Genomic DNA, 1,055,457 nt, shown 5'->3' on the forward strand with positions numbered 1-1,055,457 from the left:
AAAGTGAATGGACCTAGAAGGTGTTATGCTTAGTATAGTAAGTCAGACATAGAAACACAAACACCACATGATTTCACACATTTGTAGTATCTGGACAAACCAAAGAAATGAAAGAACTAAACAAAAATAAACTTTTAGACTATAAGACCAAATAGGGGTCATCAGAGGGAAGGAGGAAGAAGTCAGGTAAAAGGGGTCAACTGTCTAGTGAAGCATAGATTCAAGATTTTTTAAATATATTTGCAATATCTTATTGAAGTGAATTATGTAAAGAGATCTAATGTACTTGTCGAATTTCGAAGAAATATGGAGTAAACACACTATGGTATAAAAATGTTCTGTAAAGTTAAAATTTTTTCAAAGGCATATAATATATGATACACAGATACTAAGAATATACACCAAAGGAAATAAATATAACAGCTTTAGGATGGGGTTAATTCTAGATACGTTAAAAATATTATGTGTAGGTTGATACAATTGTACATATGTACTTAAATGTACTTATACATAAGCAACAATATGAATGATTTAAATAAAAATCTTACCATGTTTAGTTCTGAATATTTTCTTCCTCAAACTGTTTATGTTTTTAATGAATATTTTTATGGACATATATATATCTATATAATTTGTATAGGCAAAACTTAAGAATTATGTCCATAAATTTTAAAATATATGCAAATGAGAAAATTATCCATTTTCCAATTATTATGCATGTAAGAATGGATTCTAAAACAGTCTCTTATGAAGTTTTTAATTTATAAGCCAAAGTAATTTAAACATACATGTCAACATATATTAAATCATAATTTATTGAAGCAAACATTTTTAAGTGGGGCATATAAGTCCATTAGAGAAATAAAGCATTATAAAGAGAAACACAAATTTTAGATGAATATAAAGAAACATTGTGCTAACTAAAATATAATTTTTATTCAAGAAAACCACATTAAAAATCTTGACCTTTAATAAGATAATAAAATTCTTTGAAATTGTCAAACCATGCACAAAGGTTGGAATAAGAAAGTAAAATATGTTTTACTATCATGGTATTTGTTGAAATAACATGGTAAGTTCTATGATAAAATCCCACATACCTATTAGTAGTATAGAAAATTTGATCGCAATGAGCAGAAGAAAGCCTTTAAGACTTCAAAGATTTTGGAAAAGAGTTATTGGATTAGAGAACACAACAGTGCCCCACCAGTCAAAAATATGTTTGATTGGTTATTGGTTTGTTTGCTTATTTGGAAACTCGATGATTGCCTATACAGTTCTCTCTGACTTCATCTTCCATTAACAGTCCCACTCAATCAAATCTACTTTTGGTTTCAAGTACACAGTATGCACGTGTCTATCTCATCACTTTGCATTTGTTATTTCCATTTGAAATACTTCTGGCTCCATATATCTTTTTAACTGACTTTTCTACTTTGGATTTCCACGCACAGAGCAGAGAGTTCCTCTCTGAACAGCTATTAAAAACAGTTGTTCCCATCCACATAATTGGTCACTACATGTGACTTATTCTCAATAATAACACCTATCACTTCATGATAGAAGCACCTAGAGAGCAGGGAAATTTTCTATTCCACTCACTGTTGCACCTCCAGGACCAAGAATAATGTTTGGTACATAATAGATTCTGAGCATTGAATAAGTGAATAAGGTATAGAGAATAGTAAAGGGCATGAATCCTTAATTAGTTTTCAAGTTACTTGGATCCTATCCTTCAGTCTCAAAATAAAATGGATGTTTTCCAAAAACAATTTATATATGTCATATTAATACAATTTACTTGGAATTTATTTTTTTAATGTAATGTTTGCTATTCAATATCTTTTTTTTTTATGCTTTATTTATTTGTTTGCTGGTTTGTTTGTTTTGTTTATACAAGCACTGGGTACAGTCAGAAGCGCGGGAGGGTGAGAGAATTCACCAGAGCCAGAGCGGGGAGCAGAGCAGGCAGAAGGACCTAAGTACACCGCTGAGGGGAGCAGCGGGCTGCAGGAGAGGTCTGCGCGCCGTGTGGGACCCTCCTCCGGTGGCCGGGGAGCAGCCGGGGATCGAACCGGCGCCGCAGAGGCCGCGGGCAGCTTCGCAACCCAGCGCTCAACCGCTGCGCCACCGGGGAGGCCCTTTACTTGGAATTTAAAATTATCTAAGTTCATAGTATAATAAAACCATTTCAAAAGTTTCCTTAACTTGTGTCTAATTTCCAACTACTCTAAAACAATCAAAATCATATTTTGCATTTTATATTTTCATTTATTTCTAAATGTGACCAAATCCTTCTTGTTAAAGTACTTGTTAAATTACTAAATTATGAGACTAAGTTAAGGGTGAGTTTGGACCAGTATTGAAATAAGCAGAGTGTAGACAAGGATCCAAAAATGGACTGTTGAGACAGAAAAATGTTAAACAACCTGATTTGCCTTCACCAAATGCAAAGCTACTCCAAAATGTCTTTTAGAAAATATTATTCTGTGTACTTTGCAAATGAGTAGGGCAAAGGACTTGTTTGGTAAGTACAGCAATGATGAGTTTTCCTCAGTTTATAATGAAAATATATGTAACGATTTTAAGTTTTGAGGGGTTATATAAACACAAATTGTCAGGAGAGAAGGAAAAGGAATCCACAATCTCTAGGCGATATTGGCATTACTGTCCATCTCAACTATTTGGCTAAGAACCAGAGTAACCCAGGCATACAGGAAATACTTGCTGGCTGCTGAATATGGGCTTCAGATTGTCAGTATCTTCTAATCTGTGCTTCCTTACCTGTGGGCATTTTGCTCCTTAATTTTGGCATCTGAAAAGTTTCATAACCCTATGGCAGGAGTTGCTCAACCTTGTACTGCCAGGTCCTTGGGACCCATATCTTTCCCACGAAGTATGTTGTCTGATATCCTAGTTGTCTCTCTCAGATCCTTTCTATTATTTCTAGGTTTCAGATAATGAAGTATCCATCATTGAGACAGGTATTTCCAGCTAATGTTCAGATGATATTATATATAATGTAATTCTGGATTTGGACTAAAAGAGTTGGATTTGCCTTCAAGTAATGCCACTTGTGCATTAGATTAGACATATAAATATAGGACATTAGTTAATTTTCTCTATTTTAGCCTGGGCATTTATAACAGGGTTGGACAAGCATTTTCTGTAAAAGATCAGATAGTAAATATTTTGTAGACTAAACTTCTGTGTCAGCACTACTTAACTCAGGCCTTGGAGGTGCAAAGCAGCTAGAAACTATGTAAATGGCTGGGCATGTCAGTAATTCAATAAAATTTTATTTATAGAAACAAGGGGTTAATCAAATTTAGCCTGAATGTCTTTGCTTGCAGACTTTTGATCTACAAAATGGGAATAATAATGTCAGTCTTAGCTTTCGAAAGATCGATGTACATGGCCAAATGCATGGGAATTGTCTACATCATAGAATATAAATATACTCTTTCATGGTGTTATTATTAATGCTTTTATAAACCTAGAATCCATTCCTGAAGATATTTCAACACCATAACAAATAAATTTTCCTGCTTCTGTGAATAGCCTACTTCTAAAATCGGCTCTATAATATTGAAAAAAAAATCCTGGATTTTTATTTTTTTTAAAGATTTATTTATGCATATAAGAGCTGGGGTACAGGCCAGTGGTGTGGGGGGTGAGAGGATTCATCAGAGACAGAGTGGGGAACAGAACAGGCAGAGTGACTGAAGTACACTGCTGAGAGGAGCAGCAGGTGAGTCAGGAGAGATCTGCTATGCCATGTGGTTTGCTCCCTGGCCAGCCGGGGGTTTGAACTCGTGCTACAGTGGCTACAGACAACTTCATAGGTTGTGTCTTAACCCCTTGCACCACCAGGAAGGCCCAATCCTGGATTTTCAAATCTATCTTTAAATGTAAAATTTTAACACTGCACCTATGAAGAGTATATGGCAAAAATGAATCACCGTGTTATATTTGGCTAGTGACTATCAAAGATAATGTAGGATTAAATTACAAAGGGAAGTAAAATGGATGATATAAAATTAAGGTAATATAATATGACATACTTTTTTTTTTTAACTGTGCTACCTTAAAGAGATACAAGGTTCTGAAACAGATTTCCATCAAGTATACCAAGAGATGATGCTATCCATTTAAATAGAATTTAATTCTTTTTAAATTATAATTGGAATACAAAGCACATGAGATGATCACATTAAAGAGTCATTGAGCTAGACAGGACTTGATGGCAGTTTTGCTGTCTGCTTGGGAATGCTGAGCAGAGACAATGGTACTTCTGCTAGGAAATCTGGGAGAGCACATTTTATGGACATCTCTGAGGAGCAATTAAACTAACTGAATTCAATTAAAAATTGGCTTGAAAGCAAGAGGATATGAACTTAGAGCTATGTCTTAAAAAATGTTAATGCTAGACTTGGAGGCCAGGGGTAGAGCAATTGCACTGATTCTTTCAGAGTCTATCTCGAATAAGATTGTGTTATTGTTATAATAGCAAATCATTTTAATAAGCAAAGCTCTTTAGGAATTACTTCTTGGTCATACTTCAAAAGCTGAACCAAGAAAATCAGTATGAATCTAGCCAAGGTATTTTAAAAATGTATTTATACTACTTGAGTTACTCTCTTCTATCTGATTATAACTTGTTTGATAAATGCTAGATTTGCCTTAATCTTTCTATGTGATATATAACAAAACACATATACTTTTTTAAGTTCATAACTTGAAAATTTTACTTTAATATCATTATTTTTATAATTTTTCTATTTTAGATTTTTAAAATTTTATTTATTTATGCAAGCACTGGGTACAGTCAGAAGCACGGGAGGGTGAGAGAATTCACCAGAGGCAGAGAGGAGAGCAGAGCAGAGCAGGCTGACTGACGAAGTACACTGCTGAGGGGAGCAGAGTGGGGCAGGAGAGGTCTGTGCACCATGTGGGACCCTCACTGGTGGCCGGGGATCGAACCGGGGCTACAGAGGCTGCGGGCAGCTTCGCAGCCCAGTGCTCAACCCCCTGTGCCACCAGGGGAGGCCCTAATTTTTCTATTTTATTGTTCCGTGTATTAACTGGGTCTATACACACAAGCACATGTAAATATATAATACACAAAAGTATAATACACATGTAAATATATGTTAGTATATAGTTATATGATGGCATATACATGTATATATGTGCACACATACATACAAAACTGTAATCTATGTGAAGTCTATTCTAAGAAGATTGTCATTCTTTCATGAACATCTAGATTAGTAGTTAACAAGGATCACAGATTATTTGTTTTTTTCTTAATGTGAAATTCACTACTAAAAATGGTTTGGATATCAAGGAGCATAAAAGGGCATGAATTTATATATATATATATATATATATATAAAAATACATGCTAATGACTATACCTGAATTTGTGGACTTAGTGTACAGGCTTGTTCATAGAATAGATTTTTAAAAGCTATCATTTAATATGATCTATATAAAATAATAAAACAAATAAATTAATATAAATAATGGACAAGTATTGTTATAATTAATTGCTTGATAAATCAAGGCTTTCTACTAATAGTAGCAATAAAATATACTGTTCACTATTGTGTGCCATGTGCTACTTACTGTACAAAACATTTGAATTGCATTTTTTCACTTATACTTCATAATAGCTTTATGAAACAGATACTGTTATCTTCATTTTATATTTGAAGAAATGGTACCCTTTGATAGACTAGAGATAGTAATCAGTATTTAATACTCTTTTCCATTAATCCTCCAACAACTCTATAGGGTGAACTTTATTCTCTTTATTCTCTTTGGGGTTCAGTAGAAGATAAAAAACTGAACAGAGTAAGTGGTAGTACTGCAAATTAAACCCATTAGTCTGATTTCAGAATTCACCCTCTTGGTCCATACAATGTGCAAAATATAATCAGCAGTATCAATATCAGTATTGATACTGATTTCGCTATATAAGATCAAAAATAATTACCTTTGTCACAGGTACCAGAACATTTCTCAGGGATAAAATATCTTTGGAAAAATACATTGGTGAGCTGCTTGAAAGAAATTCTTGAATACAGAATTATAGGAAAATGACTGAAAATAAGATTATGCTTTGATTATTGTTTCTAGAGAGGAGAAAAATAAAGATGAAAGAGGAGAAGATGGAATTTAATGATGGTGTTATAAATTAAAGGGAATTTTAGGAATATGAATATCTAATGTGTAATGACAAATTGTATGTTGGGATATTTGTGATATACTCACAGATGGGAAATTATAAACATTCTTATTAAGATCTCAGGAGACATAGAAGACTCCTAATCACATAAGAGTTCGCTCGCTCGCTCGCTCTCTCGCTCACTCTCTATCATCTATCTATCCATCCATCTATTGGTGAAAGGCTATGGTAACAAAACCTCAGCTAGATTACTTTCAAGATACCAAAACTGACTGGCTCATTCTCATTACTAGAGCTTTTATTCAAATATTTCCTTCCTCTTTATAGGTCTTGAATGTTCTTTCAATCATGTCTGACAACCACATCTTTCATATAAATTTATAACTGAACAGATTGAGAAAAGGTGGGAATGAAATACCTGTGTTAAAAAGAAAGAGTAAATTAAAATATCAAAAATGTCAAACAGGTGCTGTAGGAATTTGATTAAAATTTAGCATTGTTAAACCCTAAAATCTGGTTCCAACACACATGAGAATATACAAAAAAGAATAAAATTTCTTTTGATAAATTACACTAGATCTGATATGCTATTCATGTCTCAACATCACTTTTCTTAACATATGGGGGGGTGTGATAATCTGATTTCAGTATTACTATTGAATTTTAGTGAAATTCCAAAATGTTATGAACTCCAGGTCCAGGGGTGCTGATAAGAGAATTTGCTGTCTAGGTACATAGTAACTGTTTATGGAGTCTCAGAAGTGTAATAAGGATTTCTCTGACAATTTGTACAGTGTTCTGTTCATATGTTTCCTGAGTTCTTTTCTCTTTTTTCATTAAAGTAATTAACAAATTTAACAATGTTTAGAAAATAAGAATATTAGTTGTACCAAATTAACCCTTGCACCTAGTAATTGCTTGGACAGAGTGTTGCAATTTAGTAACACATAAAAAGACCCCAAAATATACATTTGATACATTTGAAAAAACTTCAGTACTTAATAACAGCTAGAATTTAATCTTAAACTTTAATTCATATGAACTAAATATTCAATGATTATTACAATTTGCTTTTTACTATAAGCACATGACAGAAATTTAATTTTCCAATTACTTGAGCTTTATTACAGAAGCACTCAATTAAACTGCCAAAGTCATATTCTCTGAGCATTTTTTGGAAGGTTATAAACAGTTTGACATTAGCTAGAAATGTTCATCTCAGAATAAAACTTTATATTCAAAACCTCTTCTAGCAAACTTTTTAATCACATTGATTGAAAAAAAGACAAAAATAGTTATAGTTAATATACATTATAAATCCATTCTTATGCAACACTTGAAAATTAAAATGATCACTATTTGAAAATTAAAAAATAAAAGTAGGTTTAAAGATTCCAGTACCATTTCTTATGTGTAAGAGAATTTTGATAGTAACAGATATCTTGATAGTTCATTATTTTTCCTATTTTCATATAAATAAAACTAAATTTGAGTTTAAAATGCTACCATTGTTCCTAAATCACTCTTCATTACCCAGGTCTGATTATACAAAATTTTTGAGCATAATTAGTAATATAACTAAAAGCTGGTTTCATATGTCACCAATGGCTAAATGTTATATTCACAAATGAGGACAGATTTGTGCCTAGATATTTACTCTTGAAAAACATAATTCATATCCTGTCATACAGGTATATTTTTGAAAATAATTAAACAAGTGATAATCAGACTCCAAAGTTTATAAGTTACAGTGATAATCAGACTCCAAAGTTTACAACAAAATGTTACCATCTCTAGAAAGCGCTTTAATTCAAACATTTTTCCATATCTGAATTTTATTTTGCTTTTTATGGCAGAAAATGTATATAACCAAATGAATTTAATAATTGCATATTAACAGATGGTAGCATGGAATGGGTGTGTATGTTAGCATGTTTTTATTTATCTGCCAGGTATGTGGAATATTTGGTACAAGTAATCTTTAGTTAAAATAAAAGTAGACAACAACTACAAAGTTAGATGTGTAGTACCTTTTCCTGCTCCCTGCTCACCAGTGTCCTGGATCAACCCATTCCTTTTGTTTTGAAAACAGGAGATGTTTACATTTATTTTTTATGTTATCCTGGTACATAGCTCAGAGTCATGCTTGTAAACAGTGCTAGTAGTTACCGTTTATTGAGACTCTTCTCATTTCATCCACTGTATCGACTTATTTTTAAAAAGATTTATTTTTAATTTATTATTTTTGCATAGAAGAAGTGGGATGCAGGCTGGAGGTGAGGGGGCATGAGAGGATTCACCAGAGACACAGTAGGGAGCAGAACAGGCAAATCTACTGAAATATACAGCTAAGGGGAGCAGTGGGCAAGACAGGAGAGGGCTGCTGTGCCATGTGGGTCACCTCCCTAGCCGGGGATTGAACTCAGGCCTTCACAGTGGGTCTTCATTCATGGTGATAACACTCAGACTTAGCCCCTGGGCCACCAGGAAGGCCCTCCTCCACAGTATTTAGATCTTCTGATGTTATTCCTAATTTTCATGACAGTGATGTGAAGTGGCTAATTAATTAATCGATCAATTAAATTGAGGTAATACTGGGATATCTTCATCAGTATTACCACTGCATTTCACCCACCATCATATCACCCATGGTTCACCATATTCCATTGCACTCTCTCATCCTCTGCTTGGTGCTCTATTAGTTTAGTTACTTTATATTCCTATATGGAATATAGTGACACCATCTGGTATTTATCTTTCTCCTAATTTTATCTTGATTTGTAACAGTACTGAAACTCAGATGTGAAGTGAGTTGCCAGCATCTATACCACATTGGAGGCCAAGTCAGAATTCAAACAAAGCTATACTATTGAACTGATGTGGTTTGACTTTCTTTCTCTGTGGGCTGTAGTGGCAGGATGGGACATTACAGGATTTCTATGATTCAAGCAGACTGGGTAGAGTCCTGGAGCCCTCGGTGGCTTACTCAGGCTTTTATTTAGCTTTTACATTTAGTGCAGCAACCAGGAACATGGGGGCGCTGGGGACCAGGAGGCCGAAAGGCCTCCAAGCCCCAGGCAAGTCTTCACTCTGGACTTTCCTGGAGTTCTTTCTCCACTCTCTCTCCTGCCTCTGCTTCTCTTGAGGACTATATCAATACTGAGCTATGGCCCACAGAAGTAAACAAGTAACTTATAACAATGTAACAAATGCAGGTGCCCCATGAGGCAGGGCAATGGAATGGCAGACAGCAGAAAAGCCGGAAAACCATTTATCCTTCAGGGCCATATCCTTTGAATTATTTTAAATACAGCATATGTATTGTTGGAACAAAGAAACAACACATTTTCTTTAATGGATACACTGATAAAATTTTATTAGTTCTATGAATGAATGGCTCTCTTTTGTTTCCATGAGTTTCATCCACAATCTAATTAATTAATTTCAAAGTGCAGCCATCAAGCTGTTTAATCAATTCTGTCTAGCCACAGATAAGATGGGTCACCAGAATGACTTTATGTCACATGAGGTTGCCCCTCTCAGCAGCTGTAATTCAGATCTTAGTGGAGAAAGATAATGTCTTTATTTTGTCAAGTATGAAAATATGATGCTGTGAATTTTTTTTTTAGAGGCATGTTTTATTTATTTGTTTGTTTGTTTGTTTTGTTTATACATGCACTGGGTACAGTCAGAAGTGCTGGAGGGTGAGAGAATTCACCAGAGCCAGAACGGGGAGCAGAGCAGGCAGAAGGACCTAAGTACACTGCTGAGGGGAGCAGCGGGCGGCAGGAGAGGTCTGCGCGCCATGCGGGACCCTCCTCTGGTGGCCGGGGAGCAGCCGGGGATCGAACCGGCGCCGCAGAGGCTGCAGGCAGCTTCGCAACCCAACGCTCAACCGCTGCGCCACCGGGGAGGCCTGATGCTGTGAAATTTTGTTCAAATAATCTAATGATAGAAATATCTACTTCAGAGAACTGGATAAATAATTATCTTATTTAGAAATGAAAACAAAACTATCAAAATAGAAGTGATTTTGGATATGGGAAAGAACAGAAAAAAACACCTAGTTTCTCATTTCTCCTCAGCCTTTGCCTGGCTGGGTAACACTCAACTGTTGCTCTTTTTTTTTTTTAATATTTTATTTTATATAAGTCTTACATCATTTGTCATTTTTACACTATGTATGCATTTTCATTTTGGTTATATTCCCCATACAATTGCACCCCCCTTATTTTAACCCTAATCCTTCTTCTCCCCCCCACCCCACCCCATAGTGTGTCTCTGGTTTATAGTTGCTTGTTAATTTTGATTTTTACTTTGTATATTAATTAGTCTTTTTCCTTATTTAGGTTTTCTAAATTCCTGCTATGAGTGAGACCATCCAGTATTTTTCTTTTTCTTTCTGACTTATTTCGCCGAGCATGATCCCTTCTAGCTCCATCCATGTTGCTGCAAACTTGTGTTTATCTTTTTTGATTGCTGAGTAATATTCCATGGTGTATATGTACCACAACTTCTTGATCCAGTTGTCTATTTTTGGGCATTTGGGTTGTTTCCATAGCTTAGCTGTTGTAAATAGTGCTGCTATAAACATAGGGGTGCAGGTGCCCTTTGGAATTAATGTTTCTGTGTCAAGCACAGAGATGCAATATTCTTATGAAAGGGGAGGGGGTGTATTTTAATGAAAGGCTCTGTTGAAACTGCTAATGGAGTCAGTCTGAAAAACACTAGTGTTTTTCAACACTATTTCTAGTGTTGTAGTTTATATTCCATATATTAGTGACACTGTCCAGTATTTATCTTTCTCCTGATTTTATCTTTGTAAAAATACTGAAACTCAAATATGAAGTGAGTTGCTTATAGTTATGAAAGTACATAATTCTATTTTATAATTTCATGACAAAGTTTTATACAGAAAAATAGTGGATAAACTAATTGGTTTATCACTGTAAATATATATTCTACATCTGGATTTTTTCCCCAGTTTATAAATTAAAATTTTCAACAAAGTAAAATTTAATCTCATTGTATACTCTGTTGTGCTGGTGACTCTTCAACAAGAATAGCACAAACAATGGAATTTTGAGTAAAATAAAGTTGCTTGTGAAAAGCATGATATTCTTTCATGTTAATGTTTTCAGTTATTTAGAAGATAACACTGGCTCAGTAAAGATACATCATTTTTAGCTTATGGGAAACTGAGAAAGTTTCATATGAATCTGCATTTTCACATATTAATGGAAGATTAAAAGTGAAACTTACTATTTCTGATTCAGTTTGATTCAAGACAGGCACAGAAGGAAAAGATTAATAAATTCATGTTGAATTCCCTTCTCTTTCCTATAAAGAAAATATGAAGAAGAATTTAGAAAATTAATATAGAAATAGCAAGTTGTTTTTCAAGTCAGTATATAATTCCTTTATAGTTAATATTCTAAGAATTAAAAGGTCACTTGAGTGGTATGCCTTCAATATGGGCTGCATCAACTCTACATTGATACTGAGCAGGCTATTTGATATAAAGAAATTATTTCAAATGTTGATACTGAAAGTATTAACCAGGCTAGGTAGTTGTTTAAGGAATAATTTGTGAAAAATTCATTTTAATCAATGTTTCCCTTAATAGAAACTACCAAATTATTGAAAGGCAGTGTTGATATGCAAATGGACAATTTGCCTGAAATTTAATCTCCAAAAGTGAAATCAAAGAGTGACCTATTTAAGGAATTGTCTTCTTGGAACTGTCAAATTCCCCATTGTATTAATTCAGGATATGAGGATATGTACAAAAGACTTTAACAAACAAATTGACTTCCAAAAGATTTTGAAATTTTTAACAAGTCATTTTATCTTGAAGGAAAAATGTTTTTGAATGTATTAAAATAAACCACCAAAAATGGTTCATCTACAACAAATCTTCTATTATAAGAACAAATTACGTGAGATAATTAGCTGCATCAGTAGGAATGAACGGTTACTAAAAAGCAAAAAAGATGTCCACATGCAGAAGGATAAAACAATCAAAAACGTTCAACAGGAACTTCAGACAGGAAGTCTAAAGAGGATCTTTTCTTTATGACAGGGGATATTTAATGATAATAGAAGGCAGAGGGAATGCAGGGTGATTTGGTTGCTAATTTGGTTCCATCTTCTATCCAAAATGAGCTATTTCACTTGACAAAAAGGTCCAACAATGAGTAAAATGATACCCAAGAAATCAAGAAAATATTAGAAGGACCCCAGATAGTTTACTGGATTTAAATGTGCTGGTCTAGAGCAAATGCATCACATTAAACTTAAAGTATGTGTTATTATGAACCTATTTTCAATGTTTTTCAGAAACTTAGGAATGAAGTGGGCACAAGAAAAAGACAATATTAGTAGGTGTATATTGACTTTATTTTTATTTTTGTGTTTTTTTTTTTTTTTTAAGATTTATTTATTTATTTATTTATTTATTTATTTAAGCACTGGGTACAGTCAGAAGCGCGGGAGGGTGAGAGAATTCACCAGAGCCAGAGCGGGGAGCAGAGCAGGCAGAAGGACCGAAGTACACTGCTGAGGGGAGCAGCGGGCGGCAGGAGAGGTCTGCGCGCCATGTGGGACCCTCCTCCGGTGGCCGGGGAGCAGCCGGGGATCGAACCAGCGCTGCAGAGGCTGCGGGCAGCTTCGCAACCCAGCGCTCAACCGCTGCGCCACCAGGGAGGCCCCTTGACTTTATTTTTAAAAGGTAGAAAGAACGAATGTTTAGAAATCATATTGATCCCTGGAAAAATTATGGAATGAGTTTTTGAATAGATGGTTTGTGAATATATAGAAAACAAAATGGTGATACATTGGAACCAGCCTGGCTATACTAAAAAACAATATTGTTAATCTAATGGTTTCTGTAAGGTGTTTTACAAGAAGAATATTGTTGACATAACACATTTGCTTCCTACTACAAGATATTTGGCATAATCTGGCATATTCTTGGAGAGAAGAAATATAAGCATTTTGTAACAACTAAAAATAAATCAATTGGCTAGTTAGGTGCTGTCCCAAAGACTAGCATCATATCATAAGACATCTCCCTGTCCTCTAGAGATGTGCATTCTAATGTTGAGAAGGTTCTAATGATATGTTACCAGACACTATATTTGAACCTGAGCTATTTAACACTGACCACTGACTTGGAAAACACATCAGTTATTCAGATATCTTTGACTGTAGAAGAATAATCACTGTTTTAAGTGATATAATTCATTGAGTAGATGTCATTAAGCAGTATGCTCTGCATATCACACTTTAATATTTCTTCCATTGAAAAATATTATTACATCAAGAAGTAGAGACATTCTTCCTATTCCCTGCCATCATTAATAGGCACATTGAAGTTAAACAAGCCCACTGACTGCTTTGATGAGCAGAACGAAGTCAGAAGCTGTGCTGATTACCAGATATAGGCATTAAAATATTGTTAGATTTCTTTTCTGGAACACTCACTCATGGAAGACAACTGCAATGTTGTAATGAGGACAATGGAGCCTGGTGGAGAGGCCCAGGTGAAAAAGATACATGACTTCAGTCAACAGCTTCTACTGAGCCCCCAGCCAATAGCCAGCACCAAATTCCAACTAATGAGTGAGCCATCTTGAAAGTGAATTCTCCACCTGCCATTTATTACCTGTGTATCCCAGATGCCATCTCTAAGCTCAGAGACAAATCTTCCTATCAGCAATCTTCTTCATAGTGCGTATTTATGAGAAAAATTATTATTATTTTAAGACATCTTGTTCTTGGGATGTTCTCTCATACAGACACACACCTTTTGGATAAAAAATTCAATTATATCAATTAAACCACCAATCAAAATGCTATAACTGAATGTCATTTAAATATGATCTGGCAATATGCAAATTCACTATTAGAGGCTGTTCTCCAGATCCACTCATTTTTTATTTTTAAGATTTATTTATTTATGCGTACAAGAGCTTGGGTGTAGGTCAAAGGTGTGAGAGGGTTCACTGAAGACAGAGTGGGGAGCAGAACAGGTGGATCTACTGAAATACACTGCTAAGGAGAACAGCAGGTGAGACAGGAGAGGTCCACGCCCTCTCATTCTTGCTGACAAATTGCATTGGTTTTACCTCCAACTAGCTTTTGGATAGCTTCTCTCTCCACCAATGCCATCATTGTCACTTACGTAATAGTCTCCTAATTTGTTCTTTACATCTATTTCTTTGTTCCTTAAATTGTTCTTCATATTGAAACAAAAATATACTATCAAGAATGTAAATCTTTGAAGAATGTCATTGAGATTTTCATTGGAATAGTGTTGAATCTGTATATTGCTTTTGGTAGGATGGACATTTTAATAATGTTAATTCTTTCAGTCTATGAGCAGGGGATGCCTTTCCATTTCTTTGTGTCTTCTTCTATTTCTTTTAACAGTGCTTTATAATTTTCTTTGCATAGATCTTTTGCCTCATTTGTTAGGTTTATTCCCAAGTATTTGATTTTTTTTTTTTTGGTTTCAATTATAAAAGCGATGGTTTTCTTGATTTCTTCTTCAGATTGATTGTGTATAGGAAGGCTACTGATTTCTGTGTGTTGATTTTGTATCTTGCTACTTTACTGAACTGGTTGATTATTTCAAGTAGCTTTTCTGTGGAGTTTTTAGGGTTCTCTACATATATTATCATCTGCAAATAGTGATATTTTACTTCTTCTTTCCTTATTTGGATTCCTTGTATGTCTTTCTCTTGTCTTATTGCCCTGGCTAGGACCTCCAGTATTATATTGAAGAGCAGTGGTGAGAGAGGACATCCTTGTCTTGTTCCTGATCTTAAAGGAAAGACCTTGAGCTTTTCACCATTGAAAATAATATTGGCAGTGGGTCAAATCTCAATGACATTCTTCAAAGATATAGAACACAAACTGATGAAATTCATATAGAACCACAAAAAACCATGAATAGCTAAAGCCCTACTAATGAAAACAAAGGAGAAAGGAAGTATCACACTTCCAATCTTCAAGCTATTCTACAAAGCCATAGTAATTAAAACAGTTTGGTATTGGAGCAAAAACAGACACACAGACCAATGGAATCAAATAGAGAGTCCAGAAATAAAACTACACTTATATGGACAACTGATCTTTGACAAAGGAGCAAAGAATATGCAATGAAACATGGACAGTTTGTTCAGTAAATGGTGCTGGGAAAACTGGACTACCATATGCAAAAAAATTAAACTAGACCACTACCTCTCACCATGCACAAAAATCAACTCAAAATGGATAAGAGAATTGGACATAAGACCTGAAACCATAAAATATATAGAAGAAAATGTAGGTACAATACTACAAGATGTACATTGCAATAACATCTTTAAAGACTCATCTTTAAAGCAAAACTAGTCAAGGAAAAGATAAACACCCGGGATTACATCAAACTGAAAAGCTTCTGTACAGCAAAAGAGACATTAACCAAACAGAGAGACACCCCAATGATTGAGAAAAAATCTTTGCACTCCACTCAACTTAAAAAGGACTAATCACAAAGATATGCAAAGAACTCACATGACTCAATGGCTCAACAATAACAAAATAAACAATCCAGTCAAGAAATGGGCAGAAGAAGTTAAAAGACATTTTTCCAAAGAGGAAATGCAAATGGCCAACAGGCATATGATAAAATGTTCAACATCCCTTATCATCAGGGAAATGCAAGTCAAACCACATTGAGATGCCACCTTACACCAGTAAGAATGGCACATATCAAAACAACAAGCAACAACAAATGTTGGCGAGGATGTGGTGAAAAAGGAACTCTCCTACTTGCGGGTGGGAGTGCAAAGTGGTCCAACCACTATGGAAAGCTGTCTGGAGGTTCCTCAGTGTACAAAAAATGGAGCTACCATATGACCCAGCAATTCCACTCCTAGGGATCTACCCAAAGGACACAAAAACACTGATTCAAAAGAACACTTGTACCCCTATGTTTATTGCAGCACTATTTATAATAGGTAAAACCTGGGAACAACACAAATGCCCAAAAATAGATGACTGGATCAAGAAGATGTGATATTATATATATATATATATATATATATATATATATATATGCACAATGGAATATTATTCAGCAATCAAAAAAGATAAACTCGTGCCATTCGCAGCAATGTGGATGGAGCTCTAAGGAATTATGATCAGTGAAATAAGCCAGAAGGAAAAATAAAAATATCGGATGGTTTCACTTATAGCAGGAATATAGGGGAACCAAATAAGACATCAGTGTAAAAAAATAATAACAGTACAAAACACAACAAAGCAAAAACAGACGATTATAAATCAGAGACATCCTGCAGGGGAGGAGGAGGGAAAGGGATCAGAGGGAGGGAGGGAGGAGCACAGGGGACTGAGGTGATGGTGCATGGGTGCATTGGTGAAGGAAACTCTATGGGGTCTACACCTGAGGGGGTGGGGGGAGGCAAATATTGTTTAAAAATGAACAATGTAAAAAATTAATAAAAAGAGAAAAAAAAACCTGAGTGAGTTACTTTCATTTACAATCCTTCAGTTAATATTCCTGTTCATATAAAGAATGACCAATCTCTATGCTAATCTTTATCAAAAACATCATGAATTGCCAATCAGCCTTGTGTTCATTTCCCTCACCTTGACTTTCTTTTTCTACAATGCGTTCTGCTCCCTCCTGCCTTAATATTTTTGCATACTCTGCTCCCTTTGCTTGGAATGATTAGTAATCCCTTACTTTCCTTCAAATGTCTGATCAAATATCATTTCTTCAGGTAAATATTCTCTGTCCCCAAACACAATGTTCTCTGTCCCCAAAAGTAATGTGCTCCCTTCTCCCACTGCACACATACTGTGCCTCTCATAGCACAGTATCTTTCTCCTTTGAGACATTTGATGCATCTGTATTTATATTGAAGTAGTAGCTCGCTGCACATTAGCTACCTCTACCAACAGAGGCATGCATCACAAGGGCAGGGACTATGTCTGTTTCTCAAATAGCCAACAATCTGTCTTATATGGAGTATGTGCTCAGGAATTATGTGTTAATTACATTAATGATTGGTTCATTCTATAAAGTTGGACCATGAAATATTCACATGAGATATTTGTCCTTAGAACTACAGAGTTTGGGCCTCCCCTGTGGCGCAGCGGTTGAGCGCTGGGTTGCGAAGCTGCCCACACCTCTGCAGCGCCAATTCGATCCCCGGCTGCTCCCCGGCCACCGGAGGAGGGTCCCACATGGCGCGCAGACCTCTCCTGCCGCCCGCTGCTCCCCTCAGCAGTGTACTTCGGTCCTTCTGCCTGCTCTGCTCCCCACTCTGGCTCTGGTGAATTCTCTCACCCTCCCGCGCTCTGACTACCCAGTGCTTGTATAAATTAAATAAATAAATAAATAAATCTTTAAAAAAAAAAAAAAGAACTACAGAGTTTGGTTAAGTATATGCTCAGTAGACATTTATTCATTTCAGCTGAACAAATAGTTTTGTTTTATCTACACTGGCAAGTTATAATATGGATTTTTTTTTTAATTGTAGCATTAAAGAACTGTGAAAACTGAGATAAATTCAATTTCAGGCAGCCATGAAGATGAAGAGTGTAGAAACTATGTCAAAAGAGAAATGAAGGAAATAAAGTGTCTGCTCCAGGGAAAAGAGACCTCTAGGTGAGTCTGATACAAATATATATTATATAGCTATTAAAATAGATATTATTCCAATGGGCAGATCTAATATCAAAATATGAAATTTACCATGTTGCAAATTTCAACTGACTCATTCACTAAATATCTGTTCAACACATTCTTTGTTGGCTGCACTAGTAGAACAGTATATAATGATGGATTTATCAGAAAAAAACAGAGAACAATTAAATAATTCAAAATTAGCAAGTAAAATGGACAAATGGTTTCATGGTTTCCTTAAGGAAATAACATGACAGTTTGGGTATTTTTTTTTTTAAAGCCTCTCTGAAGAGAGAATTTTTAAGATGAAAATCAAAGAATAAGAAAAATGCCAGTGGTCCAAACCACAAAAATATGAATAAGAAAGAATAAGAAAAGAATAAGAAAAATGCCAGTGGTCCAAAGAATAAGAAAAATGAAAGTGGTCCAAACCAAAAAGAAGGGAAGCTCATTCCTTGCATAGGAAGATTGTAAGGAAGAGATACATTTGATGTCTTTGAGACAGAAAGAAGGTTAATGTAGTTTGGGTTTCATCAGTAAGAAGTGTGAGTGGGGATAAAGGAAAAACAGGAATCAGATGATACCAGGTTTGGATTTATTACATGTTCCGTGAGAAGTAACTAGTAAGATTTTCAACTTCCTTTTTTTAAAGGACACAGTCTTTGCCTAGAGTGTAATTAAACAGAGGTATATTAACAAAGATTATATGATGCGAGGTAGGAGTCTATTGCAGTAGACTAGGCAAAAAAAAAATGCTTTGGAAAAGATGTCAGTAAAAAGAAAAATAACTACTTAGATTTGAGATATGTACATTTGAAGTATATTGTGGGTTGAATTGTGACTCCTTGTCACCCTGGAATTTCATGTGTTGACTCTCTAACCCTCAGTACCTCAGAATTTGAATGTCTTTGAATATAGAGTCCTTAAGAAGTAATTTGGTTAAAATGGGGTCTAGCATGGATCCTAATCCGGTCTGACTGATGTCTTTATAAGGAAAGATTAGTATATATGGAGACATCAGAGGTAAGCAGGCACAGAGGGCGCACCATGTGAGGTGACAGCTAGAAGCAGCCATCTGCAAGGTAAGAAGAGAAACCTCAGAGGAAATCAACTCTGCAAGTTCCTTGGCATTAGACACGTAGCTTCTAGAACTGTGAGAACATTAATTTCTGTTATTTAAGACACCCAGTCTGTGGTGTTTTGTTATGGGAGCCCTAGCAAACTAATACAAAGTGGAACAAGCAGCAATTACTTGTAAGAGATTGCATGTGGGAGTGACAGATAGGGAGACAGCAAGCTTAATTTCTATGCTTGCAGGTTGCGTAAGTTGGTGGGTAGTATTTCCTTAGATGGAAACATTGAGGAAGGACACATTTCTTTGGAGTAATTCAGAAATCAGGAGTTGGTTTATTGTTTTTGTTGTTGCTGTTTTAAATTTGCAAACACTGCACAAGATCCTACATTTCTTAAATCAGTGCTTTTCTCCATTATCTCTGTTCCTATTATGTACTATTTCAACGTTAGGAGGCCTCCCTAATATAGTCCCTCCTTGAAGTAAAATATGTATACACATATATAGTATTTACATATAAAATGTATTTTATATATGAGGACCTCCCTGGTGGTGCAAGGGGTTAGGATGCAACCTATGAAGCTATCCACAGCCACTGCATCACGAGTTTGATTCTAGGCCAGGGAGCTGCCCACATGGCGCAGCAGACCTCTCCTGTCTCGCCTGCTGCTCCCCTCAGCAGTGTATTTCAGTCAAATCTGCCTGTTCTGTTCCCCACTCTGCCTCTGGTGAATCCGCTCACCCCCCACACCTCTGGCGTGTACCCCAGTTTTTGTATGCATAAATAAATAAATCTTTTAAAAATGAATTTTATGTATGTATATACAAAATTTAAAAACTGTATATACACACCTTTGTTTTCATCTCCACTGCTTCAGAAATATGCTTTTCAAACTTCCTAAGGGAAGGTGCTATCAAGAGATTTTTGTGTTTGTTTTTCTTTGCTTTTCTTTTTTTTAATTCCCTTAAGTATGAGATGACTGATTAATTCTTAGTAGAGATGTTAGACAATTGTAAAAATCTACAATTTACGCTCTCGCTAAAGAAATAGGTGTGTGTGTGTATGTCCTTATGTATTTTCGTATGTATGTTTATGTTTTTATAGTGATATTTGATATTAGGGAATACATTAATTCACCGAGAGAGACAGTAGAGAAATAAGAGAAGCAGATATATCACTTATCTCTAAGGAAGTCAGCATTTCAAAGTCATGTAGAAGAAAAATCAGCAAAAGAGGCTAAAAAGTGGTTAGATCTGGGAGTGTCTGGTAAAATAGAAATCAAGTAGAAATGGTCTTCCTAATGGAGGATATTGCATGCAAAATACTGCTGAGAATTAGAATAAGCATGAGAAAAGACATACATCCATCAACTTGGCAATATGAAGGTCTTTATTGACTTTCATCATGACTTTTTCAGTGGAATGATGAGGGTAGAAACCCGGTTGAGTGAACTGAGAAATGAGAGGAAAGTTTTCATATTGGTAATTCTGTTATAAAATATCTATATGTGGAAGGAAGTGATCCAGGAGAAAAGAAAAGATAATTGGTGTGAAAGAGAACCAATAGAAGTAAAATCCAAAGTACTTGTGGAAAGAATGGATTCTGAGGTACAGGCAGTATTTTCCTAGAGGCAGGAAGAAAGGAGAAAATGAATGAAGGCATAGCAGGTTTACTAACCTTATCATGTAATGTGAGGGAGTTCCCATGTGATGGCAACCATTTTATTAAAACAACTGAATTTTTTTTCCAATTAGAGTTGAAGAGTTCTAACAGAGGCTTTAAATTTAACAATCAAGTACAGCCACAAAATATTTAAAACACGAGTGCACCTGTGTGGTGCATCCACGTGAACTGAGTGTGTAGGGAAGTCACACTGCCTGAAGGGTGTGAATTTCTTCATTAATGTGCTGCCTCCTGTGTTCTGGCTCAGAGTGCAGTTGTATAGTACAATATTCATGGTAACCCAGCCAGAAAACCAAAATCGATAGCTGAAGACTATAAGTAAATTACTATAATGATGGATATGAAATCCATGAAGTATGTATTAGTTATCTGTTGCTACATAATAAATCACCTCCAAATGTAACAAGTAGAAAAGCAAACATGGGGCCTCCCTAGTGGGCAAGGGGTTAAGCACAGCACTACTAAGCTATCCTCAGCCACTGAAGCATGAGGTAGATCCCCAGCCAGCCAGGGAGCAACCCACATGGCGCAGTAGACCTCTCCTGACTCACCTGTTGCTCCGCTCAGCAGTGTGTTTCAGTCAGTCTGCCTGTTCTGTTCCCTGCTCTGCTTCTGGTAAATCTTCTCACACACCCCACCCCCAACTCTGGCTTATATGCATAACTAAATAAATCTTAAAAAAATTAAAAAGAAAAGGAAAATAAATGCAAACATTTGGTGTCATATAGTTTCTGGAGGTCAGGAATCAGGAGTAGTTTTGCTGAATGGTTCTGACTCAAGATCTCTTTTGGGCTACAATTTGATTTTGGTCACGTTGTAGTTATCTCAAGACCTAGTTGGTGGATCTTCTATTTCTAAGTTAACTCACATGGCTATTAATAGGCCTCAGATCTAATTCTAATGAAAAGAATATGGACCTCTCCAAAGGGCTGCCTCATACATACCAAGGCAGCTGACTTACCTTAGAGCAGGTGATCTAAAGAAGAGAAAAAGTTTCCCGTGGCAGAATACACAGTCATTTTATTCCCTAAACTTGGAAGTGACATTCCATTACTACTGCCATATATTATTCATTAAAAACAAGTTTCTAAATCTAGCTTGCACTCAAGGAGAGATGATTACACTAAAATATGAATGATAAGAAGTAGGGATTATTGAGGGTCATGATAAAAGCTGTCCATCACTGAATATAAGAAGGGAGAGACAATGGAAGAAGAAATTGTTGGTATTAATGTACTAAATTTCTGAATTTTATGGAAGACTTGCTTCCATGTGGTTATTAAGCAGGTCAGTTTACAAAAATAATAGATTGTAATTAGAGAAGTGGAACATTAAACTTGATATATTGGAGGTGGTACAGTTATTAGTTCTGACCTCTTTAGTTGAAGACCATAGAAAGACCATAAATTGGTGTAAAAAAATACAGAAATGGATCTGAGATGAAAATGTTTTTGTGCCTATATATGAGGACAGATGTGAAAGATGACTATGCTCATTCTTTCATAATGTGCCTCTATTGTGTCATTATGCCTCAATAAAAAACTCCACTTACTGCAGAAATATACATATATTGATTCTCAACAATTTGAAATTTATATGGTTATAAGACAATGCTGCTTCAATTAGAACTAAATTTAATTTTTAAAAATATTAGCATTAAAGATAATGACATAAATACAGTAACTTTATACAAAAGTGCAGACAAAATCATTGATGGGGAAGAACTTCAGAGTAAATATATATTTAACTGCAAACATGTTTTGAACTTTTAATGTCCATATTTTCCAAGATGCTTCCAAACACACAAATATGATATTATGGTACCTACCCATGGTATTTCCTGAATCTTAAACGAAGTCTTTAGAATGCCCAAACCCCTTTTCACCAAATTTTTTAATGTCATTTTGAAAGAAGTAATGATAAAAATGGTCCTGATGCATGTGGGTTCTTTGGACTAAAAGTAAGTCCAGCTGTGCCTGGCAAGGAGCAGGTCTGCTCTTGAACTAAGCCAAATGAACATCACTCCATTTCTCCCTGTACTCGACTCTATCCTTTTACTTTTTAGTACTTTTGTCATATACTTTCTATTCTGGGATAGCCAAGTAGAAAATGGCCAATTTGTTTTTAGATAGAGTTTGAAAAGAATTAGCTTATTTCTTGAGAAACTTCATTAGCTGGTAATATAGTAAGAAGGGGAGCAGAAGGAGGAGGTAAGGGAGAAGTTATTTCAGTTAGTAATAAATATGCTAATTTTAAGCATATGTTTAGTACCTACAACTTAATCTTATAATACTTTTATTGTTTTATTAACACAGATATAGAATGCATTTGTTGATTATAGTAGATAATAAGATTGCAAAAAATAGTAATATTGATAAGTTTATATCTCTGAAAATATTATAGTAATTCCAATTAATTATGGAATTAGTGCTTTCCAAAAGTCCTCTTTTATATATTGGAGACATTAAATATTGAAACACTAGAGCATGTTGAACAAGGAATAATCTACAAATGTACTAGTGCTTCTTAAAAACCTACCTGAAGAAAGTTAAAAATTAAGACTGAGGGCCTCCCCTGGTGGCGCAGCAGTTGAGTGCTGGGCTGTGAAGCTGCCCGCAGCCTCTGCAGCACCTTTGATCCCCTGCCGCTGGTGAGGGTCCCGCATGGTACACAGATCTCTCCTGCTGTGCCCGCTGCTCCCCTCAGCAGTGTATTTCGTCAGTCTGCCTGTTCTGTTCCCCGCTCTGGCTCTGGTGAATTCTTTCACCCTCCCGCGTTCTGACTATACCCAGTGCTTGTACAAATAAATAAATCTTTAAAAAAAAAAATTAAGAATGAGGTAAAATAGTAATATCAAAAAGAAAGGGAGAAAAAATACTTTGTCAAACTTCATAAACTTAGTCCTATTATTTAAAAATTGTGTAGGTGATACTATATTTTAAGCATACCCATTTAAGATGGGTATTCTCAAGTGGAGAAAGACTAAACTTTGCAAGAAAAAAATGCCAATAGAAGAAAAAGAGAAATAACACAAATCTCATTTCTCATAAAATCTTAATAAAACATAAATAGGAGATATAATAAAAAATTTTCAACATTACATATTTCAGTCAAGTTAAGATACAAGTCCATATTTTAATGTCAACACAGACTTTCAATTAGTACTTTCAAATGTTGACAAGGAAACAATTAAAAAGTAGTTATTTATATGATTTATTTGGTAAATTTGGGGTGAGGCCATTTACCTTTATCAATGAGAAATACAAAGCAGAAGGGTAAAACCATCCTCTCAAACAAATATGTGTCAACTGAAACAAATGTCTCTGTTATAAATATATAAACACACATATATAAAGTGTGTATACATAGACATGTATAAATAATTCACATTAGATATGTGTATATATGTTTATATGCAGACAGACAGGTGCACAGACACACACAGACTTGTGAAATAGGCAATGAAGGCTGATAATTATAATGCAAAATGGTCATTGAAAATTATGTTGAATCATAAAGACAGCCCAATCTCAAAAGGGAGGACTGGACACAGTCTGCTGCCAGTGTGTAAACCACTGCTTTCTTTTTGCCGTTGGGTCAATATGTGAGCAGTGCTGTCCATGTGGAACACAGTGCAGTCCTGACACACGGTGGTTCTTCACTTGTTCGATTTTGGATTGTGCTGTTGTCAGGGTCCAGAGACCAGATTCTCCATATATGGTTCCTTTTGTGATTCTTGATTATGACCCCCTGAGGAAGTCAGACCAGCCTGGGGGTTCTGGAGAATGTGTCTTCTTTGGCATATTTATCATCCACAAATGATCTGCTATAAATATACCTCAGCAGGATCATCATCAAGCCACTCAGTAGCCTGCTATTTATGAAGGTTATGGGAAACAGTGTGAAGGGTGAAGCACTTTATTATGGGTGGCTTTCTCCCTGACCCAGCTGCATTCTACTTGAATATAAATGGCCCAGGGAGTGAGTGTCCCTTTCCATTTAGGATTAAGGCTTTTAAAACTGTTCTTTATGGCTGTTATCCTTATATCACGGTGTCATGACGAACAAATTCTGAGAAACACAAAATCACAATGTTCAAAGATGTGCGAAAACCCCAGACACACAATAGAAGTACATTCAACCCTCCCACTATTTCCTCTTCTTTTTATGTATAAATTATGCAAAGCACTCTCCTTTTTTCTATGTTAAGAAAAAAAATTCTTTGGTCATTTCTGTTATTTTGCCCCCAAAATAAAATGTCTTGCAACTATCATAATTACAGTATCTATGAAGTTGAAATAAATGTCTTTCCTTTGTATTATTGAGTGTTGTTTGTTTTTAAAAGAAAATGTGTTTGCTTAAGAGACAACGTTTTGGATTATGCCCTGGACATAACCTTATTTTCCTTTCACATTCCTTTAAATGAATAAAATAATATTGTAATGAATCAAATATGACACAAAAGCAAAACGCCACCCAGGCTGCTCTTGCAGTCACTGAATTTTCCTTGAACATGGTTAAAGCTTGCTGGATGGGGAATGATTAACTGTTTCCCTTACAGGGTGTTATTCTGAACACTTGTTCTAGATGAGAAAGCCTTGAAGAGGTTCACCTTATTAATATGTATTAAGAAGTAAAGGGCCAATTTTAATATTTCAAACAACTCCAGTGAATAAAAGATCATTGGCACCTTCCTGTTTTCACTATAATCCTCTTTCAAAAATGATGTTCTTGGCTCTCCAGTAGCCCCAGGGGAGAGGAACAAGAGGAAGAAAAAATGCAGAGAGAGTAGGGAGAGAAAATGATGTAAAATTGCTTTATTCAACTTCACCTGCCGCTCAAGCAACTCACCCTTAGGAAGACTCCAACACTTTATATGAATTACCCAGTATGGTCTCCTCCCATCACATCACCACACTATTTTAGTACTTGTTTTGCAAACCACCAACTGCGTTTACAAGTAGAGACATAATCAGTAAGCGAATGACCTTTTGCGGCGTGTTATCAGAAGCTAGTTCATCAAATACTTGTCAGGCAACTATTCAGGAGGGAAAAAAGAAAAAAAAAGTGGGGTGTAGTGAAATGTATCCTTTTTTTCCCCCTGCTGAATCGAAAATATGGTAGCTTCTTCTTCCCCATCCCTTCCTTTCTCCTCACCCAGTCCCCAAATCTGTCACTAGGGAAACTTAAAAAAAGAATCAGACACATTACAAAAACAAAACAACACAAAAGTTTAGACCTCACAACCGGATCCCATTGCCATGCAGCAAGCAATGCAAGATGCCCAACCTCGGTCGCCACACCGCGGTCTTGACAAAGCCTGTATCTAGCCAGAACAAATAAGATGTTAATTGCAGCCTCGCTGAGAAAAACTAGTATTGTTCCACCTCGGAGACACGCAGCAGTTCGGAAGCTGAGAAGTGCCCCCTCCGCTGCGGACGGCGTCCATTCTTGCGAAGCTTTGTGCTGAAATGACAGCTCGTCGGTCACGACGGGTCCGCACTGAAAGAGAAAGATGCTCAGGTCCAGTTTTGGCTTCCCACCCCCTCTGAGTCGTCTTCCCGGCCTCCGCACCCCACCAAGCTTCGCCTCTCTCTGAGTTGCTCTTACAGTTGGCTGCCGCCGGCCCCAGCGGTGGGAACTGAGGATGCAAAGACCTCCCAGACGCAGAAAATACAGCTTTCGGGACGTGCTTGGTTTTGAGTAGCCGTGACGCGCAGGGGCACCGCTGCCGCTGCCCAGGCGCGAGCTCCGCGGAGCGCCCCCTCCTACCCGGCTTTCTCCCGCCCTCCCGCCGGGCCCCCCCCCAGCTCCCCCGCGCCGGACCCCGGGCTTTCTCTCACACACCCCAGCCCGCGCCCGCGGGAGGCACAACTTCGGGAGGCGCAGCGCAGCGGCGGCGTCGCGCGCGTGGGGCCTCGGACCGGCAGCGTGGCGCACCGCACTGGTGCCCGCGCGCGGGGCGCGGGGCGCTGGGCGCGGGGCGCGGGGCTCCGGGCTCCGGGGGACGCGCGCGACCCGAGCACGCGGGAGGCCGGGCGCGCGGGCGCGGGCGCGTGCTCCGGGGGCGCGCACCCCCTTCCTCGCGCGCGACCCGGGGAGAGCCAGCGCCGCGCGCCGGCGCGCACACCGGAGACAGAGCTTTACTATCTCGCTCCCCCTCGCGCCTCCCTCTTCGCTGGGCATTCAAACAGCTTTCCGACATCACCAGCCAAGGATTTTTTCCCCTTCTCCTTAGTCGCCGTCCTCCCCATCAGTACCTGCGGGGGGGAGGAGGAGGAGGGAGCAAAACGGAAAGAGGAAAAAGCATAAGCCTGAGCCTTCCGATCCGGCTACGAATACTCCTGTAATAAACCCACCGCCCCAACAATCTGCCTTAGCAGCCGCTGCCACCGCCAGGCACTTCTCGTCTCAGCGCTTTCTTTGCTTCTTGGCTAATCGGTTCGTTGGGGGGTAGATTTGGTAAAACAAATCCTCGCTCCTAAGCCACTTGCATTTTTTTTTTTTTTTGGTTGGTTGGTTGTTTCCTGAGAGTCTCTCTTCGGGGGGGCTCCCCCCTCACCACCTCCCCCCTTGCTGGAGATTGAATTCAGTTGGATACGGTGTTAGGCTCTGGGGTCCTGGGGGCTTTTTTTTCTCCCACCACCCCCCTCTTTGATTTTTTCCCCCATCTTTTGCTTCTCCTATGTATGCATTTAAAAAAAATAAATCCTGATTTTGGAAGCTGAGCCGGGGAAAATGGGCAACGGTGATTGGGACCGAAGGGGAGTCTCTCCGTCACTGTTGCTGGGACGCGTGCCTGTGCTGGTGTCTTAGAGCAAGAGCCTCCCTGAGCTTTCGGAGTGGAAGGTAAGGAAGGGGGTCCAGGGGTCACCTTCTCTCTGCCAGGGGTCGCCACGGAGGAGCTTTTCGGAGAGGTGTTTGCCGAGGGAGGACAAGGAAAGGAAAAGCTGTTGCTGGCAGATGGAGGGGCTACGAGCAAACCCCACTGTCTGCATTTACTTAAACACCGCAGTTGAAAAGTTAGAGAAGTCTGGTTTTCAAGAGATGTGCTGGGTCGGAAGAAATAGGCAGACCTGGAATATCTGACAGTTGTGTGTGATTGGGGTAATTTTATAAGGGGGGGGGATTTTTAGGTTAAAAGGAAGTTAAGGGGAGGCAGTGGGTCTCCTATTGGGGAAAATTCAGTGGAGTGATGGCGCCGTCTATGTTCGACTAAACTAAAGTGTCACCCAGAAAATCAGTTTTGTGAATAGCTAAACTAAACGCCGGTTTGCTTCTCAGCAGGAGACAGCTAAATAAATAAATAAATAAATAAATAAATAAATGACTGAATACAACATCCTTGAGATCTGGGTGGCCAGCCCTTAGACGCCCCCACCCCATTTTTTTTCTTAAAGAGGGAAATACAGTTTGAACTGGCTCTGCAGTGGGGCGGTGGGGGGGGGGTGGGGGCAGAGTTCAATGATTCATTTTTGATTATTTAGAACAACACTCCGTACACCAAAGCTTAATGACAAAAATTTGAGAGCAGTGTATTGAGGGGCCTCTCTTGAGCGGGTGTGAAAGTGAAATCTGAGATATTTCCTGACTCTTTCAAACCGTTTCTTGATGAGCACGGCAATGCAGACATACACTGTCAAATAAAAGGAAGCAAAAGTACCGGATTTCATTAGGGAAGGAAAGACGACCTCTTTTTGAGTTACTGATTATAAAATGAAGCCCCTTTTCATGGATAGAATTCCTAATTTAGACACTTATTGTCACATTGGCTCTCAACGCCTACACTCTATCCTGAAGAACACTGCGCAGACCTGCATTGCCTGCAAAGTGCTACAGCAAAAAAAGGGGAAATTATTCCCAGAATTTCTTACAACTTTCCCTATTTTTTTAACCTTTGAATGCTCATTGGCTTTATTTTCTCAAGAAGAAAATACATTATTCATTTAGCTGTATGCTTGAAACAGAGAACATTGTTTTGATAGTCCCAGCAGTTGAGATGTTATTTTAAACTGCTGTTACATAGAGCTTTAGAGTTGGGGTGTTTTTGCCCATATCAAGACTTAGAATTGAATTATGATCTGGAAACTGCAGATCTATCTTCAGGGACTTCGGTCACTGGATTTTGTGTGCATGCGTTGGTGTATGTTATGCAATGGGAAGGAATTGGATTTTATTCTTTGGTTCAGAGAAGACCCCAGGCAAAGATATGAAAACTCTTAACTATCTATATGTCTGTATGTCTGTCTCTGTTTACAGAACAGTGGAAGAGACTGCAGCCTAAAGACTTTTAAAATTAACTTGGCATCACTTTTCTCAGCTCAAAGACTAAACAAAAAAAGCAGTGTCATATATTCTAAGAAATAACTTCTTAAAGGTTAAAGCTGAAAAAAATTCAAGTTATTTTTGGATAACAACTTACAGAGGTAAATATAACCAAGGATTACTTTATTATGCAAGACCAGGGCTAAAAGAAAAAAAAAAAATAGGAAAGATTCTAGAAGAGCTTTGGAGCTGTTATTGAAAAGGGAGCAATTTGAAAATTGAAATCTGCTAGGGAAGAAAATGTTAATGTTTTTAATCTACCATATGTAAATCTTAAATTATAGTAGGTTAACTCTAAATAGCATAGTCCTAATTGAAAAAAAAAAAACAATTAAAAGACTGACACCAGCTCAATTACTGTAGATCTGGGATTTTTCACTGATACCGCCTTTGGATACAGATACTAATACAGTGATCTACTTTATGTATCCCAAGAGGGCATGTCACATTAAGATGACTGCCTTAAGTCCTGGTTCTCAATGGTGATGCTGAACAACAAGTCTTCCCTAAGTATCACCCATTTAGGTCTTTAATAGATGATGGTTTTAAAATTCTATTATCCATATGAGTGCTTGTGTTTTTGCACAGGAATTCCCATCAATTCACACAGTGGCCTCTGCAAAGACAGTAGGGGCATCTGGGAGATGATGTTTCATCTATAACAAATTGTCATTTATCCTTTCAAAATAGTAGCTATCATTTATCCTAATTACTTTTCACATTTAAGAGGAAGAAAAGAAATGTGATGACAGCTGTTCCCAGATTATCAGATTAGATTTTGTAGGACGATGTTTAATGCAGGCAGAGGACTGAGAAGAGGTTGTATAGGTTTTAAAAAATATTTCAAAAATTAACATTTATGCTAAGGTATTTAAGGAGAACATATTTTCCTCTTCTTTCAGCAGAGTCAATATGCACTTGGAGGAAATCCTGGTAGATAAACTAGAGCATTTCTATTTATAATCTATTAAAAATTATTTTAAAATTGTGTGTAGAGAATTTGGTCTTTATGAATGACCACGTGAGGGCGCTGTTCACACAGCAACAGATAATTTTCTGGCGTTATAAAATAAAAATTACCTGCCTTTCTTTTAAAAGGGTTTTTTTTCTTTTTTCAACTGAAATCTTGAAAACAGCTGGCTATAATATTGGAAGGAGTTTCTTTTTTCAATGCGCATAGACTCCTACTTGCATTTTACTTTCATTGCCATTTTTACAGGCCAAATGACATAGGATGAAGGCTGTTCGTAACCTGCTGATTTATATATTTTCCACCTATCTCCTGGTTATGTTTGGATTTAATGCTGCCCAAGACTTCTGGTGTTCAACTTTGGTGAAGGGAGTCATTTATGGATCGTATTCTGTAAGTGAAATGTTTCCCAAAAACTTTACAAACTGCACCTGGACACTGGAAAATCCAGATCCAACCAAATATAGCATTTACCTGAAATTTTCCAAAAAGGATCTTAGCTGCTCTAACTTTTCCCTCCTGGCTTATCAGTTTGATCATTTTTCCCATGAAAAAATAAAGGATCTTTTAAGAAAGAACCATTCTATAATGCAACTCTGCGATTCCAAGAATGCTTTCGTTTTTCTACAATATGATAAAAATTTTATTCAAATTCGTCGGGTATTTCCAACCGATTTCCCAGGATTACAGAAAAAAAGGGAAGAAGATCAGAAATCTTTCTTTGAGTTTTTGGTATTGAACAAGGTGAGCCCAAGCCAGTTTGGTTGCCATGTATTATGCACTTGGTTGGAGAGCTGCTTAAAGTCAGAAAATGGGAGAACAGAATCATGTGGGATCATGTATACAAAGTGCACCTGCCCTCAGCATTTGGGAGAGTGGGGGATCGACGACCAGTCACTAGTTTTGTTAAATAATGTGGTGTTACCCCTGAATGAGCAGACTGAAGGCTGCCTGACCCAAGAGCTGCAAACCACCCAGGTCTGCAATCTCACCAGGGAGGCCAAGCGACCACCCAAAGAAGGTAAGTGCTGGGTGCAGAGGGGCCTCTGGATCAAGGGTGGGGTAGGGGAGGGGGGACAGTTTAAAATGTGCTGTTTCCACACAGGAGCCTGATCATGGCTCTTTTCCTCTGTCGTTTTGGATTCGTTATTTGTGATGTTTACTGATAAAAATCTTTTTAGACTAGTTTGAGGTTTCAAGATTTGAGAAAAGGGGCAGTAGAATAGGATAACTCTCAGCAACATCACCAGAAAGGGAGAATGAAATATTCAGGAGAAATAAGATGCAAAAAAATGTGGAGCCAGTTTGCTCTGGAAATTGGTGAGGATGGAGAAGGAACTTTAGTCGCTGCAGTCGCTCAGTAGGACCAGCACTCGCACCTGCCACGTGTAAAATGTCCTTTCAGTTCACTTTCTCATTCCTTTCCTCTTTGTCCCGCTCTCTCATCTACCACCCTTTCACAGGTTTGAACTAGTTGGGGCAACACAACTAAAAGGTGACATGAACTTAACAGTAAGTCTGGTTGGACCTACTGACTTAGTGGCTCAGGAAGACAGGGTGCCCCCTCCCCCACTGCCCTCGGTTATTGTTTAAGCACTTTTGCACAATCAGTCTCACCCGCTCCCTCTTTCGTGGGTCCAGAGCACCCCACTGGAAGTACATGCTCTCATCTCCAGGCAGTGAAGTCTCACACAGGCGGGGACAGGAGGGCGAAATCAAAGCACACACTGATCCTGTAGGACCTGATGCCCCTCTTGTGTGGTCTCCGCTCTAGTGTTCTTGGTCCCCTGTTGATAAACACAAGGAGAGCTGGAGCTTGTCAGAGATGAGTTACATGGAAAAACAATACAACGGAAATGCAGTGGGAGAGAGAAAGTACAGGAATGATTTATAGCTTTCACTCAATCTCCAGTGGGGGAGCTACCAGAGATGTGCGATTGTAGATTATGTTTAATAATGTAAGAAAGCTGGCATATTTTGAGAAAATGACTTTCCTGTTTGGAAGGTTAATGGATGTGTTCATTTCGTTTGAGGACATGGCTGATCCATATTCGTTCTTGCTCCTCAACCCTGCAACCAGAGAGTGTGTTGATTTTTTATGCAGGAAATGTTTTCTGATCCCCACAAAGATCCCTGTCTGTGGAAAGGGACAGCCAAGCTCCAGTCCCTCTTTCCTTCCCCTCCCCCAACAGAAGTTGTCTTTGTGGCCAATGTAAAATTGACACGTTGTTGCAGAATTTTCTTTAAGGGTAGCCAAGGTTTTTTTGGGGGGAGGGGGAGGGGAGAAGGGAAAGGCAGACCAGCCTAACTAGCTAAATGCAGTTTCTCTGCTGAACGCAATTTGGAGAATGGGAATTATGGAAAAGCAATGGTACAAGGGGAACAGATATGTGCTAGAAAATAAATGCAGACTAAGGGCCATGAGAAAGGGGTGCAAACCTGTAATTTCTACAGGTCAGTGTTTCACTAACAGCTGTGACTGAAGAAAACAAAGTGGTTTTAAATTACAGGAGTTCTTTTCTCTAGTAAAAATCCCAGAGAAGCACTTGCAACTGCAGGGATGGTATTTAACACCATTTAAAACTAATTAGTGTCCCCTAGAATAAGAAGCTACAGTACACAGAGAAAATGTGATGTTACAAGCTGGCTAATAAGACAATTAACAACAGAAACTAGTCTTTGTTGGTTTTGTTTTATTGTGGTTTTTCATAAAATTTAGAAAATGTTTCTTCCATGGTTAAAATTCTGTCATCACGTTGACTGCTGATGACAGTGGAAAGTGAATAGTTTTGGAACTCTTTTTTTGGTGAATGGTAACAAGTGACCAAAATTAAGTTGTTGTGTCTACATTGAACATGATTTTCAAAGGTTTTGCTGGGAATGGTTGTGAGATGTGGGTTAAGAGTGCTGGGAGTTAGAGAATTTGTGCTAGATATCCCTGTGTTTTATAAATGACTAAGAAGAAGTGTGGTTTTAGACATTAGATTATAAATCATGTGGGGGAATGTATGTTTCCTGTGGCTAAATAGCTGGAAAATGAGAAAAAGATTTTATTGAAATTAACATGTCCTGGACTTGAATTAGGTAAACTTGATATAATAGGGGGACAATATATGCCATATCAGTAACAGTGCACAGTCTGTATTCTCTGTGTTCTCAATCTGTGCTCTTCAATTGTTTAGGTATTCTGAGTCAGAAAGGTAAGGATAAGTAATTCCTGATGACATAATTGTTGCTCATGCATTTGTAAGTCCTTCTTATAATACATATACTGCACCTCTTGCCTCCTTCAGAGAAGACCTTTGGGGCTTTGTTGCCTTGTAGGAAAAAAATGAAAATCTACAAACTCTCAATTTAGTCAAATTTATGCAAAGTATGTTGTATCTTAAATATTTGCTGAAAATGATACAGAAAATCTTATGAAAGAATTATTTGATATGATTTCAAATAAACTATTACTTAATGACACTAACAGAGCTTGAGGTTAATCATCACATACAGTTGTGCTATTCATATATAATTTTATTCCAAAATGTCTTTATATGGTAACATATAGTCTCAGCTTTTAAAATGAAGTTTTAAAAATTCTACTTGTGGTTTATCTTATTTATTAATTTCTATGTTCTATGGAATAAATAGTTAACTGTCCTGGAAATCATGAAGGGAACAAACACAATATTATACTCCACAGTTTTCTGCTTCCATTTTATTCACTGTAGTAAGTGAATAAATCACTGTAATAAGTACTGACTCAGAAAGCCTTGAGTAGAAATATTTTCCACTTTTATTATATCACAGAAGTGGCATAAATTTGACAAAAGAGACCTCATACTTTGTAGATGCAATTCCAGATTGTTTTCTGTGATGCTGGGGGTAATAGCAGGTATACCAAAGGCTGAATATTTTGAATGAGTTCAGGGCAATGAAAAAATCATATTTAGTTAGTATTTGAAAAAACTGCAGGCGCCCAGGGATTTTAAGACAGGTTTCTACTAAAATATTCTTTAGTAATACATCCAGTACTCAGGAATTTCATAGCCAGAAAACAGCAAGAAGAAAACTATCACTATTTGTAGTGACACCATCAACAACCACAACACGTTATCTTAAATACATTATAAAACCAGATTGTTCAACTGATACTTCATTAAAGTATTCAATTTTAGTATATTTTAGCATATTCTTATTTAAGATCATATTTGACAAATTGAGGATGGCCTGTAAGAATGGAACTTAGTTGCTATTCCCAATTTTTATATGAAACTTTGAAAACCAAGTAAATCAACAAAATGATGTCTTTTACAAATAATGATGCCTTATTTTCGACAGTTATTAAAAAAAAAAAAAACTACCCACATAGAGTTTATATAACTTTCTTTTAAAGAGGAAACTCAAATAACATCACTATTTACCAGGTTTTCAGATGTAAACCTGGAGGGAGAGACTGACATTTTTCTTGTGTTCTCTACTTCATTTTATAGAAGTCTTTTACCAAAGATGATTTTGAGCTACATAACTGAAATATAAAAGGGATATGAGATCTAATTTCTTATTACTTTAATTAAAATCAATAATTAAAACAGTTTGGGTGGAAAAATCCTACACCAGGATATCTAAAATCCCATAATAAACCTTAATGGAATCTTTGTTTCCTACTTACATCAATGGTGCTACTTATGTGAAGGGAAATTGGAATCCCTGTATGGATTCCAGGAAATCTGAACACACACACTCATTTGTCTGAACACACACACTCACTCTGCCTCTCCTAGTCCTTGGTATTCTACCACCCAAAGGAAGTCTGACTATGTGGCTATATAAGATTTACCCCTGCTTGTCCTGCATTTTTAGGCACATATTTGTCACCTAGAGCAATTTGTGATCAGTTTGTATTCTCATTTCTGTCCACCTTTGCAGTTTTTTGTCCTATTACTTTTTTAGCCACCTCTCACCTTCCTCTTTCTTTAGCTTCTTTTGATCTTACTCCCTTTATGAATGACAACAGTGATCCCACACTTTATGATCAAAAGGTAGAAAGATAGCCTGACAGTTTGCCCTGCCCCTTGGCTGGATCCCATGCCTCTTTGCACATGCTGTACTTCTTTCTAGCATTTTCGTACCACAGTGTGTTTTCCACAGATATTTCCATCTCCTTTCACTGAAATTGGAGGTTAAGAGTATGAAGACTGATTCTTCAGACCCTGCCACAATTTAAACAACACTCTAGTAAATACTTGTTGAATAAATGTTTAATTAAGAAAACAAAACAAAAAAATCAATGGGAAAGATAGCAATAAATCAGTTACACTCAAAAGACTAAAAATACATCATTTTGGAAGAGCAGCCACCTTTTACTTTTCAGTGAATATGGCTGCCATTAATATTTCCAGTTCCATTAATGAATTATTTATAACAGATCTGATCTTATAGAATTTGTCTAATAACATTTTAAAAGGATAAGAATGGAGTCATTGAGAAATATTATTTACTTAATATATATATTTTAAGATATGAATGACAAATATCAGTATACATGCTGTCTAGAAGAAAAAGTGATAAGAAAATCTACTAATTATTTCTGTTTAACTGTCTTCATTTCTCTTTACATTTCTCTTTTCTGCCTCTAGCTTTACATCCTCAATAATGACATTTCCCAAATCCTCTCTTCTGCAGTCTGAAGACAGTTATATGCAATCTCTTTCCAAGAAAGAGGAGGATTATTTCCATGTCCAGCGCTGTGCTTTTGTAATTCGTTCTTGGTTATGAGCTATATATATATATAGTCATATTGGAATATTGCTAAAATTGTAAGCTTCACTCAAATAAAATATAATTTTTACTTTTTCTATTTTAGAATTTGGTTAAATAATTAAGGACGTAGCTTATATAATGTAGTGTTTAGTGAAGCAACACTGTAGACAATAAATTGAAATCTAAGAGCATGAAAATTGGTGTGTGTACACATGTGTACCATTAATTGACACATGTGCCAGGATGTGTGTTTAAGAGGATTTTTATGATGGCTATAGACAAATTTATTGCAGGTTACTTTTCTTCCAAGATTGAGAAGGAAATTTTACTAATTTTTTGAGATAGCTCCTTTCATAAAATAGAGTGTCCTTTGGAATCAGTTTGACATATATTACCTGTAACTGTCATCTGGTCCTTGTATCAGAAATCACTGTTCATTCAAAAATAAACTTTCCTTACTTTTTTCAAATACCATTTGGTAGGTTTTAAGATCCTGAATCACACAGAGCTGAGTTTGAATTGGCTTTTCCACAGCATAATTGTGTTATTCTGTACAACTACTTTCTCAGATTAGTTGAGTAGTGCTTATTTTTCAGGGTGCAGAATAATATCATGAAATGATAATGGTAATAACAAGGAAATGACAATGAGGTATGTAAAAAGTAATAAAATTAATGGCTGTGAATATTTTAGTTTCTGTCAGCCCTGTGGAAATTTCCCCTCCATTCATTGAACTAATACATGAGAGAGGCATTCAGTTTTTCAAACTGTCAGTTCATTGAAATGAAAGATCTGTTTTGGGGTAAGACACACTTGGACCCTTAGAATGAGTCATCAGCTACCACCATAGCATCTTTGGTGACTGAGCTTGATTCCTTAATAAATGAGAGTAATTCCTACTGCAGCAGAATGTTGTATTAAACGAGATTGTACATGTAGAGCAGTCCATTGCTCAAGTTTTCCTCGGCTCTCAATTCAGTTTTTGAAACTCTTTTTCTCTTTGCCGTGATAGAGAATTGATGAAAAATAATGAAGTGTTCCCATCTCACAGTTAAAGTTGTTCAGGAATTAGAACATTTAAGGAAAGATCTAAGCCTCCTGAATGTGTGTCTAATTTGTATTAGATAAGGAAAAGTTAGCATCTACCTTTGCTCTTTGTGTTGATGGAGGCATGACTAATGCATCCCATAGATCAAGGGAGTGGCGTATGAGTCATCCTGGGACTGGGAAGCTGTCCTTTAGATATCATTGCTGATAGCCTGCAGAGCCATTGAAATTAAACAGTTTTCAAGTATTTTACTCTTTGCAAGATTAAGTTCATGTTTTGGATCTGCTTGAAAAGGAATTGTCTTGAAATATTAGTGCATATTAAACCATTTGGGAAAAAGTAGTTTTTGAAAATGTTTTCTCTGAATTTTGATCAGTCATTACAGACTAATGAGCTCCAAGATTCCCCCCAAAAGCTTATATATTCATATATTGAAAAGAAAACACAAAATTTTGTTAGAACTCTTTTCAATATTCCAATATTTCCTTAAAACGAAAGTACCATTTAGGAAAGTCCATAAAGATGCTAAATGCTCTGTATTCAAATTTCTGTTCAATTATCATTCACGATTTTTGCTTTCTTGCAGAAAATGACCTAATTACATTGTTTGTTAAAGGTTAATAAGTGATATTTTGTATTTGTCATTTGCACAGAAAATACAATAACTGAAAAATTCATAGTAAATAGGCAAGGATTCAACTGTTTAGCTAACAATTAATTGAGTGATTAGGTGTCTTTGTCTGAAATGTGACATTTTGGCCCGTGTGCATTTTTCCCATAACCAAACCCCTATTACACATTTATTGTGCTTGCAACATATTCTAAAATACTAAGGGATACAGTTTAGTTTCTATCATCTAAGTGAAAAAATTTACCTTCTTATCTAATTCTGGATATTATGTTCTCAAATTATTTCTTCTAGATAAATTTCTTTGGGGATTAAGAATTTGGGAAAATAGAACAAAGATGTGCATGGAAAGGTCATAACACTTAGAATACAATATTTACAACGCAACTTAGGTGCTCTTGGACATAATAAAAAGCAATAAGATGTTTGTGGAAGTAACCAGAGAAGGCTACATTGGTGAAGTTATCATTTAGCAATAATTAGGTTGAGGTGATAGAAATGTCACAGAGATATTTGCTCTCCTGAGTTGGTTATACTGGGTGAGTAGTATACAGTATTCATTTTATGACATTTCTTTTGGTGTTCTCACGAAAGGTAATTAAAAAAATATATTTAAAAAAAATAATTCCACACTTGCATATCTAAATAGTAATAATTGTTCTCTACTAAGTACATTTTAAAAAGAACTTCATCTATGTCATTCCTAAGAAAACAAAGAGAATCAATAAGCCTTTTCTAAATTAAACTAATATAATAAAGCATAACATTGACAAAATGTTTTCCAGTTTATAAAGCTGTGTGACTGTAACTGTTTTATTGAGCCAGTAACTTTATGAGACATTTGCTAATGTTCCATAGGCATGCAACAGTTATGTAGAATACCCTAAAGAATGTGGCCTACCTTTCTTTAAGTGTTTTAATATAGATTGGTTCAAATGAAAATTAGAGAATTTTCAGAGCTATGAATTTTTTTTCACTCTGTTCCTAGAGCTCTAGAATTTGAACCACAAATTTTCAGAGTAATAAGATATTTTAGACATTATCTAGTCAAATCTTGATTAATGAAGCCTCAACCTGCAAGCATGTGATGGAAAAATCACTTCTGCTGGATATAAGTCTTCTTGAAATTTACTTTGGACACTATCTCTATAATGTAAAAGAGGTACAGTCATATAGGACTTTTGGAAGATCAAACTACTTTTAAAACTTACTTGATAGACAACCAGGACAATGACCAGCGTATACTCTGCTCTACTGATAAATACAGACTGATCCTACAAATGAAAGTTTTCATTCTTTTGATTTTTTGTTCTATTTGGAATATATTGTTCAAGCAAATATGAAGTAGATTTCAAAAAAACGATTGATTTTCAGTCTAAGTTCATTAAATTTAAAGAACAATGTGTTTCAAGTTCAGAGACCATCTAAATTTGATTACTAAAATGATTCAGCAAGATCTATCTTGGATTTTCATTTCATTAAAATTTTCTAGGGAGAGCTATGTATCGAAGAAATAGCATGTCTTACATTTTTTAGTTATCTTATGGAACATCGAGAAATATTGCTGTGAGGTGAGGGCAGGTATTTATTATTCCTCTGGGCCTCTTCCTCTATTGAAAGCCCCAGGTTCTGTCAGTTGGGCTTACCCTTGGGATCTCTGACAACCACTGTCTTCTGTCACGCCTCTAGGCCTATAGATAGCAGTGGCTCCCCGCTCTCTCTAACCCTGAGTGCTGTTTTATCTTTCTTGGTTTCTCCAACCATCATCCAGGCCTTACTATCTTCACAAATCACCTTAATTGAGGGCACCCCTTTTCCTTCTTATTAGAGCCCTAATACAGGGTATTTTATTTGGGTGGTGAGGTGATTTCTGATTATTTAGGAAGTTGGTCCAAAACCAATGTTCTAAGTTGTGACTTCCCTTTTTGTTTGCTATAGGTCTTTTTTTTTTTTTTTAAATATTTACTTATTCACGCATACAAGAACAGGGGCATAGACCAGAGGTGCAAGAGGGTAAGAGGATTCACCAGAGACAGAGCAGGGAACAGAATGGACAGACTGACTGAAATACACCGCTGAAGGGAGTAGTGGGCACAACAGGAGAGGTCTGCCATGCCATGTGGGTATCTCCCCGGCTGGGATCAAACCCACCCTGCAGAGGCTGCGGACAGCCTCACAGCGCTGCACTCAACTGCCTGTGCCACCAGGGAGGCCCAGGTCTTATACAGTAATTAATGCTTTTGCAGATTGGCATATAGACCAGCCTAAGCAAACATAGAAATAGATAGATAAATAGAGTTAGTGAAAATTAAAATCAAATTTTTTAAAGCTCTGTGGAAATGTTATTTTTTTTGGTATTTAATGGTATGATAAAGGATAGATTGGACTTTTAGCAGTGAAATTAATGTTTTATATATATAGGTTGATTCTCAATGTAGAACACTTTATTTATTTTTAAAGATTTATTTATTTATGTATACAAGAGCTAGGGTACAGGCCAGAGGCACAGGAGGGTGAGAGGATTCACCAGAGATAAAGTGGGGAGCAGAACAAGCAGACCTACTGATACACTGCTGAGGAGAGCAGCGGGCGATACAGGAGAGGTCTGCCTCGCCATGTGGGACTCTCCCTGGCTGGTTGGGAATCGAACTCGCACTGCAGAGGCTGTGGACAGCTTCACAGCGCTGTGCTCAACCTGTTTGCCACTGGGCAGGCCCTCATGTGACCTTAGAACATTAAACTGTCTTAGATTTCCAAAAGCATTCTTTGTAAATTGATAATTAGAAACAACTAATTTTAAGGCTCCCATATGAAATAAGGTTTCCTGACAGTTTTTTAGTTTTAAATTTCTATTATTACAATAATGCAAAAATAGATTAAAAATAGAATTGCAATTGACAATCCATGTTTCATTTTGCCTGTTGATTTCATTATTCATTTCAAAGCAAAACACACAAACCATTGTTTTCCTTTGTTTCGTTTCAATAAAGGAAGCAGGGGGATTAATTTTGCACTTACAGTTTCATAAAGGAAATTATATAGCTTTAGAGGTTTTTTTTTAATTTCTATGTGTTTGTTGCCTTTCATATGAAAGGGGGGGGGAACCCTTCCTCCCCCAAAGCCAACCTTTCTTTTTTTTTGATTTTTTCTTGAATAGAGCTTTATGATTTTTATGAATAGGTAATACATAGCAAATATTTATTCTATACTGCCTGCTTTTGGAAATATTTCTTTCTGTGTTTGCTACTCATAATAATTGTAACGTGGAAGAGAGGGCACCTTAGGAAGGCAAAATCTATTTACTTTACATAATCTTTCCATATAAATCTGGCAGACTTTCAGAGATCTGCTTTTGCCCTGTAGACTGAGATATTTTAGTTTATTTTGGCTTCCCAGAGAGGTCAGTTCTTTTACAGATATGTCAGCCTGTGGTTAGCTTTCTCTGGCTGGCTGTGGTTTTTTTAACTTAGAGGGCAAACAGTGTATGTGTTTTAATGGTGCCTGAGAAATTAACCAGGTACAGTGGCCTTTTATTTTTCAATTGACTTCACTTTGAAAGATGAGGTAAGTAGCTGTGGATCACCATTGTTCTATTTGCACAGATTAGAACATTTTATTTTTTTTAATTTTATTTGTTTATTTTTTAAAGATTATTTATGCAAGAACCGGGGTACAGGCCAGATGTACAGGAGGGTGAGAGGATTCACCAGAGCCAGAGCGGGGAGCAGAACAGGCAGACTTATGAAATACAATGCTGAGGGGAGCAGTAGGCCGAACAGGAGAGGTCTGCCGCGCCATGTGGGACCCTCGCTGGCCGGCCGGAATCCAACTGGTGCTGCAGAGGCTGCAGAGAGCTTCACAGCACTGCGCTCAACCGCCTGTGACACCAGGGGAGGCCCCGTAGAACATTTTAATGTCTTAGTTTGTAATATCAGGGAAAATCTCTGGTAAGAACACAAGACTTCTTTTTGTTTAGTGATTTCTCTGGAATTTTCTGGTGATCATCTGTTGGTGTTCAATTGGTTTTAAAGGGCATAAGTGAATTCAGGGCATGATAAATATCATGTGTGCTTGCCTCTGGCCTCTGCATCTCATGACTATAGAAACCTCAGAAATGGAACGATGGGAGTTTGAAAGGAGACTAGAAGTTGATTCTTTAAATAGTAAGAACTGATTAAGGTGAAACAGAAAAGTAAATGTAGGATGTGAACTAATACATTTGTTCCTTAGCAGTGGAAGGTTTCTCTAAATAAAAACCAATATATAAATGAGAATTTTAAGAAACAGAGCTCCTTTGCTTGAAATTGTCAGGAGCCTTAGAGTTCTGCCTAATCAATTTCTTTTTCTCTTTTTTTCCTATGTTGGTCCCAGAGGCAACTTTATTTGAAAAAACACTGCAGAACTATTAACCTTAGGACCTCTAGATGAAGCCAAATATGAGAAATTAGTGTCTGAAATATTCTTCTGAGAAACTATACTTTCAGTTTTATGATAAAGAACATATGAGAACTGTCATGTTGTTTTTACTGCATTTTTCATAGAACAAAATTCATAATTGTCTGGAATCCTATGGCCCACTTTCTGCACTCAATTTTTCTCCAACCCAGTTCCTTCCAACCCAACTAAATAATCAAATTTGCCTGAATTCAGCCCCCACCCTTCTCCAAGCCCACTCCCTACACTGTCATACTCTGTAAATGGCATCTGCTGAGTAAATTTTTATGGCATCTGGTGAATGTCCCCTATTCATTCTCTGTAATTTCTTTCTGTGGGCATTGCTGTTTCCTCCCAGACATTAGTATCATTACTTTCTTTGCAAAGACCATAGTGTAATGAAGCCATGTGTTTAGACCAAAGGTGAGATCCTCTTTCTTCTCCACTCTGTGTCCCACTTATTGAATAAGAGACCTGCTCATTCCCCATCTGTAGTGTCTATACCGTGAACACTTCCTTCAGAGTGTCTCTGAAGTCAGATTCTCGTGAGGCTCCATGTGGGAACACGGGATGAACCCAATTCTCAGGCTTCCTTTCTAATCTGGATTCCAAACTTCTACGTTCTCAACAAATATGCTTATTCCAATCATACCCTCTGCTCACATACTAGTTTACCTAGATACATATGGATATTATTTTAGAATTCTTTTAGATCTTTAACTGGTAAATATCCATAAGCCCTAATTAAAAAAATTTTATAAAATTATATTTTTATACTTCAGTGGTATTCATTCTGACTGTTATTAATCCCCAAGTAGTTCAGTTGCAAACTGTCAAACATCTTGGAATCAACTCATTATTAGGGCAATGGAAATTATTTTTAATTGCTTTGATTGCTCATACATAATGGATATCTACAACTGGAGAGTTTAGTAAAACAACAATAAACTTGTTAGCGTTGACATTCCATAGGCATGAGTGGATAAATTGAGGTGCATTAATACTCTTCACTTCACCCTTCTACCAACCTGGGCACATGCAGGAATTGAGTCCCTGACCCCCTTAGGGTGGGTCATGTTGTAGTGTCTGGTCAGTGTAAGCAAAAGTGACTTTCCTCACTTCAGAGCCAGATCATTTCATTTGTGGAGTAAGACCATACAGGTCTCTTTATCTTTGGGAAGGAGAACTGCATTTATTTATTTATTTATACAAGAACTGGGGTACAGGCCAGATGTGCGGGAGGGTGAGAGGATTCACCAGAGACAAAGCTGGGAACAGAACAGGCAGACTGACTAAATACACTGCTGAGGGGAGCAGTGGGAGACACAGGAGAGATCTGCCGCACCATGTGGGACCCTCACCAGCTGGCTGGGATCAAACTGGTGCTGCAGAGGCTGCGGATAGCTTCACAGCGCAGTGCTCAACCCCCTGCACCACCAGAGGAGGCCCGGAAAAAAAGCATTTAAAGAGAAGGGGTTCCTCTGTCCTTGGATGTTTAAAAGGGAGGACTCCCTGCCCCAACAATCCTGCAATCTGTAATGGTGAGGCATGTATAAGGAAAAACTGTTTCTGTTGACAGATACTGAAGCTTCTGTATTAGTCTTTGTTATTGCAGCCTAATCTAGCTATTCTGATAGAATACTACTAAGAAGTAATGGTGACTGGTGGTGATAAAAGATGATCAGGCATCTGGCAATGTGTTCACTAATTCAACTGCAATAATGTGGTGGCCATGTTTTATGATATTGGAGAAAGGGAACTTAGCGCATATTGCACAGTGCTCTGCGATAGCTTAATTGCAGTTGTTGCTAGCAACACTCTGGAACTCATATTAGGTATTATTAATATGTTATTATTTAGCTAAATTTAATACCACATTAGTGTTTTCATTGTATATTTATACGACAAGAAACCATTGTTTCAAAATTTATTCAGAAAGTTATTTTCTACATCAGAAAGGATTTTCTATTTTTTTTTTTTTTTTTTTTTTTATAGAGGCATGCTTTATTTATTTATTTATTTGTTTGTTTGTTTTGTTTATACATGCACTGGGTACAGTCAGAAGCGCGGGAGGGTGAGAGAATTCACCAGAGCCAGAGCGGGGAGCAGAGCAGGCAGAAGGACCGAAGTACACTGCTGAGGGGAGCAGCGGGCGGCAGGAGAGGTCTGCGCGCCATGTGGGACCCTCCTCCAGTGGCCGGGGAGCAGCCGGGGATCGAACCGGCGCCACAGAGGCTGCGGGCAGCTTCGCAACCCAGCGCTCAACCGCTGCGCCACCGGGGAGGCCCGGATTTTCTATTTTTAAAACTACCCAGATTAGAAAGACTATTATGGACTTTTACTGAGCTGGGGATGTCACAGAACCAAATGGAAAGCATTCATTTCATCATGGTAGGTAATGCTGACAGGGAAAGTGTTTTCCTCTTTCCTACCCCTTTGTTCTCCCTTTATTTCTTTTTATTTCCCTCCATTTCCCCCTTCCTCCCATTCTGTGTTCCTCCTTGCTTCCTTGACTTATTTTTTTTCCCAAATACATAGACTGTGATTTATACATGTTGAACTACAGATTCAATATTGCAATAATGTACACAGCATCTTTTATCAATATGAATGTAGGTGCTTTTTGTAAACCAATATTTCCCTGGTAGTTCATGACGCACTTGTAATCACTCAGTAAATACTAGTTCATTAATCTTAACAATTTTCTTGTGAGGTTAATTATGTAGTAGGTGGGCTTTGAGTAGGTGGGCTTCTGTCACATTGAGTAGGTGGTCACATTCTGTCCCTTTGAGTAGGTGGGCTTCTGTCACATTGGTATTCTAACCTCCCCTGAGAGGAGGGAGGGAAAAAAGTAGGCTGCTGTGAACTTTAAAGAAGCCCTTGTGAGTTACACCAGGCAGGGTTGACTAGCACTCCCCACTAGTGCCACCTGGGGGCACAAACTGGTGTATTGTGATCCACTGGGCATTGCCTCTTATTATTTCTCTGACTTTCCAGTTCTCATGGTTTGAATTAGGATATGCTCATTAATTATAAGAGGCACACTTCAGGATTCAAAGAGGCATGTAGAAGCCTTGAGCTATTGAGAAATTAAAACAGAAGTGAAAACAGACACTTTTTGGTTTGTTTTGGTTTATTTTTCTTATGTTTGGTTTTGAAGAAAATTCAAGACGGAATAATTGTCAGGAATGAAGTTCCACGTGTTTATATCTGATTTGTAGAATGCACATGTACATATTCTGTGGCCTTGAGAATATCACACACCTTTTATTCCTGAATTTGTTTGTCAGTGAAGAAATCACAATTTTAGTGTGTATTTATCCAGTTGAGAGTTGAATGAGGTAATTAGTGTAAAATACTTACCATAATTACTGGACTGTGTAGTAGAGGCTCAATAAATGTTAACTTTCATTCATTCTGGAATCCTTTACTCCATTAGTTTTCTTTAATATAACAAATATAATTTTGAGTCATAATAATAAGTAATCAATTTATTTAATTGACCTCAGAGAAATTAAAATATCTCCTGGATTATTTAGTATAAAAATGACCTGAATTTTTAATCTTTGACTTCCTCTAAATAATCATGTTCCTGAGAAAAAGCCTGGGTTAAGCTGCCCTCTCTATTCTCTTTACTTCTCATTTCAAAAATGAACTGCTCTGTTCATAGCATCATCAGTTTTTCCTCTTACAACAAACTAGTCAGTGATACAGATTGTCTGACAAAGGGTTATAGCTGAAATGGTTTTCTCTTGAAGACCTGGATCTACTCTAATCAGAAACAATGTCGATTTTATCTTTGACTCCTGAATAACTGTGTTCTGAGTAACTTTGTGTTCTGGGTATTTTGCTGAAAATATTTATGTCTCTTTTAGCTAGTCCTTTCTTCATAATATTATGATTTACATAGATTCGCTTTTTATGGGTTAAGGAAGTTAGTATCCATATTTCCATTTCTTTCTGAGGATTGGCACACATGTTAAAATAAAGCAAACTATCATTTTCATCTTGGGTGCAATGAATCGCCTTTTCCTTCCCAGCAGAGACAGATCTAGAAAAATACCTTGCTTGCTGCTTGCTTTTTAACATTTATTCCAACGAAATGTAAGAAAATATCAATAAAATATAAATCCATATTATATTTTCAAAAGATCATGCTTTTTTACTTTCAGTTTTATGAAATGTTTTTTTCTGCCACTACCAGTAAGAGAACTAGCAATATGATATTAGATTTTTAACACTCTGTGGTCCTTTGTATTGGCACTAGAATTTGAAGACAACACCACTGCATTGTGGATGAGATTTTGCTCTTACAGTTTGAGTAACTTCAGCGGAATCACATCACCTCTCAGAGAAAGCTTCCAGTCCATCCAGTTTAGAACTAAAAATGGTCATCTGAACCTCAGCAGTGTGTGGCACATAAGGCTGAACTATGCATGCAAGCCATTGAGAAGATGGGAGTGGCACCCAGAAACACTATTTTCATTATTGCCAACATTAACTCATACATTTGATTAATTTTATTGGTTTAGTTCATTGACATGAGTTAATATATATGTGAAATAGTAGATTCATCTTTAAGGAGTACAATTTAGATAAATTTGGCATTTAAGTGGGTAGATCTTCATAATTTCATGGATTGTCAGTCTTGAAAAGACTACAGATTGAAATCTGTCCTCCTCTACCTGTCACATATAGCAATATTTCAGAGGACAAATGTAAACTATCTGCCAGCCTTGCAATTGCTCTGATGAGATTACTCATAAAATTTAGTAGATAAATAAAATGCCTGCAGGTTATGTTCTACTTAAGACAATTTATCAATTTATAAAGAGTTTGGCAAACCTAATAGATGGTAAACACTTTAAAAACACTCAGTTTTGTTTTTTTGAATGAGTATAGCTACTGCACTATATTCACATGTTCACTATATTCTGGTGGTAAAACTATATTCAGATTTTTTAAAACAAACAATGCTTAATTCAGATTATATCAACCTAAGTGTTTATTTTGACTCATTATAGCTGGTTATAACTGGCAAAGCATCAATTAAGCCTAATGTCTTAGAATTTTCTGTTAACCTGATATAAGTGGGGAATGGCTACTCTAATGACCCATTAATAGAAATTTACCATGTATGGTGAATAATTTGAAGAGACTACAAATGGAACCAAATAGATTACCCAACCTATACCATTTTATTTTTGACTTTTTAATTCTTGTCTATTTATGTATTAACTTTATAAACACAATCAAAATGAATAACTTATTTATGTAGGTATGATTTTGGGTTTTCCCATTAAATCTTCATCAAAGCCCAATGAGCTGTCACTGTTATCCCAAAATTCAAGATGAAGAATCTGAGACACAGAGAGGCTAACAATTTGCCCAGTTTCATCCTGAGATGGGGCAGAGCTGAATTTGAGTCTTCTTAATTCTTACTGCCACTCTCTAAAGATAAACACCATCTAGTTTTTTTTTTTTTTAATAACCCAAAAGGTAGTTAGCTGATGCAATCCTTTGTAACTATAAGATGTTTTAAAAGGGTGTTTTCTTTTAAACCTTCAATGTTATGTTTCTTCATATATAATTAGTAGCCTCTAATCTGATAATGCTCCTTCCAACTCTTATGCTTTCCCAAGCTATAGCCTGTTGTATATTCTCACTAATATAGGAGCTTGCTTTTTAAACAAAGTCCATTATTTAAAGACCTCTCCAATCTCATCTCTCCCAGGCAACATCCAAGTGATTAAAACAGGAATATTGATTTGGACATGCTTTGAGACATGTAATGCCTATGAAAGGATTTTCACTCATAAATATACATTTCTGAATTTTCATATTTGAAATTAATGTAAACATATGTTTAGATAGAAGGGTGATCTGCTTTTAATATTTTTCTATAAAATCGTGTATAGCTTTGGTAGCAAAAGTATAAATGGTAAAGGCTGTGGTTTAAATACCTTGAACTTCACTTAGCACCATATTAACACAATGAGGTGCTTAATCTTTTCTGTAATTATGATTGTACAAGATCAAAATAAAATTAGAATTACAATGATCTCTTCTTGTATAAGGTAATCATTTTAAACTGGTAAGATGCCATTTATATGAGGCAAAAATAGTTTTTAGTTAGATTAAGCATCTCTAATACTAATAGGATATTTAAAAAAAGAAACGGGTGAAAAGTTCATTCCCTAGCACAGGGACTATTTTATTTAATCTTTGTCTTTAAATTAATTTTGATAAGTTCTTTTTAAATTCTCAACTTTTGTTTTCCTGGGCACTGAAAATGAATATTATCCTATTTGGAAAGGTGAAGAAACCCTGATATTTTCTGAATAAATATTCTTTGTGGAATTTTCTTAATGTAATAGCGCTTAAATACTAAAAATTAAGCTGATTCCAACTTTTCTTTTTGAATGATAGTGATTCAATGTTTGGGGGGATGTAAGAATTTCTTGAGAGGAAGTAATCAAAACAAAATTAGTTTTCTTCATAAAAATAACAGCTTTTCCATTTATACTAAGTTGGGGAATCTGAAGACTTTATGTAAGTCAATGTCAGTCATAAAACAAAAAGAGGAAAAGATAACTGAAAAAGAATTATGTGAAAAATTCAGGTACATCAGATGATTTAAGATTTTCTTTTTTCACTTGTTTTCTTGAACTTAGTTGAGTTTTTTAAAGATTTATTTATTTATGCATACAAGAACCAGGGTGCAAGCCAGAGGTGCAAGGGGTGAGAGGATTCACCAGAGAGAGTGGGGAGCAGAACAGGCAGACTGACTGAACACACTGCTGAGGGGAGCAGCGGGCGCGGCAGGAGAGGTCTGCTATCCCATGTGGGTTGCTCCTTGGCGTGCTGGGGATGGAACTCGTGCTGCAGTGGTTGGTGATAGCTTGGTAGCACTGTCTTTAACACCCTGCACCACCAGGGAGGTCCCCCCCCCCCTTTTTTTTTAAACGAGTATTTTCATTTTTTTTTTTTTTTAAGATTGATTTATTTATTTATACAAGCACTGCGTACAGTCAGAAGCACGGGAGGGTGAGAGAATTCACCAGAGCCAGAGCAGGGAGCAGAGCAGGCAGAAAGACCGAAGTACACTGCTGAGGGGAGCAGCGAGCAGCAGGAGAGGTCTGCGCGCCATGCGGGACCCTCCTCCGGTGGCCTGGGAGAAGCTGGGGATCGAACCAGCGCTGCAGAGGCTGCGGACAGCTTGGCAACCCAGCGCTCAACCGCTGCGCCACTGGGGAGGCCCGAGGTCCCCTTTGTTGAGTTTTGAATAGTATTTGGTTTCTCCCTTCAGGTGTAGTCCCTGTAGTTTTCCCATCACATAGCACCATGATCCATCATCACAGTGCCTGTGCTCTTCCCTCCCCTGTATTTACCCCTTATCTCTTCCTCCCATGCTGTTTGCCTCAGATCTATGGTTAACTTGGGAGTTTTGTCTTTTTTTCTGGCCCTTTGCTTGGTTTCTCTATATTCTGCATATAAACAAAAAAAATCCAATATTTATCTTTTTCCTTCTGATTCCAATAAGTAAATTTTTAATCTTTGCTCATTGACCTTTATAATACTACATTTGTATAACAAAGAAATAAATTTTAGGTTCTCTCAGCCCCAATATTTTATACTTCATTTTAAAAGGTATTATATTTAATTATTCCAGAATTCTTACATCATGCTAATTTTGTAGCAAGACTTTATATATATGATTAAAAATGTTAGTATTTGCATAATTTAACAGATTAAGAAGAAAAATTTAGAAGAACATTTCAGGGCAATTTACTTGTTTTGAACATCTGGTTAACAGCTGGAGTAATGGAAGTTAACACAGCAGTAATGCTGATCCCCTATGCATACACACACTAGGAAGGATTAACTACTATTAATTCTTGCTTTCTTTTACTTTAGGAATGCACTTAAAAAGGAAAAGAAGATTTGAAAATTCTTAACTATAGAATGCAAACTGAAATTTACATGTAAAATGTGAATAACACTGATTAAAATCAGATTTCAACTTCATTAATATAAATAAAAAAAGAAAGATAAGTCTTGACAGTTGTCACAGTTAAGATAAAATCTTCTTGAAATTCAGATAAGCATATTTTAGGCAACAAACAATATTACAGTAATAGCTGATATCATATTTAGCAGAATCTTAATATTGATTAGTAGATAAGACAGAGCACACATCTTATGAGCTATTTAATGTATTTGTTAGATTGTAAATTTTGTAATGTATAATATAAAGTATATGAATCTTTTTCTGTATTAAGTTTTCTATCTTAATTCTATACAATAGATAACTTCACAAGATTTCCAGTTAAAAATGTTACGGGAGCTTGCATGCTCAGATTCCTGTGTAAAGCAAATAATTTCCCAATTTAATTTTATTTAATATTATTTTTAAAAGATTTATTTATTTATGCATACAAGAACTGGGGTACAGGCCAGAGGTGTGTGGGGTGAGAGGATTCACCAGAGACAGAGTGAGGAACAGAATAGGCAGACTGACTGAAATACACTGCTGAGGGGAGCAGTGGGCACAACAGGAGAGGGCTGCTGCACCATGTGGGCTGCTCCATGGCCTATGGCTGATGGCTTGCAGGGCATCAAAGGCAGGGGATCAAACTCCTGCTGCAGAGGCTTCAGATAGCTTCACAGTGCTGTGCTTAACCCTTTGCACCACCAGGGAGGCCCCTCTAATTTAATTGTAAAAATAAATAATCATAATACTCTCCTAGAAGTTGGTGTAGTGAATTGTCCTTTCAGCTTACTCAAAAACACTCAAATTAGCATCCTTACCTTTTAAAATAAGGTACTACTTATATCCAAACTTCTGGGAATATGTAAAACAGATAATAGAGTGAAAACAAAGATGTTTTTGAAGTTCTTCTAAAGAGAACCATAATGTACTTTTAAAATGGCTCATCTCTAGCTAAAATATTAGTGCCTTAGCAAGATATATTATTTTACACTTTTATAATTATTTAATGTTTAAGCTCTTGTCATTGAATTTTACCATGTGCTGCTTTTCCTTAGCAAAAAAAATTAATTTAGCTCATGCCATGTTATAAGCAATGGTCATAGATGGCATACATATTTTTTTAATGCAATAAGTTGAATAGATGACTGAAAGAAAGTCGTGATTCTTGGTGTTTTCTTTCTTCGCCTAAGATCATTTTGCAAAAATAAAATTAGGTGATATTTGTATATACCTAGCTTACAAAAATGTAATATTATCATATATTTATGGCATCTCAGAGTGATAAATGCTGAGTTCAATGGTTTCTGATACAAAGTCTTTGCCTAGTGCTTCATTATCCAAGAAGTGTGTCTAGACAGTTTATCACATGAACTAGTAATAGATAACAGGTATTTATTGCTATATTATGTTCTTGGCCTTGATGTCTGAACCATGGAGTAGAAATAAGGAATATATTTAAATATGCCCCAATGAGAAGTATATTTAAGATTTTTCATCCTATAGATGATTGAAAGAGAAGCTCTGTATGGCCCATAACCATTATGATTTTGATTGGGCTTAGAAAGATTGGCAAAGATATAATTTGCGTGAAGGAAACAGTTTGAACTGAGTTTATATGAGGGAATGTTTATGGATTATTCTTAAGTGGCATAGAGAATGGAGTGTTAGAGTTATGTGTGCAGATTAGATAGAAGTTCTTTATTTAGGTGAGACACCTTGGATTTTAATCTGAGAGCAAGTAAGGAGCTTTAGAAGAAATTTGATGATGAGCCTGGTGGGAGGTAGATAGGAGTTTATCATGAAGAAGCAGAAGTTGAAAGTTTCAGCTCACAGAATTAAAGTATTTTGGAAAAGATATAGTGAACCAGACTCTTGGAGGGGGCTAAAAGACGGTCTCTGCATTAAATCCAAGAAAATGTGACTAGAACAGTAGTAACTAAGAAACAATGATGAAATCAGTATATCCATTTGAGATATTTAAAATGGTTGAGGTGATCAGTTTTTCAAATGAAGTACCAGATCAGTTTTTCAAATGAAGTACCAGAGGAACAGAAGTATCTGAGTTTTGATGATTGTGGCATTGGTGCTATGAATTTGCAAGGAGGACCTGGTTCAAGTTAATTCAAGTATGGTTGAAAAGTGATGAGTCTGAAGTTTTGGCAGATTATTAAATTGGCAACATCTTGTTAAAAAACAGATTTTTCCTCTCATTGTTCTGCCACTTACTACCTATGGCACTTGCCACATAAAGAATTAACTATATCTAAGGATCTCAGAGTAGTTCTTTTCATGTAATTAATAATTTGGGGGTAAGTAGAAAATTGTTGAATAATATAGTAATTTACAGAGGAATAATTGATTTATGTGATAAAATAATAACAATCTAAGATAGAGAATTGAGGTGAAATCCACAGAAAGGGACAAGATCATTTGGGAGCTCTTAAGAGTTGTCAAGAGGTGAAAAGGAAAAAAATATAGGAACCTGCAGCTTAAATAAAGAATTTTTGTGAGAGTCTAAGAGCTGTGGTCATAGGATCACGTACCATGCATTTTAGAAATTGTATTTTTTCCAGGCATTGTACGATATAATATTTAATGTCAAAATAGTGCTATGCAAGGCAAAATGAGAGCCAAGAATAGTTAAAAATATAAGGCTATTTCTTTCACTATTTTTAAAGGCTTTTATTTAGGGGTCATTGAGTTAAGTTAAGGATAAAGGTTTTATTCTAGTGTCTCAGCATACAGAAATAACAAATGTGTAATTTTTAAATAATGTTAGAATATAAATTTTACCCATTATAGGAAGCTTATACCACAATGTAGCTATATAAAAATATTAATTTTAGCCTGTTAAAAAGTCAATTACATATTGGGCCTTCCTGGTGGTGCAGCGGTTGAGCACTGGGCTGTGAAGCTACCTGTAGCCTCTGCAGCACCGGTTCAATCCTCGGCCGCCAACGAGGGTCCCACATGGTGTGCAGACCTCTCCTGCCGCACCCACTGCTCCCCTCAGCAGTGTATTTTGTCAGTCTGCCTGTTCTGTTCCCCGCTCTGTCTCTGGTGAATTCTCTCACCCTTCTGCACTTCTGACTGTAACCGGTGCTTGAATGAATAAATGAATAAATGAATAAATGAATAAATGAATAAATAAATAACATATAACCGTTAATATCATCATGACAGATTTTAGAAAATAGTGTTTTTGCTTTTCTGTATTGGCTCTTTTACAAGTTAACTATAAGATCATTATTCTAGAACTATTCACTGATAGGGGAAAATGAAAAGAGAAAAAATTAACCTCTGAGATTTGAAGATGGGTGTTATTTATATCATCAAAAAAGTTTCTAGAAGTTTCTTTTCAGATATATTGTATTCTTGCTTGTCAGATAGATAATGCATTTCATTATATCCATTACATCAGCTTTCCACAAGCTAAATGAAATCAAAACTAGAATAGATAAGGAAAAATGAAACTTGTATTTTTAAAGTTATCTGTTAATTGCAATTCATTTTTTCTAATGTTTCATAAATAGAAGAAGACTACTTAGAGTTTAAGAAAAAAATTTTTTTGTGCATCTGAAAATGTTTTTTTTTAATAAATTTTATTTTTATATTCCCCATACAATTGCAATCCCCTTATTTTGACCCCAATCCCTCCCCTAGAAAAAATTTTGATGGCATTTTGTAAACAATAAAATATAATTTGTGACCATTATATAATTACCATTATTCTATCAGTTCTATTTTGAAAAGCTATTACAAGTATTCCTGGTTTGCGGATCAAGATTTTTTCTCAGAGTATTAAAAATATAAGGTATACTAAAATTTGAATATTACATTTTACATATTTGGCTACATGAATCATATTTCAGTCTTTGAAAAAATATTTACATTTGAAGCTCATGCAATCAATTATGTGCCTTCTAAGTTTCCTGTGTTTGTGTAAATCAGCCATTAATATCTGTACGTGTTCTGCCCACAGAAGGCAGTGCATAGTAGGAATTTTGAGTTACTATGAAAGAAACATATGCCTTTAAAAATATATAGGATTTATTTGAACAATAAATTTATTTTAAAAAATTGAAGTTTTTGCTTTCATTTTTTGGAAGTCATCAATGACTTGGAACAGAAATAATTTGAAAATGGCAGAAATTCCACAGATATTGATAAGCAATTTGCCTTGATTTCAATGTGCGCTAAATAACAGTTGAACAGAGTATTTGGCTTTCCACTGTTTCTTCTTCAAATAAGAACTTTATTATTAAATACATGAAGCCCAAAGATGATTCAAATATTCTATACTACAGATTGTGTGATCTTTAGAGTTATATTACCTGTAAATTACAAGTAGCCCAACTAAAACATCTGCAGTGTGGCAATTTCTATGCAATTTAATTTTCACTAAAAGCATGGGAGTCTATAAGAACACCACTCTCAGCAAAATTTGAACTTGGAAATTCTATTCGTAGAATAAAAGGATTATTTTAAAATGGAACAAAATATGTTGTTATATTAGTTATTTTGTTAATGATCAGTGTTCTCATCCTAATTTATTTCCCCTAGTATGCTCTACATTTATAAAATAGATGATTTTAATTTCTTTATATTTTACATATACATCACTACATAAAGCTGATGGATGGACATCATCCTTTAAAGCTACTTTTAGGGGTCTCCCCGGTGGTGCAGCGGTTGAGCGCTGGGTTGCAAAGCTGCCCGCAGCCTCTGCAGCACCGGTTTGATCCCCGGCTGCTCCCTGGCCACTGGAGGAGGGTCCCACATGGCTCGCAGACCTCTCCTGCCGCCTGCTGCTCCCCTCAGCAGTGTACTTCATCAGTCTGCCTGCTCTGCTCCCTGCTCTGGCTCTGGTGAATTCTCTCACCCTCCCGCGCTTCTGACTGTATCCAGTGCTTGTATAAATAAATGAATAAATAATTATTTTAAAAAAAAGCTACTCTTAAAGCAATATGAAAATATTTGTGTTAGCTATTTAGGATAAAATATGTTCTTATCCTAATATTTTCACATTGTGGTGGCCCAAATGAAGAAGCTGAGGATGAGCGGTTCAATCTGATGCTCAAGGACTTACAATGGCAGAATGATTGGCCCTAGAGCAGTCTGTCTGCAGCATTCATGCTCTTTACCATCCCACTTTACTGCCCCCAAATATTTGCTAAAAAAATGACAGGAAAGAGATCGTGTGGTTGCAAGTGAGTAAATTGGAACAGCTTCCATCAGTTTCTAATTTTACAAAAATTCTTACTGTATCTTTTTTGGGGGTAATAATTGGGGGGGGGACTATCTCTCAACTTTTTGTGTTTACATGCTTAGTGAAACTGATTGGACCCTTTAAGTCACAGAATCTTCCCTTTCTACCTTCAGCAGATGACACCGTTAGGGTGTCAACCAAGGAAACTCTATCCTGCCTGATGGGTGAGGAGTGAAGTGCTTCTTTATCAAATCTTCACACTTTACCGTATCTGGTAGGTTCTTGGTAATTTGTCTTTGTGAGGTTATGGTGGTTTCACTTCTCTGCTAAAATGGAAAGTTAGTCTTTCACTTTAGATTTGTTTGGTTGTGCCCATTGGGTTTCAAAAATTGATAAATTCAGGAAAGATGCTGTAGTCTAAAATATTTGCCTCAGAAGAACTTTATATAAATTAAAATTGTAAAGCCTTAGTACAACTTATATATCTCTGGGGGAGAAACATAAAAATAGGAATTGAACAAAACTATGTTGAAGTTCAATGAAGTTGATAAACATGAGCAAAATATTAACCCAAATACCATATGCCATAACAGTAACATAATAATGCTTGGTTGCCATCATCATCATCACCATCATCCTATGATTAGGTTTTATTTTTTTGCTATTATTAAATTATTTTTGTTTAGATTTCACTTTAAACTCTGAATTAATTCAAGTTAATAACTAGATATTTTATTCTGAATGTAATACTAAGTGAATTAATTCCAATAATTTATACTTAATTTTGGATAAGAATAGCAGTTTTTTCATGTAGTGATCTTTGATACTATAATAAGATGCAGTCATGTTGATATACATTAATATCACACAAGCATCAATATGTTAATCCTTATTGGTTGTATTGTCAAGTTTAGTGATGCACACTTGTTTCACGTCTATTTAGCATCAAATAATAGTTATATTCTTAGGCTTAATGTAGTGTTGTTTAATTATTTGTCAATGTTTCCCAGCTAGAATATATTCATGTACCTTACTTAACCCTCACCTTGGATGAAGCTCTTCTGTTCTGTGGGTCTCCTGTTTTGTTTTTTTTTTGTTGTTGTTGTTGTTGTTGTTATTAAATACCTTATAGACAAGTTCTAGAATTATAAACTAGCTAACTAGAGTCTGAAATGCTTTCAGTCAGGCCGTGGGATTGCCATATCTCTTCAGCCTCTACCTCAGTAATAGTTTATGTGCAACTACTTCGTACATTTATGTTAGATCACCACTGAAGGAATTGGAGGTTTTGACTCCTAGACCTGTGTCTCTGAGATTGCTTCCAATTTGAAGGCTTTTGTGTATCCATGTGACTTTCTCTTTAGTGGAGCGTTGAATGAATGAGTAATTTGAATCTGCCTGTCTCTCCTATGTGCTCTTTGGTGGTTCCCTGACCCTCATAGCTTTCCGGGAGGCTTGACTATTTCTACTTTGACAGCAGATACCACAGAATAACATGTTATAGATTTTATAAATGTTCATTATGGTACAGTCTAAAAGTTATTTCAAGAAAAAAATGCATTATTCACTATTTAAAAAGTAGATTTAGATTCTACCTTATGTTCAATTTTGTCATTGACTATTTCCATTTTCTCTTGGAGCTGTTTTTGAACACTGGTGTATGTGAAAACTATAACTTCGTTTGAACCTTATTGACGAATTTGGGTGACTAGTAAAAGGTCATGATAAATGTTCTTGATATAAATGTCATGGTGTAATTATGGAATGAGTTATAAAACTCATAATTTTTCAAAGTAATCAGTTATTGGTTCATAGACTGATAAAATTAATAATTTATGTATTACATATTTAAGCAAAACATATCAGCTACCTGGTAGCTTCACACTTCTACTGAAATTGTATTTGCATGTGTATATGCTAATATACATAAATTTTTCTCAGCTTAAAGTCAGTAGCGATGTGTCTTCTGTTCATTCGAGACAACAGACTCACAGGGCACATTTTAGGAATCCTGGCAATATGAATTTATTTCTGTAGAATGTGAGAAAGTCAGTCAAACAATTTTTAGAATTAATGTGTTCCAGATCAATATTTAAAAGGAATCAATAAGTGCTTCTCTTAGACTACTGTATGTAGCATAAAAATATAAAAAGAACATATAAAAACATATAGAAAGAAATTTGTCAACCTTTATCAAAATTGTTCAGTCAGAATTCTGCCCTCTAGGAGTATAACTGAGTTTTCAGAGAAATATTGCACAATATTCTCATGTAATTTTTAGCACTGGAAAAAATCTGTGTGCCAAATAATGAGGGCATGCAATAATGATTATTCATTTAGAATATACTTATATAATGAAATAGGATAAATATTCAAATTCATGATTTTGAATATATGATGACAGAAAAATTAGCATTATATAATGGTAAGTGGGAAGAAAAGATTAAAAAATTGTGGATATGGGCCTCCCCGGTGGGGCAGCGGTTGAGCGCTGGGTTGCGAAGCTGCCCGCAGCCTCTGCAGCGCTGGTTCGATCCCTGGCTGCTCCCCCGGCCACTAGAGGAGGGTCCCACATGGCGCGCAGACCTCTCCTGCCTCCCGCTGCTCCCCTCAGCAGTGTACTTCGGTCCTTCTGCCTGCTCTGCTCCCTGCTCTGGCGAATTGTCTCACCCTCCTGTGCTTCTGACTGTACCCAGTGATTGTATGTATAAGTAAGTAAATAAATAAATCTTTAAAAAAAATTGTGGATATGTAAAGCAAAGTTTGGATTTAAAATACATATGTATGTAGGTATTTATGCATATGTAAATATATGGTAGCATATCTAATGTTTATAGAGTTACCTCTCATAATAATTTTTTAAAAAATTTATTTATTTATGCATGCAAGAACTGGGGTGTAAGCCAGAGGCGTTGGGGGTGAGAGGATCCACCAGAGAGTGGGGAGCAGAACAGGCAGATCTACTGAAGTACACTGCTGAGGGGAGCAGCAGGAGAGGGTCAGCTCCCTGCCTGGCCTGGGATTATGCTTATGCTGCAGTGGCTGGCTATAGCTGGATAGCACAGTCTTTAACCCCTACACCACCAGGGAGGCCCATTCTTCATATGTTTCAAATGCTTTTTTTTAGTGAGTATAAGAAGCATATAAGAAATTCAATATAGTAATATTAAAACTTTCTAATCCCAGAAGATATTACTGATTGCTGGAATAATAGTATACAATATTATATATATGTGTGTGTGTATAAACATAAGTCTGTGATATATAAAATATAAACATATATAATAAACATTTTACATATAAAACATAAGATATATAAAAATCATAAAAATTGCAATTAATTAGACAAGTTTCAGTTACAAAGAACAGAAATCACTGCAGCTACTTACACACAAGGACTTCGTAGGAATAGATGCCACATGGAGGTGAAGGGCACAGCAGCACTTGCTCTGCTCCTATTTGATGTCGTGACTGGGCCACGAGTCTCCCAGGTGCCCTTATGCACAATGCTGGGCACCTTGGCTCTTGCCCATGTGTTCACAGTCTCTAGTACGTTAGATTGGATTTTTTTTCAAAGCGTGGTGTTTTTAAACCAGCTTTTTAAAAAGAACAATTACAGAAACTGCAAGACTTCTTAAGCCTAGGATTCCAGATTGCATATTTTTATTTCTATCATATGTTATTTGTTAAAATAAATAAAAAGTACAGCCCCAAATCAAGAGGTAGGAAAATAGATGCTTGATGGAGGATCTGCAAAATGTTTTTTGCCATGTTTCAAATTTAACTACACTGTGGGATTTACTAGGCCAATGGGGTACTGAAAAATGCTTGCAATTAGGGCTAGCTTCAGGGAAAATGAGAGACCATGGGAGAGAGGGCCCAGTAATTGTAGCCATCCCAGCTCTGCCAGCCATCCCTGTCACCCCAGTCATGGGCACAGAAATCTGACCTTCTGGCACGAGGCTCAGAAGAGCCACCCTGAAAATCTATAAATCTTGAGAAACTGTAACTCTGTATGGTTTTAACACACTAAATGCTGTGCAGTATAAGCAAGCCAATGATAATCACCTATGCTACAAGTCAAGGAATAAGAAGTTACCAGATGAAACAGTAGCTCAGAATGAGCAGCAATGGCTAGTGCCAGAGACTGAAGCTGCAAGCTAATTCTTAACAACTATTTGTTTCTATCTCTCTCCCTTTCTCTCACTGTGTATCTACTTATATCCTACTGGTTCTGTTTCTCTGGCAAAACCTGACTAATTCATAGAGAGAGGATGGAGAGCAATGAGGGAGTTAACCTGCCAAGGGTAAGAATTTTGCTTGAATCTCCACTTACTGAAGGCTATTTTAATTCCCATAGAAACCCTTGGAGTGAGTTTAATTATTGGCATCTAACAGGAGAAAAATTCGGCCCCAAAGAAGCGAATGTACAGCAGTATACATGTGAAGCTACTCTGAGAACCCAGCCATATCTATCTTCAGACCCTCTGTGATACTCAAATCTAGCTGGCTGTTACCCTGAAGAAGAATTGACTGTGGACCCTTGATTAACAGAGAGGGCAGTGTGCTTCTAGTATAATGGAGACGCTGGGAATAGAAGAGGGCACAGGATAAACCTTTAAATGTTATTGAGAACCTAACATGATTGTCACTTGGGTTTTACTAGCAGTCTTTCTCCTGTCACTGCCAAGAGTTTCAGAGATGACAAAACAATTTCCCCAGTTTAAAGGAAAAGGTAGTAGTATTTCTCCAGACCCTTATATATATTACCCATTAGTGAATTTGGGAAGGTTTTTTTTCTTGCTTTCAAATTTATCGCCCAATTCCCCTGAAGCAGGACCCACATACCACTATTTTATTGAGACTGACCTTGGACAAATGTTTATACACCCTAAATGGAGGGTGTGTATGAACTTTCTTCTTCCTATTTTGCTATTCTGCCTTTAGCAGGAATAATTGCTAAAAAAAAACACCAAAATTATAATAGCCTTGGGAAAGGAAATGTAAATTAATTGGATTCTTTAATAAAGGACAGCCTTCAAAAACAAAAGTCAAAGCTTTTTTCCTAAATATCTCATTATTTAGATCTTCCCTAGAAAGCTTCTCACATGCACTTTTAGAACCATTGAATATGATGACCTTAAGACATCACACTAGAAGCCATTTCTCTCAGGATGTCTGAGTGGTTGGAATCTTAAATAGAGAGAGGATTGATTTTCTTAGATTAATAATGTGCTTTCTTTGATTTTTGTTTGGAATTCTGTCAGAAATATTTTAGGTGAAAATACAATCTTAGGTGCAAAGATAACATGATTATAAAAGCTAAAGAATTTTAGCAGCTATGAGATATTTTAAAACTTGGTAGAAGGGAATATTTTTCACTGCAAATAGATATAAATAAAAACAATGACTATAAATAAACTCCCTTTACCAAGGTATGTATAAATGTTCTTGGTCACAGGGGAAATTCAAATAAGAAAATTATCTTTCTATTTTTAAGAAATATGTCATCTACTAGGGATGACAAAGTAAATATGGAGAAAATACTAAAATAACTAAAATTTAAACATAGCCTGAGAGCTGTGATCACTGTATAGTGCATGGTTTATGTTGTTAAGTGGAAGAATTATTTCAAGTTGAGGTGATATGTGAACTGGACCTTGAGGAGGGATACATGGATTTCAACATGTTTCGATAGGAGGCAGCTGTTCTGGGAGGAAGGGAGGCCTCTGAAGGGAACAGAATTGCAGAGAATAGAAGGGAAAAGAGAACCATATTCGCAGGAGCCCAATGTGGAAACAGTTCCGTTGGGTAATTTCTCCAGTGTTCCAGAAGCAGTTAAGAAAAGAGGCAGTGCTAAAAACCTAGCATCACTAATACCAAATCTTATGTTTTCCCAGAAATGTGTTGGGAGAGTGGAGGAGTATTCTGAGGTCTCATGACATAGTTAGATTTTCCCTGGGATAGAGGGTGTGGATCAGAATAAGATAAAATAGAAAGGTTAGGGCCCTCCCTGGTGGCACAGACAGTTGATCGCAGTTCTGTGAAGCGCTCTGCAGCCTCTGCAGTGCCAGTTTGATCCCCACCGGCCAGGGAGATACAAATATGGTGCAGCAGACTTCTTCTGTTGCGCCCACTGCTCTCCTCAGCAGTGTATTTCAGTCCGTCGGCCTGTTCTGTTCCCCACTCTGTCTTTGGTGAATCCTCTCACCGTCCTCCACATCTGGCCTGTTCCCCGGTTCTTGTATAAATAAATAAATAAATCTTTTAAAAAATAAAATAGAAAGGTTAGTATAAAGTTACAATTTTGGACTCTCAGTAAATGTCCTCATTCTGGCTGATTTTGGAAATATTAAAATATATTACACACCAATTCTAATTTTAATGCAGCTTAGTTGTAAGCAATTTGTATCATCTCTTCCATCTTCCTAAGCCTGATATATTAATATTCCATCTTATAAATTTGCATCTTTCAGGTGTTTGATCAAGAAAAAGAGAAAAATCAAAGAAGTAAATAGCAAATTCAAAAATTATTGCTACAAAATTTGAGTTAAATCAGCTATCTAGAAAAAAAAATAGAGTGAAAACTAAGGGATAAGCAAAGGATTTAAAATGGGAGCTATAAAAGATCAAAAGCCGAGTAAAAGGAAAATTGTAGTACTGGCTTTAAAATGCAAATATAATACCTGTAGCAAAAAAATAAGGTTGATAGAAATGACTGTTAGATTGAAAACAAATTTAGATCAAAGTGAAATAAGAAGATAAAATATGCATTTAATGTGGGGAAATTAAGACAACCCATGGGAAAAGCTAACACCTAGGTGATTAGGAAGAAGCAGCAGGAAAGAACAGATGGAGATGAGGAAAAGATCTGCAGAGATATCACATCTACGGGAGTTTCCTTTGTCTGGCAATAGCTTCTCCATTGTTCCTTCCCTGGAGGTGGGTTTGGAGACCTTTCTAGTGGAAGAGCTTTTAGTGTCCTAGCCCCCCTTCTCTTGGTTTTCCATTTCTCCATAGCTAGGGCGCTTCAGGTAAGATCTTTAAAAACAAAAGTCTATTTAATTGAGGTAGCAGTTTACCACACTATGTAGATATCAGGTGTACAGTGTCTCATCTCAGCAACTATCTATCACACACGGTTACCACCAAATGTCCAGTTACCATCCACCACCAACCCTCTGCCCCAACCCCCTCCCCTCCTTCCCTTCTGGTAACCACCATTCTCTTCTCAGAGTCAGGGCCTCCCTGGTGGCCTAGGAATAAAGTCTCATTGCTGTCACCACTGCAGCCTGAGTTCCATCCCCATCCAGGGCGCAGCAGACCTCTCCTGTCTCACCCGCAGCTCCCCTCAGCAGTGTATTTCAGTATAGCCAACTTTTTCTGCCCCCCATTCTATCTCTGGTGAATCCTCTCACCACCACCCCCCACCTCTGGCCTATACCCCAGTTTTTCTATACAAAAAAATAAATAAAAATGAAAAAAAATCTTTTCTCAGAGATTCAGGGTTTGTTTTCTTTTATTAGTTTGCATTATTTCTTGCTATTCCATGAATGAATGAACTCATAGATAAGGTTTATCAATCACTTTGCTATTTAGAACCTTCTCTTATCATCCAGACCATAAGAAATCAGTGCTGATTGAAGGGCTATTGTTTCTAAAAGTCTAAAAGTCTGGTGCTCTCTGGTGATTTTCTATGTTTTTGTAATTAGATTTATCATAAATTTAGAATTTTTAAAAAACATCACCATTGTTTTTACCATTTCACCATGTTGTTTTCCACTCACTAAGCAAAGCTTCAGTTTCTTTATCTCATTTTAGTAGTTATGTGATAACATACTTTGTATATATATATTCAAAATGGTTTGACATAAATAGCACCCTCCTTTGAGAGAATTAAATTATCTTCTGACTTTTTGTTTGTTTGTTTCCTCAATGAAAGTGTGCCATTTTTATTGATGGTGTTATCTTTCTCTATTGCTAATGTAATAATGAAGCATTAATAAAGTTAATTCATAGTCAAAGAATTGCTGTTTAAGCTCCACCCTATTTGTGAATCTCTTCTAAGTTCTGTTATTTGCACTTATTTTTTTCTCTGCTGCTTCTGTGATCTTCCATTCTCAGACAGACTGTAAAGTCCCCTAGGACACGAAAAATATCTTACTACTTTTATCTTCATAGATCTTGGTACAGTGCTGAGTACACTGTGCTTTTTAATGGCTTTGTGGTTGATGTCTGATACAGTTTCTGTGTGCATCTAGCTTGAGTCATATGCGATTGCTTAGTAACTAAGGATTTCAAATTTAGTAAACCTGCACTTAAATAAATAAAAATAGCTTCCTTGAAATGATCAAGATTTTTTTAAGTTCTGTTAATTCCGATTTCAATTTGCGAGAAAAAATATATCTTTTCATTGGAGCCAACCATTTCAGAACATTGCTCATTCCAATTGCATTGGCTGCTTTATTCTAGAAATCTTAAATAAATCCTACTTAGTGCACATCTCTTTTTTTTTTTTTTTTGGCAGAGTGTCCACAAAAATGGTAAGTCATCCATACATTCATTTTTGGCAAGAATACTTAATTTCTCTTGGCAAGTTTCTGTGTTTCTTTTATTCAAATATTTGTATTTCTTTAAGAGCCTCAAAACAAACCAAAACACTATATGCATTATGTGATAGCTTAACTTTTTTATGCTGTATATAGCTTTCTTTGCTTAAATAGTAAAAGCTTTGCTGTCCTCAGCGTACTTCCAGTGGCTCTGGTTCAATACAAATCTTTGATAACTTAGTTTTTAAAAAAAAAATATTTTCTTAAGTTATTTTCTTCTTTTCACTGCAGACTCTAGTCAGAATTTTTTTTCACTGAATATCACTATTTGCCCTTTTGTGTTTTTCCCCACCTGAATATTTCAAGGGAACATTCAGAATTTATTGATATAAGTAAAATCATCTGAATTTCAATTCCTAATAAAGGGAGCTACAAAAATGATGCATCCAAATTTCTTTCCCTTTTCTTTATTCACTTACATAAAAAAATTAAAAATGTGATGGCATGAAGCATAACCCTGAATAAAACCCAGCATCAGTAACATATGCATCAATAAATCCATCATCGAAAATACCATCTTGTCTCTTGTCATGCTGAATAAAAATAAAGGTTTATTTATCTTTGCTCCCAAATGATTTCTGCCCTTTATTTTCTTCACCAAAATATATCGGTTGTTTACAAATAGGTAGAATCTATAAAACATAGATCAGGGCTGTTTCTACAACATATTTTGCTTGCATCCCAGTCTTTTTTTTTTTTTTAACATTTATTTATTTATTTATTTTTAATGGAGGCATGTTTTATTTATTTATTTGTTTGTTTGTTTGTTTTGTTTACACATGCACTGGGTACAGTCAGAAGCGCGGGAGGGTGAGAGAATTCACCAGAGCCAGAGCGGGGAGCAGAGCAGGCAGAAGGACCGAAGGACACTGCTGAGGGGAGCAGCGGGCGGCAGGAGAGGTCTGCGCGCCATGTGGGACCCTCCTCCAGTGGCCGGGGAGCAGCCGGGGATCTAACCCGCGCCGCAGAGGCCGCGGGCAGCTTCGCAACCCAGCGCTCAACCGCTGCACCACCGGGGAGGTCCGCATCCCAGTCTTTTAAAAAATTAATGTCAAATGCAGTTCTGGATATTTAATTTTTCCAAAAAAAGATCAGAATATTCTAAGGGCCTCCCCGGTGGCGCAGCGGTTGAGCGCAGGACTGCGAAGCTGTCCGCAGCCTCTGCAGCGCCAGTTCGATCCCCGGCCGCCAGGGGAGGGTCCCACATGGCGCGCAGACCCCTCCTGCTGCCCGCTGCTCCCCTCAGCAGTGTACTTCAGTCCTTCTGCCTGCTCTGCTCCCCGCTCTGGCTCTGGTGAATTCTCTCACCCTCCTGTGCTGCTGACTGTGCCCAGTGCTTGTATAAATAAATAAATAAATCTTTAAAAAAAAAAATCAGAATATTTAAAAGAATTATACCAGCATTTCCACAAAGCAATTGCCTGCAGCTTGGAGCATCTGCTCCTTTTAGAGGGCCATAACCTTCTCCATTTCCTCAAAGTACACGCCACCTCCAACCACTATAATCCATATGTAAACATCACTTCCTCACCCCCGTAAGTTTTTGAGTTTGTGATCTCTACTGCAGACTATATAAATGACAGGTATGGGGGATGATAACTGTGATTAAAAGTTTTTGAAAAGATATGAAATTGGTGTATATGTTCAACTTCGTATTATTATTTTAAGGATTCCTACCGGTTGTATTGAACAGCCAATTTTCCATCTATCCTCTTTATGAATTTCTCATATCCATTAAGTTTATTATGCTTTTTAATATGCAAGAGTTTTATTATAGCTTGACAGTCCATTAATTTTAGGATTCAGTTAAGATCTAGAATTTCCAAGTAGAAATAATGCAAATAGTGCTAATAACAATAACATCAAAAGAACATTAAAATAATTTTTAAAAATTTCAAAAAGAATGTTTTTTCAATTTGTCCAGTTGCTTACCTGAAGATGTTTTGGTGTTGCGTACATGAAGCAAGTAATGGCTTTGTTTAACTCCACTTGTCCACCCCAATTCATTGTTTAAATGGACAGAGTGGAGAAAGGGAGGTTTTGAAGTAGGTGCTGAAGGGCAGGCCTGTCTCTACACTGGTAATGGACAGCAGAACTTTAACTCAGCGTATTTCAAATGTGGTAGAGCTGATTAGCCTTGTGGAGAGTTCTTTTAATCCTAAAACTTTTGACACTCTACTCTAAATGGAATAACTGGAGCAGTCCAAAAGGGGTGAGGTATTCTAAATCTGTGGATCAGAAACCAGAAGAAATAATCACAGTTGGTCTTACAGGCTTTTTGCTTGTTTCATTGTTGTCAAAATCTCTGTAGTGAACTATATCATTATTTTGAAACATCAAACTTCCAAAACCTGTTGAGAAGTAAGAATATGTTTTAGTTAATGTTTTCTTTTGATGAGGTCATATTTATGGCCATTTAACCCTTTTCACACTGATATTTGGATGAAGGAAAAAAAATTCTAATCAGAATGATGTGATAGTCCTAGTGGTTGGCACTAAAGGATTCTCAGTTTATTAATGATATTGTCACACTCCTTTGAGCATTGATTCACTTAGTTCATAATGGTTCTAATATTCTTGGTGATCTGATTTTTGAAACTGGAGTTAATAAAAATCTGAAATATTTCATTTACTGTGGCAGATATTTGTTTATATATGAAATATTCTAATCACTCTACCCTTTAGGATTAATGCTATTTCCATTCTTCTGAAGGGAAGCAGAGTCATTCCAGAAGCTACTTCTAAATTACGTGGGTGGATCTGGGCTTATAATCAACAATTGTGACAATTGTCTGTACAAAGAAACTGTATGCTACCACTGTAATGCTGTCTCAGGACTGTGCTCACATTATAATTCTGTTCATTATTGGGTAGGAGAAATGGCGACCTTCCTTAAGAAATATGTACTTGGGGCCTCCACGGTGGTGCAGCAGGTTGAGCTCAGCACTGTGAAGCTGTTCGCAGCCTCTGCAGCATGGGTTCATTTCCCAGCCGGCCAGGGAGATACCCATATGGCACGCTAGACCTCTCCTGCCTCACCCACTGCTCCCCTCAGCAGTGTCTTTGGTCCGTCTGCCTGTTCTGCTTCCCGCTCTGTCTCTGGTGAATCCTCTCACCCTCCCATGCCTCTGGCCTGTACCCCAGTTCTTGTATAAATAAAAAATCTAAAAAAAAATATGTATTTGGTAGGCATATGATATATTTGGTGTACATAATTTTAAGTGGATAAATGTAATTCTAGAGGATGTTTTAGAGAAAATATGCTACATGCAATCTATTGACAGGTATTACTCTCTTTCCTGAACTCATTATGGGACAGGTATGTCCTAACTGCCCCTAGACCATCTTTTACAAGGGTCTATTGAGAATAGTATTTCCAATAATTAGATGCTAAAGAAGTACATCAAGTGTACAATTAATTAATACAATCTATTTTCTTTGAAGTCATTTTATTTTATTTTGTCTACTAAAGAATTGAGAATATTCTTAAAGATTAAATTTATTATATAGGTGAAGATATCAATCATAGTAGTTTGAATATTGAATTTAAATTCAAAAAAATAAATTTGAAACAATAAGTTACTTAATATTTTTATTTGCATTATTTTTTCTTTTAGTAATTGCTAACTGGCAAGACAATTTGCATTAATAATTCAGATCACATCATATGTCAAATGAAGTTTTAAAAGGATTCATGAATTTTAAATAAAGAACAATATAATAAACAATTAAAATTCTTCAAAAAATGAATATGAGCATGTGGTCTTAGTGGCAGTGAGACTTTTGAGCATAAAAAGCAAGGGAAGGGGCCTCCCTGGTGGCACAAGAGGTTAAGATGCAACCTATGAAGCTGTCCGCAGCCTCTGCAGCACAAGTTTGATCCCTCAGCCGGCCCGGGAGCTACCCACATGGCACAGCTGACCTCTCCTGACTCGTCTGCTCCTCCCCTCAGCAGTGTATTTCAGTCAATCTGCCTGTTCTGTTCCCTGCTCTGTCTCTGATTAATCCTCTTATGCCCCACACCTCTTGCCTGTACCCCAGCTCTTATACACATAAATAAATGAATCTTTAAAAACAAAAAGGAAGGGAAGGAAACGTTAACAAATTAGGTGAGTATATTCGACATAGTAAATTAATTAGTTTTGGTTTATATCAGATACCATAAATGACATAAATAAATGATGGCACATAAGAAGTTGACTCAGTGTTATTTAGAAATCAAATAATTAAATATTTTAAAATAAAATGGCCAATATTATTTAAATTAACACTTAGGATACACATTGTTGGAATCATGTAAGTTGGTTTACCTGGATATTTTTAATCAAATTGGTACATAATTCTACTTCTTATGATCTGTTTTACAAGCATAATATGAAACATTAATAAAAGTTGTTATAATGGTAGTATTTTAAGCACATTTCTGTGAATACCAAGTAGCTAGGCATTTGATAATAATTAAATTATGATATAAGGTAATAAAATAGAGCCCTAAACAAAGATGTTTTCAAATAATTTTATTGACAGAGCAAATTTGTTTGCATCATTATAATTCTTAAGTTTTTAAAAGCAAAGTTATGAAAAGATATATGTATTAAACACAACCAACACAGTGACTATTTTAGACTATAGGATTATGAGTGTTTTTTTTCCTTTACATATTTTATTTATTTTTTTTTTCTATAGTGACCATGCATTACTTTATATATAGTAAATGTTTCTATTAAGAATATTTAGTGAGTCACAGGAATCTAGATGAATTTGCTGGCCCGACAGCTGGGGCTGTGTTGATACTGTCAGGCGTTTGGCTTCCATTTGCAGTGAGGAATGGGACCAGTGGAGCGTTATTAGTAGAGGAGAAATATTTTCTGATTTATGTTTATAAGTATCTTCAAACACTTTCCTTTTTTTTTATTTTTTTATTTTATTTTTTTTTAAAGATTTATTTGTATTTATTTATACAAGCACTGGGTACAGTCAGAAGCGCGGGAGGGTGAGAGAATTCACCAGAGCCAGAGCGGGGAGCAGAGCAGGCAGAAGGACCGAAGTACACTGCTGAGGGGAGCAGCCGGCGGCAGGAGAGGTCTGCGCGCCATGTGGGACCCTCGCCTGGTGGCCGGGAATTGAGCTGGTGCTGCAGAGGCTGTGGGCAGCTTCCCAACCCAGCACTCAGCCACTGTGTTACCAGGGAGGCCCTCTTCAAACACTTTTCTGCACAGGTGGCATTCTTCTATCTGTGTAAATGCCTTATACAAAACATAGCAAATGCAATGGCCTGGAAGGTACAGAACTGAGTGGAGGGTGCCTGGCCTAAGTGGATAGAAATGTCCACACTGCTTGAGGGGTGAGAACACTAATAAACTGGGGGTGGGGGAGTGATTTTTAATACTTAGCTCAGAATGAGAACAATTGTTATCAGTTGGGAAAGAGGGCAAGTATTACCTGATCTAACTTGGCAAGAACAGGTGAAAATGGAGATTTTTATATGAATTTTGAATTTTGCAATGTGTGACAACATAGACGTGGAATAAATCAAACTCTGGAGTGTTGTTAGTTTGTGGGTTTTTTCTTGTTCCCTTCCATAGTGCACTGAATGATTTACAGTGTTTCAGTAGTTTCTTGAGTGGTCTTGTGTTTGCCCTCCTGTTTTCTCTATCACTTTGGTCTTAATCTTGGTTTATCTAACTGTCTTTCTAACTTATTGATCTGGTTTGTTCCTGAGTCTGCACAGTACCTGTCCTTGCACTTCTTATGTTTTAATTCCACTGCATTGTTTGTTACAATTCACTCTAAGTCAGTTAAAAAGAAAATGTTCACCTTTTTAAAATAATAAGCTTATTGACTCAGAAGCAGAAAAAAAAAAAGGGTACAAAAGGTGTAATTTTTTTGGCTGTCAACACTCAAGGATTATAGAATGTGGTCATTTCTTAAGATTTAGTTTTGCATTTTGTAATGGGGTCATTGAAATCTGAATTGAGATGTCTGGCCTACTTTTAATTAGGTTCTCCCTTTTAGTACAGCCTTTATTAAGATGGACTTGATTTCCATTGGGAGAAAAATGAGAGCACTATGATATAAACTGCAATTATGAGACATTGTAATGTAATAATATATGGAAAATTTTCCAGAAAAAGTTGAGGATGTGGTTTTGGTGAACTAGTTATGCATAAATAGATCATTTGGGGGTAGAATGGATGTCGTATACCATGTAGTCATATAATTTAAAGCCAGTGTATTAAAGTCACCATAAAATTCCCTCTTTAATAATCAGCCATTAAGAATAGGAGCCTATATTTTACATATTTGAAAAATATAGAAGCATGAAACCAAGGAGAGTTTGAGCTGGATTCCTAAGTTATTTGGGAGGGGGGTGACTCTGTATACAAAAATGGGGATGGAAATATGTAAAAAAAATACAATGATCCACCCTTTTATTCCATTTTATCTCAAATATTGGTATCACTTTCACTATTCTGATAAGGAAAAGTGAAAACTGAATGATTTCAAGCTAAAAACATTCACAAACTTGAGTGTTGAATGTTTCCAACAGAAAGACTGGATTTGCTTTTCTGGGAATCCCATTGATTGGATACAGCCTGCACAGAAAGATTGTTTACAGTCTTATTCTATGCTACTCTTAAATAAGTCCAGGAAACTCTCTAAATAAGAAGTTAGGTCAGAAGAAATGAATATTTTCAGTGAGCAAAAGAAAATTTCAAAAATGCTATAAATTATTAACCTGAGAGAGATAAAAGAATATATTACACCTCTAAAACAAAACGAAAATGGTAAGCAAAATTCACGAACAGGAGAGAGATCTTAGAAAATTGAAAATATTCAAAGCAAAATAAAATTTCAATATATGTGGTTACAATATAAAATTAAAGGAAGTAGAGGAAGTATAGCAAAGAACAATGAGAAGGCAAGAATTAACCACACATAGATTCAATCTATCAGATGCAAATCTGAGTGATAGGAGTTCCAAAAATGGAAAAATATCATGGGTGAAAATATATAAATTAACTAACTTTTAAAATTTTCAAAAATGAAGAGTAAGGGACACAAATATCCAGAATTAGGCTGAATTTCCCAACAGAGTCACTTGTGGGATTTGTGTGGAAAACACGTCATTAACTTCTAAATATTGGGAATAAAGAGCATCTTGAAATTTTCCAGAAAAAAAAATCAGACAGAAAAACTAATAGCACATGAACAGTAAGCTAGAATATCAGTTAAATCCTTCAAAATTTCCAGGTAACATAATTTTTCATTAAAAGTTATATACCCAGCTAAATAATTAATTCGGCATGAAGATTGACTATAGATTTCTTAAGACCAAAATATTAGCCTCCAATATATTTTTTCTCAGGAACCTTCTGGGTGTTATACCATAAAATGAAATGTAAACCATGAAAGGAGAAGCTATGAGTTGCAGAGAACAGGGAACCCAGGACATGAAGGGGTGTCCTACGTGGTGATCTAACCCAAAGTCAGCAAGAAATGATCCAGAGGAAACATTTAGTAGAAAGCGATGGCTTCAAGAAATAGTGAACCCCAGATAGCTGAGTACCCATAAATAACAGTGTATAGAATTTGCACTTAAAATTTTAAGATACAGCTCAAATGTGATTTCTTCAATCCAGAAACTATTAATAATCCCTTATCCCTTTTCCTGAGTATTTTCCAATGCATTTTAGTTGCTTCTGTAACACTGAATGGTTTTAAAGTGCTGCTTTGTGTCCACATCTAACCTACTGGATTGTGAGTATCTAGAAGTTTGAGACTTTATTTGATTCTTCCATGTATCAGCAATACCTCTCAGAGAGATTGTGGTGTGGTAGGTCTTTAAGATTTGGCAGTGTTGCAGAGCAAGTGTTTGGAAAGTCTTTGGCTATTATTTCAACTTCAGAAAATATTTTGCTCTGGAATATTTAAGCAGAGCTCATTTTATAGCCATTGAATGAATTACATTAGCAAACGTTTATATAAACGTTTTGGTGTTGAATCAAAATAGAGAATGTGTAGTAGTTTTCATATGCACCATATGTAGTATATTTGCTATATATATGTAATATGTATATATATTATATCCATGTACATGTAAAATATTCAAAAAATGTAATATGGAAATTAAACGTCTTTGTCCATAGCACTAATAATATAATCTTCTTTTTCTCTGGCTCAAATTTAAAATTTTTTCATGTATTTGAAAAAAATAGAAATGTTGCCTTATGTATATGAACATACTTGATATAATTCATTTATTAATTTGAAAATATATAATTTTTCCCACATGTTGCCTCTACCTGTCTGGACACCTCAATTCTACGTTCAGATGATAGGGTTTGTTTTGTTTTGGTTTTACTTGTTTGTTTGTTTTTTCCCTCTTTTTATTTCATATGAGTAAAGTCATCCAGGATTTGTCTTTCTCCTTATGATTTTTCCGCATAGTATAATCCCTTCCAGTTAGTACCTTCTATGTTGTTGCAAATGGAAAGATTTCATCTTTTTTCTATAGCTAAGTAGTATTACATGTGTATATACCATGGCTTCTTAATCCATTTACCTTTTGTTAGGCACTTACATTGTTTCTGTAACTTGGCAATCATAAATAGTACTGCAGTCAACATAGGGGTGTAAAGATCTCTTCAAATTGGTGTTTTCATATTCTTTGGGTAGATCCTTAGAAGTGGGATCCCTTGATTACATGGTGAATCTATTTTTAAAATTTTGAAAAACCTTCACGCTCTTTTCCATAGGGGCTAGACCAGTCTGCATTCCCTGCAGTGTTGGAAGGTTCCTTTTTCACTGCTTCCTTAACCAACACTTGTTGTTTCTGGTCTCTTTGATGTGGATCATTTTCGCAGGCGAGGTAGTTTCTTACTGTGGTTTTGATTTGTATTTCCCTGATGATAAGTGAGGATAAACATTTTTTTCCTTGTGCCTGCTGGCCACCCATATGTTGTTTTAAAAGCCTTGTTTATTAAGTTGTTTTGCACATTTTAGCGTATGTATGTATGTGTACATTTAATATATAAAACAGCAAATTAAAAGTCACCATGTACCTAAAGTTTTAGAAAGCATGTATATTTTTAAAAAATCACTTTTAAGCTTATGCATATAGTTTTTTCAGATGATGAAGTTATGACCCCCTGAGAATTAGAATCTTTTTAATGCGAGGACATATTATCTGCAGTTCTTCTGCAAGCTACAAATAATTCATGAAAATTGGAGCAGAATAAATAAATAAACTTTGTGTGTGTTAAGTATTGTGTTTATTGGCTGCTCTAGAGAGTAGACAAATCTGGTAATAATTTAAGGTTATATTAGGAATAGGGAAGGATAAGCTTAATGTTGTTCATATATGAAAGAACCCTTATGTACAAGATGGAAATATAATATTTCTGTTCCACAGAAAGATAAACAATTTTAAATGTGTGTGTGTGTGTGTGTGTGTATTTTGATGAAATGAATTTAGAATTTTTCTTTCTACAGATCTTTGAATATAACATTTTCTACCATGTATGTTTGCCCAAAACTTGTGCCTAAACGGCCTAAGTGAGATGTATAACTTCCTGTCAGAGAAAAAATAATGGTGGCCATGTTTGCTTCTATATTGTTACTGGAACTCAGCACATATTTAACCAGCTTTCACTCACTGATTGATGGATAATTAGCAAATGTATATTTTGTATTTATTATAGTCCATTCACTATTAATCCTTTTCAACAGGTTGAATTGGTAATTTGCGTGAGTAAATACATAACTAGCAATTCTGATAAGTTCCATGAGGCGAAAGTAAGTGCTGTCAGAATGCGAATGTATGTGATATGTTACTTTCCATTGTAAATTATCTGATAGTCCCCAAGCTTATTTTTTCCAAAAATGGTAGCATTTGTAAAGTGACTTTTCTGAGGTGCATTTATTCACTCAGGAACACTAAGTTTTAGTATTAAAATGATATAATTTTTCACCATTCCTATTCCTGTCAAATACATTCAGAAAGAGAGAAATATAGTGTTATCTCTATTTAGCCTATGGGGAAATTGAGTCAAGGGGAGATTCAGTAACTTGTCAAAGAAAGTTAAGCTGAAGACTGAAGCTCTTTACATGAAGGCACTATTCATAAGAAGTTGTCAGACTGGGCTTGTAGAAAGAGAACAAACCTAAGAAATCCAACACCAATCCCATCATTTTGCAGATGATAAAATTTAATACAAGGGTCTTGCCTACTGCCACAAAAGTATGGGAACCGAACTAGTAAGTTCGTGACTTGATTCTAATCCTTTTGTTCTCTTTACTCCCAGACCTGATGCCATGATCAAGAGAGTTAACTCTAAATTACATTTAATTTTTTTTTTTTTATATATATTTTTTTTTTATAGAGGCATGTTTTATTTATTTATTTATTTGTTTGTTCATTTGTTTTGTTTATACATGCACTGGGTACAGTCAGAAGCGCGGGAGGGTGAGAGAATTCACCAGAGCCAGAGCGGGGAGCAGAACAGGCAGAAGGACCGAAGTACACTGCTGAGGGGAGCAGCGGGTGGCAGGAGAAGTCTGCGCACCATGTGGGACCCTCCTCTGGTGGCCGGGGAGCAGCCGGGAATCGAACCGGCGCCGCAGAGGCTGCGGGCAGCTTCGCAACCCAGCGCTCTACCGCTGCGCCACCGGGGAGGCCCAATTACATTTAATTTTGAAAGATAATATTTTCTCTTTAAGTGTAAGTATTCCATACTGCAAGAGAGGATGATTTTCCCTCCACCTACCTATGTTAATTATGTTGAATACTTAATATTCACCCAAACTAGAGAAGGGAAAATCCTCAAGTTATCTAGTCTGAGTTGTCATTTTGTTTTTTTTCCTCAGGCAGGAATTTCTGTTGTGTATGAGAGAGAGAAAGAGAGCTGATTTCACCCACTCCAGTTTGGTTCCCGCAGAATGTCAGAATACTCATACTGATGTTTATAGCTCTTGTTAATCAGCTGTTGTTTATGCACTCTGTGCCCCAATATGCAGTCTTGCAAATACATCTTGTGTTTGTGTTCTGATTTCCTATGTAGGGCCAGTCCAAAATTTATGTCTCTAATAACTCTAAATTAAAATTAACACAGGGGTGTTAGAAGGAGGGACTGCCCTGAATATAAGTTTCATATTTTACTTTTAAACTTTATTTTTTCTCCCCAATATTACATATTCATGAAAAGTTAAAAAAAAAAAACAATACTTATTCTTCATCTGACTTTTACATTCCTTCTTTAACATATCTTGTTATCTGTGGGTTAGACACCAGTGCAAGGAAATGCATACTTCCTCTTAAACCAAAATATATATATTTTTTAGATTAGGGATAATCTAGTTGGTGATCTCTACTTGACCATTGTCAAGAAAATAAAACAAAAACAAAAAAAAAAAAAGGAAAGGCAAAAAAAAAAAAAAGAAAACCCATTCAGTTTTGTGGGATTTGGACACTTATTCAATTTGAAGTCCCCTTTAAAGAAATAATATGAAAGTATAAGTATGAAAGTGAATACTTGAGTTACTTCATAAGAAGACACAAATTTTAAAAAAATGATATCACTAACATCATGAAATCCAAAGTAATGTATTAATAATTATAGTAGTTAAGAAACCTCTTTAAAACTTTTTCTTCTAAATTTTTGATTTCATGCTTTTTCATCAACTCTTTATAAGTTATCGGCTTTATATTTTTTTTCTCTAAGGAAAATAGAAAGTTAATTCAATCTTCCCTCTAGCATGTCTTTTATTACTGATAGCCGAGATGAATAAAACATGCAACTTGCACAATGATAGACTTACTGTTTGGAGTACTGCTACAGATTTGTGCTCGAAAAGCCCTGGGGTACTGATCAATTCTGTTTCATACAGTCCCCATCCATAAGAGAGAGGTATGAAAGTATGGTGTGTTTATCAAGTGTACTGCTGTTAGGAGAAAACTTCTGTTTTTTCCAGACATCGATGAGAGCCAAATTCCTCACATAGTTTTATAGGCCTGATAATTGGAACAATTTTCCACTGAATTAACTTCTTGCTCCATAATATTTCAAAATCTTTTTCACCGTCACTACCCACTAACTCTGCTGTGAGACATTGTAGAATATATTTTTCTTGTGATAAAACTTTCATGTCACTATGCCTGAAATAAACATCAGGGGAACCCCAGTAATCCATTCCTACCTTAGGAAGGAAGGACAGTGGTAATAGGCTATTGCATTTGGGGAGGAAGGTGGCTGAATAAAGAGATGCCACCAAGCTCAGCTGACTGGAGCTATTGCTCACATTCACTATAGCTGGGTCTCAGCTTGCCCATGGCCATTGTGCCACTTAGTTGGAAGGGAAAATATGATGAAGATTAAATTGTCTTGGAAAACAGTGGTCCTAACTGATGCTAGACTCCCTCCCAGTGCCTTTGGGGATCCCTGTAAGTGAGGAACCCTTAAATTTTAGCTTCAGTGAGTTCACAGGAAATAAGCTTCTGGCTTCTGAAAGTTTACAATCATATTTGTACCACATTTATCAACACAAGATCAGATTGGTGTGTATTTCTGAAGTTTAACCTTTCCTCTGGTATTATTATTTCGTCTTTTCGTTAATGATTTTCCATTGTTTCAGTGGTTGCTTCTTTTATTCTGGCACACTGTCTATACATTGTTGCCAAAGAAGGCTTGTATCAGGAGTCCAGCAAAGCATAAATGACATGCTGAGAGGGTTTACTTGAGGAAGGTCTAAGGAAAGACTTATTTACAGAGGTCAGCAACTAGCACTGTGGGAAGTTCCAAATATCCCAGATCTGTTAAGGCAAATGGCAGAAAACATAGCATTGGAGGCTAAGAAAGCTCAGACTTCTAGAACAGTGATCAGGAAGAGCAAATGTAATGAGAACCAAGGCATTGAGGCAGGGAGACTGAGAATTACGCAGCACCCTTGGCTCCCACGTCCCTAGATCTCCTGATTGTACCTTTCAACTGACTGGTCCAATAATAAGCACCTACAGTGTCAATTCATTGGGTCCAAAGCAAGCAATGAACATAGTGGGGGGAATCAAACCAAATTTAACTAACACAGGCTGCAAATACCCTGAAAATATGGTAATGATGTGGGTTACTATTTGATTACCTATATACATATTTGTATGAATTTCTAACATAGTGTGAAAGCTCTTTACCACAAATTAAAACTCCATGAAGAAGGAAATGAAACTGGTATGGATTTGTGGTTGGTTGGCTTTGATGATTTGTTGTGTGCTCTGTTTATTGATGACAGGGGCTAAAAGAAACAAAACAGTATTTAAAAAACAAAAGTCCAAAAGTCTCTATGAATTCACACAATCCTGTAATACTTAGGAATTTCTTGCTTAACATATTTGTGAAGGGTATGTATTACTAAAGGTCAATTGTACTTGAAGCAAAGTTCAAAAGGAATTACCTTGCAAATAAAAGTCCAGACTGTTTCCTTGCTCCAATGCCTGCAAGCCTGGAGAGCGTTTTGCTGCCTCTCCTGGGTATGTTCTGGTATACTTGATGGTTGTCCTACAACTCCTTATCAGAGCCAGAGATCATGCTCCTGGAGATCATGCTCCCCTTGGACATCTTGGCACAGTCCTTGTTCATTGTGCTTGCAGTGACAGTTCTGAGTGAATGGCAGTCTTGCCTTCCTTCCCTGTCTGCTTTCGTGGATTGAGCAATCTACAGCAGAGTGAGTGATTAATGTGGGTGCAAATCTAGTCTTTCTGTGCACTGAGCTGCTTGAAGTAACTTGTGGGGCTAACTGCCACTCTGGTGTGTGTGGGAGGTTTGCCCCTAAAGAGATTTGGAAATATTATAATGTGCCTTTGTTACTTTGCATGTTTTTGAGGCCTGGAAGCATAGCTCAACATATATTTAGAGACTATAAGTTTCCTCCTCTCAAAATTTAAATGGTGAAAGGAATAACTCCTTTTTGTGTGACATAATAATAGGCTTGCTGCTATCAGGATGAATGTCTCTGCCCACTTGTGTGCTTTCCATAAACAGGATCAAATTCTTTTGTATTTTAAATGTATGGAAAAACTAAGAAGAGAAGTTTGCATTTCTAGCCCCTGAATAATTCTAATTTTTTAGTTCTTATGGAGTTATGGAGAGATTACAAACTTTTGATTTAGCAAAGCTTGGCTTTGATTCACTTTGCTAGTACAATGAAATTGAGCTTAGCTCAATGCCTAACTTTCTTCATTGATAGGAGATTAGATAATAGCTATGTCTGTTAGGGAATAAGTACGATTATATAGTTTAAACTAATTCTAATTTAGCATATAGTTGGTCCCAATATGTAGCAGTTCTTTTCCTTTATGTTTTCCCTATGCTTTGATATTTTATGTTTATTTTCCTATTTCTTTCATAGAAAATACATGTTGGATTATACTTAATGAAAGGAAGAAATTAATGAAATTATTTATAAAATACCAATAATTGGGGCCTCCCCTGGTGGCGCAGGTGGTTGGGCACTGCACTGTAAAGCTGTCTGCAGCCTCTGCAATGCTGGTTCGATCCCAGCCAACCAGCGAGAGTCCCACATGGCACGGCAGACCTCTCCTGTCTTGCCCACTGCTCCCCTCAGCAGTGTATTTTGTCAGTCTGCCTGTTCTGTTCCCCACTCTGTCTCTGGTGAATCCTCTCACTCTCCCGCATATCTGGCCTGTACCCTGGTTCTTGTATAAATAAAATAAATAAATCCTTAAAAGAATACCAATAATCATTTCACCAAATAACTAGAATAATTTTTCTAGACAACCAGGTACTTGATCCAACCAGGCCACTTCATTTTCTCCTTTTTAGAAACTTGTTTCTTGCCAAGAATACTTTTCACTGATTTTATTTGTTACCACTGCAGACTTTAGAACCAAGTAAGTTGAAATCCATGAAAGTTTAGGTATAATCTTGTGTCCATTTCAGTTCTAGGTGTACCAGTCAAAAGTTTGAATGGCTTTTAACAAAGCTGAATGTATTTTGTAGAGTACATGACATTTTTTCTTAATTACTGCCTGGCTTGTGATGGACATTGTGGTAGCTTTCTCATCATGTTTTTTTTTCTTTTTTTCTTCTCTCTGAAAATAGCTGCTGACTCTGTAAGAGTGCTAAGTCACAGCTGCATGAACATTCCAGAGCCTTGAAGCAAGGACATGGCATTTGGTCGATTGATAGATGAATGTGCAGTGTCTGAGTCTTATCCCTCTTAGGAAATTTTAAAATTGATGTGTCTATGGCTAGCAGCGACTTACACATGCTGTTTTGCAGTTTCTTTATTACAAAGTATCTCAGTTAGTGGACTCCCTAGATAAAACAACTGGTATTTAAATTTCTAAAATATTATGCTACCACCTAAGTGTAACTGATTTTAAATGTGAGGATTCTACAGTTGCCACTCTTATCTAACAATTTTAAGTATGATGTCAGTCATTGGAAATTTACTAATATAATCTTAAGTTTTTTTAATTCATTATTTAACATCATTAAATAAATCTGCAAGTGTATATAAGAAATCACTGCTAATGTTGATGAACGAATAATAATATAATAATAATAAGCACTTATTCAAGTGAGTGTCAATTTCTATTTCTATTCTGCCTCATAGTGAGTACTATTTGAAGCCTTTATTAAAACTACTCTGATTTATAAATATCTAAGTATAGTTAACCTGAATTTAACAAGAGTGCATATCTGGATTGCTTATAAATTTCAAACACATTATCTCTTCCTGACATATACTAAAAAAATTCAATAAAAGAAACTCATCTTAGTTCACAAATTGTTAGCATGATAAGAATTGATCATATAATAGCCATATATGTACACAATGTATACAGCTGTGAACAGAAACACTCATATGATATGCAAAAAACCTTTAATGGATTCATTACAATATTGAGACCATATTATAATTATGCAAGAACAGGCCAAAAAATAATTTTAAATATATTCCCTAGGAAACTTAAAATAAGAAAACATTTTCTTTTTTTCTTTTTTTAATTTTTATTTTTTTTTACTTTTTTTTATAGAGGCATGCTATTTATTTATTTGTTTGTTTGTTTGTTTTGTTTATACATGCACTGGGTACAGTCAGAAGCGCGGGAGGGTGAGAGAATTCACCAGAGCCAGAGCAGGGAACAGATCAGGCAGACAAACGAAATATACTGCTGAGGGGAGCAGCGGGTGCGGCAGGAGAGGTCTATCACACCATGTGGCGGGGATCTTGAACCGGCGCTACAGAGTCTGCAGGCAGCTTCGCAACCCAGCGCTCAACTGCTGCGCCACCGGGGAGGCCCAAGAAAACATTTTCTAACATGTAAAGTAACTATGTAAAATCTCTTGAAATAAGTTTTTAGAGCCCATTAACTTTGATGTTATTTAAAATGCTGTTTACATATGGAATAAGTACTTTGATTATTCCCTAGGAAGTTAATTTGGTGTTCAAAGCAATAGAATCTACTTTCTTATAGATTTAAAATTACAGAGGAATAAAGAATAACAGTACAGTGGGCTAGATACTGAACAGATATACAGCATGCTGCTCAAAGTATGTTTAGTCTATGCTCTTAAATTCCTGTTTTTGTTTCTTTTCTAATTTTAAGAAGTGAGGCAATGCATTTAAATATTCCATATGTTACACCATTTCTGCACCTTGTTAAAAAAAAAAAATCACCACGGTAAAATGTACCAGGGGTTACTTAAACCTTTACTCTAGCTATCCGAAAACCCATAAAATATACATTCACCATCAATGGTCCTTAACTAATGCTAAAATCAAACCTGCAAGGGAAGCCTTAGGGATATTTTGAAGTGGTTGCTTGAGACTAATATCATCTGCTAGAGGTTATTAAATGTTTCATTGCCGTGTTGTTACTAGAATTTTGAAATTGATAGAATTGTGAAACTCAATATCACTGTTTTAAAAAGTTTGCCTTTTGACTCTCATTCCTACTTTGAGACATGGGAAAATGATTTTTCCTACCATAAAGGGGACTGTAAAGAGAAATGAAAGTGGTAGTTACTAGTATAAAGAGAGTTGCTTCCTTAAAAATGTCAACAATGAAATAATGTTTTCAAAAGGCTGTCAGTATCACACACTTAATATACACGGAAAGAAAGAAGTTTATTGTCAGGCTCAGTTTGATAGAATCAACTCAAAGAAATTTGAAAGCTGAAAACATACAGGCATATTCAATTTTGAAGTAACTGTGAATTGAAAGAAGGAAATAATAGTGGGAAAATAACATCAAGTTTTTCCTAATAACCCTGTTATTTTGTGAGGTCAATGGATGAAGGAGTTAATAGATCACATTTTTCTACTACATTGCTATAATTCTAACTGTGGGTATTAGGCTTGTGAAGATTAATTGTACAACAAAGAGAATGAATGAAATGAGTTGTCAGACCTGAAGTCTGAGCATATGTTGAAACATCCCCAAGTGTACTTGTAACTACTGGAGAGAACATTGCATTGCTTTGTATTTTGGAGATGGTATTCTGCACTTAAGAAATTTGAAATTATTGTTAAGATATTGCTAGAACCTTCCATTTTATATTATACAAATCAATTAACTAGAACATGGCATATGACTTTCCCCCGGCTCCTGAGGAAGAATTTTGGAGTTGCTTAAAACTAATTAATGCATGATATCTTATACTCTTAAGTGTTTCTATTCTCTGATTTATGTCAGTTTTACATTTTCATGCATACTTATGCCTATGAATTATCAAAACAATGTTTTTTCCATTCTGAACTTATATCAGCAGGACTGGATGTTCTATACTAATTGACAAATTAGATGCACATTAATCACCAGAAACACATGGCATCTACCCCCAAATTTGGAAGGCACTCAAAAATATCATTTGCAAATTTGGGACTGTTGACAAAATGGGCAGTTTTTCTTTGTACAAGGCATGATGCCAGGGACCTGGTGAATTGACATATTGAACCCTATTTTTTAAGAAAGTATAAAGCATATGAATGTCATTTCCCAGCTCAGGTGTTAAGACCTATAAATCCATCTGGAATTACCATCTATTAAGATGGCAGAAACCTAATTACAGTGAATTTCTACTGAAATACTACCCTTCCTGCTCAGATCTCTGAGATTTATCCACATTTGGGACAATTAGTATTATGGTATTATCATAGAAATAGGCTGGGGAGAGATGTGTCTGGGAGGACTAATCCATCTTGTTTTCAAGCTCACTGTGCACAGATAGATGTCTGCTGAGATGCCATCATTCCAAGTGGCCTTCTCTCTTTCCTATTGGTCACTTCAGAGGAATGCTATATTCTGGTCTGATCAAACTCTTAAGTCTGGTGCCATCTCCCTTCTCATGATTGGCAATCGTTTTATTTCCAGACTACAGTGGGCAAAGGAAATGTACCTTGTACTTTCCAAAATCTCAACAACTCTCTACTACCTGCCATCTCTGCATTCTATTACGTATCTGCTATCTCTTGTACCCCAGCACAGTTCTTATCTTTGGAAAAAATTTTCAATCTCTTAAAATCCCAATCCCCTGAACATGAAGTCATGCTTTAGTTTTCTCTCTGTATCCGGATGGGTTTAGAATTTTAGAAAGCAAAGCAAGGAGTAATCCTTTATTTTCTTCACTCAACTATTTATATCTTCTCTTATAAGGCAGCTAGCACGGTATAGTCTATTATCAATGTTGTTTAATAAAACTTATGATAGTGGAAATACTGTGTATCCATGCTGTCCAATATGGTAGCCAATAACCACATGTGAATTTTGATCACTTAAAATGTGGCTGAGAAACTTAAGTTTTAACTTGACTTTGCTCTGTTTTAATTAAGTTTACATTGCCACCTGTGAGTGTGGCTACTGTAGAGATAACACAAGTAGCTGCTTGAGTGTATAGAAATGATAAAGGGAAGAAATATGAGGTTTTTTTAAAAAGTCCCTGATTGTGAAATATTATACCACCCTCAAATAATATCTGGAAAGTAGTATATGGCATGTCAAATTTTCATTTTACTCATTGCAACTCAGATTGCCTGAAAGAGGTAAAATACCCCAATTATAGTTAACTTTGCTTGTACATTTGCTTTAAAGAAAAAATTAAAAGTGCTGTATTGGTTTTTTTTTTTAATTTTTTTTTTTAATAGAGGCATGTTTTTATTTATTTTTATTTGTTTTTTGTTTATACATGCACTGGGTACAGTCAGAAGCGCGGGAGGGTGAGAGAATTCACCAGAGCCAGAGCGGGGAGCAGAACAGGCAGAAGGACCGAAGTACACTGCAGCGGGGAGCAGCGGGCGGCAGGAGAGGTCTGCGCGCCATGTGGGACCCTCCTCCGGTGGCCGGGGATTGAACCGGCACCGCAGAGGCCGCAGGCAGCTTCGCAACCCAGCGCTCAACCGGGGGAGGGGAGGTGGGGAGGCCTGTCCCATATTGTTTTAACTTAGTACAAGAACTTTCATTCATTCTCCTATAAACTGAATTCATTTGCAAATCTCTTTCATGTGGCGCTTCTTACAAGGAGAATTATTGCCTGTGCTTTTTAGTTAGATCAGTCAGTAGGTGAATAACAAAAAGGTTTCAAGTGACCACAAAGAACACTATGAAGATAGCCTCTGAGGAACTGAGTGTGGAATGTGCCAAACCTTGAGATCAAAATGTTCAACCATGATTTTATGTTAAAAATCTATAACTCCCAGGGTCCTCCCCGGTGATGCAGCGGTTGAGCGCTGGGCTGCCCTCAGCTCTGCAGTGCCGGTTCGATCCCCGGACACCACCGAGGGTCCCACATGGCGCGCAGACCTCTCCTGCTGCGCCCGCTGCTCCCCTCAGCAGTGTACTTTGGTCCTTCTGCCTGTTCTGCTCCCCGCTCTGGCTCTGGTGAATTCTCTCACCCTCCTGCGCTTCTGACTGTACCCAGTGCTTGTATAAATAAATAAAAATAAATAAATCTTAAAAAAAAAAGTAAAAAAATCTGTAACTCTCAATAACTTACTAATCGCTCTGTTTTGTTAGCTTATTTAATATTTTGTTTATTTCATTCAGTTTTTCAATCTTTATCTTCAGCTGACATCATTGAATGTCTTACGAAATGGTTGACATTGAAGCATCATTCTTACCTTTCTGAGTGTTGGTGATGGGTACAGGGGCATTAAAAGAAAATCTTGGTAATATGGAGAATATGTCAATGGTCATTGACAGTGGGGTGAAGATATTCTCAAGATTGGGCACTAAGAAAGCAAACAGAAGAGGTATTTATGTTGTTCAGTGGGTTTGGGGAAGTCCATGGAGGAGATGGTAATTCCATCTGCCTTTGTGACTTCCAGATAAAACAAAACAAGAAAGACACAGGTAAGTGAAATAGGTAATAGCAAGAGCAAAGATATCTCAGACCTGCTGGTTAAGATTTCAAATAATTAGGTCTGGGTACTGTATTATCTGTGCAAATCTAGGTGATTCTGATGCCTCTCTAAGCACTCTTTTTTTTTTTTTTTTAAGATTTATTTTATTTATGCAAGAGCTGGGGTACAGGCCAGAGCGCATGAGGGTGAGCGAATTCACCAGAGAAAGAGAGGGAAGAACAGGCAGATGGACTGAAAACACTGCTGAGGGGAGCAGCGGGTGAGAGAGGAGCGGTCTGCCATGCCATATGGATATCTCCTTGTTCGGTCGGGAATCGAACCCGTGCTGCAGAGACTGCAGACAGCTTCAGAGTGCTATGCTCATCCCGCTGCCCCACCATGGAGGCCCTCCTCTATGCAGTATTTACATCAAAATCTTAACTTTTCCCCAGTAAAAATAACTAAAATGAATATATAGTTTTAAAGGAAAACAATAATTTATGATAAAGCATTTCTTTATACACTATATTATTTGCACCTCAAATCCTGAAAAGTTGAGTCCAATAATATGAATGGATACAAGTACTTTCTTCCCTATTTAATTGCAACTGGGAAAACATGTTCTTTGAATAAGTATTTCACAATTTGCAGATACTTCAGGCTAGTAGATATTATCAGTTGGTTTATCTACTTCTGTAAAATAATGTTATTAAGAGAAAAAAGCCACAAAAATGTTGCAATTCTTTTTTTTTTAAGATATATTTATTTATGCATACAAGAACTGGGGGATAGGCCAGAGGTGCAGGGGATGAGAGGACTCACCAGAGACAGAATGGGAAACAGAACAGGCAGATTGACTGAAATACACTGCTGAGGGTAGCAGTGGGCGGGTCAGGAGTGGTCTGCTGCACCATGTGGGTCACTTCCCTGGCTGGGATTGACCTTGTGGCTGCAGTGGCTGCGGAGAGCATCATAGTTCTGCCACTTAACCCCTTGTACCACCAGGGAGGTCCCTAAATTATGTAATTCTAAAGAATAATTCTAACAAACATATTCCTAGAAATTTTCAGGGTGAATGTTTCAATAACTTTTAAGAAAACATATATGCATGTGTGTGTGTATATATATGTAATTATTGAGATATAGTGATTTATGTTGAAAACTACTGGAAGGGAATGGATTTCATCGTTTGTTTGAAAAGAGTTTTAATATTCAGGGTAAATTTAGGAGAATATGAAAATGCATTATCTGCAGTAGTTGTTAGTAAAAGAGTAAAAAATTGCCTTTTTTTTTTTTTTTTTTCCCCTAATCAGAAGGCTTCTTCCTTAACATCCCATGCATAGGTTGTTTTAAATTAATGAGCATCTCTCATTTGGAGATCCCAACTTGACAGCATGCACATAATCACAAAGGGAATATAAAACCCTAGAATTGAGTTTGAATGACTGAAAATACAAACAATAATGGGAAAGGGATTCGATTGTGTATCACTACCCAGAGCAGTAAAGCTTGATGGCATGCTGGACAGGTCTGCTGTGACCTGCGGTTCTAGGTCACAGTCTTAAGCCCATGATGGTGCCCAGCCTTAAGCTGCATTCTCAGCTCTGGCTGTAATGACAAATTTTAGGAGAAGGGGGTAAAGTTAGTGATTCCAGTACAGGACAGTCTCCAATGCTTGCAAATATGAGGGCATCCTGTTTTAAAAAGGACATTTAGCAGTAAACTTATTGTAATATATACACATGTTGATTTTCAACTGCAAACATATGAAACTTGTGTGAAGTTATCATGCAATGTTACTTCAGTTAAAATACAAGGCAACTTCACTTTTAACCTATGACTCAGATTATTCTTTTATGACTTAGTGGTGACAATGTCCACTAGACGTTATTAGGAAATTTATAAATATACAATAGAAAAAGAAACCAGGAGCTAGATGACATGAAGGGCTAAAAGAAAAAGGGAGTGAGTGAGGTATTATTTCTACTGCAATGAGATCAGGTAAATACAGCTGTAGGGGTGAGGGAGCAGGGAGAAAGCAAGCACCTGAATGTGGGCTTGAATATGCAAATAGGGCAAAATTCCAAATTCAAAGTAGTGGTGCTGCTTCAGATTTTTAAGTAGGCATCTCAAAAATAAACCACCTAATTTTGTATTTCTTTTTTTTTATAATAAATTTTATTTTTATAATCCCCATACAATTGCAACCAAGCAAAGACCACATTTTTTTCTTTGTACATCTATTTTATTTTCAAAACAATTATTTTTTTCTACTTTCTACAGTTAATGTAGGAGGAGATTAAAAAGAAAACCCTTACTCAGTGAGTTGGGTTCAATTTACCATTTTCCTATTATGGGAAAGCACAAAGAGATCTGCTTTAATTTTATCCCCTGTAACTCCTGCTATTAAAATAAATATAAAACTGCATTTGGTGGTATTTCTCTTTTAAAAATGTGGGCTTTTCTCGAAACATTTTAACAGTTGTGGTGTAAGAGGAACAAATAGAAAACCCTTTTACAGTTCAATTGTTAGTTATCATGAAATTGATACTTTGTGACTAAGATAAATAAATTGTAATATTTTTAAGATTCAGTCTGGAAATTCTATAGAGCACAGGAATGGCTTAGAGATCCTAATTGACGTTTTTGATATTATACTGAAGTAAGAGTGAATGTAATACTAGAGCATGAAAAGCATTCTGAAATGATTTGACTTACCAAAGAAACTTACCATTATGAAACTGTCATTTATTTTTGTCAGCAAGAAAATCGCCTTAGAATAGATCTTAAAGTGTTGAAAAGGGTACAATATTAAAACCAAGAAATCAATTCTATTACCTGGATGTTTCACAGCCAATGCCTGCAGTGTAATTTCAAATTAATGCTTAGACCAGGGCTGACACATAAACAGGATTCTCTGCTTATCTCCTCCATCCTTTCCAGCAGCAGCCATCAATTGCCACTCAAGCCTTTTTCCCTCCTGGCCCAAATGAGGAAACACAGTCACACTCCATAGAGGGCTGCAGGCTTGTCACTACCAGTTGTTCAGAACGGGCCCATAAGAAGATGAAGCCACGCATATAAATAAAATCATAGGGGAAAAAAATCCCTTTTGTATTTTCAAGGTTTTATGTGGCTATGATTATAGACTGCCTCATTTCAGATTAATAAAGGGTGTTGATATCATCTGCAAATAATGATAGTTTGACTTCTTCTTAGCTATTTGGATTCCTTGGATGTCTTTCTCTTGTCTTATTGCTCTGGCTAGGACTTCCAGTATTATATTGAGAAATATAGGCGAAACACTACGTGATTTGCACATCAAAGACATCTTTACAGACACATCACCCAAAGCAGTGATAGTGAAGGCAAAGATAAACAGCTGGGACTACATCAAATTAAAGAGCTTCTGCACAGCAAAAGAGACAATAACAAAAACAAAGAGAAACCCCACCAACTGGGAGAACATTTTTGCACCCAACACTAATGATAAAGGACTGATCACAAAAATCTGCAAAGAGCTGATGAGACTCAGCAACAACAAAGAAAATAATCCAGTCAAAAAATGGGCAGAAGAGCTAAAAAGAAACTTCTCTGAAGAGGAAATGCAAATGGCCAACAGGCATATGAAAAAATGTTCAACATCACTTGTCATCAGGGAAATGCAAATCAAAACTACCATGAGATACCATCTCACACCAGTGAGAATGGCACATATTAAAAAAACAGCAACAACAAATGTTGGCGAGGGTGTGGAGAAAAAGGAACTCTTCTGCACTGTTGGTGGGAGTGCAAACTGGTCCAACCACTGTGGAGAGCTGTGTGGAGATTTCTGGACCTACTAAACATAGAGCTTCCATATGATCCAGCAATTCCACTCTTAGGTATTTACCCAAAGGACACAGAAACATCAATTCCAAAGAGCACCTGCACCCCTATGTTTATAGCAGCACTGTTTACAATAGCTAAGCTTTGGAAACAACCCAAATGCCCAAAAATAGATGACTGGATCAAGAAGATGTGGTACATATACACCATGGAATATTACTCAGCATTCAAAAAAGATAAACACATGCAATTTGCAGCAACATGGATGGCGCTGGAAGGGATCATGGTCAGCGAAATAAGCCAAAAAGAAAAAGAAAAATACCGGATGGTCTCACTCATAGCAGGAATCTAGAAAACTTAAATAAGGGACCAGGAAAATGAATAACTATAAGAAAGTGAAAATCAGAATCAACAAAAAACTATGAAACAGAGACACTTTTGGGGGGTGGGGGGCGGGAGGGGAGGTATTGGGATCAGAATGGGGGGGTTGCAATTGTATGGGGAATATAAAAATAAAATTTATTAAATAAAAAAAAGAAAAAAAGGGTGTTGAACTCTTGCCTATATTATCTTGGTGCAGGGCTCTTCATTGACAATTTGGGAAACAACAGGTTAATTTTTCTCCTGCTCCTTGAAAGCTATTTGAATGGGATGTTCATTGTTGCTATTCTGCCATTTAAAAAAAGGAAACAAAGAATTTCCTAGACCAAATGCCACAGATAGATGGCACAGAAAAATCCTCCTTTATCACACTGGTTCATTGTCTCAATCACTTTTTAAAGATAGAAATGGTGTTCAGGGGCCTCCAGGGTGGTGCAAGGGGTTAAGACACAACCTATGAAGCTGTCCACAGCCACTGCAGCACCAGTTCGCTCCCTGGCTGACCAGGGAGCAACCCACATGGCGCAGCAGACCTCTCCTCCTGACTCGCCCGCTGCTCTCCTCAGCAGTGTACTTCGGTCAGCCAGCCTGTTCTGTTCCCCACTCTGTCTCTGGTGAATCCTCTCACCCCCCACACCTCTGGCCTATACCCCAGCTCTTGTATGCATAAATAAATCTTAAAAAAAAAATGGTGTCCATAAATACCTGTCATTTTTAGGTTATGTTAACTTTTTCCAAAAGAAGCAGCAAAATAGACTATGATCTATTGATTCTGATTTGGTGAGACTGATAAATTGCTTTAGAGTCTAAAAACTTTAATTTTAAATTGAATCTTTGTATTCAGTTTCATCGTATTTTTTTTAAAGTCCTTAATGACTTGAGTATGGGTGAGGCAGCCTGCAGGGGTCAGTCCTTCTGCCCCAAGGAGAAGAGCAGGAGCTGGCGAGGAAAGGAGCTGTTCCAGGGCAGGGAGGGGGCACCCCAGGATCCCCAAACCCTGCCTGCTCTAAACAGGTTCCGCCATCTGCCGCATCAAGACAAAACATACTCTAGTATGTAAGACCATCAGTGGAAAGGAACTTTAATACAATTCTCATCTCCTCTCCAATTTCTCCTCCCTACTCAGCTCCACCTTTCCTTTGGGAACCTGGAACGACCCTTTTTCCTGGGAACCACCCAATGACATAAAACAACAAACATGCACCAATGGGTCCCTTTCTTCCAAATGTTGGAACTCTTAATATTTCAGTCCTGTTAATGAGTGTACAAACAAATTTGAAAGACTCTATAATCAGCCAAAATGAAAAAATGAGTATATATCTCATGGTAATATTTTGATCTTTTGGAAACTTTGAATGGTTTCTTTTCCTAATTGAAACTTGTGTGAAGGAAGCACTTGAGTCAAATATAAAGTATGAAGGGTTTGCTTTTATTTTATGGCTATATTTATATGTGGTTGGAATGCAGTTTCTGACTTTCTTACCATTTGAATCACTTTGGCCATTATTTCACATAGTATTTCATATCGATCTATGATTTTTTGAAATATCTTCAAATGGGGATTTTAGCAATATTATTGAAAATATTTTTAGTAGCCATAGGATTTTTAAAATAAAATGTAATAGTTATGATTGCAATTCAATTTTGTTAATTTATTTAAAAAATGCATCAATGGGCCTCTCTGGTGGCGCAGGGGTTGAGCGCTGGGTTGCGAAGCTGCCCGCAGCCTCTGCAGCGCCGGTTCGATCCCCGGCTGCTCCCCGGCCACCGGAGGAGGGTCCCACATGGCGCGCAGACCTCTCCTGCCGCCCGCTGCGCCCCTCGGCAGTGTACTTCGGTCCTTCTGCCTGCTCTGCTCCCCGCTCTGGTGAATTCTCTCGCCCTCCCGTGCTTCTGACTGTACCCAGTGCTTGTATAAATAAATAAATAAATCTTAAAAAAAAAAAAATAAATAAATAAATAAAAAATGCATCAAAAATAATGTGGTTTGATGGCTTGCTCAAAAGAGTAATAGCATCAGTACAAGAAATATTGTAGAATATTCACAGTAAAGTCAAGGTAGTGGGTATACACATATTTACTGTTAAATTATTTAAACTTACTGCATGTTTAAAAAAAACTCATTATAGAATTTTAGAAAAATCAAATTTTACAGCTTCCAAAACTAATTTTTTGATACTCAGAATCAGTGATTTAAAATTCATAATACTTTATTCCTTCTAATTTGGTAAAAGGTAACAAGAAAGCAAGTTTAAATATAATTTAAGCAGTCTCTCCCATAAAGTATGGCAATTCTGCGGCTCTTCAAAGGACTATTCCTGAAATTTTGGGATCATAATAATATAATCATAAATACTAAGTTAGATTTAAAATGTAAAGTATTATTCTTATTATTCACTTTTGTAACTTTTTAAAATAAGTATGGCTGTGAGACTTTTCCTTTTTCTTCCTCCTGCCTTTCCTTTTTCAAAGATTTAAATGATATTTTTTACAAAATGCCCAAAATATTAAATACCTGTAGTCTCATCTCATTCATTAAAACTACTATTTTGTCATTGATATGTTCCATTTACAGGAGGCCTTGAAGCTTATGAATATGTCAATGTGTAAGACCCTCATACATGTTGATATCCTTTTTCATCAATTGCATTTAATAACATTTCACTGTTTTAGATGTAAATTGCCATGAAGCACTGAAGTAATTTTTTTATTGAGAAATACTGGACATACAGCATTATCTAAGTTTAAGGTGCACGACATACATTTGATACATTTATATTGCAACTTGATTACCATTGTGCTGTTACCCAATGCCTCTATGAGGTCACATAATTATCATTTCTTCTAGTTCTTAATATCTAATCACTTAGCTTATTTAATGTTTATAATAGTTTTATTGTATGTAATCATTGCAGTGTCCCCAGGACTTATTTATCTACTAGTTGTAAGTACATAGTCTTAATAACATCTCTCCCAGTCTCCCACACCCCAACCCTTGGTAACCATTCCGTTTTTTTTTTTTCCTTAGATTCCACAACAAAATAATATCATGTGACCTTTTTGCTTTTCTCTCTTTGACTTATCCTCACTTATCATGATGCCCAAAAGGTCCATTTATGTTCATGCATTCATGTTGTTGCAAATGGCAGAATTTACTTAAAGGTACTCCATTTTGTATGTATATACTGCATCTTTAACATTTCATCTATTGAAGAACACTTGGTGAAACCTATTTCAATATCTTGATTAATGTGAATAATACTGCATTAAACATAGGTATGCAGGCAACTCTTTGATATACTGTTTTCATTCCCTTTGGAGGTATATGCCAGTGTGGGATTGCTAGATTCTAAGGTAGTTCCATTTTTAGTTTTTTTAAAAGGAAATTCCATACTGTTCTCCAAGTCTGATTTAATTTAAAGTGTATCTAAGACTTTTAGAAAATATAAGAAAGAGATTCCCTGGAATACTGAAGTTAGCTTGGTATTATTGAACCGCCAGGTTTTGTTAACCTCACATTATGTATCTTTGTGTTTATAAAAGATTTGGGGCATTTAAAGAATAATGTCAACCTGATTATCATTCTCAAGTGAGCTTTCAAGAGTTCATTAAAAGTTAAGAAGAGAACAGCATGCTCTAGGAAGTTGCTATTTTTAACAGCACCACATTTGAATTCACCTAATTTGAAATTTTTCACTGTTTTTAGAAAATATTTCTATCAATAACTTTTTGATTATACCTGCTAAAGTTGAAGTCCACAGTCACATATATCAGTGATCTGATATTTTTACCTCCTGACTGAATTCATTAGAAACAAACCATTTTACTTCAAGAGTAACCTAGATAGGGAAGCTGTGTACAAGTTTTCTCTATACAAAAAAGCAAGCAAATAAACTGACAATTCCAGTGTTTAATTGTGAGTCCACAGAATGTATAATTATACTTTGGTTTGATGAAAGTCTGCTAAATAGCTTTTGTCATTTGAAAATCTCCCTCTTATAAGTGAAAGTTTTTAAAGTGAAAGTTTAAAATTCTATTAAAAATAATGTGCTATAATATAATGTATAATTTTTGTCTCTAATTTAAATGAAAAACTAAACAATCTTTGGAAGTTATAGCATATGGTTAGTAGCCTAACTATATCACAAATGATGTATTTTCAAATGTACTTACAACTTATACATTTATGTAAATTTAATTAAAGAAAAACTGGAAATATTTTAAGATCAAAAATGCATTTAAGAATGATTATCAGACAGGAGTATGTTGCTCTTTTGAAATAGTATTTCTTGAACAGATCAAAGATCCCTTGGTTATTGTTTACTTTTTCTGGAATGTTCTTGTTTTACTTGTTCAGCTACTCTTCACTCTTAGATACCAGCTTAGTAGTCATTTCCGTTAGCTGTTGCTCTGTACCTGAAGACTGATTCAACTGTGTTATTCCCTAACCCCCCCCTTCCTCCCTTAAAAGCAAGACAGAGGAGAGCAAATGGAGACTAGAGGGTCAATGGAGAATAGTCAGCATGTGTTCCAAGTGGCTGATGTCTTTAAACAATTTGTCTATTCCCTCTAAACTTATTTTTTTCATCAATGAAATATGTACAGTAAAACCTAACCAGTAGATACAAGAGTGAACAAAAGAAAAATTTAAATTTATATGTAATTTATATATAAATCAAGTATAGTAATCATGGGCTGAAGAAGTGAAAGATATAGTAATGTGATTAAACCAGAAAAAAATACTTTGGTGGATGTAAAATTTGGCTTTATCCAGCCTTGAGGATGAGAAACTGTTCTATGTGAGGGGACCGCGCAGCTGCACAAACTCACTTGTGCGTGGTAATGAGGTAGGGGGTGTGAGCACCGACTCCCAGCCTATATCCTGACTCAGCCACTTACTCTCAGCTTGTGACCTGGGGCAAGTTGCCTAATAGCTCTACTTTAATCTCCACATCTCTTTAATGGGAATACAATATTGTTTGTTGTAATCTATAGACATTTTACTTTCTAGTAACAGGTTTGCATTAAATTAAAGAGCAAAATACTTCAAAAAGTCCTTATATGTAGGTATGTATTTATGTATGTATGTGTGTGTGTATTCAGAACTATTTCAAATACATTCTTAATTTAAAAAAATACATGCAAAAATCAGTTTATTTTTACTCATGTATTATTAAGAAATAATCTTTATTCTAATATAAAATAAATTCATCACGCTGTTATAATTGCATTAAGTAAGAAATGGGAGAATAAAATTGGGTGAATTCCTTTTAGGACTAACCCCAACATTATAGGGATTGTTACAGATCATAGTTATTCTCACCCTCCTACCCTGCCTCCACCTTGATTAGGACCTCAGGGCCTCAACAGAAATCACCCAAGCGTGGCACTTATACAGGGTAGGACAATAAGATTAAGTCAATTAGCTCTGAAGATCTGAACAAGTAGAATTAGAAAGCCTTAGGGGCAAAGATCTGGCAGGAGAAAGGTGGGCAGAGATGCAAGAAAGTCAAGTCGAAAGATGAAGCGGAGCTCAGAACCCAGAACCCAGGCAATGCGAAGACTGGATAATGACCAAAGAATCAAGGAATATTAGGAAGGTTCGTGGTTCCCTTCCTCCATTAATACAGAGAGAGAGAGTGAGAGAGAGAGAGTGGGAGTGAGGGTGAGAGAGAGAGAGAGAGAGAATGAGAGCCACAAGATGATCAGGCTAGATTTTATTTAGCGTATTTCTGTCCTGTCTTCATGTGATCCCCACCAAGAAAATGACATTCTCCACTGAGATTTCTTGAGGACTCATTTTATAGATAGATACAGTATAGAATTAGCAGAAATTTGGATCATTTCACATTGTTAGATTTTTTTTAAAGATTTATGTATTTATGCATACAAGAACTGGGGTGCAAGCCAGAGGTGTGGGCAGTGAGAGGATTTGCCAAAGACAGAGTGGGGAACAGAGCAGGCGGATTTACTGAAATACACTGCTGAGGGAAACAGCAGGCGAGGCAGGAGAGGTCTGCTGTACCATTTGGGTTACCTCCCTGGCCGGCCAGGAATCAAACTCATGTTGCAGTGGCTGGAAATAGCTTCATAGCGCTGTTTTTAACACCTGTGCCACCAGGGAGGCCCCTCACATTGTTAGATTTTGTAAAAAACAAAATCTAAAGATATTTCTAATTAAAGAGGTCTAGCATTTAAAAGATCCTAACCAGGGACATCTGTGCTGAATATTTTAAAAATATTTTGAATTATTTCAAGAATAGCTAGGTAAGAACAAGATAATGACTTACTCTTAATACATATGAGATTTGAAGCTTCATTTGATTTCATTTTTCAGTATTACCTTACAGAAAATTAAGTGACTATTTCATACTTGCAAATGGTATCTTACGAACTTCTGAAGGTGAGCTTTCTTTTTAGAGCTTAATGTCAATGCATGTTTCAATCGGTACTAATATCATTGGAATCGAAAAAAAATTGTTATACCTCATTTGTTGGCACATACACTGAGGTTTTGATGAAAGGATGTGTATTTCTCATACACTCTCAGTAAGGATTTCTTTAAAATGTAGGTTGTTCTACTTTAAAGCTCAATGCTCTGGACATTTTAAGCCATTTGCTTCATTAACTGCATTCATTCTAAAATACCTTTCAATTTAAAACAGGAGATAATTGTAATACCTTGAAGCAAATGAGATGTTATTGCAATAATTAAATCCAAAATGAGATGCAGATACTTTAGACCTGCTGCGGTTTCAGCTAGTTAATAGCGAATAACATTTCCATTGGTCACACTGGTTTCTTTCTTCTCCAGTTGAGATGGAGCACTGCATACTAATCGTATTCTAATGTGTTTTACAAGAGGTAGAATGTTTTTGAAGCTCTATAGCACTATTTTAAATTAATTTAACTTGGCAAAAATTATAATAATTATATGACATGATGCTTTCAACCCATACAAATATGCCTCAGACTTAAGAAAATAATTTTACATAACAATAAGATTACTGGAATACTAAGTGCATGTTTTTCCACTAATGAATCTACTGGTAGAATCAGGGGCTTTTTATTAGCTCTCTCAAGCTTCAGAAACTTTCAGCCTTTAAAATGTGCCTCAACATTTCTGCTGGCAGCGCGGCACTGAAGCCATGGCGGGCCGTGGGGTGGCTGTGCTGAGAGCAGAAAGTGGCTATTTTCACCAAATAGTCTAACTTTTTTTTGGTAGGGTGGGGGGAGGGAAGAATTATCATTTCCATCAAGGACACAGCTCCTATATTAAAATATTAAATTGGAATACATTATTTGTGTCACACTAAATGCGCAGATGGAGGTTTCCGTTTATAGAAATGACCTAAGTAGCCTATTTCTCTTGAAGAAATACTTCAGGTAGATGGGTTTCTCCTTCAGGTGGATGGGTGAAGATTGTTATGCTCTGGTTTTTAAGAAGCTTGAAAACCACTATGTTCTTTCTGCTCCTCCTTTTAGTTCTTGCCCGTGTCTTTGCTTTTTGTTTTTCTCTTCCTTTTATCGTAAATCTTACCTTAATCATGGTAATAGTGATAAAGATAATGGCTGACCCCTGGTAACCCTTATTGAACACTTCCTGGTTGCTGGACATGGCTAATACTTGAAATGCTTCATTCCCTCAACAAATGTATAAAATGGATGTTCTTATTAGCTATTATTTTATGAGCCTCCCAAAAATACAAGCTCAGAAATGCCTTTGGTGAAGGAACTTGCATGACGTCTATACCTGCTTAGTGGACAACACATTTGTCTGGCTTCAGAGCATAGTGCTCTCTGCTCCTCCCTCACTGTAGGCTGTGGGATGTTGGCAGGTGGGAGCTGGGAGGAGACCAGAGTCAAAGATTTTGGTAGTGTTTTTAAAAAGGTGTGATGAATATAGCCTTTAACTTATTTTTTTTTTCTTTTTTATTATTTGCATACCTTTTACATCATCATTTATAACCTTTAACTTATACTCTTTATTAGAAGAATCAGGGATACCTCAATCCCAGAACCTCCTTTCTTCCCGATTCTCTTTGAATGTTAGTAAATATTCCCTTCCAAGCTAATGCTGTGGTTTTTCCATAGTTGCACTATGCTTGCCTCTGATCTGCTGCAACTTTTATTTCGGGTGGTTCTGTCTTCTGCTCCTGTTCTCACTGCTCACTTTTATATGATTCTGGCATTTCTCAGTGACTAGTGCCATCTGTTATTCGGGTCAACCAGATCCCCCTGGTTGCTGATGTGTTTTTGCTGAGTGCTTAAAGAATCATCTTCCATTTCCTACATCAACACTATTTTTATTAATAACACTTCTAGTTTAAGGCAGACCTTTCTCTCCTTCTGCCACAAGGAACTTGAGGGCAGGGCTTGGGAACGGTTACCAGTGCCCCGTCCTGGGCCCACAGGCAGCATCTCTGTTGCCCTTCCTCAAGATGACTCCTTTCCAGAAACCACTGCATCAAAGACAGCCGACCCCTACCCTAGCTTCAGAGCCTTGGATTCGGGGATAAGTTAGTCAGTGTTTCCCGTCATTTCCTCACCTTAGTCTCGGCTGGTTGGTTTTCCTGGAAAGTGAACTCTCTGAGTTGTGCTTCAATAGCTAAATGCCCTGAGGGCTGGCCTTCTGTGATCATTTTCTTTCTGGAACTCTCTTTCTTCCTCCTTCTCTTCCATTTCTTAAAATAAAATAAAGATTTTTGTGGAGGACAATTAATTATTCTAGTTCCCATTATCACTTTTCATTCCTCAAACTGCTGTGAATTTAGCCCAGATAGTCAATATGTGTCTGTATACTCTTTGTTTTTCTACTCAGGCCAGATTTTTCCCTGCCAGGTCTTTGAATTCACATGGAATGAGGGCAATAGATGCTATCTTTATCTTTCCAGATCCCAGTTCCATGACATAAGACCTCATTTCTTTTTCTCTACCAAGGGAGCGAGCAGCTTGCATTCCTCTCCTTTACACCTTTTGTGACCTTTGTGATATTTCTCAGCCTTGAACTCCTTTGCCCTCCAGGCCACTAGTAAAGAGTTTGCCTGTAATGCCTTTTACAGGTGGTTTTCAAAAATTGCACATAAAGTAATTTCTGTTTTGTCTAAGGTTTTATGGTGAGTTCATAGGAAAACAAGCAAAATTTACAAAGTGAGAAAATGAGAATTATGGAAGTATCACTTCTCTGAAAGCTTAATTCAAAATCAAGTGGGAAGGAGCTAAGGATGCTTTTTATCATTCCCCTTGACTTTCTGCAGGGGTGTTCCCTGATGTCATTTTTGGAGTCAGTGGGTTTTGAGTGTGGGGTCCTTTGGGTTCACTCTGGGAAAGGTTTCACCAGAGTTCCCCTTTGCAAATTTCCCAGGTGAGTTTCTCCACAAGACAGAGACATTAGTTATATTTAAGGAGCAGACTTATTAGAAAAGGGACAGAAAAGTAAAGGACACTAGCATTGCCACAAGTGGGCAGAAAACTGCCCCTTTGTGAGGGCGGTGTTATGTTTTAACCTCTTCTTTTGGTAGGGAGGGGCTTATCTCTGCAAGTGGTTAGATTATTGCAGATTTGGATCACTATATAGAATCAGAAAGGGACCAGCTTTTCCAGGATGGGCCCAATCTCCATATCTTTAGCCTCAGGTCTGTGCTCCACTCCCTACAGCAGTCTGATAGCTTCTTGGGTCTTATGCCTTGTGATAAGACACTGGCACCTAAGGATCTTGAGTTCTACAGCTGGATTAATGGTCATGTTATTTCCCTCTACCCCCACCTCCTTGTGTGAGTCAGGTTCTGGTCTTGTGATATCTCCTTTTGGTTTTCAGTTCTTTCTTCCATCATCCCCATGCCAGATTCTGGTTTTATCTGGACACTCATCCAGGTTAAAAAAGTTGACAAGATCTAGCCCCAGGAAAAATGAGGTTGAGTTGACTGCTGGATTAGCTGTTAGCCCACACCAGGCAGAGAGAGCTTGCAGAGAGAGCTTGCTGGTCCATTTCTCTTAGTCACTCTGACCAAGTCACACTCTTGGCTTTAAATACCACCTAACTTTTGTCTGCACCCTTACTCAGCCTAGGACCCAAAGAAACGTGCTTTTTGCCCAAGGGTAGGTTAAACTTAATTAGATAGAATTTTTGGTGAACTAAGTACTATGAAAATACCTAGTAAGCTAGCATTAGAATGCATAATTTATAGGGGAGCATATTTTGTGGAAAGTCATAGTTTTAAGATTGTATGTTAAAGACTCTGATCTCAACTTGATATGTTATGGAAACCAAGATAACTCTGAGGTAAATATCTTTAAAAGACAAGGAATTAAAGCTCCAAAATAATGACCAAGTCCAACAAATATTTTTAATAAATTTATTGACTTCCAAAGTACACTAAAATTTTTATGAAACAGAAGTTGAGCAGTGACTTAATTTATGTGTGAAACATCATTACTTTGCAACTTATCCTAGTTCAGCAGAGATAAAAATCCTTTCATAAATAAAGAGGCAGCAATTTGGGGTGACTGTGAATGAGAAGGCAAAGGGCATAGCTATATTAGCAATTTTGGTCTTGATCTCCACCACAGGCATTTCAATAGCTACTATTTCAGATTCATTTTAAACTCATATTTTTTTGCATTTTAATAGCTTTGCTTCTAACACTTGAATGCAAATGTGATTTCTTTGCCTCTAGCATATTTTATTCCTACCTTGTCAAAATCACTAGGAGTCCATATACTTTTACTGTAGTAACCTTCACATTTCAAACATCAGGAGGAGATAGAAAGTAGAGGTAAAAATGTGAAAGGGGGGCCTCCCCGGTGGCGCAGCGGTTGAGCGCTGGGTTGCGAAGCTGCCCGCGGCCTCTGCGGCGCCGGTTCGATCCCCGGCTGCTCCCCGTCCACCGGCGAGGGTCCCACATGGTGCGCAGACCTCTCCTGCCGCCCGCTGCTCCCCTTAGCAGTGTACCTCGGTCCTTCTGCCTGCTCTGCTCCCTGCTCTGGCTCTGGTGAATTCTCTCACCCTCCCGCGCTTCTGACTGTACCCAGTGCATGTATAAACAAAAAACAAACAAACAAACCAGCAAAACAAATAAATAAAAGCATGCCTCTATAAAAAAAAAAAAAAAAAAAAAAAAAAAATGTGAAAGGGTATGAAAGACTGAACTTTGGGAAAATAAGGACAGGGGTATAGATGAAGAGGGAGAAATATAGGAGGATGTATTAGAGAAAAGAGACACTGGAGACGGGCAAGAACAGGAAGAAAGCATGAGAGAGCAGTTCAATCAATGATGCTTTGAATATTTAGACCCACTGAATGGATTTTGCCTTCTTTCATTTACTTGATACTAAGCATTTTCCACTCCTACCACTGTTATTTGATACTCACTAAGTAATAATCAGGACCACTTCTGTCTTCCTTAGAAGTAGCTTGCTGGGCCTCCCCGGTGGCGCAGCGGTTGAGCACTGGGTTGCGAAGCTGCCCGCGGCCTCTGCAACGCCGGTTCGATCCCCAGCTGCTCCCCGGCCACCAGAGGAGGGTCCCACATGGCGCGCAGACCTCTCCTGCCGCCCGCTGCTCCCCTCAGCAGTGTACTTCGGTCCTTCTGCCTGCTCTGCTCCCCGCTCTGGCTCTGGTGAATTCTCTCACCCTCCCGTGCTTCTGACTGTACCCAGTGCATGTATAAACAAAACAAACAAACAAATAAATAAATAAAACATGCCTCTATTAATAAAAAAAAAAAAAAATTAAAAAAAAAAAGAAGTAGCTTGCCTCCTTTAATTTTCAGAGTTCAAAGTTTTGATATTTTTAAAATAAAAGCTGTTGGTTATTGATGGTTGTGCTAGTGGATGAAATAGTTTTTAAATATAAATCCATTTTGGAACTTTATGGATTTTGGTCCATTTAATACATATACTTAAAATCCATGTTGACTTTCAAACACTGGCAGAAAAAAAATACATGTATATTTTCATTATTAAGTCTATCTTGTACCAAAATAGCTGAAGGTTATATTTTGAATCAGCAGTTATTTTGTACTTCTCAGCCTTTTCTTTCAGATCAAACTCAGGTTTATGGTCTAATTAGGGATAACATATGGTGTGAGCAACAATAAAAAAATGACAACTTGATGGAAACAAAAGGGCTCACCAGTAAATGGATTAGATGCTTTCCCACAATTTTCAATTTTTGTGAGCATGTTTCAGAGAATGTTATTCTGAATCAAATAATCAGAGCATCCACCATTTGTCTACATGCTCCCACCACAAACTCTCTGTCTCATATCTGGAAATTTATAATTTCCATTTCACTGGTATCCTGGCTGCATGTACTTTTAATGCTTAGATATATTTTATATGATAAAACAAATCATTTCCAGACTGGAGCCATTTTGTTCAGTAGCTCTTGACAGCTGTTCTTTCTGCCTATTAGTTTCAGAGTCTCTCCCTCTCTCCCCCTCGCCCCATCTCCTGTCCATTTTTATGATCTAGTGGAAATATTATACATTTTACCTAAATACTGTCAACTTTCATTTTCCATTATGATTCTTCCACCGCTACCATTCTTGTTAACAAATTACATTCTTTTTACTCCTATATTATGAACTCCCATCTAATATCTTTACTTTTGCCGGAACAGTTCAAGGGGAACAACGAGCAACTCCTCTCTCATCAGTTATTCACATAGCTCTCTCTCTTTTTTATGTTGAAGAGAAATGGGAAAGTGCAGGAATGAAGTGCTTAAGGAGACAAGAGAATAGGATCCATTTCACAAGGGACATATCTATCTTTAAATCCAAGTTAAATTTTTATTTTTTTTGTCTAGCAAAGTTGAAATTAATATATCTGATTGCAGGATGATTTATCTGTTTGTCTCTATTATTTACATACATAGTTATTAAAAATGTTAGGCAGTCATAATATAGGTTAAGTTTATTTTCAAGTGGATTATTATAATTAATTAAAACAATATTTATATTATATATTATACATTTAAAATATGAAAAACCTCTTATGTAGAAGGTACTTTATGAATTAATTTCTAGTAGAAGATCAGTAAATTCTTATTAGCTGATGTTTTAAAACAGTATTTTTTCACTACATACATTGTAAAAACTTTGACTTATGTTCTTATCTATTGTAGGGGCAGGATGGGAAGAAGCAGAATTTCTATGATCAGAACAGCAGGGGTAAAGGAGAGTCCTGGAGCCCTGGGTGCCTTTCTCAGGCTTTTATTGAGCCTTTACATGTAGTGAAGCAACCAGGTACATGGCAGGCAGGGGTGCCAGCAGGCCTCCTAGCCCTGGGCAAGTCTTCCCTCTGGGCTTCCCTAGCCTTCTTAACCCCCTTCTCTCTCCCATGCCTCTCTCTTGGTGACTATCTCAATACTGAGCCAGGGCCTATAGAAGTGAACATCACAACTTATAACAATGCACTAAATGCAAATGCCTCATCAGGTAGGGCAATACCTACCTGGCAATACCTAAGGAGTGCAGAAAAGCCTGAAAATCATTTACCCTACATCTATGCAGCAGTTGTTGAGATTTTCTGTGAAATATTTCAATGTTTTACTGGTTAAAATCTCTATTTGAATTTTGAATTTCAAAAAATAAATCATTAATTGTGTATTATTTTAAAAATCTGTTCAACATTCATCAGTGTAGTCTGTTGATAACCTAGACAGCGTTTTGATTCAAGGGACGGTAACCTATAAGAGAGAACATATCCCCCCAAATAAGCAGTTCTTCAGCTACACAAAGAATTTGTCAAAAGGTAGCTGTATGTGTTAATTTTTTTTTTAAAGATTTATTTAATTATTTATACAAGCACTGGGTACAGTCAGAAGCGCGAGAGAGTGAGAAAATTCACCAGAGTCAGAGCAGGGAGCAGAACAGGCAGAAGGACTGAAGTACACTGCTGAGGGGAGCAGCGGGAGGCAGGAGAGGTCTGCACGCCATGCGGGACCCTCCGGGTGGCAGCCCGGGATCGATCGAACTGGCGCTGCAGAGGCTGAGGGCAGCTTCGCAACCCAGCGCTCAACCGCTGCATCACCGGGGAGGTCCATGTATGTGTTAAATTTTTAATTCTGTTCAAGTCTGATGAGTCTGTTTTCAGTGTTTACAAGTTTTTATCTCCACATGATGGTAGTGCAGTGGCTGATGGGCAGATGTGCACTAACCATACCTGGGTTCATTTTATTTTATTTTAGTGCTGGGCTGCGAGGCTTCCTGTAGCCTATAATAATGGGCCTCCCTGGTGGTACAAGGGGTTAAGCATCACACTTGAAGCAATCCATAGCCTCTGCAGCAAGAGTTCGATCCCCGGCTGACCAGGGAGAAACCCACATGGTGGGGCAGACCTCTCCTGTCTCACTGCTGCTCCCCTCAGCAGTGTATTTCAGTCTATCAGCCTGTTCTGTTCCCCACTCTGTCTCTGGTGGATCCTCTCACCCCCCGCATCTCTGGCCTGTGACCCAGCTCTTGTATGCATAAATAAATAAATCTTTAAAAAGAAATAAAAATAATGATGAAAAATACTAATCAGGTAGGAAAAAACGCTGCTCAATTGAATGGTCTGTGTACCAAAATGCAATTGACATGTTAAAAATTGTTTTGATGGTGTTTCAATTTAAAATGTACCTGTAATCAGGATAAAGGGATAATCCATAGGAATTTAAAAATGCCAGATTTGTGGGAGTAAAATTTTATACCTTCATATATGGTATGGCTTAGAAATAATGAGTCATTTCAAAGAGTCAGGGAAATATAAAAACATTTTTGGGAGTCTTAAAATATCTTATTTTTATAATATAGCTAATGTTTAAAAATGTATAGACTTTGGAATTAGATCTAAATTTCTTTCTCTTTCCTAATTCTTCCAACTTTTGTAGTCTTTGGAATGTAATTTTTCTCAGCTACAAAATAAAGTTAATACAATCCATATCATGTTTAAGGTTGTGAGAGAAATTGAAAAGTTATTGCCTACAAAGTTTATAGCAAAGTGCACAAAGTGGTAGTTATCTTTATCATCATTAGCTTTGCATTAAATAATTGACTTTTATTTTGAGATTCTTTTCTTTCATGGAAAAGGGCAGGTAGTAGCATGAAAGTACAGTCTGATAAGGAAATAATTGGAAAGTAGTTTAATATTAAAAACCATTAGTTTCTGTGCATTAGAATTGCATCCGAAACTTGAATGAATTATGAAGGAGTGTGATAGTTTCTCTAAGCCTCTAGTTGGTAGCTCTGAACATTCTTTAAGCACACATCTCTCTCTTTTTTTCAATCTTGTGTCTATTCCCCTTATACAGGGACTTGAGAAGAAGTACATTTACTGATGTTTATCAAACACCAACTACCTCACACTTTTTTTTTTTTTACTTGTTTTGCACAATATGTTTTCAGTGAGTAATACTAGATTCTTTTATAAGTGAAAAGCTGAGGGATTGGAAAAGGTAATGACTTGCCTACTGCCATGGAACTAGTAAGTGATATGCCTTCCCTGGTACCAAGACTTTTTCACTGCATAACCCACTCTCTCACGAATCTTCCATGCTATTTCAAAAATTACTGTCTCTCCATGTCACTAAACTTATAAAAAGAATTGAAGAAACTTCTGGTAAATGTGTGGGCAGGATGTGTACTTGTTTGAAGCATTATACTTGGTGCTGGTATGTGTGTCTGTGTGTAATATGTTAAATCTCACATCTCACTAGGGTGCTATAAATCAGGCTTTGTATTCCCATTGGTATCCCTTAGGACTCTTTTGGCTGTAATTAACTGAAAATAACTGAGCACAAAATGGTGTAATAAAAAAGGATGGGGTATTACATAGCAATATGTCCAAAGTGAGAAAAGGAATGACTACTGGGCTCATGCTCTGTAGTATCCACTATCATGAAATGTGCGTGCTGGTGTGTGTGTCTGTGGAGGGCTGCTGATAGAGTTTGTGATATAAATGGTTTATGAACGCCAGCTAAGCATGAAGTATTCTGTTTATATAATCCACCAGGATTAGCATTACTAGATTAAGTAAGAAATTGAAGTTCAGCTATGTCAAATTAATTATTTTTAAAGATTTTTTTTAAAAAAAGATTTATTTATTTATTTATTTATACAAGCACTGGGTATAGTCAGAAGTACAGGAGGGTGAGAGAATTCACCAGAGCCAGAGCAGGGAGCAGAACAGCAGAAGGACCGAAGTACACTGCTGAGGGGAGCAGCGGGCGGCAGGAGAGGTCTGCGCGCCATGTGGGACCCTCCTCCAGTGGCCAGGGAGCAGCTGGGGATCGAACCGGCGCCGCAATGGCTGCAGACAGCTTCGCAACCCAGCGCTCAACCGCTGCGCCACCGGGGAGGCCCTATGTCAAATTAATTATTCAGGGTCACGTAAAACAAATTATAATTGGTAATCTGGATATTCAAACTCACTTTTTTTTAACTTTAAAATATGCGCTTTTTTCAGTGACCACACTACTTTTACTATTACTATTAAAATGCCTTGGGAATATCTTCCTCAGCTTATCTATATAGTAGATTTTCACTTATATTATGTGGATCAATATATTTATCTGTTTATAGGGACTATATGTGTAAGTACAGTGACTAGATTTGATTTATTACTATGTGAGTAGATTTGATTTATTACTATCCTACCTCATTCATTGCACTTCTTCATATACCCTTGTTCATGAAAAAAGCTGAAGATATTAAAATCCTCTAAAACTGTGGCACCAGGTTTACTGGTCCTGCCACACAGATTGCATTTTCCATACTTACTTGTGCCTACTAAAGTTGGTTATTGCCTAGTTTTGTTTTCTTGCCCAGACTTGTGGTGGAGCCAACTCCTACCTGCCCACCATTTCTCCCTGACTCTGCATTTGGTGAGATCACATAGGTAATCTGAAACCACCCATAATAGGAGGGTTTAGACCACAGAAATTGACACACACTACAAAGAACTTCCTTCCCCCACCATTGCCCACCCCCCACCTTCTGCTCTCCCAAGAAACTACTTAAATTTTTCAAGTTTCTTGTTGCTTTGAACTCTTTTACTGTGAAGTATGCTGAAATATTTGGGAGATTTCTGAATAGTCTGCATCTAAGCAAAATAATTTACCCTCCTGTTCCCTAGAGATAAGCGCTGACTTTTGGAAGTGATTTACTTTCTCCAAACCTGTAAACTTAAGATTTAAATATTTTCCTTTATTGTAGGATTTATTAATTTTCTCATGTTTTTACTTCCATCAAAAGGCTTGTGATAGAGCTAACTTTCTTCACTTTCTCACTTACCTGCTTATCTTTTCACATAAGGTATTCAGCAGTTTTTAAATTCTATCCAAGAATATTTTGTTTGAAGTGGCTTGATTTTTTCCCCAAAAAATATGACTGTATTTTATAACATATTTATAAATAAATTGCTTCAATATGCCTTGAACAACCCTTCAATAAATGACACTCTTTAGTGGAAAATTTTACTTCTGCCATATTGACAGTTTTAAATGGGAAGTACGCACAACTCTTAAAAAGGCTTACATAGCAATAGATCTGTAAATAATTCACAGAATTTTTTAATAATTCCAAATTTAGAGTCCAGTTTTAAATACTAATATATTGAATTAAAATTATACTCAATGAAAACCATGTCATAAAATGATATATTTTAGAATGCCACATCATAACAGATTCTTGCCTACAAATGTATTAGGAATTCAAAGTGATGCAAAGAGCAGTTTTCTTACAGGAAGTCTTCCTGAGTAGGTAAGATGGAAAAAGAATTTTTTGTGTAGATAAATGCAAGGTAGTGAATTTAGGGAAAAGTGATTCTACTCTTAAATCTCTTGGTTCCCAGAGTTCTTGTACTGAGATAGGGCTGGAAGAACCAGTTTTTTTGTTTTTGTTTTAAAGAATTTAACGAACTTCTATTAGATAATTATTCCCATCACTAGCCATATTTAATTAGAATATAAAAATCACCTAAAATTTTCTAATTCTAAAAATTAATAAAGCCTTAGTATCATTCTGCATGTTATGTAACTTCATTGATATGTCTCAAGAAAGAAATTCCATTGGACAGATGATTTGATTAAGAAAATATTAGGTGAGGGATGTGAGTTAGAAATAACCATAAGGAGTTCAAGCTAATAACTGGAAAAAATAGAGTAAAGTACAACAATTAATCCATGGAATGTATGGTAAACCTATGCTGATTTAGTGAATTGAAGTTAAGTTCCAATGGGGAGAAACTTCCCAAGAGCACTTTAATAATTCTAAGACTGTTCAGACTGCCTTAAATGTTCAATCTGTTTTAAATGTTAAATCTCTTCAACATGTCTTAAATGATGGAAGAAATGTACTTGGAGATGTTTTAACTAAAACAAGTATGTTGGTGGTTCTTAAATGTGCCTCAGAATCTGAAATGAGAATTTCTAACCCTACCACCAATCTACTGAATTAGAATTTTTGATCATTAGGGCCCACAAATCTAAATTTGAACAAACACCAGAAATGATACAGCTGAGCCATGAACCTTTAGTGAAATTCTGCTTTCTGTTGCTGTTGGGAAAGAACATCCTAGTATGTTTTTTAGAAAGCATAATTGTTTTCTACTAATAAATGTTCTGGCACTTTTGTCAGCTCCACATACAATTTCAGAAGTGTAGATTAAACTCTCTAATATTTAATTTGTTAATATTTAATCTTAATGTCAATAAAATATTAAATATTTTTATTCATTTACCTTTTGTGAAACCATTCTTTTCTTTCTTTTCATATGTGTTTTATACAGCCAGGTTTACATCATCACTGGGGTTATCTTTAGAGTTAATACAGTTTTGCAACATACTCACTTCTTAAGAAATTCTGTCAGATTCAGAACTTTCTTAATTTTTTTTTTTATTAAGGTCACATTGGTTTACAGCTCTATATATGATTCAGAAATATAAGACCCAGCCTCTTCAGATGTATGTTTTCGAATTGATGTATGATATTATTCCAAACCACAAATGTTCATTTAAATAATGTAAGATTTAAAAAAATCGATCCTGGGTTGTATGTTTATAGGTGTCACAAAATGTCATCGCTGTTTAAAAGGTGAAGTTAAACTGCCTTGCCTTGAATAATGAATAAAATTTTGTTAAATTCATTTCCCTCTTTCTTTAACTCTATTAGGTGACTTCTGTATTCCAAATGATCATTTTTTGAGATCATTTCAGACTGATATACATTCCCATATAGAACATTATTTTGAAAAATAACTGATCATAGAAACTGTACCCTAATATGAGAAACTATAGCAAAGGCTCAAATATAAATCAACTCTTTCATTCCTTAGGGATAATTTTAGGGAGTAACCACATCTTGTCTATATTTTATTATTATATATGGTGATGGTCATTTAGAAATGAGACCAAGAGAACAATTTAGAAGAATAAAGGGAAAAAAAAATCTTAGAAATTCCAAGGAGGAAAGTGTGTGCAGGAAAAGACCCATAAGGCACAGTGATCGCTGAAGCTTTCAAGGGCCTCATTTGGTGGCATTTGTTTGGTGTGAATTTTTGTTTGTAGGCACAGTTGTACTCAAATAATAGTTTGCAGATATTAAGCATTCTGTCATGTAACTAACCTTTGTTGTTCTGGTTTTATGCTCAGCTCAAACTTTTGATAATTTGGCTTCCTGTGCCATTTGCTTGAAAGAGATCATAGGAGGATGTGATTCTTGAAAACATGCTGTGCCACACAAAGTCAGTCCTCGGACTGGCTAGATCCCATGTGCCTCCGTGACTCCCTGTCTGTTTTTCTCATGTTGAACAGCTCTCCTTTAACTGGAATCTTCTATTTTCAGATATTAATGCTGTCAGTGAAGTTGCGTCCGGGGTATGTCAGTCTGGGAGGCACTGGCCTCTGTAAGATGACATTTTATGACTTCTGTCTTATCTCTAGGTCATGTTTTGACAATATAACTCACAGAGGGAATTCTTATTTCCCACTAGAGATCTGTAAACCCTGAAGAGAAATGGTTTTATTTATTTTTTAAAGATTTATTTATTTATTTATTTATTTATTTATTTATTTATTTATTTATGCAAGCACTGGGTACAGTCAGAAGCATGGGAGGGTGAGAGAATTCACCAGAGTCAGAGCAGGGAGCAGAGCAGGCAGAAGGACCGAACTACACTGCTGAGGGGAGCAGCAGGCGGCAGGAGAGGTCTGCGTGCCATGTGGGACCCTCCGGTGGCTGGGGAGCAGCCAGGGATCGAACCGGCGCCGCAGAGGATGAGAGCAGCTTCACAACCCAGCGCTCAACCGCTGCGCCACCGGGGAGGCCCTGAGAAATGGTTTTAAATTGTGTTCTGCCTCACATAAAAAGTTGTGCTACTTATCCACATGTGAGGAAATTGAACACGGTTGGTTTTGTAAGTTTCTCCAGGAGTGGGGAGAGTTATCATCTTCCATCAGTACTCATAGATTGGATATTCCTTGGGACTAAGGCATATGTAATTGTGGGGATTACTGGGGTGGAGTATATCATCATCTTATATACTAGCAATTACTAATTTTGAAGGAAATGTCTATTAAATGTCTATTATGTACCTCTGAGGTACTATGTTTTAACTATATGTAAAGATAATATAAGCCAGATTGCTCACTATCTGATCTAAAGGAATAATTCTCAACTAGAGGTTATTTTGTCCCCCCTTCTCTAGAACAAATGTGGCAATGTTTGGAAACTTGTCTGGATGTCATACCTGGGGAAAGTTACTGACATCAAGTGTCATCTGGTACCATTTAGTGATATTGCTAAGCATTCCGCAATGTACAAGACAGCCCCCATACGTCAGCAAAATATGCAGCCCAGTAAGTAGTGCTAAGGTTCAGAAACCTTGATCTAGATGTTAAAATCAATGTAAATAAAAATTTTATATGGCGTAATAGAAGCTCTGTGAGAAGTATACATGAAGCATTAAGAGAATAGCCTCAGTGGAAATGTTTTTATTCAGTTAATATATGCTCCCTATTTTGTACTGATGTAGGGAATGTTGAAACTGCAGTACTTTCTTTCAACAATCCTATAGATGTCATATTATCACATTAAGAAATCTGACTTCCATACACTGATTCTTTTTAGTCTTCATTGCACAGATTCTGAATTCTTGAGTAGAAACAGATTTTTAACTACGTCATCAGGAATATGAAATTAAATTAGAGGTTCAATGGACTTTTATTGACTTTTGGGAATGGTCAGAACACAGGTCAGCTACAGGTCAGCTCTCTAAATCTCAATAGTTTATTGTCTTAATGCAGGAAGTATCTAATTTAATAGAGTGTTACTTCATTAAAAACAAGCTTTTCTACTTCCTGAATACTAACCTCTTTTAAATAATGATAAACCCCTCCTATAAGATCTCCCACAAATATTTTTATTGGATATAAGCAAAAATGAATAAATAATGATAAAAATTTAATTGGAACTTTTACATGCCCAAATAAGAGAGTTATTGTCTTTGGATGTCCTTTCATTTTCTAGATTTATGCTCTTGACACATCAGGCTAGCACATAAAATAAGGACACATAAACACATGTTTCATGATGAGTTCTTAGCAATACCTTTTCCAGTCCCATCTATTCCTTTACCCTTGTCATTGGGAAAAAATATTCAAGACTTATTTATTTACTTTATCAAGAAAAAGCTTAATCAATTTGTTAGGTACCATGAATATAAAGCAAGAGCAAGTTGTGTTCTTTATACTTGAAAGAACTATAAAAGTTATAGCAAAGCTATGCATACAGTCACCATAGCTACCAGAATTTCTAATACTGTCTTAGTGTTTAATAATCTAGAGTTTTCATAAATATATTTATATTTTCATCAACCCTTGTTATATGCCACTGGGAGTCAGAAAATTGTGCTGAGCATCACCTTGGGAAATATTGGAAGGCCACCGATCAGGGAGGGATTGGGATAGTCTCTGTAGAGGGGATGTAAATTCAAGGGCATTGTAATATGAATCACAAGTTTTATAAAGACTAAATCTCTCTCTCTCTGCTGGTTTGTTGTAAGATCAGTGGGAGATGCAATGGTATCCAATCTAGAATTTGAGGGATATTAGAGGATATATTGAAAATGTTAGCATTTATCAATACACGATTTAGATTTATAATATTTTAAAGATTGTGGGAATGACATGATCACATTTTTGTTTTATAAAGATAATTCAGAATTTTGCTTTTAAGAATTTTGATTCATTATTCAGTTTTTGGATTAAGGGAAAACCTAGAATGATAGAAATGAGCCAGATGGTGATATTACTCTAAGAAAGGGTTGTTTTCAACCATGTATTTATCATAAATTGAAGGAATTTATGACCACTTAGATGTCAGAAGAAAACACAAGAGCTTGAGAATGATGCCTTGGGTTTTGCTTGGGTGGCATGGAAAATGCAAACCTATGCACTGTTTTGAGAATTCAGGTGGTTTTTAGATATCTGTGTAGCATTTAAGTAACAGATAAAACAGAAGTGATCTCAGGAGAGAGATTAGAGTGGAGATTAGGATTTAAAAATCATCAGCAACTATAGATGGTAATTATGACTCTGACAGGGGATGAGTGCACTAACACAAAACACAGAGTGAAAAAGGTACAAGGTTGACAGAAATTTAAGGGGAAAGCTAAAGAAATGGAGACAAGTGTCTTAAACTAATTAAAGAAATATAGATTCTTAGAGGATGTTGTAAGATTAATAAAGATGGTAGTTGAGAAGACTGCAGGATGAGCAACAATGACCAATTTTGCAGAAGGTCTATGAAACAGGCTTATGGATTTGGAAGCTAGAAAGCTATTAATAATAGTGACTATCAAATTTTCCATAACATTTGTGGATATAGTCTATATTGTGGGGTTAGGGTAAATGTTGGATGGTTGTTGTTTATTTTAAATTAGATTAGGGGCCTCCCTGGTGGCGTAAAGGGTTGAGATGCAGCATTATGAAACTATCCACAGCCACTGCAGCACGAGTTCGATCCCTGGCCAAAGAGGTGACCCACATGACACAGCAAACCTCTCCTGTCTGGCCCGCTGCTCCTCTCAGCAGTGTATTTCAGTACATCTGCCTGTTCTGCTCCCCAATCTGTCTCTGGTGAATCCTCTTACCCCCCATCTTTGGCCTGCACCCCAGCTCTTGTATGCATAAATAAATAACTCTTTAAAGATAAATTAGATTAATCTGGTGAGGTTTATCAAATATTACATGCTGAAAAGTTTTTCTTTTGCTGAATTTTTTTGTTTTCAGTATTTTCTTTTTATTTCTTCTTTTTTTTTTTTTTTTTGGTCATCCAAAAGCATGCACATCCCCATAGAAATAGAAGAGGGACCCAGATAAGGACTTTTTAGATTCTCTTATCACCTACTCAATTTAGAGAGAAGAAAATTAGAATAAAAAAAGGTTAAATGTCTTGCCCATTATGTGCACACAGTCAGTTGCAAAACCAAATCTGGGATTGAATTCCTGATTCCTGGTCTGGTACATTATCCATTACTCTGTGAACAGAAAGATAGAGGTCATTTCTATGCAGAGAAAAACAAATGAGCTGTGTCATTGCAGAAATGTTCTGCATGGTTTGCTGCCATCTGTCTTAAAGCTCAATCTGGACTCCCAGGAATTGAGACTGCTGAGCTGCATTTAGATGGACCATGTGGACAAAGCATGGAAAATCTTTTATTTCCAGGGTTTGGTTGTTTCCATATATGGAATATGAGTGATGCAATATATTTATGAAAAAATTAAGCTAGAGATGTAGTATTTATAAGGGTTGATTTTCTGTGTTATAAAATTCTGAACCTCTATGTCTTCTAGTTAGACCTACTGAATTTTATGCATGTTAACATGTTGTTGGAGTAAAAGAATAAATGTTGCTTTCAGAGGGATAAAGCTGTGAAGCAGGCAAAGCTCTGGGATGAAAGTCAGGTTGCTTGGTTTCTGACTCCAAATCTGATTTTTGGTGTCTTTTGACACTTGATACTCTGGGCCTCAGTTATCTTATTGGACTAAGGCAGGGTTTGAAACTAGAAGTCTTTTGATGTTCCTTGAAACCCACATAGATTTTGGCATTTCATTGTCTTCATCCAGAAACACCTTTCCCAGGACACTTTAAGTTCGCTTATCATAGATCTACACCATGACCTCTGTAAGCAGTTGGGCTTATGAGCCCTGATGTCTAGTTCCCTTGTAGCTTGACCATTCAATGAATCCACAGTAAAAGCACTCAGAGTAATATGTTTGTGATGCCAAATTCTGACAGTATTCATTTTCTGTATTGAATTTGTCAAAGCGTAAGCCCTGAATCTGTGTCTATGCAACAACAACAACAAAACAAATAGAAACCCAGAATGTCTACTGGACTTATTATTTGTTGCCTCTAACAACACAGTTGCAAACTCCAGGAAAACTAATTTCAGACTAGAAATTAAGAATCCTATAAGTTAAAGAAACATATTGTTGAATGTAATTAAGGCAATAAAAGTTTATCAAAAGAATTGCACCAAGACGTGATCAATAAGACGTCCTTCCAGGCTGGTTATTTTTAAACAGCTTTTCCAAATTACTTCAATACTATTCTGTGAAGTTTGGAGAAAAAGTAGAAGATGGTTACCCAGAAATGAAGTGGTACATTGTAATTTAACTCCTTTTTTTTCTAAAGTCACTTTTTAGACTAAGACATGTTGATCATTGTAAGGAGTCAATACATTTCTCTATTTTATTTTATTGGATTTTTTCCATTTAGTTTTAAAGGATTCATAAAATTTGTTTCACACACCAAACAGTGGGGCTTTGTTTCTTACAGGCAGTCCTTGGAAATTCAAATATTGCATGAAAAGCTAAGAAATAGCTGCTCGGAATTATTTTTGTGAATTTACTTGAGCACTGGATCCAACCAATTGTCAGCAAGTCTTTCTGGGTGATAAAAAGGTTGTCATCTCAATCAGATGACATAAAGCTATTCTCCAGAGTCCAGCTGAACTCCTTTACCAAAGAGGACTGTTGAACTTTTAATAGTTTCCCAAAATGAAATAATCAGGCATTTATTTGTCAGAAGCTTAATATAAATTTCTTCTGTTTGATTTTATCTGGGCACTTTTATTGAATTTTGCCTCATTTGATTTTTCTGACTCTTCTATAAGAATGACTTTTTGCTTGTATGTTTCACTCAAACTGACATTTTGATGGTCTAACACATTAATGAAATTCCTAAAAGATAGGCTGTGTTCTTTGAAATATAAAATATTGACAGAGTACACTGAAGGGACATTTTAAAGTGCATTTTGATTTCCTTTGCAGCTTGATAACATATTTGCTGCTGTTTGGTAGCTCCCTAAGCCATACTTTCCACGACATGTCCAGATGATATTTGACAGTGTTTCAGTACATCTTCCTGAATCTAGATTTTGTGTATGCAAATTGAGTTCTTGGCAGTCTGTGAGCACCACAAAACACTCATCTCCCAATCTAGTGATAGGGGAGCAAAAAATACTTTCTGAAACCTTTAAAGAGTCTTTTCCAATTACTGAGTCTTCCAGATCACACAAAGGGTCTAATTTGTTTCACAAAAGAATTCATTTTGCAGCACATCCACACATGTAGACATACAAACAATTCAGTCCCACTGTGTGCCAGCCACTCTTCTAAATTATATATTAAATACATTTAATGTGTTCTAAATATCATCCTTGTAATATAGGGACTATGATTAGCCCTGTTTTACAGATGAGGAAATTGAGTCACAGGGACACACAGGCAGAAAGGAAGGGCAGAGCCAAGGCTCAACAAGACTGGTTGGCTCCAGAGCCCCTAAAGTATCCAGTAAACTGTGTCATGTGACTCTGAGTTAAATGGGCAAAATGTGGTTTAGAAGTGTACTTCCCAGCCAGACAATGTAATTTTCAGAAGGGCTTAGTCAAGCCAAAATTCTGCAATGTGATTTTTTTTTTCCATTAAGAGACATACATAAACGTTTTCTCTTTCCACTAGTGAGTAACAACAAACTAAGCTAAGTCACTTTGAGGGAGGCTAGGAATTTATGGAGTATGTAAGTAGAGTAGTACAGACATTAAACTCTAAGTAAATTAAGAATATCTTTGCCTTGTAATCAGGTTTTGAAAAAAGCAGCATTGACAGTCTGGAGTTAGTCCTACCAGGGGAGTTGTGTCCCTCTGCCCGGTTGCTGTGCCCTGGACCATGCTCTTGGATGGCAGAGCCGCTGTGAACGCTGCCCTGGTTAGGTTTATTGGCCTGGGTGATACTAAATCTAGAATCAGCACTAAGAGCATCTTTGGGCAAATATCAGGAAAATGTGTCCCTTTGGAAATTGTAATTTGGATTTAAAATTCTTTCTAAATGCTCAGTTTGCCATATAAATCAATCTGGATGTCAACAGACTCTGTTATTTATTATAAGGCTTATTTATTCTAATATATTTAGTAACTTTGATTATACTAAGGAAATGATATGCCATCTGGTCAACTTGAATTCGGAGTACTCTGGCTAGTGCTGGAGAGCAGGATGGACACTGGGTAAAAGACCACAGCAAGAGGGTTCCTATAGACCAAATTCTGGAGGGATTTCCTTGGCTCCAGTAGATCCAAAGCCTGAATTTTTTATAGGGTTCTTGTGCTCTAGGACAGGCAGTTAAGGGCATTCAGCCAAGCTGAGGTCACATAAGAATCCCTGAGAATCTCTTTCCCATGCTAACTACTTTCAGAATCAGGGCCAAAGTTTCAATTATTGTTGTGTGGTTGTTGCAATTACTGTTGCTATTATGGTGGCACTTTGCAGAACAGTTAACATCAGTGCTGTGCTGAGGGAAGCATAGGCAGTAATGGCTTTTCTCCTTGCTTTATTGATTCTCCATTTACAAATACACATTTTTTTTCTATATTCTTACAGCACGAATCCTACTTCTAGAAGCCAAAAAATCTATTGTGCCAAGTTATAAACTGGTAAAGCACTCTTCTCAGCTCTGGGAATACAAAGATGAATAAGAAACCGCCTTTGCTTTAGAGAAGTTTACAGTCTAGTAGCAAAAGGATGCTTGAAAAATAGGGCAAATGGTATTTGTAAATTAGGCTGTATTTAGCTGTTTGTTTGCTTGTTTGTCTATGATTAAATAGTGAATATTGGAAAATAGTGAGAGTATCTTATTCATCTTTATATGTCCAGTGTCTAGCACAGTGCCTGGCTAGAAATTTTTCCAATTTGGATTCCAAAATGGTATCAAGTGAATAAATAAATTATTGTATTTAATTCAGTGTACAATAAATTAATATTTAAAGTTTTAGTAGATTTTTGGTCATTAGCAGCCATGTGACCTCACACAAGTCATTTCAGTTGTCTAAACTTCTAGAATCATCTATCATAAGTGGTTGATGAACCCTCATGAGAGAGAATAAAATTCATCCCATAAAATGAGTAACATTTCATTCATGTATAAATGTTTGCAACAAACTATAGAATCCAAACACCTTAATGTCTCTTTCCTTCACAAATTTGCATTTTAAGACAGAATTATGACACACATTCAGCAAACACCCAATATAGATGATGACTCAGACACTGTGGAGCCGGAAGAAAAGATTAGAAAATCTGAGCACATAAATATTGAAATGATCCACAGGAAAGAAATTCATATGCCATTGACTCTTAGCTGTTGAAGAATTGTGCATGATAGAGTCCTCTTTCATCCTTCCCAGTTTACTTTTTGCTTTTGGTTATTGTTGGCCTCACCCTTTTAATAGGTGAACAGGAAAAAAGGAGGTCGAGCTCCAGAGTCCATTCCATAATTTTCAACAATTCAATTACAAAGAGAAAGACTAGTGCAAGATGCTAAAGCAGAAGGTTTGGATGAGACTTTTAAATTATGTGTAACTTTCATGTATGCGTAGGTCTCCTTGTTTTCAGTTAGTCATAAATCTAATGTTAGCTTTTATTCCAGATGTAAATATACAGATTGAGACTGTGCACTGCTCTCTAGAACTGCTATGTGCTTTGATATGAATCACAGGCCTTCAAGGTTATATTCAGAAAGGAAGGGGAAAATCTTAATTATTCAGACAGGCAAGAAAATTTTCTTTAGGAACCCAGGAATTAATGACTTTTCTGGACTACATCCAAGCAAGGAGTCAAATATGTTGTTTCAGCAAGTTTAAGAAACTGTAAGACAAAAATACAAAAGATATGTAAGTACCTTATTGCAACTCTACTGGAGAGGAAGAGACTTGAGAATAGTGATAGTAAAGCAATATCTAAATAAATGGTTGGTTGATGATATCGAATCTAATTTTCCTTTTCTCTCAAAAGAGTGTTTTCCAAAAGCTGTCTTAATCCCGATGTTGCTGATTTACTACAGGTCAATTGTATATTATAATCTTTTAAAAGAAACTTGACTGTACTAGGATTTGATTTAAATTATTTCTTTGTGAATGCTTTACAAGGAATATACATTAGCTTTTATTAAATAACAAAAACTATAATAAAGTTATACTTCAGTGTCTAATGTAAGCTGCATCTCAAGATTTCAAGATGAATACAAACCAGTCACATAAATAGAACTATTGAAACAAAAAAGCCTAAAATTTCTAAATATAGCATAATATAATCTGTAGTTTGAGACTTTTATTAAAAATTTTCAAGTTTAGAACATAAATCTTTTAGAAATTATACTTTTCTGGTAAATATGTTTTGTACTTTCTAATAATATATCACTAATGTTCAAAAAATTTTATGTATCTTTTGGACTATCCAGGTTTTAGTCACAAGTATGTTTTATAACATACACCGACATATACCTAAGCCAAATTATTTTTTAGGATAATAATCATATAATATAGAAGCTATATTTAATTTCAAGGACGAAAATAAATGAGATGTAATAAGGTATTACAAGTTTTTAGACAAGTGGATTACATCATTATTGGGACAATGTTTTTTCCCTTCTAGTGTGATACCTCCAGAAAGGAATTGATTCTATCTTATTCACTGCTGTTCATACTATGTCTATATATAGATAGTATGTGATTAAAAATGTTAATTGATGAATGAGTAACCAAGAATCTATCTAGAATCAAATTCTATAATTAAGATTACTAAAATATAAAATATAGATTTTTGAAATCTGAGACATGTTTGACATGAAAAATAGGTCTACTTGTTTCTGAAGCTTGTTCAGTGCTCAGAATATCTAACATAATTTTACTTTTCTATGGTGGAGGATGAAATTATTTGATAGCATCTGAGAAGAGTTAAATTGCATTACAACTGTAAGCTACTTGCTAAATGCATAAACAGTAGAGGAAAATAGTGTTTCAAATTAGTGATGGAAAATGCATATATTCAGGGCTTCCCCTGGTGGCGCAGCGGTTGAATGCTGGGCTGCTGGGAGGCTGCAGAGGCTGCCCGAAGCCTCTGCAGAGCCGGTTTGTTCCCTGGCTGCCAGCGAGAATCCCACACACACACACACAAAAAGCATATATTCATTTATTGAGCAAATATTTGAAAAGTGATAAGAAGGTAGTTGTGTTAAACCAATATGACTATGTCCATATTAAAATAGATTGGAATTTAAATATTTGTCTAATTAAATTTATTACAAATTTTGGAATTATTTAGCATGCTCAGTCTTGATATTGTAAAGAATGAGGAGAAATAAATTATATCTTCAAGTTTATTCTATGGAAAATCTTCTAATCTGGATACTAGTAGTTTTCCTATCACCATATCTTGCATAAAGTAGTTAATAAATGGAAACTTAAAGCTTTAGATTGATTTAATTTATGGAGAAAAGAACTACAGATTGAATAAACTCATACTAAGATCAAGCTTCTAATACCTTTTTTAAAATTTCTGTCTTAAAATGATGAATGCTTTAATTTGGGGGAAAGATTTTGAATGATAAGGTTTATAGTTTTCATAATAAAACAACCAACAAATTCTCTTCCCTAGAAAATATTTATAATTGTTGGGCTTTGAATTTTGCATTATGGCTATAGAATTATGTGACTTTATAAAACTTGTAAATGTTCAATGATGAAGTGGACCTGTTTAAATTTGAAATCATCATCATCATAATAGTGATAATGATTACAGAAATCATTCTTGTGCTTTTTTATCAGTATAACAGTTAAGTTGAGGATTAATCATTTAAGAAATTTACAATATAAATAAAAGTGAATGTCCCCATGAAAACAAAAGTTCATTAAACTTACGAACTTTATTTGCACTGAATTGCTGGTATCAATTGACAGCAAGGTTTGTTTTCCCACAACATGAGTGGCTGTACCAATTGGACTCAACTATATGCAGTTACATAACTGTTGTTTGTAAATAGAGAGATTTAATTGAGTTCTGAAGTGAAGACCTCTGGATGAATAAGTAACAGAAACATTCTGGGTCAGGGAAGTCTTGAAAAGACCTCAAAACAAGACTAAAATGCTTTTTGAAGATTTATACCCTTATAACCAAAAGAGATATGAAATTTAAATTGTGTGAAAATTAAAGGCTGGATAGCAAATAAATAAATTTAGTTGTTCAATTAATATAGCATCCTAGTTATCTACATTCCTAAAGGAAATCGGCAATTTTAAAATATTACTATATTTCCTTTTTTAATACATAAAGGTAGTGCCAACACCCAGAGGTACTGAGAAAATTTGTTATATTTTATGTCAGTCTTTCTCTTTTTTTAACATGCTCGAGTAAGTCATTTAACATTTTATTATCCACATTTTTCAATAAGAATGTCACCCTTAGTAAGATATAATAAGAATTATTCTATACAATGGAAACATTGCATATGGTTGTGATACACTCTAGTCTATGAGCAAACCTTAATTTACTAAACTTTAAAAAAATTGTCAGTCTTTCTTTTAAAACATTAGTATCACATGGCAATGAGTATCTTCAAGTTTAAATCTGTATATGAGCCTCAAATTATAATTGCCCACAGTTTGAATTACCGCATTAGGAGTTATGAATCAAGACTAAAAGCTGCATTAAATTATGTTCCCTCATCAGAAACCAACTCCCTGCATCCTTCATAACTCTATTTTGTAATTTGATATTCAGGTGGGAAAACTTGGTATCACTATTGTTTTGCATTTATTTCATTGCAGAAATGTAACTTTTTTCACTTTTAAAAGTCATTTTTACATTTTTTTTCAGTGAGATATTTGTTACTTGTCTCTAAGTCATCATTTAAAATATAAGGACATTGTTTCTTTTTTCTCCAATTTTATTTATAAGTTGTTTGCGTCTCATTTGAAATATATATCAGAATATAATTTGGGGGTCCACTTTCACATCTCCATATGTGCACTCGCATCATTTACCCTCCACCAAAACTCTTGTGACAACGAAGAACATTATTTCTTAATAAGCCTTTTTTTCCTTAGAGTTAGAATTAGGGTTTGAATTCAGATATTTAAGCTCAAATATGCAAATTCATGCCACTTGCCCCATGTACAGTTTGAACATTATTTTTTTTACTGTTTTTTTTTGAAAATACCTTCAAATTTTATTTTTTATAAATTATTTTATTTTATATAATTCTTAATCATTTTTCATTTTTGCATAATGGATGCATTTTCATTTTGGTTATATTCCCCATACAATTCCATCCTGCTTATTCTGACCCTAATCTGGATGGTCTCACTCAGCAGGAATTTAGAAAACCTAAGTAAGGGACCAGGAAAAAGACTAATTGCAATAAAGTAAAAATCTAAATCAACAAGCAACTATAGACCAGAGACACACTACAGTGGGGGGGCGGGGAGAGAAGAGGGGTTAGGGTCAGTTTGAACATTATTATCAAGTACTAGACTGGACGCAAGCAGGGGAGGGCTTGCACATCCGTGTCATGAAACTGAGGCCGATGAAAGTAGGCGCCTGAAATAAGAGGGCCTGCAATAAGATTATCTCTTCCTTTGATGGTTTAGCAATCAAGTTCTCCATGGTCAGAAATCAGGCCAGCTTCCTACAAAAGGCTGCTTCAAACTAAAGTCAAAATATGTAAAACTAGAAGTTTACAACTATTAATATTTAATGGATACCCCTGTGGGCCAGGCACTACTTTAGTGGCTAAGGATACAAAAGTACACAGAGTAGACAAGATGAATCTGCCCGGAAGGAGTTCATATTTTTAGTGGGTGAGGGCTACAATGAGTGCATTCATCAATTAAAGATATAATCTTTCAGGTGGTATCATTGCATTGGAGATAAATAAAAGGGACACAATTATTGGGGAGAATGGAGTTAATATGTAATAGAGTGGTCAGGAAGGTGAGAGGTGAGTAAAGATCTGAAAGAAAAAAAGAGAGCCGTGCTGATTTGGGGGCAAATGACTCCCATCAGAAAAAATGACGAATGCAGATACATAAGACAGGGGCTTTGCTGGTGATTTGGCGTAAAAGCAGGAAGGTCATTGTGGCTTAATTGAATTGAATAAGGAAGGGAATAGCAAATGAGTTGTAAAGAGAAGACCTGAACTTATACCATCTTGCAGGTCGTTGTGAAGGCATGAACTGCTTCTCTGAGTGACTTGGGGAATAATTAGAGGATTTCATATGGATATATGCATTTTGTATGGACCACTCTGGCATGTTGGCTGAGAACAGTGGGAAGCAAGAGACTAATCATAAAGGAGACCAGTGAGAAGTCTATTCCCATAACCCAGGAAAGAAAATAATGGTGACTTGACTGAAGGTGATAAATGGTGCTGGAGAGCAGGATGTGGATATGGTGAAATACTGTTATACTTTGGCTTTATTTATTTTTTAAAGGTTTGTTTGTTTATTTATTTATTTATACAAGCACCTGGTACAGTCAGAATCATGGGAGGATGAGAGAATTCATCAGAGCCAGAGGGGAGAGCAGAACAGGCAGACTGATGAAGTACACTGCTGAGGGGAGCAGCGGACGGCAGGAGAGGTCTGCACACCATGTGGGGCCCTCACCAGGTGGCCGGGGATCGAACTGGTGCTGCAGAGGCTGCGGGCAGCTTTGTAACCCAGTGCTCAACCGGTGCGCCACCGGTGAGGCCCCTGCCTTTATTGTGAGGGGTTAGCCAATAGAATTTCTTCAATGATAAGGTATGGAATATGAAAGTAAGAGCTACAAATAAGGATAATCCTCAAGTTTCTTGCCTGAGCAATGGTGAGAATGGAATTTTCTGATTGAGGAAGATCATGGGAAAAGCAAATTTAACAAGAGGATTACTAATTTGGTTTCTTAAAGATCTGGGAAGTTTATTTTACACTCAAATATAGCTCATGAGATAAACTAGTATGGAGTTTGAGAGTCCCAAGAAGAGAGTAAGTATAGAAGTTGTCAGTATATATTTAAAATTTGGGAATTGTAGTATCTTACCCAAAAAATGATGTAGAGAGGGCATCTGAAGACTATGACCTTAGTTTCTCTAGGTTTTATAATTTGAGGTTTGAAGAGGATACAGAAAAGGAGACTGAGATGGAGTAGTCTAATAAGAATACTAAGAGTGTGGATCAAGAAGATGTGGTATATATACACAATGGAATATTACTCAGCAATCAAAAAGATAAACACATGCAGTTTGCAGCAACATGGATGGAACTAGAAGGGATCATGCTCAGCGAAATAAGTCAGAAAGAAAAAGAAAAATACCGGATGGTCTCTCTCATAGCAGGAATTTAGAAAACCTAAATAGGAGACCAGGAAAAAGACTAATCAATACAAAGTAAAAATCAAAATCAGCAAGCAACTATAAACCAGAGACACACTACGGGGGTGGGGGGGGGGTGGAAGGTCAGGGAAAGGAAGGACTAGAGTCAAAATAAGGGGGGGTGCAATTTTATGGGAAATATAACCAAAATGAAAATGCATACATTGTGCAAAGATGAAAAAAGATGTAAGAATTATATAAAATCAAATATTTAAATAAAAAAAAGAGTGTGGTATCCTGTACATGAGGTCAAGTAAGGGCACTGGATATGAGCAAATGATGCAAATATGGCTGGTGAAGTTAAATGAGGACACATTATTGTTTGCTGACTTAACTCATGGTGGCCATTGATGACCTTACTAAGGCTTCAATACACTTTTAAAAGGCCGATGACTAAATGGCCTGATGGGTTAGGTTTAAGAGGGAATAGGAATAAAGTGATTGAAGCAATAAGTAAAGATAGAGTTCTGGGAACTTTGTTGGAAAGGGGAGCAGACAAATGAGTTCCATATAGCAAGGGTATTCTTGGTCACAGGGGAATTTTGTTTTGGTGTTTGTGAAAGAAAGTTCAGTGTGCTTTGATAGCCTTCTAATAATTATAGAGAGGAAAATTTAGGACATAACGAATCAAGAGGATAAAAACTTTTAAGAAACCCCCAAAGCCCTTAAGAAGGTGACAGGGAAACAGATCCTGATGCTCTGCTGGAGAGCATCTCTTCAGACAGAGCATGAAGGGAGGTGAAGGGAGCCAGAGAATGTAAGTCCACATACAGTTTGGTGGTCGATATGCAGGGGAAAATTGGAAGCATTTCTGCTTTTTTGTATTTTTTGAGTATAAACTCAGTAGAGAGTGAAGATGAGAGGTCTGGAAAATGAGATCTGGAATAGTTGAACAGGACAGTAAATGTTCATTCCTAAATAACTTAAGTGTTAAATACAATTTACATAATGCTTACATATTCAAATTGTCTGTAAATTATTAAATGGCATCAAGGCATCCTGGGTACTTCCCTGTAGAATTTAAGCTATCAGTAGTCATTTTGTTTCATATCACTTGTTTTGAACTAATTTTCTTTGCTTTTGTTCAACTTCTTTACTGTTGGTCCTTATAGTTTGTAGCTTAGTAAGGGAGATGCTTATTTAGAATTTTCTGGTAAACTCTGTTCACCAATATAGCTACAACCATAGGAGGTGAATACCAATTACTCAGAGGCAGTAGATTTACAGAAAGCTTTCTGGAACTTCTGTTTTGTCAGTTGTATACTTGGTTAGACCCAAATAATGTATTCTGTTTCTATTGCTGTCTGCTAATCAATAAAGAATCCACTTCAATACAAATCTCGGGGTATATTATACTGAGTGTAAGTCTGCATTACATATAATCATACATGGTATTATAAATTTTGACAGACTTCTGAGAGTTCTGGTTGCATTAATCCATAAAGTCATAAGTGGAAAAGAAATATCAACTGTAATGCAAAAACATTCTTATGGGTAACTAGAATAACATCAAAGAAAAACAACATTATCCTCAGGTGGAAATGTAGCAGAAGGGTAGGTTGAGTCAGATGCCTTAAAAAAAAAACAACATTCATTTTGATGACTGAAATTGAATCATTCATTTGGTAGGAACTGTGACATATGGGCCAAAATGTCAATGTTCTTGTACCTGTACTTTTATTTAAGAAAATATGCATGCAACGGTTACAGAAGTTACATCTCACAATATTATGTGTTAGTATGAAAATAATGAGCAACACTTGGAAGTAAGAGTTACAAGAGTCAGTGATTTTTTTTTAAAACATCAACTTGATTATAAATTTAAAAAATAATCAGGCTAATTGTCAGTGAAGTATTTCACTGAGAACTGTTGCTTCAGAACTGACTTTTGAAGAAATCATAGACAATAAATTTCTTGCCATGTCCAGTTTTATCACAAATCATTGCTAAAGAGTAGCTTCTTCATGTATAATAATTTCAAATTCAGCATACATTGTAGATTATCCAAGTTCTAATCAAGCACACTATTTATACAGTTTATACAGTGTCAACATAAATATCTGAATGAAAATCCATGTCTTTCCACTGACAGGTGATACACATTTAAAAATTAACCTGACAGTTTTCCTACTTTCTGTGTGACTTGACAATGACAAAGGAAAAAAGAAAAATACTTAAACTATCTCTGCCTTCCATTTTAAGAACTGAGGTTCATTCTTGACAAATGAGTGGGTGTAGTTAAAAAAAGGACAGTGGAAAAAGTATAGTTATTTAATGGGTAAAGAATTTTAGACTTACAAGGTGAAAGAATTCTACAGGTTTCACAGCAATATAGATGTACTTAACATCACGGAACTGTATATTTAAAAACAGTCAAGTAGTAAAATTGATGTTTGTTTCTTAACTACAATAACAATTTTTACAAATCAATAAGCATCCTCCCTTCTACAGGATACTTGTGCAGCGCACACATACATGTCATTTATTTATTTATATATATCTTATGTCTTATATCTATATATCTGTATCCATATATCTATATTTTTAATTTAGAACATATCTATAAATATGATATGTAATGTAGATAGATAGTGATACACATTAGTTCCTAGAGATAACAGTCTACAACTGTCCAGTTACTGTTTTCCCCCAATGAGATCTTACTTATTTTGTGCTGCAGTTGGCTTTTGCACTTTGCAGTGGTATACAGCTCTCCTTTTATGTCAGTTTATTACAATTTGTAATGGTGATATTGATGACAATTTTATAGTTATTGACAGCATAGATTTTGCTAGTCTGTGTTTTCTTATTCTATTGATGGATATATTCATTGTACAAACTCTACAATGAAAAACTATTCAATTTTTCTTAAAGATGAATTGTTATGCATGGAATTAACAATCACAGATAGACATACTTACATTTTTTTTGCAATTAAAAATTAGGACTGCATATTAGCTTCCATAAAACTTGAGAATGTCTTTTTCTGCCAACACTGGATAATATCAGCTGATATACTTTATACAAAAACTTAACAGTGTTTGCTAACAGAATTCTTAATGTGTAACGCTGTTGTTTAAATTTACCTTTCTTTGATTCCCAGTGAAATAAAAGTACTTTCCTATCTTCATCAGTGGTTTATATTTTTCTAGAAACCTCACGTTTTTATCCTTAGCTAAGTCTTTCCCTTTATTATGATTAATGCTGCTTTCTTATTGATTTACAAGAACCCTTTCTATAACTTTGCTTAGAAAAAATCTCGCTATAGAAATAATTATAGTATTTATATAATCAAATCAAGCGGAATTTGGCAATAATGTGTATGTTACTATATAAATTCTATTTCTCATGTCTTAATAAAGCTCATCCCATAGTGCCTTGTAACATGAATATTTTCTCATTAGCCCTTTAACACTTTATGAAACTGTTGTCCTTGTTCTCTCCTACTTTCCAGGACAGCATTTTATTTCTAGTAAAGCGTAAGTCTTGTAAGTTGTGACCTTGTTAAGGCAGTACATGTAGCAACGCAGGATCACAGAGGGTTGAGATGGGCATGACAGGGAACAGTGAGCCCTTCAGGAACTAGGAACGAAGTTGTCTTGAGTGAATGAAATGATTCAATCACATGTAATGCATAAATGCATATATATGTATACATATATATATATATATACACATAATGTATGAAAAATATGCTTTAGAAATAAAAAAAAAGTCGGAGTGAAGATTTTAACTGGACCAGAAAAATAGGCTTATGTCTCTTTGCATTGCTTCTCAGAGAGAAATGTAATCATCTGTACATCCTTGGTGAGCAGCAAAAGTAGTGAAATCACTCACAGGGTAATGTATTGTATAACATTCATGTTTGTGGCATAGTTTGTGATATGGTCTAATAGATTAGGAACCCTCTTGCAATCTGAACTTTGATGACATGCTTTTTAGTCCATTATGCTTTTTTATCCATCTGGGCCTATTGAGAGCATTCTCAAGAAAAAGAAGGAATCTGTAGAACTGTCCCTGAAACTAAAAATACCTTTCCCATATACTTTAGCATAATTTATCTAAGTACTTTAAGTAGAATATTTCAGCCAATTGCATTTGCAAATTTGGCACTAATCATAAGAGTAGGGAAGAAAGTTGATATGAAATTGTGAAATGGGAAAACCTCTGAGTAGTTTAGGAGAGATTATGAAATACTGAAAGTGTCAAAATTATCTAGTTGAGCATTTTCTTGGCAGGGAATGCCCACAGCCTTCATATTAGCATTTGGCAAAAATTGTCATTAGCAGTATTAGTATTTTATTGGCAATATTGCATCTAAATTAAACTTCTATTGTAATGTTGAATAGAAATGGTTAACTACATCATGATTAAGTTTTATGTCCCTGTGAATCTGTCCAATACCACTGACTGTCAGGAAGAAGTGTTGTTAAATTTCATAAATCACTGTGGTTTAATTATTATGATTGCCTATTCTAACATTTTTGCAGCAATAATCATGCAGTTGCAGGAAACACAAAAAAAGGATTCTGGCATTCTAAATCAAGGTTTGTGACTGCTGATGAATAAATCAGAATAGTAATACTTAGAGGTTGAGTCTCTATATCTGGTCTAGTAGCATTTTCTCACATCTGTAAGAATATTGGTAGACATATATGATCCCACAAACACCAGACCCCGAATCACAGTCTGAATCAATGAAAAATTAAATTGTTCATAATAATTAAGGAATTAAACTTTTCAGTGTATTTTTATTCTTGGATCATTGGTAACCCATGTGCAACATCTCTGTGCTAACCAGAATGTTTGTTTACTGCATATCCACTTTCTCACCATACTGGATAATTAAAGAAATTACATTAAATACTAGCATATCTGTAAAACTGGGATTTTTTAAGTCAGCAATTAACATTGCTACCATAAACATTGGTATTCACATATTTTGTGAATTAAAATGTAAGAATTAAAATGATTGCTCTAATATCTAGTAGCCTCTTTAAGATGTACTAAATGAAGGGTCTTTCTTCAAACACTGAGTTTCCTTATGATCACCGAATTGTTATAAAAGCTTTTATATTTCTTCACTATATAATGTGGAGTGTATGCTTTTAATCTTTGTGACTAAGAGTTAGGAAGAATTTGTGGAAAAATGGCCATCAAAGTAGGGTGTGTATATTATCAAGCCCACCAATAAATGAATCCACAAATTTGAATAAATTAGTCCTTATTTTTCAGTGTTAACAAATTTACTTCTCTGTATATTTGCTTGAAAGTGACATACTAGATAAACTTTGGTGAATTTTTAATTTTATATTTGCTTGCAATTTTGTTGAAAACATTTTTTTCTTTCTGTAGCTAATGACAGTTTCTTTATTCTGCAAAGATTCCTGCTTATCTCTACCTTACTTTTACCAACCCCTTTTACTGTATCTTTTGAAACCTACCTTTGACCAATGGAGGGAGCGGGGATGGAGGTGCTGGTTGTCAAAAGTAATGTCCATTCATTGCTAGAAAATCTATTTCAAGTGTAAAGAGAATATAAATGGCAAAGAACATATTGCAGTTATTTTATTTTTTAAGATTTATTTATTTATGCATATAAGAGCTGGGGTGCAGGCCAGAGATGCCAGGAGTGAGAGGATTGACCAGAGACAGAGTGGGGAGCAGAACAGGCAGATGTACTGAAATACACTGCTGAGGGGAGCAGTGGTGAGACAGGAGAGGTCTGCTGCACCATATTTGACAGGAGAGGTCCGCTACCCTACCCTGTGCCAGGGTAGCCCCCTGGCTGGGAATTGAACTCATGCTGCAGTGGCTGCAGATTGCTCTTCAGAATGCTGCATCTTAACCCCTTGCACCACCAGGGAGGCCCTGAAGTTATTTTAATTGTTAAGTTTATGTAATTATTTGAGCACTAATTTTACGTGTGACACCACTATAAATCCTCTATGTATATAACCAATTCCCTGAAGATTTGGTATAGTGATATGAATAATTGGATACTAATTACATATTTCCCTTAATTTTGTATTTATTCAATTCATTCTTTATTAATTTAATTCATCTGATTATTCATTACACCTAAGTTTATACCTAATACTGTAGAAACTATAAAGATATTTATAATAGATTCTAACTTTTATTTTATTATTATTTTTTAAGATTTATTTATACATACATACAAGAGCCAGGGTACAGGCCAGATGTGCGGAAGGGTGAGAGTATTCACCAGAGACAGAGTGGGGAACAGAACAGGCAGACTGACTGAAATTCACTGCTGAGGGGAGCAGCGGGCGAGACAGGAGAGGTCTGCTGCGCCATGTGGGATTCTTGGCTGCCGGCCGGGATCGAACCCGTGCTGCAGAGGCTGCGGACAGCTTCACAGCGCTGCGCTCAACTGACTGCACCACCAGGGGAGGCCCTAGATTCTAACTTTTTAGGAACTTGCAATTTGAGTAAAATTTCATATATGCGAATTTTTGTTAATTTGTAATCAATATATAAGCGAGTTGGAAGACAAAGCATGTAAGTATTGCAAGATACCAAATTGGGATAAGGACTTTTAGTTGTGAAAGAATGTTTTAGTTGTGAAAGAATGTTACTCAAATGTAAAGGTTAAGATTAATAAGACTCAGAAATATAAAGGATAAAGAAAAAGGAGTAACTGGTACACAAAGTTGAATCCAGTGGATGGATAGTCTAAATTATCAAATTGAGTTGTTGGGGCTATATTCAAGAGATAACATTTAAGTTCCTGCTCTATAGCGTGCAAGTGTATATATGACATTTAATTGCTTTTAATTGATAAAAATCACATCATAACATATAAATCTGGTGACAGACCTATGAAATGTTTTAGTGGTAGAAGAAACTGGAAAGCAAATTAACCCCAAAGATCCCAGGGTTTGGCCCATGAAGGATGGAATTAGCTTTGAAAATCTGAAGCTACAAATGGAGAATGAAGGAGTTTTGTTCACAGATGAGTTAGGACACATGAATCAGATACCTGTGAAAAATGTTCTTGATACAAGCCTGAATAGATTACAACAGGTCATCAGCATTTTCATCAAAACCAGGCACAGTTACTATGGAAAAGGCACTATCCTAGGTGACAAGGATAGACTATCATATAATACACTATCCATGATTTACAGGTAGAAAATAATTTGTACACAAAAATACCCATGGCGATGTCAGGCTTCACCTGCCAAATAATTGTCAATTTTTGGCTTGCAATTCAACATAGTAGATTGATTAGAAAGCCCTTTGGACAAAATTGAACTTGAATTGGGCCTTTCAGGAAGAGTAGGAGCAAAAATGGGAAAGGAGATGGGGAGAAATTATCTGAGCTCTTGGTGTCTGTAGGTGGATAACATTATAAGAGTTATGCAGGGGAGTGGAAGAATGTCAGACTGGCAAGGTAGGCAAAGTAACCTGCAACTTCTGTTGCTTGCAAGGGATGCCCATGCAAAGTTTAAAATATAAAGGTGATGTAAAAAACAGTTGTTTTTTTTTTTTTGAGGAGTAGCAATTGAAATTACATTATTTGACTGAAGGTAGAAGCTGAAGGCGAACAGAGCAGTTATGGCATAAACAAAATAGTCTAGGTGATAACCTCAATGCAGAGGGGAGAGTAATGGGAATTCAAGGAAAAGGACAGAATAAGAGACACTGTGAAAAAAAATCTCAGTTACTGTCTGGAAGTAGGAGAGTGAATGTACAGAAAAATCATTTTCTTAACCTGGTGCATTTTAAAAATGATATATCATTGTCAAAAATAAAGCAGTTTTTTGTTGTTTGGAGGGGCTGGTATATCCCTAGGACAACATGACAAATTTGGTTTGAGGTCTTGGAAGGGTACCAAGCAGAAATGTTTGCTAGACTATAGGAGATGCAATTTTTAAAAGCACAAGGTCATTTTAAAATGGGATTTAGAAATTAAATCACTTTAAATAGAAGGGCCTTGAGGTCCAGAGAGGCTATATTATTTATTTGAGGTACCAGCAGAAAATATGAAGTGAATATAAATCCAGAATAAGTGTGAACCCTGTAAAAGAACAGGTCCCTCAGGAAAGAGCTCATGTCACTTTGTGTTTTGGATCACTCGTAGTTGGGAAACAAGATTAACTTTTCTGTGGAAGTCAGAGATTAAAACTAAGGATCAAAAATGAACAAATTGCTTTCTAGTATGATGCATATTTAATCCTCATGTTAAACATGAGTCAGTCACAATAGAAAATGTTACCCTTGTGTTGGATTAGAAAAATCAGATTTTTGTTAGTCTCTGAACATTTTCCTTTCCTATTAGCTCTGTGGTTCGAAATGAGAAGTCTTAAAGACCAAAGAGTGCGGAACTATAGTTTAGGTAAGAGAAGTTATTAAGGGTGTTAAGAACTGAGAGGGTGAACAGGAGGTCTTCTCTCCTGCTCACTCTCTTAGCATTGATGTGCATCTCTACTGTAGCACTCCCAGCTTCCTACGTATGCTGGTGTGCTCTGACAGCTTCCACTGCATTTTGTTTTTATTCTCTTCTTAGCCTTTATCATAGCTCCTGATAGGTGGTCAGTAAATGTTCATTGAATGCTCACTCTCTGCAAAGTATTCACTAAAGGACTGGGGAATAAGAAGTGAGTAAAATGGAAAACATGGCTCCTGCAGTCAAATAACTCATAAACTAAATCTAGATGAAGCCATTTTGTCGTAATGAGAGTGTTTGCATGTGTAATGTTATGTGTTGGGTGGAGAGAATAAGGAAGCAGAGGGATATTTGAGAAACTACCAGTTGAGAAGTTCAAATATGAATGTGGATGTTCTCACTAAGGACATGGGACAGAGGACTGAGAACTGAGCCTTGAACAGTATTCTTGAATGGAAGGGATGTGGGCTTGGGGAGGAAGACATGAAATGCAGTCATGAGTAAGAACAACCAGCCAAATGTATGAAGAATTGAAGATGTTGGAGGAAAACTAGACCAGTAGAATATAACAGTGCCAACTGAAAGAAAATCCTTAAAATGTGGGATATGTGCATGTTTGGATGTGTATTTCTGACTATGTGTGCTTGTGGTTGAACAAATCTGTAAACATGCTTGTGTTTGACACAAAGGAATGGGAGCAGAAGCCAGCATGAAGGAATCAATGAGAGAACTGAGTCCTGGAATGGCTACATGGATGAGTAACAAGGGCAGGTACATTTTGGGGGTAGAGGAAGAGCTTTCCTCCGGTATATTTGTTGATATAATTATATGTGAAGTTACAAAGGAAGGGACCAGACAAGAAGGCAGCAAATATCTTTCCATTGATGAGGTTTAGTGAAAGGTCACATCTGAAGAAATCAGTGTGAGGTGTGGTGTCTGGGCGATTTTGATCGAACAGACTAGGATGAGGTGTCGTTTGATATTAGAGAGAAGGATAAGCGGTCGCAGTGTTGCTGTTTCAAGTGGGGTGAAGCTCAACAAGTGAGCTCTGGATAGATAGGTAGCTCTGGATTTTTCTTTGAGAATTAGGAAGGATGACCACCTGCTGAGGGTAAGCTTGCTGTAGACCTGAATGAAAGAAAGGTCTGTTGAGAACCACTCTGGGGGAGGTGATAAGTGAAAGATGAATGAAGATGATTGGAGTTGGAAGGGAGAAGAGATCAACCCAGGGACTGCTGGACTTTCATTACTTGAAGGAGGAAGGAAAGAAACCACAAGGGGGAAAAAAAAGATTCAGACTCTTTATGATAGAGGAGAAAAACCAAAACAAAACAGGGGTTGGCTACCTTGGTTTTCAGGTAGCAGAAAGGTCTCAGACACAGGAAATATTTTTCTGAGGTATTTACTCAGGCCATTTGCTTTGTAACATTGCACAAAAGGCAGCATATTTTCTGATATTTTGTTGTTTTGTGGCAATCTTTTATGGTAGACATGGTTCATTTGTTTAATTTTCCACTAACAGAATTCTTTTAAAAATAAGCACCTTTGGGCCTCCCTGGTGGCGCAGCAGTTGAGCGCTGGGTTGCGAAGCTGCCCGCAGCTTCTGCCGCGCTGGTTCGATCCCCAGCTGCTCCCCGGCCACTGGAGGAGGGTCCTACATGGCGCGCAGACCTCTCCTGCCGCCCGCTGCTCCCCTCAGCAGTGTACTTCGGTCCTTCTGCTTGCTCTGCTCCCCGCTCTGGCTCTGGTGAATTCTCTCACCCTCCCGAGCTTCTGACTGTACCCAGTGCTTGTATAAATATATAAAAATAAGGGATCAAGGGCCTCCCCGGTGGCGCAGCGGTTGAGCGCTGGGTTGCGAAGCTGCCCGCAGCTTCTGCGGCGCTGGTTCGATCCCCGGCTGCTCCCCGGCCACCAGAGGAGGGTCCCACATGGTGCGCAGACCTCTCCTGCCGCCTGCTGCTACCCTCAGCAGTGTACTTCGCTCCTTCTGCCTGCTCTGCTCCCTGCTCTGGCTCTGGTGAATTCTCTCACCCTCCCGCGCTTCTGACTGTACCCAGTGCTTGCATAAATAAGTAAAAATAAATCTTAAAAAAAAAAAATTAAAAAAAAATAAGGGATCATGCTCAGCGAAATAAGCCAGAAAGAAAAAGAAAAATACTGGATGGTCTCACTCATAGCAGGAATCTAGAAAACTTAAGTAAGGGACCAGGAAAATGAATAACTACAAGAAAGTGAAAATCAAAATAAACCAAAAAACTATGATCCAGAGACACTTTTGGGGGGTGGGGGGCGGGAGGGAGGGATTGGGGTCAGAATGGGGCGGTTGCAATTGTATGGGAAATATAAAAATAAAATTTATTATTTAAAAAAATAAACCGTAAAAAAAAAAATAAGCAACTTTAAGGAGGATAATTCTTACATAGATTAAAAGCAAACTCTGTCTTTTCCCAGGCTCTGGTAGAAAAAGCTTTTAGAAAACATTGATATATGTGTTCTCTAAGTCTAGTGTTTGAATTAATGGACGTGTTGGCATGTTTCCGCTTCCTTCACCTGCTGGCTTACTCAGCTCTGGGAAATCTCTTCAGGTCAAATTAAAGGCAGAGGACAGGGGACCGGTGCCCTGGGAGATAGCTGCATATAACTTCCATTGAAATGCCACTGACAAAAAAAATCACCTCGGTATAATTTAAAGCATTTGGTTAAGGAGAGAGTTACTTTATAATTAAATAACACTGCTTCCTTCCTATCTACCCCATGGGTAGGAGAGTTCCGAACTAAAACAATTTAATAAGATAATATTTCAAACACATACTCTACTTCCTTTTCATACACGGAGCATTTAAAGCCAGGGGGATAGTATGTGCAGAGGCAAGGCTTGTGCAAGAATGCTAGGCTTGTGCAAGGAAGCCCATGTGGAAATAAAAACACAGAGTAGCAAATAAAATAAAAGCATAGGCTCCTTGTTTTTGAAATCTGTTTGATAAAATGGTGGTGGATTCTTTTCCTGTAGTGCAGATGCTGGCTCTACTGCAGGTGTTGAATACTGCCGTATTCAGTATCCAAACTATCACTCAGGGCAAATGCAGGCTTCCTGTGCTCCACTGAGACCAGATGTGTAGCAGGGTTGTTTTGTTTATCTCTTGGCCTCTAATGTTGGAGGAAGTTGCCGTGAGGAACAGAAACTTCTTAATTCCCAAACCCTTGTTATTCTAATCATTGCAGATATACTGCTACTGCATGGAACACATCTTTGCATTCAGGGAGTGATTAAAATTGTTTGGGTATATTGTTTCTCACAGTGTGATAATGGACATTTAATCACATAACATGTGCCTTCCATTTATAAAATATGCAATGTTCAGCCAGGTTCAAGGCATTGTTACCAGCTCCATATCTCATGTCCATGGCACCTCCATTTCCCAAAAAATAGAAGAGACATAATCTCTTCTGGCTCTTCGCATACCTCCACACTCTTCTCAATACTGCTGATACCTTCTCCAAGAAGTTAGCATTTCTTGAAGATTATTTCAGATTTCTTACAATGTGCATATAAATCTCTGTACAGTTGCTCCTTCCTTTATTTCTATTCTTTATCAAAAGAAGTGTGCAAGCCCTTTCAGAGACTAACCACTTTTTATTAGGACCCTGTCCTGTACTTAAGATCCTGTTTTTCCACCTGCTCACATGTTAAGAGCATTCTCTTTTCTTAATTTCTCATTTACTTTGTTTTGCCAACCATTTAAAACCTCACTCAACCTTATATGGGTGTCTCCATCTCCATATACTTTGAATAAAAGATTCCTTTCCTTTTTGCATGCTGTGCTTTCTAGTTAAGCAGAACCTCTGAAGTCAGTCCCTGAATCTTGGCACTTCCCTTTAATGCAGCCTGTGGACTAATTATTAGTCTAAGATTCATTCTCTGCCTGACCATTGATTTGAAAATTGAATGTCTTTAGTCTGTGAATTTGTGGCTTTGGCCAATTTATCAATTAGTCTTTTTAATCTTACAGTTTCATTTCTCCAGAAATGTCATTTCTCCAGATGATCATAAAATTTTCTTATCATTTTCAACTCTTATTCCTCAAGCCCTAAAGAAGCTTGAGTCTTTTCTGTTGCAATCAATAAAGTAGGGAGGAAATAACTTTGTTTTAATCTTGTTTTCTGCCCTCATCTTTCTTCCTAAGAACTACCAAGGCTTAACATGGTTACTGCGAGGGACACTGTTCCCTAACATCACCGCTGACCAAAATCAATACCAAATGATTTTGGTATTTGTTTACAGTATTTTTATGACTCATTGCTTGATTCTACTGGATGTTTGATCTACTGAGGACACCACTGGATTTGGAGAATGTGCCCTTTCCTGCTGCTAATGGGCAGCACCGTGGTCGGAATCTAAATGTGTGGGAGCTTTGAGACAGAACTACCTCCCAATTCTGGCCTCTCGTAGTAGGTGTCCTTAGGGGACTATTTAATTTTTCCATGACTCACTTATTCATTTGTGGGAGATTAAATGTCTCGGTGATTTGCATCAAGAATAGAGGTCATGGGCCTCCCCTGTGGCGCAGCGGTTGAGCGCTAGGTTGCGAAGCTGCCCGCAGCCTATGCAGTGCCAGTTCGATCCCCAGTTGCTCCCCGGCCACCGGAGGAGGGTCCCACATGGCATGCAGACCTCTCCTGCCGCCTGCTGCTCCCCTCAGCAGTGTACTTCGGTCCTTCTGCCTGTTCTGCTCCCCGCTCTGGCTCTGGTGAATTCTCTCACCCTCTCGCGCTTCTGACTGTACCCAGTGCTTGTATAAATAATAAATAAATAAATCTTAAAAAAAAAAGACTCCATTAAAAAAAAAGAATAGAGGTCATGAATATTAATTCTTGACAAGATGTTGCTACACCTGAAGACCTCAATAAGTAGCTACTCCTATGCTGGTTGCTAACATCGCTCACTCCACTATTGCCATTACCAGCACCATCACCATCACTACCATCTTCCCATCATCATTACCATTCCATCACCATCATCACCATAATCTGTATCTTCACCATTATTATTGTCATCACTTTAATTATTATAGCATCAAGTTTCTCTTTAGTCATCTTTAGTCATGTTTGCACTGTATTATTTCTCACTTGAATTCATCTGCATTCATTAACAGTAACACAAGGGCCTCCCAGGTGGTCTAGAGGTTAGGTATATCAGGTGGTGTCACTTCTACAGCCTGAGTTAGATCCCTGGCAAGGAAGCTCATCCACGTGATGCAGCAGACCTCTCCTGCCTTGCCTGCTCTTCTCATTAGCAGTGTATTTTAGTAAATCCGCCTGTTCTGTGCCCACAGGTCTCTGGTGAATCCTCTCATCCCCCACACCTGTGGCCTACACTCCAGTTCTTCCATGCAAAAATAAAAGAAAAAAAATAGTAACACAATGGTAGCAAACATAGTATTGCAGAATACAGTTCGTTGTGATACTAACTTTATAAATAGCTTATAGTTGTAAACCATTTCCTTGTAATATGCCATTTACATCATCTTTGAATCTGTCTTCTAATACATTCTCTCATACCTCTTGTGTTTAAGATATGACTTGCTTTCAATTTTCTGCACCTTAGATTTCTTGTCCTATAGCTAAAGTTTTTATTTCCCCATGCTTCCCTACACATGTTATTCCAGCTGAGTTATTAATCTCCTTCTGAAAACACTTCTTACAACTTTCAGTTGGAAATGAATGATTAAGTATTGCAGCCATCATCTTTTTTCAGAACTTTCTACAGCTTTAAGATAGATGTGTCACTTTGCTTTGTAGTAGACACTTTTGTCTATTTGCCCACCCTTCTCATAATCCTGAAAGTTGCTTAGGTAACTACAGTGTTTCATGAATGTTTTAATTATAAGTAGCATTGTATTTCAAATGGGTGATTTCTGAAACTGACAGTTTTACATATGACCTGCCTACAAACACACATATTTTCAAAGGGATTTAAATATAGCAGGTGCCCACATATGAAATTCTGGACTGTGACCTTTTGGTCTTGAAAAGCTGAAAGATCATCCCTCTGGAAGAGACTAGCCCTGATGAAAGCAAGCGATCTTCCTTGACAATTTCTTTACCTGTTGAGAATATAGTAGATAATGGAGTTACAGAAAATTGGGTAATTCAATATATTCTTTTAATGATTATGAGCCTATTTAATATACATTGAGTACACAGTTATTCACAGCCAATAAAAAGTGTGTTTTTCCATGTATTTGTGGTAAACAGAGAAGATATCAATGAAAAATACATATGTATTTTTCAATTAATTTACTATGATGCATGAGTATAAAAGATTTAAATATTGCTGTGGACATTTTTCTTTTAGTCCTTTTATTTAGTTCTTGAAAGAATATTTACATAGCCTACCTAACAAAACATGTATTTCTCATTGCTGTATATCTTGGCAAATCCTTTTTTTTAGCTATTTGTGTATTAATTTCAATCCTGACCTCCCTTTGCTTTTAATATGGGTATGACATGTGAAATACTTGGCCATTGCTTCCCTTGTTTCAGAACTCATTTTACATTGTGACATGACCTAATTTTATATAAAATGGTGCTTGTGAAATCTAATATCATCAATTTTATTTTGTTCAAACTATTTCCAAAATTATTTGCTTAATGTGTATAGTCCTTAAACTCAAATATGACTTAGACATTGAACAGTTTTTAGTAAAAATTTCATGTATTAATATTTCTTATACATTCTCTCAATATGTAAAATAGAACTTTTCTTTCCAAAAAATTCAAGGAAACTAGGTCAATTAAAAGCTGAAAATGAGGGCTATAGTTAAAGAAAATGATTTTAATAGCACAAATTATTTCACTACATTATTATATATTACAAAAATTAGCCCAAGAAAATCAAATAAATTTTGTTCACTAAATACAATAATACCTTAATTGTTTGAAAGTATTTCTTTAACTTGAGTTTGGATATGATACTAAACCTTAGGTTTCATTCTAGTCAGTGTATCCTTAACTTGGAAAATTATATTTTATTATATAATTTGCTAGTGAGGTCTATACTTCCCTTTGAATTTTGGTTAAAAACAGAAGATAGAGACAGAAGCAATCATTGCAGTATATCTGAGTATCATGATTTATATGATACTTAGTATTTTTATAATAAAAGCCATATATTAGTTATAAAGGATGCTAGCTTCTTATGCATCAAATTTGAACAGAAAAATTGGTATTTGAGTTATTTCTAAGAATGACAGTCTCACACACACACACACACACACACACACACACAATCTCAAGGACTTTCTCCCCTAGGATTACTTGTCATATGCTTCAGTAATGGAGATTAAATTCCTAGTAGTTAGCTGGATAGATCTTTTCTTAACAGAGAAGTTAAAATTCATTAAAAACTAATTAGAAATGTATAGGAGGTTAATTTTCCATGTTAAGCCTTATTAAATTGAGATAAGTAATTCATAACGTATCAAAGGATTGCTTTGAACAGAAATAAATAAAAGGACACTACCAAGTATTGTTTCTGAAAAAAATAATAGGAGCTATAAATGCAAGTCAAGGCAAAAATTCAAGTCCAGCTCATCTTGATTTTTGTCAGAAGGAAAACAGCAAACATAATGTCCACACAACTCTATTAAACAGTGGCTGCTGGCATAGAATCTGTGAAGTAGCAGCTGTCCATGCAGGTGGAGCGCATCCCTTTTAGTATTCTAGCTAGAAAAAAAATCATGCCATTTGCCAGGATAAATTTTCCCTCAGCAGAACGTAACTGGGTATGAATTCTAGCTGGATTCAATGTCCAATTACTGAGACTACCGCAGGACACCATAATAGCAGCATGTCCAGTTCTCTGAATAAATTTGTCAGCTGTATTCAACATGCAATTTAGATACATTGCTTCTAGTGGAAACCAAAGGAAAATATTCAGATACTATAATTTTTCCCTTTTTCCAAAGTTGTAATTTCTAATATACAGAATCTTTTTAAATCTTATCTCTGGCCAAGTAGCTTGGGTAATTTCCATCTGGAAAATTAAAGTCAATGATGTTGATAGCTTTTCCTGCTACCTCCCACAGAGGGGTCCCTCTCCTCTTGTTTGTCCTGAGGGACAGGCCATCTTCCTACAGCAGTGAGATCCCTGCAGCCCCCCTTCAGCTGACCTCTCTGGTCAAGGCAGGGGGCGCCTACCCTTCAGGCTTCAGGTGAGAGGCAGCAGGGAGAGAAGGACAGTAAATATCCTTAATAATCTTAAACAAGCATGCTTAGATTTACATATTTGTAACTTAAACCTCCTTATTTGTTTTCTTGTTTCGAATCTGCGCAGGTTTTCAGTTAGTAGCTTCTGTGAGCAATCTTGCCCAATTAGTCCCATGGTGTTGGCTCCTTTGGCCTGAAATCAGGCTTGTGTATCAGCTGGTATTTCTTATAGAGACCAGGGTAGCACAAGGTGTGCTTTAGAGGGCGGGCAGTGCCCTTCAGTACCTGTGCAGCTTTTGCTTCAGTACGTATACAATGTGTTGTACTGTTAGGATTCACACTGTGTGGGAGTCAGCCATTTATTTTGTTTTATGATACAGATTATAGTTGATGTTAAATTGGACTGTTTCCTCATTGCCCTTTTCTTTAGGTTCAGCTTTTTTTTGTGTGTGTGTGTGGGAGGTCATACATGATTTTCCTCAGATAAAGTCTGTGTTTCTAAACATGAAAATGCTGATGTACCTTACTGGCAGATTTACTTCTCATCATTAAACTGGCCTGCTACAAAAATGGTAATTGAAAAATGGAAAGTGAAGGGCCTCCCTGGTGGCTCAAGGGTTAAGATGCAACCTATGAAACTATCCACAGCCACTGCAGCATGACTTCAATTCCAGTCCAGCCAGGGAGCAACCCCCATGGCCCAGCAGATCTCTACTGCCCGCTGCTCCCCTCAGCAGTGTACTTCGGTCAGTCTGCCTGTTCTGTTCCCCACTCTGTCTCTGGTTAATCCTCTTACCCCCCGCATCTCTGACCTGTACTCCAGCTCTTGTGTACATAAATAAATCTTTGAAAAAAAAGAAAAATGGAAAGTATAGAACTGAGGCAACTAGAGATGGGGCATGAAGGGGTGAGAGCAGGTAAGGAGGGGGATAGTGGACTGTGGTGGAGAATATGGGTGTCTTGGTTGGGGGTGTGGTGAAGTGACATGCATCTGAATGGGTATGATCCTATACCTCTGAATGATAGTGTTATAAAACAGTGTTACCTCAATTAAAAAAAAAAAGAAAACTGTGAAACATTTTTATGAGATCAATTAGATAACGCTTATATCAGGTGTGTGGTTACCTGGGAGGTATGCTATATCAACACTATATCATCTAATATTTTTATAGAAGATTGGTAGATTTGATTTTTATCATTCATATAATGATTGAAGTTATTATACCACATTTAAAGTTTGATGTAGGGCCTCCCTGGTGGTGCAAGGGGTTAAGCACCACACTATAAAGCAATCCGCAGCCTCTGCAGCATGAGTTCCATCCCCAGCCAGCTAGGGAGATACCCACATGGTGCAGCAGACCTGTCTGCTCTCCCCTGTCTCACCCACTGCTCCCCTCAGCAGTGTATTTCAGTAAATCTGCCTGTTCTGCTCCCCACTCTGTCTCTGGTGAGTCCTCTCACCCCCAAAATCTCTGGTCTGTACCCCAGCTCTTGTATGCATCAATAAATCAATCCTTAAAAAAATAAAGTTTAATGTAAAATGTCCCCTTTATGTGTGTGTGTATATATATATATATATATATATATATATATATATATATACAGTTATTTAAATATTTCCAAACTCGTCATTTCCTAAATGATAAATTGAATAAGGCACAAATATCACTGTTTTCCAAACTCCTTTATAGGTTTACTGCAGTATTTTGTGATTGCATTCTTCCCTTTTCTCCTCCTCCTTGTCATCTTCTCCTTCAGTCCCTTCTCCACGTCTTTTTTCTGCATCCTTCTTTATTTCTTGCTTTTCCCGTCCACTTTTTAAGAGCTTGTAAAAATAATCCTGGAGTTTAAATGGTAGAGCCAAATGGTGAGAAGTAACATGTTTTGTTAAAAGTTAGTAACAAATGAGTAACAATTACTTATCTACTAAGTACTAAGCCTTACTGTGAACTCTCAGTAATTAAACTAGTTTCACACAAATAAAGCTTCAAAATAAGGGAAAATAAATCCACCCCTTCACAAACCCAAGGATGAATATAAATATAGTGAGTGATTAATGTTACCATAAAAATAATGCATCAAAGATTCATTCAATAAATAGGGCTGGTAAATTATTTATATAAAAACTGAAAAAAAAGGTGAAAGTAAAGATCACATTCCCATCTCTCTCCTAAATAGGAACCAATGAAATAAATCATAAACATATTTGCATAAATTTTAAATGTTGTATTATACTTAAAGTTAAATAATATTATCATATAATAATTGATAAATGGAACCCAAAAAAGAATTAAGTTCATAGTTATAGGTAATAAGAATCATAGTAAAATAATAAATGTCATTGAAATCAAGTTGTGTCGGGAACTTTGCTCAGTGTTACTCGTGCTCACATAACAATATACTACATCTAATCCTCGGTGAATAACATGTTATAATCTGTATACTCTTTTTAAAAAGATTTTATTTATTTATACAAGTATACAAGCACTGGGGTACAGGCAATAGGTGCGGGAGGCTGAGAGAATTCACCAGAAACAGAGTGGGGAGCAGAACAGACAGAAGGACTAAATACACTGCTGAGGGGAACAGGGGGTGAGACAGGAGAGGTCTGCCGCGCCATGTGGGTTGCTCCCTGGACGGCCGGGGATCAAACCGGAGCTGCAGAGGCTGCGGACAACGCCACAGCGCTGCGCTCAAGCCCCGCTGTGCAACCTGGGAGGCCCTATAATCTGTATACTCTTCAGAAGAGGAACATGGATTTAAATATCAAGTGACACACTAAACTCAAAGTTATAAATCTTAACCTGAGTTCTTACATCAATCAAAACACTTACACCACGGGTTAGGTTGTTTCACTTTATTATTACTATGACAGTGAGATGAGCTATATGATAGATACACATACACTTATGTTTATTTAAGATAAATCTATGTTAAATGTTTAACCATTCAAAAGAGTATAGTGCTCTTATTTACATCATTTGATTTCTCACATGGGTAGATATTTGTTTTGTTTTTTGTTATTTACTAATCAATCAATATGAACATTTTCACATGCCTATATCTACACATATTGAAAGATTTCTTCCTTCTAATAAAATTATTAGATAATAGGGGTTGCACATTTTTCCTAGATATTATTACAAGTGATTGCTGGTATCACGTCTTGTTTCTGACCTTAACAGGGTTGCTTAACCATTAAGAATAATCTCACTTTAACAAGGAACCTAGCACATTGTTGGTGGGAATATAAACTGCCTCAGTCTCTATGGAGAACAGTATGGAGAGTGGAGATATTTTTCACTCTTAGGAATTTGTCTGAAGAATATAAAAATACTATTTCAGATTTTACTTTTCTCACTGACTGTTCTCAGCTAGGCATGTTATAAAAGGGAATAGTGATCTGTTTTAGTATCTTATAAAAAAAAGGAAAACTAGTTTGAAAAGATATATACCTTTCTATGGTCATTACAACACTTTCACAACAACTGAGATGTGGAAATAACCTAAGTGGCTGCCAACAAATGGTTGAATAAAGAAGATAAGATATATATATATATATATATATATATATATATATATATATATATATATATATATATATACACACACACATAATGGAATACAACTCAGCTACTTAAGAAAAAGATAAAATCTTGTTATTTGCTACAACATGGAGAGAACTGGAGGGGATTATGCCATGCGAAGTCAGAAGGAGAAAGACAGATAATAGATGATTTCATTCATGTGACATATAGAGAAACATAACAAAGAAACTGACAAAACCAAACCAAAATACTCAGGTTCTGATTTCAGAACTAAGGTTACCAGAGTTGGCGAGGAAGTTGGGAGCACAGGTGGAGGGGTTCCACTGGATGGTGGTGGCAGGTTATTGGTAATTCGGTGTGTGGTAAACCTGTTCTCTTGAAACATAATCAGTGTTGTAAATCAATGTTATCTCAATTAAAAAAAAAAGAATAATCTCAATCTCAACTGATTTGTTTTTGTAGAGCAGTATTTTTCTTTAATTGAGGATGTTTCTATTTTTTAAAAAAATATTTCTAGTTATGAATAGGCACTGGACTCAAATATTTGGGCACAACTGTTCTCTGATATGAATGTTATAATCAGTATTTCATGTCCTTCAAAAAGTTCTCTTGCAAAACATCTTATTTTATTGAATAAAATCTGCAGCAAGTAAAAGATTTTATGTTTGAGTTTCTGAGAAAATCAAGATTTCATTTGAAAACAAGGAAGAATATGGGAACTCATCTGTAACATCATAAGATGCCAAATAGAGTTGGCTATTATTTATAACTAGGAAGAAATTAAATCAGTATAAATGACTTTTGTCATTGACATATAAGTAAATTGAGGATCAAAAGATGATAAAGATGGAGTCATTTAAAGAATGGCCATTAAATTTATGTTCCATTCTTTGCTTTAATAACAGTATCCATGTAAAAAAAAAAAGATGGTCTCCAAATACTTCCTGATGATATTTTGATTAGAATTGAATTTATTGATTAATTTAGGTCAATTGACATCTTTAAATATTTTACCCTGTTATATAGTTTCATTTTTTTATATTGTTTATGTTCTTCAAAAAATTATAATTCTATTTGCAAAAGGTTTCACATTTTGGTAAAGTTTATTCCATTAGATTTTATAAAATTTTACTCCTCAACATTTCTCTACTAAGGTTTCTATTTGATTACTGCAGGTTTAGTGGAATGTTATTAAATTTAGTGTGTTGACCTTTTATCCAGCAAATTTCTTTAAATTTTTTGTTATTTGTTTTATATTGAGGTAATGTTGGCTCACATTATTGTTGGTATTTTGGAAAAAGAGGATCGCCTCTTCAAGTTTAGTGACCATAGTGCACCAGCCACCAAATCAACCATTGTCCACCACCAAAGTCCATTGCACGCCCTTCCTTCTTTGCTCTTACCCTTCCAATCCTTCCCCTTTGGATGCTTCAGGTCTGGAGTCAGAACTCAATGGTTAGTTTTTTTAGCTGGTCTTTATCTGACTCCTTGTTTGGTTTCTCTGTGTTGCACATGTAAGTGACACCATCCAGTATGTGTCTTTCTCCTTTGACTTTAAACTCTCTTATGAATTCTAAGAGTTTGACTGTAGAGTCTCTGGATTCACATGATTGTGAATGTGCATTTTCTTCAAAATGTGTTACTTTTGACTCTGCTTTATGACTCTTAGACCCTATTTTCACTTTTATTATTTACTTTTGCCATGGTTGGAACTCTAGTATAGCAGAATTCAGAATAACAGGAGCAATTGCAGGTATCTGTGCATAGATTCTGTGGAATCCATAGTTATGCCAATTACAATTGTTATGGAATCCAAAGTTATGGAATCCAAAGTTATGCCAATTACAAATGATATTTACTCTAATTTTTTTCTGTTCTGGCTTGAAGGAAAAAAAGTTAATAGATTAAGGTACTTTCCTCCTAATCTTTTATAATGCTTTTATTCATGAGTAAGCTTTATGTTTATCAATAATGCTAATCTGCATCTATTAAGATGGATAATATTTCTCTGTCCTATGTGATGAAATTACATTGAGAGCTTTTTTTTAATGTGACCCACCATTGAAAAACCTTTCCATTCTATGTTATATAAATATCTCAATATACAACTAGAGCAGAAGGTTGAGTTAATTATGCTCCATAGTTCACAGTATGTTATCATAATTGATCACTGCAAGTGTCTTGTCTTAGTTAATTCATCTTTATTTATAAGTTTGATAGGCTTATATTTTTCCTTGCTAATTATGCCTTGGATGGTCCTAAGATCAAGATAATTCTAGTTTCATAAAACTTGTAACATTTTCTATACTGTGGAAATATGTGTGTAACATAATGATTGTCTATTTGTTAAAATTACAGAAAAATAACCCTGTAAAGTCCCTGGACTAGGCAATTTTTTTATGACTTGTTCAATTTTGGTCATTTATGTATTTCTGTATATTTTTCAAGTTTAGGGGAAAATGCCTCATAGGCTTTGAAATAGATCTATTTTGATAATAACACATTTAATTGATTAATATTTTATAATATCTTAATTAAATTTTAATTGAAGTAATATTTGGATACCCCCATCAGGAATTGTCATATAGTATACCCATCACCAGATCACTCATCTTTCAGGTAACATTTAAAACCACAAATTTAGATGTAGTTATAGCTGTTTTATAATTTTTATATAATGTGAACTTTTATTTTTTTGGTTTTCAGTTGTGCCTGATAATTTTCAGGTTATTTAAAAAGAAAACAGGAAATTATTTTTATTGACCATATCAATATTTTTTATTTCTTTCTATTAAATTTATATACTTTTTATCTTAGTTGTTTCTTTTACCTACATTTCTTAGATTTCATTTTCCTTCTTATTTTATTGAAACCTCAAATGATCTATTTTCAATTTTTCATGTTTTCTATTGAAGGAATTTTTGTCTAAATATTTCTCTGGAGACACTATACCATTTCCTATGTAGCATGAACTTTTTAAATGACTATATACATATTGACTGTTTTACTAACCTGTGCCAATTCATACTTATGACTGTGTAGGGAAGTGTACATTTTTTTTTTGGTATTACATCATTTCTAGACCTGAAATTATAGATTTTGTAAGTATTTTTTTTAAGATTTATTTATTTATGCATACAAGAGCTGGGTTACAGGCCAGAGATGTGGGGGGTGAGAGGATTCACCAGAGACAAAGTGGGGAACAGACCAGGCAGATTGACCAAAGTACACTCCTGAGGGGAGCAGCAGGTGGGTCAGGAGAGGTCTGCTGTGCTATGTGGGTTGCTCCCTGGCTGGCCAGGGATCGAACTCATGCTGCAGAGGCTGCTGATTGCTTCATAGCGCGGTGCTTACCCCCTTGCACCACCAGGGAGGCCCAAGTAATTTGTTTTTTAATAGACAAAATAATGTGTTCTATTTGGTTTCTTATGATTGTCAAGACTTCTTATACAATGCATTTTTTGTCCATAATTTTATATTTATTGATATCTGTTTTCTTTATTTTTTAATAAACCATTTCCCTTACAGACTATTGTTCATAAGTGCATGAAATGACCCCAGTTAGTAGTCACTTAATTTTTTTTCTTCTTGTTCTACTGCTCTTTAGATACTTCCATCACTTAAACTGTAGCTAAAAGGATATAGCCACAGGGCCTCCCCGGTGGCACAGCAGTTGAGTGCTGGGTTGCAAAACTGCCCGCAGCCTCTGCAGTGCCTGTTCGATCCCCGGCTGCTCCCCGGCCACCCAAGGAGGGTCCCACATGGCGCGTAGACCTCTCCTGCTGCCCGCTGTTCCCCTCAGCAGTGTACTTCGGTCCTTCTGCCTGCTCTGCTCCCTGCTCTGGCTCTGGTGAATTCTCTCACCCTCCCGCGCTTCTGACTGTACCCAGTGCTTGTATAAATAAAAATAAATAAATAAATCTTTAAAAAAAAAAAGGGAAATTAAAAAAAAAAAAGGATATAGCCACAGAAAATTTATCTTTATAGAAAAAAAGTTGTAGCTTATTCATGCTGAAAATTTATAATATCTGTTAATGATAAATACACAAATAACTAGTAAGAGACACTCATTGAAATCGATTAAGAAACAATAATCCATTTATAATTATAATCCATGGCTTCCACTATATCCCAATAGACTCAGCATGCTGTTCTTTGAGTTTCTGAGAAACATGTTGACTACACCTGGTCATATTTTCTAATTCCTGGGGAAGTAAATTCTCTATTATTCATATTCCCCATAACTGTACGCTGTTTTTAAGATAGAAGCTCATTTTAAAAAGCTTTACATTTTTAGCTCTTAATTGTATGTCTCTGGAGCCATAAATTGTTTGCTTTAGTATCTACATACATATCACTGATCTAGAAATAATGAGAGTATGTGGGCCCATCTTTTAAAATTTCATGAAATAGAATGATCCTACAGTACTGACTTAGTTGCAGTATAATCGGAAAGTTGCAATTTATTTTTTTAAAAATTTTATTTTTGTTTGTTTATGCATATAAGAACCGGGGTATAGGACAGAGGTGCAGCAGGGGTGGGGGTGAGAGGATTCACCAGAGAGAGTGGGGAGCAGAATAGGCAGATTTACTGAAATACACTGCTGAGGGGAGCAGTGGGTGAGACAGGAGAAATCTGCTGAGCCATGTGGATTAGCTCCCTGGCTTGGAATTGAACTCATGCAGCAGTGGCTGGTGATAGCTTGATAGCACTGAGACTTTAATCCCTGCACCACCAGGGAGGCCAGGAAAGTTGCAATTTAAAACATTTCAGAGGTATTGTACACAGTTTCTCCCTTTAAAATAATGGAGTATTGTTAACACTTCCTGAAAAAAGTAGGGTTCTTTATTTTTTTTTTTGTTTGTTTTTATAGAGGCATGCTTTATTTATTTATTTATTTGTTTGTTTGTTTTGTTTATACATGCACTGGGTACAGTCAGAAGCGCGGGAGGGTGAGAGAATTCACCAGAGCCAGAGCGGGGAGCAGAGCAGGCAGAAGGACCGAAGTACACTGCTGAGGGGAGCAGCGGGCGGCAGGAGAGGTCTGCGCGCCATGTGGGACCCTCCTCCAGTGGCCGGGGAGCAGCCGGGGATCGAACCGGCGCCACAGAGGCTGCGGGCAGCTTCGCAACCCAGTGCTTAACCGCTGCGCCACCGGGGAGGCCCAAAAGTAGGGTTCTTTAAATTAAAAATAATTATAATTTTTAGTATATTATCTATTAAAAATCATGGCTATTGCATTTTATATATCAATGCATTCTACATGTTGAAAAAGTGAGAGTGTATTGGCAAATACAGCAGTTCCGACAGGAAGCATGGGCCATTGACCAAGAGATACTCTATTAAAATATTTACCTGTATATTTTAAATTGTCTTCCTCACACTAAAATTCTTATTCTAGAGATATAGCTGAATTTATTATAAAATATTTATAATTATTTTTGAGTTACTTTATGTAAAAATTCTTTAGGTTAAAGAAGATAAAGTAGTAGGATGTGTACTCCATGTCAAAACTTAAAGAACAGTCATCTAATTCAACTGCAAAGAAAGAGTGCCTGTTTATTGGCCATATTCTCATTGAAAGCCTTTGCATATAAAAAAGTAAATTCATTTAAAATGTAGCATAAATAAACGTATAGAAGATTTTTCAGTATATTAAGTACCCTAGAATAAAAGTTTATAATATATTTGAATTATACTGATATAAATTTTGTTCTCATATAGTTTTTGCAAATAGTAAATATGCAATATTGAGTTTCTATAAATTTTGTGAAAACAAATGGGAAAATATCACACTATTTTTTTTTTTTTTGCTATAATTAGAAAATGAGGTTCTGAGAAAAGTTTGAAATTGTTTATATTCAAAAGTTTTAAAAGAAACATAGCATTTAATCAGTTAAGGTCTTATTTTTAAAAGCTTTCTCTTACTCAAGATTGGAGAAGCTGTAGATTCACCTTGGAGAGAATGTCCTGAATTTTTTATGAATTCCTATTGAAATTAACCAAAGCTCAATCATTAAAAACATGGTATGGCACATCTTCATGACTTCAATATTTTGAATTATTCCTGCTCTCTTCATTTTCAGCTGACAACTACAGTCTTTATTACCCTAATAGAATGAGAAAAAGAAATCTGCATACTTTGTTTTCAGCTGTTTTATATACAAACCTCAGTAATTGGATTCTGAGACTTCATTCTCATTTTTATCCCAGGGCTCTTATTGATTACTTGACCAGTAATATAGGCACTCTGGAAGGAATACATTAACTGAACAGCAACACTGTCTGATAAGTGATTGCCAAAATCACTGATATTGTAATTTTGGTAATACACACCTCTGCTTGAGTTATAAGGTTGGGAATATGTGGATCCTCTTCTCATCACTGTAAGCATTATCTCTTGTCTTTTGCCTCTCTTTAGCATCCGCAATCTAATGTGAGCCAAAAATAAAGAAACTAAAGCTTTGGATAGAACACTTAGAAAATTCTTAGGTTTTTTTTTTTTTTTTTTTTTTTACATTGCTGAGGGGAGCAGTGGGTGCGGCAGGAGAGGTCTGCACGCCATGTGGGACCCTCGCCTGTGGCCGGGGATCTAACTGGCGCTGCAGAGGCTGCGGGCAGCCCCACACTCAACCTTTGCGCCACCGGGGAGGCCCAAACTCTTAGTACTTTTAACTTGATTCATGACTGCTAATACCATACCCACCAACAATATAGAAGAAATAACTAATTTTCTTGTCAAAACACAATTTGTTACTCAATTGGTTATTTGCAAGGAGGACTTATGCTGTGTTTTACCTGTTGTTTAGACATACTTTCTTTGTGCTTTTAAAGGAATGTATAGGGTTTTTATCCTTACAGTTTGGGGAAAATAATTCAGCATTATTCTTTCTTTAGATCTCATGTTACTATACTATGAAAGTACTTATCACATGCCTGTTAATTCCAGATAAGAGTAAAGTTCCAAGAAATTAGTGGTGGAGCTAGCACTGGAATGTATGTCGGGATCCCTGAGAATGAACTTGGGGTAGGGGCTTCATGGGGACAGCAAGGTCTTTCCTGCAATCAGACAAACCGGATGTAAGATTTCATAGTCTTGATTCATTGCTTTGTGACATTGAGAATTCACTCCTTCATTTAGCAAAAACTCATGTAAGAATTACTTGTTAGACACTAAAAAATGTTAGTTCTTCCTCATGAACTCCAAATTATCATTGCCATCTATTTAAAGAGAAAACATGGACAATCTGGGGTCAGTAAATGCAGTTTCTTTCTCTTAGTCCATGAATGATGAGTAAAGGTTTATTGATATTGATTAAGTGAAAAGCACAGCCATTAGTGGTTGGGTCATGGTAAATTACCTTACTATTTATTTTAAACTTTTGCAACATAAACTTTTGCATTGATTATGGAAATATTCTGATTTCCAATGTCAGGTTTTAGTAACTTCAAAAAACAAAATACTAGAAATTAGATTTTTTTAAAGGAATTGAAAAGTGAGTAATAAGAAAAATCAAATACCTTAGTGTGTATATAATTCAATTCAGTTCACCATTTATTGAAAATTAATGATATGTCAGAGACCATTCTAGGGAGTTAAAGGGGTATAACCATGACATATACCTGTGTTCATATATGTTTTACATTCTAATTGAAGAGATTTGAGTGCATTGATGATTAAAATAAGAAATTTAAATGTGGCTGAATTTATTTTAAAGCCCAATACAGTAACAGTCCTGTGCATCTATTCATCTACTAAGTATTATTTGAGTATTTACTCTGAGCATAGGTTCTGAGAATAGGCTGATGAATGAAACAAAGTTTCGTTGCTCAGTCAGTTTAAACTCTAACAAATAGAGAAAACAATACACAAGTAAGTTAATATCATTTAGTTTCAGGTGCTATGTAGAAAAAAACATAGCAGCATAAAGAGATTGAGAATGGCCTGTGTGGTTGTGCCAGGCAGGGTGATATTGGAAAGGAAGCGCTTCTCTGGCCATATCCACGCCTCTCTAGCAAGTGGAGAGACAGGATGCGATATTGAAAAAAGAAGTAGAACTTGAGGGATAAGAGGTTGTTTCCCAGGCTCAGATGATGGGGCTGCATAGGCTTTTGAGTGCTTGATAGAGGAATGTGGCCTTTTGAAGGAGCGGGAGCCATTAGCAGCTCTGTTTATAGCTTGGTTCTATTTATAAGTAGAGGGCAAATGTGAGGAGAGTTTTACTTTGGAATGGAATATTGCTCCACTGGCACTTTGTGGAAGAATTGAAGTAGTGCTGAACTTGACTCAGGTAAATCAGCTAGGAAGAGATAGCAACTCTACAGGCAAATGAAGAGTGGGATTGTGGTGGGATGAGTCTTGCAGAAGCAAGACTGAAAAGGTGTATAGCCTAATGTGTGTTTCAGGTGATGCAGGAAGTGGGAAGGGAAGGTGGCAGGATAATGATACTCATGAAAGCATGAGCCTGCTTATGTGAAGAGGTGTTGGAGCCCATGAGGAACAGAAGATGGACAGACTAGTTGGTTCTGGACTTGGGAGAGGAATTTCAGACAGACTTTTGAGGTAAGGGTGGGCTCTTTCTTTAAAATGTCTGGAAATCTTATGCAACAATGGGTAGGAATTTGGAAGAAAGTGTGACAGTCAGGATGTAGATTTTGGAGTGAAATTGTTGAGAATAAAAGGCATATCTGGGACAAGTGATTAAAAAAAAAAACTGCCAGCAATGAATTTCCATATCAATAATGAATTCTAAGAGATCTGTTATTCTGTCACATACTCCAGTGGGAAAAGTCAAGACATTTGAAAGAGAAAAAGACTAAGGCAACTTAGTAGTGTAGGCAAAAATAGTACTGTACAAGTTAGTAGTAATACTGACAGATACTACATAAGTAACTCTTTTTATATTTATTTTTAAAAACTTCTGCATGCATTGTCTCATTTTTCCCCTCAAGAATCTGTGAGTTTCATATTACCGTTATTCCCACTTAACGGAAGAAAGTTGAGGTTTAAAAAACTAAATCATTTACTCAAGGTTGCACAATGTGTATGTGGCAATTACAATTGAAGTCCTGATCCTCTGCTTGCTGTTTCACAAAAGGATAGATTCCATCTTCTACCCTGTGTCAGGCTTACGGAGTTGTTATCCTCCTAAATACCCAAACTCTCTGAATTTAGACACATCAGCGAACCTCATACCAACTTGTTGTAGTGCTACTCTTTATAAAGTTGAGAGGATCCAATATGTTTACATAATTGGTCATTCATATTCACTAAAACATTCATTTATGCATTCACTCATACAGCAAACCTTCTTTAAACATCTACTATGTTGGGTACTTTGCTGACTCTAAAGATTCAAAGGTGAATGACATGAATAAATTTTTTCATTTGCTTAGTGTTCAGTGAAATCAAGTTATAGACAAGTCAACAAGAAATTATAAATATCATGATAAATTATGTTATAGGATAAATTATGTTATGTGATAAATTATGTTATAAATATCATGATAAATTATGTTACTCTTATGTCTGTGAGCACACAGGAACAACATGTAGTCTAAATTTGGACTGGTCACCGATGTGATGTCTAAACTGAAACTAGAACTGGGATGAATTGGGTTCATATAAATGGCAGTAAGGCATGAAGTTCTAGGTGTGAGAGAGAGAGAAAAAAAGACTGATGGAAATCCTAAAGAAGTGTTCATTATTGCAGGAACATAATGGGTACGGTAGGGGTGTCCACATATAAACTAACAGAGGTAAAATGGGGAAGACTATGCAAGACCTTCACATCTAAATTATACATAAAATTGTAAACAAATATGCAATTCTATTTACATAATTACATTAAAGGGTTGTCTTAGAAGAAAACAGTGATCTCTGATATTTCAGGATCCTATCAATTTTTTAAGTTTATAAATCATATTCTTCACTTTATTTTTTTCTCTAAAAGTATATGCGTGAACTAAGATGTTCCTGAATAAGTGAGGCATCCCTGGGATTCCTTATATTATAGTCTGTAAAGTTACTGGTTCTAAGAAGATAAAAATGGTAGCATAGAGAGCAGAATAAGAATGGGATTCAATAATTCTAATAATCTATTTCTGTGTAATTCCGCCTCTGTTGGGGCAGAATAATGCTGAATCTTCCACTCTGCCTTTTTTTCCCCTGATGTTTTGATTGAACTTTATTTATTATTGGTCTTCTCAGAAATATATTATTTTGAACTCTAATAACCACAAAGTGAAACTAGATTAGCTTTCCCCCAAGTTTGCTTTTGTAGTTCTACACCTTCTCAGATACCTTATTTTATTTTTATTGAGGTGACATTGGTTTACAACATTGTATATGATTTAGAACTATACAGGAGAAAGATTATGGTTATTGGGCATGCATCCTTTTTATGTTTATTGCTATTTTCTTTTTCAGTGGTATTCAGTGACACTTTTTTTTATGGAACACTTCTGAAGATGTGAAAAACAATAGGAGGTCTAGGATTCTATCCCTGTTGGCACCCCAAACATATTATTTTGAAACATTCATTTTTACCAAAGTAGAAGTTAAAACACTAACATTTTTATCAACAGCTCTAATTTTCATAGTAGTAAATACATTTCCTTCAAATAAGAAATGATAAAATGGTTCAGGATTCAACAGTAATATTCCATCCACTATGTGTATCTCGCTCTATAAATATATCTTTAACCTGTAAGGTTTGGGAGGAGTTCTGGAGGTAAGCACTCTTTTAGGCAGGAGAGTGACTAGGACAGGAGGCAGTTAGGTATGGGGAATGGTGAAGGATATAGGAACCATTTCTTATGAGGATTAAATGACATAAATTTCTTAAGACCTTACTTCCATATCCCTCACAAGCTATCTGCTCTGAAAAAAAGGTGTTACTTTTCTTTCCTCTATCTACTTCAAATCCAGTTTACACTTTCAGTGGCTTCTCTCATGGGTGGGGTTGGGATGAAAAACAGAATTTAAATGAAATTGAAGGAGGATACAGGCAGAAGTTAGTGCCCACCTGCATTTCTTTGACATGAGCGAACACTGCACCCTGCCTGAGATCCAGGACGTAACTGTTTGATGGTCCCAGGAGCTGTTTCTGAGCCGTAGGCCACTGGAGATGACCAACAAGAGTAAACACCAGACAGTGAATTATTTCATGGAGGAGAGTAAGATCAAGGCAGGGACATTCATCTGTGCAAATGATCTCAAGACAAATGTTGGTCAGAAAAGTTTTTGATACCCTAGTCATTAAGAGGGGTCCTAAGTTTCATACTTATCCCAGTGCCCAAGATGAAGCGAGGTAATATTCGTAAAGCACACAGAAGAGTGGCTGGCATGCAGCAGGAACTATATAACTGTTTGAAATAAAACAAAAATAAATACTCTAACACCTCTGTGAGATTTCACAAATACTTGGTGAAAATAGCCAGTCTCCATTTTGGCCTTTCATCCCCTGCATGAACCGTTCACACACTTCTCTACCTCAGCCACCCCCAACTATAGCCTAATCGTGAGAGGCTTCCTGTCTTCTGTTCCTAATGCATTTTGAATCTAGACAGAATGACTTCCAAAAGAATTTTTTTCTTTTCATTCTTTCCTTTTAAAGTAATTCCTAGATGATGAAAACATGAATAGTTTATTTTTATAATATTTATTAAATTATACAGTGGAGTTTTGTTGCTTTAGTGTCATGATAATATGAATGAGCAGGTCGACTTAGAATTGTGCTATATCACTTCAGCAGGCATGAGCAGGGCTGAATATTTTCCTCACCTGTTTTATGCTTTAGTGTATAGAAATGCAGATTCAGTTATGATCCAGAGATTCAGACAAACATACTCTCTGTTAAGTGATAGCTTCTGTTTATCCTACTTCCCCCATTTATTGACCATTTCATTGCTTAATAATGCCTCGATCTAAATTAATTACAAAAATATGGAAGAAAGGAACCAAGACTTGCCACTTTATTCTTAGTCAGAAACACTAATATGAGCCTTAGCGCAAAAAATCACCGTATTAAAAAAAAAATGCTTGCAAAATTAAGTCAACCATGCTCTACTTAACCCTCCTATAGACAACTAAGGAGGGATTACATCTGATAATCTTGAAAAGTAGGATATAGTTTTACCTGCCCAGAGTGCCTAACATAGTTTCAGAACCTGAAAATTTGACATGTATGAAATAGTTGACCTCACTGGTTTCCTTTCAAGTCCCTTGACTTTATAATTTAAATGCATAATTCCACATGCATTTATTCAGAAATATGTGCACCCAGACTACTTTCTGCTAAATGCAGACTCCCACTCTTAAATATTGGAGAAAGAAGCCTGTTAACTGACATTTGCAATTTCAGGATGGCACCGTGTGGGAGAGAGAACTGCCAATCATTTCTGCCAACATCGTTCTCAGGGGGAGTCTAAATGAAGCTAGCTTGGTCCAATTAAAAGAAGCAATTATAAGTAATGGAAAGTAAACAAATCTAAGAAAAATGATATTGTCTGTTATAGTGGGTACTCACAATGAAAAGCTGTAGTCTATTTAGTGTCACCTTTGTTTCCAAAACTATTAATCTACCTTTATTTTCTTGAAAAATTTTATATGCAATAATCAAAAAGAATTCATTAACCTTCGTTTCATAACTAAGTAAAACTCACAGAAGTGGAAAAATTAAAAAGCTCTTTACAGAGCTTTAATTAGGTCATATTTCTACATGGCCTTTGGGTTAGGAAAAATATATAAAATATTATACTGTGACCCATTTAGCTGCTTGATTATAAAAAATATTGCAAAATGGCCTAATAGACCTACATTTTTTCTACTAGTGTTGAATCTATAATATGTGAAATCTGCTTTTGTGCTCTAATAAAATCCAAGTTGTAAAATGTGGACTTTGATAAGCTTCATTTTTATGCCTTCCTCTGTATGCAGGGGAAATTGAACCATGCACTGTAATTGCATGAAAATGTATGTTCTTATCTCGGAAATCATAGGGGTAGAGTACTTTTACCATTGCCAACAAGCTTTGTGTTAAAATAATTGACCTCAGTTCGGGTACACAATGATGCAATTAACAAATATCTGTAGACATCAACATTTTACTTTCATTTCCTATAGAGAAAAATATGCCTGACCCAAAGATCTGAGAGGAATGTAGGAATATTTTTTTCCAAATCATTTTCCTTCTCTGAATTTCTGTATACTTAGGTAATGCAAGATGAGTTTATTTTAGAGAGACAAAATGAAAACTCATATTACTGACAGGTGATAACTGAGTTGATCAGTAATAAGAGGCGTAGAAGAAAGGCAGAATGTCTTTAGAAACATGAAAAATTGTGGCAAATGTCTAAAAATAAAACGCAAACATCATTAATAAAGGCAAATTGCTAATGGAACCAAAGAGAAAAGGGAGAAATTAATTGATCTCTGTGGGAACCAAGAACACTACAAAAGATAAGCATGATATGCTAACATACATCTATGGAGAAGGTTTTGAACCATCCCTCAAAGGTTTTAAAGCTGATTCCCAAAAGAGAGGAGATGGAACTCTAGAGGACTCAGGCACAAAAATGTGCACGGTCTACTTCAAAAATATTAAATTGAAAGTGAAACTAAATTTTTGATTTAGCTACTGTCTGGAACATGTTGAAAATGCTTTCTTGATAAGCAAGGTAAAACAAAACCATCTTGAACTATTAAGCCAGCTCATCCTTACAGCAATGAACCAACAGAGTCTGTTGATGCTAGTGCCACATTAAATTTCAGTAGGTAAAGGGCACAAGTGTTGAGTCTATCCATTTTGTCTATGCAACTGGCCCTTTACCCTGTCACGGACATCACATCAGGCATCCTGAAGTAGATGCTATTTCATTAGCATCACTTACTGCCAGCAAAAGACATGGTCTTGGAGCAGAGCCAAACTACTGGCATGAGAAATGCATTAGAGATTGTGACTGTATTTCCCTAGGGGATGGGTGAGAGCTATCTAGTCTAGTACTTGGTGAAGGCTGCTATGAGAGACAGATGGATAATCTTCATGTGCACCATGTTGTTGGGCAAAGCAAATTTTTTTAAAAATCCCTTTGTTACCACAAAAATACAATTCCATGCCAGTTGTTCACACACACACACACACACACACACACACACACACACACAGGTTCTAAGTTAATGCTCCCATATACATGTTGGCATGCCTGTTTTCCATATGAAAAAGTTAAGCCAATTTTGAACTATGAAGCAGAAGGGTACTTAGAATACTAATCAAATACAAATTGTAACATAACCACAAACTTGAAAACTTTTCATGTTTTTTTTAAGTTCATTTTCAACTCTTATAGTGATACATAGCAGAAGCTTAAGGTAGTCATCAAAATATTTTTATTCAGGCATTTCCACTTGTTTGCTTTTTTTATTTTGCAGGATGCTTGAGATGAGTTTGTACAAAATACCTACACTTAATTCTTTTAGCTAGACCAACCTGCATATTTGTCAGTTTTCCCATCCCAGAGAAGACCAGGATTATATAGAACTATATTCAAAGTATTACCCACCTCCCCCTTTTTTCCCCCATCCTGATACGGGACTGCCATCTGGTGGAACAGGGAAGGCACTTCTGGTTTGCACTTCACCATAATTGTATGATCCATTTTTTTTCCCCTCAGGTTTCAAAATTATCAGTATAACAAAAGGGAACCCTGTGTCTGATTTCAAGTGAAGATGAGTCTATAGTGAAGAAAATAGACACCAATACTGGTTCTAGCGGCTGCTCGTCACTGGGAGCTGCACTGATTATGATAGCTGATGAATTACAAGAAGAGATCATACACTCAATTTTATTAGTCAAGATTATTTCAAATTATATATACACACACAACATACATGCATTATATATGCACACCTTAACTGTATTTAATACTTGTAGATGTGAATGTATTAGTAAGGTAAAGAAAATCATAATGCCAATAAAGTTGTCTTATAAGGTAGAACAGATAATACACAGGCTCCCATTTTGCCCTTATCTCTCCTCCCAACAAACACATAACCCCACCGCATCAGGGTCTCTGACAGAGGTACACATTGTCCATGTGATCCTGGCTGGAAATATGGGGCCTGTAAAGATCTGGAAGACTCAATTCTTGCTCTGCCACAGTCCTGTACCCTCAGGGGTAGTGTCACCATTGCAGAAGACTTACACTGACAAACCATGAAGTGCTGTTGGTGGGATATCTTTCAGTGTTCAATGTGCCTAACCTTGACTTAGAACCAGTATCAATCATCAATAGGAAGAAAGCAGGGTCAGTGCCTAGGTATTTTTGAATAATAATTTTTTTGAAGATTTATTTTTGCATACAATAGATAGAGTACAGGCCAGAGGTGAGAGTATTCACCAGAGCCAGAGTGGGGAACAGAACAGGTGGATCTTCTAAAATACACTGCTGAGAGGAGCAGCAGGTGAGAAAAGAGAGGTCTGCTGCACCATGTGGATCAGCTCCCTGGCAGGGGATCGAACTTGTGCTGTAGTGGCTGCGGATAGCTTCATAGTGCTGTGACTTAATCCCTTATGCCACCAGGGAGGCCCCCTATTTTTGAATAATATGTTTGCCTGTGTTTCTAGTTTTCAGGAAGAGCTTCACATGTGCCACACATTCTGCCAACTTCATCTAAGTTAATAATAGATATTAGACAGGAATTTTTATATGAAACACAGAGAAACTAAGAGCTTTCTCATTCAATCACCATTCATTTATGCTATAATGGGTCCCTGCTGACAACTTTTTAGATATGCTGGAGGGAGAGGCAGTCTACTGAATTCTTATTCTTTCTACTGTTTGTTCAGCTTGGGCCTGTGGGACAGAAGTAATACTTTGGAAGGTGATAATGCCCCAGAATGGACACTTTCCTGTGCTGCAGAGCAGTTTCCCTACAATTATGTTTGTTTCTTTGAAAGTAATGTCTTTGAGTTGCCGAATCCCACTGTATGAAAGAAAAGTAAGCATGAGTATTTTTCATGTGGAAGAAAGTCAAAATGATTGCATGGAATTACAAGGTTATATTTGCATATATTGCAATTAATATTGCATTACTGAAGCAATAATGGGATTGAAGCATCAACCTGAGTAACTGCAGGGGGTATATAGAATCAGTGTGGAATCCTAAGGTATCAGGTAGGTCCATTCCCAAATATTTGCATAATTAAGAATGGAATTGTGTTATGTTTCAGATATTTCTTCCCTTTTAAGTCCTCAGATAAGCCATATGTATGAACCAAGAGGTAAATATCATGGGGAAATGATCGGAGTCTCATGTTTGACAGTTACATGGCCTGTTTGTCATTTTTAGAAGTAAACTTTGGAGAATTTGGTGACTAGTTGTCCTTAGATGTTCACAGAGATGACTAAACCTCAAGGAGAGAAGTTTAAATTACTTGAAACCTTTGGCCAAATGAAGGATGAATCAGAAAAAAAGATAGAACAGTTCCCAAATGGTGAAAAAAAAAAAATCAGGAGGAAAATGCAACACCATATCCAGTGCATAATGGCTGGAGAATACATGTTTGCAGAATGATTTAAAAATGATTAATTATCTTAGTTTTGTAGCAAGGTAAGAACTGTATTTCTAATTGCACAGAATCCTTTTTAAAGCAGCAAAATTGCACTTCAATTTTTGATGGATTTCTATCTTGTATATTATACATCCCCTTGACATATGAAACACAGTTTTTTTTTAAAAAAACACCTTTTTATTTTGAAATATATTTGGATTCACAAGAAGTTACAAAATTACTTCAGAATTCCTAGCTTCTCCCAATGATAACATCTTACATAATCAGATTACATTATTGAAACAAGGAAACTGACATTGTGCAAATACTAACTCAGACCTTACTTGGATTTCACATTTATGCAGCTATTAAAAATGTTATTTAACCTGCCTTAATTATTGTCTAGATTAATTATTTTATTGTGTTTAAGATTGCTGCTTTGAAATTTGTCTTAATTCAGGATTCTAACACTTACTTGAAAATTGGATTTTTTAAACAAAGGCTTGCTATCTGCACTATTGTTTTGCCTCTTTCTTTATTTGTCATTTTTCAAATAAGTGGATAATATAACTTGCCATTGCATACATTCTTGAGAAGTTTAACGCGATAGTTCATCTGCAAAATTAAGACTTGGAGGAAAGTCTAAAGTGGCTGTCTTCCAAGCAGCTCCTTGTCTTTAGTGAAATCATAATTTTCACTGTTTCTATCAGTATCTTCTGACTTATGAGCTCATAAAATTTCTGCTGTGCCAAAACTCAGTTATCTTTTAGGCTTTGTCCTCCTCTTTGTTCAACTGCGTAAGTTGCAAGCGTGGTGTCATTGGAGGACATCAGTATCGCAAGGAGCGTTGCCGCTATAGATCAGTGAAGCCAAGTTATTCCTTTGCAATGAAAATATTAAGAGAAAAAATATTTGTGCAGAAGTTTATATTTTCAAGATACTTTCCGAATTCTTTTTTTTATCCCACACAGTAACCCCATGAAATAGGCAGAGCAAGTATTTTTTATCTCCACTTAGCTTCATGGCTCCCTAAGATCAATGGTCAGATCCATTTTTTGGAGAAAACACAGTTTAGCCCGGAGACATTTTTTTGTCAAATAAATCAGTGGGGAAAATGTAATATGGAAAATCTAATATAATAGATCAGAATTAGATAGACGAGCTTAAGAACAAATGGGAGAAGGTGAGATAAAACTAATGTTAAAAACCAGTAGAAGCAGTTTCCATGTACAGTGCTGAAGGGAACAAAGGAAGACATGGAATTAGTGGATCCCAGGAAGCCAACATATTTTGCTAGGCCACTGCCATGCACTGACCAAGCCTGGCAGGAAACCTAATGGCGAGGGATTCAAGGAAATATAGCCTCAAACCACAGGTATTCCAAAGAGAAAAAAGGAAGTGTGGGGAATAATCTGATAGTATGTCCACTATTGCTGTACCAGGCATATTCATTTTAATAGAAATATTATGCAATGTTATATTGATGAGCATAAAGGATAGAGATAAGATGGAAATATCTCTATTGTGAAGAAATTTTTAGTTTTATAAGGGCAGGCAATCATGTCAACAACAGCCACTATCACTGTTAACGGCTACTAATGCTTACATTTACTACCAGCTAATGTTTATTGAATACCACTTATATGCCAGGAACTATATGAATTATTTAAATATAGCTTCTCATTTAAATCTTTGAGTACAATTTGTCATTACCTCCTTTTGTAGGTAGTAAAATATCACAAAACTTGATAGCTAAGTTTCTGATAGAGGCTGACTATGGAAATCCATGCTCCTAACTCTACACTAAATTTCCTCAGTATTATAAGGTGTGTTGAAAGTTCTGTGATTACTTCTAAGTCCAGAATATAGTTAGTATAGGTACAAAAGGCCAGTTTATCACAGACGCTTCAGAGAAGACAATACCGGAAGCATGCTGGATTAGAGCGTTTGTCTAGGTGAACCTAAAGGCAAGGGTGGTCAGAGCAGAGCTGTGGTATTGGCACTGCTTAACATTTTCTAAGAAGTGTTAAACGTGGCTGCCGGCAATTACTACAGAACTGTTGGAGCCTGTTGTAATGAGGAGGAATTTTGACACATAAAAAGGCAAAGTAGAGAGAAACTATGTCAGGAATCATATTGCATTCAGGAGACACTTCATGCATGTGAAAGTGGGGCACTGTTGATAATTGTGTCCTGTGGAGAGTTCTGACTAGTTCTGTTTTGATATACTACCTTGCCGAAGCTTACCTTGGCATTATAAAATGTTTGCATAGCACAAGTGTTCAGGGCACTGGGTGAATGTCAGAGGATACCCTGAAAAAACAGACTTGAGTTTCAATCTTGAAAGTCCCATCTAGTCATTTACCATTCTTTCTCAACTTTTCAAATACTAAAACTCAACTCGATGTTCTTGCTAAGAGGGTGGGGGTATTTGAGAGATTTCAGTAGGATCTGAAATACTTGATTGGAATCTCTAATAAATAATTTGGTTCAAAAGTAAAGCAATGGTATCTAAATATAGATATTTATAACTATATATATAGAGAGAGAGAAATTTAACATAAATTTTTCACATATATATTCATATATAATTCTTAAGTCATCTTGTGAGTTTAGTAGTATTTACTACAATTTGAAGATACGGGAAGTGGACAGCAGAAAGGTGAAACTTTTACGGTAGACCTACTGAATAGCAGAGTAAAACCATCAACTAGACTTTTTATTCAATGCTTTGTAATTTTTGCATATTTTCATGATCATCTTGATATGTATATCTTCATGATTATCTTGATATGCATCAAATTATCTCTCATTATTCTATCTTAATTATGTCATACATTTATTTAAAGAAACTAAATATATAATTCACAAGGTTTTTATATATATTTTGTTTGTACTTCATTTCTACATACACATGAGACTTTGAGAGAGATTTTTTTTTCTACTTGCAATTGTTTACATCTCAGAAATTTCATCTCTCAAGTATATCAATTTCTTCAGTAAATAGAAAGCTATTTCATACTGTTATGTGTGCTTTAAACTTTGCTTCACCTGGTTTCTATTATATTTCAAGTTGCTCTAGAGGAAGAAATGCATTCTTTTGATCTGCTCACTAACCATTGAAAAATTATTTTCCTACTTTCTTTGATTTTACTTTCTTGTAGGCATCATTAAAGTTATACATCATGTGTGTTAAAATGGAGGTAGCATAACATCAATGAAACAGAATTCTTAGTATTGAAATAGTGCATGTCTTTTTTTGGTAGTACTTTCTTCACAGAATTCAATAGCTTCCATTTTATTTATTTAAGTGTTAAAATTATCTAGATTACTGGCATATTTTGTGATTAAATCAGTTTTGGTGAAAGCATAAAAGTAGAAAAGTGACTGAATTTAATTTTGATGGATAATTACATGAGGAAGAGATGAAAGACCCTAGGATTTTCGTAGAGCTTTATCACCACTGGTTAGTTAGTAAAATAATTTGGTACTAATGAACTTATATTGGAATTGATTTTTCAATTTTGTTTTGGATAAAACAAAATAGCTTAGATCCTTAAGTGAGAACATATCTCTACCATCTGGGTTTCCTTCAAAGTATCTTCTAAGTTGTAAATACTCTTAATTTAGAGTTAAGTATTTTTTTTTTTTTTTAAGATTTATTTATTTGTACAAGCACTGGGTACTGTCAGAGGTGCGGGGGGGGTTGGGGGGATGGTGAGAGAATTCACCAGAGCCAGAGCAGAGAGTAGAACAGGCAGAAGGACCGAAGTACACTGCTGAGGGGAGCAGTGGGCGGCAGGAGAGGTCTGCGCGCCATGTGGGACCCTCGCCCAGTGGCCGGGGATCGAGCCGGTGCTGCAGAGGCTTCGCAACCCAGCGTCAACCGCTGCGCCATCGGGAAGGCCCGGGAGTTATGTATTAAACTTGCCAGTATTATGATTCTAAAGTGAATATTCACTTAATGTCTTTCCACACAGTGTCCCCATGCCTGCATATTCACAGAGTGACTTTGACTGTGCAGGTGAAGTTTAGAAATTATTTATTTTAAAAACAGTAAAAAAAAAAAAAAAAAAGTCTCCCCAGTGGCGCAGTTGTTGAGCTCTGAGTTGCGAAGCTGCCCGCAGCCTCTGCAGCGCCGGTTCGGTTCGATCCCCGGCCACTGGGCGAGGGTCCCACATGGTGCTCAGACCTCTCCTGCTGCCTGCTGCTCCCCTCAGCAGTGTACCTCGGTCCTGCTCCCCGCTCTGGCTCTGGTGAATTCTCTCACCCTCCTGTACTTCTGACTGTACCCAGTGCTTGTATAAATAAATAAATAAATCTTAAAAAAAAATAAAAACAGTAAAAAAAAATTGCGTGCATATATGAAATATACAAAGTATGATGGCTATAAAAATAAGAAGAAAATTAGTAGATGATTCTTACTCCTTTAGTTGCTGTTTTTTTCAATGGAAATTGACTAGGAAAATCCAGTTTCCTGCTGTGATAAATTGAACATAGGATAGAGTTCAAACAAACCCTGTAGTTTCTCTTGAGTTGGAGGACTTGAACTTCATTTGTAGCCATGTGATTAGCTAGCTGGCTACTTTTTGTTTTACTTAATATTTTTTTTTAATTTTATTGATGTAACATTGATTTACAACACTGAATAGGTTATAGGAGTACAGATTTACACTTCTTTAAATGTATGCTACCATGCTAACCTCACCACCAAATTATTCATCATTACTCTGAATGAGGAAACTACTTCTTTTTTTACAAACATAAAATTGATTGTCTTTTCCTAGTCTAAAATGGTTTTCTTGAAGATAAAATATTGCTGACAAGACATTTTGATAATCAGGTAAAGGTATTATTCCAATTACTTGTTAGAAATGATATTTACTTCTTAATCAGGCCGATTAGAAGTCATTTAAATGTGACAATTTTTAGATCTATATCCTTTAATCAAAGTCAAAGGTGTTATATTATTTGTAGACAAATCTAAGTTATGATTTGGAAGGACAGATTATAGGAATGGAATCAGAGTCCTAAGTTAGGTTGGACCAGTGGTCAAACAGAAAAAAAATGTTAGTATAGCCTGTAGGAAAAAAAAAATCCATTAAGAAAGAATTTGATAAAAAGGTCAATATACTTTCCTCCTTTTATTGTCTCAAGGCCCTAGAAGCTTGACTAGAAATTTATGTAACGTATGTGGGGTATTTCTGAATCACATCTCTCTAAAGATCATTCCATTCAAAAAAGTGTAAAGGGAAGTGTATTTGCGATCGCGACTGCCTTAGTTACACTCAGTCATCAGTCATGATGCCTGAATTCAGTGTATTTGTTGTGACTCTGTGCGCCTCACAGAGGAAGCATGAACAGGAGCGGCACCTTCTGGTTGACTGAAGATCAGTGGATGCGGCCAGCACCACGCCTGTCCTGTGAGCCAGGACTCCAGGGCTTGATTCGGGGTCCTGAGTGAGAAGTTACAGCAGAGGTTCCTTCTCTCATTTAAGTGGTAAAATTGTGAGTGAGGCTTTGATGTTTTTCTCTGTGCTCTGAGAGGCGACCATTGCCCTGGAGTTCTGAAGCCCTCCATCTTCTCTCCGACCTGAATTTGTTCACATCTGTATTTGTGCTGTCTTGGCAGCTTTGCTGGCGCTGCACAATCAACATTTCCACTCACTGTCAAGAACCCTGCTGCTTAAAACCCCTTTTGGCAGAAACAGTTTACTATTTGGAATCTGTACTGTAAATATATCTTGTTTGGGGCAGAAACAAGGACACTCTGATGATGCTTATTTTTCAGCAATGGTAAACACCCCGCCCATACTCCCACACCTCACCCTTGCAATAGCCTAAATGCATCAAAGTTGAAGCACTGCTCACTCCTTGCTCTACTTTTATGCCTCCCTGTCATTTGGAGGAGAAGCTGGATTGCAAATGGTCTATGTAAACATTAGCAAGAACATCAGTGTGGGGAGGAGTGAAGTATAAGGAAACAAAATTCTCACCAGATATGACATTCTAGTCCTCTCCTAAGCTCTCTTGGTTATGCTTATCCTTGGGCTATGCTTAACCTCCTGTTTGAGGTTTAGTTTCATCCTTTCCCTCCTTTTGGATCCAGGGTCTCCCAAAACACTGCCTGGACTGTAATATTTCAATACAAAATTAGTGCATTGAATGCTCTTTTACATTGATAAGTAGAATAGTTAGTACCCCAGAAAGACTTGCTTGCATTCAGATACTTGAGCAAATGTGTGGCATCACCCCATGCACAATGTGTATTATCTACATGAGTGAGAAGACTCAGCAAGGTAGCCCTTGACCAAATGCAACTGTTTATCTCCAGAAAGCACATTTTGGGCCATGCTTGATAGCCGTGTTTTCCCACTTGTTTGTTTTCCCCCTTCATCAAGCCTTTGGAATTATTTCTGGTATTTTCCCTTTTTCTTGAAAATATTTGACTTTATGATTCAATTTTGAATCCTTAATAGACCTAAAAGAAGGACCCATGGCACATAATTATAAGTAAGGAGCAAGAACTTGCACAATAGATTTTCCAGGTTGCCTGTGAAACTTAGGATCATACTGTTGAAGTCATTTCACCCTTGTGGGTTGATAGCTGTGTTTTGATCCTTAAAATGCACTGCTTATTTGCTTACAATTCCAATGATTCACAGGTTATACATCTTGTCTATATACTCAATGTTTTATCAGGTATAACATGTCGATATTTTTTGAATTCTTTGTGTATGTATTTATATTTCATATATATATATCACTTATATCCATATATTATTACTTTAACTATATGGTCCAATGTGAATCACTTTCTTAGTTCTATGTATGAATTTGTTCTTACGGCATTCATAATTTTCTTCAAGGTTATACTCTGTCTTTTGAAATTTTAATTAGATAAAATTATCACACTACTTGTAAATTAGTTTATATTCGTTGTTATCTTATTCATCATTGAAGTATCCTCCATATTTTAAATTCTCGAAACTACATACAGTTAGTATGTTATTTACTGCTCTTACATTCACGAAGAGTGAGCTTTCCACTGCTGCTTTCTCAAGATGCATGTAAAACTGTCTCATTAGAACTCTAAGTGTTAAAAATTGCCTGTGCAGTTTGGGACTTATATGTGAAAAGCAGTATTTCAGCTCAAATATCCTGCTTCTTGCTTTGTACAATATAAGCAAACCAACATTGGGGCTTCTAGACAGATAAATTGCTAATGTATATTAGCAAATTTTATGTGTCCTTTAAATTTGGAAATGATTCAAGTTATAGTCAGAGCAAATATGTGAATCAAAACATAATCCCCAAAGAGAGAGCCATATGTTAACTAAGCTTAATGTTTGTGCCTGTGTGTATGTGTATTTCTTCTCATCTATAAATATAGATCAATAAAATATAATAATTGTTAAAACTACCGAATCAGTTTGAAATGCAAGTTAATTTGTTTTACTCCTGTGGCAAAATGAGATGCAACTTGGGGAAGGAATTTATGTTGTGGTAGTGGTGCAGCATATTGAACTCATATGCTGGACCACTTTATGTGCTCATCTAGTTAATATTCACAGCAGCCCTATAAAGTAAGTACCATTATTATTCCCATTTTATATACAAAGTGATACCTCAAGAAATTAAGTAGTTTACTTGAGATGTAGCAATTAACACATCTGCAATTGGTGGACTCTTTTAGTAGCCCTCTTGCCTTTGTAGCTCAGAAGGCAATGAGAGCCACAGAGATGAACAATACGCCTATTAAGAATACAGTTCAGTAAGAGGCTGACACAGGGATTGGAAGCTCTTTCCTGACCATTAATCCTCTCTGCAGGGTCTGTGTGCAGAAAAGATCACAAAGTTATTGGAGTTCTGTCACTTAAATCCAGCTTGATCTCAGTCAGTATATGACTGTTAACTATGCTTAGATAATTTAAATGTTTTAATACCAGGCACTGTTGGAATCCTCAGATGGTATAGTATTACATTTCTTCCTACATTCACATGGATCATTCAAAATGTCCTTGATTAATTTCCTGGGAAATTTCCATGAAAAATTAAAAAATTCTGTTATTCTTAGCCATAATTATTTTTGCCAATTTTGATATTATATAAAATATTGACTAAATTCATAGGCTCACAGGTGGAACCAAGTGATAAAACTGTTTTGTTATTATTTCTGTGACAATGAAACTAGACACCCGTGTAGTACTTAGAACTCTAAACCCCCTTAGTCAGGTGTGTTCAGTGATATTAGCTGTTAACTGGTTTTTCATGCATATATCTTTGTAAACTTATTACTTCAAATTTTTTTTGTAAGTTTTGTCAAAGTCAGTAGCATTTCAAAGGAAGGCAGATACAAATAGGAAGTGAAAATTATCTTCAATAAATTGCTGGTAAGTGAAATTATTCACAGGAAAAGCTGTATCTCAAAATAAAATATATAGCATAAAAAGACACAGAAGTCCAAGACAAGTGAGATATTGTCTTTTAAAATAAGAATAGATAAGACATTCAAGAAGCTGGAAGATGCTCTGAAAAATACAAGAGCAATTATAAATTTTGTAAAATAATCAAATGCAAGGATACAGTGATAAGAATGCAAATTATGAGGTGCTTTTAGCTAGGTAGAGGTCAAATAAATGTTTTCTTCAAATCAAAACATCAAATTTTTTCTCAGTCAAGTTTTAATTTTTTAAGATTGAATATTTATGGGGAATCTAAAAGCTAAAATTGTCAGTAGTCCTTGTATAAAGGTTAAGCTAAGTAGTAAGTAAACAGGAAATATTAATGAGTAAGCTTGAAGTTGTCCATGAATACCTTGAATTAAAATGCAAAGCATTTTGAGGTCAAAGTTTGTAACTTTCACACTTCCAACATATTCCAAACACTGAATTTCCTAGAGCAATATTTTTCTTTTTCATTCTTTCTTTTTAAACCTGTCTGTGAACTTGATTGACTTATACACTTTATACTTAATAGTGTTAATAGCTTTGTGTAAGGTCATGAAATCATAGACTCAGAATTTCAGGTTCTGTCCTCATGAGCCTCTTCTGTTTTTGCTGCCAAGTCAGGGATAAAGCCTGTGCTTAAGAAGCACTGATGTGATAGGAGAATAAAGAAGTCTTAAGCCAGGTAGATTTGCGTTCAAAGCTTTCTCTGCTACTTGGTCATGTTCCATAAACCCTTTGAATCTCACCACACCTTACTTGTAATAATAATGATTTTATTTCATGGGAATTGGGTGGATTAAATGGAAAAAATATCTACATATAAATAATATATGTCTTATAACCACTCAGTATCTAGGTAGAATTCCATATTAGTCCAAAATATTTCTTTCTGTATTTTACCACTTTATCAGAATATTTTTCTTTATACTCTATTTACTGGAATCTACCTAGATGGAATTTTCTTCCAATTTTTTTTTGCTGTATTATATTCACATATTACAAATCTCTTCTGCTCCATTCTTTCCTAATATTCTGTGGTGGCAAGTATTCTTATGCTGTTTGCCATTCTTTGGAGGTATTTAATATTTTATGACAGAGTAGCTGTAGTCGTTCTGCCACCAGTCTTTCCAAGTGATTTCTGAGTATTTCCTATTTATCTGAAAGCTTCATTTAAGCACATTCTGTGTGCAGATCTTCTGGGAATATGTTTTCCTTATCTTTGAGGTTCACTAGATAGGTCTCTGTTGTCTTGGTGACAATCCTGCTATTATGACCCAAATTCAGAGACCTGTGAAATGAAATGTTTGCTTCTATAACTTTTGATACAATCAGTCCAGGGAATATCTTTTCCCATTCATGACAACCTGGGCACAATTCTTTTTGGAAATGAAATAAAATAGAATGGGTTTGTCAGACCTTAGGGTGAAATTTCTTAGGTGCCTATATATAGGTGGACAGAATAGGAGCATAAAATATAGACTTTAAGACTTGTATCTGTGTGATGTATCCCCCCTTGCAAAATCAAGAGAAAGTTCTCTCACAAGTTGTGATAAAAACTATTTGAAAAATATTTCCAGTATCATGAGAAGCATTTCATTTTCTAAGGCATTGAAGGGGGCGCCTCTGATGACTAGAATGTCCACTTCTTCTTATGTCAAGGCCTGACTAGCTTATTTCACTTGCAGATGTTGGGATTTTTCTTTAATAATGTTTCCTTTTGCTTCTGTTGTTCACTAGACATTAAACAAGGAAATTAAAGCCATTTAATAGTATTTGTTGTATTAGTAAATCATTGAAAAGTATTGTAGTTTGAACTGGTTCTAACCAGTCACCAATGAATGTACCTATGTGCCTTTTCTATTCTTAACATACTTTCCTTCCTCCTACTTGTACTTTCTCATTGTGACATTCCCATTGTTCTGATTTCTAGTTCGAAGCAATTTTCTACAAGATGCATTTGAAAATTGAAGAACATTTCCCTCTTATCCCCTCCTCAGTGACAGACTTATTTTGCAAGGCAAGAGATGGAAGGTTCAAATAAACTCTAAAATAAACTCATGAAAATGAATGGCTATTGAAAAACAATGAACCTATACATAACACAAGATTACGGAAGCATCCTTTAATTCATTTCGGCAAATATTCATATATTCCAAGTCTTCTGTGATTCAAGGGTCTTCTAGCTCTTTATCTGGAGAACTATAGGGTGAATAAAACGTTGCCCACACCCTTAAAAGGTTCTCAGGGAGACAAATATTTTTAAGGGAGACAAATATTTCAGTTAATAAATCGGAACACCAGAGTACAGCAGTAGAAACACATTTAAACCTACTAAACATAGAGCTTCCATATGATCCAGCAATTCCACTCCTAGGTATTTACCCAAAGGACACAGAAACATCAATTCCAAAGAACACCTGCACCCCTATGTTTATAGCAGCACTATTTACAATAGCTAAACTTTGGAAACAGCCCAAATGCCCAAAAATAGGTGACTGGATCAAGAAGATGTGGTACATATATACCATGGAATATTACTCAGCATTCAAAAAAGATAAACACATGCAATTTGCAGCAACATGGATGGCGCTGGAAGGGATCATGCTCAGCGAAATAAGCCAAAAAGAAAAAGAAAAATACCGGATGGTCTCACTCATAGCAGGAATCTAGAAAACTTAAATAAGGGATCAGGAAAATGAATAACTATAAGAAAGTGAAAATCAAAATCAACAAAAAACTATGAACCAGAGACACTTTTTGGGGGGTGGGGGCCGGGAGGGGAGGGATTGGGGTCAGAATGCGGCATGTGCAGTTGTATGGGGGAATATAAAAATAAAATTTATTATTTAAAAAAAATACAAAGATAATACTGAATAGAGAGAGTGACTCAGTCTAGAGAGTAAGGAAAAGTTTCCTGGAGAAAGGAGACTCAAAATTATATTTTAAAAACTCTGCAAAAGTGTTTTGTAGGAAGAGCAAGTTAGTGAGACAGTTTATTCACAATAGAAAGAAAGAAAAGTACAAAGAATTCTCATGTGTTGCTTAGGAATATTAAACCCTTCAGCCTTATGGAAACTTCAAGTATGAAAGAACGATGGGAAGAGCTAAGGTAGAAGGCACTGGCAAGGCTGTGGGTAAAAAATCTTAGATACCAATCTGACTGCTTGGACTCTACTCTGTGCTGTTAGCAAAGAGAGGAGGATTTAAGACAAGAAAGATAATTGAACAGAATTACATAATAGAAAGAATAAATACTTTTTCCATTTAAAGAATATATTGGTGGGTAAAGGGAGGAAGGACTATACAGACTTAGATAAGGCAGACTAGGAATAATACAACAATTTGTTATAAAAATCTGCTTTTTATTACAAAAAAACAATAATAAAATATTGAAACAAAAACACATACACTCACAAGATTGAACCAACAATTGAGAAGGGAGATGAAAGTTATGCAGGAGGGAAATCCCTAGAAACTAGAAGTTCACTGGACTTAACCAGTGAGGAAGACAGAGCCCAAGATTACGTCCAGGCTTCATGCCCTGGAGAAAGAATGAGGATTTCTACCTACCAAGTCAGGTAATAAAGAACAAGGAGTTTTTTGGGGCAAAGAGGAATAGTCATTCAATAATTTAACAAATATTGCTAAGTATATACTCTATGCTAACAATGCTCTAAGTGCTATATATACCAAAAAAAAATAAAAAAACCAAAAACGTACATTTCTTGTTCTTGAGTAGTTTACTTCCTATAGAGAAAAAAAAATGAAAAAAGAATATGTGACTCCAGTTGCTGGTAAGAGCTATAGAACAAGCTAAAGTAAATAAGCAAGTAGAGTGAGGCTGTCAGCTCAGAATGTTATTATATGTATGATGGTTATAAAAAAGATCTCTCTGAGTAGGTAGTATGGGAGAAATGAATGAAACAGACACCCACATGGAGGAGTTCTGGAAGAAGTTTTAAGTGGAGTTACCAGTAATTACAAACACTGTGACATGGCAATAATTTTGGCACAGAATAGAGAGATCCAAAGTAGGGGATGGGATTAGAAAATGGATTTTAGAAACAGGTGGAGACTTTGCAAAATGAGAACAGCTTTGATTTTATACCATTTGAAATGGAAATCCTGGAGAGTTTTGCCTATCAGAGCGACAAGATCTAACCTATGTCATTAAAAGATCACACAGGATCTTGAGCTTAGAGAGTCGTAAGAGGTAATCACAGATGCAGAGAGATTTGTTAGGATCTTACTTCATCACTTTAAGAGGGATATCATAGTCTCTTGGACTGAAGAGATGGTGAGGAAATGAGAAGTGTTTATGTTTAGTATGTATTATGATATATGGGTATATAAAGAGATTAATTTCAATATAAGGAAAAAATACTAGATTTTTGGTGTGGGCCATTGAGATGTGATGGAATCAAAATATTGGGGAAAATATGGAGGAGGGAAAAATATATCATTTTTGCATATAGTAAGATTGCTATGCCTTTTGGATATTCCTGAGGTGATATTGGGGGCCCGATGGGCTGTCTTCCTCTGGAGTTATGAGAGCGTTCAGACTGAACGTCTAAACTCAGAAAGCAATAGCATATATGTGAATGAGATCACCCAGATTGGAGGAGAGCCATAGATGGCAAAGGGGCAGAGGAGGCATTGAGCCTGGAGCCACGCAGCAGGGTCAGGATAAGGAGTGCGCTAGCAAAGGATAGTCAGAGACAGGGAGAGATTTGGGGAAATTTTATCTGTGAATTTCATTTATAAAAATATAACTAGAGAGGGAGTGGATCAGCTGTCAATTGCTACTGATAGGTCAGATAAGTTAAGCATTGAGTTATTACAGAGTTTTAAAAATTAATAGAATTCTGCACTTCAATGAACTAACACAAAAATCAGGAACTTCTACCAGTGTTCATAAAATCATTGTACAAAAAGGAGAACATCTTTACTTAATATGGTACAAACAATTGTCACAGGAGCACAGAGAGCTGTGTCTGCAATGGCGGGAGGGGCACAAGAAAGAACAAGCAGCCCAACTTTAGAACGAGATGTGCCTGTGACTAAGCAGACCTGATTATACTTTATAAATTGTTTAAAATAAAAACTTTCTTCTGTCACCGAAGTGAAAAGGATTCTGTGCTGCTGTTGAGCTCACGACCAAATTTAATTTCAGCTTAATGCAGCTTCATTGCATTATGTGTATAGGCTTTAATTAATATACATAATGTGAATTTCACTATTTTACTTGCTTATTGCCCATGTGTATAATGGAAAGATTTAGTTTTCCCCTCTGCCTTGTGCTATTTCTGGATGTTTACAAAAGATGGGTTCATCGAATGTTCTTAACAGAAGCATTTCTCTCCCCTGCTCAGTATCATGCTCTATTAGAGGCTATAGGCATCATTCAGCTTCAGTTTAGGATTACAGCCATTGAGACTTCAAACTCAGCAGGAAGACTGTCTATCCTGTCTTCTCCATTTTTTTATTTGCTTGGTATGTCTTAACCCCCATGCTCAGGCACCAGCAGCAATGCTGACCCTTTCCTTCTTAAGCCATAGAAGGAAACTCACTTGGAAGGCAGGTCTGCCTTGCTCCAGGTTGTCCTCCTAGTCTGAAAACTTGTCCAGATGTGTCTGAATCATGCCAGGGACGCAGACTAAGATTAAACTGAACTGTTTGCCACATAAATTATGAAATTTGTAATAGATAGAAAGCACAAATGAATTAGACAAAAAATAGAAGAAGAATATTTTTGGCCCTTGAGCAAGGAAAAGAAATAGTTATTTTTCACTTGAAAGATATTGAAATTTAGTATATTAATTGTTATATCTAAGGGCATGAAGCTCAATTTAGTAAAATGCACACTTGTACCCAAGTTTTCAAATTTCAGGCTATTTCCCTTTCCAATAAAAGACACAAAACACACACACACACATACACACATACACACACACACCATAGTGACTGAATTTTGAATACAGTCTAATTCCTTCCATTGAGTAGGTGGATTAATTTCACTGTACTCTTGGAAAGAAGAGCACTGTTTGAGATGGGTAGCAAACAAGATAATATGTAGATTTATCAAATTGCAGATGCAGAAAGAAAACTACAATGCTTGGCTAATTTCTTTTTATGACTTAGGCTTGAAATTGTATTCACTTGTAATCTAGAAGAAATAATTTTGACTCCATCTACTTAGAGGATAGAGAACTCAATAAATGTTGACAAGGAATATAAAATCTTAATATTTAATTTCTGATTGTTCATGACTCTTGAGATATCATGAATTAAATATCATGAATTAAAAATATTCATAGTGATGTGTGTTTACAGAAATGACTAGTCAGTTGAAATGGGAATCTAATCAAGTTAATCATTGAATCAGATTAACCAGTTACATCAACATCCTTGTGTGGCTAAATGTATATCAAAGTTTTTCAGAACTTATTTCTGTTAAGTGGCTGGGAATTATATTTTCCAGGTAGATGGTTAAATGAATACAATCTCTCCCAATCCAATCTGGGTTCCCTTTTCCTACCAGAGTTATCTTTTTAAAACCCTGACTTACTTCTATACAGAATATAAAGAAACCAAACAAAAGGTTATATAAAGCCAAACTAAGAACTAACCCTAGAAAGCCGGCTACAGAACTGAGGCTACCAGAGGTGGAGGGACAGGAGGGAAGGAGCGCAAAAGACTGTGGTGGTGGATAATGGGTGGTTCAGTGGGAGGTGCAGTGTGGTAACAGTACAGAAAGGGGAATATCCTATACCTCGAAAACACAATGTTGTAAAACAATATTACCTCAAATAACAAGTCATTAGATAGACCCCTCTGATTAATGCATTCCCCTTGTTAAAGAATGAATTTAAAACTTCTTTGTATAGCAATCAAATTTTCTCCATCTACTTCAACTCATCTTTTCTTATCACTGGCCCCTTTCTTCATTGTTTCTCTAGTCATACTATTTTTCCCTTTTAAATATTTTGCTATAGGGCCTCCCTGGTGGCACAAGGGGTTAAGTCTCAGCACTATCAAGCTATCACCAGCCACTGCAGCATGAGTTTGATCCCCAGCCGGCCAGGGAGCTACCCACTGGCACAGCAGACCTCTCCTGTCTTGCCCACTGCTCCCCTCGGCAGTGTGTTACAATAGATCCACCTGTTCTGCTCCCCACTCTGTCTCTGGTGAATCCTCTCAAACATCCCCTGCATATCTGACCCACACCCCAATATTCTACTATACATTTTTTGTTGAATGACTGCCCCCAAATTCTTTTGCTTCCATCCATCACATTTTCTCACCTTTGGGTCTTTCTTTATGTTCATCTCTATTGTTGGAATGGCCTTCCAATCTTTCTTTATTTGTTGCAGGCCTTTGATTTCTTCAAAGGTGCACATCAGCTATCAACTTATCTTAAAAACCCAGTAACTACTTAATGACTACATTACAATGCATAATCTCTATATTCACAGACCTTCCAGGCTGCTTAGTGGTTCCTTTTCCTATATAAAGTAGCCAGTTCAGGGCCTCCCCAGTGGCACAGCATGTTGAGCACAGCACTATGAAGCTGTCTGCAGCCTCTGCAGCGCTGGTTTGATTTCCGGCCAACAAGGGAGCTACCCACATGGCGCAGCAGACCTCTCCTGCCTCTCCCGCTGCTCCCCTCAGCAGTGCTTTCGGTCTGTCTGCCTGTTCAGCTCCCTGCTCTGTCTCTGGTGAATCCTCTCACCCACCCCCGTGCCTCTGGCCTGTACCCCAGCTACTGTATAAGTAAAAAATAAATCTTTAAAAAAAATAAAGTGACCAATTCAAATCTCACTACATTTTTCAACTTTCAAGTCCTACTACTATTACCACTAATCTAAGTGACTCACTGAAAAACCAGTTGTTGGCTGTGAACTCTGCCAAATCACATCCCTCAACCTTCAAATATTTCCATGTCTCCCTCCAGTTTCCCTCTCTTCGAAACAAACAGAAATAATTCACCTTTCAAATTTTCAGCCTATTATCTTAGTTGCATTCCGTTCCCCATCTGGGAATTGTGATATCTCTCACCTACCTTTGATACTTTCTTTTTTAGTGTTTCCTTCAGTTGTTAATCTTAAACAGCTATGTTTTCCATTATCTCTGTCAGTTCCTCTAACTACTATCACATTGCTCATTGCTTGCTTTTTTGATTGATAAACAAATCTGTGGAAATGCTAGTTGATACTCATGACCTTCTGTTTCTTTTTCCAATTCCATTAGCTCAGGTATGAACTTTCATAGCAATACTGGAATGGTTATAAAGTCCAAATCAATGTTTTTTTCATCTTCATTCTTATTGTCGTCATTTTTTTTTGCCAGCATCCAATACCATTGGATACCTGTTGTTTTTTTTTTTTTTATTTGTGAAATACTACCCACTTTGATTTCAAGAACCTGGATCTTCCAGTATCCTCTCCTGCTTTTCAGACATATTTCTTGTCTGTTAGAAACTCAAGATTTATTTGGAAGGCAGCTCTGATAATTCATACCCTTCCTGAAATTTCATCAGTGGCTTCTCATTACATACATAATAAAATTTATACCCTTTCATAGTCTTAATACAATCTAATTTTCACACAACATTTTTAGTAGCCACATCAGTAGGCTTTCAAAATATCATGCACATTTATACCTTTAGGTCTTGGATCATGCTGTTACTCTCTGTCTAGAATGCTCTTTCACACTTTTCAACTTGAGAAAGTCATGCTTATTTTGCAGTTTATCTCCCAAATGTCACCCCTACTTGCCACCTGCTTTCCATGATTATTACAAGGAAAATTAGTAACTGCATCTGTGTTGCCTTTATATGTATATTACAATTTTTCAGTAATAGTACAGATCATACAATGAAAGTATTGTTAAAATGTTCAATTTTTTCCATTATACTATTTCCACAAATAGGTTGAGGTGCCTATTAATCCATACATTCCCATTACTTACACAGTATCACTAAGTATTGATTTATTTGATCATCATGTGACTCTATCAAAAATCTTTGGTAAGGGAAATTCTGTAGTATTCCTTCATATCACATATTATTAATTTCTATTAAAGACATTAGTAAATTAAATTGAATAGGAACACTTTTCTAAAATTTGAAAGGCAAATTTGCAGTAATTAGGGGAAAGGTGTTTTACTAAAATGAAGTGAAAAAATTTAGGTCCATATTTTAAAGTATAATTTCTCAATATTTGTTTTGTATTTCATGTTATTCAAATTTTATTAATGCTAATTGTAACTCTAGTTTATCTTTCATGTTTTCTCATCTCTGACTTTTCTTTATCACTATTAATTATGTGGACCATGGCTGTAAAAAATGCCATCTTAAAATGAGTCTGCTCTGAATGCACAGTCTAAAAATAGTGTGAACATTTTTATTAGTTTTTTATCTCCTCAAATTATTGATCACTCATTTCTTAGTTTGCTTTTACATTACTGACTGTATTGAACTCCATCCTTCTAGTGAATGTGATTAAATGGTTAAGAGAGGACAATATAGGCAAATTCCATCCTATTTGTTTTAACTCATGAAAGAACCTCCCATCTCTCAAAAGATATTCTGTAATTCTTATTCACTAAAGACCTTGAAACCAGAGAGGAAAGTTATGATTTTCTGTAGCCATAGAACTATGAGAAAAGGTGTTTAAAGCTGGCATTGCCAAGCACATTATACCTTTGAATCAGCAAGGACCACACCTCTCATGTGACCACATACACTATGTGCTGGAACCCAGCACAGTGACTGTGCATTATAAATTTTTGTAAATGAATGACTAATGACCATCATAATTATTTTCCACATTTAAATTCATTACATTATATGGCCTGTGTAGTGTTAGGATTACGATAGTTTTTGCAAATTTAGTGTTTATGATTCAATAGAATTAAAGTATTAAAATTAAGATGGATTATTTTTTAACTCCCAGAGATTTGCCTTTTTCTTTTAAATTTGTACATCTCATGCATTTCCTTTAAGCATAATATAAATAAAACAAGCATAATTTAAATAATGTATATATGATTATAGTATTAGTTTTTAATCTGAACACTCTGGTTCATATAGTCATAGCCTACATTGTTTTTTATAGTCAATAAGGAGCTTACCCATTTACCAGATGTTGAGAAGTAAATACTGAGTGTGTGAACTCCAGGATAGTTTTTTTCACGTTTGTACATTATGGCTGTTAATGTACACATCTAAGGCTTAAACTTTTTTTTTTTCCCCAAACAACTTTACAACAGTATTAGCATTAATTTTTTTTAATGACTTTATTGGTGAGGGAGTACAGTGGACTCTGGTGGAGTGCTTTGGTGGAGGGTAAGGTGTGGCAACATATATCTGAAGAGGTCTGAGCCTATTCCCCTAACTTATATGCAGTGTAGATCAATGTTCCCTCAATTAAACAAAAAACAGCCCTTTTAATTCTAGAGCTTAGTAGATCATCAGCATTGATTTCTGTTTTCCACTTTTGTAACACTAAGTTGGAATGTTAACATATATACAGTTTTGTGTTCTGCATATTGTCAAAAAAAATTTGTCATGTTGTTAAAATCATTTAAATTGTTACTTTAATGGTTGCATAATAATCTAGAGATTTGATATTCTAAAATTTACATAATATTGTCATTATTATTCACTTTAAAAACACTTGTGTTTATTGTAGAAATATAAATTGCAAGCAGTCTGAATTAATAAAAACTTACAATTTTACTTTCCAGAGACAATTACTGTTAATACATATTGTGTATTTAAAATATCAAGCTATTTTATATAAAGTCATTCCCTATTATTGAACTTTTAGAATATATTTCACTTGCTATAATTTTATCATTAGTTTATTAGTTACTTAGAATAAGTTTCTAAAATTGTGCTGAAGGTATGTATATTTTTATGACTTTGATACCTAGGCCCTGGACAACTGATAATATTGTAGCAGCAATGTAACTTAATCTTCTTGACCATCTAAAAGTAATCTTTAACATGAATTGCTGAACAGGAATATCTCAAATGAAATATAACCTTAGTTATAGATAGTTGTTATTGAATGCTGAATCTTTTTTTTTTTTGCATCTCATTGAAATAGATATTACTTTGTATCAGAGTGATGTGTAAAATACTTTCTGCTTGTCATTTGATAATAAATTTCAAAATAAAAACAGAGATAGTCGGGTAAAGATACACGGGTAGTAGCACCCAATGATAAATAGCTTGTAGACAGAATTATTTTAGGGTAAGAATTAAAAAAAAAATCTTTACCTTTATTTTTACTAAGTCAGGGCCCAGAAACCTATGAAACATTTGAAAAAACAGAATTTTTGTTCTAAGAGACACTGTGCCACTCTATAATAGGAACCACTGAGAACAGCTGTATTGATTAAAATTATCAATAATAGTTCAAAGAATTTCATGACTGAAAGTTACGGAAAAAATTAAAAATTTGCAAATTGCGATTGCTTCTCTTGACTTTAATACCTGGCCACAGTAACTGTTGTTTCTTTAAGAAAGCTCGAAAATTGGTTCAATGAGAATATTTAAGGTCAGATGGATCTAATTTCCTTTTTATCTCTGGAAATACAAAGCCAAATAAAATTAAATCACTCTCTCTGGATTCCAATATGGAAGTTTCTGACCTGGCATTTAGTGGTGTCAAAAGGACAATTAAAGGGAGAAGAGCTTGTTTTGGTTATATCATCCATCACCTTGTCAGCTGGATACAAAGTAGAGCTTTGGCTTCTATTTCAGATAATGTCATTGCAGCAGTTCTCAGTCCCACAAGTTTGTTGCCTATACACTCTATTAAGAGAAAAATGCCTCACTTTTCAGGACCTTTCTATGTTACCCCTCATTCTATATTGCACTTGAGACTCTTTCACATCTAATCGATTTTCAGTACTATGCAGATTGTATATTTTCCCCTCTGATCTGTCATTTTGGCGATGTGACTAGCATAGGAATGGATAAAATGAAAATATCAAGGCAGACTTTTGATAAAATAATTGCTATTTTATAATATCTCTTAGAATGCATCAACATGAGATATTATACAGGATAACTAATATAAAGTTTGTCTAATTTTGATAATGGATATTGTCAAGAAAAAATGAGGAGGAAGGGGAGAAGGGAGTGCCGGGAGGAGAAGAAGAAATAGTGAACGCTTAATGGATAAAAAAGGTTCTTGCATAGGCAGCTGTCATCAGCAAATTAGCTAAAACAGAATTTTCCAAGTGTGATCAGGGGAGTCCTCGCGAAAGAGCAACACTGTGCTCTTGTTAAAAGCAGAGCTTTCTGCATGCTACTCCACCTCTATGAAATCCAATTCACTTGGAATGGGGCTAAAGCATCTGTATTTTTTATGAGCACCAAAGATGAGTCTTGTGCCCACTGAAGTTTGATATCTATTGAATTAAAGTGTAAAGTTAATTGAAAAATCCTAACCCATGGCCTGCATAAAAACAATTTTCTTCACACAAAAATCTATTCATGTATTATGACTTATCCTCAAGCATTAAAAAAAGTACAAAACACAGAATACTCAAAGAAACTTAACTTTTAAAATGTTCATATTGGAAAACAGGAACTGGTGAGGATTTATTCATCCTATTCTGCCCACTTTTTAAAGATGTGACTTTTAATTGTGAGCAGGAGATTTTTAGGGTAGAATGACTTTATACTTACAAGTAATTGTTTCCTCCAGATAGCCAGAATGATAAGTGTGTATAGTGTTTACATAACACAGTAATTAAGCTATATGGGTATAGGGTCTTTCTGAATTACTGAAGCATACAAATTATTTTAAGAATTTGGATAACAAATACCGTCCACATACCAATATATTTAGCATAAATCTATCGATGTTGGAACATATTTTGGCCGGGCAAATATTATAAATAAATTCTAAATATTATAAATAAATTCTATTGATCATGGTTAATGGTGATTTTCCTTAAATTTAAAAAACGTAATAAGGCTTTAGGGCATGTTTTACTTAAGACTTGTGAGACATAAACCTGTTTCTCTACATAATTTCAGTAACTTTCCCATCTAAGAAAAAAATTGGCATAGAAAAGCAAGAAATGAATTCAGAGTCCCAAAGGTCAAATGCTAATATTGCATTTCCTTCATTTAAAAAAAATATTACTACTATCAGTGTTGAAACTATTGATTATCAATGAAAAAACGTATTTCCATGGACCACTTTTTGACATGTACATTTTAATCTGCGTTAAAAACATATTAATCCCTGCCTCTTTTCCTTCCAATGTTTGAAGTTGAATAGCAACACAAGGATATTATGCAAATCAAGACAATTCTTTCCTAAGCTCTGAAATTTAATGTCAAAAAATACATATTTTAGCATTCATTATTTAGTGAAAAGTTCATTTTTATTTTTTCTGCAAAAATGCTCTAAGCTTTGAAATAAAAGAAGCTTGTATGTCCCTGGTTATACCGTATGTTTTAGAAATTTTAACTTCTTCCTGGGTGTTTGAGCAGGTTAATATTTGATTTTAGGGGGATTGCACTGATTTCATTTGTATTATTTTGTTGTTTTTCTTATGTTCTTATGCTATCTTATGTATGAACAGAAATGAAAAATCATGCAAAGGATGAGTGATCAATAACCACCTCAGACTTGGTCAATGACTTAGTCTGTGTTAGGAGACCATGATTAATGTAAAAAGTACAAGTCGTGTCAGAAACTATATGAAATAATGGATAAGGTTTCTGTACATGATGTCTTCTGAAACCATCATTACCACCACCTTCAGCTCCAGACCACAGAGAATCACTGTCCTTGGCACCACCAGTAGTGAATATGACCTGCAGCTGTGGCTTGGCATGAAGTAGGTGCTTATCAAAAACAGCGAATTTAGTGAAAAGAGATTATTTTCAATTGTGGTCAATAAAGGAATAATTTTAACAGTAAAATTAGAATTATTTGGCCAGTATTTTTATGGGATGTGAGATTTAAACAGGTGTAGAGAGAACAACATGAGTAAAAGTATAAGTTTACAATGTGTAAATGTTTTGAGAGACACTGAGTAGATTAGTAGATAAGTCTGACTATGGCAGAGACCTCAGATGAGTACATGTGGCTGGGACCCAATTATAAAAAGCTTAAACTCCAGGCTAGGAGATAGTGAAATTTATCCTGTGGGCAACAGAAAACTTTCAGATAATAGAAATATTTACATTATTAAATATGCATGAGGATAGTTTACTGTAATTCTTATTACCTTTTTAACATTTTTTAAAGCATAGTACTTTGTGTGTATATATATATTTCAGAGAGTTTAAATGCTATTTTATTTTAGGCAATTCTATTAATTTTCAGTGATAATTGATTTTCAAGTACTTCAATAATACTTTGTAAATATTGGTAACACGTCAGAGTTATTTATCCTTTGTACCTTTGTCTAATGTGATCTATTCCGTTGAAAATTACTATAAAAGTCAATAGCTGTGTAACATATAAAATCTTTTTCTCTTCACAAAGCCATTTGTTAAGTGTTTAATTGAGACTATTGCTCCCATTAGGCAATGTACAAAGATTGCCACATGGGAGGTCTTTAAAAATGGAATTCAGGGAATCTACATGCTCTGAGCATCTTCAATATGGCACCCAACATTTGTTACCACGGAGCTAGATTGTTCTTGGTGGTGTCAGCTAAATATATCAATTTTTTTGGAAGCCAGTTACAAACTGCTTTCAAAATAACAGATCCTGGATAATATGACTTATAGTGGGTAGGTAGATATACATTAACTTGGAGTGTGCAAGATGTTTAAGAGAATGTGACCTGTAGTGAATAATGGAATGCTTTGTTTCACATCTGTTAGCCAATCCTTCAGGGTCCTTTACTCAACTGCTTTGAATATTCTAATCAGGGTTTAAGTTAGAAATTAAATTTCAGTTCTCAATTGCTTCCTTTATGTACTCCCTAACTAAATCCAGAACCTCAAAAGATGAGCCTTACTGAGTTTTGAATCTTAATATAAGTTAATTATAGCTTTGGCATAATTAACGAACAGGTTTAATTTGTCAAGTAAACTGAAATTGTCTAACATACATAAAACAGCAGCATTTTGTGTAGTTTTATTGAGTTAGCAGATACTTCTTATAAACCTTTCCAAAGGTAGTATTTTATCTTAATGTCATTTTTGTTAATCCAGAACTATTTTTAGTACTGAATATCCACCTTTCAAGATAGCCATGTATTACTGATTTTACATCAAGAATACTTGTGTGTATAGTGTGTACTTAATATAATTGTTCTATGAAAATTCTTACTGAAATATGAAACTCATCCAAAGAAAAATCATTGCCTTAAACATATTTTGTATATACAGTTGCACAAAATAGACACATGTTAAAGATACATGGCCAAAATATTTCACAAAATTTTAATATTTGCATTGTTTGATATATTTCCTAAAAGAAAGTAGTAATTTGATTGGTATATGTTATGCTATATTTGACATATATTTGAAAAGTCATAATAATGTAAATGTTTATCATATGAATACTTGTTACATTTCTTCATCAAACTCTTAAAAATATGTTTCTATGTTGTATTTTAGAGCAATAGTAAGCTTTTCAACTGCAGCATTTGTCCTTATCAGAATAAAGAACTTCCAAAATCTTATGCAGTTTCTCTGAAATAATAATGGGCCAATATGTCATAATTTTAGACTATAAAAATACTTAGGAACAAAATATTTTAAAAAAAGAATGTGGTAACAGGAGACAATGCCTTTTGACATTACAATTTAGCTAATAAGTTTAAGACACCTTTAAAATAGGATCTATTCATTGTATTTCAGCTTCCTTTTATATTTGTTGGAGCATATGCACTTTTGGTTTTTAAACTGGTTATGATAAAACTGTATGTCTTGAAAGAAAATCTTCATTAGTGTAGGCTGATACAGGAAAGGTGTCTTCCAACTTCATTTCTTCTGTTTTCAGCTTCGAGATTCCAATGAAATCAAACAAAGATCCATTCCTGGAAAAAGAATGGGATCAACTGAAAGATTAAATAAAATTCAATACAGTGAACAAGAGCTGTTACTTGAAAGTACAAAAATTAGTTGGTTTTATATGAGAAGAAAGCCATCCAGTCTCATTGATTTTACATTAATAAACTGAGTTAAACTTCCTTTGTATAATTTAAGTACTCTTTAACATATTGGGATGTATCAAATCTGATATAAACCTAGAAATATTTGGTTTGGAGCAAGTAGTCAATGTTTATTAGAATAAAATTTCTGATTATTTATTATTATGAAAATGATTAAGAATATCTACTGAGTTATGACACTGTTAAATGGGGAGTTATTAGAAAACATAACAGAGTATTAATATCTAATTATATAAAATTGATTTGTAATTAGCTCTACAGGAGTGCGAAAATAATTCCTGCAGTATTAATGACAACCAGATTAAAGAGGAAAGTTTTTTTTTCCCCCTTGCTCTAATTAGTTTGGTTTGCAAATTCTTATTTATGAAACAAATATATTATTTATTTTCCTGCAAGTGCTTATAACTCCAAGCTACCTTTTCTACTGCAGGAAAGGTTCAGTTGTTTTCTTACTTTGCTTCAAGGATATTAATGTAATCACACAAAGGTTACAACTAATGAGAAAAAGAAAAGAAATAAGAAAACAGATCCAACTTTAAACAAATGTGTGAAATATTCATAAACATTTGTATTTGGTACAGACTTTATCCCTTTAATCATGTGTCCCAATCCCCTGCTGAGGAGGGAGCACCCAGGGTCCTTACTACATCAGCATCATCCCACCCAACCTTCACTCCTCAACTGTGGCGTGGGCTTTTTCTTCTCATGATTCTGTTGTCCCATCAAAACTCAACTCTATCACATAATCTTACATTATGTCTTTTTATATTTCCTGTTGATAAGTCGTTAATTTGATATAAGTCTACCAATTTGGGAAATATGTTGAGAAAATTTCATAATGCAAACAGACTGTCAAGATAATGTCAAGATACACCCTGGCTTTAAGCTTTGCCATCAGTATATTTTATAATATATTCTTGTCTGCGATACATTTCTTCCCTGCTGGACTGAAATTGCTGAACATGAAACACCTGCCATATTCACCACTATATTCCTCAGGGTCCAACCCAAGAGCTGCACCAATTGCTTGGCTCATGTCGGCTTTTTATAAATATAAGATAATCAATTAGTATGGGAAAAAACTCAGTGTTTAGTTTAGTTTTATATAATGCCAATAATTAAGGATTTATTTAACCAATTCAAAGGTAATTAATAGTGACCAGGTGCTTAAAATTCTTCTTATTTGTTCTCGTATATATAAAAATTGTGGTTTTGTATTTCACATTTCTTCCATTTAAGGCATTAGTTTTATTTACCTAGTTCCCCACTGCCACCTTACACATAGATCTGGATACCCTTTACCAACTAGTATTTCCAGTGTAGTATAAAAAGCTGTTAATGTTGTATGCTCCTAGGGTGCTAAAAGTACTGGTATGTTGAAGGATTACTAATACTGTACCAAAAATATCTAGTGTAATACCCAACAACACTCATGCACTTTTGGAGAATAAATCTAAGAATCCTTAAAATGGTTGCAAGTTTTAGTAAAAACTTTTTGTAACATCTGGCATGGTGTGTATCATCCTTGACAAGCCCTCAAAAACTTGTAGTAATATCATTTTTTTATATTTGTTTCCAAGCAAATGCATTTGTGAATAGCAAGGATGTGAGCAGAAAGAGTTGTTAGGGGCTTCCCCACTGGTGGTGCAAGGGGTTAAGATGCAACCCATGAAGCTATCCGTAGCCATTGCAGCACGAGTTTGATCCCTGGCCAGGGAGGTGACCCACATGGCGCAGCAGCTCTCCTGCCTCGCCTGCTGCTCCCCTCAGCAGTGTATTTCGGTCAGTCTGCCTGTTCTGTTCCCCACTCTGTCGCTGGTGAATCCTCTCACCCTCCCGCACCGCTAGCCTATACCCAGTTCTTGTATGCATAAATAAATAAATCTTAAAAAAAAATGTTAGCATATAATATTGGAAAGTTGTATGATTGAACTTTGAGAAAAAAACTAATTAATCTTCACCATTTATGTTACCATCTCCCTGTTCATTAATGTGAAATACCTGTTGTCCTTGTAGTTTAAATGTTCATTGTCATGATTTGTATTTTTGGCAGGAGGTCAAAGGGGTAACTGAATTACCACCCGCCCCTTTTTTTTAAGCAGAGAAATAAGCTCAGGGAATAGGATGGCTTTTTGTTTTAGTAACTGGGACCGATTCCTTCTCTTTTGATGCTTACAGATAAAGGCTTTAGAGGAAGAAGAACGCAGGTCACATTCATGGTTCTCAGGCCCTCAGCCTTTCCCACAACACAGTTACAGTATGAGTGGAAACAAGCACAGATTTGGAAGTTAGATGCAGTTCATTCACTTACACCTTAATATCACTATATCATCATGTAAAATTGGGAAATCAGTGCCCGCTTCCATCAGTGACAAGTGAAGGATCTTAGAAGTGGTGAGTGTCTGTTGAGAAGTCATAGCATACAGCAGATTTTCCAGTCCTTCCTTCCATCTCTTTGCTTTCCCAACTTATTGTGATGTGTGAAAATACTACTAGAGTAATGAAACATCTTGGGCCTCCCTGGTGGTGCAGCAGGTTGAATGCAATGCTGTGAAGCTGTCTGCAGCCTCTGCAGTGGGGGTTCAATTCCTGGCGGGCTAGGGAGCTACCCACATGGCGTGGCAGACCTCTCCTGTCTAGCCTGCTGCTCCCCTCAGCAGTGCTTTTGGTCTGTCTGCCTGTTCTGCTCCCCATTCTGTCTCTAGTGATTTCTCTCACCCTCCCGCGCCTCTGGCCTCCACCCCAGCTCTTGTATAAATAAATAAAATCTTAAAAAAAAAAAAAAACCCGAAACATCTTGGTTTGATGGGAAATGAAAAGGGAGAAATTTGGTTTGGAGACAGCGATGTAAGTAGTATGAAATCTTTATGGGAAAGGAGGGGGAAAAAGGTTCAAATCCTGGCTTTGTCCCCCTAGCTACATAAACTTGGGCTCTCAAACATTTTTGAACCTCATTTCCCTCCCCAAAGATACAGGTTTTATTATTTATCACTTGCAGGCTTAATTATCTACCATCCCAGAATGAACCATCAGGTTTTCTTATCCTCAGCAGAGAGACCCAAAGAAATGTTATTATATTTTGCCAATATAAAAATTTGAAATACAGAAAATTTGAGGATGAGAAAATCTCTCCATTTTTTAATCTTTCAGACTTTCTCTGTCTCAAAGTCTTAAAGAAAACCAACTCTCTGAGGAAAGATAAATTTCAAAGAAATCTGCAGTGTTTCCATAAAAGATTGATAAGTACATGTTTCAGTATATAAAACATTTGATTTAAAAGGAACAATGCACATGGCAGATGCTGCTTTATCTTGAAATTTCACAGCTGTCATCTGTTGTAGCAGTGATGGTTGAATGGGTGGAATATTGTTTTCTCCACTAAAGAAATTATTCAGCCTTCATTATATAAAAACTTATTTCATTTTTTTTTCAGTTTTACATCTGAAAGCAATGGAACACACCTATCTTTATTTGTAACTACCTTCTTATTGTCAGTTAGAAGTGCTTCCTGTGACATTCATGTACCCATTTATAATTTGTCTTTCATACCATCAGTAATACTCATTCCAATTGCAACAACCCCTCTAACTGCCTGGCCATTTCCCCCTCTCTCTCCTCCTCAGTGTCTTTGCATTCTTTGGTACTTTCTATGACTCTGCTTCCCTGAACATCTCTACGCTGTTTTGCATTTCCCCTCCATCCCATGCCTCTTCTGTTAGCCGGCCTTTTTTTTTTTTTTTTCCTGTCTGCAATTGGAGTGTATCCTCAAATGATTGTGCTCTACTTAACTCTCCTTGGTGCATTCATTCACTTCCATAAATTGAGTTTAGTTAGTATTTCTGGGTCTGTAATTCCCAAATCCCTGAATGTAGTGCTGACAGCTTGCATAGATACTGTAGCTGCTTCTGGGTAGTTCTACTTAGGATACCAGTAGGCCCCGAAAAGTCTCAGTCCCAAAGCAAAACTCACTGTTTCCCCATAGAAATTTAATTCTCCTCGCTTTCTTATCCAGTTAATAGATATCAGGCTTTGAAATTACAAAGCCAAACATTACGTATTCCCTTTTGCTTCTTATTTGCTTTGCTTTGTGGAATTTTCCTCCATGACTTTTTCCAAAGGCACTACTTTTCCCCGCACTGTCACCGTCCAGCTTTCATTACTTTTTGTCTGAGTTATGTAATGGTCTGTGATTGATTCCACATCATCACTTTTCCTATCAATCCATCCTACATCTCTGCCGGAGTAGAGTTATTTAATATTCACATTGATTATATAATTTTCCCTTAAAGTAGCTCCCTTTGCCTCTGTATCAGACTAGCAGGCATGACCCTGCACAGAAAACCTGATCTACCTCATGTTATTCATTCATGTTAATTTAATATGACACAATTCTATTGTTTTCTCTCTTTATAATATTTTCTCTTTTTATAATCTTTCTTCCTACCATCATTGCTTGTAAAAATAATCCCCTTCCTTCCTTCCTTCCTTCCTTCCTTCCTTCCTCCCTTCCATCTTCCTTCTGTCTTTTCCTCCTTCCCTGCCTTTCATCATGTTCCTCTTCCTCTTATCCATCTCCTCTCTATTTTTATTTATCTACCTGCCCTTTTATTTTCTCACTTGTCTACTTATTTGGCATTTTTTTGAGTATTTACTGTATGCCTGGCATAATTTTAGATGTTATAATTTTATTTTTATTTTATTTTTTTTTAAAGATTTTTTTTTTTTTAATAGAGGCATGTTTTTCTTTATTTATTTGTTTGCTTGTTTGTTTGTTTTGTTTATACATGCACTGGGTACAGTCAGAAGCGCGGGAGGGTGAGAGAATTCACCAGAGCCAGAGCGGGGAGCAGAGCAGGCAGAAGGACCGAAGTACACTGCTGAGGGGAGCAGCGGGCGGCAGGAGAGGTCTGCGCGCCATGTGGGACCCTCCACCGGTGGCCGGGGAGCAGCTGGGGATTGAAGCAGCACTACAGAGGCTGCGGGCAGCTTCGCAACCCAGCGCTCCACCGCTGCGCCACCGGGGAGGCCCGATGTTATAATTTTAAATGTTAACAATAATAGAACAGAACAAAGAGCATACCCTGTTGCCTTTCATGGTCTGGACAAAGAGACACGGCTCTCAGCTCTCAACTAGTCACATGCATTGGACTGAGGAGAAATACAGAAAAGAGTAGGGAGCCTCCCGTTAGAGGTGTGGCTTATTCAAGCCTGCCTTCAAATACCACCACCTTCCAGAACTTCTTTCCAATCACTCAGCCAGGATGCCAATTTTATTCCCCAATAAGAATGCAAACAGTGAACACAAGCATGTTTGGCTATTTTATTTTATTTTATTTTAAATACAAATGTTAGACTTAGCGCCTCAGTCTTTTTTTTTTTTTTAAGATTTTATTTATGCATACAAGAGCTGGGGTACAGGCCAGAGATGCAGGGTGTTAGAGGATTCACCAGAGACAGAGTGGGGAACAGAACAGGCAGATCTACTGAAATACACTGCTGAGGGGAGCAGCGGGCGAGACAGGAGAGGTCTGCTGTGCCATGTGGGTTTCTCCCTGGCCAGCAGGGGATGGAACTCGTGCTGCAGAGGATGCGGATTGTTTCATAGTGTGGTGCTTACCCCTAGCACCATCTTGGAGGCCCATGTTTGGCTATTTTAAATGTAATTGCTATATCCCAAGTATCTTAAGAACAGTTCATAGTGAATGCTCAGTAAATAATAATCAAATGAATCAAATTTTTAGCTGGTGTTGGGGCTCTTAAATTACTGAACCTCATGCTAAGTTTATTTGTGTATTTGTTTTATCCTCTTTTCAGTCTGTAAGCACCAAAAAGTCAGGGATGACATCTTATCTTTCTGACTTTTCCCTTTACCCCAGTATATACTACTATCAAATATTTCTTGGATTAAATAAGCAATATTCATGTAGAGTTATCTTAATATACTTATTACTTAGGTATAAAACTCAAATGCTGTTGTCATGTATGGATCATTTCATTTTGCCATTTGATAATATATTTTTCAATAGTATGATTTTATAACTTCAACTATTTATTATTTGTTTCTTTTTTAAAAATATATATTTATTTATGCATAAAAGAGCTGGGGTATAGGCCAGAGGTACAGGGTGGGGGTGAGAGAATTCACCAGAGACAGAATGGGGAGCAGAACAGGTGGATCTACTGAAATACACTGCTGAGGGGAGCAACGGGCAAGTCAGGAGAGGTCTGCTGCAGCATATGGGTTAGTTCCCTGGTCGGGGATCAAACTTGTGCTGCAGTGGCTGCTGAAGCTTCATAGTGCTGAGTTTTGAACCCTTGTGCCAGCAGGGAGATCCATATTATTTGTTTCTATACAATTATTAATTGTTGAGTGAAATGGACCAATTATATGATTTGCCCCTTATTTTATGAAATCTTTATAAAATTTGACATGGTACCATATAATTGAAATGGCTTAGAAAAGAATTGGTAATTTTAATAAACTGAACTGATAGCAAAGATATACTGTTTTAATAAAACTTTGTTGCATTAGTACAGTTATTTATAAATTTCTGACATGCATTTTATTAAGAAATAAAGAATTTAGTTCCATGACGCAAGTGAATATTTAAAAAGCTATGGGTGATGTTATTTAAAATATCACTTTTAGAAAATAAAGAGAAGAGAGACTGATTTCAACTACGTTCCTAAATATATTAGCACAACTTAATAGACAACTTTTTATGTAACCAATTCCATCATCACCAAAATGATGAATAACAAATTTAAGGAGACATAAAAAAAGGAAATTAGGGGAAATTGAAATAATTATTATAATTTGATGCTTACAATTCTGTAATTTATCATAACACAATAATCAAAAGCAGCGTCATGAGATCTCTTTGATATTAGAGAATGGGCTTCTCTTTGACTATTTCCTTCTTTTCTCATATTTTGTTCCTTTTGAAATACCTATTTAATATAGTTGAGCTGCATTGTCATAATAAGAGTTGCTTAAAAGCTTTCTTCAAATAGAGTTATTGTGTCCTCTGAAAGCCAATATTCCTTTTGCTTGGCAGTTTTTCTTAATAAATTTCAAAAGCTGCCATTCAAGGTCCATCTGATGTGTATTTCAGCTACCAGATCTCCTAACAAAGGAATATATCATCATGCAGATAAAATGTTTTTTTCTTGCATGAAGTTTCGGTTTTAGGTCCTTGGACAATATCTTTAGAAACTTCATAATGATCTTGAGAAATAGAAGTTGTCATCCAATTATTTTTGAGGCACTTAATTTTAGACTCTGTATTAAATATCTCTCTGGTCATTAAAGTTAGTGACAATTTGAAGAGACTGTACTGCCACTAAGTTAAGGATCTTTGGAAGCATAATTTTCCTTTGAATCCTTAAAAAAAAAAAAAGATATTTGTTTCCAAGCTAAACAATAACCATTCCACATTCCACTTCTAGGAATATAATTGAAAGAAATAAACAAAGCACAAACCTTTTTAAGAACAAATATAATTGTAGCTGTCAAATTATTCACAGCAACAAAAGAGCTCTTCAACAGGTGCAGAGAAAGGCAGGTTTTGTTCATCTGCACTGTGGAGCATTATGTAGTCACTAAAAAGGGCTTGGTAAAGACACTATTAATCTTGATTGAAAGGTTAATATATACACTTCTATAGTCAGTGTGATCATGATTCTGAAAAATTGTACACAGGGAAAAATGGACCAAGTCAATTATAGATATTTTTGATATTTTTAGAATTTTTTACATTTTGAATGAATTGTGTCTAGATGACAGAAAATATGAGTTTGTTTTCAAAGCATTATAGAAATTCTATGATTTTATTTAAGCAGTGGAAATGTTTATTAAGGTGATAAAGAAGAAAATATGTTGTCTTTTATGTTTTTGTTTTGTTTTATAAGGCCTTCATGATAAATAAAGATAAGCATGTTTATTCTTCTGCCATGGATATTACTTCCCGTTGTTCATGGGAAGATTTTTCTCATGTTTTGGTTAATAATCAAGTCAGTGACTAGCAATCAATGCAAAACTATTCATGTTTGATGTGCTCTGTTGAATGATTTGAGTAGACTTTTGTAAAGATACTTGGAATATGGGATCTTATTACAGAACAGGAAATGAAATTTAGTTGCTTTTCTTTTTTTTCAAAAAGTAATCATTACTTCTTACATAACCATCTATTAAGTTTAAAGTTCCTTCAGTGAGTTTATGTAGTGGTAAATTTTTTCAGGTTTTGTATAAAAATGTCATAGTAATTCCCTCACTCTTGTGTATATATATATATATATATATATATATATATATATATATATATATAAAATTTATTTATGATTTATTTATTTGTTTGTTTTGTTTATACATGTACTGGGTACAGTCAGAAGCGTGGGAGGGTGAGAGAATTCACCAGAGCCAGAGCGGAGAGCAGAGCAGGCAGAAGGACCAAAGTACACTGCTGAGGGGAGCAGTGGGCAGCAGGAGAGATCTGCACGCCATGTGGGACCCTCCTCCGGTGGCTGGGGAGCAGCCGGGGATCGAACCAGTACCGAGAGGCCGCGGGCGGCTTCTCAACCCAGCGCTCAACCGCTGTGCCACGGGGGAGGCCCACTCTTGTATATTTTAAGTATTAAATGTTAAGTTATTTTCTCTGAGAATTGAAGGTATTACTATATTATTATTTATTTTGTTTCTATCTTATCTAATAGTTATTCCTTTATAATAATGCTTTCTTTGACAGTGTTTTTGTACTTTTCTTATTTCCCTGGTGTGCTAAAAGTTTTATTTTCATGTGCTAGTCATAGGATACTTTATATTCAGCTACTTGTTGTCAGTTGTGCTTCCTACATCTGAGGTTTCATGTCTTTCATCAAGTCTGAAATAATTGTAACCATTTTCACTTTGGCTCTGTCCCATCTTGCGCTGTATCACTTTTCTCCCAGTCAAACTTAGACATGGGTGGAACTTATCCTTTTCTGCATGTCTCCTAATCTCTCATCTTTCTTTTTCTTTATTCTTCTATGAAGAATTTTGAGTAATGTTCTGGGATTTATCTTCTGGGTTACTACTCTTCATAGCATGTCTAACATTATTTATAACATATTTTGCACCTTTATTCTCTTATGTTTTTATTGAAGGAGGATTGCAATAAAACAGTATTTCAGGTGTTCGTCATTGAAAATTAACTCCTGTATAAACTGCATTAAGTTTACCACCAAAAGGTCAGTTTTCCTTTTATACGATTGACCTCTTTTTTTTCCTGGTTTGCCACCCTCTGCTCCCTCTTCCCTTCTGGTAACTATTAATTTGTCTTATAAATTAAACATTTATGTCTGTTTTATTTAGTTCATCTCATTGATTTCTCTATATATCACATATGAGTGAAACCATAGGGTGTTTGTCTTTGTCTGTCTTCACTGTTCATGGTATCCTCTAGGTCCATTCATGTTGTTACAAATGGCAGGGTTTTATCTTTTTTTTTTTAATTGCTAGGTATTCCATTGTGTATATATACCATATCCTCTTTGCCCATTTATCAGTCAGTGATCACTCAGGTGGTTTCTAGTTTTCCCTGTTGTAAATAATGCTGCAATAAACATGGGGCTGCATATATCTCTCTGAATTAGTGTTTTTGTATTTTATAGGTAAATACCCAGAAGTGGAATAACTGAGCACATGAAATTTGTGTTTTCAATGTTTTTTGATACTGCTTTCCTTAATGGCTTCACCAAATTGCATTCCTATCAACACTGTGTAAAGATTCCCTTTACTCTACTTCTTCTCTGATACTTATTTCTTATCATAATGTTTTACTGTATTCAATTGAATTTTCCAAATAATAAGAGATGATAAACATCTTTCCTGTACCTTTTGGCCATCTGTATATCTTCTTTGGAGAAATGTCTGTTCAGGCCCTCTGCCCTTTGCTTAATTGGGTATATATGGTCTTTTTTAACTGTTGAATTCTGAGTTCTTTTTACATTATTGATATTAACACCTTGTAAATTTATGATATGCAAATAAGTTTTCCCATTCAGTAGGATCTTTTTCTTTTTTTTTTTGGTTTGATGCAAGTTTCACTATATAAAACCTTTTTTGTTTGATGTAGGCCCAGTTGTTTATTTCTGCATTTGTTTCCCATGCTGTTCACATCAAGTCCCCAAACACGACTCTAAGACTGCTATCAAGGAACATGTGCCTATGTTTTCTTCTATTATTTCATAATTTTAGGTCTTATATGCAAAGTCTTTAATCCATTTTCAATTAATTTGTTTGTATTATGTTAAGATAGTTGTCTTACTTCATTCCTTTGCATGTGGCTATCCTGTTTTCTCAACATCATTTATTGAAGGAACTTTCCTTATTCCATTATAAGCTCATGGCTTCTTTGTTCTAAATCAGTTGTCAATATATTTGAAATTTTATTTCTGGGTTGTTGTTTCTGTTTCATTGATCTGCATAACTGTTTTTATTCCAATACAAGCTGTTTTAATTACATAATTTTACAGTATAGTTTGAAGTTGGGGAATGTAATAACTCCATTATTTTTTCTATTTTCTCAGTAATGCTTTCATTATTTGGGGCCTTTTTTAGATCCAAATAAATTTCATGTCTTTTTGTCCCATTTTTTTGTGGAATGCTCATTGATTACATCAAATATGCATAAGATCATATCAGTAAACTTCTAGAAAAATACATTTGACAAGATTCAACATCCTTTGTTGATAAAACCCTCAGTTAAATGAATAAGGAAGAACATAATAAAGGTGATATATGACAAACCCACAACCAACAATATCCAATGACAAAAAATTAAAACCTTTTCCTTTAATATCAGGAGATCAAAAGAAGGCTTTCACACACAGATATAAAATGATTATATAGACCCATATAGTTAAGCAGGCACTGCCAAAATCATCATGAAAATTATTTCTAGTGTTTTTTTTTTTACTTAACAATTCTTATCTTTTTGATATCTATTGCTTTTACATATTTTCATTCATTATTTATGTTTTAGTCATAATTGTGGTTATATGTGATATGCATCCTATTAGCTCTATAAACTGAATCTCTTGTGGTCTAATTTTATGGTTTAATTTTTGTTTTGCTTTTGTTTAATTATGCTCGTGGTGAATTTTCTTCTTGTGTGTTTTGTAAATGTGCACTGTACAAGCATATTTTTCTACATTTTCTTCTGACAATTCTGTATGATTTATTGTGGATAGAACTTAAACAAGGATTTGCATTACCTTTTCCTAAGTGTAGTATAGGGGAGAGAGGAAATTTCCTTTTACTCCTTTGAGTTCTCAAACAAATTGACATCAGGTGATTAGTAGGAGAAAAGAACAAATTCAATACATCCACAAGGAGAATCTACATGAATGTAGATTCTGAAATCACAGGGACAAAATGAGATATGTGTGTGCTTGCATGTGTGTGTGTGTTTGTGTGTGTATGTGTGTGTGTGTTCTTGTTGAACTAAGGAATGGGATAGAGGCCTGGGCTTTGAGGAGAGAGAGGATTACTTCTATGATGGAGACTAAATGGTCTATAATTAAATGTTTGCTCTGCTATATAGTCAGGTTTCTCTCCAGTGTGAAGGTATTTCCAGTTAAAAAGTACTAATTCTGGATAATACCACAATTTTCAATGCTCAAGGTGGGTAAGGGAATGGTAAACCTTTCTTGTGTGCCTGTAGGGTCTTGATTGACCTCACCTCAAAATATCCCCATGCCAAAGTGTCATGTTTTGGGGAGACCTGTTCTTTTCATCTTAGAGTGACCTATCCTTCAGTAGTTCACAAGGTGGTCAGAAATGGCCATGTATTATCATGAATGTAATACATCATCTTTGTTAGTGCAGCATAGAAGACCCTGCTAACTGTAGCTCATTCTCTTTAGTCTGTTCTCAGTGGCTTTTCAGTTCCTGAAAGTCTCATGCTCCTGCTCACCACAAAACATGTGTGACATTGTGACATGGTGTCACAATACCTCCAAAGACACCCTCTCTGAGGTTCTCTTCAGACCTTCTTAACACCTAACACAGATATTACCTTTCATTTAATTGTGTGATTATCGATAGTATTTTGGGCAATCAAGATATCAGTTGCATAACTGAGAGATGCAGGCTAGAGCTTTTTTCTTCATGTGTCCATCACATGGCAGATGTTTACAAGAGAGAAATGCAGATGAAAAGTTTTGAGTTCCACAGAACTATCAATAAATGGGCTACTACTACCCTATGATTTTGAATTTTTTTGTTCATTAAATGTGCAGCTTCAAGGTCTGTATTATCCCTTTTGTTGATATCCCAAAAGATCCCACACTGCAGGTAGAACAGACAAGGTTTTATAAATGTACCATTCAAATAAATGTTATAAGGTCATTATAACATTTCCATGTCAAAGTAAATTTCAGTTCTAACAGTTTCTGGCGCAAGATGAGTGAATAATTTTCTGATACAAAGTCAAGGAAATGAAGGAATTAAGGTGGAGTGAGGTGTTTTATAAGATTACTTAGATCTTTCTGCATTATAGAATTAATATGATATTTTAGACAGAATTTGTCTTTTTCAAAGAGATATTCATCTTGGAATGTTGAATATTGTGATGTATAGTGAGCCAGGTTTTGTTTTTTGACCTATGTTGACATAAACTGAAGAGCATCAATATTCCAAATCATCATGCTTTGTAGTGGTTTTTTATTGGAAAAGAAGTAATAGGCTATGAGGAGGAGAAAATATTAATTATTCAGCATGCTTTTAATAGAACTGTTTTAATACTCAGTGTCCTATTTTGGATGAATATAAAGCAGGAGACATTTTTATTGACAAACACTTTTAGCAATTTCAGGTACTTCTCTTTCTTGGGATCTGCTTTAGAATTGAAGTGTAATCAAAAGAGCACACTTAAAAGTCAAATCATTCAGGTTAATTGTTAATAATTTCCCCACATTCATATTTAAATGACTACCACATAACAAAAGTACTATTTTGCACATTGATTAAAATAGAAACCAATGTTCTGAATGAAATTTACTATTATTAGAAAGTGAAATGAAATCATCTCCCATGGGACAGAACATAATGATAAGAATGTGTATTTGAAATAGATAACTACATATGTTGTTCAGTCATACTGAGTTTATAAAATTATCAGTGAGTAGAATTATACCTTGCTTATGGGGAATAATAAATAGCTAAAATGTTAGCTGCCATAGCGGATGTAATAGGAGATGTCTAAATGTTCATCTTCACATAGGATAGAGGTGGATACAGCTCATTTTAAGTCTTGATTTCTTGGGAAACATAAATATTTCCACAAGCAGAGCAGTTAACAGTCTCATTAGCAAGCATTTTTGACATATTCAGGTCTATGTTGATATTAGAACTAGGAATACCTTGCCCAAGACTGTCACATGGACAATAAAATTCTACATAAAGGGGAAAAGAAGAAGAATTCAAAATTAGCAAAGGTTCATATTCAGAATTAGAATTTATAAAGCAACTCAACATTTTCTGTAATGTAGATCTCTCAATTCTATAAAAATTCATATCTAATAATAATGTATAGAACTTGGAATTTCTGTCTTAGTTCTATCATCTATAAGCTGTTTTCTATAAGCTGTAAGAGATTTAGCAATAATGCCTTTCAGTTTAAATGAAAACAATTGGTATGTTAAAATTTTCAAAAGGATGTGAATTTCTTCTCTATTTTTTTTCCTGAATCATTCACAATTTTTGTATTTAGTGGCCAGAAATTATAGATTTAGAAATACCATAGAACTGGAAATGTCAGGAATTCACTTCCCAGTAGAAAAGGAATATAGAGAAGGGGCACACTGAGCCATTTATGGAGACACATTAGGAACAATGGTGATGAAGTTGATATGAGTAAAAGAGAGCAAAGATGTCAAAGATGACCACAAGCCTTCTTTCTCATTTAGAAAGTGGACAAATGGTGAATGTTAAGTGGAAAAGAGAATAGAAATGATTTGTTAAAATGATTTTGAACATATTGAGTTGGAGCTTTTCCAGATTTTTGTGACCTACTTAAGTAGAAGGTCATTCAGCATGTGAGAATGTAAACATAGAACTAGAGAGAAGACTGTGTGTGTTTTGCATTATTTTTTTATTGTGGTAATACTGATGACAACACTGTATATTCTTTTTTTTTTTTTCATGTTCTTTGTTATTTATTTATTTATTTACTTACTTACTTATACAAGCGCTGGGTACAGTCAGAAGCGCGGGAGGGTGACAGAATTCCCCAGAGCCAGAGCGGGGAGCAGAACAGGCAGAAGGACCGAAGTACACTGCTGAGGGGAGCAGCGGGCAGCAGGAGAGGCCTGCGCGCCATGCGGGACCCTCCTCCGGTGGCCGGGGATCAGCCGGGGATCGAACCGGCGCCGCAGAGGCTGCGGGCAGCCTCGCAGCCCAGCGCTCAACCGCTGCGCCACCAGGGGAGGCCCAACACTGTATATTCTTTGGAGGTATAAATTCACACCTTTTTAGATGTATTTTACCACACCACACCCACCACCTCTCTACCATAATCCACTGGGACCCTTTCTCCATCTCTCTCAGTGTCCTCCATTTCCCTCCATTTCCTCACTTCCCTCAGTATCCTCAATTCTCAATTCTATTAGGGTTTCTCTTGGCTTAGTTTTACCTTTGTTTTGTTTAGTTCCTTTGTTTTGTTTCCTTATATACCCTATGTGATTAAAACCATCTGATATCTGTCCTTTTTCTTCTGATTCATTTCATTTAACACATTCTCCTCCAGTTCCATCCACATTGTTGCAATTGGCAAGATTTCCTCTAGTTTTGATACTTGTGTAATATTCCATTATGTATGTATACCACATCTTCTTAATCCACGAATCTTCCCATGGTTACATAGATTGATTCCCTAATTTGGCTTTTCAAAAAGTGCTGTAATGAACATTTGGGTACATATATCCCTTTTAATTCTTGTTTTGGCATTTTTTGCGGGTAGATACATAGGAGTGGAATTGCTGGGTCTTATGGTAAATCTATTTTTAATATTTTGAGAAACTTGCATACTGTTTTTTCATAGGGGATGCAACAGTCTGTATTCCCACCAACAATATATGAAGGTTCCTTTTTCTCCACAGCCTTCCCAACATATGTTGTTTCTTTTATTTTTCATATGGGCCATTCTCAGGTGAGGTGGTATCTCCTTCTGAGTTTTGATTTGCATTTCCCTCATGATAGGTCATGATGAACATTTTTTCATGTGCCTCTTCACTCCCTGTATATATTCTTTGGACAAGTGTCTATTTAGTTCTTCTGCCATTTTTTTTATTGTTTTCTTTTTGTTGGGGTACAAATGTCCTTATAGATTTTGAATATTAACCCCCTTTTATAGATAGGATGTGTAAATATTCTCTCCCATTCTGTACAATATCTTTTTATTTTAATAATGGTTTCTTTCTTGCACTGTCCAAACACTTTTTAGTTTGATATAATTCCATTTTTTTTTTTGCTTCCCTTCCCCTTTAGTTCTAGTTGCCAAAGAAATCATTGAAGCCAAAGTCTCAGATGCCTTTTGCCAATGTTTTCTTCTATGAATTTTATGGTATAAGCTCTTACATACAAGTCTTTCATTCATTTTGAGGTAGTTTGTGTGTATGGTGTGATATAGCAGTCTGGTTTTGATTTTTGATTTTGTTCATTTTATATATGGCTGTGCATTTTTACTGACACCATTTGTTGAAGAGACTTTAATTTCTCTGTCATATACTCTTAACTGCTTTCTCATAGATTAGCTTCCTAAATTTGGGTTTATTTCTGGGCTCTCAATTCTGTGCTATTGGTCTGTGTGTCTATTTCAATGTCACTGTTTTGATTACTATAGATTTGTAGTATAGTTCAAATTCTGGAATGTGATACCTCCATTCTTTTGTCTTTTTTTTTTTTTTTTGCTATTGTAGGTATTTTGTGTATTTATGTAAATTTCAGCAATATTTGTTCTACTTATTTGATTAATACCTTTGAAACTATAGTGTTTACATTAAATCTGTATATTGCTTAAAAAACAGTGGGGGTTTATTTATTAATTTACTCAAAACTGTAATTTTATTGTCTATAGTATTTACGGATATCGCTTGTTAAGGTTTCTTAGTCATTGAATTTGGAAAGTATTAATAGGTTAGTGAATGAAATCTTAATATAAAGTAGTCAACATCAGGACCAAGTTAAGGTAGTGTGAATTACTACAACACAATGCTGATAAACAACAACTTAAGAACAATTACTTAAATTTCATGGTCTCCTTAATATGGGCCAATATTATTTTAATCCCGGAAAACTATGATACAATGAAAATAATAATAGCCTTATGCTTTCCATTTTGTGTATGTGTGCTTATATACATATATGCTTACATGTATATCTACATGTATATAATTTACCTTAAAATATAAATGTAATATTGCTTAAGATAGTTTCATCGTTTCCTTCTGTTACTTGTTGAACTGAATTCAAATTATAGAACAAAGAAACTTCAAACACAACTACTTTGTGTGAAGGACCAGATCTTGAAGATTGTATCCAAGTTGAAATCGTTCTGCTGAATACTTCACCATATTTCCAGTCTTTTATATTCTGAGTTAACTTTGTTGAATTTATTCATGGATATTCCATCTGTTCAGTGCAGAGAACCTGGAACAATATATTTATGGGTGGTCTCTGACTCCAATATGATGAGTCACTAAGGCAAAAAAGTACTAAAAGCCTTCTGAATTCAGCAGGGTATATGAAATACTGTTTATAAAGTTCAAAATTTTGTTTTGAAAATCTGGGTTGAACCCCAACTCTTTAAATTTTAGCCAAGTCAAACTGAAAATTACTGTTTACTCAAAATGAAAATATATGTGTTGAGACAGACAACACCTGGAGCTGTTAAAAACTATTTAACTTACCAGTATAATTTCAAGCATTAAAACATTTTACACACCTAATTAGAAAAGGATTTTAGAAGAAAGTTCAAAAATACTCGTTATGTCAGAGCACTTTAAACTCTGACCTTATACAGTGGAACTTCAAGATAAGACACTTGCTTTTAGGTTCGCTAAAATTAGAAGACATTAAACACTTTCCATGTGTCCACTTTCTGCTTTCTGATAGGGTGGCCCTGGCATGCTATACAAAGAGGGTACGACAGTTTGTGTATTCTGGACCAAAAAAATTTCCCTTACTCATGTTGAATTTCTATCACTGGAACTTTTGAAGTGCTTGATCTTCTATGATTTGAAGTGTCTGGTCTTTCTGTGAAGTTTATATTTAGACAAAATATATGCAGATGATATATTAGTTTCCTTGCTTTCTCATTTTATAGGTAGGAAGTATGTGTTATGTTTCTTTTTCAATTATCTTAGAAATAATAAGTATGCTAAATGTAAATGAAAATAATCTAGATGAGTTACTAAAGAACCAAATAACATCCCAAACCCACATAAACATGAGGTATGATCCTATTATCTTTTTTTCTATATCATTTTCACCCTAGCTTTTACAACTTCTGCTTTTTTTTTATTTCCATTGTGAACACTTACATGCATTTTTAGAGTTCTTGTTTTATCAAGAGGTCACAACATCTATAGTTTCTTAGATTTCATGAGGCTATTTATTATAGTTTTATTCTGCCCTACAGTATAATTTTGGTGCTATAGATTCCTGATGTGCCTTTAGTTTTTCATGTCCTTTTATTTTTTCCTGTGGCCTTTTTTTTTATTTTATGTTTGGATTTTGGCTAGATTCAGTTATGTTCCTGAACAATACTCATCTTTTAGTGGAGGTTATTGCTTTTCCCGAGTCCAGCAATTTTGTAAATACAAATGGGAAAATCAGGCAGTGGAGCATTAGCTGGTCAGTGGTGGGACTGGGTTTGTCTAGCAGTTCCTGTGCAGTGATACTGCTTCTGGATACCAAGGGTCTTATCTTGAGGTTCCACTGTATAAGGTCAGAGTTTAAAGTGCTCTGACAAACGAGTATTTTTGAACTTTCTTCTAAAATCCTTTTCTAATTAGGTGTGTAAAATGTTTTAATGCTTGAAATTATATTGATAAGTTAAATAAGAGATTTCACTTAAGAGATCCAGGTGTTGTCTGTCTCACACATATATTTTCATTTTGAGTAAATAGTAATTTTCAGTTTGACTTGGTCCCCCAGGCTAACAGTAAGTCATTGCATGTTACCTATCCTGAACTTCACACTGCACTTTTTTTTTTTTTGACACATTAAAAGCACAGCTACAGCAATGACTTTTGTTCTGTATGTCACAAGCCAAAAGTCGAGATTGCACTGGAGAGAGACACTATAATGGTACGTCTTCTCACTGGATTCTACTGTCCTTGCTGCCCTTTAATGAGAGTTCAGGAATCTTCATTTCTGCCCACCCAACTCTATCTTCTCAGGAGACACTGGCTTGGCACTGAAGATCTTATGCTGCCTGAAAACTTCAGTGCAGAGCTCATGATTTACTTCTTTCTTGGACCTTTTTCATGGCCCCTCGCTGCCCATCACCCTAAATTGTAGCTCAGGATGGTGATCATCTTCTGGTTTCAGCCAAGATGTGTTTTCTTTACTGTATTTTTTCTTGTTAATTAGTTTCAGAAGGAAGAATCAGGAGAGATAGCCTTATTTCAATATGCACAACTGGAAGTTTCAGATTATATTACAAAATGATCAGTATCCTTTGAAATTCTGGTAAGCTGCTTGCTGCAGCTACTAATGGATATTGAAGCTGCTGTGGCAAATGATTTTTCCCAGTTTGTTGTAAAGGAAAATAATGCAAAATTTCTCACCTAATCTTCATGTACCTTATCTTAAGAGTAAAATTTCTTTGAGAGAGGATGTATAGAACGAGGGTAGAAAGAAGTTATATGTGAAAATGGTGTGCATGACCTCAAAGTTTATTTTCATTTGATTGTGAATTCAGGATATTAAAAATCCACTCTTGATAAATAAATTTCCTTTTGAGAATCTTAATTTAGGGAAATTGAAAAACTCTTTAGGCTTTTCTCCCCCTGCAACTCTTATTCATCAATCTAACCACTGCCACTCCCCTCCAGCTCTTTCATACTCAAAGCCTTTGATAGGAAGAAATATATTAATTCATATAATCACACCCACAAAAAAGCAGAAACTGGATGAAAAACAAAAATTAAAGATTTTTTTTCTATAACTAACCTGCTGGCTATTAGGCTCAGGTATAGGAATCAGCAGTTTTAATTCACTAGGTTGGTCCTTTTGATACTTGCTACACCATGAGATGTGTGAGAATATAAGAATAAAGATGCTTATAATTCAAACTATGAAGATAAGAAAAAGGCATAAAAGTCAGTATTAATGCAATTTATATTAAAATTAACTGTTATATAATAAATTCACTTTTGATTTAGAGCAGGTATAAATATAAGTGTTATTCATACATCTACAGTTAACCTTATAATATGACAAAAATAATGTATAATTCACATAGTATATGGTATATAAATGTAAGAATTTTTGTGTTTTTGTGTATGATATGACCTTTAAAAAAGGAGTTATCAATAAAAAATCCGATTGCTCTTTTTGAAGGCTTGAAATAGAAACTGAATTGTATCATTCAGGGTTAGTTTATGACCCTCGCCTAAAAAATAGATATTGGTTTAAAGATAGCCTTTCCAAGTTGGGATTATAGTCTTTCTCATTTGAAAAATTGGTTTTGTGACCTGGGGGTCTATTGCATGGCTGCTGAAGGCCGGGCTCCCCTCGGACTGGATTTATGGTGTAGACTTGTTATGTGCGTGGACTCCATTCATCTCTTCAAGGAGAAGGCGATGCTGCTATCCAAGAATTTAACTTGCCTTAAAATCTATTTGTAGAGGCAACTACTAAAATGTATCTCAAGTGAAGCTGTGAGAGAACCCATCAAAGTTCAATTCAAAGGCTAGTTTGATAGTCATTGCCTTGAGTCTGCATCTTGAATTTTTAATACCTAAGTTTCCACTGTCATAGGAAACAACAATCTGAGGGAAAAAAGAACTATTCAGAAAGAAAAAAGAATTATAAGGAAGTACCAACCTAGTAAATGACAGGGGAAAAAATGCCAGGAACTCTACTGCCTCTGAGGATGCCAGCGGGTAGATGCTAGCAGTCAGAAGGGCTTTACAGACCTGTGTGCATTCCGAGGGCTCATTGCCCAGAGTCTCCACAAAACAGAGGAATTGACATTGGCTCCATCCAAGATAATCTTTTGTCAGGATAGACTAGGATACCCGGAACTGCCCAGTCAGCCAGCTCTAACCATTCTCCCCTTGAAACTCATCTGTTCCCCATCACACTTGGAGAGACTTGACTCCTGGGGCAAATGCAGCAGATTGCCCCTCTTTCTCTTTTCCATGTCAACACATTAATTTTTTAAAAGATTTATTTATTTATGCATACAAGAGCTGGGGTACAGGCCAGAGATGTGGTGGGTGAGAGGATTCACCAGAGACAGAGTGGGGAACAGAACAGGCAGACTGACTGAAATACACTGCTGAGGGCAGCAGCAAGCAAGACAGGAGAAGTCTGCTTTGCCATGTGGGTTTCTCTCTGGCCGGCCGGGGATTGAACTTGTGCTACAGAGGCTGCGGACAGATTCATAGTGTGGTGCTTAATCCCTTGTGCCACCAGGGAGGCCCAACACAGTATTTTTTTTAAAGATTTATTTATTTATGCATGCAAGAACTGGGGTACAGGCCAGAGGTGCGGGGGGGTGAGAGGATTCACCAGAGACAGAGTGGGGAACAGAACAGGCAGATTGACTGAAATAAGCTGCTGAGGGGAGCAATGGGCGAGTCAGGAGAGGTCTGCTGTGCCAAGGGGGTAGCTCCCTGGCCAGCCTTCGAACTTGTGCTGCAATGGTTGTAGATAGCTTAATAGGTTGCGTCTTAACCCCTTGCTCCACCAGGAGGCCCTGCAACACACTATTAAAGGAAACAAACTATAACAACACAGTTTGTGCCTGAACTGAACAGGATTTACTTCATTTCTCCTTTTCTCTTCTCATTCTCTTCATTTCTCCTTCTCCAGTACTACCAATTCTGATTGGATATAGCAGTAAGTAATAATATGGTCCTTTTATTTAGTAATTTGTTTTATCAGTAAAAGTTAAATTATTGTAGCAAAGCCAGATGAGCTCGCATAGAGAAATGGGTTAAAGTAGGACTCAGGGTAGTGACTTTACTTACTTATATACTGATTTGAATTATATAAGTGAATATCTATACTATGTAACGTCCAATTGCTGATTGAAGTAATTTAAAAGTTTTTTCTGGATATTATTTCATGTGTATTTGTGTTTATTTTTTATGCCTGGTTTATCCCAAAATTTGCTTAAGTGGTTTACAGGGGCATATAAAATAGGAACAGCTAATTAAAATAAAATTGAGTCAAGGCAAAGACTAGAATAAAAGTGGGACAAATTTGGTTCTGAATTCCTAAATGCCAACACAAAATAAAGGGAAACTAAAATGGAATTATGATCCAAAGTGTCCCACAACCCTATCCTTGCTATGGCCAGTCGAGAACAGAGTGGTACGAGTTAGAATGTGGTCTTCATTTTTGCTGCTACAGAAAAGCAAGTACCCTTCTTTCATTAAGTCTTACATATTTCAACACTTTCTAACTTCTCACTAAAGTCAGCTAAAGTTATTCATCTTGCTGGTCTTTTACTTTAATGTAGTAGCATATTCTAGTGACAGCTTATTTAAACCCATGGACTTCAAAATGCACAGTTTCTTGTATGATGACCTGATTGTCTAGAATGTTAAAAGGCAGTACCTTTCTAAAAGTCAAGTTTATCATTTTTCTGTGGACAGCTCTTTCTGTACTGTTTGCTGTGTCATTTTTTTAAGTACCCAGGAATGAACTAACTTTAGAGAAAATTCCAATCTTCTACTGGTGGTATAGATAGTCTGTATTCATAGTCTTATAATCCTTATAATTCATAGTCTTATAATCCCCACTGGCCACTGTAAAAGCACAAGAAATCAAAAGGACTAACTAAATATAAATATCATATCCAAAAGGAACTGGTAAGGGATTGATTATGTTTGAAAAAGAAAAGAAGAAAGAAAAAAATGAAAGTGATGTTAACAAAGTGAAGATTTAAAAGAATCATGCAACTGAGAAGTTAAGTCCAAAAAATTAACATAAAAGTTTTCCAAAATCTATGAGAACTAATTCAGGAACAGCTAAAATTTATTAGCAATATTGTAAAAATTTATTAAAAAGTCATTAAATAGGGGCCTCCCTGGTGGCGCAGCAGGTTGAGCACCGCGCTATGAAGCTGTCTGCAGCCTGTGCAGCGCAGGTTCGATTCCCGGCTGGCCGGGGAAAAACCTACATGGCCCGGCAGACCTCTTCTGTCTTGCCGCTGCTCCCCTCAGCAGTTTCTTTGGTCCATCTGCCTGTTGTGCTCCCCACTCTGTCTCTGATGAATTCTCTCACCCTCCTGCGCCTCTGACTGTATCCCAGTTCTTGCATAAATAAATAAATCTTAAAAAAGTCATTAAATAAAAATTCTTGAAATTTATAAATTTTAAAATGTTAGAACATTTAAAACAGAAAAGCTGTACATAGTGACTATTATAAAAATTAAAAAGAAATGAAGAGTGAAAGCATATATCTTACATATCAAATGCCCAATGTTCATTTTATCTTATACTTTGCTAAATACTATGTAAAATCTATTTTATTATTCACATTAACAACTGTAACAAAGATTTTTATATAATAAGGAGAGAAAAATGTGTTTTCACTTTTTAAGAAATACTAAGAAGACGGAAAGTCAAGTTTTAAATATCTTTATTTAAAATTAGCTTTTCCTATAAAAACAGCAATGGGAGTAAAAAGTCATATAAACTACAAAATGACTATTGTTTTAGATGGATCTAAGAAACTAGCTGACAAGTATTCCATTTATATTTTTAAAGGGCCTTTTTCTACAAGACTCAGCATTTTTTCACTATGTTATTCAACGTAATTACACAAACAAATGTTCAGAATTTTCTATGTGGTTTACTAAACCACAATTTCAAAATCAGCAGAAAAAAATTGTAATTCTGACAGGAATAAATAATATAAGCAGTGTTTTTGTCAAATTTACTATTCCCTCTATTAACATTCCTATCAAAATTTAATAAAAGTTAATAATCATTTCATATATACTAACATTAAAAGCTTTTCCTGAAGTGATGTTAGCATCTTGTTCATTGATTTTTGAACATTGAAGCTCAAGGACTAACCTAATATTTGCTAAATCTTCCCAATAAAGAAAAAAGCCATACCTGAAATATGTTGGCGAAAACCAGGATATTGCTTTTTAGGTTGATTAATTTAAAACTTATTAATGTTCATCAAACTAAGGATGACTGAAATGTATAAATTGTTTATCTGCAAGATTTTAAAAAAATGATACATGCTTTTATATTTAGATGAGAAATTGTTATTGAGTTATGATAAAGGACTATTGAAAAACATCAAAATCCTTAAATCATTCCCAATGAAAAATATTTCATAATGTTATATTAATATCATTTTTTAATCCATGTTTGGGATTTTTGTTAGAGAGCTTAAGGAATGAATAGAATGCAGAGACTGAATTACATATTTAAGTCCATTAAAACTTAAATTTTTTGGAAGATTGAAAATTAAAAAAGAAAAGGATTCACTCAAAATTAAAATGATCTCATTTTTAGAAAATAAAATATCAAATAATAAATAGCTAAAGCTCTATATACATGTTATACAAATTATTCAAATCAAGTGTGAATAAACTTCAGTTAAGATTCAACTACAGAAAATTAAAATACTAAGCAATTCAGTAAAGTGGCAGGATACAAAATCAACACGCAGAAGTCAGTAGCCTTCCTATACACAAACAATAAATCTGAAGAAGAAGAAATAAAAAAAAACATCCCTTTTATTATCGAAACAAAAAAATTCAAATATTTGGGAATAAATCTAACAAAAGAGGTAAAGGACCTATACAAAGAAAACTATAAAACACTGTTAAAAGAAATAGAAGAAGACACAAAGAAATGGAAAGACATCCCCTGCTCATGGATTAGAAGAATAAACATTATTAAAATGGCCATCCTACCAAAAGCAATATACAGATTCGATGCTATTCCAATCAAAATTTCAATGTCATTCTTCAAAGAAATAGAACAATTATTGATGAAATTCATATGGAATCACAAAAAACCCGAATAGCCAAAACTCTACTGAAAAAAAAAAAAAAAGAAGGAAATGGAGGCATCACACTCCCAGACTTCAAACTATACTACAAAGCCATAATCATCAAAACTGCATGGTATTGGAACAAGAACAGACATACAGACCAATGGAATCAAATAGAAAATCCAGAAATAAACCCACAGATTTATGGTCAACTAATCTTTGACAAAGGAGCAACGACTATGCAATGGAGCAAAGAAAGTTTGTTCAATAAATGGTGCTGGGAAAACTGGGTTGCTACATGCAAAAGAATGAAGCTTGACCACTACCTCACACCATACACAAAAATCAACTCAAAATGGATTAAAGAACTAGACATAAGACCTGAAACCATAAAATACATAGAAGGAAATATAGGCGAAACACTACATGATTTGCATATCAAAGACATCTTTACAGACACATCACCCAAAGCAGTGATAGTGAAGGCAAAGATAAACAGCTGGGACTACATCAAATTAAAGAGCTTCTGCACAGCAAAAGAGACAATAACAAAAACAAAGAGAAACCCCACCAACTGGGAGAACATTTTTGCACACAACACTAATGATAAAGGACTGATCACAAAAATCTGCAAAGAGCTGATGAGACTCAGCAACAACAAAGAAAATAATCCAGTCAAAGAATGGGCAGAAGAGCTAAAAAGAAACTTCTCTGAAGAGGAAATGCAAATGGCCAACAGGCATATGAAAAAATGTTCAACATCACTTGTCATCAGGGAAATGCAAATCAAAACTACCATGAGATACCATCTTACACCAGTGAGAATGGCACATATTAAAAAAACTAGCAACAGCAAATGTTGGCGAGGTTGTGGAGAAAAAGGAACTCTCCTGCACTGTTGGTGGGAGTGCAAACTGGTCCAACCACTATGGAGAGCTGTGTGGAGATTTCTGGACCTACTAAACATAGAGCTTCCATATGATCCAGCAATTCCACTCCTAGGTATTTACCCAAAGGACACAGAAACATCAATTCCAAAGAGCACCTGCACCCCTATGTTTATAGCAGCACTATTTACAATAGCTAAGCTTTGGAAACAGCCCAAATGCCCAAAAATAGATGACTGGATCAAGAAGATGTGGTACATATATACCATGGAATATTACTCAGCATTCAAAAAAGATAAACACATGCAATTTGCAGCAACATGGATGGCGCTGGAAGGGATCATGCTCAGTGAAATAAGCCAAAAAGAAAAAGAAAAATACCAGATGGTCTCACTCATAGCAGGAATCTAGAAAATTTAAATAAGGGACCAGGAAAATGAATAACTATAAGAAAGTGAAAATCAAAATCAACAAAAAACTATGAACCAGAGACACTTTTTGGGGGTGGGGGGCGGGAGGGGAGGGATTGGGGTCAGAATGGGGGGTTTGCAATTGTATGGGGGAATATAAAAATAAAATTTATTATTTAAAAAAAATCCTAAGCATTTTTTACACATTTATTCCCAATTTTTTTTTTTAATAGAGTTTTTTTTTTTTTAAGATTTATTTATTTTTATTTATACAAGCACTGGGTACAGTCAGAAGCACGGGAGGGTGAGAGAATTGAGCAGAGCAGGCAGAAGGACCGAAGTACACTGCTGAGGGGAGCAGCGGGCGGCAGGAGAGGTCTGCGCACCATGTGGGACCCTCCTCTGGTGGCTGGGGAGCAGCTGGGGATCGAACCGGCACCGCAGAGGCTGCGGGCAGCTTAGCAACCCAGTGCTCAACCGCTGCGCCACCGGGGAGGCCCCATTTATTCCCAATTTTTAAAGAAAAATGTGTCATTTGGGGGGCAAATTTTACATGCTTAAAAAATTCAAGATGTACTTATTAAAGTTGAAAAATCAAATTCCCCCTCTCTAAAATTATCCTTTTTTAGCATTAGCTGAACACCATGCCATACACCTCTCAATGACAACACCCATATCCAAATATTGTCACAAATTTTTTTCTTATAATGAGGGCTCTAAACATCTACTCTCTCTCTAACTTTCAAATATGCAATACAATGTTATGAACTATAGTCACCATGCTGTAGGTTACATACCTAAAATTATATTATAATCTCTGGCAACCATCCATCTGCCTCCTAAGTATGGATGTATTTTTAAATATAAAAATAAACTTTATTTCCTTTTGATTTCATAGAAGTAAAAGAAACTGTGGAATTAAAGACTTTTTTTTTTCATTTCAAATATATAAAAAGTATTTTAAGCTTTTGATTTTTACTCTATTTACACTTATTAAAAGATGGCTATATTACCACTCTCATATCTCATAATTTTAATAAAACATTTCTTACTGATGTTTTAAATAGTCATATTTTACTCTATAACCTCTGATGAAGTGTATTTATAAATAGTTCTGTATGCAACTGGATTCAGTATGCCTCACCAGTCCTTTTTTTTTAATAAAGATTTTTATTTATTTATTTATTTATTTATACAAGCACTGGGTACATTCAGAAGTGCGGTTGGGTGAGAGAATTCACCAGAGCCAGAGCGGGGAGCAGAACAGGCAGAAGGACCAAAAACACTGCTGAGGGGAGCAGCGGGCTGCAGGAGAGGTCTGCACGCCATGTGGGACCCTCGCCTGGCAGCTGGGATGGAACCAGCACTGCAGAGGCTGTGGGCAGCTTTGCAAGCCTGCGCTCAACCACTGTGCCACCGGGGAGGCCCTCATTTATCTCTAATTTGAATGTATCAATTAATGGTCTAGATTTTTTGTTTTGTTTTGTTTTCTCAAGAGAGCTCCTAAAAAAAAAAAAAAAAGAGATCTCCTAGTTGTTGCATTAATTTGATTTGTCCTTGTTTGAGAATAACTGCCTATTGCCTTTATACATAAACAATATCTTGACTGGTTATACCATACTGGGGTTATACTTTAAGTATCCTAAAATATTGTAGACATGACTTGTTACCTATGGCATTGAATGTTGAAAATATTTGCTGCCAGCCTGTTTTCCTTTCCATGATAGGGACTCAATGGCTGGAGAACTCCCAGAGTCAATAGATTGAGTAGGCCATGTCTTGACATTGACTATTCAGTATGAAAATTTTTGAAATACAGTGTCTTCTTTAATGTTGGACTCAGTTCTGTATTTGGGGGAATCATCCTATATTATACTTTTGAAATGCATCTTCTCTTATATTTGTTGGTTCTCTATTTCACAGACACATATTATGGATCCCTTTGTTTTTTTTCCATATTTGCTTTTTTTACTGTAATCATTTTAATCCTTTACCTTAAAAAAAATCAGCCATTGTTATATAAACTTCAGTGTTTCCTCAATTTCATTTTCTTGATTACTAATTCAATTTTATTTATGATAGTTCTAAATTATATATTATCATTTAATGGTAGAAATTTGATCCCCAATTTGTGTCACTAAGCTTGCAATAGCTATTTTAATCTCATGTAGTTGGTTCATCTCATTTTTTCCCCCTATTTTCACAATTTTATTTTTTTTCTTGGTATGATTCATTCATTTATTTTTTTAATTAATTTATATCTATTTTATATAATTCTTCCTTTTTGTGTTATGTATGCTTTCTCCTCTCAGGTGTAGTCCTCATAGAGTTCCCAACACCAATTCACCTGTGCCCCATCACTACAGTCTCTTGTGCTCTTCCCTCCCTTTATTTGATCTCCCTCCCCTCCCCTCCCCTGCAGAATATCTCTGATTCATGGTTACCTGTTTGTTTGTTTATTTATTTATTTATTTATTATTTTCCTCTCATTTTTTGCAGAATTCAAATTCTCAATGTTATTTAACCTCATGAAAGAATTGTGAGAAATTCCATTCTGTTCTCTGAGTTATTTTCCTTCCACATTAGATCGTCTTTCTTTTTTTCTTTGCTTATATTGGCTGCTCTAAAGAAGCGTTCCATCTGCTCTGATAAAGTACCAGTGACAAGTTTATTCTTTTCCCACTACATATGAAATCAATTTTTTTTCAAAGCTGTATTTTAAGGTCTGTGCATTGATTTTCTATTGATTTTTTCCTATGAACTGAGGGTATGGCAGAAGGAATGGAAAGGGAAGTTAAGCCACCATGGTATATAGTCTTTGTTAGATTTTTCTCTCCATATAAAAATTTCTCAAGTGTCCATTTCTGGATGCACTCCATCTAATTTTGTGGCTGTGCTAACCCTTGTCTTTGGATCAACCCTTTATTTCCCATCTCTAGAATCTTCTCTTCTACTCCTTTTTACTAATATGGATGCCTATTCAGTTTACTTCTACTTTCAGCTCTGATCATTTGGTGTTCGTGAGGATTGTCAAGACTTTATGAGTCAGCAGTATAGTTGATAGAGGCAGAACTAGGTGCCAGCAAGTACTGCTCTAAGCAAGTCCATGCCAGTAAACAAGTACCTGGTCTTCTCTCTCTCTCTGTGTCTCTCCTCTCTCTGTCTCTCTCTGTCTCTGTCTGTCTCTGTCTCTCTCTTGCCTCCCTCACTCCCTCCCTCCTTCATATTTATCTTCTCTCTTTCCGGCCTGCTTTTTTTTTTATTATTATTTATTTATTTATTTATTTTTAAAATAAATTTTATTTTTATATTCCCCATACAATTGCAATCCCCTTATTTTGACCCCAATCCCTCCCCTCCCCACCCTCCACCCCCCATAGAGTGTCTCTTGTTCATAGTTGTTTGTTGATTTTGATATTTTCTTTCTTATAGTTATTCTTTTTTCTGGTCCCTTATTTAAGTTTTCTAGATCCCTGCTATGAGTGAGACCATCCGGTATTTTTCTTTTTCTTTCTGGCTTATTTCGCTGAGCCTGATCCCTTCCAGCGCCATCCATGTTGCTGCAAATTGCATATGTTTATCTTTTTTGGATGCTGAGTAATATTCCATGGCCAACATTTGTTGTTGCTAGTTTTTTTAATATGTGCCATTCTTACTGGTATAAGATGGTATCTCATGGTAGTTTTGATTTTTGGCCTGCTAGTTTTTGAAGGTTATTATATTAGGTTAACCTATTTCCATGTCTGTATACTCGATACTTTTTTTTCTATCACCATTTCACTAGGTATCAATGGAGAAAATTCTAATACTATGAAATTATTTCAACTATCTTAACCCAGAAGTCACTGTTTAATCTTTAAATTTCTGTATAATCATTACTGAATGATTTTCCAAACATAGGATTTTTAGTGATTGTTATGCTTTTGAGACAATTATGCTGCAAGACCTGCACAATTTGAAATTACCTTGATTTTAAAAAAAGTCCTTCATTACTTCATTAGTGGTAGAAAACTTATATTGTATTGGAACAGTCTTTAAATATATCCTTGGATTCCCCCCCACCCTGATTAAAATGACTTTGGAGAGTTTCAACATAATAAGTAGAGTTTATTAAACACATGAATTTCATTGAGACATTTTATCCTCTTTCTGATATTTTTCTCATACATAAAATCAATCAATTTACATTGTACAATGAGCCAAGTTTTCTTTTCTTATATGAATAATTTATTTCAACATTGATTAGGATATTCTACTGTAGCAAGGTTTTGTCCTTGCGCTTTAAACCAGTACTTATTCCACATCCTAAATGAATTGACATTTATATTTCCATTTAATATTTAAATACTAGACATTAAAAATAATATATCAACTCTAGGTACTTACAGATGTGATTTAATCATGAGTGGTCAGATCCATCTGTTATTTTCTGATAACCTTGAACTCTATTAAAAAATCATACTTGTACTCTTTCTTTTACATTTAATTAGTAAGGGTTCTGAAAATAAAGCTTTATTGTAAGGGGTTCAGAAGCCTTTGGACAGTTAAATTAGTATACATTGAATATGTTGTTAATCTAATACAGAAAAATTAAAGAAATAGGGTAATGAATGTGATAAAAATGCCCAAATTATATAACTGGTAGAAAATTGTAGTAGTATATATAAAATAATTTGTTTACCTTTAAAGACTATAGATAAATACTTTAGTTATTAAAAAGTTCGTAAAGGCCATCTAGAATTGTTTTATTTCTATGGTAAATTCATTTTGACTTTATTAAATATTTTGATATTAAAAAATATACCTTTTAGAATTTATATTGAAACCATATATGACATCTTTTTAAAGTGTCCTGAAAAAATGCTATATAAGCATAATTTACTGTTTTTTACATAATACATATTTTTTTCCCTTTAAATAAAACTGTAGCTTTCAGAGCTGCACACAATAACAATGCAGGCTGTCAAAAACTGAGAACTAATTTAGCTGGAAATGAATTAATGCCATCCTCATCTCACATTAATTTTGTTAGAATTGTGTCTCTAGTAGAAAATGTTGGCTCGGAATATGGAATAATGAGTTACTTCTTTAGGCTCAATGAAGTAAAATGCCAGGAATGGAAACCATGTCACCTTTGTGACTGGAATAATTGAAAGATGATCCTGTACATTGCTCAGCAGCAAAAATATCCTACATAGAGATATAATCAATTTTACCAAGTTCACTATTTAAATGCATCCTGAAATAACTATAGTTTGCATTGTGTACATTCTAGAGTACAGGTTTGTTTCTTTTTCTGTTGGAGCTCTTATTCATTAGTATATAATTTATTTTTACCCATGGGTAAACATTTAATCTTTTATGCAATCATGACAAGTCAAAGCAGAACAAATTATGATATATCTTTGTACAATAATATCTGACAGAAATTGCCCAGAGTAAATATAAAGAAAAATTCATTTGGGAAAAAAGCAATTAACTTAGGTTATAATTGAGTGAAGATTTCATAACCTGTATTATTTTCAAAAGATTTTAAAGCCTGATATTTAATAACCATATGTTTGAAATGAATGAATGGTTTCATTCATTTTTAGCAAAATATTTATAATAATGTTTTTCATTATGTGTTGATGCTTATCTTTCTGAATAAAAAAACCTCACCAGAGTCCATTTGGGGGGGAAATATTAAATCTAAATGTTATTACACAATGGTAGGTTCCTAGTGGGGAAAAGTAAAATCTTAACTATCTGTTAATATTTGGAGTAAAAATATAATGGTAAGGGCCGTGCTTTGCTAAACGTAGTTCTGTAAGGGCAGCGGCACTCCTGTTCTGCCAGTTTGGAAATAGTGTCTGTGTTTATTAATTTGAAATTTATTTTAAATATCTTTTAGACTAAATGAAGAGGTTCTTCTAACTTACTTGCAGAAAACAACCTAACTGAAGTGAGAAAAACTAAAATTGCACATGGATTATAACATTTACCACTTATTAGAAAATTCACTTAAACATGAATAAGAATTGCAACAATTACAAATATTGTAGCTCTCATGTTTCATTCCAGTCTCTTTTAGCCACATGTGTTTGCAAAGGGATTTCTTTTTTTAAGATTTATTTTATTTATACAAGAACCGGGGTATATAGGCCAGATGTGCAAGAGGGTGAGAGGATTCACCAGAGACAGAGCAGGGAACAGAACAGGCAGACTGATGAAATACACTGCTGAGGGGAGCAGTGGGTGAGTTAGGAGAGGTCTGCTGTGCCATGTGGGTAGCTCCATGGCCGGGGATTGAACTTGTGCTGCAGTGGCTGCAGATAGCTTCATAGGTTGTGTCTTAACCCCTTGTGCCACCAGGGAGGCCCCAAAGGGATTGTTTTTTAATCATTTTTATTAATCATTTTAATTCGAAACTATCTGCTCATTTTTTGCTGTGTTGATTTTGTAGTGATTTATATATGCATGGCTACTTCCTCCTAGCAAGACATGTGCTAAAGTTTTTCTGTCTTTGGTTGATCAAAGATTATGTGCACAGACTTGGTCAGCTGTTCTTCTGCAGCATTTCTTGTTTCCTCCCCTTGGGCAATCTCTGCCCATGACTGCTGGTTTTCTAGAAATAATCTTTCTCTGTTTAGTTTCCATCTTTCAAGTTCAAGAGCTTGGCTTTTGAAGCTACACTGCATGGTGCAGAGGTGGCCAGCCGGTGGAAGCTGTTCTCATCCTGGCAAAGGATTTGTCTATGGAGAAAAGAATGTTCTACCTGTGCCAGTATTTTATAGATTTAGAGTCTGTACTGCCAAATCTTATCCACTGCATATTTACTTAACTACATTCTCTCCAACTCTGAAGCTAGGGCACAGTCTTTCACTGTGTTTCGGTTGCTTTGCCTTTCTAATTTGAACCTGAGCCAGATTTTGCCCTTCACTGCCCCCTGTCCCCCACATCACCTCCCCATACCTCCCTTGCTACAAACCCAGCACACTAGCTGTAGCCCTTGGAGTCTCTGCCAGCTGTGTCTTCATCTCTCCTTCAGCTCAGGAACATTCATGGATTGCCTATAGGATAGGCTCCCAGCTCTTGCTGGACCTTGCCTTGTGGATCCACTTTCTTTTTTTTTTTTTTAATTTTATTTTTATATTCCCCATACAATTGCAACCCCCTTATTTTGACCCCTACCCCTCCTTTCCTCGCTGCCCCCCCATAGTGTGTCTCTGGTTCATAGTTGTTTGTTGATTTTGATTTTTAATTTCTTATAGCTATTCTTTTCACTGGCCCCTTATTTAGGTTTTCTAGATTCCTGCTATGAGTGAGACCATCCGGTATTTTTCTTTTTCTTTCTGGCTTATTTCGCTGAGCATGATCCCTTCCAGCTCGATCCATGTGCTGCAAATTGCATGTGTTTATCTTTTTTGATTGTTCAGTAATATTCCATTGTATATATGTGCCACATCTTCTTGATCCACTTTCTTACTCTACTCCTGCATATAGCAACTCAGCTCTGCTTGCCACTAAAGAGCTAGACCCAAGCAGGACAGATTTCTTTGGGAACAAGTTTGCTTCTAAACATTTTGACATAAAAGAGCTTCTCCTGTGCTCCAAGTCTTATGCTATGTTCCAGGTTGTTAAATATTCCTTTTATGAAAGTTCAGGTTTTCTGTTTACATTTTTATGAGTGCCTCTTTACTAGATAAAAACTTTAAATATCTTTGACTATCTCCAACCAAGATAATTGTGGACCTGGCTTTTAAGACAATAACAACTCTAATCTTAAATACTCATCGCAAATCTAGTTTTAACTTTTAATGTCATCTAAACTTCATGTCCATGAGCCACATGAAAGTCTATCAAAATGTGAGGCTTTGTAATCCTTAAAATTAATTCCAATACTTCAAAACATTTACTTAGGTAAAAGTTAAAATTAATTGCCTTGTAATCCCTAGTTTAAAAGAAAAGCTTGGGCCTCCCCGGTGGCGCAGCGGTTGAGGGCTGGGTTGCGAAGCTGCCCGCAGCCTCTGCAGCGCCGGTTCGATCCCCGTCTGCTCCTCGGCCACCGGAGGAGGGTCCCACATGGCGAGCAGACCTCTCCTGCCACCTGCTGCTCCCCTCAGCAGTGTACTTCCGTCCTTCTGCCTGCTCTGCTCCCCCTCTTGCTCTGGTGAATTCTCTCACCCTCCTGTGCTTCTGACTGTACCCAGTGCTTGTATAAACAAACAAACAAATAAATAAATAAATCTTAAAAAAATAAAAAGAAAAGAAAAGCTTGTTAGTGATTTCTTAAAATAAATGTCATAATAAAAATGTCCTTTTTTTCTTCAACTATTACAGAGATTGTTTTTCTCTTTGATATGACCAGACAGTTTATTCTCTGGTACAAACCATTAAACAGAATAATTTTGAAACAAAATTATTAGATGGTGACAAACTTTACAAATAACAGAAACAACATTATAACTCAGAGCCTTCATTGTATTGCCAAATATAAAACATGTGTTGGAATAATAACAGTTCTACAGTATTTATGCAATTGAATGACATTGCCATTTAGAACTATTTACTTGCATAATCGAGTGACAGATTATTCAGTTGCAATGATAAATATAATTTTTAAGGATTTTAAAAAATGCCTGTACCTATTACTAACAAAATTAAAGGGGAAGATATTGATATTTATTTGAGTAGGTATCAGTGGTAAAGGTTTTGTGCTCATAACTACCTTACACTTCTAGAAATATTGGTAATCCCAAATATTTTTGGTTTATGTGGGCTGTATCTATTTATAAAATGAAACAAAAATATTAAAACATCTATAAATCCATTAAAATAAAGATGATAAATCTATGCTATTAATATCAATAAAATCCTTTTTGAAAACTGACATTTTTCAAAACAAAGTAAATATTTAATGGAAAGAGTGTCATTGTTTTATGTTTTTGCAAATATATTTAATGCCTGGGTATGTGGAGTATAATTGAATTTCCTTATCTGCTTTTTCATTCAGTATTATGTTTTGTTGTTTGACTATATATAAGCTTTTTGATTATGTGTATATTTATATTCTGTTATGACTATGCATGAAAAGAAAATTAAGCCTCCAACAGATAGGTAGTTCAAAAAGAAAATAAAAGCCTTTTAATGTACCATGCAAATAACTATGAGTACTGTTTGGTATTACACTAAGAGTCAATATATGGTAGTTTACTTTTTTATTTAATTGTACTATTTTATATTCAGGTAATATTGGTTTACAACAATGTATATGATTTATGGCTGTATGTTCACACATTTTCAGATATATGTTACCAATCACACCCACCAAAAAAGCACTCAAGCTTCCACGATAGCCCACTGCCTTCTCTCTTCCCATCGCTCCCTACTCCTCACACTCTCTCAAAGTGACTCAGTTCTGCAGTCAGATTTCTCAGGTTTGTTTTGGTTTAGTTTTATCTGTTCCTTTGTGTTGTTTCTTTATAGTTTACATATGATTGAAAACATAGGGTAGTTCTCCTAATTATTTAACTTAACATCATCTCTGCCAGTCCCATCCATATGGTTGCAAATGGCAAGATTCCATCTTTTTTTTTTTTTAAGCTGAGTAATGGCCATCTTATTTATCTAGTAATCCATCCTTGCATACTTGAGTTGTTTCCATAGACTATTGCAAATATTACTGCAATGAACATAGGAGTTCATGTATCCCCTCAATTTTGTGTTTTTTGTATTCTTTGGATAGAGATGTAGGAGTAGAATTGCTGAGTCCTATGTTAGCTCCATTCTTAATATTTTGAGAAACCTCTGTACTATTTTTTGATAAGGGAGGATCACTTTACATTCTCACTAGTGAATTCCAAGTATTCCTTTTTCATACACCCTTGCCAACCATTGTTGTTTCTGATCTCTTCAAATGGGACATTCTCAGGATTGTGAGGTGGTGACTCCTTGTGGTTTTGATTTGCGTTTCCCTGATGATAAGTGATGAACACTTTTTTTTAATGTGCCTTTTGACCATCTATATATCTCCTTTGAACAACTGTCTATTTAGCTCTTCTGCACAATTTTTTGATTGATTGATTGTTTTCATTGTTAACTTGTATGAGTTCTTTGTGGAGCTTGATTATTAGTCCATTGTCACATGTATGATGTGCAAACATTTCCCCCTGTGCAGTGGGGTGTCTTTATGTTTTAATGGTGATTTCTTTCACTGTACAGAGGCCTTCTAATTTGATGTATTCATTTGTTTCTTTTTCCCCCTTGCCATTGGAGTCAAGACCCCAAAGTGATCACAGTAGTCATTGTCACAGAGTGGAAAGAAATGGTCAGATCTATTCATTTCGAAAGCAATATATTAATAAAATTTTCCATTCTAAGTTGATATTAAAAGTCAGTTGTTATTAATGTTACCTTATATTTATAAAGTTATGCAGTCTATAGTTTTTCTCATTAAATGTTTTTTTTTGTTGTTGTTGTTGTTTTTAAAGATTATTTATTTATACAAGCACTGGGTAGGGTGAGAAGCGCTGGAGGGTGAGAGAATTCACCAGAGCCAGAGCGGGGAACAGAACAGGCAGATTGACGAAGTACACTGCTGAGGGGAGCAGCGGGCAGCAGGAGAGGTCTGCACGCCATGTGGGACCCTCACCCCGTGGCCAGGATCGAACCTGCGCTGCAGAGGCTGCAGGCAGCTTCGCAACCCAGCGCTCAACCGCTGCGCCACCGGGGAGGCCTTCATTAAATGTTTTTTTAAAGATTTTATTTTTATTTCTTTATGCATACAAGAACTGGAGTATATGCCAGAGGTGCAGGGTGTGAGAGGATTCACCAGAGACAGAGTGGGGAGCAGGCAGATCTACTGAAATACACTGCTGAGGGCAACAGCTGGCGAGACAGGAGAGGTCTGCTGCAACATGTGTGTTAGCTCCCTGGCTAGGGATCGAACTCATGTTGCAATGGCTGCTGATAGCTTGGTAGCGCTGAGACTTTAACCCCTGCGCCATAAGGGAGGCCCAGTTTCTCATTAAATTTTGACTTCAGTGAGTTTAAGGTAATTTGGAATACTTTAGCAATTAGGAAAAATTATAATGTCATTTCAGGGTAAAATGAATATGTCTATTAAAATTATTATGAATAATAGTTACTTCTATTCAATACGCTTTACAACCTCTTTAAGTACAACACAATCAATTTTACTGTCTCAGACATTTAAAAAATCTATATGTCCAAGTACATCAATGTTATTTATTGATTAATACATTTGAGAATATAGACAGGGACACATTAAAATTAAACTCTGGCTTACTTAGATAATGGATGTTTCTGGCTAGCTGAGTTTTCCAAATGCCTGATTCTTATTGCCCAATAAACACAGGAATTAGCTTAACTTAGCCACTCCAAAACTGCATTACATTCAACCCTGACTTCCTTAAGAGAACAGTCTTATAGAAACATCGCAGTGAACTATATTTATTATTCTATTTATACTTGTAGGATAAAAAGATGAGTGAATGGCATATATCTTATACTAAATATTTCTATGCTGTTTGTGTATTTTTCTTAATTAGATTTCCTTTTAGGCCACCAGAGCTCATTATAATTCAGCATGTCTCCATTTATCATCTCTTCTTCTGTCTTATAATTGGTTGTTTCCTTTAAACTGTGGATTTTATACCATATAATTGAATTTATTTTCAGGGTAAAAACCAATGAAGTAGTTATGAGGGGCTCTTACACAAATAGAATACACCAAGTTTAGTGCATAGATTTATGCCATTTATTTGGAATGACCAAAATATATATATTATTAATGCCTAGATATGGCTATATTATCTATGTGTAGTTTAAGTTTGCCAAACAAGTGACGTGTCAGCAACTACTAGTCACACTTCTTCTACAATGTATATCCTTCCCTTCTATAATCATTGAACTTGCACATTCAGCTCAACCCATGACAGTGAGGACGGAACAGCCATGAGACTTAGTTCTGGACATTGAGATGCAGGGAAATTGTGCCATTTTCAGGGAAGAGCCTTAAAGAAAACATTGTGGTTCTTCTATTCTCCTCCTCTTCCTGCTGCTTGAAAGTCAGAATTCCCTCTTGGACCAAGAAAGCACAAGAATTATGCCCTAGGGAGAGAGGGCAGAAAGCTGACGTGAAGCCACTGAACTAACTTCTCTTTTTAAAAAGTCATTGTTATTTGGAGTTTATGAGAAGTTTCTGCTCATTAATCGTAATTAGCATGAGTGGTTAATTGTGTGAAGCCTCTTCTCTGCTCAAGGTATTGGCCAGTTTATTTATTCTGGGAGTGCTTCCATTCAGTTTAAACCTTGGTAGATTTTGTTTAAATCACACCTTCTCAGTCTCTGTGTTTTGAAACATAATTTCCTGAAGGTAGTTGGCTGTCTTTGGCTTATTAATTTGTAAGATAATAAATAAGTAGTGCCTGAATGAGATGTTGATTAGAGCAGGATTTCTATTTTTTTTTTTTTTTTTGGTTTGCTTTAGGCTCAGATTCCAAGTGAAAAACTAAACAACAGACTTTAAATTATTATTACTTTAGTCTGTCAAAGGATTTGAAGGAAATATGAACTGGCCTGCCTTCTATTCTGGAGACTCAAATTTGGTCTACAAAGTTATTTATACCTCTAGAGTCAGCTACCCATGCTGCAAATATCTATTCAAAAAATAAAGTATAATAATGACCTACACCAGCCTTATTCTTGATATAAACCTGGTTTATTGAAGAATTTTAACTCACTGGGAGGATTAGCTATAAAATTGGATTATCTTTTGATCTTCCTGTCATCCTGAGACCACTTCCCATCCCCTATTCACTGCCCCCTAACAATAATTTGGATATAACTCATTTTTTCCTGTGGTGATTACATGTCCAGTTCAGGTAAAATAAAAAAAAATCATCTCAAACCTGAATAAAATTTCATCATCTTTTCTTCCCAAGCACAGTATGAAATTGCCAAGGGACCTAAAGTAGTAAGGAAAGGGAAGGAAATGGCTTTTCAGGTCTCCACTCACTCTTAAGTCCATATTCCCTAAAGCGAGAGGACTGAGTGCTGGTTCTCTTGTGGGATCCACGTCATGTGTCCTTTGGACAGACTTCTGCTGCTCAGTTCCCTAGTGTGAGTAGCATATCACTCTGGAACTTTGCCCTGTAGGCCTCTTAGTCCTCACCACTGTTGAGTCCCCAAACCCTCTAACTATAGGGGTACTGTGAGCCAGTGAACACCTCTCTTGGTGTATCACCATCAGAGTGACTCAGATGTCACCACAGTCCATGGAAATAGCACATCTTCCATCCCAAATGCTAGGCTTGTAGGTGGTCAAGTCTTTACCCTCCATCTGTCTTCCCTGCTGTCTTTCTCCAATTCTCTTTTGCTCCAAGAGTCCTGAGCCAGATGACTAACTCTGTACCTCAGCATAGCGAGTCAGACAGTGGTAGGGTAGTAGTCTCTCTCTTCCTTTTTCTGTGGCAATGAGAAGTGAATTGCCTACAACCTGAAACAGATTTTTCAATTTTTTTTAATTTTTAAACTTTTTTTAAAAGATTTATTTATGCAAGAGCTGGGGTACAGGCCAGAGGTGCGGGAGGGTGAGAGGATTCACCAGAGACAGATGGACCAAAGACACTGCTGAGGGGAGCAGCGGGCAAGACAGGAGAGGTCTGCCACGCCATGTGGGTAGCTGCCTGGCCAGCCAGGAATCGAACCAGTGCTACAGAGGCTTGCAGACAGCTTCACAGCACTGCGCTCAACCTGTTGCAACACCGGAGGCCCTGAAACAGAATTTTTTATAAGACATAATTCTCTTTCTGCCTCTGCTCTTCTCTCCTAGTTTTACTATTCAAGACCCCAATTATAGACATCTCTCTTCAGAATGTGTATTACTTAGAATTTACTTTTTTGTGTCCATGTTAGGCATTTGTCCCACTCAATATGCTCTTTCCTTTAGGAAGATGTTCCTACTGGGGGCCATGTATCATTTTATACAAAGTCATACAATATTTAAACCAAAAATACAAATCTTACTTAAGTAATTATAAACACATTCATAATACACATTTCAAAAAATGTATTTTCCCTTGCTCCCAAAATGTCTGTTTTGAAGGGAATATAAAATGCTGCTATTTTTAGGTTTTATTTTGAAAAATCTAGCTTAGGGAATTGTCATAACCTTGATAACTATGATTATCTTTCTCAGAGCAGTTTTGTATAAATATTATGATACACATTTGTGCAGTATTTTTGTGTAGGCAAATGCCAGATGTGTGATGACATGCAGTCTTGGATTACAATAATGCAAACTCCTGGAAGAGTAGTAACTGAAAAGTATTTTCTGCATATAACTCTGGAGACTACACTTGCAGATAGTTTGTGTGTGTGTGTGTGTGTGTGTGTGTTTTAAATTCATCTCAGCATCCCATCCATTTCTAAAATTTTATGCTTTGGTTTTGCTGATGCTCTCTCAAAGCAAAATGAATACTTTCCAGAAGATCCCAATGAAACTAATGAGTTTAACCTCAAAGATTTTATCCTTCTCAGCAGTCAACTGGAAGCTAAAGTACATCAGAGAGAAACTAATTACAAGATGCTTGCATTTCAATTATTCTGCATTTATCATTGCAATTACTAATTTCTGTCTAGCTTGCTAAATATAGAAAAATGAAAAACAAAGACCCCCAAACTCATAATTCCCTCATAAATATAGCCTGCAGTTGATACACAGTTTTTATATATTTGTAATTTCAAACTATGATTAAAGTCATAGTGAAAATAATTTAGAAAGATTTTCTGCAATAGGAAATTCAAAGAGCATTTTCAGTTGTTTTGAGTATGCCAAAAGCATTGTTCAAATTTAGAGTAATAATTATATCTATAGAAACTTAAGTTTTCTTGACTGGACAAACTTGGAAAGAAATCATGCAAGATAATCAAAAAGCAGGGCCTCCCCTGGTGGCACAGGTGGTTGAGGGCAGCGCTGTGAAGCTGTCCGCAGCCTCTGTAGTGTTGGTTTGATCCTGGCCGGCCGGTGAGGGTCTCACATGGCGCGGCAGACCTCTCCCGTCTCGCCCGCTGCTCCCCTCAGCAGTGTATTTCATCAGTCTGCCTGTTCTGTTCCCCACTCTGTCTCTGGTGAATCCTCTCACCTTTCCACGAATCTGGCCTGTACCCCGGTTCTTGTATAAATAAATAAATCTTTAAAAAAAAGATAATCAAAAAGCAGTTTGAGCATTTATGAAGCAAAGAGTAAAAGCTGACAGTAATACCTTGTAAAGAGTATTTGTATGTACAATCAAATCATTCAATTTGTAAATAGAATGTAAAAGTAGAGTACTATCTCAAAGAATGAGAAGAAATCTAAGTTTTACACTGTTTAGAGTTCTGAAATCACTTTCACATATGGAAATAAAAAAAGTTATTTTAAAATCCACTATAAAGGACATATATAAAGTTTGAACAAAAAGCATAACTCCCATGCTGTGTAAACAAATCATCTTCCTTAAAATATCAGACACATGATTTTCACTAGATACCCTATGTCTGCAACCATCAGCAGCATTTTCTTATTATGCTGTCACATGGGTATTATAGGTAAGTTTTAGGGCACTGACTCTGGAAGAAACCTCAGAACTCATTTGGTCTAGATGTCACCAATTGGTGGCTCATGGACAGCACTCAACCACGGATGTACTTGGCATACACAGTATTTGAATATTTGAAAATTTCTCATAAAAATCTCATTTTTCAGTTTTTATTAAGAAATCAAAATAAGCTGGTAAATATGCCGGAATTACCTAATTATCAGTTAATGCTTAATTAATAACTGATCTCTGTAACAGGGGCACATTCCATCTGGTTTCTGTAGATTCCATCACCCCTACTGTCTTGCAGATAATATGCTCAGCTTCAAGTTTTGGTACCTGCATAACCTCCAAGGTAGGTGTTTGATCCTTGATATACTCCATCTTTACAGTTGTAAACATTGAGGTCTCACCAATACTATGTGTTTTCTAAACAATAAAACAAAATGGTTAAGAGCATGGTCTTTGTGGGTTGAAATCCCAGCTCAGCAAGGTATTAATTCTGTAACCTTGAACAAGCTTTTGAGCATGACTGACCTTGCTTTCCTCATCTTTAAAATAAGGAAGAAAATAGTACCTACCTCGGTCCTCCCTGGTGGTACAGTGGGTAAAGTCTCAGTGCTATCCAAACTATTGCCAGCCAGAGTGGCGTGAGTTTGTTCCCAGGCTGGGGAGCTAACCTACATGGCACAGCAGACCTCTCCTGTCTTGCCCAGTGTACTCCTCAGCATAGTATTTCAGTAGATCTGCCTATTCTGTTCCTCACTCTGTCTCTGGTGAATCCTCTCACCTCCCTCCCACCTCTGGCTTATACCCCAGTTCTTGTGTTAATTAATAAATTAATAAATGAAAATAAATCTTTTAAAAAAGAAAATAGTGCCTGCCTCATTGTATTTTGTGTGACTAGAGCAGTAAACCTGTGCGGCATGCTTAGAATAGTGCCTGACAAATTTTACATTCTGAGTGTTTGCTGTTCCTATTAAAACACTCATTAGAAGTCAAGGAGCAGAGTAGCTAGCTCAGAAATGAGTCCTGCAGTTAGGCTCCACACATTCAGGTACTACTCATAGTAGCCTTATCCAATCAGTCAATTCTATCCCAACTCTGATTATCTAAAGGAAGGATCATGCCTCCTTGGTATTTGTTATCTTCTCTGTTCTTGGACAATGTGGTCCTGATTATGAGAAAAGTATTAAGATTGGTGGAAAAGTTAGTCAATATAAAAGATCATAACTGAAGATAATCAAGGATAATTGGGTGTTATTCTTCTGAACAGATTTACTTTAAGTAAGAAGTAATAGAGATGGAATTCATTTATTATTTCTACCTTTATTTGTCGTTCATAAGTAGGATAAAGAATTTCATTTCCATTTCTTTTTTTTTTTCATTTCCATTTCTATTCAAAAAATGCATGATTGCTATTAACATTTTGAATAGCTAAAACAAATCACTCATGAAGGATGGAAGGGGTTTTGGCTTATGACAGAGCTTGAAAATATATGTTCCCAAATGTCCCTTTCCCATACTTTTTAGTTGGAGTTGACTTAACTCCCTGAACCCAATCTGGAGGCTCTCTGTCTCTAAAATTTCCCTCAGTTTAAAATAAATGATAACATATTGAGAGAGTTGTTTGTGTATACAAGTTTAATTTGGCAAAAAGGGACTTTAAAATCCTTAACATAATGGAAAACATTTTGTATTCAATAGCTATATTTTTGACATATGACATACTCAACATGTAGTATCCCCATTATCTTCCAGTCAATTTATATTTATCACCCTATAATCAATATAGAGGGAACTTCTTTATAGAGCGAGTAATATTTCATTGGAGTTAAGTCTATTCCTTCTTTGGACTGGATCTGTTTCTTCATAAGATTATTTCTCGGGCCTCCCCGGTGGCGCAGCTGTTGAGTGCTGGGTTGCGAAGCTGCACGCAGCCTCTGCAGCGCCGGTTTGATCCCCGGCTGCTCCCTGGCCACCGGAGGAGGGTCCCACATGGCTTGCAGACCTCTCCTGCCGCCCGCTGCTCCCCTCAGCAGTGTACTTCGGTCCTTCTGCCTGCTCTGCTCCCCTCTCTGGCTCTGGTGAATTCTCTCACCCTCCCGCGCTTCTGACTGTACACAGTGCATGTATAAACAAAACAAACAAACAAACAAACAAATAAATAAATAAAACATGCCTCTATTAAAAAAAAAGATTATTTCTCATGCTTAAACTTGTGCTAAGATTTTATATAACAGATTATCTTTCACACATATGTGCAATGTAGAGGAATGAAACAGAAACTATCGAAACTAAACAAAAACAAACTCTAGAAACCTGACTGTAGAAATTGAGGCTACCAGAGGCGTACTCTGGTATCCTCTAAATCATATAGTATTATAAAACAATGTTACCTTAATTAAAAATAATATAAAAATACCTTTTCACTGAATGTAAATGGCTTTATGATTTTTATTAAATTTTACAGATTTTTCTCTTGCTGTACATTTTGTATAGATAAAACATGTAAATAATCATGCAGAATATACTCTGGCAGTTGCACAGTAGTTAGATGGCTCACTGTAGTGCAGTGTAGGGGCAGGACGGGCCACTGAGCAGGATCTCTATGATACCATGCAGACCCGGTAAAGGAGGAGAGAGAGTGAGTCCTGGAGCCCTCAGTGGCTTTTGCAGGTTTTATATTTAGATTCACCAGGCACATGGCAGGAAGGGGTGCTGGGGGGCCAGGAGGCTGGCAGTCCTCCCAGCCCCCAGCAAGTCTTCACTCTATCTGGGCTCTCTGGTGGTCTCTGTTCTCTGCTCTTCCATTCATTTTGCTTCTCTCTCGGCTTCTGCTAGTGTCTCCATGACGCCGCCCTTAAAAGCCCAGTCTTAGCCCAGGTGAATCCCATCTACATATGCCCACACCCTACTCCAGGTGCCCGCCATCAGGCATGCATTCAGGACCACAGGGTTCCATCATCAGTCCTAATGGCGGGAGGGCAGAAAAGCCTGATACTTTTTACCTTACCCTACATGCAGGTAAGGCGCTATTTATAATATTTGAAGCAGATAGTGACTCTTGTGAAGCTGCAGGAACTGAGACCCTCTTTAAGGCAAGTCTGTGTCAGCTGTAGGTAGTATTTGTTTGCCTGTGGAAAACTATGTAATGACTCAGTCGCCTGTAAGTTATTTTACATAATGCCATAGGTGGATTGGTACTAATAGGAAAAAAAGAAAGCATGGGAAAGTGAAGGTAATAATTGTCTGGAGATATAATTTGAACAGAGGAAACAACCAGGAAAATGATTTTTGAAAAGGAAATGTATGAAAGAAGAAAAGAAAAAAGAGCAAATTGTTGTAATGAAAGTCTGATAGTCATTTGTGCAACTTCATCTTTCTTTAATTCCCTGAAGTAATAGCATTAATAGGGTATCCAGATGGGCTTTCTAGTATTTAATATTTGGTGTATGATATACACTAAAAGTTTGGTCAGTTGCCTTTGGGAATGAGTGATTTATTCTGCGATTTAATTTACCTTATCATTTGAATTAAGGATAGAATTCTTGAGAAAACATACCCATAAAACCATAGTACAGGCTAGTTCTTTGTTTTTTGTGACTATATTTTCTCTTAAGTATAACTCAAACTGTGATTTCAAATACGCTTCCTAATGCTAGCTGCTCAGAACAGAAAAGTCACAGTGGTTCTGTGTTGGTGGCACATTTGTAGACAATGGGACAAGCTCCAGGACCTCAGTTAGAACTTCAATGTGTTTTACCATTATTTGAGCAAGCACAAACATTCTAGGGTCATTTTGGAAAATATATACACATATTTATACATTTATAAAATATATGATTACATATGCATCATAGATCATATGATGTATATATGTGTATATACAGTATGTGCATATACACACAAATGCAAATTCTTAAAGAAAAAGCTTAGGGTAAAAATGTATTAAATATTTGGATATTTGGGCTCATAAATGAATTTGCCGAACAGCTCTGCTGATCCTTCTCTAATTCCTACAAACCCAAAAATACCCTATGTCTTCAGCTTTGGAAGATATGCTGACATTTAGAAAATAACATTTCTGAAAATCTAGAGAACTGAGATAGCCATCTATAATTAAGAGCTTTCAATCACTAAAATTATGATGAATCATTCAAATATATGGTATTAATAGGTAGAATGATAAATGCATTCGGTTTGTGTAATGCTGTACCAGTCTTGGCAAAGAAAACGCACAGAAATCATTTCTAAGCAGCAGGTCAACATAGTTTGATTTTAGGTTTGACTACTCTCTGTGAGATAGGAGTTTGGATTATGGGCATATTTCATGTATTTTTCTGAACACTAATGAAAATCCTTTGGCTCTAATGCTATTAATCCCTGGAGGAGAAATAACTGGGGCAGCATTTAGCATAACAGATGTGATCACTACAAGTGCCAGTGATAAGATAGGAATCAGGGCATTAGCAAAAGGCTTATATAAGGTAAGTTGAGAAATGGGGAGTAAAGCTTCTGCTTGCTCTTAGGGAAATTTCTTGATAAACCAGGGCCTTCCATTTTTATTTTCCATAACATCAAATTAATCATCCTTAAGATTCAATCTTGTAATTGACTATGAATTCCAACAGTGAAAAATTTAGATATTATTACAAGATCTAAGTTTCCGTACCAAAGAAGCAATATTAATAAAATATTCACACTTGGGTAAGTGAATAAGAATGAAAGTAAAATGATGATAACTTCATTATATTAGGAATTTATATTAAATATTCAAAATGTGCATGTTATATTTCTCTAAAGGTAATTCAGTATGTTTTGAAAGATATTTTTATTTTATAAAAATTTAACATATATTCTTTTTTCATTGCAAATTAGTTAACATAACTCAGAAAATCCTAAATATTAAATGAAAACTCTAAAATTGGTCATTAAATAGTATAATTATCGTGATTCAATACTTGAAGATATGTGGATGCTAATAATCCACACATCACACTAAGTACCATCTATGGTATTTGACTTTCAGAAATGCTGACTGTGTATATTCCTTTTGCCATATGACACTGTTGAAAATGGTAGGGTCTGTAATATGATGGGATAATATTCCCTTCAATAAATGCTACCAACATAGAAATGTATGATTTCACATAAATATTACTACTATAACTGTTTTCTAAAAACATGATATCTGGGAAATAACATGTTATGCTCTCATGATTTATTAAGGTAATACCTCAAGTTCCTAGGTTTGACTCTAAGACTATAAATTATTCATAAGAGTGCATTATGAATTATGGATTATAGATTATGAAATTATAGGTTTAAATATACTATTGAGAGTACTACATAAAAGAGAATTTGGTCTGCATAACACCCTAACCTCATAGAAAGTTAATAACTATTTTCTCTTTCCTTAATAAGCCTTATATAAATCAATACATTAAGCTCTATGTGTAAGCAAATGGGAAAACGCTATCTATATATTTTAAACAAAAAATGATAGGACTTTAGGAAGATTGAGAAGGACAGTATTAATAACTGAAGTATATATTTGGTTACTCGAATATATAGAGCCATGTCCTGTCGGAATTCTACATGTGGAATTCAAATAAGGCTACAATATAATAATTGTTCATTGTTATCGTTAGCTATTAACATGGACAATTACCAAATAACTATTGGCAATTTAATGGAATTTGCAACTGAATTTTTCAGTTAAGAAGTTTTTCTGTGAATGTCTTTCTTTATATGTTTGTGCTCATGATTCACAGAGTATTTTTTAGTGTTTGCTCTTCAGAAATCTGAATGTTTAAAGAGTTATGAGTGAAGTATGAGGATGAACATTATATAATGCGGAGCAAAAGTAAAAGCTAGTTTGATCCCGGATGCTTATGATGTAAGTGTTAGGACAGATGCTCCTTGTGCAGTTAGCAGGAACTTCCTGCTCTTTCAGAGCAGTGAAGACAACTCACTTCCAACATCAGTGTGTGTGGGATCAAGTATATTTTCTTTATGTTTTTACCAATCAAAGCCATGCAAGGAACATGTGTCTTAGTTCTCATTCTTAGCAATACTTGACTAAATCAACGGATACATTTCTTTTTATTCCTTTTTTTTAAAAAAAAAACTCTTTTTTTTTTTAAGATTTATTTATTTATACAAACACTGGGTACAGTCAGAGGTGCGGGAGGGTGAGAGAATTCACCAGAGCCAGAGCGGGGAACATAACAGGCAGACTGACGAAGTACACTGCTGAGGGGAGCAGCGGGCGGCAGGAGAGGTCTGCGTGCCATGTGGGACCGTCGTCCGGTGGCCGGGGATCGAACCGGCGCTGCAGAGGCTGCGGGCAGCTTCGCAACCCAGCGCTCAACCGCTGGGCCACGGGAGAGGCCCTCAACTGATATATTTCTAAGGTTAATTTGCAAGCATGAAAATAAGCTAGCACATAGAACAAGTGGTTTCCCCAAATTAATGACTTGGTCTAAAGATCACATCTAAAAGCACATGTGCACCTAGAAGTATAAAAAACAGCTCAGTTCTTCTAGCAGACTCTTCTATAGTCTTCTTTGTTCTTCCTCAGTCATTTACTGAGCACTTATTTTGTTTTGGTCATTATGCTATTGCATTCTTGTGACGATACATCATCTTATTTCATTTAATGTCATTTCAAGGACTAAGAAAACTGTGTGCCTTCTTAAAGTATACAGAAAGGTGGGATATGAGTCCCTGTATTCTGGGCTCCAGAGTGTTCAAGTATGGGCCTCCTTGGTGGTGCAAGGGTTAAAGCCTCAATTCTATCATGGTATCACCACTGTTGCCTGAATTCAATCCCTGGCCTGGGAGCTGACCCACATGGCACAGCAGATAGCTCCTGTCTCACCGGCTGTACTACTCAGCAGTGTATTTCAGTAGATCCGCCTGCTGTGCTCCTAGCTCTGTCTCTGGTGAATCCTCTCACTCCCCGCACCTCTGGCCTACATCCCAGTTCTTCAATGCATAAATGAATAAAATAAATCTTTTAAAAAAAAAGAAAGAACATTTATAATAAAGTGTTCAAGTATTATAAATATTTCCTATGTTTTAAGCACATTTAAGCACATTTTAAGCACATCAAAAATTAAAAATAAACAAATTACCTCATTTCAAGTAAATGATTTTGTTAAAATTTTTCTGAAAAAATGTATTATACAATATTTTAAATAAAAAAATAAAATCGGAAGAATAAAAGAAGAAAGTTTATTACTATGGACCATACATGTCCAGTACAGTTACCAATGCTGTTGTCATTGTCCATACTATATGTGCTAAAATTAATTTGTTAATGTTTTCTGTTCATTGCTAAATCATAACTAGAAGGAAATATGATGGAAGTTATTTTGGATAACATTTTTTTAAATTTTACATTTGAAAGATTTGCATTTATATCTAGTTTAATAACAGCTATGTAATCTTTATTTTTAATTATGAACAGTTCACTTATTCATTCAATAAATGAATGTGCATATATTTTATGCCAGCCATGATTTTAGAGGTTGAATGGACCAGACAGTCCCTGCTTTTAAAGAGTTTCCTGTCTAGTGATTACTATAGACATATTCCAGATGAATCACACACAAGATGAATTACAACTTAAAAGATATCAAAAAAGGCAAACTGCTATTTTATAAAGGGCTCCCTCATGAGCTTTATGTCTTGATGGGGTCTGCAGAACCCTTTGAGTTCTAAAACTGGACTAACTGTCTGCAAGAGATGATCAGGCGTAGATTACCAAGACCATCATAACTGAACTCCTAAGAGAAGGGTATAAAAGACAAAGCAATTTTCTTTTTCTTTTTTTTTTTTTCCTGAAAGGTGTCACTAGGTAATGCCTTCATAGAAAGTGCCAGGCACTTGAAATTATTACTGGAGTGTTTTGGTGAATATGTAAGCATACCAAAGGGATTTAGATTATGCCAAAGGGTAGGTAATTTTTTCGTCCAGAGAATTAACTTTATTCTTTATCTTAAATACATTTTTGTTATATAGAATATTAGGATTTTCCTGATATTGGTATTATTTATGGACAGTAATGAATAAACATTGCAAAATGACTATTGCGCATTTTTAAACTTTTGTGTTTAATGTAATTTTTAAGTTCATATAATTCGTTTTTCACCTTTATTGAGATAAAATTGACATATAACATTATATAAATTTAGAAAAATTATAATGCAATGTATATACTTCCTATAGGTTATTATAAGCAACATCACAAAACATTAAATAAGTTAGCAGTTACATTGAAGTATCACCTTTCTATAGATATACCCTGATGATTTGGATCTTCCTTGGCATTTACTTTTTGCAAAATATTTTCATGCTCAGTGTATTCAGTATTTTTTACTTGGCCAAGTTGGCTCTTTATTGGTGGTTTTAAGTAGCTTTCATGAATGCTTTCTATTGACCTTCTTCTAAAATAGAGTAATCAGTACCCAGTCCTTAATGCATTGCATAAAAATAAGGCTCTTGTAGAAAATAAATGTTCCAAACCTTTCAATTTGTAAAATGTCCTATAAAACGTATTTTTGTGGCCTCCCTGGTAGAGTCAGGGATTAAGTCTCAGTGCTATCACACTAGCACCACTGAGACCTGAGTTCGATCCCAGCTAGGGAGCTGACCTCTCCTGTCTCGCCCGCTGCTCCCCTCAGCAGTGTATTTCAGTCAAAATGCCTATTCTGCTCCCTACTCTGTCTCTGGTGAATCTTCTCACACAGACCCCCGCCTGCACCTCTGGCTTACACCCCAGCTCTTCTATGCATAAATAAATAAATACATCTATTAAAAAAGTGAAAAAATTAAAAAAATAACATATTTTTTGATTTTTCTTATTAATGGAAGTATTAATGTTATTTTGGCACACACATAACTAATTCTTGATTTTCGACTTTAAGATTATTGAGAAAATATTTTATTATTCATTTAATAGTTAACCTCTATTTTTATCTTGAGAAATATTCGGAGAGAGAAATATGTATGTAACTTAGTTTGGATTATGATGCGATTATTAGGTTTTGTGAATCTTCAGGTGCTGTCCTTTTTTTGTTTCTGGACATTATTAAGTGGTACCCAACTTTAACCTTCAGGTGGCAGCATTTGAGAAGTTATATTTAGAAAATTGCCACCATTTAGGAAAAAATGATTGAGAATGATGTGTATGTTCAAGAGACAGGATTTAGAATTTTAATCTTTTTCATTTAGATGAAAAACAATCTCATGTAACCATAATGTAGTCTCATAATTTGCAATACTAAAATGTAGTCCTATCCACATATGACACTTTACTCCCATCAAATCCCCAAACTTGTTTTAACTGATGTATGTTCACTGCTTATGCTTTCACTAGACAGAGGGCCTTCTAAATGGAAATTCCTTAGGCCCCTTTGTTCCCAGTATATCTCTAATGTTAATGAATATTGGCTAATTAGACTGATCTGAAAATTCCTTCTGAAGTATAAAAGATAAAAGGAAAATTCCTTCTTGCAATTCATGGGTTTAAAAGTACTTTACATTAATGTATAGTGAGAGATGAAAGGGAGAAGTACAGTTTAAAGCTCATTTATAACAAGGATTCTGATTAATAGTCCATCTTAGCTGCTATTTGGAATAATCATGACAAAAGGTAAATTTTCTTGTACAATTGAGAACTCAGTTGATCTGACCTATCACTCCAATCTTGTTTTCTTTTTCAAAAATTGGGGTCAAGTAATTTTATATCACCTATTCAACTACCTAATCAAGATCAAACTGTACATGACTAGCTTCATTAAGAGATAAACTAATGACTAGAATCTTTGATATTTAAATAAATTTGAGTTTTTACACAAGGTCATGTTAGCCAGCCATTTCATAATGACTACAATTTTTTTGTAGCAATGTAGCTTTTCATTATATTTAAACTCTAAATTATTTAGATGCTGATATGTCCAAGAAAATCTTTTATGGTAAGTTTTTCATAGCAGTTCTTTTTTTTTTTTTCTTTCTTCAATCCTTATGCTTTATTGGAAAAAGTTTCCAATATTTTTTTACCCTGGTTTGATTTTAGAGGATTTTATTAAGAGCTTATTTCTTTAGTATAGGAGAGACACGAAATTTCAAATATCTAAATTTTTTTATATATAGCTGAGCCTGACCCTGTATCTGTTAATTTTGTGTGTCTAAAATATCAAATGATTTTGTTGAAGTTAAGTGTTTGGAATGACTTCCATTGATTATTGGCATAAGTGGTAAAAACAATTCTCTTATCCAGTAATCTTCTAAATATAATTAGAGTCATAATCCTAACTATAGAAAATGCTTCATGCTTTAGGTATTCATTTCTGTGCTATTTATGTTAATGAATATTTGGAGGGTACCTAAAAATCCAAACATGGGGGAATGAATAGCCCATTAATTTATGTTAGGAGATGTATGCAGTTTCAGTGAATTCAGGACACTCGGTACTTGGTGTATTCAGTGAATACTTCAGTTTTTGTCAGAATTTTTTTCTTTTGCCTGAGATATTCAAAATGGTTTAAGCAAGAGAAATTATTCTTTTAATTGAAACTTCAAGGAGATGGATGAATAGATGTGGTGCCCAAATAGTGACATCAGAATTCTAACTGTCCATCTCTCTTCTTTGCATTGTTAACTGTTGGCTTCATGCTCAGTTAATCTCTTCCAATTGGTGGCAAAGGAAACTTCCACCATTCCTGATGAGCATCCCTAGCAGAAACACCTTAAGCATGTATCTTTCCAGTGATTTCACTGGAAGTTGCAGCAAGAGCTTTCATTCAATCTGAGTTGCAGCCCCATCCCTGCATTTATCATGTTGATGAAGCATGCTCTAATTGGATGTGCTGGGGTCTCAGACCCTTCCAGAGGACTGTTGGCATCAACTTCATCCAAACCATATAGACTAAAGCAAGAGTAAATGTGGTTCCTCAGAGGAAATATGAGAAGTTTGACAAGAAGAATGAGTTTGATTTTTATTCCAAACAAAGTAACAGATAACCACCAAATTATCTGTAAAATTTAAATAATAGACTATTTTATGCTATGAGAAGGCATGATGATTGAGAGGCTAGAAGAAAGAGGAAAAAAGAGAGAGAAAAAGAGAGACAGAACCAGAGAGAGGAAAGCAGAAATAAAAATAAGATGGATGGTTTATGATATCATAGCCCTTAAATCAACTATTGTGACTAAGCTAGTAATGGAAATAAACCAATTAAATGAAATCAAACAAAATTAGAGTGTAATGCATATTTTTGGCATATACTACTATGTCATCACAAATTCTAAAGTTGCTTTTCTACTATCTTTAAAATAGTTTTATGATAAAACTTTTGTAGTAGTCATCAACTTTATTTATTGGCATAATAAAAGGTATAGCTCAGATGATTTCAAAAGATGTAACTTGCAAGAGTTCTATGTAGATATAATTTTTTGAAAAGGGAAATGATGACAGAAGCCAGTATCCTCTGCATTGGGGGGATTTGAAATAGAATATTCAAATTTGCTCTAAATTTGATTTAACTCTAATTGCTGTAGAACTATAGTGTTTGGTATAAAATTCAGTTTCCTATTCAGCAAGATGAGCATGTGATACTATCCTGGCTTAAATGAGATATGTGTTTACAAAACTTGCAACTTGATTATTTTCATGTAATGATTATGAAATAAATAACAACTTTGTGTTGAAGATCATTAAAATTATTGGACTTAATTTCTAAAGTTCCTTTAAAACAAAAACCTATTAGTATGTTTTCAGGCTCATCTAAGCTAAACTTATTTAGTTTTCTTCTTAGACAACTTCTTTCAAGATTAAAGAATGGCCGGTGGGGTGGAGGAGGGTGAGAGTATAGAGGTGTAAATACAGCTAGGTGGATGACTCTCTTAATATCTCATCATTCAGTTATTTACTTCCTTGTGATAATATTTCTTTTTCTACCAATCTTCGATTTCCAAATTTTAAAAGAAACTTGAATTCAAAATCTTTGGTTTTCTGTTGTACTTCACATAGATACTAAAATATATCAGTAGAGTGATGAGAGAAGTAATCAGCATTTCATTGTGCATCTTTTCTGAATTTATACTGTGAACTGACTTCATACAAATTTTAGTTCATGCACCATCCAAGTCATTTCAGGGCATCAGTTGATCTTATATTCAGTAAACTTTGGGACGAAAGAGCCAAAACAGTTATTGGCATTTTTCACTCCTTCCACTGATACTTTGACCCAGGGCAGTTAAGTTCAAAGTATGTTTGTCTATATGATTGCCTAACAAACTGAGAGATGTAAACCAATTTCTATAAAATGGCATTGTGCAAGTTAGATATGATACCACTGCTTGAAACTGTATCTAACAGTTATTTCTCCATCAGGGAACATTGTTTTATTAGAAGGTTTGGTATGCTAAAGATCCTGACCTTTGTTTTCCAAAATAGCACAGTCACTGATTGTGGATGAGGGGAGAACTAATGGGATACTGTCTTAAAACTCAACATTATGTGATGTGGAAACAGAAGCTCGGCCCATGTGATGACTCTTGAGACAGAAGCCAGTCAGGGCAATCAGTTGTGGTGTCGAAGTTGGCCTGTGTCATCTTTCATATGAATAGCATCCTGCTTCCTATAAAATTATATGTCACTTTAACAAAGGACACCTAGGTCAGACTTTTTCCTCTTAAGTATAAAATTCTTACAGTTGGGCCACCCCTGATGGCACTGGTGGTTGAGCGCTGCGCTGTGAAGTTCTCCGCAGCCTCTGCCGTGCCGGTTTGATCCGGGCCGGCCTGCAAGGGTCCCACATGGCATGGCAGACCTCTCCTGTCTTGCCTACTGCTCCCCTCATCAGTGTGTTTTGTCAGTCTGCCTGTTCTGTTCCCCGCTCTGTCTCAGGTGAATCCTCTTACCTTCCCACGCATCTGGCCTGTACCCCGGTTCTTGTATAAATAAATCTTAAAAAAATTCTTACAGGCAAGCATCTATTGCATTAAATTAATTTTTGTTGCCCCACCCTCCCAATGCATCCCTGGCAACAATCTTATTTCAGGTTAGCTAGATATCCCGTGAATCCTGAGGACATCATGAAGCTTTCTCAATTCACACTACCGTGTAATTAACTACTGAGTCAGTGCTTCCCAGAGGTTTGAACTCTGTAAGGAAACCATTAAAGAAAGCACCAAGGAGACTTTGTAGCTCAAATGCATGGTGGGCATTTTTTCCACAGGACACTTATAGGAAAAAGAAAATCATGAGAGTTATCACCCCCTGAAATAAATAAATATAGTTCATTCATATATTCCTTCTGCAAATATTGGCTGCCTATCATATTCTAGGCACTATTGTTGCTGTTTCACTTTTTTTCATAAAAATATAGTTCCTTAAAAACAGGAGTATAAAGCTGATTAAAAGTTCAGTACTATAGGGCCTCCCCGGTGGTGCAGAGGGTTGAACACAGCGCTGTGAGGCTGTCCGCCGGCTTCTGCAGCGCAGGTTCGATCCCTGCCGGCCGGGGAGATGCCCACATGGCACGGCAGACCTCGCCTGTGTTGCCTGCTGCTCCCCTCAGCAGTGTATTTCAGTCAGTCTGCCTGTTCTGTTCCCCACTCTGTCTCTAGTGCATCCTCTCACCCTCCCACACATCTGGTCTGCACCCAGGTTCTTGTATAAATAAATAAATATTTTAAAAAAAGTGCAGTACTATATACATCAATATTGTGAGACATTGAAATTTATACGTATTGATTGGAAAATTTGAATAGAATTAATTGTTGTCTCTAACCTACGGAAGTGCCAGGCACTAGGAGAGCTACTCAGATGGTATGTAATGCATGTGAATTGGTCTGGGGCAAGTAGCTTAATACCATGATAGCCCAGTTTTTAAAGTACCATTCTTCCTAATGTTATTTCAAAGCAATACTAACAATTATATGTTTATTTTTACATATATTGTGTTAAACTCATAGTTTTATGTCAAACACAAGTCTTGCCTCATGTCATCTTTTCTCTATGTTACAAGGTATTTTTTCTCAAAAGCCAAGCTACTATGTCCCCCTCTACTGTTCAACCTTTTTAGTGTCTTTGCCTTTATCAGTATGTGTTACAAGTTTCTTTAAGACTTCATCCAGGCCCATCCCTCCATCTTCCTCTGAGAAATTTATGCCACATTCTCATATCCTGTTGCTTTGTATTTATTTTAGCTCTCCTAATATGGTATCATTTTTGTTAAACACTTCTTCTACCTGCCTAGATCCTTCTCACTCATAAGGGCCCAGTTTGCCATCATGTCTTCCTTCAAAAAGACTTCCCTGACTGCCTAACAGTTCACCCTCAACATCATGGCGTCCTCTCTTCATGTATCATGCCATTTGCCCATATTATTGAAATTACTTTTTGACTTGCGTCCTTGTTTAGCTTCACAAGGGCAAAGATGGCATGTACTTTATTAAGTGCTTGACACACTGCTGGCACATGAGGTGATCAGGTGGTAAATGTTGAATAGGTGATCTATGTTCAGTTCTGTATATTGTTTTTTTTTTTTTTTTTAATTTTCTAGAGGCATGTCTTATTTATTTATTTATTATTTGTTTGTTTGTTTTTGGTTTATACATGCACTGGGTACAGTCAGAAGCGCGGGAGGGTGAGAGAATTCACCAGAGCCAGAGCAGGGAGCAGAGCAGGCAGAAGGACCGAAGTACACTGCTGAGGGGAGCAGCGGGCGGCAGGAGAGGTCTGCGCGCCATGTGGGACCCTCCTCCGGTGGCCGGGGAGCAGCCGGGGATCGAACCGGCGCCGCAGAGGCCGTGGGTAGCTTCGCAACCCAGCGCTCAACCACTGCGCCACCGGGGAGGCCCAGTTCTGTATATTGTACTGAGTGAACATTGGTGTGCAAGACTCTACATTGTGCAACACAAAGCTGGCAGTGGCATACTGCTTCTTTTTGTGTAGCTCTCCATTTAGTTCCTGTAGGCATCTGGGGGGAAGTCATGCCACAGATTCAGTTATAAGGCAACATTACAGAAGCTAAAATGAGTACTTATGAACAAATAGTCATGGGGATTTGATTTCAGAGATCAGAAATCAGAGAGTCTCTCTGAGATTACATATCATTGTGGAACATTTTGACAAGTGGTTAGAAGACAGACCTCTATCTCGTTTAATAGCTAGCTTTTAATTAGCTTTTCTGATAAATGAATAAAACATGACTGTTTCCTTTATGCTATTTCAGTTTAAAGTAGTAAAAAAGTATTATCATATTTATCTGTGCCATACTGAAATCAACAAAATATTTGATGTATATTTAAATATTATCATAATTATAGTTTTTATTTTGTTAGGCAAGTTACATCCCGATTTTGTGTACACAGGTCTGTGATTATAATAATCCATTCCTAATTGCTTATGCGAAATCTATGAATCCTTTTATGTACACTATTGTATCCTCTGAGGTGTTGATAAACTAGATCCATTAGCAACCTTTAATGTTCTCTTAAAGGTTATTTGACTTTGACTTAGAAATGTTACGTTCCCATTCATTTCATAAATATTCCTCTAATGCTTTTTCTAAACCCAGGACATAATATGGATCTTATTTCCACAGAAAATTATGGATATTATCAGTAATTGCTCTATTACCTCAGGAAAAAAATATATTTAGATTGTCGAGTCCTGAGGTATTTCAAAAAATCTTTTGAAGTAGTGATTCAATATTGGTAATATGTGTAGTTTGCATACAAATAATAGTTATTATACTTTCACGTACAACATTTAAGCCACAGGATACTGAAGCTCTCATTTCCTGTTGGAGTTTTCCATGTAAATGCGCTACTGTTCTTCTATTTGAAGAGCTATGGATAATTTCCATTTTATTATATTAAACAGACAGTGGAATGAGAATGCTTTGGTGTGATTTAAAAAAAAAATATTTCAAAGTTCCTGAAAGAATTCTTCCTTCACAGTGTCTCTTCTTGTTCTATTCTGTGATAATATCCCATATAATTTTCTCCCTAAATTGAAGCTGACTCTGTGGATGATCTCACTCTCTTTCATTTTAGTGGCCGCATGCTCCACCTTTGCCCTGTAAATTACAAAACCTCAACTATGGTAGTTTATACAAATTACTTCGGATATTTTCTGTGATAAATGGTTACCTTTACATGGACAAGTTTATACAACACTTATAAAAACCTTTTATTTTAAATGATGTGATTCTAAAAAGGCACCTAATGTTTACTTCCCTGGAAGACCAGTATGGTAAGCACATAATCCCAATAGCTGCTGCTTCTGTTACAGGTTTTATTAGACAGATGTGAGGAAGTAGCCTGCAGAATAAGAAAATGCTCATGATGGCCAATTTGTCTTCATGAGTTGCTCTATGAAACTGCTCGTGTAGAAAGGCACATAAGAGGGATTGGTTTTCTTAAGCATTTCATTAGCCTTAATTCTTAATTGACTGTTATATTTTTTTATCCTTCTTTTAGGTAAGTGATTAACAGACAGATCAAGGCCATTATTTAGTATTAACGTTAAAAAGAAATGTGATATAATCTGTTCTGATAAACCCACTAACCTGCTTTTGTGAAGAACCATTGTATTATACAGATGGAGATACTGAGGCAAAAGAGATTTAAAACTATATACATCTCATTTATCTAATTAAAATTAAAATTAATGAGGCATGAACTCAAACAAGAAGCTAAGCTTTCTGCCTAAATAGGTTTTCTGTCGATGGATATTTGTTTAGTGACATATTTTGAATAAGAATGGCAGAATTAAAAGAGAATTCGATGGTATCTGTGAGAGCTCAATTTTTGTCCTGGCTTTGTCCAGCCCTCACAAAATGTGGGAGCCAAACTTCTCCATTTCTAAAATGAGATCACTGCTGTGGATTGCATGATGTTCAAGTTTCATCAAAATAATATAAAATAGATAGAGTTTTAAAATCATTCTATACCTTGCCGCACTCACTTTTTTAGCAGATAATTTTAGAGCATTTCTATAAGCCAGGAACCTTGCTAGGCACAGAGGTAGAGGAGAGGACAAAACAAACACAGTCTACATTGCTCAGGGTGTAGCATTACATAATCCCACATAAATAGAATAATAATAAGAAGAAATAAATAGAATCACACTAGTATATAAATAGAAATTGTGATAAGTGTTGCAAAGACATTGTGGAGGGTGTCAGGGGAGACAATAATAAGATGAACCTAAATTAGATTGAGAGTTAGGACTTGTCTATCTGAGAGAGTGAGAGAATTAAGCTGAAAGCTGAAGGGTAAGAAAGTTCAGGTAAGGAGTGAAGCAGATCCCAGTATTCCAGGCAGAGGACAGTGCTCCTAGAGAAGCCCTGAGGTGTGAAATTGCTGGGGCTCTCTACTTCACCTGAGGTAGGATTGAAGAAAGAGGACAGTAACTGAATCATGGGACATGTGAGGCCAGGATAGGCTATTATCTTAAATACAATGAAAATCAGAGACAGAGAGACTTGGAGAGATAGAGGTATGGAAGGGAAGATGAACAGTGTACAAACGATACACTTCTAGATGGGTGAGAGGTTTGACTTTTTCCCCCTGGTATTGTAAAGATTTGCTTGTTTCGTTAGTGAAGATTTGCCTCTCAAGGAGATAACTTTAGATAAGTGTATGATGGGTTTTGAATATCTGAAAATTTTCCTTAGATTTCATATTCCTCCCAGGAGTCCTCCTACCCCAACTTGAAGAGCACTGGTCTTTATTCCAGGGCCTAATCTCAGACAGTGTCATCTAGTTGGATAGAAAAGACATGAGCATATGAAAATTTAATCATAGGTGAGTCAAATAACTGTTCAGGAAAATAACACAGAAACAACAATATGCAGTTAATGTGTAATTGATTAATCAAGTGAGTAAAGACCAATTTGGCAGGTTATGTAGTCGTCAAGGAATTCTTTTGAAATCTTGCAAAACCAGGCAAATTTAGATAGCCTGAAAGGTTTTGTGGCATCTCAGGACTATCATAATGAAGATTACAGGAGGGGATTATTTTGGGGTGGTTGAGATGTTAAAATAATCAGAAATAGGGCAGTTGGATTGCAAAGAAGATGGAATGCCAGACTTCAGAATTTGTACTTCATTATATAACAGCCTATAGGTTGGTGAAGTAGGAAATACTAGAATCAAATTTACATGTCAAAAGTATCCCGTGAGGGCCTCCCTGGTGGCTCAGGGGTCAAAGACAGCACTATCAAGCTATCTCCAGCCACTGCAGCATGAGTTCTATTCCTGGCCAGGTAGTTAACCCACATGGTACAGCAGACCATGCCTCCTGCCTCACCAGCTGCTCCCCTCAGCAGTGTATTTTGGTGGCTCTGCCTGTTCCGCTCCCCACTCTCTCTGGTGAATCCTGTCATCCCCACCCTGCACCTCTGGCCTGTACCCCACTTCTTGGATGTATAAATACATAAATCTTAAAAAAATTTATCCAGTGAGACCCTTAACAAAGAGATTGGAGAGAAGAATGGTTGTCAAATTTAGCAACCTAGAGCCAGAATAGGCTGTTAATAAAGGTTGGAGAGATGCATATGAAAATGGAGGAGTCTTTTTTTTTTTTTGAAAGAGCAAATAAAAGTTAAAAAAAGAAAGAAAGAAAAGACAGGACTGGATAATTGTTTGTATATGGAATTAAAGGAAAACTGAGGCATGACGCTATGTAAGCTATACAATATATAGCTTACATTAGAAATGCTATCTATTTTTAGCCTAAACTTCCACTTGTGTGGTATTAGGTGAGAACGCCTTTATCTTCACTGTTGTCAAATTCTGGCATTCCCTCATTCCGTCAGCAGTGAAATGGTGGATAGCATATTTGCTAGAACAGATAGCTTAGGATTTTAACTTGCATTTCAGAATTACTTACAGAAAAATATTATTGTTAAATTCTTCTTTTTGGGGGGACATTGGTGTTTTTCCTTTTTGAACTGCCTGTTCATAATTTGCTCATTTTCCATCAGTGTTCAAAACACTTTCTGAAATATTCTTTCACGATTATCAGTTGAATCCATTACTTTAAAGTTATTGAAGTAATGGGAGTGATGATTTCTTTATTGCAAATTAATTTTCTGTATCATAGCAAAAAATCAATATATAAATCATGTAGTATTGTTTAACATTAATAGTGCTAATTGTATTAAATTCTTTATTCAATATTTGTTTTAATTAAAATGAATAGAAATGAAGGTATTTTATCAACATGATAGAATATAATTTATTTTACTATTTGTTATTTTATACTGTTGTCTAATGGGGATTATCTTTGTACAAATACCTAAAGTATATGAAAAGAGGCATTATTGTAAAAAACAGAATTTACTGGTGTCCCCACACTGTTACCTAAAGGAAGTTTTTACACCATTGTCTGAATAGGCAACAAAGTAGAAAATGTCATAGCTGGTGTAAATAATCAGAAAAATTGAAATCTGCATACACGCTTGATGAATTTTTAGCCTTTCAGTGTTGACATGTCCTTTCCAAATGTTGTCCTTACCACTTGCTAAAATAGTGACTTTCAGATTCTGACACAAAATCTTAATTACTTACAAATTGAGAAAACTTAACCTCATACATAGAGAAGTGGAAAATTTGGGAGCAGAGGAACAATTTGAGATTGACAGTGTGAGGTCAAATTGTTAGGATGTTCTTGAGCCAATCTGGTGAGAACAGAGGAAACGAGAAAGGGTAAGAGGAAAGTATTTCTGCAAAGAAGTGATAACCATACTTCTCAAATATATGCAAGGGAAGGTCAGTGACAAAAGTAGTTTATTAATGCAGTTTAATATTTTTCATGTATTAGGAATAAGATGCATAGTAGTAGAGTATGAAATGTTTTATTCCATAATTAACAATTTAATTCATTCACGAGTATAAAATTTTTATATCAAAATGAATGTCGATAGGATAAATTATTTTGGTCACATTATTTATTCAATTGATGTTTATCATCAGTATTTCTCAGGTGTCAAATGAATGTGTATTTTGGATGTTGGATACATGACAAAGAACAAAGCTCCTCTTCTCTACTTAGACTCTAATGAGAGAGATTGATAATAAATTGCAAACAGTTATATAATGTAGTGAGGGGTAATGATAAATACTATGAAGAAGAAAAATAAAGGAAGCAAGGAGATAGATGGAGACTATTATTAATGCATAGATGGTCTGATGATCAATTTTAGGAAATTGCATTTGAGCAATTTGGATAAGTCTTTGGATAAGTCTGCAGATATCTAGAGTCAACAGCATTAAGGCTTAGAGAACAGCAAATGGGGAGGCCCTGAGACAGGAATGTGCTGGGTTCTTCTCATGTGCAAGGAGTTTTTGCAAATTTTATATTTCTTCCTTATTTTCTTATTGAATAAATATTTCACGGTTAACATCAAAGTCATTAATTGGTTCAAATGGGTAGAAAGTAGGAAACACTAAAGTTGTGTTTATTAACAAATTTGCTTTCAGGCACAATGACTTTTTAAAATATTAGAAATGACTCAAAGGTAAAAGCAGGTATTTTTTTTTTTTTTTTTTAATTTGCAAATGAGTTTTAATACAATTATTTGGTAAACTGGATGGAGAGAGACTGGTGGAGAGAAATTACATTTCAGTACCATATTTATTTTTTATTCAGTTTTTAGTCCTCTTAATTTGATGTTTTTGTTTTTTCCTGTAGGTTGGATTAGATCTTAAATTTTTAATAATCTGGCTATATTTCAAACTAACATTTCTTTTTTTTTTTTTTTTTAAATATTAAATTTTATTTTTATATTCCCCCATACAATTGCAAACGCCCCATTCTGACCCCAATCCTTCCCCTCCCGCCCCCCCACCCCCAAAAAGTGTCTCTGGTTCATAGTTTTTTTGTTGATTTTGATTTTCACTTTCTTATATTCATTTTCCTGGTCCCTTATTTAAGTTTTCTAGATTCCTGCTATGAGTGAGACCATCCGGTATTTTTCTTTTTCTTTTTGGCTTATTTCGCTGAGCATGATCCCTTCCAGTGCCATCCATGTTGCTGCAAATTGCATGTGTTTATCTTTTTTGAATGCTGAGTAATATTCCATGGTATATATGTACCACATCTTCTTGATCCAGTCATCTATTTTTGGGCATTTGGGTTGTTTCCAAAGCTTAGCTATTGTAAACAGTGCTAAAAGCAGGTATTTTAACAAAATATTTTGTTAGAATAACTAATGACATGTAGGCATTAGACATAGACATAATTTTGCTTATGCAGATGTTGCAATTGAGAATTCATTTGAGCTCAGCATATTGATTTTTATGATTTAAGTTATAAGTAAATAAAAAAGAGCATCTTAGTAAAACAGTTCTTCCAATAGTGATATCCATATTTGAATCCTGGACTTTTACTGAAGGCTAATCAACCTAAGACTATGAGCACATATGGCAGCAATTAAGGGAGGCATGAATATGGGATATTCCTAGTTTAAACTATCTCCTGCTTCTTGTTCCAAACTGATACCAAATAAGTATTTCTGACATCTAAATTAATAGCAATGAACATGAAACATGGGATATATCTGTCACATTTACAAGATTAAACCAAATGCAGTACAATTTGTATATTTCTTTGTATCTACAAATATATTTTATAAACGTAGTTATATATAATTTAAATAGATTAAGTAGTAATCATTATATTTGTACTAATTATATACATAATGATATTATACTAATTAATAATTTAAAATTATGTTAATGTATTTTTCCAAAAGTATATTCAAATAAGATTTAGTAATATTTTCTGATTTACATTGAGGTATTTTCTTCTTAAAATCCCTCATTTCAATAAAAGTCCTGAGGAGGGCCTCCCTGGTGGCACTCTATGAAGCAAACTGCAGCCTCTGCAGCATTAGTTCGATCCCTGGCCAGCCAGGGAGCAACCCACATGGTGAAGCAGACCTCTCCTGTTTTTCCTGCTGCTCCCCTCAGCAGTGTGTTTCATTCAGTCTGCCTGTTCTGCTCCCCATTCTGTCTCCAGTGAATCCTCTCACTCCCCACCCCCGCGCCTATGGCCTGCACCCCAGCTCTTGTATGTATAAATAAATAAATCTTTAAAAAAAAAAAAATCCTGAGGAAACAAGAAGACACAGTCAGGATGTCAGTCTATCTTTTCTCCATCCTATATGCTGCCGAGCAAGGGAACTTTGCTAAGTATCCAAGAGCAAATCATGACTTATACTCTCAAGCATTCATCTTGGACTAAAGAATTTTAGAATCGAAATGTTGGCAGGGGTTCATTTATAGGTAAGTTACAATTACTGACAATTTCACACATGATATTCAATTCATCTTAGCTAATGCTTTTTCCCTGACAAAACAAAACCTGTATGCTTCTTTTCACAGGTAAAAGCGATATATCAGAGTGACTCCAAAAGAACTGAAGAATTTAGATCTCATTCCCCCACTTTTTAAAATTTATTTTTATTTATTTTTTACCCTCACTTTATTTTAAAGATTTATTTATTTATGCATACAAGAACTGGGATACAGGCCAGAGGTGTGGAGGGTGAGAGGATTCACCAGAGACAGAGTGGGGAGCAGAACAGGCAGACTGACTGAAGTACACTGATGAGGGGAGCAGTGGGTGAGTCAGGAGAGGTCTGCTGCACCATGTGGGTTGCTCCCTGGCCTGCTGGGATCGAACTCGTGCTGCAATGGCTGAGAGTAGTTTCATAGGTTGCGTCCTAACCCCTTGCACCACCAGGGAGGCCCCACACTTTTTTTAAAGGGACATTATTACACTTTATCTCAGTAATCTTTACAAGGACATTAGACTTACTTTGATCCATAAATAAGTCAAGGCAGGGTATTTCTTTATAGCCCCAATAAAATCTATAATGAATTTAGGAATATTGTTTATTTTACCTTATTCAAGTAAATATAAATGCTAGATATTCATAGTATATGAATATGTACACACTATTCTTCAATCTCTAAGAAGATAGCCAGTTATAAGATGCTAATAAATCTTGTCATGCAGAGTGAAAATCATAAACTCCAGAAACAAAAGACATTAAAAAGATGTACAGGGAATTAGTCAGGGAAAATACCAAGTTTTGAATCAAAATAACAACTTCAGAAAGTCAGTAACACTATGATGAGCCTTAAAGGGAATTTGGACAGTCATAATCGGACAATGGTAAACAGGTCAAAATGGGATAACATGAGCAGTTTGAGGATGAAATGCATGGGACAGATTCCTTGAACAGTTGACAATCTATGAAAAAGACTAGGTAAGAGTAATATTGGAAATCCAACGTTAGGTTTCATAGACGTGCTGGGGAAACAGCATGCAACCTTGAAGACCTTGATTGCAAGAATACGGTTAATCCACCAGCGCTGTTTTGGAATGAATTTTATTGGGGAAATTATAATAATAGCCTCGAAAAGATTTAACTAGGAAATGTTCAAAACAAGAAAAGTAAGACATATTACGAAGGTAGATTATGTATGATTAAGCAGCTTATTGAACACCTGCCTGAAAAAGGAATGCAGATCACTGTGAGCTGATAACTAAGCGATTGATAATGCCCTTTATTAAAAATAAATAAATAAGCAGGGTTGGGGGAGTAGATGGGGGAAAACAATATATTTATGAGCATTTTGAATTTAAATTGTCATTACAGCTGTTCTGTGAAGTTGTAGAGCAGGCTTCTTGGAAAGTCTGTTTGGACAGAGAAGGGGAATAGGGAAGTGCCAATGGGGAAGGAGTAGAGAAGAGTTCACAAAAGTAGAAGAATCAATAAGATGAGGAATGAAGATGAGGAAATAGCCATTTTATAGCTGACATCTTATTTTTTTAAAAGATTATTTATTTATACAAGCACTGGGTACAGTCAGAAGCGCGGGAGGGTGAGAGAATTCACCAGAGCCAGAGCAGGGAGCAGAGCAAGCAGAAGAACCGAAGTACACTGCTGAGGGGAACAGCGGGCGGCAGGAGAGATCTGCGCGCCATGTGGGACCCTCCTCTGGTGGCAGGGGAGCAGCCGGGGATCAAACCGGTGCTGCAGAGGCTGATGGCAGCTTCACAACCAAGAGCTCAACCGCTGCACCACCAGGGGAGGCCCATGACATCTTTTCTTTTTAAAGATTTATTTATGTATTCATACTAGAACCAGGATACATTATTCGCGGGAGGGTGAGAGGATTCACCAGTGAGAGTAGGGAACAGAACAGGCAGAGTGGTGAAATACACCTTTGAGGGGAGCAGCGGGCACAACCGAAGAGGTCTTCAGCACCGTGTGGGACCCTCATCAGCCGGCCAGGATCAAACCGGCGCTGCAGAGGCTGTGGACAGCTTCACAGTGCTGAGCTCAACCGCCTGCGCCACCAGGGAGGTCCTATAGCTGACACCTTCTATAGAAAGGTGGAAAAACTGAAGAATGGAGACCAGCAAGATTTGTATGATGAACCGGAGCAGCATAGTTCAGGAGATTGTCCCTTCTCTGACAGCAGTAGCCTCTGCCTGTGCTGTCCAACATGGTGGCCAACAGCCACATGTGACTATGACTATGGAGTAACTGAATTGTAAATGTTATTTAATTTTAATTTGTTTACATTTAATTCATTACATTTAAACTGCTTGTGACTAGTGGCTACTGAATTGACAAGTGCCATGAAAAATACTTCTAAAGCGTGTTTGTCTCTCTGCAACTTATCTATTCAGCCATCAAGTGATATCCTGAAAATATAAATGGGAACATGTCTTTCACCTATTTAAAATTCTCAAGTGAATTGTCAATGTCTGGAAATAAGATCCAAACTACTAAATCATGACTGTAAGACAAGGTAGCATTGTTTCTCTAATGCTATCTTCCATTTCTTCCTGCTCTTTACAGTTCTCACTTTTTGACTTTCAGGTCTCGGTTAAATGTTGTTCTTCATAGAAGTCTTCATGGAGTTCCTTATCTAAATTAGTCAGATGGCCCCTGTTGTTCTCCAGCTCAACACTAAGTTTATTTCCTTTATGCCTCTCATCATAATTTGTACTCATTTATTTCCCTCTACCTCTATCACACTAATATAAACTCCCTGAGGACAGATATTGTGTGTGTCTTATATTTCTCATACCCATCATAGTGCCTGGCACATGATGGGTTCTGTGTTGACCAAATACAAAAGAAACAAAAAATTGCCTGATTGAAGAAGATGTGACAAAGAAACAGGAATTTCCATAATAATTCGTTTTATTGTTAAATGAGTACATTTCAGTAAATGAATATTCAAGAGAAACTTACACAGATTGCTGAGATATATGTCTTGAAAGCACAATAAAACAGAAGAAACTAAAATAATATAAGTTGCATAATCTTTATACTTTATAAAGCCTCACATCTGAAATTCAGTTCCACTCGGCTTCTTCCTACACTAGAAGATTTTATTTCCTAACTACTCTTCTAATGCCTGTCTCTGATTTATTCTTTGAACTTCGATGACTCTTGAAAGCACTGGAAAATTTTTACTCAGGCTACTTTCTGGAATTGTCAGTAATAATGGAATGTAGACACTTATTACTATGTAGATGGCAAAAACAAAGTAAAACCTAGGATTCTAGCAGTTTGCTAGAAAAAGAAGTATCTGTTGTTGTTTTGAAATTTATTAGAAATAAGGGCAATTTATCATCTAGAAAAATAGCTGTTTACTTTCATTATATGAGCAAAATTAAGCAGCTGGCCTGTTGAACTGCTTTCATTACCTAAGTAGCCAGAGAGGGATACTTTCAATAAAATTTTATTTCACTAGGAATAAAATTGATGGTGCAAGATTTTTTTAAGTTTTTTAAATGAAAGACCTTTGTTTATGTTATATCTTTTTTAAGTTAAATATTCTTTTTAAATTACATATATAGGAAAGCTGGTATTTTTCCTTAGCATTTAAAATGAGAGTTCATGTCTACAGATAGAGAGAAAAGAAAACCTGTCTCCAGGACAACCAGCTCTTTATTTTGCCACTGTGATGCTTCCTGTTCCACTGCTACAAATGTTTCAAAAATAAAAAAGGAAAAAGAAGGAAAGGGAAAGGAGGAGGAAATAAAGATAAAAAAGAAATAGTATAACTGAATGTGCCGGTATAAAATAGACAGGTTTTTATCTTGAAAGTATGACTTCAATGAATGCTAAACTTATTTTCAAATATAGATTAAAATTAAATTCCATACATTTAATATCTTATGCTGATATATAGTCTTATAAATATCAAGGACCTGGGAAATACAATTGTATTTTAAAAGCAGATTCTAATTCTAATTCAGCTTTATTCAAATGCTTAATATATCTTCCTTCATCCCAGACATATGCAAATGGGTGACTCCAAAAGCTAGTTTTAAAAGCATAAATTACTTAAATTGGCAAAGGTAATGTAAGAATAGATAAATATGTTATTTATTTTTATATGGTATATTTTAATAATATATAATTAGGCTTCAAATATAAGAGATAGTCCTAGCTAATGGTGTCTCCAAATTGAAGATAATTTTATGAATTCTAGAAAATTCTATTTTAAAGCATTTTTTTAAGATCAACCAACTAAACTGAACTCCATGACTCTTGGCTGAGTAGGCAGTGTCTACTAAATTATATTAGAAGATTGCCCCATACAGACATACTGTAATTCCTGACAACTGTCCCTGATGAAAGAAAGCAAGCAAAATGGAACTGTGCTTCAAAATTCTGAATAATAAGTTGGGAAGTAATTTGGGGAGATATCGTATGGTTTTTCTTGTGTAATTGTTGAATTGCAGATTGTCTATTTTGGGGAAGGATTCCTGTAATGTGTAAGTTTCAAAGTTAATGTCATTAATCTGTTGCTAGACTACACTTCTTTTGGTAAAGAATTTGAGAAAATAAGAGGCAGATGACTCTCAAGTGGTGAAAATTATAGCAGGAATCCTCGAAACAATATGTATGTCCTTTATCTGCCTCATTTGCACAAAAGGACATGTTAGAAAGCAGATAATTACCTGGTGAACTCATGTTGTATACACAGATGAATTGGTTAGTGTGGGGGAAAAAAGCATTAATGGCCTGTGAAATGCAGATGAAGTAATTATTTAGATAGCTCCGTCAAAACACTAACTCATTCTGATCTCAAAAATTTAAATGAGTCTAAGGAACATGTGGTGTGCCCCAGTAATTTTGGCATAAACATTTCACTTCAAATCAGGAGTTAAGACACAGGCTTAATTTGTTACTTCAAATAACTATTAATTCACTTGCTATATGAATTGATATATATATATTTTTTATTTTGGATTCAGACAGGATTCCACAGTCATCCCTAACCAACTTCATATTTTAGGTTACCAACAAGTATCTTTTTTGGAAGGGTGAGGGAAATAGTTGTCAAAATCTCATAGGGGAGGGCCTCCCCGGTGGCGCAGCGGGTTGAGTCTGCAGCCTCTGCATCACCAGTTTGATTCCCGGCCACCCAGGGAGATTCCCACATGGTGTGGCAGACCTCTCCTGTGGCACGCACTGCTCCCCTCAGCAGTGTATTTTGGTTGTCTGCTTGTTCTGCTCCCTGCTCTGTCTCTGGTGAATCCTCTCCCTCTCCCATGCCTCTGGCCTGTATCCCAGCTCTTGTATAAAAATAAATCTTAAAAAAAAAAAAAAAAAAATCTCATAGGTGAAAGGAGTTAGTGGAAAAATAATTGTGGTTATTAAACATAGTTTTTAATCACAGAAAATGGAAACTCTAGAAGGCAATCTCTTCTGAAACAGACTATATTATATTACATAATATCTCATTTCCACATTTAACTTTCCTTTGGCATGGTCCTCTGAAATAGTTCAGAAAATGTATTGACTTCACATACTGCTTAATCTGCTGAGACTGATTTTTTTCTAAGTTCAATGTTGTGCAGACTACACGTCTGTCAACATATTTGAAGCACGTTACACTGATTAGAAATAGAATGCTTATTTGCAGTTGCATTTTCCTTAGTTTTATTTTTTGCAAGTCTTGGGGAATGTGTATCTAGCGTTCAGGATTCTGTGAAATTTTATGATGCTTAAGAGGACATCTTCATGGGTCTCGGTTTCTGGTCACATAAAGAGGTTGGAAGAGAACATTGTGTCTACCCTATACATCTGCAGTGTGCTGTATGGGAGTGGAGGAGTATTTGCCATATACTCTTATTTAAGAGGAGTAAACTGAACCTTTTATAAATGAAAATATTTCAAATCCTTAAATGTGAGATATAAAGTCTTGCAGATTCATAATTTGATACTGGTAAAGGGTTAATATACTATGAAGTATGTTAGTGATTTGGATTATTGTTTCCTGATAAGTAATATTATCAAGAAACTTGTTAAAAGTGAGAACTGTCAAGATCCACGACTCGTTTACATGTTTACGAGATCTGAATGCCTATGTGTGGTGGCCTGAGAATTAATGTCATGTTTCTACAAAATAGTCATCAATGTCTATATTTTTGAAAAAGTTATTTATGCTATTAATGAAACTGATCTGTACTGGCAGATAAAAACTTATAAAGCATCAAAATCAATAGTTTTATAAATACAAGGAATGACTGTATAGTATTAAAATAAATTGTGGAAAAAAAAATAAAATAAAATAAAATAAATTGTGGAACTGAGCAACAGACAAACCAAATAACTGTGTTCTACTTTTGGGAGGCAATTTTTACATGAGGAACTTAAAATTCTGTTGTAACATCGAGAGCTAGAATCAAGATTAGCACTGCCTTTGTGTACATTAAAAAGATTAATGGAACTGGAAGCTCCTCTTAAGAGAAGCATACACACTTAAACAGGAGGTAGATAGGAATTCAAGTACAAGTAATCTTGGGAAAAAACTATACTTATCTTAGAACTGGTTGAACTGACAGCTAATCATCACATACAGTTTTGAAACACTTAGATAAAACAATTGGAGAATGTATAAAAGTCTCTGAATTTTTCCTATTCCTGATATGTCATACAGAGGGAAGACCAGATAAAAAATCCAAATTACATTGAGACCTAGTCAGAGATTGCCATGAAGGGATAAAAAGGATGTTTTTTGTTTTGTTTTATTTTCCCTACTCGGCCTAATATTGTTCGCAGGTATTAAAGGAAAGAGAGAGAAATATCAACTAAAAACATTTGAAAACTGATCATTTTAAAGCTATAGAGCAAACAGAAAATGCTAAGAATTTTGCTGCTAGTCGACTACCAGTTCTCTTTTTAATCGACTATAACTTCTCTAAACTGTTACCTTTCTGTCTTAATTAACCACAGTTGTAAAGGTAAAATATTGTAGACCCCCAACTATTGTATAAATAAAAAATAAATCTTTAAAAAAATACTGTAGATATGTAAGTTTCACAGACACAAACTTGTTTCTTGCTTGAGAAGCACAAAGTATATAGAGAAAAGGAGAAAATGAGGAAGGAAATAGGAACTGAACATTTGATGTCTAATTAGAACTTTAAAGGCCTAAGTACCCAGAGACAGATGAGTGGATTAGGAAGCAAAGGTATATATACACTATGAAATACTTTCAAATACAAAAAAAAAAAAAAAAAAAAAAAAAAAAAAAGATAAACCTACCATTTGTAACAACTTGGGTGGAACTGAAGAGGGAATTATAAGTAAAATAAGTCAGAAAGAGAAAAGCAAATACCAGATGATGTCACTTTTTTGTAGAATATCAAGAAACAAAAACAAAGGATCAGATAAAGCCAAATGAATAACAAACTGGAAATCTAACTGTGAAATTTACTCTATGGGTGTATGTGTGTGTGGGGGGGGGCAGACAAATTGGGGAGGGTGCATAATGGACTGTGGTGGAGGACTATGAGTGTCTTGGTGGTGGGTATGATGTAGTAATACCTGAAAGGATGATCCTGTACCCCTATATCATTTACAATATTGTAAATCAGTGTTACCTTAATTTAAAAAAAATAATTTTAAGTAGAGGGAATATTCAAAACTGTCCTCATTTCACCTTAACATATTTTTTAAAAGATTTATTTATTTATGCATACAAGAACTAGAGTACAGGCCAAATGCGTGGGAGGGTAAGAGGACTCACCAGAGACAGAGTGGGGAACAGAACAGGCAGATTGACTGAAATATACTGCTGAAGGGAGCAGCGGGCGAGTCAGGAGAGGTCTGCTGTGCCATGTGGGTAACTTCCTGGCTGGGGATCGAACTCGTGCTGCTGTGACTATGGACAGCTTCATAGGTTGAGTCTTAACCCCTTGTGCCACCAGGGAGGCCCACCTTCATATTTGAACAATAATTTTGCAGGATGGAATATTCTTGCCTGGCAGTTTTTGTCTTTTAGAGTTGTGAATAGTTGACCCCACTCTTCCTGGCCTTGCAGGAAACTGCAGCAAAACAATAATATGCATGATGGTTGTAGTGCCAGGAAGGCACAGAGCTGGTTCTCTATGCTCCGAGCAGACAGGTAAAGGAGAGTCCTGTAGCACTCAGTGGCTTTTTCAGGCTTTTATTGAGCTTTTACATGTAGTGCAGCAACCAGGTACATGGCAGGCAGGGGTTCCCAGGGGCCAGGAGGCAGGCAAGCTAATCTTCACTCTTTCCTGGGCTCTCTGGCATTCTCTCTTTTTTGCCTCTGCTTCTCTTGGTGAATATATATGCTGCAGCCATAGTCCACAGAAGTAAACAATACAACTGAACATAACAATGTAACAAAATGCAGGTGCCCGCCATCAGGCATGCAATCTAATGGCGGAGGGCAGAAAAGCCTGAAAATCATTTACCCTACAATGGTAAACATTGAAAATTGAAGCTTGATATTTTGCCTTGAAGGTAATAAAGGGTTTTTTCAATGGAATTTTTAATAGTACCTGCCACAGTAATTTTTCAGTAAACATTGGTTGAAATTATTGACTATCTTCATATATAAACACAACAAAAAATTGAAAGTACTAAATATTAATAGGATGATAATCAAATAAACATACATGCTATTAAATATTTTATAACTATAAAAATATCAACTAACTGCCATAAAAATGACCATTTACTTTGACACTATAACATTATTTCTGAGAATGTTCTTAAGTATATTTGTTATCATTTACTGCATAAAAAGAAATACTGGCCGGGGGCCTCCCTGGTGGCACAAGGGGTTAAGCACCACAATATGAAACAATTTGCAGCCTCTGCAGCATGAGTCTGATCCCCGACCAGCCAGGGAGTAACCCACATGGCGCAGCAGACCTCTCCTGTCTCACCCGCTGCTTCCCTCAGCAATGTATTTCAGTCAGTCTGTCGTTCTGTTCCCCACTCTGTCTCTGGTGAATCCTCTTCACCCCTAGTATCTCTGGCCTGTACCCCGGCTCTTGTATGCATACATAAATAAATCTTTAAAAAAAAAAGAAATGCTGGTCTACAGAGATTCATAAACAGTGATTAAATGCCTAACTAGATTGTCATGGACTTGAGAGCAACATGATTGGAAAATTGGTCACAAGGAGATTTGGGGAAGAGGCATGTGGATGGACGTTTTCAAATAGGCAATTAGTTTAAAGATATTAGTATTACATTTGAATGCTCACTGTAGACTGACTGCTAGAGAAGAGTTTTATTAAATAAGAGATAGGATGGTCCATTCAGTATACTTCAATAAATCTTCTTACCTAGCCACTCCTGTCATTGTCCAGTAAACAAAGCTTTTGAACAAAGATGCCGTGGGACAAGGGTTTAAGTTATGTTTGGGTTCAGCAAGATAGGGTTCTACTAGTTAAATCATTTACAGCAGTCATTCTTACTTATTCTTGCTAAAATATAGTTTTATCATTGCTCCCCACAGTTGTTTTTTTTTTTTTTTGCCAAAACTATAATTTTTGGATTTATAGAATGTCTTGTTTACTGTTATGGTATCTAAAAATGTTACTTACAACCTAGGAATACATTTTTCAGTAAATGAAATTCATCGACTATTAGACTTAATAGGTACCTCCTATCTGTTCCTATTACTTATCTATTTCTATATAATTGTATTTCTATTTCTATCTATTTCTGAGCAATGTGTTACCGTAAGATGTAGCAATGGAAAATAACACATTTATTATCTCATTTTCTATGGATCAGGAATATGATTCCCAGCTTAGTTGGGTGCCTGTTGCTCAAGGTCTCTCATGAGGTTTTATTTGACTAGAATCCAGTCTTATCTAAAGACTCAGCTGGTAATGGTGTGTGGTAGGGTCACTTGTGGTTATTGAAACTTGATTCTTTGCCACTTGGTTCACTGAAACTTGGTACTTGTGGGCTTCTCCACAGAACCTCATAATATAGCAATTGGTTTCTGCCAGAACAGATGGTCCAATAGAAAGTGAGTAAGCACTTAAGACAGAAGAATCAACAGTCTTCTTGTAACCCAGACTTGGAAGTGACATCCCATCACCTCTGACAAAAAAGTCTTTTTGGTAGAAGTAAATCACTAAATCCAGGTACTAAATGCAGGCGGTTACACCATGGTGTGAAAACAATGAGGTGGAGATCATAAGGAGCTAGCATAGATAATGCTTACTGTACTAAGTAAATAAAACTTCGTTAAAAGAGTAGCTTGTTCTCAAAATATGAATTCATGTTAACTATTACAACATGGACATACCTAAGAGTATAGGCGACTTCTCCACAGATATTTTTCACTCATGGTCCCAGCCTTTTAATAACATCCTGGTATATATAGAATGCACAATTTTGTACCAGGTATTTTCTTCTCTATATTCTGAAACCAGTCTACAAGTAATTAAGCGTTATTCATTATTCTAATTCAAGGCAACAGGTACAGCCATACACATCCAATTACTTGAATAAAGATTTTATCTATTATCACACCAAAAAAAAAAATTCTAATAATAGAGTGTGTTCTCAGCAACCTTTTTAGGACACTAAATCAAACCATCTGTAGTAATGTTTTGGATTTTTTATTCTGCTTAGGAAGTGATTATTAACTTATGGCAGGGTCAAATGATTTGAATTTATCTTTCACTAAGCAAGAAACAGCATGTCACCTCCTCAGAGTCTGGAGATTTTTTTTTCAGTATGAATCACTAATCAAATAATACATATATCCATGACCCTCTCCTATATTATACCAGAAAATTACAGAAAGTCCCTACATCTAAGCAGAATAAGAGAAGTTAAAAATGTAAAAATTAAAATACTGGTAATTCGTATTTCAGCACCAAAATTGTGATAAATATATTTAGTTGCATGTTAAAGAAGCCATGAAAAAAAGTCTGTAATATTCAGATAAGCCTTTGATGGGACTGACTGTATTGTTTGCTATAAGGTGAAAAAAGGCATTTTACTAAATGTAATCACCTGAGACTATTATTCAGTGGGATAAGTAAATGGAAAATATTCTACCTAATGATCTTGGCACTGGCTCTGTCAGCTTAATACTCTGTGTGATTGAATAAAATGAAAGGTCAGACAATGTGATTTTGAAGTCTTTCTGACCTCCATTATGTTTTTGACATAATTTTTAAATTAAGAGCAGGTAAAGCCCATTGCAAGGTCTCTGATTTCTGTGAAGAGTTTCTGAATATATAACATGGGAACAAATATCAAATTACATGTGCTAATAATTGTGAATTCACTTATGTATGCAAACTTTTTAAATTGGTGTTCCTCTGTCAGTAGCATATATGTCATTTAATCTGGGACAAAGATTAAAAAAAAAAACTAGGTGGTCCATGTTTTCTATCTACTTCTGACTTCAACTCCATAGCAGCAGGCATGGTTGTCTAACCATAAAAATGTTTCATGAAAAGAAGATAAATTATCTGGGGAGGCAAGGAACAACTTTTTAAGTAACAATCAATGATAAATGATGACAGCACATAACAGATATGACAATCCAAAATTAAACAGTTTCAGTTAGAAAACAATAATAATATTAAACTTTATTGTATCTCTGTATCTCATTTAAAATTGGGAAATAGCAAAAATGGTCATTTTTTTCCTTTGAAAAACCAAGAAAATACCACATATTTTATGAAGAATGGAATGAAAGTACAAAATTAATATTTCAAAAAGTTTATGATCTAGCTCGAATTGTTTACTCTATCATTTATTTATTATTCTAGAGATCAGACTTAATCATAAGAGAATTAACAACAAATGTCCTTTCAGGATTTTTTTAATAGTAACTTTTTCTTATTTTGGATAACTGAAATTGAATTACTGTTACTTAGATCTTGATAAAATGACAATACAGATAACATCTGTAATTCTGATAATACCCTGAAAACAATAGTTAAATCTCTCCCAATTATTCAACCTGACAAGATTATAGTTAGTTCAATGACTTTTTGATGAATCAAACTAAGTAATTAGAGCATTTAGCACACAGTGGCATAGTTAAAAAAGTCCTATACCAAAGCTCAGTCATTATTAGATTGTGATTAGAGTTACAAGATGGAATAACCAAATTATATGTCAGTGTAGGATATTCCAAAGCCTAGAGTTTCTAACAGGTAAAATTAATGAGTGAAACTGTTAAGAAAGGTCTTTGGATTGGGGGTGAAATTTTATGGGGATTACCTCTGAGGGGAGAAATCAAACATTATACAAAATGTTGGCATTTCCAAATCTTCAAATTTTTAAATAGAAGTAAAAAATAGATTTTATATGAAATTTCATGATGGTTAAGACATGTTGTAAATCAAGCCAAACATTTTATGGGCAACTTGTAATATTTGATAAATGCTTTTTCAGGAGGTGTGATAGACCTGCTGCTTATTCACTTGGGGCTTAGTTAAAAATGCATGTTCTTATGAGTGGAACTGCTGCTTCATATGGTAGCTCCATTTTTAGTAGTTTGAGGAAACTCCACACAGCTTTCCGTCGTGGTTGGACCAGTTTTCATTCCCACCAACAGTTAGTCTCCCCTCTAGCTAATTTTTTTTTTCTTTTCAGAGTTACAGAATGAATGAACTTGACCACCATTTCCATTTTCTCCGCATCCTTGCCAACATTTGTTGTTGCTAGTTGATTTTATACACACACACACACACACACACACACACACACTCCCCATTCTCACTGTTGTAAGGTAGCATCTCATTGTGGTTTTGATTTATATTCCCTCATTATAAATGATGTCTAACATTTTTTCATATACCTGTTGGCCGTTTGCATTTCCTCCTTGGAGAAATGCCTGTTTAACTCTTCTGCCCATTTTTTTTTTTTTAGAAATTTTTATTTTTATTTATTTATACAAGCACTGAGTACAGTCAGAAGCGCGGGAGGGTGAGAGAATTCACCAGAGCCAGAGCGGGGAGCAGAGCAGGCATAAGGACCGAAGTACACTGCTGAGGGGAGCAGCGGGCGGCAGGAGAGGTCTGCGTGCCATGTGGGACCCTCCCTCTGGTGGCTGGGGAGCAGCCAGGGATCGAACTGGCACTGCAGAGGCTGCGGTCTTCTGCCCATTTTTTGACTGAATTGATTACTTTGTTTTGTTGAGTCATGTAAGCTCTTTGTAGATGTTTTTGATCAGTCCCTTATCAGTTATATGGAGTGTAAAACTTTTCTCCCCATCAGAAGTGTGTGTTTGTTTTGGTTAATGTGTCTTTTACTGTACAGAAGCTTTTTAGTTTGCTGTAATCCCAGCTCTTAAGAATCTACCCAAAGAACAAAAAAAAAAAAAAAACATTAATTCAAAAGGATACCTGCACCCTTGTTTATTGCAGCATTATTTACAATAGGTAAGATATAGAAACAACCCAAATGCCCCAAAATAGATGACTGGATCAAATAGATGTGTTATATTTATACACAATGGACTACTACTCAGCAATCAAAAAAAAAAAAATAAACTCCTGTCATTTGCAGCAACTTGGGTGGAGCTGGAGGGGATTATGCTCAGTGACATAAGTCAGAGGAAAAAGAAAAATATCAGATGGTTTCTTATATAGGAGGAATATAGGGGAACCAAATGAGGAATAAGGAAAAAATTAATAGGCAACTATAAATCAGAGACATTCTGCAGGGAAGGGGAAAGGAGAATTATCAAATCTGCAGGGGAGCAGGGAGGGAAGAGTATAAGGGACTATGGTGCTCGCAGGTGAGTTGCTGTTGGGAATTTTACAGGACTAAACCTGAAAGGAGAAAGCAAGTATTGTACAAAAATGAACAATGATGTAAAATACATATAAATAAATAAATTTAAAAAATGCATGTTCCCAGTCATCTCTCCCATAGATTCTGAATCAACAGGTTTGAATTAGACCTTGATAAAGGAGGGTGCTCAATAACTATGGTGAGTCTGGTGTGGTAACAAATGTCTGAAAAGGTGTGAACCTGTACTCCTAAATCATATACAGTGCTGTATACTAATGTTCCACAAAAAAAAAAAAAATGCATTGGCTATTTCCTAGGCAAACCAAAGTTTTAAAGCCGTGGTATAAAGAAAATCTGAAAATTTGGAGATGAAATGAAATAGAGCAAAAGTTAACTGACACAATGTGATAGGCAGTAATGATTGGAGTCTCACATTCTTCAAACTCCAAGTTTAGTAATTTCAGTGTCATATTTGAGCTCAGACATAGCACATCTCAGCCCTGACCTGGGGCCTGCATCTGTGTCCACTGCTCTCATGGAAGAAACAACGCATATAATACTTTCTAACTATTAGTATTAAGAAAAAATGGTACTTAAGCATGAAAGTATTCTTTTTGAAAATATTTGCAAAAGTTTTGTGTGAGAATGTCCCTGTGAATATAGATGGCATATTATGAACAAATAATATAAATGGTGAGGCCTATAGAAGTGATATGGGACTTGGTAGGATCAGCCTTTCATTATATTTTGATTGTAGAATTGAGTTAGTTATGAGTTGAAATAAATATCCACATTATTTTCAAAACCCAGGAGTGTTGTGGAGGTAAACAATGAATTTGTGCTGCAGTCTCTTATTGTAAGAACCAGTCTCCTTAGTCACAGTAACTAATGCTTATCTTTTTATTTATTTTATTTTATACATATTTTACATCATTATTCATTTTTGTACAATGTATGCTTCCTTATCTTTTTAATGGTAAGTTCCCTGTGTGTTCCAGCAAGCCCAGAGTCACCTCCAGTGCACATCTGCCAGTGAGATATGCAAGCTCCTCTCGCCTTTATTTAGACTTACATGGATTAGAATGTTTTTGAGTTTTCTTGCACCTAATTCATTTTTTGTAATTTATAGGCTTTAAAAAACTGTTTAGTGCCAATTTAAAAATTTTATTACTCTAACACATGAATGCATGTGTAAAAACCTCAAACAGCACATGACTATATTAACTACAAACTACAACATCCCATCTGTCTGTCTTTGCAGGCAGCTCATGTTAAAAAATGGTGTGATTTTTCTGTGACATTCTGTATGCAGAGTCACATAAACACACAATTTTTTTGGGCAAAGGTCTGTAATAATGGAATCAGATGAAAGTTATCTGAATCCTTAGTAGTGTACTTCAGAGTTTCTTCCAAGTCCATACACATCAATCAGCTTCGCACTTTATTGCTTGAAATAAAGTGGCTGTATTTTTAAATTTAAAATGCTTACTTATTGACAGACATTTGAGGTGTTTTCATGGACGTACTTTCAACTGTGGACATCCAGGAACCCTCTGTTGTAACTTTCTGCTTTTCATCTCTCTCTCATGATTGTTTCAAATACTGAAACTATTAATCCCCAATACCATTTCTTTCCTAAACACACAGGCTAATGTGATTGTGATTTCTATCACTTCAGTGTTGTTAGGACTATTAAGAATATCAATCTTTCTTCCCTCTTTATTTACAGTGAGGAATATTTATGAAATTGATGCTGTAAGATGGGAATTGAACTTACCCCATCATGAAAAAAAGCATTTAAATTGTTGTGACTGTTTCCTAAATTTATATTTTCTGGTCACAATATAGGATTATGTAGGAATTATAGCTTTATGAATAGTCCCAGAGACTAGGTCCAAAACTATATATATTATGGCTTGTTAAAAATTCCTAAATATAAAAAATAATTGTCTTCTAATTAGTCCTCAGATTGACTTTGTTAATGCTACTCTTATCCTCTCTCCAGATAATATGAACTCCATAAATCCTCATCCTAAGCTTCTGGCATTAAGAATAATTAATAATAAAGTAATTCTGTTCCTTACTACATGAGATTTCATCCTTTCGTACATTAGGACTGAGCAAAAACATTTCCTTAATTGTGGACCAAAACTATAAGGCTACTTATGCATAGATGTGGTTTGTAGCAAAATATGCCTCCATCTTGTTTAATCACAATCGCAATGACAACTCTAGCAGGCTTCACTTTCTGCTTGGTTAGTCAAGCAGACAATTACAGGTGTCCCACTTCAGACAGTAGCTGCTGCAGGCTGGCCCGTGACCTCCATCTTCAACCTCATCATTCCACAGCACTGGGCAGAAATGGTGAGCATCCCCACGTCTCCTTGCTTCACAGCAGTTCCTTGATTGTTTTCAAACTGTAAATGAGTTTTGCAAATTAGGTTAAAAGTTTCCCAAATATCCAAACTTTATTCTCCCCTCCAGCTATCGTCCCAATTTATTTTTTTCTTTTCAGAGTTACAGAATGAATGAATTTGACCACTGTTTCTATTTTCTTACCACCTCCTCCCCTTAAATATCCAAGTTCAGTTTCCCTTCCTGTATTCTAAAGCACTCTCCTAAACACCAATTTCTTTTTTTTAATGATTTATTTATTTATTTATTTATTTATTTGCAAGAACTGGGGTACAGGCTAGAGGTGCTGGAGGGTGAGAGAGTTCACCAGAGACAGAGCAGGGAGCAGAACAGGCAGACAGACTGAAGACATTGCTGAGGGGAGCAGCGGGCAAGGCAGGCAAGGTCTGCTGCGCCATGTGGGTATCTCCCTGGCTGGCAGGGAATTGAACCGGCGCTACAGAGGCTATGGTCAGTTTTGCAGCATGGCTCTCAACCTACTGTGCCACCTGGGAGGCCCTAAACACCAATTTTCTTAAAATGCTCCCTATTTGATTTTTAGACATATAGTGGTTGTGACCAATCTACCAAGAAAGAATTATAAAGACACAAATATTACTAAATATCATAATCTCACAAGGTAAATATGGGCCTGGTTATTTGTTTTAGTCTCTCTTTTTTTTAACAGTACTTACAAATGTAGCAAGAACATTTTCCTTTGCCATTAAAATTTATTGGAAAATGACTCTCAAACTGCATTAATTTTATTATTTACTCATTAACATTTAGTTTCAAATTGTTTCCTATTACAGTTGATTCTGCTAGAAATATCTGATCACACATTCTGACCTATCTAATTTTTAATTGGATAAACTCAGGAATTTAGAATTTCTAGCTCAAAGAATACTGGCCATTTTAAAGTCTCTAAAATTTGCAAATTGCTAAAAAACATTAGCAGGTTTATTCATCTTCCTAAACTTTAATTATGTAGTAGTGTAATTGTAAAAATAGGAAAACATTAGCATAGTGTATGACACTCAGTAATTCTAGTTAAAATATGTAGTTTTCATATATATAGCTTTTATTATTTATTGTTAGTCATACTTTTATACTCATATTTTAGTATATTTTTGTAAATTATTATTATAATAGCAAAGCTTCCATTATAACAAAGTTATTCATAGGAATATCACATATTTTGATATTACAAACTCTTATTAATTCTACTAGTTTTAAAATTGGTCTTTCTAGATAAATAATTCTGTTGTCTTCAGATAAAGACAAGTAGTTTCTTTCCCATTATTGTTTGTTGTATAATTGCTTTTAGTTTAATTGTATTGTATCTGTCTCTAGTGTTATCACGAGCATCCTTTTTGTATTTATTTATGAGGACGTCTCAAGTTTCATTAGTTAAGTATGATGTGACTGTTGATTTGAGACTTCTATTGTTATTTTCCTAATCAATTTAAGGATTTTTAGTTTTAAAAGAATTTTAGTTAAGAAAAGTTTAAGAAAAGTTCAGTTTTTTTCCAGATCTATTTAAATACACTGTTCTCAAAAGATTTTCCAAAATCAATGCATAGCTAATTTCTTAAATAGTCTCTGCTTAAATTTTGAGAGATTTTTTTTTCCTGTTGTGCCTGTTAATTTCATCCTGGTAGTTTATTGAAATAACATTGCATTATAACATTTAAGTTCCAGGTGAGCATAATTGAGATCACATGTACATGTACTATATTAAGTTCACCACTAAAAGTCCAATTCTAACCCTTACCATACCATTGTCCCCTTTATCCTGATATACTGGATTTACCTGCCTCCTTACCTTACCAATACCTACTGGTAGCCACTAATTGGCCTTTTCACAAATTATTTTGCTTTATAGTTTTATTTTTAACTATCTGTGTTATATTTTCCCATCCATGTTATCCTGTTTTTTTTTTGTTTTGTTTTGTTTTGTTTTGTTTTTAACAAATTAGGTACCTTTTCATCTCTTTCAAGTTCTGTAACATTTTGTATATACTAGGAAATAATTTTATTGTAACAGTTAAAAACCATGTAGATGAATCTTTACATGTGGTTCTTTAACAACATTTTCTATATCTTTTTTATTTATTTAATAACTAGAATTTTTCCTTCTTGAATTATTAGTGCTAATATTTTCCTGAAAATATTTTTCATTTCAATTAGATATTATTTATAAATATGTTCTTTTTAATATTAAAACCAATAAATTATATAGTTATCTATTACCCTTTAAACTTTTATATGTATTTTTATCTCTTTATTGGTTTGTTAGAATCCCAAAAGAACAAATCCATAGGCTTTATGTGCTGTTAATCCGTGGTTAGTTTTTACTTAAGTTCCTAGTCAACTTATTTCTTCTTTTATCTGACAATTATTTTATTCTTGAAGTTCACCAATGACTGCCAAGTCTCCAAATATAGTAACTTCTGAACTTCCAAGAGCTTTCCTTTTATATATTGAATGTGATTCAACTTGAAATCCCTGGTGAACGCTCTTCTGAAACACTTTTCTCTTTTTTCTATTTCCACTATCTCGCTTCATCTTACTCCAAAGTTTCCTTGTTCTTCCAACTCCAAATATCAGCCTTCTCCAAAATATGCTCTTGGTTTTTATTTGGTATGTAGATCTGACCCAACCTCCATCACAATGCAAAAGTCAATAAACCTGTATCCTCATATTGACATTCTCAGTCCATCTGCTAATGCTCCTGTTAGGAAGTTCCATTTTCACCTCAAACACAAAGTGAAGTCATACACTTCTCAAAAGTAATTCTATGTTGCAGCTTCCTGAGTGTTGATAGAATGTACAATTTCTATTACTTTTAAATTAGTTTATCTTTAAATCCTAAACTGATCCAAATCTATATTACGTCTCTGAGCCTGTGGAAATAAATCCACTTCTGTAGATGTGGTTGACATGGTCTCATCAAAACGACTCCTGCTGCCGCTCTAGACTATTTATCTGACAACACCTGATCTGGCAAACAAGCGTCATGATTTAAGGAATGTCCAATCAGGAAATGTTTCAGTTTCCCCTAAATTTATAAGTGAGTCTCCTAAAGCCTACTCTTTTTCCTCCATTGGAAGCCTGTCAATAAGCTGACATGATTTTGAATGCTAAAAGCTGCCTTGTGATCCTGAGAGGCATCAGAGATTTTAACTTAGTAACTTCTTTCTCATGGTGAAATCTTTGCACTATTAGATAATCTATGGTGCATATTTTTAAGAAAACCTCATAATTACTTATGCCTCCTCAAAAAGGAGTCTAAAACTTTGAGGTTAAGCTAATAAGATTTGTTTTGGTGGTGGAGTAAGGATACACAATATATTTTTTCTAGCATCTTAATTTCCTATAATGAACTTGAATTATTTTTCTCTGAGGGAAGAATACCCTGTCTTTGTATATTTACTTTTAATATTATACAACATAGGAGATGGACCATGAATACAGACTACCTAATTTTGAAGTTTGGTTCTTTAGTTTATAATCTAACTGAACAATAATACATTATCCTCTGATCCTTCTTCTCTACTTAAGTGAGGAATCAAGAACTCTTATTTTATAGAAATACAAATGCAATAAATCCCATTCTTTTGCAAGAGTAGTTATATAGTATGTGCTAATGAAATGTTGGTACCCTTAAGAACAAAAGAAAGAATATATGAATACACATTTATGTGTGCTCTGAGTGTAATGTCACATGATCACCTTATGGTAACTTAGTTGATATATCTTAGTGGTTGGCATCAGTGTGGAACTGATATGGTTTTAAACACCCCTTCTCAGACAATCCGCAGCTTGAAGCCTAGAGATTGCCTTTTAAAGAATCAGTATGAAATTTGATGGTCAAGTGAGCAAACCATGAACCTACCTCAAATACCTAAGTCTTTATGATAAGTATTTATTTATTCCAAATTCAGTGACAGACTCTGGATTCCAGCTTAAGATACTCTCTATCATTCGAGCAGTATGCAAGAGAAAGAGGCTCAATAATTAAAAACAAGTATTTATTCAGTAGAGTTATCCAAACTGATTCAGTAGTGTAACAAAAGTTATATGTGAACTGATGGAACACTCCTATATAATCTATGCATTTAACTTCACTAATTTTAGTGTAGGCAAAAAGAAAAAGGTTTATGGCTTGTAATTACTTTTTTAGCTGATGATGCTTTTTCACTTGCAAATTTGTTTCTGGGAAAGTTGGAATATTGGCTTTTTGGAAAATGACTTTATTTGCTATACAAAAGTCATTCTTAAATGTCAAACACTATTTGGTAGCTGTTTGTTTTTTCTTTCTTTCTTTCTTTTTCTCTCTCTATTTCTTTCTTTCTTTCTTTCTTTTTTACTATCTGGAAAGATATTTTTTCCAGACTTGTTTTTGAGGTCAACCTAATGTTTTTTGGGAGGGGGGAATTCTGGTTCTTTGAAACCATGGGTTTGATGAGAACATAGAGCACTTTATACAGAAAAATTAAGTTCTTGTGTGATTCAGTTGTGACCTTTATGAGTGATTAACAGATTGCTTTTCTGATAGAGGAATTCAGCTCTTTCTCAGCAATTTCTAAGAAGAATTGAGTACTGTTAGGAGAATGTTTCTTTTATTTAAATTGGAGTCAGAAAACCTTTACAATCTGTAAAAGACACCAAAATCAATGTCTTCTCAGTCTCAGTGACTTAGAGATTAAATGTATAAATTTTTTTCTCTTTTTAATGTACCTCTTCCAGAATGACTCTAAGTTGGCCTTGTATTCACACTTTCAAATGCTTCATGGAAAACATAAATTCATCTTCCTATTATAAGCAATGAAGGAAATTTTGGTAGAGGCAAAACTAAAAAGCCAACTGTTGCCCAGGGTCAAAAACATGGAAGAAGCAATATGATACATTACTCCCTATTAAAGTAGTTTCATTACATGCAGTCTCATGTTAATGACACTATAAGGTTACATTGTTTTAAAGGGCATCTTAATATCAATTCATATTGTGAGGCTCTTAATTTAGCATATTTTTCTTCCCAATGGAGTACTAAGGAAAACGTATAAGGCATTTGGAAGGGAACTGCAGCTGAGATTATAAAAACTCTGAGCTTATATTAGCCTGACTGTATTCCACCTTGATTAATACCATGAAACCACATATTTCAAGCTAGGGAAATAAACCATACAAAGTTCAAGGACATAAAATTAATTTTAGTGCTAAGAGGGACCTTAGTGGCCCTATTAAATACATGCCCGTACATTTGAGAACATAGATTAAGTATCATTTAGACGTGATCCTTTGAGTCCCAGAGTAAACACATCTTAGCTAAATAATGACAAACGAATAACATGACTTCTTGAAACCCCATCCTTGGCACATGCAAAATTGGACTAATAATAAAACCGACAGCATGAGGAAGATAATATTTAAATGTAGTACCTAGCTCATTAGAAAGAATTCCAACATCATGGCAGAGTGATCCGGTGTAACTCATAAAAATGCTGGATAAAACGTAATCACAGTGAAAATGACTCAAGCTGAAAAGAAAGGGCAATTATAGCTGTTCATGACATACAACAGCAGTGACAGGAAGACAAAATAGTATAAGTAAAATGGGGAGATGTAACTGCTACGAGTTGTTCTTTCAAGTTGCTCGGTGATGTAGGATTGGGTAGCTAAAATCAATCCAACTACATAAAGCCTATGGCCTCAAAGAACTGTTAATTTCTCTCCAAGAATGGCTAGAGGAATTTCATTCAATGAGCCTGGGAAACAGTGAGAAGAAAGCTTGCCTTTGTTCAGTAGCCTTGTTGGGGAGGAAAAAAAAAAAACCGTTTCCAAAAAGAGAGGAAGGAATACTACCACATACCACTAGGATGTATGGTGTGAATGTATACATAATTCAGCCACCGAAAACCAAGACATTTAATGCTGTGGAAATATGGTTTTACAAAGAGGCCTTATAGCAGTTTCACAGATAAAAAAATGCTATGTAAAATTAACCCTCAGAGGGGTCTCCTGGTGGCCTAAGGATTAAGTCTCACTGCTGTCTCTTCTTTCTATGGACCTGAGTTCAACCCCCAGCCAGGGAGCTACCCCACATGGCACAGCAGACCTCTCTTGCCTATACACAGCTCCCCTTAGCAGTGTGTTTCAGTGAATCTGCCTGCCCTACTTCCGGCTCTGTCTCTGGTGAATCCTCTCATCCCTAGCATCTCTGACCTATACCCCAGTTCTTCTATGGAAAAGAAAAAAAAGAAAAAAAAATTAACAAATACTCAGTAGGAAGAAAAGTAAAATGAAATAAGCAAAATGAATTACTGAAGAAGACATAGACCATGCAGTTGTATTGGCAGACACCACACAAGAGCACACTGAGAATTGGGGAAACAAATCCCTTAAATAAACCCTAAAAGACGTATACTTGGGCCTCCCCGGTGGTGCAGCGGTTGAGCGCTGGGTTGCGAAGCTGCCCGCAGCCTCTCAGCGCAGGTTCAATCCCCGGCTGCTCCCCTGCCACTGGAGGAGGGTCCCGCATGGCGCGCAGACCTCTCCTGCCGCCCGCTGCTCCCCTCAGCAGTGTACTTCGGTCCTTCTGCCTGCTCTGCTCCCCGCTCTGGCTCTGGTGAATTCTCTCACCCTCCCGCGCTTCTGACTGTACCCAATGCTTGTATAAATAAATAAAAAATAAATCTTGGGAAAAAAAAAAAAAAGACGTATACTTAAAGTGATAATGCTTTTTTAAAAAGTAGAAATAATAAAGAATAAATATGACAGCATAAAAGAAGAGTGAATTTGCAAAAACAGTGTGTGTGAGGGCAGAGGAGGGGAGTAGTTAGGCTATTGCAGTGGTCCAAGTGCTAAAGACTGGTGACATTTGGGCAAGAGTGGTAGAGGTGGGGGTGTTAACACATTGAGATTTGGAACATGCTGTGGATGGCGATATAACAGAAGCCAGCTATGATTTTAAAAAAAAAGGAATTGTGGAAAGAGAAGAATCAAGTCATTTACTATAGGAATCAGATATAAATATGCGTGTGAATTACCACCACAATATCATTAGTAGCACAGTAACTGTTTAAGTACTTCTGGTGACTAAAAGCTTGGTACTCTGCATAATTACCCTTTCATTCTTACTTATACCAAATTGGTAGAAAGTTCTTCCTATGGATTAGAACCTTTTTCCCCTAACTTTTTTTTTTTAGGTTTATTTATTTATGCATACAAGAACTGGAGTACAGGCCAGAGATGAGGCGGGGGGACGGTGAGAGAATTCACCAGAGACAGAGCGGGGAACAGAACAGACAGACTGACTGAAATACACTGCTGAGGGGAGCAGCAGGCGAGACAGGAGAGGTCTGCTGCGCCATGTGGGTAGCTCCCTGGCCGGCCAGGGATTGAACTCGTGCTGCAGAGGCTGCAGATTGCTTCACGGTGCGGTGCTGAACCATTTGCGGTACCAGGGAGGCCCACCTAACGTTTAATAAACAATATAAATTTGCTTATTTATGATATTTAACCTGCATGACAACTTTCCAAATATTCAAAGAAAATTACCATTTCTTCCAAACTAAATAGTCTGAGCTCTTGATTCTAGTAGGAATTTGTGTAACAATTAAACTTCTATATTGAAGTCTGGGTGATTAAATTATAAAAGTGTTCCTACTTGACTCCATTCTCTAATGTGTCTTTTCCACTGGGTGCTCAAAATTTTTTTTTCTCAATTAAGCCTTTTACCAGGTATAATTTTGAGAGGGTCCTTATTCCATTTCTCACTCTCTTACTATTGTGAGTACTCTTACTTGTACCTATTTTACTTTATCAATATGCTTTTTAAAAATAATGACAGCTACTACTATATGCTAAGCAGTGCAAAAGTTTTGAAATTCTGTACTTTGAAAAAATGCAGTCAAAATTTAAATTGAGATTTTGTAGTGATTTTACAATAATAATTATTAAAATTAGTCATAAGAAATAGTATATACAAATTTACTTGTTTAAGCCAATGGTATTCCAGTTGGGAAGATGCACTCTGATATAAAAATACTGGTTATATAATCTTTCAACAAGCCTATATATTCTATACATTATTATTCCTTCACCAGAAGTTTATTTCAGAAAAAAACTTAATTAATTCTCCCTCTAAATCTTGGTGAAAAAATTAACTACAATTGAGTCATGGGGCTTGGCTCAAGCAAAGTTTGAGAGCAGTTGGAAGAAAAACCCTCATCTGAAATAGGAAAGGATTGAGATGTCTTCTTCTTTCTTAAATAAAATTCTATTTGCAGTATCATTGGCTTGCATCACTGCTGGTATTTTGGAAGTACAGGATGTCCCTCCTCTGGAGTAGTAACTGTAGTGCACCCAAAACCAAGCCTCCATCATCTTACACCATAGTCCATCGTGCTCTCAACCCACCCTGTTCTCACTCCGTGTCTCTCTTCCTTGTCTTCTGCATGCCTCCATTTTATGGGCATCTTCAAGAGTTGATTTTACCTTTGACTATGCCTGACCCTTGGTTTGTTTTTTCTGTATTCCACATATAAGTGACACCCTCTGATAAATGCCTTCGTAACTGCCTTGGCTTGTTCTTGGCCACTTGGGCACCAGTCCTTTAGAACCTTTGATGATGAGTGAACAATTTTGAACTTCTTGCTACATTATGTTAGGGTTCACATGTGGTTTACAAAGTATAGAACCATCTGAAGAAAAAGTTTAATGCATACTACCAATATGAATCACCAATAAGAAGAGACTTGGCATTTGCCATTTTTGTGCCATCAGTGTGTTCCCAAATTCTGCACCCTTCTAAGGACTATCTTTAGTATTCATTTTTGGACAAAAACAACTTGACTTGTGTTTCCAGCTCATGTAGAAACAATTTCAGTGTCCTCCTAATATCCCTAAGGTGTCTTTGAAATAATGATTATATATATTCCTGTCTGTCCACTCTTACAAGTATTTTAGCTATGTTATCAGTCATTGCTTTGTATCTTGCTTCATTACTGTCCTCTCTATTTTGCTTTGGCAACCACAACATAAAATCCACATTACTTTGTTGGATCACCTTCTTCTAAATATCTAACACAGTGGGCTTTTAATAGAAATTGGGCCTACTGGATGGGCCTCCATGATGGAGCAGAAGTTAAAGTCAGAGCTATCAAGCACGTGGGTTCAATCCCCTGCCAGGGAGCTAGACCACGTGGTGCAGCAGACCTCTCCTGTTTCTCCTGCTGCCTTCCTTAACAGTGAATTTCAGTGGATCCACCTGTTTTGCTCCCCACTCTGTCTCCTGTGAGTCCTCTCATCACCCCCTCCCATACCTCTGACCTACACTCCAGTTCTTGTATGCATAAATAAAAATAAATCTTTAAAAAAAAAAAGAAGTTGGCCCTCCTGGAGAGGGATTATTTTGTACTCCCGCCTGTCCATACATTTCAACCTAAATATTACTATTATAAAATTGTTTCTGATATTCTTCCCACAAGAAATTTCTTCGTTTTCTCCTCCGTTTCATCCTTCGTTTCATCCTTCATTCCTTCGTTTCATCCTCCCATTAATTTTCTGGATGGATCTCTCTATCCCTCTTCTAAGGTCTTTAAACCTCATCCCTTTTCTCCATTGTCACCAATAAGCTTCATCTTCTCTTTCTTTGAATTCTCAATAAATTCAAATTATTACTATTACTGTGTTATTCAGCTTTGCAGATCAAGCCGTAGGCCTATCTTTACACAACCAAAGTACATCAAGATATTTTGATAAACCTAAGACAGTTTTATCATTTCTGGTTAACTATCATTTTTAGTAGATATTTATTTATTCATACAATATTTATTTGGAACACTGTATGCTTATTAAGATATCATTTAAAATACATAGCATCTAACAACTCTCATGAGGGGATTTACATTTTCATAAATTCTGACTTTGCATGCAGCACAACTAGGTGGTGCTGTAGTGTTGGTGGTCTGGAAGATGTAGATCAGCTTCTGGGAGTGAGAGACTGACAGGTATTTGCCTAAAAGTGATACCTAAATTTGTAGGAATGGATTTTATTTCTGAGGAAGAGAATGTTGTGGCAAATCTGAAGAAAAATTCATAGGATGTAGAGTCACTAAGGTAATGACGGAGATAGAAAAACAGTCAGGAGGAGGAAGAAAGGTAAATTGTCAGCTTGAAAGCCAAAGGAGGAGAGTCGAGCATTTTAAGAAAAGTTGTGGGAAGGGGGAGGGTGGGAGGATGTCAAATGCTGAAGGAATCAAAGATGAATGTGACAGTTTCCAAGAGGCAACTAACTTTCAAGAGAGCAGTTTCATTCAAGGAAGGAGACTTGAAGTCAGATTTCCTGACGTGATTGGATGAGTGGGAAGTAAGGAATTAGAGGATACACTTTTGAAAGGTTTGTGTAAGAAAGAAAATTCATCAGAGAATGAAATGGAAGGTAGTATGTTTTGCTCTTACTTTAATGATCAGAAATCAGGAGGTTATTTTCCCAGAGATTTTTTTTTTTTTTTTTTTTATTGAATATGTAGGGGACTGAGAGGAAGCAGAGTACAGCTTCCAGTAACTTAGACCTCCACATTCTTGGGAGGGGAAAAAAAAAAAAAAAAAAAAAAAAAACAAGAAAAGGGGAAGTTGACTCAGGTGAAAAAAAAAAATCAGTGTGCTCAATTACAGTGTTGGTCCTTGTACTACAAAGGAACATAAATAATTGAGTAAACTTAGTGTAAAAGAACGGTATCTAGATACATACACTTAAAATTTTAGATACGCGAGAATAAAAAGAAAAGTCCTGAAATTTCCCCAATGGCAAATTCTCTGACAAGAAAATATATCATCAGCAATACTGTACACCAAGACTTAATATAAGAATTATCTGTCAAGTTTAGTGAGATAAATTTATAGACCTGCAATTTTTAGGTCTACTTAAACTAACATTTAAATGTGAAGGAAGATGAATCAATTGTAGACCCCTTCTCTGTTAAAAGATATAACTGAACAAAACTGAAAACAAATCCAGGAAAGGTTAACAGATATGTTAATACAATTGATAGTTGTCTACATAATTGAGGCACAATACACAAATATAGCAGTTTGTAAAGGAAATGACACATAAATGTCAAGGCAGAGAGATAAGTGATGAGCATGCCCAAATACTTGTCTTGGCTTTGGAAAAGAGTACAGACACTGAATCACAAAAGATATTTACAAATTAAAAAATTAAGAACTTAAGATAAAATTTGCATATAGCACTTAGAAAAAAATGTATGGTAAAATTTTCTATCAATCCAAAAAAAATTTAAGAAAGGGGAAATGATGAAGCTACAAGGACACATGCTAAAGAGAAACCCTAATATAAGATGGAAGGAAAAAAATACTCAATATTTTAATAAGCACAATAAATTTAAATGGTTTTAATTTCCTGTAAAAAGAGGTTCAGGCCTCCTTGGTGGCGCAGGCGGTTGAGTGCAGTGCTGTGAAGCTGTCCCCAGCCTCTGCAGCACCGGTTCAATCCCGGCCAGCTGGCGAGGGTCCCACATGGCATGGCAGACCTCTCCTGTCTTGCCCCTGCTCCCCTCAGCAGTGTATTTCATCAGTCTGCCTGTTCTGTTCCCTGCTCTGTCTCTGGTGAATCCTCTCACCCTCCCGCGTATCTGGCCTATGCCCTGGTTCTTGTGTAAATAAATACATTTAAAAAAAAAAAAGTGTTAAAAAAAGAGGTTCAGATGAGATTTTTAGAACCAATTATATATGTTAATTATATATGTTGTATGTAAGATCTATGCTTAATATAAACAAATATAAACCATAATGACACTAAGGGGCTGAAAATAACATGTGGAACAGATGTGGCAGACAAACATGTTAACAAAGCAGGAACAGTAGTAGTGTCAAACAAAATTGAAATAAATGTGAAAAAGAATTAATCAGGGTAAAGAGAGATGTGTGTTCATAAAAATCAAATACCCAACATCTAACATTTTTCCTTCCTATAGAACTTGTGAAGGGTAGTAGAAGAAACATCTATGAAAGAAAGTGGCAATATCAGTAACAATTTAAATTGTGCTTCTTCACAACAAAACCACCTCTAGGAACTGCTCCTCTGGTAACAAACCTCTGAAGGAAGCATAAATGTCTAGCAATAGGAAAATAGAAAAGAATAATGTAATAAAAGAATATTTATGTCTTCTTGAGTAATTTTAAAAAATAAAAATATTTAAAGATGTAATATGACTATATGAGAATGGAATGAATAAATAATTATTTTCTTCTGAGGTATGTAGAGACTAGATCAATGTATGACAAAATCAATTAAAATTTTAAGGTAAAAGAAACCTCTACAGAGACACCATTTAAACTATAATTTTGTTTGGGCCATTATGACCTGACTTTTGAGTCAACAGTTCTAAAGTAAACAGTTCCTTTAAACAATTTCTATTAAATGATATGGATGAGATCTGCAATTTAAATTATTTTATCTGAAGTAATCTATGAATGAAAAGAAATGGCATCAATTTGACAAATTCTTATATAATTTTTTATAATTAAACTTTCAAAAGGGTAATTTTAAGATTCATGTAAGAGTTTATATATTACACTAAGAATAACTAACATTTTCTTTCAAACAAAGACAAAATTTTATTTTCTCTGTTCACTTCTCTATCTTCAGTACCCAGATCCCCTCTGGAATATAATAAGTTTATTTAATGTTTAATTTATTGTTTGTTGACTGAAAGTACTTTATTCGTTTCCAAATTCATTTGGAAGCATATTGTATTAAAAACAAAATCCCTATCCAATGTGGATGTTAGCTACAGCATACAGATATATTATTTAAGTAAGTATTGGCAATCTGAAACCTAAGAAAATGTTTAGAAGCAACTTGTACAATCAGTACAACTCTGTTTTTCTCAGATGTGTGTATGTGTTTGTATAGGTATATGCACAAACATGCACATGTGTACACACCCATTAATCAAGCTGGGTCAGTTTGTCTAGACTTCTCTGTCAATTGATAGGGAGCCCATGTCTTCATGAGCCAACTCCTGACCTCAGCAAATAACAAAATTTTGGAACTTAGAGGTCATATCCTGAAAATACCCTTTTGTAGGAAGAGGACAGTCAACACATGATGCTCTGAGATGGGAGCTGTGTCACCTACTGTGCATGTGTTTCTCCATCTCTCCGTATGATCTTTAACTTACATCATAAATAAAATCATCTTAATTGTTTTTAGTTGTATAAAGCACTACTTTGAAAAAGCTAATCACTTATTTCTCTTTATAGAATGCCACTTGAATTTCAATACTGATGATGATAACTTGTGGAAACAAGTTTGAATGTTTGAATATATATGAATTATTCATAAGGGTAGTTTATATATTAGAAAAATGCTGAAAATAGTTTTCATTGGTATTCATTTGTCTCTAAAAATAAGCTAAAATATTAAGAGGGTATTTGTGATAGTTATTTTTAGAAATTATTAAAAACATTACATGTATATCTTCATAAATTATTTTCTTTAAGAAAATCATTTTTAATATTTCTTTTCATTAATATGATCTATTTCAAGCTAAAATATTCTGTAATAAACAAGGACTACAGCAGTAATAAACAATGAAACATGAGAAGTATTTTCTTTGACATTTCTAGATTCACTGTAAATAGCATTTCTGTATAGATATAATAAGTAACTTAAAATAATAAAAGACAAGGAATCATCTCTTACCTCCAACTACAAAGAATAAAACTTGAAACTATGCAAATCAATTGAATATAATTTGAGTGTGATAAAGATATGACCGGATTATCCAGATACCAGTGTCTTGTGAAAAAATAAGTCATTTCATGGATCACCCACTGTATATTCACATAGAAATAAATGAGAAAGAGCTTTGGCAAGTTGAAAAGTGCCATAATGCTATTAGCCTTAATTTAAATATCATAGAGGAATCATGTCTTAAAAATTCTAAATAAATACCTAACGTAATTTGTATGTATATATAGTATGTATGACATAAGTTGTAGAAAAATGCTGAAAATAGTTCTCATTACTATATGAAAATACACGCATATTCTATATACAATAAATGCTGTAATACATAGAATACATACATATATACATACATAATAGTACACATGTATATACACACACACTCATATACACAAATGCAACATTTATTTAAAAATACCAACCTATTTTTTCTCTCTTGTTAGGATTGATTTTACTATCTGAGTCTTTTGTGATTCCACATAGAAATTTCAGTAGTGTTTAATCCAGTTTTTAGAAATATGCCATTGATATTTTTAGTGGGATTCTGTAAATTTGTCTATTTCTTTGGGTAGGAGGCCATTTTGACAATGTTGATTCTTCCAATCCATGAGCAGGGAATATTTTTCCATTTATTTGTGTCTTCTAATTTTTCAACAGTGTCTAATACTTTTCTTTGTATAGGTATTTTACTTCCTTTGTTAGGTTTACTCCTACATATTTTTTATTATATTGAATGAGATCACTTTCTTAATTTCTTCCTCTTTTAGATCATTTGTGTAGAGGAAGGCAACTGATTTATGTGTGTTGATTTTATATCCTGGCACATTGCTAAACTGATTAATTTTTAATAGATTTTCCAATGGAATCTCTATGTATATTATCATTTCATCTGCAAATAATGATGGCTTTATTTCATCTATCCCAGTTTACATTACTTTAATATCTTTCTTTATCTAATGGATCAACTCCCATCCAACTGCTTACCCAAGGGGAGGAACTGCCAGTGAACTGTCCATCAAACCCCACCCTCCACACAATTATGCATAGTCTTATGTGGATAGTGCAATAGCCTTCTAACAGTTTATACTTCCTGATTTTTTTCCCTTACAGTCTATTCTTGTCTTCAATTGAAGTAACCAATTTAAAATTCAAATCAAACCATTATTCTTCACTCATTGCCTCTTAAATCCTTCAAAGTTTTCACTTTTTATTAGGTAGAGATACATTCCAGGGCTCTTAGTGAGGCTAAAGAAAGACTTTCTTTGGCCTTGCTTCCCTCTTCCCCAATCTCTTTAGCAACATCTCTTGTTACTCCTCTTCATACTTTATATTCCATTACTAATTAGCATCTTAAAGCTCTCCCAGCCCTGAAATCATGCTGTGTCAGATCTCCATATCCTTAAACCACACTTTAATTTCTTAGGCAACTCTTGAAGTTTATCATTTTCCTTCAAGAGAGCTTGATTTTCCATGACTTGGTGAGGCATCATTTTTGTTTTTCCAGGAAAGCCTGAAACACAAGTGTGTTGTCATTCCCAGAGCAGCATTCCCTTCAACTTGAAAATCCCTATGAAGTCTGCTCTGCACACAGGTCAGAATACTTTTCAGGAAAGCAACCAAAACCTGTTCTACCTCATCCAGGAATAATTTAATTTACTTTCCTGTATTTCAAAATCCCTGAGATCTTATTGAACCACTTCAGCCATAAGATTATTCAGCTCTTATTGTGTGAGTTTTAGCTTTCTGCAAAAGGTGCCTGAGCTTACAGTCAAACATGTTATTTTGCCATGGATGTCATAATGTGCTAAATTAAGTTCTGATACTAGTCAACAAGCAAAGACATTGAACTGCTAATTTACCATTGGAAGTTCAGTTGCAGTTATCATTATGTGCTTCCACATTTATTTTCCTCATCATCAACAAATAAAATATTCTTCAAGCAAACCATTACTGATAGTTTATAAGAATTTAATAGTTGTTTCAAAAGGAGACGAGGTCATAAAATGCAATTGGGTAGTGTATAAGAAATATTAACAAATAATTCCCACATGATTACACACATTGATGACTTTTTTCATGGAACAGCGCATCCAATTTACTAACATTTCCCAGAAGGAAGACAGAATAAGTATAAAACTGATGATTTAAGTATTTACACCCCCAATTTTTTTGAGTCATTCTAGATATCTTACTATATACTTACTCTTCAAAATACATGTTTGAGGAGATATTAAAAAAGGTCATCATTATATGTAACTATTTCAAAGTTTCTATCTGCAATAAAGATAAATTAAAATAAAGTATCATTGTCTTAGAGTATATGCACTATATTTAATAATTGCTCCTGAAATACTGAATTGAAAGCCCTGAACATTTTATTGAACTTATTTGACAATTTGAGTAAATTTAAGATGTAGAGAAGGTCAGATTTTTGCATTTATATATTGTAAAATTATTGTTGTAGCAATGCCTAGTGCCTCTATCATATCATATTATGATAGTCTATAGTCAATATACTGTCTAATAGATCTCTATGGCATCTTTACTACTTGTTGCAAGATTGTACCATTAAACAACTTCAATCTTATACCCCCAACCTCCACTCACTTTTTTTTTTAAAGATTTATTTTTATTTATTCATGCATACAAGATCTGGAGTATAGGCTAGAGGTACAGGGGGTAAGAGTATTCACCAGAGACAGAGTGGGGAACAGAACAGGTGGATCTACTGAAATCCATAGGCGGATCTACTGAAATCCACAGCTGAGCAGCGGGCAAGATGGGAGAGGTCTGCCGTGCCATGTGGGTTAGCTTCCTGGCCTGCTGGAGATAGAACTCATGCTGCAGTGGCTGGTGATAGCTTGATAAGCTAACTTTAACCCCTGTGCCACCAGGGAGGCTCTAGACTCACTATTAACACCATTTTACTCTTTTTTGAGTTTGACTTCTTTGTATTTTTATTAAATATCTCACTTATTTTATTTGCCATCCTGCTGGTAGTGTAGCAGCTAAGAAGAAACGGAAGGAATGCAGTAATGTATCCTCAAAGCTTTACATAACTAAGGAAACAGTGATCATAACATGTCCTTATACCCACTGACCTCCAAACATCAAATAATATTTTTTTAAATATTAGAAAGAAAGGCAACTGTAAAACAACTGACTTTAGTCATAGCGGACATGGAAAAACAGGGGAATACTAGCTATTTTGGTTGGAATTACTGCTCTTAACATGAGAACAATAATTTTAAAAAATGCTTCTCTGCTTGTAATTGCCAAATTTCTTTATGTTTCTTTTTAAATCATGGTAGAGCTTGACTATTTAGATTCTAGCTCTAAGAGGTATCATATTATTTGTCTTATTCTGTCGACCTATCTCTCACTTAGAATAATGTGCTTGAGGTCCATCCAAGTCAAGAATGGCAGAATATCCTCCTTTGTCATGGCTGAATAATATTAATTTATCTATCTCACATTTTTATGCATTCTTCCATTTATAGGCATTTAGTTTGTGCCCATATCTTAGCTATTGTGAATAATGCTACAATAAACATGGAAATGGATAGATCACCTCAAAATCTTGTTTTTATTTATTCTATGTCTATACCTAACAGCAGACTTGCTGCCTGGTATGGTAGGTCTATTTTTAATTATTTGAGAAACTTTCTTATTGTTTTCCTTAGTGGTTGAACCAATTTGCATTCCTACTAACAATATATAATGGTTTCCTATTTACCACATGCTCATTAGCATCTGACATCTCTTATCTTCTTGATGACAACAATTCTAATAAGTATGAGTAAGATCTCATTGTGGATTTGATTCCATTGCAAAAATTTTCTCCCGTTCTGTAGATTGCCATTTCATTTTTGTTAATGGTTTATTTTGCTGTGTAGAAGCTTTTAGTTTGATATAGTCTTACTCATTTAGTTTTGCTTTTGTTGTTTGGGCTTTTGGTGTCATATACTCTCCCCCTCAAAAAAAAAAAAAAACCCTCCAAGACTATTAAGCTTCTTCCCTACATTGCCCTATAGGGATTTTATGGTAAAAGGGACCTTATATTTAAATCTTTTATCTATTTTATCCATTTCAAGTTAACTTTTGTTAATGTTGACCTGAGATAAAGGTCCAATTCCCATAGTTCTTTATGTGTTTCTCCAGTTTTCCTGGAATCATTTGCTTTGGATGTTACTGGCTCCTTGACAAATATTAATCACATATTTCAGGAGTTAATTCAGACTTCTCTAGTTACTACTTGTTTCAAGTTTGTGCCATTAAACAACTTCAATCTTATACTCCCAACCTCCACTCACTTTTTTTTTAAAGATTTATTTTTATTTATACATGCATACAAGATCTGGAGTATAGGCTAGAGGTACAGGGGGTAAGAGTATTCACCAGAGACAGAGTGGGGTACAGAATAGGCAGATCTACTGAAACACACAGCTGAGGGGAGCAGCAGGCAAGCAGCAGGTCTATGTGCCTACTTTTATGCCAGTACCATATTATTTTTATTACAATGGTTTTGTAGTGTATTTTGAAATTAGATAGTGTAATGATTCCGACTTTGTTCTTTTTCCTCAGGATTGCTTTGGCTATTTATGTTTTTTGCTATTTGGCTTCCAGTATTATATTGAATTTTTCTATAATCATACTAGCAGTATGCCCTTTGATTATTCTGAGTTTTATCCATTTTTAGAGGTGGCATAAAATTATACATATTCTTAATAGAGTCATGGTCGAATATCTAATAAAATAATTGCTATGGGACTATTTTGAGCAATAAAATTCTGTTTTGTTATGGTAAGAAACAGCCTTTTGGTCCCTATAGGCAAGTATCTAACTATACAATGGAACCAGAAATAACTTGATGAAAAAAAATCAATATCTTAAAATTTAATGGTGGATATATCAGGTTTCTAACATATTTAACATATTATTTTAAATATTTTTAATATTAATTTTTAATTTTCTCAAAATTTATTTTTTTGAATATTTCCTGACACTTCTTAAATGGGATGTAACTGTTATTCTTGAGTTCTTCCAAGTTGTCTTCTATTAGCTTAATTTATCCCTGCTTGATTCACTGGGAAAATTAGATCAATATATTTACAATCAGCTATGGGAAATATTTTTTAACCAATGTCCTTCAGAATTTCAGTGAATGATATCTATTCTAATTTTCCATGTTTTGAGTAATTAATCCCTGTCAGTTATAGAAATGCCTTTGCTAATTCAACCTCTAGTCTTTTCCCCTATCAGCACTACCTTTTCGTAAAGTACTTGCCTAGAAAAACACTCAAAAAATATTTCTTGAGTGAGAAAATGTAATTTGTAAGTCTGATAATATTTCAAAAATATTTTTTAAAAAATCTCAGAAACAGATGATATCTTAATGACTAGTCATATGAGTTACTCTTCATTATCTAAATACCTCCCAGTCAAATTATGTACAGTTTATGTGAAAAGTAATTTGTATAAACTCTATTTCCAATACATGTAAAAATGAATGAAAATATTCAGTAGTTTATGCTTTTGATTAAACTTGAAACTAGAAGACATTAAATATAAACATCTTGGGCCTCCCCTGTGGCGCAGCGGTTGAGTACTGGGTTGCGAAGCTGCCCGGCCTCTGCAGCGCCAGTTCGATCCCCGGCTGCTCCCCGGCCACCAGAGGAGGGTCCCACATGGTGCGCAGACCTCTCCTGCCGCCCGCTGCTCCCCTCAGCAGTGTACTTCGATCCTTCTGCCTGCTCTGCTCCCCGCTCTGGCTCTGGTGAATTCTCTCACCCTCCCGCGCTTCTGACTGTACCCAGTGCATGTATAAACAAAACAAACAAACAAATAAATAAATAAATAACATGCCTCTATAAAAAAAAATAAATAAATAAATATAAACATCTTATTTCAGTAAACACCTGGTTGATTCTTAATATACTTTGTCTACACCAAAATAAACTAGCCAGATGATGGAATCTTTCATCTGCTAACAAGTTATGCATTTAATATTCTTGCTTTTTATGCCATGCTAAGTGAAATTTCACTTCAGATGTCCAGTTGTATGGCTTAGCAGGTGTATTTTTCTCTTTGAAAACATATTAGCAAGTCATTTTAGTTAAAGGTAATCTATTATTTGGCAAATTTATATAAAAAGTGAGTGTTGAGTGTTATTAAACATTTTTATTAAAATGAGTTTTTTGCAAATTTCAAATATCAAGCCTCTTATAGATTTCCATGAGTTAGGATCTTTATAATAGCAGAGGCTATTTCTTCTTTATCTTTGTCACTTTGGTAGCTAGCACTGTAATAATTAATTAATGTTTATTGACAAAAATTCAGCTTTCTTTTAGGACAGTGAGATTTAATTTCTAAATGAAGTAATATTCTAATTATTTTAATAACAACCTGAATATATTATGGATACTAAATCTTGCAGGAGTGTTGGCCATCATAATCGTACACAACTTTCAGATACTTCACTATGAATTTTATTTTTTTTCTTATTGAACCATTTATTCATCAAACAAGTAAAAAGAAATTATTCTATATATCTAGAAACTTGCATTTTGGAGAAACATTTTTTTAAGTGATATGTAATTGGTTTAAAACACTGTATGTTTTTCAAAGGCATGAAATCACAACTTCTCAACTGTATGTCCCCTGCACCACTCCTACCACTGAGGATACCCTCAGTCCTCCAAAATAATCCATTGTGCTCCCTCTACTCTTTGTTTCTCCCTCTCCCCTCTCCATTTTATAGTTTCAATTCCATAATCAGATTTGTAGGATTTGCTATTGGTTTGGCTTGGTCTGTGTTTTGTTCTATATTTTACATATAAGTGAAAATACCTGATACTTGCCTTTCTCCTTCTGACTTTTTGGCTTAGCATTATCCCCTCCATTTCAGTTTGTGTGGCTGCTAATGGCAAGAATACACCCATTTCATAGCTGAGTAGTATTCCATTGTGGCTATATACCACATCTTTCTAATCTACTCATCTGTTTTGGGGTATTTATGTTGTTTTCAGACTTGGATAATGTAAATGGGGCCACAATGAACATAGGAATGCGTATATTTTGTATTCTTCAGGTAGATAGCTAGGAATAGAATTGCTTGGTCATATGGTAATTCTATTTTTAATAGTTTGAGTAATCTCAATACTGTTTTTTCATAGGTGATTGACAAGTCTCATTACCACACTATTGTGCAAGAGTTGCTTTGCATGGGGAAACAATTTTTTAACATGAACTCTGGTGTGTGTGTATAAAAAATGCATAAAATAAAAAAATTAAAAAAAAATCTTTTTTTTTTAAATTTTTTTATAGAGGCATGTTTTATTTATTTATTTGTTTGTTTGTTTTGTTTATACATGCACTGGGTACAGTCAGAAGCGCAGGAGGGTGAGAGAATTCACCAGAGCCAGAGCGGGGAGCAGAGCAGGCAGAAGGACTGAAGTACACTGCTGAGGGGAGCAGCGGGCGGCAGGAGAGGTCTGCGCACCATGTGGGACCCTCCTCTGGTGGCCGGGGAGCAGCCGGGGATCGAACCGGCGCTGCAGAGGCCGTGGGCAGCTTCGCAACCCAGCGCTCAACCACTGCGCCACTGGGGAGGCCCTTAAAAAAAATTCTTAACCCCAGCTACCTGGAAAGTAGTAGGTCATTTCTTTTTTTTTTGGACAAAATGGATGGATCTTGAGGTGATTATGATAAATGAAATAAGTCAGAAGACTGATACCAGATGGTTTCATTTATTTGTGGAATATAAATAACCAAAGAACACATACTGACAGAGCAAAAATAATTCTTATACTCTGTGAAATAATATCCTGGTTACCAAAGAAAATAGGGGGAAAGAACGAGAAGATAGGGTAAGGAAAGGCATAATTCATTGGTATGGAGGTATTGGTAGAGGGTGAATTAACCCTGTGCATATAGAAATGTATGGAAAAGTCACACCATAAAAATTTAATAGATATGTAAATGACTGAAAATTAATAAAAATTAAAATTAGACTCATTAACCATAGTTCCCATAGAAGCTTATACTCTGTTAGGACACTTAACATAACAAGTAAAGTGAAAGCTTATTATCGACAAAAAACAAAATAGAAGTCACGGAAGTCAGGGTCAATTATGATTGGCTCTTTAGGAGGTGGTTCATGGAGCTGGTGTCACTGGAGTTAAGCTTGATTGAAGGCCTGGTTAGAAGAGTTGGCTTTTTAATTGGAGGACAATGAAATAAAGGATGCAGTGGCTTGACCATTTTCATGACAACTTAGTACAGTTTGCCTATATATTGTAAGTAGGACATACTTTGAGAGTTTGTTGAGAAACAGTAATGGCCTAGGCCAGGATAGCTTCTGTAAAAATGCAAAGGAAAGTTAGGAAACAATGTGAAATCAGTATTTACACTGCAAGCATCTGAGATTGAAGTAATAGCTGTTATTTACTAATCTGATGTCCTGCCTGCCTATATATTGAAAAATAAACACATGGAAAAATAGCAAATAGATATGGGTGTGTGTGTGAGTGTGTGTGTATGTAAGATTTTGATGACTTCAATTTCACCTTGTTTGAACCCTTGATGTCCTATGAAAGATTTTCAGAACTGACAATTGACTATCAAGACAATTTTGAAGTCTATTTATTTCTTAATGATCTACTTATGTATTCCCAGATTGTGGAAGAAAAACATAAAACTATACTTAAGGCAATAGATTTTCAAAACCTTTATTTCAAGTAATTTTGGTTGTACCTCGTTTCTAGAGACTACTGATTTTTATTAAAAAGCACAATTGAAGAGTGAGAGATTGTGCCTAAACATGTAAGCCATATCTGATCCTTTGAGTTTTATACATGAACACAGTTATTTATCAAGCACCTCATTGATATCATCAACATAAAAATATAGGAAATAACCCTGTATTTTCATAAGCCATGTACCATATGTACATACACAAAATTATGCTGCATATTACTTCATTTGATTTCATAACTTGCTTTTCATTGCTTTCACCAAAGCAGATCATCTTTTTATTTAGTTATGCTATTTTTCTCGTGTAACTAATGTAGTATATTATCTTTGCCAACTCAGTTTTATTTGAATATGAATCAACAACCCATGAAGAATTTACTTTATTCAGAAGACATACTGAAGGTTTACTTCAACTTATATTCACCACATAAGGGTAACAGCAGAAATAATAGTTTATTTTATTCCAAGTTTAAATGATCCAATTGGCCATAATTTTTATTATAAATGAAGACAATTAAAGCATCTTGAAAGAAAAGACAAATATCTTAAAATTGTTCCTTTGAGATTTGGAGAAAATCATAACATTTATTGTTAAAGCTTGCCATTGATAATGACCCTAAGACAAAGAAGATTTTAATTTTCAAACATTTGGCACATAAACCTTGGTAAAAGTAAGTCACTAGGTGAGATTACAGTTTACACATTTCAGTAGTAAATTCAGATTTTTTTTTTGTTGTTGAGTGGAACATTAAAAAAATACCACCATAGTGTTGTTTTTCCATCTTAGAAAAGTAGTTAGCATATTTTCTTCATACAATAAATGCTATATCTAGGTCTCCTATTCTCACTTTTTAGAAGTAATTTTTCAGATAAATTGTATTAATAGCAATGATTCAAAATTTCATTTTAAACTTTTGGTTATATAAAATATGTAATCAAATTCATGGATTACTTAAGAGTGTCTTATCTCAAGGTCAGGAATTAACACTAATGCTCTTGTAACATTGATTATTGAAGATAAGTAGAAGTGATGAATTTTAAAATTTAATTTTTATCATATATACATTAGACAATTTTAAATCACATGCTAAAATATGATATAGCTCACTCAAAAATTAATGTCTATTTTATAAAATAAGTACTTATGTGTGAACTTCAGAAATCATTAAAAATTGAATATGCTGCTTTGAATCACCTTGGTAGCATCCACTGACATACTTACGTGCCTAAATTTCAGGATCATAGTCCCTTTACAAGTAAAACTTTTCCTTAAAATACAGATTCCAGGTTCTTATCATGCTTCCACTGGATTGAAGAATTGTCTTCAACTAGGACAGGTAATAAAGTTACTAAGTTATTAAGTAGGTGTAGCCATGAAATACTGTTTGGTGTCCTTTGTTCTCCTTGTGCCAGAACTAACCTAGTGAACATCACATCCCCCAAATTATTTTTGTAAACATATAGTCTGGCTTAAATAATCTGATAGATACACATACAACACACAAGACATATATAATTTGAATAATAAATTCAAGAAGTCAGAGGTTAAAACATTCCTATTAAATTTCTTCTACTATTTCAGATCCAGAAAAATACCATTATATAAAGTATTTTAAAATACTGTACAGTGCATAAAAGTGTAGATAATCAACTTTCTAAGAAGTCACTTTCTAAAATCATTAAATGATATGTGATTAGATACTTCTGATTAGCGTAATGAAGCAGTGTTTAAGCAGCACATAGTTATACATAAATGAGTGCCATGAAAGGATGTTGGCAGTAATGGATAACAGTAATGGGTTTTACAAGATTAAACCAAGTGACTTCTTATGAACATTTCCATTTCCTGCCTTGGATTTTATCTGAACTGACAAAGACAAATATATATTTAGAGTTCTCTCCAGAGTTCTCAAATTTCTCATGAGATGTTCTCTTGCACAGAATATCTGGAAAGGATTTCTGACAAATAAATCTGTCAGGTGCATATTTTAATATTTACACAGGGATTTACCATGATGGACAAAAATATGTGCTAGTCTTTTCTCGTTACATAAAAGACAAGAGTTGGTAGAATTAGTGCTTATAAAATATACTGTTTAATTGAACTACGTTGCAATATTTTAGCAGAAGATTTTTTAAAGATTGAAAGGGAAGGCAAAACAGTAAATTGGTAAAATTATCCATTCACAAAATTTGACATTATTAGTTCTTGCAATTAGTGCTATCACTGGAACCTGCTTTACCCTTTCATCTTTGCCATGTATGAAAGACCTGGTCTTAAGGGCCCAAGAGTTTTCTTGAGGAAACAGGAAATTCACAATGTCCTACCCTTCAGGAATTTCCTCCTTTACTAACTCCCTTCAGGCCAACAACTCTTCCATAAATCTCACACCTTCCAAAATGATGTTACAGGAACAGAGCAAACAGCATAAAACTTTTGCAGAATTCTAAGCCCATGAATTTTTAATAAAGTATTACACAGAATCTATTCTTTTATATAAGCTTGTTTTTTTCTCTCCCCTCTTCATTTGTTTCTGAGTTAGGCTCAGAATTGTCACCTTTCCTAGGAAGTATATTACAAAGTAATTCATTAACAGAAACCTGGAGTCTATCTCTTTTTCCAAAACTTTAAATTGAAAAAAAAAAAAAAAACTCACTCTTTCACAGGTGGTGAGAAAAGGAATGAGGAGTTATGTGGGAACAGGGCAGGAGATAATGTGAATTACTTCAGCAACCATTTTCTGAGCTTTTGAGAACACCAAGGGCAAACTCATCTATGGAAAAATAGTTCATTAAGTGAATGTTTATCTTAGGGAAGCTAGGTTACAGGATTACTCATTCCTCAAGACAAGTGCTGAAAGACTTGGTGGGAGGAGGGTGACTTCTCTTCAGCAAAATAGCAGCTGTTATACAGTCAGGATCTATTTGTGAAAAGCAACAGTTAACACTGTGGTTGTATTTTTTTCTGATGTATTGATTCAAACATTATCAGAAAAGAGCGCACTATTTTCTGTTAATTAAGCTGACTTAAAAAGCCTGATGTGTCATTTCATTGACTGTTATTGTTGCTTCTTGTTCATGTTCATAGACTTTCTGAGTTTAGAGCTATTCCAAGCAGAGCAGTCTAGACAATTGAGAATTGTGAATTTAATCAGTAACTTCTAGGTATGTGTAGGAACATATTGCATGAGACAGTAATGTAATTTGTGAGAAATGTCTACACACAAGCTTTCATATACCTTTATTCTGTCTTTAGAATTTGGAATGATGGGAGATCATACAATTAAAAGTCAGCGACCTCGATCTGTTCATGAAAAAAGGGTCCCTCAGGAACAAGCTGATGCTGCTAAATTTATGGCACAAACTGGTAATACGTTAGTTACATTTTTCTATTTATTGTTGTTAATTTAATGAAACCACTGCATGTTTTCATAATCTTTTGCTGCACATTTGTCAGTTTTTGGAGCTGATATTTTTTTGAGCTTTTTTTTTTGTCACCAGTTAAAGTCCATAAATGAAGTAGCTATGAATTGAAAGTGCACCAAAAAATGTGTAAGACGTACTTTGCTTTCAGTTTGGCATATTTAGGATTTTTACATATTACTATTTATGTTAATTAACTCCTCAAAATGTATCATTAAACTTTTAAAGAATGTCAATAAGGGTATTCCATCAATAATTGATTATCCTAGGACTTTTCACATTTATAATTTTAAATAGGGCTTCAGATAAGATAGTTAACAATATTTCATATACTGAATCTTTTTTCAAATGTTATTCATAATTTAATATTGTTAAATGTATGGACATTAAAAAATTTTAAAGAATTTAATATTTGATTTGAAAAGAATTTTTGTAAATATGCTAAATAATAAAAAATGATAATCTATTATTAACTTGTAATATATTCCAAATAATTATTAACCAGAATGACTTTATGGTTCATAAAATTTTTAATCCTACATTAGATTACCTTAAAGGCCTACCTCCAAAAATAATATATATGTGTATAAACAAATAAATGCATTCATATTTTATCTTGTAATAATTGAGCTATAATTTCATCAGATTTCATTGCATGTGTACATTCTTAGATGAAACCTGTTTAAATTGTGTTATGAACATTTTCAGCTGTCACTTGGAGAAATTGCAAACTAACAGTTTTATCTGTGTCTTTACAAAGTTTTATGCATTCCAATCTAGATGATCTGTTTTGTCATTAATATAGAAGTTTCAAGTACATGACCAGTATCTTTCTGATATTCAGACTGATTTTGATGAAATTCCCTAGAAGAATGTGTATTTCCTTTAGTTCATATGTTCTTAGGATAATATTTATTCAAAATACTAGGTTTGAATCTACAACATAAAGATGTAATATTCTTAATGAATTGTGTTCTTAGTAATGGTGAGTATTAAACTTCAGGAATCGGTCACAAGTAGGTCAAAGTATTGTCAGAACAGGAAGGTTATTTAAAATAAATTCCACAATAAGAACATATTTTTAAGTTTTTTAAAAGGTATTTGTTGCATCCAGATCCAGAAATGAAAAAAAAAAAAATGCTTATTTGAGTTGCTTTTGGTTCACCTTCTTAGTTAAAGAAAGGTGATTGATTTTTTTACTATTTGCTTAAACAATTCTGAAAGTGTATTACCAGGTTCAGGCAAATTTTCATATTTCTAAGTGTGATATTTTCTTCCTTATAAGTAACAAAATTCCCCAATCACTGACTAGACATTAGGGGATATCTGACTCTCAATAGAAGCAGAGGATGTGGCTTGACTACTCAGCGTCCAGGCATCAACTACAGGCGTATTTCTACCTTCTTAGATTTCTACCATGTCCTTCCTTTTTGCAAAACAGTTATAGCGATCAGTTTACTGAAAGTCCTTAAAACTAGGATCAATTAGGAATGAAAAGGTGAGCCATAGTTTTAAATTTCTAATAATGCTAAATTAGTTCATGCACAAATATGCTGTTTGGTCAGGGGTTTTTATATAAACCCAGGTTTTGGATTTTCCTGTTACATAAACCAAGAAAATTCAGTTTTCAGCTAAAATCCTCTTAGCAAACTCGAATCACAAGGAACATTATGTATTCTTAATGAGAAATTACTAATTTCTGTTTTTTTCATTTCCTCTTCTAGGCATTGCTTTATCTTCAGTTTGGTGAAATAGATTAAACAATTATAAACAGATCTACGAGGAGCCTTATAGCTCCTCATAGCTATATTGCTCCTTTTTTTAGCTCCTTATAACTATATTGTTAGCAATAACTAAGAAAAATCAATGCATTTCATAATTACTATTCCAAAAATATTGATCAGATGCTTGAATTAATGACTAGTAATAATTATTTTATTCTAAACCAAGGATAGTATAAGCAAATGTAAATACAGGTAATAATTATTTTAAAATTAAGTTGCTATCCACTGATAAAAGACTGGAAGATTGTATTATTTTACATATTTTTTAAAATGCACAACATGACACTAGGCAATTATAAAGCTGAAAGGAGAGGGGTTTCTGTTTCCTTAAATATTTTTCTGCATTATACTTTCTTTAGGTATTAAGGTACTTAGTCTACATAAATACAGCTAAGTGTCACAAAAGGAGAATTTTCCAGAAATTAAATTTCATTTATGAAATCTTTGTCTTATCTTTGAAGCAAAGGAATGGATGGTATATATAAATAAGTAAACATTTGCTAATATTAATTGGAGAACAGAATAATGTAATAGAAGTAAAATCAAATAACAAAAAAAAAATCTATTACTTATATTAGCCATGAGGAACAGTGAAGAGAAACTATCAGACCATATATAATTTAAGAACTATTTAGCAAAATGACCAATCAATATGATCAACCCTATATGTAAAAAAAAACAAGTTTTCACAAATAAAGTTAGTGACAATTAAAAAGAAACAATAGCTTTTGGTAAAGTAGCATTATTTTTTAAAAATAACTTGATCATTTTTTTTCAGTCTAATAATTGAGATTAATTAGTTTCCCCATAAATGAAAATGCTTTAGTAGCCTAGGATACAATCTGTGTTTATGGTCAAGGAAAATGAAATCAAGTGATGGGGTACAATATGTAGTATAGACATCTCAATTATCTGCTTATAAGATGATTCTGGACATCTTAATTATACTTAATTGATGTTTTTTAACATCATAGTCATTAAATGATTTCATGAAAGGTTTTAGGAAAGAACTACTTTAGTAATATATAACATATAATCTAATATACAAACATAAAATGTGTGATCCTAATCATGATTTTAACATATTGGTAAATTTTATATTAATATTTATAACAATATACACTCATAAATTATTCATTTTAATCCTCACAACTAGATTGTAATGTAGATGTACTACTCATTTTATGGAGAGGTTCAGAGAAACAAAGTGACCTTCTCTATGTCACACAATTAATATTTAGTAACTTTCCATCAAACAAGGTTTTGAGATTTTAATTGCAATGTTTTTCCAGTTTCCTTTTATGCTCTGTGCCGGGATAAAGAGTTCTTATAGTGTAACCTCCTACATGATAATATTCTTTCTCAGTTAAGGTTAAGGAACCAGATTAGTTTGTGCTATCTCCAGAGACATTTATTTATTAAAATAGTATACTTTGTGTTATACTTTTTTAATATCAGTGAATTTTTAAAAATATTTTTCTTATAAAGTATATTAACTATTTCTCACAATGACCCCATGGGCTAAATTAGAATAATCTTCACATCTTTTGTAATATGTATGTGGCAGCATGGAAATCAACTATCTGGTGAAAATACCACTTAAAACAATAGCGTTAGAGCTATAATGAGATTATTTTGGTAGGTAGCCAGTACTTTGGTGGCAAAATCTGATTCATAACTTGACACTCAATATACATCTTAATAATTTATTTAGTTTTTGATTAATACAATGAACTAACAGTTTGAGAAAAAGTGAAAAAGGACAATTCTGAGCACTAATTATCAGTCTCCAATTATCCAGCATCACTATCACTGATTATCCTGTTCAAAGTCACTATAGTATCACATATTCAAAAACAACACAAATTTTTACATATTTTTACAAAAATGCATTTAAAAGTAGGTATTGATCCTGATTCATTACTTAGTTTAATTAAAATATTCCGATCATCATAACAATGCAAGGGTAAGGAAAGGACTGCTTTTGTGGAAAATTCACTAATTTTACTCATAACTTTTATCATTTTACTCACTATAGAATTTACATTTTAAAGATTTTCAGGCTTTTACTTAATAACATACAACCATAGTACTTCTACTTCACTTAATCTCATCACAAATACAAGTTGAATCTCATAAGAAAAAAAATTGCATAACTTTAAGCTTCCCTAACTTTAAGCTTCAATTTTTCATTGTTAAATATGTATATGCACATATACATATATGTGTGGATATTTTTTAACCATTGTCATATTACTGGGTTCTTAGAATAGTATTTTTATTCTTGATAGAGTATTCTTTAATATAAAAGAACATATTATAAGGCATGGCTTTAAATTTTATTCACCAATAGATCCGGTAACACTTTATGAATTAGTTATATGTATATATCTGTAGCATTGAAGGCAAAAATTACTGAAATAATCAAGGGCATTCTATGTAATAATTTAGGAAACACTGACCACAGCACTGAACAGAGGGCCTATTTAATGTACCATGTCATCCCAGTTATCACTGTCTGTACCCTTATGATGTATTTCCAGTTATAAATGCATTCTAATCTACGACTCCAGGTGCGATTTACAGCCCAATATAAGAGCAAATGCTTCTTAACAGTGCCACCCAATGTGTGGTCGGCCAACCTGTGATTGTCTGTGAGTTAGTTGTTATGGACTCTCCAGGAGATAAAAAGTTTATACCAGAATGTAATTTCAGCTACTTTATCAAGCACATATTTGATCTCAGCTAACATTTTTATTTGCAAAAAAAAATTCTCCATGAGAAAGTCAGCATGTTGAGTTATATTCTAGTCCAACTCCCTGTCCTGGGGAACTAGTTTGTGGATTACCCTGCCCTTGAGTAGCACTGCTGGTAATTTCTAAGAAATTTACTAACCTTTCGAAAACAAATAGAGAAATAGAATATGATATTCACCCTTTGAATTCTACTCCAAAGGCAAATTCTAAACAGTTTGCAAAATATAATTTTCTCCTTGATTTATGTACTCAGGGGTGCAGTTTTCAGAAATAATTCTCCTTTAAGTTACTTTAAAAACTAAATGGTTAATGTAAATCACCCCTGCTAACAGGTAAGGACTCAAATTTGTATTTAGGGAAAAGTAGTTGCAAGTTTCAAATCAGTATTAAACATTCACCCTGAATACAATGCCAGGATAGAATTAGGAGCCCATTGAGATGGTCTTAGAAATTCTTGACTTTAAGTCTCATTGGTACATGACTTTAGATAATAAAAGTTAGATATGTCAGTGTGACGTCTACACTAAGAAAATTAATAAATTCAGAATTTACTTTTTAGGTCCTATTAGTAAATTTTAGTTCTATGTTAGCAGAAATAATGGAGGAATTCCCCTTCCTTATCAATAAAAATCACTTTTCTACTCTAGAACATTGGGAAAATAGTAAGCAAAAGGTTTTAATAAATTACCACAAAATAAATAGCTGTCATAGAATGAAAAATAGGAATTGTACTAGAAATAAATTATAAATGTGTCATTGTTCAACACAATAGAAATTAGATAAGCTCAAACTCCCAGTGTTCAAGCTTATTTAGCGTTAGCAAAGAGGTTATGCTATAAAGACTTAAGGAGGAAAATACCATTATGTCCCTGCTCACCACAGCTTGAGTAAGCTTTGCTATACATTTGTCTCCTCTCCCATCGAAGTCAAAAGCCTTACCTATACTTGAAGAAAGTGACACCAACTTCTATTCTTGTTGGAAAATGCTGACTGGTCCTTTCTTAGTGTCCATAATATAGTGAAATTTGTGAAGACTAGCTTTGCTAACGGGGTTATAGCAAACTTGAACCTTATAGTCCTTAAGTTTGATTTTTAAAAAATGTAATATGCTTCTCTCTCTAAATTTTTTTCTCTAACATGTTTACTTATACTTTTTGATATATTGTCATTCTTTTTCATTTATTCTTGCATGCCATAATGTTAGTATGGTATAATGCTTACTAGATGAATATTCAAAACAGTGTTTCATGTTTATTTGTTGTCTTGTATGCAGGTGAATCTGGTGTGGAAGAGTGGTCCCAGTGGAGCACATGCTCAGTTACTTGTGGTCAAGGGTCGCAGGTGCGAACCAGAACTTGTGTATCACCTTACGGGACACACTGCAGCGGCCCATTAAGAGAATCAAGGGTTTGCAATAACACTGCCCTCTGTCCAGGTAGTGTTAGCAGCAACTACAACTGTGGATGTTATTGAATTGTGTCATGCTACGCATTTGGAAAGATTTGTTATTTCCATATAAACTGGGTATAGGTATTTGATTAGAGTGGATAAGTGTATTTCTTATTCAACTGTGAAATGTTATTGTTTGTGGGTATTTCTGCTTTCAGAGCAGTTAAAAAATTACATAATTGACTCCCTCCCCCACTCAACTATAAGTTTCAATTTTCTGATCTGCTTCTAATAGTATTTAAGGTTAAAAATTACTTTCTTTATTTTAAATGGTGAAAACCTACAGTTGAATGAGGAATAAGGTAATTTACTAGCGTACTGGGTATATGATCTATAAACATTGTGTGAGCTATTTTCTACAACTTATTTGACACAATTAGGGAAAATAGCACCTCTGACCTACAGACTTTCTATTAATTTATTTCATTCAAGTGGCTGCACTCATCAGAGACACCCACTGCTTTGTAAATTTAAAGTCATTAATGGTAAAAAAAAAAAAAAATCTTTACTGTTAAATGGAGCACAGCATAATAGCTTGTCCACATAGGGTCAGATTTTCCATGTTACATCACAATTTTATTCTCAGTTGATGTATACTTGCATATTGCAGGCATTTCCCCTTCCCAGACCACTGATTCTCATTTAAAAATAAGTACTAAAGAAAACCTAAAGAATTTTCCTTTAATAAATGCATAAATGATATTGTGAATCTCCACGTTTATATATTTTTCAACCATTTGGTGGATAGATGATTTATTTATTTATTGACCACTGCAGTTGACACTGACCTTGTATTACTGCCTTTCCAGAGACCTCTAAAATTGTGTAGACATAGAAAAAGGATCTGGTGCTGCAGAAACCTTTTATCTGCTAATTTGTGCTTAAAAGTTCTCTGGTGAATTCCATTTCCAGAGAAGGCTGATTCTACAGTCACTAAAAGCAAGGGTCGAGTGTGAATTACATGGGAGAAGGATGGGGTTACCCCAGTTTCTCAGGTGAATGGGCAAGAACAACTCATTAAAAGCCAGTCTGGAGGAGTTGTTTTATGAGTGCAGTTTCCTATTTGCAAAATAAAAACATTCTAGAGATCTGATTCACTACATTGTGAATATACTTAACATTAGAAAATTGTACATTTAAATAGTTTAGATGGCAAATTTTATGTTAATTTTATCTTAATAAAAGTCAATGCGGAAGAAATAAAAGGCAAAAGAAATGGCAGACAGGATGTGTGGCAGGAATGATGGCAATGAGGTAGGAGATCCCTTTTTAACAGAATTTAATTTAAAAAGCAGTGGATGAAAGAATTAAAAGCTAAACAGGGCAGAAAACTATGAGGAAGAGAAGACAAAATTAGCAGAAGAGCAATAAGGTCCATTGAAAACAAGGAAATCAGTGACAGTCAGTAGGAATTAATCTAAAGGAACATCAGTGAAAAAAAAAAAAAAATCAGAAGGGAAAATGCTTACAAAGAACCTGGGAGAGGGAAAAGGCAATGAAAAAAAGCTGACAAAAACAGTCATAGAGCGGATCCTATAAATATAAGAAGGAAATAAAGGAATAGTAAGGAGCTGGGGAATTTAGGAATTAAAAAATTTCTAAATTTTAAAGGTAAAATGAGCTTAAGGGTAAATGCTTGTGAATTTTCAGTTGAATATGGGTATTGTGCATTGTCTAGGAAATTACTAAAATCTCATCTCTACAGTATTTTTAGTAAGGATTTCAGAATCAAGTTTCCTGTCCTTTACAATGAAAAAAGTGCCAATAGAAAATTAAGCTGTGCTTGGTGTATAAATTCATCTGGTCAGCATCCTTTTTAATAGCTAAAAAAATCCTTTCAACATAAAACGCCTTAACGGCAAATGGATACCCAAATGGAGTTCTGAGTGGGTGTCAAACTATTCTCCATGATTCTTCTTTCAAAGCTTACTTTTCAGCTACTATTGTACACATTTATATGATTGACATATGGAAATCTGCTGTTGACACAGAGATCATTAGTAGCTGGATCAAAGGGCTCTCCCTTGCCTGTGTCTGAGGTCTAGATAAAATACTATTCTAGGATTATAGTTACTTCAATTCCTTATACCTACTGAAGAAGTATATAATATAATAATTACTGGTTTTCCGTCACCTTCATATACAAATAGATTTTGGTGTTTCTAAATTTAAATGGTGCTGATAATAGAAAATATTTATCTTTTAATCATTGTTATGTTCACATGTTGAATTAAGAGCTTCATTGTTTTCTCTAAATTTTCAAACATAAAGAATAATTTATCAACTTCATATTTTAAAAATGTAGCATAAGTATCTCACTAGAGGAAACTGGGACTTCTCACAGATGTTTATTGTATTTTTTTATGAACGATTTGGTGTCAATATATCCGTTAGCTGTTTGTCACACTGCTGTGTATGTACTTCAAGACTTCATGAAAACAGTGACCAAAAGTGAATTTAAAAACTCCAGTAGTACTTTAAATAGTGTCAATATATTCCTAAACAATTATTTAAGTCTCCAGGAAGAAAATTAACTCAGGAATCAATAACCTCCTAGTCACATTGTGAATATGCTAGTGTATTTGGCATTTAATTAATAAAAATGACATGATCCAAGGACAAACAAAAATAAAGTCACTTTCCACAAAGTATGTGGAATCATAGAATTATTGTTTATGCTTAGTTGAAATATTAAAAACTAATTAATTATACTTTCAATTAATTACATTTGGCCCTTGTTATTTAAATTTTAATCAGAGGGTTTTCCTAATTAAATTACTTAATAATGTGTTACTTCTAATATGGGTCATAATATATATGCAGTTCCTTACAAAATTGTTGCTTTGATATTATACTCAAAGCCCTTATTACTCAGAATAGAAAATGATAGGAGTGAACAAAAAGTAAATTGAGAGAAGTAGAGAGCTACATAATGTTGTATATTTACTGATTTCTGACTTAGAGTTTTATGGCTGATTCCAGGATTTCTCAATCTCATTACTGTTGACAATTCCGGGACAGATAAATCATCAGCATATTGGGGTGTTAAGCAACATCCCTGGCCTTACTTAACCCATTAAATTTCAGAAGCACTACTCCTTCCCTGTGTTGACACCCCAAAATATCTCCAATAATTGGCAAGTGTACCCTGAGGGACAAAATTGCACCTGGTTGAGAACCACTGGTATTTTCTATATGCATTCTATTGCCTAGAAGGTTATGTAGGTTAGGAATGGTTTTGAAAATTTGGAGGGTAAATATCAACTTTTCTATAAACTTTCACTTTAAAAAGTTATTATATATATATGTATAATATATATATATCCCAATCTACATTATAAGATAACTTGTAGATGTTTATTTCAAAATCTGTTATAAAGTATGTATTGTACATTCCTAGCCATACCTAGATAACAAAAAGCAGAAATGTGATAATATACCTTGCTTAAGCTAAAAAAGAAAACTGTAAAAATTGATTAATTTGATTTAAATTTCAGTTTTATTAAATGTATTTTTCAAATAGACTATATCAGTTACAGTTATTCATATTTATTATAAAACAATTTATACAATTTGCCATTAAAATAAAATATCTAATCTTTAGCCTACATCTTATAAATGACATCTATAAAATTAAAAGTCATGGGGTGTCATTTCCTTTAATTCAATAGTATCTGAAACAGGTAATTAAAAATTTTGCTTTTACAAGTGAAAAAAATTATTTCAGCATTTTTTTAAATAGTGTGGAGTCATAAAATTTCACCAGCGAGCAATAAAGACTGTTTAAAAAGGAGTAAATAGGGCCTCCCCGGTGGTGCAGCGGTTGAGCGCTGGGTTGCGAAGCTGCCCGCAGACTTTGCGGCGCTGGTTCGATCCCCGGCTGCTCCCCGGCCACCAGAGGAGGGTCCCGCATGGCGCGCAGACCTCTCCTGCTGCCCGCTGCTCCCCTCAGCAGTGTACTTCGGTCCTTCTGCCTGCTCTGCTCCCGGCTCTGGCTCTGGTAAATTCTCTCTCCCTCCCACGCCTCTGACTGTACCCAGTGCTTGTATGAATAAATAAATAAATCTTTAAAAAAAAAAAAAAACAGGAGTAAATAGTCACTTTTCGGAGCACTCCAACTTCATAACTTAAGTCATCAAGATTAAACAAAATTTCTTTGAGATTAATAGAAAAATATCTGCCAATATATCATATTTTTTGAAATTATTTAATGCATATGGAGCATTGACATTTGATAGAAAAGTAAATGAACACAAATAACAACAACAATTACAGTTACACTATCTTAACACTTTATATAGAAAATAGTCATGGAAAAATGAATAGAAATAGATGCAAGAGTTGATTGAAGACATACATTTTACATAATTAGTCATATACATGCATTTTAAAATATTTTGCGATAATGAATCATTAAATATATTATTTCTTCAAATTAAATGCAAATTTATTCTTTATTCTTATACCAGTGGGTACAAATTGGCTTTGGTTTTCCCAAATTTTCATGGAAACATCTTCGATGTAATTACTTTCTTCTGTAATTCCTTAGTTTCTCTTATTCTTTTTCTATGTGATATTTAAAACTTTTTCTAGCAAATTTCATAGAATCTGAAAAATAACTTTCATTGAATATTACTTAAATGTGGCTTAGTTTTCTTATATTTGAGCATAATTGTACAACCAATTGGAGGACCACAATAGAATAAACAGAAAAGATTGGAATGTTTCACAAATAAGGTATCATACATGTGTATTTAAAGTAAAAAATTGGTCAATCAAAATACATGAAATCGATTCTAGATATGTAAGCTATATTTACTTGCACAAGACCCTCTAGAACTTTATATGTACTTCTGCTTACTCCTGCCAATGCTGAGGAGAAATGATTATGTTTATTGTCATCTTCTGCTGGAAGTGCCTATCCCTCTTTTTCATTCCTGTGGGTGTCATATTAAACATCTGAACTTAAAATTCTAGGAGCATAGTAAAACCAGAGATTCTACATCAACACAAGAACTTTTGAATCAGTGAGCACATTTTGCATGATATCCTTTTATTTACATTTCTTATAGAGTCTTATTGTTCCGAATATGAAGAATTGAGATGAAAGTGGTAATGTGACAAAGCAAGGAAGGGATTTAAACTTTAATCATAATGAACTCTTGGCAAAAGATTTTTCACAGTGGTTAATATGGAAAAACACAAATCTTACTTGTATTTCTGATCAAGTTTGCATCATAATGGCATTTGTAGTATTGGTATATCATAGTTATGTTAGGCATAGTCTTAATTAGATCATTTGTTTTCTCTAGAAATTCATATTAATCACAAGGATTTTCAGTGCCCTCAAATTACTGGAAGAGGAAAGATCTTCTGGTTCCATGGCTATTAGAAAGATCTTTACCTTTGCCACTCCTTTTAAAACAGGGAAAAGAGGAAGACATTATGCAAGTAGATATAGTTTGAAATTTTCCTCATATACAAGAGAGTGATTTTGCTCAAATTTTAAAAGGCAAAAAACGCATTTATTTCTATAATGTGATGTTAAAAATATGTGCCGTTAATTTTTAGATTTTTTTTCACTTTTTGACACCATGAAATTTATTGATCAGAAAAAATCTTAAGTGTTAGAAGAGTTGTTACTCCTTACCTATTTAAATGCAATTTAGCTCTAACAGATCAGATCATTTCTATTGTAAGAAATTTTGTTTTCTGCTGTCTTAGTGGATTTAACTTTGATTTAAAAAATAATTATGACTATTTTAACATAAGGGAGATATGCACATTTCTATTAAAAAGGGAAACATTTTAATTTTAAGGGTGCCTTGGGGGTCAGTGTGGTGTAACATATATCCCAAGAGGCAGTAATCCTATACCTCCAAATCTTGTATAGTCTTTGTGTACCAATGTTACCTCAAAATTAAATAAAAAAGAATAAAATGTGAAAAATAAAAAATCTATGATAAAAATAACTTCAAATACAGACATTCCACTATTTTAATGAAATTTTGAATTAACTTTACATTTTGTGGAAAATAATGTTAACTGAACTGAGTTTTCAAAATATCTTCATACTTGTCTACTTGATGAGGTTTTTATCTTAATTATAATGAAAAATAATCTTTGACTTTATTCTCTGCTTTTGTTGTTGAAGCTTCTTTGCTTTGTTACAGTACATGGAGTTTGGGAGGAGTGGTCACCATGGAGTTTATGTTCATTTACATGTGGTCGAGGCCAAAGAACAAGAACAAGGTCATGTACACCTCCTCAGTATGGAGGAAGACCGTGTGAAGGACCTGAAACACATCATAAGCCTTGTAATATCGCTCTCTGCCCAGGTAAGTGTATTTTGCATTTGTTGAACTTTGCATTTATGTGCTTTGTATATGGTCTTGAATGTACATAAGAAGTAGTAAGAGGGGCCTTCCTGCTGGTGCAGGGGTTAAAGTCTCAGTGCTATCAAGCTATCTCCTGCCACTGCAGCATGAGTTTGATCCCTGGCCAGGCAGTTAACTCACATGGCATAGCAGACCTCTCCTGTCTTGCCAGCTGTTCCCCTCAGCAGTATATTTCAGTAGATCTGCCTATTCTGCTCCTCAATCTGTCTCTGGTAAATCCTTTTACCCCCAGCACCTCTGGCCTACACCATAGTTCTTGTATGCATAAATAAATAAAATGAAATATTTAAAAATAAAAAAAAACTAGTAAGAGTACATTGCAAAATATATTATTTGGTTATTATGTCTGATTACATCCCTGGATTCCAGGGGTTATAGGGAGTACATTAGTAATAAAGAAAGCGGGCCATATTTACACTTGGTTAGGCATATTGTAAGTGAAGATCAGAAGAGAGGAGAAACATTTGAAACAACAAACTCTCCTCACAGCCTTTCCAAGATGTAACCATGTGGTAATGGACAGTAGTAACATTTTAGTGTGGGATCATGTCAGAACAATATTCAGAATCCTGCATTAAAGAAATACATATAACTACTACAATGAAGTGTATGATATATAGGGATAATATGTATTGTGCACATCAAATAAACAGCATTTTTGTTTATGAAAATGTGATAGTTTCTTATAAGAATATGATATGCTATTTCTATCATGCAGTTATGTAGTCAAGCCCAAACTTTCTTCTACTTCTTTTGAAATGAAAATAAACCATTCTCCTGGAATCCAATAAGGAGAAAAGAAAGGGAAGGGTATACATGGTATTTCCTAGTATGGATTATTAGTTACTAATTTGTGTACTATGTCTGAGAATGAGAACAGAGACTGGTATTGGTAGGGGTACGGGGCTAGAAATACAGGGCAGTGAAAGAAATTCACTGATTCATTTACTGACTCATAAACGTTACCCCGTTTTCCTCATTTTCTCATCTATACTAATAATTAAATGTGATATTATGGAAGGGATGTGTATGTGCAAGTATATATATAGTTTCATAGTTTGCCTATCTTACCACACCAAAATTAGAATTTCTGGCATTTCAACCAATGTTTTCTATTTTCTCTAAGTTTTCATTACAGTTACTAATTGAATATCAAGTTTATTATAATGATATTAATTGATGTACTTGAGGACAAAGAAGTTATCTTCCTTTTCCTGTTTATCTTCCTCATACAACTTTGTACCTGCTAGTGTCCAATAAATTAAAATTGAATGGATTTTTTGACATGCACTTATCCATATAATATTCATCCAAATATAGATCATTTCCTATGTCTATTTTATAATACATTAATGTGTTATAGTGGAAGGACCTTGGACTTCTGCAGGAAAACACATACATTTAAAAAATATATATGTATATAGTACCTTTAATATCTGTATCACTCCTCTGATATTTAGTTTCTTCATCTTGTTAAAAAGAGGGCAACAGTAATACCCATTTCACAGGACTAAGAGGACCATGTGAAATACTTCAAGGGAGAGAATTTGGGAAAGATCCAGTTCTGTGTAAATGTTAGTATTAGTGTTAGTATGTCAGTACCCTCCAGTCAGAGCCCTTCAGGTGACCTCCAGTAGTGGAACACGTTGGGTGTATCATCTTGGCAGGGAGAGAAGAATCACCATAAGGGAACTGGCTCATATCAGTAAGAAGGTGCTGGAAAAGACTCACTAAGGGTTTGGAATTGGTGTGGGTAATTTCAAGGAGGGTATAAGGAGATGGAATTTGCTTCAGATTTATAGTAGGGAAGAGGAGCAATTTTATGATTGGGAATCTTAGTGAATTATCTAACTGAGATAATTGAAGTAGTCACACTTATTTTAGCTGACAGAAGAGAATGCTTGGAACATTATGGGTTCCACTGTGACCTTGTTTTTGTCTATAATGCAGCCCTGTTTTATCTCACTTTAGCTCTATCTCAGAGCGATCTTCTATGATGTCATTGCTCTGTGTGTTGCTTTGAGATCCACCAGGAGACAGCAGACTAGCAATGAGAATCAAACTGGAGCTTGATCTAGAGAACTGAGATCTAGCTTTAAGTGTCAAGCCAGTTCCTGAATGTCACCTCGATTTGATCAATTTTGATGCTTTTGTTTTTAATGTTTTTGATTTTTATTAATATTCAGCTGGTGAAACTCATAGGCATAATGTAATATTTGTACTTTCTAAGTAGGTCCTCCATTAAAATGAGATAGATGTGTATTTTCAAAATAAAATTTATATTCCCTTTGATAGGGAAAATAAAAGCCTAAGTCCTTAGTTCAAAGCCTCAAGCACTGTTAAATTTGTTTACAGTATTTTACTTTATAGTAGTAATTTTTCCCTCCATCAGTTAAATACTGGAGGAATCAATGATTCAATTTTTATCTTTCTTGTTTCCATGTTAACAGTTTTTAATGTGAGCATGCATACATATACACGTATGCATGTGGTAGGTATAAATAATAGAGTGACAGATTTAAGGCTAAAATAAATGAATAGTTACTCACAAATAATTAAGTTTTTATTTATATAGTGAAATATTTATATAAATGAGTTTAATTATATGCTTCAGTAGGAAACAGTGGTCTGTAATTCTGAAGACGTGAAATAAAGTTCATTCTCAATTCTTGATTATAAATATTTACTTAAGCAACTTATCTAACTTATTGTCTCTATTCTTTAATTTATCACTTAGAAAATGAAGCCAGGTTTCATTGCTCCTCTATATCATAGGATTGTAATATGATTAGAATTAGGAGAAGAATAATAAAAAGTATACAACTTATGTAAAATGGAGTATAGTTATCAAAATTTATATGAGAATGTTACTTTAAAAGTAAAGAATTTTGGAAGAAATATATGCAATAATTCAGGATATTATAATTTTTGAGCTGTTTCTTATGGACAGCCTTAATCATAGATTGAATAGGATTCTTCTGCCAGCTTCATTGTAGGGAGAAGTAAGTGCTCTTGTCAGTCCCTGGATCTGAGCAGGATCACACTGGTCAGTTTTGCTTTGGTGAAATGCATTCTGCTGAATCCAGAACACCCTGAGAGATGCTGTCAGGTTGTAGTTTCCACATATGTTTCTGGACTTGTACAAACCCTAGAAGTAGGAAGGAATCACCCAAAGGCAGATCTTCAGGAACACAGCTGGGCCCAAATAACTGTTGTCTAGAGCAAGAGGCTCCATTTTCCTGTGACCCTAAAATTTTGATTGCTCAATATCTGTGGGAGAGTGACCTGCCTGAGGTCCCTCTGCAGGGAGCCCTTCTGGTGAGGACAGCCATGCTACACATTTGCCTGACCCTAGTTCAAAGTTCCCTGGTTGTCTCTGCATGAGGATGTTATAATTTGAAACTCAAATGCTGCCTCATTAGTCTGTTCTTTAATTAATTTGGAGTTTATCTTCGTAACCTTCTGGTCAGCTTTATGGCCCTTGTATTTGTTTTGTGTCATTTCAGATTAATAGCATTATTATGGTGATCTTTTGATGTGTAACTTAGGAGATTTTTAAAATTAACTGTGTCATGACTTGCTTTATTTTACTATTTAATTTTTTCTCATTTACATTTTGCCTTAACTTATTTACCTACTTTCAAAATTCTCCTTCACCTTTCCATGAGAGCTTCTGTTTTTAATTCTAATTTTAATGGCATTTCATTGGTATTTTTCCTATCACAATTTATTTTAAAATGGCACAAATAATTTTATGTGCACAAAGTAACAGATTAGATTCTTATTTTCAGTCTTTTATTCTGAAGAATTCTTTCAGTTCCCTGAGTAACTTACAATTCAATATAAATACGAACTCTTCAACTTTGCCATCACTAAATCAGACAGCCTCAAAACCAAGGGCAGAAGTTCTCTTCCCCCAATCTCTCCCTACATATATCTTAATCAATCAGCAATAATCAACCCAGAACACTTGCTGACATGATAGTTTTCATATTACTCATGACTGTATGGATGGATACATAATCTAACTTTTTTTTCTATCCAATTATTATATATTGTCACCAGTTATTGCTCAAGATGTGAAAAGATAGTGAACCACAGTATTTTGTTAAGTATCAGGGAATTTAATGTAGCTCCTGTATAATAGGGTGTAGTTTTTAATTACTAATGAACACAATTGAAACTGTATATATGTGTGTATATATGTATCTATGTATGTATATGTATATAGTAGGAAAAAATTCATGCAATAAAGTAAACCCCCAGTATCTAGAAATTTAGCCTTTGTATCTTAATTATTCCAGGTCCAGAAAAGCTCATAATCTCATATTAGTGAGGCAAAACTTTAGCTGTCCCTGGTGTGATATTATTGTGTAAGGAAGCGTATTATTTGAAAATAAGACAGGCTGATCTCTCAGAGATTTCCCAGCCTCAAAAAGCATCCTTATTGTTTGCTATTCTTCATCACCTTTGCAGAATGGTTCATAAAATAATAGGCATTTGGAGTTTTTAAAATGAAATATTACATAAACATGAACAACTGTGAAAGCTTATGATGGAAATGAAGAGAAATTGACAAGGCCTAAGATAAAGTGTTGATTTTTAACCTAGCAGCTTGATATATAAAAAAGTGTGTGTTCTGTGAAAAAAAAAAAAAAAAGTAGGGGATGGCTGCATTTAAAATGAATTTGGGAGAAACAGTTTATATCAAGTTTGTTTTAATGCAGGACTCCCTGTGTTATGCCTACTGGCATCACCATTTCAACATATTCAAAACAGATTTTTTGATTCAGGACTAAATCCCTTTAACCAGTTTGGCCCCCCAGTCTAACCCATTTCAATAACAAGAATAAACCATTTGCTGATTTGAGCAAGCCAAAATCTGAAAGCCAACCTTGATTTTATATTTTTCCATGCTATCAAACTATCATTTTTACATTCAGAAAATATCACGAATTTATCCACTTCTGTTTCCATGGATGTGCCCATTAGCCAAGCTGCTGTCACCCCATCTAAATGATAGTATAGTTCCCTAACACATTAGAATAACCATCCTTGTCCCTATAAAATGCATTCAACACATAATTGCAAAATTTAGTGATAAAATATAAATTACGTCACATTACTTTCCTATTTTAAAATCCTCTCATTCTCATCCTCCTTGGTTACATGACCTACAGAATCCTATAAACAGTCCTATAAAAAAAAAAAAAAAAACTTTTTCATGATCCCCACAAAGACTAGCCTTCTCTTTGTTCTCAAACACAGTTTCAGGACTTCAGGACTTGGCACTTTTGTAGAGCTTTCCACCTATCTTCACATTGCTGTCTCCTTATAGTGATTTAGGACACAGCTCTAATACGGTCTCTTCCCAGAGGCCTGGCTGAGCATTTGCTATCACATTGCTCTCTTTTATCACATTGTCTTTGTGATGCCTCTAGCTGAAACTCCTGTTGATTCATTTTTTACGTGTTTATCGTCTGTCTACACCACAGCTCCTCCAAACATATATTTCATCAGAGCAGAGGTTGGTTAGTTTTTATCACTGGCGTTTCCAGATCCCAATAGGACAATGCCAGTCCCAGTGTAGATTTCCTGTCCATCTTTACTTATGAATACATTATTTGACTCCAAGGGGAGGTTTGGAATATTTACATTTTCCCAAATTATCAGAGAACTCTATTCTGACAGAATGCCAACAAGTTAATCAACCTACAATTGGAACACAGTTTTAGGAAAAAAGCTTTGAGGTATTTTTAAATTTGCAAGTTTGCAATGACCCTGGGAGGTATAACTATGCCAGAAGTCATGCCAGGGGCAGGCGGGGTAGAGAAAGTCATTGATTGTACTCAACCACATGAAAAGTAAACCTGGATGCAGGACTGATGGAGAAACAGCTTCATCACAACTATGCCTTTCCAGTTAAGCATCAGATGAAAAGATAAAAGCAGTGCCTTCTTTTTTTCTAATACCTACATGAATGATTATAATAATGAAATATCAGCTAGATCATAAGATAACCAGTTTTTATTTTTATTTAAAATATCTCACATTTATCTCTGAATTATAATGCACCTATCTTAACTGGAAATGCTTTAATGTTCAGAACTCTTAATTTCCACCTCTATGGAACCTCCTAGTTCTCTATCTTTTCCCATTCTATAATGTCACACCACATTTTCCTAAAAAGATCTTGGGACTGATGTCCCTAAAAATGAAAAAAAAATACTGAATTTTAAAAAATTCTAATGTATGAAACTGAAAAAATAAAGCAATATCCCATATTTGACACTAAAAGAAATTATTTTGTGTTCATATAATGTCTGTTTCTAATCTTTCTCAATTTTCCATTACCTGAACTAAAATGCTAAAGAAATATTGGATTTTTCCTCTTTTAAAAAATGTTTAATTATTTACTTTATCAAAGCATTTATAATAGAGCAGTTAATGTTCAAGGACAGGCATGTCTATATGTTAGTGTAAAATAAAACAGTCCAAAATGTCCACTTGATATATATTTAATTTAGTTGTTATTTCTTTTCTGCAACTGACTTTATAAAAAAGACTATCCCTCTCTGAAACACATGTTTTAATGGTATTTAGTGTTGAACCTTAAATGGTCCCTCAAATATCTAATATCAAATCACTCTTGAATTTTGGGCAAAACATAGAATATGAACACTGGACTAAAGGACTGAACAGCTAGAATTACAAATGCAGAAACTTAATTTTTTTTTAACATATGGTAAAATGCAAAGTCTTCTTTTAGGAAAAGCCTGATAACCAAAGGCTTCAAAAATAGATATTCTCATTCTTCCTAATTTCTTTTCAGCAAGGTCTTTTCTCATTCTTCATCGATAACCAAACCCTGCCAGATTATATTTTCTCTGATTTCCACACTTGACTTGCTCATCCCTGACTCCACATCTTCTTAGCTGGAAAAGATTTGTCCTCTCTTCTTTGCCAGTGAGTGTGTAACTATTACATTCATTGAAAAATAAAAACTAGAGGGGGCGGAGCAACATGGCGGCGAGGAGACGCTGCGAGTAAGATCTCCCATTAAAAAAAGTGAATAGGGAGGAAAAGCGGCAGGTCCCAGTGAGAACTGGGACACGGAAGATAAACGGGTGACTCCAGCAAACTACCCGAAGAAGAAAGTGGCCATAAAAGAGGACTAGAAGGGAGGGAAGCGCAGAACCCTGCTCCCCTCCCCCGCCCACAGAGGCGGCACTCTCTGACTGGCAGAGAGGGAGAAAAACAACAAACCAAAACAACCAACAAGAACAAACGACGCAGCAAGCGGGACTGTGAGTGGAAAGGAACTATTGCAGCCACCACACCCCGTGAACGGGAGCTGAGGCGAACCCTGCAGGATCCGCCGCGGCGGTGAGGGAACGGCTCCGGGCGCCATTAGAGAAGAACAAAGACCCCGGGAGACGCGCACACAGCCCGGGCTGCCGGTAAGCTGGCGCAGAAACGCGGCGCGCTCGGGGAGCTTGAAAAGCAAGTGCAGACCCGAATCGCGGCTGCCCAGGTCCCCGCGCCTGCGACCTAGGCTTGCGGGGAGACGACCTAGGCTTGCGGGGAGACGCGCGGAGGTCCTCACTGAGGTGAAGGTCCCTCCCTGAGTGAGCAGGAACCAGGCACCCGGGCACGGGAGCGGTGCAAAAGGCGCCATTCCTGCGCCACTGAACTGGGCTACAGCCCGCGTCCTGGAACTGAGGGCTTTGAACTGAGACCCGGGGCACGAAAATTCGGGGCGTGGGTTCTCCACGACGGTGGGGCACAAGGCAGACACAGCACCCCAAAGCTGTTGAGGTGTACCCTACCATTCCCGCTCTGTTCCCTGTCCCACGGGGTGGGGGGGACGAAAAACAGCCCCCCAAGGACAATAGGAGAGATCTCTGGCGCCACCCAGTGACCAGGAAAAAAACAGTCACTAACACCCCATAGAACAGGAAATTTATTAAGACTGCTTGAAAAGGGCAGAAGGCTTCTGCAGTGGCCAGCCGGGAAGTTATTCCACGCCAGGCCCCTTCCGACCAGCAGTCTGAGCCCACAGAGGGAGCAGGCACCCACGTCCGGGGCAGACCGGGGGCGCAGAAGAGTGTGCCTGAAACCGGAGGCGCAGGGACTGCATCCCGCTTCGCCATTTGAGAACAGGGACATTTCTTCAGTAAAAACTGCCTAAAACCAGCAGAAAGCTCCCCCAGAAGACAGAGATGGCTCCTGGAAGAGCCAGAGGGGAGCGGAGAAGTTCACCCAAGATGTCAGTCAGTCCGAGCAACACAGTGTCCCAACGCATACGACAAATTAGAAAACAGACAGTAGGGAGTAGAAGAACCACACGCAACCTAACAACTCCTCAGGAAAGAAGCACACCACAAAAAGAAAACCACTCCCCAGATTGCAACGACAGCAACTTGGAAGAACTTCTGAGCCTTCCAGAAAGAGAATTTAAAATTGCCATGATTAAAAAAGTGATAGATCAGAAGAAGGAAATTGAGTCCCTAAAGAGGGAAGTAAGAGAAATGCAGGAGATCAAAGAATTAATGGAGGAACTAAAGAACTCTGGGAAAAGCAATGAAAGCAGAATAGATGAAATGGAAGAACGAATAAGTAATCTTGAAGACACAGAAATAAAAAGAACCAAAACAGAAAAGGAAAGAGAAGTACGAAGGAAAAAGAATGAAGAAAGACTTCGGGAACTATCTGACTCCATGAGGAAAGGAAATATAAGAGTTATAGGAATTCCAGAAGGAGAGGAGAGAGATGTAGGAACAGAGAAAATATTCATGGATATAATTGAAGAGAACTTCCCAAATGAGAAGAAGGAGCTGAAAATTGATATACAAGAAGCAAGAAGAACACCAAACTTCCACGACGAAAGGAAAAACACAGCAAGACACATAATACACATAATAGTAAAGCTCCCAAGAATCCAGGACAAGGAAAAAATAATGAAGCTGACAAGAGGGAAGAAACAGATAACATTCAAAGGAAAACCAATCAGGCTGACATCAGACTTCTCCGAAGAAACACTACGGGCAAGGAGAGAGTGGAGGGACATAGTCAACAGACTCCAAGAAAACAGATGCCAACCAAGAATACTCTATCCCGCAAAGCTCTCTTTCCTCCATGAAGAAAGAATATGGACCTTCCCAGACAAAGAGAAACTCCGGAATTTCATTGCGACTAAACCCCCACTCCAAAAAATACTACAAGGAATCCTAAAGCCAGAACCTCAGAGGGACGAATAACAATGAAAGAAGACCAAAAAAAAAAAAAGTTATTAAAAGAATAAATAAATAAAATCAAAGGAAAGACAAACATAATGGCAAATACAGATGCTAACATATCAATATTAACTCTAAATGTAAATGGACTAAACTCTTCAATAAAAAGACACAGAGTTGCAGCCTGGATTAAGAAACAAAACCCAACCTTTTGCTGTCTCCAGGAAACACATTTAGCTACAAAAGATAAAAATAGGCTCAAAGTCAAAGGATGGAAAACAATCCTACAAGCAAATGGGCCAAAAAAGAAAGCAGGAACAGCTATACTTATATCAGATAAAACAGATTTCAAACTCAAAAAGATAAAAAGAGACCCCAATGGTCACTACATTATGATTAAGGGAACAATACTTCAAGAAGAAATAACACTCATTAACATATACTCACCAAACGAAAGAGCACCAAAATATATCAGACAACTGTTGTCCTCTCTGAAAACAGACATCAGAGAAAACACATATGTAGTGGGAGACTTCAACACACCACTATCAACAATGGATAGATCAACAAGACAAAAAATAAGTAAAGAAACTAAAGCTCTAAATAAGGACCTAGAGCATTTGGGCTTAACAGACATCTATAGAACACTAAACCCAAAAAAAACGGAGTACACATTTTTCTCAAGCGCACATGGATCATTCTCCAGGATCGATCACATACTGGGGCACAAGACAAACATCAACAGATACACCAAGATTGAAATCATACCAACCATCTTTTCTGACCACGAAGGCATCAAACTAGAAATAAATCATAAAAAGAAGGCAAGGAACTATCCTACCTCATGGAGATTAAAAGCCACACTACTGGAAGACCACTGGACTAACGAGGAGATCAAAGAAGAAATTAAAAAATTCTTTGAATTGAATGACAAGGAGGACACCAATATCCTAAATGTATGGGATGCAGCAAAAGCAGTAATAAGAGGAAAATATATAGCAATAGAAGCTCACATCAAAAAACAAGAAAGAACTCAAAGAAACAACCTAATCTCGAAGCTCAAAGATCTAGAAAAAGAACAACAAAAAAACCCCAGAACCAGTAGAAGAAAAGAAATAATAAAAACCAAAGCAGAAATAAATGAAATTGAAACTAAAAAAACAATCCAAAAGATCAATGAAACCAAGAGCTGGTTCTTTGAAAAAATAAATAAAATAGACAAACCCCTAGCCAGGCTCACAAAGGAAAAAAGGGAGAAAGCACAAATACACAGAATCATAAATGAAAGAGGAGAAATCACAACGGACACAGCAGAAATCAAAAGAATAATCAGTAACTACTATGAACAGTTATATGGAAACAAGTTCAACAATCTAGAGGAGATGGACAAATTCCTACAACTCTACAATCACCCAAAGCTAGATAAAGAAGAAATAGAACACCTAAACAGACCAATTACAAGCAGCGAAATTGAAATGGTAATCAAAAACCTCCCCAAAAACAAAAGCCCAGGACCTGATGGATTTACAAATGAATTCTACCAAACATTCAGAGACGAATTAGTGCCTATCCTTCACAAACTCTTCCAAAAAATTGAGAAGGAAGGGACAATACCAAACACGTTCTATGAAGCCAATATTACACTAATACCAAAACCGAATAAGGACAACACAAAAAAGGAAAACTATAGGCCAATCTCCCTAATGAACACTGATGCAAAAATCCTCAGTAAAATTTTAGCTATCAGAATCCAACAATGTATCCATAAGATAATTCACCACGACCAAGTTGGATTCATTCCAGGGGCACAAGGATGGTTTAACATCCGAAAATCAATCAACGTTATCCAACACATCAACAAAAAGAAATATAAAAACCATATGATAATATCAATAGATGCTGAGAAAGCTTTCGACAAAGTGCAACACCCATTCATGATAAAAGCCCTTGAAATTCTTGGGATACAAGGAACATACCTCAACATCATAAAGGCCATCTATGACAAGCCAACAGCCAGTATCATTCTCAATGGTGAAAAGCTGAAAGCAATTCCATTAAGATCTGGAACAAGACAAGGATGTCCACTCTCACCACTGCTTTTCAATATAATACTGGAAGTCCTAGCCAGAGCAATAAGACAAGAGAAAGACATCCAAGGAATCCAAATAGGAAAAGAAGAAGTCAAACTATCACTATTTGCAGATGATATGATAATATACATAGAGAACCCCAAAATCTCCACAGAAAAACTAATTCAACTCATCAATCAATTCAGTAAAGTGGCAGGATACAAAATCAACACGCAAAAGTCAGTAGCCTTCCTATACACAAACAATAAATCTGAAGAAGAAGAAATCAAAAAAACCACCCCTTTTATTATCGAAACAAAAAAAATCAAATATTTGGGAATAAATCTAACAAAAGAGGTAAAGGACCTATACAAAGAAAACTATAAAACACTGTTAAAAGAAATAGAAGAAGACACAAAGAAATGGAAAGACATCCCCTGCTCATGGATTGGAAGAATAAACATTATTAAAATGGCCATCCTACCAAAAGCAATATACAGATTCAATGCTATTCCAATCAAAATCTCAATGGCATTCTTCAAAGAAATAGAACAATTATTGATGAAATTCATATGGAATCACCAAAAACCCCGAATAGCCAAAGCTCTACTGAAAAAAAAAGAAGGAAATGGAGGCATCACACTCCCAGACTTCAAACTCTACTACAAAGCCATAATCATCAAAACTGCATGGTATTGGAACAAGAACAGACATACAGACCAATGGAATCGAATAGAAAATCCAGAAATAAACCCACAGACTTATGGTCAACTAATCTTTGACAAAGGAGCAAAGACTATGCATTGGAGCAAAGAAAGTTTGTTCAATAAATGGTGCTGGGAAAACTGGGTCGCTACATGCAAAAGAATGAAGCTTGACCACTACCTCACACCATACACAAAAATCAACTCAAAATAGATTAAAGAACTAGACATAAGACCTGAAACCATAAAATACATAGAAGGAAATATAGGCGAAACACTACGGGATTTGCACATCAAAGACATCTTTACGGACACATCACCCAAAGCAGTGATAGTGAAGAGAAAGATAAACAGCTGGGACTACATCAAATTAAAGAGCTTCTGCACAGCAAAAGAGACAATAACAAAACAAAGAGAAACCCCACCAACTGGGAGAACATTTTTGCACCCAACACTAATGATAAAGGACTGATCACAAAAATCTGCAAAGAGCTGATGAGACTCAGCAACAACAAAGAAAATAATCCAGTCAAAAAATGGGCAGAAGAGCTAAAAAGAAACTTCTCTGAAGAGGAAATGCAAATGGCCAACAGACATATGAAAAATGTTCAACATCACTTGTAATCAGGGAAATGCAAATCAAAACTACCATGAGATACCATCTCACACCAGTGAGAATGGCACATATTAAAAAAACTAGCAACAACAAATGTTGGCGAGGATGTGGAGAAAAAGGAACTCTTGTGCACTGTTGGTGGGAGTGCAAACTGGTCCAACCACTATGGAGAGCTGTGTGGAGATTTCTGGACCTACTAAACATAGAGCTTCCATATGATCCAGCAATTCCACTCCTAGGTATTTACCCAAAGGACACAGAAACATCAATTCCAAAGAGCACCTGCACTCCTATGTTTATAGCAGCACTGTTTACAATAGCTAAGCTTTGGAAACAGCCCAAATGCCCAAAAATAGATGACTGGATCAAGAAGATGTGGTACATATATACCATGGAATATTACTCAGCATTCAAAAAAGATAAACACATGCAATTTGCAGCAACATGGATGGCACTGGAAGGGATCATGCTCAGCGAAATAAGCCAAAAAGAAAAAGAAAAATACCGGATGGTCTCACTCATAGCAGGAATCTAGAAAACTTAAATAAGGGACCAGGAAAATGAATATAAGAAAGTGAAAATCAAAATCAACAAAAAACTATGAACCAGAGACACTTTTTGGGGGTGGGGGGGGGAGGGGAAGGATTGGGGTCAGAATGGGGCGTTTGCAATTGTATGGGGGAATATAAAAATAAAATTTAATATTAAAAAAAAAAAAAAGAAAAATAAAAACTAAAACAAAACTCGCAAACCAGACTTCCATTCCTCAAACTAGAATTCTTAAGACATCATGTCATATTCCTTTATTCTAGTCATTCAGCACCAGCCTGGATTGGCATCACCTAATTCATTTTTGCTTATGGATTGCTTTCTGAATGTTCTCAATAGTTTGAAGACTAACACATTCTTTTGCCAAATAGATGGTAAAGTGGAGCCACGAATCTTACTTTTTTAAACTTCTCAGAATGCTTAGCATAGTGAAGGTTCATAGAACAAGCTCAGTAAGTGTTATTTATACATGCAAAAATCTGAAATGAAAGAATTGCTCACCTTTATAGCTAAAACAAAGAGGAAATGGATGATTTATAACATCCTATTAATTCATAATAATTTTCTTCTTTGGCAAATGGACTACATAGCCAATAAGATTGCTTCAGCTACATTTAATAAAGTTAGATGCTAAAATTATATGAATGGGATGATTAAATTGGCATTTTGTGGTTTTTAATTTCTTAAAGGGTTTACTAAGTACAGCTAGATACCTATTAAACAACTTTATTTTTAATATCTGCCTACCAGGCCTGAAATTAGGTTGAAAGTACTTACTCATATTCTGTCAGCCTTTCTCATTTGTTTAGTTGGGTTTCACAGCAATGTTAGCTTAGTCTGGAACTTTGGATTTATGGCTAATTCTCTTTCACCTGTAATGAAATTGGCTATGAACCATGGAATGATATTGGGAAAAGTAGAGAGTCATATACTAGTGCATTTATAACACTTATATATTAGTTTATGCATTCTAAATTTTGATTGATTCCTTTGCTCACTTTTATTTTGTGGCCTGTGGGATTATGCCTTTGTGAATATTGTCTCTTTAGTCTGAATTTATCCCAGCCTCCTTTTACTAGTCTGACATAATTACCCACCCCACAAGTAGATGTGTAATTTCTCCTCTGAAAACTTTATGTGACATAATAAGATGTTCCTGCTTTTAACATTTTATTTACCTTTCTGGTCTACATAATGTAATTTTTTAAGTTACAAGATTTATGAGGTTGAAATTCATATTCTTTTATTTCTGTCTCACACAAGACCTATTATAGTGATTTATATAAATATCGATAAATTCTCAGATATCATTTGGGTAAATAAATAGAAGGATCTCACTTTGAATCACCAAAAGTCAAGTTCAGTATCTATATTAATCAGCAGAAACCAAAACCAACTGGGGAGTCATCTTAATCCCTTCTCCATTTCAGCTCCTGGACTAGTCCTTCAGAAGATCTTATCAATGTCCCTCCCAAGTAGCTCTCTAATCTTCCCAGGACACTGCCTCAACATGCTTTATTTATCCTGCTAGTTTAAAGCTCAAACACTTCCTGCTTCCCCCATAATTCTGTCTCTATCCTACAGTGGATCTGGTCATAGGATCTCTTTTAAAATCCTTCAATGGGGGCTTCCGCAGTGGTGCAGTGGGCTGAGCACAGCTCTGTGAAGCTGTCTTCAGCCTCTGTGGCTCTCGTTGGATTCCTGCCCTACCAGGGAGATTCCCACATGGCACAGCAGACCTCCCCTGTCTCTGCCGCTGCTCCCCTCAGCAGTGTATTTTGGTTCTTCTGCCTATTCTGCTCCCTGCTCTGTTGCTGGTGGACTCTCTCACCCTCCTGCGCAACTAGCCTGTACCTCAGTACTTGTATAAATAAATGAATATTTAAAGTAAAATAAAATAAAATCCTTCAATGTTTTTTTAATGGATTGAGAATAATTGCCAATATCTGTAGACAGTGGACAGAAAACCTATAAAATCTGACCTCTGCCTTTTTGCCAACCTCCTCTGAGATAGCTTTTCACCTGGCTCAGTGAATTCCATTCACAATAGCCTCCATTCAGTTCCTGGAAGTGCCCACGTTTCTTCTGCTAAGGGCCTTTGCATATCTTATGTAACATACCATTACTGTACTTCCTCATCATCCTTCAAGACTTGTCAGAAACCGCACTTTGCAAGGAATACTCACCTGGCCCCCCAAACTGTTAACTCTGAGTATCTTTTAATTTTTCTTTGCGACACTGCTATGAAATTAATTTATTTAGCATGTAATTATTTCATTCTATGGGGTCTCTCTCTGAAATATGAACTCTGTGAGGTATTGACCAGTTTTATTTTGGTTACTTCTTCCTGTGCTCATCTCCTAGCACATGGTCTTGAACTTTTGAGTGATTAGTAAAGATAATGTATAAAAAGGTGAACTTTAAAAGACATACTAGGTACATATAAGGGTATAGAAGTGAGAGAATATGGTAATAGTTTGTGAGGTAGTATAATCTAATACCACTGAGAACTTGCACTGTATTCATTTAGAGACCATTGGTTGGAACTCATCTTCAAGGTTAGTTTTACCTTGGGCTGTCTGTAAGCCTCTGTCATGGGAAGATCTCTTTATACTGTCTCTTTCTTCTTTGGCAGTTGATGGACAGTGGCAGGAGTGGAGTTCATGGAGCCAGTGTTCAGTGACATGCTCAAATGGGACCCAGCAGAGAAGCCGGCAGTGCACGGCAGCTGCCCACGGGGGCTCTGAGTGCAGAGGGCCATGGGCAGAAAGCAGAGAGTGCTACAACCCAGAGTGCACAGGTAAGTCCCAGTTATTACACTTAAAGAAAGTCTGCCATTTCAGGGGCCTCCCTGGTGATTCATGGGTTAAGACGCAGCACTATGAAGCTATCTGCAGCCACTGCAGCATGAGTTTGATTCCCAGCCAGGGAGGTGACCCACATGACACAGCAGACCTCTCCTGACTTGCCTGCTGCTCCCCTCAGCAATATATTTCAGTCAGTTTGCCTGTTCTGTTCCACACTCTGTCTCTGGTGAATCCTCTCAATCCCCACCTCTGGCCTGTACCCCAGTTTTTGTATGCATAAATAAATAAATCTTTTTAAAAAAACAAGAAAGCCTGCCATTTCAAAATATGACAGTCCAATGCCAGATGATCATGGAGTAACCAGTAAGTAATTTTTTACTTCTAGTATATGAAGCTGATGGTGCCACAGCTCTTCCACTGTATGTCCCATTTATAAAGCAACAACATTCAGGAGATTCTTCAATATTGTTTTAAGTTGTTGAACTTTAGCACAGAACCTGTATTTTTATGAGTAAGGTTCAATGTCCATTTGAAGAGTCAGACAAACTTAAATAAATCTGTTAATCACAATGTTCTATATTTGACCAGCAAGTCAAATATTTGAATAAACTTTACTTATGGCAGTAGAATAATAAAAATGGAAGGGATAATAACGTTCCTTAGTTTTTAAAATTTCGAAAGTGACGTGCAGTAGAATATTGCCACTGACCATGACGTATTTCTTTCAGCCAATGGTCAGTGGAACCAGTGGGGCCATTGGAGTGGGTGTTCCAAGTCCTGTGATGGTGGCTGGGAAAGGCGAATGAGGACTTGTCAGGGAGCAGCAGTCACAGGGCAGCAATGTGAAGGAACAGGCGAGGAAGTGAGACGCTGCAGTGAGCAGCGATGTCCAGGTGAGAATGAACTGAGGCTAACAAAATGGAAATACTTTGTAACCTGAAAAAAAAAATTAAAAATATGGTCATTGGTTAAGGGAAGTACTTTCTTAAAGGATTGCTAATGACAAGTGGCTATTTATTTCTATGATGTAGAGTTTCTTTATGTATCATACACTATTTCTGCTATAGGATTTTAAAATTATTTGCTGCAAAATGACATAGAAAGGTATAATAATACACAGGTTGCCATAATGGATGGTAATAAGGTGAGCTATGGTTAAATTAGTGAGATATATTTTCTTTTTACTTTTTTCATGAGATATTTGCTGGCTAAGAACACACATCAAGTTGCCCTAGATAATTTATAGATCCATAAATACATAAAATATAGAAATATAAAAACATAAGTGCTAACTAGCTAAGTAAGAAGATAAAGAAATGATGTTGTAATCCCAGAAACATAAATTCTATTGTTAATCTTCTTCATGTATGAGTGGACTATGCCTGTTTACTTGTCCTTGCCTCATTTTTTACTGTAAATGAAAATTCCTATGAGGAACACATTTTAAAATGAAAGCATAAAATCTTAATTAGTACTGAGAGAATCAAAGTGCTGCTACAATTCAAGGATTTTTCATATAAGCATATGACAAAAATTAAAGGCCAAATATTGTCCAGAAATATATGTTTATAGATCATATGTTTTAAGAGATCATTTAGAATAGACTCCTTCCTAATTGCATGTGCATTCCTTAAAATATTATTGACACTGAGGGCTCAAGGGTAAGTGAAATTTGGAATTTTAGAGTGATGGCATTGGCAGAATCACTATAACTTGTTAGAAGAGGTGATTGGATAGAACATTTATATTTCACAGCTGGATATAGCAGAATGAGTTGAATTTAGAGAATTTGAAGATACAGAGTCCTGTCAGTGCTAGTAACTGTGAGCAAGCTCGCTAACCCCTTTGACCTTCTGATACCTAGTGGGTAAAGAAAGTACAGCTGTTTGGAGGACCTTGGAGGTTACTTTTCAGTTCAGAAGCTGTGGAATTTTGTCTCTAACATAACTACATCAATTTGGAAAAACTGAGGAATATTACGAGCAATCTAGGGGTCAAAACTTTGTATTACTTCACATTAGAATTCTGAAGACTTCTCACAGTTCAATACTAAGAAGACCAACAGAATCTGGACTCCAAGAGTAACAGTGTATCAATAGGGACTTTTTAGATCTTGAAAAAGATGGAAAATTAGTCTTGCTAATTCTTAAAGCGCTATGCATTTACAAGGATAAGAAATTGTGGCAGCTATGCTCACCACTATACCACCAGCGCCAGATTAGTACTTCGACTACTCCTGTTCTGCATAAGAATTAAGATGCATTAAATAAAAGTTATGCCCAAGGAGAAATTTCATTTGAAAAGTGGGCATGATTAAATAAGGCTTTATTAATATTTGAAGTTATCTAAACCCATCTGAACATAACTAGGGTTCTTAACTGGTCTTTTAAAACTGCCTTTCTTCTGCACACATAGAGGTAAGCTGGTATGGTTGTGATCAGATTTACCAAGATTGCCACCTGCTGTTTGGAAAACATTTTACATATCTATTTACAGGGAAGATATTATACCTAATTTGCCAGGTTTGTTTGCTAGTTTTCATGACTTAAAGCAGGTGGAAAAATTACATAAAACTTTATATTATGCTCTATGTTTCTGTATTAATCCTTACATTTTCATTTTACTGTTTTCCATAATTTAATTTAGAAAGAAACGTAAATCATTTCCAAATTTATAAATAACAGTTTTGAGTTAAAATGAGTTCTCAAATCAGCTAAATAATTTACAAATTAGTGCTTATACAGACAAAAATAAATACATGTACCAAGCTTCTGATTATATCCTAATCTGGAACCTTCATGCAAATTGCATTGTCCATCAAAAATTGTATAACTAGTAATTTCAAATCTGCTGCTGCCTTTACTGATTATAGAATGTTTTTATCAAAACATTCATAAAATGGATTTCTTTTATATTTAGCCTTCCCCAAATTATTTTATCATCAGAGGAAGATTTACAAATCACTTAGTTGTCTATAGTGAATTTGATTTCTATATTTGCATTCCAGCACTACTCAGCTGGCTCTCTGTGGCCAGTATATACTGCTTTCATGATTAGGACCTTTGCATTGCTAACTGCAGGCATTATATTGCCCCCAATTTATATAATGACATGTAAAATTGAGAAATTTTTTAAATAATATTGAGCTACTAAGGTATTTTTCTCCTTTATTAAAACAAAGTCTTAAAATATATTTCTTTTAAACAATGTGCATATTTTTAGTACTATTCATTCATAATCTTTCTTCAGGTTGCTGGAAATCACTAGTATTTATTTTTATACTTCACTTAATTTGGAAGCAAAACAAATTAATCAAGTTTGCCAAGAGAGACCCTCTGTTGTCAGGAAGGAGAAATATAATACAACATCTTTGTCTAGATAATTAATGAAAATAATGATTAATCATCTGGATTTAATCAAAAGTTGTTATGATGTTTACTAAAAAGGGAAAATAAAATATATTTTCACATCAAGATTAGGGCATTTCTTGACTGATAAATAGATAAAAGTATTAAGCAGAACATCAATGGCCTAAAATGAGATATTGTTCTTATCTTTATAATAAAAGAAAATTACAGGGATGAAAAAAAATGTTATTTTTAAAAACATACTGCTAGTTGAGGAGTAAGTGGCTGCAGGGGAGATAATTGAATGCCCAATTTTTAAACTGGTCAAACCCATGAAATAATGATTTTATTGTTCTGCCCCAGGCATTGAGGGCTAAATCCTAGAAAGGTAATTGTTCCTCTGATTTTCTATTACCACAATGTGAAAATATATTATTGTGGTTTATTTTGTTTGGCAGTATTTCTCTGATTAATATCATTCAGAAAGCAAATGTTAAAGGTGGTGCTTTGGCCTAAATTAATTTCCAGTTTCCTGGGGTACCTCCTTGCTCTATTTTCAGGGGAATGCATTGCTACTTCCATAGCTCCGTTCCAAGGATCCATTACTTTTTAGTTAAGCTAATACATTGTAACCTACCATTCAAAGGTAGATGTTACACTTAATTTACACACAAAATGTTCTTCTTGGAGTAAGAACTGCTTTTATCAGAAAATGGCAAATGAAGCCTGCAGGTTGAACCCGGTGAGAAAAACTGAGTGTGAGGGAACCCTATTACACATGTACTGTACACACATGTACTATAATAGACCAGAGATGTAGCAATACGGTGATATATCATTCTATAAGTATTATTACTAAAGGAGATTGGCAGCAATGTTTATAATCCCAAACTTGGCTTGGGCATTATCATCCATTTGTATTATAATTTGTTGTTCTGTATTGTTTGTGAAATGCCTTGGGGTATGACTGTTCTTTCTCTCTAAAGAACAGGACTCTGTCTTTCCTGGAGACCAGAAGAGAGTTTTATTTGGTTTCTGAGTAATTTTTTTTTTTTTTTAATTTAGCATTAGTAGGAAGAAAGAGTCATGAAGCTGGCTTACCTTTCATTCTTATATTCTTTGAGTACCTCTCATCTTCCAGAGCTGTGCTTCTGAGCAGATGTCATCATCACCTAGAAAGCTTATTAAAACACAGGTTCATGTGCCAACTCCCCAGGAATTCTGACTCAGTAGGTCTATTACAGGCCTGAGAATTTGCATTTTATAACTAGCCTCCAGGTGTTATAGATGGTGTTAAAGATTATCCTCTGAGCCAACTGTGAAAATAAATAGCTAGGTAACTATCATCCTACATTGGTGAAGGTTGAGCTATTACCTCAATAGGATAGCCAAATTTTATTCTATTCACACTTCTTCATAAATCACGAGCGATTGTTCCTGGATCAGTTAATAATGAAAATTTAGACAATCCATTTCAGATTTTCCTAGCCAAGTGATTTTTAAATAAAAAAAATTAAAGAAAAATAGAGCTACAACTAGTTGTTAGGGACGCAGAAAATTTAGACATCACACAATTCACATTTCTTCAGTCCCCTTTTTTCCTGTTCCATGGAGAGCAGGAGAAGCAATTTGGACATCACTGAATGTGCTTGATAGAAAGCTATGCACTGCCAGGACACTGATCTCCATAGAAACTCCATCCCCAGCAATTCCTCCTGAGAAGGACTACATTTTGTTTCAGGCAGAGTGAGGGGCACCCTTGGGACCCCCCAAACCCACCTGCTCTTTGTGTTCTTTTTCATCAGCCATATAAAGACAAAATAAACTCTAGTGTATAAGACCTTCAAAAGAAAAGCACTTTAATACAATTAGTGTGCAATAGAGAGAAGAGAAAGAATAAATATACAGTTGTTTCCAATTACACACCAAAAGTTATCCATCCCCTCACTGGGAGATGCCCAGCAAAACTGGTTTGGCCCAAACCAGGACTGCTGAGACCCAAAAACTTTTCCTAATTCTAAGGTATCTACTGGTGGGGACCCATAGGAGAGGGACAGAGGGGCCAGACAACTCTGGAAGGATAAGAGCAAAATGAAAACCCATGTTAAGGTAAAGGCTGCCATTGTTAACCTGCCCACGGGTCTCTCACCCACATCTCTATCTCTTTCAAGTGTTTCCTTCCATGTCCCTGAAGTCCCTGGTGTAAGTCCAAGGCTGAGAAGTAAGGGCTGCTTTTTCATGTCTCTCTGCTCCATGTGCCTCCTCCAAGTCTTCCCTTAGTCTTCCCTCATTATGTTGTAGCTTCTCCTTCCACTCAGCTCCACTCTTCTTTGGGTGGGTCAGGGAACCTGGAACCTCCCCTTTCTGTGGCTATCAAACTGTTAGGGTTTCGCTTCTTCTAATCCACCCAGGCTATTGGATACTGAACACACACACAGCTTTATAGCATTCTGGCTGGGGGGTGCCAGGAAGGAGGAGGTGTTCTTAGCTCACATTTCATATTGATTTGTTTCCTCCTCAGGTCCCAGGTGGAGAATGGTAATTAATTACTATGAATACAAATATTTTATCTTTTTTCAAAAATTAAGTTTAACTAATTTAATGTTAAACTTCTAAATTGTTGTGGACCACTCCATTCTAAGACTAAATGCAATTTATAATGGAAACTTGAGTTATCAGTGTAAAATTCACATTTCCTTTCTAAAGAGAAAATAAGTATACTACTATATTGAAGTGTTTACATCCAATTTGACACTTGCTTTACCTGTCTCATTCTAAAACCATGTAGGTTAATCACTGGTAATACTTTTGAAAAACTTCTTTTCCATTAGAATGTCCATTATTTTCTGCAATCAGATGTTATATGTCCACCCTATAGGGAATTATCTTATTACCTGTTCTGTTCTTCAAAAGGTTAAGGCAAATGTTTTCATGAAATGTTTTTGGGCACAAGGAATAATGTCACACCACAGTGTTCACACCAGGTGTTCACCTAAAACCAACCACTGAGATCAGTGTTAACAGTAGGTGGCACTAGGTATTGACTTCTTTCAACTTGAAAGTTCTTTTTGTTCTTGCCAAGTCACCTCAGCTACCTTCTAAAAAAGCAAGGAAATAAATTAGAACTTGAAGACACCAATGATGAAAAATCCCCATAGGTGAGAGAGATTACTTGTTGTTTAGTAAATATCTAAGAAAACTTCAGATATTCCCCAAAAGCATGAGTTTCATTACCTACTCCAATCTGTAGTTCACAACAAATAAGCTAAATTTTATAGGCAGAATTGAGGAAGAAACACAGAGGCCTAAAATAATAAATGTGTTTACCAGATAAGTACAGTATGTCTGCTATTTAAAACTGTTGCTGTGGAGAAAATTATTATTGTAATTTGTCTGATCAGATTGCTCATCAGATGAGACATTCAAAAAACTCTCATAGTTTCTGCATAGCAGAAACTTAAAAAGCAATTTGTTGCAATCTTATATTACCCCACTCTGTCCAATTCAGAAATATTTGGCAACATGCTGATCATTCTCAAATTGTAATCAAATTTCAGCAGTGCATTTTACTATTTTTAATTTATTTTGTATAGATTGCCAAGTGATCACTATAATAAGTTCAGTTAACATTCATCACCATACATAGTTACATTTTTTTTTTCTTGTGATGGAACTTTTAACATTTACTTTCTTGGCAATTTTCAAATCTGCAATACAGAGTTTTTGACAATAGTACATGACATCTCTATGACTTATTTACTTTGTAACTGGAAGTATGTACTGTTGAACTTTCTCTCCTCATTTTTCTGCCTCTCCCTCTGCTTCACCCCTGACTCTGGCAACCACCAATCTGTTCTTTGTATCTATGAACTCCATTTTGTCTGCTTTCTATGGTTTTAAATTCCACATATAATATTTGTCATTCTGGTTCTAAAAAAAAAAAATGGTAGAATTGTTCTTATGGTAAAAATAAACTGTTTTAGAAGATACTTAATAATTTAAAAACAAAATTGAATTTAATGCAATTAGTAAAACTGCTTTTTGGGGTTCAGTGTTTACCCAAAAACTGAACCAGAATGTTAGCCCTTTATGTTTCTCATCCCCACTTATTACCCTTCTTTGTATATCCTGACATAAGAATAAACCTAAATTCTGGCCCTGGCACTCTTTGCTTACTATATCCCTCTCCTACTGTCTCATCTGTGAGGAACACCCACAAATATTCATCTTTATGCCTAAACACTGGCCAGTACTACAGAGACTTCTGAAATTGGAATATCCACTCAGACTATTTGTGACAAGGGGAGTTTTTCTCTGACCACTAAATCCTACTGTCATCTGAAGTAATTTCTCATTCTTGTTAATCTCTCTTTCCTAGCAATGGATTCTACCTCCATCAAATGTTTCCTCCATAGCCCTGCTTTTTCTTTCCCAGCCACTTCCACTTGTATATAGGGAAGTGGCACAAAGAAACCGAGATGTGGAGTCAAACAGTGCTTGGCTCTGGAACTCTGTGCCCTCATGTATGAAATGGGGAAAATGACATGCACCTCGGGGGATTGCTTCAAGAATGAAATAATATGCATGGTAGCTACTTAAGATTTTTTAAATTTATTTTTTGAATTTTTATTTTATTTTATGTAATTCTTACATCATTTTTTTCATTTTGCACAATGTATGCATTTTCATTTTGGTTATATTCTCCATACAATTCTCACCCCCTTATTTTTACCATAATCCCTCCTCCCTGCCCCATAGTGTGTGCAATCAAAAAAGATAAACTCATGCAATTTGCAGCAACATAGATGGAGCTGGAAGGGATCATGCTCAGTGAAATAAGCCAGAAAGAAAAAGAAAAATACCGGATGGTCTCACTCATAGCAGGAATTTAGAAAACCTAAATAAGGGACCAGGAAAAAGATTGATTATAGTAAAGAAAACAAAATCAAAATCAACAAGCTCCTTAAGATTTTAAATAGAAGCTTTGGTTCTCTTTGTTATCCATATTAGTAGAGCAACTGCCTTCTCTAATTCTCTAATCCCATTCACACTCATGTATATGATAATTCTCCCTTGGTCATGTGACTCATTTGCTCAAAAAAAAACCCAAAAAACAAAACTCTTGTGGCTTTTTGTTACTTTCATACTGAGATTCCTGGGATTCTGTATAATATCCCCACTGATCAGTTCATTAACTTTCCCAAGGTTATCACCCTCTACTCATTTATACCTATATGAAACACTTAAACAGATCCAGTCTCTGGTTCCTGGATATGGAAGCACATTATTCTCTTCTTATTTTCTGGCATGTACCATTGTCTACCTGAACTTCCAGTTCCCTGCCCCCGTCTAATTCCACCTGCTGAAATGGGAGTATCTTGCTAGCCTAATCCATTAAAAACTGTCTCCTTCTTTAATCATTTGTCTTCATTCCACAATGCCATGAGTGTGCCTTATATTTTGAATCACGATGAACTATTGTGGTTTCCTTGTATATATTGTGCATGCATGCATGCATGCATACATACATACATACATACATCTCTTGCTAGAATTCCTATTCACAACAGAAGAACTGTCTATTTTCAGCCTTTCAGATCCCTAGTTGAAGTTAGCAGGTCACTAGGTATATGTGCTTTTGAATATTTTTATTTCATACAATGAACACTATTACTACCTAGTGAAAACGTTTGTACAACAGCATGTGAATCAAAGTTTTTAAATAGATATGATAGTAATACCTTGCTATAATTTTCTTTACTCTTTCAAAATATTGTTAGTTAATAAAATTTGATTGAACATTTTTAGCTCATATACTGTTTCTTTTGTGATTAGAACTTGTAGCATAATTCTTTCCTTTAGCAGTAATTGAGATGTTAGAAGTAAGAAGGTTCTATAGCAAGTTGCACAATTTCCTTAAATCTTATTTATTTAGAATAAAACTTCTCAAAACTGTCCTATAACCATCATTCAGGGCAGGGTTGGTCCCAGGTATGCCCAAATAGTGACTTCTAAATCCTTAGGGCAGCTGGCAATACAGAAGGTTGTGGCCAGACTTAATAACCCGTGGCCTTGCCCACTACCCCAGTGTGCTCCCAAATGTCATTTTCTACGTGTACCATGTCCTGGAGAAGACTAAGAATCACTGTTATCCTCAATAGTTCTTGAACATACTTCAAAAAGGAATGTAGAAACAATTTTTTCAGCAAAAACCTTGGTTTATCACAATCTAAAACTGTCTCATTAAAAGTTGCTTAGAGTTTTCCCTTACCACTAAAATTATCTTTTTTCTTATTAACCTTCTAACCGGTTGGAACTAGAGTTTCCTTATTTACCAAGTTGAAATATAAAATTAAAAAATTAATAATAGTTCTGAATTTTCTTGGGTTTGTAGGTATGTGTGAAACACTGGGCTAGAACAAGGCCTTGAAGTATGCAATGCACATTGTTTGCTAATGAATTTAAGTTTGTAGTTTGCTGACCTTCAAATTTAAAAATAAATTTTTGCAAAATTGCTCACTACCAGTTTACCTGTGCAATGAGTGTTTAGAGACTGTGGCAATCTCTGAGAAGGCACTGAGAGTTTGATGGACTCAGGTCCCTCACCTCCTAGTGGAACGAATCCTCTACCTTGGTTTTCTTGGGTTTAAAGTGAAGTCAATAATTGCCACCACTTCAGAAGATTATTATGAGAGTCAGTCGCATTAAAATATCCACTGCACTTAGAAGAGTGCCTGATTCAGTGATATGTGAATATTGTTAATATAATTGTATGTTATATTAGCTGGAGGCTGATAAAAACCATTTTCTCTACAAGGAATGCCCATTTGATAAATAGTCTTCTTTTTCCCTCAGACCTTGAAGCAGCATAAATTCCTCACAGGAGAAGGTTCCACCCCTGAAATTAGAGCTGTAAGCTGTGTGAGCCTGGACTGGGTCTATCTCATTTATCTCTGCATCCCCTAGCAAAGGGAATTCCTGAAACATAAGAATTAATGAATTGCAGCAAGTGAATCTGAAATGTGGGGTCATAGATAGTGCATGTTTTTTCTTGTTCTTTTTTTTTTTTTCCACATGCCAGCTCTAGAGTTTAGAATCAATTTCTCTTTAATGCTGAAATTCTAGCATAAGGGGTGAAAACTAATTTTCCACATCAAATTGATTTAAGCCCTGTGTAATTTTTGCTATTTTTAAGAGACAGAAAATCAGTTTGAATAGACAGATTAACAGCTAATCACTAGGTAATTGCGACCTTGTTTTAAGGGAGCATGCTAACTACATACTTGTGACTTCAAGTACAGTTGGATCTTACAAATGGGTTTTTATATCTTCACACTAGTGATAGCAAACAGTGAGATCTCTCAGCTGATGAACAGAATTGCTGTTCTGTTCTGCTAAGGCACAAGAAAAAAGTCCTTCATATTGCTGTACAATAATATGTTTTTATTTTGAGCATGGAGAGTGGCCTGAGCTAAATATGCATTTTCTAATTTACAAAATACGCATAGGTAGCATTAAACAGATTAAAAAACCCACAAATCTCTATCTCTAGCTTATATTTCTCTCCTGAGTTTTAATTCTACACACCAACCAACTTCATGATAATACCAAGATGTGCTCAGATAAGTCACACTCAAATATTATTTTCAGTTAATTCTCTTCCAAGCCATCTCTTCTCTGTGTATTGTAGCTGAGGGTATAAAGCACCAGACATTCCTCCGAGGAGCCTGAGTTCCATCTTTTCCTTTTCTTTCTTCCTCACCACTTACATCCAGACATGGAGTTTAGCCCATTCTACCTCCTAACTAGAGTTTGAATCCACCCACTTTCCATGGGTGCTTCCTGAGATTCCACACCCAGTTAAACCACTTAGGTGGACACAGGCCTTCCTGCCTTCAAGCCTCACTTCCCTTCAATCTGTTACCCAGACTGCAGGTATAGCATTGAGAACATTTTGATAAAGTTCCCTTGCTTTTTTTTTTTTTTAAGATTTATTTATTCAGGCATACAAGAACCGGGGAACAGGCCAGATGTGTGGGAGAGTGAGAGGACTCACTAGAGACAGAGAGGGAACAGAACAGGCAGACTGACCGAAAGACACTGCTGAGGGGAGCAGCAGGAGAGGCAGGAGAGGTATCTTTATACCATGTTCTTTATGGGGATTCATTCCTTTGCAGAGTTTTATCTAGTATGGAATCTTCTAAGGTCTGGTTGTTTTAATCCATAAGGACTGGTGATCCTCATTGTAAAGACTGACAATTCTCCCTATCCCCACCTGTAGTGCCTGTCCTTGCTGTTCTTCCTTAGCCAGTGTAAGTGAATTAGGCATTCACCCGCTTGCCCCTACTGGGATAACGTGGGTACTGAGTAGATATATGGGACATGAATGGGTGCAAGGGCCGGCAGTACACCCAGTCTGCAGCCAGGCCCAGCTCCAGTGACATCAGCCTGGCTCAGGGACAAGTGTCTGCTCTGATTGTGACTTCCCTGAGTGCACAGCCAAAGAGCCTGCACAGGCCTCACCAAAGGCCCGAGCTGGATGCACAGGCTGGGTTTCCCTTTCAGTATGGCACTGGAATTGAAAATGGACCAGCTGATTGGTGCTTCACCAGCAAGAAACAGGATGGTAAATGGGCCAATCAGGCTTAAAAGGCGGGGATGTAAGCTGAGGTTCCAGAAGGCTAGGATTCATTCAGTCCTTCGGATTCTGACTCATTGGGACCTTCTCCTGGAAAAAGCTTTGTGGCCACTCTCCTAGGGAAGACTTGTCCAGACCTCCTGGGAAGAACCCCGTGGAACTCTAATCAGTATGTGATCTCAGCTTCAAACTGCAGCCTCATTGCTGTTCCTGCCTGGGCCGTGGACCATGGGTCCTCACCTGCTGAAGGGCACCATTAGCCTGTGCCCACTGGCCTGGGCCAGGTGTCTCTAAAAGGCTATTAGCTCACAAAGGGCCACAACACTAGTTTCTATATTCTGGCACTGTCAGTGCTGCTGACCTATGTCCCATCACCTCTGAGAGCTCCTACCGCTTCTGTTCCTCCAACACCACCTCCTGGTGTTGTCGCCTCTGACAGTGTCAGTCAGTGTCTGGCATTGGCCAGCCTGGCCTACAAATTGGTGTTGCTGGCTGCTGTGGTGCCACCTTATGGTGCCACCTTTGAGCACCTCAGCAACTACAGTGAGTTGAATCCTGGAGCACCGCTTGCCAGCACTGGCTCTCTGGAAGGGAAGGCACCATCTTGAACCAGCAGCCTTTGTTTAGGGCCACAGGACACTGTGGACACTGCCTGGGTGAGACAGCGGCCACTTGTGGCCTTAGAAACTCTTTCCTTTTCCCAGTCTCCTGTTTGCTAATAAACCCCATTGTGGTTGCACCCTGAGCTTGAGTGGTTTTTTGCAAGCACAGGTGCAGGGATGCGAACCCACAGTGACCTGCCCTCATCAACACTATCTTTGAAACTGTTTTGTAAGGATGCATGAGTCATTTCTATTCCACTTGTGGTTTCTGACCTTGTGAAGCTTCCATCTACTCTAAGCTTTCATCAGTTTGCAACTTTCAATTTTTGATTCCCCTGCCATTTTCTTTTTTTTTTTTTAAATCATGTGTACTACGTTTTTGTCTCTAAACCAAATCCTAAAAAAAATACAAGTAAAAGTGAAAGATATATAATCAGAAGTGAATCAGGGGCCTCACCGGTGGCGCAGCGGTTGAGCGCTGGGTTGCAAAGCTGTCCGCAGCCTCTGCAGTACCAGTTCGATCCCCAGCCTCCGGTCGAGGGTCCCACCTCTCCTGCCACCCGCTGCTCCCCTCAGCAGTGTATTTTGTCAGTCTGCCTTTTCTGCTCTCTGCTCTGACTCTGGTGAATTCTCTCACCCTCCCATGCTTCTGACTGTACCCAGTGCTTGTATAAATAAATAAATAAATATTAAAAAAACAAAACAAAACAGTGAATCAGATGCATCATGGATTTACAAGGGAAAAAAAGTTTGTAACCTCTCCAAGATTTACAAAAATTACTGACTTTGGGGGGGACGGGAGTTGGTGAAGGTAGATCATACTCATAGTCACTAGGTAAATGGGAGTAAATAATTGAGCACTGTATTTGGAAAAAAATTAAACTATTTAATCAGTTTCTGCTTAATCAGTGTTAGGGTGCATTGAGATTGCATCTAGGGGTTCTGAACAGTGTCCCATGGGCTCTTACTAAGTCAGACATAGGTATAAAAAGCCAACTTTTGTCAATGCCTGGTATCCTGCAAATTATTTTGGCAAACTATAGTAACTAAAATAGTGACTAAATTTTAGGCAAACTCTTGTAGCTCCTAAGAAAACATTACTATCTACTATCTATTGCATTTATTGTATACCTGTTTACCACATACAGGCACAGACATGACACACACACTCACACACTGCCCTCAGTACTTCGCAGAATCATCCTCATAATGACCATAATCCGAATGTAGATCTTTTGCAATTGGTAAATTTTAGTTAAAAGTGTATGTGCATGTCTATAGGTACCACTTCAATCATGAATAGATGTCTATGTGTCATGTGCCCTAGGAGTGAAACTTAACAGTAAAAACACTATCTTCATGATGCTCACATTCTAGCAGGAGTAAGCAAAACTACCCTATGATTAATAAAAGTAAACTAGAAAAATATATAGAAGTTACAGATTTATAAATTGCTTGGAGAACAAAACCCAAAGATGGTGTGGTAGTGTTGGAGTGGTAGTCAGGACATTCCTGGGAGGTGAGGCTGTGTAAAGAGTGAAGGTAGCAAAGACATGGCGGACAATGGGGATATGAAGGAGGGTTAGCCTGGGGACGAGGAAGGAGTCCACAAGCTCTGAGGTGCCAGCCTGCCTGGAGAAGCACAAAGGGTGTCATTGTAGCTGAGGAGGGGCCAGTGAGCTTGGAGAGGGTGGGTGTAGAGTAATTGAAGTTGGCAGGCTTTTACGCCATTGGCCTCCGTGGCTCTCACCTGCAGCCTTGACCTTGTTCATGTAGCAATTAATGCGTGGGTGTGGGGCACGTGTGCCTGATTAGGGACACCTGAGCGTGGCTGTGTGCGCATGTGCAAGTGTGCACACCTGCCCCTAGAGTTCGGGGATATAAGGGCAGCGTTACTCAGCAACAACAATGGTGGAATGGAGAGGAGTGGAAGAGGCTGTGAGAGAGCCCAGAGAAAAGAAAGCTCAAAGGTTCACAGGGGGCTCACGTTGCTGTCTCTGCTGGCTTATTTCCCCTGCTTACCATTGAAACCTGTGAAAATGATACCAAAGGCTCCAAAAGTCTCCTTCAAATCACTAGAACCGTCGGTGAACCTACCTGGCCTGGAATGGTGGCAAAACAGTGGAGCTGAGGTAAGAGGTCAGCTTGAAAGACCTTGTAACTGAGGCTGATTTATTTATTTACATTTTAAGAGGACAGGTTTATTAGGAAAAGGAGAAAGGAAAAGAGGCACCTGCATAGTCACAGGTGGGAGAGCTGCCACTCCTGTTTTGCAAAGGAAAGAGGTTTTTGAAGAGAAGCTAGTTCAGTCATTAAACTTTGTACTTAGAAGGAAAAAAAAGACATTTTATTTTTTTCTCAAGTACTATACCTTTATGAAAAGCAGGCACTGAGCAATATTTCCCAGCACACAGTTAAGTTCTGCTAACCTGGATTTTGAACCTCGTCAGTTTCAGCTGCCAGCCAGGAAACATTTCACCCTGTTGGCCCACTTGTGCCATCTAGTGGTTAATGCTTGAAATTACCAGATATTCTGGCAACACAGTTGGTGGTGGGGCAGGGGTGCGGGGCAGGGAGCACCTTTTGAATAGCAAGGTGTGTATGTGTATGAAAGCTCTTGCAAACCTTTCCAGGGAAGTGAAGAAGTCAGGGTCAAATTTCATCTTCAGTGGTTTATGTCAAAACTGAATTAGAAAAAAAATATGAAAACTTAAGCTAGTTTTAGGAAATTTATTTCAAATTTCATCAGTGGAGCAGAAGAAACTTTGAATTTCAAAACATTGAAAACCATAAAAATGTACAAGTGAAATGAAAGTGAAAGATTACAAATAGATTTAATGAAGAAGATATTGAACAGAAGTTGAATGTATAGAAGAAGCAAAAAGAATAACCAAGTGTGATAGCAATATTAGATTAATCATTGCTACATCTTTAGTTAACATAGACAAGTTTTATATAGAATTTATGTAGAATTCAATTGTGTAATCAGCTTTGAGTTTTAACATTTCTTATATATTTCCTTTTTTCATATTCTGTAGCACTTTTGGTTGATATTTACAGAAAAATAATAACATACATTAATGTGCAGTCCAATATGGTTACTAGTAAAATTTAAATTTACATTAATTAAATGCAATTTAAAATTCAGTCCTTAGTCCCACTAGCCACATTTAAAGTTCTCGAAAGACATCTTTGACAGCTCTTACCACATTGAACAGTGAAAATAGATTATTTCCTTTATTGCAGAAAATGCCGTAGGATAGTACCAATCTTTTATTGAGAAAACATCATACTAGATATTTACTTAACAAATGGGTTTTGAACACCTACTATGTGCTAGACACTATGAACATTCATTATAGCAGATTAAAAAGAAATAAATTAGTTTACTAAAGGCAAAGTTTGGATAGTGTGGTGGTTCACCCACATAAACAAATATCTTCAGTCCATTGTAAGAACTATAGTACTTGTATATTAAATGACTAAAGTAGGAAGGAAGGCTTCTCAGAGAATACTTCATTTAAGATGTGTTTTAAAGATAAATAGGAATTTTACCAGAAAAGGAGGGGAGACACTATTTTAAGTAGAGAATAAAACTTTTGCAAAGTCAGGGAAGTGTGAATTGGCATGGAATGTTTGGAGGAGAGCAATTAACTCTATGACTGATGCATAAGAGGATAAATAGGAGTCTTAATTGGAATGCTAGGTTAGGGCTTGCTAGAAGGGACTTTTATTTTTTTAATCACACAGGGCATAGTTTTCTTTGTCCTGTCAGTATGGAGAGCCATGAAAATATTGTAAGAAGTAGGTTATGGGATTAAACTTCATTTTAGAGATGACTCTGTTGAAGTGGCATGAAAATTGAATTAACAGATAAAGCTGGTATGTTCCACATTTATACCCAGTTCTTCAGCTGAGAAAGTAGGCACTATTCTTTCACCATATGTCCCTCATACTCCACATTAGTCTACCTCCCAAATTTATGTTGCTTTTATCTACTTTTCTTCATATTCAATCCAACAATCCTGCCTATACCCCTGCCATTTCAGGCTAAAACATTGTATTAGCCTCCTCAGTGGTCCTGCCTAAAACATTGTATTAGCCTCCTCAATGGTCTTACCTAGTGCTCCCCCATCTTTTATCCACAGAATCGTGGATATTTAGAACCCTTCAGTCCCTGCCTAGGAGGCCCTGCAGGTGCTAATCAGCCTGTTCCTCCAGCCCATTCTATACTCTGTCTTGTTATTTACCTTCTAGTTCTACTGACTTTGATGTTCCAAGCTTCTCATTGCTTCCAGTCCCTTGCACATACTGCACCTCACATAGCCGGTCTCAATTAAGTACTGATCACTTCCTCCAGGAAGACTTCTTTGGTTCATCAGGTTTTAGATCGAAACATCGCTGCTTGCAATGCTTACCGTAATTGTAATTAAGTAATAATGGGTTTATTTTTCTTCTGCCTCCTCTCTTTGGCTGAACTCCACAAAGCAGAGAATACTTCCTCATGTGCCATTGGTCCTCCCTACAACGGGGCCTAAGACATATTAGGTAAATGCATGAATGATCCATGAAGTTGTTCCACTAATCCAAACCAGACAGAATAAACAACTTGGTAAATAGTCAAGGAAGAATTATGGAAGATTAAGAGAAAGATGACATGATAGTTTCAGCTATGGGTACAAGATAAGAATATCATTAATAAAGTTAGGAAATACCAGGAGAGAGTACAAGCATTGTATTCTCTTGGGAATATAAATATAGGTAGATTGATTTTGAGATTTCTTTGGAATAGTGAGTAAAAAATGCTACTGAGTCATTGAATATGCCTTTCTAAAGCCCACAGAAGACAGCTGAGCCAAACGTGTTGGTACAGTAGCTGAAGGCAGAGGTTGCACATTGAAGCTTAACTACCGCATAGCAAGTAAAGACGTGGGGTCAGCAGACAAACTGGTTGCACTCTTCTTGTGGCTCCAACATTTGCCCACTTTTTGCTTCCCCATCACTGCATTAATCTGGTACCTTCTACTCCAGAGCAGCTACTTTCCTCACCATGGACCCATCGGTGGGCACTTCTTGTGTTCCTGATTCTAGTTCTTCCTCCTTAGAGACAACTCCCTGGGCCTCCATGGCTGTCTGGGGGAGGCTGAATGAGGCAGCAGGACTGGGAGTGGCTGCTTGTCATGAGAAGGGTACAGACACAGCAGGCACAGTGACTTTCAATTTGTGGACCCGCATCAGCGGGAGTAGGTGGTAGGGACTGTGTCCTTCCATTGATGTCTCTGCTGTTTCTATTTTTTTTTTTTTAGAGGAATTCACTATTATAATATTGTTGAATACTAGTACTCATTAGACTCACAATTTAATATTTTAAGTTTAAATCAAGCATATGTACTTTTTAAAAATTTTATATATTTTTTACAGGTGAAGGAAATTCTATGGGGACTATACCTGAGGTGGGGGAGCAAACATTAATCAAAAATGTTTCTATTTCTTGATGCAGGAGTTGGTGGTCTTGCACAGAGGCTGCCCCAACTCTCACTTGAAATGTACCTATTTTGGTTATGGGTTTTACTTTTTCATTTTTTTTTTAATTGAAGTGACTCCACCCCCATTGATTACCGCCAATTCAAGGGCAGAATCAGTGGCAAATCCAGCTCTTGGATCCCAGAATGGGAACTTGTCAGTGCTCACCCCAGTCCTTCTGCTACCTGGACAGTTTGGAGGGGCTGAGAGGGCATGGCTTGGCTCACAAAATGAGGGTGTCAGGTACCTGGCTAGATGACTACTTCCTACCCACTTCTTTATTGCTGAATTTTAATTTCTCCTCTGGATCCCATACATAATTAAAGGAGAGTTTTAAATCTGAACAAAAAAAATCATCTGTCTTATTTTCTCATCTGGTAAATGGGGCAAATAATCTTTACCTAAGGTTGTTGGGGAAGAGTCAATGAGTTCATCTGTGTAAGAATTATAATGGTTCAATATTATTACTATTAACATGTTCGAAATTAAGGGAAGGATTTAATATCAAGAAAAAAGCAAGACATGGATGATTGGAAAGGATGGCCCAAGTGCCTGGTAGGTACCTGAAAGAGACTAATTTTTTAAGACTCTCAAAGGTGTTTCCAAGGAGAAGAAAGAAGTCAAAGTATAAAACGCTTCAGAGAAAGTCCAGTGAGTCATGACTGAGATGAATTCATCAGGTTTGGCCATTAGAGGAGGTGGGATGAAGAGCAGACACTTCATAAAAATGGGACTGATGAAAGTGATCAACTCCTAAGCCATTCACCAAACAGACTCCATAATTTAGAGATGGTTGCTTGTGTATTTTAAGGTGAATCTGTATTAAAATATATATGTTAACTCAGCATGAGGGTGATTATCTTCTTTTGTAAAGATTTATTCATGCATACAAGAACAGGGTACAGGCCAGAGGCGTGGGGGGGGGGTGGTGGTGAGAGGATTCACCAGAGACAGAGTGGGGAACAGAACAGGCAGATCGACTGAAATACACTGCTGAGGCGAGCAGCGGGCGAGTCAGGAGAGGTCTGCTGCGCCATGTGGGTATCTCCCCTACTGGGCATCGAACTTGTGCTGCAGTGGCTGCAGATAGCCTCATAGGCTGTGTCCCAATCCCTTGTGCCACCAGGGAGGCCCGAGGGTGATTATCTTAAACAATTAAAGGTGGCAAAGAGGAAGTCAAAATGAAGGCTACCGAATAGTCAGGGTTCTAGAATTTGGCCCTGCTAACCTCCATCAGCTACATCATCCTAGCCAAACCTCCTCTTTTCTTCATCTGTAAAGAGGGAGGATGTAGAATAGGTGATCTTCAATATCACTTTCGTTCTAAAATGTCCACTGTTTAAACTATTCACCATATCTTAAATAATCATAAAGAAAATATTCAAGATTGTAAAGTCTCCAGTTGCATTCTTTGCCTACTAATAACTATAATGTATCCTAATGAGTTAAAAAATTTGAAGTATAATTAGTATCATAGAATTATGATTAGTACTGAATTAAATAGTATGTTGTCCCCAAAGAAAGACATTTCCCTCAGGAATTCACACTTCGGTATGTATCAGGTACTTATTATTTTTAGACCCTTTATTTGCTAAAGGTATTTATATAACTAGGCATTCATTTATTTATACTTTCAATTTTGAGCACCTTCTGTGTGCCAGACATACCATTAGGTGTAAGATCCAGAGATGAGAAACAGCAAGATCAAGTAGTGAGGACACACATGAACATATAAATGGCAATGCTGTGTGAAAGTGCAACAGTAGGTGTGTTTAGAAAAGGGACTAATATGTTCTCTCTAGGAGCTAGTTGTCAGATTTAACAAATATAGATCGACCTTGTTCTTTCACAAATTCTTTGACATCCGTTAAAATATTTCTGGTATTCTTGAAATCCCCTTTAACTTTTTTCCTTCAGTAATTAAGTTACACTTTCAAAAATAATCAGGTCAAAAGATCAAATTGGTTTATTTTTGTATGATGTAATGTGATTGGCATCTCTGCTTTTCTGTGTGGAAATAAAATGTTGTATTTGTTTCTCCTTTCTGTTTGTTTATGCTTAACACTTAATAATTCTAATATGGCTTTCAGTTTATTGGCATTTTATGTATACCTTCCCCAAATATTATGATATTGGATTTTTGATTTCTGTGTGAGAGTGTAATGTTCCATTTATAGGCAAATCCAAATGATTTTTTAAAGTCTACGTAGTAAGCAGTCACAAAAGAAAAGCATTTCTGTGAAGATTTTTGTAAATAATGAAATGAAACCTGATGTGGTATTTTTTTTTTTGTTTATGAAAACATCTCTAACATTTCAGTAAACAATATATTTTAAAGAAAATGAAGTCTGCAGTTAGATGCATTTGAGGACTGTGTATTGTTGATATTTAAGAAAATAAACACTGCTGACATTCAAATCCCTCTGTTTTAAATTGCAGCACCTTATGAAATATGCCCAGAGGATTATCTGATGTCAATGGTGTGGAAAAGGACGCCAGCAGGCGACTTGGCATTCAATCAGTGTCCCCTGAATGCTACAGGTAAAGTTGGGTGACTTACCCAAGCCCACATCATGATGGCCTTCCAACAGTAGCATGCAGTGTTTGCTTGTGAAATCACACTACTCTCCTATATTCATAAATAAATCTTGTCCAGTAAGTTATTAATGAAACATTACTAAAATGCTTCATAAATGGAGCCAAGGAAGAGCCCTAGAAAATAGTGCTTTCAGTGGCCCCTTAGTGTGACTAATATGCATTCTAAACTAATCAAAATAGTGATTTCATGTGCATGTTTTTTAGAACAAAAAATATTTATACAAACCCAGTATTTTAGCTTGCTTCCCAGTTATGTGATGCCTTCTAGCATCCCTGTTATAAAGCTTCTCTCTGTTCTTTGTGACGCGCAGGCACCACTAGCAGACGCTGCTCTCTCAGTCTTCATGGAGTGGCCTTCTGGGAACAGCCAAGCTTTGCAAGATGCATATCAAATGAGTACAGACACTTGCAGCATTCAGTAGGTGCAAAGCCAGCTTTAGTACTTGCTCTGTTTATTTTTTGCTAATGATCACTGTGTGAGAATTTAACCTTCTGCTGTATGATCAAATGAGCGAAATCTCCGAAAAAAATGCCTGAAGGAAACAGGGATGTGATAGAAAGCTAATTTTTACAAATCAGTGCTAAATTATTTTGTTTCTAGGGTTTGGGTTTTTACGGATCCTGCCATTTAAATGAACGAATTTATTGTCTAGTAGGGGAAAGTCCTGAGCAAAATCTGTTATTCAGCTTTATAAGTTAAACTACATATCACAATTGCCACAAATCTGTGTTAAATAGTATATAAGATTTATTTCAAAGCACCAAGTATCAAATTTCACATTGCATTTTAACATTATGACATGAAAAGGATGACAGTGTTATTGCACCAGAGAAAATTAATTGCTTGCAAAAGATTACGTAGGCCAAATTTTCCAAAAATAGTTCCTCTTTTCCCACACATCATTGAATTATTCACAGAGTATGATGTATGAATATTTTGAGCACAGTTAAATTTTGCTTGGTGTTTTACAAGTGCAAGTCATTGTCATTATCAGAGGCTATTGTCATTTCATCCTGACAAGCAAGAGGAGCTCCACACATGAATAAACATTGTGGGGTTTACAAGAAAATATGAGCATGAGCCAACTAGAAAGATGAATGTTGGCAGGAATGATGCTTAGTTAAGAGCCTTTAACTTTTGCCGTGCTTATGTTTTCTTTTAATTATTCTACTGTTGCTCACAAATATGCATAATTTTTAAAAAAATCCTAAAGAACATTCTTGCCTATGGATAGAGTAGTAGATTGTATAGTAATAACCCTTATCAGTGAATGGAATGAAAATATATTCAGTTATCAGAAAAATTAAAAAATTGCATTGAAAATCTAAAAACCAAATTCTGTTTCCTTCTCTGCTCTCTCTCTATGTGTGTGTGTCTATATATATGTATATGTTTATATATTTTTATTTGTATATATAAATCTGATATGTACACATTTACATTAATATGTTTATTATACATGATTATATATATTTATATATGTGTGCATATCAGTAATTGATATTTGCTATTATTGAACCTTATTTTGTAAAAGTAAAAACAACAGAAATATGAACCAAAATAATCACTGACTAAATTATGGATTTAGTATGTAAACTATCAGACAGCATTTAGTTGTCAGATTTTTTAAAATGTATATATATATATATATATATATATATGTGCACACATATAAGAATATATACACAAAGAATATAAAATATAGCTTCATTTCAAAATAAAAAATTATGAATTATAAGAGGTCTTTTATTAATAGCTATTGGTACTTAGACCATTATATTTTAGAATTAAGTATAACAAAAACATTTTGATGAACATAATTTTAAATGAATTTTATTTTCCCTTCATTTTAGACATTAGGAGTTTGTTTACTTAATAATATTCACATTATTATTATTCATGGTAATGAATCGAAATAATTGCATGAATTAAATAAATCATAAATCAATCCTTACATATTTGGTGAGAATGAATAATACCACTTTTTTTACAGAATTTTTTTCCTCCTAATTTCAGTGTTTTATGCAGTAATATTTAAATTTATTTGCATTCTATGAGCTCAGGTAATCTGCCAATAGAAAGAAATAGAAACATGGTAAAATGGAAGTGATTCCCTTAGTAATCATTTGGTCAATAATTTGACAGTCAACATATATATGTCCTTGTTGAGTTGCATAAATCATAGTGAATGAAAAATCAAGTGTATGATATTGTGGGATAAAAAGCAGCCTTAGTGTATTCCACTCCTACAAAGCACCAGACACTTAGCTGGAGTTTTTCATAAATTAACTCTAATCCTCAGAAAAACTGCAAGGTGCATTATTCCTGCCTCTGTTTACATAGAAAGAAACAGAAGATCTGCAGGAGAGAAATCCAGTTAAGTGAGCAAAAAGTAAACATTATATCTCAGGTACAACTTTTCTCAAGCTAACTTCTTTTCTGGAGGTCATACTATTTCCTGAGCTTCTGATTTGAAATCATCTACTATAGATTCTGCTGCTGGGGGCACCATTTTCTGATTATGTTCTTTGGAAAAATCATGATTTCACTCAAGTCTTGGCTTGCTATTTACAAAACGAAATTGGTACCATCATCTTAATGTTGTGGGTATATAGAGGAAGAGATGAGATGCTATACTGGAAATGATTTCGAATTATGTAAGATCTTTGTAACTATGACAATAATGTCTCTGTAGACAGAAAATGCATTGAGTTAAAGTTATCTTGATCAATTTAAAATTTTAAAAGTTAACATATTACTATCTTGAACTGTACTTGAGGATAAATATAGGTACACATAGAGGGATGGATAGATAGGTAAATGGATAGATTTTAATAAAATTTACGTCACATAAAATATAATTCATATTTTTGCACGTGAATTGTATTTACATGTATGTATAGAGATAGACACACAATTATACATGACTACATATACATATCTTGCCCAGGGCTCATTTTCTTCACCTTTACATTCTCAGGGAAATAAAGGAGCGATCTATATTGCTTGCCTAATACACTGACCTCATTTTGTATGCTCTGTAAAGCCAATTAGAGATGGAAATGCAATCAACTTCCTACATGCTCTAACTCCTGCCAATTCCCACACTTTGTCTGAGTAACAAATTGTGATAGTGCTTGTGATATAGAAGAGTTCTGACTCCCATAAATTCTTTAATTACTTTGGAGACTGCATTTTCTCTTCTACTAGAGTTTATCATTTCACAACTTGTTCCATTTTCCTTGGAGAATTTTTATTACTTGTCTTTCTATATTCATAAAGCTGATTAAATGTTAAATTATCACCTACTGTAGAGAATTATTTAAAATAGGTACATCTTTGTTCTCCAACTCTTCACATATATATATTAAAATATGTGTACATACACACAAAAATTGCAATATTTCATATGCCCATCTTATAAATATATAGTAATAAGCTTTTTAAATGATATTTTACCATCAACAAACATTAGTTGAGTATGTTTCATGAAGTTTTATAACTATAAGCCAATTAAGGTAGACTTGATGTTGTTAATCAGTTTAATATATACAATCACTAATGTCATATTGAACAATTTGAATTCTTTGAGAGCAGAAACCATGATTTTTTAATTTTTATTTCTGCACTGCCTAACACAATATTAAGCCTGTGCTAGATATTCCGTAGTTGCTTGTATAAAATATGACTGTCTTTTTTCTTACCAGTAAGAGGATACTGGCAGAAGGAAGGTAATACACCAACTTTATGTTCATGGATTTTAATAATATAAAAGCGGGAAATATTATCCCTCATGTGCAGTTTTTCTAGCTCTAAAATATCTACAAATGTGGAGTAATCGACATTACTGTGTGAAATTATTTGGCCATTACAAAAAATATATGAATAAATAAACTGATAATATGACATTTGTTTGGACACCTTATAAGATATAAAATTAAACTACTGTGATTCAAATTTTGCTTATAAAAAAGACAAGGCACAAATGTACCCAATTAAAAATTGAGAATAGAAGAATTAAGTGCTAAATGTATTGAGAGACTTAGAAATGTCGTATTTCCCATATGTTAGTGTTTCATTTCATACTCTGGGAAATTTTCTGAATTTGATATCAAGCAAGATAGAAATAGTTACAGAGCCTGTTTAAACAACAGCCATCGAAGTCTGGCAAATTAGGGCTGCTATTTCTTGTTACTTATAAAGCTATTTGGAAAAAAATGGCTAAAAGTTGTGCCAAGAGGGCCAGCCTCCACCAAAATTAAACAAGCAGACCTCCCTTGTTTCTGGTACACCTGGACAATCACTGCTAGCTCCTCCCTTCTCTGTCTTTATCTCTGTCTCTTTTTCTGTTCCTGTGAGTGTGTGTCTGTGTCTCCGTCTCCCTCTCTCTGCTTTCTCTCCCTTTCTTTGTCTCTTACACACACAGCCTCTGAAGTAGCAGACTGACTGGAACTGACAATGTATGCCCTCTGTAGGCAGGCTGTTCTAAAGCAAAAGAAGTCTTATCAAGCACATCAGTGATTTCTCCTAAATTCATCAATTAAGTCGCTCATCCTTCTATGGAGAGTGAGTGATGAGGGATTCAGAAATGTCAATCCATATAGAAATATTAAGCGTTGCTTATAATGTTGCCCTTTAAGTTGTTTTTCCTTACCTCCTCTACTTCTACTTTTCAAACCTTTTTTTTTTTTTTAACAAATACGGAAGTTGGAAAAATACTTTATCTGATTATTGGAAGGTTTATATGTGGGAAGAGATATCAGCATTTGACTCTTGTTTTAAGGACTTTGTTTCCTCTACTTTTGTGAATGACTTGTAAGGAAAGAGAGAGAGAGAGGAACAGGGAGGGAGGGAGGAGAAGAGAGAGGGGGAAACAATAATTTTGTGTTTTTCCATAATCTCTACCTTGCAGTCATCAACAACATTTTATTGAACCAAAAAGTATGCAAATCTAATAAGTAATTAAAAAACAAAGAAACCAATACTATAGTCCAGTCAACTAAGGGAACTAGCAGGTAAATTCAAAATTCAAAATACTCATCAAGTGGAGATGAGTGAGACTGAATGACAGTTACCCATTCTGCAAGATTTTTGTAGTATAATATGACTGGAACATGGCAAGTGGTGTGGTGATGAATAAGGAAGAAAATGGTAGATTAGTAGTTTCTGAATTCTAGTTGAACATTACAACCATATGGGGATTCTATGTTTTTCTAGTTTTATTGAATAATAATTGACATCATCACTATGAATTTTGCATGATGGCATATAGCATGATGACTTGATTTACACATATTATGAAATGATTACCACAATAGACTCCCTAACTTAAAATACCAATTAGGAAGTCACTGAAAGCCAATTAAATTGCATTGTTTCCAGTCAATGAAACACATTCAAATAAAGTTGAGTTATTTTTAACTCATGATACCATTAATTTGTCATCCATAAACACATACTTACATGAACCTTTTGTAAAATAATGTGGGCACTGTTGTTTTAGCTTCTCAGAACAACACTTGGCATATATTTACCTTTTTATTTTTATTGCCAAACTTCAAAAGTTTGTCAGAGTCCTCATTCGCAGAACTTGGATAATCATTGCAAAACCCAAATGTCAAGGAAAAGTTGAAAAACATTTCCCTCAAAATGAACAGTGTTCTTTTCATTTTCTTCAGAATTAGTGGCTTTTGAGATCGGAGTTCAACTGATTAATTCCAAAGTTTTAAACTCACGGCCTTGAATGAAAGGATGAATTTACTGTGTGCTCAATAAGTGATAACAATCATATTTGTTGAATGCTACCTTCCCTGAGGAAGATGCTAGTTAAATCTTGATATTCCAGGCAACTCTGTGTCAAAGCGCACAGCATATTTCAAGACTCAAGATTTGCATTTTAATCTTTATACTTTCTTTATAGACTCTGTCATAACTACTCTGTTACAGCAGAGAACAGTTACAGACAACAAGTAAACATAATTGTTATCCAGTAAAACTTTGTACCAAAGCAGGGAATGGGCTGGATTTTATCCACAGGTCTACCTGCTAGTCTAGAATATATATTTTTAATTTTTTAAAGATTCTTGCTCTTAGAATTCTTCTTCAAAGGATGACAGTCTATTTTGTCCTTTTTTCTTCCTTTCTTTTCTTTAATATTTTAACCATTGTTCCTTAACCTTCCTTATGAGCAAAATGGAACATGTATATAATCTGTGGAAGTGGCTTGATTGTTTTCTCAGTCACATATGTCATATGTAGTAATTTTTGATTGAATGTCAGACATTATACAAAGCAGTATAGATTCTTTTTCAAAAAAAAATCTATGCATGCAAGAAGTGGGGTACAGGCCAGAGGTGCAAGGATTCACCAGAGACAGAGTGGGGAACAGAACAGGCAGATAGTCTGAAGTACACTGCAGAAGGGAGCAGCGGGTGAGTCAGGAGAGGTGGGCAGCGCTATGTGGGTAGCTGCCTGGCTGGAAATCCGAACTGCAGAGGCTGCGGCCAGCTTCACAGCACTGTGCTTAACCCCTTGCACCACCGGGGAGGCTCTAAAACAATGTAGATTCTTCAATCATTGTTTGTGTCCACCCAAAAGCATTTCCACTTTCCTTGGTTATTCAGATACACTGAGGCATTGATACTTCAGTGGTGTTAAGGATTGATATGGGTCAAAACTGATTTGAAGTTTTAGTAAGACAATATCTGCATAGTTCCTTCCATTTCTCCACTGTGCACCTTATCAACTTGAATGGAGAGTATGTGTCCATCCCCCCAGCCCTGAGAAACTGTAGAAGATTCAGCTGTGCCCTTCAAAGGATTCCAGCTCAGTACTCCACCTTACTTTCTGCTTAAACAACTTCTAATGCATCAAATATCTTGAGGAAAAGCCCAGCTGGTTGCTTAGGCTGGACTCTTTCCTCACTAAACATTTGTTTCCAAATGCCTCCTTATAATGACAGAAACAAATGGTACTCTACACTTTAAACATCTCTATCCTAACTCATAGGCTTTCTAAACAATACAAAAACTCAACAAATGTCTCAGAGAAAAAGATTCTAACAAGATTTTTTGGGATCCTCACATTTCTTTTTTTTTTTTAATTTATTTATTCATTTATACATGCACTGGGTACAGTCAGAGGTGTGGGAGGGTGAGAGAATTCACCAGAGCCAGAGCGGAGAGTAGAACAGGCAAAGTGATGAAGTACACTGCTCAGGGGAGCAGCGGGCGGCAGGAGAGGTCTGCCCACCATGTGGGACCCTTGCCCGTCGTTCGGGAATTGAACCAGCGCTGCAGAGGCTGCAGGCAGCTTCGCATCCCAGCGCTCAACCGCTGCGCCACCAGGGAGGCCCAAGGGATCCTCACATTTCTAATACACTTTTTGGCCCAAATGTAAAAATATATTAGTTTCTCTATTTGCCCTAGCGGTTCACTACTGGGTCACACCTGCCCCTCACATTTCCCTGTATTTAGCAAATGTCCCCATGAGAAAAAAGACTCACTGGAATTGTTTATTTACCTAAGAAAGGATCTCATTCTGAAAATTTAGTTTATCTCTTTCATAGCTCTAAAGAGTATGACTTTTTAAATTATATGGTTCTTTCTGGTTGTGGTGGTGAAAGTATTGACCTTGCATGAGTCACTATACTTTACTAAATCAACAAATTGCAGATGTGTTATAAAAAAGAAACACATGTAATAGTGTTTCTTAGGAAATTTTTAGGGAATCTATTATAATAGATATATATAATATATAATAGATATATATAATAGATTCCTTAAAAATAATATATATACTAAATATATAATATGTAATAGATATATATAATGAAATATATACAAAGTTATACTTATTTTCCCTTTTTTTAAAAGCTCACGACATATTACTGATTATATCTGTAAAAGCCCAGAAGTTTTTTTTTTTTTTTTTTAGAGGCATGTTTTTATTTATTTATTTATTTGTTTGTTTGTTTTTTGTTTATACATGCACTGGGTACAGTCAGAAGTGCGGGAGGGTGAGAGAATTCACCAGAGCCAGAGCGGGGAGCAGAGCAGGCAGAAGGACCGAAGTACACTGCTGAGGGGAGCAGCGGGCGGCAGGAGAGGTCTGTGCGCCATGTGGGACCCTCCTCCGGTGGCCGGGGAGCAGCCGGGGATCGAACCGGCGTCACATAGGCTTCGGCAGCTTCGCAACCCAGCGCTCAACCGCTGCGCCACCGGGGAGGCCCAGCCCAGAAGATTTTTAAACTTCTCCCAGATTATGGTTTTACTGGAGAAGAAATGCTAGGGTTAGTTTTAGCCACTGAAACTCACTGACTTGAAACTTATTAATAGGATGCTTTAATATAGTATACTTAGGTAGAGAGTTGGATTTAAGTTAATGCCAAAAGAAAATAATTTGGTGGAAGGCTTTCTCTGTTATTCTGTCATTCATCTGATTAATTCTGTAAATATTCAATGAATTTTAACTATGTGCAATATAGTGCAAGAACCTGAGGATGCAACTTGATGTCACACACACATAAATACAAAATAGAAAAAGAGATGAAATTATTACACTTGTGACATGTTGATGAAAATCAAAAAACGGGATAATATTTGGAGACTTCTTTAGATAAGAAATTCTGTGGGGTCTCTGTGGGAATTACATTTAAAACTGTAGCCTAAATATGAGATGAATCTGGACATGCAAAAAGTAGAGTGAGTTATCAGAGAATGAGAATGATAGTATATTCCACTTGGAGAGAATAACATATGGAAAAGTCTTGAGTCTTTAAGAAAGTAGACCAGTGGTCAGAAGTTTTGTCAAAAGTGTATCGTGAGTTGTGGTTAGAGAACTGTGTAGGGAAAAATTACCCTGTGCATTAACAGGCGTTACAAGGAGTTTGGATTTTATTTTAAGTGTAATGGGAAGCCATTGACAGCAAGGAGTGATGAGATTCAATATAATTTAAAAAGGTCATGTGACTTCTATGGAGAATGAATTGTAGAGTGATAGAACTGGAAGCTGCGGAATGTGCTGCAGCAATTCAGATGAGAGGATATATTTTATTAAGGTTGAATGAACACATTTGTCTGATGGTGATGTCATTTTCTGAAATGAAGAAGGCAGACCAGAATGATGAGGGAGACAGGTCAGGTGGGCTCAATAGTTGCCAAAGATTATATTGCACGGAGGTCTGAAATGAATTAGAGTACAGCTAGTGTGTTTATATTTTTCTCCAGCAAAGTTGAGCTACTTGCTTGCAAGCACAGAGAAAGCATTTGGTAGAAACTCAGTGTTGTCCAAAGACTAGAAATATCACCTGCACTTGGAAATTTGCTATCAATGTAGAATCCCAGACCTTGTCTGACACCTCCTTCATCAGAACATATATTTTGAAAAGTTCCCTTTGTGATTCATCTGTACATTGAAGTTTAAGAAGCACTGAGATAGAGATTACCTAGGGATAAAGTGTTGGTGGATGAATACAAAGTTAAGTGAATGCTAGTCAACTCCATTTCATTATAAGGCCTATTTTGTTAGGTGCTATTTGATTTTCCTCTCCTGGGTATATGGAAAAATTGTGAGTCTTCTCCCTTTGAGTTAGGTGTACTCATGTGAGTAAATCTGGCATAGTGGTTGTGTATGGAAGTGGTTTTTGACATGTCAGGCCTGAGAATGTCACTGCCAGTGCAAAACTTTTTATTCTCCTAAGCTCCTTTTCTAAGCTCTCTGAGAAATAGAGTCTCCTTGATGATGTGGGTTGCAATATGTAGTATGAATGAGAAATAAATCTTTGTCATTTTTAGGCACTGATATTTTGGAGTTGTTTACTATCACAGTATAACCCATACAATTCTGAACTATGTAGTACACCTAGAAGTAGAAAACTAAAGTAATGGAAGTAGAATTGAAGAAGCCTTCAAGAAGTACTAGTTACTTAGTGCTCTGTACCTCACTGAGGCATTTCCTCAAGTTTGGGTCCCAGTCTGTGACTACTGTACCATTTTGAGCTCATGGAACACTCTCCAGTTCTAATCCCTGCATCAGAATACTAATAAGAACTTTGAGATTTGTTTAGTATTAAGCAGATAAATATCAATTACATCCTTTGCTCAGGAATTGTCAGTTTTGACAAATTCTAGGTCCAAACTCTGAAATGACAGCTATTAACCTGCCTCCTGACTAAGTAAATTTTCTGTGTTGTCATTCTTATTTCAGTAATTTCTAGAGGCTTTAGAGGGAAATATGCAGTATATAGTACAGTTTTCTTTATGAGTTTCAGTTTATTCTCATAGGAAAACATTGCATTCCTCAAGTTCACAGCTTCCTAGCTCTCATTTAGGAAATTTCTGGGACAAGAAATTAGATAAACGGTGCCCCTAGGGCCAAATGCTGCTTATCCTAGGTCTCTACAATATGTATATAATTTATTTGGGGTGATTCTGAACCAAATCTTCTCTATCATGTTTTATCTTATCAGGAATTATGTTTTCAAAGTTGAACTCTTAACTCTAGAAAAACTCTAAGATAAGCACAAACTCTTTATTTTAAATATAGGGAAAAATAAGAACTCTTTATTATACTGGAACAAAGTTACTAGTTTGATATAGATTGAACTTTTTCTTTCCTGAAGACACCAGGCAGATATGAAAATAGTAATACCATCAACTAGTAAGTGACTTTGGTCTTAGAAAATGAGTTATCTCATTCGAGTTTTGAAATGACCATATGGAGGCATTTTACAGGTAGAGACTTAGTGTTGTTCACGGAATTATGCATTCCATGCATAAAAGACAGTTATGAACTGTCTTTTGTCTTTTTTTTTTTTTTGCTTGAGTTCGTAACTGTCATTTATATATAGATAGATATAGATTGTTGCTTTATGGAAAGAAACTTCTTGGGTAATTATCTTTTAATTGAAGCCACTTAGAGCTGTGAGAACCTTTAATATACTTTACAGATGGACTGGAGGAGTTGATGCTGAAAATAATATATAAATATATGATGTTTAAAGTGTGTCATTTGCACTGAGTGACTACGATAATCCTTTTTATAGGATTCACACAATAGAGACAACTGTGGCTGGCAGTAGGAGGCAGAAAGTGAAAAGAATAAGGTTATTTCAGAAACACACCTACTCTTTAAGCCATGACCCTTGCCACATTTCTTTCTATAAAGAGCAGGGAGGTTTAATCCAGAACTATAAAAAGCAACTATTTTTAGACTTTGGTTTTTCCTTTCACTGTTGATCTTGTCAACAGTATTAAATGTGAATGACACAGAAACTTTCATGACTTGTCCTTTGTATCAAAAATGCTTACTAAGTGAGCAATGTGAACAGACATAATCACTGATAATTATACTTTTTAATGGAAATATTAAGATTATAAAAACCTTTCTGAATTACAGTGACTAAGACAATGAAAAAGTATATCCCATGGGAAATATTATCCTTGATATATTCTTAGGGGCTATTCTTTGTCAACTTAAATAAAACTATGTAAAAATCATTTTTGGATATTGGTAAATGGCTTTAGGAACATTTATACCTTACATCTCAAAATAATGACCATTATTCAAATAATTGCTAATACCTCTGTAACCTGGCATGTTACTTTAAGTGTTTTGCTCCTATTATTTTTCCTTCATATGAAAAAATTTAATGGCTTCTTAAAACAAAAATGGGTGAAAATGATTTTTAAAAATCTCAGCATTTTGGGGCCTCCCCGTTGGCGCAGCGGTTGAGCGCTGGGTTGCGAAGCTGCCCGCAGCCTCTGCAGCGCCGGTTCGATCCCCAGCTGCTCCCCGGTCACTGGAGGAGGGTCCCACATGGCGCGCAGACCTCTCCTGCCGCCCGCTGCTCCCCTCAGCAGTGTACTTCGGTCCTTCTGCCTGCTCTGCTCCCTGCTCTGGTGAATTCTGTCACCCTCCCGCGCTTCTGACTGTGCCTAGTGCTTGTATGTATCAATCAGTCAATCTATAAATTAAAAAAAAAAAAAACACTTAAAAAAAAAATCTCAGCATTTTGGCAGATCCTAATAAAAATGCTGTATACTTGAGTTAAGCATATAGTGGTTAATAGCATGGACGCAGAAGTCAGACCACCTGAGCTCAAATCCTGGTACTGTTCAGAAGCCATGCAATCCTGAGAGGAATTCCGTGAACAACACTAAGTCTCTACCTGTAAAATGCCTCCAATGGTCATTTCAAAACTCAAATGAGATAACTCATGTAAAGCATGGAGGACTTGCTTGCCAGTTAATAGGCACTCAGTAAAGGCTCTAGCATGGTGTTTTCTAAAAGAGTAATTGTATAGATATAGCTGTAGATGTTAAAAATGTCTGAAATCGTTTGCCTAACGGGATATCTTTTAAGATGCAGTTCTGTCAGTAAATATAAAGGTTATCCAATTAATATATACTTATTTTTAAAAAGATTTATTTTTATTTATGCATACAAGAGCTGGGGTACAGGCCAAAGGTGTGGTGGGTGAGAGGATTCACCAGAGACAGAGTGGGGAACAGAACAGGCAGATTGACTGAAGTACACTGCTGAGGGGAACAGCGGGCGAGTCAGGAGAGGTCTGCTGTGCCATATGGGTTGCTCCCTGACCGGCTGGGGGATCCAACCAGTGCTGCAGAGGCTGTGTACAGCTTCACAGGGTGCTTCTTAACCCCTTGCGCCACCTGGAAGACCCTCATACTTATTTGTTTTGGATAATCATGGACTGCTATGTTTTTATTTATGAACTTTTGAGGATGATAGGAGAGGGAAAAAGAAGATACCTCTCTAGTTTCATTTTAATTTAGAAAGCACTTTGAGCAGATAACAGTATGTGTCAAACAATGTACTAGAAATTACATAGGAAGCAAAGATGAATAAGAACGTACAGATCATTAGGAATTTATGGTGTAGTAGAATGGATAAGATGAGAACACCAACACTATAATAATAGCAGATACATCAATATTGCTTCTATGTGCTTTGAAAGAAGTGATTGTAACGTGATTGCAGTTATCTGAAAATTTAGGAATAAGAAAACAATGTAAGATATTTAACAAAAGAATTTGGGGAGAGCATTTGAAGTTATAGAATAGTCTAAGTTGGGGAGCAAAGGCAGATGACTGAGCTTTCTTTGGGAAATAGTGAGTAGTTCACTTTGGATGGTATGGAATCTGTAGTGGTAAGGAACAGTCAGATGAACCAGGCTGACAGAGTTCATCATAAAATATATTTTCAGATATTACATTATAGCTGAGTTCAGAAGAAAGACAAAAAAAAAATCCTTAGACTCCAAAAATGAAAAAAAAAAAAGTCAAAGAGAAAGTGGTGGTTCAGTGACCTATGAGAGTTTCAGACTTTGTAGTCCTAGTTGCTGGAGACTGAGATTAGAAAGTTGTTTTGGGAATATTGAAAAGAGCCCCTCCATGCAAGTCTCCTGCAGCAATCAGGTACTAACTTGGCTTTTCTGGCTCCGTGGACTAGAAAAATTCTATAGGTAGAAGAAATCTGTAGTTCATAAAAGATTTAGGGGAGTAAGAGAAAATAAATCAATTCTCATTAAACTAAAACTCTTACTCTAAGCCATAAAAGAAGGAATTAATAAGATGAAAATAAGCATAAAATGATCCAGTATAATTGAACTACCTGATGACACCCCCTCAGAGAAATAGCTCAAAACTAGCCTCTCACAACTCTTTCACAAACCAAGGATATGAGCTTCTGAAGGTTAAATATTTTTCACTAAATGTAAGTTTACAATAGTTATTACTATGAGAGAGAATCAGCAAGTGTAAGAAACAGGAGAATTAGCAATGTAAAAAACAAAACTAATGGAAGATATGAAAGTAACCACAACATACTGGTTAAAAATAACTTGAGATAAAAGAACATAAAGTACAGTTAAGGGGTGGAAGAATATGAGAAAGATTAAATAGAACTACTGTAAGTGGAATACATTGTTGCTGACTTAACAGAATAAATAAATAGCCAATTAAACATAATTGAAGAAATAATCAGGGATATAGAAATTAGGCCTAGAAAAATATCACTCAAAGCTGGACTAGACAGATTTAAAAAAAATGAAAAAGATAAAGCAGAACTTAGAAAATGAAGACTAGAATGATAAATAATACATTCCAGAAACAGACACAGAGAGATTGAGGGAAAGGCAGTATTCTGAGTTAGTCCATAAGACTTTTCTAAACTTGAAGACAGAAATGATATGAATATTGAAAAAAAAAACAAATAAATGGGAAAAAGCCACATGGTTAATCTGTATTATACTAAAGACAAAAAGAAAAATGGTTTTCAATTTTTTATTGAAGTGACAATAAAGATTATGTTAATTTCAGGTGTGTAACATTATAATGCAACATTGTATACACTACAATATGATTGCTATCAATAATCTAGCTTCCATCCATCACCATACAATTCAAAAACATAGAAGACTGGTAATCTATAAAAGATTGACTTCTTCACTGACAGGAGTCTTTTTACTAGCAACAAGAGAGGTCATGAAATCACATGATGAAATTATAAGGAGAAAATAAAAACATTGTCATCTAAAAGATGAATTTAAAGTGAATGTAACTTTTTAAAAAAGTAAGTCAAAGATTGAGTCACCATTCACAAAATCTTATTGAAATAAATTGTGAAAGATTAGAAAAAAAGAAAATGCATTTCTAAGAATAGCATTCAGGAAGCAATGGTTAAGAAGAGTGAATAAAAGCTTCATCGAAAGTTATTAGTCTAAAATCAATAAATAACATTAGACTAATTTGAGAAATTCAAAAGAAAAATGAATTACTAAATTGCAATAAAGATAATAAACTAAAACAAATGCTCACTGAGTAGAAATAGGAGAATAGAGTTGAGGTGGATAAAATCAGATAATAGATTGACATTGTAAGTTAGGATTATATTTGGATGGCTTTGTAAATCAAACTGTGGTGCATGTACTTGGTTTAATATGAAACTGAATGGAACTTTGCAGTGATTGTCTTTTTGAGCAGAGAGGTGACATGTTCAGAAATGTGAAAGGTAGGGAAGTTTAGAATGGAGAGTGAGTGGGAGGAGGTAGGAGACTATTATAATGAGTATGAGCAGAAATAGTCAAGATCTGTCCTGGGATTCAGCTCTAGTCTATAACAGAAAAGGGTGGATATGAGTAACTTTACGTAATATGTAATGGAATTAAAAATTGAATATTGAAAGGAAAAGAGGAAGCAGTCACTCAATGTTCCCTTTCAACCTCTATATTCATATTAACTCATCATACCAGTTATGTGATATTTGCTTCTTTTTAATGACAAATAATATGCTCCTAGGAAAGAGATAAATTGTGCAATGGTCCTAATAAATTGTAGAACCATATTTTAAAACCAGCTTTTATAATTCAAACTTCTCTTTAAATGTAATATACTAGTAAAATTTTCAGAGAAGATACTAAAGAGGTAATTGTTAAATTTAATTTGCAATTTTAGAGTTGCAGGGTCAAATCAGATTAAATACTGATTATGATTTTGAACAAAAAAAACAATAGTTGAAGTGCAATTTGAAAAACTGATATTTAAATAGTGTATACAATATTAGTTCATATTTTGGAGAGATTGGAAGATTGAAGAGAAGGTTTGATAGTATTTTTTTTAAGATTTATTTTTTATTTATGCAATAGCTTTGGTACAGGCCAGAGACACAGGAGGGTGAGAGGATTTACCAGAGACAGAGTGGGGAGCAGAACAGGCAGACAGACCAAAAGCACTGCTGAGAGGAGCAGTGGGTGCGACAGGGGAAGTCTGCCATGCCATGTGGGAGTCTCCCTGGTCGGCCAGGAATTGAACCCGCGCTGCAGATGCTGCGGACAGCCTTACAGAGCTGTGCTCAACCCCAGCCTTACAGAGCTGTGCTCAACCCCCTGCGCCACCGGGGAGGCCCTAGTTTGATAAGATGAAGTCAAAGAGGTAACCATACACATAAGGCTACAAAGGAAGAGGGTAGAATGCAAGTCAAGGACTATTTGAAATAGAGAAAAGATAAGGTGAGCACACCGATTTTGAACTTCACTTCATGATGCTTAAAAGAGAAAAACAGGTCAGCAGATAAACATGGATTTGTCTTTCTAGAAAAACATGGTGAAAGGTTAGTATGACACAAGGAGTACACTTGTCTTGTTCAGGAATCTCAAGAAACTGAAATTGTTTTTCAACTAAGTATGTTCTGCATGGAGATATATCTTATCTGAACACTTTTTATATCTTCTCTGAAGTTACTAATAGCTTACGCTGGTGTGGACAGATATTACAAGGTATTTGTCCCGAGTGCTTTCCACTGACAATGCCAGGGAGGATGCTAATCAGTACCCATTGTTAGAGCTGGTGTTTTGATCTGGGCACCTGTCTTCGAGGAGCTGGACTGAGAACAACTCATTCCATATAACCCTGCTAAGCAGCTGTCAGATGGCAATGATGTTAATTTACTACTGAGTCAGGCTGCATTTGATGCTGACCCAGATGTATAAAAGACTGTCTTTACTATCTCTGATTAGTTGAGCTATCCAATGCTGCTTTTTGTACTATATTGCTAGTAGAAAACATTTCTAAATGTTTTATTCCTCAAGATTTGAGTCAATGTTAGGATGCTTCTGTTGAGGGAGAGGATACACTAGGGCTGTGCAAGTTAGATTTCTCACAGGCATACATATGCTTTGCCAAAGGAGCAGGTACTGAACTGATTTGAAGTAGTCAGATGATGTTTACCTGTCAGCCATGCAGCATTTTATTCCTATTGAAGGAACAATTATGTCCTTTGCGAGTATGAGCATCACAGCTGTGACTTGCCTTGCCAGCATAAAACTGAAGACTGAATTTTATCACATTTTTAAAGTTAAACTCCATTCATTTCATTTCTCTTCAAAACCTTCTTTATAATCCATCTACTGAACAGTGACTTTTTTTTTTTTTTTAAAGATTTATTTATTTATTTATACAAGCACTGGGTACAGTCAGAAGTGCGGGAGGGTGAGAGAATTCACCAGAGCCAGAGCGGGGAGCAGAGCAGGCAGAAGGACCGAAGTACACTGCTGAGGGGAGCAGCGGGCGGCAGGAGGGGTCTGCGCGCCATGCGGGACCCTCCTCTGGTGGCCGGGGAGCAGCCGGGGATCGAACCGGCGCTGCAGAGGCTGCGGGCAGCTTCGCAACCCAGCGCTTAACCGCTGCACCACCAGGGGAGGCCCCTGAACAGTGACTTTCAACTCAGTCTATACACTATGTGTAAAATCAGGTAGCTCATTTATCTCATGCTATTTGAAGCCAATATTTTCTGTGGCCTATGTTGGTAAACAAGTTAAAACAATGTTCACATGTGTTTAATATAATCCTGTGGCTTAAAATGAGCATAGAAGGAAGTTGACTAACACTCATTCATAAAAAGTTCATTTGTGCAATATGTTGAGTAAGTCCTCTAGATGATAGGAATATAGCAGTAACCAAAATAGTCTCTTCCTTCACACGGCTTGTATTTTAATGAGGAAAACAGAAGACTCAATGAGCCAAGAGAGAAATGGCACAATGGCTGGTAAAGTGCAGCACAATGAAGAATGCTAAGATAATTGAGCATTACAAGGATACTATTTTAGATAGGGAGATAAATAAGATCTCTCTGAGGAAGCAACCGAAAAGTAGACAAATCACTGTGGGAAGACTATTCCAGGCAAAAGGAAAAGCAAGTACAAAAGCTCTTAGACAGGCATTATACTTAATGTTAAGAAAGATCAAAAAAGATTAGAGTGGTAAGAGCACAGTGAATGAGGGGAAAGCTGTCAGAAAAGTGATAAAAGTCTTCAGGGTCAGATCATGTGGGAATCATAGTCCATGCTGAAGTGAGAATTTTTCCTGTATGTAGTATTTTGCATTAATTTTCTTAGGTTGTATGGCTTCATTTGAATTAAGAAATTTATTTTTTAAACATTTTTTACCATATAGGCATATTTTCCAACTTGTTGAAAAGACAGTAAAATTTTAAATACAATACATCGAGCCTATGAGTTCACTTACATAAATAATCAGTTGAAAAGTTCAGATAAAAACTTAGACATCTCTGGTTCTATTGTGTTACATTATAAAGAGATAGGACATAAAAACTGATTTATCTCTAATAAACTTTTACTGTGCTGGGTTCTAAGGCACTGAATAAGAAAGGGAACCTATCCTCAAGGTTCAGAAAGACAGTTACTAAGTCAAAAATATGTGATGCATAATTCAGGGTGATAGAGAGATACTGTTTAAGATAAGAGAGCACATAGAAAGGTTGATTGGCTCTGTTTAAATATATGCATTGCCTGCTTTTCAAAAGTTTGTATTATGGCACTTTGCTTCTACAAAAGTTCTATATTAGTACCTGTTTTCATTAACCAAAAGATATCTAAAGAGGATTTTCACTTTCATAATAAAAGGCAAAAAGTGAAAATAACATTCAGCATTTGTTTTCCAGCACCACCACCAAACTCCTTTCCAGGAAGTACATTGTAAAAGTTGTGTATTTATCATATCATTCCTGCTTTTACTGTATGTTAGTGCTAGTTTAGGTTTTATGTTATTTGGTATTATAAGTTATTTGGAGGCCTTGGAATGCTCAAAAATTTTCACATATAAATTTATGGCAGTTGCTTCTTTATGTCATTTCAGTCGAGGAAAGATTTCATAGGAATGCTATATTTTCAGATACCAGGAGAAACCTTTATCCAGAAAAGAAACAATACTACATTATTGGTATATAATGATAATATAGTGGGGAGGGTGAAATATCCGGTGCAAAACATTAAACTTTAGGATATAAGACTTGAACATAGGGGCCTCCCCAGTGGTGCAGCAGTTGAGCGCTGGGTTGCGAAGCTGCCTGCAGCCTCTGCAGCACCAGTTAGATCCCCGGCCACCGGCAAGGGTCCCACATGGTGTGACAGACGTCTCCTGTTCCCCCCGCTGCTCCCCTCAGCAGTGTACTTCGTCAGTCTGCCTGCTCTGCTCCCTGTTCTGGCTATGGTGAATTCTCTCATCCTCCCGCGCTTCTGACTGTACCCAGTGCTTGTATAAATAAATAAATCTTAAAAAGAAAAAAAACGACTTGAACATAAAATTCCAAATAATTATCAGTAGCTGAGACAGAGAACTGAGTTCCACATAGCATCATAGCAAAGCACTGGCCTCTACTCTGAGGGTCAGTCTCCTTGCTGATTGACCAACACTGTATCTATATCATACTTAAATATATAAATATATACATACCTATATCATACTTAAATATCTAAAATAATAAATAAGTAAAACAGCTGTTGGGTCAAGATAACACTTTTTAAAGTATTTTTAGAAAACCCCTAACTTTTAAATTCAGATAGATTGACTTATTTTAAAGGAATTATTGGCATGTTTATTAATGGGAAATTGATTACAGTCATTACATTTTATCCTGTGTTCTTGATTACTTAATGATTTTTGATAAGTTTATTTTATTACAAATTTAGCAATGAGATGGTAAAAATTAACCTCTTAATATTTTAATAGACAAGTGAAAGTACGATGGGTCCTTGCTATCTCTTTACCCTCTCATACCTAATTACTCTTCCTCATTATTAAATGCTTTTACTCCCTTGAACTGTAAAATAAGCAGATACCAAAATTGACAGCAGATTTTTCTAATTGAAGTATAATTGAAGTCTTGTATTGTAACAGTTCATTCTGCTTCTGAACCTACTTAAGGTTTTTTGTTTATTGTTGGTTTTCTTGTTATTGCTTGCTTGTCTTTCTAAAGATAAAATAACTTTTAGTCATGTCATTGTATACCTCTAAGTTTTTACATCTTTTCCTAAGCTAAAATATCCTTGTGACAACTCATTTTATCTGTTCTATAAAGATTTATTTATTTTTAAGAGGTAAAGCAAAAATCATTAAGCTGTTTGTTAAGGAAAATAGATATTTTCAAGTTTTTATAATCTATCTCTGATCACACCTCATTTTACCACATGCAAAATTATTTTTTATTTGTATTTCAATTAAAAACCAAAATTGGTACATACATACCCCAATGTGTTATATCTAGTGTTCGGAGAACTAGAAAAGACAAGTCCGTTAAGCCTTATAAAATGTATATGTTTATTAGTTTTTGCATGCAGAGTGTTCCTCCATTTGAATGTGGGATATACACAATTTGCATTTTTAAAAATCTTTCTAGTGCTGTCTTAAAGTTAACTCTATAATTTTAAATAATTTGTTTAATGAAGACATGTAGATAAACAGTAATGAAGATTCTGATGTTATTCTGTTCTTTTGACCATCACAGATTAAAGAACACCTTGCTAAGGGACAGCGAATGCTGGCAGGTGACGGAATGTCCCAGGTGACCAAGACACTGTTGGATTTAACTCAGAGGAAAAATTTCTATGCAGGTGATCTTCTGATGTCTGTGGAAATCCTCAGAAATGTGACAGACACATTTAAAAGGGCAAGTTACATCCCTGCATCTGATGGCGTCCAGGTAAGGGAGGAAAAATCCCTGAAGGCAAAGACTAGTAGAGATGCAGTTATTACCTACCAAGGGCTTGCTACCTGACATGCATAGGAACCAATTACTATGGCACTGCCTGTTGAGAAAATAAAGTTTATCATGAGGTCCACCAGCAAGGAGATAGAAGACAGGGCTCAAAGCTCTATCAGACCTGAAGCAGCAGGGTCTTTTATAAGTACAGAAGAAAGGAAAAAATGACTAGGAATAAGGGAGTTATGGATCTGGCAGAGATCAACTGGTTAGATGTTAATGGGTCCATATGTGGAAAGGGTCTTTCAGATAACTGGTTTCCTGGGATTCTTTTTGATGGACCCCTAACTTCTGAATGTGGTCCAGGCAGCTGTTAATGGACCCCTTGTTTCTAAATGAAGTTCAGGGAGAGTCATTTTGTCTCGTCCTCTTGGCTCCATGAATTTAGCTTAAGGCCAAACACTTCTGCACATGCTTGTACTGTGTGACTCATAGACAAGTGTCAAGCTCTGATGCCTCTATGAAAACAAACTCAGAAGGTAGTTAAACACACATAAATATTTCAGCTGATGTTGAACCAGCCTTGGTTTCATTATCAATTTTTGGGTCCAGCAGATAGTGCAGCCATCTTAGAGGCAGACTGTTCTAGAGGGAAAGAGAAACAGGAAAAACATCCAGGTTGTGCTTGGAGTGAACTCTGCAAATGACCTCAACTCCCTTAGCCATTCTACTTCTCAACCATAAAATGCACATAATACACCTCAAGGAGATACTGAATGAGAAAGTGTGAAGTGTTTTGAGCCCTTAGATAAAAGGCACGATTGCTAATTCAAGGTTATATCATGGATATTTTATTCCTACGTTTAATATCACCATCTTGCTATAAGTGACTATTAAAAGTACATTAAGCAAAATGAAAGCACATTAACTCTAACATGCAAAGAAGACATAGTTTAGTTTTGTTTGGGGTTTTACTATTAGAAAGGGGAAGGCCATATTTAATTTTGTGGAACCATTGCCAGAAAATATCAGGCAAATAAAGAATTGTTCTGGGCAGGAAAATAAAAAATTCAATAACTCCTCACAGCATATTTTCTTGTCATGGAAGATTTCTAGAGCAACATCATTTATTTCCTTAATAAAGTTTAAGTACTCACCCAATTTCAGTATTGCCTTTGCCATTAAAACCAGTCTTGTTGAATGGCAAACAAAGCATATTTAATGCAAATCTAGTTTGCATTTCAGATTAACTCTTTTTGTGCTGTAGGCTAAAATGTGCTCCTGCTGAGAATGCTGAGTTGATTTCTGCATTTCCAGCATAATGTTCTGTATCTCAGCATAAAGTTCATTAAAATAGAGGTTTGGCAAAACTCCCAGATCAGGTAGTTTTCTTACAGCCTATTCTTCATTGGGGAGTTTTATTTGCATTTCACTTGGAGAGGTTGCAGAGGGTGTTTTTGTTTTGTTTTGTGGGTTTGTTTTGTTTTAATAAGCTACTGAGGGGGAAAGTAGAAGAAGGATTTTTGGAATAATGAAATCATTCATAAATATATTGATGTCCTGATTTGTGTAGAGGTGCATATATTATTTAAATTATATGCATATACTGATGATAATAACAGCCATTAGAATTATTGGTGCTGTGTCCTGTATTATATCACCAGTGTCCAGGAATGCATTTTTGATTATAGAAATAGACTGGAGGTGGGGGGAGTGGATGGAAGAATACTGTCGTTTTGAAGATGCTTTTTTTTACTTACAAAAAATAAAAGTTTTCCAATATTAAAAAGTTAATAAAGTAAGCCAAGTAAAACTTTTCCCTGTAGTTCTGAATTACCATTAGTATTTGCATTTAAAAAATAGCATCTGATGTCCTTGACAAAATTGCAGACTGTAATAAAAAAAAATCTTACATAATTTTGTTCACGGTTGAAACATCAGGCAGAATGTTGCACACAAATCTTAGACTCTAAGGCCTCTTCTAAATCTCAAGCATGAAATATATTAAGATATTTAAGTGTTGAAGTTCAAGAAATTAAGATTAATAGGTTACAGTGTGAACATATTTTGATTGAGGTACTCATTAGGGTTCATTGCCTCAATGAACAAATAGTTTAATCAAAGCCTTAGTCATGTACATTAAAGACACAAATTTGATTGGGTTTTTGTTGTAAGCATAGTCAGAAACAGGTTCCTCAATGTCCATTCTACTCTCTCATCAGCCCTTCATAGATACACTAAATTCTAAGCACATTGGTGTCGTAGTCATTCCCTCTTTAACAGGAGCTTGTGTCTTTTCAGACACCTGTAATATCCTCCTCTTCTGGAATCCTTTGCTCTTCCATCTCTGCCTGTCAAAATCCTAGTCCAACTCTAGCAAATCTTCCCAAATGCCAACCCAGCAAGACCTAAACACTAAAAACAATCTTTCTCTTCACTGAAATCCCAGAAAACTTTGTATCTCTTTTACTTTCTACAGTCTGTTTCTTAGGATTTTTTTCTATATACTTACTGTCTTTGCTTGATTATAATCACTGATATATAGCTTTATTCAACATTTCCTGTACCTTTCTTAGACTTCAGTTCTTTATTTCCATGGTTTCTGAAAATTTCTGATTGACAGACACCTTAGGTTTAATGTAATGTAAACTAAACTCCTCTTCAATTCCAAGTTTTCTTGCATTTTCTACTACTTTTCATAGAATTAGCAGTCCTTAGGCTGAAATTGTTCCTTCTCTCTCTTTCCTGTTGGATTTGCCCACACAGTACCTCTTCCACCCATTCTTTCTCCCACTGTTATCCTAATTCAGCCTCCAATTACCTCAGCCTACATTATTTCCATGGCTTTTTCCTTTTATGCTTTTCAGATCTTTACCTACATCCCTATTCATTTCCTACAGTCCCCTTGTTGTTTTTAGCACAGTCTGATTATATTGCCCTTTAGTCAGTAATCTTCATTGGAGTCTCAAGTTCTCCTTAATGACAAGCCAAAGTCTTTATCTTGGCTTCTAGTACACAGTATGTGGCTTACCTACTTTCCAGCATTCATGAGTTAGTGTTCCTCATCACAGACTTGAGCCAATGATCCACTTATGCTTCCTGAATGTTCTTGGCTGTTTCCTCTGTGCTATCAAACTGACTTGGTCTGTCTCATTCTTCTGAGATGACCTCTTGGTACTCTGGCTCTCAGAACTCCAATAGCACTTTCTCTGCTGCGTCTCCTTAGATCTTGTATGTTAGCATTCATTAGTAAATCTGTATAAAAGTATAACTTTTCCTGATTCATCTTTGGACACAGCTAAGCTCCAGCTCTCTCTCAGCCAAACAAGATTTAGCATGCAATCATCACTGTAGAAGGTGCTCAACAAAATGTTTGTTGAATTAATGGTACAATTAATTATTATGTAGATATCTCTGAGTTTTTTTCATCCTTTAAACAAAAAACTGGGGAATGAGCCAAGAATAGAGATTAAGTAAAACTATTTAAAGAGAATATACTCTTTCAAATGTAGTTATGTGCAAGCATTTCTTTTAAATGTCTTAATAATGCTAAATTTACTAAAAGATTGATTTCTACTTTGAAGAAAGTGAGCTAGAATAACTATAATCTGTTAAACTTAGGAAAAATGTTAATATGTATTGCTTTACAAAATTAAGAAAACTGCTCTGAATATCCAGGTCAGAGAGAGAGAGAGAGAAGGAGAGATGTAAACTTGATCACTTAACTTTTCTTAACCACTCAAAAATTTTATACTATATGTCATTTTCTCAGTAGAGTTGAGTTTGCAGCACTTGCGTCACAAACTATGAGATTTGAAAAAGTGGGCTAAGACATACGTTAAGTGAAAATTCAGCATGTCCAATAACTGTCTTCATGTCTTCAGACACATAATTTAATCTTTTTCTACCTTCTCCATATTAAATAAAAAATGAAGAAATAGTAGTATAGTCTTCTCATTACTCACAAGAATTCTTGTTCTATTAAGCTGCAGAAACACTAAATTAATACAGTTCAAATCATTTATTCCTAGGGAAAATACAGAATTAGTCTTCTGTGCAATCTGGTCATAATATTTTTCTTCAAGGAATATATAACCTTGTTTTATTATTATTTCTGTTAAAGGACATCTTATTTTATGTACTAATTTAATTGAAATCACAACCAACATACTATAACTCATGCTTGAATAAAGTTTATCTAATACACGTATTTATCTATAAGACATAGTACAGCCTTATTGAGATTAAGAATACTATATAGTCCTTTTGCAGTACGTTGGGACCATATTAAATAGAGAAATTACAACAAAGTGCACACATATAAAAAAAACTCTGCACATTAAATAGATCATAGAAAGACTATGTTTTACATCTATGAAACAAAAAGATATGCCAAATTCAGTCTCAGCTGGGGTCATATATAATTGGATGAGTTAATTTTTTTGCCCCTCTGAGCATGTCCATGAATGACTGTGAAAGTGCTGTGGGTGTTAATTTGAGGTTACAAATAACTTTTAGCAAGTAGTTAAATTTGCAAATACATAACCAATGAATAATGAAGGTAGATGTTAACAATTTTTCGGAGTTGTGAGGCTTATAAATAGTACATCATGTCTTGGTCTTTTAGCTAAGATCAAGTGTAGAAATAGTACAGGTTAAATGTATAATAATCTATACATGACATTTGTGAATTATCTGGCACATAGTAGGTACTCCATAATGTCTTAGTAGCTAGGATTGTAATTCTTATTAGGAAAGTAAAAAGTGGACTTTACTTCCAATCTGCATACAGTGTTTCTGAAGGGAAAAAGTAACTTCTAAATGAGGTTAGGTTAGACTATGGTAATGAGCAAGGAGATATACATATATTCTGTCTCACTTCTGGGAATACTAGAAATACGGAGGTCTGAAGTGCAGCAGTAAGAAAGGAATTCATGGGATACTAAGAGCTTGAGACAGAATCTGTAGAAACAAACTAGACACAGAAATAATAATTGAAATGCACAAAGATGTAGAGATGATATGAGCATAGCACATTCAAGAGATAAAGGTTTGCAGAGAGTGGGTGCATGCTAGAGAAATGCAGATCATGAAGACAGGAGAGTTGAAGCTAAAGAGAACTTGAACTTGATTCCCTAGAAACAAGATTACTGAGTGTAGGTCATATTTTTGGAAAGATTGTGTGGCAGATTAGACTGTGGATTAGTGAGTAAAGAAGATTGGGAGGGTGGGGTGTGAAGAAACCTATGGAAGAAACCTATAGAGCTAAGAAAGAAGAAAGTGTGTTTAAAGCAATGTATCAGAAAAGAAGGAGGTGGATCTCTCAGATTAGAATAGAAGGTGGGTTCTTGAGACAGTGTATTTGGAGAAGAAAACATTGGAAAGAATATATAATGGAGGTATCTACAGAGACTCTGGATGTGCTATGCCCCTCAGAATCACATAATGCTAGGATTTATCTCAGATATCTTATTGTAAGGCATAGAGCTTATATCAATATATAAATTAAAAACTAAAATTTTACAGAGTAATATTTACCATGTTCAGTACACTATGGTATAGTCTATACATTTCTATTTTTTTAAGAAAATGTTATCATGACCATATAACTGTCACCACTCAACATATGAGAACCACTTATTTTTCTAACATAGTCCCTCATCCTGGGAAATTTATTGTCCAGTAGTTGAGATTAAGTAGGAAGTTCAAACCTCAGTTCCCAAGTTCTTTCTTAAATACAGAGTATATTCTAAATAAAATTTTTAGAGTGAGATGATCAAGGAATTAATTTAAAAATAGTTATTGATTTCAAATAAGACAAGTCTCTTCTAAGATACATTCGATCTTTCATTTGTTGACCATCAATAGCATTAGGTCTCCCACTCAAGACCTTTGAGTAATATTTCTCCTATGGTTTAAGTCCACACACTCACCTTTTGCATAAAAGAGTGGGTTGATAAATGTGGAGGCAATTAGCAAGATAATATAATGCCATCACGTAATGGTGAGCTTCATCTGTTGGAACAGTCTAATTTTCTTGCCTAAATTGTATCTAGTAAGGGTTTTTCAGTTTGGAATTATGGTACAACTCTGGATTTCAAAACATTGATGCCTTGAGATCCTCTGTTCACAAAACACTGAGCAAATAGTAAGATTAATAATTTCTTCCCATATAATAGAGGGGAAGGGAAGACAGTAGAATGTGATGATAAAGAGTGCCTGCACTGCAGGCAAAATCCTGAGCTTCAGGTGTGGTGCTACCACTTGTCAGCTATATATGACACTAGACAAGTTACACCACCACTGTGAGTGACAGTGGTGACAGAAAATTGAGTGAATTTTCTATTATGTGAGATAATGGTACCTACCTCATAGGATTAAAGTGAGGGTTAAGTTATCTGTGTAGAATTTATATGGCACATCAAATAAACTTAAAGCAATGTGGACACTCGTTATCTAAGAAAGTGAGATTCTGATGAAGCAAAAATCGGAAGTATCTCATACCACTGCGACCTGCTGTCAATGAAGATGTGTATTTTAGTATCTCTCCCACCAAAAAAAGGAAAATCAGATGTTGGTTGCAATACCACTGCTGTTTTTGTTTTGGTTTGGGTTCGTTTGTTTTTGGTGATTTTTCTTTCTTCCTTTCTTACTTGTTATGGAAAAGCAGAAGAGCAGGGAATGTGTCAAAGAAAATAGCATCAGAAAAGAAGCATTCGTCCTTAAGGCTGACACTACAATTTTAAACTTAGAGAGCAAGTAGATGAAAAGAGAGGAATGGCTTGAATCAATACCTGGATTCCAGCTTCCATGAGAAGCAAGTCTTACACAGGGCCTGAATTCTCAGCTGACAGTTACTCCAGTTCATAAACAGCTACTGTTTTCAATGTGTAATCCTGAGAGGATTCTTCTGTTTCTCTGTGGTAGTCTTGTATGACCCACAGCTCATTTTAGGCACCGTTTAAAGCTTGTCCTTATTATAAATAAAAATATATATATATATAAATTAAAAATTCAACACCAAATAACTTACTTAAATGGGTGCAGCACTATGAAATAAATCTTGCTTCAAAAAGTAGTATGTGTTACTCTTACTTTGAGCAAAATTTCAAAGATGGCTCCCAGCTGTCCCTTGAGAGAGCACAAATCATGTGTAGCAACAGGTGGGAAGAAACAAGGAAGCAAAGGAGTTGAGTGAATATGTGTGGAGCAGCCTATCAATTAGCAAATGTCATGTAACATAAGTGATTTCAGTTCAGTTTAAAAAATACACTGGGCCGCCCTGGTGGCACAGTGGGTTGAGTGCAGCCCTGTGGAGCTGTCCGCAGCCTCTGCAGTGCAGATTCAGTCCTGGCCAGCATACCCACATGGCGCAGCAGACCTCTCCTGTCGCGCCTGCTGCTCCCCTCAGCAGTGTCTTTCGGTCCTTCTGCCTGTTCTGCTCCCCGTTCTGTCTCTGGTGAATCCTCTCACTCCCCCGCACCTCTGGCCGGTACTCTGGTTCTTTAGAAAAAAAAAAAATAAATAAATAAAAAATAAACAATACTGAATTACAATATCCCCTGTTATTTCCTTCAGAATCAAGAAAAAATGGAGAATTACAATAGGAAAATGTACAGGTAGTTTTCTTTGTGATTCATTTATCAAAGTTCTTTCTTCTAAAAAAATAATTGGGGAATGTATTAGTTTGCTAGGGTTGCCATAATGAATACCACAGACTGGGTGGCTTAGACAGTAGAAATTGATTTTCTCACAATTCTGGAGGGTAGATGTCCAAGATCAAAGGGTGGGAAGGTTTGGTGTCCCCTGAGGCCTGTCTCCTTGATCCACATATGGCCACCTTCTTGCTGTGTCCTCACACGGCCTCTTTCTTTGCGTGTGCACATCCCTGGTGTCTCTGTGAGTCCTAATATCTTCTTTTTTTTTTTTTTTAATAGAGGCATGTTTTATTTATTTATTTTTGTTTGTTTGTTTGTTTTTGTTTATACATGCACTGGGTACAGTCAGAAGCACAGGAGGGTGAGAGAATTCACCAGAGCCAGAGCGGGGAGCAGAGCAGGCAGAAGGACTGAAGTACACTGCTGAGGGGAGCAGTGGGCGGCAGGAGAGGTCTGTGCACCATGTGGGACCCTCCTCCGGTGGCTGGGGATAGAACCGGCGCCACAGAGGCCGCGGGCAGCTTCGCAACCCAGCGCTCAACCGCTGTGCCACCGGGGAGGCCCCTAATATCTTCTTCATACAAAAACACCAGTCAGATTTGATTAAGGCCCAGCCTAATGGTTCTTTTAGATTTAATTATCTCTTCAAAAGCCCTATCTCCAAATACATAGACATACACATTTTGGGCAGACACAATTTAGCCCCTAGTAGGGAATCTTGAAGGGATGGGATAATTTCCCTTTAGTAAAGAGACAGGTGGCTGGCCTCTTCCCTTGGGACAGGACCAGCTATCACCATTGCACCTGCTGCTACGGTGGGTATGCCTGGGTTGCTCCTTGCACTTGCTGGCCCTTTTATGTATCTGCCAGGCCAGCTCAACCTGAGCAATCTTTCCTTATTCCTTATTTACGCAGCATCCTCTTGACTAGATTTGAGCATTTTAACACACTGAGTTAACCTTTTGTATAACTTTGGCTCCTCTATTGGGCTATCTCTAGTATCTTATTCAGCATATTGATCATGTTATTAACCTCACCTTTTATCTTTATCAGAGGACCCCCAAAATAGCACCAATCTCAAATCCCAAAACCCTGAATATTGGATACTTCATCATTCTACTCTGTCTCCCCCTCTCCTGTACCTTCGAGGAGCTGCACTGCTATCTCTTGCAGGAGCCCTTGATAAGCCTGCACTGCCTGGGGAGATTGGTGACACTATGTGACAAATTGTCTATCCAGGCTATTGAGAAAATCCACAGGTCACACTGTCTTACAGCAGGGCAGGGCAATGAGATTAGTGTGAAAGACATCCACTGATTCCTGGAACAATGTTTTCATGTCCTTTTCAAAATGAGTCAGACTTTCTGTGAGATTTGTGACTAAAAGAAGAAAAAAAACAACAAAGGTGTCCTTAAAGACTCTGACATTTTTTCCTCTAAATGAGTGAACATTAGGGAAATTTGTTTCAATTATCTGTTCTCACAGTCCTTCACCTGGCAGATGTTGTAGTGAGGCTCAGACAGCCCAGCAGTGCTGGCAGGGGTCCTTTGACCATAGCTTTATATAGGCACAGCATTCAGCCTGTGATTGTCCCACTGCTGACCTGATACCCCAATGTTTTTTCCCCCTGCTTCCATCCCTTGATTTTCCTTGGATCTCATGTTTAAGATTCTCCCTATGTCCTTGTCCCTAAACCTGCCGGGGGCATCCTGGATTGCAGTCTCTTTGCCTTCCTGCATCCTTGGTGGTTTCTAGTTGCCCATGATCAGCTGATGTGCTGCTTGCATAGATACTCTAAATAGACAATCTAATGCATAATATTGTGACTCTGTGTGCCCATCAAGTATGAGTCATTTTGTCTACTCACCTGTTACAAATATATATGTACATATATGTATAGTTATAATCTTGAGGGATTATTTCACCTTTAGCATATACAGTAGAACAAATATAGCATATACAGTATATTTTGGATAATATCATTACACTTACTCAATTTCATTTCCATATGATGACTTAACTAGGAGACTATGAAATAGACTCTTAGTTCACAGGGCACTGTATATGGTGTCTGTGTCTTAGTCTATAATCTCTGTATTTGTTTATGTCAGAAATGCAGATGTTGGCAAAATGCATTGAGGCTGAAAAGTAATACAAAAAAGTACCCTGAAAAAAATACACAAGACCCATATTTTGAATCCTTTTTGGATTTTTACCTACTTAAATACTTAGTCTGTCTCTTTGGGATGAATTTCCCTGGTGGAGAGTCTTCTTTCTGAATGTATTGTCTTCTGTCATCTCTCATCTGCTGTCTTACTCTTCTTCCTATATAGTCTGTCACCAATTTTTTAACCTTGACTTCATCCCATTTAATTCTATGCCCTGTGATCTTATTTTTCCCCCTAAAGTTTCTCTTTTCACTAGAACTAATGATTCACAAATGTATATCTTTTGCACTTTATATTTGTAGTTATAATACTTCCTGGGCCTCTTAATCTATGATAGTTCCCCATACCCGAATAAAACTAAACTTATATCTTCTTTCTCAACACTGCTCTTTCTTCTGTGCTGTCCATCATGGTTCTGTACATCACCATCCTAAGTTACCTGCGCTAAGAACAAAATAAAATATCTGATGCTATGCTTTCCCGCTGTGTAGTTTGTCGCCATGTCATGTCCTTTCCCTGAACCAAAGTACCACCAGGTCTGGCCTCAAGGAATGAGACAGATTACCTTCTGGCTTCCCTTTATTCACCCTTACTCTCCTGCACTGTTTTTCTCTCAGCAGACAAGTTAGATTTTTATTTTTAATGAAATATGTAAAACCATTGGGGGAATCAAGGCCTCACTGTATCTGATCCTTGCCCATCTTTTTCATACTCTATTAATATTGAACCCCACCCCCACCACCTCCGCCATTTCCTTCAGCTCCCTATTCAGTACCACTCAAGCTATATTGATTTTCTTTGTGTTTGTTAGACTTGTCCAGACTGCTTCTTCTACCCAGGGATTTTGTACTCTCTTGTCCCAATTTTTTTATTAACTTTCTTTCTCAAGTTCCCCACAGCTTTCTCCTTCTCATCACTTTGTCCTTAGCCTAAAGTTCACCTGCTTACCCTGCAATAAATAAAGCAGTCTTATAGTCACTCTATCTCCATCACTTATTTTACTGTTGTGTCATCATCTGTAATCAACCCATTCTTTAACTTAGTTTATTGTCTCTCTTTAGCTACTGAATATAAACTGTGAGCATAAGAACCCTCATGTGTCCTGCTCACTGTTGTATCCCCAGCATAGAATAGTGCTAGGTATACAATGTCCAATAAATACTTCTCAATAAGGAGACATGTTTTAGCTTCTCAAGTATTATCCAGGTATTTCCTTACCTTTCCATTCCCACATCTGCTGCTCTCCATTAGGCCTTGATAATTACACTCTGGGAATATTAATAAGGCTTCATAGTGATGGCCCTTTTTCTTGTCAAAGTCTCCTTTACCTTGCTGCCTGGGTAATATTTTTTAAAAGATTTATTTATTTATACATACAAGAACTGGGGGACATGCCAGAGGTGTAGGGGTGAGAAGACCTACCAGAGACAGAGTAGGGAACAGAACAGGCAGACTGACTGAAATATAACTGCTGAGGGGAGCAGTGGGTGAGTCAGGAGAGGTCTGCTGCGCCATTCAGGTAGCTCCCTGGCTGGGGATCAAACTCATGCCACAGTGGCTGCGGATTGCTTCATAGGTTGTGTCTTAACCCCTTGTACCACCAGGGAGGCCCTGGGTAATATTTTTGAGCCCTCCTTATGTCATTCTTCGGCTGAGAAAAACAGCACTTTCACCATCAAATGCACTCTAATTGGGCAGGGTTGTGGTAATAGGGAGGATTAATTGTGTTTACAAAGAATGAGCTATTTTTATGGAAGAGGAGGCCTTTGTTAGTTCTGGGTCTAAGCCTGAAGATCAGGGTTGATAATCATAACTTCTCTCTACTAACTAGGCCTGCATCTTCTCAAAAGTATGTATCTGTTCTTAGGATGGTCTTGAGACTTCAGAATGGCCTTGAAATAGGAAGTGTTTGTCGCAATGTTTACTCAATATAACCAATTCTCTTACCTGTAAAAATAAGTGTGAAGGCTCCTTCCCTGGATATAATGAGAATCCTGGAAGTATTGGGTATATCACAGAGAAGGGCACTGAGTTAGGAGGTGGCAAAGGAGGTGGAAGCAATTTATAGTTTTGTTTTTTTTTTATTCCCTCAAACTTAACCCATTACCTTATATATAGCAAGTGTACCATCAATTCATTTGAATTATTTAAGTTTTTGCACTTCCCTGTGCACTTCAGGGCACAAGAATGAACAAAAGTAAAAATAATTCCTGTTATAGGCCGGTGGAGGAAAAAGTCCTAAATTGATCACATAGGAATAAATCAAAACTAAAAATTGTTACATACTTCAAAAGAAGACTACATTATGCAGCACAATTTTGCATGTCTGTCACCGTATATGTAGGTGCTATATAAATGACTGGCTGGCCTGGTTTACTATCTTCTTTTTTTAGGTAAGGGTGAAGGAGCAATTATTCCTCCTTGGATAAATACATGGCAGTTTTGCTCATTTGCTCATGCAGCATGTGGAGGTGGAGTCAGAGAATGTCATGTGAATTCAGCCTGTCTTTGTGGGAAAGCTGATATTTCAATACAAAGGCCTCTTATGGTAGATTCCACCTCTTCCTTCACATTGTATTTTCCTGATTGATTGCATCTATAAACTGGCATTTTCCTTTTACATGGATTTTTTTTTTTGTCAAGCATGAATGACAAAAATTGGTAAATGAAAAATAAAAGTATTTACTGATTAAAATCAGGTAAAAAAGTGAAAATATGCCAACCCAATGCATTTAGGTGGTGGTGGTGATTAGGTTAGTTTCAATGAGAAGGACAAGGAAATTAAGAATGGCAAACAGAGCAATGGAAGAAACGGAACAGCATTACATGGGTCCAAAAGCTAAGCAGAAATGAGTTTGGGATGCATGAGGAAGTGTGATGACCCTGGACCATAGGGGGTATAGGGAAAGACAACTTATGGTAGAGTTGGAGAGATGGGAAGAAACTACACTGGATATGACTTTGCAGCCACAACTGAGACCTGGATTGGAGAACCAGTACTCTGTCCTCTGCTGTGTCTTTATCTGAATGACTCACCCCTGCTTCCTTGTTTAATCTTTAAGGCTTTCTTATGCCATATCTCCCAACCCCATATTTCTAGTCAGGGCCACCACAATTCCCTCAAACTATCAGCTCTACCATATTATTAACTTTTTTTTTCCTTCTGAGTTTTCTTTGCCTTTCAGCATCCAAGTATTTTCTTGTGCCGTGACTCGGATGTCTCAAATCACTAGCCTACTTTACTAGTCTCTTTTTGTAAGAAATTCAGCAAAAAAGCTAAAATGCCAAGACATTTCTCAGTATATTTAGAGAAAATCATATATAATCCATGAAAAATATGTCAAATGGAAGTCAGTCAGAACAAAGAATTTACCACTTTTCATTAAACAGAGTTTCTTTTCTGTCTCACACCTCCAAATACCTGCACTTTGAATGTGGTAGAAGCAAATATGTTTCTGTTTATAGCATAACATTTACTGCCCTGATTTTTATAATACCCCCTGCAAGGGAAAAGCCAAAAGGCATGCCTCTTTTGACCTTTATGTTCCACAACTGTTTGGTACAGTCCTCTTTACATAGTAGGTATCTAATAATAATGACACTGAAGGCCCCTCCAGCAGAGTATATTCTTAGGAATAAAGAGATTTCTGCTGAACAAATTATAGGTCCTGAAGTTAATGGTGACTCAGTTCTGTGCTGTACGTATTTCCCAGAGAAGAGACTATAAAAGAGGAAAGGAGAATGTTCCTGGTTATAAAAGTCTGTATCAACATTATAGGTGCATATTTGCCATAATATGGCTGTAAATACTTATGCAACCAGCCATAAAAATGATACAAAGGGAATAAAATCATAAAACCACTATATATTGAGCACTTACCAAGTGTCAGATACTATGCTAAAAATTAGCTATCAGGTTCATGACAGTGCTGCTAGGCGAGTAGTATCATTCATATCTTAAAGTTTAGAGAGTAAGGTTTAGGTGGGTACCATTAGTGCAGAACCACACAGTTACAATATTTCACTTCTTCCCTCATGTGTCATTCTTCCTCAACTGAGGTACCCATGACCACCACCACAGACCTTTGTGTTCTTCCTGCCCATTTTAACCCCTTCTCCTCCCCTGCTGTATGCCTCAGACCTATGCTTTGCCTGCAAGTTTTGTCTTTTTCCTGATGCTTTGTTTGGTTTCCCTGTATTTCCCCTATAAATGAGGCTGTCCGATATTTTTCTTTTTCCTTCTGACTTATTTCACTTAGCATAATACCTTCTAGCTCTACCCATGTTGCCGTAAATGGCATGAGTTTGTCTTTTTTGATTGCTGAGTACTATTCCATTGTGAATATATACCATATCTTCTCAATCCATTCATCTATTTTCAAATAGACTTTAAAATAAAAACTGTAATAAGGTACAAAGAAGGGCATTGCATAATGATAAAAGAGTTGATTGTCTTAGAGGTTATAACATTTGGAAGTTTTTATGTACCTGACATAGAAACAAATAATGCAAATGTTAACATATGTAAAGGGAAAAATAAATAGCAATCCAATAATATTCATTGACTTTAATACCCAATATATCAAGGAATAGATCATCTTGACAGAAAATCAAATAGGAAATATCAGCCTTAAACGACATAATATACCAGATAGTTTGAACAGATGCAGAACATTCCATTCTAAACAGAATACAGATTTCGCAAGTACACAAGGGAAAAATCTCCAGGATAGATCACATGTTAATTCACAAAACAAGTCTTAATAAATTTAAGAAGAATGAAGGATAAATAAAAAAAATCCTGAGATAAAATTGGTTATAGCATAACAAATATCAGGGAATTCAATAAATTCTTTCTGTATATGTGTATGTATGTGCGCACGCATGTGGGTATAAGCAGCCTTACTTTGCATTTTAAAGGAACTAGAAAAAGAGGGACAAAGTTCAAAATTAGAAGAAAAACAGGGCCTCCCCGGTGGCGCAGCGGTTGAGCGCTGGGTTGCGAAGCTGCCTGCAGCCTCTGCAGTGCCCGTTCGATCCCCGGCTGCTCCCCGGCCACCAGAGGAGGGTCCCACATGGCGTGCAGACCTCTCCTGCCGCCCGCTGCTCCCCTCAGCAGTGTACTTCGGTCCTTCTGCCTGCTCTGCTCCCCGCTCTGGCTCTGGTGATTTCTCTCACCCTCCCACGCTTCTGACTGTACCCAGTGCTTGTATAAATAAATAAATTAAATAAATAAATAAATAAATAAATAAATAAATAAATAAATAAATAAATGAAATAAAAGACAGACAAAACAAAGATCAGAATGGAAGTAAATGCAGTGGAGACTAAAAAGGTCATTGAAAATGATTGGTAATCTAAAAACAGATTCTTTGCAAAGAAAAAAAAAATAGCTACACCCTTACTATATTCAATGGAATAAAGAGAGAGAACCCAAATAAAATAAAGAATGAAAGAGGAGGTGTTATAATTGATACCGCGGAAATAAAGAGGTTCATAAAAGACCATTATAAACAATTATATGCCAACAAATTGGACAGTCTAGAAGAAATGGATAAATTCCTGATAACATGCAGCCTTCCAAGAATGAGTTATGAAAAAATATTTAAAAAACACATTATTGGTGTGGAGATTGACTCAGAAATCAGAACTTCTCAACAAAGAAAAGCCCAGCACCAGATGGTTTCACTGTGAATTCTATTAAACATTCAAAAAAGAGTTAATAACAAACTTTGTCAAACTCTTCCAAAAAACAGAAGAGGTGGGAACACTTCCAAACTCACTTGATGAGGCTGGCATTACCTAGTACCAAAAACAGAAAAAGATACCACAGGAAAAGAAAGTCACCAACCTATTTCAATGATGAAGAGAGAATCAAAAATTTCGATAAAGTATTAGTAAATCAAATTCAACAATACTTTAAGAGGACCATATACCATGATCAAGATAGATTTATTATGAAATAATAATTCAATATCTGAAAATCTGTCATGATACACTATGTTAGCAAAGTATCATTTTTGATCAAAGCACAGTTGATCATTTCCAAATCCAATCAACAAGGAAATAGAATGGGAAACATATTATCTACAACATTTCCATGCTGATTTTGTAAAATCTGATTTATTGGCCTTGGAAAGTGGTACAATATATTTCCATTACTCTGTTTGCTAGATTGAATTATATTTTAATAATTTTGTTAGCACACAATTGAGAAGTACCCAGGAACCACAACACTTATGTGCTGTATCGTAGAGTAATGCAGTCTGCCACATAAAGGCAAAGGTAAACTCTTAGAATGAAAGAACTTTAATTTAAATAATGTACATAGAGAGGAAAGAGAATAGAGGCAAAAGTTTTCCAATAAAACACCCAAAATTAACTACCCGCTCCTGGGTAAATGCCTAGACAAAATGGGTTGATTCACAGTGCAGCTACCAAGGCCCATGTCTAAGACACCTTCTAGCTGAAAACCACAGGAAGGGGTCAAAAAGGGACCAGGCAAATCTGGAACAAAGGAGCAAAATCAAAGAACAAGATAATAGCTGCCACTGTCAGCCTCTCCACATGTCTCTCTCCCACACGTGTTCTTCAGGTCTCCTACCCTGCAATTCCAGGATGCAAGTTGGGCTGCAGAAGCAAGCTGCCTTCTAGATTACAATTTCACCTGGCAGCTCAGCTCCGCCTCTCATTCCCAGTAGCTCCCCTGCTTAGGATGTCCATGGCATGCTAGGACTTGTAATCCAAGGCAGCTACATGTAAATGGGGGTGTGGAAGGGTGGCAGGAAAAGTGATGCATGTTCACTTTGCTGTGATGCTCCTTCCCGTTTCATAGAGGTGCCTCTAGCAATTTGTGTTTTAAGTTATGCTGCTTGTTGATTTAAAAAAAAAACTGAGCTCTGAATTTATCATTTCAATCAAGGAATTATGTGTGCTTACTGGCCTTTATATGCAATGCAGAGTCTGACCCACTGTCAGTAAAAACATGCTTTATGAAATGTTTTCTCAGAAATGGAGACGCATTTGCACAAATTGCTTCTCATTGTATTGTTGTCTCTTGTTAGCAGCAGCATGCATTTTGTATGAAAGTTGCCATGAGTTAGGCTGCAGACCAAGGTCATGGACCTCAGCACAGCTAACTGGCATGTATAGGGATGAAAGCTGAAACTTTTGCCTCATTAGCAACATGTCCCCTACTGAGTTAACCAGCCACAGGCAATTGAAGCACTCCGAAGGTTAATTCTTTCTGCCCATAGGTAGAGTTACAGCTCAATGGACTAAGCCCTTAAAATGTTATCACTCCAACCAGGAAATTTTGAGTGGAAAAAATGGCTGGTAGTTCAAAAAGGTTAAATGAATTGAAAATTGGTCTAAAACAGGCCTGCAATTTTTTCAAGTGTTCCATAAAATATTCTGTAACTTTTATAGAGGTTATGACTCAAAACATGTTTCAACCATGTGATTGCCAGGAACGATTAAAATAAATAGCACAAATAGGGCAATTAAATATAGATACTAACAGCTTTAAACCACAAGAGAAGAGGAAATGAAAGCAGCTTTGTTTTTCGTGGAAAAACACATAGGTGAAATTATTTGGAATTAGAATAAAGACCTGTTTTGAAAAACTAGATAGGGAAGAAGACTGATGAGGCTAAAAATTATGATTCCGCCCCCCCTCCCCCCGTCAAGGGTGTCCTGTCATAAGCTAGTTTATCAGTATGAAGAAGTGCCCTTGATACACTGTATACAGACCAGTAAAAAGACATGGATTCTGGGGACACAACCAGGGACTACCATCTCCAGAGCTTTGGACAAAGGCTTCCCTTCACACTTCTTAGGTCTCCTGTGGCCCCACTCCCAGGTCACTGCTCATCCTCAGCAGGCACCCAGGTTTTCCTCTACTGGCTTCTATGTCTTGAGACAGCATAGTGTGAGAGGATTCGGATTCTCTCTGGTAAAAATCCCTCAGGTGGAGACATGAGCATGAGCACACTAAACCCATGTAAGCTCCAGTCTCTGCCAATGAGTATGTGGGAAATAGAAGAAGTAAATGAATGCCAAAATTGCACCTGTCTGCATCAAAACAAAACCAAAAACTCATTTTGAGTAGTTTTAGACTAAGGTAAATCCAACAGGTCTTCAACAGTTGCTTAGGGAAAGGGAAATGGCAAGGATTTGGAACTTCAATAGAAACACGTTATTATGTCTATGCACACCCCAGTGTTGACTTGTTGACTAATGACAGAGAAATATATAATAATGATTTGAAAATGACTAGATTTACTAAGCACTTACGTGCTTTATGCCACGTAATTGGAAAAGGTGATGCAATCTTTGCTGTAAGTACTTAAAAAAAATTGAAGTAAAATTGCTAGGATGGACAGAGCCAGATCCAACTGAGGAATCCTATTACACCTTTGCCCACTATCATGCTCTCCTAGATATGTATTGTTAGCAATAATAACTCACAATTAACTGGATAACTTGTAATAAGGCAAACACAGGAATCTATTGCAAAAGGGAAAAAACTTATTGTAAGGAATAATTATGCAATGGTATGACAGAATAGAATGTAGAGATTACAAAGGAACAAATCTTTGTAAGTGAAAATAAATATTTTATCTATTCTAATTTCTTTTGAGGTGTACATTGAGAATTCATGGTAGAAATCCTGAAATTATGATGCTGAGAAAGGGTCCTCAGAGATCTTCTAGAATAATATGATAGAGTCATAAAACAATATTGCAAAATGTTTATGATCTTACCACATAATTAGTTCAAATGCATATTAATAAAAAGTATGTTCTTCCATGTAACATTAAACATTTTATCTAATTGAATTTGCAGAACTTCTTTCAAATAGTTAGCAACCTTCTGGATGAAGAAAACAAGGAAAAGTGGGAAGATGCGCAACAGGTAAGGATGAAGTTACTGCAAAATTTGAAATAAACTTTGAAATAAGGGTTCAAAATATGTAAAGAAATGAATGGTGTACTATTCCAAAAACATAAAAGTAATTTTTAAAAGTCATAATAAATGATATATTTATTATAAAGAAAGCAAATTATATCTTTATCATATCAATCTATAGAATGAGTGATCTTTATAGTAATGCATAATAATTATATGCTTTACCAATCAGTTGTTTTCCTGTGTCACTACATATTATGGGGAAAGCAGAAAATCTAAATGCATATATTGCAAACAGAACTGCAGGGTATTAAGTAGTAAAATAACTGGCATTCCTATGATCCGGATTACATATATAGATGATCATTTTTATTTAAAGTCAAAAGTTGTATAAAAAAAGTTCTAAAAAATGTGTATTCTGATTTTTCACTTCTTGTTATGCATGATCAGTGTAGCAAGTGCCTTATTAGATGTATTGTTTTAAAAGTATTGCTATATTAAAAAACATGTGGTTAGTGATATTTTTCTAAATTACAGAAAAAATGAGTTAGAGGTTAAGAAAGAGAATAAGTATTTTTTTTAGAATTATGTGCATATTTACCTGAATGTTAAACTGTAAGTTTTCTACTTGACCCTTGTTAAAAATTTCAAGAGAATAAAGCGTCTTGAAAGTAAGAATGGCTGTTTACTGAGGTTCAGGTGAAACATTTATCCCTTTTTTTTTTTCCTTTCTAATCATATTCTGGACCTTCAGGAAGAAAGCATGCCCTTTATTTCTATTATGCTGGGAACTCTAAAAATAGTCCAGTGTGGGTCCACCTCATTATCAGGGACAAATTTTGTGCTTCTGGCCATAGCAAGAAAAAAATTCTCTCCTTCATTAAAGACCCTGAATCTATCTTTTTATACCAGCTTGATTTATATATTTGTCCTTGACTTTTCTCTAGAGGAGAACCTCATTCACTCACTATGAGTCTTTCCTTAGAGTACAGCTGCAGAGGCAAAGCACATCTTTCCAGAATGCTGGAGACTATTAATTACAGATATATTTAGACCAAATGTATAATACCCTGTTTAAAACAAGATTGCAATTCATCAGATGGCATATTTACCTTGTGGTCCCAACTGAAACAAATAATGAATGGTGGTAGAACTTCTCATCAATGAAAATCCTGCTCAGTAGTCCACCTGCTCAGTAGTTTTGAGTTGTCTATATTATCTTTTGAATAGTTTTTCAATAGTAATGATGTTTATTACATTTATAAGAAAAAACTACAGCCATTTTTTAGCTTTTGCTATTAAGTGTTGTCATAATGCAACGATATTGTAAACAAGTCTTCAAGTTTGTGGCACAAAGAAGTGACCACAAAAATAAAAGCTGTTTAGTGTATCTACAAGAGATCATCTCTCCTGGGTTCCCTTACCTTATTTTAGAGGAATAGCTGCAACAAAGTACAGTATAAATTAACATAGCTCTAGGCACATTTGGAAAATTAGCTGAGTGATGTGGTTAATATTGACATCAGAGATTTTTGATAACTGAATTTAAGCTTTAAACAATAGTCATTTCAGAACTTGTTAGCTACGCATCAGCCCAGTTATGAAGGATCAACATATGTTTAGCTTAATCATACGATTAAAACTATACTAAATTGAAAAAAAAAAGGACCATATTTACATGGCACTATTTTATACACCATCATTTTGATTGGAATTGATAGATCCATTTCAGTTAAGACAGGCATTTCTGTCATGATATTCTGTGGTGTATTTCCTTGTTATACTGAAAATCCATATGCTGTCCATACAGCAGGAGTGTAGAAACTACAGCTAGTAAACCAAATCTAACCTGACACCAGCTTTGTAAGGCAAGTTTTGGAATATAACCACACCCATTCTTTTACATATCAGCCAAAATATACTGCTTTGGTACATTAAGGGCAAAGATGTGTTGTTCCAGCAGAGACCTCTTTACCCACAAACCTTAAAATATTGGTTGTGAGGCCTTTTGCAGAAAAATATTCGCAACCCCTGCTCTGTAACATTTTTTACTACTTTAAATACAACAGTCATCATCATCTTCTCATCTGGTCAACCTAGTAAACATCTCCATAAAGGCAGAATAGAAGGAAAAGTTTTATTATTAAATAAGCATGAAAAAAATGGGAAACATATTATAGGCAACTGCTAAGAGGTTGCAAGGACAGAAAGAAATATTATCTTTTTAAGAGGTGGCATGCAGTGCGTATGTGTATAAAACAGTAACTAATCCTCAAATAAGAGGACTTGATAACACCGTATGTCACTTGTAGTGAGTGCATCCTAAATTCACTAGGTAATTGTTGTGACCATCTTGCTACTTAATTGGCTTTATTCAAAGAAAAAATAAGTTTCTTAGATCTTAATAACAAGGTAATTTGGCAGCTTAGAGTGAGAAGCCCACTGAAGTTCAGCTCTTACCCACAAAAACTGCGACAGACAGAAACACTGTGTTCTTAATGATTACATTTCAAACAGAGACATTCCTGGGTTTTTAAGCTGTTAAGAGGTGATTAATTTTATAAATATTTACATACTTTTCAAAGAGGCAGCAAAAGTGTTAACCATTACTGCTATTCCAAAGTAAATCTCTAAGAAAAGAGACGGGAAGGTTGTTTATTTTCATCAGGGAGAATTAAGCTTCTTATTTTTAATTTGTATTTCCCCTTCAACACATAAACTCTTATACTTCTATACCTATATAAAAACAGCAGGGAAAAATATGGTAGTAGCAGGAAGTTTTGAGCTGAGGGAAATTTCAGACACGTTGGAATGGGGATGATGAACTTTCAGAATTCATATTTCATGACTTTTACTTTCTGAAGTAAAAATGTCACAGCTATCTATGCCATCCATTCTATATGTAACATCCACCGTTCATGTTCAGATATATGGGAGTAAGTCTGGTACACACAGCCACAAGCTCCTGTAAGATCTGGTCACTGTGCCACTACCTGCCTGGCCCCACCCAACATGTCTTCCTCTTACTCCTTTCACCTTCCAGCTCTTACTGTTAGCTTTTCTGTTCATCAGCGTGCCTCTATCCCTTCTGTACTTGCCTTTGCAAGTACAGTGCCACTAAAACTCTCTAAACCATTTAATTTTTTCATGGCTAGAAGCTTCAGTGGTGCTGAATGGCTAAAGGAAATGAAACTAACTTCAAAAAGACTTCCTGCTTTAATATGGTTCTGTATGGCAGGCTGACTTTATAAGCATTGTGTGTACACATGCTGAAGTTCACTTGAACTTTTCAATGACTTTCATGTTCCACATAGTGTGAGGTTTTGCCAGAATTATGTCATTCACCTGGTATGTGAGGTGCCATGATTTTGCATTTGGTTTCTATACATGCACATGTGATTACCTACATTAGAACTATTACAGTGACCCTAAAATGTTCATGCATTATTATCCATACAGTGGCTCATATAATCATCAGAAATAAATGTCTCTTTCAAGATATCCAGTTATTATTCAGTAGACCTAATAGTTTGTAAATAGCATCATGGTGGCAATAACTGCTTTTTTCCCCCAGTATTTGTCATATACTAAAAAATGTTAAAACGCCCAAAACATTTCAGTGTTTGTTCTATGTTATCTTTAAGTGAGGGGAATAACTTATTAAAAGTAAAGGCATGCTATTTCTAAATAGACAATCTGTTAGATATTTTGAGTTTCCTTAGATTTATGAAGGATTAATCACTGCATCATATCACTTCCAAAGTTCTTGCTGTGTGACACCTGGTGTCATTCCAACTACTAGTTTAAAAAAATACAGCTGTTGCTTGTTGTAGAAATTTCTCCAAATAAACTGAGTTTATTTATGGCATCATTATGAAGGTTTTTAGAAGTTTCAGTTATATGACATTATTTAGACTTTTTATTCCATTTGATTTTTATTTTTGTAGATTTATCCAGGCTCCATAGAGTTAATGCAGGTGATTGAAGATTTTATACACATTGTTGGAATGGGGATGATGGACTTTCAGAATTCATACTTAATGACTGGAAATGTAGGTAAGAAATAGGATTTTTCCCAAAATCTTACTGAAATTTAAAAAAAGTGCAAGTATCTGCGTCATGTATTTCTAAGTTATAATATCCATTGTTCATATTTTTAATTATATGTGAATAATGTATTATGGATGCTTGGTATCTGATTTTTTTCAACACACACATGTGTTCATGCATCTTCATGCATATGTATGAATCCATATTGGCCAACTTATGCTTATCTGCAAAGGAAAATATGTGATTCTTTTTCAATTTGTCAAATGTTCAATGCTAGTGTACTTTAAAAAGTGAGTCTTCTTAATTCTCCATATTCTAGTGTACTTTAAAAGTGACTCTTCTTCATCCTCCATATGTTGTTTCTGAGGATGTCCAGTTACTTTCTTGCTAGGTGTCCCAGGGAAGTTGAATCTGGGTGTGTTGTGGAACACTTCAAAATACTTTTAAGATGCTGCTGCTGCATTTTTCCTGAGTAACTTCCAGGACACAGTGACTCTATCAGGTCTCCCTGCAGTGAATTCTATAACGCTACAGTGCATAAAGTGAAAACATATTTCTTCCATTAGATGCTCTTAATTTTGTTTTGAATATAGAAGAATTAGAAGAGAAGCAAAACCTACACATTTTTTTACACTGCCACAAAAATAATTATATTAACCTAATAGCATACTTCTCTTTGTAGTTAAAAATGACAAGAATGAAGAAATAGTTTTCTTACCTGTTATATGCATTGAATTGATATAGGTTTGCTATTTTCTCAGTTCTTTAAAACTAGCTCTCATGATGTTACTGTGATTTCAAAGGATTTTCTTTCATGTAGTCTTCCCATAAAGACTGCTAAACCAAATCAATATGTTTTAAATAATTATATACTACCTCATACTCTTACTAATGAGATGTTTATGCTTTAGTTTCTGGATGAGGAAGAAAACTATTTTGGTGGTGGAAGTGGGGGTGAACTAAAGAATTCAATAAGAACAGAACTTTTTTTTATTAAATATTTTACATTTGTTTTCTTCTGAATATCTTTTAGTCCACAGAGACTAATTTGATTTGAAGATATCTTCCACCAGCATGACCTCAAATTGTGATGGGTAATAGCTGACTGCCATTAATACTCTTCAGTTGAGGAAAGCCTATCTAATAGAATCCTCAAAGGTGTGGAAATATTCCCATGCTCATTTACCATTGTCATGCAGCCTACAACCTTACCAGTTAGATTTAGGTCTTCACCCACTTTCTAAGCAAGTTGGAGGGCTCAGACTTTTCCACAGGGTGGGTCGGTGTTCAACCACTGTGATAGTTCAGGAATGAGTTACTTCTTGCCAGGTGATGAGGGAAAAAAAAAGCGGGGGGGACTAAAAGTAATATCTTTGTTGAAGGATGAATTCACAAATCAGAAAATAATCCAGATTAAATATCCATTAAAATATCCAAAGTGGCTGGGCAAAGAGAGGAAAGATAAAATCTGTATGAAAAGAGCTAACATATGTGCTAGGAGTTTTGGTGCACAGGGAAGGAAGACCCTGGAAAGATTCTGGGGCTACTGGTCAATCATTATGGAACCAACCTCCTAGGGGTTTTATGACTTATTTGGTGGGGGGGAGCCATGAAAGCTGCTATACCACATTGAGCAGTTCACAAGTAATTTACTAGAAAAACTGAAGGGGGAACAAAGAGTTTTTTATTTTTATAAATGTTAACATTTAATTCTAAACAGCATTGCTAATTGAAAGCATTGTCAGATCAATATGTGACATTTCTTAAGATGTGTCTGGGAAAAATAAAAAAAACAAAAGTCTTTCTCACAGTCCAAGAAATTTAAATTGTGTTTTGAAGTAGACTGAATAACAGCATATCAAATTCTCTATAGAACTAGTATTATTTGTGGTGAAAATTTATTCCTCTTTAATTTTCTTTTCACTTACCCAAATGGTATATTTTAAAATTTAGCATATTATTTTTTGTATAAGATTATGTTCCAGTCTTCCTAAGTCCATTATTAGCTGATATCAATCTCTTTGTACTACATGACACACACATGCCCACACATCATGTAACTGATAGAGAATAGGTAGCTAAGAAAGTTTGCTTATTCCATCTGGTTATTTCCTAGAGCATGTTGGATTAAGACTACTTGAAAACATTCAAAAGATCATGTCTTTTAGAGAAATTACATTTTTAATAATGAGTTATTGAAGAAAAGAGAGTTGAGTAGTCAAAAATTAATATAAAGATAATAGAAGTTTAGAAGAAATCTTTGGAATCTCACCAATAACCTGTTATTTTTTTCCAACTTTAACTATAGTTTCTGAATTCCTGTTTTCTGGTTCATGGTTACATAGAATAACTCGGAAAAAGAGACAATGCTGTTAGAAATATATATCACAAACAGAGTAGATGAAATACTGAAACAATAAAGAAAAAGAAGTACTGAAAAAATACAGCAGACTATGAAGTTCATACTGTGGGAATAAACAACTCCTCACCTTTGAGAAATTAGTTCTAAGACTTAGGGCAATAATTTGTGTCTGAAATCATGGCCAAGATAAAAGTTTCTGTAAGTGTATTAAGGTGACAGGAAAATGAGTGACTATCTTAGATTTTCTTCAAAAATATTTCAAATGAAAAGGTTTGAATCGTCTTTTATCTGAAAAATGCCCCTACCTGTGTCTGCTTTTGATAAAGGAAATGCTCTTATGTGCTAAAAATCTATGAATATTTTGATATATATGCATATATGCCCATTTCTGGAGGGAGCATGTCCATAAATTTCATCAATTTCTCAAAGAACAGAAGATCTCAAAAAATTTAAAACAAGACTTGAAAAAAAAAAGATCTATGAACAAATATGTTCAACAAGTCAATGTATTTATAAAATGAACTGAACTCATATAAAATATTATTTTTATCCACAAATGATATGACATTCAAAATAGATACATAAAGATTATTACAGAAGAACATTTGCAAAAGACTAAATAATCCATTAAACAGTTTACTTAATTACTAAATGAATGAATATGAAAAAGTGATAAGCTGCAGAGTGATTTCAATGTTCTATTTGCCTCAGTTTACTGTAAGATTTTATTCTAAATGTTCTAAATTTACTGTATAGAAAATGCTTTTCTTTTTAGTGAAAAATGTATATTTTAAAATTTATATTTAAAGAAAATTTATTATTATCCACTAGGTCAAGGAGACCTGTCTTAACAGTATTTAATGAGTATTTTTCTTCAATCAAAATATCCTTTGAAGTGCTATATTCTGCTTTCTATAATTTCTCTCCGAACACTCTCTCTTTAACCTTACTGACCATCATTTCTTTCATCACTATGCTAAAATTCTTCTTGCAAAAACCTCTAGAAACTCCCAATGCCAAATTAATCATCATATTTCAATCACCATGTACTCTGTACCTTGTTAGCCACTCTCTTTCTTGAAATTATCTCTTCTTTATACATTTTTATATTTATTATAGTGTATAATAGAATTAAGGGGTAAATAGTATACACAATACTTGGAAACATTTAGACTTTTCAGCAACAGTAACATAAAACAAAAAAGATGAAGCATTGAAAAGGAAAATATATATATATATAGTTTGAGGCCCAGCTGTTTGCAGATCAAAAACAGAATAGAATATACGAGATCTATAATTTGAGTGATTGTGCATATGCATAGGTCTCCATTGTCCTAATGGTTTGTCTAGAGTTGCTGCGGCATTTTATGATTTTTTTTTTATTTAGTTAGTTGGTTCAGTTTTGGATTTAGAACTTGGCTTATATTCTTCTAGATGAATTCAAGGTGGATCAGTGATGTGTTACAGGTTGCTAGCTCACTGACTATGTTCAAATAAAAACAAAAAGCATGATTCAGGTTATCAAAATAAACCTTCTAACCGGCAAGGAGATTTAAGGGTAGTTAATGATATAAAATAATTACATAGATAAATAAAATACCAAGTACACTTTGATCTGTGTCATATAAACCAGATGTAACAAAGATTCATTCCAAGAGATGTTGTCCTGTGTAGACATTGAAGCATGGCTAGATTGCTGACATGAACAGTGTCAAGAAGTGATTACATTAAAGAACATTCTTGTTCCAAATCAACATAGAGATGTCAGCAATGAAATTGTATTTAGGGACTAACTGGTCTATTTTGATTTAAAAAAACATGTATGGAAGTATAGGGATTGAAATAAAATTGGAGAGGCAAGCTGAGGCATTGTTTGTGAGATATATGTGTATATATTGAGATATTCTGAAGAAAAGTGGGAGCTCTGAAGCTTGACCTGATTGATGTAAAACATTGTTTTAGCAGAAATACAATTTGTTGAAATTGAGAAAGACTTTAAGCCTGGAGACTAGAGGCTTTTTACAATAATCTACATAGGCGATAACATAGATTTAGTGGCAGTAAGAAGAATCAAAAAGTGGTTATAAATTTCATACTCAATATGAGGGGAGAAATGATAGTGTTCCATACCTGAATGAAGAGTCAGAAAGAAGAATTGGGATTGTATTTATTGAACATTGAGAGTGTCTTGCACGTAACAACATATAGTTGTAACTACACACTAAGTAAAACACTCACGTGAAAAAAAAATGTGGTCTTGGGCCTTAGTAGAGGAGTCAAATGTATGATATATACTTGGTAATCATCTACATAAAAGTGATAGTTGAAGTCATGAAAGTCTCCCCCACCCCCAACTATCAGGACAATAACAACAGAGAAAATATTTAAGGTGATGCCTATATCAAAAACAAACCCAAAACATGTAACTATGTTTGATGGTGAATGTTAACTAAACTTAATGTGGTGGTCACTTTGTAGTATATACAAAAATCAAATCATTCTTTATACACCTGAAAGTAACATATTGTTTAATGCCAATTATAACTCAATAAACTCTATATATGACTATGGTGAGATCTCCAGGGCAGGGCATATTATTACCTGAAAAAAAGTACATGTAGTAATAAACCAAATTAAGAAACATTTGTTGTATTCAAATAAAATTTAGACATTATACTGGAAAGAGCTTATGTATGTTATAGAATAAAAAATTAACACAGGGGGGAAGAAAAACAACAGAACCTCAACTGGTGTCAGAGCACACATGAATACCTTAGTTTAATATTAATTGCTAATAAATTCAAACTATTAAAAGTTAAGAAAAAATCATAAGTGATTACTAATGGTAGAATATGAAAGTTCTCCACAAGAAGTGCAGACACAATGTACAGTATTTGAATTTCTGAGATCTTTAGGTGATTTCAGTGAATTACAACCTTAGCATTTTGATACAATTATCTAGAAGGATGTCCTTTGCACAGATGGATGTTGCTACACCCACTTACAGCTAGCTATTTCACAACTGTTACTTAGAAACTATTGAAAGTTGACAATATCAGATAGAAAGGGAATATTTTTAGCTAATCTCAAAATACGATGTTATAATTATTAATTATAAGGAATTGCAAAAGTTACCACTCATGTTCTAAGAGATATAAGATTCTGAAAAACATAGTTTCAGTTTTCCAGTAATCCAATAAGGCCAGAGTCTTGAAAACATTCAAGTTAAGACACTTTTCTTTTCCAAGCCAAATACCACTGTTTATTCTTGGTTTAGAAATACAAAATACTGAGGTTTTCTCAATGAACATTCATTCTTCATATTTTCTGAAATTGAATCCAAATTCAATCGAAGAATGGCATAATACAATTTTGATACTGCCTTTCTCTCCATAATGCTGTCTCATCAACATCAAATCAAAATTATTTCTTACCCTCATTGGTAAATTTAATTGAGAAAATCTTACTCTTCAATTGAGAAACCACCCTTCAATCTGTTGATATAATTATAAACATAAAGTAACTTCTCTTTCTAGGCTTATTTTTTTTTCACTGTTTAGTTTTGTGATTCATACATCTCTATCACTTGTTTAACTTCCTTTCTTTAAAAATAAGACATTTATAGCTAGTTAACACCAAGCCTAACAAATACGTGAATTTCACATCTCTTTTTCTTTGTTTATATGTAGCACCTGACTTTTTTCAGTCAGCTAGACTTGAGTCTGAAAGTGTCAGATTCTACCTCCACCTCCTGGCTCTCTACCACTCTTTTTTGCTAGATATGCAAAAGAAGTAGTGTGTTTTTGTGTAGGTTATAAAGAAAAAAAAACTTTAAATACCTGTTTTTATAATAACTTCTTGATTCCCTTAAAAAAGCAAATAGGTAAAACATAGTTTTAAACCATGACTTGAAGTGAATTGCAGAAACAGGAGTTTTCATATTTTCTCATTTAATAGGAGTGATTTCATTGTATATTCTATATTTGCTTATTCCAAATGGTTTGGGGCTGGGAGTACTGGAGAGCTTATTATAAAAAAGCCATTATCAGATGTTTTTCTGGAGGCAAATAAGACCAAACACTCAGTAGATATAGATGGGCTCTCTTCCACCCAAGAGAACTTCCTTTTAGATGCTGCCTACTGTCAGTATAAAAATGGGTAATGGTTCATGGATTTAATAGATTTTTAAGAGGTCTTAGTAAATACACTCAGTAAATACATGCCAGGTTCTTCTGGATTTCTGAGGATGTCTGTGAAGAAATCAGCATCTGTCCTCTTGCTCTTATGAAACTTATGTTTTATAAGCAGAGACAGATGTCACATAAGTGCCATCTAACATGCCTAGTGGTTCTGAGTGATGTGAAGTGAAATAAAGCAGTCCATCAGAGTAAGGGCCTACATAGTAAAGAGAAGAGAGATTGGATGGTCACAGAAGACTTCTTATCAGAGAAGTGACACTTTAATATAGACCTGAATGTCTTAAGAGCAGGAAACAGTAATATGAAAGGACAGGGCATTTTGTACTTTGTACTTATACAAAGACAATGATGCATCCATGCACTTGACATAGGAGGGACACAAAGAGGCTAGTGGGCTTGGAGTGGCTAAGGCAGGGTTTATGGGAGAAGAAATCAGAAAAGGAATTGAGAGCCAACCTGTGACTCTTAAATACACGTCTGAAAATGATACAAAAGTACAGAAAGATTTGAATATAAAAATGACCTCATCTCATTAATGTACTAAAAGGATCATTCTAATGAGAGTGGAAAGTAATAGGATGTAGGGGGTAAGATGCATATAGGAAGACCAGTGGGATGTTTACTGTAATAGACAGATGAGAAAGCTTGGTAACTTGTACCAGATGCCAGTGGAGAGAGTAAGAACAGACCAGATGCTAGAAATGTTTTAATAGTGACCTGACAGTGTTTACTAATGGCTAAAAAGAATTTACTAATGGTTATAAAGAAAGGGCTCTGGGAATTGTCTCTACTACATTTCTAGGAGTCCACCTACGAAAAGAAGACAAGTTAATTGCCAAATCTGTAAACTATAAACAAATGTCAAAAACATACTTTGGTGACCATTTAAATGTTCCTAAATTTTAGATCCCAAACAGGCTTTTTTTATTTTTAAAAAATTTTATTGAGGGGCCTCCCTGGTGGTGCAGGCGGTTGAGCCAGTGCTATGAAGCTGTCTGCAACCTCTGCAGTGCGGGTTCAATCCCAGCCAGCTGTGGAGATACCCACATGGCGTGGCAGACCTCTCCTGTTTCGCTCACTGATCCCCTCAACAGTGTATTTCAGTCAGTCTGCCTGTTCTGTTCCCCACTTGTCTCTGGTGAATCCTCTCACCCTGCCACCCATCTGGCCTCTACCCCGGTTCTTGTATGCATGAATAAATAAATAAATAAATAAATAAATAAATAAATAAATAAATAAATTAAAAAATTTTATTGAGGCAAAATTGACATAACATTACATTTGGTTATATAACAATGCTTTAATATATGTATATGTTGCAAAATTATTAACACAATAAGTTAATATCACTGCTCATAGTTATAGTTTCTTATAACAAGAATGTTTAAGATCTATTCTCTTAGCCAGGTTCAAATATACAATATTGTTTAGTCACTATGCTGTTTATTATTTAAAATTATGATTATTGAGGTATGGTTGACTTACAACACTGTATATGTTTTAGGGGTACATGTTCAAACCACTACAAATGTATTTTATCACATCACACCCACCAGCAAAGTACCAGTACCATCCAGTACCATCCATTACAGTCAGTCCACCCTGTGCTCTTATCACTCTCACCTCTTCTGGCAATTTTGTACAATCAGAATACAAATATTTTGATTTTGCTTTTACTGTTCTTTTGCTTAATTTTTTATGTTCCACATATGAAAGAAATGCAGATAATCATCCATTATCTTTCTCCTTCTGTCTTATTTCACTTGGCATAATCCCCCCAGATACATCCATATTGTCACAAATGGCAAATTTTCCACTTTTTAAAATGGCTGCATAGTAGTCCATTGTGTATATATACCACATCTTCTTCATCCATATATTGTCATTGAGTCGAAGATGAATCCTTGCTCAAACTCTTTGAGTCCAGGACAAATCTATTTTATCATCTCAAGCAATCAGAATCTTGTCACGATTCTAACATCTGAATCATTGGCAAAAGCTGGAATGAAATTGATTAAAATAATTTTATAAAGCAGTAAGTCAGATTGAGCTTCCAGTTAACAAATGAAATAAATCTTGCTTTTCCTGCCAATTTTGTGTTTCTTCTGTTTATAAATCCATGGACCCTCAAGAATGAATGAACACTTAGGGTCAACCAAGTCCAGCTATAAACTGGTAAGCTCTATTCTACTTAGACCACTTTTTTATTTTTTTTAAATAAACGAAAGTTTATTATTTAACTTGGAAAGGTTTGTGTCAAGCACCTTTATCTCTATGGCTAAAAAAAAAGTTATTCTCAGTATTACTATTATTATTTGATCACGGTACCCTAATGTCCACATGCAGACAACATTCATGTTATCATGTTTCAAATTATCACTAGGCCTGTGTTCTTTTAGAAGTTAACTGGGGATAAAAAGAGTTTTATAGCATTTCCAGGTTTATCTAATCTATTTTATACAGCCAGACTCAAAGACACAATTATTCATGGAGTCATTGTTAGATAATGCATCTAATCCTTGAAAAACTCGAACTAGAAAACATTGCTACTAGCTGTTCTTTCTCTTTTTTTTTAAGGTTTATTTATTTATGCATATAAGAACCAGGGTACAGGCCAGAGGTGCGGGGGTTGAGAAGATTCACCAGAGAGAGTGGGGAACAGAACAGGTGGATCTAGTGAAATACACTGCTGAGGGGACCAGCGGGTGAGAAAGGAGAGGTTGGCTGTGCCATGTGGCACAGGGGTCAAACTCCTGCTACAGAGGCTGCAGACAGCTTCACAGTGCTGTGCTTCACCCCCTGGGCCACCAGGGAGGCCCAGGATAGATATTTTTTCTCATTTTGAGTAACCCAAAGGCCCTAATCCTTTCTTATGTTATCCCTGTTATGCCAGTTCCCACCTCTTCTTCTAAGGATTGCTTTGTTGTGAATCTCTCATATCTTTAACACCATTAACTTCTTTATCCTAGCTTAATTAATGTTAAGGAAATGAGTCAATTTTTTGCTACTTGGAATGCCTTTTTTCTTACAGTACCTTAATGTATATGCTATTTTGTTTTACATTTTAATGAATATTCCCTAGTATCCAAAGGGATTATTTTATAATTATAATAATTTACTTATAGTCCAAAGGATTATTTTCAGAAATGTCGTTTGAGTCCAAGGTATCACAAAGGGTTTTTTTGTTTTGTTTTGTTTCGTTTTATTCCTGAGTCTTTCCATGGAAAGATTTGGTAAAGCATTCCTTATGTTATGTAGCATTTTGCAAATTAATGCTTTTACAAATATTCCTGATACTATTTACAACTTTGCTACCAGAGTGTTAAGGGCACCCACACAATTTGTCCTACATCAGTGCTTCTCATTCAGAGTGGATGCATTTTTATCCCTTTGCATCTTAGTAATTGAAAGTTAAAGATTTGTTTCATTATCTTGCTCAGCCAACCAGACTTTAACCTACTTTTGTTACATAAAGAACTTCACTGTAGTTTTTTATATGACTCTAGGGAAATCTTACTCATTATTTTCTATTTCTACATCAAGGTACAATGACTTCTGACCTTTATTTTCCTTTTAGTAATACTCATCATGCATATCTATTTTATTTGAAAATTTAAAACTGTTTTTCTGGCTAATTGTATGTTTTTAAAAGATGCCTGAATTAGGCCTTTCATAAATCTGTTATAGCAGATGTCAATGAGTGACAATGTTGTGAATTTATTTGTTACTCATCCAGTTTCCATCCCTTCAGTAGCTGTCTAGTAAAAAATGTCTAAAGACCAAATCTTTGGCTCTAAGATCCATTATTTCATTTGTATTTTATATTTACTGGTAAAAAAAACTCAGGGTCTATAAGGAAATCAAAAGAGGTCAAATACTACTCAGTTGAAATGTCTAACAGAGAGTCACAGGAGAGCTCAGGGGCATTAGGAACACAAGCAGGAAAAGGTGACTTTGACAATAGCTATGAAGATCTATGAGAAAAGAATTTAATGCATGAAATGTATGTAGTAAAGATAACTAAGACATCTTGGTGCAGTTGACATGGATTGTGAAAGCTACCCTGAAATAGATATCCTCAAGAATCAAGATTTCTGGTGGAAATATAAGTGGGGGATTCTTGAATTTCTCACAAGTTAACACAGACTAAACCACATAATGATTTGAGTTTTCTTTAATTATTCTCATAAGGAATATGAACTTAGGCAAAAAAAAAAAAAAAAAGGCTACTCATGACTTTCATGCCCAGGAAGTTATGAAAGCAGCTCTGCATTGGCAGGGGGTGGGGGGGGGATTTGGGGGGCGGGTGTCAGTGCTTTGTCTCAGTTCAAAAGATTTGGAAGAGACCTACTGAAGGAAAGGCTTTCCGAGGTGTGACTAGCACCAGATCTTATGGGAACCTAAGTAGCCTCCTACTACCCTGGAGATCTTGTATCTGAAAGATGTTAAACTAATGGCACTTCCCAGAAAGATTTCATTTTTCTGTTTGAGATTAATTCCTTCAAATCTTGCAGACTTATACTTCTAAGCCAGACATGATCAAAATCTAAAGTCAACTGAAAACAAACAATAAGGGATGTTATAAAATGATGTTGCTGGTCTCCTTTGCTTTAAAAATTAGAATTTGAAGTTATTCAAATGGCACACTGCATGCCTTGTTTTTAATCTTGCTGTTCAACTGAATTAGAGGGATGTCGCTTCAAGTCTGTGTGAATATGAAAAACAATTGCATTTTAACTGTCTCTATGGCGATGATTGCTTATCTCTATGGCAATAGTGGTCTGCTTCTGTAACAATAACCAGTGAAGAGTTTTTTTCTCTTTTGGCACTGATTTTTTCATTTTTTCTATTTTTATGATTTTACTTTTTCAAAATTCTTATTTTATTTGGTGATGTTAAAAAACCTCTGCTAAATTATTCCTCTTTTCCATTGCTTCCTTAACTGCCTGATAAATACACAGGCTTTCATCTGAATTTGACAAATGAAAAATCTGCCTCAAATTAAAGACCAGTGCTCTTTATGTCAATGTAAGCAGGGATGTCATTGTGTATCCAGGAAAACATGCTGGTTTTGGAGCTAGATTTGGCTGCAAGCCTTGCCTGTATCTTGACTAACGAACCTCTGCAAGTTATTTCATCTCTAAATACCTCAGTTTGCTCCTATCGAAAGCATAGGTAATAACATATTCCCTGTAGAGTTATTGTAAAGATTAAAGATAATACATATTTAGCACCTGGCATACAAATAGAACCTCAGTAAGTGGTCGTGCATAAGGCCAAATGTGGGCTCAGCCACTGACTATGTGACTTTGGCGAGTAGCTCAGTCTCTCTTAGCCAGTCTGCCTTTCTAGGGAACTCCTAGAGTTCCTACCTAAATTTTATACCTATTTTTTTTTAAATTCTCAATAGTGCATTGTTTATTCACAATGCTCTAGAAATCAAAGCAGGATCCCAGACATCTAGGATGTAACTTAATCTAGAAAATGTGTGCTGTGTCTGTTAAAATGGCTTTGTTATGGAATTGTCTTCTGTAGTGTGATGTCACTACACAGCCACAACCATCTCAGTGGCGTTTGCACCTTGCTGCCTTGAAAACCTATACCTCTCTTCTTTGTATTTGTCGTTATTCAGAACCTTACTTTAATTTTATAATTTCTGCCTCTTAATACATAGGCCACCACTTTAATCTGGAAATTTTTATCAGTTATCACTCTAGAGTCATCAAATAATTTTGTGGTATTATTATAGTCCCCTGAATTCATAAAGGACTTTGTTCTCTTTTGTCCTTAGTGTCTTACATACAGTCATAAATGTTTTTCTGCATTTGTTACTTGAATTTTTCATAGGAATTTTACCTTTAGAAATGTAAATAATTACGTGGTTAATTTAATGTATTTTCTTTAATTTGGTCTTTGTTTTAAATTGTGGCATATAAATGAGAGAGCAAGTGTGATTAGTATGTTCATGTAGTTTGTTTTAAAACTATTTATCAGTGTTTGAACCTGAAATGCAGTTGTTTTTGACACCATTTAAAATTCCTATTATGAACACAGGGGAAGATTGGTGTGTTTTTCTTTTTAAGGTTACATCAAAGAAATATTTTTTTTAATGAAAGATAAACTGAATTGAGGATCCAATCATAATAAGATTTAAAGTATATAGAGCTTTGTATGCTGCACAGTATTTTTTCAAGAGTTCATAAGGGAATTATTTATAATAACTATATGTCTAAATATATTTTCTGAAATCAAATAAAATCTGATATATGGCCATTATTATTAGGATTCTAAAATGCAGTAGGAATACAGGGGATATAATTGAAACAAAGGTACTGAAACATTTTCTTTACCACTACTAGATGCTTCAGTAATCAACTTCAATATCCATTTGGGCTACTTTATTTTCCTTTGAAACATGCACTATTTCAAACTGCATAGAATCTGTCGCCATTATTTGAGAGCACTGATAGACTTCTCCCTTTTTTCTGTTTAGTTTCCTTTTTCTTTCTCCAAACTCATTGTGTAATTATTTCTCTTTTAACTTTCCCTACAGTCTTTCTTTCCTCATTTCCCTAAAAAGCAAAATATTTTATCAATGAGGATAACCTCTATCTTCTTTAAAATTTATTCTACAAATTTATAGTGTTCCAAAAATATAGCATATTAGAAATATGGACATTTTTTGGATATGGCATTTGTTTTTGTTTGTTTTCAAATGTCATTTTCTTAACAGAAAAGAAAATATATTAGTGTAATATAATTTAGACTGCATAAATGAAACAGTTATAATTGATTGGTAAATCATTTAAACTTCTATGATCTATTGTAATGAAATAGAGCACTCAGTTTAATCTTAAATGTGTGTTTTTATGAGCATGTTGGGGAGGGGAGAGTAGTAAATTATTGTTTGTTTGGGGATATTTTAAGATTTTTTGTTTTTGTGATCTAAAGACCAAAACTGGGCCTCCCTGGTGGCGCAGCGGTTGAGTGTTGGGTTGCGAAGCTGCCCACAGCCTCTGCAGTGCTGGTTCGATCCCCGGCCCCTGGGCGAGGCCCCCACATGGTGCACAGACCTCTCCTGCTGCCTGCTGCTCCCCTCAGCAGTGTATTTCCTCAGTCTGCCTGTTCTGCTCTCCGCTCTGGCTCTGGTGAATTCTCTCACCCTCCCGCGCTTCTGACTGTACCCAGTGCTTGTATAAATAAATAAATAAATAAATATTAAAAAAGAAAAATAAAGCCCAAAAGTGTTTGGATAGGAAAAAAATGATGTTCACAAATATAGAGCTGATGTGTTTATTTTTTTTTCAGCAGTCATTGTTTTGTTTGCTTATATTTCAACTGTAAATTCATAAATCTCTACTATAATGCCATGTGGATCTGAAATTTGTTTTTACAGCATAATGATCCAAAACCAATGTATAAAATGGTATTAATTGTACTTGTTTCAGAGTGTGTTGTGGGACTAAGTGAAGTAATTCACTAATGCTGGCACTTAAGTGCTCACTGAATGGTGTCTTATGTTACGCTATTTGTCTCTCATCTTTCTTCAAAGAACCACATTTGGTGAGACACACATGTCTAACTTTAATTCTCCCTATTTTTTTTTCCAAAGATTTATTTTATTTATTTATTTATTTATTTATTTATTTATTTATTTATTTATTTATTTATTTATTTATACAAGCACTGGGTACAGTCAGAAGCACGGGAGGGTGAGAGAAATCACCAGAGCCAGAGCGGGGAGCAGAGCAGGCAGAAGGACCCAAGTACAATGCTGAGGGGAGCAGCGGGCAGTCCAAGAGGTCTGCGCGCCATGTGGGACCCTCCTCCGGTGGCCGGGGAGCAGCCGGGGAGCAGCCAGGGAGCAGCCGGGGATCGAACCGGCGCTGCAGAGGCAGCGGGCAGCTTCGCAACCCAGCGTTCAACCACTGCGCCACCGGGGAGGCCCTCTCCCTATTTTTTTTAAAGATTTATTTATTTATACATACAAGAACTGGGGTACAGGCCAGAGGCATGGAGGGTGAGAGGATTCACCAGAGACAGAGTGGGAACCGAACAGCCAGATTGAATGAAATACACTGCAGAGGGGAGCAGCCGGCGAGTCAGGAGAGGTCTGCTGTGCCATGTGGGTAGCTCCCTTGCCGGGGACAAAGTCATGCTGCAGTGGCTGCAGATAGATTCATATGTTGTCTTAACCCCTTGCGCCACCAGGGACGCCCTAGTTCTCCCTATTTTGAAAAAGGCCAAAGGCCCATGTTTTCTTTTTGCAAAAATGAAGGGGCTAGGATGCTACAAACAACTTCAAATCACCTACTTGTTTTTATTTGCAATATTTTAGTATCATATGCCAAACATTGCCCAGTCTCTCCATCTCAGTTAAAAGTTAATTTCTTGTTCCTCATTTCTTCCTTCAATCTTTGTATTAAAACCATATTTATTAAGTGCCTGACAGATACTGACTCTCCTCTGGGCACCAAAAAAAAAAAATGAGTTTAACATGCCTGGTTTTGAGTCTAATGGAAGTTATACTCTGATAGGAAGTTAGTAACTCTGTGAATATAAAACTTATAAAATTGTATTGATACAATAAAAGCTTAGTTATAAAATCTAGTTCATTTCTGTGAAATAATGTTGTATGTTTTTGAATTTCTAAGAATTCCTACAAACATGATTTGTTATATGTTAGGAAGTAAACATAAAAGTTGTATTAACTTTTTAAATATATCTTAATAGTACCTATATTAACTTTTAGAGTAACTATTTTCATAATCAGTCTACAGCAAGGTTCTGGTATTTAAAGTGAAGACTGATGCTCACAAATCTGTTCTTCCTTGTACATATCTATGTATAATCCATTTATTCCACAAGATTCAAAAGAATGTATACATTCTAAGCATACTTTGGAGCATTCCTGTATATTGTAAACTAGCTGATAGTAAGAGCATATTAAGAAGAGTTTTTATAGGTAAATCAATGACTATATAAGCTGTATTTTATGTGTAATGTAAGAAAAAAAGAACTTAAAACTGAAATACTTGCAAATACATGCATAGATGTAATTTAATTGTGGCAAATGATATGAAGGAGAGAGACTAACCAGGATTCGTCATTTAGATATGGAAGTGGCGGTTGCTTAGTACTACATTTAAGCCACGATCTGATGAATCTGATGGGTGAGTAAGAATAGAAAAGAGTAGTTATATAATGAAAGTATGTAAGTATGACTGGAGAGCAGACCTTAGTGAGGAAGTCAAAGATCAGCCCATAGAGACCTGTGATGAGCTAGATTATAGGTATGAGATTATTGACATGTCAACAATAATCTACTGTTTTCTGCCTGAGAGAAGGGTAGATAGTGAAGACTACTTAGGGAAAGGAAGATTTTGATGATGAATGGGTAGAAATCAAGAGTTAAGCTTTGAATATGCTGCGTTTGAGATGCCTGGAGATATTTAATTAAACAGTGCGAATAGATTGGGAGTTCAGAAGAAAAGTTTTTATACCCATTCTGCCTATATTTAAGATATTTGTGTAAAACAAGTCTAAATAGATTGTTATCATTGTGTAATTTTTTTTAAGTTTCACATTCTTCCACAGTATTTTACACAAAGCAAAGAAAGGTTGAGGTAAAAGTTGAAAGGAAATTTATATGTATTGTTTCTTAAACTACAAGGAATGAACTGGCTGCCTTTGGTTTAATCCTTCTTAAAGGTGATTGATTTTTACAGGTAATCAAGCTGAAGAATAATTAAATAACTTACTAAGATCACAAAGTAGTTGGAAAATTTGGTCTGTTTGTTTCCAGTGCCCAAAGTTACCATAGTAGAGCGCAGTACCTCCTATTGAGACTTTGGTAGACCTCATTTATTGAACAAAAATATGGAGAGCTGCAGAAAATCTGCTGTATGTTAGGATTCTATCATGCGATAATACATAGTTAAAATGTCTTTTCCTTTGGGGAAGTCTACATAAATTAGACATTATTTAACTGTGAATTGGCCCCTACTGAGTAGAAATAGGATACTATCATAAAGAACAATGGGGGAGGGGGATGAAAGTTGAATCTTTTTAAGGGGAGCTTCAGACAAAGCTAAGTAAAAAAGCTATTTAGCAGATTCAAAGATAAAAATAGAAAAGGATGTTCTAGTTAGAGAGCAAAATCTTTCGTTAGAGTGGAAAACAAAATACCTGTGCCGCTTGATCCGGGTCAGCAAACCAGACACCCACACATAATGTGAAACAGAGACAGACAGAAGCTAAGCCATGCAGGGCCTTGAAGGCCATGGTGTGAGATTTAGATTTTATTCTAAGAACATTGACAAGCTATTGAAATATTTTGAGTAGGGAACAACATGATCTTTTTTATACTTTTAAACAATAACTCTGGTTTCTGGAAGAAGAAATTCCTTATAATAACTATAAGGAATGAACTGTCTTTGGCTTAATCCTTAGAATCAAGAAGACCAGATAGGCAGTTCTTTAATCAATTTGGGTAGAGATTCTGGTGACTTCTAGAGAGTTATGGAATGGATATAGAGGGGAGTTAATTGATTTTAGTCACAGTCTACAAATACTGAGAGAATGTGCTGATGTGTAGGTTGTAAGAGACTAAAGAGTGCTTTTTTTTAAAGATTCATTTATTTATGCATACAAGAGCTGGAGTGTAGGCCAGAGGTGTTGGGGCGAGAGAATTCACCAAAGACAGAGTGGGGAGCAGAACAGGCAGATCTACTGAAATAGACTGCTGAGAGGACCAGCAGGTGAGACAGGAGAGGTCTGCCTCGCCATGTGGGTCAGCTCCCTGGCTGGGGATCGAACCCATGCTGCAGTGGCTGCAGATTGCTTCATAGTGCTGTGTCTTAACCCCTTGCGCAACCAGGGAGGCCCAAGAAGAAAATGCTTAAGTGGTGGGAAATCAAGAGTTCTGTCCAATCATTTCTTGAATTGAAGAAGCACAGCATTGGTCACATAAAAACATTTTTCTCATATGGTTGAATACCATATTTTCTTGCATGATCATTTATGAATGGTCTGTGACACTTCATACAGAAGAGATGAGTGGCTACTGCACAGATCCTATGGTTTCCAAAAGCTGAAAATAGGGCCTCCCTGGTGGTGCAGCAGTTGGACGCTGGGTTGCGAAGCTGCCCGCAGCCTCTGCAGCGCTGGTTCTATCCCCAGCCACTGGGCGAGGGTCCCACATGGCACGCAGACCTCTCCTGCCGCCCGCTGCTCACCTCAGCAGTGTATTTTGTCAGTCTGTCTGTTCTGCTCCCTGCTCTGGCTCTGGTGAATCCTGTCACCCTCCCGCGCTTCTGACTGTACCCAGTGCTTGTATAAATAAATAAATCTTCTAAAAAAAAAATCTGAAAATATTTACTTTTTGACCCTATATAGAGCAGTTTGCAATGTATGAAATAGAACATATCTTTAACATGGTTTTAGAGTATGATTTCCATTTTTTTTGGCAAATGGTGCTTCTCCAAAGCTCTTTATAATGATTTAACACCTTTTAAAGCCACTGTCTCATTATTAAAGTGCATCTCTCAATTCCAGAATTAGTTTGCTATTGTGGTTTTCTTCTCTTTCTCACCATTATTTTTAAAATTTATTTCTCTTTACCCCCTAAAAGTGAGTCTTTCCTAAGCTACATTTATCATCTTTTCCCTACATTTCCTCAATATCTCCATAACCACTTCACTTCATTCAGATGTTTGCACAAATACCAGCATACCAAAGCTTTCCCTGTTTAGTAAACCCTCCTGACCTCACTCCTCATTTTCTGTCATGTCATTTATCATTATCATCTTTTGATTAAGGTGTATTTATTTCTTATCTGTTTCTCCCCGATACCATGCGATTATTTAGTAGTATCTAGTTTTGATCTACTGTTGGATGCATTAGATGTCATTGTAGGGGAGGGATTTAAATATATCTTTAGGGGATTTCATCATTGCTTGGATGTCATAGAATATAATCCCACAAACTTATATGGTATGGACTACTCTGTACCCCAGCTATTTGGTGTAGACTGCCAGGACCACCTTTACGTATGCAGTCCATCATGACTAGAAAGTCATTAATTGAAAACTCCAAGACAGTTGATTTCCTTTATAGGAATCATTGTGCCTGCTGTTTATAGTTAGTACAAATATATTACAGTGAAGCAAGGTAAATTTGCTGTTAATTTGTTAGATAAGATCAAACTGCATCACACAGTGCAAAATCATGTACTTCTGAGTAGGCACACTGAGATTTGAATGGTAATGTTAGCACTCAAATGCGTCCACCTCCTCATTTGTAAAATGACGGTATTAATAATGATAATGAGCATATTGGTAATAACCATACCTCTTAGAGTGTTTTAAATATTAAAGAAGATAGCATGTGTAAAGCATCTGGCAAAGTGCTGTACTTAAAACAGTGTCTAGCACACCAGGAGACATTTCATAAATACTTGTTGGGTGAACTAAGAATGAATCAAGTGTTCAATAAATATCAACTGTTCTTAACTTCTCTTTCATTTGCCCTCAGTATTTTACAAGGTATGCAGTATTGCTATATAAATATAAAATCATGGCTAAATGCTGCTTAATACTGGGGGTAGCAATACACATGCCAGGTTCTCTATTAGAACATGCTCAGTCTCTATTAGAAAGCTAATAGTTGCTTTCTAATGCACTTATGAAATGCTTCACTCTCTTCTTTTCATATCTCACACAATTTCAAAACTGTACAGGTGACTATTTAGTAATATTGAGTAATGTTTCCCACAAGAAAATGCATTTTGATAACTGGCCAATTTTCTACTATTGATGAGTCAGGAGCTAGTTTGTAAGTTCTTTCTGAATCAACATGATGCAAACTTTAATATATCAGAAATATTAATATAAGGAAACAATAAAAAGAACAGTTTTAAGGCACAACTTAGGTCATTTCTTTTGTATCGCCAGGGCACATTTGTTTCTCATTATGAGACAGCCTTGCTTGGGAGTTTCCTTTGCTCATTTATAGAATGTGTGTTGTTACATTAAGCACTTAGGTCAGTGCTTTAAAGTAGTGCTTCTGAAGTTCTTTTCAGTCCCTGGTCTTGGGTGCAATGGAAAAATTGAATGTGTCATTCATGATGCAGTTATTTCCTTTCTCAATTGAGGCAATAGACTTTTAATCTGGCTGACCTCATGTAACCAAGTAACAAGAGAAGGCAGCTCCTTCCTTCTGGCAGAATTCATCAGAGAAAAAGAAAGGAAGGGAGGGAGGGAGGACAGAGCATGACCAAGGTCTACCCAGAGACCCCAAACAGAGTATGTGCTCTAAAATGGGGTCCTAACATCTGCTGCATAAAGACATAGGAAGCTCCTCTTAGTGTGATAGTTCTTTAATAAAATTGGTGTGCATTCAGAGAGAAAAGATTGGATATTAGTGTCCCAATGAAATAATCATAATTACCTATCCCCTCATCTGTAAATGCCCAGTCAAACAGTGTTGGCTCAAAGTGGAGCTACTGAGTCCCAAAAGCTTGCCACAAGCATAAGGCACCTTTTGGCAGGAAACCACAGGAAAGGGGAAATGGGTTCTGAAGTAGTTCTCAAAGGGCTGGGACAGAAGGAGATACCACATAAAGAGAATGATTGTCATTGTCAGTCTCCCCACATTTTCCACCCACATGTCTCTTCCAGATATCTTCACATGTCTCTTTTCCACGTGTCTCCTTCCATGTTTCCTCCTGGCAGTACCAGGGTGCAAGATAGCCACAGAAGCAAGAGTTCTCTCCTTTTAGCTCACCTGCCTTCCATGTTATATAGCTTCACGTGGCTGCTGAGCCCTTCCCATAGTTCCCAGTAGCCAGCCCAAGGTGGCTGCAGCATGTAAGTAGGGACTGGGAACTCGTTAACCCCCTAATGGAAGGAGGATGTTACCCTAAAATATCAGGGATTTGAATCGAGAGCCCAGATACTGAGTCTATACTTACGCCACACTAGTTACTGAGTCTATACTTACGCCACACTAGTAAACTTCCATTTTCCTCTGTTGACCCTCATTTGCCCATTTTGCTCATTCCTACAGCATTCACTCATGCACTATAGCTCTCTGTAAATTTTCCCTTTCATATGCCTTCCATTCTTGTCCATGGTGCAAATGATGTACCAAATTAACCACAACTTTTATGTGAACTGTTCACTTTACAAGGATGAATGAGACAAATCCTCATACTCTGTGACACCAATAAGGGCAAAGGGAAAAAATATAATGACTTTTCTCCACAATAAGGTTAGAAACACTACCCTGTTCTCATGAAACACAGGAAGATTCAGTGATTGGCAAAAAATAAAAACAATCTAGCTCATGTATTTTTAAACCCTTCTGCAAAATTTCCTTATGTTCTCTGATAAGCAAAAACCTATACTGAACCTGAATCCTCTGAGAGGTTTGCCAGTAACAGACATGATGTTCTCAAATGAATTCAATGCTACATATCCAAATTCAAAATCAAAGTGTTAAAATCGCAAAAGTACAGCTGGTTTTGCTTCAAGGTTTATTAGTGATGAGTCACCCATTTTTATTGCATAGGAAATCAAATCTACTGTTGTAATGAAAACACAATACAGTGAATTTTTAGGATAAGTCTTACAGCATTCAAGATGTACCCTATTTGTTCATGGACATTGTGTCCTTTGGGATTTCTTCTAAGCACTTCTAACTTTTGCAAGAAAGGTATTTTCTCGATTTTTTGAGCAAAAGTGTTCTATCACCCAAACACCCACAATGGCTGGTTTTAATGCAGTAATTATTAGAGAAGCAAAGTATGTAATGTAAATTGTATACTTAATATTTTGCATCTATGTCCCTTTGTCAAGCACTAGATACATATTTACTTTTGACATTGTTGAATGCATTCATTTTTAATTTTACCTCTTAGGTATTCACTTAACAAATAAGCATCCCTATTCCCTAAAGCTACTTCTAAATTTTGCCTAACGATTTTGCACAGTTAAACTCATTAATCACTGTAGAGTCAAGAAGAAACACAGTGTCAGCTTCATCATCTTCCTAGGTAGGTTTAAAGTAAAATGTTCAATATTAAATACTTCATATTTTAAAGAACATGTAAAAAGATGATTTGAAGACTAGTATTTTATTGATGAGAATCAACCTATGAAGGCACATCCTTTTTAGTATTTGTTGAAGACACCACCTTTAAGAACTACATTGCTACTATAATTAGAAAATATTTTTATATACTCCTTATGTTCAAGACTATGCAATTTAAAAGACTTTTTGTATAAATTAGTGATCCTATTTGATTATCTATTTCTCTATTCTAGACTGTTAAATAGTACAATATATTTAGTCAAAATATGACAGCCAATGTACCAGTAATTGAAGAATGAGCACCTTCCATAGAGTGAGATATATTCATGCATAATTATGTCATTTTTATATATTAAAGAATATGGTATTAAAATAGCATATATTCAAAGTAAAGTAATATAGAGCTGGTATAAATATCCTTCCTCCATTTGTTATATTTTCTTTTTGTTCAGTTGTGTTTTTTTTTTTCTATCCAATGTATATAGTAGAGTAATTATTAGATTTTGGGACCCAATAAGTTAACTGTTAGTTTTCTTCATAATAAAAATCAGCTATGCCATAGTCAGAAAAACCTATATTTTTTTTCATCAGGTTTTAGAGAAGACAGGCAAAATAAATTTCCTTTAAACACCAAATCAACCAGTTAGAGTCAAGAAATTGGGAAGCTGATGAATTAGTTTTGTGTATTGAATAAAGCTTATAGGATCCTTAACACAGTATATACTGTCAATGTGGTGCTCTCTCCATCTATATGCAGTGGATAACTTGGACCCATTGGGACACATAAATTGGGCTGTTTATAGGCAGCAAAGAATTATATTATTTCAAAAATTAAAAAAAAAACTAAATTAAAACTGTTTTCCAAACACATTTGTCATCCATAATTAATATGTGTTACTCAGCACCCTCTTTCCTACAACATTTAATTACAAAATCATTTTTTAATATTATTATGTCTAATTCCAGGTTAAAAAAAAATCCATCCTATGCTGATATTGAATGTGTATAGTAGCCTGAAAGAGCTTTAATAAAGTGCAATAATATATAATATATAACTAATTTAATCTGGAGCTAAGCCAGCAGTGCAATAATATATTTATACAACTAATATTGTTAAATTCTTAATTTTCTTCCTCTCTTGATTTAAATTGCAAGTTTCCCTATAGTGAAATGTGCTTATGAGGAGTCTAATGATTTCTTACTGTAGCTCTCCCATTGTGAAAGCTTTTAGAGCTTCCCCCATAATCTTTCTACTTAAATACCTAAAACTAATCTAAAACAGGTATAAACCTATTAAAAGTTATAAAAATTACATTTCTTAATTGAAAATATATATAATAAGTGCTTAGGCATTTACCATCATAGTTGTGTTACATTTCATGTCTTTATGTGCATATGTGTGTGTTATAATAAAAAATGTATTAATGTATTACCAAAATATCATTCATTAACTTTCCACAATATTTGTTAAAATTCTTATCACAAATAATGACAGACTTCTCCATTCAACATTTATACATTTATAACTTTCTATTGGGGGGTATGTTTTAAGAATTATTTCTTATTAATAATCTATTTGTTGCATATATCTGCATATTATTTTGATTCTTTGGTTATAGCTTTATTGGTGTTTTATTATTAGGAATCTGACTGACAGTTCTGTTTCCCAGTAATGTGACATTGTTTTCCATGTCTTCATGATACTTCATCTTATCCTTAAAATTTTTTGAAGGCAATGTTCAGTTGTAAATGCAGGAAATTAGGAAATTTGTTCTGAAAACACATTCAGATTTGAGGTGTGAACCTATATATATCCCTAAGTCATATATAGTGTTATAAACCAATGTTACTACAATAAGAGGATGTGAATTAAAAATAAAAAATTAATAAATGCAGATTTCAGTCAAAATATTTAACAAAAATATAGTATGGACTTTGAAATTTGCAAGGGAGGCTATGGCTTTCCATTAACAGCCAGTATGTCAATATCTGTCTGTATTCGCAGAATCTATACCCAGCATTGACTGTCATTGCAGATTCTTGCTGAGAACAGTGCCTAGAAATAACTTCAAGAATTAACAACCTTAGTTAATATTGCCTAATTATAAGAAATAAGTCTGTTTTGCAGCTTTAATAAAATATACTCAATATTTTATTTTATAAAATAAAGTTTAATGTGTTCAATTTTGATTGTACTGAAAGATTTTATTTGACATTGTTACTTCTTTTTTAATAGTGGCTAGCATTCAGAAGCTTCCTGCAGCCTCTGTTCTAACAGATATCAACTTCCCAATGAAAGGACGAAAGGGAATGGTTGACTGGGCAAGAAACTCAGAAGACAGGGTAGTCATTCCAAAGAGCATCTTCACTCCCGTGTCATCAAAAGGTAAATATGTGAGACAATTTCAGCTCTGAACATAAACTTTCTAATAAGATTAAGAAAACCCTAGGTATAAATCTCCATATATTAAGTAATTTAGAAACAGTCTCCAATTATGATTAAGAACTAATTTTATAAATATAGGCAATTTGGTCTTCAAATCTGAATTTCTCAGATAAACCAGAAGAGCACAAGTACCAATTATAGACCTAAGATTGATAGGACAAGTTTTCATATGGACAGTCTTATCCCTGTGCCCGTGGTCTAATGTTTTGATTTATGGAGTGAAATGTGTGGCATTTCCCCTTTTACGCAGTCATTGAATCTTTTTTATTTTTTATTTTTTGGTTTGAAGACATAATTTTGGTATGTAAAAACAGAATAAAGAAAAAGATAAATTGTTATAATAATTAGACTTCCTAAAATTTAACTAAAATGAATAGTTATTTTCAACAGTGACATTATGGTTTTGAGTCTCACTTTGGAGATTGTGACCTTATAAATTAGAAAGAATTGAAAGAATTGACACTCTTTCCTGCTATCATTGGGGTTTAAACTCCTTAGTTGCAATTGAAGCAACCTTAGAGTGGTGAAGGAAACTTACTTTATGACACAAGATCACCAAAACCACATCTTCTATATCTACCATCAATGCATATGGTATGTGGGTTCACCTGTCCCATCCTCACTTACCAAGATGGTTCTTCTGTCTGGCTTTGCATTCGCAAGTACTGGAATCTCCCTGTAATTAGAAGATTAAAGTTTTATAAGATAGAATTTTTCTTGCTGTTTCTCTAATATTTTTAATTTTATTCTTTCTAGAATTAGATGAATCATCAGTATTTGTTCTTGGAGCAGTCCTGTACAAAAATTTAGATCTAATTTTACCCACATTGAGGTAAGCTACAAAGTAATAAGCTGTTATAATCTTTGTAAATTATTCCAGAAATGTGATTATAGCTCATTCTGTGAAAATAGTCAAACAAGCTTTGGTAATACAAAAAGCTTTTTCTTAAATGAAATAGAAAATACCAATTTAATGAATAGCTTATTAGCATATTATACATTCCAAAACAACTAAAAGGACAATTTTGGTCTCTGATTATAGCCCTGCAGTTCTTTTGTAACTAATCATGACTTTCCTTAAGTCTAAGGAGGGAAAAAAAAATGGAAAAAGCAAAACCTCAAGTCTCTATAATAGAATGGGTCATTTTTAAATTAATCTGTCTTCTCTTATTTATACTTAGTGCCACTGTTCATCAACATTTCATGAAATTAAAGGAGTGTCATGCTGCCTGGAAGTATATGGCTTTGTTCTTTATTCGCTCAGGATCTCAATTTGCTTCTAAATAAATATTCAATTACAACTGCATTAAGAAAAAAATGCTGTTGTTCAATTAGAGAACTATTTTTGGAAGAAGTCCATTGATTTCCTTCCTCCCAGACATTAAAAGAAACAATTACACGTAGTAATTCTATCAGTATTAATTAATTTGTTCTACTGTCTTAACTACTTTAGCAGATCTTATAGAAAACATCACTCACATCTGTTTGGATATTGCCAGTACCACTCATCATGGCCTGTTTTCTCTACCCCTCCTCATTTTGGAAGACAAGACAAAGTTGCATTTTCGTTTCGCACAACCTATTTGCAATAAGCTCTTACTCATGCCCTCATAGATAAGAGTTCAAGTTTTTCAGGAAGAGAGATTGTGAATGGTGTGTAAATTATACCCGAAGCATAACAAATAGTATAATAAATAAAAACTAGTGGAGTTCTTTGCAGCATTAAACACCTCCCAAAGAAGCTGCTGACTTCTAAGCAGCAGTGGTGACTGGTCATGTTTCTTTGGAGAAAATCTTCCTTTTTAGTTAACATTGTTGATGAATCATCAGAATCCCTTCTCAATGCAATGCAGGGTCTCCTTCAATCACAGAGACAACTATGGGAAGTTTAGCTCCATTTTCTGGAGGGAATTTGGACTTTCTGAATTTGAATAGGTTTGTCTTTGTTTTGTTCTAGTGATAACAATTTTAAAAGTAGTAAGTTTACTTGAAATTTTTCTTTCCACTGGTTTTATTAAATCGCATTGGTATGTACAATTATTCAAAGATAAAATTCATTTATAGTTACATGGACTTTATCTGTGTGTGATAGAAACACTTATTTCCATAGGGAGTATATTTGATAAAGCTATCTTTCAAGAATTCTAGAATAGACATTAACTTAAAATCAGATGACGTACGTTTTCAATTTAACCTAACAAGATTTTCATAAATTTGTCCACACATGCAGCATTATTTTACCTCCAGTTCAACTTTAAAAGAGACACCTTTATGTGCAGTATTCACACTATTTGCAGCGAAGGGATAAAATAAATGCAATTTAAATATATTGTTTAAAAAGCACTTTAGATTGTGAATTAGTTTCTTTCCTCCATGTGCAGCAAAGTTGCAAGATGACTACTCACATTTTGTATTATACCATAGAACTTAAATACACAAAGTCAGATTTTTCCGAATTTCATAAACTGGTGCAGTCAAGGGAACTGGAAATTTATCTAGGGATAGCAACCTTTTTGTTTTTGTTTTTTAAAGATTTATTTATTTATGGGCCTCCCCTGGTGGCGCAGAGGTTGAGCACTGGGCTGCGAAGCTGCCTGAAGCCTCTGCAGTGCCGGTTCGATCCCCCGTCCCCCGCAAGGGTCCCACATGGAGTAACAGACCTCTCCTGTCTTGCCTGCTGCTCCCCTCAGCAGTGTATTTCATTAGTCTGCCTATTCTGTTCCCCGCTCTGGCTCTGGTGAATTCTCTCACCTCCCACGCTTCTGACTGTACCCAGTGCTGGTATAAATAAATAAATAAATAAATAAATCTTAAAAAAAAAAGATTTATTTATACATACAAGAGCTGGGGTACAGGCCAGAGACGTGGGGGATGAGAGGATTCACCAGAGGGGAACAGAACAGTTAGATTGACTGAAGTACACTGCTGAGGGGAGCAGCAGGCGAGTCAGGAGAGGTCTGCTGCACCAAGTGGCTTGCTCCCTGGTGGGCCAGGGATCAAACTCTTGCTACAGAGGCTGTGGACAGCTTCATAGTTTGCATCTTAACCCCTTGCGCCACCAGGGAGGCCCAATATCAACCTTTTGGTAAAAAGAAGAAAACACATTTAGTGTTTAGATATTTTATTTAATCATGTTAAAGCACTGGTCATTTACAGCTTATGAGTAGATTAATGGATACTTTATTTAATGAATAAAATGGATTTTATTTTAATGGGTAGTGACTTAATGCATAAAGCAGAGAATACTACAGAGGTAGCCTCTTCCCTATATTACCTGAGACATAAAGAGATTTATTTTAGCTTTTGGGCAAGTCACTGGCTTTTTAATATGCAAATTGTGGGGACTGAACTCACAGGTTCTCTCCATCAGAAATTCCTTCTTTGTTATAGTAAAATAACAGTTTCTATCATATTCTTTAGCTTAAATTCCTTGGTAATAGTTATATAAGAAATTATAACTATATATAGCTACTTTGTATATATAAAGTAATTAGGTAAATGACTATAGGAAAACAATATTTACATCTGGATTCTTTGATTAGAAATAATGACAATAAAATACTCAGTATGAAATCTTTAAGTATTATTTAAAAGGTAAAATATTAACATTTATTTCTTACTTTCTTTTATCTCATACAGTAATGTAACAACTAAGAATTCTCAGGCTTGTTTTTTTTTTTTTGTCCTTTTAAAAAATGTCTCAAAAGTTTAGTAAAGTTGTTCTGAATGAGAATAGACATATCAAACGACAAGGTGACATCTTTCTTTTACAGGCATTCAACAAACATTTCCTAACTAGTAACCCTGCTAACTGTAGTAATTCTTTCAAATATGCTCAACTGCCAAAGCCCTCACAGCAGTGCTTAAAAAATAATAAAGGTCGGGCCTCCCCAGTGGCGCAGAGGTTGAGCGCTGGGTTGCGAAGCTGCCTGCGGCCTCTGCGGCACGGGTTCAATCCCTGGCTGCTCCCCGGCCACCAGAGGAGGGTCCCACATGGCGCGCAGACCTCTCCTGCCTCCCGCTGCTCCCCTCAGCAGTGTACTTCGGTCCTTCTGCCTGCTCTGCTCCCCACTCTGGCTCTGGTGAATTCTCTCACCCTCCTGCGCTTCTGACTGTACCCAGTGCTTGTATAAACAAAACAAACAAACAAATAAATAAATAAATAAATAAAAATATGCCTCTATAAAAAAAAAATACTTTAAAAAAAATAATAAAGGTCTAAGAAATATTTACTGGAATATTTGTCTTACCTGATCCTGTATAAACTGTTGTTAAAAATAAGGTGGACAGAAATTTATGAAATATAAAAAATACTTTAGGAATAAGGGAATAATATATATATCTTATATTACCCTATAAATTTATGCAAATTGAATACAATAGGAAAGCAAAGATCGTATTACATATAATGTACACTATTTTGCTCTTCATGTGTAGCTAGATAGTTATTGAATTTTCAGAAACATTTCTCCTCATTGATTAATTATCTAATTATCTTTTGAAATTTGGGGGGTTAATTTTCCCATGCACAGAGTAATATTAGGCTTGATTATAAGATTCCAGAATTTTATATTTTGATATAATCATTTCCAAAATAAACCTCATAATTTCCCTTATAGGTACTGGGAATGAAAATTTGACATAATGTTTTGAATAGAAATAATTTTGAATTTTTCTTCATACAAAGATAGAAATAACTTTGCCTGTGGACTCTTTTATTTTAATATAAGGTATTTCTTTTCTTCTCTTGTCCTAAAATTCATTCAACTATTCATCAAGCTGTTTTTTTTTTTTATTTCACTGTTTGTCTACCCTATTTCAATTAAGTAGATTCATCTTGTCTCTTCAAATGAAAAAAATATGCTCTACCAGTTCCAAACTAAATAGATGTTGTTCTCAACCTTGCACTTTCATTCTTCTTCAGAATAATTTCTTACAGTTAAAAACCATAGATCCAGAAGATATTAGTTCCATCCTTTGAAAGTTACAATCATCTAGATCGCAAATTTACAGATGAGCTCCTTATTACTAAACTGATCTGTCACCAACCTCTGTCTGCCAGCAGAAGGGCTCTTCCACTGACCTGCTGTTTCTTGATGCTAATACCAATTCCTTAACCAATAAATCTATGAACTTCTACAGTAGCACAAATTATGTGCTTGCTGCAGAAAATCTTGGAAGACCTGAGAGGAGGTTGCCATGTGTTGGTAGACTCAAGGAGACATAAGGTCAATCAAGGAAGTGAACACCAAGAACTGCAGCTATTACTCTTCCCAACCCTTCACAACCACTTTTGGGCCAATTGCTGATGGCTGGCCAGCCAAAGTCAGAAGTTCTTTGGGGGAGGTGAGACCACCTACACACAGAACACAATCACATCAAGGAATTAACAGCCCCCACAGCCTGGTGAGATCCTAAGTCAGATTCCAGTTATGTGAGAAAATAATAATTTTGAGTATGTGAGCAATGCATAGTTTTCCTGGTAGAACTTATGGAAAATGTAGGCTGGGGGAGAAAAAAGCACACTTTAATATAGCTATTAACAGTCCAGTTATTATAAAAGTTCTTACTAAATATTATATGCAAATTCCCTACACTATTAAAATGCCAGGGAAAATACAGATTAATTAAAAGCAAAGATGTTCCTATAAACATTGAAAATTATCTTTTAAAAAAAGATAAATTTCAATACTACAAAATCACATGAATTTGCTGTCAAGTACACCAATCTAATAAAGAAAAATGATGCTGAATTTTTTTCTTATTTAGGAAATGGAACTCATTTGAGTTCCTAGTATTATGGGAATTAAAAGCAAATAGGAAAAGCAGTCTAACTAAATAACATTGGAAATAACATAAAAATGAAAAATTAACCATGTATAGTCTAAGACATCTGAAGGCAATTCACCTGAAGTGGTGATTTCTCTCAAAAGCACATGTTCTTCAGTTTCAGAACTTACACTTTGAATCTTGCTTCTTTATTCTGAGTTTGCACTTAAATACTGTCTTCAGATATTGTGTGCTTTATAGTATCTATCATGAGGACATTAGAAATTAAAATTAAGCACAGGTATAATAAATAGGTATAATTGAAATATAATATTACATAGTAAATGCATTATTTACAACAATCTGAGTTTAATTTGGCTGTAACTTTTGAAAATGAACTCAATCACTTAGCCTTTTTGTAATTCTAGGTCTTATGTCCCTAAGTAAACCATAACTTGAAACTCTTATTAGTTCTAAAAGTGGTTAAGTCAAACCCAACTTTTGACAGCTATTAGCTGATTTTTATTTTAATAGCAAATGAATTTAGCTTAGTGATTTTGATGAATTCCCCAGGATAAAATAATTTATTTTACTTTGGATTTATTTAAATTGGAAGGTTTGTTTAAATCAACTATGAAAACTCTCAATTTTGAAGCTGTGCAGCCTATAGTTCTGAAACCAGAAATAGGCTATAGCAATGTTAAGAATTTGCATTAAAAAGGGCCTCCCCGGTGGCGCAGCGGTTGAGCGCTGGGTTGCGAAGCTGCCCGCGGCCTCTGCGGCGCCGGTTCGATCCCCGGCTGCTCCCCGGCCACCGGAGGAGGGTCCCACATGGCGTGCAGACTTCTCCTGCCGCCCGCTGCTCCCCTCAGCAGTGTACTTCGGTCCTTCTGCCTGCTCTGCTCCCCGCTCTGGCTCTGGTGAATTCTCTCACCCTCCCGCGCTTCTGACTGTACCCAGTGCATGTATAAACAAAACAAACAAACCAGCAAACAAATAAATAAAGCATGCCTCTATAAAAAAAAAAAAAAAAAAAGAATTTGCATTAAATCATTAACCATTTTTGCATCTTAGCTTTTTTACATGTATGTTATCTAGTTACACTTTATTTGCAGAATTAGTTTAGCAGTTCCCTCCACTGTTACTGGTTCTTAATATTGCATTGGATATTTTTATTGTGGTTAAAAAAACATAATATGAAATTTACCATCTTAACCATTTTTAAATGTACAGTATAGTTAACTGTATGTACCTCATTGTTCAGTAGATCATTAGAACTTTTCATCTTGCAAAATGAAAACACTTAAATCTACTGAAGAAAATTGCCGTATTTACCTCTTCTCAGCCCCTATTAACCACCATTTGACTTTCTAATCCTAAAAAACTGGCTACTTTAAATAAGTGACAAAAGTGGAATCATATATTGTGTTTTTGCTACTGGCATATTTAAGCTAGCACAATATCCTCAAGTTTCATCCATTTTGTAATATATGATATGATTTCCTTTTATTTTAAACCTGGAAAATCACCCTTTGTATGAAAATAACATTTTCTTTATCTGTCAGTGTACTCTCATGTTGCTCCCACTTACTCAATGTCATGATTAGTGCTGCATTAACAGGCTGTGCAAATATTTCCTTGATATCCTACTGCCAGTTCTTTTTTATATATCCCCTAGAAGTGGAATTTCTGAATAATATAATTTTTTCATTTTGATTAATTGGGGAATCTCCACACTTTCTCCATAGCAACTGAAAAATTTTACAGTTCTACTATCAATACACAACATTTTCAATTTCTTAACAACTATGCCAGTGCTTCCAAACTGTTCTTTCCTAATTTGTTTTGCTCTGTTTTGATAACGGTCATTTTAACAGGTATGATATGATCTAATCGTGGTTTTGATTTCACTTCCTTGATGATTACTGATATTGAGTATCTTTTTTGTATATTTTTTGGCCATTTATCTATCATCTGTGGTGAGATGGCTGTTAACATTATGTGCCCAATATTTAATATTTTGGTCTTTGTTGAGTTTTAAAAGTAATTTTTCTGTTCTTCATATAAACCCCTAATGAGATATAGGGTTCAGAAAAAGTAGTTCTTCCCTAGATTGGCTTACACCCTGCTGATTGTTTCCTTTACTGCACTAATTTCTGAGTTTGTTGTAGTATTTGTATATTTTAGCTGTTGCCTATGTTTTGGTTGTCATTCCAAAGAAATCACCAAATTCAATGTGATGAGGTTTTTCCCTCATGTTTTCTTATAAGAGTTAATGGATCTTTTACACATTTGAGTAATTTTTGCAATACAAGGGTCCAATTTCACTTTTTTTACATGGGTATTGAGCTTGCTCTACATAGTTGTTGAAGAGACTGTCCTTTTCCCATTGTCGATCTTTTGTCTCCCTTGCCAAAAATAGTTTGACCATATACATTGCCTGATATAAAGCACAGCCAACCCTACTCTCTTTGATCACCATTTGCATGGATTATTCTTTTCATCTTTCACAGCCAGTCTATTTATGTCTTTCACATCCAGTCTATTTATGTCTTTATAAAGTGAGTCTTGCAAACAAATGCATCATATTTGATAATCACAGTTTAAATCTCTTTAAGAAGTGGTTCATGTATGCTACTCACCTTAAGAATTTATAAAAATTGTGAAGAATAACTTGGCTCTCCTTTGAATATGTAACTGTGTGCTTTATAATGTTGTAGATACTAGCAAAAATTTTGAAGACAGGAAAGAAGTTTATTGCTTTAGTCATAAAATCCATTTAGTTGTAAGATCTGCTTTCCAAGCACTGAATACAAATGTATACCCAGCCAGGAAGCATTAACAGATCACAAAACCTGACATGGCACATAAGGAGCCAGCTATTCACTTATGCAAATGAGAGTAAATTGACAGGATAAATGAAAGATAATTTTGTATTCTATACATTTTTTTAAAAGGAGCCATTGCATAAAGGAAATTTGCTTACTTTTCTTCATTAGCATTTAACACCTTGATATTGACATTACACTTTAAAACAACTTGGTATGTTAAAAAGTTTTTTACTTGTGTTTAGTTTTTAATAAGACATTAAAACTTGTATTGAAAACTAAAATATTCCAAGCATAATGCAAATAAAAAGACACAGATGCTAATAGATAACTAGTCTTGCCCTCATTGAACTTACAATCTTGTGGAAGGAGGCATATGTAGTATTAGTTGATGCTATAATAGAGGCAAATACATGTTAGGACAAGTTGGGAGGTGGTACTCATAAATTTGATAAGAACATTCATCTAGGGCCTCCCCGGTGGCGCAGTGGTTGAGCGCTGGGTTGCGAAGCTGCCCGCAGCCTCTGCGGCTCCGGTTCGATCCCCGGCTGCTCTCCGGCCACCGGGAGGAGGGTCCCGCATGGCGCACAGACTTCTCCTGCCGCCTGCTGCTCCCCTCAGCAGTGTACTTCGGACCTTCTGCCTGCTCTGCTCCCCGCTCTGGCTCTGGTGAATTTTTTCGCCCTCCTACGCTTCTGACTATACCCAGTGCTTATATAAATAAATAAATAAATCTTTAAAAAAAAAAAAAGAACATTCATCTACATAAATATTTTAACAAGTGTTCCTTTGCAGTTATATTCTAAATGTCACACACACACAAACACACACACACAAACACTCATCAAAAGTGATGAGGCTGACTCCATCATCTAAGAACCTTCTCTACCAGGCCAATTGAACAGCTGAATAACCTAATTAACATCCTAGAATACTAGCATATCTCACCTATTTTGCTTTCTACAGCTAAGTCACCTGGAGCCAAAATCCCAATCATATGCCCAACCATAAAAAGAGAACTTCATAAATATATTGAAAAAAATTCATATTCCTATTTGGAATACCCACATCTGTAACTGCTTATAAATTTTTCTACTGTGTAACTTTAAAGTAATGTAAAATATTTGTATACTGTCAAAATTAACTGTAAATAGAGAAATGGGATCATAAACAGAGCTAGAATAAAGGGACAGATTGAATTTGCGTGATGTTTAAACATTTTTGTGACTGGTAACCAAACCAGACTTAAACATATTCAGGATAATCTGAAAAAGGAACTTGCTTCTTTGTGCTCAGGGCTGTTCACTGGGAGAAACCTCCATAATTTTTTTGGTGGTGACAGAAGAAAATCTCCCCACCTCTAAGTCTTATATACCTTGTCATTCTGTCACACCTGCTAATATAGGTAATCCTGTCAGATATAGTTAATTACACAGAATTGCCTCTATCTGTTCTCATTTGATTCCCTAAGCACTTTCATTCACTGAGAAAAGGTGAAGAATACGTTTGCAAAGGGTTTAAAAATTTAGAGGTTACTATATATCCTTCTAAATTTAGTTTACCTTCAATTGATTTATTTAATGTTAAATGAATTAAAGGATAGTTAACCAGCTCTCTCTGTTTGCAGCTACCCTCCCCCTGAGCAAATGAACATAAATTTATAATTTGTTGTATTTTACTATTTAATATTAGGCTGCATACCATCAAGATTCCTGAGTGTCTAAGATTTTATTTGATATTACTGAATATAGGAGAGATGGGTTACAATGTTATCACATTCAAATATGTTTATATTTCCTCTGCTACTAAATACAGTAAAATTTCCAACTATAGCATAGCTTAACGTTATTTCCTGGTGAAACTTTGGCAAAAAACCATCTCATTAGAGATAACATGATAAAACTGTGAAGTTTAGCATTATTATATAATATTATAATTCTGTGCCTTTAATGGTATAGCTATTCTAGAAAACAATGATAGCAATGTAAAATTAAACATGTTTTTACCACATGACCAAGCAATTCCACTTCTTTGTGTTTATCCAAGATATGTGAAAATATATGTCAACACAGAAAGTATGTATGCCAGTTATTCATAAAATGTAAGTATGTGGGCCTCCCCCATGGCGCAGCAGGTTGAGCGCAGTGCTGTGAAGTTGTCCTCAGCCTCTGCAGTGAGAGTTCGATTCCCGGCCAGCCAGGGAGAGTCCCACATGGCGTGGCAGATCTCTCCTGCCGTGCCTGCTGCTCCCCTCATCAGTGTATTTCATCAGTCCACCTGTTCTACTCCCCGCTCTGTCTCTGGTGAATTACTCACCCTCCTGTGCCTCTGACCTGTACCCCAGCTCTTGTATAAAAATAAATAAATCTTCAAAAAAAAGATGTAAGTATGACTAGCTAGTATTAATAAAAGCTTAAAACCAGAAACATCCAAAGAATTGCATACTTAATTTATTAATAGATCCCAATTAGTAGTATATCCATATCATAGAATAGTAATAACCTATAAAGAGAAACAAAAAGAATGAATTTCAAAAATTATACCACATGAATTATGTAAAGCACCAAAATATTGGTACTGTATAATTCTATTTAAATAAAATTCTAGAAAAGGTATGGTTATAGTGAGAAGATGTCCACAGGTTGTACAAAAGGTCTAGAGGAAACTGTTAAGGGTGAGGAATCAGTTGTTTCTCTTGATTTAGTAAAGCTAACATGATGGTATACAATTACCAAGAGCATGAGTTTATCTTTTTTAATTGTTTCATCAACATGGATAGAGCTTGAAAGTTCAATGCTAAGTGAAATAAGTCAGAAGGAAAAAGATAAATACTGCATGGTGTCACTAATATGTGGAATACAAAGTAAATAAATTCATAGTCAGATAAAGACAAGCTGAAAACTAACCCTGATAGCTGGCTACAGAATGGAAGCACCAAGTGGGGAAGGGAGGAAGATAGGAAAGAACAAAGAGAGAAGGAAACACAACAGTGTGGTGGTGGAATATGGGTGCATTGGTGGTGGTTGCATTACAGTGATAATACCTGATGGGGTACTCCAACATTACCTTAATTAAAAATAAATAAATTTTTAAAAAATTACCAAGAACACTAAATTGCACACTTAAAATTGGTGCATTTTGTTATCTGTAAATAATAACTTTAAAATAACCAAAAAGAGAAAAGATGTTAAATGACTGTCATTTAATACCTGTTACAAATATAGTTAATGCTTATTACAAATATATTTAACATGTTACTAATTCTGCAGAACAGTACATGCTCTGTGGAAGTACGATGATTTATTTGAAATAAAAACTTTTTTATACTTATATACTTTATTTCCTTTCAATAATGAAAATATACAGCATCATTAATATCTAAAATATATATATATAGATACCAATTATATTTAAAACTTATTTTTGATTAAACTGCACTTGGCAAGATAATTCAAAAGGCAAATGTGTCCCTTACATTGAGCATATTGAGATATAGAAGTGGCCTGCAAATCTCCATTGCTGAAATGAAAGATAGCCAATAATTCACACTAGCATTATTTATATTAGACTTTTCTTGTTTTTATGATATACCACATTCAAATGTCTAAATAAATTTTGAGATAATCTAAAAAATGCAAGACATCACCTTGCAAGAAAAATATTTGGCCTGCTGGAGAACAATACCGTTAGGTCCATCTTGAAATAAATAGATTATATTCATGTAGAGATTGCCCAAAGCTTTGAATTCATACTCCATCTCTATAGTAAGTGAATCAGATTTAAGTAATCAAAGACTTGTCAGTGCTTTTGTGTTGTCATCTTTACAGCACCTCAATTGGTAGCATAAAGCAATGGACACCTCCCTCCAAAATTTTCTTGTTCAACTTAGAGTTTATTTATGCCAACAAATGAACTGAATTTTCTCATGAATAGTACTTTGATAGCATGTTTCAAATCTATTTACTTAAGAGACCCTTTTTTTTTTTAAAGATTTATTTATACAAGAGCTGGGGTATAGGCCAGAGTCATGGGAGGGTGAGAGGATTCACCAGAGACAGAATGGGGAGCAGAACAGTCAGACTGAAAGCACTGCTGAGGGGTGCAGTGGGCAAGACAGAAGAGGTCTGCCGCACCATGTGCATAGCTCCCTGGCTGGCCTGGAATTGACCCCACGCTGAAGAGACTGTAGACAGCTTCACAGCGCTGCGGTCAACCCACTGTACCACTGGGGAAGCCCAAGAGACCCTTATTTAACATGTCATCCTGACATATATTGAACAGTGGAAATTTATAATTTTTATCAATTTTTCCTCTTTTAATAATCATTATTCTGTTTCAGAAATTATACTGTTGTTAATTCAAAAATCATCGTGGTCACAATAAGGCCTGAACCCAAAACAACTGATTCGTTCCTGGAGATAGAACTAGCTCACTTGGCGAATGTAAGTACCATCTCTTGGCATTAAGTTACTTACAGAATTTACCTTTAATGGGAGGTTAAAAGTTATGATCTTCACCAGTAAGACCAGAAGACATTTTCTAGAGTTTTCAGATTTGCAAATTATTTTATTATGAGAATGTATATTATATAAAATCAATAAGCCATATTATCATCCTCTTTTTTTCATGAGAATCTCTCTTCACTTTATCTAAAATAATAGTTAATAGATTATTTATAAGCATACCTATTAGTATTGGACTTGAAGGTAATATGGGAGACAAAGATTAATAAGAGCCTATCTCATGATGTGATGAGAAAGACCCTTCAAGTAAATATATGGAATAAAAGTGCATGCAGAAATAGAAGTTATAAACTTAGGACAAATGGAAGTAGTGAACTCCAGAGTAGGAGAATGGGTGATGATGCATGGAAAATTGTTAAATTGAATATCACAGAAGTCTCCTTATAACTACCCAAGAGTTACAGTGATTAAAATATTAACCATTGATCCCAAATGGCAAGAACCTTTCCTGAAATCCATACATTTAAAACTGGAATTTGTTTTTTCTTGTTCAGTCTTTAAATAGAAATTTAAAGTATCTATCATTTAACATTCACTTTAAATATTTAAATCATTGGTAAATTTCAGTAAGGAAAATGTTCATAATAAGGTTTTCTTATTTATGCTTTCCCTATTAAAATGAAAGTCTTGTATGTTGCATGCATATTTTTTTAATTCCTTGCAAAGTTTCCATAAAATTGACCTTTTATGTACAAAGTTTGGAAGTACATGGTGTGTTTGTCATTTTCCCAAATTCATGTAGTTAGTGGATGACATAAAAGAATTGTTATTCACATCCTTTGAACGACAAAACCTATTATTCTGTAATTTTTAATTTTAAAAAAATCAGCCATGGTTTTATAAGAAGTGACAATTATCCTCCCAAAAACCACTTTTTTACCACATGCCTCAGACTTCCTAGATTGTTAATGAAAACCTCAAATTTCATCATTAACCTTACAACACTGCATTTAATACTTAAACCTATTAGGTCTTTTCTTACCTTTGCCAAATTGTGACTACACTGTTTCTGTCTAACTTAAGAGAATCTGTTTTATTTCCTCAGTGTCATCCTCCTCATACATTAGAAGAGTTTTGTTTTTATCATTGCACTCAGAACTGAGAGATATTTTTAATATTCCTCTTGAATATGAAACTTATTTATTTGTATGTTCAAAATTTACTTGTTTACTTAATGATTATCATGGTAATGTCTATCTAATTATAAGAATTGATGAGAAGAGTGATAGATATTAATTTCCTAAATAGAAAACTGGAAAGGCAGTTGTCAGAATGTATGCCATGTTTCTTAAGAAGAAAACACTTCCTAAATGCAACATTCCTAAATAAAGATAAAATCATTATTAAGAATCGAAAGAGCATGTTAATGAAATGAATTTTTTCATAATTTGAATAAACAGTAACCTCAAAAATAGTGTTGATAAAGCAGTCTCACTATTTTAATTCAATGAAACTATTTTGAAATAAACAAATTTAAGCTTTTTGTCAAACTGCTATTTTCTGAGGGCATGTTTTATTAGCAAGTTTACAAAAGAGAAATCATGTACAAAAAATTATTTCTGCTTATTGAATTTTGAATGTAGAGTAAATGATTTTATCAAGATCTAGCTTGATACTAGGATGGCAATGAATAGCAACATAGAAGAACACTGAGATAACTAACACATCACTTAGAATTAATTCTGTCTTTGAATATTTTGGATGAGTTAACCAGGTTGCGAAGGAATACTATCTCCACTATAGATGACCCAGATTTAAAAGAAAATAGGCAAATATGTTACAAACAAGTGGGGGTGTGTGGAGATGAAGAAGAAAAGGAAGAGGATGGTTTTATAATGCATTGGAGAAGAAAATGCTGTTGTGACTCTCCCTTCACCTACAGTGCCCACCTGTGCCTGTCCACAGAGCTACCCAATTTACCAACCACACAGTGAAGCTCTTGGGACCACCTGACCCCTTGCTTATTTCCCTTATTCTTTAAATACTTAGCATGTGGTAGTAGACTGTACCATGAATTTAGTCCTTCATGTTTTACTATTTTGAATTTATAATGCTTGTTTTATTTATACTTGCCATCCAATTGTTTTTTTGTAAAATGCTGTATTGTTTACTAAGAGAAATAATATGAATGATTTATTGGGAATCTTCATATTTATTAATAGCAATATAAAGGTGTGTTCTGTATCTTAATTTTAATTTATTTCCGTTGATGAGATAGCCAAAGTATATATAATGAAATATATTTAAATCTAACAGCTAAATTGTGAGAAAATGATGTATCTTGAAATTTCATGAAAATTGAAATTTTCTGAAATAAGGTGAAACTACATTATAGCTATACCTACCCATTTACCTACCTATTATTTATCATTCTATCTATATACATATATAGGCATATATATGTGTGTGTATAAATCATTGCTGTCTTCAAAATTGATATGGTCTATCTCTAATATCAAGTCTGACTACTTTCACTTCTTATATCAAAAGTATGTGCCACACTTCCCTGAGCTCAGAAAAGTATAATGACTTGCAAATTTTATCTGTTTTATATACCATTTGGAAAAAAATGAAAAATGGGAATTAATAGTTATAATGAGTCTAGGGAAAGCCTGTTAACATTTTCTAAACCAAATGTGTTCTTTTTTAAAAGCTTTTTAACAAATTGCATTTAAAATGTGTTAAATATAATAAGACCCTTGGGGACTGTTAGGAACAGATAATAGAATAAGAAATCTTGAAATTCCAAATTGTAGTTAGCAAAGCCAATTGCAATTTTAACCAACTAATAAGTCATTAATGAGTAAGATACTCTTCTTAGTTCAGTTTTTTGGCTTATAACTTTATTAATATGACCTATAGAGTCATGGATTATGGTCATTAGTGCTCAGAGAAAAAAAATCACTTGCTTTTAAAATATATCAAATTGTTTTTTCCAGAAAAAAATTTGTTTTTTCTTGTTACTTCAGTTTTCTTCAGAAATGTGTTCTTAGACTCTATAATACATACAGACAGTCAATAATTTTATCAAAAGTAATACCTAATACCTAAATAAACGCAATAGAATGCATCTATATCTGCACACATTCGCACGTGCACACACATGCACAAGGACAAACACCCACCTTTAGGCTGCATTCGCGCTGTCTGTTATGAACATGCTGAGACTCTTCGCGAAGGAGAGCAGTCCTGTTTTTTGAGTTTGAAAAATAATAAAATGAATGCATTTTAGTTACCTCAAGATCTTTCAACTTAGCCTGAAAATGCTCTTTTTTTCCACGTAAAAAGGCTTTATATAATCCCATTTCTATTGGAATGATTGATTGGGCTGTGTGGGCCTGCAGTCCAGTCCTGTCCTCCTTTTTCTTTTTTTCTCTGAGCAATAGCTCTAATGGTCAAGGTAGAGAAACACTGCTGTCTTTCAGGACTGAGAAAAATCCATCAGGTTAATTTGTAATTCTCAAATTGGTATTCACAAAATATTCACAAAAAGATGTCACAAAAGATATTCACACAAGATCTCATGGGAATTTGGCCTTGTGGGTTGTGTTTTCTTGGCCATAAACTCAAATTCATCATGAACCATAGTCTGTGTAAATAATGGTGAAAAACACAATGAATGACTGTAACGGATGTACTTGTTACCATTAAATGAGCATGAGAGACAATGAAAAGAAATTCTGGCATTCATCAGTGAGTATTTATTGATATTCAAGTTGTTACTTGAATATCAACAGCTGATAACAACTTAAGGAATTAAAAATCTCTTGGCAAAACTTAAAGAAGTCCAGTTTACACATCTGTAATTTCAAAAAGGGGTATTTATATCCCATCACTTTTTAATTACTTTTCTACAGGAGCTTTTGCCCATTTGGAAGAGATTTCTGATGTTTTGCCTGTGTAAAGCTCTTGGTAATTTTATGGGAGAGTCTTGAAATGCTAACTAGACAAGTAGATTGATGGCTCTGCCAACGATTGAAATTGAGATGGAAATTGTTCTCTAGCTATAGTTTTTCTGATTATTTCCTAAATTCCTCAACTTGAATAAGTATTCTTCCCACTTACATTTCAAATTAGCTTATTTTTATTCATAATACATAATTGATATTCTTCAAAATCATTGTAGAATATTATAATTATGCGATTGCCAGAGTAGGGGTCAGCAAACATTTTCAGTTGAGTCAGTAAATATTTGAGGCATATGAGCCATCATGGGCTGTCACATCTACTCCATGCTGCTGATGCAGTGTGAAAGCAGCCTTAGACACCATATAAACAAATTGGTGTGGCTCAGTTCCAATAAAACTTGACTGACAAAAACATGTGGCAGACCAGATTCAGCCCATGAGCTTGTTTGTTGCTATGCATGGCAAACAGAACGATGCCCCCAATCCCCCTCTGACAAAATGTCCATATTTTAATCCCCAGAAACTGTGCACATGTTGTATTAAATGGAACTTCACCAACATGATTAAGTCTAAGAACATTGAGCTGGGGAAATTATCCTGTATTATCTGAGAAGGTCCAATTTAATCTCATGTGCCATTACAAGTAGGGAACCTTTTCCAGCTCTGGCCAGGTTGAAACTGCTGTTGCTGAGTTTGAAGAAAGAAGAGGATCCCAAAACAAGGGAAGTGGTGGGCAGTCTATAAAAACTAAACACAATCCCTCCCTGCCAGGAAAGAAAAGTGGACTGCTGTCTCACAACTGCAGGAAGGAGAATTATGCTAAAACCTCCAGAAAGTAGTGTATTTCTGCCAACACTTTGACTTAACTCATGAATTTCTTGAGGAAAGATGCTCTATGACCTACAGAAACAGTGAAATAATAATTTGTATCAGTCTATGCAGCTGAAGTTTTATGCTAATTAGTTACAACAGCAATAGAAAAGTAATAACCCTGCACTGAGCATTGCAAATTAATTTTTATATTATGAAAATGTGTATGTATACATTAATAGTGCCATTATGAGTCAGATATACTGCAATACTGATAATGCATTGTTCAATGAAAATTCTGCTGATATCATAATAATGTTTTGTCCTGCTGATTATCATACCAGCACTTTAGGAACCTGATTAAAGAAATCATCAGTGTGAATGGCCATTGTAAAACAGAGGTGGGATATTTGGGAATATTAAAGACGCCATGACATAGCACTACATAAGCAGACATAGAAAAGGCTTTTGGAACCAACTGCTGGATGTCAGAGGCAACTATGACATTTACTGACATGCCGTGCTCTTGAAGTAATTTAGCAAAATGTCTCCATTAGCAGCTAATAGACTATAGAGCAGTGCAAAATTCCCTGTCAGTCCTTGTTTCCACTACAACCCCCTATAGGTATTATTAAGACGTAGTATTGTATCCTCCTTAATGTAAAAGATAAAAGATCTAAGGCGTATAGTATATCTATGTGAAATCTATTTAAGTATTTGTTTATTGAAGTTGTTTGTCATTTCAAATCATAGGGAATGATTAGAGAGACTTTACCTCTAGATGCCCCATTTGTTTGTTGAGACCTACTCCAGACTGTTGTGCAGTCATTGTTGGAAATGACAGAATCATACATGGGTCAGATACTCTAAGACATATATGTGGAGGCAATGATTTTCTTTGAAGGATACACAAATAAGTAATTCCTGATTGCGTCTCAACTTTTTATTGCTTCCCATATGTCAACCAGAAAGTATTCATTGGGAAATAATGTACATTAAAGTTAGTGAAATATCTTGGAAATTAAAGCAAGCTGTTATCAGATCCATAAAAATGGTGTTATCTGGTTAATGTAGGCTGCAGAATCACTGTATAGAAGTACCTGAATTAAATATATGCCCCCTTATGTGTTCCTATTAAAGAGTTGCCAACTCCTTGAGAAAAGCTATATGATATGGCTGTGACTAGCCCTGATAAAACAATTTTCTGCACTGCTCAGGTCAATGATCTTTTTATCATTATTTTTAAGCCAAAACCAACTCTTTTTTTCCTCGTGATGTAACAGGTTCTCAGTGTTATACATTCCATGGAATCATTCTTAATTCAAAATTGCTCGTCTTCATATGGCTATTAAGAAAATAGTATTGCATTTTCAACCAGGCTTTTAGAGTTCAGGTATATGTCAGTTATCTCCAAAAAATGTTAGACCCATATTTGAGTCTTTTAAAGTGCCATTGAAGGGCCTCCCTTGGTGGCACAGCGGTTGAGCGCTGGGCTGTGAAGCTGCCCACAGCCTCTGCAGCGCTGGTTTGATCCCCGGCCACTGGAGAGTGTCCCACATGGCGCGCAGACCTCTCCTGTTGCCCGCCGCTCCGCTCAGCAGTGTATTTCGTTGGTTTGCCTGTTCTGCTGCCCGCTCTGGCTCTGGTGAATCCTCTTACCTTCCCACGCTTCTGACAGTACCCAGTACTTGTATTAATTAATTAATTAATTAAAAAATCTTTAAAGTATCATTGAAAAATACTGAAGTATGGAACAGTGCTTAACCATCATTTGAGAAAATTGTTGTAGAGTATTCAGATTCCTGTTGTTAAGTTTTATATCATATCTTTTTAAATGATATCATCCGCTTCGGTGATCTGTTACACTTTCAGGAATCATGAAACAGTTTATATGTTAAAAGATATAACACAGAAAGGGTTTTCTCTCAGTGATCATCTTTTAGTGACCTGTCATAGATTTGACCATGGAAATGTTTATATCTACCGAGATCTTACTTCCCCTAACACCAAAAACAGTGAATCTACCTTTTTAATAAGCATCCCAATATGATTCTACTTCAGGTTCAGAGAAAAACACTTTGAAAACATTAAGATAACAAGAGTTTAATTAAGATAGCATGTGGATTGGATTTATTTAGGACTTTAAAGCACCAAGAAAAATTAGAGAAATTTGGTCATCAATCATTGTCTTTTTTCTGTAACCAACATTCTTCAGCTCTCTGCCATTTTATCACATTATTAATGCAGTCCTACCAATGTACAAAATTGTGATCCATAGACTTACCAGTCTTTGCTGCTCATTGTGACTAACATTTCATCTCATTGTGACTAACATTTCCTGCTCATTGTGACTAACATTTCAACATACATATATTTACTTGCTTGTGTTTTTTATCTTTCTCCCTGTCCTCTTCACTATTAAGTTTATCACTCAGGAATTTTGTTTTCTTCATTCCTGTGCCCCCAGCACCACACAGGTTATCTGGAATGTAATAATAGGTGCTTAATAAGAGATTTTGCATGAATTAGTAACTGAATGGATAGACATGTTTTGAGTATCTTCTAGCTCTCACATGACTTCTGTGTTATTAATTTCCCATAGTGAGATATATTTAACATATTCCAAAAGGGGAAATGAAAGACTTGAAGATACTTTTGAAAGAAGAAAGGAATTCTCTTATAACTGTCATTCTAGAACCATCATTAAGTGATAGATCTATAAAGGATGGCCAAATACTCTGTTTTATAAATAAGAAAAACAAAGGTATTAAAACCAAAGAAAAAGTGAGAAGCACCCATAAAAATACATTGACAAAACTGGTGATATGTTCTACTATTAGCTATATTGATTTGGTTGATATTGTGACAGAAGTAAAAGAAAACAGGAAATTTATTGACACTTGAAAGTGGTACGTGGCACCTCTATGGTAATTAGCAAATTTGGGTCATGGTTCATTTTTAGGATACTTGAAAGGGGTGAGTAGAAATATTTAAGTACAGTTCTACTATGCTACTTTGAGTAGAGACAAAAAGACATTTTCTGTGCCAAAACTGTTGTTTTCAAGATTACAATATCCTGTCCAAAAGTTTTCAAATACATGTAGTTTTAATATTTTAAACCTCAATTATTCTATTTTGTAAATTTATCTTGTTCAGTCCATTTGTCTCATTTACCTGAAAACTTTTGGTTTCTTAGTTTAATATGTTTTTTTTTTTTTTTTTAAGATTTTATTTTTTTTTTATTTATTTATACAAGCATTGGGTACAGTCAGAAGCGCGGGAGGGTGAGAGAATCCACCAGAGCCAGAGCGGGGAGCAGAGCAGGCAGAAGGACCGAAGTACACTGCTGAGAGGAGCAGCGGGCGGCAGGAGAGGTCTGCGCGCCATGTGGGACCCTCCTCCCGTGGCCGGGGAGCAGCCGGGGATCGAACCAGCGCCGCAGAGGCTGCGGGCAGCCCCGCAACCCAGCACTCAACCGCTGCGCCACCGGGGAGGCCCTAGTTTAATATGTTTTTTAAATTCACTTCTATAGGCTAGTTCTCAGCTTACCTTTTTTTCTCTTGTTCCTGTCATTAAATTTTGTTGCTATTCTCTGTTGGGTTTACCATTTCATTACTGATTTTCATTTAATGCCTTATAACAGATCTTGTGGCACAGTCCCTTTGAGAAAAGTATCTGAAAATTATGAAAAATATTTAATAAGTGATTTCTCAGCAGAGCATTTCAACAAGTTTTTCTGGGCTATTTAAGATGTATTCATCACTTGTTTTTGCTTAGTTTCCTAGTCACAAAGTTCTAAGAGCTTTGATGAACAAATCCTTTTACAAATTTAATGTATTTTGTGAACAATCTTGTGGCTATACTGAGCTATAAAGTCACCAACTATATGACAATTGCAGGTAAGATAGGGTCCATTGATTATAAGAACAAATCAATTTGAAATATCATTTCACTCCCTATCCCTTGAATGTCCAGATCTCTGCCTTCTGTAAGAACCAGACAAGTAAAGACCCATCTTCCTTGAAACTTAGTGATTCAGGCCATGATGCTGTGCCCCTTATGCTGTAAATTGTGACCTGTGACATTTATAGTAACATGTGTCTTGTATTGAAGCGTATGTGTCTTTCCTGACCCTCTTTAAGACTGTACCATGGCAGGGAAGTAGGTATTTTTATGCTCTAAGAGCTAATTTAGAGGCATAAGCATTTTTTGATAAGAAGTTGGATCCCTTGGATATGTGGCCTTTGTGTGATTTTGGAGAATGGTGATGGTTCTGAAATACTGGAGTTAGGTAAATATCTCAATTAAAATGAATAGTAAAATAAATTGTAGTGGATTAAATAAATTTTAGGATAGTGATATTATTTATATTTCTATTGCATTTCTAAAATGGATCCAGGACACAGCACTTGCCAAAGAGAAAGGTAATGTTTCATGAATGCTTATCTAGACTTTCGCAGATGCTGCCTTTCCAGATATACCTCAGTGATTATCTGCTTTTTGATAAGACTGAGGGATGAGGGTTGATTTATAACTGGCTGGTACTGAGAGCATATCCACCTGGGAAGGAATCAGTAATCTGTAACTTTTACCTGCCTTGGTGTATTCATCATTTTAGTCAAAGACTGGTTGAATGTTGTCATAGATATCATGTTTGTTTTTTTAGTCCTGGAATGATGTAAAACTTGAGCAATAGTGAATGTGTGGGAGACCAAAATTAGGATTCAGAAAGCTCCTAAGGGACTTCAGTGTATGAGTAAAACCTGTCAAGCTCAGGAAGAGACTATCAAAATATCTGGTACTGTCTGAGCTTGTGTTATTAGGAATATGTCACATAAGTTGAAGAGGCAATACTATTGCTTTATTCACTACAGGTCGGACACTTATGGATGGATTTTCTAAACACATTTCAAAAGTGCTCCAGGATGACATAGAAGTTGCGAGAACTTGAAACCAACAATATATGTTTGACAGAGGAAGAAAAAACACTCTTTAGGGATAGAATAGGATCTGTAGATATCTGAAAATATTACATAAAGGGAGAATTATTAATGGTAACTGCTTGATACATAATTATTGAACTGAATAAAGATCTAGCACATCCCATTATAGTTTCATTAGACATGATTCTATTCAACTATTAGACAAGTGAAGCTTGTCTTAATAGTCTAATCACAATAGGGCCTCCCCGGTGGCGCAGTGGTTGAGCATTGGGCTACGAAGCTGCCTGCAGCCTCTGCAGCGCTGGTTTGATCCCCAGCCACCGGCGAGGGTCCTACATGGCGAGACAGACCTCTCCTGCCACGCCCACTGCTCCCCTCAGCAGTGTACTTCGTCAGTCTGCCTGTTCTGTACCCCGCTCTGGCTCTCGTGAATTCTCTCACCCTCCCGTGCTTCTGACTGTACCTAGTGCTGGTATAAATAAATAAATCTTTAAAAAAAATAGTCTAATCACAATAATCAAATGCTTTTCTTACTGTAGATCTTGGTTCTTCATCCTATTTGACCTCTTGTTTCAAGTTACTGCTAACTTACCTTTTCCAAATTATTAGGTAGCAACCTCAGGTTGCTTCTAATACTTATTTCAGATAATAATTATTTCAGATACTTATTTCAAATAAGTATTAGAAGCAGGAAACTTAAGCTACCATCTGAAGAAAGTTGACTTATTTTCTGCCCAGCTACAGGAAGTAGAATCTGTCACCAATGGCAGTGTTGGTTCATCTCACATAAGGTCTACTCATTCAAGAGACAAACCAGTTCTCTTGATTGACTCATTATTTTTTTTTCTACAAAATTGTTTCTCTCATGGGCCTCCCCTGTGGTGCAGGCAGTTGAGCGCAGGGCTATGAAGCTATACGCAGCCTCTGCAGTGTGAGTTCAATCCTGGCCAGCAGGGGAGATACCCACATGGCACGACAGACCTCTCCTGTGTGCCCACTGCTCCCCTCAGCAGTGTATTTCAGTCAATACAGCCTGTTCTGTTCCCTGCTCTGTCTCTGGTGAATTCTCTCACCCTCCCACACATCTGGCTGGTACCCCGGTTCTTGTATGCATGAATAAACAAATCTTTAAAAAAAATTGTTTCTCTTCTAGTATTCACCCAGGAGGAGCTGATTTAACATGTAGAGTACCCCTCCATAGATACACATATAGCTTGTTAACATTGCTAATCTATAGCAGGTGTTGGCATTCTCAAACCCCTACACAAAGCCCAAGAACAGCTAAAGAGTGAAAGTGAAAGAAGAGTGAGGAACATCACTACAGGATCCTTTGGTGGCAGGAAAGTGACAAGCATCTGGAAGCCTTGGGATGGCACCACTACTGTTGCTAAAAAAATAAAAATACCAAAAATAATGTGAACTTGCAAAACAGTTAGGGCTCAGTGTCAAATGAACCAAAGAGTTTTTATCATCTTTAGCATCTTCATGCTTTATCATCTCTAAATACTAAAAACAAACCAAATGTCCCTCAAAAGTCACTAACTTTCAAAAGCACAGAGGAGGAAGCTTCTGAGGATTGGAAGATAACCCAGCCTCTTGAAGAATCAGGATTTTGAAAGAACATGGTCAGTTAGAAAATAAGAAGGGAAGAAATTCTAGGAAGAGGGAGTTACTTGATCAAAAGCAAAAACAAAAAACCACCAAATATCCATTTAAAAGGTTTTCCAAGTCAACAAACTCTGGAAATGGACAATTAGTTCAACTATCTCTTTCCTTGGCAGCTTAATAACTGGAAGCTGAAGAGAAAGTGGTCATCTTGATTGTACATGTTCATAATATTGGACGTTTCACTGTGATTTCAATATTATGAATAATTTGGTGATCATATGTGAAGTAATCTAACTATTAATATTTTAGAGAAAAAATTAGAAATCATCAAGGTTCTTGTGAGGTCCATATTTCAAAAAATCATAGAGATTATCACTTTTAGAATAAACATTATTTCATGATAGACCTTCTTAAAATGGATCATCAGATCTATGAAAATGGACATGAAGGTTTTTTATGCAAAAAAAAAAAATAAAGAGTGGAATCTTTAAGGTATCATGCTGTAAGATAAGAAATCTGTCATCATGTTTGCATTTCACAGAGTCCTTCAATTGTTTATGTATGTACTCAAGATACATTTATTCTTTTTTTGTTTATTTTTAGGGTACTTTGAATCCTTATTGTGTGTTATGGGATGATTCAAAAACGTAAGTGACAGATGTTTCCTTACATTACTTTGGAATAAATATTCAAAGCACATTAAGTTATTTCAGCTGTCCGCTACTCAATAGAAATATGATAAGTTAGTGGAACTTGAGTTGTATGCAAAGAGAAAACATTTTCCTCTTTGAATCTGCAGGACAGTGGAGTGAATGTGTTTGTGTGTCATGGTGCATCAGGTTATATCTGTGCTATCCCATGTGTTAGACACATTTTACAAGGTGAATTCCTTGAGGATTTTTAAAAGTTCTAATATTTTAAAGACTATAGAAGCTCAAATGCTATTCCAACTTCTTTCTCTAGTAATTCAGCTTAGCACTGCAATATAAAATAGCGATTTCTCTGGTAATTTAACCAATACATTACTTGCATGACCTTGAATCTATTATCAGAGTAATGCAATATTTATATGGCCTTCAAAATTTGTTTTGTTATAAAAACATTGAGTGACAATTTTCTCATTCATATGTTTTATAAATTCATGAAGACAACGGAAAATAATTGCAATAAATAAGGATGAATAATACTTCCGTGGATTCCTTTGTTTGTTCAAGTAATTGCAAAATATCTGCTCAAAATCATCTTATCTCATTGGTAATTCTGTAAGATTTCAATGTCTCAAACAGCAGAAAAATCTATGGTTAAGTTTTAAAATGACTTCTATACTTTAAATACTTGTGTAGATTTATTTCAGTGTGGTAGTTAGATTATACAATGTCTGTTTTGCATGGCGGGGAGATAAATATCAATTAATCCCCCCAAATAATACCTCCATGTGTATGTTGTCATGTAGGACGCCACATTCTAAAATCTTTCATGTGTTCTTCACACATTATATAATCTACGTTTGCTTTTATGATGTTACATGCATCTCTACAGTAACAGAGAGTCTAGAGGAGGAATATCCATAGAATTTTTAGATAAAGACTAAACCTGTGGCAGTGTGATCATTGCTGGGGTACCGATACAGAATCATATGACATCATTGTGAATGAGAAATCAGTGACATGCGCTTTTGGGTTTTTTTTGTTTGTTTTGTTTTGGGGGCTGCTTTTATATTTAGAGATCCTCTTCTTTTAAGAAACAGTGCCAAAATGAGAATCCCAAATTTCCCTGGTGATAATATGAGTGTCTTCACTGATATCATTATTTGTTTTCTTTTAGAAATCCCATAGAGAAATCTATGTTAGTAAAGTATTCAAAGCTTTCCTTTCTACAATATCCAGAAAAGACTTTCATATATGTTCTAAAGCACTACATAATTTGTTAGTATATTCTAAAGCAATTTTGTGTGTATTTATAGCCAAGGCAAGAATATAATGCTGTGATAATCTAATTGAATATTTTCTTTTCAAGAAAAATATGTTAAACTCCTGATTAAAACTACTTGCATGTTTCCATGAATAATAGCCAACTCTGATTTAACTATAATGGGTTAAATGCTTCTGTGTTGATCCAAAGGTCCTAACGGTCTGTTAGAGAGATATTACAAGTATAAACAGCATTTCCCTATTTTGTGCCTCCCTTGGCTTCCTTTCCCAGATAGATTAAGGTGTTAAGTTTAATTTATAAAACCACTACTATTTGAGGTCAGTGTTAACCTTAGGAATCAATCACACTCTACTTTCTTTAACATCTGCTGATAACATGACTCTTATCTATCACAAAGAACTTGTCTTAGCTTTACAAAATTAAGCTTTTAAGTTGTCCTTGAAGAAAACTATTCAATGAAAGGAGGTGTGTTTAGCTGCCTTTCAAAACAGATTATCTCAAGAGATCAGTGTAGTTCATGTTGCCTTGATGTATCTGAAAGTGATCAAAAAGCTTTTCAATGTGACAGAACTTCTATCCCATCACACTTTCATCAGACTGTTTCATCATTTAATTGGTTTCCTGGGTGAGTTAAACAATGAAGGTTAAGACAACTTTATTTCCTTTTTTCACATCTGTTCTTTTACATGTTTTGATCATGCTTATTTACTCAATTGTTTTATTAATTCAATGACCTTAACTTTGAGTATTAATTCTGGAAGTATTGTTAATAGTGAAGAGCTATGACTATTGCTTTTTATACAGAAAGGGATTGATTTAAATGGTGTTTTCAAAATTGCATTAATAAAATAGAAATTAGAAGTTGACTTTTAATTTTGGTTTGAGTTATCAAATTAAGTTTTATTTTTTCAAATTATTAATTATAAAAGTATATGTGTCTTTTACTTGTAAAGCTGGAAAGCATGCTAGTTGAAGCAAAGACCCCCTTGATCATAGCCATGTTTGGGCTGCAGATCCTCCCATCTCCACAACGTCACTTCTGTTTGTATTTGTTATGGATAATTTCAGACATCCATTTATGCATTGAAATATGTATACAGCCAAAGAAATTAACACTAATTTTACATAAATATTTTGATACTATGTGCAATAGGTGACATCTTCAATTTTTTAATTCAACAATATGTCTCAGAACTTTTTAAAATTTTGCTACATGTATTTTATTCCTTGGACCTCATAGGTTATGTTGATATATCACTAATTGATCTACTATTCCCAATACTGATAGCGTGTTTTTTTATTTTTTTTTTATTTTATAAATTGTGTTTCTGTGTATCTCTGTGTATGCTTCCATGGGTTATTTCTGATTATCCCGTCCAAATTTTTACCCTGTTTTTCTCTTTATATCACCCTATTTTGTATTCTTCACAGCAGGCAGTTTACTTCTTGCTTGCTTATTGCTTCCACCCATGAGATACTTTCTCTTTCTTAGTCATTACTGCATTCTTTATATCTACTACTCCTACACATAGTATATATTCAACGGATGTTTATTGGTTAGTTTTGTACAACAGTGTTCTCAACAAACATTCTATTAAGGAATTATTTCCACTTATGTTTCATTTTATTAATGACATATTTCTGGCAATTACTAGACCTAATATTCAAAGGTTTAGGGAGTATGTTTCAGATTGTTACAGGGGTAAGGTCCATTGTAAACAGCAATGTTTTCTCTAATGGTAAAATACCAGTCAAGCAAAGACAGTTTATTTTACTCTGATTAGAAACAGCTTTAGACAAATTTGAAACATATTTTTAAAGATTTATTTATATAAGAACTAGATACAGTCCAGATGTGTGGGAGGGTGAGAGGATTCACCAGAGACAGAACGGGGAACAGAACAGGCAGACTGATGAAATACACTGCTAAGGGGAGCAGTGGGCGAGACAGGAGAGATCTGCTACGCCATGTGGGTTTCTCCCCGGCCCGCAGGGATTGAACCTGCACTGCAAAGGCTGCAGACAGCTTCACAGTACTGTGCTCAACCGCCTGCACCTTTTCCCTGCTTTGCCTAACTAATTAATAGGATGCAAAAATGCTTCATCACAAATGACCTATGAAATAAACTGAAAGAATTTTGCTCCTTTCAGAAATAGAATTATTTTAGTTGGGAGGAGTATTTCTTTTTAGGTATTTTATTTTAATAACTTGCAAAGTTATGGAGTTGTTGATAATTTGCACATTCTCTGGGCTACCCTAAATTTGGATTTTAAGAATTGGATCTTGTGTAATAAATACACCCCTGGAAAAACTCACACATCTCCCTTTAAGTAACAAGTGTTCTTTTTCTGTGTCTTAGCACCTTCTAAGCAGAAGGGTCTCTGAAGGATCATAGTTGTTCTCAGAAAATGTTTCCTTTTAATTGCATAAAGTTTGCCTGTGACTTCTTCAACATTGCTAAGCAGTCTTGTCAATCATCCGTAATTTATTTGCCTACCTTGTAGTTGAAAATAAAAACATTTAAAGACTGTCTTTCCATTTCCCTACATTGCAAATTGATTTATTAGAGACAGGAGTAACAGTAATCACATTTTGACTGAGACTGCCACTGGCTTATTTTATCTCAAGTAACTGAATTGAAGTGTTACTTCTCCTTGCTTTATTACCCTATTTCTTCAGACCCTGACACTTTCCTCTTCTTTTTTAAAATAAAATTTTATTAAACGAATGTTAGTTTATAACTTTATATAAATTTCAAATGTACAGCATTATAATTTCATATCTGTATACACTACATCATGATTACCAACAAAAGTCTAGTTTCTATCTAGCATCATGCATTTGACTTGCTTTTACCAGTTTTAACTACTCCCCCAGTTACTTTTCCTGCTTGGTAACCAGCAATCTGTTTAGTTCTATTTTGTTTGCTTACTTGCTTTTTTTTTTTAACATTCCATATGTGATTGAAATCATACTTGTCTTTTTCTGTCTGATTTATTTTATATAGCATAATTTCAATGTATATTGCAATAAAATGGCAAGATTTTCTTTTTTATAGCTGAGTAGTATTTCATTGTGTTGTGTGTATACATATATATGTATATTTATCATATCTTCTTTATGTAATTTATATTTAATGTAACTGTTCCATTGATGTATGCTTAGGTTATGTCCATACCTTGACTATTGCAAATAATGCTGTCATGAACATAGGAGATCATGTGTGTTTTGAATTAGTGTGAATACACAGAAGTAGAATAGCTAAATCATGATATTTCTTTCCTAATTTTTTTAAAGATATTTATTTATGCATACAAGAACTGGGGGACAGGCCAGAGGTGCGGAGGTGAGAGGTTTCACCTGAGACAGAATGGGGAACAGAACAGGAAGACTGACTGAAATACACTGCTATGGGGAGCAGCCGGCGAGACAGGAGAGGTCTGCTATGCCATGTGGGCAGCTCCCTGGCCAACCGGGGATCAAGCTCATGCTTTAGAGGCTATAGATAGCTTCACAGTGCTGTGCCAAAGCCCCTGTGCTGCCAGGGAAGCCCAATAGTCTTCATTTTTTTAAGGATGCTACATACTATTTTCCATAGTGGCTATTCCAATTTTACATTCCCAACAACAGCATACTTGTATGAGGATTCCCTTTTTTCTGCATCCTTGCTATGCTTGTTGTTTCTTGTTGATAATAGCCAATCTCATTGTAACTTTGATTTGCATTTTCCTAATAAAAAGACAGGATGAACCTCTTTTCACATGTTGTCAATTATCTCTATGTTTTCTTTGGAGTAATAGCCATTCAGATCCTCAGTCCATTTTTTAATCAAATGTTTGTTTTTGTTGTTAAGTTGTATGAGTTTTTCATATTGTTTTCTTCTCCTATTATTCATTTTAAAATTCAGCATTTCATTTGCCTCACAATAGGAATCCTAGCAAGTACAAAACTAACACCCCACCTCATCACCTCACTACAAAGTGGTTGTTCTCATTATTTTCTTTGCCTTCTAGGTAACTGACATACCTATGTTATTAAAGAGACACAATGTTATCTGTTTAGAAAAATATACTCTTAGAAAAATGCATTAGTTCTTAGAAGTTCAAAACAATTATTCAAAGCATTATTATTACTGGGTAGCCAACTCTCCCTTCCAAATAGTAACCTGATGATAAAGCTCTTCAGTAAGGCTCTGATTGAAATGCGTTAAACTGTGGGGAAGCTGATACTGACAAAATTTAACATTCCTACAATTATTATTTAAAAGCAAAATGAGGGCCTCCCCTGGTGGCTCAGCAGTTGAGCACTGGGCTGAGAAGCTGCCTGCAGCCTCTGCAGCTCTGGTTTGATCCCTGGCCATCAGCAAGGGTCCCACATGGCATGCAGACCTCTCCTGCCGCCCGCTGCTCCCCTCAGCAGTGTATTTCGTCAGTCTGCCTGCTCTGTTCCCCGCTCTGGCTCTGGTGAATTCTCTTACCCTCCTGCACTTCTGACTGTACCCTGTGCTTATATAAATAAATAAATAAATAAATAAATAAATAAATAAATAAATAAATAAATAAATAAATAAATAGATCTTTTTAAAAAATAAAAGCAAAATGAGTGAGGTGATCTTGATGAACACAATACAGAAGGAAATTAGAAATATTTAGGAAGAAAATAGATGAGCATCTGTAGAAAACAGTTACATTATGGTTTTATTTTATTAGGGGGATATGGAAGCGTCCTTTACAGACATTATGAATTTATTTTTTGAACAGCAATGAACAAAGTAAGTCTGTGTTTGAAATATTTAGCATACTTTTAATCATGACTCAGAATATCACTATTTCCAGAATTCCTTGGTGGTTTCAATTAACCAGAGACAGAATTTTAAAATGTTAACTTCAAGAAGTGCTATTACTTTTATTGCACAGATTGATCTGTTTAAAACATGTTAAAATGTATCTGAGTACACCATGGTGATCACACTTTGGAAAGAATTGCTTGATTAAATGATAAATATGACATACTGTCTTCTAAATTGACAGTTATATGCAACTTCAATATGGCCAATATATCCTAGGAACAATATGTTCAATTTTACTGTATAGTCTCAAAGGTCCTATCTGATTTTCTATAGTTAGCTAGTGGTATGAAATTACTATTTCTGACTGGTACTTGATATAACTGCATCCTTGTGTATATTCAAGATTGTTATGGATCCAACTGTAGAAGCAGTTAATTTTTAGAGATTGCCTCTAAAATGTCAGGATTCCATGGAACTTCTCATTATGCATTCAGGGACAATGGTCACTTCTTGAAAATACAGAATTATGTTATGCTTTTACCACCTTGGCTAAAAGCATAGTCTCATGGACAGAAAAGAGAATATTAGACCTTTCCATTATTATAAATTAAAATTTATCCAAGCTCTAAAAAATATAAATATTGTTTTGTGCGCAAAAATAATCATGCTGAAATTCTAATAGTTATGGTTTCATCATTGATGAAATTATTTTATTTGCCAAACAACCTTGCTCTTTTAAAATTACAGAAAAAGGCAATAGAAACACTGCTCTTTCCTGAGAAAGTAATTAAAAATTCATTGGTAAGATATGAAAAGGAGCTTCCTTTACTTTTTCTTTTCTACCTTAGACAGTACATTAGTTTTTGAAGTTTTTCATGTTCCACATAGTATATTTTCTCAGAAAGTCATCATAATTCAAAATGACATTGTTTTAGTTTTATTTCCAGGAAAAATTTTTATTCTTTAAAATATTTTAAACTTTCTTTAGTTTTATAGTGTATAATAGATTTTATAGTATTGAATTTTATAGTATTGAATATATATTCTTTAATAGTATATAGTCTTTTTTTAACTAAGAAAGTTCACATAAGTGCTTCTGACATTACTAGCAATCCATTACATCCTTTAACATGAGCTAAAATGTTTCAGAAACGTTGCATTATGCCTTCAACACATATTCTGAGAGCTAACATTGGAAGCAAAGTGGTGCCACATATATATTTTTTTATTGTAACCCTTGCTTTGATACTCAAAATTGGGGGTGAGTAAGCTAAAAGCAACACATAGTGTATAGGACAAATCCAGAAATATCTGTTTTCATAAATATAAGTTTTATTGGCTCACAGTCATGTCTATTTATTTACATATTGTGTATGGCTGCTTTTGTGCTGCAGCTGCAACACTGAGTCATTGCAATAGAAACCATATGGCCCACAGATCCTGAAATATTTATTATCTGGTTCTTTACATGAAAAAGAAAAACTGGCAACTCATGCCTCCAAAGAATGCTTTCCAGCATTTTTCATGTCTTGGTATTTCATGGGAAATAATTGTACAGCACATTGGTATAAATGAATGAAAATGTTCACAAACAGGGTCAGGATGGGGTAGAGAGTGCGGAGGATGGATATCTTTATTAGACCTGCAAATTTCTCTCATTAATTTTTCAAATGTAGAGTCACCTATAATATGTTGCACCCTCATCTGGGACCCTGAAGAATTTGTTTCCAATTCTCCTTGTATCATAACCTCTTTTCCATATTTTGTGCTCTTTTTTTCCCTTTTAGTGAAACACTTTAGAAACTTTTTAAATATATCATTCATTTTAACCTATTATTAGAAATCTGTAATTTTCTCTTTAGTTTTATCTAACTTGTTATTTATCCATAGTTTTAAATTTAAGTTATTATCATTTTCATTTCTAGAGTTCTATTTGATAATTTTTATGTTAAATAACTTTATGAGTTTATTTTATCCAAGTATTTTTTATTTTGTTTATTTTAACTTAAGCTAGTTGATTTAATCTGTAGTTCATGATTCTTATATTTGAAATTTTTATAAGTCCATCTCTGTTCTTTTTTTGTGTCTCTTGTCTCAAAGCACCTTATTTCCCATTGTACTAGATTCTGTCATGCAAGTTGTCATAAAATATTATTTGTGAGGATTCTCTGAGGCCTAAGATAAAGGCACATTACTTCAACAACTATTTGTACAGTCACATGCTACATAGTAACATTCCAATAGCGATGGACTGCATAGATGACTGTGGTCCCTATCTACAGCCTAAGTGTTTAGCAAGCTACATCACTACATTTCTGTAAGAACGTTAATGACATTTGCGTAACATCAAAATTGTCTAACAATAGGCTTCATAGAATTTATCCCTTTTAAACAGCACATGACTATTTTCCTCTGCTAAGTACTTAGTGATACTGCTTTAGCCATGAATCTCTTAAACTAAATTCAGGGTGGAGGTTACCTGGCACACCCACACAATGACAACCCTCTTTGCAAATCCATAGGGGAGCTGGATTAATGTTACATTGATTTTCACATGTAGTTAAGCGTTTCTGGACATATTCAAATGGGAGGATTTATCTGAAAAAAATAACTTGTTGCTGGAAATAGGAAATCAATATCTCCTCACAACTATAATTCTTGAACAACATTCCGGTTCCATAGCATACCTGTTGGGAAGCACTGCCCTAAATTACTTTAAGTCCATATCATTGATATGCTATATTTCTACCTTATATTGTAGCAATTTGATGTTTTCTTCCAGATGTAAGTATTACAAGGGCTGAAAGTGTGTTAGCTTCATCTTTTTAAATCCTACTGTTCTGGAGTATTCAGTAAATTCATTAATTCAGGAGACAAATATTTCTTGAGAATCTATTATTCTGCTATTTAATGTGTCTGGCACATATAATAGTGAACAGACCAAAAAAAAAAAATAGCTGCCTGATAGAGCTAAGATATGGGAGGAATACAGAGGTGATGATAAGAACATAACTATGATAGATAAATGAATTGTATGGTGTAAAAATTCCATGAGGTGGTAGATCAAGATAAGTGAAAGCTATTTAATTCAATTATTTAGTTTCATTTTTTTTGTTGACTTAGCCTAAGATGCTGCAATCCATCTATACAATTAATTTGTTTTTAACAAGTGACCCTGATGTGCAATATTGGTATCACTTCAGGATCCATCTGTTTCCTCAGGTTTGACCAAGGGCTTTCCTAAGCCACCTAAGTAGCTGTTAAATTTGTGATAGTGTTTTCTGTTCTTTTTAATTAGTGTTCCTTACATACTTGGGCCTCCAACTTCATCCATGTTCTATCTGCAGTCTAAATGTCTGTCTTCCCTCCCCAGAAAGGGATCAAATAAGGATAAGTAGTCATTATCCTAAATATCCAATTTAAAGGTATGGTGCCTTGGAAGTGGAAGAAAAAAATATATAAAGTAAATATTCTCTAAAATTAAATCATCTAAAATTCTAACCAAAAGACATCCATATTATATAAAAGGAAGAATTTCAATTTTGTTTAATTATTTTATTGAGGCACATTGGCTTACAACAATGTATATGATTGAGATGTATAAGACCGCACCCTCTGGTGTAGCCTTCCACACCACAGCTGCTACCAAAGCACAAACAATCCTCCATCACTCTCCACTGGGTCCACTCCCTAGTTTTACCCCTAACCCACAACTTACCCCTTTGGTAGCCTCAATTCTACAGTCATATTTCTAGGACTTGTTATTAATTTGGTTTTGTCTAACTCTGTGTCATTTCTGTTCCACATATAATGACACCATCTGGTATTTGTCTTTGTCCTGAATTTTTTTGCTTAAAAGTTGTTTCTTTTTAATTAATAAGGCATATCTACTACTCAATTTAAAATAGAATAAAGACAGTCTATTTTTTAGTATTCATTTTCTACATGTTATTAAATTCCGAAATGAAAACTCCCTGACCTTATTCAGATGTATTTCTAAATCGAAAATGATGTCAATGATATGTAGATTTATAATTTTATTTTCTTTTGGGTTTTTTGTTATATGTGTGGTAAGCACATCTTTTTATTTTATTGAGGTAACATTGGCTTACATTATTGTTAGTATTTTGCAATTATAGGATCCCCCACCTCAGATATCTCCACTATAGTGCACCCACCACCAAATCACCCATAATCTACCACCATAGACTATTGTGATCCCTTCTCTCTTTTTTCTCACCTGTCCCATTGCCCTGCCCTCTGGATACCTCGATTCTGTAGTCTGCTTTCAAGTATTAGGTTTTAAGCTTGTCTCCATTTGACCCTTAAGTTTGATTTCTCAAACTAATTGGCTTAGACAATTTTTTACCATATGACTATTGATCTGGAAATACCATAATTTTTGAAAGGAATAACATTGTAAGTTTTCCTTCTTCATAGTGAAATGTTATAGAAAGTAGGGGCTCCCAATTTGTCAGAACAACTCTCTACCATCTAAGAATAAGAAATTGGAAATAAGTTTCAGTTTATTATTCAGTAACACAGGAAATGTATAATTAAAACTCCAGGGTTGGGCCTCCCCTGTGGCACAGCGGTTGAGCACTGGGCTGCGAAGCTGCCTGCAGCCTCTGCAGCGCTGGTTCGATCCCCAGCTGCCAGCGAGGGTCCCACATGGCGCGCAGACCTCTCCTGCCACCCACTGCTCCCCTCAGCAGTGTACTTTGGTCCTTCTGCCTGCTCTGCTCCCTGCTCTGGCTCTGGTGAATCCTCTCACCCTCCTGTGCTTCTGACTGTACCCAGTGCTTGTATAAATATATATAAATAAATCTTTAAAAAAATAAATAAAATTACAGGGCCTCCATGGTGGCACAGGGATTAAAGACAGCATTATCAAGCTATTGCTAGTCACTGCAGCACTGAGTTCAATTCCTGGCCAGCCAGGGAGGTGACCCACATGGCACAGCAGACCTCGCCTGTCTCGCCCACTGTTCCCCTCAGCAGTGTACTTCAGTAGATCTGCCTGTCTGCTCCTAACTCTGCATCTGGTGAATTCTCTCATCCCTCTGCCCCCCACACACTTCTGGCCTGCACTCCAGCCCTTGTATGCATCAATAAATATCTTTAAAAATATATAATACAAAATAACACTCCAGTCTGCCTGTAACCTCTTGATTCCTTAAAAGCCAAAAATGGGCATAATATTATTTATTTCATGATACAATCATGAGATTCATCAGAACAAGTGCTCCAACAAAGCTTGACCCAGAGGCTAAACATGGCAGGTGCTCAGTAATGGTTTGAGGGGATGGGTGAGGAGTCTGGCTTTTTGGTTTGTTAGTGGGAGTTTCTGACAGGATAGAATAGGTATTCATATTCCCTTGCCTGAATAGTTGGCCTCATGTAACTCAAAAAGTAATTTTTAATGTTGGCTACCTTGAAAAGGATTAGTAGAGTGGAAAGGGAAAAAAAAAAACAAAACAAAACAAAACCCTGTACAATGAGACACTGGCCAAGAGACTCATAAGTGCCATAGAAAGCTCTCATCAGTGTTTACATACTATCTGCATCCTATCCCATCTGCACGCCTTCTCTCATCCCTTTCATCCTCACAAAGTCATTAAAACCAGTTTTCTAATTATTTACTTAAACTAAATATTTAAAAAATGAATAATAGCAAAATCTGGGAATTTGTCCAGAATTTCTCACTAATTTATACTATTCTTAGGGGACCTGGCAAGATCCCAAGAGACCTTTTCTACAGGATTTTTAAAATTATGTTGTTAAAATATTAATGGATATACTATTAATAAGTACAACCTAGAGCTGGCTGGTAAGTATAGCCCAGGTGAACCTACCTTAATTTTCCAATGTCTGTGGTTCTATTTCCAAAAAGATTCAGGTTTAAATTACTTAGAAATCATATTAGATGATTTTAGAGCTGCATTTTTTTTCAGTTGCTTGAATGACTCAAACTAAAAATTTTCCTGCTCGTATACCCTATAAACAACAGACTGGACATCTTCCTTAACATTCAATTTGCTATTTCCTTTTTTCATTTTAAGTCTCAGAGCTGCCCACTTATACCATAGCTAAGAAATGTTTTATAGTTTTGGCATTTCAGACATTCAGTGATTAAAGGTAACTAATATTCTCTCTTCTTAGATACTGTTCACCAAGCAATTCACCATATACTTGTATATGTCTTTTAAAATTACTAATAGTGTTCTTTTCCAAAATATTTAAAATAAAGATTTGATTGAACATTAGTAAATGAATTCAAATTAAAAAACATTATTTTAAGGCTTGGAAACTAATACTAGGATATATATTTAACTTTGGGCATCACTGAGAAAAAGCAATAGGATAAGAATGTATGTAGTAGTAATGATGATTTTGACTAAGCAATATAAAACTTTTTTCTGTAATGTTCATTGTTTAATGTAGTAGACTTGAAGGTTGTAAATCAAGTAACAACTATAAAATATCTTAGAATTTATACTTGGAGTCAAATTGAGATCTTATAAGATATTTCAGAGAAATTGAAACAAAAGAAGTCATTTTAAATATGCATATATATGGCTTATAAGATGGAAAGTTATTTTGAAATCTGCACTAAAAAAAGAGTTAATATATTTGATATAAGACTCTAGAACACTCTAGTGCCAAGACATAATCATACCAAGCTTAAGCCATTCTCCCTGGTTTTCACTAGCAGTTTTTTAGCATTTGCTAGTATTATTGTGAGACAAGTTTTTAATACAGTTCTTACTATTATACTTTGACAAGAATTGACAGGTTTCCTTATTCTGAATTTTCACCAGCATCATAAGCCAGCACTGTTAAGATGTATACTCAGTATGCTAACTCAAAGTAAAGGGCACTTTCTCCCTCTCCCTAGTAAACACAGTTATGGTCTTGAAAAGTATGATTTACATTAGTTGGCTTTATGAAACCATATTTGATAATATAGTCAAAGACTTGAAACCTGATGTTGGTCTTTTTGTTTGGTTAGTTGATTTGTTATTTTTGGAGAGGGAGAAAAGAAAGATAGAAATAACATCTAAGAAAGTCTACAATCCAGTGTTTTAAACCATTTCAAGCATCACAGTGGCAGCTACCCAGAAATGGATGGTTATGTATGCTTGATACAAGGCCCTCCACCTTCCTCAAACAATGTATTCTGGCCTGCAAACAATATGTTGCCACAACCTAAGCTATGTATTAGTAACATGACTGTAGTAATATATCATATAACTTTAGAATTCAGTTCAACAAAATGCTAGTTACTGAAGTCTACAATCAGACAACTTCTTTGCTGGAATCCTGCACATATGAGGGTGTTTTACAACATATAACTTGACCCTAAACTGAAGCTGAAGTCAGAGAAGAGGTTAGAACACCTCCACATCGGCTGCCGACAATGGGAACCTCATTTATTTTCCATATATTCGTCAATTTTAAGGCTCAGAACAAGAAAGCTGAGATTTAGTAGGTGGAGTTTAACTCATTATTCTGCATGTGTTACCATCCACCTCTCCTAACTTAGAAGCATGTGGAAAATAGAATATCTGGCTATCTAAGCAGTTGGTACATACTATACCTACCTACGTTGAAAAGTCAAAAGAAAGTGTTTGCAAAATGGAAGAGAAAGGCAAAGAGAATTGGAGAATAACTTGCAACTAGTCTTTACTGCAACTGAAAGAAATATAACACCTTGAAACAACCTCAGACCATCCACTAGTCTTAGTTACAAATGAGCAACTATGCTTTGAAAAAAATGCCATAATTAAAAGACATTTTATGCCCCAAGTTATTAACATAGGTCCTAAGTTGATAGATTTTTTTTCAGCTTCATCCAAATATATATCACAAGTCAAAATATAAGATTCCCTTAAAAACAGAGACAAGGAAATATATTTTCTATAATTTCAAGCACTCAAAACTTAATAGATTGTGTGAAATGCCATTCAGAGAGGCCTACTCTCATCCCTTGGATGCCTCTGAATCCCCTTACTGTATGACTCCATTTCTGGATTTTCAGCACCTACCATAGTTGATGGAGCAGAGTATGTATTTAATAAATATTTAGTGATTTAAAACTGAATGAGGTGTTCAATTTTATTATAAATTTACATAGGTTATTTTTCTATATAAATGTGTATGCATGCAGAATGGTAAGTTTTATGGGTATATATATATATATATGTAATTAAAACATTATTTCAGATTTGATAGGTTATCCAGATGAATATATATTTTGTATAGCAATGTTATTTGTTCCTGAAAGTTAATATGTTCTTGCTCTTCTTTCAAGAGAGAAATACTCAGTTCTTTTTGCTTCAGAAAATACAAAGTGATTCAGTGTTCATGGGAGGAATTCATAATTCAGGCTCTTATTTTCACACTGCCTTTCAACAACACCTACGCCACCCAGAATAATAATTTGCTAAGCTGCAGTGGCTGCAAAGTATTTCAATAAAAGAAGGAAATTATTTTCATAATTACTGATAAGTTCTTAATTTGTTCTGCTAAGTGGTAAATCAACCACAGTTGGTGAAAGAAGATATTTCTATATGTTGATAGTACAAGTTTATAAAAGAGGCTAGCAGTTGTCTTTAAATGCTACGAAGTAATAATTTCATTTTAAGGAGACAAAGGGTTAATTTATGGAAATTCATTGAGTTCTTATAAACCACATATTGTGCTTCTTCCTGATATTTAAAATGCTTAGTGAAGTCATTATAGTATTTTTTATTATTTTTGAAAGTACACAATAGTATTTTTTAATTAATTCTGTTTTAAGATGTCATCAGGACAGAAATTAGTTCAAACTATCATTAAACAGCCCAACAATACTAGCATGAGATATTTATTGAAACCTATCTTGAACCCAGGCAAAATTTTTAACTTTTTAACTTAGTAAGGAAAGTGTACTATTTCAGAGTTTTTCCTGAGATGCCTACATTTTGTATTTTAAAAGGAATGTTTATTGAATGAATGAATATTTACATCAGTTTTATTTTTCTATCAGAGCTAGTCTCCTTTGCAGTATAACAGAGACTATCAGGAATTCTCTGGGACTCTATTGTTAGGGTTAAGTAAGTCAGAGATTCATCAACACCTAATTTATAAAGCATTGTTACAAGGAAGTCCTTCTGGTAAAGGAATTTACTGTTAAGTGAAGATCCATGGTATAATTGTATTTAATCTAAATATTCCTCGGGTGTACTTTATTTTCTTTTATGTTACATGGGCATGATTCAAGCTGAGAAATTGTTACTGTTCTAAAATTAATCCCCCTCTCTTGCCATCAAGTAGCAGGGTCTCTCAATCTTGGCATTGCTGGAAATGTAGCAGCATCCCTAGTCTCCACCCACCAGACACTCCCCCTCAGTGTAACAAACAAAATCTCCCAGAGGATGGGCAAAATCACCCCTAGTTGATTACCATTACTATAGGGAGAACTTGTTAGGATACAAACTTTTGCCCCAAGTAGGTCTACTGATTCACAGCCTCTGGAAGCTATATGAATATTGTGGGTTTTTTTTTTTTTTTTTTTTTTTTTTTTTTTAACCAGATTAAAGTTTGCAAGTGGGCCCAACACACACTGAATTTGAGAATCACTATTTAGGCAACCTCATTGCTTTTCATTTTCTACATTTCTGTTACCTTGGCTATCATATAGCAAAACCATTCTGTAAACTTAATTTTGCATGGATTCCCGAAGCCTAATTGGTCTTCTCCTTCAAGATGTGTATGGACTATGAAGTCATGAAATTCCTCAGAACCCCTGCACCCTCAGTTATTATTGAGCCTCTTAAGAAGCCTGGTCACAATGAAGTTTGACTGTAACGTGATGTACTGCACTTGCTAAGTGATGGGTGATGTCACTGGACAGACCATCCTTTGCCTGGAAGTGTGCTGTGACCTTGCCTTCCAGTAGTTGTGATGAATTTTCTCAGATTAATAAAATAAATAGCAACCATGGTAGATGGGGTATAACATCTATCCATCCACCCATCCATTCATTCTTTTACTCATTTATTCTTTTACTCATTTATTTATACACATTCATTTTTCCAAGAGCTATTAGTTGTGTACCTACAATATGTCATGCACTTGTTGAGCACTGAGGATGCAAATAGTGAGCAGTTTATGATTCTATGGAGGAAATGTTAGAAATGTGGCCACGAAGTCAAAGTCTGTTCAACCACTTGAAGGTTAAGATAACGGTCTTCATGAGCAAGAAAGTGTGACTGAGTTAACCAGCTATGGGAGACTAATTAGCAACTTGACTATTCAGCAAAGAGAATAGTGCCTGAATTGTCTGGAAAAGATGATATCTAATGCTTGCCCCAGTCACAACTGAAACTGTAGGGGAAATTAGCATTTCCCATATTACTGATAGGTAGAGAAAATTTTCCTGAAATTTAATTAAATTAACATAGTAACTTAATTTTAGGCATAAAAGGGTGTTTTAAAAATCTTCCTGTATCTTCTATTGTTTTAAAGTACAAATAAATAATTTAGAGTACTTTTGGGCAAGGTTAGAAAATGTAGAAAAAATAACTTAATTGTAAAGTTGGAAAGCATTCATTGAAGGAGTCACTTGTTTCAGTGCCTATATGGGCCCTGTGTCCCCTAAGCAGTCAGCACTGTGGCACCATCTCATGGACCCTGGGTGACCTTCCCTCCAGGTTCATTCGAAGAGAGTACTCCAACCTTCTGTTCTGTGCCTTTAGCTTGGCCTCCCCCATAGGCTTTTCTGTTTGCTACCAAAGACCCTCAACTCTCATTCACCTTAAAAATAAAACTTTTAAGCATATTTAAATTTTGTAGTCATCCTCACAGACTTGAGTCATCTGTCCTGTTCCTTCTACCCTTCAAGACCAATGATGACTTGCCTTAATAAGCATAAAACGTATCCAGCACTTTACATCAGCTCCAGTGTTAGTAAAGGTGCTTCCATATAATATATGCCATTAAATTTTTTATTTGAAATATGATTTCTAATTAGCTTTTCATGAGTTTACTTTTTTCACCAACTACATTGAAAATTCCTAGGAACTCAATTTTATTTACCTCTAAATATAGTTCTAAACTCATCCCAGGCATATTTATCCATTTTCATATGTAGTTGGTAATCAAAAAGTGCTTTGGAGATTTGGTTAGTTAAGGATGGTTGTAATCAACATGCATGAAATGTTTGGTGTGCAAACCATTTTTCTGGACACTGCGAACAACACCAACAAAAAAACACTGACCCCTCCATCAAGAAATTACAATTAGTGGTGAAAAAAAAAAACAAAAAATAAATTTTTGAGGCAGAAATGGTTTCAAGATACAAGTATCAACATACACTGAAGAGAGTTTAAAATAATGCATATCACAAGCTAACTGATACAAACTACACAAAATGAACAAAAATGATGGGCTTAATAAAAGTGGTAGTGTGAACTTTGTTTTAGGACTTTATTAAGTACAGAAATGCTTCCAACTGTCTCTTGTGTGTTTATTCCTTTGTTTTAATTATCCCAAGTCAAATATACCCAGTATCTTTGGGTGGCCATATGATTTTCCACAATTGATATTCACGTAGGGCACTTATTCTATGTCTACAAGCTGTTCTAACATTCAGGAATAATTCAGAATTAAATGACAAGAATAAGTAGAAGAACAGTGGTCTTAATTAATTGCTTTTGCAGTTTCTAATTGTTTTAAATCACGGTAATGGGAAAATTTGATCATGCGAGACCTTCAACAAAGGAGAGCTCTGAGCTGGATTTTGTGAAGGTGCAGTGTTCTACTTCAGCCAAGTCGAAGCCAGGAGAGGCATGACGACACTGCTTATACACCAAGGTGGGAAATAGTCAATTTTGTGTTAATGAAGCATTTCATTAGGAAAATGATGATTATTAGGCTGGTAAGGCAAAGAAGACTGGTTGGTAAACAATTTTAAGTTTCAGGCTAAGAAAATGGGCTTTAGCAATAAAAAATTTCAGTTAGCCTAAATGTTTTAATAACTTTGTCTGAAAGAAAGTGCAATGTTTAGGGATTATTTTACTTTTTTTTTCTTGAGTTCTGGGCACCTGAGAGATATTTTCTTGCCTCACAAAGTAATTATGAAGAGTTGTCAAAACTAGGAAAACAGAAATACCTGTTGTAATTTATTGCTTCAACACATATATGCACTTGTTTGTTCTGTAATATTGCATGTTGTTTTTTTCTTCCTGTCTGCTCTGTATCATACTAGTTTTTGACAATTTCTTTGTTAACATTGCTTAAGCATAAGTGAGGATATAATGAATGATAATTTAAGATAAAGATCAAGGCACATAGAATACCTTTAAAGACAATTAAAAATCAGCATTTATATTCATTGTACTGTCAGATTTTTCTGTGATTCACATAGCAGCTTTAGTGGAGTTTTCCATTTCTTTCTGGAATGTTTAATATTCCACTTGGAGTGTTTCTAATATGACAAAATCTGTAAATCCTTTCAGTTTCCAAATGAATATTTTAACTTGCCCATTTTTTACTATAAAGTATTACAATCAGAAGTTTAAAATTTAATTTACCATTTTTATGTTATGATGCTTAACATCAGGATGTATAACTCACCCATGTCCCAAAGGTATTGGACTTGCTTGATTTGAAGAAAGTTGTATTCTATTCAAGTAAGAGGATTTTTTTTTTTTACATTTCCTTGCTCATCACTGTCAAATGCATCATCTATTATATGCATTTGTTTTACCCATGGAGATATTGCCCTGAGAAGATAAGTATAAACAATTATATAACTGTTTGATGCCACTAAATACGTATAAGGAAATCACTCTGAATATTAACTTCTTACTGCCTTATTTTAAAAAGTATCTTAAGTTCTTTATTATCCCTAAACTTGATATTTTTCTATCCATGTCATATAACTTTGCTTATAGGTTGTGAGTAACTTTTTTAAATAGTAATCTTAACCCTAGTCATTTCTGCTCATACGACTCTGACAGTTGCTAGTATGCCCTATCCAAATACATTGTCTCAACTTTGCCATAGAAGTTAGCCATACCTCTCTGACCTCTGTAAATGTTTCATTCAATCTTAGGGAATAATTTAGGCAAAACCCAGAGGTTTTGCCCTGTGTTTTAACCACACTACATACTGAATTTCAAGTAAATGTGAAGTGAATCACAAGGTCTCTCAGGAATTTGGATGGATTTGCATTGTCTTTGAAAGTGAAACCCCATTCTCTCTGTATAGTATATAGGCTATTTGAATTCTTGCCATATATAAAGACTAGAAGCTGACCCTTATGTCCTCTAGCATTAGAGTAAAAGAAGACACTAGGAATGTGATTTCACTTTAAAAGTTATAACTGGTAATGGGAGTTGAATATTCTATTTCATTTTATGTTTGGAAATGTTTAATGCAATATATCTATCCTGTCTATCTAAACATGTCTATGTACTTGAGACAGTTTGTCTCAATTAACTTTTTCCAGCAGTAACAGGAATAGCCCTAAATCCCAACTCATTTCTACTACTAACATCACCTCATTCTTTTCTTAAAACTATATAATGGAATTATTGCATTACAAAATCACTCATTCGTTCCAGGAGATAACCTTAAAAAGAACATGAGGTGATGTTAGTATTAAAAACAGCTTTGGGTTATTCTAACATATATAATAGTCTACTATATTAGTATGTATATTAATTATTAGTATATACTTATATACCTTTAAATACATATGCATATTTGTTTACATACATATATAGATATAGATACACACACATATGTAATGTAGACTACTAGAGGTGTTGGAAAAATCTGAATATACCAAGCACTTTGGAAATGTTTCCTAGAAATATTTCAATAGCTGACAAATTATAATATTCTCTCAATAGACCTCAAGAAACAGATAAAAGTCTTTAAGCATTTATGAGTTATTTTAAATTAAACAGTTCCATATGTAACGGAAAGGTAAAATATAATTATGTTAGTATTAAAACCAGATATTCTGTGGTCTCATTTACACAGTTGGATTTGGCTCATTTAGTTAAAATAGGTTATTTTCTTTAATTACCCAGTGAATTATTTCTGACTTTAATAAACTGCTTCAATTTTATCAGTTATTTTACAGTTCTTTATTTTACTCTGTGTACTTCACACACATACACACACAAGTTAAACTTTAATTAAAGTAGGATGGCAGCATACCTGGGCTTTACAAACTGCCTAGTGCAAGTATTATTAGCTTGGTGTTCTATGCAGAAGCAAAAGAAGTTTTGAGAATGAATGAAGCCACATTATAAGATATAAACTCATAATAGATATATACTAACATGGGATTCTCTGGCTCACAAAAAATGACTACTAGCTTCTGATTTTACTAAAAAAGAAATCCAAATAAAACTATGCCATGCTGTTGTTAAAGGACAACTTTCTAATAAAATTGTAATGTCACAACATTTCAATTCTAAAAATTATATAATGTGTTTATAATTTATAAAGTCACTATGATGTGTTTATTTTTCTAATTTTAACTTACTTCAATGAAAACTTCTTCAGTGCCAGAGCCTTCTCTGAGAACTGCTATTTGGGAATCTTTTAGTTAACTTAATTTTAAATAGCTTTATCTAAAAAAATATGGTGTGTGCAATTTTGTCATCAACATTAAGATCCTTCACATGGCTCTCAACTGTAGGTGACTTTGCTTAGCAGGGGTTCATCCTGAAATGTCGGGGTACATTTTTTGGTTGACACAACAGGATGACAGGGACAAGGGTGCCATTGGCACCTATAGTAATCACAGGACACAAATATTACTCAAAAACCAACAATACATTGGACAATTCCTGAAATCAAAAAATTATCAAAAATGTCAGTCAGAAGAGTGTGACCTTTTAAAGTTCATCTTAAGGAACCGGAAAGATCATGTATTCAAATTGCTTAAGGGAGTAAGGCTTCTGTTCTGACCAAGCCTAATTTCTCTGCTTTCTCCATTTAATAATGATTTCCCTAGATATGACAATTATGTATTTCAGGAACTTCTACTGCTGCGGTTGCAGAAAGTCCTTCCTTTTTGTTTATGCTTTGGTGCAAATTTCCTTTATTTTTATTTTATTGAAGTAACATCGGTTTTTGTAATACTAAGTTCTACGCCTTTATAGCTTTACATCTCTTCAAATGTATGACATCACACTGTCCCCACTACCAAAGTTCTTGTGACTGGCTACCACCATCCAAGCAAATGATGCTACTTGTTCCCACCACCCCAATCCTTTACCCCAGTAATGATCATTTTGTTGTTAGAGGCTGAGTTTTGTTTTGCTTCATTGTTTACTTTGTTTCTTTATATTCCACATATAAGTGAAATTATAGATATATTTTTTTCTCTTTGATTTATTTTGCTCTTCAATTTCCATACATATTGTTAAAATGGCAAGATTTCATCTTTTGTTATAGCTGGGTAGCATTCCATTATGTATAAATAACATATGTTCTTCATTCATCCACAATGGGCACTTTGGCTGTTTCTATATCTTGACTATGGTGAATAAATACTGTTACAATGAAAAGGGACTGCATGTATACATCCTTTCAAATTAATGTTTTCATATTCTTTGCATGGAGGCCTATGAGTGCAATTGTGGCATCATCTGGAATTCCTATTTTAAATTTTTTGAGGAAATGCCACCCAGTTTTCCCTAATAGGTGCACCAATTTACATTCCCACTAACAGTGAACAAGATTTCCTTTTATTCCCCACACTTTCCAAGATTTTTATTCATAGTTTCCTAAAGAGACTTTGCTCCTTTCCAATAAGTTCCACCAAAAAAAAGGTAATCTTTCCTCACTTTCTACTATGTTGTGCTGGCTAGGACTAGGTCTGTATTCATTAGTTCTTTCCAAAATATATGCATTCTGAATACTTTTGTATTTGCCAAACAGAGGCCTGAGGGGAAAGGAGATTTCCTTCATTCCCACCAGGCAGAAATATATTCTTCAGAACCACTTTAATGTAATGCTAACACTGCAGTGGGATGGTCCAAGGGCTGATTCCATTACCCAGTCCTTGTCCAGTATCATGTGGGTTGGATTAACTCAATCAGTCTTAATGCTTTCCCACACAGATCTACATAGGAAACATGAATGACTTAGCAATCCTTTGTTTCTCTTTTTTTAAAAGATTTTATTTTTATTTATTTATGCATACAAGAACTAGGCTGTAGGCCAGAGGTGGGGGGCGGGTAAAAGCATTCACTAGAGACAAGAGTGAGGAGCAGAACAGGCAGATCTACTGAAATACACTGCTGAGGCAAGCAGCAGGCAAGACAGGAGAAATCTGCTGTGCCATGTGGGTTAGCTCCCTGGCCAGGGATTGAACTCATGTTGCAGTGGTTGGAATAGCTTGATAGTGTTAAGACTTAACCCCTTGTGTCACCAGAGAGGCCCACAGGCCTTTGTTTCATTAAGTGAAATTTGTGAATCTTGCATAACTATGTGCAAAGAACAAGACAGGGAAAAGTAGATTAATTCCAAATATATAAGATTAATTCCAAATATATAAAACATTTTAAATATCAAATTTTAAGTCTTTTTATTTGATTTAACCATACCAGTCATTTACACCTGAACAAATCAAGTAATATTTTCTCTGGGGAAAAAAAACCTAATGTCTCCCGCTAGATATTATTTGAATTTGTATTGGGGAGAGTCATTTGAATCTGTGTGAATATGTTTTCCTTCATTGTGGGTAGAAGTCCCCGAAAATCATTCTGTATATCTCTAATTTTAATGTATATTTTACATTAAATTTTTCTTTTAATCTTCCTTACAGCTTTTTAGTTTTGATTGCTTTTGTCCCGTATAGCTTGTGAAACACACATATTAGTCATTATTTACCTGGAGGGTTACAACTGGATACAGAATAACTAAAAAATAAAAACCAAAAACATTTGTTCCAATCCATAAAATGTTCACTGAGAAAACAGGAACTTCAAAATGATTACCAAAAAGTTATTTATCTGCAGAGGCACAAATAACCTCCAAGAAGTATTGTGTATTTTATGCTTCTGCTTATTATGTTGTACAATTGAGAGATACATCCAATTTAGTGCAGTGTATTTCAGGTTCTTTATACTCAGTGTTATAGCCAGAGCGACAATGATATTCACAGCGATGAATTTCAGCATCTAGTATAAAAGATGAAAAATGCGTGCTTCTCTAGACAAATATTTTTTCTGTGACTTAGACTGCTAAGAAAAACTGCTTTTGTTTTTGAAAGAGAAAAAGAAATCCTCTCATATTTTAATTAGTAACGTGTAGCTTTATTCAAGTAAAAAATTGACTGCTCCTATATTAAATATTTTGGAGCTTAGGTGCCAATGGACCTAGCCTCCACCAGGCTTCTAATTTCAAATAAGTTAAGGTTTGATGTTATTCCAGTTCCTAGAACTTTTTCAGAAGATGCCTTCAAAATTTGTGTAGTAATTCCTGAAAGAAAATTGCTGTTAAATGTTGGTACTGTAAGGCCTTTAAATAAATTCCCTTTATATAAAAAGTAGATTTAATAGATTAATAGATGGATTTAATAAAAAGTAAAAGGAAGGACAGAAGGAAGGAAGCAAGGAGAGAAAGGGAAGGCTGTGTCTCTATGTCCCTGCTGTAGGCCTGCACAAGCATCCCCAGACAGCTAGACACAACTAATTTGCTGTTATGACCTGGAAGCAGGATCTAGATAAAGCATTTCCTGAATATCAGAACAAAATTTAATTTCCTTCATTGTTTCCCAAATTAAGGACAGTTTGTATCTGACCATTTTTTAGTGGTTTCTGTACCACCTAACATGACTCCCCATAAGTAATCTAAAATGCTTCAGAGTGAAATCTGCTTAAGTGAATATTTTGGTTCAGTAGGGGGTAATGCATCTGCTGTGTGTGTGTGTGTGTGTCATTGCTCATTAAGCCTCTATAATAAAATAAAATGAAAGTTTGCCTAAAAATTTTATTAAAATAAGTTTGTTTTGATTTTTTTTTTGAGAACTGAACACCATTAGGGCTGTAAGTGCAATTATCAGTCAGTCATTATAAACATGTACGACAGGGCTCATGCAAAGGGAAAACAAAAGGGTCTGGGTTGAACTGACATTAAACTATTGGGTTTTTATTTGCCATTCATATATGTCTTAATAAATGTGTATTTATGAGAATTGTGTATTTCTTATAATGTATTGCATGTTATAAAGAAATAGATTTTAATTTCCATGTATTTACCATACTGTACAAAAAACATTCACATGGTACTTTCATTGTGTAGAGTAGTCCTCTATTGTTTTCATATATAAACATATTTAATCTGATAAGGCCCTGTAGTGATAGTGTTATCCTCTTTTTACACAATAGAAGGAGTACAGAAAACTTAAAAATTTACTTGATATCACTAAGCTAGGGAAAATAGGAAAGAATTTGAACTCAGTCTTTCCCAGCAAAATACCATCCTACCTCCTAATATAACATATTAGCCATCTGCAGTTTTAAAAAGCAAAAAGGTATAGTCCATTTGAAGGCTTCACATTGGAATCATTTTACTGTGGTGAACTAAGAAAAGTGATCCCAAACAGCAAAGAAACATCTTTCCTAAAATCCTTCTAAATAGGGTTAAATAAGTCAGTATGGTGAGTGCATGTCTTATTGTAATGATTAGTGTTTTTAATGTGCATTTAAAACTCCTTTCAAGAAACACCAACTTGTGTCTATAATGTGTTTCAGCTTTTAAGAAGCAGCCATCTAAATACCTAGACTTAGGGGTCAGAGGTCATTGGCATTGTGATTGAGGTCATGTTCCCTGGGCTGGTGGGAGCAGAGGCATTCTTGTCACCATGAGCACAAGGTGATGTTAGGGCATGGATCAGTGAGCAGCAGTGAGCAGCAGTGAGCAACAGGGCTAGACTGGTGCAGCCCAAATGGAAAATAGAGCTTCAGTAATTTTGTACTGATTACTTGGTAGAAAAGAGTCTACCTGGTGCCACATCTGATTTATGGAACAGATTGGACTTGTAATGAGAGTCCAGATATAACTGACCTCTTTCAAAGGAAGTCATAACCTTTGTTTGATATACTTCGTGTGTGGGCTCATGAATAAATTATCACACTGCAGTTTTTCATTTTATTCAGGAGCTCATTCTTATGTTTAGATGTATTCAGATGCCTCCATAAGAATAGACAACCATAGAATCCAATGTGCAATTCATTTTATTCTTTCACTGCACTTTTCACTCTATTTTTTTGTTCAGAAAAAGACGTTGTGTTACATTGTATATTTGTTCTCCTGACAACAGGAAAAATAGACTGTGAATGCACTCATTTTCATGGTATTCTCAAAATGAAAATTTCCAAGTGCTCAGATGTCCTCAAAAAAGCTAACATTGCTGACCTATGTAAGGAAGTTAGCATAGCCCATGCTGGGGCACGTACATTTGAAATTTAACTATATTGAACTTTAGAAAGTCCACATCTTTCCAGTGTACTGAAATCCTATTTCGTTCAGTTGAAATAAATAGGTCATAACTATGCAATTGTTGTAGTATTTGCTGAAATGAAATTTAGACTATGTCAATATATCAAGGGAAGCTAATTTTCATCCAGCAAAGTAGGTATTGAAAAAACTATTTTATATAGCTCTATTTCGATGAGTATGTTGAACAAGTTTATTTTATAGGATTAATTTATACACGTTATAAGTAGAGTGTATGCCAACTGTCAATTAAGTAAAATGCCCGTACCTGCACTCTCTGTAATCATGTTTTCTTAATATATTGCTTAACAGGAAAAAAGTCTCCATTGGTAATGAACCTTTGGATTCTTACTAATTATGACATGTATATGGCTCTTATCAAATTAAAAGAAAACATTTATCATCTCTTAAAATGTCTTAAAGATTTCAAGCAATCTTTCCTGTCATTTCCATCCTTAGTTCCATCCTGTAGTGAAGTACAAGTAATAAAGAAGAGTAATTGCATGGTACCACATGCATCTGTATTTACTCAGGCTCTCCTTGTCATCTGTATATAAGTGAGTTTATGCAAAATGTATTTATAATTATTAAGTAGTCTACATTAAGACAGAAATATTTATGTTTAAGAATTATCAGGTACTGACAGTGGAAGAACTTACAGGTAAACTAATTAGCAATTAGGCCATGTCTCTCAAAGCTTTCATAAGTGCTGTCATTAATATTTAAGTTCATTCATTAGCTAATAATATGTTAGAAATTTTTGTTTGTATCCTAGATTATCTGAAACTCATATTTTAATTTTGTGAAGGTCTAGGAGAGAGCATAAATTCTGCATGTTAAATTTTAGTTTGGGATTTTTTATTTGTTAGTATTACTACTTTATAATCCTTTTATCAAAATGTATAAACATAATAAAATTATTGTATGAAGAATATTCTGCCATTTCCTATAATATAATAAAGACTACATGTGGAAATCTCTAACCAACTACATTTGTGGTGAAAAATGAAAGACCAACACTAACAACACAATATTTGTTTCAGTAAAAAATTTCCAAGTTACTAAATAATTCAATATTTCATTTTTCTTTCATTTTCTAGTAATTCACTTTTCTGGTGATTGCTAAGAAATATTCATGTTTAAGCAAATTACATGTGTCCTGCCTCAAAGAAGTTTAAGCAAATATATGCGTTCTGTCTTACTGTTTTATTATACACCCATTTGCATCAAAATTATTGCTTTCTTTTAAATACCTGCAGACTGGGAGACACCAAGTATCACAATTGACATATAAATATTTATGGTTCTGATAACATTTGGAAAGTGAACTTGCTTTATTGTTGTGGTTTCTATCAAATGATTTAAGAGTTAATATGCAAGTAAGTGAGGAGGGAATTGGTCAATACTAATCATAGTAGTTAGCGACATAGAAATACATATATCAAGGATATAATTTGTTTACCACCACCACAAGATTGTAAGAAATCTCATCAGCCATTTTTCTCAAAATCGTATTTTCTCAAAATCATACCCCTATCTTATGAGTTCCCTGGAAACTCAGTCTGTTGTTATCATGCTCTTTTGCTCTTTTTCCTATTCCACTCTCCTGTTCATCTTAGTCCCTGAGGTTCCAGAGAACAAATGAGGACTTTTGAGGATTTTTGTTCTCTTTGGCTATCATGGGTGAACAGCAGTGTTTCTATTATTTCCTTTATTCTTGGCATGGAAATCCTTCCCAGCACTTGATCAGGGCACCCCGGTATAATACCCACCATCCCCCTAACTTCCTGCCCTCTCCTGGAAGACTGTGAGAGAGCACTCCTCAGACCCATGCAACCCCCTGCCTCCTTCTTACTGTTGAAGGATCTGTCTCACTTTCTAATCCAAGTTCACAGTTCATCTTATCCCCACCAAACTCCCAGACTCATTCCTGCCGCTTTTCTGTCAGGTCTACTATTCTTCCTCCATGAGTTTAGATCGATTGCATAAAAAAATTCATTTACTACTCAAAATTTTTCTATTATGGAGTCCTTCTATGTACAGGACAACTGCTGAAAGGAAAGGACAGAGTGATGCCCAAGGTCTTTAAGATAGCTATTAAGCACAGAACTTAAATTTGCATGGCACCTAACTAACACTGGGAAGATCTGGTGACCTCTTTGAATGGGGCAAGAAAAAGCACCGAAAGAACAAGAAATAAATCAACATCTCAGCAAATTGTTCTGCTCTATCAGTGTTTCCCTCTTGTCAAATGACTAACATTTAGGTTGGATAATTCTTTATTGTGAGAGACTGTCTTGTGGCATAATAGGATGTTTACCAGCATCCCTGGCCTATACCTAGTAGATGCCGCTAACGCCCTCTCAATTGAATTTCAAAGATATGTTTAGTCATTGCCAAATGTCTGTTGGGATCACCTCCAGTTGAGAACCATTGCTTGAGCTGTATGTATCAATATATACAATGCTTTGATCATCAATCAGTAATTTTATTTGTTGAATATGAATCCATTTTGTATACTCTCATTTCAATTTTTATTGCAAACTTATCGAAAGCAGGTGTTAGGTGAAAGTGGTGAGGCCACCCTGAAAAGCTAATTTTTTGTATGACTGCATTGCCCTCATCTAGCTCTCAGAGCTACATGTTTCTAAAATACCACAGTTGTTAATATAATTTAAGTTTGGTTTTGCTATCCATCAGTCCCCTCACTTGCACAAGTTCTCCATGCAACATTACAGATTAGTTGGCAGAAAACCATGTACTCATATACTTTTTTCTTGACTACAGAAATGATTTTTTTCCTAGTTGCTAAGTATACTATGAAACTAATTTATAAATGCAGAATCAAATAATCCTCAGCTACAGAAGATAGAAATAGACATATTTTCGGGGAAAAAAAGCAAATATTACCATGATCCTGTTAAGAAATAGACTTCCGAAATTGTTTTGTTTTTAACCAGGCTATCTGAATCAAACATTTCTGTAAAAGTTAAGTATTGTGTCAATAATAATAAGGAAAGAACATTATTTAATAGCAATATACACACTTGATAATAATTTTAGCAATTTTTTGCATTTAATATTTTCATGTTATTTTTCATCATATGTATTACTTAACTGAGGCATGCCCATCTAGCCATGTACTTCCAGGCATATGGCTGTGAAGAGGTACAGATTGCCTTTAACTGAGTGGTGTGTGCAAAGGCCTGCCAGGCTAGGTTGAAGTTGTACTTCTTCCATCCACCGCTTGTATTGGACCTTATTTTTTCTGTCCTAAGTAGGACTAAAAATGTGAGAAAATGCATTTGTGATCTCCCCTCTCTCCCAAGAGAAAGTAAATTACTCTGTGAAGAGTATCTAAGTAAGTAAAAGCTTTTCTTCCTCAACCAACTTATTTCAATTGCCATCACAGATCAGAGTCACTTGTTCCAGGAAAATTCAAAGGATTCAGCAGTTTTCCAGAGATTTTAATCGTATACTGTATTATAAGGCTGGAAAGGTATTTGTAAAAAGACTGAGTTTGTAAAAGACTGAGTTTCTGGCAAAGCTCTCAACGTGAATTACTCTTCCCCACCTACAATATTAGGTTGCGTTGAAATGACTGGTGTATTATTGGTTGTGTAAAGAAAAACAGAATGTTTAAATAGCTGAAGGTAGGTCACTTCAATATTTAAAGGTGCTTAGTCGTCCACTGGAGGGGCATCTGAGTATAACAGCACCCTGCACAAATGCATTATGAAAACCCCCATCAGAAAAAAACAACACGGAAAAAAATTTGATCCAATCATTTTAGCTTACTTGAGCATAAATCTGGCTCATTTCTCCATTCTCTCAAATTTGTATTACTTCATCAAGGATCTTCATGCCACTATTATATGTAAATCTGTTCAATAATTACCTTCACCAAAGGATGTCTAAATAAATCTGGGATGTTCCTTTCAAATAGCAAAACAATAGACTCTATGACTAATCATTGTTAACCTCCACTAAGAAAATTACATGGTACGTTTAGTATGCCTTCTTATTAATTAGGCTTTTTAAAAATAACAAAAACCTTAGATACATTTCTGCTTAGGTACATGAGGAAGAGAATTTAAAATTGATGTTTCCTAAAATTGACATTTCTTTTTTTGGTGCAATGAATACACACACACACATTTACATACACACATGCACATACACATTCATACATTCATACATATCTCACCTACAAACTAATATGCCAATACATCACACTAAATATGCTTTCTAATGCATAAAAATCATTTAACAAGTATTTGCTGAGTGCCTAATATGTGCCAAGCATTATGTAGGTACTCAGTTTTGCTCCTTTTATCTCATCTTGGATTCTACCTTTCTCACTGTGAGAAATCGACACCACAAGTGTTATTACTGTAGTCACAAAATATACCAGTAGTTACTGTTTTTTAATGTTACTGAACTAAAAAGTGTCAGTCAAGAAATTGTGTGGATAATGTAGTAAGTCACTGGCAAAGACTAAGAACCCCAGGTCACAGAGGCTATTAGATTTTAGCCTTTTAAAAAGGACCATAAATAACTAAACTTGGCCAGCAGAGCTCCTCTTAACGTTGTAATTCCTCTACCCCTTAATACTGACTACAGTGAGATGGCTGAGTGTTTACTTAAGGTGTCAGATCAGTGTGGTACAGTTAGATGTGAATGTGAAGTAATGTGAAGTCAAGTGAACATGAGTTCTAATATCAGCTCTATCTGTAACTGACAAGTTTTCTTGTTTTTTGGTTTTTTTTTTTAAATCTCTGAGGTTAGGAATGTTGTAAACAAATGATACCTCAAAAGAAAGGAGGAAGGAGAGAGAGATAGCAAGGGAGGGAGGAAGGACGATAGATTTGGGGGAGATAAAAGTATTTTAAAAATCATATACAAAGCATCTAACTTTGAGCTGATAATGTAGAAATGCAAAAGTCGTACTCTAAACTAAAACTGATTGTGCATGTATGTGTGTTTAATGGATAATTATGGTAAGGACTTAGATGGTAAAGAACTAAATGCTATGAGAGAGAAGAATAAAGTGGAGATTAAAATTGAGTGGATTTATGTGTCTTTTGTACTTTAAGGGAAATATGGAAATTCTTCAACTGTTATATACTCTTTGGATATGCTTCAAAAATCAGTGCCCTAGGGGCTAGAGGAGATATAAAATTGTTTGTCATCCCTAAAATTCCTAGCCCCTCATTTCCTTCCTTCCTTTGTACCTTAATATGTGGGTCTGTCAGCCCCCACACAATTTAATAATGTCAACAATAAAAATAGTAACAATAATGAGCAATACTGATTACCAGAAAGCATGCTCTGAGCTTCACACTCATTATCTTATTTAATTCCGAAATCGTAAGGTAGGTATTACTAGCCCTATCTTTTAAATGAGAAAATGCAGCTTTATGGGCGCAACAAGTGACATGTTCAATTTTACCTGAGTAACAAATGGAAGAGTCCCTGTTCCAACTCTATACAGAGGATGGCAGTTCAGTGACTAGTAAGAACTCTGTTTTGTTGATAAGAACTGTGTTTTGTTGATTCCATGGGGTAAAAAGGCATACTATTACTATTATTTGGTGGTAGTTTCTATGGCCAGTTCTATATGCAGGCATTGTTGAGAGATTTCTGCTGTTTTAAGGTATAATTTTCACTATTGTCCATAGCTAGTAGCCTTTTGATACTTTCAAAATAGAAATGGTAAAATACTAGTACAATCTCTTTCTGTGTTGCTGTTCTATTTTCAATGAGATGAACTATGGCTACATTTTTGAGTCATGGTGGTTAAGTCTGAAATAGCTCCCATTCTTAATATGAGGTTAAAGCTTTCCACGTGTTAAGTTAAAGATGGAAGAAGACCATATTTTGGACATACTTTCTCTGTAAATAGTTGGCAATTTATGTCATCACAATTTATATAGGAGTGTGAAATAAAAAAAAACTTATTGTAAAGAAGTTTAGCAGTATTTTGTATAGGTGAAATTACACTGGCTGTTATATAATTTGGTTTTGATAATTTATATGTAATCAAATCCTGGATATTTCACCTGAATCTTGTTTTATTCTTACCTTTTTTTTTCTTTTTCCTGGTAAGAGAAGAAGTTATTCTTAAAATGAACAAAAACCAAAATATATATATATAGATATATACATATAATACAAAGTTCATTAAAGTGGTAAAGTACAAATATTTGATACATGATTTTAAGGTTGTTGATAGTACCAGGTGTGTAAAAAGAATGCAGGAAAATTAACAACCTTCTTAATATTGAAATTTGTTATCTTGAGTTCACATATGGTGAATGTTTTGAAACCTTCAGCTTCTCAGTGGAATATGCATGATTAGTCTTGCCTTTTGTGGAAACATTCAACCTCATGAGGATAAAACATATTTAGGAAAATTTTCCAGAAACTACATTATTTTTATGTTATTCAAAATATCAAATAGATTTGGTTTATTTCTGATGATATAGTTTTTAATGAAATATTATTGTACAAAGATAGAATTTTATCAAATAGTATGTTCCTCCCACAGAAACATTATTAGAATCTTATCTCATTTAAGCACATTGGAATCATGTAGGGACATTCCAGATAAACTGAAGATGAAATATGCTACATGGTATTTTGCATGGTATTTTGTCCGTTATTCCCCAAAATGCAATAGGCTTGGTAAATCCATTCATTGCTTCATTTAAAGTGCTCTGTTTAAGTGTAAGTCTGGCCTCATTCTTAACCATAGCGTTGGAATATGTTGACTGGCCAAAATCATGGTCACCTACTAGGTTTGTAGTAGTCACATGACCTGTGACTGTCCTGTAAAACCACATCTCACAACTTTCTCTTCAACAACAAATCTCATTTTTTGTGACTCATTGACGGTGAGTGCTAGCTGCTCTCTGTAACCATCTTATGACCTTAGAGAAATAGGACATAAAAGCATATTCTTGGCATTGTGGAGCTTCTGACTCAAGCAACACCTGTACTTAGCACTAACACTGGATTTCTCAGCTAAGTAACTCAACATGTTTGTGCAGTCAGTTTGAGTTGAGTTTTCCGTGACATAAAACCAGGATAATTATAATTGATGCAATGAACTATTTTTAATGAAAATGTTATTTAACTTAAGACTTGTAAAAAGCAGAAGAAGCTAAGTAAGAAAGTGCATATGAGCCATCAGTTACAAAACCCTTTCTATGATACTCATTTTCCAGTTGGGTGGCATGTTGAATATGCATTAGGGTATGGGTGATTTTTTTGACATGAATAGGAAGTTATAGTTTGGAATCCTTTATATATATATATTATATATATATTAAAGATTTATTTATGCATACAAGAACTAGGGTACAGGCCAGATGTACAGGGGGTGAGAGGATTCACCAGAGACAGAGTGGGGAGCAGAACAGGCAGATTGACTGAAATACACTGCTGAGGGGTGCAGTGGGTGGAACAGGAGAGGTCTGCTGCGCCATGTGAGTCCTCCCTGGCCAGCTGGGGATTGAACTCGTGCTGCAGAGGATCCTTTCATGGACAGAAATTATCTAATCATATGGTGATAGGAATCTCCTGATTGCAAGTGGACTTTGTATGTAAAGAACAAAGTAAACTACCATAGCAAAGAGATCTAAAAATCTATGGGTTTCAGCCAAAGAAGTTTCCTTTTCTTAACATTCTCTGCGTGGGCAGGGACGCCAGAGAGGGCCCATAAGGTCACACAGGAACCACGTGCCCCACCTTGGCGGTGGTACTTCCTGTCATCCTCTGTTTGGCTTCCATCTCTGGATAAAAGGCAGACATTTCATCGTACCCCATTCCCAGCCAGCAGAAAGCGGAACAGACAAGAAGTTCAGGGTATGTAGTTTCCTTTCTGCAGTGCAATTTGTTAATATCGCTTCTATTCACATCCCATTGGCTAAAATTTAGTAAATACCATGTGTTTACCAGGTTGCAGTAAAAACAGTTAAATGTAGTCTCTGGCTGAATCTCCCTAGTATCTTAAAATTCTCAAGATGAGAGCATTGGGATAATTTAAGTGTGAAGCACAGGCGTGTTTCTTTCTCTGTGCTACCATAACATTTATACCAGACAATATTCTTATATATACGTATCTGTATACCCGTATGTATGTGTATATTACATGTATATTATACACATCACACACACACACACACATATCCCTCTGGTTACTCCCCAGAGATATATTCTTTGTTATGTAACTTTACAAATACAGGGAAATTCAACTTCTAAACCAGTTAAGATAAACTAAGGTTATAGTTAGTAACTGTAATAAGAATATGTAATTCTAGTTCCTTTATAATTATAAGCAAATTTAGAAAGCAACTTTGAAATTTTAGTGGATTTATGAAGTTACATGAAATTATTAAATATATTAACTTATTACCTAAGTTCAAAAATTTGTATTATTTGTTACAACATTTCTTGGCATGGAAATGTGAGAAGGGTGAACTTCCGTGATTGAAGCTATTAGTCAATTTTTTTGTTTCTGGGAAGTGATTTATTCAAAACCTTTTTGTGAGAAGTAGTGTACATATTTTTTATCTTTATGACTTTTCCTAATGATTTGCAGTATCAAGTAATTGAATGACTATTTCTTTAGGTCTGATTTAGACAGACATTAATTGTGGCACCTGAGTCAGCCTGGGTTTCAGGGACTATGCAGCTTGGGAGCTCCATGTCAAGTTCATATTAAAACAGAGATTTACATCACTTGATCTCTTGTGTTCCCTCATTAATACCTTGCAATAAATCTTCCATACTTTCTGGTGCCTACAATGTTAAAGGCCCAGGCAAATGGAGTATCCCAATCATATTTCAATATGGATTTAGTCATCTATTATTTTTAATTTTTATTGAAGTAACATTGAATTATATATTTTTTTAAAGATTTATTTTTCTACAAGATCTGGGGTACAGGCCAGAGGCACAGGAGGGTGAAAATATTCACCAGAGACAGAGGGGGGAACAGAACAGGCAGACAACGGAAACACACTGCTGAGGGGAGCAGAGCAGCGGGTGAGACAGGAGAGGTCTGCTGCCATATGGGAATCTCCCTGGCCATCTGGGAATCTATCCTGCACTGCAGAGGCTGCAGACAGCTTCACAGCACTTCATTCAACCTGCTGCGCCACCAGGGAGGCCCTGAATTATATTTTTAAAAGATTTATGTATGCACACAAAAACTGGGGTACAGGCCAGAGGTGCAGGGGGTGAGAAGATTCACCAGAGACAGAGTGGGGAACAGAACAGGCAGATTGTTGGAAATACACTGCTGAGTGGAGCAGCGGGCGAGACAGGAGAGGTCTGCTGTGCCATGTGGGTTTCTCCCTGGCCGGTCGGTGATAGAACTCATGCTGCAGAGGCTGTGGATTGCTTCATAGTGCAGTGCTTAACCCCTTGCACCACCAGGGAGGCCCTGTATTATATATTTTTATGTAGTGTGTGGGGGGGAGAGAGAGAGTTGGGGTTGTTTGGGTTTTGTTATGTGATTTCAAGTGTGGGTCCTTCTGGAGGGACAGAGAGGGAAGGGCTGGGAGGGACTGAGTTTCATGGGTACTTCAAAGAGTGGCAAAATCAGGCCTAATTCACTGTTGTCAAAAACACTCTTCTGGGAGAGAATGTGATCTCACGAGATCCCTGGAGTTCCATAGATTGAACAGTAGAGTCCCGGAATGACTAACACCTGGGAGCTCCAGGTGCTGGAGGCCTCTCCTCCCAGAGTCCTTTATAAGGAGGGCATTACTCTGCTATCACGCAAACTCCAAACTCCAGTCCTGTCTTCGCAGTGTTGGGAGTTCAGGTAAGAGCTGATTTTGTTTTCTTAAGTTGGAAATTTGTGTGGCAGGTAGTGACTGTAATCTCAGGCACGATGTGTGTGTTATAGTTTTGAGGCAGAATTTCTCAATTTTCTTTCTTAAGACATTCAACATATTAAAATTTTCCCAGGCATGTAATGACTCGCAATATATTTTACTTAACACTGATTATAATATTAATCTTACCTACAAAACATCTTCACAGAAACATCAAGACTGGTGTTTGACCAAACAAAAAATACTATATCCTAGCAAAGTTGACATATAAAACTAACCATCATGGTGAGTTTTAAAAGCTAATACACAGCTGTTTTCACCTCTCAGACTCCTTTTGCACATTAAGAACACAAAATCAAACTGAGTGCAAGAAACCTTAGACTTCCTGCAACATGGATAGGGCTGTGAGGATATTGGTCAGAAAAACTTTTTTGGTCAAGACACAGAAGGTTCAAAGTTGTGGGAAATAAAATTTTCTTGGATGCTACTTATATAAATAAGCTATGGGAGGGATCAGGAGAAAAAAGGGATTGTGGATCCTTTTTTTTCCACTGATTACATGGAGGCTGCAGGCAACTTATTGCCCAAGGTAATGTTAACAAGGTGGAGTTTCTGAAAGCGGTGGTATTAAGCAACAGCTGTCCCTTTAAGGTTAACGCTGCTAGAGTGAGATGAAGGTTTACGGTTTTCAGAAAATAACTTTCATTAATAAAGGGACTGTCCTTGGGCAGGTGGCTCATTGCCTGGGGCAAAGCTTTGTGACAGCACATTACCGCAATAGGCATGATGGGCTTACTAATGTGCTTCACTGACTTCCTTGCTTCGTTAGTGCCCACCAAGGGGGACTTGGTGCTGCAAGCCAGGCCAGTGGCTGGTCCGCCAGGTGCAGCCTGTTTGCTAACTGCTCATTCTCTAAAGCGGAGCCTTGCTGGCTTTGGAAGTCAGAGCCCTAGCGATATTTCCTCTACCTTCAGCTACTTCTCTTATTATTCAGAGACAATCTGTAGTCCCTGAATAAGATGTACTAAAAAGTATAAACAAAATAATGTCTAAACTACTGCTATGTTACAGCATATTCTTAAAACGTTTAGCTTGGATGTTAATGTGAATTTGCCAGTGGATGTAGGTAGCATATAGTTACAAAAGTGGGTTTATGTTTTAAATACTGTTTTATGCCCTTCTTTTTCATTGATTGTACAATTAGCATAGTCCAGTGTCAATAAATTTATTTCTGTAAGTTTTGTTAGCTTACATCTCCATGATACTTATGTCCTCTGTTGACCTATGTCACCCAATGATAATGTATAAAATGTTATTCCACCAGAATACACATTCCTTATTTTGGCTACTAGGCATACATTATTTTCTGTTTTTAAAAGTAGGAGTAGAAAAAGATATACTAGTGTATTCTAAATCATCATCCTCTAATGAGTAATATAGTCATATTACAATAAGCCAAGTTCTTACAGGCAATAGGTAATACTTCAGAAGTAAACATTAGTGTAAAATAAAATTTTCTCAACAAGTTTGGAAATAAGAGTGATGAATCAAGGACAGCTTATTTTTAATTTTTTCATTATCCTGAGCTTTAATGCAGCAGACTCCAAACCTAAGACAAATTTTCAGTGCTCTCTAACTGTTGTCTTCATGTGTCTGAGTATGATGTGTTTTATTGAATTAAATTAAAATTAAGTTTGGGAGCTTATTATGCAGTGGTCTCCAAGAGCATACTTTCTCATTGTTGTTGCCTGTTTTAGTAATCACTGTTGTCCACAGTGCAAGGCTCTATCATTCATTTCTAGAATGATGATTTTTTTAAATTTTTTTATAAAGATTTATTTATTTATGCATATAAGAGCCATGGTACAGGCCAGAGATGTGGGAGGTGAGAGGATTCACCAGAGACAGAGTGGGCCAGCCAGGGATCGAACTCGTGCTGCCAAGGCTGCGGATTGCTTCATAGTGCGGTGCTTAACCCCTTGTGCCACCAGGGAGGCCCTAGAATGATTATTTAAAATGCGAAGACAGCAGCATTATGTGATTGCAGAATCCAAGTTTTCCTTCCCTGCTTTTTTGTCTCCTTTAACCAATATATTTATTTTACAAAAATCACAGAACTGACTGTGTAATTAGCACTTTTAAGCCCAAGAGCATGTGATAAAACAAAAATAATTTTGAGCAGGTACTCTGTAGCATCTAGCCAGGACTCTATCATCAATCAAATTAAGAGCATCTGACTTTACTTTCATCACCTGTAAAATTAGATGGTTGAGCTAAATGAGCATTGAGATCCTTCCAGACATGGTATAATTCTAGAGTAGTACATTGTTTAGGAGACCAGAACTGCTGCTTTTAACTCATGTATTGATGATTGAGGATCAGTTCTGGGATTCTGTACTGCTCAGAGTCAAATTGCCAAGAAACAACCCACTCTACCAAGATTAATACATGGTATATATAAATGAGTTACTGAATGGACTAAACTGTTTCTATAAGAGACTATCCCAAAATCCCAAGACAGAATTCAACCACACATCTCAGTAAGTGATGCTCCTGTAGTAATCAAGAAACAGCCTTTGAGATTGATAAAAGCTTGGACTATCAATCTGAGGCAACGAAATTGATGTTTGGCGACTGTTTTTTCCTCATTATTTATCTCAGTTCCAAATTCAGGCCTAAATGAGTGGATGTCTTTGGTGAAACCTAAGTCACAATCAAAACCCTACTTGCAAAGGCCTCTGGGCCATGTCATTTTAGATTTCTAGTCTGCAATAGAAGGTGTCACACTAGACTAATGTTGCATGAAGATGCTAAGAGAGTCAACTTATAACCTAAGGTATTCTCAGATCTGATTGGTACCAAAATCCCTCAAATAAGCCACTATATCAAAAATTAGGCATTCATATCTTAATAAGTACATATGCTTATTTCACAGGGTATATGTTATTGTGTACAAAGAATGAATAAACATTAAACTAATTTTGTTGATAGTTTCTTCTACTCAAAAAGAATTAGTTGCTATTATAGTAAACATATGCTGGGGCTTCATAATTTTCTCAAAACTGACATTTGTTATTAATATTATTTTGAGTCTACATGCCACCTATAAATACTTTTCTTCCAGTTAATCACTTTAACAGAAATTCTATGATCTACATAGAAGTCAGAAATTATTGATAATTTTGTTGAGCTTAAAATTTATTTCAGAGTATTAATGAGTGGTGATTTTAAGAGATCACTAGCTTGGAATGTATCAGTATGTGATAAAATATTGGGAGTATAAGAGAATTATTAATTCACTCATTTGAGCAAATATTTATGCCAACAAGAGGCAATAGTAGGGATTTAGAATACATCAGTGAGCAAAACAAACAAAAGATTTATGTCATTCCGGAACATAGATTTTAACAGTAGAGAGAGACAATTAACAAGAAACATAATCTATGAGGAAATTATATAAGGTAGCAAGTACAAGGTGATGTGGATGGAGATTATGATCGGTTGTGGTCAGTGTTCACATTAAGAAGGGAGATTAGAAAACAGACTTGAAGAAAATGAGAAAACTTATTTTTGTGACCACATGGAGAAAGAACATTTCAGCTAGAGGAGACAGAAGTAGAAGGCTGTAAGTAGAAGTGTGTCAGGTTTGCTCAAAGAACTAGGAGGCCAGAGTAGCTGGTACAGTAAGGCAGGAAAAAACTTAACAGTGGGAGAGTTCAAAGGTCATGTCATAATGGTCTTATAGACCTTCTCAAAGACTTAGGATATGACTGAAGAAATGAGAGTTTGAAGTGGATGAGTGATACAACTTGAATTTTTAAATCTTATGGTAACTACTGGGTTGACAGCAGGCGATAGTTGTGTAGGACATAAGTAGGAGTGTCAACTATGAGACTATTGCAGTCACTGGTCACTATCAGTGCATTACAACAGAATTAGGAAAAATTGGTCAGATTCTGAATGTAGTTTTAAAGATTGGAATTAAAGTATATGGGAAATAGGGAATTCAAGAATGACTTCCAAGATTTTAGCCTGAACTACTGAAAATGTGTAGTTGTTATTAAGTGTTATGGAGAAAAAAAACAAGTGAATTAAGTTTGTGGGATAGGAATGGGAGTTCTAAATTCTTTTCTTGGTGGTTGGAGGATATGTATTTGCATATTGTAGTGATTCTCAAAGTGTGCTCTGGAGCAGACACATGAACACCACCTGGGAACACGTTAACAATGCAAACTCTTGGGCCCCTTCCCGGACCATTTCAGTTAGAAATTCTGGCCTTCGGGCCCAGCAGTCTGTGCTGTAGCCAGCCTTCCAGGTGATTCCAGTTCATGCTTATTTCTGAAAAACATTGTTTTATAAGCTTCAAAGGGGCAAGGACCCTGTAAAAATGTAGAAGACCCAGATTTAAACCCTGACAAAATTGGGCAAGAAGGTTTCTGAGTCTTAATTTCTATACCCTTAAAGGGTGGATAGTGATGACAACTTATGTCACCAGATTGATAGAAGCAACTAGATAAAACAGTGAAGGTTAACAGCCCTGTGCAAATGAAGCATCTTACAAGGAGACTGTGGATGGAGTGATGTAATAGAATTTGTCTTTATTTTTCTCTAAAATCATCTTGTTTTCAAGAAGTAATGATTATATAGATTATATTTTTTCCTTGAAGTTTTGCTAAACCTTGGAAACACAGGTGAGAAAGATAACTGCTTAGCAAATAGCAGATTGATGCTGCAATATGTGTGATTAAATGACTGAATTTAATCATTTATTTACTTCATTTGGGTGTAGAAAGGAAAGACTGCGCTTTTCTTTTTACATCTGCTTAAATTTAGTCTACAATCTTTAAGTTCATTTTCTACTTTTCCACAAAGTAGGGGGTGATATTTATAAGTTTCACAGAGGTATGTAGAAAATTTAATAAAAAGGGAAGATGTAGCCTAACAATTTTTCCAGGACAGTTCTTTATTGTTTTATTTTGTTATAAGAAAAGATATTCAAGCTCTTTGTTCAGACTTAGTCTATGGGAGGCAAAGCAATGTTTCTTTTAATGATGTATTTTTATTGAGCTAATGTTGGTTTATAATACTTGAATATGACTGACAGAGATAGGTTTACACCACTTCAGATGTATGGTACCGCAACACACCCATGACCAAGTGTTTTGCAACTATCTGAGGCCAGGTAGGTTCATTGTCTGTTCAGGCAGCTTAAAAGAGAGTTTTGCAGCAGGAAGACAGCAATTTGCCCTATATACTCTTTCTTCTGGGCTTCCTCTCCTAGCCATTCTCCACTGCTCACCCAGCACACCATCTCTGAGTAATGCCACCATCATATCCCTGACCTCCTGGGCTCAGGTGTGCATGCTTACGCATGCCCCACCATACTCCAGAAGTCCACCATCAGGCATGCATGCCCCACACTCCCAAATGCCTCCTGCATTAGCACTAAAGAGGCCTCAGGTGATAGCCCCAGAGACCAGCGACATAAATGACTGAGCATCTTCATTTACCCTACACTAAGACACCCACAATCCTCCACCATAATCAGATGGAACTCCTACCCCTTTGGAACCTACCCTGTGTCCTCTTCTGGTAGTCTCAATTCTACAGTCAGATTCCTATTGTTTATTCCTTTGTTTATTTTTGCTGTTTTTCTATACTCTGCATATGAATTAAATCATCCAGGGTATTTGTCTCTCTCCTGACTTATTTTGCTTAGCATAACCTCCTCCAGTTCCATCAATTTTGTCACAAATGACAATTCCTTATTTTAATAGCTCAGTGGCATTTCACTGTGTGCATATGTACCACATATTCTTAATCCTTTCCTCTGTCCTTGGGTACTTAGGTTGCTCCCATAATTTAGGTGTAAATAATGCTACAATGAAATAGGAGTACATATATCTCTTTGTTTTTGTTTTTTAATTTTTTATTTATATAACATTTGCTTCCCCTGGCCCCCCTCAGGTGTAGTCTCCACGGAATTTCCTTCACCAATGCACCATCATCACAATCCCCTGTGCTCCTGCCTCCCTTCCTCAGATCCCTCTACCTCCTCCTCTCTGCAGGATGTGTCTGGTTTATAATTGTTTTTATTTTGTTGTGTTTTGTATTGTTATTTTTTTGCATATATCTTTGAATAAGTGATGTTTCATTCTTAAAGTATATAACTAGAAGTACAGTTGATGAATCATAGATCTATTTTTGTTTTGAGCAACCTGCAGTGTTTTCCGTAGGCCAGTCTACTTTCCCACCTATATGTATGAGGGTTCTGGTTCTTTTTTTTTTCTCAACAGCCTCACTAAAACATTTTTCTGGTGTTTTTGATATGGGTATTTTCACAGGTGTGAGCTGGTAGCTTATTGTGGTTTTAATTTGCATTTCCCTGGTAAGTGATGATGGGCATTTATTCATGTAGCTATTACCCAGTTGTATATTCTCTTTGGTGAAGTGTTCATTTAGCTCTGCTGCCCATATTTTGATTAGGTTATTTGTTTTCTTGTTGGATTGCATGAGCTCTTTGTAGAGCTTGGATTTTGGGCCCTTGTTGGCATATGACTTGCAAATATTTTCTCCATTTAGTGAGGATGTTTTTGTGTTTTGTGTTTTTTTGTTTTTTTAGTAATAGTTTCTTTTGCTATGCAAAAGATATTTAACTTAGTGTAGTCCCATTTGTCTCATTTTTTTCTTCTGTTCCCCATGCCTTTGGAGCCCATGCCACAAAGACATACTGAAGTCAACATTCTGGAGTGTGTTAACTGTGTTTCAGGCTATGTATTTTATGGTTTCAGGCCTTATATCAAATCGAATGCATTTTGTGTTATTAGGCATGGTGTTAGGTAATGGTCTAATTTCATTATTTTGTGTGGCTGTCCAGTTTTCCCAACATCATTGTTGAAGATATTTTCCATTCTCTATTGTATACTTTTGGCTCCTTTGTTTTAAATTAACTGACCATGGTAATGTGGGTTTATTTCATGGGTCTCAATTCTATTCCATTGGTCTGTGTTTCTATTTTTATTTCAATATAATACTCTTGATTTCAGTAGCTTTGCAGCATAGTTTGAGATCTAGGAATGTGACACCTTTTTTGTCAGGGTTACTTTGGCTATTTAGGGTCTTTTTTGGTTACATATGAATTTCAGTAATGTTTGTTCTATTTCTTTTAAGAATGTCATTGAAATTTTGATAAGGATAGCATTCAATCTGTACATTGCTTTGGGTAAGATAGTCATTTTAACAATACTGTGTATTCCAATTCATTATCAGAGAATACCTTCTATTTCATTTTGTTTCCTTCAAGTTCTTTCTACAGTGTCTTACAGTTTTCATTCTATAGATCTCTTACCTTGTTAGGTTAATTCCTGAGTTATTTCTTTCTGATAATAATGTAAATGAAATGGTTTTTAATTTCTTTAACGTTTGCATATAGGAATAGATCTAATTTTTTATATGTTGATTTTATAACCTAGCACTTACCTGTACTAATTTATTGTTTCTAATGGTCTTTTAGTGGAATCTTTGGGGTTTTCTGTGTGTATTCTTAGACCATATGCTGCAAGTGATAGTTTTGCTTGTCTTCAGTTTGGATAAATTTTGTATCTTTTGTTTGTCTAACTGTTCTAGCCAGTACTTCCAGTACTATGTTGAATAGTAATGGTGAAAGTGGACATTATTTTGTTCCTGATCTTAAAGGAAATAATGTTCAGATTTTCGCTCATTGAGTTTGATTTTAGCTGTGACTTTCACATATGGCTTTTATTATATTGAGGTATATTCTCTCTGGCCCCAGTTTGAAGAATTTTTGTAATAAATGGACGTTGAATCTTGTCATATGCTTTTTCTGTATCTATTGATATGATGTGATTTTTATCTTTCCTTTGGTTTTACTGGTGAATAATGTTATCAATTTGCAGATGTTGATCCATCCTTGCATCCCTGCTATCAGAATACTGTTAATCTCATAAAATGTAAAGCTTTCCCCCTTCCTCAGTTTTTCAAAAGAATTGGAGAAGGATGGTATTAGTTTCTTCGTAGGATTGTAGAACACTAGTGAAACCATCTGGTCCTGGGCTTTTTGGAGGACACTTTTGATTATAGTTCCAGTTACCTTGTTATATTTGGTCTGTTCCTATTTTCTGTTTCTCTTTGATTTAATCTCAGAAGGTTGTATGCTTTTGAGAATGTGTCCATTTCTCATAAATTATCTGACTTATTGGTTAAAGATGTTCATAGTAGCCTCGTAAGATCACCTGTATTTCTCCTTTTTTGTTTCTTACTGAGTTTTCTCCCTTTTTTCCTTCATGAATCTAGCTATTTGTTGATCTATCTTGTTTACAGTTTCAAAGAACTGCCTTTTGGATCATTGATATTTTGGGCTTTTTTATTTCTACTCCACTCTAATTTTTATTTCCTTCCTTTCTTCTACTGGCTTTTGGTTTTGCATGTTCTTTTTCTACTTTCATGTGTAAGGTTAGCTTATTTGTGATCTTTGTGTCTTGATAGGTCTGTGCTGCTGCATACTTGATTCTTTGCTTTTGCCATATCCCATAGATTCTGATAGCTCAGATCTTCATTTTTGTGACCAGATATTTTTAATTTCCTCAATTTCCTCATTAACCCAATTGTCACTCAGTAGTATGTTGAGTCTACACATATTAGAGGTTTTTACTGCTTTCTGTTCTATTGTTTTCTAGTTTGATACATTGTGATTAGAGAATATACTTGATATGGTATCAGTCTTCATAGATTTATTAATACTTTTTTTGTGAGCCAATGCATAATCTATCATAGAGACATTCCATTTGCACTTGAGAATAATGTGCTCAGCTTTTTTTGGATATATCATATCTCTGAAGGCTACATGGTAATTCCTCATTTAAACCTATTGTTTTCTTATTAATGACTTGAGGTGTTGAAGTCCCCTACAAAGTATTGTGTTGCCAGTATCTATTTTCATATTTTATAGTTATGTATTTTGATGCTCTTTTGTTTGGTTCATATATATGGGTGACTGCTATGACTTCCTGATGTTTTGCTCCCTCAATTATTATATAATGGGCATCCCTGTCTCATGTTATCTTTTTGAACCAGGAGTCTATTTTAGTTGATATAAGTATTGCTGTTGCTGTTTTTCTTTGGGTCCAGTTTGCTTACAGGGTTGTTATCCAGCCATTTACTTTCAGCTTGTGTTTATCTTTGGAGCACAGGTATATCTCTGGAGACAGCAGAATGTTAGGTTTTGTTTTCTGATTCAACCAGAAGCTCTGTCTTTTACAATTGGTGAGTTCAGTCCATTTACTTTTTGGGTTATTATTGATATACGGTGATTGGCCACAGCTATTTTTTTTTCTTTAGTTTCCTGGTTCTATTTCTTATTTTTAAATAATTTTTCTTTTCAATTTAAATAGGAGAGCTCCTTTCCACATTTTTAATAGGAAAGTTCTAGTGTTTGCAAAGTCCTTTAGCTTATATTTGTCTGGAAAGAGCTTTATATCTTATATTGGAAAGAGTCCTGCAGGAGATATTGTTCTTGACTGGTAGTTTTTAAGTATTTTGAATATGTCATTTTATTGTTTCTTTGCTTTAGAGTTTCTTCTAAGAACTCTGATGTAAGCCTCATAGGAGTACCCTTATAGGTTAAGAGCTTTTTTATTTCCTAATCACCTTTAGTATCCTCTTAGTATAGTATCTTAACTACAGTGTGTCTTTATGTAGGTCTTACATTTAGATTACCGTGTGTTCTTTTAGCTTCATAGATTTATATATGCATTTACTTCCCAGGTTTGGAACGTTTTCCTCTGTCATTTCTTTAGAAAAGATTTCTTCCCTTCCTGGCTCATTCCCTTCCAGATACCTATTTAACTTAATGTTACTTTTCCTGATACAGTCACATACTTTTTTAAGTGTTTCCTCATTCTTTTCTTTGTATAGCTCTTCCACCTGGGTTGTCTTTGAATTTTTATCTTTAAAATCACTAATTCAGTCCTCCATTTGGTCTATTCTACTTAGTAAGCTGTCTCCAGAATATTTTTACCTCATTTGTTGAGCATTTAACATCCTGAGTCTGTTATTTTGGTTTCTTCTTTTATTAGTATTTCAGTTCTCTATCAATTTGACTTGATTTTCTGCATTTACCTACATCTCCATGATTTTGGTTATTATGGAAATTTAGAAGTCTGATTGGGAGGCAAAAATCTTCCTTGTCCTTATGATTAGATTCGGAAAAGATGTTCTGTGCTTGCGTGCTGTCTTTTCACCTTGAGATCTCAAGATGCCACATGTTGTATTTTTTTGTCTGCCTATTTTGCTACATGAGACTACCCTTTTTTCCCTGTTTTAATTTTTTTTAACTATGTGTAGCAATAAGTTAGAGTCGAATTACTTTTACTTTTCCAGCAGATGGCACTGTGGTTAATTTCGTTTTAGTATTTTTTTTTCCTTTGATATACCTTGAGCTAAGATTCTTCAGTCTATGCACAGTCAGTGCACACCAGGAGGTCAGTACCAGTTCAGAGGTGTGGAAGAGTCTAGACATTGTCCTTGTCCTTTCATCTCAGGACACACCTTCAGGGAGCACCATAGCACCTCTGCTCATTTCCCCTCAGTCAAGGGTGTTTGTATCCCTACAGCTCTCCCCTCCCAAAGGCTCCAGGCTGAGCAGTAGCCCTACCATCTGTGTCCTCTGCTCCAAACTGCAGCCTAAAGATACTTCTCTCCTCCCACCTCCTATTAAATGAAGCGTGATTCTCTATTTCCTCTTCTCTGTTGCAGGTTTTGTTGATCACTGATGTTCAAGTGGTATTCAAGTTTTATCCCAAGTCACAGGACTCCGGGGTTAATGTCCCTCTGTTTAACTGTTAAATGATCTTCTCAGGATACAGCAGGGATCTCCTTTCATGCCGTCCTTATCCATCTCCCTTTCCCAATGCAGTATTTTAAGGTGAAAAGGACTTGTTATATCCTGATTTTTTTTTTTTTAGATTTATTTATTTATTTATACAAGCACTGGGTACAGTCAGAAGCGCGGGAGAGTGAAAGAATTCACCAGAGTCAGAGTGGGGAATAGAACAGGTAGACTGACAGAATACACTGCTGAGGGGAGCAGCGGGCGGCAGGAGAGGTCTGTTGCACCATGTGGGACCCTCGCCGGTGGCTGGGGATCGATCCGGCACTGCAGAGGCTGTGGGCAGCTTAGCAGCCCAGTGCTCAACTGCTGTGCCACCAGGGGAGGCCCTGTATCCTGATTTTTACTTTTGAGGTCACTAACATTTAGTTTTTGCTAAAACTTCAGGACAGTGTTTAGGGGGAAAACTGTTTGCAGCCATCTTGCCTCAACCATACTGATTTCCAGATAAAGTGTCACTTAATATAGTCATGCTAATCATTATTCTTGATTTCTGACTTTAGAGCTATTATGGTCTCCCTGCAAATGAATCACATTTCAAAATATGAACTAACATCACTAGTCTGGTAAATTGAAAATTAACTACCATTTGGTATTTTTACACATTCAGTAGAGAATAAGGCCAAACACAAATAAGTTTAAAATATTTTTTTCATGTAAGTAAAACTTAAGCACTCCTCAGCTGCCTGTTATAGAAAATTTGCTTTCTTCCTCTGAAATTTGCTAATATTGTTGGAGATTTGCAACATTTATTGAGCAACTATGTATTGAACATCTATGTTCAAGACATACACACAAAGCTCTATTGTAAGTTATGTTGCATGAATGGAGACAGGCAATGAACAAGCGAGTTCTATATTACGCTACGTGTGCTATGTAGTTAATGCTATGGTGACAGAGAAAAATAATAATGCAGATGTGAATGAAAGACAAGCTTATGTAGAGTGTCTATGGAAGGAAATCATGTAATAGGTGACTTGATTTAAGACTTGGGTGTCTGGAGAGAGTCAGTAGGTATTTCGGGTAGAGAGTTGTCATAAGAGGGACTGCAAAGGCCTCAAATTAGAGCATATTTTGCCACTTTTAGGAGCAGCAGTATGGCTGAGGAAGAGTGACAGAGAGATGTAAGAGATGGGGGCAATAAATGTAAATTGAGAGCATTGTAGGTCTTTATAAGCATTTACTTACTTGAAATAAGAACCACTGGAGAGTTTTAGCAGAGAGCTAATGTGAACTGGCTGCCACCCAAACATCTCTTCCATTTGCACTTTCATTGATTGAGAAGTTACCTAGAAATCACCATCCTTGTGACTTATGTTGTTTATGCTTCATCTGTAAAATGAGAATGATAATACCTATATTATAGGTATGCTATGATGTGTGAATGAGTTCATAGGGAATGATAAATGAATATTAGGTATTCAGTTTTTCATCTTCATTCTATTAAATAGTTACTTTGATTTTTTGTTTTTAATATTAAGGGCAATTATTCTTTCTACAGAGCAGCCAGTTCTTTTTTCCATGCCATTTTATTTCCGGGTGTGTGCGTGGGGTGTGTGTGTGTGTGTGTGTGTGTGTGTGTGTGTGTGTGTTTTGTCATTGGTTTTCCTGTAATATAGTGATAGCTCAGTTGTCTTTCCAAATTAATGGATGAAAGGAGTGGTGTTTTTTGGTTATATCAATAGCTGACTCTGAGGAATCCTATAGTGCAAGTGTGTCACCTCCAGATCCCCTTTGGGTGGAAATATTCACTGCAGGATCTACATGAGCAGCAGAGGTATAGAAAGGCAGACCTCTCTTATGGTACATGAGCAGGGCACTTCAGCAGGAAACCAGCAGACAAAGGAGACAATTGTTAACATAAGGCCCCCTTGGACAATGCTACACTTCCTCATGAGTGTTCTTCTTTCATATGATTTGTAGAAATCCAGATTCCCCTCAGTCCTCCACTCTGACTCATTTCTCAGCTCCCAAACCCATACTGGGAGTCTTCCTCAGACTGATCAGATACTTTCTTTGGGGACTTTTCAGGCTTTAATTCAATTAATCTGTGTGCACCTAGAGAACCCGAGGAGTCCAACAACCCTTTATTTAGTTTCTTTAATGACTGAAAGTTCTCCACCACTGCTTTAAAAGCAGCAATGATTATCCCTTGCTGTGAAGGCAGTTTGCTCTGCTCTGGTTTCTCTTTCAGTCTAATTCTATCTGTATCCATGTTCTCAAGATTTCTACTTAGCCTTGGGGTCTATTCTTAAGAATATATGTCACATGTATTAATTGCATAGATTGTACATTTAAAGCTATTGCCAAGTTGTTAGAACATGACAGAAACAAGGTCATATGTAACATTTTATTTGTAAGTATGCTTTCTATCATAGCAAAGGAAATGTTTTAAAATAATAAACCATAACAAAGTAATTATAGTACCAATATTTAAAAAGAAAAAGAAATTCCCTTTCTCCTTTTCCTATGGTGTTTGGCCCTCAGACACAATTGTTAACTGAGCTCAGTGTGCATTACTATAGTGGGAACTATACACTGAGGAAAATAGGAGTTAAACTCTTCAGCTCTTAAATTAAAGAACTTTATCCTTTTATGTCCAGGCTCCCTTCTTCTGCATTTGAACACAAGGCCAAATTGATTGCTAGAGGTTTTTTTGTTTTGTTTTGTTTTTTTGTTTTTCTAGGAAGATACAAGCATATAAAGGAGGGATTCTGGATTGTAGGCTGAAAACAGTAGGTGAGGAGAAAAAGTAAGATATAGTCTTTTGCTGTTCCCGCCAGAAGAAATGTATGCTGGACATGTTTTCCAACCACATTTCAGTATTTCAGCTAATAAAGGGGATTTGTGTCCTGTCCCCTGGATAAAATTTACCTGACTGTGGCATGTCTTAATCCATTTCAATAACACCGCAAATGGATTTGTATAGGGATTAGAATGTTCAAAAAATTAGAAAAGTTGGCAGTCAGCCTTTCCCCAGTTTCCTCCAAAATTGAATTAAACCTAATGGGAATTCTGTAATTTTTTATGGATATAGAAATGACTAAGTAAGGTAGCTGAACCCCAAGGAAGTTGTGTTGCTGAACCCCAGTGAAGCCAAGGGACCCAGGGAGGCTGGGACTAGACTACTTTTGGAAGTGGCCGTTCTGCAGGAGGGTACATGGAGTCAGGTGTGCATTCAGCATCCATAACTGGATGCCCAAAACCATCAAGCAATCCACCTAATACAGTCAGAAGCTGCATTTGCTCATTGAATAAGCCCGATAAGGCTGACCGCCTATAAAGAATTGGTCAAAACCTGATTCCCAGCCTGTCACCATTTTTTTCACATAATGAGATGTCGTTCATGGGCATATTCTTTGACCTGCTCTGGTGGGATTCAAAGCAGATTCGAGAGTAAGAAAAAAGAGAGTTTGGAAAGAGTGTTGAAAAGATAATGGAAATCCTTGAATATAACTCTTTCTGGCAAGAACAATTAGTTTTAACATGGAAGTGATTGAGATTTGGGACTATGTCAAGAAAAGTAAGAACAATTTTTCAGTAAGTTCATAAAGGATTTTCACATTCACTTATAGCTGAGTGTAGAATATATACTTTTCAACTCTCAATAGCCAGTGTTGTTGTGATACAGTAAATGCTTTACAGACACTGCCTAATAAAAATACCTAATTTATTGTTAATTGCTAATTATGTTTCCTTGTTAAGAGTTATAATTATTCAAATGTGTCACTCTGTGAGATTGGTTTAGGTACTGTCATGGAAGGTCATTAATGTTCTAGAAATTTAAGGCCCAGACATAATCACCACAGAGACTGTTGTGATATGTTCAAAGCATCTCACTCACACTTACAAGAACTGAAAAGTTTAGAGATTGAGATTCCTCTTTCCATTCTTAACCCTAAAAATTGAGGCACAGGGCCTCCCCTGGTGGTGCAGTGGTTGAGCACTGGACTGCAAAGCTGCCCACAGCCTCTGCAGTGCAGGTTCGATCCCCGTCCACCAGGGGAGGGTCCCACATGGTGCGCAGACCTCTCCTGCTGCTCCCCTCAGCAGTGTACTTCGTCACTCTGCCCGCTCTGCTCTCCTTTAAAAAAGAAAAAAAAAAGGCAGTAGAAACATGACTAATTGAAAATTTTAAAAAATAATAATAAAAAAATTAAAATTGAGGCACAGTAACAATATTAAAACATTTCTACAAGTCCACAAAGACAAATACATTTAAAATTTTGATGTCAGGTTCTACCTTGATGTATTTTAGGGAATCAGTAAATATTGATTGATTCAACACAAGAGGCTAACACAATATTTAGGGGATCATTTCCTCCTTGACATCTTCATATTAATCATTGTTTTTTTTAAAGATTTATTTATTTATGCATACAAGAACTGGGGTACAGGCCAGAGGTGTGGGACATGAGAGTATTCACCAGAGACAGAGTGGGGAACAGAACAGGCAAGATTGACTGAAGTACAGTGCTGAGGGGAGCAGCGGGCGAGTTAGGAGAAGTCTATTGCGCCATGTGGGTAGCTCCCTGGCCAGCTGGGGATCGAACTCTTGCTGCAGTGGCTGTGGATAGCCTCATAGTTTGTGTCTTAACCCCTTGTGCCACCAGGGAGGCCCCTTAATCACTGTTAAAACATGGATTGACTGATATGAATTTGAAACAAATCAAACTTCATATTTCTTGCCTTTGTATATGAGTATTTGTCATGAAGATGGTTTTCCTAAGTTATTTCCAAACTGGTTATTCACCATCTATTTTATTTAAAAAAAAAAAAAAAGTGCATGTCATTTTATACAAATCTTTTTGGTTTAAAATTATATGTTTCTATCATGCCAGCTCCTGAGCTGTGTTCGATCTCTTTATAAGTATTTCTGATCTTTGACTCTTATTAAAAATTGATCCTGTACAGGTCAATCTGACCCATAAACTACACAAAATTGCTTCTGAAATTTGAAGCCTTAATATCTGATAATGTCTAATGCTACCATAAAAATTTGCCTTGTGCTTTGTTTCACAGATAGCAATTACCTCTTTCATAATCGCATTCAAGTCTTGATTGACTATGTTGCTTTAGAAATACAAAGAGGAAAAAGTATTTTAAACAGTGTTTTTCTTTTTGAAGTTAAATACTAATATCCACTCCTAAATGTAGATGTCCATATTTTTTCTTTTCCTAAAAGAAACTATTTCTGTTGCAATCTCATGTTACTTTGGTGAGTCTTTGGTTCATGTTCTTGAACACAAGTAGACTAGGCCATACTAGGAATTTCCCCCAGTACCTTAAAATACAGGCAGTTTATCAACATGACCCATCCTTTAACCACCACACGTGGGTATGGCAGACTACTTATTTCTAGTTTTGAAACTACAAGCTTAGTTTGTAGTAGTGTCTACTCAATTATTGATTGACTTGGATCATAATTTAGCCTGTTTGTGTTTTGCTTCTTGCTTATAAAATGAGGTTATAATATTAACTACTCAAAGTGTATTAAATTAAATGTAAAAACTAGCCATATCTTGGTTACTATTAAAATAACTTAACCCTGGTCCTCCCTGGTGGCGCAGCAGGTTGAGCGCCGCTCTGTGAAGCTGTCCGCAGCCTCTGAAGCACCAGTTCGATTCCCGGCTGGCCAGGGAGAAACCTACATGGTGCTGCAGACCTCTCCTGTCTCACCCACTGCTCCCCTCAGCAGTATCTTCGGTCCATCTGCCTGTTCTACTCCCTGTTCTGTCTCTGGTGAATCCTCTTACCCTCCTGTGCCTCTAGCCTGTACCCTAGTTCTTGTATAAATAAATAAATCTTTGGGGAAAATGAAAAAAAAAAAACAAAATACTCAAAAAAAACTTACAATAATGTAATTAAAAAATAACCTTGCTTAATTTGCTTGCATTACAGAAATCCAGCTTTATTACACAATAGATTAACCACTTATTTATCTGATTGCTTTTTCTAATAAGTCTTGATCTTGAGAACACTTTGGTACCAAGGCAGGAATCAAATTTTTCCAACATCTGAATATTAGTTTCGCTACGTGAGTGCTCCAGTGCCGGGGATTTTGTGTGAGGTCGGACTCACAGAGGAAAACCACATCCACAATAATGGTATTCCTTCTGGCATGGCATTTGGACACAGATGTCTTTGAATGTCTGCTTCATACCCACCCTCTAAAGAGATACTAGACCTGCATCCCTACAGAGAAAGGAAATCAAATGCTAACAGTCAGCATTAAGTGTTTGTTCACATATGGACAGATTCTCTACTTTAAAAATTCCGATTACTCTATTTCTAGTCAGAAATTGCAGATAGATGCGTGTCTATGAAAGGTGCAGGCTGACAGCGAACTGTCTGCGCTGTTCCTGGTATTGAAGCCACTCTGCTTAGGCTCACTGTCACCTGTCTGTTAATGAAAGGATCTAAGAGCTGTCCCTTTATTTGAAAATCAAATGTATTTCTGTATCTGTGCCACATCACTTAAAGTCTTAATTCCCCAAAGCCAAAATGACAAAATTCACAGCTTAGAGTCATTTATTAAAATTTAAAGCCTCAGTTTAAATGAAGAGAGCTGTTCGGGGAACCTGTGGTTCATGATTTGAGGATAATTATTTATTCTACAGGAATGATACTGATTAAATTATCAGTATTATTCCTGCCTTGCCTCTAATGTATGGTAACTGTCATCACAGAATTTCCTCTGAAGTCTTTTTCTGCCATTTGGTGAATCACATGGTAGTTATAACCCTACCCGATGCCAAAGGAAAAGAGGGGGGAAAAAACTCCAAGAATCATTGATCCAGGCTTGAAGCCAAACAATCTATTTTTAGTACTTTTCTCAACAAGCTACACAATAAAAATGTAAATGAAATGGTGCTACTTTCTCCTCACACTGTTTTTCAATGTGTAAGTTTGACGCTGTTTAAATTGTTTATTTTCAGACTATCTTCCAGGAACTTTTACTCCAGTTTGGGTCCTTTCTTTTCCAATTTTATATTAATTATAATTCTATGTTTATTATAACTTTAGCTTTTTATTAAGTTAGGTATTGTAAAGATGAGCTTGGGAGATCTTCCTACTTGGGGTAGCTGAATTTGTTGGTCAATTGGGTCTCCTCTAAGTCTTTCCCCCATAAACTTATTGAGATAAAATTGATATATAAATTTGCCTAAGTTTAATGTGTTTGGCAACATAATATACTTATATAATGTAATATTACAACTATAGTATACTACCTCCATCATATCATATAATTACTATTTCGTTTTTTGTGGTGAGACAATTTAAGATCTAATCTTAAATTTCAAGTATGTTACCTACAATCACAGTGCTGTGCATGGATTTCCCAGAATTTACACATCTTTTGATTGGTACTTTGTAATCTTTAAACAACTCCCTTAACTCCTAGCAATCAACATCGTCGTTTCTGTTTCTACAAGTTTTATTTTTTTAGATGTTATATATAAGTGATGCCATCTAGTATTTGCCTTTTTCTTAGCATTATATACTCAAGGATCATCCATGTTGTTGCAAATGGTCTTTGTTCTTTCCCTGAGTGAAGAATATTACACTGAAACACACACACACGCAAACACAAACATACTCTGTCTCCCCCCCCACACACACACACACATTCATCCATCCATCCATTGATGGTCACTTAGGTTGTTTCCAATCTTGACTGTTAATCATAATGCAGTGCTGCAGAAATCATGGGACACCAGTTGTTTTCAGGTAATAAATCATTTTGCTGCATGGTGATCAGTTCACTCAGCCTGTTCTTAAGGTGGGTGACAACTTTTCTGCAACACCATTAGATTATAAATTCTCTATGAATAAGGAGCAGTGTTTGAACCCTTTGTGTACTTAGAGACTAACCCAGTGCCTGGAATATATAATAATGGAGAGCACAAATAATTTTGAGGCTGTGTAATTCCCCGATCCTCTCTTAGCTCTGTACTAGTGGAAGGAATTCAGTATATGTATGTGGTTAAATGAGTTATGGTGGAACCTAATGGAACTTCTAAAATTGTAAAGGATGCACATAGGATAAATAAAACAGAAAAACCAGGGAAATTGAAAGAGAAAAATCTAAGGAAATTGAAGAATAGTCCAGAGACAGAATAGGGAATAAAAAATGAAGTAAATTAGCTCAAGTGTAGGAGTTTATGATGAAAACAGGAGAAAAGAATTAGGTGCCTATTTTAAAAATGGAAATAGGGACATTGGAAAAGACAGGTATCAAATAAAAGAAGCCTGAGAAAATATTGGTGAGCTAGGAAGAGAATCACAAATTGAAAATGAAAAATAAAAAAGGGTCTATTTTTAAATAGAATGCACACATGGTATAGAGGATTGCTTCCTAGTTTATTTTCCTGGTAATCTCTTGTCTCCCAGTCTTGGTCCCATGAATCAACATCAAATACAGATCAGGTCAGATGCTTAGGGAATCATTTCATTCTAGTGAAGCTGCTGGTGACCTTTTACTCTTTCACTAAGCCCTTACATTGTCCAAGATCATGAAAAAAAAAAGTATGCTAAGGATTCTTTTCAGTGCAGAAGTTCACTATCAATCCTTGCCCTGAACACCTTTCTCATTTTGTCTCATTACCAGATTTCCCTTCCCAATCAATAATCTCATTATTTGTAATCAGTTTTTGTAGAGACTGGTTGGTCAGACAGATGTTAGGAAAGCCCTGGATATTGTTCTTGTCTTGCAAGTCACAACTTATTTTAACCCAAAATAGATTTGTCTCCTACATGTCCCATATCACTTTCTAGTCCTAATATTTTTCCCAGGGAGGGGAGGCATGCTACTGTAAATTGAATAAATAGATTTAAAGCTTTATCCCTTACCCTTCTTTACTTTCTGCTTCCTTTTTTGGATTATTTGAGGTCTTTTAATTCCTTTGGTCCTTCTCTGGTTTTAGAAATCTTACTGTCTGATTAATTTCTTATAGTGATTATTCATTACTTTTGAATTAAAAGCTTGGTTTAACAAATGGTGGATCCATACCTCAGCCCTTCTCCTGGGGCGGGGGGGAGGATAATAAATATTTAGAAATCCTTAACTCTTGTCATCATGTTATAGGGCAGCCTCGATATTGAACGGGTTGCCTGGCTGTGGGTCCTCACCCGCGCGCTTAAAAGGAACTTATTAATACTCCACTACAGGAACACACAAAAGGTTAATAAAAGGTTTATTTACAAGGGAAAAGGAAATAAGGAAAATGTACAACTCAGGGAGAAAATAGGGAAATAAAGTCTTTAATGGGTCCTACCCGATCTGACAACCTGGAAACCCAAAGGCACTCTCAGAACTGGCCGGACGCTGCTAGCTGGTGGAGAGCCAAAATGGGGGACCCCTCCAAAGCCCATGTGTCTGCCTTATATCAACCTGGCTACTTAACCCCACCCTCAGGTCCCAGCCACCTTTCCTTTGGTGGTAATAAAATTTGGAGTCCCCAGTGTCTTTGGCTTTGGCCTGGGGTGGGGGTAAAGTCCACAAAGCCTGTATAAAATTAGCTTTAGGACATTCTTTTCCCCCTAACAATCATGCTTTCCTTGGCTTTTTTTCGATATTTATATAGCTTCCTTGATTATATTTCCCAAATTTCATGATTTTTAGTTATGTTTAAAGGTCTGTGCTTCTTAAATTTTAACTACATAGTGAATGGAAAATTCTTTGTTCATCATTTCTTTCTGAATTTTATTCCTTCCTATTATATCTATTTGTTTCTGTTTGAGAAATATTCTTTAACACTTCTTCCACATAGCAAATCCTGCAAAAGAGCTCTTTGTTTTCTTAACATGGTTTTATTCTTCACTATTAAAGTGATATAGGACATGGATTTTTTAATTGCCATTTTCCGAAATTTTAAATATCTTTTTGTGGAAAATTCCAGATTAGAACTAAGAATCATAAAAATACCAGGATGTTCTGAAAAGGAGTCATGAATGTCATGTATTGAAAATACTCATAAATTATTTAAAATTTAAACCTAACATAAATTAGCTCAAAATTAGAAAAAAAGAAAATTGTTTACTTCATCGCTTTTTTTTTTAAAGAAATGTTTATTTTTTTTTTTTAAGATTGATTTATTCATACAAGCACTGGGTACAGTCAGAAGCATGGGAGGGTGAGAGAATTCACCAGAGCCAGAGCAGGGAACAGAACAGGCAGACCGATGAAATACACTTCTTTTTTTTTTTTTTTTTTTTAATAATAAATTTTATTTTTATATTCCCCATACAATTGCAGCCCCCCCATTCTGACCCCAGTCCCTCCTCTCCCACCCCCGCCCCCCTAAAAGTGTCTCTGGTTCGTAGTTTTTTGTTGATTTTGATTTTCACTTTCTTATAGTTACTCGTTTTCCTGGTCCCTTATTTAAGTTTTCTAGATTCCTGCTATGAGTGAGACCATCCGGTATTTTTCTTTTTCTTTTTGGCTTATTTCGCTGAGCATGATCCCTTCCAGTGCCTGAAGGGAGCAGTGGGCGCGGCAGGAGAGGTCTGTCACGCCATGTGGGACCCTCACTGGTGGCCAGGGATTGAACCAGCTCTGCAGAGGCTGCGGGCAGCTTCGCAGCCCAGTGCTCAACCGCTGCGCCACCAGGGGAGGCCCACTTCATAGCTTTTTAATGTAGCTGTTTAGTTAGAAATCACAGAATAAGCATGGAAACTAATACTGGAATTACTTAACTAAAAGATTAGAGAGGTAGCACTGAAAATTCTCATTGTGTCTAGAATCAAAAGATAGTGAAGTGGTTTGAAGTTTGAAGACTAGTCAGTGTTATATAATTGTAATAAAAATAGTTTCTGTGTGCATCTTGACAATTGAAGCACAAGGATTTAAAATGGGACTGTTTGAAAATTGCTACCCATGCATATGTGTTAGGTAACATTCTCAATACAAACCATCCTCTCTTCACACCTCCTTTTGCTGTCACTGGTTATGCTCATCTTTCTGCCACTTAAACTCTTACCCACCACTGAAGGCTCAAGTCAAATTTCATCTTCTCCTGAAAACCTTTCCTTATCACCTTAACTTTTAGAGCACTAATTGTTTATTTTCGTCATCACACACTTTATAGTTGTCTCAGCTAACTTTCCAAGTATTTGTCAACTGAATTGTGACAACATACTTGAGATGAGGAATCATGCCCTGTGCTTCTGTGACCACCTAGTTATTAATATCCTTTAATTTGCCCCATGTTTTTTGAGCCAGATTGTGTTAGATTGTACATGCAAAGTAACCAGCTTGCAAAGACGAGAAGAGGAGGGCAGGAATGTCAAAAGGAGAGTTTCTGCCCTCACGTAATTGAGGGGGCATCCATACATATTGACCTAAAATAGAGAACAATTTTAAAATTTTACATGAGCAATAAACAATAAGGAAATGCAAATTAGGTTTCAAAAGATTTCGAAAGGTAACATTTCCATAGAATGAATAAACTTAAAGAATGTTGACTAGTTTTTAATGTACATTTTTTCCAAATGTAAAGCTCACCTTCAACCCACAAGCAGTCCTTGTTAACAGTGCAGATTTTTTTGTTTTCTGGTAAGATCATCTTTCACAGTATTTTCTGAGGGATGTAAATTTCAATACATTGATTACTCTCTAAGGGCATGAAGGACTGTCTACCATGAAGATATTAAAATAAGAAGCTTTTAAAATGCCAAATAAGGAACAGAGCTGATTATGCTAAGTGGTGACCTTTGCTGTCCATTATAGTCTTCTTAGTTTGTTTTCTCCTAGAAATAGCCTAGCAGACACAAGTTTTATTCAGCAAAAAATTCAAATACATTTTACTTAAGGATTTGATGTGCTACATCAGATCTCTTCAAAGTGTTTTCACATTTTCTTTTGGTGACATTGATTTCAATAGCGTCCATAAAAATGTCCCTTATACACCAGTGAAAATGTACTTACCTTGTAAAAAATGTTCTCTTAATTTATCAAAATGTATTATATAAGCAAAGAAAAAGGTTATACATACTAATTTTGTAAGTACAGATAACATGGCATTTATACTTTTCTATGTCATTATTTAAAAAGCCTTGGCTCAAAAAACATCAGGCAAATTAAAGCATATTAATAACTAGGTATTTGTAGTCTCTTGTGTCTAAATGATACCAAAGGAACAATTTCGACTCTGTCTTGGAAAATTCAGCAACTCATCTGCCTGAGGCTTAAAAAAAAAAGTCTGTAATAACCAGGAAAAGAGTCTATGGGGATAATTAAAGAAGAACAAAAATGCCAAATGTTGAATTTGGAGAAGTCATAATAGGTTAGTCTGTGGCAATAAACAGAATGTAAAACAGAAACTATTCTCTTTACAAGAGATTCTTGTACAATTGAATTGAAATAGAAAGAAATGCACCAAGACATAACTTTGATTTAGTTTTCAGTAAGGAATGAGGAAAATCATAGGGACCAAAATTAAATAACTTGTGATGTCTCTTTGCTAGCATACATTGAAGTAGAAAAAATTGTTTCAGAATTATGCTCTAATGTGAATATATAGTATATATACTAGAGCATATATATTCATATATAAATTTGTGTTTATATCTCTGTGCATATATGTGTGTATACATGCACAGAGTTGTAAATAAATGCTACAGTGCCTAGAAAAAACATTAGAACATAAGAAATGTCATCCTGAATAAAACATTGGTTTTACCTCCCATATTTTGTATGTAACACAGTATCATAAAATAAATTTCTGGGAAAATACAGTTATAATCTATGGTGATAAGCTAAAAAAAAGAATGTATAACTAATGTACATATTTCTATACAAATTTATCACCTATATATAAATTCTTCATGTTAGTCCATTTGAAATGCTACCAATGCTTCTGCTGACAAAATATAAATCTTACTGTATTGAAGTCAATTATTTTCTTTAATATTAAGCTTCTTATCTATTTGGAATTCCACAAACAAATCCATTTTCTTCTAGAAATTACTTCATGATTATGTTCCTTTTGGTTTTACTGTTTCTATGCTTCAAAATAAAGAATTCTCATTTTTTTTCAATTTTTAACCTTTCCCTTTGATCATTTCAGTGCCTCTTAGAACCTAATTCCTGTCCTTAATAGTCAGACTATATTTAGAAACCAGAACTTCAAGACTCAGCTGGGTTTTTTCCTTCAAAATGATGAACATGTATGTGTAGTATAGGAGAATATTTTTTTCTAGTTTAAATAATACCTGGCTTTTTGTGTGACTTACTGTTTGTATAAGAACATTTTCTATCTATTATGAGTAGGTAATATCTTCTTTGGAGTCAGAGATTGAATTGAGTAAATAATAGATTTCAACCTCTCATTTTTAATAGATTCCTTATTTAAAAAAATGAAATATTCTTCCTTTCCTCTCTCCACCAGTGTAGTAGTGTTTCTTTTTTGTATGATCTTTTTGAGCCTCAAAGGTGATACTGCAATAGATAAGTGTGGCACCTTATAGTTTGTGCATTCTGTGAGTATCTCATGTAGAATCACTGTTTTTCATTAAAACAATCCTGTATGTGAAAACTAATTGAAACAATAAATTACTTAAAATTAGTAACAAAACATAAAATTATTATAAACTATACAAAACCATACCAAAGAATGATTTATCCAGCTGATTTTAGAACACTTACATCCATAATGGGATGCACTCTAAACAAAAAGAACCACACAGAAATTTTAAACCCTGTAAATGATATTGGTGGTGTTTTTGAGAGCTGTTTTCTTTAAATTATAGAATCAAATGAATAAATGTGACAAACGGTTAAGAATTAAGATTTTTCAGTGCAAGAAACTAAAGATACAAGCACAGAAATTATTTTCAAAAATAATGCAGCCCAAGTCTTATAGGTAGTAGAATGATAAATAAAGATTACTTACTTTGTAGTGTCCTTTTAGAGTGCTCATCTATTTTTAAAAGTTGTGTTTTTATAATTTGTTTAAAGATTTATTTATGCACACAAGAACTGGGGTACAGGCCAGAGGTGGGGGGCTTGAAGGGATTCACCAGAGACAGAGAGGGGGGCAGAACAGACAGACTGACCAAAACAGACTGCTGAGGGGAGCAGTGGGCGAATCAGAAGAGGTCTGCCACACCATCTGGGTAGCTCCCTGGCCAGTGGGGGGATCAAACTCGTACTGCAGGTGGCTACAGATAGCTTCATAGGTTGTGTCTTAACCCCTTGCGCCACCAGGGAGGCCCCTGTTTTTATAAATTTTGATTCACTTTTAATTTGTTTATAATAGTTTTATTTTTAAAAGATTTATTTATGCATATTAGAGCTGGGGTACAGGCCAGAGGTGTGGGGGTGGTGAGAGGATTCACCAGAGACAGAGGGGGAGCAGAGCATGCAGATCCACTGAAATACAATGCTGAGAGGAGCAGCGGGTGAGAAAGAGAGGTCTGCTGCACCATGAGGGTCATCTCCCTGGTCGGTGTCAAACTTGTGCTACAGTGGTAGGGGATAGCTTCATAAGTTTCATTTTAACCCCTTGCGCCACCAGGAAGGCTCATTGGTATTTATTTTTTATAATTACTTTCAATTGAGATAATATTGGGATGCCCCCATTAATGTGAAATCTTAATGAAAAAATTCATAAGTATCTAAAGTCCTTTGCCCTTGTCTCTAGACAGACTTGTTTTCTCCCAAACAACCATGCTACCCTTTGCACCATGGGTGATACCTGATGATTTTATTGTTTACAAAAGACCTCATGAGTTCACAAAATGATAAACCTATGAAAATAAATTTCCTGTGGTTAGTTGGATAGTCTAGATGGACTTGCTTATGTTATACTAAATTAAAAATAAACAAATTTCAGTGGCTTAACAGCAGTTTCTCAAACTGAAGGGTTCACTACATTTATAAGTAACTAATTCTTACACTAGTTGCTGTAAGAAAGTCTCTTAATGTACAGTGACTCAAACACAATAGCTATGTTCTCTTCCTTATGTTAGTATGACAAATAGATGAAGAGGTTGGCAGGATGACCTTCCTCCAAGCTGCCATTCAGTTCCCAGATAGTGAATGTGTTTCCACCTTCAACATGTTTTCAGAGGTTGCTTTCGGGTCCAGTAAATTCCAAGCAACAGAAAGGAGAGTGACATAGAAGAGCAAATACAGGAGCTTTTAATGACCCAGATCTAGAAATGGTACTTCTTACTTCTATGTATATTCTGTTGGCTGAAGCTATTATCACATGACTATACCTAATGACAAGGAAGAAGCCAAAAAATTTGGGTTTTGCATTTCCAGGAAGAAAAAGGGAGAGGAATAAAGATTTTTGGAGAAAAGTAGGCAGTTTTATAACATGTTATAACATTATTTCCCAGAATCAGGAAAGAGGTAATAGGAAGACATTGTCTGCAGACATTTTTCTGGGTATTTCAAGGTTTTCAGTGTCTCTAAAGTCTATCTGGATGCTAATTTCCAGTGCTGCTTGGGGGCTCAAGTATAGCTATGTAATGATTCTCCCATGGTGCCATCGTTTTATCATCACATACTGGTAAATTTATTCAGTTACTGCCAACGTTGAAGTATTTATAATATAAATGTGCCCCAAATGAGAAGATTTAAAACCTGAATGACCCCAACCTCCACATACCCACTGACAAATTATTTGATGCTTTCATGAGTGTGGTTTGTTTTTTTTTTAGTGTGAGGCGGGCTCGGTGTCAGTTTTTCAGTGGTTATAATGAGTTTTCAGATACAATGAATTCTTTTCTATTGGAGGTGGCTATTCTCTTTCGCCTTGAATTCCAAATTAATGAGATTTATAATATTAAGTTTATAAAATGCTAAGTTAATGAATTATAATGAGGAATAGGAATATTCCATTGTAAAGCTGCCATTAAGACTAAAAGGAAAAGCTATATGATGAAATTCACATCATAATTCAAGTTGACTAAAGAAAGCAAAGGTTATAAGAAGAAAAATGTTAATGTGAGGAAAAATCGTGTTATGCCCATCAAAAGACTCTAGAGGAAATATTATTTTACTTTAAAATTAGCTAGTGCATGGCTCTATTTAGAATAAGCAGATTTTGATTTGTGAGTTTACTCTTAGCCAAAGAATTTCTATTTGAAAACTGACCAAAACTGAGAAAAATAGCTCAATATGAGAGAACTACAATTTAAGTCTATGCATGATTATGAAAGAAGGTGCCTGAACAAGTTCTGTCACTCAGCACACAGTGACCTGGTACTTGGGGAGCTTTGCAGTACTCTTCCCATGTCTTTGCTATGACTTCTCCTTCTGTCCTAGCCCGTAGAGCTCACCTGTACTCACCTAGTCACACCCGACCACCTTGCTTTCAGCCCTCACCTCACCTAGTTGCAGTATCCCTGGCACTTGTTTTACAGGCAACAAAATGCCATCGAATACCTTTGTGACTCATGCATATTAGGACTGTTTCTTCAAGGCCCTGTTAGTATAAAAAGTAACCGCAAATTCAAGAAATTAATGCATTCTGCACTCAGCGTGAGATTTTATTCTGGGTTTATTTTCATTGTCCTTCAAATGATGACATATCTGTTAAGTAAGGTTGTACTGTATGTGAAAAACTGATTATTTTTACATTATTAAGGTTATGTAACTATATATATTCATGAACTGTATGTAGAAAGGTATAGAGAAAGACAATGGCTGCCATTTTTATTATTATGTGCCATTCACTTATCCACGTACATTGTATGTTACCTAAATTTATCCTTCCCAAAATTGCTCATGGAGTTTTATCTCCAATGAGGAGATAAGTTTCAAAAGGTATGTGAATTGCATCAGCTCACCCAATGAGTAAGTAGGGGATAAGCTTAGAACACAGGTCTGTCCAGGACCAACACCCATTATTTTAATCACGACTAGGTGATCCTGACTTAAGATACATGCATTTACTTTGACTCTCAATATGTGTTAAATGGATTGGAAGCATTTTAAAATTTTGAAGGAAATTTGGGGATCACTTTTTCTAAATCAGCTTTTATTCTTAGACCCATAGCAATGAAATGTCCCTATTTCAGGGTAACTTACCTTATTTGCAGTGCAGCTCAGACTAGAAGTGCTGTCCACATCCTTGTTTCTATAACTTGCTGTGCTGCAACCTGTGCTGCAACCTAGATCATTGATTGAATGGGCCATTTTAGAAACCGTTTCTTTCAAAGCTAGTCCTTTTATTTTTTTTTTTTTTTAATAAATTTTATTGTTATATTCCCCATACAATTGCAGCCCCCCCATTCTGACCCCAATCCCTCCCCTCCCACCCCGCCCCCTAAAAGTGTCTCTGGTTCATAGTTTTTTGTTGATTTTGATTTTCACTTTCTTATAGTTATTCATTTTCCTGGTCCCTTATTTAAGTTTTCTAGATTCCTGCTATGAGTGAGACCATCCGGTATTTTTCTTTTTCTTTTTGGCTTATTTCGCTGAGCATGATCCCTTCCAGCGCCATCCATGTTGCTGCAAATTGCATGTGTTTATCTTTTTTGAATGCTGAGTAATATTCCATGGTATATATGTACCACATCTTCTTGATCCAGTCATCTATTTTTGGGCATTTGGGTTGTTTCCAAAGCTTAGCTATTGTAAACAGTGCTGCTATAAACATAGGGGTGCAGGTGTTCTTTGGAATTGATGTTTCTGTGTCCTTTGGGTAAATACCTAGGAGTGGAATTGCTGGATCATATGGAAGCTCTATGTTTAGTAGGTCCAGAAATCTCCATACAGCTTTCCACAGTGGTTGGACCAGTTTGCACTCCCACCAACAGTGCAGAAGAGTTCCTTTTTCTCCACACCCTCGCCAACATTTGTTGTTGCTAGTTTTTTAATATGTGCCATTCTCACTGGTGTAAGATGGTATCTCATGGTAGTTTTGATTTGCATTTCCCTGATGACAAGTGATGTTGAACATTTTTTCATATGCCTGTTGGCCATTTGCATTTCCTCTTCAGAGATGTTTCTTTTAGCTCTTCTGCCCATTTTTTGACTGGATTATTTTCTTTGTTGTTGTTGAGTCTCATCAGCTCTTTGCAGATTTTTGTGATCAGTCCTTTATCATTAGTGTTGGGTGCAAAAATGTTCTCCCAGTTGGTGGGGTTTCTCTTTGTTTTTGTTATTGTCTCTTTTGCTGTGCAAAAGCTCTTTAATTTGATGTAGTCCCAGCTGTTTATCTTTGCCTTCACTATCACTGCTTTGGGTGATGTGTCTGTAAAGATGTCTTTGATGTGCATATCACGTAGTGTTTCGCCTATATTTCCTTCTATATATTTTATGGTTTCAGGTCTTATGTCTAGTTCTTTAATCCATTTTGAGTTGATTTTTGTGTATGGTGTGAGGTGGTGGTCAAGCTTCATTCTTTTGCATGTAGCGACCCAGTTTTCCCAGCACCATTTATTGAACAAACTTCCTTTGCTCCAATGCATATTCTTTGCTCCTTTGTCAAAGATTAGTTGACCATAAATCTGTGGGTTTATTTCTGGATTTTCTATTCGATTCCATTGGTCTGTATGTCTGTTCTTGTTCCAATACCATGCAGTTTTGATGATTATGGCTTTGTAGTATAGTTTGAAGTCTGGGAGTCTGATGCCTCCATTCCCTTCTTTTTTTTTCAGGAGAGCTTTGGCTATTCGGGGTTTTTGGTGATTCCATATGAATTTCATCAATAATTGTTCTATTTCTTTGAAGAATGACATTGAAATTTTGATTGGAATAGCATTGAATCTGTATATTGCTTTTGGTAGGATGGCCATTTTAATAATGTTTATTCTTCCAATCCATGAGCAGGGGATGTCTCTCCATTTCTTTGTGTCTTCTTCTATTTCTTTTAACAGTGTTTTATAGTTTTCTTTGTATAGGTCCTTTACCTCTTTTGTTAGATTTATTCCCAAAATATTGATTTTTTTGTTTCAATAACAAAAGGGATGGTCTTTTTGATTTCTTCTTCTTCAGATTTATTGTTTGTGTATAGGAAGGCTACTGACTTTTGCGTGTTGATTTTGTATCCTGCCACTTTACTGAACTGATTGATGAGTTGAATTAGCTTTTCTGTGGAGTTTTTGGGGTTCTCTATGTATAATATCATATCGTCTGCAAATAGTGATAGTTTGACTTCTTCTTTTCCTATTTGGATTCCTTGGATGTCTTTCTCTTGTCTTATTGCCCTGGCTAGGACTTCCAGTATTATATTGAAAAGCAATGGTGAGAGTGGACATCCTTGTCTTGTTCCAGATCTTAATGGAATTGCTTTCAGCTTTTCACCATTGAGAATGATACTGGCTGTTGGCTTGTCATAGATGGCCTTTATGATGTTGAGGTATGTTCCTTGTATCCCCAGAATTTCAAGGGCTTTTATCATGAATGGGTGTTGCACTTTGTCGAAAGCTTTCTCAGCATCTATTGATATTATCATATGGTTTTTATATTTCTTTTTGTTGATGTGTTGGATAACGTTGATTGATTTTCGGATGTTAAACCATCCTTGTGCCCCTGGAATGAATCCAACTTGGTCGTGGTGAATTATCTTATGGATACATTGTTGGATTCTGATAGCTAAAATTTTATTGAGGATTTTTGCATCAGTGTTCATTAGGGAGATTGGCCTGTAGTTTTCCTTTTTTGTGTTGTCCTTGTTCGGTTTTGGTATTAGTGTAATGTTGGCTTCATAAAACGTGTTTGGTATTGTCCCTTCCTTCTCAATTTTTTGGAAGAGTTTGTGAAGGATAGGCACTAATTCGTCTCTGAATGTTTGGTAGAATTCATTTGTAAATCCATCAGGTCCTGGGCTTTTGTTTTTGGGGAGGTTTTTTATTACCATTTCAATTTCGCTAATTGTAATTGGTCTGTTTAGGTGTTCTATTTCTTCTTTATCTAGCTTTGGGTGATTGTAGAGTTGTAAGAATTTGTCCATCTCCTCTAGATTGTTAAACTTGTTTCCATATAACTGTTCATAGTAGTTACTGATTATTCTTTTGATTTCTGCTGTGTCAGTTGTGATTTCTCCTCTTTCATTGACGATCCTGTTTATTTGTGCTTTCTCCCTTTTTTCCTTTGTGAGCCTGGCTAGGGGTTTGTCTATTTTATTGATTTTTTCAAAAAACCAGCTCTTGGTTTCATTGATCTTTTGGATTGTTTTTTTAGTTTCAATTTCATTTATTTCTGCTTTGGTTTTTATATTTCTTTTCTTCTACTGGTTTTGGGGTTTTTTTTGTTGTTCTTTTTCTAGATCTTTGAGCTTCGAGATGAGGTTGTTTCTTTGCGTTCTTTCTTGTTTCTTGATGTGAGCTTCTATTGCTATATATTTTCCTCTTATTACTGCTTTTGCTGCATCCCATACATTTAGGATATTAGTGTCCTCCTTGTCGTTCAATTCAAAAAATTTTTTAATTTCTTCTTTGATCTCTCATTAGTCCAATGGTCTTCCAGTAGTAGTGTGTTTTTAATCTCCATGAGGTAGGAAAGTTCCTTGCCTTCTTTTTATGGTTTATTTCTAGTTTGATGCCTTCATGGTCAGAAAAGATGGTTGATATGATTTCAATCTTGGTGTATCTGTTGATGTTTGTCTTGTGCCCCAGTATGTGATCGATCCTGGAGAATGATCCGTGTGCGCTTGAGAAAAATGTGTACGTTCCGTTTTTTGGGGTTTAGTGTTCTATAGATGTCTGTTAAGCCTAATTGCTCTAGGTCCTTATTTAGAGCTTTTGGTTTCTTTACTTATTTTTGTCTTGTTGATCTATCCATTGTTGATAGTGGTGTGTTGAAGTCTCCCACTACGTATGTGTTTTCTCTGATGTCTGTTTTCAGAGAGGACAACAGTTGTCTGATATATTTTGGTGCTCCTTCGTTTGGTGAGTATATGTTAATGAGTGTTATTTCTTCTTGAAGTATTGTCCCCTTGATCATAATGTAGTGACCATTGGGTCTCTTTTTATCTTTTTGAGTTTGAAATCTGTTTTATCTGATATAAGTATAGCTGTTCCTGCTTTCTTTTTTGGCCAATTTGCTTGTAGGATTGTTTTCCATCCTTTGACTTTGAGCCTATTTTTATCTTTTGTAGCTAAATGTGTTTCCTGGAGACAGCAAAAGGTTGGGTTTTGTTTCTTAATCCAGGCTGCCACTCTGTGTCTTTTTATTGAAGAGTTTAGTCCATTTACATTTAGAGTAGTAATATTGATATGTTAACATCTGTATTTGCCATTGTGTTTGTGTTTTTCCTTTGATTTTATTTATTTATTCTTTTAATAACTTTTTTTTTTTTTTTGGGCTTCTTTCATTGTTATTCGTCCCTCTGAGGTTCTGGCTTTAGGACTCCTTGTAGTATTTTTTGGAGTGGGGGTTTAGTTGCAATGAAATTCCGGAGTTTCTGTTTGTCTGGGAAGGTCCATATTCTTTCTTCAAAGAGGAAGGAGAGCTTTGCGGGATAGAGTATTCTTGGTTGGCATCTGTTTTCTTGGAGTCTGTTGACTATGTCCCTCCACTCTCTCCTTGCCCGTAGTGTTTCTTCGGAGAAGTCTGATGTCAGCCTGATTGGTTTTCCTTTGAATGTTATCTGTTTCTTCCCTCTTGCCAGCTTCATTATTTTTTCCTTGTCCTGGATTCTTGGGAGCTTTACTATTATGTGTCTTGCTGTATTTTTCCTTTCGTCGTGGAAGTTTGGTGTTCTTCTTGCTTCTTGTATATCAATTTTCAGCTCCTTCTTCACATTTGGGAAGTTCTCTTCAATTATCTCTTTGAATATTTTCTCTGTTCCTACATCTCTCTCCTCTCCTTCTGGTATTCCTATAACTCTTATATTTCCTTTCCTCATGGAGTCAGATAGTTCCCGAAGTCTTTCTTCGTTCTTTTTCCTTCGTACTTCTCTTTCCTTTTCTGTTTTGGTTCTTTTTATTTCTGTGTCTTCAAGATTACTTATTCGTTCTTCCATTTCATCTATTCTGCTTTCATTGCTTTTCCCAGAATTCTTTAGTTCTTCCATTAATTCTTTGATCTCCTGCATTTCTTTTACTTCCCTCTTTAGGGACTCAATTTCTTTCTTCTGACCATTGTTTTCCCTCTCTAGGGACTCAATTGCATTCTTCTGATCGTTGATTATTTTTCCCTTATCATTGTTTTCCTTTATGACTTCTGTCAGTTTTTTAATCACGGCAATTTTAAATTCTCTTTCTGGAAGGCTCAGAAATTCTTCCAAGTTATTGTCTTTGCAATCTGGGGGCTGGCTTTCTTTTTGTGGTGTGCTTTTTCTCTGGAGAGTTGCTAGGTTGCGTGTGGTTCTTCTCCTCCCTACTGTCTGTTTTCTAATTTGCCGTATGCGTTGGGACACTGTGTTGTTGGGACTGGCCGGCATCTTGGGTGGGCTTCTCTGTTCCCCTCTGGTTCTTCCAGGAGTCATCTGTCAGTTTCAAGCAGCCTTTAATGGAGAAAGGTCCCTGTTCTAAAATGCCGATGTGGGGACACACTCCCCTGTGCGCCTGGTCTGCCCCGGCGGTGGGTTCCTGCTCCACTCTGGGCTTGGACTGCAGGCCAGAGGGGGTCTGGCGTGGGCGAACTTCCCCCGCTCACCTCTGGCTCCTGAGGAAGCCTTCTGCAGGTAGTCTTTACTGAAGAAATGTCCCTGTTCTAAAATGATGATGTGGGACACACTCCCTGCGCGTCTGGTCTCAGGCACACTCTTCTGCGCGCCTGGTCTGCCCCGGCTGTGGGTGCTCGCTCTCCCTGTGGGCTCAGACTACTTGTTCGGAAGGAGCCAGGTGTGGGCTAACTCCCCAGCTGGCCACTAGCTCCTTCAGTAGCCTGTGCTGGGGTCAAGTCGCTAGGTGGCGCCAGAGATCTCTCCTAGAGCCCTTGGGGAGCTGATTTTCCACCCCGTGGGACAGGGAGCAGAGCGGGGATGGTAGGGTACACCTCAACGGCTTTGGGGTGCTGTGTCTGCCTTGTGCCCCACCGTCGTGGGGAACCCACGCCCCTAATTTCGTGCCCCAGGTCTCAGTTCCAAAGCCCTCAGTTCCAGGACACGGGCTGTAGCCCAGATCAGTGGCGCGGGAATGGTGCCTTTTGAATCCCGCTCCCCTGCCTGGGCGCCTTGTTCCTGCTCACTCAGGGAGGGCCTCCGCCGTCTCCCTGCAAGCCTAGGTCGCAGGCGCGGGACCTGGGCAGCTGCGATCCGGTCTGGATCCCCGCCACTTTCCGCGCAAGCTTACCGGGCGGCCGGGGCTGTGTGCTGGTGCTGGTCTCCTCCTGGGGGGCGGGGCTCTCTTTAATGGCGCCTGGAGCTCACCTCCGCGGCGGATCCTGCAGGGTTCGCCTCAGCTCCCGTTCACGGGGTGTGGTGGCTGCAATAGTTCCTTTCCACTCACAGTCCCGCTTGCTGTGTCCGTTTTTCTTGTTGGCCGTTTTGGTTTGTTGTTTCCTCCTCTCTGCCGGTCGGAGAGTGCTGACTTTGTGGGCGGGGGAGGGGAGCAGGGTTCTGCGCTTCCCTCCCTTCTAGTCCTCTTTTATGGCCACTTTCTTCTTCGGGTAGTTTGCTGGCGTCACCCGTTTATCTTCCGTGTCTCAGTTCTCACTGGGACCTGCCGCTTTTCCTCCCTATTAACTTTTTTTAATGGGAGATCTTACTCGCAGCGTCTCCTCGCCGCCATGTTGCTCCGCCCCTCTTCATAATAATCCAAAGCTAGTCCTTTTAAAAAAAAAAATTATTTTTATTTTATTTATTTATTAATTTATACAAGCACTGGGTACAGTCAGAAGCGCAGGAGGGTGAGAGGATTCACCAGAGCCAGAGCGGGGAGCAGAGCAGGCAGAAGGACCGAAGTACACTGCTGAGGGGAGCAGCGGGCGGCAGGAGAGGTCTGCGCGCTATGTGGGACCCTCCTCCAGTGGCCGGGGAGCAGCCGGGGATCGAACCGGTGTTGCAGAGGCTGCGGGCAGCTTCGCAACCCAGCGCTCAACCTCTGCGCCACCAGGGGAGGCCCTCAAAACTAGTCCTTTTATCATCTTAGGTGCAAGTTTAGCATCTTGGAGATGTGAGAAGACTGGTTAATAGCAATGTAGTAATTGACAATAAAATATTAAGTTTATGCTCTGAATTTAAGAGCCCTTAATACCTGTGTACAAGATTAGAGTAAAAAGGACAATTCATGAAAATTCTGGCTGGTCTCAGCCTTTCAAGAAAAACAGAGAGGAAAAACAAACAAATGCAATCTTAATCACCTCCCAGATTAGAACATGTACATACTCCTGCACAGAGACATCCACTGAGAGAGAAACTCACCAGAGGCCCCTGCAGACATGAGGAGACATTCATACCATGTGACAAATTGCTGCTCATCTGCCTTTGTTGTCAGAATCAGAGAAGTAACCAGCTTTATTCCAACTGATCAGTGGGTTGCCTGTATTAGGAGTACACTGCTGACCCACTCCTCGTATGACATGTGTCCCAAGTAACCATTTTTCCAGCCAAAGCAACTGAATTAGGTGGCTCTCTCCTTTTTCTGACCAAGGGCATATATTTTCAGGACAGCTAGTCAGGGTTTGGAATGCATTCTGCAGCTGTGACAGGGCCAAGGTACCAGCCTATATAAGGAAGAACTCATATTCTCCATATAATTGGCTTTGAACCCTTAATCAGCTGAGGGAGCTGAATGTTCATGGAGCACTTTCCCATGCTTTGCCTATCTGTGCACATAGACTCTCATGTAGTTCTAGACAAAGACAGATAGCTGCTCTTCACACATGCAAATCATAGAGGACCATTGTACCTCCTCTAAATAGTTTTTGAGACTGACCACTCTAAGTTAACCCCTGAAAAGAAAATGTAGGGACAAATCAATTTAACTACATGAGATATTCCTCACGGAACATGCTGTCATTCAAGACAGTCAATAAGTGAAATACTTGCCAAAAGCAAGATCAAACCGTAATGATAGATAAGTCTATTTTCCCCCAACACTTTGTTAATGTTATTGTTCTGCTTAGGTCATTGATTCTAAATTGGTCAATACCAATGTCTTTATACTCCTTGAAGATAAGATTCACTACTTCCTAAACCTTTCTGTGAAACTTTGAGACATTTTATGTGTTGAGTTAGGATTTGTCTCAAATCCCAACCCTGCTTCTTTGTAGCTACACATTAACAAATCCCAACTGCTCTGTGGTTTGAGTTCCTCATCTTAACACAAAGTACTTAGGGTTGATCACAACTCAGGTAGCCCAATTTCTCAATTTTTCCCTTCCCATGCTCTCAGTTAACAAAGTTCCTCATCAACATTCGCCCAAAGTAAAAGCCTAAGTCTTTTGTGTCATCCTCAGGAGTCCATCTGACCATTCCCTTTCCTGATTCTCTCTCCTGCTTGGTTTTCTTCTCTCTTCTCTTTGTTCTTCATCTCATTCTGGCCTCCTTGTCTTTCTTCCCACACATCAGGCATCCTCTGGAACAGCCTTTGCAGTGATGGAAATGCCTTCTGTCTGGATATCTGTGAGACTTTTTCATTTCTGTTAGCTGTTTACTCAAGTATCACCTTATCATTAAGGCATTCTGTGGCCACTCTTCTGAAAAAAGTCCACACTTGTCCTAACATTGACCGTTACCTCCTCTCCCCTACTTTTTATCCTGCTTATAACATACTTGCCCCCAGGCAACCTCCATCAGGAAAGGGATTTTAATCACTGTTACATTCCAAACAGTTTGGTCATAGGGTAGATGCTCATTCATGTTTGTTATATGAATAATGAATGAGTAAAACTGGTGCCTTTCTAACAATCCTGTTTAGGGATGTCTGTCCATATATTTCTGATACCATATATGATTTTGCTAGTTAACTATATTGTTTGATGGGCCCAGCCAAAGCTCACTAATGTATTTTATTTTTGTTTCTAAAGCTGGTCTTCTGGGGTAAGAAAAGAATAATCTCTATTCTTTTCAATTTCTTAATCTGATTTTTATTTTTCCAAAATGCATGCCTTGCTCCAAAATTATTCCTTCAAAATGGATTTATCTTGCAGAGTCATTGCTTCTTATAGCTTCCACAACATCCAGAGAGCAAGTCTTGAAAAGATAGTGTTTAAATTCAGGTTCCAAATGTGACTCTCCTTAATGCAAATTGAGTGTGAATTTATTAGAAACCATTAGTGGAATAAATGTTCTCCTATTATGTAAATCTGTATCTTTAATCTGAAATGTGGAAAGTGAATTGCTTTCCAGAATATCTAATCTATGATTCTGTAATTAGGTGAGCAGGTGGTTAATTACAGGTGCTGTTAGTGACTTGCCCCTAATCACAAGAAAACACAAATAGCTAACTCTATGTGTCCCAAGTCACCCATAGGGGCAGTAGTGTTGGCTACACAGTTTTAAATCTAGAAGTGTGGTAAGTTCTTAAATCCATAAGTGTATCTAGGTATGTATTTTTGTTTTTTAAATATCCCAGTTGACCCTGAATAACTGATATACAAGTATGAAAAATTTTAGTGACACATTTATACTGATTTTATGTATTTTACAACTGTATTTGGTTGAATATTCAAAAAGCTGGTGAAACATGTAAAAAAATGGTGTTTTCTCTACATTTTTTTAACTGTGCTGTAATAGCATGTGAAAAGTCTAAATTGTAAATGGGGTAATTATTTTTTATCTCTCTGGCTAAATTGAAGATTGTGGAGCTGCACTGAGGCATTCAATTCATGATCTCACTTATTTTCTAGTAAGTATTTAAGTTATTGTGTTAGGGAAATAATTATAAAACATATGCAGGTACTGAATTTGGGGTCCTAACCAGCAACATATAACCAGTGAAGTGAATTCTGTATGAGATCCTTCTAGTTACTAAAAGGACTACATCTAAATATAAGAAGCCAGCAAAAGGAGTCGAATTTTTAATGCTAAACTTTTTGTTCAAAGGCATAAACTATTTACAAAAAGTAGAGAGATGATGGTGTGGAGACAGAGACTGACCCACAGCAAGAGACAGAGAACACAAAAGTGATCTTTAAAGACTAACTCTTTTCCTGCTTCTAAACACACACCTTTAAAATCCAGTCAGTGGTGTCAGTCGTTTCTCAAGCTTGAAAACCCTAAAGACTTATAGACATACAGAGAAGTAATACAAGGGAGATTGGTGGTGGTGGTCGGGAACCAGAGAAGCATTGTAGAATAAGCTGAAAATAGAGTAAATAACAGCAGTTGACACTGACTTCCAAAATGTTTTTTTTTTTTTTTTTCTCAAAAATGGGAAGGTATTTTTCAATGAAGTACAGCATCATAATTTGTTATGAGGAAGGGTTAGGCAAGTTTAATGTTATTGGCTATATAAAAATACAGGAAATTTCAAATGCTATATATTACATAAAGAATTGTTGACTTTTCTCAGACCCCCATCTCCCCCAAAAAGTTCAATATTAGAATAAAACAAAAATACTGTAATAGTAAATATGGATCCTGAAATCACACATCAAAATAATCTCTGATAGCTTTACAGTCACCTTTTATATATGCATTTCCTTGGCCCATAGATCTTTGCTTATTCATTGTCTCCATAATAGATCAATGTCAGTCAGAGTTTAAGTACAACTCCTACTTTTTGTGTAAGGAAGAGAAACCTGCATTTTTAATCAATAATTGCAATAAGAGACATGATTTGAGCCCTGGCTTTGGTGATCAAATCTATCTTCCCTTTTTATACCAGAATATTTTGTCTATCGGTGGTTTCCTACTGTCATTAAATACTGTTGAGGCTCTTAGGCATGATTTTGGGCCCTCATGATCCAACCCCATCTCCTATCTTTCTCTTTTCCTTCTTACACTGCTCTCTTATCATTCCAGCAGTTAGTCATTTGTAGTTTGCCCAATATACCACACTGATTCACATCTGATTCTTCAGATGCTATTTCTTCTGCCTAAAATAGATATCTTCGTACATTTCATGTCTGCCTGGCAAATTTAGGTCACAACTTCAGCCCCTTCCTTCTGTTTTCCCAAAACACCCTTTATCTATCACTAACGTAGCACATGGTAATGAGCTTCTGTGATAGAGGCAATCTCTGCCCTATGGCGCAGGTCTAAAGGTGAAAGACTTGACCATTCAAAACATGATTTCCCCAGTGCCTAGCACAGAGTCTAGCTAACATTGAATGTGCATTGTCTGTTGAGCTGAACTGAATAATGTAATTGATTCTGCCACAACGTATTCGTCTATCCATTCATCCATTCATTCAAACAACAGGTATTGGATTTCATTGCATTTGTCAAGGCTGTTGCTACTTGCTGTGCTAGCATATTCTTATACGTAAGGAATGATCAGATTAAAAGTTTTAAAATTGTAGTACCTTTGACAGTTTAGAAGTGATAAATTGAACAGAGAACATTGAAAATGCATTTTGCTTGCATCTGGTTATTTAAGTAGCACTGAAACTCCTAATGGTCTTTATAAGTATTCTAGAATCTAAGATATGATTTATTAAGTTGGATTTGAAAGTTAATTCTCATATAGCTAATAATCTAGTGCGACAAATTGTCTCAGGTGGAAGGATATTTTCAATATATCTAATAAGAAGAGAGAAAGGAATAAATTGAATGTTTTACATCTTGGCAATGTTGCTTTTTCCAGCCACATCTCCCAAAATGCTATCTCCATGAACATTAAGACAAAAACATCTATGTTTGAAATATGCCACCAAGCAGGTTTTGTGTTATTATTTCCCTCTGCCAACACAGAAATAACACCTTACAGTGTTTTGTTTGCTTTCAAGAAAATAGAAAATTGGATATTATAGCCTCACATAACAGTGAATTCCTTCTGCTCTTATCAAAATTCATTATAAATTCTAGCTTATTGAAAAATTTAAGCTAATAGTATTTTTGAAGAATTTTAGATGTGGGACTATATTGAACCATCACAGTGTAGAGAATTAAGAGCAGCCAGCTACCACCAGCAAGCCTCATCAGTCTATTGCTGTCATCTACTCTAGGAGTTGTTTCAAAAGCAGATGCTAAGTACAAATATCTACCATTTGAAAAAAATTCTAAGAGATCAACCTGTTTCAACAAATCTGTAAATTCCAGCCGCAAGATTTACAGGTTTCCTCTTCTATCTCAAAGTAGAATACTTGCTATGATCTGATGGATTATTTTGGGGGTCTGAGAAGTGTACTAGCATTCAATTTTTAGATGAAAAAAATTGAACATTCCAGACCATAAAATAACCTATGAAATCATGATAGGGATGTTCTTCATTTGGATAGTGGGGGAAGCCTGTAGTTAAATAAAGACTATTTGTCTACATTTGGAAGCTGCAAATGAGAAAAATGACTATTTGAGTACTGATATTTGAAAAAATCTTGAGGAAAATTAATCATTTTCACTGATTTGGCTATCTAACAGTCTCTATACATATATTTTCTTCCATGTCTTTAATAAAATTTAAAAAACATAGATGTTATGAGAAAACCTAGCTTTATATATCCTGATCATTTAATATAAACATATTTGATACTGTATTCTCAAATAAGCCTCCGAAATATTGTAATTTTTTTTTCTTTCACAGAAAACATAAACTCCTTTTAAATAGGTATCATTTTAGGTTACTGTTTAAGAAAAAAATAGCATCTTCCCTACTTTTAAATGAACAAGAGGATTTCAGAAAACTGAAAAAAGCAGGACTGTGATGAGGAAACTTTAGCAGAGAGCTCCGAGATGCCCTCTAGGTTAGACAGTGGGTCTGGGAAAGCCACTGTAAAGAGGTGATATTTGAGTTGAGATCTGAATGATGAGCTCTGTGAAGAACTAGGTCAAGGATGCCTGCAGCTGAGAACATAGCAAGACAATGGCCCTGATGTGGGAAGCAGCTGGATGTGGCAAAGAATAGGTCCAAGTAACTGGGACATGTTAGGTAAGAAAGCAGAGTTAGCCTGAGGTAAGATCATGTGGGACTTTTAGGACCTTAGGTGGAGTCTGGAAAGCTTGTTAAAAGCAATGAGAAGTCAGATAGAGCTCTTTAGTTAAGGGAACAGGACGATTTTTTTTTTTTTTTAAAGATTCATCAGTTTGCTGTACAGATAATGGATTGCAGAAAAATGGAACCACAAAAACTGGTGTTGCTAAGAATGCATGTAAGAAGCTGACTCCCAGCTTTTGTCAAAGCTACTCCAATTAGTTATCAATTCTATTATCAAATGTTTCAGATGAAGTTTTCCTGACTTTCCCCATGAGGAAATAAAGTCCATGATGTTAGATAACTCAGCTTTCTACTTGATCAAGCTGTGTCATAGCACTGTCCATTACTATTTCAAGAAAATCAGCACTCTTGACAGGAGACCAGAACTTGCAAGCCAAAGAAAATACTAGTTTTTCTTAAGCTATTGAGGAAGTAGCACATTAAAGTGGTAAAGGAACTTATTAGCTAGCTACTATAACTGTGGGCAAGTTACTTGACTTCATTAGGTCTTAGTTTCATCATCTATAAGCAGAAATAATAACAGTTCTACCTCATAGGGTTGTTGGGAGAATTTCATGAGTGCTGTTCATAAAGTGCTGAAAATAGAACCTGGTGAGGACTATAAAATGATTACCAAAATATAAAAGAGAAGGCCACTGAGGCAAACAGGTGTCAAATATTGCAAGTGCTAGGAACCAAGTATCTAGGGGACATAGATGTGTGGAAAACTTTTATGACCTTGGGGAAGGCATATGCAGTAAGGGAATGATGGATATTATACATTGCTCAAAGAAAATGCTTAATGACATTCCTGAGAGCACCCAGTATTGACTTTCTACCCAACAGTCATTTCCTTTCCTTTTTTTTTCTTTTTTAGTGCTTAGGTTTCACAACAAAAGCTCTTATGCTGTGCACATTCATTCCCAGATTATATTTCTTGGTTTGACCATCTGACTCTAGCGAAGGACCTTCAAGAACTTGTGCGTGTGTATGTGTGAGATGGAGAGAGGAAGGGCATGCTTCTGATAACATTGTCTTTTTAATAATCAAAGAAAAACTCATGAGAAGATTCCCTTTTTCTCTCCAACTCCATGACTTTGAGTATTTCTGTATGAAGAATTGGTGTTTGGAATGGTGATAGCCAACACATTTGTACACAGTGTTTATATTTATATACCATGTGAAATGATCACCACATATGTAGTTAATATTCATCATACGTATTACAACATTTTTTCCTGTGATGAGAATTTTAAGATCTACTCTGTTAACTTCAAATAGGCTATAGATTACATTTCCATGACTTAATTTATAACTGGAAGTACTTTTTGACACCCTTCACCATTTTGCCCACTCCCCACCTGGCCTCTGGCAACCACCAATCTGTTCTGTAAATCCAAGAACTTGGCATGTTATTTTGGTCGTTTTTAGAATCCATATATGTGAAAACACACGATATTTGTCTTTCTCTGTCTGACTTCATTTAAAGCGAAATATGCTCTCAAATTCCATTCATTTTCTCAAAAATGGCAAATTTTCATTCTTTTTATGACTGAATAATATTCCATTGTATACATATATCTTATTTTCTTTACCCATTTATCCATCAGTGGACACTTGGTTATTTCTATATCTTGGCTATTATAAATAGTGCAGCAATGAACTTGGGGATGCATATTTCTTTTTGCATTAGTGTGTCTGTTTTCTTCATATTGATAGCAAGAAGTGGAACTGCTTCATCTTATAGTACAATTTTTAAATTTTTGAAAAATCTCCAAATTATTTTCCATAGTGGCTGCACCAATTTACAATTCCACCAAGAGTGACAAGGGTTCCGTTTTTCTACATCTTTGCCAGTTTCCATTATCTCTTTGATAATATTCATTCTACCAATGAGTGATCTGATATCTCGTGGTTTTGATATACAGTTCTGAGGATTATGATGTTAACTAAATATCTTTTCATATACCTATTAACAAACTGTCTTCTTTGAAAAATTCTCTATTCAAATCTTCTGCCCATTTTTAAATCAGATATTTTCTTATTTTTGCTGTTGAGTTGTATGAATTCTTTATGAATTTTTAATTAGTATATAAAGAATTTTAATAATTTTGGATATTAATCTCTTATTAAATGTGAGATTTACAAATATCTTCTCCCTTTCATTAGGTTGCATTTTCATTTATTTTGATTTCCTTTTTTTAAAAGATTTATTTATTTATGCATACAAGAACTGGGGTACAGGCTAAAGGTATGGGGGGTAAGAGGATTCACCAGAGGCAGAGTGGGGAACAGAACAGGAAGATTGACTAAAGCACACTGCTGAGGAGAGCAGGGTGAGTCAGGAGAGATCTGCTGCACCATGTTGGTAGCTCCCTGGCTGGGGATCGAACTCATGCTGCAGTGGCTGTGGCTAGCTTCATCGGTTGCGTCTTAACCCCTTGCGCCACCAGGGAGGCCCTATTTTGACTTTCCCTGTGCCAAAGGTTTACTTTTTCATTGGTAATTCAGATAGAAATTTTTTATACAAAACAGAATCAATTTATTATTAGATTTAACTAACTTAAAATTGAGTTTTTAATAACTTTTTAAAAATAACATTGGTATACAACACTGTATATGATTGAGAAATATAGGGTCCCATCTTTTCAGTTGCATGTTACCATAACCACCACCTAGTTAACCCATGGTCTTTTTAAAAAAAAAAAAATTATTTATTTATACATACAAGAACTGGGGTACAGGCTAGAGTTGTGGGGGGTTGAGAGGATTCACCAGAGACAGTGGGAAACAAAACAGGCAGATCAACTGAAATACACTACTGAGGGGAGCAGCAGGTGAGTCAGAAGAGGTCTGTTGCACCATGTGGGTAGATCCCTGGCCGGGGATCGAAGTCGTGCTGCAGTGGCTGTGGCGAGCTTCATAGGCTGTATCCTAACCCTTTGCACCACCAGGGAGGCCTGGGAACCCATAGTCTTCTGCCATTCTCTATTGTGCCACCTCCCACCTTTCCTCCATTCCCTCCCTTTTGCCTTCTGGTATCCTCAATTTTGCCATCAAATTTCTAAGGTTTGGTTTTGGTTTGATGTTGTTGACTCTGCTTTCTCTATATTTGACATATAAGCATAACCATCAGGTTTTTGTCTTTCTCCTTCCTGCTTTTGTTGAGCAGCATAATCCCCTGTACTCCCAAAATTGTTGTTGCAAATAGCAAGTGTTCATCTCTCTTCTGGCTGAGTAGTATTTTATTGTAAAGAAATATATGCCACATCTGTCTTATTCACTCATCTGTCCTTGGGCACTTAGGTTGTTTGCATAACTTGGCTGTTGTAAATATGGCTGCAACAAACATAGGAGTATAGATAGCCCTTCAAATTATTATTTTTTCATGATTTGGGTAGATATCTAGTAGAATGGCTGAATAATATGGTGGATTTGTTTTTAATCATTTGAGAAACCTCCATATTTTCCATAGACAAGTCTATATTCCCACCAACAGTATATAAGGATTCCTTTTTCTCCACAGTCTCCCTTATGCTTATGGTTTCTAGTCTATTTGATATGGGCCGTTATCGTGGATATTAGGTGGTATGGCATTGTGATTTTGATTTGCATTTCCCTGATAAGTGATGGTGAGTATTTTTTTCTTGTTTGTTAACCATCTGTATATCTTCTTTGGAGAAGTGTATTTTACTGTTATGTTTACCCATTGTTTGATTGGGTTGTTTTTTTTTTTAAGATTTATTGATTCATTGATTGATTTATGCATACAAGAGCTGGGGTACAGGCCAGAGATGGTGGGGGGAAGGTGAGAGGATTCACCGGAGACAGAGTGGGGAGCAGAACAGGCAGACAGACTGAAACACACTGCTGGGGGGGCGGGAAGCAGCGGGCAAGACAGGAGAGGTCTGCCTCTCCATGTGGGTTTCTCCCTGGCCAGCCGGGGATCGAGAACTTGTGCTACAGAGGCTGTGGACTGCTTCATGGTGTGGCGCTTAACCTGGGTTGCTTTTTTTTAGTTGTATGAGTACTTTGTAGTGTCCTATCTGATGTGTGATGTGCAAATGTTTCCTCCCACTTGGTAAGGTGTCTTAATTTTACTAATACTTTCTTTTGCTGTGCAGAAATTTAATTTGTTGCAGTCTTATTTTTTGTTTTTGTTGCCTTTTAGTCAGATCCAAAAAATCATCACTAAGACCAGTGTTAAGGATTTTACAGCCTAAATTTTCTTCTAGGAGTTTTATGGCTTCCTTTATTACATTCAAGATTTTGAATTTTTGTGTTTGGTGGATAGTAGTCCAGTTTCATTAGTTTGCATGTGTCTACCCAGTTTTCCTGACACCACTTACTAAAAAGAATGTCATTTTCCCGCTGTATGTTCTTGGCTCCTTTGTCATAAATTAATTTGCCATATATGTGTGGGTTACTTCTGGCTCTCAAATTCTTTTTAAATGTGATTTACTAATAAATTCCTGTTGTCTAATCTTCTTTGGACTGGGGTTTTGTTCCTTGGAGAAGATGCATTGTGTCTGATATACTCTCCCAAATGATTCAGTTTTTTTCAACAAACATTAATTAGATCTCTTTAATGCCCTCTTTTGCTTAATCTTATTATGCAAGTAAAAAATATATGAACCCTAATAGCATTTATGATGCTTTTCTTTCTCACCACTCTTTCCTCTCTCCTATATTGTAAATAATTTGAAATCAGTAATTGTTTGTTTCTTCACCGCTCCACAACCACTGATAAAGTTCCTTGGGTACCAAATGTACTTCATTAATGTTCATTGAATTGTTTTTAATAGCTCTGGATAATCAAATTTTCCTTCCTGCATCTCAATAGTTACCCAAGGTAATTAAACTAGATTGAAAACATATACTGAAGTTTAATTTTCTTATCCTAAGCTAAAGTTCAGTCCAGAAAGCAATATAAAATAAGACTGAAGGGTCCCAGGGTCAACATGAATAGGTGAGTATTGTCCTAATTGAAAAACATTCTAAAAATTATATTTCACTTACATTAATGTAAGAAAAGAATAAAGTTTATTTTAAATTTATATTACTGACATACTTACTTTATTGATACTATTCAATGGAGAATATTGTGGGGGAAGAAATGTCCTGGTCTCACAGTCTTTCAGTGACAGTTTTCTCTGAAAACTGGTTAAAGACTTTTTTTTTTCATTTGCTTCCTCTCAGCCTTTTCTTCTTTACTTCAAAGTGAACATAAGAGCACTTTCTAGAGTGAACTAGTTTTCTCCCAACTCCAAAGTGAAAAATGCAGTAATGTAGTCTATAATATGATTTGATTATCACAATTTTTCAATCTTTTTGAAGATCGGTGTAAGGCAAAATTGAGCTCCTAATTCCATAGTTTTCCTATATTATTATTCATCTTCTGTTATTTCTGTCAGGTTCTAAACCCTTGCTTCTCTACCATGACTTTTTATATTATTCGCAGGTTTCTTCAGGTGCAGAACACTGAGGAAGTATGACTTTAATGTAATGTCTGAAATTCAAGATGTCCTTTGTAATCTTACACAGAAACTGAATTGTAGACACTCAAAAGTAACTAGACCTCAACTCCCTCTAATGCGTATCTTTTCATTGTTCCTGAAATTCTTTACATATACTGGCCTAACTCCCTAATTTACTTTTATGTTTTATATCCTAATAAAAGTGTTTTGTGATTAAGGAGAATTCAGAGGTTCCAAACTAAAATGAATTGCCTTCCCTTATATTCCACCTGAATTTTAACGATGGTCATCATGTTATGTATAGACTATAATTGTATAAAACTTAATACATGCCAGTTTTCTAGAACACAAAGGTGAATATAAATGGGTCCTGGCTCAATGGGCCCTTGCACTAGTTGAGAAAGGAGCCAGAAAACTAAATTATTTAGTTGGTTTCCAGGCATATTGTAAAGATTTAATGAATGTTTAAGGAAGAAAAGAGTAAGAAAGGGCTATATTTGAATAAATACATTTGTTCAAGGAGTCCCAAAGGTTTTATCTATATCCTTTCTCTTAATCTCATCTAGGATATATGTAATTTTAAGTAGTGTTTTAATGCAGATGACTCCCACATTTACATCTCTATCAACAATCCTCTGAAAATATTTTTAAAACTTATTTCCAAATGGACAGCTCTACTTACTTGACAAATTTACCAATCCAAAATGAAATTCCTTAACTTTCCCCAAATCTGCAATTTACACATTCTTTAAAAAACAAAAACTGTCTTCTCCTGTTGCTCAGACCAAAGAAATTGATAACTTATTCCTTCACTCCCCTTACATCATATTCTTTAGTAAATTGTCTCTCATTATAATCTGGGGTTCTATGATCTCCAAGCCTTTCTTAGTCTATTTAAATGGGTCTCGAACTATTATTACAGGTTTTCTTACTTTCACATTTGTCTGTATAGTCTGCTCTTGATACAGGAGTCAGATTAATATGTTGTAATATTGTTAAACCATGTTATTCTATCTGCTCAATACCATTTCAAGACTTTCTGTATCATGAAATGAAAACATCAAATTCCTTAGTATGGTTACAACATCCTTGCTATCTTTTTCCTCTTTCTCAGACATAATCCTTGTATCTGTCCCTAAACTCAGTCCACCTCAGATGTACAGGTCTCCTTGATACTTTATATTCTTCCAACATAACATCTCTCCTACCTCAGGATCTATGCACTTGCTCATGACATTCTCCTACCCAGAGAGTGGGGAACAGAACAGGCAGATTGACTGAAATACACTGCTGAGGGGAGCAGCGGGTGAGACAGGAGAGGTCAACTGCACCATGTGGGTAGCTCCCTGGCTGCCCGGGGATCGAACTCACGCTGCAGTCGCTGTGGATAACTTAATAATGCTGTCCTTAACCCATGCACCACCAGGGAGGCCCTGGTTTGCTTTTCTTCCAGTGTTAAACTTATACCTGGAATGTTTCCTAGAATGATTAAGGTTTGTTTCCAGGCAGCTAATAAGCTTTCAATAAACATTTGTTGAATGTATGTACCTCTACCAAAGAGAGTCAGGAAAAATTCATAAAGGCAGTTAGCTCTGAACTTAGTTTGATGTAAGGTCTTGAGACTTGAGACAGCATAGGAAGCTCAGGGAAGTATATACTGTGTGTTCTTGGAGGCAGTATCACATATTTGGCTAAATATGTAAATTCTACAATCAAACTCAAGCCAAATTTTGACTCTAATAGCCATGTGAACTCAGCTAATTTACTTTATTACTCTGAAATTTATTTTGCTCAGTTGTAAAATAGCACAACAATACCATTATAGTGTTTAGTTAGGAAATTCTATTGAGATATTACATAAAGAATGGTTATAATAAACTCTGATATATTGTCTATGCTCATGGTGTCTATTCTCATATTAATATAAATTATGTTATATGAAATAATACATACAATTTATTTAACATAGTGTTTGGTAGCTAATAAGATAGTGGCTGCTAAAACTTCTTTACAGCTACCATTGCTGCTGAAATTGAGACTGGAAATTACTAGGGAAAAATGACAGGAGATGAGGGAACAAAGGTTTAAGAAAAAGTCATAGATCTTAATGTAATGAAATTTTAAAAATCCCTGTAGGCTTTCAAAAGAATTTTTGATTTTTCCTGGAAAATAGTTGTCCTCAAATTCGAACATACTACAGAACCACCTGAAGGACCAGTGCAAACACTGGTTCCTGGGCCCATTCCTCAAGTTCCGATTAATAGCTCTGGAGTAAATCATCAGATTTTGCGTGTTGAACAAGATCCCCCGTATATTTGTTATCTATGGCTATATAATAAATCATCCCCAAACTGATTTGGCTGACATGACATTCGGTTTTTCATGAGTCAAGAATCTAGGTGAAGATTGAATCAAGTCAGGGTGTCAGCCATGGCTGTGGTCTCCTTTGAAAGCATGGCTGAAAGATGATCTGCTTCTAGGACAACCCAGGAGGTTGTTGGCATGATTTAGTGACTCATGCTGTTGGCTGTGGGGCCCCCAGTTCTTGCTGACTCTTATTGAAACCTCCCTCAGCAGTACACCATGTAGACACTCCACAGGGTGGTTCACTACGCAGCAGCTGGCTTTCCTAGGAAATAGCAAGCAAAAGAGCAAGAGAAATCTACCAATATAAAAGCCATAATCTTATCCTGGACATATCTTGTTATATGTGCCACATGTTACTTGGTAGAAGTGAGTCCATACATCCAGCCCATACACAATGGTGGGTGTGAGCGAAGGGGCATTATATAAGGGTGTGAATTCCAGGAGGCAGAAGTCATGGATGACAAAGGTGGTGATGGTGATGGTGATGGTTTGCATACCATAGTTGAAAACCATTGCTGTGATGAATTTTAAGCAAATGATCAACAGGGCTGAATCCAGCTTGGAAAGATACTAAAAATGGAGGTAAGGCTAGTTAGGAAGCTGTTTTATGAATCTATGGGATGACTTTTACATTTAATAATGAATTCTTTTATGTTTTGAAAATTAATACTCTTAATACTCTGAGAGTTCTCTCTAAATTTTGGTATAAACTGTGAAATATTTGAAAATAACTCAGGATTATATACATATATAAAGATAGGTGAGTTCAGTTCCACTGGGGTTTCAGCATAATCATTTTACTTAATCTACCAGTAAGTATTCATTTAATTCAAGGCATACTTTAGCCTGGATTATCAGAGAAGATACTTTGGAGTTGGCTATCACTTTCCAAGTTGAAGTCAATTCATGGTTCTACATTTATAGGTACAAGCATTCAGACACACCTCTTTTTCTCTTTGAAAAGTTAGACCAGAGCACACATTAATAATAAAGTCAATGACACAATTACTGTTAAAGCTGCAAGGAAAATCAACATAAAAATGGAGTAAATTTCATAAAATAAAGGGAAAGTGAATTTAAAGGTAGAAGTAAATGGCTTTAAAGTGTAACATGTACAAAATAAGACTTGGATGATATTCTAATAGAATTATTTTCCCATAGGAATACATGATGCTCTAATTATATTTTTCCTACTGCTTGATAGTCTGATTGAGACTCTGCACCAGTAAACTATCCTGCAGTAGGGGCAGGCAGCTTGTTTGACCCCATCAGCAGTTCCCACCTGACTCAGAGTCCCTGACATTCAGCTTCAGCAGCAGCTTTCATTCTCTTTCACCACAGCAGCAGGGGGCAGCTAAGCCTCTGGCTGGGGATTCTGTTCCCTGGGCTGCTTATTTGTGTAAAGTCAATTCACTTGCCTCAGCCTGCTCTTACCTCCTGGTTATTGATTTTGGCTGACATTTAGTTCAACATGTTATCAATTCTCTTAATCATCTCAAAATGAGAGACGGGGCAGAGATGTCCGAACCATTACCCATCACATCAGCCAAAAACAGCTTCAGGTCATCAGTTCTAGAGCCAGCAGCCCCAGACTAGAGACGTGCTTTCCGTAGCACGACCTCAGACATAGCAACAGCAATGGAGAGATTAGCTCATGCATCCAGACATCTATCAAAAACCTCATTCTTTACTTTAATCAAGGAATTTTCTCAACTTTCACTGCAACCAGCCACCCACCCACCCACCACCGTATTACCATGGGATAAATAATTAATGCGTCGTAAAGTACAAATCACCCTGATTTTGAAAAGGTTAAATATTACTCAGAAAAAGCAGCAACTGAAATCATGTAAAACATATGAAAAAATTTAACAAGAAGAGACAACCTGCATTTTTGGTTTGGCTTTACAAATGCTAATCAGTTCAGCTAGGGAATCTTAAAAGCATCAAACTGCTTTGAAGTGACCCAAAACCCAGGTAAAATAGAATGGGCAGGTAGATGCCAGTTACCTAGAATACCTGAGGGTAGATTAAAGTGCTGGTTGAGTTGTAAATGTTGCATAGCCCTTACAGAAGTCAGAGAAAGAAAGTATTGCATTATCTGAAGAAATAAGAAGAGGAGTAAATATGGCATTATTTGAACCATTTCTAGTTTTAACTACTACTTCAGTATTTTTATAATAAGACAACTTTCAGGGCCTGCCCAGTGGCGCAGCGGTTGAGCACTGGGTTGCGAAGCTGCTCGCAGCCTCTGCAGCACCGGTTCGATCCCCGGCTGCTCCCAGGCCACCGGAGGAGGGTCCCACATGGCGCGCAGACCTCCCCTGCCGCCCGCTGCTCCCCTCAGCAGTGTACTTTGGTCCTTCTGCCTGCTCTGCTCCCCGCTCTGGCTCTGGTGAATTCTCTCACCTTCCCGCACTTCTGACTGTACACAGTGCTTGTATAAATAAATAAATCTTAAAAAAAAATTTTAAAAAAGTGTAAAAAATAAGACAACTTTCAGGTACGAGCCTGTCCTTCCTCCAATATTCCCTGCCTCTCTTAAAGGCAAGATCATCCATCTTGTGAAACCTTTGAAGAGGGTCATGTCTAATTCAGCTTCATAGCCCCAGTATATTTTCCCAAAGTAGTTAGGAGACAAGCAGATATAATCACATATCCAGCCATTGAAATAATTTCACAAAGAATCTGATAAAGTAAATTTATTACTCTGTAACTTGAAAACTTTGCAGGAGTTTGATTCATCTCTCAAGGCAGATTTTATTGCTAACAGAGAAGAAGACAAATATTAGCACCAGCCCAGAAGCTTGCATATACAGATATGTTTAGGACAGATAATCACTCAGAACAGGACACCAGGCAAGTATAATTAAGGTATTTATTCCATTAGATAGTAATTAATCAAGCACTTCTTATGAGCATCTCACTGTTAGGAGACAGAGAGATGAATAAGATATACTCACTGAACTCTGGAAATTTCAATTGTAGGGGGTGGCATAGCACTTAAAACTGTTATCATTAGAGGAAACAGAAAATGGAAAATTATCGGCCTCCCCGGTGGTGCAGCGGTTGAGTGCTGGGTTGCAAAGCTGCCCGCAGCCTCTGCAGTGCCGGTTCAATCCCCGGCCACCAGAGGAGGGTCCCACATGGCGCTCAGACCTCTTCTACCGCCCACTGCTCCCCTCAGCAGTGTACTTCGGTCCTTCTGCCTGCTCTGCTCCCCACTCTGGCTCTGGTGAATTCTGTCACCCTCCCGTGCTTCTGACTGTACCCAGTGCTTGTATAAATAAATAAATAAATCTTTAAAAAAAAAAAAAAGAAAATGGAAAATTATCTTTTAGCTTCAAAGCACTGTAAAGGCTAGAGCCTTCTATTCCTAGCAGCCCTCATAGTGCCTGGCATTTGAGACATTCCATAAATCCATGCAAAATGATCGAGTCACTCAAATATCAAGTGGAGAGTGGCTATCCTCTTCTCATCATGGCTGCTGTCTCTCCTCCCCCAGGTCTCTGCCTGGAATATTAAAAGGCTTCTCATTTCTCATTCTAAATCTCTACCAGTGAGCCTCCTTCCAGACCTCCTCTGCAGGGTCATCTCTAATTTTTTTTTTTTTTTTAATAGAGGCATGTTTTTATTTATTTATTTATTTGGTTTTTTTTGTTTGTTTGTTTGTTTATACATGCACTGGGTACAGTCAGAAGCGCGGGAGGGCAAGAGAATTCACCAGAGCCAGAGCGGGAGGCAGAGCAGGCAGAAGGACCAAAGTACAGCGCCATGTGGGACCCTCCTCCAATGGCCGGGGAGAAGCCGGGGATTGAACTGGCGCCGCAGAGGCCGCGGGCAGCCTCGCAACCCAGCACTCAACCGCTGCGCCACTGGGGAGGCCCTGCAGGGTCATCTCTAAAACCAAACCTAAATCTGCTTGAAATCTTTACTCCAACAAATAACAGTGGTCCTTAATTTTGAGGAGACAGATCTTTTGAAAATCTGATAGTCTTGTTATAGTTACCCATTTAAGACATACATATCAGATTTTATATCTAATTTCAAGCATAATCATCTTATGTTTGTAGTCTTTTTTAATAAATTTTATTTTTATATTCCCCATACAATTACAACCCCCTGATTTTTTTCTTTCTTATACTTATTCTTTTTCCTGGCCCTTTATTTAAGTTTTCTAGATTCCTGCTATGAGTGAGACCATCCGGTATTTTTCTTTTTCTTTCTGGCTTATTTCGCTGAGCATAATCCCTTCCAGCGCCATCCATGTTGCTGCAAATTGCATGTGTTTATCTTTTTTGAATGCTGAGTAATATTCCATGGTGTATATGTATCACAACTTCTTGATCCAGTCATCTATTTTTGGGCATCTGGGCTGTTTCCAAAGCTTAGTTATTGTAAATAGTGTTGCTATAAACATAGGGGTGCAGGTGTTCTTTGGAATTGATGTTTCTGTGTCCTTTGGGTAAATACCTAGGAGTGGAATTGCTGGATCATATGGAAGCTCTATGTTTAGTAGGTCCAGAAATCTCCACACAGCTCTCCACAGTGGTTGGACCAGTTTGCACTCCCACTAACAGTGCAGGAGAGTTCTTTTGTCTCCACATCCTCACCAACATTTGTTGTTGCTAGTTTTTTTAATATGTGCCATTCTCACTGGTGTAAGATGGTATCTCATGGTAGTTTTGATTTGCATTTCCCTGATTACAAGTGATGTTGAACATTTTTTCATATGCCTGTTGGCCATTTGCATTTCCTCTTCAGAGAAGTTTCTTTTTAGCTCTTCTGCCCATTTTTTGACAGGATTTATTTTCTTTGTTGTTGTTGAGTCTCATCAGCTCTTTGCAGAATTTTTGTGATCAGTTCTTTATCTTTAGAGTTGTGTGCAAAAATGTTCTCCCAGTCAGTGGAGTTCTCTTTGTTTTTGTTACTGTCTCTTTTGCTGTGCAGAAGCTCTTTAATTTGATGTAGTCCCAGCTGTTTATCTTTGCCTTCACTATCACTGCTTTGGGTGATGTGTCTGTAAAGATGTCTTTGATGTGCATATCACGTAGTGTTTCTCCTATATTTCCTTCTATGTATTTTATGGTTTCAGGTCTGTCTAGTTCTTTAATCCATTTTGAGTTGATTTTTGTGTTCAGTGTGAGGTAGTGGTCAAGCTTCATTCTTTTGCATGTAGCGACCCAGTTTTCCCAGCACCATTTATTGAACAAACTTTCTTTACTCCAATGCATATTCTTTGCTCCTTTGTCAAAGGTTAGTTGACCATAAATCTGTGGGTTTATTTCTGGATTTTCTATTTGATTCCATTGGTCTGTGTGTCTGTTCTTGTTCCAATACCATGCAGTTTTGATGATTATGGCTTTGTAGTATAGTTTGAACTCTGGGAGTGTGATGCCTCCATTCCCTTTTTTTTTTTTTAAGGAGAGCTTTGGCTATTCGGGGTTTTTGGTGATTCCATATGAATTCATCAATAATTGTTCTATTTCTTTGAAGAATGACATTGAAATTTTTATTGGAATAGCATTGAATCTGTATATTGCTTTTGGTAGGATGGCCATTTTAATAATGTTTATTCTTCCAATCCATGAGCAGGGAATGTCTTTCCATTTCTTTGTGTCTTCTTCTATTTCTTTTAACAGTGTTTTATAGTTTTCTTTCTATAGGTCCTTTACCTCTTTTGTTAGATTATTCCCAAGTATTTGATTTTTTTTTTGTTTCAATAATAAAAGGGATTTTTTTTTATTTCTTCTTCTTCAGATTTATTGTTTGTGTATAGGAAGGCTACTGACTTTTGTGTGTTGATTTTGTATCCTGCCACTTTACTGATTGATGAGTTGAATTAGTTTTTCTGTGGAGTTTTTGGGGTTCAATGTATATTATCATATCATTCGCAAATAGTGATAGTTTGACTTCTTCTTTTCCTATTTGGATTCCTTGTATGTCTGTCTCTTGTCTTAATGCTCTGGCTAGGACTACCAGTATTATATTGAAAAGCAGTGGCGAGAGTGGACTTCCTTGTCTTGTTCCAGATCTTAATGGGAATGCTTTCAGCTTTTCACCATTGAGAATGATACTGGCTGTTGGCTTGTCATATATGGCCTTTATGATGTTGAGGTATGTTCCTTGTATCCCAAGAATTTCAAGGGCTTTTATCATGAATGGGTCTTGCACTTTGTCGAAAGCTTTCTCAGCATCTATTGATATTTTCATATGTTTTTTTTATTTCTTTTTGTTGATGTGTTGGATAATGTTGATTGATTTTCGGATGTTGAACCATCCTTATGTCCCTGGCATGAATCCTACTTGGTCTTGGTGAATTATCTTATGGATGCATTGTTGGATTCTGATAGCTAAAATTTTATTGAGGATTTTTGCATCAGTGTTCATTAGGAAGATTGTCCTGTAGTTTTCCTTTTTTGAGTTGTCCTTGTTCGGTTTTGGTATTAGTGTAATGTTGGCTTCATAGAACGTGTTTGGTATTGTCCCTTCCTTCTCAATTTTTTGGAAGAGTTTGTGAAGGATAGGCACTAATTCCTCTCTGAATGTTTGGTAGAATTCATTTGTAAATCCATCAGGTCCTGGGCTTTTGTTTTGGGGGAGGTTTTTGATTACCATTTCAATTTCACTGCTTGTAATTGGTCTGTTTAGGTGTTCTATTTCTTCTTTATCTAGCTTTGGGTGATTGTAGATTTGTAGGAATTTGTCCATCTCCTCTAGATTGTTGAATTTGTTTCCATATAACTGTTCATAGTAGTTTCTGATTATTCTTTTGATTTCTGCTGTGTCCGTTGTGATTTCTCCTCTTTCATTTATGATCCTGTTTGTTTGTGCTTTCTCCCTTTTTTCCTTTGTGAGCCTGGCTAGGGGTATGTCTATTTTATTAATTTTTTCGAAGAACCAGCTCTTGGTTTCATTGATCTTTTGGATTGTTTTTTTAGTTTCAATTTCATTTATTTCTGCTTTGGTTTTTATTATTTCTTTTCTTCTACTGGTTTTGGGTTTTTTTTGTTGTTGTTGTTCTTTTTCTACATCTTTGAGTTTTGAGATTAGGTTGTTTCTTTGAGTTCTTTCTTGTTTCTTGATGTGAGCCTCTATTGCTATATATTTTCCTCTTATTACTGCTTTTGCTGCATCCCATACATTTAGGAAATTGGTGTCCTCTTTGTCATTCAATTCAAAGAATTTTTTAATTTCTTCTTTGATCTCCTCATTAGTCCAGTGGTCTTCCAGCAGTGTGGTTTTCATTCTCCATGAGGTAGGAGAGTTCCTTGCCTTCTTTTTATGGTTTATTTCTAGTTTGATGCCTTTATGGTCAGAAAAGATGGTTGCTATGATTTCAATCTTGGTGTATATGTTGATGTTTGTCTTGTGCTCCAGTATGTGATCGATCCTGGAGAATGATCCATGTGCGTTTGAGAAAAATGTGTACTCCATTTTTGGGGGGTTTAGTGTTCTATAGATGTCTGTTAAGCCTAAGCTCTCTAGGTCCTTATTTAGAGCTTTCGTGTCTTTACTTATTTTTTGTCTTGTTGATCTATCCATTGTTGATAGTGGTGTGTTGAAGTCTCCCACTACATATGTGTTTTCTCTGATGTCTGTTTTCAGAGAGGACAACAGTTGTCTGATATATTTTGGTGCTCCTTCGTTTGGTGAGTATATGTTAATGAGTGTTATTTCTTCTTGAAGTATTGTCCCCTTGATCATAATGTAGTGAGTGCTGGGGTCTCTTTTTATCTTTTTGAGTTTGAAATCTGTTTTATCGGATATAAGTATAGCTGTTCCTGCTTTCTTTTTTGGTCCATTTGCTTGTAGGATTGTTTTCCATCCTTTAACTTTGAGTCTATTTTTATCTTTTGTAGCTAAATGTGTTTCCTGGAGACAGCGAAAGGTTGGGTTTGGTTTCTTAATCCAGCCTTCAACTCTGTGTCTTTTTATTGAAGAGTTTAGTCCATTTACATTTAGAGTTAATATTGATATGTTAGCATCTGTATTTGCCATTGTGTTTGTCTTTCCTTTGATTTTATTCTTTTAATAACTTTTTTTTTTTTTTTTTTTGGCTTTCTTTCATTGTTATTCGTCCCTCTGAGGTTCTGGCTTTAGGACTCCTTGTAGTATTTTTTGGAGTGGGGGTTTAGTCGTAATGAAATTCCATAGTTTCTGTTTGTCTGGGAAGGTCCTTATTCTTTCTTCATAGAGGAAGGAGAGCTTTGTGGGATAGAGTATTCTTGGTTGGCATCTGTTTTCTTGGAGTCTGTTGACTATGTCCCTCCACTCTCTCCTTGCCTGTAGTGTTTCTTTGGAGAAGTCTGATGTCAGCCTGATTGGTTTTCCTTTGAATGTTACCTGTTTTTTTCCTCTTGTCAGCTTCATTATTTTTTCCTTGTCCTGGATTCTTGGGAGCTTTACTATTATGTGTCTTGCTGTATTTTTCCTTTCGTCGTGGAAGTTTGGTGTTCTTCTTGCTTCTTGTATATCAATTTTCAGCTCCTCCTTCACGTTTGGGAAGTTCTCTTCAATTATCTCCTTGAATATTTTCTCTGTTCCTACATCTCTCTCCTCTCCTTCTGGTATTCCTATAACTCTTATATTTCCTTTCCTGATGGAGTCAGATAGTTCCCGAAGTCTTTCTTCGGTCTTTTTCCTTCGTACTTCTCTTTCTTTTTCTGTTTTGGTTCTTTTTATTTCTGTGTCTTCAAGAGTACTTATTCGTTCTTCCATTTCATCTATTCTGCTTTCATTGCTTTTCCCAGAGTTCTTTAGTGCCTCCATTAATTCTTTGATCTCCTGCATTTCTTTTACTTCCCTCTTTAGGGACTCAATTTCATTCTTCTGATCGTTGATTATTTTTCCCTTATCATTGTTTTCCTTTATGACTTCTGTCATTTTTTTAATCATGGCAATTTTAAATTCTCTTTCTGGAAGGCTCAGAAGTTCTTCCAAGTTACTGTCGTTGCAATCTGGGGAGTGATTTTCTTTTTGTGGTGTGCTTTTTTCCTGAGGAGTTGCTAGGTTGCGTGTGGTTCTTCTACTCCCTACCATCTGTTTTCTAATTTGCCGTATGCTTTGGGATACTGTGTTGCTGGGACTGGCAGGCATCTTGCGTGAACTTCTCCGCTCCCCTCTGGCTCCTCCAGGAGATATCTGTCAGTTTCAAGCAGTCTTTACTGAAGAAAGGTCCCTATTCTAAAATGCCGATGTGGGGACATGCTTCCCTGTGCTCCTGGTCTGCCCTGACAGTGGGTTCCTGCTCCCTCTCTGGGCTGGGACTGTAGGCCAGAAGGGGCCTGGCATGGGCGAACTTCCCGGCTCACCTCGGGCTCCTGAGGGAGCCTTCTGCTGGTTTCAGGCAGTCTTTACTGAAGAAAAGTCCCTATTCTAAAATGGCGATGCGGGACACACTCCCTGCACGCCTGGTCTGCCCTGCCAGTGGGTTCCCGCTCCCCTCTGGGCTCTGTGGGGACCTGAGCAGCCACTGATCTGCGTATCCTTTTCAAGCATGCTGCTTTCCCGCACAAGCTTACCAGCTGGCCTAGGCTGTGTGTAGGTCTCCAGGAGTCTTTATTTTTCTCCAGTGGTGCCCGGAGCCATTTGCTCACCTCCTCAGTGAATGCTGCAGGGTTCTCCACAGCTCCAGTTCACGGGGTGTGATGGCTGAAATAGTTCCTTTCCACTCTCAGTCCTGCTTGATGCGTAGTTTGTTCTTGTTGGTTGTTTTAGTTTTTTTGTTTTTCCCTCCTTCCTGTTGGTTGGAGAGTGCCGACTTTGTGGGTGGGGGAGGATAGCAGGGTTCTGAGCTTTCCTCCCTTCTAGTCCTCTTTTATGGCAACTTTCTTCTTTGGGTAGTTTGCTGGAGTCGCCCGTTTATCTTCCTTGTCCCAGTTCTCACTGGGACCCGCTGCTTTTCCTCCCTATTAACTTTTTTTTTTTAATGGGAGATCTTACAGCGTTTCCTCACCGCCATGTTGACCCACTAAATCTGTTTATAGTCTTTTTAAAGCTCATTTCTTAAGACTAATAGAGGTCCTGGAAATCTAAGAATTCCAAGATAAAATAATATGTCACTTTTGTCATCTCTGGCACTACTCTGTAGCCTGGCAGCCACCCACCCAATCTCACTTTCATGCACCAGCCATACCAATTGGTTGGTCTACTTCCCCAAATATACTAGGTTCTTCTGACTCCATGTGAATTGCAGGAGTTGATGTTCTCATTTGGAACCCCAGCATGTCTTCGTGATGAGTGGTAATCACCCCTCAAAATCAAGTTCACTTTCTACATACAGTGGACCAATAAAATCCACCCCTTACTTCCTTGGGTTGTCTCTGGTCCTTTCTTATATCTCTGGGTTACTTAACTTTATTAAAATTACCTTCATACACATGTCTCTCCTATAAACTCTAGCAATATTACTTCTACTCTTAATGATTAGTATTCATGTTGATCTTACAAATATAGAAGCACACTTCCATCATTTTATGTCTAGGAAATAATTTTAATCTCAGACTATATGGAGTAGGAGTTATTTTCACCTATATGTAGAGATGGAAAAACTGAAGCACAGAGTTTAAATTTTAATTCCTTAAATTAAAAAAAAAAACCTGAAAACATGCTTATTAAAATAGATGTAATAAAATACAGTATTAAAAATATCAGCAAGTTGCTGAAACAATAGTTGAAAGTAGCTGCCATTTACTAGAATTGACTTCTCACGTTGGACCCTTGGATTTATATCTTCTGTTAGCACTAATGTTCACTGCACTTCAGCAAGGCAGGTATTAGTTTCTACCCTGAAAAGTGAGGGAAGACCCTATTTTTATCCCTTGGCAGATTATTTTCTTCTATGCAATGTAAATACAGAAGAGGAGAGCCTTTGGAAGTCTTGTCAGAGGGGCTATTACATGGCTGAATATGATACAAACAAGAGTTAGGGCAGGTGTTGTAGCTGTGAGAAAGTGAGCAGATGATAGAGATGTGTCAAATAGGGGAGACTACTGGACCTCCCAGAAATATTTCTGCAATGAGACAAACCATGGTGTGGTCACATAGTCACCCCCTCAGCTTCACAGATTTACAAACTTGAAATGAGTGCTTCTTGAAGTCATCCATTTTAAGGATACCTCTTCTGTGAATTTATTTAAATTGAATCAGTCTATAAAAATTGAAAAGATTAATTCATAATCCATTCACTGATAAGTAAGAAAAGTTGTCATATCTGTAAGAAAAGTTATGTCATAATTAAAAAGATTGCCAGGAGTATGTAGATCAGTTGTGGGAGTTTGTGCGATTTAATTTTCCAACCTGTATCAAGTGCATCTATCTGCCGCTGAGGAATACAACAGTAAAGAAACACAAAAAAGAGATCTTACATTCACAGCTTGCATCATTAGGTCCTACATGCTGGTGTCCCCTGCTATTTTAAAAGTAGAGCATGCCTGTGAAATCCTTCATAAGCTGAGGTGGCATTAGTGAAGAAGAAAGTACCATTAATTTAGAAAAATTTTTGAATGTTCTCCAGATCCAAAAAATAGCCTATCAAATCATGCTAAATATCACATAAAACCTAAAATAATACTAAAACATGTAGTAAAAACATAAATTATATGCTAACTACACAATCTGTGTAAAGTAGAGAAAATGTCCAATGTAGTTTCACTTGCCAGAAATGATGGTGGTGGTTGTTGTCAGAGGTTGCAGAGTTGTCAGAGGTTGCAGGGATGGGGTGGGGTGAGAGATCCACGAGACTAGAGTGTCAGAGGAAGAGGAAGAGGGTCATCTAATAATTCATTGTTGTCTGACTTTGTCAGGGGAGGAAGGTCACTAACATCTACACCTACTTAGTTGGGCTGCCACGATGTCAAAGGTTAAGATCTGTCTACTCTGACCAACATGGAAGGTTTGGATGGGACCTTGTGCTTGACTGCATAGCCTCATACATTTTTCTGTCATACACTTCTTTGCAGGCACTCCAAACATACTGTAAACACGCCCTTTCAAAATTAAAGTCAAACTTTTCTGCAGTCATTTACAGCACTGTCATTCATAGCAGCAGTCTCATGCAAGAGCTTCATGTTCAGTTCCTGGGCCACTTTTGTGTGGTTCACTGTTTTGTTTAGTTTTGATTACATCCAGTTTCATACGGTGTAACACCCTTAAAGCTCTCAAGCATTTGTGATACCTTAGGGACACATCTTGGTAATGGGTGGGCAAAATATAGGTAAAGCAAAAATACTCACCTACACAGTTGAAAGACTTGGTGACTTGAATCTGAGATGATCACTGTAGTTTCCAAGGAAGGCTCTTACTGCTGCCACACTCATCAGTCCCTGTCCAGTGTACACTCTGCCTTTGTAATGGCTCATAGGAAAACGTACAGCAGGGCCTCCCTGGTGGCGCAATATGTTGAGCGCAGTGCTGTGAAGCTGTCCAAAGCCTCTGCAGTGCAGGTTCGATTCCTGGCCGGCCAGGGAGATACCCACATGGCGCAGCAGACCTCTCCTGTCTCGCCCCCTGCAGTGTATTTCAGTAGGTCTGCCTGTTCTGCTCCCATCTCTGTCTATGGTGAATTCTCTCACTGTCCTGCAACTCCTAGCCTGTACCCCAGTTCTTGTATAAAATAAATCTTAAAAAAAAAAAACGAAAACATACAGTGAACACTACTTTTATTTCTTGCCTTTTGTGATAAAGGCAAAAATACTCTGGGTTTCTTTCAGTTATTGAAACCAGGTGTTAATGTAGATCTTTCGTAAAAGTGAAGAGGAGTTAAAAAAAAATCCCCCCAAATTGGGATATCTGTACCTATGTGTCCACTTGCATTATAAAGACAACCCTGTTATGGGTAAATAGTGATTGCAGAGAATTCTCTTTTGAGAAGAATAATCAACTCTCTCTCTCAATGCTTCTCTCTGACTTTTCCTTCCCTACAAAGCTGTCATTCACAATAAATCCACTTTAGACTTAAGAAATTTTAAGTGATGTTAGAATAAACAATTAGATTGCATATAAGCTTTGATGTAATGACATTTTATCCCCTTAAAAATACTTTTGCTATCTTTTCTGTTCTGTTTCATTCATTCTTTAGAGTTTTACTCCCATAGAGCAGGCATTCTCTCTTCCAAGGTTCTTGGGCACCTCTCTTGTTGGTCGTGTGCAGCAATTATAGAGAGCACCTTGAGTAGGCATATGCTTCTGTACATGTTGGGTCATTACAAATTTCACTTTATTTGTAGCTCATAATACTGAAAGAGAAGGGATGGAAAAGGTAACTTGAAACCAAATCAAGTGAACTTTGAGGATTGGCATGAGTACTAGCTACCCTGTTTATATTTGGTAGAAAGCCATCAAAGATTTTATAACAGGAACTTACATAATCAGTTAAGTATTTTCAGAATATATAAATTTCAGGACAAACTTTCAGATATACAGGAGATATCCTCCCCCCCACCCCCATCAAAGCTGATTCTACTTTGCATTTTTTTATTTTATTTGTATTTCTTTAGTTTATATAATTAATCCCAATTGGTTTTGTATCTTTTACTGCTTCTTCCTGAATTCCCTTATGAGATACCCAAATTCAGTGATTTGTGTTTTTTCTCACACCAATTATAAAAAATGTCTTCCTGGCTAGGAAGATCCTTATTCCCATGCATGTTTGAAAATATAAGAAAAGATGTATATGTGCTCACATTCTTGAAGAGAGCCCAGTCAATAACTAGACTGCATAATTCTGTTCTCCATCAAAGCACAAAAGCTGCCCCATGGAAATGCTGGCCAGCCTGTGTGGCAGCTGGACAGAGGGCCCACACTAGTCTCAGTGCTCTTAGTTGCCAGTGCAAAGGATAGGGGTTCCTGGTATTGAGATGGCTGATGGTCTTGGGCTCCCTCAGTGAGTTTCCACAACAATGGAATCTTTCCTGTGTGTCCAGGAAGAGACATATCTGAGGGTTTATAGTGACATCATGAGGGGCTCTGCTTATACTAAGTCTCTAAAACTTGGATGCAGAATTGAGGGTCATATTAGAAGTTAAGTTTTAGTAATTCACACATCATCTGTACCTAGTTACATTGCATGAAATTTTGACCTACTACATAGATTAGAATCCAATAAATTATAAGTAAGTGACTATCAAGGAAAGTTGTTTATCAATAAAAAATTACAGTATGCCACCAAATAGGTGAGTTCAATTTCTACAGTTAAAAAGCAGCTTCTGTCTAATATAATTGTAATTATTTGGATAATTAAATGTGGAATTAAAACAGAATTCTAGCAATTAAAACAAACTTTATAGAGAAGCAACAAAGGAAGTTGACTAATTAATGTTGGGACATGCTAACTACCCAAATAGTCACTATCTCAGTATTTAGATGTTGATGGAGAACCTAAGGTTTCTTTAAAGGACAATATTTTCCAATTCTTTTATATTTGTCAGCATATGAAATTAACTTTTTTTTTAATTGAGGTAACGTTTAACAACACTGTCTGATTTAGGAAAATACTTTCACACCTCCTTAGATGTATGTTGCTATACCACACCCAACATCAAAGCCCTCATAATATTTTTTTCAAGTTCTCTGCCCACTTCATAATTGCATTAATCCCACCAATTCAAAGATTTTTATTAGTCTCTCACTGATTATGCCTTATTTTAAATATCCACCTTAAAATTCAATTTAATGCAAATTAATTGCAAACTGAAATTTCAAATTTTGTAAGATCTGATTTCATGAGGTTTCTGTAAGTAATGTTGTAGAATTGGTCATATCTAGAACTTGGGATAGAAAATTATTTTGTCCTATCTTAATTTTTTGTTATAAAACCATCAACATTTAATTTAATCTGTAGTTGCTACAAGAATTGCTGCATAGCTAAATTATAAACTAACCTTATTAATAAAAAATGAATTTACTTACATTACCACATCATAATTTAACTTATTGTTTATATTATTTACCATGAAAATTGATATGTTTTAAAGTGAGTAACTTTCACTGACCTTTTCCAATAATGTGATGCTAACTAAATCAAATGGAAGTTTATGTAGACAAAAAGATAGTCCCTCTGTAGTCATTTTGTCTGCAGGACAAATATATCTGAGGTGGGGGGTATGGGGGAGGGAATAGGGGTAGGATCAAAATTGATTCGCTTGATATATTGATTAGAAAATAAAGTCCCACTTGTAAAATCATACTAGGAACTTTAATGTTTGACTACTGGAAATGCAGCTTATGTTACAGTATGTAGTCACATCTAGCAAGTGTATAGATCTTTATGGCTTGCTTGCTATTATTCATGTAATGTCACACTAGAATCTGCTTATTTTCTTTACCTGTTTCTCTTATTTTTAAACTTCTGTTGTACAATGCAGTAAGCTATCTCAAAACACTCTAGTTGTGAAGTGTATAAATTACATAAAAATAAGTATTGAAATGCATAAAGTCTATATGTTGGATTTTCTAGATATAGTCTTTACCTTAGTGTAAATAAGATTTCTAGGAAATAACTGAAGAATTATTTTAGTAATTATTGGTTTTTAATTTAAGTGCTCAGGAAGATTCCATCTTCTGTGATGCAGCAGTTCATGAACTTATTCCTGGCAACTGTTACTTGGTTAGATGATCTTTGCAGCTTAACCTTGACTTACATTATCATACATAGTTTTTGTTCTCTCTTAGGAGATTTGGGTAGGTGGCTAGTTAAATAAAAAAAAAACAAACTTAGAATTGACTACAAGGCTCTCTGGTGTACTCTTGAAACCTAATAATTTTACCAGGAAGTCAGCTCAAGAACATTCAGACTTTAGGAAACACTGCAGTTTCTAAGTACTATTAAAGAGGGAAAGTTGACCCTTAGGAAAAGCTTTGAATGGGTTTTCTTTACCTCTGCTTTCAAGGGACCCCAGAATGCCAAAATGTCATGAACATTTTACTGGTCTTTTAGACTGAATTGCTTTGAGACACTCAGAAGTAATTTTCCAAATTTTTATAATAAGCTAAGTCAGAGACATTTTCCCTTTGAACTATTTTCAGCTCAACTATATGTGGAAAATAAAGCATTTTGCTAAAAAGCCCCTGGATGTAGACTTTGCGAATGACGGGCATTCTGAACTGCATACTTATAGCTTTCATAGGAAATGTTCTACTTCTTCATGCCACACAACTACTATTTCATCACTTTGAACAACCTTCTGAGCTCTGGCTCTTTCTCCAGCACTCGCACTCTAATTTCTCAACATTAATTCTAACCTATCTCTCTCATGTCTCACAGCAGCACTATTTATTCTGTCATCACAGATAAAATTTTGTTGAATTTCTAGCATTATCAAGGAATTAAGTGAAGATTCAAAGATTCAGAAGCACAGTTTCTTAAAGTCTTTAGATGTACTTGAAACAATAAAATGAACAAATAAACAATTTGTTGTAATAAAGCAAAGGGTGTTCTCTGCTGTAATATTCCGCACGTGAAGTTTTATGATAAAGAAAGGGAAAATGTGACTTTTGTTTGGGAAGGACTCATGATCAATCTTTATGGAAGAAGTGGAACTGGAGCAAGAGCTTGATAAATGAGTAGGGAGAGGTGATTTCCTTATGGAATTAGAGCATGTCAGCTGCACGTAGTTCAGGACTGCTTAAAGGTTAGAGGAAGTCAAGGTGGAGGATTAATGTAAGATAATGCCTTAGAGGACTATCAAAAGCCTTTTCTCAGTGCTGCTCAATGAAATATAATATGATCCACATATGTAATTTGTAAGTTTCTAGTAGACACATTCAAAATTCTATAGAAAATTATACTTAATTCCAATATCTTTCACTTAAATGTCAAAATATTATCATTTAACATGGAATCAATGTAAAATTTATTAAGGCGATATTTACATTCTCTTCTTCATACAACTCTTTGAAATCCAGTATTTACAGGGTAACACATACCCATGCAGACTAATTACTTTTCAAAGGCTGAATAGTCATATATTATTAGAGACTGCCACATTGTATATTTGTGATTTAGTCAATGAGAAAATGAAACAAAGATAAAGGACAAAGAATAAATACACATACAATGCAGTTGCAGCTTCATATCTCAACATGTGTACACTGCTTCACCCAAGTTCCAGTGCTACTATCCTATCACCTTTACCTGCGAGAGCCTCTGTTCCCTCCCTTTCTCTGCCCCCAGCCTGGTAACCTCCATATTTTTCACATGCTGAATTACTTTGGTTTTGTTATTGTCAGTTTGCTTTTTTTGGTTACTTATAATCAAGGAAAGCATCTGGTATATTCTTTCAGTATTCTTTGTCCTTAGTAATAGGCCTTGATGTTTGTTTCTGGTTCATTTACACACAGAATAAACATTTCATTTCTCACCCTTTCGAAGCGCTCTGTGACCATGTGATTAATCCTGGCCAATGATACGTAAACAGTATTATGTATGGTTTCCTGGAAGTCTTACTCTTTTTGAGTTCAACTATAGCAACCATTTTGACCTTAAAGTTGAAAGTGTGCTAAGAATAATGGAGGAGAGAGATTACAGCCTGTTTTTCTAGTAAGATCAGCACTATGAAGCAATCTGCAGCTATTGCAGCATGAGTTTGATCCCTGGCCAGCGAAGTGACCCACATGGTGCAGCAGACCTCTTCTGTCTTGCCGGCTGCTCCCTTCAGCAGTGTATTTCAGTAGATCTGCCTGTTCTGCTCCCCATTCTGTCTCTGGTGAATCCTCTCAGCCTCCCACACCTCTGGCCTACACCCCAGCTCTTGTATGCATAAATAAATAAATCTTAAAAAAAAAGAAATAGGAGTTACAGGCAGAATTCATTCAAATAGGGTCCTTTATGTCAGGACTGTTTTTTGGATTCTTTTCAATGGTCCAGCTTTAATTTTTTTTAATTATATTTTTGTGGATACTTACTGGATGGACCAGAATAATCAAACAACTTGCATAGGATGATAGCAGTGGAGATAAAGATTGCATTTTTATATAATTAAAGCATTGAGAAAATAAAAGATATAACCCAGTAGTTAGTTAACATTGTAGCTTTGCTTCCCCCCCCCCCATTTGGTTGTAAGGCATTACTACTCTTCATCTTTACTAGGAGAGAGCAAGACCTGGAAGGAATGGGAGACATGCTGGATAAATAACTACAGGTAGATTAAAAAAAAATCAGGTGCTGGAGTAATGTGTAAGTCCATGCAGTTAGGAGAACACCTGAGGATGCAGAATAAATGAAGCAATGATAGAAGACCCAAAGGGTCTTATGACTGGGTAGAAAATGAGGCCAAAACAGAAAGTAAGGAGGGACATGGAAAAAGGGTAGTTTGCTCACTTTAATCTAAAGCCCTTATTGCTGAAAATACTTAAAGTTTTCAGAAAACTGGAGAATGGGGTTTTGTATTACTCAGATAAAACTTTCATTATTTTAAATGAAGTGACTCATTTAGTTTTACTGATATTTTATTCATGATATGTATCATTCATATTTATTCTTTAAAATATTCCTGTTTTAAAACATTACTACATTTCTAGTTGTACAGATTCAGCTCATATACTCATATACTCATTTTAAAGTAAATTTTGTGTTTTAAAATTTATAAAGATACTATTATACATAGTAAATAAAAATCTAAAATGTAAATTGTATAGCATTCAAAATATTCATAATTCCATTACCTTCCTTTAAATTTTTAAGGGATTTTTATATAATTGATATGGACCATTTTTATGTTTTTTCCTTTATTTCATATACAGCATCAAAAATACATGAAATGTATGCAGTCTTATTTAATATTTTCATTAAAATATTTTAATAAAATGTATTAATATTTTAAATTTGGATATTTAATATTTTAATTACATGTTATTCCATAGTTTTATTATAAATCTATAAATCTTGAATGCTTTAAATTATTTTCAAACATTCACCCTACTAAATGTTAGCCATCTTTGTATATAATGCTGTCTTCAAGATTGTTCCCTTTAGTTTTATTCACAAAAGAATTGGGAAGACACACAGTAAATTATTATGTTCTGTAAGACACAGTGATTCTGCTAAGAGGACTTTCATGGTAGATATTCATTGCAGTTGTTGGTCCACCAGATTCCCAACCTCAGTAATTTTGTCTTTGAAATATGGAAAGAAGCTTGTATTTGGTAGCAATAAAGGACTGAAAATGAAAAGATGCCTGCACAGAGATGAGGGATCTTAGAGACATGTATGAAGCAGTTCAAAACCCTCGGAAAACATAAATGATGACTTGGGAAAAAAAACTGCAGTATAAAGAGACTGGTAGTGGGAAGATAAGTATAGAATTGCTTATAGAAATAGGAATCCTAAGCTCTGATCCCACTGCTTAGTAACTCAGAGCAGCCCTAGATTCTAAACCACTGACCTTTGAGTTGTCACTTCAGTGATATTCTTGACTGTTTGATTCTGTTCTCACTTCGCCTCTTCCCACTTCCCTCTTGAGACTCTTCTCTTGGCTAAGAGTCATTTTTCTCTTACTCTTCATGTATCTGGCATTTTCTTCCCTATTATTCGAGGCAGCTAGTGTGAGTTGTCACTGTCCTTTACAATTCAAAGAGCCTAGTAAACAGCTGACTCTCCTGAGGAACAAGGCCCTAATTTATAGCATTTGTCAGTTTCCACAGTGTAAATACTGCCACCATGACCAGTTTGAGCTACCCACATCATGTTACAGAACAATACCGAATTGAAAAGAAATGTGCACAATTGACTCCCATGGCCTCTATAAACTGACTCCAGCACAGCACTGGATGAAACATTACATCTTAGCATATAGATTTAGTCCTTTTTAAAGTCCTTCATAGAAAATTCAGTGGCTGCTTTCTGAGGTACTTTAAGAATCTGACATTACAGTGACAAGGATGTTACTTCCCTACCCCATTATATTATGCCAATTAATTTATAAGGGTTTAACTTCCTTTTATATTTGGGAAGATACATTATTTTATGTTTCTGTTTTTCTACAATCATATGCACTCTATGCTTCCCATAGTTTTGGTTAAATTTAAAATCACTTAGTGCATGTTGAAATTTACATTATAAAAGCTGCTTGACTTACTTACAAATTGAAAGCCTTCAATGAATCAGAAAACCTATAAGTACTTCAGAGCCTTAAAATTGTCCTACACCCTACACAGTGATTTGAAATTATGTGGCACTTTCCTTTTTCTTGTAAGTGCCTATCTTTATAAGTAGTGGGGACTCTGAATTTACAAAGTAGAAAATAATTTAAAATTATTGGAGTGCTTCAGGTTTTTAGGAGACCTTCATTCTTTCAAATTGGAATTCCAATTTGTGAAGTGCTCCAGTAACTTTAAATTGCTCAATGCTGTAGACTCAAGATTCTGGTACAGAGCTCCTTACTAGAGTACTTATTATACATTAAAAATCCTTCAGCAAATTCTCAGAGGACATGACAAGCTTATTAATTTATTTCTTTCCTCAATCTGCAATTAAGAATGTAAATGATATATCTGAAGAATAAAAGTAGATTTATATTTTAATTTTAAACATTCATTCATAGTTTTTGATTCCTCTAAGATATATTAAACATTTTGAAACAGTACTTTAAAAATATGTGAATAAAAATAAATTTTGTAAGTGCGAAAAAGCTCATTTTTATGGAACACCCTAGTATTATTGTGCCTATATAAACAGACAATGTAAGTGTACCCTAATCTTCCATGTATTGTGATAAATTATGAAAAAGTAGCATAATAGCTTTATTCCAAATGAAAGTAAAATACACAGAAATCCAACTATAATAACTAGAAAATGTTAGGGTATATGAGCAGAATCAAGTAAAGCTTATTAAAAAAGATTTATTGGGGCCTCCCTGGTGGCACAAGGGGTTAAGACACAACCTATGAGGCTGTTCACAGCCACTGCAGCATGAGTTTGATCCCCAGCCGGGGAGTTACTCACATGGCACAGCAGACCTCTCCTGACTCACCCACTGCTCCCCTCAGCAGTCTATGTCAGTTGATCTGCCTGTTCTGTTCCCCACTTTGTCTCTTATGAATCCTCTCACCCCCTTGCCATACCTCTGGCCTGCACCCCAGCTCTTGTATGCATAAATAAATCTTTTAAAAATGTTTATTAACATAACTTTGCATTATATCATCATATATTTCAGATGTGCATCTTTATGAATGGTCATCAGTGTATATACTATGTTCACCACTAAAAGTCCAATTCCATCCTTCACAATATAATTAACCCCTTCTTCCAAATTTACTAGCCCCCTCTTTCTTGCTTTCTGTACCAACTAATTTGGTCTTAAAACTCAAAAGTATATATTTGTTTAGTTCATTCATTTGATTTCAATCATATGGCATACAGGGAAAACATAAAGTGTTTCTTTACCCATCTGATTTATTTCAATAAGCATAATATCCTTTAGGTCTACCCATGTTGTTGCAAATGACAGGATTTCGTCACTTTTTATAGCTAACTAGTATTACTCTGTGTGTGTGAGTGTGAGTGAGAGAGAGAGAGAGAGAGAGAGACACATCTTGTTTATTCAATCCTCTGTCAGTGGACACTTAGACTGTCTCCAGCCCTTGATTATTGTGAATGGTGCTATTATAAACATGAAGATGCATATATATGTCTTTGAATTAGTTTTTTGTGTATAAATACCCAAAAGTGGGATAACTGGATCATATGGAATTTCTGTTTGTAAGTTTTCTGAGGTCTCTACATACTTCTTTCCATAATGGCTGTACCACACTACATTCACACCAGTGGTATAGAGGGGTTCCCTTCTTGACACATCTTCCCCAGTTTTGGCTTTCTCTTGCTTTGTTTTATGGTTAGTAGCTATTTTCATATGCAAGGAGATACCTTATTGCTATTTTGATTTGCATTTACCTGATGATAAAAGATAAAATCTTCCCCTGTGTCTGTTGATCATCCATATGTCGTCTTTGGAGAAGTGTCTATTCAGGTTTTCTGTCCATTTTTTTTTATCTGTATAAGAACTGGGGTACAGGCCAGATGTGTGGGAGGGTAAGAGGATTCACCAGAGACAGAGTGGGGAACAGAACAGGCAGACTTACCGAAATACACTGCTGCAGGGAGCAGCTGGCGAGACCAGAGAGGTCTGCTCCGCCATGTGGGTAGCTCCCTGGCTGGCAGGGATGGAACCCGCACTGCAGAGGCTACGGACAGCTTCTCAGCACTGCACTAAATCTCCTGTGCTACCAGGGAGGCTGTCTGTCCGTTTTTTAATAGGGTGGTTTTATGGTTGTCAAATTTTATAAGTTCTTGATACAGTTTGGATAATAATCACTTCTCAGATGTATGATCTACAAATATCCCAATCAGTTGGATATCTCTGTGTTTCAATGATAGTTTCTCTCACTGTACAAAATACAGCTTTTTAAATCTCTGTTAATCCAATAATGCCTGAGACTGGTAACCATAACAGTTTCTATTTGTCCATAAAGAAGTAGATTGAACAATTTAAAGATACTTCTGACTTCTTATAGCTCTAGCAAGTTGTTATTGAAATCCGTGGCTCTTTGTAGGTTCATCCACTACAAAGAAATGTGCCCCTATCTGTTGGTTCCTAATGCCTCTTCCATCTCTCAGTAAACATGTGTCCTAAGTGCTATACGAAACAGAGAAATTAATCAGTTTGCCTTTTCTCATATGACTTGGGGAAAAAAGTGTAAATGTAATTTTCCTTTCCTCAAACCCAAATAAAAATCAGCTATCACCATAATAGTTACCACCACCAGCAACAAAATTTACAAGTTAAAAATAATTTAGAAAAGAAAAAACTAGAGAGAATCACTAATGTGGGTATATTAGTAATTGATGGAATTGTGCAATTTTCTGTCACATAGGATTTGCCATTTTATGAACATGTATACAATCTAAAGGTAGCATTTGTTTACTGCCTTACCATTAATGCCTTACTGGAAAAATTGACCTTTTAAAATATATTTTATCTTATGTTTTCTGTATGACAGTGATTTTTTTTTTCAAATTAACCACAAGAAGCTATCAATGCATTATACACACTTTGAATTAGATTTGTCAGAGTTCACATTCTTTATTCATTTTTTATTCCTTAATATTATATAAATTATTTTATTATTTTCTCACTTGGAAGAACAAGGGCAATAAGGGAGTCATCACTTGTATAACCATTTCAGAAGTTAAGTTTACAGTACAACCTATAATTGTACTGTACACATAACCTATCTCATCTAACTCAAGTATTAATAAAATGCAAAAATCTAACGAAAACAAAAAGGAGCATAGCATCAAACTACTTCTTGCAGCTTGATAGACTTTTATTCACTGATATATTGCTTAAAAGTTTTGACTCCTCTTGGTCACAGAAATCTGTAAGTCCTCCCACATTTTTCATAAAAGGAAAACTGAAGAGGGCCTCCCCGGTGGCTCAGCGGTTGAGCACTGGGCTGCGAAGCTGCCCACAGCCTCTGCAGTGCCGGTTTGATTCCCGGCCGCCAGTGAGGATCCCACATGGCGCGCAGACCTCTCCTGCCGCCTGCTGCTCCCCTCAGCAGTGTATTTCCTCAGTCTGCCTGTTCTGCTCTCCGCTCTGTCTCTGGTGAATCCTCTTACCCTCCCACGCTTCTGACTGTACCCAGTGCTTGTATAAATAAATAAATAAATAAATCTTTAAAAAAAAAAAAAAAAAGGAAAACTAAAGAATAATCAAAGGACTAGATTAGACCAGATCCAGGAACACTTTCAGGACAGAACAGAACATAGAATATTGTTGCAAGTACTGGGGTACTCTTTCTTAGATTTTCTGCTTTTATTTTATCTACCACTATTCATACTGCTTGTCCTCTGAATAGTAAAATGCTTTCTGAACTCTTAAAGGACTTCACTCATTCTTATCATTTCTTTTACAAGGAGCATTCATTGATCCTTTTTAAGAAGGTCCTATGTAGGACTCTATTCATGTAATTGAAGGAAATAAAATATGTGCATGTGCCTTATCTCTCAAAGGCAGAAACTACTTATCATTGACTTCTAAGTTGCAAAGAATAAAATACCACTTCTGTGTGGTCTGAGAAGCAATTAGCATATTGTGAGTTTCCACGTGTGAAGTGATAGCCTTATATAAGAATCCTGGCATTTGATGCATATTGAATTTATTTTTCCAATAAAACAACTATTTATTAAGAAACCTCCTTTATTGTAGCAAGCACAGGTCAGAAGGGACAAAGGGATCAAAGTGAGCACTAAAAGAAAGGAAATCAGTACTCTAGATTTAAAAATACCTGCCATGAGTATCTGTATATGTGTGTTGATAGAGAGTGGCTGTGGGTAATCAATTAATCTTCTTGGAGATTCTTTCTGAGGTTGAGAGTTGGGTAAAGGCTGCTAAGAGGTATAAAAGAAGCTGGGAATCCTTTGTGGAGTATTCAAGTAATTCTTCAAATATGCCATTAAATAAACTAGCGACAAAGTAATGGCCAACTAGCCTTCAACCTTTTATTGATTGAATGGTATTTCATATGTTATCTTTCTCCTTGGAGTCAACTTTACAAATAGGTTCTATGCTAAGAGTAAGTAATAGATCTAAAAACATTATGTTCTCTTTCAAAGAAGCAACATACACTTTATTTCCACTCAGAAATTTGAAATCCATTGTGCCAATAGGACAAGCTTCCTTCAATAGGAGCTCTAGGGCCTCCCCCGTGGCACAGCAGGTTGAGCACAGTGCTAAGAAGCTGTCTGCAGCCTCTGCAGCGCCAGTTCGATTCCTGGCCTGTCAGGGAGAAACCCACATGGTGTGGCAGACCTCTCCTGCCTTGCTCACTGCTCCCCTCAGCAGTGTCTTTGGTCCATCTGCCTGTTCTGCTTCCTACTCTGTCTCTGGTGAATTCTCTCACCCTCCTGCACCTCTGACCTGTACCCCAGTTCTTGTATAAATAAATAAATCTTTAAAAAAAAAATAGAAGCTCCATTTCCCCCATCATCACCAATCCCATTCATCCCCTAGTTAGAATAAAATAAGAACCAAGGAAGCAGCAAATAGGCCCTTCTTCTGATCATTATATCCCTAGCACTTAAAGAAAAAATTTCCTGGGTTATAGTAAAAGCTCAGTCACTACTTTTCAATACAGATTTGAATATATGAATAAGTAACAGAATAAACTAGCTTCTCCAAGTTTCTGTTTTGAACCATCAGACCTATACCAGGTTCAGACATTTTCAGTCTGTGAAAGTATGGAAAATCAGAGAAAGTGATAATGGGTGTGTGTGTGTGTGTGTGTGTATGTGTGTGCATGTGTATTTATTATTTTTTAAGCTCAACTGTGTTGTAACCCATCATTTGGACTTTGAATCCCGTGTCTCAGCAAGTAGGTATTTAGCTGAAAGGAGTCTTCAATGTCTGGATTCTGCTATGACATAACAATAATTGGGATGGCAAATCTAACATTTGAAATGTGAACATTTGTATTTCTTAATTTTCCTCATTTTCTGAATTTTTAAGGGAAGAATCAAAGCTAAGAAAAACTTCTAGTATTTGTATCACTTGGTATCTTGCAATGTGTGTGCATCTATGAGGAACAACAAGGAACAAAACAGAGAGTAAAAAGTCATTTTTGTTTTTAAAAATATTCTCAAAAATTAGATAGCAATTTTAAAACTGAAAAAAAAAAAAAAACAACCAGGATATTTACCCATAATATTAGATCTAGTCTTTAAGGGCAAGAGATAAGATTTTGATCTGTAATAAGTCTGAGAACAGTAACAGTTGCTATCATTTATTTGCTGCTTCTGGTGATCTGTTAAATTGACATCTGTATAATGGTGGTTTCTGACAACACTAATAGACAATAACCTGTATTAGGTCAGATCTTTATTAAATGATGTTTTTATCTTTAAAATGAAATTATGTGACTCATGTAATGTTCAAATTTAGGAAGTAATATACCATGAACAATAATTTCATGTAGCTTATTTATAATATGACTTATCCCCTTTGAAGTTGCTGCCCTGGTGAGTTCTGCTCTTTAGAGTTTAGCCAATTTAAATGCAGAATGGGACTCATTTCCTTCAATTTCAACACAAATCAAAGAAGGACTTTGTCTCGGTAGATGTCCTACATATAGCAGCTTTCAAAAGCCACCTTTCTATGAAGTCTCCCCAGCTTTTAACAAAGCTGGCTCTTGAAAAGAGATTGGAGGCACAGTGGCTATGAAAGTAAAAACAGCTAGAGGGACTGTAGGAGCCAGCCCTGGCTGCTTACCAAGTTCTGCCTACCCAGAGAATCCTAAAATCAGCAAATGTGAAAGGGACTTAGAGACTGTCAAGTTCCTTTAATTTGAGGTCATTCAAAAAAAAAAATTACTGTATGGCTTGTCCAAGTGATGACTAAACTGTTGGTAAAGGTAATCGTTCTTTGCAGAAATCATGTTGCAATGTAATTTCCTTTATAAAGAGACATTTTCTCAGACTTCTAGTCTCAGATAGCTGTTAAGCAATCAATGTTGCCTTGTTCTAGATGTGAAGGGAGTAAGGTCCTGATTCAGGGAATAATTTGAGTAAAATTAAAATATTCTTTTTTTTTTTTTTTTCATTTTGCCCTGTTAGAGAAAGGAGTATTCTTCATGAAATTATTATCTAACGAATATACTAAAACCATTTTCACTTATGTCCCTCTCCTAGACTCTCCTTTTACTAGGTTTATGGTTCATGACTTTTCACAACAGAATTACTTCCGTATGACATTTTTTTTTTAAGATTTTATTTATTTATTTATTTATACAAGCACTGTGTACAGTCAGAAGTGCGGGAGGGTGAGAGAATTCACCAGAGCCAGAGCAGGGAGCAGAGCAGGCAGAAGGACCGAATTACACTGCTGAGGGGAGCAGCGGGCGGCAGGGGAGGTCTGCGCGCCATGTGGGACCCTCCTCCGGTGGCCGGGGAGCAGCCAGGGATCGAACCGGCTCTGCAGAGGCTGCGGGCAGCTTCGCAACCGAGCACTCAACCGCTGCGCCACCGGGGAGGCCCATTCCGTATGACATTTTAAAAACAAAAATAAAAAATCTGTTTAGCATAATTCTGGGATTAATCATTTTTTTATTGCGGTAACATTATTTTACAACACTCTGTATGATTGAGAAGTACACAACCCCTCCTTTTCAGACATATGTCACCCAGCACACCCCACACCAAGACACCAAGTCCTCTGCCATAGTCTATTGGGTTTAATCATTTTAAATTTCTTTTATTTACACAGTCAAATTTGCTTGGAATGTGCCCATCTCTTCATTTATCTCTACTGTGCCATGCAAATAATGAATTTCAATTATATGTACCTCTTCACGTATAAGTAAAATTAAAGATACATTTGATAAAGATATCACAAATATTCTGGCATTTAGTGTAAAGGTAAATTTTTAAACTTGCTGGAACAGGAAGTATTTCTATGTTTTTCCGTTTTTCCACTTAGTCACTCTATAAAATGATATCTATTGAAATTAACATTTCTTTTGGAACACTGTGTATACTGTAGAAACACTGAGAAATGGAAGCAATGATCAGCTACGTGTTGATAACACATGAATGTCAAACTGTCAAATTAAATTTATTAACGTCTTTTTTCTAGTGGAGTTAGAATGGAGACTGGAATGGTTCCTTCATGAATATTCAATTCAGTTCATTTGGGTGAATTCCTTTGGGAACTATTTACTTAATAATTAGTATCAGCTCAACTATATTTTGGTGTTTGCATTACAGTAGCATGGATGTAGCTTTCCATGCTTAGAATTCTTACCACTGTTGCCCACAATGGTGCTGTCTCAAATTAAAGATTTTATATCTGCAGTCAAAATTTTAGATTCATTATTGACTCAACACAAGAAAAAGCACAGACATATTTTATTATTGCTTTGTCAGGAATGTTTTGGAGTTATTAATGTGTCTATAATCAGGGTTAGCACATATTAACATTCATATTCATTTCTGTAGAAAAGAATTCTGTCTGGTAAAAGTACCATTTAGTTCAATATGATTCTCCTCAGGGAAACTCTCAGCCTATAAATAGACACATCTATTATAATTTATGTCAATTTCTGCTACAGTGAGTCAGCAGTTGACCTTAGATTGCTCATCAATAAAATTCTAGTCTTTGCTTTGTAAGATACATATAGCATATTGAATCTTATTTACTAATATTTTAGGTTAGAGAGGTCCTTGGCAGACTATAACTCAGTATTTTATATTTGTATGGTGTCACTTATCAATAGTTTACAAAATCTTTTCATATACTTAATAACATCTGACTCTCTCAACAAGTATCACTGCCCTTAGAAGTGAAATACAAGTTTCCAAATATTATGAAACACTGCAGATTACATAGTAGTGGTGAATCAAAGACTAGAACCCGTGGCTTAACCCTCCTAGTTCAGTGTTTTCCTACTCCCCCTTGCTGCTTGAAAAGCAGGCTACATGTACTTGTGGGATGGCTGTGAATGAAGGTTTCTTTACCTATGTCTGGAGAAGGGAATAGAACACTGATTTGGGAGGAGAGAGTAAAGGACAACTTGCAGGCAAGATGCTGATGACTTCATAATCTTTAGCCTTAATCTTAGCCTTGTGAATTTTGGTCTATAAATTCTTGCTCATCTACAGTATAAAAAGTAAAGTGGTTCTAACTTTGAGTCTTACAGTGGTTTGTTTTTCTTATTTCAAAGTGGAGCAAGCCAGGTTATCAATTTCTTTGTGTGCATAATTCTCATCTCTTCCTGTGAAAACTTGCTTCTATTTTGAGAATTATAAAGCTTATCTGAATTTTAGCCTGAAAATTTAGCTTATCTGAAATAGCCTTTTATTCTCTAAACAAATTTTTAAAGACTGTGCAGTGCTATAATAAAGTAGGTGGAAGAATATAGTAGTAACCAAAACAAAGCATACCCCTGTCCCACTTAAAGCTTTTCTCTAAGTATATTTAACAGATTTTCGCTTCTAGTTCATTGTTTTGCTACAAATTCATTCAGTTTGGGGAAGAAATACGCCTGGCTAAGCATAAAACATGTATGGGGAAAACTCATTGATGGTTATTTTTTTTTTATTTTGCTTTGTATTCATGATCTTTGAAAAGTATCAGTTGTTACCTTAAAGTAAATTTCTTCTTTACACTAGATTTCTTATTGTTTTTACTCTGAGATTCTTGTGTGAGGTATTCTGCACCAGGTTTTTTTTGTTTGTTTGTTTTCTTATCAAGACTTCCTGCTTCTTTCTTCTGTATTTCTCCCACCCATCCTCAGCCAATTTTATCCAGTGTCCTGTCTTCCTTTGACTCAGCATTCCCTCTCTACTGGCTCCCTATGCTCAGATTAGTCAGGAAGGCTAGAAGACAATTGATTGCTAGCTTGCAGGTACTTGCCAATAAGAAAAAATTACCTGAAATAAAAATTATTTCTCTGATTTTAACCCCTTGAATCTGAATTTTCTCACCTAGAAAATAACCTTCTATGAGTTAAGATTCGGTAAGCACTATATAAACTAAATTATAGTCTAGTTTAAACCGACATTATTTCAGGACTTGAACCATGGGAAATCCATGTCACATGTGATAGGAAAAAAATAGACCCAGGAAAAGGGAGACTTGCTCCTTTTTGCAGCTACCATTTTATCCTTTTTCTGTCTTCATCCACAATATTCGTTTTCATAACATTTTTATTCTCCCTGTCTTTCTCATCCTTCTTCCCTTTCTGTATAAATCTTCAAACTACTGAGGTCCATCTTGGAATTTCTTTCTTATTTAGCACCAGGAGTTGCCATAAACTTCAAAAATAATTAATTTGGATTTATTTTAAGTTTTTAATTGTAAGTCATGTGACAGATAGTCAAGAAGTTGGGAATGAAATGTAGTCAAAAGCAGAATCCGGGGACAGAACATTTCCCTAGACCCGAGCTGAGAGTGTTTTCCATAACTGTGCCTTATGCAGCAGTTTGCCAAATGCAGTGGCCCCTGCAGGGCACTCGTGCACGGGGTGGGGGGTGGGCCGGGGGTGGCAATGGTGTGCTGGCCGCTGTGCCACTGCTGAGGAGGTCTTTATGTACAGAACTGGATGCTCTAACCAGGCCCACTTCAGGTTTTCCCGAAGATCAGCAGAATTTTTAAATAGCTCTTTGGTTCCTTCTTGATAACAGTATAGTTTGGCAGCTTAAGGCAAAGAGGTGAATTAGTGCTGAGTCCATTCTCTTTTGCCAAAGACAGTTTGTGACAGGGTGAGAATGAATCTGAAAGTGAAGTATATCAGCTTCTATATCTGATTCCACTACTTACATTAAGTCATGTGACAGTGATCAAATCACTTAACCTCTGATTTTAGGTTAATCTCTTAACCTTATCAGAAGGATTTTGGTGCTAAAAAAATAAAACTATTATTATTATTATGGTCAATAGAACTAATGTGTAAGAATGGAGCCTCTGGAGCTACATCCCTTGGATTTGAGACCAATTGTGTGCTTCATGGCTAGTGTGGCCTTGGGCAATTTATATCTCTCACCTTGGTTCAACAGAGTATAGTAATAGTAGAAGCTTATAAGACTCTGAAGGACTATTACACATAAAGTGCTTGGCATGTAGCATGTACGACAATAAATATTAACTGCTACTGTTCTCACTTATGTAAAAAAAAAAGGCTGAATATTATTGCCAGTGATGGATGTGTGTTTATAGAGAAATTAGTTAGCATGTATTTGAGTAATAAAGGTATTGGAAAGATACCACAATTGACCTAGAAATTAAGGGGCAAGCCTGCCCACTTAAACCTACTTTACAGTGGATCTTTGTTACAAACATCATACATGAACTTTAATTAATGGGAATATTTCAAAACTACAAATTGCTCTCCAAAGTTTAAGAGACTGGGTAGATCTTTATAGAGCTCAAAACAATTGAAAGCTTCATTTCATCCATTATTCTCCTGCTCTTCTTCCCACACCTTCTTGCTTCCTGTCAGGAAGGTCAGGGTTTTATTTGTTGCTTTTACATGTAGATAAACCAGTATACAAAGAAGTTTATAAACACAAGAACAGAAAAGGCTAGATGAGCAGTGCCTTGTCAGTACTTATGGTCAGTGCCTTTCTCCCTGGTCTTCGCTACCTTTCTAAACATCACCTTAAGTACATTTTTTTTTTTTTTATGCTTCAGCAAAGCATAGCTGTCAGCAAGGCCTTATTTCTCTTTTGAAATTTGGAGTGTAGAAAGCAACTCTTGATTTTAATGGCAAAATGAGCATTCTACTAATATAAGTTGTACACTGCCCAGAGAATCTCAAATTGCTTCTAAACAAAAGTTTCCATTCATCCTTTGAGATGTATTATATGTAAAGCACAGATGCATAAACTCAAACTTTGGCATACAAAAATCTTGTTCCTTGCCAAGTTCAGGTGAACTGCAGCCCTAACTAGAGTTCCATGTAATGTTAGACCCATCGTGGCAATCTTCATAAAATGCCAAACACATCAACACTACTGCATTAGTGTGTTGAGACTATCATAATAGGAGGTCACACACTGGGTGGCATAAGCAATAGACATTTGTTTTCTCACATTTATAAAGGCTGAAAGATTAACATCTAGGTGTGAAGAGGCTTGGCTTCTCCAGTGACTTTTCTTCCTGGCTAGTGGATGGCCCATGAACTTTCCTCTGTGCACACATGCACATCTTATAAGGACACTTCTTTTAAGTGCCCCCTCTAAGGAAATCACTCTATTTTTATAAGAACTGGGGTGCAGGCCAGAGGTGCCAGGAGGGAGAAGATTCACCAGAGACAGAGTGGGGAGCAGAGCAGACAGATCTACTGAAATACACTGCTGAGGGGAGCAGCAGGCAAGACAGGAGAGGTCAGCTGTGCCTTGTGGGTCAGCTCCCTGGCCGGGGATCGAACCTGTGCTGCAGTGGCTGCAGATTGCTTTGTAGTGCTGTGACTTAACTCCTTGCCCCACCAGGGAGGCCCTAAGGAACTCACTTTAAATTAGTAAAGGACTTATCTCCAAATAGGGTTACATTCTAAGATTCTAGGGATTGGAATCACAAAGTACAAATTTGGGGGGAACAAGATTCAATCCCTAACATTTGCATAGTGAAATTGTAAATAGCATCTGTTGTCAATTTGTTTTGTTGTTTTATGAGGGAATTTATTGGTTTATAACAAAGGATTGTCTTCATCTAATGAAAGGCAGTGAGATCTACAGAAGAGACAAAGACAGATCTGAACTTTAATCCCTTGTGGGAGATAATACTACTACCCTGTTGGGTTGTGAGAATTAGAGAAAAATTATCAACTGTGCCTCTACATTTTTATATGTGTGTCAAATAATTCTTATTATATTGTTAATACTATGTAAACTAGCATCCCTTGAGTGCAAGACAGAAGATGAAAGATAGAAATTCTGCTAGTCGATTTTATTCTAACTTGTGATGTTAATTTTCAACTTAATATTCTGTTTTCATGTTAGTGTTCAAATATTCAGCTAGTTTGTGATTTTCTCAAAACTATTCTAACATTTTAATTTTTAAAATACATGTATTTGGGGCCTCCCTGGTGGCGCAGCGGTTGAGCGCTGGGTTGCGAAGCTGCCCGCGGCCTCTGCGGCGCCGGTTCGATCCCTGGCTGCTCCCTGGCCACCGGAGGAGGGTCCCACATGGCGCGCAGACCTCTCCTGCTGCCCGCTGCTCCCCTCAGCAGTGTACTTCGGTCCTTCTGCCTGCTCTGCTCCCCGCTCTGGCTCTGGTGAATTCTCTCACCCTCCCGAGCTTCTGACTGTACCCAGTGCATGTATAAACAAAACAAACAAACAAACCAGCAAACAAATAAATAAAGCATGCCTCTATAAAAAAATAAATAAATAAAATAAAATAAAATACATGTATTTTACATATGGTAATTATGCATGTATAAGCTTATTGAGAAGCTAGATTTATGTTCAGACTAAATTTTCAAATCATTTTATTTTTTAAACCACTTTGTTAGATACGACTGTCAAACAAAAAGCTATGAATGATTAATGTATGCAATTTGATAAGTTTGGGAATCATAACTTAGGCCTATAATATCAATCTTCTTATGGTCATTCTAGGAATTTTTTTTACAGTGTTGGCTATTTCAGCTATCCACATATACACTGAAATGAAAAACTAATAAAATATTAACTCACTTCAAGACATAAGAATAAGAAAATACATACATACAGCCTTGAGCATGCTAATTCATGGAAAAGGTTTGAATATATTAGGTGCTCAATGTAAATTTCCACTGATATTTACAATTTAAAACTTCTACTCACCTGCTCTAAATGTGGGACTCCTGGTCCTCTCTAATTCATGTGCCACAACTGAGGTACAGAAAATGTTTGGGAGTAGGGTGTAAATTTAGCTTTCATATTGCAAATAGTATTAAGTGTAGGTGTTTTATTGATGTGGGTGCAGTGTCAACCAAAGGTAAGGGGCTAAGCAGTTTAAAGACTGAGAGGAAATCGACAATCTGAAATAAAGAAGGATTCATAAAGCACTTTGCAAAAGATTTGATCTCACACGAAAGAAGCTTTTCCTCTCACATGAAAGACGCTTTTCCTCTCTTTGTACCCATCCACCCACCCTATCTTTTCTTCATTCAACACTTGGCCTCTTTTGACTCCCTAATACCTATACTCTTCTCTAATCACTGCTTTGTCTTTTCATGCCATTTGGTTCTTTTGTATTTCTATGAATAACTGTAAGTTCATTGGGTAATATAATATTTTCTACTTGTGTGTTTCTGAACCTCTTAATAGTGCTGTAGATAATCAGATTATCAATTCATTACCATCTCCATCTAACAAAACAATTCCTTATTTTTTTTTTTAAATCGGTCTTCCCTATCAGAATATAAGCTCTGTGAGAGCAGGATTTTGTTATTCTTAATCAAAGATTAATTCAAGATAAGCAGCTGCAACAAACCAAGTGCTGTTCAGGGATCAGGCAGTAGAGATGAAAGTGTCTGATAAAGTCCCTACTCTCTTGAGTTTATATTCTAGTATGGAAAAAATAAGAATACAAGCACACTCGTATACATGCCTTATGTCGTCAGTTTGGAGGAGTAGTATAAAGGAAAAGCAATGTGAAGGGAAGAGTGGGATGGTGAGATGGTGTTTTAGATAAGGTGATGAGGAAGGATTCTGGAGTTGAGGAAGAAGTGACTGTTGAGCAGCGACTTGAATGAACTGAGCATCTGAAGACTGGGGAGGTCAGGTCATTGTGACAGATTTGGCAGCAGCCACAAAGACTTCAAAGTAAGAATAAATCCGGCCTACTTAGCAGACAGAACGCAAATAAGGGCACACGAGGCATAGTTCTAAGTGACAAGTCTGGAGTGATTAACGGGCCAAATCAAATAGGACTTTGTACTCATCTAGGAGAAGTTTGGGTTTTATCGTGAGTATGTTGTGAATTAATCCACTAAGTGGATGAATAAATGAACAAGTGAATCAGGGGGGTCCAGATGTGGTCTGATCCAAGTACATTTACTTAAGAGCAAGTAAATGATTAATTGCCATAATATCATTTTATAATACTAATCACACCATCGATCAAAATAAAAAAAAACTGATCATTTAATAGGAATCAAACTCAAGGGCTGGGTTCATTGGAGCAATTGATGAGAACTGCAAAGTAACTGAGTATGTGACTAAATGCTGATTCATCACTTGGTCTGACCAAGGGAGTCAAGGCTGCTAGTGGAGGTGAAGCAGAAATACCCAACAGAGGATGAACTTCCAACAGCTATGGGTAGAGGAGTAAATACGTCTTTACTCACTCTGAAAACTGTTCCCCACACTTTTCTTTTTCATTGCTCAGCACATCTGTCAACACCTCCTAGGTGCTACATTACTATGCCAGAAGAAAAACTTTGTCAACAGATGATTGCATTCCAGATACGTTAGCTGAAAGGGAATATGGACAGAGGCTAACCACACAGGCTCTGGACTCAGACGATTTTTTTTGAGGTTTCAAAGTTATTTATTTTGGCTGCATATAAGAAAGCACACCTTGGTGATCTGGGCAAGTTAAATTGTTATTGTCACAGTTTGCACATTGGCAAGATAGAAATAATAACCTTCCAATATTGTTGTGAGGACTAAATGAAATAATTTACTTAAAGTAATGAGTTCCTGGCATATGATAATTATTCAAGAAACATTAACTTTTATATTTATAACCAAGAAAAAGAGGTTTAACCAAGACTATTTCCACAAGTTTCTAAAAGTAAGATTTTGATTAGCCTCTTTCCAAGAGAAGAAAGGCACATCCTATTTCTCACTGTTAGTGGTTCAGGAAAAAGCATTACTGTGACAGAAGCCATAAACATTCTTGCAAATAGTACACATGGCTTGGAGGTTTTGTGGAACTATGAACATATCCTGAGATCTGAACCCAAAAACCTGGACTTAGTATTTGACTTCACTAACCGCTCTGTAGGTAACCTGGTAGTAGTTACGTGAGTTTTATATATCTCATGGCCTGGCCTTGGGTGCAAAGGGAAATAATATCTCTCTTGCAAGGTTTTTATGTTAATTAAAAGTGATTATGTACACAAATATCCTTTGAAATATTTATTTCCTTATGGAAATGTAATTTTTTGACATTTTTAAGAAATTTGCATTTAAAGGCACATAGTTTTGGCACATGTTTTCTAAAGTAGAAGTAAAGTGCTGCTCTATTTAGATAGCTGGAACGTGGTGTCATTGGTTTGGTTTTCTAACTTATGCACCTTCCTTTTTTGCTTTACCAGAAATGATTTTTCACTTAGAAAAATAAGGAAAATTCCTTCTGGTCTGATATTCTTATGTTCAAGGTGTTGGTGTGAAGATTAAAGAAATTGAGAGGGAAACATGCAAGCTTTAAAATGATGACTGCATCTCATAAAAACAACTATTTTGGCAGTGGTAACTTGAAGAAAATCTCTAGATGCCCTATCCTTGACATTAGTTTGGCAAGCATATAGCACAGATGTGGCAGAGGGAACATTAAGGCTAATTTTATAACATCAATCTGTTGTCATCAGTATACAAATGAAATTAAACCCACATTGACAGATCAAATTACTAAAGAGAGACATGTGGGCATTAGGAAGACCTGGAAATATAAACCCTGATGACACCTGAGACAAAATGTTGTGTCAGAATCGGAGCCACCAACAGGGTGTTATATACATGCTATTTTTATTTAACTGCGGAGTCTAACCAAAAAATGCAATGTTGCTGTTCAAAATGGGAATCTACACATCTCTAGGAAAGCAAGTGGCCATTATGACCTGAGGGAAGCTGCTGTGAGGTCTCTGACTGCCCCTGCAAGCTTCCTTTGCTGCGTTTTCTTGGACACCCACATGGCTTTAGCAAGTGACACACTATGACTGTGCTACAGACTAAAACAAATCTGCAAGCAGGTGGCTTTTGGAAAACTAGAAAAAGCCAACTCCTAGATCTCCAAAGTAGAATTTTAAAAACAGAAATAAAAAAGAGAGAGATGGCAAAGACATTTTTCTAAGCCAGATCTAAAACCCATTATCCATTCAGTTTCAAAAGGACAGACAGCATGTTTTTCTATCATTATTGATTTCTTAGAGAAATGCGAAAGGTGACAAAAATGCTGCTGAGACATGATGACTTCATACCCTTAATGTGGAAATCATGACTCTTGTTCCATCCTGTCTTTCTGTGTGGGACTTTGCCCCATAAATCAGTCTACTTCTTTCCCTAGTTCTTCAGACACTTCCATCCAGATTATTCCCCACTTAAGAAACAGCAACAACAAAACCCCAGTATTATTTCTCCTTAACCTTCAAATATGTCCTTGGTTCCTCTTGAACTCTAACACCCAATTTCTTGAAATACTTCACTGAAAAATCTTCTCAGATTGGCCTGCACTTGCTGCGAACCCTCCAGCCCCCATGACCGGATAGACTTCTCCTGTGGCTTCTGACAGTTTTCAATTCCCCAGCTTTGTCTCTGCTCTTTCTTCCTGGTTCTCTCTGACATTTGGCAGTAGCTTCTTCCTATTCAGCCAGGAAATTCTCTATTAATTTTTTTCCCAACCTCCCTTTTTTTAGGGTAACTGGCTTCATTATTGTTATTTTTTTCTCTGACCCCCTCTATCCTTCTCATTTTCTCTAATTTTTTGAGTCCTAAGCTCTGAAAGTAAATTGACACTCGTATCTTCCTTACATGCTTATGTTCTTAACTTCATAATCATTATTTGCATCACCACACCTTTGTCCATTTCAGAATTGTGACTGTGTAGGTATCAATGACATTGTTCACCTACACAGTGTCTCTTCTTCCTTGAGATTTTGTGCATACCAGAGTTTCTGCTTGCATGCTACCCTTTCCATGAATGGACTAACTCCACCACTTTCAGAATATTCCTATCACACTCCAATCCAAACTGTCATTTCATCAAACACCAATATATTGTCTGTGGTCTACCCAGGTCATTTAAAATTACATAAGAAAGATGTCAAGAAGTATGACATCACCATCATTACTCAGACATTTCTTCCAGGTGAAAAGCTGAGCTCTGCTTTACAGATCTTTGTATTTTGAACTCTGTTCACAATATACCAATGGAACATTGTTCCTTCATGTCAGCAGGGTGATTTGTTTTCCTTCTTGAATGTTCTGCAGCACCAGAAGTTGAACTAGGGCTTATTTTGTGGATATATTGTTTCTACTAATTCACGAATGTTTAATCCACTGTGAAGATCAACTGAGGCATATTAAAATTTTAGCAATTTATTTGAATGAAAATACTTTCAAATTTGGACAGCACAAAACTGCAAGTAGTTAGAAGCATTCCATAGAGGGGAGCTGAGGGAAAAACCTTAATATAGAAGAGGCATAAGTACAGAAATGATTGATTGCTGTAGTTTAAAACCTGGCCGGCTGTTGTGATTGATTCTCTGTAGGTTTTTCTTTCCTAACCATAAGCATTTACAGACTTAGATTTTGGTTTAATTACTTAGGCACCAAGGCATTAGAGTGAGACTGTGTTTAAGACATAAATATTCTAATATTGATTGGCACATCCTCTCATGAAGTTGATGTTTTAGGTTCCATTCTGTTCTTTAATTTTAAGAAGAATTCTGAGGATAAACTAAAGTCTAATTGAGAAGTTTTTTGTGTATCTGTGACAGATTGCAAGAATCGCTATACTTTTTCTATAGGTTTTCTCCTGCTATCTGAAAGCAGGATGTTCCTACTTGGTAGGTTATATTTGGAATCTGGGAACATTCAAAATTCTTTCCATATAAATTAGTGGGGATAGTGTACCCAGACAAAAAAATAACCTGCCAAACCATTCTAAATAGGAACATTTTAGGGCCTCCCTGCTGGCACACGGGGTTAAGACACAACCTATGAACCTGTCCTCAGTCTCTGAAGCATGAGTTCAATCCTCGGCCGGCCAGGGAGCAGCCCACATGGCGCAGCAGACCTCTCCTGTCTCGCCCGCTGCTCCCCTCAGCAGTATTTCAGCCAGTCTGCCTGTTCTGTTCCCCATTCTGTCTCTGGTGAATCCTCTCACCCCCACATCTCTGGCCTGTACCCCAGCTCTTGTATGCATAAATAAATAAATCTTAAAAAAAAAAAAAACAAATAGGAACATTTTACTTTTGAAGAGCAGAGGAAACTATGTTGAAGTGTATCCTGACTGGCTATTCTTTTATGACTAGGGCATTTGACTCCTAGCCAGTTGCATTATCTCATTTATCTCAACTTCCATAACAGTCCAATCCATACTTTCCACCCCATTTATTTACCCAATAATAAGATAGATTAGACTCGTCCTCTCTTTTTCTCAAAATCATCCTATAAACCAAAATTTAAACCCACAATATTAATAGACCTTTTCATAGGTAAAATTGAAAATATTCTTCTAGATACCTGAAATAATTTCCTAGTAGAGATTCCAAGTAAAATGTAGAACTAAGTTAGTCTCCTACTGAAAGTTATGTGTATACATAGCTAAATTTTTGTAAACACCATTTCTTACAATGACTGAATTAAGAAAAGCTGGGTATGAGAACAGAGGGCATTTGAGAAATCAGATACTTTATTGGCATCCACCAGAAATAAGTACCTACTTGTTTCAACTCTGCTGGTTGAAAAAGTGATAAATTCCACAGAAGCCTGAGGAGTTGCCAAAAGAAAGCCTTTCTTTGGCAGAGTGTGCAGAGTGTGATCAAATATTTTAACAGGATGTTGGAGTTGCATGACCTTCAGTGATAATAACCAAGTAATAAATTAGTCTTCCCAGCTGCTAGTGCATAATCATAACAGCAAATATTACGTGGAAATTAACATCATGACAGATAGTAATCATGGTAACATAACATATTGATCGCAACCACTAAAGGATAGAGGACTGTGTCTATGAAGAGCTCAGTTAAGAATACAGTTATTTAATGAAAACTACTTGTGAAATTAGCACAGCATTATGCAACAAGGTTGTGAAAGCAATTTGAAGTCACACCTTAATCCTGGAAAGTACAAGGTCATTGTCTGGTACACTGGAATGTCAGTGCCATAGTTTTACTGTGATTATCATTGAGTAGACTGTGAGCAAATACCCCTGTTATAATTCATTCGTCAGCAAAAGAGCATTGTTAGAATATAGTGGACACCTTAGCTTTAGGGATGAAAATAGGTAGAGCCTTTCTCACCCTTCTTTATTCCTTTTTTCTAAATTTCTCCCTTCAGCCATCCCTTTTTTAACCCATAATTAATTACATGATCCTTTAAAATCTCTCAATGTTGTCACATCGTCCATAAGATTAAGGTTTAGATTTTAGAAATGTGGCCCTTCAATTCCTTCAGTAACTGGCCCTGTCCATTTCTCCAACCACAGTTTTCTAATTCCTGATTTGCACACTATTTTCTACAGCACCTGCCTGCGCTCATCTGACTACATCTTTCTTCTAACTTCACACACACCTAAGTATCGCCCTGCACAACTCGCACAAACTGAGCATCGTTTGGTATTCTGAAGACTTGAAAATGCCATCTTATAAATTGCATCACTTTGTTATCTCCTACTTTTATTTTCAATAATTCACTACCAAATTTTGTCCATGAAATTCCAATAATCCCTCTGTTCTTATTTATAAAGGCTAAGAGGGTTACCACTAGCTTAGTATATATTCTTAAGTTTTCATATGAGAACTTTCTCATTTGTTCTTAAGATAATTAACTGTTCTGATAAGAGAAACAGAGCTACCATTTATTGTTTAATCTCCCTAAAGCTGTTCCCTGAGCACATTCAGATTTCAATAAATGGTATTGACCAGTGGCTGGCTGACCAGTGCTGCTCTAAGAATAATCATTAACCTTTATTCCGGCATATTCACTTAAACTTTCAAAGGCTCTCTGAGACTTGGCATGATTTCACGCTTAAATATATTGGGTAAAATATAAAAGCCCAGAACCCTCAAAATAATTTTCCCTTTTCCATGAAGCAAAAGTGTTTTCATTGGACATCATAGTTTTTAATTGAAACATACCTTTTTTTTCTTTTCCTGTAATAATAAAAATGTTAAATTCTTAATTATAAAAAAGCCCGAAGTACTTAAAAGCATGAACAAACCACTCACACAAAATTGAGGCAAAGATGGACCAATATGGTAAATAGAATTATGTGCTCTTTAATAAGTTTTCTAATGGTGGTGATAAGGGCTGTTTCATAAAATGTACGCGCTTCTGCTTGGCTGGTTTTTTCCCCCCTAGTTTGTTATACTTTTGTTTTTTACAATGTATCTAGTAATCAGAAGACTCAGCTTCTCATTGGTACCACTATTTTTCCTTCAGCAAGTTTTTCACCCTTTCTCACCCCCACTTTGCAAGATAGTAAAATTATGGGATTATTGTATTATCACCAATTTCTTTTATAATACCAGTACTAATAATGGACAAAGTTAATTATACCTAAAAGTAAATAAGGTTTGTGTATGTTTAAGAATTTTCAGTTTCTAAAAATTAAATTTTATGTGCTTAATAATATCTTCCTAAAAAACTTTCATATTTTACACATATACATTTTCTTGATTTAAAATATCACCTAAGTAGACCCAAATTGTAAAAATTATAACACATGGCAAACGCAGCCAAAAATAAGCCACATTGAAATGGTACTGTGTAGGTGAAGTAATAGAATATTGTTCAGCACTCTTACCATCAAAATAATTGACTTAAATAGTTAGCTAATATCCATTCAATACAAAAAGGTTATATTTAGCTCAGTCACCTCAGGTCCTCCTTGTTGCAGCATTTCCCTAACCTCTAAGATGTTAGGAGAGTTTCAGTACAGCTCTATAGGGAGAGAAGACTTTTTGACTGGGTTCTTACATAAACTAAATCTTAGCAGTAATGCTGGCCCCACATGTCTGAGCTGAGACTGCCACCAATAATCTCCCCTTTTTCTAAAATAAAATAACTTCTCTCATTTTTAGCTGGAACATGGCCTCAGAGTATAAAACCACAGAAACATCAACAAATGACCCTACGTAGCTCAGCCTTCCTGCCACCTAAATCTGGCCAAGTTCTAGTAAATGAGACACAAGCAGAGGTGGTCTATGCGACTTTCAGGAAGTAAACTGAAAGGAAATGGAGAGCGTTCCCTTTCCTTTTAGTGTGTCATACCAGCTGGACTGGAAATCATCTGCCGGGAGCCAGATCAGTCATCATGATGTGTGAGCTTACGGCCGTGCCTGATGGAGCTTTCGCAGCAGACAAGGCAGCATGGTCCCTGACACGGCAGACCAGTGTACCAGTCCCAGGCCACTTTTTCCAGAGAATATTATCTGGTCTTTTCAGACAAATGAGTAGGAAAAAATGCCAGAATTTAATAACATGTCTGGGCAATTTACATGGTTCTAAATTCTAAGTAATGGAGCAGACCGGGGATATATATCCTGCATTTAAGGACCTGGGCATCAAGAAAAAGAGGTGAGCTCATCTTTACACTCAGAGATTCTTAGAGAGGACGTGATAACTGATTCACAACTGGATGAGACTTCCATGCCCAAAATTACATTTTTCTAGGTCATAAAATGGGAACAGTGATTGCTTCTCAGGTTAGGAAAAGGGCAGAAGCTTAGGGTGTGACCATCTCTTCATCAGTTAGGAAAAACGAAGGACTTAGGCAAGGGCAGAAGTATCTCCTCAGCCTCAAGGGAATTCATTGTTCTTAGCTCAAGGTACTCTGCTTTCTAGAGTAGGCTGTTTTGAAGAAACTAGTTCTGAGATTCTTGGGATGGTTTGATTTAGCCACCTTCCTTTAGAAATTGCATTATCTGGTGCCACATATCAACAGAAGGAGAAAAACTCAAGAATAGACTGTATTATTCTATTTAGTGGAATTACATTTATTCTTAAATATCAAAGAAATTTAATTTTTTTAACCATGAATTCAGATGTCAGAGTACAATTAATTTCCAGTATAGATATAGTGACTTTGTAGGAAATGAAATAAGGTTGCACTAACCAAACTTACAACAATAAGATCTCTGAAGAAAACATTAAAACTCATTAAAAATTGTTGCTTATATGTTTGGGAATTTTGGTTATGATGGCATTTTCCAATATCTCCCCCTAATTAGCTTTGCTGAATTGGTGAAAACATAAATCACATGCAGCGACAGTTAAAAATGAAGCTGGGTGCACAAGTTCATTCATGCTGAAAAGGTAGAAGCACAGGATTTTTATTTAAGAGTATTTCACATTATTTTGAGTCCCCATTTTACGTGGAGCACTAAATTTTTCAAAAAGATGATCTAACAAGAGAGCAAATTTACAAAATTTTCAAAATGAATTTCAGGCCAAAGGTGATTATCTGTTGTATTTTTTCCATTAAAGTTTCCTTTTGAAAGGAAAAAAAGGACTCCCCAGTGGAAATTGAAATAGGCCCTTTTCTTTTATTCTTCCAGATTGACCGAACATAAAATTGCACTCCTTGACTATACTGTTCCTTTCTTGATTTGGTAGGCAGAATATTTGAAGTATTTAATTGGCTAGTTATTCCTATTTTAAATCCCATTGCAGACAATGAAACTACTGGTTTGATAAGAAAACTTAATGTGTTAGAAAAGAATGGATAGTGTTTGATTAAAGGTCTTTGCTTGTAACCTTTATCAGAAAGTCTGAACCACTCTTTCATCATGCTGATTTTAGAATGTTCTTGCTGATCTGTGGGCCTAAGATGACTTTTTACAGCAGTAGATAGGTGGTGGGAGGTAGCAGACATTATTTTAGTTTTCAATTTATAAATGAGTTAGAGAAAAAAATATTATCTTGTGTAACAAAACTGATGTATTGCTTGACAAAAGTGTTCCTGTAGTATGATAAAATAATGTTCCCATTTAACCCACTAATGTAATAAGATACCCTGGTGGGTACAATTATAGATAAGGAATTTATTTTACAGAGAAGCCACTTTATTTGATGATGAGTGTAAATACTTAGCACAGAACTAAAATGTATGTATGAACAATCTCAGCTATTTATCATCTATCACTCTCATATCGCCCCTAAAAAAATAAATAAACTTTCCAATGGACATAATCTTCTTTTACATATTATTGCTAAGAAAGAGAAAAATCCAAAAAATAGTACAGTTTATTTGCATTTAATTCTCACTGCATTGACCTCATAGGTCCCATACCTGTGCCTTTAGTTCAGTTCCAAATTCACCATGTGAATGGGAGACAGCTATCACAGTTCATGAACAAACCTTGACTGTCAATCACTAAATACTTTTATATAATTCAGAATTATTGCTGTGTTTTGTTTTTAGAAGCTAACATTTACCATATTGAGTTTCAGGTAAAGAAATCACCATAATGTCCTGTGACTACACAGCATGATATCATTGGTTTCATGACTTTTTTTGAACTTTGTTTTCATATTTATTGTAAGACTTAATTTATACCCAATCTTCAAGGAAAAAAAACAGGACATGATAATAGGCAAGTTGCATGATACACTGTTGGTTCTATCCTCCCACTACTGCTTTTTCATATCTTTTTGTTTAATATTTTTATCTTCCATTGTGTATATTGAAATGTCACCTTGATTCTTCCTACAACCAGGAGGGTAAAGCTAGATTAGATAGATGACAAGATGAATGGATTAATAGAAAGAATATGATACAGTATTTACTATTTTACTGTTTTTGTAGTTTGTGATACATTTACCATCTGGTATTTACCATCTGGTATGTTCAAAGCTATATGTTGTAGTTCCAAGTAGGATACAGTTTCTAATGGTGAGGACCTGAAAATTGAGTAGGGGTGAAAGAACCCTCCTTGACTGACCACTGTAAAATAAGTTATCTGTCATAAACAAAGTCTACAGACTGCTATCAAAATACAAAGCACCCTGGAAACCCTGAGGTATGAAGAGTGTTTAACAGATGAGATGGTGTTTTCCTAGAGTAGGGAAGGAAGGATATCGCCAACATGTGGGGGAGAGGGGAGAACAGCATTAGTAAAGGCACAGAGACATGAATATGTATGATGGAGTTGAGAACATTTAAAAACTTTTTGATTCAATTGTCAGGGGTGGTATTATATTGGGATATCATCTTAGTAATAAATGACCACATGTGGCACCTGATAGGGGTTCTCAGCAGCAGTGTTTCTTGACTAGGTAATGAGTTAAAGCATCCTCTGTACTTACTGGTTCAGATCCATTTTATTTCACTGTCAGGCACATGAGATTGCCTTTATACTGTTGGCATTTTATTAAGAGCTGAACTACTTTGTGGAAATTCTGGCAACTATCAACCCAAAGAGTGACTAAAGCAACAACCAGTCTGGTGACATTAGCTGTACAAATGTGACACCAAAAATCTGCAAAGGTTTAAAATTAAGATGGACACTCTTCAGTAGAGTCATGGGAAGATTTTAAACCATTCTGGCTGTCCAGAAGGAAATAAGCTGCTTATCTTTATAAGATGTCCCCCAGAATCTCCCATATCTTAATCTCTAAAAGAGCACATGTCTCAAAAGAAAATATATCTCCCTGAATGATACCGCGTAACTACTACAAATGGAAAAAGTGGGGAAATCTGACAGATAAGGCCTGAACCAAGTGATTAAAGTTACGTCATCAGGAATAACACCTGCCCATATCATGTATTTCCTGAATGTGATGTAGCAAGAAAGGCAAAACATCACTTATGTGACTATCAAAAATGTGTAACCTCAATCCACTCTTAAGAAAATATATACATACACACATAAATTGAGGTATATGGAACAAAATATATCATCAGTACTCTTAGACTGTCAAGATCATGAAAAGACAAAGAAAAGGTACTATCTCAGATTAGAAACTAAAGTGCTGTAGCTGCGACATGAGGTGCAGGATCCTGAAGTGGATGCTGGATCACAAAGGTATGTTAGAGGTACAACTGATGAATTTTAGTTGGTTTGTTAATTAATAGTATACACTATTGTTCATTTCATGACTTAGATGAATTATACTATGCTTTTGTCCAGATTAACATCTTAGGGAACACTGGGTGAAGGACATACAGGAATTAGGTATATTAGATTTACAACTTTTTATATCTAAAGTTATTTCAAAATAAGTACTAAAAAAGGAAAAGATATAAATCTTGATTTCTATTTCCCTTTTATCTGTTTTAGCATCAAAATAGTGTCAAAATGAATATAAGCATTTTTATTTTGTTCAACCTTTTCATTTTTGAAGTGTTTATTTTCAAAAATTAAGTATCATATATGCAAGAATATAAACTAAACTCAAGCTTTTTGCGTGACTATAGAATTGTAAGTCCTATAAAACACTTAATGCAGGACCTCCCTGATGGCGCAGCGGGTCGAGCACAGTGCTGTGAAGTGTACACAGCCTCTGTAGTGTGGGTTCCATTCCCGGCCCAGCCAGGGAGATTCCCACATGGTGCATCAGACCTCTCCTGTCCCACACTGATCCCCTCAGCAGTGTATTTCGGTCTGTCTGCCTCTTCTGCTCCCCGCTCTGTCTCTGGTGAAAGTGTTATGGAGCAGCCCCGATATAAAAAAGGGTTGCTTGGCTGTGGGTCCTCACCCACGCGCTTAAAAGGGGCTTATTAATACTCCACTACAGGCACACACAAAAGGTTAATAAAAGGTTTATTTACAAGGGAAAGGGAAATGAGGAAATGTATAACTCAGGGAGAAAAATAGGGAAATAAAGTCTTTAATGCGTCCTACCTGATCCACCGACCTGGAAACCCAAAGGCACTCCAAGAGCTGGCCAAGCGCTGAGAGCTGACTGAGAGCCAAAAAGGGGATTCCCCAAAGCCCACGTGTCTGGTTTTATACCAAACCTGGCTGCTTAACCCCACCCTCAGGTTCCAGCAACCTTCCCTTTGGTGGTGATGGGATTTGTCTCTCCCAGTGTCTTTTGGTTTTGGCCTGGGGTGGGGGTGGAGTCCACAAAGCCTGTATGGAATTAGCTTTAGGACATCCTTTTCCCCCTAACAAATCCTCTCACCCTCCCCCGCCTCTGGCCTGTACCCCAGCTATTGTATAAATAAAAAATAATCTTTAAAAAGCAACAACAACAGAAACACCTAATGCAACCTGTCTCCAGTTTTCACTAGAGACATTTCAAAAATTTCAGGAGGATAAAAAAAATTCCATACTTTTTTAGTGGTGGCCTTGTCCATTCTCTCATAATCTTCTTATGATTGACTTAAAGGCCTCCTCCCACTGTTAAAACAAAATTTCATTCCTTGTTAAAAGGAACGAAATGTGGGTGGCTCTCTTTCACATAGTGAAAGAAATCTTAGGTCCTGATAATCCTGAAGCAAGTGTTAACCCTTTAATTCTTTTTTCACAGTTGACCTAGCTTGTTAAAATGAATTCAAACAGATTCATTTTGATTCAGTGACCTGAGTTATCTGCAATAAATATGTATTCTGCACAAATATTTTAGGTTGCTATTAAATACTGATCTTTTAAATATTTAATGTTTCTGCAACATTACCTTTTTCATTTTTCCAAATTTCTAGTAAATGCCTGACAATGGTAGGTACTTCATTAAGTAGATAAGTAAAAGGCCCTATAGTGAGGGGTTTTCTTGAGTAAGAGGCCCTAATGGTTCTAAACAGAACCTCTTTCCATCTCCTAAGACCACTGCCTGGGGTTATTTACTATAGAATACCCCAAATTAAAGAGAAATTTTGCTAAGATTGATTTGAGACCAAGGTTCCTATGGAGAAACTAAGTAGTTTGAAGGGCTTTGACACCTGTTGAAGGAGCCACCCACAGAGCCTGGCTGAATTATCAGTGAGTGTTCTTGATGCCTGGTGCCCAGAGAAAAGAGAGCCCACATGTAGGGCTGAGCTAGACACTGCATGCAATTCCTGTGGGTAAAGCTAGATGTATGTGAAAGTCCAGAACTATAGACTACACCATGGGAGACCAGAGCAAAGAAAATGATGAGATATAGAATCTCCTCAGTAAGGCCATTTCAAGAACACATAAAATAAAGCCCTGTGAGTGTCAGTTCTGCAGAAACAGAAAAATAGTCTAGAGATCTCTAGATGGTACTCAGAGTCCCAAGGCAGCATTTACTTGGACAGAATAACTGGAAAAAAATCAATTGATGTTTTGCTGAGTGGTAGTAAACCTCATTGAGGGCCAGGAGATCCTAGTAGCATTGATGTTATATGGTGGTCTTCCATGGGTTGATGAAATTAGCTGTCTAAACACAAAGTGCATGCATTAGGTTTGGAGATGCAGAGAGAACAGAGTTCCCTCCCTCACTTCCATCAGCAATCTGTCTTGTCCTGAAACTGAGAAGGGGTTTATTGAGGAAATGGAAAAAAACACTTTCAAGGGCTTGATCCTTATTCCTAAAACAATAACATGCAAATCATCAAACCCTTCTGCAGCTCTGAATCCAGTCCATCTGAATGACTGCAAGAAGTAGGAACCCTCAGTTTCTGAGTCCTGAATGGGGGATTCAGCTGTCATGTTCTGCAGGGGGCTCACTGAAGATGCCTGTGGAGATGGCAGCAGGGCGGTCCTACCTAGCACAGACAAGGCCCTTGGAAGTTGGCCCGGCCGCAGTCCCTAAGAAGCAAAGGGGCTTATCAGCACTTGTACAGAGGTGGGCTCTGATGTAGTGGCTGGTTTCTTTACCTCAAGCCCCTAAGACACATCTGCACAATGACTGCAATTAACACTTTATGGAGAAGAAAAGATTTTTTGAAGTAATAGCACATAGTATAAAACTGGCAAAACCCAGTCTGGAGCATCTGCTTTTCCTGTCCCTTATTCCTGAGTGTTGCAGTTATAAATTATCTTTAGTCCAATAACATGGCTGGTAGAGAAGGCTTTGTGATACAGCAGGAATGCAGTGCTCTGTTGCAGGTGGCCTAGCTGCATGGGAAAGGAAGTGGGTGTCAGCCTCTGTCCTGTGCACTGCAGCAATTTCAAGTCTGGTCCCATAAGGCCTTCAATTTGGCTGAAAGATGCAGCAGAAGATGGATGATTTGGTGTTAGCATGTTCTCTCCTATGTGCTGCTGAGATGATTAAAAACCCTGATTGGCTTCTCTTCACAGCCCCCTTGGCTGTCAAGTAGAAGAGTTCTCATTCTTGTGTCCTTCCTGAGTATATCTGAGAGCAACATTTAAATCTGGCAGAATTAAGAATAATGTGACAAAGTCTTTTCCTTACCCTTTGGAGCTAGATAGTAATTAGTTTATAAAAATGAAAAGGGAATTTGGTGGATATGACTTACGTAGGCATGAAGACCCTTTTTTATATAGGAGATGGTCTTCAGATACTTCTTTTTGCACTTAACAGTAATATTTTAGAGGGACATATAAAATCCTTATTTCTATCTAAAAAAAAAAGCCATTTAAAGCCTTTCATTGCAAAAGAAAGTAGTCATTATTTTTTAATATGAAAACTTTTGTCCAAAGTGTTCCATAAAGAACTTGAACTTAAATATTTGAACTCATTAATGTCAGCACTGGATATAGTACCAAAAGGAACTACTTGTATTTTAAGTAACTGTTCAAACTTGGAATTCATTACTAATATTTTTCCAGCTATAAAATCCCATTGACATTAGGAATCTATATAAACTGCAGTCCTGGCAGTTTATTTTCTGGGGTAGATGATAAACAGGAATCCCTTCAGTCTGTACTTTGGCTCTCGGAATGGGGAGGAAAAGAAGCTGGGAAACAGGGAAACAATGGTCTTTCCTATCTTGTCAAAATCTAATTTGCAAGGATATGAATAAATAAATTACCTTAAGGATATCCATATTCAGAACCTCAAAGAAATACTGAACTCCTGGAATACAGACAGGGGATTCCAAAAGCAGTTCTTCTTCCTCTCCCAAATTTTTTGTACTTTACTTTCCATAGAGACGCACTCTCTAGGCTTTTATAGGAGACTTTGTTCAGTGAACCTGGTAGCGAAAGGAGCCTAATTAGGTGAAGACAACTCAGAAAGGGAAGGAAATTGGAGCCAATGAGGATTTGTGAGGTCAACTCCAATGGATTTTCTGTACATCTACTGAGTTCTTAAATATTTTTCCAAAGCTTTACTTACATGGAATGGCATCCCATGGATTTCTACCAGCATTTGCCTCACATGTTAAAGATCCAGAAGCCATCTTAGTAATAGGAAATTGCCACTCTGGGATATGACAGTTTTGAAAATGCCACTTTCCAGGACTTTTTTTGAACTTGCATCTGTCACTGGGAATGGTCACAAACTCAGGGACATACAATGTCCTGAATTAGAGATATTTGAACAAAGGTAATAATATTTATCTTAAAAAAATTGTGGATTTGGAAATTTTGCAAATTAAATATTTTGTGCCACTCTGGGAATAAATGATCTTTATATCAGTCTCCCCAGATCTATCCACAGTACTAAAATTGTTGATTAACTGAGGTTTCTATGTATCCAAGATACTTAACTACAAAAATTGACTGCTAATATTATGGAACATCATGTCAATGTCTGATGCTCTTTGAAGTACTCAGAGTACAGTTCTCCAGAAAAAATTTATTTCAGTGGCAGATACTGTATAACAACTATTCTTCATAAAATGGAATAAGTAAATATGGCAGACTTTTCTAAGTTGTAACTTTTTTTTTTATTACGTATCCTTGACCATGGTTAAGAGAAAAACAGGAAAACTGACCGACACAATGAACACAACTGGAGTCTGCAACTTTGCTAAAACATTATGTAACCGATAGGTAAATGTGTGTGGTGTCCTTGTTTTATGAGTGAGTTGATAAGCAAAATTTAAAGTAGTGGTTGAACTACTTCAATATCTATGTGGATTATTAATGCTTACATCTTTAGGGATAACTTGAGCTATGCTTTCTTGTCACTAAGAAATAAATGTCAAAATTCTCTGAGATCATGCAGTCTTTGCCTAATAAGAATAATATAATATCTATTGTGCTATATGTGTGTGGTTCTTTATGGTAATAGGTCTGCAGTAATCAGAAATGATACGAAGATGAGAAAAGTATCCCAGGTTTTCTATTAATGATGCTATATTAATTATGACAGAGAAAGCTTTCCTATTATAAACTTAATTTTTAAGGTACTTGGAAGCTTTCCCCCAGGAATTTTTCTGATTTTTTTTTTTTTGTTTTTGTATTTTGTATTTTGTATATTTTTTGCCTAGTAATGAAAATAAGGAGATAGGTTTTAAATGTTTTTAAAAGATTTTTATCTGGGAATACAAAGTGTTTTTCTATCCATTAGAATATTTTAAAATATTTTTATTTTCTGAAATCTCAAAACAAATAGCTTTTTAATGACCTTCCAACTTGTCTCCAATGGAGAGGTTTAGTGCCTCTGGTGTACTAGGCAAAGTTTGATTTGCAAATAATTAAATTATAAGCATTATCCAATGCTTCTTCTGCAAATGATTGTGTCCCCAAATAGCAGTTAGCCCATTGCACCTTGCAAATGAAGGGAACTTGCAATTAGTCGGTCAGTTACTGAAAATTAGTCACTCCTGGATTGTGAGTGTTGTGGGTACAGTTTTTGTACTTGCTTAAAAAGAAACCAGAGCTAAAAATCAGCTGTTGGATTCTGACGAGGTGCATTGGAATAGGTGAGCTCTACTAACAGGGAAGACAACAGCAGTCAGCTGAAATAGTGGCCTGTGTGATCTACTTTTGTTTAAAATCTAAGATACAATCACCTCATTCTCTGAGCTCAACAGATTGAAATCCACTCAGGAGACACTGTTGAGATCTGAAACAGGAAGAGCCTTGATGCTCATTAAAATGTTAATTATGCCATGGAGGCTTTCAGTGCTATCCTTCAACCATGAATTTTCACCAGTTGCCTTATTAATGTATTAAGAAGTCATAGTACCAGAGCATGCTAGGTAGAAAGATCACACCGTTATTTAAACACACAGCAGCACTTATTTCTTTCAATGCCAAGCTATTCAGAAATGAACCCAAGCACTTCCCTTGTCACCAGACCCACACCCCAACAGTTTCTACTTGATTATAGGTTTTGTCATTTTCTGAGTCCGTTGTAGCAATGGACAAACTGTATATTTATGACCACTCTGCTTGAGGCCAGGGATGCTGCTTTTCCTAATCTTTGAAATTCCTAGTACTGTCAAGCACAAAAAAGGCACTAAGACATTTTATTTTTTTATATTTTTAACATTTTTCATTTTTAAACAATATTTGCTTTTCCCTCCCCAGTTGTGGTCCCCATAGAATGTCCTTCCCCAATGCACCATCACCGCAGTCCCCTGTGCTCCTCCCTCCCTCCCTCTGATCCCTCTCCCTCTTCCTCCCCTGCAGGATGTCTCTGATTTGTAATTGTTTGTTTTTGTTTTGTTGTGTTTTGTATTTTCATTTTTATTACACTGATGTTTTTACGCTATGACATTTTAAATAAATTTACAAATGGTTGCAGTCAGGGAACAGTTTATATTCTCATAGTTTATAAACTATGAAAGTAACTTAAGAATCTAAGTACCCACAAAACCTTAATATCTACCAAAAAATTTCCTAGCTACAGTCCTTTCAAATTTTATATCAGAATTTAAAAATCAACTTAAGCATTAAATATCATAAAGCATTGAATTCAAAAAGCCTTGTTACATAATTCATTTAAAGACACCTCTGCCACTTTATTTTTTTCTGCATGTGCTGTCATTGAGGTATTTTATATGCAGTCTTCCATTGCTTTTCATTTGCTGCTCTCTGGTTAAGTTGTTTTAGTCAAAAATATGTAGTTTGGTCAGGTGGGTAGAACAAGATTTTCTGGCATCTTAGAAATGCTTTCTCTTATGAACTCTTGTCAGGAGTAGCAGTTTCTCTGCCTTCACTTACCTAATAACTCATTTTGTGGGGGTGGATAATTTATTCTCTTCGACAAAAGAGACCTTGCTTCAAGTTTTCTCAAAGTTACAAGATTGTAGTGTCAGGGTGCAAAAGGAATCATCCCTTATTGGACGAATAATCAAAACCGTATCAGACAGGTTAGCAAAGGAAAAGAAAATGTGTGGAAAATTTACATGGCTGTGAAGTCTGAAGAATGACTGAGTGGACCAGGAAAATGTAACCTGCCTTTTGGAACCTGGGACATTCATTAAGGCTGAAACCAGAAGCCAAGTTTCCCATTGTCACATTTGTGACTTAAAGGAATAAAACTACATGCAAGATAAGAATAAAGATACTTGTTTATCCCATAGCTTCTCTAGATGATATAAAAAGGAGGAAAACTGACAAGCACTTGAAACTAATCACAAGGAAATTCAAAGTGTAATTTTAATTTGAAGGAAAAAAAGCAGATGAAAAGAAAATTTTCAGTATTTACTGAAGTCATTATAAAGTTTGATTTGTTGCATGTGCTTGTCTTTATCATCAAGTAGGTACATTTGCATTATGGCTTTTTGGAATGCATTTTTTCACTTTAAACAAACACTGCAGTGCTGGGATATAGATTAGTTTTTAAAGAATTCAGTAGTTGCAAGTGGGTAGTATTGGGGGTGGTGAAAATAAGTATGTTAGTTGAATAAATATGACAATGAACCCCTTGATTGGTATGAACAGATTATTTTCTTAGCTTATATTTTAATTGGATCCAGCTTTTTAAATACAGACTACTCTATTTCATTTTAAGTATTTGTATAGAGGAGTACCTTGTTCTGCTACTCTAATCATTTCCATTTCCTCTCTACTAATATCCAGGTTCCCAAATTGCACGTAATACAGTGAAGAAGTGAACAGATAAGCATTCCCTAATACTCAGGGCTGCCTTTTTCAGAGTTCTAAGAATCGCATGTCACTCAGTCATTAAAACCACATAAGTGCCCAGTGAACCCTCATTTTTGCATTTTCCATTATTCTAAGCAATAATGAATCCTAGTTTTAAAAATATGATTAGCTCAGTGGGGCCTCCCTGGTGGCACAGCGGTTGAGCACTGGGTTGCGAAGCTGCCCGCAGCCTCTGCAGCACTGGTTCGATCCCTGGCTGCTCCCCTGTCACCAGAGGAGGGTCCCACATGGCGCGCAGACCTCTCCTGCCACCCGCTGCTCCCCTCAGCAGTGTACTTCGGTCCTTCTGCCTGCTCTGCTCCCCGCTCTGGCTCTGGTGAATTCTCTCACCCTCCCGCGCTTCTGACTGTACCCAGTGCTTATATAAATAAATAAATAAATCTTTAAAAAAAATATATGATTTGCTCAAGATTTAAAATTTCTATTTCTCAAAATTGATAATTCTGGCATAAAAAATCACATATTCCTAGCTATAGGAATAACACATCTAAATTTTGAGTAAACTGAGCTTTAACTCAGTTCCATGTCTCAACACTATATTGTTGAGAACTATTCTTCCAAAGCAGATAAACATTGCAGGTGTGTATTCAAATTTTTAACTTAGAAAGCAACTAACTTGTGACCCCATACCAAAAGCATGACAAGATAAGCTTATAGGGACATCATCACATGTTTGTAATCTCAAGTGGAATAGGAAAAAAAAAAATTTGTAGTACAAATTGAGGTATAAAATACTTCCTTGGTGAGTTTGCTGTTAAAATTTTTGTATCAGGGTTTTTAGCCTATAGAAAACTGTTGTGAATCATAAAATATTTTTGGTAGATAATGTTTAGTGATTTGATTTAGAAGCTATGTAGTAATACACAGCTGTCCTCATGTCTTCTCAAGTTGTGTAGTATATATTTTCAAAACAGCTTATCGTTTATAGGGCTAGGACTAAACACTGTCTTATATGTTGTCTTTTTACTGGATTTCTAAGACATAATGATTAAATCTTAAATCTGACCATTGTAAGACAGTGGTTAAATATCAATTTGCAAAGTATGCTTTATTATAAATCTGGGTAAATACTATTTTTATAACTTTGGTAAAATTTACATAAGCTTGTATAACCTTTTATAAATAGTGGAAAATAAAAATAAACATTATCTATGACTCCAACAATTATTAATTCAGTATACCACAATGCACTGAAATATAATTTTTCAGAAAATATTCGTATGCTACAATGTGACTTTTGATATCCATAAAAGACTTGGAGAATTCATTTGAATATGGAACTTTCCTATGTTCTTAAATCACATATAAATACATATATATTTTGAAAGCTATCTTCATCTTTAATTTTCTGGCATGGGGACTATTTTGGTTCAAATTATAAAAGTACTTAAGAAGGAATATTAATTTCCTACAAATGGAGTATAAAAGAAGTAATCTTACACTTTTGTTATAACTTTCTTTGTGAATCTCAAAAAGAATTTTTTCTGCTTATAGAAGTTATACAATCCCATCAAGAAAATAGAAAGGTACAGAAGATATAAAGAAGCAAAAAATAATACCCATAATTCAATAGTTTGAAACAGCTTCTGTTAATTACACTGTCAATATATTTCCAGCCTTTTTGTGTGTGTGTTTATGTGGGATTAATCCTGTACAAAAGGGATAGAGACAAAAGCCATTAAAATTTGAAAATTGGTGTGTTAATTTTAAATTGGGGAATGCTTGGATGCACATAGTTTTATAAATTTTACAATGGTCTAGTTTTCTGTCCAAATTATCACAGTGCTAGTGTAGAAAGTAAATATATTTAAATTTGCTCTACTTTATTTCAATCTCCATTTTTTTCTGGTTTGTACATCTCATCTGTTGCAAATTACATTAGATTAATATTGGTTACAACACAGATAAAGTTTTATTGAAAGAGAAAACCCAAAAAGATTGAATTATTTTGTGAATTGAGACTAACAGTTGTCTAGCCATTTAAAAGTCTCATGAAATGAAGGGAAAAAAGAGTTTAGACATGTCCCTACTTACACCCAAGTGTCACTTTGGCTATCTTTCTGAATCTAGGCATTTATAAAATTAAAGTGTATTTTGCTATATTATTAAATATGTCATCTAAAAGTCATCAGCAGTTAAGTAAAGGATATTATAGCAATCCTATTCGGTTCCATTCAGAATTCTATTTCCATATCTTCAAACTGTCTTTTTTTCCTGCCCATTTCAGATTCTGTTCCTTTTTAGTGGTTTAAATAAATTTTTTGAAAATTTCTGAGGGAAAAATGACTTACAATTATCTGAGTGAAACTGTATTCATTGATTTTCTTGAAAGGAACAATACTTTTCCCCTTGGAGTTTTAGTAGATTTTTTTCCCTCTCCTTTATAATATTAGTGCCATTAATACCCTGAACCAAGCTGTATAACATTTGTCTCATTGTTGCTCCACCCTGTCATAATCTCTCTGTGTGGACTGTTAGGGTCTGCATTGGGAGGTGTTAGGAGATTGATTTCCATCTCAAAGTGAAAACATAAATGACAAGAATTTATTTTTCTCTGGTATCTGACTCACTCGCAATCTTTCTCCTTCTGTTGCTAAATTCTTTATCACAAGTTTCATTTTTAACTTTTAGAAATAGTTTTCATTTGAGCCTTTTACTAAAATTATTCTATCAAAAGTTCTCAATGTCCTCCTTTGTGTCCACAGAACCATTTCCAAGTTAGCCTTTCTTATTACCTTAAACATTTGACCTTTGACCAATCACTTTTTCAGGAAATCCTTCCAACTTTTCTGTGAGATTTGAGTTCCCCAAACTGACATCCTGTACGAGTGCTCCCCCAGTATGTCCCTAACTCTCAAGTGGCCTCTCATTGCATCTACCCCTCACTAAGTGAACAGAGTAAGGGGATTCTACTTTGAAGTCATCCAGACTTAGGCTCAATTCCTGGCATAGCTAGATGACGTAGGAAAGTTATACTCTCTTGACTCCATTTTTTATAATATATATTTTTAAAGATTTATTTATTTTTATACAAGAGCTAGGGTACAGGCCAGAGGCACTGGAGGGTGAGAGAATTCACCAGAGGGGGAAGCAGAACAGGCAGACGACAGAAGTACACTGCTGAGGGGAGCAGTGGGCAAGACAGGAGAGGTCTGCTGCAACATGTGGGAATCTCCCTGGCCATCCAGGAATTGAACCCATGCTGCAGAGGCTGCAGACAGCTTAATAGTGCAGTGCTCAACCTGCTGTGCCACCAGAGAGGCCCCTCTTGACTCCATTTATTTCTTTTAAAGCTCTAATAATGACTCCAAAGATAGGTAGTCTAGTGCTTGCATATTTAAGCAACTTCCAACTCCAAGCTCCTGGAGTTCTAGGGTTCTTATGATCTGGATAGAGATATTAATACCAATTTGTCTCCATTTTCCTATCTGGGAAAACAACAGTAATAGCTACCATGATATATCATTTTAGGATAATTCTTAAATGTATGTAAAGTATCTATCATAGCACCTAACATTTGTTAGCTACTCAATAAAAGTTAGCTGTTACTTTCATTAGGGTGATTATTATTATTTGCCTATTGACTAATTAATGATGGCAGCTAGCATATTTTAACCTTTAATTATTAATAAATCATGGTGAGGATATTTATACATATTTATAACCCAGAAGATTGGCTTCCATAATGTTATTCCTTCCCATACTTTTTTATATTCTTACTATTTTTAATTAGAAAGCAACAGCATAAAAAATTTAGCCTATTTTTAATCAGTTTTTTTTTGTCATGGCATCTTAAGAGTTCCATATATTAATATATCAATAGATATATAAATAGATAGATAGATACAGTATTTTAAGTCCTTATCAGCTATTTGGTTTGAAATTATTTTCTCCCATTTCTTAGGTTACTATTTTACTCTCATATTTGTTCCCATTGTGTGTGTCAGCCCTTAAGTTTGCTGGAGCTCACTTATCTGTGTTTGCTTTTCCTTTTCTGACCTTTTGGAATGGTGGTTATCAGGGTTTGATGGTATGGGAAGATGGGGGTTTCTATTTAACAGGTATAAAGAGTCATTTTTGCAAGATGAGTAAGTCCTAGAAATTGCTATATGAGGGCCTCCCTGGTGTCACAGTCGGTTGAGCACAGTGCTGTGAAGCTGTCCGCAGCCTCTGCAGTGCCAGTTCGATCCTGGCTGGCTGGGGAGATACCCATATGGCGAGTCAGACCTCTCCTGTCTCGCCCGCTGCTCCCCTCAGCAGTGTTTTCGGTCCGTCTGCCTGTTCTGCGCCCCACTCTATCTGGTGAATTCTCTCATCCTCCCATGCCTCTGGCCTGTACCCCAGTTCTTGTATAAGTAAATAAATCTTAAAAAAAAAGAAATTGCTATATGACATTATGCCAATAGTCAACACACTGTGTTATACATTTAAATATTTATTAAATGTTCTTGCACAGTTAAAAATTAAACCATTAGCAATAAAACTGGTAGCACCAGTCCTATAAATAATGTTCAGTGACCCAAAGAGTAACACATTCTTAGTTTCAATATATGAAGACAGTGATACTTCACCTTTAATATGTAGAGACAGTGATGCTACAATACAAGGTAACTAACTTTATCAAAGATCTCAGCTCCAAAAGGCAAAGTAGAAACCTAACATTTCCAAAATAACCTAGCAGCACAGTGTCTGTACCATATTCGATTCTGACTTAAAATGTTTGTTAAATGAACAAATTGTTGGCGCAGGGAAGTCCAAGAATATCAGTTCAAAATCTATAACAGGTATTCATTGAACAAATACTTACTGGATCCCAAATATGTGACAAGAATATTTTGAGATCCAGGAATACTGAAGTGGACATTGAAATACCCCTGACCTTATGATGCTTACGTTCTAGGAAGCAAAGACAGGTGAAAAAAAATTAAAAATACCTATATAACTGATAAGTGATTTGGCCCATAATACATAAGGGTAAGAAAAAAGGGCATGTATGTAATTTTTGTGTAGAGATTCAGCTATTATGGAAAAATCACTTTGGCTCTTAGTGAATAAAAATATTAATAATTTCATTTATTTGTAGTACTATAGTACAGCTATTTGCTTGAGTTCAGCTTGTTGGTTTTTTTGTTGGGTTCATCTGGTGTCATTCATGAAGCTGCAGTCATCTTGCAGTTCAGCCTGGGCTGGGATAATCTAATATGACCTAATATCAGGTCATTGTTGCAGAGCACTCATCCTCAACAAGGCCAGGCTGGGCTACTTTACATGAGAGAATAATTTTTAAGATGATGAGAGTGGAACTGTAAGACCACTTCAGTTCTGGACTCAGAAGTCACAAATCACTTCAACTTCATTCTTCTAATCAGGTCACAAGGCTTACCAAGATTCAAAAGAAGAAATAAATTCTACCTCTGAATGAGAAAATTTATATAGAATATGTACCCACTTTTATCCTGAAGTGGGGAGTTACTGACTTATGTTGCAAAGTCAGTAACATCCCTGGTAGGATGATGTAAGAATGGAAATTGACATGATGTGACGGAATGATCAAGGTGACTATATATGAGGAGTGCATTCTAGGTTAAGGTGAGACAATAAGGAGTGCAGTCTAGTTGAAAATGATGGGCGAAAGCAAGTGTGTTAGAGATGTGAAGGCAGAGACACAATGACAGACCAGATTGTATAAGCCCGTATAGGCCACTGTAAAGGTTTAGTCTTTACTCCAAGTAAAACTGAAAAAAAAAATTGATAGTTTTTAATAGAGTGACTTGATTTGATAAATATATCAACCGGATCTTTCTGGCTGATGTGTTGAAATTGAACTTGAGAGAAAGTGGCATGCATGGAAACAAGAAACACAATAATGAGATTTCTGTATTTGAGAATGATGGTGGCTTGGATTAGCAGAGTAGAATTCACATCATTTTCTGGAATAATTTGTTGAACTAACATGGTAGAAAACATATAGCCTTTCCAACCAGATTGTCGTTTTCTCTAAAAAAGAAACTGTTCATGTTTTTGTGTGTCTGCTATTTTATCTGTCATTTGAAATGCATTTACTAAAAACCTATTGACTCACTGGCTAGTGAAAACTCAGACTTCCCTGCTGGATTGTATACAAATAGTACAGGATGTTGAGTCTTTCAGAATTCATCGTGAAATGATGTTTAAAGACCTAAAGCAAATAAATGAGCCTATTGCAATCCATTGACTCTCTTCAGATTGCATCTTTTACTATATGGTGACGGAGAGCAAATGAATTAGAGCTAATACTATGTTTGGACCTGGAAGTATTAAAAGTCATACTTGAAATATAAAGAATTATAAAAGTAACTGAAAAAACAATTATCAAATTTCTACTAAATGAGAAGCAGCATGCCAGGTATTCAAAGTCAAACAAGATACAATTCTCAAAACTACTAACATTCTTGTGTGGAATAGAAAATTTAATTTATAAACAAAGTGAATTTATCAAGTAATATTCTAGTGTGGATGAAAAGCACTAACAGATGCCAAGCAGTGTAGGGAAGATCTAAGTGTGGTGTATGCCTGGAACCAGTTCATATCTAGATAACAAATTGAAAATCTGGTATTATGGTGTGAAGGAGGCACTATTGATTCCATACCCAGCATAGAGGATGATAAGTGTTCCGAGGGTGGCAAAAGTACCCATTTCTAAATCTCATCACATGCAACGAAGTATACATATTTTATACTAGTATTTCTATTTTTATAGTAAAAAATATATACTAGTATAAAATAATATATGCAGACATTATAATATTAGTATAATGATATCTTTGGACCATAAACTCCTTTGAATCAACATGCAGAGAATATCATTTTCAGAAGGAAAACAGAACCTATGGAACCCACTGATATATTCAGATCAAAAAAGAAATTGTAGATTCTGAGGAAGCTGGGAAAAGGCCTCAGATATTAAGTTGGGAAAAATAGATTCTGCATCTTATATTTCCACAGAATTTCATGTGTGTGGGTATATATTTGAATACTTGGGACAGGAAGACACTTTCCTTCTTTTAGCCAGTCTAATAATAGGAAGAAGTATAAGAGGTACAGATGACAGCTAACAGCTAACATGGGTGAATGTAGGTGTAACCAACAAAGAATGTGCTGGTTGTATGGAATTTCTGCAGACCTGGTTATTTTTTAAAACTATCTGAAAAAAATTACTTCTCATAATAGACACTATAAAAAAGAAATAATGTGGTTTTCAGTATAAAGTATATGTGTATATCATTCTGTGTTTGCTTCTGACATTGTCAGTCTGTTATTCTTATTGCCCAATGTTCATACATATTTTGCTATTTGTTTACCCTATTGATGACAACCTAGATTTAATAACTAAGAATAATTCACAAATACACCATTAATCATAGCATGCAAAAAACTTTGATGTTGGAAGAATAATGTGATTGTTCGAATAGTCCACATTTAAAAATCTTGTTCTGTGCAGACTGAGGAAGCTGCTTTGATTCACCTTAGCTCTACTACATATCAGTTTGCTTTACAAGGTCTCCCTGAAATCAGTCAGACACATGTACCATGCTTTCAAAGAATTTCGTACAGTAGGAATAAGCTATGAAATGTTTGAAAATGCAGGTGGTGTGTACTATAGGTTTTATAATATGTATGCTTGTAATTAAAAAATAATTTGTAAGAGTTTTATATGATTTTAAAATATTAAGATAATGAAACGATTTAAGATTTAGCAACAGAATGGCTTAACACCTTTCATTTCTTGGGAATAATCAAATGCAGAGCTTGGCAACCTCCCCCATCCCACCTTTCCAGATATTCTCTTTTATTCATATGTTCCAAATTCTGGTGTTCTCCTATTAGATACATCACTTTGTGTTTTATATCTTGTCTTAAAATAATAACACATAAAGCTGTTGTCAGTCATTCTTATATTATTATCTATTATAATCAGATAAAGTCAACAAAGGGATAATAATAACAAAGAAAGGTAAGCAGAAAGGCTTATATTAACTTAGGAAGAAAACCATGAAAAGGGTTCCATCAGGATTAGAAGCATTAGAAACACCTCATGCTTGGGGTGGAATAAAGGACTAAACCATGGAGACCAGTTTTACCAATTTTGCCTGGGGATGACCCAGGTCAGCAGTGCAGTCATTATACAATGTAAGGTTAATTGACCTTTTCTAAAAATGTGACAAAGTTTACATTATTTTCAGAGTCTAGAAATATTGTTTTTATACCTGACAACCAAAGTTTAGTAATGCTAACATTTTCTTGAGTAAATAAAGTATAAATATATGAAGTCTTATTTACAGCAAAAGTTTTTTCTTTAAGACTTTGAATTGGTTATCATCCATGGACTCCATCTTGAGTGCATACATAATTGCAATAAAGTAAATAGGTGATCTAGGATGAATAATTCAGATCTTTTGTTTTAAAACATGTCAGATTCTTTTAAGTAAATCTTTTTTAACTTTAATCAGATGAGATACATGTTTTTCATTTTGCCTCAATTGTTTGTCACAATAAGATAGGAGACAATCAGCTAATGAAATAAATTGAAGTGCTGCTGTGTTATGGTTAGGTTAAATTAAAATTCAGTACTGTTGCAGTTAAAGGGATACATTTTTTTAATTTAGCATGATTTTATAATATCATGAGAAAAAGAGACCCTCCAAGTTTTGTATTTACTAAATTTCAAGGTATTTGAGAAAAATTAAGTACAATTTTTATGTAGCTCAATCTCAACAGTGTACTCTGTTTTAAAAGAAGTTGTAATTAACAGTATTATGTCATGAATATTAATGACATAAAATCATTAAGAGTAAAAATATATTGCTTCAAGATACCAAAAGAGATAGTGTGAATTACATTCTGTAGCTCAACTTGGAAGTCCAACTGTCACAGAGAATCCTCTTTCAATGAAATCTTTTAGAAATAGACTGTCTACATATTTAACCCAATAGCTTTAGGCATTCAAATATGGAGGAGTTGAAATCAAAAGTACCATATCAAAATTAACATCAAACCATGTGTTATCTTCTTCCAATTTTAGTCATTTCTAACACAGAGTAACTTGGTTTGAAATTTGAACACACTATACATATAGGTTTGCTAGTTGGAGAGTTTCCATGCCTGGGGGAGGGGAGATGACAATTGGTGCATTCAGTATATAACACGTGTAATGATAATAAAAGTTGATTGGTTGAACACTTGCTTTTTTTCCCTTTTCTCCCTCTTCCTGTATAGTAGTTCAGTTGGGGGATGGAAGGGTTCTCCTCTCTCCATCCCTCCCCCCCACTAAAAAGGCGTAGGTTGATACCATTTTTATTGTTCTTCTGGGGTAGGAAATAAAGCATATGCTTTAGAATTTTGAATGGCTACACCAAAGAGAAAATTGAAACTAACCCTCTTCCTCCCTCCCTACTGGACTTTGGGGTGGAGTTACTCCTCTAAATGTTTTAACAGACTTGGGGGTAGCTTAATGCTTCTACCTCAGAGCAAAGAGGTGGGTGAGGGGAAGAAATGGCAAGGGCTTCAGAGGCGCATTGGGCTGAGTGAAGTGTGCAGTGGGAAGCTTGTGTCTGAAACCCACCCCTCCCCTAGATACCAGGCAAAGGCAGTGAGAATCAGAACCAGCTGATGCCGCTGCTGCTGCTGCTTCCCGTTTCCAGGGTGAAATTTTCACAGCAGCTAATTCTAAAGGGAGGAAAAATCCCTAACCAGCAGCGGAGAAGATCCTATCACCCAACCCCAGCTATGTAACCTTATAGGCAGGCTTCTCAGAGAAATCCGCATTTTAAAAGCCAGAATTCACTATCCAAAAATACGGGATGGGAATAAGAGCTTATGTGAAAATATATAAAGCCTCTTTACACCCTGAGTGTTTGAAATGATCCGATGAGCATAGGAAGTGGCTGCCAAAGCTCTGGCGGCTGCTCGTGCTGCTGCCACCACCGCTGCTGTTCCTCGCAGAGGGCTGGACAGAGCTAGTCCGGGTTTCAGCACCTCCGGCGCTGGACAGCTCTCTGCACGCCGCACCACCGCCTGCTTGCTTTTTCCAAACACTCGCTTTGCATTACTGGAGATGCATCTAAATTGCGTCCTGTTCAACAACAAGTAGCTTTTTTTTTTTTTTTTTTGTAAGGGAATTACAGTAGATGATTCTCTCAATTAAACTGCATTTTCTTCTTTACGGATTTGGCCATCAGGCGTATTTATCGCGATTTCCCCCCTCCCCTCCCTTTGCAGGAACGAGTCTTTGGGAACGTGGTCCACCCAGGGATGTAAAACTGTGCTTACCGATGCATCCCATACGAAATGCTTATGTGATCGTCTCTCTACCTTCGCCATTTTGGCTCAGCAACCTAGAGAAATAGTAAGTAACAAAGGGAAAACAAGGCTTTAATGCAAAGGCAGGGACAATGTGGCAAGTGTTTCTCCAGGGAACTGCATTTTAAATGGGGAAATGGAAAATGTTGCAGGGTGGCAAAATTGGGTTCGTCTCCTCGTTAGCTACAGTAGTTTGGTGAAATGAATGCTAGTTGGTGTGCTATAACTAAATTCTACTCAATTTCATGTCTTTTAACTTGAAATTTCTGCAGTATAGTTTTGAGGAATTACTCCAATCATATTGCAAATATGCTGCAAACTTTCAAATGAAAATAATTGCCAACTTAACGTTTATTTTATAACTGGAAAGCTGTTCTAAGGAATTTATGAAGATACTGTTGGTAATAGAATGAAGACCCCAGACACTATAGGCAAACACATTGCATATCTGCATTGGATATTTTCAGTACAGGTTTTCTGGGGGTGTCCTTGGGTATTTATCTTTTAAAAAAATCACATGAAGTTTTCATGGAAAGCTTGGGCTGTCAAAAACAGTAAAATCATCCCTTAAAAGTATATTCGTTTGTAAAACTAGTTTATGAAAGAGAACTGTATAAACTGACTAAAAGAAAAATACATTCCATCAAATATATTTTGAAAAATTGTTTCATAAAGTGAAATACTGAAAAATAATCTAGATAAATGTGACTTTTTCTCTGAATTTGGCCTAAATATGCATCACTTGTTTTACTTATTTTGATAACAAAAATACCTAATGTAGTTTAATGTGCATATTTAAGATTTTGGAACACTCTCGATCTTAAAGTATATTTCTTCAAACTTCCTATGTTAAAAATAAGAAAAATAACAAATTTTGTTAGTATCGTGTTAGTTTCTAAGGGATGAGATCTCTCAAATCAGTGACTGCTTGTAATCTTGATGTTTTAAAAGATATAAGGCTTATTTGTCAAGGTCATGTATTTAGGAACTGATCCTGGCATTGTGAAAATTATCTCCACTTACTTCATAGGGGGAAAAAATCACAAAGTATATTCTAAGGTCTTGCATTTGAAATTTGATTTTCTTGTATACTTTTAGAGGCCAAGCAAGTGAAATTAAATGAGAGAATAGTTGACTTAGAACAAAGTTGTCAAAAGTCAGAAAGTTTGAAAAAATTTCAATGTCTGGGTACCAGAGTTAAGTAAAACAATCACTTGTTTAAGGGGGAATCAAAGTAAATTTTACCAAAAAGGATACTGTTAAATAACTGCACTTAGTTGAAGAAAAATGAATTATGTCATAATATTCAGGTGGAAAAAATTTCATTTGTGAATATTGACCAAGTTATAGTTTTAGTTATTTATTTTAGAAAGTCCTAAGTTTCTACAATGTCATAATTATGCCATAGTCAAGCATTTAAAATGTGAAGGTCTTTATTACTTCACAGTGGGAGAGAGTGGGGAGGTAGAATTAGTCATTTTAGAGGTTGAGAATATGTGAACAGAGTGGTTACTGGGTAATTATCTGGTAACTATAACAACTATATTGGCTGTTTGGGGTGTTAAGATAGTTTTGCTGAGTTTAGAAGTTATTTTTAATTTAAAAAAATCTCTCCCTTTTTTCTTTCTTAATTTACAGATCATGGAATCCTCTGGTACACCTTCAGTTACCCTAATTGTAGGCAGTGGCCTTTCTTGCTTGGCCTTGATCACCCTAGCAGTTGTCTATGCAGCATTATGGAGGTAAGTAATAAATTGATACACTTGAAGTGGGATAATCTATTATTCAGAGTCACATCAGGGAATATAGTATCTATTGTATGTCTCCTGTCTTCTTAATTTATTGGAAGCAGTATTTTTATAACAGTTATAATTGCTGTGATTTAACTATAGTAAATAATTGTTTTCTGTTCACCTAATTTTCTTGTCTGCATTTCCCTATGGTGAGAAAAGAAAATGCAGTCACACTTTTCTCCCCAGTTCAAATGATGATAGCCTTCAACAAGTTGCTTACCCACAAGCATAGTACTCTTTTATCACCACTTCAGTCTACCAATGATTTTAGTTTATCCCAATTACTACTAAGTTTGAGATTTAATAAATATAATCAAATTGCTTTCTGTTATAGAAATATGGTTTCTAAATTGTTGTCTTAAATACGTTTTCAGTATGTCCCAGATAATGAGTAAAATCTCCTAGAATTCCACACACTAACAAAATACCACATGCTCAAGAAAAGTTCTCTTTGCTAAATGTTTCCAGTAGCATGTTGACAAAATGTTATTGATTTTAAAAAATCGATGAAAATAAGTCAGAAAAATACATAAACAGGACTAAGAGATTGAAAGAAATTGTTCTAAAATATTTGAAATTGTATCTGATATTACATGAATATTTAGTATTTTGCTAGATTTGTTCCTTTCTATTAATTAGTCAGATCTGTGAGACTTATTGGGTCTACTCACATGCTGATAAAAAGTGCTTAACCATATGGCCAAACTTCCTAGTGGATTTAAAAAATTTTACATGTTCAACATTTTGACTATTAAGAAATACTCTAAAAACAATTGCTAACTAGTAAATAGATATGTATTTTTCTGAATGTTTGCAATATTAAAATTTCAAAATTTATACTAGCATTTTAATTATCTTTTACTGAAGATAAACAATTCACTTAAAACTTATAAAAAGAAAAGTTCATTTGATTTAACATTCTTTCAAAAAGCATTGTTCTCCACTATAGTTTCTTACTCTTTTGATAGCTAGAAATAATTGCCAGGATATGAAAATTGTCAGATATTAAAGTTTCACGCTTTATAAAAAATAAAATATTTATACATTCTTTGTGTATTGGTCCAGGCACAAAGTAGAGATTCTGTCATCTCTATAGGAGTTACCTTGTAGTGTGAAACACTGACAAAGTGACACAGTCTGAAAAAATATGGCCAGTCCCATAAAATGATGAAAGAGATGGTTAGTATTGGCATTGCATTGTAGACAAAAGAATCCAGAATTTAGGACTCAATTGGGCAGGTATTCACCCGGTAATATGAGAGCTAGATGGACAGAGGCTAAGAAGATAATTAATTAATTAATTAATTAATTAAAGCTTTATTTCCTACAATTGCCTGAATGACACTTCCCAGAAAATGAGACTGTGTTTATGAGCCAAAGCAGTATGTACTTGCAATAGAATCACAATTCATCTCATTGAAATATTTGTTTCATGTTTCAACACTTATGGTTCATATACCAATTCCATTTTCTCGTCACTCCTCAATACATGTGACTAACACAAACACTGTCAGTAGGAATGAAAGAAGTACAGTATTAATTAATTCATAATAAAGTTTCCATCTGTAATAAAGTAACCATCCACTGCAATAGTTTTCTTGGAATTAGCTAAACAAATCTATTAAATTATCATATGAAACTGAGACATGAAGAAGGAAGTAGTAAGAGATAACATGTGTGTGTTTTCCTAAGAGTTAGTGGCCATCAACTTATTGTCTACAAATAGAAGAATTAAAGTAATATTAATAATCTGATAAAAGTTCTAAAAGTCATAAATTGTTAAATGAAGCTTTGAAGCATAATGAATTCAAGGCATTTTGTAAACATTACTTTGACCTTGTAGCATTACTATATGGAAATAATCATGTTAGGGTCCAACTGTCTTTTTTTCCTAATTGGAAGGTTTAAATTTAGTTTCTTTTTTTAAAGATTTATTTATTTAGGCATACAAGAACTGGGGTACAGACTAGAGGTGTGGGGAGTGAGAGGATTCACCTGAGACAGAGTGGAGAACAGACAAGCAGATTGCCTGAAGTACACTGCTGAGGGGAGCAGCGGGAGGGTGAGTCAGGATAGGTCTGCTGAGCCATGTGGGTTGCTCCCACCAGGGATCAAACTCGTGTTGCAGTGGCTGCGGACAGCTTCATAGGTTTTTGTCTTAACCCCTTGCACCACCAAGGAGGCCATGAATTTAATTTGAAATGATTTTTAATCTGTACAAGAATTAGAATTACTTTATATATAATACTGTTTTGAAATGTGAAGGTGTCCCATACAGTTAATTAGAAATATTCATCAAATATTAATGCACTGTTATGTCCTGTGCAGATATGTTCTGTGGGGTTATATAGCTATATCAAAGAGAATTTGAATATGTTCTTTCAACTCATGCATTAAAATGAAATAGTCACATATTTTGTTTAAAACATGAAATGTATTTAGAAAAAGTTTTAAAAATTGAGACATAATTTTAATGCAGTGTTGTGATTCAGTGTTAATGAAAATGGGAAAACTAAATATTCTTCAGAGTGGTCAGTCTGAATCATTCTTGTTATGATTTTTCTCTTTACAGAGCAAATAATATTATTGACCCTCATTTAAAATTGTCATCTTTGTGTTTATGCTGTTATAGAAGCCATTATCCTATATAGAATCAATCTTTAAAAGTTTTTGTCATATCCTCAACCTACAAAAGAAGAAACAACTTAATGTTTGATGATGTCTTTAGCATCCCCAAGTGTAGTTTGTTATATTTTTAGATACTGATAATGGAAGGACAAGGTTATGCAACTCTTCAGGTCATTTTAAATTGAGAGTTGACTTAGTTTAGTCCTGTGTAGGTTTATTTTATGAAGGACATTTCTTTCATATTAAAAATTACTCTATATATGTTATTATTACATGTGTTTTTGCTTTGCTTTCTCTTCTGGAATATATAATGCAACATGGAGATTCTGCCTACATATTCCTCAAAGACACAGAAAGTGAAAGAACTTTGACAGATTTTACCTTCCACTGGCACTCCTATCTTGATCCTGAACAGAAAAATCCATGCCTGCTATAGAAAGGGATTGCATGTTTTAATATAAATTGAACAGCCTCAAACACACAACAAGTACTATGTATCTTTTGTTACTGTCACTCAGTGATTTACCACAGGGTATAATAAATTAGGATAAACAAACAGCTGGTAGATCATTTGATACTGAAAAGTTTTCTCCATGGCACAGATTCTTGGTACACTTAAAATTATATAACAGACTATATATAAACACTTCATAAGGGTAAAATATGGCAGATGCCAAGTAATTGTCCAGTGCAATGGTGAATTATCTATGCATTGGATTATTTTTTAGAGAAAAATTGTTTTATTTTTTCAGAACAATTAATCAGGAAAAGAAAATAGAGTAACAATCTGTTACACAAAAGTGGGTGAAATATGTTCACCCATGAAAGTGCTCACTGTTTCATGAAAGTAATGGCATCTACTTAGAAAACCAGGCAATGCAATAGAATATGCACGGGGGTTCTCATTTGTATTCTGAGATTCTATTCATTGACTTATGTCACAATAGTAAACATACACACACACACATACATTTGTAAAGGTTGTTATACTAACTGACATATTTTCAAAAAATTTTATTTGTCTAATAGACAAAATTTAAACTGAAAACAGATGGGCAATTTAGGTTTGTTGGAAAAGACATGTTGTCCACACTAATGTCTAAAGAAAAAAAAATTCTAAAGGAATTTTGGACATGCATGTTCCTCTAATATTTATATTTAACAACTCTTTGATATTTTTCTCCTCTAAAGGCTGTATTTTAGTCTTTTCTGGCTGAGTATCACCAATTTGTATAATACAGAATTCTTCATCTTTCTGTTGAGTTTAAAATTGGACACTCTTTCTCTCTCTGTTTAGGTACATACGCTCTGAGAGATCCATAATTTTAATTAACTTCTGCCTGTCTATTATCTCATCCAACATCCTCATATTGGTTGGACAGACTCAAACACATAATAAGGTATGATGTAATTATTTTCATTCTGTTTGTATGTTTGTTTTTATGAAGTTGGTTATTGGTGATCTAAACCTTTGTTCAAAATGGGGACTCCTGACAAAATCATTTTAGAAACAAAATCATTTTATTGGTTTCTGAATAAAAGTATAATCTATTGCAGACCAAAAATATATTCCTTAGCTTAATTTTCTGGGGATTAAGAAATTGTTTAGAATAGTGAAAATATGTGTTTGTTATATACAATATCAAAGCTCTATGAGCTCAAACTCTTGGGACATCAAGAGCACAAATTGATTCATTGTCCTAATTGTAATAGGATTGCCTGTTTTGATCTAATTTATTAACATAGTGATTCCTAGAAGCCCAGCATAAATTGCTTACAAATACAACGTAGCTCTTGAAAATGCACCCAAAAACTGTTTATAGGCAACCATCTAAAAGAATATTAGTTGAATCTAACTCTAGGTTTTATGCCTTCAAAAGTTTTACTTAACCAAGAAAGTATTTTGATACTTAACCATCACCGGAGTTCTTTAACTGCATAGGCACTTTCAGCAGAATATAAGATTATAGGTCCTATTATATGAACTAACTTGAGTTGAAATGACCATGTTTAGTCTGGAAATGACTATGAGCTCTTTACCAAACTACTCTGAAATGTGTTTTAAGAAACCCTTAATAGCAAACTTCAATTAACTTACTCCAACTCCAAAGGATTTCTATTAAATAGTTTTAATAGCATTTGTTGATCACTTTGGACTTTTTCTTTTCTCAACTTTATTTTCAGGTGCTAAAACCAATAATTAAAACTTTTCCTCCAAGTTGTCATTTTTATAAAATCAACTGCACTTTTAATAGTTTCTTTTGATATTTTATATTTTGTAGGACATGTATCAATATCAGGGATTATGGACAATCTGTTTATTGTTGCTAACCTATACTCTAAGACTGTTGATTTCCATCCAAAGAATCTGATTTTGGTTCTGGTAGGGCCTAAGAAATAGTTTAGGTGATCCTGATTATTTTTCTCCTTGAAACATAATGCTCTAGGCTAGGCCTAGGGAGTGTTAGTGAGAAAAAACAACACCAACAGTAAAAGTCCCTGTAGAAATAAAATGCACTTTCATGTATTGGTTCCCCATTTCATTTCTGTGTCTTTTTTCCTTAATGAAGATGAGAGAATATGAAGTATACTCAAACATATTCATGTCCACAATATTGCTATATAACAAAAATTTTAGAAAGATATACATGGGAAAAAATAAAACAAAGAAAGAAAAAGACCAAAGTTGAGAACGATGTCACTTGAAACTGGGAGAGGAAAAAGAAATGCATGAAGTAACCAGCAATAGAGGACATAAGATATACCTGCTTCAAACTGAAAAGGAAATTATAGAGAAGTAGAGATGGAGAGAAGATAGAACTGTAAATCCTACAGAATTTTTATAATTTCTCAACTCACCCTTTTTAACTTATGCAGGGCTTCAAATGCCTTAGGAATACTCGTTTACTTGTTAAAGAATAGTGGATAGGTATAGAAGCTCTAGAAAGACAAGGAGAGCTTCCCTCTGAAGTAGGAATTATTTAATGGGTCTGAGAATTGGAAAGATTGAGCAAGAGTTAGCTTGTGCTCAGAGCTCAAATTTTTTCTATCAAGGAATCCCTCCCTTTCATTTTTTTACCATCTGTACACTGTTGAGTTGTATCTCTAGTCACAATATAGAAATCTAAATGATCTTCAATATGAAATATGACCTTCGAACTGTTTCATGCCATATAACCATGTCTTTAAAACTTTTGAGCAAATTGGTAGACCAGTAGAATCTCCCACAACGTTTACTACATATTATGGTGGTGATTGTCTAAGTCATTGCTGTCCGGAAGAAATACAGTGTAATCCACACATGCAAGTGGTATATGCAATTATAATATTTAATCCACTTTAGAACAATAAAAAGAAGAAAAATTAAATTTAATAATATATTTAATTTAGTATCTCCAAGTGGACAGTTTAATGTAAAATTAATATTTTTAAATGTTCATAGAATATTTGAAAAAAAAGAATATTTCACAATCTTTTTTATTAAGTCTTTGGAATCTGGTGTGCATTTAATACTTACAATAATTGTCACTGCAGATGAGCTGTATTTCAAGTATGCAGTGGCCCTATGCAGTCAGTGACTACTACAGTGTGTAGACCACTATGATGATAGTATTTACTAACTAAAATAGTCTCAAAAAATTGCATTCTGTCACCCATTTCAGCTACCCCAGTTTTTCAACATCCTTGCTTCATCAAGCATATCTGCAAGTATTATAAATATCAAAGGCAAAATAAGAGATCTAGTTCTAATTTTCATTTTTAATTATGAAGTACAACTGGTATGGGCTCAGTTAAAGAGGAAGAAATGGTGTAATGTGGTCTTGTTTCTCCCCAGGTATTTATGAGATACATTCTAAGTGGTTTGGGAGCCATATATTGTTCTGTTCCAAATAGGCTATGCTAATATTTGCTGCTACAGTTATTGATGCTTGTGGGTAGTAGTTAGTTGTGATGATGAAGAAAATGAGAAATTTTTGGTTTTCTTCTGTGCTATGTTGTACTGTTCTAGTTCTGAGTACATGATCTTGTAAGCCTAGGAGAATCTACTATAGAATGACTCGTAGTGAAAAATATAAAATATTGGGATTTTATTTTTAGGCACTCTCAACAATATCAAGTTTCCAGAACAAATATTCATATGTTTTATTATGGTTTATGTGCTGAATTGAATTAAGTTAACCTACTTTATTTTATGTGTGAAATAGTATTTGAAAACTATATCTGTTTTACTGAACTTGGGTTTAATGAATTCTCGAAAGATGTATCATGTATAAACTCATAATCTGTATATACTCTAGGAAAGTGTTTTTTAAAAGGTAAATTATTGATCAGTGGCTGCAGAATTTTGTTTAGAAATGTGAAGGATCCCTTTGTTGCTGTAGGCATTTTGTATTTGATTGGATTCCTATCATTGACTTCCCTGGGAAGTTTTGATTGATGCTTTAGTATTCCCCGCTTAGAAAAATGGAAACAACTAAGAGGGTTTCTTGATGAACAGGTTATTTGGTACAGCCTATAAGAGTCATCATGGCTAGTTTGTGTGAAAACTGTTATTTGATGTTGATGTCCTGAATAGTTTTGAAGTGTCATACTGGGATCTTTGTCTGAATTGCTTGTTGAAATCTAATTGACTCGAATATCTCACTACTGAATGTCTCTGCCTTCTTTTGAGTCAGGATAGAAACAAGCTCAAAGAATTCATAGTTTAAAGTGTGATATATTTGAATCTTTAAGCTAAAGATACAATTGCTGGCAGCAAAGTAGGAATCAAATGCAATTTATTATATCTCTTCTTAAAATTCAGTTATAAAATTTAACTAGAACCCACTTCATTATATTTTGAGCTTTCTTATGAGGTGCTAGTGCCCTTTAAGATGTTGATGCATTTATACTTTCAACCAGGATATTCATGTATTACTCAAATGTTATTTATGAAGAGTTTCTTTTGTTTCTTAGTGTATGCAAATGTTTTGTTATTGAGTCTGTTTACTATTTTGGTCCTACTATTTTGCAGTAAGCTAAGATTATTTTGGAAACATTTAGAGAGTAGTTTCCTTAATCATAAAAATGTATACCTACTTCTGTCTAAAAGACGGGTATGGTTTATGAAGATTTCATAGCATTCTTTTTAGCTGGTGGAAGTCAAATTTGACAAAACTCTTGGCTTTTTGTTTGTTTGTTTTTCTTTTGGATAATGGTAGGCACCAAAGAAACTTGAAATGCTTAGAGATAGCTTTTCTCCTGCAACCTCACTATTTTGTTATAATAAAAACTCAAATAGTAGGCCATTGTCATTTTAGATCCTTTGATCATACCTTGTATGTAGCATTCACTTGAGGTGGACAAAAACACTCTAGAGGCAGATTTCTGTGCTCCTTTGACAGCATCATTCAATCTGGACACAGAATTATTGGGCATAAAACTCTCCTGTCAACTATAGGATATATTTCAATGAAACCTTTTTTTACAGTTCATTCAAGATTAAGAAGTGTTTATATCAGCCAATCCCCATATCTTCAATGTGTTTATTAAAGCAAACATGTTAATACATTCACCATTATGATTTAGCACAGACTAGCTTCTCAATAAAGAGTGATCGTTTATATTCAGCTTGATAAAAAGTAAGTATTGACTGTGGGTAAATCTACCCCTCTGGAGTATGAATATAATTTGAATATAATTTTTGAATATAATTCCAGTTTACCACCCATTCTCTACATTTCTAGACAGCTCCTAGAATTAGAGGTTAAACTAACTGGCACATAGTAGCCTACTGAGAATACAGGAGTGTTATAAAGTAATTTACAGACATCCTAATGAGACATCTGAAAAGTTAATCATTTTGAGATAATAGTCAAATCTGAGAGAAGAAACATAGACACTAAATTTAGGCCTAAGAGACCCTAGCAAAAATGCTCATTGAAAAATCAAAGGAAGGTTCCCAGATCATTTAGGAATGGCAAACATTTCCTTAGCACTATTTAGAAAGAATTTATATCATGGTTCTTTATGTGTAGACCATTGTATTATATATAATGAGCTGTTCCATTCAATTTGGTCTTGTAAAAAGCATAAAACTTCTTGTCAGAGCATGTTTTAGAAGTCACATACTCTACAAAGTTTCCTTCATCTTGTTCTTCTTTGCCATTTGTAAAATGTTATGTTTTTATTCTGTAGTTTATATAATGATGATTTGTAGAGTTGGGTCAAACTAGAAGGCTGTCATCATTTTAATATATTTTGTGTTGTCAGAATTGTTTTTATTGGATAGCTTTAAATAAGCAAAGCAAGATTTCACTTATTTCTCCTATTTTCTTTTGCCATAGACCCAGGTTCTTCACTATTTGCTTACTTGCCTGGTTTCTGAATGTATATGTGTTCACTTCTGAGAATGTGTAAACACATTCTCATATATTCCACTAAATGTGTTTCCAGCTACCCATCTTATCTGATACCTGCTGGAACAATCTGCCTCTTCTCTTGAGATTCAATGCTTTATGTGCTTTCCTGGACATATTCATTTCTTGGGTTGTGATAGTTAAGAGCGAGCTTTTTAACTAGATAGACTTAAGCACATTAAAACTGCCACTTCTTCTCTGTATGATCTCGTGTCGCCTCTTTTCCACCTAAGGCCTCTGCACCTGTGTGCACGTAGCTTCTCTGTGCACCTCTGTGTGTGTGAAAGAGTTGGATAAGGCACTCCTACATGACTGCCGTGAGACAATGATCCACATCACAAGGTGGCCATGGTCGCATAGGTAACTGTTGACTGACTGTGTGGTCAATCAGGTTCCAAGACAGTCTGGGAGTAGCTTGGAAATTATGCTATGCACCTGCATGGGAAGTCCTCTCTGTACATGTGGCCGACATGTCCTTCCCTGTTCCCCATAAGATGAATACCCTTTGTTTCCCCTGGACCCTGCTTCTCCAGCCATTGTCATTTAATCAGTCATGCTTGTTCGCTATTAATAAATAGCAAGAAGGCTGCTGTTCAGTGGATAGCAGTGTCTTGCCTTGCAAGCCTGATCCACGACTCATCTCTCGGCATGTCCCCGGGGACATGCTGGCGCGTCCTTGACCAACAGAATCTTAAGCATAATAGTCTCTCTAGACCTTGTCTTTTACTTAGACTCTCCCTCAAAGTGTTGTTGTCAAGGTTACATGAGATAGTACATATGAAACACCAAACTTGAGCCTAGTACGTAGCTGTGATTATGATAATGATGATAATGATCGTTGCCAGATGTACATCTGATTCTACTTTTCTTTCCTGAGCTTCCAAATTTCTTGTGTGAAATTTTCTACTCACCCCTAAATTCACTATGTGTCTTCCTTTCTCACACTCTAACACTTTATATTTAAATTTCATGCATTTGCTGTGGTCTCAAACACAAATAAGTTGGAACCCTGAGTGGAATCCATGATTTCTTCTACTTCCTCATATAGTACATCATCCTCTGTGCTAGTTATACCCTCAAATATTTGTCAAATCCAGTTTTTTTTGCTTCTGCTAGGTGCTAGTCTACCACTTCTAGCATCATCAAACTCACTATACCTTATATCCCTAGTGATGGAGCAAGATTCAAATCTCACCATTCCACTTCCCTGTGTAAACAGCTTTTTTGGTCTCATCTTATTCAAGTGATATTCAAATTGTGCTCAGACTTAAGCAGCCAAACATGTTTTATTTATGTATGCAGATTTCTATCCACTGATTTTTTTTTGCACTAATATGTCAGGGTTCAGGAATAAATTACTGGGAAGAGTTTCGTAGCTAATGAAACTTGAAAAACCTTAAACAGGACCTATATTGAACTCCCTATTCTCATTCTACTTTACTGGCTATTATTTTACACACCTGCAACAACAAACTGGTTATATTTCAGCAGAATCATTCTGTGCTTTCCTGTTCCATACCACCCTTGGCCTTGAGCAACGTTACTCTTCTCCACTTCATTTCCCAAACTGCTCAGTCCTTTCCCCCTGTAGGAAGTCTTCCTCCAACCTCTACTCATATCTGGGACTCCATGATTTATCCAGAGTATACCTACTATCCTGTATTGTGTCACCTGCTTCAAACTGGACTCTAGTTTCTCAGCGCAAACTACATTATATTCATTTTTAAACTCACTACCAACATGTAACCTGAACGCCAAAAAAAAAAAATAAGTATTTATTGAATGTCTGGGTAATTATTTTAACCCATCATTTGGGTTTATACCCATGGAGGCTAATACCTACAGTTAGTTTTACAATGATAGGGGCCCCTCTTTAGACAAAATCTAAGCCAAAATGATGATAAAATCTGTTTTACTGGACTGTGTTACGATTGTTTTAAAGGTGATTTTGTGCCTGGATTTTAGCTAAAGAGGCTCTGAAACCTAACAAATGTGAATTTTCCCACTTGATAACTCATGTAAAATATCGTTCATACCCTTCAGAAGAAATGTGCTTGATCATGATTTTCATAGAATTCTCATAGTGATTTCCTGCCAATAATGTCCCAAATGTGTATTTATTATTCTCAAATATGTGTGTGATCCTAATGGCTGAAGAAGCTAAAGCTCCCTATTTAGATTTATTAAAATCTAATTTATTGACTTGCTATGATATTTGTGAAAGGATTTAAATGTAGTAAGCTTATATGTGGTTCATTTGAGTCCATTTTGAAGTATCTTGCAAACTTTGCCAGGGTTCTTCTGCATTCATGGAAACCATTATCAAACCAAGGAAAAGAATATTTGGTTAGTTTCCTAATTTTTTTAGGCTCCCAGCATTGAATAATTATTTTCTTCCTGTTGGTATTTTTTTCCTATTTTTTCCCTCTCTTTCAAAATGAGAGGCATGGAATCAGGGAGACTCTCTTAGTCCACTTTAACCTCCTTGTCCCCTGATTGTACATGTCTAGGTTTGTGTGATAGGAGCCAAATATCACATTATCAAAATCAACTTTAAAATAAGACAAAATGTTAATATGAAGGATGGGTTTGAAACAAGCAAAGAAGATAAAAGTGGAATGATTTGATAAGGAGTTACTAAAATGGCTGAAATATCCAAAGCCAAACAACCTTGATGGATAAAGAAGCCAGTTTACACAGTCAGTGTGTGTTCTTAGGTGAAACTCTAAATCTAAGCAAAACTTAAGAGAGAGCATTCATTCAACAGAGGCAAAAGTAGAATACAAGTTTCACACTTGCATGATGGTAGTATTTGCTTTGGAGAGAGTCAAGACTAATCTGATTACCTTATGCTCATTTATTCTCAGGTAGTTATGTAAAAGTCAACTTTTATGCAATGTAAAGCAAGTCTTTATTTGATCAATCCATAGTATCCATCCCCACCACCCCCACTTGAGACCTGGTCTTCATCAGTGCTCAATTGGACTTACATGACACTATAATTGGTCTACTCATTTAACCTTAGCTTGTATTGGCCTGTCCATTATTATTGTGAAAAAGCTCTTAAATGCAAAGGAAAAAGAAAAAAAAAAAACCTGCTTTTGTTATTTTCTGATTCAAACTCTACCATGGGTATGTAGAGCTCATGAGATTAACTCCATTTTCTGAACATCACCCACATTCATGGCTGCCTCAAGACTGTAAGTTGACTTTGTAGGAAATAAGAAGAGCTCTTCTTCTGAGAAGATACGATTAAAAATATTCCTCCCCTGTGCAGATAATTCTCTTCAAACTGATCTAATGTTTTTGTAAATTCTCTCCAAACTGATCTAACATTTGACCTCCCTTTTTTTGCTGCATGTTGGGACCCCTATTTCTGTGCTTTCTAGGTATCCCACATCCACTGGAACCACCCTTGCCTCTATACATACCTTTATACTTGCCATTTACTTTGGCTGGTAAACTCCTACAACCCTTTAGTAGTTGGCTTATGTAAATCATCATAGCAAAGCCCTTTAACACTCTTTTCTACTTAATGGTACATGACTCTCTTGTTAACCCTACTCACATTATCCTCTATTCATTTATTGATTAACCTTACCCATTGTAGACTGTGATTTCCAAGGGTGGTGATTTGCTTTTCTTTCTAGATTTCAAAACCTAATATTAGCACTTGTCTTATACATAGTATGAAATCAATAATTTTTTACTAATTAACTAGTTAATTAATTAAAGGATAATATAACAGAAGTATAACTACTTCTCCACTGAGGATCCCAATTTAGAATAATTGCAATTCAGATAAATTTTTTGGTTGTTTTTGTTGTTTTATGGTGAGATACCAGAAAACCCAAAGGCTTACAGAATGCTAGAGACCTTCCTTTGGTGAGAGATAGTTGGGTTAAATCATGTTTTATCTTGATCCATGGGTAATGAAAGAAAATTCCACAAGTTGAATGATTCACCAAGAGTCTTACAGAAAGGTTGAAAATGATCTGTTTTTCTCCCCTAGAATTAAGACACTAGAGAAATTATAAATCTCCCTCTTTAAGATTATTTTCACCTTCCCCCTTCTCAGCATGTAACATTAACTGGTCAGAAATTTGGCTAATGTCATCAGGAGAACCATATTATATAATTATAGCTGATAATTTTTCTAAGACTTCTGAATACTGAATTCAGAATTCTGAATAAAGCACTGAAATGCTGAATAAACACCACATAAAGTGAATAATGTTAAATGACCGATATTCTCACACAAATGAAAGACCCTTTACATAAGATTATAATAGAGTTTTCAATGGCCCATTATGCTAGCTTTGAGCCTATACTTCTCTGGGGGCAAATATGGGATAAGAAGAGTATAATTTAGGTTAGTACTGAAGATCATTTAACAATGCAAATTTTATCTCAGAGTGAGATTAAAATGGGGTAGAATATGGGACAGAGCTCCTTTCACAAATGCTACAGATCTAATTCAGGGGATGGCAAGCTTGTTTTGGTAAAGGGCCATATAGTAAATGCTTTAGACTGTACCATATAATCTCTACCATATAATCTCTACCATATAATCTCTTTTCTGTACCATATAATCTCTGGCACAACTAGTGACCTCTTCTACTGTAGCTCAAAAGCAGCCACAGACATAAAGAAATCGATGTGGTTTGGATTTGGCATGAGGCTCTTGTTTGTCAACTCTGGGCACTTTTGACTTTTCTAGAAACGTCTACTGTTCATATGAATAGAAGAATGTGAGGCAAGCCGATTTGTATGCTGATCCTTTCTGTAAAAATGACTTTTCATTCTGTAGTGTCTACCCAAATCTATGTCTGTATAGCCTTCAGAACTAGAATGAGACCCTCCACAGTTTCTGAAAAAGTTTCCACAGGGACAAAATGGAATGAAAAGCACTTTGAATTTGTTCTTTGTAGCAAGAAATAAACAGAATTTCTTCACATATGGTGACTATTGGTAAAATTAAAGCAGGAATCAAATTACTCTCATGTAAGTAGGACATATTAAAATTTAAGAACTTTTCTTCTACAAAGAGACCAGCATTGTTGTCTGATGTATGGGGCATTCATTAGCTGCTTTTAGCTCCTTCTTTGTAGAAGAAAAGTTCTTAAGGTACAACAATAAATGTTAAAGCCCCTAGTGGAAAAAGTATTCATCTTTTAGGCAGAAAAGGAAACATCTGACAGAAAAAGCAGGGTTGGCAGCTAATTCCCCACTAAATTTACCCAGAGACAGAGTCCTTTTGATATCTCAGCCTCTGATTCTATATCCTAAAAGCTGTATTATTATTATGTACATTCCATTATAAGTATTGCTGTAACAAACCTTAGAACTAAAGAATAAATACTTAATGCCTAGGAAAAAGAACATGCTTGAAGATTGAAGTCCACTTTTCTCTTCTTTTGTAATGCTAGTCAGTTAATTTTAACTCTTGAGTTTAGAGAAATGACGAAGGCATATGGCTGAGTGGAATCTAGGTCTTAACTATAAAATTTAACGTGTATGAAATTCAAAGTAAGTAAATTAAAATATTTATAGTTATCCTAGGTTGCTAGTAGACTGAATCAACAATTCAGTAGTAATAAATAAGAAATGATTAGTTTTAACAATATATTTCAATTCATATATTAATGAATATTCATCAGATTCATGACAAAGGACTGTAAATGTGTTCTGTGTTAAACTACATAAAATACGATGCAAACTTTTTATGTCTTTATAGATGAATCTTTGGTAGATGACACATCAGCACAAATATATGTAATTAGAAATAAAAATGATTTTGAATGAATCTTATCTGTTTTGCAATCTTAGTGCTAATGAAATTCTATTTGTATTTTAAAGTGGTTTTCTTGCTGGATACAGATGATGTGTGTTATTTTCACAAAATATAAATGAGTTCTGATTTTCTAGTGTTCTCCCTCATATACTTATTTTTGTTTCTTTTTAGAAGTAAGAACCTCTACTTCTGTTTAGACTCTTTTTTAAAAAAAAAGATTTATTTGTTTATGCCAACAAGAGCTGGGGTACAGGCCAGAGATGCTGGGGGTGAGAGGATTCACCAGAGACAGAGTGGGGAACAGAAAAGGCAGACTGACTGAAATACACTCCTGAGGGGAGCAGCGGGCACGACAGGAGAGGTCTGCTGTGCCATATGGTTACCTGCCTGGCCTGCAGGATAGAGGATTCAAACTCATGCTGCAGAGGCTGCAGATTGCTTCATAGTGCGGTACTTAACCCTTGTGCCACCAGAGAGGCCCTAAACTCTTTTTTATGATCATTTTTTCCTAACTTCCAAAATAATGTTACGAAGTGCATCCTATATATTGAGGACCCTTACAGAATTGAGAAAGATAATCTGTATTAATCATTTGTTGTTACATATAAATCACCTCAATGTTAGAGGTTTAAAAAATAAATATGATTTTCAGAGTTTCTTTGAGTCAGGGCTTTGGGAGCAATCTAGCTGGGCAGTTCTGGCTCAGCACCTCTCATGAAGCTGCAGTCCAAATATGTGAGAAGCACACTCATCTGAAGGCTTGAATGGGGCTGGAGCATTTGTTGTCGGATGACTCAACAATTGAGATATATTGAAGCTTCAGTTATTCTTAATGAAGGGTTTTAAAACTTGGCCACTTACTGACCACATGCCATTTGTCAAATTATTTAACCATTCCCCACACACCATCCTCATGCTCTTTATACTATAAATGAGTTCATGACACATATGTGCTAAAACCCCTACTTAAACTAAATGAGGTTTTTATTACACCTGGAGTGAAATCCAGGACCCGTAACATGACCCACAGTCTCCTACTTGGCCTGGTCCCAAACTATTTTCCCATTCTCACATCTCATACTCATTACATTCTCCATTCTTTCACTATATTCATTCATGCTGGCCTCCCACTAGAGACACTGTGAAAGTAGCTTAAGTGATGAGTCAGGTGATCAGATGCTTGGTCTGTGCCTACTGTCCTGGTACAGTTGTGAACAGGCCATTTACAAAGTATCCCATCAATTATAGGCTTCTCCTAGTATACAACTCTTTCCCTCAACTCAGGGCTTTCTTACATGTTCCTCCTTCTACAGTTAATCTTCTTTCCTTCTTAGGTTAACCTTAGCATATGCCTGTCCAGATGTAATCTTCCCAGAGACATTCCCTAAAATCCTATTCTCTTAAAAGAAACACTGTAGGGGCCTCCCTGGTGGCACAGGGGTTAAGCACCGCACTATGAAGTAATCTGCAGCCTCTACAACACGAGTTCTAGAGGCCGGCCAGGGAGCAACCCACATGGCAAGGTAGTCCTCTCCTGTCTCGCCCGCTGCTCCCCTCAGCAGTGTATTTCAGTCAGTCTGCCTGTTCTGTTCCCCACTCTGTCTCTGGTGGGTCCTCTTACCCCCCGCATCTCTGGCCTGTACCCCAGCTCTTGTATGCATAAATAAATCTTTAGAAAAAAAAGAAAAGAAAAGAAACACTGTAATAATTTTCTCTTGGAACCCATTGTTTTCCTTCAAAAGCATAATTTTAATTTGTCATCTTATTTTTATTTAAGTTAAGAGGGAAGAGACATTATCTGTTTGATATACCCTGTGCCCAGCACAGTTCTTAACACCTAGGAGCAGGCACTCGTTAAGTATTTTTTAAATGAATGAAGGAAAATATCTAGCCTCTGTTGCTGTTTTTCAATCTAGTGGTGGGGCGGGAATATTAAGTGGATCAAATAAGATTATAGCTAGGAAAGTATCTGGCATGCAATAAGCTTTTTAATTTAGGTAGAATTTGCATGCAATAAAATGCACAGTGAATAACATGATGAGTTTTAAGTAACATATACTTTTCTAACCAAAATCACAATCAATATATGGAACATTATTATCACCCTAGACAGTCCTTCCTATCTTTTTCCAGTCAACCCCCTTTTCCAGAGGCAACCATTCTGATTTCTGTTGTACATCAGTGTTGTCTATTTCATAATTTCATACAAATGGAAACAAAATGATTATCTTTTCATTCTGACCTTTTTTTCTCAACTTACTATTTTTGAGAGGCAGCTACTTGTTCGGTGGGTTAGTAATTCTTTTATATTGCTGAGTACTAGTCCATTGTATGATTTTACCACAATTTGCTTATCCATTTTCCAGCTAGTAGGCACTTGGATTGTTTTCAGGTATTTTTTGTTATTAATAAAGCTGCTTTAAATTTCATTTTAAAATTTTGTATGACATGTATTTTCATTTTACTGGTAGAAATGCAGTGTGAAAGGCAAGTTAGAATATTTTCAACCTAATAAAAACAAAGTGGAACTTCTAAAAGTTTCCAAAATTGTTGTATCATTTTCTACTCTTATCAGCAATCTCTGACAGTTCTGATGTTCCATAGTCTTGCCAATATTTTAATTTACATCTTCCTAGTGACTAATAATCTACTTATAGACCTTTTATATCCACTTCTTTGAAGTTTCTGTTCAGGTCTTCCCCCCCTTTAAAAATGGATTGTTCATCATTTTATTATTGCTTTGCTTTAAAAATACATATTTGGGATTTACACATATATTTGAGGGAGTCGAATATATATCATATGTACACAAAGAATATATCTATATAAAAGAAAATAGTTATGTGGATGTAGTTTTGTGGAATCTAGTTTATTTTATTTTATTACTGTTTGTGTTTTATGAGTCCTCTATTAATGATCATTATTTAACCCTCCAGGTCATGAAAATATTCTTCTACATTTTATAAACCTTACAGTTTTAGCTTTAATGAATCTATGAGATATCAAATTAATTTTTGTGTATGATAGGATGTAGAGATTGAGGTTAATTTTATTCCATATCCTTATATATATGGAATTATTCTGGCACAATTTGTTGAAAAGGATTCCTTTTCCACATTGAATTGCTCTGGTATCTTTGCAAAATGTCAAATTACTGTAAATATGTAGGTTTAGCTCTAGAATCTCTGGTTTGGTGATCTATTCTTAAGCCAATGCCACAATCTTTATTAATATAGACATATAGAAAATCTGGAAACCAAGAAGTTTGAGTTCTGTATCTTCTTTTTCAAAATATGTTCTTTAATATAGATTTTTTGTCTAGATTTGTCTTATCTAGATCCTTCAGGTATCCAAACAAATCTTAGAATCAACTTGTCAGTTCTTTTTATTATTTTTTTATTGAAGTTCACAGTGTGTTGTAACGTAAGTTTCAGGTGTGAATCATTATATATCAACATCTGTATATACTGCTTTAATTTATCACTGAAAAATCCTAGCTGCCCTTCACCATACAACTGCCAATTTTTATTCCATTTATCCACCCTTTTTCCCTTACCCTCTGGTCACCACTAATTTGTCTTACAGTCTAAAATAAATTTGTCAGTTTCTATTAAAAACTTGTATTTTTGTTGGAATTGCATTGACTTCAGATTAATTTAGGAAGAACTGATATCTGCTTTCAGCAACTATTGTTATTGGCAGTAGTATGGATTGGCTTTGTGAAATATAATCATGAAGTATTTATGACCAAATGTATGAGGATGCTGGGAAAGAAAGGGCATCACAAATTGCAGTGTTCTTTTGGGTTATGAAATAATGCTCTCGTTAAAGCTAAAGAAATACTTGAAGGGCCCTCCCTGGTGGCACAGCGGTTGAGCGCTGGGTTGCGAAGCTGCCCACCGGTTCGAGCCAGCGAGGGTCCCACATGGCACGCAGATCTCTTCTGCCGCCCACTGCTTCCCTCAGCAGTGTACTTCGTCATTCTGCCTGTTCTGCTCTTTGATCTGGCTCTGGTGAATTTTCTCACCCTCCTGCACTTCTGACTGTACCCAGTGTTTGTATGTATGTATGTATGTATGTATGTATGTATGTATAAATAAATAAATAGATAGATAGATAAATCAATAAATAAATAAATAAATCTTAAAAAAAAGAAATAATTGAAGGTCATCAGAACCTTACATGGGAACTATGTCCTACTGTAGGGAAAATACTCTGCTCCATTCAATATTTTCTTTCTCTTCGACTTTTCCCTTGACATCTTCCTAAATAGATTTTCTCAAAAGTGTAGAAGTTATCTTCCAAAATGCTGTATCTTTCCAGCCAAACACACACAAATTCAACCAAACTGAATTTATTTTCTTTAATTTATTGAGCTTGTTAACTACTAGATAAGGGGAAAATAGTGTCTAGGATCAAAGGCCCGGGGACCTCTTTCTCTTTAGGCACATAGGAGGCTATACCCTTTATGACAAGGCACAGAAATGTCTTTGTAGTGAATTAGAAAATGACCAGCTGTACTCCTTTCCAGGAAGTCATAAATGGTGGCATACTTCTTAACATGTGGAGCAAAATGTTCCTGAAATTAATGGAAAAAAAGAGCACAAGGACCAGGATTTATGCCAAGCAAACCACACCTCATTTCTAATGAATGAGAACACGTTTTAAAACCTATTAGTGAATATTCTATTTAGAAACCATTTATGATTTAAATTTCACTGACCAGGTTTTTCAAAAAAAATGTCCAGACAGTATTCTGTATCTAGCTTCCTTTAAATTGCTCAGCATCCAAATATCTGAAAATAACTGTTCTTTCTTTTAATGCAAACATAATGAATGTTGTTATTCAAAAGGTAAAATAAGATACTCATATGTCGCTAATATAACTAATATATCTCAGTCCTTTTACTAAAAAAGTAATATTGAAAATATGTGTATTTTTCCCCAAAGGGTCCTGTGAGTTGTGCTTTACTCTTTGATAGTTTTTTGTTTTTCCCTGTGAAACTGTTTCAGTGATGTGGAAACATGTATTTCACTAAAATATTTCTCTATTATCTTTTACTTTCTATACAGGATCATTGAATCCTGAAGCAATCAATCTTTATCATTTCCCAGATTCACCTTGTTGAGCCTCTTTCCTTATTCAATAAGTACTGATTTTTTTCTCCCAGACATGGTTTCTTTGTAGCCTGCACCCATTTGTACTTCGGCAACTCCTGCATCTGTAGTCCTCTCATTTGGCTTCATCAGCTCTTGTTTGCAAATAAAAAGAAATGCCACTGGAAGTAAACAAAATACTGTTTACCCATTCCACTGTTAGCAAGTGGTGATAAATTCAATTTTTAAAATGGTAAAAAATGGACTACATAGATGGGGGAAGTTAATTATTTTCCCCTTTGTCTGCTGATCATATTCAAGATTTAGTTGACTGGTTTGCGTTAGTGTCTCAAAGGGAGTTCATGTGCATTTTGTGAGAGAAGTGCATTTTCAGTGTACATTCTCCCCTGGATACCCACTTGTAATTTCTTTTGGTGATAATGGAGCTTAGCTATGCACATCAAGGGAAAACTAGATTCTTCAGGGTATCATGCAGGGAAGCTCATCACAGTATCCTTAATGCTTGTTGGCAGACCTATCTATTTGTAGAAATGTGGTTGTTATTCTATAGTGAAGATTGCTGGGGTGTATTTATTCAGCTTCCCAGTTTCACATCCAGCTATGAAGAGGATCCTTCTTAAGTTTCCAGAGCCTGTTTGTTGGGGAAGAAGGGAATTTGAATGAAATCTCTGCAGCTACCAATATAAAGAAGAAAAAAGCTCCATTTCAGAAATGCAATTGTATCACAGAGAAAGGTTTGAAAAAAGACAGTGGTTTCTGCTGGTGGCTAGGATTTTAAGAACAGCAAAGCAATTCTTGGGTATTAGAAGAAAACTAGCAAGTTGCAGAGTGGAAAATAATGTCAATGGTAAGGAGCTGATTTTTATATCTTAAAAATCCCAAACTGTAACGATTATCTCTTTCCCTTAGAACTTGAGGGGGACCTGAGTAATATATAAAACTGATGTCTTTTTCACAGAATACTGGCAAGGGGGAAACTTGTCAACATAAGAAATGTCTGTATATTGAATCCACCTATACATGAAAGTAGAGAACAACTGGCAATTATGCTGAATAAAAGAAAAAACTTGATAAAGCTAGTGCATTCAACAATGTATAAGCTACAATGTCATTAAAGGAAGATTACCTCTATGTCTCAAAAAATTTAGTTCTAACCACCATTTTTCTAAAGACTAAATAGAATATAGTTCAGAGCCCCAAAGTAGGAATTATTCCTTTGTTACAATGGGGCAAACATCTCAAAGAGGATGGCCGATTAAGGAAACTATATTTAAGAGCCAAACTTTATATATTGAGAAATTAAGACAATAATAATTCTTAACTAGGATAAAGGAGGCAGGGCACTTAGAATCACATGGAGTTTTTAACCATCCTTCCCCTCTCCCCCTCCAAATGCTAGTCTGCCCTCAGAATTCTATGAATAGTGTGAAAATGCTTCAAGAGTGATTCTGATAAGCATGCCTGTTCAGAATCACTGCATTGGAGCTTGCAACAGAAAATGGAAAAATAGGTAAGCAATAGAAAGCTAAAGCTTGCTTGTCAGTATTTCTGTGTTGGTCTATTCCATGTAATCTTCTACTTAACTTCAGCATTACTATATGTCAAATAAGGATAAGAATATACCACAGCAGTGTTATGAAGATTAACGTTAAACTCTTTGACCTTCCTGGAGAAAAGTACAGATATTAAAGAAGGAAATCTGGCAAAGCCAAAAATATTTCATTTCAAAGTCATTTAATAAGAAAATGAGTCAGTACAGTGTAAATTAATGCAAGTTCGCAAGTAGATGAGAGTCAACAAAAGCCAGGTCTATGTTGGGAATAATCTTGAGTAATAAAAATCATACAAGTTTTCGGTGACTAAATATCTTGCGGTTGATTTTGTCAATTTTCCAACCACATTCTTTTATGTTTTCTCCAGTGTCTGTGTTCAAGAACATATGGTTAATTTTAACCTTGAGAAGTTTAAATAGAAGCATGTTTATAATTTTCTCCATTTCTCTATTTTCAATAACATCATACAGTGTCACCCAGCAGATGTTATAATATACATGTAATACTAATGGAATCAGATAGGAATTTAATATATTCAAGAATAAAGGAAAACAATGGAATTCATAAAGTTGGATGCATTTTCCTTTTAAATTATAACAAGCCATGTTTTCCTAACTAAAAATTTGCAGTTAGAAACAGGAGAAATTTTTTTTTTTTTTTGTGGGACCCTCGCCGTTGGCCGGGGATCGAACTGGCGCTGCAGAGGCTGGCTGCGGGCAGCCTCGCAACCCAGCGCTCAACCGCTGCACCACCAGGGGAGGCCCAACAGGAGAAAATTTAACTAGAAATTTTAAGATAAACTTAGACATGACTTTAAAATGTCTTTTCCATAGGGATGTCTTGTATAGTCTGTTTCAATACACAAAATCAAATGCATATGTGTGTGTTGTATTTGTGATATGAATGTTAAAGACATTTTTGTTTTCATAATTCTCTATTCTGTGGTGGGGGAGAGGATGTGACAGAAGAACATATTGATTGAAAAATCAAACTTCAAAATTGTTTTGATGTATCCTGACCTTTTAATGCACACTGGTTCAGACTGGATGAGCAGTTGGGGGAAATTATTTTACATGTGTTTTTATATAATGAGCTATATACTGCCATATGCTCACTAGACTTTAGTGGTCTATCTTCCAGAAATCATTTTAGTAATAGATGTCATGCTACAAATGCATTTACCTTTTCTCTCTTATTTTAAGGTGAACAGGGGAGGAAAATGGAATTCCTCACTGGGAACAGAAATAAACCTATTAACTTTGCCATAGAACTAGGACTTCCTTCTAGACACCATTTCAGAGTTAACTTGGCATAGCAAAAATGGATCCTTTTCTCAAACCCTAACCCTGTATTTAATCAGATGACTTTAAGCAAACTTTGTAGCCTGTCCCAACATCAAAATGGAAATATGTATGCTTGCTTTTGGTGGAGGTTGGATGACTGAGGTGGAACAGGGGGAAGCTTGGACTCTGCCTGGAGAGATTAGATAGAAACCATATAATTTCCTTACAGCTCTAAGAGCCCCCAGATTTCTTAACAAGAAAAAAAAAATTCTTTTTTAGTATTTTTTTGCAATTTTCATTAACTACATTCTAGACCAGCATCTGTTTTATTCATATATTTTAATTCCCTATGTCTTATTAATATGTAAACATCAGTAGTTGCTATTTCTCCTGACAGTTTAGTGATGATGTAGCTGTATACCAAAGATGCAAATTATTTCATTTATTATACAGCTAAACCATTCTAAATTCTATTTAAAAATATTGTTTCCCTGTAACCAATCTGCCCTCCATCTTTTACATAAAAATCTTTCCTGAAGATAATTGTTAGTAAATACATCAAAGGGCAAAATTGTGGCTAAAGTCATAGTAGTTCATTTGTCTTTGGTATTTTTTGGCATCAATCTCTTCAATCTCTTGCAACAGGCTTTTATATTCAACTAATTATATGCAGTTGCAATACTGAATAGAAAATTGTCACAAAAAAATATTTTATAAGGAAAATGGTAGCAACAAGGCTAATCTATAGTGTGGCCTTTCTTAATGAGGGTTGCTGAAAAACTTTTCAGAATCCTGCAGAGAATTATATATCTTTGTAGGAAAAAAGTCTCAAGCTGTTAGAACTGATAGAATTTCAGAAATGTCATAAGTTCAGCTTGAAGCAGATTTATAGGTTTTATGAACAGAGTAAAAATACTTCTTTAAGATATTCCTTTGGAATCAAAGTTCATCTAGAATAAAGAACTTCTAGTTGTAGGAAACTAAAAATATGTCTGACCCCAAAATACAGATTTGGTGGCTGAGAATATAGTCGAAATTTTTATATAAATTGGTTAATTTCTGTGTTTATTTTCTCTAGCAGGAAATTGTAGAGCCTTTCTCAGTTGAATTAGTTAAGTATTTTATTCAAGATCACTTTTAATACATTTATTAATGTCTTATAAAATAAAGTCTTATGTATATGTTATAGCATCTGCAAATACATAATTCTATGATTCATGGCATGGAATTGTCTAAGTTGATATGAACAATTTGTCCATATTTGTTCACACTTGGGCCATCATGGCAAACCTTTGGTGTGGGTTGTGTAGTGTTTATTTTAAATGACCAATATGAAAATTATAAAGACCAAAGCATTTTTACACTTTGAATTAAGGAAAAATTCAATGATATATACTCAAATGACCAGCATTGAAAGAACTACAGGTTATTTGAGAATTTCTGTATGTATTTATTAATGCTGGAATGTTATTATCTGATCATTATGAAATAATTTAGGTTACATAAGAGAGTCTATATTATAGTTATTTTCAATCAACCAGTATTCCTTGCCTTTCATATATTCTTTATATTCTGTGAATACATAGTAGATATGTTTTTAGGGAAAAGGTAACTTAATGTAAAGCAAAGGACCAAAAATAACCAACCCCTCTAGTTTTTAAGTTAACACTCTTTGGATGGAGTCCAAGATACACTTGTCTTACGTTACTTTCGTGCTTGTGCTATTAAAAAAAAAAAAATAGAGTAACATGCTTCATAGATAGAAGCCTTAAAGATATAAGCATAGATCCTGCCTTAAAGAAATAAGCATAATTTTACTTGCCTACATATTCTTAGCTCTTCATTTTATTTCATTATTTTCCTAGACATGTAAATTTTTGGCACCTTAGAAACTGAAAATCTTTCAGTTAAAAAAAAAATGAGCAGACTTGAGAGGTTGTAAAAGGCAGACACCTTTGAGGAGGATTTTTTTTTTCTTTATCCATGTCCCATTTGGTCTTATTAGTATTAGTTCTCTACTTACACAAAGGGTTTTCTTTTTTTTTTTTTTTAAAGATTTATTTACTTATACAAGCACTGGGTACAGTCAGAAGCATGGGAGGGTGAGAGGATTCACCAGAGCCAGAGCGGGGAACAGAACAGGCAGAGTGACGAAATACACTGCTGAGGGGAGCAGCAGGCGGCAGGAGAGGTCTGCCCTCCCCGGAGGCCAGGGATGGAACCGCCGCTGCAGAGGCTGCGGGCAGCTTCGCAACCCAGCACTCAACCACTGTGCCACCGGGGAGGCCCACACAAAGGGTTTTCTAAGTGAATGGTTAGGGCCTTAAGAGTGCTCTGATATTTTTGATGCTTCTAATTATTTTTCCAAAACAAAATCTATCTTATATTAGAAATTTCTCGTTTTTTAATCTACCCTATATGAAAGTTTCAAGGCTATAAGGGTAGTGTCCTTGGCCATAGAAATTGACCCATCGGGGAATGGGGGAATATATTGCTGTGTTTATTCACTGCTTTTTTTTTTTAATCAAATCAAACTTAAACACTTAAAGAACTATATCCAATTAAAATTTCTTGGAAAACCCATTGACAAAGTGAGGAGAAATCTCTCTAGGGAAACTTACTTCACTTCAAGCACAGAAGTTAAATACAAGTAGGATGTCTGTGATCCATAGACGAAGGAGATTTATACCTAGAAACCTCCATGGTTATTTCCAGCCCAGCAGGGCTTTGCTTTCATGTGCTAAAAACTCAGCGTATTAGTTTTAACTTGAACTGTCAGTCTTAAAATTTATTCTTTTTCACCACTCTTTTGGTTTTACTTCTGTATCTTCTTAACTATATCTTTCATCCTTTTTGTTTTCTATTCCTCTTTGTTCCAAGATCATCTTTCTCCCTTGACAAGCAAGTCTTCCCCTCTCCCTTTTCTTTTGGATTTGTGCAATAACTTGAGTAATTTATACTAGAAAACCCATTTTAGTGCAGCATGTACTATCTTGTTATCTTGCTTAAAATCTTACTTGCATTTTCTTGAGGTCTGTCTCACAAATGTGTCTATTAATGGCACTCCTCCAAAGCACTCCAGTCACTCACCAACTATCCTACTGGATACAAAATAACAGCACTGAATTATAATGAGTTCCTTTCAACATTAAAAGAAATAACTTTTAATAGTTGTCAGAAAAAAATGTTTCTAGCTGGTGTACAGTACTCAGTGTCTTGTTTATTTTCATATTTTATTCATGCATTAAATTTCTGGAAAGTCTGCATCTTGTTCAAGAAACAAGATCCTATTGGTTTCTTACTTAACATGATGACTATCAAAAATATAATTAGTGTTCTCTCTCTCTCTCTCCATTCTTTCTCTCACATAATAGTCTTTCAGCAGGAGCAAATAAAGTGGAACATTGCCTTTAACAGTGGATCGCAACCCTGTTCATCAGAATTACCCAGAAAGTTTTTATTTTTTATTTTTTTATATATTTTTTTTAATAGAGGCATGTTTTATTTATTTATTTGTTTGTTTGTTTTGTTTATACATGCACTGGGTACAGTCAGAAGCGCGGGAGGGTGAGAGAATTCACCAGAGCCAGAGCGGGGAGCAGAGCAGGCAGAAGGACCGAAGTACACTGCTGAGGGGAGCAGCGGGCGGCAGGAGAGGTCTGCGCGCCATGTGGGATCCTCATCCGGTGGCCGGGGAGCAGCTGGGGATTGAACCGGCGCCGCAGAGGCCGCGGGCAGCTTCGCAACCCAGCGCTCAACCGCTGCGCCACCAGGGAGGCCCTACCCAGAAAGTTTTTAAAACTGGGAGTCCTGGGACTCAACCGTGAAATTGACTGAATTAGAACCTTTGAGCACTGAGCTCGGGGCACTAGAGTTGAAGTGATGCTGATATGCCATAGTATTGAGTCACATAGCCTTGTAATAGACTTTATAAGGGAACAAGGGAGATGACTCAGGTGAAATAGTCAGTTGCCCATAGAGCAAAATGTAGATACCACAGTTCTACTCACCACCCACATCCACCTCTGCAAAAAAACTCTTCATAAGATTAATATTTCTCTCATATTTGAATATTATGATAACCTTGTGTGTCCTGTTGTTATACCCCATTTTCTGGATGGAGAAACCTCCTATTATGTTTTTTTTTTTTTTAGATAAAGAAAATTCTAAACTTAATTAAAATTTGATTTAATTATTAAGGCATCTCTAAATTTAATCAGATTTAGGTGAAAGCTTCCAAATTACATGTTCTAATAATGAACAAATAATTTTAACCAACCTCTAGAAAATACTATTTCTCTATTCAAATATTGTAAAAGCTAGAGCTTATTTGGCTAACTTAAAAAATGGGTATTACTCCTGGTCACTTTTTTATATTTTTTTATATATATATTTGCCCTGATTGCTGTCACTGCCTGTATATCCTGAAGCAAATTTTCAATTAACAGAAACCCAAATCTGTGCTGGACTGAGCTAAGCAAACAGCCCTCCCTTTTGGAATTAACATGTTCATCTACAGAAGACAAATGACCCCTTCAAGGCAAATGCCCTTTGTTTACCTCAGTTCCTGCTTCATTCCTTGGCTCATTATTTATGTGCTTAATAACTGGCAAAAAATATTTTAAATATTTGAATCCTTTCAGGAAAAATATTAAGATAAAGAGGACTTTCCAGAGGCTTGCTTATTGTTTTTTATTAAAGGGATATATTTTTATGTCAAGAAGTTTTTATATTTTCTATACTTGATAATTTTCAAAAAGAGGGAAAATATGCTTCATTGTTATTGACATGAAATGCTTACTGAATAATTAAACATAATACTTAGATATTTGTACATGCATTTTCAAAGGGTCGTGTAAAGTTGTTGTCTCTTGTTGACAATAATGGGTACAAAACAATTTAAATGTGTTTGCTGAATTATTTGATTTTTTTAACTCAAGGGTACTTATTTTAGCTTTTCAGTATTTGTGTACACTTTGCAGAAGTGGAGGGAAACAGCCCAATCTCTGTGGAATCATTAGTTAGCTATAGATAGAAAATTCCTCCGTGGGGCATAGCAGAAAGCATACTCAACCTCATGCTCCATTCATCCTCTAACCATTATGACACAAAAGGCTAATCTCAGTCTACAAAACATTTGTTATGACAGAACATACGAGTAATTACATTTGTGCATGTTTTAATCTGTTCACCAGTTTCAAGGTTATATTTTAGCAATAATCTTTTCCTATTAGACTCTTAAAAAACCACATACACATTCTATAAATAACATACATATAATTAATTTGACATATCAAAATATTTATTTTATGTAGAAGTCACTTCAGGCTTAAAAATATTGCTCTAATAAGACAAACATTCAAAACTAAGTTGACAATTGATTTTAGTTTCATTTAATTTTCAATGAGTTTTAAATGAAGCAATTTTCGTTTTTTTCTTAAGTGTTAGTGGAACACAACCATGCCGGTTTTGTTTATATCTTTTCTCTGGCTGATTCTGCCTTACCATGGTAGAGTTGACCATTTAGTGACCATTTGCCATATGGTCACTAAAATATATACTATATGACCTTTTTATTTATTTTTTATGTATTTTTATTTTGGACTATATATATTATATATATATATATATATATATATATATGATTTTTGCCCTCAGATGTGGTCACCATAGTTCACCCACCACCAAATTACCCATAACCCATTACCATACTCCCCTGTTATCACCCCTTCCCACCCCTCCCATAGTGCCTGGGCAGGCTTCCATTCCCATCAGCAGTGTATAAGGGGATAAGGGGTTCCTTTTCACCTCATCCTTGTTGCCATTTGTTTCTTGTTTTTGTAATATGGACCGTTCTCACCTGTTTGAGATAGTAATCTAATTGTGCTTTTTTGTGTTGCATTTCCACGATAACAAGTGTTGGTGAACTTTTTTTTTATATGCCTGTTGGTCATTTGTATTTCTTCTTTGAAGATGTGTCTATTTAGCTCTGTTGGTATTTGATTGGGTTGTTTGATTTATTTTTGTTGTGAGATCTTTGTAGATCTTCTATACCAGCCTCTTATCAGCTATATGGTGTACAAATATTTTCTTCCATTCAGTGGGGTGTCTTTTTGTTTTGGTTACTGTTTTGCTCTACAGAAGATTTTCAGTTTGATACAGTCCCAGTGTGTTGTTCAGTCTCCATATATTGGAGGATTTCCTTTCCTTCTTTTAGTAGCTAGTTTTTTTTTTTTTTAAAGATTTATTTATTTAAGCATATAAGAACTAAGGTTTAGGCCAGAGGTGTGAAGGGTGAGATGATTCACCAGAGACAGAGTGGGGAGCAGAACAGGCAGACTGACTGAAGTACATGAGGGGGGCAGTGTGTGAGTTGGGAGAGGTCTGCTGCACCATGTGGGTAGCTCCCTGGCTGGCCGGGGATCAAACTCATGCTGCAATGGCTGACAATAGCTTGATAGCACAGTCTTTAACCTCTGCACCACCAGGGAAGCCCCATGGCTGGCTTTTTTTTTTTTTTCTCAAAGTTCTTTGACTATGCCACTTCAGTCTCTTCTTGCCTGTAATGATTCTTCAGAGAAGTCTAACGTTAGCCTAATCAGTGTTCCTCTGCAGGTTGTCTCATCCCCCTTTTTAGCTTCATTATTTTTCTGTCTTGGACTCTTGTTAGCTTTGCTACTATGTGTCTTACTGTAGATTTCATTTTATTTAGGTCGTTTGGTGTCCTCTTAGCTTTTTGCATTTCTATGTTCATTTCCATTTTCAAGTTTGAAAAGTTTTCTTTGATAATTTCCATAAATAGTTTTTCAGCTTCATTCTCTCTTCTTCTAGAAATCCTATGACTTTTATATTTCCTTTCTTTGTGGTATCAGATAATTCTTGCAGTGTTTTACTCTTTTCTCTTTATCGCTCTTTTTCTATCTTGGTTCTTTTCATATCTGCATCTTTGAGATTACTGATTCATTGTTTCATTTGGTCTGTTCTACTTTCATGACTTTTACCACAAGTTTTACCTCCTCCATTGATCTTTTTATATCCTGCAGTTCTGCTATTTTCTTATTTAGAAATTCAATCTCGAACTTCTGTTCTTTGATTGTGTTTCTCATAGCTTCCTTTTCCTTTTCTGAGTTTTTTCATATGTCTCTGATATTTTTTCTGAGTTGTATTTGTATTGTTCTAATTCTTGCTATAATTCATTGAATTTCTTGATTATGGCAGTTTTGAATTCTTTATCTGATAGGAAGAAAACCTGTTAATATGTCTGTGTTGTTAGGTTCTAGCGATTGGGTTTTTTTCTGTGGTGTATTGTTCCCCTCAGGGTTGCTTAACCATTTGCATTTTTCTTTCTCCCCATCATTTGCTTTTGGGTTGGCTCTACTGTAGATGGGGCTTCTATTGGATGTGGGTCTTTCTCTCCTCCTATTCTGGGCATTTACCAGGTGGTGGGTAGTAGCTTGGCCTTCCTCACAGTACATGTAGGCATGCAGCACTGTATCTAGGCCAGCAGCTGGCAAGATCTCAGAGAAGTCATGAGACCACCGGTCACTCTGGCTTTCTACCTGACATGGGTCTGGGGTCTCACCAGTCAGTGTGGGTGCTGGGGGTGAGTGGGGGATCTTGTAGGAGATCACAAGGCCTCTTCAGTTCCAGGCAGGTACGTGCAGATTCTTGAGGGATGCCCATGAGCTCTCTGCCAGTCTGGGTGGGTGCTGGCAAGATTACAGAAGGTGCCAAGGCCTCCAGCCACTCTGGTACTTTTCCTGACACAGCCCAAGGTCTTACTGGTCAGACGGTGAGGTCTCACAGAGTTACAAGGTCTCTGCTGGTGTGGATTGGAGGTGGTGGGTTCTCAGAGAATGTCACGAGATCTCTGCAGGTTGGGTTAGGTGAGACCTCTGCCAGTTTGGGCGGGCACTGGTGGAGTCTTGCAGAAGTTTGTGAGGCCTCTGGCCATATAAAGCAATTTTTAACTAGATTCAGACTCATGTCATCCTGCCATAAGCATCTCATGTTTTACCATCTGGCTACTGAGCAGTAAATCTAGGGCAGTGTTGTCATCAGTCACTTTGACAATTGTAAAAATCTTAAGTGCAGTCCTTAAAATTACAGCATTGGGTAATAGTTATTACTTTCATGTAATTCAACAAATTTTAAGCCATCAACAAATCTGATTCACTATAGGTTTTTGTTTCTGGTTTATAAATACTCATGAATTTGGGATTTATCTGTACACCAGAAAGCATACATACCCAACACAAAAATATTTTTATTCATAATTCATAATGTAGATAGATTTGAAGATTCCTCTTTCTTTGTCTGACTTGGAAAGCATTTAGAAAGTTTTTTAGAGTTGTGTGATGGCAGCATTTTTTCCATCTTCATGACTCTTATTAAAAATAATCAGACACTGAGGATTTGAATAATATAGTGATAATTTGGTGGTATATGACTATGAAGATTTGTCATATAATTTTCCAATATGCTTTTTATAATGTGAATTCTAATTTTAAAATCCATGTTTGTAATAGAATTGTTTGAAAGCTAAGTAATTATTTTATCTTATTTTCTTGAGCATTATTACTGAACCAAGTGCTCTTGAAGAGCTCACTTCTTTATGGATAGATAAGAAAGTCAGGCCCAGTGTATTTCATTAAACAGTTATGACATTATATCCAGTTGAATGTATTGCTGTTCCTATTAGACTTCTTGCTAAGCAATCACCATCTTGACAAGATGACCCTGCTAACATTTTGAGATAACTGAAGGGCTGATTTGCTTTCAGGTTCCCAGGGCATGGTGGGCTTTGACACACCAGTATTGACATAGCCTGTCCTGGGGTCCATGCCCTTTATTCCTAGCTTTAAGACCCCTTGTTCCCTGGTTGGAAGCAATTCTAGTGGTAGAAACTTCATATTGATTTTCTGAGAAATCAATACAGTAATTTAACTCTGCACTTCTGTCATGCGTGACTTCTCTCTGTTGATTAGAGAAAAGCCTCTTTTCACTTTAACTTTTGAGCTGCTTTCTCTATATTGCTCACTCCTAAAATGGGCTGGCAGGGACTAAGGACAGGTTGGGCGATAGAGCACTTTACAAATTGTGAAAGGACTGTCTTGATGGAGTGTAACAGAAGGTCTTGGCTTTGATGCTTTCCTCTCAAATGTGAGGTGAGCAGACGATCATGGAGTTTCTGTTCGATTCAAAAATTTTACATGTGCAGTTGGTCTACTATTCCTGCTACTACAACTACTTAAAACTGTTATCATAAATATTATTATCATACCCAACATTTATCTACCATTTACATTCTGTGACACATAATACTAAATTTTTTATATAAATCATCACGTTTACTCAAACAATCCACTAAAATAGGTTCTTTTATTTCCCCCACCTTAGAAATTAGCAGGACAAAATCTACAAATGCTAACTGTCTTGTCCAAGGTCACATAGCTAGTACAAGGCAAAACCAAATACTGAACATAAGTTTGTCTAATACCAGAAACAATATCTTTCCTATAACAGAATACTGAAGTGTTTATGAGAATGTAAAGAAAAATGAGGGAACTCACCATATCTTTAAGATCCCACCGCCTGTATATAACTGTATTTTGTTTTTGCTCTTAAAAAATAAAAAAATATGTGTTTGAAATTGTCTTCATTAAATACAGGTACTCCTTAACATTTCTTTTGAAAAATATGAAAATATTTAAAAATCCAGATCTTTCAAAAAATTAATTGTAAAAAATTTACATTCTAAATGTACATTTTGACAAAGTAATTCTTTCCTATAATGGTGCATTCAAAATATTATTTCAAGTGATTCTCTTTATTAAGGATTTGAATCATAAATGTGTTTCTACCTTATATTATTTGTATTTCTTTACTTAGTATCAGCCTTAATATTTCCCAGAGTCAATACTAACACTCAAATCAAGGAATATACCCACAGAAATAATCTTTGTGTAGTATCATATGTTTTTATAGGTAAGGGCCAAGAAATGGTCCATGAAGTAAAAGTTATTACTATAATGGCTGATTTATTTAGTGTGTCAAATTCTTTATACTTTAGGTTTCTCAAATAGAGATCCACATATAACTTTCTTTTGAAGTTTAAAAACAAATTGTCGTAGCAGCTACATTAAACCTCACTATTGAATCCTTTATGAAATAGAAACAATCTTTGTAGTATTTACACAATAAAAAACTATAAAGCCAAATACTTGAGAGCATTTTTGTTAATCAAAGGCCAATTTTCTCTAATACAAAGGTATATAGTACAATGTTTTTCATCTTCACACTTTCACTCATCAGAGTTCCACATGTGGTTATAGCAGTTTTTCCGAGTTTGTGATGGGTTTGCTACACTTAATAAGCATGTTTCTTCCACTGTGTCAAAAGGAGTTGACATTTTGATATTAGACTTCCAGCAGTGAATTCTTGTCAAAGGTGAGCTTTAGATCACCAGGCTTTCCATGATTAGAACTTTTGGTGCATAATGTCAAGTACATTCATCAGTTAAATGAATTAATTGTAAATGAGCACACTGTTGGTACACAGCTACAAGAAGGGAGACCATCACAGAGAGAATCCTTGGGATTTGGAGCATTTCCTTTGCTCTTTGTAAACATCACCTCTAATTGCCTGCTGTCTCTCAAATGGATTTTAGAGAACTTAGTTTCAAGGGTAGACATATGTACATGATTTAAATGAAATTATAAATGTGTTTAACAATAGGAGGTGCCAATCTATAAAGCTTCAATATTGAGAAAAGTTTGCACTTTATTTTGAATATTTAATGTCATCAAATTGTTCTTTTAAGGAAAAAAAAAAGAGATGCTTATTTATATTTTACTGAGAAGGAAATTAAGGCATGTAGAAACTGAAGAAAAATCCAAAGCCATTAGTTGGTTTAATTGAATCAATTAAACTCTAGTAACAATCTGAACCATAAGCAATAATCATATTGCAAATCACAAGAAGGAAAGGGGCTAAGATCTCAAATTCCACTCATTGCCTCACTGTTTGGTTAAGAATGGCAATTTATCTTTTTTGATTGCTGAGTAATATTCCATGCCGTATATGTACCACATCTTCTTGATCCAGTCATCTATTTTGGGGTATTTGGGTTGCTTCATGAATTTGGTGATTTTTTTCTCTCTCAAACTTAAAATGAAGGAATGTTTAAGTCTAGAAATATATCTGGGACAAAAATTCTGTACTTTATTCGTGAGTTGAATTGATTCTATAAACCTCAATAAAAATGTTCCACCAATTAAAAAAAAAGAATGGCAATTTACCTAATGTTCATTTGATACAGTACACAGATTAATTCAATAATGTTATAAATTTAAGCTGATTTTCTAAATATTTTTGCCATCTGACCCTTGCTTTTTCTCTAACCTGTACTTGAAAACTCATGCAAACACATGCATACACAAACACACCTTTCCTATAGCAGGACAAAATATTTTGCATTGATCAGGAAGACTTTTTGTTTTTTTTGCTTTCCCAAACATAAGAATTCATTCCTGACTTAGAAAGTACATCTTAAGAGCATCTGGGTCTTTTCTCATTACCAAATTTCCAGTGCACAAAGGCATCATTTCTTCTTATTGTGTACTACACATCTTCTATCTTCTGAAAGGTAAAAAGTTGCTCACAGAAAAATTCCAAACAAATTAAGAGCAAAAGCAATTAAGAAAAGTATAGAAGAAAAAATGATATAAAGTAAGAAAAACATGCATGCATACAAGTACACACAGACACACACGATTCCCAATAGTAGGTACAGGAGAATTTGCCCCAATTAGTTGTAGGAATTCCCACCTGAATTTGGAATATGTCCTGATTTATGCTTGTTGCTCTCCTTTCTTTTGGTTACTAGGGGGTGCCAACGCAGATGAGATTCAGTCCTTGCCCTGGGGGAGAAGGCAGACAGATCAGCAGATAATTAGTACACAGTGAGATAATTCTAGAGGAAAAAAAGGAAATAATCTGCCCAACAAAAATAAAAAAGAAAGAATTTAGAGAGGGCTCCATAGAGGATATGAAATTATAATATAAAAGGAGTTAACAAATAAGAATTTGCCCAAATAAGAAAGACAGAATGGGGTAGACAACAGCAAGCACTGCAGTGCAGTTACAATAGAGCATACAGGAAAGGAAGCAAGAGGCAGGAGCTGAATTGAGATGGCACCCAAATGGCCTGATGATGATGATGGATAAGAACTTACTTTAGAAAAACAGTGTGAGGGAGAAGTTAGAATGTGGAGAGACTAGAATTGGGGGAGCAAAGTGCATATTGTGTCACGTAGTTAAAAGGAGAGCCTGCAGGCAGAGCAGACAGAGAGGGGTTTGGGGGCAGAGGAAATGAAAATATTTGACTTCAGATCAGCCCTCTCACCTGTTCCACTACATCTTATATAACCTGGGCTCACAATAATTTTTGAATCATTTCATAGTCTCAGATTTCCCCCATATTTTATATTCCTGATCATTGTTTTCTTTATTACCACTTTAAAATGAACTTTTCCTCCATAAAAATCCACTTCTATGTTCGGGATAGTAGGGTTCTGATAATCCATGCTTAAGGTTTCCTTATGGGAAAGTATGTATTTTCAGTTCATCACTTCAGTTCTCTTGAGAAGAAAATTAGGCCACTTAGAATAACAATTTTATTCACTACCTACAACATGGTTTTAAAAAAAAAAAGGTAAATTGATACCTTCTAGAAAAGTGGAAAATTTAGTTCCATGTGGATTATATTGTAAATCTGGACATCCACTGTGTTGTTTGTAGTACTCAAGAATTTGAAAACTCTTTGTCAGCAGTTATGATTGTGTGTAAAACAAACAATCAAGCAGTGAGCTAGGCTTATAAAATGTAAGAATTAAAAGCATTTTCTTCTCTTGGTTTTTATCCTTTTCTTTGTAGGATCATTTTGGAAATATTTTATATGCTATGCACTTAAAAATAATGTGACAGCTTTCATGTTTCATTAGTGGGGCTCCATAAAGCCAATAATGTTAGAGAAAAACAATACAACCTTGAGTAGTTGTAGGTTTGCAGAGACCTCAGGTGCATGTGGTTCTGCTGCATTTGAAAAAATGTCTCCCTCATGGACTATGATTGTGGAAAGAAAGGTGTCACTGGGGTAAATACCCTCAGTCATCAATCTAGAATATAGCTGCTGCATTAAACTGGAATAAAAAGGGTACTCTGGCAGCTACTAGCTGTGTGGGAACTGGTGGAGGACGTGGTGATGGTAGATGTCTTCAGGATGTGGGTTAAAAATGGGAAGCGAGACATCCAGGTCAACAAATCTCTATTTAAACCTCAAAAAAGCTGAATTGGGCATTTTGAGCAAAACAAGGTCAAGAAGATGAAAAGATAATCTATATACTGAAGTGTTCACAGTTCCAAGTTGCACTTTAAAATGTCTGAGAAGGAAACAAACAAAAAACAAAAGTCAATGTTTCCTATGCTGGTCCACAAACCTTTCACCTCAGGGAAAACTCTGTGGGTTCTAAGCCAAACCAATTTTGTGAGTTTCACCCTTCAATCCCCAGGTCCCACACAGCTAACATTTTCACCTGACTTGCAGAGCTCATGCCAAGAAGCAAATATGTCAGTTCATTCCAGATGCAGTGTCCAGTAGTGTGGGGGATAATATGTGCTGGGAGAGGCAGTGCCTTCATGTTGGTGGTTTTATTTTATCCCAGTCAAATGGAAAGCTACATTCAGTTGGACAGATGAGGTTGTACTTTGAAAGGAGTCAATCAGGCAATAGAAAGTGCTTAAAAATCTTTCTTAGGTCCTCCTTTTCTCCATGCTTCTTATTGGGGGAGGGTCTGGACAGAGCAGCCATAAGATATCATTGGGGTCCTTGGCCAAGGAATGTAGTCAAGGTTAGACATGCACTGATGTGCTGCTTATGCTCTCCCATTGCACCTCAGCCCTGGTTGGCATCTTTATCTGCTGTCTTTGCTATACACTTTGACCTAGTCCTCATTGATTTGGGAGAGAATTGTTTTTATATAGAGGTAACAGTAAAGGAAATATATTTAAAGTGAACATTTTGGGTATCGTGGATTTACTGAGACTGAGAAGCCCATGCTCCAGGCATCCCTTCTGCTTCTGTAATAGAGGCCCGGGATGCCAAGTACTTTGAGATATGACTGCAGTTGGTTGTTTCTAGAACCTCACAGACAACTGCATCAATAGGTTGAATTTTTTGTGCTTCCAAAGTGCTTCAGAGCAAGAGTCGTCATTTCTTACGGTGTCCTCTTCCATCTTTCCTCCAATTAAAATTACTCATAAGTGTAAGTTTTATTTTTTTGTTTACATTTTAAAAAGACAGGTTTATTAGAAAAAGGAGAAAGGAAAAAAGAAGAAAGATACTAGAACTTGGGTGGTGCATAAGTGAAATATATCCTATATTGAGGGGTAAAGCTGAACTCACAAAATTATATAGTATTATAAATCAATGGAAATCAATAAAAGTTGACTTACAAAATAGGAAGGAAAGGGGACAGAGAGGAAGAAATATTACTGTATAAGTAATTCTAATTACTCATTGGCATAGAAATTCCAACTCTATCATCAGTGTAAGGCACTTTTTTCAACTATGTCAGGCACTGTTTTGATGGGGAGGAGAGCAGTACCTGAAATTATGCCAAGAATGACCCAGATACCACTGTGAAATATCTTTTCCTATAAAAGCCATGAAAATAACCATTTCTGTATTACCTTTTCATATGTTTCATGGAAGACCAGTAGGGCTGAAATGATAATCCATGTCAATTAATGCCCAGGACTACCTGTAATTCCAAAAAATACAGTAAAAACCAAACAGATTTCCTTAGGATACACGATTCTATAAAAAATTTTTTATGACGTTTTTCTTTTTTCCTTCTGGCTTATTTCACTGAGCATGATCCCTTCTAGCTCTGTCCATGTTGCTGCAAATGGCATGAGTTTATCTTTCCAGATTGCTGAATAGTATTCCATTGTGTATATATACCACATCTTCTAGATCCAGTCATCTGTTTTTGGGCATTTGGATTATTTCTGTATCTTACCTACTGTAAATAGTGCTGCAATAAATATAGAGATGCAGAAAAAAAAATTTATGGTGATGTCCGAGTATTTGAGGTTAATGGAATGATTGATCCTTATTTTCAAATATTAGTTTTTCTAAAAACAAAAGGAGACACTATTACAATATAATATATAGCATACTTTAACATACATGTTGTATGGGTTTCCTCAGTGTCATTACACTAAATCCAAGTAGGGCCTATACTTTTTTACCCTTTGCTATAATGTTTTAATTGCAGTAACCTTGTGGCAACTAGGCATTACTGTGGTTCTTTGCATGGTTTTTAATGATACAAATAATAAAATTTTCACTTTATTCAAATTTGACATAAACACTGAGTTTTCCCTTAATGTAGAAGATGAAAACAAGACTGTAGGGGGAAAAATGATGAATTACTTTGAGTAACAGAGAGGGTATTTCCTGAATACTATAACATCTGGTCTTTACCCTATTTCTTTAAAATATCTCATTATGCTTAGCAAGGGTGGGGTGGATACCATCAGGAAGAGAAAAATTGGAACGATTTTAATTCCATTCACAAATGACACTAAATGCCTAAATATTTAACATTGGGCCAAATGGAGAATTAAAATGAATTCAGGCTATGGTCAGGGGACATTCAAACGAGTTTTGAAAAGAAAGCAAATAACCTCTCAAGAATAAGTCACTCCAAATCTGAATCAATCTAAAATAAAAAGTAGCTCTGGGTAAGCAGGGAGGAAGGAAGGTCCTGTAAGAGAAAGATGCTCAAATAAATACCCATCAGCCTTATGGAGCCTACTTGTTTGTAGGGTGCTTTAAGAACACAAAGTCATCACTGCAGTCTTAAATCCCTGCTCTATCCATTCACTTAAAAATGGCTTTTTGCAGTGCTATTCTTCACCAGTCACCACCATTTCTCTCCCAGGCAGAGTGGTCTGTTGTCCTGTTTATGTGTTTCCAGTATGAAGACATTTGATTGCCTCGGTAAGCACAGGACACCAGATTGCATAAAGTACTCCTGGAGCTGGCACAGCTCATGGAGGAACCGTGGATTTGTAGAGTAAGCGTTTCCAAAGAACTTCAAAGGGTTTTGCAGCTGTCATCACATAAATTGCCACAGTGTCAGCTTTCAGGTAGAATCATTAACTTCATTTTAAACTTGTGATCTGCTACTAATGATTTCTAGAGGTAATGCTCCTCTCATCTCCAATCATCATCATCATGATCATCAAACAGAAATAGTGGTTAAGAATACTAGCCCCGGACTGTGGCTCCCTGGCTGCACCACCTTCTCTGACACATTGGAAAAGCTATTTAGCCACTCTTGCTTTAGTTTCAGAATCCATAAAATGAAGGCAAATAATAGCACCCACCTACTGGTGTTGTAAGCATTAAATAATATTAGTGAAGTGCTTAGGAGTATCTGGCATATGGCAAGAATTTGATTGATCTTAACTGTTATCTTTATTGCTATTTCATTGTTGCATCATCTAACAAGGTATGTTATATGAACACATCTGTACTCCGTTATGCTGATACACTACACACACAGAGATTTTTTTTTACTTATTCTTTATGAACACATTTTTGAGGGAAAATATTTCTACAAAGAATACTGTTTTGAAATATGAAATTCATAGCCCTTTTTATAGAATTCCAATGGTCATCACCAGATACGCAGTGAAAAAATGGCTGGCCTTTAGCATTTTTCTATACAATGTAACATCCTGGCGAAAGTTGTAATCTGTTTACACAGTAAAATCTATTTATAATCTATTAATACTTTCTGATCACTAACCTTTATGAAAAAGCAGGAACTACCTTGCTGTAATTTCTTCTTTCATGAAAATATTGATCATCACATTTTAATTAAGCATATTCTGATAAATTCCTTATGATACACAGCAGTAGTATGTTAGTGATGAATGAATTTAGTATAATAATTGAGGCATTAGAATTCCCTTATTATTTCATGAATTATTCTCTACCCATGTTTATACCTTCTACCTCTCCTTACATTTCTCAATCTGCTTTTTAATGAATACATTAATAACTAATAATGAGTATAGATTTGAAAATTTCTATATTACCTCCTGCATTTCTGATTCTTGGACTTCAGAAATGACAACCAGGTTTACTAAAAAAAAAAAAAATTCAAACATGTCTTTATTTTCTGCTACAGGAATAAAATCAATATCCTGTGATAATTGGGGTCTGGGATCCAGGTTCAACTTCCCACATTCTTGTTTGCCTAATCTGATTGGACCTCAATTTCTTCTATAAAATTGGAATAATAATGTCTGTATTAAAGGGTTGTTTGAGTATTAACAATATGTAAAGTGCTTAGCAATCCTTGGCATAGAAAACAGTTCTCACTATATTCGTCATTAATATAATCCAAAATTATGCAAACTGACAGAATTATTGAAAAAGAAAGGGTTTCTTTTTTTTTTTTTTAAGATTTATTTTTACACAACCAGGGAACAGACCAGCTGCGCGGGAGGGTGAGAGGATTCACCAGAGACAGAGCAGGGAACAGAACAGGCAGACTGATGAAATACACTGCTGAGGGGAGCAGCGGGTGAGACAGGAGAGGTCTGCTGTGCCATGTGGGATTCTCGCCAGCCAGCCAGGATCGAACCAGCGCTACAGAGGCTGCGAACAGCTTCACAGTGCTGCATTCAACCGCCTGTACCACCAGGGAGGCCCAAGAAAGGGTTTCTTTAGTGTTTTGATCTTTACCACCCTATCACATGAATTCTACTCCAAGAATTCACTACTCACTCCCTTTTTTCCCTCACTACTAAACATGACATTTAAACACACTCATTTGTTTAGTTGTTTCTTAAAGCTTTCCTGAGTGCATTTAAAAATTGACTCTAGATGATTTTGATCTGTCAGATGTTAATTACATATATTTTTATACACCTTAGAGGGACTAATTTTGAAATTGTTGAGAAAAATGCTTCATCCTGACATTACCAGTTTCCACGTTAATACCTGTTGGACCACCCAGTTCAGTGAAAATGTGGACCACTTTTTGTCAAATAGTGAAATCTTATTGTCTCTGGACTCCAGCCCTCCTAAATCCTTCCTTTGCCAAGAAATTAGGTGGGGGGACAAATAGGAGGATGGGAAGGACCTGCTTACTTGCTTTTGCTCTAAATTGAAGCTACCAGGCCTCCCTAGTGGCACAAGGGGTTAAACACCCCACTATGAAGCAATCCACAGCCTCTGCAACATGAGTTCAATCCCCAGCTGGCCAGGGAGCAACCCACATGGCGAGGCAGACCTCTCCTGTCTCTCCCACTGCTCCCCTCAGCAGTGTATTTCAGTCAGTCTGCCTGTTCTGTTCCCCACTCTGTCTCTGGTGGTCCTCTTACCCCCCGCATCTCTGGCCTGTACCCCAGCTCTTATATGCATAAATAAATAAATCTTTAAAAAGTAAGTAAAGAATAAACTGAAGCTACCTTTGCATTTTATCTTTTCACACTTGGCAGCCAGTCCTCCCTCTGTGTATCTTACCTCTTCAATGAAACCTCCAAGAAGGAAAAACATATTAAAGAAAAACCGCCTACTCTTTTAAACTGTGCCATAGACATTGGCTTCCCATAGTCATAAGGTGTGTGTGCTCCTGGTTCCTAGCTGGACTCCCCAGTGATTCATAGGAGAGGCATTCCTGAGAGGAGAGCTGACAGCCAGAGCAACGGCAGACAAGGCTGACAGACAGGGAAGACAGAACAGTGGAACACTGAAAAAGTTACCTTCCTGATTTTCACTTTTCTCTCTGTTCTGCTATATGCAGAAGAATACTCATCATTATTATGGAAGACTAAGGCCAGACCTGTGTATCTCCATGAACAAAGCCACAAAACACTCAGCTCTTGAGGCTGACAGATTTTAAAGCCTCCCTTCATCTTACCAGGTAGAATTGACCCTCCCATTTGGAATCCCACACTTTCTGTGGAACTGGTGTACATATATTTATTTCTAGCTTCTGTCTTCCTGAGGGTAGTATTATATTATAGTTCCAATGAGACTCTGGCCTCAGACTGACTGCCAGGTTTTGAATTCCAGACCCATCATTATGTGACCTCAGACCAGTATTTTAATCTCTCTGTGCCCCAGTTACATTAACTATACAGTGGGAATAATAATAGTAAGATCTACCTCAGGTTAACATGTGAAGATTAAATGAGTTCATGTTCATATCACACTTAGAAGAGTGTCTGGCACATTGTACCAAACAAGATCTGCTTGACTTTCTTGGGGATAGAGAACAGGTTTTCATCCATCTCTTTAATCCCTAGAACTCAGCATAATGATGATCACATAATATGAGTTCCTAACCTAGTTCTCAAAGACAAAGCTATCCAGTGGCTCTAAATGGCAAATACCACCAGCAGTCTACAATGGCAAAAGAGAATTGTATGTTTCTGTCACTACAAAAAAAAAGTGTAAGAAACATAATAGGGAAAAAGAGAAAAAACTCAAGTTCTCTGTAACAGGAACCAGAATCTCAGTGGGGTCTCCTTTCTATCAAAATAAAATGTCCTAGTAACCAGTCTTTCAGAATCCCCTCCTGAAATACAGCAGCAGGCCAATTAATTAGTATGAAAGCTTAGTCAAAAGGACAATACTACCTGGAGAACTAAGCAATTCAGTCAGCCTCCCTCGCACATTTAATTAAGCCACAGACCAAGGAACAACTTTGTTTGGTAATTTAGAGCATACATTTCCACTGGAGTGTTTTCTGATTCAGTTCTACTCTATGGCTGCTTTACTGCAGGTCAAGTGTGCTCTGAAATAGAGGAAACACCATGCTCTGCCCACAGAGTGGGCCCAACAGGGACATGCTACCAGGCTTCTGCACATATTCATTAGGAAAATTGAGCCTATCTTCAGACACATATTGATTAGCACTTTTGTTCACTTTTCAGAAAACATTCAATAGAATAAGAGGGAAATTAGAGGTAGGAAACCTCTGCTGGTGTGAAAGAATCTTAAACATGTAAGCACCTGACATGAGTGTTTGGCTGTCATGCATCCCTAGCAGAGAAGAGTGCACCCTAGGAGAGAGGAATTGCCCCTGTTGTTGCAAACCCTGGGGGCATGTCTCAAGCTGGTGGAAAAGGTCTTAGTCCCTGCAGAATGCTTTCAGCCCACCTGGGCCTGCCGCACCTCACCTGGCATTGCCCTGTGTTCCCTTAGTACAGATCCCCAATGGTCCTGCCAGACCCACTCCAGATTAGAGCTCAGCCCATCCTGCCAGGCCCAGAGGATTAGATAAGTGAGGCGATTGAGAAGGGTTTGGTTGGGGAGAATCCAATATTCAAGGCAAATACAAAAGCCTTACTCTGTGTGGAGTGCCAGTTGTAATTACATAATGGGTATATAACAAAGAATAAAATTAATTAAATTTAGTGTGGCCTAGCATTTCCCTGGAGGAAAAAGTAAATTCCCAAGCTATTGCAGCTTCCTTAAGAATTTCTTGGCACCCTCATTCAGACATGTCATGGGAAGGGGAAGCACACAGTGTCAGTTGCTGGGTCTTTCCTTGTCCACTGATTAGCTGGTGAGGCTTGTAAAGAAAAAAGCATGACTCACACTGTGTTCCCACAAAAAGACCTTTATATGTACCTGGAGCTTAGGATGCACATCTGTTTCTTTCAGTCCCCCAGGGGGTCTTGCTTCTGCCTCCCACTCAGTTTTCTCATGAGAAAGGGTGTCAAGTGAGAATCAATCTGACATAGAGGATGAATATCGGCATGGGAACATCTGATTTAAACAAACTGCTTACATCGAAACCCACCCTCTGCTTGAGGAAGCCATAAGATGTTTGATATTTCTTCCCAGAACTACAAAATGAGATGGGCTTTGTGAGGCTAAAAGGATAAAAGAAATCAAAATAAAAAGAGCAATAGAAAAACATCCCAAACAATATAGACCCACAAGTTCAAGAAACTAAATTAAAAAAAAAAAAGGCGCATTTAATGAAGGCAGTGAAGAGTCTAAATTATTCCTCTAGAAAGTGAATTGAAATGCGTTCACACTAGTCCATCTAAGCAATAGGATTCAGATTTAATTTTTTTTTTGTTCAAGTCTCAATTTCAAAAAGTGCTTAAAAGGGCTTAAGTCAGAATTATAATAGTTTGTCATTCTGTTCTTCTCTTCTCGTGGAGAACAAATGGGAAGGTGGAAATTTGTAATAAGATTAACAATGGGATTATTGAGGTTTAAACTGCCCTGTTATTTATTGGACGACCATAAGGCTCATAGAACTAAATCTGACTCTGGGATAGGAGCTTAGCAAGTAAGATCATTATATTACTGTTTCTCAATCATTAGGTCAGGTACCATGTATGAGAGAAAAAAATGAGCATAGCACAGTTCCTACCCTTAAGTAGCTTAAAATAAAAATAAAGTCATCTTACCATTCAAAGCATGACAAGATGTATGAAAGCTAAGATTCAGGTAAAATTCTATGAGAGAACAGGGAGAGAGGTAAGTGTAGAATAGATCAAGGGCATTGGATCTAGCAAAGAGCGAATGGAATGAAAATAAATAGAGATGGGCTAATGAGGAGACAAGGATACAAAGCAGAAAAATCCAGACAAGAATAGAGCAATTGTTAGTAGTCCGGTGGTTGTTCCAAATACAGGCTGTGGGAAGTGGAAGAAAGGGAGATGAGCCTGGGAAAATAATTGGAACTTTATACTTGAGGAAATCTCCAGAGGTCCTGGGAGATATATTAAAAGATATATTTTTTTTTTTGCTTTTGTTTTGTAACAGGGTAGTGACACAATTAGAAAATGCTTTGAGCAAGAGATTAGATTGTAATGAAAATCAAGTAAGACTGATATACCAATGATACTCCAGAGAGCAGCCAAACCCAGGGGCCTACAGACAATTTCACACTTCATCCTTTCTCTCAGGGACTGCAGAAGGGAGCACTCTGCCTCCCAGCTGATTGTATAACTAACAATTTCCATGCTTTTTGGAGTTGTCTTCCCTTTCTTGTTGAAATAGTGTCTTCAGACCATGAGAGAAGGCCTCCCAGAAAAAGATGGATATTGTTTCAGTTTCTTGTGATGGAACCTGTGTTCACATCATGGCTGTGTGAGCCTGGGCAAATTGCCTGACCTCTTCATACCTCAGTTTTCTTCTTTTATGAAGAAAGCTTAACATTTTGGTTGTCATAGGATCAAAAGTCAATAGCTAGAAACTATGCTCACGAATAGGAATTATAAATAGTAAGTTCACTTTGGGTCCATGAGTAGTCTTTTCAGTGAACCAGATGGATACTTTCCTTTGATGTAAAATCATAGAGATTTGCAGATAATCTAGAAGCAGCTCAACAAAAGTGGGTAAGGCATTCACATTTCGAACTGTGATATCACTAGACCAATAAAGCATGTTTAGGCAGGGTGGTGTCTACTAAAAGACTGAGTTTTGCACCTCTCCCCCTTTTGAGATGGTGCAGCATGAGATACTATGATCTCTAAGCTGTTCCTGAAAATTCAGAAAACAACAACAATGACTCATGGACTTGTTCCAACAAAAGGGCTTGGGAACAACACCTTTTATCCAAAACGACTTTTGCACTGTTATGTAGAGGTGATAAAAGAAGCTCTAATCCTGTTGTTCTTCAGATTGATACTTAAAACTTGTCAGAAGCAGAGTAGATTGAACATCTGTCCTATCCACCTTACCTGGCAGTGGTGGCCTGAAGCAGAGTCCTGAGATTTCCTTCACTGCCCTTTTCCTCCTGCCTGCCTTTCGTCTCTTCTTTCTGGCATGCTGCCTCTGTGCTGAATGTGTATACTTTGCACATAGTCATCATATTTTTTACACTACATTTGTAGTCTCGCTTTCTCCTGGAGTCTATCAGGCAATGAAAATAATTGATCCCCATTGTGTTCTCGGTAAAGGTCAGAGGACAGACACATATCCGTCAACTGGATCTACTTGGCTACCAGCATCTTGATTCCTACACTGGCAACTTGAGAGGACTGCCAACTGTCAGAAATCAGACTGGAGGCTAGGGCAGGCCCTCAACAGAGATCCACTAGGCCTCATCTAAAATTGGGCAAAGAGCCTAGTCACTGCTTTTCAACATCTGGACTTTTCTTTGAATCTTTCTAAAAGGCATAGAAATGCAAATTGAAGTAGGACTTTCTTATGACTTTGTATATCTTATTCTCAATCATTTTTATTTCCATTGGCATAAACTTGCCACTTAACCTGACAATTAACTTAAAGGCTTTCCTGAAATAGCCAGTCATTGGTATGTAACCAATTTTTTGTATGTGCTTCAATTACTTTATTCATTAAAAACATAGAAGAAAAAAATTGATTATAATGGCTTTATGATAGTGCAGAAACTATTATAAAAAAACCAATTTGTCAGATTAACAAATGAAATTTGCAAGAAATTGCATTGAAAGGGCATTAGGTATATAGTTATTCATCAAAAAAATGGAAAAAAAGTGATTAAGGTTGACAATAAAAAAAACACCTTTGGGGAGAAATAAAATACTCAAAAAAATTGGAAGTTATGGGTTCTTAATTTGGGTTTGTTTGCCCAAGAGTCATAAATGTTTAAATAATCCATAGGGACTGAGATAGTTGTTCTTGTTCCCAATATTAAGAAGTGTAAAGAGAGAAATTCTACCCAAAGGAACAAAAGTGACTTTGCTCCTATGTACTGAGTAGTTAGGAAAGAGAGCATAAACTAGCCTGTGAACGCTGCTTCTTGATAAGTTCATTTGTATTCCAGCCCTATTATCTGTATTGCCATGAACCTGACTTGTTGCAATGGCCTCCAAGTTGCCTCTACTTCCAAACCATACCACCCCATTCACCCACTAATCTTAAAATAGCACTTTTTGATAGTCTCCTATTCAAGAACTGTTTGCCCCAAGTCTCTGCCTATGCTTTAGGGCTCTGCATGGCTTTTCCACATCCTACCCCTTCTCTTAGATTCTTTCCTACACATATATTCTATTTGAGTCTGGTCTTTCTTCTTACCCGTTCCCTTCAGGGAGATGCTGACCTAGTTCCACCAGCAGCATAGGTCTGTCCAGACTGAGAAAAAAACAAGAACTTTCCTCTGTACTTAAATGCTTCCCTGATTAAAGAAGGCAAAGGAGCTGGGCCTCTCTTCCCCTCTATGGCTTCTCTACTACTTAATTTCTCACTTCTGAATCTTGGGCATCCCTGCTACATTAGCGCACCTTTGTTCTACTCCTGCTTCTACAAAAAAGCCCAAGTGGAAAAAAAAAAAAGCCAGAATAGGTAGATCTTGAGGTTATTCTAACCATAGTAAGTCAGAAAGACAGCTCCCAGATGGTTACATTCATCTGTGGAATATAAAAAACCACAGAAAACAAACTGACAAAATACAACAAAAAATAATTATTGGACTCTGTGAAGAATACACTGGTTACTAGAGGGACTTGGGGAGGAGGGAAGAGCAGTTAGAGGAGGGAAGGTGATGGATTTTGGCAGTGGAGTTTTGGTGGAGGATAAGTGAAGTGTGCACATATGGAGGAGTGAAATTGTACTCCCAAAAAGTATACAATTGTGTCAACAACTGATAAATCCACAAAATTGGGGGAAAATAAGATAATATGTAGAAAAATCAAGCATAGATAAGTAAGGATGATTTGCCTAGGGAAAGAATGTCATTAGAAACTTTTCTGACAAGTCTCATTCTTAATCATTCTTTTTATTTTTTTGTGATTCTTGACACCTTTCAGAACCCTATCCTTCATTTCTAAACCTTGTATTTCCCACATCTTTTTAATATTCACTTAAACTCTCATCTGATTTGTCTCTTTCCTCCTCTGATCCTTTGCTTTAATAGTCTCCCCTTCTACTTTTCCATCCTACTTTTTTCCCCCAATTAATTTCAGAGCATCTTGCTTCCTACTCTTAAATGCTCATTCTTGACAGCCGTGTGGGAGCCCCAATTTACAAAGAAGATGCTATTTACCTGTCCTTTTTTTTAATTGTCATGTCACCAAAAGCCATGTGTGCCAGACATCCCAGGTGCAGCGAGACCAGACTGTCAGGTGAAGCTAGGAGGAGGGGCACCACCACGGAACCAGGGGAGGCTGCCAAACCAGCTCTGGATTCAAACAGGAAATGCAGCTGAGCTGCTGCCACCACAAGTTTAGACCAGGGAGAAACCATGGGGAAATAGACTCAAAACTGGAAACTTTCAAAAATAGTGTGTATAGAAGGCCTTTATACTTAAATACACCATGGAACGCATCTAAGCCTTGATTTGAGAACAGTCTGTTCTATTTTTTTTTTCCTTTTAAAGAGGTAGTTCCTGTAAAATCTTTACATTGTGTTTGGGAATTACTATATCATACTTATATTGTTAAATATAGAATATGGTGGTAACCAACTATGTTAGTCTTTCTGATGTGGTGAAATGTTAATATGACTGACACATTGGTGATTTTTTTTTTAACTTGGTAAATTTTTTTAAATTTTATTTTACTTTATTTTTGCATCATTTTTCATTTTTGCACAATGTATGCATTTTCATCTTGGTTATATTCCCCATACAATTCCCACCCCCATTATTTTGACCCTCCTCCCCTCCCCCCCCACCCCATAGTGTGTCTCTGGTTTATAGTTTCTTGTTGATTTTCTCTGACCTTATATTTGTGCAAACTCCTATAGTGCATGAGGTTCTGTAGAGTCTGTTAAACAATTTCAAATGAATATCCCTTTCAAATTTGCAGCTCTGGGTATCCTATGCTCATATGTTTGTATTTTTGCTATGTGTCATTTTTTTATGAGGGGACATTGGTGTGTTCATAATATATGAATATTTTAAGTTCTAAAGAAAAATGGACAGCCGATAGAAGGCTCAAGGTTCTTTTTGAGAGAGACTAGGAGACAGACAGTGAGAAAGAGTGTGTGTTTTACCCCTCTGCTTCAATGTCACGCTGCTTGTTTTGGCTTTGTTTGGTTTCTGAGCTTACTCTGCATTTGCTTTCACACTTCTATGCAGTGTCTTCGAAGTTGAGAAAGGGGTAGCAAGATCCCTCCAGTCCCCATCTGAACTGAGGTTTCCTCTGAGTTGAGGGGACAATCGGAAAACTTTTAACATACATTCTATATTAAAGCAACATAATTTACATCAGTGTTCAATGTCATTTCTCAGGGAAGTAACTGTGGGCTCAGGAAAGAAAAATGGAGTCTGTTGTGTAGCAGGCATCAAGGCAGGTGCCTTCACAAGTGTTGACTTATTGAAACTTCACAATAACCCAGTGATGGTGTAACTGTCCTTGTTTTTTTCTGCTCTTGAGAAACTGAGGCTCAATAAAGTCAAGGTCACAGATATAATAAATGATAGTCAAGATTTAAACATACCTGCCCTGAACTCCCAATCCTATACTCTCTTTCATTGTACATGCCTCTTTAAAAAAAAAATACACATGAACTTACCTGAATTTCTCCTCAAATAAACCCTATTGGTTTTTTGGATCAAAGTAATTTGTGTTATTGTCTAAATTTCTATTTAAATCTTTTCTATTGAGAAAATCCAGTTAATATACACTATCTGTAAGAACCTTAATAGCAGTAATTCTTGTTCAGGGAAGGTTACTTGAAAATATATAGGTGCTTTGAGAAAACTGCCTTTTAAAAAAAGGTGACATTTTGAATTCTTAGTGTGTCTTGCTGTTTGGGTGGCTGACACTGGCAGTAACAATAAAACTTGGTTTCTGAGAGTATCTTTTATATTGCAGTCGAAATAGTTTTCTTGCCTTCTAGTTCATTCTTATCATCCTCTAGCAACAGAAATAAAATTTCACTCAGATCTTTTAACATAGTTAGATCCTGATAGATTGGTTTAAGGTTCAACAATCCAATGGAAATTCTTGCAGATATGTCTCCCCAAGGGAGTCATTAGCTTAAACGCTGATGTACTTTCTAAGCAAGTATTTGGTTTTAGTTTTCCCAGTGTAGTTGTTTATTTATGTTTTAATTAAAGACCTTACCTTTAGGTCTGCTGCTGAATTTCTATTGATTATAATGGTATCTTCATACATGGAATCATTAAAAAAAATTCTATCAAGTAAGATCACTTTACATGTCAAGGTTGCATTATTGGCACAAGCAGAGCCAACTCTTATTCAAGGAACACAGCCCCCATGTAATCCATCCTTATTTCTCCATGATGTCCCATTTGTATGTGTGCCCCCTGTCCCTCAAAACTGAAATGTATCCTCTTCTATTCTCTTTGTGGTCTTTTTTCATTCAAAAAACAAACAAAAAAGGCAATTAGCTAATGAAATACTAAAATAATTTGTGAGGGGGGTCCATTTCCTAAGGCTTTCACGAGTAACACAAGAATATTTCAGATGGAACCTCCAGAGACAGATTCTAGTCTTCTACCAAAGAGAATAGCACAAATGGACTGAATTTTAAACCAGTCACAAAGGAGGTAGACAACACAGCATGGAATAAAGAGATAATTTTAGAGTGTTGGAACCTTGATCTCCCTCAAATATCACACCTCTGAGAAAGCCAAGTGAGTAATTCCTCCATATAGTAGAGACCCGGTAAGTATGTGCAGATCCCAATTCCAGTTCATGGGGGAAGGGGTTCCCCTACCAACAAGCAATTCTTGAAATACCATCTGTATATCTTACCATATAACTCAATTCTGACATCTACCTAGAGTAGATAATGAACTCTCACAGTCTAGTGCTGTGTTAGCATGAACTCTCACAGTCTAGTGCTGTGTCCCACAAGACTGCTGCCACTCCAGATACCAATCCCAAGTCCAAGTTGCCACCTCTTCTTCTAACAGATGGGCTATAAATAAGAAGTTCCCAGCACCCTCTCCTTAAGTTGGATTAATTTGCTAGAGTGACTTACAGAAGTCAGAAAAACACTTATGTTTACCAGTTTATTAAAGGATATGATAAAGGATACAGATGAACAGCCAGATGAAGAGATACCTAGGACAGGCCTAGGAGGGTCCTGAGTGAAAGAACTGTCCTGTTGGATTTGGGGTTCAGTAGGATGCTACTGTGTGTGAATGTGCTAACTACACATAGTATAGGAATGAACCCTACACTATCAGAATTTTTAAGGAGATTTCATCACATAAACCATTTTGAAGTCTTGTGCTAACCCATTTCCTGTCTGGAGAAGTCAATGGGTTTAGAATTCCAAGCTTCTAATGATTCCTTGTTCTTTCTGGTGACCAGCCTCCATGCAGGAACCACTCTATCCAGACAAAAGATGTCCATAGTATTCTCATTACTAGGAAATTATAAGCATTTTAGGAGTTTTATGCCAGGAACCAGAGGCAGTCACATGGCATATATGTGTGTGTGTATATATATAATGCATGTATCTGTACACATGTATGTATAGATACATATGATATACTGGGAAAGTGTTTGGTTTTATAATTAGATCTTTATTTTCTCTATCTCATAGCCCTTAACACAACTGGAAAAGATGTGAAAATCTATAAAGTCCCAGTTTTTCAAAATAACTAAAATCCCTTTTTAGCGTTTAATGGAATTCTGACTTAAATAAAGGAGGAAAGGTTTTTTGTCATTGCCTCTCACCCTTCATGATTTAATAAGAATAGATTTTATTTCAGACCTCTTAGTTCTGCCCAGACTTTCCTTTGCAGTCACATCTCTTTCATTTGCAGCCCACTCAATTATACCTGTTTTATGCCTCATTGACCCTTACAGATTGTAGCACCAAAGAGAGATTTAGTTAGGGTGTGCAGAGATGACATGGAAGGCCCAGGGCATTTGATCTGCAGCAAAGGAAGGAGTGCTTTCCTTCTCCATAAACACCCTCAGCCACGCAGCTATATGCTCTGTACAGAGGGGCCTCACCACCCGCGACAGGAAAGCAGGTTCTGACTTTCAGTCCTGCTTTTGCCATCCTGTCCATCACTGACTAATTGCATTGCATCTAGTAGCATCTCACTTGCTAACATGTCTCACTTTCGGCACCTGAGATGTGTGAGTGTGCATGGCACAGGCATGGAGAGTTTTGGGGAGTGCGTGTGGCCCCTAAGTTGTGAAGAAATAGACCAGTTAACATTGGATTTTCTTAGTGGATTTTCTTTATTTTCACCAGTAAGATGCTCCTTAGTATCAGAATTCTGGCAGGTCTGACCGCTAGTAAACTATTTCAGTTCCAGTTGCTAAACTCAGGATTGATTGTGCTGAATATTATCAGAATGAAAGGGGAGTGGTGGGGAAGAATTGAGTCATCCTCATCATTAATATAACTGAGTGATTATAGACCTTTTCCCTGGAGAAAATCAGACAGTAACCGGCCATTGAAATATAAAATAGAATCCTGAAGAAGCCTGGCACAAGATCTGTGCTTTGTAGCTAAGAATAGCAAGGTTAATTACAGAAGGGAGTGACAGAAACAGGAAAGCAGCAATCGTAGCAAACAGAAGTTGCTGCAGCGTAGTTCTAAAATAATTAGTAACAAGGGCTGATGGTAGACTTGTCAAAACATTAACCCTTGAGGGCTGGAGGTGGAAGAGGATGAGAGAAGACCAGGCACATACCTACAGCACCCCAAGCATTGGTCACTTGTGTTTCAATTCAAGTTCTTCTTGTACTGCCATGATGAAAGGTAACCACTGACTAACCTGAGTCATATTCTCAATATTTAATTGTACTTGTCAGTATATGACAAATGTTTCCTCAATTCAAAATATATGATGTTCAAACTTATGCAATTCTGTCTTATTGTTATTCTTTGATGAGCATTAAATGCTAGAATAAAAGTAGAGATTTCATTTCAAGTAAGTAAACAAATTTCAGAGTAAAAGTCCAAACAAACCCTAGTTAATGAATTTTAAAGCCATGTGGGTGTATTATTTATAATAGTGCTCCAGACAATATCTTGTGAAACTGCTTAAAGCAATAATATGATCATTTAAAATTTAAATTACACATGAAAATATATAAAATCAGTAATAATAAGGTTGACCTTTACAGAAGTAAATTTTCTAAACAGCCAATATTTTTTATCTAATGATAGTTCTAGGCCAAAGTTTATTAACTTTATCAGAGTGATACCTGATATTCCATTTATGTTCCACTTTCACTTTTAGTCATATCTGTTGTACAGACAGAAGAATTTTGACTCAAGCATTAAGATTAGCAGTGAGGCATAAAATATTTAAAAATGGAAATGGAATTCTAAAGGAAGCGTTGTCATCCTCTCTCTCATGTTTCTTGGATTAATTTTTATGAGAATGTCTTCATTTGCTTTGCTGGAAAATAGAAATGAGTGCTATTTTAGCCCCGTGGGCATGTGATTTCCTTCACGTAATCTTCAGAATTCTATTCATGCCTATTTCATTATGATTGGTGTGATTATTTTTATCATAGCTATTAAGTATTATTTGAGCATCTACTAGATGACAGACATATGCTAGAGTATTTACATACATGAGTTATAATTTTTGTATAGGTTGGTATTATTATCCCTATTTAAAAGAGGAGAGAACTAAAGTGCAGGAACTTATGTATTTTGCTGAAAAATACACAATCACCATTAATAAATAGCAGAATTAAGATTCAAATGTACAAATCTATAGTTTTCCCAAAGGACCCTGATGCTTCTTATTTAGATTTTTCTTAGTTGTGAATAGCAACTCTCAACACTATTAGCATTGGCTGAATTTATTATTAATATTTCCTATTTCCTTAATCTGAAGCCCAGTTTATAGATGCTGCCCAACCTTATATGTACTGTGACTTCTTCAAAGAAGTAAGCATGCAGCAGTTCCTAACCTATGGCACACGTCGTATAGAGATAGTGGATGAAATATTATTATTAACAAGTATAGTGGCAGACTTCATATTGACCTCCACCTCCACCTCACCAATCCTCCTTTTGTTACTTAGAAAACAAATTACAAGTAAGAACAAAGAAAAAGGTATAGTATGTATTCATTGCTTTTGGAGACTTTCTGAAGATCAAACAGTCTACAACAGAATGCTTTGATCGATTTATTTGCTTTGCATGTCTGCTCTTATTTCCATTCCTCACTCATTTTGCTGCTTTGGTCTGCCTCAGACCCTAGGGAACTCTTATTTGTCACTCTATTGCCATCTTACTTTGAAGCAGGCTTTGCAAGTGGAATTCTCTGCAAGAGAACTGGAGGGCAGAGGTAGTGAGAAATTGGGATATTTCTATGTTTCTACGGTGTCTGGATCTCCTCTGTGATCCTGCTTCCTTTTGGAGTTGCCCTTCCTCTCCTAATCTACTTCCTACCTTGCAAGCCCACCAGGAATCTAGCTCCTGCTGGATGTCTCCAGCAGCTTGACCATCACAGGTGTGTCCCAAGATTTGCAGAACCCAAGGCAAGGGTTCAAAAAGAGGCCCACTCATCTATATTTAAGAAGTAGTCAAATACTAACTTTTAAATATTTCCAATTTGTTTCTATTTTCACAAATGCATCTTCATGACTTTTTTTAATCACTTGCTTAGAAATCCACAGCATAAATATCCACTTTCTCCCATCCAAGTACTAACCTGTTTGTGTCCCAGATCAGATGAGAACTGTACAGATGTAGCCAATACCCACTTCCTCTTATTAATTAGGGTGGGTTTTTACTTTCCACACCCAAGGTTTGGCTACTCATCCAACTATTAGTCCTTCCTCTTTGTTGCTGTCTAGGATCTGGGAGAATGCTATGGTTGGAGACATGAAGATATTTCATCTTACTCCAGCCAGTCCAAACCAAGAATTCACTGCCACCTAGTTACTTGAAACCCCAACCTAGTTGGTACTAACCCTTTAAGCTCTTAAAAGAAACCTGCTGGAAGGCCAGGTTTAATTTAGAACTCTCTGAGTTTTAGGCCTCAAATTTGCAGCCCACCCATGTTGTCTTTTCCTCTTGGTTTCTTTCCACCCTGTAAAGAGCTTTGAATGCACTCACTTGGACACTCTAGACCTTACCTAAACCCAGTCCACCACTACCATCCTCTCTTTTGCAAATAGCCACCTCCTGGTGGCTGTCTCTTGCCTCTAGGAATCTGTGCTACCCAAGGGAGGAGAGACCCAGAGAAAAGGCCCATTCAGGCTCTGGAGACAGGTTTGTCCATTTGGGTAGGAAAACCAAGAACCTGTTTCCCAGGAGCGTTGTCTGGAAGGGATAGGGCATGGGATCTGAGTATGCATTTCTTTTGATTCAGAGGTTTCTTTTTTCTATAGAACAGAACTTGGCAGGGAAAGAACAGAGTGGATCCCTGTAAAGTATGGACTCCAAAGCAGGATTTCACCTTCCCCAGGTCTAAGGGGACTAATAATTTTGAGGATCCCCTGATGATGGTGTTGGCATACTTATCCCATTACTAATCTCTAAGTTAAATAATGATTTGCTGCTTGTCTTCTTGGTTCTGTTCTCTGTTTAACCAGTTTCCTCTATTAGATTCTGTCTGCTTAAAGCACCAAGGAAGATTTCTGTTTTCTGAATGCACATTGACTTAATTTGTTTAAAAACTTTAAAAGCATTAAATTGTAGTGATATTTTCTGTACACAGTTAGGGATTCTATGCATTTGTATGAACTAAAAGAATAATTTCCATTACAAAGATAGATTTGTATAAAATGTTTGCAGAAAATCTAAATCTTTTTCTAACACATGTACATTTCATAAGTCATCTTTCAAAGATGATATATATTTAGCTGTACCTAAATTTGCATGTGGAATTACAAGGTAAATAGGACAGATGGAGAAAAATAGAAGTGGAATATTTCAACTTGCCAGGCAGAGGGGCAAGAAAGTGGGAGTGATTCAACTAAATGTTGTCTCTTACCTAATATAGAGCCTTTGATGGCAAGCTGCAGCCTCTGGGTTCTCTACAACCCGCTCCAACACTTCCCACATTGGATCTTTTTCACGTGTCAGTCTACTAGGGCAGTGCACTGCTAGCTCTTAAAATAAGACTTACACATATGGCACTTATATAATGAAGATAAAACCCATGCAGTATGACTTGAAAAATTCACATTTGGTCTCTTGATAACACTTGAAGGAGATACTGCCTGGGTTATATAACAGTTCAGTTCCTAGGTTAGTTGTTGTTTTTCCTGGAAGGCACAAGAATTTGACATACATCTGATTTCCGATTTTTGTCCTTTCCAACCAACAAAAAAGATTTTGTGATTTAATATTTTTTTTTAATTTCAGTGCTAAACCTTGTATATCACCTTGTCACATCATCACTGAAAACATAATGACTGAGCAAAATGAAGGCTATATCTGTGATGTTCTATCACCCCTGCTTCTATGCCTTTGCTTGTAACTCTCTCCCACTGCAGCAAGTCTGCTGTGACTGACCCTGCAGAGGCTGCCAAGATTTGGCAATAGAGGAGAAAAGGAAAGTAATCAACTTTACTGCCTGATGTTACTAAAAACTGCAGCCAATTTTCAATTACCCATGTTAGTAGATGCAGGTATCTTTGATGTCAAGATCTAATCTATAAATAACAAAGCAACGACAGAAGCAAAACAACGGAGTTTCATTTGATCAATTGTTGAAGTCTTTTCCAAATTTTTTAGTTAGGATTTCTAGGGCAGTCATCAGACTGCCTTTTGGTTGAGAAACAGGAGAAACATACTTGGGTTGGGATGATGGCTAGTGGAGCTGGAATGAGAAATATGACTTTCGTTATTAGGTAAAAGGGCATCCTGCTCTCTTTCCCTTCCACCCAAACCCCCCCCACACACACACACACAAATCACATCCAGATTGAGCTTTCTCCCCAGATAAAGCAGGAAGAGCAGCTGGAGAACCTGAGGCTTCTTACCACATTGCCAAACAATCTAGTATATCGAGAACAGAGTAAGCAGTCTACCCCAAAGGCATTAAAAAAAAGGTTATACACATAAGAATGATCGTTTTTTAACATCTTAAACCTACACAAAACAGGGCGGAGGGCATGAGAGGCAACCGCAGGTGTTACTATAATATTCCTTCATCCTTGGAGAAGATGCTCCTTCATGCAAGCACCAGAGCAGGAAACATCCCCCTAACACTCACACTAGAAATATTAAAGATGTGAAACAGTCTACCTTTACTTTTGACAGGAGTGATGCCATTCCCAGTGGAATCAAAAAAGAAAATAAAATAACCTGAAAACCATATACTCAACCATAAAGTTATGAAACATTGATTGTTTGTGTTGATCGTTCTCTTCCAAATGCTGACATAGCCCTTTGTTTTGGGGACCAAAATAGAATATATCTATGAATCAGAAATCCTGCTAGCATCTGGAAGGAGGATGTGTGAATATATTTCCTACTTAGTGGACTAGTAGCATCAAACTTGTACCTGTAGGATGGTTTATAGTATCTGTCATCTAAGTTGAGAAGTTGCATTATCCTCATAGCTTCTGTTGAGATTTATACATAACAAATTGCACATTGTTGGTGACTACCACCAGACATGGGACATTCTGTCATAATATCTATTTTAGCAAAGTTGAACAATGTCCAAAGGGAGATAAGTTTATTATTGGTAATAGCTCTGATAAGTACAATCTACAGAATTGCACTATAAATTTCAAGGATTTAAGTAGACTCAATGAGGCTAATCATTATGGATGATTGTTTCATATAAGTTACTAACAAGATTCAGCAATCTTTCTACCTCATCATTATTTATTCATTTTATCTTTGCTGCTTATCCCACTTCTACCATCTCCCATATGTACATTTTGTGGCATGGCAATATACTGCAAGTACTAATAGGAGTTGATGTCTTCTTAGAATAGAGTCCTCACCTGTCAGGATTATGAAGTAGAGTATCTTTCAACTCAAGTAATGTTTTAGCACAGGAGACCATGAAAACATATTATCAAAAAGTTATTCCATATAAAGCAAATAGTCATGTTCTCGCTTGAGTTCTTCAGAAACAGATGGTCATTCTCTAGTAATAAAAATAATTCTCCTTACTTACCAAGCATCTATTTCAAAATATATTCACTTGAATTATGTCACGGCATCCTGGTACCGTTCCTAGGAGGAAGATGGAAATCAATACAGGGTATCCTCTGGAGCCCTCGGCAGAAAAGTCTGAACTTAATCTCTGAAATTGTCATCACCTTCAAGGGCATCTCATGTCTCTTTAGACTCCGTGCTAGGATTATAACTGATATGCTTACAGACATTGTTTTCTGTGTGAAAATTGGTTGCTGTCTTTTAAAAAGGTGTTCTGAGAGTGTCAAGTGCATGTCAGTGGTAAAATCAGAGTTTGATTGTATCATCAGTATATATTCTAGACTTCTCACATTGAAGTCAGCCTGACTCCCATCCTCCTCAGATGTTCACTCAGGAATAAACACAGTCTTATTGACATGCAGCTGCAAAAATGGAATCATCAGTGGAAACTACAAGGGTTGGGGCAGCAATCCTTAACACTTAGGGTTTGTGGTGTTGGTGAGAGTGAAAACGCTGGCTCTCTCCAATAGATTTAATTTGTCAATGTATCATGTCCGCAGAATGGATATAAACCAGCCCCATAAACACTAAGGAAATTCCACCCTGGAAATTACTTCCTGCTAACCATTAATTCACACTACAGCCATTTAGAAAAGCTTAAGGAAATTTCTACTTTAAGGAAGCCCTTTGAGGATGCATTTTGACATTAAGCTACCTGAGATACCTTCACTTCCTGTCATTAAGATATGAGGAAGACAAAGGAGACCTCTGAACTTTTCTCCCCCAGCAATTAGGCGCTCCAGCTGATGTGGAAGGAGGGGAAACTCCCCCCACCCCAGGCCTTAAATGAAAGACGACCAAAATATTTAAAAGGTGGATCATAAGTCATATAAGATGAACTTCAGAATGAGGAGTATCAGTCATTAATTAGGAGTGCCTTAACATAATTTAGCAAATGAACACTAAAGAGGAACGCTTTTGAGTTGTACCAAAGTAGATCAAGTTCTTTATACTTTTAGTTTTTTTATGATGTACATTTTTAACAAGAAAATTACATAAATTCCTGCCATTAGTTTTTTTTTTTTTTCCTTGCATGGAAAGAGTATAAAGAACTTGATCGTAACCTATAGAAAGTACATGATTTGAACTCCAGTTTCTCCACTTACTAAATGTATTTACTTTTGTTACTTCACTGGTGTTCTCACAACATTCAGGAGTTATTGTGAACCCAATGAAACCAAACATATAGGCGGCGGGGGCACAAGTTGATCCCCGTGGTGAAAGGCAAATGGCACTGGATGCTTGTTAAAAATGTCAAGGAGGACTTAGTATAATAGGGGGAAAATATGATTGCAATACGGCAGACCGTGAACCCCACTCTGCTGAAATGAAGGGCAAGGGACTATTAAAACCATTGGGATCTGCTAGAGAAAAGAACTGGAGGACTGCACGGGGGAGGCTGTTAAATGTGATCAGGCTATGAGTGTTTGCTCATTGCTGTTCATCAAAGTTAAGCTCCCACCTCCTTGCAGACTGGCAGGGAGGGAACCTGTCTTTTTGATGATTACATTTCAAAGCTAAGATTCAGTTCCTTGAGACATTCCTGGAGAGTAAAAGATTTATACCTCAAAGGCAGGCATAAAAAGTTTATAATTCCAAGTTTTCTTAAAAAAACATTCTAAGGAAAGGGAAGTGGGACTTTCAGTCAGGAAGAAGTCTAAAGTTCCTCACACTCAGGGAAATAGGAGCTGCTTCTTCACTGTCCTCCTCAAGTCCTGTGATCCCTGATATTCGACATAACTTCCTTTTCACAAAGTTTGGGCTGCTATTCAGTTCCTCTCATATAATCTGATCCTTAGCTTTGTTTTTTATGTTTTGGTTTATTGTTTTTGCTTATTTTCTTTCTAGGTTTTGTCTCCTCTCTTACCCAACTAACAGACAATGTTTTTTTAAATTCTTTATAAAACTGACCAATCTCTAGTGGAATATTTGTTTAATGGTAGATTTGGGGACAATAGTTTTTATTTTTCAAGAGTTAGGGATTTGGTTTAGTCACAAGATAGGATCCTATCATTAATAATAATTATCTATAAATTCAAATTCTTCCTTGAAAGATATTTTCCTTGACCTCATCGCGCTTCCTTCATTCTATATATAACCATTCTCAGAGCTGGGACTCTATAATTGGCCCACCTTAGATTTTTGCTACTGCTGATATTTCTTTGTTTTTTTTTTCTTTCGGTAGTATGACTAATCAAAAATTCAAATCATGAATTTAAAGAAAAGGAGTTTTTACACTTATTTTCTAATTCACAAATTGAAACAAATTTTTGCTATTCTTGGTTTATAACTGAACAGCATGACACCTTAAGAAAGCATTTTAATCCTTGAATTATCAATGCAATGGGATTTCTCCTCAAAATTATATTGAGTCAGGGCCTCCCCTGGTGGAGCAGGCGGTTGAATACAGCACTGTGAAGCTGTCTGTCTGTAGCCTCTGCGGTGCGGGTTCAATCCTAGCCTCCGGGGAGATACCCACATGGCGAGGCAGACCTCTCCTGTCTCACCCACTGCTCCCCTCAGCAGTGTGTTTCGGTCAGTCTCCCTGTTCTGTTCCCTGCTCTGTCTCTGGTGTCTCTCACCCTCCCACACATCTGGCCTGTACCCTGGTTCTTGTATGCATAAATAAATAAATCTTGAAAAAAATTATATGCAGTCAATAAATCATCACAGAAGACACTTTTCAGACTTTGAATCAAAACAAATATGTTATCCACATGAACTGAACATATTCAGTAAGTTCAAGTCACTGATTCTAGGACTTCAAAGACTACGAAAAAAATATATTGTTAGTTTTTAGACTCTTTTCTTACTGGTAGGGGAAGTATGGTAAAAATACAGCTATTGGATCTCAGTAAAATAAAACTAGATATCTTAGAGCAACTTGCTATTTCCTTTCTGTTTTAATTGCATTAATTTGGAATTTCAGTTATGGTAACTCAGTAAAAGTTATTTTTGCTTCATTGGTAGTTCTATTTTGTTATTCTTTGTATATCAGAGGTAGATGTCCAATTGTTTCATTTCCTTTGTACCACGTTGATTGCAGCAGTTAATTATGTATAAGATGGTAATGAATTATATCCTTAACTCCTGCATCGACTGGCCATGTCTAGGAAGTGTAAGATTTCTTTATTTTCTTTTTTCTTCTGAGAAAAGGTAGTTATTTCTATCAACATTTTCAGTTCTGAAGACATGTACTGGTCTTCCTGTTTTCTAAAATTATTTACAAATGAAGGTTTCTAGGTAATAGCATATTCAGTTCTCCAAATATGTTGTGAACTTTGCAAGAATCTATAATTTCAAATCTTTAAGAAGTAAAGTATCATGTAAGAGCATGGGTGAGGAATTCTGAGTTTGGATTTGAATACTAGCATGGATCATTACATCTTATGTAACCTTGAGAAATATCAATTAATCCTTCCTTATGATAGTTAACCACAAGATTCAATAGTCCTAAAGCCATTATTATTGAGTGATTAATATTTTTTTAAGATTTTATTTATATGAGAACTGGGGTACAGGTCAGAGGCATGGGAGGGTGAGAGGATTCACCAGAGACAGAGCGGGGAGCAGAACAGGCAGACCGACTGAAGATACTGCTGAGGGGAGCAGCGGGCGAGGCAGGAGAGGTCTGCCACGCCATGTGGGTTTCTCCCTGGCTGGCCAGGAATCTAACCCGTGCTGCAGAAGATGCGGACAGCTTCACAGTGCAGCGCTCAACCCGCTGCACCACTGGGGAGGCCCAAAGTGATTAATATTTTTTGTACAAAATTTATTTTTCTGCCTAGTAGAGATTGCTGGCTTAATATGAGTTACTTCTTGGTTAGACTTGTGATATCACCTTTTGTTTACATTAAGTTTCTGCCTTTTTGTTATGAAGGAAATGTTCCTGACTCACTTTGATCAACTTTTTTAGAACTAAAGTTATATTTATACCTTCCTACACATAAATTCCTGCATAGTTAATATGGGGCCAATTAACATTAATGTTTCAGAGTTTGCAATGGCAAGTTGGGATGGGGAGAAAAAAAGAGTGAAATCAACTAGCCCACATAGGAGGCAGACCTACAGACTCAGTCAATTTGTAGAGCTCGGTATAAATGGGTCACATGGCCACAAGCTCAGGTTAATAATCAGCATCAGATGATTTCTCTGACTAAAAGGCTTTGTCTTCTCTTCCAACCCTTGTATTGTCTGTATTGTACTGTCTTGTATATTGATTACAAAAATATGTTGGTGTTGAGGTTAGAATTAGCAAGTTACTATGAATTTACTTCTATACTATAGAGTGTGTTAATAAATAATTCAGAAACATCATACTATTATCTGCACAAGCCCAAATATAATTTATTTTTAGAAGACCATTAACACTTGTTTTGTCTTTATCCAGTCTGTAGCCTCTATTATATATAGAAAACATGTCCCCTCTTCTTATTAATGGAAAAAAATCAGAATACCTTCTTATTCATGCAATACTTTCTCATTCATTGAAAACCTGTGCTAGGCACAGTAACATACAGAAAAATGAACTGGAAATAGAGTTTCTTCAGAAAGCTTACGTTAATGGAGACAAGCCAGGCACACCAATAACTATAAATATAGCAATGCAAAGATAGAAACTGCTCATTCATTCAGTAACTCACTCACACATTTTCACAATCATTCAGAAACTGAGTATTTTTATGTCTTGACACAAATCAGGCTCAGTGCTCAATTCTGGGGTTATAATGATGAACAGCAACAAAACAATAGCAAATGGAAACAACCTGTTTGGCACTTTCATCTGTTGTCTATGTGGTAGTGATGGAGGAGTGTGGATAAATAATTAACCAAGCTGTAAGAAAGCAATGTGAAACATACTAATAATGTTCCTTCTCAGAGAGGACAAGACCCAGGGGAGTATAAGAACGCATACCCCCACTTTGGAGATCAACAGGTTTACCCAGAGTATTCCATCCTTTCTGTTCCTGTTTACCTTGAGAGCATCGCTTCTTCTTTTATATCTATGTCTAGATCTACATCTATCTGTCTATCTCTCTATATTGCATCATAGTTGTGAGTGACTGTTCCCCCCTCCTTCTCCTCATTCCATTTTGTTCTCAAGACATAGTAGTAGTCAATTTTGTAAAAATAACACTTGTACCACCAAAATTTTTGCTTTTCTAATTAGCTCATAGTAGAGCATGAATGAGTTTCAATTTAGAGTGTTAAGTACAGTTTCATTGCACTCTCAGTAACTACTTTTTGTTGACTTATTTAATTCTAAAAATTTATCTTAATATCTTCTATAAAGTTACATTAATAAAGAACCAATCATATTGCAACTGATTAAAAAATGTATTTAAAATTATGCATTTCAGAATCACACTTATGCCAAGCTCTACATTTTAAACAAAGCTAAGAGATGTTCCATGCTTAAGTGAGTCACATTAAAAATAAGGTTAAAAAAAAGTTAAGTACCATAATCTCTGATTATGAATATCTGATTTGAATAATTGAATACCAGCATATTTGAGTTCCTGAAATATATTTGAACAGTCAAATGGAGGTTACTCTATAACCGTTTCTTATGGATTGCTCTTCACATTTTCCCGACACTTAAGGAAATTCTCTATTTGACAGACTTCTACTTGATTTACCCATTTCTCCACATTCCTGTCAAATGTTTCCTGTTCTTTGGGTTCTTCCTATCTTTTCATGTTATGACAAAGGGTAGGAATTTCTTTCTCCTGAGTCCTCCTAAGTTCTGGGTTCAAGAGCTGCAATGAAGAAAAGAGAAGCATCCCCTATCTAGTTATTTTAATTGATTAGTTTCACTAGTTAGGCCAGTTCACTGGATATCCAGTGGAAGAACTAGGGAAAAAGGTCCACTTAATTGTAGAACAATTGGAATAAATGACAGGCATAATTACTACTCTTTGTCTACAGAGTTTCAAATCTCAAGTGGGAGAGATGGTTCAGTTTGAGTTATAAATTAAAAATTAGTGTAGGGGCCTCCCTGGTGGTGCAAGGGGTTAAGATGCAACCTGTGAAGCTGTCCGCAGCCTCTGCAGCACAAGTTCGATCCCCCAGCCAGCCAGGGAGCTACCCACATGGCACAGCAGACCTCTCCTGACTCCCCCGCTGCTCCTCTCAGCAGTGTACTTTGGTCAATCTGCCTGTTCTGTTCCCCGCTCTGTCTGGTGAATCCTCTCACCTCCCACACCTGTGGCCTGTACCCCAGCTCTTGTATGCATAAATAAATAAAATCTTAAAAAAATAATAAAATAAAATAAAATTGCAGTGTAAATTCTTGAGCAACCTAGGATAAGGTGAAGCCCAGGAATTCTGACAAGAATTACTAGAAACACAGGGAAGAACAAGGTGAGAATTCTGTTTAGCAAGACACTCTAGATATCTGGGATCTGCTCCAGTATATTAATGTTAAATGACAGAGGACATTTCCAATTCAAACAGTTCCACTAAGATCATTTGGTGTCAAAGAGAACATATAAGACCTGGAATAATTTAAAAAAAAAAAAACAAAAAAAAAAACATGACTTGGGTCCTTGTGTGACTTTGGGAAATTAACTATTTCACTGGGCATGTTTCATTCATCCATAAAATAAAAATTGTAGTAATTATACCTACCTTTCCTATTAATCATAGGTTCAAATGAGTGGGTATCAAAGTACTATGTAAAACCGACCACACTTTACATATATCATTTCTTGCTAAGTGAAGGAGGATTAGTGAAATTGAGGAAGTTATAGTTCAGAGTCTATACAATTAAGTGTAATTATTTGGACTGATTTCAGAACTTGGAAAATTAGTATCTTTTATTCCAGTTGGTTCATAAATTGCATTTATTCAAGTACAGTACATGACATTTTATGAATTAAGCATAACTCTGAGTTTATATATTGATAACAAATGTAACATTTAGGTTAAACTTTGGCTCTGAGTTATAGGGAAATCTGAAACAGGAGGAATGTGAAAGAGATATTTGTTTGTTTTAATTCTCAGAAACACATAGGCAGATGGTCATTAGGTACCCGGTTTTCTTCTAATTGAATTTTTTTCTGCCATAATAAACTTGTAATTTCCTCCTCACTGTCCAAGATGGCTGCCTCAACTCCAGTCATCATGTGAACATTCCATCTGATAACAAGGGGGAAAAGGAAAAGAGAAAACTTCCCTAAGTTTTCCATACTATTATTACTTATCGCCCATTGATAAGAATCTAATCAGAAAGAATGGGAAAGTCTAGTTTTTTATTCTGAAGTCCTATGTGCCAAGTAATATTTTTTGAAGATTCTGTTATTAAGGCAAGAGGTGGAAAATAATTGTGAGAAGCTACAACAATGAGGAAAACTCCTCACACTCACCCACCACTAAACGGTAACATGTGTATTCACACCAAAGTCTCCCTTGAAATTATTGATAACAGAGTTATTTCTTTCTCATAGAATATTTGGTTTCTGAATAAAATCGATGTGCCAGGTATTCCACTGAAAATGTGTGTGTGTGTGTGTGTGTGTGTGTGTAAATCCTCACCCTTAGAAGCTATAATCTATGAAATAAATATAAAACTAGGAGTTTCCAACAGATAATGTGATGATACATGTGAAAAGTGTTTTGAATAATGGAAGAAAAAAAGGCATTGCATAATTTGAGAGCAATTTCACATGTATCATCACATTATTTGCTATAATTATGCCTTAAATGGCATCTTAGAAACCTGAAAGAATGTGTTTCTTCTCAATGTACTTCGCTTACTACGGGGGAATATTTCCCGTACTGAAAAACTGATTGAGAACTGAATATGAATCATAATCTGATTTCTCTTAGAAATATATACTTGGCATATGTATATTGAATTGAAGAAGATAAATACTTAGAAAAGGTAGATATTTACATATTATCTGGATTTGACATGATCCAATTATTTTTATAGTATTTGGTTCATTTGAATCAAGTCGATTCTGCAGCAAAGTTCTTTCTTGTGGAATCCTGGCATTAAGACATTGTGGTCAAAGTAGGAGGACAGGTTGCAGCATGTAATTGGGTCCTCTCTTTCCTTCCTTTCCTGCTCCAATACTGACTTTGACTACTGCCACGCCTCTCCTCAGAAGGCAAAAATGTATGGAGAAGAATAGAGGAAGCAAGCTTGGAGGTGGGGAGAGAGGAGCAGTTTTTGCCCTCTTAAAATGAAGAGAATGAAATTATAGCTCTGTAGAGAAAACCGGGAACACATTTCAACTCCCTCTCCACCCCTCTTCACCCTCCCCCCTCAGCCTTGGACCCAGATCTCTCTCTCTCTCCCCACTACTCTTAGTCTTATGGTTAGAAATGGAGGGAGTTTCTCAGCTCATCCACATTACTTTAAACTATGTAATTTAAAGTCATGATATAAAAGACTGTACTTAAAATATTTGCTACGATCTATTTTTGACTTAGTAGTCTCTTAGATTTCATTTTATTTTCATGTAGACACTTTTTGTTGTTTTGGTTCTAAGTACAAATTTAAAATGTGAAGGGAGAAATGTTATAAAATGATATGCCATATTGAAACCAAAGGAGCTTAATAATAAAATTTCAATTCAACCCAAAAACATTCTGTTCCAGCCATTACCATTACTAAACAAAGGTAAAATTATGATGTGTACTACTTATGTTTTAATGCTCTGAAAATAAAATTTTATTTCTATCTCTTTCATTTTATTTTTTTTTAAGATTTATTTATACACCACATCTTCTTGATCCAGTCATCTATTGTTGGGCATTTGGGTTGTTTCCATAGCTTACCTATTGCAAATAGTGCTGCTATAAATATAGGGGTGCAGGTATTCTTTTGAATCAGTGTTTTTGTGTCCTTTGGGTAGATCCTAGTAATGGAATGGCCGGATCGTACAGTAGCTCCATTTTTAGTAGACTGAGGAACCTCCAGACAGCTTTTCATGGTGGTTGGACCAGTTTGCGCTCCCACCAGCAATGTAGAAGAGTTCCTTTTTCACCACATCCTCCCCAACATTTGTTGTTGCTTGTTTTTTTTAATATGTGACATTCTCACTGGTGTAAGATGGTATCTCATTGTAGTTTTGATTTGCATTTCCCTGATTACAAGTGATGTTGAACACTTTTTCAAGAAAATGTGGTACATATACACAATGGAATATTACTCAGTAATCAAAAAAGATAAAGTCATGTAATTTGCAGCAACATGGATGGAGCTGGAAGGGATCATGCTCATAGAAATAAGCCAGAAAGAAAAAGAAAAATACCAGATGGTCTCACTCATAGCAAGAATTTAGAAAACCTAATTAAGGGACCAGGAAAAAGACTAATTATAATAAAGTAAAAATCAAAATCAACAAGCAACTATAAAACAGAGACACACTACAGGGGGGGGAGTGGAGAAGGGAGTAGGATCAAAACAAGGTGGGTGGGAATTGTATGGGGACTATAACCAAGATGAAAGTGCATACACTGTGCAAAAACGAAAAATGATGTAAAAAATATATAAAATTAAAAAAAAATAAAAATGGAAGATAAGAATAATGCCACAAATGGACCAAGCATTTTGACAATTTTTCTGGAGTATATAAAGCTCCTAAGATTGACTAAATGTAGAACTAAAATATCATGACATATTTAAAGGGTACAATTTGGAGGCTTTGACATATATACTAATCTGTGAAAGCAACAACACAATCAAGCAATTTGGAGTTGGTCAGGAATTTTCTGGTTCAAGTATAAAATGAATTTGCAAATTCAACAAAAATGTGCCTTAAAGATATACAATACAACACACAAAAAAAAGATTTATAGATACAAGAACTGGGGTACAGGCCAGAGGTGTGGGGGTGAGAGGATTCACCACAGACAGAGTGGGGAGCAGAACAGGCAGACTGACTGAAATACACTGCTGAGGGGAGCTGTGGGCGAGTCAGGAGAGGCCAGGGATGGAACTCGTGCTGCAGAGGCTGTGGATAGCTTCACAGGTTGCGTCTTAACCCCTTGCACCACCAGGGAGGCCCCTGTCCTCTTTTAAATCAGTGTCTTGCTAGTCTTATTTAGGGTCCAGATATAAAAGTGAGTTGTTCTAATAAAATACATAGATTTTTTTCTGTATTGATAAAGGAAATCAAGTGAATTTAGCAATTTGTTTTGTAAAAAAATATGTAAATTCAGAATTTGAAATGCCCTTGTCTTCCTAATTATGCATTCCAATTATCAGTTCTGAATGGCATGAATATAATTGTGTTTACTTACATAAATTTTCTTTTCTATGTTGTATAAAATGTTTGCAATTTTCCAAATAGAGGATTTTCCAAATATTGTTCATTCCATAAATATTTTGACCCTAAATTCCTATCAAAAAACCCACTAAGACATTACAAAGAAAAAGATAACCTAGGGTTTGTCTGAGCTGAACTATTCTTTCCCAATAAATGAATGTCTTCCAAAGGGTATTTTTAGTCATTATTTATAAAAGTAATGGTACTAGAAATAGTTTGTTTTGCTGCCTGTTATTTTTGTCCAATCTGGACTACAGTACTCTGGCATAGTTGTTTAACCCACATGCTGAGAAAGTGAGAACCTAGCCTGTAGGGTTCCAAACTTTCAAAGGTAATTGTTTATTAAAAAGATAAGAAGCAGCTTGAGACAGATCTTCAATCTTGCTTCAGAATAAGTGACTTTCTACAAGACAATGTGATTTCCTAACCAATGGGCTGAAATCTTGACTTGTTTTTCACCATAATGTGAACTGTTTCCATAAACCTGGTTTATGTTTTAATTTGGCACAGTGGCAAGGAGTGTGTCAGAAAAAGTCAAAGGCTGGGAGCTATGCACCAGGATAGCCCATTAAAAGAGGAACCCAGTGAAAAACTGTGTTTTTCTCCTTTTATAGGGGTCTGGAAGTTCTGACTTCAGAGTTGGATGGGGTATCTGTAGCAGGTCTTGGATTTTCAGTGGTAATAATCTGATAACTGCATATTCATGCAGCTCAACAGGGATTTCAGTGCTTGCTGACAGCTCCATGTTTTCTGGCTCTCCAGTTCTCAACAAGCCTCTGATTTCCTTCCCACAACTTTAGCAATGACTAAACCCCTACACCAAAAAGAATTTGGTAGCCATTACAGACAGTGATGATTTCTCTTGCAACCACAAAATATGCTTATACCCCACACTGATAAAAATCAGGTGATATCTCTAATAGAGCTATATTTTTTAGAACCCCCCCCCACCCCCAGCGTGATACCACTGTCTGGCTAAGGTTGAAAAATATCCTGCATCTAAAATCTAGGATCTTTTCATGCCAATCCACCTCTGAATCAAAAATTGTTTTCATTCTACTTTCAAACAGACTGTGACACCAAGTGGACTATTGAGTAAACTTTATAAGTGGTATAAATGCCTTATTGATAGAAAAACATTATCTTCCTCTGCCTTCCAAGTCATCAAATAAGTATTTTTAAAGCCTAGAAATCCCAGCAACATGGCTACAGAGATTCATTTGCTTTCCTTTGCCATGTTAAAAATGACTTCATATTTGCATTACTATTATCCCTGTTTTTGAGTGACCATAAGTCTGGTGTACTGGCTTACACCAGAGGATAACTACCAGTTCTCACACTGACAAATGATTTCACCTGTAGATAGGAGCACAGTATAAACCAGTTGCTAGAGGTGTCTAAGAGTTTATGACACGTTTTGAAGTTTCTAAATTATTAGTAAAGCTTTAGTTGAACTCTTGGCCTTATTTAGCAAGTAACTTAATTATATTTTATTTTGAATAAAATTGTTATTTTCCAAGCCTGAAGATAACAGTATATAATGAAGCATCTGCTGTGTATGAGGCACAAATGTTTGGATTCCCAAAGGACATATTTCAAAGAATCAGATTTTCCTGCTATGTGTGACAAACTTTCCAAGGTCTTCAAATTATGAACATGTTTTCTGCAAGACACATATTTTTGACATCTGTGGAACAGATTTTTATCGCTATTTACATCTATCAAAAATTTATTTTCTTTTTAATAGGGCTGTTTTATTTTAATATTAAGTTGTGAAAATCAAGGTACTCATATTTAGCAACTGCTTGTATTGTTCCTTTTCTCGTTAACTATATTCTATCATACATGACTTAGCAATTTCTTCAAATTTTGGATTTTTTTTCCAAACAGGTGGTTCAGAGAGATTTTTTTTAAAGATTTATTTTATTTTATTTTATTTTTTAAGATTTATTTATTTATACAGGCTCACTAGGTACAGTCAGAAGCGCGGGAGGGTGAGAGAATTCACCAGAGCCAGAGCGGGGAACAGAACAGGCAGAGTGATGAGATACATTGCTGAGGGGAGCAGCGGGTAGCAGGAGAGGTCTGCGCGCCAGGTGGGACCCTCCTCTGGTGGGGGGGGAGGGGGGAAGCAGGAGGGGTTCAAACCAGCGCTGCAGAGGCTTCGGGCAGCTTCGCAACCCAGCGCTCAACCCTGCGCCACTGGGGAGGCCCCGGAGAGATATTTTCTTATTATAGCTTTGTACCATAGTTTTTAAGGAAATTTTCCAACCTTTGTTTAATGGTGAACCAAGAATTTTTTTTAATTAATTTACTTTAACTGACTTAATATTGGGGTACCCACATCAGTTACTACCACCATAGTGCACCCTCCACCCACTCACCCACATTCCACCACCATAGACCATTGTGCTTCTTCCCTCTTTGTTCTTACCCTTCCCCCATCCCCTTCCCCAGCTTGTGAACCAAGAGTTTTCAACAGAGAACTGAGGCCCATTTTAACTTTTCTATTGATGGTTTCAGTTATATCCAAAGAAAAGCCAAAAGGGGCCACGTATTTGGGTCTATGAGAGACATTTTTCAGTTGTCTACAGGTTACATTGCTGTTGATGTAACATATCATAGCAACTGTGGAATAAAGGAGGGTGAAAAAAATGATATTAACAAAAAATTTCTGATTGATTCCTTAATACCAGAAATTTCTAATCTTATGAAATGATGAAGTTTATCATCACAGTGCCCACTAGTTTTAACGATTCATCGCCTGGTAAATGAGCTACTGTGTCCAGATATCCTCAAAGTATGTATGTACATGTGTTGGTGGAATCTGCATAACCAAAACTATACTCTTAAATGGTATGTTTTTCTGTTTTAAGTTGGTGGCTTTCAGATAATAAGAACTCATTTAATATTTTTATCATGATATCTATTTATCATCTATACACTATTTGAAAAAGAATTAGAGGTGGCTTAAAATGATATAGTATAAACATACAAACTTAAATATTAACAAAACCAGAGTCCTTTACAGCACAAGACATCATATTGTAGTGAGAAGACCACAAATATCCACGTTTGCTACTTCTGTTACTTCAGAAATTTTATTTAACCACTGAGTTTCATGTCCTCATTCATAAACTATTTACCTTGGGACATTGTTGTTAAACTGATGAGTACTTGCTTGATAAATTTGTTGTCATCTTCTAAAATATAATCAAACATTTTCAAATACATTTGTTTTGCTCAGTAAAAATTAGGTCATATATTGAATTAAGCTTTTTAATTATGATATTATGAACAACTATTGAACACCTACTGCATGAGAAGTTATATACAATGCCCTCTTTATCCATTTTATTTTACCTTCACAATAATACATATGTAGTCTGTAAGAATGTAAATGCAATTATTAGTGTAGCCTGTATGGAACTGTCTTTGCAATCACAATGTGAGCAGAATTTCTTCTGATAACATCATTTGTATGTAAGGAGTTACAGATGAGTCCCAGACTTAGTGTGTCTGTTATACATGTTTTATTTCATGCAAATAGCAAGATATATCTATTTCTAATTTATTGTAGACAAATCAGCATGTGAATGGAAGAAATGAAGTCATTTAAATAAAATTATCTTATGAAGGAATTATTTCAGTTTGTCGCAGATTACTAAAATATTGTGCTAAGTATAATTTCTGATTTCTTCATAAATACTGCAATTAAAGTATGCAGATATTGATACTACTTGAGTTTCTAAATATTCTCTACTGAAGTACTTCAGTACAGTTGCAATATTGTTTTTCATATTTCCAGTAACAGCAAGCTTTTCTACATTTTCTATCCCATGGAGGGTTTTTTTAATGTCATGAATCACTCATCAAAAGCACTTTCTAGTTTGCTTTTTGAAATATTAAAAAAATAGGTGTCTGAGATCACTTATTTTTAAATACTAACACCCTGTCTCTTATTTCAGTGTTGAAAATTAACTGAACATAGTATTTTGCTCTTAGAATTGCCAAAAACAATCTGCCAAATGAAGAGAGTAAATGATTATATTTCACACTTTAGGAAATTCATTACTGTAATAAGGTAATGTTTTTAAGCTGGAACTAAACAGTCATTAAAGTTTGAAATAGTAAAGTAAGCATCTTAAAAATCTAATAAGATGTAGGAAGCAACCTTAGAAATTAAAAAAAAATGTACTATTAAAACTTGTAAGACTTAAAAGTTACAGAGTATCTGGTTGGGTTAGGAAACACATTAGAAAATATAAATAAGGGCCTCCCCTGGTGGTGCAGGGGTTGAGCGCTGGGCTGTGAAGCTGCCCGCAGCCTCTGCAGTGCCGGTTCAATCCCCAGCTGCTCCCTGGTCACCGGAGGAGGGTCCCACATGGCACGCAGACCTCTCCTGCCGCCCGCTGCTCCCCTCAGCAGTGTACTTCGGTCCTTCTGCCTGCTCTGCTCCCCGCTCTGGCTCTGGTGAATTCTCTCACCCTCCCATGCTTCTGACTGTACCCAGTGCTTGTATAAATAAATAAACAAACAAACAAATAAATAAATAAATAAAATCTTTAAAAAAAAAAAAAATATATAAATAAAATGTATAATTTCCTGGGAAAACATTGCCAAAATTAATTTAAGAGAGTGAATAGCCAGATTAGGTATTTAATTAGAGTATTCATGTCTGGGTAGAATTTTAGATTTAGGGAAGCCTTTAAAGACTGTATCATAAAAATGGGCATGATTTGTGAGAGGTTCAAAGTTTGTATGTTAAGTTAAAAAAAATTTACTCTTTAGCCTTAAAAATTAGGAAATCATGAATGATTTCTGTGGGAGGGAAGAAAGATATTAGATGGCAAGAAGAAAATATGAGAGCAGTGGTAAAGAGATTGAAAGAAATTTGATCACAATTGGAAAAAGAGAACTACCCAAGGAGAACCAATAAAAAGAAAACAATAAAAAGGAGGTTGATGACGCCAGTGTGTGGAGCCACAATGTAGCCCCAAGGACATGACTCTTAGATCTATTACATCATTTCCTGGAAAGGGAAGACCTGCTTTAGGTAGGGAGAGGTAGATGAAGTTAGGAAGAAAGTTCTAAAGCACAGGGAATATGAACATAAAATAATAGGAATGGTTTGCACCTTATGAGTAATATAAAGGGCAAGGTCATATGATAGAGAGTAAAAAGGGAATTTGGAGCTTGAAAAGGATGAAAAAGATTGTATGGATTAGATGATGAATGAGCAAAAATATATTGTCAAAAAGGCAATGTGAAAGGAAGGCATGAAGTACACAAGCTCTTAAGACTTAAACAGTGTTTTAACCAACCCTGCTGCTCACACATGAACCATGAGGCATTAACCAAGTTGCTTAGTCTCTCTCAATCTTCATGTGCAAAATTGGGATGGAAGTCATCTCTCCACATATTAATCTGTTTTTGATGACTTCGGATAACCCTCTATCTTGCTCTATTCTTCTTGGCATCTTTTTAATTTGCATTCTCTATGACTTACAATTGACTTCAATATAAAAACAAATTTAGAGAGAAATGCATTGACTATATTTTTTTAATTTGGGGAAATATTGACATATGATATTGAGTCTCCCAATTCATGTACATACATATTTTTCATTTAGTCATTTTTTGTCTTTCAATAAAATATTTTCTATATAAACCCCTGTATGTTTTTATTAAATATATTTGAGGTATTTTTTAGTTTTTATGATTATGAATTGTTATCAATAGGATCTTTTCTTTCTCTGTTATCTCCTGATCCTCTTTCCCTGGTGATTTTTTTTTCAAATAAATGCAATTAATCTTCTCCATTTCTGAAAAACTCAGTCTTTTTTGTTTATTTGTTTGAAGTTTATTTTTGTTACCTCTACTGTATCTCTCTACTTTTTACTTTATCTTTCGTTTTGTTTTTTCCCTGTTTTCCACATTAGAATCTTTTTGTCAGTTATCTGATTATCCTTTACTATATTTATATGTAAAAACAAGACCCTAAAAAGTGTCTTGGAGCTCTATGTGGGTAGGTGGACTTATTGAAAGATGGGTTTCACAACATGTTAATCAAGGATGAGTAGGTGTCTAAAGAATTTTTTCTGCCTCTGGGAGAAAATTTTGATGTCTGACCTGGCACTGTAGAGTAGAAGTGAAGGGAGGAGAGGAGGCCCCTAACCTACATCTGCCTTATATGTCTACTCACTATTGAGATTGTTATCTAAATTCAGAAAACAACCTGTTCCGTCTTCCAGAGGCTAGACCTCCCTGTAACTACACTGAGTTCAGGAAGAAACATAAGAGTTTCAACTATTCTGTGTAGAGATTTTTCAACTAACCAGTTTTTCTCAACAATATAAATCAAACATGTGCCTCTTCCTGTTTCTTACTCCCTCTATTTCCAAGTATTAAAGTTTTCAGGAGGCCCCAGAGTCATGACTCTTACAATCAGAATTTCCATTAACCAACGCCCCCTATAAGCACTTAGGCTGTAATTTTCGCTGCCACTCTAAGTCAGTTAAACCTTCTGAATTTGTCAACACTTTGAGTTCATTGTCTACCGCCTATTCTTTTACCTGTGGATTAATAATATGGCCATTTTAGCATTGCTTTTGAGGAAGGAGAGAGAAAACTCTATCATGATTAATATGAAAATATAATGCATTTTCCAATGAGTAATATTAGTATACAGAAAAACTGGTTTTGTATATTGATATCAGAGGACAGCAAATACAATTTTTGTATGTTGATCTTCTATCCAGCCACCTTGGTTCTTCTTATATTTTGTAGTAGTTTAAAACTTGATCTTGGACTTTTAGAAGAGATATATTGTTACTATAATATCAAGTTTGAGGCATATTTCTTATAAATACATTATTGCATTTTTATCTTTTTAATACAGTATAAAAGGTATTAGCTTTTAACTAGTGAATTTAAAGCATTCCCATGTACTGTGATTTCTGATATGTTTGGAATTATTCTTGTTGTCATATTCGTTATATTCTAACTATCTTATTTTCTATATTGTTTTCTCTTGGCCCAGCTTTAATTGGAAAGATAGATTTTTTTTCTTAGTTTTTATCCTCTACTATGTTAGAAATATATTAGTTATTCCCTTTTCTGATTACCTTAACATTGTTATCCTAAATGTTCAAATGTTTTTTTCTTACATCCATAGTAAAAGCAGACTCAATTTGCTTTTATTTCCCCTGGCTACCCAGCAACTCCTATTTCTCTCACCTTTTAACGTTCATTCATTTTTTGAATTTCATATTCAAATGGCTATAGCTTAAATTCTTAAAAATGTAGTATGTAATTTTTAAATAAACATGTATGTATAATAAATTTTATTACTTTTTTTGCTATCCATTTCTCATCTCAAATTTTCTTCCTGAGCTGGTTAATATTGCTTAGGAGTTATGTCAGAGAGAATCTTGAGGTAGTAAACTTCAAAGTTCCTTTCAGTTCTAAAAATATGTCTGCATCTCTCTTAAATAATAGATTGGCTGCCCTAAACATTGGAGAAAAGGATGCATGAGAGGGAGATAGATATAAACAGTACTTAAACTTCCAATTAAAATGTGTTTTCATATTTTTTTTTGTATTTGTCAACATTCAGCTGTAAATCAAGGGCAGATTGGAGGTGGTGGGCAGGGGAGCTGAATAACTGGATGAAAATGAAGTGATAACGAATCTAATTTTTGGAAGGTTTGTCTGATTCCACTAAGGGAGTCAAGAGCAGACTCGTGCTGAATAAAGAGAAGCAATAAAACCGAAGCTCTTGGCAGGGGGTCTAGTAGTAGCAAAAACTGAAAAGGGGCCAAGATCTGAACCTGGCTATGGAGAAGGAGATTCTGAGTTTGATATTTATAAGTAGAGGATCCAAAGGATAGTTGATCTCTTTGGATTGTTAATATGGGGTTTAGGTTATAGAGAAGGGATCTAAGGAATTCTGAACCCCAAATATTAGAATATCTACCCTTGTAGAAAATAACATGAGAAATATAGAAAATCAGAATTCATTTGAAAATTGCCATTTACATAAGTTGTAATTTTTAAAGACAGCCTAACAGATATGTCAGTAGAAAATAGTATGGGATTCATTGTGTGTAGTGTCTGATTTTATACTAATGGTTCACTTGATGATGAAACAAAATAAAGCTCACTTTTTCTTCCTCAAGATCATGGATTTTTCTGTGGTCTTCATACAGGTCAGTTTTTTGACTGTAAAACTCTTTCATAAACATATACCCACACCTTAGGTTAAGGCAACTTTACTCCATATTTTCTAGACATACAGGTATTTATCTGCTCATAGTAGAATGCTATTGCCTATAGAAATAGGTCTTGCTTCTCCAGTTACAATACATATACCCACACATTGTTACCAGTTTATTTTCCAGTGATAAAGGAATTACTGGAATAAGTCTCAGCAGCCCAAAGTTACATGTATTTCAATTTGTGTCAGAATTAAATGTCAGGAAATTCAGAGTAGCAAATAATGTGTATAGAGTGGAAATTAAGCCTCTATATTGAGACTTTGAGGATCTTAGAAAGTTCTTATAAATTTCAATGTGTCCAGACTTAGCATTTAAGATTTCAACATTTTGTTTTAAAAGATTTATTTATTTGTACAAGAATTGGGGTATAGTCAGAGGCACGGAGGGTGAGAGAATTCACCAGAGACAGAGCGGGGAGCAAACAGGCAGACAGACTGAAGACACTGCTGAGGGAAGCAGCAGGCGAGACAGGAGAGGTCTGCTGCGCCATGTGGGTATCTCCCTGGCTGGCCAGGAATCAAAGCTGTGCTACAGAGGCTATGGATAGCTCCACGGCACTGCGCTCAACCCGCTGCGCCACCAAGAAAGCCCAGATTTCAACATTTTTATATTGTTATATCAATCCTATATTGATAATTTTTTAAAAAGAGAATAAAGTTATCTGCTGGCACATACATTTCAGAGGTTGCAAATTGGTGGAAGAAATGGAATATAAATTTGAAAGTGTAACTCTCCTTCAGGTATTAAATGGAAAAATTATCTTTGAAATTAAAGTTGTGGTCATGAATTTCAGGTGCGGAATGAGCAGAGTAGTTCAGCCTATATATATTTAAATCTTAACTTGGGAAAGAAGTCTCCATATCTCAACTCTGGAAGAAATCATGATTAGTTAAAGCCACCACATTATGCCTGAAATAAGAGTAAAGATATGAAGAAAAGGGTTCAACAAATCCACGATTTCATCTTACCGAAAATCATCTTTGTAAGAATTTAATAAACTGAAGTAATATGTAGATATCAGTACTACATGAAATAAGAAATCATGTGTCAAAAAACCTGTATTAGTTTATTTTTGAAATAACATTGTGTTACATTATTTAAATGTCAGAAGTGCATTTTTATAAACCAGGATCAGTATATACTACATTGCATTCATCAGTGAAAGTCCAGTTCAACCCTTTACCATACAATTGACCCCCTTTTACTCAATTTACCCCCCTTCTTCCCCTTCACGTAACCACTAATTGGTCTTCCAGACCATATGTCTATTTTAATTTAATTCATCCACTTGCTAATTTCCCCTATATTCTATTTAGGGATGAGATAACTCCTTTTTAGTACTTCTTAAAATAATGATAATACTCAAAATTGGTTCAGCACTTTCTATATGCCCAGCACAGTGCCACTCAACTTATGTACATTATCTCTCATCATTAAGATAATCTGGTGAGATAAGCATCATTAAGGTCTTTTTAATAGAATTAAAAAAACTGAAAAGTAAATTAACATCTGTTGAATTTCATCAGAACAAATAAACAATATGAATAATTTGAGCCATGATTTTAAAAAAGATCCTACTTTAGTAGTAGACTGAAGCAAAGGTAGGAGGAGTTTTGATTTTGTTTCTTTTTTATGATTTTTTTTTTTAGTTCTATGTTTTGTTCTTTGCAATTTTTGGAAACAAAACTGGAACTGAAAAAGGAAGAAGTTAGTTCTATTACTAGTTCTGATTTATAACACTTGAATTTTAACAAGATTCACACGAAAAAAATTATATCAATTGTGAATTAAGTAGCAGCTTTTACCAGAATGAAGCTTCTCATCTTTGTAGAGGAATCACAACTGGTAGTTGGCAATTCAGAGTGATTAAGTTGCATGAGAGAAAATATCTATGAAAGCATGGTTGAGTGCTGCCAGTGACTCGATTAGCTTTTCAGAATGATTTGATTAGGACACATTGTACTGTAATAACACAGATGTATTATATTAATTACCTTAAAATACATAGGTCGTTAGCCAAATGTCATTTTATACGTTGTTCTTCTACCTTGAGTATCACACTGTATAAAAGTAATTTCTCCCTTTGAAAGGCTGTTGTGATGCAATCTTAATATTAACACAGATGAAACAACAAAAATTCTTCATTGAAAAGAAAAACTAAAGAATGTAGCCAGAATAATTACACAAGATGTCTGTAACTTAAACCAAAGGAAGAAGCAGCCCCATAATTACATTTCAAGAAAAAAAAAAAAAACAAGTAAACAAGTAATTTTAATCTCTCTTAAGTTTACATTCCAGCTTTTCATAAAAAATTAAGCACACAAATGGAATTAGGGCCTTTTTCTGTCTTAGTTATTATGAAAACTGACAGGTTTCTAATTTCTGTAAATTACTCTGTCACAAAAAGAAGGTATTGGAAATAATGATAATGAGTTGGAGTTTAAGATTCTTCTGAAGGACACAATTCCCCCTCATATTCAGTATGAGTCTCTTTTGTTTCCACAGAGCATCTGTACAACTACCACTGCATTTTTGCACTTTTTCTTCCTGGCTTCATTCTGTTGGGTTTTGACTGAGGCGTGGCAATCATATATGGCTGTGACTGGAAAAATTAGAACACGGCTAATAAGAAAACGCTTTTTGTGCCTTGGATGGGGTAAGCATATTAATATACCCTTTTGCACTCTTGTTAAAATGACTTGGGATGTTTATATAATGAAGCAACAGAGAGTGATTATCTCTAATCTCCTCTATCTCTATCTACTTTTCTTCATATGTAATTTTATGTCAGGGAGTGGAAAGATAGGAGACTGGTCATTTTTGAACATTCTTTTGTCACTTGGAACATTAAAAAGAGGAAAATGTTAAATAACCATGTAGTTACTCCATTTATATTTATAGTCAAAAATGCCTAGATGGTATGAGATGAGACCTGAGAATTTTATGGAGCTAAAAGCAGACCGCTGTCTGCTAATACAATTCTAAATATACAAACTGTCTTAAAATATTGAGGACTCAAAACATGATACTTCACTAGTCATATATTCCTTACCCCCCTCAAGAAAGTTTTAGGGATCAAAACAATGGAAGATAATAGCTATTCATATCACAGGGAGAAAGCCAATTTGAGAATGAATGAAGACTCATGGTTAGTCAGTGGTGCCCTCAACCAGAAAAACTGAATGACTGACAGGTTGAGAATTAATTCTTTCACCTATTTTTATTAGGAAAATTTCCTGTTATATTGCCTCATAAAATGGACATCTTAAAAAAAATCTATACATTTTATAAGGAAAATACTCCATAGTTTAAGAAGCTAGTTTTAGGGGAATAAAAAAAAACAGATTTTTTTTTCATGTTTTCCTTTGCATTTTAAAGGACTGGGGCATTTGGACCCAATATACAACAGGTACCTATGGTACCAGGAGACTGGAGAATAGGATGCTAGAGGAGACCTAAAAAATTACTAATAAGTGGGCTTATTAGAATAACAGAATAATTCATGCTAGAAAAAAAGGATCAAGTACATTTAAAGATTATCCCTCAAGTTTCAGCAAAGATCTATCATGTCTAATTAATGTATTTGGACTCTTTGCCAAGGCAATGGGGAAAGTCACTAAGAAGACATTGGCGTTTGTATTCTACATATACTTTGATAAACTTTTGTCTGGATTCCATGCCAAAGATTTTCTACAGTTAATCTGATATTGAATCAGGGGACAGTTTGTCATAAATTCAAACCATAGGTCCTAGAAATAAAAGAATGCTTGATTTTTTCTTAAAATACAGGATTTTCAGGACTGTTAACTACCTTACTAAAATCTTTTAGTGAAGATGTTGAGGATTCACAACTATTCTCCAAGTTTAGAGTTGATAATAAATTACTCTGTGGAAAAGCTCAACAGTGCCTGACTATCAGGAAGCCTGTAGGTGGGCAGAGTAGTGGCATATGAGTTTCAGCACAGAAATAATATTTCAAAATAAGAAATTTAGAAAAATCTTTTAAAATCTAAATGTGGACTAGACTAGTAGCCCTTCAGTTATGACCCAAGAGAGAATAGTATTTTCTAACCAACTTGGTATAGTCAATCAAAAAGATCAACAAATGCTATGCATGCAGGAGGAGAAGGGAGAGGGGTAGGAGGGAAAGAAGGAGAAGAAGCAAGAAGGTACATTTTATATATTTATATATAAATATGTAATGATAAATGTAATGTTTATTCTGTTGTATATAATCATGCATAGAATAATTAATTATAAATACAGACACATACGGAGAGAGGAGAGAAAGGCCAGTAATTGTTTGAAAGCACGTTGTGTCGCTCTGAGAGGCTCTTGATAGTGCTTCTCATCAAACCTCATGAAGGAATGTGGTATCATTTGACAAGATTCACAGAAGAGGATTGTAGAAAGAGAGGCTAAGATGGGAATGAAGTGGATAGGTGGAGGGTTTGTAAGAGAGTGAGTAGATGATGGATTTTTCAACCTGAAAAGGCAAACTTTCCTGGAAAGAAGGCATGACCAAACTTTACAAAACTTTTAAATAATATAAATTAGACATTTCTATTCACAAAACAAAGCAAAACAAAACACAAGACTGTTCCTTTGAACTTGAGTGAGGTAAATGTGTTTTATATAAACCTAAACTTAAAGATGTCAACTCAGAATTGATGCAGATGTGCAGGTAACTGAATTCTGAGGAGGACTGAGCACTGCATGCAGTGACCCCTGATGAGGTCCATGAAGAGAAGTCGGCTTATATTTTCTGAGTTTCTTATATTTTAGAGTTATTAAAGGAAGATACCAGGAAGTCTAAAAATTATTTTCATAGGGCCCTTAACCCAGTTACTACTTTTTTTTTTGCTATAATTAAGTCATAAAGGATGAGTTAAGTGCTAAGACTTCTTATTTCTACCTTATTATAAGTGCAACTTGATAAGGATCAAGCGTCTATGATATTCCAGCACACCAGAAAAGCCATTTTTGCCATTTTGGTTTTATAATTATAAATTTCCTTTGTAACAGTGTAAACCTCTAGGGAAAAAATAACTTAAAAAGTATACTAAATCTCTGTTATTAGTTTCCTTTAAATCTATGTCAAACGTGGTGGTATCATAGCAACATCAGATAACTGCACTGAGTTAAAAACCCAACTGTCGCGCTCATATTTTTGTACTTGAAAGACATTTTGAAGTGGAACATACTTTATGAAGTTATTCATCCAAAGGTAGTTCCTCTGATTACAGCATCTCCAGTTTGTCCTGACTTTTTGTGAGCCAGTCTGCATAGCGGTTATACTTGAATATGAAATGGGACTCTGCTTTTCTTGCAGGTTTACCAGCGTTGGTGGTTGCCACATCAGTAGGCTTCACCAGGACGAAAGGCTATGGCACTGACCACTAGTAAGTCCATCCACAGGGATAATCATGCTTGTAATTAAGTAAATCATCAATTATGCTATATCTGTCTTGGTTGGCACTGCTGACGTGCTGCGTTTTGTCACCGAGTCATTAACAATGATAAAAAGTGACTTAGTGAGGAATGATGTAAGGTAGTTTTAGAGTCTCTGGAAGTTTATTTTGCATGTGCAAAGGTTAGGAAATAAATGCCATGGCACTGTCCAGAACCCTAGTTTTAGTTTTCCCATTTATTTCTAAGACTGTCCATTGGTGGGTTCAATCTCAAATACCTTTTTGGAACTAGATGCATCTTGAAATGTTTTCCCTCTTAGGATGTGGGAGCTGAGTTTCAGTTTCTGAGCTGAGTTTCTAGTTTCTTTGATGCTAATACATATTGGTATCAGCCAAGTTTTTCATGTTCATTTAACTTTAGTTCTTCTAGTAGGGTCACATCCACTAAAATTTAAAGATCAGGGGACTCAATAGATCATGCATTAAAAAATTCCTGGACTATGAAGAAATTAGAAGGGAAAAAAGTATGGTGTCATTTCATCCTAACAATACCATAACCACATACATTCTTTAAGATAACTTATAGGTAAAGTTTATATTAGTATTTCAAATGTAAAAAATGCTCTTTGATATTTTATTTCATCTGCTTGTTCAAGTTGAGAAAGCAATTGAGAAATGGAAAAGGTCTTATCAGAAGCATATTTTAAAGGGGGGTATTCTTTGAGATAGGAATCACTATGAATTAGGCACTCTACTGGGTTCCTCTAAATTGGGAGTGTGCCTGGAGACATCACTTCACCTGTCCATGCAAAAGAAACTTTCAGAGTATCTAAAAAACTTGTCAGCAGAGCACTTAATTTTCTTATTCGATTATATACTATGAAGGAAGATCCTCTCTGACAGCACATATCAGATAGTGCTAACTACAGCACCTTTAAGCTATTGCTTTTTACATTAGTCTGACTCTCTTGGTATGAGTCCAGCATTTGAGAAACACTGTACTGGGAATATGAAGAGAAGTAGGTTTCTGTATGATATGATTCCTACTTTCAAAGAGTATTATGAAATACAAATGATACCATGAGTAATATATCAGTTTAAAGATTACCTTCCACAAAAATATAGAAGAAATTTAGTGACAGTCTCAAAGACACCAAACCAAAGTGCTCTAATAGATCAAGAGCTTTTTCCCCAGGTGTTTCATAAAAATAGATATTAAATTGTCAACCCCAAAGTGGAAAAGTAGAATTTTATCTTTCTGTTGTTATGGCAGAGAGCAATAGCTAAATGCAGACTTTGAATATAAACACACAATTTCTGCTATGTATATGCAGATAGAGAAAGAAAGAGAGGGAGGGAGACATTTGTAGTAATATACTTGCTACATTTAAATTTTAATTAAAGAAGAGTTTAGGGCCTCCCCGGTGGCGCAACGGTTGAGCGCTGGGTTGTGGGGCTGCCTGCAGCCTCTGCGGCATGGGTTCAATCCCCGGCTGCTCCCTGGCCACCGGAGGAGGGTCCCACATGGCATGAAGACCTCTCCTGCCACCCGCTGCTCCCCTCAGCAGTGTACTTTGGTCCTTCTGCCTGTTCTGCTCCCCGCTCTGGCTCAGTGAATTCTCTCAACCTCCCGCTCTTCTGACTGTACCTGGTGCTTGCATAAATAAATAAATAAATAAATAAATAAATAAATAAATAAATAAATAAATAAATAAATAAATCTTTTAAAAAAAGAAGAGTTTATATAGAGTTATATTCACCTTACTAGTATACAGTTCTGTGAATTTTAACAAATACTTAAGTCAAATAACCACCACCACAACCAACATAGAACAGTTTATTGTTAGAACAGGTACATTATTAATTTTGAAGGCAACATGTTGATTCTGTGGAGTGATACGGAAAGGGTCAAATGTCAAAAACAGGTGCATGAACTTGACTCTTTGCACCACCAATGACAAAACAACACTTCAAGTATTTTCCAGTAGCCTTCTCTGGATTATATACATGCAGATAGAAAACCTGCAAAGCCTCCAGTGCCAAGCACCATGTCCCTCTGCTGTAAGAGAATGAATGTTTTTACCTGAATGGGCTGCTATGTCTTATCAATGCAATCCTGCACATCTTGGGGGAATTTAGTAATTGAAATAAACACAGCTGCACTTATTTTTATTCAAAAGCTTATTTTTAGTGAATTTGCTTCGTAGTCTGGGGGGAAGTAAAATTAGAAGACAAAAAAAGAGTGCAAAATGTGTATTTTCGATCTGCATCAATGGCTTTTACAACAGTTTCTCCCAAAATCTCAATGGCCGCAAGGAAGAATGGGTAAAGGGTACATGTAAAATTGTAAAATCACATTTTTCATGCTTGAAAGTGTTTGAAACATTCCATAATGGACACTATAAGACATTTTTTAAAAACTCAAGTAATAGTCACCTTTGCACTGACAGTCAATATAAAAATCTCACTGTAAGAGTAATTTGTCTAAAATGTATCATCTGCCTAAAAGTAAGACCTTACAATAAAAGTTTTCTATGAGTGGTATGTCATCTTTTTCCATTATGAAATGCTCTAATTCTGGCTTTTCCCCTATCTTCTTGTATTATTATTTTGTATTAGTTTTTAATTACAAACCTTTGAAATGTGCCAAAATTTGAAAAGTAAATGCATAACCTAAGTTATTTGAATCACATGTTAGTGGTTTCACACTGATCACTAATTTGTGTTAGTTTTTATCTGATGTTATTTCCAGCTGCTGGCTCTCTCTTGAAGGAGGTCTACTCTACGCTTTTGTGGGACCTGCAGCTGCCGTTGTCCTGGTAAACACTGACATCAACTTATTTTGAATTTTTAGCAAAGAAAGACTCCTTTGTTTCAATTAGAGTAATTTTGTATTTTTTGTAAAACTTTGAAATTCATTACTTAAATAAGTACCAACTTCTATGTATCTATGGATATGTCCTATAGTACTTTAAAATATTCTTATTTTGAAGGCTGAAGAATATTAAATGGGGAAGTGTGGGCTTTCTTTTACAGTAATTTTCACAATTGTGAAGAAATTTGAGTTTCAATATTTTTTTCCTTTTTAAGAAATAGAACTGTTTATTATCATTTCATTTGGATACTCTACTATAAGATCTTTATTGTTAAGGTCCATATATCAGAGGCTCTCACCCTCAATACTACAGACATTTTGGACCAGGTATTTCTTTGATGTGGGGCTGTCCTGTGTATTTGAGAATGCTCAACAGCATCCATGGTCTCTAACTACTAGATGCCAGTGATAGTTCTCAATTAAAACAATCAAAAATGTCTCCAGACATCACCCAATGTTCCCTGAGAACCCTAATATGTATTATGCTTAAGGATTTAAAAGTTTTCTTTTTGGAATCACAAAATAAATCCGTCACATATTTAATAATGGGAACATGAAAATTTCCTACCAGCTTACCTTTCTCTCTGACTTACTGATTTGCAAATATTTATTGCCCAATAAATCTTTGCAAAAAGGTAATAGTATTAAATATGAAAGTCCATATCTCTGTGCAATTAGATTTCTAATTGGAAAATCACCCTTAGATTTTTTTTGAACAATTCATTCAGTAAATTAGAAGCTAGCAGCATCTTTCTTCATAACTCAATGTGACTTTTTCCTCCTTAATGTTTGCTCTCCAACCTATAAGCTAGAACAGAGAGTAGAAACTGTCAGTGATTCACAAGAAAAATAAAATCTAGGCATAAATCTTAGAGAAAAGCATAGAGAAATTAAAACTATTAGACAATTTTTTTGTTGATCACATTGAATTTTTACTTAGTCAAATTATTTCCCTATACTAAAAGGTTAATACACACAGAACCCTAAAATGAGGAAACAAAGAGTAAGTGTATAATTGAAACATTAAATTATGGTCTTTGGAGTGGTGATGAATTCCCTCATAATTAAATTAGAGATTAATAGAATCTGTGGAATATACTTTTCCTTAGTTCAAATAATGAGAAGTCCAGAGATGAGTAGCTTTCCTCTTGATTAAATGGTATCTTATCAGGAAGCAAGAGGGACACCTCTTCAGTCCCTAATAGGTGCTTTAGATCTATCTTACACCAGCTGTTGACAAATTTTAGCTTTTTATTTCATCTGACCAGAGTATGTTGGGGAAACTAGATTTTTTCTTTGTATTTAACTGTCATCCAGCTCAATTTAAAACAGATTTCTGTGAACTAGTAGTTTCAGTGTAGAGGCTTCACTATTTGCCTGTGGGGAGAAGAGACACCCATACTCTGTTGATCATGGCAGGTAACGGACAAGGAAGGCAGAAAGAATGTAGTTTTCCTTGATGATCTTTGTTTTGGGGTTGGATTGTACCCCTGTGTCAGGAAGTACTGTTAGGTTAGAGAGCCAGAAGTGTTCATCCTTGAAAAGCTGCTACAAATAGCCCACAGCTATCTCTACAGCTTTTTACAATCTTACTTGAGAAAGAAAAACATGTGTGATTTCATTTCAGCTGTATTATGCAAAAGCCTTTTCAATGAGAATGTGGGCTTCTCTTGAAAGATAATGCTGAGAGATTTTTCAATAGAGCAAATTATAAGAGTCAGTGTTAGTGTCCGTCTCTTAAAGGCTTCTGGAGAGCTGAAGTCTTTCCTGTTGCCTAGAAAAATATGGTTCATCAGAATGCTTCCCACTCACAGAGAAATAGCCACACAATATAAAGAATTTAGACATTCTGTCCTCTTTGCCGGGGGCAGACAATTGCCCAGCACGCTGGGCCGCTGGGGCTCACCCCAGCTTCACACTGAGTTTCAGAATCGTTGACTTTCAGGAAATAGGGTGCAGCACATTTAATCAATTGATTTTATGTGAGGGTGACTCAGAAGAATGTGAGATTAATATAATATGGCATCATTTAAAACAATAGGTAATTGAATGTTAATGTCCACAGCATGGAAATTAACTGTACTTAATGTACTTTAAGGTGTTAAATTAACACACCTTAAATTGTTCTGTATTTTTTATGCACTTTTAGTATATTTGAGAAGTGCTTCATATCACTACTATTTTGAGTATATAATTTTGGTGGTTATAAATTAATTAAAGAGGCTTTCAGAAGAAACAGGGACTTGATTCCCTTCAGTATCATTGAAAGGTGAACCTTTGTTTCTGTTTGACAGGTCAACATGGTGATTGGCATTTTGGTATTTAATAAACTTGTTTCCAGAGATGGGATCCTAGATAAAAAGCTCAAACACAGAGCCGGGTAAGCTGCAATTGGTGGATTTTGAAGGTTCTTTACTGATAAACCCCATATTCCAATTCTAGATCATCACTGACTGCATTTGACTGTACTTTGAATTTTGTTCTTGACATACCAGTGAATCTGGTAGAGTCTGCCATTCAAAAATTTCCAAAGTGCTATTCGTAAGTAATGTGACCAAAATTACAAAATAATAAAATAGACCATTAAGAAAATCTAAATTTATTTATGCATATTGTAATGTTTAAGAAAGGAGATTAAATGTCAAGGGTAAACTAAAAATACTCATCTTTGGGTGAGGATTTTCAAAAGCCCCCTAAAGTAGGAGGATTGAATATAATGAATAGATTGAATATAACGTTAGCATAGAATACAACTAAATCAGGACAAGTAAACTTTAGTAGGGTGAAAATACTGTATTTTCTTTGATTAATTGTATGTATCGGGATAATGTTTCCCCTAAAATTATCTCTTATCAGATATATTCTTATATTTTCATTATGACATTTTGACTATAACTTGCTAGAAAGGGTTATTCATAATTATCACATGTACATTTTAACCACTTATAAAACTTAAAAGAGCATCTCCTTTAATTTTACTATTACATTTATCACCATATCTAATGACAATAATATTTCATAAGCAGATTGATAAGTCATCTTTTAAGGTAATCTTTAACTCATCATACAAGTTTATAGAAATTTGAATAAAATAATGCCTTTGAATTTCCCTTTGTATCTTATAAAAAGTTTATAGGCTCTCCTTTCTGTTAAACTGTATCTTCACTCAAAGCTTACCCAATCTTCTCATTTCTTTCATAATTTAGTGTTACCTAATAGTCATAAAATTTGATTACCAACTGGTGAGATTTTAAATACTATGTTTTTATCATCTATGTAATGTTGTAAATGATTGAAAGATACTCCAGTATTTTCATCCTTAGTGAAAGAGTTGGTTTAACACTTTGAATATTAAAATTATAAAAAAATTGTTATTCATATCAAACATTAGAAATGTGATGTTATAATAACATCATTGGAGATTCCTTCTTGTGGTGGTATCAATTCCCATTTACAGACATTCTTTCACTTAAGATAACTCTCCAGAGCATCTTTAAATGGTAGTCTTGAACTTAGTACAGACTCTAAGCTTTCTGTACTTTTGAACTGGAAATTTTCACACTATTATTTTCTTAATCTGTCAGGTATGATTGGAATTGGAGCAATAACTTCAATTATTTCTGTTCTGATTAATCGTATAAGAATAAATTGATAATACTGAGGACTGGCTATAGAATCTCATTCCTTACCAGTGAGGTAAATGCTTATGATGTTTTTAAATTAGTAGTTAGGATATAATTTTGAAGTAAAACAAAAAAGCCATGCTTAATATCTAGCTCTATAATTCACTATTCTATGTGTGTTTTGGATCATGTTACTTTATTTTCAGCTCAGTCTTCTTACTTGAAGATGAGAATGATAATTTTGCTCCAAATAGTGTAGATGAAATATAATGTTATGTATAAAGCATGCAAGAGCATATCAAACAAATAGCAAGCATTCAACAAATAGTGGCTATGCTCTTCTTAGGATGAGTGAAGTGAGGATGCCAAGCTAGACAGGTGGTTTTCAAATGTCCCTGATTTCTAGCAATCAGGAGCCCGTGATTCCACTATTCATGACATTGCAATCATCAGAATGAGAATAATGCTAAGAACTCATTAAATTCACACTCAGTATTTTTCTCATTTAATTATTTTATTTGTAAAAGTCAGTTTGATTCACATAGCTCTTTGTAAGAGATAACAGATAAAGGAGACATGACATTATCACATTATGAATTTAGAAATTATCCACTTCAATTTACATACTATTTTCAAAACCTCTATTTCTAAAATTATCATTAGAAGTTGCATTAGTTTTACCAGCAAAAATTGAGTCAGTGTTTTCGGGTTCAGTGGTCACTGCTAAAGAATAAAAATCTTATTAATACATATCATAAAAACAGATTGCTGGTTACTGTCTAAGACAGGAATTATTAACAAGTTAATATTATGTGTTACAAAAAATTTATAACATAAAATGCTATTTTAACTTAAGTATATGCATAAATTGAATTTTGCAAAAGCATCTTCAAAAGTATCATTAGAGGAAATTCCTTAGAAGATAGTACTTGAGAGTAATTTTAGTTTACAGAAGGTGCAATGAGAAAAGTAATAGACTTGAGTGAAGAACAAATAATTAGAATTGAAGAAATATTGAGTAGGAGGCTAATTGATTAACCTAATAATTGATCTCCCTATATATAAAAATTGAGCATTTCAGGATGCTTGAATATTCACATATATCAGGCATTTCTTTTGAAAGATTTAAAAACAAATAGGGTACCAGGATGTTCATCTACTATTTTTTCTATTTTTGTTCTTCTTTTCATCTTTTTATAAATAATTGTTAAAGCATGCCAAGCATATAGTTTATGCTCAAATATTTATCAAGGAATAAGTGAATGAATGAATATTTAATAAATAATGCAATAGCTTGGCAAGTTTTATAACACCCAAATTATAGTAAATTTTATGAATACACAAAATCTATTTATTGAGTCAGGATTTATTAGAAACATCAATACATCTTACATAAAAAGATAATTGGAAAGAATGAAAACAAAATGGCATGTGTCTTTTTAGAACATGTCAAGTAGAATATTTCTTTTTTACTCTTTTTCATCAATGGAAATTTCTTATCAATTCAAAATGCTTCATCTTCTCTACTTCATATCAAAGAGAATTGTGACTATTATTATGAATTAATAATCTTCAATTATGAAGATTCTTTGAAAGTCCCATTAGATCCCTTTCTAAAGGGATGAAATATATCTTTTCCTGGGGAATTTTCAGTAGTATTCATAAACCAATCAGACAAAAACATTCTAAGGGTATAAAGAAAATTGGGGCTGGAAATACAATATGTAGACTTCCAAGCTTCCATGGGAATAGACAGAATGACCTGGAGAGAATAAGGGAATGACCCATGTTCATAGTGTAATACTCTGGTGATGTTGGTTACATCTGAACTTAACAGGAAATTTAATTTTCCAAGCTGTTAGCACTTTTTGCTTTATAAATACATAATTTCTACTATAACAAAGATAGGATTTATTTTTTATTGCAGCAACTCAATTGAGACTCTAGACTATGTGTTCTGCATATTAATTTCTGTAGTTGTCAGGCACACTAGGAAATAACATGTCTCTCTGAGTAACCTATCTTTCCTCTGTTCCATTCATACCTAATAATAGCATTAGAAGTATCCCACCAGTTAACATCAAGCATACTTTTCGATAGTTAGCTCAGGCTAAGGAAAGTGTGTCTAAACCATTTAGCCATTCACAAATAAATCTCATATAGAGAGAAATGAGCATTTCATATACTTATTTAAAACGTGTTTTCCAAAAAGCCCACACATAGATCAAATTACAGTTTTTCAGGGCAAAACGATTTGTTTACACTGGGTAGTAAAATTATGATATCGTAATCTTTGGCTTTTCAATCTTGTTTTGGAGCCTAAAGGCAGTGTCCTTAAATCAAGAAAGACAGCCACATCTATGCTTGAAACAGAAATACCAAATGGTCTATCCTTTTTGATAAAGGAAACAATAGATAGTCATGCCTTTTTAATATTAATCTTACAGTATGGAAGAAGATTAAAGACACTCAAATGTATACTTAGGGCAGTGGTGCTCATTCCTGTTTGTTCATCAGAGTAATCTATGGTGCTTCAAAAACATATAGATGCTTCCGTCCCTGGTCTACGGACTCTTTGGGGAGTAGTTCCGAAAATACAAGGATGCCCATTGAGGCATTCATGAACCAAACTGCATAGACTATTGATGACTTATTATTTCGGAAAGTTTAGATTCATGTGGTTTGTATATAGGGCGTCACTGAATAAGTGAAGTGAATATTTTAGTAGCATATTCCCCACCCTATAGTTAACTCTGAAAGTTTTGATTTTTCTCATGAACTATACTGATGAATCCATTTACTTAATAGCTTTCAGATTTATGATCTCATTCAAATGCTATTCACAAATGAGTGCACTTATTTAAAAGAAAACATTCTGAATTAGGAGCTTCTTATGACTTTATCTGTTCTGTCACTTTTATTATAAACATGGTAATACAAATCCACTATAATATTATTTAGAAAAAAAACTACTGGGCAAACTTAAGTTTTAGAGAGAAATACACCACAGAAAATTATTTTGAAATAGTTTGTTTTGGGGCCTCCCTGGTGGCACAGCGGGTTGAGCGCAGCGCTGTGAAGCTGTGTGCAGCCTCTGCAGCGCAGGTTTGATTCCAGGCCAGCCAGGGAGAAACCCACAAGGTGAGGCAGACCACGCCTGTCTTGCCCGCTGCTCCCCTCAGCAGTGTCTTCGGTCCATCTGCCTGTTCTGTTCCCCACTCTGTCTCTGGTGAATTCTCTCACCCTCCCTCGCCTCTGACTGTACTCGTTCTTGTATAAATAAATAAATCTTTAAAAAAAAATCAGGAGCAATGATAAAAATAAATAAAATACTTTGTTTTGATTCAAGTAGTTCCTTTTTTTTTTTTACAAGAGGATTAAGCCCTAATAATACACTTGTCATTCTCAAGGGAATTTTTTTCTAAAGCAGAATGTGTGTGAAGTTTTTCTGTGTATGTTCTTTGACTTTAATTCTATGATAGATTAGATTAAATCTGAATTATTTGAATCTGAATTTACCTGCAAAATCATCTAGGCTAGAATAGACCATTTAAATGCTATTAAATTGAAGTCTATGACAAAATGTTCGAGAATATTTTGAACTTGATGTCTATGTTAAATGTGTTTTATTAAAGCAGAAAGCTATCACTCTTTTTATATCAACTAATATTTCATCAAATTTCATCAGCCCCTATATTCAGATCATCTTAAAATATAGACAATATATTGATATGTAAAAATTTCAAACTATGAATCTGTTGAGATAAAGGTTGCATCTTCCATAAACCATTAAAGACAAATATATATATATAAATATATATATATATAAAAACTGAACTTCTGAGGTACATGTTTATGTTTAAGAAGATTTCAATCACTATTATGTGCCTTCTGCAAATGACAATGAAAATCTTTGAAGATAGGTGTCCTCACATGTTTGATTATCAGGGGTCTGAATAAAGGGTTTTTTCACTGTATGTCTACACTAGCACATGCTTATGTTAACTCAGTGTTTGGGGCAACTTTGTAGACACAAGGGTCATTTGATGTCAATGATGGAAATATGCTTTGCATGCAACAAAGGCCCATACTGTTAAAAGATAAATGTTTCAAAAATAATGTATAAATGCTTCTTTAAAATGACCTAGCACATTCATTTTTGATAAATATACTTTCTGCATGAAATCGTATTTGAAAGCTAACTTGCAGCAGCAACTTTTTTTTTTGGTGACAATTCAAATTTTGTTCTTTTTGTGGGTGTTCTGTTTGTTTGCAGTCAGATGAGTGAGCCTCATAGCGGTTTGACGCTCAAATGTGCCAAGTGTGGAGTAGTTTCAACAACAGCTTTGTCAGCCACCACCGCCAGTAACGCCATGTTAGTCCCAATCATTTACATCTTCTTGTTACAATTCTTTTACAGTGCATGTGAGAAAATGCTATAATGAAAAAAAAAAAAAAACAAAAAAAACAAACATGTTTGCTAATACTGGAACTAAGAGCATATATTAATATTTATAATTGGCAACTGTCTTTATAACTATGTGGGATTGTCTGTAAAAAAATAAATTAAACTATGACATGTTATCTGTTTTGTGGCTTCCAAGTTAATGATCTTGGTGCCACATAGAAGAATGCTTTTCTTGAGCGGGGGTTTGGTTATTCCTGGGGCGTAGTATGCCGCTACAAAATGTTGCTTTCTCGTCTCTTAATAGGGCGTCTCTGTGGAGCTCCTGTGTGGTGTTGCCCCTCCTGGCCCTGACGTGGATGTCTGCAGTTCTGGCCATGACAGACAAACGCTCCATATTGTTTCAAATACTTTTTGCTGTGTTTGATTCATTGCAAGGCTTTGTGATAGTCATGGTCCACTGCATTCTTCGGAGAGAGGTGAGCAGTTCTTGTGAGCAAGAGGGATGCTTAGCAGAGTGTTTTCCTTCTCAGCATTTAACATCTTTTATCTTAACACCTTGATTTTTGGGTTAAAGCTGGTCTCCTCTAACGACAAGGATTGTTTGGGAGTCAAATCTAAAGGGAAACTTTCAGGCAAAGCTCAAGGGGATTATTGGACTCTGAAAGTGATGGATTACAGTAAATGTGACTCTGTCAGGGGAAAAACACAGCCTGGAGGGTCCAAAACCAGGGAGAGTGATTCCAGAGGGGCTCCAGTAGAGTCATGGGTGTTGTTAAGTCTGTTAGAGAAACTAGTATCAACAGGTAGTAAGGTAGGATGGCATATTATTTTTATTAAGAATACATAGAGAGTTCGCAAACTCATTCCCTAATCCGTGCTTCTAGACACAGCATATCCCCAGTACTCATGCAGAACTTACTTCGTTTTAAATAGAAATGTTGAATATGAATGAACAGTCCTTTTGTCGCAATACCAAATTGTAGTAGCGATTACTAAAGAGGAATGATTTCAGTGTGGAAGTTTATGCTCAGAAAATATAAAATGTGTGTAGTAGAGCCTGATTGGCTGTTATTGTTGCCAAGAACTGTAGAATGATAATCATAATATTTCTTCAGGTCATGGTTGAGGTTTATTGTCAGCAATCAGGGAAAGAAGTAGTCATCCTTCAAGAGTCAAGACACTAAACTGCACCAAATCCATCCAGAACAGTGAAAGATTTCAGACTTGAGTTGTTTAGGGAGAAAATACTGTTTTCCAACCAGTGCAAAAATTATTCTGTGTGTTTGCAAGCACTGACACAGTATTTACAAGGTTTATGAGTCATTTTAGCATCTACTCTGAGGATGGTGGCATCTGAAAACACACTACTATGACACAGAACTATGCTAGTAATTTTAGGAAAATGATCTACACTGCCATTTTGCATTATCTAGCTTGTTCAAAAATTTGATTACGATGTGCATATTCAAGAAAGACATGGGCATATGAGTACACACCATAGTTTTTTACAGTGATGTGGAAGGAACCAAAAGGATTTTACCTCTTTTACCAGATGAAGAGAACAATATTTCCGAGCTCCTTCAGTATGATATGGATTTCATCAATAAAATGACGTGTATTCTAAGAGCATTTTATGATGAAAAACAAAACAGAAAATTGACCTCACACTGCAGGGGGGAGAGTATTTCATCATTTAAAAAATTTACTCTATCTTACCATTGTCAAGCCTCATCACAAATTTCTACTTAGATAACAAATTTAAAAATCTTCTAAGTATTGATCTCTATATGCACCAACATAAGTGAAATTTTAAAGAAATTGGTAACCTAGGGCTGTGTTCTTTTCCAACTATCTCTTAAGGGTATTCTGTATTAATATTTCCTCTAATATGTTTATGTAACAAAATTGTTCTACATAAGTAGACATGATGCATTTTGATTGATGATTAACGATGAACAGTTGCAGGTTTGTGTTTTTTTTTTAAGTCAATTTGTTTTTTGGTTTTTTTTTTAAGATTTATTTATTTATTTATACAAGCACTGGGTACAGTCAGAAGCGCAGGAGGGTGAGAGAATTCACCAGAGCCAGAGCTGGGAACAGAACAGGCAGAGTGATGAGATACACTGCTGAGGGGAGCAGCGGGCGGCAGGAGAGGTCTGCGCGCCATGTGGGACCCTCCTCTGGTGGCCAGGGAGCAGCCGGGGATCGAACCGGCGCTGCAGAGGCTGCAGGCAGCTTCGCAACCCAGCACTCAACCACTGCGCCACCGGGGAGGCCCCAACAGTTGCAGGTTTTGAGGCAGATACATTATATATCTGTGTGAAATCTTCCAAAATATTAATATTTTAGGTGTTTAAGAGGAGAAAAGTTCCCCATCTCTAAATATGTTTTTTCTTCATAAATGAGCTTTCTAAAAACCTTTAGGCTATGATCAAAATATTCAGTTTTCAAACTGACAGATAATTTTAATGACTTATTATCAAATTTTTGCAGCTTTACATGAAGAAAAATATTTGGCACAAAAAATAATTTCCATCAGAACATTACTTGTTAATTAGACTAGTAACTGTCAAACACATGATTTAAGGGTGATGAAATTAAATCATATAATGAATGCTTTTGCTAAAATAGGTATCTAAATGTTTTACGAATTAGTGGGAAATAAAAATATAGATATTGGCCTTATTGTTGTTGCATTTTCAATTAGTTCAAATTGAATAATTTTGTAGCTGATAAATTAATTGCAGAGTATCCTAACTTTTTAATTCCAAAAATGATGAAAAATTGCATATTTAATATATTTGCATTGGCTCTTAAAATAGGTGTAATACTGCCATGTATTCACAGAACAGAATTCAGTAATAGGACAGATGTCAAAATTGATATTGAACAACCTAGTGACCCTGATTTAAAAGGGTTTTGCAGACTTCAAGGACCACATCATAAAGGGGCTTTAGTAAGTTCACAGAGATTCTGTTTAACCTACTAACTATATATTGCCTGATACTAGTGATTGTCTTGCTTATGGTACTTGAGATCATACTCTCCTAGCATTACCACAGCTCAGGAGAACAGAAGCATCTTCCATACCTGCTATGTTCTTGTGGGCAAATGTTCCTAAAAAAACACTAGAGCAAAAGCACTAGATATCTACCTGTGAAATATTGGACAGTAGCTCATATCTGTTAATCTACTTGATAATACCATACTAGATTTAGGAGTTCAGTTTTCTCTCTACTTTTTTTTTTCTTTTTTACTTTAAAATACTTTCATCACAGTAATTCAAGATAATTCATATGAATTTTCTTTCTTAAAAATATATAAGCAAAGAAAGAAATGTCTACTGTAGGAAGAGTTCTTACAGTTTTGCTACAAAATTGCTTCATATACACAGGTCTCTGTATTTTCAATATATACTGACATAATTTGGTCATTTTTAGTCTTTAATGATTGTTCCAATATGAACTTAAAAGAGTTTACCCATATTTACTTTGAGTAGCTGGTCTTGCTGGAAAGGAGATGGGTTACCCAGAGAAAGTATATAGCCTTTCAGAATAAGAAAGGAAATAGAAATAATCTAACAGTGGCATTTTAAATGTGATGTATATGGGGTTTAATTTGTTTTAAAGTGTCTTTGCTTTCAGTATGTTCAGTTTCAAAACCAAAATCATTTCTAGTTAGATGGGTAGAGAGAAATGATTGCTCTGGTTCTGTCAATTCAATTATATTCCACTTAAATAAAAAGCAAATCGATTATTTATATAACAGTTTGTTCTGACCTCCAGACTTGACATCTTAATCTTTAAAAAGCATAAAATTTCTATTCTTGAAAATACAGTTTCTTCTTCTGGAGCACATTTCTCTTTTGAGTTGCTTTAATAGATGCCTCTGACAAAAGAGAGAATGAGAATTTTAAAAAAAAAAATCGAACCATCTTATTTATCACACCACAGTACTTTCAGCAACAAAATCTAGATCTTAGAAACTACTGTGTAAACACCTAATAAGACAGAATCTAATAGAACAAATACAAATGCTTCCTCATTATCCATCCCTTGATTAGAATTCATTTTCATTAAACACATAACGACATATACTATTTACTATTCTCCACATTGCTATGGAAATTCAAACTACACAAGAGTTATGAAAGCTTTGAAATAGTTACGGTTGCTAGGAAACCACTTTCTTGGTGCCTGCACATTCTTCTCATCTCTCCTGTCTCTGGCTGTGCCTGGCTCTAAGACAATCTTGCAGCTCGATGTCAGAGGGGGGAAATAACAAGATTGTGAGACGAAATAAGCTATAATAAAACCCTTTTGCTAAATGGAAAGATAAAAGGCAAGTGCTTAAATGGATAGCTGTATTGTGTCAGTACGTGATCCCGTGGCTGTTTTGTAGAGTCAGTTGCAGGACCAAGCCCCTCTTTTCTCTCTTCCTAGCACTGGCAGGCGGTCTAGTCTGCACCAGATGAGGTCCCAGAATCTTCATCCAAACCCGTGAAGCGATTTTGTAGCAAAAGGCTTAAAATAAACATGAACAGTTTTTTCTTTTTTTTCTTTCTCCCACTCCCCTCCACCTTTTTTAATGCCAATTTTCCATTTTGTCTTATTTCCATAAGAAGTACAGATGAGCAAAATGATTTATAAGCACATGACAATGAATATGTAAAACAGACAAATTTCCTTTCCTATCTAATCTAAAACCAATATTCTCAAATAAAGTATTTTTTAAAAAATAATGAAGCCAGTAGTACTGAAATAAACTAGACAGCAATTTGAAAAGAGGTCAAATACATATAATATAGTTCATATGGAAAACTGCACATATCTCCAAGCTCGACTGTTTATAGGAAAATTAGGTCTTGCTCATTATTATGCAGGAGTGTATCTGTGTACTCCCTTAATGAGAGGTAGGAAGGGCTTTTGGTTGATCTTTGAAGATGAGGCAGTAGGTGATAGGAGACTCCAGAACTTAACAGGGTCCTGAGGGAAAATGGCTTTGCAGGACGATGGAAGTGAAGGTTACGAGTAGAAGATGATGGAGAGAGGTTACTGGGCATGTGGTTTTCATGAAATAGAGCCTGTGGTGAATGGTAGGGAGTTGTTCTTGTCTGGGATCTTCTGGAAAGGTGCAGGCATGAAACAGGTGATGTGATGCTGTACAGTACAATTGATTTTTAAAAAAAAATAATTACGAATATAGCACGAAGAGAAAGACAAATCTGTCAACATTTTAGGGCATAGCAGTGATGGTTAGAGCTTTCCCATTAGGGTGATTAGTGGCCACAGAAAGAGGCCACCGTGAGTGATATCATGAAAAAAATTTCAATAGATTGTAGAGTTAGTAAGTGAACCAGGGTGGGAGGGCCTGGGTACTGATGCTGTTTTTAACTTGCTAAGAAGGAAGTTTGTATGAAGAAGGATTTAAGGCAGAGGGAAGGCTATTGCTAAGAGCTTTATCTTTGTCAAGCTGAATTAAAGGTTCAAATGGGAATGGATTTGCTTTTTTCAAACAAAATAGGATGTGTATATCTGGAAATCTGAGACTGGCTAAAGGTACTGCAATAAAGCTCGATTTTGTAAGAATACAGAGTGGAGAGCACAGGGGCCACCTTTAAATAGAAACAGGACACAAGCAAGGATGTTTGCTTACATTTCTATGTACTTTTTCTCAGAAATCACCAACCTTCTTTCACTCAATAGATATCCTATTTCTTAGGCATGAGAATATAAAACCTACCTACCTCTCATTCCAGAACAGAGCAACATTCCTGACTTGAGCATAATTGCAATTATTTCATGAATATTTGCATCAATTTTAGCCTACACATGTGGTTCTTCAAGTCCACACAGAAGCTTAGAAGCTTGACAGGAACATGAGATCAGATGAATAAGATGGCATCATTGAACAGATTGAGACACAGAAAGTTTGTGGCAGACAGAGCTTGGCAATCTTTGGTAGGTCTGTGGTAGTGTCTGAGAGGCTGTTGCCTAGAATACTTGTTAGTACCTGAGCAGGCAAATCCTATCCCCTCTCCTGGACACCCAGAGTCCCACCTTGTAAGATGCTTAAACTGATGACAGGAAATAGAATATGTCTGGAAGAAAGGACTCAAGTAAATATATAAACAATTAAGAGGCCGTGAATTACATTTTTATTTTCTGCCTTGAAGTAGATGGCAGTAGGCGAAATGAAATATCTACTGCGAAGGCAGGGGCTGTGGTATCTGGCATGTAACTTCCCTTCTTTTCTCACTTGCATGCTAAAGAAATGCTGCAACATTTTTTTTCATACCCTGCATGTGAAATACCCTCTAGGGAAGCTTATATGAGCCCCAAAACTGATACTAAAAAAGGTAAAAAGCTACAACTTGGTTAGTGTTAAGTGATAGATATTTAGGTATTAGAATATTCCAATGAAAATTCATTGGGACTGAAGTTTGGAACTGAAGTCCATATTTTTCCTTTGATGTATAGTGAATAGCAAACATTTTTACTTATCAGAGAAGTCGGGCAATATTTTAATAGTGCAAAGTCATTCATGTTGCTTATGTCAATTGCATAATACACATGGAATTGAGAACAATCTTATTCATTTCATAATTTTATGAAATTTAATATGATTCAAGAGTTAAGCCGTTTCTTCAAACATAAAACAATACAAAAATAGCTGACATTCGATTCAGGAAAAAAACAGGGCACTTAATAAATGCCCCTCCTCCTGAACTAACAATCTCAAATATTTACAAGAATGTAATTTTACTTCTGTTCTTAGATTAAAATAATCCTCTGGAATAGGAAGTCAGGAAGAATAGCTTTATATAAAACTATCTTCTTAGAAGGTAAAGATTTGGGGTCTGAGTTGCTCAGTAGCAAAATACAGACCCCATTTCAAATTGTGTGGCTTATTCCCGGGAGGTTTCTCTAAGCCGCAGTGCTGCCAAGCATTTCTCTGTGCTCTTCCCCAGCAATCTCTAAATCTGGCAACGACTTTCACAGCCACGCTCTGCCAACTGCCTTCTGAGCCAGGACCCACCGAGGAGCTCTCTGGGCTGGCTGCTGCTGAGATGAACCAAATTTCTTTCCCTGTTGGGGAGAGACAGGAGTGAGACATTCCCCTGCACACCTCTTTGAACTCATGTCTCATCCAGGAATCTAAACACAATAAAAAGCTTTGCAGCTTTTTTTTTTTTTTTTTTTTTTGACAGTTTTTAGAGCAGCCCCCAGCAGGAACTAGTTGTGTTCACTTAGGTAGTGCTTTGTTGGGATGCTTTCAGAAGACAATGTTGGTAGCTTATTGCTTTCCCCTCCCCTCACCTTATTTGTGAAGGGATTTCTTGCCAGTCTCTTTTTGATTTCACATGACATCAGATTTCCTTAAAGTGCCCTCAGTATTCCAAAGTTACATAAATTCCTATCCATTCTTTGCTACTCCCTCAATACTTTTTAATCCTCTGGCTGTTTATAAAGGGGAAAAAGCTTATCACAGTACTTTGAAAAGAGAACATTTTAAAGTCCAGACTTTATGCCATAATTTGTGTTACATAGTTAATTATTCCAGACAGGTTTGTTTTAAAATTGTGTTTATTGGTCTTATGTAAGTTTAAAATGATGATCTTGCTGGAACTCAAAATGAATATCTAAAAATAAATTTTAAATTAATTGTTATCTAAAATAAGTGACTTGTTCTGCACAAATTGTAAGTCTGCTTAAATAATAAGTGTTTGAATCTTAATCATAGACAAGCGATATCAAGATTGTTGTTATTCAGTATTGTAAATATGACTATTGGCACAGATTTTAATTTCAGAATAGGATATGTCTGGAGTCTGTCTTTTATGTCTTCTCCTTGTCTGGAATTAAGATCCTTTTAGGCTAGCTTTGAAAAAATTCCAGTTGTTCTGCATCACAGTGATTCACCAGAGATAAAATTCTATTTGTTTATCTGACAGAAAATTCACTTTTTTATCAAAATATTTCCAAATAGCTACAGAGGCATTTTCCAGGTACTGTCTTGCTTGAAACACTATTTTCTGTGATAAGGGATCTGCAGTGTGAAATCTAGTCTAATCAGTCTTCCCTGACAGTGTTGGACAAATATTTAAGGCTAATTCATCCAGATTGCCTGAATGCATTTCTCAGATTTTCAAAACCTCAAACAGAACATTTGAGATGAAATGGAATTTCTCCTACAAATCTTTCATAATTAGAAGTAACAGAGGCACTAAAAGTGTCAGAGAAGCTGACCCTTAAATTATAGCATTTATATGACCATTAAAATGACCTTGAATTTCCTGGAGATTTTTATGATTTTTTTTTATATATCTTCTGAATAGCATTGGCTAGTTCCACAAGCTGACATCATTCTCTGTATAATGCCCTTAATCTTGTATCATATTGTAGGGAGTCTAATAGTTTCAGGTATTGCTTGTGTATGTGTATTTTATTAAAAAAAAAATTCTTCTGTATCTCCTTCGAGCAATAAGATGGTGGATTTTGAAGAGAAATTTACAGGATTTGCCCTTCCATATTTCACTCTCAGACAAAAATATCTTTGACAGCTACATTCTGAAAGCTCTGTTATCAAGTACCAGTTAAATTCATGTTTGATATTACCAAATGCTACTGTTCATTTTATATGTGTGTGCTTGTGTGTGTGTGTGTGTGTTACTAATTAGAAATAAATTTGGAAAAAATCTCCATGTGACAAGCTCCTGGAAGGCAACATTTCTAACATTCTTTATCTTTATAAATTGTACTTCTTGATCAGTTGCCTAGGGCACAAACAGAAAATTGGTGTGTACCTATTTTCTGACATTGGTTCTTAGGACTTTTTCCCTAAAAACAAATGTACTTTCCTAGTGGTTTTCCCGAGTGCAAACTTTTAAATAGCAGAGGAATTCACATGGCAATTCATATTACCAATTTTTGATTGTAAAGGTGTCGCTGTAAAACCTACAGCTATGACTTCTTGCTCTAAAAAGGAAGAGCCTGAAAACATTTGCATTTAAAGAATCTAACATCCAGTGTGTCTCCTTCAGGATAGGATCTAGATGATTTAGTTCTAAATATCCAGTTCTTTAAGAAAAGATGATCAGCATCGATTTTACTAACCTTGTATTTTTACTACTGTGCTTGAAAAAGAAAATTATTTTGCTAGTATGTCAAGCAACTTATTCATTTTTCCCTGAAAAGTGCCAGATTTAGAAATACTAGAATGATAGAATGAAAGAGAGGTTAGAGAACACTAAGTCCAATCCTTACCCCCTAATTCACAGCTATAGTGGCTAAATCCTTAGGATTAGAATTTGAGATGGAAAAATAGAAGTGGATTGAAGTATCAATATTGAATTGCTTGGTCAGGACAGTGGTGATGAGTAAGTTCCATGTTACTTTATAAATCTTGCACTTTGGGAAAGAAACTGTTAAATAACTATGAAATGCATGAGAGGACAAAGGAGAAGCTCAGAATAACAGGCTCAACCATAATCGATTAATGCTTTTCTGACCAACACATATAATATGCACATTTCACAGCAAAATTGTGTTGGAATATTTTATATCAGAGCCTTTCTAAAGTAAAGAACATTATGTTTGCCTTGGTAATTTCTGTAATGGTGCTTCCAAAAATGAGGGAAATCTGTCATCATCTAGGCTTTGTTTCTTAATACATCACAACAGATTATAATAATAGAGAAGTCTATTAATAATGAGGTCTTAAAAAGACACAATATTAGTAAAATGACCTTGCCATTGACTGGGATAAGGAAGCTACTTGTGACAGTTTTACCACTAGCTTGTTAGAGCCTAATGAGCTGCAGAAAGCAGAAAGAACATGCAGGTGGAGAGTTGTCATGTGATCAGAATAACTGTCAATTGATTTGTGCATTTTTTATTCATCTAATCATGTTCATTCACCTATTATTTAATAAATGATTTGACATTTGAATTTCTTTGTGATATGTTTGTTCTTTAGTTAGAATCCAATTGGATTGGAATGGATATTAAGAAAGTTTGGCTTTGCAAAGTGACATTTTTAATACAGTTAGCCAAAGACAATCATTTTTGTTCTTTGTTTTATTGTCTTTGTTTTATATCAGGCATATGGAAATTTTCAAATGTAATCCCTTACATGAATCATAAAAAAGTCCCAAATCAATTCCAGTCGAAAGATCATTGAGTAATCTCATTTTTCACAATATTTAAGACTGTTATGAAGATTATGCTTTACCAAATAGTAAATCCCTCTTGAAAGACACACATATTGTTTTTAACAGTGGAAATAAATCTGCCCTCTGGCAAGAATTATTATGGTTGAACCAGATATAGCCATTTTGATAGCTGAGGAGTTTCAGCCTTCTCTCTATAGATTACGGCAAGTGATAAATTTCCTCAGCCCCAAGTCGAGATATACCAACATGTATTAAGAAGACAAAATAGGTACTAGATCATAAAAACAGTGATAACCATTTTCTCAGTTGTTTGTCAACACAGACAATACCGGTTATGAAGAGAAAATTAACATGTCATTTTTTTTCACAGGTTCAGGATGCATTTCGATGCCGACTGAGAAACTGTCAGGATCCAATTAATGCTGACTCTTCAAGTTCTTTTCCTAATGGGCATGCTCAAATCATGGTGAGCTTTTCTCTCTGATTGCTATGTCACAAAGGGATAAATAAATGTTACCGCTAGTAAAATGGTATCCAAGTTCCAGTTTGAATAACTGACTTTAGTTCATTAATGGATATAGAACTCTGGCACCAATAGCTAGTCTATCTGGTTTTCTTGGGAGTCCAGAATCTCACTGACCCACTGGTGTGTTGGCTGTGGGGTTTTGTGTGACACCATGCATTATTTTAACCTTGCACACAATTAGGGATAACAATTTGTCTCATAAGAGCGTGCATGTTTATGATCCAACACTATAGAACTGCACTTTTAATCTTAAAGCAATAGTTCTTGTCCTCGGTTGCACATCAGAAGAGCCAAAACTGAAATTAGATCTCTCATGTGGCACAAGTGGTTGCAACATGAAGCCCAAGATGACAATCAACCCCTAAAGCATAGGGATTGACATTCTATTAGTTAAAGGTCGGCTGTTGAACATGAGCTCTGAACTCAGGGTATTGAGGGGTTTCAGCTGATCCACGTTAGTATATTTTAGAAATGAGTTCAGATTTAAACTTTCACTACAAACTTAAAAGGAGATTTTTTAAAATTTATTTAAGTTTTAAATTTACCACTCCTTTTTATAACTGTAAAATTTTTGGACTACAACTTACACCTGCTTATGTGAATGTGCTTCACTCACCTTCCATCCCAGACTCCTTCCCTACACTGTCCCTTTTCCTCTCCTTCTATGCCCTCTGGTAACCAGTATGTTCTTAGAGTCTAAGAGTTATTCTTGTTGTTTTGCTTATTGTTTTTTTTTTTTATTTTACCCTTTGCCTTCTCATTTTATTTTTTGTTACAGATTATGTTTATTGAGGCAAAGATGGCTTACACCTTTGTATCTGCTCCAGATTATAGGTTTAATGTCCTAGCATCAGTGCCCCAACAATCCCACACCATATTCCACTGGGTTTCTTCCCTCTCCCACTTCCCTTCCCCCTGACTGCCGCAGTTTTGCAGTCAGATGTTAAGAGTTTACTATCGGTTTGGCTTTGACTGATCTTTTGCTATAGTTTGTTTTCTTTGGTTAATCATATTCCACAAATGAGTAAGGCTACTAGAAATTGTCTTTCACTTTCTGATTTATTTCACTTAGCATAATTAATCACAACAAAATCCATCCATTTTGTACCAAAGAGCACTGTTTTATCTTTTTATATATAGCAAAGTAGCATTCCATCGAGTCTGTTCTCCACAGTTTTTTTACCCAATCACCTGTTAATGGACATTTAGTTTGGCTCCATGTCTTGGCTATTGTGAAAAATACTGCTATGAACGTAGGAGTGCATAAAGTTTTTATTCGGGGGGTAAATACCGAGCAGTGGTATGAGGTTTTTAAAAACAATATATTTGATTTATAAATGTTTTTGTATTATGAACATTAAAAGTCTAAGTGATATACTATTAGTAAGATGAGAAAAATAATTACTCATTAAAAAAATAAAGCTTAGATAGGCTAATTTAATTTTACCATTAAAAATAATGTTTTGGGCCTCCCCGGTGGCGCAGCGGTTGAGTGCTGGGTTGCAAAGCTGCCCACAGCCTCTGCAGCGCTGGTTCAATTCCCGGCTGCTCCCCGGCCACCAGAGGAGGGTCCCACATGGCGCGCAGACCTCTCCTGCCACCCGCTGCTCCCCTCAGCAGTGTACTTCGGTCCCTCTGCCTGCTCTGCTCCCTGCTCTGGCTCTGGTGAATTCTCTCACCCACCCGCGCTTCTGACTGTACCCAGTGCTTGTATAAATAAATCAATCTTAAAAAAAAAAAAAAACTTTAAAAAAAATTTAAAAAAATTAATGTCTTTAAAATAAAAGCATGGGCACAATATAGTGAAAAGTACAGGCTTCTAGTTATAAAAATAAGTTGTGATGGTGTAATGTGCAGCATTGTGACTATAACTGTGTTATTTATTTGAAAGTTGCTAAGAAAGTAAATGTGCAAAAGAAATTTGAGGAAAATGAGGTTGGAACAAAACTAGCAGATTCTATACAAGATTATTATTGTTTAATCATTCACTTTACTCTTACTCTTAAACTTAAAAATTTGATCACATTTGAGTGAAAATGTGACATTAGAAGTGTCTAATTTGGCTGTTCAGGGTTTGACAAAACTGTTACATTATAAACATATACAAAGTGAATGCTTAAAAAATTGAAATTAACCAGGACATTTATTTCCACATACATAGTAATTATTTCTAAGCTTTATATTATTGCTTAAGGAATTGCTTTAACATTCCATCCTTTTATGTGTGTATCCTGACTGACAGTGGGTAATGTGTTGCCTTATTAAAATTGTATGCCATGTTTCCATTGACTTCACCCAACATGTGTTCTCTAGAAAATATCTTTGAAAACAATTTATTTCTTGAGAAACTGACTTTGCACAAACCAATAATCTGGTACTGCCTACTCAGAAATCTATAAACTTTAGATAATCTGGTTAGTAGGTCATTTGAGATTTCATGAAATGATGGTCCTATGATTTATTATTTCCTGTTACAGACAGACTTTGAAAAGGATGTAGACATTGCTTGTCGATCAGGTAAGAATATTTGGATTTGAAAATATTATCAGGGAGGGTAAATCATTTTTATGCATTTTTATTTCAAGAAAAATGCTGTGGTTTACACACTACTATTAATGTGGAGAAATTAATATAATCTTCAAATGGGAAATTAATATAATCTTCAAATATAATAGCAGAATGTGGGGGAGGGAAGGGGCTGGGAGGATGAAGAATGAAAAAGAAAGGTCAATCAGGAGCACCCTGATAGCAGACAGGCATTGACCTAAAGACATGACTCCCACCTCACCAATTGCAGGTTGCAGCAGGGTGGAAGGCCAGTCACTTTAGTCTCTGTGCCTTAGCTTCATCATATATGGAATATGGGTTGTTGTAAGCATGAAGTACCAGTATGTGTATTTTTGCTGCTGTTGAAGGGGATCAGGGAAACCCATGCAGCACACCCTGACAGTGCTCCTCCGGGTTGTTCTCCAGCCTGTGGCTCAGTATCACTAGGACAGATAAATCCAGTGTTTTAAAGGAAATCGCACATTTTATTTTGTGGGTAATTCTGCGACAAAAATATACCTTATTTTGCCTTTTACTCATTGATAATAGTGTTGCCTTCTAGAACAGATCTTTCCTTCATCAAAATAGCCAGATATTTGAAGCAAGTATTAGCCCAATCCAAGTCTTTTTTTTCTCCAGATGAAACAAATTATGTTTCTCATTCATTCCTCACAGAATATTTCCAGGCCAGCGTGTGCCTTAGGTAGCCTCTAATGTGTGCATAATTTTAAATTATGGATCCAAATGTATATATACTTATCCAGCATTTATCACAGTTGGTGCCTTCCTTATATTAATGCTATCTACTTTTGCATCATAGCAACTGCTGCAATACTTTTGTCATTTGAAATTCCCAAGACTTTTTGTAGCAGCTTTCGGGGCTTTTCCAGTCTAAGATTATATAAAACTTTCAGGACTTTTGCACTTTTCTCTCCTTGGACTCTGTTTACTATTATCTTACTGGTTAGCATTCTATGCACAGAAATTGTTTGGCCATTGGAAATTTGATAAGAATACCTTCTAAATCTTCATTCAAACCATCAATAAAGTAGTTGAATGGGGAATGAGAAGACTGAGGATTAAACTCCACTGTGCTCAGTAAGACACCCATCATCCACCCCATGCAGACTTCCTTTAAGTGTAATTGTCACATTCAACTCCTAACCATTAATCATTTAACCATTTCAGAGTCTGAGATCACAGTTCTTATCAGAGTCACAAGAAAATGAGAGATTAATTTCATACCCCTGAATTTAGTAAACATACTCTATGGAGTATATGGTCATAACAGAATAGTAGATGTTCATGACCTGGCAACCCACAGTGGGCCTGTGTAGAGTGTGAGGAATCCACGTCTGTGCTCTACAGTGTGATGTGATTTGTATGGATCTGAAAAATCAGGATTTATTTAAAATAACTAATTGTTCATTTCATTCCTATTTTCCTACCTTCAATTTAATTTCTTTTCAGCCTACTTTAGTGTATCTTCACTCTTCTCCTTGATAGAAAGCAAAATAGGAGCAGAGTGTTTTCTCTTTAACCGCTGTTAACATTAAACTCAGTTATCAATGTGCAATCCCTAAACCAGAAGTGTAAGCACCACCTGAGAACTTGTTAGAAATGACCACTGGCAGACCCTACTTGAGACCAACTGGGTCAGAAACTGGGGTTGCCTAAGTAATCAGTTTCTAGAAGCCATCTATGACATTCTGATGCATGCTAAATTTGGAAGACCACTGTATTAGACCATCCTCCTCCACAAGCTGTGGTCTTTCAGTATTAATCTTGTCTCTTGTGTTAAATTACCCATTGTCCCTAAATTTCATTAGTATTCCTAACAGTCCAGTTCTATTTTTTATTAGAAAAAAATTCTTTTCAAATATTTTGTTTGTGTGCCCTTTTTAGCTGAACTCAAGGGAGCTTGAGTTTTTCTAGAGATTTCTTTCCATTTTGAGGTATAATTTTAAGGCCTCAATTCATTATCTGAAAAATCTTTTCTCTAAGTTTTGTTGAAATTCACTTCCCCAAAGGGTTAAGTATATATCTCATTATGCAAAATATTCAGGTGCTTTAGTTTTGTTTGTTTGCAAATTTTGCTTTCACAACTTGATTAATTTCTCTCAAAAGTCCCATCATTTCAACAACATCTTTGTGTGTGTAGGTGGTATAGATTTGTTCATATTGTGCATTCAAAATTTAGATAGCCTATTAAGCAAGTCCAAAGGCAGGTATGTCTCCACTATAAAGTAAACACAATTAAGTAGCATTCTTCCCTCAAATATTTAAGATATACAAATTTTTAGTATAGTGTACCATTTGATAAAAATGTGCTGGCTATAACTGCAAACCACACTATATTTGTGTAAAACTGAATTTATCTTGCACAAATGTGGACTAAGAAACAGTATTCCGTACCAAGAATTGCGTTACAGTTTACAATATATTGATAAATGTTAAATTATATGTCCTTAAAGCAATATTGTAAGTTCCCATAACTCTCCTTTAACTGCTATAAATTTTAGAAAAATGTATAGTTAAGGTTTAAAGGTATTCTTCACTGAAAGGTATTTTTAAAGCATTTTATTTAGAATATCATGAAATTTATTAATTTACCATACCTGTCCTTTTATGTTTTCACATAAATTGTTCCTGGCAAACGCAATTCATTACTGATATATTTTCAGAGGGAATAACATTTTTAAGCTGAGGAGACAGTAAACCATACATTTTACAATTATCTATGTCCAGTGAAATTTTAAATGCCACTTGCTCTGCTTTCTAGGTTGGGCAGCATTCAGTGCACAGGGCTAGCCAGGTTGGATGTGGTGCTCTTCACTGTGGTTTCAATATCAAAATTACCAAGAATATTTTTTTAGAATTTCATTTTTTTATAGCAAAACTGACAGTTGTTCACAACTAAGCATGCTTCAAATTCTCATAGAACATTACTTCATTTATTTAGAGTCCCCCCCCCAAAAAAAAAAAAAGTTAAAAGGAATCTGAACTCATGCTAATTGTTTTGGTTTATGTTTTCATTTTGCTTCCTCAATTTGTTCCAAGTCATTTTCCAGGCCTAAAATGAAATGAAGGTTTCAGAAACTTTTTTTTTTTTTTTGCTTATAGTCCATTGGCAATTTTAATATCTCCTCAAGGGCATTCCAGCAAATGCATTGATCTTTTTAAAAAATGTTCTTTCTTCTCCTGTGAAGAACTGAAGATGATAAATAATTTGACCCCATATCTACCTTGACCATATGGACTTCATAGATAAATGCTCATTAATTTTCAACATGCATAATTTTTGAAAGGATTTCTGATGCAGTAGGATGAAATTTTCATTGATTACCTTTTCCAGAAAGCATTTTAATGAACAGAACTTAGAATACCTTAGGGGAAAAACCTTTAAGAAACAGTTAAAATAGTATGAATATCTCAATTTATAAAACCTTTGCCATAGATTTTTGGGATAAAACATTTTTGGTATTCTGCTTTTTTCCCAGAAAAGTTATGCAAAATAAGGAGAGGACACTGAGATTTTTTTCAGAGTCTATTAGTCCATCTGCAGATATTTTTTAGCTGTGGGTTACCTCAGATCTATGAGAGTAGCTCAGAATCAGTAGATTATCTGGACCATGTACATAAAAGTAGATTTATAATTTAAAAAAATGTTTTATTAAGGAGACATTACAATTATAAAAATACACACACATTAACTTTCAATTCTAATTCACAGTTCTTCATAAGGATATTGGTCCTTGCCGAGCAGCAACGATAACAGGAACACTCTCTAGGATTTCTCTAAATGATGATGAAGAGGAGAAAGGTACAAACCCTGAAGGATTAAGCTACTCAACATTGCCTGGAAACGTCATTTCCAAAGTCATTATCCAGCAACCCACTGGTCTGCACATGCCCATGAGTATGAATGAGCTGGGCAATCAATGTTTGAAAAAAGAGAACAGTGAATTACGGAGAACTGTGTACTTATGTACGGATGACAATTTGAGAGGGGCCGATATGGACATAGTCCATCCTCAAGAAAGAATGATGGAAAGTGACTATATTGTGATGCCCAGAAGCTCTGTAAATACCCAACCATCAATGAAAGAAGAAAGCAAAATGAATATTGGCATGGATACCTTGCCACATGAAAGGCTATTGCACTACAAAGTGAATCCTGAATTCAACATGAATCCCCCTGTAATGGACCAGTTCAATATGAACTTAGATCAACATCTCACACCCCAGGAACACATGCAGAGTTTGCCCTTTGAGCCTCGTACAGCTGTGAAAAATTTCATGGCCTCTGAGTTGGATGATAATGCAGGACTATCAAGAAGTGAAACTGGATCAACGATATCAATGAGTTCTTTAGAGGTAAGCAATTGAACAATCCTTTCCTTGATGTTTGAAGATACATATATATAGAGAGAGGAAGAGATAGATTCATATGACATTCAGTTGGGGTAGAAGAGTCACATTAGTTTCAAGAACTTTAAGTATGTTGAACTAAGACTCTGGATATGTTTTTTTCCAGTAATACATCAGAATGCCCTTTCTAAAGTCACTCATTTTTTAAAAAAGAAGATCCTTCTGTTATTTCTTGCCTTCTGATGGGTAAAATAACTTTTGGATGGGATTACACACACATCAAGATTTTTTTAAGGGTCAGTTACTAAAAATAAAAAATTTGAAAGTTATAAATGCTAACATCATGTTAGATCACTATCGTTCAGCGTTATTTTACTTTTAGAGTTTACACAATGATGACTGCTAAAATTTTTAGACTAAATTGTAAATTAAGCAGCTAACAGTCAGGTCCCTGAGGTCCAACCCCCCGACTTTGGTGAAAAAGCAAACTCCTCCACTCAGCTTCTTTTCTACCCATGAGTTGAAGTAGGCTATAGCTGTCAATATCATTAATATTTTACTCTATACTCCTTAGATCTTACTTAAGTAATGTCTTCATATATCCTCTTATATGTGACTTTTGCATCTTCTACCTTAAAATTTTGTTGTAAACACAGTGTACTGTAATGCAGTACACACATATCTCTTGTTTAATAGATTTCAAAAGAGAATTGGTTGCCTGCTTTTGCCATCAGAAGTAAGCTAATTGTTCTGTTGTCCAAAAATGTGCAGAGGCAATTGTCCCTCTCTTCTCCCCTCAAAATCATGCCTTCCACTGGGCCAAAATGAAGAAAGATCCTTCAAGGGTAGCGTAACTTGATGAATGGTATAATTTTGAGATTTTTCTCAATTGGATAAAAGGATATTTTAGACCAAAATGAAAATATAGATAAATTCTTAATCAATGTTAAACAAAATAGGGTTTCTAAGGAGAATAATCGTCAGGAGCAAAGCTAGAGGAACAGTGAGGCCAAGGTCATTCCATAATGCCTAAAGCTTCCTCTAGACAATCCCTTTACACAAAAGAGTAGCTACTGTTTCTATATTTCTAACTTGCATGTCCCCAAAACTAGCAGTTCTACTATAATAATAATGCATAAGCACAAACTACATGTTTTGTGATTTAGCATAAAGTTTTTAAAATTATTTTCAGTGAGTATGAATAGCATAACATCATAAGCAATCATAATGACCAAATGGAGTCTTGTTATAAAATGACTAAAATGTGCTAAAGGGCTTACAATAGAATTACATTAAAATATTTTGCTTGTTATAAAGCTGCTTTACATCTAAAAGCCTAAAAACCTGCTGGGTTGTTGTTATAGATGTTGCTTGAACAATAGACTGTATTTCTAAGTGCTACTTTGTTCAATTTGTAATTTTTGCAAATCTTCATATCCTTATTAAGTATAGGCATCATATATAATGGTGAGTCAGCCAGAAGATCTGCATTTAAATGACTTAGAGATCACAAGGCTTAGATCTTGAAAAGGAAGAAAATTCAGTATTCAGAATGAAAATTCACTTTCTCCTTTTCATTCTTTAAAAGAGTTTAATAGTTAATAATTGCTTAGAGTAACCATTTTTATGAGATAGCTGAAAGAGAATATATAGCTGTGGGAATGAATAATAAAAATTAGCATTTATATAGCATCTTTCATTAGCAGATCCTCAAATCACCTTAAAAACGTGAATTAATTAATCTTCACAACGCCTCTGTGCAATGGATAAGTTGTTATAATCCTCAAAGTAAAGTCATTTATCTTCTCAAGGTTGTAGAGCAATGCATAGCAAATCTAGGAACAGAATCTTTGTGTCCTGATCAACGTTATGCTGACAAGACAAGGCAGTGATGTGTCTGAACATATGCATGACAGTAACTCTAAAGTTCATTTTAACCCAAGACAGACACTTGGCCTTATGGCAAATAAGATATGGAAGGGATAAAGTATAGGGGCATTTAACTAAAATTTGGGGAATAGGTCTGTGGCCCATATAAGGTCGGTGGTGTGACTTTATGAGCAGAGTGACACATTGTGAAGCATTAAGTTGTCAGCTCTGTTAGCCTATGTCTGCAGGTTCAACCAGTGGGAAAGAAGATGCTCGGACAATAGGGTAAAAGAGGAAAGATGGTGGAGATCTCCATGGAGAGTAGGGATCACCGGTAGACAAGTCTTGAATCCTACAAGACAATGTGAAGAGGACAGGAAGTGAATGTGTGAGTCCTTACCCTTGGTACAGTCTGAGTCTTCTTCCCTTCTGAATAAGAAGGGAGACGATGGTCACAGGAACATCCATCTGTGAAGTCAGGGCAGCAGAGGGTGGCCTGGTGCCCCGTGATCCTTTCAAGGCTGTAATGAAAAAGATGTTCATATTAATTCAGGAAGATTCTTCCAGCAGGAGCGGGTGTTCACAAATTGCCAAGGTGGGATGTGGTGGGTGGAAGAAAGACAAGAAGGTAAAAGCTACCAGTTGTAGCACAGAACACAGTATTCATGAGGAAAAGTGCAGGCGAAGAAAAGTTGAGGGAGCAAAAAAGAAAGACAAAGAGTGGGTGAGTGGGTGGAAGTATTTATTCAAATAAGCAGGAGGCAACAAAGAAAGAGGGAGGCTCCCTAAACCCCAGTAGCAGTGCCAGCAGAAAAGGCTCCAACCTCCAGGGGAGTCTGTTCAGCTAACCCCCAATTACTGAGTATAAAACACTTTAATAAATGCATGAAGTTTCTTGGCATACAAGCCTATCCAGACTTTCTCCCTAATATTACCTTCTATCTTATAATGTGTTATCTTCCAACTTTCAATGTTTATATCCATTCCCAGAATGAACTTGTGAAGCAATTCTGAAAATTTTAGATTCAATTTCCACAATTATGGAATGATTGCAATATTAATATGTTACACTTTTTCACAAATCCTAAATATCCTCTAATAACTATGCTTAAGGCTAAGTAAAAAGAATGAAATGGTCATCAGCATTTTAGGCATTCACCTTCAATTAATGAGCAAAACATAGAGTGCATGGTACATATGTGGAGCAAAAAACCCCTGGGTGCTTTGGAGCCAGTTGTTCTCAAGCCACTGAGGACTATGAAATACTGTTTACTGGATTGTGGTGCTATTTATATTATATGAAGGGGCAGTATTTGTTTTGGATATTGGTATTCAATAGCTTGTAGCTAATAGTTCTAAATAGTGTTTCCTCACTCAACCATCTCCCCAACTTGTGTGGATGTCCTGAGCTTATTTGGCACATGGGCCCCTGTGTCACTCAGAGTTGATACAGGTTTCTGTGTCATTGGCTTCCGCCTAGGTGAAAAATTTCCCCCTTGCATCTTTAGCTGTGCTTCCAGATCCTTCCAGGTGCCTTTGCCTCCATGTGTAGGTCTCTGCCATCTCCCTGTCCATTCCACTTAGGGGGAAAGTTGTGTCTTCTCTTGCCAATCTTTGGGTTACTTCATGGTCCCTTTTGTGGCTTCTCGGGCCCTCTGTCACTTGAATTGTTGTGAAACACATTGCTCAAATACAACCTTAATTTTCTTCTTATAATGAATGAAGATCTTTAATAACTTATCTACAATGATATCATAGATTACAAAATTACTTTTTCAAAACCAAATATGTCTCCTTCAATTTATGAATGGGTAGGAGACACCACTCTAGGCTACATACCAGTTTTCTTCTGAACATGAATTATTGAGCTCTCTGCATAATGGTTTCAAAAGGTAAAACATTTTAGCTACAATGTCACATCATGGGTGCCTCTCTTATAACTACTGTGAGGTTCAAATTAGATAATGTATGTGAAAACCCTTTGAAATTGCAAGGAGCACTTCAGAGGTAAGGTTGTGTTATTTCATTACCATTCTATCTTGAATGTCTGAAGAAGCTTTAATGTTGTACTAAATCAATATTCAGGATATTAGACAAAATTTTATGGCCTCACTTGAGAACTGGGAGACTCTGTCACTAATAGAACCCATTATAGAACTGACCATAGTGCAGAAGCATCTTTTTCCTTTACATTTTTTTTTTCTCACGGAGCTGTGTTGAAAGGAAGCCTTGCCCTGCTTGGCTTTTTGTGTCTTCTCCTAGATTAGGGAATTTTGTCTTTTGTGTAGGCATACAAATGAAATTAGCTCAAATAGAAGTTATTTTTCAAAATTAATTATTCAAAGGTTTCATTTCCACATATATTTTGAACCAATTTGGTATGAAAGCTTTATCCTTGAGTGGTTCATTGCTCACTCTGCAATAGAAACTTTTAATGGCAGTCATACTGCCATTTACTAGTCTGTGGAATTTATTTCTCTGTGAATCTTCTAGTGCCTTGTCCGGTTTAATTTGCAGTGACATAAACAATGAAGTATTTCCTTTGAGAAATGATTCATCGTGCTCCAAGACACAGATATGGAGAGACATCTCTGTGCATGTACTGGCTAAGTGTTCCTCTAAGACATTCACACCACAGTGCATGTTCTTACCCTTACATCATCCTAAAGAATTCTTCCCTCTATTACGATAAGCCTGCTTCGCTGTAAATTCTCTTGATCCTCTTGATTGTCAATTGAGCCATTCACACTGGTTTCCTTTGGGTGTTTTGTCCACTTGCTTATGCAAATTCTCCCAAATTATTCCTGAGAAAAACAACAGAAAAACCAAGTCACATTATTTTAGATTTGTTTAGCTGCCATAGTGCAGCACCTCCATTCATTTGTAATAATATTGTGCTAGGCCCTGTGCTAAATACTGGAGAAACAGAATTAAGACAAATTTGAACCCTGCACCATAGTAAATAAATCCTACAGACAGAAAATTAGCCTCTAACAAATGACTGAAATGGTGTGTCATGCTCAGAAATACTCTTGAAACATGAGAGAGAGACTTCTGTACATAAGGTGATCTGTCTGAGAAGCCTTCTAAAGTAAGTTAAAAAGAGGAGCTGGAGGGTGAGAAGACGTTTCAAGCAAAAGAATCTACAACTGCCAAGTCCTAAGGTAGGAAAGAGTTTCCAATATTCTGATAGGATTAGAAGACCTAAGTAGCAAAGGGCAAGCTCCTTAACATGAAGTTGGAACAGGTAGAAGAGACCAGATTACTCACTTTTGTAAAATGATGAAATGTAAGCAAGGTTAAGCAAAAGTTTGTCATGAACATTTTCCCATCCCTCCCTCTTGATGTTTCAAGTTAAAAAAGATTAGGACACAGACGTAGGACAAGAGGAGGTGAAGCTGGAGGACAGTTAGAAGTAGGTTGATGTATTCCAGAGGAGGGACGGGAATGCCGTGACTGCAGAAGTGAAAGTGGAGATAGAGAATATCAAGATGTATTTCAGAAGAACAGACAGCACTTACTGGTGGATTTGTTGAGCAAGATGAGGGCCAGGAAGGAATGAAGGGTGTCTTGACCAACTCTGTGTCCAACATTTTCTTTGATGAGGAAGGAGTGTTTGGAATTTGAAAAGGTGATATTTAAAACTATGAGAATTAATTATGTCCCCCTAGGAGAGAATAGGAAAAAAAGGAAACTCAAAAACTCAACATTAGAAGGAAGATAAATGAGAGTGAACTACCGCAAATAAGAGGGAGGGGGAAGGAACAACCTAGAGATAAGTGTTTTTAATGAGGAAATTATTAACTTTCAAAAGCTTCTGAGATATTGTAAGAGGAGGACAGAAAATTGACCTTCGCAATTGAACAGACGGAGCTCATCAGAGAGCTAGACAGGAGTTTTAATGGAATGCTGAGGTCAGAGTCCAAGTTGGGAAATTAGAGGAGAAAAACAATATGGAAAAAAATATCACTTATTGTGACAAAAGGATGATTTATAGTAAGTTATTTGGGAAATTGAGGCCACATAACAGACATATGATTTGATCAGTTTTCTTGGTTGTATCATTTTTTTTTAAACATATAACCATTATTTTCTAACCATTTACAATCTTTACACTGAGATCCCGGAGACATGTTGAATAAACATGTAAGTCAGTTATGGTTTCCATAAACTTCTAATGTTTTAAAAGACTTCCCGATCAACTGCATGTTTACTAAGGGGGGAGACAGGGATGAGTGTTTTCATGAGGAAGTGCTAACAGAATTCAACATTTTGGTTCCTCCATTATACCACAAATGTCTCAATGCCAGAAACTTCTTCAAGATAAACTAGATATTGCAATGGGGACCTCACACTATAGAGATGGAGAAATCTGCTATGTTATTGTATCAGTGCGCACCAACTATTCTGTTTTAAGTTGTTTTACTCAAAACAAAGTATTGTATATTGCCATCAGATTTAGCTCTGAAATGAATAATGCACTGATGGTTTTACTCCTTTAAAATATAATTGACAAGTAAATGTTAACCTACTTACCCTTGCTATATGCATGTTATTCTTGCTGAGTTCTAGTAACAGTAAGCAAAATATCTCAGGCTTCTTGGTTATAAAATATTACCACTGAGCAGTTAGCATGAGAGTAGAGAAAAAGCAGGTTTGGAATCAGAGGACCTTAGTGTGATTTCCAGCTTATTTACTTACCACCCAGGTGAAGTAGATAAGTTATTCTAACTCCCCGTTCTTCGTTACTCATAAGTAGGGATACTAAGTAATGCTTTTCTGACAGTCTCATAGACTAACTATACACCTAGCATGTTCAAATGTGAAAGCACTTTATATAAAATGTGGGAATGCTTGGTCAGTATTGTGGGGATATGAGTAATACTACACTATTTTCACTTCCTTGTGCCATGTTTTTCCCCCACTCTGTAATTTTTATGTCTTCACTTCGTTAATTCCCTCTGACCACCCCCGTCCCCATCATTAGGTTGTTTTGATTGAAATCTGTTTGCTTCAGTTTCTCACTACTTTGTCTAATCCCTTAAAACTTCTAATCCGCTATACTTTTTTGTTAGAATTAAATAGAGGGAGAAATCTCTATCTATGTCAACATTGGTGACACCTGTTCTTTGAGGCAGAATCCATCTCTGGTGGTGTTCTAGTTTCCTGCTCCTAAAGTAGGGAGCAGTTAGCAACATGTGTCCATTTCCAGTTCTGAGGCAACACAGTTTTGCATCCACACACTAACACAAGACTGATAGGACCTTTGACAACACCATGAGCAGCAGTTGGGCCTCTTACTCTGCTAGCTCACTGAACCTTTTTTTAGAAGATTTCACCATCTAATTTTCAAATGGAACACAAAGCTATGACTAATGTTCTATAATAATTGCTTAAAACTAAGTGTTTCCATGCTTGCATTTTGCTGTATTAGGAAAGAATTTTGCTTAATGTATACTTACAAAAATGTCCTGCTGAGTCACAGTGCCAAGAAGGCAAAGCGTTCAAGAGCAGAATGGAAACTCTGACATTTAGTCTAGCATATTGCAGCAAAGCCTGATGCAGTATGTTGGAGCCTGATTGTCATACAGCACGGGGAGATGGCAAAGGAAGGCTGTGTTAAATTCCTTCCCACCTGCTTTTCCCCTTCCTGGATGTCACCAGGGCTAGTAGAAGGCTGGCAGAGGAGCAAAGTGAGATGGACATGGCGAGCTACCATTTAATACAATCATTCCTTCTCTACACTCACCTGCAGCATACTTCAGGACTGGATACTCAGTCTTAAGCAGCATTACAAAAATCAAACTATTTCAGGACTAATAAGCTTTCTTTTCATCTATCTACCTCTGTCGAATGAAGCATACTTTAGATGTGTTCACTAAAAGTTTCTCTTTCTCTAGTAACAATTTTAATTCTAACTACACAAATTGTCTTATTTTTCAATAAGCTACTACATACTATATCTGCTAATGTTCAGCAGTTAGAAGAATCCACCATCTATCTTGGGTATGACCCCCTGGTCGGTTACTGAATTTGAGATTTTAGGTATTGAGATAGGAGCAAAGGGAAAAGATAAAAGAGAAGGTTAGCCAAAGGATTACGTAGATTTCCAACTGCCTAAATTTTACATTGTTCCCAGTGTTTCATTCCTTTTCCCTCCTAGTGGAAAAAAAATCTATATTGTAAACATGCTTTGTTCTCTAAAATTTGAAAGGACTCTTTCCACAGATAACAGGTATCTCCTGCAATCATAATTGTTCCAAGAAATTGATAACTTTTGGAGCTGATGTTGGTCCTACATTAGTACATCATTACACTAATTTCCATTTAATCATATTTCCTAATTTTTTATTTCTGATAATTTCCTAGTTTTTTCAGAACTACTACCTAATTACTTATTAATGCATATTTATCTGTAACTAGACTCAGTAACTGTTTAATAGAGTCATAGCCATAGAGCAACACTGAGATATTTATATCTGTATCTATGTTTGCTGGGGTGTGGACGGTTTGTTCATTGTCTCACTAAATTAGAATACATCTGTTCTTAAGAACTAGCAATTAGAAGGACTTCCCCGTCATGGAGGAATTTCCAATACTGAGAAAATTGCAGATGAGACTTAGAGGGTTTGATACAGAGAATTGGTTGGTGGGAAGTCTTGAGGTGGCTAGATGATTTTTCCTACACAGCTTTTAATCCTTTGTACCTATAAAGTATTGCTCCAGTAGACCTGAAGTGTCCTCTAAGACTGACATTTTTATGTGTATTTTCATAGGGAAAATTTGTCCTTAGTTAAGAGGTCAAGATGAGAAATATGCTATAATTTTTCTATTCTTAAACTTTAAAGGAAGTTCAAAGTGAAAATGGAATGTGGATGAAATAGTTTGAAAACATAAAAGTTTTCACATATTTATAATGCAAAGAAGCAAAATTATTGAATATAATTATTTTCATTTTATCTGAATGACTAAATATGACTATTTGTTTTTCTTTTTAAAAAAATATCTAACAGAGAAGAAAATCACGATATTCAGACTTAGACTTTGAGGTAAGTTTCGATATTTTTAAATTTTAATTGTTTGATTTCTAAATTGATACATAATTACATAAACATATTACTCTGTGCAGCCAAGTAGGGATATTCCTTTAATTAAATGAGCTGTTAAACATTTAAATCCATACTATATAAATAATTAGTTATAGGGAAGAAAAGGTTTGTGGTCTAATTAATGTATGTTAAACTGAAATTTTCCAGACAAAAAAGGAATTAACTCTATAAATGCTAACTGGGCAATTGATAGGGCTGAACATTGTCAATTTACTTTTTAGGAGAGATGGAAAAGTTGCTTTCTTGATTTTCCATATTAAGATATATTAAAATAATTAATGAGACTGTGAGGATGCTTTGGCTGGTTAACTAGACTTTCTCGGGGACTTGCCTTGTAATCCTGTTATTTAGGTTCTCTGTGGGACAATCCAGAATCCTTTTTTCCAATAGCAAGTGTTGGCTCAATATGTTCTTGTGTTTAGTAAATGTCTTTTTGCAGATATAAACAAGATGAAAATGTTCATTTTCCAATTTACATTGAATTTATATTGATGTTGTAATATTGATGCTAAGAAATTACTGAAATCATACCATTTGAGAAACTTATGCTAAGCACAAAATTAATGATGTTTGAGCATCACATAAAATGCACTTATACATCTTGATAATTGGATATGATTCATAGTCTGCTGACATAATTGGATGGAACACATTATCAATTTTTCTAGCATATTTATACTGTTGTGATACTTACATAGAATTCAATACTCTTAGCTGATATTCCTAAAATTTTGGAATCCTTCCAGGACATAGTAACAGAATTCAGTCATCTTACTTATATAGATGGATGTTGTACCTCAGCATGTATATCAGGTATCAAAAGTGAGAGTATTGGTTTTATCTACTGCAATGGTGAACAAGGTGTAGTTTGACCTTCATTAGGAGAATCGATCTTTTTTTAGTAGTCATACAAGATACAAAGTCATGATAAAAATCTGGCTTTAGTGATCATATGGCAAATTATAGTACTGATGTAGCTCAATTCTAACAACCTGGCATGTCCATTATGTCCTCAAATTTTAAGGTAAAATTGCCAAGATTCAAAGGGAAAATATTCAGCATTCTTTACTTTCTTTAGTACCTTTTGAGGGAAGATATTTTAGGGTTTTTTCTATTAATTTTTTAGGTAGCCAAAAATAGAGGCTCACACTATGAGTGTATGAGTACACAGGTGTGTATGTGTAGCCCTGGAAACAGTAAGTTATGTTAGTACAAAGGAAACAAAGTATAAATCAACCCCCTAGGCATCAGTCACAAATCATATCAGTAAAACAAACAAACAAAAAACCAATAGTATAATCCAGCAAAGTTAGGTCATCACAAGCATTGTAAAGATACCTAATCTTTTTGTATATTCTTTATGGCAACTGGCAGATTATTTAAACTGATATTTCTTCCTGTGCTTAAAGTTCTAACATATAGCCATGCTCATAAATGGAAAGAAATTTACAACACAGCAACTCTGGACATATTCTTTCACTCTAAGTACTGCAATTATTGCATGATTGTGACAGCTATCAAAATTTTTGATGGAAAAAATTTGAAGTTAGGCTTTTTCTTCACAATTAGTACTATTCCCTTCAATCTATGGACAACTACAGTTATTTCATAGGTTTTTCTGAAAGATTGTTGCCAGAGTTAAGTGCTGATGAATTTTAATCCAATCTATTGGTACTTTGTGGGTGGGTCCTTGAGGACAAGTCAAAATTGTCCCCTCCCTCTGTTACTTCAGGTTGGATGTTAAATTTGCTCATAACAAATGTTTGATAGTACCCTCCACCCCCAGCCACTAATGATGGTCAGTTTAGGCAATTTATCACTAACAAACATTGCCTCCTAGATCCTAAAACCATCTTCCCTTCAGTCCTCACACACTTCACAGTGTCCATACATGATGACAAAACTCAGATCCATTAATCTCTGTGGCTAGTGTTATAGCTGGCAAAAAGCCCTTTTATGTAACCAAATGCAATACAGCATTGCATTCCTGGAATAAATTGAGCAAAGGGTTGACTAGTCCTAAAACACCAATTTAAATTACTAGACAAAGTATACACGACAAATACTGATTCTTACTTTCTGACAAGTATACAGCTAACACTATAGTGATAGTCCTAGTTCTGCCACCAAACTCCTTATTGGATTTGCATTCCCAGGTGCATGTAGAGAACTGTTTTTTAACACACATGTGATGTGTGTTTCTCGAAAAATAGAATTTTTCAATCCAGTTTGTTTTAATAGGAAGTTTTCAAACAGTCTGTGTCAGGGCAGAGACCAGTATACAAAACACATCACTCAGAGGTATTACCTCAAAGGTAGTCACATGGGAATTTAAAATTATTTATGTCATATATAACTCAAGGAGGTAAATGGCAGGTAGAAATTCCAAGCAAGGAAAAAGTGCAGAGGTTGACTGAAGTGTGGCATGCTGAAGAAGTTGAAATCCACTAAAACATGGGAGAAAACAAGACAAAGCAGATAATTCGGAAACATGGTGAAGGACTTACACACCAGCAGATACATGTTTATCTAAATTTGTTACTAAAAGCTGCTAAACCTCTTCTGCTGTATTTTTTTGTTTATTAGAGCAGAATCGTTTCCTGTGATGTGAGCTTCAGAAAGAATGATGAACGATAGTAGTAGTAGGAAGAAAAGAGTGTAGAAAGTTGAAGGCAGTAGTTGAAATGCAAATTAGGAAGTGACTGGTTCAGGGAAGAAGTAATGTTTCCATTTCTGGAGGCAATAGGACAAGGAATAAAGGGATACTGCAGAGTTGAGGTCTATGGAATTTGGCCCTTACTGAACAGGTGGTTAAAGAGGAGAGGAGCAGGAAAAAAAGACCCTACAAGTCCAGGCTGGGTTTCTAATTGTTCCAACCAAACCCAGAGAAATGAAGATACCTAGTTAGGATGGCTATGTGTTAACACTTTAAAAATCATGACATTAAATTAGAAATATTAGGCAGGTAGTTTAAATTTTCCTAGTATTGAGCATAGCAAACCTGTAAAGGAGAAACTAAAAATTATATCAGTTTCTAAAAGGCACATGATTTCAATGACATTTCTTGGGCATAAGAAGTTCTTACCTGCTTTGTCTGTCACCCCTAGGGTAAGTGCCCTCTGTTAGGCAATTAGCACCCTTTGAGTACATTTGAATAATGCAGCCCTAGTCTATACCCACCTTTCTGTATTACTAAACTATTGCAAAATTATTTGTTTGCAGTCAGGCTCATGACAAAATATAGACAAAATATATTTTGTGATGATGACAAAATATAGATAGCTCTCAGTTTAAGATTTTTTTGTCCAGTTTCTTTTAAGCCCTGGGTATATATTTCTTCAAATAGAAACAGACTTGGAACATTGACACTGTCATGTCAGCTGGTTCTGTCTTATGGCTATCTTGGGACTCTGGCCCAGGAAAGGTACAGACTTCATTCCCCTTCCATAATAAGGCTTTAAGAACCAACCTTAACCCCTGCAGTTGCCGCCTTAACATGAGTTTTGACATTCACTTCACACTAGTATGCAACAGCCCACTCTGCACAGAGTATTCACAAAGCAGCAAAGAAAAATAACTAAGTTTATACTAACAAAAACGGACAATGGCAGCATAGCTGTGTCAAGTCCTTAAAATGGAAAACGTAATTCAGGGAAAGTGGTTTCTAATTCCTATCAGCACATTATTTGTAGACTCTGTACACTAATGTTCATAATTGGGAGATTTTTCTTTCTGTAATAATTCTCTCCATTTCTAAAAGTAATTCAGATTTAAATCCCAACTCTGATGAACACTTCTGGAGTTAGCAGAGAAAAATTTAAAACATTTTGGATCCAATCTACATGCACGTTTTCATACAAACCCACTTATATGAAAAATAAGGGAGCATAATAGGATCAAAAGGGACAGGCGGTGTGTGGAGAGGACTCTTGCATAGGAGTGAAGAAAGGATTTATAATGACCTTCCATTTAAGCAGGCACCTTTCCTGGCCTATATACATATGCTGTCTCCTTCATACAGTTTATACCATACACATTTAAGGAGCACCTTCTAAAGGTCAAACACTGTCTTATGGCTATCTTCAAAACATGTGGAGGTGTCAGGGAAAGAAAGATGAATAAGCCACTGCCCATGAGGTGTTCAGAGACAAGAGTGGAGACAATCCTTCAAAAGATGATTGCAGTTTTACGGGTTAGTTGCAAAGTGATCAATACCCACAGTTCACAGGCTCACCACAGAAAACACCTAACCCACCTAGATTGTTTCTTCTCCTTTTCCATCACAACAGGGCACCATCACAAATCTGAATTTTCTAAAGGAGGATGTTGCTGAAACTATGGGGAACATCTAATATAGCAGCGTGCAGAGAGAGCTGACTGTGGATTCAGAATGAATCCCCGCTCTCTTACCACCTGTGTGAGTTTGGGAGCTTTATTTAGCTTCTTGAGCTTCAGCCTCCTAATCAGTAAAGTGAGATAATGGCTCCTACTTCCTGGGGTTATTGTGAGGATTAAGAAAGATAATAATGACTACCATTTCTTAAGTGGCTCTTAATCTGTGTGCTCCCCCATAAGTGATTTGTATCCGTTTTTAAATCTTCAAAACAAGCCTGAAAAGTTACTCCACTGCTGAAACCCAGGCTCAGAGTATTGGATTTTGTGCCTCAGACCACACAACTTCAAAGTGATGAATATGAGTATGTCCAGATCCAGAGCTCTTGGATTTGACACATCCCAAGCATTTCCCCTAGGATAGCATGTGGGATATAGCAAGTATTCACAATATAAAGTCGTTTACATCCTAATTTTATTCAAATATCTGAAGTGACATGAAAGGGCTTCAAATATAGCTGCCTTTGAATTACAAAACTATAAAATGAAGGCTAGGTGTCCTATAAAGTTAGCTATTCAGAAAAACTCATTTTGTGCAGCTGGGTGTTCTTCTACAGCTTCAAAACATGTGGAGTGATAATTACCTGAGTGGAAGAAAGCAAGAAGTATTTCTATTTATTGCAAAAGATGCCTATAATATTTGATGGACATTATAACTAAAACTGCATTTTCTAGCTATTGCCGATCAGAATATATTTTGTTCAAAATTTTGTTCTAAATTTTTTCACAGAAGTCAATTTCTTTAGGCAACAGTGTTTAAGACATACACACACACAGAAAAACAAAGATTTAAACTCTAAGGTCACTAAAGAGCCAAAAAAGTGTCATTAAAATGGATCAATAAGATTCATCAGAAGCATGAGGACTAAAGCATTCAGATAAGTAAACCAGAGAAAATCCATACTGTTACTTACTACATATTACTTATGAAAAGTAAAACCACAGCTAAGTTTTATCCGATTGCATTTCTAGATTATAAACTCTCCAATAAACACTGTAGTACTGACTTTTTTTGTCAATGGAGCCTTCCCTACTATAAAAGATAAAAAATGCACTTGAGCCTATGAATAAGGAGGAGTCATAAATGCAAAATCATACTGAGCCCATCACGATATTTGCAGTGCTGACTGCTCTAAAGTAGTACTTTATCAGAACTAACAGGCCATCATTGCTATGGTGATTTCTGGCTATGCCAAGATGGTAATTTCAATTAGAGTGATTATCTGGCATGAAGATGTGCGGGTAGGAAAGGCCCCAAATTTTTCATGTGTTTCCAAATTTATTTCAGGTTCCTTGAGCTTTATTATTTGGGATCGCTTTCATGAAACTGTAGAATATTGCAAAATGCTTTTTGATTATGAAACATAGGTATCTACCATATGTATATTTCTGAGTATGACCTAGCAATCCAACTGCTCAAAATAAAATCCAGTAAAGTCAGAAGGAGGTGTTGGCAATTCAGTCAGAATATGATTATAAAATTCTGATGACAGGATATGGGATAAACCTCTCAGGGAGGGTATAATAGGGGCCTCAGTGACATCAACAACGTATGGAGGTATAGGCCACCAAAAAAAAAAAAAAAAAATCAAAGTCCTCATGAGTTGAAAGATAAATGGAAACTGCACAGAGAAAAATTATCACATTTGCCCTATCCCCCCAAAAAAACATAACTAGAGCTTCACCAATGGTGTCAATTATTAGAGAATGAGTTCTTTGTCTTTGGGAAATGCAATCCCATTGACCAATGGGAATTTGAGCATAAGAATGAAAATGTACTAGAAATTTTCTGATGTAAAGAAAAAACAAAATGTAGGAATGAATGATTTGTTTTCAACTTAAAAATATTTAAGATTCCCCTATCACTTCCTATCATAACACTACTATTTGTTTTCCTTATCAGATTCTACCAGAGTTTGCACACTATCACTATTATTTAGTACAATGTATGGTGCTCCTAAGTATGTATTAGCTGACAGAATGAAATATACTTAGAGAAATGTCAGTAGTGTGATATTGCTCCTACTGTACTCTAACAGAAAATAATTCTATATAGTAAGAGTCATTATTATGAAATACACTATTTGTAAGATGGAGCCAGAATCTGTATTCTGGCAACTATAGTAATCTTAGAAAGGTATTCCTTGTAACTCAAATCCCTATTTTAATCAGTGTCTAAGAACCTGGTACTGCATGGCAATATTTTACCAAAGAAAATATACTGCATTATATTTGCCAGCTATGTGATCTTCAAAATCCCTCCAGTGAGTTGCTTATGCAAATCCTCCCTCTCATAAATCTCCATCAGCCATCGCTAGTCAAATTATGTTTGCCTAGTGTTTCTCAGTAAATTCTGCAAATCTGCTCTCCTGTACTCTCCCCAAAACTGATGGGGAGTTAATCGCTCTATAATTGCCTGCTATGTGTCATGTCCCCATCATGAGCTATAGTGCCATGTTCTCATCCTCAACCACCTGATTCCTTAACAGCCAATTCCTAGAACAAAGAGGAACAAAGATGAAAATAATTTGATTATGGCAAGACTGAAAATGGCAGATTTCTCTCATATAAAAGTAGGTTAATGAAAATAGAGGTATCACTTAGTGTCATTAAATGTAGGAATAAGGCTTTCTAAAATGTTAAAGATTGCATTTCCATTTCTCATTTGCTTTTTAATTTTCAATTAAATATTCTATGCAAGTACTTTTTTAGAAGAAAATTAGGCATTATAGCTCTTCTCCAAAATATATATTTCCTTTTCAAAATAAATCCTTACTTTGGAAAATATTTGGCAATTAAAAGTTGACCAAATGATCGTAACTCAGGCATGAATATACCTATACAATTGATGTAAGCAAATGGTAAATTATGAAGTACATACCTAAAAATACTATTAAAATGTTCCACATACATGAAGGCAAAATCCTAAACATCTAAATAGTTTGATTTTTAACTTTTAAAAACTGAAATTGAGGAATGATTTTTCTCCTAAACACTTGGGGAAAAAAAAGTAAAACAACAGATTGATTATCCAACTCTTCCTTGTCAGTGCTCTTTTAAATGCTCCTTAATAGTAAAGATCCCAAGGTCATTTTTATTTATGACTAAATAAGTTGGGAGAAAGGATGACACATTAATATATTTGTGTCTGATTTTTGAAGCTCATTGACCACACAATTTATACACTGAACTCTAATTATTAAGATTCTAGACCATCTTGTAAGCAAACATCTGAAACCTATGGGTCAAATTTTCCTTCTGCAAACCGCAATCATTATTCACATGAAGAGTGGAAGATTTTAGATCCCACATATATTTCAGACACTTTAGTGCTTTGAGTCAGCCTTAAATGGCAGAGCCTGGGATTTTGCTCCCCCTTTAGTATAGCCAGCTAGGATTTTAGTGTTTATAGCAATAAAACATAAAAAAGTAATATTTCCCATGACAATCACTGAAGGACTCAGTGCTTTACAAGTCCAAATTTTTTAACATTTTTTTATATTCTAACAATTTTTGTAAAACAGCTTTAACTTTTGAATGATGAAAGTCTTACACAGAAATGACTGCTACATTTTTAATGCACCCACAGAGGAAAACTGCTTTTTGGTAATCTTGTAAGTGGAAGTAAAAAGCCATTTCTTCATGTTCAAGAAGTGCTGACTATGAGACAAGCATTTGGTGCAACTCATTTTGCATTTACAGCATCCTTTGGAACTTCCAGGTTCCTGCCAAACTTGATTTCCTTTATTAGTAATTCTTTTTACTAACAGATTATTACATCTTTTTCCTGCATAAATGAAATTAGAAATGAGTGCCATCCTATTCTTTTGCAGAAGGTCATGCATACAAGGAAGAGGCATATGGAATTATTTCAGGAACTAAATCAGAAATTTCAAACTTTGGACAGATTTCGGGATATACCAAATACAAGCAGTATGGTGAGTATGCCGCTTCATGATTCACTTGTGCCTGATTCCATGCTAGTTGATGTGTGACATCAGTTTATTATTCTTGCCCTCCAGGAGTCCCTAAATGTCTTGGGAACACAAGTATAGCATACATAGGAAAAAACAATACCTTCCCTCCCCTGCCAAAAGGTACTTTGGAATAACTACAAAGAAGCAAACAGGAATAACACAATCTTTAAGCATTTTTGTTCATATTTCAGATACTCTCATGTATAAGCTATATTTGGAATTAGTTATACATCTAAAATGTGTTGGCTTCATCTGGTCCCTTTATCATCAGAGTAGAAATTTAGTTCGTGTGTGTGTGTGTGTTACCTGAAACCAGAATGGTAAGTTTTTGTCTCCAAATTTTATTGTTGATTGTGGCCATTCCCGTCTCATTTACTCACATTACTACAACCCTAACAAGGACATCATCGAATGACAAGCTAGTTTGCCATTACTGTGTGGCTGGCACCACCATCCAGAAAAGGTCACATAATTATCTGTGAGGACACTTGACTGGGAGTACAGAAATAGGAGTACTAATCAAAAACTCAACCAATGCTATCTGATCGTGAGCAAGTCACCCAATTGAGGTTTCTCAGCCTTAATTTTCTCTTTAAAATTGACTATAAAAAAACAGTATTACATGTATTTCCTTAGATGTTTAGAAAACTTTTAAAAGCCATGAGGACACTTAAGAGTTCAATAAGGTGAGACTCAAATATGAGTTCTGGGACTGCCTATCTGACACCACTTGTCTTTACTCCAAATAGGGAAGTCTTTCTTTGCCACACAGCTCCAGACATATACACATATGTATGTATGTATGTATGTGTGTATACACACACATACACACATACATATACAATTGTTGGACCTTCAACAATATCAAGGGTTAGGGTACTGACTTGCTGCATCATAGTGAAACATCCACATATACCTTTTGATTACCCCAAATTAATCCCTCGTTATTTGTTCAGGGAGTGGTTTCAGGACACACACACACACCAAAATCTGTGGATGCCCAAGTAAGTACCTTCCAGTCTCCATAGTAATCAGTTCTGCTTGCTTAGATTCAACAACCACTGTCTAAAGTTGCTTGAATCTGTGAATACAGGACCGGTACATTTCAAATCTGTGTTGTTCAAGGCTCAAGTTTATATTTCTCTTCCTCTAATTTACATGGTGTTTGATCACCTTCTAGCTAGTGATGTCCCATCTGTGCTAAGAATCTTAGTTCTGGCTTCCTGATTTATGTATCTTTGTTTTCCTTTTGTTCCTTTCTGTACTAGTAATGCTGGCCATGGTAAGTCATCGGTAAATAAATGCTGTTGATTATTGCATGTCTATCATGTTACAGATTATGAAGGTTATTCTATGCTTTAATTTTGATCTCTAAATAGTTCATGTATTTATCAATCTGTTTTTTTTCCTTTAATCAGGAATCATGCATTATTTTTTAACACCAACACAATGCCAGGCATGTAGAAGACTATGTGTAGTTCTTATTATTCTTCCTAATATTAAGCTGCAAATTTTCAGTTAGCAAGCAAATGAGAATTGTACCCTCGAGAGCATACCTAACACATTAGCTACTCATTTTGGAATATTGAAAGCTAAAATTGAAATAAAATGAAAAGAAATCTTCCTTTTTTTAAAAGGAGAGGATAATATTTACAAATCTGAAAATCCCATGCAAAAGATACAGCTGGTTGACCGCTGTAATACGATTGTAATTTCCTCTTGTACATTCTGGGTATTAAATCATTAATGGCGCTGATATCTGTATCTGTTTTTTGACAAATGAAAGTCTACTAAATGCCACATCTCTTCAGCAGCCTGCCTTTTCTAGAAGAGATTTATAAATATTTACTGTTTGAGAGGTTTCGAATGGGGAGGATAGAGTTGTCATTGCTGCTTGACTATTCTCCTAAATATCTGAGAACAGAACAGAAAAAAATTTCCTATTCAGTTTTGATTAATAATGAACATGTGAGTGAGTTCATTATCCTTAATTCAGTCACATAATTTGTAGTGGCACATTGCTAATGAAAAATTTCATAATTGGCTGGAGAAAGACATTTTTTATAAAAAAAAAATCTCTCAACTCTTTTTTTCCTGGCCACTAACTCACAACACCTGCCTAGCATTGCAAATGATGGTAATTATGTGGAATTTGGGGAATCAAAGAGAAACCAGAAGATCATTTAGTCCATTCCCCTGCTTCCAGGCAGAACAACCTTTAAAATCACATTACAAAAGAAATTATTTCACTATGAGTGTGTCTCACAAACTATTCACCTTTGAGATCTCTTTCCTTCCTAGTACCTTCTCAAATCACTGCTCTTTTATAATATACATATTCTCTTTCACTGTCACCAATATTGGTTGGTTGGAAGAAGGAAAAGAAAAAAAGAGTGGGTGAAGGGAGGAAAGGATGATCTCAAGTGCCAGCCTGTCTGAGGCCCATTAACTATGGGAGTGCCCAGGCAGCTGCCATATTCTGGGCGGCTCTGCAGTCTCATCTTTCAAAGTTCTATTTAGGCAGCTTAAGACCAAATTAACATTTCTATAAGCCTCACACATGTTTATTTATATTCAATTTATAACTTATTAGGCCTTTATCAAAACTCTTCAGTTTACATTTCTTCCATTCTGTATTTGAGTTCAAAACAAACAAAAAAATCCTGCATATATTCAGGAACTTAAACTGAATTTTAATGTCACAGCAGTTAGGTTTCCACTGAAGCTCACTGGCCACTGTAGCTCTCACTGTTGACCCAATTATCCTTGAATTGTTCTATGGTTTGTCCTTCATTTGGACCATAGAAATTTAGTTTTCCATCAGTGTCTGTAACCTCTCCTCTTTTCACACTCAACCATATAGGATGATCAGTAGCCTACGGCCTCTATGCCTCGACTACCAGCCTCACTCCCCTAGAGGCTATTTCCCATTCTGATTGCTGAGTTGAGTAGTCCCTCACTACTAAAGAAGCAGGAACCTCTCACGGAAAGCATGTCCACACATTTGTGAACAATGGTAAAAGGCACATTTCAGCTGGGCATGCAACAGGACGCCAGAGGAAATGAAAAGAAAGCCAACCTTATTGCTTGTTATGCACTAATAGAACCTCTCAGGTCATGAACTGGTAATAACTCATACCTGTTCTAAATACAATTGAGCCCCTATATTCCAAGCAAATGAACTAATTTTACATACCTTGAATCCTTTCAGAATTGAACTAATTGACCTTCCTATGAAACAATTCATAGAAAGCTCCTTTAGGCCTTGTCTCAGATGGGTAAATCCACTCTATACCTTGATTCAGAATTCATACCTGTGAACCTTTGATGATGAAGCAGTCAGGCCACTATTGTGTCTGTGCATGTTCACCCCCCCCCCCATTGCCTACAAAGTAAATTTCAAACTGAGTAACCTGCTATCCAATGCCCCTTACCTGTCTGGATTAGGGTCAGAATAAGAGGGGTGGGAATTGTATGGGAAATATAACCAAAATGAAAAATGATGTAAGAATTATATAAAATAAGAAAAAAACAAAGCCCCTTACCAGTCTGACAATTCACCTAGTGCTTGTTTTATTTTGCTATTCTTTTTCACTCCAACTAAAATAAGTCACTGTTCTCAGAGTTGTCTCATCACCGTATTCTCTGTTCTTAGTATGAACACATTCAGCCACCATCCACACGTGTCTTACTAGCCCATAACCAGCCCATCTTACTAGGCCAGCCCTATTGTCACTTTTCTCAGAAAGTTTTATGTGCTTCCCACAAAAGGAAGCCATCTCTCTACGCTCCCCTGAACTCCTGCAGCATTTTCCTGGAGATGTTGATAGATTGTGAAAGAAAAGGATAACAGCATATTAATAGTCTACAAAGGAAAATTGCTTGAAAATTAAGCAAAGATAGTGATTGAAAGTTGCTTTATGAAATACAGCCTTTGGGGGAGACTTTATTATTACATAATGTGTCCCATTACAAATCCTCAAATTTTGGTTATCCCATCAAAAATTTTGCCCAAATATTCAAATTTGCAATATTTAAACTTAACACTGACTTAACACTCCTTTCTACCTGAATATATAGCCACACTGACATTTCACAAAACAGCCCAAACAAATCATCTACTTTGCCTTCTATAATGCTATTCATTCCCTTTGATTGCTGGGAAATTATAGGATAATTTAAAGAAGGTGTTCATCAACTTGTTCAATGAAAGAAAACAAACCAAACTATTTCCTGCAGCTGGCCACAATTTCAAATCATTTCTGAATCATATAAATGGGATCAAGGTTACACACACACACTTCCTGGAAGCTTCAACAAGCAGCAGTCCTACTTATCTAACAAATGATTCTCTTTCTCTCTCTTCCCAACAGGAAAACCCAGCACCAAACAAGAACCCATGGGACACTTTCAAAAATCCCGGTGAATACCAACATTACACCACAATCAATGTCTTAGATACAGAAGCCAAGGACGCCTTGGAACTGAGGCCAGCAGAGTGGGAGAAGTGTCTGAATTTGCCACTGGACGTGCAAGAGGGTGACTTTCAAACAGAAGTTTAACAAAATCAAAATGGACTGAGGTAGAGACAAAACAATTTATTGCACTGACACTTAAGACTTGGGAAGCCTGGCATTTCTATCTGGACAGAGTGACCCTCCCGTCAGGACCTTCATGTGCCAAATGTCAGTGGTGTTTGCATATGGTAACTTCTCACTGGTCAGGCTAGTGGAGAGAGGACCAGGTTGTACAGTTCTGACCATCCTGTGTTGTAAGTACCCGTGGAATGGATTTGTAAGGTAATCTTTATAGATAAACCTCAAGCAACGATTCATGTTGTAACCGCTTCATATGGTTTAGTTTTCAAAAAACTTCACCATGAAGCACAATGTATATATTTATGCAGTTTTTAAAGTTTATAACAGTCTGTTTGGCCATTACTACACTTTTTACTTTATAATATAAAAGCAAAGTTTTTGTCATTAAATGAATGTTTGTTGAGCTACATTCTTCATTGCTTTAAATGCAATAAAGTAATAATCTCACTTTTATATGAATAATATATTTCACATCTTTATTATTGCAGTTTTCTCTAGAAAGCTCTGAGTAGCTTTCTCTGCTGCAGCTGTGTATAAAATATTTAAAATGTTGTATGGTGTAAATAAACTTTTGTCTACATATCAGTTTTTAGTGCATTTTATTTTGGATTTGTTGAACAGAAATTTACATAAAGTTTTTTTTTTTCCCAATACAGATACTGAAAATGTATTCAGTTTTAATAGCATGCCATTATTACTCTTTGAGGCTAATTATTTCTCAGATATAATAGTAGGTTTGTACAGTGCTTCTATATTTTCTACTCAAACACCCTTCGGAACAATGTACCATGTAAATGGGGCTTGTCAGAAATCTACTGCCATCATACTCTTATATAAATATTATGTTTTTTCTATCTTGTGCAAAGAGACAACTAATAGAAAACAGTTACCATACTCAAAAATAATATGGGGGAAAAGTATAAGTAATGAAGCTCGCTGCATGTTTTACAAGAAACTACCTGTGCTATAGTTCACAGCATACAAAAAAAAAAAAAATTCAGGATTTAAAGAAAATCTTCTCTGTATATTTTCTAGCAGAAGAAAAAGAGGAGAGGAGGGATTTGGTAGAATGTGCAAAGGAGATTGGGGTCCTCAAAATTCCCATAACCTGTATTTAGTGTGCTATTAAACCTAAGCTCGGTGGTCTATCAGAAACTCAAATGAGCTGGCTCCTGCCACCCAGAACCTCGAGCCCAGCCCTGCAGGCCATGAGTGGAGACAAAGATGCTTCAACACACGTGTGCCACTAAGCTCAAGCCTTAAAAACTGCCCAGCTCGGGCTGAACTCTTGTTGGATACTTTTGTTCTTAATGTAAAGATGTTAAAAATATATTTTTAATCAGATTTTAAAATAAAATGACACCATAATGCAAAAAAGTTAATATAACTAAGGACTGATTTTTCCATGAAATATATTTTATGCTAATTGTAATATTAAATGCCTATTAAATTTATGACTCTTGCATGATAGGAATAATCAGGAATTTTCATTCTCTAATACACATGTGTATATGTGTATATACATGCATATACATATGTATTTTATATATGTACATATACACGTAAATTCATAATGCTCAGCTCCATTTCAGTAACTTAAAGTTAATAAAAACCATTTGTATAGTTTCTCATTCCACATGTAAAGTTTGAAAGCATAAATTCCAAGTATAAGAAACAGAGTGAATATATTAGGCTAATAATTCTTGTAAACCTGTCATTCACTGCCATAAAACAAAATGGTATAATTTTCACTTCTGTTTTTCTCTAGTTCTAGTAAGTCATTGTTAGATTATTATATTAGAACTAACCAGAAGTTGCAAACTTAAAATATTAACAAATTTTTGGATTACTCCTAAGAAGGATGCCAAGTTGTGGTGATGCTTTCTTTAAAAAAATCTGTAAGGGAAACAATGCACGTTGATAAGTGTTGAGGAATTTAAGCCCTTTTCTAGTCTCTTTTGTTGTCTCTGTCCCTGCCTGCCTCTGTCTGTCTCAGCTGAGTGGCAGCTCTCTCCTTAGACAGCCCTGGGAACTTGCTCTGAGCTCACTGCACTCATAACCTGCCAGATACATGTGCCCATAGACTAGAAGTTCTTCCATTTCCCCACATCCAATTTTTACATCTATCTCAAATTATGTCTCATTATTTCATCTTCACAAAATTTTCCCTGATTTTCCAAGTTAGAAAATAATTTTTCCTGTGAAGTACTATAACCCTGCTTCTATACTTCTTACAGGACTTTTAAAATCTCCTATCTTGTTATTTATACACATTTCTGCTATTCCTCTCTGGGGACTGTAAGTGCCTGGAGGGCAAGATTCACGTCTCATCCATTTTTGTATCTCTTAAGGGAGCCAGAACAATAATGTTCACACAATATATGTTTGTCGAATTATTTATGGAATCAATTCTAGCATTATTTATAGTCATACATGTCAACTCACACATCCAAAGGGTTTAATGAGCAATTATGTATTTACTTCTATGTTAGACCAATGACTACAGGGTTTCTGTTTTAGGAAGCTCACATCTTTTAACGATATAGCATACATATGTAAAATGAAACTATTTTAAACATGAAGTTCTTATTACCCTATATTATTTTTTGTCCTTAAGATGAGCAAATGTGGCAGAAATTAATTATCTTAAAGAAATAGAGATCAGAAGAAGTTCTGGACCTATTGAAGATCATAATCGACAGACCAATCCTAAGAATCCAGGTCCTCTGACTTCTACTGTGAAACCATCCTCATGATACCATGGTGTATCTACTTATCCCTTCTAGGTTATTAAGTCTCCAAATACAATGGCAAGAAGTTCCAGGGAGATATTTTTCAGGCAAATAGAGGCATACAACTAAAAAAATGCAACTGTCCATGGACAGGTGAGGTCAGTAGCTGACAGCTGAAAAGCATGGATGATCCAAAGTAACAGGTGATCTTAACCAGATTTGTGTAAATAATCCACTGTGTGCAACTACTTGACTTTTTCAAATCCTCTTTAAATGTAGTCAGTATTTCAGTAACTTAGGAATTACCTGCACATATGCCACAACAGACAGATTGCCTTCAATTATCATGTAAAAAAATATACAACCACAAAAAAAAGGTTGCAGTCCACAAACTGCTGCTTTAGAAAATTTAATTCATAAATTTTGACTCATTCTTAGCTTCAGCTTTTAGTTTTAGTTTTCCAGAGTTACCTATGTCAAAACAAATTCCACAAATTTATAGTACTTTATTGAAGAATATGAAACAAATTGTCTCTAGAATATCAAGCTACACAAAGTTTTCCATGTGGACAAGGTCAGCTGCCCCTTGAGCCTTCTGCAGTTAAATTTCTAACTGCAGTGGGGCAGCAGAAAAGATTTAAGAACTGAGAAACATAGACTGTAAAGATAAAAGAAAATGGAAACAGTTTCTGGTAATGAACATATAGACTTAGGTCAGGAGAGACCTAATTTGAAAAGATTATTGCAACTGAAGCAGAAGAACTGGGGTAACAGGGAGAATACTTCCAACTATAAGGTCTATAAACATTTCATATATCAGGCAGAAAGGAATTTTCTTTACAGGGAACAGTAAACAAGACTAGAAAAAATTAGAAGTGGAAGAGGGGGCAGTGAGCAAATGGTGTGATCAGGTAATCAAAACAGGAAATGTATTTTGTGACCAGTCAATTCTGGGAGAGATGTTTAGGGGACTTTGTTCCACCTTCATATTCTTAGTTAATCTCCCAATACTTGTTCAAACTCAAGAACTGGCCAAAATACAGCAATCTTGGTAAAGTTAAGCTAGCATGTATTTTATTTGGATTGATCAGTGGGGCAAATAGTTTAGTTGGTAATTTCAGAAAACATATAGGAATTTGGACTATGTGTGTCTGTCCTTGTCATAGTTATATAAATGGTTCATCTAAAAGTTTTATCTAAGCGATGTTGGAAGGGTAGATCTTTGCAGTAAGTCCTTTTCTAAACACAAAGGATAGGAGGGTGGTTCTTGACCTTTGCTATTTCACAATGGCATAGAGCTCCAGTAAAATTCAACATTATTACAGAGGAAGAAATTAAGTCCACTGGATGAGTAGAAACTTCCAAAAAATGTAATATTGAACCAGCAATATTTGAGGGAAAGATTTTTCTCATGTTTGATAAATAGCCTTAACTCTGAGCAAAAATAATTCTGAGTTTACCCTCATCTTTTGGTTTGAACTCTTGTTTGTACCTTTCTTTATACCATATAACTTGCTTGTACAGTGGCACTGATTCAGAAATATTCATCTTTCCAACATTTATAAAAAGTACTTGGACTTTTAAATCAGTACTAAAATGACATTAACATGAGTCAGTATCCAGGTGTCAAAGCAAAAATTACACTGGGCAAAGGTACACGGGCAGCCTTTAATCAAGGCTATTGAAAAGGAGAGAGAGGCCAGAACTCAGCCTACACTCAAACCAATGAATGGAACATTTTTAAGTGCTGGGCTTGGGGGAAGATGGTTGGCTGTCTGTTCCCTAACTGGCCTTACCCAAGAAATGTGAACTTTCTCATAACTTTGTGACAAGAGCGAAAGGCTGGTGAAGTTAGGTTCCTACCCTCCCACAAAGTCTAGGAGGCAGGGACACAACCTTCCTTGATGATTACATTTTCAAGACATGGCTTAGGTCCTTGACAAAAACATTCCTAGACTGTGAAACTGGAATACAGGCTTTACAAAGATTTACATCTTAAGGAGGCAGATCATCAATTCGCAATTAAATTTTTTCTAAAGTAAATTTTCTAAGAAAAGGTAGGAACCTAGTCAAGCAGTAGCCTTTGTAAAGGTGAGGGAAATGTTGAGGCATTTCTTGGTCACAGGTAAACTAACAGATTAGCACAAGAGAACCAACTAATTTGATAATAAACATTTATGAACTTAATCCACTAAAGTACAGTGACCTCAAAATATGTAATAAGAAACAACTAGCATATTCCCTAAATATAAACAATTCATTGCAAAAATTATTCTTCTGGTAGCAATCACCTATGTAAAATACAGACCTAAAGCCCTTTTGAGGATTATCCAAGTACGCCTCCCTCCACATCAGAGCCACTAAATGCCCAGAAGAGGGGCCAGTTCAGTTTTAATAAATAATTTTCCACTAAAGAGTCACAAAGATGGAAATTGAATGCCAGCATCTGAATTCCTTTTCTAACTAGTTTGAAGTCTCTGTCAACTTACAGATGAACGTCAAGCATTCTTGAATATCGGCCTCAAATCTAGAATTGTATTTCTGAAATTCAGGTTTTTATAAAAACTGGGAGATATTTTTATGTAATTAGTATGTTTTATTTTATTTTGAAGTGAACTTCTGGTGATTTATAAAAATACTACATTATTCAACGGATATTTATTTAGAACCAGATGCAGTGTAGATACTGTGTAAAAAGGTATTAACAGTGATTCAACAGTGAATACAATAGGAACGTGAAGTCTTTAGGGACACGTAGGCCAACAGAAAGAATTAAAACAGCTTGATAGATTTGCAAGGAAAAGAAGAGCAGGTTATGGGAACACTTGGAAAAGTCACTAATATATATCCTATATATCAAATTATTATCATATATGCTATATATATATAACATGGAACATATATATAACACATATATACATATAAATGACAGTTTGAGCTAAACAACAGAATAGGAATTGAACTGCTGACCTTCAATTCCAAGCTTTGTGACCTTTTTGTTAAAAATACACTGCCCCCTCTTCCTGGGGTTTAGTGGCTTTGGGGTGTATGTATATATAAAAATTAAAAATATGAGGAAGGATAATTGAGGAACACAGACACTAATTTAATATCTAAAATGCCTCAAGGTCACAGACTCTTCTCTGGAGTTGTACCAAATGATGGCCCTGAACTTTCCAGCAGCCAATTCAAATACAGAACCCACAATTAGGGATAATGTGATCTGCATAACTAAGACAAATGCCACATTTCCTCTGTAGAAGCAGAAGACTAAAAAGTGCCTCTAGTGAAACCTCATGTTTCATTATATGGTGGATTATTTGTAAACAGTTGCCTTATAAATTCTCCTGAACTTCACAAAGACTTCTTAATGAAGGAGAAAATGATTGTTATTTTATGTCTCTATTTGACTAGAACACAGGTTCTAAATATTTGGTCAAACATCAGTCTAGATGCCATTGTGATGGTGTTTTTATACATTAGACTAAGTAGATTACCCTCTATAATGTAAGTAGGCCTCTTAAAATCCATTTAAGACTTTAAGAGAGGAAGACAGAGGGCCCCTTAAGAAGAGGAAATTCTACCTCCAGACTAGAGCTGCAACACTGACTCTTCCATGGTCTCTAGCTCCTACCTTCTCTGCCAATTTCACACAATTCAACTTGCCATCCCCCACAATCATGCAAATATACTCCTTAAAATAAATCTCTCAAACATATATAGGTGCATGTGTGTGTGTGTGTGTATTCACAAACAACATGCACACATATACTCATCCTTCTACTTTTGTTTTCTAGGAGAATCCTGACTAATACAAATACTTAACAGCCAAGCACAATCACTAAAACCAATTTTTCAGAGTCAAAATGCTATGCTCAAAGTACAAAGCTCTCTCGTGATCTGACTGGACACAGATAAAAACACTCCTTTTAAAAAATCATCCAGTGCCTCCCCTGGTGGCGCGGCGGTTGAGCTCTGGGTTGTGAGGCTGCCTGCAGCCTCTGCAGTGCCAGTTCGATCCCCGGCCACTGGTGAGGGTCCCACAAAAAATAAAATAAAAATCATCCAGGGACCTCCGCGGTGGTGCAGTGGGTTGAGCGCAGCACTGTGAAACTGTCCGCAGCCTCTGCAGGGCAGGCTCAATCTCTACAGGCCAGGGAGATTGCCACATGGCAACGCAGACCTCTCCTGTCGTGCCCGTTGCTCCCCTCAGCAGTGTATTTTGGTTGTCTGCCTGTTCTGCTCCCCACTCTGTCTCTAGTGAATCCTCTCACTCTCCCGCACCTCTGGTCTATACCCCAGTTGTTGTATAAAAATAAATAAATTTAAAAAAAATAAACAATAAAAATCATCCATTTATATGATTTCTCAAAACCAAGCTGTGATTAGTAATTTTAAGTTCATTCTGAGAAGTTTATGAATACTTTATGTATAGTCATTTATCTCTCAAAGTAAGTCTATAAAGAAAGTTCTATCATTATTTCTATTTTATAAATAAACTGACATCCATAAAATCTCCATTGTCTCACAAGGTAGTAAATTAGAGCCAGCATTGTTCCTCAGAGTTAAGCCAGATAGCCTAAACTCCCAATTATTCTGCTAAACACTACATAAATCTTAGCAGAAAGTTCAAGGTTAAATACACTGGCAAGTCACCAGAATGAATTAAGGGCAAATCAGCAGAATCAGAGATGAGGCTTAAAAAAAAAAAAAAAACAAGGGCTGTTTCCCATTCACAGAAAGTGGTGCCATGGTAGACCCGCTATGAATATCTGACAACAAAAATTTGGGCTTGGTTAAAACGCCAAAAACATGTGAGTAAGATTCCAGAGTTATACCTCATAGATCATCCAATGATAACTTCGCTGAGAGAATTTTATCATCTATTTACTAAAGCAGGTGATGTTCATTAAAGTGTCCTTTTTTGAAGTTCAATATCCACATATCTGAATTTTAAGCGATTTTATTTTACAGTGAACTTTATAGGATCAGTTGGCTGGAAAATATAATCCAAGGTAAAAAGTCAAGATATTTACAGAAATTGTAATTAGAGCTTGGAAATTGTGCATTTAAAGTCATACCTGCTGATAATGATTACATCAGATGTCAAGATCTCTCTTATTGTCCTATTCTTTCTTGATCATGAAGTCTTACTATGGGGCAGTGCTATGGAAGACTGTTTATACCTTTCTGTTCAATGAGTTGGCGGGGACGAAAGAGTAACCTGCCTAGTTCCTCAAGAAGTAGTGCCAAGTGATTAATGTGAAGAAGAGTTCAACACATCTAGGTTTTCTCCCACTGTGAGTTCCCTGACTCCTGGAGGGACAATTACTATAAACTTTGACTCTGACGGTAAAATTAAGACTTAGGTTATGTGTGAGAATCATTAACCAGGAAGTCAGAAAGATAAATAAAAAAGCCTCAGATTTTGTGTTCGTCCCCCTCACAGCATTCCTGTCAAAGTGAACCAGATAAGACCAGACTTGTGACATTTTTTTCCCTGTAGCAAACTGCCACATATTTTGGACAAAATGTCTAGCAAACAATAGCTCTTATTTGGAAGGAGCTGTGTGTAGCTTTTTAAAAAAAAAAAAGTTTTACCAATGACTTTCCGTAGTTATAATCCAGAGCAGGACTAGTCATTATTGCACAATAGTGACTGACATATGGATAACATCATAGGTTATTCCTAACTTCACTACTCTTCACAAGAAGAACAGGTAATAGCTATTCAAGAATAAGAGCTGAGAAAATCCTAGAACAGAAGGGTAAGGCTGAAGCAGCTCCCCGCATCAGAGGCCAAGATAGAATGCATTAGAAGGGGGAGAGAAGTGATTCCCTGTTGAGGGTGTTGCCCCTCCCCCAGGCCAGCACAGTATTACACAGAGACATCTCCCCTTATCCTCCAGCTCCTCCAATGAGAAAAGAGAACTCAGGAGGAACGATAACCCCCAACAAGCACTGGTAGCTGCTTTTTGGGCACACCTACCCTGATCTTGCACCATAGGATTGTGGCGTTGGCATTTGTGGGCTAATATTTGGAAATCTGATGGTGAAAGGGAGAGAGGGTCTTGCAACAACCCTTATGGATCTTGGTGAATCAAGTTCATACATTCACTTTCCAAGCAGTCATCCCAACTAGTGGCTTTGTTTCTCTGCAGAGCCAAGTTAGGAGTGTACACTGACAATGGATCTTGCTGGAATGCAAATCTTCCCGATTTGGATCCTCAAAGGATGAGTTTTGCCAATTCTAGAGCCCAGTTTGCCCAATTCCAGACAAGGTGCTAAGTCACAGCCCCACTTGCTGAAAGAGTACCTTCCAGTCACATTAGGGGCAGGTGACAACTCCTGGAAGCTCAGTGGGCCTGGCAGCACTCCAGTCAAGAGATAACAGCTAACTACCCACAGAGCAATGCCAATACCAGGCCAGGGGCTCTTTCTGTTAGGCGGAAGTTACCCCAGGTTCCTCTGAATCTCAGGCTTATTCAGAAATTTAAGAATGGACTGTAGCAACCCTCATCTTCCTGTTCAGGTTAGGGGCTGGGGACATAGACCCATCATCTGTGGAGAGTTCCTTCTGTTCCCTTCTGATCTAAGGGGCTGACAAGAACACCTGAAAACTGTGCAGCCCAGCTGTACATGACCTGAGAGAAGGTCACAAAGTAGTTTGCAGAGCAAAGCCTCTGACCCCGTTTGCCAGGGGATATGGGGTATGGGTATGCTTTAGTTAAGAGAACAGTGAGTTTTACTGGTTTTAGAGATGATTCTCCTGCTGAACTTAGGCAGGAAATTAATTCCTAACCTCACTTGTCATGAATATGACCATCAGCCTGCCTACCGAACCTAACCAAAGTGTATGGAAGCTGCATAGCACATCAATATCCCTTCACACAATCACTTGTGAACACTGAGAACAAGCTGTGACTTTCCAATTTGCATAATAAAGCCAGTGGCCTCATCTGACCAAGGAATTCAGTGTATCATCCATCAGTTCTGAGTTGTATAGGCCCTGGGGAAGGAAGATAATTCGTAGCCCCACTTACTACTGAATATAGCACCCTATCCCAATCACCCAGTAAGCCTGATCAGAAAATTCAGGCAACCAGAGGCCACCCTACAACCTCAATTGGAAAGGGAAGCTAGCCAGGAGGCCTATCCAACTGCTATCAGTGGCACAAATCCATCCCCATCCTTAGAACTCAAACAGTTGCCTCGCCTAGAAATAGACCTTAATAACAGGCCCCACATGCCCAAGAACATTTTCAGCACATACATCCAAAAAGCCAAACTAAACTGACTGGTGAAGAACTATCTATGCCAAAGAAATCCTATAAAGTCAGAAGGAGGCATCTCATTACTCAAATGTGCAAATGCCAACATGAAGAATTAAGGCTCAAAAAAAAAAAAAAAAAGAATTAAGGCTCATGAAAAATCAGGTAAATATGACACTTCCAAATGAAACTAATAAAGTTCCAATAATTGATCCCAAAGAAGCAGAGATTCATAGATTGTCAAAGAATTCAGAATAATCTTAAGGAAATTTGGTAAACTATAAGAAAATACGAACAAGTAAATAAAATTAAGAAAACAATGCTTGGGCCTCCCTGGTGGCGCAGGGGGTTGAGCGCAGCACTGTGAAGCTGTCTGCAGCCTCTGCAGTGTGGGTTCAATCTTCAGCAGGCCAGAGAGATACCCACGTGGTGCAGCAGACCTCTCCTGTCTCAGCCACTGCTCCCCTCAGCAATGTATCTCAGTTAATCTGCCTGTTCTACTCCCTACTCTGTCTCTGGTGAATCCACTCACCCTCCCCACCTCTGGCCTACACCCCAGTTCTTGTATGCACAAAATCTTAAAAAAAAAAAAAAAAAAAAAAAAACAATGCAGACTAAAATAAGTTCATCAGGAAATGCAAACCTCAAAAAAAAAAAAAAATCCAGAAATCCTAGAAGTGAAAAATACAATAACTGCAATGAAAACCTCAATGCAGAATACCGTAAGGAGACTCTACCATGCAGAAGAAAGAATCAGCAAGCTAAGGAATAAGGTATTTGAAATTGCCCAGTTATAAAAGCAAAAAGAAAATATAAAAAGTGAATAAAGTCTAAGCTATTAAGGGACGCAATGGGGGAAAAAACAGTATTCACAATATGGGGATTTTAGAAGAAGAAAAAGAGAAAGCAACTGAAAATATATTTAAAACTATACTGGCTAAAACTTGCCAAACTTTTGACGAGATAAAGACATATGTTGAATCCAAATAAGGCCATACTGAGACACGTTACAATTAAATTGTCAAAAATTACAGATAACAATTTTATTTATTAACAGAAACTCTTTTGGAGAGAATGGGATAACATTTTCAAAATATTAAATGAAATAATATTCAACCAAGAATTCTATATCTCATGAAACTCTTTCAGAAAAAAAGGAGTGATAAAGACTTTCCTGAACAAACAAAAGCTGAGGGAATTCATACCACTAGACCTTCCTCATACAGAGATTCTAAAAGGACTTCAGTAAGTAAAAGCACCAATTAACACCATAAAAACATAAAAATGTAGAATTAATCTCACTGGTATGGTAAATATATGGTCACAGTTCTATAAAATGGTAACAGTGCATAACTCACAAGTCTACAATAAAATAACGTTTAAAAACACAGTAAAAACCATAAGTACAATAATCCATACACTTAACTTACACAGTGATATATGTCATTTCTCAGTAAAATGGGAAAAAATAACTGAGGATATAAATGTCAATTTTCTAGGTATATTTTCAGGTACAGGGTTGTACATTACAGAAATTAATAATGCAAGGTTGTAATTTATGTAACAAAAGTAATTTATCTGGTCTTAGCTTTAGCTACAAACTGACCATCTGATGACTCCAGTAAGAGCTGCCAAGTAAAGGGAAGAAAGTGATAAAAATTAAAGCAGAAACAAATGAAATAGAAATTTAAAATAGAACCTAATGAATGAAACCAAGATGTGGTTTTCGAACTCACAAAAAGACAAAACTCAAAATCAGAAATGAAATAAAGTTACAATAGATAGCACAGAATTATAGAGAATCATAAGAGAATATTTTAAACACCTATATGACAACATATTGAAAAACCTACAAGAAACAGATCAAATCTGAAAAACACACACTATTTCCAGGAAGAAGTAAATAATAAGAACAGAACAATCATGAGTAAGTAAACAAACATAAATCAAAAGCCTCCACCAAAACAAAAACCCACTCACTAGAGATGGCTTCTTCACTGGAGAATTCTACCAAACTTCCAAGGAATTAATTCCTATCCTCCTCAAATTCTTCTAAATATTTGAAGAGTAGGGAAGACTTCCAAACACATTTTATGAAAACACTATCAAAATAGTGAAACCAGACAAGGGCATCTCCCAAACCAGTATCTCTGATGATAGAGGCAAATATCCTCAACAATATACTAGCAAACAGAATTCAACACTACATGATTAAGTGGGATTCATTCCAGTGCTGACTGAATATATACTAATCAAAAAATGTGGGCTACTATACCAACAACAGCAAATTATAAAAATCATTATGATCAACACAATAGAGGCAGAAAAAATGAGAAAACACATCATCTGTTTACGATAAAAAAAAAAAAACCCTAACAAAATGAGTATAGAAGGAACATACCTCATGGACTATGAGGTATCATTATGACATAATAAAATCACGCATGACAAACCCATAACCAACCTCACACCTAATGTGAAGAAAACCTGAAAGTTTTTCATCTAAGATCAGGAGTAAGAGAAGGTTGTCCACTTTCACCACTATTATTTCAGATAATGGATCTCCTAGTAGAGCACTAATATAAGAAATGGATGAGTTACCCAGATTAAACAACATGATAACACATGAAGAAAACCCCAAATACTCTAGTAAAAACTATTAGAATAAATGTAAAGTGAGAGGCTACGAAAATAATATTCAAAAATCTATTACATTTGTCTGTTCAAAATAATGAACTAGCAAAAAGAAATCAGGAAAACTCACTTACAATTGCATCAAAAAGAATGAAATACACTAAAATAAATTTAATCAGAGCCCTGTACAAGAAGACTATAAGATATTGAAAGAAATCAAAGAAGACACAAAGAAATGTAAAGATATTCCATGCTCATGGATCTTGTATTAGGGAAATACAAATCAAAACAATAAGCTATGACCTCACAACTATGAGAATGGCTATTAACCAAAGACAAGAAAGAACAGGTAGGAGAGGATGTGGAGAGATGGGAACATGTACATACTTTAGGTGAGAATATAAGTTGGTACAGCCAAGATGGAAATCTTTATGGAGACTCCTCAAAAAATTTAAAATAGAAATTCTATGTGACCTTGTTATCCCTCTTCTGGAATAACATTACCTATGGGTGTTCCCATTACCTTAAAATTCAGAAACACTAATTGGAAAAGCTCTACATACCATTTTCACTGCAGCATTATTTATAATAGCCAAAGTTGGACAATATCCAAATGTCCAGCAAAAGATACTGGATAAATTATATATATAGACAATGTAATACTATTCAAGTTACAAAAATATTAAGCCCTACCATTTCAGTATCATAGATGAACCTAGATGGTATTATGCTGAGGGTTGGGTAAACTTGACAATTCTACAGTGAAGGACAGAAGTGGACTTTTAGTGGTAAACTTCATTTAGTGTACCCAGATGCTGATTTCTAATGATACACACCTCAAATTCATGTTGTAATGCAATGTTACTTCAATAAGAGTGGCTAAAGGGCCTCCCCTGATGGTGCAGCGGTTGAGCGCTGGGTTGCGAGGCTGCCCGCAGCCTCTGCAGTGCCAGTTCAATCCCCAGCCACTGGTGTGGGTCCCACAAAAAATAAATACTTAAATAAGAGTGGCTAAGTACATGCCCAGTGATTCTCATGACAGACAGGGAAGGTTGGGTGTGGGGAGGATCCGGGACTCTACATGGCAGCTCCCTGCCGATCTCCTCAGGAGAAGAGGGAAATGAAGCACCATAAGCAACTGATAAAACCCTTCTCTAGCTGCCTACCTTCCCAGTGACCAGAGATCAGAAAAGCTAATGAATGACTTCATGGCAGGAACTCCTCCCAGAGTCCACTCACTTCATCATCTCAGCTCAGATTCAGTTGCCATGATTTCATAAAGAGAAACATTCTCAGATTACTCTGAACAAATAGCCTCCATGATGAAGCCATTCTACTAGATCTTTTCTTTGCCTTTTTTTTTTTTTTCAGGATATTGGGATTTAGCCAGTTTTAGGCTAAATCTCTTGTTCCTTGGATTCAGACTCCAGACAGATTAAGCCATGTCAAATGGCAGATTCAGTGATGACCAGATAAACATTTTATTGTGACAATTTCACTTGGTCATTCATCAAACAGGTAAAAAATGGACCCACTTTTCCTCAGACAGGTGCAAGTATAAAGCAACCACTTATTCTGCTTTGAACTGAACACTTCAATGCATGATCACAGTCTCCAGTTTTACAGCTCTGTATCCTCATCTTCTGGGGAGCTTGTTTGCTAGGCTGTGTTAAAGAGAAGAAACACAGGGTTGCCTATGGAACTCAACTGGGGCTGGTTTACTTCAATGGAGCGATGCTAGGGACAGAGCTCTGGCCTCAGTCCAGGTCAAGTGCTTTTCTCTTGCCACAGAAACAGAACACTAACAAAGAGGCCAAAACAGCCTCTTCTCCATGCCAAGTTTGGCAGTAATTAGAGAGAGCTTCATGGAAATCCATGAAGGACCAGGTATTTGTCATCAGCAGTTTTGTTTTTTTTTTTTTTTGCTTGTGCAGTGATCATTTATCTGATGACAAAAACTTTGACTCTATAAAATATTTAAATTATAACTCACATTATGATCTTTCGTTTTTTTATCTTTTTTATGAAGGTATCAGAAAGCATCATATCTTAGGTACTGATTTATAAATTTTTAAAAGGTAATTCTGTTAATTCTGTTCGTGGAGTTGCCAAAAAATTAATAACCACCCTGCATACAGATTCATCAGGGACCCAAGCAGAGACCCACCACCTGAGTTTGCACCCAAAATATTTTTGGCGCATCTTAGAACCACGGCTGCACATCTTTGTGTTGACATCGACATTAAGACAATCATGTGTTTCTATAGCAGGATGCTAGCCCTTGTCCACAATTCAAATGCTTCACTTCACCACAGCTGTGCAAAGGCCTTTCTGACCCTGTTTTAATTAGTATAATTAACTTCCAAAGTTAAAACTCTAGCATGGTATTTATTCAGATTTTATCATTTAATATTCAAAGAGAAAAATCTCTGGAAATGATGTCATCATTAGGAAATCATCTTGCTTTTTTTTTTAACTATGCATCCAACAACAGCTAGTAGGCATTCACAGCCATCTGCCCAGTTATACATCCTATTTTTGCAAAATTATATATGTTTATACTCTGGTCAAGCAAGTGCTACCCAGAGACACTTGCTATGTTGAGTATGCAGGAGTACTCCATTCTGCCTCTTTTTCATGGCCTCCTATACAAAAATAAAGGTCATTTAGAAATGACCCCCTATCTCCTAAGTTTTAGATTGCATTTACAGAAGCCTAGGTATTTCCAAGTTTTAATATCAGAAGTTTTCCTACATTAAAATTTTTTATAAAATATCAAATGGAAAAGAAGTTCAAAAATATAAACCTGAGACTCATTGTCAGTTTACCACTCTACATGGCGATCAGTGTTTTTCCTTTCAAAAACACATGGATGATTTTTGTCGGGGGCTGGAAGAAGGGACAAAAATGAGAGACAGGGGAGAGGTTAAGGGAGGGAACTTATGTGAATGAGAAAGAATTGACAGCTAAACTGAGAGAACTATAAAAGGCATATGGAGAAAGCAATTTGGGGACAAGAAAACAAATGTGTGTTTCTCTGTAGCCAAAAAGCATATAGGACTCACAGGATTACAAAACATCTAGTCTTTGAAGAAAATACTATTAAAAAAAAAAGGCAAATAAACTTTGTAAAGGGAGTGAATTGCAAGGGATGGCAGACATTAAAGAGAAAGTAAAGTAAACAGGTAATGGAGATGCAGAGGAGACATCAAGATACTAAAAGATGATCAGCTACAGGGTGCTTTGTAAAGACTGGTTTCCAGGGGTTTCCAACAGCACGCCAATTGTTGCCATGAACAATGAGCAAAGTTTCTTAATTTCTTTTCCAATACAGATTTTTTTTCTGTAGATACACACCCATGTGTCTAGAGGAAGTGGTTCTCTAGTAGGTAGTGTTCAGTCACTGGAAGAAGAAATTTATGGCACCATAGAAATATTTTGAGAATCTAGAGAAAAGCTTTTTTTAAAATATGCTTGATGTTCACTTTTATATTTTGCCAAAGTAGCAATCAAGATTTTTTTTTTTAACCTTCAGGAGTTCATTCACTCTCAACTGCTAACTCGTTATAAAAACAAGCACACTTAACTATTCCCCAGTGACCCAAAGGGATAATGGCATTAGATTTTCTTTTTCTTTTTTTTTTTTTATTTTGCTGAATAGTATTCCATTGTGTATATGTACCACATCTGTTTGATCAAGTCATCCATTTTGGGGCATTTGGGTTGTTTCCAAGTTCACCTATTATAAATAGTGCTGCAATAAACATAGGGGTGCAGGTATCCTTTTGAATTAATGTTTTTGTGTCCTTCGGGTAGATCAAAATCTTGTTTTAAAAAGAAGTTAGCATGTGTGCCCATCACTGCACACCATAGCATTAGAGGAGCCGAATGGAGCCCATTGCTGTTTTGGTAACCTAACTTGTTTATATAATCTGATAGAACTGGTCATATGAAAATGGTTTCTGTCTCCAGGGAAAGTAAGAAGATACTGAAAGGATCATGATTAACCTGGCCCCATTATAAATATTCACTAGCCACAATAATTTTCTCCTTTTTCTGAGAATATTTTTTTTTTCCTTTTCTGACCAGAGTAAGAAAAATAATTAAGAACTAAATATTGGGCCTCCCTGGTGGCCTAGGGGTTAAGTCTCAGTGCTACCACCATAAAGGCCTGAGTTCAATCCCTGGTCAGGGACCAGGGATCCACAGGGCACAGCAGACCTCTCCAGTCTCGCCCACTGCTCCCTTCAGCAGTGTATTTCAGTAGATCCATCTGTTCTGCTCCCCACACTGTCTCTGGTAAATCCTCTCACCCTCCTGCACTTCTGGTCTATACCCCAGTTCTTCTACACAAAAATAAATAAAATCTTTTTTAAAAAAATACTGTCACTAAGTTTAAAAAAACAAAAGAACTAAATATTAAAAGTAGACTATCAGCTAGCAGACTTATTTCCTGGTGTAATCAGTAAAATGAAAAGGGTTAGTTGGGATGTCAATAAGAATAAAAAGGAAGCCAGTGATACTGCTTGCTAATATCATTTGATAAGAGGGTACTCAAACTCCTGTGAGTGTATAGTATTTATTCATTATGCCTTTTGTACAAAAGTTCTTTTCTCCTTCTGATTCCAAGCTCAATCTGGTTTCTCAAATAAATTTTCTTAATGTAAAATGATAGTGACTGATTTAAGTCAGTTCTGGTAAGTTGAGTGCGGCCTACCCTGACTACCTCCTCCTGAGCAGAGTCTAAAGCTCATTAGGGTCATAACAGTAATCTTCAAAGTTTATTTGACTGGGCCTCACTTTGTCTATCATACCAAGGCCTGAGAATATTCTCAAAAAGCATTTCCAGCACAGTGACTAACCCCAGGTCCCTCCTCACACAGTGGAGCATTTGCAGACTATGCAGCAGTCATCCCTTTTTTGCTGACCTCTACGTTTGATCTATTATTTCTAAAAAAAATAAGAACCTCTTATTTCTTAGAAAAATAACATGTACACAAGGGAAAAAAATGCCAATATTTATTTGAAAATACATCTGTAGATATGCTAATTGGACCTTGAACTGCTAAAGGTATGCAGAAAATTTTCTCCAGTTACTTACTGCTCCACAATAAAAGCTAGTAATGACCTTTAAAAATGTTATCTAACCACATAATAAAAATTATTGAAATAGCTTCCACCTCATTCCTTCCATGTAAAAAACATACCTCTTTACCTACTGTCTAGGCCTTTGTGGAACACTGTGATAGATTTTCAGATAATAAAAATTTTTTATGATAAATTATGTTTTAAAATTATATGGAAGATAGGTATTTTAATTATGTAAATTATTAAGATTGTTAGAGAGCAGGGTCTGTATTAGATACTCTGCCGATAATGTCACTATCATAGCACTAAGTATATGAGAATAGATGAGGACTGCTATTGTCACCAAGCAATTGTCATGAAGTTTCTACAGCAAAACAATAAGAGAGCCCATTCCAAAACTCCATCTTCATTTGGCAAATTTCTTTTCATCAAATGGTTGAAGTTAGAGATTCATAAAGATTGTTCCATCACAATTTTATGATCAGTATAGGCCCAAATTTAATTCTCCAATTTCCAAGAGAAAATAAATATTTTAATTAAAAACTCAAAATGCTAGCTACACAACTTATTGTAGAACAAAAACTTTCCATAGCACATTCCCCACCGCCCTTATCATCACTTAAGTATTTGAAAAAATAAAATCAGGAAAACATGCTGACAAGAAAATTGCTTCTGAATTATCATGTACTACAGGAGGAAAGATATTTAAGAAAACAATTAAAGTATAATTAAAAGTGGAAAAAACCTCTAGTAAATTGATTCAAATTTCTACTTTGTTTCAGGCATGGTGCAACACAGGTTTGTGTGGACATTTGGCACCAAGGCTGCACAGAGATGGGGGCTTGTGTCACGATTCTGCCCAACAAACAAATCATTTTCAGGTTTTTAACAAAGAAAAAGTTGCTCTTATGCCTTAAAGACCTTCAAAACCTAGAAGAGTTTAAAATAGTGTCCCCTTTTGGCATTACTGAGAGCTGACTTTCCACGCTGCAGGCTCAGGGAAGTTGCTGATTGTGAGGGGCCAGCCATACCCAGGGGTCCTGTAGCACATGGTTCCCGCATTACTCTTGTCCCCAGAACTCCTTTCTACATACTTTTTAAAAATGCTTATTGAGGGCCTCCCCAGTGGTGCAAGGAGTGAAGTCTCAGCACTATCAAGCTATCAGCAACCACTGCAGCATGAGTTCAATCCCTGGCCAGGGAGCTGACCCACATGGCACGGGAGACCTCTCCTGTCTCACCCACTGCTCCACTCAGCAGTGTATTTCAATACATCTGCCTGTTCTGCTCCCTACTCAGTTTCTGGTGAATCCTCTCACCCCCCCATACCCCACACCTTTGCCTACACCTCAGATCTTATATGCATAAATAAAATAAAAATAAAATAAAAATGATTATCGAAGTAACATTGGTTTACAAGAATGTATGTAATTCAGAGAGAGGATCACACCTCCCCAGATGTAGATCTCCACACTACACCAACTATCAAGGCACCCAAAGTCTCCATATCTGTGTCACCTCCCTACTATATCTAGTAGCCTCAATTTCTAGGGTTTGTTATTGGTTTGGCATTATCTGACCCTTTGTTTCTCTGTATTCCATATAGAAGTGAAACCATCTAGTACAATATTTGCCTTTCTCCAACTGATTTATTTTACTTTTTATCCATATTTTCAGAAATGGCAAATTTTCATCTTTTTTATAGCTTAGTAGTATTCCATTACATATATATACTACATTTTTTCAAAGCCATTCATCTGTCCTTGGGCACTTAGGTTGTTTCCCTATCTTGGCTATTGTAAATAGTGCTGCAATGAACATAAAACTACTATAAACTCTTAGTACTGACTACATCAAAAATCTTTTTCATACTAAAATATTTGAGATTAGCTTATTAACAACGTAAAGTGCTACTTTAAGATTTTATTAATTTTAAAATAATAATAAATCCATAGCCTGATGGCATAAAAAAATTTTAGGAACAAATAATCTATTTTCCAAAACCAAATAAAATTCAATGAGAATACAACCTCCCTGGTGGCCTGGGGGTTAAGTATCAGCACTATTACTGCAAAGGCCTGAGTTCAACCCCTGGCCAGGGAGCTAACCCACATGCCACAGCAGACCTCTCCTGTCTCTTCCACTGCACCCCTTAGCAGTATATTTTAGTAAATCCACCTATTGTGCTCTCTACTGTTCCTCTGGTGAATCCTCTCACCTCTCACACCTCTGGCCTACACCCCATTTCTACACAAAGATTAAAAAAAAAATTCAGTGATAATAGCACTGTTTTATTCAGATCTCTTAAATGTTTGGCTAAGTAGGAGAAAGCTACATTTTCATATCTTTTTCTGCATTCAAAGTGCTGTGATTTGTTTGAAGTATACAAAGAAAATTAGGTTCCACACAGCGATGTGTCATGAAAAGGGAAGATTTAATAATTTTAAATAATTTTGGATATTCTTCTTTGATACTACACTAAAACTCAACAGAAGTTTCTAAAATGTTACTTGCAATGTTAAATCTGACACCACATCAATAAATCTTTCATATTTTCTTATATTAAACCCCAATGATCTATCTTATATTTTGAAAAGATCTTATGCTCCACCCAATTTTGTAGTATCATTTGGAAAATATTGCTTGGGTTATGCAGAAGTTCTAAATATTAAAACATCTCATTCGTAACATGTCAAAAATTCACATTCATTCAGTCTCATCAGAAAAGTCTTTAAGGATTAGAAAGCCTGTGGTAGTAGACTTAAATTTTCCAAAACTCTAACTTTCATTTGAATACTCAAATTTCATCATTGGCAACAAATACTGTCAGTTGGTTTCCTTGAAGTGTTAGGCTCACTCTGTTCAGTTCCAAGAAAATGTCTTCCAAGTACCCAAAGAGTGTTTATTTGTAATTTGTTCTTTCAAGTAAATATGTTGTTCCATGATACAAATAGTTCATTCAGTCTGTAACACAATTACAAAGTGGTTCTTCTTGAGACTATCATAGTACTTTAGTAGGCATAAGAAGTACTTAATGTGCACTTCTTGCTTCATCATAGATAGTACTAAAAGGATATGTACCCAAGGGTCAAGATTCAACACAATTAAATTTTTTTACTGTTTCATTACTGCCTGTTGTTATGTAAAACTTGTTTGCACTTATTTTGCTTACTTTCTTTTCTTTCTTTTTCCACTGAGAATACCTTGCAGTGAAGAGCTACATAATGACTTTCAGTAAAGGCTGGTGCTATTGCTCTCATTTGCACTAAAAAATATCACCAGATGTTTTAAGCTGTTGTTTTTATACTATTAATATACAAATACTAACACAGTAAAAAGGGCAAGTCATATTTTAGTAATATTGTGAAGGCAGTTTTGACTTTATGGGGAAAGGATCCTGGTAATATTGTGAAGGCAGTTTTGACTATATGGGGAAAGGATCCTCTGAAAGGAGCCTGGGTACCCCCCAAGGGTCCAGGAACCACACATGAGAATCATTGGGATAGCAAAGCAATCAGTGATACAGAGTGAAGAAGTGAGCAGAATAAAGACAAACACTAGATAATTTCACTCATGGAAGATAAAGAAACAAAACAGACAAAAATTAACCAAAAAAACCAGATGTGTGACTGTAGAATTGAGACTACCAGAAGGTGAAGGGGGTGGGGAGCAGTGAGGAGCAAAGTCGGGAGGTGGCCAAGTGGATTGTGGTGTAAGATTATGGGTGCTTTAGCGGAGGGTGTGGTGTGGTAACACATCTGAAGTGCTGTAAACCTATAATTCTAAATCATATCATGGAATATAAAGCACTATCACCTCAATTAAAGATCAAGTACACTATGCAGATCAACTGTGAACAGCATTTACATGACTGCACAGATATAAACAGAATTACAATATAGCTATAGAAAGGAAAGGGGGTGAAATGTGTGTTGACAATGGGTATAAAGAGTTAAACTTTGTCATTTAAAATAGGATGTAGAGAATTCATCACTTAAATCCTAAAAATTAAAGTTGCCGATATTATTGTTTTACAATAGATGGCAAATAAATGCTAAAGTTGTCCTGACTTGCAATGCACTGCGTGATTTACTCCTCCCATATCCGTCTTCTTACTCTACTCTTTTCTTATTCTACTGGTTTTGACTACTCCAGCCACATTAGATTCCAAGGTTTCCCTGCAAACACCAGGCTTTGCAACTTGCTGCGTTCTGTGCTGATTGTCTGAACCACTGAAACACGTGCACACCTCATCTTCACTCTCACAGGCCTTTCTCAGTGAAACTCATTAATCTCTCTGTATCTCTTTACCAAGTTTTGCATCTCTTTCTCATCCTTCTCCCCATGCTGTTTTCACCTGCACCAGGTCCTAACACAATAGTTCAGACTTTATCATTTACTTATCTATCCCCTGTATTGGATTTTGCCTTTGCCTCCACATGGATTGAGTCCCATGAGGCAAGGAGCTGTTGTCTATTTCATGCACCACTGTATCCCAGGCCTCTAGAAGGGCTGCACACAGAGATGCTCAGTACATATATTTTGAATAGCTGTTTGAATGAGGAGTAATAAAGCATCTGCTATTTCTCATAAAAAGCCTTATAGAATCATTTGACTTTCAACCTATATAACTTTAATAAAAATAAAAGAAAAATTTATAAAAAGCAATACGAGGGCCTCCCCGGTGGCGCAGCGGTTGAGCGCTGGGTTGCGAAGCTGCGCGCGGCCTCTGCGGCGCCGGTTCGATCCCCGGCTGCTCCCCAGCCACCGGAGGAGGGTCCCACATGGCGCGCAGACCTCTCCTGCCGCCCGCTGCTCCCCTCAGCAGTGTACTTCGGTCCTTCTGCCTGCTCTGCTCCCCGCTCTGGCTCTGGTGAATTCTCTCGCCCTCCCGCGCTTCTGACTGTACCCAGTGCATGTATAAACAAAAACAAAACAAAAGAAACCAGCAAAACAAAATAAATAAAGCATGCCTCTATAAAAAAAAAAAAAAAAAAAGCAATACGAGAATGTCCGAATTGGTAGAAAATATAAAATATGGATTTGAAAGTAGTAAGAGAAAGGAGGACAGAACAGGAACTGAGGGGAAGTGTCAGAGGGAGTTTGAGAAAAGCAAGGAGAGGACTCAGGCAGGAGTAGCTGAAAGGTGATGTTGGGAGGAAGCCCCACAGGGGACCAAGACTCAGTTCTGCCTCTGGCTCTTTGATGAATTTGTCCAAATTAGATGAAGACATTCCTTTCCCTGGGTGGAACCATTCTCACATAGTTCACAGGCCTTGGCAAGCAAGTCATGCACTAGAATTCAGTCACCACCCACCTACTGCACAAACCATTCTCAGCCATTCAGATACCTTGAGTCCCAGGGGAAGTGAATAATAACCAGACCCACCATCACCCTCCATGTGCCTGGAGAATGAGTTCCAGCAGCTCTAACCTAATAAGATCCCAGCTCACTCCCTCTTAGAATAAGCTTAGAAAAATGGAAGGCAAGGCAATGTGAAATGACCTATATGAGCTATACCTGTTTTAATAGAAGACAATAGACAATAAAAATGAGAAAATCTAAAGTGAAAGTTAAAGGATCAATACCAAGGGAGAGAAGATAGCACAGAAAGTGATGACTTGGGATGAAAATAAGTGTAAATATTCGGATTCAGGGGCTTTTGTGTTTTAACAGAAAGAGAAGAGTGTTAGAATAGGGAGCAAAAGTGGTCAGAAACACAGGCAGCAAAAAGACAGAGGAAGGGCACAAAAAGCTTTTCACAATTTCACTTGAGTCAGCTCTGTCTTTCATCACCTGTCTTTGGACAGGAGTGGCCACAACAAGAGATGCTATTGTTGCTCACAGGTCCACAGAAGCCCAGTTCACACACATACTGCCAGCACTGCCTCACCAGGTTGAGGAAATTTGCTTTAAATTCATGGGTGTCTTCCAAAAGGAGCATCGTTTCTAAAGAACATGTTATATTATAAAGGACTTACTATAGCTGCCCATTCAACAAATGGCTACAGAATGTCTCCTATGTATCAGGAGATGCTCTGAGAGCTGAGGTCACATGATGCAAACAAATATGGTCCCAAACGTTGGAGAGTGTGCAGTTGTGTGGTAGAAACTCTACTAGTCAGGAATTTCTAAAATAAATAAGTCTCATGAAGAAGAGAAATGTTACAATTCAGTTCCATGAGAAAATGCAGAAGAGGGCAATGTGACTTGGTTGCAAATTTTAGGAGCATGTCCATAAAAAGTGATGACTGTGCAAAAGTCTGAAAATGAAAAGGAATCACATGTTATGTAGGTGAAAGGCAGAGGGGAGAGCAGCAAATGCAAAGGCCCATGGTGGCAGGGTAGAGTGAAGAATGAGATGTGCTGAAGAATAGAGGAGAGTTTGATCAGTTTGGGGCTATACCAAATGGAGCACTGTGAATAATGTAAAGGAATCCTGCTTTATTCCAAGAGAAAATGGGGAAATTTTTAAATATCTTAACAGGATAATGATGTGCCTTTTGAAAACAGTGTGCTGGACATAATATAGAAAATGGATTGGGTGGAGGTACATGGAAGAGAAAATCAGATCGTGGTAGAGAAGGTAAAGGACAACAGTCACCTAGATGATATGAAAGATGGAAAAGATTGATAAGATGGAGAGGTGACTGTGCAAGTGTTACTGAGGTGGTAAAGATGGTTTGGGTATCTGGAACGAGGTAAAGAAAGGTGTCAAGGGTGACTACCAATGTCCAGGTTCTGTTGCCAGATGGATGGAAGGCTGAGGGATAGGGGGATGAGCACCTGGAGAGCATGTGAACTTTGAAATGTCCTTGGGACATTCAACAGAAGGTGCCAACTAGGGAGGTGGGAGTACTCGGTTTGCAGCTCAGAGGAAAGACTTGCAGTGGGGAACACAAGGGCGCACTTTCTGCTCATGGGCGGTAACTGAACCCATGTGAGACAGTCGAGTCAGGAGACAAGCAAACCTAACAACTATAAACTCCAGCAAATAAGGAAGGTAGAGGAAGGAGAATCCCAATTATAACTAGTCTAGGCATAAATAGAGATAAAACAGCCCAAAATGAGAAAATAGGGTGCTGGGCAGTGCCATTGCATATAGTAATTATTTGAAGAGGTGAAAAAAAGGACTTTTCTATGTAGAAAGGATCTGCAAATCATGGGAGAAACACTAGATTCCTTAAATGAGACTTCAAAGGTTGATCTTCTCTAGTGAATTGTTCTCTAGCATTTACTTACCTGTCAGACATAGTAAATCATGAATAACTTAAAGATGAAATGATCCACACCCACCTGCAGTGGCTCTGCCTCCTATGAAAGACTGATGAATTGTGCTGAGAAAAGTTGACAATGGCATAACCAAAAACATTCTGTGATGAGCTAACGAGCAATTTTGAAGCTGGGTATCTATGGAAAAAAGTGTAAGACTGCAAATATATATACATATATATATACACACACTATATATATACACTATATATAGTATATATTTATATTTATATCGTACTCAAGTTCAAGACAGCAAGAGTGTTTAAAACTATTACTAAATAAATGATGTCTCTGATAAGTATACTATGAATTCAGGACAGATGATATGGCAAAGAGAGCTGGTTCCCTGCCACAATTTTTTTTCCTTAAAGCTTTTATTTTTAATTGCTCTCAGTGTTATTCAGTTAAAAGACCACATGCCCTGGCCATGCTTGCAGCTGTGGGCCGTGTAATAAAGTGGAAGTACAGTTTGGCATGGGGACTTCTGGAAAGTCTAATTAAAAGACAGTTTGCCCTTCTTTGTGGCATTCTGTCACTGTGATGCTAATGTGATGTCACCACCCAGGAATTATGGGCTGTGAAATCACACACTAAGGATCATCAAGAGAGAAGGAACCTGGGTCCCCATGAATCTCAAGTTACCATTAAGAGTCCTTCCCTGGCACTGAACTACATTCACTTGTAAGAAGGAAAATATCTAGATAGTTTAAGCATTGTTTAAATAGGTTTCTGGTATATGCAACCAAAATTAGCCCTAAACTACTTAACTTTGACTTGAAAAGGAATTATAGTGTAAGTAAAATCCAAGTGAGTCTTTCAGTGTGAGCTTGGGGTGATAGAAAGCAGTAGTTTAACCATATGATGTTCTAAAAAAAAAAAACTCTGTAAAATTAATCAGCTTTGAACTGTTAATTTAATATACATAACATCAAATAACTTTTGTGCTATGTGTTCTTTTTTGCTTTCTATAAGGTTTTAGAACTTCTCATTTCTCTTACCATTACCTATTTCATGGCACAGACTTGAAATAGCTTATAAATTAATAAGAAAATTCAGATTTGGATTTCAGAAAAATGACAAGAAGATGGTAAAAGAGCAACCAGTCCTTGAAATGGACATATGCCTCAGGGAATAGGTGAGTAGTGTGCAAAAACCTGAAGAACATGTAGAAGTGAACTCAGAGCCTCTGAGCATTTTCATGGAGGGATCAGAGCACCTGGGAGATGTGCCAGGGCAAAGATGGGCAAGTGTCCCAGAATTCCAAAAACTATACATCAATGAGCTTAAGTCCATCTACAGCAAAATTTTAGAATATATAATTAAATGAATGACTTATGGGCATTTTAGAAAAAAAAAAAAGGAGCAGAATTGATGATCCCCCGGCACAAGAACAGAATGTGATCCTTCATATCTCACCTGCCAGTTCTTCTACTTATGTGTCTGTTTACCAGAAGCCTATCAAGTCTCTCTGCAGGCTCTACACTCACCTCACCAGGATCTCATACACATTTATGGTTTTAACTACAGCTGTTCAAGGAAGGCTTCAGGGTGGTGAATGACACAAGTACAAGAAACAGAGAAACAATAGATTGTAGCAAGAATTAGAAGGGATTGGAATTTTAATACAAAGATGCAGGGAGTATTGTAATGTGCAATGTTAGGCCAGTGGGGGTACGCATTTTCTATTTAGACACAATTGGGAAGTTAATCTGTTTATGAAAAAAGGGAAGGGATACGGTCTTAATTCTCTGTTTAATATCCCTTAGCTCTCCTGCTTTCTACTCCTTAGAACTGAATATAGAACACAGAAAGGCAAAACAAAGCAAAAGTTTTCAAGTTGAAAGGATAGGGGAGAAGACCAGCCATTTGGGAAATGAAGCAATTCCAACAGTATGTAATAACCAAGCAATATACAATATTTTGTATAAAGTATTTGAAATGAAGTACCCTTAATACCATAATAATGGACCTGTTCTAAAACTGAGACTTGAATAATTGCAGATAAATTTGTGGGCAACACTTTCTGGTATGGAACAAAGTCAACATGACATATATTGATAGAATAAGACCAGTAGAACTTGGAATAAAAGAAGTTACTATCTTTGACTCAACCGGCTAAAGATTTTCACCAATCTCATGATGGAAAATGATCTAGATTCAGATGTAGTTGTATCCACTGTTTATTATTTAGAGATTCCCTATGATTGGGTTCAACGTAACTGTATTTAGCTCTGATTTACTAGCATGGACTATTATTTTCTACTCATTCCTCTATTACCTTCTTAAACTTCTGAAGAAAGAGCTTCTGACATCGCTATTACAGATAAAAACATCTAGATAAGGTGAATGCCTCCTGATAACTGCAGTTAAGATTCTGCAGCCAAGCATGAGGAAGTGGGGTTAGCAGTCTGCCTTCAAGAAGCTGTCTTCACAAGGCTTACTTGGGTCCATGCCAGTACTTTCTCATCCATTGATATATTACACTGCAACCCTTCCCCATTCTGAACTCGTGACTATATTTGTATCTGCCTACTGTGCTTGGCTGACACTAACTCACAAGCAAGCAAGATTGAAGACCCTGTCTTTCCCAACAGTTCTCTAACTTAGTCAGAGGTTTCCTCATCTTCATCCATTCTGTCTAATCAAGCTAAATGCCTAGGAGATAGCTAGCATGCCTCTCTGACCAGCCTTCTACCTTATTTCAATCAGCCACCTCTAAAATCCTATTGATATCACCTCCAAAATTCTCCTATATTAGTCAATTCCATTATCTTCTTTCCCTGTGCTGCTGCCCTAGTTCAGTCCCTTATCCATTCTTGTCTGAGGTTATCTTTCTAAAACAAAAATCTAATTATTTCACAGCCATGCCTTAGAAAACCTTCTTTAGTTCCATTCTGCCTACTGGATGAAAGCCAAGTCTTTAATAAAGCTTTCAAAGTTCTTAAGAATGAAGTTTTACTTTTCCAGCTTTGTCTTGTACCTTCTTTCTTGCTTCTCACCCTCCTTTCACAGAAATACACACACTCACACACACACACACACCCATACACTCTAATCACCAAAGGCTAAATTTTCTTTTTTTTTTTTAAGGTTGGTTTATTTCTTTTCTTTTCTTTTTTAATTTATACAAGCACTGGGTACAGTCAGAAGTGCGGGAGGGTGAGAGAATTCACCAGAGCCAGAGGGGAGAGCAGAGCAGGCAGTGACAAAGTACACTACTGAGGGGAGCAGCGGGTGGCAGGAGAGGTCTATGTGCCATGTGGGACCCTTGCCTGGCAGCCGGGGATCGAACCGGTGCTGCAGAGGCTGCAGGCAGCTTCGCAACCCAGCGCTCAACAGCTGTGCCACCAGGGAGGCCCGAAGTTAAATTTTCTAAATATAAACAGCAAATGTTTACCCCTCAGAACCACAGCACATGGCTTTCTCTCTGGTTCTGGGAATATTGTATTCTCTTTATAACACCACCACCATCAGTAATAATGCTAGTGATTCTCAATTCAAACTCAAATATCACCACCTCTTAGAAATCTTCCCTGATTCCTGAATGCAAAATTAGTACTATTCTCTTTGGTGTTACCATAACAAGTTGATCACAATGCTACCTTGGGTCTTTTTCAAGTGCCTATTATGTACCAGGGCTGTGTGGAACCTAAGGTATTAGAGGTGCAGATCTGAAGCCAGGCTATTTATTTGCAAGGGTATTACTGGTCACTGGACAGAACCACTCAGAGGGTGGGAAAGGGTGTTGAGGGTAGTAGGAGCAGAGAAAAGTGTTTCTAGTGACTTGTTTTTTTTCGCTATATATTCATTATCAGTGGCATTGCTAGAGACAAGGAAGACGCATTAAACAAATCAGCAGATGAAACAAAACAGAGATGTCCAAGATAGCAAGGCAATAGAAATATTCTGAGGTTTGATTTTCCAGTTAACACAATAGAATATACAGGGATTAGATTCAAAATAAGAGTAGCAGTGGGGGAAGTATTACTATAAAATTACTAATTTTATAGTAATTTGTTTGAATTAGATTTAATTGAAAAAAACACTGCCTAAAAATTTTGTTCCAAGTATGGTACTAAATATTTTATATGCAGTATCTTTTTTATGTTCACAGCAATACCATTATCATCTGCATTCTGCCAATGTGGAAAGAGGCACAGCGTAGGTAGTCTAAGGTCACATAGGTAAAAACCATAGATCTAAGATTTGCAATCAAGTCATCTGATTCTGATCTAAGAGATGGTTGTTTCAGACTTCTAAGTGGCAGTTTCCTTATTATACAGCAATAATAACCAGAAGAAAGTAACATCTTATGTTTAAAAGAAGTTTCTAGATCAATGAGGGTAGGGAGAATCAACTACTATAGTAAAATGTGCATGAAAGGAAGGCAGAAAGTATAGCTATTCCAGACAGTAGGTGCAAAGCACTCTACAATGGCATTGACTTATTGTAGACCTTTTCATACAACAACCAATCCACTTTAAGGTAGGGCCAATGACAGGACTGCACTGGGGTATTTAAACTACATTATTTAGTCACTCATTTTACACGGATGGACAAAAGTGATTTTACACAAAGTAACTTGGATATAGTAAAGGAACATGAGTTAGTTTGTGAGGTAAGCCCTATTCTATATAAAAGCTTCCCAAAACTATCCTTAAAACCAGGAACAGGTGCCAGGATATTTTTAAACTTTCTTATAGATTTTCAATTAGATAGAATCTGGACTACTTTTGAAAAATTATACATTGTTCACAATCCCTAAACAGATACATTACATAGCTTGCAATTTCTAATTAGGTCCTATCATGTTATATTCAGGCTTATTATTTTTATCCCCTTGTTAAATAAGTATATGGCACCAAAGCCCCATGATGTCTTTCTTTACATCAACAAAGTAAAAATGTGATTGCAAAAAAAAAAAAAAAAGAAAAAGCCAGATTCCTCAATGCTGCTAGTCTCTAAGGGTCAAAACATGGGAGTAAAGTAATCAAAGATGAAAATTTCCCCCTAAAGTCTCCTAAGGAGACTCCTGGAATGGAGACTAAAAGTGATCATTGATTACCTTCTACACAGCAGCACCCCCCCCCCCCAGGCTAGATCATTTGTAATGGACAGAACACCTATCAGGGTTTATTGAGCACCTACTGTATACCATCATGTGCTGGATACCACAGTGGTTATAAACAGGTAGGACTCAAGGATCTTTCAGAGATGAGACATTTAACACAAAGAATCAAAAAAAAAATTTATTCCACTCTTATGGAGCACATTCTATGTTCCAAGTCCCAAGAACAAAAAGAATGAGACACCATCCCTGTTCATGAGAAACTTACATTATAACCTAAGACAAATGTCCAGTGGAATAATAATGAGGCAAGTGCTCCGGAAGAGTTATGAACAAAGTGTCGTGGAGCAGTGAGGACACAGGAGGAAGACTCTTCAGGAAGAGTGAGAAAATCACCCACAAGCTGTCATTGAAAAATTTGTTTTTCAGGCAGATGAGATAAAAGGGATAAAGTTATGAAATTGTAAGACAGGGACCTGGTAGCTTCTGAATGGCTGTTGGAAAGAGAATCGGCCAAAAAACACACTTAGGAGCACTGGGGGAAATGAACCTGAATGAGGGGCCAAGGTTCAGTCTTGCTCTTTACCTTTATAGGAATACACAAGTCAAAAACACAGACGTAAACAGTTGTCTTCATGGAAGAGGTGGAAACTGACCTGGAATAAGTTTGAAGGACTTATAAAAAAAGAGCCATCATTCTGGAAAAGAGAATGATAGTGAACAAAAGCATAGAAGAAAAGAAAAAGATAGTGCATGCACAGAAGACTAGGAGTCTGGAGACCTTCCTGGGGTGGAGAAAAAAACAATGCACATAAGTGGGAGCCAAAATTGGCTATTTAGGAACTGGGTGTATAGAGTCTATCTCCTTGTGAATAATAAACACTGTAAAATAACCCATAAGAATATTTCAAACAAAGTGGAGATGACAAAATGTCTTCTCTTAGCTTGCTTTTCTACCATTAAAGAAAATAAATGTGAATTTTTTTTTCAAGGAAGGAAAAGAAAATACACAGTTGCTCAATATCTACCAACCATTATGCTAAGAACCATTAACATGTATTATTTCTCAAAACAGTTGAACATTATCCCCACATTAATGATGTGGAATTTGAGGAAACTCAGTTTAATCAATCAATCACAAAGGTCAAGGTTTTGGCCCATAACTGTGTTCCTTCAAAATCTGTGTTTTAGGGAAGAATGAGGTAAAGGGGGCCTCCCTGGTGGCATAGGGTTGAGAATTGCACTGTGGAGTGGTCTGCAGCCTCTGCAGCATGTGTTTGATCCCTAGCCGGCCAGGAAGCAACCCACATGGCACGGCAGACCTCTCCTGTCTCACCTGCTGCTCCTCTCAGCAATGTGTTTTTGTTGGTCTGCCTGTTCTGTTCCCCACTCTGCCTCTGGTGAATCCTCTCACCCCACGCATTTCTGGCCCGTACCCAGCTCTTGTATGCATAAATAAATAAATCTTACAAAAAAAAAAAAAAAGAATGAGGTAAAGGACTAGAAGAGGGGAGACAGGAGAACCCAATCTCCACATTTTAGTCAAGTCTAGGCCAAAGTGACATAATTTATCACGTAGATCACTACATTACAGTAAAATTTGTGGATATTAAACCAAGAAATGAAACAAAGCTGGTGCAGACTCTGTCTCTTCTTCCATCTTATTAAGATGAGCTGCACTGCTCAGCCACATGGTCAGGAAAGAGAAAAGGAAGAGCCTCAGACTAAGTAACCACTCATTTGAGTTCAATTCTGTGCTCAATCAGCTTCCTGGCTTCTGACACTAGCCATTAGTTGGTAGAGCTCACCTAGCAGGAGTGTGTGCCTTAGGGTGAGGGTATCTAGAAATACCAAATTTGAGAAGGTTGAGGCAAATCAAAATAAAACAGGGATTTTATTAAGAAAACAGAAAGATGAATTGAGTTCCTTTCTCAAAGTCAGCATGCTTGCTTGGCATTGTTGAAGTTCAAGTTCTTAATTATGTTTTCCCTCAACCCTTCCACACAGTCTCTGTCATATTTACTTTGGTGGGGGGGTGTATCTTAAAATTCCTTTAGAAAACTATTAGTAACCAGAAGCCAGACCCTCTTGCCATAAAACTGCTTATACTTGAATTCTCCCCCATTTTAGACCAAGTTCAGAAAACCATCAAGCCAGTCAAATCTCTTAAGTTATCAACTTCCCAGCATTAAGTCATCACTTTTCTCTAATAAACATGTGAACTCTATTTCCCTAAGAGTGATCAGATGGAAGCCATCATCCAAGGAAGACACACATTTTCCTCTGAAACAAAATTTTTTTTGTATAGATTCTTGCATAAATATTCTTTGCATGAGATGATACAAGCCCTATAGTTTCACTTGATTAATATTTGCTGCATTAATTTACCAGAGGATGAAACAGACTTAATAGTAGATAATTGTATTACTGGCATTGGGGCTCCAAAGAATACAAGATCAATATTACATTTGTTCCTTCCCAACCCCCTAACTCTTCAAGATATTTTGAAAGATAATTGCTTGCAATTCAGAAAGTTTAAGAATTAATTTACGTAAGACTCTAGAAACACTCATGACACCCAAAGAAGACCAAAGGATGCTCTCTATCATCTTTTCCCTAACAGGATTATTGAAGATAATTCTAATATTGAAGATAATGTTGTGCCAAAATCATATGAAAAAGAATTTGTTTGCACATGACTGCACAAAGCAGAAGTAAAATAATATATTTCATTGTATTGGTATTAATATGTGTTTTAGCATTTTTTATTATAGTAGCATGTTTGTGATTGTTAAAGGCAAAAGGTTTTAAGGTAAAAAACAAAATAGCCCTCCTTATTCTACTTCACAGTATACTTTAAATATTTTCTCCAAAAAAAGTAGCTGCTGCAAAAGCTTGTCTCCACATATAAGTAATTATGTATTCTGAGTTTTTCTTTATATTATCTTCTTCAAATTTTTTCTACTTAACAATATATCCTGGGAATATTTCCTGCAAAAATATACATTCATATTATAACAGATACCTTGCCTTCCACTTTGTAGCTATGCAACAAACTATGTCGCTAGTACCCTATTAACAGACATTTATGTTACCAGGTCTCTGCTCTTATAAACAGTAGTGCATAGAGAATCCTCAAACTCACGTTTCCATATATTGGTTGCATATTCTAAGATAAATTCCTACTAGTGGAATTGCTGTGTCAGAAAGCATATGAATTTTTTTAAATATGCTACCTGGGATGTGTGTTTTATATCGCTGAGAGTAGAAATATTAATTTCTGGGTAAAATTTATAGCCAACTATGAATTGAATTTTATTTGCTGTGAGACAGAGGTAGTAATTAATGATTTGCCTCAAAAATATGAGGAACCTAAAAGAAAGTCTTTCCTTTTTCCCCAAAAAAAAAAAAAAAAAAAGATTGCAATCCCTTGCTTGAACATTTCACAAAAGAATTGCCATGTGCACAGGACTCTAAATTTATTTTAAGGAGATATATTTTGAATGGTGCTTCATATTTTCATATTTCACAAACTCCACAAAATAAATGGTGTCTGGGAGACAGTATAGAAAAGAAATACTTCATAGGAGTTAATTATTAGGACCATAACAAAAAAAAAATAAAATCTCTTTCCCAGAGGATGCAAACTTGCACTGCTAAATCAGGCTGCTAGTCTTGCTGGACTATTTGAGCACAACACATAGTACGATTGCATATAAAACAGTGTGCAGAACATGGGACTCCACCTGCTCATATATTCAAAATCATCTCATGCTTGCTATATTCTAAGATAAATTTTCTTGGACATGCCTAGTCATGCATGCATCAGGCAAGCATCCCGGCCAAAATATACTTCAATATTAAACAGAAAGCTGAAGTCCACAGTCAGTCCATTTTCTATCTTGTTCTTTTTCAAATGCTAATTTTTCAACTTCCTCCATTCTCTATGTTTGTTTTCTCTGTATCTCCCTCCCCCTCCTCCTTCCCTCTCTCTTTACATAAGGATTTAGCTTTAAGAAAAGTTTCTAACTAGATTTACCTAGTATATATTATATACATATAAATACATGAATATGTGTGTGCATATTCTTTATTTAAATGTTTATTATTTAAACACCAGTCCCCCCCCCCTTGGGGGTTTTGGTCTCACTGTCAGAATTGCTAAACAGGAAGGTACAGGCAGCCTGTGATGGTTCCCTTGTCAATCTCAGTGGGCATGAGCAGTCGCTGGAGCTTGCAGTATCAGTTGCTAGGCAACCTGTTCATCTGCTGAGCCTGATATTTCAATTCGGCAGCAGTAAACGTCTGTTATGTTACGGCCTTTCAGAACTACCTTCATTACATAATATCTACCATTATAACGAAGGCACTCCAAATGTTGAGGGGTTTTAGGGTGGCAAGGAAAATCAGTGCAGCTGTGGCACGGAGATAATGTCAAATTAGACTTTCTGCATATAAAAAGTATAAATGAAGACATATTTAACACCCAATCCTTTCTGGGTGAAAAATTTCATGCCTGGCCTATTTATTTGCTGATAGCAAATCAAGTCTTGTTATCATTTTAGAAAAGTTTCTAATGCCACGATAATGAAGGTAAAATATCAATGATCTAGAGAAATAAGGATATTAATGCTGTGGATATAATGAATGAGCTGACCTGTTTAAGCAAGTATTTGCTCAAAGGACACTTCTTGAGGACAGAGTTATATACACTGAAAAAAAAAAAAAAATCATTAGCAAAGTGTTTCAGATACCCAATCTTGCTAAAACATTTTCCCTAAATAAATGTTTGCGATTCTATGACACTCATTGGAACTGCTGTCAAATAGACCCCTCTTTGACTTTGAGTTTTAGAATAATGAAGATGGCTCAAAGCAATCCTGTTTACTTCACTCTGTTGAAATTTCCCCTATTTATAAAATAGAGATGAGGTGTATTCATTAGAATATAGTTTGGGATGCAGTAACCCAAAAACCCCCAAGCAACAGTGTCTCAAAGAAAACAGAAAGGTATTTTTCTGCCACATAACACATCGGTATCAAAATCCAGAGCTGATAGAGTTCTTTCTATTTCTGGCATCGCCATATTAAACTTGCAGTTTCTATCAAGTGGTCTAAGACATGTCTAGTCAGTCAAGGTTAAAAGGAAAGTGAATTTACAGTCCCTCACGTTGAAAGAACAACTGGTAGTTTCACTCATTACTTCTGCTTACATCCCCGTGGAAGGAACTCAGTCACACCTAACTGCTGTGGAAACTGGGAAATGTGGTTGTTAGTGGAGAAGGCATGTGTCTGTCTGGATAAAACTCAGGACAGTTACTAAGAAAAGCAAGAAAGTGGATATTGTGGAGGACCTAATTATCTCTGCCACTAGAACAAAAGCAATTCTCCCTGGTACTATATAGAATAATAAAATTCTTAAACTGAAAAAATAAAATTCCTTTTTAGAAGCTATAGTAATAATTTAGGAATGGAATGGAAAAGAGAAAATGAAAATATTGAGTTCACTCCTTTATCTCGCTTCTTTCAGAAATGGCCCAGAACCCTTAAGAGACTAGGACTGGGGATCAAAAAGCCATTTGTCGGCATGAGAGATGTTAATTACCTTGAATATACATGGTCTCACCTGTGTATACTAAGAGAAAATTGAACCACTGTACCCTTTCAAAATGTGAAGCTTACTGAGTGCCAATTATCCCACCATAAAGTTGTTTAAAAAGCAAGTATGGAATGTGATCAAAAACACATTTAAATAAATGCTATGCCTTTCCTTAGGGAAATAGTTGCCGACAGGGTTATTAAATTCAAAGAATTCAAGGTGATGCTCTCATCAATAAGTTTCTCCAGTGAAGCAGAAAAAAAAAAATTGTGATCCTTTATTTGCACAACAGTACAAAATATATGGGAAAAGCCAGGAGGGAGACACCAACTGGAAACGGATGCTGACAACAATTGAATAAAACTAGATCTGTTTGGTTCAGTTTTGTTCAAGGGTGATCAATATGACAACCTACTGCATTCAGATCAGGGGCAAGGGCATGGTGAAATACAGGAAGAACAGCCTTTCTGGAGAAAAACAAAAACATGAGAATATGGGTTTTTTTGAGGAGTCAGAACCTTCAGACATAAAACAAGATTGAAGCAAACATACATGCAACAATTATGGATGGATTCGTAAAACTTTATGTTGCATGAAAGAAGGCAGACTACAAAAAGTATATTCTTTCTTATTCTATTTGTATGATGTTAAAGAACTGATAAAAGTAATGGAAGGTGATAAAAGCAATTAGTAGTTAACTCTGAGGAAAAATTGAGTGGAAAAATGAAAGTGTGAGCATATTAGGAAAATGTGTATTTTGATCTAGGTGCATACACAGGGTATAGAATGTAAGGTTCCATTTTACTCTATATTTAAGATTAGTAAACCTCACTAAATTACTATCTTAAGAATAAACAAACTTAAAACAAAACAAACAAAACAATACCCAATCAGTGGACAATTGATAAAAGCAAGAATAGAGCAAATATGCTTTATTTTTCTATGAAAATAAACAGTAGAGTAGCAGGGGATGAAATAATTCACACTAACAAAGTGTATTTATAAACCTACTGACCTTTGCAAGTCATCCACACTTTACCTAGCCTCAACTATCTTATTAAATTTCATCTTTTCATATTTTCTATTCATGCAAACATTTTTAAGTACTGATTTTTTAGATGCCAAGCACTTTACTAAGTATGAGAGACTGAATTTCTAACAAAGTTCACAATATAGAAAAAGCGGTAGATATAAAATCTCTCAAAAAAAATAAATAAAATCTCTCCAACTCAATGTATCCATTTATTTCTGAGTTTTTGCTATGCTATTGTACTATATGTGTGTGTATGTGTGTTTTAAGCCATTTGAAAAGAAATGAGTGGTAGAGAAGTGACACAAGACTGTTCTGCCCTGAACCCCAGATTTCCTTTCTTCTGCATATCATTGGGAGTTATTTTTATCTGTATTTTAGAATATCAAATTGGGTGGGCTTGGCCTCAGCATATCCTTGGCATCTTCACTTTCCATGATATGGTTATATAAATAGAAGAAGACAGATTGAAAAGTAGTGAGGCATGCATAAATTCCAAATGCAAAAAAAAAAAAAAGCTAAAACCTTTATATTAGCACCAAGAGAATGAGATTTTATGTTAAGGAATGATTCCTAACAAGTGTTTTATTTTACATGATTGTTTTCCATGTTGCTTTATCTTTCACCTTATATTAATAAACAGATGTAAGATATGATTTACTACAGTAGATAACTTATCCATAACACCACCACACATTTTCAAATGTAAAACTATCTTTTTTCAAAAGGGCTAAGAAATTTGTCATCAGAAGAGGATGAGCTCAGAAGGGGTTGACATTCTTTGCTTCTTAGTTGGGTGACACATTTTGGATCCATTACACTTGGATAAAGATGAACATGTGGGCTTATGAAATGTGGTCCAGGCAAGCTGAATACCAGAATATCTAAATGGCAATGATGACAACACTTTAGTTGAAAATAGTCTTATATCACTCCAATCTATAACAAGTCCAGGGTTTCACAATGCTAATTAGCTAAATTAATTTATGTAGAAAGGGTGATTCATTACTTTAGTTTTGTATATCTCCTTAGCCTTGTTATATATGCCACATCATCAAATATGTCCTAAAAAGTTTATAGACTATCATCTACTAGCGCTTTGCAAAGTCTTTGTAACCCGTTGGTTGAACATTTTCCTTTTAATACTCCCACTGAATCTATTGGACATATTTCAAATAGTTAGGTTTTTAGAGCATTCAGTGTAGACTAGAGGAGACTCAATACCCCAACAGCACTTTCTTGATTAAAGCAATTAAATTATAGATGTAAGTAGGGAGTGTGCTTCCATAAGCAGACAGGAAAATCTGATGTTCACAGTTGCTACCACTGTGGTAGCAAAGTTGGGATCCCAACTTTCTCCAAATTACCGCTGCTACCATGAAAAATTTGGGTGCCCACGGAGTAAGCACATTTTTCAAAGGAAAAAACAGCTCATTGCATCTTTCAAAATCAAAGCTGCCCTACTGAAATATAGCTTTCAAAGAAGTTAAATATGAAGAAAAACTAATAATGCGTAACTCTAGTACAACACTGATATTGCCACTTAAAATTTTTCTAAAAACTGATCATGATTATCTTAATTTGAAATAAGAGCTAAATCCTCCCCCATCCTTTGATCCATGATTGTTATCCCCCAAAACAGCTATGGATTCATAAAAAATAAATGCCTATGGTTGATATTTTTCAAATTCTATAATCTTGAGTATGTTATATATTGATTACTATTAAGACTTTCTCCACAAAGCTAGAGATTTTCAAGTGTTTTGGAACCTATGTGCAAACAGTACTATAGGCAATTGTGGGGCAAACTAGAGTCAAACCCTACAGGTAACACTTCACACCTCTATCTCAGGCTCCCAGGAATCTTGTAACAGCCACAGAGATTATTAATAGTCAAGAGTCTATTTGCATTTTAATATGGTACTCTTGAAGAAAGACCTTCAATTCAAAAGAAATAAACTAAAATGAGATTAGGGTTGATGTGCAAGGAAATTTCACTGGATATACTTCAACTAAATCAGAGATGCTTACCTCATCTCAAAAGGTATAAGAAATTACGTTAATTGAAATATTAAATATCCATAAGAAAACAGTACAAATAATTCTCAGGACCATGGGTCATATTTTGTCAACTTTTGTATTTCAATATTTTTAACATCCTGCCTATTATCAATCCATATAAATTACTAAAAAAAAAAACTTTATTCAACAGATAACCACTGTTGATTATCTTAATTTGGAAGAAGAGCTAAACCCTCTCCTTTTCCTTGATCCATGATTGTTACATCTCAAAAAACCTGGAGCTAGGCAAGATACTCATTCTTCAACATAGAAAAAGACATGACCTGGGCCTCCCCGGTGGCGCAGCGGTTGAGCGCTGGGTTGCGAAACTGCCCGCAGCCTCTGCAACACCGGTTCGATCCCTGGCTGCTCCCCGGCCACCGGAGGAGGGTCCCACATGGCGCGCAGACCTCTCCTGCCGCCCGCTGCTCCCCTCAGCAGTGTACTTCGGTCCTTCTGCCTGCTCTGCTCCCCGCTCTGGCTCTGGTGAATTCTCTCACCCTCCCGCGCTTCTGACTGTACCCAGTGCTTGTATAAATAAAATAAATCTTTAAAAATAAATCTTTAAAAATAAAAAAAAAAAAGACATGACCTTCCAGGTTATTCTAGGAACTAGAATGACTAGTGGGAAGCAACACTGATTTCCTAGGGAAATGTGACCAGAAAGAAGCTTGATCCAATGGGATCAAAAGGAAATGTAGGCTAGTTCAAGTGAAATGAAGTTGGTAATGATGAAATGGTTTAAATGGGGGCTCCCTGGTGGCACAAGGGATTAAGATGCAACCTATGAAGCTCTCTGCAGCCTCTGCAGCACTAGTTCAATCCCCGGCCAGGGAGCAACCCACATGGCGCAGCAAACCTCTCCTGACTCACCTGCTGCTCCCCTCAGCAGTGTATTTCAGTCAGTCTGCCTGTTCTGTTCCCCACTCTGTCTCTGGTGAATCCTTTCACCCTCCATACCTCTGGCCTGTACCCCAGTTCCTGTATGCATAAATAAATCTTTTTTAAAAAATGGTTTGAATGGTTACCTAAGCTAGCACAAGTTTATCCCTAAATCTCCTCCACCCTGTTCCCACCTCCAAATATTCAAGTAAGTGTGGATATGCTGGATCCTATGGTAGAGCTATTTCTGGTATTTTGAGAAACCGCCATATTGTCTTCCATAGGGACTGGACCAGTATACATCTTTCCACCAACATTGTATAAAGTTTCCTTTTTCTCCACATCCTCACCAATATGTGTTATTTCTGATCTTTAGATATGGCCATTCTCATGGGTATGGAGTGGTAGCTCATTGTGGTTTTGATTTGCATTTTCCTGATAAGGGATGAAAAGTGTTTTTCTCCTGTGCCTATTGGCCATCCTTTTGGGAAGTTTCTATTTAACTCTCTTGCCACATTTTTTGATTGAGTTTGTTTTCTATTCAGTTGTATTGGTTTTTTAAGATACAGAATATTAATCCCTTGTTGAATGTATGATCTGCAAATAGCTTCTCCCCACTCAGTAGCATGTCTTTATATTTTTAGATAGTCTCTTTGATCGCACAGCAGCTTTTTAGTTTAATGTAATACCATTTATTTTTGTTTTTACCCCCCTTGCCACTGAAGTGAAATGTCTTGAATTCAATGTCTCCAGTGTTTTTCCAATGTTTTCTTCCATCTATTTTATGATTTAAGATCTAACATCCAAGTCTTTAATATATTTTGAGTTAATATTTGTGCTTGGTATAATTATCGACCATCTTTCACCTTGCATGTGGTTGTCCAGTACTCCCAAATCCTGTTAAGGAGAATTCCTTTTCTTCATTGCATAATTTTTAGCTCCTTTTTCATAGATTAACTATCTATGTAGGTGTGGGTTTATTTCTAGGCTCTCAATTATAGTTCATTGGTCTATGTGTCTATTTTTATTCAAAATACCACACTATGGTGTTCACGACAGTTTTGTTTAGTTAGAGACTGGGCATTTGATACTACCCTTCTTCCTTTTTTGGTCAGGATTGCTCTAGCTATACAAGGTCTTTTGTGGTTGCATATAAATTTCAGTAATGTTGGCTGTTCTTGAAGAATGCCATTGAAACTTTTACAGGGATTACAGTGAATCTGTATATTGCTCTGAGCAAGAAGATTATTTTAATAAAGTTAAATCTTCCAATTTATAAGCAGGAACTTATCTTTCCATTGCTTTGTGTCTTCTAATTCTTTTAGCAGTGTCTAATAATTTTAGTAGTACATAACTTGACAAAGAAGGTGAAGGATAATTCCCTGGTAATTATTTTAATAAGGTTTTAAATGAGATTGATTTTTTACTCCTCTTCTAGATCATTGCTTGCATGTAAGAACTCAACAGCTTTTTCTTTTTGTATACTAATTTTGTAGTGTCACTGCTCTATACTAATTTATTTTTTGTAATAGTATTTTAGTAGTGTATTTTGGGGGGTGTATATTATTTCATCTGCAAGGAGTGGTAGTTTTGCTTCTTTCCCAGTTTGTATTCCTCTAATATCTTTCTTTGCCCTAACTGCCCTAGCTAGGATCTTCAATATTATGTTGAATAGAAGTGGTGAAAATGGAAATCCTTGTCTTATATCTGATTTTAGTGGAAAAACTTAGTTTTTCCCCATTAAGAGTGATGTTAACTGGGGAATTGGCATATACGGTCATTATGTTGAGGTATGTTCCTTCTGACCCTATTTTTTTTTTTAGTTTTTATAATAAATGGATGTTGAATCTGATAAATGCTTTATTTGCATCTATTGATATATTTTATTTTTCCTTCTTCTGATGTGGTAAATTACATGGACTGATTTGTAGACACTGAGTCATCCCTGCATCACTGGAATAAATTCCACTTAAGACTTTTGAATCTACTACTGAGTTTGGTTTGCTAAGAATTTGTTTACAATTTTTGTATCTATGTTTATTAAGGATATAGGACTAGGGTTTTTGTTTTTTGTGATTCCTACTTTTCGGATCAGAGTAATGTTGACCTCATAAAATGTTTCAAAGCATCCTCCCACCTCAACTTTTTTTTTTTTAATAGAAGAGTTTGAGGGTAGGCATTAACTTGTCTTTGAAGGTTTGGTAGAACTCACCAGAGAAACTTTCTGGCCCTTGGCTTCTGTCTTTTGAGAGATATTAGATTACTATTTCAATTCCTTGCTTTCAATTGGTACGTTCAAGTTTTCCATTTCTTAATTCACTCTTGGGAAGTTGTATGCTTCTAAAAACATGCCCATTTATTCTACATTATCCAATTTATTGACATAAAGATGTTCATAGCAGACTCGTAAACTCTTCTATTTCTGAAAGCTCTATTATAACTTCTTTCATTTATGATTCTATTTGTTAGTTTTCTCCATTTTTTTCTTAGTGAGACTAGCTAGAGGTTTGTATATTTTCTTTTTTCTTTTTTTTTTTTTAAAGATTTACTTTTTATTTATACAGGCAGACAGACCAAAAGCACTGCTGAGGGGAGCAGCAAGCCAGATGGGAGAGGTATGCTGCACCATGTGGGTATCTCCCTGGCTGGCCAGGAATCAAACCCACACTGCAGAAGCTATGGACAGCTGCACAATGCTACGCTCAACCTGCTGTGCCACTAGGGAGCCCATATTTTGTTTTTTCTTTTTCCATTTTATTTATTTATTGTTAATTGAGGTAATGGTGGTTTAAGAGGTAATGGTGGTTTAATTATATTGTATATAATTTAGGGTTACAGACTCACCCCATTTGACTCCCAATTCATCACTGCCCCCGTCCTTTGTCTTACAACCACTTGTTTGATTCAATGCAGCTTCATTGTTGTGAGGCCCAGTCTCTCCTCATTGGGTTACCAGTAGATTGGGTTACTACAGGTAGTTAATGGTCACTGGTGTTTAGTTTGTTTGCTTTCTCAAAGTCTATTGACATTTTATTAAGGTCACATAGTGAGACAATGATTGGTCTCCACTCTATTGCCACTTTCCCCATGGATAAAGGATATAAATAAGAATTCTACAGAAAGGTTATCAACAGATGTTTCCTGAAAGGAAACATAGGATGTCTTATTCAATAGCAATACTACTGGAGTGTAATCAAGGCTAAATAATAACACATTCAGAGCCATTAATCTACTGCACCAGCAATTGTCAAGCAAAACAATTACATGTTTTATTACCTGGGCTAGTAAAAGTGTCACTTTTATGAAGCATTACATATTATATTATAAAGATTAGAAATTGAAAGGCCTTTATAAGTCTTATCTTGCCTTACTCATCCAGGGTGGCAGCCTAAAGAATTTAGCAATGTATTCAATTACCTAGCAGGGGCACTGTAGAAAGCTCTTACATGATTCACTCTTAACTTATAGGCCTCCAACACCAAGAATTCAAACAAGATCTTTAGCCTTCTTTGAAGCAGATAAACCAAGCAAGTTTGGTCTCTTTTTGGAGAAAATATCTTTCCTGTGGAATTTGGCACGAGGCTGTCAAAGTATCAGTGGTTCCCTGCTGATAGTTTTTAAATCTACAAACTGGGAAAGTTAAAATTGGAGTCTCCTTTGTATCCCCAGAATCAACTTGCATTTTCTGAAGCTCCGGGGTCTAAGTATCACAGGATGATTGTTTAAAGACTCAGACTGCCCAAACACAAGGACTACTGATTAGAAGAATAGATAGGGTAAAGGATCCTAGAGAAAGTTATTGCTGTAGTCAGGCACAGAGCTGACTTTATGCTTGTTGCCCTAGTGTAATTATTTCTAGTGTCTTCTGACTTTTCAAGGTATCCTAGTTTGGAAAATAAATGGTATATTTCCCTTATAAATTAAAGAAATAAGACTATTAACCTTTCTCTACTTGACCAGGTTTCAAAGTAGCTGCAAAACAGGTATTCAGATATAAGATAATAACCACAGGATCTTGTTTCCACTATAAAATTTGCTGAATGAAGACTGTTTTTGCATTTCCATTGTGGGCAAACACAACTTTATCACTGCATCTTCAGTATGTAGAATAACCTCTGGTATAGAGCAGGTACTCAATAAATATCTCTTGAATAATTAAAAAAAAATCAATGCTGTCCTTCATGATACTTCAGTGGGTCACATTGTATCTGAATATCATCAAAAAAATGCTATTTTTTACATGGTTATTATTCTTTCACTGTAACACCTAATTGACTAAGTTGTCACTTGTCATTTTAACTTTTCATTTCATGAAATCAAGCACTCTTTATTCTGAACCCCTTTTTCTGTTTCTCTGGTAGGGCTTTTATTAGAAACCATGAAACTTTAAAATAACTAATTTACTGCCACAACAATTTTTATTCACAAAGAGAGATTGCCTAGAATTAAATATGAAGACCATGGCTTGTCTCTTCCCCTACTTTTAGTCATTCATTAGGATCTTTTTCCAGATAGGCAGATTTAAAAGACCCCCTAGGGATTTTTTTCCAGATGGAGGAGAAATATAGTAACAAAACATTAGTGGGGTTCATTTATTTTTGTTTATTATCTCTGTAAATTGCAGACTTGTAACCTTAAACACTAAATGTAAATGTTTCTTTAGAAAAAATATAAATGTATATCAAAATGTTATTTATTTAGCTAGATATTGGTTCCTTCTTTACCTTTCAAAATTTTATATGCCGCTAACTTTCTCACTGTGTTCATACCATGCAATTTCTCTAAGGATAGTGCTGCTCAGCAAAAGGCATTTTTCACATTTTTCCAAAGTTAAAAATGTCAGATCATCAGTGAAAAATCTAATGTAGATTTCAGCTATATATAACAATGGATATTTACCCAAACTACATATCATGGACGAAGTGAGCAGTGCCTGCCTTTTAAGTGCATCCCTTCTCTATAATTCTCCAGCCAGAAACATGTTTTATCTTCTTTTTAATGATCTGGCCCAAAAAATCTGGGATGGAAACCAGCGGAAGAATAATAAACATCAGTTTTGAATATTTAGTTTCCATGTGACAGAAGCCCAGCTGGAGCTAAAAAAATAAGATCAACTAATAAATACTCAGAATCTAAGGGACAGCTAAATTCAGGCAAGGGCAGAGATGCGTGAGACCTCAGGAAAACCTGAGACCAGGGAATCCCACTAGAGACCTCAAGATAGACACAGTATCCATTTCTATTTTTTTTCTGCTTATTTCTCACATTCTAGGGGTTTTCAGCACATGGAAAGAAAACCTGATATCGTTGTCAGGGGAATGGGTTACTCTGACTGGATCCAGGTTGACTATGCATACATGCAGACAGACAGGCAGGCAGAGAGAAAGAGACACACACACACTAATGACTAGGAGACTAGAGACACACACACACTAATGACTATAGTTGGTAATGAAGTAGTCAATCATTAGTTAAGAGAGATCTTTGGTATTTTGTGGGTTATACAGTAACCTTATTTTGTCTCCTTCTGATCTTGTATTTGTCTGATGTTGATGTTCTCGGAGATGGTTCATTTTCAACTAAACAACATGGCCTATAATAAGCCATTATGATAAGCATATCTTCCTCAAGACTTTGATAACCAAGGAACCAGTAGAGATGTTAAGAGTCTCTAAAAGTTGGAAAATAGCCAGACAGCAGAATTTTGAGTACTAGTGAGTAATGATTATATACCAATTTAGAAAAAAATTGGACTCTCAAGGAAAAAACTGACCTTCAAGGGAAAAATGAGAAAAGACGTGAAAATAACTACAGGCAAATAAAAGCCACTGGAAAAGGATTTAATTAATGCACAATGCACCTAAAGGAGAGACATGAAATATTTTTCTTATTCTGGGGTAAAAGTGAAGAATATGATGAATAAATCAGAAATTTTGAGATGGAATAGAGAAAATCTTAAAATAACTAATTTCATGGATCTCAGTCTCAACATGCAATCATCTATGAAGAGTGAACAGGTTAAGAATGGAAGTGGGATTAGAGAAAAGCGAGAGAAATCATGAGCAATGTGTTGAGTGATCACTTCAATGCAAAGAAAGGATTTATTTACTGAATGCACTGTGGGGTCACATGAATTGATGAAATTGGCTGTGTCCTGACTTCAAGAGATGATGACTCTGACCTTACTTGTGGTCATTTACCCATATGTTTACAATTGAAAAGTACAGATATTTTAATATTTTAAGTGCTTAGAAAAGATCAATGTTTTACCATTTCTTCTCAAGCTGTAGGAACATATTCTGCTATTCTTTTCTTAACCGTAGCGTGTGAAACCTTCCGCACTACTATTTCCATGTTTTAAGCCATCTGTTTTTACTATTTAATGTGATTCAGAGAGTTGCAGAAATCTTTAAATATAAAAGTAACCAAGTTCCAAATAATTTCATATTATCCCATCATTTCATTTTATATGATTAAGTGTTGTTCTGTGTCCTCAAACACAAACTCTGAGCTAGAAAAGAATAGTTATGGAAGATTATAATATGACTTCACATGACTCCATTTCATTGTCCATTAAATCAGACTTCCTATAAAAAAGTTCCTATATCAGGTAAATACTAAACTTACGCAACAGGAGACAATGTTAAATCAGATTTTCTACTTGCTTAGTGGATAGAAAAATATATCTGGTCTTAGATCACATATACATTTAGTTGTTTTTGTTTTTTTCCTGCCTCTAAACCAGAATACAGACACAGTAATTCACATGGTTCAAATCAAAAATCTAATGTTTATGACTGAGAATTCAGCCCAATAGAGATTTTAAAACCTTCCTGACACCTTAAATTCTAAGCCATGATTCCCGTTTTGCTTTTCAAAATCTCTAAATTTGGCAAGTAGACCCTCCTGGGTAGAAATAAGGCAATTAAAGTTTGAATAGAATGTTTAGATTTTGAAAGATAAGGTCTAAATTTCCTGAATAATCCAAAGTTTTATTAAGTTTTAAAAATCTAAAAATATGTCCTTTCATCATTTTAATGTAGCATCTTCTGTTAATGTCTCATAGCAGAGTTGATGGCTAAATAAAGTAACAATGATCGATTACAATGGTGGAAGGAGAAATGCTTTGGTTTATGCAAAAACATTAAAAGTTAGTTACAATTTCAATCTGTTTTTATCGGAAATCTAAAATGACTTAAATGAAAATGTAGTATAAATAATAATTCCTAGAGAAGGTTTAAAGACCTCATTTGAAGATCATAGATTTGGTGAGTTTTATTTCATAAGTATGCCAGGGCCCCACCAAATGAAAGAATTAAGATCTCTATTAGGGCCTCCCCTGGTCGCACAGTGGTTGAGCTCTGGGCTGTGAGTCTGCCCGCAGCCTCTGCAGCGCTGGTTCGTTCCCCGGCCACTGGCGAGGGTCCCACAAAAAAAAAAAAAAAAAAAAGATATCTATTATTCTGACTTACCTTCTCAAAAATAGTTTTACCACATTACAAACATCTATGGCTAGCTCATAAATTTAAAACTGTGGTGACCTTTCCTTGTAGTCTTCTTCCTTTAAAATCTTACTTTAATTTTAGTTCAATGCTAATTTAAGCTAACCAGATTAAATTCACTGGAGTTTCTAAGAGGGATAATTTTAATTAACTGTTCCAAGGAAAGGAACTATGGCTGTGTGGAGATTTCTGCATGACTCACTTGGGTCATTGTCTCAGTGCACAGCAGCCAGAGATGCAGGAATAATTGTCCTGCTTTTGGAGCAATGGTTTAAAAAATTACTCACATAAGTTGAATAGGATATTGCCTTGAAGGGCACAGATCTCTCTCTGTCTCTCATATTAGGACTTAAGGTACAGAGTGACATTATTTGAAAAGATTATTGTGAGAGAGGGACAAGGAATTATTGACGGGGGAGGATATTCTAATTATAAAATCTACAAGTCTCTCAAAGTCAGGCAGAAAGATTTTCTTTTATAGAAAAGCAAACAAGGCAAGAGCATCTGGTGTGGGGAAATGTGCTGAACCTGAAGTGGTGGAGGTAGCAATCAGGATAGACCAGAGAATGACCACTCTGAGGTGGTTCTATTCTTAGGAGGTGCTTTTAAGGAGTGGTGTGTACTAATTTACACTCTTACCAAAGTGCAGGAGTCTAGAGGAAGGAGACAAGTTTAACTAATATTTGATCAAATCAACGGGCATTCTGCTCCTACTGACTAGTGGAGAAAAAGCAGTTTAATCATAGCATAAAAAGTAGAAATTTGGGGAGTCTTTGTTGGCCTTTGTCACAGGTAAACTTGGAGGTACCCCTGAGTCTTAGTCATATAAGGAAGAATATTCTTTTCATTAAGCCATTTCCTCAAAATGCCAAAGTTGGGGAGTATTTTTCAACCACAGCTTTTGCCCAGGATCTCGGGTCTAGGTAAAGTTCAACACTGTCATTGCAAAGATGCAATAATCAGGTTTTCCCCTTCTACTATACATGAGGCTGCAAAAATCTCACAGAAGCTTCTCCCTGAGACAAGTATTCCAAGCTGGCCCCCAAGATTTCTCCCTTGTACAATCACCTCCCGCCGAATAGGCAAGAATATTTGTCATGGATGCTGTACCCATGATTACGTTACTTTTATGGCAAAAGAGTTTTCAGATACAAAGCTATAATCAGGGGAAATCTTCCATCAAGAAGGAACACAGGAAATCTTTTCCTCAATCACGTTTCACATAAATCTGCCCACTAAGCAGATCCCTATCCTTCTGTCTGCTCCATGACACCCAGACGACACAGTATTAATGCTCATCGAGTGCTGGAGGATATTAAATTTCAATAGAAGGCTGAGATCAGAGTGAACTCCTGGCTTCACCCAGCTGGAAATAGTCCTCTGAATTGCCACCAGGCCTTTTGTACCACTGAAGCTCATTTAAAAAGTGAGTGAGATATGATTTTTTAAATTCTGGAGAGTATAGTTATCAAAAATGGGGAATGAAAAGAGTTAGCTGAGAAGAGCACAGACCTGATGTCTCTAGCAGGTTCTGAATTTCTCCGCGCCTGTCTGCAAATTAGGAACAGTGATTCTATTCTCTTGTGTGTTTATAAGAAATAAGACACTATTTTTTGGTACAATCCCCATACTACTTAATTAACAGAATAACTGCTGGCTTTGAAGTGTACAAAAGAAATGTATCAAGAAATTATATCAATTTTATATCAAGAAATGATACAAAATTTGTTTTGTGATTTGTGTTTAATTTTCTCCCTTGATTTAAATGTATCCCTTCATTTAAATTTCCTGTTTTTGTTAGTAGTGTTAGTTTATTTAATTACTTGTGGACTGTGCTTTGCTTTTTTAATTTTTTTTTTAATTCCAGTAGAGGTTAAAGAAAAAAGGGGCTTACTTTTCAAACTACTTCAATCATAAAATGTCAACTTTCATTCAAGAAAATGGAGGGCACCCATTCTTTAGTGGCAATAATGAGACAACAAAGGAATCTGTCAGACTACTGAGGAGACTTGTATTCAGATGTTAAAAAAAATAGAAGACTTACATTAAAAAAGAATGGACTGAGTGGTTTTGAATGGCTTGGCTATTAGGGAAAAATGGACATAATTGCTCTTACAAATGAAATTTTTATTGACTTAAGAGTACAAAGGTAAAAAAAATAAAAATTGAAGAAATTTTCCCATAAAGACCAGAAAAATATTCACCCTTCATTTTTATTCAATTTGCTGTTCTTTTTTCCTGGTGGGGGCAGTAACCTAGGAAAATCTTTTAAAACAAATTTGTGGGTTCCAATTTGATTTACATTGGCTACATTAGCTTTGTGGTTCAATTTTTAAAAAGTGTCCATTTGATTTTCCAGATGTACACAGGAACAATTATATAAATGTTAAATTCTAGAACACTTTCTGGATTTCTTATTCAGCATTAAATGGCAGCTACCACCAACTGTTCTTGCTTAACTACCTAAGCCAAGGAGATGCCTCTAATTGAAAGATAGCTCTATGGTCTAAAAATAAACACTGAAATCTATTTATCTCTGAAGGATTTTCCTTTAATTAATCAGAGAATTAAGTAATTTAATGCAAAAGAGTTTAGTGATGAAAAACGACCAGCTAGGGCCCTCCCTGGTAGCGCAAGGGGTTAAGACGCAACACGCATCCTACGAAGCTGTCTGCAGCCGCTGCAGAGGAATGGAATGAGTTCGATCCCAGGCCAGGGAGCTCCCCATGTGGCGCAGCAAACCTCTCCTGATTCACCCACTGCTCCCCTCAGCAGTGTACTTCAGTCAATCCGCCTGTTCTGCTCTCCACTCTGTCTCTGGTGAATCCTCTTAGTCCCCCACTTCTCTGGCCTGTACCCCAGCTCTTGTATGCATAAATAAATAAATCTTCAAAAAAGAAGGAAATTTTCCTGTTTTATCTATGCAGCATGCTTGCTTTCCTAAGAGGAAAATCTCTTTTAGTGCTTAAATGGAGAGATTACTCATGCCATCACATTCTCCATATACACTAAGGAAGAATCTATGGTATATACTACAACTGTGAGGAGGCTCTGGGTTCCCTGCCCCACTCAAGCAAGGAAGGGTGGAGATGAGCAAGGGTGGAGATGAGCAAGGAGATGAGGAGAGACTGGGAGAAGGAAATAGAAGATCAGGAAGGGGACCTGGATGAGACACAGGGAGCAGAAAAATAAGTGAAGAATCTGTGCTCACTTCTTGGCCTTGAACTTGTACCAGGGGTTTGGAGGACATGAAAGGAGACACTTAAGAGAGAGATATGGGTGAGACCCATGGGAGGCTGACAATGGCAGCCTTTATCTTGATTTTGCTCTTTTCCTTCCAGATTTGCCTGGTCCGTTGGGCCCCTTTCCTGTGACTCCCCACCAGAAAATGCCTTAATTTGTCATAAGCTTTTTGGGCCTCGGTGACCCCACTTTAGGCCAACCCTGTTTGGCTGAGTATTTACCCACGAGTGTATGGGTAACTTTGGGTATTTTGTGTAAAAACTATTTTATCTATTCTATCCCTTCTCTTTATTGCACACTAACTGTATTAAAATTCCTTTTCATTAAAAGTCTTATACACTAGAGTATGTTTTGGCTTGATGCAGCAAACGGCAGAACCTATTTAGAGCAGGCAAGTTTGGGGATTCTGGGGTGCCCCTCTCCGTGCCCTGTAACAACTCGAAAAAGGGAGTCCCATGTTACTTCTTAATCAATGGAAATCATTACAAAAGCCCATTTTTTTATGTGTTTGTGATAATATGGATGATATCTGGTCATAGATGCTCTAAGGTATTCATTCCAGCATTTTCTTGTTTCAGATGCAGTATGGGCGCAGGCATGCAGAATAATTTATTGGTAATGACAAAACCGCCTCACAACTCATAATGCCCAAGTTTACTGTTCATGCAAGCACCTTTAGTTACTATTATGCAATTTTAGAGTACTTTTTAATTGAGTTTCAGACTAGAATTCTTGTGGAAATGATTCATCATCTTACTGAACTCGATTTCCATTTTGTTATTCTTTTTCCTTTCCTTTCCTTTTTCTCCCTATAGCTCTAGTTCAATTTTGATCTACCTATATTTTATTACATTCCCCCCACTGCTATAAACTAATGTTCCTAGTTTGTTTTTCAGCTCTTTCATTAATTTGATGTTTACTCCTTATTCAGATTCTCTAATAAAAATGCTAATTATGATCATATCTAATAGCTCCTGCTGCGGCACCTCACCAGCATCTTCCTACCTCCAACCGGACCTACTCACATTTATCATCAGGGTTTGGCTTGTCAGCCAGATTGCAATATTCCCAACTGCTCTTCTTCAAGTCTGCTAAACTCAGTTTTGGAAATTAATCCGACACACAAGATACTCTATCAATTATTCCAGCAAATATCATATGCAGAGGCACATCCTATACATTTACTAATGTAATATTATTGAGGGGAAAAGATCAAAAGGAGATCAAATCTATTCTTTCTTCTTACTTGTTCACAAAATCACTTTAGCTCCCCCATGTACAGATTTTTTTTTCTAGAATCATCTCCCCTTAAATTAAGTTCACATATTTGTCTATTTTTCACTCTATGCTGCATGGAATTCTTGAATCCAAAATTGATTCAGAAAATATGTTAAAACATGGATCTGATCTCTTGACTTGATTTTAATATTTTTGAGCATTCTGTTATTTTCCTAATAGCTATTTTGACAAATTCTTTCATACTCTAAAACAATTTTTAAATGTTTTTGATAAATGATTTAATGAGCACAACCCACATACATTAAAAAAAGTCTTCACTACACAATCTTCACCTTATTTATTTGAAAGTTTTTTTCAAATTTTACTTTAGTCATCCAGATGTGATTTTTTTTAGCTTTTCAAAACTATATTCTATTTAGACACAATTTTTAGACTTTGGAAAAAGAATTCAGTGAGTTACAAAGCAAAGATAAGTGATGGTAGAAAATATTAGTGCAATTAATTTACATAAATAATGAGGGCCCCCTTTGGAAAACTCTTGCCTAATAGAAATCAGAGTATCTTTACTTTTCTGATGATATTCAGAACCACGCCACCATCTTTTCCAGCTTTCCTACTTCCCTCAGCTTACCCAGTGACATTTCTTATCTATCCCTCCAAATCTGCTAACAGATTTACTTATTGTCAGTAAACTGTACTACCAGTTTAAACTACTAGTTTAAATCCATGTGCCTTATTACAAACTATCATATCAACTGTACTTCTCAAGGTATCAGCTGTGTTCATACAACCAAATCTTTTGAATTGTGCTGTCATCAAGATAATTTGTTATGCAACCCACAACTACAAATAAAAGAGTTAGGAAGAGTTGTATCGCCAGAAGTGTAAAAGCAACTCATATTTTGTGTCCTTTCTTATGTAAATTTCAAGCAAATGATTCTGATCTAGCACTGGCCATCCTCACTCTACAAGAATTCTAGTTATTAAAATTCTTAAATAATAGCAGTCCCCCAAGAACAGTTCTAATTTCAGTTTCCAGGTTATAATAACTGCATACAGTGCAAATTTTGCTGCTAGCAATTCAGTCCACACATCACCAGGTAAACATATGCAGTTTATGATCAGTGATCAATCACATCTTCTTTCAGTCTGTGGGTGATTTGGTCACTGCCTGTCTCCATTCTGTTTACACATAAGAAAGCATGTGTTTGTCTTGCTTCCTTGTCTACCAGTTTATTTTTGTTGCTGTTGTTGTTGTTTTAAGATTTATTTATGCATACAAGAGCTGGGATACAGGCCAGAGATGAGCAGGGGGTGAGAGGATTCACTAGAGACAGAGTGGGGAGCAGAACAGGCAGACTGACTGAAACACACTGCTGAGGGAAGCAGCGGGTGAGACAGGAGAGGTCTCCTTCACCATGTGGGTTTCTACCTGGCCAGCAGGGGCTAGAACTCATGCTGCAGAGGCTGCAGATTCCTTCATAGGGCGGTGCTTAACCCCTTGCACCACCAGGGAGGCCCTGTCTACCAGTTTAAATCCCTGTGACTTATTACAAAGATGGACAGCCAAAGAGGGAATGGACTAATAAAAGTGCAGCAAAACAAAACAAACCAAAAGTGATAACACTGGGAGAGACTATTTGAATGAAACTCAAGTGGAACCACAGCTGAGCCTATGGGAGTATTGACACTGCCCACCTTGAAGAAATTCTAATAATCGAGGCAAAGAACAAGGTGAAGCTATGTTCACCTTTGAAGAAAGCAGTTTTGAGGAAAGAAATGACCATGTCCCAGAAGAAACACTGGCAAAAAATTTTTAGAGGAATTCTTGAAAATATTTCACAACATTGAAAGAGTAAAGGATAAAATGTTGAAAGTGGATTCAAACTTAGAAATCCAATATGACAGTTGATCAGAATATGACAACTGTCCATGGCATGCTGTATTACGGCAATAAGGCAGTCACTATTCAAACGACTCTGGACAAGTTTTTTTTTTAATAAATAAAACACAATGTACCTAGTATTAATGTCTAGTATTTTAGGTAGTGTAACAGGGTGGTCCCAGGAAAGGGGGAGGTTCCCTGCCCCACCCAAGGGAGGGTGGAGCTGAGCAGGAAGAGGAGAAGCTGCAGAAGAGACTGAGGAAGGAAGGAAGCAGGATGGAGCCAGGAGACCTGGAGGAGGCGCCTGGAGCCTAGAGACACGTAAAGAAACTGCGCTTGTCTTTTGGTCGTGGACTGGGTGACACTGATGTGGGTGAGGCCTGTGGGGAGGTGACAATGGCAGCTTTTATCTTGATGTTGATTTTGTTCTTTTCCTTCCGGGCTTGTCCAGTTGTTTGTGACCCTTTTCTGTGGGTCCCCACTGGAAGATGCTTTAGACTTGTAGCAGGCTTTGGGGACTTGTTCTGGGCCGATCCCATTTGGATGGACTTTTACCCACGAGGGGACGGGTAACTCTGGATGCTTCATTTAGAAACTAGACTAGAAACTAGAAACTAGACTCTTTGCCTTACCTGTATTGTTTCCTAGTTTTATTAAAGTTCCTTCCCATTAAAGTCTCCTATGTTTTGTGTTGATGCGGCGGATGGCAGAACCCATGTAGAATAGGCAGGTTTGCAGGGTTTGGGCTGCCCCTCTCCCTGTCCTATAACAGTAGCAGTCTATTAAACATAGCAGTAGTCTACTAAATAATTTTACTATTTAAAAAATGTTTTTGGGCCTCCCTGTTGGTGCAAGGCGTTAAGCACGGCGCTGTGGAGCTATCTGCAGCCACTGCAGCAAGAGTTCGATCCTTGGAAAGCCCTGAAGCTACCCACATGGTACAGCAGAGCTCTCCTGTCTTACCCGCTGCTCCCCTCAGCAGTGTATTTCAGTCTGCCTGTTCTGTTCCCCACTCTGTCTCTGGTGAATCCTCTCACCCCACGCACCTCTGACCTGTACCTCAGTTCTTGTGTGCATAATTAAATCTTTAAATAAAATAAAAAATCGTTCCTTATAATGAACAAACAATTCACCAAAAAGGATATTCAAAAGGCCAAAACACATAAGAAGAGATGCTCATCATTATTCTAGTAATAGATTAAAACTACAAAATGCCACCTCATAACCATTAGAACAGTACATATTAAACAGAGTTGTGCAGATAAAGGAACAGGCTAATCCTAAACAGCCTGTTCAGCCACCATCTTGCTATTGGCAGTTCTGCATTCCTATATAAGGTCAGAACTGCCTGGTCAATTGGTCAGAGCCAAATCTTACAAGGTGCCTTTCAAATCAACCAAGGGAAGGGTTGATCACCCTGGGAAGGGTATGCATCATGAGGCATGACCACCCGAGGGGCTAAGGACAGATATATGACAAGGGACCCAAGAAGCTGATCAGTGGAAAGGGTTGTTGATAAGATTGAAACCAAGGCTGGGGATCTAGAGCTTGATCTCAATTACAATACCAAGTCATCAGGCAGATGAGAAGTGCCTGGAAGGCAGACTCACAAGCTGATACTACAGATGACAGAGAAAGTTTTCCAGTTTCACCCCTCCCTTTTCTCTTTGTCCTCCTTTCTCTCACAACTGATGCTATATAATTATTCTATCAATAAAAAGGCCAAGCTCTTGCTTCTCAGCAGCATCCTGCATTATGTAGCCTGCTCCACAACTTCCGATTCTTTATCAGTGTGGTGTTGCCCCATGCCACAGAAAGCTTTCATTGGAAATGTGAACTGGCACAACCATTATGGAAAGCAATCTGAGTTTACTGTAAGGTCAGTACAGGGGGCCTGGTGAGGGACTCAGGCCGAGGGCACAAGGAGGGGCCTTGAAACCTCATAGGGAATTCCACCTTTGCCTCAGCTCCTGGAACCAGAGGCCAATCCCCCCTCCTTACCCCCCCTCCACACACACACAAACAGGACCTGATAGTGATCAGCCAGAAACCTCCAACAAATAAAAAACAGCTTCGGTTCTGCATACCCAGTTTCCCGCCTAAACTTTTCTCACCCTATAAAAGAACATCTTCTCCTACAACAGGTACAACTTCTTCAACCCCCACAGCCAGGAAGCGCAACAAATTTCCTGCCTGTGAGAAACCTAGTCTGGCTTTCCTTTTCTTTACCAGGGCAATACTTTCATTTACCTTAAAAAAAAAAAATAAAAATGGAAATACCATAAGATCTGGCAATCTCACTCTTGGGCATGTATCCACAGAATATTAAACCATCAACACAAAAATTCATGTTCCACTATGTTCATAGCAACATCATTGTCAACAGCTAGGACACAGAAGCAACCTAAATGCCCATCAACAAATGACTGCATCAAGAAGATGTGGTATACACACCATGGAGTCTTACACTATATAGCCACAAGAATGGATGAAATGCAGCCATTTTCACCAAAATAGAGGGAATATGACAATTGTCTATATCAAAGTAATTCAGAATTATAAAAAACGGCCTCCCCTGGTTGAGCACAGTGCTGTGAAGCTGTACGCAGCCTCTGCAGCACCGGTTAGATCCCCGCCGGCCAGTGAGGGTCCCACATGGCGCTGCAGACCTCCCCTGCATTTATCAGTGTGGTGCTGCTGCTCCCCTCAGCAGTCTATTTTGTCAGTCTGCCTGTTCTGTTCCCTGCTCTGTCTCTGGTGAATCCTCTCACCCTACCGTGCATCTGGCCTGTACCCTGGTTCTTGTATAAATAAACAAATCTTTAAAAAAAAAATTATAAAAAACAAATACTGGAGGGCCTCCCTGTTGGCGCAAGGGGTTAAGCACAGCACTGTGATGCTATCCGCAGCCTCTGCAGCTGGAGTTCAATACGTGGCCAGCCAGGGAACTACCGTCATGGTGCAGCAGACCTCTCCTGTCACCTGCTGCTCCCCTCAGCAGTGTCTTTCTATTCTGTTCCCCACTCGATCTCTGGTGAATCACCCCCCACACTTCTGGCCTGTATCCCAGATCTTGTATGCATAAATAAATGAATCTTTAAAAAAATCAAATCAAATACTGTATATTTATATAGCAACCAATTCATTAATGTAAAACACTCAAAAGCCAGTGGACATCAATAAACATCCTGAAGTCTCTGAGATGGGGTGGGGGGGATGGAAATGGACAAAGGATGAAAAAACAGTCATTTCCCTATGTATTTAAAACCAACAGTAACAGACTTTTGATGTTTTAATAAAACATCTAATGTTCATAGAATAATACATTTTTCTATCACTATGAGCACTTAGCCATGGCTTCAGATTGCACAGCCATTTAATATGCCTGCATTACTGTATAAAGCAAGAACTATCTATAACAATTAATAAAAATCAACACCAATATGTAAAACAGCCCTATGGTTTTCGACAGAGGTTTATTTCCAAACTGAGAAGAGAGGAAAAGATTTACTCATTCACTGAGTTTTGATTACACAGTCCCAATGAAACTCAGTTTTAATATTTCAGCACAGCACAGCAGCATACTCCCAGTTTAATTCCCCATCTCCCCCACACCCAGAAGCTTAATAGAAATGCTATGCAGGTTCTGATTTTCTTCCTTCCTGTACAGAACTCAAGTAGCTTACACTTCTGCTAACAAAGTTGTGTATTGTTCTCACATGAGTGCAGATGTCTACATCACCCAGGAAACCAAAGATGCCGTTCTAAAAAGAGCTCTCAAGGGCTTACAACTGACTGAGTTCCATTGGATGCCGGTGCTGAATTGCTCCAAGAGAGCTCTATGTACACAGGTTTGAACCCAACCACGGCTGTGGAAGGACTGGAAGAGCTTTAGCCGACTTGAGGGGAAAAAGAACTCAGAGGAAGTTGATGGAATCTTGTTCTCAAATTTGCAGATTTTCTAAATTAAACTTGCCACTCAAAGTATGAACACAGATTGTCTCTTGTTTATTCAGAGACTCATAATGGCCCCAAAGAGCAAGTGATTGCCAAAGGGACAGAGTGACTAGCACAGAACGAGAAGTTCCTATCTTTCAACACTTTTTATTCTAAAGAATGTTATTTGGAATCTCAAATAGACTTTCTCCTGCTGTCAGCATTCTTCGTGGTGGACATGCAGGCCCACAGAAACCTATCTAACCCAAAAAGCAGCTCAACTGTAGTGTTAGTCATTACATAGCAGTAACTCTTCCTATTTCTAAAGATTATTTATTCAACAAGTTCACAACAGGGAATACAGACAGGACACTGAAAGATGTTAAGTCTGCAGAAACTATCTTGAGCTTTGATTAGGACCCCCAGATAAAAGAATATCACTGAATACACTGTAATATTCTGACATACTGAGACTTATTTCTCTAAAACATATGTGTATGAATATGTGTAACTTTGAAGTATATGCTATGCATTTCACTTTGAAACGAGCTTTTCTTCACATACAGATATGGCAAGAAATACATGCCTGCATTTTAATTGTTAACGGTTTTACTCATGTAAGGCAAGCATAACTACCAACCTTTATTCTGAGTGTCTCAACTATTTTCTCCTTTTTTATTAAGTATTCATATATGTATATCATTAAATTTACATATTTTATGTGGTTAAATTTTTTAGAAATAAAATGCTGAAAGAGAATGCCGTGTTTTATGATTTTCACATGTCACATCACCAGATGCCTTCTAAGAAAGGTGGTTTCTTGTTCTCCAACCACATTGCACGTTTGCGTGGTTCCCCACATTGGTGTCCACCTACTTAGTAAACTTTATAAATTTGTTAATATGGTGGCAAATAACAGCATCTCCTTTGATTTCAGTCACATCAGTCTCTAGTCACATTTTCTACAAATTTTCTGGCCGTTTATATATTTTCACTTACAAGATTTTTTTTTCCCTGACACTTTTGCACTTGTATGAGAAGTTTGACTTTTTAGTTGCTATTTTTATAATAAAAATGGTAACAGTGCATATATGTGGCATATTTTTATGCTACCAGTGCTTTTCATATTTATCATTTCTGTTTTAATTTTGGTGCAGTATTAGTTTTACAATAAAAATTATTTCATGAAATTTTACTCTTACTAGTTCTTTTATGTAGAGTGCATTCTTGACATGCTACTAAAGATAACTATTACCTATATTTTGGTCTAATATTTCATTTTTTAATATTTTATATTTCATGTTTTTACATAAAAATTATGCTTACATTTAAATCTGATTACCTGGTACAAGGTGTCAGGTAGATGTCTAATACAATTAGGATTTTCATTTCCTTTTTTTCAAGGCTTTACCTCTCCTAAAATTTTCTAAATTTCTGCCCATTACCTCCATTGCTTTCTGTAGATGTGTGAACATGACCCTCGTAGTTATTTTGATGTTATTTGCTAATTTTTTCATCTGGGTGAGCTGTTTTTATGAACCATATTTTTTCTTTTCTTTTTTTAAGATTTATTTATTTTTATACAAGAACTGGGATACAGGCCAGATGTGTGGAAGGGTGAGAGGATTCACCAGAGACAGAGCGGGGAACAGAACAGGCCGACTGACGAAATACACTGCTGAGTGGAGCAGCGTGCGAGTCAGGAGAGGTCTGCCGTGCCATGTGGGACCCTTGCTGGCCAACTGGGATGGAACCTGCGCTGCAGAGGCTGCGGACAGCTTCACAGCTCAGAGCTCAACTGCCTGCGCCACCAGGGAGGCCCATATTTTTTTTCTTGACCATGAATTACACTTTTCTGTTTCTTATGTCTAGAATTGTTTTTACTGTATTCTAAACACTATAGATAATACAATGCAGAGCTTTTAAAAGCACTGTTATCTTGAGGGTTCCCCCCCCCAGTTATGCAAATAAATCTCTTATATTAGCACGGATTAGATACATTTGGATTTGTTTGAGTTACTCCATTCTATTGGTCTAATTGCTCATTTCACTTCCAAAACAAAACTATGTTGGAAATAAATTAGTCAGATATCACCTTGGAGGGTGGAGGTGTGTTTTCAGGCTTATTAAAGGAGGTCCTTGTGGGTTTGCCCCTATCCCTGAGACATGCTCCTTCTCCAAAACGAGGGCCTATTGTTTTTGTTTTTCAGATACCATTCATTAAACTGGTGGGAATCAAATACCAGACTATGATCTTCAGTACAATAGGCAGCTGCTAAAAACTTCTGTACAACTCAGCTACTGTCCCTGGGTCACCTGGAGTCTTGTTCCGCACACAGGCAGCAATAAAGTCAGCCAAGGATGTGAGAAGAGTTTGTACACACATGTTGAAGCTCTCTGTCTCTCCTTTCTGGAGTTTCCTTCCCTTAGTTTCTATTAACATAGAAATATCTACCTACAAAGAAGTATGGAAAATGTAACCTTTATTCCAGGTGCTATGTACTCAGGTAACTGGTAGTCACCTTGAAATTTCAATTATAGTTCAATGAATTCTCTATGAAGGTAAGAAAATACATCTATTGATACCTACATACAAAGTGAAAGAGAAGTTTATCTTTGCTTTCCATCCTCAAGTTTTTGCTGAACTATCTTTTTTGAAAAATCCAGAACTATTATTTCCTTTTGAATATTATGTATCTTCAAAACCAAAAAGTTTATTTTTCTCATTTAAGTTAAACTCTGTAAATATAAAAATTAGAAATGGGAAAAATGCAGTCTAATCTCATCTTTATGTAACCATTTCAGGAGAGGTAGCAGAGATAAAACACTTTTGAGTTGTTGCTTGTCTGCAAATATCTTTCTTGCTCTTACAGTGAAGAATGACTTCTTAGAGAATAGGGTTTTTGTTTTTTTTTTTTTTTTTTTTTTGACATTATTTGATTGACATTTCTTCCTCATGTTCCAGGATTTAGTTTTATAGAAAAGAAGTATTACAACAACTGCATCCTTTTGTCTTTTACAAGTTTGTCTGACAGGATACTTGAAGGTTCTCTCCCCTTTAGTCTTGAAATTCAATTTACTTGAATGTGTCTCTCTTTTTATAAATTTTGCTTGTTATTTTATGGACCCTTTTGTTATGAAGATCAAGCCTTTTTTAGAAATCTCAGAAATAATCTCTATATATATGTTAATTTTTAACTTTTCTTTTTGACTTGTTAGGGTTTTTTCTTTGTGGTAGTATGGATACCAAATATTATTAATGTCACTTCATTTTCTTATTTTGAAATTAGATATGCCTGTGTCCACTCCCCAACATACTGAATTAGCATCTGTGGGGAGGAGGCACAGCAGAATTTTGTGAGTTGCTCTTCTAATCCACTAATTCAATTTTCTGTGGTACTGAATATAGTATACATGAGTCACCTGAAACAGAAGCTTCCTAGTTTTCAACTCTTCTGTTTTATTATATAAATACAAAGTCACCTTGAGTCTTGTTAAGTAAACATATTAGGTAGTTTCCTCCCCTTGAACTTGCAAATTATTTCAAATGTCCAGTGATTTTGTTGTACTTATAAGTCCACATAGCAGTGGACTACTCCAGTGTCGGAGAGCATATGTCCATGTTTAAAGGAGAGAGAAGCATTGGATTTTTCTACAGGTTTTGCCTGTAGAATAATAGTTACAATAATAATAATAGTTACAATAATTATTCAATGATCCAACTAGCAAGGACAGTCCCATTTTATTTGGCTTTACTTGGACTAGAGCTTCCTTGGAGGGTTGCATCGCCAGATAGTTTAGAGATACTCAACAATTATCAAGAAAATAGAAAAAGCTTTCTTCACAACTATCCCTCATCAGAGGTAGTAAGAAATGGGTAGGAGCAAAACTTTCAATGCATACCTTTTTGTATCATTTTGATTTTTGAAATATGATTGTATTATTAATTCTAAAAATGAGCTAAAATGTATGTAAAATACTATAAAAAAAAGTTAAAGGCATGAAGTAGGAGCAGTGGGAGCAGCTCCTGGTAAATAACTGATTTTGTTAAGCAATAAAAACATCTCTTTTAACAATAGGGCTGAATGGTCACTCAATTCTAGTTTGTTTAGATTTTTAAACTGAAAAAAAAATCAGCTTTTAAGTAAGGGTTTCTGAAAATTCCTTTGGGATTTTCTCTAATGTGCTCATTAAAGTAACTATGCCCATCGGTACCTGTACTGCTCTATTAAGAAACCATTCAGGTTCCAGAAAAGCAACAAAGTTAGGCAAAGGAAAATAAGAACTTGATCAATATGTTTAGAGCATAACAACCGCTGGCCCCATGTTTCCTAAAGAGAGACCTTTATTATATATGTTTTATTATCCCCTATGCCAAGTTTCAGACATCACAATGGAATTTTCAAATAGTCACGTACATTCTTTAAAAAAAATACCTTCCCCAGATGGTAGTGAAATACCGAGACATAAAGTCCTATCTTGGCTCCAAACTGTATAAATTAAAGGAATATTGATCTTAAAATACTCGTACAGTAAATAATTGAAGCTTTAGCCTGAACCGCCACTGGCATTGTTAGAAGTTTTGTCTTCATAATGTTCTCCCAAGCAAGCACTTAAACAGTCAAGCCCATTAGCCCTTTATAGAGATCAACTTTGTCAACTTATCGACAGATTTCGTTAAGCACAGATCTCTTTCTTGAGTCTGATTACTCACTCTAGCAGTGATGACAAAAGGCACCATATTATCTGAACATTGATTTAAAGTAGGTATAAACACCTGCCTACAAGATGAATGCAGGTGTAAAAGTGGCACAATTTTCTTACCTTTTTTCTCTTATGCACACCTGTCTGAAGGTAAACACAGTATTCAGTGGAGAAATAACAGGACATAATTCACTGGTATTAATTACCTTATTACCAATAATACCAACACTTTTCTTTGACAAATACTGAAAATCATCCTCACTTTATAAGAGACTCAGAAGATGACTATTTTTAACAAAAAATTGGAACATGAGCATTCAAATTCTGCAGGAGAAATAGCACAGCTCCTTGTGAAAATGTTTTCAGATTATGTTGAAATCACTTATTAGTGAAATAAATTATTATGGAAATAAATTGATAAATATGAAGTGTGAAGATTATTTCACATTATTTAGCATAAAGAAAATTACTTTAGTGATAGAAACTTTCTAAGGATGGACTTTTATTAGAAAGAATGCAGGACTGGAAATAAGGAGGCCAAAGCAGAACAACAAAACAACAGGCCACTGGCACACAGCAACTTAAGATGTGTTCACTAACTCAAAGTCAGAATCAGGATCTGACGGTCACCCACCACTTTCTAATCTTGGATATTTTACTTCCCTATCACACAGCTTTCTCATCTAATGTAATGATATCTGCCTCATGGAAAAGCATACTACAATGTATACAACATTTGGCTATCTGCTTCACTTAGCAATTAGTCTTACTTTGGGGTTATCAGACTGTTGGAACAAGTCCATTACTCAGCTATCTGTTTAAATGTATGTGCTTGTGTGGACAAAACATGATAATTGAAGACTTCCACCACTTAGGTACATGTAGATAGACAAAAGATATGCAGAATTCTCCAATTTTTTTTTTTATCCCACCAATCTGAAGCTCCAAGCAACAAAGGACTTCCACATGCCAATTCACCCTTCCCAGCACACAAACAAGCAAATATTGGTAGAAGGAAGGGCGCTAGTGTTGTCTGCATTCTGGGCACACAAAGCCGAGTTTGTCTTCTTCAATGTTCTCATGGTTTTCCTTGATTTTCCAAGTGTCTCCTAGATGCCATCCACTGCTGCAATTGGTACCTACCCTGAGTTCCTTTCCTTATGGCCTGATTAGTTCTTACCAGTATCCTCTAGCAAAATTCAGACTCACTTCTCTCTACTCACCTCTTTCTATTCTCCATGAGGTCATACTGAGGCACTGACTAGAGATCTGATTCAGCCTGAAGTAACTTGCTAGTATCACCACAGGCCTCACTATTTATTGATCAAATAATCATCCAAAACTCTATCAACTGTTTACCCTTAAGTCCTATGTTATTGATAAAATGGAAGCTAAACAGAAAATTTCCAGACCCTTACCTGCTCTGCCTTCTTGCCTAATAGTACAAATGAACTACCTCTACATCCATCTAAAACCAGGCTGTCCACCTGAATACTGGATTTTATTCTTCTTTCCTAAAGGACAACATTGTAAGAGTTCTCCGCTGTCTCTCTTACATCAACATATTTTCTCTGTTAGTCTGTACCATACAAATGCATGATTATTTCTCAAGTACTAAAAAACAAACTTTCCTTTTTCTATCTGCTTTCTGGAACAAAATTCCTTAAAGGCATGTTCTACACTGCCTTCAAATGCAGAACATTCACTCTTAAAACTATTCCAATGTGTGTTTTATGCCCAGCTTTACCAAAACTGCTCTCACCACTTTTGACATCTGCATTTAACAATTCTCACCTAAGACATGATTACTTTACAATCCTCAATTCTTCAATCCTCAGTTCTTCTTGGCCTATTAGCAGAGTTCAGCATGGGGAATTCTCCTAGACATACTTGGCAATTCTTCCAATAGAAGAATCATCCATGATGTGGGATTAGGGAATCCCTTGGCGTTGCTTTTTAAAATATATCTAGGCTATCACCACACCCACCATCATCTCCATTGCTAACACCCTACTGGAGCCACCTTGACCTCTATCTTGGATTATTACCATGAGCTCCTAACTGGCTTTCCTGCTTCTATCATACAATCTACAACCTCTCTTCACATCGGTCAAAATAAATGCTTTAAAATGTAAACCAATGTTTTTCGGTACAAAATTTTCCAGTGGCTTCCAGTCTCACTCAAATAAAGCCAAATGCTTTAAAATCACTTGGAATGAATACTTGGATGAATCTCAAAACATGCAGAACCCCAATTACAGGGGAGTCTCAAAGTGTAATTTGTAGCTGGCTAGTTTCTGTTATATAAGGAGGCCAAATAGAAAAGGGATGAAGTGGTGCAGAGTCGGCCAATCTAGTTGACATGCCACTAGACTAATTACTAAAGTTTAGTGGAGAATAGTGGAAATTAATCATAACTTACACCAATGCAAGAAAAGAGAGGTTGAGTGCCAAAAAAAAAAAAATAGCATATTTATACATGTGATAATCCAAATAGACCAACATACTTACTGATAATTTATACTTTGTAAATATATTTATATTACTTTACAATATATTCTTTATCCTTACTGTCTCATTGTCAGTTTACATAGGTGGTGATATAGAAAATTTCCATTTTGAAATCTCACGCAATTTTAAGAACCTTCTCTATTGAATTTTTCATACGTGCTACTGGGTATGAAGCAATGAGATTCATGATGATGTTCAATGTCACATGCACACCCACAGGTAAATTTCAAGAACTTGGTATCTAGCAGTAACGTTATTTTGATTCTGCTTTAAATTAAGAAACTGAGGCCGTTTGAAGTAAGTTACAAGAAGAGCATATTAAATGGAAGTGGGCAATGTACATTAATCATTTCCTCATGACAAGCTTTATAGTTCAATAATTCTAGGATCCAACGGTTAACATCAAAATACTGACTCAATATTGCTTTCTGCTATTGCTGCATTTCTTCCACACCACCACACCAGTCCTTTTAGATACCATTCAATCACTGATACAACTGCCAATCCAGCTCAAAAGTTTTTTACTGCAGGACTTTTCTGGCACTTTTCTTGGAAATAGGTTTGCAACTCTGACCAATACTTCCTATACATTCCAACCATCATTCACAATGTTTTACCTCAAATTTATTTCAAACATTCTTTTTCCTGGGATTAAGCAAATAATTTCCCATTGTTTTCCATGGTATAAAGTGACAGCCATTTTGTTATTCTTTCTTCCTAAATGTTATTGAAGACATTCAGTTTCCTAATCATAGTTAATTGAATACATATAGTTGTTGATAAAAGGAAATTGAAAGCAGTTTTGATAGTTTCATGAAGAAAGCCCCTAAGTAAAAATAATAAATTCTTGACCTGAAGACTGACTTTATCCTAACAAGTAATGCTACAAGGAACTTTTTTTTTTTTTTTTTAACCTGGTGACAATTACTGATGAAAGCAACTGACAAACATTTATTATGCATTTACTAAATGTGAAGAAAAATTTGGATAATAAGAGATGCAAATAGTAATAATTTTGTTGCAACTATGAATATGCAAAACATAACATTGCATCTTAATATCTTACTGCTAATTAGCAGTACAGCAGTTAGGGCAGCTAGGGCACAGAACATCCCCAGTTGTGGCAGTGATACTATGTGGCTATGGGGCATGTTTCTGCTTTTGAAAGATCTGAGAGGTGTAGATCTAGTAAAAGTGCACTTTAACTCACGAGAATGTCATGACTAGAGACTTAGAAGTCTGAAAGTTAAGATAAAAGTAGTTGGTTATTCAGATTTGTAAGCAGGCCATTTATTACAAACTGATTATTATAGCAGTTAAATTAGAACTGGGAAGTCATGGTAAATCTTTATCTAAGAGTGACCTAAGTACAAAACTCAGGGATTTAAACATCATTTTTCGATATGTCATAAATCAGAATCAAACTGCTAGTCTGCGGACTTTAGCAGAAGCAAAATATTTTCTTACCTGAAGACATTTGGGTTTGAAAGCCTGGTCTGAATAGGGAGAGTTATTTATAACTTTTTAGTAAAGGAGTAACACATAGACTTTAATGGTTTCAGGAAGGAGTTCTGGCCACGGTGTTCAATAAGAATGAGAAAGTAGGTAAACTGGAATGAAGGAAATAAACACGGAGATGACAGTAATTTATGATGAAATGATAAAGACTGCAACCAGCTCATTGATAGCGACAGAGAGAAAAGAGAATTCCTGAAGGCATTCAATAATTTATTTACTTAGAGTGCTATGAGACATCTAATAGGGTGGGTCAAAAGTCTTTGTCCTCTTGTAGCCTCAAATTTATTGTAGGAGACAGACTATAATCAAGTTATAACACAACTAAATACAAAATTATAAATATTAGCAAGTACTTCAAAGGCTGGAACATGGTATAATTAGAGACTTTGACTGAGTAAGATTAGTGAGGGAAATTTCAAGTAACATTTGAGCTTGCAGCTGAAGAATCATTTTGGATTAATCAGATACAGAGGGAAGCTAAGAGGGATCTAGACAGAAGAGTAAATGAGTAACCCCTGCGGTCAGAAGCGCATATAGAACAGGTGGTAGTAAACACTGAGATTGTCAGAGTGGCTGAGCGCAGAGAGAGGATAAGTGGGCACATGTGCAGGTGCCAGACCATGCAAGGTCTTAATAAGGAGACTAGTTTTTAGCCTAAGAAAAACAATGCTATTATTTGGTGGTTCTATGCAATTGAGGAATAGTGTCAGATTTGCATTTTAAAAGAACAGGCTAGCTCTTAGCAAGGGAAATGGATTGTAGGAAGGCATCAGGAAAGGTTCAATCCCAAACACGTTAAACAGTGAGAAGATATGGGTTAAACAGTGAGAAGATATGGCTGAAACAGTATTTTTTAGCACTTCCTAAGGTGTTTCATAAAAACACTAATGCAAAATGTACCGAGGGCAGTGTCCCATCATCCAATAACTTTGGAAAATGCTGATTATATTCTATCCCCCTCTTAATGATATATAGTAAATGTAGCTTATAATTTTTGTAAGATATTAAAGGCTAAAGCTGTGAAAAAATACAAGTAGGAAACAAAGCATGTTTAACTTTGTGAAACCCAGAATATCACAACCATATTGAACCTTAAAACTTATTACACACAAACTACCTCTTGGAAAAATCAGATATAGACTCTTCTTACAAACACACAACTGCATTTTAGATGACTCTGATTAGCTTTTCATATTTCCATTACAAAGAAATACTTTTCACTTAAATGTTACTATAGAAGAGAGAAAAACCAAAATACATTTTAAACCATGAGACTATCACAATTAAACACGAAATAATTTTAAAAGCATTAAAAAAAAGTGAGATAGGTTTACTTCTATGGAAATATGTGGGAAAAAGTAATTTATAAAAACGCACATTTAAAAATGATATTATTACATACCTCTAAGAGGAAGAAATCGATGTTGGAGCAACAGTGACCCTCCAAGACACGCTCTCTGAACTTGCCTCCGCTGAGTTCAACTTCTGAGTTTGGCTTCTTGAACTGCTCACTGCGGGGGGAATCTAGCCTATATACCCTGAGACACCCAATGGAGAGACCCAGGTAGGAGGAGCTGTGGTCTCCAACCAATAGCGAGCATTAAATGCCAGCTCTCCAGTGAGTCACCCTTCAGCAGATCGTCCAGTCCCAGGGCGCTTTCAGCTGAAAGCAGTTCCTGCTAACATTTGACAGCACCCAGGAGGAACCCCACAAGAAAAGGTCTGTGGTAGAGCCTTCCCAAGTCCCTGGCCTTCAGAAACATGAAAGATAAGAAGACAATTGTCATATTAAGCTATTTTGTTTTCTAAACAGTAATAGACAACTCAGTTTTTTTAGGAAAAAATAATTCTGAATGATATTTTCTTGTCAATAAAGTCAGAACTACATAGAAGTATTTATTTGTCTTGCAAACTAGCTGATACTCTGCTCTCTAGAAAAAACTCGAAGGATATCATCTAATAATCTGCCTTGAAAAAAATCTAAAGCTCTCATGATATAACTCATAGGAACTGACAGATAACATAGCAGATGCTAATGTATAGCCCTTCTTTAGTGGAAGCAAATTGTCACAGAAGTGGGTCTTTAGAAGACTGTCAAATTTTGGAGAGGATAAAGCTTCTCTGATATGAATATGACATTAAAGCTTTGAAAACTCTGCTAGCCACTGTGAATGTAGTGAAAAATTTCACAAGGTGAAGAAAATGAATCTCACACTTTGCAAGGTCTTTCCTTCATAATATTCATCAAACTTTTCCACACCTATTTTCTATGTATCTCTCTCAATTAGGGATCAGAATGAAGTCTTGAGATAGAATATAATTTATTTCCACCATCCTAATACTTCATTTTATCTATTACATTCAACCTCATTCCTTATTTCTCACACTCATACTTCTAACAGAGAAAAAAGAGACTTGGGGTTTGTTGTTTTTTTTTTTTTTTTAACTTTCTTTTCCATACTCCAACCACTCTAGGAAGTTTTATTTGAATATAACTATTGCTCCAAATCAGAGACACTGGAAGCAATTGTGAGACCAGATAGCTACAATATTGTAAGCAAAATCAATCTTTGGATAAATAAGATTTGACTGCTTTAAGTATATTCAGTTTTGTTTATTTTAAAATCACCTTGACTGAAATTGTGAAAATACTTTATTAGTCAAAATGTTGAAGAAAATACAATGCTTCATATAGTTTTACTTACAAAAAAGATATTCAACTTCCAGTTTCAGCTCTGACATGTGAAGAACTTTAAAATAGTTTCTCTGGTTGTTACAAAAAGAAAAAGAGTTGAATGAACAGAAAATCTGTTATTTTTCTTGGACATTTTAGAGAATTAAGATCACAGGGCACCTCCAAATCTGGAGAGAGAGGTGAATACAAAGAATTACAAAGGAGCTCAGCTTACTTAGAGCAGAAGCTGCTGGAACCACAAACTGATAAAAGCACTTAAATGGTAATTGTGATGAATTGCTGGAGGCTCTGTGTAGATTAACTTTAGAGTGAGAACAGCTGATGGCCCAGGGGTGGGGGGGGGCACATATTTCCATGAGTTTTACTTCCAGGAACCCCACCTGGTTCCCACAGTGAAGCGCCAAGAATAATCCCCTCAAGTTTCTGGCAGGGGATGGAGAAAAATAACTACTTTGAAATAAGTTCTTAGTTTTTGCATAATAAAGTTCTACTCCTCCAGGGAAAAGGGCTTATAAGATCCTTGGTCTACTTGGGAGAAGGGCATTTATCCATCTCCACCCCTCTTTTGCTTTCCCATCTCACCTATCAGTATGGGGGAGGGACTAAGAAACACTGGTGAAGGTCACAGGCCAGGGACACAGGCCCACTAAAAAACTGAGACTTATTCATGATTTATATGACCTTACAATTCCCCCATCCCTACTACCATAGCAACAGAGTTCCAGCATTGGCATAATTATTGTGAACTACAGCTGATGGAACTACAAGAAGTAGACTCTGCTTAAGGAGAATTCCTAGGAAAATAGAGACAAAAGAGGGGAAGTGGCAAACACTAGGACACTAAAGGAAACTGAAGCTTTTGGAAAGTAGAGCTAGAACAAACATTAAACAAAACCCAGACCCTAACCAGAATAATATAAAATCTCATAGCAAAAACCTGTATACCTCAGTTTCTACTGTCTGATACATATGTTTCACTTTCAATAAAATATTTCAAAGCATATTCAAGGCAAGAAAATACAGTCTGAAGAGATCAAAGGTAGAATCAGACTCAGATATGACATAGATTTTGGAATTATCAGATAAGAAATTTAAAATGATGCTTAATATGTTAAGGGTTCTACTTGAAAAAGTAGACAACAAGCAGAGGTAATATCAGCAGAGAAAGGGAAATACTAAGAAAGAATCAGAAGGAAACAATAAAAATCAGAAGCACTATAACAGAAATGCAGAATATCTTTGATGGACTTATCAGTAGATTGGACATGATAAGGGAAAAATTGGTGAGCTTGAAAACATGTTAATAGAAACTTCTAAAACTGAAATGCAAAGAAAAAATGGAAAAAAAAAATAGAACAGAACAGAATATCCAAGAACTGTGAACAATATCAAGAGGTGTATCCTGGGTCTCCCTGTTGGCACAAGGGGTTAAGACACAACCTATGAGGCTATCTGCAGCCACTGCAGCATGAGTTCAATACCTGGCCTGGGAGCAACCCACACAGTGCAGCAGACCTCTCCTGACTTGACCACTGCTCTCCTCAGTGTATTTCAGTCAATGTGCCTGTTCTGTTCCCCACTCTGTCTCTGGTGAGTCCTCTCACCCCCCACACCTCTGGCCTGTACCCCAGTTGTTGTATGCATAAATAAATAAATCTTATAAAAAAAAAGGTGTACCCTAACACTTGAAATGTAAAAATTTGTAATCCTTTTTTCTTGAAAAGAAAAGCAGAAGAAATATTTCAGATATGAATAGCTGAGAATTTTTCAAAATTAATGACAAAAACAAACCACAGATCCAGGAAGCTCAAAGAATACCAAGCAAAATAAAATAATCAAGCCTAGTCATATCATCTGCAAACTGTAGAAAATCAGAAACAAAAAAAATTTTGAAAGAAGTCAAAAGTCAAGGGTGTAGGGAGGAACACCTTACCTATAGTGAAGCAAGAACATGAATTATATTAGGCTTCTTATCTGATAATACCAAGCAAGACAAGAATATAATGAATTATTTACAGTGTAGAAAGAAAACAACCACTAATCTAGAATTCTATACTAGCGAATTTATTCCTCAAAAGAGAAAGAAAAATAAAGGCTTTCTCAAACCAACAAAATCTGCCTACAAGAAATGTTAAAAGAAGTTCTTAGAGAAAGAAAATTATATAGCTCAGAAAAATGGAACTATGTAAAGAATGTAAAAGTTCAAGAAGCTAAAAAAATCATTTAGATTTTTTATTTTTCTTATTATTAATCAATCTAATAAATAACTTCACATTCATACTATTGGATGATGATAACATACTTTAGGGTAAGTGAAAAATTATCAGGCTTTTCCACCCTTCCACCATTAGCATTAATGATGGATCCCTGCGGTTCTACATGCACGCCTGATGGCAGGCACCTGGAGTACAGTGTGGATCTGCATAAGTGGGCACAGCTGGGCTGAGAGACTGGGCTTATATGGGTGGCATCAGGGGGACATCAGCAGAACCAGGAAAATGAGTAGCAGAACAAGAGACAAAAGCAAGAACGCCAGAAAGCCCAGAAGGAGTGAAGACTCACCAGGGGCCAGGAGGCTGGCAGACCTCATGTATTTTTTTGGCTTCTTGTCTGAAAATATGCTGGGTGCCCCCCCCCGCCCCCCACCACAGCACCCCTACCTGCTGTGTACCTGGTAAAATCTCAATAAAAGGCTGAAAAAGCCATCAAGGGCTCCAGGACTCTCCTTTGCCCATCTGCCCGGATCATAGAAAAACTGATTTTTTGCCCCTCTTGCCGCTACACATTATGAATAAGCAACATGAAGACAGACAATGCGATAAGAAATGGGAAAGAGAAATTGAGACTATTATAAGGTACCTGTGCTAACTGGGAAGTACTAAAGTTTATTGGAAAGTTGACTTAGCTTTGCTGGCATATGTGTATTCAAACTCTAGGGCAACCACTATTTTTTTTTTTTAAGAAATATAATTGATGTGATAATATAGTAGAGAAAATGGAATCATGTAAAATGCTGAATCCAAATCAGATAAGTCATTAAAGAAAGGGGAAGGAAGGGAGAAAGGGAAGGAAAGATGGACAGAGGGAGGAAAAAGAAACAAAGAACAAGCATAAAAAATAGAAAAGAATTACAACTATGGTATTAATCCAACTATGCCATCAATCAAACTGTAATCTAGTTGTGAATAGTCTAAATATACCAATTAAAATACAGAAATTGAAAAGGTAATCCCTTATAAAATGACCAAATTACATATTGTCTTTAGAACAAGGAAAATTAGCAGGACTATAGAGGGACATTACAATGATAAGGAGGTTAATTTTTAGGAAGAGATGATGATCCTAAATATGCATGTCTCCAAAAACAGCATCAAAATACATAAGCAAAATCTGCAGGAACTTCAAGGAGAAATAGGCAAATCCACTATCGCAGTTGAGGACTGCATTTGATAGATCAAGTAGGCAAAAAATTAGTAGGGATATAATTGATCTAAACAGAACTTTTCATCTATGGATCTAATTCACATTTATAGAATAAAAAAAGTAGTAAATAGATATTGCTGTCATGAAAAGCCATACATTTTCAAACTTTCTAATGTCAAAACTATCAGAAAGCAGTAAGAGCAGTCATTCAAACATAAGTTTGTGTGAATAAGAAACTTATGTATTCATACATAATAAAGTGTGAATTATGTGATTGATCAAAATAGAAAGAATATCATAAAATTAAACAGTTCTGTTCCGTTCTAAGGTATCATCTTTATTCAAGCTTCCCTAGGTCCTTTATTTCCCAAATTAGGGTAGAGAAATTGGAAGGCTGTAAGCAGGTAATTGTACATTTTGAAAAGACATGGAAAAATGGATAATTTCTGATCTTCAAGCAATACTAATAAGAGAGTATAAAGGCAGTACATGGTGTGAAAAAAATATTTATACTAATCTATTTTTAAAAAATCTATACTGAGGGCCTCCCTGGTGGTTCAGGCGGTTGAGCACCACACTGTGAAGCTGTCCACAGCCTCTTCAGTGCGGGTTCGATCCCCAGCTGGCCGGCGAGAATCCCACATGGCACAGCAGACCTCTCCTGTGTCTCCTGCTGCTCCCCTCAGCAGTGTATTTCTTCAGTCTCCCTGTTCTGTTTCCCACTCTGTCTCCAGTGAATCTTCTCACCCTCCTGCGCATCTAGCCTATACCCCGGTTCTTTATACAAACAAATAAATCTTAAAAAAAAAAATCTATCCTGAATATATAAAGAATACCCACAGATAAATAGGAAAAGGGCACACAAATCAAGCAGAAAATGAACAAAAAATCCTGACCAAATTACAAAAGGGAATATCTAAAAAGCCAACAAAGATACTGAAATGGGGCCTCCCTGGTGGCACAGGGGTTAAAGACAGAGCTATCAAGCTATTGCTAGCCACTGCAGCACAAGTTCGATCCCCAGCCAGCCAGGGAGCAACCCAAATGGCACAGCAGACCTCTCCTGCCTCGCCGGCTTCTCCCCGCAGCAGTGTGTTTCAGTAGATCTGCCTGCTCTGCTCCCCACTCTCTCTGAAGAATCATCTTACCACCTCTCGCCGCACTTCTGGCTTACACCCCAGTTCTTGTATACATAAATAAATAAATCTTTTTTAAAAAGATACTGAAATGCAAGTTAAAATAACAAAGAGATTTCACTACACCATAGTAGTGAAAAACAAAACAAATAAATGATGAGAAAATCAGTGTTGGTGAGGCTGTAAAGCAGCCAGAATGTACATATGCTATAGTTGGGAGTGTAAGTCACCACAACCACTTTGTAAAAGAGCTGTGGCAGTCTCCCTCCGTAAAGGTCACCGGTGCTGAGAGGAAGAAGTTAAAGCAACTGTGTTTGGATGCATTCACTGTCCTCATCAAGGGGAGGCTCTAGGCTGCAAGTCTCTTAGGGTCTTGCAGTTTAATCTCTTTCATAACTAGACCTCCAGGTGAATAGAGTAATGGTATTTGCTAGGAAGAAGTGACTTTATCTGTGATATATCCTTGAAGGATGTCCTGGTTAAGAATTACCTATAAAAAAAGAACCCAGGATATAAGAGAAATGGGCCTCTAGAGAATGTCAACAGCTATTTGGCTTCACAGTTTGTTTCTGCTGTGTGAAGTGACCCTGCAAATGTAACATAGAGATTTCATCTATAATTCTGGGCCAGTAGGACTTGTCTGACAAGGAAAACTAGGACCTGGGAGAAACCCCTGATGCCTTAACTGCTCTCTATTATTTCTGAAATGTTTGCTTTCAGGTTGAAATTAGTAAAGTTTGCTAAGGGATAAGATCTCTGATTCATGTGAGTCTTATTTGACAATGCAATCCTATGTGTTAGCTTATATAATAAGAACCAATGATTCCCATCATAGGTAAAAGCCAAACAAAAATCAGTCACATGTTCAACTAAGACCCAGAATAATTATAGCCATAGCAGCACTATTCTTTTTTTTTTTTTTAATTCTTACACCATTCCTTTTCCCCTTGTCCTTTTTCCCTCCCTGCCTCTCTTAACCTCAGAGAGACCTCACTTCCTTTATCAAAGTCTGCTAGTTTTTGTATCTTATTTTGTCAAATTATCCATCATTGAAATGTCTGGTATTTGTCATTTTGACTTGCTTTTCTACACACAACTCCCACCATTTTGCTGTAAATGGCCGCATTTCATCTCTCCCCATATATGACATAATATACTACATATACTACATAATACTCCATAGTGTAGCTATACTGCATTTTCTCAATCCAATCATCTGTTGATGGGCATTTAGATTGCTTCCATGTCCTAGCTACTGTACACAGAGCACTGCTCTGAATGCTCCCAAATTGGAAATTTTCCAAATGTCCATGAAGAGTGAAAGAATGGACAAATTATGATATATCCAGACAACAGAATGCTATTCAGCAACTACTAAGCTACAACTACATGAACTAGTGTAGATGTATTTCAAAACTACCATGTTGATTGAATTAAGCCAGATTCAAGGAGTACGCTATGATACTAAAAGTATGAAGTAGGCAAAATGAATGTAAACTGTTATAAAAGTTAGGTAATGCTCTCCTTGTTGGGGGGTAAGATAATACTGAAGAAGAGCTTGAGGGGGCTTCAAGGTTATGTTCTGTATCTTAATCTAGGTGCTGGTAAATTGAGTTTATAAAAATTTTAAAAGTTAATCAATGCATACTTATATGTGAAGAAGAAATGATTGGTTGGTGGAAAATATGTCATGAAAGGATCTTTAACAGATGATTATGAAAAGATTTTAGGAAGCTTTACTGGATATCAAGCCATAGAAATCCTCCATTGCTGCTGCTTTAAGGAACTTCTGGAGAGATAAACAGAACTATCAATGGAGCTTAAAGCCAATATGTTTATTATTCAATGAACATAATGTGGAGGTAAGTGATATGATGGGAACAATAGCATACTAGGATAATAACTGAAAAGAAAAAAAAACTTAAATATAAATTTAAAAAATATTTAAAGTAGCAAAGTTTAGTAGTATCTATTCAGAAGAATCATCTAAATGTTGCTATTCAAATCCTTTGCATTTTTATATTGTATGAATGTATTGTATTAAAAAGTCCAGAAACAATAAATGTTGGTAAGGAGAAAAAGGAACCCTCATACACTATTGGTGAGAATGTAGACTGGCCCAATCTTTATAGAAAACAGAATGGAGTTTTCTCAAAATATTAAAAAAATATCTACCAGATGATCTAGCATTCCACTTCTGGTATCTACCAGGAGAATGCAAAACACTAATTCAAAGGAATATATGCACTCCTATGTTCATTGTAGCATGATTTATAATAGCCATACAATGGGAGCAACATAAGTCCCAAAGATAGATGAGTGAATTAAGATGTGGCACACACGCACACAATGGAATTTTGCTCAACTGAAAAAAGGATGAATTCTTGCTATTTGAGACACCATGGATGGAAATGGAGGAATAAATATATCATGGTGTCACTTACATGTGGAATATAGAGAAACAAAACAGAGTTAGACAAAACCAAACCAAAACCAAACCCAGTGGACTATGGGTGTCTTGGCAGCGGATGTAATGTGGTAACATACATCTGAAGAGGTAGTTTCCTGTAGTTCTGAATCATATAGAGTGTTATAAAATGTATTTTAAAATTATAAAAAAGAAAATATCCTTATATAGAGTTTTGATTAAAAATTGATACTATCATTTTATCTGACAAATTTTCAGATTTTTATCGTTAAAAATTCAAATTACAAATTGGCTTGAGTTAGTCACTGTTTTACTGCCACCTGTTGGCAATGATCAGAATTATAGGCACGGTATATCCTTTAACAAAAAATTTCTTAAAATACTTGGAACCTTCACTAGCTAATTCACTAAGGTTTTGAATGACATTAATTACATATTTCTCATTTGACTGAATAGATTAGGAAAAATACTTCAAGTTCCATTATCAATGAATATTTGGCTTATTTAGTATCTCCTTTTCTTTTTGCATGATGTTAATAAATATTCAATTTCTTAATTACATGTTTTGGTATCTCCTAAGAACTTTAAAAAATTATTGCTTATAGTTAATAATTCCAAATAAATATTCCTGCTTTCTGGAATGGTGATAACACTGATGATGGTAATAATTGTAACACCAACACACAGGCCTAAAGCACCTAATCTATAAGCTACTTGGTGAATGTACTCTGATGTAGGAGTTCTGAATTTAGAGTCCAACAAAATTTAAGGATCCATAAATTTGAATTGAAAAAAAAATCTTTATTTTTATTAATCTGTTCTTTCTTTCAACAGAAATTAAGAAATTTGTGATAGAAATCACAAATATTTTCTTCACATGTTACGCTTACAACAAATACCTTGACATACTTGCTTATGTCCATCACTACATTGAAAATATGTTATTAGACTTTTTATCAAATCTTTCTTTTTTAATGTGCAAAGAATCATGTTTATTATTATGCCACATAATTTTAATAGTTTGACAACTGCTTCAGAATGATTGGTTTTCTTTATAGTTCTATATATTTCTGCTTTATGAATTTAAAAATGCCATTTTCAATTGACACAGAGCACTCCATTATACCAGAAAGGTTATGAATCCCTGAAATAATCTCAATTATATTGGTAATATTATCATCCACATTTGACAACCAAGGAAAATGAAGTACAGACAGTTGAGTGGCTTTTCCAACTCCACATGACCAATAAATCCCAGGGCTAATATAGAACCTAAATTCACCGGTCTTTAGAGCCTTTCCTCTTGGATGTCAGGCTACATAGCCTGTTAGAGATTTAAATTCTAGCACAATGGATTTTAAACTTGTCTATAGACAAGTTCCTCTTGGGTTCCTGGGTTCCTCTGTATGTGTCCTTGGGTATGTCACAGGAAGTAGTGGAGATGGTACAGAGCAGCCTTTTGTTAATAACTGGAAGAGTCACTTAAAATGTTGCTTTCTTTTGCTTTTTTTTAAAAAAAGATTTATTTATACAAGCACTGGGTACAGTCAGAAGCGTGGGAGGGTGAGAGAATTCACCAGAGCCAGAGCGGGGAACATAACAGGCAGACTGACGAAGTACACTGCTGAGGGGAGCAGTGGGCGGCAAGAGAGGTCTGCACGCCACGTGGGACCCTCGCTGGCAGCCAGGGATCAAACCGGCGCTGCAGAGGCTGTGGGCAGCTTCGCAGCCCAGCGCTCACCATTGCGCCACCAGGAGAGGCCCTAAAATGTTGCTTTTTAAAACTCCAAATCTCAAACTTAAAAAAGAAGTAATAAAATGTTGCCCTAAAATAACATAAAATATATAGATCTTAATCACAAATCAAACTTCAAAAAATCAATTATAAGATAGGTAGTGTTGTCAGCCCCAAGGTCCCAAATAAATCATTACACTGAGTAAATTGATGCTTCAAACTCTTAATCTGAGAACCAAGTAGGTTTTTATACATCTGATGGAATATTTCCAATCTTGACTCCTCCAAGCCAGTTATAAACAAGGGCAGAATTCCAGTCCTTTTCAAGATTGCACCCACCCTATCCCTTCCCATCCCAAGACTCTAAGTATATTGCATACATTTTTTACAAGATTTTCAGTGAGCTGGTAGACATGGCCATGCTGAAAATATGTCATGACTGGAAGGAAACATGCTAGACTTGGCTATAGTATATGTTTAATATATAGACACTCACGCTGTCTATCTTATTTTTGTTGTTAAATTAAGTTGCTTGGCTTGATTACTTCCTGTGGGATTTCTGTAAATTCCATGGAACAATTTCAAGATTATAGGTTAGGCAGAGTTTTAACTTTAAGAATATATATTATCCACGTTTGGAAATTCTGCCATGTTCAACTAGGGAGTTTTAAATTGAAGGAAGAAAGATGCGCACAAAAACAGCATTGGGGGTTTTTCCTTTCAAGGATATTATTCAGAAAGAATATAGATGGGATTGGGAAAGAAAAATCTTTTTAAAGTTCATCCCTTTCGTGATGAGTCAGAAGGAAGTACAGGGTCTGACTAGGACAGAATTAAAACTAACAGCTGATCTTTATTTTTTCTGCCATAAAGTTATCAGAATGACCAATAGGAACGTTATTCAGCACTATCAACTTTCCCAACAAGTATTAAATGAATCTTTGAACATCATATCCTAGCGCCCCAGGGAATAAAGAAGTTAATGAAAAATAACTTAAGAAACAGATGCTGGTAGATGAGGGGAAAAAATACGATAAAATCAGAGGAAATTAGAGTCATAATTGTGGAGCACATTTGCCTAAAACTCTTGTGGGTAAAATTGACATCTCTGTGCAGGTTTTTCACTCATTCTGGTTTTCTTAACTGCAACAGGAAGAAGTCTTCTTTAATCCCTGACAAGTCAAAAGCTTACATATCTGCTTTCAGACGAAGATCTCATTATCTTGTAATCTACCCCTTTCCCTACAAAACACCACCAAGAGAAGAGAAATGATCTATATACAGTACTAGGCATTTTATTTGAAACTAAGCACAGATTTATCTTCAAAAACTATAACATTCTATAAATAAAAACAGCAAATACAGTGGATTTGATTATATTAGCCTCCCCTTTTATAAATTATCTCTGATCAGTCAATACCAACTTTAAGAATGGATAAACTATTCTCTTTTTCTCTCTCCCTTTGCCACATGAAAGTATCAGACAAATATTAAAGGAAAGACACAATATAAGCAAACATCTGAGTCACAGTGAGAAGTCCAATAAGTGCCATAAGCATGAGTGATGGACAAAGGAAACAGGCAGGGCCAGAGGCAGAATTGCAGTAATGAGACAGGGAAGCAAAATCCTGGCTGCTAAAGGGAACATGGTGCATTAGTTCATGACTCAAAGCAACAATAATATCCCAGGTCTCTGATAACATAATCAACACCTCAACCTCCCATGTGATCTATCTCATCTTCTCAACACCAAAAATTTTCCAGCCTTATCTTTCTACTTTCATATTTCACCAGTTTGGTCCCAACCCTGAAATGCCACAAAGTGAAATACCTCCTTCACTGAAATATATCTGCCTTATTTACTGTCAAAGTCCCAGAGCCTAAAACAGTGCCTGGTGCAGTGGATTCTCAATATGTGTGTTAAATGAATGAATGAATGAACGAATAAATGAATTACTGTTCTCTCAACATGATTGGTGATCTCCTTGAGCATTCTATGTATGTAGGATATACATGGCACAATCAGATGCAAGTACATATTAAGTGGAGATATGTGTAGGGCTGTCCATGTTGATGATGATGTTAACAAGAAGTATTTCTCATACAGGGGCTTACAATCTACATGACAGGAAGCAAATTCATACAATAAGATAAACCATGCAGCTCACTATGTATCAGTTACTGAAATAAATGATATGCTATTTATATGTTTACTAGGGAAAATCATCACAGATAGGTGGATCCAAGTAAAGTTTCATAATAAGAATAGCAATATCAATAGTTATTCTACTTTTAAGCACCTGCTTTATGTATAGTACCTAATTCAAATTATTTCCCACTACCTTGTGCAATATGTACTCTTATTATCTCCATTATATAGATGAGGAAGTTAATCGTCAGGCAGATAAAGGAGCTTTCCTCAGGTCATACGGCGAGAAAACACACCTAACTATGGAGCACATACTCAGCTAACATGATGTATAGAGAGGAGTGTCTGCATGTCTTTACTACTAGAACAGTACAATGATAACTCTAATAGATATTAAGTGTATTATACATGGCTGGCACTGCACTAGATGCATTACATATATCATTTTGTTTAATCCACACATTTAGTGAGGTAGGTTCAGTCATGAGTCCCACTTTACAGAGGAAAGAGCTGAGACTTAGAGAGCTTCAGTGATCTGCCCAACTTCAAGTGATAAAGCCCAGCTCGTGAACCTGCACACTGAACCACCACACAACAAAGACCAGTCCTTCACTGCAGGTGGCTTTAGAGATTAAACTCTGCAGAGGCACAGAGGACAGTACTGTTCAAACATTTAAGCCCAGCTATATTTTCTACCCCTTTAAAAGCAATTGCAAACTCTCTGAAACTTCTATTCAAATGGAGACTGTTTCCTGCAATTGAAAGAGAGAGATTTTTGGATGAACCAAAGATATATTTGACATGGAATTCATTGTGAGGATATTGTCACTGTATAGGTCTGAAATCTGGGCCAGAGCAGTGACCAGAAGTCTTTTCACAGAGGAGTATGGATGGCACTGGGAGTGGGTACATGTCAGCTAAAGTAATGAGTGTTCCCTTTATGACATGTACCCATGCAGTCATGTCAAAAATATGATATTACAATGAAATCAAATGACACTGTCTAGTCAGCATAAAAAGCATTGCTTAAGAAGATACAGATTTTGTGTAATGTATATTTTAAGTTGTTCAAATCACTCACTTACACTAAGTCTTTCTGTTTTGGTTGTGTCATTTATCAATGGTGATAGTAATACCTACTTTCATGGTTGATGTAAGGATTTAAATTTGATAATAGGGCCTCCCTGGTGGTGCAAGGGGTTAAGACACACCACTATGAAGCTATCCACAGCCACTGCAGCATGAGTTTGATCCCAGGACAGGGAGGTGACACACATGATGTAGCAGACCTCTCCTAACTCTACCCGTTGCCCCCCTCAGCAGTGTATTTCAGTCAATCTGCCTGTTCTGTTCCTCATTCTGTCTCTGGTGAATCCTCTTACTCCCCCTCACACACCTCTGGCCTGTACCCCAGTTCTTATATGTACAAATAAATAAATCTTTTTAAAAGATAAGATAAAATAGATAATAGATCCTAGGTGCTCATATAGTTCTTGGAACAGAGCAAATATCCAGTAAATGGTATCATGACAAATAAGTACAATTAACGTTACCATAATCCAGCACAATGATTGGTAGTAATAGTGACATTGTCAATTATCATGCACACCACAAAAGCAAGAGTTTCTGCCAATTAAAAGAAAAACTAGGTAGAAAGTGAAACTGAGAGAGTAAAGAGAATCACAGTAAATGTAGTAAACAAGTATGAGTTTTGACTCATGTAAGATAATATACACCTTTTGAAAAATTAAGATGTAATATTTAATGAAGCACTAATTAATGAGGCACTAACTGGAGATTCTCATTGCCACTCCTAGGCAAAAAAAGCTAAATTATAGTTATGAAGTGTGTCATCTTGTTGGGGCATAGTCTTGGGGGAAGGCAAGTGATTCCTTCTTACCTCAAAGGACTCACGTATGGAATAGTATCTTGATAGCTCCTTGATTGTGATGGATGTTCATGTTGATAAAAGGAGAGGCTAATTGCAATGGCATCTCCCGACCATATCTGTGATGCCCACCAGCCAACAGGTGACAAAACTGCTTCACATTATTGGAAAGATGCAGCTGGACAACTGGAGATTGTATTGTTTCTAGATTATTTTTCCATTGCCATGTTACTTGCAGTATCTCCCAATGGATATGGACTTCCCTAACTTCAGCTGAGCTTAACCACATGAGTGTTTGGGTCAACCACTGTGAATGGGTACTATGTAAGCCAGTGTTTCTTAAACTTTAAAGTCTACACATTTCTAGGCGACCCTGTTAAAATGAAGATTCATATGGAAGTCTGAAATACTGTATTACTAATAAACTCCCAAAAAACACTGAAGTCACTAATCGTGAGACCAAACTTTGAGGTTTGTATGCTGCAGCTAAGCTTTAAGACACATCATGAGATTTTTGTGCCTCTCTTTGCCAGAAAGCCAGCATGGCTTAAAATTTGGGTTACTCCTTCAGCCTGGGTTCTAAAATTAAAAGTTATGTGGAGGAGAGTAACCATCACCAATGTTAAAATAAATGTAAAATATATGTTTGGGGATTATTTGTTACTGCAGGTTACCCATTACTGCAGGTAATAGGTCGATTAATGCTAGATTCATCGGTGAAGGAGCCCTCATAGAGGGCATTCCTGAAAAGAAAATGAGTCTGAATTTTGTTAATTCCAAGTGTCTTTAAACAAGTTCATTTGACATTTCTCTCTTCAATTCCCATATTTAGGTGATGGTTTGTATACTTGAAGGTCTCTTGGCAATCCAAACTTAGCCAAATGTTCTTGGATGAATAGAAATCAGAAAGTCTTATTTTCTGATATTTTGGAAAGTGCCTTAGAGAAAAATGACTGGCATTTGGTTATGGAGCAATGCACCCTCTCATAATTGAATAATATCTTCTGCTGGCTACTGAAGGTTTACCGTGACAGATATTTGGGAAGTAATTCTAAAACAAAGGAAAAATAAAATGGAGGCTTCCCATCAAAAGTAAGAAGTTCCCCCATCCTGTGGCAAAAATCATGAAATCTTCATTTTTATGTGAGTCTAGATTGCAAGTATGAGGTTGAGATGGTGACTATGCTGATCCCCAAATAAGCTTTGAAGCAACTTACTTGTGTAAGCATGTAAACTGCCTTAACAATAGGCACATACACTTTCCTCAAGGAAGCCTAAAAGGAAAACTCCCAGATCCTGTTTTTCTAAACCTACTGAAGGACATGCTCAAGAGAATATGATTTTGGCAGAAGAACAAATGTTGCCAACTTCATAGACAAACCATGGAATTTGTGTCATTTTATCTTAAGTAAACTTATTATTATAACCCTGCACTAAGCGTAGCTGTCTTACATTTCCACCATTCCCAGGTTTCTAGAAGAAAAAATATGCCAGTCGAGCAATATTTCATGAATTTAATTACCTAGGGAAATTTGCTAAATTGTGCTCTAACAATGGATGTTTTTCTTTTACTTGGTCTTTGAATTTTTTTGGTGAGTTTTTTAATTTGTTGGAGCAATATTACTACCTTGATAGAAAACAAATTCTTGAATGACGCCTTAAACAAAAAGTACTGATTTAATATTAATGTATTAATGATAAGCTCATTTGGTTTACGAATTTTAGCAACTGATCACTATCAGAGCCTTGTGTAATATTTCATTGCCAAACAAAAATGTATTGTTAACATTTCCCTTGCTCTCTGTTGCCAATTCTAGAATTTTGCAGCAGATTAATTACCTATCTGGCTAAGTAGCAATATTGCTAAGTGATTATTGACTGTGTATCACAGAACCTAAAAAAGTTACCCTTTCATTCTGAAATATAATTATCTGCATTTTTTAATGCTCAAACAAACCATATCTTTCAAGTGTTTGGGCAAGCTGTTAAACTTCCTTGTTAAGAACAGTTTTCAATTTGTGAATATAATCGTACACATCCTCTTAATGAGCAATTCATTTATATCCATGGATGTATTGCCTGTTCATCATCCAAAATTAACTGCATATCTACAGCAAATTTCTCCCCCCAATCTAAAGATGTTTTCTGTGTATCATATCATAAACTGAGAATGCCTATAGGCTACATAGCAGTAATTATCATCATCAAACAACATTCAGGAAAATCAAGGCTAGAAGTGTAGGACAATGGTGGTAAAGCTAGATGAGTGCCCTTATGATTAAGTATTTTATTTCAGAAATAATATTATAGTTAGCTCTAGATTGCATTTGTTTTTGTCTGTTTATTTAACTTTTGTTGGTCCGTTTCCTTAATTAGTACTCAGGGGCTTGATATGGGATAGCTTCTCAAGGGAATATGAAGGAGAATCCCAAGTATTCTGTGCATTCTGGATAATGACTCACCATTTGACTTTGAGCTAAAGTTCAAGCCAACACAATATTCTACATGGTCAAAATTACTGCTCCTCAGGAAAAAATAATATTTATTTACTTCTCTAGAGAGCTACAAATTTTAATTAATACTTCTAAAGATCTTTTGACCTCCTTAAACATGTACTAGCCTTTGTATAATGATCTCTATTTTTGGTTTGGTCACCTCTTCTAAATTACCTTTAAAATGACTTCCCTGGCAGATACTGCAGTAAGATGTTAGGTAAGTTAAAATTAACAGAGGACTATTCATTTATAATGTTAGACAACAGTACGTTGTGCATAAGGGAAAGGATGCCCTGTGATCTTCAACTAAGGCATAACAGAAACCAAAGAAATCCAACTATTTGAAAAGTGGCTATGACTATCTCCTTGGCATTTCTGTAAAGCCCTGGTCTCTATGACATGAATTTTATCATTACCAAATCAATAACAGAATAAGTAAATTCAATCTATTTTTAAATGCAGATAGCTAACGCTGTTAAATAAAAGCTGTCATTTTTACTCTGTAACTCATATATAACTGCTTCCCATAAGAATTTAAGAAAGGGAACAAATGTCTCATCCCCTAAGCCATGATATGGGCATTGTTTATGAAGCACATGCCTCAAAAATTAAATATCATTTTAAAAGGCTGTTTTCTCTGATATTATGCCTTCCTCATCTTTTTTTATGACAAAGGCTATATCTGTTTTCAATAATTTTCTCTTTTATCTATAGAACTCGCTTATCTACTTCATGTTTGATGTTCTTAAACAGTTGTTATCTTTTCACAGATATGGAAAACAATAAACTAATGTTACAAGCGAGACAGTTTTCATTCTACATCGAAGTATTTATGTAAGTGATACAAAAAGCAGAAAAAAAGCAGTTTCCTATCTCAAGTACCTGCAAATTACTAGTCCTACCCTGCAAGTTATGTATGTCATGATTTTCATTATACTTTTAAGTTTAATTTGAAATAAATATACAAAAAGTAAAGAAGTAAGGGAGATATATATGTGCTCACTGCCCAGAGTCAATGTTTTCTGGATAGCCCATGAGTCAGAAAAGTTTTTAGATCTTCAAAGGATTGGGAGGAAGCATATATGCCACAAATACTATAAATGGTACCAAAGTCTAATATACTTACAATTTGGCCGTTTCTTAATCTCTGACATACAGTAATATTATGTATGTTTTAAAAATTTATATAAATGATACCATTAAAGAGGCCATCTGTAGTTCTCTTTTTTTAACTACAATTTTTTTCAAATTATTGCTATTGGTATCTATAGATATAATTCATCCTTTTAAATTGTTGCAGAGCTAACATACCACTGAAAAATGGCAATTTATTGTCTAATCCTCTTGCTTAGAGACATTTATGTTGTGCTCTGCTGTGCTGGACACAAATATATCTACTGAAAATATATCTGAAATAGATGCCATAGACATCTCCTAGTACACATGCTCATGGTCTCCTCTACTGTGTATCAAAGGCAGTATTGCAGGCTATAAGGTGCACTCATCTTCAAGGTTGCTCAAGAATGTTCATGTTTTATTCAAAATAGCCTTGTTGATTGCATTTTCATCAGCAATGTACAATTGTTTTCATTTCCCTACATCTTTGACAATACTTGGTACTATCATTCCTGTGGGTCACATTGCATCTGAATATCATCCCCAAAAAATGCTATTTTTTTAATTTGTCAATTGTTTATTATTTTATAGGCATGTTGCTAATTACCAGTGTTCAGTTTACTCTCATCCCCAAATCCATCTTGGACTGTCCTGCTCTGTGATACCGGAGCTATGATCTATAACACTGGTCCTTTAATATCAGGCTTTGCTGGTTGATGCCACTGGAGGGAGTGCAAAACCATAGTTAAGGAAGGGATGATCCTTCCTCAACCCAGTGTGCTTGTCTTGTCCAGCCCATCAGGCAGCAAAGTGATAAATACAAGACCAGTTACATGTATTCACCTCAGTGGCCTATGTGACTTGATGCCAGCCTACCTGCGCCCTATGCCCAACCCTTCATCCATCCTATGGCCCACCTCCAGCCCTGGCTTCTGGCAAGTTTCTTACAATCAGCAGTTTTAGGAAAGAAGCCAGCCAAAGAATTCTAAGTTCTTAAATCCTTTCTTGCTCACCCTCCCTCAGTATGAAGCTAGTAGTTGCTTTCAGTGCCTCCCACATCTATCCTGTTACAGTGCCTGTTAGTTTCTTTCAAAACTTAACCACTTTTTTTTCCACAGAAAGCAGAAAAATAATTTATTCTAAAAGATGGAAGAAATGAGAAGATTCATCCTGAAAATAGACGTTGGTGTAATTCTGTTGGGACAGATCTGCCCTTTGAACATGCTCTCCTACCAACCGCTCCAGCGGAGTCTTACTGTCTTACAAGTTTTAAATATGTTGTTGATTCCCATGTTGTGAGCAGGCAGGAGCCATCTTCAAATCTTTAGATTCCCAGGAGAGGCATGGCTCAGAAGACTAGCACCTTCTGTGTTTGAAGAGTGCAGGGACATTTTATGGAGCCAGCATGTTTTAGATTAAGTAGGCAAAAATGATTCATCAGAGAATAAAAAAAAAAGGTGACAGGAAAAAAATACTGCATTGCAGAATAAGATATTCAAATGTGCTGTGAATGTTTAAGGCAGCTGAGGGCCAAAATGCGTGAGTCAAAGAAGTCAGTCTGGTTTTAGGTGGTTTTGCATCTAGAGGAATTCTCTCTGTGACCTCAATGGTTGACACTGGAGGGCGGGTCCGGATCTTCTTCTTCATGGCCAATGATACTTGAGATACTAGATGGTTTCATTTTTCAACTGTGGTCCAAAGAGAGGGTTGAGTTGGGCCAGAATTGCTATCAGCCAAAAGAGATAGCAGCAAACTGAACAGGTCACCAACATGGTGATGAAAACTCCCTGGTTGGGGCCCTTGGGGATGAACCAGGGCACCAACAACCCCCTGTAGGGACAGGATGGGCACAGTGCAGGTTTTCTAGGATCCAGCAGATGGGTAAAGGAGAATCTTGGAGCCCTCAGTGGGTTTCTCAGGCTTTTATTGAGCCGTTACATATAGAGCAGCAACCAGGTACACGGTAAGCAGGGGTCCCAGGGGGCCAGAGGAAGGCAGGCCTCCAAGCCCCCAGCAAGTCTTCACTCTGGGCTTCTCTTACCCCTTCTCTCTCCTGTCTCTCTCCTGCTTCTTCTTCTTCTCTTGGTGACTATCTCAATACTCCTCCCACGGCCCACAGAAGTAAACAAGACAGTTTGCACCAATGTAACAAACAAGATAGTTTGCACCAATGTAATAACTGCAGGTGCTCAATCAGGCAGGGCAATCCTATTGGTGGGAGGGCAGAAAAGCCTGAAAACCATTTACCCTACACCCACGAAGTCCCAGAACATGGTCATCACGATGAGAGGTATGGTGAGGACACTGTACGCCATGGTTGCCTCGGGAGCTGCCTGCCCCTGTCCTGCCACTCTACTTTGGTCCCACCTGGAAGTGTCAACACTGGCCATGTCAAAACTTAACTACTCTTTACTTATTTTTTCTTTACATTATATTTTCTTATATTAAAATTTTTCCACAGAAATTATTGGCATGATTGCTTCCTGAGTGGATCCTGATTGCACAATAAATGAGGTTGAACATATTTTATATATTTATTGGTCATTCAGCTTTCATCTCTGATTAATAAGTGGGTAGATGGGTAGGTAGGTAGGTAAGTAGATAGGAAGATGGATGGATAGATGATAGTCAAATTGGATTAAAGTATTTGATATAAAACCTAAAGCCATAAAATTCATAGACTAAAAAATAGGTAAAACCCTCCATGGCACTGGTTTCAGTGATGTCTTGGGGAGTCTATCCAAAAGCAAAAGAAACAAAAGCAAAAATAAATAAACGAGACTATATCAAACTAAATATCTTCTGCACAGTGAAACTAACACATAAAGACACCCTAAAGAATAGGAGAAAATATTTGTATATCTTACATCAGACAAGAGGCTAGTTAATATCCAAGATCTATAAAGAACTCAAAACTCAACAACAAAAAATACAAAAAACTCAGTCAAGAAATGAGCAGAGGATAGTTTCACTTATATGTGGACTTTCCCTCATATATGGAATATAAAAATAAATAAAGGAACAGATAAAACTAAACAATAAAAATAAAGCTAAAACAAACCTTATAAATCTAATTGTAGAATTGTGGCAACCAAAGGGGTTATAGGGGATGGGGTCCAATGAAATAGAACAAAGGATCAAACAAAGACAAATTGTAACACTTGAGAGCAGCCCTCAGACCTAAAACATTCAGAAAGGTGGGGGAAGGGAAGGGGAGACTAGGGAACAGTGGGGGAGGCGAGCATGGCCAAGTGTGGTGGAGGATTGTGGGCACTTTGGTGGTGGGAAAACTATGGTGACTGTACATGTAGGGAGAAATCATATATTGTGTAAAAATAAACAAGGATGTCTGAAAAATTAAAAAAGGAAAACATAAATAAATATTCTAAGCATAAAAAAAATAACAAGCAGAAGACCTAAATAGACACTGCTCAAAGAAGACATGTAGACGGCCAACAGGCACGTGAAAAAAAATATTCATCATTACTTTTCGACAGAGAAACACAAATCAAAACCGCAATAAGTTACCACCTCACACCCATGAGAGGAGCCTATATCAAAAGACCAGAAACAACAAGCATAGGTGAAGATGTGGAGAAAAAGGAACACTTGTACACTGTTGGTGGGAATGTAGACTGGTCCAGTCTCTGTGGAAAACAGTACAGAGACTTCTCCAAATATTAAAAATAGATCTATCATATGAGTTAACACTTTCATTCTTAGGTATCTATCCCAGGAATACAAAAACACTAACTAGAAAGGGATATATGCACTGTATGTTCATTGAAGCACTATTGACAATAGCCAAGTTATGGAAACAACCTAAGTGCCCAAGGATAGATGAGTGGACTAAGAAGATAGGAGATAGGGTCTCCCCGGTGGTGCAGCGATTGAGCACTGGGTTGCGAGGCTGCCCCCAGCCTCTGCAGCATCAGTTCGATCCCCAGCCGCTGGATGAGGGTCCCACATGAGGAGAGGACGACCTCTCCTGCCGCCCACTGCTCCCCTCAGCAGTGTACTTCATCAGTCTGCCTGCTCTGTTCTCCGCTCTGACTCTGGTGAATGCTCTCACCCTCTCACGCTTCTGGCTGTATCCAGTGCTTGTGTAAATAAATAAATATTAAAAAAAAAAAAAAGATGTGAGATACACTCACACACACATAAAATGGAGTCTATTACTAATATATATATATATATATATACAATATGTATATATCTATGTAATGAAATATTGCCATAATATATATGATGAAATCTTGCCATTTATGACAACATGCATGGAACTGGATAGGATAATGTTACACAAAATAAGTCAGAAGGAGAAGACAAATACCAAATGCTTTCACTCATATGTGGAATATAAAAAAATAAAGGAACAGATAAAACTAAACAATAAAAATAAAGCTAAAACAAACCTTATAAATCTAATTGTAAAATTGTGGCAACCAAAGGGGTGACAGGGGATGGGGTCCAATGAACTATGGTGGAAGAGTTGGGGTGCTTTGGTGGTAGGTGTGGTATGGTAACATACATCAGAAGATGTGAACCTGTATGCCTAAATCATATAGTGTTGTGAACCAATACTATAAATTATAAAAATATAATACAATTAAAAAATACCTAAAGCAAATATGGCAAAATGAAATGGAATTTACTGACTACTGGGGAATATTCTTGCTAGCATCTTCTCTGAAAAGAAAAGTTTTATCTAGAAAAGAAGTTTAGTAGTAGCATTGAGAGAACTTACGTGGAAGCAAGTCAAGTAAAACCTTCCTTACATTTCATTTTATAATCAGATCAATTCAGACATTAACTGATTTAATCACTCGTGTCAGCTTTTAGGTGAAAACCTCTGAAATTTAATTTACCTGTGCATTAACGGAGTGCTGGTTGCTGTGTCATTGACTGTGCTTCCATGACCAAAGATATGAAAAAGGATATTTCCTTTTTCTTTTCTTACTCATAAGTCTACCTAAATTCATGTATAAAAGTAACTAAAGATTTCTAGGATGACTATACAGAAAAAAAAATAGAAATAGAAATCATCTACAGTTTCACTAATAATAGAAAAAGAAAATTAAAATATTATTTCTATCCATATCAAATTGTTACAGTTTTTTGGTTTGAATTTTTTAGCAAGTAAGGATAAGAGGGTATTTTAGTATGGCTTGGGTTCAGGGAAAGGGAACTCTCAGGTTGGTAATTGGGCAATATTTACAAAAAGTCTTTAAAAATTTCCACATTTTATCTTGATTTTAAAGAAAGTATCAGATCTGTGGTAAGGACAGTAATAAAAGGAGGCTGATTTTGCATTATGTATAGTGGCAAAAATAAAGTTAATGAATGAGAAGATATTTGTTAAATTATAATACATTAATATAACAAAATATTACCTAAACACTTAAAATCATGTAGATGATCTGACAAGAAATAATTTTCCTAAGTCATTGTAAAGTTTAAAAATCATATGCATATTGTAATCTTAATATGAGACAACTACATATACCTAATAATACGTATATACAAATGATAACTTTTACCTCTATGCCAGGCATGTAATAAATTTAATCCTTAATAAACAATATTCTAAAAAAACATTATTGTCATCATTTTACAGTTGGAGAAGCCAAAGCATAGGAAGGTCCAGTAATGTGTTTAATATTAGACAGTAAGTGGTTAAGCTGGACACACACACATACAAATTTATGCCAGAAAACAGCATATTAGTTGTATTTCTAAGTAGAGGAAATACAGGTCATTTTTGTTTTCACATTTGTGCAAGTTTTGTATTCTTCAAATTTCCCAAAATGAGAAGTTATTAATAAATCCAATAATTTATGTAACTATAAAGATGAATATTAATGTTTCTGTGAGAGCTGAAGGGAAAAAAATCTATTTAATTATAAGTAATGCAAAGCCTTATTAATTCTCTTCGCATATACTATTTGTGCCAAATTCTGGACACTTAACCCAGACTCTGCATTGATTTATATATTACTCTGCATATTGTTTCTGTGAAAACAAAAAAAAATAAATATTAAGTCATTCCAATGTAGCAGTCTTATTCACACTGTCAGTTACTTTGGATACTGAGGGGATATTTCTCACCCCTCACACCCTAAAAATAACTGATGTCAGGCTACAGCTCTGCCTGCATTTACTCATTACCCTTAGCCAGAAAGCAATAGGTTCTGTAAGGAAAAATATTGCCCCATTAAACAAAGTGTCATCATTGAGGAGCAATCATTCTTTTTTATTTTTCCGGTGAGGTTATCTTAATAACTCACTCATAGCAGTTATCTCCCAGGAAACATCTAGTTCATAGAGTAAGACTGTTAAACAATAAGAATCTGGTACAAATAGCACAGGATGAATGTGTCCACCCATGAAGGGTCCATACTTACTAAAAATTTACCCAAGTCAAAGACCACCGCAAGCTACTGCCCACTGTTGGTGGAAAATGATTTATTCTTGCTTTTATTAGGACTTTTACTCCTTCATATGCAGCTTGTCACTTTAGAAGCTATCATTCATCACACCAAAGGAAGCCAAATAAAACCTAATTGGCAAACCCAAGTTTAATTTGTGAGACTGGAGTTTTGTGAGAAATAATGAGTAATTGGCATTTTAAAGAATCATCATTTTAATATGACTGGACTATAATTTCCTAATGAGGTAAGGGAATCCATTGTGTTGCCTTTCCTCCAACATGGGGTTGGCCAGAAAACTTCCAAAGAGAGTTACAATGAAATATTTGCAAAACAGATAATAGCAAAAATAGACTGTTGCTATGGGGACTCCACACACACACACACATGCATAGGTGCTCACAGGGTGGAATGTTACTATATTCTTGTTCTTACATTTAATTGCTTTCTGTTCAGCTGGAATTGGTCTTATAAAATAAGACACAGTTATCACTGAGGTCAAATGTGTATCATTCAGTGTGGAGTAAAAAAGAAAATGCTATTGGGAACATTTATCAAAACTTGGCACTTGACAAACACTGAGCATGGGGCTGTGTATAGTTTGAAATAGTGTATACTGGCAACCAGTGCTTTATTTTTCCAATTATTTTTTTAGAGTGCTATGGTTTTATTAACAACGTGCACAGCTGTCTATTCGCTTTCTTTACTGCTCAGTCTGGCATCAGGATTGGTGGCTCCTAGGGCCAGCGGGGCTGCTGTTTCGACAATGGCTTTGGGATTGTTGGAGGAAATATCGCGAGCAATCTCAGCATGCTGTGATTTAGTGCACATTAGCAGCACTGCAAGCTCCTTGACTGGTATAGGAACTTCTGGAAGCTACTGGGCAGTATGTGCTTTGTTTTGTGGTTCCCTTTACAAATATTGGTTGTTAAGAGCTGACCCCTGCAATTCTGCATATTCTGTTATCAATGCCTCTGGGTTTCTGCCAGTGAGGCCTAATTTTGATTATCAGTCTGACTTGATGCTGGATGAACTTTTTGATCCTCTCTTCAGTGATCTTGAACTTCATGAGGGGGCTGAGGTAGCCATGTGGTGGAGGAGGTGAGGGCTGTCACCTCCATAGGCTATGCCCAAGATGAAAGGTGAAGGTGATGTGTCAGTACTTTAAAAATCACTATATTTTGTTTCTGTTTTTGTTTTTTTTTTCAGTTCACAACTAATTTTCATTAATGAACTCATTTCAAGAAAGGAATGGATGTCATGCAAAGGAAAATACCCAGTTGCTACTTGATTACCTGTTTGAAGTAGTTTTTATATTTTCCAAAGTGGGGTTGTTTTCATTTTCTCATAGATGTTAAGATTAAGGTCTGCTATTCAGCAATCAAAAAAGATAAACTCATGCCATTCGCAGCAACATGCATGGGAGCTAGAAGGAATTATGCTCAGTGAAATAAGCCAGAAGGACAAAGAAAAAATATTGGATGGTTTCACTTATAACAGGAATATAGGAGAACCAAATAAGACATCGGTGTAAAAAAATAATAACAGTACAAAACACAACAAAGCAAAACCAGACAATTATAAATTAGAGACATCCTGCAGGGGAGGAGGAGGGAGAGGGATCAGAGGGAGGGAGGGAGGAGCACAGGGGACTGAGGTGATGGTGCACGGGTGCCTTGGGGAAGGAAACTCTATGGGGACTACATCTGGTTGAGGGGGGGAAGCAAATATTGTTTAAAAATGAGCAATGATGTAAAAAATAAAAAAAAAGATTAAGGTTTGCTGTAGTTATCACAGTGTATCCATATCTGTCCCTGTGTAACAAATCATTCCCAAATTTACTGTCTTAAGATGACAAAATTTTTATGTTTCTGTAGTTCAGATGTAGCTTATCTGCATCCCCCTCTTCAGTCTCCCACATGCTGCAATCAGATGTAGGGGAGGCTGCGATCACAGCTGTGCCCATCTGGGGAAGAAACTACTTCCAAGCTCGTGAGTGTGGGTGATGGCAGGAATTAATTCCTGGGGCCTGTTGGGCTTCTCTACCTTCCTGGCGTTAAGCCAAAGACCACCCTTGCTTTCATGCTTTCTTTTTCTGTCTTGATATATGTTTCTTTTTTATTATTTTTTTTAATTTTATATATTTTTACATCATTTTTCATTTTTGCACAATGTATGCATTTTCATCTTGGTTATAGTCCCCATACAATTCCCACCCCCCTTTGTTTTGATCCTACACCCTCCTCTCCCTGCCCGGTAGTGTGTCTCTGGTTTATAGTTGCTTGTTGAATTTGATTTTTACTTTATTATAATTATTGCCTCTTCCCTGGTCACTTGCTTTGTCAAAGTGACAATGCCAGGAAAACAGAGTCTTCCAACAAAAGAACACATTCTACCAAGAGAGCAGTCAGAGTCTGGGGCAATTTAATCATGAAGTGACTGACATGTATCCCATTTTATGTACTCTAGCTTCCAGACACAAATCACAAGGTACAGTCTATACTCAAAATAGGGAATCCCATAAAAGCATAAATAGTATGCAAAACCCTGTCTACTACATACAGTTATGAATTATGAATTAAATCATGCTCAGATTGAAAAGTATTGTAAACCAAATCCTTATTTCCCTTTTTTTTCTATTTCCATAGTTAAGTATTTTTTGTCAAAAGCATACAATGATTCTAAGGGGTTAAACGAGAGAAAGAGGGGCAAGATTGTTCTTACCTTTGAATTTACAGTTCCAAGATAAGAGGACAATAAAGCATGGCATTGCTTAAAGGAATGTTTGCCTTTAAAGTGATGCCTAGAAGTCAGCTGACTTTTATAACTGCTTCTCTCTGCCCAACTAAGAGAATTCATCACTGGTTCACCAGCTGTAGCACTGGGACTGGTGCCCATGGCTGCTCCCCCATAGTTGCTTCTCCAACTCAGCAGCACTTTCCATGTCCCAGTATGAAGGAGACCACCCCATCCTCACATGGCTGAGAGGGGAGAAAGGCAGGATATGGGGTACAGTCTTTCTATGCCCAGTCCTGGAGGGCTTTTATCTCTTCTCCAGATGGGAGAAAAGGCTCCTTGTTGATTCTTTTTCCAGTCTACTGCTGATGGTTGAATTTTTTTTTTTAATTTTATTTTACATCATTGTTCATTTTTGTATAATGTTTGATTTCTCCCCTCAGGTATAGTCCCCACAAAATTCCCACCCCTAAATCTTATTATAACATTTTTTCACAAACATGGAACTCAATATTCCCAATCAAGGGATTGGTTTTGGAATTCAAAACTGCAATAGACAGCTTTGGTTTTCTCTTTATTGTATCTGCTTTGGGTTAAAAAAAAAGGGACTTTAACTTATTTCTTTGTTCTAAGATTTATGGGCCAGCCTTCAAAGGTCAATCAATAGGCAAGGAAAGAAGAAAAAAGAAATGGGTTCAGGGAATCATCTAGTTATTAATTATATTGATCAAAGTATTAATCTAACACATAGGTCTGGCTTTGAGACATGAAGATCATTTGGAGGAGATAGAGTATTTTTTAAATTATTTTTAAATATAAGGGCATATTTTTTATTATATTCACTCATTCACTCAAGAACTCTCCTAGACACTGGGGATGCAGTAGCAACAAAACATACAAGGTCCAATGACAATAAAAAAAATCATTCATGACAATAAACAAAAATCATTTATAATACATCAATTAGTGATTAAATTTTATGAAGAAAAATAAAGGGCCAAGGGAAGACAATTGTAGGATTTTGTTTGCTGTTATTGCTGGAGGGAAGGAGTGTTGAACAGATATTCAATAATCTTAAATAGTATGAGGAGGAAAGGAATCTCAGTGAAGATAACAACTGAGCAGAGATCTGAAGGAAAGAAGGTAGGGCGTGATAGAATATTCTGGAGTGGAGTCATATATGTATCCTTCAATTAGTATAACATTTTAAAGATTCATCCATGTTGCGGCATGATTCAGAGTTCTGATTTACATTTTTAGAAGACCATTCTTATTGCTATGTCATAATTTCATAAAAAGGATACAAAGGTGGAAACAGAAAGAACAGTGAAGATGGTGGAGGTTTCATTCAGGATGACAGAGAAATGCAGAGAAGGGACCAGATTCATGGGGAAGGGAGGAGACTTGGATGACCACAGTAATGTACCCAGGCCAGTCTGAAGACAAAGTTTTGACTGAGCTACCCAGCAGCAAAAACCAATCATCTCGAAGCATCTTCTAAAAGTGAAGAAGCAAATACTGATTAGAAATTTTCTAATGTTAGCTGTGAGAAATTCACTTTGGAAAAAGTGTAGAATACAAAGATGATACTGCCTTGTAGGATAATACACAATTGAATGTTTAGTTCAGGGTTTGCTTAAAATGCCACTTTCGCTTCTTTGTTTAGACAGGATTTATGGTACAAATGTCTCTCTGCTAACTTTGCAACAAACATTCACTATGTCAACCAGGTGTCCAGCATTTTGCCAAGCATTGTCAGTGGATAAAAATGGTAAGACATGATTCTGCTTTTTAATCTAAATTGTAGTATAAGTTATGGACACATGGGACAATGGAGAAATAATTTAAGGCCAATTAAAAATTAAATCCAGAGCACTAAATTTTAAATCTGCTGGTTTCTAGCAAAGTGTCATTAAAATACTATTGTGTTGCAATTAGTAGTTAGTTTCATTCAAAGTAAATCCGCTGTGACAGACTGTATTTTCCAAGGATAACAGGAATAATATTTCCTATCCTACATCCTCTTCCAGAATCATTTTATATACTTTTTTTTTTTTTTTTTGGTGGGACCCTTGCTGGCGGCCGGGGAACGAACCTGCGCTGCAGAGGCTGCGGGCAGCTTCGCAGCCCAGCACCCAACCACTGCACCACCAGAGGAGGCCCCATTTTATATACTTTTTATTATTTAAAAAAATTAGATCTTAAAAAAGTAAAATAAAAGATTTATTTTTGCATACAAGAGTTGGGGTGTAGGCCAGAAGTATGGGGGACAGGGGAGTGACAGTATTCACCAGAGACAGAGTGAGGAACAGAATAGACAGATCGACGGAAATACACTGCTGAGGGGAGTAGTGGGCAAATCAGGAGAGGTCTCCTGCACCATGTGGGTAGCTCCCTGGCCAGGGGATCAAACTGGTGCTGCAGTGACTGCTGATAGCTTCACAGTACTGAAACTTAATCCTTTGCACCACCAGGGAGGCCCCTTATTTATTTTTAATTGAGGTAATATTGGGATACCCTTATCACTACTACCACTACAGTGCACCCACCACCCACCCACCCATATTTCACCACCATAGTCCATTGTGCTTCTCTTCCTCTTTGTTTTTGCCCTCCCCCACCCCCTTCCTTGTTTGGTGTGTCAGTTCTGTAGTCAGCTATAAAGGGTTAGTTTTTAAGCTTGTATTTATTTTATTTATTTGTTTATGCATACAAGAGCTGGGGTATGGGCCTGAGGTGTGGGGGATGAGAGAATTCACCAGAGACAGAGTGGGGAGCAGAACAGGCAGACTGACCAAAATATACTGCTGAAGGGAGCAGAGGGCGAGTCAGGAAGGGTCTGCTGAGCCATGTGGGTAGCTCTCTGGCCAGGGATCGAACTCATGCTGCAGAGGCTGCAGAAGCCCCATAGGTTGCGTCTTAATCCCTTGCACCACCAGGGAGGCCCCTTTAAGCTTCTTTTTATCTGACTCCTAATTTTGTTACTTTATATTCCACATATTAGTGACATATTAATGACATAATAGTATTATAAAGTATTACACCTATTTTGTTACTTTATATTCCACATATTAGTGACACCATTTGGTATTTGTTTTTATTCTTCAGACTTACTTCATTTAGCATTATCCCTTGCAACTCCATCCAGGTTGCCTCAAATGGCATGAGTTCATCTTTTTTTATTATTGAGCATAATTGTGTATGCATACCACATCTTCTTGATCCACTCACTCTTTCAGAATCTTGCTACTATCAAGAGGTAGCATTTGTGTTCCTACCCCCATTGAAATGAGGTGGGCTTTTGAAACTCTCTCAACCAATAGAGTAGGGAATATTGACGTAGATTAGCTTATTATGTGACTTCTGAGGCAAGATCATAAAAGTGCCATGTATTTTTGCCTTGTGTTCTTGGAAAGTTTGTTCTTGGAAATCAATCATCATCTGTGAGCAAGCATAATCAGCCTCTGGATGGGACCACATGTAAAGGAACCAAGGTCCCCAAACTTCTGGGCAATATCCCACATCAGCTTGCCAGCCACAGCCATGTGAGTCAGCCATCTTAGAAGTGAACCCTCCAAAACAGCCCACTGAACCACCTCTACTGACTCTGAGTAGACTTTTGCTATCAAGCCATGTCCAAATGACAATTTGTAAGTAAAATAAATGTTGTTTTAAGCCACTAAGTTTTAGCTGGTTTGAAGCTCAGCAATAGAAACTGGAATATTTTATAATACTAGCACTTTCACTTGTATTCAGCTAGGCATTCTTAAATAGGAGAAACCAGGGAAGTGAACATAACCTGCAATCTGTCTTAATTAGACAGAATTGCACAAGAGTCATTGTTACCAATGTGCCATTTATACAAATAAAATGATTTTCTAAATACTGTGCAGCAAAATGAGTTTGCAGATGCAGAAAATACTTCTCTGTAGTTTTGTGAAGATTTGAGTAAACCCAGTGGGAGTAGGTCTTGAATGTTAACAACACCCATTCAATTGAACAAAGGGAATAGATTTTTCATAGCATAGGGTTTAAAGAAGGGGGAGATGAATAAGTTGGTAAAGCCAGGGGAGTGTCCTAAAGGAGGTAAAACTTGGGCTACATCTTGAAGAAAGGACTGCATATGGACAGGCAAAGTGGATTACCTAAGGGAAATTCTATGCACAGATGCCACATGCTAGGATGAAGGCTCAGAGTCTTTTTCGGACTGACTTATCTGGAAGAGAGGAGAGACCTTAAGGAGTGAATGAAAAGATGTGGACAGATCGCTTACAAAGCTAAAATGTAAAGGCTTTTAGTACTGGTTTTAAATCTGGATGACAGTTCCCGTAATTGCTGTCAATTTGTCTGTTGTATATATGTGAATTAATGAGGAATCCAAATAAATCTCCTTTTCATGGATTTTTTCTCTTTCTGCTTCTGAGATACACAACAGCACACTTTATATCCTAAGTTAACTATTTTTTTAACCCATCTCAAAATTTGAAAAACACATGTATATATCTCTAAAGTAAATTCAGTATTTCTGTAACAGGAAGGAACTAATTAAGTTCTCAGTTGTCTGAGTTTTCTTTATTAATCCTAATAGCTTGATTAAACATCACTGCCAATGGCACACATCAGCTGATAGTTTCCAAACTGAAGAAGTCAAGCCCCAGTTTTGGTAACCTACCTGAGTTCCTTCTCATCCCCATTTGGAATCCTATTCCTTGTATCCAGGTTAGACCTTCCTTCTCATGCTTCAGTATTCACACATTTGTATATTTACCCAGTTACTGACATGTTTTGTGTATTCCCCAGTCTCTAATGTCTGTGAGCAAAGGCCTGAAACAATGATGTGTTTGAACAGATATCAATTACCAAATTCTTTTACAAATGGCTCTTCTCTTACTATTCAAATTCTGAACCTAATAAAATCAACATGTTGCAGGGCAAAATATAACTTAGATAAATCTGAGTTGGAGGACACAGTTTATATCTATGGACAACTGTGTTTCTCCAAACTGAATTCCAGGATACAACAGATGCACCCTGTGTTAGACCAGAAGCATTTCTTTGATACATATTGTATCACATCCCAATTTGGCAGAGCTCTCTCTGGAGGAGCAGAATGGAGTGTGCTCCCAGCTCCTGAGAGCAGAGGGAGCAGAAGGACTAGAGCTACACATGCCCGCTTTTCTCCCCAGACTCCCAGAGTGAGAGTGCAGAGAAAAGTCGGAAGTCTTACTTCTAGAGACTTGTTTGCACATAAAACGGAAATAGGCAAATTATAACTCATAGAACCAAATTTGGCCCATCCCGTGTTTTTGTGCAGCCCACAAACTAAGAAGTTTTTACGTTTCTTAGTGGTTGAAAAAATTAAAAAAGAATAATATTTTGTGACACATAAACATTAAATGGCATTTAAAGTTCAGTGTCTATAAAAGAGTTTTGTTGGAACACAGCCATGGCCATTTGTTTACAAGGTCTGCGGCTGCTGTCACACTGTGGTGGCAGAGCTCAGTTGTCATAACAGAGATTGTATGGTGCAGAAAGCCTAAAATATTTGCTATTTGGTCTTTCACAAAACAAGTGTGCCGGCCCTTGAGAAAGAAGGAGACGTCCAGATTGGGGAAGAAGCATCCTCTCTGGGAATTTTACTGGAGATGGAATGTCCTTCTGTTTCTGTCCTTGATGTGGAGCCCGTACTGAAAATCTAGCAGGCCTCTTGTGACTTTCGTTAGTCCTTCTACTGGTTGATCATCATTTGTTTTGTTTATTGTTCTTTGCAAATTTTCACCTATTTTTTCTGCCCTAACATCCCCATTTTACACCCAGAATCCGACAATCATTTTCCAGTTAGACGTTTTAATTTCTATCTCCAGTGTCTTTTATAATTGAAAATAACTTCAGAATTTCCATTTAATTTTCTCATTAGCAAAATGAGGAAACCCTTACTCTGTGAGACAAAATGACTTTCTCAAATTTGCAAATTTAATCTGTGATAGACTAAGACTGGACAACAAATCTCCAACGAACAGTTTAGTGATTCTCTACCATGACAAGTTCTCTCTTCACATTGCCCTTCTCATGCAGTTTTCAAAGATTCCTATGGATCAAGTCAAGTTTTAATCTAGACCAGGGATCAGAAAGCTATAGTCTGTGGATCAAGTGTTACTGTCATCATGCTTTTTGTCAGATTTTATTGGAACACAACCAAGATCATTAGTTTCCTTATTGCACTAGTGTCTTTGGCAGACTTGAGTAGTTACATGAAAAACTGTATGACTCACATAATCTAAAATATTTTCTATCTAGTTCTTTATAGAAAAACTGTGTAGGTCCCTAATCTAGACTCACTTCCAGTGCTCTATCTTACTATTCACCAGGTCCTATGGCACTGTTGGCTAGTCATTTCTTATCCATTCTTAACTTCTACAGTAATAAAACTTCTGATTCTTTTTTTTTTAAATTAACCCCATACATAACAGCCTAAAATGAAGACTGCATTTCTCAGCTTCCCTTGTATCTTATTGTGGCCATGGGATCATGAGAAACTGGTGTAGTTACATCTGCAACTTTCAGGAAGGATCCTTGATGGAAAGAAATGCACCCTTCTCTTCCTTTTGCCACCTTCTTTCTAGTTAGATTGACATTCAGATAACAGGGAAAGCCAATAGATACAATAAGACAAGTTTGGATATGAAGTTAATATATATTTAATATAAGCAACAAGACAGAAAGATCCTGTGCCCTTGACATCAAAGTGTTTCTACCATCCTCAGACCACATACCTCTAGGATTTTACACATGGGAGAGAAAGAATTCTATGTTAAACAAGATACTCTGTCACTTGTAATTCTCCCTAAGAGATATACTTTTCAATAGGAAATTTTACATATGGACAAACCAATATCTTCATAGTTTGTTGAACTATGTCTATTTCCAGACCTCCATTCTTTTGCTCAAATTACTAGTTCATGCTAGACTGCCCATTCTCTCCTTCATTTGACAACATTTTATAAATTATTCACTGAAGTTCCATCCACATCCTGAAACATCTTTCACCTCTTTTCCTATTTAAAATTAAGTTCAATATAGTTGAACTAAGATTGCATTCTGTATTACAATCTTTGTTTCACAAGTTTGGTACTTTATGGTCAATGAAAATGTAGAATTTTAAAGCATCATGATCATTGCTTTTGTTTTGCATTATTTCCAGGCTACTCATACTTTAGGTAACTACAAAATACCCAATGAATTTGTTTAAATAAATTTGGGCAAAAATGAGCCATAGTCACACATAAGCTCACAGGTTCTTATTCTTTAAACACAGACTGTCTTCCAACACCTGAAGCATAATGGAGAAACCAGCCAAAGGAAGCTCTGCATCAGGATAGGTCATTTGAAGCTGTAGCTGATAGACTTTGGCAAAGAGTTAAGTTATGTCTAAGTAAAGTTATCATGAGACAATGCACGTTATCATTGTGTATGATAAATTGGACAGAAGTATCATGCTCTCACTGAAGTAGTGGGTCTAATCCACATTCAAGTTCTTCTTTTATTATTTATGAGATGCTTTGAGGCTCTGGAAGCTACATAGTCATACTGTGTCTTCCTAAGTAATAGCACATTAGACAGATATATTTGAACTAAGGAACAAAAAGCTAATCAGATACTATTTATACTTGTCCCAGTTCATGAAACAAACAGAAATGTACTGACTTGTCAAGCACTTGAATGTCAAAGCTCAAACATTTCCTTAACCAGTATCCAGGCATTTTGCTCCCTCTGGCATTGCAGGAGGTACACTAAATCTTGTTTATCTACAAGGTATAGGGCCATTTATGTAAACCCAACCTGCAGGTCTTAAATGGTGATAGGTAGTCTGTCTGTTCACATTAGCTTACAGCAACAACATTCTTAGCACATTTTTACAAATGAATTGATTCCACTGCCAGCCAAAAGTCTACCTACAGATAAAAATCAGGAGCTACTGAAGGGAAAATCCAGTGAGAGCCATAGGAACATGATTTTTTGAGCACATGATGGATGCTCGCCTCCAATTCTTTGTACTTACTTGAGATAGCTCTATGGCCACCTCCCCTGGCAAGGAGGCAGAGAGTTGTCTATCTGCTGAGGGGAGTAAGATTATGGAAAAAGCAGAAAATTGTCAGATGGCATAGGAACAGAGTGGCTCCCAAGTCTTTTGTTTATTTGAGTTAAATTCTTCCTGTGCATATTCCCAAAGACTTAGTCTTCCAGTTTTAATGAACATTTTGTGAACATTTTTTATTTTTCAGTTGTTAATTTTTTAAAATTCTTATCAGAAATGTTCCTTTCTCAAAAAGAATATGATTAAATTATGCCTTCTTGTATCATTTCCACCAGCCTTGGGTTGAGAAAGAAATCTTACTCCTTCACCTTGCTTCCTGCCTTCAACCCAATCCTGTCTGTTGCTAGAAAAGCTGTAGCCTACAGATTCCTCTTTTCTTAGATTTCAACCCCCTGGTAACGATGAAGATAGGAGCAAAAGGCATTACCTTTTATTAAAAGTTCTCTTAGGTCATCTAAAAGATATCTTAAGTCATCTCTGTATTTATGTTCTAGATATTCTATTATAGTCCACTCCCCCATATTTCTCCTCCCAATCTTCAGCGGCTTCTCCAATCAGTTAAATTTATGTTATTCACTGTAAACACTGTTTCCTCCTTCATGTGTCCTCCCCTAATTGACTATGTTGGGGAAGTGTAATTACAAACAAGATCTCCCAATCCAAAAGTTCTTTCCAAATATAATTGAGAAAGAATAGTATTATTGAATAAGCATTAAACCATAATGTGATGTGCATCATGGGTAATCCCCTAAGAGCTAACAAGATGGAAAGAAATCTCACCCTTTTATATACCTACCAGATGCAATCCATTCCATGTATGTTTTTGGGATGAACAAAAAGTCATCCATAAGTAAGAGAAAGTGATAACACCATTTTTCACACATACTTCATCCTGACGTCACCTGGCAGCTGGGGTGACAATGGGTGCTAGATGCCTGGCTTCCTCCAAAGGAAACAGACTTCACAGAGCTTCATGACAGAAGGCAATTTTATGACCTGGAGCAGAGTACCCATCAAAGTTAAGCTCCTACTCTGACACAGAAATTGGGAAGGTACATTTCAAAGAGATGTTTCTCACATCTTTGAGAAAGACATTACTGGATTGCAAAGCTCAAAAAGGCCTATGTAAGTTTTCAAAAGGATTTACAAAATTTTAAAGAGAAAAGAATGAACTTACAAGTTTATTAAGATAAATGCACTAAAAATAAGGATAAAAGAAGTCTCTTCCCTTTATTTTCTACAGTTGAGAATTAAAACAAATGTTTAGACTAAGACCAAATTAATGGTTACCAGAAGAGAAGGGGGAAGGAGGTAGATAACTCCAGTAAAAGGGAACAAGTATGATGAAGGACATAACAGAACTTTGAGTGGGAAACTTTAAGTAGCAGATACACATGTTGATTTATAATGATGCATATAACATTGTAAAACATGTAACATTGAAACATGTAACATTGTGAAACAATGTTACTTCAATAATAATAAAAATACAAAATGAGCATCTCCCATTTTCTCTTAAGTCAGTCCTGCAGTGCAATGAATAAAAGAGGTAATACTATTATTTTATTAATAGGAAAAGACTATTCTTCTGAAAAAAATAAGTGTAATTAAAAAATCTTATTCTGGGGCCTCCCTTGTGGTGCAGCGGGTTGAGCACAGCACTGTGAAGCTGTCTGCAGCCTCTCACGGGTTCGATGCCCGTCTGGCTGGGGAGAGTCCCACATGGTGCGGCAGACCTCTCCTGCCTTGCCGGCTGCTCCTCTCAGCAGTGCTTTTGGTTGTCTGCCTGTTCTGTTTCCTACTCTGTCTCTGGTGAATCCTCTCACCCTCCTGCGCCTCTGGCCTGTACCCCAGCTCTTGTATAAATAAAATAAATCTTAAAAAAATCGTATTCGGGCCTCCCTGGTGGCGCAGCAGTTGAGCGCTGGGTTGCGAAGCTGCCTGCAGCCTCTGTACCGCGGTTCAATCCCCGGCTGCTTCCCGGCCACTGGAGAAGGGTCCCACATGGCGCGCAGACCTCTCCTGCCGCCCGCTGCTCCCCTCAGCAGTGTACTTCGGTCCTTCTGCCTGCTCTGCTCCCCGCTCTGGCTCTGGTGAATTCTCTCACTCTCCCGTGCTTCTGACTGTACCCAGTGCTTGTATAAATAAATAAATAAATAAATAAATAAATAAATAAATAAATAAATAAATAAATAAAATCGTGTTCTACTATAGAAAAGAGAGGTTTTTAAGTTTCCACATATATGTGCTAATGCTGATATACAGTATTAGTAGAAACAGAGTACAATGTTTGATGTCAGGGCTTGGGATGGGGATTGGAAATTTGTTGGTCAGAAGATACAAACTTTCAGATGAGTAAATTCTGGAGATCTAATGCACAACTTTGTGTTAATATCCAATACTACTGTTATATTCTTCAATGTTGCTAAGATATTAGACCTTAAATGTTCTTACCACAAAAAAAGAAATAATTATGAAACATGATGGAGGTATTAGCTACCTATGGCAATCATATATGTGCAAATATAAATAGATCAATACATGGACAACTTAAAATTACACAGTGTTATATGCCACTTCTATCTCGATTTAAAATAATAATATTTTAAAAAAGAAAAGCTGCAGACAGTTCTTACTTCTCCAACCCCCCACATATACCTGTCATGGGGTTTGAGAGCAGAGCATTAGACAGAGGCCAGGGCTTCAGGAGAGGCAGCAGAGATAGCAAACTCAGAAATCTGCAAGTTACAGGGCACTTTCAGGATGAGGAAGGCTGGAATAGGAAACAGACATCCAGGGATCTCTTCTTCCAAACTCTTAGTTGGTAGATTAAAAGCAAAGGTGAATGTAGTATTTCTGCTGACAGGTGACTGACAGCAATAATTAAACATAAAGCTTGGTTGAAGGCTGGGTTTTCTGAATAGCATTTGGACCCTTGGGGTTGATAAAATATGAATTTCTGAGCACCTGCAGATAAACTGGAAAGTCTACAAAAGATGTTTTCAAGATTTCCTGGTAGGGGAGCAGCACTGTTTGGCAGCAATGTTCTGTCTAAAGAGCAGATGGTTTAAAAGTAGTATCTTGAGCACAATGGGGAAGGGTGGAAAGAGGGGAAGGCAAGATAAAAAGCACACCGGATTTTTTTTTTAAAGGAATATGATTTAATAAACAGCAAAGGGGAAAAAAATCAAAGAGATGTGATGTCTAATAAAAAGATTTAAGATGCAAGATGGACTTTGGGACACATAAATGCTTTAGGTGCACACTACTGACAATGTGAATGTTTTATAACCCTATCCACCCAAAAGAAATATATCCATCTAAAACAACAAAATCAGAGAAAATACCAGCTCACTTGTCTCTAGTAATGAACATAAAACAAAATATATAGCATGGACTCTTACTGTTTAATTAATTCAGTTCCATCTGATAATTATTAGGAAATTCAGTCTGGTTTCCAGTGATGACATCACATTGATAAATGAACTGCTGAAAACTTACTTGTGAAGCATACCATAACAAAAATGGTCATCTATTCAGCACCTACTGTGTGTTAGTCAGGAGGTTAAGTAACCCACACAACTTACCTCAGAAATGCTCATAATAATCCTGAGAAGTAGGTATTATTTACATTATATATATATATATATATATATATATATATATATATATATATATATAACCTGAATTTCTGATAAACAATTCTATGAGTAAGAAATGGTGGAAGCAGAATTGAAACAGGGGTTGCTGGACACAAAGTCCTTTGAATTCTCACATTGGCTTATAGTACAGATTCTGTGAATTATGTTTTCCCATAGGATTCTACTCTATAATTTAATTCTAAATAGTTAGAAGACAAAGAAGCTTTCTGGTTAGTCCTTTTCTCATTTCATGTGTCATCACTGGATAGCTTTAATTACCTAATTATCTTCAAATAGAAATAACTCATTCTTATTTCCCATACTCTACTGAATCAGTGGACTCCCAAATTTTTCTATAACCTCTCCCTACCAGAACAAAATTTTTGATCATATAGTACCAATATATGTATATTTATTTTTTAATAATTTTTACTACTATATTAACATATTGTATGCCAATAAGCTAACATATTTTGTATATATTTCACACAAGTCCAAAGGGAATTTTTTAAATGAGATTAAATAAATATCTTAAGTATGATATTTTCAGTGCTTTTAAGTTTTATTCATCAACATTGTCCAAATATATTGAGTGCAATGTAATTGAATGTGCTGCCTTAAAAAAATAGTTGGCTTAGTATTTAGTCATACACGAATTAGATTCTAGGTCACTTTCTAAATTCAGTTTATTTTCATATCTAACTGAGGCATCTTTCATTTGGCTACAGCAGACATCAAAAGTAAATACTCAACTAGTAAATATGCATTTCCCTGATTTCAATCAAGTATCCTTGAAAACTCATTAGAGAGTACAGCTTGTTTATATTTTTAACAAGTAGGTTCAAATAGCCAATAAAATATGAAATACAAAACACCTGTAAACAGTTTAGACATTGTTTCCCAGTTACTTAAATGTGTGTTTATACAAACTGCACACATGTCGCTGAAATGACAAATGTTCATTTTCAATGTACTATTCTATACCACAAAAAAGGCAGTTATTTTCTCACTTTTCACTAATACAAAAACACATTGGAAAATTGTGAAGTGATTTGATGGTTCCTGTTGGATCTGTTTAGATGCTCATTGCTTTTAAGCCATAGAATGTGTATGACCAAGAGCTGCTACCAGAAGCATCAGCAACCAAACTTGTTTATGATGCATGTGTTGCTTACATTGCTGATCATTTTCAAGCTGCAATCTCCATAATACTATTTAAGCCTCTATCTTATTTCCTGGGATGTATCTAGTTTAAACTCAATCATACATGTATAAATCTATGTATCCAGCAACATTACTGAGTAGCAAATCTCTGATTAGACATGAGCACATCATGTGCCAATCTATCCCTAGAACAGAGCTTCAGACATAAGATATCCTGTTATAAAGCTCAGAGATCACACAGGGCACCCAGAGCACATTCAGTGGTGACAGTAAAATATATATATATATATATATATATATATATATATATATATATGTTCCAATATTTTCTTACTATACCATAGGGAGTGCCCACTTCCTCTCAATGGATCACTTGAGGGGATAATTCTAACTAGATGCCCTACCAACACCCTAAAACAACTTATCCAAAACAGAACACTTCTATTTCTGGCTTATTTCTGCCACAAACTAAAAGTATTATAAAACATATTTATAATATTCTGGTTATAACTCTCTTCTCCCTGAGGCCTCCCTGGTGGTGCAAGGGGTCAAGACAGAGCACTATGCAGCTATCTGCCACCACTGCAGCACAAGTTCAATCCCTGGCCAGGTAGTTGACCAACATGGCAGCAGACTTCTCCTGTCTTACCCACTGCTCCCCTCAGCAGTGTATTTCAGTGGATCTGCCTGTTCTGTTCCCCACTGTCTCTGGTGAATCCTCACACTCTCCCTCCAGCATCTCTGGCCTACACCCCAGCTCTTGTATGCATAAATAAATAAATCTTTAAAAAAAAACTCTCTTCTCTAAACAGAGTGACACTTAATTAAAAAAATAAAATAGTAACCAAAATAAATTTACATGTCCTTAAAATATTTTTTCATTTACCATTAAATATTAAAAGGAACATGTCAACAAGCAAGAAACATGTCATTTCATGCAATACACCATGCCAGTCAATGAAATGCAAATTCAAACTAATATGTGAGTGCCCCTAATCTCTAATGCACTTTTATGAACTAAAAAAAGTGATAATCGCCTACAAATAGAACAAAAAGAATTGATTTCATTAGTAATCAAATAAACACAACTCTAAAGAAAGAGAAATCACTTTCTCAGTCATGCTAAACACTTTAAATGGAACACTCCATATTAATAACAAAGAAAACCTCTTTTTTCAAGGATTATTTGACAAAAATTTCCAAAAATTCTAGAAATTTTTGTGTCACTTTAAACTATGACTAACAATGTCATCCCCATGAATTTATTCTAAAGAAATAACCTTATATACATGGAAATATTGATTTTAAAATTAGTCTTATAATAATTAGAGATAATATAAGTACTAACAGTTAGGGACTAGGTAAATTAATTGCAGTGAATCCAAACAAAGGACAACTATGTGGATAGTAAAATGAAATTCTGAAGGAATATTAAACAACATGGAAAAATGTTCATATAATTATAAGTAGGGGCGAAAAGGCAGGCTTTAAAAGTATGAAGAATGTTATTAATTTTTTAAATAATATTCTTGAAAAGTAAGAATGGAAGAAAACACATTTTTAGCAATATATGTTTCTAGGTAATGGGGTTTTAAGTAGTTTCCCTTAATTTTTATACTTCTTAATATGTAAAGTTTCTACATTGAATTATATATACACATATGTGTATTTACACATTTATATTTATACACATTCTATTCATCACAGACATATTTGAAATAGCAGTGTATGTAACTCAGGCAAACGGTCAATAAAATATCACTATTTTTCTGACTATTGGGATGTTTTTGATATTTGTTAGCTTACAATTTTTTTACTTATTAATTTTTTGTTTCTAAATATGAATTTATATTTGCTTTAAGAAAATATTTGGATATCCTATGACATGCAACCGAAACAAACTCTATATATGAGTATACTGGGTTTGATTTGGCTATATAACACAGACTATCCAAATACATTGCCTCAACAGAGTTATTTCTCTCACTTAGCAGAGGTCTACAGAAAAGGAGTCTGGAGGTGTTATGGTAAGTCAGAAATTGCCAAATGATCTAGGCTTGTTATACTTTTGTACCCCAACAATAGAAGTTGGCTTCTTTCCTCTATTCTCCGTATTGTCCATTCTAACTGCATTCCTGTCAGAAAGAAGGGAGAAAAAGGAGAGGCAATAAAACACACCTCCTCCAACGCTCCTTTGAGGAGCCTTCCTTGAAATGCTACCAGCAGCTCATGACAACCAGTATTTATATCCTGGAAATTGGAGACTACCTAGACATACATACGTTGCTACTTGGAGTAAATTTTGGATCTCCTTCCAAGGAAATAGAAGAGAATGGCATTTAAGTAGGCAAATAAGCTGTTTAATACATTTATAATAATAAAACTGATTTTATAATTTTTCTTGAAAGTGTGATGGTGACAGAACATACAGGAGTCTGTATGAAAGAGAAAAGATGGAGGAGACAACAGGAGATGCAGATAAAATATTAAGAATCACAGAAATGATTATTCTAATACATAAGCAGTGAAAGAGAAGTTCAGCAATGTATTTAACTATGAGCAATGAATGAGGCAAATTTTCAAATATACTCTATACCACTTTCCATAAACAAATTAAAGGAAATATGAACTGAAAAAGAGAATGTGAATGATTACAAATCCTGACATACCATTCACTCTTCCTTATCTCTTTTTTAGGAGTCTTAGGGGTTAAAGTGAATCTCGGGAAAAGAGTAGATATTGGCATTTGGAACCAAGTTCTTTGGCTTATTCCTGTGTAAAGCAGAGAAGACTAGAATTCCTATAATATATAATTTGTACCCCAAATAGACCAATACTATCTGTTCTCCTATTGTGTAGGTTTAATATTTCTATACATTATTTTTTGTTAAATTTATTTCTTGCTTTTACATCAATTTACTCTGCAAGTATGAATAATATTTAAATGTATATGTAATTTAAATATATATGCAATAAGAAATATTATTCTTATACATAAATGATAAATTATACTCAGTATTTATAAAAGTATATATATTTAAGAGAGATTATATATATAAAGATATTATATATATGAAATTTATATTCCTAGCCCTAATGAGTCATTCTAGATGATAATTTCAAGGGCATATTGTGAAATTATCAAAGCAAAAATTTTATTTTGAAGTTAAAAGTTAAATTTTATGTAAGGCACATGATTTTAGAAAAGCTGGAACACAAAGAGTAACAGAAAGTCTTAAAACTAAATATAAAGGGTTATCCCAGTTTATCTGGTTATATAGCTGGTGACAAGGAAATACAATAGTTTAATATTTATATATATAACATATATATCTTTAAACACACACGTACACACACATATGTGTGTGTGCGTGTGTGTGCTAATTGTTGGACTGAGTAAATAGGATGGTCAAAAAATCTGAAGAGAGGGCCTCCCTGGTGGTGCAGGCATTAAGCACCGCACTGTGAAGCTGTCCGCAGCCTCTGCAGTGTGGGTTCGATATTTGCAGGCAGTCGAGAATCCCACGTGGCGTCGCAGACCTCTTCTGTCTCACCCGCTGCTCCCCTCAGCAGTATATTTCTCTAGTCTGCCTGTTCTGTTTCCTCCTCTGTCTCTGGTGAATCCTCTCATCCTCCCATGCATCTGGCTTGTACCCCAGTTCTTGTGTAAAAAACTAATATTTTTTAAAAAATATGAGGAGAATTTGATGCCTAGGTTTACACAAAACCACAATGGTTCTCTATTTGCCCTCTGAAGAGAGCAATTAGAAGATGCTCAAATTTAAAGCATGCAGGTCTTTTATCTCTGCAGCGCTGAAGTTGAATGTGTTATTGTGCCATTCCCTTCCATGAAAATGTTCAACATCTCTTATAATCATGGAAATGTAAATCAAAACCACAATGAGATAGCACCTTACACCAGTAAGTATGGCACATATTAAAAAAACTAGCAACAACAAATGTTGTTGAGGATGTGGTGAAAAAGGAGCTCTCCTACACTGGTAGTGGGAATGCAAACTGGTTCAACCACTATGGAAAGTAGTGTGGAGTTTCCTCAAACTACTAAAAATGGAGCTACCATATGACCCAGCAATTCCACTCCTAGGGATCTACCCAGAGGACACAAAAACATTAATTAAAAAGGATACTTGCACCCCTATGTTTATCATAGCATTATTTATAAGAGCAAAACATGGAAACAATACAAATGCCCAAAAATAGATGACTGGATCAAGAAGATGTGCACATATACACAATGGAATACCATGCAGCAATCAAAAAGATAAACTAATGCCTTTCACAACAACATGAATGGAGCTAAAAGGGATTATGCTCAGTGAAATAAATCAGAAGGAAAAAGAAAAATATTGGATGGTTTCACTTATAGGAGGAATAGAGAGGAACCAAATAATGGACCAAGGATAAAAAAAATAATAACAATAAAAAAAGACAAAACTAAACAACAGTAAAAAAATAAATACAAATCAGAGACATTCTGCAGGAGAGGGGGAGGGAAAAAAGACCAAGGCAAGGGCAGGAAGAACATAAGGGACTATGGTGATGGTGCACAGGTGAATTGGTGGTGGAAATTCTATGGGGAGTACACCTGAGAAAAGAAAGCAAACATTGCAAAAAAAAATTTTTTTTAAAAGACATTTCAATGATTAGGGTCAAATCTTTTTTTTTTTTTTAATTGGAGGAGTGCAAGATTGCATATATATTTACAGAGAGCTGTAAAGCAACCAACCCATTCCGAGCAGGTTTATGAATGGTTCTAGCAGCCACATGCTCTTCGCTGTGGTTTGTAGTTGCCGCACTCCTTCGTACACTCCACTCCTCTCCAGCCTTAACACCGCACTACCACCACCCCGCACTCTGCTGCACCACCCTTATAAATCAGTCTCTTAGCTCAGGTGGACCCACTTCAGGTGCCCGCCATCAGGCATGCACCCAGGTTCACAGGGCTCCCTCATCTATCCTGATGGCGGGAGGGCAGAAAAGCCTGATACCTTTTAACTTACCCTACAGAGCATATTTTGCAAATGAAACACAGAAACAAAAATATCTATGAAGTTACCGAGATAGTTCATGAGCAATAGTCTTCATGCTGCTCCCACAAAAGTGACAGCCTCTCCCTGTTGTATGCTAACAGGTCTGTTACCAGAAACCCACTCCTACCAAAGATAGAATTATTCTTTTGATACTAAACAATGAGATGTTGATAATCACAGGAATTTAATTTCCCCCATTTAATGTCAGTAGTAAATTTGGTTAAGGGAAAACAACACCATTATCAAAGAACAGTTAACAGGTCATTAAAATGCTACTTAATTATGTCATGGAACCTTTAAATGTATTACCACTTTACATTCTATTGACTAATTTATCTGTGGCACCAAAAAGGTCCTAAATTCTGGATCCTTCTCACCTAATCATTCAGAATCTTGCAATCGAACTCCATTTATCAGAAACTTTCAGGCACTTTGGGCAATACTGGGAATTATACCAAGATATTTCTTTATAAATACAGTCTCTGACTGCTAGAAACTTACTGTGTGAAAGTAAGAGCTTGCTAAACTTCATAAAGGAAGAATTTTAACACCTGCCTATTGTGCATTATTCTTTGTTACACATTGTACTAGATGTGTTGCAACAACCCAATAAACCAGGCACAATTAGTTTTCAGTCTGTATGTAAAGAAACTGAGGCTCAAAAAAATAAAGTGATGGGCCCAAGAGATTACAAAACTAATAGTTGGTGACACCAGTTTTACACATAACTTCAATACTAACACTGCCCTGGGTTCACATTGTAGCACAAAGAACCAAATTTACAGGGGGACTTGCTGCCTCAGCCAGATAAGACACTGGCAAGCAGTTAAGAAAAGGGCCTCACACTGTGGGGCCAAAGACTTTTAAAGGGCCTCACGCCATGGGGCCGAAGATTTCCAAAGAGCCTCACACCTTGGGGCTGAAGATTAATCTATAACCTATAAGCATCCCTTTGTTTTTTGTTCTTGGTCATAAAATGAGAAAAATCAGAAAATTTACTGGGCAATAAAGTATATGTATAAGAATATTATAAGCACATGACACGGAAAATTACCTGCTTAACAATTAAACACTGAACAAATTGGCCCACCTCACAATGGGAAATAATTGTTATACATGAACATGCCTGACAAGCAAGCCAAGACAACGATTATAGTAAGTCCTTCTTTTGCTTTTTTTAGAAGTTTCTTAGGAAAGTTTTTAAATGAAGTTAATTGTGTTAAGAAGTTTCTAGGTAGAAAACCCTGTTAGCTGATAACCAGAAAGCAGCTGGTCTCCAGCTGAAGGCCATATAATAAGAAGAGTCCTTTGATGCTTAGGCTTTAGCTGATAGGGGTGTACTGATGGCTATCGGCTGTCTTAGGTAATTGTCTAAACTGAAATAATGAATTTTAGTGTAAGGTTTAGTTTTTTATCTATTAACCTTGAAGGTTGCCTTCTTGCTGAGAGCATATAGGAGCCAGAAGTCTATGGGAAAAGAATACACTGATTGTTTCTGCTTTGCTTCTATGCATATAATGATGTAATCTCACTGCTTAGAAAAAATAAATAAATAAAGACCTGCTAAGTCCCTCAGTAGAACATAGTTACACCTCATCAAGTGTCAGTGTCTCCTCACTGCCTCATCCACCTCATCTCCCCAATCCCCTCATGCCTCTGTTTCATGACATTTTGCCAGGCTGGCCTTCAGCACAAATTAAATTACACCAATGTAGCACAACTACAGTACATTTTTTAAACTATGTATAGTATTTATAATGATATGTATATGGATTTGCAATATAACATAAATATGTTTTATAGAAATAAACAAAAATCAAACAAAAACAAAAAGCTATAAACTCAAACCAAGTCCACATTAATTTCATTTAATCAGCTAGGTTCAGGCAAGGTTTTCTTGGTCAGTGCTCAATTAGTAATAGCTAATATTGCTATTACTATTTTTATTTTATTTCAAAGTGGTGTTCTCCAGGGTAACTGAATGATATGGAGAGTGGGAGGAGAAGAGATTTTCTGAATATCCCTCTCTCGGTCTGAAATCCAAAATGTGTAAAATTAAAATTCTTTTTCTTTACTATGAGACAGTCAGAATATGATAATGTAAGCTATTATTCCTTCAGTCCTCCTAATACTGGACCAATTTTCCCAAACCCAGGGATGAAGTTATCCCAGCCCAAGTAATTCTTGCTTCCTGGCTCTCCCTGGGAGAATCTTAGTTGCCTCTTTCAGAAAATACTGCAATCTGCCTTGCTGAACAGTTAACACTAATCATAGACAAAATGCCTAGAAAGAAATAAAAGAGCAGGGGTGTCACATCTCATGGAACTATATTCTCTGGATCGGAAAGCAGCTTTATCCAACACAATAATCCTCAGGATACAAAATGAAGCAACTCAGCTTCATTCAAGGCATAAAATTCATCACTAATATAAAACAGTCATCTAGCCTAAATGTTCTCCATAAATCGCCCTCAGTAACAATTTCCAAAACAAAAACAAAAGGCAAAATATAGTTTCTAGCCTGAATTTATGGTTTGTCCATGTCATAAGACAGAAATGTATCCTGACAAGATCTTTGAATTTTCAGCTTATTATACTGCTGAGTCTTACAAATGATTTATCTTCTGGGTATAAGGCCAATATTTGCATCTTGACTCATTTTTATAGCTACATTATCGAACTATTATGATCCAGAATCCAGCATACTGTTATCAGAACAATAAACTTTTTTGGGATCTTGAAAACATTTTCTGTTGCTTTGGAACTACTAAAACGCTACCATCTTTTTCTGAACAGCCCAGGTCATACATATAGCATACATAAATGAAATATTTAGGAAAAGAGGTATCAGAAATAACAGAACACTGTCATGTTTTTATATGTTATCTGTCATATTTTAGTTTATTTACCTGAAAATAAGAATGTTTTTCATATTTAAATGTTTAAATGACATAATTAAAAAATTAACAGCCTGCAATAAAAGATGATTTAGGATAAATGGAAGCTAATTTAATAATTTCAGATTACTATTTCATTTTATAAGAGCTAATAGCTATTGGTTCACAAGTTTGCAACCTAGCCAATACCTGGGTACCTTTAGATATAATGTAGTATTTGCATTTCATATCTTCTCTTGATTTTGCAAATACTGTATGTTTGATAATACATAAAGAATTTTAAATATGAAAAAAAGACAAACCTCCCATAGCTTCTGGGAGGTGGAACTCACATGAGGGTAGAGTAGTACAATAATGAATATTTATAATGATGATTCTAAATGATCTAGAAAATATTAAATCATATTAGATTTGTTCTGATTAAGAAGATGAAAAGATTTCTTTCAAAATTTTTATGTGAAATTGTCTGATAAAGAGAAAGCCATGATATAGTTATATAAATTATACATAGTTACATATATAAAGTTATAAAGTTATAGGCTTATATAGTATGTAATAATTATTATAAGTATATATAATAATTATAAAAGTATAAAGTCACATGCAAATTGTTTACAATAGATAGCTATATGGACTATAGTTCAACTGTCTAGGATTTAGTTTTTCAATCTTTTGAATAAATGAAATTTAACTTTACTATGACCAGTAACTCACTTTTTCACTGTTCTTTAAAAAGGAAATGCAGGGCCTCCCCGGTGGCGCAGCGGTTGAGCGCTGGGTTGTGGAGCTGCCCGCAGCCTCTGCAGTGCCGGTTCCATCCCGGCTGCTCCCCGGCCACTGGAGGAGGGTCCCGCATGGCGCGCAGACCTCTCCTGCCGCCCGCTGCTCCCCTCAGCAATGTACCTCGGTCCTTCTGCCTGCTCTGCTCCCCGCTCTGGCTCTGGTGAATTCTCTCCCCCTCCCGCGCTTCTGACTGTACCCAGTGCTTGCATAAATAAATAAATCTTTAAAAAAAAAAAAAAAGGAAATGCAATGTGCTCACCTGCTAAGAAATTTCACCTAGCATATAATTTCAATGATAGTTTGAATAAACAACAGCTGTCATATGGCATCGATTTCCCATTCCTTCCATGCTTGCATCTATAAAATCATTTTCTTTTACACTAGAGTGTACTGAAGAATAATTAATCCATGTTTTAAAAAACAATTTAAAGATATAAAAGATTACTCCAAAATGCCAATTGTGATTATTATTATAATAGCCAAAGGCAAGAAGACTAATTCAGAGATACTAATTGGTGACTTAATATAGCGATGTTCTACCATCTGTGGAAGGGGTAAAGAAAATCATAATCCTTTGGGCCCAACAGCAAAAACAAGGTAGCAAAACCAAGACTGATGAGGGCTAAAGTTTTGCATCTGGGAATCCTAACTGGATTATCTCCCCTTTTGCCTGACAGAACATAATTTTTAAAACTTATTAAGCCTTCAGTCTTCAAACATGCCCTGGAATTTCCACAAAACTGTTCAAGTGAAAACAAGCTAGGTACTCAAGTCTGTTCTAGAGTAAAAGCTAGAGTTTACATAACCTGAGATATCAAAGATGACAAAGTTAATTTCATGGTAAAATATATTTCTTTAAGGGGTCCCCTAGTGGCGCAAGGGATTAAGCACAGCACTGTGAAGTTGTCTGCAGCCTCTGCAGCATGAGTTCCATCCCAGGCCCGCCAGGGAGCAACCTACATGGCACAGCAGACCTCTCCCGTTGCTCCCCTCAACAGTATATTTCAGTCACTCTGCCTGTTCTGTTCCCCACCCTGTCTCTGGTGAATTCTCTCACCCTCCACACCTCTGGCCTGTACCCCAGTTCTTGTATGCATAAATAAATATATCTTTGGGGAAAGAAAAAGGATACCAAAAAAATTTAAAAAGCAAATGAGAAAATAACTTCCAAATTGCATTAGATGCTGTGAGGAGGAAATAGCAATATACAATAAGAGAAGCTATTGGGAAAACGAGAGAAGTAGGAAAACTAGGCAGCACAATGTTAGCAGCATAATGTGGGCTAGGCACAAAACTAGGCAGCATAATGTGTGCTTAACCCCTTGCGCCATCAGTGAGGCCCCTTTTTTTGGTATCCGTTCCTCAAACTACAAAGCACAAACTCCACAAGAACTGGGACCATGAGCATTTAGTTGACCGTTATAATCACATTACCATGCAATTGTAGCATGCATTGCTAGATGCTGATGGAGGTGTGCTGAATGAAAGTAGACTCTTCAATTAAACTTGCTTCTCAAAGCACTTAGTCCAGGGGCCTACTCTTAGATGGGGAAATTAGCAACAGGAAATTAGAGAGGGTTGCTAGAATGCTTTCTAATTAGACTGGCTAGTCATCATATGCTCAAGTCTCCTCTATCTTTATTGTACTGCTTCTACTTAGTTCTTCTTTTGCTGCTGCAAAAATTACCTTCTGCTCAAAGGCATTCAGTGGTGCTCCATCCTGCATTGCCAGTCAGTCTGGGTGACCATGTCACTTTACCCAGCCCGCCTACCTATATCACCTCCATCGTTTTCCCCACCTGTTCCCAACACACTATTCAAGAACTACCACTCATTTCCCCTTCTGTCCCTCTCCTTCTATAGATGCTTTATAGGACAATTTATGCTATTTAAAAAACCTAGAACAAATTCCTAGCTGCCATCTGTTCAACCATCATTTATTTTTCATTAAAAATCTTTCATAAATTGAAGCTTATTTCAGAAAAAGGATGAGTCCAGAAAGGCGTGAGATGCCTCACTTTTAGATTCATGTGTCTGACTTTAGATTCAGTGTTCTGTATTACTAGCTAGGTTTGCTTCATGAGAAAAAAATTAAAAATAAATTATAAAATGGAAAAATAAAATCCTAGCATTTATATATTGTAAATACATGTGATTATATTTATACAGAGACCCATACTATTTGTGACATACTGCAATGTTACAAAGTAATAGGAGAACAGAACTAGTTCCTTCTACTCGCTGCATAGCAAATACAGGATATAAAATAATCATTATTATGTGCTATACATGTACTAATTTACAAATTACAGATATATATAATATATATATGAAGTTTGAAAAGAGTTTCAAATTGGCAGGTTTTCTTAACCATAGCTACTGGCTTATTTTTACTGATTGAGAAGGTATGTCTACATGGTAATGTCAAGTTGGCTGACAAACAGCTTTCCTAGTTCTGACATATTTATTTAAACATTTCATGTTCTTAATGAGGCTATTTTCATCAGAGTAGGATAAAGAAATTTGACAGTTCCCAGGAGGGGGAGCACCATGTCATTAATACCAGACTTGAAAAAAAAGGATGATTTCAACATATAGCCCCAATCCTTTGAGTCCTAAACCAAACACTACCTTCATTACAGAAATCACTGGTTAGACATCAGGACCACATATTTTTAATACAGGAATTGATAACAAATGATGAAATTATGACTCAGTGCTAAGTTCTTTAAAAATTCATACTTGGATGAATTGACCAGATGAAAACAGGCAATAATTCCTCTATACTTGAATAGGCTTAATGTCAATTTCTATATTTCAAGAGCAATTTAGAGAATTGGAAAAAGACCCTCGAAAAGACCAGCCAAAATTATGGGTAGGGTGATAATAAAGCCCATTATAAAGGATAGGGCATTTCAAGTTATTAATCTGCAGAGAGTACCTAAAAAAAAGATGACTACCTAAAAAAGTAGAAAATTTTTATGGACAGGCAAGCTGCTGTTTTTTTCCCTATTGTAAGGATTATGGGAAAATGGGTTTAAATTATGATTGAAAAGAGATTTATACTAGAAATAAGGAAATTTTATTGACAAATTTTATAATATTCAAAAACAGGTTTCTGTAGAACTTAATATCATCCCTATCGTTGGAGAACTTAAGGATACATGGTAATCTATCTCATGTTGCTATATCAGAGAAATAGCAGAGAAAATTATCTAAGCAGTTTTCACGTAGGGTTCCCTTAAGAATTAGGATTCTTTTATTCCACCTTTGTAATTTGGGAAATTTTTTTGTTAAAAACAACAATAAAATTGTATTTCAATAACACATGGAACACTATAGGAAGACAATAATGCTTATTATTAGAAATCTCTATAAAGTGATGAGAGAAAAATCTAAAACTGAGGTGACAAAAACAAGTAAGTTTTCTATGACAGATTAATTTCTTTCTGTCATAATTCTGAAGGTCAAGTCTCACAAAGTAGCGCATCCCCAGAGTGAGGAGGCACAAGCAGCTATCACTAAATGTAAAGGGAGAGTTTATACATACGGAGAACTTTATAAATTGAACATGTCACAAATATGCTGAGGATCTGACATTAACTAGACACAAAGGTGTCCTCATGAACAATTTGTAGTGCCATTCAGGATTGAAGGGTCACCCCTATGTTGTGGACACAAATTCCACTATCTTCAGTTTCTGACATTTTCCTTCTGCATAAAGTGTATATGTACATAAAGTATACAAATGGCTCAATTCCAGTGTGGTCCTTATCTTTCTCTGAAGTGACACATATCCAAATTAGTATCTCCAATAGAAACAGGAGGGTTTTTTTTTTTTAATTAATAAATTTTATTTTTATATTCCCCATACAATTGCAATCCCCCCATTCTGACCCTAATCCTTCCCCTCCCGCCCCCCACCCCCAAAAAGTGTCTCTGGTTCATAGTTTTTTGTTGATTTTGATTTTCACTTTCTTATAGTTATTCATTTTCCTGGTCCCTTATTTAAGTTTTCTAGATCCCTGCTATGAGTGAGACCATCCGGTATTTTTCTTTTTCTTTTTGGCTTATTTCACTGAGCATGATCCCTTCCAGCGTCATCCATGTTGCTGCAAATTGCATGTGTTTATCTTTTTTGAATGCTGAGTAATATTCCATGGTATATATGTACCACATCTTCTTGATCCAGTCATCTATTTTTGGGCATTTGGGCTGTTTCCAAAGCTTAGCTATTGTAAACAGTGCTGCTATAAGCATAGGGGTGCAGGTGTTCTTTGGAATTGATGTTTCTGTGTTCTTTGGGTAAATACCTAGGAGTGGAATTGCTGGATCCTGTGGAAGCTCTATGTTTAGTAGGTCCAGAAATCTCCACACTGCTCTCCATAGTGGTTGGACCAGTTTGCACTCCCACCAACAGTGCAGAAGAGTTCCTTTTTCTCCACAACCTCGCCAACATTTGTTGTTGCTAGTTTTTTTAATATGTGCCATTCTCACTGGTGTAAGATGGTATCTCATGGTAGTTTTGATTTGCATTTCCCTGATTGCAAGTGATGTTGAACATTTTTTCATATGCCTGTTGGCCATTTGCATTTCTTCTTCAGAGAAGTTTCTTTTTAGTTCCTCTGTCCATTTTTTGACTGGATTATTTTCTTTGTTGTTGTTGAGTCTCATCAGCTCTTTGCAGATTTTTGTGATCAGTCCTTTATCATTAGTGTTGGGTGCAAAAATTTTCTCCCAGTTGGTGGGGTTAGAAACAGGAGGTTTTTCAGCCTGACCTTTACCAATCACAGGAAAGAGTTTGTGTATTAATAGGACACTTTCCAAAAATATTATACTGTGGACTAATAAACTCATTTACAAGGAAACTGTTGTTTCAGACTACACTTAGAATTATAAAGAGCTTATAACATCTAAATAGACACTGTCAGCAGTAAACATAAGCAATTATGCCAAGTTACCAAAAATTTCATTCTATTTATGGCAGATATTTTACAATTATAATCAGGATGGGTAAAATAAACACAAATACATTTATCTGTTGAAGTTTTTCAATTTTGCTGATCTTCAGTTTTTCCATTTGGGAATTTATATCATAGCTGATTTCTGAGACCTTTCTAATGAAAAAAAATTTCAAAGATTCAACTTTTGATTTATATGATGAGCTGAGATAACATATCATATCTTTTTGTCAATGCTCCTTTAAGAGCTATTTCTGGTTACTTTTACCCAGAAGAGTTCATTCAGGAATCAAACTATACAAACATTTTAACACACACACACACACTCACACACACCCATCACAATCACAATCTATCAGAATCAAGGTGCTTATTCTGGAGGAAAAAAGAGAAGGAAAAAATGTAAAGCAAGAAAAAGATTATCACTAGTTGGCTTAAAATTTCAAAAAAATATAGGAAGATTGGAGGATGATGAGATGGGAAATATTTGAAATATATGGTGATACACATTACATTCAATATATATCTGAATTTTAAAGAGAAAAAAACAATTATTTGTTTAACAATTTTTAGGCATTCAATTTCATTTCTTAAAAAATAAAAATTAAATGACAGAATTAAGTTGTCTTTTAAATGCAACCATGAGGTCTTTGCGATAGGTAACCACAGCTTTTACTAACTTATTTCATGTTTTATTGCAAGAGTTAAAGATAAGACTTAACTGATTATCACTAGATTGCCAAACACTTGAAATATCCTAAAGAAGAGTATTATAAAAAATAAATGTGTTGGCAAAGATGTAGAGAAACATGGTCACATTCTGAGGTACTTGTGGTTAGAACTTCAACATATGAACTCAGCCCTTAACACCCAATATGACATGAATGAGAAATGAATAATGAATGAGAAAGTCGAATGATCTTGATAAGGAAGGGGGAAAGAGAGTATATCTAGACGTTTTCTGTAAAAGGCAGATCTAACAGTAAGTATCTTTGTGAGGGATTCCAGTTTCCTAAACCATGGAGAGAGAATACTTCACCAAGAGTGATGGGGGACTAACCAAGATGGGGGAAAGACCAATGTCTGACTAGGAATATAAAGGGATTTTACATGGATTGAGCTTAGAGTGACACATAATTTTTAATAGAGTTGACTGCTTTATTATTTCTTTTTTCACAGTTAAGTAAATCATGTAGTCCATTCCTCAAACAGAAGATGAATTCTCTCTCTTGAGGTGAAAAAATAGAACTCAACATGTACATGGTCCCTTCAACTATCTCCTGGACTCTAGGACTAATAAGCACTGTTCTCTAGCAAAAGGAGCTGTCACACCCACTAAATTCCTAGTCCCAGGCCTGTAGAAGAGAAGAAGTGTCAATTTCACCTAAGAATTGTCATGCCATTCTTTCCCAAAACAGTCATTAGATTTAACAATTACTTTCCTTGGATAGACAGGTAATAGTTTATTAACATCCTGCTCCCAGTACAGAATCAATGCTAACAGCAATAATCTACCTAGAACATTAGATTCTTTGTCACATTCACCTTTTGATTACATTGTATTAAAGGGGTCCTATTAACCCTACCCTATATTTGAAATTTCCTTTCATCAGAACTCTAGTATTCATCCAGGTGGTTCAACCCTGTATACTTTTGCTAGTGTTGTAGTTTAATAGTACATAGGTGCAAATAAAGTAGCAGAACTCATATTAATAGCAATAACTCAAGACCAAAGTTAAGTTTAATTCATATTTTAAGATTAAATGAGTGAATTTTCAGGGGATTAGCCAAGATGACCAGCTGTTATGATTAATAGGGGAGAAAATGAGTTGTTGTTGTTTTTTAATAGTTGTACATAATACTGAGTGAAGAATGCCTATAAGCCACATTATTAAAATTCATTTTATTATGTGATGCCTTTCAATGCTACTCCACATATCTTTTTCCTTTTCTCAAGCTCCGGTCTTAACCTATGAGTCAGCCTTCTACTTTTCTGAGAAAAATGAAGCCATCGTACGTGTCTTCTCTTTCCTTGTTTCCTTTGACCACTGAAAGTAATGGCACAGCATAGTAATCTGGCTAGAAAGGATGACTTAAAGACCAAATCTTGAAACTGCATTTATAAGCAAACTCATTGGTTTCCTTTATATCATGGTGTTTTGGACCAATAAATAAAAAACTTCGTAAAAGTCATTTATTCATGTTTAACAAATTTTAAGAAAAATCAGTTCATCATCTTAAAATATCATATTATTATGGCTGTTGTTTTCAGTGGTGGTTTTGGTGATAATTCTGAAAACCAGGGAACAGAGTTAAAATTACTCCATCCCACCATTGCAATCGGTCTAACATTTCTGTAGACCTCTTTCTCTTTCACATTTTCTTCTCTCTGCTGAAGAGCTATGATCTGCCTCCTCTTCAAAGTTGTTAACCTTTCAAAGTTCTTAATAGCCTAGCCACTCTATCAAGAATTTGACCCATGAATTATCCCCTCTTTCATGCTTTAAACGTACACTTTTAAATATATTCAATCACTTCCTCTGGCTATTCTGCAAGTAATCATTTTCTCGGAGTTCCTGGAGGGACAAAGGCAGTTAGTTGAGGTGTCAGGAGGAGACTGAGAGCCTGGGGTTGCCCCTACCCCCATCCATCACTAGTCACAGGTTAACAGTCTTACGTATCTTGGATTTGAAGTTTCCAGTACATCATTTTTTTCCAAAAGGAAATTGTCACTGTAGAAAGGATGTTTTAAGAAATTCCTGGCAAACAAATACGCCTATATCTTCCTACTTAATAAGATGTCCCCCATTAGGAACCATCGTTTTACCTCCAGTTATTATTTATCTCTATTACTACAATTACTACTTTTCTTTCCTTCTCCTCTCCTCTCCCTCCTATTCCTTTTCTTCTTGCTCTTGTCCCTTTTCCTTCCTCCTCCCTCTTTTCCATCTTTCTGTCCCCCACAAGACTATAAGCTCCATGACAACAAGGATTTTGCTGTTTTGATTATTACATTTTTTCTAATGCCTAGAATAATAACTGACAAAAATTCAACACATGCTTGTTTATAAATGGACAAATTATTAGAAAAAATAAAAAATTTAAACAGTCAGAAAAAAAATTAATTTACTTTAAAACATCCCAAACAACCGCACCATCCAAAGCTGCTAATTGTTAACATTTTAGTGGGATCCTTTTCCTTGCAGACATATACCACATATTCTTCTAGGAGTTCACAGTTCTTTTAAGAAGAAAGAAATATAAAGTACAACACAAAAATACTCTGACTGAACAAAATGCTATGGAGCAGAAAAAATAAGTAATTAATTCTGTCTGGCAGAGTTAGGGAGTGTAATGAAAGCTGAACTTAAGATATGAGTGGAACTTGCAGAATTGCTATGGAAAATCTAAACAAACTCCTAAACCCTCAATCACCTTTTATTATAATAATATTAATAAATATGTGGTTTTTATTCTACAACAGCACATCAAAGGTTAATACATTCATCTTTTTTTTTCTTTTAAGTAGGAAGACTAGGACATCCAAATCTCCTACCTAAAGCTTTACTTCCCAAGCCCTTGATGTCTGATTTTCCTCTGGTAATTTAAGATTCACCATTAAGAAGGATGTGAATAATTTGTCAGCAGCCACAATCCCTGACTTTTAACTTCCTTAAAAAAGGAAAGTGAGGGCATCAACTTCAGTTGCTGGAGTTGAGAGTCTGTAACTCTCTGTTTCACTCTATTCTAGGACCCACACTCCTCATCCCAAACATATGTCAAACCAGATCTAGAATTAGGATTGTTTGCTCTTTCCACCCCTAGAAAGAATGGGTTGTCATTTACTATCATTTATTAAAGAAGGGAAAATGGGCATTAAAATTCTTTCATCAGTTTCTGATCTTGAAAACATGAAGTTTTTATATCACTGAAATTAATAAAAATGACATATGATCAGGACCATAGTGTGATGTCACCTCAAATTTGGAGCAGATTCAAAAACAGATGAATATGGTGAGCAGGAAGGTCAAGGTAGAGCAAGTGACTGGAGGTTAGATCGGTCGTACAGAGAATGAGAGATTGCTACGACTGGAGTGAAGTATACACAAACAGAAATGAGTATTTAGAGATAGGATAAGATTGTGAGCAGCAGTGGTTGCTAATATAACGAGTATGCAATTCACATTAGACATGATAGTAAATGCCATTTATTATGGCTAAACAGAAATTTGATTCTCATCAGGTAGAGGTGAGGTTCAATAAAAGTCAGAGTATAGAGACATATTAGGCATTTTATAAAACCAATCTCACTTTCATTTTTCTTTTACACATTGCTGAAGTCTAGGTGTAGCCTCAAGGTATTTTTGCACATGTATAGACAGAAAGTTAGAACAAGACTGAAAAAAGTGCCGAACAAATATATGGAGGTTAATGATTTGAAGGTAATAACTTCAAGCTGAACTAAAAGTGAGTTACAATCTAGAAAATAACTTGATTTTTGTAAATTAAGAGTAAGATATTATAATAAAAATCTACTACCATGATTTAGAGGTCTGCTAGTGTTGTTTTTTTTTTTTTTTTTGTAAAGTGTCAAATAGTAAGTATTTTAACTTGATGGTCAGATGGTCTCTCACAACTATTTAATTTGGCCATTGCAACATGAAAACAGTCATTGATTATACACAAATTCAATAAAAATATATGGATATTGCAATGTAAATTTTATACATTTTCATATAACATCAGATATTCTTCTCCTTTTGTTTTTTTCTAACCGTTTAATGCAAAAAAGGAAAAACATTCTCAGTTTGTAGACTGGTCATTATTTGGCTGTTTGGAAGACCCTGCTGTGGATGACAATAAAGTTGGTAAAGTTACTGCAACAACTTTTTTTTTAATTTAAATTTTATTTTTATATTCCCCATACAATTACAACCCCCTTATTTTGACCCCAATCTCTCCTTTCCCTGCCCCCCACCACCCATAGAGTGTCTCTGGTTCATAGTTGTTTGTTGATTTTGATATTTACTTTCTTATAGCTATTCTTTTTCCTGGTCCCTTATTTAAGTTTTCTAGATTCCTGCTATGAGTGAGAACATCTGGTATTTTTCTTTTTTTTTCTGGCTTATTTCGCTGAGCATAATCCCTTCCAGCGCCAGCCATGTTGCTGCAAATTGCATGTGTTTATCTTTTTTGATTGCTGAGTAATATTCCATGGTATATTTGTACCACATCTTCTTGATCCAGTCATCTATTTTTGGGCATTTGGGTTGTTTCCAAAACTTAGCTATTGTAAATAGTGCTGCTATAAACATAGGGGTGCAGGTGCTCTTTGGAATTGATGTTTCTGTGTCCTTTGGGTAAATACCTAGGAGTGGAATTGCTGGATCATATGGAAGCCCTATGTTTAGTAGGTCAAGAAATCTCCACACAGCTCTCCATAGTGGTTGAACCAGTTTGCACTCCCACCAGAAGTGCAGGAGAGTTCCTTTTTCTCCACATCCTCGCCAACATTTGTTGTTGCTAGTTTTTTTAATATGTGCCATTCTCACTGGTGTGAGATGGTATCTCATTGTAGTTTTGATTTGCATTTCCCTGATTACAAGTGATGTTGAACATTTTTTCATATGCCTATTGGCCACTTGATTTCCTCTTTGGAGAAGTTTCTTTTTAGCTCTTGTGCTAAAAGACTGGATTATTTTCTTTGTTTCTGTTAAGTCTCATCAGCTCTTTGTAGATTTTTGTGATCAGTCCTTTATCATTAGTGTTGGGTGCAAAAATGTTCTCCCAGTCGGTGGGGTTTCTCTTTCTTTTTGTTATTGTCTCTTTTTCTGTGCAGAAGCTCTTTAATTTGATGTAGTCCCAGATGTTTATCTTTGCCTTCACTATCACTGCTTTGGGTGATGTGTCTGTAAAGATGTCTTTGATGTGCATATCATGTAGTGTTTTGCCTATATTTCCTTCTATGTATTTTATGGTTTCAGGTCTTATGTATAGTTTTTTAATTCATTTTGAGTTGGTTTTTGTGCATGGTGTTAGGAAGCAGTCAAGCTTCATTCTTTTGCATGTAGCGACCCAGTTTTCCCAGCACCATTTATTGAACAAACTTTCCTTGCTCCAATGCATATTCTTTGCTCCTTTGTCAAAGATTAGTTGGCCATAAATCTGTGGGTTTATTTCTGGATTTTCTATTTGATTGCTTTGGTCTGTGTGTCTGTTCTTGTTCCAATACCATGCAGTTTTGATGATTATGGCTTTGTAGTATAGTTTGAAGTCTGGGAGTGTGATGCCTCTATTCCCTTCTCTTTTTTCAGGAGAGCTTTGGCTATTTGGGGTTTTTGGTGATTCCATATGAATTTCATCAATAATTGTTCTATTTCTTTGAAGAATGACATTGAAATTTTGATTGGAATAGCAATGAATCTGTATATTGCTTTTGGTAGGATGGCCATTTTAATAATGTTTATTCTTCCAATCCATGAGCAGGAGATGTCTTTCCATTTCTTTGTGTCTTCTTCTATTTCTTTTAACAGTGTTTTATAGTTTTCTTTGTATAGGTCCTTTACCTCTTTTGTTAGATTTATTCCCAAGTATTTGATTTTTTTTTTGTTTTGATAATAAAAGGGATGGTTTTTTGATTTCTTCTTCTTCAGATTTATTTTTTGTATATAGGAGGCTACTGACTTTTGCGTGTTGATTTTGTATCCTGCCTCTTTACTGAACTGATTGATGAGTTGAATTAGTTTTTCTGTGGAGTTTTTGGGGTTCTCTATGTATATCATCATATCATCTGCAAATAGTGATAGTTTGACTTCTTTTCCTATTTGAATTCCTTGTATGTCTTTCTCTTGTCTTATTGCTCTGGCTAGGACTTCCAGTATTATATTGAAAAACAGTGGTGAGAGTGGGCATCCTTGTCTTGTTCCAGATCTTAATGGAATTGCTTTCAGCTTTTCACCATTGAGAATGATACTGGCTGTTGGCTTGTCGTATATGGCCTTTATGCTGTTGAGGTATGTTCCTTGTATCCCAAGAATTTCAAGTGATTTTATCATGAATGGGTGTTGCACTTTGTTGAAAGCTTTCTCAGCATCTATTGATATTATCATATGGTTTTTTTTATTTCTTTTTGTTGATGTGTTGGATAACGTTGATTGATATTCAGATGTTGAACCATCCTTATATCCCTAGAATGAATTCTACTTGGTCGTGGTGAATTATCTTATGGATACATTGTTGGATTCTGATAGCTAAAATTTTATTGAGGATTTCTGCATCAGTGTGTAACAACTTTCTTTTTGCTTTGCCCCCAACACCTTTCCTTTGAGCTTAAGTCTTTTTTCTTAATATAAAATAAATATAAATGAACAGTTTAGAAAGCATAGCAAAAATATAATTTTTTAATTATAGATTTTGCTGTTTGGCATTAAGTGAGAGTCAAATAGCATCTTTCAAAAATTTAATGGGAAGGTTTTTAAACTGCATAAAAAGTAAATCCTATATACCATCTGCAACAATGTGGATGGACAATATGGATGGATCTCAAAGGCATTATGCTACGTGAAATATGTCAGAGAAGTCAAATACCATATACTTTCTTTTATAATGGAGCCTAAGAAATGAAAACAAAACAAGTTCATAGATAAAAAGAGCAGACTGGAGGTTGCCAGGGGTGGGGTTAGGGGATGTGAAAGAAATGGGTGAAGGGGGTCAAAAGGTAAAAAGAAAAAAGATGTCCATTTTATGCTCCACTTTGCCGTCTGACAAAACACTATACCATCTGACCCAAAAAAAGTAAATCTTCATTTTTTTTATATCTCTTACAAAAGTAGCAACAGTTATCTCTTTAAAGGAATTTTATAAACATATTTTTAAAATCCTGGTGATGATTTAGATTTTATTCCTTGTCATGATATAGCCTTTATCACAGGAGCACTTAAGCACCAGACTACAAATGGGGTCAACTAAATATATTCTATTTTAGTGTAGCAGGCAGAGGCAGAGATGTCCCAGTTTAGTCAATCTCAGTTTTGGTTTTGCAGGTCACACACCCGCCCTTCAGTTCATAAAGTTTCTCTCTATTTCTGGAATAAAAGCATCCCTTGCCTGGAGAGCACTTCAACGCAGAGAGGAGAGAGCTGATGAGACTGATTTCTCTGCTGGGTGTTGTGAGCAGGATGACACAAAACTGACAAGCTTAAGGATTCAAATGAAATACCCAATTAAAGTGCTGTTGAAATGCTCAGACCAGAAGCACTAACAATATATATGCCAGGAGAAAAAGAACAGCATAATTGCGACCACTGTCATGCGAGAAAGGACATGGTGAAGGAATTCCAAATGAGGAGTTTTCAAACTCCCAAAGGAGGTTACAACAAACAGGATGGAGAGGAGAGAGAGCATAACCCTGTGATAGACACAATGTACTCTCCTGGTGACAGAGCACTGCAATCCTTAGGCCCATCGAGCCTCTAAATAAAATAAGAGGAAAGGACAGTTTCATCATAAGATTGTCTGATTCATCTCAGAACAATATTTTTATTTTCCTGAACTCATCTTCAAAATTCTTTCTGGCCCCCTGGTGGTGCAGCGGGTTAAGCGCAGCACTGTGAAGCTGTCCACAACCTCTGCAGTGTGGGTTCAATTCCTGGCCAGCCAGAGAGACACCCACATGGTGCGGCAGATGTCTCCTGTCATGCCTGCTGCTCTCTTTAGCAGTGCTTTTGGTCTGTCTGCCTGTCCTGCTCCCCACTCTGTCTCTGGTGAAGCCTCTCATCCTCCTGAGCCTCTGGCCTGTACCCAGATATTGTATAAAACAAATCTTTAAAAAAAATTCTTTCTATTTAATTGTTCATTGTACTTTAGTTGCCCATAGTACCTCTTTTTTTTTTTTCTTTCAGATGTGCCCCCTAGTCCTTTTCCATTACTTGCAGGAACATCTGAAGACTCCAGTGCACAAACCCAACTTAATACAGAGATCAGAGTATGATAAATAGCCCAGAGAAAAGTCCAGAAAAGGCAGCAAGAATGAGCCAAACCAGGAGTGAAAATGTAAACAGGAATCCTGTAAGTCTGAAGTCACAAAATGGCATTCAGTGTGTATTTTGTCTTTGACTTGATTTTTTACTTCACACAATATTTAAAATCTGAGTTAGTTGATAACATTAACAAATCTGAAGATTTTACATAAAAATCCAATTTTTTTATTCACTTGGCGCTCTGTAGATCTAATCTGGGCTGCTCTGGCTGAATGATCTTGTCAAGTTACCATCTCTGTGCCTTAATTCACTCATCTATAAAATGGGAGTAACAATATAACTTACTTTATAGAGATTTTGAGAAGATTAAATGACAGTGTAGGTTTCCCTGGTGGCGCAAGGGGCTAAGCACTGCACTATGAAGCAATCCGCAGCCTCTGCAGAACAAGTTCAATCCCGGCTGGCCAGGGAGCAACCCACATGGCGCAGCAGACCTCTCCTGTCTCGCCCACTGCTCCCCTCAGCAGTATATTTCAGTCAGTCTGCCTGTTCTGTTCCCCACTCTGTCTGTGGCAAATCCTCTCACCCCCCACATTTCTGGCCTGTACCCCAGCTCTTGTATGCATAAATAAATAAATCTTAGTAAAAAAAAAATGACAATGTACCGAAAGTACCAGAAACACTACCTGCCAGTGCATGTATGTAATATGTATTAGGCACCAGTACTTGCTGTTGTACTCGACAAGCTGACCATGGGAACTCTGAGGTATGCATCAAAAAAAATTTTTTAAAAGCCCACAGAAAAATGACTTAAAATTGATCAACTAGACATATCTTACGAAATAGATAACCAAATGTTACATAGACTTTCAAAATAATGCTCTTTTTTTTTAAAGAGCATTGCACATGTTCAATGACATGAAGAATCTGCTTCAAAGCATCTTCCAGTTTCAAAATTAAAGTAATTGAGTACAAGTAATTGAAGTAATTGAGTACAAGTCATCAGAAACTTCATTGTAAATAACTAAAGAAGCATACTTCAAAATATGGCAGTCTTGTTTGAGTTCTTAATAAAAGACAACATCTCAAGCAAAATTACAGAGGCAAAGTGCCCTTAGCCTTTCATACAAGGTTAGGAGGACAGAACTATTAAATTGCACATTAAAATTTTAAGAAACAGACTTTTAAAGATACTATGTTTAAGATAAATTTCCAAGTAAGAGGCCACAGTAAATTAATGTCATTTTTAGTCATATTATTACATAAAATATAAAGGAAAATAATATATGTGTATATTGGCATATTTATATTTATATAGGCACTTATATTTATATAAGCATTTACATGTAAGAAAGCAAAATAAGCCAATAACAAGTGTATACACACACACACATATAGTAACACAATCCAAGAGAACTTCGATGGCAGTTAAAGAATTAATAAACTTAATTGATATATTATAGCAATGCATTAAGATTAAGGTAGATATGACACACAAATCTTGAACCAACTGCTGGTCAGGATAATTTAGGAAGGTTTCCCTTACTTTTTTACTAGATGTCAGTGAAGAATTTCTAGGGAGACAATGTAGTAGCCCTTACCTTGTATGGTTAGGTGATGCCTTCCTGGGACTGGCTAGACTTCATGTCTGCATTATTCGTCCAGTCACCCTGCATCTGACCCACTAATCTGTGAGCCTCTGGAAGTCAGGGACTGCATCTGCTTACATCAGGTCTTGTGGGTCTAGGACAATTCCCACCACTTATTCAGTCCTTAATACATGTCTGGGGAAAAATATACATATATATATCAAAACTATTAATCAGTTTAATCAATGACAGAAAGTCAAACATCAGAAAATAAAAAGCAATTTAAGCACATCATCATTTAAAATAAATACAACAAGCAAAAACATGTAACCTCACTAGCAACTGAATAAATGTAAATTATAACAGTAATAGGATTATATATTTAACTTTACAAAACTGGAAAAGATTTAATTAACATGAGTTCTAGGAAAGGGGATTTTCATCCGTTGTAGTCATCAATTTCTATAAATTCTGGAGGGTACTGTATCAGTTGATGACAAAGACTTCAAAGATATGGGTATTCACCCAAAATCCTTTTAGTAATTTGCTCAAAGAAAATAAGTCACCAAGTGTGGGGGGTGGGGAAGTCCATGCACAAATATATTATTCTTTTGTTTGTTTTTGTTTTTAAAGATTTTATTTTCTGTGTTGAAGAACTGGGGTACTGGTGGTGTCAGTGGTGAGACGATTCTCCAGAGACAGAATAGAGAACAGAATAGGCGGATCTACTGAATTGTACTAAGGAGAGCAGTGGGCAAGACAGGAGAGGTCTGCTGCACCATGTGGGTTAGCTCCCTGGCTGGGGATTGAACTCAGGTCTTGGCTGTGCTAGCACTGAGACTTAACCCCTAGGCTACCAGTGAAGCCCCAATCATGTTATTCTTAATATTTATTATAAAAACAATATTATGCCAAAAATATAAATAATCAAATAAAGAGACTGGTAATCAATTATAAGGGATCATATGAAGAGACACAGGCAATCTTCAAGATGGTGCCAAGGAAATCCTAGCAATAAAGTTATTGTCTTTGAGCTTTTCCTGATTTTCACATTTTCTAAATTAGTTTAACTTTCATTGAGCTGAATTTTTAAAATATAGTAAAAAACTGCCAAAAAAATCTCTTATAGATCAATATAGAAAAAGATAAAAATGCCATTTTAATATGGACAAGATACTCATTAACTGTTAAAATTAAATATAATTTTAAAACATATTAGTCAAATTCAAATATACACATACAAATTAAAACATATCGTCATTCACCTTTTAGACCAGTGAAGGTCAAATTTGATAATTTTTTGTATTAATAATAATGTGTTGACACAGAACTATCACATTAACAATGGCTGTATCTAGGTTAATTTATCACTATTTAATATAAATATATGCTTTGATCCAGTAATTCTACCTCTGGAATCAATCAAGAAATATATTCATACATGCACAAAAACAAAATTATTTACTGCAACATTATTTGTAGTAGCAAAAGGCTGGAAAAACATTCATCAGCAAGGGACCATTTAAATAATAATATATCCTTACAATGATCTATTATGAAGTCACTAAAAAAGAAAAAGGTAGATTTATTGTATATACACTGATATATATAGATATGAATAATCCCCATGCTCTTTTATGTTTTTTAAAGAGGGGCATAAAAATGTATATGTTCTGCTTCCATTTGTTTGCATAAAGCACAGTGTTTTTATCTGCTACAGACTATTTCTATAAGGAGTTACAAGAAACTTTTTTTACTAAGGCAATAGCTAAATTTATAGAGCATTTACAAACAGTCAGGCATTGTTCTAAGTGGCTTACTTAGAACCACTTCCAAGTAAAGAAACTGAGGCACAGAGAGGTCAAGTTACTTGTCTAAGGTCACACAGCTAGTAATTGCAAACTGACAGTTGAAAAGTCTGTCTCCAAAACTAGTTTAACCACTAAGTAATTTCCCTCAGGTTTTCTTCACCAGGGTCTCAGGGATAAAAGGAACATTTAGTTTTCATTTTTTTTTTGCTTGTATTTTCACCATGCACATGTACTACTTTTTGAAACCATAAAAATAAAAGTTATTCAAAATATCACACAAATTCTAAAGCATATCTGGAAAAACAGAAGGGAAATAGCTCAAAATTCTGATAATGTCTAATGAAGGAGAACTGGCCCGACCAGATGGTAATGCCTGCTACAAACATAGAACATTTCAAACAGTGAAGAATGACAGAAGAATTAACATAGAGATCAGTATAATTAAAAAAAGAAATAGCTCCAAAGCCAATCTAGCAGAGTAAGAACTTAACATATTATTTTTTAAAATACAGAGAAAAAGGGAGGATTAGCCTATTAATGCCTTTGGCTAAATTGACTAATTATTTGGAAGAACATTCACTAAGAGGTCATATGCTAAATATATTAGAAATTAAAACATACATGTAAAACTGAAACATGAAAGTAAAGAGATAATGAATAGGTGAGTGTGTGCACGCGTGCACACATATACACACACACACTTATCTGGGTGGATGGATAATCTGCAACCTGGGAAAGGAAGAACTTTCATAATATACAGTATAGGAAGGAAATAATCTGGAGAAGATGAGGCAAGCTTGCCAATATCAAAATTCTGAAACCTTACATTTAAAATATCATAAACAAAATGCCAGACTATGAATTGGGAATAATTGCCCACGACATATAAAATAGTGCATTATTAGCATTATATACAGAATACAGTTGCAAATCAACTGGTAAAACATCATTGTAAAAAAATAACAATACAAAACACAACAAAGCAAAACCAGACAATTATAAAGCAGAGACATCCTGCAAGGGAGGAGGCGGGAGAGGGATCAGAGGGAGGGAGGGAGGGAGGAGCACAGGGGACTGTGGTGATAGTGCATGGGTGCCTTGGGGAAGGAAACTGTGGGGACTACACCTGAGGAGGTGGGGAGAAGCAAATATTGTTTAAAAATGAACAATGATGTAAAAAATTAAAAAATTAAAAAAAAAAGTTAGATGAAAAGCCAGCAAAGGAAATGAACTGACCAAAGAAGAAAAATACATATCACACTTAACCCATCTGATTCTATCTTGATGTAACTATAATTATTTTCCTGATGAAAACTGAGACGAACTAGTTTGCCCAAGGTCATACAGTCAATAAGTAGTGAGCTGAGATCTGAATAAAGATTTAATTTACTTCAAAGTTCATGCTGTTAATCCTTGGCTCCATTCTCTAGATACTGTTGTGTACTTCTGTGACTATGTAGGTATTTATCATAGCAGGAAGAGTGTCGCTATGAAAGCAAAACTGGAGAAACCAATGTTTCATTCACTTAATTGATAAATTGGTACAGCATTTCTCTAAATCTAGTCTAAAGATGAGGTCATTATACCTAATCGGTTCAAAGACATATCCTAACCACTTTTCCTAATCAAATAGTCCAATGGTATCCATGAGTGTTTATATTTGGGGCAGACAAGTGGATAAACAAATGTAGATGTCTCTATGGGGAAAGACTAAATGCACTTCTGATTGAGTATCACTCCATTCTATGTAGCAATTTTTCAGAAAGCTAGAGGCCATGTGACAATAACTACTTAAAGAATTATGAATCCACAAAAGCACCACCAAGGATGTAATATTTGAAGAAATATGAAATTATACCATTCATAATATCTAATTTGAATTTTTCATTTGTTTGCATTATTTAAAATAATTTTGTATTCAGATAAAACCTAAGGGTGTTTCTGTTTAAAAGTTAATATATATATATTCTGAGTTAAATTGGCTTCCTGGCCAAATTGCTGGCCCAAAGTGCTGAAGTCAAACAACTGTTAGACAAGGAAGATAATGTCAATTTTGGTAGCAGAGGTTATCTCTGAAGCTTTTATAAACTCTTGACAGATCCAAGATCTATTTCAGTTTGAAGACATCTGTTACTCTGCAAATGGCCTCTTGTCCTGCTTCTTCCCTCATCTTTTCCAGAGTCACCAGTTTCCTGCAGATTGGAATTCTCATCATTTCTGATACCACTGCTTTATTGCTTTATTCTTACTGCTTTTCAGAGCTCACTCTATAGTAATCTAACAGTTTCTCTTCCAAAATTCATAGGTGGTGTGAGGGGTAATCATCTCTATTCCAGAATCTACGTGTGTGTGTGTGTGTGTGTGTGTGTGTGTGTGTGTGTGTGTGTAGAGGGAGAAAGAGAGAGTGAGAGAGAGAGAAAATGTGAGACTTCATAGTTGAACAAGCTAACATTATGCACTATAGCTCTTGTACATTTATTAGTAAATAAATGTATAAGAGGTGGGGTAGGGAAGAGGAAAGTATTAAGTGCTAAATTTCAGCTTCAATAGTAATTATTGCTGCCAACTGGCATGATTTCAAATCTCCCCTCACCAAATAGATGGTATGTAAGTTGTAACAGAGAAAAAGATGACACCTGTTAAAATCCATACAATGAATGAAATCTGGTAGAAGTGAACTTGAATGTTTAAACCCCCAAACTCTACAGAATATAGGATATTAATTTAGCCAGTATGTTTTAAAAACTTTAGTTCAAGTTCTTGAAATGTACTGTGACTATATATACACACACACACACACACACACATATTTATGTCAAATGTGCTAATATTATCTGGATTGGAGCTCGAAAAATGAGAAAACAGAGAACCATGTTGGATTTATTTATTCTGGGTCCTAGAAAACTTCAAAGAAAATGGAAAAATAGAAATTATGGGAAACATAGGTGCTTTAATTATTAAACTAATGCACAGATATGCACGCTGTTAAAAATTATCTAAGTGTGTTTTTTCATCATGGGTTCCTTAAAATATTACAGTCTGAGTGCTGTTCTTCTTGCTGTAGGACTGATATAATTTCCATCACATTAAGGTCTAGGTGGAAAGCACAAAAGAAGTTAAAGCAAAGAGTCAGTGTATTTTTAAAAATTGGTATATTGCATCAAACTTCATGTTTCATAAATATAAAATACAATATTTGCTCATCATAAATGTTCACAGCAATGCCTTGATAAAGAGGACACCAGAGAAGAGTTAATCTTACCAAATGATGTCCTGAATGTCACAAAATGGTCAATTTCAGAAGCACCAATGAGTTATGACAGCAGCTGATTCCTCATCACTGGGGATTTTTGTGAACATTTGGTGTTATGTTTTAAATAGCCCCCATTTGTAGAAACACTTACAAGTGGTCATACTCATGCAAAATAATAAAACAGATGTTGCTGCTAGCTCACAATATGCCAGAACACACTTGATCCAAGTAACAAGGGCCAAATTTCACACTAGAAAGTCACAAGCTGCAGGGTCCAGAGAATTTCAGGATTCATCAAGACTAATTACTCACCTCAATGTCTCTTTCTCACCAACAGAGAGTTTGGGAAGTCTATAATTTTGGACTGAGGTAAGAAGGGCAAAAGAAGTTAAAAAGCAGATAACCAGGTTAGAGATCAGCTCATGAATAGGTGGTTCACATTTTAAATTTATCACATTTTAAATTTATTGTTTTTTTTTTAACTACAAAATTCAAAATATCCACAAGGTAATAGGAAAAATAGCTTCCCTCCACTTTTCTTTGCCAGAGGCATTGGTTGTTTATGACTCTTTCCATGGATGTTTGTATGCCTAAGCAAGCAAATATGTTATTTTCTCTTTTTTAAATCAAATATGATTTACTATATGCATCATTCTACACCTTGCTTTGTTCACTTAATTTTTCATATCCGTTCATGTGGAAAAACTTTCTTTCTTGAATTGCCTAGTTGTCCGCTCTATAGCCATCCAATTATAATTGTCAGAATTCCCTACTGATGGGTATTTAGATTGCTTTCCATCTTATATCATTAAAAACAAATAAAGCAATATATGCTACTTATATATAAAGCAATATGTAATACTTATATACAGAGAATGCATACCTGGGTAATATATACATAATCTTCTAGAACAGCACTCGGCTTCAATACAAAACCCTATAATTATTAGTTGAAATATTAGCACTGAGGCACACTTGAAATCAATTCATCTGGTGATTTTACCCTTTACAATGCTTTCCAACTCTAATTGCCAAGTATAACAGTAGGCTCTCCGTGAACATTAATTAAGAGTGATGTGGCATATTAAATTTCATTAAATTCGAAATGACATTACCAATAATCAGAATATTGCTTCATTGGAGGAGGGTGCTTTTAACCCTAATTAGTGAACTCTACTTGACTTTCTTTGTATTTCCTGGAAGAAAAAGGGGAAGGGTGTAAGCAACATTAATTTTAGATTTGTGACACCAGTTATGACTGACCTCTCCCATTTCAAAACTCTTACAGTATTAACATCAGGTGGGTTAACATTTAATTCTTCTTTGGTAGCACAAAAAAACAGAAACCTTTGCAAACTACTACAGTTCAACTACGGTTCACTTTGGCTGCAAAATAATTTACTGGGAAGATATTAGGAGCTTATAAATCTCTGCAAAGAACAAGACTTGGAAAATAGAAACCAATGCAACTCCAAGGGGATCAGGAAGCAGAGCATAGAGATAGCATCTTGGCCAATCGAGATGGCAGGGCTGTGGGGTGCGGCGACCACTGCCCCGGGAGACTCCCACAACAGCCACCAATAAATCTCCAAGATCCTCTGGCATTGCTTTCAGTGTTTCATCTATGTGTCCCAGATTAGAAATATATTTTCTGCATTATTCTATTAATCCACACACATCTGATAAAGCCAACTCATTAAAACAAGACAGATTCTAATGCATATTGCACTTCTAATATCATATGTTCTCTTCTATTTCACTTTTTTAAATGTTAGTTGTAAACCACTATACTGATTTCAAGACCCTCTAATAGGTCAGAACCTACAGTTGTAAAGTGCTGCTTCAGAGAGATTGATTTAGACAACAGTGTCACTGTTGATAACTAAAGTGAAATAACTCATGAAGGTAAAAAGTAAATAAAATAGAGGACCATTCTGTATTTGGATGGAAACCGGGCAGGAAGAATGGAAAATCAAGTTGCACAGACATGCTTTCTCAGCAGAAAGAAACCAGCATGACCCTAATTTAATACTATACCAAAGATCAACCCCACACATCACATTTAGTACTGACACAGTACAAACCATGGCTTTTCTGACAAGGAAGCAGGGGAGGGGTAGTGAGATGTTTTAAATGCTACTTTAACATGTAATCCAGCAGCATGAACTCATATAACTGCCTTGAAAATTCGTTATTTATTTCAGAATGAATACCAAGCCCTCATGCCCTTTTAAACTTTGCTTCAGAAACTTCTTTCCCCACCATTACTTAGTATGGAGTCTGGTTGTCTGAGGTGAGCTATCAACACACTTAGAGCCATAAAATTAAAAAGAACAATTTTATGGGCTCCAGCTCTTCTATATACACATGCCTAGATCCTAAACTGTTACACATTGTCTGCCGTGAAACAAACCTAAACTCAACGTTGAAGTTAAATGATGAGGCTCATGATATACTTAACCCTTAGCTCAATTTTGCGATCTGTCTGTGGCTCGATGACATTTTCCCCAGTCTCCCTCCCTTGTTCCCATCATGTGACAACTAACTCCCTTCTGGAAACACTCAGCTTTCCTGCAAAATTTCATCCTTGGCATTTATCCCCTCTGCAGTTCTAAAGTTGGTAGAGAAATAGAAATATTTCATTTCCTTGATTATGCCTCCACTCTTTCAAATTACTCCCAGGAAATGTCACTGCCAGAAGAAATATCTTGGAGACTGTGAATTAAAACTGTACAGTGGCCTGTCTTAATGAAATTATCCAGACACCCACGTCTGGTGAGTCTTCTTAGCTAAAGGAAAGCATTGCCTCAGTGGCATTCCTGCTCGGAGAATAACCCAGCCCCTGTGGGCTGCTGGGCACCCCCAGTTCTTCTTTGCAAAGGCCAGCTGGAGTCTCCAAATGAATTACCATGTCCTGTGTGGCAGGCGTTGCTCATTATGATTTCTCCAGCTTCCGAGGGAAAACCTTGCATTCTACTTCTATTTTTAGTCACATTTGTAATAATGGAATGAAAAATAAGTGACTTCTTGAACTCCTGCTACATGTCAGTCAGAGAGAGCAAATATAGCTCACTCTGACAGTTACTAAGTTAGAGCTAAAGATTTTCTCAGCAGCTTGGGAGTGTGAATTTGCACATTCTTTCAGCTGGCTGTTTCCTGGGTTCTCTGCCTCTGCAGATAAAAATGTGAAACACGGTGTGGAAACATGTTTGGCATTCACAGGTGGCAATCAGATTCCTGTACTTCTAATTCTAGCATCAAGGATCATCAACAAAGGGTTGGAAGGAGTATAATGGATGACGAGGCTGTGTCATTACTGGGAGACTTTCCTCTCACCTCCCCTCAGCCACAATCACATAAACTTCAACCCCAAAATGAAGGATGGAGGGAAGGTATGAGACAAAATACACTATAAAGCAGACTTTGGGATCAAAAGGAAAACCTAAGATATACAAAAAAGTATAGTTTTCAAAAAGAAGCAAAGTAATACATACAAATAGATACAAATAGATTCTAAACATGTTTTCTGATTCATCTTTAAATTCATAAATAAAATGTTAAGCCTATTGCTTTCTTATTTGATTTTGATTTGTCTATTATTCTTTGATGTTGTCATCATAATCTGATTTCACTAAATACCAATTCTATTTTACTTAGCAAATTCTTTTGAATGAAATAATTCAATAGGCAGAATTGTTAAATAATTAATAACTTTTAATAAAGGCCTCTATTTAATGTCAGAGAATCTCTCTTTTGTAAAGAGTATTTCAAGTTACTTCTATTATGCTGGCTTAATGCTGAAGGTGGAAAAGTATATGACACCTGTATGATTTTGCCCACAAATAAGTAACGTCAACATTTGCCCCATGTTATCAAAATTGTTTCATTTTTTAATTCTCACCTGTATTTATCTTTTTACCTTAAATCACTAAATACACAATTTTCCATGTTCAAAGACCTTGAGATGCAGAAATAAACTTCATTTTGTTTTTCCCTTCAAAAAGGCATTGGAACTAATGCTGTGCTTTGTGTCTTTTGTAGCTTCAGTCTAAGACTTTCATGTTATTTTTTCATAACCTGTAACCAGCTCTGTAGATCCCCTCATCATAGTCAAGCTCTTACCCTTCCCTGATATTTTAAACATTTTTAAGCTAGGTTCTAAAGATGTAAGTGTGAGTAAAGATGATCCCTGTAATTCTAAGTCATAAATATAAAAATATAAAAAAAACCACAAGGATAATTATATATCACCTACCTTATCTCATTTTGTCTTGAACTAATCCTATAAGGTGAATATTGTCAATTCCATATTAGAGCTGAAACTTATGGAGATGAAGGGACTTGCCTGAAATCACAGTTAATACAGTGCCAGGACAGGGTTTAAATAGAAATCTCACCACAGAGCCTGAGCTCCTACATACTACACTGCAACAAATGTGTAGAAGTTCATTCATTTATTCAGTGAACAATTATTGACACTGATCTAACCAGGTCTTATGCTAGAGATCTGGACACTAATTCAACTTACAAAAATTGGAAGTGAGACCTACCTGGGGAATTGACACCAAACAATTCTGTGTTTCTCAAATACAGCATAAAAGCCCTAAGACCCAGCTCCACTGCATCAGTATTAGAAACCACCTCCCGACAGGGTACATGACTTCCCGGGACAGACCCATGCTACCAGATCTTCACCAGTTGGGACTTCTCCAGTTGATCAACAATGCTTTCCAAAAGAAATACTTCATTCAAAAGAGGGAAAATGATAAAATGATACAAATAAACTGGATCCACCCTAAGTCTGGGAAGGAACCAAGCACAGTATGTTGGAGGGTCAGTCCCAGGCTTATCCAGGCAGACCAGCTTATTGGGGCATCCCCAGACACATCCACCACATACTGGCAAAGCTAGGATTGCCCAGGATTGAAATTTGACTAATCACCACTTAATGAACTTTCTACCAATAAGAAGTATACTGCCTGACCCCTCATTTGCATGAAATAGAACTAAGTGGTGACGAGTCCTACACTGTTTGCCTATATAAGCTCTCATTGCTCACCCCTCCAATCTGTTAATTGGGCAAAGAGTCCCAGTGCTTCCTTGGGCTGTATTCCTGTGCCTGTACACCTGAAGTTAGCTGTAAGAAAGAAACAAAGATAGGAGGGAGGGAGGGAGAGAGGGAGTAGGGTTGGGGAGGAGGGAGAGAGTAAGGCAGAGAAATCAAGCATGATATGTAAGAGAGGCAGAAGTGCGAACTTGATCTGAAGACAGATACAAATCAATGTTCCACACATACAGAAGGCATTCAATGGAATCAAATATGTTTATCAAGTGCCTGTAAACTCCAGACATTCTGCTTAGCGTAGAGGAGAAATGAATATCCAATTCCTGCCAATGTCTTGTATCACTCCCTGCTGTGGCCTCAGCACCAAAGTATTTCTGTGAAGAAGGGAGAAAGCAATTTCTGAGCTAATACCATATCATAAGTTTTATTGTAGTGTAATGAATAAATTCTGTGCAGGGGGCATCAGTAAGGGAAAATGGGCGGTCGGAAACACTTTAAAGAAAAAAATAACTGAACCTTGAAGAATAAGTAAGATTTTATAATAAGTTTTTTAGATAAATCTGCCCCAGTTATCCTACTTGAATTTCTCATCACAATTCTAGTTTAGGGACTTTCTTCAAGCTCTGAATCTATGAATACAATTTAGTCAATATAAGGGTGAATATCGCTAGATAAATCTTTGCACTGGGAATTCTTATGTATGTCTTTCCCATATTGGTTCTGTGTTTATAAAAAGTTTGTGTCATATTTGGCCTCATTTTATGAAACTTCAAAGCATTTGTATGCATGTATGTCCACATATTCATATATCTTCATATACATGCATAAATACACACAAACATAAAAATTACAACTTCAATATTTTTGCAAAATGTCACGACATTGATACTATCAAGCAGGACTACACGATTACTACTAGTAGAACCCCATGGTAGTCAAATTGTCCCTCCTAGTCTCCTTCCAGTCTTGATACAACCTTCACCATTTCTATTCCTAACGTTTCTAGCTTCCTCGCTCTTCAAACAAATCTTGATAGGATGTGATTCCAATAACCTGATGACTCAGAAACCAATGACACATGAGTTTTTGTACACACATATATGAAATATTTTTTCCTAGTTGAGAAAATGTATATTGGATATATTTTTCAAAGAACTTAAAGAATTCTCACGGCTATGATAATATCCTAGGGAAGATAGTAGTGGCAGTCTGTCCACTCCACCTCACAAAGAACCAGGCAGAGGAGTGTTCCAGCAATGATTTAAAATCATGCACTATGTCAAGAAACTAGTGGGGAATCCATATTCTGCAAATCACAGTTTTCTCCTTTGGTCCCTCTGTGATTAAGCAGTAACTTCCAAACACATATATAAGAAAAACACTGTTTGCTAAATTCATGCTCTATTTAACAGACAAATGTTGTTACAGATACCTTTTTTTTTTTTTTTTTTTTTGCTTTTGATACAAGAAGCTATTAGATTTGGTAAAACATTAGCCCCAAGTATTTTCCCTTTTCTAAATTTGTACATTGAAGGAAAGGACCAGTGAATTGATGTGTTAACTCCAGAAAACTCATTTCCCTTCTTTTTCATGAAACTACAGTAACAATTTGAAAATATGTTTTTTGTGATCTCAATTTTTTTATGAGAAATAGTAAAATGTTATTCAGATATTTGCACCATCTCACATTAATGAATCATACACTTTCCTAGATTCTGTCACTTGATGCTCCTCAGTGTAAAACTCAGGTATCTGGTGACAATATGATTGGTTAGGCAGACCTGATCTGGAAAAGGTACAAAGATAACATCAGACAACAGAACACCTTATAGATGTCAGGAAAAAAAATGCTATCAAGGTCAAAACTACAACAAAATTCAGACAAGTATTTAGGAGAGGTTACCCTGCCATTCTTCAGCTACAATAAGGGCCAGTCTGAAAATAATTTCCATGTCACATTATGTCTTAATTTGTTAGGCTTACTATAACAAAATACCACATACCCAGCAGCTACATAACAATTTTATAATCTCAGAGTTCCAGAAGCTAAAATTCAAGGCCATTGTCGGCAGATTGGTTCCTTCTCAGGGCAGTGAGGAAAGGAATTTTTCCAGGGCTCTCCTAGCTTTTGGTGATTTGCTGCCAATGCTTGGCATTCCTTAGCTTCTGCTGCATCACCCTAATCACTGCCTTAATTTTTACATGACATTCTCCTTTGTATTTGTGTCTAAATTTTCCATTTTTATAAGAATATCCATTAACCTGGACTTAAGGACACACCCTACTCAGTATGAACTCATTTTAACTAATTGCATCTGAGTTGACACTATACCAAGTAAGGTCATATTTTAAAGTTCTGAGTATTAGGACATCAACATACAAAGTTTTGAGGGGCACAGTTCAACTCATAGCAACTAGGAATAGAAAAGTCCAATGTTGGGACTTAGAGGAAGGTTGTTTTTTCCCAACCCAACAAGGAAGTAGAAAGCTTTGTGCCCTGGAGTCAACTACAGTCACACAGACATTAAAAAACCTACCTGAGGTCACAGTTTCCTTAGTGAGAAATAAAATATCATGTAGTCCGTTTGGCAAATAACATCATCACTATTGAAATTATGTAGCTGCATGAACTCTTGAAGTTGTTCAGATTTCTTTTATTGACAAGATATATCTGTTATTGTTTCTTCGAGAGTAGTAAAAGTGCCTTGATAAGATGTGAAGAAGCTATTTGGCATCCCCTGTGCTTTTTGACAATGATAAATGGAGATGGAGTCTGATGACATGTTCTCTTCTCAGTATCCAGGAAAAGGGTCACATCAGTGGAGCCAAGAATGTAATGAGGGTAAATATCACATATTCTTTGAATTTCAAAGGTTTAATTAAATATGCAGATGTTTTAGTTTTCTATTGCTGAACAACAAATTACCACATATTGAGCAGTTTAAAACAGCACATATTTACTACACAGTTTTTTAAGTCAAAGGCTTGCACAGTAAGATTAGATTATCTTCTCCGAGCCTCACCTGTCTAAAACCAAGATGTCAACCAGGGTCCTATCAAGCTTACGTTGCTGGAAAAGTCCTCTTGGGCTTCCAAAATGGTCTCCTACTTCCCTAAGCCAGCTACAGCATGTGGGGTCTCCATGCTTTGCATTCCTCTTGCGTTGTCTTCTACTTCCTATTTGACTTTTAAGGGACTTAGGTGATTACACTGGGCCTACTCAGAAAATACAAGATTATCTCTTCATTTTAAAATCAACTGATTAGAAACTTTATTACATCTGCAAAGTTCCTTTGTGACTGTGACTAGATTAGCATTTAATTGATGGGTATGGAATCATGGGGGATATCTTTAGAGTTCTGCTTACCACAAGATTTAAAAAACTCAGACTAGAGGCATTAATATGTACCTAAGTGATATTCAAACTTGGTATTTTAAGCAACTATGATGAGAATGAGGCATGTCATCTAAAAAAAAGCAAAAATTTGCTAGCCATATTGAATTTTTTGCCCTGATCCTGCTATTAAAAATAAATCTTTGAATGATAGACTGAAAGTAAGTTTGGAAAAGAATTCAAGTCTGGAAACTATAATTCTACAATTGGTAACTATTTTAAGATAGGTAGGAGATTTGTTTCCACATCACATAAAAAGTGAATAATGTTAGTTCTCTTCTAGGGTTATTATTAGAATCAAAGGAGATAATTTCTGGAAAATGTTTTGTAACCTGTAGAGCCTGAAGCTCAAAATGTGACTTGTTAAGATTATCATAGAAAGTTTAAATCTAATTCAGAAAGAAGCAGAGACTCAAACCACTCTTTCCTTTAACTGAATAACTGCTACAGAGAATACATGGATTCTGAGAACTCCAAGCTTTATTAGAAATGTATCCAGCATGATGCTAAAGAAAATTCCTGTACTATTTCAATGCATGCAAAAAACATACATGTGTGTTTTGGGTAGATGAACATGTTAAAATTGTGCTATAATGATTCAATGAGCAATATAATAGGGATAGAATATTCTGGTGATAGAAATTTAACATCAAGACCTAAAGAGAAACCTAAAACATTCTCCTAGGACCAAGCATTTAGAGATTAAGCTGACAGAGGAAAGAAGACCAAAGCATTTTCAACACTTAAGAAAACCATCTGGTGCCACTGTGTGCCTAGAAGACCTTTGCAGAACTATTTAAAGGGGTTAGGTCAGCTTAATTTGATAAGAAATAAACATAATTACACAAATAAGTGTTCAGAGAACAGTTACATTCCTATTATACCTCTGATCACCTCTCATGGCACATTTTTTCTAACATTTATTTCTGCTCTAAATGGTTGCATACTAAGAATTTTTTTATTTATGCTCTTAACATGCTTTTATATAACATGCATCGTGTACAAGGCACTGTTCTAAATTCTTTATTAATATTAACTCATAATAACTCATCTTGATAACAACCCTATAATATTGAAACTACTATTATCCCTATTTATAGAAAAACAAAATATAGTAATTTGCCTCCAAATTTTTTCCTTTCTTACAAAAAGGGGAGTTTTTTCCAAATGGTTTCCTATCTTCTTTCCATCACTTTTACAATTTATATCAAGAAAGGATTTGAAATGCAGTTACTAAAGGCATAAATGACAAAACATAGTCAAACTAATTTCAGTAAAATATTTGAAGTGAGCAAGTTAGCCCCGCACAAAACGCACCATGATTAGAGGTGACATTGTGATTTTCTAAACTGAGTTTTAAGGAAGGAAACTTTTCTCCTCATATAACAAAGAGAACCAGGTTTTTGTTTTGTTTTATTCACTCTGTTGAACAATGTAGCTTCCTTCTAAATTTTAAAAGTGCATACAGTTCAAAATGCTTTCATTTTGATTTTGCACTTACAACTTTTTTTTATTTTATTTTTATATTCCCCATACAATTGCAACCCCCTTAATTTGACCCCAATCCCTCCTTCCTCTGCCTGCACTTACTACTTTCTAATAAACATGATGAGATGCTGCCATTTTCCTTTTCTGAGCAAGGACATTCTTTTGGTATACATTCTCATATTTATTTCTCCAGCAATATTTTAAAAATGTACCCCCCTTTAGTGTGCTATATGAACTTTTCAAAAATATATTCCGAAGTGGTAAATGGGTCTGCCTCTCTCACCTGTTTATGCATACAACCAACCCCACAGGAAGCTGTTTAGTGAACCGTGCCTGGATGTCTTAGTCAGCTCAGACTGCACAGCAGGGCAGCATGATGGGAGGCTAATCAACAACAGAAACTTACTCCTCATTGTTCTGGAGGCTGAAAATCTTAGTTCACGGAGCCAGCATGGTGGGTTCTGCTAAGAAAGCTCTTCCAGATTGTACACCGCTGGCTTCTCATTGTGTCCTCACATGGCAGAGAGCAGAACAGGAAGATGGAGGTTTCTCATGACTCCCCCAGAAGTGGGCTCCATCCTTATGATCTCTTCTGATTCTAGTCACCTCCCAAAAGCCCTGCCTTCTTAACATTATCATATTGGGGTGTAGTTTTCAACATATAGATTTGGAGGGGGGCCGCAAATTTTTAGTGTCTAACACTGAGTTTTCAAAATAAATTCAAGTAACAGAAACAAATAACAAGTGACAGAAACAGCAAATGGCCAGAAGGAGGACAGGTGCTCTTCATTTCAACAGGAGGGTAGTTTCGAGAAACGCTTCTGTAAATTTGAATTTCATTTTCCATTTTCATATTTCAAGCTCCAGATTTGTACGAGATGATTGAATTTCATGTAAAATCATCATCAACATAAGCCAGCAGGTAAAAGTTTATTGTAGGCAAGGCACATTACATATGAGGTCCACTCTCCTTTTTTGAGAAGTTAATCTAAATGGTACCAAAATTAGGTAAAGTTTCTTTAGTATTTCAGGGGAAAGAACATTCAGAGAGCTAAACTATCATGAACATTTTCTGAATTTTCTTCTCACAGAAATATATTTGAGGATGTTCTTAGTCAGTATGTAACAGGCAACCACCACCATGGCCTAGAGAAAAGGCTCCTGCCTCAGGGTCTCACCCAGACCTGTGTGAGAGAAGGGCCTGGATGGACAGAGCCCTTCATGCTCAATTAGATAATTCATTTCTTGGGCCCATGCCAGCCCAAGCTCTGAATTTTCTAATAATGAATGCAGTGTATTTTATAAATCTAAATCACCACTGACAGGTGACATGACTACAAAAACAATAATAACAGCTCATGGTTATTGCATGCTTACCCTGTTCCATAGACTCTAGTCAGCACATTTGCACCAATTATTATCTTTGTTTATAAAATAAGGAGGATGAGCATTGAATATATTGCCCAGGATCTCTCTGCTATGCCATGTTTCCTCAGGACTCTGTCCCTTTAGCACTTTTCACTTTTCTCTACAATGATTCATGTCTAATCAAGGTTTGCACATCAGGCTTCTCACCTCCCTTTCTCAAAAGCCTTCTGCAGCTCCATAACCTGATAATAGAGGACTTCTATTATCTGACCTCATTTTACCTCCTCAGTCCAATTTTCAATCATGATTCACAAAATTGAGCTAATTTTAATCCAGAGATTAAAAAAAGAGATATTCCCTAATTATTTTAGGAGGCCAGGAAAGCCTTTATAAATTAATACTTGGCAAAGTAAGGAAGTTGTCTCAAGCAAGGAAGATTGTGGTAAAATTTATCTTACAACATGATCTGAAACACCTAAAATTTAGTAAATCAAATTTACTAATATATAAATATCATGATCATGTTGGACTTAGTCCAAGAATATAATTTTCTCAATATAAAATCAATGAATGTACTTAGCTACATTAGCAAAATAAGGGGAAAAATATCATGGATTAGCTCAACAAAATTGTGTCCTACTAAAATTTATATGTTGAAACTTCCAGGTTCCTGAACTATAAGAAAATACATTTCTGTTCTTTAAGCCACCCAGTCTGTGGCATTTTGTAATGTCAGCCCTAACAAATTAATACACTATCTAACAAAATTGCAAGGTGTCCCAAAAGTCTGAGAGTAGGTTGAAGCTGTATTAATTAGAACTATAAATGCTTTAAGGTTACAAGAAATGATTTGCAAGTTTATTGATATTTCTTATATACAATTTAGTGTTGTGAATTTTAGATCATTTTTATTTACTTTTAATCTGATTTAGCAAGGTAAACAGCTTTAAAAATTAAACTCACAAAGGTATTTTTCAAAACTCACAAAATTAAATATATTAGTGAAATTAGATATAAATAATTGTACTGTCAAATGATGTTTTTTAAATTTTTAACATTTTTGTCATTATTAAAGTTTAAAACATATTCAGTCTTCTGGGACAGGTTCTTTATGCATTTACCCTGTAACTCACCAATCACATTTTAGTCTTTCCCAAAGCTGGTCTGGCAAAAATATGAAGAGATTAGTCCATGGGGCTTTGTATTTCAGTACTATTTGTTATGGAGTAAACAGGAATAGAAGCTAGATATTTTTGAAGTTACTCTCTTATGCATATTTTATTTTTAAGCCATGTAATTATTTTATGTATTAAAAGTTAAAAGTAAATTTCAAAAGAACAATACCTAAAAACAACATAACACAAAAAATATCCTATGTATCCAGTTAATGGAATAATCATACAAAGGGGAACTAATTCAAATGACTTTAAATATGGTTAAGGAAAAAAATGCAAAAAAATTAACTATTATAGTTATCCTATTAATCATATTTTCAGCAACAGTATTGGTATTTCTATTCTGAACATTATTTCTTTGAATAAGGAAAAATGGATAATTGTTTCATCAAAGAGAACTGGAATTTAAGGCATGAGAAAAAGAAAATGCAATGTAACATCAACAAAATTAAGAAAACCCTTGTCTTTCCATAGTTATTCAATGATTCAAAATCTCCACTGATGGATTTTTATGTAACATGTTGTCTTCTTGATCTCTGGCATATCCACTGTTTTGTTCCTTATACTGACTTTTTTTTTTTTATATATTTTTTACATCATTTTTCATTTTTGCACAATGTATGAATTTTCATCTTGGTTATATTCCCCATGCATATATTGACCCTACTCCCATCTCCCCTCTTCGCCCCCGTAGTGTGTCTCCGGTTTATAGTTGCTTGTTGATTTTGATTTTTACTTTATTATAGTCTTTTTCCTTTTTCATTGTTTAATTTTAAATGTGCATTGAAAACACCAATTGAGATATGATAATCCACTGGGGTTGCACCGTTCTCCTGCAAACTGTCACTGTGTGCCTAACCACCATTTCAAGAATGTTTGTACAGAGGGCCTCCCTGCTGGCGCAAGGGGTTAAGCACCTCACTATGAAGCAATCCGCAGCCACTGCAGCACAAGTTCGATCCCTGGACAGGGAGCAACCCACATGGGGCAGCAGACCTCTCCTAACTCGCCCACTGCTCCCCTCAGCAGTGTATTTTGGTCAATCTGCCTGTTCTGTTCCCTGCTCTATCTCTGGTGAATCCTCTCACCCCCCCCCATATTGCTGGCCTGTACCCCAGCTCTTGTATGCATAAATAAATCCTTAAAAAAAAGGTTTGTACAGAGAACAGCTTTGGAAGACAGTGCACAGCAAAAGTCAGATATACTTATTTCCATAAGAAAATACCCAAGTATTTACCTGGTATCAGTGATCCCTTGGCCCTCTTTACATCATCTTCTGGGAAACGGGGTGTGTCAGTGCTGAGACTCTTGCTACCTCTGCTGAATTAAGTAACAAACTGTTTTTCATCTGTGACCCAGTTGTCTCTTGCATTATGTAGCAGCAGGAATGAGCACAGGGCAGGATCCCTATGATCCGAGCAGATGGGTAAATAAGTCCTGGAGCCCTGTAGGGGCAGGAATGGACACTGTGCAGGTTTTCTGATCCCATGCAGACTAGGTAAAGGAGGAGTCAGAGTCCTCAGTGGGTTTTTGCAGGCCTTTTATTGGGGTTCAACAGGCATATGGCAGGCAGAGGTGCTGGGGGGCCGGGAGGCTGGCAGGCCTCCCAGCCCCCAGCAAGTCTTCACTCAATCTGGGCTCTCCGGCCTTCTCGTCTTCTCTCTCGGCTTCTCCTCGGCTTCTGATGCTTCTCTTCAGCTTCTTAGCTTCTCCTGGCGTCCCTGTGATGCCGCCCTTAAAAAGCAGTCTTAGCTCAGCTGAATCCCATCTACCTATGCCCACACCCTATTGCAGGTGCCCGCCATCAGGCATGCATTCAGGACAAGAATCCATCATCTATCCTGATGGCGGGAGGGCAGAAAAGCCTGACATTTTCTTTACCCTACAAGCCCTCCATGGCTTTTCAGGCTTTTATTGGGATTTTACTGGGTACACGGCAGGCAGGGGTTCTGGGGGGCTGGGAGGCTGGCAGGCCTCCCAGCCCCCAGCAAGTCTTCACTCCGTCTGGGCTCTCCAGCATTCTCTGGTGGTCTCTGCTTCTTTCGCTCTCATTCTCTCTCCTCGTGGTTCTGCTTCTGCTGGCATCCCCATGATGCCACCCTTAAAAGCCCAGTCTTAGCCCAGGTGAATCCCCTTATAGGCCCACAGCCTACTCCAGGTGCCCGCCATCAGGCATGCATTCAGGACCGCAGGGTTGCGTCATCTATCCTAATGGTGGGAGGGCAGAAAAGCCTGATACTTTTTACCTTACCCTACACACTAATACCCAGAAACCATGGAAGGTTAGTTTAGTAGATTGCAAGTAGAGATTATAGCCTCAGACCTTATGAGTTCTTTAAAATGTCCAGAAACTATATCCTGCCCTGAGAGTAAAGAATAACTCTAGCACCCCGATTGTTACCTCTAAATAGCATTTCCTACTAAAAGGAAGCAGGCTCCTTGAAGAAATGGCTTATTCCAGATCTGAGGCAAGAAATGTATTAGAATGATATTGGGACATCTTGGGATTCCAGAAAAATAAAACCAAACATGGGGAGAAAAAATAAAGACAGAATGAACATTGTGATGATGGGCTGTGGGTAACTAGGAGTTTATTATATGATTTTCTACTTTTATGATTGTTCTTTATTTCCCACACTAAAAAGGCTTTAGAAAAGGAGAAAACTTTTTCAATAAAATTATGAATTTCTGAGAAATACAATAGAAGTATGGCATTTTCAACTGAATGTTCAACTCTGCCATCTACCACAAAATTTCCCCATCTTTAGATGATACAAAACGTGGTAGGTAAACTGAAATGTATTAGACTCTTTAACAGTTTGCTTGCAGCATTTAATTTTATATATTAAAAAACCCTGCTGATGTGAAACACTGCTCTCACATAATTCACTTTACAATTACCCAGGAGCACTTCATAGCCCAAGCTTGTCTAAATTCACAGGGATAAGTTACCCAAGGAATTAATTACCATCCAATTTATTACTTCTTCATATCATCTAAGCTGCTGAAGAAACTGGTTACCTGGAAAATTATGTATTTTTGGAATACTTGTCAAATTTAATTTAACTTGAGTTGTAAGGCAGAATGAACAAGCATTTGCCTATTTCTTGTGCCTAAAGAGCCACAGGTGTGTATTCTATAGGACTGTTGAGTGTAATGTGTTGGAGTAGCCCTACTCTCTGCAGCTGTGCAGTCAAGGCTGTGAGAATTTAACATCTCAAAGACACAGCAGCAGAAATCTCTACTGAGTTTAGCAGATGTCAACAGCTAATTGCCTACTAGCATACCTGTTTTTTTCACATCAGAGTGATTGATTTGAAATTTGGACTGGTGCTTGATGTCTTACATCAAGAGTATACATTCTTAAAAACGAGACCCATATTACAGCAAAATCAAAGTTTTTTTCAAATTGCTTCTTCACCAACTTGGTAAGAAACAAATTTGATTATCCTGACACCAAGAAGTAATCTCACAAGACACAGGGTTTCATTTATGTTGTATATCAAAATATAAACACTGATATTCAAGTACTTCTTATTTTTCATTAATTTTGCCTCATTTAAGTTTCCCCTTTCCAATGGCTGACAGACTTAGCAAATAAAAATATAAGACAGTGCCTCCCTGGTGGCACAGGCAGTTGAGCGCAGCACTGTGAGGCTGTCCACGGCCTCTGCAGTGCAGGTTCAATCCCTGCTGGCCTTGGAGCGGCCCACATGGCGTGCGGACCTCTCCTGTCTCACCCTTTGCTCCCTATAGAGACAGGAATGGACCAGTGCAGGTTTTCTGATCCCATGCAGACCGGGTAAAGGAGGAGTCAGACTCCTCAGTGGTTTTTGCAGGTCTTTCATTGGGATTTACCTGGTACACAGCAGGCAGTGGTGCTGGGGGGCTGGGAGGCTGGCAGTCCTCCCAGCCCCCAGCAGGTCTTCACCCTGGGTTCCCTGGCCTTCTCTCGGCTTCTCTTTTAGCTTCTCCTTTGGCTTCTGCTGGCGTCCCCGTGACGCCGCCCTTAAAAGCCCAGTCTCAGCCCAGGTGAATCCCATCTACCTATGCCCACACCCTATTCCAGGTGCCTGCCGTCAGGCATGCATTCAGGACCACAAGGATCCATCATCTGTCCTGATGGTGGGAGGGCAGAAAAGCCTGACATTTTTCCTTACCCTACACTCCCCTCAGCAGTGTGTTTCATCAGTCTGCCTGTTCTGTTCCCCTCTCTGTCTCTGGTGAATCCTCTCACTCTCCCGCGCATCTGGCCTGTACCCTGGCTCTTGTATAAATAAAAGAATTAAAAATATGTAAGACACAGTTAAATGTGTTCTTTAGGTAAAGAAGTTATTTCTTTTTAGTATGAGTATGTCCCATGAATATTTAATATAAATTTATGTCTCATGCAATATTTGGAACACATTTACATTAGAAAGGCCTTTGCTGGGCCTCCCTGGTGGCGCAGCGGTTAAGCACTGGGTTGCGAAGCTGCCCACAGCCTCTGCAGCACTGGTTCAATACCTGGCCACAGGTGAGGGTCCAACATGGTGCGCAGACATCTCCTGCTGCCCGCTGCTCCCCTCAGCAGTGTATTTCGTAGATCTGCCTGTTCTGCTCCCCACTCTGGCTCTGGTGAATCCTCTCACCCTCCCGCGCTTCTGACTGTACCCAGTGCTTGTATAAATAAATAAATAAATCTTTTAAAAAAAAAAAAAAAAAAAAACTTTGGTATTCATCTGCTATTCAAATTCAACAAACTGTCCTGTATTTCTTCTGGCAACCTTAACCCTCCCCATCTACAGAGTTAGAATGAAAGCCTCTGAAACTACTAAGGAAGAAGAGCCAATTTATATCATTTCATTTGTTCTATTCTTGCTAAATGCAGAATTGCAATATTTGGGCCCAGTGCCTCAAGGGAATCAGTGTTGAGATCACACTACATACATTCTTTCAAAATCAATCACAGGAACAAAATTTTCACATGAGAAGCAAAATCATCACGGAAGTTTAGTTGGTTTTACAGGTGAATTCACTTGGAGAGTCAAATTCATTGTTGGGAAACTAGGCATCTTATACAAAATGTGTAACAAATTTTCCTCTGTGACTTGGGGGCACCCACAATTTTGCTAAAGAAATCACTTTATTGGAGAATTGCTTCTCAAACTTTAAGAATATGCAAATCTCCTAGTATGTTGTTACAATGCAGATTCTAGTTCAATAGGAATGAATTTTACATTTCTAACAAGATCCCTGGTGATTCCAAAGCTGCTGGTTCATATCCCACTATTTGAAAAACAAGGAACTAAGAGTAAAGCAATCTACATTAGAGATTCTATGCAAAGTTTGGTAGTAAGAGAAGATGCCGAATGTCAAGGACTCAAATCTCAGAAAGTCCCTGAGGATCAAAATAGGTGAATTAGGTTAAAGCTGGGAATGAAGCCAAAATTTGATTAAATAGTGATTGAGAAAATACTAAAACCATCTCTAATTGTATATAATCTTTGCCTGGGAGAAGTAACAAAAATAAGTTTTAGAAACCTAGGCCAGAGAATTGATGTTTATGGAAAATAGATTGAATGATAAGTAATTTACATACACAGGCTCTGGATCTGAGGTGTTGCCTAGAGGTCCACGATCACTTATAGTAAGTCCATAAGGAATCTGGAGAGAGCTCAGGAATTTCCTGATACTTTATATGAAACGCTAACAATACTAATAATACAGGACTGATTTTTAAGTATTTAACAACAGTATGGCAGACACAATTCAATAGGAATATCTGCTTGACCAGTCAAACAGATACCAGTCAGTATGCAATCATGGTGTGTCCCAGCAGAATATCAGTTCCATTTACATATTTTTCTCCAGAGAATTTCCATAACTTTTTTCAGATTCTCAAAGGAATCAGTGATCTTGAAAATTTCCCAACCACATCTGTCAATGGATTGTTATCAGACAACAATGGGAAGCAATACACCTCAGTAACTAAACATTCTGAGCAATTGCTGAATGCTATTGTATGGTTTTTAGCATTATTTTTCAAGAGTAATTTCAAATGCTGATTTATCAGCTTGTACTGACAACTGACATAAGAATAAATCCATGAAATCAGTTTCCGGATTTTTCCTAAACATTATACCCATGACATCTCATTGTTCGGCATAATGGAACAGCTCTATATCAATTCACGAAAAGTCAATTCAGGGAATATCTAATTTGCAAGTTTATTTTTAAACTGTTTAGTTTCCATTGACTAGTGTTTGTTTTGGTTTTATAACATCATTTTCAGGAATGTTTCCATAGCCCCCAGTAGCTCCTCAATGTTGAGGGGATACTCAAGTTCAGACACATTCCAAACCCTGTCTCAAATAAATGGGTGCCATGGATCTTCCTCTTAATTTTTCTCTTGCTCTCATTTTTTGTCCTTTTATTCTTTCCCCCCTCCTCACAATGTAGTACTAAGTTTTGAAAAAGATACACCAAATCTTTATCATGTTTCAGACCCAGATTGGAAAAGTAGCCAATAGAACTTTTCCATCCTGTTAATCAAAGAGGAATCCTGTGTCTTCTCAAGTCAACAAATCAACTTTCACTAATATTGACCTTAATGCATCATTGTTGCATCATTCTGTTAAACAAAATTTTCGTCTCTATTTTCTATCATACCAAAGTATTCTCTAGAAATGAAATGAAGAAGGAAAAGGAAAGAACCCCATTATACCACTTATGTGGAAAGGGAATTTACTGGATATATTTTAGAACATTCATTTAATCAAAAGAAAATGAAAAAAGCAAGCCTCAAAAAAGTATGGGGCCTTGCACATCTGCTTTTCCATACATTTAAAACGAATCTCTAATCTAACCACTTCTCTCCACTTTCTCCACAATGACTCTAATCTGAGGCACTATTGTGTCTAGACGAAAATCCTATGATAGCCTCTTTCCAAGTGTCCTGGCTTCCACTACTCTACCACATCCTCACTTACTACATGGTCAATTCTGCGTAAGATAAATCAGAATAATCCTTTTTAAAAAAAGATTTATTTATTTATTTATACAAACACTGGGTACAGTCAGAAGCATGGGAGGGTGAGAGAATTCACCAGAGCCAGAGCAGGGTACAGAACAGACAGACAGACGAAGTACACTGCTGAGGGGAGCAGCGGGCAGCAGATGTCTGCGCACCATGTGGGACCCTTGCCGGCGGCCAGGGATCTAACTAGCGCTGCAGAGGCTGAGGGCAGCTTCGCAGCCCAGCACTCAACTGCTGCACCTCCAGGGGAGGCCCAGAATAATCCTTCTTAACAAAAGTCTGATCATGCTTTTTAAAAAAATGAATGAAGATTGGACTCCTATATCTGGGAAGATTTAATAAACATATTTTTCCCTGTTCACCTTCTAAATACAACCAAAACCCCAGTATATATTATGTAAACAAACATAAGAAGACTGTGAAAAATGGAGGGAATATAGTAGAATGGCTAGGAACTTTGTTATGAAAAATCATATGATAGAAAGTTGTCTAGTGTATCTCTTACTACATATATCCCAGACTTGGTATTAAAGAAGCTAGTAACTTAGAAATTTCAACAGGTGCAAAAATAAAATCTTCCAATAAAAGCCCACTTTCTCTAGTGAAAGAACCAGATAAAGTTCAACCTAGAAAGACAAAACTTTTAGACAATAACTGTTTCATTTGAGACAGACACCACAGAAAATGACTGTAGTCCTACCTCCCCCAAAACAAGAACTAAATGGGAGTCCAGACAATAAGAAGGCATCTCAACATTCCTACTTTGGTCTTTTCAGAGAAGGGCAAGCAACCAGGACTTTTACCCACAAAATTTGATAACCCCAGGTCTCTCAGTGTCAGTGAGGATCACATAACAGCCTACAATTCCATTCCCATGGAGAGTCAGGATTTTCAACATTGCCCAATATAGAATAGCCAACCCCAGAATAGTGTCAGTGTGAACCATGTATGAAGTTGAAACTCTCACCCTTACTTAAAAGTTGTGAGGAGTTCTCATTTTCACATATCGTATCAAAGATGCTGAATAGGATACCTGGACTTATAAATCTACTTGGTGACCACCCTCGTATCCCCTCTGAGCATTTTCTGAGGAAGTCAGATAAAATAAAATTGAGATTCTAATAAGTTAATGTAAAATATTTCCAGTTTCAATTAAAAAATCACTTATCATAGCAATCAGGAAGATCTCAAACTGAAAGAAAATAAAACAATGATGCCAATACCAAGATGACAGATATTAGGATTATCTAATAAAAATTTTAAATAGCTCTGATAAAATTTCTTAAGTGATTATAAATACACTTGAAACAAATGAAAAAATAGGAAGCCTTGGCAAAGAAATAGAAGACATAAAGAAAACCAAATGGAAAATTTTTAACTGAAAAATACAATAACCCAAATTAAAATTTCAGAGCATGAACTTAGTAGCAGAAAGGAAAGGGAAAGAAGCAGTGAACTAGAAACAAGAGCAGTAGAAATTATCCAATCTAAAAACAAAAAGAAGACAAACAAGCAAACAAACAAAAGCACCTACAGTACTATAATGACAGATCTAACAGTTATATCATCAGAGTACTGGAAGAAGTAAAGAGAGAGCCTGGGGCTGAAAAAGAACTCAAATTGACAAGAGACATAAAGCCAGCATAAACCCAAAGAAACCCATACTCAGATACATCAAAACTAAGCAAACAAACAAAAAAAAAAAAACCCTGGAAAAAAAAGTCTTGAAAGTAAAAAAATGATATGTGAAGGGGAAAAGGCACTTAAATGAATATTATAAGATTTCTCTTCAGAAACTATGAAAAATAACAGGAAATGACAAAATACTCAAATCCCAAAAAAATATTTAACCCAATACTTTATACCCAGTGAAAATGACCAGTTAGAAAGAAACTTATTAGGGGCTTCCCTGGCGGCGCAGGTGGTTGAGCACAGCGCTGTGAAGCTGTCCGCAGCTTCTGCATGTGGCGGTTTGATCCCTGCCGGCCTCAGAGCAAACCACATGGCGAACAGACCTCTCCTGTCTCACCCGCTGCTCTCCTCAGCAGTGTATTTCTTCAGTCTGCCTATTCTGTTCCCCACTCTGTCTCTGGTGAATTCTCTCCCCCTCCCGCGCATCTGGCCTGTATCCCAGTTCTTGTATAAATAAAGTCATCTTTCAAAAAAAAAGAAAGAAAGAAACTTATTAGTTCTTCCCTGGACAAAATAAACATACTGAATGCCAAAGAAACATATTTCTGTTAATATATTTCCTAGCATTTTTAAGACTGTTGATGAATTAGTTTTCCAAGGTCAGAATAACTTTATCATTTTATCTTTAAAATGATTTTAATAAGACACGTATATTCATCAGGATATTGGTAACGTGTATTTGACTTGCTGTTGATACAGTGGAATGGTATCATTTAAAATCTTGTGGAGATGCATGGGGGTGGTTTGTCTTGAAGGCAAAATATTTTAAAACCATTGTTGCTTATAATTAAACAGAGTGCTTGGCCCTCTTAACAAGAACACAAGCACGTTCAGTTAGTATAATAAGTTCCAACCCTTGCTATTGCAATATTTTAATGACTAGAAGTTGCAGCCAAAATATTTTGGCATAAGCCATTAAGATAATCAATAGATAGGGATTGCAGCATATACAACTAAATGTTCTATACATTTTATCCAGCCTTGTGAAGACCTCTAATTGAAAGAATATGAAAGTTCCAACCTACAGACCTAGTCTTTAAGGTTATACTCAGGGTTGTCCTTGTACAAAATTAAACAGATGACATTAAACTGGCCAGCTGTTCACCTAGCTCATGTTTTTCTTTCTGGGCATTCATCTAGACTACATTTCCCAGTCTCCCTTACCTGTGAGCATGCTACTTGACTGAGTTTTGGGGAATGAAATATGAAAGACAGAGACACATGACTCTTCTAGTCCTAGGCCATAAAAACCTTCATATTTGATCTCCCAGATTTTTGTCTTCTCCTCTGGCTTGATGTAGATCTTAGATATCATACATAAAAGATGGTCAAGTCACAGAATAAAAGGAATCTGGGTCCCTGAATCAAAGTTTAGTAAAACAGCTACTTTCCAATCAGAAACACTTGTTTTGACCTATCTATAAGCAAGAAATACATCTCTCTTGGAATAGATAACTTAAATTTGTGTGTGAGTTTATCCATTATAACAGGAAGCATTATGCTAACTAATGCAATAGGTTTTTTATCTTCTATATCTGTCAGACAAAGCCTCACTCCTTATTCATTCACTGCTTTGTTCATGCTTGCCCTCTTTTTCCTCTTACTCCCCTACATTTTACAACTCAGTCTCTAACTACTGGACTAGAGAACACTTGAAGGCAATGCCCCATTAGTCCCTGTGGAAAGGTCTCCTCTTTTTACATTGCCCTGAGATACTACTAGAAGAAAGAGGATTGATTGAGTCTTTACTCGGGAAAAATTTAAGCCTAGCCTGAGCTCCTGGGAGCGGAAAATAGAGCAGAAATGAGAAGCGTGGTAACCCAGGTCCCATAAGTTCCTTGAGGACTGGAGGAAAGACTTGCTAAATCATCTAAGTAAGGCAAAACCTAACTCCTGTGGCTCAAGTCAGGTATACATCTAAAGGTAAGGTTATTATCTGTGCCCAGGGCTGATGATTGCTACAATTTCTTTGTTCTTTTCTTTCCAAGAACCACCTTGTCCATCTCCTTTTGTGAACCTATGAAAAGGAATACACAAAACAGACAAAAAACACACTTCTCTGCTACAGGGTAATCTAGTCAACCTTCAAATTAAAAAGCCATGTAATTCTAATAGTCTACTTCTGACTATTCTGCATGCAGCCTGACTCCCTGCTGATAGGAGTGAATCAGGAACTGCATATTAAAAAAAAGAAGTTCCTAGAACAAAGGAAGCAAGGGATACAGAGAAAATATAGTGGACCATAAAAAATGAGTTGGGATGAAAAAAGAAAATGTAAGCTTACTTATTTCTGTGGAGGTACAAGAAAGAAAAACCACTTCTGAAATGACATGGCAGTTTTCAGTTCTTTGTCCATAGATGCAAATATCAGTTTTTCAGTGAAAGTTTTGAGGAAAAAGATGATGTGTACTCTTATAACATTATACCTGTTATAATGGATAAAGCCACATACAAATTTAAGTTATCTAATCCAAGAGAGATGTATTTCTTGCTTATAGAAAGAAAAAAGCACCTGTATAGTAGGTGCTCAATAAATTATAAATGAAGGCATATCAAAAAGAAATGAGAGCAATGTTTTAATAAACAAAAATCAGAGATGGCTACTGCTTATAAAGAAATCTCATTAAGCCATGTTCAATATGGGCAAATTTATTTCAGTGCTATGTAGTTCATAAATCAGAGGTTGAACTAGCATAGAAGGTGATTTAAAATTCATAATTAAGGCAGATTTGACCAGTTATCATATACACTGAACAATTTTCTTTTCCTCATGTAGCTGAAATAAAGCTGTCTGGTCTAGTTTCTCTAATTCTTCGATATTTTGATTGGAACTTATTATTTCTAATGTTCTTCTGCCTTGTTACAGTTTCTTACCAGGTTTCGGCCCCTTGGAATATAAATCATTTTCAATTTAAAAGAAATAAGAAGGAATACAACTTTTTCCAGTCAAGAGACAGAGGAGATTTCCTCTGAAACTAGTAACACAACATTCCAGTAACGTTCAATAATACACCAAAGCAGATGTACTTGTACCCAGAATTAATATTGCAGACCACAGAAAGATTATGAAAAAACAAAGCAGATATTTCTTTTGTCTTCACCCATTAAAAAGGATCACTGAAATATGAACGATTAGTCGGGGATATTAGTGATAAATTTAATAATAATTAAATTGCTGTGTGATCCTGGATTACTTGTTAGCTCTCTCTGCCTCAGTTCCTCATCTATAAAATGAGTTTTGCTAGGTTTAAAATCCTCTTTAGTGAAGGGAGCTGACTCAACACGATTTTTAGCTTCAGAATCTTGGCCTATAACAGAAATACTGTTTCACGGATTGACATATGAAGCATTTCATCTACACTTTACCCCCAATACCCACAATCAGATTTTGGACCTCTAGATAACAAGGAGTTATTAAAGAAAGATTTGTGAAAGAAAAAAAGCATACAATGGAAGATGCAAAATGCACTTTCTCTGCATTGTGGCTGTCTAAACTGACAACATTGGAGAAATCACATTAAATGCTTTCATGTCAACATAATAGTAATATGTTAATATGTAACATGATAAGTCACATAGCACTGTAGATTGCTTTCTCCCTTGCCTGTTTATTTTCCCTCCTTCCTTATATAAGTAAATACTGTGAACACTACTATATGCACTGTGCAAGCTGTGCAAGTGATAAAAAATGATTTAAACAAATACTCACCTTAAAGATGCCTATGGTTGAGATTCACAAATATCAGGTAAAGGTAAAGTTTCTTGTGGCAGAAGAAAACATTCTTTCTAGTTGGGTAGGTGAGAGGAGAAAAGAATCCAAAAACTTTTCATAGAGGAAACATCTTTTAGTGGGGTATTGAGGGTTGAATTTAAGTTGTGGAAACATAGGAGAAACATTATTTATGATAAAGTAATGGGAACTAGTGTTGACTTAAAAATGTTTTGTCTTGTAGTGCTTGGGGAACTATAGATGGTTTTTAAGCTGGTCAAGGAACAAGGGTAGAGTTCTGTTTTCAGAACTTAATCTGGCTGCACCATAGCAGGGAAGACTAGGAAGAGAAAGTACAAGCAAGTTAAACAGGTAGGACATTATTTCCAGGTAAGGGGTAAAATGAATCTTAACTTTGCCTGATGCTCTAACAATGGTTTAACTCAGGGGATATGAGGACAGATTCTGCAACATTTTCACAATTGATTTAATCTTAGAGGCGAAGTGAATCTGAGTGGACTAAGGACCACAATTGCAGCTACTAGTACTCGGAGGATGATGGAGTCCCCAGTGGCCACAAAGAAGATGGTTATACCTAGAAGGGAAGGTGCTGAGGTAGGTCAGGGAGTGGCACACTTGAGGACATATGTAATCACTGGGAAGCATGGACAGAGCCACTGCCAGGGAGCGAGTCCTGAGTATTTCCATTCTCTCCTTCCTACCTTCTAGCACATTTCAAAATGGAAAAATACCAAATAGAGTATATATAGAATATTTGTCATATTATATACAACAAATTAATACCTTTAATAAAGACACAAATTCACAGTGACTATTTGTAAGACCCTGGATATAATGTCAAACAATATAAACATGTAGTGGGAGAAGAAACTCTCAAGGCATTTCTACAAAGTAGCCAAGAATGAAAGGGAGTATGTGAAAGAGACTGTGGCTATGAGAAGCAAGAAGGAATCAAAGCAGGAAAGAAGGTTATCTGAAGACTTGGCAAAGCAATATTAATAAATTTAAGTGGTTGTGCTTTAAATATTTAAAACAATTAGGAATTGGCCGAAGGGGGAAAGTTGAGATTACTGTCAAATGTTTTATTATTCATTTTTTAATTTTCATTTTATTTGTATGAAATCTTTATCTTTGATTATCTTTAAATACATATTTATAATGTTGTATGTAAAACACTGTCCTTTGAGAATATTTTCTAAAAATATTTCCACAAAATGATAATCCCATGGATGCCCAATGAAAAATAAAAGGTGCTACTGTCAAATGCAGTCAAGAGATATTGAAAACTATACAACACTCTATTGAAAGTTCATAGCACACTTTGGAATGCATGGTCTCCCGAAAACTCCCATTTTTCAAATTTAAACTTCGTGAGATCCATGCTAAGTCCTATGTTATCTTACCTGATCCTCAGGAAAACCCATTGTCACAGGTAACATGATTATCTCCCATCTTACAGAGCAGGAAATTAATATTTAGAGAAGTCATCCAAATTGCCTAGGTCTCTAGGCCATTAAATGGATATAATTTTTTTTTCTTTTTTCTCTGAACCCTAATGAACTTGCAAGCAGACTAGCAAATGTTGTCTAGCTCTCTGGACTGGCTTTCTACTCTCAAAGTCACTCATTCCACTTCTCTGCACTGACTCCCCTCTTCCAAATAGGGGGTAACACCAACTTTGTCTTTGTTTTTGTTTGTTTGTTTGATTGTTTATTTGTTTGTGGTGGGGGGTATTAGGAAAGTCATATGACAGGCAGTTGCTACCAACTCAAAACTTGAAACCCCTAACCCTCAAGAGGTAATATAAATGTCAATTTGAATTCGCCTACTTCTGACTAATTTTATAGAGGTGTACCACTTTGGATGTAACCCAGTTTAGCAATTAGAATAAAAGTTACATTAACTGAACCCACACTTGCATTTTTCTAACAAACTGCACATATAAAAGGAATTGCTTCTGCTGGTAACAACCAGACCCTGTGTTCAAGGAAAGCAATTAAAGAATTGTCCTCCTATGTAGGCCAAGTATAGGAAGTCCAAGCAAGGCACCAAATCCACACTTTAATTTGTAACTGAGTAATTAGACAACAATAAAATGTATCTGAAGTCATCACTCCAAAGCCCAGATGAAACTCTCAGTTAGCAAATGACTCTGTAATTATTCCAGAGGAACATGTAGATGTGAGTGCATATGCTAATAGCACAATAGAAAATAAGCTCCTGATCAAAAAAGAAAATGTTAACAATTCAAAATAAATCATCTAAGATCCTCATGATGAAAGACATACAGAAAATGTAGTTGCCTCAAAATTGTTTTCAATACTTGAGAAGAGCTACTCAGCAAACAATAAAACCTGGGCATAGAAAAAACAATGTGGCATTCAGCTTTTAATCTCTGTCCTCTTATTTGTTCAGAATATAACAAAACAAAACTTTGTTTTACGTTATAAAAAAGTAGATCCTTGACAATTTAAGAATATTAAAATTTGGTGTCAAGCAGCTCATTGTATGGAGAACTTCAATTTCTAGAAGACAGAATAAATTTTAAAATTGGAATCTGATTTTTTATTAGGGAACTATGGTCATATTTTAAATCAAAGTAATATATTTGTCCCATATAACAAAAATGAATTTTATATTTTCTGGAGGTATTTTTGCACTGTAATTATATAGAATTAAATGTACTTACTGTTTGCATAATTGTGAATTTTAGAAAGAAAACTGAGTCAAATTGTAGGCTGACATTTTAAAATATGTATTATATACAAATTGCAAGTAGAATAACATGTACTTTTGTATTTATTGAGCTATGGTCTTTTGTATTTAGGCCAGGCAATGTATTTGTGTGTCATTTAAAAAATACCATGCACATTGTCAGCTCTGTAGATATAATAAATACTGAGCACTGTTTATATCAAAGTTTCACTTGTATTACACAGTTTTTGGTTTCCTAAGATTTCCCCAACTATTCACTTTAGATTATGATTAGTATGTTGGCTAGATGAATATTTGATTCTAATATTTGAAATTCAAGAGAATTTAAATATTGATAATATTTCCATTAATTATTTGGATCTGTCTTTTCATTCTCTAACTTCAAGACTTGCTTAATCTTCATTCCTCATCCTTCCTCCCACTCTTATCTCATGTGGTCAAGCATCTTGATGAGATCACATGGCTTTTAAAAAAAATCAACATATATATTCATACATGTCAGAATCTATTGGGTTTTTAAATCAATATGTATAAAGGGCTCTTACTGTAATTGAGAAAAAAATTGTATAATCTAGGTTTGTGTTCATCATAGATCTCTGGAATAACTTCCATAATGTTCCCTAGAATGCTGGAAAAAATTCATAGATTTGACACTAGAATTGGCAATTTGGCAGTTGCAAATACCTAAACAGAGGAGAAAAAGAAAAGACAGTTTTCATTTCCTTGTGGGGAATACGAAAGAATGCTCCAAAAGATCTTAGAGGGCCCTGCTCCTTCCAATTACTGATGGAAAAAGAGACCATGGACATGAGCTTGTGTGTATACTACTTAATTTAAATAACATCCTCATCCTCATCAGGGCCTTGGAAAGAGCCTGAATATCCTATCCTCAAGACAGTGGACTTCCTTGGATTTGCCCTGTAACAAATATCCTTTCTATTAGGCCTCAAGCAAAAGATGTAGGGCTTTGGAATGTTAAAACAAAAAGTGAGCTTCAACTCTGAAAAGATGTCAGAAAAAATTATATGTCTATATCCAGATCTATCTATCTATCTATCTATCTATCTATCTATCTATCTATCTATCATATCAATCATCTATATAATAGATACCCTGTCAGCTCAGCAGAGTCCCTGGTTTTTACTAATAATCTGATAATATGAGAATACGAGTGAAGGGTACTATACTAGATATGCCATTAGCTCCACTAGATCTATTTCACCTGTCTTTATGCCTCAACAGATTCCCCTTCTGTCCTGCTTCAGCCTGAATTCGCCAGTGAGAGGCACCAGCAGATTATCCAGGAGACATCGGGAGAAGAATACCAAGCATTCTCCCCACATATTTCTTCCATGCCAGGTCACTAGAAGCTGCTTCTCTCTACTGAAGATCCCAGGGGCCGTCAAAGTCCAATGGCTACTTCTTTCTTTGTCCTTTCACATATAGGAGAGGAAATGCCACCTCATGTGGCTATCAGTCCCCAAGGTACTCTACCATCCCTTGTTTCTACCATCATTTTTTGTAGAGTCCCTTTGTTAAGCTATCCTCATCAGGTTCCTATAGAAACCCAGACAGAGAGAATGTCTTTCACTGGATAGACTACAAGCTACTCATTTTCTTTGTATTTAGTAATTATGACCAGCAATAAGGAGTCATGGCACTAAAGATTAAAATATGTGTTCAACAAAGGGCATCTTTCTTGACTGTATCTCCAGGATGTCATAGTGGTTTGAGTCTCCCAAGATGTAAGACAATGCCCAAAATAAGTTGCATAAAGGTTGACGCTATTTCCATTTATTCATTCAAAAATATTTACTGAGCAATTACTATGCCAGACACTGTATTATGAGCTGGAGACACAATTATAAACATGATTGATTAGGGTTGTGTTCCAATGAAGTTTAGAATTTAGTAAGAGAAAAAAAATCATACAAATTTGAGGAAAATAAATCAGTTGTACTTGTATAGAAAATAATGCTGGGTAGGGGTACCTTCCTAGTGGTGCAGCGGTAAAGTCTCAGTGCTATCAAGCTCTTGCCAGCCACTGTGGCATGAGTTCGATTCCCTGCCAGGAAGACAACCCACATGGCACAGCAGACCTCTTCTGTGACTGCTGCATCCCCTCAGTGGTGTATTTCCAGTAAATCTACCTTTTCTCCCCACTCTGTCTCTGGTGAATCCTCTCACCACTGCCCCCCAACCCCGTACCTCTGGCCTACTCCCCAGCTCTTGTGTGCATGAATAAATAAAATAAATCTTTTAAAAAGAAAAAGAAAACAATACTGGGGTATGGGGATGCTACTTTTAATAGGGTGGTCAGAATAGGCCTCCTTGAAAGGTGACCTTTGAAATCAACATGGTAGGAAGAACATAGTTGCATGAAGAACTAGAAATGGGGAATATTCCAAGTAAACAGGATAACAACTACAAAGACCAAAGAGCATGACTTATAAGGAAAGGAAAGAAGGTAAATGTGGTTCAAACATGGTTAGTGATTAAGTGAGAAGTAGGGAAGATTAAAATTATCTAGGGCTAATTCACTGTAATTATTGTCTGGTTCTAAGGAAAATTTGAGGTCCTCTACCATAAATGGTAGGTATTTATTTATAAATGGGAGGTATTTGGAATAACTCTGCCTGAAAACAGCCCATCTAATAGGAGTGATCCAAGGGAAAGGCTTAAGACTCTAGGCAGAAAGAACCAACATTTTTTCAAAGGCAAAGGAAGCAAGAAATTTTGTTTCTAACTTCTTATAAAGCTCATAATGTACAAGAACAATGGTCTCCCCTAAGACTATCATCCCATGGTCCTGAGAATTTTATATTTGATTTTGACCATCTGGGAGACAGAGAAAGCTCTATATCTCATGTTTTCCATTTTTTATTTTTTCACTTTAGGAATCCAAGATAGGTGGGAATCCAAAGTTTAGATAATTTGCATCCTGAAAGATCTTTTCTATGTCTGGTTCAACACTAAATGAGTGATGCCTTTCTGATTTGGTGTGTCAGTTGTGAAGTTTCTTTTCCTGCACCCCAATTTAGCATCCAAGATGCAGAAGTGCAGAGTAATCTGCATACTGACCTGAAAGGGTAAGGATATAATACTCCACACATACCAGCCAAAATTGTGGTATAAAGGAATGAGGATTATTGCCAAACCTAAAAATGGTTGATCAAATCCTAATGAGTACAGAAGTGAGTAAAAGCAATTTTAAAGCAAAATAACAGCAAAAGTAGCTAAGGGTCAAAAAGCCTTATGGAAGTTCTGCTGTCTTCACTGATATTTATTCATTTACTGACATGCACAGGGGTAGAAAGGATTTGTGCCTATGATCAAATATATGACATCCCTGGGGAATGGACACATGAATGACTGGGGTAACATTTTAGACATTTGGAATATTTTAGAAAGTATTTCTCAAAGATCCTTTCTAAACAACATAGACACAATGTAGCTGTCTGCATGGTAACATCTGCAGTGCTGCGAAATCTCGACTCAGTTCCAGAACCTTCAGTTTCCTTCATCTTGCCAAGAGTTTGTGATAGGAATATTTTTTCCTCTCTGCCATTTGCTTATTAACAAATTTTCATTTTCTTCAATTCATCCCCAAAGAGTGACAAACAGCAATGAATAGAAGTACTGCAAAGGCATAATTTAATGAAGCTGCACACACTGGAATTTTATATAGGGAAACTCAGTGCTGTAGATAGGTAATTTTTAGCACCTTATAAATTAATAAACCAAACTTCCAATAACAATTCTTTGTTCTCATGAATTCCATGTTTAAGAATTCCTCAAAGTTGTATAGTCTTCCCATCCCATTTAAACTGTTCTATTGATATGTTTAAAAATCTTAATGATATGTTTAAAAATCTTGACGTCTTTGCTACTGTGCACATCAGTTTCCAAAGAACCTATCTGCTGGGGTCTAACACAGTGATTCACAAGGCAAGATCACTGAGGCTGAGATAGAAGCAGACTTTATAGACACTGTTACTAATGAGTGGATTATCAATTACTTTCTTCCCATTCTGAGATTTGTAGCTTCTTATCTCTCAGTTCTTCTATTTTTTTCTTTACTTCCCATGATATCTTTTCTATTTTTTTCTTTACTTCCCATGATATCTTTTAATAGATCAACTTAATGTCCCTGTCATGCCTGACCAACTGGTTGACATTTCTGGATGATCTGTTTCATGTATTTATCAGGTAAGGTAGCTTAATTTTAGATTTTGTGAGCCTGCATCTCACTGCTTAGATAATGTTCCTGGAAAGAAGGAGAGAGGAATCCTCTAAATACAAAAATGGGAACTTGGTTAAAAAATTTATTTAAGTGAATCATTGAAGGTTAGTTGATAGCCTTGAATATTTTGTTGAAAACTATCCATTCCTAGATTATATCCCTTTATTCATCAAAAGTAAATCTAACAGATTATAAGTGGGAATAGCAAAGATGTCATTTCAAACTATTCTGAACTATTTTTAGTTAGAAAAATTTGATAGCAGAAGTCGGAAGGGAGAGGTAGGGCAAAGCCACCATAAAAACCAACCATATTTGGGAACAATAGACAAGTTTTTTCCTTTCCTTATATATTTGGTTAAAGTGAAATTTTACATGTGAATTTTATTTTTATAGCAAGAACCATCTGTACAATGTAATACCAGAACATCAATTTCATTTCACATAAGTCACTGGACAGGAACATACAACACTGATTAGTTTCTTTTTTGCTCTAAGCTAAACACTTCAAAACAAAGTAGTTTAAATGAACAAATGGAATATACCTCAGGTTTTATCAGACAAGCATGAAATTCAATAAAATAAACCAGTATCCATTTTGAAGAGAGGTCAGGTACTGAGCAGTATTTTATTCTGAGTAACTTGAGAATACCTATTGAGATTACTTTAGTTTCCAAAATAAGTCAACGTCCATTTCTTTGAAGCAGAGTTTTAGAATGTAAAATTAAAAATAATGTGAGGGACTTGTTAGAAATCACAGGATAAATGTAATGTGGGAAAGTGGTCCTACCTTATATGGAGTTGGGCAATTTGAGGGATAGGCAAAAAAATGAACATTGTGTCTTAAAGGGTCAAGCATCCTTATCAAAAATATTGGAATATTAACAAAAGCTTGTAAATTTGTCAAGTTACACTGGTATAGATTTCTCAAAAGCAAATAAGCATGCAAGGAAGAAAAAAGTATACATAGCTATGTCTCATTTCCAATCTTATATATATTGATAAGCATATATTTCACACAAGGAACAGTTTCAGCAGGAACACAAAACTCCACAGGTTAGATTCAAGATAGTGAAACTAAACAGAAAAAAAAAAAATCTGTAACCATAAATAAATATAGTAAAACTTTTGTAATACAAAAGTAGAACAAAACTGTGAGAACTCAGAGATAAACACAACCCCAAAATAGATTTGCTGCAAGAAGATTTTAGAAAAGGGATAAAATCTATTTTCAAAGAGATAAAAAGGGACAGGACATCTATTAAACAAGAGCAGTCCAGGACAAAATGAAATCTGCAATAGACCGAATAAAATCACTGTTGGAAGCAGTCAAGAGCTGGTTATTAGAAGGGAAACTGTTGAATGATGGAGTACAGAGAATGCAAAAGTTGGAGTCTGAAGATATGGGATTAAAGCTAATTTGGTTATTTATTTGTAACTATGATAAAATGGCTCCTTGAGTTTCCTCATATATGAAATGAGACAAATGGTATGTTCTAGGTCAGTCAGAAATACCCCATTGTAAAACCCTGGGGTTAAAGGGGTTTTACATGGGGTGCCATGAACTGTATAACAGAATATGCTAAAATTCTTTTGTGAAAAAAATGTTATTTTACCAGTTTCTAGCACATAATGGATACTTTGAACATGTTAATATCTCCTGAAATCATTAAAAAAGTAGTTCTCATGATAAAATGCTGCCTCAGCAAAGCAGAAAATAAAAGTGGCAACCATATGCTAGCCAATGAAAGAATAAATATAAATATTAAAAAATTGCTAAAAGATGATAATCAAGGAGAATAAAGCACAGGAATTTTACCTACAAACACATTTCCCAAAGAACAAAAGCTAAATAGACCTTGGCATCACTGATAAAAAGGTGTAAACAAAGAAAAATTTCCAGGGTCTCCTGGTGGTGCATCAGGTTGAGCACCGTGCTGTGAAGCTGTCCGCAGCCTCTGCAGCGCTGGTTCGATTCCTGGCCAGCAGGGAGAAACCCACATGGTGTGGCATACCTGTCCTGCCTCGCCTGCTGCTCCCCTCAGCAGTGTCATCGGTCCATCTGCCTTTTCTGCTCCCTGCTCTGTCTCTGGTGAATTCTCTCACCCTCCCATGCCTCTGACTGTACCCCAGTTCTTGTATAAATAAATCTTTAAAAAAAAGGAAAAATTTCCAAACATGGGTAAAATACTAAGTTCAGAAATAGTTATCATCATGTTTCAGTTTTTAAAATCCATTGGCTAAAATAAAAATGATCTTGCAAGCTTATAATTAATTAATTAAGGGGATAGAAAATTCAGAGAGACATTTTTTTCTCCCCTGGTTCAATCAAGGCCAGAACAAAGAAGTTACGTCTAAAGAAATCTCACGTGTAGTCAAATAGGATGAATCAAAGAATGGCATGTGTGGAAAACTACCAAGCTGACATTCCCAGGTACACTAAGCATCTGAGCATGCCTCAGCATTTTTTGAGGAGCCAGGTGAAGGCATACTCCAGAATACTAGATAGAAAGATAAATTTTTGAATGAATGTGACATCATTAAATAACTTACAATTAGCATTGATACACATTAAATTTATGGAGAAAGGGGGACATATGAAGAATAATTATGCAAAAGGACAAAAAAAATTCAGGCCCCTGAGATTCCAGGAGGATAATAACCTGAATGTGTCTCTTTCAGCACCAATATCAATTGTTCATCCACTTGACTCAAATGATTGCTGTTGCTAACAAGCTACCAAATCCAAATAAAACCTTAGGTTCAGTGAGCAAAGTAGGTAAAAGGAACAGCATGAAGTTAACTCCTGGGACTAGTGAGACACAAGGCAAGCTAGAAATTAGGCAGTTTTAGGGACAGTGCAGGAGGGGATCTCTGAAGAATTTAGGGAGGCTTCAGAGATAAGGACAACCAAGGAAAAGTAACCAATTCCAGTAGGAAAAACAAACATCTCAGGACCAAGGACAACATTGTTAAAGCTGGTCCTGGTTTCCTTTAGGTGGTAAAGGGAGGCAGAGATTGGAGAAATGGAGAGTGGTTTAATTTATGGACAATTTAGAAGGGCAGCTGTTTAACTTCAATGCAGGGATGCCCATCCAGAGGACTGGGCCATAAAGATAAAGATGCAACAAATGGGGAAAGACAAAGCTGTTAGATAAGGAATGTGAAGATCCCCCACTCAGTAGCAAATTAAGTGAGACAGACAAGAACTAACCAATCACAAAGGGACTGGTGGAGCTTTAGAATAATGAGGGAAAAAGGTATATATTCCCTAAGACACAACTCCACTTTGGCTTCCTTGCCCCTCCCAGGCCTGGTTCCCCGGCCTGGGAGTCCCACTTTATTTCTGCTCTTTTTCTCCTCAATAAACTTTTTCTTTTTCTAAACAAACCTGCCTCTTCTCGCTTGCTTGCCTGAGCGTCTGCGAAGTTCCTGCTGCGGCTTCGTGAGACACCAACCTGTGGGGGTCTAGTGGCTGGGACTCATCGCTGCCCTGCAGCCTGGGATCCCTTCCTGGCTGGGAGACTAGGCCTGACAATTCCGGTATCACTAGGATAGCGCCTGGAGACCAGCACCAGAAAACCACCAGGTAAGGACCATAACCACATTGCAGCAGGGCTAAAAGGATAGTGTCCACATCAAGGACAGTGCCCAGTAGATAACAGGTCACCATGTGAGTTCTTCACCTGAGCACAACTGCAAGACCACTCAGGTTCAGGGAACAATAATGGGGTTTATTTAAGAAACAGGAAAGCAAAGCGCTCCTCAGCCCACAAGTGGCGGCTCTCTTACCCTAGACAGAGTCCACAGTGTTCAGAGGTCCCAAACAAAAGGCGGCTCCTCCAAGATGGCGCTGACTCTCTAACGAGGACCTGGAGGGCATGGCAGCTGGAGGCACCCCAGGCGGGGCTGCTGAGAGGAAGGCACAGCAGCCCTCATCAACAGTCTGAAGGTGCAGGTGAACAGCATCAGACGCTCGCACAGACAACAGCAAAGGCAGCAGCACCAAAAGGTAATGCCGCAGGATCCACAGACAGCTGTCTGAGACACAAGGCCTCGGGCCCTCGATGCTCCTCTAGACAACTGCAGTAGCAAGACCAGAGGCAGGCCCAGCCTCTGTCTCCACAAAACTCTTCATCTTCTCTCTCTTCAGAGGTCAGCTACTAAGCCTTCTTCCTTTTTCTTTCCAGGGTCAGATATAGAGTGTGACCAGCATAGGTGGAGGATGCGCATCTTGAGATCAGCACTTACTCCTTCTAACGCTGCCTTATAACCACTTCCAGGGACCCCCACCCTAGATAACTCACAACTGGGCCATTCAACCTGGCAGGCGCCCAAGGGAGGGGCTGCCCTCAGGCAACAGCTTTTGGCCCTGGCTATAAACCTACCATGTTTTCATAAGCTGCAATTAGAAACAAAAAGCTGGTTACTTAAGAAAGAAAAAAATCAAAATCAACAAACAACTATGAACCAGAGACACACTTTGGGGGTGGCGGGGAAAGGAGTGGTTGAGGTCATAATCAGGGGGTTGCAATTATATGGGGAATATAAAAAGAAAAAAAAAAGAAAAAAGAATGAAAAAAGAGCTGGTTTTTGCCCTGTAGTCTACACAGCAGGGCCCTGGTTACAAAATGAATCCAAAGTGGAAAGGCCCCAGCAACACAGAGTAAGCATGTGGATCTGATCCCGACCTCAGGAGACCTAGATAGAGCTAAAATAATGAACTCGGTCCTTCTAGGTCTGGAAGCTAAGGAAGCAGAGGGAGACTAAAAACCAGGACATTTTCTTCCAGCGTCTTGGTTAGGAGACAGCTTCCTAAGTCCGCAGTGTTGGACTAGAGGCAAAAACAGCTATCCTTGCCAGCACCTGCAAAATTCCCAGTGAATGGCAAAGAAAATAAATTAACACATCACATAAGACCTAGCCACCTGAAAGAAAAATATATTGGGAGAGAATACAACACTAAAGGAGGCAAACAACATCATGAATAAAGCAATCATAAGCACACTTAAGGGGACTCAAGAGTGCACAGAAAGAGTTTCTGGAGTTACAAAATAAAAAAGATTTTCAATTAAGCATTTTAGTAAGATAAGTAGAAGAGAGACACATATTTTTGATATTTGACTTATAGGCAACAGACCCACTACACTCAAACTACAGTTTTTTTAATTATCATTTTTTTTAAAGATTTTTATACAAGAACCGGGGTACAGGCCAGATGTGTGGGAGGGTGAGAGGATTCACCAGAGACAGTGGGGAACGGAACAGGCAGACTGATGAAATACACTGCTGAGGGGAACAGCGGGCACGACAGGAGAGATCTGCTGTGCCATGTGGGACCCTCGCCGGCTGGCCGGGATTGAACCGGCGCTGTCGAGGCTGGGGACAGCTTCACAGCGCTGCACTCAACCACCTGCGCCACCAGGGGAGACCCTCAAACTACAGTTTAAATACATAAAAATGATGAATTTGTTTTCTACTACTACTGTACCAAAGACATAGACCTGGGGCTCAAAACCACACAAATTCTTATCTTAAGTTCTGGAAGTCAGAAGTCTGAGACGGATCTACAGAGCCAAGTTCCTTCTGGTGGTTCTCTGCAGGGGTGGGAGGATGCAGCTCATGACTTTCCAGCTCTTAGAGTCCCCAGCACTCTGTGGGTTGGGACCCCTTCTCTATCATCAAAGCCAGCAGCAGAGCATCTTCACCTGGCCAACATCTCACTTTCTCTGTAAAAAATATTTATATTATAAAAAGATTTTAAGAGAAGATATGTACAAACTAGTGTTTAGGTAATATATGAAAAAAAAATCAAGGTCTAGATTTTTTACAAAATTTTGTATTAGTGTGGGTCCTTTTCAGAAAAAAAGAAATGCAAAAAAAGAATTTTGATATACACAATTTGGTAGGTGTTGGAGGGCTCAGCGAGCAAGAAGACACTGAAGTAACTCAGAGTGAATAATTACAGAACACAGTTCTATGCAACCTCCTCCCCAGACCATCACTACCTCTGCAGGTTTGGGAAGACAGAAGGACATCAAAGTTAACAAAATCTAGGGGTCCTATTAGCCTGGGTTTCAAATCCAACATAAAACCAGCAAGAAGGAGAAAAGTCGTTTACAAAGTCTCAGCTCTAGCATTTGGAATGACTTTAGAGCTAAAAAAATTGTTTTAACAACTGGCACAGATAGATTTAATTGACTACAGAAATTTTAAATGCTTTGTGTGGCTAAAGAGATTATAAACATAGTCAATAGACAAACAACAAAAGTGGAATAAGGACAAAGTCATATTCTTGGCAATCTATTCAATTGAAAAAAAAAAAACATGCCAGAACAGAATGGATTTTTTAACAAGAGTATATTTTATTGTTACATTATTTGTAGTAGCAGAGGGCTAGAGAGGAAAAAATTGTTCACATCAACATGAGAATGATTGAATAAAATATTTACAAATCCTGAAATATCATGCAGTGTATAAATATGAAACTGGTTTAGTTTCTGAGCATAGAGGAGTCATAGGTACTGGACTAGTCTTCTATCAAGGATTGTGGGGAATCTGAGGTTTTACTCTGCTTGCAAGCTAACAATTTTATAGATTTGGGCAGAAGAAAAAGACTGAGTTTAAAAACATAGGACTTTTACTTATGGCACCACACTTCCATTTTCTAAGTATTTTTCTAATCAAACATCCCTCTAGAGATTATGACAAATGCTGTCTTAGTTGTGAGGAGACACAGTGGAGACTGCCCTCCACCCCTTGCCATATGTAGTAATTATAAATTCTGTACAAAATGTGAACACTAATATGCACCATTTAAAGGCAATGGAAAGTGACCACAAGCAAAAATTGGAATGAGTCAAGCCTTGAAAGAATGAAGTACATGGGCCCTCTTCATTCCACTGGAACAGAGCCTCTAGAAATCAAGCAGAAACATATCATTGGCTTGAGGTGACAATAGACAGAATTTAGGGCTGCCAGAGTGTTTGGAAACTAAGAAAGAAAATCTTGAAAAGTAAGGAGTCATTCATTGAGAAACCCCCCAAAATCTGTGAGGGGAAAAAAGCCTTAAAATCATTGGTTGACCTTTAAATTGCAGTTTAAAGGAGAGACTCCAAAGGCAATAAAAAGAAATTAAAGGCATCAGATTGGAAAAGAAGAAATAAAACTGTCTTTGCAGGTGGAATCTACATAAAAATATGTTGAAACAATTAACTGGGTTAAATAAGGTTGAACAACCCAAGGTCAGTATAAAATATCAGTGATACGTAATGAAGTCAAAAACTGAAATGAAGCAAAAAATATCACTTACAATAGCATTAAAAATACAAAATACTTCAGGATAAATGTGTCAAAAGATGTAGAATACTTGTATTCTGAAAACTGCAAAACATTGCTGAAAAAAAACTAAAGATTTAAATGGAGAGAGTACTGTCTCCATGGGTTACAAGACTCAAATTTTTAAAATGTCAGTTGTCTCCAAATTAATCTATAGATCCAGTGTAATCTCATCAAAATCCCAGCAAATATTTCTATAGAAATTGACAGGCCAGGGGCCTCCCCAGTGGCACAGTGGTTGAGCAGTGGTTGAGCGCTGGGTTGCGAAGCTGCCTGCAGCCTCTACAGTGCCGGTTTGATGCCCGCTGCTCCCCGGCCACCAGAGGAGGGTCCCACATGGTGCGCAGACCTCTCCTGCCACCCGCTGCTCCCCTCAGCAGTGTACTTCGGTCCTTCTGCCTGCTCTGCTCCCCGCTCTGGCTCTGGTGAATTCTCTCACCCTCCCGCGCTTCTGACTGTGCCCAGTGCTTGTATAAATAAATAAATAAATAAATAAATAAATAAATATAAATCTTAAAAAAAAAAAAAAGAAAAAAGAAATTGACAGGCTGATTCTAAAATGTTTATGAAACAACAAAGTATATAACACCTTGAAAAAGAGGATGAGTAGAAAATTTAGCATATCTTTCTTTAGGAATTATTATAAATTAATTTAGACAGTACAGTATTGGCATAAAGATAGTCTCATAGAAAAGAATAAAGTCCAGAAATGCAAAGGACAACTGATTTTCTGCTAAGGGTGCAAAGGCCAAAGAATAGTATTTTCAACAAATGGTTCTGGAACAACAAAATATAGATATGCAATATAATGTACCTCAGTTCACACTTTGTACTATATATAAAAATGAATTTAAATGGATCATAAACCTGAATGTAAAAATCTAAATTTGTAAAATTTTATAAGAAAGCACAGGGAATCTTTGAAAAATATTTGCACATAAAAATTTAGCTATGACACTTAAAGCATAAAATAGCATCTGTAAATGAGATTCATCAAAGTTAAGTATCGCTATTTAAAAGGACATTTGATAAGAAAATTTGAGTCACAGACTAGTAGAATATATTTGGCAATTACATAATTTGTATCTGGACTGTATATTCTCAGATAGTAAGTATACATATATATATAAGTATTATTATACTTATATATTATATAAGTATTTTATATATATATATATATATATATATATATATATGAAATACTGCATCACCATTAGTTATTAAGGAAAGAAACCACACCAGTATTAGGAAAAGCACCACACCAGTATTAGGACAATTAAAAGTAAAAGAATGGCCACACCAAGTATTGGTGAGAATTAGCACAGAACTCTTACGTGCTACTGATGGGAATGAAAATGGTGCAACCACTTCAGCAAACAATTTGCTTCTTAAATAAAAGGTAAACACATGTCCCTGCCATCCTGCTGCAAGACGGAGTTGAATGAAATGAATATATTTGTTGAAGACAAATGAAGCATTTACCCACACAAAGACTTGTACACAAATGTTCCTAGGAATCTTCATAGTGATAGTCAAAAACTGGACTTGAAGGCATCATTCAGGAACTTTCCAAGATATGGGCATGTTGGGGTCTTGGTTACATATTTATCAAAGCTTTATTAAATCATTCACTAAAGATCTGTGCATTTCATAAATTAAAGTTTTATTTTAGGGCCTCACGGATGGTGCAAGGGGTTAAGTGTCAGCACTTTGAAGTATTCAGCAGCCACTACAGCACCCACATGGCACAGCAGACCTCTCCTGTCTTGCCCACTGCTCCCCTCAGCAGTGTATTTCAGTCAACCTGCCTCTTCTGTTCCCCACTCTGTCTCTGGTGAATCCTCTCACCTCCTCCCTCCCACACCTCTGGCCGGCACCCCAGCTCTTATATGCATAAATAATCTTTAAAAAGAGAGAAAGTTTTATTTTAAAAATGGTCATAAACCTTAGGATAAGTTTTTTAAAAAAGTAAGTAAGTCCGGGCCTCCCGGGTGGCGCAGCGGTTGAGCGCTGGGCTGCGAAGCTGCCGGTGGCCTTTGCAGTGCCAGTTCGATCTCCCGCGCCTGGTGAGGGTCCCACGTGGCATGACAGACCTCTCCTGTCGCCTGCTGCTCCCCTCAGCAGTGTACTTCGTCTGTCTGTTCTGCTCCCCGCTCTGGCTCTGGTGAATTCTCTCACCTTCCCGTGCTTCTGACTGTACCCAGTGTTTGTATAAATAAATAAATAAATCTTAAAAAAAAAAGTAAATAAATCCAAGATATTCCTGATGAATTTTGAGATTTGTGAAGTAAGGCAATGGGAAAGCAAGACCCAGAAATAGATACATAATATGTCCTGTAAGAAAAGATCTAAAAAACCTATAGATTACATACAGTTATTTAAATATGTTATAAACGTGGGCTAAGTAGACATAGAAAAATATAAACCTGGATCCCCAGGTTTTTGACTGGTAGATCAGCATGTATTATGGTTTACAGATGTACAGAAAACTTTAAAAAAAGGAGATAAAGGGGGAGGGAAACTCAACTGAGATGATAGATAACAGGCAGACAATAAATAGGATTAAGGATATATATTATATAGATAGATATAGAGCATATAAAGGACATACATAAATATATAATGTATATATATGTGTGTGTATTATATATATATATATATAGAGAGAGAGAGAGAGAGAAAGAGAACTCACTGAATTGTAATCAGTATGCGTGTATGGTCAAATGTATAGATTATGTAATGTTATACTGGGTGGGACTGCTATAATGCACAGCCCAAAGAAAGAATATTTCACACGAATGGTTATATAACACAGCAGTATTTCATCTGATTGTGCATTTGTAAAAATAACACTTTAAAGACAACTAGAAAAAAAATAAAATAAGGGTTATTATTTCCATAATAAAGCAATCCAATCAATTCTTAGTGGGGAGAGACTCCTAGTGGCAAGTACTTATTTCTTACCTAACAATGAGGTATTTAAGATTTTATTTGTCTCTGAACTGGACATATCTCAAACCTTTCTTATCCTTAGGTCTAAATTTGGTGTCTATATAGAAGTACAATGCAGTGTCTCTATTTTCTTCATAATGGTTAAGTTGGATCCAAGATTGGGTTCAACTTAAAATATACAGAACCAATAACAAGTTATTTTAGAAAAGTCATAACATGATAACTCAGGCTTTTTTCATAAAAAGGAAAAAATATTGTTACATGATTACATGTAGATTATATTTTGCATACATAATATGAATCAATCTGTTAAAAAGAACTATTAGAATGAGTCAAGTCAACTAATATATATATATTTCCTGGGGCCTTGACCGTATCTCCCTTCCTTTACCTCTGTGGTGGGTTTGAACAAGCAGGGCAAACTGGTAAGAGTGTAGCAGGTACAACTAAGGTGGCATGACCCCAGTAGGGGAGGAGGTAAAGGATTTGTTGTCATGGGCAGCTAGTATACCAGAAGCGACTCAGAAATCCTATTTTTTTCCTATGATTCAGGCATGTTGTTTTTCCTGTGCTTCTCTGAAAGGACACAGGATGCAGTGTGGGCTAAACTTTCCTGCTTGCTTTCTTTGGTTTTATGGGGACTTGCACATCTTAATAGCCTCATTGAGGGGACACTGAAGGCAGGAAATGCACGGTGGGCTAATTTGTCCCTTTTCCTGTCCATTGGCAGAGAATTCCTCTTTTCCCAAGGTGGCAATGGGTGACATCTCCATCACACTGGCCCAAAAGAATAGACACTCATTGCTAGCAGCGATAAAAGGTTGAAAACAATCTGAATATTGAAGGAACATAACATGAGCAAGGAAGCCACCAAAGCAACATCAAAATACACGTAAGGGGACCGTGTAAACCCCATAAAACGTCAATCTGATCATACAGAACAAGGCATTCTCTTAGAGGAAGAAGTGTAAGCAAAAAAAGAATTTAAAAAGTTTTTAAAGAGATGACATTAGAGCACAAAAATAGACTTTCAGAAAAAATATCTACTGGTAAGTTAATTAAATGTAAAATATTTACCATAAGGTCATTAAATTTTTAGAATCATTACATTAAAACATAAAACTATTATATAACATGTAATAAACATTTTAATAGACAAACTGAAAAATAAGATGTCACAGTTGAGAACAGGTTTACCATCTTGAAACTGTAAAATAGCCCCCAAAACAAAGCAAAAACACAATGAGCTAAAGGGAGCAGAATGGACTGGAGGAAAACTGCTGTGGAAACTTGGGACATGTGGGACACTTCAGTATGCTATCTGGATAAGCCCTCTCCTTTAGTTTCCTTCTCTCATCAGTTTTCTTGACATTTATGCTGAAACTTCTAGTCTAAGAACCAAGCATTGGAAAACATCAAAGTAAGAGGAGAGAGAGTACTGGAAAAGTTAACACCAAGATTGACTTTTAGGACTTAGTTTTCACTAATGGAAACTTCATTAAAAAACCTCCACATACCAAAAGTAAAAATTTTAAGATAGTTAAAGTGAGAAAAATAGAAATAGCAGATTTCTCGCTACCAACCAATCTTTATATTTTTTCCAAAAGTGAGGACACAGTATAAGAAATTTGACATGAAATACTATCATCCAAGCTGGCAAGATTCTATTACTTTTAAAATCAATAGTATAAACCTGAAGCCGAAGTGTACACCAGACAATTCTCCCAAGAGGACATACGGGTTAACAACAGGCACAAGAGAGATGATCATCATCTCTTATTATTAAGGAAATATGGATCAAAACAACAAATAGTTATCACCTCACATCGGTGAGAATGGCTATCATCCAAAAGGCAAGAAACAAGCGTCAGAGAGGATGTCGAGAGAAGGGAACACTTGTACACAGTTGATGGGAATTCAGATTGGTGCAGGCATTATGGAAAGCAGTAAAGAGATTCCTCAAAAAATTAAAAATAGAAATTCCATAACACACATCATCCTGTTAATACACTTCTGGGTTTTTAAGACAAAAAAATATAAAATTGGTCATTTAAAGAGCTGATGCACACCCATGTTTATTACTCCTATGAAGCATTAATTTTAATAGTTCAGAACTAAAAACAACCTGAGTGCCCACCAACTGACAAATGGATAATGAAAAAATATATATGAATGAAATGTACATACAATGATCAATACAAACATAAAATAAAACACTAGTTAGGTGTGAATATGTATTTATATATACATAGTATACATGCAATAACATGAATGGACCCAGAGGGATTTGGCTTAGTGAAATAGGTCAGGAGGAAAAGAGAAACACCGTATGATTTCTCTCCTGTGTGATACATTAAAAAACCAAACAAACAACTGAATTAAATAAAACAAATTGACTTTCAAATTGCAAGACCAAAGTGATAGTTGGTTATCAGACAAAAAGAGAAAGAGGGTAGTTAAATTGAGTAAGAAGAATCAATTATGTGGTTAAGGATAGAAATGGATAGAATATGCATATGTTGATTTATACTGATGCACAGCTGAAACATATAATGTTATAATGCAATGTTATTTCAATAAGCAATTATTAAAAATAAATTAAAATGTTGATTCCTCCTAGATTTGTGATTTTGTAACATAAATACCAGCTACATATATTATATAGAAAGCATATAATCTATATACAAATATCAAATTATTATCTTGTACAGCTGAAACTAATATAATGCTACATGCCAATTATACCTCAATTAAAAATAAATAAAAGTAGCATTATCCCCAAAGCTGAAGCCATTGTGCAAATGCCTGTGAACATGAACCAATGATTCATTATTTCACTCCTCCCCAAAGACTGTGCTTCACTTAGCCCAGGTATTAATTTTTGTATTCACCATGGCACTCAACAAATCCTTCACATAGATGAAGTGTAAATACATACTATCTGGTAGAATGAAAGAACTGGATTTTTAGTGGTAAACTTAATGTAGTTTATACACATGTTGATTCTCAATGATGCACACCTGAAACATATAGTAGTAGGCAATTTTTTTAATATTTAAAAATTAAATTAAATTATTTTTTTTTAAATCATGTCTTTCTTGACATAAAAAAGGCACATCCCTGCACTGCATTTCATGAAACATTACAGCCTTGGTTCCTTCGGTCATTCAGCACATTTGCTGCATACCAACCACATACAGAGCTCTGTGTCACTTGAAGATTTACAATATGTTGTCATGTTACGGGGTCTAAGATCTCATGTATAAAATAAGTATATTTATCATAAATGATTTGATACTGGATATTTTTGTTTTGAAAAAAAATGTTGACTCCTAGGCATAAGAAAAACAGAATAAAAGATTGAATACTTCAAAGTATGTGTTTGAAAGTAGATTCCATTAATATTTTTTAGCACTGTTTATAATAAAGTATAAACTACGTAGAACTTAAATCACAAAGCCATAGGGTTTGAGAAACAGGAGAGGGGGACACAGAGGTCACATAGTTGCTTATAATTTCTATAGTATGTGAATGGAGCAGTATGCTCCCTCTGGTGTGAAAAAAATCTATTTTTGTCATTTAATATGTATTTTTTTAAACTCCAACATCATAAATCAAAGCCCAGTGTTAATATTCCCTAATCCTTAACTTTTGACAGGATGTTTACCTAAGGCTTTTTTGTATTTAAAAGGATCCTCACCTTTATTTGTAAAAATCCTGATGTCTTTCATGCTTGATTACCAGTGAGGTGGAATAAACAGTCACAGTTGGTATTCAGGCCAGAAAAATTGATCAGGAGAACTGATTGCCAGCTTCTTGGGTACAGTTAAGAATTTAAGCAGAGCTATGCACTTCTTTCACAAGGTAGATTCTAGAATGTCTGTTGATTGCTGGAAAATGCCATAACAGATCAAGAGGCTCACAATCAGATGAAGAACTTCTTCATAGCATAGGTCACAAATTATTTGTGACAAAAATGCTACAGGATTTTGTAAACAATGTCTATAGACTTCAGCCAAAAGTGGACAAGAGCCTTGCTGATGAGGTTCTGTTTATATTATCAGCATCACACACTCTGTCATTTAGTCATCAAATCTGTGCTTTTTTGAGAGCTCATGAGTAAGCCCAGTTATGAAGTGTGACTTCCTCGAAGATGTGAAAGGATTCTGTCTTGTCGGTTGTATTTGTCCTTGTAGTCTCAGATCAACATTTTTCCAATTGAAAGAGCTTTGCATTGGTAGGTGATCACAACTCTTTATAACAAAAATTGCTGCTCTCAGGCAAATAATATCATAGGAACACTGTTATAAATGTAAAGATTTATCTTGAAGTGTTAACATAGCCACAGCTAAATTACCTTCTCAGTATTTGTTAATCAAAGGTTGAATGAAAGACTGGCTAAGTCTCAAAAATTGTAGAACTCTTGAAATAACTGCAAAAGTTTCTTTTCACAGAAAACATCTGCAATGCCTAAATGCTTAAGTATTCTCAACAGTCATCATTCTTATTTAGGGGGGTTGGGAGAATATGGATGGATGAAATCAATTAGCAGACCATTATTTCAACTACTAAGACAGATGGTTGAAACACCAGGGTGTAAGATAATAGCAGCTACCTTTTACTGAAAGTCAGGTACTTTACAAATACTATTGACAAATCTCAGAGTAATCTGCCCACATCACAGAGCTAATAAGCCACTTAGTCAAATACAAATGCAGGGTCTGTCAAAATGCTGTTCACATGCTTCCAGGTCAGTGGGTTTCTGCAGAGACTGCCCAGGAGGATCAAGCAAAGTTGAGAGAAGCAGCAAATAGAAGATGGGAGTAAGATGCTGAGAATGGGTGGGAAATGAGAAAAATGGAATTGAGATGGAGAGATGTGAGACTGACAAGGTTTGGTTATTTATTCTTGTCAAAAATTAGACATGCTCCTGGCTACCTTAGAACTGAAAAGCCTCAGTATAACGCCTGACCCTATAGCCAAAGCATGCACCATGGTCCCAGTCTCTCCTTTGTGGTGTAAAGAAATTTTCAGGGGCTCCCATCACTCCTTTGTGGTTTAAATAAATTTTGAGGGGATCTCCCCCTTACTTCCTTTGGACCCCAAAAAAGTTGACCATGAGAGAAATTAGCAAGAGAAAAGACAAATTTAATTTTGCACACATGGAGGCCCACAAAAATGGAACCTTGTGGATGTCTACAACAGCCAAGTTTGTTTAGTTTTTAGACAACTGGGAAATCTGTGAAGAATCTGGAAGCAAATTATTAAAGTTTTGGTTTGGACAACTCATTTAATGAGCTAAGCATAGGGACCTTCAGGTCCCTATGACAAGGGTATCTCTCTATCTCTGTGAAAAAAGAGTACTTTTCTTTTTTTCACGTGGAGATATTTCCCCTGCTTTCATGGCGGAACAGAGAAGAGGAAGGTCAAAGAAAATTTCTGCTCTTAGTTGAGAGGGAGATTAGGAGATCATTCATTCATGACTGTTTAACTCAAAATAAGCAATATGCTATTTTGGCACAAGTCGGGTTATGATCTGGTACCAACAAGCCTTCTGGAAATTTCTGGAGATTTCAGTTATTTTTCTTTTCTTTAATGATCCTAAAAGTGCTTATATATATTTATATCTCTATTTCAAAACAACGGTCAGTCAGAACAGAAAGTGTAAATTTGAAGTTACCGTGATTTTTATGTAATGAAAAGAAACTTTTTTGGTGAAATTTTTGATTTCTTCACCTAAAAACTTAGGATAGGGGCACTAATTCATATCCAGGTGTAAAATGTGTTGTTCGGATGCACTTTTTCAATATAGTTTTTATATATATTGGAGGGAAAGTCCATGGCCCTTTGCACTTAAGAACAGCTCAGTTAAAGGCAAAAATTTGTAATATAGTCATAAAGACATACAGGAGAAAAAGAGAGTCAATTACGACTCAGAAAAGGTGAGAAATAGCTTTTATTGAGTAGAAAAATAGACATGCTGGGAAGTGTGGAGCCTCCATTGTTGAAATTTCTTCTTTTTCTGTCAAACCAAAGGTAAAAGAAAGATAGTTTTGAAAGAGAGAATCACAAAATCCTCTGAGGAAATTACTTCAACAACTAAATGGGGAGAGTTTGAGATAACAGACAGCTACCATGTTGAAAAAGGCTCCTGAGGGTTTTTCATCATTGATAGTGTGAAACTGTATTTTTACACAGCAGCAGCATTGATGAAAAATTAGTGTTTCAGTTTTTAAAGCTTTAGGAGAAAGGAAAGGAGTAAGGATGAGAAGAGTTAACAGTAAGAGAAAATGGAGTCAATTGATTTTAATATTTTCCAGTCTTTAAATTTTGCCACACTTACTTGTCCTGTTCCTACTATACTGTATAATTTTAATTAAAACTTTCAGGGAAAAAAATACCATTGAATGGAAAATTTCCTTAGGCAGGGGCTAGCTATCTTCATACATCTTTTTAACTCTCTACTTCTGTTCACAGAAAGTCCATAGGAAATATGAAATGAATGGGGAAAGAAACCTCTATTTTTGAGTTAAACTACTCCTTCGGGAAGCTTATCTATTAGAACTTGAAAGAGCAAACCAAGGGCCTAAGGTCAAACTCAAAAGGATTCTTTTTTTTTTTTTTTTTTTTTTTTTATAGAGGCATGTTTTATTTTATTTTATTTATACATGCACTGGGTACAGTCAGAAGCGCGGGAGGGTGAGAGAATTCACCAGAGCCAGAGCGGGGAGCAGAGCAGGCAGAAGGAGCGAAGTACACTGCTGAGGGGAGCAGCGGGCGGCAGGAGAGGTCTGCGCGCCATGTGGGACCCTCCTCTGGTGGCCGGGAGCAGCCGGGATCGAACCGGCGCCGCAGAGGCCGCGGGCAGCTTCGCAACCCAGCGCTCAACCGCTGCGCCACCGGGAGGCCCTCAAAAGGATTCTTGAAGCAGGTATTTGCTAATGTGTGACACAACTGGGTTGGAAGGGTATCTAACTGGAGAAAATGTATTTTACCAAAGATTCCAATTCACTTTATATTCAAAACCCTGTGTCTTTTTAAGGTTCTAATTTGAAGAAAGCTATTTGTTGATGTTGGCTGAGTGATTACTACATTCTGGGTGCTGTAAATCCTTTTGATGATAGCACAGTATGTTGATCATTAGATTGAGTTTATTTTGTTGTTAACTTTCAATGATCATTCATTTTGATTATGCTTATGAAAAGAAAACAAGTCCTGCTACTCTATTAATAGATTAATTCAGTGTTAAGTTGGGAGTTAGCAAATGTTATTGGGGTTAATATAAATGTATTTCTTCAATTTACAGATGAAAAAATAGATTTATAGAAGTAAATTTCCTAAATTTACGTTGCTTTTTTTTTTGATCCAGGTCTGTCTTCTCTATTTTTACCAAGTAAAAATTGAAGCAAGCTTGTTTGAGGTGTATGAGGAAAAAGAAGCTTATGAATTTAACTGCAAATTCCAGTCTAAAGTGACAGCAAATTTAATTTTAATTTTACTTTTTGTACTCTGCAACGACAGTAATGTACAATTTTTATTCACTCCTAAAGAAAAGCTTTACAAGTGTTTTTAACTCAAATGCTCCCATGAAGAACCATAGAAAAAAACCTTTTACCCTGTACATTAAAGTAAACAGAAAAATAAAACCTACAAGACAAAGACTAACTTTTTTTCAAAGTGACCCAGCAAGAAAGCAGTATGAAAAAGGTAGGACACAATGACTTGTGCTTTGTAATTAAATGTTCTAAATACAAGCGACTGCTTCTATACTTGAAATAATTGGGATTTTTCCCCCTAAATTTCATTATTTAGTGTTTAATGAAGTACAATTCAAAGAAAATAAGATCTTGAAGCAAAAAAAAAAAAAAAGTGATGATTTACATTACAAAAGTATTTTTTTAAGTCTCAAAAATATTTACTCTCGGGACCTCCCTGGTGGCGCAAGTGGTTAAGAACAGCAATGTGAAGCAATCCACAGACTCTGCAATATGAGTTTGATCCCCAGCTGGCCAGGGAGCAACCCACATGGCGCAGCAGACCTCTCCTGACTCACCCGCTGCTCCCCTCAGCAGTGTATTTCAGTAAGTCTGCCTGTTCTGTCTCTGGTGAGTCCTCTCACCCCCTGCATCTCTGGCCTATACCCCAGTTCTTGTGTGCATAAATAAATAAATCTTAAAAAAAAATATTTACTCTCTAAAGTGTCTTATGCTCTTCATGCAGTTAAATGCTTGTTTTGGAATCAATTGTTATTTAATCCAAAGGTTAAGGAACAGGAACATTTCTTATATATAGTGCTTGGAGTCCTGATGGCTAAAGAACATCATGAAGTAAAGGAAAGCATCTTAGAAACAACTATAATAGCTACAAATACTGAGTTTACCACCTATACTTTGTACTTTATACTATACTTTGCACTTTATACTAATTCAGTGCCTCCAATAATTCCATAAAGAGAACAGTACTATTATCCCAATTTTACAATGAGGGAACTGTAACACAGAAAAATCACTAGTACTTACAATTTTCAAGCTCGGATTCACTTAAAATTCTCTTTGACCGAAAAAGAGAAATACGACACAATATTAGTAGCGGAAGTTTGCTTAGAGTTCACGTTGTCCATCATTTCTCCAACTGGGCTTCTTATGAGAAGATATGGAGCAAACGGATCAAATAAAGTTAGAGATCACTGCACATTCTATTATTTCTCTTGGTGACTTACTACGTCTATATTGTTTAAATTCCTTTACAAGTCATATCACTTTCAAACTTAGAATAAAAGTTATGTTTTATCATTAAAAACTACAAAGCATGCTAAAAGCATTTGGAAAAAATTGATTTTTATATAATTTCTTGTGATTTTATGTTTTCTATAAAATTAGTTAACTTCTTTGTTTAGTAAACTACTTTAAGCAAAATGATTGTGGAGTCATACAGGGATTGGTAGCTAGGAGGCCACATCCAAGCTAATTTTAATGCAAGTGAATTAATTTTTAAGGACTGTAAAAAAGTAAATATATGTATATGACAGAGTCCTTATGCAGCCTTGTGAAACATAAAATATTTACCATCTGGCCCTTTGTAATATTTACCACCAGCCCTCTGGGATAGTTACCATTCTGAAATGTAGGGTACAATTTCAAGGTCTCACTTGTAAATATCAGATTGCTTTCCACATTCTGCTAATGGAGTAACTTATTTACAGAACAATTAGGTGGCAAGTCTAATCAAAATGTTTACTGGTGTTGCAACAAAGTGTAGCTTTGGCAAGTGAAAATGTTTTACAAATTAAAGTTTGTAAGAAATAGAATTTATAACAATTTCTCATTCTACTTGGGGAAATGAAAGTTGATGTCAATTTGAGGTTCCCTTCTTTATCCCAGGGTTGAACTTAATTTTGAGTGGGATTTAGGGTTAGAGAACTAGATGTTGGTAAGGCTGCTCCTGGTTACTAGTTCCACTCTTTTTTTTTTTTAAAGATTTATTTATATATTTATACAAGAACCGGAGTATAGGTCAGGTGCATGGGAGGGTGAGAGGATTCACCAGAGACAGAGCGGGGAACAGGCAGACTCATGAAATACACTGCTGAGGGGAGCAGTGGGGGCAACAGGAGAGGTCTGCCATGCCATGTGGGACCCTTGCTAGCTCGACGGCCGGGATCGAGCCAGCGCTGCAGAGGCTGGGGACAGCTTCACAGCGTGGCAATCAACTGCCTGCACCACCAGGGGAGGCCCTCCACTCACTTCTCCTGCAGTGCTGCTCCCCAGTCACAAAGCCACCGCAGGATCTCCGTACAGTTACCTCCTTGCCACTAAAGTTGTTACAGACTAAATGGAAACCCATTTCTTTCTGCTTGGACAATTTATTGCCCATAATTAGATTAGTATTTGCTTATCACAAGAGTCTTAGGCCTTTCTAAACCTTAACAAAATGTAACTCTTAACTTCACTGCATTCTTTAACAGCTTTTATTGCATTTGTTGCAAAAAAAAAAAAAAGTTATATTTTTTAATTTACTTGCTTCCTGGTTTCTAAATACCTTTTGAGAATAAGCACCATTTTTCATTTATGCATCTCTAATTCATAGCAGTTTTTGATACATACTAAACAGATATTTGTTCAATTTGACATTAAATCTAAATCTAAATCTCTCATTACAGGTTTTCAGACAATTATAGTTTTGCCACCATTTGAATTATTGAATACATCAGGCATAAACTTACCTTTCCCTTATTCTTTTACTGGGCAGAATGGTCTTCCCTTTCATCAATTGAGATCTTGTTGATGTGTGCATATATTTACACACACACACATTTGGAGTCTTCAAAATAAACATATAAAATGGAACTGACATTAATGTGGACATTTGATAGTATTAGAATAGGATCAAGAACAGTTTCTGGTGCATGGTAGAGACAACAGTTGGGTAGTCATGGAATGAACTTTGTCTAAGTTAAAAAAAATCACTTGACATACTTTATATAAGCTCATTGATGGAGAAATTAAGCAGCTCTAAGTGCCTCTTTATTTTTTCCAGTATTAACTTCGTTGCCTGCTCACCTGCAACCAAAAATGTACTTTTATGAACAGAAAACATTGCTTTATACACATTGTCAGAGCTCAACCTTGATTTGAATACCATCCAACAGCTTCAATGTTGATGGGAAACAGGTATGAATCTATGTAGAATCACACAGAAAGCTATATACCTGACCATAACAGTTTAGTTCTCCAACGAAATGTTCTCTCTAAACTGTGACTTATTATTGACTTTATTCTAAAAATAAAGTCGTCACAATCCCTGTGAATTGCAGCTGAACGTTACGGTGGTTTTAGAAGTGTTTCCCAAGAAAATACTAAGGGGGGAAATATGGAGTTGTTAATATTCAGTTATTGTGAAGGGCCAACAGGCTACAAATTCCTCGACCAAAAGTTCTGAAAGGATGGGAGCTAACTTCTTCAAAACTCGACCAGTAGTTGTCAATGCCTGAAATATGCAGGAGGTGGATATTTGCTGGGTAGAATGAGTAAATGATGTACATGCAAAGTTAATTAACTTTGAGACTTCTTAGTAGTCAACCAGATTTTCCCTGAATATCCCATATTCTTTTTCATTGCATATATCTTTCTATTTAAATTTTAGTAAAGACGTTTGTTCATTGTTAACATTCTATATATAAAAATTCACAATGTACTTCCATTTAAATTTTAGTGCCAGAAAAATTGTATCAGGGAAAATTAGAGTGCTTCCTTTCATCAAATATAAAAACTTCATCATCCATCAGTCTCCTTTTTCTCTTAGCTGCCAGGAAATTAGAAGTTGTATTTATGTATAATTGCCATGACTTTTCACTTTATAGAATTTCTCCTTTAAATTATACCTGATCTATTTTTATCATTAATGTCTATTACATTTAAACATGTTGCTACTTAAAAAATATATAAATTTCAAGTATCTACTGACTTCCTCCTAGCTCCCTCCTTTTTTCAATATTACTAGTGTAATGTACTTGTTACTTTTACTAACTTTAATACACTCGTACATTTTTTCTTTGTTCCCTCTACAGAGACAGTCTTGTTTTCCTTCTCCTATCCTCCCTCACATATCCTCCATAAAGCAGGAAGTATTAAGGATATCAGTCCCTTTTTCCCTTAGGTCGCTCTTCTACCACTCTTCCTCAAACTTTCATTTTTAATCAATTGTTGCTTTACATTGTTATGGTTGATATTTACATTCAGTGCTTTAATAAATCTATTTTGTTCTATGGTCTAATTCTAAAACTGTGTTACTGTACAAAGCATTCACTTAGTAGGAGCTTAGTAGTATATTTTTAAGATTTATTTTCCTGGAGCGCCTTTTTTTAAAAAAAATACAATGTGTTTTCCTTTACTTTGGTATAGCAGCATTGAGAAAGAAGTCAGTTCCAGGCCCTTGTTTTACTAGTACTTTGTTACATGCTGAACAAATTAATCACCTGTACGAAGTCTGCATGTAATGAGGGCATTCACCTTTTACAAAGTCATCATTCTGGATGATTTCTGAATTAGGCATTTTTGAGGAAATATTAAAAGAAACATGTTCTTCATTAGTGGAAATGACAACACTTAAAAGAGCCTCAGAAATATAAAGTCATTCCACATGACCTGGAGGGAAGGAAAACCAACAACTTAGAATAAAAGTAAATTTCTAAATAGGCAAAAGCAAAGTTTTAGAATCTAAGAAGAAAAAAAATTGTTTAAAAAATGACTAGCAAAATAAAAAACTGAGGTTGGTCTAAAAAAAATACACCACCCTTAGAAGTAATAAAATACAGGTTATAGTCACTACAAATAGGACAGTGCTTCTAAACTTTTAGTAACAAAACTCAGAAACAGACTATGTATGTGCATATTTATATATAAAGCATATCCCTTAATCAAAACGCAGTTTATATAGGTTTAAACCACACATAAAGACTTACTAAGTAGCAAATTTACCCGTCTATTGAGTGCCTTTCCATATGCAAGGAACTATTCTAGGAAATAGGGATAAAACTGAAAAACCAGATGTATGTTCAAGATTTTGCAGTCTGTAGGAGTCAGACATGAAATCAGTAAATCATAACATACTGTAGAGGATATTATGTGAGTAGGGAAAAACCAGCACTTAACTTACCCTGGGAAACCTAGGGAGGGAAAGCAGAGGAGGTAATGTTAAAGTGGAGATTTGGAAGATAAGGATTTTCTTAGAAGACAAAAGGAAAGGGGTGGGTGTCATAGAAGCAAGAATTCAACAGATTGAGGATGTGAGAAATCAGAACCATTTGGATAATGGCGAGTATTTGTTCACTTGGCTCATACAAATGGCATGAAGATGGCAGAGGAACCTAGACAATCAGGTAAGAAGCACACCAGGAAGATTTTAATGTTATATGACAGCTTATGGATCTCATTCTAAAATAACTGAAAGCTTTTCACAGCAAAGAAATGAAATAATTTGACTTGTATTTAAATTACCCAGGAAAGGTTGAAAGATGGAACTTGGCAGAAAGTTCAGTTAGGAAGTTCAAAATTCATGTGTATTAGTATAAAACAAAATGCCATAACAAAATAACATAGACTGGGTAGTTTAAAGAACAGAAATTTATTTTCTCAGTTTTGGAGCTAGAAGTTCAAAATCAAGCTACCAGCAGGGTTGGATTTTTCTAAAGGCCCTTCTCAGATAACAGATATTTCCTTCTCATTGCGTCCTTAAAAAACCCTATTTCTCTGTGAGCACATATTCTTCAAGTCTTTTCCTCTTTTTGTAAAGATACCAGTTTTAGGGCCTCCCCCGGTGGCACAGGTGGTTGAGTGCAGCGTTGTGAAGTTGTCCACAGCCTCTGCAGCACAGGTTCAATCCCAGCTGGCCAGGGAGAAACCTACATGGCCCAGCAGACCTCTCCTATCTCGTCGCTGCTCCCCTCAGCAGTGTATTTCATCAGTCTGCCTGTTCTGTTCCCTGCTCTGTCTCTGGTGAATTCTCTCACCCTCCTGCGCGTCTGACCTGTATCCCGGTTCTTGTATGTATGAATAAATACATCTTTAAAAAAAAAAAGATACCAGTTATATTGGATTGGTGCCTCACCCCTAATGGCCTCATTTTACCTAATCAGTTTTTTAAAGACCCTATATCGAAATGCAGTCATATTCTCAGATATGGGGGGGTTAGGGCTTCAACCTAAGAATTTGGAGGGGGCATAGTTAATGGCCTTAAGAAAGGAGAGATGAAGCATAGTTAGGAAGCAGAAATAAATATGACTTAATTAGTCGTTGAGTCAAGTATACACAGAGAAAAATCAAGGTCGGTACATTTTTGGTTTAGGTAACCAGCTATGTGCTGGTACCATCTGTGAAAAAAAAAAAAATACAGAAGAAATTTTGGTATGCCCAGTAAAATGAGAAATTCAATTTTCATGTTGCAACTGACAAGGCAATTTCCAGTTAGTAGGTAAGTAAAAGTTTGGAGTTTAGTAGCTGGAAGTCAAGGGTATGTGAGATTGACCAGAAAGAAAATGTAAAATAAAAACAAAAGGGAATGAAATCCTCATGAATAACATTAAAAGGTATATGCAGAAGTCAAACATAAAGGCTGTGAAGGCACAGCTATAGAGCCAGAGAATCAGAAGAGAGTAGAGTGGCACAAAAATTAAAGAGGAATTAAGTGGGAGATGGTTGTTAATTCCTAATTCTTTTTCAGAAACTTAATGGTATTTTATTTCAAGGATCACAGGATATGCTTTTTATGAGTTCTAATTTCCTTATGTCAGTAAACTAGGGTATCATTTATGATGACTGCTCACTATTCAGAATGTATTCAAAATATCCTATTGATGTTATACAGCTTTGCATATGCATTTTGCAAATTCCAAATCTTTAGAATGAAAAGATCTCTAAAGCTAAATATGAAGTCATGTATCAAACTAATATATTTTAGGATTAATTATTCTTAAAATAACCCCATATATGTTGTAATAAAAATTTTGAGGTTAGCCACCTACAATAATAATACCTATGCCTTTAATACTGCAGAGGTGCTAAAGATTACTCAATGGATTAATTTCAGAACAACATAATGCATCTTGAAATGCCATGGTCTCAGGGCATCAAATAATTTGACATATGTTTATAAAATCTATTTGAATGGCACTAAGGATTTTATGTAGAAAATAGAAAACAAGTTGCATACGGGAATAACATTTATTTATCAGCTACATTGTGAATGCTATTTTTAGATAATCAGATACAGACACAGTAGAATTCCACATTACTCTAGAGACTCAAAGGCACAGATACAAGTGATTTATGTTTTTAAAAAGTGACAAATGGAATATTAATTCTAGAATATTTTTAATCAATTCAACACTATTATACATTAGAGAAAAAAAAAATTCACCAACATTTCTTCACAAAGCCGGTAGTTTATATTTACATTGTATTATTTTAGCAATTTTAAATGTTAATCTATGATACAATAATGTTACTTCAGAAAACATAGATAAAAAATATAGTTTTTTTAATAGCCATGCTCCCATTTCTGATGAAAGCTAGTTGGTTCGTCCGAATTTAACACTTTAAAAATGTCTAACAGATATTCAGTCATATTTTAAAAACCTTCAGGGAGGCTGTCACACAGCATAGACAGAGGGCTCATCATCACTGATGTCTGAGTCATCTTCATCCACTCCTTCAATCACTGATTTCTTCCCTTTACAACAGGACACAATCAATCCAATTAAGAATACCTATAAATTTAAATAAGCCATATGTTACTTCTCAAATCTGAAATTATCTGCAATGCATTTAAATTTCAATGGTATTGCTATAATACAAACGGACCACTAAGAGTCAAGTCAAAGGTGGGATACCTGTACTTACCCCCAGAAAGGCCCAGTTACCAAAATAGTATGCAGCACTGAAGAACCAGAACTTGTGAAGAAACAGGTATGTCCGGGTAACAGTGCATTGATCTATAAAAGCAAATTAAGGATTATGGTGAGATAGTTTCTCTCTTAAAATGGACCACAAATACTTTATCTAAAAGGAATTGAACCAAAACTAGTGGCCAAGGTCATGGAGCTAGTATTGGAGATGAGATTGAAATCTGGTTCTATCACTAAAGCCCACTCTTTTAATCACCTTCATAACCAACAAAATATGACATATTCATTTAAAAAATGGATGCCAGCAACATAATCTTGGCTCTTAAGCATAAAAAAAAAATCACAAGGTTAATTCAAGTTATTAAAAGTTGAATTTGAATCCATAGTGCCAAATATGTCCTAAAACAAGGATAATTTTGCTGATGAACATTTAAAAAAAAAGTCATCACATGTGGTGAGAATTAAGCTGTACTTTTCTAAGAATACAATTTTCAGGATAGCAACAACCTGAGAGGTATTTTTCATTTTAAGAATGCTACTGAAAATAATGCAAAAATCATTATTTACAAACTTCCTGTTTGAACATCAGATAGCACTATGGTTTGAATTAAAACTAAATCACAGAAAAACGACAGACTCTTGAATAAATGGTGCTGAGAAAAACTGGGCAGCCACATGCACAAGAATAAAACTAAACTATTTCCTTACTACCCTTCCCCCAAAAAAAACCCTAACTGAAAAGGACTAAAGACCTCATTCTGAAAGCATAAAACTTCCACAGGAAAACATAGGTGTCAAGTGCTTCTTGGTGATGATTTTGGGATTTGACACTAAAAGCAACTGCAACAAAAGCAAAAATAGACAAGTAGGAAACTACGTCAAACTAAAAAGCTACTGCCAAAGAAATCATTAACAAATAAAAAGGAAGCATACAGAATGAGAGAAAATTTTTGCAAGTCATGTCTCTGACATGGGGTTAATATTAAAAAATAAACCAAAAAAAACCCACAAGGAATTCATGCAACTCAATAGCAAACAGATAAATAAACCCATTAGGGCCTCCCTGGTGGCTCAAGGGGTTAAAACGCTACCTATGAAGCTGTCCGCAGCCACTGCAGCTCCAGTTCGATCCCCCGGCCGGCCAGAGAGCAACCCCCATGGCGCAGTAGACCCCTCCTAACTCTCCCACTGCTCCCCTCAAGCAGTGTACTTCGGTCGATCTGCCTGTTCTGTTCCCCACTCAGTCTCTGGTGAATCCTCTCACCCCCTGCACCTCTGGCCTGTACACTGGCTCTCGTATGCATAAATAAATAAATCTCTTAAAAATAAATAAATAAATAAATATACCCATTAAATAATGGGCAGATGAATAGTATTTTTCCAAAGACACAGAGATGGCCAACAGGTACACGAAAAGGCACTCAACATCACAAATTATCAGGGAAATGCAAATCAATGATAAATGATAAATCACCTCATTTGATAGAATGGCTACTATCAATAAGCTCAGAAATAATAAGTGTTGGTGAAGATGTGGAGAAAAGGGAACTCTAATGCACTGCACCATAGTTGGCTATGTAAACTGGTGCAGTCACTATGGAAAACAGTGTGGAGATTACTCAAGAAATTAAAAATAGAGGTCTCCCCGGTGGCCTTGGGGGATTAAGTCTCAGCACTGTCACTGCTTGACTTGAATTCAATCCCGGGCCTGACTCACTCACTGCTCTCCTCAGCAGTGTATGTCAGCACATCTGCCTGTTCTGCTCCACTCTGTCTCTGGTGAATCCTCTCAACACTCTCTCACCCCTCCTCATGATGTAGAAGAACCCCAGTTCATAAATAAATATTAAAAAATCAAAAATAGAATTATATGATCCAGTAATTGTTATTTTTGGGTATTTATCCAAGGAAACAAAACACAAACTTGAAAAAGATAAATACATCCTCATGTTCACTGCAGCATTATTTACATTAACAAAGATATGGAAGCAAATTAAATTGTTGATATAGATGAATGGATAAAGAAAATGTGGTATATGTATATAATGGAATATTATTCAGCCACTGGAAAAAAAAAGAATGATATCTTGCGATTTGTGATAACATAGGTGGACCTTGAATGCATCATGCTAAATGAAGTAAATCAGAGAAAAAAAATCAATAATGTCACTTACATGTGGAATATTAAAAAGAAATTCAAAAGGGCCCTAAAGAAAACAAACTCACAAATACAAAGAACAAATACAAACAACAGCCAGGGGCTGGGTTGGAAAGTAGGTAAAATGGGAGAAGGGATTTAAAAGGTACAAACTTCTAGTTATTAAATAGATAAGAAATGGAGATATAGCATGATGACTAGTTAATAATAAATGCATTATATATTTACTTGTTACAGAAGAAAAATATCTTACAAGGCAATTTTTCAGTCTATTAATCACAAAGGAAATAATAATCTCTATATTTTTACCAAAAAATGTACAATGGGAAAAAAATCTACAGGCAATTAGGTGACCAATATCACCTCCTATTGTTGATTAGGAATATACACTCTGATTTCTAATTTTATGAACTCTCTTCTTAGCTTTAATAAATCAAGTGCTATATTTCCTTAAAACATAAAATAAAGCAGGGAATTCTATAGTCCAGTTTATTATATAAGGGATCTAATATACTTTTTTTTGTCTGTCAGTTATATTTTATCTGAACCCAAGACCTATTATATAAAGATTTAGATAAAAGTATTCAGATATCCCAAATCTTATCTATTCTAATCCCTTTCATTGCACTTCAACATTAACTTTTCAATTGCTCATATCAAACTGAACAAAGCAGTCTCCTCTTCAGTCTACAAACATGCAGTTTAACAGAGAAGCAACCTCCTCCTTTCACAAGCAAGGATCACTAATCTAATGGTGATCTACTGATCCCCAAAGACCTCCCCTTGCTCGCTTTTAGAAAAATCTAGAAGGAATATTCAAAGTTTCCTAAGAAAACCAAACAGAGTTCAAGCAGGGAAGGTCTAACAAAGGTTTCTCTTCCCTCCTGCAGTTACTAGCACCCAAGATTACAGCTTTACACTAGGTACTGGGAGTTTCAGTCTTGCAGAGGAAGACTCCAAGTCAGGAAATTTCTAAGTCATTTACTTTGTGCTCCCATATTTATTCTTGCTCTCCTTATAGAACTTGCTTCACAATAACAAAAATATTCAATCTGTTACTTTTTCCATTAGGTAAATCTGAGTATTCCAAAGTACCATCGTATTACTTGGCATTCATATTCAATATGACTGCTAAAATAAACTAAAAATTTTTAAAAGAGGTACTTTATTTAAAAATCATATTGTTCAATAACACATTTTCTAACTTTTTTTTTCCTCTAAAGCATGACAAGATTCTAAGGATGGCCAAACAAAATATTTGAAAATAACAGTGTATTTAAAATCTTCAGCATGGTGAAGAAAGAGACCATACTCTGGACTCTAATAAACAATTGTCAAATTATCATTTGACTACTTCCTTGCCATGCAAATCTGAACCTGGAGAGTCTGTGTTTGTAAAATGGGGATATATCACTATATTTCTTTACAGAGTTGTTCTAAAGACCAAACAAATTATATGAAAATTAGCATTAATTTTCTTCTTTTTCCCTCTTCAAAGTATAACTGCATCCGTGACAAAAAACAAAACAAAACAGTTTTCAAGGGTCTCTTAAATGGTGGCAAGAAAAGCAATTAATCCTAAGGTTTTAGAAGCTTAAGCCCAAAAGTAGTAAGAAAAGCTTAAGCATTAGTATCATGACTACTCAGTACATATTCATTATACTTCCGTTTCTATAGTCAAAACAGATAATTCAATAACAGCACATATTGCTAAATAGTAATATATATTTTTTTAAAAAAAGCCAACTTGAATCTTTAAAAAATTCAGAGACAGAAACACCAGGATTTAAGCAAAAAATGCCTCTTTACAATTATTTCACAAACATGAACAGTATCTTCCATAGTGTATTACATGAACATATACAAGTACTTAGCTGTTTGAAAAATATCACTCAAACTCCAATATTATTAATGTTCTCAACTTAAAAAAAAAAAAAGTTCTACTACTTATTCCCATACCTAAAGATATTTTAAGAGTCAGAACTTGACTGAATTAGACAATTCAGGGCCCGAACAGATCATAAGACTGAGGATAAATTGACAAAAGCAAGTTAAATCAAACAATTTCCCCTAGAGGTTGAATAATGCATTCAGAGGTAGGCTAAATTGGTTTAAGATATAAAAATATCTTAAATATTTTTCCTATCACATTATTTTACATGATCACTATTTTCAAAGTTTCTAGACTTTGACACAAGTCTTCTAAAATAAAAGTAAAAATCAAACAAAATGCGGTGCTTTGTTTGAAAAATGACATCAGCCTGCAAATGCACACATACACTGAATAAGTAATAGCTCCTTATATGCATACATTATTATAGTTATATAAAGTGGCATAGTTCACAGGAGAATTCTGGTTAATAAACCTTATGGATATATTTCATACTTAAGTGATGATTCCACACTGAATAAAGGGAGGGAGGCTTCCCTCCTCACCATCCGCAGTTTTCCAGCTGCTCATTTGAATCACAGATATTTAGAAGCTCTATAGATATCTTTCTAAAACTATCTAACTTAAAATTTATAAGTATTTTAAGGTTAGTTTGGTCTTCAAGAAATATAAATTACTGGATAGTTTGCTTAGGAATTGTGTCTGAAAATCTGAAGGGGTCAAGAGACTTCTGTTGTTCCTCAAAAGGACATGTAAAAGTTTCAATTAAAGATTACATGTTAACAATCAAAAAGTAAAAATTATTCAGATAATTCTATTTTCCTGATGACATACTAGTTATATCCAAAAAATCAAAATTTAAGAAGCCAAGAAAGGGAATCTGGAATATATGAATAAAATCAAGACTTTTAAATCTTGCTACCACCACCATTCCTCCATCTCTTCTCACTTATTATCAAACAAGAAAATAACAGAATGTATAAATAAATTGTTGCCTTCATGTAATAACAAACATATAACCTTATAAATTACATACATTTTTTGTTTTCTTTTACACTGCATAGTATGTTATATTTAATCCATGTTTATTACCACTACAATAACTTTAGTTACTTATTGACTATAGTAAATAGCACCTTATCCTTTATATATGTATTTTAAAAATCTAGTGTTGGCTTAAATCACAATTAACCATCATCATGCTACAGCTTCACACTTGAAATCCACTTACAATTAATTATACTCTGTATTTATAAAATGGCATATATAAAGAGCCATTTTAAAAAATTTACATACTATAAAGAATAAATTTTAGAGCAAATATTTTGTTTGACTAGGGGTAAAAATCTGGCAGAAGATTGTACTATTTAAAATGCCACTTCATAGCTCATGATTGCCCGATTATGCAACTTTGGTTTCTTTTTTTTAAAGATTTATTTTATTTATACAATAGCTGGACTGTAGGCCAGAGGCGCAAATGGGTGAGAGGATTCACTAGAGACAGAGCGGGGAGTAGAACAGGCAGATGGACCAAATACACTGGGGAGGAGAGCAGTGGGCAAGATAGGAGAAATCTGCTGAGCCATGTGGGATTCTCGCTGTCCAGGATGGAACCTGCGCTGCAGAGGCTGCGGACAGCTTCACAGTGTTGCGTTCGACCCGCTGTGCCTCCGGGGAGGCCCACTACTTTGGTTTCTCATTAGAGTCTACTATATGATAATAGACATATAAATATTAACTGTATACACGCTAAGGAGCTTTAAGTTTATTGTGACATTATTAGGAATTATTTATCAAATGGTTTTAAGAAAGGGGATAACATGAGTGGAGTATAGATTGGCAGAGGGGAGAAAGGTTCACCAAGTCAGGAGACCATCCAAGAGAAAACAAGTTGTGATGATGGAAAAGAAGTCTGGATGATATGACATAAGTTTTAGAAATAAAATCCCAGTTAACCACTATTTTACTGTTAAATGGATTTATATCATATAAAATAATACACACACACACAAAGATTTGAGAAATTAGCAACATACATTCAAATAAGAAAAGGAGGGCATTAAAATGTGTAGTAACAACCAAATCTATGTATTTATAATAAAATTTAACAAATGGAATACAGCTAAATCAATGTTTTGTTAAATTTTATAGCATGAGCTGAATTGAAGAGAAAAAAATACTGTGAACATCAAAAATCTTAGAATTTCTAAAGGAAATAGTTTTATTATATTTTATGAATAAAAAAACTGTACCAGGCCAATAAAGAGAGTACTGAGGTGATGCTTTGTACTAAAATATGAATTTTACAGACTTTTAAAAATAATCATTATAATTTGTATTCAGCTCTGATTACAATTACGTTTAAGGCATTTCCAAGGTGCTAACATGTGTATTGTTCCTTTCAGAAAGAATTTTCCTAATTTCACTTGTACTACTAATTGGCCAAATAAAACTTATTAAAGGGATTTAAAAATTAGACATTAGCATATAAGCGGGAGAAAAAAAAATCAAAGTATACCAGAGAAACCTAAATTAACATATTTACTGTTCATTAGTCTTAATTTGTTCAAGGACAGTCAAATAAGAAACAAGAGTTTAGTACTTCTTTATCTTTTCATACAACAAAAGTTGTTTTAGGTATATGTTAAAAAAATATTAGAGACTAAAAATCAAAACTTAGCTTTAGAGTTTGCTACTTATATACTGTGGGATGTGTCAATTAGCTTCTAAGTATCAGTTTCTTGAAAGTGATGCTAAGATAATATCTGCTTGTGATGGTAGCGATGTGGTAGTTTTGAGGATTAAATTTAGAAAGAAATCTAGATGTGATTAAAAATGAGAGAAGACTGATGTGCAGTGTAGTATTAGCAAACTTGAGAATCTGTCAACAAGTGGCTGAAAAGTTTCACAAAATTATTTAGGTTGGCTTTGGTGGGACTCCAGAGAACTTAGAAAACTCGTAACTAATTAATTCACTATACTATCTTACTTGAACTTTTATCAACACAATCAAAATGTCACCTACAAAAAGAACTTCAACATCAAGAAAGACTTTCTGGATCTCAAGTTAAACCCAAGAAAAATAATGTCCTAATCAATACTTAATTTTCTGGTCTGCATGGAAACCTCACTTGACGATAGACATAATATATATCAGGTTATCTCAGCCAGATGATACCAGCCAATAAGATCAATGCAGCCCTCTTTTTAGCTCTATGCCTACCTAAAAAATGTGTGACTATAAATTTGGTTTTCTATACATATTTCTTCTCTCTGATGAGAATTCACTAACTTTGACCTCTAGTGTTTAATAGTTATACTTTGTATGATAAATTAACAAACTGACTCTAGAGACATTATACTAAGTTAAAAAAGTCAGAAAAAGAGAAATTGTTCTATATCACTTATGAAGAGTCTTAAACATAAACTCACAGAAACAGAGAACATACTAGTAGTTGTGCTAGGGAGTGATGGCAGGCAAAATGGTAAAGGAGGTGAAAAGGTACAAGCTTTCCATTATGAAATGTCAGGGGATATAATGTACAGCATGGTGAGTAAGTTAATACTGTACTGTATATAAGTTACTAAGAGTAGATCATAAAAGTTCTCACCACAAAAAAAAAAAAGGAAATTTTTTTAGAACCATGTACGGTGATAGGTGTTAACTAGACTTATTGTGGTAACCATTTCACAATATATACAAATACTGAATTATTACATTCTATACCTGAAACTTAAATGTTATATATCAATTAAACTCAATAAAAACAAATAAATGTAGTGTTTTAACAGCTTCCAATTAGCTAATATATTAGTCTCTTTTCTCTTATGAAGCCAAAAACAGATGCTGGAGAGAAAGGTATATAAGCACTCTTAGATAATTAGCTGTTGGATAGAATTAAGTTAAATGAAGCTATCAACACAAACTTATTTGTCAACTAAAAGAATATACATTTGTAGTACTTAATCATGAACAACAATCTATTGGGGAAAAAAAAAGGTTCCTGGTTCAAGATGATAGTCTAGGCATATTTGTTTCTTATTCTTTCTAAAACTTTATATCCTTCCTAAGGTATAGTATAGTAAAGGAATAAAGAGAGGAGAAACCTTTTAACAACAAGATGAATGGAAGAAAGGAATTCAAGTATGTGATAATGCAACATAATCTGGAAGCTGGAAAGCCATATATAAAAGATCCTTAGGGATGAAACTGGACTTTTGCAGTAAACTTGATGTAGTATATACACACGATGCCTGTTAATGATACACACCTGGACACATAATTTATAATGCAAAATAGCTTCAATAAATGAAATAAGACAGAATGACCAAGATAATATTTAAAAAAATAAAGCAAATCTTGGTTCAGGAAATCTGTTATCTTTATCCTATTTATGGCTCCCTCCACCATAGCAACCGTGCAAAGAATAAGTTATCCAGTAGGAGTGAGCATGTTCTGTGTAAATGCCAGAAGAAATAGTAAAAAATTGAAATAAAATAAAATGTTTTTAGTAAAACATATGATTTATCTCTCATTTATTTTAAAATATAATTTGCAGACAAAGAAATTCCAGTCACAAGAGTTCCCAATAATGAGGTTTCTTAGCTTTTGAAACTAAACTACAAATTAACATAAACATGAATGGACCATCAGATATACACAGAAAACTATCAACATAAAGAAAAAAGATCACAATAACTGTAATTTTACTTAAAGGAAACCAGAACTGTAATTTTACTTAAAGGAAACCTTCAAGAAAAATGTTTAGTATCTTTAGATATTCAAGAAGAAAATAAATCCATAAAACAAGGATAGGTGAAAAAGAACAATCAGAACAATAAGGTACTTGAGGAAAGAAAGAATTTGTTATCTGTAACAAAATTCAGGATAAAGTTTGAAGTTAAAACTGAATACATAACCAAGAATTTAGATCAAAACAGTAACAGAAAATATGAAATATGAGACAGATGGCCAAATGAAGATATCCAGCAACTGATGAACAAGAGCTCTCAAAAGTGAAAATGGAGAAAAGAGAACTATCAAGTTAGCTTCAAAAGAAATTCAGACATTAGATTTCTCATCAGTTATAAATGAACAATAGATGACACATGCCTTTAAAATTCTAAAAGAAATGTTTTTTTAATGTAGATTTCTATGCACAATTAAACTAGCTATCAATTGTATTAACTGTGAGGACAAAACACTTCAGATATACAAAGACTTTTTACACGTGTTTCTTTTCCACTTTTTTTTTTTTGAAAGATTTATTTATTTATGCAAGCACTGGGTACAGTCAGAAGCACGGGAGGGTGAGAGAATTCACCAGAGCCAGAGCGGGGAACAGAACAGGCAGACGGACGAAATACACTGTTGAGGGGAGCAGCAGGTGAGGGCAGGAGGTCTGTCGCGCCATGTGGGACCCTCCTCGGTGGCCGGTCATCGAACTGGCGCTGCAGAGGCTGCGGGCAGTCTCGCAGCCCAGCGCTCAACCGCTGCGCCACCAGGGGAGGTCCTCTACTTTTTTTTAATCCTTGCAAAACCAGGAGTTTGGGAAAGGAAATCCAGAAAAAAAGAGGATATGATTTACAATTCATGAGAAGTCCAATGTGAGTATACCTTAGCAGCAGAATTAGAAAACAAGTCTCCATATAAGTAAAGGAAGTTGGTAAGTGCTTCTAAACAAGCAAATCCAACAGGGAGGATGGAGTGGAAATTAACAGGATAACATCTTTTGCTTTCTCCCTTGACGGTGAATTAATGCCCTAAACCACATTACCAGTACATATATGCTTTCAGCCACAGAGAAACCTAGTAAGAAAATGTGCAATGATCAACTGTGGAACTCAGAAGTTAAATTATCCTATTAGAACTCGACTTAAGAAGGAAAACCAAGAACAAAACAGTTACACAGGCCCAAGCAAACTCAAGCAGCATAATCTTAATAGGTGCAAATAGATTTTAATGATAAATATTCTTACATTAAAAGTAGAATATGAAATATTAAGCAAATATTTTCTAATTTAAATTCTAAAAAATCATAGGCAACACACCTGACTATTCTCTCTCATACTCTAGAGAAGCTGCTCAGCAAATCATATGGTACTATAGTCAAATATATCCAGAATCATATCACTTCTTGCTATTTCCACCACCACCCTAAATTCTCCCTTGAATGACTGCAGAGACCTCGTAGTTGACGACATGCTTTTTACCTTGGTTCACTAGGGTCTATGTTAGGAGCTAGCAAACTATAAACCAGAGGACAAATTTAGCTTACCACTTGTATTTGTTAAGTTTTACTAGATCAGGGCTACACTTTCAATGTATTGTCTATGCAGCTTTTCTGCTGCAATGGCAGAGCTGAACAATGTAAAAGACTACTGTAAATCCCATGAAGATGAAAATACTTGCTGTCTGGTACTTTATAAAAAATTTTGCCAAATCCTAGTCTGTGTGCAACACAGTGGTCAGTGTGATTATCTGAGAACATCAATGATGCCATTTTGCTTACAATCTTCTAGATACTTTCCATGTGAAAGTTAGTCAAAGTCCTAAAACTTGTTTGCTTGCTGTTATTCTATCTCCTCCAGCATAATCCCAACACGGGACTTGCTTTTACTATAGTGTGGAATGCCCTTGTCCAGATAGTTGTTTGTTCCTCCCATCCTTAAAGTTGTTTGGTTTCAGATTTATAGACCATAAAACAAGAAGGCCATACAATTTTTTTTAAAGGCCACTGCCTTGTGTATTTGAGGCATCTGAGAAACAGAATGACAAAATATTCTCCTAAATTAGAATTTGTTACAAAATTCCAGAAAGTTAAGCTAAATTAGTTTCACTTACTATGGAGTAGGAGGTATTAAATTGGTAGTCCACATTCAAACCTGCCTTTTCCATCAAAATAATAAGAGTCTGATACCATTTTCATTTCAAATTATATTTATGGATCATCCAATTGGACACACAGCACCACAGGAAGACAACAAATATGCCATCACACAAAGTATCAGTGTCCTATTTCAACTTCAGCCCCCAAGGTTTAGTTTCTTTTCTTTTTCTTTTTTTTAAAGATTTATTTATTTATTTATACATGCACTGGGTACAGTCAGAAGCGCGGGAGGGTGAGAGAATACACCAGAGCCAGAGCAGGGAGCAGAGCAGGCAGAAGGACCGAAGCACACTGCTGAGGGGAGCAGCGGGCAGCAGGAGAGGTCTGCGCGCCATGTGGGACCCTCCTCCGGTGGCTGGGGAGCAGCCGGGGATCCGAGGCTGCAGGCAGCTTCGCAACCCAGTGCTCAACCGCTGCACCACCGGGGAGGCCCCCAAGGTTTAGTTTCTAATGAAACCCCTTAACCAATTACATTTTCAGTCTATTAAAACTGGTATGCCTTAAAATGAGCATTTTATCCCTGACTATATAAATCAAGTCAAACACCAACCATCAACTAGTAACTCCTTTAATAACATTGCTTTGAAGCAGAAGTAAACCTTGACTCATAACTCATTTTTCTTTTAGGCCAAATTATGAGTTAGTGGATTAAAAAAAAAAAAACAAAAAAACACAACCTCCTGAATCCATTGTTAATGATGACGTAAATGCTTCAGAAATACTGCTTAGTTACCTAGACTTCTAAATAAATTTCCTGGAACCTCAGAAGTTCAAGTATTAAAAAACACTCCATATTCTAAGAAAAAGATGATACCAAGAATTTAAGAACTTAAGTTTTTCAAAATCTCAATAACTATCCTTTTCACTTTTTAACAAATAAGAAGGCAATAAAGGCTCTCTAAAATTGATGTCTACTTAGCTGCATGCCACTACCTTGTTTCTCATTGTCTTCACCCTTAAAAAGGCTTTCACTTTAATTACAGAATAAGAGTTGTATTAGACAATAAGAGTAGTATTTATTCTAGAGTTTATTCCAAATTTCAATTTTCTGAGTACAGCTAGACTTTTAGATTTTGTTTATGCACAGAAACACTTGCTCTCCCTCAATTAATGAATGAAGGCACCAAGATATCAAGAATACATTCATTTTACATAAAACTCAAAAATCAGACAAACAGTAAACTCTTAATATATTTTAGTATGATCTCATATTAAAAATTAGATTTATATATAACTTTCAGAAATATCCACATGGTCTTATTAGTTCATACATCATTCAATAGGTGGGATTTTTTTTAAAGGCTATTTAGAAAGCATGGTAAAAATCCCAAACCAAGCCTATAAAGATGAGTACTTTTTTCCACTGTGAATTTTTTTCAACTAGGTCTTTAGTACTTCAGCCCATACTACCCTACTAAACTGCATTCTCAAAGATTCTAGATTATATTTTTTAAAAGTAGTAATGCCAATCTTTTTTTAATTTAAAGGACAGATGATACAGGCAAAACACAAAAATGCTAACTATAGAAAAAGAGAGATGTGGAATCCAGGCATTTGAATTAAATTCACAAGTTTTGAACAGTTTATCTTTAAACTTGTCTTTTGTGTACTTAGTTCCTGCTTCTGCAAAAAAAGTGTGGGGGGAAAGGTGGGTTTAAACTAGTTAGATGGTCCTGTTATATTTTTAATGTTTTCCTTTAACATTCCAGTTTATAATTTTAAAAATTATTTACAACTTTGTGTCCTTCTGGCTTTTATTTCCATTCCTATAATTAACACAAAATGAGGAGTGAAACGGATTCTTTATCCTAACCAACATGTTATCCCTAACATGTTAGGGAAATGTTTTCACAAGAATAGGTACCTATGGTTCTGTAAAAATAGGCCAATCTGTTTATTTAATGGTAAAAACAAAACAGCTTGGTAAACAAGTTTTATTTACAGACAATGCATTTGGATTCATTTCTTGATGATGGGATAGTTTACTCCAGAACTTAACATTCAACTCCCTTCTAAAGCATCATACACATTTGAATTTCATTAATTTTCTCTAAAATCTTTCATTATTCAAAATAATTCTCTTTTCCCCTTTGTACTTCCTATATATTTTATAACTCTTCTTCAGTTTTCAATTTTAAGTCTGCTAAGTATTTTGTAATTCGTGTAGTTTAACACATCAGTTTCTATTTTAGCATCATCTGTTAACTTGAGTCATTTGTCCTAGTAAAATTATAAACTCAAGCTAAAATTTAAAGCTACAAGTTATGTTAACAAATATAATTTGTAAGAATAGCCCCCAAAAGTCAATTTTTATTTATTCAAATCATTTCCATTTTCATTATGTCCAATATAAAAGAATTAAATACGACAACAGAAGTAAGATTTTGGGCTCATGAATTTTTAAAAATGATACTTTGGAAACATCTTATTTCATGTCTACTGTATTCTCCAAACAGTTAATGCTCCTGCCAAAATTTGTTACTATAACATGTCAATTAAATATGTCTTTATACACTGTTAATGCACGTTCCTTTCTTTGCTTGAAATATCCTAGTTTTTTTTTTTTGTTTGTTTGTTTATGAATCTAGATTTAATTTCTGCTGTAGAACCCAGATGAAATGTTACATTGTCCCCTGGGCAGAATAAAATCATTATTCCCTTTTACCTTCCCATAGCATTTTGCTATTGCTTGCTATTAATTTTTCCTTCTATTATAATTACTTATTTTCATATCTAGTTCCAGTAGGCTGTTTGCTTTTTAAGGTATCCTAGTACTCTTCTCACAATGTTACAATAAACATATAAACTAGGCATGGCCTGTCAGGATAAATTAAGTAATATTGTGATTTTAAGAGAACATAAATAGTATGAGAGACATTCTTACAAAATTAGAGCTAAATCATTCTATAAGAGACAATTTTAAAAACAATGTATCTAAACTATTTTTAGATGAATGACTCTTCTGAATCCTAAACATTATAACACTTAGGCTAGTAATATTTTTATATGTTCAATAAATGCCAGACCAGACCATATATAAACAAAACTTTAAGAAAATAAATCTCTACAATGTAGTTATCATTGATAAGAGAATTATGTATTTTTATAAACTGCTGCTTCAACATCTTTCCAGGGAGTTTATATTTCCTCGGAAACAATTTTATAAGTAACACTGCAAATTAATTTTGTACCCTAATCTCAAAATACTGTCACTTGCAACAAACATATGACAAAGGTGCCACCAAGTATCTTGTGAGGTATTTCTAGTACAGGACCATCTATTCTAGTCAAGTGTTCCCACTAAAATGTCACAATGTGGTGATTTTTTTCCCTCTGCATGCTAAGACTTCCTAGTTTGTGTTTAAATGGATACTGCTATATCAACCTGTTATCAAACATCCCACCCCATCTCTACCCCTGTGTGTTGAATCCCAAGCCCTATTCTGTTCCATATTTTGCTGGCATTATTTTTATTTAAAGCATTTCTCTTTAAAAAAATCTACTGTCATTTTATTTTTGCATTTTAAAGAGGGAGGTATACTAGGAAAATGAGAAACGAAAACAAAAGAGGCACCTGCATAGACACAGGTGGGCAGAGAACAGCTTTTGAAAGGGGCAGGTTTATTGAAAGGGATGCCTGCTCAGACACAGGCAGACAATCTTGGGACAAGAACTGCTAGGAATGCATTTTAAAACTTCCTTTACCAATGCAACATAATTTTGAAATCTTGTTGTGTTTTGGTTTTCTGCTAAGGTTTTAATACTACTCTAATAAACGGAATACTACTACTCTGAGAAATGGAGTAACTGCCCACTTAGCTTAAGAGTAAGTCACAAACGAATTCAACAGCAATTTTTTATTCTATTTTCACCTAAAAATGATAATCCAAAGCATTTCAACTATCAACCTATTTATGGTGTGTGTGTGTACATTTCAAAGTAAGAATTCTGAGACTAAAATCATTACAAAAGTAGAACTGGAAAATTACATTTATTTATAATAACATCATTTTACTATTATTTCCTCAGTAAAAAATAGTTATCATTATCATATTTGTTTTCTCAACTTATCTCTTGATTTTGTTCTTTTCTCCCAGTTTAAGTTTCCTCCCTTGTTTCCCTATGTATCATGGACGTGGTTGATCCTTTATCTTCTAATTCTCAGCTTGACTTTTACTTTCCATCCTGTTTCAATCCTTCAATGCACCTTAACCAGACCACCCAAGACCTGTTGGAGAGTTATCATACCAACTGCACAAATTTGTTCAACAAAAATGCAAACTGATAATTTTGCCTCTACCCAATACATTTTTTGTTATCGTCACCATCTTTTTCAGTGAAATCCCTCTTCTATTTACTTTCATGTCCTATTGAAAACTGTTACCACTTTCTTCAATTTTATGCCCCATGGCACACTAAATTATTAGCAGATGATCTGAACTTATACTTCACAGGAAATAGACAATTATACAGACATGCAAACTGCGTGCTCACCCTTACCAAGAAATTATGATCTGGGTCCATATTATGCATTCTTCCCTACTAGAAGAAATAGTATCTCCCTTTCTAAATCTAAATATTCTATCTGTGATGTTCTTAACACCATCTTATCCAAAACTAAATGACATTGGCCCATTATTCATATTTTCTGGTATTTTCTCTCAGCCTCTCCTGCTCCCATAGTCCCATCATCCCTGAAGTTTCTCCCACTCAATGGGAAAAAATTCTTTGAAGCTACACACTTTCTCTAGTTTCTATGCAATTTCTCTCAATCACTATTAAGAAAGTCCATGACGACTAATGTAAATTAAGTCACTGCTTTATATTCCTTTTGATTCATGAAATTCAATTTTATCTCCATCATTAATATTTTTCACACTTCTTTTCTGTCTCCTCTGTACCTTCCTTACCTGTTTGCCCTTAGTTAATGGCAGAGTTCTAGTCTCCATGCTCTTCTTATCTCTACCCTGAGTTCCTTGTATATATTTCCAGCTGCCATGAAATCTCGATGTGAGTACCACTGAGGCATGTCAAATAATCATATTATAATTTTCTCTAACCTTAATATAAATTTTAATCTCACCTTGTAGATAACAAAATTTACCAAATTAACTGGAGGATCATTCTAGAAACTTCTGTTCCTTTCACCACAGCTCTAGAGCCAATCAATCAAAAATTCTCTCCATTCACCCCTAAATCTTTTTCTTCATGTACTCGTAACCAGTTAGTTCAAACTTTTACCATCTGCCTTGGACTACTATAAATAGGTCCCCTGCTAAATCCTCCAAACTGATTTCCATGCTCTGGTCTCAATTTCTCAAATCTATTGTCTATATAGCTATCATAATAAATTTATTGAAAATGTCAGATCACACTTTTTTTTTAATGATTTTTTTTTTTAAATTTTATTTATATAAGAACCAGGGTACAGGCCAGATGTAAGGGGGTGAGAGGATTCACCAGAGACAGAGAGGGGAACAGAACAGGCAGACTGACAAAATACACTGCTGAGGGGAGCAGCGGGCAAGACAGGAGAGGTCTGCTGCGCCATGTGGGTTTCTCCCTGGCCGGCCAGGATGAAACCTATGTTGCAGAGGCTGCGGACAGCTTCACAGTGTGGCATTCAACTGCCTGCGCCACCAGGGAGGCCCAACACTTCTACTTTCTTATTTAAACTTTTCAATAACTTTTCAGTCACCTTCTAAGACCTTATGTGATCCAACTCCTAACTTTACAATCTCATTTCTTCCCTCCCTCCAAATCCTTGACCTCATAAAAAAACAAACAAAAAACAGTAACATTAATAAAGCTTTAAGTTCATTAAACGTATACCCAGGTGGCTTAAGATAATTTTTCTAATGCATTTGGTTCCCCTGTCTAGAACAGACTTTCTCTGATGCGCATACTAGTTAAATTTTTCTGTTACTTTGAAGTGTAACCTGACAAACACTTCTTTTGATTACCACTCCACTATCATCTCCTCAAGATAAAGTTAATTTCTCCTTTCTCCAGATTATACTGTACCTATTTCTATAATGTAATTACATTATACAGTTGATCCTGCTTCAAAAACTCAGAATTTTATCATCTTCATAATGGTACTCAGGCATGATTTATGAAGAAAGATACTATATCTGACATACAACATTACCCTGAAAATAAAAGCACTTAATGAAGGCAAAAGTAGGGTAAAATTGCAAATTATGGAAGAATGAATCTGAAATCCTTGCTCAGGGCAGAATGCTGTAATATCCAAAGGATAAAATGCTGTAATATCCAAAGGATAAGTGTACAGAAAATTAAAAAAAAAAAATGACTTTGTAAAATAACACAGAGATTGAAAGCAAGAGTCACAGTTTTTGTTAGAATACACATAAAATGCTTATTTAGTACAGAGTCAGGAACACAACTGCGACTATTATTAACTGAAGTCACTAGACTTGGGTGGATTAAAAGTTAGTCTAGGTCATAGGTACTTTTGTTTTCAATCCTAAGAAATACAGATTCCATCAAAACTCCTGTCTTTTTTAAGAATTAAAAAAAAGTCATTTAAAAGTTAATTCTTATTAGGTTAAACTTGGGAAATAATAACTATCATGTTAGTAACTAATTTATGTAATTGTCTGTACCCTAGTGGAAATCATATCATCAAGAAATTCTATTGAAGAGACTTAGCAATTTCTTATTGCTAGAAGTTCTTTTGTTACCACATATCAAAAATAAATCATCAAGTGATTAACAAAGCAAAATCAAGGATATTTTTTCTTATAGAGCTATAAATTCTAAAATAGTTGAAAAAAACAGCTTTACCTTCAGGGGCATCTGCATCACATCTCTTTGGCATGGGAAGGGTTGAATTGCCTTTATGGTCAACAGTTATATTGCTCTAAAAGATGAGAATTCAGTTAAAATGTCAATATTATATTAATAAATATATTTAGATTAAAAAGTCATATTTGAACTTTACATTTTGTTTCCCATTAAACTCTACCTAACTAATATACTAAAAGGTGAAATTTGTGCAGAATTGCAATTAGAAGAAAAAGATTTATGGTAAATTTAACATTAGCACTTTTTACAATATCAACGTCCTCTATTGAAGAGCTTCTTCCCATAGAAGTAGTCTACTTATTTTTCCACTTTGGAACAAGAAAGGATAATCTGTCTGCACAAAAGCATGATCTTTATTCATTTACAGAAGAATGTTTATAAGTCTGACCTACTGAATTAAATACAAGGGAGGAGCAAGAAGAGAACAAAAAGATACAAGAAGTAAGAAATATGATTCAGGTATTCTTTTAATACTATGTTTCCCATACTCAAGTCATCTGTGTACCTCCATTATGATAAGGATTGTGCCTTATTAATATCTTTCAATGTATTTGATGTGCTTGTTAGATTTTCTTTTGTTCCTAATTACACGTTAGGGTAAAGAAAGAATGGAGGCAGTAAATGATAAAAACAGGGTGATCTGGGCAGACTAAATTAATAATGAAAGATTCCATTAAATAAAGCAAGGCTTTATACATTTAAGAGGCCCTGAAACATGGGCTTGATTTGAATTGCTAAGATGCAGAATTCTAACAGCGTAATCTCAAAAGGGAGGTTCCATGTTCCTTGCCCCACCTAATGAAGGGTGGAGCTGAGTAGCTAGAGGAACTTAAAAAGGACTTGGGAGAAAATTTAGAGGAGGCATATGGAGCAGAGACACATCTAAAGAAGCCACCCATTCTTTTTAGCCTTGGACTTGCCCCAGGGTAATGGGGAACATGGAAGGAAACACCTGAAAGAGACATGGGTGAGAGACCTGTTGGGAAGCTGACAATGGCAACTATTATTTTGACTTGGACTTGATTTTGTTCCTTTCCTACAGATTTACCTGGCTCCTTCTGCCCCTTTCCTATGGTTCCAATGTTTAAACGTGTGGCAACCTTTTGGAACTCAGTGGTCCCATTTTGGGCTGACCCTGTTTGGCTGGGTATTTACTTATGAGGGGATAGGTAATTTTGGGTATTTCACTTGGAAAGTATTATTCTTTCTTCTCTTTCTTTCTATGCACACTAGTTCTATAAAGTTCTTACACATTAAGAATATGCTTTGTCTTTATGTGGCTGGTGGCAGAACCCCTATGTGTAAATTTGGGGGTTTGGGGGTGCCCCTCAGTTTTCACACTAACACCACCTCAAAAATAGTCTACCATGTAAGATATAAGATGGTGATGCACTGGGGTAGACTGAACATCCACCAACTGTTAGAAAATGTCAGTACATATTGAAAGATACACTGTAACAAAACAAACCTCAAAGGCTATGGCCTATCCCTCCTAGGATTCTGGCTTCAGGAGATCCAAGACTTAGCTGAAAACTACTAATGTGTATTGAGTCTTTTCTTCATTGTATTAGTACAGAAAACCACTTTGGATTTTCCAGTAGTCTATAAAGAATGCTTATTGACTGTCCAACTCTCTACTGAACTGGAAAACTCTGTGATTGCTTATTGAAAGATTCAAAGTTCTCAAACTAAGTTTCTTAATGGAAATGTAAGAACAGAAATGCAGAAAAGTATTGTGGATAACATTAGGGAATATTTAAAGAAAAGTACAGAAATCAAATTTAAAATCTTGCCTTGTTTTTACAAATTCTCATCAATAAATTAGATCGATAATACCAAAATTGCCCTGAAGGTCACCACAGCCATTAGGGAACTCTCTTTAGTTTCCAAAACATGACGTTGCATGCTAAATTCAAAACTGTAGACTTAAAAACAATCTTTCTAATGGTTAATAAATAGCAAGATATAAAATAAGAGATCTCAGTCTACTTCCTCTCTTATCCTCTTCATGAGTCATTACTACTTATTGCTCTCGTATTCTACATAAGAAAAATTATAAGGTGGAATGAAATATTCTTTTGCTTTTGCCTTTCAGGAAGTGGACTTGGTCTCAATATGGGTGAACAGAAACGATTTTATTCCATCTAAGGTCCACTGCCAACCATCAGAGAAACTATCTCAGACATTTTTGTGAAATAACCATTTGTCTTCACAAATGGTCCTAGTCTTGGGTTCTAAAAGTATTAATAGTAATTGAATGAAACACTTATGCTACCATGTAAGACATTTAGTTTCCACCTTATGGTTTCTACCTACTTCCTAATATAGAAATATACTAGAAGAAAAAAAATGTAGTTGAATGGGTGCATCAAACTTTTCTTCATAAAAGCTTCATAAAAGTTCTTTGAAGAAAGAGGCTTTCTCTTACAAAAAGAATTGTTACAAGACAAGAGGTATGGCTCTGAGAATTAATACCTATGTCAGTCTTCACAAATTATTTATTTAAAATATCACTATCTTTAAAATATCAGAAAAATCAAATTTTAAATTTCAGACTTACCTCTATTAAGTAATTTTGGCTTCCATACATAACATATTGGGGAGCAAGGCTATAGATCATATAGCTAGTATGAAGGACAATAAGCAGAAGTATCATGCAGAGAAATAAGAGTGCCTGTGGCCTGGTTCTACCTCTTCTGATTTTATATAACTGGAAAAAAAGAAAAAGAGTAAGAATATTTCAGATATGTTTTATTTGTAAGAGTCTAAATCCTGCTTATGTACTAGGGGAATCACTATTCCATCAACCATTTCTTTATTACAAAATAAATACTAAAAATTTTTTATCATCTCAAATAATTGAGCAATAAACATAGTAATTTCCCCATAAAGCTTTTAGATTTAGAATTATATTTACTTGAACATCATTTCTGGGCCTCCCTTGGTGGCGCAGCGGTTGAGCGCTGGACTGCAAAGCTGCCCGCACCTATGCAGCGCCAATTCGATCCCTGGCCACGGGCGAGGGTCCCACCTGGTGCGACAGACCTCTCCTGCTGTGCCCGCTGCTCCCCTCAGCAGTGTATTTCTTTGTCAGTCTGCCTGTTCTGTTCCCCGCTCTGTCTCTGGTGAATTCTCTCACCCCCGCCCCGTGCTTCTGACCGTACCCAGTGCTTGTATAAATATATAAATAAATCTTTGGGGGGAAAAAAAAAACCAAAGTCATTTCTATTAAAAACTCATGACATCTTTATAGACACTGATATAAAATTTAGTTTGTAATAATGTGTGATAATATGACTACAGATAATTTCCTATCTTATCTATAAGATAGATATTTCCTGTCTTATCTTATCCACACTAGGAAGAAACTCAAAAATATGGTTACAACTACAAGGAACCAGGTGACTTGCTATTTTATATCAATGGCAGAGCACACTTTTATTTTAGCAACTAACATATCACCTTCCTGTTTTATTACTAGATTATTTAGTATAGTATAGAGTAACAGAACTAATTCCATATGACATTTCTCAGCTTCCCTTACCACTAATAGAAGGTAACTGTGATATAATTTTAAACACTGAAAGGAAATCCAAAGTCTGCTAGAGATTGCTGGGAAAGTCTTGTTTTATTGATATAGGTGTCATCCATTCCTCCTATCTACCTATATCCTTATGGAACATGTACAGGATAAAAGGAACTTTAACAGTCATATTACAATCATGAAGGAAAAGCTAAGAGGATTATAAAGATATTGGTTTGACATTTTGAGCTATTGAAGCAAGGCTACACTTAAAAATTGACCATAGCAAGAAGTCTTTCATTAGATCAAGCCAGAATTTAATCGGATTTCCTTTTACTCACAGCTAAAAGTAGTCTCTACCTGATGCAGCCTCATTTTAAAATTCTAAATTTATCTCAAAATAAGTATAAGCAAACGGTATCTTGTATGTCAATTACAGCTCAATTTTTAAAAAAGAAGTTAAATAAACCTGTTTCTTCAATGAGTAATATTTAACTCCTACTAGCAACAGCCATACTTTCAGCTGCAGTTATCCATTTGTGCTTCAATGTGCTTCCATGCAGCCAAACACTAAGAGAATAATATAACTTTTACACCAGGGTTTCTCAAAAACACTGGCACCACTGACATTTGGGCTGGATTAAATCTTTGTTATAGGTAGGTACCCTGTGAAGTAGGATATTTATCTGAACCCTCAGAATCTATGATGATAGTAGTACCTGCTACTTGGAACAGATGAAAATGTCTCCATACGTTCCAAAGTAGCTGTGGGCAATGTTGCCCTTAAGAACCTTTACCTAGACAGTAAGAACTTTTATATCAACATGAAATGGAAAAGTTAACATTTTCATCACTTTAGTACTTACAACTTCTGTATTGTAAATCCAAGATAATTTATAATAACAGAGAATATGCACAAACTGATAAAAAATTGTAATATATACTCACTCTAATCCAAAAGAACCATATGCCAATATTTCGAATGCCCGCCATTGAAGTAAAAATAAAGTACATAATAATAATTGTTATAAGAATATAATCAAGAGGAAAAACCTAAAAAAAGATAAAATTTAATTTAATACACAACCATGAGAGTTCTAGAAATCATAACATTAAGAGAAATTTTATTTCTCACATTTGGCAAATGTTAAAATACTAACCCCAATGGGGATCAGGTTATTATGATACCAAAAAAAAAAAAAAAACCCTCCAAAAAATGATTACCAAATTTACCAAATTGCTTACTACTATTATTCTAAGAAAAATTCTATAACAACTAAAAATTACATTTACATGTGGACTTAAAAACTTCATTAAAAATAATACACAGGACTTCTTAGAAAATGTCACTTACAGTTTTATAATGTATGCCGAATCAATTTAAGTATATAATGTAGTTCAGTAATATATCAATAATCTTTAAAATAACAGTTCAATATAGATGTTATATATAACTGACAAATCAAATCAGTGCAGGACACAGCATATATTGCCAAGTATTAATAGTTTATCAACATCATGATTTAAAAGTGTGAAAATGTTTGTTAGAGTCTGAAATTGTTAAGAGTCTAAAATGACTGATGTTTTACTTACTGTCTGTAGTAGAGGTAAAAGCATATTCAGCGGATTAGTCAGGTTAGCTCCAAAAATTATGAAACCAGAATCTATTCCAGCTGAATGAAGAGCTTTATCCAAACTAAAAGAAAAAAAATTATAGAGTGAATTTATGTATTACACTAACACATTTTCAATTAACTTAAAGAATGTTACGATAACATAAGCATGCAAATTCAATTCAAAGAAAACCATGGCTAACAATTTACACTGCACTGAAATAGCTTATAGATATTGTTCAATGAATACAGAATAAATATATACTTTCTATTTCTGGATCTTTAGAGTCATTCTTTGAGTTAATACTTCACTTGAAATAAAACAGCAACTGAAGATAAACAGGCTACATTAACAGTATTCAGCATGGAAATGTGTAACATCACAGGATTTGTATAAGTGCTTCAGAAAATATGTCTATTATACTATACTTACTTTGACAGGAAGAGAGAAATTACAAACAACAATGCAACTAAGATGAAAAATATTCCCCAAATGATCTAAAAGCAAAAAAAAAAAAATTAAATATAGTTCTAAAAGTTGATGCTAAAGGCATAAAATCATCATGCTTATTATAAGTTGTAGCATGCAACAATGATCTAATTAAAACAATCCAACATACATTTTAATTTAATATATAATCCTAGACATTTGTCATCTAAATTCTCATTATGAGACTTACTTAAGAACATAAACAGAAAAAGACAAAGCATTTGAAAGTCTCCAATAGTAAGTAAACAAATGAACCTCTTTTCAAATAGTAATGTCAAATAAAAGATTTATATTCAGTTACCCTCAATATAAACTTCAAAGTTATCTGAAAAGTACTTAACATAAATGCACACAGAGAAATCAAAATGAAAAACCTTACCAGGTTACATCAATCTATTGTTAAAATAGGGAACTTGGAACATTTTCCTATAGAAGTGTTAATGCAGAATGTAGAATAGACTAAAGTAGCTTGATGAATTTCAGCATTATATACGTAAACATATAAAAATTATATCACAGTATAGAAAAGTTTATATAACTGATAATATTCCTACAATAGAGTACTAAAAGCACTTAAGAAACTGTCATGTAAAACAATTCTGTGGCGAAACATGTTAAGCATTTTAACTGGTGGAAAATATTTCCTTATACTGTATAAACTCTATCACAGATGATAGAAAATGAGCAAAAAATTATTACTGAAACTGGGTTGCTAAAAAATAAAATTTTAGAATAAGAAAAGGGTGAAATTTATGTTAGCAATAACATAGGCTCCTTTTTTCTTGCCTAAGTTCCAGGGACAATCAAGGTGAAGAGTCTACAAAGTTCATACCAAAAAGAAGATTCCTGTTAGGCAAAGTTAAGTGTTTTCAGCTTCTACTTTGACCAGGATGAATAGAAATGGATAATGCCAAAAATGTTATGGAAAAATCAAATGATTGCCAAAGTATATTTAAGAATTCTGAGGATAAAAGAAGTAAAATAAGAGTACATTATCCTACCCACATAATGAAATGAATTTTAAAATAAAATTCAGAATGAATTTTATTTATTTTTTATTTTACATTATTTTGAATTACATTTTGTGTTCTTTGGGTAAATTCCTAGGAGTGGAATTGCTGGGTCATATGGTAGAATCAATTTTAAAATAAATGTGTTCTACGGAATTTTTCAGCTTTGAGAAAATATCTTTGCAACACACCTGGAAGGAGATGGTTCCAAAAGGCAAATAGTCCAAAAAGACCAAAAAGGCCATAGTCATTTACTTGAAATAGAAAACACTGCATGTATCCATTTTGCATACTGAGCATTCACACGAGAAGAGAATTCAATTATTAAACAAAGGTTTTGTGCTAAGTTTGTTTGAAATGACTCCTTTAAAGTCATAAATATTCATAAGTACAGGGTATAAGGAGCTTATACAATTGTTTTTCTACCAGATTTGAGCACCTAGGTTTGATACTTAGGTCAAGTGGAAGACAACATCCTTATAACCAAAGATTCACAAGTAAAACTTTATTTTGCAATAGCCTGTTAATAAGAAATAGCTTGTTGCAACAGGCAGTAAAGCTGTCAGATATAAATTAGTAAGTAGTAGAGGAACATGACATAGAAATAGAAATTGCAGGTTCCCTTTCCTTGATTTCCAATTTGGGGAAGGAAAAAGAAAAAAATTCCATTACTATCTTCCCAGTCTGTTGATATTAATGACCCAAAGTTAGACTTAACAAAATATAGAGTAGATGTTAAGGAGGATGTTTCATAAATACTATTTTTATTCATTTAAATTCATTAACTATAAGAATTAATAGTCACATTTATTTATTTCTCAGTGATTTGGGGGAAATCAAGGCTGTAAATATTATATGGATACCAATTACACATAAGTAATTTTTCTTTTTCTTCCATTTCAACACTTTTGATCCTTTTTACTACATCTTGTTTTCTTTCTCTTAGTTGCATTCCTATCTTTCTTTAATGCTTGTTATTAATTTTTTTTGGGGGGGAGTGTTTGAATTAAGGGTTTTTAAATTAGCCCCTTATTTTAGTTTTTATTTTTCCAGTTTTACTAAGGTATAATTGACAAAAATTAAGCATAAAATAAAAAAATAAAAACTATGTTCAAGGTGTACAACTTGATACTTTGATGCACATATAAACTGTGACATAATCATTACAACCAAGATAATTAACATATCCATCACCTCACACAGTTTTTTCTTTCTGTGTGTGTGTGTGTGGGTATGTGCTAGAACACTTAAGATACAGACTCAAAACAGGTTTCAAATATACATAGGTATACATATATAAAGTAAATATGCTTTATATACATAAGCTATTGTCAAATTGTTGTACCTTAGCTTTCTGGAACTTACTCATTTTCTTTTTTTTTTTCCCCACTTTTTTTTAATTTTTTTTTTAATTTAATTTTTATATTCCCCATACAATTGCAACCCCCTTATTTTGACCCCAAGCCCTCCTTTCCCCACCCCCCACCCCCCATAGTGTGTCTCTGGTTCATAGTTCTTTCTTGATTTTGATACTTTCTTTCTTATAGTTATTCTTTTTCCTGGTCCCTTATTTAAGTTTTCTAGATTCCTGCTATGAGTGAGACCATCCGGTATTTTTCTTTTTCTTTCTGGCTTATTTCGCTGAGCATGATCCCTTCCAGCTCCATCCATGTTGCTGCAAATTGCATGTGTTTATCTTTTTTTGAATGCTGAGTAATATTCCATGGTATATATGCACCACATCTTCTTGATCCAGTCATTATTTTTGGGCATTTGGGTTGTTTCCAAAGCTTAGCTATTATAAACATAGGGGTGCAGGTGCTCTTGGAATTGATGTTTCTGTGTCCTTTGGGTAAATACTAGGAGTGGAATTGCTGGATCATATGGAAGCTCTATCTTTAGTAGGTTGAGGAATCTCCACACAGCTTTCCATAGTGGTTGGACCAGTTTGCACTCCCACCAGCAGTGCAGGAGAGTTCCTTTTTCTCCACAACCTCGCCAACATTTGTTGTTGCTAGTTTTTTTAATATGTGCCATCCTCACTGGTGTGAGATGTTATCTCATTGTAGTTTTGATTGCATTTCCCTGATTGCAAGTGATGTTGAACATTTTTTCATATTCCTATTGGCCACTTGTATTTCCTCTTTGGAGAAGTTTCTTTTTAGCTCTTGTGCCCATTTTTTGACTGGATTATTTTCTTTGTTTTTGTTGAGTCTCATCAGTTCTTTGTAGATTTTTGTGATCAGTCCTTTATCATTAGTGTTGGGTGCAAAAATGTTCTCCCAGTCGGTGGGGTTTCTCTTTGTTTTTGGTTATTGTCTCTTTTGCTGTGCAGAAGCTCTTTAATTTGATGTAGTCCCAGATGTTTATCTTTGCCTTCACTATCACTGCTTTGGGTGATGTGTCTGTAAAGATGTCTTTGAGGTGCATGTCATATAGTGTTTCACCTATATTTCTTTCTATATATTTTCAGGTCTTATGTCTAGTTTTTTAATCCATTTTGAGTTGGTTTTTGTGCATGGTGTAAGGTAGTAGTCGTTTCATTCTTTTGCATGTAGCGACCCAGTTTTCCCAGCACCATTTATTGAACAAACTTTCTTTGCTCCAGTGCATATTCTTTGCTCCTTTGTCAAAGATTAGTTGACCATAAATCTGGGGTTTATTTCTGGGTTTTCTATTCATGGAACTTACTCATTTTCATAACTGAAATTCTGTGCCTTTTGCTATTTGATTAGCATACCAACTATACCGTTTATATAAGTTCTAAGTATGTGAGAATAGGGAGATATTTATTTTATTATTTTTTAAATTTTTATACAAGAACTGGGGGGGGGCCTCCCCTGGTGGCGCAGCGGTTGAGCACTGGGCTGTGAGAATGCCCGCAGCCTCTGCAGCGCCGGTTCATTCCCCAGCCGCCGGCGAGGGTCCCACCAAAAAAAAAAAAAAAAAACAAAAAAACTGGGGTACAGGTCTGAGGCATGGGAGACAGAGTGGGAAGTAGAACAGACAGATGGAACAAAATACACTGCTGAGAGGAGCAGCGGGAGAGACAGGAGAGGTCTGCCGTGCCATGTGGGAATCTCCCTGGCTGGCAAGGAATCAAACCCACATTGCAGAGGCTGCGCACAGCTTCACATTGCTGCACTCAACCCGCTGTGCCACCGGGGAGGCCCTGAGAGATATTTTTTAATAGGGGCAATATTTTCTGTTTGGAATGATGAAAAAGGTCTCAAATAGATAGTGGTGATGATTGCACAATCATTACACAACATTGTGATTGTGCCTAATACCACTGAATATGCCCTTTCAAATAGTTAAAATGGCAAATTTTAAGTTATGTGTTTTCACAATAAAAAAAAGTCTGAAAAAATATTTAATATAATTGCAGACATAAACTTGTAACTTTCTATGTAAACACAGGAGTTATACACAATATGAGGTGGATATATACTAAAATTTCAAGTTATAACTAAAACCTAATGGACAGAGGTTACCCAGGTCAATTGGTTGCACAAGCTCAAACTCGCCTTCCATCAAGGGAGAGTTTAATCAAGTATTTAATGAACATTACATGGTATGTTTAGGACTTTGTCCTTTGTTCTATATAAATGCTATTTGAAGACGTCATTAACTTATTCTAATTAGATGCTTATTTTTATAAGTGTCTTCAACACAAAACTGATATTCTCCCTTGAGTTTCATAATGGTATTTAAAAAGTTGAAAACTCCTACATATAGATCTATACCAATAGCAGCTGTTTATATCAAAAGGTACTATTCTTCATTAAATCATTTAATTCCCATAAAAAATAAGTATGTAACTCCATTGAAAGGATTAGAAAATTGAGGTTTAGAAAGGTAAGGTAACAAAACATTATATAGCTGGTAAAGATTACTTAAAAACCATAGGATTACTCAAAAACCATATATATATATGTGTGTATGTAAGAATTAAGTTAACAATCTGAACCCTCACGCTTCTGAAATGAGGTGTGCATATCCTAGACTATGCAGAGCCGTGTGAAATCACAAAATCAATAGTCATCTTCATGGTGACCTACTTTTATGAAGAAAAATTGTAGAATTTTCTTGTAAAAAACATTGTAGAATCTTAAACTTTTATATTTGTAAAACTTTGTTTACTTTTCTTTATAATTAAAAAAAGCATGGATTATAGCATAAAGTAAAAGGCAATACTATCACAAAATTTTGAGACAGAATATAACCTCAAAGAAATTCACTTTTAGCACAGACTTGAGAAGTGCAGAGAGTATAAGCGGACCTGGTTTCTTACACTAGGACAACTGGGATACAAGTGTTTAAGAAGCATTTAATAGCATGCGATTTCCTATTTCTAAATTATAACTACTTGGAAAAACCTGATGAATAAAAATTTTCACATTTCATTTGAGCACAAAAAGTGGTTAGCCTTCTCATTCCTACTAAATTGTAAATTACCTAATAATAAATTTGTATCCACAAGCTTTCCTTCTGGCAGGCTTATTACTAATATTATTCCCCTAACTTAGGGCCAGACAATGGGAAGATAGGTAAAAAATCAGAACATTATTTAGGAATGACATATTTATATACCAAAGGAAATAAATGGTAAACTGATCATACTGGAGGTTTTAGTTAATGCAATAGGGAAGAAAAAAGCAATTAGAAATCTTCTATTTGAAAAGAAGAAGTAAAACTGCTCTTTAACATAAAAATTCTTTAGAAATAAACTAAACAATAAACTAAACTAAACTAAACTAAATAAACAAACTAAATAAATTCCTTAGAAATAAACTAAAAATGCCCGTGAACATAAAAATTCCTTAGAAATCTATACAATAAGCTAGTAATTTACTTTAAAGCTAATAATTTATCCAGGTGCTTAAGGCAAGGTGAATGTACCGAAGAAATTTCTACATACTAGCAAGAAAAAAATTGAGAACTGAAATTAAAAAAAATTACTTGCAATAATAAATACTTACAGATAAATCATTCAAGATATCTGTAAGACTGCTATCCTGAATACTATAAAACACAGCTGACAGAAATTTAAAATAACCCTTTACTTGTGGATTGAAAGATTAACTATTCAATGTTAACTGCCCCTAAATTTACCTGTAGATTCAAAGTAATACCAATAGAAATTTCAGTGGGTATTTTATGGAACTGTGAACTGATTTTAAAATTTGCATGGAAATTCAATGCCAAAACAACTTTGTAAGAGGAAAACAAAACTGAAGAACTTATACTACTTGATTTCATGACTGAATACAAAGTTCCAGTAATTATTAGCATAAAGACACATAGATCAATGGAACAGAAGAGAAAATCTGGAAAGAGACCCACACACTTATATAATCAATTGATTAGGCAAAGTGCAAGGAAATTCAATGAGCATAGGACAGTGTTGACAAAAAAAAAAAATCATACTTAAACAACTGAACATCCATATGGAAAATAAAATAAACCTTGATCCTTAAGTCATATCACCTTACAAAATTAACTTAAGATGGACCACAAACCTAAATTTAAGAGCTAAAACCATAAAAACTTATAGAAGAAAACATTTGCTGTAGAAAATTAAGAAACATTTTCGAAAGATAATTTGTTAAAAAATAACAAAAGCCAGCCATAAACTAAAAGACAACATTCACAGTACATATATTTGACAAATTACTTTACCCAGAACATATTAAAAATTTCTTGCAATTCACTCATGAAACAAAAACCTAATTTAAAAAATTTTAAATACACATTTTAGAGAATCTATACAAATGGCCAGTAACAGACGGATGTCCAATGCCATTAGTCACCAGGGAAACGTAAATAAAAACTATGATGAGGTACAATTATATATCTATGAGAAAAAATATTACAAACACAATATAAAAACTGACAAGGACATGAAGCAATCAATTGGAAATCTCGTATTGCCGTGGGAATACAAAATGGTGCAACCACTTTGGAAGATACTTTGATAGTTTCTTATAAAGTTAAATGTATAGTAAACATCATATCTAGCAAGTTTACTTCTCGGTATTTACCCAGGAGAAATAAATGAAATGAAAACAACTTCAAAGATTTATACACAAATGCTCCCATCAGTATAAGATCACTTCAGTTCACATCAGTATAAGAGCCTCAAACTGGAAACATGTCCACTAAAAGGTAACTGGATAAACTAATTGTGATATAGATACACATTGGAATACTTCTTACAACAAAACAGAATTAACCCATGAAAATAATTGCAATACTGATGGGTCTCAAAAACATTTTGCTGACTTGAAGCCATCTATGTAATTACTCTATGACTACATTCCTATGAAATTACAGAATACATACAATTAAACTATAAGGACAGAAGGACACTGTGGTTGTGTGGCATCTAAGTGCAAGAAGGCAGAAAAAAAGACATAACATAGTTAATTGAGGTGATGAGGATGTTCTATATCTATGTATCTGTCATTGGCAAAATCAACCCGTATGCTTAAGGAAGTTGACTTAAGAATCTCTCCAAACATATGTTCAATGAAATGGGGCAGAACAGGTTGAAAACAAGGTAGTTAACATTAGAGGTCAAGTTATAAAAAGCTATAAAAGAAGTAAGAGAAGTTTGAGGAGGGTTTTCATCAGACATTTAGGGCTATGAAAACAAACCACTTGGAAAAAAAGAACTGGGGCTATACAAAAACTTTATTACAACACAAGTTTAAAAATTAATACCTAGGAGAAATGATTATGGTATATTTTTTAACTCTTTCAAAAGAAGAGTTTTGAGTGTGAATATTTAATGTATTTCCTGATTTCCTATCTAATTAAATGAAGATGAGCCTAACTTGACAGATCTTTGATAGGACTCTCTATGACACTTATTTTAAATTAAGCCAAATCCCCCACTTTTCAAGATTCATCTTGCCTAACTTTCCCAGGTCTATTCACTGCACTTTCTGAATTACAATTTGATTACTATTATATACAAAGATAGGGTATTTAAATTGGCAGATACAGGATGGGTACAATATGGAAGTCTGTAGCCAACAATATGAATTGCTTTTTTAGTCTCAGCATCATATTATAACGGCAATAATTAAATCTAGGTACTGTTTAAGTAACACAGGGCCAATAAAAGGTTGGCAGCAATGATTTCCCAAAAAAGATAAAAAAAAAGTAATGGTTTTCCATTTCAAATAGTACTTTTATTCATATTCCCAGAAACATCTAACAAAAGAACAAATTCTATTACTTTCAGTGAGGGCTCCTGAGTTCTAATATGGGTCCCAGATCTCCTATTTGTACAAAAGCACAAAGTTGCAAAATATGCTTGCAGCATACTATTTCACTTATCTATGTTTTTATTTAAATTTCCCAACTTGCATGAATAAAGCTCAAAAAGGTTATATTTGTTGCCCAAAGTATGAAATGACAGAGCTATGATTCAAAATCAGAATATTCTAACTCCAAAATTGATGCTCTTAAATATGCTGTCATGCTCAAAAGGAAAACTTAATCTCTGAGAGGTACTAATACATACTTGGGAGAACCATGACAGTGTAATTTTTTAAAACTCCACTTACCTTCAGGGGACGCAGAGCGCCACAAAATTTTGTCCAACAGCTGTTCTCAATGAATTCTAAATGCCTCTCTCTTTTCCTAAGTGTTCGTAACCTTTCCTCAAATTGTTTTAAGGCTCGTTTATCCCTTGCTGGCAAAGGTCGACCATCTTTGCTCTGCAAATAATGAGACAAAATAAAAGATTTTTTTTTAATTTAACCAAGAAGGTCTTAATATAAGTACCTATCAGATTTAAGACAGACAACAAAAACTTTTAGGTGGCCACTCTTCAGTCAAATTTACAAATTGAAAAAAAAAAAAATGACAACTTTTATGTGTCAATGCACATCTCAGACCTAAGGTCAGCATCAAAATGTGGATGTGTATGCATTAATACTGTAGGTTCTCTTATTCTGTTTTCCAAGTATGTGTAAAAGGTATGTGGAAAGATATACACACTTTTTTAAAGATTTATTTATTTATTTATGCATACAAGAACTGGGGTGTAGGTCAGAGGTGCGGGGCAGTGGTGGGGGCAAGAGGATTTATCAGAGACAGAGTAGGCAGCATAACAGCCAGATCTACTGAAATACACTGCTGAGGGGAGCAGCGGGTGAGACAGGAGAAGTCTGCAACGCCATGTGAGTTAGCTCCCTGGCCTGGACAGAACTCAGGCCACGGAGTGATAGCGCTGAGACTTAACCCGTACACTACCAGGGAGGACCCTAGAGCCACATATTTTTAAAAACATCTTTTTGTGGAGTAATTTATGCATTTTGCCAATTATTCTTCCTTACCTCCAAATCCCCCTTCTAGCCCTTATCTTAATATATTTGACCCTATAACTTTCCCTTTGGTCAAGCAACTATGATAAAGTATATTTGAACTGATATTTTTCATCACCTAATTCAAACACTAGCAAAGTGATATAATACCAGTGTATGCTATACAGAGGTTTTTATAATTGCTAAGAACTGCTACTTTTTTATTCTCCAAGAATGTTTGCAAATAAGTCATGTTTTCTTTGGCCAATGTTACTGGCAAAAATTCCCTTTTTTTTATTCCCCCCCTTCCCTTCTATTTTTATATGCTGCTTATTGAACCCTAAGTATTACACCTTTCTTATGATGTCTCACACATTAAGTTTCTCAAGAACTCCCCTTCCCCTAAATGTCTTCAATTGGGTACAATAATAAACTCCAATAAGATGACAAGCATTAAATATAAAAAGGTGAAATGTAAACTGCTATTAATTTATTACTGAAAGTAACAAGAAAATTATTTAGTAGGAACTATATTTTGAAAGTTTACTGTAAAGACATTAGATATTATAATGTTAATATCCCCATTAAGGTTTAAATATGTCCTCAGCAGATAAACAATATATTGCTTAACCTTGTGCAGTCTCAAATTGAAATGACAGATATAATAAAGAAAATACTCAAATACCCTTTAATAAGAGTTAACACTTATACTAATCCCTTTACATACTGGCACTATCGTAGTCCTCTAAGAGGAGTCACCATCCTTTTCTAGATCTTGTCTAACATGCTCCTCGGATTTTATTATCCATAACAACCAGGGAGGTTTGTTAAAAATGGATTTCTAGACCCTACCCCAAAAGAATATGATTTAGTTGGTCTTCAGTGGCAATTCTACCAAATTCCCAGGAGAAGCTGATGCTATTGGTCAGGAGACCATTTACAGTAGGTTGTAGTTAATTACTTTCCTTTCCTGAAAGTCAAGTACATTGGGTGTTATCAATTTGTATTCCCAAAAAGGCAACTTTCAGAGAGGTATTTCTGAAGGGCAGAGGAATAAACAAACAAACACTTATAAAAGATAAATTTAGGCAATAACATTTCAAGTATGTGTTATGAGAAGGGTTCAGCACTTTATAATTCTTGAGCACTTCTCAAAACTGCCATTCTAACAATAAAAGGATAACAACAAAGAGGTAATTTTATTTCACTGCTGGCTTTTACTATTTCAGGGAAAAAAAATAGACTCATTTAAGGGTCCACAAAAATCAAACTCAAGTTATCTGTCTATCTGGTGAGTGCTTCAGTGCAGTAAGGAATGGATGTCCACTCTGCTTTGCCAACTGACTAAACAAACAAGAATAATTTTAGTCACAGAAACTCAACACTAGAGAGAAAAGCGGTTGTTGACAAACTATCTCTTTTGGGGGGAAAATTTCATAAAGTAGTTAAATACATGTTAATTTTTTAAAAAAATAAAGTAAAATGTGAAAGCTTCCCTTTACAGTGTCCCCAAACACATTTCTCTTTTCTATGGTTATAACTGTTAAGCAAACCAATATTCCTTCTGTATATGTCTCATATATTTACACATGTGCTTACATGTGCTTATATGCAATACATAATAGCTAACATTTCTGAGCATATTTTTATACCTAAAGCTGAACCGCTGTTTTACATGTAATCTCCTGAAATCTTCAGAATAACTTTGAAGTGGGTAGCCATATAAAACCCATTTATTAGATAATCAAAATAAGGTATTCAGATAGCAAGTATATATTTAGTAAAGCCAGATTTTGAATTGAGAAAATCTGACTTTCTAAGATATATCCCTCAAGCTCAGTAAATTTACTTCATTCCTTTTCAAAACGGCAAAGCACACTGATATCATGATGTCTTAATTTAACAAATACCTTATTTTTGAACATTTATTTTTTCCGGGGATGGGAAGCATTAACAATGTGTAATATATCCTTGTTCACTTGGGTATAAGTGTGTATATAATTCACATTCCTACATATAAATTAATGGATTAAGCTTTAATTATTAAAAGGTATGTATTTGTGTTATAGGTACATGTCACAAGATTCAATTTTCTTTAAAAATTATATATTATATAATTCCCAGAGTACACCTACCCACCAAATTCTCATCAACACCTGACAAAAGTAAAATTTTTAAAGATTTATAAAGAATTAATAATACTGAGTTGTTCGAATTATTACATCTCTGATTACAAACATGACCAACCATTCTGATTCTAGCATTGAAGGCTATCGCCTTGAAAGGATGGCGGTGTTGGGAGTGGTGTGGGATGAGAGAAATTATTCAAAGTCCATGTGAAGCAATGAGAAGCTATACCAGAAGTAATGTGTCACCCCCATGCAAAGGCAGTCTTGGATATACTGGAATCAGATACAAAGATGGGGCAAGTATGTAGGGAGTATAAATGCATGGGGGATGGTACTGGTGATGTAGGTAAGCTAGGGTGGAGTGACCAGGGGCTAATGCCTGGGGGCTCCATTAGTCCTACCAGTGAAGCATATTATCTCTATTCTAATATCAACCTGCTGTTTTCAGTAGATACTGGTTTAACCAGTATGTTCCTCATATCAGGACTTTTTCTGCCCTGGTGAGAGGCCCCCTGCATGACCCTACACCTAGCTGACAAGCAGACTCTGGTCACCAAGTCAGTATCAGGGAGAATAAGGAGGGCTGGTATAGGGTAAAAGGAAGTTATCAGGTTTTTTCTCCCTCCTACTATGAACATCGAAGATGGATACCTGTGGTCTTACACACGTGCCTGACTGCGGCACCTGCAGTGTGTTGTGGGCATGCATGAGTGGGCACAGCTGAGCTGAGAGATGAAGCATATATAAGCGCAGCGAAACAGAGGAGCATGCAGCAGAGAACAGAGGTGTGCAGCAGCAGATGACAGCAGGAGGCAAGAGGACCGAGCAGCAGGGTGCAAGAGAGACCAGCAAAGAGACCAGAGAGAATGCCAAAGAGAGTAAAGATTCTCCAGAGGCTGAGAGGCCTGCCAGCCTCCTGGCCCAGGCCTCCCTGCCTGCCCTGCACCTAGTTTCCTCACTACAAACGGTGTAGAAAGATCATTAAAAGCCTGAAAAAGCCACTGAGGGCTCCAGGACTCCTCCTTTAGCCATCTACCCAGATCCATAGAGAACCTGCTCTGCCTTGGTGGCACTACAGCTAGGTATCCTACAGAAAGTCTTTTTTCTATAAAACTTGTAAGTTTTATAGAACACAAACTGGGCTACTTCATCAACCAACTCCAAACAAATGTTATGTTTCACTCAAATTCAGGATCCATTTTGATAGATGACAGGAAGCTTATGCAAATTTCATTTTTTTGGTATATATTAACTGAATTTCCACCTAAATTTAAACAAAACTGTCATCTCCACAATACTGAATCTTCCCAATTAGAAACTGATGGAATTTTCCATTTACTTCAGAGTTCTACTAAGTATTTCAGTAAATTATATAATTTCTGCCAGGAAGATTCTGACATTTCTTACAATTTTATAGTATGTAGCTGTTGTGAACAAGATCATTGTCTATGACATCAGTGATCCAACTGGCTAATATTTTATGTTTGTATCCAGGCCCCTTGATGAACTATAACTCATACTATTAGTTTGTCAATTCTTTTGGATTTTCTTGATAGACATATGTAAATAATAAAAGTTATTTTCCTTTTTTCATATTCCCCTCCAACATTCACACTTAAGTTCCTTCTTATCTGACTAGGAACCCCAGTAATATGCTAAAGAGCAACAATGATACTGATATCACTATGCTTTTTTAAAAATTTTTAATTTATTTTTTATAAATAATTATTTTAAAAGACATTTATTTATTTTATACAAGAACTGGGGTACAGGCCAGATGCGAGGGAGGGTGAGAGGATTCACCAGAGACAGAGCAGGGAGCAGAACAGGCAGACTGACGAAATACACTGCTGAGGGGAGCAGCGAGCGAGACAGGAGAGGTCTGCCCTCACCATGTGGGACCCTCACCAGCCAGCCGGCCAGGACTGAACCCACGCTGCAGAGGCTGCAGACTGCTTCACAGCGTGGCGCTCAACCACCTGCGCCACTAGGGGAGGCCCTATAAATATTTTTTTAAAAAGATTTATTTATGGGCCTCCCCTGGGGGCGCAGTGGTTGAGCGCTGGGCTGCAGCCCAGTTCATTCCCTGGCCGCTGTCGAGGGTCCCACAAAAAAAAAAAAAAAAAAAGATTTATTTTTATACAAGAGCTGGGGTACAGGCCAGAGGTGCAGGAGGGTGCGAGGATTCACCAGAGACAGAGTAGGGACCAGAATAAGCAGACGAGTGAAATACACTGCTGCAGGCAAGACAGGAGAGGTCTGCCGGAGGTCTGCCACGCCATGTAGGATTCTCGTTGGCCGGCCGGGATAGAACTCGCACTGCAGAAGCTGCAGACAGCTTCACAGCGCTGTGCTCAACCCGCTGCCCCACCGGAGAGGTCCTGATCTCACTATCCTATACCTGACTTTACTGCAAAAGTTTCTATTCTTCCACCAGTAAGTATGATGTTCTTTGTAGACTTCCTCTGTTAAGAATTTTCTTCTCTTCTTCTAATTTGATGACTTTTTTTAAAAAAAAACCGTTAACTACAAGTTAATTTTTGCCAAATACCCTTTGGCATCTATTGAGATGTTTATCACCTGAAATTAAGAAAATGTTATATGTCCATTATATCTCAAATCCCCACTCTCCAAAAGTAGCACATCGTTTATTCTCAATATACTGAGCTATTCAATATATTTTGTAAAGTATCATCTTTGCATTTCAGTGATAAACCTAATCTGATAATTATTAAATATTCTATTACAGCAGAGGCTTTCAATTGCTAATGCTTTTATTTATATTAAAATATTTGCCTACATTTTCATGAGGAAGACTATACTGCTTTCTTTTTGTGTGTTATTATTTCCTGGTTTCATATCAGAATTACACTAGTTTAATAGAATTTAGAGAACTTTACATTTTTCTCCATTTTCTATAGATAAGATGTATCTGTTATTTGAAGGTAATGAAATAATAAATACTATTATCATATTTCTTAAAAGTACATTTAATTGGTAAGGGGTTACATATAATCTTTTTTTTATATAATTTTTTAAAAAATATTTATTTATTTATTTATGCAAGCACTGGGTACAGTCAGAAGCGCAGGAGGGTGAGAGAATTCACCAGAGCCAGAGCAGGGAGCAGAGCAGGCAGAAGGACCGAAGTACACTGCTGAGGGGAGCAGTGGGCAGCAGGAGAGGTCTGCGCGCCATGTGGGACCCTCCTCCGGTGGCCCGGGAGCAGCCGGGGATTGAACTGGCACTGCAGAGGCCGCAGGCAGCTTCGCAACCCAGCACTCAACCGCTGTGCCACTGGGGAGGCCCACATATAATCTTTAGTTTATTCAAAGTCCATAGATGTGAACATCAGCGGTAAAGTAAAATCCGACATTACACATAGAATCAGCATACCTGGGAACTATCCAGTTTTTGATCATACATAAGCAGAACTTTTGTTTTTAGTAGTCAGAACACAATAGGACTTCTCAAACTACCGAGTCCTACATTTCACACAAGACAATAGGTTTGCCAACAATGTGTAAGTCACATCAGAAAATAGCTTAGGGCCTCCCCAGTGGCGCAGCGGTTGAGAGCTGGGTTGCGAAGCTGCCTGCAGCCTCTGCAGTGCTGGTTCGATCCCTAGCCACTGGGTGAGGGTCCCACATGGTGCACAGACCTCTCCTGCCGCCTGCTGCTACCCTCAGCAGTGTATTGTCAGTCTGCCTGTACTTTTCCCGCTCTGGCTCTGGTGAATTCTCTCATCTTTCCACGCTTCTGACTGTACCCAGTGCTTGTATAAATATAAATAAATTAATTAAAAAAAAAAAAGAAAGTAGCTTAAAGACAAAGCACTTTTATGCTTCCAAATTAAAGAAAACACCAACTCACTTTTGACTTGATTGCTTGAATATGTTGCTCCACTTCTTCAATGTCTTCAGTGTTTTCTAACCGTTCATAAGCAGCACTTCTAGTGCCTTTTATTAGATTTAAAGGTAATGCTGACATGCCATATGCCTAAAAGAAACAAAACTTTGCTTTAGTAATACTACTTTAAACATCTTATATACAACTTTCAGGTAAAACTATCCTCTGAAGTAACTACAAAAAGAGTAAGTAGTTGTGAAAGGGTGGTACATATGAATAAATTATGATAATACTGTTTCATACTTCTTTATATTTGCAATACTAACTATTCCCAGAATAGAAAATACCAATTCCTCAAAGGGCAAGTTGCAAAATTAATGTAAATATAATATCTTACCAAAGTAATAAGTGACAACTTCAGGCTAATCAGTGGTTAAGAAGATACATGAATAAGTAAAATCAATTTACAAAATTATTTTCTATGGGGAAAAAAACAATTTTCTCCAAGTATATATAATAAACCCTTAGTAAAACATAAGTATTGTAATACACATTATTTAATTAGCATACCTATTATCTATACAGTTCATACACGTTCTCAATAACCTATAATCATTTTTTTACTAAATGTTTTATTTTATTTGAAAGATTTATTTTATTTATACAGGAACTGGAGTCTAGGCCAGAGGTGCACGGAATGAGAGGATTCATCACAGAGTGGAGAGCAGAACAGTTGGATCTACTGAAATACACTGCTGAGGGGAGCAGTGGGCGAGACAGAAGAGGTCTGCTGTGCTATGTGGGCTAGCTCCCTGTGCCACCAGAGAGGCCCCTTACTAAGTATTTTTTTAAATATTTTCCTAAAAGTAAATTAATCAGCATTAAAAATAAACATACTATTTCATGTTACACAATTCTGCATTAGCCAGTCACAAGTGATGACATTTATTATAACCATTAAAAACACTCAATGGCAATTGCATGTGACCATTGTACAAAATCATCATTACCTGAAAACATTAGAAGCAAAATTCACAACTACCACTTCTTGCTTGCAGCAACATGTGCTAAAGCAGATAAATATTATTATGTGAATTGTTTTCATTTTCCTCCTGAGTATACAGCCAAACTATGTCAGGTTTCCCTTAAGTTAGGTATGATCACAGGATTGAGTTCAGGACAATGACCATAGAAAGAAATGATAAATGTTATTTCTTGGGCTTAACTCCATACTCAAATATATTCTGGGTGATCCTGTATGTTTACTTTCATGTTTTCTGTTATCTTGATATCAAATCCCAGGATGACCTCAAATATCTTTCGTGTCAATTTTAATTAATTTAATATTCTTCTGTGAGTACCACAAATAATGATAAAATAAACTGATTAAATCACAAATCAAAAGCAAAGCATAAATTCTGATAAATGAAGTTTTTTAAAAAAATTAGGGAGAATATGAATAGAGAAGATGAGTAAAAGGAAACATATAAATCAATTAGTCCTATCACATGTTATGTTTAGGTGATTATGACCTGAAATTATTACCCAATAGGCAAATCCTTGTATTTACTGAAGAAGATATACCTAAAAACTTGCATTTTAAATACTTCTAAAGTGTACGTTATTGTTATCATAAATTCCCTATCTGAAAAAAAGAGGTAGGGAAAGTTCTCTTTATAGTAGAAGAAAATGTAATTTTGACTAATGATTTTCCTTTAATTAACTCAGTTCTTGTCAAATTTGCATTTGTAATATAAAAAGAAGAATACAATCAGGTTTAAAAATTTTTATGTATTTAACATTAATTTTTACATCCTCAAAACATTAAAATGTGAACCGAAGTCCACAAAGAGTTTCAACAAGTCCTATCTTATACCCCATGTACAAATCATTCCCATTTCTCTGTAACACCTCCTGTTCTTTCTCTTATTGCAGAAGAACAATGCATACGGTTTCCATTCCTTGGGCCTGGTCTCCTCCCCAGTGAATACAATCTCTGTCCATGCTTCATGACTTGTTATATTCTTGTCCCATTAATTTCTATAAATTGTTTAATCTCTTCTGCCATTTTGACTTCTACTCTGAATGCCCATGAAGTCAAACAATCTTACACCAAAAATGTGTGAACACATCATCCATGCCACCACCTCCACCACTGCCTTCCTGAAGCCCTTCATCTCCATATTTGTCATAACTCACACTTCTCAGGATTTGATAGTACTTAATAGGCAAAGCTTATTTCGTTGAATTTATCATATCAGGATGATATTCCTTGACTAACTTTCTATATGCTTTCTTCAGCTCATTCATGCTGATGCAGGCAGGACTCAGGACATTGAATAGCTTGGGTTAGGCCACATTAGCCATGTTGGCTGACCAGGCAGCACTAGGTAAGGAAGAAAGCAGAATTGAGCAGAGTCAGTCCCAAAATTACTGTCTTATAAGCAGACTCTAATTATCTAATCCTGGCATACACAGCCTTTCACAACCTGATCCCTACCAATCTTATCTCATGCCTTTGAATTGTTTGCTGTTCTTGAAACACTCCACTTTTACACTACTTCAAGCTTTCTAAGCATCCATACTATGGATGTACCTTGGTACACGCAGTGCCCTCATCTAGAATGCCTATCATCTTACTGGACTTCATTAGCAAATTTCAGTGCCTTTCAGGTCTCAGCTTAATTACACCACATCTGAGAAGCCTTTCTTGACTTGTAAATGTACCTTACTAATAAGTCAATTATAGAACGGAACATTGTACATTAACACTACTGGTCTGCACATAATTGTTTTATCACTAGATCTGCTGAACTTGGCTAATCAGATTCACCCAGAAAATAACAGATTCATCAGCCACTGTGGTAGACTACTTGATACTGACCTTGAACTAGGTCTTAATTCGTTTTCCTCCTATCTTTATTGCAAGTACAAACACTTATTAAAATTGATAAGAAAATTCCTCTAAGATAATATTTAATCAAAGAAAGAGCTCTTTATTCATATGAACTTACTCCTTATTTAAAATTCATGTATTTATTAGAATTCCTAAATGGCTTAAAACATTTTAGAAAATAAAAATATGTGGCCTGGATCCTAAGAACATTTCATGGTAAAATGGGACAAGAATGTAACAACTTTGGGCCTCCCTGTTGGAGCAGGCGGTTGAGCGCAGCTCTGTGAGGCTGTCTGCAGCCTCTGCAGCGCGGGTTTGATCCTGGCCAGCTGGGGAGGAGCCCACATGGCACAGCAGACCAATCCTGTCTTGCATGCTGCTCCCCTCAGCAGTGTACTTCGGTCAATCTGCCTGTTCTGTTCCCTGCTCTGTCTCTGGTGAATCTTCTCACCCTCCTCCACATTTGGCCTGTACCCTGGTTCTTACATAAATAAATAAATCTTTTTTTAAAAAAAAGAATACAACAACTTTTTTGTGAATTTTTAATTTTGAAGGAAGCACAGAAACAAGTGTCACTGTCTGGTTACCTAGCTTTTAGCTTATATTTGGATTGCATTTTTATTTATTTATTTATTTGTTTGTTTGTTTGTTTGTTTGTTTATTTAATTTTGGGATTGCATTTTTAAGTTTCATTGTTTATCAGAATATTGAACTGTAATACTTAGATTATAATAAACCTGATGCGACACATTATACCAAAAATTAATCATTACAACTTTATGATCTTTATACACTCATCTGACTTGTTCGGAAACATTGTAAAAGACTATCCATTTTCAGAAATACAAAACTTTTATTGCTTACTACTGCCCTCTAGTGAATTAGCAGAAAATCAACAAGACTAAAGAGGTTACTTCCTTCTAGGTCAGTCATAACTGACTCTAATTTTATTTCCAATTATAAGTTGCCATCTATATTCACAAAATGTTTTGAAAGAGTACACATAAACTACAAACATTTCTAATTCCTTTTTTATGCTGTCCTTTTCCCTACATATCACCTTTAACTAGCATGATGATTTGCATCATATGAACCTTGGATTACAGCAAAGAGTCAATACCAAGAACTGCCTAGAATGAATACATGTGCTGTACATATCTGTGACACCTATTACTCAAACACATATATGCTGCTATAACTAGTAAAATAATTCATAATGTGTTCAATTAAGATATCTCTTAAGTATTCACTGATTCTGAAACACATACAGTATTTTCTCACATTTAACATCAGTGATATTTGAATACATCTTATAAATCACTGGCTAGGTATAAATCACGACATAGTTGTCATTACCAGCCTATTAACAGATTTGGTCATAGCTGGATACAGTATAGTTACTTCTTCACTTAGGTACATGCATTCTAGGCACAATGAATGAGTTTAACTATAATTTAAAATGTCTTATAAGATAGCATTATGATTTGATTATGAAACAAAAACATGTAAGGAGAAAAAGAAAAAAGGTTCATTGGAATAATAAGCATTATTGCTTATTTTCTTGCAAAGCAACAGTGAAGTACTTTCTGAGCTTAAGAAAGGAAGTTAGTCAAAACAGAAACCATTTTCACTGAGATAAACACAAAAAGATTGTCTTTTACATGGCAAGATAAAAAACAAAAACAAAACAACAGCTTAAATTTGTACACAATGGATATGTTAGCACAACTTAAAGAGAAGAGCACTCAGGAAAAGCTGCACCATCAATCAATTCTATCACAGCATAAAAGATACTGTATAGTAAAACATGGTCATGAATAACCAATTCAAAAACTAATTCAGAAGAGTCATACTCAAAATGTTGAGTTCAGGAACACCTCTCCAACTTATTTTACTCATATTTTCCTTATTATGCACATAGCCACGGATATAATTTTTGAAGTATTTACATAAATCTAAGAAATTTCTCTCACTAAATATGAAATAAAAATTATAAGAGAGCATGGGCATGAATATTTTTCTTACAGTGGTATATAAAATAACAGTGCATCTTAAAATCAGTGACACAAATTCAAAGAAATATAGCATCACATTGAAGGCCAAGAAAGTTGATCTTTGAAGGTGATTTCTATTCTCAAAGATTATTAAAACTGATTTTTAATAAATTTTGAATCTTTTTCAATTTTATTTTCTTTCATAATCTCAAATATATAGATTAGCATAACAGCATGCACATAAAATTCATAAACATACTGGAAGACATTCAGTTTTTCAACAAAGAGTATATATAATAAAAGTGACTAGTCACTGCTTTCTATAGGTGCTTCAGTGGTACATATGATACATTTTATTTGAAAACATAATTATTCAACATTCCCCCACTTGGTGGCACCAAAAAATTAAAACATCTACATAAATATTTGTCCGTAGAGGCTTCATTTTTTTAAACTTAAAAAGCATCAGATTTCTTTTCAATTTAAATTGAAAATGAAAAGCAAATTAATAAACTGTTTGACAGCTTTCTCCTAAAATTGACTAACTGATTATTTGGCTATTTCTTTGTATATGATTCAGTAGATAATCTTGATAAAGTTTAAATAATCATCTAGTTTCTAAACTAAATAATGCATATCCAAGAAATTCACAATTGATGGACACATACATTATAAAAACTGTCAATACGAACAGTTACAGATTCTGTAACAGACATGATATTATCTTTAAAGTACTATATAAAGTATCAACTTTCCATAACTTTAGTTTAAATTAAACCTCTTCTATGTCCCAAGAATATATACTATAGCCCTTCCATGCCCTCAATAGATGAAATATTCAATTCTTAAGCTTTTTAGTAATAATATAGAAAGCTTGCATCTGCAAACAGATAATCAGTACTATTAACCAATGAGATTTGATTTGTCTGTAATACTATTTAAATGCTATTTGTCTATTCACACACCCTAAAAGTAATCACCATGTACTGTGAATGCTTCTTTGACTCACTCATCTTTTCATAATCCACATTCTCACTGATCATGATACAACTACCTTCAGCATCTGGTTTACTTTAACAGCTGGAGAAAAGAGGTGGGAACTATAGTCCAAACCATATGAAACCATGATTATTCAAATGACTTGAGCTACTAGTAACTATTTGTTGAGTAGCTGATAGATGCTAAACAATTTGAATTGTTTAATTAAATTCTCACAACTTCATTAAGTATTATTCTAATTTTAGAGATAACGAAACTTAGTTAAGTAGTTCAAAGAACCCTTAGACTCATAAGAGATTCACATTTAAGCCCCTCCAGTAAGGTGATAAGAAAATACATAAAGTTAGTGTTAGTACTCTACTCTTAACATACTGTTATATTAGACACTCTCCGCTGGTCCTAGTGGAAGTGGTACCCCTCTATCTAGTCACCATGTCTTCACGTTTCTGGTTCACAGCCTGACCACAATCAGAAGATCCTCTCTTCAACCCAGCCCTCTGCATTCTAGAATGATTATTGTGTTTGATTTAAAGTAAAAGAGCTTCACTATAAAACCAAACACAACAATCACAGGCATAATTATGATATTTCGTTTAACTGATTGCAAAATAATTTTCAGTTTCAATTTGAAAAATAGAAGATATGGTATTCATTCAAAATATTTTTTTACATATTGTAAATACCGTTCCTATAGGGAAACGCTCTTCTTCAAAGAGTTTCATAATTTCACATTTTTCTTTTTCCCATCCCCTTTATTCCACACCCACACAGCTTATTTAATTCAGTCATCAGAGTAATACTGTTAAAATGTTAGTCCCTATTTCCACTTAAAACCCTTCAAATACCTCCAAACTCAATCAGAATAAAATCTAAAATCAAAATAATGATGTATAAGGCTCCACATAACATGGCCTCTATTTCTAAACTTCTGCCATTCTCTCCCCTTATTAACTGTGCTGAAGTTACAATGACTTTGCATCTTTGAATACAGCCTGTGGGTCCCTATCTCAGGAATTTTACTTCTTCTCTCAAGAATGGCTTTCACTTCACTCACATCTTTTTTCAAATGTGAAAGAATCCACTCCTGAGCTTTAAGAAAAAAATCAATTTCCTCTATTGCCTTACTTGCCTTATTTTTCTTCATAGCATCTACTATTTGACCATTGAAAAACAATTCTCTATGAGTCCCTCATTTCTGTATATTTTGCAAAGTCAAGCACTGACTGCCCTTTTTTGTGCAATTTTTTTCAAGGACATCTGTATAAAATAACTTTGAAGGACAAAAATTAGAAGCAAAAAGCAGGCATGTTTACTGTCCATTATAAAAGATTCAGCTTCCCTAAGTGCAAGGTTCCTCTTTTATATGAAAGTCTTATCTGGTACTCTTCACATTGCCACTGGAAATTGGAACTCGGAGAAAATGCTGATCCGATAGCTACTAGCATTGCTATAAATAATAAAAAAGTTCCTTGTTTCTGACCAAGAAGTCTTGCATCTTCAGCCAACATCCATGAAACTATAGCAGATTGCAAGTAGGCTAATTCCTCAGACCCTTTGAGTTTCTTGACATTGCCTTTACATATTGGCTTTCTCCTTTTCATGTCTTTCTCCTGACTGATCTTTCATCAACTTCTGTAGTCTCATTTCCTTATAATCTTGAAAGCACGACCTCAAAAATCCCCAAAAGGCATTTTTTAATTCTAATTTAATGGGAAAACACTGATACAGGAAAGTTAAAAGACAAACCCAAGATTAACATAACAAATCAGACCCCAAAATAGCAATTAGAATTTAGGTCTAACTCTTACTTTGTAGTAACTTGTGATGGCCTCTTAAAAAACAAACAACTTATATAATACACATATGGAAGGATACTTACCCAGTAATATTGATATCACATAACAAAGTCCTTCTATACTAATACATGAAAAAAACCAAAATGGCAATGAATAAAAGAGTATCCAAGGAAGCACCTGAAAGCTATCAAAATGCAAACAATTTAGACTTCTTTTATTATATATTATGATCCTTGAATAATTATGTAACAAAATTAGACTCTGCTACCACACTAATAGCCAATTTCTTTTATATTGAAGATATATTGGAGCAATATTCAAAGATGTTTTCATGATAATCAGTATCTTCCATCTTTGCAAGAATCAAGATGCTCTAATATAAACTACATTAATTTCAAAGGTTCCAGATAATTTAAAGTTTCCTGTATTAACTCTCTTTTAGGAGGGAGGCAAGAAACATTTATTACTGGTTTCTCTTCTATAATTTAAGCACAAGGGCAGTTTGTACACAAGTTTTATTACAATTCCTATCTTACCATTTCCAGAAAGATTAAAAATAAATCAGTCTCTGAAAGTATGAAACTGGATTATATACAGTATAATATTAGATTACAGATACTAGAGAAATACTAAGTTATGTAAAATAACTGATTTTAAAAACCATACATCCCCAAGTAAGATAAATCTGCTCAATCATTAACAAATATTTATCTATGGTTCCAAGTTCTACTATTCTTATAAATCATTAAATCTACTACTGCATAGTGAAGAACCACCTTCAAGATTCACAAGTTACAATTTTTGTTTCTAAATACTAAACTTCACAAATATAGATAAAATGTTACTAAGTACTTGAAATTTAACTCTCCTTTTAAGTAAACAAAACTCAAGAAAAATGAAGAAAACACCAAAATACTAAAGAGGAAAACAGAATTAAATTGAATATCTAAGATTTAAATATTAAAATGCTTCATAGAGTAAATCTTTAATTTTAGGTCAATTATCACCATTACACTTACTGTGTAAGTTATAGCTGCCAACATTCCAATCAAGGTCAAAGAACTAATGGAAAATGATAATGCAGCTAAACCATCTGCAAAGGAAGAAAAATGCTGTAAAAGGGTATATGTATATTATACATGTATTATTCCAATGTTTATATTCAACAAATCAATTTAAAAATATAAAATTTGGGCTTCTTATACATTCCAAAAAAATAAACTCAACATGCATTAAGTCATCCATGAAATGCTAACTCCAAATGGAGAAAAGTTTTTAAAGGGCTCTTCACAAACTGATTTATAAAAGATCTTTTCGATTAAGATTTCTTCCCTTCACCTCTTAAAATCAAAGCAGAATATACTACCTCACTATTGAGTCTAAAAAGAAATCAGCAAAATATCAGATGTTTAAAAGGTGACCAAAAAAATTCCTAGACTTTCTCATTGTCAAACCTTGAGAAATAATATTACATAGGAAAGCCATTGAGTTTGACTCTTTCTTCCTCTCTCCTCAATCTTGATACTCCCAGTTTCTCTGTTCTTAATTTTCAAATAATCTTTTTATTTATTTTTATTTATTTATTTATTTATTTTTTGGTGGGACCATCCCCAGCAGCCGGGGAACGAACTGGCGCTGCAGAGGCTGTGGGCAGCCTCGTAGCCCAGCACTCAACCGCTAAGCCACCAGGGGAGGCCCTCAAATAATCTTTTAATACATGGTCTGAAATTAAAATCAGTGGGATTTCTTGCCCAGTTGGCAGAAAATAACAAGAATACCATATATAAACAAGCTAGATTTAGAAAACTACTTAAAGGCAGGCCAATTAGTGAAGGGCAGGAATAACTTTCAAATAAATATGCCAGATTATGCCATTCAATACTACATAAAATCTAAACATTCTTAAATGTGAATAATACAAATTTTTCTAGTTTTTAATATGGGACCAATAGGATTTACTACCTAATTTAGCTTAAATGCAGGTCCTATATGACCAAATTTTTTTTATTAATCTATCAATACTAATCTTTTCATGAATAATAGTAAGAATGATATACTTAAAACACACGTCTGTTTTATATAACACATAGAGACTATCATTAGCAAATTCACAAATCACACACGGCAAATTTTTAAACTTGAATTTGTTTTAACTGCTATACTATATTTTATCAATATATAGTATTATCACTATATTTTATCAATAAAGACATTTTGATGTTTCTTGCTTGATCTTATTAGAAGTATCAACAGAAGATATTTATATAACTAGGAAAAATCTGGCTTTGGCTGGCAGCAATTTTAAGGTATTACCTCTTATAAAATACAATCCAAAATGAGAAAATAATTGTTAAAAAGCTGCATCTTAGAATTGATAAAATGGAGTATTATGCTAATTTATTTGGCCAATCAAAAAGTCAGTATTACTAATAGTGATAAGTGAAATGTACTCTAGGTTATGGTATTTAAGATTTGAGATTTAAAAAATAGTAATTTTAAGACCAAAGAGAACAAGATTACAGATATTAGAAAAATGCTACCAATATAAGCACTGATTCAAGTTTACTAATACTGAAAGATAAATATAATTTATAAAATCATGTTTAGGATAGAATACTTAATAGACCGGAAGGAGATAACTACAAGAAAAGAAGCAATTTATTTCTCAGCAATAAGATCAGGTACATAAATCCTGCCAGTCCAGTGTTTGTAGATGCCAGACCTACTATCCTTATTCTTGATAGTATCAGCAAGATATTAATGGGCCTCAATTTACAAGATGAAATCTTAAGTGGGAAGCAAGAAAATTAAGAAGTTATACAGCAAAGAGGCCAATATTTAATTTATCATCATTTAATACTGTATCTGAGTAAAGAAAAAGTGCTGATCAAAGAATGTACAGTAACTATTAAAAAGAATAAATACAAAAGCTTTAAGAAGTCTAGCATAATATTTATAAGGAAGTGTTATAGGTTCTTTGAAAGTAAAGTTACTATGTTCTGATGAAATTCTGAGTAGTAAGGTACAAATTCTTACTTGGTATCAGTTTCTAATGTCAATGGCATTTTTTAATAAGCAACTTTCTTAACCTAAACTCCTAAAATTGCCTATTATTTTTTCCTAGATTTAGTTAAACCTTGATTATATTAAAGATAACTTCTGGAAAAGCAATTCCAAAATATTTTGGTGAGGTAAGTAAGTTAATAATAATGATTATATTCACATGAGAACACTGCAATTTATATATTCCACACAAAGACTAATCATAATCAAACACCATTGTAAGGTTCTCTCATTAGTTAAAAATTAAAATCAATATATCTAGCATATTTAACATATTACTCTACATTATTCTAAGTGAATCAAAGTATACACAGAAATTATAAGTCTTTGCTGTTAAAATAGTTTGAAGATCAATTTTTCTTTCAACATAATTTTATGCTGAAAACCAAGAAACTTGCTATATAGTAGTTATATTGCTAGATGTAACACAATTCCTAATTTGTCTAGCATACTTTCAATCATAACCTAAACAACTGTGAGATTAAATTATTAAGAGTAAAAAAGACTCCTTGAAAAATTACAAAGGAAGGTTCATGAAATATGAACTATTATGGATAGATCTGTTTTAACACTTACGACTACTTCCAAGTTCTTCAAAGAGGAATTTCACTTTTTCCCACTCAGTAGAATTTTTGTTATTGGGAACATTCAATGGAACAAAAGCACTAAAAAGGAGAAAATAAAGAATTAATAAATAAAAGCTGCACCATGTACGCAGGGATGTGAGAAGTTTCTCACCTATGGGTTCACTAAACACAAATATGATTTAATAGTTTTATTAAGTGTAACCAATTTGCTTTGTAATCCTATTTGGTTTTGCTTTAAAAAATGTTTTGAGGAATCATAGGCCAGAGATGGTGAAAAAGGTCCATTGTACAAAAAAAGATCAATAATCTCTCTATAAAATCAGAACAGAGTAAAAATATACATATAGAGTACATATACATAATATTTATAAAATGATTTCAATATGCATAGAAAAGACCAGAAAGAATGATTTCAATATGCATATGAAATAACAGAAAGAAAATATATCAGAATAAACAGTAACTATCTGGTTTAGGATTAGAAATGGTTTTTTACATTCTTCTTAGTATTTTTCTGTCTTTCAAGGTTCTAAGCAGCAGACATAATAAAAGTAGTTTCTATTTTTTTCAATCCACAGTTGAAGGGCATACCTTAGAAATAACAGAGATAGCTAGCTTGCTACAACTTGCTCCAAGAGCTTAAAGTGGAGAAAATAAAGGACAGAATTGATGATAGACAGAAACAAATAGAAAGACAGATGGGTTGAATGATGGATATATCAAGAGATAAGATAGTTACTTTATTATCTAGCCCAAATAAACAAAGAAGACAATGAAGAGATTAAGGTAATGGGCTGGGTATCCCTTAAATTGTATATATGGGGAACCAAATATGAATGCCAGAAACAGCTTATTCTATTTCCATTCTACCCTATTAACTGTTAGTAAATCAATAAGATCTTTCCTCTTAAAAAAAGGAAATACTGAATAAGTTTGACAATATATCAGGGTATCTGCTCTGATAATGCATGTAAGTAAAATAGAGTAATTCTACTTATTTTTAATTTTAAAAGCATTTACTCCTTGGCATTACTGATGCTTCTCATTTATATAAAAAGATGGGCCAATCATGCCATAAGGTCATTTAAGTTTCAAACTATCTCCACACATCAGCTGACTACATTCTTCTTTATCTTGGCAAATTCTCACTATTTTAAAAGAAAAAATAGAGCAATAAATGTAAAAAACTCATTTGTTGCTCCATTTGTAATAAAAAATAATGAAAGTAGTATGATGGAATAAAAAACTTGCATATTAGACTTCTGTAACGACATTAACTAATTAGCAATTGAACAAAAATATTTTCTAGAAAGTATCTTTTGTACTCAGCTGGGAATCAGCAACTCTGTGAATAATGAAAAAAAAACTGTTATACAAAATTTCATCTATAGAGTAGATGATCAATTAAATAGAAATACAGATTATAACTATCTGAAAATACATCAATATCAACATCAGTTTTAGGTAGTCAGAGGACTGCCCAGTGGTAGAAGATAAGTAACTCTTTCTCTTCATGACATATTCATGTTCAAAGCAGGGTTACTACTTAGCAGTTCAAATTTAATGAGAATAACACCAAAGGAAATTTTGTAAGTCCAAAGAAAAACAAAAATATTTGTTAAAGGTTGAGTAGCCCAAACTATTGTCAAAATGACTTTAAGAAAATATTTATATTAAAGCTATACAACAGAGTTAACATTTTAGCACTATTATTTTAGGTAGGAACTAATAACAAAAGCAGATTCCATAGCTCCTTTGTCACTGGGATTTTATAATCTAAGAATTAGACCTAAAATATTTTTATATGAACTAAGAGGAACATCCATAAAAAACAGAACTCAAGAGCTATAACTAATATATCTACAGATCCTGAGCAGTAATATTCATAGCAGTCAATGTGCAAAGGCACAAATCAATTGGCACAGCCCCTGGCTGTAATTCTGGAGGGACCTGGTGAACTAGGGGTTACCCTTCAAATGAACCTGGTATGAGGGAAGAAGACTCAAAAGCAGAGCAGCAGCTGACAGGCATAGAAGCACTGCAAGTTTTTAATAGCCAAAAGGAGGAAACGACATGCACTGGCCAACCATCAGGCTTGTAGACAAAGATCTATAAATGAAATTATAGTTGAGAATACAGATAAATCAGTTTTTATGAGGAGGCAGCAGTTAATAAAATTATTAAGCATTTACTACATGGTGATGACACTAACGTAACCAAGAGTTATGGATAATAAGGTATGTGTAATGGAAAGATACTAACATTTTCTTAATCTCAGTTCCTCTCAAAAAACTGAATCAGGGGCCTCCCTGGTGGCGCAAAGGGTTAAGCACCGCAAAGGGTTAAACACCACACTAAGAAGCCATCCGCAGTCTCTGCATCACGAGTTCGATCCCCGGCCCGCCAGAGAGCAATCCACATGGCGTGGCAGGCCTCTCCTGTCTTCGCCCACTGCTCCCCTCAGCAGTGTATTTCAGTCAGTCCACCTGTTCTGTTCCCCACTCTATCTCTGGTAAATCTTCTCACCCCCCACACCTCTGGCCTGTACCCCAGCTCTTGTATGCAAAAATAAATAAATCTTAAAAAGAAAAAACCAAAAACCTGAATAGGAGAAACTCAGCCTCCAAAGAAACACAAAACTGCACAGGAGAGTCCAGTAAGATTAATTTTCCCTCAACACTTCTGAAAATATTAAAACTGTAAAATTGTTTAGTAAAGACATCTTATACCCAATCTGACTCACTGAATTAGCTTAACACAGATTATCCATGTATTAAAGGAAAGGCAAACAAATTTCAACAGATACAAAATTGAAATAAATCAGCAGAACTGAAAATTAGATTTTCACTTCCTATATTTTAATCACCAAATCAAGTCATACTTATCCTTCAAATAGCTTAATTGTTTCTTCTCTTTTTTCTATGTAACTGCTTTAGTTCAGATCCTCATTTCTTTTTTTTTTAAAGATTGATTCATGCGCACAAGAACTGGGGTACAGGTCAGAGATGCAGGGGGTGAGAGGATTCACCAGAGACAGAGTGGGGAGCAGAATAGGCAGACTGACTGAAATACACTGCTGAGGGGAGCAGAGGGCGAGACAGGAGGTCTGCTGCACCATGTGGGTCACCTTCCTGGCCAGGGATAGAACTTATGCTGCAGTGGCTGTGGATAGCATCATAGTGCTGTCACTTAATCCCTTGTGCCACCATGGAGGCCCCATGGATCCTTATTTCTTAACTGAACTATTGCAATGGTAACCTATTTTATTCTTTTTTTTTTTATTTTTTTTTTAATTAATAAATTTTATTTTTATATTCCCCATACAATTGCAATCCCCCCATTCTGACCCCAATCCCTCCCCTCCCGCCCCCCACCCCCCAAAAAGTGTCTCTGGTTCATAGTTTTTGTTGATTTTGATTTTCACTTTCTTATACTTATTCATTTTCCTGGTCCCTTATTGAAGTTTTCTAGATCCCTGCTATGAGTGAGACCATCCGGTATTTTTCTTTTTCTTTTTGGCTTATTTCACTGAGCATGATCCCTTCCAGCGTCATCCATGTTGCTGCAAATTGCATGTGTTTATCTTTTTTGAATGCTGAGTAATATTCCATGGTATATATGTACCACATCTTCTTGATCCAGTCATCTATTTTTGGGCATTTGGGTTGTTTCCAAAGCTTAGCTATTGTAAACAGTGCTGCTATAAACATAGGGGTGCAGGTGTTCTTTGGAATTGATGTTTCTGTGTTCTTTGGGTAAATACCTAGGAGTGGAATTGCTGGATCCTGTGGAAGCTCTATGTTTAGTAGGTCCAGAAATCTCCACACAGCTCTCCATAGTGGTTGGACCAGTTTGCACTCCCACCAACAGTGCAGAAGAGTTCCTTTTTCTCCACAACCTCGCCAACATTTGTTGTTGCTAGTTTTTTTAATATGTGCCATTCTCACTGGTGTTAGATGGTATCTCATGGTAGTTTTGATTTGCATTTCCCTGATTGCAAGTGATGTTGAACATTTTTTCATATGCCTGTTGGCCATTCGCATTTCCTCTTCAGAGAAGTTTCTTTTTAGTTCCTCTGTCCATTTTTTGACTGGATTATTTTCTTTGTTGTTGTTGAGTCTCATCAGCTCTTTGCAGATTTTTGTGATCAGTCCTTTATCATTAGTGTTGGGTGCAAAAATTTTCTCCCAGTTGGTGGGGTTTCTCTTTGTTTTTGTTATTGTCTCTTTTGCTGTGCAGAAGCTCTTTAATTTGATGTAGTCCCAGCTGTTTATCTTTGCCTTCACTATCACTGCTTTGGGTGATGCGTCTGCAAAGATGTCTTTGATATGCAAATCCCGTAGTGTTTCGCCTATATTTCCTTCTATGTATTTTATGGTTTCAGGTCTTATGTCTAGTTCTTTAATCCATTTTGAGTTGATTTTTGTATATGGTGTGAGGTAGTGGTCAAGCTTCATTCTTTTGCATGTAGCGACCCAGTTTTCCCAGCACCATTTATTGAACAAACTTTCTTTGCTCCAATGCATAGTCTTTGCTCCTTTGTCAAAGATTCTACCACTTACAATTCACTATTCCAATCCAACACTCAAATGTCCATTTCAATGAAGCCCTCGGGAGTGCTGTAACTCTTAATTAAAACAAATCGATACATGTTTGCTCTCATACATTCACACACACACAAATACATATTCTTCACTGTTTTTCATTTTGAGGATTTTGAGGATGAAACTCAAAATTTCTTGAATATTGTACATAAGACCCAGTATACCTAGCTGGCTAATGTCATGGCTTGCCACTTGCCCACACATACATCTGAAAGATCATTCTTACTTTTTTATTTTGGTACGAAGAAGGAGGAGTGTTTAAATTTACATGATAATTTTACGTCACTCTTGGAATATTGCATGCTAAGTTCAGCTCAATGACTTTATGTTATTGGTCCAACTATGTCCCTCCCCACTCCCTCCAAGTTCACATGTCAAAGACTTAAACCCCAGGGCCTCCCCGGTGGCGCAGCGGTTGAGTGCTGGGTTGCGAGGCTGCCCGCAGCCTCAGCAGCGCCGGTTCAATCCCCAGCTGCTCCCTGGCCACCGGAGGAGGGTCCCACATGGCGCGCAGACCTCTCCTGCCGCCCGCTGCTCCCCTCAGCAGTGTACTTCGGTCCTTCTGCCTGCTCTGCTCCCCGCTCTGGCTCTGGTGAATTCTCTCACCCTCCCACGCTTCTGACTGTACCCAGTGCTTGTATAAATAAATAAATAAATAAATAAATAAATCTAAAATCTAAAAAAAAAAAAAGACTTAACCCCCAATGTGATGGCAATCAAGATGAAATGAAGCAGTAAGGGTGAGGTTCTAATCTGAGGATATTGATGTCTTAATAAAGAGAAGAAGGAACATTAGAGTAATCTGTCTCTCTGCTAGCACAGAGGAGAAAGGCCATGAGATGACACTGCAAAAGCAGCCATCTAAAATCAAAAACCTTCTCCAGAAACCAAATTTTCTCCAGAATTATGAGAAAGTAAATGTCCACTATTTAAGCTACTCAGTTTATGGTATTTTGTTATGGCAGTCCACGTAGACGAATACAGATTTTCGTACCATGAAGTAGGCTTCTGCTATAACAAATACCTATAAATGTGGCTTTGGACTGGGTGATTAGTAAGATCAGGAGAGTTTAGAGGTGCATGCTAAGTTGGCTTCAAGAGACTATTGATCAAAATATGGATGCTAACAGTAATTCTGGTGAGAGCTCAGATGGAAAGAAGCAAAGAGGAGAGTTACAGAGAAAATCTTTATCTTAGGAAAAAATGTGGACATTGAAAGTCATTCTGGTGAGAGCTCAGATGGAAATGAGTGGGATCCCGGGCCCTCTTTGTTCTCAGGGCTATTGTCTTGGTACCCAGAGTTCTTGCTTATCAGCTAGGCATACAGGTAGGAAGCATTTCGCCAAGGACAAAAGTACTGGTATGAAGAACTAACTGGAAAACCAGTGTCTGCTGAAAACAGCCAGATATTACAATATGCCTTGACTAGCAGGCACAATGGAGCCCTCCAGGCAATAGTCCCTGGTACTCTACCCTAGGGAAACATCCCTTATAGCACATCCCCTACACATGTACACTACCTACCTACATGCCCCACCTTTATACTAGATTCAAATAAATACTAGACTGCCTTCAGATGGAGCTGCATATTACTGCCTTGTGCAGCCCCTCTAGGCTTCTCATTGTTCCAACACACTTGGACTCTGAATAAACTTTACCTCATTTTGCGCCACTTTTAGCGCTGCCGCTCTGTGAGGTGGCAGCAATGAATGAGTTTTTAGAAATTGGAAGAAAGGAGATCCTTGTTATAAAGTGACAAAAAACTTCATTGAACTGTTTTCTAGTGCTTAATAGATGGTAGAATTTGCAAGATATGAAACTCGATATTTTGCTGAGATTCCTAAGCAAAATGTTGGAGGAGCAGCTTGATTTCTTCTTACCACTTATAGTAAGTGTGAGCAGGAGAGAAAGTGAAGGAATTGTTAAGCAATTAACAACCAGCCTAACAGTATTGCAAAAAAGAAGAAAGACTAAGAGTGTGGTTGAACAAGCATTTGATAAAATTAGCATGGGTTGGAACCATGAACTTTAATCGGCTATCTCAGCAGAAGCCAGGAATAGATAGAATTATACAGCAGAGACACTGCCAATTTGAACAAAAGGGAAGAAAGATGGACAAAACACAGGAAAGTTATGAGACTTCTGGGATTCTGCAGGACCAAATGATAGAGTTATTCAGCTGAAAGTAGGCATTATCCTTTATAAAAATGGAAGAATAGCTCCAAAAATAATTGTTAACATATGGGCTGCCATTCCTACCACAGGTCTATCTGACAAGGCTGCTTCCAACCCAGTTTCACAAGATGGAGTCCTCTCCCCAGTTTTAACTGACAAGTAGATGCTGCAAAGAGCCAAAGGGGAAGGACCTTTAGTCAGAACTAGGACTGCTCCTGGGGCCAGAATGGTGACCCTGTGATCTACCCGTCAGTGCTCCTGGGAGGCAGAACATCCAACCAAAGATGAGTACTCCTGAAGCTCATGATCTAATGGAACTTACTTGCTAGGTTTCAAGGTTGCTTGGGACTGATTTATTTCTGATTTCTCTCTTCTAGGATGGAAATGTCTATCATGGCTGTCCTTCCGTTGGATATGGGACGCTCAGAACTTGTCTGGTGTCCCAGGTTCACTCTAGAGACACATTTTGACTCAAGATAAATTGTACTTCAGGTCTTACCCATGCCTGATTTAGATGACATTTAGATCAGACATTGAACTCAGAACTGATGCTATGTTAATAGTATGGGGATTGTTGAGATGGAGTGAATTCATCTTGTTTGTGAGAAAGACATGAATCTGGGGAGAGTGCAGAGGGCAGGATGCTATGAACAGAATTTGTCACCTCAAAATGGAAGCCCTAATTGCCAATGTGAAAGTATTTATATTTAGGATCTTTAGTGAGGTAATTAAAGTGAAATGAATTCATAAAGTTGGTACCCTATCCAACAGGATTGCTGTGCACAGACACTAGAAGACAACTTTCTCCCCCAGTAAGAGCAAAGAGGAAAATCATGTGAGGACACTACAAGAAGACAATTGGCAACAAATCAGGAAGAGCATTCTCATCAAAAACCAAACTTGCCAGCAGCTAGATGACAAACTTTTAACCTCTAAAACTGTGAGAAAGTTAAGTACCTGTTGTTTATGGTGGCCTAAGCAGACTATACATGCTATTTGTCTTTTTCTTCAGCTTCTGATGACCAAGTTCCAATCCTTCAAATTTCAATTCAGATATTACTTCCTCTTAGGTCTTCCTGATTTTATAAGACAGAGTAGGAACTTGCTGCTCCAGCATTAAAATGTGGCATATACCACTTATTAGAGCACTTAAATATTGTAGTTCATATGATTTATTTGTGTCTATCCCCAATGTGAACTTTGAAGACAGAGGTCATGATTCTATATATCTCTAACCCCAAGACCTTGCACACTACCTACCCCAACACGTGTGCTCCAAAGTTGCATGGATTAGTTAATCCTAGATCACATTTTTCTGCCACAAAATCATCTACTATTTTATTAGCAAAAATACATCACTTTAACAGAAACTAAGAGCATGTTATCTACATGAAAATTTCAATAATTTAGTCAATAATTTAAATATACACCTTGTTCAAATATTTACACAAGGTAACAAAAGAACACTGTCCAGGACAATCAAAACAATACTCATTTTTTTAGTCAAAAAAGCCAGACTTGAGAAGTCCAAGAGTCCACATATTTTCCCTATATTAGTGACCCTGGCTAATGACTTCACCTTATCAATGAAAAAATAGAAGGCAATTACAAAGAAACTCTTTCATTTGCCCAACAAATCTATCAACCTACCTGCACCTCTTTTTATTTTTATTCCTCTTATAGCAATTGTGGCAATTCCCTTCTACCTGAATCAAAGTGATCCACCTTCATGGGTGCTTTAGGTGCTATTCCTTCTCACCTGGTATCAGACATTAATTCAACTATAAAGAATTCTCATACTGAGAAAGGCAGGAGGCAGCATAAGGAATAATATTTAGCAATCATTTAACTTATCTTATATTAAGAACAGAGACTAATACTTGTATTTCCTAATGCCTGATCCAGTTGCTTAACTCAATTCCTGAGTGCCTAGTAAAGTTACCATGACTCAAAGTGAGCTTCTGCTATTCCCCTACCAAACCTATTTCTCCTTCCAATTTGTTCCTCTCAACGACAACTCCACCCTTCTGATATGGTAAAGAAATTGGCCTAGTTCAAAAAGAGGTCTGAACTCTGCCCTGGTTCTGGGAGGTAATCTACATACCTGATATTAATATCTTTGTTTAGGGCAGGGCTGGATACACCAGAAAGACCAGTCATGTGTTTGGTGGGTATAGAGGGGTAGGTGGGAGGCGAGTTGACTATTATAGTGTCAGGTAACTTGGAGGCTAAATAGTCAATTGGGTAATCAATCAGACACACCTACATAACAGAGTCTCAATAAAACTCTGAGCACTAAGGTTGACGTAGCTCCCCTGCATAGCAATACTCCATGCATATCACCAATACTGATGTCAGAAAAGTAACATGTCTTGATAACAACTGAAGCTTCACATTTGGAATCCTCTCAGATTCTACCCTATGCATTTCTTTTTTTGTTTGACTTTAGTATCTTTATAATCATGGCAACCATCAATATAATTGCTTCCAGTGGGTTCTGTGAGTCCATCTAAAGAATTTCCAAATTGAGGATGGTCTTATGAACCCTCCCAGAGTTGCAGTTGGTATCCCAAGAGAGAGAGATATTCTTCAGACTTTGCAGTTTGATTAACTCCAGGTACATCCTCAATTTCCATACTCTCATACTCTATGTATCTGATCTATCAGAAAATCCTGCTGGTTTTCTCTCCAAAAAATAGGCACTATCAAATCACTACTGTTACCATAATGTCTTAACCCAGTTTATTGCAATAGTTGCCCAACACTCCTGTCACTCACTGATTAAATTAAAAACAACATCAAAACACCTCTTAAGGCTTCCCATATCCCTCAGAATAAATGCCAAAGTCCTTACAATGAATGGTCTACAATGCCCTACTCATTTTGGCAGCCCTAACCCTCCTAACCCCTTTCCTGAATGTATCACTCATGAGCACAAAGCATAGTCTATTAACTGCTGGAACAGCACAGACACTTAATAAATATTTGAAAAGTGAATAAATGTTGTAGTTCAGACATTCCTTTACAAAAAAGTATATTAAAAGTGAAACAAACCATTGGTTGCAAATACACTAGTAACAAGAAGTAACAGGGCCTCCCTGGTGGCGCAAGGGGTTACAATGCAAACTATGAAGCTATCCGCAACCACTGCATCACGAGTTTAATCCTCGGGCCAGGGAGCTACCCACATGGTACAGCAGACTTTTCCTGTCTCACCCACTGCTTCCCTCAGCAGTGTATTTCACTCAAATCTGCCTATTCTGTTCCTTCTCTGTCTTTGGTGAATCCTCTCACCCCCCCACACCTCTGGCCTGTACCCCAATTCTTATATGCATAAATAAGTAAATCTTAAAAAAAAAAAAAAAAGTAACAGCCATTTTGAACTACAACATTTTCATTCATTTTTCAATACAGTTTACGATCCTGAAGAGATGTCCACATTTTGTTAACATGTAGATTAGCAAAAATTGCATGAAATATAGTCAAATTTGTGAAAAACTATAGCATGGAGAGTGTTTTTTTTTTTTTTTTTTTAGGGTGAGGGGTATTCTGCAGATATTTGTGTGCATAAAAAAAAGTCAAAAGAATGACATAGAAAAGAAGGTAAATTGTGGTGCTACAAAAGGAAACTTGATTTTTTCTTTCTTTTATATTTTGTTTTATTCTCTCCTAGAACTTTATGAATGACTGTTTTTATTGTTATGATTATTAAAATAATGCTGTTTCCATTTTCAGAGGGGAAAAAAATTAAGACTTACCCAACTAAAAGAAGTAGTGCACAAATCACAGCAAATCCCAAAGTATACTTGAATGCCGTTTTTATTTGCTGGATATCAAGGGGAAAAAATACCACTTAGTAAGTCCTTTAAAATATAAAATACTCATGCTACAAAGTAACAGCACTTTCACATCAAATATACATTTATATTCAACTGTGTGATGGTTCACTGTTGAAAAAACTTAAGAAAAATAATGTATGTGACACATCTTAGGTATTCTGCAAACTGCACTAGACTTTCAAGTCTTTTCAATGGTTAAGACCTTGTGAAAAGTGGCATAGCTAATGCACAATTAATTCTCATTGACATCTTTAGTAAAATCATCAGACTATTTAATAAAATATTCGCTAAAACAGAGAACAATAATGTCCTCTACCCCAATTCACTAAAATGAGTCATAACAATTGCAAAAATTTTATTACATTATATATAACATATATTTATATAAGTATTCAAACATATTACATATGTTAACTTCATTTTCAACAACCCTGAGATAGGTATTCTCTTTTCCTACTTCACATATGAAGAAGCTGAGGCCAAGAGGTTAAATAATTTGCCCTAAGTGAGAAAGGTGTTCAGTGATTAAACAGGGACTTGAAACCAGGAATTCAGGTCTTTAAATCCATGCTTTGCATGGTGCCATAATCCAAGGGTAAAGAAAAACACAAAGCTGGAATTTCTAAATTTAAATTAAAAAATTAATCTCAAAAAAAAAAAAAAAAAAACCTAGAAAAAAAAGTAGACCTCTCAGTCTAAAGAAAATCTCTGAAAAACACCTTTTAAAATTTAAAATCCAGGCTTCACAAGGATAAAGATTTGTTCACAAATGAGTGAAACAGTCATTAGGAAAAAACTTATAAGTAAAGGTAAGGAGGTTAATCTTAAATTCAACCAAAGGATGAGGGAAGATGCACTTTAGAAGAAGTGATAAAGCAAGCATATATATATCACTGAGTTTTTTTAACTTCAAATTTGTAATCAGCATCCTTTCCTTACATATCTTGGATTTTCAAAGTTATATGGTCTTCGCAAACAATAATTTTGACATTTTTATTAATATTTAGATACCTTTTTTCCCTTCTCTAGCAAATTATTAATATGTATATTACTACTTTGGCAATCATTTAAAATATTGTTGATGTACTAGCACCTGACTTTAATTTAAATGCTTTAAGGTTTGCATGGTAAAGCATAATGCTGGCTTTTGAGTGGATATATTTAATTTTGTATTTAAGTAAAAAAAAAAAAAAAACAGGTATAAAACAAACTCCTATAACTCAATAAAAAACAAAAAATATATTCCTTTTGATATATTAATTTACATATAAATTTATATATAATAAATATGCTGATTCTAAACTACCCATACAATCGAGAAATAGGTCCAACTCAGTTATACTATATTAATGTATTTTTAAGATACCGCAAATTCTATTTGCCAATATTTAGTTACAATTTTTATACCAATACTTACCTGATATTTGTCTACAGTTTGGACATGCATGTATGCTAATCAGGTTTCTGTATTAGTGTTACCCTAGATTAATAAGAACAATCTGCAAGTGTTCCTTCTTTACTCTCTAGAACAAAAGTCAGCAAACTAGGCCCTGTGGGCTACTTGTGATCTACTTCCTATTTTAGTGGATCACATCCTGCTCTTTAAGTTTTGTCTCTAGCTACTTCCACCCTATAACAGCAGGGTGTAGTAGTTGGCAATAGAGATAACACCACTACAAAAACTAAAATATTTACTTCTAGCCTTTTAGCTTGCTAATCCCTGCCCTAAAATTACACTAAAACAATAATGACAATTCACAAGTGTCTATTGAGCACTGGAAATACGGTAGTTTGAACTGTTTCTTTTTACTTATTTTAATGTGGTTAGTAGAAAGTTTTAAAATTCACATGTGGCTCACATTATATTTCTTTCCATTAAACAACACTGCTTCAGAATAAATTCAGAGTCAAAAAGGAAGAACCAAATTTTTTTGCCTTGAGACCTCTAAAGTAAAGATACTTACAGTGCATTTACTAGTATCATCATCATCTTTTTCTTCATAGTAGAAGTAGACAAAAGGGATCCAGAAGAAAACACAGAATAATATAACAGAATATAAAGCTGTGGGAATAAATACATGAGTGAGTTCTGAGTATATATGAACTTGATCACTAAGATATATATACATGCGTGTATACCTACATCTCAAATGTATGTGTGTGTGTGTGTATATATATATACATGTGAGATGGAGGAGTGATATTTAGATATACATATTCCACAAACCAAATTTGCTCCCCTATCTGATTCTTTATACCAATAACTATGTTTATATGTGGTATCCAAATCAGCCTATTTTCCATTGCAAATAAAACCAACAGTACTATTAGATAACAAATCTTAATTCAAGTTAGCAATGGGCAATTTTTAGTAATAAAAATGAAAAAAATTGCACCCATGATGATTATGGCAGTTATCGGTTAAGCTCTTTTTACATACTCACTACAGTACTAAGAAATATCTGTGAACAATCTTACTTAAATGAACTTTAACTTTTGTATTCATTCCAACTTAAAACCAAGTATCGTTGACATAGTTTCCTGGCAAGTTAGAAAAAAACAAAAAAGCTATAATTGTACTGTCCTTTTCACACAAATAACTTCCCCAGTCTATGTTTAGAATATGCAATGTTATAAAACTAATCTGTAAATCAAGATAGATAAAGGTAAGAACAATAAAACTACAAAATTAGACTGAAAGGTAAGTGATAGGAATTACCATTGAACTGCTTTAACATAATGTTAGATTTGAGATACAATCAAATAGTAGTCAGTTAAAATACTTTAGTTCAATACAGAAATTACAATTTGAACAATAAAAGATAAGTCTATTCAACAGTAAAAACAGCATAAACAACTTGCTGAGACTTAACAAAGCTACCTAAGAAATGTGCTTTTAAAATCTTCTGTATATTTATATTTGCATATACGTAAGCATGGAAAATGATATCAACATGATTACATAAAACAATCACAAATGATAATCCTTATACTCCCTTATAAAAGAAAGCATTCATTAGTAATGCATAATAAAACCTCAATTACATATTCTGTTGGAAGGAACAATTTATGAGTTATAGAATCTGTAAACATTATCTTAACAAAACTGCTAGCACTGGACCTTCCCTGGTGGCTCAGTGGTTGAATGCTAGGCTGCGAAGCTGCCCACAGCCTCTGAAGTGCCGGTTCGATCCCCGGCTACCGGGCGAGGGTCCCACATGGCACACAGACCTCTCCTGCCACGCCTGCTGCTCCCCTCAGCAGTGTATTTTGTCAGTCTGCCTGTTCTGTTCCCTGCTCTGGCTCTGGTGAATTCTCTCACCCTCCCACTCTTCTGACTGTACCCAGTGCTTGTATAAATAAATAAATCTTAAAAAAAAATAATAATTGCTAGCACTATTTCATTCATCTGGAGACCACTTGTAAAACAGGCCCCACTAAATGCAACATAGCTCAAAAAAAAAAAAAAAAACCTCTGGGCAAACAGGGTTCTATATAAGCAACAGAAAGGTCAGAGTTAACTTATATTGAGCAATCAGGAAATGACTGACTTTTTTGACACTTTAAACATTTAATGAAATGCATGCAGTCTTTTAAAACTATGAGAAACTAATAATAAATCTTTAGGGGTAATGAATTTTGGCATTTCTATAACAAACCAGAGAATAAGTAGTACTAACATTTCCACTACAAATCTAAGAGTTAAAGAAAATAAATTCATATTCAAAAAGTAACTACAAAAGCTTGAAGAAATTAAACATAACAAGGACAAGACTGTAAATCATTCCAAATACCATACCAATATTATGGTTAAAAAAGTTAAGTAATTCGCATAGAATAGGAAAAACCCTGAATTACTACAGCAAAGTTTATTAAGTCTGAGTCATGTGACAAAAACTTTGATAAACTGGAAAATGCAATAAATTTTGGCTTCCACCTCAGTATCTTACGTATAGTACTTCTTGTGGTCTTGGCCTTGAGATAGCCAGATTGTGCAATCAATGATCCTGTATTACAATCATGTTCAATTAGCACAACAAGGTATAAAACTAATTCCTATAACTTAATAAAATACAAATAACCCAGTTTTTAAAATTGGACAAAAGAGGCCTCCCCGGTGGCGCAGCAGTTGAGCGCTTGGCTGCGAAGCTGCCCACAGCCTCTGCAGTGCTGGTTCAATCCCCCGCCACCAGCAAGGGTCCCACATGGCGCGCAGACCTCTCCTGCCGCCCGCTACTCCCTTCAGCAGTGTATTTCGTCTTTCTGCCTGTTCTGCTCTCTGCTCTGTCTCTGGTGGATTCTCTCACCCTCCCATGTTTCTAACTGCACCCAGTGCTTGTATAAATAAATAAATAAATCTTTAAAAAATAATAATAAAATTGGACAAAAGACTTAAACAGAAACTTCACCAAAGAGATAACACAAAATGTCTAAGAGCACAGTTTAAAAGATGATTATCATTAATCATCAGGAAAATGCAAACTAAACAATTAAGATAGCTTAGTAAAATGACTAAAATGAAAATGGTAATACCAAATGTTGCCAAGAAGGAATGCAAATGACATAACATTGTAGAAAGCAAGCTAGTAGTTCATCACATTATACTTATATGAACCATTTGACAATTCCATTACTCTAGCAATACAGTACAGTAACATATGCAAATGTTCCTACTTGAGTTCCAGAATCCAGGATTTTTACTGGAGACTTGAAATACTGATACATTTGCCTGCCTGACCAGCTTTGATTACCAAAACTACATCTATCCCCCCAAAAAAGCAAGTATTCAGCATAAATCATATGTTTCCATAATCTCAGCAAGCTGGTACTGTAGGGTTCTACACTTAGCTGTGCAAAGCTTCTTATCTGTTAGTGAACATCCCCAGAACTAGGTTCACAGGAGCTGGTCAAGAGTCAGACATAGAAGCAGGCCCCTCTCAAGATATGAGAGTTAAACAATACCAGGTCTGCTGCATAACTCTTTCACAATAAAAATGTCCACAGCAACATTATTCACAAAGATCAAAACCTGGAAATGATCAAAATATTCAACAGATGAACAAATAATCAAATTGAGCAATAAATTCATATAAAAGATAGCAATAAAAAAGAACAAACAATGGTTTGTGAGACATAGATGAATCTCACACACCTAATGCTGAATAAAATAAGCCCAGACACAACAGGACATTTTCTATGACTGAACTTAAATTCTAGAACTGGCACTACTAATGCATTATGAGACAACTCAAAAGAGGGGTCGGGACTGTTACTAATTGTAAAGAAATACAAGGACATATGGAAACACAAACTCTTGGGTTGCTGAGTATCCAGAAGAAGAGTTACTAGGAATATCCAGAAAAGAAATCAATACCTAGAAGGAAGTAGGGAACAGACACAATTTTGAAGACATTCCCTAATATCGCCTCACCAGTCTGTAACTCAAAATCAGTTTAGAACAACTGCTCTAAATCTGTTTCCCTGACTCTACAACATTCCAAGGCATCTCTCATAATCTGACTGTTCTTTCTCAGTGTCTTTAGTAAAGAGTTCTTTATTTAGCCCATAAATGTTAACCTGTGAAGATGAATTAACATTTTTATGTGTTTCAGATCAAGTTGGGCTTATATATCTGTAAATGAAAAAAATAAAAAAAATGCTACCACTATGATGAAACAGAAAAAAAAGCTTCTTTTTAAAGTTCTACTTCAAATTGATGCTATTTGCAAAAGAAATTATTTTTAACTCCAACAGTGATGATACACTCATATTCTGACATCTTTACAAAGTATGTTTTCACTTGTGTTTTATTAAAAGATTGATACTATCTTTTCACAGATTATTTAGCATAAAAGACCCACTAACATCCAAAAAGGGGGAAAATAAAAAAACGTTATGTTCACAAAAATTAAACTCACAAAACAAGTTCTTTTTTTAAACAAACTATTGAGAACAAGCAAACCAAGTGCATAAAAAACCAACTACGGCAGAGAATAGGTAATTTTTATGACTTTAATTTATCCAAAGCAAAAAAAAATCTACTTTTTAAATAACTTATTAAATTATAACACGAAAATTAACTTGGATATAACAGGTTTTTGAATTTTTAGATAGTCTTCTAACTACCAATGAAAATAGCTCATTTTTAAGTAGAAATACTATGATAAAGAAAAACGTCGTCAAAATTATGATAGCATGATTAGTTATTACAAAGCTTTTATAGCTTTTGCTATAAAATTATCCCATTTACCCAACAAAAGAAATCTGGGGTCAAAATTGCTAGCTATTCATCCAATATCCATTTTCCTTTCAGCTGACAACCGCCTTGCCTTTTCTTTCTTTCTTTCTTTTTTTTTTTTTTTTTTTTGGTCTTTTCAACCCTTTCCTTCCGCTTCCAGTCTGAAACGGATACACGACAGTTGAAATCCTAGTCACCACTTTGGACTCTATGGTGATCTTAGGACGGAAATCACATGTAAGGATGGCAAGCAAAGAAACAACGATGCCAACACTGCCACACCCCCCTTGGAGCCTAGCTCTAGAATGAATTCAAGTGAGACTGAAAAACTACTGTGATATTTTAAGTTGTATATTTTCAATCTGTTAATAGCAGTCAGGTATAATTCCAGAAACAGAACCTAGTACTAGAAATGGGGGAACCCAAACATTAATTCCTGAGTATCCTGAATTCTTAATGGTGAGGGCTGAGTGTAACAGATTTCAATTAATTTTTGCCACTGAACAAGGTAGCATTATGAGGTACCAAAGAATCCCCAGGACTGATAATACACTTCTCTTTGCTTTCACTGTGCAGCAACAACTGTACTTCCCTAGTAATCAGCAGCAATCACTCAAGCTAACATGGTCACTATATTGCCTGTTTATTCAGGAATAGAGAGACCAAATTTGCCATGTAGTAATCATACCTTCTAATTCAATTAAATCACCGTTTTATCATTGCTGGAAGCACTCTCTATCTATTAACAATTCTAAACCAACAGAACTCAGCTGAAAGGAAAGAGGCAAAAGTTTTGTGAAGAGTTCATTAAGAATAATTGTACAAACTGCCATCTTCACTTCTATCCCCCAGTTACCACTAACATGTATACAGATTATGGGAGAAATACACTATCTAGTGTTTATTGGTCCATAATCTAAAATAGAGACATAGCACTTCTCAATTCAGTTTATGAAACTGGTAGTCTTAATATTCAAACCTGGTAATAATAATTTTTTAAAAAATGCAGACTACTCTTCACTTCTGAATCAATTTTTGAGGATCCTAAGCAAGATAGCAGCATATCTAATCACAAAATTAAACCAAAAAGTCATCATCATGACCAGTTGTGTTTACCCTAGAATACAAAGTTGGTTTTAGAATAAACTATCCTTGTAATATACACCATTTGGAAAAAAAAATTTAAAAACTCACTTGATAATCTCTCTGTTAAGTAAATTCTACAAATATCTAGTGAGCATGTTTTCCTCTAGGGATCGTAACTGCAGTCCAAAAAACTAAGTAAAGTTCCAACTCTTATTAGGTTTAATTCTAGTGGGGAAAAAATATTTAGAATCTTTATTTGACCTGCTCAGAGTCCATAAAAAAAAATCTTTTATCAGTAAGAAAATGAGAAATATCCCACCAAAAAAAGCACTTGAAGCAGAAAACTGAAAAAGCCAATAAATTCAAAAAGATCTGCAACTACATTTTCATAAGTGAAATACAGATTAATGAACTGTCAGACTGACAAATACTAAAAACACAGGGTAATACCAAAAAATTTTAAATACAGAACATCGAGAAGATTTATATCCTTCTAATAAAAAATTATTTGTCACTATTTAAAATGTTGTAGATAGATACAACATATGCTCCATCAACTGTATGTATTTGCACATTTGCAACAGGAAATGTGTAAATGTTCACTGAACAATTTTTAATAGTGAAAAATATCAGTGTCCAAACTGTTCATAGACAATGAAAATAAACTATATTTTATGCAATAACATGTATGAATCTCAGGAACATAAGGATGGATGAAAACAAGCAAGTTATTTCATATAAAGCTCCCAAAAATGTAAAACTAAGTAAGGTTACAGCATGGCAAAATTATAAACCAAAGCAGGGATTAACACAGACTAAATATAGAATAGCAGTTACTTCCAGGAGCCGGGAAGAGGTGGCATGATGGAAAGATACAAAAGGGACTTCATAGTAACAAATTCATATTTTGTATGCTTAATACTATATATATAGAGAGAGAGAGTAAACACAAAGCTGTAAATATTTTCAAGACTGCAATGGTGGCCAGGCCCCAAAATAGTTTCTGATGATCCCCATGCCTCCTACATCCCTTGTGTTATCCACTTCACTTGAGTGTGTGCTAGCCCTAGTGATTCATCCCTGATGAAAAAAATGAGAAAGTGGTGGGATGTCACCAAAATGACTCGGTTTTTGCCTTGCTTGGTCTGAGACATTTCACAATCCATGTGGTGAACTGAGCTATGGGAAGATCCTTTTGCCAAGGAACTGACTTTACTGGCAACCGAGAGCTAACCAACTGGCAACCAACCTGAGACCCACCTCCACCAAAAGTCATGTGAGGGAGCTTGGGAGCCAACTCTCCCATAGTGGAGTTGAGATACCTGCAGTCCCAAAAGTTACCACTGCAGCCTTAAAGAAAACCTGAGCTAAGGACCCAGTTAAGCTACACATGTATTTCCCACCCACAAGATTCCTGCTTGATGTTTAAACTTTTAAATTTGGGGTGATATGTTACACAACAATTACTACCACTGGTAATACAGAAAAATGATTCAAACATTCTGGTTCGTGATCTGACAATATACAACTTGGAAAATTAACTACTTACAGGCTTTATTTAACTTAGAATATGAAGTCTGAAAACAGTCATTTCCCTTAAGGATTTCTATGGTTGTTTTCTCTTTCTATGTTAATTACCCCAAGGTTTATACTGCAATGCCATTTAGTAATAAGAAATTTTTAAATTACACAGAGAAAAGGCTAAGCAATTTATGGCATATTCCCACTAACTGTAGCTATCAGCAATGACTAGAATATTGATTCCAATGCTACAAGCAACATTAGTTGAAATAACTGTAAGTAGAAAAGATATAAGCCAAATCACATTACAAACTGAATACTCTTGGAAGTCAAGTTATATGATGCACAATCACATTCCAATTTATAAACCTTACTACTTCATAAAGTCTCACCCATTTTTTAAATCAATAAATCAAGGTAAGATTCCAACTCTAAAAAATAAAAAGAAATCATAAAAACACAAGTCACCTAAAATGTCATAGTAATAGCAACTACACATACTATTACATATGGAGCACTGTGTAAACCTCTTCCTTAAATTAGCTCATTCACTATTTTTCCAAGCATTTCATGAAATGCACAAATTGTAGGCTGACAATTCCATGATTTTTAGTAAATTCATATATTTGGTAGCTATTACCATAATCCATTTCCATAACCCTAAATAAGTTGCCTTATACCAGTACCCAATTAATTCCCCCCTCCCCAGTCCCCAATAAAAAGCAACCACTGATCTGCTTTCTGTCTCCACACAGTTGCCTTTTCTAGACATTTCATATACAAAGAATTAAACAAGATGCAGCCTTTTGCCTCTGGTTCCTTTCACTGAACACAGAAATTGGGAAATTTTTTTCTGCCAAGGGTCAGATAACAACTATTTTTAGCTCTGCAGACTATATGTCTCTGTCACAACTACTTAACTCTGCTGTTATAGCATGAAACTAGTCATAGACAAGAGGTGTGGCTAGATATAGATTAGGCCCTGGGACATGTCATAATTTTTGCTGATCCCTGATTTAGACTCTGGATATGTGATCCATTGTATGAACATACATTTTATTTAAACATTCGCCAGTACTGAACATTTAGATTCCTTTCAGTTTGAAGCTATTACAAAAAAAAAAAAAGCTGCTATAAATATTTGCAGACATATATTTGTATTGAAATGGAATTCTTATAGTAAGCAAGGACCAAATAGTAATTTTAACTCTTTAAGGAAGTTGCAAACTATGTTCAAAAGCAACTGCAGTCTTACAACCTCAACAACAGATTTGAACATTTCAATTTCTCAATATCTGTGTCAATATCGAAATATTATAGCCAGTTATGAAATAAATGCTTATGTCCCCACTTCCCCAAATTTGTTTAAGTCCTAATGGCCAAAATGATGGTATTTGGAGGTGAGGTCTTTGGGAAGTAACTGGGTTTGGAGGTCATAAGTGGGTTCCACTTGATGTGATTAGGGTCCATAGAAGGAAGAAAAACCAGTGTTTATTCTCTCCCCTCTATGTGAGGACGCAGCAAGAAGGAGATCCTCTGCACCCCAGGAAGAGGACCCTCACCAAGAACCAGCACAGTGATCTTTAATTTCCCAGTCACCAGAAATGTGAGAAAAACTGTCCGTTGTTTAAAACATCCATGCATTTTTGTTACAGGACACCAAACTGACCAAGAGAGTAGTGAGTAGTCATATTCTGCATAAACTTAAAAACCAAATGAAGGAGAATCCCTTGCAATGTTTCACAGAAAAAAAATGAAAAAATTTAGAGTGAAGGATGACACAGGGTTTTGGCCTGAGAAACTCTATCCTGCCAGTTACTATTGACTAAAACAAGGAAAATTAGAGGCTTCATATTTAGGGTCAGTTGTTTTGTTTTAGAAATGTTGTATTTGAGATGCCTTTGACATCTTAGTAGAAATTATCATGTTAACAATTAGACACAGTTCAAGAGAAATCTACACAAAGATTTGAATCTGGGAGTTTGGCACTGCTATGGCATTTAGAGTCAAGTAAGGGATTAACTTAGATAGAGAATAGGTCCAAATACTGAGCCTTGGGCAAATAAACATTAAAGAGGTCAGGAACAAGAAGAAAAAAACCAGCAAAGTCACACAAAAGGCACAAGGAATGTAAGAAAGCAAATGAAGAGCTTGTATACCTATTTCTCTGACTCCTGTAATGCTATTAAAGGTTTATGTTACTAAGGTGACAAATTAGCAGTCTGTTTAGCAACAGAATGTACAAGGCAGAAATAGAAAGTGCGTCTTAAAAAAAAAAAGCATTTATTTTCTAATATTTCTACTTAAAAGCTAAGTATGATATTATTAAGTCTCAGAAGCATTTATCCAGAGCATCTCTTCAGCAAACCTAACCAGCAACCAAGCAAAAAACTCTCCCAGTGATTAAAAACATATTCTTTTAGAAGGTGGAAAAGAGAGCAGGCGATAAAACACAACTATATTTCATCAACAAGAATTTTGCAGTTCTGAATCAAAAAGACAAATCCCCAAAATTAGCCCAAATCTTTGTCCTGAAAACTGATGAAATATATTGGAAATGGTTTCAAAATACTAATGATGCAAATTTGATAAGATGCTAGATCAATTCTTTTAACAATAATTCCCAGTATCATTGCACTTGGGTGTATTTCTCTAGCTCTCTTATCTGATTTGAATGAAAGCAAGATCAGGTAACACTGATTTAGAACTGACCACAGGTCTCACACTCCTTATAATATGAAGCAGATACCACTTCATTGCCATTTGGCAAGTGGAGAATTATAGAGAAGTTCAATGACTTAAAAGTCGCAAGGTATTCTATTCAAATTAGGCATTAAGAGACTGTAAACCCTATGTTTACACTGTACCCTCCAGGTACAATTTTTCAGCAATCAACCAACAGGGAGTGAGGAGACTTTCTAAAAATTCTCCAGGTGCTATAAAAAGTCAGACATAGAAACAAGAGCTTGAAAGCTTCTTAGTCCAACTTATTTTTCCATATCTTAACTTATGTAAATACACACATATTTTGAGGCGCTCTCCCCTATAGTTACTTAATAGCAAAAAGTAAGAACTTAATACCTAATAATCTGGGATTGTTTGACTAAGTTAGAGCAGCATCACACCATGGAAAACATGTAATAATTTCTTTTTAAATACACATATACAAGATCCTTATAGCAACAGTATTTGAAATAGCTAAAAACTAAGCAACCCAAGTGATCATCAATACTATACTGAAATACTATGGAACAATACAGCAATTACAATAAACCCACAACAATATAGAAGAATCTTAAATAAAATACTGAGCACTTATGAAGTCAAACACAAAAGAATATGTCTGATCAATTTATATCGACACAAAATGACAGCCCAAGAATCTAGTCAAGAGAAAAAAAAAGAACCTCTGGGAAAAGGAACAAAACAACTATAGAAAAGCCAAACAAAATAGTTTTGAATAATTTTGCTTATGGCTCTTCCCCTTTCTACAACCCCTACATTCATGCAATTCCAAATGCATGGGAATCAACTGAGAATCAAACCATAGATCCCTAAGGCATCTACTGTTCGTAATATCGCTCATGCCTTCAAAATGATACTAGGGACACACTACCCTTGAAAAGATTGAGAAAAATACTTGCTAAAGTCATGTGTGTTGTTTAATTCTCCCCAAAGAAATCAACTGGAAAAATTGCATGACTTAACATTGCCTTAGTCCAGTAATGGTTTAATCTAGTAATCTTTAGATTCAATGATAAGATATGATTCTTAGACCTAGACTGAACTAAGAAAAAAGTTGGCTCTCATGTATTCTACAGCATAAACACAATTCAGTGTCACAAGAGGAGAGGTAGGCACTTCCCCCAAAACTGCTTTGGAAGAAGTGATTTATATCCATTGAATAAAGTTGTATTGAAAAGGCTACATTCTGCTTAATACAGCACTACTGCAGAAGTTTTAACTGAATAAGTCAAAATCTATTTTATAATATCTACTTAATGTACTGATCAAAAACAATAAACTCTGTATTAAAACACCATAAAAAATTTCTAAAATCTATGCACAAGGGATAGAATTTCATAGGGCCTATAGATCTTAGAGAAGGAGAAAAGGTAAAAGAGAGCCAAAGCAGCTAAATTAAAATCCTTGAGAAAATTGTCCTACCAACAGAAATTTCTATAGATTTTTTTTTAGTTTCCATTTTAATGTTTTACTGAAATTTTATTCAACATCCTGATTTATTGCTGAAAGAGGGTGTTCCTTTTCTAACTCAGCACTTACACGTTTTTTAAAAGACGTCATATGTTTACTTAATGAGAAATTTTAGAAACATTTAGGTGGCTATTATAAATCCAACATCAAAAGAAAACAGAGAGAAGGAAAGAGATAGAGGGTCCAGTCAACCATAATCCCCTCAATTAAGCTGGCTCTGTCCAGTATAATAAACAAGGCTATTATCTCCCCAGAGAACATAATCAAAACAGAAAAAATGCCTTAAAAATTGAGATTTTTAAATCAAGATGCAAGTGGGAAATTGGTAATGGTAACAAAGGAAAAGACCTCTGATTTTTTTTTTTTAAAGATTTATTTATTTATGCATACAAGAACTGTCGTACAGGTCAGAGGTGAGAGGAGGTGAGAGGATTCACCAGAGACAGACTGGGGAACAGAACAGGCAGACTGACTGAAATACACTGCTGAGGGGAGCAGTGCGCAAGTCAGGAGAAGTCTGCTGCGCCATGTGGGTTGCTCCCTGGCAGGCCAGGGATCGAACTTTGCTGCAGAAGCTGCGGAAAGCTTCATAGGTTGCATCTTAACTCCTTGAGCCACCAGGGAGGCCCAAGACCTCTGATTTAAAGTAGTTTGAATGAACCTCCATAAAGAAGTGGACCGAAATGAAGCAAAGTAGGTTAAAAAACTTATAGGATTATGAGAATGCATGCTATATTAATTATTCCAGGTGTCAAAAATAGTTATCACAAAAGTGATATCAAAACTAAAGTGATCTCAAAACTAAACGTAGCTTTATTCTACATTTTGATTAGCAGCTCAAACAGGAAATAAAACTGAAATACTTACTATAGTACCCATATAACACAGTGTCCTCAATCTGTCTGCTGACATTAGCATTAGCCCAGTCCTATAATAAAAAGGAAACAATAGAAATGTTAATGAAATAGCTATTTGCTTAACAATTATAATTAAAGTTTAATATGACTAAATACTACTTACAAATGCATCATCAATTCTAAGGGGTACAGTCTGTGCCTTCAAGAAGTCGGAGAGGACAAGTAAACAGATTTTGATAGGGAGATACTGAAATAAGATGACCACATAGTTTGAGGAAAACACATACCCAGGAGGCATATAACTAAAAATTAAGATCAGGGATGGCTTCCCAAAAGATCCTAAATTGAGGCCTGAAAAAAGAGAGGTCATCTTAAGGAAAAAGGAGAAAAAATAGTAGGAAGAGGGAAGAGAGAAAGGAAGGGTTTGAAAAAACTGCAAGAAGCTAAATATAGACTCACTAGGGCTTGTAGAAAGGTAAGAAAAAACAGAGAGAGTGAGGAATTTGTGGGTCATGCTAAGTATTCTGGACTTTGTACAAAGGGCAACGGAAAATAATGAGTTTTTATGCACAAAATTACAAATATGATTTGCATTTTAGAAAGAAGATGCTCGAACATAATGTAATTTTTAAAAATACCTGAAAGAATAGTCGATCTAAATTCCTTTGCATCATCCCAATGTTCATTAATTTACTGAACTTAGATTATATAATTCACATTAATTTTTTCAAATAAAACATTACACACTAATGAATCAGAACTAGGATACAGAGAGAGGCAAGACTTTTTGTTGAATAAGCTAAATTTTATGCACATGAAAAATTAAACCAAGGAGAGTCTAAGTAACTGATCATTTGCTTATTATGAAGTAAAGGCCTAATTAAATTATGTCAGTTATTTTGTATCAACAGTTTATGAGCTCAAGTCAGTATCTATATCCCAGTACAAGGGTTCTTAAGGAAGGCTATCAACATAATTCTTCTAATAATTTAAGTTTTTCTCTTCTTTTTTCCCCGTTTCACTTATAAACACATCTTACAAAACTTATAAACACTTATAAAAACAAGTGAACATCTATAAATTTCTTACAAATGCCCAAAATAATAAAAATGTGGAGAACTAAAATTTTTTGCACAATTGCAAAAACTTGATACACAATGCAAAAAAAAGATAATATTTTCCAAGAGCAATAAAGACTGTGTAAATACTTAAAATGAACTAAATAAAAAAAAAAAAGTCAATTAATATACAGAAAACAAAGGATATAAAAAAGATCTAAAATAAATAGAAAGTTACATGTTTCCACATGGAAAGATTTTAAGTACCAAATCCTTCCAAATTTAAAATCTAGGGGGTAGACGGAGGGCCTCCGAGGTGGTGCAAGGGATTAAGACACAACCTATGAAGCTGATGCAGCCACTGCAGCACAAGTTCAAGCCCCGGCCGGCCAGGGAGCAACCCATATAGCACAGCAGACCTCTCCTGACTTGCCCGCTGTTCCCCTCAGCAGTGTACTTCAATCTGCCTGTTCTGTTCCCCATTGTCTCTGGTGAATCCTCTGACCCCCCACACCTCTGGTCTATACCCCAGTTCTTGTATGCATAAATAAATAAAACTTCAAAAAAGAAATCTAGGAGGTAGATGATTGTTACATGCCAACTTTAAGTTATCTGAAAAATAGACAGGCAAGAGCAAGGGCATTTTTTGAAAAAGATCATAAAATTCTACCCAATTACCAAATTTTAATAAAACATGAAAAAATCTGTTATTATAGAAACTTTTACTTAAATACAAAATTTTAAATATTAGTATCTACTTTGCAACAAAATATGAGATAAAACCATTCCTACATAGAAATAGTTTAGATAGTCCATGATTACACTTTCTTTCTTGGAGTTTATCTAAAAAGAGTCATATAAATCAGAACAGGTATACAGTATGTATACATGTTTTAAAGACAAGCAGTTCCATTGAATGACCTCAAAACCTCTTACCGGATTGCTCTGCTACAATCTAGCCCAAAGAGGCTATCCTTCCCCCACAAAAAGCAATTGCATTCAATCTCAATTATTTTTTTAAAGATTTTATTTATTTATTCATACAAGATGAGGTGTAGAACAGAGGTGTGGGGGTGTGAGGATTCACCAGAGACAGAGTGGGGAACAGAACAGGTGGATTGACTGAAATACACTGCTCAGAGGAGCAGTGGGCTAGACAGGAGAGGTCTGCTGTGCCATGTGGGTCAGCGCCCTGGCCTGGAATTGAACTCATGAATAAGTGAATGGCAATGGCTTGATAGTGCTGAGACTTAACCCCTTGTACCATCAGGGAGGCCCTCAATCTCAGTTATTAACGGACCCCTGAGGCCCAAAGTTTATAGCTGTTAGCAACTGGAGTGTACTAGTGACCGATGAACAGTTTTGGACCTAAACTCTGTCATACTACTTAACAGCCAAGTCCACTGTGTTTACCTTAACCTGCAAGTCATTGATAAGCATCTATAAAATGCTTGTCCTATACAAGAGAGAACAAAAGGGGGTAGAGGTACTTGCACTTTGGAAGGCTTACCTTTTTGCAGAATGTCAAATATGTAAGAACATGTGTATTTTATTACCCCCATAAATTCCAGCCCATACCAAGGAGTGGTTACTGATTTTCACCTAAGAGCCCTTTATCTAGCAATACTCAGGTACAGTGTTATTTAAAATATTTGAAAACAGTAACCAAAACGATAATCTAAATCCCCAGGGGAAAACAGTAAGATGTTATTATACATTCATAACATGGAATGCTACAGACATTAAAAATAAAGAAACAGGGGGCCTGCCTGGTGGCACAGGGGTTAAGACACAGTGCTATTAAGCTATCACCAGCCACTGCAGCACGAGTTGATTCCCCAGCCAGTCAGGGAGCTGACCCACAAGATGCAGCAGACCTCTCCTGACTTGCCGGCTGCTCCCCTCAGCAGTGTATTTTAGTGGATCTGCCTGTTCTGCTCCCCACTCTGTCTCTGGTGAATTCTCTCACTCCCCACCCCTGGCCTACCTCTCAGTTCTTGTATGCATAAATAAATCTTTAAAAAAAAACAAACAAATTATACAAACTGGTACAGATGGATATCTACTTTTTAGTGGAAGAAAACAGAAAATGTTGCAGACAATAGTTTTAACACAATCTTTGTCTAAAAAAATATAAGAAAAGGTGAACATTCATAGAAAAAAGAAAAGTGTTCACCCCATGTGAACAGGAAAACACTGGAGAGAATTCTATGCAATGATTGGAATTTTTTTCATCAATGATTCAAGTATCCAAATGAATATGATCATAATTGAAGTTTCCGCTCCTAAAAATAATGTTTTTTTTTTAAAATGATTGTTTAGGTATCAAAACAAATTTTTAAAAAATTTAGAAACTTAAATTTCAAACAGGATAATTTATAACTATCTCTATGCAAGCTTCCTAACAACTTCCAAGTCATCCCCAGGAGGTGTTAAAGCTCCCATTGACAATCACCTAAAAGTTAACCTTTAAAATTACTGAACAAAAGTTCAATAGTTGGGAAAAATTAAAAGTAAAAGTCTGACGATAATTAAAGCCAAATATTTATTGAAACAGTATCCTTTCTCCTGGAAGGTTCTTTTGTTTAACCAAATCTTATGGCAATAAGAGAATATAACTGTTACTATTTTAAAGCTACAAATATGTATAAAATATACAACATCACTCAAGTACTATTAGTATATTTGGCTTTTATACACTATCTTGCCTCCATGCTATCTGATGTCCTGTCAAGAAAGCTTAGTTTATGAAACTTCCCTTCTACATTTTGAGAACTACAATGACCTTGACATGTTTTATAAACTATTGCTTCCCAAAGCAGAGTCCAAAAAGAACCTTGGAGTCATTTCAGACCCCAAGGAATGTGAGACAATCAAGAACGAATGCTGAGAAAAGAATACTAAGTCAGAAAAAAGGGAAAGAACAGAAATTCCATAGACGGAGACATAGTTCATCACATATATAAAACTCCCTTTCCCATTCTGCAAAATAATTTTTACAACTCAATACAACCCAAAACTAGACATGACTCACCTCACTTTAACCTGATTGCCTCACCTTTTAGACCAGGGGTTCTCACCAAGGGGTGATTTTGTTCCCTTGGGAATTGGCAATTTCTGGAGATACAGGATATGGTGGGAGGATGGGTATGCTGTTGTCATCTAACACACACAGGCAAGAATCTGCTGAACATCTAAAATGCACAGGACAGACTCCCAGTCCCCGCCCCCCACACAAACACCCCAAAGAATTATCCAGAACAATATGTCAATGGGTTAGGAAACACTGACCTAAAGGTTTCTAATATAATTTGAGTCAAAAAATAGGAGCTCACTCAATTTACTACCAAATCTAAAACTTACATCTGTATCCAAATTCTAGGCTTTCCTAACTGCTGGCAGCCCATACTCCTATTTCTAAACAACCTCTTTACTTTTGAGACTCCCAACCTCTTTGCCTTCTCAAGGATATAGCACTTGCAATAACACCATCTCTCCCTCTCTACTGAAACTTAAAGTACACAAATTTTGTTAACTTTCATTTATCAACAAAGGCAGACAACCATCACAAATATAAACAACTCCCTTGACCCCACTTTCTACTCTGCTGGAGGACAAAACTTGAAAAGTTGCCAGTATTCCCTTATCACTGCTTCTTCACCTCCTTGTCAACATTTTTTTAAAAATTTTATTTATTTACTTATTTTAGCATAGAAGAACTGGGGTATAGGCCAGTGGTGCACAGTGTGAGAGGATTCACCAGAGACAGAGTGGGGAGCAGAACAGGCAGATTAACTGAAATACACTGCTGAGGGGAGCAGCAGGCGAGACAGGAGAGGTCTGCTGCGCCATGTGGGTAGCTCCCTGGCCGGGGATTGCATTAAGTGTACATATTGAATTAGGTAAAATGGCCATTTTAACAGTGTAATTCTTCCAATCCATAGGCAGAGAATATCTTTCATTTCACTATGAGACCAACATTCCCTGATTCCAAAATCAGACAAGACCCAGCACAGAAAACGAAAACTGTAGACCTATATCTCTAATGAACATAGATGCAAAATTCCTTAATAAAATCTTTGCACCAACCTTAAATTTATATCATTCACCATTACTTAAATCACCCCCTCTACCACTTCCTCCCATCTCCCTTCCCCTTTTCCTCTGGTAACCACCAGTTTTGGTCAAAGTCTGAAAGATGCTTTTGTTGTGTTTGTTAGATCATTTACTTTGTTACTTTATATTCCCCATAGTGAAACCACCTGGTATTTGTCTTCCTTGTTTTGATTTATTTGACTTAATCACCTCCAGTTTCATCTACATTGTCCCAATAATAAAATTTCCTCTTTCTTTTTATAGCAGAGTATTAGTTCACTGTGTGCGTGTTGGTGCCAGAACAACTGCATAATCTAAAAGAAAGTTCTTAACTTCATGATGATACTTACTTTAGAAATTTCAAGATGAAAATACATTCCACAAAATCTAAACAAATCAAATATTCTAAATTCAAAACTAAGACCTGTTCTATTTAAATAATAATTAAACATGGCATAGCACCACCTCTTTTTTTATCAGATGTCTATCTCTTTCTATATACTACCATTGAGTATATAATCTAGTGAATAAAGATGTCTGAAGCCAGACTACAGAATTTCAAATCTCAGCTACCACATTTACAAGTTTTATGACCTTTGATAGCTTACTTTACCCCTCTGAATCTTTGTTTCTTGCCCATAAAAGCCAAGAATACTATATACCTCATGGGTTGTTAGAAGATTAAAGACAATTAATATATATAAACCATTTAGGGTAGGGTCTGATACGTAGTAGTCAATGGGTGATAGTTGCTATCTTCAAACAGGGTTTAGCAAACCCTAAATTTTCAATTAAAGCTTGCTGAGTAAATAACTGTAGGGCCTCCCTGGTGGTGCAGGGTGTTAAAGTCAGTGCTATCAAGCTATAGGCAGCCACTACAGCGTGAGTTAGATCCCCGGCCAGGGAGCTAACCCATATGGGACAGCAGACCTCTCCTATCTCACCCACTGCTCCCCTCAGCAGTGTATTTCAGTAGGTCAGGCCGTTCTGCTCCCCACTCTGTCTCTGGTGAATTCTCTCACTCTCCTCCCCCCACACCTCTGGCCTACACCCCAGTTCTTGTATGCATTAAAAAAAAATAAATCTTCAAAAAAAAAAAAACCTGTAGCATTCACAACAGCCAAATATATGTAAACCTAAGTACAAAAATATCTTCAAATTACTTAAGCCCAAACAGCTCAATTCAGGAACTTATTTTGGAACCACACATTACTGAGACAACTGAAATAGTATATCATTCAAATATTTAAATACCTACTGTGTGCTGGACACTGGAGAGACAACATATTTCCTGCCTTACACATTAGTTCAAGCTAACAAAAACTTGAAAGCATTTTACACAATTCAACAGGAACGCAGAAATCTTCAGGTCCGACAATCTTCATTTAAAGATAAGAAACTTGAAGTCCAGAAAAATTACAGATTGGCCAAATCTCCATGAGAGTTCAGAGTAACACTAGAACTCAGGTCTTAAAATTTCCATCTTAGCGTCTTTTCCCTATGCCACACTGACTCAAACTACTCAACATAAATAGAAACTAAGAATCTGATCTGCCAATTACAAAAGCCCTTCTAAGTTACTTATTTATTGCATTACTGTACATCAAGTCAAACGTCAAGAGTGTGTGATGAGGCATAAAATAAAACCAACTATGACTATGTCATATCAATTGAGATTAACAAAAGGTATCTTTCATATTTGAAAGGCTGTTAAAAAGTTTTTATAACAGCTAATAGTACAATTCTAGTCTTCCATGTTCAATGTCACATTCTCAAGCTCTATGCTATTTTTCCATTGTCGTTAATTCCCAGAGACAAAACTAAAGTACAACATTTAATAACTACTGAACTTCAACACAACTGTCAAGAATTTGAATCACATAGTATATGATAACACTTACCTTAAATGTACCATTTTGATTTTTCATGTAAGAAACTAAAAATATATCCACCGGTAGAAGTGCTGATGTGATAAGTGCAATTGCCAGAGAAAAAATTGCTGTTATGGTGGAAACAACTTCACTTTCCCGTTGACTTTGGTATTTACGAACATATATCCAGCAGAATGCCAAAATAGCCTGAAACAAACAAAAAGAAATGTTTTGTTACTCTATATATTCTCTAAAACTGAGTTTAGCATGTGTTTCAAAGTTACTAATGGGAACTTTATGTCAATAAAGATCCTTTTAGATGTATAAGGAAAGTCCAATACTCACTATAAACTGGTTCAACATTTATAATTTTCAAAATCTATTTCATGAAAGCAGTAGGGCCTCACTTAGGTGCATTAACACAAGTTAACTAGTAAATAAGACACACAACACATATAAAATCAAGTAAAAGGGGTTGATAGATGTATGTTCACCAAGCAATGCAACTAGTTATGACTTCTCATATCATAATAAATATCCATGAATATATTTCCCTGATAGATCTCACCAACCTAAAGAAGACACAACTAGAAGGTGTTTCATCCTAAGCTTATTATTTAAACATCCATCTTAAAAATAACTTTAATTGAAACTAAACTCTGTCCATTATAATAGTTGCATAGTGAGTAGCATTTTCAGCTAAAGATTAACTGCAGATAATGACCATGCAATTGACACAATATAAAATAATTCAAATTTCTTTTCTTTTAATGTTGGCTGAGATTGTTTTGCTGTCATCAAAATTACAATGAAATGACATGCTAGTGCAGGAAACTACTTATTTGAGGACCTACTGTACTCTGATACCCTCCCCACAAATCCATTCAATCAGAAAGTGAAGCTCCTCCTGGCAACAGCGCTTTAAATGTCTGAGGATTCTAATCTGGGCCAACTGGAGAACCACTGTTTTAAATAAAATCTTTAAGATATCTGGGAAAAAAGTGGCATTTTTGTCCCTCTACTCTTTTCAACTGATTACTTCTTTTCTGCGTATCCTAGTACAAGGACCTGAACTAGAATTAGAATCACCTAACCAGTTTCAGAGCTTTCAAATATCACAATCAAGAAACAAGAACAATTAAGCAACCCAGAAAAAAATCCCCTTTGCCAGGCCTCCCTGGTGGTGCAGGGGTCCAAGCCACTGCAAACTATCAAACTATCAAACTATCGCCAGCCACTGCAGCATGAGTTCGATCCCTGTTCAGGGAGCTAATCCACATGGCAAGACAGACCTCTCCTGTTTGGCCCTCTGCTCCCCTCAGCAGCGTATTTTAGTAGATCTGCCTGTTCTGCTCCCCACTCTGTCTCTGGTGAATCCTCTCATCCACCCCCACCACCACACCCCTCTGTCCTTCACCTCAGTTCTTGTATGTATAAATAAGTCTTTTTAAAAAAAAAATCCCATCTGCAGTTAACCCCTCTCTCAACTGTTCTCTGTCCCTTATGGATTCTGCTTTTTTCTTATAAAATATAAGTATGTCCTCTTTTGAGCATGGTTTCTTTCAGTTAGCATAATGCATATGAAATCCGCTCACGCTGTTGTATGTTATTCTCTCACAGTACCAACATTTCAGTGGGGGTTATCACAGAAGGAAAAAATAAAATAGAAGAGAATTAACACTTTGGAACCTGTATGTTGGAGGGGGAAAAGTTCAGAAAGAAACCACCCAGAATCAAAAAAAAAACTTCAGTTCATATTCTATTTACTTATACTATTTAGTAACTGGAATACTACTTACTACTCACCAATAGTATTTTCTAATTGGGGAAATTACTTTTCATAAAATATTTACATTATATTAACTTTAAAGTTCAAAGTGAGCAGGTCTTATAGCAAAGAAGGAGTTTGCTGAAACCAAGTGGACAAGCAGGGAATGAACAATCCAAGTAAAACAGTTAAGTCAGCAGTTCGCACATTTTGTGGTCTTGGGATCCCTGTACAGTTTTAAAACTAAGAACCCCAAGAGATTTTTGTTATGTAGGTAGTTAGTATATTATAAACCAAATGTCCTCATCTATAAAACAGGAATTAAAAATACATCTTTCAGAGCAGTTTGTAAGGATTAAAACAAAATATACTTTATAACAATGCCTGATAACAGTAACTGGTTTAGAATAGTAACTGATATTAAATGTCATATGAAATTACATCTTACATTATTTCATGGAAAAAACTGATACATAATTTTGCTAACATTAGGACAGTTCCCCAATTCTTCTGGAAAGATTCTACTTTAAAAGGTCTCAACATTAGGATTTTAAAAACTTCCTAGGTGGTTTTTAAGAAGGATGAGAACCATGGGGCATAGATAGAAATGACAAAAGACGAATGTTTGTTAAACTAAAGAGCACACAAACTTTCAGGATCTTTTTAAACTGTAGGTTCTGATTCAGTAAGGCTGGGTCTTACACAGTATATCCACCTAGTTTAAAGGGTGATGCCCTCACCATGAGTAATAAGAGTAAACTAGCTTTATTGAAATGGAGACTGTCTCAAACAGCAACGGAAAATGCAACTTGAAAGTTTTTATAAACAAAATTTTTTAAGATCTTGGAGTAGAAGGCTTAGTGTTGATGAAGTAAACATAGACAGGTTTGGAGGAACTAAAATGAACCATTCCTTCCTTACACAGATGAAACTGAGGTTCATTAGTTTGCCCAGATCACAAAAGTAGTCAATCTTAGCTCTTCATTTTTTTGCAGCTGATTGGCAGCAGTTCTCAAAGTATGTCTCAGTTCCTTAGCAGTACCAGAATCCTTTCTGGGGATTTGAAAGTTGAAAGCTATTCTCATCATAATAATAAAATGTCCTTTGCTTTTTCATTATGTCAATATTTGTACTCATGATGCATAAGCCATGGTATATAAAATTGCTGGCAAATTCAGCATAAGTCAAAATAAGAGCATCAAACTATACCAGTAGTTATGGCAGTCTTCACAACAATTTAACGTTTAGAAAGTATTTGACGAAGCAGTAAAAATTTTATTAAGCTTCAATCCTTGGGTCTTTTTAATTCTCCATGGGAGAAAATATGAAGTAAAATTTAAAGTGCTTCTATTGCACAACTAGGTCTAATGGCTGTCTCTAGGACAAAGTACCTCTATATAAAAGGTAAAAATTAAAACAGGTACTCTTTAAAAGGAACATCACTTTCATTTGAAAGCACATGTGTTATGGTTATTCTGTAAATGTTGTGGAAATGAACAGAGGAAACCTATCACTTCAAGAAAAACAACTGACAATATTTATTACCAATAATAAGATTCAAGCTTTCAAATGAAAACTGGATTTCTGAAAAAACTGTGAGCTTGACAATTTCTCAACACTCATTTGAGACTTTCATTGTGACAAGATCAGTGGTGTCAATAAAGAATGTAATATTTTGATATTATGTAAAGAAGTATATCCATATATGGAAGAGTTGCTAACTCAGTGTACCAGCATTTTCTAAATGCGCAATATTACAAAACCATGAGTGGGGAAAAAAATTCCCTCAAAGTACAACATGGACAATTGGATTTTAATGTAATAAAATAAAATGTTCACTGATGAGATTTCAGATTCCATATTGCAATTAATCTTTAAGAAGCTATTACTTGTTGAATTTTGGTATAGTAGCAAATACCATCTACAATTATCTAAAAAATACGCTTCTGACTCCACATCACTGAAACTGGTTTTTCTTCATATATAGCAACCAAGCAAAAACATCAAGTTTCAAACTACTTAATTCTCTTCTCCTTTCACTTTGTTCTTGCTTATATGACCAACTCACTATCTCCACTTTAATATCTTCTATCTACCTTTTCTTCCAATATTGCTTTCTATTTTCTGAAGCCCCATTTAATACCTGCTTCAAGAATTTTAATTTTCCCACTAACCTTCTGGCCCTCGTGCAAGCACATTTTGTGTGCACCCTCTACAACTTAGAATAAAACTACTGTAACTTAAATGTTCATTACTTGGTAACTGCCAAGCTATTTCCATTACACATTGATAGTGGTTACAAACTCTTTTTGTTTTCCTCTAAACCAAATGAATATGATGACCTGAAAAAGTCAGTGAACTCTTTGGAGACCAAGTAGAGTCAGTGTTTTTCATTTTCTCCACCAAGAGAAATACAGCATGTTCCAGTGTAAGGGCAATAATACTATCTGGGGAGAGGGTAGCAAGAGAAACCCGGGACATTCATTTCTCTGGAGACCTCTCACCTTAGTTTCCTGAAACTAAGAGACATCTCTATTTCAGGTGGCCACATAGAATTCTTCACCAGCTTTAGGACATTCTGCACTATTGGTATCTTAACTTCTGTATTCTCCCTCAAAGGTCTTTTTTTTGGGGGGGGGGCATGGAGGGGGACCCATCTTCCCTACTACAAACAATTACTAGCATAGTACACTAGTTACAGACGCTGTGGTAATATCTGATATATAAAATAAAAATCAAACAATTCTTGATTCTTGACCTGCAGTTAAACGTGTTTGTTTTGCATTTTGTTTGTTGTCGTAATTCAAAACAAAATACTTTGGGACAGGAAGTAAAAACAACAGGACAGATGATAAAGACAGTAAAGAAGAAGAATAACAATGGGAGTGGATACAAAAAGAAACAAGTCGAACTGCCATGTAAAATAAAACCAAAGGTTTTAATATGGGGTAAGGAAGTAAAAACCTAGGCCACTCTGGACCACTGAGGTGTTCGTTTTGCTCATTGAGCAAACAAGAAGAAGATGGTTGGGAAGAAGGAAGCTGCAGTCAGATGGGTGACAGTATATACACCCTGATGTTGGCCAGAAATAGGGCACAGCTCTGCCCCACACAGGTTTCTACACCTATCAAGACAGAAAAGGAGTGTGAACCCTGGAAGTCAGAACGAACAACTCACGTCATCAAGGCAAAATCGCACAATGGGCAGAGAAGGTTAGAGGCTCAATAATGCCAAGTGGAGAGAAAACGGGGGTAAAAAAAAGTCTGGAGAGGCAGAAGTTGGCCATTTAACAAGGCCAGCGCCTAGTGAACTTGCAGAGAGCCGGCGCCACAGCCCCCACACCGAGTGCTGCAGTCCTCCGGGGACCAGAGGCCACCACACCCTGCTCCACCGTGCGGGGCTCCTCGGTGCCAAACTCCACCCGCCAAGCGTCCCAGTCAGGGAGGAGGGCCAGAGTTTCGCAGAAAGGAGACCTACAGTATTAGACGTCGCCAGGTGAGAGACCGCAAAAGCGGCCGGAAATCAGCTTCTCTCCCCCCACGCCCCCCGCTGCGCCGCCCCGACACAGTGAAGCCCCCCACTGTCCGTGCTAAGAGCCGGGCGGAGCGGAGCGAGGAAGGTCTCCCGGTCCAGAGAGGTCGGCTGTAGGATCAGCGCCTCCCTCTCCCCCACCAGTCCCAACACCGGGAAGCTCCAAGCGCCGCCCCTACCAGTAGTAAAAGGCCGAATATGCACCAGCCGATCACCAGCTCTGCCGAAGCCGCGCCAGACGCCGCTACAGCCGCCATCTTCGCTTCCGGCCCCGACGGCCTAGAGCGAAGAGGGTGGGGAAAGGGGAGGGGGACAGGGGAGAGAGCGCGAGGACCGCGACGACCGCGCACCCTAAAGGTTAAAGGGGCGGAGGGGGCGGAGCAAGTGGTTGCCAAGGAGACCCGGCCCAAGAGCGTCCCCTGGTGTTGAGCCGGGCGGGGGCGGGGCGGCGAGCATGACTGGGGGAGGGGCGCGCCCGTGACGCCGTGACGTCACCCCGCCGGCCCGCGACGCCGTGACGTCACCCGGCCGCCGGCCCGCATGATGACGGAGGGCTCCGGGCAAGGGAGATGTCTCTGCTGCGCCGCTTCTTTTGAACATTTAATTCTGCCCAAACTGAAGGACTGGAAAAGCCAGGGAATGCAGCAAGGGTTGGACTAGCTGTGTGTGGAGAACCAAGCCAACCTCAGGCTTCCTCCCGGAAGGAAAGTTTATCCCTAGTGGCAGAACTCACAACGTTGCAGGAATAGCTGACTCTGAGCAAAAAGTTTCCCAACTGCCCAAATGATATAATTTGCTGATATTTGGGGCCTGACTTAGTAAATGGACATTGCCTTGTCACGTGATGTTATGGCCTTTTTACTTAAATCTAAGCGTGCCTGTCAATTTCCATGATGGCTGTATAGCTTAATGGTATTTGCGTTCGTAAACATGTTCTTAGAGACATTACAGATCTTGTAATATACATAATTGAAGAAAACAGATGCTGCCATAGACCTATAGCGAAGCACAGGGAAATAGTTCCTGGCATGATTTGCTTGGGTCTACTGGAGTGCAGGAATATATTTAACCACCAAATTGAACGATTAAGGCGCAACTTTATGAATTAGTCCCACCAACCCATAAATTATTGTCTGGGACATACCTGAGTCTATAACCCTGCAGAGGGAAAGAAATGGAATGCTCTTCCTACTAGAATGAGGAGCGAAGAAGAAAACAGATTGCAAATGAATAAACAGATTGCAAATGAATTGGTATCATCTTAAGCTAACTTTATGCTCTCTAAGCCTGCATATGACTCTCCTGTGGGACAGTCACTTCTCTGGAGACCTATGTCCTTATAGTTTCTTTAAAATGAATACAGACATCTTTATTTCAGGTAGTCACTGAGCATTCCATTGCCAACTCCAGGACTTGTACTCTTATATCTGCATGTGCTTGCTTTGGTCTCCTACATGCCCATTTGCTTGAAGGAAAGGCCTATTATAACCCCAGACCAGTTTTCTCATTTCCCACATGAACCAAATCCCCTTAGTATAATATGAACCTACATACCTTGCACCAACAACCTGTGAGGGCACAGGTCAACCCAATGTAAGTACATCCTTCTAGTTCACCATCAAGGAAAGTAGTCCTTTTTGGATATTCTGAGGAAATCAACCTATATTGCACAGTCTGCTGTAGTTCTCCCAGGCCTGAGGTGATCATGATTGCAGGTACCTTATTTCAAATCCTCCAAGTGGCTCCCTTGAGATCTCCTTCATTAGGCTGGGGTTAATGGATAACATCTCACCAAACTTGTCCACTCATATACCAGTCCTTGAGGTTAGAGGTGGGGATTCACTGACCAGCAAGAGCTTTCATGAAGAAATGGCTTCAATTTCTTTTCTTCCCACTCCAACCCATTTACTGATAGATTATTTGGCCAAGGGACAATAAATTCATCTTACATCCCTTTTTGATTCTGCATATAAAAAAGATTTCATGTTTAGGAGGGAGGCAATGAATTAAAGACCGTAATCTTCACCACCACTAGAAACTTTGTGAAATTGGAATTTTTACCAAGAATACACTGAACCTTTTAAGTATCTGATGTGCCCTCCTTGAATTAAGACCATTTAATGAACTAGTTTTATCCTTTTATGATACTGGATAATTGCTTAATTTTCAGATTGGAAAAGTAATAAATCTATGTTGCTGACAAGGGTAATTAGGTATAAGGATAGTTAGTGGTCTGAATCAGGTAAATTGGGAGAAATGGAAAAGAGAAAGTGAGGCGTCCGAGCAGGTAGAATGTACATGTCAACCCACTTCTGCATTCTTCTGCTGTGTTAGAGTATACTTTTCATTTGGCATACAGACATACCAGCAAGGACTGAACTCATTCCTGAACAATGTTTTTAAATCTAAGAAGTCTCTAATTATAATAGACCAGTATTCTTAAAAAATAATATTATTAATAATCTTAATTAGTTGCTTATCATTACGAAAGGAATACATGTTCATTTGTAAAATTTCCAGAGAGAAATAATTTAGAGAATGAGAAGTTCCTAAATTGACTTAGTCCTCCTCCTTGCACCAAGATACTTGCCTTTAAGACCTTTGAGGTTTTTATATGCACATTTTAACAGGTTCCATAAGGATGAAAAAAATCACTAATAAATTATCCTTTTATGCTCCTCTGGAACGATGAGAAATAAATTCATGTTATTTATAAGCTACCCAGTTTATGGTATCTTTGTTATAAGCAGCCCAAATGGACTAAGATACTTGAAGTGACTGTAGAATTCCCTTACCTTGATCCTACCCAATAACTCTTAGGAAGGTATCAGGATTTCTGTCAAATATGTTCCATTTAAGTTCAAAGAGACGACAGTATAGAGCCCATCACTTCCAAGGGGTTTAGTAAGAGGAAACATTATGCAAAACTTATGTCAAAACCAAGACCCCCTCCCCCTTGACTATATTAAGAGGGTTATAGCCTTTTGGAAGAAAGCAAAATTAAAAGAGAACTATCTTCCCTTTTTTCCCCTGACCCTTGGCTTTTGAATAGTCCTGTGAAATTAATGGGAGGAGGACACACAAAGTATTCACCCACAAAGTTGAAGGGTATGGCCTGAATTTTGGGAGAAACCCAACACTTGCTGCAAGTGCTGAGGGTAGCTGATTCATGAGGTGCCTGCTGCACAGTTGGCAACACACCTGTGTTGAAAAGTATCGTGGTGAAAGAAGGGTGTGGATTAGCTCCTCCCCATATTCCTACATTCCCCCCCACCCCCACACACAGAGTAACCCAGTAAACTCACGCTGAAGGCTTTGGTTAACTGCTCCTAAAACTACTCTATCATGGGCATATTCCTGAGACTATATCCTCTAGTGGAGAAGATCTTCCTGAGAATTCTCTCAGTCTAGACCAAGAACATGGGGACAACAGAAAGTTGAGAGAGCAGCCCCACTTGGGAAACCAGAACAGACAGTAATGACCTACAGAGAAGGTCATCTTGACACCAAAACCAAACAAAGAGAATTTAGGTTTTTTTTTTAATCACATATCAATAATCACTTTTTTTTAAATAAATTTTATTTTTATATCCCCCATACAATTGTAACCCCCTTATTTTGACCCCAATCCCTCCAGTTCCCACGCCCCACCACCCATAGAGTGTCTCTGGTTCATAGTTGTTTGTTGATTTTGATTTTTTCTGTCTTATAGTTATTCATTTTCCTGGTCCCTTATTTAAGTTTTCTAGATTCCTGCTATGAGTGAGACCATCTGGTATTTTTCTTCTTCTTTCTGGCTTATTTCGCTGAGCATGATCCCTTCCAGCACCATCCATGCTGCTGCAAATTGCATGTGTTCATCTTTTTTGAATGCTGAGTAATATTCCATGGTGTATATGTTCCACATCTTCTTGATCCAGTCATCTATTTTTGGGCATTTGGGTTGTTTCCAAAGCTTAGCTATTGTAAACAGTGCTGCTATAAACATAGGGGTGCAGGTGCTCTTTGGAATTGATGTTTCTGTGTCCTTTGGGTAAATACCTAGGAGTGGAATTGCTGGATCATATGGAAGCTCTATGTTTAGTAGGTCCAGAAATCTCCACACAGCTCTCCATGGTGGTTGGACCAGTTTGCACTCCCACCAGCAGTGCAGGAGAGTTCCTTTTTCTCCACATCCTCGCCAACATTTGTTGTTGCTAGTTTTTTTTAATATGTGCCATTCTCACTGGTGTAAGATGGTATCTCATGTAGTTTTAATTTGCATTTCCCTGATTACAAGTGATGTTGAACATTTTTTCAAATGCCTGTTGGCCATTTGCATTTCCTCTTCAGAGAAGTTTCTTTTTAGCTCTTCTGTCCATTTTTTGACAGGATTATTTTCTTTGTTGTTGTTGAGTCTCATCAGCTCTTTGCAGATTTTTGTGATCAGTCCTTTATCATTAGTGTTGTGTGCAAAAATGTTCTCCCAGTCTGTGGGGTTTCTCTTATACAAAGAGAATTTAAAAACAAAACAAAACTATTGGGCCTCCCTGTGGCACAAGGGGTTAAGTACCGCACTATGATGCAATCTGAAGCCTCTGCAGCAAGAGTTCAATCCCCAGCCAGCCAGGGAGCAACCCACATGGCGAAGCAGACCTCTCCTGTCTCACCCGCTGTTCCCCTCAGCAGTGTATTTCAGTCAGTCTGCCTGTTCTGTTCTCCGCTCTGTCTCTGGTGAATCCTCTCACCCCCGGCATCTCTGGACTGTGCCCCAGCTCTTGTATGCATAAATAAATAAATCTTCAAAAAAAAAAAAAACTGCAATGAAACTCCTAATGGAAGAGTTCATGAAGCAAGGACAAGCACTCCTTTCACCTCTAACCCCTATGGCACACAAGAGGTTCCCCTCCCTAAGCTAGGGGATTGGGCTAAACAGATGTTTCATTCTCTATGATTTGCTTTTGGAAAACCAAAGGTAGGATTATGATCAAGTGACATTAACTAGAAGGTAAAAATAAATAAAATTAATTTTGCATAGATATTAATAGAAAGATCAAAAAGAAATATTGAAACTTTTAATTAAAAGGAAAACACAGACTGGAAGAAAAAATATGAATGGGATACAAAGGAGATCAAGAGAGTAAAAAAGGCAATAAGACATAGAGGCCCAACTAATCTAGAACTAGAGAGTGAAAGGGTGGGTGGGTCAGGAGATCTAAGGGGTCAGTAATCTAAAGGAGTCCATAGAAATGACTTCAAAACTTAGTCTGAAAAACTGGGTCAAATAAACTGCATAGGGCCTCCCCGGTGGCGCAGCGGTTGAGTGCTGGGTTGCGAAGCTGCCTGCAGCCTCTGCAGCGCCGGTTCGATCCCCGGCTGCTCCCCAGCCACCGGAGGAGGGTCCCACATGGCGCGCAGACGTCTCCTGCCGCCCGCTGCTCCCCTCAGCAGTGTGCTTCGGTCCTTCTGCCTGCTCTGCTCCCCGCTCTGGCTCTGGTGAATTCTCTCACCCTCCCGCGCTTCTGACTGTACCCAGTGCTTGTATAAATAAATAAATAAATAAATCTTTAAAAAAAAAAAATAAAAATAAAAATAAACTGCATAATAGAAGATATAATAGTTGATATAGCTTGCAACCCCCAAATGCATTTAGACAGTAGTGAAGTCTAGGTTTGTAGATTCAAATTAACTGCACCACTGAAATCTAATGTTATTTTTTAGATGTAGCTGATTTTTATGCATCAATTTTAAGAATTTTGTTACCTTATGTTGGAATTTAAAATATTGGAATGACCATCCAAATAAAGCACTTGAAAAGTCTTGAAATTGTCCTCTGTCATTTTGTCTGTGCTTTTATTGCTAACTGATAATCCTCCTTCTGATCGACAAATTCTTTTTTTAGCTATTTTAATACCTTCAGTTAGTTTTCAGTTAAGCCTTGCTGTCCTCAGATGCTGGTGACTGTGTACACGTCTGTCCTGATCCATTATGTGTTGATTTAGAATTTAGCTCTCTGTTGTGCTCCATGTACTGCCTACATTTAATCTTCTGTCACAAGTATTTAACAATGATCCAGAGTGAACATTACTGTGGGCCTGGAGAAGTTTGAGCACGACTTTTCCTCCCAATACTACATTATCTCATTTTGCCCTAATCCTTCCACTGTCATCCAACTGAATTGGTCATCACAACGCGAAGAAATTTCCTCTTTTCTTTGTGAAAGCATTTAAACTCTATTTAAAGGAAATTGGCACATATGGTTGAGAGATCCACTTGATTCTGCTAAAACATTTGCTCCTTTTATATAACCCAGTAGTGTCAGAGGTTTGTGCTGATCCACGAAAAATTAAATATTTACACTATATTTTTTCATTAAAAATCAAAATAGCTTTTTTGAGTCTTGACATATAAGGTATATTCAAATCTGTAGTGCATCTATTTCACTGAATAGATAACTACCAAAAAGAAAATGCCACTGAAATGTTAAAAAAAATTCCATTTGAAAATGGATATACATTTTCCCCATAGAAACTATAATGTCCTTTGAGGTCTGCACTATTGGTATCATAGTTCGGCTATATTGTGGACTAATTTTTTTTTCCTGATCGCTTAGAAATTGATTTATAGCATTATTACTATGAAAAAAATGTATTTTAACTTTTACAGTACAATCCCATTTTCAGTTGTAAATTAACTGTACACAACTGATTTACTGTGTTAAAACTCATTTCAGTAAACTGCTTACTTTCTCACACACTCACTCACATACACACAAACAAATTGTTAATATGTGGGTGTTTTTGATTTGTGAACACAGGCAACTTTCCAATTTATCATCCTAAAATTAGATTGTACACAGTATCATAATGTGAATTGTGAAATATACATTTCCATATTTCTACAATTATAAACTCTTAATGGATACCATTTATATACTTCTAACAGAACAAATATTCCCATATGAACTGGTGAAACATGTAAGTTTTTTTCTTAAGATTTTACTTCTGGTTATGAAAGAAGATTTATTCATAGTCTAGACATTTTAAAATATCATTTAATACCTTCAAGTGCTATTCATTGTGTCAATTCCCAAACCTGATGCTTATGTACGTCAAGGTATAAAAAATAAATTTGCATATACAATTCAAACATAAGGTAATGTCAAAGTCAGCTTATAATATGAATAGAAATTACAATAAAAATGGATTTTAAATGTATGATATTTAAAAATTGCCATAGAACACTCAATTTTAACAAAGGATGCATTTTCAAAATTTGTAGCATATGTTCCTTTTTTTTCCCCTAACAAAAGTGTTCCACTTCTGACTCAAGCATCTATTCTTTTTCATAATGTGGTTCCATTTGTTTCATTTCTGAACAGAGTTTTTTTAACTTATATTTAAAATATAAGTCACTTTTAAAATTCAATTGCCTTGTAAGCTCAGAAATAAACCCACATCTAAATGAACAGTTAATCTGTAACAAAGGAGCCAAGAGTATACCTTAGAGAGAGAGCAAAGTATCTTCCAAAAATAGTGCTGGTAAAACTGGACAGCACAGGCAAAAGTATGAGACTTAACCACTATCTCACACCATACGCAAAAAAATAAACTCAAAATGACTTGGATATAAGAACTGAAACCAAATACCTAGAAGAAAACATAGCTAAACCACTACACAACATAAGCCTAAATCATGTCTTTGTAAATTGATCTCCAACAGCAAGAGATGCGAAAGAGAATATAAACAATTGGGACTATATCAAACTAATAAACTGCAGCAAAAGAAACTATCACTAAAACAAAAAGGAACCCTTGTAATTATCTAAGAGTACTCCATGTAATTATGGAGGCTGAGTAAGCAAATCTGAAATCTACAGCAGGCCATCAGAAAGAACAGTCTGGGAATGCTCAAGCAGGAACTGACTAATAGTTTTGCTTCTTTCTTGGGGAAACCTGAGATCTGCTCTAAGGTCTTCAACTCATTAAATCAAACCAATCCAGATTATTCAAAAATTATCTCCTTTGGGGCCTCCCTGGTGGCGCAAGGGGTTAAGACACAACCTATGAAGCTAACTGCAGCCACTGCAGCATGAGTTCGATCCCCAGCCAAGGAGCAACCCACATGGTGCAACAGCCCTCTCCCAACTCCGGGCTGCTCCCCTCATCAGTGTATTTTAGCGAATCTGCCTGTTCTGTTCCCCACTCTGTCTCTGGTGAATCCTCTCACCCTCCTGCACCTCTGACCTGTAACCCTGTTCTTGTATGCATAAATCAATAAATCTTTAAAAAAAAAAAAAAACTCCTTTATTGATTGTAACTGTTAAACACATCTGCAAAATACCTTTATCATAACACCTAGTTAATGTTTAATTGAATAACCAAGTATTATAAGGCAAGTAAACAAAAAAATGATCATGACGAAAGTCTTCCTAGACTTTTGAGTTGAGAACTGTGGACAGATAATGGCACTACTTAAGATAGGCAACACTTGAGGAAGAGTAGGCTGGAAGTGAGGAACTAATAGGGAGCTAGGAGCAAAGGAAGGGCACCATATCTCATAGAGGAATCTGCACATGCACAGAGCATATGCTGCATGCATGTACATACTACATGACTAATCTGTTTTCTTTAAACTAAAACTCTAGCGGGCCTCCCTGGTGGCACAAGGGGTTAACATGCAACCTATGAAGCTATCCCAGCCACAGCAGCACGAGTTCGAGCTACACACATGGAACAGCAGACCCTTCCTGACTTGCCTGCTGCTCCCCTCAGCAGTGTATTTCAGTGGATCAGCCTGTTCTGCTCCCCACTGTCTCTGGTGAATATTCTCACCCCCACACCTTTGGCCTGTACCCCAGTTCTTGTATGCATAAATAAATAAATCTTTAAAAAAAATAAAGTGAAGGGCCTCCCCTGGTGGCACAGGTGGTTGAACACAGTGCTGTGAAGCTGTCCGCAACCTCTGCAGCGTGGGGTCGATCCCGGCCAGCTGGCCGAGAATCCCACATGGCGGGGCAGACCTCTCCTGCCGCGCCCCTGCTCCCCTCAGCAGTGTATTTCCGTCAATCTGCCTGTTCTGCTCCCTGCTGTGTCTCTGGTGAATCCGCTCAGCCTCCCATGCATCTGGCCTGTACCCCAGTTCTTGTATGCATGAATAAATAAATCTTTAAAAAAATAAAATACAAATAAACTGAAACTCTAGCTTTGAAGCAGATTCCTGGTCCCAGTGATGCCCGAATGAGTGCCAGACATTGACACCATCAGATATATCAGGGACAAGATAACCAAGAACATGATAACAAACTCTGATGGTTGAACGTTAGGAATAAAAAGAACATCAACTATGAAGGGCTGTTCTGATGGGCAATTTGCTTTTGACTGTTTTTGTCTAACTTTTTATAAAAAGGTTAATTTGAGATGAGATGGCAGAGCAGTCCCTCCATTCTCTCAGATCAGCAGAACCCAGATCTATTCACAGTAATAAAATGATAGAAAAGTCTATTGTGTCTTATAGCTTCCAAGACATCCTTTTCTTTTTTACATTTTATTATCTCTGAAGTTAGGATACATCTTATATAATTGATGAGATCTTAATACTACAATTGGCATTTTTTCAGCAGTTCACAAAATGATGGTGTGCCTTGCAATCAATGATACCTTAGATTGACAAAAACAAGATAGTGTTTGATCTGGGTATCTTTTATTTGAGGTAGCTGAAAGATATGGATAGCTGTAGCTTATAGAAAGAATTGATAACTTACTGAAACTCAGCAAAGTGGTTGCCCTGGAGATAGAGTTTAAAGTTGTCAGAAAGCAATGGAAATGGATGGATTTGCTAGGGAAAACAAATAGTGTGGAAATAGTAATCGGATGATAAGACAACCCTAAAGAACACAAGATTTAAAAGAGGAAAGATGTATTGAGAAAATAGAAAGTCAGAGGGCCTCCCCGGTGGCGCAGCGGTTGAGCGCTGGGTTGTGAAGCTGCCCGCAGCCTCTGCAGCGCCAGTTCGATCCCTGGCTGCTCCCCGGCCACTGGAGGAGGGTCCCACATGGCACGCAGACCTCTCCTGCCGCCCGCTGCTCCCCTCAGCAGTGTACTTCGGTCCTTCTGCCTGCTCTACTCCCCGCTCTGGCTCTGGTGAATTCTCTCACCCTCCCGCGCTTCTGACTGTACCCAGTGCTTGTATAAGTAAATAAATCAATCTTTAAAAAAAAAAAAAAAAGTGCTCAACACAACCAAAAAAAAAAAAATAGAAAGTCAGAAATTATCACAGAGGCAAAGAGAAAGATAATTTTTAAAAGAAGAATGAATATCAAAATCAAATCTGGTAAAAGGGCTAGTAAGTACCTACTGAGTCTGGCAATGTGGTAGCCATTAATGACTTCTAGAACTCTCTAAGTGGGGTGATAAGGAAGAAGAGAGATGCAATGGACAGAGGAATAGAAAAGGATTAGGACAGACAGCAAAGGTCAAATGTGAGCTAGCTTGTAAGGAAGTTTGACTAAAAAGGGCCAGAACAACAACAACAACAAAAATTAAATGGAGGGGATAAGGTTGAAGGTATTTTATTAAAATTGACACAGACTTAAACTTGTTGCCAAGATGAATAGTAAAGATACGGCCATCATTATCACATCAAGCTATGTTAGGTTAACAGATAAACTTACTGAAAACTTGAATTCTTGAAGAAGTGTAGTAGGTGAGAGGAAGAAGGTGAGTCAATCAGTTGGGATCTGGCAGGAAATAGAGCATATACAGAGGGATGATCAAAAGAGCTTAAAAACTGTACCATTTACAAAGGTGTGAGCACAGTCAAAGAAAACCTACCCTAGACTTAGCAACAGCAGAAAACTTTGCCACTCCTAAAAAGACAAGCACATGAAATTACTGGAATCTGGAAATATTGATCAGTTTAGGAAAGAGTTGCCAACCCATAATCCCCTAAGTAGGGAAATAAATACCCTGAACTCTCTTCTTCCATCTCCTTATTTTCTGCCAATACCTCCTTTTGGATGAATTTAATAAACAACCATAAGGTAAAGGTTTTTTGGAAGTAAAACTTAATGACCAGTTTCCTTGGATGCAGAGCAGGGTAGAGAAGACTAGAGAATGAATCTGGGGAAATAATGGAAGACATACTTCACTAAAGAGGAAAGATCAGAACAAATCAAATGGGAATGAGACCCAGGACAATAGAAATTCTGGGGAGGGCATTTTCCATAGATTCTATGATGCATTCTAGCAATTGTGACCCAAAAAAAATTCTAGCCTAACTTTTGTTAAGTTAATGAAAAACTGATATTTTTAAATAAAAGAAAGCCCAAGATCCCTGTCTTAATTAAAATTCATTGTTCATTTTGTATTGTACATAATGAAAACAGCCAATGATCTCTATGGTTTAAAAACATTCAAATTCTCTGTAGAATAACCAAACCACTCACGTGTTTTGTCTTTATTTCAAAATATAACTTTCCTATAAAGAGAATGCTCTTCATTTTAAAAATTTGAATAGATTGAAGTTTAAAAATAACTGCCTCTGCCTAGATTTAGCCCTGAAAAAATAAACAATATTAAAATATGCCATAGGTCATATAGACCAAGTGATTTCAGTAGTGTAGATTCCATATATATTTCATTTTTAGCATCAATTATATATAGTCATTAGCTAGCAGACAATTTAAGGATTTTATCAAAGAAAAAGACAATGTTATTTCCACAATTATGAGACTTTACAGAAAAGGGATTTACAACCAATCAATATCATATTTAAACATGTGTCCATCCACATGCACAATTTCTGTTTTGATAGCTCATTTGATTTCTCATTCAGAGAAAACTTTTCTCATATTAAAGTAGAATGAAGGCAGCTTTGGTAATACATTTGATTGAAAACTCTCAAGAAAGGTCTTTTTCATAATTTTTAAATGTTTTTCTTTGCAGTCATTTTATCAATTAATATCTAACCAATTCCAGAATGTGCTTAATTTTGAAGGGAATATGGAACTTAGTTGAAAATAAGGAATTTGCTATTTCTGATGTTTGCAACTCATTTTTTTTCTCCTCAGACAAAATTATTTTTGATAAACATGCCAATTCAAGTTCCACAACTTTTTTTAAAAAAAAAAAATTCAGTTCTCATAATTGCTAGCTCTTTAAATCAACCATCTGTTTACTATTATCTAATTATCTTATAACCTGTATGATTTGAGGGCTACTCATAATCCAGTATTATGAACTCACATTCAAAGAGTCACAAGTAAGGCATTAAAATATAATGTATAGTGTATTTTCACTGCAATCTTTTGACACCAATGTCTTTCCATTTTGACTACCTCCCTTTCCACACTTTGCCTCATTTGAGTGTCGTTTGAACTGTCACAGGCATTCTGGAGCAGGTTAGGGCTCTATTTATTTTAGGCTTAATGGAATACACTTATGAGACTCATAGTTAGGCACAGCTCCTCTCATGTATAGCTAAGTTATTGCTAATCATCCAGGTGTGGGAATGGCTTCCAGGAATACTCTTATTGCACACTTATTCCAATTGTGGCATAGTAGGAAATGTATTTGGTTTTGTTCCTAGGTCTTAGGACAGAGATACCAAAACTCTTAGAATTTCCTGAGTGACAGGAGTGTCTTTTCTTATTCAGAATGATCCCTTTTTGATCTTACTTCAGTTTATGCTAATAAGGTAACTAGGGTCTCCAGAAAGTATCAGGATGGACTGGTCACCAGAAAGACCCAGTGACTACAGGGTTGGAAGTTTCTGCCCCTCTCACTGACCTCTGAGAAGAGGAGGAAGTGCTGGAGATTGAGTTCTATAAAAATTAATAAACAAGTAGATTTGATGAGCTTCCTGCTTGGTGAACATATTGAAATGCTAGAAGGGTGGTATTCCTAGAAGGGGGATAGAAGCTCTGTGTAGTCCCCTCCCTCATACCTTGTTCTATGCATCTTTTCCCCAGTTGTGTCCTTTACAATATACATAAAGATGAGTAAAGAGACTTTCTGAGTTCTATGAGTCATTCTAGTAAATTATGGAACCCAGAAGTTGCGGAAATGTACAATCAGTCAGGTTCCAGGTGACTCAATACTTGAGATTGGCAGCTGAAGTGGGAACAGTCTTTTGGGATTCATCCCTTTAACGGGTGGGATCTGATGCTAACTCTGTGTAGATAGTGTCAGAATTGAATAATTTCATTGACTTGATCGCTGGACATTCGGTGATGTCAGGAGCAGTGGAGAATTGTTTGTTGATGTGATAAATCTGTCATAACATAATAAACATCATGACACAAAGGACAGACTACAGGTTTGTATTGTGATAGCAAAAAAAAAAAAAAAGATCTTTGCACCCAATACCAGAAGATTGTGGGTTGGGGAGAGACACACTTTTTTTAGTATGGACCAGAATTAAGTCTAGACTTTCAATATTTTGTGGTATTTGTCAATGTCTGTGATATTTGTCAGCTATTAAAATTTTCTAATTTTTTTAAAAGGAAATATGCTTTTGAGTCTAACTTTGTATTCATCATTTTGTATACTTCATCCATCATCACCACCAAGATAAAAGTTAGTCTCTTGGACCTGACTTGCAGTGAGAAAAAAATTCTGCTGTTCTTGCTGTTGCTCACTTCCTCCCTCCTGTTCCCAGCCCCCTAGATAATTCTGTAGACAAAGCAGAGCCTGACCAGACTATTTTTTAGTGCTAAGAACCACCTGCTCCTCACAGTGCTTCTCTCACCTCTTCCCATGCCCCTGTTGCATTTATGTACACTGCTCCCACCTCAAGTTCCTGCTAAGTATCTTAATTTGTTTTATTTTTTTATTTCCCCCTCTTCTGATTGCTGTTTGCTGACTCCTTTCTTTTTGAGAAGTAAGTTTCAGCTCTGGAATTAAATATGAATAAAATTCTCCATCTTTTTCATGATTATCCAGTGTTTCTCAAACTTAAATAATATATGACTGGATCACCTTTAAAGGGAAAATTTTCTTGGGGAATTCCAATGCTAACTTAAAATATTTTTATGATGCTATTTTAATAAGTTGACTTATAATACTATATGTGGTTTTAGCTTATAGACCTTATGCAACTTTAAAATGAACAAAGTAAAATTCAAGTAAAACTTAAAAAGAAGGTAAAAGCCATGTTAATAGCATTCTCTTAATATGAAGCTTGATGGTATTCTGTCAAAACCGAATCACCCAATTCTGAGTTTAATAGTAGAAAGATGCAGGCTCATGTCTGGTTAATTAATCTGGTTTGGGATTTTGATTACAATAACACAAATCTAGAAAATGCCTGTTCCCATAAGAAAGTGGTTCAAAATGGTATTAATAGCTTCAAGTCTTTGTTTGCTAATTAAGAATAATAGGACTTTATGCTTAACTAAATCATTGCTAGTAATTCTTGAGCATATGTTTAAGCGGAGTCACTTGATAATTGTGAATTTTTTTCTTTACTGCAAATAATGTATCAGCTCTATTGAAGTATGCATCTAAATGGTCTTGTAATCCAATTATTGCTGGAATTGGCAATAGAACTATTTATCATTGCATATTTTCTCCTAATGAAGTATTACAAAGTGGGATATACACAGAGAGGACTCTTAATATCATCTGTTCATGATGTGAATGTAACATTGCCTAATCAAAATGGTTATTGTGAATTTGGTAAGCCTGCATTATCCTGTCATGAGATCATTCAATTCTATTATCATGTTTTCCTATTTCAATCAATGAACCACTTTTATAATTTTGCTTTAATGTGTTATATGAGCTTCACTTAGTACAAATGGGATAAGAAATACAAAATACAAGATAGTACTCAGTTATGAGGTACTTCAAATAATTCCATGACCCAATATATACTCAACTTAAATTTAAGAATTTTGCAAACACAGGATGAAAAAAAAAAATTGACATAGTATCTCAGTTAATAACTTATTTTTTTTTTTACTAATAGGACAATTATAAAGGGCCTCTTTGATGGGGAAGAGGTTAAAGTATCAGCGCTATCACACTATCTCCGCCACTGGAGCACTAGTTAGAGCTCTGGCCAGGGAGCTAACCCACATGGCGCAGGAAACCTCTCCTGTCTTGTCTGCTGCTCCCCTCAGCAGTGTATTTCAGTAGATCTGCCTGTTCTGCTCTCTACTCTGTCTCTGGGGAATCCTCTCACTCCTGAACCTCTGGCTTACACCCCAGTTCTTATATGCATAATTAAATAAAAGAAATCTTTTTTTAAAAAAAGACATTTATAAAAATATTTCTTACAAATCTACTACTAAAATTGAAATTGTTAGTTTAGCCTGCTGCGACAGTTATACTTAAATGTCTTATAGGGGCAATGATGTACATATTTGTGAACACATGGTATATACATATAATTAGACAGAAGAGAGTATCTGATAAATCAAAAATAATAGCACTAGGACTCACATAAAAATCTGTGACTTTAAGTTGAGAGTTTGGTATCTACAAACAAAAGCTAAAAACCTTTCAGGCATAGTCTTCTAAGGATATTTTGATACCTCTTGTAAAACTATGTGTTTTCAATAGAATTTTGTGGCTGGTAACTAGAACATTGTACAAGTAGTTACTATAAATTAACCTTGTGTTGGACAGAATTAGCCTCCAAGTGCCTCTCATGCTCACAGATAATTTGAGGACAAACCTGCCTATAAGCCTTTATAAAACACTAGGACCATGTTATGTCTTGTATGATTCTGGTTCCTAAGCCATTTGACACTGTTGGGGAAGAGGAAGGATAGTCTATCTGGAATAGAAAGTAAGGTAACAGGCTAAATAACTGCACAGTAGTGATAATGGAAATATACTGAATATAAACTTAAAACAATTAAAATTCAGTAAAGGGTGGGTGGGGGGAAGAGTTATGAAACAGAACAGGTGGCAAAATGTTGGAGAAATAGTATGTCCTGAATCAACTCCATCCACTGATGTTTTATGGACTCTACCCCCACCTCCTTGCCAAAGAGATTTCAGTTTCTGAGGATTACAACTCCCATAATACCATGAATCTGCCATGACTGTCCATCCACTTCCTGAAAGGGGGGAGGGTGTTACTGGGAACTAAGGGTGGCGTTAAGCAGCTGTCTTATGTATAAAATCAAACACCTAAAGGCTTTTAGCGTGCACCTGGGGTTTCAGCTCAGATGGTGTTACAGGTAGGAGGTACTGACCAGTTAATCTCCGTGTGTTCTCCCTCTTATCATTTTCCTTGTAAATAAATCTTTTTTACAAGTTTGTAAAATCTTTTTTAAAGTTTTCTCTACATGTCTAATCTTGAGTCTTGTCCTGAGTTTTTAAGCACGTGAGTGAGAAATGCAATTCAATTCCCAGACCCTGTATTCTGAAATAAGTGATTGGGAATTTCAGCTGTATCGACCGCCACAGTGGTTTCCATTAGGCCTCAGAGTTCAAGAAAGAACAAGAAACATTTGAAATAAAGACATCTTGAGAAAATTATGTCCCTGAAAAAACATAATTGGAGTTGGTCCCAAGTTTCATGTAAGGGTTACGATAAAATAATTAAGTAAAGAAAATCTTGTGCATTAAAAATGAGGGTCATTCCATTTCCCCTTGGGGTTGCCCTGTAACAAAAAGACATGTAGTAAGAAGGCAGTAGCTATCACCTGGTAATTAAAGTTACAAAGTACAAGCAGTGAGTTACCAAAACCCAGAAGAAACACAAGCTATAACTCAGAGAGAAGGTGATTGAATTGCACATGACTTTTTACATTCCCGAAGTCCATGAATCCCAACTTTACCAAAGAGAATTCTAGTTCTTCCTGTGGGGCCTGATTTTGGAGCATTTCCTCAATTTCCAGGAGGCCCGGAATGATGAGATTTCTCTTTTCCTTATTTCCACATGATGTCTTTTAATCAACTCCACATGACTTAAGATATTCTGAGGCAACCTCTGTCTTTGCAACAACAAATGTCTAATTAATACAACATTTCTATAATTGCATAGAACTGTATTCATTAGCTACCACATGTACTCACTATGTTGTGTTAGCAAGGTCTATTTAGTTACCCCTTTCTTCCACTGAGTCTCTAGGCCTGAAGCTATGCCTGTTATCTATATCCTCAGGGTTGGCACATAGGAAGTTATCCATAATTTTTATCAAATGAAAGAATGAAATAGCCATTCTAAAATATTACAAACACACAAATTGGTCTTTAATAGCCTCTAGGTATTGTGCAATTCATTCATACAAAAATGATGCCAAGTATGGCAGATACATTAGACAAAAACACACACAAATATTTTACTAAGAGAAGTTGTTGCTATTGTTAGAAGGCAGACTGAGGGGTATCCTGGGACCCCCTGAATGTTCAGTGCTCTAAATGGGTTCTTCCATTCACCACATAAATACAAAGCATACTCCCAGTGCATAAGATTTTTCATAGAAAAGAACTTTAAAAGTTACTAGTGTGCATAATATAGAGAAAGAAGAGAGAAAGAATAATTTTCCAATGAAACACCCAAATTTACCCATCTCCTGTGGGTAAATGCCCAGCCAAATAGCATTGGCCCAAAATAGGACTACTGAGGCCCAAAAGCTTGCCACAAGTCTAGCACCTTCTGGAAGGGAACCATAAGAAAAGGGCCAAAAGGGACAAAGCAAGCTGTAAGTGTTACAGGGCAGGGAGAGGGGCAGCCCAGACCCCGCAAACCTGCCTACTCTAAATGGGTTCTGCCATCTGCCGCATCAACACAAAACATATGAGACTTTAATGGGAAGGAATTTTAATACAACTAGGAAACAACACAGGAAAGACAAAGAATCTAGTTCCTAAATCAAGCACCCAAAGTTACCCGTCCCCTCGTGGGTAAAGTCTACCCAAGCAGGATTGGCCCAGAGCAAGGCCCCAAAGCCTGCCACAAGTCTAAAGCATCTTTCAGTGGGAACCCACAGAAAAGGATCAGAAACAACCAGACAAGTCTGGAAGGAAAACAGCAAAATCAAAATCAAGACAAAAACCGCCATTGTCACCTCCCCACGGGTCTCTCACCCACATCTGTGTCAACCAGTCCACAACCAAAAGGTAAGTGTAGTTTCTTCATGTGTCTCTCTGCTCCATGTGCCTCCTCCAGGTCTCCTTCTGGCTCTCCATCCTGCTTCCTTCCTTCCTCAGTCTCCTCTGCAGCTTCTTCTCTCCCTGCTCAGCACCACCCTCCTTTTGCATGGGACAGGAAACCTGGAACCTCTCCCTTTCCTGGGGACCACCCTGTTACAAAAGGAGAGGAGCAAAATCAAAGCACAAATCAAGGTAAAGGCTGCCATCATCAGGTCTCTCATCCATGTCTCTTCCACGTGTCTCCTTTCCTGTCCCCCAAGTCCCTGGTACAAGTTAAAGGCCAAGAAGCACCAATGGCTTCTTCGCCTGTCTGCTTCACACACCTCCTCCTAGTCTTCTCTCCCAAGTCTTTTTTAAGCTGCCTTGGGCTGCTCGGCCCACCCTTCACTAGGTGGGGCAGGGAACATAGAGCCTCCCCTTTTTAGATTATACTGTTGCCCTACTTCTGACAACTTCAGAAAGGTGAGGCAGAAAGTCACTCTTGAGTACTTTCTATGAAAATCACTGAGAATCTCCCTCATTTACACTAGAACACGGAAACTCCAAGCACTAGAGGTGGGAATAGAAAAAGGAGCAGTAGAACCTTTTATCATTTGATCATTGCAGTCCCTCTCTAAAGATCCAGATTTACAAAAGTTGAATACTGGGAGGGGAACTGCAGGCCACTGAAAGGAACAGAAGGAATTGGATTCAATCCTCAGAACCTGGGGATTGTTCTGAAACAAGTGGTTGAAATTTCAGCTGTATTGACCACCACAGTGCTTTCCACTAGGTCTTAGGATTCAAGAAAGAGCAAGAAACATTTTAAATAAAGTCATCTTGAGAAAGTTAGTAGCTGGAAAATTATCGTTAGAGTTGGTCCCCAAGCTTCATGCAAGGGTTTATGCTAACTACATCTGGAAGTTACCTCCTGATGCTGTCACTGTGGTTTGCTTTGGAGAATCAGGGCTGTAAATGGGAAAGTTAATTAAAAAGAGAAGTCACTTTTGCCCTCAGTGCAGGCCACCATTGTGACATTGTGCAGCAAGAGCATCCCCGAATCAATGGACAACACAGATACAGTGATAAAAGGACATGTCTTCCCCGCCCCCAAGATAAGCATTGCTATTTCTTTTATTTACCCTCCTTGTTTAACAAGCTTACCTTATTTAACAATCTAGTCTTCTTACTTACTTTTTTTTTTTTTTTTTAAGATTTTATTTATTTATTTATACAAGCACTGGGTACAGTCAGAAGCGCGGGAGGGTGAGAGAATTCACCAGAGCCAGAGCGGGGAGCAGAGCAGGCAGAATGACAAAGTACACTGCTGAGGGGAGCAGTGGGCAGCAGGAGAAGTTGTGCGCCATGTGGGACCCTCGCCCGGAGGCCGGGGGTCCAGCCGGCGCTGCAGAAGCTGCGGACAGCTTCGCAGCCCAGCGCTCAACCGCTGCGCCACCGGGGAGGCCCTAGTCTTCTTACTTTCTAAGGAAAAGAAAGAGCACACCTAAGATGATAACATGGAATTTAAACACGAAGTATTATTAACAAAGCAAGCCAGAGCCCACCTGAATCTCCCCAGAAATCTTCCCTGAAATTTCCGGATGCCTGCATCAAAAGGACATGCTGACCCTTACCTATTTCCCCTTTATACTCCTTTTGTTGTGCGCCAAACTGTTGTAGAGCAACCCACGATACAAAACGGGGTGCCTGACTGTGGGTCCTCACCCTCGCGCTTAAAAGGACTTATCAATGCTCTACTGCAGGCACACGTGAAAGGTTAATAAAAGGTTTATTTACAAGGGAAGGGGAAATGAGGAAATATACAGCTCTGGGAGAAAAGTGGGAGACAAGGTTTTAAATGAGTCCTACCCAATCCGCCGATCAGGAATCCCAAAATGGCGCTTTGAGAGCTGGCCGCCAGCCAGGAGCGGTGAAGCCAGGAGGCGAGCGATCGCGAGCCAGAGAGAGCCCAAGGCCCACGTGTTTGGTTTTTTATATCCAACCTGGCTGCCCAACTCCACCCTCAGGTCCCAGCCACCCTCCCTTGGTGGTGATGGGATTTGTCTTTCCCAGAGTCTTGATGGCTTTAGTCTGGAGTGGGGGTGGAGTCCACAAAGCCTGTATGGGATTAACTCAGGACATCACTTCCCCCTAACAATTTGAATAAATACCCCTGCCCTCTGCCAAAGACCAAGATGGTGGTTGTTCAGACATGAGTCTGCTATCCCCCTCATTTGTCAACAAATTAAACCACTTTCCTTTTCCTCAAACTCTGTTTCCTTTTTATTGGCTAAGGGAAACTGAGAATGACCATTCAGTAAAACACTCCAGAGCTATACCAAGCCAGTCACTAATGGCAACACTGTGAGCCAAGAATAATCAATGGAGTTGTGTCCTGCACTCACTCTTTGGACCTGAATCAATGGTTAGGAGCAGTATTCGACTCTTGGAATGAATGTGCCCCTGGGGTGAATGAATGGATTGATATTGGAAGGTGGGTGGGGAATGTCTCAAGCCAGTGAGACTAAACTTCTTGATAATAGATGCATTGGAGACAATAATAAATTTTAACAATCTAAGAGAAACAACCACATTATACTCCAATTTTGTGGGACAGGTTATTTAGATAGATTTCTTTGTGCAATTTTTGTCCCTTTATGAATGCTTTTGAACTTTTCTTTCTCCTGTCATCTCTTCTGCTTTATTCTTTTCTTTCCAAATCTCTCTACTGTGCTATGCTATCAGCTTGTTACTCCCACACATGCTGAACCTGAGCCAGTCAGCAGCCCTGCTGCCCATTACCCGCTGCACCCATCTACTTCTGTCACATGCCCATCTGCTCTGCTTTGCCTTTTCTGGGGGTAGTCCTGTTGCCACTTTTTAAATTCTCTGAGCTGTATGGTATCTTCCAGGTATACTTGCCTGACTTTCCTACTTTACCCCAAGGTCTCAAAGAACAGGTTGGAAGTCTCCAAATTCCAAACTCCACTCACTTCAATCATTGACTTTTATTTGGAGTTATGTTCATCTCTTCCATTATTCTACCTCTAAACATGGTAAAGTAATGTTTGCCTCCAAACATGTCCAGATGTTAGTGTCCCCCTTCAAGTATCCAGGTTTTCTTTTAAAAATGCATCATGTATGTAGTAATATTCTGTAGTTCAATCCTGTGAACAAACCATTTTTACTAATTGAAAAGCATAAACTGCTTCATGACAACATGGGCTTTTTACTACTGACTCCTAATTATTGATGTTAGATTGTTAACATACACATAAATCTATTTCATTCATTCATTCATTTTGGAGGGGCCTACTTTCATATTATGCTATACTTTGAGTTGGCTGCATAATTTGTAGGACCCAGGGAAAAATGAAAATGTAGGATCGCTTTTTCTAAAAGCAGGAAAAGTATCATTAAAGTTCTAAAATATATTTTTTTGCTTTTTTTTTCTTCCACTCATTTTCCTCCTCTTATGAATATGATCTACTTCCTCATTGAATGTCACTTACAAAATTCAAAACTACATTTTAAATTCAAAGTTCAACAAGTTAAAAAATACAATTATTAAGAATTTAAAGATAAAGACAGCAGAGCATTAAACCAAGCTAGCCATGAGGTTGACCTTCACTGTACCCTTCATGTCCTTTCCTGTGCTTTGCAAAAGTATTCATTTCCAAAAATTATAAGTTTCTCTACTTCAAAACAGATTAACAGAAAATGCATTGTCATCCAGGAATCCTGTCCACCCAAACACTAAAGAATAGACTTATTCTAGATATGATGGTAATTCAATTTTTCATCTAGTGCTGGTCTCAGAAGTGCTGGAGGGAGAAAGAAAAAAAATTTGGAATTTCCTCTGTATGCTCTGCCTCACAGAGACTCGTTTTTCTGGCCCTCTGGTTAAAGAAAAGATTTCTCTCAGGGTTTTTAGTGTCTGCTTCCACCTGACTCTGCCCACCCATGGATCAAAATGAGGAGATAAAAATGAAGAGACACAGGGAGAGAAAAGAGAAAGAAAACTAGGGAACTCACCTCTGCTACATTAGTAATTCTTCAAATTTTGACTTTACTTTTCGTGAAATTATTCTCTAATTTACTTTTCAGAGTTCTCAGGCCTCAGGTAGTTTCTTGTTATATTTTGTCCTTGTTTTAATTAGGGGTAGAGATGGTGTAGTGGGCTGCTGCATCTTGGCAGTCACTGAAATCTGGCAGAGTATCTAAAATGATACCTCCCTGCCACCCTAAATTGTAGAACTTCCAGATTCCCGAGGAAACTAGGAGCTGATGGAGATATGTAGCTAGAATGAATTTTGTCCATTGAATGATGAGGGAATTCACTGATGAGAGACAAAACTGAATAGTCCTGATGGGGTTTTTGGAGTTTGTGGGTGCAGGGTACTTGGGTTCACTCTGGGAATGGTTTCACCAGAGTGAAAGCTCCTGTTTCAGCGGCATGCAGCAAGTTCCCCAGGCGAGTTTCTCCATGAGACAGAGATAGTAGTTATATTTAAAGAGGAGGTTTATTAGAAAAGGGATTTTGTAGCAGGGTGGTCCCCAGGAAAGGGGGAGGTTCCAGGTTTCCTGCCCCACCCAAGTGAGGGTGGAGCTGAGCAGGGAGAGAAGAAGCTGGAGAGGAGACTGAGGAAGGAAGGAAGCAGGATGGAGCCAGAGGCGACCTGGAGGAGGCACACGGAGCAGAGAGACACATGAAGAAACTACACTTACCTTTTGGTTGTGGACTGGGTGACACAGATGTGGGTGAGAGGCCTGTGGGGAGGTGACAATGGCAGTTTTTGTCTTGATTTTGATTTTGCTCTTTTCCTTCCAGTCTTGTCTGGTTGTTTCTGTTCCTTTTCTGTGGGTCCCCACTGGAAGATGCTTTAGACTTGTGGCAGGCTTTGGGGCCTTGCTCTGGGCCAATCCTGCTTGGGTGGACTTTTACCCATGAAGGGATGGGTAATTTTGGGTGCTTGATTTAGAAACTAGATTCTTTGCCTTTCCTGTATTGTTTACTAATTGTATTAAAGTTCCTTCCCATTAAAAACTCATATGTTTTGTGTTAATGTGGCAGGTGGCAGAAGTCATTTAGAGTAGGCAGGTTTGCAGGGTCTGGGGTGCCCCTCTCCCTGCCCTGTAACAATAGCACAGTAAAAGACATTTGCATTGAAAAGGAACTGCTAAGCAAATAAATCGTTCCTGCTAAAGGGTCTTAGGCCTGGTGCAGTAAATAATCCAATGCAATTGTAAGTAACAAGTTTGCTTACTTCATAAACCTTTCCTTAGAGAGCTTTCCATCTAAATTTTAGCTTATATAAACGAGGTTACATTTTAACAAGGTCGGACAGCCGGCCAAGCTGATTTATCTCTCAAAGGACATCCCGGAATGTCCATCTTTCCCCCTTTGTCTAGGGGTTTTACAGCAAATAACTATTTGCTAACTAATGTTATCATTGTAAGACTGTTGTGTATAAAAGAAACCCTTTGTCTCTAGACAGTTGCTCAGACGTTACGGGACTGCCCAGGTCTGAGACCTCATGCATGAGTAACAAAACTTCTCCTGACCTCACCATTCCTAAAGTACCACTTGTTCTTCCCTTGCCTGGGTAAAAGGCTAGAATTTATTTCTGCAACAGCATAGACACAAGCAGGCAGGAAGAGCTACCCAGAAAGGGACAGTTTTGCTAAGAGAGGCCTGCCTGGTTGCAGGCGGGCAGCCTTGAGGAGAGCTGCCTCCACAGAGGGAGTCAGTGAAAAGAAATCTCTGCAGGTACAGTTCAAGGGCAGGCAGGAAGCTGCTGCCCTGCAGAGGGAGGGAGTTGGTGAAAAGAAGCACCTGCATAGTCATATGTGGGTAGAGGGAGTGCTGCCCCAGCCAATACAGAGACTGCACTGGTGTTAGTTCTTTTCTCTTTGGGAGGGGCTCACTCCTTGTGGAGTAGCCTGTTTGCTGCTGATTTTGGATAACAAAGGGAATCCTAAAGGAACCCAAGATTCCAGGATAGGCTCAATCTCTATATCTTTACCCTGAGGTCTATGCTCCAGACACTCCCTACAGCATCTGATACCTCCTTGGGCCTTATGCCTTGTGACAAGGCACTGGCCTTAAGGATCTTGATTCCTTCATCAGTCCTAGAGACTTATTTCCTCCCCTTCAGTGGCTTATCAGGCTGTAGGTTCTACAGACCAAAGTTATTGACACTGAAGGACAGGCTGATGTGGCTACTGGGTTCTAAAAGTTGCCTCACTCTAACAAGGCTGCTTGTTCAAACAGGAGTTTCACATGGTCACATAGGTTTTCCCTCACCCTTTGCCCTATAAATGTATAGAACATTGACGAAGAGAGGTTCATCTGGACCATTAGACATGGTACAAGCAAACTCTGTCTGACCTCAGACATGGATAATGAGCACACGGTGGTGTGTGTTCTCTGCTGTTTGTCTATAAGCTTTCCCCTGATAAACCCCATTTTACATCTGTGAACACAGCATGAGTAGTGTGTATATGTGACCCCTTTGTGAAAACCAAGTTGAAAAGAGCAATCTCTTTATCTTCTATGAGGAGCCTAAATATTTCCTTTTCCTAATATTATTTTTAAGATTTTGTGAATTGAACTTCATAGTGCTATCAAGTTCCCCCAGTTAGCCATCATTCTTCCTGCTGCAGGTTATTTAATTAATTCTTTCATGAATTACTCCAGTGGAAATCTTTACTCATTATCAGAGGATAGATCTGCATAGATCTGCATATATCCAAAAATAGTCAAATCCCTTGACAGTCATCTAAATTGCAGCATAAATTTCAGACAATTTCTTAAAATGCTTAAATATAAAACATAATCTCTTTAAGATTTTTTTCACGTCTGACTCAATGTAATTATTTTATTTGTTGACTTCTTTCAAATAAAGCATTTCCTTTGGTAGCATTGCAATTCAGTTGATCTATTATGCATATTAAGGAACCACTAGTATCATAAATACACTGAACAATCAAAACGCTTCTGAAGGGAACTTCAAAATGTCACTTTTAATGGAATATTGGACTTCATGTCTCACACTTCACATTCTTTTATGATAATACAACAATTAATGCTATTAAATCTCTAGTATTTAATTAATAAATATTAACTTAATTTTTTAGAAGGCATCTCAGAATCATTCCTAATATAAGTCAAGTGTATATGCCTAAATTATTAGAGTCAAGGCAGGAAAACCCTGGATGCAAAAGCAGAGCAAAAACTTAAATATCTATTTATCTCCTTGAAATAAATGTAAAGAATCAGTATTTAATTGATTATCATCTGTGTGACAAGCATGTTGCAAAGCAGTACAGGACAGAGAGAGGAAGAAAGATAGTTTGTATTTCTAATGCCCTTATAGTATAAAGGTGAAAAAACAAGTATTCAAATAGCAACATTAGGTAGATGGTGATAAACACCAAAGGAAACATAAAAACAACAACCACAATTTAGAAGATTAGCATTATTTTAGGGATCATTTAGTTCCAAACAATCTTTGAAGAAATTGTGACTTTGAGAATTGAGGAATTTGCCAAAAGAGGTCATTTATTTGTTGACTCACAATGCATTTATTTCTTGATCTATTCACAATGAGTTTGATATGTGATGTATTTACTTTTCAAAGAATGGGTAGGATGTAAATATGTAGAGACTGGAAGAGGGTTTTCCAGAGAAGGAGGAATGTGAACAAAGTGAGAGACAAGAATATAGATATATTTGACAATTCAGCAAATAGTCAATTTAGTCTGAATTTTGGGCAATGTTCTAAAACTTCAGCGTAGGTAAGGAAAATTTATGTTTCAGAAATTTATTTTGTTCTTTTTTTTTTTTAAGATTTATTTATTTTTATACAAGAACGGGGGCACAGCCAGTTGTGCGGGAGGATGAGAGGATTCACCAGAGACTGAGTGGGGAACAGAACAGGCAGAGTGATGAAATACACTGCTGAGGGGAGCAGCGGGCGAGACAGGAGAGGTCTGTTGCACCATGTGGGTTTCTCTCTGGCTGGCTGGGATAGAACCCGCACTGCAGAGGCTGCGGACAGCCTCACAGTGCGGTGCTCAACCGCCTGCACCACCAGAGAGGCCCTATTTTGTTCTTTTTATTAAGGTAACGTTGGCTTACAACACTGTACATGATTTAGAGGTGCAGGTTCATACCTCTTCAGATGTATGTTGCCATGCCACACCCCACAACCAAGACACCCCAAAATCCTCCACCATAATCCATTGGGCTCCATCCCTCTTTTAATTCAGCCTCATTCTATAATCAGATTTCTACGATTTGTTTTGATTTATTTTTTCTGTTCCTTTGCTTGTTTCTTTATATTTCACATGAGTGAAATCATACAGTATTTGTCTTTCTTCCAAAGTTTAATTAGTTATAAATAACTGAATAAAGTTTATAATAGTCTCTCACATAAAGCATCCTGTTTTGTCAGAGGAATGGCCCTTCCTCCTTAAATGAATGATTTATTAAAAATACCGTTATAAATACTACATTGCAATATAAATTCAAAGTAGTTTGAGATTGAAGCATTGATGACTTATTATTTTTCAGTGTGAAACTTTTGAAAATTTTCGTAGGACTCCAAATGATTATCTTTATTTTAGTTAGTGAGTATTTTAAAAACTTATGTAGACATATAACATCAATATTATGCTGGTTTGCCAAATACAAAGGGTATCATTCTGTAACTGGAATTTATGTTAACTAAGTCAATCTGTATTCATATTCTTTTAAAATCTTTCATGTAAAATTTCATTTCTTTACTTTAAATTATTTCTAGCTAGTTATATGTGCATAATAAACTCAACTGGGTGTTATCTAAGTTAACCTATAAGAGTAGTACAGAGGAGTTGAAAACTCTATAACTAATCATCAAACCTAGGAAAAATCAAAGACAGCAAGATCATTCTCTGTTTGAAAATATTTTCAGGTAATCATAACTTAATTTTCATTCAAGATTAAAATATGAATTTAGAAATTAAAAGTGTTGTATTAAGTGAAATCTTGTTTTTTTTATAAAGATTGTTTCTAAAATACATGGGTTCATTGTAGACCAAGAATGCACTTACTAAAAATAAGCAGTGATTGATAAGCTCTGGGATGAAGTTCACTATAAAAGTGATGACATTGTTTTAAATTACATAAATCTTGTACATTATGATGATGTGTTTTATATCTCATTTTACCAATGGATCATTTCTTTTCCACGAGAAACTCTAATATGTCAAATGAACAGCAGCTGTTGTAAAGCATACTTATTTTTCTGAGGGAATAGGAAATTGGTGGCTACAATGTAGAATTTTAATAGCAAGTGTATTCAAAAATCTAAAAAGTAAGTTTCTCTGTCCCTGCCCTCAGAGAATATACTTCATAGACCTTGGGATTTCAGAAAAGTCAGTTGCAGTTCTAATGGTCAAAACTAGATGGTGCTCTACTGTTGTCAGTGCTTCAAGTCAATTTCCAGAGGTTTAGTGTAGTTGGAATGAAGGACTTAATTAAGGAGCGTACCATAATTTAATTAATGACAAGTTTCAGATTTGACCCCTCTTTTTTTTTCTTCTTTCATAGACTTTTTTAAAGCATAAGGAGCATTCTTTTCCTGTCTATTGCCTTGTTACACTTCACCCCACTTCTTAGTCCTTATTCAATACTTCTAAAATGGTTATGTTAATGTTAGAAACTTAAATCCTATATTAATATTTATATAAAAGGGAAATGTTTAGTGTTAAGTCAACAAACTCTTGACTTGAATTAGCACTACATTCTTGTTCTTTGACCTATCAAGACTAGTCACCTTACTTAAAAAATATGAGGAAGTATAAGTAGGAGCACCAAATGCACCAATGGGCAGGAGTTAGAAAAGATAGGAAGAAGATCTGGTTCTTGCTGTTTGGTCATTATAATAGTTTTGGCCTCCTTCCTTGAAAAGCCTCATTGTTGCCTGTGCTCCAGTCTGATAACCTGTTGTTTAGAATATTAGGAGGAAAAATAAAAAGGAAGAACACAAGAAAAAAGCTCACAAGTACATATATCCTATGGGCCAGGCACTGATTTACTTTATTATTTATTTTTTGAAACACAAAAGTGTAAATGAATAATGTCTCTTTTGCAGATGATGAATCTGACACTTTAATGAATGACTTCCCAAAGTCAGTAAGTGGTGGATTAAAGATTTGGTCACAATTCTAATTCCACAACTAAGGAAATTTTCTACAACTGTGATTGGGACATCCAGGAAAACTGGTCATTGTCTCTTTCCTGGTGTCTTTCTACAGTGAATATATCATAAGTTCAATTTAGTTCTGTACAATGTATGGTATATTATCTAATTTGATTGAATAACCAACTCTGTTGCACTCTGAATATAAAGTGAAATTTCCAAGCTCAAATTGACAGTAGTGGCAGTGCCAGTTAAAAGTAGAAGCTCTTTGCATAATAAATTTTCTGTCTTAAGATAGAAGTTAATTACATGAAAATGATCAACATATATATCTTTGTTGTTTGCATTATTCCTTATAATTGATATAGACTATCATGCTTCACAAATTTCTCATTGATGAGAGATACACAATATAAATTATGAACATAGAGTAATTTCAAAAGAATACAAATAAAACTCTTCCAGTTAATTTTAGTGATTGTTTATAATTGGGTTTATTATGTCATATATACTGTAAAGGACATGAACAAATAAATAACATGACTTCACCCACATTGTTCTTAATAAATTACTGGCTCTGATGTATATAAAGATTTATTCATTATACATTTATTTACTGATGACTATATGCCAAACAATCCTATGCATTTCAGGAGATAGAAGAATGAGTAATCCAGAACCCTTGATCAACAGAACAATTCTTTTATTCTGAGAAAGAACCTGCTCAGTTATTGTCATAAGCAAACATGGGTGCCTTTGTCTGGACACAATTTGACGAAATCATTTACTGAGTAGAAGAAATGCATTGTCTTTGGCATAAGATCTTCAATTCCTGCCTGGTTTCTAAGAAACCCCTATCTGCATAGAGACCCTTAATATTGCCCATTCTCCAATTTAAAACTGTATTCTTCCTGCCTCAACTTTTCACCTACTGCTGCCTGACTTGTAATTATTAACACATATATGGAGAATCGAAGATGGTGTTATTGTTAAAATATAATCTGTTGTTGTTTATGTGGCAAAGCTGAAAGTACTTTTGGTTTCTCCATTGATTTATGAATAATCCTCACTGGTACATGATAATCGAGAAACTTGGAGTAGATTAACAGTAGTATGGAATAGACACATGACCTACAATTATTTGCATTTCCTGCCCTTAACTTTCCAATATTGAATTACTGACCACCAAACAAGAGGAAGATGGAAAATAGAGGCAAATGACCTCTGTAAAATCTCAGTTATGCTCAGTGAGACATTTCCTGACAGTTAATAATTAGAAGGGCCATATCCCAAACCAATCTTTCTTTGCTGCTTTTTTAATTTGTCCCACTAAAATTAATTTTACAGTTGACATTTTGTATTATTTCATAAGCCTTTGTCATCATTTGATTGCAGTATTATCACATAGCTGTGAATGATGCTCACCCTGAAATGGAAAATGATTTTCAATGTGTAACTTTTGTCAGAGGTGTTAGGTCAGGAAATGCAAATAATTGTAGGTCTTGTGTCTATTCCATATTACTATTAATCTACTCTGATCCTCTTCTGGTCTTTATCATCTTCTCATCAAGACTAGTGTTATGAATTTCCTATTTTGAAATTCACAGTTTATAATGAAATTGAAAAATAACTTTCTCATTCAGATTCCACAAAACTTAAAATTTCACCCAGACTCATTTTCTCATTCACTCTAGATAATTTTGGTATCTCCACTTATGTGTTACTATAATTGTGACAATGCTTTTGTATAATCTTTTTTTTTTTTTTTTTTAATTTTTATTTTTTTTTTTTATTTTTTTTTTTTAATAAATTTTATTGTTATATTCCCCATACAATTGCAGCCCCCCCATTCTGACCCCAATCCCTCCCTCCCACCCCCGCCCCCCTAAAAGTGTCTCTGGTTCATAGTTTTTTGTTGATTTTGATTTTCACTTTCTTATAGTTATTCGTTTTCCTGGTCCCTTATTTAAGTTTTCTAGATTCCTGCTATGAGTGAGACCATCCGGTATTTTTCTTTTTCTTTTTGGCTTATTTCGCTGAGCATGATCCCTTCCAGCGCCATCCATGTTGCTGCAAATTGCATGTGTTTATCTTTTTTGAATGCTGAGTAATATTCCATGGTATATATGTACCACATCTTCTTGATCCAGTCATCTATTTTGGGCATTTGGGTTGTTTCCAAAGCTTAGCTATTGTAAATAGTGCTGCTATAAACATAGGGGTGCAGGTGTTCTTTGGAATTGATGTTTCTGTGTCCTTTGGGTAAATACCTAGGAGTGGAATTGCTGGATCATATGGAAGCTCTATGTTTAGTAGGTCCAGAAATCTCCATACAGCTTTCCACAGTGGTTGGACCAGTTTGCACTCCCACCAACAGTGCAGAAGAGTTCCTTTTTCTCCACACCCTCGCCAACATTTGTTGTTGCTAGTTTTTTTAATATGTGCCATTCTCACTGGTGTAAGATGGTATCTCATGGTAGTTTTGATTTGCATTTCCCTGATGACAAGTGATGTTGAACATTTTTTCATATGCCTGTTGGCCATTTGCATTTCCTCTTCAGAGAAGTTTCTTTTAAGCTCTTCTGCCCATTTTTTGACTGGATTATTTTCTTTGTTGTTGTTGAGTCTCATCAGCTCTTTGCAGATTTTTGTGATCAGTCCTTTATCATTAGTGTTGGGTGCAAAAATGTTCTCCCAGTTGGTGAGGTTTCTCTTTGTTTTTGTTATTGTCTCTTTTGCTGTGCAAAAGCTCTTTAATTTGATGTAGTCCCAGCTGTTTATCTTTGCCTTCACTATCACTGCTTTGGGTGATGTGTCTGTAAAGATGTCTTTGATGTGCAAATCACGTAGTGTTTCGCCTATATTTCCTTCTATATATTTTATGGTTTCAGGTCTTATGTCTAGTTCTTTAATCCATTTTGAGTTGATTTTTGTGTATGGTGTGAGGTGGTGGTCAAGCTTCATTCTTTTGCATGTAGCGACCCAGTTTTCCCAGCACCATTTATTGAACAAACTTTCTTTGCTCCAATGCATATTCTTTGCTCCTTTGTCAAAGATTAGTTGACCATAAATCTGTGGGTTTATTTCTGGATTTTCTATTCGATTCCATTGGTCTGTATGTCTGTTCTTGTTCCAATACCATGCAGTTTTGATGATTATGGCTTTGTAGTATAGTTTGAAGTCTGGGAGTCTGATGCCTCCATTCCCTTCTTTTTTTTTCAGGAGAGCTTTGGCTATTCGGGGTTTTTGGTGATTCCATATGAATTTCATCAATAATTGTTCTATTTCTTTGAAGAATGACATTGAAATTTTGATTGGAATAGCATTGAATCTGTATATTGCTTTTGGTAGGATGGCCATTTTAATAATGTTTATTCTTCCAATCCATGAGCAGGGGATGTCTCTCCATTTCTTTGTGTCTTCTTCTATTTCTTTTAACAGTGTTTTATAGTTTTCTTTGTATAGGTCCTTTACCTCTTTTGTTAGATTTATTCCCAAATATTTGATTTTTTTTGTTTCAATAACAAAAGGGATGGTCTTTTTGATTTCTTCTTCTTCAGATTTATTGTTTGTGTATAGGAAGGCTACTGACTTTTGCGTGTTGATTTTGTATCCTGCCACTTTACTGAACTGATTGATGAGTTGAATTAGCTTTTCTGTGGAGTTTTTGGGGTTCTCTATGTATAATATCATATCGTCTGCAAATAGTGATAGTTTGACTTCTTCTTTTCCTATTTGGATTCCTTGGATGTCTTTCTCTTGTCTTATTGCCCTGGCTAGGACTTCCAGTATTATATTGAAAAGCAATGGTGAGAGTGGACATCCTTGTCTTGTTCCAGATCTTAATGGAATTGCTTTCAGCTTTTCACCATTGAGAATGATACTGGCTGTTGGCTTGTCATAGATGGCCTTTATGATGTTGAGGTATGTTCCTTGTATCCCCAGAATTTCAAGGGCTTTTATCATGAATGGGTGTTGCACTTTGTCGAAAGCTTTCTCAGCATCTATTGATATTATCATATGGTTTTTATATTTCTTTTTGTTGATGTGTTGGATAACGTTGATTGATTTTCGGATGTTAAACCATCCTTGTGCCCCTGGAATGAATCCAACTTGGTCGTGGTGAATTATCTTATGGATACATTGTTGGATTCTGATAGCTAAAATTTTATTGAGGATTTTTGCATCAGTGTTCATTAGGGAGATTGGCCTGTAGTTTTCCTTTTTTGTGTTGTCCTTGTTCGGTTTTGGTATTAGTGTAATGTTGGCTTCATAAAACGTGTTTGGTATTGTCCCTTCCTTCTCAATTTTTTGGAAGAGTTTGTGAAGGATAGGCACTAATTCGTCTCTGAATGTTTGGTAGAATTCATTTGTAAATCCATCAGGTCCTGGGCTTTTGTTTTTGGGGAGGTTTTTGATTACCATTTCAATTTCGCTAATTGTAATTGGTCTGTTTAGGTGTTCTATTTCTTCTTTATCTAGCTTTGGGTGATTGTAGAGTTGTAGGAATTTGTCCATCTCCTCTAGATTGTTAAACTTGTTTCCATATAACTGTTCATAGTAGTTACTGATTATTCTTTTGATTTCTGCTGTGTCCGTTGTGATTTCTCCTCTTTCATTGATGATCCTGTTTATTTGTGCTTTCTCCCTTTTTTCCTTTGTGAGCCTGGCTAGGGGTTTGTCTATTTTATTGATTTTTTCAAAAAACCAGCTCTTGGTTTCATTGATCTTTTGGATTGTTTTTTTAGTTTCAATTTCATTTATTTCTGCTTTGGTTTTTATTATTTCTTTTCTTCTACTGGTTTTGGGGTTTTTTTGTTGTTCTTTTTCTAGATCTTTGAGCTTCGAGATGAGGTTGTTTCTTTGCGTTCTTTCTTGTTTCTTGATGTGAGCTTCTATTGCTATATATTTTCCTCTTATTACTGCTTTTGCTGCATCCCATACATTTAGGATATTAGTGTCCTCCTTGTCGTTCAATTCAAAAAATTTTTTAATTTCTTCTTTGATCTCCTCATTAGTCCAATGGTCTTCCAGTAGTGTGGTTTTTAATCTCCATGAGGTAGGAAAGTTCCTTGCCTTCTTTTTATGGTTTATTTCTAGTTTGATGCCTTCATGGTCAGAAAAGATGGTTGATATGATTTCAATCTTGGTGTATCTGTTGATGTTTGTCTTGTGCCCCAGTATGTGATCGATCCTGGAGAATGATCCGTGTGCGCTTGAGAAAAATGTGTACTCCGTTTTTTTGGGGTTTAGTGTTCTATAGATGTCTGTTAAGCCTAATTGCTCTAGGTCCTTATTTAGAGCTTTGGTTTCTTTACTTATTTTTTGTCTTGTTGATCTATCCATTGTTGATAGTGGTGTGTTGAAGTCTCCCACTACGTATGTGTTTTCTCTGATGTCTGTTTTCAGAGAGGACAACAGTTGTCTGATATATTTTGGTGCTCCTTCGTTTGGTGAGTATATGTTAATGAGTGTTATTTCTTCTTGAAGTATTGTCCCCTTGATCATAATGTAGTGACCATTGGGGTCTCTTTTTATCTTTTTGAGTTTGAAATCTGTTTTATCTGATATAAGTATAGCTGTTCCTGCTTTCTTTTTTGGTCCATTTGCTTGTAGGATTGTTTTCCATCCTTTAACTTTGAGCCTATTTTTATCTTTTGTAGCTAAATGTGTTTCCTGGAGACAGCAAAAGGTTGGGTTTTGTTTCTTAATCCAGGCTGCCACTCTGTGTCTTTTTATTGAAGAGTTTAGTCCATTTACATTTAGAGTTAATATTGATATGTTAACATCTGTATTTGCCATTGTGTTTGTCTTTCCTTTGATTTTATTTATTTATTCTTTTAATAACTTTTTTTTTTTTTTTGGCCTTCTTTCATTGTTATTCGTCCCTCTGAGGTTCTGGCTTTAGGACTCCTTGTAGTATTTTTTGGAGTGGGGGTTTAGTTGCAATGAAATTCCGGAGTTTCTGTTTGTCTGGGAAGGTCCATATTCTTTCTTCAAAGAGGAAGGAGAGCTTTGCGGGATAGAGTATTCTTGGTTGGCATCTGTTTTCTTGGAGTCTGTTGACTATGTCCCTCCACTCTCTCCTTGCCCGTAGTGTTTCTTCGGAGAAGTCTGATGTCAGCCTGATTGGTTTTCCTTTGAATGTTATCTGTTTCTTCCCTCTTGCCAGCTTCATTATTTTTTCCTTGTCCTGGATTCTTGGGAGCTTTACTATTATGTGTCTTGCTGTATTTTTCCTTTCGTCGTGGAAGTTTGGTGTTCTTCTTGCTTCTTGTATATCAATTTTCAGCTCCTTCTTCACATTTGGGAAGTTCTCTTCAATTATCTCTTTGAATATTTTCTCTGTTCCTACATCTCTCTCCTCTCCTTCTGGTATTCCTATAACTCTTATATTTCCTTTCCTCATGGAGTCAGATAGTTCCCGAAGTCTTTCTTCGTTCTTTTTCCTTCGTACTTCTCTTTCCTTTTCTGTTTTGGTTCTTTTTATTTCTGTGTCTTCAAGATTACTTATTCGTTCTTCCATTTCATCTATTCTGCTTTCATTGCTTTTCCCAGAATTCTTTAGTTCTTCCATTAATTCTTTGATCTCCTGCATTTCTTTTACTTCCCTCTTTAGGGACTCAATTTCTTTCTTCTGACCATTGTTTTCCCTCTCTAGGGACTCAATTGCATTCTTCTGATCGTTGATTATTTTTCCCTTATCATTGTTTTCCTTTATGACTTCTGTCAGTTTTTTAATCACGGCAATTTTAAATTCTCTTTCTGGAAGGCTCAGAAATTCTTCCAAGTTATTGTCTTTGCAATCTGGGGGCTGGCTTTCTTTTTGTGGTGTGCTTTTTCTCTGGAGAGTTGCTAGGTTGCGTGTGGTTCTTCTCCTCCCTACTGTCTGTTTTCTAATTTGCCGTATGCGTTGGGACACTGTGTTGTTGGGACTGGCCGGCATCTTGGGTGGGCTTCTCTGTTCCCCTCTGGTTCTTCCAGGAGTCATCTGTCAGTTTCAAGCAGCCTTTAATGGAGAAAGGTCCCTGTTCTAAAATGCCGATGTGGGGACACACTCCCCTGTGCGCCTGGTCTGCCCCGGCGGTGGGTTCCTGCTCCCCTCTGGGCTTGGACTGCAGGCCAGAGGGGGTCTGGCGTGGGCGAACTTCCCCCGCTCACCTCTGGCTCCTGAGGAAGCCTTCTGCAGGTAGTCTTTACTGAAGAAATGTCCCTGTTCTAAAATGGTGATGTGGGACACACTCCCTGCGCGTCTGGTCTCAGGCACACTCTTCTGCGCGCCTGGTCTGCCCCGGCTGTGGGTGCTCGCTCTCCCTGTGGGCTCAGACTACTTGTTCGGAAGGAGCCAGGTGTGGGCTAACTCCCCAGCTGGCCACTAGCTCCTTCAGTAGCCTGTGCTGGGGTCAAGTCGCTAGGTGGCGCCAGAGATCTCTCCTAGAGCCCTTGGGGAGCTGATTTTCCACCCCGTGGGACAGGGAGCAGAGCGGGGATGGTAGGGTACACCTCAACGGCTTTGGGGTGCTGTGTCTGCCTTGTGCCCCACCGTCGTGGGGAACCCACGCCCCTAATTTCGTGCCCCGGGTCTCAGTTCCAAAGCCCTCAGTTCCAGGACGCGGGCTGTAGCCCAGATCAGTGGCGCGGGAATGGCGCCTTTTGAATCCCGCTCCCTGCCTGGGCGCCTTGTTCCTGCTCACTCAGGGAGGGCCTCCGCCGTCTCCCCGCAAGCCTAGGTCGCAGGCGCGGGGACCTGGGCAGCTGCGATCCGGTCTGGATCCGCGCCACTTTCCGCGCAAGCTTACCGGGCGGCCGGGGCTGTGTGCTGGGGCTGGTCTCCTCCTGGGCGGGGCTCTCTTTAATGGCGCCTGGAGCTCACCTCCGCGGCGGATCCTGCAGGGTTCGCCTCAGCTCCCGTTCACGGGGTGTGGTGGCTGCAATAGTTCCTTTCCACTCACAGTCCCGCTTGCTGTGTCCGTTTTTCTTGTTGGCCGTTTTGGTTTGTTGTTTCCTCCTCTCTGCCGGTCGGAGAGTGCCGACTTTGTGGGCGGGGGAGGGGAGCAGGGTTCTGCGCTTCCCTCCCTTCTCGTCCTCTTTTATGGCAACTTTCTTCTTCGGGCAGTTTGCTGGAGTCGTCCGTTTATCTTCCGTGTCCCAGTTCTCACTGGGACCTGCCGCTTTTCCTCCCTATTAACTTTTTTAATGGGAGATCTTACTCGCAGCGTCTCCTCGCCGCCATGTTGCTCCGCCCCCACCTTTTGTATAAATCTTTTTAAAAAAAACTTAGTACAACCTAAATGCCCCAGAACAGATGACTGGATCAAGAATACGTGGGACATATACACAATGAAATTCTACTCAGCAATCAAAAAAGAAACTCATGCCATTTGCAGCACCATGGATGGAATTGGAAGGGATTATTCTAAGTGAAGTGAGCCAGAAGGAGAAAGATAAATACCAGAAGGCTTCTCTTATGTATGGAATCTAGAGAAAACAAACAAAGGTTCAGATAAAGACAGACTCTAAGACTGGCCCTTGAAAGGAGACTGTAGGGGAAGGAGAGAGAAAGGGAGAGGTGGAGAGCAGAGATCAACAGGGGAGGAGAATGTCGTGAATTGTGGTGGAGAACTATGGGCACTTTGGTGGGGGGAAAACTATGGTGACTGCACCTAAAGAGAGAAATCCTATATTGTGAAAAAATAAACAAAGGTATTTTTAAAAAAATTAGTTCTGATCAACTTTGGTTGGGCCTACGGTGGAAAATTTGTTTATCTTTGCTCAAGTAAACAGCTATGTCTATTTGTAACCAAAGCCGTTTGGGGAACTGGCAATTATTCAGTGAATTTGATCAATATAAACCAACAAAAGTAGATAATAAAAACCAAAATAACTCTAAAAAATAAACTTTTATTGCTTAGTCTATCTAGATCATTGTGTCTCTTCAACACTTAATATTCTCAATGGATGAAGTTTAAGGGCTCTTAATAAACAACCTCGGAAAAAGTATCTCTTTTTCTCATTGAAATCTTGGGAAACAGCTGTGCTATGCTATACTTTGTCTATATATGACCTGCCTGTATGGATGTTGCTTGCTATTGTGTTTGATGAACACAGTGCCTCTCAGCAGAGCCCAGCAAGTCTCACCAGCCTGATAAAATACCTCAATCCACATTCATGGGTCATTCTATTTTCTTCCACTTTCTGCTGCTATTTTCTCTGAAATACTTAGGATTTGGAACCAAAACTTCCTCACAAGAAGGTATATTTTGATAACATATATTTATAGGAATATTTGTTACTAAAACACTGAACATTGATTATATTTGTATGGCACATTTCCACCCTAGAATGTATCTTCAAAAAACTATAGTAAGTTGGGGAAAGTAGAGATAAAGAGTGATAAGAAAAGATCCTTAGAAATTTAAGAACTATTAAAAGTATAGATCATAAGTAGATTTTTTTTCCTAATCCCAGTAGTATACTCAACAGATAAAGATTTATAGTCTTTGTAATTTTATCATAGGTACTATAACTGCTAGTTTTATTCTTAGCTATATAAATGTATTATTTACTTTTCACAGAACAATTTCTTTCAGTATCTTCTAGCCAGTGAATTCTACTTGTATTTTAGGATTTAAGAGGCAAGAGAGATTTTTAAAATTGGTTATTTTTGATGACTTTTAGTTTTTTTTTTTTAAATTGTGATTACTTAATATTAAATTTTATTTATTTTATCTTATGGATTTATTATGCATTAATTTTTTTCTCCTCCTCTGCTCAAATCTCAAGTTCTTTTTGGCACTATAATGAACTTAGCTGAGAGCTCTAAAAGAACACAAATAACCAAAAATGTCACAGTAGAAAAATTGCCCAGTCTACCAGGGAAGGTAATATGTATATATAGTTGACCTACTTCTGAGATTGGCATGGTGTCTCCTTACTGGGACACAAGGTAGTTTCTCAAATGGTTCTGAAATCAAACAAACCTGCCTACCCCATTTACATTAGGTTGCATAGCTTTGTGCAAAGAAGGAGAAGGGATTCTTTTCCCTGAGTAACTACACACCAACTCCTTGCAAAGTTGAAGAAGCCTTAATGTTAATGCAGTGGCTTTCAAATGTGAGTGCATATCAGAGAATTTGTTAAATCACCTACTACTGGAACCCACTCCCACAATTTCTGTTTCAGTAACTCTGCTACTCTAGGGACTACATTTGAGAAATACTACCGTCATACTTACAAATAGTGGTATTTATTTACTTTTATTATTGTGATTAAAAAGTAAATATTCATATATATTCCATATAATTTGCTTTACTCTTTTAGTGGGAAAGTAGATTTTTAAAAAATTAAGATGTTAGATGTGAAGGAAAAATAATTAAAGAAGATCTTTCTTTGTGGTTTTGATTTGCATTTCCCTAATTAGTGATAGCCATTTTTCATGTAGTTGTTGGCCAATTGAATGTCTTCTTTGAAAAGTGTTCAATTTCTCTGTCCATTGTTAGATTGAAATTTGTTATTGAGTTGCATGAATCTTTATATATTTGGCACATTAACTCCTTATTGTGTACATGATTTGCAAATATCTTCTTCCATTGCATGAATTTCCTTTTTATTTTTGTAGATTTTTTTTTTTTTGCTGTGAAAAATCCTTTTACTTTGATGCAAACCCAGTAGTTGAATTTTGCTTTTGTTGCTTATATTGGGTGTCATAGCCAAAAAAATCATTGTCAACACCAATACAAAGGAACTTCTTCCTTATTTTTCTTCTTTAAGTTTTATGGTATCAAGTCTTATGTTTAAATTTTTGACTAATTTCAAGTTAATTTTTTGCATAAGGGTCTGATTTCATTTTTCTGCATATGATTATCTAGTTTTCCCAACACCATTTGGTAAGAGGCTATGTCTTCCCCATTCAGTATCCATGGCTTGCTACTCAAATGTTGACTATATTTCTGGACTCTATTCTATTCCATTGGTGTGTGTGTATATTTTTATAGCAGTTACCAAATTGTTCTAATTGTGGGAGTTTTATAATATAGTTTGAAATTGGGAAGTGTGATATCATTAGCTGTTCATTTTTTCAGGATTGTTTTGGCTATTCATGTACTTTTTTGGTTTCATATAAATTTTAGCATTATTTTTTCTATTTTTGTGAAAAATGCAATGGAATTTTGATAGGCACTGTATTGAATCTAGAGATGTCTTTAAGTGATAAGGATATTTTAACAATATTAATTCTTCTAATCCATTCACAGGAGATATTTTCCATTTGTTTCTGTTTACTTCAAATCTCATCAAATTCTTTTTTTTTAAGTTTTTTTTTTAAAGATTTATTTTGTTTAAAGATTTATTTTTTTACATTTATTTATTTATTTAATTAATTATGCAAGAAATGGGGTACAAGCCAGATGTGCGGGAGGGTGAGAGGATTCACCAGAGCCAGAGAAGGGAAAAGAACAGGAAGACTGATGAAATACACTGCTGAGGGGAGCAGCGGGTGAGACGAGACAGGAGAGGTCAGCTGGGCCATGTGTGACCCTCGCAGGCCAGCTGGGTTCAAACCCACGCTGCAGAGGCTGCGGAGAGCTTCACAGCGCTGTACTCAACCGCCTGTGCCACCAGGGGAGGCCCCTCATCAAATTCTTAAAGTTTACAGTTTACAGATCCTTCACCTCCTTGGTTAAATTTATTGTTAAATGTTTTATTGTTTTTGATACTATTGTGACAAAGAAAGTTTTCCTTATTTCTTCTCAGATAGTTCATCATTAATAAATAAAAGCAAAACTGATTTCTGTGTTGGTTTTATATCCTGCAAAGTTACTGAATGTACTTAATTTCATTTGTTTTGTTTTATTTTTTACTTGTACAAGATCTTCATTATTCCTTCTCTCTGCCATCGTCATTGTGAAGGTCATTGTCTTTTCTTTAAAAAAAATTCTTCTCTGGGGCCTCCCCTGGTGGCGCAGCAGTTGAGCGCTGGGCTGCCAAGCTGCCCTCAGCCTTTGCAGTGCCGGTTTGATCCCTGGCTGCTGGCGAGGGTCCCAAGTGGCGCGCAGACCTCTCCTGCCGCGCCCACTGCTTCCCTCAGCAGTGTAAAAAAAAATTCTACTCTTACATTATGATTGCTCTATGCCAGGCACATGCATTTTATAGATGAAGAAACTGAAACAGAGAGATTAATATGCCCAAATCACATCACTAGTAAATGCCAAACAAGATATATTAACCCAGTCTGCTCTAGAGTTTGTCTTTAAATAATGTGCTTTGTAACCTTTCAACTTTTAGTTGGCCTGATAATTTTTCAAATTGCCTGTGAAATTGTTAGAAACAAACTTTTAGCTATTTAAACAATTTCGTAAAATGTTTTTGATACTAATGATCAGATTATACATGTTGCAAAAAATTCCGTAGTTACGATCAGTTGCCATAGGAATAAAGCATGGCATTTCTTGTATCACCTGACATCTACCAGCTTTCCAGACTCCTGTTCACCACACCCTCCTTGGTAGTTACCGACATTCTACTCACTAGTCCCTAACATGAATGTGCACTTTGTTACTTTTGAGAATTTTCTATGCTATATTTTTGACCCATATTTCTCTGTTTCCTGAAGGAAGAATTATTTTTCAATTCAAGACTCATAGTGTGCAAATTAACACGTAACTTTTGACTCTGAACCAGTAAGCCATTGCCACCTTTGTCTATTCCTTTAGAAACTAAGTTCCCTGACAGAGAAGTTAGACCCCACACATCACTGTGTCCTTTCTACACCTGGCTTTGCCCCACTCAGACCTGAGCAAATGCTACCTGAACTATGCATTTATGAATGACCAGAGTTTGCAAGAAATCTGCCTGTTGTTACTCAGATATTTTGTTTGGGAGCTAGGACTCTCAAAACCAGGTCCTTTAATTTCTAATCAGACCTAAGATCCTTCCACACTCTAAAACTCTTTATTGTGTTGCTTCCTATTTTTCACTGGGATGATTATATCCCTTTTTCTTTTGTGTTGGTGTTTACTTCCATAATGTAAGCAAGATGCACACCAAATCTGTTGTTAATGTGTGGTCTCTGTTAAGCTCTGAATTACTTACATTTTAACCTGCTATTCAGAGAACTACTTCCTCTTCAATATCAATTTATCAATGTATCTGAAGCCTTATTATCCTTTTACATCATTGAATTTGAAGTCAGGTGCTTTAAATTTCTCCATATACCCTGAAAGTTCATATTTCACTTACTCTTTTAGCTCACGTTTTTTCTCAGTAAGTAATTCCCATAATAGAACATTCTAATAATTTTTCCATTCTAAGTATGGACCAGCGTTTAGAGGAATTGCAAATTATTGTCTATTAATAGTAAAATATTTTCAGTTCCTTTTATTGCTTGTCTTTGATATATGACAAAAAAAATATGGGAAAAATTGAACTAAGGCACCCATTCCCTGTAGAAATATTTGCCTAGATTTCTTGAATTGGAGTTGAGAAATGCTTTTTCATGTTTTTCTCAGTACCAATTTTTTTCTGTATTATCTTTTTTCTTCCCAATGCCAGTCTTTTCATGCTTTCAACCTTAGAAGAAAATTGCTAAAGTCTAAATTCTCTTGCTTGAATTTCTTCTCAGACTGGTTTTTCTTGATTTCCTTACTCCTATTTTAAACCATTTTCTATATTTTCATCCATGAGTAGCAGATGGGTGTAGGCTCAGTTTTACCAGAGCAAGAATTAGATACTAAATATAATGATTTATCCTAGGCTGGTATACTTGATTTAGGAAAATAGCAAGGTTCATGAGTCAATGATTATCTATATTTAGATTTTAAAACTGTATATTACAAGTGAAGAAATGGATTCAGCATGCAGGACCCACAGGTATTTGGAATTGACAATATCACTTAAAAAAGATTTTAATACAAAGAAGTTAAATTATTACAAAATAATAAAAAATTTTAACATCAAAATTCTTTAGCACTTAAAAAAATAGGTGTTGAATCCATATTATCTACAATTGCTAAGGGACATATAAAGATACAGAGCCGGAATGACTTCCCAAAGCTCAAAGTCATGTTTAATTTATTAACAGTATAACATAACTGTTAGAAAAGATACAATAAAGATTTTAATGTATTTTAAACAGACTTGAAAAAATATTTAATTCATGAAGCTTTATTTTAATAGAGCTATGAAACATTAGGATAGGGTATATAATTTTGAAGAGCTTGCCTCACAGGTATCTGTTTGGCTATAGTCATCTTAGAGATCCATAGAACTTTAAGTCTGAAAAAGTTTAGATATCATCCAGTCCAACTTCATCACTTTATAGTTTAGGAAACTGAAACCCAGAGAACTTAGATGGTTCATCTAGTCTCGTAATATGTAAGTGACAGAGTGACAGAGCCAGAAGTGTAAACCTGGACTCTTCATTTTTTGTTTCCTTCTCTATGTACCTATCAATTCATTTAACAAACATTCAAATAGACCTGGGAATATAAAACATTGGAATGCAAAATAAATGATCATTTGCTCTCAAAGTGGATCTTAATACAGCAAACTAAAATGGAAGGATAGCATTTAAAAAAGAGATTAAAGACAATTCCAGGGGATACACAGGTAAAGGGGTCGTCTGTTGGTGGTGGTGGGGAATTCCCATGTCTGTGATCTCTATGCTTTTCCAGATAGACTCCTATAACCCAAAAAGGAGGTTTAGATCATAACAGAAAAATTTCAATAGACTAAAATATATGCTATCAACATTTTAGACAAACAGATAAAGCTTTTTACTTTACAGTTACACTCAAAGTGTGGGTGATGAAACAAATTTTACTTGAAATTTTTTGTTTTACAACTATGAACCAGAGACACACTATGGGGGGGATGGGGGAAGGAGTGATTGGGGTCAAAATAAGGGGGGTGCAATTGTGTGGGGAATATAAAAATAAAAAAATTTTAAAAAAAGAAATTTTTTGTTTCATTTAACATGTTAGTTTGAGTAAAAACTAATTGGATGGATTCATTTTTATTTAATGTTTCAGGATAGTGTTTCACATATTCTATTATTTTTGTTGTTGAGGTAACGCTGGTTAACAACACTGTATATGATTTAGGGGCATGGTTACCACACTATACCCACCACACAGGCACCCATTGTCCTCCACTCTACATCATTGACTGTGTTCCCTTCCCCTTAGGAGTCTACCTAGTCCCACCCTCCCTCTCAGGTAGCCTCAATTTTACAGTCAGATTTCTAGGGCTTGTTTTGGTTTAACTTTATACTTTGTTTTGTTTCTTTATATTCTTCATATGAGGGAAATTATCTGGTATTTCTGTTTTTTTTAATATTTTCAATTTTTTTCTTAAAGAAAGCTTAACATCTGAGGTAGTACCAATTTTGCTGCTTCAATAGAGTGTAACTTGTAAACCACAAAGTCTTATATGATGTATGTATCAATTATTAAAGAAAAGAAAGTTCCAATTTGGACAGTCAATTTTGATTAAAGAAAGATGTAAGGTTATTGTTACCAACTGAATTACATGGAGTAAAACAAGATCAATTTGTTGTTATTTTTTTTAATGACTCCTGCACTCAGTGTTGAGTTTAAGTCTCTTTAAAATTAAGTTGAGGGCCTCCCTGGTGGGCCTCCCTTGAGCACTGGGTTGTGAAGCTACATCCAGCTTCTGCAGCTTTAGTTCCATCCTTGGCCACCAGGCGAGGGTCCCACGTGGCACGCAGACCTCTCCTGACACACCCGCTGCTCCCCTCAGCAGTGTGCTTCGTCAGTCTGACTGTTCTGCTCCCCGCTCTGGCTCTGGTGAATTCTCTCACCCCCCGTGCTTCTGACTGTACCCAGTGCTTGTATAAATAAATAAATAAATCTTTAAGGAAAAAAAATAAAATTGAGAGCTATGTTTATATCTATTTCTTGAAATAAAGAATAGAGTTTCAAATTTGGCTTATTTTTATAATAACTGCCTTTCTCATACCAAAGTTTTGAGGATAGCATACTTAGTCTCCATTTTATTAAAACTGATTTCTTTTGTTCTTTCAAAAATATGAATAGCAATAAGTAGCAATGAAGACTTTCTATTTTTGTTCCTAATGAGAGTACACAGAATTGTTATGTACAAAGTCATCTTTGAAACTGGTCTAGCATATCTAATTCTTTTTTTTTCTTTTTTTTTTTTTAAAGATTTATTTATTTATGCATACAAGAGCTGGGGTACAGGCCAGAGGTGTGGGGGGTGAGAGGATCCACCAGAGACAGAGGGGAACAGAATAGACAGATCTACTACTGAAATACACTGCTGAGGGGAGCAGCAGGTGAGTCAGGAGAGGTCCGCTGCACCATGTGTGTTGCTCCCTGGCTGGCCAGGAATCAAATTCATGCTGCAGTGGCTGCGGATTGCTTCATAGTTTGTGTCCCAACCCCGGTGCCACCAGGGAGCCCAGCATATGTAATTCTTAAAAGGAAATGTAGCTGATTTGATACATAATCTATATGTTACAATTACATGATAAATGTCTGAGGCTGTTGAAAATGGAATGAATGATACTTCTCCCACCATTTTCCACCCCAGGAACCCCTCTCCCCCCAAAAAAGAACCAAAGGGATCATAGTATATTTTTAAGCTAAGTGTAATTAGGTCTGGTATAAGTTTAAGGTAAGTATACTTAAAGCTAAATATAATACATTAAATATAAATTGCATTTCAGAAGCCTAACATTCTGCTGGTAATTATATCTATGATCTAGTTGTCCATGTCTTTACATTTGAATTATTGAAAATGGAAATCTTCACTTTTGCGTATCTGATAAAAACACTAATGTGACGATGGCAATTTTTGTAACAGGTAACTGCTATAAAATGGTTACACTACTAAAAGTTAATAAATTGATCCACAATCTAAGATTATACAAAATTGTTCTAGAAAAAAGTTTTTAATAATTTCTAATGAAATGTTTCTAAAGATATCAGAGTCATCTGCCTGCCATTACATATTTTAAATGTAATTTATATTTTACCGCCATATATATAAATATTGCAGTTGCTCATTCCTGTTAATATTGAAATTTCTATCCTTACACTTGCATTTATGTTTTATGTAGCAAATATTTTTGCCTTTTGGAATTCGAAATATGATGGCAGCAGAGGTTGATACATTATTTCTGGTCAAATTGTTACTACTTTTTGTTTGTTTGATTTAAGATTTAAAAATTGTTATATATGCATAATCTGCAAGACATAATTCTTTACCCAATTACAATAATCATTCTTGAGGGATAATAAATGGAAACTCTTTCTCTTACATGAATCACTGACATAATAAAAAATTTGCTCCTGAATCTAAATTTAATCCCCTAAAATGAATTAAAATCAACTATCAGGAAGGCAGATAAACTCTTAGCAATGGTATGAATTGCAGCAGAAATAGTATAGCTTATATTATTCTGCAGACTCTTTTTATTTGCAAGTAATAGAAATTTAATTTCAAGTTGACGGAACAGCAACAACAAAAAAGAATTCATCAACTAAAATAATGAAAAACTGCAGGGTTAGGTGCTGCTTTAGGGACGGTCAGAGAGTGCTCTTTAGTTTCCAGCTCTAATGTACTTTGTATTGGTTATATTTTCAAGTAAGTCATCTATGTAAGCTGGTCTCAGACACTAAATTTATGGACAGATATTCAAGTGATAAGTGGATTCTCTCCTCAATAGTTCCAATAAAATCCCAACAGTGAGCATCATGGGATGACCCAGATCGTGTATACACCCTGAAAACAAAGAGGGTGGAATATATTCATTGTGTTAGCCTAGGACACATGCCTGCTCCTTGATCAGAGAGCTCTGGTCAACTGCAGCCAAGTCACATAGACTGAAAGTGGGGAAGAACTGTTTCCTGAAAGGAAAATTGTATTATGTTATCAAAATAAATGTTGAATGGAAAAAACAATAAAGGTCTACCTTCTTCTCAAAAGCAGGTCATTTTAGTTTACTTAATGCTTGATGACTTCTATGACTATTGACTTACTATCTTTTCTACATATGTATTTGATTTAGGTTTTAAGTAACTAACATTAAGAATGTAGATTCACCCAAGTATAATAGCTCAGTATTATGCCAATTCTGCTCAGTTTAATTCAATCCCATAATTATTTGTGTGAACACTCCCAGCTTGTTACCACAGTAATAAACCCTACTCTGACAAATATGGAATGTTATATCCAATAAAATATGCACCATTCTTTTAAAAAAAAAATGTAGATTCATCTAAATTTTTGTGGTATCAGAAAGAAAGGCAGATAAAGCCTTTGGAAGCAAACTTACAAGGAATTATCTCTTGCCTCAGCTCAACATAAAAGAAACAATGATTAATTCATTACTGTAAAGAATACACTATCTATTATTCTGTTATTTCTATGACATCCTTTCTCTACTTTGTCATTGCATACGGCACAAGTACAACATATTTTTTAAAGGAATTCCTATTTTTTTTTTTACCTTATTGGTAAGTTGGTTTTCTCCCCCAACATGAAGTTTCACCATTACAGTTCTAGGCAAAGAGAGGAGAGATGCCTTCTTAGAAAGGGATTATGGCATAGTAGGAAGCCTACCCATTTTGCTCAGGGGGATATAAAGAGAACTGCGGAATCAAAGGCAGGACAGGGATATTCAGTACCAGTCTGGAGAGTGCTAGTCAGCTGGAAGAAGCCAATGGATCCTGACTAAGCTGAGATGGGATAGACAAGAGATTTATTAGAATCAGACACTAGCAGCAGGTGCAGGGCTGTGATTCATGCAGCATGAAGTGTGTCACTGTACTTGTTGTTTATAGCCAGTATCTGTAGTCTTAGAGCCCCATGTTGCACTAGTTTTGAAAGCTTTTTTACTGTCACAATCAATAAATGATAGTCAAACTTTAGTGGCAGGTCAGTCAGTAAATATCCAATGACCAGCATATGGCAAGAGTTTCCCAGTGCCATGAACCGATTTATCCTTCTCTTCCACCCATCCAAATACCATCTTGGGCTCCCCGACCCCCGTGGCCTAAGGGTTAAGTCTCAGCACTATCACCCAACGTGCCTGAGTTTGATCCCTGACCAGGGAGCTAACTCACATGGTGCAACAAATCTCTCCTATCTAGTCTGCTGCTACCCTCAACAGTGTATTTCAGTAAATCTGCCTGCTCTGCTCCCAACTCTGACTCTGGTGAATCGTCTCACCTCCCCACTCTGGCCTACACTCCAGCTCATCTATGTGAATAGGAATAAAATCTTTTAAAACACACACACACAAATACCATCTTAAAGTGAAGCAGAAAAAGGAGAATGAGACGTTGTAGGATTACTTTAGGGTTATGATAATTCTAGTCTGTTCAGATAATTGGGTAGACTAATATTTGAGTCAGATTGGGCTTATTTATTAATAGTATTTCAACCCCACTTCCTATTCAGTCAGTAGGGTGATGAAGATTAGAACAGATATAGAGAAATTAAGTTCCATTGTATGAACATCCACATCCTAGAATAAATAAATTTGTAATCCTCATATGCATATAAATGAATTAACATTGCATGTAAATTTATACTATTGCCACTAGCCAGGGGCCAGTTAATTTACCCTTAGACATTTGTCTAGGATCTCTGTGATGTTAAGGTCATATATATATTTTTTAAAGATCTATTTATTTATGCACACAGAACTGGGGTACAGGCCAGAGGTGTGGAGGGTGAGAGGATTCACTAGAGACCGTGTGGGGTGTAGACAGCAAGATCTACTGAAATACACTGCTGAGGGGAGCAGCGGGTGAGTCAGAAGAGATCTGCTGCACCATGTGGATTGCTCCCTGGCCAGGGATCGAACTCGCGCTGCAGTGGCTGCAGACAGCTTCATAGTGCTGCATCTTAACCCCTTGCGCCACCAGAGAGGCCTTGCATCAGATTTTGAGAGGTTTTTGGAGGGGTTAGTATCCACTGTTTCTTTCTTTTATTTCTTTATATTCCACACATGACTGCCATGACTATGTGATTGTGTTTCTCCTTTTGACTGATTTCATCTAACATAATCCCCTCCAGTTCCATCCATACTGTCACAAATAGCAAGATTTCATCTGCTTTTTTATTATTTTATTTTATTTTTGTAAAGATTTATTTATTTATGCATACAAGAGCTGGGGCACAGGCCAGAGATTCAGGGAGTGAGAGGATTCACCAGAGACAGAGTGGGGAACAGAACAGGCAGACTGACTGAAATACACTCCATTGGGGAGTAGTAGGGTAGACAGGAGAGGTCTGCTACACCATGTGGGTTTCTCTTGGGCCAGCCGGGGATCAAACTCGTACTGCAGAGGCTGTGGACAGCTTCATAGGTTGCGTCTTAACCCCTTGCGCCACCAGGGAGGCCCTGTTTCTGATCTTTTTTATATGGGTCATTCTCACTAGTTTGAGTTGATAGCTCATGGTGGTTATGATGATAAGTAATGATGAGCATTTTTCTCGTGCCTGTCGAATAGGTGCATGTCTTTTTTAAAAAAATATCTATTTTTATCTTAGCCCATTTTTTGATTAGGTATTTTATTTGTTCTCTTATTATTGAGTTCTATGAGTCTTTTGTAGATATCAGATGTATGCTATGATTTCAGACAGGGCTAGAAGGGTTAGGATCTTCATATGTTAGGATTATATCTATATATCTATATATATATAAAATATACATAGGCAAATATGTAGGAGAGAATATATTTTCCATTCACACAGTAGATTGGTCAGAAAATCTTTCATCTAGCTAATAAACAAACATGTAATGGATTTTCATAATTGGAATAAGTGATCTTGCTTTATTTTCCATAAATTTTCCTTTGAATAATAACTCAGTGAGTGGAGTGCCAAAAAAAGCCAGGAAACTAAAATTATTTTAGAAATCTTATTTTACAGATATAGCCTGATGGTGATACATTTTTATCACAAGGATGAGAAAGAAAAAGCCTAGAAAGAATTTAATAGGATAAAAACATTAGAGTAGAACAGTTTCTTCTAAAATGTTCAACATTCTTCAAATGAACCAGGATATCTTCAACAGTAGACTATCATGTAACAATCAGAGACAACCCAGTCCTCAACGTTTATTTCTCTCCCCCTTGTTTTCTCTATTTCAGCCTCACTGACATTTGTGATACTTTAAGCATATTTCTAACTCAGAACTTCTGTACTAACTTATTCTTCTGTCTGAAATATTTCTTTCCCCAGGTGTCTCTATATTTCATTCCCTTATTTTGTCCAGGTTTCTGCTCAAATTTTAGCTTTCCAGTGATGAATCTGATCATTCTTTTTTAAAAAAATAGTTTATCATCTTGGTTCTTTTATTATTATTATTATTTTTAAGATTTTATTTTTATTTATGCATACAAGAGCTGGGGTGTAGGCCAGAGGTGTGGGGCGGGGTGAGAGGATTCACCAGAGACAGAGTGGGGAGCAGAACAGGCGGATTGACTGAAATATACTGCTGAGGGGAGCAGCAGGTGAGACAGGAGAGCTCTGGTGTGCCATGTGGGTTATCTCCCTGGCAGGGGATCGAACTCGTCCTGCAGTGGCTGCCAATAGATTTATATTGCTGAAACTTAACCCTTAGATCATCAGGGAGGCTCTGGTCATTCTTTATAAAAGAGTAACCCATGTCCTGTCTTAGCCTCAGTAACATCTCCTTGCTTGCTTTATTTTCTTCCATTGCCTGTGTTATATATTGCATACTGTGTATTGGATGGTTATTTCTGCACTTACTATCTACCTCTTACCTTGGAATATAATTTCTATGAGGAAACAACTTTCATTTTATTCACTTTTGTATTTTAATAACTACTACTGTAGTTCCTAGCACATGGTAACACTTAATAAATATTTGTTGAACAAACAAATGTTAATGCATAATAAGGAAGCACTTTCAGGAGGTTTTCAACTCTTCTAAGCCATTAGGAGGTAATTAGTCAGAGAAATTAAATTAAGTCTTCCCATCAGAACATAGCATTAGCACATGAAGAAAGTGCTCTGTATTCATATAACCTAGAAGAATCCTTATACATATCTGTAACTGGTTAAACCAGGAATATTGATCAAAAGATTCAGAGTTATCTCTGCTTCAAATAACTTCTGCATCACAGTACATGTAAGGAGCATGCAATATTATTTGTCTTTTTAATGGGTGTTTCCCAAGAAGTAAACACTACAAAGAACTCAATAAACATTTGTTGAAATTCAGTATGTGTGTATATACACATATACTCTGTACATACCCTACTGTGTTTAAAGTTTTATGTCAGAATCTTTTACTTTTCTATTCAATGAAGAAAAATTCTATTTTCTCTTGCATCTACAAATAAAACAGAAAGACAAATGCTCCAACCTTATAATTACAAGGTATTAAGGTAACTTATAAATGCCCCCCTTTTATAAGAAGTCAATTTAGGTATGTATTCTCCTTACTGTTACATAGCATTTGATCTCTCTTGTTCACATAATCCAATTTTTTTAGTAGACTATCTTTATGAGGGTTCCTTGAACTCAATAATGCATTCGACTTTCTCTGAAGAACACACACACACATGCATATACACTTTCAATTTAAAATCCTATTATTTTTACACAGCATGTGGTGACACAGTATAAGGTTATATTTTTTTACTTTCTTTATAACCAGATATCTGGAATACTAATTATATAAGTATCAATAAAAACCATGTGGAAATTGAATAATAGTATTAGGAACTATAACATTACCTTAAAAATGTAACGAAAAACTCAGGAGATGAGTTTTGCTTGGAGTATTAGTCATGTTCTGGTAAGAGTCGCTTAGAGAAGCTCATTAATTAGTGCAAGCATCCAGAGACTTATTTTAGAAGAGTAGGATACACAGTACAGTAGTATTGAGGGGATTTTAGGTCCTGGAAACAGGTGGGAAATTAATAACACATACAAAAACTATGATACTGGACCAGAGATCAGTGATCCATAATTACTTCAGGGATCCATAATTACTTAATCCCAAATCTGACAGTTAGAAATAAATCCTAAGTATAAAGGTAACTATATGAAACCCTTCCCCTCTGTGGACAATTTGTTGGTTTATTGTATGCTTTTAGCCTAGGACCATCACACAGGCAAGCATTTATACCCATTGTCTGTTATAATGTTCACAGTCTCCATTTACTCTTGAAAGTATAACTACTTAAAAGAAAGAATCTGATGACTTACACTTAAACACTTCTGTGTACAATGAAAAATATTTAATTTTAATACATTTTAAATAAAAATTTTAAATTGTATTATTTATTATTGATGTAATATTGGTTTATAACATTATTTGATTTAGGGGTAGAGGTTTACACCTCTTCAGATGTATGTTATCACCCCACACCCACAACCAAAGCACTAAATTACCTTTCACCATAGTCTCTGAAGCCCCCTTTTCTTTCCACCCCCACCCTCTCTCTCTGGTAGCCTCAAATCTGCAGTTAAATTTCTAGGGTTTGTTTTTGTTTAGTTTTCTCTGTTTGTTTCTTTATATTCCACATATGAATGAAATCATCTGTTATTTGTCTTTCTCTTTCTGACTTATTTTGCTTAGCATTATCCCCTCCAATTCTATCCATGTTGTCTCAACTAGCAAAATTTCATCATTACTTTTTTATAGCTGAGTAGTATTCCCTTGTACATATAAACTGCACCTTCCTAATCCACTCATCTTTCCTTGGATGCTTACATTGTTTCTATTACTTGATTAATGTAAATAGTGCCAGAATGAACACAGGAGTGCGTATAAACCTTTGAGTTAGTGTTTTTGTACTCTCTGGGTAGATACATGAGAGTGAAATTGCTGGATCATAGGTCAAATCTATTTTTAGTTTTTTTAGCAACATCCATTTGTTTTCTATAGGGGCTGCACCAATCTACATTCCTACCAACAGTATACAAGGATTCCTTTTTCTCCACACTCTCTCCAACACTTTTTTTGGTCAAAGAAGCAGAAACTATCCCAGATTTTTCTCTTTGCAGACCACAATCATGGAGACACTCACTAAGATGAAAGACCTAAGAATTGCTTTAATTTTTGATAATTTAAAGAATACATCTTGTTATTTGTAAATAATTTCAACATTATGTTTTCATATGTGTATAAATGATTTTAAAATGTGACTAATCCTTTAATTTCAGTCTCATTCACATTAGCTCTAGAGGGACCCCATATTTGAAAATATTGCATGAATACCAGTTTTTCATAACAGGGTTATTATTTCCTTCTTTTTTCCCAAAATAAACCCACAGCCTCCAAAGGAATATTAAATAAAGCAAGAAATGTTATGAAATTGAGACTAATCCTATTTGTTCACTGATAGCGATGTGACATTGTAGGGGTCTGGGTCCTTTGCACAGAGTGGGAACATCTGTGATGACCAACGTGCGGTACTGAGTAGTAGCACCACAGACCTCAGCCAGTCACCTAATTAACTTCCTTGCTTTCTTAGGAAATTGAGTGTGCATGGTTATTTACATAACTAAAAAATTCAAGTTTCAAATCACTGGATTATTAAAACAGCATTTTACCTAATCATATGCGAGGAACTTTAGTTAAAAAAAAAAACAAAAAACCAACCCTGAAACATAGGATCAAAGCAGAATGTTTAAGTTTGATTTATTTCACCAAGTCCATAAAACATTCTAAAGCACAATGTTTAATTTTTCCTTTCATTTCTGTATATCTGTAAATGTCTCTGTGTTCGTAATTCTAATTATGATTCATGGAAAGTGAAGAAGTCTGTTGCTTAAGTTATTTCTCTGAAATCCCTTCTCCTTTCTACATGCCTCCTTTTCTCCTTTCTTCGTTTTACCCTAGGTGGTTGGACAGGTGACATGGAGAGCTACAGTAACTCCAGTTCAGATTCAAGGAAAAAAAGAGCTGCTAATATCATACCTTTTGTGGGAAAAATCTGGTTTCATTTTCAGAACTTGCTATTTCAGTCTATTTAAGCTTGGAGAAGCTCATGTAATTTGGGATCACCACATCTCTCCCCTGTCCCCCTTCTCCCACAAAGTGATGGAAAATCACTTGGGAGTACTTATACCCTTCCTTGACATTCTATCACAAATTAAAACACAGGGCCTTGTTTATCATTTAATATAGGGAACTCTTCTTTTTTCCCCAAAGGATAAGCAATCTGAACACAAAACAATTTTTTTAAGATTTATTTTTATTTATTTATGCATACAAGAACTGAGGTGTAGGCCAGAGGTGTGGGGTGTGAAAGAATTCACCAGAGACAGAGTGGGGAGCAGGATAGGCAGATCTACTGAAACATAATGTTAAGGGGAGCAGCAGAGGAGAAAGGAGAGGTCTGCTTCACCATGTGGCCAGGAATAGAACTCATTCTGCAGTGGTTGCTGATAGCTTCACAGTGCTAAAACTTTAACCCCTGCACCACCAGGGAGGTCCTTTTTATTTATTTATTTTTAAAGATTTATTTTATTTATACAAGAACTGGGGTACAGGTCAGAGGCACGGGAGGGTGAGAGGATCCACCAGAGACAGAGTGGGGACCAAAACAGGCAGACGGACAAAATACACTGCTGAGGGGAGCAGCGGGCGAGACAGACAGGAGAGGTCTGTCACACCATGTGGGTTTCTCCCTGGCCGGCCTGGATTGAACCCGCACTGCAGAGGCTGCAGACAGCTTCACAGTGTGGCGCTCAACTGCCTGCGCCACAGGGAAGGTCCTTATTTAATTTCGATTGATTAAAATAAGCATAGAAACATGATTAGTCCAAATGATTTTTAAGGTCTCTTGTGTTCCTGAAATACAACTTTGTTCTGTGCTTCTGTTTCCCTTACCCCCTACATTCAGTCTACCTGTAGTAAGTCTTCTCAAGTCCATACCTAAAACATGACCTGAATTTGTTTATTTTTTCCTTCTACAACTACCACTTTCATTTTTGCCATCATCATCTCTTGCCTGGATAAACAGTTTTGGACTGGTTCTCTTTATCTCTATTCTTGCCTTGCTAAATTCCATTCTTCACAGAGAACCCAGACTGATTTTTTTTAAACAGAGTTCAGTTCCTATCACTCCCTTGTTCAAACCCTCTAATATTTTCCTACTTTCATTGTATAAAAATGTAAAATTTTTACTGGTACCTGCAGGATCTGGTCCCAGACTACATTATCCCTTGCCACACCTGTTTTGCTATCCCCTTCCTGGCACAAAGGTCTTTCTAAGTTCATTGAACTGGTCCAGCTGTGCAGGTCTGTGTTCCCCCCCAGAGCCTCTGCATGTCATTTTTCAAAGCTGGCTACTTTGTGTCGTGCAACTCTCAGTTCTAATATCTCTATCTTAGAGAGGCTACCTACAGCTATCCCATCTAGGGTTGAAACTTGCACCCTTCGCACGATTGTAGAGAAAGCAAACACTTAAAAAAAATGCTAATTCCTAAAGGCCACATGTAAACGGAGGAAGTTTTGGGTACCTTAGTTTCCTAATCCCTGAGGTTTGAAGAAGACTCAACTGATCTGATTGTCCTTTCACCTGCAAAGCAATGGAGTTGCAAAAGAAAGAAGAGTTCTGGAAGAGAGAGAATTGAAAGCAGAGGAAGAATCCCCTCATACCCTACTGGGGTAAGGAGCTATCTCCCCTGGGGTTTGTGGTGAAACTCTCTGAAGACTGATGACAGAACCCACATTTCTCCTTGAGTTTTTTTTTTTTAATATATATATATATATATATATTTAAAGATTAATTTATTTATACATACAAGAACCGGGGTACAGGCCAGACGCGTGGGAGGGTGAGAGGATTCACCAGAGACAGAGTGGGGAAGAGAACAGGCAGACTGACGAAATACACTGCTGAGGGGAGCAGCAGGTGAGACAGGAGAGGTCTGCTGCGCCATGTGGGACCCTTGCTGGCCGGCCGGGATCGAACCTGAGCTGCAGAGGCTGCGGATAGCTTCACAGTGCAGCGCTCAACCACCTGCGCCACCAGGGAGGCACTCCTTGAGATTTTTGAAGACGGGAAGTTTGCTGCATTCCTCTGCACTAGCAGGGTTACATTAAGGGTTTCTAACAAGGATCAGGTATGCTCACACCCATGAAATCTACACCACTGGGAGAAGGTGAAGTGAGGGATCGCTTCAGTTTCCAATATTCCAAGTGAAAGTGGCTGGAATCCGCTGAGGGATGCGATATATAGAGCTGGGCTGGCAGTTCTAGCGACAACAGGCGAGTCTATGGTAAGGGCTGAATGAGGAAACACTGTGTGTATCCTCCTAACCATAGAAAATTACCAATGGCCCCAATACCTTATCCTCTTAAACATGTGCTCTTTGCAATGTTACTCTGAAACCTCTCCCATGGAGGGAACTGGCCTTGTGCCCTGCTTTGGCTAATAGAATGTGATAAAAGTGCCAGTTCTGATTCTAAGGTCTTATGGGCTTCCACTCTGTCCTATCTGAACTATCTTACTACAAGTCAATCTTCTGACCTGCCAGCTGATGGCAGACGCAAGAGAGAACCTAGTTGAGATCAGCCAAAACCCTCTTAGACAGATGAACGTCAATCAACAGACTCATGAGCAAATAACAAATGGTTATTGTTCTGAGCTACCAAGTTTGGGGATGGTATTATGCAGCAATAGCTAAGGATACACGCAGTAAAGAAACCAACCCCTGCTGAGAATATAATTTGTGTCACCTACTATGAGACTGTCATTCTAAGAGAATCAACTATTTTTTTTAAAGATTTATTTATTTATGCATACAAGAGCTGGGATACAGGCCAGAGATGTGTGTGAGAGGATTTACCAGAGTGGGGAACAGAACAGGCAGACTGACTGAAACACACTGCTGAGGGGAGCAGCAGGCAAGACAGGAGAGGTCGGCTGTGTGGGTAGCTCCCTGGCTGGGGATCGAACTCGTGCTGCAGAGGCTGCGGATTGCTTCATAGTGCAGTGCTTAACCTCTTGCGCCACCAGGGAGGCCCCAATTGACTTTAGATGTCCTTGATGGAGGAAACAGATCTTTCCAGATGGCACCTCACTGCTGATGTAGTTAGCTTCCCCAGGCCCAGAGCCAAAACTGAGTGATGGTGCCACAGCAGAACCAGCTGAGCAGTGACCACAGAAGGGACAGGATTAGGATGAGAGTTTCTGTCTGGTGGGCAGTGAAAACAAGTTTTTAGATAAAAGATAATGGATTTTAATATATTTATCAAAACAGTAAAAGTTATTATGAAGTTTTTTTTAAAGAATAGCTCGATATAAGGGGAAAAAAATCTCTAGATTTTAGTTAACACTCAAAGTGCTTAAAATAAGTATAAACTTATGAACTATCACCATTTCCTTCACTAGCTATGCTTTATGACTTCTCATAATTACTTGAAAGGGGTTTTATAAACATAGAAGTTTACATTTAAGATAGGTAAAACTGGGTTATAGTACAATAACTTGACAGCAAGAATGTGCTTTAATATCAGAAAAATAGGTAAATCTATTACCTCTGATAGAGAACAGAATCTAGTCAAATTTATCTTACTTTGCCTTAGTTAAAAAGTAAAATAAGCAAAGTGCTTTGTCTAGTTTGCTATCTTGGAACTTTTTTTATTTAAAGTCGGCACAGACTAAAGCATGTTGTGGCACCCATCAGAATAAATAAAATAATTTTAAGTCTATCCAATTTAGTTCATGGTTTTCTCTCATTAAAATTGATTCCTGTCTTAAACACACAAGTTTTTGCTTTATTTTTTTATATTTTTCTTTTCTATATTATTTTGCAAGGGAAATTATATTTGTTACTCCTTAACTTCGAGGCCTCTGCTTTGCCTTAAACATCCATTTAGCAGCCATTTGGGAAATACAGGGTTGCAAACCAATGTTTGCAGAATGTTTGTTGAAGAGGTTGAAGATGAGGTGCTAGAACATAGTAGTAGGAGATTGGCGTTCACAATAGGATAGTCTTGGGTACAAATCCTTACTCTCTGAAGGCTTGGTTCACAACTTTAGTTCTCAGCTATTAATAGAGGCAATAGGATAGTTGAAGAATTATTGAATTTTTTTTTAAATTGTACATAGAATTGGTTAGATCGAAACTTTTAGGAGTTAGAACAAAGTTGAGAGGTCATGATCTAAGAACAAAAAGAGATAAAGCAGAGTTGTGTTCTCATTTCCAATAATGAAATTTTCCTTTATTTTTGAAAAGGACTGAAGAGGACAGATGAGGACATTTTCAACTAGTAGCAGTCTTACCTTGATGTGTTGCTGTCCTCAGAGGCCGTGTTTTGTCAGCCTTTTATAGGTGAAAACAAATTATAATGAGATTATTTTAGCAGCATGGAATTTAATTCCCTTCAATATAATACCAAAAATAAATCTACTATTTTGTCATACAAACTGAGATTCAGTCTGTCTTTTATCACTAGCAAATGGTTACTTAACCTCTACAGGCCTCATTTCAACAAATATTTGAATATTACATTAAGAAAACAGAATGTATTATAATAGGTGTTGTGAATATTTTATTAAAAATGAGAAGACACAACTCTAGGCCTCAAAGAGCTTACAGTCAATTCAGTGGCCAAACACAGAAATGAATGTGCAATAAAAAGTGGAAAATAGGTTGTAATTAAAATTGTGCTCTGCTTTCAGAAACAGTTGAGGGTTGGTTTGGTGTGGGGAGGTCAAGGAAGAAATTGCCTTATAGGTAACACCTAAAATAAGCCTTGAATGATTGGCAGAATTTCAACAATCACTTTGCCTTTTGATTGAGGGAGCAACATGAGTGAGAGTGTGGAGAAAAGACGGGACAGGTTCATTCTGCGGTTACAAGTAATTAATCTGACTGTGACATAATGTACATTTAAGGGAATTGAGAATAAGTTGAGGTTACACTGTGTAGCCTTGAATTTCAGGAAAAGGGCTTAGTTCAGTAGGAAACAAGGGACTTCATGCTCCACATTGGAGTAAAGTATGTGGTGGCCTTGTTCTCTTCTTTTTCTTTCAAAACATATTTATTAAATAAACTGTCATCTCACAATTTCATAATTATTTATGGCATATGGTAGTACTAAGATTCTATGATAATTTGCCTGAAGATTTAGACTAAGCCCAAAAATGGGTGATTTTGTTTATTGAGATTTTTTGACCCTGAGACTTCCACATGTGAAAACTTTTCTCCTCCTTTGAACTCTCCCAGTATTTCACATTAACTCCGATGATTACACTTCGTATTTTCATGTCATATTATCGTTACATATGTCTTCTGTTTCTTACCAAATGTTAAGCCTAAGAGGCAGGCCCACATTTCAACCTATCTTTGTATACTCCAGAGTACTCAGCTTACGAGGTATTTGAAATATGTGTCAAACGACAAATGGGTTAATTAATATCTGCTTATTAATGAAATCACTAGACTAAGTTTAAAATGTTTTAAGCTGCATACCAATTTTTACCTGGAATATTCCTGCTGGAAATGATAGAAAAGAGAACTTAAAAGTCAAATTTCTCATCTCTCTTAATACCACTGCTTCATTAATTTGTTGGAGATACATAAAACAACACACTTGTTTATGTTTGTCATATTTTTAATACAACAGTGATACATAGTCACCATAGAAACTTTATATATTACAGAGAAGCAAAAAAATCTCCCATAATCCTCCCATAATCACAATTTCTGCTGAGAGGAGTTTATGAAGCAGATTCTATGTGCATTTTTTAAACCTTTTAATATACATGGCTAATTTCCCTTTTAGAAAGACTAAAGTATCTGTGCTCCTTCTAGAGGTGTTAAGAATTCTCCTCATTTATGCCAACACTGTGTATAATCACTAACATTAATCCTAGCAAAGTGGGTAGGGGGGAAATGGTTCCTTTTAAATGTGCATTTCTTTGAATACTAATTAAATGGATGATTTCTCATGTGCTTAGTGATCATGTCTATTTCCTTTGTTAATTTCCTTTTTTACATTTTTGCCTATTTTTTATTAGCATATTTCTCTCCTTTTTGAAAATGATTGTTGACCTGGATGTATATTAATAGAAATTCCCCCCAGTCAGGTGTTTGTCTTTTACCATATTTCCTTTCAGAGTCACTGATCCCAAGGAAGAGGGTCTAATAAACCAAGTGAAAGTCACATCTATGATTACCTCTTCCTCTCATTTCTAAGCTGAGTGAATGTCAGGAGCTAGAATGTCTTCCAGGAATTGAAGCAAATATAAAAACAAGCAAAGGGATATTATTTTCTCTATGAGAATAATTATTTTCAGAGACAATGGTACTGAAAATTAAAAAATACCCTAACTTGCTTTTCATGGTTACCAAAAATTTATCTTTAAGAATATCACATTAGAACTGGCCTAAAAGGAAACAGAATGGGAAGTGTATATTAGTGGTGACAAGTCTGATTTGGTAATTACAGTTAACAGTAAAGTCTGTTCATCCACTGTTGATGCATTGAAGCACTTTCATGGGATGTGTATGGGAGTCATGGATGGCTTTGCCCCGCAAAGTCAATAAAGAATGAACACTCTTATGGTCTGGTAACTAAGAAGTTAGCTGGGGGCAATACTGAAATTCTTTCTTCTTGGAAAATGGAAAATATGAAGGAGGAGAAAAGTGAAAGAAATTACAAAAAGAAAGAGGAAAAGCAACATAACTGGGAGTACAGAAGTACAGGAAAAAAAAAAGAGAAAAAAAGAAAAAGAGAAAACCCAGAAATGATTGAGAAGAGAGGCTTGGAAAAAGCACATTTATTATAGGGAAATTATCAAAATATGATGCAATGTTCATTTTAAATCATTTAAATTATGTAAGTGGGACATTACAAATATGGGACAGCTTTTTATATGCATTAAATGGAATTTATACCTTCTATGGCACAAAAATAGATAAATGTGTCTTCATTGGGGTATAAAATGTTGTTAAGTTTGTTTCTGAAACCTTTAAATTTTTTTCTAAATGCACACATGTACGCAGTTAAACGGGGCATTAGAAGGCCCACAGGCTGTTTGCTGGAATTCAAAGTGCTGTCAAATCCCCCTATTATTTTCAGATGTTCGTTCACCAGCAGTAGCTTTAGAAACAAGTGGAAAAAGACTGATCATTTATAATTGCATTTAGACTAGATAAATAAATGTGCCAAGTTAGGTGCTTTTAGGTACTTGAAGTGCTTTAATTTAATAAAAAGAATTGGATAAAGGACCAAAACCTAGGGAAACAATAGCTCAGATTTGAGTCCTTTCCTGAAAGAAAAACACAACTTAGGGAGGTTGGTGCATCTAGAGATAAAGTAAGCAACCATATAGCAATAATCTTAAATTTTACTTATTTACTTTACACTTTCTCTCAAAATCTCATTTAGTTCAATGTTGTGAGTAGGAAACGGAGTAACTTGAGAAAGAAGCAAAAATATAGCAGTGTTTGGCTATTTCAAAAACATCATAAAATTACGAAATTATTAAAATGTTTATAAAAGAATGCTAAAATGAAGTAGACTTGGGTCAAAACACAAAATAAGGCAAAATTTTGGATTTCCTGGTAGGTAGTTTTAAAGCTTTACTTTAAATAGTACCAGTTAAATGTAAATAAGGTGATTTAATAATCTACCAGAGAAATAAACCCTGGATGCTCTTGTCTCAGTTCACTAGCAGTTAAAAGGTAAGTACAATTGGCTAGAGAAAAAAAATTCAAATCGGGATATTATTTTTTAAGAAATTAGAGAATGGTCACCAAAACTCTGATGAAGGTTGCGAATCATGTGTTTCAAATGGTCATTTGAGCAGTGTGACTCATGTAATATCCTCCCTCCTTGGCCTCTTTCCATAGTCAACCAAAAAATTAGTGATGAAAATCACAAGAAAAAAGGACACAATAGGAGGCTTTAAAACCTGGCATCACTATGGGGGCAAGACTAAAATGGCAGGTATTATAATTATAGTGAAACATAGATAAAAAACCACTAGTTGAGTCTTTGACATTCAAGTTTCACTTCAATGAATTTGAAAGAAGCTAGCTCCTAAAATTTTTTCCAGCACTTTATTTTTGTCAGTCTAATTTTATTTATTTCTTGATCTGTGAGTCCTGATAAGTGAAGCATATTTCTGTGGTTTAAGGTAGCTTTTAAGCGTAATGATTTTTACCATTATGAGTCAATACTGTAATTTACCCTCTCCCAACTGTAGCAACACTGATCTAAAAAATATTAAACGTAGTTATCTGTTTTCTAATGCCTGACTTATTTTTCTGAATTCCATAGTGGTTTTATTTTTCTTTCAAATGTGGGTGTATGCATATGCATATTCATAGACATGTATTTACAATACATATATACACATACATATATAAACCTACAAATATGCATATATACCTACTGTGTATGCTATATATAAATATGTACATGCATGTATATATACACGTATACACTCTACACACACTGACATGGGATCGTATACATACACCTACATAGAGATCTGCAGAAAAAAGTCACCTTCATGTTCAAAAGGATCCCCAAAGAGTTCAAAACCCAGGATTTGTAGCACCAATGCATGAAAAGATAACATTTACAACCATAAAATACTTTTGTGGAGTCTTGGGACAAACCAAGTCACACAAACCTGTACACATGAGCATGATGAGGTTTCCTTGATTAACAACTTTATAAAAGCTCCTGACAAAGGAGTGAAAAATGAAACATAAATTATATCCCTTTTCAGCTCAACTGTTAAAAAAGCCAATTATCTACCTGGGAATGTATGCCACAGGCAACTTTGAAGGCACTG

The 1,055,457-nt window shown here is 35.9% G+C and overlaps 4 protein-coding genes, 1 long non-coding RNA gene and 1 pseudogene across 9 annotated transcripts; 2 read left to right on the forward strand and 4 right to left on the reverse strand.

Moving 5' to 3' along the window:
• The first annotated feature begins 27,388 nt into the window (after positions 1 to 27,388).
• On the forward strand, positions 27,389 to 27,466 carry LOC129146473 (uncharacterized). Its single transcript, XM_054698912.1, has one exon. It carries the CDS (start codon positions 27,389 to 27,391, stop codon positions 27,464 to 27,466), a length of 78 nt encoding a protein of 25 aa, XP_054554887.1.
• Positions 27,450 to 712,886, forward strand: ADGRB3 (adhesion G protein-coupled receptor B3). 4 transcript variants are annotated; one of them, XM_054698910.1, is made up of 32 exons: positions 27,450 to 27,499; positions 28,910 to 29,076; positions 30,195 to 30,966; positions 288,678 to 288,788; positions 294,658 to 294,819; positions 301,007 to 301,171; positions 317,041 to 317,205; positions 317,941 to 318,105; positions 337,762 to 337,863; positions 338,232 to 338,338; positions 358,244 to 358,438; positions 377,112 to 377,180; positions 381,122 to 381,230; positions 405,115 to 405,264; positions 406,081 to 406,156; positions 418,261 to 418,363; positions 430,317 to 430,360; positions 578,095 to 578,221; positions 579,814 to 579,917; positions 583,894 to 583,996; positions 658,932 to 659,082; positions 661,759 to 661,828; positions 664,590 to 664,656; positions 667,007 to 667,092; positions 672,612 to 672,710; positions 673,048 to 673,219; positions 683,288 to 683,383; positions 685,921 to 685,960; positions 689,724 to 690,367; positions 699,244 to 699,279; positions 707,565 to 707,669; positions 712,082 to 712,886. In XM_054698910.1, the coding sequence occupies exons 3-32, from the start codon at positions 30,210 to 30,212 to the stop codon at positions 712,268 to 712,270; spliced, it is 4,569 nt and encodes a 1,522-aa protein (XP_054554885.1). In that variant the 5' UTR covers positions 27,450 to 27,499; positions 28,910 to 29,076; positions 30,195 to 30,209; the 3' UTR covers positions 712,271 to 712,886. The 4 variants fall into 4 exon arrangements, with proteins under 4 accessions (XP_054554885.1, XP_054554884.1, XP_054554886.1 ...); XM_054698909.1 differs by lacking the exon at positions 28,910 to 29,076 and having other exon boundaries at positions 27,462 to 27,499; positions 712,082 to 712,879; XM_054698911.1 differs by lacking the exons at positions 27,450 to 27,499; positions 28,910 to 29,076; positions 30,195 to 30,966; positions 288,678 to 288,788 and having other exon boundaries at positions 294,663 to 294,725; positions 712,082 to 712,879.
• Positions 692,049 to 726,272, reverse strand: LOC119252604 (uncharacterized). 2 transcript variants are annotated; one of them, XR_008553250.1, is made up of 4 exons: positions 726,110 to 726,272; positions 694,882 to 695,034; positions 692,631 to 692,751; positions 692,049 to 692,196 (listed from the first exon to the last, which is right to left on the reverse strand). It is a non-coding gene; the product is annotated as an uncharacterized LOC119252604 (long non-coding RNA). The 2 variants fall into 2 exon arrangements; XR_005126861.2 differs by lacking the exon at positions 726,110 to 726,272 and adding an exon at positions 695,752 to 695,883.
• A 72,929-nt stretch (positions 726,273 to 799,201) lies between these two features.
• LOC119253360 (V-type proton ATPase subunit e 1-like) lies at positions 799,202 to 799,861 on the reverse strand. Its single transcript, XM_037520923.2, has 2 exons — positions 799,794 to 799,861; positions 799,202 to 799,376 (listed from the first exon to the last, which is right to left on the reverse strand). Exons 1-2 carry the CDS (start codon positions 799,859 to 799,861, stop codon positions 799,214 to 799,216), a joined length of 231 nt encoding a protein of 76 aa, XP_037376820.1. The 3' UTR covers positions 799,202 to 799,213.
• Positions 799,862 to 804,664: 4,803 nt separating this feature from the next.
• On the reverse strand, positions 804,665 to 806,872 carry LOC119251457 (60S ribosomal protein L32-like; annotated as a pseudogene).
• Positions 806,873 to 905,907: 99,035 nt separating this feature from the next.
• Positions 905,908 to 993,832, reverse strand: LMBRD1 (LMBR1 domain containing 1). The gene is made up of 16 exons (XM_037519928.2): positions 993,582 to 993,832; positions 988,134 to 988,310; positions 981,090 to 981,150; positions 969,127 to 969,224; positions 967,082 to 967,149; positions 956,534 to 956,622; positions 953,914 to 953,987; positions 945,234 to 945,359; positions 938,491 to 938,643; positions 929,847 to 929,911; positions 929,394 to 929,496; positions 928,749 to 928,853; positions 926,838 to 926,987; positions 924,257 to 924,332; positions 906,503 to 906,594; positions 905,908 to 906,369 (listed from the first exon to the last, which is right to left on the reverse strand). Exons 1-16 carry the CDS (start codon positions 993,657 to 993,659, stop codon positions 906,253 to 906,255), a joined length of 1,632 nt encoding a protein of 543 aa, XP_037375825.1. The 5' UTR covers positions 993,660 to 993,832; the 3' UTR covers positions 905,908 to 906,252.
• Between the last annotated feature and the right edge of the window lie 61,625 nt (positions 993,833 to 1,055,457).

Source organism: Talpa occidentalis, unplaced genomic scaffold (assembly GCF_014898055.3).
Source record: "Talpa occidentalis isolate TD23 unplaced genomic scaffold, MPIMG_talOcc4v2.1 talOcc4.2, whole genome shotgun sequence".
Lineage (NCBI taxonomy): Eukaryota > Metazoa > Chordata > Mammalia > Eulipotyphla > Talpidae > Talpa > Talpa occidentalis.

Bases quoted from the DNA above. Each gene is read 5' to 3' on its own strand.
- LOC129146473 (XM_054698912.1), top strand. From the start codon at position 27,389: ATGGGCAACGGTGATTGGGACCGAAGGGGAGTCTCTCCGTCACTGTTG.
- ADGRB3 (XM_054698910.1), top strand. From the start codon at position 30,210: ATGAAGGCTGTTCGTAACCTGCTGATTTATATATTTTCCACCTATCTC. The intron at 579,918-583,893 runs GTAAGTAATAAA...CTCTCTGTTTAG, and splicing joins GTCTATGCAGCATTATGGAG to GTACATACGCTCTGAGAGAT. The intron at 707,670-712,081 runs GTGAGTATGCCG...TCTTCCCAACAG, and splicing joins TACCAAATACAAGCAGTATG to GAAAACCCAGCACCAAACAA.
- LOC119253360 (XM_037520923.2), bottom strand. From the start codon at position 799,861: ATGGCGTACAGTGTCCTCACCATACCTCTCATCGTGATGACCATGTTC. The intron at 799,377-799,793 runs GTAAATGGTTTT...CTGTCCCTACAG, and splicing joins TGGGACTTCGTGGGTGTAGG to GGGGTTGTTGGTGCCCTGGT.
- LMBRD1 (XM_037519928.2), bottom strand. From the start codon at position 993,659: ATGGCGGCTGTAGCGGCGTCTGGCGCGGCTTCGGCAGAGCTGGTGATC. The intron at 967,150-969,126 runs GTAAGTATCTTT...CTTGATATCCAG, and splicing joins ATGATACTAGTAAATGCACT to CAAATAAAAACGGCATTCAA. The intron at 924,333-926,837 runs GTAAGTCTGAAA...CTCATCTTTTAG, and splicing joins GCCAAAATTACTTAATAGAG to AGCAATATAACTGTTGACCA.